The 1,153,433-nt window shown below is 34.4% G+C and overlaps 1 protein-coding gene, 4 long non-coding RNA genes, 2 other non-coding genes and 1 pseudogene across 10 annotated transcripts; 5 read left to right on the top strand and 3 right to left on the bottom strand.

Moving 5' to 3' along the window:
• Positions 1-23,934: 23,934 nt before the first annotated feature.
• Positions 23,935-37,173, top strand: LOC144281699 (uncharacterized). Its single transcript, XR_013350120.1, has 3 exons — positions 23,935-24,054; positions 34,914-34,966; positions 37,091-37,173. It is a non-coding gene; the product is annotated as an uncharacterized LOC144281699 (long non-coding RNA).
• An 18,623-nt stretch (positions 37,174-55,796) lies between these two features.
• Positions 55,797-117,402, bottom strand: LOC144281698 (uncharacterized). The gene is made up of 3 exons (XR_013350119.1): positions 117,108-117,402; positions 103,942-104,088; positions 55,797-55,964 (listed from the first exon to the last, which is right to left on the bottom strand). It is a non-coding gene; the product is annotated as an uncharacterized LOC144281698 (long non-coding RNA).
• Positions 117,403-251,479: 134,077 nt separating this feature from the next.
• Positions 251,480-933,883, top strand: FSTL5 (follistatin like 5). Of its 4 annotated transcripts, none has more exons than XM_077846540.1 (16): positions 251,482-251,886; positions 300,174-300,315; positions 374,894-374,924; positions 495,892-496,140; positions 618,215-618,411; positions 631,605-631,725; positions 716,856-717,022; positions 766,106-766,226; positions 802,694-802,855; positions 807,300-807,434; positions 834,508-834,534; positions 844,064-844,182; positions 862,928-863,077; positions 874,849-874,956; positions 880,956-881,080; positions 931,342-933,883. In XM_077846540.1, exons 2-16 carry the CDS (start codon positions 300,190-300,192, stop codon positions 932,042-932,044), a joined length of 2,541 nt encoding a protein of 846 aa, XP_077702666.1. In that variant the 5' UTR covers positions 251,482-251,886; positions 300,174-300,189; the 3' UTR covers positions 932,045-933,883. The 4 variants fall into 4 exon arrangements, with proteins under 4 accessions (XP_077702668.1, XP_077702667.1, XP_077702666.1 ...); XM_077846539.1 differs by having other exon boundaries at positions 374,891-374,924; XM_077846542.1 differs by lacking the exon at positions 834,508-834,534 and having other exon boundaries at positions 251,480-251,886.
• Positions 259,624-259,897, bottom strand: LOC144281697 (large ribosomal subunit protein eL43 pseudogene; annotated as a pseudogene).
• Positions 734,631-734,736, top strand: LOC144282785 (U6 spliceosomal RNA). The gene has a single exon (XR_013351227.1). It is a non-coding gene; the product is annotated as a U6 spliceosomal RNA (small nuclear RNA).
• On the top strand, positions 741,883-741,988 carry LOC144282723 (U6 spliceosomal RNA). The gene has a single exon (XR_013351186.1). It is a non-coding gene; the product is annotated as a U6 spliceosomal RNA (small nuclear RNA).
• Positions 933,884-1,116,238: 182,355 nt separating the features above from the next.
• On the bottom strand, positions 1,116,239-1,135,006 carry LOC144281696 (uncharacterized). Its single transcript, XR_013350118.1, has 3 exons — positions 1,134,916-1,135,006; positions 1,134,534-1,134,664; positions 1,116,239-1,116,755 (listed from the first exon to the last, which is right to left on the bottom strand). It is a non-coding gene; the product is annotated as an uncharacterized LOC144281696 (long non-coding RNA).
• Positions 1,134,172-1,139,441, top strand: LOC144281695 (uncharacterized). Its single transcript, XR_013350117.1, has 3 exons — positions 1,134,172-1,134,305; positions 1,138,481-1,138,675; positions 1,139,155-1,139,441. It is a non-coding gene; the product is annotated as an uncharacterized LOC144281695 (long non-coding RNA).
• Positions 1,139,442-1,153,433: the final 13,992 nt, after the last annotated feature.

Raw genomic sequence — 1,153,433 nt, 5'->3', positions numbered from 1 at the left:
AAATAGTATGAGGAAGAGCTCAAAATATAGTCTTATAGAAGTTGTAGTACTCATAAAATCATAAGTAGTACGTAAATTAAAATTGATGATATCTCACTCCCAGAACTACTTCCCATTGTATCCAGATGGCAGATGTTGATAGTTTGAAGGTGTAGTCTTTTCAGTATTTTTCTATAAATGCCCTGAGATATATGTGTATTATTAATATACACTACTTAGCTGTATATCTATATTTATCTGCCTAATTTCTTTTATTTTCAAAAGTAGTATCTTCTTTTCTTGGTTTCCTTTTTTTTTTCCCAGTATGTAGGATCTATTTCATTCTTAGAGTGGTTCTGTGGTATCTGTAATACAAATATATTATGCTGTGTTTATGTTATGTACTTTACTACTTCTGAAAATTCAAATAATTGCCAGATTTACTACTGCAAAAATGATATTATGAGCAGTTTGCATGATATTCATAAGCACTGGTGAAAGTAGGTTTGAACTAATGCCAGTTTCTGAAATCTGTTACTTTTTAGTTTATGTGTTCTTTGCTTTTCCAGAGTTTGCTTCTTTGTATTCCTTTATTACAATTTTCTAGTATTTCTTGTGAAAATAAGTATTTTGCCTTATTATGTTACTTATTACATATATGTATTATTTAATAATAAACAATTATAAAATACATTTAAAAACTAAAGTTATGTGGATAATTTTATACCCATTCTTCCTTTCAAGAATGTTAAGTTTTGGGGTGCCTGGGTGTCTCAGGTGATTAAGTATCAGCCTTCAGCTCAGGTCATGATCAAGGGGGTCCTGAGATTGAGCCCCACATGGGCCTCCCTGCTCCATAGAGAGAGTCTGCTTCTCCTTCTTCCTCTGCCAACCCCACCCCCATTTGGGTTCTCTCTCTCTTGCTCTCTCTCTGAAAAAGAAAGAGAGAAGGAAAGAAAGAAAGAAAGAAAGAAAGAAAGAAAGAAAGAAAGAAAGAAAGAAAGAGAGAGAGAGAAAGAAAGAAAAAAGAAAAGAAAGAAAAAAAGAAAGAAAGAAAGAAAGAAAGGAAGGAAGGAAGGAAGGAAGGAAGGAAGGAAGGAAGGAAGGAAGGAAGGAAGAAAGAAAGAAAGAAAGAAAGAAAGAAAGAAAGAAAGAAAGAGGAAGAAAGAAAGAGAGAAGAGTTCTTTGGGGCACCTGTGTAGTTCACTCTCGGTTTCTGTTCAGACCATGATATCAGCGTTGTGAGACTGAGTCCCAAGTGGGGCTGTGTGCTTAGCACAGAGTCCTGCTTGTCTCTCTCCCATCCCCTCTACCCTTCCCCTTGCTCACATGCATCCACTCTCTCTAAAAGATAAATACATAGGGACTCCAGGGTGGCTCAGCAGTTCAGTGTTTGCCTTTGGCTCAGGGTGTGATCCCGGGGTCCTGGGATCAAGTCCCACATCAGGCTTCCTGCAGGGAGCCTGCTTCTCCCTCTGCCTGTGTCTCTGCCTCTCTGTGTGTGTGTGTGTCCCTCATGAATAAATAAATAAATAAAATTAAAAAAATAATAATAAAAATAAAATGATTGAGTTAAAATATTACCAACAATGAGAACTAATGTTTTTAAAGTTCTGAATAATGCTAGATACTGGGCTAAGCATTTAAAATATATTAAGATACTTAATCCTCATATCCTGTTATCATTTTTTGAAAGTGATATTATCTCACTTTTTAAGAAAACACAAATAAAAGGCCAAATTATTATTAAAGTTTGAGCAGTTTTAGTTTGCATAAGAGGAAGGCTTTGAATTCTGCTCTCACTGACTCTGAAATAATAATGCAAATAATATGTTTAGATAACACTGATAATATGGAAATAACATATCAAGATATGTGTTTAAAGAAAAGAGAACATATATAAGAACAGTTGTGTATAGATGATAATAGAAACCAACTCAGTAGGAGAGAAATCAAAGGGAGGAGAAAAATAACAAAGAATAAAAATAGAACAAATTTATAGCTGAACTACTGGGTTTTATTTATTTATTTTTAAAGATTTATTTGAGAGAGAGAGAGAAAAAAAAATCATAACGCTAGCAGGTAGAGGGACAGAGGAAGAAGCAAGCTCCCTGCTGAACAGGGAGCCAAACTCAGTGCTCAATCCCAGGACCCCAGGATCATAACCTGATCTGGAGGCAAATGCTTAACCAACCGACTGAGCCACCCAGGTGCCTCAGAACTACTCGGTTTTAAAAAAGCAAAGGCAAGAAATCAGCTAGAAACTGTTTTAATTCTGTTCTAAAATTCAGAGAAAGGAGAAAGTGACTGAAAAGGGGAGGAATATAATAACAGTGAGAATTTAAGGGATGAGGGATGTGAAATGAGAAGTAAAAAGACATCAGACATAAATGAAAGAGAAAAGTAACTAGAGATGCATTTATTAAAGTCATAAACTTGCAGAGAACAACAAAAACTATCAGTCATAAGTGAAAATAAGAATTGAGTGAGCCATATAGCAAATATGTGTCAGAGGTGAGTTATTGCCTGTGTAGTCATACAAGTTCAAAATGGTAGGTGATATTTAACATACAGTATGAAACAGTGATTAAACTGTGTATATAAAAATATAGCAATCTGAACATGAGAGGCAATTATAAAGAAAAATAAGAACATAATTTCCATTGTGTGTATGTGTATGTGTGTATATGATAACTAATATTTGAGTAAATAATGAAGAATTTCTATTAAGGCATGGAAATAAACACCATAACTTTCATCAAGAAGTAGAATTCAGTGACAAGTAAAACAAAAAGCAAGTATATATATTATTAAAGCTAGAAAAATAACTTAAGATGCCTAGGATGATATCATATTTTGGAGTGTGAAAATTTATTATTTTGGAATTCATAAGGAGGAAAATGGTAATTGGTAGGCTTACAGGTTCTAGTAACTCAGGACGGAGTATTCAGATATTCCATAGAAACGAAGTGAAAACAGCCATATTACCAGCACAGCTTGATGCTAGTGTGTGTGTGGCAGGAGATATTCATGCTTATTTGGGAGTTTTAGTCTTCTTTTCTATGTACCAGAGTTTACTAAGTAAGCATGAGGAAATTAGGATTGCTAGAAATAAGATTCTGCATAATGGAGGATTAATTAGCAGATATATCAGGACCCAGCAAAAATAAAGTGAATTTTAAGAATGAGAGAAGTAGAGGAAGTAAATTAGAAATCTTTATTTCAGTATTAAGAATGATAGATTTAGGAAGCTATGGGATCTATGTATATGAAAGACAAAAAGAATTGTATAGTAATTTCAAAAAATATAATCCTGAAGGAGGGGAAAGTGGAAACAGAGGGAAATAAATTTGAGACTGAGAAAACTCTATGCATAGGAAGAGAAAAAAAATAAATGTATGAGATATACATGAATTTTTGAAAACAAACATAAAGGAGAGATAGAAAACAGCAAAAATCTAAAACCTCAAATAACCCCTTCCTTGCATGGATTATTATCTGTACAGCCTATATCGTCTTCTAAGAATTGTTTATATAGACACAATCCAGTCTTATTTCCACAAAGGAAGAAACACCCAATCATCAAAAATTCATATAAAATACTTTTCTGAGTTTCAAAACTTTTAAACAAAGCCCTGCAAAAGCACAGATTTGGGGTTAGGGAGGTATACAAGAGTAGAGCCACATGTGACTGGAAGCCAGGAATGCACTTCTCTGGGAGGATTGCACAGATATCCATATGCAATGGACAGAATTTAAAATTTTTTTAAAAACAGATATTTATATTACTCTAGACCACAAATAGTAACACAGATTATAAAAAAAAAACAAAACACAGATTATAACTGGAGATATCAATGGGTTATCACATAGTTAACCCATTTTTAAACCATACTTAACTGAAAACATAAAATATTATCAACACCAGAAACTTCTGTGTTTCCTGGATTCTTGCTACAGGTAACATTATTTTTACTTTGAAAACCAAAGGTTGGGCACCTGGGTGGTTTGGTCTATTAAGCGTCTGCCTTCAGCTCAGGTCATGATCTCAGGGTCCTGGGAGCCAGTCTCGCATCGGGCCCTCTTCTCCACGGGGAGTCTGCCTCTCCCTCTCCACTGCCTCTCCCTCCGTTCATGCTCACTCTTCTCACCCTCTCTCGAATGAATAAATAAAATATTAATTTAAAAAAAAAGGAAAACCAAAGGTCACTTTTCTGTTTTTGAACTTACACAATTTCACACTTTTAAGTATGTATCTCTTTATAACTGACCTCTTTCACTCAATGGCATATTTGGGAGACTAAATGGTGCTCTTGGATGGAACCATAATTCATTAATTTTTATTATTATGTAATATTCTACAAGTTAAATGTACATTCTATTGTTAATATCAGTTAAGCTGTTCTCCTTTGTAGGTATTATGTCTAATGAGACATAACATTTGGGGAACACTGTACATATATATTATAGGTATATTCCAAGGAACCTATCTTCTAGCTTATGGAGTGTGTATATTTTTCCCTTATTAAATGTTGTCTAGTTATTTTTCCCACAGGGACTTTCATAATTTCCTGACCCACCAATTGTATAAGAGGGGACATAATGATATATAGTATGTTCATATGGCAGAAAATTCAGTATTGCTATCAATCCTTTTAAAATTGATCTATGGGTTTAATGGCAACCCCAATGTTAGAGAATATTCACTGTCATATTTCAAAAATTATAAGTTACATGAATCAAAATTGTTGCATTGGCCTACAGCTGAAAAATACTTCAACATAACAGAACAGTGTCCAGAATTACGTGCATACATACTTATATGTATATACTCAATTTATTTTAACCAATATATCAACTTAATAAAATGAGAGAAAAAAATCTTTCAACATATGGCTTGCGACAACTAGATATTCCAATAGGCAATAAAAAACATATCAAAATGTATAAAGGCCACATTAAATTCAATAACAAAAAAAACAAATTTTAAAATATCAAAAAATTTCAACAGAGATTTCACAAAAGATGATATGTATTATTACTACATAACCGCAATAATGGTTAAAATTTACAAGAAAAAAACAATAGTAAGGATGCAAGGATTGTCAAAATATGGAGCAATTCGAACTCTCTCACATAATGTTCATGAGACTATGAAATTATAAAATTACTTTGGAAAATATTTTAGCAGGTTTTTTTTTTTTTTTTAAGATAATGTATGCTTTGACTCAGGAATGAAATGAGAAGTGAAAGCATGCCGCCTAAAGGAGACTTCTATGAGAATAAAATCAGAAGTGTTATTCCTAATAACCAAAAGATCTGAAGCTAAAGAATGTCTTTTCTCAGGTGGATAAATAACTATTATGTAGTATATTCACAAATATATATATACACACATATATGTGTATATATGCAGTATTGCACAATAGCTATTAGGTTCAGACAAGAAGTCAAATACATATTGTATGATTCCATTTGTATAAATTCAAGAGGAGGCAAAATCATTGAACTGTACATTTGAGATTGATTTATTGGGTAAGAATTATAAATCAACTTACATCAAAGAAGGAAATAGGATATTGTTACATAAGAAATTTACTGAAAATATTGTCATACTTTGATAAATATTTTGTATTTTTCTTTCTGTATGATTTATTTAACTTAGTATAATGCTTTTAAGGCTCATCCATGGGTCTTGCAAATGGTAGAATTTTGTTTTTCTTACAATTTATTCTCCATCGTGTGTGTGTGGATGTGTGAGTGTGCGTGTGCGTGTGTGTGTTTGACAACTTTATCCATCCATCCATCCATCAGTGGACATTTAGGTTGCTTTTATGTCTTGGCTATTATATATAGTAATACTACTTAGAACTTCGGGGGGCAGTTGTCTTTTCAAGTTAATGTTTTTGCCTCCTTTGGATATACTCTCAGAAGTCGCGTTGCTAGATTATATGGTAGTTCTATTTTTAATTTTTTCAGAGTCCTCCATACTATTTTCTGTAGTGGCTATACTAATTTACAATCCTAATAACAATGCACAAATGGAACAATTGTTCCATTTTCTCCACATCCACACCAGTATTTGTCATCTCTTGTGTTTTGATGATCGACATTCACACAGGCATAAGGTGATATTTTATTGTGGTTTTAATTTGCAGTATCCTAATGGCTAGTGATGTTGAGCGTCTTTTAATTTATATTTTGGCCTTTCGTACATCTTCTTTGGAGAAATGCCTATTCAGGTCCTTTGCCCATTTTTCAATTGGGTTATTTGTTTTTTTGGTATAGAGTTATATGAGTTCTTTATATGTTTTGGATATACCCCCTTATCAGATATATGGTTTGCAATTTTTTTTTCCCCATTCTACAGGTTTTCTTTTCACTTTGTTGATTGTTTCTTTGCTGTGCAGAAGCTTGTTACTTTGATATAGTCCCACTGGCTTGTTTTTTATTTGTTGTTTGTGCTTCAGGTGCCATATCCAAAAGAAAGCCATTACCAGGAAACATGTTAAGTAGTTTATTCTTAATTTTTCTTCTAGGGGTTTGTTTCATGGTTCAGGTCTTACATTTAAGTCTTTAATTCATTTTGAGTTAATTTTTGTGGGTGGTGTAAGAAACAGACCCAGTTTCATTCTTAGAGTTGTGAATATCCAATTATCCCTCACCATTTATTGAAAAGATTATCTTTTCTTCATTGAGAATTCTGGGCTCCCTTGTCAAATATTATTTGACCATATATGCTTGGGTTTATTTTGGGCTCTCTGGTCTGTTCTGCAGATGTTTGTCTGCTTTTATGCCATACAGTTAGATGACTAGCTTTAAAAATTGTTTTAATTAAAAAAAATTAATTCCTCTATAATTAACATACAGTGTTACATTAGTTTCAGGTGTACAATATAGTGATTCAACAACTTTATACATTACTCAGTGCTCATCACAATGAGTGTACTTTTAATCCACTTCATCTATTTCATCCATTCCGGCACTGACCCTCCCCTCTGGTAACCACCAGTTTGTTCTCTATAGTTAAAATTCTGTGGGTTTTTTTTTTAATCTATTTTTTCCCATTTTTTCATTTATCTTGATTCTGAAGTGACACATATGAGTGAAATCATATGGTATTTGTCTTTCTTTGACTGATTTCACTAAGCATTATACCCTCTAAATCCATCCATGTTGTTGAAAATGACAAGACTGAAATCTTTTTATGGCGGAGTATTACTCCATTGTATTTATATACCTTATCTTCTTTTTTTTTTTTTTTAGAGATTTTAAAAATTTATTTATTCATGAGAGACACATACAGAGAGAGAGGCAGAGACATAGGCAGAGTGAGAGGCAGGCTCCATGCAGGGAGCCTGAAGTGGGTCTTGATCCCGGCACTCCGTGATCATGCCCTGAGCAGAAGGGCAGATGCTCAACCGCTGAGCCACCCAGGCGTCCCAATACCTTATCTTCTTTATTCACTCATCTATCAATAGACACATGTGCTATTTCCATTATTTGGCTATTGTAGTTAATGGTGCAGTAAACAGAGGCACATATATCTTTTCAAATAGTGTTTTTGTTTTCCTTGAGGAAATACCCAGGAGTGGAGTTACTGTATCATATGATAAATACTATTTTTAGATATTTGAACAACAACAGGGACTGTACCAGTTTGCATTCTTACCAAAAGTGCACAAAGGTTCCTTTTTCTCCACGTCCTTGCCAACACTGGTTGTCTCTTGAGTTTTTTATTTTAGCCATTCTGACAGGTGTGAAGTGATACTTCACAGGTGATACTTGGTGTCGTTTGATTTGCATTTCCCTGATTATTAGTGATGTTGAGCATCTTTTCATATGTCTTTTGGCTATTGTATGTCTTCTTTGGAAAAATGTCTGTTTATGTCATCTGCCCATTTTTAAATTGGATTGTTTTTGTTGTTTTTTGTTTTTGTTTTTGTTTTTGTTTTTTTTGGTATTGACTTGTATATGTTCTTTATATATTTGGATACTAACTCTTTATTTGACACGTCAGTTGCAAATACCTTCTCCAATCAGTAGGTTGTCTGTTAGTTTTGTTGATGGTTTTGTTTGTTGTGCAGAAGCTTTTTACTTCAATATAATCCTAATAGATTATTTTTACTTTTGTTTCTTGCCTCAGGAAACACATCTAGAAAAATGTTGCTAGAGCCAATGTCAGAGGCATTACTTCCTGTGCTCTCTTCAAGGATTTTTTATGGTTTCAGGACTCACATTTAGGTCTTTAACCCATTTTGAGTTTATTTTTGTGTATGGTGTGAGAGAGTGTTCCGGTTTCATTCTTTTGCATGTAGCTGTCCAGTTTTCCCAACCCCATTTGTTGAAGAGACTCTTTTACTCTGCATATTCTTGACTCTTTTGTAGAAGATTAATTGACCATTTAATCATGGATTTTTTCCTGGGCTTTCTATGCTATTCTATTGATATCTGGGATTGTGATACCTACAGTTTTGTTCTTCGTTTTCAAGGTTGCTTTGGCTATCTGGAGTTATTTATGATCCTGTATGAATTCTGGGATCATTTTTCTAGTTCTGTGTTGGTATTTTGATAGGGATTATATTACATCTGTAGATTGCTGTGGTTAATATGGACTTTTTAAGAATATTTGTTCTTCTAATATATTAGCACAGAATGTCTTTCCATTTGTTTATATCATCTTTAATTTCTTTCACCAGTGTTTTATTATTTTTAGAGTACAGGTCTTTCACCTCCTTGGCTAATAAGTTTATTCCTAGGTATTTTATTTTTGGTGCAATTGTAAATGAGATTGCTTTCTTAATTTCTTTTTCTGGTACTTCATCATTAGTGAATACAATGGAAATAATATATAGAAATGCAATGGATTTCTATATATTAATATTGTATCCTGTGACCTTACTTTATCAGTTCTAATAGATTTTTGTTGAGTCTTTGGGTTTTTCTATATATAGTATCATATAATCTACAAACAGTAAGTTTTACTTCTTACCATTTTGGATACCTTTTGTTATCCTGTTTGGACACCTTCCAGTACTATGTTGAATAAGACGGTGAGTGTGGACATTCTGGTCTTGTTCCTGATCTTAAGGGAAAGTTTTCAGTTTTTCATCTTTGAGTATGTTAGCTGTGAGGTTTTCATATATGGCCTTTATTAGGTGGTAGTATGTTCCCTCTAAACCTATTTGTTGAGGGCTTTTATCGTTCTACTTTGCCAAATGCTTTTTCTGCATCTATTGAAATGATCATACGTTTTTTATCCTTTCTCTTGTTGATATGATGTTTCATGTTGATTGATTTTCAAATAATGAACCACCCTTGTATCCCAGGAATAAATCCCATTGATTGTGGTGAATGAATTTTAAAACGTATTGTTGGATACAGTTTGTTAATATTTTGTTGGGTATTTTCGCTTCTGTGTTCATTAGATTTATGAGCCATTAGTTTTGTTGTTTTTATATGTTTTTGGTATCAAGGTGATGCTGGCCTCATGGAATGAATTTTGAAGTGTTCCTCTTCTAGTTTTTGAAAGAGTTTAAAAATAGGTATTAACTATTCTTTAAGAATTTGGTAGACTTCACTTTTGAAGTCTTCGGGTCCTGGGCTTTGTTTGTTGGGAACTTTTTGATCACCAATTCAATTTTATTGCTGGTAATTTGTCTGCAAATTTTCTGTTTCTTCCTGATTAAGTTTTCATAGTTGATATATATATATGTTTCTAGGAATTCATCCATTTCTTCTGGGTTGTCCAGTTTGTTGGCATATTACTTTTTATAATATTCTCTTATAATCTTTTATATTTCTGTGGTGCCAGTTGTTACTTGTTTTCTTTCAATTATGATTTTTCTTGAGTCCTCTATCACTCTCTCTCCCTCACCCTCTCTTTTAATGATTGGCTAAAGGTTTATAAATTTTGTCAATCTTTTCAAAGAACCAGCTCCTGATTTCATTGATTTTTCTTTCTTTTCTTTTCCTTAGCTTCTGTTTTGTTTATTTCTGCTGTAATCTTTATTATTTCCTTTCTTTAGTTGGATTCCGGTTTTGTTTGTTCTTCTTTCTCTGGTTTCCTTAGGTATTAGATTAGGTTATTTACTTGATATTTTTCTTTCTTCTTGAGGTAAGCCTTTATTGCTATAGAGTACTCTCTTAGAATAGCTTTGGTTGCATTCCAAAGATTTGGGACCATTGTATTTTTATTTCATTTCTCTTCACGTAGTTTTTTATTTTTCCTTTCATTTCCTGTTTGTCCCATTCATTGTTTCATAGTGTGTTGTTTAACCTCCATGTAATTGTGTTCTTTCCAGGTTTTTTCTTGTATTTGATTGCTAGTTTCATTGAGTTGTGATCAGAAAAAATGCATGGTATGACTTTAGTCTTTCTGAATTTGTTGATATTTGTTTTGTGACCTAAAATATGATCTATTCTGGAGAATGCTCCATGTGTACTTGGAAAGATGTATATTCTGCTGTTTTAGGATGGAATGCTCTGAATATATCTATTAGATCCATCTAGTCCATGGCGTCACAGCCATTGTTTCCTTGTTGATTTTCTGTTTAGATGATATATCCATTGATATAAGTGGGGTGCTAAAATCCTTTACTATTTTTGTATTCCTATCAATTACTTCCTTTGATGACCAGCTTGAAATCAGGAAGTGTGATGTCTCCTGATTTGTTCTTCTTTCTCAGGAATTCAATGGCTTTTGGGGGTCTTTTGTGGTTCCATGTCAATTTTAGGAGTGTTTTTTCTACTTCTGTAAAAAGTGCCATCAGAATCTTGATAGGGATTCCAAGGAATCTATAGATGGCTGAAGGTAGTATCGACATTTTAACAATATTAGTTCTTCCAAGCATTGAACGTAGAATACATTTCCATTTATTTGTGTCTTTTTTTATTTCTTCATCAGTGTCTTATAGTTTTCAGGGTAGAGATTTTTACTTCCTTAGCTTAATTTATTGGTAAGTATGTTATTGCTTTTGATTCTACAATAAATGAGATCTATTTTGTTGTTTCCTTTTCAGAAAATTTGTTGTTAGTGTACGGAAATGACATTGATTTTTGTTAATTTTGTATCCTGCAACTGTACTGAGTTCATTGATTAGATGTAACTGTGTTTTAGTTAACTCTTTAGGATTTTCTATTATAAAATGTTGTCATTCCCAAGTGTAGACAATTTTACTTTTTGCTTTCTAATTCTGATACCTTTTATTTATTTGTCTTCTCAATTGCTCTAGCTAGGACTTTTACTACTATGTTGAATAGAAGTGATGAGATTGAGCACCTTTGTGTTATTTTCATGACCTTAAAGCAAAACTTTCAATCTTTCAGAATTGAGTATGATATTAGCTGTGGGCTTGTCATATATTGTCATTATTATTTTGATAACTTTTCTCTCTATATCTAATTTTTAAGAGTTTTTTTTTGTGAATGCATGTTGAATTTTGTCAAAATTCTTTTTTTTTGTATCTATTGAGATGATTATATGATTTTTTTCTTTCATTCAATTAATGTGATGTGTCACATTGGTTTGTGTATGTTGAAATATTCTAGCATCCTAGGGATAATCTCACTTGATTATCGTGAGTGATCCTTTTAATGTGCTGTGTAATTCAGTTTTCTGTTATTTAATTGAGAATTTTTGCATTTATATTCATCAGTGATATAGGTCTGTCATTTTCTTTTCTAGTAGTTTTCTTCTCTGACTTTGATATCAGAATCGTACTGTCCTACTAAAATGAGTTTGGGACTGTTCTTTCCTATTCAATTTTTTGCAAGTGTTTAAGAAGGATTGGTGTTGATTCTTCTTTAGATATTTGGAAGAATTCACCAGGAAAGCCATCTGGTCCTCAGCTTTTCTTTGTTGGGTGATTTTTGATTACTGATGCAATCTTCTTACTAGTAATTGGTTTATTCAGATTTTCTGTTTGTTTGTTTGTTTGTTTGTTTTTTCCAGATACAGTCTTACTAAGTTGTGTGTTTCTAAGAATTTTTTTTTTCATTTCTTTTACGTGGTCCAATTTGTTGGTATTTAATTACTTGTTATATTCTCTTAGGATTCTTCAGGTTTCCATGGTATCAGTTATATTAACTTTTTAACTTATAATTTTGCTCATTTAGGTCTTTTCTCTTTTTTATCTTTGATTAGTGTAACCAAGAGCTGTCAATTTTGTCTTCAAACAACTAACTCTTTGTTTGGTTATTCTTTTCTATTGTTTTTCTGTTGTATATTTAATTTATTTCTGCTCTAATTTTATTATTTTCTTTCTTCTGCCAACTTTGGTCTTTATTCTTTTTCTCGTTCTTGAATGAATAAATTTAGGTTGTTTATTTGAGATCTTTCGTATTCCTTAATGTAGGTGTTTATTGCTGTGAACTTCCCTCTTAGAATTGCTTTCACTGCACCCTCCAAGTTCAGGTATCTTTTGTTTCCATTTTTGTTTGCTTCAAGAAACTTTTAAATTTCCTCTTTACTTTCTTTTTTGATCCATTTGCTGTTCAGGAGACTATTGTCTAACTTCTATGTTTGTCAATTTTCCATATTTCCTCTTATTATTGATTTCTTGTTTTAGGGCATTGTGGTCACAGAAGATATTTGGTATAATTTCAGTCTCTTGAATTTGTACAGACTTTGTTTCATGGCCTAATGTATGGTTTGTTTTAGAAAATATTTCCTATATAGTTGAGAATCTTTATTTTGAGTACTCTTGAGAACCTATATACTTTATCCCTTTATTTTGCTGTTGTTTGATAGAATATTTTGCATATGTACATTTGGTCTACAGTGTTGTTCAATTCCATGGTTTCATTATCAATTCCCTGTCTGTATGATATATCCATTGTTGAGAGTGGGATTTTAAATTCTCCCAACTATTATTCAATTACTGTTTATTTCTCCTTTTTATTTTTTAGCTGTGTTTATTTCTTGCTTTATATATTTAGGTGGTTCAAGATTGCATAAATATTTACAATTATTATATCTTCTTGATATTTCAACCTCTTTATAATTATATAATGACCTTTTTTGTCTGATGACCTTTTTTGTCTCGTTTTACCATTTTTAAAAGTCTTTTTTGTCTGACATAAATATAGCTACCTCTGCTTTTTTGGTTACCATTTGCTTGAAATGTGTTTTTCTAGCCCTTCAATTTCAGTCTATGTTTGTCTTTATGGCTAAAGAGAATATCTTGTAGGAAGCATGTTGTTGGATCTTGTTTTTTAATCTATTAAGTTATTGTAAGTCTTTTAAGTGGAGAATTTCATCCATTTACATTTAAAGTAACTATTGTTAGGTAAGTAGTTATGCTTGCCATTTTGTTAATTGTTTTCTGTTTGTTTTGTAAATAAATTGTTCCTTGTTTCTTATCTTGCTGTCTTTTTTTGTGTGTTTTAATGTCTTCTGGTATCGTATACTTTGACTTCTTTATCATATTCTTTTGGGTAATTACTACAGAGTTTTCCCTTATGGTTACCATAAGGCGTATATAAAATATCTCAAACTTATAACACCCCATTTGAAACTGATGACAACTTCAGTAGGATTTATAAACTCACACTGTTTCTTCTCCTCCCCCTCACATTTTTTATTGTTGCTTTATAATTTACATATGTTTATATTGTGTAATAATATTAGTTTATTATAGTTATGGTTCTTTTTCTGCATTTTTAAAAGTTTTAAATTGGAGTTGTAAATGAAGTATGAACCACTATTACCATATTGAGGAATGTAACTAAGACTATATATTTCTTTTACTTAACTTTTTATTTTAACCGCCTGGTGCTCATTAGTCCTAGTGTACTCCTTTATCTGCATCACCTATTTCACCCATCCTCCCACCCACCTCCCCTCTGGTAACCATCAGTTTGTTGTCTATATTTAAGAATCTGTTTCTTGATTTCTATTTGTCTCTTTGCCTTTGCTCACTGGTTTTGTTTCTTAAGTTCCACATATGAGTGAAATCCTATGTTTCTGACTTATTTTGCTAGGCATTATACTCTCTAGTTCCATCTATGTCGTGCAAATGGCAAGATTTAATTAATTTTTATAGCTAAATAATATCCCATTGTGTGTGTGTGTGTATGTGTGTGTATACCACAACTTTATCCATTCATCAACTGATGGAGACTTGGGCATCTTCTGTATCTTGGCTATTGTAAATAATGCTGCAAAAACTATACAGATGCATGCATCCTTTTGAATTACTGTTTTTATACTCTTTGGGTAAATACTTAGTAGTGGTATTGCTAGATTGTGGAGTTCTATTTTTTAACTTTTTGAAAAGCTTCCATACTGTTTTCCAGAGTGCTTGCACCAGTTTGCATTCCCACCAACATATGCTACATTTTTATGTTTTTATGATGTTAATCAATATTCTTTTACTTCTACTCAAAGAGCTCCTTTTAACATTTTTTGTAAGGAAGTTCTGGTAATAATGAACTTCCTCAGCTGTTGCTGTTCAGGGAGGTCCTTATCCCTCTTTTGTTTTTGAAAGACAGCTTTACCAGTTGTAGAATTCTTGGTTATCAGCTATTTTCTTTTGATGTTTTTGAATATGTCATCCCACTCTCTGATGGGAACGGGCGTGAAAAATTTCTGCTCAGGAATTCACTCATAGGTCTTATGGGGTTCCATAGTATGTAACATCTGTTCTCTTGCTGCTCTTTAAATGCTGTCTTTGTCTTTGACTTTGGATAATTTAATTATAATATGTGTTAATATAGTCTCATGTTTGACCTATCTGGGAGCTTTTTAGGTTTCATGAATCTATGTGCTTGTTTCATTTCTTAGGTTTAGGAAGTTTTTAGCCATTATTGCTTTAAATATACTTTCTACACATTCTCTGTCTCTTCTCCTTCTGGAATTTCCATAATGAAGATTTTGGTTTTTTTTGTTTGTTTTTTTCATTCTGTTTCATAATTCCATAGGCTTTTTTCACTCTTTTTCATTATGTTTTCTTTTTGCTACTCTGGGTAATTTCCAATGTTCCTTTCTCCAGATTGCCAATTCTTTCTTTTGCGTGGCTGAGTTTACTTTTGAAACTCTGTTGAAATATTCAGTTCCGTTGTATTTTTCAACTCCAGGATTTCTGTTTCCTTCCTTCCTTCTTCCTTCCTTTCCTTTTGAACTTCTTATTTTGTTCTTACATTGCTTTCCTATTTTCATATAGTTGCTTTTCTTCTTCTTCTCCTTTTTTTACTTAGTTCACTGTACTTCAGAAAATTCTGAATTATTTGTCTCTAAGTTCATAGATCTGTTTCTTTAGGGGCAGTTATTGAGACTTTTTAGTTTTCTTTGGTAGTGTCATATTTACCTTTTCCATGATCCTTGATTTCTTACATTGGATTCTGCTCATTTGAGTAATTGGGCCCTTCTTCAGATATTGCAGGTTTGCTTTGGCGCAGAGATGGTTAATTCTTCACCAGTCACCTCAGTTTGGATTTCTAGGTGTGTCTGCTAACAGTGTCCTTGGGCAGGTGAGGCCTACCTACTACTACGATGTATTTTGGGGCAAGACAACTATTCAGGCTCCGAGGAAAGGAGTGGAGGACTGTCTGTCTGATGAGAACAGTTAGATAGGATTTCTGGCTGGGTTTCTTATCCAAGTGAGGCAGTAGGTTGTGCTCCACATTAGCCTGTTTTCTAGTCAGGTTTACTACTTGGTCACAAGTAGGCACTATATACAGTAGTAGTTGGGACTATGAATAAGCTTCCCTGCTCTGGTGCAGCAGCAGGAAGAGACCCAGGGCCTGTACAGCTCACTGTTTGTGGAGCCAAATTAGGCCATAGTGTGAACTGAATTCCCTGGTGTGATGAGGCCACCAGTTTCCCTTTGTAGAAGGGGAAGCCATGGCCTGTGCTCTCTGTTTAAGTGGCAGTGTACTTAGGGTTGTGAATAGTTTATGCAGCTTCCCTTGTACTCTGTTTAGGTTCCCTGGTCAGACAGACTGAATACTGTATTCAGTGATGAGCAGGACTACAAATTAGATTCCCTGATCTAAGGCAGAGAGAATTAACTCTAAAGCTGATAAAGTTCTTTGTTCTCTTAATTCAAGCTGACCCATACCCCAAGTTTCCTGACCAAACAAGGCCACCAGCTTTGATCTGCAAACTCTCAGCTCTGCCTGCCTGCCTCTCAGCTGAAGTGCTGTCAGGGCTTCATATCTTATAGGAGGTGTTGTCAGCCCTTCTGGAAACACGGTGCTGGAAGCCCCACCCACTCTCCATAGTGGGTGGGGCTGCCATTTGTCTTCTTGCTTTGGGCAAGAGTGGGAGGGGCCATTCCAATTTTGTAAACAGGCTTTCTAGTTTAAAAGGGCCTGAAATTGTCCTTAGCTTTGGCTATGAATTAATCCCCCTGCCTGTGAATAGCACAAGAATAGTTCATGCCCAGTACTAGCTTTGCTTTGGAGGTGATCAGCTCTGCCCACCTGCCTCTCAGCTCAAGTGCCACTGGATTGCACTGCTTCTAGGAGTTGTCGCCTGTTTGCTGTTCCCAGTCAGATGGAACTAGAAGACTTTCCCACGTGGATGGGGCTGTGATTTGACTCCTTGCCGGGGCATGGGTAAACCCAGTTCTAGAGCTGGCAAAACTTCTTGTTTGAGCTAGGTATCCCACCAAGCTCCTTGGTCAGAATGTGTCCCTTTACTCATCTGCAGAACTAAGTCTACAGATGAGTAAAATCTGTGGTAGGGATGACTACTTGAGGGCTCTTGATCTGCCAAGAGCCATGTGCTGGTTGTGGCAAGTTCCTCCCCACTTGAGAAGACTATATAATGAAAAAAGATCCCCAAGTAAGCCTAGAGAAATACAATATTTAGTACCAGAAGAGATAAAAGTACTAAAGAGAGAGCTTATTTTAATTAAACGAAGAGGAAAATGTTTCAAGAAAGGATTTAAAAGAAATTCAAAAGTATATCCTTGACTTGAGTAGTATAAGAAATCATTAATCAGTATATCAAGAACTTTTATGGTAGAATTTTAGGGACCCTCCTAACTCAGACCTCAGATGAATTCAAGAAAAGCAATGACTTTGTAGGTTCTTTGAATTTTTTTATTGTTAAGATGGGTATCCTACTTTTTTTTATCTTTCTGCATCATAAGCAGATGTGAGAAGGACATTAAATATGTATTTTATTTGGAAAAGTGACTCACTGTTAGCATTAGCACTGTCATGAAATATACTTATAACATGGCAACATCTGCAAACTAGTCTGAATAATTTGATCATAACCAAGTCATTCTCTTACCTGCTCTTTTTTTTTATTTTTATTTTTTATTTATGATAGGCACACAGTGAGAGAGAGAGGCAGAGTCATAGGCAGAGGGAGAAGCAGGCTCCATGCACCGGGAGCCCGACATGGGATTCGATCCCAGGTCCCCAGGATCGCGCCCTGGGCCAAAGGCAGGCGCCAAACCGTTGTGCCACCCAGGGATCCCCCTCTTACCTGCTCTTATCCTGATTCCTAGAAATGATGTTTTGACTCCAAGTGTCAATATTTCCTTCCCTATTTTGTTTTTGACTTAACATCAATAGATATCTTCAAAGAAAAATACCTGTAGGTTGATCATCAAGTTTTAATTCTTTCAAGAAAATCATAGTACATTTTCTCTTTTTTCTAATTTATTAACTGGAGGATTTGGTAAAATATCAATTCTCTGAGAAATGCCAGACATGAATTCTTGCATGAAAACACTAATCAAGTATAGTTTGTGGAAGAAGAGATCGCTAGAGATGAATACATCAAGGAAGTGACAAGCTCAATTATTGTATGTATCTACCAGTGTGATACTGATGTCACTCAAGAAGATAGCAGTATTAAAGGTAGAAGGGAAATCGAGACAGAGATCAGTGGTTCAATGAATGAAATAATGACTGCAACATCTATAGCTGAGAGCAAAGAGCAAGATATAGCACCCAAATTATATTAGCCTTAGGTCTTATTATTTTACTTTTAATTAATAATAACAGTGAGGTAGTAATGGTCTGGAATGATAGCATTTTTAAAAAAAGATTTTGTTTATTTATTTGAGAGAGAGAGAAAGACAGAGAGAGCACACAAGCCAGGGAAGAGGCTGATGAAGAGGGAGACGCAGACTTCCTGATGGGCATGGAGCCCGATGTGGCACTCGATCCCAGGATCCCGGGATCATGACCTGAGCTAAAGGCAGATGCTTAGCTGACTGAGCCACCCAGGAACCCTTGGAATGATAGTATTGGTTTGCATGCTAATATGATGTTTTAGGAACTGTGTTACTAACTGCACATAGATTACTTCATTTAGATTTTCAAAGTCAACAAATTGTGAAGTATGAGTATTTGGATTTATGCCCCAGTCAACTGAAGGAGAACCCATGTGCATAGTCATTATAGACACTGCTTGAATAAGCTTCAGAGGGAAGGCCTGAAATATATTTGAGAGGCCTGGAAAAAAAAAAAAAGGCATTTTTTTAAAACAGAGCCAGTCTTCAGTTAATGAATAGAAATAGAGGCGGAAATCCCTGACATAATGAGCTTGGCAGCTGGTAGTGAGAAATAGCTGTGCAGGGCAGAGTTGGGGGAAAACAAAGGGTGATAAACTGTGCTCAAGAACATGCAAAACCACTTGGGAATAATAGAAAGATTAAGAATGGAATTCAAAGGAGTCTAGATTTTGAGTGTTGTCTATTGAAAACAAGGATAAATGGTCTGTTGGATTTAGTTTAATATTGGCAGTTTCTTTAAGGGGACTGGGCATTGGATCTAATGGCCTGGGGTGTCCTACTCAGGTTGAATCCTGAGAAGATACAAATTCAAGGCTGAATCCTTCATTTACTTGGCCTGCCATAGGGACAGTCCCAGTGGTTCCATTGTCTGCACCCAGGGAGCTCAGTCACCTGTTTATTTCTTGGAATATAACAACACTAGAGTAGCAAATATAAATATCTTATTTACCTGAATATAAAACACATGACTTGAATATAAGAGAACATTTATAAACTGAAAACAAAAATCAAATTTATTATTTTATATTTTATATTATTTTTTTGTTAAAGCTTTCTCTCAGTCGTCAAAGAAATATCTACTAAATTATAAGACAGCTAGGTGGCTCAGTTGGTTAAGCATTGGGCTGTTGGTTTCAGCTCAGGTCATGATCTCAAGGTCGTGGGATGGATCCCTTCTTGTTGGGCTCCTCACTCAGTGTGGAGCCTGCTTAAGATTCTCCCCTCTCCCTCCCCTTCTACCACTCTTCCCACTCTCTCAAATAAATAAATAAATGAATAAATAAATAAATAATAAATAAATAAATAAATAAATAGTTTTGTTTTTTTTTTTTTAAAGGAAGAAATATCTACTGAATTCTGATGATGGTGTCCAGACTGCGATTAAAGATGAAGACAGAGTTTAGGACCTTAGGGGCCTTTTAGTTTAGTATGGGGACAGGAGACAGATATTAATCAAATACAAATGAACATATAGTTAAAAACTGAGATACCTACATATTCAGTGGAGAGGAATATGCATCTACAAGAGCATATAACAGCAGCAAGATGAAAAGGAATACCCTTGGGGGAGTAACAGAAGCATCCCCGAGAAAATTGTTCCTAGTAAGATCTGAAGAATTGAGAATTCTTAATTATACACAAGTGGCTGGAGGAGGTCTTGGAACAGTGTACCTAGTGAAGGGCACAGATTCCCCAAAAAACCTGGAATGGGAGGAAACTTGACATTTTAGACATTTGAACTGGGCTGGGGCTAGAAGTGCTTCTTTCTAGAGTGTTTTCTAGTTGATACTGGGGAGATAGAGATAGCCTGCAGAGCCTGATATGCCATGTTCAGCATTGTGGTCTCTTTCCCCAAGAGCAATTGGAAGCCAGTACAGGATTTTAGGAAGAACCGACATGGTTATGCTTGCATTTTGAAAAGATAACTTCGCACTACAGATTGATGGAGAGCAAAGCTGGATGCCAGGAGACTAATTAGAAGGCTGTTATAGCCCAGGCCAAAGATGATAGTAACTTGGACCTCTGCGTTGGCAGAAGTGATGGAGATAATTGGACAATTTGAGATATGTCAATAAGAACTGACATTCTGAATTCTATTAAAACTTTTCCAGATAGTTTCAATAGCACATTGGTATTTTGAAATATTAATACTTTGAGCTTTTCATGTAAGTTCATTTTTTCTCCCTTATTTAAATAACATCTCTGTCAAACACAATACTAAGATTTAATTGTAGTTGTCTTTTCATTGAATCAAATTAAAGTTATATTACTTAAGACAAAATATCAATTTTATTTGCTTCACAAATATTTCTTGATTATTGCTTCTCTCATCTTGTGTTTATGCACATTCAAATTTTCCCACTATTCATCCAAATGACATGTATTTGCGTATGATTGGCACAGTAGCTATTTCACATTAGAAACTACATATTTCATTTAAATGAAATATATTCAGTTTAGTTGATAAAATACTCTTATACCCCTGAAACTGTTCTTCTGAAAGTAATGTTTTGCTGAAAAATTTTGTCATTCCTTTTCTTGTCATCACTTTCTTTTTCGTTTTACTGCAACATTTACCACTTCATAGCCCATGCAGTTTTGCTCTTGTAGGATGGAGACAGAGTGTGCATTGCTCTGTCTGCACTGGAATGGCTACTGCCCCATTTAGTGAGCTGCAGACAGTTGGCTCATTTAGAAAGCATTTTACCATCAAGGCAGATGTGGGTAACAAAGGAACTAAGAGGCCTTGGGACAATCTTTTTTTAAAATTCCTGAGACATTTCCAGGAAATCTCATATAAAAGGATCCAGATAATTTCAAGTCAATTTTAAATAAAACATTTTTATAAAAGTGATTTTAAATGAAAGATAACTATTAAAAATACCTTCAGGAATGCCAGATAAACTGGTATTCATGAAAGAGCAAAGGATGCATGATCTTGATATTTGTGCACATGTCCTGGTTCTACCACTCTTGGTATATGAAGTTCGGCCAATACTTAACTTTTGCCTCCATTTCCTCACTGGTAGGATGAATGCAATACCATAGTCTGTCCTCACAGGGTTCTTGAAAAGAGTAAAAGAAACCGTGGACTTGTAAAGTAGTCTTTAAAACTGGTATTCCTCACTTATCATGCATTTGGAGGCTTTACATTTTTCATAGTATTTTATGCAAAATTATGAACTTTTGTGCATTTTCTTGTACAGAGCATTCATTAAATTGTCAAATTAATCCCTAATCACCCACCATCAAATATTAACTACTCACAGCAGTGCTAGATATTGTCATCACTCATCATTATGTCACTATTGAGAAAAACTGGTGCAACAAAAGGATCAGAAACTTAGGAGGCATACGTGCCTGGAGATGAACTCAGACAGGTCACATGTGTGTTCAGTAGGAATGGGTTCGCCTCTCTGTGGCCCAAATTTTTCATTCTTTTTTTTTTTTTTTAAGATTTTATTTATTTATTCATGAGAGACACAGAGAGAGAGAGAGAGAGAGAGAGACAGGCAGAGGGAGAAGCAGGCTCCACCCAGGGAGCTCCCTAAGGGAACCTGATGTGGAACTCAGTCCCAGGACCCTGGGATCATGTATTGAGCCAGAGGCAAACAGACAATCATTGAGCCACCCAGGCATCCCTTGACATAGCATTCTTGATAATGTTCTTTCCTAGAAAGTTCTACATCCTTTACTGTTACTTAACCCAGTGTAACGTTTCAAATTAACAACAGCATGGCAGGAGTATAAATAACAGCAATATATTCACAACTGATACACAGTGCTTAGCCATGGAACACAAAGTGCTTCATAGGTATACATACTCACACTCTCTAAATTGGTAAGTGGATGTAAATAATTGTTACCCATTTGTAAATGAAGGTGCCCAGAGGCACAGGATTAGTTAGTTGACTTGCCTGTGGCAGAAATTGTTCTCTATTCACCAGCAACCTTTTCATCCTTTTCTGTTTCCTTCACCACACAGCAGATTTCATTTCCCAAACTCTTCTCCCTTAAGTATGGCTCTCTGACCCAATTTTGGCCAGTGGAATGTCGGCAGAAGCGATGCGTACTTCCCACAGGTCATGGTTTTAACAAGCATGTTCGTCTTTGACTCCCTTTTTCCCCTCCGGTTGTCTGGGTGCAGGCAACTGTGAGGCTGTGGAGAATGGCAGAGACCCAAGATGGAAGGAGTTGGTATCTTGAATCACCACAAAGAGAAATGCTGCTGGCTGTCCAAGGCGTCCTTCTCAGACAGTTATGTGAAGAGTAGAGTCCATCGGGTTTGAGAAATTATGTACTTTGGGGTGTTTTTGTTACCTTCGCTGAGCCCATCCCAAATAATTATACTGCTCTAGATTATTTAGAAAGTCAGCAATAAAACTTCAGTCTTCTGGAATAGAATTAAAATTAAGCATATGATTTACCAGAACACTGCTTAATGCTTTTTTTTTTTTTTTTTTTTTTTAAGATTTCATTTATTTTAGAGAGAGAGCACGAGCAGGGGGAAGGGCAGAATGAGAGGGAGAAACAGACTCCACACTGAGCAGGGAGCCAGATGCGGGGCTTGATCCTAGGACCCTGGGATCCTGAAGGCAGACACTTAACCAAGTGAGCCCCCCTGCTTAGTACTTTGCAATAACTCAAGATTTTTTTTTTCTTTTGGGAATTACAGAGTAGGAACTCAATATTGGCTCCTTTGTTTCTCCCCTTGTATTTATTGATAAACATTCTGAGAGGTTTGTAATAGTAACAATTTAGAATAAGTGAAATTTTTCTATATTAGTTTTTTTTTTAATATAAGGGACGTATCTTGTATGATTCAGCAACTAACCAGAGAACTATGAAATATGGGACATCTGCTAGAATTATGTTTAAACCTAAGTTGTTATTTATTAAAGTTTATAAAGTTTTTCCTAATGTCTGAAGAATGTAGGTCATCTTCATATGCAGAATCCATTTCTGGGACAGAAGCTCTTTTGTATTTTTTCTCTTTGTGAACTTGTCATTATAAGTTAATTTATATATTCATTGTTTATAAATTTATGATTTGCATGAGTTTATACATTCATTTAGACTCTTTGATTGCAATGCAATGTTGTCTAGTAAATAATTTTATATCTTGAATAGTTAGATAACACCTTTAAGATAAATTTTTATAGTGACCAAAATAGAACCATGGACTTGTGGGACTTCATGTCTTTTTTTTTTTTTTTTAATTTTTATTTATTTATGATAGGCACACAGTGAGAGAGAGAGAGGCAGAGACACAGGCAGAGGGAGAAGCAGGCTCCATGCACCGGGAGCCTGACGTGGGATTTGATCCTGGGTCTCCAGGATCGCGCCCTGGGCCAAAGGCAGGCGCTAAACCGCTGCGCCACACAGGGATCCCCATGGGACTTCATGTCTCCACACAGGGATCCCCATGGGACTTCATGTCTAACAGGAGGATACGGCCATAGGAAAATTTAGCAGATATATTTATTTATCTTGTACTTGTTAACATTAGTAGGGCCTTGTATTTGCAGAGTTGGAACAAAGCTTAAACCCTGTGCTCCAAATTTTCTAATACGTATGGAGGGTCATAATGGATGTATTGTGAAGTACTCAGAGTTACAGCTTACCAGAAGCTGAGCCTTGTCTATCACATGGCTAGCACTGATGTACTGCTTAGTATATGCTAGGCTTTGGACTTAGTCCATCATTTCATCTTTTTTCATTTTTGCCGACACACCATGAGGTAATTTTATCCCCACGTTATAGCTAAAGAACACAAATTTCTGGAAGATAGTGATATAAGACCACAAAACTCCCAAAGGGTAGAATCTGGATTCAGAGTCAGGGTCTGTTTAAGTTTAGACTTGTGCTATTGACTACTGTGTAGTACACTAAACCTTGGTCCACTCCAGTTTCTGTCTACTGGGTTTGTATTATAAACAGACTACATTTTGTTATGTATTTTATTCTACTTTGTAGGCATGGATAGTAGCTGCAAGCTAAATAAGTGACCATCGACAACAGTGGCCACGGGTAATTGAAGGGCTCTTTAGTGTTCCATTTTGCTATTCCCTGGTTTTGAGAACATACGGCAAAGGTAATGGTTATGTTTTCTTTCAAGTAGATTGAAGGGCCAAATGGGAAATAGCTTGAGTTCAGGGGTGTTTCCATAATTTTTTTAACCTGATATACAAAATCCTTCCCTTTATTCAGAAGGATTCTCTCATATGAATAAAATAATTTCATTTTCCTTTTTTGGTTTAATATATAATACTCTGTTTAGCTATGTGTGAATCTTGTTGCATTTGTTTTTATTAATTAATCTTGTTATGTTTATTCTTTCATCTTGTTATGTTTTTATTCTTTATTCTCTCATCAAATGAGACCGTCACGTATACATTTAAATTTATCCCCTCAAAAATATTCATTTTTACTGAATAAATTAAATTGTGAAATCTATTTGTATTGAATATATTAAATTATGATTTGTAAGCTTTTTTATAAAGGAAGTCATCTTTTATTCTAATAGTTAATATGAATGACTGCATGTTCCCTAAATTAAAAGCATACTGATGAATAAATCCAACCAGCTCGCAGCAAAGTGCATTCTCATTCCTTCTCTCTACATTTCCTCTTGTCATTTAAGTGTATAAGGACATTGCTTCAGCAACTGTTTGCACTCTCCTTCCCTCCCTCCCTTCAGGCCCCTACACTGATACAATTATCAGTGTATAAGCACCCTGTTATATGTATAAGCACCCTGTTATATATATTGAAAACAAACACTATATTTGTTTCGCATCCACTTTCACTGATTTTTTAATGCAAAAATCCACGTAGGTATTATGGATGTTTGCTATTTCCAACTTCCCTCAGAATTCTCTCTTGAAACCTATCCCAATCAGGCTTATGCCACAACCACTCCACTGAAACACCCCTTATCCAGGTCTTCAATGATCTTTTCATGGCTATACCCATTGAGTAAGAGATTGACCATCAGTAGTATTAGAAATGGATGATCTTCCTCTATTGAAACATATCCCACCCCCACCCCCACCCCCCACCCCCGTTGTTTCAGTTCTACCCCTTTCTACTTCCCTTCTGCTTATTGCTTCCCATCTATCTGAGATGTACATGTTGGAGAGTCCCAAGGCACAGGACTTGAATTACTTTTTTTTTTTTTTTCTGCAGTCAGGCCCCTGGTACTATCATTTAATCTAAGAACTATATGCCAACCACATGTCTGTGTCTTCAGAATCTCAACCTATATGATTACCTGTGTGAACACAAATTTGGTTACCAACTGGCTATTTAACATCTCCATACAGTTGTCTCAGAGTCATCACAAACTTAACATATTCCAAATGGAATTTGATCTTTTAGTTGATCAGGCCACACATGGAGTTATCCTTGATTCTTCTTTTTCTGTCATATCCCATGTCCAAGCCTAGGAGCAAATTCTGTCGGTTTGATCATCAATGTACACAATCCAACATTTTCTTCATTGCTTTTGTGGTTACCACCCTTCTCCAAACTGTCTTCCTCTTTCACCTGGATTAGTTACCTAGTTTTCCTACCTGATTTCCTTGCTTCCTCCTTTGCCTTATATTTCCAACCCATCTATAAAAGTGATAATTTTTTTTATTTTTTAAAGATTTTTTATTTATTCATGAGAGACACAGGCAGTGAGAAGAGCAGGCTCCATGTAGGGAGCCTGACGCGGGACTCGATCCCGGATCTCCAAGACCACTCCCTGGGCCAAAGGCAGGTGTTAAAGCGCTGAGCCACCCAGGGATCCCCAAAAGTGATTCTTTAAAATATAAATTACATCACATTGCTTTTTTGTTTAGAACTTTTCGGATGTTCCTCATTTCACCCCCAAGAAAGCCTTTCCAATGGTACTAAGAGTTCTGGCCACCCTGCCTCTTTGACATTTTGTCCTGCTAGTGTCTTTCTTACCCAGTCTCCTCCCAACCATAGTGTGACTTTGTTGATTCTTGAACACGTTCAGCAAGCTCCTACTATTGTGCTTTTTGTACCTGATGTTCTTTCTGCCTTGGGTACTTTCTTCGTGTCTTTTTGCTCAAATATCTTTTTCTTAGTAAGGCAGTACTCAACCATATAAAATATGACAAAACATGCTTACTGACAGGCACTTCTTATCTCTCTGACTTAGTTTGTGCCTTATTTCCACTTGACTATATATGCCAAACACAGAGAGTTTTTTGTTAGTTTGTTTTCACTGTGCAATCACTAAGACTGGATACATTGTATATTCAAAAAAAATATTTGCTTCACGAATGAATGAAGAATGAAGCCAGTTGCTCCAAAGCATAATGATCTTGTGACCTTTTATGTCAAAGAGTGGGTCTTCAGTGAAATTGTGGGCTGTCTTAGATTTATGCCCTTTTGGCTGGTCCTCATGTTACTCCTTATTAAATTGATTCTGATGTAGTATCCTATTTTTGGCTACATCTTTTCACTGTGATCCTATTTCCATTTTTTGGAGTCATTCTTTATGTAGTTTCTCTGATCTCAGAATCTACACTATTCCACAAACACTGTGACTTGGACATATCCATTATGGTTGCTTACTAAGAAGATGCCGCCACTTTTCCATTGTTTAACAGCCAATGACTTTATACCTAGCTATAAGACTAGGCCTAAATTGGTCCAAAATAGCCATGGTAAGTTTATTTATACTGCCACAGTGCTTGCTTCAGTTAATGCAGGACTAAGTCAATCAGCTCATGGCATTTACATGGCAGTGATGATCATTTTAGAATGAAGTTCAGAATACTGACTGGAAACTCTGGCACACATACAGTCTCCTTCTGGGTAATATGGTTGGTGTTTATGAAGTCTAGAACTACTACTGCCTTTTAGTACAAGACCAGGAAATACAACCAAATGAAGAAATTAGCACATGGAAAAAAAAAAAAAAAAAAACCTGGAGAAATGAGCCAGTGCCCTGATTAAACTGAACTTGAACTTGTAGTTCCATGAAGAAATGATTTTCCCTGAATGCTTAGGCCAATATCAAGTTGTTGTTATTATTGTTGTTTTTATGTTGCTACCAAAAAAAGCCCTATTAAAATTTTTATTGTCTTGTTTCACCCTGTTTTAATGCCAAGAACAAAGTGACATCTATATTTACCTTTACAAGTAAAAGGAGTTATTTTTGTTGTTTTGTTTTCAGTGAAGGAAAGAAATTAGAATTTTAGTTCAAACCAATTTCATTTGCTTTTTCCAATAATTATAGACATTTTTTAGTAACATCCATAATTAATTATTTTCCCTCTTTGGAAGAAACAGTGATATAAAATTCTTAGCATATTGGAGATACGGAGATATTCATACATAACTCGGATTCATTTGAAGCCTGGTACAATCTCTTTTTAGGTAGAGCCAGGTACTATAGTAGGTGAAAGAAGCCAGAATATTGGATACTCCTGAATTGAAATGTCTAAATTCATTCTCTGCTTTGTCTGGTTTTAGTTGTGAAAAAATAGACATAACATAAAATGTACCATCTTTACCATTATTATTATTTTTTTTAGATTTTTATTTATTTATACATGTGAGACAGAGAGAGAGAGAGAGAGAGAGAGAGAGAGAGACAGGCAGAGGGAGAGGGAGAAGCCTGATGTGGGACTCGATCCCTGATCCCAGGATCATGCCCTGGGCCAAAGGCAGACGCTCAACTGCTGAGCCACCCAGGTGTCCCCCCATCTTAACCATTCTTAAATGTACAGTTCAGTGGCATTACATGTATTTATATTGTAAAACTATCACCAGTTCTGAATGACTCCAGAACTCTTTTCGTCTTGTAAAACTGATACTTTGTATAAATAATAACTTGCCATTCCCCAACTCATTTCCACCACCAGATGCCAGCTAGATAAATTATTTTTTAATCACATTGACTGGTGGCATAGAAAAGTGATAGATATCATATATATGTAATATTACATATATGTATGTATATATGTATGCATATATATGCATAAATACAAACATAAATTTGCTACACTGGACCACTTAAGTAACTACAACCAATTCATTCAAGACGCATTATTGTATAATTATTTCTTCCTGTTTATGAAAAATATAAACAGAGATACATAGGTCAAGAGAGAGCAATGGAGAGAACAGTTAGATTAGAAGGGTATTTAACATTGAATTATTAACATTGATTTTGGTGGTGTATTCAAGGTGATTTTTGCTTCTTTTTTGTAAACTTCTCTTTTGAGATTTTAGTTTCAAATTAAGCAGGTGTGATTTTTACAACTGGAATAAACTTATTTCTAAAAGCAAAATAATCTTGTCATGCATCCTCCATTGTTCTAGATATTGGGAGAATATTAAGTAATGAAAAAGATATTTGAAATGACTGCCTTTCTACAACAGAATGACGTGTTAAAAATTATCGGAAACTGAAACCTACATCCAAATAAAATTGAAAATAACTTGTGTTCGGTTGTATGATTAATGATTTTAAATTTAGTCAGAGTTTAGGGAAGAGAAAAATCAGCATGGAGCAGAGTATTGGAATAAAGGTTCATGCAGAAAGTGAAGTTTTTATCTTGGGACCCTGGATCTTGTGACCCAATGTGAACATCTACAAACAGGTTAAAAGGCTAAGAATTAGAATGATCTCAGAGATATGGTATTAAGATTCGTGAAAGATTTAATTTGGGATTAAGTTTTAAGTAAATAACTTTAAAATGATATAATGAATGGAAATACTTTTGCTTCTATAAATTACTGAGTGAATATGTAATAGGAACTTGAATAATTGCACATCTGAAGAGGTTATCAAAATTAGTAAGTATCATTTCATTCCTTTGCTTTTTATATGTTGATATTTGGGGGAAAATGCCAGACATTTAATTATTGTCATCATATTAAACACCATTTATTTTTCCAGATGTCAATCCTGTAACATGTATATGATCTCAATATTGGGATATTAAATTTCCTTGAGACACCCATCACTTATGTTTGCTCTCTGAGCAATTTGTTTTTCTTCTCGTCTTTCCTGTATTGTAAAGGAGATAAAACGAAAAAGATTTATGTCTGACTAAATTTTAGCATCTGCTCTATCCTCCCATTATGTTGCTATTCTATATATAGTGCTGTTGCTGAAATATTGCCCTTGTCAGCAAGAAGAATTGCTTAGCAATATGATCTAATATATTTCACTTGTTCTTAAGGCAGAGATCTTTGTAGTAACCACATTACATGGTCGTGTTTCTTGTAATCTCATGAATATCTTACAGAACTACCAATAATTAGAATATTTAACACCGTCCTCGTAATTGAGAACCTACTTTTCTTTCCTACAGGTTCTAAGGGATATTATCTCTTGGTCTCATCCAACTGACCATAAATGAGTGCTTAGGAAGGAAAGTTTTCTTTAAACTATCTTTTCTCCTTACATACATAAACTTTCATCTAACCTCCTAACTTGTAACTTGAGATAAGTGTTTTCACATTTGGCCATACATAATGTTAATCAATCTTTTCACCCCTTGGAAGTGAGTGGTTTCAAACAAAGGATTTCATAAAATGTTTTACCAGGACTGTTTATTAATGGAGTGTGTGTGTGCATATGTGTGTGTGCTGGGCACTTGGAGTCTAGTCTAAGAGGCAGATTTATAATCAAAAAAATAAAAATCAGTGTTTTAGGTATTAAAATGATGCTATAAAGGGGCATCAAGGCACACAACAAAATCAGCCAACAGAAAAGTTGTTTGTTATTTATTTTTAGATTCCAGGCTATTTTACGCTAGCCCTGGGAGGCTGTGTGTGAGCAGAAGGTGGGTGTCGGAATAACTAGTGAATTTTTCATTCTACAAACAATTGGCTTCTTCACAAATTCTAATCCTTTCCAACCTCACTTACTCCACGATATGCAATTTGCCAAAATCACCCTACGTGTTTTTCAATAGGATGGCCCCGGGCTGAACACCATTACCTTATACTTGAAATAAAGAAAGAAGGCGTCTCGGTCTTGAAAGATAGAAATTATTTGCTGTTTATGCTCTAAGGCATAAAGCTAATAGTATCCATTCATTTGTCCTTTCATTTAATATACTATGCGCTTGAAAGTCTATCCTGGCCTCATATTGTGCTTTTTTAGATTATACTTACCTAGAAGGAAAAAGCTAAATATTTGCCCACCTCTTGACTCAGGTAACTTGTTGGATTCACTTGACATTTCCCCAACATTTGCATACTCGCTATTCAAATTTTGTTTATTTACCCAGTATACTAGCAGGTTTAAGCAAAGATAAAGGAACACTTGAAGCCAAGGTTAAACTGATGGTTGTGAAGTACTCACTTGAGCCTTCTAAGGCTGTAGGTGGATCAGTGTTACAAAGACAAAGGGGCTCACTCACAAAAACAAAGGTAGAGCTGTCGCATAGGAATCTGCAGACTGATAGGCTCCAGCCCCTGGGCACAGCACACACTGGCAATGCAGAACCCTAAAAGACTTTCATCCCACAGCTATGCTAGTTCTCTAGAGGAGCCTGACAGCTCTCAGGGCCTGCTTCTCCCTCTGCCTGTGTCTCTGCCTCTCTCTCTCTCTCTCTGTATCTCTCATGAATAAATAAATAAAATCTTAAAAAAAATTATTTTGAGGAGCACATAAACTTGTTATTTTTTTCCAGCTTTAGTGAGGTACAATTGACAAATAAAAATTGTATATATTTAGATTGCACATGTGATTTTTTTAAAGGTATACAATATGATGATTCAATATGTGTATACATGGTGAAATTAATACATCCATTGCCACATAGTTACCTCTGTGTGTATGATGAGAACACCTAGGATCTACTCCTTTAGCAAATTTTAAGAACATAGTATAGTATTATTAAGTACAATTACCATGTTAGACATTAGACCTCTAGAACTTACTCCTCTTATAATTGAAAGTTTGTACCCTTTGATTAATATCTTCCCATTTCCCTCAGCCCCTGGTAACTACCATTCTGTTTTTTTTTTTTTTTTTTTAAGATTTTATTTATTTATTCATGAGAGACACACACACAGAGGCAGAGACATAGCAAGAGTGAGAAGCAGGATACAAGAATCAATCTCAGGATCCCAGGGTCATGCCCTGAGCCAAAAGCAGACACTCAACCACTGAGCCACCCAGGTGCCCCCCATTCTGTTGTCTAGTTCTAGTAGTTCAGCTTTTTTAGATTCACCATATAAGTGAGATCATAAAGTATTTATAAAACATTATTTTTACTCATTAATTGAAACATTATATAGAATATCATATGCTAATATTTTATAATTTGTGAGTTAAAAACAATTTTATACCTTTTCTAGACAAGTCACTTAATACACAGATGGAATTGACTTTAAAAATGCTTTCTTGCTTCTAATTCTAGAAATAGTTATATAGGGGCCCCTGCATGGCTCAGTCAGAAAAAAATCTGCCTTCAGCTCAGGTCATGATCCTGGGGTCCTGGGATTAAGGCCTGCATTGGGTTCCCTGCTCAGCAGGGAGTCTGCTTCTCCCTCTCCATCTGCCTCTCCTCCTGCTCATGCCTTCTCTATCGTAATGCTCTCTCTCAAATAAATAAATACAATCTTTAAAAAAGCATTTGAGGAATAGTTATATCAATTGTAGGATTTATCTCAAAAGCTATCCCAGAAAGACATACCCTATCACTTTTCCAGCTTCACCAGAATCAAACTAGACATGAACTCAGACAAATGATCCTCCCCTAACTGCAAAAGATTGGATGAAGCATCTTATATTTTAGCCAAATATTTACCCTTTGGGGTATTGAGGAAATATATTTATAGCCCCATCTATTATTACTTTGATTTGAGGCTCAAGTAAGAATATGTAAGAAAAACAATGTTGCTCATGTTACAGAAATAAAATAATTTTATGGCATACATTTATTAAATTTATGGTTATAAAACTACAATCTACCAAATTGCAATCTAGACCGAGTTAACTTATAATACCGCTCATAGTATTCGATCATTTATTTGAGGAGAAAAACTGAGTGTGAAGGAGTTTGATAGAATAGTTAAGTTTACAGATTATGTAGTATTATTCTGTATAGCTGATAAAATGAATCATATATTAAGTACATATATACACACAGATGTATAATAATCTAATTGCTATTTTCGCACACACAGAATTCTAAGGTTACCATATTCATAACAATCGCTTTCTTTTCTATACAAAAACAGTTTTTACCATCAGTATTTCAAAACCCCATTGAATGAAGAACGAAGGGCTATCTTATAGAACAGTTAATTACACACCAGCATTTTATAGATTTTGAAAGGTATACAGGGATTTTTAAGGAATTTGGCCAAATGAGCAAATAGATTATAATTTAATAGCCACTAATCATGTTTGTTGGAACTTGAACATATAATAGAAGTTGGAACATACGAAAAAAATCAGGAAGCTAATTATTATGTATCCGCTTATGGTTTCCCTTTTTTTTTTTTTTTTTTTTTGGCATTCTTGTTTGTTGGCAATTGTGTATAGTGTTTTGTACATTTGTCACAGCCTCTGCCTTCTCTAAGGCTTTTCTGGGGCTGTGTAATCATGTTTTCCTTTCTCTCACTTGTCCTTGAATATACAATGATGCCCTTTGCTGGCAGTGGCTATAACCTTTGATTTGAATGTCTTCAGGTTGAGCAAAGCACATTCCAGTCCCTCCTCCTAGAGATCATGTGCAGTGTTCCTCTGGATATTTGCTGCTGACTGTGGCACCTGTCAGTCACTGCCCTGCACCTTTCTCTCAGTGATTCCTCCAGTAATTGGCATATTTCACATATATGAGGGATGTATTCCTATTAGTTTCTGTATGTTTAGAAACTAAAGATAAAGACTTTGTAATGAGCAAGGATTAGCTAGTTATGAATTGTGAACACATGTGTTTACCTGATATCCAGTATTTGGTGAATGGCAATTTTTCTGATCAGTATTTTTTTACACTTAAAAAAATATGGTTCAGAGTATTTGTCATGTAGCATCTTTGTGAGGAACAGAGGAAATGGCCAGCACACAGTAGAGGCTCCGAGAGTAGCACACCTTTATCTCTATCCCCTTTTAGTCTCCTGTATCTGCTGCTCCCTCTTTTCTGTCTTATGCTTTTTGAATGCAGAGAATTGCATAGTAGTTGGCAAAATAATATCAGAGAGTAGCAGTATGAAGAGTGGTTTGACAGCATGGCAAGTCAATGCTGTGGCATGTAGTGATTCTTTTGTAGGTGTGATGTAATAAAGGCCTCGCTTAAAGCAAGGGTGATGGAAATTGCAAATTGAAAGGAAAACTATAAGAGAGAATAGAACTAACAAGACTTGCACAAGAACTGAAGTTTTAAAAAGAAACAGATTTTGTATGTTCATAGTATTGAAAGCAGACAAGTACAGCATCCTCTGTCCAGGGTACTATGTTGTCCTGTGTCCATCCTACTAGGGATGCAGTAATGAATAAGAAAGAGAAATCCTTGCCCTTTTGTACCTTGTAGTCTACATCAGGGGTTACCAAACATATGTAAAAGATCAGATACCAAATATATAGGCTTCCTTCCCTTTGGGCCTCCCCTGCCCCAGTTCCGGTGTACATGTGCTCTCTCTCTCCAAAATAAATAAATAAAATCTTTAAAAAATAAATACACCCAATATATGTATTTTCAAATAAGATTTTTATTTTTGAACATTAACATTTGGATTTTATATGATTTTCTTAAAAGTGCCACGACACACTTCTCTTTCACTTTTTTTCTCAACAATTTAAAAATGTAAGGAAACATGGTTAGCTCACAGCCATACAAAAATAGGTGGTAAAATGGATTTGGCAGGCAGCCCTAGTGTGCTAACTTAGGTTCTACTTTCTGCATGAGAAGTCTGATTTAGCTTACTATGATTTTGAGTGATGTGGGACATCCCTTGTGCAGATATCTTGAAAATATTTGGAAGGGTAGAAAATGAAAGGAACAGGATTAGATGTCAGCCATGTGGAATTAGAAGTCCAGTACAAAAGGATTCAAATTGAGGAAGAGGAGACAAATGAAGAAAAGGAAGAAATGCAGTGGAGCCCCAGTACTTAAATTTGCATTAAAACCAAACCACTGATTTGCATTCAAATTAAATTCAAAATAAGTTCCAGGAAAGGAGAAAATCAGGCTAATATTTTACTGAGAAGAAAAAAAAGATTTTTGGAAATAAGACTTATAATTTGATATAAAGCAATTCACTCAGAGATCAATAATGTTTAAAACAATTTTAAATTCATATTATCCTTTGCCTTCACCCTCTTATGGTACCACATGAAAAGACATCAAAAACATCAAAAGAGAGGAAAAAACAGCATCACCATGGGCTGCTAAACACTCTGATCTATATTTTAGACCTTAGAATAAAATTGAGAAAATCTAGTGTATCATAAAATATTCTTGAAAAAGAATCAATTAACTCTTTACTATGTTTTTGAGAGTATAATTTACATCCCAATCTTTTTCATTTCCTCATAGATTGCTGAGTGATTTTTAATGATTCTATTGCTTATTGAAAAAAGCCTTATTATATTCATCATCATACAATTTTTATTCAATTGTTCCCTCAAAGTAATATTATCCTTTCATCATGTTTATCCAGCTTTATAACCATCTTAGGCACCCCCCTCCTCCTCTTTCTTCAAATAAAAATGGTTCGTAAATCTAGAAACTGTATTCTTCAATGACTAACACATGCAGGGATTGTAGCTTTTGTTAGAAATTAAGTATACTGCATCTTTTTGTATCATCAGTGACCTCTTTTACCTTGAATTTAACTGAAGACAGAAAAAAAAAGTGATATAAAAGTCTTACTTTCTACCAATCTTTACTTGTCTGAGAACTGCCAGTGTCAGAAGAAAAGGAAAATAATCTATTTTCATTGTGTCACTTCTAATTGCAGTTGCCCTGTCTGAAGAGTGGTTTTGGGAAATAACGCGGAGAATGAACAGGATGGTGAGTAGGAGAGAAATTTGAATAAAACTACTGTAAACTCTTAAACCCAACAGGATTTTTATAGAGCCCATTAGTAACTGAGAGTTACTTTTAAAACAGACTTATATTGTAATAAAGAGAAAAGCATCTCCCCTTTAAAAGTTAGAGAAGCCAATTGTACTTTCCATTCAAGTATTGCACTTAAATTTACATGATAGATTCTGCAGTCCTCACGATAACTGAAGCCCTGGATATGATTTGAGGCTTAAAAAGCTTTGAGCCTATCATAGATGCACCTTTCTGTAAAGGGCACACCATCTGTAAAAACCCTGATGCCATATTTCTAATCTTCCCTGACTCTGGCACTATTGGGACATTATATGTTCTGGAAAATTTAGTAGTTCTCTTGAAGACCTCAATATAAATCTACATGACACCAACACCTTTGGCTGAGAATCATGACCAAGTCATGATTTTGGTTTGTAGTCTGTGGACTTGAGCCAATGAAGTCTGATTTATGCCTAATTAGAAGGGGGTTCTAACTTCAGTTGTCAAAGAAAGCACAAATAAAAATGAATATATATCTGAACACTATTTGGGGAAAGTAAAATTCCAAAAGATATTTTAAAAATTAGAGAACAAATAAATCCTTTATGATACAGTACATGCTTCCTTCTTTAAATTAAAATTTATCATCATGTTTCACTGCACTTTGACATAAATTGTTAGATTACTGCCTGAAGGCTCTTATTTTGAAGCATAATAGGAAGGGTGGCTTGGGTAATACCGTAAAGATTTACCAAAGGAAAGCCATTGTTAGTAAATTTTTATTAATCAGCAATATGGCTGAAGGATTTTTGAAATAAAAGATCTATGTTTGTTTAAAAGGAAATAATTTGTTAAAGATTTTATTAAAGAAGGATTTATTATGTATTTCCTTAAAGAGATAACTAATCTTTGTTACTGAAATTTATGTTTCTATTACATTTTAAATTACCTGAGAAATTAGGATCAGCAATAGCAAGCTTCATTATACTGAGTGCACATCATCAGTTGCTAAAATGCTGAAACAAAAAAGAAGTACAGGAAGATTTCATTTGGTCTATTACAGCACTAATCATTTAGGAAACAGGCGGAATTATAATAAGACATCCACACTACCCTTGAGAAAGAAATTTTTTTGTACCTTACAGGAGATGCTATAATTTTGCAATTAGGCCAGAGAATTTTATACTAGCAATTTTTAATTTTTTTTTATTTTTATTTTGTTTATTTATTTATGATAGTCACAGAGAGAGAGAGAGAGAGAGGCAGAGACACAGGCAGAGGGAGAAGCAGGCTCCATGCACCGGGAGCCCGATGTGGGATTCAATCCCGGGTCTCCAGGATCGCGCCCTGGGCCAAAGGCAGGCGCCAAACCGCTGCGCCACCCAGGGATCCTCTATACTAGCAATTTTTTTAATGCTACATTTATTTATTTATTTTTTATTTTTTAATTTTTATTTTTTTAATGCTACATTTAAATCTATTTAATCTCTTAGGTCTAAAAATACTAACAAATATTACTTTTTTAGAAAGGATATTGGCTTTTGTTTAGATTAAACTGCTTGTTATGATGTGTCACATGTGTTTTAGGTTGTATATTATGTATGCAAAAGAGAAATTTGAGTCATAGGATTTTTAGGGGAATAAGAACCTTCTTTTATGCTTAATTTCATGCATCAACTTGATTGGGCCAGAGTGCCCAGATATTTAGTTAAACATTACTCTGGAGGTGCCTATGAGGATGTTTTGGGTTGAAAAAAAAAATACATGAATCCATAGACTGAGTAAAGATTGCCTTCCCCAGTGTGGGTGGGCCTCCTCCAATCCATTCAAGATCTGAATAGAATAAAAATGTGAAATAAGGGAGAATTTACTTACTTTGTTCAAAGAGTCTTTGAACATGTCTTTGAACAAAGACATGGGTCTGTCTTGTTCTTGGACTCAGACTCAAACTGGAACTCACATTGGTTTGCTTCTCAGGCCTTCAGACTTGGACTGGAAGTATACCATGGATTCTCCTGGGTTTGTTTATATATATAGAAATACACACACACACACACACACACACAGATTCATATTCCTCTCTACTCCCTTCCACAGGATTTCACACTGATACTCAAGGCTGCTGACATTATTCTGATAGACCTAGTAAGCAAGAAGAAGCAACTAATCTAGACTTTTTGGTAAGACATATCTGTGTCAGAGGGTAAGAAGTAAATCTGGCAAAAAGTCAGAGTCCTATCTATCTCAGTGAAATTTCTAGGAGTCCGTATTTCTCCCTCTGCTATGTCTCTACCTCTCTCTGTGTCTCTCATGAATAAATAAATAAAATATTAAAAAAAAAAGAAATTTCTAAGAGTCCAGTCTTGTAGGGCAGGTTGAGATACCTTTTCTTTAAAAGAAAAAAAAAATCTTATTTATTTTTAATTTGAATTTAGGTAGTTTTATATATAGTACAGTATTAGTTTCTTTTTTTTTAAGATTTATTTATTTACTCATGAGAGAGGCAGAGGATATATATATATATATACATATATATATTCTTTATTCTTTATCCATTCATTAATTGATTGCCATTTGGGTTTTAGGTTGTCTTGACAGTTTGACTATTATTGATAATGCTGCTATAAACTTCAGGGTGCATGTGTCCCTTTGATCTGTATTTTTGTATCCTTTGGGTAAATACCCAGATACTTCTAAGGTGAGATGGATTGTTGCATCTGGTCACTCTTATGACCAAGAAAAATAGGCATAATCTCTAATGGCCTTTTTGAATTTTCGAGGTAACGTATTTCCTCATTTATGTGTGTTATGATAGCCTGTTTATCAAGTGGCCAGAAAAGCTGCTGATTTTAAGTGGGACCTAGAACAAGAGAAGGCTCTGCAATGGGTCCAGGCTGCTGTATAGACTTCCCTACTCTTTGGGCCATATGATCCAGAAGCTCTAATGGTGCTTGTAGGTAGATGGGGATACTATCTGTAGCCTTGGCAGGCCCTTATAAATGAATCATGGTTTTATCCCTTTGGATTTTGGAGCAACGTCCTGGCATCCTTTGCAGATAACTACTCCTTTTTTGAAAAACAACTCTTGTTCTACTACTGGATCTTAATAGAGACTGAATACTAAACATGGATCACCAAGTTACCTTGCAACCTGAGCTACCTGTCATGAGCTGGGTGTAATCTGACTCACTGAGCCATCAAGTTGGGCATGCATAGCATACTCTATCACCAAATGGAAGTGGTACATATATGTGGATATATGTATGTGTGTGTGTTTGTGTATTTATATATATGTAGCCTGGGCAGGCACTGACGGCTCTCCTAGCCTTCTATAACTTGATGAGGAGTCTCCTATAATCAATTGACAGAGGAAGGGAAAAGAAGACTTGGGCTTGGTTTACAGATGATTCTGCATGATATGTAGGCACCATCTGACAGTGAACAACTACAGGACTACTGCTCCTTTCTCGGTCATTCCTGGACAGTAGCGAAGGAAAACCCTCCTAGTTGGAAGAACTTTGAGCACTATACCTGATTATTCACTTTGCATGGAAGAAGTATCTAGATGTGTATTATATACTGATGCATGTGCTTTGGCCAATGGTTTGGCTGAATAGTCAAGGCTTTGGAAGGAACATGTCCCCAAGGGAAATTGGGGACAAGAAGTTTGGGGAAGAGGACTATGTAGCTAGCTCTCTCTGGAGAAAAAACGTGAAGATGTTTGTGTCCTACATGACTGCTCATCAAACAGTAACCTCAGCAAAGGAGGCTTTAATAATCAAGTGGAAAGATGATCCATTTATAGGTGCCAGTCAGCCTCTTTTCCCAGCCACCCCTGTCATCACCCAGAAGACTCATGAACAAAGCAGTCATGAGGTCATGATGGCAAGGATAGAGACTATGCATGGGGCCAGCACTATGGGTTTCCACTCATGGCTTATCACTGCTGAGATTCGACTTAACAGCTACAGAGCCCAGCACTAGTCCCTGAGTGGCACCATTCCCAGGCATGATGAATTAGCTACCAGGTGGCAAGTTGATTACATTGGATTGCTTTCCTCATGGAAGGGGCAACATTTTCTTCTCACGGGAACACATACTTACTCTGGATATGGAGTTGTCTTTCTGCATGCAATACTTCCGCCAAAACTACAATTTGTAGATTTATTGAGCGCCTCACCTGCCACCATGGTATTCCACATAGCATTGTTTCTGATCAAGGAATTCACTTCACAGTAAAAGAAGTGTGGCAGTGGGCTCATGCTTATGAAATTTCACTGGTCTTCTCATGTTCCTTACTACCCTAGGGCAGCTAGTTTGATAGATGGGTGGTATGGCTTTTTTGAAGACTCTGGTAGTGTTAGCTGCTGACAGTATTTTGTAGGGCTGGGCCAGGGTTCCCCAGATGGTATATATGACCTGAATCAGCATCCAAATTGCAGTGCTGTTCTACCACAACCGGGAGTCATGGGCCCAAGAGTCAAAGGGCAGGCATGGGAGTGGCACTCATCGTTACCCCTAGTGACCCACTAGAAAAAGTGTTGCTTCCTGTTTCCAAAATTTGTTTCCTACTTGCCTAGAGGTCTTCATTTCAAAGAGAGGAATGTTCCACCAGGAAGTACAACAATGATCCACTAAACTAGGAGTTGATTCTTACCCATTTCCTTTGGGCTCCCAGTCTCTGAACCGACAGGCAAAAAAGAGAGTTACTGTGCGGGCCGCAGTGATCAATACTATCAAGGGGAAATTGGACTGCTACTCCACAGTGAAAGTAAGAAAGAGTGTATATGGAATTTAGCAGATCCTATAGGGCATCCCTTATTACTATGCCCTGTGATAAATGTTAATGAAAAACTACATCCCAATCTAGGCAGGATTACTAATGCCCCAGTGCCTTCAGAAAGGAAGTTTTAGGTCACTCTACCATGTAAAGACTCACAGTCAACTGAGAGGTGTGTTGAAGGTAAAGGGGACACAGAAAATAAGCAGTGGATTAAGGTAGTTCAGTTATACTCAGACGACCAGTTGTAGAAAGGAGGAGTGTAATTGTCATGAATATTTCCTCCTTTTTTTGTTATGAATATTTTATGTGTGTGTATTAAGCAAATTTCTGTTTTTTTTCCTTCTCTTTTCCCCTTATTATGTAACATAATATGTATCCATTATATCCTCGTACATTAGTATTGTTAATTTAACATCATGAACTTAAGTTCTAGATATCAAGGAGAAAAGCAGACTTCACTTAAAGACTTTACCTCCTCTTCTGGGGAATGGGTTAATTGTGTTTTCAGTTATAAACTGGGTAATTGTATCATGTTAGGCAGAATTAGGACCTTGTTATTATCATCTTCATTTGGAAATTCAGTATGGTTTAAGGAGATGTGTAAAGTACCAAGTTGACAAGAGGTGGATTTGTGATGACTTATTTTATATGTCAACTTGACTCGGCCACGTGATGTGAGATATGTGGTTGAACATCACTCTGGATGTGTCTGTTAAGATGTTTTTGTTTTCTTTGAATTGATAGACTGAATAAAGCAGATTGCCATCCCCGATGTAGATGGGCCTCCTCTAATTCATTGAAGATCTGAATAGAAGAAAGGCAGGGTAAAGAATTCACTTTTTGCAGATGTTTTCAAGCTGGGACTTTGGGTTCTCCTGCTTTCAGACTCTGACTCATACTTGAAATGACACCATCAGCTTTCCTGATTCTCAGGCCTTTGGACTCTGATTGAAATTATACCATGGGCTTTTCTTGTTTTTTGCTTGCCAACTGCAGATCTTGGGACTTTTTTGCCTCTATAAGCAATTTCTTATAATAAATCAGTCTGTCTCTCTCTCTCGGATATATATATTCTTTTTTTTTCCTGGAGAACCCTAGGCTCATACCACCTATTTTGAGACTTCTTGAAGAACTTTCATTAGTTAATGAGGAATTTAATGCCCTTCACTGAGGACATCTCAGAAATATTTTGAGTATTTCTATAAGATACAGAACTAGTAAGCACATGATTTAGAGATAGGTTAGAGAACCATGAAGACAGAAGTGATCCTTGATGGAGAATAACTGTCATATTGGTACACAGGGATGTGTTTATCTTGCCCATGTTCTTCTAAATGGGGAAATAATATTCAAAAGAGGACTTATATCAGATTTTAAAAACTAACATGTCTATTCTAAATTATCCAGCTTTTTAGAATTATAAAAGAAACTTTTTAAATGCTAAGTGCATTTTAGAATTTTATTGTTAAAGCTAATGAATCAGAATCTAAAATTTAACTAGTAACTCCTGCCATAGAAATGTCAAAAATAAGTATAAATAATTTTAATTAACTTTTATTTTCATTTATTTTGAAGAACACAACTACAGCCACCTTTGCTTATTTGTCATAGGATGTAAAATACTGGAAATAATCCTTTAAATTGTTATTAGTTCCTCATTTCCTGAAGAATAAAATTTTAACTTCTCTAGTATCAGTTATAAGGCTAATCATAACCTTGTTATGTGCCCACTTCTCCAGTGTCATCCCTCCCCATGCTTTTATCCAATGACCCTGATACACGTGATTGCCCTGAATGAACCATGCTATTTTATGTCCTATCTGTTTCATCTGTTTGGATTTTCTTTACTCCCTTCTTAAATGAACATCCATCAGTTATCTGCTGCAGAATGTGGCCATGCAAAAATAGGAGTTCAATTCAGTTAGAAGTTTTGATTTATCAAGAAAAGTCTAGAATTTCTAATTTTTGTATGAAATCTTCTGAATTTTAAATGTCAACAGGTAATTCCTTCCTTCTTTCCTCCCTCCCCCTTCCCTCTTTTTCCTCACCCCCCATTCCCTCCCTTACCCTCCCCTCCTCTCCCCTCTCTTCCTCTCTCCTCTTCTCCCCTCATCTTCTCCTTCCCTTCCCTTTTTACATTGAGTGAGGTGAACATTCTTTTTGGCCAGTTTTAGGATTTCTAACTGGGCCAGTCAGTCTTATTCCATCTTCTTTGATAAGTGACATACACCTCAACTCTAAAAAGCATCATGTGACAATCAATTGTTTCTTTTACCCATTGGTCTTTTATTTCTTATCTCTTAGATAGTGACTAACATTCAATAAGTTTTTGTCAAATAATGTATGAGTTCATTTTGACTCCATTTTAATGGAAGAAAAATCTCAAGTACAGTGAAGCTGTAACTTGTGCACATTCATATGGCAAATTAGTGCAGAGATAGGTCTCGAATCTAGGTATTTTCCTAGTTCAAATTTTCCTGTTTTAACTCTGTTACTGTTTGTTATTATTGGTCAAAGTTTTTATATTTTCAAAATGTTAGCAATCCTTAAGTTTGTATTCAAATTAATCAAAAACTAATTAAAATATGTTTGCAAATCATATAGGCATATATATATATGCAATATATAATTATTTGATTTTCCTCTGTTATTTATGCATGATGATTGTCTTTCTAATTAATTAGGTAGGCATAAAATGTTGAAAGGATACATTCAGGCCACCATAAATCCTTCAGAATCAAAAGTCTCTCTCTTCCCTAAGACATGTATTGATAGAACAAGCAAGGGTATCCTATTCACATTAACCAAAACTCCTGCCAAATTGCCCTTTAGTGCTTCTTGTCCAGGCTTCTCCTATAGTTTAGGGGAATTCATTGAGTCTGTAAGCCCTGGATGATTCAGGGAGACGACTACCTTAAAAAGGGTATATAAACCTGATTTTTCTGATCTTGATTGGTGCCCCACTCTGAAATCTATTTGCATAGATTTTATGGAATTTTTAGAAGCTTATATAAATTAGGGTTTCCTTATATTTCATTTGCCAGGCATCATTTGAGATTATGATTTTTTTTTGAGAGAGTATGATTTTGATGAAACATTTTGTAAGGTATTCTCTGATTAAAGTCTAATGAGATTAAAATAACAAATATTTAGAATAAAATAAATTATGTAAATCATGAGTTAACCAATCTTTGTTCACATTGTAGGCTTTGTATTTAGTTTATGTTTAAACATTTTAATCAACTTTTAGTCATTTTTGGATACTTTTGGCTCATGACTGATGCAAATCCGTTTTTCTGACAAGAAGGTTACAGATACTTCCATTAATAGGTGTAACTATGTTTTCACTTCTGTTCGTTATTTGTAAATGTTTTGCCCATTTCTTTGCATGTAATCTCCCTTATGACTTAAAGAGATATATTCAAAACTACAGTAATATTATACTGTAGCTTTGGATAAAGAACTTTAACAAAAGCACAGTGTTTACACAGTGCTACTTAAGTCAAGCAATGCATACAAAAATTATCTCTATTTTCTGTTGTAATTTTCCCTTCCCAATTGAATAAATTACAACTTTGTATAGGCCCCATTTCAGCAAAATATCTGGACATATGCAAATTATATATAATTACTCAGGCAGGTTTAATTAAAACTGTTAGAAAAAAATGTTATGATAATTAAGATTACGTTTGGGAATGCACAATTATCTTTCAATTCCATAATAAAGTCTTAGTATTTTAATGAGTGAAGAGAAGGTGTCATTCTTAACAACAAACTTATTTATTGAGCATTTATTTTGAGCTAGGCACTATATGAATTCTCACATACCTTCACTCTTTCAATCTTAAACAACAACCTATAAATGTGTAATATTATTTAACTTTTTTACCGAGAAAGAAATTGAGTTTTAGAGTGGAAAGCTTGCCCAAGAAACTTACTAATGGATCCTGTAAGTGTTGCCATGTAATCAAAAAACTTTGAGAACTACAGAGAATCCAGTTAGAAGACGTTAAGACAGGAGCGCCTGGGTGGGGTGCAGGCAGTTGAGCTACCAGTTCTTGGTTTCACCTCAGGTCTTGATCTCAGGGTTGTGAGATCTAGCCCCACTTCAGGCTCTAGGTTCAGTGCCGAGTCTGCTTGAGATTCTCTCTCCTTCTACTCCCCATGCTCATGCTCTCTCTCAAATAAATTTTTAAAAAAATCTTAAAAAGGAATATATTTAGATATATACATTTTTAAAGATTTTATTTATTAGAGAGAGAGAAAACAGGAGAAGGGAGGAGAAGAGGGAGAGGGAGAAGCAGACTCCCCTCTGAGCAGGGAGCCCGATGTGAGGCTCACTCCCAGGACCCTGAGATCATGACCTGAGCTTAAGGCAGACACTTAACAGACTGAGCTACCCAGGCATCCTGATAGTTAGATATATTAAAAGGAAAAAAATATGCAAATATAGCTAATGCCACACAGAAATTCATTTATCATCTAACCTTTAGGATTTCATTACTTCTCATAAAAGCGTTTGGTAACTGGATATAGCTTAAAAGTTAGGCTTGTGAACTTTGAAAGCAAAATTAACCAAGGCTTTAAAGTGAAGGAGTTTCTGTTATCACATCTGTAAACAGGGTTTAGTGGGTCCAGTCGGTGTTGGAGTCAAGAATCTCTAATTCTGAATCTTAGGCAAATACTCTGGTCAATATGAAACCTAAGGTAGCTGAAAAGGTATTTTTATACTGAGTGTTTCCATTGATTTTTAAGTTCAAAACCAGAGAAGATAATCTATGGTGATAGATGTCAGATAATGGTTTCCTTTGTGGGATATTGACTAGAATGTGTATAAAGAACCTTCCACATTGCTGATGATAGTATTTCTTATTCTGCGTGCTGGTTATTTGGTCACATAGATTTTGTGAGAATTCATTAAACTGTGCATTCAGGCTTTTGTTAAATTGTCTTTATGTATGACATACATCAATAAAAGTGAAGGAAAATTGTTTTGATTAATAACAACAAACATATAACCTGGATATTCACTTAAAATTAGTCTAACAAGTTGTTCCTTTGCTATGTCAATATTTTAGAATGGAAAGATGAAACTTAAATATCAAAGTGAATAAGCAAATCAGTAGTAGTAATAATTTTGTTATAGAAAAAGTATTCATATTTAATGTATTTGCAAAACTTAAAATAATTTACTTAAAAATAGATTAATAATAACATCTACTTTAAAATGCTTAACTGAGGGGATCCCTGGGTGGCTCAGTGGTTTGGTGCCTGCCTTTGGCCCAGGGCCTGATCCTGGAGACCCGGGATTGAGTCCCACATCGGGCTCCCTACATGGAGCCTGCTTCTCCCTCTGCCTCTCTCTCTGTCTCTCTATTTCTCATGAATAAATAAATAAAACCTTTAAAAAAATGAAAATAAAATGCTTAACTGAGAAATTTGTTTATAATATGATTTTATTTTGTTTTATTTTTTAAAAGATTTGTTCCTCTCTCTGTCTCTCTATTTCTCATGAATAAATAAATAAAACCTTTAAAAAAATAAAAATAAAATGCTTACTTGAGAAATTTGTTTATAATTTGATTTTATTTTGTTTTATTTTTTAAAGATTTATTCATTTATTTAGAGAGAAGGAGGGAGAGCACAAGCAAGAAAGGTAGGAGAGAGAATCTGAAGCTTCTCTGTTGAGAAGACGCCCCATGTGGGGCTCTATCTCACGACCTTAAGATCACAATCTGAGCTGAAACCAAGAGTCAGATGCTTAAGCGATCCACCCAGGTGCTCCACAATGTGATTTTAAATAGTAATCTTAAAATTATATAACTGTATTTATACACATTTAAAAGGCTTGGCTAATCACAGTTATAAATTGAGTTTATTAGTTTTATAAAAATACTTAATTTTATAAAAAGCTTATTTATAAATAAATATGAAGTACTTATAAAGCAAGGGGAAGACGGTATATTAAGTACATTATTTAATCATTTATGTCAAAGAGTTAAAGACAACTAAAAACTAAACCAGTTGTGCAAAAAAGTGAGGTTTATTTGTTTTCTGCAACAAAGAAGGAAACTCCGAAGTAACTGTGGAATGCACTCCAAGATGGAATTGGAAGGCTTTTCTCTGAAAAAGGGAGCTGCATTGAATGACTCAGAGGAGGCCACAGGAAGTGGTGATTGACATTGGATTGGTTGGTCTTTCTGAGGTGGTGCTAGAGGCGACAAGCAGTCAGTTCTAGATTGATTGTTGCCACTAGCGAGGGCAGCTTAGTAAGAGGGTAACTGGTCTGTGTTCATCGTCCGGATGAGTGAATCAGAGCTGGGGATGTCATTGGTAAGGAAGCAGTAGGGCCTCAAAGAAGAGAGCTATTATGATAATGTTAGAACTGCTGCATGGCCTTGGGGGAAATATAGTTTGCCACTAACTCTGCCGCTTTCTCCAAGCCTGTTACCAGTCTCTTTAATGGCAGGACTGATTTTTCGTGTTAGCTGTCCCAAGCTGATTTTTTTTTTTTTTTTTAGTTTCAGATTAGCTTTTCCTTTCTCATAATACTTAACTATCCTTCTTAACTGTCTTCCTTTCCTCTCTTTCCCCTCCCTTCTTCCCTTCTTTTCTTTTTTTTGGAAAGGAAGGTAGAAATTACATCCACTAGCTCTGCTCCCCCCACCCCCTTCATATTTACCTTCTACAAAAGCAAAGCAGATGACATACCACTCTGATTTTTCTCCTCTTTCCAAAATATTCATGTGGTTCTGGAAATGTCTGGATGACTTATGCTCTATACTGACTATCTTTTCACCCACTCACAAGACAAACACTTTTAAGAGAAGGTCAAAATACTTTGTTCCATATCCATCCACTTACACACATCTAAATTCTAATAATAGTGATTCTGTAGTGAATTTCTATAGGACACCATGACTGACAATATTTGTCAAGTGCTCATTATGCAAACTATCATATTAGGCTCTAGGGAATTCAAATTTAAATAAGAAACAGACCTTCTTCTCAAGAAGGCAGAGTATTACTTGGATCCTTCAAGAAGCAGATGGATTCAGTAGAGGATTTGATCTGCTAAAGAAAAGAGAAAAGGGAGCCAGATAAGGAGGAAATGGTGGATCTGATATCTGTCAAGTTAAGAGGGAAGGATAAAGGACCAAGGAGGAAGAGTTAGACTTTGGCCAGCCCACAGTGGTTTGTTTAATGAGTCCTACATCTCAGAAGGGTGAACCTCAGTGTTTAGTCATCATTGGCTATGAGAAGCCTGAGTGGAGTTTGGCTTTGTTGACGAGAACTCACAGGTAGATCTAGAGGACACCTAATAGTAGCTGCTACTCAACCATGCTCTTGTAGCACAAGATTTCTTTTTTTTTTTTTTTTAAGATTTTATTTATTTATTCATGAGAGACACAGAGAGAGAGAGAAGAACAGACACAGGCAGAGGGAGAAGCAGGCTCCATGCAGGACTCGATCTCGGGTCTCCAGAATCACACCCCGGGTGAAGGCGGTGCTAACCTGCTGAGCCACCTGGGCTTCCCTGGCACAAGATTTCGATGAGCACACTTGCATAGCTGCACAGAAAACCAAATATGATAATGATCTAAAAGAGAAAAGTGAATTAATAAAGTTATATAATAAAGTTAATAAATAAATAATAAAATTATATAACCATTATGTGGAAATATAACACATGCAAAGAAAATTAAAAGAAAGATTAATTTAGTAAGAGTTTAAGGAAAGCTTTAAAGAAAAAAAATCAATGTTTTACCTAGGTTTGAAAGATGAGCAGGATTTCCATAGCACAAGAAACAGAAAAATGACTTTCTAAGCAAAAACCTCAAGACACTTAAATATAGGGTTGTGAGAGAACATTTAGCTTTTCGATGATCCCGATATAGAGTTATGTAAGAATTAGGTAAGAACAGATTGATAAGATTGTATCATGAAAATGTTAAAAGTTAATATATGTCAAGAAAGCAATGAATGAAAGGAGCTGTGTGAAGAAGCTAATTCCTGTCAACAGAAAGGGTAGGTTAGAAATGAAGAAATTCAAGAGGGAGTATAAAGCAGCTCCAAAGTATAACTAAGGGATGATCCAAAGGCAATGGGGATGGGGGCAAGTTGAAGATTGTCCATGTGGGGAGGAGCATGAAGCAAAGAGAGCAAGGAGTCTGAAATTTTCAGGAGCCTTGCCTTACAGGATTATGCAGATAAATAATACAGAAGAGACAGGTTTCAGAAAAAAAGATGTTCAGGTTTATGCTGATTGAGTTCTAGACTTAGTACTCAGTGTATTGGCTTGTCCCTTCCTCATCCCTATCACCGGGGATTGAATTATGGCTCCACCACATGGTGTCTGTGAGGCCATGGGCAAGTCTCTGAAAAACTGTGCCATAGTCTCCTCATCTGTAAAGTGAGAATAATGGTAGTGTCTAGCTTTTGAAGTTGTTTTCAGTATTTTATTTTTGAGAGAGAGAGAGAGAGAGAGAATGGAGGTAGAGGAAGCCGCAGAGGGAAAGGAAAAGAGAGAATCCCAAGCAGGCTCCATCTATGCCCAGCATGGAGCCCAACTTGGGGCTCAAACTCATGACTCTGAGACCATGACCTGAGCTGAAATAAAGAGTTGGACACTCAACTGATTGAGTCACCCAGGCACCCCATAGTTGTTTTCAGTATTAAATGATTTCATTGACTATAGTTATTATTATTGTTATTATTATTTTATGTGGATGCTCAGTAGTCCATTATGTAATCGGTTGCTTTTCACGGCATCTTGAACAAAAAAAAAAAAAAAAAAAAAAAAATATTAGGCATCTTTCTGAATTTGTACAACTTTTTGTATTTATACACTGATAAAATGCAATAACTCTATAGTATAAAATATACATATTTAATTTGAACATATTTACTTTTTACTGAGTAAATGATTCTGCTTTCTTAATTGCTAATCAGAGTTACTTGATGTGTTATATTTCTGCCTTGCTGTGTAGCTGACATCCTCGGGAAACTCAGTTGGAATGGTTACATAATAAAGACAAATTCCTCAAATTAGAATATATAGCAGTTTTTTTTTTTTTCAGAGAAAGAGACTATAAACACATTTTATGAAAGTTTTCTCTTCCCTCTCTCTTTCCATGCTAATCATGGCGTATTTATAGTTCATTCTCTCACATTTCTATTAAGGCAACAATTTTTCTTAGCAGTTTTTTTTTTTTTTGGTTTAGTTTTACTTCCTTGTAAAAAATATTATTTTCTTAATGCTGGTTTTTGATTTATAAATTTTGACTTGATCTATATGTACATGCTGCTGGATTACATGTATATGTAGTGTATTACATATTAATACATTATGTTACATGAGGATTCAGTTCCCTTAATTCACCTTGCCATTTCTCTTCCCCCAAGAATTAACCTCTAGGTAATTATAACAAATGTTAAATATAAATACTGTTAATTATAGATCAAATAATATACCCATTATCTTTCCTTTCTTTAAAACATGTTAAACTTTTTAATATTTCACTTGTTTTGTGGTCTATGTGCCTGAACTTAATTTTCCCTGATTTATTATTATTTCACAGCTCCTTATTCCCCAGAAGTATCCCTCCCAGAGAACTTCATCTTTCTATCCTGTTCCAATTTGGACTGTTTAGTCTTAAGCACTGTTACATAGCTGTTATCCTCAGACTCTCTTGTAATGTATTTATTGCATCGTGGATGTCATGTTTCTTTTCTCTCTCTCTTCTTTTTTTTTTTTTTTTTCTTCTTTCTTTCTTTTTTAAGGAGTAGTCTCCAAAGAATTACCAGGGCCTGAAAAGCTTACAAGTTTTCTGAGTACTTGCTTATTGAACATGTTTTTATTTAACTTTTACGTTGATGATTGACATGTCAGTTGAACATAACATTATAAGTTAAAATTCATTTCCTCCTAGAATTTTAAAGCCTTTATTCTCTTGTCCTCCATCATCTATTGCTGGTTTTAAGAATTCTAATATAATTCTGATTCTTTCTTTTGAATTTTCTTTGGTTTTGATATTTCTTTATTCCTTCTCTTTAGAAACTTCTTGCAGCTTCTTTTTATTCTCAAGATCTGATATCTCACGTCAGTATGGATTGTGGTGCTGGGGAAGTGTTTGGCCACTTGGATTTGGAGGAAGATGCTCTTTAATTCTGCATAATTCTGTATTGGGTTCTCTATGGCCAAAGCAATAGCATCACAACCACTTTCTACTCTCTCAAGTGCATGATAGAGGAAGAGAATGATCAAAATCCTTTCCCCAGACAGCTGTTAGAATCTGTCAATTCAATGAGAGGTAGTCCAGGGGGAGTTGCACGCACATGGGGCAAATGGTAAACACTTGATTCAGGATTGCAAACACTAAAAGCAATAGCAGTGATCCGCCTTCTATAAGATTCTTGATTTTTTTTTTTTTTTTTTTTAGATTCTTGATTTATAGTAACTACCAGGCAAGGCTTCTGAGGATCACCCACTTTGGCAGCTGAGACACGTGAGCAGTGAGTTGAGACTTTCAGATGCCAGATCTTGCAAATCTGCAGCCTCTGAACTTCCAGGGTAACAGTGGATAGCAAAAGTGGTCGGCGCTCATGAGAGTTCGGAGACTCGCAGTAGGTGCATGGAGAGCTTCTGGGTATCTCATCTCTTAGCCACATTTTTCTGTACCACTGCGCACATCTCTAATTTTCTGTATTGAAATATTTACTACTTGGAATGCCAAAGATAGCTTCTTTTCTTGAATAAAGTTGGCTGAGATACCTTCTTTTGCTCTTTCCTTGATAATCACTTTTTTCTTTTCTTTTCTTTTCTTTTCTTTTCTTTTCTTTTCTTTTCTTTCTTTTCTTTTCTTTTCTTTTCTTTTCTTTCTTTCTTTCTTTCTTTTTTTTTTTTTTTTTTTTAAGATTTGGTTTCTAGGGATGCCTGGGTGGCTCAGTGGTTAAGCATCTGCTTTTGGCTCAGGGTGTGATCCTGGTTCAGGGACCAGGTCCCACATCAGGCTCCATGTGAGGAGTCTGCTTCTCCCTCTGTCTATGTCTCTGCCTTTCTCTGTGTGTCTCTCACGAATAAAGAAATAAAATCTCAAAAGAAAAACACAATAACTTTAAAAAAAAAAGGTTTTAATCCTGGATCTCAGGACTCTTAAGATTATGACCTGAGCCAAAATCAGAGGTTGGATGCTTAACTGACTGAGCCATCCACGTACCCCTAGCTATCATATTTTCCATTTCTAATAGTTATTTTCTGATCTCAGATTGATTTCCATAACATGTTCGGTGATCCTTAGATTCCCATTTAAGAATAAAAAAGCTCAATGGAAGTTGCAGTGATGGGCCTGGTGAATAAATGGATTTTGACAGAAGTTGCTCAGTTACAGAGCTGACTGTCTTTTAAAGGATCCTTAATTACCAGTATTTGGAGAACTTTCTTGGCAATTCTTTGTTTTGTTGGAGAGTAATTGTCTCTCCTCTCCTAGGGGCTAATACCTGGCTAGAAATGTTCTGTGAGTTGGAAAGGGGAAGCCTGGGGTTCCCATTACTAAGTGTGCCAAATTTAAATAACCTCCTGTTTTCTACTCCATTACTCACTTTTTCCATCTGCCATAGTTGATATGCCTGAAAGAGAGGCATAGGCTGTTCAATTTCTGTAGAGAATAGATCACTAGTCTCATGTCTGGGGTGGCATACTGTAGGCCAAACTCCTGTAATTCCTGGTATTTGCAACTCTTGGGTCTCCTTTGGTATTTTCTTAAAACAAACAAATTATGGTTATTTCTTTTCTGCTCTGCCTCTCTTTTTTTTTAACTACCCTTTCTCCTTTCTATCTTCCAAAAATGTAGTTATCACCTCCTTTCCACTGAAGTACTTCTCCCATTTTATTTGAATATGTAGTTTTAAATCTTCTAAATCCTAGATTGTCTTTTTATGGAGGTCTTAGAAAGGAAGAGATACCTACATATGGTTAGTCTTACATGTTCAGTTGAAAATTCCAGAGCCCATTATTTATTCACTATGATACACTGCTTTACAGTGCTACTTACTCTGGGGAGCAGTAGAGGAAGGTAGAGCAAGGACCCAGCAGAACAGAGGTTAAACTTGACAAGGAACTCCTTTTCCACTCTACGATTAGTCCTATTTCAGAGCAACTTAGTGTAAATGCTCAATCTTACACAAGTTTTCTTTTTTATTCCTATTCCATAGGATAATTGGATGTAAGGCATCTGGTGGACAAGTCTTAAGTGATTAGTGTCCATTTTGTTGTGCTGTATTCTCTGGGCCTAGTTAACTATGAGGTGCCATCATTTGCCTGCCCTGGGCATCCAAACGCTGCTGAAGTCAAAGCAAATAAAATCATATGTGTTCTCTGTTCTCCTGCATCAGCACCATCAGAACCATGGAGGCCTTGCCTAACACATATCACTCTGCCATTTCTGTGTGGTTGCTGATGCCCCATGTTGGTATGTGGACCTTGGACAGCAGTTTCTAGCTGGAGTTGCAAATAGGAAATTAGAAGAGTTTTCCTTGCTCAGGTTTTCCCCAAGACTATTAAGATTTTGAACCTGCCGCTAGAATCAGGAACCTGGCATCTCACGTCCTAATAATACTATTCTTGACCTATATTATTCATTGATAGTAGAAGATGAAAGATTAGTTCTTTTTTTTTTTTTTTTTATTTATTTATGATAGGCACACAGTGAGAGAGAGAGGCAGAGACACAGGCAGAGGGAGAAGCAGGCTCCATGCACCAGGAGCCTGACATGGGATTCGATCCCGGATCTCCAGGATCATGCCCTGGGCCAAAGGCAGGCGCTAACCCGCTCGCCACCCAGGGATCCCGAAAGATTAGTTCTGTTTTCTTTTCTGTTCTTTTTTTTTATATAAGCATATCTCGTATACTCTGTATTCTATTTACGCATCACTGACAAACTGACAATAGTGTCCTTTGTTCTAAACTGCCCAGGACTAGTTTAAATATGCAAAAGAAGCTGAGAAAAGTGAAAGAAGACAATAAAATGAAATGATATAAAATGAGGTTTATTATTATATCCTCTCATCGTGTATCAGCTATTCTCTTGCATGCTCTGAGTTACACATGAGAATCAGGGCAATCTGTGAGCATATGTTACCTTTCTTAATAACACAGTATTGTACAGACACTTGCTTCTAGATTTTTCTTCACATTAGAGTGTTCCTCATATCTTTCAATTGATGAGGATTTGCCAGTGTCTTGGTTTTTTTATCTTGCTTAGCTATGTGGGGTAGTTTGGGAGGAGATGATAAAAAGATATTCGGCAATGTGTGTCACTTTTAAAATATACATAAAATATTATGTCATTTATTTTAACTTAGAAGTAAATATTTGGCATTTGACTTGTCTGAATAATTTTTGACAACTTCCTATAGACCCCACCTCTAATACTCTGAACAGAAGAGAATTGAGGGAGAACAGAATATGAGTGTTCTTAAATTACTTTTTCTACCATGTCTGTTAATTTTCTATAATCTATACTTTAGAGTGACTCCACTGAATTTCATTCCATCATATTCAATTTTGAAACCCAATTTTATTTCCTGTTGCTAATGTGCTACAGCTGAGTCACATGGAAAGAAATGTAAGGAGGTCAGAAGTTGCTGTACATTAACTTTCTCAATTGAATTGATGTAAAGAAATAAATAAGAATAGTTTCCCAACTTGAAAATTCTTTGTAAAACACTGCATTGTGCATCCAAAAATACATAATAGAATATACAATGATTGCAATTGTATGATTTTATACTGTTAGTATTTAAAGTGTACCAATACCATGGTACATTTTCATTCATTCTTTTTTTCTTTTTCATGTTCTATCTTTGTACAGTTTTGATCAAAGTAAATTACATTTCTTTCAGAACTTTCCTCTGACTTTCTAGTGGGCAGAATGCCAATATTACAATTTAATTAAGTAAAAAAACTTGCCTCAAAGTGGGAAAATCTGAAATACATGCTGTGTCTGGTAGCAGAATTAAAGTCTTTTAAGTGTAGAAGTTGAATTGCTTCTTTCCTAAACACAATATTAAAATGTGCACAATTATTAAGTCACAAAGAAATAGATATGAATATTTTACTTACATCAAACACTGCCTGCAGTGTGCTTGAATAGTTATTCCTGAAATATTATGCAAAAAAAGAACCTAAATTATTTATTGAACTGTTGAAGTGTTTAGTGTTTCTGACTATAACAAGGTAGTATCATTTATTCACAGTTGTCAACTTTGGTTTAATTCAAGGGTTAATTATCCATTTTATGATTTGTCCATGTGTCCCCCTCCTTCTGTCTGCCTGTTGACTTTCTTCTTATTTAATGGCACCTGAACCTTCATATAAAAGGAGCTAGAATTAGATAAAATGTAATATGCTTCTATTAAATGCAAAATGCGTCTATGAAAAGGTTGAATAGTACTAGAATTAATTTTTTTAACTTGGATCTGAAGTAGCCTGTAGTCATTTTTTTAAGTGTTGTATCGAAGTACATTTCTGTCAAAAATGCTCTATGAAAAAAAAAAAAAAATGCTCTATGAGAAGAATTTTTATCCTAATAATGACAATAAATAAATTTATTTGTATTCAAGAATGGAGATATATTTCGATATATTTAAGCACTGAAAACCAAGCTATTTAGTAATTTAAAATTATACATCACAATTCTAAACATGAGAAAATGATTACACTACACATATTCCAATATCCATGTGTTGAATTTTTTAGGGAATTTTAGAATTTATTTAATGTATAAGGGAAAATATAAATATTCTTGCTTTTTAGTACAAAGAAAGAATTAGTACTTTTTCTGTACCACCAAGAAAGAAATGAAAACAGAATTATATTCAATAATCATTAAAACCATTTGGTGACAGCTCACTGTTTGGATGACAATAGATTCAAACCTGGAGATAAAAAGTGAACTCCTGAAAATGTTTTGCATCTCTATTTACTTGCCTAACATTAAACAAACAAACAAACACAACAACTAGGTTTTCATAATGCTTTTTTATATTACATATTACACATTGTGGCTTCTGTGTTAGGTGATTAACTTGATTAAGTTCCCATTCCTTTAGGCATCTGAATTCAGTACCTTAGCATCAACCATTGTTAAATTGGAATGCCAGTCTTGTATTTGGAAAGAAGAAGGTGATTTGAAATCTCAGCAATTACATTTCTCATGATTTACGTCTTCCCAAATACTAAGAAATTGTTATCCTCTTAATGTTTACCTGGTCATTAAACTGTACACCCAGCCAAGAATGATTGTGTATCAGCTATGCATCAGCATCACTCTATGAAAAATTAGCTTATCTGAGTTCAACGTATGTCTTGAGATTTTATTTTAGTAGTTAATGTGAGAAAACTCATTTTCCAAAATAATTCCGATTAGAGAAAATTCGGTGACAGTGAGAAGATCTTGACTTTCTTTCTTCCCCACTCCTGAATCGATTGATATTTATTGTGGTAGGACAAGATTTTATACTTACCTTTTCTTTTTCATATTCTTCAACTGTAAAATGAATAAAGTCCTAATTACTACCTGCCTAACTTAAAGAGTGTTATAAAAGTTCATGAGATGAAAGCCTTAAAACATTTTGATGTCTTTAGATCAAAGGTACTTCATAAATATGAGGTAGTTTTATATTTTTAAATTAAGTTGAATAGTATATACATTATATCTAAAGCAGCTATACCTCATCACTTGCCACTCCTTATAAATACAATATAATCTAATTAGCACAGTGGTCCTTTTGCTTGAAATTGCTTTGTGAGATGGGAAAAGACAAGGGCATCCCTCAGCATATAGATGATTAAGCTCCTGGAATTTTAGAGGATAGATAGCCTTCTGCTCTTTGCTATGCCTAGTGTATTTGTCAGATTACAGTTAAATACTCTGATCCGATAGAATAGAAATGAAATGAGAGAAAATATTTTATTAATTAAAACAAAGGAGTATATATATTTCCTTTACTTACTTAAAAAATATGTCTTTCTCGGGCACCTGGGTGGCTCAGTTGATTAAGCTTTCAATTCTTGATTTTGGCTCAGACCAAGATCTCAGGGCCATGAGATCAAGCCACATGTGGGGCTCAGTGCTTAGCCAGGAGTCTGCTTGTCCCTCTCCTCTGCTCTTCTTGCTCTCTCTCTCTCTAAAATGAATTAATAAAATCTTTAAATGAAAAAAAAAAAAAGTCTTTCACAAATACCTGAAAAGAATAGGAACTAACTTGACAAATTATTTCATTATAGTTGACCACAATAACTGATTAAAGAAAAACTATACAAGCACTAGGAAGATGATTATTACCTAAAATGTAGAAAACAGGGTTGTGGCGGTTATTTGTCATGCTTTTGGTGATACAGCATCTAAGCCTTTCTTGACGTTTTGGGCATTCCCCATCGTGTGAGTTAAGCCAGAAGCCAAAGTATGCCAACTACTAGAGAAGTTGAAAATGACAGAAACTCACTTTCTCACCATGCTTTGCAGCAAATATGCACATGTGACCCAAGCTTTTCCAAGGAAATGCATTCACCCAAGAGAGTGGGAATCCAGTGTGTAAATACGTGTGACCTAGGAGACTCTCACCAGAAAGTAGTTTCCTAGGCATCAGTGGCAGCACTGGTGTTCAGAAATGTAGAATTGGCCATGTCAGTTTGAATATTTAGCATCTCATCAGCTCTGGCAATTATGTCCTCAGATTACTCATTACAGTGCAGATTTGGGTGTGTTCTTCCTGTCTGTGTATCCTCGAATTCACATTTCTAATTGCCCTAGCAAGTATGTGAACTAACCAAATCTGATTTTAGAAACATATATTCTGTAATCAGAAAGAGGGGTTCATAAAGCATATAATTTAGATTTCTAACTGAATCAAAATGGAATTAATAGCTATATGGTAATACTAACCACATTAAAATCCATTTAACATAGTATTGACAAAATATTGTTATTTTAATACTCAGAATGCAGTAATATCAAGAAGTTATATTAATAAAATTTCAGTACATAGATTGAATTATCTTAATTAGGTCTTAATAATTAAAGAATGTTGTATTTAAGTGGAAATATTTTATCATATTTTACAGTGGAAAAAAGAGACCAACCTCTGAGCTTGTCAAATGAATTGATATCTGGTTTTTCTACTGTTACCATTTGGCTTTGGGTAGATCATTTAGCCTTTCTTATTCTTGAATCCCTCGTATGGAGATTAAGGGAGGTACTATTTGTATTAAATGATTGTTGGATTAGAGGTAATATATTTCAAGTGCTTATCATAGTGTCTAGAGCATAAAAGGTATCCACATGATTCTATTATGTGATGTATTAGTGGATTTTAATGAATTATTTTCTCAAAATTTTCTTAGTTGATATGGGCCATAGCTCCATATGGTTCTTTTTTATTTTTTTTTTAAGATTTTATTTATTTATTTTGAAAGAGAGGGAGAATGTGAGCAGGGGGAGGGGCGGAGGGAGAGAGACTCCCAAGCAGGTTCCACATTGAGCATGGAGCCTGATTCTGGGCTCGATCTCATGACCCTGATATCATGACCTGAGCCAAAATCAAGAGTCAGACACTTAACCAACTGAGACACCCAGGCATCCCACTCAGTGTAGTTCTTAAACATGTATAAAATGGATTATGAGTCAATCTACCCTTTTATGCCACTACTTGATAATTATAGCTCCTGTTCTTGATGCTTTGGTGTCTCTGTTGTATTGATGATTATATTTTTTTATGTCAATCTGGGTCATACAAGAATAGGAGAATATTGATTAGAAATCTGTTATGTTGGGGCGCCTGGGAGGCTCAGTCAGTTAAGCATCTGACTCTTGATTTCTGCTCAGGTCATGATCTCAGAGTTGTAGGATCAAGCCCTGCATCAGGCTCCATGCTTAGCATGGAGTCTGCTTGAGATTTCTCTCTGTTCCCCTCCCTCTGGCCCTCTCCCCACTCACATACTCTCTCTCTCTCTCTCTCTCTGAATAAAAATAAAATCTTAAAAAAAAGAAACCTGTTGTTTAACTTGTATGTATTATAAAACATGAAAGACACTTCTGTAGCATGTGACCATTCATGTTTGTATTTTATGTCTTTCTTGAACAACTATGATGCATACTATAGGTTGGCTGCTCTACTGTAATTTTCCATTTTACTAGATTGCTTAAGTTCAAGCAGAAGAACTGAAATAAAGAGAGATGTTATCTGTTCCATACCTTCAACATTGCCTCTTCACAGTGACTTTAGATACCTTTTGATACAACACTAGTCTTTGATAGTTTCCTTGCTATGTCTAACAAGGTGTTTCACAAGATGTGCTGCACTTATCTTCTGTTTTCTGCCCCAGGTGCACCTATCTCTCTTAATTCACACTGAATAGTCTAGCTTTCAAGGACAGAAAGGATAAAAGAATATCACATAAGTATTCATTGGCTTAATTCTACATTTCATGTACACTATTGTCATTTAATAATACCAATACCACTACAACCATTATGATTCACAAAAGAAATTATGTATTTTTTCATAACTACTCCTCATTTCACTGCATTTTAAAGTAGTCATATATCTATATCCTCAGAGCATATATTCTCTATATAATAGTTCCTCTGTCTTAAAACCCTCACTTAGTTTTGGTACTAAATGCAAATTATTTATCTACTGTTTACAGTGAATCTTTATGTCCATGTCTGCCTCAGTCATTTTGCTTCAGTGAAATTTGAACTTTACTAGACTCCTCTTCCAAATTGCCTGCAGCTATATACTATACTTGAAAACCAGTTTGAATTAATGAAATCCTTGTTTTGTATTTTCATTTTTTGCAAACCAAACTATGTTTGTTTTGACATAACACATCACTTCTGAAAACCACCACTTTCGGTCTGGTTATTTTTGCTGTCGTTGTTTGCTTTTTCGTCTCATAAAATGATCTGATCTTTTCACTTGTTACTTAAATGATATCTCTCCTGTTCTCCCTCTTTCCACCCCCTTCTTCCTCTTTCTCTGACCCCTATCTCTGTCCTTTCTTTCTTCCTCCTCCTTTTCTTCCTCCTTTTCCTGCCATCTTACCATCTCACATTCTCTTTCCTAATAGTAACATGAGAATTTTTGTTGGTGTTGGTTATTCTGAGTAAATAGTACCTGATAGGGGTTTTTCAAAATGAATTTTCAAATTTTCAAAAATGTTATTTGAGAGGGGAGCTTCTGTCAAAGCTTGTACCATTTACACACACACACATACATACACACACACACATATATATATACACAATATGTATACACATATATATACACTGTGTGTGTTTATCTACATATATAGCTTCATTTTGCCATAATATTCATCTGTTTTGTGGTCCTGTCTTTCTGGAATGCTTTCCACATCTATGTTGTTATGTACCTCATTGTATTAGAATTCCTAGTCAATCTTTTTCTCTAAAACCATATAGTCAATAGTTTGAAACCACTGGGTCTAGTGCTCCCTAGTGTTTATTATTTTAATCCAATATATGGATAGGTTCTATAACTTAGTTCAAATTATCCTGAGCTATTCTCTGTACATACCCACCTTCTGCCTGCCCCCCACCCACCCTTCTCTCCAGAAAGGGAAAAGGAGATAATTAAATCCACACACAAATATTTCACTAAAAATTTTCTAAAAGGATGGAGACAGCATTAAATGTTAGATACATCTGATATCTCAAGTTTTTTTAAAGTTATCTAAGAATTGAAGGTAGAGGTAAGTGGTGAAGTAATAACTATTTTCTCAGTGAATTTTTTTAAACTCTCAATATCTTCTATTTCTTAAAGATGATATATTTGTCATCCCCTCCAAGGAAGAGTGAAAAAATATTGTGATCTAGATTAAGGAATTTCTAGCTATTATACCATATTCTTTTATTATTATTAAAGAAACTACAATTGAGTACTACCTTTCCATTGAAATTTATAGCTATAGCGTAACTTGTTATTAAAAGCAAAAGATGATTCGCAGGGGACTTTCTATGTTACATCTAGCTGGCATTTACATTGGTTACTTAACTGTCTTCTAAAGATGTGTATGTGTTGAGGAAGGAGGCAGGGGAAGGAATTGTCATGTGAAAAATTACTCTGTAATTTGATAACTATTAGTGTACGTATAGGCCACTTATACAACTTTTCTCTGAGGTCGGGAATAATGATCTGAGTTGCTATTCTAGATCTAGGATTGATAGCGTCAGTGAAGAAGATATTATTTTGAAAGAGCAGAGTAAGTGGTGACCCTAGACCCTCAGAAGCAAAATGGGTTTACTTACCTACAGAGATCTGAGATGATGACTAACAGACAATGGTGTTCCTAGGACATAGTAAATCAGAAGCTTATGAAAATATTACTTATCTTATAAAACCAAAGAAAAGATCAAGAGTTAATGAGAAAAATACTGATGCTAGATGCTATAATAGAAACTTGTACTCTCTCAGTTTCCAGATCTAACTAGACTGATTAAAAGGAGGCCAGGTTCCCTTGAGGAAGAGCCCTTCCATGACATGAGAAATGTTTAAAGTAAATATCTGTACTGCTCTTCCCCAAAAGGACCTAAAATTTGTATTATAGTTATTATACTCGAGAAAGAAGGAAACCAAGATCTTCAGAAAGCTGAGGGGGTTAGCTGACATAAAACACCATCATGGCCTGTCTCTACTTAATGTGGAGATATAAAAAGGTCAGATGATAAATGGCACAACCATTACAAGTCCATCTTCTGGAAGTCTTATGATCCTGTAGACTAGACTTGTTATTTCCCTAGTCCATATATGTACTATTTTGATGAATATAATTAGTAGCTTGAAGAACTGTCACAGTGGTTTCCTGGCCCAGGGAATGAGAGCCATTATTTGTAAGAAAAGCCAGATGAAGGTCTCTGAAATGTCTCCCTCTAACTAGAGAAGACACTAAATCAGATTCAGTGCCATTCCCATGTGGGATGGCAGAAAATGGTATCTTAAAGGATGCATTATTACTAGTCCTATCGCATTTTATTTAACTTACCAATACGACCACTGGAAACAAAACAGATGGATGTTGATGGAAGAGAGTGAACCATCTAAACAATGGAGTGTTAGTCCCAAAGTGGCTGCTGTGGTGGATATGATAGCTTTAATCACCTCTGGAAATTGGTATATAGCTAATGATTTGGTGGCCTGCTGTTCTTAATCCCCATAAGGAAAGGAGATCCAAACCAGTACACTCAGTGTCTTGCCCCTGAGCTATAACTTTCCTATACATTTAAAAATAGATCTAACAGAAATTTGGTCACTTTGATACCCTTTAGATCAGTTAACTCTGTTGATGAATCACATTAAGGGGACCTGATGGTAGGAATAAGCAAGTACTTTCACTTCCCTGGTAAGATTTCATGTTAACAAAGAATAGAAAATAAATTCCTGCAGTGTTTCAGGGACCTGTTACATCAGTAAATTTTTAAGGGCTCCAGTTGTCTGGAGACAATTGCCAGGGCATCCCTCCAATAAGAAGACAAATTATTACATTTTACCTCTCCTGTTTCTGATAATAAGAACAGTACTTTGTGGTCCTTTTTGGATTTTGGAATAGAATATGGACCTTTTTGGAATACTGCTTCAACCTATTTTCTGGATAATTCAGAGGCTGTCAGTTTTTAGTGGACCCCTAGCAAGATAGTCCTCTGCAACAGGTCCAACCTTCTTTTCAGCTCAGTCATTTTATCTGATACACCCAAAGGTGCTAGAAGTAAATGAGGATGATTTATGGAATTTCTGAAAATAATAATAGGGAGATAGCAGTGGAGACGTCTACATTTCTGGAGAGAGGTTCTGATTTATGTAGCAGGAAACTAGCATGCTACTAGGTCCCAGAGGAGATTGAATACTTGAACACAGCACAGTAAGTGGCTACAGGGTCAGAGCTGGCCCTCGTGCATGTGTTGTATCAGACATGACAAATCCCAAGTGTTGTAGGCAGTGCCGAAGCGATCTATTTTATTATGAGGACGGTGTATTTGCAATGGAATCTCACCAAATGTAGAGTATACATGTAAGTGATAGAAATAATTATGTGTGTCTATGTCATCGCTGTTGTGCTGACGTGGCTCCTTAAGCTCACTCCTGTGGTATAATAGGGAATAGAGGACTAATGATTCCTTATGAGTTGCCAATGTAGAAGAATAATCTTGGGCCTGGATCAAGAATGGGCCAGCTAGATATGTTTGGCCATAAAATGGACCTCTGCTCCATTACAGTCCAAACTAAAGGTGGCCCTAAGACAGCAGTGAGTCAAAAACCTTCCATCATCTAGTCTTGAGTCATACCCAGGCTCACCCCTCGACTTTGAGTAGAGAAAAAACTTACTAAAGCAAGGGCATCTATAAATTTCTGGACAGTGATCAATGTCATGGAGGATAATTGTAATCTTGGAAGGTGCAAGAGTAGAAAAATCACATACAGGAAATTTTGGAGAATAAGCTTATAGATGGATATGGTAGTGGGCTCAAGAGGAGAAGACCTTTGTGTCCCATATTAACTTGGCTACTGAATATCTCACTCATCATCAGCAGGGGCCAGTGCTAAGCCCATGGTATGGATCTATTTGTCGTATTTTATACCCTATCATCCTGAAGTTACAGGCTAGAGAGAATATTGGAGTGGCCTACCAAACATAAACATAAGGCATCAACTCTGCAAAGTCACCCAGTAGTGGGTTGGGGTGTATTTCTAGGTGTGGCATACACATTGAACGAATAACCATTATCAGGTGTTATGTCCCTAAACCCTAGAATATAAAACTAGAAACCAAAGAAGGAAAGTAGAATAGGTTCCTCTCACCAATATTTCTATGCAGTTTGGAGAAACTTATACTTCCAGTCACAGCTCTCGGTTGTGTTGAATTAGATGTTCTGATGCCAAGAATGAAATGATTCAGCCAGTTGACATGGCAGGATTTTCATAGATCCTAAAGTTGCCACTATCAGCTGGTCTTTTTGGCCTTCTCAAAAAATGGCAGACTGAATTTCATGTACAACAGGAGTAGATCTGAGTTCTGCAAGGCTTAGGCTGTAGTAGATGATACTGGTGCCTTGGCCTATATCATCTCATTTTATTCTGTATTCAGCTGAAGCGTCGGTGGGTTCTTGTACACTCTGTTTGCTTCCCACCTCAAACTTCTGTATCTTCCTGCTAGGGGACTTACTCTTATCACTGGAGCATTCTTAGAAGCTTCATAACCATAGTCTTAATTCTAATTATTTGATTAATATTATCATTACTTAACCACTTCTGTGTTTAATTACAAACATTTCCAAGGATAATTAAATTTGTTTTCTAAAACATCTCAGGCAAATTTAGGCTTCTCTTTTGAAAACTAAGAAGCACAGCAGAGTTGAGTAACTCTAAAGATTAAAGATTGTTCCCCAGGACACAATGTGAACGCTACATATCCTTAGGTTAATTATATCTGAGTCACAATTGGGGACACTACCCATGTTTGATAATGGGTTGCCTCAACAGTCTCTTTCTACATTTTTTTTCAGTTTTTCTTTCTTTTTTAAAAAAATTAAATTCAGTTCATTTATTTATTTATTTATTGGTGTATATTTTTTATTGTAGTTCGATTTGCCAACATATAGTATAACACCCAGTGCTCACCCTGTCAGGTACCCCCCTCAGTGCCCGTCACCGTCACCCCATCCCCCCACTCACCTCCCCTTCCACTGCCCCTTGTTCGTTTCCCAGAGTTAGGAGTCTCTCATGGTTTGTCACCCTCTCTGATATTTCCCACTCATCTTCTCTCCTTTCCTCTATAATTTCCCCTATAATTTCACTATTTTATTCTTTCTACATTTTTGATCCCATCTTGCTCTTTGGTACGTGGACTTTCCTGATACTTCAGCTATGTCCTTCCATTGTCTCAGACTTTGGCTGTGTATTCTGTACCCTATGGTGTGTAACCAAATGGCTGGCACTCTGATTCTCACAAAAAATTTCTGCTTTACTTTTGGGCAACTGGTATTGTTTGATAAGAACCAAGTCAATGTGAGCCTTATTTCAAAAAGGCTCTCTCTCTGCTCTTTTCCATGTGTATCAGTGTTTCTGTGCAAATTGTGAGTCAGCTCTGGAGGTTTTAAATCTAATAATGATTTTGTTTTACAACTTTCCTTCTCATTACTTGTATTTGATCCATCACAGGACTGAGTCATAAATCAAAAACTTCTAGAATTCAATCACTTTCATCTCACACACTATCATACTAATCCAAGCTACCATCATTTCTTTCCAATAGGCTTCTAAACAACCAGTCTTCCTGTCCCAACTCTTATTTGCATCCACCCATTGGAAGCCAGATGCTATTTTTGAAATATAAACGCAAGTATGTTAGTTCTTGTTCCCTGCTCCGGCACTTATTCGCATTCAAATCATTCCAAGGGCTTTGCACAGTGCTTAGTTCTTAATCCTTCTAGTCCTTGGTGCTCTCCACGGGACTTTGCTTTTGGCCTTCCCTCCATTTTTAACACTTTCCTCCACACTTTCACCTGTAATTAATTCCTGTTCATTCTCTAGGTCACAGTTTAGTTGTCACACATACAAGCCGCCTTCTCTGTGGGCTCCATGTAATCCCAGAGTATCATACATTTACTTTAAATAGCTCTTATGCTTTTATTTATTTTGGGATAATTGTTGATGCATTTGCCTCATTACACTGCAAGTTTCATGTGGCTAGGGGCTGAATTCACCACTGATTTTCCATCTCTGCCTGTACCCAATTGTTGAGGCATGGCCCTGACCTCTTTCTCTCCAAGAGGATCTGACTGGAGCCTGAGGACTTACACAAGTAGTCCCCCCACCTTTTTTTAGTGGTTTCCCTTTTTTGTGGGCATTGTTAAGTCTATAGATGGTGCTTGCAATGGATTTGCCCAGGCTCCAAATCACCCTATCCTGAAAAAAAGAGAAAAAAAAAATCCCCAGTATTTCCCACAAAGAAGCCCTTAATACACTTTTGTTGAATAAACAAATCACTTACCAAGTTCTGCCTCGGAATGGCAGAAATTCATACTCCCATCTCCATACTTTATGCTCCCTCTGAAAGCAAGTCTGAAGAATTTCTTTTTGTCCCTTTTCCCACACTTATAAGTAAGTAAGTGGGTAGGTTTCCAGAGTACCAAGCCACAGGTTCTTGGAAACTGAAACAAGGCTTAAGTGCGCCTGGGACCGAGAGGGTGTAAGAAGCTGGAATAATGATGTTAAAGCTGGGGAATAAAGGAATATGATGGAGCATAGGAGGTAACCAATATGGTGGTCCGTGAAATTAATGAAGGAAAGGAGTATGGTGGTCCTTTTAATGTTTTCTTCCACTAATCTTGTCACTATTTTATTACCACCAATTAGTTGTTGACTACCTTCAGGGGTTGTGAAAATTGGGCAGAAGAGTTATTTTGCACTGTGAGGACATGGTACTTTTACAACATTGCTTTGTGAGAGGATGCATTTGAATGAATTGGATAAACAAGAACTCTTGGTATATAACTCATTCACGAACCTGCGGAGTGCATATATCAAAGACAAGTCCTTCGCCAATATTTTTCATTATTGTGTCTCAAAAACATTTGTGTTTCATGACAAAGGAAATAAAATATATTCTCTTTGAAGGAGAAGATACTTTTATTTTTTTTATTTTTATTTTTTTATTTTTATTTATTTATGATAGTCACAGAGAGAGAGAGAGGGAAGCAGAGACACAGGCAGAGGGAGAAGCAGGCTCCATGCATCGGGAGCCCGACGTGGGATTCGATCCCGGGTCTCCAGGATCGCGCCCTGGGCCAAAGGCAGGCACCAAACCGCTGCGCCACCCAGGGATCCCGAGAAGATACTTTTATAAAACAATGCTATATATACATCATAGAAAATTGTTGGATTTGCTCCACATAAATTATTCATCATTTTCTTTCCTGGACAATGCTAAGATTTTAAAGTAATGGATATTTTTTGCCTCATTTCCATAATGTGATTTTTAAAATATTTCCTGTTACACTTTTTAAAATTTATTTGAGCATTTATGAGTCAGCAATAACAGCTACTCAGAAAATTATTGAACTACTTTAATATATTTTGTTTAGTAAACCATCCATTCCTTTGCAATTACAAGTTTATTATGAAGTAGCAAAAATACAACTCTTAAAATGTGTTACTTGCATAAAATCTTAATTTCTCCAGATCCCAACTGTCTGTTATTTACATTTGCAATATTAACATGAACTTCAGGAGCATTTACTTGTACCTTATCATGGGAGAGTCCTTAAGATCCTTTATATTTCCCCTCAGATATTCCCGTATTATTTGTGCTTAAGGGTTTTTGAAAGCCCCCAGGAGGTGTCCTCTTGGTCTTTTACAAGTGCATTTATCCTGCCAGTGCTATTCTGCAGGCTGCCTGGTGTTTTCACCGTTCTTCAGCCGACCCTGCCGGGTTCTACTGGCCGAACTGAGGCCATCCTGTGCGTTCTTGCTCCTGTAACCTCTCTGCTGTGTTATTAGGCACTGCTGTGCTACGGTAGGAAATGCAGACTTGGGCAGGTGCCTCTGGGCCTGGGCACCCCGCAGCCTGGAGGCTCCCGAGCCACCTTCCTTTGGCAAAGTGCAGGAGAACGCATCTTCCTTTTTCATGATATATTCACTTAGACAGTCACAAGGAGTACTTAGTACTGCATCTTATATGGTTTTAGGCAGACATTCTTTCCTCTGTTTTTTTTGTTTTCCTTTATCATCTTCCTCTTTTCTATGTAGGCAAGCGAGAATCCACTAGGAACTCCTCTGTGATACAGACCTTGGCGTGCTCCCTGCGATCATGCTCTTAATGCAAAAAGCTTTATTCACAACAGATAACACAGGTAACACATCTTTACATTATACTTTGGATCCATCGGGGCACGCCACCACCCCCTACCACAACTGCCACCAATTTGCAGAAATAATATTTTAGAATGTTCTTTTACTTCCAAATTCTTCTTCTTTTTTTTTTTTCTTCCAAATTCTTCTGATAAGGGTACTGACCTGAAAGGTTCTATTCCAAACCAGACAATATTGATTAAGAGAAGAAAAAACTGTACATGAGGTAATATAATATGAAATGTACCACACCAAAATATATAGATAAATAAATAAGTTAATTAATTAAATAAAACCCAACATTTGTATATCTTGTAGTGCAAGTTATTTCATATAAACAGATCCTGAAAACTAAGTGAAGACTGCTTTTTGCCTCTTGTTCATTTACCACCATTGAAAACCTTAGCTTAATTGAAAATAGTAAAATAGCATGTTATATGAATTATGAAATATAGTGTAATGATTGTAACAAATACAATTTATTCTTTGATTATTGCACTCATAATCAGCATTTTTATTTTTTTTGCACAAATAGTATTTTATTATAGACAATTCAGTTTACAAATCTCTATACACTTTAAGGAAAACATTTGAGCATCATAAACATAAAAATTTCAATATGCGGGATCCCTGGGTGGCGCAGTGGTTTAGCGCCTGCCTTTGGCCCAGGGCGCGATCCTGGAGACCCGGGATCGAATCCCATGTCGGGCTCCCGGTGCATGGAGCCTGCTTCTCCCTCTGCCTATGTCTCTGCCTCTGTCTCTCTCTCTCTCTCTCTGTGTGACTATCATAAAAAAAAAAAAATTCAATATGCAAAATTAAATTTACAGCAAGAAAACAAACACAAAGTTATTTTTGAACTATGTGGTCATTGCTATACTACCTTCATAATTCCTTTCCAGAGTCCGAAAATGTAGTCAAGCCCTAAAAATGTAGCAGAAGCATTTCCGCACACTGGTATCCATAATCGAGTTTGTGCAGCGATGTTTCCACTAGATTCATAGATTACTCTTTGGAAGAAAGAGGTAAGGGCTGGTCATTTAGTGGCTCTTCAGATCTTCTGCAACTCTTCAATGGGCTTCCATTCTTGGTTGATTGTTATAAGCTTGCTAGGTACACTAGGGTCCACCGTTTCTCAAGGTTCTGGATTTCTTTTCCCATCAAGGATCACATCAGATTTTTGAAGGGAATATACAGCAAAAGACAAAGCTCCACTCTCTGCTGTGGCCATGAACAGCAACAAAGGAATACGTTTCTTCTTTTTCATCAGGAATTGGAAAAAGTTCATGATGACTTCAGCATAGAAAGCCAAATCTGGGAGGCGGGGCCAGGCTACAGGCATAGATGGTGCAGACGCCCAGAACCCCATAATCAACATTCTTTAAAGCATGTAAAATCCCTTTAAAAATAAAAAGTACCATGATACAATGCAAAATAAACTAAAGATATTAATTATTAAAAGATCTTTTTTGATCTGCAGATAAGAATATGGAAAAAATCTAACCTCAGGATTTATCCTAATAGCATTGACAAAAGTAGCATTGATAACTAGCTCATAATAACTTAGGTCACTACGTGGAGTTAGGCCAAACTTACAAATGAAGGACACATTCCTCCACAAGACTGCTCTCACTTCAGGACAACAGCTGCAAGCTTGGGGATTCCCAGGCACCCACACTTCTAATCAGCTGGATACAAATTTGAGAATTCCTGTTATCACCTCAGGTTCAATAATTCATTAGAATGAGTTAAAGAAGACACTTATGAATTCATTTTCATAGTAGCAAAAAAGATGCAAATGAGAACCAACCATCAGATGCCTGGAGTGAGGTCTGGGGAGGGTCCCAAACATGAAGTGTCCATGTCCTCAAGAACCTGTCACCTTCCTTGCATATTAATGTGTAGCAATACACATAGGATCTTGTTTACCAGCAAAGGTCACTTGAGCTTTAGTGTCTAGAGATTTTATTGGGGTTTCATTAAGTAGACATGATTGTTTAAATCTTTGGCTGTGTGATTGAACTTAACCTATATCTCCTTTTATTCCCTAAAGGTTGAACTGATATTAAGTGGCTCAAAACCCCAAGCTTCTAATCATATGACTATTTTTACTGTTTTAACCCATCCTGAGTTATCTTATTAGCATAAACTGTCTAGGCCTCCACCATGAGTCACCACATTAATATAAAGTATGTGAGCACACATGAATAACAAAGAGACTTCTATCACTTGGAAAATAAAAAAATGTAGATGCTCCTTCCTAGGAACCAGTGACAAAGGCCAGCCAATGCTGTCTATTTATTTTGTTTAATCTTTCTTTTTCAATTTTTTTTTTTTTTGGTCAGTAATTTCAAAGTGCCTCTTGAGTAAATTGCTTTATTCGTGTGGAATTTATTAAATTTTTATATCAAACTGCCTCAGGCTTTCTCTTTGATATCTCCATTACCATTTTTATTATCTTATTCCTATCAAACTGATTGTACCATGTTATAAATTAGTAGTTCCCTAGCAGCTGACATCTTCACTATTTATACAACGAGATAAACCCGAAGAAAACCATACCAGAACATATCATAATTATGTTTTTGAAAACTAATGACACAATTAAAAATTTAAAAGCAATCAGGGAGAAATAATACATTATTTGTAGGGGAAAACCAATTCAAATGAAATCAGATTTCTCAAATAAAGCCATGGAGGCCAGAAGAAAGTGTCATATTTTTTTACATGCTGAACTAAAATAATCATCAACTATGGATTCTGTATTTGGTAAAATTATCTTGCAGGAGTGAAAAAAAAAAAACATTCAAGCGAAGTAAGTTAAAAGTAAGTTAAAGAACTTGTGAATAGCAGACCTATCTTTAGAAACTGGTTAAAGGAAGTTCTTCAAGCAGAAAGGAAATGAAACAAGGAATAAAAGAAGTTTTGGCACATTAGGAAGGAAGAATGAACAACAGAAAGACCAGAAATATGGGAAAAATGGGTCCATACAATAGTCTCTCCCTTTAGTTTCTATATGAGTATTTCTATAAAATATTCCTTACGAGCTTATGTATTAATATGTAAATATATGGGTTGTAAATCATATTTGATTATTGAAATAAAATTGAGATTCCATGTAACCCTTGAGACAATATTAAAAATTGGAGAAAGTAAAAGAACCTAAATGGAAATGGAGTTTTCTCACTTGACTTGAAGTGATGAAATGTTGACACCAGTAAACTATTATAAGCCACGTATGTAAATAATAATATACTAAGATGGAAAATAATTGGTGAGTTTTATCAGAGAAGTGATATATTGTGGCTTACACTAAACAAAACAACCAGTCAGGTTGTTGGATGGAGACTTAATTCCATGGGTTTAAAAGAGATGAATTAAGAGGTCACTACATTAACTAATGTGAGAGACAACTTGGTACAGAGTAGTTGTGTTAAAGATAATGAGAAACAGTAGAATCTAGATATATATCCCAAAGGTAGAAGTATCAGTATTTGGTTGTATAGTGAAAGGGTTGTAAATTACTGAAAAGTGGAAAAGATGGCCCAAAGATTCTTAATCTGATTTCAAATATGTCCTTGTCATTTATCCAGATGGAATGTTAGTGACAAAATGAAAATAGGTTTTGAACATTTTACTAATGACTATTAGATGACAAGGTAGAGTTGTATAAAACTTTAAAAAATTATATAAATCAAGAGTATAGAGTATAAAGTAGGACTGGAGATATATATATATATATGTGTGTGTGTGTATGTGTATTTACATATATATGTACATATATGTATACATTTACATATATTATATATATAAATCTCCACACACATATATACCATATACATACATTTAATATATGGTATGGATAATATTATAGCCATGAGACAGGATTAGATCACATTAAGAGTTAAGATACAGAGAGAAGAGAAATGTATGAAGATTAACCCTGGTGAATTCCAAAATTAAAAAGTCAAGAAGATGAAGGTGATCCAGAAAAATAGACTGAGAAGGAACAAGAAATGAGTATAAGAACTGAGAAAGAGGGATCCCTGGGTGGCATAGCGGTTTAGCGCCTGCCTTTGGACCAGGGCGCGATCCTGGAGACCCGGGATCGAATCCCACGTCGGGCTCCCGGTGCATGGAGCCTGCTTCTCCCTCTGCCTATGTGTCTGCCTCTCTCTCTCTCTCTCTCTCTGTCTGTGACTATCATAAATAAATAAAAATTAAAAAAAAAAAAAAAAAAAGAACTGAGAAAGAGGTATTCTAGGAACTTACTTAAAAAAAAAAAAAAAAAAAGACTGGTTTCAAAAATAAGTTGTCAATCCCCTGTGACAAATGCTGCTGAAAGGTTGAATGAGATAACTTGAGACTTGGCAATTAGATTTGTTATGCATTCTGTTATCAGGATCCAAGAGTAATTTCAGTGCTCATAAATCTCTATGAGATGATTTAATCATATGATTAAATGATAGATTCTAGTTCAATAAGATGTGTGAAACACTGTACACCTGAAAGAACATAAAGATATTTCCTGTCCTCTCCCCTATTCCACCCAATACACATCCTCTTTCTCTAGGCTCTCAAACCTTGTGTGTTTCTCCCAGAAAACATACAAAATGCCTTAATTCATGCGTGTTGCTTCTGAGACAAATAAAATAATGACTTCTGTCCTATATTAAAAATGTTGTGAAGATCAAACTCTATGAAGCAATCATGCAATGAAAAAGAATAAGGAGACTGTCAAGGGCACAATGCTTTGCATTTGATTCTCCACCTTCCCTCCACCTAAGTACAATGCTGTAAGCAATCTATAAACGGAAAATGCATCAGTAGCCATAAAATTCTAGGTTATTTTGTTCTACACTCACACAAAAAAAAATTTAGCTTTTCTCTCTAAAAGAAATCCAGATATTATGAAGATGCAAAAGTCCCATCTCAGTAAAATTAGATGGAGTTTGACAAATGATGACTAGTTAATGGGAATTATATATATATCAAACTATAGATTTGAGAAGTGAATTAAAGCATCACTCAAGCAGATAGGAAATGAGACTAAGGATGTGTGATTTTCTGCATATCCTTTCTGTTGAAACACTGATTCAGGTTTCAACTTTCCATTGAAACACTTGTATGTTTCCAAGCATGTGATTTATGGAAAAATACTGCAGAAGTAGGATCAGCATGTCATTCTGAAGACACAATGGTTTTGTGTTAGTTGAAAAACATCACTCTGGAAATGATGTACAATAGAAACCAAGAAAAAAATAAAAATATTTTTTAATTTAAAAAAAGCAGGAAGTCATGAGAAAAATGAATTCTCAAAATGATATGATGAGGTAAAAGGATAATAATTACAAAAGAAGAATTGCCTGAACAATAAAATTGTAAAAGGAGAATTTATATCGATAGTGCTAAAAACAGTGAGAAATACTATTTTAGAAAAAGAATGTTGCCACCTTATAGCAAAAAAAAAAAAAAAAAAAAAAAAAAAAGGAAAAGTAGACATACCTGGCACTGTCCTTTAAGAAGAGTTTTATAATTTTAATAATAACAAAACATTCTATAATTACCAAGTCCTCAAAAAAAACCCCACTAAACAAACAAATATACAATAACAAAATTATAGATCTTTGAGGAATACTGGGTGGTTCAATCAGTTCAGCATCTGACTCTTGGTTTTAGATTAGGTCCCGATCTCAGGGTCCTGGGATTGAGCTCTCCATCGGGCTCTGTGCTTGGTGTGTAGTGGGCTTGAGATTCTCTCTCTTCCTCTCCCTCTGCACCTCCTGCTTGTGGTGTTTCTTTCATCTCTCTCTCGTATAAATAAAATCTTTTAAAAAATAGAGGTCTTAATACAAGTGATCAAAATTATTAAAAACTTTAAGAGAAATGAAATCTGAAACAATTTTGTATGAAAGAAAATAGGAAAACAGTTTAACATATAAGTGCATTTTCAGATAATTAGTGACTCCAAAATTTCATCTTATATGTTTTAAATTTTTTTAAAACAGGATAACAAGTTATATATAAGCATGCAACACATACACAAGCTGGTTAAGAGATGGATCAAAATTTACACTGTAAGAACGGAGGACATTGCAAAAAATGACTGCTGCTGAGCAATATAGTTTAATTAATACTCAATTTGTTATTGCAACTTAACATGAGTATCAAAATAGTCTGAAGCAAAAATCTGAAATCTAAATTATGAGTGTTAAAAAACAGTTACAATAAAAAAATAAAATAAATAAATAAATAAATAATAAATTATGAGTGTTGTAATAATCTTAGCTTATATTTTCAGAGGTAGTTTTGGTACAGTGGTTAATAATAGAGGCTTTTGAGTGAGAAAAACCTATTTTATTATTTTTCTATTTACTGAAGTGTAATTGGCATATAGTATTGTATGTATACAATATATGCAGTAGTGAGTCAACATTTATGTACATAATGAAGTGATTCAACATTTATATATATACATACATATATATACGTATATATGTATGCATAATCCTGTGGAATAGAACTAAGATACGATTTCTTATGAGTAGATTATGCTATAGGCCTGGTCTGTTGACATAGCCCTGAAGCACAACAGTGAAGGGGTATTGCTGACCATACAAACTTAAAAGAAATGGTTTCTGGTGATATTCACAGAAATTGAGAAAAAATGTTTTTACATTTAGTAGCTGCATACATGTGCCAAAGGATATAATCACTTTTTCAAGCATTGGAGTTGTATCTGGAGGAGCAGGTGCAGTTGAAGTCATTACCTATTCAAGTTTATAATAATTCACTATCATTATATAAAATACATTTCTGTATAGTTCAAATAAGCACATTAAATATGAAATTGATAGGAATCACTACTTTTGCTTCTTTTGAGACAGTGGTGATGGCACTAATATCTATAATTTTTGCAGAAATGCAGGTCTGCTTTGATTTACTATTTTGGCAGATTGAGGAAGTGCTGTGGCTTCCACTGAGTTTTGCTACAAGATTATCCTCATGACGTGCATCAAGGAACTAATATAAGAATTTTGACAATTTGTCTATTCCTATTAAGCATTTCAGAATTGGGATAATCACAGGATAGGATCAGAGATGCATTAAACTTACTGTGAGGCAGATTTTAGACAAAACTTAGATTGATTACCTGCACATCATCTGCCTCTCCTCTACTGTGATTAATGGTTCATAGTAGTGTTTTGATGTCCAAAAATCTGAGTAAGTTAGAGACAGTGTACAACAGTCTCAAAAATGTCTAACTTTCCCATTAACCAGTATTCAGTGCTGTGGACTGAACTGCAAACTCCCAAAATTCGCATGTCTCAGCCTTAACCCCTATGTAATAGTATTTACAAATGGGGCCTTTGAGAGATAAAGAGCTTGATGAGGTCACAAGGGTGGATTCCCCATGGTGGGATTAGTGCCCTTGTAAGAAGAGACACCAGATAACTTGCCGTCTCTGCCATGTGAGTTCACAACTTGCCATTTATAACCCAATAAGAAAGTATTCATCTGAAACAGACCATACTAGCACCTTGATCTTGAATTTTCAGTCTCCAGAATTGTGAGAAAACAAATTTGTACTTTTTGAGCTACCCAGTCTATGGTATTTTGTTATGATAGTCCAAGCTAAGGCAGATATTGGTAGGGCAGTGGGGTGCTACTGTAACAAATACTCAAGAATGTGGAAATGGCTTTAAAGCTGGGTAATGGGTCAGGCTGGAAAGTTTTGAGGTACATGTTAGATATACGGGGCTTAAGGATAATTCTAATGACATCCCAAATGGAAATGAGGAACATGTTATTGGAAACTGAAGGAAAGCTGTTACTTGTAATGAAGTGGCAAAGAACTTGCTTGAACTGTGTTCCAGTGTTTTGCGGAAGTTAGGACTTGCAACATTGAAATTGAATTTTTAACTGAGGAGACTTCTAAAGAAAGTGTTAAAAGAGTGCTTTGGTTCTTCCTTTTACTTACAGTAAAATGTGAAAGGACAGAGATGAAGAAAGAATTACTAAAAAAACAAAAACAGAACTTGATGACTGGGAACATTTTAAAGCTATCTGTATTGCAAAAAATGAGAAATTGTATAATAAAGAAAACACCATGGGTGTGTCTACAATGTCACTCAATAAAAAGCTTACGGGATCATACAAGCAGAAGCACTGCCATTTGGAAATGAAAGAGACAAAGGTGGGACAAACTGAAGAAAGTTTGCTGGATTTCTTGGACTTCACAGTATCTGATGATAGAGCTAGTTCAGCTGTGAACCTGTGCTGTTCTTCAAGCAGAGGGGAAATTACCAAAGGAGATTCAAAGAGCATCAGGGCTACCACTTCAGCTGAAATAGAAGTAGATCTATGAAAAATGGCACCAGGTATGTCCTGAAGTAACAAGTAAGTTGTGTGACTAAGGGACACAAATAGGATTAGATAGTTAAGAGAGGTATGCCAGACAATCGACCTTGCCTACTAAGGCATTTGACCACATGACTGTATCTCCAAACTTTATATATATATATATAATGTGTGTGTATACACACTTTACATATATATGTATATAGTATGTAGTATATAATTATTTTTTTATGATTTTCAAGAATGTAGAAATTAATCTATGGCAATGGAAATAACAGTGGTTATTGTTGGGAGTTGAATGACTGGAAAAAGAAATCCAAAACTACTTATGAATCTATAATTTAGAGAGATCATTCTAATTGCTCCACACAGAGAAAAAAGAGAAAATTCTTGGAAAATTGCTTATTATTATTATGTAAGAAATATTTACAGAATTGGATCATTTCTCTACCTACACAATGAAAGCCATTCAAGTGTGTTTAATACTTGGATATAAAACACAAAACACAGTTTTCATACTTTAGAATAAAAGGAAGAAGTCAGTTTTTCACCTAGCTTGGCAAGTGGATAAACCAGTAAGGAATAGCTTAATGACATTGGCTAGATTAAAAGTAAAAGCTGTCCAAACTAATGCATCATCTCCAAGGAAAAAGTAAAAATCACAGACTAGGAAAATATACTTGTGACATATATAACTAACAGTGGATAAATGACCAGAATGTATTTTTTAAAATCCCCAGTAAATCAATAAAAAGAAAAATTAGAAAATAGGTAAAAGTTATTAACAATTCATAAAAGTGACTAAAGAACATAAGAAATGATGGTAAGCTTATGAATAGTCATTTAAGTGAAGCTTAAACAACAGTAAGATGTAATTTAGCATGCAGCAGATTGGGGGATATGTAAAATCTGCCAACATCAAGCGTTGGTGAGAAAGTAGCTCAAGAGATACGCACTCTTGGTGGTAGTATAAATTGGTGTAACCACCTTTGAGAACATTTAAAAAAAATCTGGTAAAAAGCACATTTTCTACCCCAGCAACTACACTTGTAAAACCCTTGCATACTTTCATATGGAAGATTATCCTAATGTTTATTGCGGAATTGTTTGTACCTGAAAAACTGGAAGCAACTATAATATGGGAATAACTAACTATATCTGGGCATATATATTTGCATGATTAAATATTTAGAAAAGTGACAGAAAATGGACTCATGCTACATGTGTAGGTGAAATGGATAAAACTGAAACAATGCTTTTAAAAACAGAGCCGATTGCAGCATAATATCACAGGTGTAATGCATGTCAACTTTAAAAACAAACTATAATTGGCATACTCTGTTGGCAAGCCCATACATACGTAATATAATTTTAAAATGCATGGATATGACGAAAACACACTAACTTCTTGGTTGAATTTGTTATTGGGGATGACAATTGGTGAGAATAAATGTGATGTAGAGCATTTCACAGGACTTCAGCTGTGTCTGTAATATTTTAGTTCTCAAAAAAGGAAGTTCTGACTATATATGACAAACGTTAACATTCAGCAAACCTGGACATAGGCACATGGGGCTCTGCTATACTGTCTTCTTCTATGAATGGATCAAATATTTCTTTAAAAAATTATGTAAGAAATAAATCACCACCACAACAAAATAAAACATGGTACAATTGAATCAGAATATAGACATTTTAACTCTCGGTCCTGAATCATAGAAAGTAAGAAATTCAGGAATCAAATATGCGCTCAGACCCGGGAAGCCATAGCATAGAATAGAGGAACAGATACTACAAATGGTAAAAAACGTGTAATCAATCTACATGGGCTCACATACATTCTTGGATAGTAAATTTTAGAGGCTGAGAAGAGAAATCTATTAAGTAAGATATAAAATGCTTTTTTTTTTAATAGAAAAAGATTTTGAGTCTTCTTTAAATTTACCTCTCTAGCATTAAGGAAATTAAAACATTCTAAGTTTTAGAATAAAGGTTTTTAAATCATGGTAGAAACTTTTATAGATTTATATAATAAAACTTTTTTCTAAATAATATCACATCACACCTCATTAAGTTCTTGAACTTAACTTTGTGCTTTAGATTAACTGCTTCCTTTCCTTTGACATTTTAAATGAATGGAAATTAATAAAACAGTAGCCAGTTGACACACACAGTATTTCTCTCCTGCTCCATAGAAATGTGGTTTAATATGAGTTTCAATATAAAAGTCAAAAGACATTACGCTAAGTTTAAATCATATGCTTTTTGTTTGAAGATAAAACTTTCAATCTACTTAAATACTTGGCTGAAAATGTCAATAATTCTGAAGAGAAGAATAATAGTTTAAATGGTGGTGAGGCAAGAAGTCTAACGGACTACAAGTTAGAAATGACAATTAGATGTCATCTTCCTTAGCAGTTTCACTTCTAATACTTCTATGAAATGAACGAAGTACTGTTCCATATTTAACATTACAGGTGGAAAAGGAAATGCATTGAAGGAAAACTATACCAGCACTGTCCACCGTTGCCAGTATTACTTCATAGATGAAATTTTTCTCATCAAAACTGAAACAAGTGTAACCAAATTTGTGTCCTGTAAGGAGTATGACATGACTAACAACAAAAAGAGATATTAATATTTATTACTTTTTCTCCCATATTTAATGTGTTGCCATATTAATAGAAAAAAATTAAGAAGAGGACCGTGTCTATAGCCATTAGAGTTCTGTCATCCATTTACGAGCAACTTTGGTGCATATTTTAAATCTGGAAGCTTCAAGTTAAAGCCTAGGTGTGAAGCGGGATTAGTGCAACAATATGGAGAATGTGGGGAGATGAAAAACGGAGGGATCACACGTCGACAACTCAATTCAGTTGCTACTGTGCCACTTAAGCTGTGTAATTTTCTGTATTGCCCATCTTCTCTAAACTTATTTGGTTGATAAATGCAGTAAAATGTTTTTTATCTTATCTGGCAGGGTTTTCCAGATGGTTGCTATAATTGTTCAATGATAATTTATATGGAAATATCAACATATTTTGAAAGCCACATGGTGTTTTGCACAAATGGAAATTAATATAATTTTTATCTCCTGTATTTCTGGAGACATGTCAAATACACAGAAGTAAATAAGATGCTTAGGAACAAAGCTATTGGGTTTAGTAGATTAATTGTACAGTATAGTTAGGTAAGGGAGGAATTTGTTTTAAATCACGTTAAGCAGATTTCATTAAGGGGCAAGGATCATCAGGGCGACTACGTATATATCATTACAGGATGCTGAAGATCTGAGAAACCAGAATGTTTCAGGATGCTAATCTTTTGGACTTGCACATTTGATAGTTGGCAGATATGGCTCAGTAAATTCTGCTAAATAGGACTAGAAACATTTGATTTCAAACTCTAACTCAGCCACTTACTGTTTCTATCACCTTGAGTGAAATTACTTGGCTCTTGAATTCGATATTTTTAAATCTCTACAATAGAGATGGTAACAAGAATGACAATAATACTAGTAATATGAGAAGCTAACAATGAGTGCTGATTATAGCAGGTCCTATATTCAGTGCTTTCTTTGCAGAATAATCATGTACAAAGTTGGGAAGAATGAAGAATATTTTAGTTACAAAAGATTGGCTATACTCCAATACATGTATGTGCTAAATAAAAATCCCAGTATTTCTTTTTTTTAATCAACTTGAGAAAAGGGAAGCACAGAATTGTAGCTGTGTTATGTGGCTTTGGAATAAATAGATAAGGGATTTATATTCTTACTCTGAAACAAACCAGGTTATTTTAAAATAATCAACTTCTTTAAGCCTCAGTTTTCTCAATTCCAAAATATGAGTATAACAGCAGTGGCGTAAAAATGTTACATGGTTTTTATAATATTGATTTTTCATAATATTTTCATGAAGATGAAAGTAAATATTTGTGCTTTATGAAAATGAGTGTCTCTTTCAGGTTCTAGGTTTTGAAACGCTTTGGAAAAAGTCAAGATAGAGCAGTATTGTACCAAATTCTGAGTTTGTATTACGTATTATTTTGGAAATTCTAAATAACCTTTTTTTATAATGTGATAAATTGCTTAAGATGGGCAGTTTCATTTGAAATCAATAGTACTTTGTTTTCAATTCATTTTTAGACATTTGCCATTAAACATAGATTTTCTATTGTCGATTCATTCTTTAGTGATTTATTAAACTCATGTAAATAGTCATTTAAAAAATCTTTGTGAGTGATCAGGGAAAATTAATTGAAGAAAGTAAGTAAGAGAATTTTCAATTTAATATTAATGGTTTCCTATTTCAACTAAGATACTATTTTCAACAAATGATATAAAATTATTAAAAATAGAACATATGATATGTATCGAGGTGTACTTGTGCGGTTCAGTCATTTGAATATCTCAGCAGCCCAGAATCAAGTGTAATTAAGAGATAAGCTCAACTAGACTTCTGGTTGCAGGTTTTACAATTGGAAAGCCATCTGGAGTGCTCTGAGTATTGAACAATGATTGTTGGTCCATGTACATAGGTGCACGGTGCAGAGAGGCAGATTAACTCATTTGGCTAATAAGGAAAAATCTAGTGGAGTAAGATCATGTTTATTTCATTTTCTAAATTAAAAAAAATAGATTTAGATCATTTGAATGTATACAAGGTATAGAATACTCTGCTACATTCAATTTAAAAAAAAAAAAGTATTGAGAGGTAAATCAAATATAGACCTGGTGCTTAGCCTTGAGAATTTTCCTTTAGAGATAGATAACATTTGTGCAGACACCAAAAATAAAATATTTAAAAGATGAGGACATGTAGGCAGTCAGGCAATCCTGGAAATAATTTTAAAGATGTTTCCTCTGGCCCAAAATGTGCACCAGAGTTTAGTGATATGTCACTATTGATGTAGTAGGCTATTAGTCAAAGTGAATTGACTGAAGCATGGATCATCAGAAAGACAATTTCCAGGGGGAAAATGCACATCCAAGCATTATCTTTCCTTACTTTTTTTTTTGCGTGTGTGCGTCAGATAGTTATAAAATGTTTCCAAAGCCGCCTTTCTATGTTTCTCTTCATCTCTATGCCTGAAATTTATTTCCTGCTTTGTATGCTGATTGACTCCCTAGATTTATGAAGTCAGGAGACTTCCTGCCAATGTGCCATTCATTCATAAAAGAAGTATTTGTTACTTCTTCCTATTTGTTTGTTTCTAAGCCAGAAATTTAAAGTTAAATAAGATACAGCCCTTGCCCTATCAAACTCAGTCTTGCTATTTGTACCAAAGAGTAGAGAAGAAAGGCAGTAGAATTGCAAAGAAGAGAGTCAGAGAGATTTTTACATAGAAGAGTTCTTTTTTTTTTTTTTTTTTTTTTTTTGATAGTTAAGTAGGGCTCCTCAGTGAGAGAATTCTTAGAGAAAACTATTTTTCTAAAAGTGTCTAAGTTTAAAATTCGTGATGTGTGAATCACCTGTGAAACTGCAAGTAATTTAACATGGTTGGAACATAGGATCTTTGGGGAGAGGCAGGAAATAAGGCTGAAATAAGTTCACAGCATATATTAGTTTGTTATTGCTGCTTTAAAATATTATCAATGAAACAACACAGATTTATTTATCTTAGAATGCTGTAGTTTAGAGGTCTGGTACTGAAGTGCCCTTCAAGGTTTCTGCAGGGCTGTTTTTCTCTATGGAGACTCTCGGGATGAATGCATTCCCCTACTCACTTGGGTGGTTGACATGTAGCAGTTTCCTGAGTGGTCCTTGCTTCCTGGGTGGCTGACAGCTCCAGGGCTTGCCCACATCCCTCGGCTCTAGACCTTTCTCCAGCTTCAAAGCTGCCAGTGTGGGCCAAGTCCTCATCATATTTAGAAACTCTTCTGTCGCGTCTTCACTGTTGGTGTCTCTGACAGTTGTTTCTGCCTTTTCTTTCACTTTTACAGGTCCATTCAATTTCACTGATTCCACTTGGATAATCCAGGATGGCTTTTTAGCAGAAGGTCAGTTGATTAGTAATACTCTTTTGAGATGTAAAGTAACATATTTATAGGATCCTTGGGATTATGTCTTGGACATGTTCAGGGGGCCATTACTCTGCCTTCCATGAGACACACGTGTCACTTTTGTTTAAAGGAAATAAAGGGAGGGGGATTTTCAGATTCTTCAGTGTACATCTGTTTATTCATCCTTCTTAATTCTTCTTTGCCCAATTCTAGCATGTTATATATATTTTTAAATACTCTTCCATTTTGTTTTTGTTATGGAACTAGTTAGCCTGTAGACATGCATATTATTCTGTAATTATTGCCTTAAACCTTTGTTACAGTAGTATATATTTACACTTTCATTTATATATTTCCCCCTATTTTTATTTCTTGGTCAGCATCACTGGTAGTTTGCCCATCTCATCTATCATTTCTAGAAACTTGCTGTTGGTTCTGTCAGGCTTACTTATATATTTTTCCCCTATGTTCTTGCTTTTTATACTTTTTAAAAATTTTATTTATTTTTTTCTCTTTATTTTTTCTACTTCTTGAAAGGTTGTAGCTCATTATTTTTCTCTAATTTGCCTTTTCATCATTGTGTCTACACTACACATTCCTCTCTATGTGCCTTTTTCAGTGTCCCACAAATTTTAGTTTCTAATGTTTTCATTGAAAACATTTAATTTTTTAGATAATTCCTTCTAGAAAGAGTTAGTAAGAGTATTTTATTTAGTATGCAAAAATTTTATACTTCTACCATATTTTAAAAATTATTAATTTCTATTTTACTACACTGTGAATAAAGAGCATATTTTGTATGCTTTTGATTCTTTAGAGAAAATAAGGCTTTTTTGTAGATTATTTTATGGTAAATATTTTAAAACTTTCCTTTGGCTTAATATAAGTGAGCATTTTCTGCTTAGGTGTATATAATTCTAAGTATAAATATTTGTTAAATTTTTGAAATTTAAATTGAAATTTTATTTATGTTGTTTTACCTATTGTCTCATTTACATATCAGCTTCTAAGGGAAATTAAAAGCACAATTTAATATTTTATTATTGTTTAATATTTGGAGGGCTATATCATTCATCATCCTTGACATTAGAGGTGAAATCTATCAGATTCGTAATGAACAGATAATCAATATCTTGTAAAAGGAGTTTAAGTAATTATAGGAAAAGAGAGAAAGTAGAAAAACTTTTCAGCTGATTTTATTAACCAGTTATGTATGATAAAAGAAAAAAAGGCCATTTAATTTATGAATATTAGGAATATATTGTATCTTATCTAATTATTGTTAAAGGTATATTGCTGACAGAAGTAGCAAATATGCTTAACAGAGTGACATTTTTGTTAATGTATTTAAGTTCGTACATTATCAGTGATATTCTCACTTCTAATGTTTAACATTACTAGGAGAGAAGGGTGAAACTATAAGGAAAATGCATAAGAAACATGAGGACACCTGGGTGGCTCAGTGGTTGGGCATCTGCCTTTGGCTCAAGGTGTGTTCCTGGGGTTCTGGGATCGAATCCCACGTGAGGCTCCCTATAGAGAGCTTGTTTCTCCTTCTGCCTATGTCTCTGCCTTTCTCTCTGTATCCCTCATGAGTGAGTGAATGAATGAATGAATAAATAAATAAATAATCTTTTTTTATATAAAAAATAAACATTAGGATTGGAAAAGAGAATTTTTAAAAAAATGTGATATAAAAAGTGAATCAACATATGAAAAAATTCATCAAGGTGGCTGGATAAAGGATTAATTTATGGCCATCAATAGCACTACTTTGTGGCAGCAGAATCAAATAATAAGCATTATTTAAACAAATATTACTCATAATAACAACCAAAGTATTAAATGCTTAGCAGCCAACATAAAGAACTAACACTTTTATAGAGTAAATTACAACTATAATGAAATAGTAAAATACATAAGGTTGTAACAATAGATTTAAATAAATAGAAAAATATACCATGTACAGGGATGAATAGCTACTTTTTTATATATCTAACATGTCAAATTCTTCCAGAATAACAGACATTATCATTACTATCATTAACAAACAAAATAAGATTTTAGGCTGAGCAGCTGAGTATTCTGAGACATTTGACCATCTTATTCTAAAATGGATATGAGAGTATTCAGTTGCAGGTGAACATTGATGATAAGGTACTCCTACTGACAAATACTGAAGTATACTGAGAAACCATAGTACTAAGTACAAAACCAAGGAATTTGACTAGGAGAACAAAATGGAAGACACAGAAACATATATGTGTGTATGAGAAACATATGTGTTTATGTGGGAAACGTTTTATTACGGATGGGGCAAGGATGAGTTATTTAGTAGGTAGCGTTGAGAAAACTCTATGGAGAGGAGGGCAGCTATATCATTGTTTTATTCCAAATTATGTTGCACTTAAAGTGTATTAATATTCTCAAGTACAAGGAAAAAAAGTATAAAGATAATAGAAAAAAAGACTGAGAAGAGCTTTTAATGTTACCAAGGGGTGAAAACTCTTAGATGTAAAAAGCACAGCAGACAAGAACAGATTTGATAATACACTCACAAATATTTAAATTATCTTCACTGACATTCTCTATGACCAAAGTTACAGATATTTAAACAACCAGTTAAAGATATTTCTGAATATCCTCTACATATATAAAACTAAAACAAAATATTAATGACATAAATAAGAAAGAGCTCTAGTTATAGGGTAATAAAAAGAAAAAAAATATTTCAACAGTAAAACTGACATAGAAATGAACAGTTAGTTTACAAGAGTTGTAGCCCAGTGGCTGTGCAAACTTAAGTAGTCAGGGGGGAAAAAGACAAATTAAAACAACGTGAAAATATTTAGATGTGGACACAATCTACAGGTGACAAGGCTATGAAGAAAGGGAGTCCTTGACAGTATCTAGGGAAATCAAGCTTGCATAAACATTAAGATTTAGTGATCCTAATCCTGAATGCTGTGTTCCCAAAGGAAAAAAAAGAAAATTCTCAGAGGTCTTGAGAAGACCTAAAAGGTGTTAATGGAAACTGTTTGCTGTCACAAGGTGTCTGTCTCTAGGTATATGAGTAATAAATAGTAAAGTAGAAGTAGTAAGAGGGGAGAGACTATAGTACATAGAGCACATGGATACATCTCAAAAATCTGGTGATGAATAGGAAAAATAGTAATATATATATATATATATATATATATATATATATATATATATATATTAGTAAATAGGTTTTAAAGCTTATTGCCACTTGAGTAAATGAAAATAACATAGTCATGAAACAAAGAAACATGTTTTATAATGACATTTGCCAATTAAGAACATGTATGGAGCACATTAGTTTGTTGCCTGTGGAAGAGAGGGATAGAAGTAGTTATTAGGAAGAAAAGGGAAAACAAGACAGGAATTGTTCATATCAGAAAATTCTATAATAGTGGTTTACACTCTTAAATATTCTTTTTTTTTCCCTAATGTACAGTGAGTTTAGAATTAGGTGGAAGTATGTTATTATAACAGCTCATGATATTATCAATCAAATTCTTTCTATCTGGAACATGTAGCTGTGTACAACATGGCTGCAATATGTCTGTTTCACCTCCAACTTTGACATATACATTCTAGTTGGGAAGAAAGGTAGGACCTGGAGACCAAACACAAAAAAGAGATACCGATTGAACCTCTTTCTATTAAACTGCTTTCCCAGAAGTCCTACTCAGAAACTTTTGACTACCTCTCACTGGCCAAAATTACATCCCAGAGAGACCTGTAGTTGCAAAGACACCTGGAAAATCAGACGTTTAAACTTTTAATTGTAAAGAACAGAAGAAAATTATAGTAAATGTCATTATAAATGCATGCTCAATAAGACTTTGTCCAAGTGTACTATGTAGATCTAATGGGTTGATAATGTCCAATAGAAAATAAAAGGGACGAGATCCTGGTGGCCAGCAGATAATAGAAAGTGAGTTTGGTGATATAATGATAAAATGTTATAGTATGAAAGGTAACAAGAGTCACCGGGAATTACTGAAAATAAGAATGAAATGACGAAAGCGCTGTTTTCGAAAGATCAATACGGCTGTGAGTTGTGGGATGTGTTATAGAAGTGGTAGACTAGAAACAAAAGTGGAGTAGAGAAGTGTTTTACAGTATAATAAAAGTTACAGGACTTCATGCCCCTATGTTTAATTCTGACCCTCATGAGTAGTTTCATGACCTTGATGCCCGTTGAATCTTTGAGTCTTATTTTCTTCATCTGGACCTTAGAAATGATGGTACTAACTGCTGCAACAAAGTGAAAAAAATGTTTGTAAAAATACCTAGCAGTGTAGCACTTTTAGTATATACAGAAACATCCTTCTCATGACAAACAATACCTACTAGAGACCTCTCAGAAGTATCATTCTTAGTGGCAAAATAGTGGAGTTTTTTCCTCCTTAAAGGCAAAAACAAGATAATGTCCACTGCATAGTATGTTTCACATATCAAAATGTTGCTCTTAGCCAATGAAATAGGCAAAGTAGGAAAGAGTAATGAGATTATGGTTCTAAGATAATTTTTATATCAAGGGATTAATAAAAGCTAATCTCATAAATCCTAGTGGGAATTTATAACAGACTGATGGAACTAGCCCAGTAACAATTCTGAGTGAGCCCGATTAGTTCTCATACCCATTCTCCAGTTATTTCTCCACTTGCTAAATACATCAGACTCTGACTCAAGCACACTTTGTCTCCTAGTACGACCTCTATGTGATCTCAACAGTAACACACAACCTACTTTGATCATTTTTCATAAAATTATAGAATGCTAACACTTCCAAAGCAAAGAGTTGACTTTCTGAGCTCTGCTAAACTATCACACAGATGATGGTTGAGAAGATAGGAATATCCTTAAGGTTATCCATTTTGGGATACTGTTTATCAATGATTATCGGTGAATCTGAGTTCTTTTTTCCCCCTTTTCTCCTACTGAAACTACACTGCCATTTCTCTACCCACATAAACAAGCAAACTTAGTATAGAAATCTTGATGAGACAAATATATAAAATTTGCCTCTCTATATATGTATAATCAAAGATCTACAAAACAATAAAGATCTCAGTAAGAAATATATTCAGACACTAAATGCAGGCCTATGTGAAATTATTGTCATCCACATAAATGACATTTTGGTAATTGTGGCACAATCTTGAGGACCATAAAATGTCTGTTAAACCTGTTATTTAATTTTTTTAAATTCTGGTTCATTTTCCCAGTCAGGCCCAAACTGTCATTTTGCAAAGTTTGATTAATAAATAACACCACTTTACTTATTACTGTAAAACTATGATGTATTCAGATTTTAACAAAGATTCCACATTCAAATTATCATGAATAATTCAGCATAATTTTAACTAAGCATGCTCTTAAACAGTAAAAGGACTTTGTTAGTTTTTGCAGAAAATCTCATCATTTACTTTATCTGCATCAGGATTCTGAGGTAGCATGCTGACAAATATACTAATTTTAAGAAGATAATGTGGTTTCTTCTCTTTATCCTATTCTATAAAATGTAATGGAAAACCAAACAGATTCTAATACTTATTCAACTCTGTCTCAAGTTGTTACTATATATTCTCTCATACAACCCTCACACTTCTTTGAGTTTGGAGCTATTATTTCTCCTACTTTACAGAGGAGGAAAAGGGACTTGCCTTAACTAATGAGGCTAGTTGGTAGTGGGGAGAGATGGGCACCAGGAATGGTGTCTCCAGAGCTTGCTCACTTAACAACTATTCTCTACTGGCTTTTCTAAGAGATTTCCTATATTCTTTGCTTCAGTTGAGGTTATGCCTTGACCTAACATAGGACCTGAGTATGAAACTATTGGTTTGCACACCAGTGATTAAAGCCTGCATTTAGTCTTGTAGCTTATTGTATATCTTGAGTGGAAGAGTAGAGTTATGTGAAAGGAATAAAACAGTTGTTCACTTTGGGCACAAATAGATTGCCTCCCTTCTGGGCCCTATATAAACCTAAGAAAGGATTTTCCTTCATGAGTTTAACAGTATCTGGACTCTTACATGTGATTTATCAAAATAGGCTGAATGAATTCTGAAAAACAAGTCATTTGAAAGCTTTTTATTTGCTTCTATGGGAACATAACAGAAAAGCCAGAAGCAAACAAAATAAGTTTATCCTGTTGCGTGTATGTCAGAGATGCCCCCGAGGTGCCTTTATAATAATGTACTATGAATAATTCTGTCTTAACAACCAGAGTTTAATAAGAATAAATAATTCTCTTTTTCACATTGAGAATTGAAAGGATGTCCTTTGGTATAAAATTCTAAAAATTGTTTTCAATATTGAACAAGAGTGAATGATATTGTACCTGGGCGATGAGTTAATGTATTTCTTTTCCTCTATTGGATCATCTTTTAAAAACAATTATTCTCAAGTAATCTTTTAAACCTACAGTATTCTTATTAGGTAAAACGATGCCTTTGTCAACTCTCATTTCTGGGCTTTATTTTGTTATACCTGTCTTTTATAATGTAAGTAACATCAAATATTTAAAAAGTTGAGAATATAAATAATGTTTGATATTTTTCTGTCCCTTTAATTACGTAGACAAAGGCAAGAATTTTAAATGGCATTTTATTCACACATATCCTAGATAAAATTGCTAAAATTAAACATAAGTGAGTTTTTCAGTAAATAGCAAGAGTCAAATAGCTGTTGGACTAGAAAATAAGTAAAGCCAAATCTTCATCATGCATTGTCTCCAATATGGCACTTTATAGTGTAAGCTCAATACATAAATTAAATATATTTAGGATTGTTTTTATCTACATGTTTTGAAGATGAGATGGCCACATCAATATATGTATCAAAATTCCCAATAGGAGTAGAGCTTAATATCTGAAGTTAGGTACTCAAATTTTCAAACAAAGTAGACCATGAAATGCATTTAATCCCTGAAATAATTTGTCTTCTCCACTTCCCTTCAAGTCATCACTGAAAGGGACTGAGATGCTCTAGCAGTCCTTTCTGGCTGCTGCCAACATATTGTGCAGAGCCACTTGGAACTATGGAACTATTATCATTTTTATTCGTCAGTCAACAGATCATAGGCAACTTCTTCATAAGACCCTAGAAGGGAAATGAGGGAAATATAGTTGTGAGGTAAGAATAGACACCCTGGTAATGTATGCAATTTATTTTTCCTTTAAGACCTATGTGAAGGGATCCCTGGGTGGCGCAGCGGTTTGGCGCCTGCCTTTGGCCCAGGGCGCGATCCTGGAGATCCGGGATCGAATCCCACATCGGGCTCCTGGTGCATGGAGCCTGCTTCTCCCTCTGCCTGTGTCTCTGCCTCTCTCTCTCTCTCTCTCTCTCTGTGACTATCATAAATAAATAAAAAATTAAAAAAAAAAAAAAAAGACCTATGTGAAGATAATCCTTGTCTCTCCCACTTCTAATGATCAAGTACTGTTACTCTTTATCTCCAGTTGTACTTTAGTGTATACTCTATGTAATGACACACTACGAAGTCTTGTTGATTGATGAGAATAAGTATCTGTTTAGACTGGCTTCTGTCACACATATCCCTGAAGATATTGATATTGACATAAGCCTGAGGCATGTTAGGAAAGTGCATCACTGTTCTTTCCAGGAGAAAGCAAAGGGTTTTTGTTGTTGTTGTTGTTGTTGTTGTTGCTGCTGCTGCTTAGTAATTTCCCATAGATAGCTGTTTAGCTGTTTATCAGGTGTTGGGAAGTATGCTCTCTGCTCTAATGAAGAGTCCACATCTGAAAAGAGTTGCAACTTGAAACCCCCCTTAAGTTTATAGTGATACACTTTTACTTTTAAGACCCATATGTCTTTTTCAGAGTATTTCAGACAGGTTATACATTGATATTAAAGGCATAATCACCTCTGAAAATTATAAATCTTTGATGTGGTTCTAACACTACGATGACCTCAGGATATGGCATTGCTTTTTCTTACTCTGTTTGATAGAGAAGGTAATTTCTGAGCACATCTTCTCGGCTCTTTAAAATAAAACAAAATAGAATTCTTTATGCCAAGGATCATGGACCAATAAAATGAACTCTACATTTGCTCCAAATATCTATCCCAACTACATGCTCACAAGTTGAAGGTTCACCATTGTGTGAGTTAATTTGGGGTTCCACTATACTAAGAGGCAGACTCAAGCCCCAAATCCTTTATTAACATACCATGATGTACACATGATACTTGGTCGCGGGGTCCTTCCTCAAGAGTATGTAGACTGCACTTCCCTCAGAGAGCAGACCGTATTGGGGGTACACACTGGGGGAAAGAGAAGGATTCTAGCTCTCTACTTTAATGACCTTAGTCAAGCTTGTAATCCCCCAGACTTACAGTTTTCTTGGTTTATAAATCCAGCAGTAACTGCCCTACAAATGCCATCAACACCCTCTTAAAAGTTTCCTATGAATAGATCACTTTCGTTGCTATTTTTCTGTTCTTCATTGTCTCTGATAAATAATGCTTCTGCCATATGAGAATCTTACTATCTTCGGTGATTTGGAAACCCTGTTTGGTGGCATAATCTTCCACCAACATTCTCAGACTGCACATACCAACTACCACAAGTGAGTTTTGTTATGTTGCTATTCACCTCACTAATGCAGTTTTCAAAGAGGTGGTCTTAGAGGATTCTTGGGAGACATGGCAAGCTGTGATTGAATGGGATTCACATGATGTAATTCTTCCAACATTTTTAGCTCCTTTGATTATTTCCATTATGTAATGCAAATTAAATTTTAATATCTAAACTCAATTTTATCATATTCAACATAAAGTCCAAGTGCTACTCAGCCAGATGAGTGAATACTAGACCATTTAAGAATTTAAAATAAAAAAAAATGTAAATTTTTTAATTCATTACATTATTTTTTTTAAAATTTTTTTTATTTTTTTTTATTGGAGTTCAATTTGCCAACATATAGCATAACACCCAGTGCTCATCCCCATCAAGTACCCCCCTCAGTGCCCCTCACCCAGTCACCCCCAACCTCCACCCACCTCCCTTTCCACCACCCCTTGTTCGTTTCCCAGAGTAAGGAGTCTCTCATGTTCTGTCTCCCTTTCTGATATTTCCCACTCATTTTTTCTACTGTCCCCTTTATTTCCTTTCACTATTTTTTTATATTCCCCAAATGAATGAGACCATATAATGTTAGTCCTTCTCCGATTGACTTATTTCATTCAGCATAATACCCTCCAGTTCCATCCACGTTGAAGCAAATGGTGGGTATTTGTCGTTTCTAATGGCTGAGGAATATTCCATTGTATATAGACCACATCTTCTCTATCCATTCATCTTTCGATGGACACCGAGGCTCCTTCCACAGGTTGGCTATAGTGGACATTGCTGCTAGAAGCATCGGGGTGTAGGTGTCCCGGCATTTCACTGCATCTGTATCTTTGGGGTAAATCCCCAACAGTGCAATTGCTGGGTCATAGGGCAGTTCTATTTTTAACTCTTTGAGGAACCTCCACACAGTTTTCCAGAGTGGCTGCACCAGTTCACATTCCCACCAACAGTGCAAGAGGGTTCCCCTTTCACCACATCCTCTCCAACATTTGCTGTTCCCTGTCTTGTTAATTTTCATCATTCTCACTGGTGTGAGGTGGTATCTTATTATGATTTTGATTTGTATTTCCCTGATGGCAAGTGATGCGGATTATTCTCTCATGTGCTTGTTGGCCATGTCTGTGTCTTCCTCTGTGAGATTTCTGTTCATGTCTTTTGCCCATTTCATGATTGGATTTTTTGTTTCTTTGCTGTTGAGTTTGATAAGTTCTTTATAGATCTTGGGTACTAGTCCTTTATCTGATACGTCATTTGCAAATATCTTCTCCCATTCTGTAGGTTGTCTTTGAGTTTTGTTGACTGTATCCTTTGCTGTGCAAAAGCTTCTTATCTTGATGAAGTCCCAATAGTTCATTTTTGCTTTTGTTTCTCTTGCCTTCATACATGTATCTTGCAAGAAGTTACTGTGGCCGAGTTCAAAAAGGGTGTTGCCTGTGTTCTTCTCTAGGATTTTGATGGAATCTTGTCTCACATTTAGATCTTTCATCCATTTTGAGTTTATCTTTGTGTCTGGTGTAAGAGAATGGTCTAGTTTCATTCTTCTGCATGTGGATGTCCAATTTTCCCAGCACCATTTATTGAAGAGACTGTCTTTTTTCCAGTAGATAGTGTTTCCTGCTTTGTCGAATATTAGTTGACCATATAGTTGAGGGTCCACTTCTCGATTCTCTATGCTGTTCCACTGATCTATGTGTCTGTTTTTGTGCCAGTACCACACTGCCTTGATGACCACAGCTTTGTAATACAACTTGAAATCCAGCATTGTGATGCCCCCAGCTATGTTTTTTTTTTTTTTTTTTTTTTTTAATATTCCCCTGACTATTCGGGGCCTTTTCTGATTCCACAAAAATCTTAAGATAATTTGTTCCAACTCTCTGAAGAAAGTCCATGGTATTTTGATAGGGATTGCATTGAATGTGTAAATTGCCCTGGATAGCATTGACATTTTCACAATATTAATTCTGTTTTTACATTAGCCATAATTATGGTCCAATATAATCTCCATATATTAGAAAGTACTAGTGATTCTTTTGGTGTTTGGGGCATTTTGAGAGGTGCCACATAAATAGTTTGCCAACCACTGGCTCCCATCATTAGCCAGACATCCAACCGATTTCTCCCATATTAAGAGCCTTGCCTTGAGAAGCCAAATGAACTCCTACTTTATGAAAGTAGTACCACTCCAAAAGGGACATTTTTGATAAGCTAATATGAGCATAACAATATTCAATTGTTCCCTAATTTAGTAATCAAGAAATTTACTTCATTACTCTTAGGACAGAGCTTTTAAATTTGGCAAACTGTAGGAGTAGGCTGCATGAAATTTGGGTGTATTGGCAATATTGGCTTAGTCCATTCAGGCTTCTGTTATGACAAAATACCATAGACTGGTTAGCTTAAACAGCAAATATTCATTTTTCACAGTTCGAAAGGTTAAGAAGTCCAAGATCAAGGTGCCTGGTAATGTGGTGTCTCATGGGGGCTCTGTCTCTAGTCTGCAGATGACCGTCTTCTCTTTACATTCTCCCTTTCCGTGGTGCTTGTAGTGGTAAGAGAGAGAAAGAACTCTTTTATCTGTCCCTCTTTGTATAAGGGCATTTAATTGCATCATGAGGGCCCTACTCTCATAACCTAATCTGACCCTAATTACCTCCCAAATGCTTCACCTCCAAATACCAACACACTGGCAATTAGGGCTGCAACATACGAAATTTTAGTGTGACACAAACTTTCAGTCCTTGAAACTGTAGAAAAATTTTTTTTTTTTTGGAAATAAGAGATGTTAAAAGCAGTCTTTTTCGGACAATGTGCATTTTGAGTCCGTCATTTTCTTTCTTTATGCTCTCAAATGCAATTTAGATCAGGCCATCCCATAGTTCCTGTATTAAGCCCAGGAAGAATTTATAATAGCTATTAGGTAACTTACAGAAGCAACTGGAGGGTTGGATAGTGTCCAAAAGCTCATGGAAAAACTGGTGTGATAGTAGAACTTAACTTGGATGAAAAACTAGAATCTTTTTCCTTACCTTTCAATCCAGAATAAGTCCTTTCTTTAAAGAAGTTTTTCTAAATACTTCTAGACAAGAAAATTGTTTAATGGAAACATTTGCTTTTTTCTTTCTTTCTTTTTCTTTGCTTACTTATTTTTTCATGAGACACAGAGAGAGAGGCAGAGACACAGGAGAGGGAGAAGCAGGCTCCCTGTGTGGAGCCTGATGTGGGACTTGATCCTGGGACCCCGGGGTCACGCCCTGGGCCAAAGGTAGACGCTCAACCACTGAGCCACCCAGGCGTCCCACAGTTGCTTATTTCTTAAGATTTTTAATATTAATAATAATAAGTGTTTCCCACACTGGCTGTACCATTTTACATTCCGATAGTAAACATATGAGTGATCTTTTTTTTCCACATCCTTCTGGCCTTTGGGGTTTTTCAGTTTTTTATTTTTTTTATTTTTTTTTTAACCATTCTGATTGGTACATCGTGATTATCTTATTGTGGTTTTAGTATGCATTTACCTGATTGCTACTGATGTTGAAAAATCTTTTCATGGGCTTCTTTGCCCTTTGTATATTCGTTTCAGTGAAATATCCCTACATGTTTTTTACCCACTTTCTTGTTGGGTTTTTTTCCTTAACTGTTGAGTTTTCAGAGTTTTTAATATAGTTTTTAGTACTTTGTTGAGTGTGTGGTTTGCCCACATTTTCTCAATCTGAAGCTGTCTTTTCATCCTTTTCACATAAACTTTAATGAAACATTTTAATTTTTATCAGATTCAATTAATCAACTTTTCCTTTTGTGGATCATGCATCTGGTATAAAGTATGAGAATGCTTTGCATAGGGCTGATCTCAGACATTTTCTTTTGTGTGTGTGTGTTTTTTTTTTAAGTTTTATATTTTTACATCCTCCATTTAAGTCCAAGATCTCTTTTGGGATCTCAGAACTTTTATACAAGTTGTGAGATTTAGATTGAAATATTCGTTCATTTTTCACTTTGCATATTCAGTTGCTCCAACATTTTTTGAAAAGGCTATTTTTTCTCTATTGAACAGCTTTTACAATTCTGCATTTTTGTCAAACATCAATTGAGTATATCTGTTATGGTGTAATTCTGGTAACTCTATTATATTCCATGAATCTATATTTCTATCCCTTTAACAATACCATATAGTCTTTATTACTGCAACTAGGTAGTAAGTCTTAATATCAGGTTTTGATCAAGCACAATGATTTCTTTTACTTTTTGTTGTTGTTGTTAAGATTAAGATTATGATTATATAGCTAATCTAGGATGTTCCTTTTCTTAAAGATTTTGTTTATTTTTTCATGAGAGATACAGAGAGAAGCGGAGAAGCAGGCTCCTCGCAGGGAGCCCAATGTGGGGCTTGATCCCCAGAGCCCTGGGATCATAATCTGAGCTGAAGGCAGATGCTCAACCACTGAGCCACCCAGGTGTCCCTAGGATAAGTTCATCTATCTTCATAACAATCCATGTTAGGATATTGGTAGGACTTGTTATTAACCCTACAGATCAGTTTGACATTTTTGAATACTGTATGCCTCTCCATTTATTTAGATCTTTGAATACCTTCATCAGCTTTTTAAAATTACTAGTATACAATTAGTATTGTAATCATAGTATGTAGATCCTGTATATCTGGGTTTTTTAAGAAGATTCTATTTATTTATTCATGAGAGACACAGACTGAGAGAGGCAGAGACACAGGCAGAGGGAGAAGCAGGCTCCATGCAGGGAGCCCGATGCAGGACTCGATTCCGGATCCCGGGATCATGACCTGAGCGCTAGGCAGGGGCCCAACCGCTGAGCCTCTCAGGCATCCCTCTTTTTAAGTACACAACTAAGCATTCCATTCCTTGGTGCATTTATTAATTGCATTTTGCATTTCAGGTTCTGCATAGTCATTCTTAATATAAAGAAATGTGACTGATTTTATATTGATCTTGTATCCTGAAACTTGTTGAAAACTGCTTACTTTTTTTCCAGTCTCTGTTTTCCTTTTACTCTGATAGATTTTTTTGTTTTGTTTTGCTCTACATAAGTATTCATATCATCTGCATACACAGTTTTATTTACTCCTTTCCAATCTGAATTTTTTTTTTTACATACTTTAATTGCCTCCTTTCAGTGGCTAACCCTTCCAGAACTATGTTGAATAAGAATGGAGAGAGCAGTGGTCTTTGCCTGTTCCTAAATTTAGGAGGGCACTAATCAGTCTTTCACCATTAAAAATGATACTGGCTTTAGGGTTTTTTGTAGATGTAATTTATCAGTTTGCTGTCATTCATTTCTATTCCTAACTTAATTATCTTTTTAAAATCATGAATGGGTATTGGATTTTGCCAAATGCTTTACTGTGTCAATTGACAGGGTCCTATGGTTTCTTTTTCAAATTGTTTATATGGTTTATTACATTGTTTGATTTTAGAATACTGGACCAGTTTTCCATGTTTGGGATAAATCTCACTTGGTCATTGTATATGTTGCTGGATTTGGTTTGCCAGAGTTTTGTTGATGATTTTTATATCTGTATTCAAAAGAGATATTGTTCTCCAGGTTTCTTTTCTTGTGATGCCTTTGTCTGGTTGTAGTATCTGATCCCTTATAATGAATTGTCAAGAATTTTTTTTCTTTCACACTGGAAAATTTTGTGTAATTTTTGCTAATTCTTTTACATGTATTTGGAATAATTTTCCAGTGAAATTATCTAGGCCTATCTATTTATTTTTTTGGAGTTTTTAAATTAAGAATTCAGTTTATATTTCATAGTAATAGATGTTGAAATTTTCCCTTTCAATTTGGTTGAGATTTGGTAGTGTGTGGCTTTCACAGAATTGTTTACTGAAATCAGACCTTTCTGAAATATTTGAACAAATAGAATGTCTAAAATGGCAAATTAAGCATACTACACTTATAAGACTGTTTTGGTGGTTATTAATATTTTTACAACAATAAAGAATTGATAAAACTTTTAGTTTAGAGTTCCTATTTCCATTGCTAGCTAACTAGGTAAGTCAAGCCACTTCTTCAACTGAGGAAAAATAGAAAGGCTAGTCAAATATTTTAAAATCTGCCCCTTACGTATGAAAATTAATAGTAATATGAAAATAGTGGGGGAAAAACCCAATCATATTCCACCCAAATTGTTCAGAAAAAAATGTGTTTAGGGAAAATGTTATTAATACTAATATTTCATATAAAAGCCTGAAAATAAAATAATTATAAAATGTAAGGAAAATCAAAATAAATTTTAAAAAATAAGGCATACTAAATCCAAATGTGTCCACACATTTTCTAAAAATCACACTAACAAAGGGAGAGGAGATTTAAACTTCAGTAACTCACACCTGAAATATAAGCAAGACAAAAAGAATGATGTAAATGTTACATGTAAGTAGGGATGTTAACCTTCAAGATAAGAAGAGCTTGTCTGGAGTTCACATTAGTGTGTAGAGTCAGGCAGTGACGATCAAAAAAAAAAAAAAATCAAGGGTGTCAGGGGTCTAGCTGAGACAGAACAAAATTAATTCACCAGCAAAGGCAGTTCCATTGTGAGGGCAGTAGTACCTAAAAGGGAAATGAGGGCTGGCACATCAGCATACTGTTTTCTAGGTGCTACATTGAAACAGGTTTGAAATTGCCCATGACCAGAAGTGATAGTCTCGGAAAAGCATTACTGTAAGAAACAATTTGCTAAGTAGAGAAAATTATGAATCCTGCAGAAACAGGAGGAGGTTAACAGAATCAGAAATATACCCTCTTTATTAAAAAATGATACTTTCAATGAAATCTTATTTCACTATACACCAACAAAAGAAGTTATTATTTATTTATTTATTTATTTTTATTTTTTAAAGATTTTATTTATTTATTCATGGGAGATGGAGAGAGAGGCAGGCTCCATGCAGGGAGCCCAACATGGAACTCGATCCTGGGACCCTGGGATCACACCCTCAGCCAAAGGCAGATGCTCAACCACTGAGCCACACAGGCATCCCGGTTTTTTATTTTTTTATTTTAAAAGAGGATCTTTTCAAATGAAGATCCTAGAAAGGAATGCAGAATCTTTAAGCCTCCTCCCAGTGGAGACATATCTGCTACGGTCATTTTAGAAAAATTCAAAGGTTTGTATAATGATTGCGACTAGTAGGAATCCCCCAAAACTATTATGAGAATCAAATGTATGTCTGATTAAAATGCTTATGATAAATCAAGGAAAAAGCAAAGAAAAATATACTATACACTGTAATTTAGTGTATTCAATATAAATTAAATAATGTTGAACAGCCTTTGTAGAAATCAAATAACTCCTAAGTCAAAAGTGCATATAAAATGGACAAAACCAGAAAACTTTGAATACAAATTATTGCCAAAACTCAGTAAAGAACGACAAGTGAAATACAATACCATTTTATAAATGGTGATTAAATTAGGATGCCCAAAGGAAAATAAAGGTTAATGTATGCAAGAGACATTAAGAAATGAAAGCATCAAGAAACAAAAATAAAATAGAGAGTAAAAGGATCAGAAGATATAGAAGATAAGCAAATCCTGACATACACAACTGGAATCCCAAACAAAAACAGAACATGAAAGAAATTAATGTTTTAAACTATGATTCAAGAAAATTTCTGAAAAGTCCTGAGACTACTAATTGAACAAACCTAATGTATATGCAGAGAAACTGACATTGAACAATCAGCTCTGTAAGATTCTAGTAAAGTTTTGGATGTTAAATAAATGAAGAAAAATATTTATGGGGCCTCCATGCAAAAAGAAGCAAGTTACTTACTAAGGGAAAATAAAACCAAACACGTGTTGGGATCAAATATCTAGGAGATAATGGAAAAAATTAAGATAACAGTGGAATATGGTTCATTAAATTCAAATAGGAAGTATGAGTCAATAATTTCATAGCTAGGCTATAAGGCTATAAAAAATAGAGATTAATACTTGTAAAAACTCTTTCAATGTAAGCATGCGACTTCCTTGAACAGTGTACTAAAGGATGGATTTCATCTAATTTAGAAGTGATTATGTAAATATTAGCTAAAGAACTGTCAGTGAAAATCAATGAGCATATTAATTAAAATCTAAGACAAAAATGAATTTGTGATAAAAACAAGGTATAAAGGTCACATATGCCAAAAAGTGGAAATAGAAGGAAAAGAAAAAATAGGAAAGTAGAAAAAATTATTGATTGTTGAATAGGTGAAAGTCAACTCAACTAGTAGAATCTTAGTTAAGAAGAACAAAAACGGAAATAATGGGTGAGAGTTAACTCGAATATTTTAAAGTGGAAACCAACTAGTAGTAGCTTAACTAAAGGGGAAAAAAGAATTAAGGATATATTAAAGAATTAAGGATATAATAACAGTAACTCCTAGAGCAATAATAAAAATTTTCATTGTTTAAAAAAAAATAATGAAAAAATATACCCCCCTAGAGAAAGAAGCAAATATATCCTCCATCCTCTCCCCCTGACTCTTTTTCCACTCCTCTAAAATTAATTATGAAGTCATAGACATAGCAAGTATAAAATAAGACAATATGGCAGTGTTGAGCATGGTCATATCAGACATATCAATAACTATAAATTGATTTAAAAGCCCACTAAAAGGCAAAGCTAGTGAAAGTAACAGATTAGTGAAAGATATGTTTCCAGAACAAGATGCAAATGTGCTATAAAACATGGGAGACACCTGTTTTAAAAATATGATTCAGAAATGACGGAGAGGAAGAAGAGAGAGATAGAGATAAAAAACGAGAAATAGATGAGGTTGAGAGAGAGATTGGGAGAGAGAGAGGCAAAAAGATAGAAGACAAGTGGAAATACTGAAGAGATTTTCAGTCTTCTCAAACAAGGTAGGATCCAGGCCTCAATATGTTATTTATTCATGAGAGAGACAGAGAGGCAGAGACACAAGCAGAGGGAGAAACAGGCTCTTGCGGGGAGCCCGATGTGGGACTAGAGCCCAGGACCCCGGGATCATGACCTAAGCCAAAGGCAGTTGCTCAACCACTGAGCCACTGCAGATGTCCCAGCCCTCAATACCTTAAAGTAGACAAAGAAGCTTCTTTATGATACAAAGTGATGCAATTTACAATAAAGAGGAAAACCAATAAAGGTGTAACCCATACATAATAATATGTATGTACAAAGTAACACAGTTACTACCTACCTTTTTCTAAAAGATATTCAGAGAGAAACAGAAGAAAAACATTAGGGAATTTCACAGTTTTTTCTAGTTTGTGTTAAAAAATCCTAAGTGGACAAATAAATACGCATATAGAAGATCTAATCAATATCGAGTATATAATATGGAGAAATATCAAATATTACACCCTGATAATAACATTTTATGTCAAGAGCAAATGGAACATTTATTACATGTATCCAATATTAAAAACAGAAGGAAAATAAGTTTAATATAATGAAATTATTATAAACGACACTTTTTCATCAGGATGTAATAAGACTAGAGATCAGTAACAGCATTGAAAAGATCCTTAACCTGGAATTTATATGGTTTTTGTTAGGTTAGGTTTATCATGGGTCTATGGTCTAAATATGTCCCGCCTCCTGTTAAAATTTATATATAGAAACCCTAACCCCCAAGGTGATAGGAGTAGAAGGTGGATCCACTGGAAGGTGATTAGGTCATGAGAGTAGACCCTCATAAATGGGATTAGTTCCTCTATAAAAGAAGCGCTAGAGAGCCCCCTTGATCCTCCTGCCATGTGAGGACACAACGAAAAGGTACCAGAACCAGGAAGTAGGTCCTTGCCAGTTACTGAATCTGCTCGAACCATGAACTTGGACTTTCTAGCCTCCAGGTTTGTGAGAAGTAAGTGTTTGTTGTTTATAAGCTACCTAGTTTATGATGTTTATGTCAGAGCAGCCCAAATAGACTAAGATATATGGAATAATTACATACAGTAAAATTCACTTTTTTAAGTGTGCATTTCCATGAATTTTAATTGTGATAAAATCTAATTAACCTTTTTTTTTTTTTTTTTTTTTTTTTGCAATTCGTATATTTTGCATCCTAGGATGCAATAACACAATGTTATTTCCTCCATATTTTATTCATTAGAAGCCAATCACTGAGTTACTGTCCACACTACGGGGATGGGAGTTAAGCTCCACCTATTGATAAAAAGAGTTAAAGTTAAGCTCTACCTATTGATAGAAAGTGAGTTAAATAATTTGTGGACATATTAAAAAAAAACTATAAGGCAGAAGGTAGATTTAAATATATATATATATATGTATATTCTGGACAAATTGAATATTATGGCAGGACTATCAAGTATCAAGGGTACATCTGGATATAATGATATGACATATGGACAAGAGTTCACTCAGATTGGGAGGTGTCATATTGATATTTGGGAACTTGGAAACTAGATAAGATAGTTTTCTGGTAGGCAATTAAAATGGGCATTAAATAAAATAAACATTATTTCTTTTAGTTCAAATCCTTAAAAGATTTGCAAATTCCTGAGATTGTTTTAGTTTGCTTTCTTTAGGGAATATTCAGCTCATGGTGGAGAGGAACACAAGTTGTCTCTTTTCTGTCTTAGATTTCTCTTGAGTTCAAATGCATGATTGAATAGAAAATAAACACACAGAAAAAAAGAAGAAGAAAGCTGAAACACATGGAAAATGATACTTCAGAACCGAAATCTGCTGAGATAAATAATGTGTATATTGATACAGTCTATCTTGCATGATTCATTCCTCAACCAAGTTTCATATGAAACAACAACCAAGATTATTGTGGCTTGAGCAAAAATAGTATAGTGACTACCCATGCACAGGGATAATAATACTGATGATAATTCTAGAGATAGCCTAATGTATTGAGCTGAATACTTATGTGCTAGGTACTTTGATAAGCAATTTATATGCATCACCTCATTTAATTATCCCCCAAATCACATGAGATTGATGCAACAAGGAAGCAATTATTTTCCTTAAGAGAATTACTTTCTGGACTATGTTAATATACGTTGATAAGAATCCAACTCCCCTGAAGTCTGTGTTAGCACTGGGTTTTCTGATTTATTTTCTATTTACTTATTAATATTTTAATTGGTTTAAGGTCTAGTGATTATGATGAGGATTATTAAGGATTACCCAGATTATTGCATTCACTGAATCTGCTTTAAAAAAACCTGAATTCCATCATTTACGGCAGTTAAAAATAAAACGATTATGCAAAATTTTTATACAATGAGAGGAGGATTTTTATTTTCCTAGTGTTTGAACTATGCACTGCTAAACCATCTCTCTTAATTCAGATCTCATTTCTCCTATTTAGACTAAATTTATTTTTTCATTGTTTTCAATTCATTGCCTAAGACTTAGCTGATTTACCTAGAGCAATGACAGTGCCATTTGTAAAAAGATTAATCTTTTTTCAATTCTGGAATATATGGCATATATGAAAACTTCTAACTTTAAAGTATTATTCAAATATAAAAGCACTGTCAGAGTATTATTCCAGCCCTGCTATAACACATCTGAGGAAATATTTTTCATTATTTTTCTTGATTAGAAGATACATGCAATTATGAAACCGAGAAAACAAAAAAACAAAAGGGACTCAACAAGGAAATACTTAGAAATTTCCAAGATTACCAATCTCCTGTATGTTTCTGCTTGTATACATAAATATGTGCATATATATATATACCCACACATGCTTTGAAGAATAAACCATACTATATAATATTATACCATTTAAGGTTTTTATCAAAAATATTTCCCTGTACCATTAAATATTTTTTCAAAACATAATCTTAGAAACTGCACAGCATTATTGAAAACATATATGCTACACTTAATTTACTTATTTTTCTGTTGTTGAAATTATAATTGATGGAAACTGATCAATTACTGTACTGGAAATGTACTTTAAGGGAATTCAAGGTATTGATATATGAGCACAGTGGGATGTCTTCTTAATATATTCCTCAAGAGAATTCATCAGCCTTCTTTATGATTGGCCTTCTAGTTCCCCAAGGTTCTATTTTTCACTGGAAAATGTTTTAATATCTAGCAAGCAATTATAATAGCACTATCATAGTACCCAAGGCATTTAATCACACATGATTCTACCCTCTTTCCCCACTATATCTGAATTATCTTGGTGAGGAAAAAAAAAAAAAAAAAAAACTTGCTCTCAGCATGACTGTAATAAAACCAGTGGGAAAAAAAAAAGTAATATAAAAAATCAAGTAGAAAGGACCTGGAAAGAGCAATAGAAATTGCACCTGGATTTAGGGAATTGGTTCCTGCTCCCTGTGGAGTACTTAAATAGTTTTGTGCCCTGGAGAAAGTCACTTAAATTCTCTAGACCTCTGACTCCTCATCTGATAATTTATCTTAAATGGTAATTTTTGCTCTGAAAATTTTAATTTATCTTTAGGGGGAATAAGTTCCTCAATTAATGTAATCTTGTTTCCAAGTGATCTATCTGAAGCCAGGTAAAAATTATACAAACTAATTCCATATTTTTGGATAACTTTAACTGACGGTTTTTTTTTTTTCCAAGATTTTATTTATTTGTTAGAGAGAATGAGAGAGAGAGAGAGAGAGAGAGAGCGAGCCAGGGGGAGGGGCAGAAAGAGAATATCAAGCAGACTCCTGGGCTGAGCAGAGCTGGACTCTGGGCCCTATCTCACAACCCTGAGATCATGACCTGAGCCTAAATCAAAAGTCAGAGGTTTAACCAACTGAGGCACACAGGTGCACTTTACTACTGAGGTTTTTATAATTAGAGGCTGAGTCTGAGTTCTTGAGATGATTTATTGTCATCCGTGGTTAGAGTCCACAGCATCTTTCTAAATGTTTTTCTACAATTAACTTTTTTTATCCCTGCACTAAACACGTTTTTTTGTAAAAGATACAGTATTTATATTAGCATGTTTTTATATGAATAATATTTTTTTAAATATTTTTATTTATTCATTCATGAGAGACACAGAGAGAGAGAGTGTAGCAGAGACATAGGCAGAGGGAAAAGTAGGCTCCATGCAGGGAGCCTGATGTGGGACTTGATCCTGATACTCCAGGATCAGGCCCTGGGCCAAAGGCAGGCGCTCAACCGCTGAGCTACCCAGGCTTCCCTATATGAATATTAGAATTCAATTTAATCTAAATAGTCCATTTATATTGATCAGACATGTGTTTAAATCAGAAATTAATTTAGGAAAAGTTTGTGTTATTATAAGATTGAGTCCCACATGATTGGAATTTTAGAATTGCTCTGATAAAAAGAATATCTTAAAATCTGATATTTCCATCTCTCAGAAGATATGCTAAGCAAGAAGAATCTCTCTCTGCCAAGATGACTTGTGCAGCCTATTGTGTATGAGTGGAGAAATGAGAAGGAACTTGCCCTAATAATATTAAGCCAGTGTGATGTTGGCCCCTGAATAAAAGCTGAGATCAAAGAAACAGAGATGAGAATCTACAAACCACAAGTCTGACATTAATAGTAAAATAATCACATATTCAAAAATGAAACTGTGGCAATTTTTAGATACTTGGATCTAAACCAAAGTTAGACCCTTTTTTCTCAACTTTATCGAAATGAGTTCAATGTGAATCAAAGTTAAAACAAGAGTATTTAGGGGCATCTGGGTGACTCAGTTGGTTAAGCATCCAACTCTTGATCCTCTCAGGTCTTGATCTCAGGATTGAGAGTTCAAGCCCCATGTTGAGCTCCACAGCATGGAGCCTGCCTACAATCAATCAATCAATAAATCCCCCAAATAGAGTATTTATAAAATGCAAAATAAAATAGCACAATTATTAGCAAAGTTCTTGTTGTATTTTTGTTATTATTACTATGCTATAGAATTACTTCCTGAGCAAACACCAAAATTAAAAATACATAAAGAATAAAAGTGGTAGATCGGACAGGAAAAGCTACTATCCACAAAATGCAAGAGAGGAAGTCAAAGACAAGAAAAACTAAAGAAAGCAAGTGCATCACTGCGAGTATCACAGGTGAATGTTGAGTTCAGTATATTTAACACGTGAGATTTTACAAATAAACATGAAAAGTTTATGTGTGATCAAGGAGAAATGATATGAAATAGATTAATTAGAAAAGAGAGCATTTAAAGGCAAGTAAACACATGTCATGTGTTTGACCACACTTCTAACAGACAAAAGCAAATCAAATAAAAATGTGAGATATGATTTTTACCTGCAAAATTCTATTATAAATGCTGCAGAACACTGTTGAAGATTGCAGCACCAAACCATAAACTTTCTTTTCTCTCATTTATCATCAAATGTCTTCAAAGTTCATGGCCTTTGTTCCAGTAATCCACTTCCAGCAGTTTATCTTCAGCTAATAATGGGCAAATGTGTAAAGGCGTGGTTATAAAGATGTATTGGGGAAGCTTATATCAGTGAAAAATTGGAACTTAAAGTATTTTTCAGTAGGATACTGGTTAAATTAATCATGGTATATTTAAAAGGAAAGCTATATCAGGCAAAAGTGATGAAAATAAATTTATATATTCATTAACAAGCAAAAATGTATACAGTATATACTTGCAGCATGTCTAGGTATTTTTTACTTAATTTATTGCCTGTACATTTAAAATGAACCAGATCCAGGGCCACTTGTTTCCTCCTAAACGATGTTGCTATAAATGCCGCTTTCTGAAAAACCCAATTAGTTCATGCACATGCCCGCAAACACACACATTTACAAAAATATAAATAGATTTTCTGCCATTTTTCTACAGTGTATGGTCATTGACAAAATTTTTCTATAAACGTTTAATGTGATTAGACGAGGGGTTATGGGAGGTCATTTTGAAAGGAAATGTTAAACATTATGAAATAAGCAAGTCATTTATCTAATTTAATAAACATTATTTATGATTTTGGCCCATTTTAAGGAAATTAGACAGAGATGAATAATTTTAAAATTTTGACTGATATCTCCTACATATGCCTTATGTATTTAGTAAATGAACACTTACAGAAGTGAAATTTTATGTACTTCAGCCTGTTAATAAGTTGTCTTTGGATTGCATAAACTCAAGCTCTTGATGCTTCTGGAACTAAATGTCTCTTAGATGGTGTTCAAAGTGATTTAGCCCTTATAGTAAATTTCACAGTGAATTGAACCTTGTAAATTAGTTAAGTGATTGTATATTCATTTGTGTGTCTTCTGACATTTCATTTAGTCCTGTATAGTGGTGTGAAGTTTATATCTTTAAAAGGGGTACTTCTGGGGTGGATTTGAAATTCACTGCTGCTAGGAAAAAAAAAAATTGAGTGGGAGTTACTACTTTTGCTAGTAATGATACTTGAAAATAAGTTCACTTATATTCTTGGGTTTGCATGCATGTCTCAGAATTGGGGATAATCCAAAGTAGGTTTACCTATCTAGTAAAGTATTTTAAATATTTTCATTTTAAGCACCCGGTGTTGAGTGGTAGGTCTGGTAGGTCGGATAACTGAACAAGCTGTTGAAGAGCACGTCTGGATTACAACAGGAATGAGCGTAAAATCAGAGCCATCTGAGGTCAGTTTCAAGATGGAAAAATAAACAAGGTGAGGAGAATGCCCAAAGAAAACTACCAGCACAGGAGGCTTTATTGGTGTATTATTACTTTTTAAAGATATTATCAAATATTTGTTATCTAAATCTGTTCCTGTATAGGGTTTTCAAATTTTTTGAAAGGACTACAACTACCATACCCTTTGTCTTTCGATATAGTTTTTGGCATCTCTACCTTTCTCTCTCTCTCTCTCAAATAAATAAATACGATCTTTAAAAGGTGGGGGGACACCTGAGTGGCTCAGTCAATTTCGCATCTGCCTTCAGCTCGGGTCCTGATCCCTGGGTCCTGGGACTGAGCCCCACATCAGGCTTCCTGCTCCATGGGGCGCCTACTTCTCTTTTCCTTTGCACCGCCCCCCACTCATGCTTTCTCTCCCCATCTCCCTCTCTCTCAGATAAATAAAATCTTTAGATAGATAGATAGATGATAGATAGATAGATAGATAGATAGATAGATAGATAGATAGATAGATGATAGATAGATGATAGATAGAAGTTCTTAGGGGTCCAGTGGACCCAACTGCAGTAGTTAGTGCTTCTGGCTGAGCTGCTTTGGTTAATATTTATAAAAACATCCTGTAAGTTTTAGAGCACAGTGGAGGTGGTCTGCACTTTATGTCTTTATCTCCTGGATAAATATTTGCTTTCAGTCTTATTTTAAAGATGCATTTATTTTAGAAAGAGAAAGAGTGAGGGGGGAGAGGGGAAGAGGGCAAAGGAGAGAGAGAATCTCAAGCAGACTCCCGACTAAGTGAGGAGCCTGACTCAGAGCTCAGTCCCAGCACCCTGACATCATGACCTGGGCTGAAACCAGAAGTCAGGTGCTCAACCGACAGAGCCACCCAGGTGCCCCTTGCTGTGTAGTTTTAGTTAGAAGCTCAAGAAGTTTCAGGCAAATCCATGTATTTTCATTACATCCAGGAATAAACTTACTTTTTGATTTACTGATTTAACAAAATTGACTTGAAAATCAGTGTCTCTAGTTCCCAGAGGCAGCTTCTTGGTCCTGTGACCTATATATAATATATAGGCTGTTGCACAGGGCTCCGCCTTTGGAAGGGCTCCACACCTGGTCCAGTGCTTTGCTGTTACCATCTTGAGATAATTAGCAGTTTTGAACAAGAGACCCTGCATTTTCATTTTTCACTCAGCTCTTCAATTTCTGTAGTCTTCCCTGCTTACTCCTTAAAGGTGCCAGCTCTGATGGTGTGGACAACTGGGGATGAGTTTGTGGGATTGGTCATAAAATGGCACTTTCAGGAAACTTTTCTAGAGCTTGAATGTTTCTAACTTTTTATTTTGCAAATTATCAAATCATAGCAGATTGCTGCAGTAGTATGGAGTAGTTCACATCGACCCTTCAGCTGTTCCCTACCCCCCATGGTAATATTTTACACCATCAGTTCAACCTATGGACCTTAATCAGGTTTCACTGGTTTATACCTGCACACGGTTGCGGGGTGTTTGTGTGTGTGTGTGTGTGTGTCTGTGTGTCTCTGTGTCTGTGTGTTTGTGTAGTTCTATGCAATTTTATTCCTCAAGATTCTTGGGATCGCCACCACAAACATAATACAGAATGTTCAAGCATCACAAGAGAGCTTTTATAGTATTTTTTTTTTTATAGAAAGAGACTATTTTAAAAACATGACAAACAGAACACCCTGCGCATTATTACATCTGGCATTAATTTAAATATTTACTATTTGCTAGAGACAATTTAGAGCTTTTTCAGCATTAAGTCTTTGTTGTTGTTGTTTAACCAGAAAGAGAGAGAGCATGCATGTGTGTGTACATGCAAAAGGGGTTGGGGAGGGGCAGAAGGAGAAGAAGAGAGAGAATCTTAAGCAGACTCCACGTCCAGTGTGGGGCCAGGGGCAGCCTCGATATCCGGACCTGGATCATGACTTGTGCAGAAATCGACAGCTGGCAACAACAGATTGAGCCACCCATGCACCTCAAGCATTAACTCTTAATCCACATAAGAACTCCATGAAGTAGGCATTACTATTCTCCACATTTTGCAGATGAGGACTTTGCTATATAAATTGTCAGAGTAGGGTCGCTGAGTGGCCCAGTCTGTTAAGCAGCTGACTCTTGATTTAGGTCAGGTCCTGATCTCAGGCTCCACAGGGAGTCGGTTTGAGATTCTGTCCCTTTCCCTCATCCCTTCCCTCTGCTCCTGTGTGTGCTCTCTCTCTCTCTCTCAAATGGATGGATAAATCTTTTTTAAAAAATTGTCGGAGTATGGGAGGTCCTGATTTCTTATCCTACAAAGGCTGTGCTGCTTCTTCAAAAAATGAATACTTTTTTTAAAAGCAAAAAAGTCACTTTTGCTATTTATTCAACTTTAAACATTTTTGGATGTTTTATTAATTTTAAATTTAAAATATTTTTTTATTAATGGCAAGATATTTCCTTACTTTGGACACGTACCCCCCAAACACAAATCACATACCAATCTTTAAAACTATTCTTTTTAAGGAAGCAGTTATTTGCAAAAATGTTAATATAAATGATCAACAGCTTTATCAAGTTTTAAAGTCTTTATGGTATTTTATACTTGAAAATCAACTTGTAAAACACAGATTTGAAGTTGTTCAGTAAAAGCCCCACTATCTTCTAAGAATCCCAAGTTCATGGAAATAATTATCCACTGGGCAATGACAATAAATCTTTAAATTCTCAAGCTAATTAATAGAAATAACTTCAACTTACAAAATACACTATTTTATAATTTAATATAGGGAGGTTAAAATATCTCATTTCAAATCTATCATTGCTATCTATTGGAGACAGTGTATCTAAGCCAGTTCTCATTCTAAAATATAAAATTGCGGGCTTTTCAAGGACTAGACTGTAAGTTTGAGCCTTAGGTATTTGTGGATATTGTATTTGAACATGTACAGCTGCTGTGCTACATATTTAGGTTTAGATATTCCACCATAATTTTAAAATTATATGTGTTATATGTGCCCAGGACTGATATTTTTGTTTTATTGTTTTTTAGGGAATGCTATATGCCAGAATAATGTAGGGAGTTGCATTATAATATATGCTATTCTCTGCAATAAAAGAGGTCTGTTTTATTTGAAATACCGTTTATTACATATCTGCCTCATTTCTAACAAATGTAAAGTCTTGTGATGAATCTGGTTTGCTCCAAAAAAATCCTTTCAGTGTTAGTTTGTGCTTCTCAGAGTAGTAGGGAGCTTTAATAGTATATCCCATGCTTTCCTGTTGCATGGTACATCAAAATCAGATATGGTACAAGTATAGTCTTAAAACATAACAAGGAGAGACATAAGACTAAAAACAAATAAATGATGGCCAAAGGAAGCATGAAATTGTGACTTTATTTATGCACTTTGGGGATATATGAAGCTTATATTTTTAGTGTACAGTCATACACTCAGGACAAAAAGAAATCCTAACTCTTCTGAAAACCCAGAACTTCTCATCCTTTGATAGTGAATAGAAAAATGGACTTAATGACTCTTCATTTCAGCTGTAAGACAGACACTGCTGCGACCATGATACTCACAATCTATGCACCCCAAAATATAGCTTCCTGTTTTCCCCCTGAGCTCACTCATTCACACATTGAGGATTCACACCATGAAATGCACATTTCAGATGAGTTCCCACACTCCTGACAATGTCTCCCATCACTAACTACCTTACACAAGTAAACCACTTTCCAATAGATAATCCTAGAAATTGTCCAGATCCAGAAGTCACTTCTGATACCAAATACCTTGTGCTGAACTGGGATGTTTAACACGAGGCCGTTCCAGCTCTGTCTCTCACTCCATAATCTTGTTTACGTCCTAAAAGCAGACACTGGGTACCTCCCTTACTGGATTTCTGATTTTTTATTGCCTCCTTGTTATTATTCCTCCCCAATCCTACATTTTCCAGTATGGAAACTGCTTGCTTTTGTATTGACTATTTGTCATCTTTTGGCAAATTCTATTTTAACTGTTTAATTCTAAAACAATTTTAGTCTGAAAATCATCAAGTACTTAATATGTTTTGTGTCTTATTACATGGTCGTTATTTGTTAATGTTACATGTAACTGTGCATTCTCAAATTTGAGAGTGCAGTTTTATATATTTGATTTTTGGGAGAACGTGTTTGCTTAATTTTTAAAGACTTTTTAATTATGTGCCTTTTGGTTTATTTATTGGATCACTTACAGGGAAAAGTGTATTAATATCTTCCATCATGAAAGGGATTTTTTTGTATTTTGTTTCTGTTTTTTTTTTTTGGTATCCATTCTATTGTCACTTTATCTATTTTGGAATACCAATAATAGTTAATAATACAATTATCATGTAAACTTTCTATCTCTAATAATGTTCACTTTACCCTCACGTCTGTTTTTGCCTAATGTAGCTATTTGTGTTCTTCTTTGGTTGTTTTTCTTTTTTGTCCTACTATATCTTCTTTCTTGTCTTGGGTGAGTAACTAGTAAAACACTTGTTGCTAATCCTTTCTATTTATCTACTTGTGATTATTTTTAAAACATGACTTTACACCATTTTATATAGTGTGATTCCTGCTATTTTGTTTACCTGGTTTATTTATTTATTGGAAGATATGCCTTTTATTTCTTTTTCTTTCTCTCTTTCTCTTTCCCTTCCTACCTCCTTTCATTCTTTTCTTCTACTTCTTTTTCTCTCCTCTCTCCCTTAGTTGCTACTATTAATATGTATATATACAATTTCTTAAAAAACATATAGTTGAAAGTTAATCACTGACTTTTTTCCTCCATCTGAGTAACGTATGAGTCTTAGAATCAGTTAAGTGAGATCACTGTGTGTTACTATTTAATGCTATTTTTTTTCCAGTATCTTAATTCCACATTTCAGGTTTTTTTCTGACTTAGTCATTCTTATTATTTTATTTTATCTATGTTCATTTTTTCTGTCCCAGGAGAGCATTCTTTAGAACTTACTTCGGTAAAAATATTGGTGACAAATTTTTTAAGTTTTATTTGTCCAAGAGTGTTACTCAACTGTAGATATAGTTTTTAAAAGTTTTCTCTCTATAATTGCAATTATCGATGTGCTTTCCTCCTTTAATTTTAATTTTTTTTTCTTTTGGTTGTTTACCAGTTTCATTTCAATGTGTTTAGCAGTGATTTGCTTCTTTATTATGCTTGGAACTTGTGAAGCTTCCCGAATCTGGTGATATGTGTTGTTTTTCTCTTGAATATTTCCTCCCCTACTCATTATTTTTGTTTTGGTTTGTTTTGTTTGTCTTTCTTCTGAATTTTTAAAAATTTCTTCCCTTTCCTATTACTTTTAAGTTGTCATATTTTTCCTACTCCTATTTTCTGCAATCTGTTGTAAAGAGATGCATAGATCTATTTCCTAATGTATTAAGTATTGCATCAGTTTCATCTAAACATGCTGAATCCCTTAATTTTTTTTGAATTTGATTATGTTTCATAGCGAGAAATTGTATTTCTCTATAAAATCTATCACATAATGGTATATTCCTTTTTCATGTTTTCAGTTTCCTCTAGTATTTTCAAATGTATAATTTGCATTTTTCATGTATAGCCAATATTTTTATTTTCTAGAGTTTGACAAAATTCTAATTCAGCTATTTGTTGTTTCCTGTCACTCTTTTTCATTGGGGTTTGTCTTACTATGCATTTTGTGACTTAGAATCATGACTGTATTTTGTTGCTTTCATCTGTGGAAATCCTATGAGAGATCCAGTTTGAAGAGTATATCCTGAGGGCACCTGGGTAGCTCAATCAGTTAAGCATCTACATTTTGGTTTGAGCTTGGGTCATGATCTCAGGGTCTTCAGATCAAGACCTGGGTTGAGCTCCACACTCAGCATGTTTGCTTACTACTAGCAGGTGATTCAGGAATTAACTCGTATGATAGTACAATTTGTTGCTAATATCTTAGATTCTTATTTGAGTTACACGTAGATGGTAATTTGGAACTCTGAGTTGCTTGAACATAGCCTTGTGATTTTGAGTTCTTTGAGAACTTTTAATTTCCCCCCTCATCAAGATGTCAGGTCAGGATAGACCTGCTTTAATTTCACTTCCCTTTTCCTATAAGCAGGTTTATTTTCTAATCCCCCTTTAATTTATCCTGTAGCTGCTGGGGATCACACTTTGCCTCAGGTGGCCCCAAAGCATTGTCTTCCATACCTACATGGCCGTTAAACTGTCTGCAAAATCCCCAAGAGTCAGCTAAAGTATCAACAGGGACTTAGATCTATAACTTTTAGCACACTCTTTATTTTTGGTTCCTGGGAATTTTACTTATTTATAAATTCTCCTACTATTCAAGAAAATATTTGCTAAATGTTTTCGATAGTTTTTAAAATGTATGACCCATAGTTGATACCCGAGTCTTTCTTAAGGAATCCACTTCCGTTTTAAGCTAACTCCAGTAGGAATTTTTATTCATTCTTTTGTATCCCAACATGGAGCCAGAAGGAGAATTTTCATTACTCTGTTCTTGGAGCGCCTGGGTGGCTCATTCAGTTAAGTGCCCCTATTCTTGATTTTAGCTCAGGTCATGATCTCAAGGTCATGAGATCCAGCCCTTTGTTGGACTCTGCTTGGCACAGGGTCTGCTTGAGATTCTCTCTCTCTCTCTCTGTACCCCTCTCTTAGTTCTCTAAATAAATAGTTAAAATCTTTTTTTTTTTTTTTAAGTATATCCATCTGTTCTTCTAACCAACTTCTCAGCTACTAATCTTACCTCCTGTCAAAGCTCCCTCCTTGGAACCCATATGTCCATGTCAACATAGTGATAGTATTAGTAGTGTTAGTATTAATAGTAATACTAATAGTAATAATAGCGTACCTAATAGTAATCTGGGTAAAAGTCTAAGTACTTTGCACATACTGATTCACTTAATATAGATAAAAATTATTATTACTGTTTTCATTTCATGAAGAATCTGAGGTTTAGAGTGAGTAAATAATGTCAAGAGAGTTAGTGGTGAAGTCAAGATATGAATCTAAGAAATCTGTTTTCAGAACCTCTGCTCATAGTAATTTTTCTATAGGTTTTACTCTTCCACATTCTCTGTGTTTTTCTTTTTCAAATTTTCCAAGATTAATTGATATTTAGGTATTTGGTTCACCAGCTCCCTCTTAAAACCAACTCCTCCATAATCACAAAATTCAGAATACTTGGGACAGCCCATCAAAAATACTAGGAAAGTGTCCATTGATTTTTTTTTTTTTCAGTATTAGTAATTTTTGCTTCCATTTTACTTCAACTACTAATGTCAAAGTTTCCACTGTGGACATTATTATTATGATTAATTATAATTTTTTTTTCCTTCCTCTAGAATCTTTAAACATGTTCTATGATTATGTCAGCTATTTTAACATCTTATTTACAACAAATCTGTCATTTTAAGAGGGATCTCTACATGGAGAGTTTTCATAATCTGTCTGTACCTCAGTTTCCTTATCTGTAAAGTAATGCTCTTTCCCCAAGTATTTTGTGTCATAAATAAGATAGTATGTGTAAAGTTCTATCATAAATCCTAGAGGATGATTCTGATTAAATGCCTAAAATCTACTCCTTATAAGTGGTAACTTTTCTCATAGCCTTTCAGCTGTGTCTTAATCTTTTCTTCATTCATTGGCTAATTCTGATTTCTTTTTTTTTTTTTTTTTATTTATGATAGTCACACAGAGAGAGAGAGGCAGAGACACAGGCAGAGGGAGAAGCAGGCTCCATGCACAGGGAGCCTGACGTGGGATTCGATCCTGGGTCTCCAGGATCGCGCCCTGGGCCAAAGGCAGGCGCCAAACCGCTGCGCCACCCAGGGATCCCCTAATTCTGATTTCTTATAGCACTTAGTATTTCTTGTAATTATCTAGCTTGTATAATTCGCTTGGTTTTTGTCTGACATTGTCAGAAGAAAACCATCAGTGTTACAGTATAAAAAGCAATTGTTAACAATCATACCAAATGGTTAATAAACAGAAAATGCTTATAATTTAAAGAATGTTTTACATCCTAGCATGATAGATGTTATATATAGGTACTTACTATGTTCCACTCAAGTTTTAGCAAATTGTGTGAAGGTTTGGGCTTGGCATATATTATAATCTTCTCCTCTTGATTATAATGGGCAAATAGCCATGGTTGGTGTTCTGTGCTGTGTGTCTGGTTGTCAGGAGCACATTATTGACATTACAGGTCTATGTGTGTTTGGAATAATACCAAAATTATAAAGCAGTTTTAGATTAATAAAGGAAATGACTTTGTATCTGGTTTTCTGTAAATTAGCATAGAGGATAATCATGTCTTTTTTTTAAGATTTTATTTATTTATTCATGAGAGACAGAGAGAGAGAGAGAGAGAGAGGCAGAGACACAGGCAGAGGGAGAAGCAGGCTCCACGCAGGGAGCCTGACTTGGGACTGGATCCCAGACCCCGGGTCACGCCCTGAGCCAAAGACAGACACTCAACTGCTGAGCCAACCAGGCATCCCGATCATGCCTTTTCCTAACAAACATTTAATAATTTGAGAAATGTGAAATATTTGATTGGCATGAAAGTTGTTCCTTTCTTGTAGTAAAGTAGGATATTTATAGCAAATATATCTTAATATTTAAACATAGTTTAAAAATCTATATATTTGTAGCCTACAAGTTCTTGTGTTCTTCTGCAGTTAATTAAATACAATTTAGAGAAATAATCAAATTGTACTTCTTACGTGATTTTATGTGGCATATCACAGATCTGTTTAAAAACTTTGACGTAGATAACATGCCAGTTTATATTGAATTTTAATAATATGGATTAGATTTGATGCTTTTTAATTTACATGCAGTGGGAATACTGAGGGCATTTTGGTAAGTACAGTAATACCAGGAGAATTGAATGCCCGATCATCAATTAATTCATTTATAATAAAATTTATTCTCATTTTATAATGGACATTACCAATTTCCAAGCAGAAAAAGAATATGAAGTAAAAGGATGATGGAAAATTTGAACAAAATTGGGAAACTATTTTTACCAATTATCAGCATAAGCATTTAATCTGTAAGTACTCGTACTTCAGTTTAACACCCTTGAATGTGTCAAGTCATAACAGAGATTCAGCTCCTCAATTCAAATATTCCTAAAATTACTCTGGAGGTGCTAGTAACATTGCATTTTATCTGTCTATCCATTTTTTTTTTGTTTATTTATTTATTTATTTATGCATGCATGCATGCATGCATGCCTGCAGGGAGATTTGGTCTCTTACTTTCTAGGTGGTTTTATTTTGTGATGTGAGATAAAAAAGACTCTCTGAGCTGCATATTTTACTCCTCTCGGTGAGGAAGAAGCTAACCCGATTAAAATCTTGTCTACTGTATTTTCAGGAATTCACTTTTTGTTTGCTCTTCATACAGTGTTATGCATATACCCTCCCAAAAAAAAAAAAAAAACTAAAAACCTGGCAGTTGTTTTTACTTTTATAAAGCGTAGCTTCTTTGTGTGGTTTATATTCTGCAGTTTAATTTCCAGTTTGTTCTTATAACTTAAAATTGGTCAGTTAATGACATCCCATTACTGTTGACGTTGGTAATAACAATGAAGGTAGGATCTCAATATTTTTTTGCTTCTCATTGTTAATTAATACATTAAATCCAAATTCCAGGGAAGTGTATGTATCTTGCGACAAAGCAGGAAACTGCATTCGAATAAGAGATATGTAAAGCTGTTAAGATTGAATCGTATATTTCTGTGCACATTCTTTCCATCAAAGTTCGAACAATTTTAGGCTCAAATTGATTTTCTGATGTTCTAGTAAAGTGATAATCGGTTTAATCAGGTCTGTGGTCTGTCAGAGGCCCATATCTATAATTAGATATTGCTATTTTTGCCTTACATTTTGTGACATATCTAGTTTGTTTGAATACAGTTGCATTCACGTAAGAGTGGCCTAGAAACATAGGTACTTCTGACAGCACATAAACAGATCTGTAAATTCTGTAAGTATGGTGATGATGGGTAAAATACCAAAGTCAGTGGTGATGCAACATGTTTAAATAGGTCTCCACTTCTCTGCTTGTGAACACTAGCCCTCACAGAAAGACACTGCTTCTTACACTCTGAGCTGTTTCTTGGGCTTCTTTGGACAATATCATAGCAATATTTCCTTTGGAAATTTGTGGTTGCATGCAAAATTTGGTTAAACAGCCCAATTTGTACCTAAATCTCCTAAGAGGTTATTCGTAAGCAATTTATTGAACTTCCATAGCTCTAAGAAGATTCAGCGTTTTTGCTATTGTATATACTTATCCTTTGAAAAAGATTTCAGAATAAGTATGTGTAAACTCAGAAGTTTTGAAATGTAGTCAACATTTTGGGAGAAAATAATTTTTTTTTAAAATAGAAGAAATTACCTGATGAAAAATTTACATTTACACTAGACTACTGTGTTTTGAGAGGAAGATTATTGAGTTTTATTACTAGTATCGGTTCCTCAGGGTCCTACATATAATTACATGAAAAAAAAAACCAGGTATTTATTTTATATTATGGGCCTCATTTTTCTTTGCTGGTTTCTTTCTTTAAATTCCTTTTCAAGTCTGCCTTATATTTTAATTTGAGACAGGATATTGAACCAGATGACATTCATGTTCATTACTTCATTTACCACCCAAATGTGAATGAAAAATTTATCTCTCCGTTCCAGGTTTCTCTTTTGAGTCCCATACCTATATAGCCAAGGGACTTTTCCAACTTATCTGTAGAAAATCTCAATGGTACCTCACATTCCCCATAGAAAAAACTTTCCCATGAATAGGAGACATTGAGAAAGTGTTTCTCATCTCAGTGAGAAGCCTTATAATTTGATGATGGTCTCCTTATAGAACAAGTAGTCTGTTACCGAGTCCACTCTATTTAATTTACCAAATATCTCTCAAGTAGTCAACTCCTTACCACTTGTGGGACCACCACACTAGCCCAGTGTTTCATCAAAGCAGATCTCTCTTCCTAAAGATAATAGTCTCCAAATTAGTTTTCTCATTTCTACTTGTCTCATCCGATATGGTAACTGCACTCATACAACATAGATTGCATCAGAAATGCAAATCTGTGCATCAGAGCTCTTCTTCTTACTCCAAAGCTTTCTCATAGCTCAGAGAATAAAAATTCAAACTTTAATGTGGTTTCAAAATTCTGTGCCATTTAGCCAAAATGAATTTATTTGCCATGTGATCTTTTTAACTCTACCTCTTAGCAATTTTTCAAAAATGCTGTGATCAATGGTGCTTCAAGTCCTTGTAAACCTGCTGTATTCTCCACCTACATGGCTACTTTTGCCCTTTTCTCTTGGTTAATTCCTACTTGGCCTTTAGTTTACAGCTCCGTTGCTTTCTCAAAAGAGCCTTCATTAAGCCTAGGACTAAACCTTATCCCCCGGTTATGTGGCCAGATAGTTCCCTGGGCTTCTCTTTCATAGCACTTACCATAGGTTATAATTTACACTTTGTCATTATGTAAATACTCTCTGTTTACTACAGGTGGCTCTAAGTTTTATATGACCTATAGTCATACCTGTTTTTTCCATCATTGAATTTCTGGCCAGTTGACTGCCTGGAATCAACAAATACATGTTGGCTGAGAAATATTTTGCCTAAACAATAATCTTGAACTTTTATTGATTTGATACCTGTTCACAGCCACTCACATACCATGATATCCAAAACATTAATGACTGGTTCTGAAATTGGGTGTGCGGATCCCCAGACAACCTATAGAATTATCCTCATTAGGTTACTCACCTGTGATTGTACCAGAGCAGAATATAATCAAGTGGTTTTCTCTTTCTGAAATCACTGCTTAATCCTTTTTATGTCAGCATAGAACCATAAGTCCTGTAAAAGCTATCATTCTGCACCTGATCTGTTTCTTCCATATAATCTTCCAAATGGAAATATTTTGTTTAAAAAAGAAGGAAAAAAAAAAAACCTAAGGAGTTCAGAAGGAATAAAAAAGCAAGTTACAAATTGTTCATGTTATTACTTGATTAATATTCTTGTGAGATATCCAACTAAATAATCAGATCCCAAACCAATTTTCTACATGAACTACACAGTGAAGGTCATAAGAAATGTCCTTAAAGTTCTATTCCTATCTCACAGTAGTAAAAAGAGGGCAGTGCATTGTGATGCAGATTTGCTGCAGTGTTCAGCCTTGTTCTCTAGCAGGCAGGTTCCCATGAATATCATTATCCTGCTCATAAAAAGAGGCATACCTAGTAATGGGTAAAACACTACCAACAGTAAGATGAAAGCCCTCATGGCCAGCAAACCCAATTGCCTGACGTTTGAATGTTTGGGAATTACCAACAGGTGCAAGGAAGCAAGATAGTATTAGGTGACAGTTTAAAGAATTAGGAAGAGAGTTTAGTAATAACCACTGAGAGATGCTGAACTGAGCTTGGTATTTGGCAAAGGTTATAATTTGAGAGCTACAATAAAATATGAAAGACTACGGAAATGAGTGTACTATTTAGAAGCAGTATCAGGAACAAATCTTAAAGGTCTTTCTTTAAAAAGAATGTAACATACAATAAATGAGGCAGTTTCCTATCATTATGTTCTTTCAGAATAAAGTCTTGAAGGGATAATATATTTTAATACATTTTCAAAGTATTAAATACCAATATTTTAATACCAAGTTGGAAATCTGCAAATAAAGGTAGATGCACATTTAATTTATAACCGAATACTTTCTGTAAAATTTATTTATATAATGTAATGTGAATTATGTACAGTTGACCCTTGAACAATGTGGGGATTAAGGGCACCAACCTGCTGTGCAGTTGAAATCCCTGTATAACTTTCAACTCCCTAAGTACTTAACTACTAATAACTTACTGTTGCCTGGCAGCCTCACTGATAACCTAAGTAGTCAGTTAGCACATATTCTGTATGTTATACATGTTATGTACTATATCCTTACAGTAAAAGAAGCTAGACAAAAGAAAATCTCATTCAGAAAATGATAAGGAAACTAAAATACATTTTACAATACTGTACAATATAGACAAAAAGCTACATAAAAGCAGACTCACATAATTCAAACCTGTGTTATTCAAGGGTCAACTGTGTTAAATCATAAAGACTATTAATAATTACTTTTGATAACACAAGAAAAATATAATTTAGACTTAAAAACCTGGAAATTTTGAATGAATATTAAACATTCAAAATTCCGACTTACATTAGTTTGCATATGATTTTAATAGAAATATACCAAGATGGACATTGTATATCTAATATTTTCTCATTGTGAACATTTCTCAGGTTACTAATATTAAACAAAGCTACTAATTTAGAAGTAAATATTCCTTTTTGGCATTTAAAAAAATCACTATTTTTTTAAACTTTAACTGTATTGCTGTCAAAAATGATCATGTATTTATTCTGATATTTAAAAATGTCACAATCATTTTGGACAATATAAGAACAATTATAAACTCTGCGCTAACTATAAAATAAAACCACCTGAGGATTCTACTGAGTAAATAAATACAGGGAGAATATCTAAAGGAGTTCAGTCTTAAAGGAATTGGCTACATGACTATATTTCCTGTTCTAGGGCTTGGGTAGCTAAAATACCAATAGAAAGTACAGCTGTATTTTTCCATGGAAGCACCACCCCCCCAACACAAAGGAGTTTGGGAGTCAGGGTTGGCAAAGAGTGACCAGGAAACCGTGGGAAGGAAAAAACTGTAAATTTTGTGTATGAGTTTGCTACGATTATATATGTTTGTGAAGAAAAATGAATGTAGTCTGATTTGAGATCTGAGCTCCTCTATACCAAAGGTGCAGCAGATTTTTGGTTCAACTTATATTTTGCTAGACAGAAACATTAAGTCTCTTCAGAACAAAATAAAATAATTACAGATACCCACAATACAATGTTCATGATGTTCAGAAAACAATCCCAAATTACTTGACCTATAAAAAGCCAGGTAAAAATATATTCATAAAAAAAAAGAAAAAAAAAGCCAGGTACATGGAATCATTTTCTCAAAGAAACTTGAAAAGCAGCATATACCGAAAATGACTCAGATGTTGATATTACTAGAAAAAAACTTTAAAATGGCTCAATATTTGTTCCTGAGGTAAGTAAACTAAATTTAGAACATTTCATCAAAGAAATAGAGAATGTTCTTTTAAATGGAAAATTTACAATGGAAAAAAATGTAGTCTCAAAATATTTAGATGCAAAGCTTAATAGCAGAAAGGAGATGTCAGAGGAAAGTTTCAGTAAATTTGAAGATAGATTAATAGTGATAATATCAAATCTGAAAAAGAGAGAGAACAATTAATGAATAAGATGGTCAGAGCCCCTGGCACATGTGAGGTATTTTTCCCTTAGGCTTTGATCGTTTTGTTCATTCATATACTTATATATGGGTAATTGAAGTTCCAAAAGAAAAAAATATATGAGAGAATAGAGCAGATAAAATGTTTGTATGAATAATTATGAATATCTCTAAATTCATAAAAATATAGATTTATAGATTCAAGAAACTTAGCAAAATCTAAAATCTAAAAAACTTAGCAAAAGATGAATGACACCTGCAGACACAGACACACATACACATCACAAGTTCATCAGAGTTAAACTACTAAAAACCAACATTAAGAAAATTTCTTGGAATCAATTAGCATTACACATTAAATGTGGAGGAACAATGGTTCCTTGTGTGTGAGTTTGTATGTGTAGGAACAATGATTCTAATGATCTCTGACCTCTATGCAGAAAAGATTAGGCCAAAAGAGTGAAAAAGCATTTGTAATGCTAACAGAAAAAAAACAAAGATGAAATAAATTTTAACAGAATAAGTCTAAGAGAAACTGTTGCTCCATACTACAAAAGAGAAATGTTAAATACACCTAAGGGTGAATTAATTATTCTAGAGGTAGATTCTAATCTTTAGGAATGAATAATGAAAATAATAAATGGGAAATATCTATTTAAATATAAATATAAACAAATATAAATATGAAACAGATGTACATATGAAACTATACCAATAAAAATAAAAGCACACTTTTAAAAAAGGTAACAGATCAATATTTCAAAAATATTTAATTCCAGTATAGTACAGTGTTGTGCTAGTTTCAGATGCACCATTAGTGATTCAACAATTCCATTCATTACTCAGTACTCATCATGATAAGTGTACTCTGAATCCCTTTCATCTATGTCACTCCTTCCCCTCCCTACCCACCTACCCTCTGGTAACCATCAGTCCTGTTCTCTATCGTTAAGAGTCTATTTGTGGTTTGTGGTTTGTCTCTCTCTTTTTTTTTTTTTTTTTGTTTTTGTTCATTTGCCTTGGTTATCAAATTCCACATATGAGTGAAATTATATGGAGTTTTTCTTTCTCTAACTGACTTGTTTCACTTAACATTATACCCTCTAGATCCATCCATGTTGTTACAAATGGCAAGATTTCTTTTGTGTGTGTGTGTGTGGTTAAGTAATACAAAAGCACTAATTTGAAAAGATATATGCATCCCTATGTTTATTACAGTATTATTTACAATAACTAAATTACAAGCAGTCCAAGTGTCCACCAATAGATGACTGGATAAAGAAGATGTGGAGTGTGTATGTGTGTGTGTGTGTGTGTGTGTATTTTATATATCAGTTTCAAGGTTGATATGGAAGTATAAACAACTTACAAAGTAAATTTAAAATAGAATAACAAAGTTGGAGGGAAAACACTACCTGACTTCAAGATACAAAGTTAGAATAATCAAGACTTTGGATTCATAGGTTTTCCTGAAAGAATATATAGGAAATACCTTAGCATTTACAAGCCATGTGTATTATCTCTTCACAATTACTGAACTCTTTCATTATATTCTGGAAGCTACACGGGCAATACATAAACAAATGAGCTTGTTATGTCCCAGTAGAACTTTATGTCCAAAAATTGGCAGCATGCCCAATTTACCTGGAGGTCATAATTTGCTGACTCTGATCACGGCTATGGAATTAGGAAAAGGATAGACCTATAGATCAATGGAACAAAATAGTGTCAGAACAGACTCGCTTATATTTGGTCAGTTTTCAAAAAGATGGTAAATAGATTCATTGGTGAATATTTTGGTAGTGGTTTCTTTATGTAGTTATAATTTAAACTTCCTAAGTAATGGTGTCAAATGTCATTTGCCTGTCAGAACTTTATTGAAGCTTTTGTTAATTTATAATTTTTTCTCTGGTGAGAATTTAAAAAGACTGGCAGTACAAAGATTTGATGAAGATGTGGAGCAGCAACTGGAACTCATATATTCTTGACAAAAATATAATACTACACCAGTTTGGAAAATGGTTTAGTAATTTCTTAAAATGCCAAGAAAATACCTACCAAACAAGCCAGCAATTTTACCTGTAGTTACTTACACAAGAAACAATAAGATATGTCCATACAAAGACTTGTAAATGAATGTCGATAGGACATTTATCCATAATAGCCAAATCTGAAAAAATCCTGTGTGCATCAACTGATGAATGGATAAAATGACTATGGTATATCCATACAATGGAATAATAGCAATCAAAAGTAGCCAGTCTCTGAAACAAGCAACAGCAGAGATGAATGTCAAAATCCCTATGCCGCCTACTGGTGTTATATGTGCCTGATAAAACACTAAATTCTTCTCCTGAGACCAATATGATACTCTATGTTAACTGATTGGAATCTAAATAAAAACTTAAATAAAGTCACTATGCTGCATAGTGGCCAATATTCTATCGAATTTACAGTGAACAAAAGACAATTAGTAGTTCCTTATGACTGAGGATGGAGGAAAGAGTAGACAGTGATGAGGCACAAGGGATCTTTTAAGGGTAATGGAAATGGTTTGTATCTTGAGTCTGGCGGTGGTTTTATAGTAGTGTACAAGTTTTAAAACTCCCCACATATTTAATTGTGATTGGATGCCCTATATAATTTATATCTTAATAAAGTTCATAAAATGACAATTGTATAGTAAATATTATATTGTTTATAAGTAAACCTAACTTAGGAAGATGTCCATAATGTAACTGGATCCAATGTAGAGAACTGTTTTTTGTAGTTCATTCTGTTCTAGTATTTGAACGAACTTCTGAGGAATAATAGATCAGCAACTTCTTGTGACATAAAATATGGCATGCTAAAATTTGAGAGTAGGTTTCTATATTTATTTAATTTTTAATAAAAAGTCCATTTTTTGTGACAAGCAGAATGCATTCAGGAAGCAAATCACTAAGTGATTTAAAAAATTAAAGATTCGTTAACTATTAACAAGGGATTGGATTATTATTAATTAGTAAATGATTGGCTCCTTGGATAAAGAGAAGACTAAGGAAGGTAAGAATAGCAGTTATAGGAATAAGTAGTAACAGGATCATGTAAAATAAGAATCTGATGGTAAGGATATCCTTATTTCATTACTTTGAACAGCAGGTAAAGACAGTAGAGTAGTATTGCCAATTTGAATAAACAAAACACAGTCTAATTTCATCTTACATGGGAACTTTATCTTAATTGATTAACAGCTGGTCTTAATTCTTTATTTATTGTATTGCCATAAACAGAACAGATGGACATCTGACAGCACAGCATCTGATTTTCAAATTTATGCACAAATGCTTTCTAGCTTTTCTTAGTTATAGCTGATTTCATTCTTATAGGCAGCCTTATATTTCTAGTTTTTTATATTACTTTCAGTGGAGAAAAAAGACACATTCTGTTACGCATTATTTTATATACTAAAGTAGAACAGTTGTTTGCTTTCCTCTAGTTACAGAATCCTAACTGTCCTAAAGAGATCATCTAATGTAATCTCATGCCTTTATATTATATACTCGATTCAGTTAAAATTTTCAAGTACAACACTAGTTCTTTATCAGGTTCCTAAATGAGCTTCCTATTTCCCTTACTCTCTTTTAAAAAAAAAAAAAGATTTTAATTTATTTATTAATGAGAGACACACAGAGAGAGGCAGAGACACGGGCAGAGGGAGAAGCAGGCTCCACGCAGGGAGCCCGATGTGGGACTGGATCCCAGGACTCCAGGATCACGCCCTGGGCTGAAGGCAGGCGCTAAACCACTGAGCCACCAAGGCTGCTCCCCCTCTTTTTTTTTTATCTTAAATCTAGTCTCTTGTATTACAATTTATGTATGCTATTAGACATTATCACTTAATGTTCATTGAGATCAATATTTGACTGGTTAAGGGAAAACATTGGCTCTACCAAGAGATGATTAACAAAGTTATAAACATTGTTTTTAAATTTAAAAACACACAAAGCACACCCATTCAATAATCTTTTATGAAGAGCCAATTTTCCCTTTGGTATGGTCTTAATATTGCCTAATATGCTTGCTTCACCATTTCCAAAGTACAACCAGAGGACGTCATTTACAATATTCACTTGGGTTCATTAGGCTGAGCATAATTCTAAAGACAAAGAGAAAGCAATCTGAACTAAGAATCATTCTAGATTTCTGTTATTTTTCTCTCGGATTTTAAAATTTTTGTCCTTCTTTTAATTTAGTTATAGTTTTAGTAACTTTCCTTTGTAAAGACAAAGCCAGTAACATTTACAGAACTTATAGGATTTCAAGTAAATTGTAATATTATTTTGTTTTTTTACTTCTTCCATAGGCTTTAGCACTATTTATTTAAACTATATGATACAATTATATGTGCAACTAGTTTATGTGATAGCAAACAAAATAGAATTATGATAAGCATATATTTCATTACAAAGAACATTTTTCCCCGAGCGTACTAAAGAACAACCTAGAGAATGTCAGCATTAGATATAGTCAGTATAATAAGGGGATTAATAGTGGTAAAAATGGCAAAGTTTTTGGAGCTGAAATTGTTTTTAAGAGTTTCTATTGACATACTCATCCTGTTCCACTATACTACTAACTAAATTGGCCACTAACACATGTAATGAATCTTTACAAAGATATGCAGTACAAACATATACAGCATGTTTTAGTGAGAATATTATCATTTCAGAAATATTTATTCAGCTCTACATCCCTTTAAACATTTGCCCAACAATGTATTTAATCTTGTTTACTGGGCTCTGGACTGAACACTGAAGATATGCAGAGAAATAAAAAAAAAAAAATTCAAAGACTAGGTGGTTTCAAGTCCAGTTTTACTCACAAAGTGAATGATCTGGAAAAAATCAGTTTCATACTCTAATCTTCAATGATTTTTTCCTAAGAGACCATACATGGTTCTGATGAAAACTAAATGTGTTAGTATGGAAATGGGCCAGTCTCAAATATTAATATAAATAATTGTTGACACATACCTGTTTTTCTTAGTACATTGAGTTTTTTATTTTTATTTTTTTAAAGATTTTATTTATTTGATATAGAGAGAGAGCAGGGGGGTGGGAGGAGCAGACAGAGAGGGAGAAGCAGACTCCCATCTGAGCAAGGAGCCCAATATGCCGGGCTCAATTCCAGGACCTCGAGATCATGAGCTAAGCTGAGGGCCAACATTTAACCAACTGAGGCACTCGTGCACCCCTATAAGGAGTTTTTTAAAAGATGACCAATATAGGTAAAGAGAGAAATAGTAAACGTGAGATAAGTAAAGGCAATTTCAAAACATGCAGAATCAGGAGACATTGAGCAAATACAAGGAAGTAGAACACAACTTGACCCCTGAGAATACATTCTTGAAGTTTTTAAGTTTGAAGAAATCAGTTTGAATTTCTCTGGTAAGCATTTTGTTAGTTTGTTATGTTTTGTGTATTTTCTCAGATATGATGTAATTATGTTAGAGGTAAAATCATAAGTATCAAGAGGAATTTTAAAAATTCTCTGGATACATAAAATGAAGGCTTTATTAAGTTCAGCTAAGCAGATGTTACTTAAGCTAAACCAGAGTTTCTCTATAAAAACTTTTACGTTATTTAGCATTCATTATCTTAAATATATAGAGTCAATTATCAGAGACTGTTTTTAGCTATTCTCCCCAGAAAGACACCTTCTCTTCTCTTAGGAAACACATGATCAGAGGTGATAAAGAAAGGATGGATAGTTAAAATCTACAGATAAGTCATAATTTTGTTTCTAGATAAAAAGACTTTACATTTATTTCATTTTTACATTATTAAATTGAACTATTTTTATTTTCAAATTACTGGCTCAATATAAGTGCTCTGATAAAATGCTAATTAATAGGGAGACACATACATACTATTGCCAGGAGTACATCCCTTAAGTTTTAGCCAATATTTGCTCTTGTGTAATTTATTTAATTTTCTGTATTTATAAGTTTTAGGGCCAGAGTGTTGGAATTTTAGTTTCTTTCATTCCTTTTAAGCTAATATTGAGCTTTAACTAATTAAACTAATTTAAACTAATAAACTACCCTTTAGAAAATATTTTTCTTCTACTATGTCTAGAACAGATGATGTCGGGCTAGTAGGTAGAATAAGACAAGTGTAACAGAGGCAAGAATTGAATATTATGGGGTACATCTTGGATAATCATGTTTGGCAGGTACGTATTTAAAGTGTAGACAGTAATTGAATCTGGAAAAAGAATACATTTATTAAACAAATATTTATAGACAGGTGTCCATGTGTCAAGCACTTCTCTATATGCTAGGGATAAAAAGCAGGGAATGAAATACACACACACACACACACACAGAGTTCTCTGCCCTTAAGGATATTTGATTTCTGTTGTTTTATGAATCCAGGTTTGCAAGTAATAGAAAATGAGGATATTGGGATAGAACCACTGAACAAGTTGCAGGTTATTTAAACCAACTTATGGAACAGAGTTTCATTCAGGCAGGCGCTATACAAACAAGGAGTAATGAACTGGTGGAAAATAACAAATGCTAGATGGCTTATGCCTCAGTCTTACTCCTGGTCAATGAATGAAAATTCAGAGTTAAGCAAAGCTGACCACTAAGCTTCCCTGATGATGGAGGTGGCTGTAGGGTAAGGGGACAGAATCAACTTCTGTGGCATAAAAAAATTACACAACTTTCTTCCTTCAAGCGAACTTCTAAAAGTTAATTTTTCTGGATTGTTTACTTCCTTATTTAAGAGAATAAACTTTTGATTTCAATTTTAATTATCATTACAGAAAATTATAAAAAATGCCAACTTTATTTTTTCTATTGAGTTACCGAAGGTATGGTATTAGCATTTATTTCTGCCTTATGTGAAAAAAGGTTAAAAGTACTGTGAAAGCTAATTCACCCATAAAAGACCCCAGTTAAATAATATGAAACTCGGCCTTGGAGGTTCTAGGGTAAGACAGGATTCACTTTGTCCTTCAGATTGTTGCTTTTGTACAAACATGACATTTTGGTTGGACTTTGTGTTTGACAGCTCTATAGTATAATTTTACAGAATGTGTTGAAGCAGAACCAAATGTCATTGGCTTCGTTCAGTAGATTTTCTGCCTAATGGAAAGCACCATTACTATTCTATTCATTTTTACAACCAATGAACAAAATTGATCATTTTGATTTGTGGAGTTCTTTTATACATGATTTTCTAGGAGATAAAGATCATGTATTAGCCCTTTTGTATGTCCATGATTGAGCATTAATTGACTTTGATCTGTAAGAAACTGCCTATGCTTCATTCCAGGAGTAATTTTGGCATTACTTGCGCTAGCAGTTAACAGGTAGCGTATTGGCTTAAGGAATATATGTGAGTGGGAGGAGAATTCTGTGGTGTAATTTAAAGGGTGTTCATGTACACAGAATAAAAAAGGGATTTATTTTATAATATGAAACCAATTCATAATTTGAGAGTAGAAATGAAGCTGAGTCAAATACAAGTGCCAAGTGAAAAACCACTGGGGTCTTGGGATACTGTCCAGTCGGAGAAAGGAGGCAGCAGTAAAGCTGAGGTTACTGGAGCTCAGAGGTCAGGATATAGGTCATGATGTAGGTCAGAGTGACACACCTGGGGGAAAAAAAAAAAAAAGATCTATATGTTGTTGGTATTGGAATAAAGAAGCCCCTCCAGATATAAATTCTTGTTTTGTTTGACACTAGTTAACTTGAAATTGGTATTTTAAAGTAAAACATTACTTAACTTTTTCTATCGGACTCATCAAGGTTACCTACCTTTATGGCTCTAGGGAAGCTGTGACAACTTAGAAAAGAAGCTGTTGGGGCACCTGAGTGGCTCAGGTAGTGAAGCATCGGACTCTTGGTTTCAGCTCAGATACAGGTCATGATCTCAGGGTCCAAGGATGGAGCCCCAAGTGGGGCGCCACACTTGGCATGCTCCTCCCCTAACTCATTATCTCTCTCAAATAAATAAAATCTTAAAACAAAAACAAGAAAAGAGGCTGTTACTGGGCACTACTGTAACTTTTGAACTTTTTAAAATATTTTGCTGCTTATCTCTTTTCCCTTCATAAAAGGGGAGGAATCATCTCTTACCATGCGAATTGTAACTTTAATCAAACTATTTAACATACTGACCTTGAGAATAAAATAAATAATTTATCAATATGAGAGAAACCTAAACCACGGTGAGTTTGTGATTTTTAATGTATAAGCTTAAGTTCTTTATTTGCATTTGTCTCCCAGCAATACTTTTCAGGATGACGATAATATATGTAGATAAGAAATCAGGGTGCTGAAATGAAAATCTTAGAACTTCAACACAAAAGTCCACCATCTGATATAATACTGATTATTTTGCATAGTAAGAGCATCGACATAAGGTGTTAAAACAAAGGGTATCCTGATACCTGCCCTGTCCTGTGGTCCCAGACTGGACGTACCCACAGTCAAGGTTTTATTATTATTATTAATTTTCCAGCCCATTAATAGGAAATAGACAAATAATATAAGAACCTCCTTGTACTTCTCCAGCCTATCTAAATTAGCAGCTAGCTTTTCATGGGAGATCATTTGAAAATGAACTGGGCTGTGGATCTTTTTAGAGTATGAAACATTCACTTTGCTTGAGTCAGAGCTGTCTCTGCTGCCTTCTTCTAATTCATTATAGATATAAATCTATGTCTCAAGTTTCCCAGACCTGAGAATGTTGCACATGTGACAAGGGAGGTAGAGACTGGATGGATGCTTTGCAAACTACTGAGTAAAAGTGATTGCTGGCAACCATCAGAAGCTGAAAGAGGCAAGGGAGGATCTTCTAGAAGCTTCAAGAGAGACCATGGCTCTGCCACTGTGATTTTAGGCTTCTGGGAAAAAATAAATGTCTCTTGTTTTAAGCCACCAAATCTGTGGACTTTGTTACTATAGCCCTAAAAAACTAGTAGAATGTGCTACAATGAAACACCTTCAGGCATAAAAAGGAATACACTACTGACATATAACAAAGCATGGATGAATTTGAAAATACTATATAGTAATAGAAAGAAATCAGACTCAAAAGATCACATATTGAATGATTTCAGTTATATGAAATGTCTGCCTTAAAAGCAGAAAGTAGATTAGCAGTTTTCGGGAGATGTGGATGAAAAGCAAGATTGTCTGCAAATGAGCAGAAAGGATATCTTTGAGGTGATCAAAATATTTTCAAATTGAATTGTTATAATGATTGCATGACTGCAAATTTACCAATTTCTATAATTTACTAATTAAAATTTCCATAATTTCTAAATTTACCAGTAATTTTTGAATGGTATACTTACATGAGTAAATGTTATGGTATGTAATATTGTAGCTCAATAAAGTTCTATTAAATAAAAAGGAAAAAAAGAGATGCTGTGAAGAACAATGAAGAAAGAAAATAAGTGAAAGTGTGATGGCCCTTGAGAATATAAACAAGAGTGATAACATTGGGGAAAAAAAAGAATCTTGAAATCCAGAATATTTCTTTTTTACCCTAGACATACTTTCCAGTTTTTCTTTTTAATTATTAAAAACATATGTTCCATTTTTATGTTCATACTGTAATTAGGGGAATAGATTGGGGAATTACCTGAGAGCAACAGGGAATTAATAACAGAATTTAAATTTAAATATTAAATAACAGAATTTAAATGTCTGTACAAGCAGATGACTCTGATCTCATTGGTCGCCAGCCTGGATCTCAGGTTCCTATAACTCACTTAAAGGAGTAATAGATAATCTCAAACAACTTTTGCTGCTTCTATAGGCATATTATAAATCTCAATTCTATTATAAAGACTTCACATTTTATATGTTTATGTACTTTTAGATGCAACTATATTAACTCCCTGTTGTGACAACATGTCTCTAGTGATTAGAGTTTCTAATGATATATGTTTTGATTAATAGAAAAGTGAGTAAATTACTGCTTGACACATGCTATTGTTTAATCAAAGATACTCTTAAAAACCTAATGTCTTATATGAGAAGAATTCAATGAGATTATGGTGGTAAATAATTTGGGAACAATTATTTTAATTTGCATCCAGCACTGCTTAATATGTCAAGTGTGTCAAACATATGCAGAAGGGGAAGGCAATTGGTAAGCAATAAATAGGGTGTTGGCAATATACTTGTACCAAAAATTTATGGAAACTGTTTATTAATCTTTTATAATTATTAAATTAAGTGTAATTGACAACATATAATCTAATGTGTATTTTCAAATATAATAATGTAAGCATAGACTGATTAATCTGCTTAAATAAAATGATTTATAAACAATCTAAGCAATGTTTATATTACCTTAATTTTTTGGATGAAGACTTGCAGAATGTAAACTAAAGTTCATGCATTTTCTGTGTTCAGTATTTTCTCTGTAAAATGAAAAGAAATCTTATCTTCAGGTACCACAAAATTGCTGCTATTTATAGTTTTATGTGGGATTTTCATAAAACATGTAAATAAAAGACAGTAATTTAAGCAATCTTAAATATGTTCATGAGACATTGTGAAATGAGTTCTATAGCACTCACTACAAAAAGGAATCAAGAGTATTTTACCCACTTACCATATATCTTTCATTATTTTGGACCTAGGCCTTTCCTTTATTATGTACCAATTTGCTGTAGTATCTGGAGCATAATAAGATCTCTTATATGTGATGAGACTGTTCTGGAATGGTGCATAAAAGCAACCACACATCAAGTCAGCTAGATAAACAGAGGGGAGTTTTCCCCAGCTTATCAATTTTAAATGTAAAGCATGATTTACATAAAATCCTTCATATTCTTTACTTTCCATGATTGTTTATATGATATACTCTTGTTCTTTAAAACAATAACTTTTGGTTATTTTTTATTAGCCTCTTCTTCTGATACAATCTGTAGGTTGGACACAAATATAAACTGTTTTCTATCTAATTATTTCCTTTTCAGCTATTTTGCATTTAATATATAATAAGTATACTTATATTAGGCCTGTTTAGCAAAACTCCATTCAGTTTTATAAAGATACATATTGGCCACATAGTTTTAAGTATATGTTGACATCATATATAACTACTTTTTTTTCAATTGAAGTATAGTTGACATATTATATTAGTTTTAGGTATATAATGTACTGATTCAACATTTATATACATTACAAAATGATCACCAGTGTCTAGTTATCATTTCACCATACATAATTATTACAATATTATTGACTATTTTTCCGTGTGCTATACTTTATATTCTTATAATTTATTTTTGTTATAACTGGAAATTATACTTCTGAATCCCATTTACCTCTTTCTCCTACCCCCTAAACCCCTATCTTCTGGCAACCACCAATTTTAAAATTATTCCCTGTATTTCTGAGTCTGCTTCTGTTTTGTTTTGTGTGCCCATTTTTTGTTTTTTGATTCAACATATAAATGAAATCATACAGTATTTATCTCTGACTTACTTCATTGCATAATATCCTCTAAGCCCATCTATGTTGTTGCAAATGGCAAGATTTCATTCATTTTTATAGCTGAGCAATATTCCTGTGTGTGTGCGTGTGTGTGTGTGTGTGTGTGTGTGTGTACACACCACATCTTCTTTATCTATTTACCTCTTCATGGGCACTTTAGGGTGGTTCTCTATCTTGGCTAAAGTAATACTGCTGCAATAAACATAAGGGTGCACATATTTTCTTTGGATAAATTAAGGGAGTTTTTATTTTCTTTGTATAAATACCTAGAATTAAAATTGATAGATCATATGGAGTTTTTACTCTAAATTTTTTGAAGAACCTCCTTGCCACTTTTCATAATGGCTGTGCCAATTTATACTCCCACCAAAAATGCATGAAGGTTCTTCTTTCTCCACATCCTTGCCAATATTTCTTATTTCTTCTCATTTTGACAGATGTGAGATGATATTTCATTATAGTTTTGATTTGCCTTTCCTGATGGCTAGACTAGGTATGAGCATCTTTTCATGTGTCTGTTGGCCATCTTTATGTCTTTGGAAAAATGCCCATTTTAAAATCAAGTTGTTTATTTACTTATTTACATTTGTTTTTGGTGTTGAGTTGTATGAGTTTCAATTATTAAAGCTTTCTAGCATAGTTTGAGATCTGGGATTGTGATACCTCCAGTTTTGTCCTTCTTTCTCAAGATCTCATTGGCTATTCTGAGTCTTCTCTGGTTCCATATAAATTTTAGGAGTTTTTTTGTCCTAATTCTGTGAAAAATACTATTGGTATTTTGATATTTTGCACCGAATCTGTAGATTGCCTTGGGTAGCATAGGCATTTTAATATTAATTCTTCCAAACCACAAACAGTATATCTTTCTATTTATTTTTGTTGTCTTCAATTTTTTTAAAATATTTATTTATTTATTTACTGGGGTGGGACATGCACATGAGTTGGGGAAGGAGCAGAGGGAGAGAATCTTCAAGCAGACTCCCCAGTGAGTGTGGAGCCCTACATGGAGCCAGGCATGGGGCTCAGTCCCACACCCCATGATGATATCATGACTTGAGCTGAGACCAAGAGTTGGATGCTCAACTGACTGAGACACCCAGGCACCCCTGTTGTCTTCAATTTCTTTTATCACAATGCCTTATAATTTTTCGAGTAGAGGTCTTTCACCTCCTTGGTTAAGTTTATTTCTAGGGTTTTTTTTAATGCAATTTTAAATGGGCTTTTGATAAATTTCTCTTTCCGGTAGTTCATTATTATTATACAAAAATGTAACAAATTTTTGTATATTAACTTTGTATCCTGCAACTGTGCTGTATTTATATTAGTTTTAATAGTTGTTTGGTGGCATCTTTAAGGTATTCTGTATATAGTATCATGTCAGCTACAAATGGTGACACTTTTACTTTTTCTTACCAGTTTGGATGCCTTTTATTTCTCTTTCTTGTCTGATTATTGTGGCTAGGATTAAAAGTGGTGAGAGTGGGAAATCTTGTCTTGTTTTCTGATCTTAAGAGAAATGCTTTTCACCACCGAGTGTGATATTAGCTGTTGGTTTGTCATATATGGCCTTTTTTTGTTGAGATATCCCTCCATACCCACTTTGTTGAGTTGTTTACTTTTTATCATGAATGGATACTTTACTTTGTCAAATGCTTTGTCTTCATCTATTGTGAGATGATTATATGATTTTTATTCTTTATTTTGTTTGTGTGGTCTATAATATCGATTCATGTATGTTAAGCAGTCCTTGTTCCTTGTCATAAATCCCACTTCATCATAATGTAGGATCCTTTCAATGTATTGTTGAATTTGGTTTCCTGATATTTTATTGAAGATTATTACATCTATATTCATCAAGGATATTAATCTGTAATTTTTTTTGTTTGCAGAGTCATTGTCTGATTTTGGTATCAGTAATGCCAGCCTCATAGAATGAATTTGGAATAATTCCTTTTTCCTCAATTTTTTGGAATAGTTTGAGAAGAATAGATAGTAACTCTTCTTTAAATGTTTGGTAGAGGGATCCCTGGGTGGCGCAGCGGCTTGGTGCCTGCCTTTGGCCCAGGGCGCGATCCTGGAGGCCCGGGATCGAGTCCCACATCGGGCTCCCGGTGCATGGAGCCTGCTTCTCCCTCGCCTATGTCTCTGCCTCTCTCTCTCTCTCTCTGTGACTATCATAAATAAATTAAAAATAAATAAATAAATAAATAAATGTTTGGTAGAATGTTGGCCTATGAAGTTATCTGGTACTGGACATTTGTTTGTTGGGAGTTTTTTGACTGCTGATTCAATTTTATGACTCTTAATAGGTCTGGTCAGGTTTTCCATTTCTTATTTCTCATTTCTTAAGGTAAGCCTGGATTGCTATAAACTTCCGTGTTAGAACTGTTTTTGCTGTATTTTATAAATTTTGAAATGTTGTGTTGCCATTTTCATTTGTCTCAAGGTATTTTTTTTTATTTCCTTTTCAATTTCTTCATTGACCCATTGGTTTTTGAGTACCATGTTGTTTGACCTTCATGTTTGTGTTTTTACCAGTTTTTTCTTGTAATTGACTTCTAGTTTCATACTAAAACACAATTTAACTCCAATCATTATGGTTACGGGGGCAATTCTGCACATGATAGAAACACAATTAGAAGAAATTAGATATAATAGTTGCTCTAAACATAGGGAGACCATTTCATAGAGTTATTGTGTAGGTAAAGCAGAAATTAGAGGTCATATTTTACATAATGTTGAAATATTTAAGGGTATTAATATCCGTAGAGAAAGTAAAGTTAATAAAACCACTTGGCAATGTGATTATAGTCTATAAATTGCTAATCTGATGTGCAGACAGCAGCTGTGTCACTTTGCTGGGGAGGTCAAGGAGCTGCAACTGCTTTTTTTCTGCCTGAAGGAGAAGGCAAATGGCCCGCTAGTCAACTGGCTTCAAAGATTTTATAAACAAACACTTTGTGTTTGAGAGAGAGAAAAAAAAGAAAGACATTCTAAGTTTGTGGTTTTTGGCTTATTGCATTAAAATACATAATTTTACAGCACAGTATGACTGAGAGCTCTAGAAAAGGATGTAATAATCATTTGGAAAATCATTATATGATCTCTGAGGTTTCATTCAAAAAGTTCTAAAAGTTCAACAAGTTCTAAAACTTCATGTCTTTTTGCTTTATTGTTCTATACATATATATATATATATTCTATACATAAGCAACTGCTTTTAAAATAAAAGCAACAATGCATCTATTATTGCTCCATCTTGAACATTATTCTCTTCCCAGTCCCTAGCAATTACAGTATAGCAAATTATTTACATTTCAGAACAACCCAGTAATAAGCATCGTATATTTTAGTTTTATTGTTAAGAACCTGAATACTAAATGGCAAAAGCAGGCACAGCATGTATTCTACCAGTGTGGTGTGCAACCTCTTTCTCATATGCTTTACTTTCCCTTTACACTTGCAAATTGGATAAATGCAGCCATAGGTGGTTTGACAGCTAATTAAATGTGAATTTGTGCATTTATATGTCAGCTTACTACCAGTATTTGTGGAAATAAGGTAGAAATTGTATAGAAAACTTTAAATTCAGTTACTTACAAATCTGATTTTACGATGCATACTAAAACATTCAAATTGGAATTTTTATTGTATATGTGCATGCATGTACATCTCTACGCACTTATTACCTGTTTGAAAGTATACTTTATGTATCTCACATAATAACAAATCTGTGGGGAGCAAATAATGTTAGTTTGGAAATAAATTTGAAGGTCCTAGCTTTTTTATTATTCTTAGACTTCGTGTTTTGTAAAATTCTCATGGAAGGAACATACTGTTGGGCTTTTAGAAAACTTAGATTCCTGAGAAAACATCATTTTGACGATAGTGGAGTTCCATTATATTGGGTTAGTCACAGACACAGTGAGTAATAATCCAGCCTTCTGAATTATGATGGAAGATTCATGGGACCTTTGGACAGTGTAAGTATTAAAATATACTGTAAAACTTATCCCTAATTCAACAAAATATTTTCAATTTCAAACAGCCTGTACTTTACTGTGTTCTATACATCCTGGATTTCCCTGTAAAGTTGATCATAAAGTATATGGAAAATATAGGTAACATAAGGTAATCATAAAAAGAGAAGTAGAAGTCTAAAATAAGGCATCAATTAGGACAACACAGGTGTATAATATAAATCCAATATAAACAAAAAAAAGGACTTTAAGTTTGGTTCTAAATTTTGGAAATTAAAATGCAAAGAGAAACAGCAGGTTAATAATGCACAATGACAACAAAATATAAAGAAACCAGTTATTCATCTTAAGGTGAAAATTAATTTTTTTTCTTGAAGTTACCTGTAAGAAGAACATCATTGTAATTAGCAATGCCTTTAACAGCAGGATTATAATAAACATCAAAGTTTGTCTTCTAACTTCCCTCAAAAAAATGTTAATGAGATTCCCATTTTGTTCAACAAAAACATTACCCTGAGGGGAAGCCATATAAGGCAAAATCAGGCTGTCTGCTGGTCGGGTTAAATTATTTGGTAGCTGTTTACTGAATATATAATTTCTTCATAAATACTATTATTTTGCAAATATTTTATGTTGTATACAAATATATTCACAATAATTTGTTAATTTCTGAACTGATTTTAGTTAAATGGTTCCCAAAATTGCCTTTCAGAAACCACTCGTGATTTGGATGATATTTCCTATCTTGCCTTATCCTGGAGGGCAGTATTCGGTCCTAACCAGGCAACTATCACATACTTTTAGCTAAAAAGAGATTCAGGAAGAGACATGCTTCCCAAGCAAAGCCTATGAGAAATTATGATGCTTGCTGAGACTTTTGTGACAGAGTTATACACTTTCCTCTTAAAAACAAATTCAGGGGCACTTGGGTGGCTCCGTTGGTTAAGCGTCTGCCTTCAGCTCAAGTCATGATCCCAGGATCCTGAAATATAGCCCCTCACCGGGGACTCCCGGCTCAGCAGGGAACCTGCTTCTCCCTGTCCCCTCTGCTGGTGCTCTCCCTCCCCCCTCTCTCTCACAGATAAATAAACAAAATCTTTAAAAAAATATTTAGATTTTAGATGTGTATCTTTTTGACGTATTACCGTTAATTTATTAGCACCATATTGCACCTGAAAATAACTCTCTCTCTATTTTAATTTAATTTAATTTAATTTTATTTTATTTTATTTTATTTTATTATTTATTTATTTTTTTAACTCTCTCTTAATGTAGGACAAAGGCACCGTGGGTTCTAATGTTACTTTTGGCAATCCACTAGAAACATTCAACAGATTACTGTTAATTTATGTAAATCAGTACATTCCCTTTTGTCTTCAGATTTTTTTTGTATTTTCTGTTAATTTATGTTCAAAAATTTAATACTTATAATGCAGTGTATACACAGGGATAAAAATTTAAAGGGTAAAATGCAGTCAGAATACAAAGTAAATACTTTTCTGTTTCTTCACCACTCAGTTGTCCACTGCAGGGGCAAAAATTGTTAAGACATTGTGTATGCATTCAAAAATTTTCTGTGCATCTACAAGCAAATATGTTTATATTTTCTTTATGACACATAGAATCATGTTGCACATTCTTTTTTTTACCAAGTTTTTTCACCAAAAAAATGTACCTTGGACATTTTTCCATACTATGAAAAAGGGTTGTTTCATTCGTTTAATGACTTTGTGATTTATGTAACTAATTCTCTATTAAAGTCTGGTTAACTGATCTAATCTTTTGCTACTGTATATAATTCTGCAATAAATAACCTCATATTTATGTTATGTTTTGTGCAATTGCGAGTACTCATAGGTATGTGTGTATGTATGTGTATTAGCTACTGTCATTTTTACACACACCTGCCATTTATATATATACACATACACATACCAATTTGTCTTCCCTAGTGATTATGCTAATTTGTTCTACCAGCAATGTATGATAATACTAATTTTCCTCTCCAACACAGTTTGTCATCAACCTTTTGAAACTTTGATAATCTGAGAGATTAAAACACTAATCAAATTTTTTTTATTTTGAATAACATTAAATTTTCCTATATGGAAGTCATTGAATTTCTTGGTTTGTAAACTAACTTTATATCCTTTGCCAAATTTTTTATTAGATTGTTAATCTCTACTAGTTTTTCTTATATTTTTAAAAATTAGTTGTGGAAATCAGCCCTTTTTGGTAAGTTGCACATTTTCACAAGTGTTTTGTTTGTTTCTTTACCTTGTGTAAGAAGTTTTTCTCCATAACAATTTTTATTTTTATTTTATTTTTATTTTTTTTCATAACGATTTTTACATTTTGATTCATTTGAGGTTAAGTTTAAATTTTCATTGGTTTTATCTTTGTGTGTGTTGCAGTTTACAGCATTTATTTGAAAGTCTTTTCCATTCCAAATTACTAAAAGAAACTTAAATGAGATTATCCTTTGTTTCCTTTTTCAACATTTATATCTTTGATATATCCGATAATAGTTTTGAATCAAGGTATGATGTATAGATAGATCAACTTATTTTCCCAGATGACTAGTGAGTTATTAGCATTATTTTAAAAATTGTTTACTTAGGGACTCTTGGGTGACTCAGCGGTTGAACATTTGAGCATGTGCCTTTGGCTCAGGGTGTGAACCTGGGTCCCGGGATCAAGTCCCACATCAGGGTCCCTATGAGGAACCTGCTTCTCTTTCTGCCTATGTCTCTGCCTCTCTCTCTTTCTTATGAATAAATAAATAAATCTTAAAAAAATAAAATTAAATTTTCTACTTGTATCCCATGGCTATGAAATCCCACTTTGATATAGGTCTACATTTTCTTATCCATTTCTTTCTTAGTTCCTTTTCATGTTATGATAGCACTATGATCCGTTGATTATTTGCATAATATTACATGATATCTATTATCTAGTAAGTGCAATTCCTACATCATCTACGATTACTAGTTGTTGTCATAATTTCTCTTATTTTCTAGTTTGTATTATTTATAAACTTTGAAATCAACTAATCTATTCTCTTCATAGAAAAAAATTATAGATGTTTTTATTGAGATATCAATGTATATACTAATTTGATTTATAATTAAAAATTTAATTTTATTTATTGTAGGTCTCTATTTTTTCCAACAATATGGTAGACTCTTCTCTTTTTATTTAAATATTCTTTCTGTTCCTCAAAGTTCCATTTTAAAGTTTCTTTATACCTCTATCACATATACCTCTATCCCATGTGTGATATGTGTACTCTTAGATATTATTCTGTTCTTAAAAAACAATATAGTAAGTAGAATTCTAAGGTGATCCACAATTACCCTCTACCTTGTGTAATCCCTCCTATATTTGCATTGAACCTGTGAATATGATGAGTTATCAATACCATGATTATATTACATTACATGGCAAGAGGGAGATTATCCTTGGGTGGACCTGATTTATCAGACGAGCCATTTAGAAACAACTTTCTCTAGCTGCTCATAGAAGATAAAGTCAGGTATTTGCAGCACCAGAAAGATTGGACACTATGTTACTGGCTTGAAGATGAACAGGGTCATCAAGTAATGACCTGTGGGTCAGCCTTAGGGACTGAGAGTGGTCTCTGGCCTACAGCCAGCAAGAAAACAGGGATTTCAATAAGATACGCAGAAGGAACAGAACTCTACTAATTACAAGTATGAGCTTGGACAAGTATTCTGAGCTTCAAATAAGAACGTACCAAGCTGACATCTTGATTTCAGTCTGATCAGAGCATCCAGTTGTGCTGTGCCAGACTGACAAGCAGAACTATGTGCTAATAAATAGGTGCTTGATAAGCCACTAAATTTGTGTTAATTTGTTATGCTTCAATAGAAAACAAATACAGGAGCGTATATCCATTTTATCTTCTAACAGGCTGTTATTTGTTACTCATTTTCTTTATTTTTCTGCCATAGCATTTCATTTAATCACCTCATAATTAGCCAAAGGGGGAACAATATCAGTTTTTGTTCTTTAGTTTTTCAGGCAAACAAGTATAGCATCTGCAAATAAGAATGGATTTCCCTTTTCTTTTCCATTTAATATTTTTTCTCTTCAACATTTCTGACTATAACTACAAAATAATTTCACCTTATAAAAGTAACTGCAGACATTCTTATACTAGACACTCCTGTCACTCCTATGTATGTTAGGTTTTTATAGGGAACGTCTGAAACTCTGCCTGAGAGCTCCCACTGGCTGTAGGAATGCTCTAGTCATTACACAGGCATGACATAAATGTTGAGAATTATTATTACGTCCTATTGCTGCTGTAACAAGTTACTTCAAACTTAGTGGCTTAACCAATACAAATGTATTATCTTACAGTTCTCTAGGTCAAAATCTGAAAGACTCACTGGGCTAAAAAGCAATGTATTAGCAATATTGTGTTCCTTTCTGGAGTCTCAGGGGTATAGGATTTCCTTGCCATTCTAGCTTATGGAGGCTGTCCGCATCCTTTGCTCTACTCTTTGCTCTAAGGGTAACAAAAGTTGGTCATGCCCTTCTGGCATCAGATCACTCTGACCTCATTTCTCCTGCCCTCTACTGATTTTAAGTCTCTGGTGATTATATTGGGTGTATAACGGAGGGTAATCTTATTTTAAGACCAGTTTATTAGCAACTTCAATTCCATCTGCATTCTTAATTGTCTTTGCCATGTAACCCGAGGTATTCATAGATTTGCGGATTAGGACATGGACATCTTGTGGTGGGGAACATTATTCTGCCTAGAATAAAGATGCATCCCAGCTTCCTTACCCCTGGATAGTACAGTTTGAAGATCTGATCTTCATTTCCCTCACAGATTACCAGTAGGAATGAACTTCAGTTGCACCCATTCATATATTCTGTGTTCTCAAATCTGTGCCTCAAATCCCTTTTTCCCCTTTATTGGAATGAAGGGCTTACCTAATATAATTAATAGCATATGTGACTTTAGGAAATACTCTTACAATGGAAATCTAGAACAAAATTACTTCCTGGTCCCATGATAACAAGAAATTGTTTATTGTAACTGGGGTGATGATTATGTGTAACATACGTAAACATCACCAATTATGAAGATTTTTACTTGAGCATGAGATACACAGGTGGAAGGGGATGCAGTTTCTGTAGTACACAAGGAACTTGAGAGTTAAGGGAGGAGTGGTAATTACAAGGATTGAAAGGTTGTTTGCCAGTTGTTAATGGCCATAGAAACTCTGAATGAAGAAAATAACAGCTCGGACATCAGCAGACTATCAATCCAGGGCACAGTGTGAAAGCTGAAAGGCTACTGTTGCTCAATTTAAAGAGACGCTCATCTACAGGCAGATGACACGCTATGATAGAAAACAGACTCAGGATTTGAAAGTAAAAGTAGTGGAATTATGAAGGAAGGTAAATTTAAATCTCTGGCTCCCAATCTAAAATCCTGTAGAAAAGAGAAGAACCAAGAGACCTGGGATTGGTATCAGAGGAAGTGCATGAGAACCTAGAATTCACAAATCTTCAGAATGTTCTGGATTGGCAGAAATGGCTCCTTTCCCCCTGCTAGAGGAATAGTGTTTCATTGCCTGGGAACTATGCAAATCTCTCATCTGAAAAAGATGCATGATTTTGCTTATTCTTTTCAAAATTTTCCACTGTCTCCCTTTGTCATTTCTACATTATGAGCAAGAGTGAAGGCTCAGTATCACCTGCCCATATCACAGTGTCCCTCTGTGAGAAGAAAAGCTATTCACCAAAGAACTAAAGAATGTGGTTAATATACTGGCAGGAACTGCAAAGTAAGGTCTAGGATGGTTCTTAACGAGGCTGGACTCATAAAGGAAAAAATATAAGAACGTAAGAGGGTGTTTATCAGTAAGGGAGGATTCTCTCATGACTCAAAACTGAACATATTGGCAAGGATTCCCGGAGTCCTAATATGCATCTGGAACGACTATTTGAAACTTGGAAATAATGTTTACAGTAAAGGAGTTGAAGCTGCTGTAACTCAGCGGAGTAGTGATTATCAGGTCAAATGGCTTTGAGACGTGGGCATGTTGGAATGAATTTGCGATCTAAGATCCGAAAACCTGGTGACCTGGAATGATTCCCAAGATCCACCAGAAAGCACACTCCTTCACAAGAAAGATGAGAAATGGACTAGTGAGGAAGGCATTAACATTCTCTGAGAAACTTAGTGGTGACTGTCCTCTGTGAGCAAGTACTGATTGCAGGATACAGGCTTTGAATTTGTCTGCGATGTTGGTGGGGACGTTAGGATTCAGGAGTAACAGAAGCCAGGTGTCTGCATATAACCATTAGAAGCAAGATGAATATAATAAAATAATAAACAGAAAAACCATAATGATAATCCATGTGGACTCCTGTCTCAGAGACAGGAGATCATGTAGTTGCTTATCAGAGGCAAAATAGCTGGGCAGTCAACTACATTGCTGTTTGATGTAAATAACCAGAAAAGACCAAGAGTAAATGACCGTGAAGGGGAGGTAGGCTGATGAATAATCACTGTCATTTAAAAGTTTTCCAGACTTTATTTCTCACCTTGAGCCCCTTGCTTTAACTGGAGGCCTGGTACCACTGAGGAAGTATCAAGAGGTCACAGCAAGTGCATACAATCACTGCTTTGACTCTTCTTTCAAGGGACCTGAGCCCATTTGTGAGAGTTTCCATCCATAAGAAAAAGAACAGATAGAACTTTCATATACTGTTGGATGCATATGAGTGGATATGAGTTGACATTAATATCAGGGGAACTAAAATAACACAATACTCTTTCCCAAAAAAACCCAGGCAACAGAATAAAGGCCTAAAACCCATCTTATCATAGGTCCAATGGGTCTACTGAAGAATCTTATCCTTTATTTCCCCAGATCTGATTTTATAATAGGAATAGTTATACTTAGCAACAGAACCTTCACATGAGTTCTCTGACTCATGAAGTAAAACCCATTATAATAATAATAATAATAATAATAATAATAATAAAAGATAACTGGAAATTCCTGAAACTGTCTCCTTTCCTTCACTTTAGACTGGGACAAAAATGGTAAATCAAAATTCTTTATTCCAGTTGGAATGGCAAGGATCAGTACCACGATCAGAGAAATAAAGGATATAAGGGTGGTAGGCATCATCATATCATTTAATTTATAGTTTTGATGTCTGTGGAAACCAAAAGAATCATATGCCGATAATATGGAACTAAATTTGACCAGTGATAGTCTGATGGTAGCTGCTGTCCAAAGTGAGCACCTTTTTATTTATTTATCTTTTTTTTAGAGAGAGAATGTGGGTGAGCGAGTGTGGGTGGGGTCAGGGATGGGCAGAGGTAGAGGTGGAGAGAGAGAATCTTAAGCAGGCTCCACCACGCCCAGCGCAGAGTCTGATGTGGGGCTCGATCTCATGACCCTGAAATCATGACCTGAGTTGAAATCAAGAGCCGGATGCTTAACTGATTGAGCCATCCAGGCACTCCACATAGTTTTATTTTTTAAACAAATAAAAAAAGAGATTAACTCAGACTCTGAAATTTGCTATGAATCTAGCAAATGTTCTCTTTATAATTCCCATGAGAAAAGAGAATCAAAAAGAGTTTTCTACCTGAGATATATAGAAAAACAAACAAAATCAACTTTTAAAATTTATTTAGTTTTTTATTTTTTTAAAGATTTATTTATTTATTTATGATAGACAGAGAGAGAGAGAGAGAGAGAGAGAGAGGGAGGTGGAGACACAGGAGGAGGGAGAAGCAGGCTCCATGCAGGGAGCCCGACGCAGGATTCGATCCGGGACTCCAGGATCGTGCCCTGGACCAAAGGCAGGTGCCAAACTGCTGAGCCACCCAGGGATCCCCTCAACTTTTAACTATAGAGAACTAACTGGTGGTTGCCAGATGGGAGGTGGATGGAGAGTGAGTGAAATAGAATAAGGAGATTAATAGGACACTTACCGTGATGAACACTGAGTAATGTATAGAATTGTCAATCATTATATTGTACACCTGATGCTAATAAACACTGTATGTTAATTATACCTCAATAAAAACAGTTTAAAAATAAGATGCATTTTATTTTTTTGTCCCAGATTATGGTAACTCTCCTTCTCTGCTATAAAGTTGCAGAGTTGCCACATGAACCTTATGGCCCAAAGTATACTATCTGGCCTTTTTCAGAGAAAGTTTGTTTCCTCTTTTCTAGTGTATGCTGGAACATCCTCTCTAAGGTAATAAGAAATTATTTCATCTTCCATGTCCATTAAAAGGAACACGAAGCTCTCAGAGCCTCTTGACATTTTGAAGGTAATATATATAACTCACTTAATCATACTACTTCAGCCCATTTATTAGGTGAATCATAAAGCTAAAAATTTTGAATGGGAACCGAGCGAGAGAGTGTTCTGCAGCACATTCACACTGATGTTCAGATGACTGCAATTTAGTCCAGATGACCCAGCAGATGCCAGAAGTATAAAAGGAATATAAGGGCAGAGCGTGCACTTTTGGCCAGCCTAAATAGGAGAGTTGCAGGGGCAGGATATACCCCGGGGTGTGATTCAAAGTCCTGCTGCTGCAGCAAAGACTCATTCATCATTTGAAAATCAGCTCCTGATAAGTTATTTGGCCCTAGCAGACGCTCTGTGTGACCTTCACATACGATTTGATTGTGTCCAGAGTTGGGCACCATGAGCTGCAGGTTGTAAGATCCATCATTTGAGTTGAGTATGAACAGCATCAATCTCTTATAAAATGGAATTGTTACACATATTCAGGATAAGGAGCAAGCAGGTTCCTTTTCAGAAATAAGACCAGACCATCATGACACCTATCCCTGTTATCTAGCCTCTGTTCGAGCTAATACCTGTAGACATCTGGGGAATTTCCTGTAACCAGAGGACGAGAAACCTGAGCCTGGTTCTCTGTACACTAAAGTGAACTGAAGGCAGACTGCCAATCCGATTTAACTGCACATAGTGGTGGCCTCAGAAGGCAATATGAGAGGAATTTGAAATGTTTTAACTGGTCACCAACTTGATAAGGAGAAAGAAGTGGCCAAAGTTATACACAATGACTCCCAAATACCAGGAAATTGCCCCATTGGATTGTTAGCTGCCAAAAAATGACGAGGTCTTGGAGGTGTGATGATAAGACCCTTAGAATTTAGGACACAGTGTGGAGATCTTAGTGTCTCTTGTCAGTGCTCATCAGACATGAACTTTTCAGCTGTGGAAGTAACTAATTGGAATTTCACGCTGCAGAGACATGGTAGGTCCACCATATATGTCAAGAGCAGAATCTACTGCTGAGCCTTTGATAAGGTTCTGTTCCTTAGGAGACCAACCAGCTCTTGGTTTCAAGTTGATTTTGTTAGCCGCCTTCTATCCTGCAGAAAGCAGTAATTCATCTTTACAGGGATTGATAGACATTTTGGACTTAGCTTTGCCTTCTTATCTGACATGACAGCAGTGCTGTGTGAAACCCTTAAAGTCTCTGACTTATTGCCGTGGAGTGTTACAAAAGACTATCTTGGATAAAGAGGCTACTTTATAACAAGGAAGATCCAGTGGTTGGCTTGTGTCTTTGGGATTCATTTTTTTCATTTAAACATTAGAACATTTTCTTTATGACTTTATATGGAAGGTGGCAGCCTGAAAGAACATTTTAGCTTATTCTCAGAGGTGCACGTAAGGAGTGACACTTTGCATAATTGAGCAAGTCTTATATATACTCTGAGCCAATGGTCTTTATATGTTGCTATGATTTCAACAATTAAACCATACTGCGCCATAATAAAATTTAAAAGATAGTATTACGTCTGCCTCCCCTAACCGTTGATCCCACGAATACGCATTTGGAAAATACACATGGGAGTCAGGTTTCCTGAATTAGAGGTTCTAGTTCTTGGAGAGCAGATGCTCCAACCAGGTGGTAGCAGCGGCATAGCAAGGGTAGGAGGTGGAGGGGGACATGTGAATGGTTCATTCCTGACAGGAATATCCTTTACCACTGACACTGTTTAGAATGCTGGTGATTGTGGATAATAAAAAGTAACAAAAATTTTAATAGTTTGTTTTTGAATTCTATGCAATGCACTCTCTTCCTAGTACACATTCTAGATTTCCCCTCACATCTGGCCAGTGCTTTGTGTAGTTTTTCTTCTCATGTATTAACCCGGACTTCTATTCCCAAGTTTAGCCTCTGGTTGCTGTGTCCTTGTCAGGACATGGTCACAAATCCTTAACCTTGCTCCTTGCGATGCCCCTGGTCAACAGTAAAGTTTCCATTAAACCTGAAGCTGAGACTGACGTCTGATCATTTTGCAATGCCTCTGGACCAGCAAGCAAAAAAGCAAGTTTCTGTCAAGGGATTAATAGTTAGCTGTGGGTTTCATAAGGACATAGAGTTTGCTACTTCACAGTTAGGGGGCGAGAAGAATTATGTCGAAAAGTCAAGGCGCTCACTGAGTAGATGCCTCCTATTGTTTCATGTCCAGAAACAATAGGAGGCATGATTATTGTTAATCATCAACAGACCAATGTAGGAACCTTGTCCTGACAAGGACACAGCAACCAGCGGCTAAACTCCTCGGGAATAGAAGTCCGGGTTACTACATGAGAAGAAAAACTAGACAAAGCACTGGCTGGATGTGAGGGGGAAATCTGGAATGTGTCATAGAGAAGGGAGGTGATGTTTATAAATTCCAAATTTGGAACCGATGAGAGCAACGATGTCTGTAGATGTAGCTTCCTTCTTTACTCCGTAAGGTTTTTCTTTTGTTTTTAGTTAAGAAATTCTGGGGGCACCTGTATGGCTCAGTCGGTTGAGCACCTGCCTTCTGCTCAGGTCATGATCCTGAGGTCCTGGGACCAAGCCCCGCATCAGGCTCCCTGCTCGTCGGGGAGTTGCCTTCTCCCTCTGCCTTTCCCCCACTCATGCTCGCTCTCTTTCTCTCTCTCTCTCTCAAATAAAAAATAATCTTAAAAAAATAAATTCTGACTGGCTACTGCCTTGATAAATCAATGATAGAGTATAATAAATGTGTTACTGGGGCATGAGTGATCTCAGACATGCAAAGAATAGATTGTAAAAGAAATATCAGAACTAAACAGTTACATACACACTTTTTAGTGTAATCATTGAGACTTTCTATATCCACCTTGCTATAGGAGCATGCTCAGCCACAGGTGGACCAATAGACAAATCACCAAAGAGTTGTTGTGGTTAAAAGAGGCCCCCAACTAATGGCAGATAAGAACTGATTTGTAAATAACCCAACTGCCTTACTATGGCAAGCAGATTAATCCCCACTCCCACCCCAAGATTTACATATCCTAGTCCCTGGAAACTATGAATATATTGATACATGGGGGAGAAATTAAGGTTGCCAATGAAATGAAGGTTACTAATCAGTTGACCTAAAAAAGATTATCCTAGGTTATCCAGATAGGCCCCTGTAATGACACAGATCCTTTAAACATGAACAAGAGAGGCTGAAGGGTGAGTGTCAAGGTGATATGATATGAGAAAGACCAACCATTGCTGCCTTTGAGGACAAGAGGACACAGCAAAGGAATAGAGACAACTTCACGGGACAGATTCTCCCCTCTGCCACCAGAATTGGGAATACAGCCCTGTAAATACCTTGAGTAGAGTCCAGTGAAATGCATTTTGGACAGTTGACCTCCAAGACTGTGAGATGATAATTTTGTGTTGTTTAAAAGCCGCTGCGTTTGTAGTAATAAATTATGACAGCAACAGAGACGAAGAATATACTCTCCCTTCTTGCAGGACAAGCCTGAGGCTTGCAGATTATCTCCCATTGGTGTCATCGGGTAAAATTGATGATACTACTGATACTTCCCAGAATTACCTGCCAAATAAACTATTTACTTTTAAGTCCCAGTCTCAGGGGCTACTTCTGGGGCAATGTGCCCCAAAACATGAGTTGTTGTTTTTCTACCTTTAATGGAAGTATTTCTGTTGTTTCACCTAAATCCTGATGCAGGCTTTGTGGTTTGATTTCTTTGAGTCTTGCAATCTTAAATGTTCTGGCTGAAACAAATTGCTTCCATGGTAAAGAGGATGTTGCAAGTGAGAGTATATCCCCCCACTTCCTGACTGTCCCCCCATCTGTGGCATTGTGTGAGACATGATGGAGAGCAATTCTGGGAGTTGGAAATCCTTATTCTAAGATACAAAGAGCTGGTTAAACTTTAATATAAGTTGGAAGTCAGTGTGCCTACCGAGGTCATGGCCGTAATAGACCTGAAGGATGAAATCTAGATGTATTCTATTGGCTACTTATTGTATGCTTCAGTAAGGTTACTCTGTGTGTGCGTTTGTGTGTAAATTTTTACTGAAAAAGACCTGTCAGTAATGCTCTATAAAATTGCAAATCCTAAGAAAAGTCCAAGCATCCCTAACTGTATGTATAGAAAGTAGACTACAAAATAAAGATTCTCCAAGAATCATCTGTTTTCAACGTATATCTGGTCATGAAGTAATGTGCATAAGAAAAAATTTCCCAGAGAGTAGATTTAGGAAAAATGAAATAAAATGCCCTGAAAAATATGGCAGTGATCTGTGCTGTTTCTTCTTTTTCTTTTTAGATCTGTCCATTTAGTCATCATGTTCACTTTCCAATACAATGAATGGGCTATGTCGCAGGGGGAAGGTTAATTACATCTGCCATTTATTCATTTGCTGCTGTACCAAGTGATCTATCAATAAATCTGTCTGTATATCATCATCATCTTCTTCACTCTGTCTTACCTTTGCTCTCTGGAAAACCTCTAAAATAGGTCATTTTTTTTATTTTTATTGCCTGAAAATGTAGGCTAATTTGGGTGTCATTCTGTTTGCATTTTAGTTGTTTCTGTAATACGTGATGATTATGTCAATAAGAAAAAAGAAAGGTCTGAGGAATTGGAGACAGGACGGGAGAAGAAAAATTAATTTCCCTTAAGCCTCATTTACTTCATAGTATTTGGCTACTCTAGGAATAATACAACATCAACTCCAGACTAAGATGCCAGGGAAGGACAAAAGATTTTTGCCGGTGTTTCCTTGATATATTGTTTTTTAGGGGATGTTTACTAAAGGGAGAATTCATTCAGCTTTATTTTTCTAGTCCAGTAGTATACTATAGGAGTTTTCACTTTATGCAATAATGATTGAAATTCAATTTTCCTTCATGTCTTGTGAGCATGTTTTGCTTTAAACTTCTCCTAGTAATGACTAAAACTTTTCTTTTAGAAAATTGAAAAACTGTAACATAACCTTTAAATGACAAATATAAAACCCTGGAAGATACATGCAGCATTCTATAACATATACCATTGTTTAGAATATTTTTCTACAAACTATATGTTAGTTATGTATAAAATATAATTAATATTACATATTTCACATTATCATCCATTGAATTGAATATTTTCATATCCATGATACTCATAGGTATCCATACCCAGTGCCATAGGTATCATGGATATGATATAGTTCCATCTACCTTATAGAACTTTTATGTTTTTCTTTAATTATATATTTCAAAAGCCAACGCAATGCCCAGGCATATAATGACACTTGTCAAAACTCTAGAGTGATTGTATCAGATAGAAAAAAACCTGCTAATTTCACAGTCTATCAGTAATTTTCCAGGCGGCTTCTTGGTCTAACATTTTCTGTAGCTTTGAATTCACTGGAGCCACCCACATAAAATTGCATGTTATATGAAATATGTACTTTTTTTATATAGTACATGGCATATAATATATAACATATTTATGTATATTATATTATACTATTAAATCCGATATAAATATGATTGTATTAAATCTGATTTGAGGAACTGAATGGGTTTAATTTAATAATTTATCCGATTTAATAGTGGGTCAATCCGCACATGAACTTAAGTTTCCCATCTGTTGGGGCACCTGGGTGGCTCAGTGGTTGAGCATCAGGTCATGATCCTGGGGTCTGGGATCAAGTCCCACATCGGGCTCCCCCCAGGGAGTCTGCTTCTCCCTTTTCCTGTGTCTCTGCCTCTCTCTATGTCTCTCATGAATGAATAAAAAAAAATCTTTTTTAAAAAGTTTCTCATTTATTTTTGTAGGTAATTATTCTAAGAACTATTTACCTAACTTCAAATTGCTAGCAAAAAAAAATAATAATAAAAATTTTAAAAAATCACTGTACTTTTTTTTTAAAGTAATCTCTGTACCCAGTGTGGGGTTCAAACTCAGGACCCTGAGATCAAGAGCTGCATGCTCTACTGACTAAGCCAGCCAAGTGCCCCATCACTGTACTTTTCAAAAGACTTTCCAAACTGAAAGGTAATATTGTTTAAGGTACAAAGTAGAATAATGAAAGGAAAACATTTCCTTTATATTTCAAAAAAAGTAGAAATTGGAAATCTTCCAATGTCTCTGAGTGGTAAAATGTGCAGGGTGCTTGTGTTTGTGTGTGTGTGTGAGAGAGAGGGAGAGAGCACATGTGTCTTTCTTTCAAGAGACTTCTTTGAAATGTAAGAGAAATTTGGTTCTATGAAAACAAGATTGGCAGATGTAAAAGCACTGGGTAAATATTGATGAAAATTTACATTGTTGGTTGAGAGGCTGCTGACTGTCTCAATTAGATTGATTTCTGAAATTTCTAAGTCTACGAAATTTTTGTTTAAATCAAATTGGTAGAAAAGCATAGACATAAAATTAGATAAACTTGGGACTGCTGTGGTTTCACGTAGAGGAGGCAGTGAGGATATAAAACTCTCTGTCATCTACTCATACTTTCTCTCTGCTCTTTCTCTGGCAATAAACATTTGTGAACACAAGACATGAAATTTGACTTTAAAGTGAGTGAAGAAAGCAGAACGATCCCTAATTCTCATGAAAGTCAGAGTAAAACTCGAGTACAACATGTCAGTTTGCCCTGAAGTTCTCTTTGAAATAGTTTTCCTTGTGGTTCTGAAGGGTTTCCCAGTTTGGTGCCCTATGTCTTGGCAAGTTATTTAAATCTTCCCAGTTTTTTAGGAACACACACATGCACATGCACAACCAGGAGTACGAATTTTCGGGTTTGAGCTCACTCACATTTTTGTTTGGATGTCTGAGGTGATGCTTGGGTTACCTGAGTTGAGAATGCTGGCTAATTGGGAAGCATTTCAGGCCATTTCTCTAACTTAAAAGATGAGACAGTAGGCTTCATATTGCGTTCCTTAAAAACAAACAAACAAACAAACAAACAAACAAGACAAAAACAAAACCTACCTCTTTCTCCATACACTATAAATCTGAGTGAGAATGCAATTTTTCTTATTTCATTTGGATCTCTCTGCAGTTACTTGTTTAGTTTTTAATTACTTGGCCAAATTCCCTCTGAATATTCTGGGTCAGGTTTACTCTGTTCATTTTTAAGGCCTCAACTTGTCTTAGAATGAATGATAAACTTCGACTTGATCTCTAAGGTCTATTCTAGTACTCACATTTTATGACTTTTACGTTTTGTTTTTTTTTTGTATATTTTTTTTATTGGAGTTCAATTTGCCAACATATGGTAAAATATCCAGTGCTCATCCCGTCAGGTGCCGCCCTCAGTGCCCGTCACCCAGTCACCCCATTCCCCCACCCACTTCCCCTTCCACTAACTACCCCCCTGTTTGTTTCCCAGAGTTTGGAGTCTCTCACGTGCTGTCACCCTCTTTGATATTTCCCACTCGTCTCTCCTTTCCCCTATAATCCCTTTCACTTTATTTTATATTCTTAAGTTTTTATATTACTTTATTTATTGGATAACAAAACAATACATATGACTGTAAAAGATACCATATTTCTCCAATGTCTAAACCAGTTTTTTCCTCTAAAATGTTGTTGTTTATTAATTTTTTGAGGGGATATTTTTAAATTTATATCAGTTGTTAAAGAACAGATATATTACTGCTTTACATGAAGGTTGTTGTTAACTATTCATGAATCCTTTCTATGCGATCTGATACTCCTAACATGGGATCGCCATCCAACACAGAGGCAAGGGAAGGAAATCCTGTTGCTCTCCTATATTTATATCTTTATTCCCCAGACACTTCTACATTATAATGAAGAAAATATTTTTAAAATCCACATTCTGTGGTCTTCTCTTCAGAGTTCAAAATACATTACCTTTTGTACAATCAGTAAAAACCAGACCCATTTCTTGTACCTTACAAATTGGTACTCCTATTATGTTCACTGTTTTAGAGGAATAAACTACCAGTGAATAATAAGGTAGGCATTCAGTTTTAGCCTTTAATAGTTAAGATTTAGCTCAACTATTGAATAGCTAGCTGTCTGTTAACAAGTTTCTTACTTTCTTTTTGCTTTGTTGTTTTATTCATAAATAGTGTTAAGGACGAGATGTATTTCAAGAGTTTTCTCCCTTATAAGGAGTAAATAAGTTAATTAATATAACGTACTTTGGCTGTTTCTGGGATATAGTAAGCATCCAGTAAATAACAGCATTGCTATTAACCTATTTGTCCTGTGGATTAAAGATGTACATTCTATTTTATAGATGTGCAAAGACATTACAGCTTTGTTTATTTTCTGCAACTAATGTTATTTTTTTTTACATGTCACCTTTCTAATCACCCATCCAAATAGAAAAACAAAAATAATATATAAATATTTGTTGCTTTTTAATTACTTTAAGTGTTAATTCTTTCTTTTTCATTTCTCACTTTAAATAGACTTACTTAAGGGCACCTGGGTGGCTTAGTTGGTTGAGTGTCTGCCGTCAGCTCAGGTCACGATCCTAAGGCCCTAGGATTGAGCCCTGCATTGGGCTCCCTGCTTAGCGGGGAGTCTGCTTATCCCTCTCTCTTTGCTCCCCACCACCTACACTTGTGCTATCTCTCAAATACATAAATAAAATCTTTTAACAAATTTTTAAAAATAAAAAAAAAAAGACTTAAGTAGCATAGCTAACACCTGTACTCCTCCAGAGGCTTTGTAATCCCTTCTAGCTATGTGGGAGAAAGCAGACATGTAGTCCCAGTCTATTTTTTCCCTCTAACTTTAAAATCACCATTTCCAAGTTTGGGCCCTAAAGGAGAAACCAAGAGGTAGGTCGTTGGTGGTAAAGAATCTGAGATCTTTCATTTTTGTGATACCTGAATTTCCTCTTTACATTTCCTGTTATATATTCCTTTTCTCAGGATTGTAAAGACTTAATGGCAGACTGTCTGATTTACATTTAAGGACATATTTATTTGTTGCATCAACCTAACCATAGTTATCCTTTCTACCCTAGATACCTGTGAAAGAGCTCTTCCTAAGCAATCTGTCTTTACTCATCAGATATAATATTCTTTTTATTCTGTATCACATATATCTCTGGGGTCCACTTGCTCCATCCATTCCATTTGTCATTGCCTTATCACAAGACTGAATTAGATCTTAACTAGGTTATTGCACTCATGATATTGTCACTAATCTACTTTAATGCATCTGTTTTCCAAGCAATCTATCTAACTTGCTTAACTACCTATCAGGTACAGAGAGGAAAACTGACACAAATACAGATAAATGCCCAGCTAGTAATATAAATGTAATAGAGAGCGAGGAATGCACACTTTACCTTAAAAGAGCAAGCATTATTCAGCTTCTGCTGCAAAATTGTGAAAAAAATAGTGTTGCCAGATCTTTCGATTTTTCAAGATGAGATTGGTGTTTTGATTTTTGTGAGAAATTCCTCAACGTTTATTTATAACTGAATCAGAAATTGTTAAATGTATTTTGTAAGGCTGCAGTTAAAATTCAACCCAAGAGTAACCAGTTGTCAAAAACCAATGTGCAGGAAAAAAAGTCATTATTCTCGCAGCTTTGATCTACATTTACAAAACCCCTTGTATCATTCTGTAACATAAATATTCAATATTATAATTAAACTGAATCCTTTCCTGTTCTCGTACTTACTCATGTGTGTATGTTTTCATATGTGTTGATCTTTTGTCTGTAATGTATTGATCCCGGCATAATTCCCTCTAATGTATTAAGATTGAAGTCAAGGAATGTCTCCTAAGTCCCCATGATAACCAGCTCTTTATCTGTGCTTCTGAGATAATTTTTCAATGAAGTTTTATTATGTAACAACATTTATCTGAAGAGTAATCTAATTAATACTTCAAGACAAGGGCCAGCTATATTCATCTTTATTTCCCAACTTTCAAAGAACATCCAGTAGAGAAAAGATACTCGTCATGAAGGGAAGAGGTTCCCTGTGATGCTTGAGTGTACACTAATGTCTTAGAAGTGCTACTGTCCTTGACCACCTTGGAGTAAGCCTTATTACCCTGTTGTGTTTGTTCATGCTGACCCAAGGTTCCCCATCCCCACCCTGACCATGCAACACCAGTCTATAAGTTCTAGTGATTTTCATAATACATTTGTATCTCACTTTCTATTCCCACTGCCAACACCCTAGTTTAGTCCCAAAATTATCTCCCTTATTCCAATCTGCCCTAGGCTCTAATCTCCCCTGCAATATTATTAAGCCACACCCCTATTCAATAATTTGTCTTGGCCCCAAACTCATGTCTAATGGTATCTTAACCCCTTTTCTTAGTCTAGCACTAAAGCATAAAATTGTGTAGATTATTTTCTGCAGAATAATATGTTTGAAGAGGTACTAGGGATGTAGGAATGGGGTAGGGGTTGATGGGGCTAGACATGAAAAGATAAAGGAAAGGCCCAGAGTCAGGCTCCCAGAAATCTAGGAGCCCCAAGGATAAACCCCAAGGCTACTGAAAAGCCCAGAGTCAGGCTCCTACCCATCCCAAGAAGACAGAGATAAGACAGTAAAAACAGAGAATAATAATAAACCTGGCTCCCTAGCTCCAAAATGTTAGGGAGTATCTCCCTTTAATGCCTACAAAGTCATCACAAAAACTCACCAGACCACAAAGAAATAAAGAAGAATTAAGAATTAAGCTGCTATAAACATTTTTCTATGAGTCTTTTGTGAACACAAATTTTCATTTCTGGAGTAAAAACCTAGGAGTAGAATTGCTAGATTATAGGCTAGGTTCAAGTTTTATTGTGTAAGAAGAATGTGCCCAACAGTTTTCCAAAGTAATTGGACCATTTGACATTTCCACATGCAGTATATCAGAGTTCATTTTCTCTATATGTTTACCAGCATTTGATGATGTCAATATTGACAAGTTTAGCCTCACTAGTTGGGCTGATTTTGTACTTCCAGTTTTAGTAATCATTTGCCCTTTGATCAGTGGTATTTATCACCTTCAGCGTACATTGGTCTTCATCAAGTCCTTCATAAATTATGTGTAAGTACTTTTTCCATTTTCAAATGTTGTCTACTATTTTTGTAATATAAAATAATATCTAAAGATTTTGTGTATTTTGTTTATAAATTATTTAGGTGAAACTCAGTCCTCCTCCTGTGTGTGTTTCCTTTATTGTGTTGCACTACTATCACACTCATAAAACTTCTGGCACCAGATGGGTGTCCTACAATTTATTTCAATTCCGATATCGTCTACCTGGAGATAGAGCATCAGATCCCACAGGCTAAGTGCTCAGTACTACAAGACTGACCCACATCCCAACTTCTGATGTCAATTGCAAGCCCAGGTTGTCACCTGTGCTTCTGACCAACTGGCTATAGATTAGAGGTTCCAGTGACCCCTCTTTTTGAATTCCATTAATTTGCTACAGTGGTTCACGGAATGCAGGGAAGCATTTTACTTACTACATTACTGGTTTATCACTAAAGGACATAACTCAGGAACAGCCAGGTGGAAGAGATGCATAGAATAAGGTATGAAGAAAGGGTCCAGAGTTTCCATGCTCTCTCAAGCCTGTGCCACTTACCCTGAATCTCCATGTGTTCACTAACCTGGAAGACGTCCAGACATCCTCCTCTTGGGTTTTTCTTGGAAGCTTCATTGCGCAGGTATGATTGATTAAGTCACTGGCCATCGGTGATTGAACTCAATTTTAGCCCTTTTCTCCTCTCAGGAGGCTGGACGTGGGACTAAAAGTTCCAATTTTTTTTTCTTTTAAAGATTTATTTATTTTAGAGAGAGAGATAGAGAAAAGGAGGAGAGAGGCAGAAAGAGAGGAGGAAGGAGAATCTTAAGCAGACTCCCCACTGAGTGGGGAGCTGGATGTTGGGGCTCAGTCCCAAGACCCTGAGATCATGGTCTGAAATCAAGAGTCAAGTGCTTAACAGACTGAACCACCCAGGTGACTCTAATAGTTCCAATATTCTTATTATTCTATTTTTTTTAAGATTTTGTTTTTTATTTGAGAGAGAAAGAGAGCGTGCATGAGCACAAGCAGGGGGAGGGGCAGAGGGAGAGGGAGAAGCAGACTCCTTACTGAGCAGGGACCCCACTCCGTGCTCAATCCCAGGAACCTGAGATCATGACCTGAGCAGAAAGCAGACACTTAACCGCTTAACCCACTGAGCCACCCAGGAGCCCCTTCTAATTATTCTAATTATTCAGGTGGTTCCCCTGTTACGTTTTTTATTGCTATAATAAATAGCATTATTTTAAACCAAATTTAATATTTTCTGTTTATAGATATACAATTCTTATTGTCATTATTGTTGTTGATATTTGTATATTTATCTTATGTACTGTTGCCTAGATAAATTAACTTTTAATTTAGGTAAATTTTCTTTACTATTTGGAATTTTCTTTTAATTTTTAATTTTTAAAAATTTTTATTTTCTTGTTTCAGGTTTTTATTTAAATTCTAGTTAGTTAACATACTGTAATATTGGTTTCAGGAGTAGAGTTTAGCGATGGATCACTTACATACAACACACAGAGCTCTAGCCCATCCCTACCCCACCTCCTCTCCAGCAACTCTCAGCTTATTCTCTATAGTTAATAGTCTCTGTGAAAAAAAAAATGCATTTTATTTTATTATTTTTTTAAGATTTTATTTATTTGAGACAGAGAGTTGAAGAGGCAGAGGAACAAGCAGACTCCATACCTAGCAGGGCTGAATCTCAGGACCCCAAGACAATGACCGGAGCCCAAGTCAGACACTTAACTGACTGAGCCACTTAGTTGCCCAAAAAGTGCATTTTAAATATTTCTTTTTGTTGTTTATTTTCTCACTTTTTATTGTCTGGATTCCAATACAATGTGGAAAGAAGTGATAATATATCTTTGCCTTTTAGGGAGAAAGCATCTATATTTTAACATTTTAATGTTAGCTTCAGTTTATTTCAGTTTATTTAATAGATTTTTTTTTATCAGATTGAGAATATTTATTCCTAGTTTATTTCTAGTTTCATATTGATAGGGTGGTAAGACACAGGATTTTTCAGTTTTGTTAATGTAGTAAATTACACTGTTTTTCAATGCTAAAAAAGCTTTTAATCCATGGATAACCCCTCCTTGGTTGGTCATGATATGTAACTCTATATTGCCAGATTTTGTTTACTGTTTATTTTTAGGAATTTTGGCCTTTTTCTTTATAAGGCATATTGACTTATAATTTGTTTCTTTGGTATCCTGGTCAAGTTCATGCTGTTTTCAAGGTTAGCCTTTTCAAATAAGCTGGCAAGTATTTCTTTCTCCTCTATTATTCAATGATTTTGTAGGAAATCAGTATTCGTTTTTCCATAAATACATAAAAGACAACCAGCTAAGCCATCTGGGCCTTGAATTTTCTTCAAGAAAGTCTTCCTTTCTCTTTGATTTGTTTTTTGTTTGTTTGCTTTTATTTATTTATTTTTTCATATGTGGATGAAACAAGATAAAGCAAAAAAAAAAAAAAAAAAGTGCCTCTTAGTTAAAGAGTGAAATATAACCTTCTGGAAAAGTTCTTTTTTAAATATTATTTATTTATTTTTGTATTTTTTTTATTGGATTTCGATTTGCCAACATATGGTAAATCACCCAATGCTCATCCCATCAAGTGCCCCCCTCAGTACCCGTCACCTGGTCACCCCACCCCACCTCCCGCCTCCCCTTCCACTACCCCTTGTTCATTTCCCAGAGTTAGGAGTCTCTCATGGTTTGTCACCCTCTCTGATTTGGCTCTGCTGTTCATTTGCTTTTAATTTACAAATTGAATATCTTTGCTAGAAATATAGCTAGTTCGATTTCTTACTTAGTTTTGAGAAGTTTGTCTTCCAAGAAAATTACCTATTTCATCTAAATGGCTTATATTGGCACAAAATTGTTCTTAGGTTTGGTTCTCTTCTTACTCTTGTCTTGCATATAGTGTCTCTCTCTAGTAAAATGCCTTCTTTCATTTCTCATATGGAAAATGGTTTTTCTTTATTTCTTGAATAGTCTTTTTAAAAGTTTATGGGTTGTATTCATCTTTTTAGAGAACTATTTTTTTTGCTTTATTAGTTTCCCCATCATTTTTCCTTTTATATTTCATTGATTTCACCTCTTATTTTTGTTTTCTTTCTTTTAACTTCTCTGGGTTTATTTTGCTCCTTTTACCTACTTCCTTAAGGTAGAGGATTATATCATTAATTTTAATCTTTTACATTATATAATAATTAATCTAAGAATAGAAAAATTGCATTTATAACTAAACATTTTCCTTTAAACATGCTTTACTACATTCTATAAATTTTGATTTTTGTGTTTAAATTTCTGTTCATTTTGAAATGATTTCTATTTTTCCTTGTTGTTTTCTTTTTTGACATTTGATTTACATAAAAGCCTGTGGTTAATTTCCAAATACTTGTGGATTTTCTGGATACCTTATGTAATTTTGTAATTTTTTAAAAAATTTTATTTATATTTATTTATTTAGCAAGGTGGGGAGGGGTGGTACAGAAGGAGACAGGGAGGGAGAACCTTAAACAGGCTCTGTGCCCAGTGTGGAGCCCAACATAGTGCTTGGTCTCACAGTTCTGAAATCATGATCTGAGCCAAAAATCATGAGGAGGATACTTAACTGACTGGGCCACCCAGATGCCCCCTTATTGTGATTTTTAATTTAATTCTGTTGTGCTCAGAAAATATGCTCTGTAAGATCTCAATCTTGTAAAATTTATTCATGTTTATTTAATGGGCTAGCAAATGGTTTCTATCTTAAAGATTAGTCAATGTGCACTTGAAAAATTGTGTATTCTGTGATTATTTCATGTCATATTCTATAAATATCAATTAGATAACATTAATTGCCCAAGTAATATGCCCAAGAACTCATAGCTATGAAAAGTCAGAGACAGGTTTTGAACTGAAATGGTTTTAATGTCTGAAGCAAACATACATGCATGGGATCCATCTTTGATTTGTCACAAATAGCAGGAATCTCTCTAACCTTCTGAATCTTCAGAACTGACATAGAGACTGATTTGAGAGCTCTGATTTGCCCTGTTAACCTGGCAGTGCCTTCACTATGTCATATAAAGTGATTAAAATGTTAGCCCTTGGTCACTACTACAGGCATACTATCCTTAAATAAGAGTAGATAAATAACCCATTTAAATGCCATTTTATTCATTAAAATTCTACACAGCAAAATATCTAGTCATTATCTCAATGAGTAATATACTCCAGTGTCTTCATGTGTATCATAAAACATAGTAAAATGGATAATGGATATATTCCCCTTAATAATATTGCTGCAATTTAAATTCCTATTTAATGACATGAATAGGAGCACATTTCTGTGCATAAAATAGTAAAATGTCAGATTATAGCTCAACAAAGAGCAGCATTATTATTTAAAGGAAAATTAATGAATCATCCAAAATAGCATATAATAAATTTTTTCACATTTGTTTTCTATTGGAATTATTTCTTTCTACTCAAAGAACAAAACCAGTATATCCTACATCTCTCAGCATAGCCTTCCACTAGAATGATTACAATATATTGTAACAAATTGCCAGTCAGAGGTAATTTTTCATGATTCTGACCATGATAAGATTCTTCCATTACTTTTTAAAAGGCTATTATTAATAAGCTAAGAATGGAATATAAAAGCAAAAGTTTCCTATTCTTTATTTTTTAACAAGAAAAATCTTTCAGGTATGTAATATTGAAATCTCCCACAAAACAACTGCCCTAAAATGACAACCTAGTATACACAAGTTAGAGTTACTACACTCCAAAAATAACTTCAAACCAAATGCTCACAAATCCCAAATACTCTATCCCAGGGCATACTTTATTCTGTTATTGTCTTAAATGGAACATTAAATGCATATCTGCAAAAGAAATCCATAGCACTCAATCTAAGTAAAGACATTTTCTGGGAAACATTATAAAATCGAGTGAAACCTATTGCTGTGAAGTCACCCAGAATGAAGTAGGAACTTTGAAAAATCTTTATGAAGTTTTTGATTGTAAAGCTTTACTAATACTATGTGGGAACATTTTACCAGTAGCTTGCTTTCTTTGTGTTCCTCCTTTTTCTAAGAAATGTTCAAAAAGCATTGTAGTTCTCTAAATCACTAATATATTTCATTTCTAAATTTTAAGGATAGCTAAATATTTATAAATGCACTGCTACCCATGAAAATACAGGTTGTATAAATGTATATTTGTTTTCATTGTAAGTACTGATGATGAATTTTCTTAGCAATGTATATTAAACTGGGGCAGCCCGGGTGACTCAGTGGTTGATCATCTGCCTTCCACCAAGGGTGTGATCCTGGAGTCCCGGGATGGAGTCCCACCTCGGGCTCCTGCATGGAGCCTGCTTCTCCCTCTGCCTGAATCTCTGCCTCTCTCGCTCTGTTTCTTTCATGAATAAATAAATAAAATCTTAAAAAAAAAAGAAACGTATATTAATGTTTGTGGATATCAGCAAAAGAATATATGCACTTTTAATTTATTACTTTAAGCATAATTACTTATGATTTGGAAAAAAAAAAGTGCATTAATGATTCCCAAGGTGGGGTGCCTGGGTAGCTCAGTGGTTGACCCTCTGTCTTTGGCTCAGGTCATGATCCTGGGATCCTGGGATCGAGGCCCACATCAGGCTCCGCACAGGGATCCTGCTTCTTTCTCTGCCTATGTCTCTGCTTTCTCTCTGAGTCTCTCATGAAGAAATAAATAAAATCTTAAAAAAATAATGGTAATAATTCCGAAGGTACATCCGAAGCCTGATGAATATGTGCATATTTAGAGTCATAAAAAGTGAAGATCTAAGAAACTGTCAACTGTGTGTTGTTTATTTTACTAGGAATATGTATCTGTCAGATTCGAACATTTGAAAGTTGTTTTTAGAGAATTTGGGGGAAGTAACCTTTAACTTTTATTTTAAATAGAGTCACAGTACATACATTTCAACAAATTTTTCTCTGTACTATTATGTTATGAATCTGGATTGCACTTGTTATGCCAAATGAATAGAGATCAAATAAATAGAGATAAAAATGGAGAAGAGGGTACTTGCTTCTGAAAATTAAGAAGGACCAAACTGTTAGAAGAATAGCAAACATAACCTAGAAACTTCAGGCCTAGTCACTATGTCTCCATAGCTAAGGAAGTGGGCTTTATGATGATCCTGAAAATGTTGTTAAAGAGAGACAACAGTGCATGCAGCATAAACTATCACGTCTAATTCAATAGACTCTGCTTCTTTTTTTTTCATTTCTCAACATTATTGTGTATAATTTATATAACGTCTTTTTTACCCGAGTGGTAAATGTATTTTGGAAGCTATTAGGAAAAAAAAATTGTTCTTCATTCTATTTTCTGTATCTTTATTTTCATTGCCTATATACAAATAAGTAGTTTTTTTATACCAAAAAATTCACCCCAGTTTTTCATGTATACGAAAAGCATAAAAAAAAAAAGAAAAGAAAAGCATAAACCCCAAATGTTTATGGGAAAAATCTGCTTCTATAGTATGATAAGGAGACCCCTAAAAAAAGATCCATTTGAATTATAGAGCTTTTCTAGTTTTATATTGAGATAATTATCTCTAGTGGCTGTGTAGTAAGTTTGATGATTTGTTGTAATCTATTCAGAATAGACAGTACGTTATGTAGCGTGGCTGCTATATCAATAATAATATTGCATGTGTGTTTTATCATGATTGAAAAAAATAAATTATAGAAATAATAGTATTAAACAAATTAACATTGAGATCCTCTAAAATCAGACCTTTCCTCTTAATTGTGTTTTAGTTATTCAGTTCTACCAACTAGGAACCAAAATTTCCCTGATTCAAATTCTTAGTGTGTTTTCTAGGTACTTTATACACTTGAATCTTTCTGTATCTTGAAAACTGGCAGATGGTACATCATCTTTTCTCCCTCCCTGCCACTCTGCCCCTCATCTTTATGTTAAAGGACCCATTGTTTTTTTGTGTTTGAATTATTTTATACCATTTCTGTTAATTATCATATCAATGATGATTCAATTTGTAGGGCACCATTTCTGCATTTCCCAGGCAAGACCCCACAGTGAAAAATATTAATCAGAACCACTTTGGGTAAAGGTGCTGTGGTCTAAGTTTGTGTGAGTCTTTAGCAGGAATGATATTATGCTGATTTCCCCAGTATGGCAAGACCAGGTGTTTTTTTTTTTTTTTTCTTTTTTAATTTCAATTGATCTGACACCTAAAATATCAAGGAGGATGGCAGCCTGATGTTTCCTCATAAGGACACCTAAAATGGGCAGTGAATTCTTTTTTAATGACTAATTTCTAAGTCCCAAAAGTTGGGATGACTTCTGTCACATAGAAAATGTTCAGTTTGATTTATTGAAAAAAATACATTTCATTAGTCAACAATCTTGAAAAAAATTTTATTCTCAAAGGATCCTATGTCAGTAAATAAATATTATAACCAGTTTTATAGTTGCGGTATTGGTACTGTTAACTAATTTTTTGGAAATGTCATAGAAAATTATAACTGTTGCTATTATATAATAATAATATAATGATATTCTTCTGAGATGAATAATAATATTTTATACTTGATACAATTATATCAACCACCAAAATATTAATTTTCATCCAAATGCATCCATGTATTATAATATTGGTATTCAAGTATTTTTTCTACTAACACTTTAAAGTAACTTTGCAAAACTATGAAGCACCTCATGTATTTTAAAATTGACATCTATTATTTTTTCTTGTAAATTTAGATAGTTGCAAAGGAGTTTCTTCTAGCATACTTTGTATTATATATGCGCATTAAATATATTTTCCTTGAAACTGTGAAGCTGCAGATTTATTTTATTGAATTTATAGATAATGTCACAGAGCTACTTAATTGGCAAAGCAAGCCTACATTGTCAAAGAAACCAGCCAAGTCAGACTAACAACTTTCTGTCGTGAGAAAAAAATTAGAACTCATTTTCAATCCTAATAAGCCCACTAATAGGCATGCCTTTAGGCAACCATCTGACTTTGGTAATCTCATTGTAACATAATCCCTGCCTTGAGTATGTAGCCTCAATGAAATAAGTCACACTCCTGAAACAAATCCATTTTTAAAATTAAAGTATTTGGGGCAGCCCGGGTGGCTCAGTGGTTTAGTGCCGCCTTCAGCCCAGAGCATGATCCTGGAGACCTGGGATCAAGTCCCATGTCTGGCTCCCTGCATGGAGCCTGCTTCTCCCTCTGCCTGTGTTTCTCCCTCTCTGTGTCTCTCATGAATAAATAGAATCTTTTAAAAAATATAAATTTTAAAAATAAATAAAGTTCAAGTATTCTGGGATGCCTGGGTGGCTCAGTGGTTGAACATTTGCCTTCAGCTCAGGTCATGATCCTGGAGTCCGGGGATCGAATCCCACATTGGGCTCCCCCTAGGGAGCTTGCTTCTCCCTCTGTCTCTGCCTCTTTCTATGTGTCTCTCATGAATAAATAAACAAAATCTTTAAAATAAAAAAAAAATAAAATAAAATTCAAGTATTCTTTCACAGGGGAGATTGCTATTGGTGTAATCTGAAAGTTTAGACCTGGCAAATGCATTTTAGCAAGTGCTTAGATGACAGAGGAGATAGCTTTCTTCTGAAAAGTGAGGGACTGCCTTCTGTGAAGGAAGAGGGAACAGATAGACACAAATCATGTCATGTTCTCAGACCGACCACTTGTTGGAAATCATACATTTGAGAGTTGAGAATATAGACACTGAAATTTTAAAATTTATTTGCAGCTGTACCACAATATATATGCACCTTAATGTTTTTTGCAAGCCCAGCTTTAAGGACTGTGCATTATAACATATCTAATACATGCTTTAAATTTTCACCATAAGGAGTAATTTTAATTATATCTGTTGATAAAAAAAACTTATATCTGTTGATCTATTATCTTTTAAAATTCTATTTTCTACTCTTACAGATTGTATGTTATATTCAGTGTATAAGAATGACAGTTTAGTTTTTGCTAATTAGATAACTAAGACAAATATTTACTTGCATATCATTTAATTATCATACCAACTCTACCAACTCTAAGATGGATAATATGCCACGTTTTAGGTAAATAAACTGAGATAGAACATTTATGTAACTTTCTTCGGTTCATATAATCAGTAAGGGTTAAAGTTAGAATTAGAACTCAGATTGTCAAAATCAGCAAATCTTTATGGTCTATCTTATTCTTGAATTGATTTTGTTCTGAAACAAATACAATTAAACAACAAATTAACTTCGGTAAAATTGAAAACCTTTATATATTTATACACTTTATTCTTAGAAAATAAATTTTAGTATCAATACATGTGATGGTAAATAAATTCATATATAAAAAATTAAATTTTCATGATTTAAATATGTCATATTAAAGAAACACTAAGTTTGAGTTGTATCTGGATTCGAAATGTTATAGTTTCTTAGGATAACTTTGAATATTTTATAGTTTTTAAGACATCACATATCGTTGTTGTAAATCTCCATGTGAACTTAATTGCGTTCAACCACAGTACAATTAAAACAAAATAAAACAAAAATATCCAAGTTCCCAGTTGCTGAATGGATATAAAGTGCGAACAAGGTATGTTAATGATAGAAGAGTTCAAGTGGTTCTAGGAGCTAATGGCAAATAATTAATGATAGTCGTTTACAAAGGCTGTGACTTTAAGTGACTATGTAGGTCGTGTGATTTATCAAAGGTATTTCAGAGAAGAGGTTACAAAAGGCTGTTCTGGATTTGCACGTACGCTATAGTTATCTAAGAAACCAGTACAGTGCCAAACATGGCCCCACGTTAATAGGCTTATACAGGTTGTGAAATTTGAGTTCACCTTAAAATTTGGAAAAAGGTGTAAATAAGATGTAGACAAACACAATGGGCATTAGTGTGCTAGTAAATTAAAAGTTACCCCACACAACAAAACACTATTCTTAGTGCTTCCCATGGTGTAAATGCTTGTACCATAATCAATTTCAAGCTACCAAATGAGAAGTTATGAAATAATGCACAGTGGCGCTATAGTATATTCACCTTACTGACATCATACACCTACGTGACCTCAAGCACTTAAACCTCATGTCCTTCAGTGATAGTAAACGGCTATTAATGATAAAAAAGGAAGTAATTAGTCGAGTATTTCTCTTTCTGACATCATTTACTTAATTATATGTTCATAAAAGTTCTCTATTTTTAATGTCAAGTGAGTTCTCAAAAGTTTTTAGGAGCAGGGATATAGCTTTTATTGGACTGTACCTTGTTTCAAGCCTAATATACATTCTTTTGCCCCATAAGCTTTGCTGTATTATCAATTCATACAAAATAGTATAATTTTAATGTTAAATGTTAAAAGCAAATTTTAATAATTTTTTTTTAATAACCAGCTTGAAAAATTCCTGTAAATTTATCTACTCTCCTGAGCTGGTGTGTAAATAGACAGTAATAGTCCGTTTGTATCCTCTCATCCTCTTGAGGAACATAAATATATTTCTCTACTAAGAATAGCCCACACATCCCAGATGGACAGTCTAAACTTTTGCGGGGGGGGGGGGGGGGGGCTTGGATGAAAGATGTAGCTTTATTTTTTAATTGAGGCTGACAAAATGGAATAATGATATTGAGCACCTTGCATTAGATAGAGATGACACCTCACTGTTGAACCCCTTTAATCATATACCCTTTAAATAAGTAGTGATCAATATAAAAGTGATTAGGGATCCCTGGGTGGCTCAGGGGTTTAGCATCTGCCTTCTACCCAGGGCGTGATCCTGGAGTCCCAGGATCGAGTCCCACATTGGGCTCCCTGCACGGAGCCTGCCTCTCCCTCTGCCTGTGTCTCTGCTTCTCTCTCTCTCCCTGTCTCTCTCATGAATAAATAAATAAATAAAACCTTTAAAATATATATATATATATATGTGTGTGTGTGATTAAATATCATATTATTGTGAATCCAGTAACCATGTGAATGAAACAATAAACAAAATCAAAATCAGTGGCAAACTTTGCTAATGCAATAAGGCAAAGAAAGGAAATGAGAAGTATATAGATGGTGAAGGAAGACCTAAAAATATATTTGTTTGCAGATGACATGATCATCTGTGTAGAAAAATCTAAAAAAAAAAAAAAAATGACAACTCTTGGAACTAATAAGTAGTTGCAGCAAGTTGCAGGATACAAGGTTAATATACAAAAGTCAATTACATTCCTATATACTAATAATGGAGGGGTGGAATTTGAAATTTAAACACAATACCATTTACATTAACACCCAGGAAGGCTAATACTTAGATATAAACCCAATAAAACATGTACAAGATCTATGCAAAGCCAACTATGCAAAGCCAAGATCTATGAAAGTCTGATGAACTAAATTAAATAACAAAGTAATTGGAGAGATATTCCATTTTCATTTATAGAAAAGGTCAATATTATCAAGATGTCAGTTCCTCTCAATTTGATCTATAGATAACTAACTAAATGAATAAATTAATTAAAATAATACTAGCTTTTATAATTGCCCATGCATATACATTTACTGAGATCTTTATTTCTTCATGAGATTTCAGGTTGCTATCTAATGACCTTTCAACTGTGGGACTCTCTTTAGCATTTCTTGCAGGGAAGGCCTGATGGTAACAGACTCCCTGACCTTATGCTTACCTGAGAATGTCTTTTCTTTTCTTCTTTTTCTTTTTTTTTTTTTTAATCTGAGAATGTATTAATTTCTCCCTCACTTCAGATGGACAGTTTTTCCAGATATAGGGTTCTTGGTTGACGGTTTAATTCGTTTAGCACTTGCATATATCAGGTAACTGCCTCTGGCTTCCAAAGTTTCTGCTGATTATCTTATTGAGAATCTCCTATATGTCATGGACATTCTTTCTTGCTGCTTTGGAGAGTCTTTTTTCCTGTGGCTTGCAAAATTTTTTATTATAATGTGTCTTGGTGTGAGTCTCTGAGTTCATTTTACCTGGAATTTGTTGAGCTTGTTGAATGTTTATATTCATTCCTTTAATCAAACTGGGGAAGATTTCAGCCATTATTTCTTCAAATATTTGCTCTGTCCCCTCAGCTTTTCTTCTTCTAGGACTCCTACAATGCATGCATATATTGGTTGCTTTAAAGGTGTTCCACATGTCCCCTAGGGTATGTTGACTTTACTTCAGTCTTTTTCTTGTTTTCAAACTCAATTTTTCACTATCCCATCTTCAAGTTTTCTGATTCTTTTTCTGCCTTTTAAAATGTGCTTTTGAATCCGTCTAATGAATTTTTAAATTTCAGTTATTGTACTTTACAGCTCCAGAATTTGAGGTGGGGGGTTCTTTTTAGGTTTCCTATCTCTTTCTGATATTTTAATTTTACTCATAGATTGTTTCCTTGAAGTTTTCCACATCTGCCTTTAGTTATTTGAGCATCTTTGAAGATTGTCTTCAGACACTTGTTTTTAAAAGCCTTTGTCTTATATATTAGATCTACTATCAAGTCTTTTTTACAGGTCATTTCTGTTGTTTTTGTTTCTTTGCTTATTTCTGAATGGGTTGAACTTTCCTATTTCTTTTATATCTTACGATTTTTGTTGAAAAAGTGTATATTTGACTATAATACTGTGGTAACTCAGGAAGTAAGATTCTTCTCCTTCCCCAGATTTCTGTATTTTGTTTTTGGTTTTGCATATTGTTTTGGAGTTTTTGGTTCTTGTAGGCTATTTCTGGGTGTTGAATCAGCCTGAGGTTTAAAAGTCTTCTCAGTTTTTTCTGAGCCTGCCCCCTTTCCTGGTCATTTGTGGTGACTTTCTAATTTCTCCTATATAAGTAATTGCTTTTGAATATCCTTGTCTTTAGCTCTCAAAAGAGGGGGACAAAAAGAGGAAAGTGAAGGAGTTGGCAAAAAGAATACTGACTTTTTAAATCCCCTGAAAGTCACTTTGCCCAGAGAGAGAGGAGATGGCAATATTGGGTGAGGTTCAAAACAATGGCTCTCTGCCTTTTTTTGCACGTCTGTGATCAGAAGCAGCAATCAAGGATCAAAGCATAAATCTCTGATATTTAAAGGTAGGATCCTTTTAGCCCACCTTATTTCCCTCATACTGATTGCAGGATGCCCTAGGAACACATACAGGTCTGCCTACTGTGGAGCTGAAAGGTAGGAGGAGATGGGTGGAATTTACTCTGCTAGAACTGAATTACCCACAATTTTCTATCCACACCTACCCTTGGAAGTTGCAAGTCTTGAATATATTCTAGGTCTCTAATATAGTTACTACAGGTAGATTTTGCCTGTGTAATTGCTGTCCAGGTGGAGATACATAATCGTTCCCAGAGCCTCTTACTCCATCATTTTCCCAGAATCCTCTCTTTTTAATGATCTAGCCTGACTTTTAACAAGAAATCTGGGCACCATAGACTAATTAAATTGACATATAAAATTAAACATCACAGACTCCAACTAAGAAAATCTTAAAACAGAGCCTGGTGACTATTCTTTCAGTAGTTTTGGATGAAATTAACATGTTGGACAGCCTACACTCATAGTTTATCCACAGAAAGAATGTTGAAGAAATGGATATTTTCTAGAAACAAGATGATCTCCTATGAAATTCCATCTGGAATTGTTTAAAATTATACCAAAGAGGATCACCTACAGTGATCTTGGGGTCTTAACATAGTTTCTCGGTGGAGTAGATCACCAAAGAAACAATAACTGATGTGGTGCAGGAGGCCAAACCAAAAGAGATTGCTGATTCGATTTAGGAACAAGCCTTTTGAAAGAAAGTGTCAGCTTTTTTTTTTTTTTTTTTTTCCTGTGAGATCCAAAGAATATACAGTAGGTTAATAAAATAACCAATTAACAACATCTTTTATCATTCCCCTTATCTTTTCATTCTCCTTTAGTTCATTGCAGAAAGGTCAGAGAGAGTGTGAGAAAACAATAGGAGGAGGGGTCGAAGTGGTTCAGTAAAGTAACTAGACAGACCAAAGAAGCCATCTAGAATTTTCTTGCTTTAACCAAGCTCCAGTTGCATGAGCAAGAGTAGTTATAGTCTCTTATTAGGTTGTAATCTTGAATACTGTGACTGGATCTAAATACTACATCAGATTCCATATGTATGCCTTCAAGATATTATAAATCACTTCGTGCTATTAATCATGAGTGATCAGAGAAAGGGCATGAGTTTTCACCCAAGGGAAGAGCAAGAACTTTATGTGTTCCACTTTATGCATTTGAAAATTAGGATAGGAGAAAAAGAGAGAAAGAAAAAAAAAAAACTTTCTGATTACAAAATATGAATCATTTGCTCAGCAAAAAATACAAATTTAAATGGGAATGTTTAAAAATAATCCATGTTACTATATAATATAATTTACAAATGTACGAAATAACAAAATAAGAGTAAGATAGACATTGGAAAGTAGAGCCATCAAAAAAAAAAAAAATGTTGCGTTTATAAAGCCTCCCCCACAAGTCTTGCTAGTTTATGATGAATTGTGTAAAACACTTCAAATCTTCGAGTCTTTTAAATTAGAAATTTAGTTCATTTCTGTTGACTTAACTGTATACCAATTCTAAATGTTTACCTATTTTATATTCATTTGCTCTTCACATCATAAAAACAAAATTTGATGTTTTAAATGGGACAACCATGTGCTTCTGTTTTGTTAAATAAATGGGACTAAATAATTTGATTTTAAGAATGTTGCAAAATAAACTTATATTGGAAATAACAGTAAATTTTATATAAAATTTTCTGATATTCTTATGTTTATTACAATGCATATTTTGTAACATAATTGCAATGCTCTCTAGACAGAGTAGCAAAAAAAAAACACAAAAAGAAATACAGTGTGGAATTTTGGCATAAAATACACCTATAAACAGGGGCATATGTACAGACCTCATATCCCACATTGATTACCTTGGGAGGATATTATCACATACAATCTTTAATATCTCATATTATTGTTAAGTTACCTCTGTGTAATACTCCATACTCTGACATTACTGGGCACAATGTGTTGTTTTTATATTTCCAAAGTAGAGACATCTACTATTTGGAGAAAATATGTACAAATTTGAGAAGGCCCTTGGGCTTGGTAATTCTCAGTTTTCCTGAATTTTGCCATAAAGTCATCTACTAGAATCTCATATGTCCTATCAGGATGTAATTATACTATCATGCTGTTAAGATAAATGATTCCTATCAGCTTCAGTGAGTTCGTGCCTACCATTCGTCTTCTTGATTTCCACCTTCAATGTGTGATGTACTCAACAAGCTTAAAATTGGTCAAGGTTACTAAATGAATGGTCTTTGGAGATGAATGCTGGAGTGGACAAACAGATCTTGACAGCGGAGAATAAAGTACCTCAGATTTCTGACAAGTGAGCACTGTTCAAATAAAATTCTTAGGATGTTAAGCTGCTGAAAGGATATCATCAACTGAAAACATAATTTTTATCTTAAGGTTGTTATTATCACCTTCAGTTGACACAACTCTTGAAGGATTAGTATGCATCTACTGTACAGGGAGCACAGCAGTATTAAACTGGAATGAAAAACCTGGCACTCTTTCCATATGATTTCTGTCACAGCACTCACAGTAATGTACCTTCCTGTATAATATGATGTCTGTCTTTCTCTCAATATATTTAGAAGACTTGGTATAGGTCTATCCCGTTAAGCTAACATGTAGGAATGCTGAATAATTATACCCAGACAAAAGAAATCTTTTATGTCTCTGGCCGATCATTTCTCCATCCACAAGGAAGAGAGGTTACTATGAATTGATCAGTTTGAAGGACATTACAGTGGACTAAGTGTTTGAATCTTAAAACTTTTAATAAGGTTAGACTGTCAGTGCTCATGAGATTAGTCCCCTTCACTGTCTTGCTTTTTTATGATCAAAATGGTAAAGACTAGCACTACTCATTTAGTAGACTAATGTGATTTCTTTGTGAAGAAATATTTTATTCTCTTAGCATCAAGCAAAGCATTTCTGCTGTGATCAGAGAACGTCTAGAGTTTGCAGTTTCAGCCCGCTCTGGTAGCCATCAAGGACACTTTTAGTTATTTTACTTGCTTGATTTTTTTTTTCCTGACTAGTACTGATAAACCTATTTATACCACTGAAGTGTTCATTGCTATTATTTGAATTTGTATATTGGTGGTTGTGGTGGGTGTGGGTGCAAGAAGGAGAACATCTTTACACTAAAGGATATAGAAAAAAATAGATTTGAGGAAAATGTAATGTATTCTAAGAGAACATATTGCTTTTCTTAATTTCTTGTACTTGGCAAACCATTTGTCATTTTCAGAGTCAGGACAAAAAACACCATTATAAAAAAATGAAATTCATTTGTTTGAAAGCTAAAGAGAATATTATGTCGGGTGTGAGACTGTGTGAAAAGGACTAGAAAGCAAATTGATTTACTTAAGAAAAAAAATGATGTACTAAGGGAAAAAATCATGACTTTTTTGAATGTATAATTTTTATATTTTCAGGTCTGTTACAGATTTGAATGAAATTTTTAATAACTTAGAAATATACTTGAGGAGTGTAGTTAAGTATTAAAAATTAGGAAAACTATGGGAATTCTTTTTTTAACAATAGTTTGGTCATCTATACCACTTGCAAGGGTATTGTACCAATCTTTATACATAAAGCTTATATAAACTCTTCAGTCATAAGTTCTTTTCTGAACTATACAATCCTTTAGAACAGGATATATGTCAAAATTGTCTCCATAGCCCTGCTAGCACATTCTTCAAAGCCTTGTATTTAACAATTCTTCACTGTAATATCTTCAATGAGTAAATGAATAGAATCCTGTCATATTTCCAAATGTCAAAAATCATGACATCCTCTGTCAAACATAAAAATGGCAAAATATAAATAATACAATACAACATATATGCAACTTCTGATAAATTATAGTTATCAAGCAGTATATAATTTAAAATAGATACAGAAAATTAGGTAGAAAACTATATTTCGGGTCATTTAAATCAAATACAATTTTTGAAAAGCATGAACATTTCTTAAAGCAAATAGTTAAATTGAAATTATGTGCCTAGGAAACTTATTCTCAGTTATTAGAAAGACATAGAATTATTTGCGGATCAACCAGGCATTTTATTTTAAATTTGAAGATGGGCCAGCATGCAATAGAAGAATAATTCAAAAACAAGGTATGTTTTTAAGCACTCCTATTCGGTGAATCATTTTTATGACAAAAATTATAATAAGCTAAGTATGGTACAAAATCCATCTCTTTTAACAAGGCGAGAAAATAGTATTAAATTATACCATCCTTATTACAATCCTAAGTCAGTCACATTATTTTTTGCTCAGGTTGATATGTGCATTCGTAGTCATTGCCAGACTTCCATTACTAACTTCCTCCGTCATTTATCATTAGTGTAGGATAGAAAGCCAAAAAGAAACCTAACGTGATAAGGAATATATAAAAGAAATATAACAAGTAAAATGAAGTGTTCCCAATAATATTCATTGAATATTCTGCTATAGGTTGAGGAAGAGTTTTTTTTTTTTTCATTTTCTTGCTTTCTAATATTATTATAACACAACCCATATGGGAAATATACAAATGAGATATTATTAAACAATGTATGATCATGCAGCAATTATTAATTAGTAAAGTAAATTAAAAGTTAGCCTCTTATCCCAGTGCTCTTCTCAGAATTCTTGGAAGTGGCAAAAACATAGAACTTTGACTACAGACTGAAGTGAGGTTCTATTCTATGGGGGATGGGCAATGGAAGCCTGATCCTGTGCCACTTTCCTTAAGTGAGACCCATTATCCAGAGAGCTTTAGTTCATTAACCTCTCTACCTATATCAAAGCTAACCCTTAGAAGGCTGGCATAGAGGCAAATTTTCTAAATATCTGGAAAAGTCATAGGGCTCAGTTAGCAGTACAGGCTCTTGGAAGTGGTCTATGCCATTATCAAACATGGTGGTCCAATTGTTCCCCAAATGAAGTATTGCCTTTCCATATCTTTAGCTGTCAAATCCATGGAGTTATTCTAATAATTGCTGGAAAAGCAGCAAAATGATTTTTTTTTCAAAAATGAATTTTAAGGAAGAGAGTAAAATAAGAACAATGAATCACATAGATCCTCTCTTTAGTGTTCATAAAAATACCCCTTGGATTTTCAGGGAAAAATCATTTATACCATGAAAAAGAGAAATATTTATATAAATGAGGAATAAGACTGAAGTTGTAACTGTATTTAAACTCAAATTCATTGGTTGTTTGCAAGGAGAGTACAACTGCCTATGTAGAAATCAAAACATAAAATGAATCCTAAATCTCTGACTTGATAGGGGCACATAGTCAGTGATATCGCAACCAGGATATAATAAGACTGTACATTGCAATTAGACCAAAGTCCAGTGTGTATTCAAGGCAAGATATTGGTCAATGTTCTTCCTAGCAATTAACAAGAGAAATCTTCACCCTTAAGTATGGGTATCCCTCAAAATAGGGAAAACAAACAAACAAACAAAACTAACAACAGTCTAGAAAATGAAAGCATTTCCCATTAAAACAAATATTTTGATTATTCTCAGTATCTCCTGTGTGTCTTACTCTACAGTAAAGTTCATGCTTAAAAACTAGAATTTTTCAGAATCTCTTGCTGGATGTTCTAGATGCAAAAACTAGTTTTTACTATTTTATGAACTTAGCAGGTTTAGGAGGCAGAAGGAAAGCTGATGTCATCACACTGGTGTTTTGCTCTTTCGCCTAGCAAGAGAAGCCTGTGAAGACATGGGCGTCTCCCTATTTCAGTCAACACCTCTACCATATGTGAGACAACTGCAGATTCTTCCAGCCTCTGCTCCTGTTATTCTATGATTTTTTAAAAAAGATTTTATTTATTTAATTGAGACAGAGAGGGGAGAGTGAGAGAGAGAGAAAGCAGGAGCAGGGAGAGGGAGGAGCAGAGTCCCCGCTGAGCAGGGAGCCCAATGTGGGGCTCCATTGGGGGACTCCAGGATCGTGACCTGAGCCGAAGGCAGACACTTAGGTGACTGTGCCACCCAGGCACCCTGATCTTGGTTTCCTTACCTCTAGATCATCGCTTCAGCAATGGCCACCTGATGCTCCCTAGCCTTTCCAATGATTTTGTTAAATTCCTGGATTAAATATCTTTCTGTTTAAAATACCTAGAATAGTTTTGTTTCTTGGAATAAAGCCAAACTGACATAAGCAAAAAATGGGAAATACAGGTTAGATTATTTCTTATTCCAAAACAATCATAATGATTCTGCAGACCAAACTAGGTTTACTCATGGAACTGACAGAGGTGTAAGTACGTCTTTTTCATTGTCTTGGTCTCATTATTTGGAAAGGTACAGCTCAAGCTCTTTGCAGCCACGATGTAACCATTAAATCTGAAAATTTTTCCCTGAGTCATTAAGTGAACAATTTGAACATGTCTTCAACATCACCTCCCATGAGATCCATTCTTTTAGGATCACCTAAAGAAAAGAAACAGGCCATTAAAAATTGTAGAGAATAGAATTAAGCATGTACCACTGAAAAATGCAACCTTTTTTTTAAGAAAGGGAATGTAGAAAAATGCAGAGAAAGACTATTAAGTTTGTATCACTGAAAGATTCTACATCTTGAAAACAGAGAAAACATTAAACCACTGATTTTAGTTGTTAAAGGAAACATAAAACCAGAAACCACTGATTAGATTCCTTACATGAATCTTCTGGATTAACTTAAGAACAAATCAGCAATTTTTAGAGAAGATGTGATAGTCAAAACTGTGAACATTATGAAAGCTCTGCTCAGCAAGATCATTCAGACACAAGCTGATTGACAAGATAGCATCTGTAGGTATGTACTTTTTTTTTTTTTTTTTTTTACTCTGGACAAACTCCTTTAATCCAGTATGATAAAAAAAGGCACAGCTCCAATAAATGTATCACTGAAATGTAAATGTTGTTACCTGGCTTTGTTCTTTGGAAGAAAGAACTTCTTTAAAGTGCTCCATGGGCTCTACAAAAATCTTTCAAACAATTAACACAAAGAAAAGAATTTTAGGGGATCCCTGGGTAGCTCAGTGGTTTAGCACCTGCCTTCGGCTCAGGGTGTGATCCTGGAGTCCCAGGATGGAGCCCCACATTGGGCTCTCTGCATGGAGCCTGCTTCTCCCTCTGCCTGTGTCTCTGCCTCTCTCTCTGTGTCTCTCATGAATAAATAAATAAAATATTAAAAAAAAAAAGATTTTTAAAGTGTTTTTTTACAATGAAAATATACATACATACCTTCGTATATACACAACCCGCCCCCTGAAAATAAAGTTACCCCCATAACATAAGTTTCATTAAATCCTGCCACACTGTGAGGGGCACTCACATCTAGGGCATACAGGGCTTTTACAGATGCTGCTTCAAAGATGACAAAGCACCTGAGATTGAAGGAAAAAAATTCAGTATTTACATGGAAAGACCAAGTCTCTATAAAAATGCTCAAAATAGTGGGTCTTTGTGTTTAAACAATTCACTGTTATTTTGCATTCCTATAGGTTGATATTTAAAAATCTATGTACGTCTGCACATACCTACAGACATACATAAACACACGCATGCTGTGAAGGTGTTATTACCTATCAAATAAGGATTCTCTCCAGCAAGTGACATACATATTTTCTGCTCACAATCCTTGGCCAGAAGTAGATCAGGGGCTTCCTGGGAGACAAGGAGGCTCTAGATACTACTCTTCCAAATGCCAGACAGAGGCACATTCATGAGGATTGGAAGCCCGCAATTTAGAGATGCATCAGGCATTCTATTCTACAAGGCACTGGGGGCTTTCTTCTACCTGTTGTACTTTCTCTAGAATTTGCTTTAGTGTTGCTCTGTTATTGATGGATGTTCTGGTTTTGTTTGCCTGAAGGATAGTTTCACTGGAACTAGAAATCTGAGATGATAGCTGATTTTCTTTTAGCATTTTTAAAATGGCATACTGTGTTTTCTTCTGTTAAGAAGTCAAATTCAATCATATTATTTCCTTTGAATTTTATTTCCCCAAGTTTATTTTCTCAACCAATTTCAAAGGACATAAAGCATTCAGAGTGAGTCTTTGAAGTAGAATTACGCCAGAAATGAGTAGCAAAAAGAAAACTAGAAAATAGAATACTTGGAAATTAAGCAATATACTTCTACATAACTTATGGATCAAAGAACAAATGAAGGATATTAAATATTACTTTGAAGTGAATGTTGATAAAAATATTTTATGTTAAAATTTGACTGATGTAGCAAGAGAAACCCTATGGAAAGGTAATCTCTTAAATCATATAATAGAAAATATGACAAAATCGAGCTAAGCATTCTTCTTAAGAGTTTAGAAAAATATTATTTTTCTTTTTGTGTTTTTTTATTTGTATTTTTACAAATCCACGTAAAGATGCTGCCAGACTAAATGAAGAAGGGCAGCATGCTAGAATGGGTTCAAATATCAGGTCACTATTATATTCACATGGATATTAGTGGGGAGGGGTAAACGAATGATATTACTGAATGCACATGTGGTGGTTCACTTAAGTTTCCAATAAATATTCCTTTCAAGGACCTAATAAACTGCATCTTTGGAACTGTGAGGAGAGGTGGGGTAGACGAAACTTGAAATTTAATAAAGATATAAGACAAGGAATTATCTTAATATCTCATTTTAAAATAAGCCACTTAGAAGTAAATATACAGAAGAATTTAAAGATTTTATTTTTATCAAATTTTTAGAAAAGGAAAATAAAAGGATTATAAACAACCAAGTTTATACTTATATTTTTATTCTCCTTCTCCTCCTCCTTCTTTAGTTTCCATTTCCTTTCCATGATTTTGGGTTGATGGCCTTATTTATTTAGTGCTTCTTCTATAAACAAAATAACGTAAATTACATTTAGAAATTTCTTACTTAATATTGAAATAGATGAGTTTTATAAGTTACTATGTAGTGTTTGTACTGACATTATGTTCTCTTATTTTTCTATTCATTTAATTTTGAAAATTCAAAAATACGTAAATTATGTTAAAGATTAAAATGTATATCCAATTATTCAACACACATTTAATGAGAGTTCATGTCTAGTATTGTGCTAAAAACAAGAAATTAATATAGTCCTTGGGACACTTGGGTGGCTCAGTCTTTTTAAGAGTCTGTCTTCAGCTCCTTGCCTGGGGAGGGTCCTGCGTGGGGCTCTGCTTCAGGTTTGGAGTCAGGCTCCCTGCTTGGCGAGGAGTCTGCTTCTCCCTCTTCCTCTGCCCCTCCCTGCCACTGGTGCTCCGTCTCTCTCAAATAAATAAATAAATGAAATCTTAGTTAAACAAAATTAACATAGTCCTCAACATCAAACGACTTGCAGAATATAAGGGGTACTGATAAAAATTATAAATAACAATAGCAGAAAAATATTTAAAAGCTATTTAAAATTCAAATTTTATGGAAATAGAATTTGTTATTCATTAACCATTTTTCATAGGTAAAATTGAGTGAATTAAAAATTGAAATTAGTAGGGTATATTCAATGTACTTAATAGATACTTAGAATTTAGCACATTCAAGATTTTTTTATTTATCTAGAAAGTATATATTATAAAATCTTCAAAAAAGTCAAGAAATAAAAAGCTATTCATTTCAAGGTATACTATTTAATCTCAATGCCAAAATAACAAATTACTAAAACAATAAAAAGTACTGCTTTATATAAAATCTGACTCAAAGGGAAAAACACCAAAAGAGAAAACATAGAAAATGACATAAGTGCAATGTAACATGGCAATGTATGAGACTCAAAAAGTGAGAATTCATGAGCAAATTCACTTACAAATGATCTTTTAAAAAGAAGCCCTAAATAAACATAGTGGACTATTATAATTTTCAAGTAGAATTGAAAATAACTCAAAGGAAATTATGAATATGTTAAAGATAAACTTAGAAATATGCATATGCAGTAAGATAAATTATAATGAAACATCTCAATTCTTATTTTTACAAAAATCATCAAAAAGTCTTTGTGAGTTTAATCTAGAGAATCATGACAAGAAGCACAAACAGCAATATTTTAATAAAATAGAATTAGGAAAATACAATGATGAAGCATGAGTAGTCTACAACTGATAAGATTGATAGTATCAATGTAATATATACTTTCCTATATAAAGTATAATTTGATTTTTTAAAATTTTTTAAAAGATTTATTTATTTATTAGAGACAGAGAGAAAGAGAGAGAGACACAGGCAGAGGGAGAAGCAGGCTCCATGCAGGGAGCCTGACGTGGGACTCAATCCCCGGTCTCCAGGATTATGCCCTGGGCTGAAGGCGGCACTAAACTGCTAAACCATGGGGGCTGCCCTATAATTTGATTTCGTAATTAAAATGGGTAGTAATCTAAATTTCCAGTAGTAGCATTCCAGAATAATTATTTAGAAAATAAAAAACAAGAATGTGCAATTTAGATACTAATTATTATAATTTTACAGTAAACTTTGTTTAATGTTATGTTCCTTTGGAAAATCAAGAAAATATTTTAAAATAATTAAGTTTTAGGTAAGCCACCTACCTGTTCAGAATCAATGCATATCTAAACATCATCTCCCATCCATACATAACTGCTTGAAATATATACAAAGACTTTTTTCTTACTCTTTCATTCAGAAAAATTGCTTCTCTTGTCATTAGTAAACATAATGTCTTGTCTATTAAAATCATTATTACTAGGATATTAATGGCAATATTATTTATAATCATGGAACACTTATGATATGTCAACTGTACTAATATAACTGTATGGAGTAGATATTATTATTATTATTGTCATTTTTAATATTTAAGCTTTTCCGTATTTAATTCTTAATCAACTCTGAGATTACTATTAATTTCCACATTTTACAAATAAGACAAGTGTCACAGGGAAGATCATTAACACACCCAAGTTTACAAAATTCTTAAGCACCGGAGATATTGCTCAAGACCAGATTTGTCTGCCTTCAAATCCTGTGATCTTAACCACCATAGCAGGCTGGCTTCCCCACCCACTTTTTGTTACTTTCCTTAGTTTTCATGGCAAGCATGTATGATGCTGTTTTAAATAACACCTTATTTCTAAATAGAAACAATTGGAGCAAACTCTTTATCCAAATCGATTGTACAGAACTTGAGAGAAAAGGATAAATTGCTAAGATGAACTACATATATGTGAAGCCATTCCAGATCAAAAGCCATGATTTTCCGGTATCCAAGCAATACCATACTTAAGTGAAACTTGCTTTTCCCCACCCAGTCACCTTACAACTAGCCTCAGTGATTCTGGTCTGGGCTCTTGGTATTGATATCCTTCTTTTCTTTCTCTCTTTCTCTTTCTGTACGTGTGCGTGTATACATAGACACACACACTCACACACATATATATGTATATACGTAAATTAAACACACGAACGTATTTATATTCTTTTTAATCTGCAGGATTATGTAATGATCTTTGAATATGACCAAATATACTGAATAAATTCTGAACATGAAAGGCTCTGTTGCCCACAGGATGGACCTGTATATCCTTATGAATTAGGGAGCCCTGTAAGGGGATCTAATATTTTTGAGTGCTGCCAACCGGCCAGGCAAGATACTGTCTTGCTAAGTAGGTAAGCAGTGGGGTTTTAATATCCTCTTATAAATGAAGACATTGAGTTTTACCAAATTAGGAGAATTGACTAGGGCCACAGCCAGTTAATAATAGAATTAATGTTTAAATTCTGAACTAATTCAAGTATTTTTTTCTACTAAAATCTACATAGAGGGAATGTGCATATGACAGTCAAAAATCTTTGTAGGTGAAAAAAAAGACACTTTCTCTCAACTTCTCTAATATTATGTAACATTGACAGAAACAAACCCCCCCAAGTGTGTGCAGGGAGCTGTCAGTGACACGCGTGAACTCAGGCTGCCTCACTACATCACCAGAGCTTTTCCAACAGTCCAGATCACTTTCCATTATAAGTTTTGCCCCTGGTCGATAGGACACTACCGTCTTAAATGCACCAAAAGAATCACCTCTGCATGCTCTCCCTACATTCTGTGCTTTACACAAGTGCAAGGAACAGCCATGCAGGGCAGTGACAATTATTTTTCTATTGGTCTTTTCCTTACATGCTACTTTTGGACTAGACGCAAAACAACTGGCTTTGTAAACATCAAACTCACATTAGAGTTCCATATTTTCTTCCAATTACTGTTTACTCTCCTAAAATTCTGGTGATTCATATCCCTGTTATGCACTGTTTAGCAGCGTCTCTCTCATCACTCTAATTTAATCTTTAACCTCCACACGCTGTTACCATTCCCTTTACCTTGTCAGGGTGCTGAGGATGTTTCCCCATTTTGCTATATTGGGCAGAGAATAAAATCACAAATTTAAAGACATTTTTCAATTCGCGGCTTTTTCTTTCATGCGAGAGAGGAACTTGTTCATGTCTGAACTATGGGAGGACCTTATTTGTATTCCTCTTGCGCTGAGCAGTTCCCTGCAGAGTCCTGAACAATCAATTGTATATCTCAGCAGTGAGACTAGCAATGCTCCTCCCATATCTGACATTTGGTTGATTATCTTACAGAATGTCCTTGTATCGCTTTCTATTCTTGTTGATGAAACATTTGACAAATTGTGTCCCTGTCCTATTTCTTTCATTTTTTTCTCATTATTATTTAGATGAGGCACATGACATAAGCCAAATTTTTATATGATTTTTTCCTCTTTATATCAGTAAACTATATTTCCTTTTGTGTGTGATTTTCCTAACATATTTGGATTCAGTCTAAACTTGTGATGATTATTTAATGTGATGTGGGATAAAGCATATATCTAGATAATTTAAAGTACGCTCTTAAACTATTAATACTTTGGGTAAGTCCCTCCTGGGATCATTTATTTCCTCCTTCAATTAGAGCAGGAAAGATTGTTAAATCGGTAACAAAGTGCAATTATCTTTCTGTGGCTTCTTTTAACATCTGCTTACAGTTATAGGTTAATGTATCTTATTTAGATTGGAAAGCTTTTTTACTTCCCTTGATAATTCCAAAAATTACAATATTATTCATGCAAACAAACATATGTCACTTCACATTTAAGCTGAGAAAAATATTTAAGAATTTACTATAAAAATCCATTAATTTTAATGAGTGTAGTTCATGTTCTAAATATTAAATTGAATCTTAAATAGTAAATAATACTTAACAAATATTAAATTATTAAAGGTTATATACTATTTCATAGAACTACGTTTACTCTTTTAGCACATATTCTTCAATCATACATAAGTATTTCAAATGCTAATAAGTATCTATATATGTGATCAGTTCAAATACTGCAAATGAAAACTCATGGAGAATGCCATTCATTGAATCACTTAATTCAATTTATTGGATAGTTATTTTGTGCCAGATATTAACTAAGTGCTAGGAATGAAATAATCTCTTCAGAAGGTGACAGTTTAATTAACAATGAAATATATAAACAAGTAAACATTTTAAAAATTATTCTAGCAAATGATTGTATTTAAAAATATTTTATTTATTTATTATTTATTAGAGGAAGAGAGAGCACAAGCAGGAAAAGGGGCAGAGCGAGAGGGAAAAGCAGACTCTTCACTCAGTGGGGAGCCAGATGCAGGCTCGATCCCAGGACCCTGAAATCATGACCTGAGTCGATATCAGGTGCTTAACTGACTGAGCCACCCAGGCGCCTCTGATTGTAAATATTTTCCAAGAAGCACAGATACAAGCAAATAATTCCATCTAAAAGAGTCGTGGAAACTTGTCCAGGGTTAATAGCTGAGTTATGCTGTGGGAAAGGTGAGTGACATTTATCAGGGGGCCAGAATCAATGACATTAAAACACACAGTATGCCTAGGGAATAGTGAGAAATTTTCATTAGCTTCCTATGGCTGCCTTAACAAAGTGACACTAACTGCATAGCTTAAAATACTCTATTTCTGTGTTCAAAATTCTTTTAAGGAATCAGTCTTTGAATTTAGTACCCTCCCCACCAATCGAGAATGACTTCAACTTAATCTGAATATATTTGCAAATACTAAATTTGCAAATTATGTCATTCATAGGCACTGGGGTTAGGACATGAACATATGTCCTGGGGGGACACAATTCAAACCATAAGAGAGTCCTACCAAGGATCTTTTGGAAAGAAATTGAAAGCGGTAATAGGACACGCTGAAGTGTTTGGATTTGAGGCATTGGGGAAATACCAAAAGTTTGAAATCAAGATGCCTACTAAGGTGCTAATTTTTGTTTCAGAAACCTGAATGTTGGGCCCGTGGAAGATAAATTGGAGGGTGAGAATGCCTAGACTTGAGCTAAGAAAGGACTAACAAAGACTGGCAAAAGGAAAAAAATAAAATAAAATTGAAAAAATGGGCTTTAGTTATGCTATGAATTTATCAAACTAACATTCATTAAGTGGAAAATGTGGTGCTACATATTTAACAACAGACCACAAGAGGAATTGAGACTGAAAAGTCTATAACTCACAGGTCCTGGAGGAAGTACCCTGCATGCCTCAAGAGGACACATGTGCGGTCAAGACAAAATGAAGAGAGAGAAGCGGGGTGGGCAAGACTTGTGGTACCTGCCTTTGTGAGGATCCATGTTTGGAGTGTTTTGGGGTTTCCAGGCTAAGTCATTCAAACCAAAAAAAGTATAGTTTTCATAGGCTTCATGGGGTCTTACCAAAAGGGAATATGAGCAGAAGGCCTGGGGAGGCAGGGAAGACTGTTGATCACAAGGGCTATTGAGGAAGTCATATCAGGGGCTTGTATTTCATTGTGATTCTGTGGAGTGTTATCCAGGGGATATGCTTGCATGAAGGGCTAGTGTCAGTTCAAAATCCTTGCAGGCCCCTTGGCAAACAAAATGGTTGCTGAGGCAGCAGTATCATGGAGTAGCTTAGCTAAACTCTCAGCAGTGATGAAATGAGCATGGGATATGTGGAGGGAGAAAGATGGAGAAAGGAAACTTGATGCAAAAGTTTGTAGCTCGGGTGATTATGACAGGCAATGCACACACACCTTAGAAGATTCTTCTTAGAATCTAAGAAAAGGAGCACCTGGGTGGCTCAGTTGGTTAAGCAGCTACCTTTGACTCAAGTCATGATCTCAGGGTTCTGGGATCAAGCCCTGCATTGGGCTCTCTGCTCAGTAGAGAGCCTGCTTCTCCCTCTCCCTCACTCTCTGCCTGACACTCTGCCTACTTGTGCATGTGCATTCTCTCTCTCCATCAACTAAGTAAATAAAATCTTGAAGAAGAAGAAGAAGAAGAAGAAGAAGAAGAAGAAATCTAAGAAGAGTAGGTTTGGGAATTGATTTTAGTGTTTTACCAGGAAACCTTGGGATTTGTGGTAATGAAAAAAAAATTCCATGAGCAGTTGGAAATACCAGCCTGGAGTTCAGGAAAGGGTGAGATGTTGAAATAATGTCATCAGGTGTAAATGATGATGGAGTCCTTGGGGATTCCGTGGTATTGCTCAGGCTTCCTGGCGTGGAAGAAGAGAGAAGAAATAAACACAAAAGTCTTAGGAAAAACTCAGTGCTAAATGAAGTAAGATATTATCATAAGTATTTACATAAAACTGTACTTAAAACTATTTTACAGGATTAAACAAAATAAACACAGTATTTAAATTTCAACTGTGGCTAGCACATAAAAAATATTTCATCACCATCATTAATATAATCTCGTCATCATTATTGTTTAAATAAAATATGCATATTTTCTATAAGACTGACAGTATTTTAGGTCACTAGACCATCATATTTTTTAAATAAATGTTTTGTTTTAGAGTTATTTTGTTGCATCATATCAAGGATACATACTTTCAACCTGATTTTTACTGTTGGTACTCACTTTGATCACATAGCTATAGAGTGTTTACAAAGTTTCTTCATTGTAAGTTACTCTCACTTTTTTCCCCCTAAGGAAACTTTAGAAGAAAGTTACTATGTAAAGTCCACCCTTAGGGAGTGAGGAGTTAAACTTTTCTTTCTTGAGAGCAGAGTATCTACATAAATCCTATGGAATTCTGCATGAAACATTTGTCTTTTCTCCCATATACTTATTTATCTCCCATATATACTTCCATAAATAAGTATACTTACATATTTATATATCAATATCTCTATCTATCTATCTCTCCCATATACACTTATTTATCCATATCAGTATGGACTGAACTATGGGGTTTATGACCATGTCTTAGATGTTTCCTGGTACTACAAGAGGCTTCTGGATCATCTTGTACATTTTTTCCTCAGTCCTAAAATCAGCCATTCCTCAAAGATCCTGGTTCCTTTTATTGGAGAATGGTATTTAGAAACCAATTCTGAGTGCTACATGTGCTTTTCACTCTAGAAGTGTCATTGCTTTTACACTTTCTCATATAACAGAATAAAAAGAAATATGTGTGTATATACTGATCTGGGTATATATTCCTATCTACAAATATTTCTCTGTGTAATCGTTTGTATCTATATTAAGCTAAACACGAACTCATATTGGTATCTCTAACTCAAATCTGTTGCCACCTACGTTATTCTCACCTCCTCTTCTTTTTTTGTCCTGAAACCTCCCATTCCAACCATGAGGAATCTGGCTCCCTATCCAGCATCCATTTAAATGGTTGTTCAATTCTGGTGTACATCTATAATAGTATCAGAATTGTGTACCTAAATCCCCACGGAAAACCACTCTATCAACTAGAGTACAGTGCATATTTTAGTCTTAAAAATTTTGGATCACACTAAAAATTACTTAGATTAGTACCTTTTCCGACATCCTTCTCAACGAAGTCATTTTATATACTTGTCCAGACTTTAATATTTTAGTAAAAATGATTTTAAAATATTCTTAAATCCGTGTACAAAGCCTTCATATTTTTGTGAAGAAAGAAAAGAATAAACATTATTAATGATAAGTTTGAGTAATGTAATTGTAAAATGATACTCTTTTCAAAGGCAAAAAGAAGGATACTTATTTCAAACTATCCTTAAAAGGAGTTCATTTAGTATTATTTTGAAATTGTCTTTGGCAGGGTAAAAATAATTTTGTAATTATTTTACTAAAATGTGTTTTATCCAAATTATTTTTCAAAAAATTAAAAAAGGAAAAATAATTTAAATAAGGTAATAAGGACTTAGTCTTTATGTTAAAATTTCCATACAGCTACATTTCTAAGATTTTCTGCAACTAAAAATAAAATACTATCTTGAGAAGAGCAAATCAATTTACAATGACTCCAGGCAAAGACGATGTATTTCATTTGTTTGCATTAGCAGTCAACAATTTGGACAAAACTAAATAAAATCTGAATCTTCTGAGATGGAACCACCAAAATTAACCAAATAACAACCCTTTGTTTATAAAGATCTGTCCTAGGGAACTGTTAAAGTCATCCTCTACATAGACAGGAGAAAAAATATATACTTATTTTATTATTTCATAATATCTTTCAAGTACTTTTTTTAATCTTTTTTTCAAGTACCTTTTTAAAATTAGCTTATTTTATCTAAATTCAATTAGTTAACATATAACCTGTCATTAGTTTCAGACGTAGAGTTCAGTAACTCGCCAGCTGCATATAACACTCAGTGCTCATCACATCACATGTCCTCTGTAATGCCCATCACCCAGTTACCCCATCCCCCAACCCTGCCCTTCCAGCCATCTTCAGTTTGTTTCCTATAGTTGTCTCTTATGGTTTGTGTCTCTCTTTCTCTCTGATTTCATCTTATTTTATTTTTCCCTCTTTTTAACAAGAATACTTTGAAACTGAATATAATAAAATTCTAAGCATTGAACTTTGTCACTTTCAGTAGCATAGGATTTTTCCTCGTCAGTACCCATCTTTGTCATACGACTCTGTTGAAATCTTACTTATTCCCTGAAAAACAATATCTGGAATAGGAAACCCTGGAGTTAAACTAAGGTATATTGGGGAAAAGTAAAACCATTACCAAAAAGTTGTGAAAATCTGTGTTTCAGACCTGGATTTTTGACTAAACTGCTTGTGACCTTGAGCCCTTCCCATAACTCATTATGGCTCCACTTCTTCATTTAAAAGTTGTTTGGTTTAGAGGTGATCTAACGAATGCCCTAGTATTAGTATGATGTGACTTTTCTGTTAAAAAAATCACATATGACATTCTCTTTTCTAATCATATCTAAAAACATATATAATATGTGAAATACCTCCCCAGAGAAAAATAATATGGAAAAATGGCTGGGAAAGAAAAAAAAAAAAAAAAAAAAAACCTAACAATTCCTTTCCTTTAAAAATCCTTGTCCTTAAAATCTTATAAAAATTCATGTAGGGATTAGGTGAAACTACAATAATAATTTTAATTCCAAATATGAATCTGGTTGTTAACCAGATCCTATCTACACACAAGGTAACCCAATAATCCAAATATATTTTATTAGAATAACTTTTCTGTTCTCAGTACAAGTACTGCTGCATAAAGGTGCTTGGAAATAAAAAGCAGAAGTTGCAGAACAGTTTTAGTGAGTGACATCTCAATAAATCATTGAAGACTCTGCTTTTGATGCAGGATTTGCTTTAGAGTCAGCTTTTCACAACCCTGTAGCTCTAAATATCCCATATTCTCATTCTTCAAAGCTCAATTACATAGAAAATATAAGTACATATTTATAGCCCTTGCTTAGTACTCTAGCTGTTAATCATCCAGCTCGTCTATATCTCAAGGCTCGTGGCCCACTCTTCCTCATAGTTATGCATGCAACAGCCTTTTCAAACTACTCACAGCTGCCCAAATGGGACCTTTCACCAAATGCTTCCATACATGTCTTTACACATGCTGTTCCTTCTGACTATGACTGTTTCCATTTCTTTATCTGGATGATTTTGTAAATATTTAATGAAATCACGTACTCTTTGAATCTCACCGCTGCTTTGGAGATTAACTTAATTATTTGTTTCTGATTCCAGAGTAGAATTTTATGCAAAACTCTATGTCCTGCATTGTGTACTCTAGAGTTATGAGGTCTCTCCCCTCTGGATTGTTCTTTTATTATTATTTTTTATTTCTTATTTCTTTTTTTTTTTATTGTTCTTTTTTTAAGACCAGGGATAATGTTTTATTTTGTTTGATGTTACGTATACCTAACCAAATTGGGTAGTGATTTGCCTCCTAACTGAAACAGTGAAAAGCTAGCTTCTTAAAAGATGTAGACCACGCCCCCTCACACACCCTGCCCCAAATCCTAGGTTTCTAAAAACAGACATTCACAATATACTTAAGTTTTACAAGTTGAAGCAGGCCCCTTCATGAAAAGTAAAGAGAATTAACTTTTGATTGGGCTGATTTTGATTTAAATCTTGGTTTTGGTTCTTATTAGTAGTTTGACCTTGAACAAATAGCTTACATTTTATGCAACTCAGATTCTTTATTTTTAAATAATTGAATGGAAATAATTATATCCATGTTGTTAGAAATTTGAGTGGAATAAAAAATTACAAGCCCCATTCTATGGGAGGCAGAGTGAATACTAATTCATTTCATCATATACTCAATTTAAAGCTTAGATTACATTCTAAAATATCTAAATAATGTATGAGATTTGAGCGTAAGTTGTATGACCATGCAAAACTATTGGCAATCAAGTTTTAGATATTAATTTGTTTTATTTTATCTTAAAAGTGGATGCTTCATCACAACTATATGGTCAATTAATCTTTGGTAGAGCAGTAAAGAATTATCCAATGGGAAAAAAAAAGACACTCTCTTCAGCAAATGGTGTTGGGAAAACTAGATAGCAACATGCAAAAGGATGAAACTGGACCACTTACGGATTAAGAACCTAAATCTGAGACAGGAAACCATTGACATACTAGAGGAGAACACAGGCAGCAACTTCTTTCACGTTGGCCATAGCAACCTCCTCCTAGATATGTCTCTGGAGGCAAGGGAAATCAAAACAAAATTAAACTATTGGAATTACATCAAAATAGTAAGTTTCTGCACTGAGAAGGAAACAATCAACAAAACTAAAAGGCAACCTACAGAATGGGAGAAGATATTAGCAAATGACATATCTGATAAAGGATTAGTATCCAAAATCTATAAAGAACTTATCAAACTCAACACCCAAAAAACAAAGAATCCAATTTAAAAATGGGCAGAAGTCATGAATAGACATTTTTCCAAAGAAGACAGATGGCCAATAGTCACATGAAAGGATGCTCAACACCACTGATCATCAGGGAAATACGGATCAAAACTACAATGAGATATCACCTGACATCTGTCAGAATGGCTAAAATTAACACAGAAAAGAACAGATGTTGGCAAGGGTGGAGAGAAAGGGGAACCCCCTTACACAGCTGGTGGGAATGCAAGCTGGTGAAGCCACTCTGGAAAACAAGTGTGGAGGTTCCTCAGAGCTGTAACTATCCTAGCATCCAGCAATTGCAGTGCTAAGTATTTAGTCAAAGAATATAAATATACTAATTTGACGGGACAGGTGTACACTGATGTTTAGAGTAGCATTACTTATAGTAGCCAAATTATGGAAAGAGCACAAATGTCTATCATCTGGTGAGTGGATAAAGATGTTGTGGGGGATATATATATATATATATATATATATATATATATATATATATATATATATAATGGAATATTACTCAGCCATAAAATTGAATGAAATCTTGCTATTTGCAATGATGTGAATGGAGTTAGTATTATGCTAAGTAAAATAGGTCAGAGAAAGACAAATATTATATGGTTCTACTCATATGTGAAATTTAAGAACAACACAAATGAATATAAGGTGAGAAAAAAAAAAAAAAAAGAGGCAAGCCAAGAAACAAACTTTCAGCCATAGAAAACAAACTGATAGTTACCAGATGGGAGGTGGGCAGTAGGGAGCAAAGAGTAGGGGTGGAGGATTGGTTAAATAGGTGATGGGAGTTAAGGAGGGCACTTGTGATGAGCACTGAGTGTTGTATGGAAATGATGAATCACTGAATTCTACACCGTAAACTAATAATATACTGCATGTTAACTAACTGGAATTTAAATAAAAACTTGGAAGAGAAAAAAGTGAATGTATCAATAATTTTGCAAGTTAGAGGAATGCCATTGTTTTTGTTGTTGCTTTGTATTTTTTTAGGAATGCCATTTTAAGGAAGTTGCATTTGGTCTTAAATTTGAATAAAACCACTAGAGTAAATGACTGGACAAAGCCAACAGATGCGATGGTTACACTGGACTATCTAGCAGACAATAAAGGTAAGCACTACTGTTATTCAGGGTATATTATTTGTGTTAACTTTCTACAGTTCTAATTCACTTTGGTCAAATGTATGTGCCAGATATTAGTGAAAATAGAACCTGATTCTATTTTTAAAAAAGTAGATGATTGTTACTAAAAATGATTATAGAATAAAAATCTTATTTCTATATGATCAATATCAGTATATTCTGAGAGATTATCTGCAATTTGGAGTGATTAAAATGCATATTATCATGTCCTAAGGTGACCAATTGAAGAAAGCAGTTGGCTATTTTATTAACTGAAAGAGTAGATCAAAATGTCAGTATTCGAAACTGAATTAATTTTTCTCCCATCCTGGACATTTTCAGTGATAACTTTCACAATAGTCAGTTGAACAGTTAGAATCAGAATAAAGTATACAGTTAAATATCAGAACAAAAGTAGATGACATGAATAGTCTGAAATTGGGTTTTGCATTTTGTCTTTTTGAAAATTCTGAACTAAAGCTCTGCATATTTAAAAGTAATTTCCTGCCATTAAATAAATATTAGATATTCTGAAAACCCAAGATCTCTCTTTTTTAAAGATTTTATTTAACCCAAGATGTCTTAGAGAGACGGCGATATCTGTAGCATACAAGGATAAATCTGACCAAAGTGAGAAAAATGTAGCACCGGGGTTTGGAAAATTGAATATAAGATAAATCCATTAACTCCCTTGTTGATCTTCTTCAGCCTCATAGCTCTTAATCCGTCTATACTGATACCAACTCTTGAATTTGCAGCTTCAGGCTAAATGCTCCCTTGAACTATAGACTCATGTGCAACATCCTCACCAGGATGCTACCTCTAATTTACCATGTCCAACGCAGAACTCCCTCCAAATCTGCTTGTCCTTCTCCCTTCTTAATTTGGATAAATAACAGTAGTTTCCTGCCAGCAGTTTATGTCCACTCTATGAAGTCATCTTCCAGTCTTTTCTCTGTATGTCATATGATCCATCAGGACACACTGTCAGCTCTTCTCTCAAATATATTCACTATCCAACAACATCCCAACACTTCTGTGCTGGTCACATTATGGTCAAAACCATTTTCCTCTCCTTTTCATTTTTTTTTTTTTATTAGCTCTGTAGTTGGTTTATCTCCATTTGCCTTGTACAACTGCAGTCTACTCCTTTAAACAAACAAACAAATAAAAAGATTTATTTATTTATTTTAAAGAAAGAGAAAGAGAGTGCACAGGGAGGGGCAGAAGGAAAGGGAGAGAATTTTAAGCAGGCTCCATGCCCAGCCCAGAGCCCCACACGTGGCACGATCTCACCACCCTGAGATCATGACCTGAACCAAAACCAAGACCCAGGCGCTTAAATGACAGCACTACTGAGGCCCAACTGCAGGCTACTCTTAACACAACAGTCAGATAATCTGTAAAACATAAAGTATAGTACTGTCATTTCTGTGCTCAAAACTATCTAATCCCACCAGTACTATACTTGTAGTCAGGGTTAGATTTATTTAGCTTGGTGTTATCGAGATAAAATGCACATCGGAGGAAGCCTGGAGACTCTCAGTAAGACAGGATTTACAAGGAGGACTTTGTGAGAGTCTAAGGAAGAATTGGGGAAGTGAGGATCTCTTTTGTATTAGATACTGCTAATAAGCAAGGTGATTCAACAACTAGGTACCTTGGTAAACTTTGTTCCAAAAACAGGCAAAATAATTTGAGGCCAATAAGAAAGCAATCACACATAAGACAAACTTAACTGTTCTGTAACTGTGATAAGATCTTGAGTCTCTTCTTATAGAAACTTGTTGATATGATAGGAGAGGAAAGACCAGTTCCTAGTAGGACTGATTTTTACCTTCTCAGAGCCCATGGGCATTATCCACTCATTTTTGGCAAAAAAACAAAGTCATCACAGTGAACCACAAGGATTCACTAAGTCCTCTCACACCTCTCTGATCTAATTTATTTCTGCTACTTTACACGCTCTTTCTATGCACGCTTGTTTCTTTGCTTTTTCTGCAACAACCAAGTGTACTCTATCTTGGCATCTTTTTATTTGATGTTCTTCTGCCAGAGTGCTTCACTTCAAGATATACGGGTAGTTTACTTATTCTCTTTCTTCAGATCTTCACTCAAATGTCACGTCTTTGGAGTTGCTTTCATGGTTACATTATTTTAAACATGACAAATCTCACTCTACGAATATTCTCTATCCCCCTTTGTTGTCACATTTTTGTTCTTAATAACATGTTGTTACAATCTGGCTTGCTATAGACTTCACATATTTCTTTGTTTATTGCTTCCTTGTTTGTACTAGAATCTAAATTCCATGAAGGCAAGTATTTTTGTCCGTGTGCTTCATTGATGAGCCTAGTGCAGAAAACAGTGCCAAGCGCCGTGTAGAAGTTCAATAGAAATGTGTTCTGAGAAAACAGTGCCATAACATACTGTTTTCTCTGAAATTAATCATAATTGTAAACTTAAACAGGTGAAGGTAACAAAGAGTTCTACTTTAATGCCATTGCCTATAATCTCTCAAACAACAGATTTTTTTCAGCATTGCATTAATGCTGAAATTAGAATAAAAAAAAAAAAAAAAGTCCCAAAATGGTAAAGACGAAATGGCGTAAGGAGTTTAATATGAACTTTGTGGAAGGGAATTTTAGGAGACAAAAAATATCTTGATTGCTTTTGGCTGCATCTGGTAGACATAATTATGGACAGCTTTTAGACGTCTTAAAAACAGTGATGACTTCTGATAATTATGTTAAAATATATGTTGGCTGTAATGGAACAATGATTGGAAAAGGATTAGATAAAAGGCATAAAATCAATTAGGAGATTATTATAAGAGTCAAAATGATAAAAACAAAATAAGAGATAATGTAGGCAAGATCTAAAAGCGAAATGGGGAAATACGAGAGATTTTAGAGGCAGGATTGATTTGGTTTATAAAACAATGGATATAGGAATAAGAAAAGGAGGGAATTATAGCTTAATGGACTCTGGCTTGTACTGTAGTCTATGGAAGGGAGAGCCATGTGGAGGCACTCTCGTATGCCTGTGTGTGTGTGTGTGTGTGTGTGTGTGTGTGTGTGAATGCATGAACACAGTGTTTCTGGAGAAATTTCCATAATATTTTTTTTATTTTTCAAATCTAATGATGACCCAGAAAAGACTAAAAACCTTTGTACCAAAGCATGAGATATGTTATTTTGTGAGGAGATGAATAAACATGATATCTTGTTTGTGATGAGAATGATGGGGAGAGGGCAGCCTGGGTGGCTCAGAGGCTTAGCGATGCCTTCAGCCCAGGGCATGATCCTGGGGTCCCGGGATCGAGTCCCACCTCGGGCTCCCTGCATGGAGCCTGCTTCTCCTTCTGCCTCTGTCTCTGCCTCTGTCTCTCTTTGTCTCTCATGAAAAAATAAATAAAATCTCTCTCTCTAAAAAAAAAAAAAAGGAATCATGGGGAGACAAGTAGGCAAAAATGATCACCACTTGTGGTTAAAAGTGTTTGATTTTTCTATAGCACAATATCTTGGGACACTTCTAGGAGCCAAAGGTAAATAATGATGTCACTGACGTGAAGTGCCTAATGAAAACCAAAATTTGACATTGATGCACTCAGAAATGTTTTACTCCCTGTAGGACACTCGTTTTTATGCATTTTCATTATATGTCAACCATCAAATAGGTTCCAAAAATTAAGTTTTCTGTTTTTTTTTTAAATATTTTATTTATTTATTATTTGAAAGAGAGCGAGAATGAGAGCACAAGCAAGAGGAGCAGTAGAGAGAGTGGCAGAGGGAGAGGCAGAAGCAGGCACCCCACTGAGCAGGGAGCCCAATATGGGGCTCTATTCCAGGACCCTGGGGGTCATGATCTGAGCCGAGGGCAGACACAACCAACAGAGCCACCTAAGCGCCCCTAAATAGTTTGTTTAGAATTGAAGAAAATATCCTCATTCAAGCATTGCATCAACACATAATAATAAATGTATCATATTTTAAAAATATCTAAAGGTAAAAAAACTTTAATCACAAAAACTTAAGTGATTATTCATATCCATTCATACCACCGACTTACTCTATTCCTTCTGAATGGTTAAATAAATGTCTGTGCTTTTAAACTGAACAACCTTTAAAAAATCTTTAACAAATTATAACTAATGCCAAAATTTGTAGCCTAACAAGAATACATGTATACATGCAATTCACTAATAAGCATAATTCACATTATATGAGACAAAGAAAAGGAAACAAGAAGAGATTCATAAAAGATACTTGGGCTCTCAAGCTTGTATTACAGCAACCCTGGGAGCTTGAAGACCTGAATGAGGCCTTTAACATGTCAAATAAAATACCATCTCAGAAAGATCAATATGAGCAAAATACTCATTAGCAGTAACAAAATCCTCATGTAAACAGCTTTAAATAAAACAGTAAAGGGCATTAGAAAACAAGAGGAGAACAGTTCGATCATTGTCTTACATAGATCACTATGATTCAAATTTTCTTCTGCTCAAAACGAGAAAATCGGTGTTAAATTTATTTTTCTACTTAGTGAAAAATTTATTCACATAAGCAGTTAAAACTTGCTTCATCTTCCAAATTAACCTCATTTTCTAGCATCAGTTCTTTGACGATGGTTCCTCTTTTTTGGTGACAGCTTTATTGTGACACAATTGCATATTATAAAATTCATCTTTTTACAATGCATAATTTAGTAGCTTTGAGCATATTCACTATCTAATATCAGAGCGTCTTATCCCTCCAAAAAGAAACCTGTAAATAAGAGCAAACTGTTCCCATTTCCCTCTCTCCTAGCTCCTTATAACCATTATTTTCTGGTCTATGGGTTTCTTTTCTAGATAGATTCTATAAATGTAATTGCACAATATTTGGTTTTTGATAACTGGTTCCTTTTACTCAGAACAATATTTTCAAGATTAGTTCTTGTTGTCGAATATGTCTATCCTTAATTCCTTTTTATTGTCAAGTAATATTTTTTTTTCATATGGCTATACCAATTTTTAAATTTACTCATCAGTTTTGAATATCTTGTTTGGTTTCATTTTTAGGTTAATAAAATAATGCTGATTTGAATTTTGTGTACAAATTTTTGCCTAAGCATATAATTTCACTTCTCTGGTTATATATTTAGGAATGGATTGCTGGGTCTTATAGGAATACTTGTATTTAACTTATTTTTCAGCAGTGTATGAGGGTTCTAGTTTCTCCACATCCTCAACAACACTTGTTTTTTTTTTTTTAATTATTTATCTCTATGGGTGGTAAGTGGTATCTCATTGACATTCTGCTTTATGTTTCCTTAGAGACTAATTATATTTAGCATCCTTTCATGTTTGTATAGGTTATTTGTCTTCTTTGCAGAAGTGTTCGTTTAAACCTTCTGCCCATGTTTGACTTATCTTTCTATTGTTGAGTTTTAAGTGTTCATTATGTATATTAAAGACGGGCACCTTATCAGATATATGGTTTATTAATACTTTCTCTCATTTAATTGATTATATTTCCACTTTCTTTTGTCCTGTGAAGTACAGTTTTAATTTTGAAGGAGTTGAATTCACCTATTCATTTGCTGCTTGCACTTTTGGTGTCATATCTAAGATACAATTATGCAATCCAAGGTCATGATGATTTATTTCTTTTTTCTTCTAAGATTTTGTAGTTTGGCTTCTACAATTAGGTACATTACGTATTTTGAGTTAATTTTTACATTTGGCCTAAAATGTGGGTATGGATCCAGCTTTTTGTTTTGTTTTGTTTTTTTTGACATGTATGTTGATATACAATTGTCCAGCACCATTCATTGAAAAGGCTATTTTTTCCATAATGAAATTGTCCTGATACCCTAGTCTAAAATCAACTGACAGTAATTTTAAGCATTTCCTTATTGACTCTCATACTGTTCCATTGATCTATATTTCTGTTCTTTTTTTTCCCCTTCAACTTTTAAAGAGTCTTATTTATTTATAATTTAAATCTATAATCTATATTTTATTTTAAATCCAAATATATATGTGTGTGTGCGTGTATATATATATATATATATATATATATATATAGTGTTATGTTGATTTCAGGAGTATAGTATTTTGATCCAATAATTGTGTACATTATGCAGTGCTTATTAAGATAAGTATAGTCTTTTTTTTTTGTTTTCAGATTTAATTTATTTATTCATGAGAAACACAGAGAGAGAGAGGCAGAGACACAGGCAGAGGGAGAAGCAGGCTCCCTGCAGGGAGCCCCATGTGGGACTCAATCCTGGGACTCCAGGATCACGCCCCAAACCAAAGGCAGATCCTCAACCACTGAGCCACCCAGGCGTCTCTAAAGTTCTTACTCTATTTTGAAATCCTTATATTTATCTCAATACCATTTCTCCTCATGTCTTTTTAAGTAATTGATAATATCTTTACCTCTCATAAGTTTTTCTACCTTTCACAATGTCTAGAAAATAGTGAACACAGATTTAGTCATGGATATCACTTGCACCTTCCTTTCAAGGATAGTTTGATGTAATTTTGTAAAACTAGACTTGAACCAATTTAGAAGAATTGCTTTCTCTTAAAACCTCCTTATAATTGTAGACTTTAATTTCTATTAATCTGTATTAATTCAGACAGGTGTATTAATGACACCTCAGAGTTTGTGTGTCATTCTTTTGGCTGAGAATATAGCTTTCTAATTGGAATTGAGGAGTAGAAGTACTAGATTGGATGAATAGTCAGAAATTAAAAATCTCTCTTTCCTTGCACTTTTCCTCCTAGTCAGCTTGATGAAAATATTTTCAATGAGAGAGATGCATAGATGAAAGCGAATAGCTTCACTGTTCTGCTAATAATGGAGTCAAGCTCATAAAAAATAACTTGCAAAACTTTTAGGTCATCCTTTTAGCATGTTCTAGTTTTATTTTTTTAAAGAATTTATTTATTTATTTGTGAGACACACAGAGAAAGAGGAAGAGACACAGGCAGAGGGAGAAGCAGGCTCCCCGCAGGAAGCCCAATGTGGAACTCCGGACTCAATCCCGGGACTCCAGGATCATGCCCTTATCTGAAGGCAGACTTGTTACCCTGAGCCACCCAGGCATCCCAGCATGTTCTAGTTTTAACATGGCATAAGCATAAGAGAATAACATTTAGATTTAAAACAAGTAAAAGCAAAAAAAAAAAATTAAGTAAATAAATAAAACAACTAAAAGCATTCATTGTCACATTTTTTTTTCTTGGAAAGCAGAAAATATATAGTATACAGTTTAAACAACAAACCCGTTTATGAATTCTGATGCATCTCTAAATATAGCCACATCACTGTTTAGTTGATGATGTTGTTATACTAGGTTTTATGTCTACAAATTAGAATCATTACTATTCTTAGGAAGCTTTTCCTGAAAATATTTAGCAAAATTTTTCAAATAGAAATAATATTGTTTTTAAAAGAATTCTAGTAGCCCTTTAACTTATCTCAATATGACACACTTGATATACAGAAAACCTTCTTTTATAGAAACTTTTAAAATTTGAAATTACATTTACCTAACTTTCAACTTAACATCACTTCTAGCAATATACCCTAAAGGTGCACTTTTTTTTTTTTTTAGGATTTTATTTATTTATTTGAGAGAGAGAGAGTGTGCCAGTAGGGGAGAGAGGTGTGATGAGCAGAGGGAGAAGGGCAAGCCAACTTTGAGCTTATTGCAGAGCCTAACACAAGGCTCAATCCCATGAACCTGAGATCATGACCTGAGCCAACATCAGGAGTCAGATGCTTAACCAACTGAGCCATCCAGGTGCCTCCTAAAGATTCACTTCTATGATTAAAAAAAATTCAGATACACAAAGTTATTCTTCACATTGTAATCACAAAATATAGAAAACAAGCTAACTGCTGTTTAAAGGAAATGGTTGAGTAGCCTATGCTACATTCATACAATGGAATGCTACGCATCTATGAAAAAGAATGAGGAAGATTTCTGTGAACTAATATCAAGTGATTTCCAGGACATGCTGCTAAGTTAAAAAAAGCAAGCCACAAATGTGTATTTATTTATTTATTTATTTATTTATTTATTTATTTATTTATTTTTTACAAATGTGTATTTATAATGTGTTATTCTCTCTGTAACAAAACTAAATTAAATGTAAAAAATACATGTGCCTGCTTATTTGTGATAGATGAAAACAAAACAAAACATGACAAATAGAAGCCAGAGACTAAAGAGAATTTTTGCTTACATGGAAACATGAGAATTGGTGGGGAAAGTGTGGAAAGAAGGTAGAATGGGAACATTGCAGCAGGGATGGGGAGGAGATGACACTCCTGAATATACCATTTTGTATAGTTCTATGTCTTAGAACCATAGGAATATTTTATATGCATTTCACATACTCTAAAAATTAAATCATTTAAACTAAATGGACTGTAAGAAAATTCAAAATTAAATATAATCCCAAACAAATGGAGCTAACTTTATAATAAGTTAACAAAATATCCACATTGCAGGAGTTAGAAAAAGAAAAAATACAACCTAAGTAATTTTGGAGAAGAATATCTTGGATGGATGTTGTAAGACTAAGATAAAAAGAATCGTAAATACTGCAATCTCATCAGTAAATGTATTTCTCACAGTTTGGAAACAATTATGTGTATATAATAGAATTGAAATAATAAGTAAGTACATTGTAAATAATAAGAATTGGGCTTGACAGTTTTGGGAAAGTTCCAAATAAGCAAAACGGAAGGCTAAGTAAACTGGAATTGGAATCTATGGTATAAATATAAACACATATTTTTAGGTAGATAATGGATAGGTAGGTAGATAGATATGGATATTGAAATAATAGATATGAGTATGGACTTAAATGTGAGTATGGAGTGGGTACTCATACAAGTACAGAAATAAAGAAGTCTGTATATGTGGTGTGCCGTAGTGTGTGTGTGTGTGTGTGTGTGTGTGTGTGTGTATTTCCTAGCTTGAACACTGAAAGGACCTGAAAGTAATGCCTGCTTATAATGAAATTCATGTTTAAGGCCCTTGCTTGATTTCTAAATACTATTATTAAAAAAAAAAAAAAAAGAAACCTTGACATCTTGCAGAAGTGTTTGATTACAAGGCTGGAACAGAAAAAAAAATACAAGAAAAAATTAAAAATTGATCATAGAACATCGTGTGAGACCACAGTGAAAAGAAGTATTAGAGGAGGAAGGAGGAAGGAAGGAAGGAAGGAAGGAAGGAAGGAAGGAAGGAAGGAAGGAAGGAAGGAAGGAAGGAAAAGGAAAGGGAGAAAGGGGGAAGGAAATAAAGAAAGAGGGATGAAGGGATTAAGGAGAAAATAAAGGAAAAAAATAGAAAAGAGAGTGAACCTGGTAAAAAACAAAAAACAAAAAAACAAAAAAACAAACATAGGAGCTAACCTGAAAGAGTTTCTTATAGCCAGAAGTGGAACTGGATAAGAGTTATCCAAAATAACTAAATAAATGTTGGTGTCTTTGAATTATAACCCATAGAGTCAAGTAAAAGTCTATCAGCCCATACTGATATAAATGAATAATTAATTAAATAAATACATGGAGAGAAAGACAGCTTCTGCTAACAGAATTCCAGTTTACATATGCAAAAGAAAAGAGAAAGTTAAAAAACAGCATTAGGCAAAAACCTTAGTAATCATATGCACACAAAATCCAATTATGAATACTAATACAGCATAAATTTGAAGAAATACAACAAGAAAATAATCTCCCATCTAAATATATATTAAATAATCAGGGAAAGCTAGTAACTTTAGAATAGAGAAATATACCAAAACCCACACTGAGTGGTGAAGGTTAACATCATCAATTAATAAGATATATTGACATCATATATCTCATAATATGATGCAGAGAAATGGTACAACCTCATTTTGTATAATTCTTTTAAAATATGTATAAACTTCATCCAGTTATGAAAAAAATTAGACAAACATAGATCAATGGTCATTCATGAAAATAACTGAACAAGGTGGCTCAGTTGATTGAGCATCCAACACTTGGTCATGATATAATAATAAGATTAAGCCCTGTTTTTCAGTGCTCAGTAGAGAGTCTACTTGAAGATTCTCTCCCTTTTCCCCTCCCCACCATTCATGTACCCTCTCTTTCTCTCTCTCAAATAAATAAATGAATCCTTTTAAAAATACAACAGAAAGTAGTCTTTAAAAATGTGAAAATATGGGACATCTGGGTGGCTCAGATTAAGCAATCAACTCTTGATTTTGGCTCTGGTTATGATCCCAGGGTGGCGGAGTTAAGCCCTGCACGGGGCTCCATGCTCACTGGGGAGTCTGCTTGAGATTCTCTTCTTTTCTCTCTGTGCCTCCCATTGCTTGTGTACTCTCTCTCTAAGTAAATAAATAAATCTTTGAAAAAACATGTGAAAGTGTCAAAAACAAGGAAGGACAGAGGAAAAGTTATAGACTACAAGAAAGAAAGGAACATGATATCCTGCTAAGATCCTAGAACATAATAAGGACATTATTGGAAAAACTGTTGAAGTCAGATGATGTTTTGGGATTAGATAGTAGCATTATACTGATGTAAATTTCCTGCTTTGAATAATTTACAGTTATTTAAGACATAAACAACTAGAGGCGGCATAGTGAAGGATTTATGAAAACTCTACTATTTTTGCCACTCTTTTGTAAGTTAAAAAGTTAATCCAAAATATAAAGTTAACAAATAATATCAAAAAGAGGAGAAAAGAAGTGTAAGTCTAGACAAAAAACTGACGTGTATTTGGTCTTATATGGTTTCTCTAGGGGGCGAAGAGCCATGTGGTTATTTGAGTTCTTACTTAAGAGATAAGAGATATTCTAGGTAAACAGTCAAAGCAGGGAAAGAATCAGACCTTATACAGGCACACCTCATTTTATTGTGCTTCATTTTCATATGCTTTGCAAATGCTGTGCTTTTTGTAAATTGAAGATTTCTCACAGCCCTGTGTAAAGCAAGTCTATTAGTAGCACCATCTTCCCAATAGCATTTGCTCATTTCATGTCCCTGTGTCACATTTGGTAATTCTCACAATATTTTAGACTTTTCACTAATCTGTGGTGATCTGAGAAGAGTGATTTTTGATGTTACTGCTATAATTGTTTTGGGGTGCCACAAACCATGCCCATAGGAGATGGCAAATCTAATCGATAAATATGTGTGTTCTGATGGTTCCACCAACTGGCTATTCTCCATCCCTCCTTTTCCTGGTGCCACACTATTCCTGGAGATAAAACAAAATTAAGCAATTTAATTACTCGACGATGACCTCTAAGTATTCAGGGGAAAAGAAGAGTCATACATCTCTCACTTTAAATCAAAAGCTAGACATGATTAAGCTTAAAAAGGAAGGAATGTCAAAAGTGAAGATAAGCTGAAAGCTAGGCCTCTTGCACCAAACTTCGTGGACTTCTTGTGCCGGCTAGTCAAGTTGCAAATTCAAAGGTAGAGCTCTTGAAGGAAATTAGAAGTGCTATTTTAGTAAACGTATGGATGATAAAAAAAATCAAAACGGCCATATTGCTGATATGGGGAACGTTCTGAGTGGTCTGGATAGAAGATGACATCAGCCACAACATTCCCTTTAGTCAAGTCTCATCCAGAGCAAGGCCCTAACTTTCTTCAATTCTATGAAGAGGTAAGGAAGCTGAAGAAGGGCAAACAAAAACAAAAACTGAAACTAGCAGAAGTTGGTTCATGAGATTTAAGGAAAGAAGCCATCTCCACAACAGAAGGGTGCAAGGTGAAGCAGCAGGCACTGATGTGGACGCTGTAGCAAGTTATTGAGAAGATCTAGCTAAGGCAATCAATGAAAGTGGATACACTGAGGAGCAGGTTTTCAAGGTACGCAAAACAGTCTTATATTGGAAGTAGATGAAATTTAGGACTTTCCATAGCTAAGCCTCAAATCTTCACTGGCTGGCTTCAAAGCTTCAAAGTGCAGGCTGACTCTCTTGTTAGGGGCTAATGCAGCTGGTTACTTTAAAGATTTTATTTATTTATTTATTTATTTATTTATTTATTTATTTATTTGCAAGAGAGAGACAGAGAACTCATCTACACTGTGAGAAGGGACAGAGGGAGAGGGACAAGGAGACTGCCGTCCCCACCTCCCCACACATACACACCATGCACTAAGCCCCTCATGGGGCTGGACCCAGGGCTCCATGTAGGGCTCGATCTAACGACCCATGAGATCATGGCCGAACCTAAATCAAGAGTCAGACACTCAACTAAGTCACTCATGTGCCCCGCAGCTGGTTATGTTTCATTGGAGCCAGTGCTCATCTACTATTATGAAAATCCTACGACTCTCCAGAAGTATGCTAAATCTACCCTGCCTGTGTTCTATCAGTGGAGCAACAAAGCCTGGGTGACAGCACATCTGTTTACATCATGGTTTACTGAATAGCTTAATCTCACCGTTGAGATTCACTACTCAAAAAAAAGGATTCCTTTCAAAATGTGACTGCTTATGGACCATGGTTACCCAAGAGCTCTGATGGAGATGGGAGATGAGTTTAATATTGTTTTCATACCTGCTACCATGACATGCATTCTGCAGCCTGTATATTTAAGAGTAATTTTGACTTTTAAATCTTATTTAATAAATACATTTAATAAAGCTATAGGTGCCACAGGTAGTGATTCCTCTGATGGACCTGGGCAAAGTAAATTGAAAACTTTCTGGAAGGGATTCACTATTCTAGATGTCATTAAGAACATTTGTGATTAATAGGAAGAGGTCAAAATATCAATTTAAGAAGAGTTTGGAAGAAGTTGATCTTAACCTCCATGGATGACTTTGAGGAGGGGTTCAAGCCTTCAGTGGAGGAAGTAAAACAGATGGGGTAGAAATGGCAAGAGAACTAGAATTAGAAGTGGAGCCTGAATGGGGCACCTGGGTGGCTCAGTGGTTGAGTGTCTGCCTTTGGCTCAGGTCGTGATCCTGGGGTCCTCGGATTGAGTCCCACGTCGGGCTCCCCGCATGGAGCCTGCTTTTTCCTCTGCCTGTCTTTCTGCCTCCCTCTGTGTGTCTCTCATGAATAAATAAATAAAATCTTAAAAAAAAGAAAAAGAATGGAGCCCAAACTTGTGACTGCATTTCTACAATCTCATGATCAAACTTGAACAGATGAAGAGCTGCTTCTTACGGTTGAGCAAAGAAAGTGTTTTTTGATATGGAATCTACCCCTGGTGAAGATGTGAGGATCGTTCAAACAACTTAGTTGGTAAAACAGCAGTAGCATTTGAGAGGACTGAATCTAATTTTGAAAGAAGGTCTACCATGGGTATGGTGCTATCAAACACCATTGCAGGATACAAAGAAATTGCTGGTGAAAGAGTCAATCGATGTGGCAAATTTCATTATTGTCATATTTTAAGAAATTACCCCAGCTCTCCTGACTTTCAGCAACCCCCTCGCTGATTAGTCAGCCTTCAGCAGCAATCTGCGTTGGGGCAAGATCCTCTACCAGCAAAAAGGTTATGATTCACTGAAAGCTTAATATAAATTTTATATGTATTGGGAAACCAAAAAATTAATTTGAATCACTATAATTAATTTGACTCACTATATTGCAATATTTGGTATATTGTGGTAGTTTGAGACCCTCAGTATCTCTGAGGTATGCCTATATCATAAAGATTTGTAACTTAAATGGGAGTACTAGGTAACTTTGCACAGCGCATAGGGAGATCTTGGTGATAGTTTCCTTCCCTGTTTGTTTGTGGGTAGGCAGAAAACAAATCCAAGCAAATAAACAAAATGAAGACCCAAACAACAAAACAACACAAAGAAAATTAAAAAAAAAAAAAAAAAAAAAGAAAAAAAAAAAGCATCTCACCTCATGGCAGTCCTCACACTGAGAAATATTAGGGCAAAAAAAAAAAAAATTAAATTGGCCTTAGGTTGAAAGTATCTAAGGCTCATGACATAGCTAGACACTTTTAAATCACAGGATTGAAAGGATTGTTAGAGATAGATATACAAGGACAACACCAAAAAAAGAAAAACAAAACAAAACCCAAAAAACAAAAACTACAAAAACTGTAAAATATCCTTGGAGAGAAAAACACTTGAATGACAATGATCAAACCCATAGAGTATATTTCAGATATAAAATATATTTTATATATTTATATTCTATAAAATATACACAATATATCCAGACAATGGAATATTACCCGTGCAAAAAAGAGATGAGCTATCAAGTCACAAAAGGCACAGAGAAATTAAACTTTAAATGCATATTAGTAAGTGAAAGAAGCTAATCTAAAAGGGCTACATACTGTATGATTCCAACTCTGTGACATTCTTGGAAAGTTAAACTGTGGAGACAGTTAAAAGATCAATAGTTGCCAGGGATTTGGGGTGAGGGATGGATAGATAGAGCACAGAGCATTCTCAAGGCAATGAAACTACTCTTTATGATAATACAAAGGTCAATATTGTCATTGTAAATTTGATAATACCCATAGAATAAACAACACCCATGTAGTGTAAAACATGGACTCTAGGTGAGGATGATGTATTATTATGTAGGTTCATCAGTTCTTACAAATTGTCACTCTAGCTGAGGGTTATGATTTTGGAAGAGGCTATGAAAATGTAGGGGCAAATCTCTTTAATTTCTTCTCAAATTTACTATGAACCTAAAATTACAAAAACAAAGTCCCTTTAAAAATGTTAGATGTGTTCAAAGATGTGAGAGATAGTCTTGAAAGTATGATGGAGGAAGAAACAGGTATCAAAAAGGATAAGATAATTTTGAAAAATAACCAAATAGAGCTATAATAAATTCTAACAGAACTGAATATAAATTCTTGAAATGAGTAACCCAGTGTGTTTGACAAAGAGAACTAGTGAAGTAAAAGAGCGTAAGAAATTACATGGAAAGAAAGGTGATATAATTCATGGACATCAGAAAAATGGAGATTTCAGGCACAGCCACCTAAAATTTTACATGATATGTGGAAAATTACTTTTAAGAGATTCTGGTGTAGCTATGCTGTATGGTTCAATCGGATAACAACAATACTCAAAGGAGTCCTACTTCTGTGGTCTACTGTAACGATGCCTGCGTGAGCTAATGAAGGCAATACACCAGGGTCGTAACAGTGGAGATGCTATGGATTAAAAGAATGTGGAAGGCCATTTTGAAAAAGACATTAGTGTCTGACAGTTTATTAATAAGGTTTGTCAGCACTTTCCTTTGATTACGTGGTTGTATTAATGAAACTAGAAAAACTCAAAAAACCAAACTATACTAAGTCATATTAGGGGATGTTTAACCTCCACACATTTAGGGATGTGGTTGGCCTAATTTTAATGATTGTTTTGCTAAAATGCAGATACTGTGCTATTTAACTCAGTCTCTGCAGCATTTGTAGGATGACATAATTTTGCAAGAAATAAGAAAATCACTCATTCCAACAATGGAGGTGTAAACAATTCTACCATTAAAATACATATATACCAATGAATGGCACTGACACACGTGTAACTCCCCAGAGTTCTGTGGTTAGCATTGTTTGGAACGTGGCTTGAAAATAGGTTTTCATTCTTCATCTGTGAGATGAACAAAGCCTTATTTATAAACCAAAGGCAAAAATTGGTGTTCCCAAATATCTCAGGTATTTCTTCAGTAAAGGTTATACATCAGTTACCAGCATGGGATATAATGCCATAAACAAAAAACACCATCAACAAAATCTGGTTTACAGACTTCACATAATTATCCTACTAGGACAATACAAGTAGGAAGTGTCAAACCTAGAATTTGAAAAAAAAAAATGAAACCTTAAGTCAGAATAAAACTATATTCCTTTCACTACATGATGCTGCCCCTCCAGCTATTTTACCACTTCACATATCAAATTACTATACATTTATACACGACTTGGAGAACAAGTCTGTATTGCATGCTTGTTCCCATTGTATACGAATAGGATTGAAACATCAAGCATAATTTAATTTACCTTTAATTTTATTTCAAATTTAAGACAGAAAAATGGAGAAAGTCTTATTGTCTTCTGAATAACAATCTTAGAATACTCCTTTATTAAGCAAGAATCCAAACGGTTGCTTTCTGTCAGTGAAGTAACATATAGCAACCTCATTGTCGTCACTCAGAATCAGTTCCCAGGCTTTTTGTCTTGTCCAGGGCCTGTCACACTTACACAATATGCATGAACCTTTATTCTTTCTACAGTTGGATGGCACTTTACCTAATACATTCCTTTTTATCTTTCGATTACTGATTCATTATCTAAGTCAACCAGCTCTGATTTATCCTTTTTCCATATTTTAAAAATATTTATTAAGAACTTATGTCATTACTCAATGTATTTTTTAAAGCTTTTATTTATTTATACATGAGACACACACACACACACACACACACACACAGAAAGAGAGAGAGAGAAAAGGCACAGGCAGAGGGAGAAGCAGGCTCATGCAGGGAGCCTTATGTGGGACTCGATCCCAGGACTCCAGGATCACACCCTGGGCCGAAGGCAGGTGCTAAACTACTGAGCCACCCAGGGATTCCCCAATGTATTTTTTTTTTTTTATTGGTGTTCAATTTACTAACATACAGAATAACACCCAGTGCCCGTCACCCATTCACTCCCACCCCCCGCCCTCCTCCCCTTCTACCACCCCTAGTTCGTTTCCCAGAGTTAGCAGTCTTTACGTTCTGTCTCCCTTTCTGATATTTCCCACACATTTCTTCTCCCTTCCCTTATTTTCCCTTTCACTATTATTTATATTCCCCAAATGAATGAGAACATATAATGTTTGTCCTTCTCCGACTGACTTACTTCACTCAGCATAATACCCTCCAGTTCCATCCACGTTGAAGCAAATGGTGGGTATTTGTCATTTCTAATAGCTGAGTAATATTCCATTGTATACATAAGCCACATCTTCTTTATCCATTCATCTTTCGTTGGACACTGAGGCTCCTTCCACAGTTTGGCTATCGTGGCCATTGCTGCTAGAAACATCGGGGTGCAGGTGTCCCGGCGTTTCATTGCATTTGTATCTTTGGGGTAAATCCCCAACAGTGCAATTGCTGGGTCGTAGGGCAGGTCTATTTTTAACTGTTTGAGGAACCTCCACACAGTTTTCCAGAGTGGCTGCACCAGTTCACATTCCCACCAACAGTGTAAGAGGGTTCCCTTTTCTCCGCATCCTCTCCAACATTTGTTGTTTCCTGCCTTGTTAATTTGCCCCATTCTCACTGGTGTGAGGTGGTATCTCATGGTGGTTTTGATTTGTATTTCCCTGATGGCAAGTGATGCAGAGCATTTTCTCATATGCATGTTGGCCATGTCTATGTCTTCCTCTGTGAGATTTCTGTTCATGTCTTTTGCCCATTTCATGATTGGATTGTTTGTTTCTTTGGTGTTGAGTTTAATAAGTTCTTTATAGATCTTGGAAACTAGCCCTTTGTCTGATATGTCATTTGCAAATATCTTCTCCCATTCTGTAGGTTGTCTTTGAGTTTTGTTGACTGTATCCTTTGCTGTGCAAAAGCTTCTTATCTTGATGAAGTCCCAATAGTTCATTTTTGCTTTTGTTTCTTTTGCCTTCGTGGATGTATCTTGCAAGAAGTTACTATGGCCGAGTTCAAAAAGGGTGTTGCCTGTGTTCTTCTCTAGGATTTTGATGGAATCTTGTCTCACATTTAGATCTTTCATCCATTTTGAGTTTATCTTTGTGTATGGTGAAAGAGAGTGGTCTAGTTTCATTCTTCTGCATGTGGATGTCCAATTTTCCCAGCACCATTTATTGAAGAGACTGTCTTTCTTCCAATGGATAGTCTTTCCTCCTTTATCGAATATTAGTTGCCCATAAAGTTCAGGGTCCACTTCTGGATTCTCTATTCTGTTCCACTGATCTATGTGTCTGTTTTTGTGCCAGTACCACACTGTCTTGATGACCACAGCTTTGTAGTACAACCTGAAATCTGGCATTGTGATGCCCCAGATATGGTTTTCTTTTTTAAAATTCCCCTGGCTATTCGGGGTCTTTTCTGATTCCACACAAATCTTAAAATAATTTGTTCTAACTCTCTGAAGAAAGTCCATGGTATTTTGATAGGGATTGCATTAAACGTGTATATTGCCCTGGGTAACATTGACATTTTCACAATATTAATTCTGCCAATCCATGAGCATGGAATATTTTTCCATCTCTTTGTGTCTTCCTCAATTTCTTTCAGAAGTGTTCTATAGTTTTGAGGGTATAGATCCTTGACCTCTTTGGTTAGGTTTATTCCTAGGTATCTTATGCTTTTGGGTGCAATTGTAAATGGGATTGACTCCTTAATTTCTCTTTCTTCAGTCTCATTGTTAGTGTATAGAAATGCCACTGACTTCTGGGCATTGATTTTGTATCCTGCCACGCTACCGAATTGCTGTATGAGTTCTAGCAATCTTGGGGTGGAGACTTTTGGGTTTTCTATGTAGAGTATCATGTCATCGGCGAAGAGGGAGAGTTTGACTTCTTCTTTGCCAATTTGAATGTCTTTAATGTCTTTTTGTTGTCTGATTGCTGAGGCTAGGACTTCCAGTACTATGTTGAACAGCAGTGGTGAGAGTGGACATCCCTGTCTTGTTCCTGATCTTAGGGGAAAGGCTCCCAGTGCTTCCCCATTGAGAATGATATTTGCTGTGGGCTTTTCATAGATGGCTTTTAAGATGTCGAGGAATGTTCCCTCTATCCCTACACTCTGAAGAGTTTTGATCAGGAATGGATGCTGTATTTTGTCAAATGCTTTCTCTGCATCCAATGAGAGGATCATATGGTTCTTGGTTTTTCTCTTGCTGATATGATGAATCACATTGATTGTTTTACGGGTGTTGAACCAGCCTTGTGTCCCGGGGATAAATCCTACTTGGTCATGGTGAATAATTTTCTTAATGTACTGTTGGATCCTATTGGCCAGTATCTTGTTGAGAATTTTTGCATCCATGTTCATCAGGGATATTGGTCTGTAATTCTCCTTTTTGGTGGGGTCTTTGTCTGGCTTTGGAATTAAGGTGATGCTGGCTTCATAGAACGAATTTGGAAGTACTCCATCTCTTTCTATCTTTCCAAACAGCTTTAGGAGAATAGGTATGATTTCTTCTTTAAACGTTTGATAAAATTCTCCTGGGAAGCCATCTGGCCCTGGACTCTTGTGTCTTGGGAGGTTTTTGATGACTGCTTCAATTTCCTCCCTGGTTATTGGCCTGTTCAGGTTTTCTATTTCTTCCTGTTCCAGTTTTGGTAGTTTGTGGCTTTCCAGGAATGCGTCCATTTCTTCTAGATTGCCTAATTTATTGGCGTATAGCTGTTCATAATATGTTTTTAAAATCGTTTGTATTTCCTTGGTGTTGGTAGTGATCTCTCCTTTCTCATTCATGATTTTATTAATTTGAGTCTTCTCTCTCTTCTTTTTAATAAGGCTGGCTAATGGTTTATCTATCTTATTAATTCTTTCAAAGAACCAACTCCTGGTTCTGTTGATCTGTTCCACAGTTCTTCTGGTCTCGATTTCGTTGAGTTCTGCTCGAATCTTTATTAACTCCCTTCTTCTCTTGGGTGTAGGATCTATTTGCTGTTTTTTCTCTAGCTCCTTTATGTGTAAGGTTAGCTTTTGTATTTGAGTTCTTTCCAGTTTTTGAATGGATGCTTGTATTGCGATGTATTTCCCCCTTAGGACTGCTTTTGCTGCATCCCAAAGATTTTGAACGGTTGTATCTTCATTCTCATTAGTTTCCATGAATCTTTTTAATTCTTCCTTAATTTCCTGGTTGACCCTTTCATCTTTTAGCAGGATGGTCCTTAACCTCCATGTGTTTGAGGTCCTTCCAAACTTCTTGTTGTGATTTAGTTCTAATTTCAAGGCATTATGGTCCGAGAATATGCAGGGGACAATCCCAATCTTTTGGTATCGGTTCAGACCCGATTTGTGACCCAATATGTGGTCTATTCTGGAGAAAGTTCTATGTGCGCTTGAGAAGAATGTGTATTCAGTTGAGTTTGGATGTAAAGTTCTGTAGATATCTGTGAAATCCATCTGGTCCAGTGTATCATTTAAAGCTCTCGTTTCTTTGGAGATGTTTTGCTTAGAAGACCTATCGAGTATAGAAAGAGCTAGATTGAAGTCACCAAGTATAAGTGTATTATTATCTAAGTATTTCTTCACTTTGGTTAATAATTGATTTATATATTTGGCAGCTCCCACATTTGGAGCATATATATTGAGGATTGTTAAGTCCTCTTGTTGAATAGATCCTTTAAGTATGATATAGTGTCCCTCTTCATCTCTCACTACAGTCTTTGGGGTAAATTTTAGTTTATCTGATATAAGGATGGCTACCCCTGCTTTCTTTTGAGGACCATTCGAATGGTAAATGGTTCTCCAACCTTTTATTTTCAGGCTGTAGGTGTCCTTCTGTCTAAAATGAGTCTCTTGTAGACAGCAAATAGATGGGTCCTGCTTTTTTATCCAGTCTGAAACCCTGCGCCTTTTGATGGGGTCATTAAGCCCGTTCACATTCAGAGTTACTATTGAGAGATATGAGTTTAGTGTCATCATGATATCTATTCAGTCTTTGTTTTTGTGGACTGTTCCACTGAACTTCTTCTTAAAGGGGAATTTTAAGAGGCCCCCTTAAAATTCCTTGCAGAGCTGGTTTGGAGGTCACATATTCTTTTAGTTGCTGCCTGTCTTGGAAGCTCTTTATCTCTCCTTCCATTTTGAATGAGAGCCTTGCTGGATAAAGTATTCTTGGTTGCATGTTCTTCTCATTTAGGACCCTGAATATATCCTGCCAGCCCTTTCTGGCCTGCCAGGTCTCTGTGGAGAGGTCTGCTGTTACCCTAATACCCCTCCCCATAAAAGTCAGGGATTTCTTGTCTCTTGCTGCTTTAAGGATCTTCTCTTTGTCTTTGGAATTTGCAAGCTTCACTATTAAATGTCGAGGTGTTGAACGGTTTATATTGATTTTAGGGGGGGATCTCTCTATTTCCTGGATCTGAATGCCTGTTTCCCTTCCCAGATTAGGAAAGTTTTCAGCTAGAATTTGTTCAAATACATATTCAAATACATATTCTGGCCCTCTGGCCCTTTCGGCACCCTCGGGAACACCAATTAAACGTAGGTTTTTCTTCCTCAGGCTGTCGTTTATTTCCCTTAATCTATCTTCATGGTCTTTTAATTGTTTGTCTCTTTTTTCCTCAGTTTCCCTCTTTGCTATCAACTTGTCTTCTAGGTCACTCACTCGTTCTTCCACCTCGTTAACCCTCGTCGTTAGGACTTCTAGTTTGGATTGCATCTCATTCAATTGATTTTTAATTTCTGCCTGATTAGCTCTAAATTCTGCAGTCATGAAGTCTCTTGAGTCCTTTATACTTTTTTCTAGAGCCACCAGTAGCTGTATAATAGTGCTTCTGAATTGGCTTTCTGACATTGAATTGTAATCCAGATTTTGTAACTCTGTGGGAGAGAGGACTGTTTCTGATTCTTTCTTTTGAGGTGAGGTTTTCCTTCTAGTCATTTTGCTCAGTGCAGAGTGGCCAAAAGCAAGTTGTATTGGGAAAAAGAGAAAAAGAGAGGAGAGAAAGAAGGAAAGAAAAGAGAAAGAGAAAAAAAAAGGGAAGAAAAAGAAAAAAAAAAAGAAAAAAAAAAGAAGAAAAAAAGAAAAAGAAAGGAGAAAAAAAGGGGGTGGGGGAAGGAAACAAATCAAAAAGCAAAGCAAAACAAAACAAAAACAAAAACAAAAACAAACAAACAAAAAAGAACCACAGGGGAGTATCTTCTGATTCTGTGTACTTTAAGTCCCTTGGCTTCTCCTGGAAGTTGTCCGTCTAGCTGGTCTTCTGGGGGAGGGGCCTGTTGTGCTGATTTTCAGGTGTTAGCAGTTGGGGGAGCTGCTGTGCCCCTGCCTGGTGCAGGGCTCGGTGGGGGTTGTTCACCCCGTGAGGCCGCAGGAGGAACAGCCCCAGTGGCGGGGCAGCTCTGGAGACCTGGAGTCAGCTCCGGCAGGAACTCCGTCTGCAGGGCCTGGAGGCTCCGGGCGGGGCCGCTGATGTGCTCAGCTGGGGCAGGAGCGTCCTCGCTGTCCTGGGCCCTCCCGGCCTCTGCCTGTCCCGGGGGAGGCGGGATCCTGGGCTGTGTCCCGGCGCCCTGTGCTCCGGAGCCTGCGCTGGTGGATTCGCGCTCCCGCCCTGCAGCCCCCTCCGCGGAGCCGCCGCCCGAGCCCCTCCGAGCTGCTCCTGGAACCGCGCAGCCCCCTCCGCACGGAGCCTCTTCCTCTGCCCGAGCCCCCCGAGCTGCTCCCGCCGCGCAGCCCCCTCCGCGGAGCCGCCCCCGAGTCCCCCGAGCTGCTCCGGGCCCCGCCGTGCGCGCTGCAGCCCTTAGGGAGCTCGGCGCACTCTCCCGGGGCGCAGTTGCTGTTAGTGTCCCCGGGAGCCCGAGGGCATCCCCGCCCTCCTGGGTCCTGCTCCACCTCCCTGCGAGCCCCTTTCCCCCGGGAAGGTTGGTGCAGCTCCTGCGTCTCCGGGCCGGGGCTCTCCTGTCCTGGGGACACTCGCCCCGGCCTCAGCCCGGCTCCTCGCGGGCCCCTCCCCCTTGGAGGCCTTTGTTCCTTTATTTCTTTTTCCCCGTCTTCCTACCTTGATAGATGCGCGAACTCTTCTCACTGTAGCATTCCAGCTGGTCTCTCTTTAAATCTCAGGCCGAATTCATAGATTTTCAGGATAATTTGAAGGTTTTCTAGGTAGTTTGGTGGAGACAGGTGATTTGGAGACCCTACTCTTCCGCCATCTTGCTCCTCCCTCCCCCAATGTATTTTTTTTTATAAAGATTTTATTTTTAGGTAATTGCTACACCCAACATGGGGCTCAACTACAAATCTGATATCAAGAGTGGCATGCTCCAAAGACTGAGCCAGCCAGGCGCCCATTACCCAATGTATTTTGTATAACCAGATAACTTAAGAGGTCAGGTGTTGGCCACCTAGGTACTAGGGCTAAAATAAGAATGAAAAAAACCCTAAATTATTATTTATTTTGTTCATTTTAATTTAAAACATTAGAAACATTGAGAACTAAAGTATTATATTTCTTTTTTAAAAACTTACCAAGGGTAGCATCTAGAGTCTTTGCCTTTTTTTTTTTTATTTTTTTAGATTTATTTATTTTAGAGAAAGATAGAGTGTGTAGTGGGGGAGAGGCAGAGGGAGAGAAGGAGGGAAAATCCCAAGTAGATTCCCTGCTGAGAGCAGAGCCCTCCAAGGGGCTAGATCTCATGACCCTGAGACAATAACCCGAGCCAGAATCAAGAGTTGGACACTCATTCGACTGAGCCACCCAGGTGCCTCATTTTTTTTATTCTACTTCTGCACATATAATTAGTTAAAACATACTATAAAATATAAAGAATAGTATATATTACATAATAATTATACTATATGCAACTATATAAAATTAACATAAGCCAATCTAAGATTAGTAAACTAAAAATTAGAGGGTAAGGGAAAATACTGGATGAAAGACAAACTTAACAGTACCCTAGAGATAATTTAAGATGGAGAGATGCAGTGATAACAAATGTATTAGGTATCTTTCAGTGCACAACAAATCAGAACAAAATTTAGAGGCTAAAAAAAAAAAAAAAAAAAAACAACAACAACAACAAATAACAAATATTTATTATCCCAAAATCCAATGGGAAAGGAATCTGGGGACATCCTAGGTGGGTGTCTCTGGACCAAGGTCTTCCATAGGGCTGCAATCAACACATTATGAAGGAATTATTTTTCACATGGCTTTCTATGGTTTTTTTGTGTTTTTTTTTGGCTATGTTTGTATCAGTTTCCAAACATTTTATCCTACATGCTTTCAGAGCCATGCAATACCTTCTAGAGTGTCTTTAATGCAAAGTTTTTGCCAGTTTTACTCCCTTTGGGACATCTTCATCTTTTTCAACACAATCATGTTCCTCATTTATGTCCATATATCTACTTGACTAAGTTTATTTAGTCAATCTGGCAACATATCTAGAGTCTCCTGAAGAGTGCCATTGTCAACATTCCCATTCTTTCTTCTATAATTCCATTTATGTTTGATGTAACTTTTATTTTTGGCATTTATCATTTTTATTTTTGCTGAATTTTCATATTTGTTGGCCAGTTTCATTTTTTATCATCTATGTTGGGAAATGTCATATATGTTTATCACTGCGAGAGAAGGAAGCATCACATCTACATGCCCTGCTGACAGTATGTGAACTGAATAACATGCACAGAGAGCAGTTCCTTCAAAAGAACAGTGACATAAGTGGTCACAGATCATTTTGTGTATCTATTATTTACTTGCTGACTTGTGGACTAAGGAGGTGGCAGTGAATTTTGTACTTCAGTTTCTCACATGTAATGGTCAATGGTAACTAAAAATCGAAACATGTTGTTATAAGATTCACATTATTTAACTACACCATAGTAACTAGAATTCATCCTTCTCAGAGTCATTTAAAGCAAGTGTTGACTATAATTTCTACAACAGAAAAGAATGGAAGATACAGTGAAAATGCCATTTTTCATAAAAATTTTCCAATAGGGATTAATAAACAGGATATTCATAGTCTCTCGATGAGATCACTATGTTACATGTGCTCTTGTGTGCCTTTAGAGAGCAGAATAGTGATTTCAAGAGCTGAATATAATTAAAATATGTTCTTTGATTATTTCACTTTTGATTTAATATAGTTAGAATCAGTCAAATATTACTAAAAATAGTATGTATCTAACTCATAAAAATTAAAGCAATATGTATTTTTTTTAAGATTTTATTTATTATTTGAGAGAGAAAGCACAAGCAGGGGGAGCAGCAGAAGGAGAGGGAGAATCAGGCTCCCCCTAAGCAGAGAGCCTGATGAGCTCAATCCCAGGACCCTGGGATCATGACCTAAGCTGAAGGTAAACACTTAGTCAACTGAACCACCCAGGTCCCCCAGAATGGTCTATTTTTAAATGAGCTAAGGCTAAGACTGTAACTGCCTATTATGGATTAATTAACTGGAAAATGTTGATAACATTGATGGCAGCTTTCTTACATTCTAGTTCCATAAGCGGGAGTGCATTGACTCTAAAATCTTAATTGATCTTTCAATTGGTTATACACTATTAAATAAATCACATTACTCATACTCAAAAATTCAATTTAAGGCATTGGCCATATAGGTTTTTCTAAATGTGTAACAGCTGGTGTATATTCATAATTACATTTTTTGTTTTCTCCTCTCAAAAATCAACTTAGTCATAAAAAGCACTCACATAATAATTGATAACTCTCTGCAAAATACACATCTTTAGTATTAAAAAGCCTTCTATGTGTGAGTTGTAAAACAATATACAGAAATTTTATTTAGTCAAAAACAGTTGTTTCATTTTAAATGTAGTAGGATCAGACGTGTGAAAGACATTTCTTGCCTTTGGTTTAAATTGGCTTGGTTTAAATTCAGCATGATACATGATCACAGATAATATTTGCTGGAAAAATAAACAAGTTGAAGGTCAGAAAGAGGACACAGAGTTCCTCCATGTTTCTGTTATCCCACCGAAGGGTCTATATAGATAGATATAGATAAACATACTCAGATTTGAAAAAAATATTTTATTTTATTTTATTTATTTATTTATTTTTTTTAAGATTTTATTTATTTATTCATGACAGTCACAGAGAGAGAGAGAGAGAGAGGCAGAGACACAGGCAGAGGGAGAAGCAGGCTCCATGCACCAGGAGCCCGATGTGGGACTCGATCCCGGGTCTCCAGGATCGCGCCCTGGGCCAAAGGCAGGCGCCAAACCGCTGCGCCACCCAGGGATCCCGAAAAAAATATTTTAAAAATACATTTTCCCACCCCACTAACTTTATAGATTAAAACATTATGTAGTTCATATTTTTTGTGGTTAAATTCATTTAACTTAAATTTACCTCCATTCACAATTGAGATTGTCTATGGACTTATATCCCATCAGTCATAACAATGTGTAGTATTAACCGATGTTTCTCTTTGCCACTTGTTAAAATGGTCTATATAGTGTTTGGAGTATGGACCCAAATCTCAGCTCTCCATTGTGTAAACTTGGACATATTAAATATATTCTCTGACCTCAGCTTCCTCATCTGTAAAAAGGGATAGATGAGAAACACACACACACAAGTAAGACAAATAAGTCTTACTTATTTTTAGGTTTAAGTGCACACTCCTATTATTTCATAAAAATATTGCATTATTATTGCTTTTTTCTTTTATCTGACTGAAAGAAAATGTTACCTTCTTAGGTTAGCATAATGCTTAGAAAAAGGAATGCATTTGTTCAACGTTTGTTTAATAAATGATTTATCTATTCTCCTGGGTGTATTTGCTCTCATTAGACAGAAAATGTCAAGAGTTGGCTTCTGAATATTAGATATTAAAACGATCACACCAGCCTTCAGAAAAGTCTGGATTAACATAAAGGTAATGTTTGAATACAATGTATGACCTTCATACTCAGTACAACTCCAAAGCATCAACCTCATGAGTGTGACTCCATGCACACACAAATGCGTATCTACACTGACACAGTTCCTCTCTAAATAAACATTATGTCAAAATAGGAATATTCTAACATCAGCAAAATGTAGACAGAAGTGATTTTTTTGTTTACAGTTCAAAAGTTTAATCACCTTGATGGATATATCACAAAATTTGTAAACATTTCAATAATTCATCAAAGAGATCTCCAAAATGAATAAAAGTACTCTATAGTAGACATAGGAATGAATTGAAGTATTTTTTTTTTAAACATTTCAGCAAAAAAGACAAGGTGCAATAATGAGCTTAGTAATAGACTGGACATTCAGACAGCAAAAAAAATCCCTAAATGCCCTCAACTTGTATTAGCCTACTTAAAAATCTTAATTTCTTTTCAGGTAATCAGCCTGTATCATAAAATCTTCAATATTCTGAACTGATTCAGTAATCTATCATCTATCTATCTATCTATCTACCTATCATCTATCATCTATCTGGATTCAGTAATATATTTTATATTTGTATTTATATATTTTACATAATATAAATATACTATATATAATGGATACTGTTTAATGTGTAAACACTGAGAATGAAAGAAACAAATGAAAAATTAAAAGTGACTTTTTTATTACTTAGTGAAATCTGTTCATGCTAATTTTAAATATAGCCTCAACAATAGATTTTATATTGCTTCTGTTCTTTTCAAAATGGAAGCTTTGAGCTACTACTTGTTATTGAATGGTTGTGAATCATATGCTGATTTAGGAACACTTCAGCATGAACAAAATATCCTTAATGAATACCTTTCTCTTTACCTACTAATAGCAAAAATGTCTTATTATTATAATTGGAAATGTTCGCATCAAAAGTAAAAATACATTTTCATAAAGTAGTAGTAATATTAAAGTAATCATATCAAATAAAATAGAAAGACCCACCTGTGTCTGCACAAATTATTGCCTATAGAACATTGGTTTTCTTTATTTCAGTCTTTATATAAGGTGCCACCACAGTTATTTTCTGAACATGAGGTAATGAAAACTAGTAACGTTGCCTTTATTTCTATATAAGGGATTTCAAGAAAATACTTTCCTAGAAAGTGTCACCATCATTTAGAAAGTTACTCACACATCAAATATTATTTTACAGAATTACAAGAGGCCCTTCACGATGCCCTTTCCTTGAGAAGGCCAGGTGAAGTGGTCCTGGAGCTGCCAGTTTTCTTCACAATGTTGAACAGTTCTTATTAAATTCTAGACTCTGTGAAGAAAGGAATAAAATACCACAATTATTTACAAAGACATTTCTGTTGTTGACCATCATGGTGTTTCCAAAGTGTCCTCAGAGCTGTAATGGAGGCAGCAAAGACAGGCCGCACGCCCAGAAATAGACTGAAGGCCTAAACCTAAGAGGGACAGTCTGAATGAGACTTGGTTTCTACACATTGAACTGATCAGTGAGGACATCATGCAACTGTTACTATAAATTCTATGAAATACTTGATTAGGGTAAGGATGGGGATTTGGTCTGTTTAAGTGACCAGAATTAGACAACAGAGGCCAGATATATACCACATATTCCCTCACTAGGGAAGTTTGGCCATAATTGAAATTCCAAGCAAATCATCCCAGGTGCCTTTAATCTCCAAGTAAGCTTAATTCTTATAGTTACTTCAATGATTGGATTTAAAATTTTTCCATATGCACACATACAGGGAATAAAACAAAACAAAACAAAAACAAAAAACAAAGGGAAAAAAAAAAGAGAAAGAGAATGGCAAGCCAAGAAACAGACTCTTAACTATAGAAAACAAACACGGTTACCAGAGGGGAAATGGGTGGGGAAAAAGGGGAAATAGGTGATGGGGATTAAGGAAGGCCCTTGTGACGAGCACTGAGTGTTGTATGGAAGTGTTGAATTACCATATTGTACACCTGCAACTAATGTTACACTGTATGTTAACTCAGTGGAATTTAAATAAGAACTTTTTAAAAAAAAAGTCATTAAAAAGAAGGCACCTGGGTGACTCAATTGGTTTGGATCTGACTCTGGTTTCAGCTCAGGTCATGATCTCAGGATCAAACCTCAAGTGGGAAATCCACACTCAGCAGGGAGTCTTCTTGAGGATTTCTCTTCCTCTCCCTCTTCCCTTGCCCTCGCTTGCACTGTGTGTGTGTGTGTGTGTGTCTCAAATAAATAAATAAGTAAATAAATAAATCTTTTTTTTTAAAGTCAGTAAAATGCCAGATTTTCTAATAAAAATAATAATTTGCCAAATGAAAACTATCCTATTGGATTTTACTCCTTAGCTATTTAAGTAAAAGGTAATGACCACACTTCAAAGCTATGGTAGGGAATGTGTTCATAATTTATATAGGATCCTTAAGGTTCATACCACAGCTAAAATTTAAAAAGTATTAGGATAAAATCTCTGGTTTATGTCTTGACCAGCAAGAATGTTATTCTGTATATACTTACTATAATAATTAATAAACTTTGATTCAGAAAACATAAACTTCAAGAATTCTTACCTTAAAAATATGCAAGCAAATTCTTTTTTTAATAAAATAATTTTTATTGGTGTTCAATTTCCCAACATACAGAATAACACCCAGTGCTCATCCCGTCAAGTGTCCCCCTCAGTGCCCGTCACCCACTCATCCCCACCCCCCGCCCTCCTCCCCTTCCACCACCCCCAGTTCGTTTCCCAGAGTTAGAAGTCTTTATGTTCTGTCTCCCTTTCTGATATTTCCCACACATTTCTTCTCCCTTCCCTTATATTCCCTTTCACTATTATTTATATTCCCCAAATGAATGAGAACATATAATGTTTGTCCTTCTCTGATTGACTTACTTCACTCAGCATAATACCCCCCAGTTCCATCCACGTTGAAGCAAATGGTGGGTATTTGTCATTTCTAATGGCTGAGGAATATTCCATTGTATACATAAACCACATCTTCTCTATCCATCATCTTTCAAATGGACACCGAGGCTCCTTCCACAGTTTGGCTATTGTGGACATTGCTGCTAGAAACACTGGGGTGCAGCTGTCCCGGCGTTTCATTGCATCTGTATCTTTGGGGTAAATCCCCAGCAGGGCAATTGCTGGGTCGTAGGGCAAGTCTATTTTAACTCTTTGAGGAACCTCCACACAGTTTTCCAGAGTGGCTGCACCAGGTCACATTCCCACCAACAGTGTAAGAGGGTTCCCCTCTCTCCGCATCCTCTCCAACATTTGTTGTTTCCTGCCTTGTTAATTTGCCCCATTCTCGCTGGTGTGAGGTGGTATCTCATGGTGGTTTTGATTTGTATTTCCCTGATGGCAAGTGATGCAGAGCATTTTCTCATGTGCGTGTTGGCCATGCCTATGTCTTCCTCTGTGAGATTTCTGTTCATGTCTTTTGCCCATTTCATGATTGGATTGTTTGTTTCTTTGGTGTTGGTTTTAATAAGTTCTTTATAGATCTTGGAAACTAGCCCTTTATCTGATATGTCATTTGCAAATATCTTCTCCCATTCTGTAGGTTGTCTTTGAGTTTTGTTGACTGTATCCTTTGCTGTGCAAAAGCTTCTTATCTTGATGAAGTCCCAGTAGTTCATTTTTGCTTTTGTTTCTTTTGCCTTCGTGGATGTATCTTGCAAGAAGTTACTGTGGCCGAGTTCAAAAAGGGTGTTGTCTGTGTTCTCCTCTAGGATTTTGATGGAATCTTGTCTCACATTTAGATCTTTCATCCATTTTGAGTTTATCTTTGTGTACGGTGAAAGAGAGTGGTCTAGTTTCATTCTTCTGCATGTGGATGTCCAATTTTCCCAGCACCATTTATTGAAGAGACTGTCTTTCTTCCAGTGGATAGTCTTTCCTCCTTTATTGAATATTAGTTGACCATAAAGTTCAGGGTCTACTTCTGGGTTCTCTATTCTGTTCCATTGATCTATGTGTCTGTTTTTGTGCCAGTACCACACTGTCTTGATGACCACAGCTTTGTAGTACAACCTGAAATCTGGCATTGTGATGCCCCCAGATATGGTTTTCTTTTTTAAAATTCCCCTGGCTATTCAGGGTCTTTTCTGATTCCACACAAATTTTAAAATAATTCGTTCTTACTCTCTGAAGAAAGTCCATGGTATTTTGATAGGGATTGCATTAAACGTGTAAATTGCCCTGGGTAACATTGACATTTTCACAATATTAATTCTGCCAATCCATGAACATGGAATATTTTTCCATCTCTTTGTGTCTTCCTCAATTTCTTTCAGAAGTGTTTTGTAGTTTTTAGGGTGTAGTTCCTTTACCTCTTTGGTGAGGTTTATTCCTAGGTATCTTATGCTTTTGGGTGCAATTGTAAATGGGATTGACTCCTTAATTTCTCTTTCTTCAGTCTCATTGTTAGTATATAGAAATGCTATTGATTTCTGGGCATTGATTTTGTATCCTGCCACGCTGCTGAATTGCTGTATGAGTTCTAGCAATCTTGGGGTGGAGGCTTTTGGGTTTTCTATGTAGAGTATCATGTCATCGGCGAAGAGGGAGAATTTGACTTCTTCTTTGCCAATTTGAATGCCTTTAATGTCTTTTTGTTGCCTGATTGCTGAGGCTAGGACTTCCAGTACTGTGTTGAATAGCAGTGGTGAGAGTGGACATCCCTGTCTTGTTCCTGATCTTAGGGGAAAGGCTCCCAGTGCTTCCCCATTGAGAATGATATTTGCTGTGTGCTTTTTGTAGATGGCTTTTATTTTTATTTATTTTTTATTATTTATTTTTTAAAGATTTTATTTATTTATTCATGAGAATGCACAGAGAGGAGAGAGAGTGAGGCAGAGACGCAGGCAGAGGGAGAAGCAGGCTCCATGCACCGGGAGCCCGACATGGGATTCGATCCCGTGTCTCCAGGATCACGCCCTGGGCCAAAGGCAGGCGCCAAACCGCTGTGCCACCCAGGGATCCCCTGTAGATGGCTTTTAAGATGTCGAGGAAAGTTCCCTCTATCCCTACGCTCTGAAGAGTTTTGATCAGGAATGGATGCTGTATTTTGTCAAATGTGCAACAAATTCTTTAGAGAATTTCAGCTAATTCTAGGTAATGGGCTTTTTATTGTACTCATTTCAGTTTTTGCGCCAAATCTGACTCTTATGTATAGTAGTTTCAAGAATACAGTTTTCCCCAAGGGATTTTATATATATATATATTTTTTTATTTTTTTTATTTTTTTTTTATTGGTGTTCAATTTACTAACATACAGAATAACACCCAGTGCCCGTCACCCATTCACTCCCACCCCCGCCTTCCTCCCCTTCTACCACCCCTAGTTCGTTTCCCAGAGTTAGCAGTCTTTACGTTCTGTCTCCCTTTCTGATATCTCCCACACATTTCTTCTCCCTTCCCTTATTTTCCCTTTCACTATTATTTATATTCCCCAAATGAATGAGAACATATAATGTTTGTCCTTCTCCGACTGACTTACTTCACTCAGCATAATACCCTCCAGTTCCATCCACGTTGAAGCAAATGGTGGGTATTTGTCATTTCTAATAGCTGAGTAATATTCCATTGTATACATAAACCACATCTTCTTTATCCATTCATCTTTCGTTGGACACCGAGGCTCCTTCCACAGTTTGGCTATCGTGGCCATTGCTGCTAGAAACATCGGGGTGCAGGTGTCCCGGCGTTTCATTGCATTTGTATCTTTGGGGTAAATCCCCAACAGTGCAATTGCTGGGTCGTAGGGCAGGTCTATTTTTAACTCTTTGAGGAACCTCCACACAGTTTTCCAGAGTGGCTGCACCAGTTCACATTCCCACCAACAGTGTAAGAGGGTTCCCTTTTCTCCGCATCCTCTCCAACATTTGTTGTTTCCTGCCTTGTTAATTTTCCCCATTCTCACTGGTGTGAGGTGGTATCTCATTGTAGTTTTCATATATTATATATATTTTTTAAAGTAGGCTCCACACATAGCATGGAGCCCAATGCAGAGCTTGAATTCATGGCCACTGAGATCAAGACCTAAGCTGAGATCAAGATTAGGAGGGTTAACTAACTGAGGCACCCAGGGGCCCTAGGGACTTTGGATTTTTTTTAACAAGATTATAAGGAACCCATCAATATTTCAGGTGTCGTTGATTAGGAACTTATGATAAGAGAGGAATGGGTTAAAGCTGTTTTGCTACTAAGAGAAGTTTCTCAACAAATAGCATTTAAAACCAACTCTATAAGGTATTCAAATGGCTCAACGTACATTGTTAAGGACATTACAATATTTTAAAATATTAATTACAGAAACTGTAACATAAAAAAATTCTCTACATATGAATAGGTTTGACAAGGAGTTAGAAAAGTTTATACTTTTCTTTAACGAAGCCAAACACAGTTGTTTGAATGGGTTCTAATGGTTGGCACAGATTAAATAATACATAGAAAATACACCTTATTCCTAATATGTTGTATATGAGGGATAATGTCCTTCATCAGATGACTAGTGATAAATTTTACTAAATTTAAACTATTATTTTACAGTTTATTAACCATAAATATAAATAATAATTGAAATAATTAAACAAAAATAAAATACAAAAAAATCTCTTTACTACAAAAACATAGAACTATATCATTGTGAATTAATGGCCTATTAATGTGTACATAGTGGTATAAAAATTAAAAAGAGAAAAATAAGACACTAGAAGTAATTTTTATTCTATTATATCAAATGAGTAAGGAAACAAGGAGAGATGAAAAACTGCAGTTTACTACTACACAAATTTAATTCAATAAGTTAAAATATAGGAAACAGACTCTTACTAATTTGATTTTTAACTGTAGAAAAAGATGTCTGAATATAGGCCAGATTCATAAGACACTGAAAATGCAATTCAAATTAGATCAAATTTATTTCATTGGAGACAATTTTCAATAAATCTACTTATGAAATAATGAATTGGTTATAGGATTAATAGCAGAATACCTTTTTGACATATGCCAGAGATATTCGTGTATGCAAGTGTTTATTTTTGACTTCCTAATCAAGATATAATTTAACGTGTCTGTAACTGTTTGATGAAGGGGGCATCAAGTATCATACCTAATTAAAAGATAGTCTCTTAGAAACACAAATTCTAAATTCTTAAGGAAAACATGATGATATAACTTAATTTAAATGAAAATTTACATTTTTACTTTATTCATACAACATTGTTAAAACAGGATTGTGTGTGTGCATATTCCAATGTTGTAACAACAAAAAAACCCAATGAGTTAGAATGGGATTATGTGAACATGCGTCCAAAAATTACAGTATTATTGATCCAATTATAGATTTACCATAAAGGGTAAAATTAAATGATAAAAATTTCTACAGAAATGTATTCAACTTAAACAACATACTAGTTAGTTATCATTTAATAGTGTCACCTGGAGTAAAATTTCCTACATGGCACTGATTGACAGCATTCTGTATTGAGAACATTCTGTATTTTTTAATGACATTTATTGAATAAGACAGACGGTAATATTGTGTGCCCTGATGTGTTTCATGTATTTATATAGTCTTTCATTTTATTCTCATGAAAACCTGGAGTTAACAATCCACAATTCAGTGATGTGAAAACCTACATGAGTAGTAGGGATGTAAAATAATTCACCTAGTCTGAAAAAGATGTGGAAATTTTGAATAGAAAAATAGGTTGTGAGGAATGATGGGTGGTCCCTGGCTGTGGGCAGGATGACTATACTTTTCCATCCAGCAGGAGAATTCTGGTTCCCACCTGTTGCCTTGAGGGTGATTATTAATCATGCCTCTCTCACTCTCACATGTCTTCCAGTTTGGATGACAAATTATATGGTCACTGGAGCAATGAGGAACCATGACAGGCTTTTTAGTGTGATAATGACATGATGAGGGCTACGCTCTAGAAATATTAATCTGAAAGAAATGTATACATAGGAATGAAGAGAAGAAAGACCTGAAACAGAGAAACTGATTAGATGTCTGCTTCCATCATCTCAGGAAATGTCCTGAAAATCTGAATTAGGATGAAGAAATTAAAGGGAAGTAATATATATTACAAACTTAGTGGAGAAATGTTGCAGATATAAAATAAATAGGACATAGATACTAAATGCTTATTACAAGGGAGAGTGAGGAATAACAATGATTGCAAGGTTTGAGTCCTGAGTAACTGGGAGTATGGTGCCACTAACATGTGGAAGGCATTGCAATTGTATTCTTAGCCTCACAGCATTTTATTTATTTGTTTGTTTATTTACTTATGAGAAGGCTGCTTCAATTATTATGGGTTCTCTGACTTAATGTTTCCCTGTAAATTATTCTACTTCAGATACTAGGACGCCAGTTTATATTTGTCTACAGAATTTCTAACTATATAGGTCACTCTGATGTGTACAGTTGATTTTAAAAACTGTATTAACATAGAAACTCATATTCTCTAATATTTTCACAATTGATTTTTCTTCCCTTTGTCTATATTATCTTTTATAGCAAGCCCTGCTCCCCGAGCACAAAAAGTATTTTTTATAAGTTGTTATGATGTCTCTCATATTTTCCCACACAATTTACATTATATATGATGAGGTTAGAAGTCCTGGGTTAGTGTGGTCAAGAACTCAAAGTAAATGATGTTGATATACTTTAGATTACATTAAAAAAAAATCAGGGAAAGCACACTAACAGGTAAATATTAGTGATGTGCCAGGCTTATCGATGAAGTTTTAAAGTTTCTGAGAATAAAATATGATCCTCCAAATAAAAAAAGATAAATATTTTATCTGGAAAGCTGATACCAGAAGAGAACTATTCCTATTAGAGAGTACTGATGAGGTCAATGAAAATGTAGAGGGTGTTATAAAAAGGATTGAAGAATTTTTAATGGAATCAGGTGATTGGCATTATTTATTTTTCTTTTTTGGAATTCTAAATGTCTGTTTCCTTTGGGTTTGTATAGCTCTATCACCAGCTCTGTTACATTACAAATGTAATGATATTACATTTATCAATTGCAGGAGGGCTTTTTTCGTGTTTTGAATGTGCTCTTTTCTTACTTTAAATACAGTGATTTTGCATTTTATATTTTACAATTGTAAATCCAGTATCTGCCCTCTTTCTGAGTCTGATTCTGCAGTTCTTATACCACTTTATTGAACATAAATCAGCATACCAAAAGCTTTACTATTAAGACATACAAGTCAATGAGTTTAGAGATTAGTATACACCAGTGAAATGGTCACCACAATCTATGTCATAAACATATTAATCACCTCCAAAAGTTTCCTCCTTCTCTATTGACTGATTTGTTTCATTTTTTTGTGATAAAAATGCTTAATATAAAATCTTCTACCCTCTTAGCAAATTGAAGATATACAATTCAGTATCATTAAGTATAAGCTCTGCACTGTACAGTAAATCCCTAGGGCTTATTTATCTTGAATAAATGAAACTTTGTACTCTAGGCTTTGAATTTTAACTTATAAATGGGATAAAAAGTGACAGAAAGCAAAAGGATGGTAGATACTTTCTTGAGTTATTTGAGCAGAAGGTAAAAGGATATGGAGGATTTTAAAGAAAATATCCATTAGAAAGCAAATATCTATGGCAGATTATGGTGAAATGTGAGCAAGAAAAATCCTATAAATAATTATGAAGGAATCCTATGTACAAGAAAAAAGACAAATTATGTCAAAAAACAGCTCATTCAAGATGTTAAGTAGTGCCATTATTTTAGAACAGTTTATCTATATACGGAATGACCTGCAGTTAGATGAAATGGGTGGATGTAGTATCCAAAGAAAAGGTATAAGTGCAGTGTTTATAGCTAGTGTTTATATGTCTAGTCCACGCAGTGGGTAGAAATATTCTGATTCCTGTTACTATCACATATCAGGTTGTGTGCTAGACAACTTACACATGCTGTGCAATGTTATTGTATCATAGTAACGTTGAGAGATAGCGTCGACTTGTCCCTTTGACAAGATGAGGAAACTGAGGCGTAGAAAGATTATTTACCTTGCTGAAGTCCCTCTGCTCATGGAAATGGAAACTATTCTGTGTCTGCATATAATTAAGATTATAGCCCTAATATGAATATACATGGAGCCCACATATTCTCAAAACCAATTTAATAGTTTAGACCTTGAATGCCAGAGATTTTCTAAAATATCAACAGCTAAGTATTTCATAAATAGGTATTTGATCACATATAGCTTGGTTATACTTTGAAAGGCCTGTGTTGATAAACCTATATGTAGTCTTTTATCTCCATATTATCTCTGGTTAATTAAAATTAATTATTTCCCAACCTTCTATCAGGGCTGTATAAATATAGGTATACATATGTATATTTTTATATTATAAATAAATTTCTTAATATTTTATAGAAATTACAGAATTTATATAAATGAAATATTTCTGTTTAATTTTATATTTGTTATATGTGAAGTATATTTTATAAAATTTATATTTAAAAATATAAAGAAAATGTCTTTTGAATATAACAAAATAATATGCTTTATTTCTTTTTAAAGATTTTATTTATTTATTCATGAGAGACACAGAGAAAGGAAGAAAGGCAGGCAGAGACATGGGCAGAGGGAGAAGCAGGCTCCCTGCCAGGAGCCTGATGTGGGACTCGATCTCAGGACCCCAGGACCATGACCTGAGCCAAGTGTAGATGCTCAACCACTGAGCCACCCAGGCACCCAATAATACTCTTTCAAATTTTAATTTTCAAATAAAGTAGATATTTTCTCACTGTTTTTGTGTAATAATTCTTAAATTATAGAAAGTTTCTCTTTTTAAAAAATTTATTAACAATTAATGCTACTAGCCATTTTTCTCCTACCGTCTATGTGCCTTCTGATTAGTATTTTCTGTGGGAATCCTTAATGATGAAGTGGTATTATCTATACCTAAAGTTTTTAAAATAGCATCTTTTGCTGAAAAGCATTTTAGAGATACCTTAGTGGCATGTGAGTTAAGTGGCTGACTCTTAGTTTTGGGTCAGGTCATGATCTCAGGGTCATGAGATCGAGCCTGAGTGGGGATCTGCACTCGGTGCAGAATCTGCTTAATACTCTCTCTCTCTCTCCCTCCCTCTGTCCCTCCCCCCTCAAATAAATAAATAAATAAATATTTTAAATAAAACTTTAGTAGACATTTACTGAAAAATGAATAAATTACTTTAAAGGCTACTGATTATGTGGTGAAAATTTCCCTTTGTCTCCAGATGCATCACTATGCATCTCCATCCTACTCTGTGCCTCTTGAATGTAGGACTTTGGTGGATTACATCAATGGCTTTCCAGTCGAGGTCAATGAATGGGTGGTATCAAAAGGATATTTTGAAATGGAAGAGTACAAAGCAAATTTAAGGTATTCATTCTGCTATTTCCAGCTTAAGGGGTTTCTCTGTCTAGCTGCATCCCTCTAAGGAAAGTCTCACCTTCTGCAAGACAGGCATCTTCCTACCATCTCTATTTTTTGTAGAATTCAATAACTTGTTTCCCATTTCACCTGCCTCTTCAAGCCCGTCAGGGTTTATGAGTGGATGGTGACATAGGTGGCACTATGCCGTAGATGTCTCCTGTACCATTTATATCAGCTTGTTAGGACTGCCATGACAAAGTACAACAGACAAGATGGTTTAAACAACAAACATGTATTGTCTTATAGTCCCAAGGCTAGAAGTTTGAGATCAAGGTGTTACCAGACAGAGAACTCAGTTCTGAACTCAGGTTTGGCTGCTTGCCACTAGAAAATCAATACTTGAGAGACAAGTGATGATGGGAAAGGAGAAGTTGCTTTATTCAGGAAGATGGTGGACCAACATCCCAAACCCATCTCTTCCAGTCTAGGCAAAGCAGGAAGCTTTTAAAAGGGAAGGTGAGGAAATGGTGAGGGGGCTATGCACATGGGGAGCTGGCGCTCAGCAGTTAATCATCTATCAGTATGACCTGAACTGATGTGCTGGCATCCATGGCGGCTATTTTCAGATGTGGTCTGGTGTGATTCTTTGTTCCTCAAGGCCAGTGGTTTGCAAAATCTCAAGGAAAACAGATTCTGCTAAAAACTTTGGAACTCAGGTAAGCAAGCAAGGAGTGCATAGCTTGAGATAAGTTAACCCTTAAGACCAGTGGACGTGTTGTTACAAAGGTATCCCCATGATCTGTTCCTTCTGATGGTGGGAAGGGTCATCTGTTCCATGCTTCCAGTGGTTTGGTAGCGACTGCTGGCACTACTTTGTTTGTAGACACTTTACCCCTATTGCTGCCTTCAGGTTTACATGGTGATTTCCTGTGTATGTCTTTCTCTATATCCAAATTTCCTCTTTTTAAAAGGACGTCAGTCATATTGAATTAAGTCATATTGAATTGAATTGAATTGAATAAAGCCATTAAGTCATAATGGCTTTAACTTGATCACCTCTATAAAGGGTTGCTGAAAGGGAGGTGAATGAGACGATGGGAGAACGGGGTGGTGAGCATTAAGGAGGGCATGTGATGTGATGAGTGGTTTTATACTATATGTTGGCAAATTGAATTTAAGTTAAATCATAATTTTCATTAAAAAAAGACCCAATATCCAAATAAGATCACATTCTGAGGTATGAGGAGTCAGGACTCCAACATATCTTTTTTTAGAGGATACATTTCAATCTAAAACACTATTGGCTCATCACTGTAAACAATTCCCAAGTTAGACACACTGCAAACTACCCAATTGGAGGGTTCCACCTGATTTTCTGACCGACGGAGTTCTTACCAGAAGAACATTAACAGCTGCTCTCAAATGTAGGATATCTCATGTACTGAAGGAAAAGGACTATCTATTTTCAGATCAGGAATGTCAAAGAGTATGTTATTTATTTCCTATGTGCAAATGCATATTTAGAGCACAGGCATTTCAGCTATAGATACCCAAGTTTTTGTTTTGTTTTGTTTGTTTGTTTGTTTTGGTTTGGTTTGGTTTGGTTTTTTTAGATACCCAAGTTATTGATTTATTTGCCTTGGCTTAAAATCGAACTGTTTTTTTTGTTTTGTTTTGTTTTGTTTTTAAATCGAACTGTTTTAGCAAATTTTACAAATTACTGTAACCGAATTCATGGGATTTTTGAAGCAGACAAAAAATATGTTTTTAAACCATGCTTCTATATATTTATATAAGTCAAAGATACAGTAAGTAACTTCCATTTCTCAGTTCTTCTTGCCTACTCATATACACTTTGACTAAGGTGAGGCATCTGTACGACATCGGTCTTAACAATTCTCACATCTGTTTCATTGAATATCACTGAGACATTTACTACAAAACACTAATACAGAGAACTGATCAACATTAAGCAACTGCTGCCCTTTGTGTAGTACCATCCTAGCTGTACTAGTACTACCAGCGCTAGTCAGACAAATGTGAGAGGGGTGATGATGCCAAGAGTTGGAATGGGACATGGTATTTCCTACATGATGAAAAATTGTACCAGGTGAAGGAAAACAGGATCACTTTTTCATAGAGTGGGAGTGGTGATGATACTGGCAGACATGTGTATAGAATGGAAATGGCAATGGTATCATTCTAATGTAAAAAAAATAAAATAAAAACAAGACGGCAAAACAAAATCAGCTTGCTAAATGCTTATATACTCTCCCTTTTTTTTAGTAATGACTTGAGAATTATATATATGAATAAAATACATTTATTCCTCCAAAACACTCCATATCTTTAAAATAAATGCTAAGTTGGGGAAATCTGGGTGGCTCAGTCATGATCTCAGGTCCTGGGATCAAGTGCAGCAACGGGCCCTGTGCTCAGTGGGGAGTCTGCTTCTCCCTCTCCCTCTGCCCCTCCCCACCCTCGTGTGTGCATGCGTGCTCCCTCTCAAATAAAATCTTCGAAAAAAATTAAAATAAATGCCAAATAGACTTTTAGTATATATTTGGGAAAATTTAAAAGAAAGAGGAGAGGAATAGTTAGCTTTAAGTTCTGTTTTGCCAAGGTCCTTAATGTTACTCATCTGTATCTGGAATCCTGACAGAAAGAGGGTCATAGGCATCCTCGATATTAACAGTAACAGTAGGAATGTCCTAATTCTTAGAAGATGCCAGTCATTACTCTACCATTCCCTCCGCACACTTGTTGAAATGTCCTGTTTCTGGGAAACAGAAAAATGAGCCTGTGTGAAAACAGAAGGGACATGCTCCAGGGGCAGACTGCATTAAGAGATAGAGGGAGGCAACAGTGAGGGTCAGGAGTTTGTGGAAGTCATGGTCGAAACAGGAGAAGCCGAGAAAACTGCACCCTAACAGAAAAAGGGAAATATAAAGTTATGAATAAAAGATGAAAACAGGAAACATGGAAGAGAATTTACATATTAACTTGAGAAAAATTCAATGGAAAGAGTGAATTTCAGTGAATGAATTAGGTGTAAGGTGAAGAAAAAGATGCTAAGGCTGGAAAGCCTGACTTTTTATCATCCAGTAATTCAAATCAGGAGTTGCCCTGATCTGATAATTGAGGTTGGCTGGATTCTATGCCATGGAAGGGAGGAGCATAATCAATGAGGGAAACATTTACTTTTTTAGGCAATGATCACTAATCAGAGAGATCACTATTAACGAGGCAGTAATTCTGTATCTTAGTGGACACCCTCTGTAACCAGCGATGTCCTTCCCTTCATTGCCTCTGTCGTCCTTAAGTCCTCATATACAGAACCATTGGTATTATATCTACTGGCCTCCGTTTAGGAATCAATTTTCACAAAGTTAAATGTCAGCATCCTCCGTTTATGAGGTTAAAAATTACTGTGATCCTCAAATCTATATGCTGGTGATTCATTATTAATAAATAAATGCACATGCACAATCTAGAAGTAGGCTCTGAGAAATCTCTAACACAGTATAAGTACCTATAAACCTGTGGAATCAAATCTGTCTTAAGGCCCTATTCTCACCCACGGAAACAAGACAGAACAAAACCACAAAAAATATTGCATTGATCCAGCCTGTAAACTTGGACTTGTGCCTCAGAGACACAACTTGTAACTATCAAAATGGAGGGTGGAAAAACCACACTTTTACGATCAAGACAGACTTACATGTGAATCCCAATTTTAGTCGTACAATACTTTATTGGTATTATTATTATTATTATTATTATTATTTAATGACATTAGTTTCAGGTATACAATATAGTGATTCAACAAGTTTATACATTGTGCTATGCTCACCACGGTGTAGCTCCCATCTGCCCCACTAATACGGATGTTAAAATGTCATTAACTATATTCCATGTGCTGTGTCTTTTATTCCTGTGACTTATTGATTCCATAACCGGAAGCCTGAATCTTTCACTTCTCTGCACCTATTTTGCACAACCTCTTACCCCTTCCCCTCGAGCAACCATCAATTTTTGCTCTCTGTATTTATAGTTCTGATTCTGCTTTTTGCTTGCTTATTCATTTGTTGGTTGTGGTGGTGGTTTTTACACTTATGAGTGAAATCATATGGTATTTGTCTTTCTCAGTCTGACTTACTTCATTTAGCATAATAGCTTCTAGATCCATCCATCTTGTCTCAAATGGTCCAATCTCATCCTTTTTTATGGTGGCATACGATTTCTGTGTGTGTGGAGTGTGTGTATGTGGGTAGGGGGTGGGTGTGGCTGTGGGGGGGGTGAATGCATGTACGTGCCACGCCTTCCTTATCCATTCATCTACTGATGGATGTTTTCATATCTTGCAAGGTTGCTTTCATATCTTGGTTTTTGTAAATAATGCTGTAATAAGCATAGTGGTGTCTGTGTCTTTTCAAGTTAGTGTTTTCATTTTCTTTGGGCAAACATCCAAGAGTGGGGTTGTTGGATCATATGATAATACTATTTTTTTAAATTTCCCAAGAAACCTCCAACTGTTCTCCATTGTGGCTGTATCAAATTTACATTCCCACCAACAGTATACAAGGGTTCCTTTTTCTTTAATATAATAGTTTATTATTATCTCCTAAGATAGGGATAAATTTGAAGATGAACTTTTAAAAATTATGGGTAAAAAATATAACAAAAAATTACCATTTTTAAGTGTACAGTTTAGCAGTGCTCTTTTCACGTCGTTATATGACAGATCTCTAAAACATTTTCATTGGAAAACTGAAACTCTAGCTCCCATTTCCCCACCATCCAGGCCACTGGCAACCACCATTTTACATTGTGTGTCTAAAGTTTGACTACTTGGGATACCTCACGTAAGTGGAATCATCTTGTGTTCGTTTCTGTGTGACTAGCTTAGTTCACTCAGCAGTGCCCTCAAGGTTCTTCCACATAGTAACACGTGACAAGATTTCTTTCTCTTTTAAAGCTAAAAAGCATTCCCATTGTGTGTATATACCACAATTTTTTTAATCCATCAATTCATTATTTGAGTTGCTTCTATCTCTTGATTTTTGTGAATAATACTGCAGTGAAACTTGATGTTAAATATCTTTTAGAAACCTTGCTTTCAATTATTTTGGGTATATACCTGAAAATGGAATTACTAAATGATATGGTGATTCCATATTTAGTTTGTTGAGGGACCTCAACTGTTTTCCAGAACAGCTGTTTCATTTTACACTCCTACCGACAGTGCACTTGGGCTCCAACAAAGGACCTAATTTTCTTATGTCCTTGAAAACATTTGTTTTGTTTTTGTTTTTGTTTTTTTTGATAGTGGCTGTCTTAACAGGTGAGATGTGATATCTCATTGTAGTATTTATTTGCATTTCTGTAATGGCTAATGATGTTGAGCATCTTTTTCATACGCTTATTGGCCACTTGTGTGTCTTCTTGGAGAAATATGTATTCAGATCCTTTGCCCATTTTTTAATAGAGTTGTTTTGTTTTGTTGTTGTTGAGCAGTAGGAGTTATTTATACATCTTGAATATTAAGTCCTTATCAGATAGATGATTTTCCGATATTGTCTCTCATTTTATAAACCTTTGCATTCAGTTGATTGTTTTCTTTCATATGTAGAGGTTTATAAGTTTGATGTGCTTTCACTTGTCAATTTTTGCTTTTGTTGTCTGTGTTTTTGTTTTTTTAAAGATTTTATTTATTTATTCATGAGACACAGAATCAGAGACACAAGCAGAGAGAGAAGCAGGCTCAATGCAGGAGCCCGATGTGGAACTCGATCCTGGACCCCGGGGTCATGCCCTGAACCAAAGGCAGACGCTCAACTGTTGAGCCACCCAGGTGTCCCTGTTGTCTGTGTTTTTAATATTATATCCAATAAATCATTGCCAACTCAAGTTCATGAAGCTTTTCCCTTATATTTTCTTCTACGAGATTTTGTAGTCCTACATTGAGGGTTTTTTTTAAACCATTTCCATTTAATTTTTATATATGGTATAAGATAAAGGTCCAGCTTAGCTCGTTCTTTCTTTCTTTCTTTTTTTTTTTTTTCTTTTGCTTTTGGATATCCAGTTTTCTTGTTTTCTCAATGCCATTTGTTGGAGAGACTGTCCTTTTCCAATGTGTGGTCTTAGAATCCTTGTTGATGATCATTTGACCATTTCTGTGAAGGTTTATTTCTGGGCTTTCTGTGATGCTCCATTGGTCTATATAGTCTGTCTTTAGGCCAGTAGCACATTGCTTTGATTATTACAGCTCTGTAATATGTTTTGAAATCAGGAAATATGAGGCTTCCGATTTTGTTCTTCTTTTTCAAGATTGTTCTGGTTATTCAGTGCCCTTTGAAATTCTGTATAAATTTTTAGAATATTTTTCTATTTCTGCAAAAAAAAACAATTCTTGGGATTTTGATAGGGATTGTATTGAATCTGTAGATCATCTTGGGTAGCATACACATCTTTACAAAATTAAGTCTCCAATTTACAAGCATAGCATATGTTTTATTTATTTTTATCTCTTTTAAATGATTTCGATACAGGAGAGCTTGGTTCTTATCTCACAGAGTGAAGAAATGAATCTCCTGAACACAGGAGAGTGAATACAGGGATTGAAGTTTATTAAGATACAGAGAAAGCTCTCAGAAGTGAGAGGGGTCCCACAGGGTTGCCCCTGAGGGCTTGTAGGGTTGGTCTTTTACTGAGAGTCTAATCAGGGAACCTAAATCCTTTTAACATATCTATTGATATCACCATTGAGTAAGGACTAGTGATAACATCTTTTATGGCTTACTTCCTTTTTAGGTCACAAGGAGGTGTTATAACAAGACACCTTCCCCACCCACACCTTAGGGCAGGGTGGTCTGGCTTGTTCCTTTATCTTTGGTTTCCTTATATCTCAGCATTTTGGGGATTTTTGTGAACCTGCTTTTATGGCCCCCTAGCTAGCCCTGCCTAGCCCTGTTTTTCCCTACCTCACTTTCATCAATTTTTTTGTAGTTTTCACTACACGAATCTTTTGCCTTCTTGGTTACATTTACTTCTAAGTATTTTATTGCTTTTTGTGCTATTGTAAATGGATTGTCTTCATAATTTCTTCTCAGATTATGTATTGTTAATATATAGAAACACAGCTTGATTTTTCATATTGATTTTGTATCCTGCAACTTTGCTGAATTTATCTATTAGTTCTAAGTGTTTGTGTGTGTTTATGTGGAACACAGGATTTTCCACATATAAGATTATAACATTTGCAAATGGAGATTTTTTTAGTTTTCCTTTCCAATTTGGATGCTTTTTATTTCTTTTCTTGACTAATTGTTTTGGCTAGAACTCCTAATAAATTAAAGTGACAAGAATGGACACCCTTACCTCATTCTTGATCTTTGATGAAAAATCTTCAGTCATTAACCATTAAATATGGTGTTACCTCTGAACTTTCCACGTATGGCCTTTATTATACTGCTATAGTTTTCTTCCATTCCTAATATCAGGAGAGTTTTTATTACAAAGAGGTATTGAATTTTGTCAGATTTTTTCTTTTACATTAATTAGGATATTTGGATGATTTTTGTCCTTTATTCTGTTAATATGGTATACAACCTTAGTTGATATTTATATGTTGACTCATCCTTGTATTTCAGGAATAAATCCTAGTTGGTCATGGTTTATAACCCTTTTCATGTACTATTGATGTATTCCTTCCTAAAGCCACTTCTTACCTGAAATATGACATCAGCCTTCTAACAGCTTTCCCTGTATGGCGTTATATTCTCTTAAAGATAAGTCTTCACTTAACTGTCAGAGAATTATTTTAAGACATTAACCAAATTTTCCTTCCTTAACCTTTCAATGACTTCCCGTCAAAATCAGTACCAAATCTAGCACATTATAATGGGTCACAAGGCTCTACATAGCTAGCCCACCAACCTCTCTGAGCTTAATCCAGTCCTCCCATACTAGCTTTCCTTGGCATCTTGCATCCTTGTTGTCCCTTCTATATGGAAAACTTCCTCCAGATATTTGTCAGACACTATTTTTTCCTTTTTACTAAGATTCAGATCTTTATTTTATTTGAAAGGCTACTTTGGACATTGTATATGAAATGTATCATCCTCTTCTTTTTATGCTTATGTCAACTATTTTTCCTAATTCTTATAACTGTAGCATAATATATTTAATGATATGGAGTTTTAGATTAAGTTTCTCTCCTATATAAAATAAGTTTCCTAAAATGAATACCATATTTTTTCTTTTGTCATTACCACATACCCAGTGCCTATTGTAGCACCTGACCCAAAAAGATACTAGAAATATGTTTCTGTAAAACGTAAAGTAATAAATCAAATAATACAATCTCACCTTTTACATTTCATATCAAACTATTCCTCTGAAATCTACAGTTTCCTTATTTTAGCTTCACTGTATGACAATGAGTCAATGTAATTCATGTGTATATTTCAGCTTGATATAATTGTAAATGTAACTTAGAAGCAAATTAAAATATTTTCTTTCATAATTGAAAATAGACTTGAAACATGGTTAAAGTTGAATTGCTATCCAGTCATCCATCTTTGTCAAAGCATTTTATAAAAATGTTAAGGTTGGAGCAAATGTAATGAACATTTGTAGGAAAAAATATGAACTTCTGTAATAGATGAGGTGGAGCATGTTGAGAATCCCCAGCTCTGGTTTAATTAGGATTGATTAAATGTTAAAATGATAATGAAACAAGGGAACTGGAACTATTAATTGAACACAAAGATAGGTAATAAGGCAGGTTGTCTGTGACCTGAAACTGAGGAAGCAGCTCTGTGAAGTCACCTAAGATTATTCTGGGTGCCTTGTACAGCTAAGTGAACCTTGTCACTTGCCTAGTAAGTATATAAAAACAGTGTGCCAGTAATAGGACCTGATTTGAAGTAAAAATAAATAAATAACCAAACAAAACATTGAATTACATGTGCACTGAATTGTTGCTTAAGTCTAAGGCATCTGATTACTTTAATGTTCTTTCATAAATTTTCTTTACTAATTTGTCTTGGTATTTTATGCTCAATAGTAAACTTAGCAAATAGAACATATTAATCTTCAAGATTCATTTTAAAATGTGTTATTTCTTTTTCTTCATAGCTTTTAATTTCTTTCTTACATTTCACTGGCTAATGGAACACTTTTATTTATTCACTATAAAATGTCCTCATAGAACTATTTTCAATAATTTAAGCAACATTCTGTAAAATAAATAATAATAAAGAACTCTTTTGGCTAAAGCTTTAGGAAACAATTTAGTAACGTTGAATTGCTATTCATAAATGATATGCACCATTAAGGATAATTTAAGTATAATTGTTTTCACGTATAACACCTATATTGTATTTGTTATAAATTTCTATTTTTATAAAAAATACATTAGTTTGATCTCTATTTTTAGATTAAAATAATTGTAATGTATATATAGTGTTTAAAACTTATAATACATTAATATTTATTCTCTTTGCCACAAGTTTTCTTCTATTACTAGATTATACATTCTTTAAACATAACAAAAACTGTTGATTGTTGCTTTCATTAAGTAAGATAAAGTTCTTACTTTTTTTCTTTTTAACTCACAAGAAAGAATACTACATTGGTAAAAATTAAAGTTTTCCAATTGCCCTACTGCTTTTGGAGCAAAACCACTCAACAGATACAATAAATTCAGGCAATAAATTGCTAGTGATTACATGGTTGGTATATCACTCAACCTAAGCATTACTATTTATTTGAAATGGGCATATAGGGATCCCTGGGTGGCTCAGTGGTTTAGCACCTGCCTTCGGCCCATGCCCCATATGATCCTGGAGTCCTGGGATCAAGTCCCACATTGGGCTCCCTCCATGGAGCCTGCTCCTCCCTCTGCCTGTGTCTCTGCCTCTCTCTCTCTCCCTGTGTCTCTCATGAATAAATAAATAAAATCTCTTAAAAAAACCAATGAAATGGGCATATAAACAGCTTGTATCCAATAGTCATATTTTTGTACATCAGTTTGAAAAAAATGGGCATACATTTTCTTAATTTTTTTGGAATCTTATAAGTTGTGTCACTAACAAAATAGTGGTAAAGGGGAACTGAATATTTATCCATGTAAGACTAACATATATAGTTTTGTCAATGTTTTCCATGTGAGTTTACTTTAAAAGTTCTGTATTTCAGTCTAAGTTTGAAGCATATATGCTTGAATTATCTTGGTTTATATCCTTCTCTCCTACATTTACCAAGGATAAGTATAGACTAAAAAGCGATAAAATACTTTACCGTGTAAGATAAGACATCTAGGTCAATGTCCAGAACTTGAAACTTATGAATCAAACTGTATATTGCTTACTTTCAGATTATAAATTTTTTTATCCACGCTGTTCCTAGAAACTGACATACCATTTCTTTAATTCCTAGACTACCCAAAGAATTTTAAATTAACCATTTGTTAGATCAATGACGAGGCATAATTAAAATTCCAGTAATATTAAGATACTGATTGATAAACATTTTAAATGATTATAACAAAATAAAACATTCTGGAAATAAATTACCAAATGATAATGCTAATACTCTATTGACAAGGTAAAATAATATTTTAGGAAATGTAGAATTCAGTGGAAAATGTTCAGACTTTTATTCTGTTAGCAGCTATATTTATTGGACTTCTCTCACCTGTCAATTTGTGTCTAGGAGGTGACGATATAGAAGTGAGCATTAAAAGAAGGCCAAAGTCTCATTTAGGGATAGACAACAAACACAGAAAAAGTAAATACACATATTTATAGATGGTGTGCTTACTGTGAGCCAGAAATTGACATCACATTATGGATATCAAATTTATAAATCCCAGTTGTTGTTTTTTTTTTTATGGATATCAAATCTATAAATCCTAGTTTTTCCCCCTAGGGTAATCATTATCCAATCATGATTGGAGAGAGGAATTAAAATACAAAAACAAACAAACAAAAGTTTTGAGTAAAATCAGAATGAGCATGATGATAGACATATACAGTGGTTGAAAATAAGGAAGTGTCACCAACAGTTTGCAAGTAATATACAATTTTGTGAAAGATATGTCATTCAATATACACTTGAAGAATAGGTAGATTTTGAAAAAGTTAAAAGATGTGTTAAATGAATATGTTGCCAAATATATTAATACATTTATTCAGTAAATATAGAGAGAGCACTTATATTACAGGCAACTCTCTGCACAAAAATACAGGCATGATCAGGTTGCATCTTAGACACAATGACCTAACATTCAAGCAGGAGAAAACATAATATTGAAGAATGAGTAAATAAATGAATGAATGACTGATCTCTTTCCAGACATTTATATATCCTATGAAGAGCAAGTGGCAGTATAATTGATGAAAGTTGGTAGTGTAGAGTATTGGTAGACAGAAAAAGGCCACTCCATGGAGCTATAAATGTTAAGGTCTCAGCCATAGGGAAATCTGGGAGAAGGAATTTGGGAAGATGGAGCATCAAGTATGGAAATATTAAGATGGATATAAGCTTCACATGTTCAAAGAACAAGATTGCTACAGTGACTAAAACGTGGTAAAGATAAGGGCAGGAGTAAAATCTGACATCAAAGATGTGAGTACCTAATGGTGGAAGGACCTATGAACAATGGGTAGTAATTTAGATTTGTTAAAATACCAAGTGGAATGTGAAATTCTAGGTAAAGAAGGGACATATTGTGACATATATTTTAAAAAATAACTGTAGAAAATATAGTTTATATATTTTATATGTGGAAAATATATTTGAAAGGAGGTAGAAAGAAGCTAGAGATCAGTTTGGTAATCAGATAATGGGAAATGATAGATAATATCTAATGTAGATGATTGTAGGTAGGACTAAGGTGTATATACCAGTGACAAAACAAACTTACAAAGTTCAGGGAATCTTGTACTGTCCAGTTATAATATAATTTTAATTGAGGAATTAAGGCAAAACTAGGAGTTTTTATTTAATTTAGTAGAAATAGTAACTCTCAGAAGGCTTTTTGTTGTTATTGGTGTGGTGGTTCTATTTTATTTCCTCTTCAATACAGTAACTCCTGATTTTTCAAAGAAAGTTATCGTGTGAAGCTTTATTAATTCTTGTTGAAATTAAATTCCATGAGGTCTGTAAAATTCTTTAGAAACTTCACTGCATGATTGCTATTGTCCCTAACTTGTTCTAAGTTTATACATGATTATCACCTTTTTTTGTTGTTGTTATTTCTTTTATTATCTTTATAATAACTATTATCTTCTTACTTGAGCTACATGCCTATTATTTTATCCTTCCCCCTTCTAGCCCACTCTCAATGTGCACATTGTCACTCTATTAAAGATCACCCTTTAGGAATTTGGAAACTCAGATTCCTGGACTTATAAAATTGAGTATATTAAGTATTGAGTCTATACTATGAGTCAGGTATGGGCTAAGATTAGAAATCCCATAATGAAATCTTTCATGGAGCTTCACATAAGAAACAGGGTACATGCTTAGATATGTAATTATATGTAATGTAATAAAAACAGTAATTTTGAGAAAATTAAAGATGCAGTTGACCATAATGTTGGGATACCTGATTAAAATTGCAAAGAGAGAAATAAAGGCTACGAAGAGTGGAATTAGGAATTCTTGGGGTACCTGGGTGGCTAAGTTGATTAAGCACCTGCCTTAGGCCCAGGTCCTGATTCCAGGGTCCTGGGATCAAGCCCTGCATTAGGCTTCTTCCACAGCAGAGAGTCTGCTTTTCACTCTCCTCTGCCCCTCCTCTTGTTTGTGCTCACTCTCACTCCTTTATCTCTCAAATAAATATATATATTTTTAAAGATTTTTGTTTATTTACTCATGAGAGACAACAGAAAGAGAGGCAGAGACACAGGCAGAGAGAGAAGCAGACTCCCTGCAGGAAGCCCCATGCAAGACTCAGTTCCAGGTCACCAGGATCACCATCTGAGCCAAAGGCATGTGCTCAACCATTGAGCCACCCAGAAACACCTCAAATAAATAAAATCTTAAAAAAAAAAAAAAAAAAAAAAAGAAATTCTTCCTGAAGAAAATGACATGTAGGTTGGGATACAAAGAACATAAAAGTTAAGCTACCAGGTTTTGAGCTTTAACTGTGATGAATGGAGGTACTTTTCAGTAAGAAAAGGATCATAAAAAAAGAGAAGATTTCAGTGAATTCAATTTGGGACATGTGTTTTAGATACTTGTGAATTATTTAATTGCAGTTGTTTGGTAAGGTATATGACTCTAAGCCCTTAATTAGGTCAACAAAATGTAGAGGGTTGTAGAGGTAGTGGAGGATTCCCGGGGGATAAGTAGAATAATTGTAGAGTAGGATTTGACCCCTGAGAAACAGCATTTCAGAATGGTAAGAGGAGGAGGAATTACACGGGGAGAAGGTGAGAGAGAGTGAGGGAGAGAAGGAAAAAGAAAAGATAGGACAGGACATGAGAAGGAAAGCCAAGAAAATGAGGCAAAACTGAAAATGGTCAGGCAATTTGTTTAAAACAGGAGGGTGTAGTGTCACAGAAACCAAATAAAGACTGTTTCAATGTAGGAGTGGTCAACAGTGTTAAATGACTGGGAGAACTCAAGACCAGAAAAATATCTTAAAAAAAAAAAAAAAAGGATTTATTTATTTATTTATTTATTTATTTATTTATTTATTTATTTATGAGAGACACAGAGAGAGAGAGAGAGAGAGAGGCAGAGACACAGGCAGAGGGAGAAGCAGGCTCTATGCTGGGAGCCCGACGTGGGACTCGATCCCGGGTCTCCAGGATCACACCTAAGCCAATGGCAGGTGTTAAACCACTGAGCTACCCAGGGTTCCCCAGGAAAAATATCTTTGAGATTGAAAAAGGGTTTATTTTGGTCCTGACCACAGCCATTTCCAAGGACTATATGGAGCAGGCATTTTAAAGATGGCAGTAGTTGGAGAATTAAGTGGAAGAGGAAAAGGAGAGAGAATAATTGGATCTAATTTTTAAAAAGCAACTCTTCTTGTCTCATTTGATTCTCTTCCATGACCCTTATGTACCCTATGCTTTTCTACACTATTTTACAAACCATAAAACAGGCAGCCCCATTTTCTCCATGCCCCCTCTCTTCTTTTGCACTTTCCGCCTCCTCCTGGAATACCTTTTTCTCACCTGTGAAGCAATCTCTTGTTTCTCTGAATAGAAATGGTTGTCCCCTAACTCTCTTTATCATACCTCAGCAAAACAATTTTGAAATACTAAGTAAGGGTTGTGGAAATATATTATGGTGGTGAATTGGAAAGATTTTCTGAATTAAGCAGATTAATTCTGGTGTGTTTCACTAACTTGATCTTCAATAATGGACAAATCAATGTACTTTTCTGCAGTCTGTTGTAAGTTAGTGATATAATAAACTTAGAGGGTCATAGGGAGTTATAAAAGAAATAATAAATTTAAAAGTCCTAGCAACTTTTGATACAAAGTATTTTCTCATTTAATGCTGGTTTTCTCCCTCATAAATTTTCTTACCACTCTAGATGAAATTCTTTAGTCTTTTATGAAGTAGTTAATTTTCATCATAACAATTTAAGACTAGCAGGAATCTGAGAGGGGGACTTGACAAAACCAGATCAGCTCATTAGTTTCAAAAATCAAGTATGCTTAAATGCTGTGATTGAGCCTTTTGGTCAAGTCACAGGAGTCAAAGGAGCAAGTCATTCACCATCAATTGTAGGTACATAGTTTAGGATAATGTACATTTAACTAGCATTAGCTCAGTCAAGGGGTGGAATAAGGAAATACAGAACACAGGCAGTCAAAACTTTGAAATCTATAGATCAGTCCTTTTTTTTTTTTTTTAAAGATATTCCTCTTTTTTTTTTTAATTTTTATTTATTTATGATAGGCACACAGTGAGAGAGAGAGAGGCAGAGACACAGGCAGAGGGAGAAGCAGGCTCCATGCACCGGGAGCCCGACGTGGGATTCGATTCCGGGTCTCCAGGATCGTGCCCTGGGCCAAAGGCAGGCGCTAAACCGCTGCGCCACCCAGGGATCCCAGATCAGTCCTTCTGAATGAGTTTTAAAGGCTGGACATTAGTCTCTTGTAGAAATACCCATAAGGCTCACACTGGTCTGGGAGGATTCTAGGCACATTATCCTAATACTTGTCACATTGTAGTGTAATGGCTTGGGTGGATCTTGTTTATGGTATTAATATTATTTTTGTATCTCTAACTCCCAGCATATCTGTTTCAGAGTAGAAAACTGATTTCTGTTTTGTTGAATGGATAATTGAAGGGATACTTGGAAATTACCACTAAAGAATAGGTTTTGTTTTTATTTTGGGGAAAAGTTGGTAGGTAGAAATGAAATCCTTAACTTAGAGTTAGCCAGTCCAAAGTCTGGAAGAGAAGCAAAACAATCAGCTCTAGAATAATGTATCTAGGACAGAATGATAGAAACTTGGTTCTGGTCAGTATAGTGTTACTTTATTTTGCCAACTTAACTGAAAGTTATTTTGGAATGGACAGTAAGAGCATGAGATTTATTCTATTTAATTCCAGATAAATATGAAATCCAGGGAATAAATAAGTCTATATCTGAGGAGATCAGTGCCATCATTCATGTAGGAAGCTAGAGACATCAGCTTAAAGTGTAATAACTGAGGTGTTGTGAGGGATTGATGCATATATAACTATTTCAAAATCAACTCAATTGCTGGTATTTCTCAATTAGTTTAAGGTATTTATGTGGGGTAACAGACTAACAAACCTCAAACCTCGGAGACCAAATCTTAGTGGCCTAAAATAACCAAGGTTATTTCTTGCTCATATTTCATCCCCATTTTGGATCAGTGTATATTTATCAGGGTTTTCCAGAGCAACAGCACCAATAGGGTTTAGATAGATAGATAGATAGATAGATAGATAGATAGATAGATGATAGATAATGATTTTTTTTCTTTTTTTTAAATTTTTATTTATTTATGATAGTCACACAGAGAGAGAGAGAGAGAGAGACAGAGACAGAGACAGAGACACAAGCAGAGGGAGAAGCAGGCTCCATGCACCGGGAGCCCGACGTGGGATTCAATCCCGGGTCTCCAGGATCACGCCCTGGGCCAAAGGCAGGCGCTAAACTGCTGCGCCACCCAGGGATCCCTAGATACATGATTTTTTATAGGAATTGGATCACATGATTATGGAGACCGAGAAGTTTCATGATATGCTATCTGCAAGTTAGAGAGCCAGGAAAGCGGCTGGTATAATTTAGTTTGAGTACAAAAGTCTGAGAATTGGGATGTTGTGGGGAGGGCAATGTAGAAGTCCTGATCTGAGTTCAGAAGCAGGATGGGCAGAAGACAGATATCCCAGCTCAAGCATAGAGTGAATTTGCCCTTCCTTCTTCTTGTTCCATGCATGCTGTCAGTAAATTGGACGATGCCCATGTGGGTTGGTAAGGGAGATCTTCTTTGCTGAGCCTACCAATTCAAATGCTAATCTCTTCTGGAAATCCTTTTGCACACACACCCAGAAATAATGTTTTACCAGCTACTGGGGTATCCTTTACCCCCATCAAGTTGACACATAGAATTAACCATCACGGTCAGCAAATGCTTCTCTCTTCACAGTTATCCCTTAGGAATCCAGGCTAACTGAGCAGCCACTTATCTCAGATGTTGCCAATTTCTTTGACAGAGAGAAAGGAGCGCTGCAGGATCTTGCTAAATTCTCTGCCCAGAAGTGATATGTGTCACTTCTACTCATAATCCTTTGTACAGAAGTGGGCACATGGCTCCATTCAACCCGGGAGACCACAAAGTGTGATTCAGACACATTCACAGGAGGGAAGTTGAGATTTTGCAGTGAGCAGCATTAATGAATACAAAAGTATATTGTAAAGTATGATCTGTTACATGGACTTGTTTTCAAGTTTCTTTTTTGACCATGTTTGCTTGCTTAAGTGTAAATAATTTCCATATAATATTAATAAACTACAGAAATAGACATTAATGGAATGAGACTTCAAGAAAAGTGACATATGTATACATCTCCATTTGGTCCCTAGTGTATTTCCTCCCAGGCAATGCTAGTACCATTCTTTGACTGCTATGCTCTGGAAGGATCTTATTGAGAGGAAGTCTAAAAAGAACAAGAAAAATCAGCAGTAATTTCTTATTTCACCAAACTCTTTATTTATCCTTCAGGAATCATCACTTTTTACATATGGCATTTTCCTGATTTTTACCTGTCATATTTTATATGTACTTCTAATATTTTTTATTTCAATCTTAATTATATCTTATAATTTTAGTTGTGACATTATTAGTTTCTATGCTATCTAATATATGCATATTAAGCTAACATAATATATTTATAACACACACACACACACACACACACAGATGCCAGATCTTAAGATTTAGATCTTTCTTCCATTCTTTCTCATTGTCGTGCCTAACGTCTAGGAAGTAGCTGTTTGGGCAAAATTACTTGTCCATATGGCCAAATACATATATTATCTCCACTCCTAACAGTATATTTCCTTACATATTGTAATCTTTCTGAACTGTTGACTTAGAGCCATATTCTCACTATCCTTTTACATTCTGCTCTCAAAGAACAATATAACATATGTTGCTGTGTGTACTTCTTTGAAATTCATAAAGAGAATTATTTGGACATTCCTAAAATATTCAGAAGTTTAAATACAATACTGAAAGAAGTAAATCCAGTGACATAAAAGATTGTAAGAGACCACATAAATTCTGAAAATGTTAAAATGCAGTTTATTACAAACATTTCCTAAGTCTAACTCCTATATCATATTAGTTTTCATGTATTTGCAAGACGCTTGAAATCCAACAATAAACATTAAAGATTTCCGTCATAAATTTTTGATCATAAATTTTTGATCAGCATACATTTAAGTCATTATTTTGAAACACAGAACTTTAGGGTTCACACTGCTGTACTCTCATTCTCATATGTAATACTAACATTGGCCAATAGATGCCCTAAGAGATCTCTTAAACACAGGAACTCAAAGAATTAAAATCATGCATTTGAGAATCGGTACTTCTTATGCTTTATTTTCGTAGTTCAATTTTCATTACATTTGTAAAATAGTACAATATTTTTAGATCCTAGGGTCTTAAGATTACCACATTCCAAATTACCTGCACCAAACACTGATTATTAAAACAATAGAGGAAAGAAAAATAAACTTTTCCAGAATTACTTTCAAAACTAACAGTGAAAGTACATCTGATCCACTTAGATTAATGATTTCTAATTTCAATAAATACAGTCGGCAGTATAGTGTGTAACTATAACTCTCAGGTTAATTTAATCATAGGAGATTAGGTTGAGTTGTAAAGCATTTGCTCAAATGAATTAGCTGATACATTTGGATTTTTCAGATTTTACTATGATATCTATTATTTTCTACAACATAGCTATTAGCAGATTGTGCATTGAGTGTATTAATGGAAGATATTTTGATTATAGTTCCCTACAACTACATCTAGATATTTTTAACACTGAAGTTTATTCATAAGGAAAAATTACTTAGATTTTTTATTATATAAATCTGGGAAAATAGAACTCTGTTGTTTTCTCTCTACCTTTAGTTAATGTAAAGAAATTATTCCCAGATTTTTTTCCTCTTAATCCAATTATTTTCATCTAGGCTTATGTCCATATCTGCCATCTTCCTAATGAGGCTATTGCAAAATGTATAGACAAGTGCCAATATAAAAACAATTTTTAGTTTATTCAATTACACTTACTTTAAAAGTATTTTCTTGGGATCCCTGGGTGGCGCAGCGGTTTGGCGCCTGCCTTTGGCCCAGGGCGCAATCCTGGAGACCCAGGATCGAATCCCACGTCGGGCTCCCGGTGCATGGAGCCTGCTTCTCCCTCTGCCTATGTCTCTGCCTCTCTCTCTCTCTCTCTCTCTGTGACTATCATAAATAATAAATTAAAAAAAAAATTTAAAAAAAAGTATTCTCTTAAAAAAATACATGTATTTTCTTATTCTTCCTCCCTTTTATAGAGCAACACATTTTAACCCCATCCTTATGAGCTTGAGAATTCAGTAAAGGACATATTGGTAGATGACAGTTCTCAAAGAAAAGTTATTCCCGTTGTTTTCAGAGTAGGACAGAAAAAGTAACTATTCTTTACCAAGCCAAAACTAGAAAAGGAAAATATAGCTCTGGGGGAAATTCATAGTAGTATCACTTGGAAGTCAGAGAGAGTATGTCTAAAAAGAGCTATTAGATGAGGAACATAAAAATACACGAAAACTCGAAAACTAGAGTAGAAAACACAAAAATGAGTCTGGTTAATCTATTATTTTTCATTTTCCTTGATATGCTTATATAAGGAGGCAACTTTATTTTTTCCCTTCAATTTAGAAGATAAAACTTATGCAAGTTGAGGATCCATGTTTATCATAAGAGAAATATTAGGTTTATAGGTCTTTCTACACTTGGCAGCCATAGTACAAACCACTCATTGTAGGCTACAGTGGTCCTTTGAATAGCCCAGTAGTACTTAGTTCTGAATTCGAACTCAGAATTTTTTATCACCCAAATTATTAATGATAATTATTGATAATCACCCCAGATTATTGATGATAATGAACAGATCTATTCCTTAAAATTCAACCTGATTGCTCTGTTAAATGCTGCAGATTTTAGCTTCGAGTTACACAGCACTTCTTGGAAAATGTTCTATTCTTTCTCTATTTAACATTACCTCCATACAGATTAACATCAACCAGTTTTCTGAACCTAAATTTTATTCATATTATACATTTGCCAAGGTTCTTGTGGAACTTGAAGGCCAATTTACATAGTGGAAATTAAAGAATTCAGATATGCATTGATGTGAGACTTTGAGGTATAGAAAAAAAGAATTATATCCAAGTTTTAGCATGGTGTCTCTGGAAAGGGACTTTAATCCTTTATGAAATGTATCATTTTAATGGTAGGTTCATGATTAAAAATTATGAATAGTCTTAGTGTGTCTTCCTGTGTGTTAAAGGAAATATTAATAAGAAAAGAACTAACTTTCATAGTACTCATCAATAAAAGTAACATTCTCTTATGTGAAAACAACACAATGCCTGCACTATAATAAACAATGAAGACAAAAAATAAACATCATCTGAATTTGCAACATATATTGAAATTCTTAAAAATTAAGCTAATATAATCTCATGAAAGCTACACAGTTGATTGCAAATACCACTTAGTTCAAAAATGTCTGTGTGTGTGTGTGAACTTAATAGAATCCTTCAGTCTGTAACTTTATATATTAGAATTGAGGTTTTGATTCTTCGATCTTAAAGCTACAAACAATATATTTGAAAATCTTCAGTGCATGTCTCCCTCCAGATGCACATAAAGTGCATTTAAGATTGAATTTCTGCATTAGCCAAGAAATTTAGATATAAACACATTGTATCAATACTACAGTAATACAATACTGTATTTGCTTATTTGTTTTTAAAGATTTTATTTATTCATGAGAGACACAGCTAGAGAGAGAGAGAGGCAGAGACACAGGCAGAGGGAGAAGCAGGCTTCCTGCCAGGAGCCCGACATGGGACTTGATCCTGGGTCTCCAGGATCATGCCCTGGGCTGAAGGCAGCGCTAAACCGCTAAGCCACCGGGGCTGCCCTACAATACTGTATTTAAATATCTTATAACACATCAGACATAACACTAATAAACCCTTAATTATTAGAATGCTAAAATAAAAGGTAGGGAGAGAAAGGTCATAAAAGAGTAAAGCTTAGAAAGAAGTAAAGGAAGGAAGTAATGGAAGTAGGAAGAAAAACAATAGTAGAAATAAGGGAAGAAAAATATATTTTCAAGTATCAAATATTCTAATAATGTTGCAAAACACTATATATCTGGCATTTGGAATTGCCATTAAAAAGCTAAAAACTAAGCATATATTAAATTTCAGGAATTATTTTTTAAAGAACCAATTGTTAAGTGCAGCTTTCACACTTTAAAAACACTCTGTACATATAATGTATCAGGAGAGAGTAGAGAGTACAATCATATGGAAGCTCACATTGCAAGAGAGCTGAAATGTCTAAGATAGATACATTTTGTGTTCATGTTGTAATTTTATGGCTCTTTTTAATTAAGGAAGGCTTGGTCATTTGTGGTTCAGATTTTTTTTTCCTGGCCTTGCTTTACTTTGATCCCTCAAAATTAAGAGTGAAAATTATTTAGCATAAAGTAGTGAATATTGGCTTTTCAAAATAAGGATTTTCTTAATTCACAGCAAACCTTCGTATAATTGATTCAAAAAGAGAAATTAGCAAAGCACACGCTATTATTATCTTGAGTATTTATATTACTAATGTACTACAAATACATTAGAATAATTATAATTTGAGAAGGAGCTTGTAAAATTTGATGACACGACAAGAGTCCAAAAATAGAGAACCCAAAAGCAATATGATTAAAAGGTAAATCTTTCACACAAGTATAAATACACACTCACAAGCAACAACACAATGAGCTCCTTAATTTCTATGTATTACATTTTAATATGTTCATGCAAATTACCTAAATTAAAATCCGGGAGTACATATTGGTCATTCAGCTTTAAAGATATTTTCCTTGTTCATGTTGACTTAATATTTTAGTCATCTTTCCCGTGACAATTTACAACTAAAAATCTATCTAATGACTTTTTGCATGCATTATATTTTATTGTTGCTTTACAATTACTTCAAATATCCTGAACAGTAATTATATGTATGGCTATATATAAGGATATTATAATATTGCTTATATAAAAATAAATGACTACTTTAACAGACCCATTCAGTCCTCTCTTAATTTCACCCTGGGCAGGTAAAATTTATTTTTTTGACTTCTCTTAACCTCATCCTTTGTCCTAGTCACTCATCTCCTTTGTGCACCTCCCAAACTAATTACCCTAAGGTACCATTTTCACAGTCTTTGTACCCAGATGCCAATTTATCCCACCTAAGGGGAAAGTTCTTAAGAACTTAAATTCTATCACAATATCATTATAATATAGAAATTTATGAAGTTTTAAAGTTGTACTGTAGAATCATAGAATGACTGATCTGTAAGGAACTTTAGAGATAATTTAGTATAATAAAATCCTCAAATTTTACAAATGATGGGTGTGATGTAGGAGTTTAAATAACTTGATCTTGGTCACACAGCTAATTTAGGACAGAATAAAACCTAGAATCTCTTAGGAGGGTGCAGTCCTCCTAGTTCTATTTCTATTTCTTTCTTCTTTCTTCTTTCCTCTTTATTTTCTTCTCTTTCTCTCTACACAGTGAGAAAATGGTTTCTTTCTTTTTTTTTTTTTAATTTTTGAAGCATATTTGTTTTCCAGTTTTATCCCCCTAGGCTTTTGAATAATATTATGCCTGCCTAAATTTAATTCATAGCCCCAAACAGATGATCACTGAAGTGAACTGAAAAACAGTGTCTATTAAACAGTCTGTGACACAGGCTTTGGTGGAATTTCATAAGAATTTTTATAATATATATATTTTCACAGCGAACTTTTAAGTCTTCTCTGCCATTTTGGCACGTTGGCATGAAGCAGACCAAATATGCCATGTGACATTTCTAAAAGAAGCATAGCATGTGTGCTTTGATCAGCCTGAGTACAGGATATTCAGTTGGCTTCATTGTAATTATAATTGTAGGATGCCCATCTGCCCCTAAATGTCATCTTTTATGCCCTACCATGGTTTCTGAAACCATTATTAGATTATTTTGGGAACTGAAGCACTTTTGGAATATGTATATGTATGTGTGTGTGAGTATATGTATGTAATGAGCAGTGCAAGAAGGCATTGCGCTAGTCACTTATATATTTATATAAAATCAATAGCTGTCAGAGGAAAATAAAATATTGCAGATTACCTGAAATGCAAGCATTACAGTCTAGATGTGTTGGGGGATCTTCCCAGGGAACTGAATATTTTGGAAAGGAACTGAACAAATACTTTAATAAAGCTGGAAAGGAAAGTTTATGTGGATGCAAAGGAAGAAAAAGTTCTCTCAGAAGCAAAATTACCATTTTTTTCTCAGTTATGCGAACTAACTTTCGAGAAAGGATTTGATTATATATGCCCACAAAATAGATGTGCATCCTCAAATGATTTATTAAATATTGCAGAAAATCTAATTTATTATGTTTCTTGATAGGAAAATACACAAGTGTGCTAATTTCATCAAAGTCCCTGAAAACACTCATGAGTGGATTCAGTACAGAATTATAGTAGTCTCTGGGAATATCAGGACATAGTATTTTGATGGACCACAATGTATGGGATGCTATGAAATTTCCTGAATAAATCACTTTATGAAAACATTTTTATACAACTTAAGAAAACCCGGGCTTAATTTTTAGCTGCTCATTTGTTCGTACAAGGAAGTCCCGATGGCTGTAGGTGGGACAGTGGGCAGGATGTGATCATGACCTTTCTAGATGATTGATCGCTTCAGTTCACTGAAGCATTTGTTTACAAGTTTGGGCAGTCAGGGGTGTGGCTTGCAGACCCCCCACCCTGCCTCTGGCTGTCCAGGCCCCTGGAGCCTCACCGAGCGGGGAGCCTCACAGACAGAGAGGGGATGGCTGCAGCCCACCAAAGGCTTCCAGCAGACCCCATCTTCCATAGAGCAATTGATATATTAGCCGTAATAAATATTGCAAAACCTTCAGGGTTTTGGCAGTGGAAGCTGAAGCTGAGAACTTTTACTTATTTTTTTTTCCTTATTAAATGCCTTTTTTTTTTTTTTTTTTTTTTTAACCCTGGAATCTCCAAGTTCACATAGCTTGACGCTGTGTATCTAAATCCTAAGAATGAAGGGGGAAGATGCTGCAGACTTGTGAGATCTCCTATAGAGCACTCACATGAAAGAAAAAAACAAAACAAAACAAAAAACAACAACAACAAAAAAAGAAAAAGCAAAAGCAAAAAGCAAAAGCAAATCTTCCGTTTACGAATGCGGATGAGCGCCGCCCGCTTTCGCGTTTGCTCCGGGCGCCCGGGCGGTCCCTGCCTCCAGGACAAGGTGGAGCTGCTGCAGCGACTCCCTCCCCGCAGCCGCCCCGGGAGCGGGAAAGTTTGTCCCGAAGCCCCGGGGCGGCGGGGGTGCCCTCGGGTGCTCCCCCGCCCCCTGCGGCCGCAGCCCGGGCGCCCGGAACCGCGGCCCCGGCGCAGGCAGCGGCTCGGGCCGCCCAGGAGCGCCGGCGCCCCAGGGTTGCGGGGCGAGCATCGCAGGCCCGCACGGGTCTCGCCTCCTCCCCGGCCGCCCAGCGCCCGAGCGGCAGCCCAGGCCCCGCCCCCTCGCCCGGCCCCGCCCCGAGCCGGTATGCAAAGCAGCTACGTCAGAGGGCGGGGGCGGGGCCTCCGCGTTGAGTGGCGGCCGCGGCGGCCGTGGGAGGAGGCGCGCGAACCAGCCGGGTCCAGCGACGGAGCCACGCGGGCGGCGAGAGGAGCTGTCCGCGCGCTGCGGGTGCTGAACCGGGGCCGCGGCCGCCCGGCTGCCCGCCCCTCCAGGCGACGCCCTCCCCGCCCCCTCCCTGCCCCGCGGACCCGCCGCCCCGCCGGGACCGCAGCAACTTGACAAAGGAGTGTGGACCCGGGCGCGGGGGCCAGTCCCCTGTGTGCCACCTGGGCGCCCGTTCAAGCGTGACTTTGGAGATTCCTGTAGTTTTAGACCAAACTCTTCTCCTCTTTACCCAGCTGAGACCATCTTTTAACGTTTTTTGGGGTTGTTGTTGTTGTTTTGCTTCTTGCTTTTTTTTTTTTTTTTTTTAAACTATTATTATTATTGTGATCTATAGATCCCCACCGTGTAGGAATCTTTCTGGGAGACTTTTTTTTTTTTTTTTTGACTCTTAAAATAAGGTAAGACAAATACCATTGCTGTAAATTATTACAAATGGGGGAGGAATTGCAGAGTGCCATACGAAATTTTGAAAGCAAGTTAGGCTTTTTGTAATCCGAAACAGGACTTTTGGCAATGATTGCAGGGATTATTTAAATGATATTACTATTATTATCATTACAGGAATATCAGTTGGTGATTAAGCACGGAATTCTAGAGGGGAAGTTGAGGGTTTTGTGTGTGTGTGTGTTGTTGTTGTTGTTGTTGTTTTTTTTTGTGAAGTTAATGTCATCAGGTTATATTCTGCTTTTTAAATGCAAATATTTGTGGAGCAGCACTTCTAGCATGGCTCAAGAAACAGGAACCGTTCAATGCAAGCCCCCAAATATGTTAGCAAATTACATTAAATGAGCCAACCAACAAGTTGTTTAAGACAAATGCAGTATTAAAAAAAAAATACTGGAGTGGACTAACGTCTGATTAATCAATATTACCTCTGATGTCTATAGCATAGACTGCAAAGTGCAGAGCTCTCTTAACGTTTTTGGAGGGGAGGTGGTCAGGATAAGAGCATTTATACCATGTTGGGTTCGTTTAGACGTGTTGTTTTGCAGTAGATCCAAATACAACTTGTGAAACTCAGTCTCTGAGAATTCTACACCCCAAGGTCATGTGTATTTCCAAGTTGGGGGCTGTTTGTTCAGCTGTTGACTAGTAAATGTCATCCCCCCACCCCCTCAGGTTAGAGGTGGATGTAAATGGGAAGCTCCGATTTAATAATACAGTATTAGCTTGTATTATAGTCGCTACTGCTGTTGGTAATTGAATGGAACTGGGAAGCGTGGGCTGAGAAAATGTCTCGCTATTTCAGCAATGTTTAACCTCTTGCATGTTTAACAGAGAGCTTTTCTCTACTTAGGAGATTTGCTTTTGAAGCTATGCTCCTTTTGTCAATTGGCAGTGTGTTTTGAGTGTGTATGAAGAAAGAATTCAGTGCAGAGAACCACTGAACAGTACTTCTCATAGTGAACAAGTATCAAATGCTAGAAGTTAACTGGTGCTCTGTGTATGACTTTATTTGACAGGCATGCATGATGTTTGATAAACAGAATTATGATTTTTCATCTATGTCGTTTTGTGGCACCAGGTTAAGGATAAATGAGAGTTGGGGAATATAGAGGGGAAGGTTTGCATTCCAGGGAAAGAGTTCAGGTTGCAACTAGACATCCTATCTTAATAGGAACATGTGAACTGTAAGCTGTTTCAGACTTACTAAGTATCATTCAACAGTCTAGGGCTATGCTTTTCAGCAACTAAAGAGCACACTAAGTTAAGTTTATATATTTGTATGTTTTTAGTTATAAAAATTTCTGCTCTAGTTGCATTACACTTGCAAGTGTGAACTTTAGCTTTAGAGTTTATGATTTAAAATAATTCCTCTGTGTAGAGCTTTTTCATTTTATCTACAGCATAGTCCTACGCTTGAGTGTGATTGTTCCAAGAAATGGATATTACTGCAAACACTAGAGGTAAAATGTAAATCCCCTTAGGTTGTTCCCATATTTTACCCTGAGCAGATTGTAGGATTTCTGTCAGTCATGTGGTCGTATGTTAAACATTGATACAAATTTTTAAAAGGGAACAGGTAGAGAAGTGAAGGAGGAAGTATGGAACACTGGGACATGAAACATTTACCAAACGGCCTCCTTTACATTAATATAGAATAATTATTTTTTTCCATACATTTTGAAATTTTCTTTTTAAAATTAATCATACGGGTATAAACACTCATACTATGGAATTTCAAACAGGACTATGGCTTCTTTTAGTTTCAGTTTTTTTTTCTTTACTGAAACATCAATATATATTTTAATTTTATAACTTACTGGAAAGCAATAATAGAAATAAACACTATACTCACCTAAATGTATTTCAGTATCTCATTGACTTCTTTCTGCATAAAGTTTTCTAAGATGTATGTCTTTGTTTGAGTATAAGCAGTTCCCCTGAACTACTAGTATCTGGAATTCTTTCAAATTAAGTTTAGTGTTGTCACAATGAGATGTTAAACGCTAAAATCAAAATATGCTATTGTCAGTCGTTAAACTTATAAGGTAGATTCAATGAAATTGCAAATTTAAAATATTAGATACATCTTTCATGATTTTTTTACATATTTCACTTTTATATCTTAGTTCTGAGGCAAGGTAAAATTAGATGACCATGATAAGCCTGAATTTAGCACATAGGGGATGCTATCTGGATGCAGAATGCAACTCTTACTGTAATCAAATAAAATCGCCAACTTTGAAGACACCTATTGAAGATATTCAAATGTGGTGACCCTTCATAAATTCTTTGCTGCACAAAAAAATGACCATATTTTGGAGTTACAACTTGTCCATGTGAAATTCAAAGGAATATTCAAAACCACAACAATAGATAGCCTGCTAAAGCATGAATTCACTTGATGGCATAGATACTAAAGTAAATGCAGCACTTTTTACTTCAAGATGATGAAGTTTTACCACTTGGATAAAAAAATTATTGAAACAATTTCATTGCACATCACATGACATACTCAAGTTGTCTTTCTTAATTGCATCTCAGTTTCTTAAAGCACATTGGTCTACTCAAAACTTCAAAAATGGTATTGCTGGGTAGATGTCTTTTTTTTCTTATAGATAAGATGAATAACTATGCATGCTTGGTGATATTTAAGACAAAGATGAAACAGTTGGGCTTTCTATTATCAAGGCCATACATTGCTTTTTTAAAAATTCATTTACTAATGTGTACAATAGAAAATTAAAGAAATTAATAATAAAGAAATATGCTAAAAAGTTTTAGTGAATGACTTTTTAAAGTTAACTTAAAATTCTACTTAAGAGATAATGTAAGTAAATTTTTTTTTTAATGTAAGTAAATTGAGAATTTTCTTTGGATAATGGCCATTTTTCTTTTTTTTAAAAAAAGATGTTATTTATTTATTCATTAGAGACAGAGAGAGAGAAAAAGAGAGAGAGAGAGAGAGAGAGGCAGAGACACAGCAGAGGGAGAAGCAGGCTCCATGCAGGAGCCTGTTGTGGGACTCGATTCCAGGACTCCAGGATCACACTCTGGGCCAAAGGCAAGCGTTAAACCGCTGAGACACCCAGAGATCCCCATTTTTCATGTTCAATCCTCATTTATTAAGGAGACCAACCAAAACAACTTCAATAATATCTTTCGATTAGTTCTGCCCCAAATTCCACAATAATTCTAATATTTTTATTTTTATTTTTATATTTTTAATAACTCTAATATTTTTATAACTTAATATATTATGAAGTTCTAAAGACTCTTATGAAGTAATAGGTCAGAAAAAGCATTTCCTGTTATTAACATTACCATAACAACCATGTGACCAATTATCTTACCAAACAGACTTAATCACCTTCTGCTTCAACACCTTCTATGTCCTTTGGGCATAGTTAAGTCTAGTTAAGGTGAACTGTAGGGTCCCTGTGGAAAATCCTAATTTTCCCATTAAATTGATCACCCTACCACACAACAAAACAATTGGTCCCTTTGTGCTTTAATCACTATGGTATTGAGGAAGTTAATATTATTATAATAGATAAGATAGTGTTTTCAATAAATTCAGAATTCCAATGAGTCTTGATATTTTCTTTTAAAGAGAAAGAATTAAGCAGTAGTTTCAGTATATGATCTAAGGAATGTGTATGTGTGTATATCGTGTGTGTGTGTGTGTATACACATATATATTTCTTGGTAAATTATACTCTACCATAAACATGCAATGAGAATGATCTTAAACATGCAAATTCAACATGCTACTTAATACAAAACTAATTTACATAACAAGCTGTAATACAATATGTAATTTTTAATGACAAATGTGTTTTTTGTTATTATTAGTTTAATTTAGGTTGTTATGCTTTAGCACACACCAATTTTTTGCCATGAAAATGTCATTCATAAGCTTTCATGCTGTGATTGGCAAGGGAAGGGACAATTGGAAATGAAAATTTGTCAAGAATGGATGTGTACATAATGAAGAGTTTATGGCACCACACTGATTCTGAAAAAATGAGTGCTGGTAAAGGATTTGAAAGTTTCTATCTCTAAAAGAGATATATCAGGTTTATTTCTTATACATCTTTGTGTAATAAGCCATGCACTTCTAAGGAATAGAGCCTGGATATCCCTATACCTAAGATGTTTTTATTCTTTGTATATTAGTGTTTTCATGCATAAATGTGGTAAAATGTGGGAAGAGGATCAACCTTAACTCTGAACTTTCTTGCTTTAAAACCAAGTAATTAATATTAATTTAACGTGGCTTTTGGTATCAAATTATGTAAATCTCTAAAGCAAAGTAGTTGCTTAGTGAGTTCATTTGCATGTCAATACAGAGAATATTATTCCAACTCATAACTGGTTCATGGCACTGCTAGCAATTTTAAAACACAATGCAAAAGATTTGAAAATACTTTTCTTGTTCAGTTTTATTTAAATATATCCATTGTAATTGACAGTCAAGGGAAACTTGCTTTAGTGATATATATATTTTTTTCTGTATAAGTAGCACTAAGGTAGCAATAAAAACATACACATACAATAGCAATTAAAACATACAAGCCTGAACTATGTTCCACAAAGATGATGATGAAATGGAAATAATTTGCCTTTCATGATTGGGCCACTTCCACAAAACACCTTAGATAGTGTTCTATGACCACCAAGACTTTATTTTTTCTAATTTCTAAAACCCTCAAATATTTTTACTAACATGAAGTGGCAAATGTCCCCATGTACTCTGTAGATATGTGCCCCCTTTTCTCAAAGCTACAGTAATTGCTGTGATCCTGACATCAACCAGACTCTGAACTGCCTCCTTTAGGATTAAGGAGGGGTTGTCCCATTCATCTTTCCAAAGGAAGAAAGAAGGTGATTTGCTACTAAACACATTTGCTGTCTCACAGTAAATTACCTATTGATATTTGAGCATAAGGTCTTTCATCCTGGGTTCACTTAAACAAGAAGAAGAAGATAGAAGGAGATACCATTCGAAGTGTTATATACATACATATTTTACTCCTATTAGGCCATTTTATTTACATTAAGTCTAACATTTGTATAACTGTGAAAAAAATCATTATTTTCATTTTAGATATGAGAAAGTTGACCCTCAGATCAAAGTTATACACCTCTCTAGAGTGTGGCCACACCACTAGGAATAGGTGGATTAGGCAATCAAACCCAACTCACCCCTCTTGTAGCTACACTGTGCACTTCCAGCAACTCTATTTAGATCAGGTTTTCAACTGGATGTGTCTTATTTAAAGCTACCCATTTTCTGTTAGACTTTTTTTACTCTATGTGAATGCCTCCTTTACCTTCTTTCCCCAAGTCTTTCCTTTAATTATTAAATTATATGGAAATAATTTCATGGCATTTATTCCTTAGTATACACACTTTAGAGTGCACAATACCAAAGGTTTTAAGAAGTTTTTCCTTTGTATTTAACATTAGAAATATGCTACATTATTCCATCTCGTAGACCATTAATAACAGTAGGAACAGACAATATTTCCCTTTCTATGTTAAATAGCATAAGAACAGTAGAAGAGTTATTGTGTCCTAAGAGTTCTAGGTTTCTCCTCACTCCCACAAAAACGTCCTACTGAATATCAAATACAAATACATCTTGAACTTCAGCCCACTTCAAGCAATTGCCACTTGTGTTATCAACCATTAGTCCCATTTAAATCTTCAGACTAGTTACCTATTAATATTTCAAATGATCTGTGAGATGAAATAAGGCCATCAAAATAAAGCGAGTAGTTTTGAAGCACAGTACAGAAAGAGGTAGTCTAAGTGGTCTCTTGAACACTTAGGAAACGGTAAATGCTTCATTTATTGTTTTTTATTCTGTTTGAGGCCTGAAGGGAAATACTGACCACTCCTGATGCTCTTTGTTTTCAATGCTCTTTGTTTTCGTATAGAATTAAGCTCACTGACTAGGAGAGGAGGTGAGTACTGTTGGCAGTAATTATAAAACAGTTCCCAGGTGAGCCCCAGAGTTGCATCAGATTCCCCAATGAATCCTCATTATCTAAGTTTTGAGTTGTCCTTATTAAATGGATCCCAAAGGAGATAGAAAAGTTTGATTTATAGAGGAAGTTAACTTAAAAGTGAAAGATTATAGGGCTCTTATTAAGTACTTTACATATTGGTTAGCAATATCAGTGTTTTACTTTTAAAATGATGCCTGGTATACATGTTTTTAATCTTGAAATTTCTGCACCATTTTTTATACCATTCATTTGACTCACTGTTCCTCATGCTCTGTGGAGCCCTACAGGAAGTCCATTCACTCCCACAGCTACAATTATTCTCTCTTCACAGATATCTTCCGAATATACAGCACTGGCCCAGATTTGAACTCTATTAATGTATTTACAAAGGTCTGATGGACATTTTAATTCTGATTTCATGGTGACAGCACAAACGCCATGAACTCATCACCTCATCCCTAATATGGTCCCATGATCCCCCATCCTCATTTTTCGCCTGCCAGTTAATGACACACTTTTCTATTGACCGCAGCCTGAAAATTTCAGAGGTGTTTTGAACTTACATCATTCTTACCATACTATAAGCAGTGAGTCCCCACGTTCTAACATTTTTCCCTTTGTAATATAGATTTATCTATTTCCATATTTTTTGTGCCCCCATCTTATCACTTTTACCTTGACCCACACTCTCCCATCTCAATCAGAATTATTTTGACACTTTCTACAGTGATCTCCTTGATTTTTGTTTCTTCCTGCAGTGATAATTAATGATACTTATAGCAAGTAAACATTTTGGTAATTCATAGTATGCCATGTAATACGTTAAGTATTTATAAGCGTTATCATATTCTATATGCATAGCACCCTATGAGCTAGATAGTGAAAGATCAAAGCTTAAGGAGTTATGTCGCCCACAGAGTTGGGACTCAGATCAAGCTCTGTCTGAAACCAGCTGCATGATCATCATCATTGTGTTCTGCTGATACAGACTTCATACCTCTTCTAGATTCCTCTCAGTTAAACTAAGCTCTTAAATGTCACTGTGTCCTTCAGAAATCATCAGTGGATCTCTAATTTTTACTATATTAAGTTGAAATTATCTACTAGTTCTTGTTTTTGGTTCTGTAGCCTACAAGTAATCAATCTGATTTTCAGTTTTCTCGTGTGTGCAATGCACTTATGTAAAAACAGAGATGGATCAAAATATGAAGTATGATTTCTTCCCTCAATACAAAATCAGTGCCCTGTCTGGATTGTTACGTTTTCAAGAATCTCCACTTGCATCTCACTCTGCAATTTCTAGACAAGTTTTTTCATAATAGAAGAGCACATTGTGCTCATATGTGCTTTTCACGGGCTCTTGTTTTTGTTGCAATTATTATTTTTTAAAGATTTTATTTATTCATTCTTGAGAGATGCAGAGAGAGACAGAGAGAGAGAGGCAGAGACACAGGCAGAGGGAGAAGCCCCTCCCATACAGGGAACCTGTCGTGGGGCTCGATTCTGGGTCTCCAGGATCACACCCTGGGCTGAAGGCGGAGTCAAACAGCTGAGCCACCCGGGCTGCCCAACAATTATTTTTTATTACATTAATTAACCCACTTACTATACGCTAGCAATGTTTCAAATGGTAGAACTTCTACTGAAAAAAAAAAAAAAAAAAAAAAAGAACTTCTACTGATATTTTAACTGCTTCAGTCTTCTGATGGCCGACTTTACTGTGATGGCCGTAGTGGTGTAGGTCCAGATCCCCTGGCTGTGGTTTTCATGCAGGAGCCTCAATGCCAGATGCCCACAGCTCATCTTTTCATCTGGTTTTGCCACAGAAGAAGCGAGTGTACTTAGTGTGCTGGCTTATTTCAGTCTGCTTCACCATTTTCCTGAGGGAGGCACCATCAGGAGTCTCGTATTTACCCGTGATTCTGATCGTCTTGGTGCGTTTAGCCATGTTGCCGCAAACTAGGTCCAAGTCCAGAGAGCTTGTTGCAATTAATGTCATGTCAGTGTCACCAAGGTGTGTATTTTTTTCACATGTATGTATGTGTTCTCTACTATTGTATAAAAATTACCATAACCTCAGTAATTTAAACATTTATTATCTCACAGTTTCCGTGAGTCACAAGTCTGGGTCCAGACTAGCTGGGTCCTCTGCTCAGAATCTCGTATCAAGATTTTAGCCAGGACTGGGCTCTTATTTGAGGCCCAGGCTCCTTCCCCAAGGTCACTGGCTTTGTTAATATTTTTTTCTCTTTTTCTTTTACTTTTCTTTGTTTGTGTGTGTCTTCAAGGCCAGATAAGAATTTGGCTGATTCCTTCAGTTTTTGACCTATAGACCTGCTTTACAGGGCTCACCTTATTAGGTCAGGTCCAGCTAGAGTAATCTCCATACTTACTTATGTCAACTGATTTGGAACCTTAATTAAGTTTTAAAAATCTCTCCTCTTTTCCATAATGTAAGAACACTCTATCACCTTTGTCCTATTCTGTTGGTCAAAAGTGAGTTAAAGGTTCTGGCTCCACATAAGGTGAGGTGATTATACAAGAGTGTGGGTCACTGGGATTCATGTAGGAGTTATGCTTCCCATACCTGTCTCAAGTTCTGCTTGAACCTTAGAACCTTTCTGCATTATTGCTGTGCCACCGGTCTCCAGCATTTATGACCTGAACTGTGCGGTGAATAGTCTGATGTGGCTTTTGGTTCTTTTAAAGTGTCTTAGATTGTCCTTCCTAATTGATATTAAGTTCTTTTTAAAGGAAGAACCCTAGGAATTCCTTCCAGGTGTGCAAAACATCACAGTTTGAAATTACTTCATGTACATATTATTACATAATCCTCATTGAAGTTTATTCTTTTTTGTGTTTGCCTCTACTATGTAGCGTTTTGTACATGTAGTTTATGACCATGGATTGGTTAGTGTTTTTAGGTTTTGTTCTTCTATTCTGATTTTATTATTTTATCTTTTGTCTTTGGTCTTCAATGAATTGAAAAACCACACAAAGGGCTTATTATTATTATCTTATTTCATGCAACATAGAATCTTTCCACGCAAATCAGAGATTTATATTTAGTGTTATGCTTTACAGATGTATAGAAATTATAATTAAAGTTCAAATGCTATTTGCATTTATTATTTAAGAAAAATGCCACAAATTTATTTATATTTACTTTGAAAGAACTTCATATTTTAAAAGAATGTCATCTTAAAAAGAATATCACACTTATGATACTAATAATTTTGTTCTTATTTATTTAGTCTAGCGATTGGTAAATATTTAAGTAACTACTTTTCCTTACATTTATTATACAATTTTATTGCACTTATATCTTTTATAAGTTTACATACAGTTTGCATACAGTTTACAGTAATTTTATTTAGATAAAATCTAAATAAAATCAACTAGTATATAAATCCAATTTTGGGGGCGCCTGGGTGACTCATTTGGTTAACCGCCTGACTTAGGCTCAGGGCATGATCCTGGGGTCCTGGATTCAAGCCCCATTTGGGGCTCCCTGCTCAACAGGGAGTCTGCTTGTCCCTCTCCCTCTGCCCCTCCCCTCGCTCATCTGCTCACTCACTCTCTCTCTCTCTCTCTGTCTCCCAAATAAAATCTTTTTAAAAATTCAATTTTTGATTTTAATAAACAGTAATTTTCTTTAAAACATTAGGATAATATTTAACATAAAATAATTATTTCCGTAAACATTAAGTGCCTACCGTATTTCAGGTGCCCTTTTGGGTGCTGGGGATTGAGTGAGAATGATAGAAAGTTCCCACTCTACTCTTTCTGTGGAAAGACAGACAATAAAGAAACTAATATAGACAGAGGATCATGTCTATTATTGATAAGTATCATGATCAAAAGTAAAACAGGTAAAAGATTACTAAGGAATGAGTGATGTCTGAGGTAGAGGTTATCTTGGGTACCAACTCTGGCATTCTGTGGCACCCATTAAGTAGTTTCTGATAAGTTGACATTACTCGTGGATGTTGTGAATAATGCTACAATGAATGTGGGAATGCCAGTATCTCTTGAGATCCTGCTTTCAATTTTTTTGGATAAATAGCCAGAAAGAGTTGGGTCAGTGGATCATATGATAATTCTATTTTTAATTTTTAAGGAATATCCAACCTGTTTTCCATAGTGTCTGTGCCATTTTACATTTCTGCCAACAATGCATAGGGTTTCTTTTTTGTTTTTTTTTTTAAAGATTTTATTTATTTATGAGAGAGACAGAGACAGAGAGAGAGACAGAGAGAGAGACAGAGAGTGAGAGCGAGTGAACAAGCTGGAGGGAGGGCAGAGGTGGAAAGCAAATTCCCCACTGAGCAGGGAGCCCATGATCTGGGATCATGACCTGAGCCAAAGGCAGACGCTTAACCAACCAAGAGAGCCACCCAAGCACCCTAGGTTTTTGTGGGGCTTTTTTGTGTTTTTGTTTTTGTTTTGTTTTGTTTTGATAATAGACATCCTAACAGGTGTGAGGTGATAATTCATAAAGGTTTCAATCTGCATTTCCCTGATGATTAGGGATGTTGAACAAGTTTTCATGGCCATGCTGGCCATTTACATGTGTTCTTTAGAATAATTCTTTCATTCTTGATGTCTAATTATTGACAAAGTCCAAAAGGCTCCCATCATGATGAAAATGATTCTTTTTATTTGTATTTTTCTTGTTAATGAAAATTAGCATCCTTCCTTATTTGGCACTACAATAACTGAAATGTTATTTAGATTAATTTTTCTTTCCATTTTTAAATACACAATGCAGAGCAGATATGGTAACTAAATTCTGGGACTTAAAGCTAATTTCTGAAAACTTTGTGCATTGTACCGTTTATTTGTTCAGAACTTCACATTCTTTCATAGAAAACTTGAGTGCTCTAAAAATCTATGTTCCTTTGAGGCAATGATCCAGTGAGCTGGTATTTATGTCAAGTGATTCATTATCCTAGACACTATGGCATTATTAGGGAAAGAGAAATGCTTAGTATGCCTTTTGGGTTTGTGCACATGCTTGAGAAACCAGTGTTTATTAAAAACTGTGACGTCATGGGACCATGTAAGGAAAAAGCAGAAGAAAATGAATGTGCTAGAAATACACCCACAGCTTTATGAAATAAGTGCAACAATTAAATGCACAACATCTCAGTACTTTGGCAGAATCTCAAAAGTTAGTGCATTTACAAAAAAAAGTAAGACTTGAAAGAACTTGCACAAATTGTGGCAATACTTTGCATAAATTACTTCCTTTGATGAGATTTCTCATGAAGTCATCATTAATTGAGCTAAAAAGATTTTAAAAATGAAGAGAAAAAATTCTAGAAATGCTTTGCATTTTAAGTCTACATATTTACAATTAATGACAACTAAGATTTCAAATAAATTCCCTCTATGACTGTTTATTTTCTTTTGGCAAGTGTCCTATTTGTTGTTTCCTGAGGCCTGAGGACGAGGAAAGTCTTTTGTTGAGTTTGTTTTCCTGTCTGTGAACAAGTAGTATGATTTAATTGATAATATCTGGAGTGGAATTTTTTGCCCCGCTGTGAAAACTGCTCTTGATACTAGCACTCAACTAGACATCGTGATAATTGTATATGTTTTGTTAAACATCTTGGTCAGGTTAACAACTATCTAAAAATCAGTAGAGGGAGCTCAAGAAAGCATTAAGGATATTTTGATACTAGCTTTCTAATATCACTATGCTTTCCCTCAAAAATTGTCTTCTTTAGAGAGCCTGGGTGGCTCAGTCTGTTAAGCATCTATGTTTGGCTCAAGTCATGATCTCAGGGTCCTGGAATCTACCCCCGAGTCAGGCTGCCTGCAGAGCAGGGAATCTGCTTCTCTGTCTCCCTCTGTGCTTTCTCTCTCTCCTGCTTTCTCTCATAAATAAATAAATAAATAAATAAATAAATAAATAAATAAAACCTTAAAAAAAAAAGTCTTCTTTATCTTTATGTGCCGCATAACTTTTTTGAAATTGCAAGATTCATGGTTATTTATTTGTTGAGATTTTATTTATTTATTCCTGAGAGACACACAGAGAGAGAATGGCAGAGACACAGGCAGAGGGAGAAGCAGGCTCCATGCAGGGACCCCGATGTGGGACTTGATTTCGGGACTCCAGGATCACGCCCTGGGCCAAAGGCAGGCTCTAAATCGCTGAGCCACCCAGGGGTCCTCAGATTCATGGTTATTTAACACTTCAAGAAGCCTCACCATTTCTCCCTATTTTTTTTTTGGTCCTATTTGTTAAGAAGGTAAATAGATTTGATTTATAAATTGTTGAGACACTATGAAGACCTCACTCTGTGAACCGAGGCTTTCCTGCCCCAGTTTTTAGATGTTAGCACAGGGTCTAATCAAGAAAAGAGAACATGACCATTAGGTGCCTAGCATTCGGGGACTTCTATATAGCATTAGTTGGCTTAAATTAAATCTCTGATAGTCTTGAGAATAAGTTGGGCCTTATCCTAAAATGTTACTAGTTAGCTTAAAAACACTGGACTTAAACATAGGTTTGTGTACTATCCAGGACCTGTGCAGCTTCCTTCTAAACTTTGAAAAACAGGAACAAAATAAAGGGCATCCATTCTCAGAAACTCCTAAGCAGATCTGATGTTTTCCTTTGGCAACTTCATATAGAGAGCCAGGTCTCGTATCTATATATTTCATAAATTTGAAAGTACCAACTCTCAGGTTGTTTTTGGTTGGGACTTTGCTCCACAATTTTCCAAAGTTTTGCTGAAAATAGAAAACTTGATAATTTAAAACACTTTTTCAAAATAAAATATATTTTTTCTGCATCTGAGAGTATAAATATATCCAAAAGATTCAATTGAAATCCTACCATGCTGTAATAATGAGCAATTACATAGCAGCATTCTTTAAAGAGGAAGGAAAATTTTATTACTAATAGCTTCTTAACATAGTCTCAGTGTGATAGTATTAGTCAGTCTTGACTTAATGATAAGTTAATAGATTCTTTTCTTGCATAATGACAGTTTTTGGAATTAGTTGCCATTTTTCCAGAGGACATTTAAATTTTATACCAACATATATGATTTCTTGAGATCATAATAAAGTTGCATTTTAGTAAAATATACATATTATTATTTATTGTTTGGCATGCAGTTTTTCTATGAATGTTGAGGATCTACAAACTTTTAAAAGGTATATTTGAAATCCATTCAAAACTTTTGTTGTTATTTTAAAATTTCACTAGAAGTTGAACTATTTTGGAAAATCACCTGATCATACTTAAGTTTAGAAATGGCTACTGTTGCATTATTTTCAATAATGATTAAAATTGATTTAGGCTAGTGATGTTTGAGTTATTTGGTCGTAGTGTTGCATTTTATGATTTTGTTAATATAACAGTGAAAATTATACTTACTGGATTTTTTAAAAGATTTTATTTATTTATTCATGAAAGACACAGAGAGAGAGAGAAAGAAAGAGAGAGAGAGAGATGCAGAGACACAGGCAGAGGGAGAAGGAGGCTTCATGCAGGGAGCCCGGCATGGGACTTGATCCCAGGTCTCTAGGACCAGGCCTGGGCTGAAGGCGGCGCTAAATCTCTGAGCCACCTGGGCTGCCCTACTTACTGGATTTTTATTTACATTTCCTTATTAGTGAATATGATGTTTTAATGTTTTTTAAAGTAAGTTTTCTGTAAATTTTCTCTGTATGTTCTTTGGCCATAAATCTAAAAGAATCTTAACTTGATTTTATAAAATCAATTAAAAATTGAATTATATGAAGAAATAAATGATGAAATAATAATATTTGTCATTATTATTATTATTTTATCATTTATTGAGCAATTATTGGGCCTCAAGCCTGATTTTGTTTTTGTTTTTGTTTTTTGTTTTTGTTTTTTCAAGCCTGATTTTGGACACCATTTAAATAATGTCACTAAAGCATTACAAGACCTTTTAAGGTAGAACCAAGGCTGAGCCAAAGGCTTTTGGGAGGTTAAAGGCCACACTGTCACAGACAGGGTCACACATGGACTTTCCAGGCTCAAAGGACTCAATGCTCTGTGACTATATATTAAGAATTCTATAATTTTAGTGTCATATTTCTCATGCAAGCTGATTGTTTTGATGTCTAAAGTCTCAAATAAAAATACATTAGGCCCAGCAAGATTTTCTAGAAAGCACTTGAGTTTCTCAAGTACATAAGATTTCTTCAGTGACTCATGTCTTGACTGCATAAGATTCTGAATGAAACTATAGTATTCTAATGCAATCTTGATTATTCATTATTTTTTAATTAAGAAATTCTACAATTTTGCAAAAGCAAAAGTCTCATGAATTAAAACTTTTTAATTTAGAGGAAAATAAAACTAAATTTATTAATGCAGTCTTATCTTTTTTCATTCAAGTCTTATCACTAAATGATGGAATATCAGAACTTGTGGTTTCTGGTATATCTTAGAAAAATGTCAGACTAGACATAATTTTGAGACTGAATTACAAACTAAATAAAATCATAAGGTGATGTTTTTACAGGAATTATAATATTTTAAAAATTGTCTTGTTTTTCTAATAAAAACTAAATATATGTGTATCTATACCAATGTATATAAAATATATAAAAAAATTAACTGAATCTACATTGACTTTTCAGTGGGAGGAATCTTTATTATCATTTAATTTAATAATGAGTAAACAAAGATTAAGCCATTTCATTTTAATTGGGATTAGACTCAATTGTGTATTGGTTTCATTCCAGTCATTGCACGCTTTCTGATTTTTGTGTATAATCCTGAACAAGATACTTTCAGACATTTTATTTTGGGAGGAGAATTGTTATTGTAATAACTTTTGAATGCTAAAACTCTATTTATGAGCCTCATACCTGTAATCATATGGTGAATGGTACAAACAAAAGGTTTTGGTTTTGAATTTGCAGTATTTTTCCTGATACAAATGTAGGTAGAGTAATGTCAAACATTTGTTTAATGTATATGCTTTTCAGGCTGGGTAATACATGTGGTTCTTCTTAAGTGTTTACCCCTTGTAGTCCTTGTAGCTCTTAGAATTTCATATTATATAAATTGTATTTATTGTACAGTGGTTTGGTAGTCATTCCTTTAGAAATGTAAGTTAATAATGCCTGACTCAGAAAGCCAAAGTGTTGTACTAAATCACACGGATTTTAAGAAATTTCATATAATTTTTTGGCTACCTTGTGGAATACTTTTACATGTTTAAGATAAAAGTGATTATCTCTTTGGGGCTTAGGGGTGAACTATATACATAATGATTTATTATGGACAGTGAACACTAACTTTAATCATGTTTACCTTGAAATAAATAGTATTCTATTTTTATATTGTATTTTTTATATATTTATATATATCTTCTAAAACCCTCAAATTATCTGGAATTCTTATACTTACTAATAAGTCCATAAGTACATTTTCAATGAAGCATTATGTTGATGTGTTAAAAGCTGAAGATCCACTAGAATCATGCATATACTAAATATAATGGTTGAAAACCCAATGGAGATCCAAATCTGAGACATAAAATAAAAGGCATTTAGTATGACACAATAATTATCACACTAAAATATACTAATAGGGCATTTTATCTCATTTATTTTGAATTGTGTATGAGGATTTTTAAATGATAGACTAATTATGTTCATCAGAGGGAAGGATTGTCTAAATAGTATGTAACAGTCTTTCAGAAACTCATCTAATATGGGAAAGTTTTGATAGCTTCAACTTTTAAGTATTTATTTATAAATTTTAGATATCAAATTTAGCTAAATATTGTCCAGTAATCTGCCATGTTCTAGATAATTCAGACTGGGGCTTAGGTAATGAGGATGGGTCTGTAACACAGGTACAAATGCCTGTCATTTACCTAAGTGGTCTACAGAGTTAGAACATTAATTTTTTAAATACAAATGAAAAAATAGACAAACTAAGGAAACAGTACAAACAATAAAAATTCTTCTAGAAAACCTCCTCGGAGAAAAGATAGTGAATTAAGTAAAATTTAATTTAAATGCTGCACAAAAATGTGAATCCAATTTCAATTTATCACTCTATTTTGTATTTTCTCACAACAATCGAGTAAATTCATAGTTCTGGACTACAAAGAAATCTTACAACTTTTATTATAGGACACACTTGGAAAAACCAAGATCAAAGAACTACCATAGTTTTTAAATCCAATTTTTACCTGTTGTCATGAAAACAGCTTCTTGTGAAATGCTCTTTGATGTTGGACTTTACTGGTATTATTTGAAAAGCAACATTTTAATGTTAACTGAAGGGGAGTGACCTAAAAAGCTAAGTTTAGAAACTAATTACCAGGTAAGAATATTTACAAAATTTTGAAAAAGTGAAAGTTAGAAAATTAGTTGAGATCCCAGTTAAGAAGGGCCTATAGAAACGTAGTAACGAAATGTAATGTGATGTCCTCAATGATTTTTTTGGGAAAAACAGGACATGAGGTGAAACTAAAGAAATCAGAATAAAGTATGAACTTTATTAACTTTAGTTAGTAGTAATGTATTTGTTTTGGTTTATTAATTGTGACAAATGTATCATACTAACATAAGACGTTTACAATAGGGGATCAAATGTCTGGGTACACAGTTACTATCTAGCATGGGAGATGTACTATCTTTGCAACTTTTCTGTGAACCTAAAACTTATAAAATGAGCTAGACATTAAGGTAATGTGAAAAGAAGGCTATTTTAGCTATAGATACAGTGATTTATTTTATGGTAGTTAGTAATTTATGGTATATAGAAAATCACAGATTTGAACATATTTTTTTACTCTTCATAAGGGGCATAGAAATTATGACAATGTCATTATTAAGGAATTTACTCTAGAAAAGAAATTCTACATTTAATTCTTCAATTAGAATAGATCCACCCCAAAACTTTACAGTTACTTCAACTAAAGAGGCACTATTCTTTAGGTATATTGATGATAGATAAATAGATAGTTTGACTGATAGAAAGACACAGAGACAGAGTTAGGGATGATAAAGATACACAGATAATCCCCATTCGAGTGTAAGAAAGAAAATAACATTGGGTGCTTAATGAGTTAAGGTCTGGGTTCCAGAAGACCATTATTATTTCCTTCACTATTGTGCTATATGAATAAGAAATTATTATACTTTGATGTATATTTCAGTAACAAAAAAATCAAAACTTTAATCAGTATAGTGCGATTGTGACATATTTTTAGTTTATCTCTAAGTTAAAATAGAGCATAAATTACTATTTCAGTGTATGTTCACAGAAATTTAGTGCAAAAATATAGCACGTAAGAGATGACTTTTGCAGGGGCGCCTGGGTGGCAGTTTGTTAAGCCGGACTCTTAGATTCCAAACAGATGGTGACTGTGTTCGCTTCGGCAGCACATATACCAAACAGATGGTGACTAAGGATCCTGAGATTGAACCTCACTTCTGGCTCCCCGCATAGTGCAGTCTGAGTTTCCCTCTCCCTTTGCTCCTAACCCCATGCTTACTCTCTATCTCTCTCCAAAATAAATAAATAAATCTTTTTAAAAAATTACTTTTTCAGAAAGTTCAGAAATGCAGTATAGTCTCACCAGCCTTTAAAAATCATAATACAGGGATCCCTGGGTGGCGCAGCGGTTTGGCGCCTGCCTTTGGCCCAGGGCGTGATCCTGGAGACCCGGGATCGAATCCCACATCGGGCTCCCGGTGCATGGAGCCTGCTTCTCCCTCTGCCTGTGTCTCTGCCTCTCTCTCTCTCTCTCTCCTGTGTGTGTGTGTGACTATCATGAATAAATAAATAAAATCTTTAAAAAAAAAAAAAATCATAATACAGGGCAGCCTGGGTGGCTCAGTGGTCTAGCGCCACCTTCGGCCCAGGGTGTGATCCTGGAGACCTGGGATCAAGTCCCACGTCGGGCTCCCTGCATGGAGCCTGCTTCTCCCTCTGCCTGTGTCTCTGCCTCTCTCTCTCTCTGTGTTTCTCTCATAAATAAATAAAATCTTAAAAAAAAGAATCATAATACACATTAGGTTATTATAAGGTTTATAATGTAAAAGGGCCTAAGGGGCACCTGGCTGGCTCAATTGGTGGAGCATGCATCTCTTGATCTTGGGGTCATGAGTTCAAGTTCCACATTACGGGTTCAGTTTGCCTAAAAAAGAAAAAAGATCTTGAAGTATTGTAGAAATGATCATTTCTCACCAGTTTTTAAGTTCTCTTTACTATCTGAGCATATAGAGAGATTACACTGTCTCATCCTCTTGAAATTAGGTGTTGTCCTGTGACTGGTTTGGGCAGTGAAAAGGGAGTAGATTTAACAGGAGAATTCCTAGCTGGCAATGCTTAAGAGCAGGTGCCAGATTCCCTATGTTTTCATCCCTTCCAATGGCATATCCTGATGCTCATGTTGAGATGACGGTGTCATAAGATGGGGCACTCTTCCTCATGTCAGTTTTTAAAAATAATTACACAAAAAGGCTTCTTCCCTGCCAACTATCAATGGATATATAGCATAGGCAAACATTCACTTTGAAAAACAAATAGGTTTTTGATATTTGGAGTTGTTTGTTGTGTGATTTTGACAATCTAGACTATAAATGTTATATAGAAACCTCTATAAACTTGAATTTTTAAAGACATTTTAAAAATAAACTTTTATTTCTGTAATAACGTACTGGTAATATTCTATAAGCATTTTGCTCTAAATGTTTCTAAATATGTATTTTGATTTTCACTTCTTAAAACTCATTAAGAATTTGAGATAATTACAATACTTGATTTCATTACTTGCTTAAAATATTTTCTATGTATAACTATATATGTAAATATTCATGTTTGTGTGGATTTGCACTTGTGTGTATGTATGAGAGAGTGTGTGTGTACTAGTACTAGATGTGTATTTATTCAAAATGTTATTGTATTATTTAGAAATTTATGTTTTTTAAATTTTTTTTGACGATTCTCACTTCTTAATTTGTGATAACAGTAATTCTGTGTGGATGTCTGCTCTCTGGAATTAACTTCACATTCTAAAACATATACTTTTATATAAGCATTTTTATAAGGAAATTCCAAAACAAAAATAGATTTAAAAAATTAAAAGTTAACAAGCAAGATTAATATGTGCATGGTGTATTGGATTTTACCTGGTTCTTTTTGCTTTTCTGTATTGCAATGTTGCTTGAAATACGTCTTCACTTTTTTCCTATTGATCATTATATTTGTCTAATCAGATTTTCAAAATAACCATGATGTTCTTGATGTTTACAACCTCATCATGATGAAGCACAGCTTTGAATTGGTGTCATTTTCCAGAGCTGACAAAGTTATTTAAAAAATTAAGTTGAGTTTGATTCCATACTAATCACACAGGCGGAGTGATTGTATGCAACATAGTATACTCTGACATGTTTGATTGTAATGAATGGAATACAGCTCAAATAGTAATGTGGAAATAAATTTCCATTTGGAATAGCCTTATGGGAGAAAAGTTCAAATTAAATCCTTTTAGTGCATTAAAATGCAAATATAAGAAGGCAATCCAATTGAGTTACATCGATAATAGAACATATAACACAAATGGAAATTCCTCCCAAATAATTAAGTTATAGCTATATAAATCACTGATGTGTGCATTTGAATTTTCTTCCTTTCGTGCATGCTTGAAAGTTCATTAACTTTGGATCACATTAGAATACGTTTTGTTTATCTCCTGCAGACCAGTCACTAGGCAAGCCCTTTACCCCACTGAGGCTAAGGAAGGCCCTTCACTGCATTTCATTGCATTAGAAATCCAGTAACTGAAGCTTTGAACTCTGTCAGCAGGTTCTGTTTTTGACATAAGTATGGAACTTCCCAAACTGGGTCAACACCTGGTAATTTCAAAGTCTTGAATTTTCTCAGTAAATTTTTGACTCTGAAATATGCAGATATTGTGAGAACAGGAATGGTCATACACCAATTGTGTGATCTTGAAAGAAAACAAAAAACTTTAGAATAGAAAATTTCTGCTTAGAAACTGAAAGGCAAGCTCCTCTGTATATTTATGTGTGTGCATTTGTTTATGTCTGTGTGTGTGTGTGTGTGCGTGTGTATTTTTGAAGTCAGGTTAACGTCAGCTGTTGGTATTTGAGATTCTAAGTCTTAGTCTTTTAAGGTGTATATGATGATTTAAAGTTCAGGCACTCAAAAACTATGCAATTTATAATAACCATAAAAGCCAAGAAACGGAATAAGAAGAGAAAAATGGAAAGAAAATAATATGCTTTGGGCATTTAAATTAGTAATGCCAATTATATGCAATTAAGAAGGAGCATTAATGGCTATTTGACCACTAAATATGTATAAGATTGTCTTTGGTACAAATTATGATCTTGAAAAAGAATCATCTGCTCTAATATTTATAAGGAGCACTGCCAGGTAATAATGTGAGCTCATAATTAAAATTTTAAAATAAAAAAAAATCAAATTTAATGTGATTTACATTTATAAAGCATGTACTAATGCCTTACTACAAATCAAGCTATGGTTAATAACTTTTAAAAGTGGATTTTTTTGGATCATTGTAACTTAATGTCTTATACTGGAAATAAAATGACCCAATTAAATATAAATTGCAGATGGTTACTTATGAAAAGTGTAGGTGTTGTTTGAGTAAATATTTCTAATGTTATCTATCATCGGGTATCAGTGTGCGTGGTCTTGTTGCTGTTGTTTTGTTGTTTTTAGCAGAATATAGCCTGTTTTAAGAAACTGCTAAGCAGCTATTGACATTGCATTTGAGACTTTAACTGATTGTAACAGAAATATTTCAAGGATGATGTAGTTGATTTTTCTCATTAAAAATCAGAATACTAATAGTTGTCATTATTTAAGAGCCTAATGTGTGTCAAGGCAAAGTATTAGGTGTTATGTATACATTGTCTTATTTAATTCGTACAACAGCCTCATAAGATGGTATGATCGCACAGGTGAAAGCTGAGGTAGAGAGAGGTTTAAATAATTTGGCTAAAGTTACGTTATTAATAATTGACAGGAGTCAAAATAAAGTTCACACAAGTATGAATGCATATGAATGATAATGCTTGATTTTTCATTTTCTACTTAAAAAAAACTTTGGAACATCTCAATTACTGTATCATGTCTTCCCTTAGCTACTCAAGGGCATTGCTCTAAGGATTCTCCTCACTCTTTCAGCCTCATCAATTATTTCTGCCTTACTGGATTATTTTTATCAGCATAAAAGAGCAAGGTAGTTTTCCCCATCTTTAAAATCATCAAACGAGCAAAAACATTTTTGATTATCTGTGATTATTCTTCATTCCTTTTCTCTCCCTTGTTTTGTGGCAAAATTCCTGTAAATCCCTACCACTCTATCAAATTTCTCTCTCTAAATGTGTCCTCTCTGAAATCTATTCCAGTCAAGGTCAGCAATATCCTGCCTATTACTAAACACATTGTTCAGTTTTTAGTCTTCAGTATGCCTAAACTATTATATGATTTGTTATTGTCCATAACTTCACCCTTCAAACTTTTTCATCATGTGCTACTATCCATGACATGTCTTGGTTCTTTTTATTTCCATATGCAATTTAAAATCGGCTTATCAAGTTCCATAAAGAACCCCATTTGGATTTTCATTGGAAATGCACTGATTCTATAGCTCAGTTTGAGGAATATTGGTATATTAATGGTAGAGAATTCTTTCCAAAATATAATCACTGCTACCATCTCCTTACTTTGTTTAAGTAGTTCAGTAAAATATTTGAATTCTGTAAAGGACTTTATTTTTTACTGCTACTCTAAATGTTAATTTAAAAGAAAAATACATTTCTAACTCAATGTTGTGGCCTAAAGATTTGCAATTGTATGTTGCATGTGGACTTTTTTTGGTTCAGCAATGCTTATTTATTCTAATAATAAAAATTCATTTGTCAGTTTCTATATAGACAGTCACATAATTAAAAATAGAGTTTTGACTTAACTTTCCAATTATATGTTTTATTTTATTTTTACTTTTTAATTGCATTGACTAGGATTCCAGTACAATTCTTAATATATTTGATAATAACAAGTAATTTTTGGTTGCTGATCTTACTAAGGATTATTTCAATGACTATTTTTTAAAATATTTTAAAAAATTAGATGTCCTTTTTTAGGTTAAGTAGTTTCCAGTATTAGTATCAATAGTCTTTAATCTGTAAATGTGCTGTTAAATACATACTAATCAAATTAATTAATTCAGTTAATTACTTAATTGAAGTTTCTACAACTATTCTTTCCAGTACACTATGATTTATCAAAAAACTGCTTCATATTTAGATTGGAGCTAGATTGTTGAACTGCATGGGTTACTTAATACATTTAAGAGAGAGAAGGCTTATGTTATATTTATTTATATTTATATCTACTATGTGTATATATGTAGAATCGACCCTTGAATAACATGAGTTTGAGATGAATGGGTCCACTTATATGGATTTATTTATTTATTTATTTATTTATTTATTTATTTATTTAATTGAGAGAGTTGGAGCATGTGAGTGGGGAGAAATGGGCCAAGGCAGAGAAGGGAGAGAATCTCACGCACAGTCTGTGCTGAGCATAGAGATGGACATGGAGCTCGATCTCCCCACCCTAAATAAGGTCATAACCTGAGATGAAATCAAGAATCAGTCTCTTAACCAACCCAGCGACCCAAGTGCCCCTATACGTGGATTTTTTTCATAATTCATGTTAAAATTTGGGGACATGTTTTATAATTATTCATTATGTAGAAATTTTCCACCAGTTTTTATTATTTTCTTATGGGAGAATGATGATGATAGCTATTGACTTATAGCCAACATAGAAAAATAGCTGAGAAAAAGTTAAATTATATTTTAAACATGTTTTCTTTATCATTTAGTATGCTGCATTTTTAAAGATCTAGTACCCACTATATGCATACATTTATAGCAATCTATTTCAAAGTTTAATCAAAGCATATTTATCCCTTAATATGTTCTTCTTTTAAAAAAGTAAGAATTGTTATGTATTCTTAAGAAACCCTGCATGCTCTGGCTTCCTCTTGGAACTTCCAGTACCCATTATCATATTGAACTCTCTGAGAAATCTTTCATAAAATTATTTTTTATGCCAGCTTCCCTACATTTTTCCTTCCTATATAAATCCAGTTAATATATCCCTAGTATTCTGCAGAATGCATTTTGGGGGCAGCCGAGGTGGCTCAGTGGTTGAGCATCTGCCTTTGGCCCAGGGCATGATCCTGGAGACCCGGGATCAAGTCCTGCGTCAGGCTCCCTGCATGAAACCTGCTTCTCCCTCTGCCTGTGTCTCTGTGTGTGTGTCTCTCATGAATAAATAAATAAAATAAAAAATCTTAAAAAGAAATGTGTTTGGAAAACACGGTTTTAGATAAGAAATATATAATTTTTCACTAATTTCAGGTTATATTACTTCCTTTTGGTATATAAATGGCTATATTCACAGGCTCGATTTCTTGGTGTTGAGTTACAGCTCTTTGTAGCATATTTAGCTTATTAATCCAGTCTACTACTGTAGAGTTCTGTTTAGTTTTTTGAGTTAATAGTCTAACCAAGTCCCTCTCTCAGTCCTAAACCATTTCACAGGAATTTTTATATCCACAACTTTCCCAACTCCAGAGATGTAAAAGCTAAATTTGACAGACTCTTGGTAAATAATTTGGTTTGCTCCTGCATTTACCTTGAAAGTAATCATCGTAGACATGTCTTCCAGACTGTCTTCAATTCCTTTTTTTTTTTTTTTTCACTTTTAACTGGGATCGTGTCATCCCTCAAAGCCAAGCCCATTTCAGTTCTATTTCTTAATAGAGCATAGTCTATTCTCTATTATCTCACCTCACAGAGAGATGTAGTTACTTTTTGGGAGATTAGATGGTAATTGTTTTGGCTTAGACCATGTTATTTCTGAGATGAGTATGTATCAAAGTTTAAAATGTATCAAAGTTTAAAACTACAATAGGCAGTCATGTTTATGAATCTGAGAAGGGACTGTCTGTGATGGATATTTATTTAGAAAAGAAAACCATCTAGATGACCACTGAAATCACAAGAGTGCATGGAGAGCTAAGCAGAGTGGAAAGATGAAGATGTAGAACAGAAAGTCTCTAGCTTTGAAAGTAGTGTGGAACAAGAGAAAATGAAAGATTTTGAATACCTCTAGATAAGTAATGGAAATTACCTTTCTAGATAAGTAATGGAAATTACCTTTCTAGATAAGTAATGGAATAGATAAGTAATGGAATACCTTCCTAGGTAAGTAATGGAAAATCCACAAGGGTTATTGCCCTAAGATAAAATGGAGATATTGTTTGAAGATGAGGGATATGATTGTTTATTCTACGAAATATCCAAGGAGCCATACTTATGTGCCAGGTACTCTGCTAGCACTGGACTACAAAGGTAATACCAGATGACCCCTGACCTCATAGAGCTTGAAATATACAATGACACCCAATTACTTAGGGAAAGCCAAGACAGATAAGAAAGTACATAGAGATTTTCATTAAAATTACCAATGAAGATGTAAGAGACTCAGTGAGACAAATTTTTGTGCAATAGTAGGGGAAAAAGTCACATTTAAATGGGTTAAACTGTAAGGAATTTATTTTAGATTCCATGCATAAGGAAAAGATTGAAATACACCAAAATATTAAGCATCATTGACTCTGGACTGTGACATCACAAGTAATTTTCATTCTGTTTTTCTCATATGTATTTTATAAATGCCTACACTCAAGATACACCTTTTTTATAAAAAGAAATATCATTTAAAAAATGAACGACTGTGTTCTAATGATTATCGCTAATTGAATTTTAAATGTAAATGAAATGGAGGTGTAACATTTAACTAAGCAATAATATGACAAATATAAAGAAATTAGATACAACGGTTCAAATACAGACAGTCACAAAACCTTTGTAAACCTACTTTGAGGGCTTCATTATTCTGATTGGCTCCATAATGATCTAATTAAGTCGATAATTGCCAAAACTCAAGTCGTTCTATGCTGACAGGCACATATCCACCAAAAAACTAGAGCTGCTTGAGCTGCTAGAAGTTTTTAAGAAGTGGAAAGCAAAGCAGTAATTTATGTAGCTACTAAGTTGGCACATGCTAATGGCTTCAAAATGTAGAATAACTTCAATTCCCACCAGTTTAGCAGCTGACATGATTATGTACATGAATCCTCTAGGAAATTGAAGGAACCGTAATAACAAGCCCCGTTAACAAGAGAAGAAAAGGACTGCCTGGCTGACTGTCTCAGTTTCCTGTGTTAACACTGATTATCAACATCAGTGCTGGTAAACACAGCCATTCCGTGAGATTGAGCTGTGAACATTTATGGGAAAATGAGATCAGGAGCCATGATTCCATCCTATTAAAACAACTCCTCCGAGGCCTGTGTAGGATAATACCTTTGTTACCCTCCCTTCCCTCCAGCCCGGGGAAGGGACTATGCAATCAGAATTTCCAGGAGCTAAATGAGAAGGGGTTAAGTTGTTCATTTCGCCCAACGTCATTGGACTGTCAGAAAGCAGTAGGCCTCAGAAACCAATGAGCTTTTCGTTTTCTTTCAGATGCTTTTCACAAACAAATCAAAGCACTTTTGAAATATTCTCAGGTGGTTTCCCATGTCATGTAATAGAAAAGAGTGTGTAATTGCTTGCCTGAAGCCCATCAACCAATTACAGATTAAAATATACATCGAGGAATGCGAAACTTCAGGGGCAGTATAATCACATATTTTAAAATTGATTACTCCGTGTTACCGAGTACACCTCTAAGTCCCCTGACTTTAATTTATTCACCCCAACACACTTCCACCAAGGCCTCCGTGGCCTGAGATACCACTGTGCTTAAAATTCCCAGGACTATTCTTATTTCTCAACACTACAGTGCAGTGGCCCAGAGGTAGACTTGAGAGAAAATCAACTGTACGTAGGAAGGAGGGAAGAGAGTGGAAGCTATAGATGAGAAATCAGAATTTTGAGCTTTAAGGAACCACAAGGATCATCCATTCCACATCCCATGACTGACCAAAAGACATCGAAACCATTTCAGCGATGTCTGTCCTTAATGTCATAGAGCTGGTTATGTAAAGTTTCTTAAAAGCAGAAACAGAAGAAATGAAGCATCTCTTTATGGCACCAATTATCACAAATATAGGAAGATTCATAATTTCGAGGCAACTACTTTGACAGAGTTTTTTTTTTTTTTTTTTCACTTTTCAAATATTTATCAAGTCTACCATATGCCTGGCACCAGCTGAAACGCTGACCTAGTCTGAGAAAGGGCTACATTTTAAAGTGGATGTTATCTGTATTTATATGAAAATAAGATGTTACATGCCTTCAAAAAGAAAAGAGTGAGAAGAAGGAAGGAGGAGAAGGAGCACAGGGAGTTGGCGGGGGTAAAAGCCATCCACAAACAAGGGTTGCGTGTCTTTCACTTCTTCATATGCTGTAGAAACTACGAGTAAGGAAGCAGAGAGCTGAGACTTCTGGTGACCTTCTCTACTCTCTGCGTAACCTTGAGATGGTCCTTAATCTGCTCGTCCTCAGTCACTCAGTTTACACTGTGCACACCAGATTTCCAGTACTCCCTTACTTGTAGTGTTTTTGAGAACCATGAACACTCTCAAAAACTCAGATGCATGTTCAGATACATTGAGTTCAGCCGTAAGCTTTCGAACTACTATTAGAACGACGTTACCACCCCTTCTCAGCTACATATTTAAATGATTTTGATCAATTTCTAATAACTAAGCAAGAGTCCGACTTCAACAAGATAGTCACATTCTCTTAATAGCACGTAAGAGTTCACAGATTGATAATCTTAGGGGACCAAACAACTTTGTCTAGAAGATAAGAGGGAATTAGCTCCTCCCGCAGAGCAGATGGCAAGAATCCCAAAGAGAAATATAAATACCTGCAATTTTCTTGATTGCAACTTCTCCTTCATGCTTCTGAAGATGATTTCTTATCTCACCTACAGCAAAGATTCCCTATCGCTAAGCTCAGGAACATTTTCAGGGCAGGTATTTTTAATGCCACTAATGATTTCATCTGAAGTTAAAAAGATTAGATTTTATTATTTTCAAAGTATAGTGGACACACAATGTTACATTATTAGTTCCAGATATATGACATCGTGAATTCCACGTGTAGGGTATGTTACGCTGTTTGCCGCATAGCTGCCGTCTGTTATCACACAAACTATTCAAGTACCGTTGACTATAATCCCTATGTAGCACCTTTTGTCCCTATGACTTATTCATTCCATAACTGAAGGCCTGTGTCTCCCGCTCCCCTCCACCCATCCCATTTTGCCCATCCCTCCAATCCCACCCCTCTGGCAACTGAAAGATTACATTAAAAAAAATTCTAACGTGTACAGTATTTTCCCTCCGTAGTCTCAACACCCCCCCCCCCCCGGCCCCTCTGCCTGTAATAAGAGTATGGAAATAAATACAATTCTGTCTACCTCTGCTTAGATCAAGAACAAAACCAACATTCAGGCACTGAATCAATGAAACAAACAAAAAATAAATGCTCTACTGAACCTTGGAATGCAAATATAATTTATGTGCTTTGAGATTAATCTGTTTCCTATTCAGGTATAGCAGGTAGTATAAAGCAGTGTTTACGAGAATGGGGCTCTCCCCCCCCCCCCAGTAATAGAATCCCCTGTGATGCCTGTTTAAAATGCACATTCTTGGATTTCCTCTAAGACCTCTGGAATCAGAATCTCTTGGTTGATCCTAAAATTCTCTCGCCCACCGAAATCTGATAGCTGTAGGCATAATGTAAGGTCTGCTGTTTTAGGAGCGCAGAGAAAGGGGAGCCAGCGGCTAGGAAAGTCAGTGAGGTGGAAACTGGCACAGAACAGCGGTTCTGTACTGACACCCCTGAGCCCTCTTATTATGCCTGCGGTTTTTGACTTTCTCATTCTGATGCTGCTTGCATCCTTCCGGCCCAAGGAATCTTCTCTCAGTGAGAAGCTCCTGCTGTAGTAGGTACTCTCCAATTTCATGGAATAATTTTATATCATTGTGACATTTGATTACTATAATCTCTGTAAATAGAGTTGAATGGCTTAGCCACATCCTCAGAGACTCACAGTACATCTTTTGGAACATGACTTCAATTTGAAATGATGCCACCAGATGGCCAGCTTTAGAGAAGATCAAATGAACTGTCCTTCAGTGGCCAAAGAGCCCCACAATCTAAAATTGGGTTGTTTTTGATATTAAACAATGTGACCTTGCTATAACCACAATCTATATTTTTTCACTCTCTGAGTGCAGACAAGTACTGTAGTGGATTCATTCATTTAATGTAAAATATTCATAGGGCTCTATTAGCCCACAAATAACAGAACATCCCATTCCATCTCTCCAATGAGAAATCCTGTCCCATGATTACTCAAATTAGCCAGATGATATCTGAGATTCTAATTCTGTTTGGGCAGTGACTGTGCAGTGATGTGTTCCTGCTGGGTTAGGTACATTCTTAAGTCTTCTAGTGGGATTATATTATGGTTAACACAGCAGACAATGGTACGTAAACCCATTGGATCATCACATTTGCAGTGATGATGACACAGTTGTATTCTAATTCAAATGATATATTTGCATAGGCAAATGTGGCTCTGTGAAAAAATACTGATATTTAAAAGTAGTTTCCTTTTCCACTTAATATTATTCATGTATGTAATGAAAAACATGGTTTAAAGTTACCACTATGGTAGGATTGACATGCGTGTATTAACACATAAAATTTAATGTTTTATACCATGTTTATATTATGGAAATGTTGATAAGGTGAATATTTAAAAAGCAGATAGCCAGTACCTGTTCCATAGTGAATTGATGAGAATTGCTTGGTTTTTGGTTATCATGAGCAACAAGGATCCAGATCTTTTATCAATGTAGTCATCTTGGACAAATCTCTACATATCAGTCTAAGTTGTTTTGTTTTGTTTTCCTATAAAACCAAGTCGAATTGTTCATATAACCTCTTAACATAAAGCCTGCAATAGGTAATAACTCAACAAATGTTTGCTCTTGTTACTAATACATTGTTTTAACTATGTTAGACCTTGACATATCTGGAAGGGCTTTTTCTATAGTTCTCTTTCGAGCTGACACAGCTTATTTAAACACAGAAAACTAGGAAGAAAACAAAAACGCATTCACTTAGAGTTTTTTTCTTATTTAATGTACACTATCAGTCATTTGAAAAAATCTGATTGTAAAGATAATTAGCTTTTGTTTACATAGGTCATAGATACTTCGTGCACTTTTCTAATCAGTTGCATAGGAAGTGCTTGCGTTCAGGCTTGATTGAGCTTGTTTTAAAAGACTATAATTTTCAAACCCACGAACCTATTTATTATGCATTTGATGAAGGGTGAATTTATAGTTAGGATGAAAAATTCTGTACAGGTAATACTACACTTACAGAGACGGTATATCCTTCCTTCTGAAGAATGAACTCATATGGATGCTGAAAACCGAATACGCGGTTAAAGTTTTTCAAAGACCAGACACAGATGATTTTTTCCTAAACTCTTTGTCAAGTGCTCAGGGATACCAGAATACAATCATTTTACAAGACCTTCAGTTTGTTGCTTCAAACGGCAGGGTGATTTTAGAAAACAAAAAATGTTCAATACCTGTGTGGACTTTATCCCTCTAGGTTCTTAGAATTCTATTGCTTCATGTTTCTAATCTCACTGTATTGTCTTCATAAAATATATTTATAGTGCTAGCATGTTTCTTAAAAAAAAAAAAAATCACATTTTAAATCTTGTGATGAGTAAATCTAGAAGGAATTGATGGTTTTGTTTGATTAAGCTCTTCCTCTCCTCTATAGCAGACATGTTATTGAGCATTATCTCTGAGGTTATACAATTTGGAAAATCATTATCTATTTAAATTTAGCATTTGCATAAGATATTTATTAAAATGTACTATTTAATTTACATTAAGTTATTCAATTCTAAAGGGGCTCCCCCCCATTTTGTATTCATTTTATTTTGGTTTTTACATGGAGCTCAGAGATGCCTTTTTGTATTAATATTGCCATGATACAATTGGAGGCCAAGTTTAAAAACTGTCACGGTCACACAGCATTGGTTTAAGATTCTTCTCGGTGACAGACTGTAAAGAATGTTCTTTTTATATTTTCAATTATTATGTGTTTGTGTTTGTTGATTACTATGCTTTAATTAAATATTTGCTATGCAACATCAAGGGTATCATCAAAGTTTTTTTATTATTTTTGCAAGGAATATGAAAACTTGCAGAGATTTACTTGGAAATATTAAATTCCAACAGAGTTCTCTATCAGACATTTTCTTAAAACTTCAAATATAAATGATAATAAGTTACCACTACAATATTCAAAGGATTATATTTCATGTAAGATGTGGATTTGAACAAAATAAATGAGTTAATTAAACATAACAATAGACAAAGTCTTGAGCAATGAGGTATTACACCTAATTTAACTTGGAGATAACATCTTGCCAACATGTGACTGATCTCTTGTATATAAAATCATTTTTACAATGAGAAGAATATTACGAACACCATTACAGAAATATGCATACTAAATAACCAAATATATTAGATGGGGACAAAGAAAATTCCGGTAGCATTATTCTGTTTTCTTAATCTAGATATCTTTCTTTTGCATATTCTAAAATATAATGCAATCATATGGAGTTATTTGATCAGAATCTTCAATAAATCCTGAAAAGAACTCCAGGTAGTAGGAAATGTTATATCTAGACATACTCCTATACATGTATTGAGAAATATTCTGGACATATTATCAAGTAATTAGCTAAGTACCATTGGAGTTCAGTTCATTATACTGACTCTTTTTCCTCATCTGTGAGAAATGACTTTGGACTACATAATTTTAATGTATCTTTCAAATATAAAATTCTAGTTTTTTTTTTTTCATGTTTCATGAGACTGGATTTATGTTGGAATTAGATTAAATTTAGCATAATTACTGCTCTGTATTTTTTGAAAAGTAATACAAATAGAGGGATATGCTGAAAAAAAGTTGTAAGAATCTCCTTAGTGCATCATTTGAATTATTTCCAGGCTTATAGATCAAATAAAGTCCTGATTTTCAAATGCTCTCATCAGCTTTTCCACCCAAGCATTTTTGTTAGTGTATGAATTGAATAATAATATATCAATTCTTGTCTAATATTTACAAAAGACCCCACTAAGATTGTCATTTCTTTTCTCTCTCAGATTTTCACAGATAAGGCCAGGTTATAGCCTTATAGTATGTCTACATTAGCATTTTGTATTTACATTTGTATTTTTAAAAGCTTAATAGTGCAAAAAAAAAATCCACTTTTATCATGAAAAAGTTAATGAAAATGCTACTAAATTTATTTAAGTAAATTAGAAAACCAAATAGTTTCAAGATATATGTATTCATTAAGTGACTTACAAATGGTATTTCTATGAGATCCATTTGTTTTTTGAATCCTTGACAACTCAGTTTTTTTTTTTTTAATTTACTGAATAATTAGTTGATATTGGGTCCATCCTTGCAAGTCCAATAGCCACAGATAGATTATATTGTGAGCATACCTCAGACACACTCATAAACAAACAAACAAACAAAAAGATTTCCTTATTTATCCTTTGAGGGCGTTCCTAAGCATAAAGCACCAAAACAAAAAGAGGGATGTCAAGGAGGCATAACTTTGGGGGTAAGCAGGAGGAGTTGGTGGCAAGAGCCAGGGATATAGAGGGAAACACATAAACTAACTGGTAAACTCCTCTGGAGAATTAGTTCTTTGGGTTAATGGAAAAGAACTTTCCATGCAAATTTTTGGGTGGTGCTAGAACCAAACTGTTTAAATTCAGGGATTGCGTTAGTATTGATTTGAGATAGAGGGGAAAAAAGCTGGTCTGTGCTCCAAATTAAATCAAATTTTGCATTGAGAGAAATGGCTTGCTTTAAAAACAAAACAAAACAAAAAACAACCCTCAGGATCGGGCAAGCTAATCACAAGCTTGATGCCTGACTGCGCTGCTCTCAGCATAGTGACATGAAAGAAGGGTCCAAAGCTGCCACTGTTAGACGGGGAGGTAGGATGAGACACAGACCAACATCCGCCTCCTCTCAGCCACACATGCACACACATCCAACAACATGACAAAGAAATAAATAAATATATAACTGAAGGTGATTATGTTCCAGAAGGAATGTGATTTAAGAAAAAGAATGAGGAATTTTTAAATAAATATATTTAGGAACACCAAGTAGATAAAAGGAGCCACAATGTCCAAAAATAAAAAGACATTATGCAATGAAATCAGAGTTAATTAAATAAAAATAACAATATTTTTAAAAGACAAAATAATTTGAAATTTTGGCAAGCATGCCTATTAGCATTTAAATAAGAGTTAAATGAAGAGGTTACACACTAGGTTCTACAGAAAAACAAAAATTGATGAATTATAGAATACTACTGAGAAATGTATCAAGCATAAAGTGCTAAAAATAAATAAATTTAACAAGGTGTCAAAAGCTACCAAGGAAAAGGAACACATTCCCTACAAAGGAATGACAATTAGATTAACAGAAGTCTTCTCATTAAATTAGTATAAGCCACAAAACATTTTAAAATGTTGGAGAGAATGTACTACCAATTTAGGATTACCTACCTATCTGAAGTATGATTTAGTATTAAGAGCAAGGTGTTATTTTAAGACACAAAGAACAAGACAGCTTACCTCTTATTGGCCCATGCTGAAATATTTTAGAAAGGTTTACCTCAACATAAAAGTCAACCATTAGGAATGTATAATGTGCAAAGAAAAAAATGGCAAATGCGGAAGTTAAATTAACTATTGACAATAAGCATAACATAACCGATTGTCTTTTAAAGGTGAAGCTATTATTATTACTAATTTCATGCAAGGCCTTTTATATACATATATTTTTAAAGATTTTATTTATTTAATCATGAGAGACAGAGAGAGAGAGAGAGAGAGAGAGAGAGAGAGAGAGAGAGAGGGGCAGAGACAGAGGCAGAGGGAGAAGCAGGTCCATGCAGGGAGCCCGACGCGGGACTTGATCCCTGGTCTCCAGGATCACACCCTGGGCCCAACGCAAGCGCTAAGCCACTGGGCCACCGGGGCTGCCCCAAGGCCTTATATTTTGGAAACATGTGGAAAGCTTAGGATTTTTTTTTGTTGTTGTTCAGATGAAAGTAATATTGAGTATTTTTGGCAGGAGAAATCCATCTTCAGCTTCTAAATAAAGTGAAAAAGAAGAGGATGTATTGAAAATACATTCAGTCTAACAGAAAGTATGAAAGGAAACAGAGTAATCAAAGATATATAATGGTTAAAAACGACACACCCAAACATGGACTAAAACCCTAATTGTAGAAATGTTAAAATATAGCAACAATCTTAATAAATGTAAAAATGGTTATATTCACCTAATAAGGACAGATTTTCATAATGGTTAACAAAAACATTTGCTGCTTAGAAAGTTAATGCCTAAAGTAAATCACACTGACTTACTAGAGATAAATGCAAATATAAATGTGAATCATGAGCTCTGATGAAGAACATTATGTGCTCTTTTTAAATGGACATGGAAGGGACACCTGGGTGGCTCAGGTCAGGATCCTGGGATCCTGGGATTGAGCCCAGCATCCCTCGTCCCTGAGAGGGAGCCTGCTTCTCACTCTCCTGCTTCCCCTACTTGTGCATGTGCCAGTGCACTTTCTCTCTGTCAAATAAATAAAAAAGATCTTAAAAAATAAAATAAAATGGATATGGATATGGAAGAGAATAGAACCAAGAGTTTTCCTTACTGTATATCAAAATTGTTATCAGACTCTAGTAATTAAAGTCAGTGCTATCTGCATAGGAATAGATACATGGAATCAAATAGACAATTTTAAAACACAGCCGCAATATGGGGAAACCCAACCTTTAACCAAGACAGATTTATAAACAAGATAAACTTCTTTAAAAACAAAACAAAACACTTCAGTTAGGTAGAGTACAAGTAAAGGTAAAAATAAAATACAGGGAAAAATTAGAAAATAAAATCCAAGAAAAATAAAATCTTGTCCCCGTACCATGCCCCCAAATTAATTCCAGATTCCAATGAAAAAGCTGAAGTGAAAAACTTGACATGAAAATACATGTCTGAGAACATTTTTATGAAAGGGAAGTTTTCTTCTTAAATCTTACAGTTTTATTACAAACCATTTAACAGCAAATGTATACATTTGTATGTATTTGTATACATTATAATTAGAATTAACATATAATTAAAATTAAAAGTAAAAATGAAAAATATAATTCAAAATTCATTTAAAAAAAAAAGAGTTGTTTAGAAGCCAAATTTGAGGGGAATCCATGTGCCCTGAGGTAGTTTTCCTTTATGCTTTATGGGCAATTACACCCCCTCGGGGTTGGCCTCAGCTATTTTTGTATTTACTGTAGGACAGTAAGTGGACTGAGTCAAGCTTGTAGCTTGCTCTTTCAAGAAAAGTAATGAAATAAAAGAAGCATTTAAGTGTGCTTGAGGGAAGTTTTGATAGATTTTCCAGCTACCATTCAGTATTTTCTTGGCTGCTCTCTGGGTGTTCGAGGAGCCATTTTGCAATAGATTCCCTTATTAAGGCAACCTGAGAGGCATTTCTCTCAGCCTCCAGCTGCAAGGAATCATTATGGTCATTTCTGGTTCTAATTCCATGAGAACAGGGGAAGGGAGATAAATATTACTGGCAATCTTGAGCCCAGCCAATTCTGTTGGGAATTTTATATTCATTACCTGGGAAAGAAAAATCGGAGAAACAAAGCTGCTTAAAAAAAAAAAAAAAAAAAAAAAAAAAAAAAAGTGTTGTCAGGGTTACAGGATTTGCAGAATCACAGGTGTCCTGAAGCAGGCCATTTTAGGGGTGGATGTTGCTACTGAATGTTATCTGCCTTGAAACTAGAGACAGCATCTAGTTTCTATATAGAGTTGCAAGTTAGCTCGCATCCTATGTAGGCAAATCCCATGAAGCATTTGCCCCTAAATTTAATTAGAAGGAGACATCCCCAAAGACCTCATCTGTGAAATTCTCAGAAATCAAACTGGACCCGAGCCTTGCCTTTATTTTCTTCTCGAAACATTTGCTTCAGAAGATATATAATATAACTCAGGAAGTTGTTAAGGATATATTGCCTGGATTCACATGTCTAGTGCACCTAAATTAGTGGACTTTGTATTGACAGATTGTTGCCAAGAATGTGAAAGCGCGTGGTGTACTTGGCCTGGAGCACCATAAATATCCAATAAGCACTTTTTACTCTTATATCGTAAAACGTTATGTTACTGCTCTTTGTTTTTCATCTTACCTCGGTTTTCTTTTTTTCGAAGCCTGTTCATTTTTTTCTTAAATCCAACCTTTCATCTGTAGTTTATTTTTCAAATTCGAGACACTATGGATATAAAATGAAATGCAAGTTCTTCTTATGTCACTTAGAACTAACTCAAATTTTTTCTGTGTTTTTGCTCACGACTTGGGTTTTAATCACCAGCCACCATTGGCCACGTAACTTGCTAGTACAGTTTCTATTAATTCCTGATATTTCTTGGAAAGTTTGAACTACCCTTGTCTGCTTTGGTTCAAGTCACTGGAAATGTGCTCATCTTCAGTTGACTTAGCTGAAATTGATCTTTATGCTTCGTTTACTCACTGCATTCTCTATCTTTCATGAAAGCATGGAGGTTTTGATTTTGAGCGACTTTGTGAAAATCCTCCCAGCAGAACTAGGTCACATTAACCTACTTTTCCCTCTTTCCCTTTACACACGGTGGTGGCCCAGAAGTCCTTCTGGGGAGGCGTCAGCTTGCTCTGGAAAATATTCTGGGTCCCAATGACTTCTACTACTAACTGTGGACTCCATCCTTGGACTCTCCCCATACTTTTCTGAATATGAAGTCGAATACCTCTGAGACTTGGCTGACCTGAATGAATGGGCACGTTTCCCCCCATGGCATTTCAGTTTTAAATACAGAAGAAATTAAATTGTTCCCTGTGCAGCACTTCATTGTTAAACTGTGACAGAATTTTTTTTTTCTTGTACAATAAACGTAGTCCCCGATTTAAAGAACATAGGCGGCTAGAAACCTTGGTATGGGATAGATTGAATTTAAAATCTGACATTGACAAAATTGCAATGATTTTTTTTTAATAGCAAATAAAATCTGTAACATGGTACCTTTGGGATTTTAGACAGAAGTCAATCCTAAGAGCTGCATTCTTCCTTAATTTACATTTTAAGTGCTCATCAAGGTAGAAAGCAATGAATTCAGAACACAGAGACTATAATGATTTTCTCTTCTCTTGAACTAGGGCAATATCCTCAAGGTCATATAATATATTATTATTTTTCGACTTTAAAGCATCGTTTTCCATATGATGTCAGGCAAACTTAGTGCAACTTAGATACAAACTAGGGTAATAGGACTTTCACAGCAAACATAACATGAAATTACTAATCGTTAGCTAACACTTTGCAACGTGCAATAAAGTTACATCCATAGTTATTTACGAGAAAACAAAATGAAACAAACTATGATCAATGTGATTGGTTAGTTTCAGTTTTCATGATTACTTCCAGTTGGTACTTACTTTGAAAAGAGTTTTTTTTTTTTAATTTTTATTTATTTATGATAGTCACAGAGAGAGAGAGAGGCAGAGACACAGGCAGAGGGAGAAGCAGGCTCCATGCACTGGGAGCCCGATGTGGGATTCGATCCTGGGTCTCCAGGATCACGCCCTGGGCCAAAGGCAGGTGCCAAACTGCTGCGCCACCCAGGGATCAGGAAATTATTTATAATTCTCAGTTTATATTGCCATGGCATGCAGATGTTATTCCTTAAATTGTTTCTTGAGAATATGAAGTAAAAAACAAAAAACCTGAACTTTATTATTGTGATTAATTTTTTTTTTTTTTTTAATTTAACATACAAAACCTGTGGGTTATCAGCTTTAAGAGAGCAGATGGATGAAGGGGAATGGGAGAAGAGACCGCAGGATGGCTAGGAAAGTGAAGGGAAATCATGAGAGTATTGTGTGATTGCAGCTCAAGGGAGAAGGAGGTCAGGTAAGTGGTCACTTTCGTGAAAGCAGGGTCGGTGGATTAGTTGGATTAGAACTAGTTAGAAGCTGGATTACAGTGGGATGAGATTTAGAGCGCAAGTGTGAAGAGAATCAGTTTATGAACAAAGCTACCGGTAGAGTCCCTATCTTTTGACTTTAGCTATTGTTCTTCTGCAGCATGCTGCTGCTCAGCATTAAAAAATACTTTGTTTTAAAAAGTTTTATTTATTCGTTCATGAGAGACACAGAGAGAGGCAGAGACACAGGCAGAGGGAGAAGCAGGCTCCATGCAGGGAGCCCGACATGGGACTGGATCCTGGGAGTCCAGGATCATGCCCTGGGCCGAAGTCAGATGCTAAACCACTGAGCCACCCAGGCATTCCTAAAAAAATACTTTTTTTTAAAAATACTTTTGATACAGTTTTTAGACATGATTGTTTTCAGGTTAGCAACCACGAAAAGTGCCCATTTGTTGTCAGATTTCTATGAAAATGAGCTAAAACTCAGAAATTTGACTACTAAATAAACTGCATACAAAGATATAGGAACAATATTGAAGTTGCTTCCTTTTTGATCTTGTCACACATAAGCCAGGTGGCCTTACGGTACAGAAAAGCTAAGTGTAGCTACTAAGATGTATCACACTATCTTGGACATATTAGTACATGCTTTTAACCAGTCGTCTTGCACCATGACACAGACTAGCTTTCAGCAAGGTGGGAAATTGATGCCTCTATATGTATATACCAACATACATAATACAGAGTATTAGTATCAGATTTATTTTAAAATAACTCCAGTTTATTCATTTTATAGAAGAAACTAACAGCCAGTGATATGATAAACTGTATACAACTGATTGTGTAAAGTTTATTTTTTAATATCACCTACCGAAGTTCATCATAAAAACACACATATGGAATTAACGTAATTTCAGCCTATACATGATATATTTTTATTTTATTTTAAAATTTTTATTTATTTATGATAGTCACACAGAGAGAGAGAGAGAGAGAGAGAGAGAGAGAGACATAGGCAGAGGGAGAAGCAGGCTCCATGCACCAGGAGCCCGATGTGGGATTCGATCCAGGGTCTCCAGGATCGCGCCCTGGGCTGAAGGCAGGCGCCAAACTGCTGCGCCACCCAGGGATCCCCACATGATATATTTTTACTATGGGATCATGAATGTATTATAAAGTCAAATCTGGGGACCTTTTTTGGGAGATCGCCTAGGAGTCATGAGTCACTGTATATATCTTGTTTTTCTGCCTAAGTTTAAGGCACCAGCACTTACAATTTTTTTTTAATTATTTATTTATTTATTTATGATAGTCACAGAGAGAGAGAGAGAGAGGCAGAGACACAGGCAGAGGGAGAAGCAGGCTCCATGCACCGGGAGCCCGATGTGGGACTCGATCCTGGGTCTCCAGGATCGCGCCCTGGGCCAAAGGCAGGCGCTAAACCGCTGCGCCACCCAGGGATCCCCAGCACTTACAATTTGAAGGTCCAGACTATTGTAAGGTCGTATAATTTAATAAAATTCCTTGGTTAGGTCAACTAGACCTAGAGTTTCATTCTGTTCCGCATTATCAAACACATTTAAAAAAAATATGCGTCCTGCACTATATATAACCATCCATATAGGGATCCCTGGGTGGCGCAGCGGTTTGGCGCCTGCCTTTGGCCCAGGGCGCGATCTGGAGACCCGGGATAGAGTCCCACATCGGGCTCCTGGTGCATTGGGCCTGCTTCTCCCTCTGCCTGTGTCTCTGCCTCTCTCTTTCTCTCTCTGTGACTATCATAAATAAATAAAAATTAAAATAAAAAAACCATCCATATATAACTATAAAAAATCTGGAAGGTTATATGACTATGCCTCTCACATTTTGTACGTACATATTCATAAAATTTATTTATTTATAATAAATATATAAAACTATCGTATAACTATAGTTACCTAAGCACTGCTGTAACCATATATATGACTTTAACCATAGCTCTATATATGACTGTCTTCCCAGTGAAGATCATTGTGATAACACAAATATACAAAATTTTTTTTCTGAAAATTGTACGTAAGCAATATGATTCTGAAGAGACGGTGATGCTGATGTCTTTTCTGTTGGCTTTTGGAAACGCTAGTGGGTAGTAAATACGGAGTTGCTGGACTTCACAGAGGTGTGGTTTCTAAATAGTGCCTTAGACACTTAAAGCATCTGTACATGTGTGTCCTTTCCATAGTGAATGGCTTCTAGTCAGATATGTTGTAGCATTTAAAAGAAATATAGTATATTCGGAATCAGGATAGTGACATGCCAGGCCTATGACTACCTTCATCGTAGGCGCACCTGTTATTCCTGTGCTTGTCATTGTCATCTTCTTCCCATATAAAAAGAAGGGGTTACACTAGGTCTCTAATATGATTTTCAGTTCTGCCATCTTGTGTTCTATATTGTAGTTAATTTTTTAAATTTTAAAAATGTTTTTAGTGCACCAGAGGAGTTAATATAACTGCAGCATAAATAGTTTTGTACAGCAAAGATGGTTTTAGAAAACAAATATTTACCACCCAACATGCTTTTCATAATGTGGGATTTTCATTTATTTAAAGTGGAGTACATGTATCTTTTTTTTTTTTTTTTAATTTAAATGGAATTCAGTGTGAATACTTTCTCCTAATGCAGGCTTAAATTATTATACATTTCACACTGCAGTCCTTCCAAAATGCCAATGAATATATTTTATCTATATTTAGCTTCTTTCTTTTTCAAATTAAGCTGGCTATTGAAAGGTATAATTGGTTAGAATCTGGACAGTTTTGTTCAACAAAATTAATGACTCAGATGTCATTGAAATAAAAGTTCCTCCTTCTTTGAAAGTTAAATTAATTTAATGGTCATAATTCTTATTATTTAGCAATTATAATTCTATCCCTATCTCAGATTTTAAGGAAAAGGGGTACTGCACATGTTCTAATCTTTCAACAAAAAGTATTACATTTAAAAGTTTTTCTCTCTCTTTCACAATATGAACCAATGAGACAGGATTAAGAACTAAAGAAGTTTCCATGTTTGTGTATGTGTCCACATAGAATTTAAAGACACTTACCCAGGCAGGAGACATAGAGGTCACATAGCCATTGCTCTCTCATGATTACTGCATTTGTTTATTGTATTTTCAATCACATTGATCCAAAGTGAACGTAAGCTAAAGATTCTCTCTTCCAGTAGTATTCAGCATGAATAAGTAGTTGTTTGCTGTTTATGACTACTTCTTGTTCAGGCTTTTCATCTATATCTGCATCATTATGTGTGTGTTAAAAGTAGAATTATATAATAGAACCATGGGTCAAATGTGAGTGGAGTCAGCCTTGGGTTCAGATACCAGTTTTGACAATAACCAGCTTTCTTAACTTGGAAACTTTATCCTGATAAGTTTCTCTTTCTTTATATTTAGTTCAATATAAGTAATAATACCTATCAGAAAATGTTTTCGGATAATTAATCCTGTAAGGTACCATCCTAATATGTCTAGTAGGATATGCGTGATCTATTTTCTCTTTGCTGCTCTCTAGTATGGTTGTATGACATGAAGGCTGTGACTCCTAGCTGTTTTCTTATTGCTGTTAATTATGCTTATTAGAATGAACATTTGAAGACAGGACAATGATTAGGAGAATCCATTGCTCTGATGAGGATAATCAGCTGCTAGATGGAAAGAATCTGCTTCTGTAATAGGGAGAATCCACTGCCCATAATGAAAGTAGATTTTTGGAATTTTTTTTTTCCCTAAGAGAACTATTAAATTAAAACTCAAACACAGTGTTCAATGTAGTGGGTATGAAGTTAAAGCAGGTCAAAAGATAAAAACAGTTACCTCAACAGATTTGCCTGATAGATGATGTAAAACAAGTCTTTCCAGTCCTTCCAATTTCAGCTGAGCTAAGGGAATGAAAAGACTGTCAGTCCTTGACAAGGGAGGCTTTTCCACAGGAACTTCCACTGAAAACCTGGTTTTGATCCAGGTATAAAAGAAAAGCTTTTTGTAATAACAGTAACTGGAATTCTAGATTGATTTCATAGTCAGTTGTAATGAATATTTTCAATTACGTGAAGAATATTAAGAACCCCTTAATGTATACCTACTATTTCAAATTAAGTACTTATCACCATTAATTTATTCATTCATTTATCTAAAAATATTTATTGAGCTCATGCTGTATGCCAGGTACTGCTCTAATTCACACAGGTAATTAACAAAGTCCTGTCTTTATGGAGCTAACATTCTGGTTGGAAACAGAATAAACAAACCAGTAAAAATATAGCATGCCAGATGATAAGAGCTTCCAGTCATTCCATTTCAATGGAAATTTCCATCCATCTTTTTCTCCAAAATTAAAACTTCACATTTTCACTTGCTCTACCTCCTAGTAGCATTTACTCTTCCATTTTGACTAAACCTGTCTGAGAGCTTAGTCCAACCTCTTCCCATCTCACACCTAGATTAGATGGCATATAAATGCTAAGAATTCCAAATAGGTGTATCTAGCCCATATGTATTTGCTGAACTTCAGGTTCCTATATCCCAGTGACTATGTAGCATCTCTAGTAGGACTACCAAAAGTCTTCTCAAAAAAGGAGTAATAGTTTTCTCCCTCAAACCTGTTCTTCCCCATATCCTTATCCAGACCAATAAATCTACACAGAAGGGAAAATCTGGTACAAATGCGAGACTGCATAGGGTCATAAATCCCTTCCTACAGATGAGGTGCAAGTAATGCGATTGGTTTTGCTTAGGTTATACTATATGACACAAGGTAGGTGAGAAGTCAATCTCTCTGTCTCGTAGAATTATAGAATAACAAAAAGGAAAAAGGCATCAGTAATCATTTAGGCCACTTCCCTATTACCAAAGAGAACAAAGAGAGGTCTGTGGAGGTTAAGAAACTCTGAGTTTGTGATAGAACCAGTTTAGTACCTCCTTCTATATGTATGTGTATAAGGATATTAGCCTTCTTAAGTCAATACTCACAGTGCAAGGTGAAAAGACACTGAAGGGAGCTATGTTAAAATTGCAGCAGAGAGCAGCCAAGTCCATGTGAAATTGATGGAAGATTTGACAAAGGAAGTGACTGGAGCTATCTTGGAAGACCTATAGTATTTGTCTCGGTTGGAGTGAGAAGTAGTGAGGGTTCTCCAGGTGAAACCCTCAGATACTTGACTTCCCTGCAACTTTAGATAATGGTGGGGATTTGCTTCATCTTGACAATCTTTTCATTCATAGGCATGATACCAGCTTCCTTCTACATCTCAAATGCTTTATTTTGTTCCTAAGGCAATACTTTAACACTCTTAGTTTGTTTTCCCAAGTGAGGTGAGATTCTAGAGAATGTGTAAACAAATCAAAATCCCTGAAATTTGAATCTACTAAATCATGTAACTACTCTAAATCCTACTGCCATAAGCAGCACAGCATGTTACACCATATGGCGAATAAAATAGTTTGATTCAGAGAAAAATATTATTTTTTTTTAACAAGAGAAACCTTTATCCATTCCCCTTACCTTTTTCAGGTCTAACTTTGTTACATCTGATGTTAAGCAGATACTTTTTAGATTTGTAAACATTTTGTTGTCTCTAAGTTAATAATGAGGTTGTTTTCTGATGCTTCTATATAAATGTTGAGGTTGCAAGGGAAAAGTCATAGGATCATTATTGCACCATCTGTTCCAGCTGGTTTGTTTTAGTCACATGCTTTTCAGTGTTCTTATTGAGCTATCAACAAACTGCCAATTAATTACGAAAATCTAACAGGTTGTCAGAGGTTACAGTACTGAGAAAGTGAGATCATGAGTCAGTATATCATGGGATTGATTACTACCGATTTACAATCTCTAGAACACCTTCTGTGGATGAGTGAACTTTTAAAGACATACTAATGACATCTTTGGATCCTGTAGCTGAAGATAAATAAAATGATAATTATTTTCTATTTTCTAAGCATCCATCAAGAAATATCTTTTTTTTTAGATTGCTAATTGATAGCTATATAATGGGATTCAGTTATTTTTCTTAGTAATATCTTAATGGAGAAAATCTTGCCAGGTAGACATTCACAGAAGATAAATGCAGAAACTGGTCTTTGTTTTTTGTCTAACACTCACTGGCAAGGCCAACACCTATCTACAATAGAAATCAGGTTTCTCAAAAGTAAAGTATCTGACCTTTTTAAAAAGATTATATTTATTTATTTATTTGTTTATTCATTTATTTATTTATGAGAGACTGGAGGGAGGGGAGAGCGGAGGGAGAGGGAGAGACAGAGAATCTCAAGCAGACTCAGAGCACACTCAGGGCTTGATCTCATGACCCTGAGACCATGACCTGAGCCAGAACCAACAGTTGGATGCTTGGCTGACCAAACCACCCAGGTGCCCCGGTATCTGACTTTTAATATGAATTGTTTCATTTTCTCTGTAATACCAAGTAAATCACTCCAGTTGTCTGATAGCATTTTCTGAGATTAAGCATTTATATTTTTCTTTTTCTATTTTCAAGTTTTGTATAACTTGGTATTAATAAATTTCAGACTTGAAAATTATAGGACTATCAATGAAAAAATTCATCATAGTTAATAATATGAGAATTAAAGTGGTATAAATAAGTTGTATATAGTGTGCTGAAGATTTACGTGTTGACTGTTGTAACCAACATTTGGTGAAATTTCTTAGAGCAGCCATTCCTAGTGTATTGCGTTTTAGCAAAGAAAATATTTCAGGAGATTATTGATCTAATTATCAATGTGTGGAAGTTTTCTCAAGATTTGTAAAATTTTTGGTCACCTATTAAAATTAATTAATTGTTCATTTAATGTGTATTTTATAGTATATGAAATATTTGTAGCTATGTGGAATACGTGTGTGTGATTGAGCATGTGGATGTGTGTGAGAGAGAGAGAGAGAGAGAGAAAGGACAGAAAAAGAGAAACCCTTAAATGAGCAGTTTGAGAAATTTATGATCCAACCTTTACCCTGTCATGATGACACAAGGCTGCTGCTGTGCCTCTTTCCTCTTGCTTCTGTTTGACAAACGAAGGAACACATAGTATTCAGAACCTTTAGAAAATATCCCTTTGGCTGAGTTGATCCTGTTTGCTTTATTCTTGGGCTCTATCTTGGATTTAAAATATTCCATCCAGTTGTCTTATAAACAAATATTTACCTCTGAGAGAAGTATTAGACTATACATCAAAATGACAGCAAAGGGATGGATTGCAAATGAAATTATTTAGTTTTCTGGTTTAGTTTTCAGATGTTTTGTAGCGGTAGTGAAATAGGAATTGTATTCAATATCATCAGAATGCAAGAAAACACAATCTTTTTTTTTTTTTTTTGCTCTTGAATGCAGGATAACATTCATTTATGCATTCATTTATTGAGTGTCTAGTAGGTACCAGACAATTTGCTAGGCTCAGATGATATAATGCTGGGAAAAAAACAAAACAAAACAAAACAAAACAACCCAGATCCCTGTATTCATGCAGTTTGAAGGAGAAGACTGATTTATGATGTAGTGAAGAAGGCCACAATTATTCAACTAATCATTTTAACGATATATAATTACAAATGGTTGCTCTGAGATGAAGGAAAACTCATCTATAAGCATGAGTAACTAAGAAATGTAACTCCAGCTTGGTGTTATAGGGAAAGGTTCTTAAGGGATATGTTTGATATGTGAAGGTCTTTGGTGGTAAATGGGGGTGGAAAAGGTGTATTTCTTTCCTTTTTTTTTTTTTTAAGATTTTATTTATTTACTCATGAGAGACACAGAGAGTGAAGTGAGGCAGAGACAAAAGCAGAGGGAGAAGCAGGCTACCTGCAGGGAACCGGATGTGGGACTTGATCTCTGGGATCACACCCTGAGCCAAAGGTCGACTTTCAACCACTGAGCCACCCAGGTGTCCCAGGGAAGGTGTATCTCAAGTGAAGAAAATAGTGTACAAAAGTCACCTAGTGAGAATGGACCAAGTTCAGAGAACTGAATGAAAGTCAGTGTGGCTGGACAGCAGTTCTTTAGAGGAAGAGAAAAGCATGCAGAGCCTAGACTCTGTGGGCACCCGTAGGGTATGTCAGGGATTTTGGTTTTTATCTTAAGGGTAAAGGAGTATATCCTAAATTTATTAACAAGGGCAATGACGTCATGATATTTGCATTTGACATGATCATGTAGGCTATTGCATAGGGAATGATTCAAGGTACACATATGCATGAATGTGGATGGCCAGTAAGGATGTGCTCGGGGAAGGGTAGGGGAGTGTGGTGCTGAGAGCTGAACTAGAGTTGTGACAGTAGACGGGAAAGAAACTGATGTTTGGGAAATATATTTTGAAGGCAGAACTAACAGAACTTAGGGATGGGTTTAATATGAAAGGGATGAGGGACGCCTGGGTGGCTCAGTGGTTGAGCATCTACCTTTGGCTCAGGTCGTGATCCCAGGGTCCCAAGATTGAGTCCCACATGGGGCTCCCTGTATGGAGCCTGCCTTTCCCTCTGCCTGTGTCCCTGACTCTCTCTCTCTGTGTCTCTCATAAATAAATAAAATCTTTAAAAAATAATTAATATGAAAGATGTGGGACACAAAGTTGTCTCCTTTGTTTCTGGCTTGACTAAATGGATGAAAGAAAATCTGGGAAAGCATTACATTATGTGGAGTTTGTATACCATGAGCTGCTTTTGAAATCTACATGTGGAGCTGTTAAGTAGGCTTTTTTTTTTTTTTTTTGTTAAGATTTTATTTTTATTTATTTGTGAGAGGCCCACAGAGAGAGAGGCAGAGACATAGGCAGAGGGAGAAGCAGGCTTCTTGTGGGGAGCCAGATGCAGGACTGGATCCCAGGAGCCCGGGATCACAACCTGAGGCGAAGGCAGATGCTCAATCACTGAGCCACCCAGGCGCCCCATAGGCTGTCTTAATCTGGAGAATGGATGAGAAGCAATGATATAAAGCTCCCTGCCCCCCGCCACTATCAGAAAGTACAATATTCCTATGAAATCTTCCATAAGCCCCAAACAGCATAAAACAAAGAAGAGTTACCATTAATTTACGTGGAAAATTTCTTAAGTGTTCTCATGACCCCCAAAATAAGCCCTCTCAGGCTTTTCTGTTACTTTAGCTGCACAAATAAATCAAGACAAAGCACAGATGCTCACAGGGACACTTCAAAAGCCCTGGGGGCTTTGTGCTGAAATGCTGGATGTAGTTCCCAGGGAAGGGGCTTGGCGGGACCACTCCCTACTCCATACCCCCAGGCGGGCTGCTTCCTTAAGTGCTAATGCAAAACAAATGCAGAACACTGTTTTCTCTTTTCACCTCTTTTTGTGAAAGCAAAATCCTTTTCATATTTCTCTTAGTGAAAACAGGTACTAATGCAGGTGTTCCATGAAAGCAAAGTGGTCTAATGTGAACTTTTGAAAAGCAGGAGTTAGCTGTAATTAAAACCATAGATGATGTGGAATGTCTGGACTGGATAAATAGAACAGGTATGTGGCTCAGAATGAGATTTGATAAACTATAATTTTTAATGGTGAAGCAAAGGAGTGAGATGAACCTGCAAAAGGGCTGAGAAATTTTCATAAATTCTACAAAAACTGAAGAGAGGGGTGTCTTAAACCCCAAGTGACCAGTTCCTGGAAAAAAAAAAAAAATGTTACTTTGATAGAGCAATAGGGGTAGAAGCATGCTTGAGTGAACTAGGTTCAAAAATTAGGAGAGATACACAACTCTTTCAGAAAATGCAGAAAGTAGAGGAGAGAAATTATCTTAAAACCTGGGTGATTTGAGCATCTTTAAAGATGGAAGTTAATAGCTAAGTGGGGAAGTTTAGATAGTAACTAGCAGGGTTAATTCATTGGGTAAGTTTCTCAAGAAGTCAGATGTACAGAATAGAGTAGAGAAGAGGAGAAAGAGCTCCTCTATTGTCACAATAGGGGCAAAGATGCGTTGGTGAAAATTATAAGGTGAGTTATAGTTTAATTCAAAGCATAGATTTGTGGGACACCTGGGTGGCTCAGCGGTTGAGCATCATCTGCCTTTGGCTCAGGGTGTGATCCTGGGGTCCCAGGATTGAGTCCCACATTGGCCTCCCCACAGGGAGCCTGCTTCTCTCTTTGCCTATGTCTCTGCCTCCCTCTCTCTGTGTCTCTCATGAATGAATGAATAAATAAATAAATAAATAAATAAATAAATAAATAAATGAAATAAAATATATATTTTTAAAGCATAGATTTGTTTGGAAGAGGGGTTAGAATTTATATGATCATAAATTTATGGCATTTTATAATTTCTCTGCTGTATTCAAAGACATAGAGCAGTGGATAGACTCGTGGCTTAAATTTAAGGCACTTACTAAGAAGTTTTCTAGAAAATATTCTTTTAGATAGTATTGGAAAAATGCATTCATAACTCAGTATAACTGTCTGCATAATTGTTGTACATCAGCTAATTAAGTGCCTCCCAGAGAAGACTACCTTATCAAACTCTCCGCAGTTTTTACTAGTGAATTATAATAACTATAGTTTTATTAAGTGGTATTCATCAAATGTATTTAAAGAGGAGTTCAAAATTTATAAGTATGTTGATAATCGTACTTAATATGAATGCTTAGAAAATTAGCCATGGTTTGAAGTTCACTTGTTTTTGTTTTTGTTTCTTTTTCATTTTCTTTCAACTTGGTTTTAATTAATTCTCCCCAATACATTTTGATTGGCGTTTATATCTACGTTTTTAATGCTGTGTAAGGCTAGATGAGTGGGAAAAAAAACAGTGTTTGTTATGATCAAGGGGATCATAATCTTTATTTGGAGATGCTAACCTATTACGGATTCACTTGGCAATTGCCCACTCATTTTGATTAGATATGTGGAGATTTCTATGCACTGTTGAGTATTTCCTGATGCATTTTTTTCCCAATATATAATGCATTTTCTGATTACTTGCAATGCTGATTTTCACAGGTGAAAAGCAATAAGAATGTTTAAGTGCTGGTCAGCTGTCTTGGTTCTTGGATTAATGTTTCTGGAGTCAGAAGGAAGGCCAACCAAAGAAGCAGGATATGGCCTTAAATCCTACCAACCTCTAATAAGATTGCGACACAAGGTACAGTCACCCTTCTGAATTTGCTCACAGTGCCTAGCAGTTATGAACTAAACTACTAGGTGTCTGCTGTATTATACACCTAGGAGCACTTAGTTCGGTAATGCCTTCAGAATATAATTTCCATATAAAAGTGCACATTTTAAAACATGAAATGGTAGTTTGAAAATTTATAATTTTTGAAATTAAATATTTCTTGACAAAGTACAGAAAGGGCTCATTGAAAAAAATCATTAAAGCTTGCATTGTCATAGTAATAGACTTATAAAAATAAGTAAATATATTAAGACTTAATCAACTAGTTTCTGTTATTCCCACATTAAGTTTAAAACTTTTAAAATTAAAGCATAAGTGTTATGTTTTTTAACTTGCAATAAAAGTAAACAAAAAAAGATGTTTATACCAGCTGGAGATGTATAGGTTGGCAAAGAATTAGTATTTATAGAAATCTAATTAGACATTTTAATTTCATACAAATCATAACTTTAAGTTCTTTAATATTGGGGAAATACTTCACTTCCCTATGTTAAATATTTTCAAGTATAAAATAAATTGACATTTATTCATACTATAAATCATATAGATTATGTACTTACACTAATTAAGCTAGTGCTTTTATTTTAATAATAGAGCAACTTTAATGCTAAAGTAAGTTTTTATTCAATCAAATTAAAAGTTTGTAATATATATTTTGATTTTCATAGAAAGTAGAAAACAAGACAAAAACTAACATGCTAATTATGGTAAAAAATATACATTTAAGATTGTCTTATGTTGTCTCAAAAATAAATAAACAAACCTTGAAATAAATATAAATCAGTTTACCCCCGAATAGCATATGTGTTAGGGGTGCTGACCTTTGTATAGTCAAAAATCCATGCATAGCTTTTGACTCCCTAAAATCTTAAATATTAATAACCTACTGTTGACTGAAGCCTTATTGATAATATAAACCATCAAAGAACACGTATTTTGTATATGTGTTATATACTATATTCTCATAATAAACTAATGTGAGAATTGTTTATATAATTACATTAAAATGTTATTAAAATTTAAAGGAAGAAAAAATACTTTTACAGTATAGTACTATATTAATTTTTAAAATTGTGTGTAAGTAGACCTGCCCTGTTCAGACCTGGGTAGTATACTTGTAGAAACACACACATATTTACACTGCATCTGTATACGTTGCATATAGTCTTGCTGAAATTCTTTCATAATATTATAAGATTTTGATAAAGCCACTAACGTTGACTGGGATTTTTATGTGCCAGACTCTACGGTAAACTCTTAAATGTAGTCTTTTATTTAATCTCCAAAACAATCTTCTAAAGATGTATCTTTTCATTTTAAATATGAAAAATCAAAATTTCTAGAATTGTTAAGGGATTTTATGAATGCATACAGTTGTTAACTATGTTAATTGACTAGGGTAACATGCAATATAGGTTTGATAGCCGGAAACAATAAAATAAGTAAAAAATGAAAATGTACTTCATTGTTAAAGATCATTGTTGATAATTGATCTTGTTCCACTATCTTTCAATTATCATTTGTGTCCTGTACGTCACAGACTAAAACTCAGTTTTATCCTAGTCTAAAGCATAGAGATAATAAGTCCTTTGTGAATACTCTCAAAACATATTATTAATACAATGTATTAGCTCATTTTGTTAATACCAGTGAATATTTATTCTGTGCTGTTTATCTACCCCAAGTTATATGTCTTGAGGTCAGAAACTCTGCCTTTCTAATTCCTTCATTCCTGGAGCCGTGAACATAATAGATACTATTTAATTGACTCCATGGCAGAAAAATGGCCAGTAGAATGCATGGCTATGCTGTTTTTATTATTTTTCTGCTAAATATAATACAACAGGTTTTTATGTGTCAGTGTACATTTATAAACAAACCATTTTGAATTAAGTTTGGATGTTGAAGATAAGTTATTTATCATGCTTTGCTGTGAGATTTAGTAAACCTTTAAAGAAAAGAAACAACACAATGAGTTAAGCCTATTTTAGAAACACTAATAATCACCAAAAATAATCAAAGTTACCTTCCAATCTTTTCCATTTCTCTGAGTCTCACACCTAAATAGTTACAGATAATATATGATTACTGATATTTAAAAGCAGAGATGCAGAATGTTAGTAATACCTAATTTTCAAATGACTTAGGACTGAGGTAAAATTAAACTATAAAAGTTATTTGTGAGTGTGTGTGTGTGTGTGTGTATTTGTGTTAGCGTGAACTTGACAGGAGAAAGGAGTACTCTGAGTTATACAAGTCCCTGTCAAACCTTACCAAGTAATTTGTGCTCACTAGCAACATCCCTACCCAACCACAGGGAAGTGCCTTTATTTCCCCAAGATCTTGATAATTAATCCCATTATAGCCTTATTTCTATTTGAATCAATCATTATTTGGATCCCAGAAATGACCTGTCATCCTTTTTCCACTGATTCCCATTAGTTGCATCTATTGGTAAGGCTTTCCCAAACCAAAATTAGTTGCATCTATTGGTAAGGCTTTCCCAAACCAAAATTAAAAATGGAACAGTCACAGGTGTTTCTTACCTCCCGTTTTAAAATATATTTTCACCATTTGTGATGTAATGTATATATGTGTGTATATACGTATGATTTTATGTATAAATATGTATAATTTAGATATTTCCTTCCATTATGATGTGAACTACTATTCATCATGCTATACTATAGCACCTAGAATTGTGTTAGGCACATAGTCAACACTTAATAAATATATATTGAAAGAATGATTCCATCTGCTGACTAGAATAAGGCTAAAATCATATATATATGATATGCATATATCATATATATGTGATACATAATTATATAGTTAATTATAATTAATAAATTAATTAGGTTTTTTCTGCTTAAGAGAGCAAAATAAACAGAATACTTAATAAAATGTCTTAAAAATTATTTTAATAGCATTACATACATTAATTTCCTATTATTTGTTATTTATTAACCTTCCATTTTATTTAAACTGCAAAGAATATAAATGCCTATATTTCTGTAAGGCTTAGAGATGGATAACATTTTCAGTTTTTGGGTTAGGCCTCACTGTGTTCAATATATTTACTGACTAGAAACAATAAAATAATATGTGTGATAAATTTTGAGATATATTAGATATTTTCCTTTGCAGAGAGGTGTCAGTACTTTGAGTATGAACAAATATTTGTTTAGAACTCATGTTTACCAAATGTTTGTGTGCCACTGTATAAAGAATCCTCTCTGGGGAACAAAAAATGAAATGTCATTTATTTGTCAGATTACATAGAAATATTACAGATTTAAATATAAATATATGTGTACATATTTATATCATTAACAAATATATGTATGCATAACTGATTGAAAACATATTTGTCTGAGTCTCAAGATAAATATGAGAACCATATAAATTCATCATGCCATTTATAGAAATTGTAATTATAGTCACAGTATGTCTGAAGGAGCTGATCATGTATTTCAACTGTGTGTTTATCCAACAGGAATTTATGGAACACATCAAATGTGGGGGTTTAGTAGTTCTATTCTATACATTAGGTCATTTAATTGTTGTATATTCCTATGTAATAAGTGGTTTATTGTTATTCCATAGTTGAGGAAACTGGAGTTCACAAATGTATAGTAATTTTTAATGCCACATACCTAGAAAGTTAGGAGAAAGGATTTAGGATTTAATACACAGACTAAATAGCTTGATGCAGAGTACATAATGAAAACTTTTTATAGTAATTTGACCTGGGTACCACGTATTTCCTATTCTCCCCACATTCCGATCACCTGGCAGGAAGGTTGGATTTCACGTCCCTCTGTGGTTAGATGGGACTGTATGTCTAGTTCTGGCCAATGAGTTAAGTGCTATAGAATGCATCTGGGCTGAACCATGTGATTCCAGTTTTAAAGTGTTCCCGAACTCTCTTTTTCCGCTAGCATTTACAAACAGCATCTGTTCAAGGTAGTGGGTGCTTAATCACCCCAAGTTTCTAGATAACTAGGATGAGTAAAACACCCAGGCAATTAGTGTTTGTCTTGAAATGTGAAATGAGAGAGAGAGAAAAAACAAAACAAAACACTTTTGTTTTAAACCACTGAGACTTGGGAGTTGTTTATTGCCTCCCCATGACTGTAGCCGATCCTCACCAATAAAGACAGAACTAGAACTTCTACTCCTATCACCGAGTCGGAAATCCTGGGCTTCTTTTTCTGTTCCATTTTGGCTTCTTGTTTCATTTCCACTCTTTGGATTTTTCTTACACTCTTTTCTCTGTTTCTTCCTTGTCTCTACTTCTTGCTGGCTCATAATTTCCCATCACACTGTAACTTCCTATTGTATTTATGCCCCTGTCATATGCATGTCCTAATGATATTCTAACATATTGCCGTAGGCTCTAATTGGTAGGCTCTAAAGCCTGTTAGGAACAGTACCATATCTTACTGCCTTTTCTTGCCTACAGCTCTGATGACATCGTTGCATTGTTTGCTGCTACTCAAAATCAAAGTCAGGCTTGAAGGAACATCTTAGGAGGACAATAGGAATGTTCTTTGAGGATAGCTAATGGGACCACTCAGAGATCTTAAAATTCTTACATCTTTATGTGACCAGAGAGTGCCATGTCCAGCTTTATGGTACAAAGCTACCCCTGCAAACCCAAAGTGGCTTATGACTCCCTTACCTCCTAAATCAAAATGTTTGTCTATGAGAGTAGTTACTGTGCAAATGGACAAAGAGTTGGCATAATTTAGTAAGTCTAGAGACTGTTGCTATGCACCGTAGTGCAATATAATTCAAAAACATCATTTGTGGGAGACGATTTCTGGCTTTTGGTATAAAAAAAAAATGATAGCTGTGGATTGGTGAAGAGTAGCAAAAGAGAACTCTAGGGAAGGAGACAAATGTTAAACAACACATCAAAACCACGACTGCTTAGAGGCTGGAAACCTTCAGGCAAACCCAGGAGCATTATTTCCTGATTGAGGAAAAATTTTGTCATTCCATCTGAAATATCTGACTGCTTGCAGCATGTTCAAGGGAACGCCCTTAAAATGTTAATATATTTTGTGGAGGTCAGGAAGCAATTTAGCACAGTATCTAAGAGCAAAAATGGTGGTGATGAAGGGAGTGGAAAACTGGTCAAATAATTCATTAAATATTAAAGATTATACTAATTGGGATTCCTGGGTGGCTCAGTGGTTGAGCATCTGCCTTTGGCTTGGGTCATGATCCCGGGTCCTGGATCAAGTCCCACATCAGGCTCCCCATGGGGCACCTGCTTCTTGCCCTGCTTATGTCTCTGCCCCTCTCTCTTGTGTCTCTCATGAGTAAATAAATAAAATCTTTAAAATAAATAAATGCTATGCTAACTAATATATTGATATATTTATTCCATAGTCATCAACATGGCTGAATATTATTAATAAATCTAAGATTTTTTTCTAATCAAGGAAATTATGTTTGAAAAATAAGAACATTTTGAAATTTTATTTCTCAGAAATGAAATTCCAGTGTTAACTGAGCTAAAATTCCAGTGTTAACTGAGCTAGTTCCCAGAGCCTGATTTCCACAGGGCACTATAAATAAGACCAGGTTAAACCAGCACATACCACAGGGACTGTTAATGGGAAGATCTGTGAGTTGAAGGACACCAGTTCTATAGTATGGGCTGTAAGCCTGCCTGCTCTTTGCACCAGAAGCACACATTATTTTTATTATACGGGACAGTAAGTATTCCTGCCCTTTGCTGTGACTGGAGATACAATCTCTCTCCTCTAAGGCTGTTAACACACTTGCTCTTTGCTCTCAAGAGAGACATTATCTCTAAGTTTCAAGGCAGTTTTTTTATCCAAATATCCTTGAACAGCTAGTCCAGAGCAAATGGCAGTCAGTGTCTCTGTTCAGGAGGCCTGAGAATCATGAGGCACCGTGGAGATTGTCTCCCGATGCACATGGAGAGGACCATCTTTAACAGGAGGTTAGAGTTACCATCAAATGTATCTATCTAAAACCAAAATTAATGCTGTGTGCACCAAGTACACGGTTATGGCTTCATCCTACCTTTTACCTGATTAACTTTGTCCTTTCTTGAACTTTAAGGGGAAATAAATATTTCACTCAGCTCTGGCTTTGTTGCTTGCATGTTTGTTCTTTCAAACCAGGGTATATTTGAGAAACTGGGGGAAAATTGGCACGCAGAGGACTGAATCCTTTTGCTTAGCAAAAATAAAACAACAAAGGAATGTACCCACCTTCTAAAATTCTCAAGATGTGGACCTGGTACAGAAAATTGTCATTTGATCCCTTCAAGAATGAATTCTCGAAGCAGTACTGTTATAGTTGTGTAGGGTGGTGCGCAAAAAGGATGCTCCCTTGCACTTCTCTGACTCTACGTTAAAATTGTTTTGTAAATCTTTAAAAGTAGCTATAACTTGAACAAATAGAGCTACTTTCCATTGAAGATTTAAAGTTTTGAAATGTTAAAAAATGTGATGTTTTAGTATTCTATTTACATCTATTCACAAAGTATAATAAAGTACATAAATAAAGTCAAATTTATATAGTACATTAAAGTCAAGCTTGTCAAGATTTCAGAAAACTCTCCTTATGTATCAGCTTTGGGCACATATCATGCTTTCTATCACCCTGGTATGGATTTTCAAGTGACTTGAATTACAATGCTTCCTTTTATCCAACACCATAATTTTTTTTTTAAGATTTTATTTATTTATTCATGAGAGATACACATAGAGAGGCAGAGACACAGGCAGAGAGAGAAGCAGACTCCATGCAGGGAGCTCGATATGGGTCTTGATCCTGGGTCTCCAGGATCAGGCCCTGGACCGAAGGCGGTGCTAAACTGCTGAGCCACCCGGGCTGCCTCCCAACTCCATAATTTAAAAAATATCCTGATAGTTAAAAAATGGCTCTACTCCTGTTTTTCTGAACATTGATCCATCTACTGATCAAGAAACATCAGAATATAAGAACCTATGTGTTCTGAAAGAAGTTTGTCATTACTGTTCATTTTCTTTAGATTTGACTTCCAAAGCCTTCTTATCTTTAAATTTTTCGATCTAGTTGTCTTTTGTAACTGTTTCTGTGGAGAGGATGTCAGCTACATCGTATTAGTTTGCTAGGAAAGCAAATATTAATATACCCTCATTATCTGCTAATTAAGCACATTAGGCTACCTGCTATTCAAAAAACAAAATATAGGTATGTTGTTTTTAAAGGGGTTCAATGGGGGATCCCTGGGTGGCTCAGCGGTTTAGCGCCTGCCTTTGGCCCAGGGCGCGATCCTGGAGTCCCGGGATCGAGTCCCGCTTTGGGCTCCCGGTGCGTGGAGCCTGCTTCTCCCTCTGTCTGTGTCTCTGCCTCTCTCTCTCTCTCTCTCTCTCTCTATCATAAATAAATAAATATTTAAAAAAAGGGGTTCAATGGGGGTATACTAAACTGTAGATGTAGGAAAAAGGGTTGTAAGTTAACAGGTGAATGAAGTAAAAATACATTTATCTAATCATTAATATTAATATATTGCAAGCTAGCATCTGCATTCAGTACTTCAATGTGTAAATTAATTATACATTGTTTTGTACATCTTTCATTATTAAAATTCTATTGTGAATTCAATTAGCAAAGCTCTCTACTATAAATGAAAGATCCTGATTTATGAGCTTGGCATTCAGCATGTTTAAAAGATAAACACCCCATGGTATATAAACCACAACTGAAAAGTGTGGTATTGTTTTTAACTAATATTGCTCATTGCTTATTTGGGGCATCAGTTCCTGTATATGAGCTGAGAGTTAGGGTTTTAGAGCCATTAGACAGTAGAAAATATTCAATTCATTATATATATATATATATTTATAAAAAACACACTCTTACAGATAGGAAAGCTGGGGGCCTGGGAGGCAAAATTCTTTGTTGAAGATCATACAGATGGGTGTTGCTCAACTAAGATTAGAATCTGGATTTCCGGGGCACCTGGGTACCTCAGTGATTGAGCGTCTGCCTTTGACTCAGGTCATATCCCAGGGTCCTGGGATTGAGTCCCACATCAGGCTCCCTGCAAGGAGCCTGCTTCTCCCTCTGCCTGTGTCTCTGCCTCTCTCTCTCCATCTCTCATGAATAAATAAATAGAATTTTTTTTAAAAAAAGAAAGAATCTGGATTTCCCATCTTCTAGGACGGTTTTGTTTTCCTTTAACACATTGCTCCCTTAAATTAACCTGTTTCTTCAAGTCCAGGTTTTAATCAACAAAAACATGCATTCACTCATTATTTCAAGTGTTCTGACAATACTAAAACAAATAATTAAATACAACAATGTAAAGTTTGAAAATATATTATTTGAAGTAATATAAACATTTCATTGTGTAAGGGTTTAGGAAATTTTTGAAAGGAATTATGTATCCCTTATATTTGGTTTTTCCTAAATTTTGGAATGAAATTTTAAGTATACAGAAAATTTGAACTTTACAGTGAATACCCTTGTAACCAAGACCTAGATAAATATTTTATTATGCTTGCTTCTCATATATATGTGTTTATTTGTGTGTATCACCTGTCTTTTCATTTATTAATCTATCTTATTTTTTATTCATTTCAAATTATATTATAGACTTTAAGATTTTCTTAAATACTTTAGTACACATCATTAATTAGGGCTTTTAGAGCTTTTTTAAATTAATTAATTAATTTAGAGCTTTTTTTTCTTTCGAGATACCATTTATGCACAATGGAAAGGCCCAACCTTTTATCTTTATTTTTTGAATTTTTATAGAAGTTTACACTTCTACAATAAACATCAAAATACAATTGTATCAAAATACTGAAAGGCATCACCCCCCTGAAAGTTCCCTCATATGTCTTCCCTGGCAATCTCTGACATCTTCATTCACTCTGAGGCCACTAATATTCTGATATTATTCACCATAGTATAGTTTTACCTGTTCTAAAATTTCATGTGAATGGGACCATAATATATATTCCTGTGAACATAAACGTGATTGGAACTCTTATGCATAAAGCGTCTATGAACATTCTTGTGCAAGTCTTTTTGGTTGTGTATTTTCATTTTCTTTGGGTTAATAGTTAATAGTTATTAGCAGTGGATTAGGTATTATTCCTTCAAAAAGAAACCACCATGGGGTGTCTGGGTGACTCAGTCAGTCTGGCTCTTGATTTTGGTTCAGGTCATGATCTCAGTGATTGTCCTGCGTTGGGCTCCAGGCTCAGCAGGGTGTCGGCTTGAGGATTCTCGCTCTCCCTCTACCCTACCCCCTCACATTCTCTCTCTCTCTCAAATAAATAAATCTTAAGAAACCACCAGCACTTGTAAAAAAAGATGTACAATTTTACATTCTCAACAGAAATGTATAAAATATCCAGCTACTTTACATCTATGGCAACTTTTCCTGTTCTTTGTTTTTAATTTTAGCCATTCTGAAGAGTGGTATTTATTATAGTTTTAATATGAATATTTTTGATGACAGGTAGTGACATTGACAATTTTTTTCATTTGTATACTGATTATTCATAAATTTTGTTTTATGAAGTGTCCAAAAATTTTTGCCTATTTAGTAATATTGTTTTTCTTTTTCTTTTTTTGGTTCAGTCATTGAAGTCCTTTATATTTCCTCAGTTCTTTATAAAATATGTAATTATTTTATGGAAATACTTATATCACTGTAAAATTTTAAACTACATATAGCTACTGTTAGAGTCTTTAGTGTGATTTCATAGAAAACAATGTGAAGACAATAAAAGGAGTCTATCTTTGGACAGAGTTATAATGTTTATAAACAAATAATAAAAATCAAAAGCTATAACCCTTAACACAAATTAGATGTAGCTAAAATAATGCCATATTTTATTACAATGCATCTGAAGATATATATAGATAGATCTTTATATATGTATATTTATATATGTATATTTAGGATTATATATATAATTATATACTAATATATAATAGTATATATAATTTAAAGTATCACATTTATTTCACTCATATTTCATTGTTAACAGATTAGGAATTCATCTATTGCAGTTGGTTTATGAGCCACTTAAGTTAATCAGTCACAGTCAAGTTAAAATCTAGAATACTATTTCCCTAGTATATTCTCTATGACTCACTTCTGTGAGATTAACAATATACAAACCAGAAATGGCAGAAATAACATTTACAGGAAGGAATTAAAACTCCACTTAGGAAAAGAAAGAACAAAAGGACATATAGCTATTATAATGAGAAAATGTCTCTTGTCTTATCATGTTATATTAGAGCTTTAACAAGTCTTAAAAATGATGTGTTTTAACAAGTCTTAAAAATGATATTCTTCATCTTTGAAGAATAAGAAAGAAAAAGATATTTAATCATACTGGGTTCTACATTCCTGTCAGTTCTATAGGTATGTAGCAAGTGTTAATATAACTTCAGTAATATATCACTAATTGTATCAATTCTGTTTCATCAGTTGAATAATGTTGACTTTTTTTATTTTTGTATTCATTCTTTTTTTTTTTTTTAAGATTTTATTTATTCATTAAAGAGAGCGAGGGAGGGAGAGATACAGGCAGAGGGAGAGGGAGAGAAACAGGCTCCATGCAGGGAGCCTGATGTGGGACTCAATCCCGGAGCCTCCAGGATCACACCCTGGGCTGAAGGTGGCGCTAAACCGCTGGGCCACCGGGGCTGCCCTTTGTATTCATTCTTAAAGTTTATTTTGGATTTATAGATATTTGGGAAATACATATGAGTAAATTTTATAATTCTAATTTTTTGAAGTTTTTATTTATTTAAATTCCAGTTAGTTAACATACAGTGTAATGTTAGTTTTAGGTGTACAATATAGTGAGTCAGCAATTCTATATAACACCTTGTGCCCTCCTTAGTCCCCATCACCTATTTAACCCATCTTTCCTGCAAACCTCCCATCCTGCAACCCTCAGTTTATTCTCTAAAATTAAGTCTGTTTCTTGGTTTTCCTCTCTTTCCCTCCCCTGTGTTCATTTGTTTTGTTTCTTAAATTCTTCATATAAGTGAAATCATATGGTATTTGTCTTTCTATGACTGACCTACTTTGCTTAGCATAATACTGTTTAGATCCATCTGCATCTTTGCAAATGGCAAGATTTCATTCTTTTATTTCTCGGTGAGTAATATTCCACTGTGTGTGTGTGTATGTGTGTGTGTGTGTGTGTGTACATAGGCTTTGACCAGTGTGAAAGAGGTTACTGCCTGTGTTCTCCTCTAGGATTTTTATGGCTTCAGGTCTCACATGGAGGTCTTTTATCCATTGTCAATTTATATTTGTGTATGGTGGAAGAAAGTGCTCCAGCTTCATTCATTTGCATGTTGCTGTCCAGGATTCCCAGAACTATTTGTTGAAGAGACTTTTTCTCATTGGGTGTTCTTTCCTGCTTTGTCAAAGATTAAGGGACCATATAATTGTAGTTTCATTTCTGGGTTTTCTATTCTGTTCCATTGATCTATAGGCCTGTTTTTGTTCCAGTACCATACTATTTGATTACTACAGCTTTGTAACATAACTTGGAATCTGGAATTGTGATGCCTCCAGTTTTGTTTTTCTTTTTCAAGTTTGCCTTGGCTATTCATCGTCTTTGTGGTTCCAGACAAATTTGAGGATTGCTTGTTCTAGCTCTATTAAAATGCTGTTGGTATTTTTATAGGGACTGCATTAAATGTATAGATTGCTTTCAGTTGTATAGACATTTTAACAATATTTATTCTTCCAATCCATGAGCATGGATTGTATTTCCATTTCTTTGTGTCCTCTTCAATCTCTTTCATCAGTGTTTGATAGTTTTCATAGTATAGATCTTTAATGTCTTTGGTTAGGTTTATCCCTAGAAATCTTACTGTTTTGGGTAAGCAATTATAAATGTGATCTATTCCTCAATTTCTCTTTCTGCTGCTTCGTTATTGATGTAAAGAAATTCAATAGATTTCTGTATGTTGATTTGTATCCTGCAACTTTATTTATCAGCCCTAGCAGTTTTTTGGTGGAATCTTTTGGGTTTTCTACATTGAGCATCATGTCATCTGCAGATAGTTTGACTTCCTTGCCGATTTGGATGGCTTTTATTTCTTTTTGTTTTCTGAATTTTTTAACTTATTAAGCTTATTTATGTTTAAGCAATATTATATGGAAAAAAAATTAAGACATTACTTATCCACAGAACCATTTCTTTCCTTTGAATGGAGAACATGTCTTAATCAGGTATTAGAGATACTAAGAGAAAGAGTATGTAGACTCTATGAGTGACTGTATCAGATCACTATTTTCCATTCCATTTTACATTTAGCTTATGTTTACATGAATGTGACCAAGAAATAATACATGAAAATGGAAGACAAGCAGACGGTTGAGCAGAAAGCCCTCCTTATTTTATTCCCTCTTGCCTAGGACATTTCTGATTTATTTTTATCTATTTTGAGTCATAAAAAGTTTTATTTGGATAAAATATGCTTGTTACATAATAAAAATTAAATATTGAAATGGATCATCTTAATTACCTAGTGGTTTTGTGAATTACGGTTTCAAGTGGTTTAGCCAGTACTAGAACTAAAATTTTTTTTAAGATTTATTTATTTGAGAGGGAGAGAGAGTGAACAGAGAGGAGGAGTAGGGGGAGGGAGAGAGAATATCAAGCAGACTCTCTACTGAGCACAGAGCCTGATGCAGGGCTCAATCCCATGACCCTGAGATCATGATCTGAGCCAAAATCAAGAGTCAGGTGCTTAGCTGACTGAGAATTCCGGGTGCCCCCCCAAAACTCAAATTTATCCCCAAAGGATGAAGATAAGCTAAAACCAAATATGTTTTAGTTAATTAATTACTTTTAGAGAGAGAGAGAGAGAGAGAGAACGTAAGTGGGAGACAGGGAGAGAGAGAGAGAGGGAATCTTTTTTTTTTTTAAGATTTTATTTATTTATATGAGAGAGAGCACAAGAGCCAGAAAGAGCATGAGCAGGGGGAAGGGGCAGATGGGGAGGGAGAAGCAGACTCCCACTTCGGGATCCTGACACTGTGTTCCACCAGAACCCTAAGATCATGACCTGAGCCGAAGGCAGACATTTAACCAACTGAGCCACCCAGGTCCCCTGAAAGAGAGACAAAGAGCCTTAGGCAGAGCCCAATCTCCTGACCCTGAGATCATGACCTGAACTGAAATCAAGAGTTGGACTGTTAACCGATTATACCATCCAAGTGCCCAAAAAACCAAATATATTTTTTAAAAAATTGAAGACAACTTTTAAAATAGTTTTCTTCAGGAAATAAAATTAAATAGTTTGAAAAACATATTTACATTTATTTGTTCGACCATTACAAAGGCATCATGAAACTGAAAGTTGAAATGTATCTTGTTTGTCTACACATCTAATATCATTCGACTAATGAAAAATTTAGGGTTTAATTGTTTTGTTCCCAAATTGCTAAAATCAAGTAGTGATAGCTTTGGAAATAGCATTCATCTCTTAACAAAGAATGGATTAGGGACACCACCTATTAGGGACATCTTTTTTGATGTATTTGTTTTAAACACTATCATCATAATGATGCACATGCAGTACCTATATGTATTATATATACAAATATATCCAGGACAGGACATGCATATTTTTACCAATTGTACTAGATCTTCACCTCCTTTCTTATTTTTTATTTTTTTAAAGATTTTATTTATTTATTCATGAGAGACACACACACACACAGAGGCAGAGACACAGGCAGAGGGAGAAGCAGGCTCCATGCAGGAAGCCCGATGCGGGACTGGATCCGGGGACTCCAGGATCACGCCCTGGCGCCAAACCACTGAGCCACCAGGGATGCCCAGCTCTTTTCTCTTCAAGGCTTGATATGCCAAGTAACCATGTATTATCAAACAAAACAAAAGAAAACAAACAACAACAAAACCCCATTACCTTTTAGTTCTCCCTTTGAAATCTCAGCCATTGCTTAAGCCCATCATTATAATACAAAACAGCTTCATTAAAACATAAATAGAATTGGTTTTGTGCTATAGTTCAAACCCTGTTGTTGTGTCTAGTGTTCCTCTTTTGAGAAAACTGTTCCTTAAGATCCTACGATTTTTACTTTTGATTGATATAATAAAGTCCCTTATTCACCTCCCAGAAGTCTGTATTCATTGCTCCTGAGAACATTATTTCTGTGAAATGTTCTGCTGAAAATGGATTCTAATGACCAAGTCATTTGGAGAAAACTGCATAGTATGCTTCTGTGGAAATCCACAATGCACAAGAGCATATTAAAGTCTGAGAAGTATTCTAAACTTTGCTTAACCTAGAATTTCCCAACTAAATGGACTATGGAAAATTTTGAACACCTTCTGGTATTCTAGGAAACACAATTTGGGGAACTGTGCTCCAGTGGCTTTAGACTTAATTGCTGCTATACATGGCAGCCAACTTCGGCTTCTCTTGAAACTAACAATATTCAAGATCTGACTTACTGGGGATCCCTGGGTGGCGCAGCGGTTTGGCGCCTGCCTTTGGCCCAGGGCGCGATCCTGGAGACCCGGGATCGAATCCCACATCAGGCTCCCGGTGCATGGAGCCTGCTTCTCCCTCTGCCTATGTCTCTGCCTCTCTCTCTTTCTCTCTCTGTGACTATCATAAATAAATAAAAATTTAAAAAAAAAAAAAAAAAAAAAAAAAAAAAAAAAAAAAAAAAAAAAAAAAAAGATCTGACTTACTCTCATTTTATAGTTATAACAATAAAGTAGTATAAATTTATTTTTGCTTGGGATGCCTGGGTGGCTCAGTGGTTGGGCATCTGCCTTTGGCTCAGTGCGTGATCCTGGAGTCCCAGGATCGAGTCCCATATCGGGCTTCCTGCATGGATTCTGCTGCTCCCCCTGCCTGTGTCTCTGCCTCTCTCTCTCTGGTCTCTCTTGAATAAATAAATAAATAAAAATCTTTAAAAAAATATTTTTGCTCTTTTTTACCAGTCTCTATTTTATATTTATATTTTATATTATATTTAAATTTCTCTAGAAAGGGAATGTTGATGTTATGGTTTAAGAATTATGATGCACATATCTTTTCAAATTAGTTTTTGTTTGCTTTAAATCACATGCTATGTGTTAATCACAATTCTTTAAAATCTTGCTATCAGGGATCCCTGGGTGGCGCAGTGGTTTGGCGCCTGCCTTTGGCCCAGGGCGCGATCCTGGAGACCCGGGATCGAATCCCACATCAGGCTCCCGGTGCATGGAGCCTGCTTCTCCCTCTGCCTGTGTCTCTGCCTCTCTCTCTCTCTCTCTCTCTGTGACTATCATAAATAAATAAAAATTAAAAAATAAAATAAAATAAAATCTTGCTATCAGTAATTAGACTGTATTAAATAAAAATATTGAAATACACTAATATTTACTAGTTTAATTGAGGTAACAGGTACAGTGAAGTACATAGATCATCACTGTGCATTTATTTATTTTAATATTTTATTTATTCATTCATGAGAGACGCCCTGAGCTGAAGGCAGACGCTCAACCACTGAGCCACCTGGTGTCCCATCACTGTACATTTAAATACATTTTTACATGTGTACACATTTGCAGTGCCACCACTGCAATTATGATACAAAATATATCCTGCAATCCAGAAGGTTCCTTTTGTCATCTCCTGAAGGTAACCAGTATTCCAGACCTTTTGCCATAAATTAGTTTTGCTTTTGAACTTCACATAAAAAATGAGATCCTGCTACAGATATTCTTTCATGTATGGCTCTTTGTTTCTTTTGCTAAACACTACGTGATGTTTATCTATGTTGATAAGTGTATTGTTGTTAGTTCCACTATAGTGCCCTGTTACACAAAATTCACAATTTGTTGTGTGTTCTATTATTGATGGATATTTGAGTTGTCCTAGTTTGAGACTATTATGACATTCTTACATAAGCCTTTTGTTGGACATATGCAGTTATTCCTCTTGAAGTATTCCTCTTGAAGTGTAATTGTAAGATCATGAGGTTGGCATATATTTAGCTTTAATAGATAATGCCAAAGAGTTTTCCAAATGTTTGTGCCAACATATTTGTTTTGTAAAGTATTTCAGAATGACTTAGTAATTATTTTAATTCTAGATCTTTCTTTTGTCTACCTAGATGGAAAAAATGAGATGTGAGCAGATGTTATATTATTGTTGCTGCTGACTAATGATTGAGCAAAACAATTACAGGATGATTAAATGACTGAATATTCAGCTTTCAAGAAAAAAATACTGAAATTGAACTCCAAAATTTCTTATTAACTCCATTTTTGAAAGTTTAATATGATGTGAATTAGTATGCAATGTCTGACTCAGAGAAAAGAGTCATTCTTTCATTGCAAATTTACCCTAATTATAAACAAATCATATACGTTTAAATTTTTCTTGAAGTTATTTCCCCTTTTTGACACATGAAGAAACTTAGTGATTGTCAATTTAAGCTTCTTACAGCTTTTGTACATAATATAAACACCAAAGTTCTTAATATCTATTTAATATAAAATAATCTCTTAGGTATGGCATTTTATATTTATACTCTTTAAAATAAGGTACTTCAAGCAGTTTCCATCTCGTCTCAATCCCTAGTGGGATTGACTTCAACATTTTTTTTTTTTTTTTGTAGTGTTTGCTGGTAATTAGTAAGACAGGATTTTATTATAGAAAACTTGATATCAGAAAGAATATTTACTACTGGAAAGTCTAATGCTTTATATATGAGAAGTCTGAAGTTTCTCAGCACACATTTGACCTGTTACCTCATAGTCCTTAGGCCAGTCCAAATTTACTTGAAGTTAAAATTAGCCTAAGAATCCAAGAATAATTAAGCATTACAAAATCAACAAATATAAAACAGGAAAAAAGAGGACTGGCATAGTTTGATGGTTTACATTTGTGTAAGTAGGGTACCAAAGTACCCTAGTATTATAATACCCAGTATTATTAATGTCGGGGTTTCCCACCTACACTTTTAGTTTGATTCAGCATTGAATGCCCCTTGATATTTATTTTGAACATCTTATTTTCTCATAATCTTATTGCTATTAATTATAGATACTTATTGAACCTAGTTTATTGAAATTACCTAAGCTTATAACATATAAGCCCCTATACCACTGGGAGACATAGGCTCAGCTATCTTTTGAGTTATGTGCTAATTGGTAGAACTGGGTTAGTTTCTAAATGAAGCTAATATTGCTTATTTCTTTTTTACTTATCAAAATCTAGAAAAATGATGGTCAGTTCTGGCTGATACAATGAAAATACCATAGACTGAGATGCTTCAGTGACATTTATTTATCACAATTCTGAAGGCTGGAAAGTCAAACATCAAAGTGCCAGTAGATCTGGTGTCCAATGTCTTACTGGTTTATAGGCAACAGTCTTCTTACTATATCATGTGGCCAACAGAGATGGAGGAAGCAAACATTCTCATATTTCTTCTAGTAAGAGAGTCAATCCCATTTATGAGGGCTCCATCTTCATGAACTAATCACCACCCATATACTGTAGCTTCAAATACCATTAAATTGGGGATTAGACATCAACATATGAATTTGGAGGTAGAGACACAGATATTCAGTCCATAGCAGTGATCTGAAAATTAGTGTCATTATTGTGTTCTTGCTGGTATCAGGAGTGTAAGCCATGTGAAATGAAATTCTGGCAACAAAATGATCATCTGTTGTGAATTTTACCTGTTACCAGTTTAAAATGATAACATATTCTACTGACCCTTAACAGAAAACTTGTATTTAGTATCCTTAGGATGAAACATTACACAAACCTGTAGAAGTAGATTGTGTATTTCTGTCAAATTTGCTTTTTTTTTTTTTTTTTTTTTTAACAATCTAAGATTTCAAGAAAGCAATTATAGGTATAGACTGATTCTAAGGGCCTCTAAAGCAGTGGTTATCAATCTTGACTGCATATTAGAATTACCTAGGAGCGTATAAATATGCAGATGTCTGATCCATTCCCTTCAGAAATTAAATCAGCACTTCTGGGATTAGGTCCCAGACATGGAAGTTTATAAAGTTTTCTGGATGGTTCTAAAGTGCAGTCGGTAGACAGCCACTGTGCTAATGACTAGAATTCTGTATCAAAGTGTTGAATGTCAAAAAGCCATAAGAATATTAATTTGTATTTAAAAAAGTCATATTAAGTATTTTTAATTCTTTAATTAATTAAATTAATTAAATTTAATTTAGAAATACTGAAAACTCTTTATTATAAGATTTTATATTCTCTCCCCATATATTATTATATATCATATAAAATATAGATTATATGAGGTATATAAGATAAGATATATGTCATAATAATATATGGAGAAAGAATATAGAATTCTTATACAATAACAATAGATGGGAAGAAAAGACATATGGAGAGAGGATATAGAATTGTATAGTACATATTTCTAAATTTAAAAAATATACATACTCTGTTCACATGGTGTATGCATATATGCTATAATATGCATATATTTACATTATTTGTGAATATGTGTATACATAATTTAAATATAACCACTAAAGAAAAATGCTTTTATATAAAAGGAAACCCACTTTGGTGAAAATTTTGTACTGCTTGTGAATATTCTTACTACTGCAGTTGTTGGAGGGCCAAAGAAAGTAATAATTCAACAACATTAAACAGATAGAATGTTAATATGTGATGGATGAAGTGGAAAGTTGACTATAATATGTCTATAATAATAGCGGAGGAAAATCAAATCTATAATCTTTCAAGCCACAAAGAAGGCCTGGAAAATGAGCCCCAAACAAAGAAGAAGAACAGAAATTCCAGAGGGAATGTTTGGATCATCCCTTTAATTAACATCCATTTAATTGCAAGGTTGGCTGGGGGGAAAGGTGCTTAGAGACTTTTAATGGCAATTTATGGTGAAAGGAATCCCCGAAGGAGCTAAGCCCTTTGTTAAGGATAGGTTGCTTCTGTTTGTAATTAGGAAAGTATATTTGATTTAAGCCATAACTGATGGCAGTTGAAGATTATGAAACATATACCTATCTAAGGCTTAGATATTTAAAACCTTCCAATGTTAATATACTCTAAAGTAAGGATGTATTAGTGCAGAGATTTGAAGGGCGTATAGTACTTACACTTTCAAGGAGATAATGTATCAAACAAAAATCTTGAGGTAACCTCAGGACGCAGTGGAAGTGCATAGGATGGTCATTCAACCTGGTTTTTGTATTAGTGAAGAAACAACTTAGCTCAAACTTGAAAGAAAAAAAAATGTTGGTGTTACTTGATAAAAAGAAGGGATAAAAGGATTCTAAGCAGGAGGAAAGATACATTTATTCAAAAACCCTGAGAATGGGTTCGGTGTTTTCAAGAATTAAAATACTTGACATAGGGAAAGGACTCAGTTTATTTTTATTTTTCAAAAGATCTTATTTATTTATTCATGAGCGATACAGAGAGAGAGGCAGAGACACAGGCAGAGGGAGAAGCAGGCTCCATGCAGGGAGCCTGATTCGGGACTCAACCCCGGGATACTGAGATTACACCCCTTAGCCAAAGGCTGATGCTCAACCACCGTAGCCACCCATGTGTCCCAATGACTCAGTTTAAAGAGGTGAGGAGCAGAGAGGCGATGGAGGACACTATATAAGCAGTAGTAAAACTTCTGAATTTTATTATAGGATTGAGATGGAGCCAATGAGCAGGATTTAAGAAATAACATAAAGTGAGTGATTTTATATACCTTAAAGGTTAAAAATATTTTTCTAGTTTTTAAGGTAACAATTTTGTTAAAGAAGCTAACTTTTATCATGCTTCAGTTCATCATACTTAGGAAAGGCCATCCCGCACAGTCATCTGAAATCAAACCGGGCTTGTGTAGATAGGGGCTTAACCTGCCTGAAAGTTGGCAGTGATATTACAAAGCCACTTCCTTAAGAAAGTTCAGAAAGTATGGTCTCAGAATCAACCCAATTGATATCCTTTGGGAACTTGTTAGAAATGTGAATTCTCAGATTCCACCCAGATCTGCTAAGTCAGCCTTCCTGGTAATTCTGGACTCATGATAAAATTTGAAAACTATTCCCTAAAGGGAAAAGCCTAAGTCAAAATGTTGCATTTTCTTCACATGAGGATTTTAACATAACAAGGTAAATCCCTTTCCCCAACATAATAAATGACAATTTCTAATAATAAGTATTTAAGAATTTAAATCATAATTATTCCTTCTCCTAACGTAAGATAGTTGACTTACATTATGTTATGTCTTTTGGGTATGTTAAAAGCCATCCAGTTCACCAGAGGATTATCCTCTTCTAGGATGAATACTCTCAAATATGCCTGATAAATAGTCATTCTGCTTATACGGTTACATTGAGTAACTTGCAACCACCTTAAGTGGGTAAAACTCCTCATTGCAACTTTGAAAATCTGCTATTTTGAACTCAACTCTATCTCATTGTAGCTTTCAGTTACTGGTGCTAATTTAGTTCGGCAGATTTTTCATAAAGTAATATCTTCTCCACAGAGAAGCCCTTGAAATATTCGAACATGGCTGTCATATCCCCTGAAATGCTCTATTCCTCAAGCTAAAAGTCTCTCATTCTATTACCATTTTTCATATGAATTTGGCTTCAAGTTTCTCTGTGTTCTTTACTCTGCTGACCAGGGTTCATTTTATCCTTTTTCTGCAAAATGTGGTGCCTGGAATAAAAAACTCAGTGTCTAAGTGTGATCTTCCTCCCACTAAATTCAAACTTCTTTCTGGATATGACATCAGTACATTAATAATGAGTTCGTTGTTTCTTTTCCTTTCTTACCCATCTTACTAAAGACCATCCACATTAGGTACTCTAGAATCTACAATCAAATATCTGATTTTGTGTTTTTGTATTTCTTTGGTTTTTATTTGTTTAAGGGGAAGGTGTTTTTCCTACCATGTTGTGAAGTCAGTCTATTATAATGTGAATTTGGTAGACTCTGTATGTTGAGAGTTAAACCAGTTAAATCTTTATTTTGGTTAAAGGTCAAAAATCCTGTTTTATACATTTTTTTCTATTTTGATTCATTTTATTCTCAAATCAGTTATCATTTTGCATATACCTGTCTAAGACAATTACTACAGTTTAGAAAATGTTGATGCAGTTGTTGATATTGAAAATGTGAATAATTATTCAAGTATATGCAAGGCACTGAGTTGTTCTAGAATCAGCCTATGTAATTCAGCATTCCGTAATGATGGTATAAAATGTGTTCATGACACATACATATGTGAAATGAGTATCTACTCTATATCTCCTTGCGAGAAGGGGAAATAAAGGGAAAATTTAAAAATTAGTACATGGTGACTTTTACTTAACCCATTCTGCTTTCTATAGAGTCTCTGCTTCTAGATGTCCAAAGTGTCATTCAATAATTGTTTTTAAAAAATTGTTTGAAACTAAATTTAAGCTTTTCTTTCAGTGATTTGATATATCTGTATTTTGCTTTGTTTTGTTTTTGGAGAGGAGGGAATGGAAAGAATGGAATTCATTTAGACCATGAAGTTTGAACTTGACTGAAATAGAAATATTTCGTTTTTATAATCCCTTTAGTATTATTCCTGGGCTTTTACCTTTTATGAATATTTTTTGAAGATTTCATTCTCTCGAATGAAGGCAAAACACAGTAAAAGCATATCAAAGATGTTTTCTGTCTGCAAGACGATCATGACAAAACAACAGACCTATTATTTGCCTGATTTTCCCAAAATACAAGCAAAATTCTAAACCAATAAATAGCCAAATGGATTTTTCTCAACCTAACTTTAATCAATTGGAGTAATCTTATGTAAAGCACTATAAGAAATGCCCAAAACAAATGTTTCATTTGGGCAGAATTTTAATTTCTTTAAAATTCTCATATTCAGTATTCCCCTGGCTATTCGGGGTCTTTTCTGATTCCACACAAATCTTAAGATTATTTGTTCCAACTCTCTGAAGAAAGTCAATGGTATTTTGATAGGGATTGCATTAAATGTGTAAATTGCTCTGGATAGCATTGACATTTTCACAATCTTAATTCTTCCAATCCATGAGCATGGAATATTTTTTCATCTCTTTGTGTCTTCCTCAATTTCTTTCAGAAGTGTTCTGTAGTTTTTAGGGTATAGATCCTTTACCTCTTTGGTTAGGTTTATTCAAAGAGAATTAAAATCTGGTTTATTTTCTCTGAGCGGAAGTAGGGTAGTCATGATAGTGAAGATGAGAATCTGGAGAAAGTTCTGAGCTCTCTGAATGCTTCATTTTATATACTCACACTAGTGCATTTCTTCACAGATTTACTCAGATTTGGTATATTAGTAAATTAAGTTTTTATAGAAACAAAAGAAAGAAAATTTCTATCAAAAACAAGTTATGTTAAAATATCCAAAGAATAATTATCTTGAAAATTTACAGGATAATGTGAGGTGCTAGGTATTATTTATGTAATAGCATTCAACCAAATATCACATATAATTTATTGCATTTTCTTTAATTATAAAACTGCTGAAATATTAACTTAATCTTTTAGAATCTTATGTTATTATTTTCTTAAATAGAAGTATTTGTTAAACACATGAGAATGAAGTTTTGAGGTCCTTGAAAAAAGATAAAAATCTAAAGCTCTCAGATCAATAAACATTTTGAAAGACATAGGGGAACCAAAAGGGAAAAAATAAATCCCCCAGGCCAAATACATTTGGGAGAAACCACAAAAATTGCCACAAATTCAGCATTAAAAAAGTAATAAAAAGGAATTACATTTTAGATAGAATCAATTTTCAAAAGCATCCCACAGAGATATAAGCCGTAATGCTTAAAAAAATAAATATATTAGAGCATACCACATAGTATACCAGAAATGAAAGCTTTACAAATATTCTATATATTGTTAATGTTGCCAGTGGAATACTAGGTCAGGACGTAATTGAGTAAACAGTATCCATTATCAAAATTGAAGCAGGAAAAAGAATAGCAAAAGTAAATTTGTGGATATTTAAGAAGGAGAGGGAAGGACACCTGGGGGGCTCAGCAGTTGAGTGGCTGCCTTTGGCTCAGGGCGTGACCCCGGGGTCCTAGGATCAAGTCCCACGTCGTCGGACTCCCTGCAGGGAACCTGCTTCTCCTTCTGCCTATGTTTCTGCCTCTCTCTCTCTCTGGGTCTTTCCTGAATAAATAAATAAAATCTTAAAAAAAAAAAAAAAAAAAAGGAGAAGAAGGAGAGGGGAGAAGGAGGAGTAGTAGAAGGAGAGTAAAGGCAACAATATGGGAGGTAGAATGATGTAAAGGAGAGAAAAATTTGGAGTATGTTTCCCCTAATCTATTTTATGGAAGTTTTAGGTTTAGCCTGGTGCCTTGTGAAATTGGACACATAAAGCACATAGTTTGATAATGATTGAACAAAGAACACATTAAATTTATTAAATATTAAGGGAGAGCGGAAAGAATATTAAATATTGCATGTTACATTGACAATGCCCTGAAGCTAATAACAGATTCAATTTCAAAGACCACCTGTTTAACATGCTGTATTTTTTTTTTTTCCCTGAACACTGCTTACATTTACACTCTGTTACTTTGCTTCAGGAGCCCCTGTTTAATGGAAATATGATAGTTTGTGATGTAAATTAAATTGTGAAATTTTGTAGAACAAGATCACATAGCATATGAGTTGGGTATTTTAAAGATATCCAATCCAAAGTCCTGTATTTTAGTATCTAGGAGAGTGAATGCTTACAGGTAAAATAAACCATCACTCAGGTGACAATTATTCAATGGCAGGGCCACCAGGAACAGGTGGGAAATCTGCTGCCCCACTTCATCTACACAGTGCTGTTCTTTCTTTCTTTTCCATACCTGATAACATTTCCAATTAATGAATCAGATGCTTTAGCATCTGTATCTATATATAGATACATTGAATATATATATATGTGTGTGTGTGTGTGTGTGTGTGTGTGTATAATTACTACTCTGGCTAATATAATTCTAAGAAAAAATATATATTGTGGTTGATTTTTGTTCAGAAATTAAAATCATTATATTTTTCCAAAATTTCCTTCTGTTGAACCTGAACATAATATACTTGTTATGAGCTTTTTAATTTATTTTAAGTGACAGTAATTTTTAAATATTTACTGGATATTTGAATTTTCTTCACTACTTTATACTATAGATATTTTAACTTTTATTACTATATAAGAATTACTAATATATGAAGACATTAATCCCTTGGTCCTTTTTCTTACATAAATTATTCCAATCTGTTAAATAGCTTCAAAGGCTTTACTGGATAGTATTTTCGGTGATGAAAATTCAAAATATTTATTGTTCACAATAAATTCCTTTATGTTTTAAAAATATTTTGTCCTATTTACATAGGAAATGATCCCCAATATTTTTGTCCTTATCACAACTGTTATTCATTAAGACGGTTTTCTTTTCTTTGTTGACACTTGTGCTAGAGTCAATGTTTCTAGAATATTTATCCTAGAATTAATATGATTTTATAATTTGCATTTACATTTGAAAGTGTATATATACATTCTGGAAAGCTTGGAAGACATTTTGTTGTTTTTATGTTGATTTTTGGGTCAGAAATCTTTTTATTTATCCAAATTATTAACCACCTTTTTTTTTTTTAATTTTTTAAAAATTATTTATTTATTTATTTATTTGTTTATTTATTTATGATAGTCACACACAGAGAGAGAGAGGCAGAGACATAGGCAGAGGGAGAAGCAGGCTCCATGCACCGGGAGCCTGACGTGGGATTCGATCCCGGGTGTCCAGGATCGCGCCCTGGGCCAAAAGCAGGCGCTAAACCGCTGCGCCACCCAGGGATCCCTTAACCACCTTTTTGAATTTTGTAAGTGATTCATATTCTCCAACGTCTGTCTGTCTTTCTTTTTTTTTTTTTTTGTTCTCTCCAACATCTTTCAATGGTATTTTAATGCTATATACATTATGTTGTCAGATAAACATGATCCCAGGAGACAATAATCTAAATGTTCAAAAGTAAGCCTGGTATGAGCATTTACCAATCAGAAGGACTGTTGTATGGATTTATCAGCTAATAGTCAACTTGGAAATCTGTCTAAAATTTATAATTTATACCATCGATATGTCTGTTTATTCTGGCATGGATGCAATAACTTTTTTTACTAAAGCTTTATGGCATACTTTAATACCCCAAATGATACATATCTCCCTTGCTATAATTCGTTTTCAGAATTTTTTCTACCTATTGACACTTTCTTCTATGAACACTTTGGAATAACTGACTTAAATTACAGAATTATTTATAGATATATTGCACTAAAACTAATAATTAACTTGTGCTTACATCAAATGTTTGTTAACAGCCATGTCAATCGATTTTACTTTGAGAAGAATTATCATCTTATAATAAATTTAACTTTTTCCAAGAAGAAATGAAGTATCTCTCATTAACCTCCTTTTATGTCTCTTAGCAGTGTTTTGTGATTCTCCTTATATGGGTGCTTCACATTTTTTTTTTTTTTAAGATTTTATTTACTTATTCATGAGAGATAGAGATAGAGAGAGAGAGAGAGGCGCAGAGGGAGAAGCAGACTCCATGAAGGAAACCTGATGTGGGACTCGATCCCAGGACTCCAGAATCATGCCCTGGACTGAAGGCCAGTGCTAAACCGCTGAGCCACCTGGGAATCAGCCATTTTTTTAAGTTGATTACTGAGAGTTTTAGATTTTCTTCTATTGGAAATTGGTCTGTTTTGATAATATTTTGGACATTAAATTTATATTTCCTTAAATTATTCCTACAAGTGTATAAAGATCTAGATTTTTGCAGTTAATTTTGTTCTTGGGTTCTATTGGTTCTGTACATTTTTTCATTGAAAGTCTTTCTAGGGAGAAAATCTCTTCCTATCAAATGGAATTTTTCTTTATCAACTCATTAATTCCTTTCAACAAAACTCTGTTATCTTGAGCCAGCTATTTGAATGAAAACACATGTTTTATCTGATACGACACTCTGCTCTTAAAGAAAGGCAATATTTTATATCCAAAAGCTTCTATCTCAGTTTCTTCATGCTTTGAATGAAGTGATGTGTATAACATTCATTCCTGAGAGAATTAGAGCATGTCACATGGTAATGATTGTTCATTGGTTTTTATGAATTCACCATTTTGAAGACTTTCATTACACTTGCCTAGTCATTAAATACAAGACAGTCATCAAATAAATGCTAGTAGGCGTATGTTTTCTGCATGTTTCCAATAGAACTACCTTAAATCAATATTGTAAAAGATAATGTCCACCCATTTTGTTCAAAATATAAAAAAAGGGATAAAATAGTATATTATCTCTGACATGAATATCTTTATTTTAAGCTCTTTTCCAAACAAATGTATCACAAAACACTTGTCATTGAGTAAACACTAAATACTGGCAGCAGCTTTTACTGATATCACCCATTTAGTAAGCTTATGCAAATCTCACTATGTGGTGCCTTCAGAGTTTTCTTTTAGCATTCTATTTGATACTGATTTACTTTGTAGTATGTACTAAAGCATTTTCTCTGTGGTTAGTTTCTAAGTGGTTTTGGATGCCACATGAGGCTGAAAGAATATTTTGCTTAGTCTCAAAGAAAAAGAAAAAGAAAAAAAATATGTATATTTTATGTGTCGTGGGCTTGGGTAGGTATAGATTAAATTTAATATGATAGTAACATCAAAAGATTTATATATTTAATATGCTGAGAGACATAAGTTCTCATAAATTGATGTGTCAATGTTTAGGACTTGTGAATTCAAAAGTTTCTAGAAAATAAATAAATGACACAAATGAACAAATTGAGCCTGGTGAGTATTCTAAGAAAATAGAATACTTAAATGAAAAAATAGAGTCTTAAATATTTTCTTTATGGCAGATTTTGAAAAAAAAAACTCTTAAAATTGGACAGTATATCAAATAAAATTAAGAATAAGGAATTTATAAAGTAAAAGTAGAAATTGATAAGCTAGACACTAGAAGTCAATGGAATAGGTAAATATACTCAAAAGCTCTTTCTTACCTTATTAATAAAATATGTATATATCCTTTTAAGCCTAAGCAGTGAATAAGAGAAGGATAGGAGAAAATAGCAAGAGATGGAAAGAATCATAAGCAATACTTACAGCAATCTGATTGCGGAAATTTGAAAATTAAGGTAAAATTGGTGATTTCTTAGAAAAAGGCAAATTTTCAAAATCAACTCAAATGAAGGTGAAAAACGTACTCTCCAACTACTATAAAAGAGATTGGAAAGGAAACTAGAAATCAGCATTGAAAAAGGGCCAGAACCAAATGGCTCCACAGCTAGCTAGCTATCATCTATCTATCTTTTTCTTAACTACCTAATTTTTAAAAACCAGATAATGCAAATGATATTAAAATAATACAGTTTTTCGTCTTGGTATAAAATACCTCAATTGTAGAATGTTTAAATTAATTCAAATTTTATAAAATACTCTGGGCTCAAAATAATTTTGTCAGATAATGCAAATGATATTAAAATAATACAGTTTTTCGTCTTGGTATAAAATACCTCAATTGTAGAATGTTTAAATTAATTCAAATTTTATAAAATACTCTGGTCTCAAAATAATTTTGTCAGATATATTGATTACTTACTTGAAATGTTATGTCATTGGGACTGAGGGCTGCTTATTGGTTACTGAAGTCTGAGTAGGAATCTTTGAACTATATATTCTTGTCAATTTGTCTGCCTAAGAAAAGTGTGTGTGTGTGTGTGTGTGTGTGTGTGTGTGTGTGTGGAGAGAGAGAGAGAGAGAGAGAGAGAGAGAAATGGAGAAAGGAGAGAGAAGCTTAAGTAATTATTTTTTCCTGGTTCTATTTTTCATATTATAGACCTTTTTTATTTTTTTAGTTTACAGTATCTATGGGCAACAAAATGGCATGGTATAAATGAGCCTTTGTTTACCAAATTATTATGCTGACTCCACAGTCTTATTATGGGCTCCTTAGAAATAAAGAATCTATTTTACCTTGGGAGAACAAAGAGAAAAGATTGACTGTCTTCACCTTCCATATATCATTTGATTTACCTGGGTTGTGTTCACTGATAAAGAGCATCACTTTACAAATCAGCCTTTTACTAACCAAATGCAGACTAAAAATAAATGAGAACTAAATCCTTTTGATTTAGATGCCTGCCTCTGATCTGCTTCATTAGCAGAGGGCCCTCCCCAGCAGCCCTTTGAACTCCTAGTCCCTGTGATCCATTATATTATGTTAGTTGTGATCTACCCTAATGGACATCTTACTTGTTAAGAGCATTTGGTGCCATTGGCCCAGGAGAACTCTGGTTTTGTACATATTCCAACATTGCGAGTCCTTGAGATGTTGGCATTAGATGAGAAGTGATTAAATATTCATCTTTAAGAAATTAGAATGCTTCCTACAGTGAAGATTATTTAGAGGGCAGGCATAAAGATATTCACTAAATGGGGCGCCTGGGTGGCTCAGCGGTTGAGTGTCTGCCTTTGGCTCAGGACGTGATCCCGGAGTCCCAGGATCAAGTCCCACATCCAGTTCCTTCATGGAGCCTGCTTCTCTTCCCTCTGCCTGTGTCTCTGCCTCTCTTTTTGTGTCTCTGTCTCTCTTTCTATGTCTCTCACAAATAAATAATAAAAAAAAATGATATTCACTAAAATTAACTTTCCAGCTTAATTAATATATTTCAATCTTGGAATTTCCGTTCTTATTTTGGAAAAGAAAAGTCCTGTGGACATAACTTGTACAGACTAATATTGTCTAAAAAAAGAATTATATATGCTTAGTTCATGGCAATGCTTTTAAATTTTGGCAATTTAAATGCACTAGGGTTCTTTCAGTCAATTTTTAAAGACTTGTCAGGTAAAAAACATTGTGCTCTAGAAGTCACTATATTGAATCTATTGCATAAAGTTTGTCAAATTCACATTAAGAACTTCAATGACAGAACACATTAGTGAATTTGAAAACATGGGGGATTTGTTCAGATTTAATTTCAAATTATTGATATTCAAACTAAAAAATAATAATATAGGGAAAAGATAATGAAATGAACCATATAACACAAGAAAATAGTAAAACTTTGAGAAATTGATATTTTATAATTAATTTAAAGAATAATACCGATCTCTAATAAATTTATTTAAAAAAGGCATATACTTTGTAACATTTTATAAAATGTCTAGAGTGAACCTCTCCTGTAGAATTTTCCATATTGGTGCTTTTACTTCAGTATGTACAGAGTAATGAATGTCAGATTCTCCCCCAAACACTCCTCTTTTAATTTATCACTACACAATTTTGTGCACAGAGGAAAAATATCTTTAAAACCCTCTAGCAATCCCCAGAAAAAATAAAAATAAAAAATAAAACCCTCTAGCAATCAGCTTATGCCCTGCAGCCCGAGATTTAATTATTCTTGTCATTTTTAAGACACATATTAAATATATTAAGTCAGAATAAATCCTTATACAATTTGCCATAGAAAAGTATAATTAAAAATATAAGGAATAATCTCCTTAAAAGCAACTGACATAAATTGTGTTTGAAGGGGCTTGGGGAAACTGAAACATGTACATAATCTCAATACTATGTTGTTTGAAGATATATTGCTCAGTTAGTGAGAAATAAGAATATGAAGGTCCATATGGAGCAGCCAAAAAAAAAAAAAAAAAAAAAGGAAAAAGAAAAGATTCTAGGGAGAAGGGTACATTTTTCCTGACTGCAAATGCAATTTGTATCATTTTTCTTTTAGAAAAAAATATGACCCCTTTAAGCCTTTTCATCGACTAATTCATCTTTTGTTTTCTATAACCCCTTAATTGTTATTTTCCTAAACTGTATCCTATACTCTTCTCTCTTCAGCTAGCATGATGTGTTCCTAACTGATAATTTCCTGTTCCTCCCACCACACATTAGCGTTACATCAAATCCAAAGTACACTTCATTATTGCAAATTTTCTTCCCAATTTTGTTGTACTGCATATTCTTATTAGGTATATTTTTTTCTATTCTTTCATTTTTCTTAAATGAATTGAACCTACCTAAATCCTGCTCCAATTCTCATTTATATAATTTTTCCCTTTGGAAATTTAAATGCTTTAAAATTGCCCTGCTCCTGTCCTGAAGATTCACTAATTAAAGGATAGAGCACCTGAGTGACTCAATCAGTTAAGCTTGGACTCTTCGTTTTGCTCAGGTCATGATCTCTGGGTCATGAGATTGAGTCCCAAGTCGGGCTCCACACTCAGTGTGGAATCTGCTTCAGATTCTTTCTTCCTCTCCCTCTGCGCCTCCCTGGTAGCACATACTCTTTGTCTCTCTCTCTAATAAATAAATAAAATCTTAAAAAAAAAAGGGTAATTTCACCATATCCAAATATTTATACATGCAAGTTTAGGGGGGCAAATAAACCTGAATACATCTTTATTGTATTTTCATGGAATAAAAAAAAAAACTTGAAAATATAGAATAGTACAGAGAAATATGTAATAGAAACTCACATGCTCATAACCATATAAAAAGACATTAACATTTTCCCAGGTTGCTTTCATATTTCTGCTTATAAAAAATAGAAAAAAAACATATATACCTAAAAACCCTCTCTCCATTCTCCTACCCCCGTTCTTCTTTTCCAAAAGTACTTTTCCCTGTAGTGTAATGCAACTAATTTTCTCACAACACAAATCCATATACCCAGAAGGAGACACACGGAGTTCCAGTAGCTATGGAAGACATCTTGAGATGATATTCATTACACTAATTCACTCATACTCTCAACTTGATATGCTTTAATCTTAAAGCTAAATTAGAAAGCTCACCACCTATATTCCTTATGTAAAATCATAGAAGAGAGTAGATTAATATGAAAGAAAGTTGGTTGACACACAGAATAAAGTAAGGCAGAAAATACAGGTAGTTTCTACAGTCTATAATTTTCAGCCAATCACGATTGATGTTTATGACAACCCTTCCTTCATTAATTATTTCATGTGTTCTGGATCCTTGATGATATTTCAGACATTAGAGACCTGTTGTTATTGTTTTCTCCAGTCAGCTGGGCTCTAACTTCTTTTCTGAAGGTCCTGGGTCTTAAGTGAATTTTTTTTTTTTTTTTTTTTTTGCTATATTGCTGTAGCCTTCTTTCAATATTTGGCAATGCATGTGCAAATATTATGAGTTAATCCAAAGGACCTTCTGAGTTTCAGACAGATGTTTTGTGCCTGCAGCCATGTTCCCTTGATAATCATAATCAGTCTCCCTATTTTCTTGTTTCAATTGCATGAAGATATACAGTTGTCAAGTAGCAATTTAAACATCCAATTCATGGAAGAATTTTTTGTGACTTACTGAGAACATTTCTCCCTTGAATACTAAAATAACACAATTCAAAGTTAGAAAAGGAGTAAACAAAAATATGAGAATATACTATTAAGTATAATAGTAAGAAATACTTTTCCTATTGTTATTCCTTTGTTCCCTGGTATTCGGTATATGAGAGAACAGGGTCATATATTGATTATAATTGATAATATGCATTTCATCTTAAGCCATTAATTCACAAGCAATTTCCTCCTGGCTGGAAACATAACTAAGTACTCAATAAAGATAAACCATTGAGCTAATCTGTAAACCCAGATGCTTCTGAATATTAGGATTTATGGTAAGGTCAGTGAATTTTTAGTTATCTTAATCACTTCTCTTGCATGAAAATTAAGTTATTTGGTCCAAAGGTAATATTTTGTAGGATATATAGCAGTAAATAAGGCATTTGATGAATCTAAAGAGGGTGACAACTTCATAACTTTTGCTGACAGAGAAGTTAAATCTATATCTAGTGTGGAAAATATCTACAAACTTCCTAATGAATGTGACCAATGTAACTGACCTACCCCAGGTAATTGGCTGGCTCATCTAGGAACACATCACATATTAGAGATTTAGTGTCAATTTCTGCTTTGGCATAACCACAGTACTTTTCATGGGTATTGGTGATCAGCCCACTGCTTTTATAAAGATTGCATACTCTGGTCTTGAGAGGACATCATTACAAAGCCTGAATATGTACTTTAAGATAAGTCTATTCTAACTTCACTACACTTTAAGTGTCTCATTTAGTCTTTTGAACTATATTAAAAAATTTACGACTCAACATTATTTAATATGAGTAATTGAAACTGATGAGTATTCTAGTTTTGGTCAATAAATCATGCAAAAAAAACAACTATCATATTCTAAAGTAGTCTGCTAAATCCAGAACATTCATAATTATCCCCACATCGATAAATATGGCCTAATCTAGTAATTTTCTTTCCTGTGTAGGTCATCATTATTAGAATTCATCTCCACATGTGCTATCCAGGCTTTTGCGGTTATAAATTATTAACATCTTACAATTATTTTTATGTGTTAGTTACTTCCTTCTTAGATTTTGTTATTGTTCTCTCTGGGGCATATGGATCTGACACTCAGGAATAGAAAGGGGGTAGAAAAGTATTGGTATGTCACTGTAAGAAAACTATTACAAATGACGCTACTATAATGTCTTTAAGTATCTCTCGAGTAGTTTGATTCAACTTATAGATAGAATTGATTTTGTTGACAATGGAAGTACAATAGTGTGTATCTGAAACTATGCATTTGGGTCCATTCTAAATTTAAGAGACCTACTTCCTCCCCACTGATACATTTAATTCTTATAGAAGTGGCATGCTTTAGATCCTCATGGAGATGACAGCTGGATACGAAATGCTAATTCTGGTCACCGTGACTGTATCTGTCACTCAATATTATGGCATTGCTTCCTGGCAACAGTAGCGTCAGGAAGATGGCCTCTGCCATAGCAGTTGTTCCTAATCTCGTGCAGGTGCATCCAATTGGAAGAACCCAATTCACATTCAAACCTTCATAGGAAAGAAAGTTTGGGAACTATAAATATTACATTTTCTATCTATCCAACCAACAGTATGGACAGGGGGTGGAAATAGGCTGTGATGCAACCTGTGGGAAACATCTCCCTGGAAATCCTTTGCTTTTTATTAACCTTAGCAATAACCAGCCAGGGCCAAATTGATATTAATATCTTACCCTGGGTTTTCCTATGACACAGACATTGCATATTTAAAACCTACACTGGGCTTAGAGTTGTTATTATGTATTTTCAGACGTTTCCTCAATCCCCTAGAAATGAATCAGAGACAGTTGCCTTGGTTTCTTCATGCTCCAGTGGATGCAAATATTTATTTATTTTTCCTCCTTCAGACTTTCACTAATGGTACATCCTTCTGAAGGTGCAGATTTTTTACAGTCGTCAGAGATATGAACTAGTTTTTAGAAGCCCAAAGCTTTATCTCCTGCTTTATATGGGCCATGTGTTTCAAGCCCCAGAATAGCTATACCAGCAGCTTATGGAACGTGCAGTATTCATCTTGACTCTTGTAAACTGATTTTCATTTTCCTGTTTCTAGTATGTTTTGTTTCTTTCTTTCTTGAAAGCTCAAGATATACATTTAAATAAAATTTGTTGTGTTTTTTCCAGAATGTCTAAGTCTTCTTGGAGGGAGTGTGTATGTGTGTGTGTATTTGTAACAGATTTCTGAAGCTAGGAGCCAAATTATCCTTGTTGTAATAATTCACACACTTACCACTTAGCATTACTGGGTAAATTTTTCATTTTATATATACATATACATATATATATGTATATATATAAAATTCCATTATATATATGTATAATGGAATATATATATATATGTATGTGTATATACTTATATATATATATTCCATTTTCCCTGATGGGAAATTGGTAATTTTCCCTGTAGCTCTCTCCTAAAAATGTTTTCTTAATATTATTACTAGATTACTTAATATCAATTTTCAGTAACAAACAACTTTCTTGATCAGCTGTGGACCATTTTCTCATAGATATGGGGCAAATCAAGGCAAGGTGATGATATAAGCTCTTAAAATATCCTACTGGGAACACGAATTCCTTGCCAATATTCTGCTGAAATAATTTCCCATCTACCTAAAGATGAAAATAATGGCTTCATTTTATTATTATTATTATTATTATTATTATTATTATTATTATTATTAGTTGTTATTTGGTGTTGGTTGTTTTGCCATAATTAAAAAGATAAAGGAATAAGATCCCTGGGTGGCTTGGCTGTTTGGCATTTGTCTTTGGCCCAGGATGTGATCCTGGAGTCCCAGAATCGAGTTCCATGTCGGGCTCCCTGCATGGAACCTGCTTCTCCCTCTGCCTGTGTCTCTGCCTCTCTCTCTCTCTCTCTCTCTCTCTCTGTATCTCTCATGAATAAATAAGTAAAATATCAAAACAGAAAAAGATAAGGGAAGAAAATATAGGGAAACTTGCTTACAGAAAATTTATAAATGGTAAGATAATGATTCCAACAAATACACAACAGGTGCACAGTAGGAAGAACAACTCAATCATATTTTATGAAACAATATATTAATAATTAAGGCAATATATATATTTATGTTAATTCAACAGATATTCATTAACCCTTAGTACATGGTACCACTGGCATTTCAATGAAATTTGTGGTCTTTACTGAAAAAATTCAGTTGTAAAATCAATATGGATAAATTTAGAAACCAACAAAAAATTCAAATTAAAAATAAATAAAATTTAGCAAGATTTACTAAGAATATTATCACTTAAACCATAAATACTCAAACTGTGCAACCATGATTATGAAAAATAATAAATATAACTGACAGAAAAGGGATTTTAAAATCTCCTTAGGAAGGGAAGAATGATAAATCTATAAATTACTAAGTGGTGAGCAAAATACTTAGTTTGGGGAATTACTTGAAGTCACTAAAGGCATAATTTAGAATCACCTAAAATTGGAAAATAGCTGTGTGTAATCTCCTGATTTTGTGAAGTGCTAATTGTGCTGAACTAATTTAATTTCCTTTTATAATAGAATAAGAGTTTTCATAAGCAAGGGACAACTGAGAGACTTAGAAATACAAGTGAAAAAGGTATATTTTAGCATATAAGACTTCTCACTGATGAGCTGAAATTTATAAAATGCATTGTGTTTACTTTTTAAATGTATTGGCTCAAGAATCTCAGAATTCTCTAGAGATAGCAGTATTACTTTGTCAAAACTTGAAAACACTACAAACATTGCTTAATTTATCCTATCTTATTTATGAAGGGGAGGAGTACAGCAAGCGTACTCAATTTTACATGCAGGGATACCAGGGGCACCTGTGTGGCTCAGTGGTTAAGCATCTGCCTTCAGCTCAGGGTGTGATCCCGGGGTCCTGGGTTCGGGTTCCCTGTGGGGAGCCTGCTTCTCCTGCCTACGTCTCTGCCTCTCTCTCTCTGTGGTTCTCATGAATAAATAAAATTTAAAAAATACAGGGATATCAGAATAAGTATTTTATTTAAAACCATTAATTTCCCTACAAATTTGACCCCTTACATATTATCATGACAAAAATTAAATCACCAGAGTAAACTATAATGCAGCAGATATTAATTTTTTGCACTTGCTATTATAGTCAAATATCTATATAATTTTTAATCATAAGCATATTTTCAAAGTTCAGCCACTTAGTTCCTATGCTTTGCTGCTTCTTGGGATATTTCTTGATGTAAAAGTTTTCTATATCTGCAAAGATTAAAGATATATCACAAATAAATATATCACAGTTTGCCTTTATATAAATAGCTTTATTATGATGTTTGCAGCTTAATCAATCAGATAGTTTACTAAAAGAAATAAAGAAATGAGAAAAATGAGTTTCCTAAACTGGTGAACGTTAAAGAAGTTATTCTTTCTTAAATCAATGTTACATTACTATATTGAATTTGCACCCATAAACACACACACACACCACATGATGATGTAATGATTAACAACAATTTATTAATAACATGCACTTCTACATTCGGTATTAGGGCTCTCCAGAGAAATAGAACCACTAAGATGCATATATATTTTGAAACAGATTTATTACAAGGGATTGGCTCACATGATTTGGAGGCTGGTAAGTCCTAAGATCTGCAGGGTGAGTCAGTAAGCTGGAGACTAAGGAGAGCTGGTGGTTCAGAGCCCGAAGGCCTGAGAGGCTGAAGAACTGATGGTATAGAATCAGTGCAGACATTAGCGGGTTCAAGAACCAGGGAGAGCCAATGTTTCGGTGCCAGGCTGAGAGCAAGGAAAAGCCAATATCCCAGATCGAAGGGGAGTGTAGGCCTTTTTGTTCTATTTAAGCCTTCAACTGTTTGGATAGGACCACCACCTTAAGGAGGACAGTCTGCTTTATTCATTCCATCTATCTAAATGTTTATCTCGTCCAAAACACTTTTGCAGAAACACCCAGGGTAATGTTTGATCAAGAATGTCAGCTAGATTTTAACGGAATATATCTTAGGTTTCAATACTGTTAGTATACACAGTGAGTATTTGCTGTTTGTACCTGAATGCAATTATATTATTAAAATTGATTTCATGGAAGGGTGCCTGTATTTGTCATATGACTATTAAAACTTGTCTCTGTTCAAAGAACTGATTCTATACTTAGAAACAAAATCATATTGAATATTTATTCCTTAAATTAGTAGTATATAAGTGAATAATTATTAGTGAATAAATGAATCATTTGTTAATTTATGAGTTTTTCCCTTATAGTATTCCTAGTAGATTTCAGAACAAGGTCATTTTTATTTATCTAAAATTCATTATGTATTACTTTTTATGTTTAGAGAGTAACTCATTTATTTGTTAATTAAATATTGGACCAAATTTTTAAGTACTTTAGCAGTAAAGGACCAATTATTTGGCCCATCTCATCTTAGAAACTTAATCACATCTATGCATATGTTGCATTCAGTTTCAGAAATTACACAGAAAAATTAGACTGGAAAATTTCATTTCAATATTTTATCTCTACATTTTAGAAGAATAACCATAGCTGAAATTCCCATGGTAAGGTTTCATCTTGATTTTGTTCTATGTGTGGAAAAAGAAAAATATACTCTAGTAAATAAGCACTTCTACTTCGGCTGTTTAGATGTGAAGTAATATTGTGAGCTCTGATTAGCTGTCCCTTATTAACTGTTATTTAGTCTGTTGAACCAATGTCAATTAAACTGACATTCATTACTGAAAAAAATATAATTACAAAGACAGGCTATTTAAGACTCCTGAATATATCTTCCAACTAGTAGGACTCCTTAGTATCACTCTCTGATCATTTGCTGTAAATATTTATGTTATGATATCCCAGTGGCATATATAGTATCTAAGCAACCATGCCATTTCATCATAACTAATCATGCCAATCCTCACCTAATTTTGCTCTTGAAATATAGTATCAAAAGATGATTATTTCATTGTTCTGGTTCAGTATAGGTATATTATATGCATATTATAAATAAAAGGAATGAGCAGGGAAGTCACATTTGAGCCATATGTCCTTACCCGCAGGTTTCTTAAAAAACTGTGATATGTATCAAGTCATGCATCATTCAGCCTTATTTTCATATGTGGAATATGCCTCTCCAGTTTCACCTTGCATTTCACCAGTTCACACTGAGAATTGTGTTCCTTCTCAGTGTCTAATCTTTTATTTACTGGTACTTCCTGTTCCAGGGTTTACACCAAAACAAATAGCTGGTATACTTAGAAATTATAGATTTTAGAAACAAAAATGTGAGAGGTTTCAGGGAACAAATCATTTTAATAAATTAAGAGTACACTTACTTGGGATGAGTTATGCTTGTTTTGAAAACTCTCAAACAGATGTTTCTTAAATATACCAAGGAAATTCTTAATAGGCCAATCTCAGAAAGAATGAGACCAAGAGGATTCTTATGGGATAAACAGAGGGGCAGATATACTTATGGGGGAGGAATAGGGAAAGAGTCAGCCTTTCTGTACATTCTATCCCTCTGTTTATTTCCCTTGCATTCCCATTATGCAGTGTAACTCTGGGGGGAGAAAAGAAGTTTTGTTTTATTTAAAACTGATAGATATGTACCCATGTTCATATCATTTCCGTTGCTTTTTGTTCTTTTGTATAAATCCATATTTCCAACTGGCATCATTTTTCTTCTGCCTAGAAGATTGACTTTAACATTTCTTATAGTGAATGCATAATTTCAGCATAAAGGGTAGAATGGGAAAAATAGATGTATATTATTGTAAGATTCTCTTATCATAGAAGACATGAGGTAATATGACTTGATGGTGGATGTGTTAAAGCTGTGCATAACCCCCTAAATAACCAATAAAAATTTTAAAAGGTGAATGAGTTGTAGCTAATAAGCTAAGAATGGAGTTAACTCAAAATGAAATATAGACCTAAATGAGAAACATAAAACTATAATACTCATAGGAAATAAAATAGGAAGACACTTAGAAGACCTTGGAAATGGTGATGACTTTTTAGTTACAACACCAAAGGCACATTCCATGAAATAAATAATTGATAAACTGGACTTCATTAAAATTAAAATCTGTCCTCTTCAAAAGACATTGTCAAGAGAATGAGAAAACAAGTGACAGACTGGGTGAGATATTTGCAAAAGACATATCTGACAAATGATTTGGACTTGCATCCAAATATTCAAAGAACTCTTGAAAGTCAACAATTAGAAAACAACCCAATTAAGAATGGACAGAATATCTGAAAAGACACCCTACCAAAGGAGATAAACAGATGGCAGATCAGCATATGAGAATATGTTCAATGAATTCAATAGGAGGAAGAAAAAGATAAAGTAATCAAACAACAGAAAGGACAAATGCAAAAAAAAAGTGAGCTAACAGATTCAAATCTAAATATATTAATCGTCACTTTAAATATAAATTGTCAAAATAGTACAGTTCAAAGATAGAGATTGTCATCATTAGAAAGACAAGGAATAATTATATACTGCCTATAAAGTGCAATTTCAATATAAATATCCACATAGATTAAAAGTTAAGTGATACACAAATATATCCCATGGTAACATTAATCAGAGGAAAAAGCTAGATTAGCAATATTGTAAAGAGAAAGAGTTAGAGGTATCCAGAAAAAGAAAGATAAAACTTTGACTTTAGGAAATCATTTTAGGCCCCCACCTATTCCACAGCCCCACCCCTTCTATGCCCTACGGTAAGGCTCTATTTGCCTAAGTACACTCCTTGCAGAACTTCCTAGGAAGTGTTAAAATTAAAAGAAATGCAAAACCCAGTAATCGAAGATTTTAAGGGAAGAGGGAATGCAAGAGTTAACAGTCTACCAGACCAGGAGATAACCTAACTGTATCAGAGACAATAATTCAGTGGTAAAATACCCAGTACTGTTGACAATAATAAGCCCAAGGCCACATCCACTTCATACCAGCTCTTAGAGAGTGGCCCGTAGCCCCTTCCCGTTGTCTGATACTGACCTCTGCTTTATTATAATGTTAAAATCTCTACTCAAGAAGGAGCACAAGCTTCTTTTTTTATAACATAGGATACCTGAATAGGCATGTTTTCTAAGTATGGCTGAGCAACTTTTGGCCTGACTTCATGTGCAATGACAAAACTTCCTTTCTGAATATTAATTCTAACCCTAAATAAAAGGAAACCACTCACCACCTCTTGGCTTTGGAAGTTATTTCCCATGAGCTCCTCATTTGCTGCAACTGCAAATGTCTGTCCCACAACTGTCCTTTGTGGGACAACTCCATCTGGTGTAGTGTCTTCCTGTACCTCACCAGGGAGTCAACTCACGTTAGTTCAGTTATAATATCACTGTGACATAAAACTAATTTCAAGGTAAAGGCTATTACTATGGATAAAGCAAGTCATTTCATAATGATAAAAGGGTCAATTCATCAAGAGGGAAGAACAATCCTAAACATTCATGTGTCTACAAATGAAGCTTCCAAATACATAAAGAAAAAAAGAGAGAGGAAGAAAAAGGAAGATACTTATTATTAGGAATTGGCTCATAACATTATGGAAGCTAAGTCCCAAGATCTGCAGTTGGCAAGCTGGAGAACCAGGAAAGACTTGAGACCCAAGAAGAGCCAGTGTTTCAGTTTCAATTTAAAGGCTGGTAAAGACCCATATCCCAGGTCAAGTGGTCAGGCAGGAAGATTTCCCTTTTTGTTCTATTTAGTTCCTCAACTGATTGTTTTTTAAAATTATTTTCAAGATTTTAATTTATTCATGAGAGACACAGAGAGAAAGGCAGAGACACAGGCAGAGGGAGAAGCAGGCTCAATGCAGGAAGCTCGATGTGGGACTCGATCCTGGGACTCCAGATCACGCCCTGAGCCAAAGGCAGATGCTCAACTGCTGAGCCACCCAGGTGTCCCCAGTTCCTCAACTGATTGTACGAGGCTAGCCACATTAGGGAGAACAATCTGCTTTATTCAGTTTACTGATTCAAATGTTAATCTCATCTATGTGAGATTCTCACCAAAGAACCCAGAATAATGTTTGAACAAATGTCTGGGCACCCTGTGGCCCAGTCAAGTTGACACATAACATTAACCATCACAGGTGCTATCTGCTAATAAATGTTCACCCCTTCTACTAATAAGCCCCCAAAGCAATCAGCAAAATATCATACAGGTACTCAAAGGTCACTTTTTTTTCAGGGGGAGATGGGCAGATGGAGAGGGGGAGAGAGAATCCTAAGCAGACTCCACATCCAGAATGGAGCCTGGCAACTTTCTCACAATCCTGAGATCATGACCTGAACCAAAATAAAGAGTCAGGCAGTTAACCAGCTGAGCCACCCAGATGCCCCACAAAGATGACCTCTGATGAAGAATTTTTCATCAGCAAGCAACATTCCTATTTTAAGAACAACTGGCCTGAGAATGAGCAGGAAGGCATATGAGCAGAGTAAAGGCTGTTAAAGAAACTTAGGGAGGCCAACAGAAGGAGAATGAAAATACCAATGGAAAAATAGCTGAATAATGAAGAAAGAAAGAAAAGATAGAAAATGTAATTAAGGTAAATACAGGGCAAGGGAAAGGAAGGGATGCATATTTTTCAGTTTCCTAGTCTATTTTTTATTAATCTGCATGATGAAATGCATTTAGAAAGCTTACACAAATCTCTGAGAGGAAGAACACAGGACAGAAAAAAAAAACTGTCAAGGAGAGTTTAATTTTAAGAATTCACTTCGTAAGTAATGAGAATAGCTTCCTAGAAAAAGTCTCATGAAAGGGAACCTTGTTTAATTCCAGAGATAAATTAAAGGAACGTAATTGTTCAAATATAAATCTCTCAAAGCATTTACTGTTCTAGAGGAGTACAAAAATTCAGTTTTTAAAGAGACCACAGTTAGTTTTGATCAAGTAATAACAAATGAATAAGATTTTAGAAAAAATGATTTAACTGTCCATGCCAAATTTAAGATAATTAATTCTGTTATAATGATATAAGTTGTTTGTCTTAGAAATTAGCACCTAAATTTAGAATTGTTACTATGCATCATAAGATTTGAAAGGATGGTTTTACTGTTTTTTCATTTCAGTACAAAAAATTTAGATGATATAGCACATTGATTAATATAGGCTATCAGTAAAACTCGAGAAGCCATTAAAATAGGCCTTTGGAAATTAAAATGCAATCGTTATTTTATACGTGGAAAACAGGAATGAAAAAGTTCTCTCATATAAAAGAAGTTTATAAAAACTTCATCAAAAGAGGCTTTGCTATTCAAAACTGTGTGCATCTAAGTTTGAAAATAGTGGGGAAATAAGTCCTCCAAAAACTCGTTCATAATTTTATAGATGAGATAAATGAAAGAAGAATGGAGAAAAAATGATGGACAATAAACAGAAATGGTAATAACCACCCAGTAGTTACAAGACTAATCCCAGAAAAATTAAGGACACAGGTGATTAAATGTTAAGATGTAACGATAGAATTGGAGGAGTCAGTAGGATAACGAGAGGACATTCAGAATATATTTAAAAGAACAAAGGGAAAAAGCCTCTTTTAAAATAGTAGCATATGGGGCAGGGGGGAGGGCGCCTGAGTGGCTTCAGGGGCTTAAGCATCTGGCTCTGGGTCTGGCTCAGGTCATGATTTCAGTGAAATTGAGCCCTGAGGTGGGCTCTACACTGTGCATGGAGCCTGCTTAGGATTCTCTCTCCCTCTCCCTCTCCCTCTGCCCCTACCTGCCTCCCACCCCCACCACTCTTGCTCCCTCTCTCTCTCACACACACACACACACACACACATAAAATAGTAGCATATAATACAGATAATAAAGAGATGAATTTTATGAACTTAAGTTTAGACGCTGTCATATCAATGTCATTAATTAGAACCTGGATAGAATTCAGATACAACAACATTTTATTTATAGAGAAACTTGCTTTGTGGACTGTTTACAACACCTATGAAAAGAGAATCACATGAGTTGTCATTATTCTTATTAGAAAACATAAAGGAATTTGAAAATGTTGCCTAGTACGGGCAAAAAAGCTGACTCGTCCAACTAATTTGTATGAGTAAAAATTCATTCTTAAAGATTCTTCAGGGATCCCTGGGTGGCGCAGCAGTTTGGCGCCTGCCTTTGGCCCAGGGCACGATCCTGGAGATCCGGGATCGAATCCCACGTCGGGCTCCCAGTGCATGGAGCCTGCTTCTCCCTCTGCCTGTGTTTCTGCCTCTCTCTCTCTCTCTCTCTCTCTGTGACTCTCATAAATAAATATAAATTAAAAAAAAAAAAAGATTCTTCAAGTAAGCTTTATTTTATCCTACCCTTCAATTGCAAATGGGGGAGGGTATGAAGAAGACAACAAAAATATCATTCAGTATTTAATTATAATAATAATTCTAAATTGATTTCTTATGTAGAATATATATGACAATGGATATGAAAGAAGGATGGGAAATGTCAGATATGTGAATGTAAATGGTTCAAAGAAATGTAAGAGGGGAAAAATGTTTTATTTCCGGCATTTATGAAAATAAGTAAAGCAAGCACGATTGGATAGAAAATATTTTGTTTCTTTTGGGAAATTCTATTAGAAGTTGAATGAAGCAAAAAACAATGTAAGTATCCTAAATCTCAAGGCAGTGTTAACTATTCCTATTTGTCTGTATGGCTTGTCTGCCTACTGTATCTCCACACTTGAAATAAGATGACTCAACTACTACTTAGAATTCATATCAGAGACAGCAGTGAATTCATGGTAAGATAAACAATTGGCTTCTATTTGTTTAATCTATTATGAAAATGCCAACTTTGTGTAAGTGTTGCTAATCAGAAATAATGTGTGCTATATATCAATTAAGAAGATGTTTTGACTTTCATGCATATAATTCAGGTAGAGTTTAGAAAGCACTCTTGATTGAGTAATCATTTTAATGAAAAACTAGAAAATAAAATGTCAAAATAGTGAGTCATTTATTTGTTTAATACTTTGAAACATATTATTGAGAGGGATACTCTAAGCAGATTCACCATTTTAATTTTTTAAGGCAGTTAAAGAACAAAATTAAAATTTTACGCTTTCAAATAGCTATCGTACTTACTAAATAGAGGAATTACAGGGACTCGATTGCACATTTAACGATAATTTAATTTTGCTACAATACTGTATCACATCAGTTCCTAGCCCTTATCTGTTTATGTATGAATCATGTCCAAGTAGGGCCAGCTTTACAGGCACGTAACCTACCCAATTGCTTGGAACCCTGTGCATGCTAAGCTAGGCCACGTGTTTGGGTTTATACTGTGTTGTCACTACCTTGAAATTCTTAATAATTTCTGAACAAGGGGCCTTGCATTTTAATGTTGCCCTGAGCCCTGCAGATTACATAGCTGATCCTGTCTCCAGGCCGCAAATACCTCCCTCCTGTATTTTAGGGAGTCCCAGGGTGACAGTGCCTCCTGGGTGCTGTCTCTGTGGCTTTTGCCTTTCCACGAAAGCACAAGTGGCAGTAGGAAGGGTGATGTTGCTTGTTGCTCCTGACATGGGTTTTCAACATTGTGGGTGCCGGAGGCTTCTTGTCTCTTGATCTGGAATGAAGAGAATGACTTCTCATGTATGCCAACTGTATTCCCAAGCAGAGTCTCCGAAAATCGCTCATCAAAGCAGGTGCCTTTGGATTTATCATTCCCTTTGTTACTCTTGGGGAGCTGGGCAGTGATGAAGCCTGGGTCAGAATTCCTCCGTTACCTTGGTGGCTGCTCTTTTGCCTTCCATTATTTCTCATACTCCTCTTCCTTATCTTTTCTTTGTCCTTTTCATGCCTTACTTTTATTTTCTAACTTCCTGCTTTTTTGGTTGTGGCATCTTCTTCCCTTTTATCTTGAACCAGAACCCTCCATTTTACTTCCAGCAAAGAAACAAAATGAAACAAACAAACAGAAAAAAAAAAACAGGCGAGAAAAATAACAACTCAAAACCGTCAAAGCATATAAACTCATGTGTAGTAGATGTTTAGAAGTGGAAAAATGTTGCTCCAATCTTCAAAAATTGGCCTAGTTCAGAAAAGTCAAGACCTAGTTCAGTCACAGAAAAATTATGTCGATCCAGAAGCATACGTGGAATTTTAAGTGTTTCCTAGATAAACATAAACCGATAGTTAATGAGGAATTAAAAGGGGAGTGTGGTCTCAATAATATTTATGTCAGAAGAAGTGTTAGCTTTTTACATAGCAATTTATTGGTCCCAATCAACAGAGGTCACTCAAATAGACTCATGATCCACTTAAGAAAAGTGATCATAAGCTAAGACAGCTATAAAAAATCTCATAAACTTTGTGGCTGAGAACAACAGAAATGTATTGTCCAGCAGTTCTGGAGTCTAGAGATCTGAGACCCTGAAGGATAATCTCTTCAGTCCTTTCTCTGGAGGTTTGCTGGCAACCTTTGGTATTCCTTGTAAATTGTCTTCTCTCTGTATCTTCATACCAAATTCCTTCTGTACATGTCTCTCCCTGCCCAAATTTTCCAGAACAGCGGTAATATTGGATTAGGCCTACCCTAATGACTCCGTTTTAACTTATTTATCTCTGTAAACTCTATCTCCAGTTAAGGTCACATTGTGTGGCACTAGGATTTAGAACTTCCCATATCCCTTTTTGAGGGACAAAATTCAAATTAGAGTACATGTCAACATAAATAGAAAAGCGATAAAGGAACGCAATTAAATTACGCAAGGAAATTGCATAATCCCTTAACGCAAGGAAATTATATTTGAGAAATCCAATCACTATTCCAAAACTCAAAGAAGATACTGTGAAATTATAGAGCCTCTCGTATCCTGTGATATGTATAGTTTTACCAATTTACCCACAGATTTGAGTATAAATCTAACATGAATCCACTATTATTTCTAACCAAAAATTTCAGCTGAATTTTTAAGAAAGTTATGGAATGAAAGATATTTAGGGAGGAGAAAAAAATAGCAGAGCTGAAAATAAGGAATTAATCTAATCCCAAATAAACAAGCCAACTGATTGTAACATTCAGTTGTGTTGTGTCTTTATTCTATATTTCCAATATAATCTTGAAAGAAACGATAAGAAATGGCCCCTATGAGGACTATATTTTAAAAGTATTTTAGATGAAGGATGCTGAATCAATTCACTTCTCTTAAAGTGGAATTCAAAACAGTCTGCAGTTTAACAAGTTCCCCAGTGATTCTTATACCCACTAAAATTTGAGAAATTTGAAACTTTTTCCAGACCTGTGACCTTCATCCAGAAGTCAGGCATCTGTGCATGGTTCTGATCTCTTAACCTTGATCTTTTTGCAGCCCATCTTTCTCTACAGTCCACTTAAATGTTGGTTTTCCTTATGTTTATGGACGTAATTGTTTATTTGTCTGAGGTATAGATTATGCTATTTATAAACTATTATTAGCATTCTCATTCCACTGTGACTCTTGACTCTTCTTGACCTTTGTGATTGCTTGTGCACTGACATGGTGGGCTAGTATGATATTACAGTAATTTGAAACAGAATGTGGTTCCACATTGTACTTGAAAATGCTGATGACACTTAATAGACCAGATAAATAATAATTAATATTATTTGATTTCAATTTCCCTTTCAATTTCCTAGATGAGGCCATAATTTAGAGCTTTGAGCCTAACACAATTTAATTTATTGCAACTTAATTGATAAATCTAATAAATCTAAAATCCGAATGTTTTAACACAACCACAGCACTGATATATAAGAATATATGACTTATATACCTAATGTTCTATAACAAATATTTCAATCTTGCAAACAGAAAATTTTTTACTATTAATACATATGAAATATTACATGACTCCTGGATTTTTCTCTTTTTTCCCTCCTGTTGTATCACAATATTAGCCACTCAAAACCTTTTGGGATTTAAATATCAAATAGTTTTAGATTGTCTCAAACTTCTGATACTTTCTCAGACTTTTAGAAATTTGACTATTACTTAAAAGATATACGTGTAGGCCTCTGACTAATAAGCTTAAATGTTATGAGATTTCTATGCTATTTGAAAGGGATTTCAAGTATTTTGAAATATTATCTTTTCTTAAATTTAAAATGGGTTGAACCACGCCTGCTAAAAGAACTAATAATTAGTGAACCTGCTTTCCAACACAATTATGCCATTGCTTTTGAATGCAGTAATAAATTATATCATTGAAAGCCTTTGAACTCACTGATTTGTTTTTTTCTTCTTAACGGAGTGCGTAGTGTGAATATACCACACAGTCTTTGACTTTACTTTTTGACACAAAGCAAGTAGTATATCCTCCTTGTATTAGTTTAGAAATCTAACTCTAAATTTGGGATGTCCACTCTAAATTGTATGTCAACATAAAAAAAAATTTCTAATTGAATAGATAACAATTTGAAAATCTAAAGTTGATCAGATTTATTCTCACATTTGGAAAATTGACATAAAGATCTGATCTATTTTCCTGTCATTTGATATCCTTGCTTTCTTTTAAAGCCAATAATTTATATGAAATTTCCACACATTTCTAATCTAGCTTTGTCTCCAATTCTTGGAAAATGAGTTTGGCTCCCCATCACTGATGTCAAACAAAGAGCAAATCATATGGGTTCTTCATCTATCAGTACCCTCACCCTCATATGTCTTACTACTTACACCCATACTCACAATCATTGTAAATATACATTTAATCTAATCTATAACCATGAATGAAATCAATTAGAAATGTGCACATGTGCAGTTGATAAAATACTAAAATTTTCTTATGCTATATTATACTATTTAAGAATGTATTCGTGGTATAATACCTTGTCATTGCCAATACCCCAGCATTATATCTTTTAAAAAATATATTAAATATAGTGAGAAATTAAAGTTAACTTTAAAAGACCAATTATAGGAATGTTTAATAAACTTGTGCATAAATTTTTATTGTCTCTTTAAGCAAAAGAGTCCCAAGTAGTCATAAATATATTTAACTTTGTGTGTTGGTCTACATTATGCACAATGCAAAAACATTAACAATAATAGAAAACCATAAATTTTTAAATCTTAAAATTAGTGTTTACCAGTATGAATAATTATCAAATTACTCTTACCCTTTTGCTTTCATTTTATCTCGGTTGTTTTTGTTTTTTCCCCAGTGACCTAGTGGCAGAGCAGATGAAGAGTTTATCAGGATAGTAACCATCTATGAGTAGAGCTCTTGAGAGAAATCTAGATTAAAAAGGAATAAGCAGAGGGAAAGCTTTTGCAATCCTACTAGAAAGCTATGATTTAGTGAAATGAGGTTCCTGGAATTTAAAGATTAGATAAAAATAGAAGCTGCTTGTCAGCTCCTTTCAGCCACAGTGCTAATCAGGCAGGTGGGCCACACACCCCAGCTGGGTTGTTTTGTCCCCTCAGGACCTATTTACAACCTGCTGTACACAGGTCTTTTTTAAGCATCAGTTTAAATCATAAGCCTGTGCAGTCACACAATATCATATGTCTGCATGTATCAATATATTTTTCTCTAGGATAATGAAATTAACAACAGATGTTTTAGGCAAATTAATTATTTTTTTATTTTTTTATTTTTATTTTTTTAGGCAAATTAATTTTTTTATTAGTTTATTGGAATCTGTCACTTAGGCAAATTTTCTTTCTCTTTAATTTATTAGAAAATATTTCTGATGTATGATGATGTATAAAATAATTTCATAAAACCCTCCGAATCCAACACCAAAGTAAGAAATAAGACACTGACAATATTGTTTAAGTTCCTCCGTACCTCTCCTCAATCATGTTCTTTACGTGACTACCTCTTTGAAAGAAAATGTTTTCTTGATTTTGTTAAGTACTCTTAGAGTATGCTTTATGAGTTTAATATATATGGATGTTTTGACAATATAGTGAGTTTGCATGTTATAAAACTTTATATTATTGTAATATTTTATTTATTCATAGTGATTTCTAGAGCTTCAATTTATTTCCTCTCTAATTAATGATTCACTTATAAATATGTCCCATTCACCATATGAAGGATAGTTTGTTTCACATTTTTATTATTACGAACAGTGATGCTAGGATCATTTTTAGACATTTTGATAAGTGCAAATATGCAGAAATTGTTCTGGGATACATTATCAAAAGTGGATTTGTCATCTCATTGGATATCTGCATATTCAAGTGTAGCTGATATTGACAAACGACTTTAGGAAAGTTGCCAATTTTCTCAAGCAATAATGTTTCTAATCATCTAGTGAAAATCATCTGCATTGATTCCAGTTTCTTTGACGGACCTCTTCAGATTTGTCTCCCAGTTCTCCAAGAAGAGACGTCAGCTTGGTGCTGGTCAACTTGTTAACTGGTTAGGTTACAATGAACTATCCTGTTTGTTTTAAAAAAGTATGTGAAAGGGTCCCTTACCTTTCTTATGTATTCACAGTTCTCTACAACTGCCTAAATATTTTTAATCTCCTCAATTTATCTTCTATATCCAGTAATCCCAGTGTTTGAAATTTGGGACAGCACAGTGACTCTATTGTTATTTCTACTGACATTCACATTCAATCTCTTTTTAAAGATTTTTTTTTTTTTTTATTTGAGGGGGAGAGGGTGCAAGTGTGAGTAGAGGGAGGGGCGGAAGGAGAGTGAGGAGGGAGAGAATCTTAAGCATATTCCCTGCTGAGCGTGGAGCTCCTACACGGGGCTTAATCTCATGACCCTGAGATCGTGACCTGAGCCAAAACCAAGAATCAGATGTTCAACTGACTGAGCCACCCAGGTGCCCCCACATGTATTTTACAAGTTTGGATTCTGTGATTTTGTTTTGCTCATTTCTGTCTCTGGGCACCTTGCGAAGCATCAGCCAAAGGCACAAATTTCCAGAGATGAAAACTTCTCTGCTGTAAAGAGTCTTAAGACACTATCAAAGTAGAAACATTTTGTTGCTTGAATTTTTATGGTCATAGCAGTGCATAAATTTGCACTCTAAATCCTTGTGAGGGCATTCCAGTGGTTACAAATACTAAGGAAAATATATTTCCCCCACTAGAGCTCAGGCTAGAAACCACACATTCTTGTTTTGCCTCCATGTGCCTCAAAAGTTAATTTGTTTGTTTATATCATTTTTTTCATCACCATAAGTGTACTCCCCATACCCTATTTCCCCCAATGCCCCATCAACCTCCCCTCTGCTAACCATTAGTTGGTTCTCCATAATTAAGAGTCTGTTTCTTGGCCTGTCTCTTTCTTTCTCTTTTCTATTCCTTTGATTCTTTGTTTTCTTTATTAAATTCCACATATGAGTAAGATGTGGTATTTGTCTTTCTCTGACTGACTGGCTTTACTGAATTCATTTATCAGTTCTAGTACTTTTTCAGTGGAGTCTTTAGGGTTTCCTATAATACAGTATCATATTATCTGCAAATAATGAGAGTTTTACTTCTCCCTTGCCAATTTAGATGCCTTTTTTTTTTCTTTTTGTTGTCTAACTGTGGTGGCTGGGACTTCCAGTACTATGTGGAATAAAAATGGTGAGAGTGGACATCCTTGTCTTGTTCCAGACTTTAGGGGAAATGCTCTCAGTTTTTCACCATTGAGTATGATGTCAGCTATGGGTTTTTCAGATAAAGTCTTTATTATCATGTTGAAGTATATTCCCTCCAGACCTACTTTGCAGAGGGCTTTAACATTAATGAATGTTGTACTTTTGTCAAATGCTTTTTCTGTATCTACTGAAATGATCATGTGGTTTTATCTTTTATTGGTGCCATGTATCACTTGATCGAAGTGCATGATGTTTTAAACATATTGTTGGATTTGGTTTGCTAATATTTTGTTGAGGATTTTTGTATCTATATTCATGAGAGATACTGGTCTGTGGTTCCCTTTTTGGTGGTATCTTTACCTGATTTTGGTAACAGGGTGATACTGGTCTCAAGAATGAATTTGGAAGCTGCCCTTCCTCTTGTATGCCAAAGAAATTATTTAGACAAAAATTTATATGTATGTAACATTCCTATTTGAATTCCATACAAGACAATTGAGGCACATTCTTTAAGTGCCTGTTATCATCATCTTGTGAAATGAATCATCTGTTTTATCTTTATCTACTTAGACATGTATGTGTGTATGTATCTATCATCATCCAACATTCTGTCCTTTTCTCTATTCCTTTTTATTCCCATTCTCTACTTAACTCTTTCTCTTATTGTCAGCCATTTTATTCATTTGATGACTGATTTTTTGGCATATATTCCTATAAAGATGTATTTTCTTGTGCTTTTGTGCTTTGAATTCACATAAATAGCATTAATTTTTTCTCACTGCGTTAATTTTTTCACTCAATACTTTGTTTTTTTTTAATTTCCCTTGTTATTTATTGCTTCTAATTGTTGAGTCTCTGTTATTTACAAAGCAATTTTTCTAGTGATTACCACATCAATTGCCACTAATATCTTACACAAACAATGTTGTGACAGTCATCCTCCCCACTCCTACTCCTTATGGAACTTATGAGAATTTCTAAGCTTTGATCATATATGGTTTGCAGGGGATTATTCCTATTTGATTGCTCTAGTCTTACAGAAACGGCAGTGTATCTTTTATAATTTTAGATTATTTTAAAGAAAAATTTCCTGATATACAAAACATTTATTTCCTGAATGTCTAGTAGAATTTATCTACAAAGATTTTGGAGTCTGGGTATTTGGAAAGAGATTTTTCATGGCCATTTCAGGCATTTTTGGTTTTGTTTTTAAATTTTACTTACCTATGTAAGTTTTCTTATTCTTCTTGTGCCATTTTTGATTTTTATTTTTTTCAGAATTGTATCATTTACATCTAAGATTATTAGAATACTGTGTTTGCCTTTTACATTAAATCACTGCTGTCTGTATTTCCAATTTTTTACATACCACATTTTGTTTAGTCTAACATTCTACTTTTTATTTTTAATTCAGTCTTGGGAAAAGTTTGTCAGGAAATCTTATTAATCTTAAAAAGAAAATATTAATTGAAACTATATTTCTAGGGACGTCTGGGTGGCTCAGTGGTTGAGCGTCTGCCTTCAGCTCAGGCCATGATTCCGGGATCTGGGATTGATCCCACATCGGGCTCGCTGCATGGAGCCTGCTTCTCCCTCCGCCTATGTCTCTGCCTCTCTCTTTGTGTCTCTCATGAATAAATAAATAAATCTTTAAAAAAAAGAAATTATATTTCTACTCTTCATTTATTTTTATCTCTGTTCCCTTGATGTCTATTTTTTTGTTTTTGTTTTTTTTTTTCTGTTTATGTTGTTACTATCTTTTAACCTCTGGAGTTGAATTCATAGTTTGTATTTTATAACCTTTCCTGTTTCCTGATAATTAAAGCTGTAAATTTCCCACAAATATTATTTTCCAGAGCTCCATGACTTCTGTCATGCAGTGCTTTCTCTTGCTTCCGTCTAAATATTTCAGAATTACTGTATGGTTTTCTTGTTAATCAGAGGATTACTTGGTAATCTAATATTTATATTCTAGCTATGGGTACTAATTTTGGCCACTTTGTTATATTATTTTACTATTGCCAAATATTATCTGATAAATTATATGTATAATTTTCCTGTTTTATACTATTTTTATCATCTTTGCTATTGAATCTATTATTAACATACAATATTAGTTTCAGGTGTACAACGTAGAGATTTAATATTTTTATATATTATGAAATGATCAACTTGATAGTTCTACTGTCACTATACAAAGTTACTACATTATTAAGTATATTATCTATGCTGTAATTAATTACACTTCTATGACATTTCTTCTATAACTGGAAGTTTCTACCTTTTAATCATTTTACCTATTTTGCCCATCCCTCTCTCCCTTCTGGCAACCACCAGTTTGTTCTCTGCATCTATGAATCTGTTTTTTTTTTTTTTTTTAATTATTGTTTTGTTTTTAGAACAACAGAACTTTTGTTTTTAGATTCCACATATAAGTGAAATCATACATTATTTATCTTTCTCTAACTTATTTCGTTTAGCATAAGATCCTCTAGGCCGTTGTTGCTGCAAATGGAAAGAGTTCATTCTTTTATGGCTGAGTACTATTCCACTGTGTGTATGTATATAACATCTTCTTTATCCACTCATCTATTGACAGATGCTTAGGTTGCTTCCATATCTTGGCTATTATAAATAATGCTGCAGTGAACATTTGGGCACACATATCTTTTTGAATTAATATCTTTGTTTTCTTTGGATAAATACTCAGAAGTATAATTACTGAATTATATGGTAGTTCTATTTTTATTTTTTTGAGGAATTTCCATACTGCTTTCTGTAGTGGCTGCAACAGTTTAATATTCCCATCAGCAGAACACCAGTCTTCCCTTTTCTCCACATCCTTACTAACATTTGTTATTTCTTATCTTTTTTAGAAAGCCATTCTGACAAGTGTGATGTGATATCTCATTATAGTTTGATTTTCATATCTCTGATGATTAGTGTGTTGAGCCTCTTTTCACATGTCTGTTGGACATATGTATGTCTTCTTTGGAAAAATGACTATTTAGATACATAACCCATTTTTTAATCATGTTATTTGTCTGTTGTTGTTATTGATTTGTGTGAGTTCTTTATATATTTTGGATATCAACTCCCTATTAAATATATCATTTTCAAGTATCTTCTCCCATTTAATAAGTTGCTTTCATTTGGTTGATGGTTTCATTTGCTGTACAAAAGCCTTTAGTTTAAAAAAAAAAAAAAAGCTTTTAGTTTGATATAGTCCCAGTAGTTTATTTTTACTGGACTGAGAAGGGATATCCAAAAAAATATTGTTAAAACTGGTCAAAAAGCTTATTGCCTATGTTTTCTTCTGAGAGTTTTAAGGCTCCAAGTATTACAACTCTTTAATCCATTTTGTATTTATTTTATTATATGTTTAAGAAAGTGATCCAGCTTCATTCTTTTGCTTTTAGCTATCTAGGTTTCTCAACACCATTTATTAAAGAGACTGTCTTTCTCCATTGTATTCTCTTGACTCCTTTGTCATAAATTAATTGACCATAAAAGCAGTTTATTTCTTGAGTCTCTATTCTGTTCTGTTGATCTATGTGTTGTTTTTGTGCTAATATCATTCCGTTTTGATTATTATAGTAGCTATGTAGTATAGTTTGAAATCAGGGAGCATGATACCTCCAGCTTTGTTCATCTTTCTCAAGACTGCTTTATTTCTCATGTAGTAGACACTTGTATTATATTAATACTTGCAATTCATGAGTACAGTATATCTTTCCATTTATTTTTGTTGTCATCAATTACTTTCATCAATGTCTCATAGTTTTCGGTGTACAAGTCTTTAACCTCCTTGCTTAAAATTATTCCTAGGCATTTTGTTATTTTTGATGCAATTGTAAGTAGAATTGTTTTCTTAATTCCCCTTTCTGATAGTTCATTAGTGTATAGACATGCAACAGATTGCTTTATATTGTTTCATATTCGGCAATTTATTTATTAATTGAATTTAACTGAATTTATTTACTAATTCTTGTAGTTTTTTGGTAGAGTCTTTGGGTTTTCTTTATATAGCATCATGTGATGTGCAAATAATGAAACTTTCACTTCTTTCTTAAAATTTGGATGACTTTTACTTCTTTCTCCTGCCTGATTGCCATGGCTGGAAATTCCAAAATATGTTGAATAAAAGTGACAAGAGTGGGATTCCTTGTCTTGTTCTTGATCTTTGAGCTAAAAACTTTTAGCTTTTCAATAACTATGATGTTAGCTGTGGGCTTTTTCTATTTGGCCTTTATTATGTTGAGATAGGTTTCCTCATTATCAACTTCACTGAGAGTTTATTCAAAAATGGAGGTTGAATTTTGTCAAATGCTTTCTCTGCATATATTGAGATGATCGTATGATTTTTATCCTTCCTTTTGCTAATGTGGTGTATCACGTTGTTGATATGTGGATGTTAAACAAACCTTGCATTCCTGGAATGAGTTCTACTTGGGTCTTGGACAAGGTGTATGATCCTTTTAGTATATAGTTGAATTATATTTTCTAATTTTTTTGAGGGTTTTTGCATATTTTTTCATCAGAGATGTTGGCCCATAATTTTATTTTATTGTAATATCATCTGTTTGTATATCATGGTATTTTGGCTTCATAAAATGAGTTGGAAGTACTCCTTCTTCAATTTTTTTGAATAGTTTAAGGAGGATAGAGGTATTAAGTGTTTGGTACACTCACCTGTGAAGTCATCTGGACCTGGATATTTGTTGAAAGCTTTTTTTTTTTTTTTTTTTTCTGATTCAGTTTCATTGTAAATAATTTATATTTTCAATTTCTTCATGATTCAGTCTTGGAAGATTACAGGTTTCTAAGAATTTATCCATTTATTCTAGATTATTTGTTGGCATATAATTGTTATACTATTCTTGTGTAATTCTTTGTATTTCTCTTTTATTGGTTGTAATTTCTTCTCTTTCACTTCTGATTTTATTCATTTGGAATTTCTCTTTTTTTCTTGATGAATCTGTTTAAACATCTGTTGATTTTGGTTCTCTTTTGAAAGAATCAGTTCTTAGTTTCACTGATCTTTTCTGTTGTTTTTTTGGTCTGTAGTTCATATTTATCGACTGGGATCTGTATTGTTTTCCTTTTTCTAATATCTTTGGGCTTCATTTTTTCTCCTTTAAGTAGTTCCTTTAAATGTAAAGTTAGAATGCTTGTTTGAGATTTTCTTGTATAGAACTCCCTCTTAGAACTGCTTTTGCTGTGTCCCAAAGATTTTAGACTATTGTATTTTCAATTTGATTTATTTAAAGTATTTTAAAATTTTCTCCTTGATTTATTTATTGATCCATTGTTTAATAGCATATTTTTTTGGTTTCCATGTATTAGTGTTTTTTTTCCAGTTTTATTTTTATAATTGATTTTTATTTTCATACTCTTGTGGTTGGAAAAGATACTTGACATGATTTCAGACTTTTTAAATTTATTGAGACTTGTTTTATAGCTTAGCATGTGATCTCTCCTGGAGAATGTTCCTTGTGCATTTGAAGAAGATATGTATTCTTCTATTTTGGTTGGAATGTTCTGTGTATATCAATTAAGTCTATCTGGTCTAATGGATCATTTAAAACTAATGTTTCTTTACTGATTTGCTGTCAAACAATCTATTGATGTAAATTGAAGGTTAAAGTACCTTATTATTATTATTATTATTATTATTATTATATTGCTGTCATTTACCCCTTCCTACTGGATTGACTTTATCACTTTATCATTAGGTACTTATTATTAGGTAATTCTTTTTATTTTATTACAGTTTTGTTTTATTTATTTATTTATTTTCATTTATTTATTTTTAAAGATTTATTTATTTATTTATTTATTTATTCAGAGAGAGAGAGAGAGGCAGAGATACAGGCAGAGGGAGAAGCAGGCTCCATGCAGGGAGCCTGACATGGGATTTCATCCTGGGCCTCCAGGATCACACCCTGAGCTGTAGGCGGCACTAAACCACTGCACCACCAAGGCTGCCCACAGTTTTGTTTTAAAGTCGATTTTTTCTTATATGAATATAAATGCACCGGCTTTCTTTTTGTTTCCATTTGTGTGGAATAAATTTTCTAGCCCATCACTTTCAGACTGTGTATGTCCTCACTTTTGAAGTTAATCTCCTGTAAGAAGTATAGAGATGTGCCTTGGGTTTTGTTTTTTGTTTGTTTGTTTGTTTTATTTTTCATTTGCCACCCTATATGTCTTTTGATTGGAGAATTTAGTCGATTTACATTTAAAGTAATTCTTGATAGGTATGTACTTTTGTCATTTTGTTTTTTGGCTGTTTTTGTAGTTCCTCTCTGTTCCTTTCTTTTCTTTCTCTCTTCCCTTGTAGTTTGATTGTTTCCTTCAGAGAAATGTTTAGAATCCTTTCTCTTTTTCTTTTGGGTATTTACTAGAAGTTTTTGTGTGTGTGGTTACCATGAGGTATACATATAATATCTTATGTATATAACAGTCTCTTTTAAGTTGGTAGTGAGTTAATTTTGAACCCATTCCAAAGCTTTATATTTTTACCTCCCATTTTATATTTTTGATGACATGTTACATCTTTTTATTTTATATATCCCTTAACTAATTACTGCATTTTTAAAATATTTTATTTATTTGAGAGAGGGAGAGAGTGAGAGAGTGCAAGCAGCGAGAAGGGACAGAGAGAGAGGGAGAAGCAGACTCCCCACTGAGCAGGGAGCCCAACTCAGGGTTGATTTCAGGATGCTCCTCTGAGATCATTACCTGAGCCAAAAGCAGAAACTTAACAAACTGAGCCACCCAAGCATCACTCTCTTAACTAATCACTGCATTTTTAATTAATTTTGCAACTTTTGTCTTTTACTCTTTATTCTTGCTCTGTAAGTGGTTTATCTACTGTCATTGTTATTTATTTACCTTTTCTCATGAGTTTTTTAATTTCATACATTTTCTTAATTAACTAGTACTTTTTCTTTTTTAGCTTAGAGTGGTCCCTTCAATATTTCTTGTAAAACCAGTTTAATGATAATGAACTCCTTTAGCTTTTGCTTATTTGGAAAATTCTTAACCACTTCTTCAATTCTGAGTGATAACCTTTCTGGGTATACTTTTTGATGGCATATATATATATATTTTTTTATTTCAGCACTTTGAAGACATCATATGACTCCCTTTCAACTTACAAAATTTATGCTCAAAAATCTGCTGATAGCCTTAGAGGGTTTCCTTTGTACACAATATATTGCTTTTCTCTTACAACTTATAAGATTCTTTTTATTGTTCTTAAATTTTACCATTTAAAATACAATGTCTCCTGATTTTTCTCTTTGGGTTCATCTTATTTATAACTCTCCTGTCTTCCTAGAACTGGCAATTTCCTTCCCTAAATTAGAGGAGTTTTCAGCCATTACTTCTTCAAATATTTTTTTCTGACTTTTTCTCCTTCTCTTCTTCTGGGACCCCATAATGTAAATGTTACTCTGCTTGATGTTGTCCCAGAGGTCCCTAAATATTTCCTTATTTCTTTTAATTCTTTTTAAATTTTGCTGCTCTGTCTGGGTGTTTTCCATTGCTCTGTCTTACTGCTTACTGAGTCATGCTTCTGTTTCATCCATTTTATTGTTAAATTCCTCTAGTGCATTTTTCAGTTCAGTTGAATTTGTTTGGTACTTCTTAATATTTTCTGTCTCTTTGTAGTATTCTCTGTGTTCATTCATTTTTCTCCTGAGATCATAAAGACCATCACTTTGAACTCCTTATCAGTTTGTGTCCAAGCTGCTGAGCAAGGAAGACAAGTCTCAGGACACTCATTCATGCTGATTGTATCTGTCTCTGTGTAAGTTGGGCAGTATTCAGGTACTTATCCTGCTCTGTTGTGGTTTATGTGGTGCACAGGATGGGTGTGAAATGGGGTGGGCAGATCCTAGTTTCTATGTACTAGCAGGCTAGAGGGAAGTCACCAAAAAATGATGGTTGTGACTCTATCACCAGCAAGTTAGCATGAGATTGCAAAAGTGGTATCTACCAATGCTTCCATCCCCAGAAAAGTTTCCTGCAGTTTCCTGCCTCTCCAGCAGCCACTTTAAAATTAATAAGTCGTTGGCAGCCTGGGTGGCTCTGCAGTTTAGTGCTACCTTCAGCCCAGGTCATGATCCTGGAGACCGGGGATCGAGTCCCACATTGGGCTCCCTGCATGGAGCCTGCTTCTCCCTCTGCCTGTGTCTCTGCCTCTCTCTCTCTTTCTCTCTTTCTCTCTCTCTCTGTCTCTCATGAATAAATAAATAAAAATCTTAAAAAAAGAATAAAATCTTTAAAAAAAGTGGGATCTTTATTCTCTATAGTTCTTTGATTCTCCTGGTCTTAATCTCTGTTGATTTTGAAAACAAGACATTTTGGGGGTTTGTATTTCTGTCCGTCTCCTTTAGGATCAAGATGCCTGATGTGAGGCACAATCCCTTTACTTCTCAAGGAAGAGGTCCATATTCTTTTGGATCCCTCCTGATTGTGGGGTCACCTCATCTAGGAGGGAGTCCCAGAATGAGGTCCTTGCTTCTCCTACTCTTCTCGATTTGTCTTTTGTCTTTTGTTGAGGAGGTGCTGTTAATCTAGTTCTCAGCTGTTTTCAGGGGGAAATTACTCCATATGTAAGAGTAAATTTTTGGGGTCAGTGCAAGGAAGTAAGTTCAGAGTCATCTTAGGTTGCCATCCTGAACCCTTCCCTCTGTCCCGTTGGTTTCTATGAAACTTCCTTTACAACTTAATATGTTTCAGTTTTTGTAAATATTACATATGTGCTTTAAAATAATGTTATTTTTGTTAATTGAGTGTACGGTTCTTTATCCATATATTTGCTCAAGCTGATTCTCCATAGAACTCATAATACAGATTATTCTTTGCTTCAATTTTCAGTTTCTGGGAGATTGTTAAAAAATGCAACACCACTTGATCTATCTATGTGTGTGTATGTATGTGTGTGTAACTATGCATATATATATACACACACACACATTTTATATAATTAATTTAGTGTTAAGTCTGTTATTAGGTAAATATACATTGATGATGGTTATATCCTCTCATTTTATGGTTCCTATTAAGACTATATATTTTCCCTTATGCTCTTATATTTGCTATATTTATTACATGCATTTCATCTTAGATTTTAGTATGGCATACTGCATCAAATATCTTCTCTTTCGTACTTATGTATATGTATATTTGTATATATATATATATATATTTGGAATTATATGTATATAAATATATTTGTACATATATGCTTTTGTACTTTTAAGTGCTTCTTGAGGATAACATATTGCTAGATCTAGTTTTTTGACCCATCAGAGTTTTAAAATGTGAATTCAAACCATTTATAATAATTATTATTGCTATTACATTTGGATTTGGAAAGGGAATTTAGAGTCATTTGGGGTTGGGTAGATGTAGAGGTGAGAGCAGTTCTCCACAATTTCTGTCTCTCCCTTTGTAAAGATTTTATTTATTTATTTGAGAGAGAGGGAGAACATGTGAGAGGAGAGAAGAGAGCATGAGCAGAGAGAGGGGCAGAAGGAGAAGCAGACTCCCCGCTGAGCAGGAAGCCTGATAGAGGGCTCAATCCCAGGACCCTGGATCATGACCTTAGCCAATAGCAGACATTTAACCAACTGACCAACCAGGCACCCTCAAAAGTTTCTCTTAATTTGATCTCCAGCCGCTTCTCATAAGCCATCTACACCAGTGATGACAATCTTTGATCTTCCCAATAGTTTATCACTTTTTTTGTACCCTATAACTCAGAGGCTTGCTTTTTTGGAATATTTTAGTTTATAATATTAGCATAACTCAATAGCCCCAGTACTTGCATTACTCATTATTATTGTCTTTTTCTTTACATTTTTGTCTTCATTTTCTTGATAACTTTAACTTCTTGGTGACTTGAAACCCATAAGAGCTGTGGGAAGAACATTATATGCTAATAAATAAATTAAAAAATGTTTTAGTTGTCAGATTGAATGTGTGTGTTTGTGTGTGTGTTTGTATGTGTGTATTGCAAAATGTACATATACATTGAAGTATACATTTTCCTAAAAGGGGGGAAAATAATACAACAGTGAGGGAATCGGATGAATTATGCACCACCCAAAATGTATCTTCTTTTGCAATATGCTATTAATTATCACCCATATAAACTATTCAGAGATTTTTTTTTCTGTATATTGTATATGTTTTAGTCCTTAAAGTAGATTGTAAGTTTTGATAGAAGAGGTTTTCACATCAACAGTTGTAAATAGAAGATGATGTCAGCAAGGTGGAAGGCTAGGAAGTCCCAGTGCTATTCTCGTGCACAAACACAATAAAAATAGTAAATAAACAACCACAAACTGATGACAATAGCTCTGGGAAAGCTCTGGACTATAATGAAGGAACAGCAGAAACCCTGTGGAGTTCAAAAACTGAGAATGACCACAAAGATAAGTATAGGAAGCATTTTGCATCCATCACAAAATTGCTAGTCCAGAGCAGCTCAACATTAAGAGAGATCCCCGGAAGGATTTTATCCCATGTGGAAAAGCAGAGCAGGAAAACCCCAGAGAGCCTCAATGCCATGGTTATTTGCAGCCTTTGCTACTGAAGACTCCCACAGTCTTCACCGACACTGAACCCAACTGATGGAGCTGCCCAGAGTCCCTGTCTGCATTTTCTCTCTGGTGCAGGAACTGTCTCTGCAGTGAGACCTGTTCCCGGGGCCCCACTCAGTGCTGTGCCCTGCTATCCAAGACTGGAACACCACAGTGCCTTCCCATCTATGGGACCAGAGCTGCTGCTGCTCTGCACCCCACCTCCAGGATTCTCAGTCAAGGCTTTGATTCACTATTACTGGGGAAGTACTTCTATTTCTCTTCGTTCTGCCTTCTAGATGCCAAGCTCAGGCTTTGACCGACCATCACCATGACTGTACTGCTGCAGCTCTGTGACTCACCACCATGGTTCTAAATTGTAACTCTGTCCCACCGTACCTGTGTTCTTTACCACCCCAGGCCCTATGTTGTGGCTTTGACTACTCACCATCACCAGGTTGTGCCCATGCAGCTCTGTGCCTTATCTCTGGGGTTCTAAATTGCAACTTTTACTTGTTATCACTGTGCCTGAGCTGCTGCTGCTGTTCTGCAACTGGCCCACCAGGGCTGGAGTCAGAATGTTGACCCCCCATCCCCAGAGCATGCTGCTGCTGTACACTGCCCCTCACTCCCCTGACCCAAGCTGCCACCCAGGGCCTGTGCCACTGCCACAGCTCCTCTCAGCACCCTGTGATCTGTGTCACCACAGTGAGTACCAGAGACCAAGACTCCTGCACACTCCTGTACCTCAGAAACCAACACCACCACTGCAACAAGTTCATCTGTGCCTTAGGATCCAGGCACTGAGGTAGTTCTGTATGTGCCTGGTCCCAGGACCCCGCTGGGACCACTCCTTTTCAGGGGGCGGGACCTGGTCTCAATGTCCTTGGTCAGAACATCCTCCAACAGGCAAGAAAGGAGAATTGGAAGACTCCTGCAGCTGTCACCTCTGAGAACTACCGTAACCCTACCTGCCACTGCCACCCACAGAACCTCCAAAGTCTTGGTCAAAGAAGACCCTTCATGATTGTCATTAACACTGGCCTAAGCTGATGGAGTTTCGTGGAGACTACACTAATTTGCCTTCCCAGGATCCAAAAATGCTACATACCACTCAGCCAACACCTTCATAACCACCTTCCGGTGAAAATCTTTCCTCATTGAAGCCAGTCTGAACAGTCAGGAAGAGTTGACTGTTCCCTCAAATATGCAGAAACAACACCAAGCCGAAAGATACATGAAAAAGCAAACAAACAAAGAAAAAGCAGATAAAAAAAAGACACCACCCAATGGAGATTTATGAGACACTCGAAAATGAATACAAAATGATTATTTTAAGGAAGCTCAGTGAGATTCAAGGGAAACAGATACACAATCCAGTGAAGTCAGGAAAATGATGCATGAACAAAATGACAAGTTCAATAAAAAAATAATAAAAACTATCTATACAGATTTATACAGATTTTGATCTTGATAATCATTCCATGGTGTGTGTGTGTGTGTGTGTGTGTGTGTGTGTTTGGCTCTGTTCTAATGTAATCACATTTGCTTGAAAATGCTGCTGTATGTACTATAGTTATCACACTATAGAGATCTCCATGAAACCTTAGGTTGAGGGATGCCTGGATGGCTCAGTAGTTAGTAGTAGTAGCCTTTGGCTCAGGGAGTCCCATTGGGCTCCCCACAGGGAACCTGCTTCTCCCTCTGCCTGTGTCTCTGCCTCTCTCTCTCTGTCTCTCATGAATAAATAAATAAAATCTTAAAAAAAAAAACAACAAAAACCTTAGGTTGAAAATACAAGGGGGAGCTTGACCATGACTTTTGGTCACCTCAGTGAGATAATATATGTAAAGAACTTAAACTATTTCTCGGCATATAGTAAGATACGTGTTTTAATCTCCACCCTTACTTGCTTCCCCTCAGAATGCACTCTCCTCTCTAGAGTCCTCTCCCTCCTTTCTCTATCTTTATTCCCCAAGCCTTCATCTACTCTTCATAGACACTTGCAACCAATCTTTCCATTCATTGGGATAGTAATGGTTGCATTTATGCTTAGAGGCCATCTATTGACCTCTGTTGTGCTTATCTTCCCTATTGAGTCCCTTGGTCACCTGTGACTAAAGAATCTTATACTTTGGGATATTTTGTTATAAATCTTCATATTTTCTACATAGCAAGATGTAATTTTTTGTACAAAATATATTTTCAGTAATAAATGTTAATTATTGGTAGTCTCAGGAAATTTTTATTACCAGAAAAAGCAAACTATACTCCAGATTGTTGAAAATTTAAAAATCAAATCATTATATTCTTATAACAATAATAACTTAGGATCCATTTAGAGACTTAATAAGTTATAAATTTGAATCTATTGAGGGATAAACAGAAAATGGAATGAATTCTAATGCAAATGTGTGCATTTTAAATAATACAACTTCACTAATTTCCATGTCAAAATCATTAATTAATTAGTGATTTATATTTCTATTTATTCCAAATTCTTTAATTAGTGATTTGTGTTAGGAAAATCATCATTATTTTTCACACTCCAAAAACACACTGTGAAAACTGTTATAATAATTGACATGTTTATTTAATTTATATGGTTCTTTACCAAATAGCTTTAGCTATAACACTTAAGTGGGCATAAATTTTCTTCTGGAAATGAGAGAAGTTTCTTGAATATATTTTTATATAATCCTCATGTTTAAAGAAGTATGTAGTTGAGCTATGCTTACCTATTCACTGTTTCTCCCAAAGGATTAAATATTTTACAATTCTGTGCCTTTGCACAGCTTAATGTTCTTTCCAACAACAAATTAGTTTAGTACTCTTTAATTCTTAGCTCAAGCAACAATTTTCACTGTGAATCCTCCTTTTGTCCCAGACTCAGCATAGACAGTTGCTCCTCCCATCCTTGTTTCTACATCATCCTATAAATTCTCTGTCATTGTTTTATAATTAATAGATAAAACGTGAACTTCTGAGATCAGAAATTGATGTTATCTATACTTCATTCCTATCTCGTAGCATGGTGCTGGCCATGTATATTCAAGACAAACCTGTATTCCAGGAGTGAGTTAGTATGTGAACACTTTATTAAAGTGGTAACATGGTCATGAGATCAATACATTATAATTATACTTTGAATTTCTTCACAAGTTAATAAGATAAGTGGATAAAGCCAGTGAGAATGTATATTATCAATTTGAAAAATATATTTAACAATATTTTCTTTTTAGAAAAAAATAATCAATATTTAAAATTAAATAAATCTATCTTTTAAACATTTCAATATTTATGCTGGATATCCTTCACAATGAAATATTGCCTACAATACATAATTAAAATTATCAAAAGCTATTTATTTTCTTAATTTATGTTCTTTCCATTTCAAATTTATGGCTTCAGAAAAGTAGCCCAGCAACATAAATTAATTTTAGATTTTCCCCATATTTCAATTCAAATTCTAATAGTGTAAAACAATGATGCTGTAGGAAGGGACTACAGAGTCATCATTTTTTTTTAAAGGTTTTATTTATTTATTTAAGAGAAAGAGAGAGACAGAGCACAAGCAGGTGTAATGGCAGAGGGAGAGGGAGAAGCCGACTACTTACTGAGCAGGGAGTCAGATGTGGGGCTTGATTCTAGGACCCCAAGATCATGACCTGAGCTGAAGGCAGATGCTTAACTGACTGAGCCACCCAGGTGCCCCAGAATTATCACTTTTATCTTAAGACTGTAGGTTAGGTGAAAGAACATTTTTTTTCTCCTAGCATTTTTTAAATCCTTAAATCTTATGCATTGTAAAATAAAAAGTAATTTTATTCTTTATACAGAGAGGAGTACTCATATTATTTATGCATCATGTATGCAGTTTTTAGTGAGCACTCTCTATTTTGATTATTTTAATTATCTATTATTCTTGTGAGTCTGCATTATTTTCTAACATATTTTACTACCTGATACCTCTTCTCTGCAGGCTATTTTTTTCCACCCTAAATGCCCGTACACAATTCCTTCACCTAGTTAAATTCTACTCATCTTTTAAGATCCAGTTCTTTTATGCCTTTCATGAATATATGAACCAAAGATGTCTTTTCTGACACATTGTGACAATTCTTACTGATTGTATTCTAGTGATAGTTTATGCATATGTCTTGTCCATTTAACTTAAATACACATACTATTGTTAAAAAAATCAGACAAAAAATATTCTGATGTTTACATTAAAGTCATGAATGTAATTATATATTTTCTATAATAATGATTGATTTTATTTTATTTTATTTTTTTATTTTTTTATTTTTTTTAATTTTTATTTATTTATGATAGTCACAGAAAGAGAGAGAGAGAGAGAGGCAGAGACACAGGCAGAGGGAGAAGCAGGCTCCATGCACCGGGAGCCCGATGTGGGATTAGATCCCAGGTCTCCGGGATCGCGCCCTGGGCCAAAGGCAGGTGCCAAACCACTGCGCCACCCAGAGATCCCTATTTTAAACGTTAATACAAATAAATTTCTATTTAACACTTAACATATTTAATATTTAAAATTATAATATATATGTAACAAAAGCATAATACAAATATTGTTAAACATGGATTTGATTTGTAAGTAAATTCCATTCTAGTTGGATTTTTTTTTTAAGTACGGTGCATGTCTCTTGTTACTTTGCATATGGACTTAAGAATTCAAAGTAATACTGAAGATATTTCATCAATCCAATAACAAGTTCTTTTTATCTTTTCTTCTTTAAAATCATATAAACATATCAAATATAATATGAATCTACAATGAGAAACAACTATAATTTGGACATTGGAATTAATGACCTCACACCAACATATTAAACCAAATGAGAAGCAGCTCTAGATTAACAATATATAGCTTTTACAGGTTATGTTTTGAATATCTATATATCTATCTGTATCAATCTACTCATTACATAACTTATAGCATATATTTTTAATAAAATTGTACATATGCCATATATTATGAATATATGTAATAGTTCTTAAAACATAAGAGAATTGCTTACTTCTTCATGAAAAGATGAAACCTACTGGTTGGCCGACTGAAATAACTTTATCATCCCATTGTGCATTTAGCATGACACACTATTTCCTGTCTTCCATACACTGTCATAGATGCCTGACTTCGTTCAAGCTATGTCTTCTGATAGGATCTTCTTCCTTTTGCTGTAGAAATCAACTACTTATTCTTACCACCTCATTTGCTCTCGATATATTTCACAGTTCTTGACATTTTCAAAGCTTCCTTTCACCTGTCTAAGAAATAATGTATTGTTCCCCTGACTGTGCTCTTTAGATTTTATACATAATTCCACTATTGAATATCACATTTTATTTCACATATTTTTATGAATATATGCCTGTCCCTCCACAAGGCTGTTAAATTCTAATGTTCAGAGACTCTATTAGGTATAGTGCACTCTCTTGCAGGTATTCTTCTAGACGCTGTGGATATACCAGTTAAGACCGCAAAGTCCCTTTTGCTAATTTCAGTAAAGGGAACATAAAATGAACAAATAAGTACATATTTTTCCAGGAAGTAACAACTTCTGTGTGAAAAGAATAAGAAGTAAGAAAAACAACTAATAACGGGGGTTATGTTTTAGAATGGTGAGAGTTGAGGCTTGTTGAGGTGATATTGGATCAAGAACATGGTTGAAATTCCAAGGGAAGTATTTTAAATAAAAGATCAGAAAATTTGTTAAAGTCAGTAAGACTGAAAATTCACCATGAGAGTTTACCGAAAAAGTGTCTGTATCTCCATGATTTAGGAGGCTTGATAGACTGCATTTTATTTGCAACTGTTTATTTTCCAGGCATTTTATAATTGAATTACCCTACCAGAAGATATATGTTTTTGAGAAAGTACGTGTGTGTATATGCACGCACACACACGCACTGAATGCCTCAGGGAGGCAGCTCATGTGTTCATGGGTATGCATGCTTCAGAATAGAGGAGATTTGGTACAAGATTGTGGTGGAGTGGCTCTGCTGAAAGTCTCCTATTATCAGCTTCCATTGATTTAATATTACTTAATATTAAGGAGTACTATTAATAGCTCTAATATAAAAAACTTTAATTTTCGCATTTTAACCACATAGCACATGGATGGAAATAAATAAATATAAATATTGAACATGAGTATTTTCCTGAAAATCAACATTTCACTTTTGTTTCATGGTATTTGTCTGGTAAACAATAATTACACCAAAGAGAAGGGAAGAACCCTGAAAAGAAATTTAAGCTAGGTAGCCTTTTAAGATTAATAGTCTTTACCTTTTTGCCACCAAAATTTTTATTTATACATCCTTTCTTTCCATCCATTGACTGTTTTCACTGTTACAATCTATTGATCTTTATTCTTGAGGTTAAAATTATGTGTGCTTACCTCAGCTTCTATAGCAGTACTATATAGATATGCATTGTATATAAATATATGTAAACACAATGCAAATAAATACAAATACAACAGAACTTGTAGCAAATATTTCTTTTTTTAAAAGAAATGTTCTACATGTTTTTTTAAAAGATTATTTATTTATTCACGAGAGACACAGAGAGAGAGAGAAAGAGGCAAAAGACACAGGCAGAGGGAGAAGCAGGCTCCATACAGGGAGCCCGACATGGGACTCGATCCTGGGCTGAAGGTGGCATGAAACCGCTGAGCCACCCGGGCTGCCCTGCAGCAAATATTTCTAATCAAATTTTATGTGTGTTGTATGATACACTATATATATATATATATATATATATATATATGATTCAGCTTTGGTGAATGACATCTTTTTACTTCAGTAACAAGTATGGATCATATGGATTCTGAGCAAGATTACTCAGGACACATCACTTTTGGATGCAACAGACTTATTTGTCTCTTCTGTTAATGTTTACATTTTAAGATTCATTATGGACTTGATTAAATATGCCAGTAAAATTATTCTGTACATTTGACTTTTCTTAAATTCCATGACAGAAGATTTGTTTTGTTTGTTTTCTCAATACATGATCAACCTAAACACGGTTTGAGTGTGCTTTATTTTACACTTTAGGCAATGAAAAACAAATAAATAAAAACATCTTTTTTTTCCTCCCATGACTTTAAAGAAAATCTATAGTCCCTCAGAATGTGTCACCCATTCAACCAAAGGAAATGATATGCTTAAGGGGGAACCCTTAAGTTGAAAATACCTTCCTAATATGTTAGTTATCAGGGAGCATGGCCTTACCAAATGCCTTTTTAAGGGTCGAATGCAAACCAAGTCACATGGGGCTGAGGGAAAACAATGGCAACCTAGAAATCTTTTCTTTATCACTCCCATACTGGAGGGGGAAAGATGATGCATTTTATAGATGTTCCCTACATCATTCATGTAGTGTAGACATTATTTTTATGTGTATTCAAAAGAAAGACTAAGTATATTCTCTCAAAGTAGAGAGAGAATTGTTTTACCTCTTAGGGACCAATTCATTGTACTTGCACTTGCTTCATTCTTATATCCTATGTGAAGGGAAGCCTATGGGATGACTGAAAAGGTATATAATTAGTCTCATTAATCTAGTGATATGCATATGCATTTTTAAAATAAAAGAGTATCCATGGGTATTACTTGTATGAGGTTCATGTCTTTTGTTTAAGTGATTTAACTTTTATAGTATAGAATGAGAGGACAGTTCACCGTCTAATGTTCATAACTTAATGCTGTTATAATGGAAATTATTCACTTAGTATTTAGATGGTTTCTTCTCTTTCCAGAGACCTTGGACTTCTTAGTAAAAAGGAAGGAACCAAGTAAACCATGTTTGAAGATACCATGGACAGACCTTTAGTTTTAGTGCTTGATGAAGAGACATCAATTTTTATGTTAGAATCATCATGAGATATGAAATGCTATGCTAAAATGCAAATGCAAGATAAGAAACATTCTTAATAATATCTTCTAGAGTGATAGCATTGTGCTGTTTAGTGGGACTAGCAACCTATGCATTAGTGTTATTTAGCTATTTTCTTGTCTGCCTAGGGGCTTTAGGACTACCTCATCTCATTTTAGAAATTACTGTCTACCCCAACGTGGCTTAATTTTACACTAGCTCAGCTAAATTCTATTTATTATGCTATTTTTTATATTTAAGACATATTATACAATCAATTGTTCCTTCTGAATCCACCCTACTGCCCAGATTGTCTTTGCCAATCTTTATCATAGTGTCTGCAAGGGTCTATTTACTCATTTCTACTATTGAGCTGGATTTCATGAAATCTACTTAGTTCATTAGTATAGCACTTTGGTATTCTTCCAAGAAATCGTATAGTACAAAATAAAACACAAATGGTTTGCTATTATTTAATTTTGATAGGTAGCCAAAATATATTTATTATTTTAAGACAAGATCAATTTATCAGAAAATCTTTTGAAAGAATGTTAAAATTGAGTTATACCGAGGAATTGACATTTTACCATCGTAGACAAGATCTAATTTTTCTTAATGTAAGAATGTTATTCAAATGTATCATGAAGACAGGATAACAAATCTTTCTGACCTCTTAGAAATTCTCATATAATTAAAAATCATAATTTTCTCCCTAACATTTCCCCATTAAAAATAATCAACAGTTAAAACATGAGGTAATAGTTTATAAAGTAAAATTGTGGAAAGTATATATCCAGGTGAATAATGCAACATTTTAGCCATATAGGCAAGTTGAAACAATTTTGACTTTGAAATTCCTAAATAATATTTAATAAATATCTACTGACATGGTTCTAATACAAGTTTTGCAGTGAATGAAGTAGTTTACCCTTACTTTTTTCTTATGTTACAGATTTGTTATTCTTAGTCCGTTAAATCAACTTCTATTTTTTCTTGAAATACATGCTTCTTGGATATTTTTAGTTTGTAGAATATTTAAGGCTATTTTCATTGGTAATTTGATTATATATAATTATATAAATAGATAATTAGGTTTTAAGAAAAAAAGTACAATGAAATATAATATCAGTGAGTGTTAAGCCTATTTGACAAAAATTAAAATAAGGCTAATATCGGTATCATACAAACTTATGATGGCAAATCCCAATTAAGATTTTTGACAATACCAAGCTGTCTTACTCATCAACTGTCACAAAAAGCAGTGCATTTAAAATCTCCTCAAATTTCTGACAAATCAACCTACTTCACCACTCAGCTGACTTTCCTTCTAATAGATAAAGAAAATAAATCCTCACAGACTAAACTTTCAAAATTAATTAAATCAAACCTATGAACCTCTTGCATCTATGACCCCACTTCTCTGTGCCCACCTGTTATATTGGAGAACAGGTTCTCCTTCAATCTAAATGTCTCCACTTATGTTCTGTGTCACATTCAATAACCTTATAAAATCCATCATATTATCTTTCCCTTTTATCATAATCTTCTCCATTTCTACTGTGTATCTCCTATCATTTACACATTTTCAATTCTGATTTAAATAATATAAAATAAAGATGAAACAAAGAGGAGAACAAAAACCAAACATGATACCTTTATGAATTTCACTTAGTCTCCAGCCGCACATCACCCCAGGCCTTTCTTTCCTATACATGTTTCTCTCATTCCGTTTTTACTACTTCATACACTATTCAATTTCCCTCTCCTTCCTTCAGTTTTACTTCTAAACACATAACACCACACAAAAAAATGTGTTTTCTTTGAAATCAATGATGCCATCTATGCCACTTTTTTTTTTAAGAGAGAGAGAACAAGTGAGTGAGTGGGGGTTGGAGAAGAAGTGCAGAGGGAGAGAGAAAATATATATATTTTTTAATATCTACTTATTTGTTCATGAGAGACAGAGAGAGAGGCAGAGACACAGGCAGAGAAGCAGGCTCCTCACAGGGAGCCTGATTCAGGACTCGTCCTGGAACCTGGGATCACGACCTGAGCCAAAGGCAGATGCTCAACTGCTGAGCCACCCAGGTGTCCCAAGAGAGAGAATCTTAAGCAGGCTCCACATCCAGTGTAGTGCCTAAGGTGGGGCTTGAGCTCACCACCTTCAGATCATGACCTGAGCTGAAATCAAGAGTCAGACACTTAACCAGCTGAGCCACCCAGGCACTTCTATGCCACTTTTTTCTGATGAGCATTGCCTTAGACATAATGGTACTTGATCTGTCAGAAGAATTCCACATTATTGAAAATTTTCCCCTACATAATATATTCCCTGGGATTCCATGATTCCATGCTCTTTTGTTTTTTCTCCTATAATTTGTCCATCCTTCTATTCTCTTTTTTTGCCTAATTCACTTAATATTTTTCTTATACTGTTTCAGATACTTAGTTCTAGATCATTCAACTCTACTATATGTTCTCCAGATACAGTACTGATGATTTATACACAGGGTGGTGATTTCTAAATTTATACGTCTTGTTGAAACATCTCCCATGAGTTCCAGACATTTTAACCATCTGCCTACTTTGCATCCTTAGAGTGATATTTAAAGTAAAATCAAAGTCAGCATGTTCAAACATCAAACCCATGAAAAATTCAGGCTCTTTATCTCTTAAAAGACATAGTAGACAAGGATTACTTTAAGTGTCTGAGCAACTAGAAGGATGAAGAGATGGGAAAGATGAAGAAGATGAGATAGCCGAAGAAGGAAGGAAAGATCAGAAGTTCAATTTTGGATGTGATATGTAGGCTGTTACTATATATCCAAGTAGAGATTCAAAAATACAGTTAAATACATGAGGCTGAAGTTCCATGGCGAGAGTTGTTGGCTAAGAGATATAAATTTGGGAGTCCTTAGAAAAGGTTAGTGGTCACAGCCAGAAGACTAGGTAAGATCACCAAAGGAGCGAGGATATGGAAGAAAGATAAGGGTTCAATGTCTAGGAAAATTGAGGAGATGAGGAGGAATCAGTAAAGCAGATGGGAAAGGGGTGGCCAGACATCAAGAGAAAAATTCACAGAGTGAGACAGTATTAGAAATCAAGTGGAGAAGGGATAAAAGTGCTTCTTTTCTGGCTTTCTCATCTTAGAGGCATCTTTACCCTTCTAGTGACTCAGATCCTCGAAACCATCCTCATCTATTCTGTTTCTCAGGATACAGAGTTTATTCTATCAGGAAATCTTGACAGTCCTGATATTCCAACAGCACTGCTACCACACTGTTCCATGCATGATCACTTCCCACCTGGATTACTGCAATACCCCTTCCACTGGTCCCTCTAATTTTTTCCTTGCCCCTTTTAACCTATTCTAAATAGCCAGACTGATTCTACCTAATGCAGTTCAGATAATGTTACTCCTCTGAGAAGAGACTTTCAGTGTTTCCTCAGCTGCTTTAGTATCAGAGCCAAAGATCTAACAAGTGCCCCAGATGCTAATCTAGCTCCCTTTTTGCATTCCCTACCAAACTCCCCTTACTCAGTCTAGTCTACTCACAGTGGTCTCCTTGGCAGTTTTGACAATGCCAAGAACTTTGGTACCTTAGGAAATGTGTGATTGTTTTTCTCTTCTAGAATCTGTTTTCCCCAGGTAAATGCCCCGAATATCCTCTCATCTCATTTAAAATTTTGTTCCAAAGTCATTTTATCAGTTGATGGACATTTGGGCTCTTTCCATAATTTGGCTATTTTGGTAATGCTACTATAAACATTGCGGTGCAAGTACCCCTTTGAATCAGTATTTTTGTATCCTTTGAGTAAATACCTAGTTGTGCAGCTGCTGGGTCATAGGGTAGTTCTATTTTTAACTTTTTGAGGAACCTTCATTTTGTTTTCCAGAGTGGCTGTTGCCATTTGCAATGACATGGCTGGAGCTAGAGTGTATTATGCTAAGCAAATAAGTCAGAGAAAGAGAAATACTATGTGATTTCACTCATATAGGAATTTAAGATATGGTAATAACAGATGAAATAGGGAAAAGAAAAAAAGGGACAAAGAGGCAAACCATAAGAGGGGCAGAAACCCTCTCTCAACTATAGGGAAAAAACTGAGGGTTGCTGGAGGGACAGTGGGTAGGGGAATAGGCTAAATTGATGATGGGTATTTCTTTTTAAATATTTTATTTATTTATTCATGAAAGACACACAGAGAGAAGCAGAGACATAGGCAAAGGAAGAAGCAGACACCCTACAGGGAGCCCAACATGGTACTCAGTCTCCAGACCCTGGGATCATGACCTGAGCTGAAGGCGGACGCTCAACCGAGCCCCTCAGGCACCCTGGGTGATGAGTATTAAGGAGTACTCTTGTGATAAACACTGGATGTTATATATACATGATGAATCACTAAATTCCACTCCTGAACCTAATACTATACTATATGTTAACTAGCTAAAATTTTGATTAAAAACCTGAAACATGAAAACTTCATTTTATCATTGTGGACCCATGTAAGATTGCAGTCACTTACTGTAAACTACCTTCTCTGGTATATCTTTTTTCTAAATAGAATTTACTGACATTTATGCATTATGTTACTTTGAGGATATATTTTATTATTTTGTTTTGTTTGTTTTATTTTGTTTCATTACTGTTTTGTTCATCCTTTGTAACCTTGTCACTTGGAGCAGTGTCTGGCACATAAAAACAATCTGTACATATTTATTTAAAGAATAATGACTAAATGAATGAATGAATGAATGAATGAGTGAATGATGAAAGAAGAGGAGAGAGGACAGAAACAGATTCTTTTCATTAACAAATATGTCTTTGGAAAACTTAAGCTTGTTTATCCTAATTATGAAAGAATAATATATTTTTAAATCAAATTCATTTTAAAATTTTAGTTTTAATGAACAACAGATACTCTAAATTAAAAATAAATCAGAACTGGAAAAGGTAAATTAATTAACAAAGGACAATACAGGATCTAAAAGGCTGGGTCAATTAGGACAAGAGAAATAACACACAAAGTATTAAAAGTCGAATAGAATCAAACATTGAAGAAGCATGTTACATAAATATATATTTGTCAAAATGCATTTGTATCCTCAAATATGACTCTGGAATTAACCCTTGCAGCAAAATAAGTTCTTATTTTAACTATTTTCATAAATTTTACCAAAATTTTTTGGGATTCATATAATTCTGAAATTTTATTTATATATACGTGTCATGTTTTAATTAGAAATGTGTTTCAAAATTATTTTTAGTGTGAGGCCCTGAAACTTTTACACAGTGTAAACTGTGCTTGAATATTAATTGAGAAGGTATAGAGGGCACAATTTCTACTTAAAAACTTGAAAGCAAGCTAATTCTTTTGGGGTTGCCTGGTAACTAATAAGGAGTATGTCAAATTGAAAGACAGATCTGACTGAAGCAGCATTTGAATAAATAATAGCATTGTTGTCAACTTTAGCCTTAGAGAAGTGAGGCAGGGACCAATTCTAAGTTAAATTGAAGGAAAGACAGTTGAAATGTCTTTTGTGTTTTTTTTAGTGAATTGTCCACTGTTTGTCCTTAAACTTTTTTTCCTCACCAACAATTTGTGATTAATGCAGAGACGTTGAAAATAAATTCTGAAGACATCACTCATTATCTGTTGAAATGAAATGAAGTGGCCTAAAGCATTTGAGTGGCATGATTATTTATTATTCATTACCATTTATTTATTTATGAAACCATATTATTATAATGTATTAGTTTCTTAAGAAATATATGTACAGTAAGAATGATAACTACTCCAATAAAAGATTGCATAAGTATTTTTTAAGGTGAGATTTGTTTACAATGACTCCAGGGTATACGTACAACAAAATATCTTGACAAGTCTTTAGTTACCATGATCTGTTATATCAGGCCGTTGATCACATACTCACAGTATTTGACCTATTTCTATTTTAATTCCAGCAGGAAAAGAGTCAAGACAGTTCAAGAATCAAAGGTAAGAAATGACTGTTTTAAGATCATAGCTTCATAAATTCCTATAAGTATAGGAGAAGAAAAAATTGATTTGGCTTTGAAAATATATCTAAAAATGAGAAAAACAGTAAGAATTTGAAATTTTCAATGTGGTTTTAAAGCCACTGTGAGCCCTTTGGGAATTCTACAAGATCACTGGGGATCCTCCATTGAGGTCTCCTTTCTTCATATAGTGTTGTTGGAAACTTAAGACATAATTTTCTGAATTGTTCTTGTGGCATTCCTCCACCAGGCATTTTCCAAAGAGTTGGTGTTCTGTTACATCTATGGTGAGAGTTGTTGGCCAGAGATATAAATTTGAGAGTCCTTAGGAAAAGGTTGGTGGTTAAGGCCAGAAGACTAGATGAACTTTAAAAAATATGTCTCATAGGAAACCAAGTATTGAGTCACTGCTGTCTCCTTTTATTTCTATGAAAAATCAAAACAATATTTATATGTTAAAATTTGGTGTAGCTTTTAGTATGGTATAGTCAACTCTAGTCAGACATAGGGAAACTCTTTTCCCCATAATGACATTCTTATGTTTGATGTTTATTGTTGAGATAATAAATTACACTAGGTAGATTATAATCCTGCAGCAAAAGATTTCCATTAACTTGTTTTCCTGTTGATCATAATAATGAATTTAACAGATTTTTCCTGGATTAATCCTTCTGGCCTCTCCCTTCACATCCTAGCACTTCTTATTCTGCAAACTAGACATCCTCATCCACCTATCCCTCTCCAACAGTACATAGTCACGAGCCTGACTATGGAATGAGGGATGATTTTCCTGTTCCCTTCCATCCTTTTTTGCATAGAAATATAGATTTATTTTTACTTTAATTTTTTTTAGAGTCCTACAAAACCAAAACTAAAACCAAAAACAAACAAAAAAATGTGGAGAAGTTACTAAGTTTACATGTACTTTTGAAATGATGAAAGGGCGGGTAGTCTTCTGAGGGTCTCTAAATTGACAATATCAGTCTTGCTTACTAATTAACAAACCCAAATATAATCTTCTCTTCACATTTCTCTGCAACAAATTCAATTACCCAATATGTTTTCCATGTTTGGTCATCTGTGTGTGTCTGTATTACTGAAGAATGTGAAAAGACATTTTCTTTTTTTTTTATTTTGGTAGGTATATGTTATTCAAATGAATTATTTAGGACTGCCCTTCCAGCGATTTCCCAAACTATTTGTGTTCTTTTTCAGCAAACTGAAGTATGTCTTGTTATTTTATATGTGAAATTATTACACTTATTTATCCTCAAAGCACTCATATTAACTCAAAGTTTCATACTTTTGTGTTGCAAAGGGGAATTTGTATTCCAAGATGTGCTGTATGATGTGCATTTAAATGATATATACATTTTAAGCATACTGAGTACACATCTTCTCATGAAGGGTCCCAGTGTTTCAGGTTAATCTTAAATCATATTTATAATTCTGTTATAGTTGAAATAAGTTTAGCATAGCTTTCTTCTTGATGCTTTATTGTCTTGGGATATATAAATCCTATCATCTGAAGTAGTAGAAATTATGTTTTTTCAACTACTGCCTCGGAACATGTTTTCTTTTATAATGTAATAAAATTTCAAGATGATGCTTGTCACTTCTTTCACTGTTATTGGCTGACACTTGTTTCAGAACTCTCACATTATGGCTTCTAGGCTACTGAGTTGTACGTAAATCAGGGACATACAGTTTTGTCAGGACCTGTTGCCTAACTCTACTTAGGACTCCGTATTTTTCTTGACTATTTATGGGATTCATCTTGAAATGTTGTTTTACTGAAAATTATAAATGGCCATTAAAAATGTCTTTAAATGTCAATATTAAGAAAAAAAGATTTGAATAAAAGCAATAGCTAACCCACTGGTAGATGAGAAAAATTTTGAAAAGTAAATATCGTACTTATTTTGGTAGCTAATTATTGAAATATGTCTTATGCCCTCACTTGACGTTAGTAATCAATTCTTAACTAATAATTCTCTGGACTTCCTAATTGGTGATCTTATTTGTCAGAACATGTTTATTACATAATCAGAAATGTATGCAGAGGAAGTCTTTAACCTTCTAATTTTCCGCATTCTGTACCTATTCCTGCTTATGACTACAATCCCATCCTTATTATACCAGTTACCTAAAATCACATTAATGCACAAAGCAGTCCAGTGAAAATCGATCAGTCTTTTCCTCTGTGTACATGGAAGTATATATTGAAATGTTTGGAAACTTGCTGTTTTATCTCTGATTATTTAATACTCACACAATTTTTTATTCTCATATTATTTTGAACTGCCATAGAATCCGATTTTTATATATTCTAAAATTACATATATATATGTGTAAAGTTTTATATGTATATATATATATATATTTATACACACATATATATATGAAATTCATCTGACAAAATGAATTTTGGTCCCATAGTATACCATCGTATTATCAATTGACTTTCACATTTAGATTGCCTTTTATTAAATAAATTAGAGCCTCATCTGTAGTTAGTACACAATCTTGAAGTTTACAGTTGTTTACGATATCCTTTATTAAAGTTACATTGACAATTATAGCAGAAAAATAAAGACAGTCCTAACAGGTTTGGAAGAATGATCAACTATTCAAAAAGCCATATTTCACACTGCTTTTCAGTATTATTACAAATATGTTAGAATAGAGTATATTATATGCTTAAAATCCATTAAGAATTTGATAAACATTATTAGGAAATAATTTCCTTTAAAGAATAGTTCTAATATAAGGAGCACAAGTCAGTTATCCTCTACCAGTATTTCTCAGGGCAGTGTTTTAATGTGTGATTTGTTTATTCATTTATATTTAAGAACATCTCTGCAGAGTTCTCAGTGATAAAACAGTAACAGTTTTTGACAAAAAACTTAAATGATACTTGTTTTACAGAGAGCTTAAAAATTCTGTCAGCTTAGTCAAGTTTTTAATTTTCCAAAAATAATTTACAATACTTATTACATTCAGAAGGATAATATCATTGTGGAAAGTTTGCATATGATTATGCTGTAGCATGCTCCTGACTATCTACTTTACTCTCACTCTGTCAATTCAAAGAATGTTTGTTCCTTCACCAAAAATATTCAGTTCTTTTTTAATGCAATTTTCCTTTTCTTCTCAAGTGGAAACTTTAGGCTCTTCTCATTCAGAAGGGATAAAAATAAAGTATATTTCCTTTTCATTGCTCATTATATGTTGGGAAACACAGAGGACTAAAAGTGGTTCCCAAATAGTCACATGGTATATTATTAACATCTATCTTTTGTTAAATATCTAATAGGTATCAGACACTGGGCTGAGCTTTTTAATTATATTACCTCATTTTAATCCTGAAACACACATTAGTAAGTAAGATTTAGTATTAAAACATGCCAGCATATTGAGAAATCACATCTAAAGTAAATAATTCAGACCGATATTTTAATTTTGTTCTATTTGTAAACGGGTAATATTTTATTTCACCAATTTACCAATTATACATTAAATATATTTAGCATTTTGTTATTAGCAATGCTTTTGACATTTTCATGGATTTGATATATATGAATTTTATTATTCATTATTTTTCTTTAATGGTATGGCGTTTCTATTATTTCCCCTACTGAAAATTTGTATAAATATTGCTCAGGGCTTTGTAACTTTAAGAAAAATCTGATAATGATAAATGTAGCATACTCATGTTCTAGGGAACAGATGTAAGAATTATGCCAGCTTGCTCAATAAATGCTTGTGATCTTTGACAAGTGACTTCACCCTCCAGAAGTAATTCCTCGTTTATGTTAATATTAAAGTAACATATCCCATGATATCAAAAGTCCTTTTACATATATGCAATTCTAAGGCTTATATTTCTTTTTTTTTCCTAAGGCTTATATTTCTATAGAGACATTAGACAATGCTATTACTACAATTACTTCTCCTTTAAAGCTCTATAATTCTCAATAGGTTCTACATGGCAAATATTAGGTCTCATACATTTGTGTATAAGGGAGAGGTAAGCTGCATAATTGTTCTCCCTGTGGTACATACATTCTTGTATATAGTGAACGATAAGTAGTATATTAAGACCATACTTAATCAAATTAAAGGTGTGTGTTTGGGACAATAAATGCCATAAAGGTACTATTGAGCTTGTAGTCTTTACATGTGAACACACACACACACGCGGAGAAATGCACATACATGCTATTTACTTTGATATAACCATGCATTCAGATTCTCTTTATTTCCTACATCACAAAATTGCCAATTGAGGGGACTGAAAATGATCTGCTACATATAGGGATGTGTATAGCTATAGATATATGTCATCTACATATATACATTCTATATATATTATCTCTATGTTTCCATATATAGTATGTCTCTACATATAACATCCCCATATATAAATACACATATATTTATTATACTTCACTATATATAATATTGAATTGGAATTAGAATGCTAACAAACTCCTAATTTGGATTGCTTGAGTGTTCAGAGATCTTTTTACCAGAATTATCTTATAGAGTTACTGATACTAGTTAACTTCCTCTGGGTTAAGTAACTTGTCAGGAACAGTTATTGGATAGGAACAGACCTTCAAATTTGTATTCCTGAAAACTGTGAGACCCATTACATTAACAAATGAAACTCACAATAAAACTGAAAGACGGTAATTCATATGTATGAGACCTTTATGAGACTCTTTGTATAATTGTTGTGTGTCTTTCTGTTTAGGAAATAAAATATAGCCAGTGCAATACTAATGCCTGAAATGGAGACTGTTACCATTATATGGAATACAGAGTTGCTATATTTTTAATGAATTATAATATCATACCTAATGAATGTTAGGATTTTTGGTATTCAGTTCAGAAAGCTATTGCTGAGACAAATGATTGTAGGATTCATAAAAACTGTGATTTTTGTCTATTGTATTCAATAGTTATAATCCTTAGGAATTCAGTAGTTAAAATCCTAAACTTTTATTTATGTATTTATTTATTTCTAAACTTCTTTTAGAAGTTTTCTTAAATAAAACTCATATCTAGAAAATGTCAACCAAAGGATTGTTTTGTTTATTTATTCATTTGTTTTTCACAAATGGTAATGCTGGATAAACCCCAGGCAAGTGGACTTATGGCAGACTTGTGATAATAATTATTGAAAAATAATTAAATGTTGTAAAAGCATGCGAAGGAGCAATAATTTGTTTTATATACAGACGTCTTTTATTATAATTCACTTTATGCTTCTTGGATAGTGTGGTTTTATTTTTATTTTTGTTTATTTTTTTTTTTAGAAATTAAATGTTTATAGCAACCTGTGTTGAGCAAATCTATTGGCACCATTTCTCCAACAGCACTTGCTCACTTTCTGTCACATTTTGGTGATTCCTGCAATATGTCAAAAGCTCAGGTGATTTAGTATTTTTAGTAACAAACTATTTTTTAATTAAAATATGTACTTTTTTGGGACACCTGGGTAGCTCAGAAGTTGAGCGCCTGCCTTTGGTCCAGGGCATGATCCTGGAGTCCTGGGATCGAGTCCCACATACGGTTCCCTGCGTGGAGCCTGCTTCTCTCTCTGCCTACATCTCTGCCTCTCTCTCTGTGTGTGTCTCATAAATAAATAAAACCTTTATTAAAAAATGTACTTTTTTTCAGACATGCTATGTCACAGTAAATAGACTACGTATAGTGTAAACATAACTTTTTTATGAACTGGAAAATTAAAAAAAAAATTTTTAAAGAGTGATTTATTTATTTATGATAGACAGAGAGAGAGAGAGAGAGAGAGAGAGAGAGGAGCAGAGACACAGGAGCAGGGTCCATGCCAGGAACCCGACACGGGACTCCAGGATCACGCCCTGGGCCAATGGCAGGCGCCAAACCTCTGAGCCACCCAGGGATCCCCGGAAAATTAAAAAATTAACGTGACTCACTTTATTGTAGTACTTATTTGCTTTATTGTGGTTGGTCTGGAACCTAACCCACAATATCTCTGAGGTATGACTGCCATGTTATGACATAGCAATTGCATTATATCAAAAATTATATTTTCATTCTATTTATTATACTAAAATACACTTTTAAAATTCATTGGGGACAAATGTATTCTCATGAATGATTATCAGTTACCTTGTTGCAAAATATCAATGTCATATGTGCACCATCCATAGTGTATGATTGAGTAGCAACACTTTAATTACTTATATGGGCTTCTCACATATTTCAGTCAGTTTTCACTCTACATCTAATTTAATGATATAAGTGTAAATCAATTGTTGAAAAACAGATAAATTAAAAATGTAATTTCCAAGTTACTATGAACACATGGCCATGGTTTTCTGATTGCATTAGGTGACATCTGTGACATTTATAATTTTTTATTATAAAAAAATGGTCACGATTCTTTATGTGACTGGTATTTTTGTGATAATGTGAGTTTTGAAATAAAAATAATAATACATAGATGCAAATTCTTGAAGCCATATATACATGAGATAGAATTCCTTACTTTGACAAACTTTCAAAAATACAACAATTTCAGTTCTAATGTAAAACTCCATAGAAAAAAATAAATTAATAAATATATATTCACTTTAGATAATCTAAATGATGGTCCTAAATACCTTACAAAGTAACTTTTAAGTAGTATAGATTTCAATATAAGTAATAACTTTTCTCAGGGAATTAAGATAATATTCGTTATCCATTCTTTTAAAAATTCATTTGACCAACTCGGTTCTATCTTAAATGATCTTGATGCCTGTCTTCATGCCACAGCAAACAGGAAGACAAACTTCTTTCACTACTAAATGATGCTATTATCAAAAACAAGAAGAGGTGTCAAAAAGTATGTGATCGTATTCTCATTTATGTCATGAGGGACTCAGTTTGTATTATGCGAAACACATCACCCTTCCCCCCATTTTGCATACATTTTGTAGTTTTCAAAAGGTTACCAATAAATCATCTTGTCCAATAGATCATTTATTTTGGTTTCAAGGTGATTAATTTTGCCACTCATTTTGCTCACCAGGAGGCAATACTAACTAAAAGAAACGGAGGCATAATCCCTTTGTCGATGCTGGTAAACAACCCGGAACACTTGGATCTAATCTTTTAAAATACATATTTTTAAAAAAAAATAATAATGCTGCATGTAATACCACATTAATATTGTTCAGGCTTTTCTTTACATAGCTTAATATTTTATATACCTGTATGCTAAATCTCAATATTGATCTTCCCTTCAGTCACCAATACAAAATATCTTCATTATCTAGATTTTCTCAGAGTCAAACATTTCCGAAGCTTTTTAAAAAATTCCACAGCCTGAAACAGTTGAATGTCATATTTCAAGGAAAATGAAGTAACATTAACCAAAATGTGTTGATGGCTTCATTCATTTAGCTTGATGAAATCACCTCACTTAGTTGCAGACATGGTTACCTTTGTGGAAGAGTAGTTCTTGAAATTGTTATGAACATTACATGGTTTTTTTGTGGCCTCAGTCCCTGTTTTATCTGCAAATGAAAAACTATATGTTTCCTTCTTTGTCTCCTCACTTTCTTTAAACAAGAAATTTGACTCTATTAAAAAGACTATATTTACTTAGGGTTTTAAAATATATTTCTGGGGACACCTGGGTGGCTCAGCGGTTGAGCACCTGCCTTTGGCTCGGGGTATGATCCTGCAGTCCTGGAATCGAGTCTCACATCAAGCTCCCTGTAGGGAGCCTGCTTCTTCCTCTGCTTGTGTGTCTGCCTCTCTCTCTCTCTGTCTTGCATGAATAAATAAATAGAATTGTAAAAATAAATAAATAAATAAATAAATAAAATATTTCTTCTTTCTTACCATTGTAATAATATATATTTGTAATTATTTGATTTTTTTAATGATAAAGTTAGAAATGTTATATAAAAATGAGTTATTTTGTGATGTTATACTCAGTGACTTTTATGAGGTGAAATAGACATACATTTCTTTGTCTAAAAATGATAGATTAGTTAATTTGGAATTTTGCCTATTAAGGGCCAAATAACATTCCTTTTAAATAATTATAAGATGCATTTTATAGTTTTAATTTGTTATATGGCTAACATTTTTTTTCAATTACTTAGATAATTGCATCTAAATGTTTTTCATTGGAAAATGCATGCCATCCTACTAAGAGTAATATTGTTGCTTAAATTCTTGGTGCGTGGAATCCTTATCCTTTAGACACTGGAAAACTGTGGTCACATATGCATTGCGGTACTGCAGAATTTGTACATAGTCCTTTAGTGATGCTTATCTTTGTGTCATTAAACATTTTCATTGTATTGGATCAAGGATTTCTTTTTCCTTGTTACTCATCTTTCAAGAAAGAGTTATCTTGATTCAGAGAAACTAAAATCACAAGAACCACATTCTGCAAACCACTGATTTGTATAATACTTTATAAGATGTAGCACAGTGTTTAGACTCAGCATAGTTAGGAGCAGTTAACTTATCACCCACTCTTAAACTTTTTTCACCTGTTAAATAAATATACCACAAAGTGCTGTTTTAAGGATTAAATAAGTTATAGTATGACTCTTGTGTGTGGAATGAAAATCTTTTGGTTTATGTGAGTTCTTATTTCAGTGCTTTCAAATGTCTGTAATTATTTTGTAATACATCTGTGCTAGAAACATATCTATGAAAAAAAGCTTTAATTTCATAAAATGTTAAGAGGTCAGGACATGTTGACTTTATTTTGCCTTGTTATTTTACATTATTCCAAATTATAACCCATGTATTTTCCACATTTGAAGAAATCTGACGTACTGATGTTAAATAGCCTTTACGTATTCTCTCATATTTATTCTTAGACTAGCATTATTCTTATCTTGTTTGTACCATGATGCATAAAACTCCATAGAAGAAAAAAAATAGTACAATGCAGTGGATACTACTAGAACATACAGAAGATCCATTCTTTATTTTTGGGGAAGTAATGTGTTATTATCTGAGAGTATTAACTTGATGTAATGGTTTATATTTAAATTTATGAAGAAATTTATGAGAAACTTAAAAAAAGAAAACCAAACCAAATTTAACTTATTGAATATAAGTTAACCACGGCTACAGTTAGAAAGTACTACTTTCTGTCAGAAATCTTCTAGTAATGTTAACCTGCCTGAAATTCAGAAAGGGAGAAGATAGGATAAATTCAGCTGCATCAGAAAATAAAGCTTAGTTCAACAAATGTTTATTAGTTCAAATATTAGAACAAATGTTTATTAGTTCAAATATTAGAAATGAGGTTAGTTAGGAATGAGGGAAATTAAGATTAAGAATAAAGTTTCCACCTCAAGGATGCAAGGAATACTGGCTTCGAGGTGGGGAGATGGGAAGTAGAGCAAATAAATGCAGTTGCAAAAAAAAAAAAAAAAGTGATATATACTGATGAAGTTTTGGAATATGGATGAGGTGTGGAGCCAACAACCAAGAAAGAATTCTTGAGACGTCTTTGGTGCAAAATGGTGGTTTTATTAAAACATAGGGATAGGACCCACCTGGCAGGAAGAGCTGCTGCTCAGGGACTGTGAGGGGTGGCTGATTATATATGTGGGAGTTGGGGGAGGTAAGGAAAAGGGAGATTTCAAAAGGGTTTTCATATGCTAAGGAGGACCTACAGGATACTGGAGGCCTTGCCATTGTCACGTTAAAGATGGTTTTTCCCACTAGCAAGGCATTAACATTAAGACAATTGGAAACTTTCTGGAGAATGTCACACATATCCTACTCTGGGTAGGAGCGGGGGATGTCCTTTGTGGGGTATCAGCCTGTGCTTTGTCCTCAGTAGCCCTCTGTTCCCCATCATACACTTTGGTAAAGAAAGGTATAGAATGCTACACATAGAGGTATAGTGAAGTATGGGGAGGAGTTCTAGAAATGGACATTTGGAAAAGACTGGCTATTCTTTCTACAGAGAAACAAGATCTTGTCTAGAAGAATGAGGATGAAAAGGAGAGATGAGGAATTAGGGAGCGTATTCTAGGTCATGAGTCATTAGTGAGTTATAAATGTTGAACTATCAATATTAGGTTGATGAGACTTACAGGGAGAAATCAGAGTGCAGTGGAGAATTGACGCAAAGAATCATTTATAACTAGGAAAATGCCACTGGCAAATTTTTTCAGCAGAAATAATGCTAATATGAAGACATGGCCCAAGCTAGATGGAAGACTCATGCCAATGAAAACGTACAGTATTGAGCCGTGTGCTTAGCTGGCTCCAGGGGAACCAGAATCAAGCCCCATGTCAGGTGCCCTGCTCAATGGGGAGTCTGCTTCTCCCTCTCCCTCTCCTGCTGCCCCAACATTGCCTCCATGCTCTCCCTTTCTCTCAAATAAACAAAATCTTTAAAAAAAAAAAAGGTACAACATTGAAAAAGATTGGGTACAAGCTAAGCAGCTTTCCAATTTGAGAAGCCACAGATTTTTCCTTCTGTCCTCTGAAATCGTTCCATTCTCCCCTTGCAACAAACAGAACAAAAACTAAGAACTGCACAGTGATCATGAATTCAGTTCTGTCTGCTGGTTTAGGATTCAGGCTCGAGAAAGAGAGTGAATGTCAGTCCTGGGCTGACCACTAAACAGCTGTGCGACTCGCGGCAAATGTTTGGCCTCCATCTACTAATAACGTCCTCATCGGCAACATGTGGGTAATAACAGCACTTTTTGGTAGGTTTGTCTTGAGGGTTAAACAAGTTGTTAAATGCAGAGCACTTAGTCAAGAGCTGTATAGGATCTGAAATTTTAGTGTCTTCACAAACTAATAAACAAGGCTCACAGTTTCCTGGGTGCAGCCAGAAGATATGAGGCTCCTGGGTCAGAGACAGAGACCAGCTTATTATTACTTAGAGTCATAGCAGGAGCCAGGGTGTAGCATCTGTGCTAATTCCTACAGGGCTATGGGAAGAGGGCGCCTGGGGGTGTCCGCAAGTGGAGCAGTTCGCAGTACAGGAGGGAACCACTGCCCTCTCCCCCACCCAGCTCAGAAAACCCTGATGTGTTATAACGGGCAAGAAGCACACCTGACAGTTGTCCCTTGAAAAAGACAGTTTATTACCTTTGGCAGTAAACATACTTGCCCCTTGCTTTAGAGGGAGACCCTCTATCTATCTTCTAAGAGTATTCACTGTACAAAATCCCTGAAAAGAAAATCTGGAATAAAAAGCAAAACAGAACAAACAAACAAACAAACAAACAAACAAAAACCCACTGTCTCTTCTTACAAGACAGGCAGAAATGGAAGAGACACAGGGAAAATTAGAATTGGTTAAGAAGTTAGAATAGTAGCAGCTAGAAAAACCCACTCAATAAACATTTATAATTACTACTGCCACTGCCACCACCATCATCCTTGTTCCGAGAGTGGCTTTTTTTCCCCTTGGTTCTCTTCTGGGGTGCAAGGGAATGTAGACTAGAGCAAGCACAGGATTTTCTCGTTTACAGCCTCTCTGCTGATGTTTCGTGGAAGGGTGCACGTTTCTGAACTTGCTTCTAGGGTAAAAGAACTAACTAAATCAGCATATAGCAGATAGATGCACAGAGAAAAACAGTGATATTTCTTCTCTTTTGTATGTTAATACATGGCCATTTAGAAAGTCAAACACAGTCCGAGAGATAAAAATAATTACAGTAACTCACAGTTGTGTAAATAATAAGAGCCAGCCAGGTCCAAATGGTAAGATTTGTTTTTTGTTTTTTTGTTTTTTTGTTTTTGATGGATAATACATTAAATGTTAACTAATTAAATTTAAAATAATTAATAATAATAATAATAATAATAATAATAATAATAAAAGTGCCAGGCTCTGTGTAAGGTGCTTCACTTGTTTTATCTTGACTACATATATGTGTTTAATATTTATGAGTACTTTTCAGGTCTTCTGCTAATTGCTTTCCACGTATTATTTTATGTAACCCTCAGAAGAATTTTGTATACTCACAGGAGAGTAAATTTTGCTGTCAATCCATCCATCTAAAAATGACTATCATTACTATTTTGGTGTATGTGAATTCAAACATTTTTTATATATGCAAATACCTCTGCCGAGGCGGAGGGAAAAATCAACTCACAAACAACTCAGTATTCTTTTGGAAGTATTAGTGGCAGCCTTGCTCCTCAAAAGTTTGCAAATCCTTTGTGATGGATACTATGAATTGGTTCGCTCCACAACCATTTCAGACACCAATTAGCATGCTTTCTTTTTATAGACTTTTTACAGAATCTAGTAAATTAAAAGCTACATTTCGCAGATTTCCTTGCATTTCGCCTTCTGGATGTGTTTTAGGTTTTTCCCATCAGATTCATACATGCATGGCCTTTTATGAAATTCTTTTTGTAAAACAAGCCCAGTTTGGGGGAAAGAACTTTTCCTTTCACAGGCAATGGCTAAGGCAGTGTAGTTCTGAAGCCAGCAACTAGGGTGATAGCTTACTTATGTATTAGTCCTGGTGATTGGAGAGGTTAGTGAGCCTTTTGCTGTTATAGGTCTGTGGTGGGGTTTTAGAAGTTGTTTCTAAGAGCTCAATACATAGCCCTTTCCTTCAGTTCTGTGAGCTATTTTCTATATCTTTCAATATATCTCTTTTGCTTAAATAGGGCCGAGGCTTTTGTCTGTAATAATGAGCCTTGATCACTACACAGATTAGGAACCTGGTGTGGACGAAATAAGTAACCAAGGAAGCAAACCGATCTGCAAGGCTGAGGCAGGCAGTGACGACCAGGAGGTATAGGTCATTAAACTCAAAATGTAGAGCAAACATGCATTGTTCAGGCACATGTGAAAACCAGGTGGTCCCATCTAGCTTCAAGAGTAACAGGAGGGACTTCTTAAGTCAGATGTAATGATCGTTCATACAGTCGCTTATTCAAACCATTCAAACTTTGGTGTTGAGCATCAACTGTGCCAAACACAGTTCTGGGCATTGGAGATACAGGAGTGGGCAAAACAGGAGAAAGGATTTGCCTTCCCGGATCTTACATTGTGGTTCTTAGGAAATCTGCCCATACCACAGAATGCTTGCTTGTTTTCAAAGAACAGCTAAAATCTCATGAAAGGCACCGATGACTTATCTTCTTTGCTCCTCTTCTTTCTCTGCCTCAGCACCTAAAATTTAGAATAAGGCACCAGTACTATAGGGGATGGAGGCAGGAAGGGAAATTGAAACTCTCAGATTAGAATCAACTTAATGAAGGACAAAGTCCCTCTCTGAGGAGTTTAGCTGCTGCTACCTCTAAGGTACCCCTGCAGACCCTCAGACCTTAGAAGGAAATGATTTCTGATTCAGCAAATATGTGTTTTTCAATCTTGCCCCCAAATCTCTTCCTACGTATTCAAAATCATGGGGACTAAGTGGTAATTTTCATGATGTAATTCCCATGAATCCTAAGAGAAAGAACTCCATGCCGGTTTTTGGCCCTATTTGGTCTCCATCAACATTTTGTTTTCTCAGGGAAATGAAGCAGGAATGCTTTCGTAGGCTGACTTAGAGCACACAGCTGTCGGGCTTATGGTTTACCTACAGAGATCCCGTTACTTGTCTTGGTTTCTATGTGATAATCTTTCTGCTTTATTATGTACATTTCTATCCTCTCACAGGCATAATAGAATCTTATTTACCCCAGTATAATTTTTAATAAATAGTGTTTTAAGTTTCCCCTTGAAAAATCTTGATATAGAGGATGCTATATACAAAATATGTATATATACACACATATATAATCATATAAATATATAATATATAAACAATATATAATGTTAATATAGAATGTTAATAACATCCAGCGTTATAAATAATATGATTTATACGGTATATCATATGATACATATTGTATTATTTGAAATAATTAATGCAATCATAATATTCAGGTGATCACATATGTGATTTATTTTATGGTATTTTGTTGCTGTTGTGTTTGTGTATAGGCCTGAAAGGAGAGCTGATATATAACACTCTTTTACTATGTGTCACACATCTAGGTGTTTTATTTCTTCAGCTCATTGTATCTATAAGAAAGCTCTGAGAAGTAGGCATCATTTTATGTGTCTGGAAAATGAATCTTGAAGGAAAAGTAACTCACTGAATATTATAGAGCCAATAAATGCTTAATTTAAAATAAACTGACTGCTTTTCCTTGGGATTGTCATTTTCACAGTTATCTCTAAGCATCCTGTTGCATGTGTAATATAATACAGTGAAATTTTCTATTTTTGGAAAAATCTGTATATGGGAATAAGGTCATTGTTTGCAAATGCATAGTAACCAATATAAACTACATTGTTGCAAGATGGAAAGTCCTGTCCCCTTAAAAACTGAATAAATAGATTAATTATTTAAGTGTTGGAGGCCAAATAAAACACTCATATTTCATAGCCAATAAAAGAAGTGCACAGGTTGAACAAATTAAATGGGAGACAAACTTAAACCTTTGCCCCAAATAAAGAATTTAATTGTCCTATGATTTAAACAAATGAAAGATTAATTTTATTTACTTCAATACAAATCATAAAATAAATGAAATTAAAACACTACATTACTTCCTAGGAGGGGCCTGATAAGGCAGTAATCACTTACTTGGTTCAGTCAACAAAGGGCACGTGATAAACATGTGATGAAAAAGCATGATTTTTTAATTGAAACTTTTTTTGTTCTTTGTGTGTTTGTTGTTGTTGTTGTTATTTTTACTGTTGTTGTTGAATGGGAAGTAACTTCATTCTCTTGTCTCCTGCCCTGTTAAAATGAGTCAAATCATAATGCCGAGTGATGAGGTCACACTAGCTAGCTGGAAACCCGACTTTGCCATTCCCTAGCCATATAACTGTAGGCATATTTGCTAATTAGTTTGAGCCTTATTTTTCTCTTCCTTAAGGGAGGACAATCGAGAGCACTCATCTAATTGGGTGGGCGTGAGGGTTAACTATGATTACACATAGAAGGTTTGGAACAGTTTCAGCACATAGTTAATGCCTTATAACTGTTAACTACTATTATACATTACTGAGTGATTTCATATACGAAGTAAGATTTGGGGAAATTGTTCATTACCTATATTATGAATTATATAGGATAGGAGTAGAAAATATCTGTAATAAGGAAAATGAGTCCTTTGAACATTCCTATCATTCACAGCAGTAAACTTAATCATCTATTTTTCTAAATATTGGATTTAATTTTGATGAAACAGATTTTTTCCAGCAACTTAAATCATTAGTTTTATCTATACTGTGAGTTTATCCATAGGATTTCTGTTCCATGATTCTTGTTAATCAGGAGATGCATGCTCAGTATTATTTATTTAAATGGAAAAAAAGTATAAATCATATATTTTTTCATTTTCTCTATAAATTTTCTGATTTGTAATTTGGGGATTTTTTAAAATAAGTTTCTCTTTGAGGGGCAAATAAAATAATGAATGTTAATAATACATGAAAAATAGCGCGTTACCTGGAATCTCATAGGTATTCAATTAATGTTAATTAAATCTAAATCAGATTGCAGTTTATGAATATAGATAGATATCTGTATATGTACAAATATAGATTTCATATTATATGTAATATATATATATATGTATAAAATTCACAATAATTTCAATAAGCTGGTATAAAATAAAATACATTTAAAGTAAATTTGTGAGGTAGTCCGGGTGGCTCAGCAGTTTAGCGCTGCCTTCGGCCCAGGGTGTGATCCTGGAGACCCAGGATTGAGTTCCGCATCGGGCTCCCTGCATGGAGCCTGCTTCTCCCTCTTCCTATGTCTCTGCCTCTCTCTCCCTGTGTCTCTCATGAATAAATAAATAAATCTTTTTTTAAAAATTAAAAAAATAAATTTGTGTATTCCTATACATATAACCTTTATATGTATAGGTATAAAATTAAATCACTGTCTACCTTTGGAGAAGCTACTAAGTATTATAACACACACATTCACACACAAACACAACCAGTTTCTTTATGGTTAAAATCAGGACTTGGATAGTTTTTGTATCTCTCTTGAAACACTGGAGGTGTTATTCAGAAAGTATTTGTGAATAAATGATGAATGTACTAGAAGTCCTATTCAGTTACAAAATGTCAGTATACTTTTATATGAGAACATTTCATGGAATCCATGATGAATTATTTAGAATATTTTCTATTAGAAATGTGATACATTATTTTTTCTAAAAATTAATTAGTTTCACCAGTGTTCTTTGTCAAACAGTAGCAGATACATTACCTTCTTGGTTATCTTTTCCAGTGTATAATCTAGACAAATGACATGGCATAGTTTATTATTAGCTTTTTATATTTATTGCCATACATAAAATTTTCATTTAATTTCAAGAGTTGAGGTTTGCAAATGTGTTAGCACACATTTTCATCTTGCTTCTAAAAAAAATGAATTGGTATCTGTGTCATATGTTTAGCTAAATTTTTAATGAGTAATGTATAAATTGTGATCAGTGGAAACTTTTTATTTTATAAGATTTTGGGATGATGTGTATTACCAAAATTTAATTGTCCCCTGTTGAAGGAAAATATGTGTCTGATCATTTAAAAATTCTAAATTTCAGATGCAGAGAGAAAAAGCTTGCTTTGTGGCTGACTCACAAAGTCAAATTTGCAGACCAAAAATAATTTGTGATGACAGTAAAGGGCTACAGAGCCAATAATAGGAAATTATCTAGTGTTTGATTATGATAGAGGTTTTTACATTTCAGTGGATTCATTACTGCAGCAAGGCAAAAAATAACACATGAACAAGTTAGGCTTTTAACATATTATTTACTTATTTTCATGTTTCATTATTAAAGAGATTATTCAGTATGGAATTGATAGAGATAGTGAAAAAGACAGCTCTATCTACACTGAAATAAAAAAAAAAAAAGGAAATATGTAACTCCCTCAATATGAAGTATTAACACTGGAGCCCCTGGAGAACAGGAACTGGGTCTGAGTTTATTTAGAATGTTTTCTCAAGTTTTCTAGAACTTAAGAAGGAACACTGAGTTAGCAGATGGCATTGATCTATGTATTTTTTTTTTAATTTTTTATTTAAAGAAATGTAAAACTATCAGACACAAAAGGGGAGTATTAGGCAGATGGGTAACAAAAAATATGGTAATCAATAGTGAAGTGAGGAATAATCTAGATTGCATTTATGTTTTCCATTATGTACTGAAATATATCAGCAAGGGCATCTTACAATTATTGAAGAATTAACTTTACCCTGTATGCCGCAAAATAAGAAAACAATTATCCAGAAATGAAATGATTATCAAATTACGGTCACCAGTTAGTACAGTGTTAAGTGTCAGTGGGATTCTTGGAAATTAATGGAAAACAATATTCTAACCATGAAAACCTGCAAAATTTGGCTCAACCTGTACCAATTTGCACTTGCTTACTACATGTTTCAAATGGGCCCCACTCTAAAATTTGTGTACCAAGGGTACAAATAAAACATTCCAGCCACCTAACCCCACATCTTGATTAGTGCTCTTCTTCCCTTTTACATATTTGCATGCCCTTTTTTTAATTCCTCCACCTCTTGGAAAAATTTTAAAAACAAAAATATGGCCTGAGAAGTGCCCTTGCAGATCCAGGAAGCAGGCTCAGGGTCACTGTCAGGGAATTCTGGGGTCCAGTCACCCTGAGAAAGGCCTGAAAGAGAGCAAAGTCCAGACTTGGACAGAGCCCCAAGAACTGCTTGCCTTGCAAGAAACAACCCAAGGAGGCCCAGAGGGTCTACAGCAAGTTGCTCAAGACAGGAAGCCTCTGCCTACGCCCAGTCAGTGTTGCTTCAAAGGTGCAATGAACCGGAAAATACCACTTAGAAAGGGTATAGTGAGTAGGAAAAGCTGCATTAGGGGAAGCTTGGGAAAGGGGACTACATTGAAAGGAACAGTGGTTTACATGGATAAAGCTACAGTTTGAAAAATTTGACAGTTTGATGAAGTAGTCATTAAACATTTCTGTGTTCAGGAAAAGTGCTAGCCCCTGTTCTCTCATTCTCTAAAATCCTTTACAGTTCTTGCTGACCCCCTTCTCTGTTGATTTTATTAGACCGACTCAATAAGTGATCTCCTGGAAGTATGAAAATAAATAAATTAATTAAAAAGTGCACAAATCATGTGTCTGATGGCATTGGGGTTCTAGGATGAGCCCGCCTTAAAATGCTCTTCAGAAGAGCAGCGGGAACTATACAGTTAGTTGGTCAACAGTGCCTTCATTGCATATCTGACACAAGTTCCTGTTTACACGGTCACCTCTCACTAACAGGTATCTTCTATAATTATTTTAGTGTGATGTAATAGAATTCAGAAAGGTTAGGAGCCACTTCATCCGAGAGAAATGCTTTCACTGTACTTTCAGGCTCTGAGTCTTCGGTGAATTTATCTGAAAACCAAACCAAACCAAACCAAGGTCAGGTAGAGATGTTGCAAAGAGTTTGCCTATTGTCTGGTCATTCTGGAAAGAACACGCTGGCAGATAATCTACAGGATAACAGCACACAGCCCATCTGGTGTGTGGTCTGCACACCACAGGCCCTATGATCTCAGTCACAGCAGGAGAATCCTACACGGGGTGACTACACAGGCACCCGCAAAGACTGAAACGAAGGGAAATTTACTAGAGAATAGGAGGGGAGAAAATCTCTACACTCTCTATCTAGGCTATTTTTAGCTTTACTTTTAAACCATTTAACTAAATTTTTAACCTATGTTCAATATGCAGTGTGAGCATCCTCCTTGAAATTTATCGGGACAGCTACGGGACTTCATGAAATCACAAACCCACTATCAACCAGGGCTACTGATATATTGATGGTTAGTGTAGATTTTGTCCCCAGAAGATGCTGAAATGAGTCAGAAAAAAAAAAAAAAAAGCTTTAAGTCTAAGACTATTCCTTCTGAACTGAAAATTCATTCCAGTTCTCTTACACTTCCCAAACTATGCCCAGCCATGTTGTGAGCTATGTTTCATCCAGAATTCTATATTAAGATTATGTAACATTATGAAGATACTCCAAAGAATGCCAAGACCATGGAGCTACTCAAATACAATTATAAATCTCATTCTTATTTGAAGCCTGGGGAAGCCATTAAAGAGATTTAATTGGAAAACTAAATTCCCATGTAAGTTAAAATCCAAAGACACTAAAGTCTAAAAGAATTAAAACTAAAAAAAAAATCAATTATCGAGCCCTTTAAAATCCAAAGAAAATAGAATGTTCCCTATTTTTCATCCTGCTCAGCGTGAGCCCTCGGGGATGTTAGAGCCTGGTTGTAATGAGGCTGCTTTCAGCACAGTCCGGGCATCTGTTTTCCACAGGGTTGATGTGGTTCTCCCACAAACTCAGAATCTCAATTAGATCAATGCCAGATCTGATGTGCCTCTCCTTTAGAGAGTCCGAAGATTATCATAGTGTACATAACTAGCCAATAAATTTTGTAAAGAAGCTTATTTTCCAGAATGCAGACAAAGTTATTCCACTCAGAATTATATTTGCAGAGCCTAGGATTTAGATTTGGCAAAGACCAAAACAGAAATGCAATGCTATCTGAAGAAATGGAGCTAGAACACAAAATAAGCCTTATTTCAGCTACTTTAGGATGCCAGTTCACCTGTGCCAGTTGCTCATACGTAGGAACTTCAAAAATAATTTCAACTAGAAGAAGCCTCTGATCAAGAGGTTAAGTATATGGCACCGTGTTTACCATATCTGGGAGAAAAGTAAACTCTTAACAAACACTCTCTCCATTCTCGGAAAAGGGCTGGTGAGACATGATCACCTTCTCTTGAAGTTTGGAAATAGACAGTAAATTGGTTTTATCAAGTATTGATTTACACAGTTTTCTTTCTCATCCAACATATGAAACATCTTTTAACTTTTCTGTCAGCTGAATTTCCCTTAAAATCAGAGCCTTTGGACAGGCTGATGTGCTAACATTTAGTGGTGAGGACATCCCTGGGAACTGAGGTGTGAAGACTGAGGTAGAGAGAAAGGGGATGAATATTGGAGAGCCACGGATTCAGCGCTCAACAAGCTGGGCATCACACTTGATAACAGGTTAGTTATTTGGCCTCGCAGGACATCTTTAGTGAAAGGGGCATGAGGGCCCTCCACCCGCAAGTCATCCATCCATGGGCTAGCAGGGAGAAGAATTTATTGGAACTTATCCATCGAGCTCCATTATTCAAAACTCATTGCTGAGACACTAACTGCCCGGCCCTTCCAGGCCATGTAGGTGTGTATGCGTGGGTGGTGTGTGGCGTGGCATGACATGTCGTGGATGCATATGCATGAACATCAGAGAAAAAGGGGCATCAAGCAGTGGCTCTACTGAGGCCAGTGGCAACATGCCCCATGAGCAGGAAACCACTAGGTTGTTGTTGGACTCGTTGAGTCAAAGGCCGAATCAAGTAGGCTTATCTGGACTGAGGAATAAAGGTACTCGAATCTGGTAGCTCCCATTTCCTTCGAGCTCTGTGTTTCCAGCCCACCAATGCTGTGATGAATGTGGGATCCTCTCAGTGACCCAGCCTCCAGCTTTTCTTGTGGACGGACTAACGTTTACGGAACCTGGCCACGGGAGGCCTATTACTGTAAGACTGTTCAGACCCATGAAACTACCCCCCGGGGGAAGGTTTTACTCTTATTTGTGTTCTTTTTTTTTTTTTTTTTTTCCTTATTTGTGTTCTAACATCACTCTCAGAAGATTCCCAACCGTAACCTACTGTTAATGCGTCAGTTTGCGCTAAGAACATAGTGAAGACAGTAGATCTGCCATGGGTTCTTCAAGTCTCTCTCATCCCTCTTATTTTGAGTGTTTCAGATCTTGCACATTGTTTCTAGCTGATAATTTGTATTCGATGATGGAAGATAACTTCTATTGTTTTATTTTCCTGCTCTTTCTCTTCTCCTCTTTTAGAAACGCCATTGCTAACCTGTTTATAAAATTGGTCTTTTTCTTTTAATACCATGTAAAAAAAGTAGCTGTTTGCTGGCTCTAAATACCTTGCACCTTTATCAACGTTATGCTTCTGTCCAGATTATTATTATTATTATTATTATTATTTTAAGATTTTAGATTCAGTATGTTTTGAGTCTGCCAAATGCATCCAGTGTTCGGGCAAGTCTTGTGCACGTTCACCTCTTGGCTTGGATAATCCTGCTCAGGAAATATTGTCACCTAACCGTAACATGGGTTGAATCTATCGTCATCCCACCTGCCTTCCTGTCACATGCTTCCTGTTTGCTGTGCCTTCATCTAGGATCTCAATTCTACAAACTGATCATACATGGTCTCCCAAGACACAGAAAGTTCCTGGGTAGCCAATTCAATGTAACTTCATTCCCTAAATTATTTTATTACTTTTCAAATCTCAGCCATGTGGATCAGCTTCATGAATTCAAGCTTGGTTCTTCCACCTTTTCCTCTTTAGCCTTGAATGCATCAAACCTAAGTCTGACAGTAATCACTTAAAATCACAACCTCTTCAGTATTAGGCAACACGCTTGGAATCCAGCTGCCTTGCCGTCTAAAAGTCATTCCCTGTAGACAAGGCTGAAAAAAGCACAATGCGGATGACAAATAACTCGTTCTGCTCTTCAAAGTCTAGATGGTAGGTATATGGCAAGATTCCCTTTCCATGGAACTAAACTTTGCCTTGAGTTCAATCTGATGACTCAGGCCTCTGCAGCCCCCTGGTGGCATCTGCTGAGACACCACTGTCTTCACACACAGCCAGGATTCACCAGGATTTTTCCTTTACTGAAGCCAAGGAGGTATTGGTGTTTGTTTTTGTTTTTGTTTTTCATTTTTAAAATTTTACTTAAATTCAGTTAATTAACATATAATGTTTTATTGGTTTCAGAGGTAGAGGTCAGTGATTCATCAGTCTTACATAACACCCAGTGCTCATTCCATCGCATGCCCTTCTTAATGCCCTCATTCCCCTCACCCCCCTCCAGCAACCCTCAGTTTGTTTCCTATGATTAAAGCTTTTGAGTGTGCCCTGGAATTTTCTGCCTCAATAGAGTGCATTTTGCTTTCAGAGATCCATGTGGCTTCTATTTTACTTCATTCCAAGATGCCCAGTACCTTGTCAAGGTCAGTGCACCTTTGCTTAAGACCTGGTGTTTGCAGGGATGTTTTTATATCTCTTTTATAAATAGCCCGTGGACAAATCCTTCATAAGCTGCCATGACTAGCCAAGGTATAAAAATAATCGCAAATGCTTGATTTAAAGCAGTTGACAACCTAAAATTCACTTACATAACGTAATCTAAACCTCTACCAAAGCAAACATGTGAAGTAACATGTGAAGTAAAACCATGTAGCTGTGATTCCAACTTGTAAAATCAAAACCATGAAGAGTAGAGAATAATAATAATAATAGTAATAATAATAAATGATAAACAGTAAACCAACATACAAAAACAGACACAAAAAAGAAGGAAATAGTAAAAGCTCAGTTTTTCCTTCCCAAATTCAATTCTCACATCAACCCTGCCTTCCTTAAGGATAAATGCAAGAGAAAGAAAGAAACCAGGCATAGTGGGTGTTACGCGAATGGGTTCCTCTGTGTGGAAGGGATTATCAAGAAGGTTCTTCCTCTTTATCTCTACTTCCTGGTCCTCAATACAGTCACGCTCCCCGTCTCAGGGGAACAAATTCACTACTGAAATGGTCACAGGAAATATTTGAAGTCCGATAGGCACTTGCGAAGCTATTCTGTGAGGTGATATTTTGGTGAATAAAATTCAGAATACTGTACTATTCAAATGTTCTAATAATAATATATAACACCATATAGAGAAGGTGGTGAAACACAAAGATTCTCCATCCATTCTGGGAAAAAAAGTCTATAAGCTTCCAATTTGATATCATTAAGCACTCAGATATTTCATCTTCACTTGAAATGGGTTTGAGGTATCTAAATTTCTTCCTGTATAATTTAACTAAAATATAAAATAAACCTTTCAGGGAGGTTTTCAAGTTTTATCAAATTGGGATTTTTCCTACCAAAACTCAGCAAAGTTGAATTAAAATTCATATGCGGGGCAGCCCCAGTGGCCCGGCAGTTTAGCACCACCTTCAGCCCAGGGTGTGATCCTGGAGACCCGGGATCGAGTCCCACGTCGGGCTCCCTGCAGGGAGCCTGCTTCTCCCTCTGCCTGTTGTTCTGCCTCTTTCTCTCTCTCTGTGCCTCTCATGAATAAACAAATAAAAATCTTTAAAAAAAAATCATATGTGTAGGACTGTTTCCTTTTAGTTAATATTATGCTACAGATTTTCTTAATTGAAGACATAATTGGAATGTTTTGAACTATGATTTAAATGGAATTTGGGTCACAGTATTTCATTTTAACTCTGATTTTCTGTTTTCACTAATAATCCAAGTTCACTTGAAGAATTTATATATCCTGAGAAGGACATCTGAGATCGAATTAAGGGAGGAGAATCAAGTGTTGATAATCTGGAGTGGAAATAATGCTAATAAGATTCAGTGCTTGTACTTCCAGAAAATCATCAGGATTTCTATGGGTAGCATGTTCCTCAGGATAAATCATATTTTTTGCTTTGCCCTCAACTGGTGATATTGAAGTTTATGTCTCACTTCAGTCTGCTGCCTTGCAGAGATACCCCCGTGGAGGGCTGAAGCATGTTGTCTATCAATATTTGATGTGTGCCAGATAGTGCTTTTCTGGCTATTACCCTTTGAACACAGTGCATGGCATAGGTATTTAGAGTCTATATACTTAGTGAACATCAACCTAAGTGCAAAGTACTCACCGCGGCATACTGAAGTCACAAACTCATGAAATATCTCACCCGTCCTCTAGAAGCGTGTGGGAAGCTTATTCCACAAATTCAAGTCAGATCTTTCAGTATATAACCTAATATAAGCCTGGGGACAAAAATTTTTAATGGTTTGATGATACAGAGGACAGCAGCTCAGCACATGAGTGGCACTGAATATCTGGCCTGAGAGTTCCCCTAACTCTGAACCTCCAAATCCTAGGCATCATTGTATCCTAGTTTTCACTGTCATGCACACTTCCTTTACCACTACAGCCAGGTAAAAAGGCAGTGAAACAGACATGTTCTTCCTTCCTGGGAACAACTATAATCCAGTGTCTTGGGCTTTTATTGTGCTACACAGCATTCCTCAAAATCTCATTAATTTACATGGAGTTACCATATGGCCCAGCAATACAACTCCTAGTTATATATCCAAGAGAAATAAAAACACATATATCCAGACAAAACTCATACACAAATGTTCATAGCAGCGTTATTCATAATAGCAAAATATTTGAAGCAATCCAGATACTCATCAACTGACAAACAGATAAGCAAATTTGGTGTAATGCAGTGGAATATTATTCTGTAATAAAAAGGGAATGAAGTACCGATAAATGCTGCAGGATGGATGGATAAACCTTGAAAACAGTGTATGACATGAAAAACAAAAAAAGCCAGACATAAAAAGGCCATATGTTGTCTGATTGCATTTATATAGAATGTCCAGAATTAGAAAATCTATGAAGACAGGAATTAGCAGTTGACTAGGGAAAAGTAAAGAAAAAATGGGGATTGACTGCTGATGGGTTTGAGGTTTCTTTTCAGGGTGATGAAAATGTTCTAGATTGTAGAACCCTGTGAATATATATTAAAAGATGTTGAATTGTGTACTTCAGGTGGGTTAGCTATAGTCTGTGTCCGTTGTTTCTCATATGTTCCTCCATCACTTTTTTCTTCTTAGCATGATAACCATTATTATGCAGGACTATTCTTCTTATTTAACTTCTCTGTGATCCTTAGCATTAATGCGTCACTCACCGCCTTAGGGTGCTTTGACAAATTTATAATCTTGTGGGCATCCAAATGCATTAGAAAATGGAGAAAAAAAGGTTTGAGATATACTGCAAGATACGATCTTATTATTTTGAAATAGTGTTGTCTGATAAACTCCTAGGTTTGGTGTGTTGAACTTATAAAAAGCAAATTAACCTACAAGTAGGAATGAAGCATCAAGAAACAGATCAGAAGTACCACTTATGTTTATATTCTGTACTAGTAAAGATATAGCAAAATTTTCAAAAGGTGTAACAGGTTCTATTTCTTAAAACAAAACAATACTAAGAAAATTTGCTTAAAATTGCACATCAAAAACTAAAATCGACAATAGCATGCTCCTTTTCATCTTTATAGCTTGCCACTACTGCACCGAATTTGCAGAAACTGGTCAGAAGTATATTAAGTTGAACGAATGATTATTTATATGGTGTCCATAGGAAGAAACAAAATACTAAATGATATTGAAATCTTCATGTAGCCACAGAATAATGTAGGAATAAAAGAAAATATTTCTTGTTTTCTGTTTATAGCTGTTTTATTATTCTTATTTTTATGCCACCTATTAGCTTCAAGTCTATGAGTTAATGCTTTTAAATATTATTAATTCTATATTAAGATGTATTATTTTCTCTTATATTATCTACTGGCAATTTAAAGGGCGATCAAAGCTCACATATAACTTTGAAATATGAATCTAAGGAGTGCTTTTTGGGGTGGTATATTTTATAATTGCAGCCTTCTGCATTATGCAGGTTCCTACTGAAACAATTATTGGAGTCATTTTGTGCTCTTGCCTTTTCATACAACTACTGCATTTCATTAACAATTAAGGTCATATTCTGGTTCATTCCAAGTACACTCTTTTGCTCCTACCCCAGATCCTAGCATGCTATTAATAGTGCCAACTCTGGTTAACGTTTACATCAGACTTGAGAGGAGATATTACAGTGAAGTGCAAATTAAAGCCTGCTAAAATGCTGCTGCCAACAATTATACTGGGGCACAAGCACATTTTTCATTTATTTCAATGGGTCACATTAACAAGGCTGCATGCCACATTATCATAAAAGGTGGACCAGGCTGTCGGTTTTGATTACTGTTAAAGGAATGGCATTCTAAGAAGGCTTTGCTAAAAGAGAACACATCTATTCCTAACTAGTAGTTTAAATGTATATAATTATTGGCCACTTCTTGTAGAATGTTAGAGGCTTCTGTCAATCAAAGGTCAATTTTTTTTTATTTCCCTCCTTTTATTTATTTTTTTCTTTTCAATTTAATTTCTCTACAGAATTAAACCCCTTTATGTAAACTAAATAGATGGAAGAGAAAAAGTCTGTATTTTAATAGCTTCCTGGATAACTGAGCCTGTTTAATTTAAAATACTACAATGCAAATTACTATCCTAGAGGAAGATTGTGTAAATCAAGCCCAAGTTTAGGCAATTTATCCTCCATATTAAATGTTAAAAAAAAAATGAATGTCCTAAAGTCATTCAAGCTGAAGGAAATTAGAACTCAGTGTTTTTTAAATCTAGTTCATTGTCTTTTGGGTAAAGATGTCTGTCTGCTGGAACATGGATGGAATTTATATTTAAAAGCTCATTATTTATTCCTATATTATATGTGCAAACATCATAGTGATTTTGTCATTGGTTCTACAGAACAGGAAATTCAGATAAGAGTTTTATGACCCTGTCAGAAGAAGAGTGCATGAGTTATGAGCCATCTCTATATTAAGACAAAATTAAAGATGACTTTCTTATTGAATCATCTTTAATCAGATAACCATCCTTTATCAAATAGCACTCTTTCTTACCAAAATGAGTTCAACCTAAATATTTGAAAAAATGAGAAGATACTCTTGGAAAATAAATAGTGAATCTGAAAGTTTGGTTTTTAACTTCTTCAGCTGTGTCTAAGCCTTGTCATGGCACCATGGTTCTTTGATCGCTTACCCATTACTATCAGTCATTATGTAGAGCATTTGTATTTGCTTTATATTATACTATTTTCTTTTTTCGTTTTAAAGAACTCAAGATGAAGACGGTTGGCAAGAGTTATTATTCATGGTCATTATATTAATACAGGCATTCTGAGTTTAAATTTCAGAATGTTCTACAATATATTTACAACAAATTTCTAATTACAAACAATATTCATAATATATTTTTAAATGAATACTATATTATCAGATATTTTATATAAGCAAATAAACGAATTTCAATTTTACAATTTGATCATCACTAGACTATCTCCAAAGCCCCTTAAGATGCTCTTGGGTCACCCTCTGTCCAGTCACTAGCAAGTTTAAAAGTTAACTATGATTGTAACTTCTAAAATTGAGTTGAATTTTACCTGTTTTAACCATGTATAAGTGAAATAATCTAATTATTTTGTGCTCAACATTCTAAGGTATTTTTAACACTTATTGCCCAAGGCTGTGTTTTGCTCATTTTTATTGCTATCTGGAATTACACTGAATGAATGTACCACGATGTGCTTAACCCTGTGTACTGTTGACCAGCATTTGGCTAATACAGAGCAGGGATTCAAATGCAATTCTCCTTGTCTTTGAGCCTGCACTATTTCTTCTACGCTTTTACTTTTTGAAAATAAGTTGAATAAGATAAAATATTGTGTTGTGGTCATTGCAGAGTTAATATAAGGAGATAATACATAGCCATATTACAAAACTTACCAAACCATATAAAATATTTTAGTGCTAATGTTTCCCCTCAAAATCTAAGTATTCCAAAAACTAGTATTCTTATACATTTTTATTATACGTTTCTCTATTATAATTTTTATTTGAAAAGTACACTTTCTTTATTTCAAAAAATCTTGGTATGGATGATGCTTATATATACTATGATTTTTTATAATCCCTGCATTAATAACTTCAGAATACTTAGTGGAAGAATTATCTCTTTCATTTTATTTTATAATAACTAATATGTTATCAGACACTGAAGAACTCTTATTGGTTAATTGTGGGCCTGGCAACAAGTCATAGATAAATGTGGTTACCTCTTTAATCTCTTGGTGCCTGGCCATCTGAAAATAAGATTCTGTTTAGCTATGAGAAAGTCAAAATATTCCAAGGATTGACATGGTAACTGACAGATAATATATGTATCTATTTTTTTTAATTGAAAAAAATACTGACCCAGTAATTTAAATATTTTGACAATCCTCTTCCAGAACCATGAGACCTTCATGGTTTTCTTTTTGCCACAATGCATTATCTGAAAAAAAAAATCTATCTCAAAAATAGAAAATTGCAATATTGCAAATAGTCTCCGTAGGAATTGAATTATTTTCAAAGCAGGAAATCCTACTTGAAAAACAACATGAGCATGGCAAAATAAAAGAAATTGTGTTGGTTTATTATTAAGCTACTTAGGGCAATAAATAACACTGGGATTTAGGAAATATCATTTCTTTTTTGTTACCAAAGAATACTACTTTTTTTTTTTTTTAAGAATACTACTTTTGGGATCCCTGGGTGGCGCAGCGGTTTGGCGCCTGCCTTTGGCCCAGGGCGCGATCCTGGAGACCCGGGATCGAATCCCACGTCGGGCTCCCGGTGCATGGAGCCTGCTTCTCCCTCTGCCTATGTCTCTGCCTCTCTCTCTCTCTCTCTCTCTGTGACTATCATGAATAAATAAAAAAATTAAAAAAAAAAAAAAGAATACTACTTTTAATTCTTGAATAGTCATTCTCCTGTAGAAACATAAGAAAATTGACTTTAATTATAGTTTTTTTTGCTTGTAACATGGCAACATATAAAATTTCTTTATAGGAAACCCAGAGGACATGTATGATCTAATTTTTGATATCATTTATTCATTTATCTGGTTCTCACTTTTTAAGCAACACAATGCCCAAGTGTTTACCAGTTTAACTTTCTAAATGAAAGTCAGAAAAATTATTTTTAAAATTACACTATTATTCCAATTCCTTCCATTTTTCCCTGAACTGACAAGAGTACTAAATTATAAATTATGTATAGAATAAGCATTAATTATGTTTAGAAGAAAAGTTTTTTTAGTATTTATTCAGGATACAAATGCTATCAAAAGCAAAATTAAATGTTGTGTCAAAATAGCTACAAGAATCTACCCCCCAAAAATAATATTTAATCTGAGCATCCCATAGCCAAATTGGCACATGAAATTAATCATGTCCAGTTTGCCCTTTGTCAACTTGGCACCCATATGGATTTTAAACCGTATGAAAACTCTAATAAAGATAGTAACAAAGTTGTAATTCCACCTGAGACAAACTATCCTGAGTTCAACTGAAAATACATCAATTCCTTACCCAGAAGAGAAATTAACAATCATTGAGTGATGTTTGCTCTTCTCTTTGATAACCTTTTACCTACTATGAAATAAAATCAATACATTTTATCTTATTTGATAAAGGGATAAGAGAATAAAGAAAGCAAAAATATGATGATAGGTAGGTAGTAGACAGATAAGTTGATAGATGATAGATAGATAGATAGATAGACACCTGAACATATAGCAAAATAGGAAATACTTGTGACGATTACTTGTTTTCTGTAACTGGTCAGATGACCAGTTAGTATTTATAACTACCTTCTTTCATTATTCATTCTGTGTTCTCTTTGCTTTCAGTAAGCACCTCAGTGGGCTGACCCAGACTTTATTCCTGAAGTAACTGGTCTGTTAATGGATTGGGTTGTGGTTTTTTCATTGACCTTAATCACAGGGCAGGGTAATACTAAGTGATGATTTAAGGCATCTCTTGTATGCCAGACACACTGCTCCTCACTTTAGTTGTGGAGTAGTAGTCCAATTTCTCCTTCATGGTCAAGATCAATCACCCCAGCCAATATTGTATCTTCCTTCTTACCCTGTTGATTCAGTGGCATGAGGAGCCTAAAGGCCCAGTTGGTGGTTTTAACTTCCAGTTCAATGGAATCATTATTGAGTCTCCTGGTGGAAACACTTCTTCCTCTGGACTCAGACCTCTGGGCCTGAAGAACACAAGATAATGAAAACTGGAAGCAAAAGTTTTGCTGGTGCATTATTAGGGGTAATCGCAAGTGGTTTCACACCCTTTTCCACCCCTTAATTGCTGACCCATAAATTATGGCTCTGGAAGAAATAGCACCATGTATCAGATGGTGATTCATAGTATATACAGACTTCTAGAGAACCTTGCCTCAGCCCTGCATGATTTTGTCTCCTAGATATTGTATCTCAGTTCTCAAAAGGCCATCCTACCATTCTGTCAAGCCAACTGCTTCAGGATGGTGGGAAACATGGTAAGACCAGTGAATTCCATGAACATGGGTGCACTGTCATGCTTCTTTTGATGTGAAGTGGGTTGAATCAGAGGCAATGATATGTAGAATGCATGACAGTGGATAAAGCATTCTATATGGCCACTGATGGTAGTTTTAGCAGAAGCATTACATGTAGAGAAGGCAAATCTGTATCTAGAGTAAATGGTTATTCTAGTAAAAACAAAATGTCACCCCTTCTATGCTGGAGGCTGTCCAGTTTAATCAGCCTGTGACTACATAGCTGACTGATCACCACAGAGAATAGTGCTTATTGAGAGTGGGACTCAGTGCTGGTTTCTACTGCTGGCAGATTGGACACTGGCCATAGCTAGGTCAACCTTGGTGAGTGGAAGTCGATGTTGCTGAGTCCATAAATACCTTCATCCCTACCACTATGGCCACTTTGTTCATGAGCCTATTGGGCAATGACAGAGGTGTCTGGGAAAGAGGCTAACTATAGTTTAATCCAAATCCAGAGTATTTACAATCATCTTACCTGATTATTAAAATCCTCTTCTACTGACGTCATCCTTTAATGAGTATTCATAGGAGATGCAAATATCTTCATGTTTTTTGCCTATTTGCAGAAGCCCATCTACATAACTGTGGCTTAATTTTTTTCTGTCACCAGTTTTTCAATAATGATTCTTCCAAAGATCAATCATCTAGTCAAATTGTTAGCCATAGTCCACGAATCAGTATATAATCACATCTGACCATTTATCTTTCCAAGCGCAATATACAGCCAAGTGCATTTCTCAAAGTTTTTGCTTTTGTTTTTTTCCTCGCCATGGGGACAATTTCATCTTAGTACTATCCCTCAGGGATGTCCCAGAAACGGGCTGTATTACTGTAGCTATCTTACTTTTGGGTGGTGCTTGCATATTCTACCGAACCATCTGTAAACCAGGCCCTAGTCTTCTCTTCCTATGTCAGCCTATGGTAGGAAACTCCCCATGAGGTCACAGGTGGAAGCTGGGAAAGAGAAGGTACTATAGCAGAACTGGGAACCATGGATACTTGCGCCACTTCCCCCATATAACTTGTACCATCAGGGCTTACTTGGGCCCATTCAAATATATACCACTTCCATTTAATAATGTAATGTTTCTGTGTATGTCCAACTTTATGACTTTGTGGGTCAGATAATGCATAGTTCATGGTGGGTGCCTCAGGTCACATGGTAACTTGGTGACCCATGGTTGAGTATTAGTCTTTACTGAAGCCCAGTACCAGTCAAGAGTTGTTTCTCAAAAGAGTAGTCCTTTGTGGATGATGGCAGGGTCTTGCTACAAAATCCTAAAGGCCTGCACTGTGAGTCACTTATAGGGGCCTCCCAAAGTCTCCAAACAGCATTGCTCTCTGCCACTGACACTTCAAGCATCACTGGATCTACTGGATTCTATAGTCCAAGCGGTAGATCAGCTTCATAGATTACCTGACCTCCATAAGCTTCTACTCTGGTGGTTCATAGTGATATTTTGAGTCTTATGAAATTATTGTCAGTGCAGACCCAGTGTCCAGTCATCCCTGAAAGGTTTGATTATTTCCTTTCCCCTGATATAAAGCTATCGGAGTTATCCGTCCCTTTGGGAAAGGGTAGGGGGAAGATTAATAGTAAACATTTTCAATAGTGTCCTTGCTCAAGGTGACCTGGCTTCCTCATCATTCAAGGAGTTACTGCACTGTAAAGTATCTCCAGTATAGGAATTGATAGAGAGCCCATGGCTCTCTCTTTTTATGATTCAGGTTGGACTTTTGTTCACTTGAACTAGGACTTTTTTTGTTATGTAGGTCAAGTAAGGATTTATTAAGCTTCCTATCTCACTTGTAGGAACACCATGGCCAACTCACCAGTGCCACAATCTGCATAAGTTGGATTATTCTGATTGATACTTTGACTCTGCTGTACATTGTGGTAACCATGTTCACCTTGCCTGTGACAGTTGGGTGTTGCCACTAGGCCTTTGCCACTCCAGGATTCAGTTACTCCCATTATATTTAGGTTTCCCAATTCAGAAACTATGGTTCCTAGTATGAGGTCTGTTTTAGAGAAGTGTTATCACAGAGCTCTCCAAGGATATCGGGGCTTCCCTCAGTAAAAGTGAATCAGTAAAAGATATGTCTTCTAGACCCTTTCCACTATGACATTTCAATCCCCCTAAGCCTTTGATTCCCTTCTTATACATTATAACAAGGCATGTCTGGCATTCCCAGTTCATTCATGGAGATCCACCTCTTGGCCCATGTTCCAAACAAACTTGTAGAGTCCTTCCTAACTCTGAGAGTTGGAATTGCAACATTAAATACTTAATCTCATCTTAGTGAGCCCAAGTTAATGAATTCAGCCTGATTTGACCTTATGTTCCTTTACTGTTATCTCAAATCCTTGATATCCATGCCCATGCATGTCCCCCAGGCATCTGTCTGTATACACTAGTAGAAAACTCAAGTTGTTCTTTGGAGTCTAGCACACCTCCTTATGGATAACACTTTGTGCCTCACTTTTTAGGGGCTTGCTGGGATATGAGTATAGTTAAGGTCCAAAAGCAAAAAAAAAAAAAAAAAAAAGGAAAAAAAAGATGGTGGGAGTGGATACTGGGAAGAAAAGAATTAGGATTGTCTTATAGGTATAGGAGGCTACTACAAATGTATGGTTAATCCTCTTAGAAAGAGGGCAAGCAGCTAATACATCTAGGAAGAGGTATGCTGCTGCCACTGCGGGGTGGAGAAACCTCCTCATTAACAAAGAAGATTAATCTAAATTTAGGGGCTCAATATCCCCAGCTACATAGCTTGGGTGACCATAGAAGTTCTTAGGTCATTTATGTAGTGCTTGAGTTGAGAATTCAAATCTCAGAACTCATCCTTTTCTTTCACCACTTTGTCCAGTGACATTAGGAGCAACTAACCAATGTCACTATATTCATTAGTTTTCCCCACCAAATTTGCAAGTATTATGTGCTGAATCTCCTAGTTTTTTTGTTTCTTATAGTATTTGATGAGGAGTATCCTGTAAAATGTGTAGATAGATACTTTGCATATCTCTGTGAACAGTTCATGCCATTGACTACAGTTCTCCCTTTACTGCTGGAACTACAGTCGTGAGTGTCTTTAAACCTAATCAGATTAGAGAGCCAATTGGAAAGCTCAAAAACCAATTCAGGAAACTCATCTTTACATAGTCATGGAGGCTGAGAGGTTGAATGATCCATCATCTACAAGCTGAAGACCCAGGAAAGCTAATGGGCAATTCATTCTGAGTCCAAAAGCTTGAGAACCAGGGGAGCTGATAGTATAAATCCCAATCCAAGGACAGGAGATGAGATAATGCCCTAGCTCAAACAATAAGGTAGAAAAGAGAGGTGAATTCCTCCTTTCTCCCTCTTTTTTTTTGTTCAAGCCTTTGGTGGATTGGATGGTGCCCGCTCCCATCGCGGAGGGTAATCTACTAAGTCCGCAAATTCAAATGCTAACCTCATCTGGAAATACCACCACAGACATTCTGAAAAATAGTATTTAATCTGGCACCCTCTGGCTAGTCATGTTGACACATAAAATTAACCATCACAAGAAGTTTATTTCAAATAGTGATATATCCCATAAAAATAATTAACATAATGCGATTTAATTAAAAAGTGGAAAGAAAAAAAAAAGTGGAAAGAAAAAGATGTGTGATATTTTAAGACAAGTGTTCTGGCAATGCTTACCTGCCATGATAATGCTTGGGTAGACCTAACTGATAATAAGTTAGAAGAAGTTCACGCTATACAGAAAGAGGAAAGTAAAAATTCTGATGTAGGAATAAATTTAGCATGTTCAAAAATGAAAGGACACATATAATCAGATCATGGTGAATGAAGTGGAGGTTCGTATGAAGTCCAAGAAGTAAGCAGGGATGATTATGCTTGAGTTACCGCAGTAGTTTTCACTGTTTTGGGAGAACAGTGGAAGCAGGGTCAGTAAGACTTAGCAATGAACTATTGCAATGGATGGGAGAGAAGAAATTATGAATATTTTTTTTATTTCTGGCTAGAGAATTTTAGTAATAATTTCTATGGTAGGCAACATGGAAAGAGAAGAAGGTTCATAGGGAAGAACATAGTCTCCATTTTTTTTTTTTTGTTTTGTTTTGTTTTTGTTTTTTTTTAAGTTGTGCTGTATGCTATCCAGGTGAATAAACATGGGAAGTAGGGAAATTTGATACTTGGGTCTAGAGCTTAGGGAAAAAAATAGATTCATCCTGTAAGTTGAAGAACAGAAAGTGTGGAGAAGTTGCTTAACTTGCCAAATGATGCATCAAATGGTAAAGAAAGGGTAAAAACGATTAGGTCTAACCCTACTCTTCTTGATTTGGCTACCTAGCTGTTTTCAGAAGACTTATTTCATCTATTCAAGAATATTCTCATTTGCCAAATGGCCACAATAATACGTGTGCACCTATAGCAATAGGATTTATGTGTGAGGTGCAATAAAAAAATGAAGCATTATGTAAAAAACACCGAATATAAATTGTTAAAAAATAAAATAATTTACATTTAATTGAATAACACTCTTTTTGTAAATATTTTACACGTATCGTATATATACAATGATATTAGTCATTCCTATGAATAATTATTATTTATTCTGTCTTCATAATTTAATTCATTGTAAGTTAAATACTATTCTATCTTCCCTACCTTCCTTTCTGCCTGACTTGCTATCTTCGTTCTTTCTTCCCTTCCTTTCTTGCTGTCCTTTTCCTCTTTTTTTCTTAGTCTTCTCTTCTATTTATTTAATAGTCATTTATTTAGTACCAAATTTGCTAAGATAACATGACATAGTAATTGAGACTCCAAATTTCTTTTTTTTTTTTTTTTTTTAATTTTTATTTATTTATGATAGGCACACAGTGAGAGAGAGAGAGGCAGAGACACAGGCAGAGGGAGAAGCAGGCTCCATGCACCGGGAGCCCGATGTGGGATTCGATCCCGGGTCTCCAGGATCGCGCCCTGGGCCAAAGGCAGGCGCTAAACCGCTGCACCACCCAGGGATCCCGAGACTCCAAATTTCAAAGCCAGTCATCTGAATGAAAATTCTGAATGGAAAAAAAAAAAAAAGAAAAAAAAAAAAAAAAAAAGAAAATTCTGAATGGCTTTGGTCACTATGCCTTATTTTCCCATCTTTTAAGTGGGTAGAGAATGAAATTAGTAAAACACATAGACCGACTAACATCTGGCACATGGGAATGTAAATGTTAAATGTAACATATAATTATCCCTTGCCAGATACTTTGATAGATAAGTCAAGGTGAATAAACTAATAAATGACCCCTGCTAATAACTTCTCATAGCCCAAGGTCTATGGAAGAAAAATCAGAGTCAAACATGAAGAAAAAGAACCCTAATAATAATAATGTGATTACCAACTTGATAAAAGACCAACTTGGTAAGATAGAAGATAAGCTTTTTGACATAATAGTGAAAACTTCACATAAAATAAATATGTTTGGGTCTACTATCTTATCTGATTCTCTTAAGTCTTTTCATACACGTAGAGCTAGAATCTGGTATTCTCCTATATGATTACCATGGAACATAGCCCAAAGCAAAATGGCGGTAGATTCAATTTTGATTTGTAGTCAAATTGTTAACAAAGCACATATAATCCCATAATTACCAAACTAAAAATAAACTAAAAGCAAACTATAAATAATAATGGTAATTAAACAGTTGATAGGATAAGACAACATGTTATGGACATGTGTAGCAGGAGTCACTGTCCTATGGAGTCTGGATGCCGAGTTGAATTCATGGAGGGTTTAGTAGAGGAAGTAACCATTAATCTGATACCTGAAATATGTGCACAGAGTAAGTATGGGCTAGCTGGTTGGATTTGGAGAAAGAATTTTACTGATTTTAGAGTAAGTCTCTTCCTCTGAAATTATTTAAAATAGAATTTTTGAGTTAGTTCACTAGTTATAACTATGTAATGGAGCAGGCATTCTCATTAGTTATAAAAATTGTTATACATAAAATCTTGAAATATCAATCTCTTTGAGTTTATAATACAGCTAATTCAAATGTAGAATTTGTGTATATCATCAATTAAAGTACAATATTCCTATTAAAATGTTGAATTTGTAACAATTGATCAAACCAATAATGATATACCTTTTAACAAATGAGTAGGTGTTTTCAACTCTATCTTACAACCTTATAAAATTAAGATAATATATATATATATATATATATATATATATATATATATATATATTTTTTTTTTTATTTGCCCTAATGGATAGACAGTGTCTCCTTATACTTCCTTAACTATGACAGTGTCTGAAATGATATATCCAATTAAATATAGAATTTTAAATAAACACAAAGGGAAAGGAGAATAAATCATTTTTCTTAAACTTCATCAAAGCAGGAAGACAATGAGAGTTTCTGGCTTTGGCACCAATGCAGTGAAAATACTGGCTTGGGTGTAAAAATAATACTGGGCTTGAATCCTGGTGCTAACATTTAGCAATAATGCTGTGATTTCTTGAGGTACTGAACATGTGTATCCACACTTACTGAATGTTATCCATGTATATACACTACACGCAGGCACACATACACAAACACACTAGGCTTATACTCTTATCAGAAGGAGACCCCAGTGTATTATGTAGTTGACAGCTCATAATTTATAAATATGCTCACTATCATACACTTTCATGTACAATGAAGAAAATGAAACTTCATAGAGACAATTCAATGTCTCTAAGACCTAATGGCTACCAAATGACTGAATTGTGATTCAAATTCATGACTAGGTGACTCTTCACTGCAATTCAGCAATGCCTCATTTTCACAGTCCTTCCTTACTAGTTACTGTCTCCTCAGTTCTACTCCAGATCTTTGATGTTCTTCATCTATACAAGAGGAAATAACACCAACTACCTTTCCAAGCATGTTGTTAAAAAAATAGGTGGTTAAGCAGACACACACACTTATAAAATACTGAGTTTCTTACTCCCTAATGAGAATACAACATCTTTATTATTTTAACTGGATTGCATTGCATTCAATACACCTAAAAACTTACTGAGGAGTTTCCTTCTTTAAAAAAAAAATGCATGTGATAAGGACATAAAATACAGGATTCAGTTCCTGGCCTGTAGATAATAACTAGTAGCTACTGATTCTTATTTGTTTGTTATGAAACTAAATCAAAATTACAAAATCTTGGGACTCTTGTCATTATCGTTTGACATTTTTGGGAATCAAAAAATTGTACTTTTTGACACACTTAGTTTAAGATACATAATTTCTAATAGATCTGATTCAACGGGATATCAAATTAAATCGTCTATGCACAATTGAATGCTACTTGTACTAACCTCTTTCCAACACTTACTGTTTTGAGACGTTGGGAAGCATTTCCAGGCATATTCTCCCCCCACCTCTCTTTTTCTCTCTATTTCAGTGTTCCCTTATTTTGTAAAAGGGGTGTGATTTCTATTATACATCTACTTCCATCTACTTTCTATTATACATCTTATAGGGTTATACTTATATAGGGTTATACTTATAACCCCTATAAGACAGTTTATAATTATGAACTTCTTATAGAAAATAATAGCATGCATTTGAATAATAATTTCTCAATCCCAGTTAGATTAGAAGGTAATTTTACAAAGGTGGTTTTGCACAATATACAAAAATAGTACCTTGGCTTTATTACTTTATTTCACAGAAGTTTACGTTTAAAAAATGTCATGAATTTGGCATCTTTAGTTCTTTCAAGGTTTTTAATGGTACACTAAAAAAAACGGAAAATACTTGCTCTTCAATTTTAAAGAAAGCATGAACTATTGAATCTATGGATACTAGTATCTTTGTGTCTGGCAGGCATCAGTGTAAGCACATAGATTTTGGCTGATGCTGCCAGAAGTCAAACCTCTTGACATCTGTTCTCCTGACAGCCCCTAAGCAAAAGAACTTCAAATCCAATGTATCAGATCAGCTTATCAGAATCAATTTCAATCTTCAATCATTTAGTACAAGCTGATCGTATGATGCCTGAAATATCCAGCAAAAGCTGTTACTTGCATTGAAAAATATACTTGTTTTATCTGGGAAATCAGAGCTGAATTTGACTTCTGAAACCTTTGCTAACTTTTGACTAGACTAGAGGTGACTGTAATGATTTTCACATGAATTGTCTAGGCAAGAATGGTGAGAAATGTACTTTTTACATCATTATTTCATGTAGGCAATTAAATTTATAAAATTTATGGATTATACTTGTGTTTTTCATTTCTAAAATTAACATATAATTGAGGCATAAATGAAATTTGTTGGCTATCATGGTGTTAATTCAGGCACATTAAAGTGTTTTATCCAAATGATCGTTTGTGCATACATAATGCATTGCAATTTTCCCAGAAGAGTATAATTCTCTTCTTATTAGACTTTTTTAGACAATCCATTTGCTGATGAGTACAAATATCTTAGTGGCACCATGAAGTGTTTTCTATACATAGTTAATTAGAAAGAGATTTACTATACACAAAAGGAGATAATTTCAAAGTGAATTTGTTTTCTCATCAATATCAATTTATATGACCAGATTAAAGTTAATATACTATTTTCAATGTTTAACTTTACTTTCAGGGGATTGTTGTCAATTTTTTTTATTGGCATTTTAAATATCCAGGTATTTTGTAACTTTTCATCTTTGTGGCATAGCATTTTAGCTACATAGATAATATATTTTTATTAAAGCATATAATCTTTATATTAAAGAGCTAACTTCATATTTCTTTCAGAGTGGAAATAAAATAAATTAATGTCTTTATAAATAACCTTTATTAAAAGTTGAACATGTCTAAAGACTTGAAAATAACAGTGATTTGTTATTGATATTTTGGGTATTGGGCATGCTTTTAATAGATCCCTTATAGTTTATTTTGATCACTATGTGTCACCTATTATTTCTGTAGACAATAGAAAACTCACATATGCTCTTTCCTACTACAGTATTTTATATGCCTATTTTTTTAGTTGCCTCAATCCCAGGACCCCTGGTTCATGCCCTGAACCAAAGGCAGACGTTCAACCACTGAGCCACCCAGCCATCCCTGGGTGATTTTTTTTAAATGCTATCTTGGATTATATAACATTTTGAAAGTTTCATCTAGTTATATGACATTGTGGTAATAAACTTATATGCCAGAGCAGAGGTCACAAAGTCCTGTCACTTATAGAACAATGCACTTAAAAAAACAGTGTAATTCACAGAAAAATTGGAGATAATTTACCTAAGAAAAAAACAATTTATAAGTAAAACCAGAATTAGAATTTAAAAAAGCCATAGATCATTCACCATTTTATCTTAATAATTGGGAATATTTTTTAAATTTTATTTATTTATTCATGAGAGACACACACACACACACACACACAGAGAGAGAGAGAGAGAGGCAGAGAGACAGGCAGAGGGAGAAGCAGGCTCCACGCAGGGAGCCCGATGTGGGACTTGATCCCGGGGCTCCAGAATCACATCCTGAGCCAAAGGCAGACACTTAACCACTGAGCCACCCAGGCGTCCTAATTGGGAGTATTTTTAGATATGTTTGCTAAACAGAAATATAACATTTAGTTTGAAATACAACTGTAAAGGAGAAGCAATATAAGCATAAATTTAGAATCTAATATTTTATTGTAGATATTTCATCTTAATAATTTGATTATTATAATTTATTTAATAACATACTAAAATTAAAATTATTTATTTCACTTTTAGTGGTAAAATTTGAATTAACAAACTTATTTTCGGGATCCCTGGATGGCTCAGCAGTTTAGTGCCTGCCTTTGGCCCAGGGTATGGTCCTGGAGTCCTGGGATCGAGTCCCACATCAGGCTCCCTGCATGGAGCCTGCTTCTCCTTCTGCTTCTCTCTCTCTCTCATGAATGAATAAATAAAAAATCTTAAAAAAAAAAAAAACAACTTATTTTCTAGCTTGCCACTTTTTTTGGAATAATATTGCTAAATGGCACTTTTGTTCAGCTTTAATTACTTGAAAAATTGACAAATCATTTTTTAAATCTTTATATTCCTTTGAGAACAAATTTTTTGTTTAATAAGTAAATACAACTACGAATTTCTTTGTGCAATTCATTTTGTATAGTAGGAGAATCTATGACCTAATTATTTAAGGCCCTGTTTGCATGAATGACTCAATTGTTACTCATCCAAAAGCAAGTCAGTGAAATTCTCTTTTAGCTACATATATTGAATAGTTACTATAAAGTAAATTATAGTACATATTTGTTAAAAATGGCAAAAAATTATTTAAAAGTATTAAAATAGTGGTTCAGACCCTTGCAATGGGGAGAGAGATTATCTCAACTCCCCTTAGAAAAGTTGGGAAGGCTATAAATGGCAGAGTAAGGCAATGGAAAAGTACCTAAGGAGCTCCTTTAATAGGGAAGTTGGTTGATGGGATTAGGCCATCTGTTTTTGCTAATGGTTGCTTATCAAAGTTATGCTCGTATCTTCCCACAAAGATCATGGCACTAAATTTCTTGATAATCACATTTCAAAGAAATAACTACAAAGTCCTTAATACAGATAGTCCTGTATCACTTTCTTACACCATACACAAAGATAAATTCAAAATGGATTAAAGACCCAAACGTGAGACAAGAAACTTAAAATCCTAGAGAACATAGTCAGTAACCTCTTTGACATTGGACATAGCAAATTCTTACTAGATATGTCTCCTGAGGTCAGGGAAACAAAAGCAAAAATGAACCACAATATAAACCTCTGCACAACAAAGAAACAATCAACAAGACTAAAAGGCAGCCTACAAAATGGTAGAAGATATTTGCAAATGACATATCTGGTAAAGGGTTAGATCCAAAATATATAAAGAACTTCTAAAACTCAATACTCAAAAACCAAATAATACAATGAAAAAGTGGACAGAAGACATAGATGGACATTTTTACAAAGAAGACATCCAGATGGCCAACAGACACATGAGAAGATGCTCAACATTACTCATCATCAGGGAAATACAAATCGAAACTTCAATGAAATGTCACTTCACACCTGTCAGAATGACTAAAACCAACAACACAAGAAGCCATAGGTGATGACAATGATGCAGGGAAAGGGAAATTTCTCTTAAACTTCCTCTTAAACTTCCTCTTAGGAATACAAACTGGTGCAGCCACTCTGAGAAACAGTATGGGGATTCCTCAAAAAGTTACAAAATAGAATTACCCTACCATCCAGCAATTACACTACTAGGTATTTGCCCAAAGAATACAAAATTTCTAATTGAAAGGGATATGTGCACCCTGATATTTATAGCAGTATTACTTACAATAGTCAAGTTATGGAAACAGTGTGTGTCCATTGACTGGTAAATGGATAAAGAAGAAGTGGTGAATATATACAATGGAATATTGCTCAGCCATAAAAAGAATGAAATCTTGCAATGATATGGGTGGAGCTAGAGAGTATTATGCTTAATGAAATAAGTCAGAGAAAAATGAATACCCTATGATTTTACTCATATGTGATACTCAAAAAAAAACAAAACAAATGACAAAGGGACAAAAAGAGACAGAAGCAAACCAAGTATCAGACTCTTAATATGAAGAACAAACTGATGGTTACCAGAGGAGAGCTGGGTGGAGGGATGGGTGAAATAGGTGACGGGGATTAAGGAATGCACTTGTTACAATGGGCACAGGGTGTTGAATGGAAGTGTTGAGTCACTAAATTGTACACCCAAGTAATATTACACCGTATGTTAACTAACTGGAATTTAAATAAAAACCTTAAAGTGAAAAAATAAAAGAATAGAGAGAGTCTCTTCCTTTGGGGAGCTTTAGATAAAAGGTTATTACAGACATCCAGTTCTGTTTCTTGCATTGTTCTAACCGGTGGTATCAAGGCCACTGTTACTTCAGTCTTGACCTTTGGGCACGTACAGACTTGTGATCTACAGTCACATTCACACATTTACGTGTACATGTACACACACACACAAATGCACACATGTGGTAAATGTAGAGACTTAAAAATCTTTGCCATTTGTAGTAGGGTATATTTGACTTGCTTTCATGAAATATTCATTGCAAGGAACATATATACATACAATAAGCCTAATATATGTGCATGGGTGTATATAACATATATTATGTATCATATATATATATTTCTGCTATACATTCAGAGGATATTTGAAATTTATATAGGCTGCCTACACTCTTTAGGGATTGATAATTGGATATGTGTTTATCCTGCATTCCCTCCTCAGTGCTTCCTGTAAGTTATTCTTTTGTCAATTGTATCCATTTATGCTACACATCTTCGGGTATATTCTGAAAATAATAAGGAAAAAAAATCTATTAAAGCATAAAACCTTTATATGAAAAAAGCAAATTGCTTAATTCATCAAGTAAGTTCTGTGATGGAAATCTTGTTTCTAAATATATTTATATTTCTAATCTTTGAGGACTTAATTAGCTCAAAATAATTCTAAAATTTAATTTAGGTGCATCATTTGCTCTTCACAAAAGTAATAATAAAAAGTTAATTAAAACACTGTAGAAGTATAAAATAATACAGTATCTAGATAATATACATCTATCTCACTCATCTCATGAAAGATCTAATCAACATGTGTTTTGATTGTACTCACATAAATTTTATTGGAATGGTGATTTCACATTTTAAATATAATTGCCTACTAAAATGTGATATGTATTTTTAACTATAAAAATAAGATTCCCCTGGCATAACATCTATCCTAAGAGAATGATTTTTGTGAGGTTAAAAATATTTTCTAATTAGCAAGAGACAGTCTTCTTGAAGTAGAGTTGGATTCCTTATTTATCATCAAATGTTCAAGACCTGCAAAAATACAGGCATTTAGTGCGGTAATTGTAGAAAGCAAATACAGTTGGCAGATTTATTAAACCATAATGTGAACCAGTGGTTCCATAGTGGGGGAGAGTGCACACCAGGTGGTACACAAAAGGATGAATCTCCAGGGGAGCCTGGGTGGCTCAGTCAGTTAAGCCTGTGTCTGTGGCTCAGGTCATGAACCTGGGAATGAGTCCTCAGCTCCGTGCTCAGCAGGACACCTGCTTCTCCTTCTGCTTCTCCTTCTCCATCGTCCTCCTGCTCCTCTCTTGCTCTTCTCTCTCTCAAATAAATAAATAAAACCTTAAAAAAAAAATATGAATTTCCAAGCCTAGAAAAAAAAGATCCTGTAAGGCAAAGGCTATTGAATGGTTTTAAATATAATCACGTTTATATATCCAGAGGAACGCAGCAGCAGCAGTGTGGAACGTGGATTAAGCAGCGGAAACAGGTAAGGCAGGTGAAGGGGAGGTCCGTGAGAAAAATAGGACTTCCTAAGTTATGACAACAGCAATGAAATTTGATCAAATTGAGGGAGTATGAGGTGAACATCTGGATGGGAGAGGATGGGAAGAGATGCTGCAGATGACACAAGTGCCTGGATATTTGCTGTGCATTATGAAGGTAATTCTTGGAAGAAAAGCACGTTCTGGAGAGAAAACTTATTTCACTGGGGAGCAACCTTAGTGTAAGGGATCTACAGGCTACTCCAGAAGTCAGGTAATTCAAGGTTAAAATGTGGCTTGGCCACCACCTTGGGCAACTTATGTAATATCTTTGAGTGTCAGTTCTCTTCCTGTGGAATGGAGATTGTAATTGCGAATTCACACATCACGAATTCAGGATTGAATTCATTAGCAAAAGTTACCTTTTCCTAGGCTCCAGCCTTTATCCCTCTGGCATTGGGCGGGGGGGGGGGGGGGGGGGGGGCTTGGTTAGCAAATAATTGTTACTGCATTAGTTCTATTGTACGTGTGTCTCTCTAATAAAGTGGTTTATATCCGTGTGAGGTGACCTGTCTTTAAGAGTACCAGGTGGTCTTTTTAGGAAAATAGCATACCTTAAGATTCGGATGGGTGATCCCAAGTGTAGTATGGGTCTCCAGAGAGGCTCTTTCAGCTTAAGAAGTAGCATGTTTTCATTAGATATCAGAGGGAATATAAATCCAAATACCAAAACCTCACTACATGTTAATACTTTGGGATCCGTCAACATATTTAGGGAAATATTTAGAGAATATAACTTAATAATTCATTAGCAGCTTAGTGGTCAGTATCCTAACTTCTATTTTTAGGTGATAAAAAATTTATATTTTTAGGTGTATCTTCTGTACAAAAGTACTGACGCTGATTGCTCATTATTGTATTCTTAAGTGCTAACAAATTAGTAACCCTGGTCCATCTATTTAAGGCTGATAAGGATGATCTTCCCTTTAGGTACCAAAGGAGCATTTGTTAAGAGAAGATTGGTCACCCAAAGGATATAGGTGAAACATAAAGATGTGACACATTAATAGCAAGCTACGCACGGGCTTTATAGTGTTAGGCTGTCTGGTTTAGAATCCTGATTCCATTGTTTCACTACCATGTGAAATTGGGCAAGTCACTTTTTTCTCACCTTTTTTTTTTTACTCGTAAAATAAAATAATTCCAAATTTATCTATAGAGTGGCTATCAATAACCAATGCTGGGGATCCTGGGGTGGCTCAGCAGTTTAGCACCTGCCTTTGGCCCAGGATGTGATCCTGGAGACCCGTTATTGGGTCCCACGTCGGGCTCCCGGCATGGAGCCTGCTTCTCCCTCTGCCTGTGTCTCTACCTTCCTCTCTCTCTGTCTTTCATAAATGAATAAATAAAAAAATAATAATCAATGCTGTGCACATGCACAGCAATATATGCAATTTTATGCAGTTTCCTTGGCCTATGATGTATAAAGTATCATTATTATTTACTCATCATTGTTTTTTAACTAGAGAACTTGATTTTCCTCCCTACACTTGCATCCCACCAGAGTAGCCCTCTCTTAATAACCTGTAATCTTAAAGCACAAAATGCTAACATTTTGAGTCAATTAGATACTCCAAATTAGCTATGTTACCAGCGCGTATCTGCACACCACACACACACAAACACACATTCACAAAACCTGAAAATCAGGTCAAAGTAAATATAGTGTTAATTTTATTCACCACCACTCCCACCTTACCCCAATCTACACAAAAAAAACATTCCACTAAAGATATTCTTAACTCAAAAGCTAAGTTCATTTAAAAAGTCTTTCCATGGTGAGTCTGTAAGAAAGTGTGACAAAGTCCTATAATCACACAACTTTCAAGGTTTTGATTTCCTTAGACACTGAAAGCAAACGGTTTGTTGTTTTTTTCCATTTACTTTTGAGTAGTTTACATTCAGCTTAAAACTCATGCAAAGGTAAAATTTATTGTGTAGTTTTGAGAAGGACAAGGATTTCCTTGTCCTTGTCAGTTATGAATCATATTCTATTTTTTAAAGATTTTATTTATTTATTAGAGAGAGAGAGAGGACAGGCAGGGGGAGGAGGGACAGAGGGAGAAGCAGACTCTGCTGAGCAGGGATTTCCGCACAGGTGGCTGGATCCCAGGACCTTAACTGACTAAGCCACCCAGACGCCCCAATCATATTCTTTTCTTTTCAAAGATCATGTACCGCTTATTTTATGTCTCATATATAACTTTCAAGTTTTTTTTTAAGTTGATTTGTTGCTATTCAGTAATAAAGTTAACTCATAAGTTTTTTTTTTTTTTTTTTGAAGCACAATCTCTAAGGGCCTTGAAAAATGAGTTCAGTTATATAATGGTATTTTTTTTTCAGTTTGTGCACCAACAATATCACTGAATTATTGAAAAAAACAATTCTTGACAATTTTGAAAAAACATTCTCGCTTACATCTGACATCCAAGCCATGGAATGACCACTTGATATCAAAGGTAGAGAACAAAACACACACACACACACACCATTTGTGAGACATACTGAAAAGTATCTGTGCGTGGATATCTAGAGACATCTCAACTTTATCTGATCCAAAGCAGGATACATCTTGTCTTGTTGTCTTTCGCTTTCCAATTAATGGCTACTCCTTCCTTTCATGTGAATCCATTTCGATTCTTCTCTTTCACTCACTTTCTTGGGAAATCTTAAGTCTTTATATTCAAAATGGATTCAAAGCTCCGAGTTGCCCAAGAAATCTGCCTCTGCCCCTTTTGTCCGAGCCACTCTTACCTCCGTGGAGATGATCCCAATTACTATCCTTGAGGTTGACCTTTCTTCCCTGAAGACTCTTCTCGATCCAGTAGCCAGAGTGAGTAAGATGAAAGCACTCTCCGGCTCAGAAGCCCTCAAGGCTCCCCTCTCCAGAGGCCCTAAGGCCATGTCCCTGCCTCTTTCCTCTGACCTCATCCCTACCACTTTCTTTTCTTCGTTCTTGTTGCTCCAGTCACACCAACCCCCTTGTGACTCTTGTATTAAAAACTGAAACTTCCTATTTTTGTCGGCATTTCCTCTCCACTACTCCTGCTTTTCTTTGCCTTCATGGCCTTATCACCTTTTAACAAACTGTGCATTTTGTTTGTTTATTCTGTTTTCTGTCTGCCTCCTCACTAAAATGTGAGCCACTTGAGGGCAGGAATTCCATCTGCTTGGATCACTATTGTGCACCTTGTCTTGATAGATCTTTGATGGATATTTTTTTAAACGGTTAATAGTATTGAGGCTTGACTTGTATTTATATTTTAAAATATTTGATAGGATACGTGAGGAAATCTTCTACATAGTTATCTGCCAGCTGAAGTTTTGAAGTGACCACGTGAGAGAGAAGACATGCAGAGTTGGGGATAGTTGATGCTGTAGCCAGTGACATGATTTTACGATGTTGGTTCTTAGTTCTCTAGGAACACACTTCTTTCTGCTTTCTCAAAGTTCATTTATCCTAGGTATAAAATTGGATGCCAATTATGAAATAACATTGATTATTCAGTAGGTATGAGACAAACCACTGCATTGTGTGAGCCATTTTATATTAAAATGAAAATTATATGAAATTAAAACATAGTATTTCCACTTTGATTATTTTGATAGCCCTTTTATATTTTTAAGTCTTGATAGTATTTTCAAATCAATAAAAGTATAATAAATCTTTTTAGGAAATTCGTGTTGGGAATTTGGTCCGTATCTAGAGGGTTTTCGTTGTTGTTTTTTTCTTTTTTTTTTAACAAAGGCTATTTCCATTCACTCACTTCCAGGACTCCATTGTTAACATCCTACTAGTAGCTGCTATGTTTTGATCATTAGGTTGGTGAAGATAGCAAGTCTAGACATGCACGTCTAACACCCAACTAGAAGAAGTAATCATTTGGTAGCTGTGATTTTCAACTTAAAATTTTGTGTCTTGTATCTCACATATTTCATTCATTGGAAAGAGTTCAGAAGTTGATTCAATCATTTCTAGCATGGTGCTTCACAGGGAGTTAAACAAATTTTTTTGAAAAGATTTTATTTATTTATTCATGAGAGACAGAAAGAGAGAGGCAGAGACACAAGCAGAGGGAAAAGTAGGCTCTCTATGGGGAACCTGATGTGGGACCCGATCCTGGACCCTGGGATCATGCCCTGAGCCAAAGGCAGACGCTTAACTGCTGAGCCACTCAGGTGTCCCACTCAAAATATTTATACAAGAAAATAACAAGATAATGGTTAAATAGTCTTTCAGCATAGGATTTATGTTCTTGTCCTATGAGTTTTCGGCCCTAATTATATTATCTATCTATCTATCTATCTATCTATCTATCTATCTATCTATCATCTATGTCAATGTTAAATATATAAAAGAATAATTGAGGGGTGCCTGATGGGTGGCTCACTTGGTTAAGCATCGAACTCTTGATTTTGGCTCAAGTCATGATCTTAGAGTTGTGAGATCAAGCCCAACACTGTCTCCACGCTCAGAGAAGGGTATGTTTGTCTCTCTCCCTCCTTTCCCTCCATCTTCCATTCCTCCCATCCTCTGCTTGCTTTCTCTCTTTTTTTCTTTCTCAAATAAATAGATAAATAAAATCTTTTAAAAAAAGAGAATAGCTGATGCACCTTATTCTATTTTCACTTACTATGTTACTTTTTTATTTATGTGTTTTTAAAAAGTATCATTCAATAATTCATGCACATTTAAGAGTGTTCAAAATTTAATTAACTTTATTGATCATGATCTTATAACATTATAACACCATTAGCTTAGGAAGATATTTTATATGTAGTCTAATATATCTCTCTTGTCAAAAACGTAACTTCTTTTATAGTTTTATTACAATATGAGGGTCACATGGAAACTGCCCTAAGATTGTTTAAATAGTCTAATTTCCTAAAACAGAGTTAACTAAATAAGCATCCAGCATCACTGGTTTGAATAGAAGCGTGTGTAACGTGTAAGCTTCATGTTTTATTCCGAGTATTTAAAATTTACTTTAAAATTATGGGGATAGATTCTCTGAAGTTATTTTCTGTATATCTAAATCTATTCAATATGATTTTAACAACTTTGAGGTATAATTAAATTGTGTGTGTTGTGAATATATATATGTGTGTACATAGTATATATTTTTGTGATATGTATATATATGCACTTGTGTATATATTTGTGTAAACATATATGTATATTTTTAACCACACATATACACCATTGTTGTCTCATACAGAGTGATCTCACTGCCTTAAATTTCTTTATGTTTTGCCTCTTCACCCTTCTCTTCCTTCTAACTCTTGAAAACTACCGATATTTTTATTGTCTCCATAGTTTTGCTTTTTCCAGAATGTCATTTAGTTAGAATCATACAGTACATAGCCTTTTTAGACTGGTTTCTAATATGTATATGATTTTCCTCCATGTCTTTTCATGACTTAATAGTGCATTTCTTTTTAGTGCTGAATAATATTCCATTGTCTGGATACACTACAACTTATAAGTCCATGCACCTAATGAAGGACATCTTGGTTTCTTCCAAGTTTTGGTAATTATGAATAAAGCTCCTGTAAACATTCAGGGATGTGTTCTCTGAGTTTGACAACATATTCTCACATTTAACTACCTACCAATGTAATTAGGGATACGTGAGTAGATATCTTTCTGTATCTATATTTCCATCTACCCACACACATATATATGAGTTTATTATTGTCACTTATTTTCATTCACAGAGCTGTTTAGCATCCCGTAATCACCACCAAAATCAAGATACTGAACAGATCCATTACCCGTGTTAATCTGTAATGCCTATCTTTTATAGTCAGATCATCCCCACAACTTCTGCAAACCACCAATTTGTTTCTCTGTCCCTATACTTTCACCTTTTCTGGAATAACATATGAATGGAATCATACAGTATGTAATATTTTGAGATTGGACTGGCATGTTTACTATCTAATGCATTTAATATTTAATAAAATAGCATTTGATTTTTATTCGTCAGAGGACATATATATATATAAGTCTATTTACAGTCAGCCATATTTCTTGAAGCTTTGATTCCATAGCTATCCCTTGGCTGCTATTTGAAGCATGATAAGTGTATGTTCATGAAGTATAATACATGCTGTAATATTTTTAACAATATCTTGATTGAAATATCCTAGATTTTTTTTTCCCTCTGAAACATTAAATACTTAAATCTAATTGAGGGTTTCATTTCTAGAGCATATTGATTATTTGGTATACAATTGACTGACCTTTTGTCTTCTCTCCTCTATTTATTCAGAGGGACGAAGCTTTTCATGTGCTAGTTTGTCTTTCTGAGAAGTCAATTGCCACCTTAGGTTTTCCTGCTTTGGATCTCCTGAGAAACATTATGAGATGTGAGGCCTGTTTATTTCTACTAAGCCTTTGTTGTACTGGCAGAGTCTGCTCTTTTCCAGATGTCTATTTTATTTCTCAAGTTGTGGAAATTGTTTAAAGGTTAGCAGAATCAGAGATTCGAGTGGAATACACCCTTGGCATAGAGGGTGTGAAGGTCATTGCTGCATTCCACAAATGATTATAGTTTCCCATCAGACACTTTTCAATCTGATCCACTTGCTATCAGAAAAGTCAATATTTGCATTCTGTTGAATATGCATAACCACTAGTGTTTGAAGAAAGGGCTACTTGATATATGCACTTCTATGATTATCTTGTTTGCATTCACAAGAAATTATCTGAAAATCCTCTAATCATTGAAAGACTTGCTGTAAGGGGTTATTTCATTATTAGAATTAGTTCTGCTGCAACTTTAAATTAAACCGACCTAGCATTTTGTATCACTTAATTTATAGTAAATCATGAAAAAAGGGGGAAACTTAAATAACTAAAAAAAAATAGCTTATTTATTTAGTAAGGTATTAAATAACTCAAATAACCATAAATCAAATAACTATAAATTAAGTAACTGCTGGATGTATATGTAGAAATAACTTTTCAAAATTTTCATATTTTTGATTTTGTAAATCTCAAGTGTATGCATTAAGAGTTCATTTTCTCTATGGGGGATGGGGTAATGTTTCATATTTTAATAAACACAGTTAACTTTTACTAAAATTATAATATGACAGTTCTTTATTGATAAACAATTTTCCATGCTTTATATTCTATAGAATTTTCTTCTTTTAGAGATTTTAGCATGTCTTGAGAATTATTAACTGTCACTATAATCCATTTACATATATTCTGGTTGTTGTTGTTGTTGTTGTCGTTGTTGTTGTTGTTTTACCCTGTCTCAGGGCAAATGATACATTTTCTGTTGTCAGTGATTCTGTTACTTAAGCAGTGGGAATACTATTGCTTGCTTGGCTGTCTTGGGCTTCCCAATTCTAAATCTCATATTTTGTGGTTTGTAACCTAGGAAAACAAAGAAATCTTGTAAGAACCTTATAACACCAAAATTGACTACTTCCTCTAGATCCTATTTGCCTTTCCAATTTTGTGAAATCAAAGAAAATGGTAACCCATATCTGATATGGGAAGCATATTTCAATTCTCATGAGCTACCTATGTTTTTCTTTTAGTAGTTTCTGAATTCAGTCACTTATTCTCTCACTATAAAATTTGTAGAGCTCGTTGTATCTTCAGTTTGAAATTTCAAACTTAAATAACTGAGAAACAGGTTCTTTAGTGCCCTGAGACTCACTTTCTGTCTGTAAAATGATGAAGTTGGACTAAGTAAATACTAATTTTTATTATGATATGGTAATCTGGGTTTTCTGGATCTCTCAAAATCAAGCTAAAGGTGGCAGATCTCTTGCTTAGGGGGCATTTTCCATGAAGGCATCTTCAGGTATGGAGTCTTTTTCTGAGAACTCAAAACCTTGCAAATTAGAATTTGTTGGAGCCACTGAGTAGGAATATTTCTCCAGATTTCTATTTCCTCTGTTAGGCTTCCCACGCTCCCTGGATTCTCTTTTTATGTGGTATTTATGTTGTTACTTAAGAATTATAAGCTTGTTCTTGTATTTAGAACGTTTCTTCTCTTCCCCTATCATTCCAAAATATCTTCCTCACAGCTTTGTTAACTTTCTGAAAACTCACCAGAGGAGCCATGTTTATTTGGGTTACAGAAATGCTTTTCAGAAGATGAACAAATAAGAACAACCATCACCACCAGCTTCATCATCTGTGAGCTATTACACATAAATACATAAGTAATACAAAAAAAAAAAAAAGAAAGAAACTGGCTTAAAAAAACAACAACAGGTTTTCACACATGAAAGTTAATGGATTAGCTTTGATACGTTAGCTTTGACACATCAAAACTAGGTGTAGGGCAGATAAATTAGGACAAGGGTAGGAGATTCAGGGAATGTGCGTTTCCTTGGAATTGCTGCTTCTTGGCTCCTTCTGTCAATGCCAATTTCACAACTTCTAAATTTCAAATATCATATTTTTAGGATTTAAATTCTAAGGCTTATGGTCAATCTGCGGAAAGTGTTAATTAAATTGGTCAAATAACAAGAATCCAATTGAGTAAATTTTAAAGATCTAATTGGCTTTAATGAACATTTCATGAATCAGACAGCATCCCATCTGGCAAGTCGTAAGGAGCATCAAAGGGTTACAGAAAGGGAAAGGTTTTTAAAGGCAGAATAAGGAAGTGATAAACAACAGCAAAAAGATTGTTTTGGCCAAAGTCTCTTCCTTTGTGGGGACAATGGATCTTATTACATGGGTTACCTCATCAGTGGTAGCCAGAAGATTCCAAACTGACCAGTTAGGGTTGCATTCTTGGGAAGGTTGAAATTTCTTTCTTTCTTTTTTTTTTTTTTTTAAGATTTTATTTATTTACTCATGAAAGACACAGAAAGAGAGAGAGACACACACACACACACAGCAGAGGGAGAAACAGGCTCCATGCAGGGAGCCCGACATGGGACTCAATCCCAGGACCTCAGGATCACACCCTGGGCTGAAGGCGGCGCTAAATCACTGAGCCACCTGGGCTGCCCTGGAGAAGGTTGAAATTTCAATTAGGATAAGTATTAAGCCCCAGTTTGGTGACTTGGCTCTAGAACAGGTGACTCTGTTTTGGGCCTGTGGTTTATTTTTTAATAAATCCCGTGTTTGTCTTCAGCAGTTATTTGAGCTAGAAGAGCTAAACGCAGACCAGCGCCATAAATGTCAAATGTGGTGCTTGTACTCTGTCTTTCAGAGTCTTGGTCACCATCAATCACATCATGCCTTCCACTTTTCAGAAGCTTTTGAGGTGAAAATTTTTACCTCCACTGTCTATTTAGTCATCTTAGGTCAAAGTAGGTTTGAACAAAAATTTCCCTATATTTGAAGAAATAGTGAAATCTCCTAATTATTAATTTTTGAGACTCATTTAATCTGTACATTTATTCTTCTATTTTTTTTATCATTCAGTCTATTTTTTTTAAAGATTTTATTTTATTTTTTTTATTTATTCATGAGAGACACAGGGAGAGAGACAGAGACACAGGCAGAGAGAGAAGAAGGCTCCCCGCAGGGAGTGCTATCATACAGTCTTTAAATAAATATTTATTTGATATTTACTACATACCATGATCTTTGGTAAACACTAAGATTACAATTGTCAAGAGTCTCATTCAGTTCCTTATATTTTAACAGCAAAGGTATATAAAAAATAGCACTGTGATGTAATTAGTTTGGTATAAAAGTCTGTAGGAACTTGGAGAAGCATAGTCACATTTGTCGGTTAAAAATGTAAAACGCTGGGATCCCTGGGTGGCTCAGAGGTTTGGTGCCTGCCTTCAGCCCAGGGCATGATCCTGGAGTCCTGGGATTGAGTCCCACATTGGGCTCCCTGTGTGGAACCTGCTTCTCCCTCTGACTGTGTCTCTGCCTCTCTCTCTCTCTCTTTCTCTCTGTGTCTCTCATGAATAAATAAATAAGTAAATCCTTAAAAAAATTAAAAATATATAAAAATGTAAAAAGCTTGGGGTGCCCATGCGGCTCAGTCGGTTAGGTGTCCTACTCTTAATTTTGGCTCAGGTGATGATCTCAGGGTCATGGGTTCAAGCCCCATGTTAGGCTCTGTGCTGAGTGTGGAGCCTGATTGGGATTTCCTCTCTCTCTCTCTCTCTGACCCTCCCTCTCCTCTAAAAACAAACAAACAACAAACAAACAAAAACTATGAAAACCTTTATAAAGAGTTGAGAAACTGGGGTAGATACATATGGTAAGACTAGGTGGTCGAGGAAAGTAGTTTCATGGAAGACTTATGTCTCCAATGAATGAATATCAAAATAATGTTTGTTTTATTTAAAAAAAATACATGTTCAAATTATTAAATATACATGGAATACAGATATGTGGATAATAATAAATATTTTATATGGAAATGTTCATAAAATTGCTCTCTCCTTAATAATTTTGATGCCATTCAACTTAGGAAACTATAATGTGAGGGATGCCTGGGTGGCTCAGCAGTTGAGAATCCAGGATCCAGTCCAAATCAGATTCCCTGTGAGGAGCCTGCTTCTCCCTCTGCCTGTGTCTTTGCTTCTCTCTTTGTGTCTCTCATGAATAAATAAATAAAATCTTAAGTAAAAAAGGAAACCATAATGTGCCATCAAAACCTATTACTAAGTGCTTATAGAATAGTATATGGATATTTAAAAGTATAATTATATTCAAAATTAAATTTACCTCTATAACCAAGATGTTTCACTAGTCTTCATTTCAGTGAGGCTTTGAATCAATTATATTTTTAAGAGTTATTTCATTCACAAACACACACTCAGATGTCAACCTTAGAAATTTGTGGAGAAGCCACATAGTATTAATAGATGGAATAATTGGGTAAACCACAAATGTGTCTTATAAAAACTACAAAGTTTTCAAAATAAATACACTCTGTTTCTTAAAATTATTCATAACTAATATTATTTCAATAGAGTTCTTCATAAAGTGGCCAAAATGTTAACATCCTTGATACTGAGATTAAAGAATTTTAAAATATTTTAAAACACTATTTTATAGTGAGCTATAAAAACAATGAATCTAATCAATCTTGACAGCACTTTTGGTTAATAAGAAAACGAATCTTGGATAAACATCAAAATCACTTGGAAAACATGTTGAGAGAGAGGGAGAGTAAGAGAGAAACTCTTTTGCTCTGTTACTAAAGATTTTGATGCCATAGTCCAGAACGAAGCCAAGGAATCTGGATCTTTAAAAGCTATTCTGATTATTCTGATATATAATGACATTTGCAGAACCACAACTGCAATAATAAAACAATACAGATATCTTTACCTTCTTCTTATATATGAAAAGAAGTACATGCTGACTATTGTTAGTATTATTTTAATCTTTTGGAAATGACTGAGAATCTGGAAATTAAAGTCAATTAAAAACAGTGAATAGCATTATAGAAACTTGATTCTACACTGAATGAGATTATTTCTAGTGTTCTTTTTTAAAAATTCCTCATCAATTTTAACCTGAAAATAGTTGGCAGAATAAATAACAAATATACAACATTCATATCGTAGGTACTGCCTATTGGTGTATAGTCTCTATAATACAAATAAAATTAACTATGTCAAAAAAAGTGAGGTGAAACCTGTAGTAGAAAAACTTAACAACAAAAGGAAAGAAAAAGAAAGATATATAGTCGGTGAGCTTGAAAGTATATAATACTGGCTAATTGCTAATTGATTTCACTTTACATATTATTTAATTAGAAAAAAATTGAATAATTATGACTCTAGAAATAAAAAAAAATATATGGAAAAACACAAATTTTAAAATAGCATGATATGCAAAATAGAAGTTAAAATTCCCTTGTAATATTACAGGATATAGTATTTACTAGAGTTCTTTTAAATTTCATTATGGAAACACTAAGGAAATGTGTTTATCAGTCAAGAAGTAAAAAGATTTATGCCTTGGATGCTGTGTTGAAGAGTAAAAGACAGTAAGAGAATGGTATTATATGAAGGTTGACTATGGATTCATTTTGTGAGAAGATTTTCCATAGATACTCATCAAATACAAGAGGTAAATGATGAGAAGAAACTTTAATCCAAACAATATATTTTTGTGTTCTGGGATTTTAAGAAGTTTCTTTTGCATTCCCCAGGGTTGTCTTGGTGAAAGGGATAATACTGGAAAACAAATAAATCAAGAAAATATATCTCACAATTTTTGTTATGTAAATGAGAGTTCTGGGTCCTAATTTGAATCATCCTCTGCCATTTTCATGAAATGTATAGATATTTAAACTCTCTAAGAGAAGATATGTAATTTACATTAGTGCTAAAATAACAAATAGGAATCTCAAACCACAGACACGAGTATTAAAAAATGCACATATAATTGATATGAATGATGCATGGTTTCCATAAGAGTACATTCTTCCCCATGCTGTAAAAACCTTCTTGAAATTGTTTTTCTCTTGTCTTATCCTAATTTGTCAGTGCAATTCATGCAAAAACTGTTTCTGAATCCTTTTGTTGACTTATTACTTTCTCTTATAATATCTCCCTTTAAAAAAAGATTAAAATACATCAGCATAGTATTTAAGTTAGGTTTGAATTGTATAACATTGTAGAAGCTTCCAAAACCTAGGGAATGCACTGTATATTTGATGGTAATTGAGTACAAATATAATACCTCTTTTTTTCATAATATAGTATCTTAAACAGTGCTATAATATAGTTAATGTGTTGTAAGCAATATCAAATTCCTAAGAAGTAAAAAAAACAAAAACAAAAACAAGTACTACAAAGGCCTAAAAAGTAACCCATGATTATTTTTTAGTGAATTAATGACTGAAGAAACTGGCAGTTTATTTTGTAACTTTCTTAATTTATTATTGAAGTGGACCATAATAGAATATAAAAGGCCATAATTATTATGCATATAAATGAATACTGTATTTTTCCATGTAACATGTGGAACACAACTCAAGTATTATTCAATATTATTAATATCAAAAGAGATAGTCTTTCACAGGTATATGATAGTTTTCCTAGCCATAAGAATATATAATAAAATATAGACAGGGATGTACAAAAGTCAGTAGAACTCAGCACAATGACAGGAGTAAGAAAGTATTCTTTTTTTTTCTTTTTAAAGATTTATTTATTAGAGAGAGAGAGAGAGAAAGAGAGAGAGAGAGAGGGAGTGTGCACACATAGCCTGGGTGAGGAGCAGAGGGAGAGGGAGAAAGAGAATCCTTGAACTGACTCCCCTCTCACCCCAGAGCCCAATGCTGGGCTGGATGCCAGGACCCCAAGATCATGACCTGAGCTGAAATCCAGAGTGGGCAGCTCAGCCCACCGAACCACCCAGGCGCTCAGAGCATTCATTTCCCTAAGTGCAACTTTCTCTCCCTTGTCAGTATCTGTGTTGCAGAAAAACAGCAATTACACATACAGAATCATTCTGTTTTCTAATTGTGAAGTACCTTTTTATCCTTTGATAGACATTTTTACAATTTTGGTCTCAACTTCCTGTGGATACTGTTGGTAGGGGGAGGGCTGGCAACTGTTCTCAAAAACAAGCCTTAGTCCCAAATAAACAATCAGTCGGGCAGATCCCTTTTTTGTGTTATTCATTCTCACAAGGTGACCTCCTCACACAGCTTCTATTCTTTACCAGAACCAGGTCTCAATGTGTTGTGGCTTTGTTGTTATTTAGGAAGTCATGTGTAATATTTGAAAATCACAGCCTAACCTTCAACAAAATTGCTGTAGCTTAAATTTGATTTTGAGTACCCACTAGAGGCATAAGCATCATAAAACAGCCTCTAAAATCCCAATAATCAAGGAGAAAGAAATCAGAATTAATGAACTTGTTTTGTTGAAGATTTCATAAAAGTTAAATATAACTTATTTCAAAATGTATCTATTTCTAACTGAAGAAAACCAGGACCAACTTAAAGGTACCTATAGGATTTTATATAAATCACTTGTGTTTGCAATTATTATATAAATGTGCAATTTAAATGTATAAAGATATGTTAATTTTAAGAGCTCATTTGAATGCCAATTTTACTATATCTGCATATATATACGTGCATATTATATACATATATATATAGGTATATATACCTATATATATGCAGTAATAAGAAGGAAAAAGGTAAAGATTATACATAAGTACCAAAATACCAAGTTGAAGACCAATTCCCAGGACCTCAGAGGCAAAAATCCAAACATTTGTTACAAAATATTATTAAGATGAACTAGGCATGTGCTGCGAGGTAAGACTATAATTATAATTATAATTACTATTTATTACATAAATAATTCTGAATTAAACAATGTCCTGAGAATATGAAAGTTTCACATTTTTGGTATAGTATATCAAAAGGCAGAGTTTTGCTAGATTTCCATGGATAGCCTATGGAAGTCTCTTCACTACTCTGATTCCTTATTGCAAAGTTACTATAAAATGCAAGATCATCATTATAACAGTAAAACATTTTCATTATCTTTTAATGGATCTAACTTCTGGTTTAGGATGTGCGCTGTGCATTATAGTGAATTTCAATTGAGGAAGCCAGAATTTTATATCTGTATTTTAGTGAGGAGGTAACATACGTGATTTAGTTAGTTGTCTCATCAAATCTTTTCCCATACTGATTTTTTAGAAAATTTGTATCTTAGAGCTATAAAGTGTTCTTTTGCTTTTGGCAGAAAAAAAAAAAAAAAGAACAAAGATCTATGCATGCTAAGTTTTGCAAAAATTACTTGAATAATGTACAATCCTATTACTCTTATTAGATGATTTGGTGTTAGTTTCTTTCCTCAAATAATTATTATTATTATGAATCATATAATAATAATTAATTATATTACAGAAGGTTTAGGTGTCCTGAATGGATGAATTTATGAACAAGCCAGGGCATAAAAATACCACTCACCTTCCCTAGAATTTCAATTTGATACCGTAAACAAATGGTAAAGAAGAAATTAAACAGAAAATTGTAAGTAAACAAGAAGAAGAAAGAGGATATGAAACTGTAGAGAAGGAATTACAGTGAGCAAAGAAAGAAACAAATGGGGCAGGGGAAGAAAATCTGCCATGTTTAGGAATAAAGGAAACAAAAGAACAGGTGCCATGGATATAACTTGTCATTTGTTTTTTTTGGTCTTAAGCAGCTGCTGCTTCTTTTCCCAACGTTTCTTTTTAAATATACCTGTCTCTAGGTGATTTACTCAGTTCCTTAAACTTACTTCTTTGTCCTTTTTTCTTTTTTGTTGGGGAATAATTCAAGTATAGTTCTCTAGAAAATGTTTTGGCCTTTAGATTTTAAAAAAATGCATAATGGTTTTGCACTGGAGGCATTTATATGAAATCATGCATTTAAAAAATATAAATTCCTTCACTTTATCTTCCAGTAGGACTAGAACAATCAACTGCAGTATGACTTGAAAATATAGAGAGCCCACATCTTGATTTTTTTTTTTTTCGCATCTTGATTTTTAAGTACCATTTCCCACTATTCTGGATCAGAGATCCTTGAGAAATATATGAGGCCAGGTCTGGGCAGCAGCAATATGCTACTAGTACAGAAAGCAAAGAATTGCTCAGAGACAATAGGGACATGTCCAAAAAGTGTAATAATTGGTATGTTAAGGGTATCCACCTGTTTAATTTGACACAATTTAAGTTTCAAAAAGAATAATGATAAAAATGGATGTAAATGGATATATATATTTTTTGAATAAAAAATATTTGACCTCATAGTGACTGATAAAAAAAATAAAACAACAAGGGGGTGGAGAGGGTTTTTTAAAGGCAAATTAATAGAGAAGGAAAGCAAATTTAGAGAATCATTATTTTTCAAGCCCTGAAGTAATTACTAAATCTAGTAAATATCATCAGCATTTGCTACATTCCAGTTTAATGAAGTCTGATGTTGTCACATATACGAAGGACATTTATTTATCTCTCATGTGTTTTTCATTGTCCTGGACTAGTGGCTATCTGACTCACAATTTTTATTTCATGGTGAAAAACAGGAGAGCAAAAGAAAAAGCACAGCTTGCCAAGGATATGTCAAACCTCTGTTTTCATCACATCCATTGACATCTCATTGCCAAAACAAGCCACATAACCAAGTCCACATTCAAGAGGAAGGAATAGACCATTCCTTTTTTTTTCTCTAAGATTTTTATTCATTTATTTGAGGGAGCATGCATGTGCACATGAGTGGGCGTAGGGGCAGAGGGAGAGGGAGAAACAGATTCCCCACTGAGCAAAAAGCCAGCTCCAGGGATCCATGGGGGGCTTAATCCTAGGACCTGAGCCAAACGCAGATGCTTAACCGACTGAACCACCCAGGTGCCCCCAGGAATAGACCATCCTTCAATGTTTATCTACCACAGATTGGATAGATCTAACTAATTAATAGTCTGAAAGCTTGTTGGACATCATAATATTTATATTCAGATATTACAAATGGATTACTTTTTTGGTTCAGAGAGAAAAATTATTCAGTGAAGAGATCTTGCCATCACCATTTAATTTAATTGATAAAATGAACCTATTATGTATCTTCTAGTATGATGTAATAAGTACACAAATCACCTACATAGTGAACTTGTCCAAAAAAGTACTTAATTTTAACTTAAATTAAATATGAGTCATTAGTAGGCAAATCTAGAATGTAAAATATTCTAGAAAACAAGTGGCATATAATCTTCAAAACACGCTAGAAGATGGGGCTATTATCGTGAAACAGAAGCAACTAAGAAGCCATAAAACCCGACGCAAGTTATGAAGCTTGATTAGATCTTAGGTTAAAAAAAAAAAAAGATACACTGGAAAACTTAAGTACAGACTGCTGTGGACTATACATTCCACATTATGATTAAATCAAGATTAATTTCATATGGTGTTATAAGAATGCTATATGTGTTATATAGAAGACCATTCTTAGGAGAAACATGCTGAAATAATTAGGGATGAAGTTCATGATATCTGTGACTTCCTTTCAAATGCATTATGTAGGTGGAATAGATAAATGGATGGGTAGGTAAAATAGGGCAAGTGTTTTCAGACTGTGAATAATTAAATAAAACATTGTGACTGATGTATTATTTTTTGCATGTAAATAAAACATATCAATCACCTTAATGTGATTATTTAAATAAAGAATAAGTAACTTTGAATATTCATAGGTGTCCACTATGAAAATTTTCTGGTTTCTGTCTTTTTTGTGTGTCGTTAGTGAGTGTTATTTTAATACTTTAGAAAACATTAATATATAATCAATAGCTTCATGAGCTGGTTATAGAATATATACATATAAACATACATTTGAATATTTTATAATTTAATTTACTTAAATGAGGCATAAATAATATAGTTTATGTCTAGAAAATTGTCAAGATTTGTGTATTGTTAATAAGAAATTCTATTAGCCATTATTTTTCATGATTATTATATATAAACTATGTTAAAAAACAATAGGTTGCCTCTGGAGGTTTATAATTTAAATAAAAGTGGAAAGGCCAGTAAAATTACTTTCATTTTGATGCTGTTGGGACAATAACGAGTAATAAATGGATTTTGCATTGTTATGACAGCATCAAAATAACTTACAATTTTTATATGGTGATTCCTTGTGGTAATATAAAAATGTATATGAGCTCTAAGATTTTCAGTCTCTATTTGGGATATGGATTAATAAAAATATCACATTGTTGGAAGCTCCTGATCTTCCTAATTCTGCTTTGGGTGAATTGTGGCCCATTATAAAGAGATGATGCATAATATGACAAAACACTTTCCACACAAACTCCTTTAATCTTCAGTTGAACCTTATGGGTTCTATAATGTCAAGTGTTATTTGTATTGGTGATGAAGAACTTCATTGCTAGTGAAGAAACTGGTTTTATTGATTTTATTTTTCCAATATTTTGAAATACTTTATTTTCCCATGATTTAACGATCCCTCTCAATTTTGTGCTATTTGTAAAATAAACATGTATTATTTGCAATTTCTTTTACATGTGATCAAAATATTTAAGAGAATAGGGCCTATTATCGAACCTAGTGATATCTTTACAGACATTGCAGCTTTATTTGATACTATTTATGCCTAAATCACCTTTCTTTTATATGTTTTTATCTTGGCATTTAAAACCGTCATGAAACATAACTTTCCCTAAGTAATACAAAAAACACGGGACACTTTAGCAAATGATTTTCTGACTTTGCTTGACAGTAGGTGGATCCGAAAAATCCTCCCGAGGAAGAATGATCAGACTGGAGATTTAGATAAAGGCCACAAATACAAAGTTTTAGGTCCTATTAAAGGAAATATCAATTCTTCATGATCAATGAGAAGACATTAAAGACACTATTTTAGGGGCACCTGGGTGGCTCAATCAGTTGAGCGTTGGACTCTTGGAGTTGGCTCAGGTCATGATGCCATGGCTCCATGCTCTAGGGAAGTCTGCCTGAAGATTCTCTCCCTCTGCTACTCTCCCTACCCACACACTTGTATGCTGTCTCTCAAATAAGTAAATCTTTAAAAAATAATTATAAAAAAGAAAGGATTTTAAGCAGTATGTGAGGCTGGAAAAAGAGAAGGTGTTGTGATTAGGTTGGCATTTTGTATGAACAGTTGTTTCTCAGTGGAGGAGAACGTTCTGGACAGTGCCAGAGGAGAAGCTATTAAGACATTCGTAGTCCATGTGAGAGTGATGGTGATTGTATTATTTATTTGTGGTAAGGAAGTACCAAAAAGGAGCTTATAATAAAACTCATTTTTATCTAACAGTTTCTGTGAGTCAAATGTTGAAGTGGGCTCTTGCTTCCGGATCTCTCACATGCAAGGGGTCAAACATGGCTGGAGTCGTAACTGAAACTTCAAGTGGGGAAAGTTCTACTTAGAAGCTCACTGAGTCGTTGACAGCATTTAGTTTCTTAAGGTATTAGAAGCCTGTTGGAGCGAGGGCCTTGGTTTCTTGCTATCCGTTGACCAGAACCTATCATCTTCAATTCCTTGTCACACGGTCCTCTCCATAGGGCAGCTCCCAACATGGGAGCTTGCTTCAGTAAAGTCAGCAGGAGAAAGAGACTGCTAGTGACACAGGTGTCAGAACCTTAGGACATCCCGATACATTTCTCATATTCCGTTGTGAAGAAACAAGTCATAGTTTCCCGTCAAGCAGTGGGTGGAGGGTAGAGAGGAGGAATTATATCAGTGAATGATAACCAGCAGGTAGTGATCATTGAGGACCGTCTTAGAATCTGTGTGCTGTAGTCACTTTGACTTGATATATTTACTATGATGGATGGAAAATACTATATAAGAATTTTTGAGATTATCAAATAGTATCCTCAGTTTGGTGATGAATTGGATGAGGTAAGGGTAGGAGGATGGTTTCAAGAATAGTCAACAATCAATTAGAGGAAAGATGTTGGCATTTACTGATACATAAATCAGTGTTTATTTCTACTATTTCTTATTTGAATTTTTGTTTAAGACATGCACAGTTTATAGAAGAGGTTTTTGCATGATGTCAGTTGATAGACTGTGATTGCTGCCTTTTGTATTCTGATATTTAAACTCAGGAAATGTATAGTTTTCAAAGAGGAAATCCGTAATATTTATTTCAATATTTTCCTCAGAAATGTTGAGGCAACCAAAATTCTTACTCCATTATCCTGATCACCCCATAAAACTTGTATTCATGTATGAAAATGGTTCTCTGGATTCCCTAGAGAGAAGATTTGTGAATAAAATTAATTAACTGTTATCTTAAATCATCCATCATATATGAAGTATTATATAGTATTATATTAGAATCCTTAAAAATAGCTTAGAAAATCTTAAATAAAGGATTTATAAAATTATTTCTGATGTAATAAACTAGAATTATATGGTATTTCTGTTATTTCCACTTGTGACCTATTGAAAAAGTATTTCTATATAGTTTGACATGACATTACACTGCAGGGATCATTGACAATCTGTTATCTGACTTGAGAACTTCACTCTACCTCATGAAATCTCCATTCTGAGTCATTTTATGTGAGCAAAATTTAAAAAAAAATAAGTATTTCATATTTACCATTGCTATTATTTTTATACTATGGCAGTGATTGTTATATGCATTAGTAGGAAACTATTATTGTTTCCTAGTAAAATAGTTCATAGGCCCAGGTGGAAAAGTCATTTCCTAATGATGAACCAGCTCCCTTTTTATGTAATTACATCACTTACAAAGAGTACACAAATGAAATAGAATCCATACTAGGTATTAACTCTAATTTCTACATGATTCGCTTGAATTTCATTGTTCAAATATAACTGATACACTCAGAGTTGCTTTGAATATAAATTAATTTTCAACCATCTATTGAAATCATATTATTCCTTTTGCATTTCGGAGGTTGTATTGTGAATATTTGCATGCATTACCATAGGGGTTTTGTTTCTAATATTCTGTCTTTAATGGTCTTTTCCTTAAACCAGGATTAAATTTGTGCATTTTAGAAAGCTTTCTGCTCGGTATTCCAGCCTGAGAGTTTTTGTACAGGATGGAAAATCTCTTGTTTCTTGCTGCACAGATGCCTTCTCCATAAGGCAACATTTTGCTTTTTTTCTCTTAGTTCAATCTGGACACCAGATTCCTAAAAATTCAAATAATATAATCTTATGCAAATTAAGCCTTTTAAAAAAATTGTGTCTTAAAGGAAATGTAATGTGCCCTAATGAAACTTTAGTTGTCACCACAATATTGCATTTCAAAACATTTAGTTCATAAGTCTGTATTCTTCTTACTGCTCTTTTCTTCCTAAATCCAAACTCAACTCACTGATATACAGAATCAATTAAAGGCTCTACACTGCAAGGCTCCATTACAATCTTGAAAAATATTATTATTAATATAATCAACGTAAACTTTCAAAATACAGAATAAGTTCAGGGATTATAAATTTTTAGAGTTCTTAAAATGTATTCTTACCTTTTTACTCCTACTACCACCATTTTGCTTCAGATCCTCATTATCTCCATCTGGTCTATTTTAATAACCCAGTCATATTTCACTCTTTCCCCCTCAAAAACATTCTCTACATTTTACAACTTTTCTTATTTCTTTTAACCAGATAATTTTCCTGAGTTTCCACCAAATCCAGTCCAAATTTCTCAGCCTCACACATAAAAGTCTGGTACTCACCAACCTCTTCAGCTCATAGGCTCTCATTCTCTGCATGGAGACTTACACCATAGGACTAATAAACAAATTACATTTCTTCAAACACACACCATATCCTTTATCTCCTCTAGTCCTCCCTCATTTCCTCTGGATATATTACTGGTCATCATCACCGCCTCCCTTTTTCATTTTTTTCTCTCCTCCTTTAATTGGGCTAATGAATCAGTTCCTCCAAAGAAAGTCCTCACTCATGCCAAGACCAAGTCCTTCCTCTTCTATTTCCCTACAGCATCCTATAAAACATCTATATTAGCAAGTGTTATCTTTCTTCATTTGGCTGAAAATAAAGATGTATCATATAACTGATTGTATTTTAGATTCGATGAAATAGGGGGAGACATAGTATGAGGTTTTAAGGACTATTTTGTGTCATTTTGTATTTTCCTTCTCTCAAGCCTAACTGCATACTTGGTCGACAATATAGCAACTTGATTTCTTCCAGAACAGAATAAATTTGTATTTTGTAAATTAGTATTTTGATCTTTATGTGCTCCCTAACAAAGTCTGCTATTTGTCCTCCTTCTTAGTTTTTTTTGAGATTTATTTATTTATTTATTTATTTATTTATTTATTTATTTGAGAGAATGGGGCATGGGGGAACAGAAAAAGAGGGAGAGAGAGAATCTAAGGAGACTCTTCACTGAGTACCGAGCCCAAAACAGGACTGAATCTCAAGACTCTGAGATTGTGACTTGAGCCAAAATCCAATGAGATCCTTAACTGACTGAGCTACCTAGAAGCTCTTATTTGTCCTTTTATAGACTAAATCTTTTACATGATCTCATACACATATTTTTGCCTTCATTTATATAGACTTAACTTTCAACTTTCATTTTTATTTCCCCCCAAATGCTGAAGATCACAACCAAATAGTGTTGGTGATTATTTTATTGTATGTTTGTTTCTTTCTGTAGGGACAGGAATCTATTTATTGTTTTGGTCCTATCCTCTGCCCTCTTGAACACACTTGCCCTACAGACTGTAAACATAATTATTATCATTTTACTCTTTATTCCAAATGGTTGACTCATCAATGCTTGAAGGTAAGCTTTTGTTATGAGAGAGGATGTTCATATGATGTACTGATCATTTTTCTCAAATTTTCACTGCTTGTTTCACTTTACCAACATCTGTATCAACAGAGCCCATATGCCAGGTTGTTCCTCTTTATGTCTTCACCCCTTCTGTTGATGCTGTACTGAAATATGTCCTCTGTGCATATGTTATTCTTTAATCTATTACAGGCTGTTTCTTGAAGAACTAACTGTGATGTTCAATTATATATATATCTTCCGTATCTGTGATTTTAGCTAATCCCGCTCAATGAAGAATAAGACCCAAATACATTAAAATGTCTCCTTATAAATGCATTTCTTTTAAAATCAAAGCAAAGTGAAGTATATTTGGACATTTGTGACTTGGTGTTATTTTATATTTTTAGATTACAAGGGAAATGCTTGTCAAATTTGTGTATATCTTGAAATTCTGATAGAAAATAAAGTAAGTAAATATTTTGTTGCCTTAAGCATGTCAAAATCTTGGCAAAGTAGTTTTGATATAACCAGATAAAATATGTTAGTTCCAGTACTTGGCAGACAAAAAACAACTTGAGAAATATAGAGAAAGGAAACAGTGAAATAGCAGAAGAAGATATGAATTACACTTATTTGTACATACTTAATAGGTCACATGACATAATAGGTGAACTACAAACTGCACTTTCTACCAACACTATAGCCTCCATTCCTCACCACCACCCTGGAACTTGTATAGGCAATGCCAGTGAAGGTGGTAAAAAGTTTCACAGCCAACTCATAAATTCCCTGGTACTTAAGCATTTATTTTGAAGACAAAGGAATGTATGTATGTGTGTATGTGCATGTGTGTGTGTGCGTGTGTGTGTAATGGGTGTTAAGGGCAACATAATTGTCTTTGCTTATATAAAGTTTGTTTTGGCCAGCAGAATTGTTCTTCTCTTTTAATACCCAACAGGATTATTTTTTAAGACTTTATTTACTTGTTTGAGAGAGAGAGAGTGAGAGAGAGAAAGAGAGAGAATGAGAATGGAATACCCAACAGATTAATAGAGACTAAAGTGAATATATTCAGCTCTATATAAACTAAATATTAGCTTTAAATAATTGAGATGCTAGAGACAAACTTACTAGTTGATATGTGTTATTGCTTGTTATAACAGGTGTTCAAATATATATGGAATAATTGTTGACTTAAAAGCTTTGGGGAAGATTGAGATATCAAATGGATGACTTGTTTTAGTATGTCTCTGAGGTCCTTTCTAAATCTCACATTACCTATTTTTAAAAAATATTATTTTCCCAAATGGCCAGTTTAAATATTAAGTAGGAAATTTCTGTCCTAAATGTCTGCTATGAGAAAAATAAAATATTTTATTATATACTTCTGTGGGTAACATGTAGTACTGCATGTGTGATATAATGTATTTATTTGATTTATTAATACACTATTTTTCACATACATGTGTTTTTACCTGATTCATAGACTTTTTCACTTATTGCAATGGTAAGTATAACATTTGTTCAAGAAAATCGCATTTGTATTTTACAGTTGCATTTAATATTACCCATGTACTTAACTTAATTATAAGGTTATATTCTCTCTTCACCAGGTTTTTCTAACATTTTTGCCAGACAGTGCGTTGTTCTTGGTATCACATCATATCATATCATGTCAATGTCATATCATATAGGTTTAAGAACAACACACTTTACAATTGAAGAAACATGTGCAGATTAATAAACTAATTACCCATAGAAATTGGGCTTATAGGAGAGCATATGTTTTTAAAAATCAGAAGTTCTTAACAACTACATCAAATTTTAAACAGATAGCAACAATAAAGAAGCATTTATTTTCTTTTTGAAATGTCCATAAGCACAAAAATTGTTAAAAGGAAACTCTAAGAAAAGTTCTCTAGTTTATTTTCAGCACAAACTATTCTCTTTACTAAGATTGTCTGGAGGAAGATATTTCTTTAAATATAAGGGCTTGGGGCAGCCCCAGTGACCCACTGCCTTCAGCTAGGGGCCTGATCCTGGAGTCCTGGGATCGAGTCCCATGTCAGGCTCCTTGCATGGAGCCTGCTTCTCCCTCTGCCTGTGTCTCTGCCTCTCTCTCTCTCTCTCTCTCTGTGTCTGTCATGAATGAATAAATGACAGTATATGCTTTTGTTGACAGATATGCCAAACTTCCCTCAAAACTGTGATATTTATTTTTTTAAAAAAAATAAATATAAAGGCTTGAGATTTCCTAATTATAATTTTCTATAATTTCTATTAGCCTTAAAAAATAGGAAAAAAAACCCTTTTTTAAATTTTTAGAATAAAATCTAAATTGCAAGCCTCTTTGAACCAACTGATTCCAGTGATTAATGATTTTAGAAAAGAAAAGTTAATTTATTATCCATAAACTCTGACTCCAAAGTAGTAGTGTAAGGATGCTTTTTGTCTGCTTTTAATTTAAGACACTACAATTTAATACAAAAACTTATATCATCTTATATCTAGTTCCTTTATATCTTTATATCATTTAACAAATCAACTAGTTACAAATTTATTTTATTTAATTGATTTTTTTTTTTCTCCATCCCTTAGACCTAGGACCATCCTGTTTTTAACTTTCTTCTTAAGGGTTCCCCCCCACCCCATTTCTGCCTTTATTTCCTTTTCTCTCTCTCTTTCTTTTTCTTTCTTTCTTTTCTTTCTTTCTTTCTTTCTTTCTTTCTTTCTTTCTTTCTTCTTTCTTTCTTCTTTCTTTTCTTTCTTTCTTTTCTTTCTTCTTTCTTTCTTCTTCTTTCTTTCTTTCTTTCTTTCATTCTTTTCTCTTTCTTTTCTTCTCTTCTTCTTCTTCTTCTTCTTTTCTTCTTCTTCTTCTTCTTTTCTTCTTCTTCTTCTTCTTCTTCTTCTTCTTCTTCTTCTTCTTCTTCGTCTTCTTCTTTTCTTCTTCTTCTTCTTCTTCTTCTTCTTCTTCTTCTTCTTCTTTTCTTCTTCTTCTTCTTCTTCTTCTTCTTCTTCTTCTTCTTCTTCTTTTCTTCTTCTTCTTCTTCTTCCTCTTTTCTCTCTCTCTCTCTCTCTCTCTCTCTCCCTCCCACCGCCCCCCACCCCTCCCCGTCCCTCTCTCTCTCTTCCGGTGGAATAGGTATTTTTTGTTGTTTTTTTGTTGAGGAAAGTATTGCTTTTGTTGACAGTATATGGAGGCAGTCTACTAATCTTGTTTTTGCCTCAATAAACCTTTACGATGATTGAAAAAGAAATTCCATTAGATGGAGTTTCTCAACAGTACATGACAGAGATATGCCAAACTTCCCTCAAAACTGTGATTCTAGCCTGGAAAAATTTAAGATGGATGTAATAGACGACTATCTCAGCTAAACTAAACTAAAGCCAAAAGTTTTCTTCAAATTCCTATTTTTAGGTAATGCTATAATGTGTTTTAATTATGAGACAATTTTTGTGTATTTTAGATATAAATCTCAAATTATTAAATTCAACATATAAAGTCAGCTGACTTTGTATGAATCTCTTATTTGTAAAAATTAAATATTGAGAGGATTACTTAAAGCAACAACTTTAATTTTAAAATAGTTTATCTGTGTCCCGTTTAGCACAGTCAGTAATCTGTTTAGAAACTTGAAACTTGAAATAAAATATGAGAATGTTTATATATAAAATAAATTATTCTTACTCATATAATGAGATAATTTACTCAAAAATTGTTATCAGATCATTCAAATAAAAATCAAAAGAGGGAATACTAGAATGTACTCTATCTTGTATTTAAGTGATGTCATTCCTGATTTAAGAAACCATTTTCTAGGTTTTATGAATGACATTTTTAACTCATGAGGCTTAGCTGGTACCTGGTTCTATATACAGAATAGATGGCTAGAGGGGAAATAGAAAACAAGTCAGTCAATCTTATATATTTTTATGTGGAGGGGGTAACAGATTTATTATGGTTAAGTTAGTTATGACATAGTCCATCTTGTGTAAAATATTTCCACTGAAAAAAATCTAGATTTTCTTGCATGTCAAGCAATGAGTAGGTCATCACTAAATTGAATTAAGTACTATTTTATAACTATGAAGTGGATGTACCCCAATAAAATCATGATGACAAGGAAGATGTTCTATATTAGTTTGCTTGGGACACCACACAGAACCACAGAAATTTGTTTTTTCACAGTTCTGGAGGCCAGAAGTTTGAGATCAAAATTTTGGCAGGATTGGTTCATTCTGAGTACCATGAGGGCAGGATCCATTCCAGGGATCTTTCTTTGACTTATAGCTAGCCATCTCCTTGTGTCTCCACATTGTTCCTGCTTTGTCTACCATTGTGTTTGTTTGTTTGTTTGTTTGTTTTTTCTTATAAGACCTTTGGTCATAATGGATTAGGGTCTGCCTAATGAAGTCATTTTGGGCTAATCACCTTTGTAAGGACCTTACCTTCAAATTAGGTCACATTCCAAGTATTAGGGGTTAAAACAAAATTAGGACATAGTAGTTTGGGGGAGGGACACAGATTATTTCATTAATGGCCCTTTAGATATTTCCTTAAGCACTTCTAAATTGTCCTTAAAGATTTCCTGAGTAACTTATTTAGCATTTTATATATAGCAGTGGAAAGTAAGGGATTTAGCGGAGCCTAGAGTGAAATGCTAGAGATCAACAAAATCAAGATGGATGATCACCAATTGTAGAGCTGTGTTTCAAATTTTAGTGTGAACTGAAACTTAAGCCTTAATAATCTCATTTATGTGTTTAGTATGAGTCAAATAAAATACACTGTTTTCTTGAGATAGCTTCAGTATTGCCTACTGCAAGCTTTTATTGCAGATCTGCTATCTTTGTGGCAATAAGAAAATCACACACACAGGCACACACAGAATGGACACATACAAAAAATAATAAATTTTCATAAACACATACATACACTAAAATGTACTAAGTCCCAGGTATTTTGCATAACATCTACGCAATCTGGCTACTCAGCAGTTCCTAAATTAATAAACTAAATGTGTGGGAAGTTTATAAACTGCGACAGAGTCTACTGATAAGTGGTGAAGTTAGAAATATTATTTCTAAGGCATCTCAATTGGATATCTACCTTTAGAGAATGACAATTCTCATAATTCCTCTTTCTCTCTCTCTTTTTTAAGTTTTTATTTATTATTTATTTGAGAGAGAGAATGCGTGAGAGAGCACAGGCAGCAGAGAGGGAGAAGCAAGCTGCTCATTCAGCAGGGACCCTGATGTGGGGCTTGATCCCAGGACCCTTGATCCCATGACCCCAGGAGTATGACCCCAGCCAAAGGCAGATGCTTAACCGACTGAGCCACCCAGATGCCACTCTCAAAATTTTTCATCCCTTAAATGCTTGTACCCAGGGTTGTAAAACAAGTTCCTGAGGATTGCTATGCTCAATATTAAGTAAAGTGTGAATTATTGCTCCCTGATTTGTTTAAATATCTTTTCTAAGGGAATCAGGAAGCAAAGTGTTAATATGAAATAAGGAGCCACAATGATAAGCAAATGAATATACATTTGGGATCAAGGAATAGCAATTTAGGGAGCCGAGATTCTAGCAGAAACCTAAAAAATGTCCCATTTGCAGGGTGAAGCAAAGGGTTTCTATGAGGAAGAGTAAGGGGTAATATAATTAAATAAGTTAAAGAAAGCAAAACAAAGTTTGCTATGGGTGTTAACTAGATGAACTACTCTGGGTTATAATTTGACTACTGATTTAAACTTCACAAAGTTCCCAATCATCAGTCTTATGATCAGGATGTCCATTCCCTGTTGACTTTCAAGAAATTGCTTATAAAAATTGCAGTTTTGCTCTGTCCAAAGGTTTTGGCCCAGTTCAAAAGAAAACAAAACAAAACAAAAGGCAGTTTCTTTGGAGTGGCCACTCCTGATGTATTTTAAAATTATGCCAGTCATATCAATTTTTCAAAAAAGGAATATAAAGTGATAGCCTCCTCAGTAGATATATAGGTCATATTTTTTTTCCAAATTTATTTATACTGGGAATAGCAAATGCGTATCTCAAAACAAATCCTGTCTGCTCTTATACAGATTCTGAGTTACCACTTCGTTTGCTCTCTCTCTCTCTCTTCTCCCCTCTCCCCAAATTAAATGCAATTAATTACATAAGAAGTGAAAGGTGAACAACACCAGCTAATACTGATTCTGTCTCTAGTTTGGACAAAAATTCTATTTACCATTCGAAAGTGAAATTACAAAACTCTTTGAGCCTCTCTGGACTCAAGTGAGATTGCTAGAAGATGTAACTCCTTAAAATATCTAAGGGTAGACCTATTCTCTAGTCCTGTAAATTTGGGATGCTTGAAAAAGTATCTATAGGGTAGCCATATGCTTAAGAATCTGAATATAATTTCAAAAGGGACCATGGATATTGGGTGGAAGTTAAGGTCAAGTAACAAAGGTAATGGATCCATTAGAGATATGAAGCATTAAGCTATAATAAAAAATTCAACATTTTCATGAATAAACATGTGTTTTAAAAAATATTCAAAACGATTAATGTTGGCTTACTAATAATCAGTTCTCTTTTAGATGTAACAATGCTTTAGGGGATATCTTAATAGTTTTACTTAGACTCTGAATGCTTTCTTATAATTAGATAAGCATTACCCTACTCTAGAATAAAATAAAGCAATGTAATGATGAACCAACGATTAAGGATGGTCTTATTTTTTACAGAGAAATTATTATGCTTTTCTAGGAGCTCAGGAAAAAAAAAATCTGAGAAATAGTGACCATATGTGTTACAAAATTAGGAAATGTTTTATTCTAAATGTAACTGTTATAACTAGAAGCCAAAATTCATGTTTCAAAAATTTCTATTACTATCATGCTGTGTCCTAGAAGGCAAACACAGGAAGCTATTAATATTTATAGACTAAGAATGAAGGAAACATTATAAATTAAATATTACCTGTTTTCATAGAAGAGCACAGTAAACTGACCAAAAATCTGGCAGATGATTTCCTATGGTAATAGAAAAACAAAAACCACAGGGGGTCTTTAAAACTGTTAACCTTCAATATTATTAAATCTCTCACTTTACTACATGCAAGAGCCCGAGATTTCTTGAGGTAAATAATAAATAGCTAATCCCTAGATTTTCAGCTAAAACTTTTATTCTTTAATTCAACATAATGTAGCTTCATTGTACTATGTGGTTTTCATCTCAAAATCTGCATGTTAAAAAAAAATCAAAACAAATCTGCATGTTACTTGTAAACCATGTTTAAGGAGTTTGCTACAAAGCTCTGTAGAGTCTAATAAAGAATTTGATAAGTTGGTTATTAATTAAATAATTAAAAACCAATATCAGTGAGCTGAAGTGTGAAGATGTCATTTTCTGCTAGAGGTGAAATCTGATTTGAAATTTTCCACCTCAGTCAAATGATTGCAAGTCCAGAACATATTCTCAGAGATATTCTTCAAATTATAATAAAAGTCACCTTCAATACAGTGTCTTTATTTGATATCCATCATATTTCAGGGTCACATTAGAATTCAATAGGGACTAACATCATTGCAAGTGTGAATAGTTAGTATTTAACATTCATCAAATTTAAATAAGACTAGAGAAAAAAAGGATACCTAAAAGTTATCATTCCTGAAATCTTTTGTCCCAATAAAAAAAAAAAAAAGAAAGAAACTGTATCTAATTCAGAATTCATGGGTATGTATTATTAAATGAAAGTGTTCTCCTAAGATCACTATTGCAACCAATTTCCGAAGTGTCTTAGCAAGTTCAGAAATTATTTAAATCACTTAACAGTATATTTTACAGTTAGCCATGTGTCAAGCGTGAGCAGGAAAAAAAATGCCTTGAATTTGTTCAACATAACATAGTATCGGGATAATACGTAAGCAAGGCCATTAATTAGCAATAATAATGTTTGCACTCTGTTGAAAACAACAATAGTTAGGCAAACTTTGGTGAAGAAGTACGTTTTATGGACTTTCTATTGAATTGCGTCAGTCTCTTGCAAAAGGTCATACATTAGAAGTGGAGAGTTCATAGCAGCACACAGTTTAAAGAATCTCATATATATAATAACATAAAATTGTTATAATTTTCTTTATATGAATGTTCAAGTGTGTATCCTAATTCAAGTTTCTGCAATATAATGTTTTACTCTTTTAGTTGGGAACATATTAAAGGGTAATTAACTGGGAAGAGCCAAGGTTACTGAAGTATTTTAGTTGCAGCGAGCATTATGCATAATAAATAACCCTGCAAATGAGGACACTAGCTGTGAATGCTCTGTTTTGATTTATATTTTTAAAAATGCAAAATCAACTTCTTAAAAATACGCTTCCTGTAAGTATATACAATATATGTGAGATTTCAGAAAAAAATATCATTTTATTGAAGAACATTTTTGATGTCTTGAAGGTGACTCTCTGAACTTACTAGAACAAAGGGAGACTTCCTATTTTACAGTGATTTTGAATTCATTTACAAGAAAGTATGAGGAAAAAAAAGCCAGTAACTATCATCTACTATATTAAGATGTTCTGCATAATATTTTACTTAGATTTCATTCAAATGTACAACAAATCGGGATCCCTGGGTGGCGCAGCGGTTTAGTGCCTGCCTTTGGCCCAGGGCGCGATCCTGGAGACCCGGGATCGAATCCCACATCGGGCTCCTGGTGCATGGAGCCTGCTTCTCCCTCTGCCTATGTCTCTGCCCCTCTCTCTCTGTGTGGCTATCATAAATAAATAAAAATTAAAAAATAAAAAAATAAAATAAAAAAAATAAAATTTTTTAAAAAAATTTACAACAAATCTGGGAGTTATTGTATTTCTTCTCTATTAGTGGTAAATTGGGGCAAACAATGCAGCTAGCAAGTAGCATAGCTGGAATTTAAACTCAGTTTAATACTAAAACCTATGCTTCATCTTTCATAATAAGACCTACCATTCAAAGTATAGTATACAACACACACATACACACCTTTATTTCCTCTCTTGAAATATCCTTGTAAATTAAAATATTCCTTAATTGGGTTCTAAACTTTTTTATAGCAAAATTTACATATATATGAACAGTATTTCAAATAATTATTTGTATATAATAACCAAGCAATGCTTGTTAATTACATACATACACTTATGAAAATACGTATTACTGTTGTTGGTAGGATTCAGCCTTTAGAGGTTTGGTCACTTTTATCCATAATTATAATAATAGAGGGGCTAGTTGTGAGAATGGAAAAATGGATTCTGATTTCCAAATCGCTTGTCTAGAATATAAAATTTTTACATCAATTTTCCTCAATTGGAAAATGAATGTATTTAAATGAAAGTCCTTCAAGTGCCTTGAGAAATAAAAGTTCTTTAGTTCTATGGACATGCCTGAAATTGCAGTTAGTGATTATCTAAATAGCAGTTTAAAGAGTATTAAGGGCTCAGTTAATAAGCTGTCTCAGTGACAAAATTAAATTTAATTCATAGGGCCTGCCCTAGAGGATCTTAAAAGACAGGGCATCAACTTAACGAAAATTAAAAGACAGAACAGTAAAGGTAATAATATAAGATGCTATCATACAATGCCTGTAATCTATTTCAAATGAGCAGTAAGGGCAATTATTCTTCTGAGTTCATAGGAAGGTAGGTACAAATGAGAGTGTTTGAGGGTTGCAACAGGGGGAAAGAGATTTATTAGATTTCAAAAAAAGGAACAGTTTTGGCTAGAGTAACAAGTAGGAAAGATTTTCTAATTCATATCAAAATAATTACAATTGAGAACAATGTTGGGTTCTTAGACAAAATATTTAAAAGAACAAGTGGGACTCTATTCTTAGGGAACCTACAATCTATTTCAGAATGTTTAAAGAAATAGTCATATTTTATTGTGTAGCTTTCTTAATACTATGGTAAAAAGTTTTTAAATTTGAGGGTACACAAATACTTAAATACTTTAGTTCATTACTCATATTTGACTTTTTCTATGAGTGTTTGGGGCTCAATTTTCATAAAAAGGGTTCTATTAAAATAAAGATCAATATTGTGTGCTATTAACATAATATGAACATATATTGCTATATTGAGCATAAGTAAAATAAATGTCAGACTAGTTAGTAGAGAATTACTTTATTTGAACTAATAAATTGATTTTAATATTATTATTAATATTAAATTATAATTTAAATATTAAACATTAAGTTTTTAATTAATATTAAATTACTCCCCCAATTGGGGCAATTAAGCAAATTTTATAATTACAGTGTATGTCTTTTGAATTTTAAAAGTTTTGGTGGAATTAGGCCATGTAATAAAAATAAGAACCATGATACAGTTGTTGGTAGTAAGATTTTTTTTTTTTTACCTTAGTATTCAGATACTATTTGAGCTTTACAGTGTATTAAAAAAGTTAATATCACCAAATTATCAACTTTGGAGACATTGATGTTGTTCTGTTCTATGGAGAAAACTTTGCCAACAATTTTGGGAATTGAAAGAGAGTTTAAAAGGTTAAGATAATATCAATTGAGTAAGAAATTATGGCTATTAAATGAAAAGAAGATGTATCTCAGAATTAATTATATATATATATATATATATATATATATATATATATATATATATATATCAAGTATCTTTATTTCCAGGGTAAAATGATGAATATAACATTATTTATTTGCTTATTGTCTCTTTGGGGCCAAATATACCAGTTAAGGTAGGAACTACACAATGCTATCATTTAAAATTTTAAGATCTATTATAGCCAAAGTTATCTCTTCAACTTTGCTTTCCTTTTAAAAATAAAGAGCAAAATAGTACAAATTAAAAACATATGCAGTATAATCAAAAGAGTATGTATAAGAAAACTGCACCAAGTAGTTATATTTGATGAGATATACATGTAGAGTAATAATTTAAATTTTAAAATTTTCATATTTGGGACACCTGGCTGCCTGAGTTGGTGGAGCATGCAAGTCTTGATCTCAGGGTTGTGAGTTCTAGTCCCATACTGGGTGTAAAGATTACTTAAAAATAAAATTCAAAAAACAGTTTTTACATTATTTACAAATGAATTCACTACATTCTCTTAATTTGTTTTCCACATAGTTGATGAATCTTTACAATTTTGAGTTGTTAACTTAGTTTTCCTATTCATATCTGAACCTACTAAAAGTATTTTTGCTTTAAACTGTCTTCTCAAAGGTTTTTACTACTGCATTTATTGAAAGGTAGATACTTCAGCAGCAGATTCATTTCTGTCCTGAAATATATATATAAATTTAAATTACATATAAATATTTGAATGAAATATTTAGTATACTTAAAGTGTAAATAATTATTTAAAAGTTAAAATTTAATTATTTAATAATATTTAATTATTATTTTAAAATAAATAATTATTCAATAATAACATTTTAAAATTATTTGTTTGATTTAAAATAATGATTTAATAATGCATAATAATAGGTTGGATAATTTAATATAAATAAATATATGTACTTTATATAGAGAGATTTCACTGGTTAAAGTACATTAAAATTCTAGATGCGCCTCGTGGCTCAGTCAGTTAAGTGTCTGCCTTTGGCTCAGGTCAGATTCCAGGGTCCTGGGATCTAGCACCATGTTGGGTTCTTCACTCAGCAGGAGTTTGCCTCCCTCTCTCTCTCTCACTCTGCCCCTCCCTCCAACTCATGTGTGCTCTCTCTCTCAAATAAATAAAGTCTTTAAAAAGTTAAAAAGGGTTTAAAAATGAAGTATATTAAAATTCTGTAGGAAGCCCAGTTGGGTAAGCATCTGCTTTTGGCTCAAGTCATAATCTCAGGGTCCTGGGATTGAGCCCTGCAACTGGCTCCCTGCTCAGCTGGGAGTCTGCTTTTTCCCTTCCCACCCTGCTCCTGCACATGATTTCTGTCTCTCCCAAATAAATAAATAAATAAATAAATAAAATCTTTAGAAAACATAAAATAAAATTCTGTGTACATCCATTTGTCTATTTCTGCTTTAGCGTAGGACTAAATATTGGAAAGGCAAATAAGCTAACTGGACATTCATCTGCCAAACATTTTTATTTAACTACAGTGTGGATAATAAATGTGTATCTGCTTTCTTTTGCTTGATTTGGTATTTCAATGTGATTTTAGTTTGACGTTTGGGAATACTTTGAAATGCTAGCTTTGTCATGCTGAGCATACAAGAAGCCAGAATTGGTCTTCTGTGTAAACTACTCCCTGGATGTAAATTTAAAACATGGTTCATTCTTCTAGGCAACCAGGGCACCACTTAGTGAATTACTGTTTGTGTTATAGGCCGATTCAATAGCACACCCCTGAATTAGCTTTCTCAGACAGCTAATTCTCACCCAATAAATTGTGAGGCACAGAAGGGTGAAACATTATTGAAAAACATCTCCAAAACCATTTACATACCAAGAAATATCTCTAATCTAAATAGATGAGATGAACACTGGGTGTCATATTATATGCTGGCAAATTGAATTTAAATAAAATTTAAAAATAAATAAATTAATTAATTAATAAAATTTCTCACACATATATGCTACTTTTTGTCAAAGTAGTTAGATATTGTGACATTATTAAAATGCATTCATTTAAAAGCTTAGCTGAACTCCTTGCCATTGTTAACATTTTTTTCAATCATTATTAGAACTTCTGTTATATAAGGGTCTATGGATTTTTTAAAAGATTTTATTTATATAAGAGACACAGAGAGAAAGAGAGAGAGGCAGAGACATAGGCAGAGGGAGAAGCAGACTCCATGCAGGAGCCCAACGTGGGACTTGATCCTGGGTCTCCAGGATAACACCTTAAGCCAAAGGCCGACGCTTAATTGCTGAGCCACCCAGGCATCCCGGGTTTATGTATTTTTAACATGAAAGTGTAGTCATCATTCATTAAATAGTTAAAACTATTTCCTAAGCATTTTATAACTATCTGAAGTAACATATCACACTGAATGTAGAATGCTATCAATTGTAATACTTTATTTGGTTACTACAATAATGAAAATAAAATCTGTAAATTAAATAATTATATCTGTATTAAAATGCAGAAATATGTTCACCTTAGAATCAGTAAAATGGCTATACTTCTTTGAGAGTTACAAAGTCTTTCTTGCCCATAACATAACAACAATTGTCACCTGAAACAATATAATGGTTATATAAATGTTTAAACTCTATGACAAAATTTGTGCTTCCAGCCAAGATAAAGGACCAGGAGGAGGTTTAGTCTCCTACCTGTTAACAACTAGAAAATCAGGACAAAATATATGATTTTTTTTCCTTAAAGAGCTTAATCATCAGGGAACAAAGGACAGTGATCCCTGAATAACCTGGAATCAACAATGTGAGAACTATACTTGCCCCAGGTCTTGAGCTGGCAAGTTTCCAGATCGTGGCCCAGGAAAGGGGTGTTAGAATGAGCCCACTAGTCTCTTTGAATTGAGGAGACAGAGCTGGAATGTGGGGAGGCTAACACTGAGGCTAACCGCTGAGTTCAAAAGACAAAGTACTGGAAAGGAGACAACTGCACAGAGAAAAAGTTCTTGGACATCTGACAGAATTCTTCCTTGAGATTTCATCTGAATTCTGAACAGTAGAAATGAAGAAAATGATCTCTGAAAGCATTAGAGGGAACAGTCGCTGGAGCTCACATACGACTGGGGATAGTTCTTTTGCCCGCCGTTCAAAGTAGAGTACTTTACAATTCCAGAAGCAAAGCATTAGATGGAGTATTCAAAAGTGTCTGGTTTGAGGAATGAGGCAGATCTAGCATTAGGTTAAACACTGTTCTAATCCTCATTAACAAAGCTTAAATGCATGTTGCAAAAAGGATCAAAGTTTTTCCATGTATCTTAATTCCATCCCAGAAAAAAAAGCTCAGTAATACTTCAAGGAATACAAAAATATCAAGCACCTTAGGTAAAATTCACAACGCCTTCTATTCAATCACAATTCACCAGACATAGGAAGAATCAGAAAAGTAAAACACACAATGAGTAGAGAAACCAATCAGTGGAAATCATCCACAATAGAGATGATAAAATTGGTAGGTAAGGACATAAAAAGAGATATTATAATTGTATTCCCCACATTCAAGAAACTAGAGAAGGAAGCCTGGGAGGCTCAGTGGTTAAGACTCTGCCTTCAGCCCAGGGCATGACCCTGGGATCCCGGGATCAAGTCCCAAGTCGAGCTCCCTGCAGGGAGCCTACTTCTCCCTCTGCCTGCGTCTCTGCCCCTCTCTCTCTCTGTGTCTCTCATGAATAAATAAATAAAAGCTTAAAAAAACAAGAGAAACTAGAGAAAAGATTTAATGTGTTAACTAGAAGTATGGAAGAATTAACTAGGACCCAAATGGAACTTCTAAAATTGAGAAGCACGATGCCTGATATGAAAAATGCAATTGAGGGATAGACAGCAAATCAGACTGTAGAGGAAAAGATTGCTAACACTGAATTTATGTTAATAAAATCATCTAAAATATAACTAAGATAAAAATAGGATTTAAAAAAGTCTTAACATCATTGAGCTATGAGGCAATTTGAGCAGCCTAATATATATGTAACTGGAGTCCTAGAAATGATGTGTATAATTGGAACTCAGAAAATTACTTTTCAAATTTGATAAAAATTGTAAACTAACATATCCATTAAGCTCAACAATCCCTAAAGCCTGCAAAAATTAAAAAAGAAGACAACTGTGTATGTATGTGAACAATCACAGTTTAATTTTTAAAGCTCATATTTTGTTATAATTTTTCAATCTATCAAATTTTACAGAAAAATCAAAATTGTGTACTTTAAATATATGCAGTTAAATGCATGTTAATTATACCTCATAGCTGTTAAAAAATATAAGACTTCCATATGATGATTATTTTAAATATGTTATTTAATGTAGTAGGGCTGAATCTATTTGGTGTGCTGTAGGATGGCCTTTGCTCTCTCCACATTTCTCTCACATTCCTTCAGTTGCTATTCTAGGCATGTTTTCATTCATTAAGGAGCAAGAAAAACAAGAGAACAAGAGTTTTTCAAGTCTCTGCTTGCATCTTGATTTCTAAAAATTCTATTAGCTAAAGAAGGTCACATGAATAGGAAGAGCAGAACATATCATCCTATTTTGAGTCCTGACATGAGAACTACAACTACAAATAAATGGAAGAACAATATGTTTATGCAAATGTCTGCTATTTAATTTACATCAATTCAAAAGTATAGCGCTATATATGTTTTCATACATAGTTTATAAATTATGTTCATTCACAGAAGTAAAAACGAAAAAAAAACAAAACCCAATTACCACTCCATCAATCCATTCAATCCAATTACATGTTTTCAGAGGTTTTTCTGTTTCTTTTTTGCTTTTTAATAAGTGTTATTTTATAGGGCAGGGATATCTTTATATCTTTGCAAATCAGTACATAAAAATCTAATTTTGTTTATTTTGTTAAATTATATACATTTTATAATCTGCCCTTTTCCCAAGGAAATTTTTCATTATTAAAAACAATATGGTGAGAAATTCCCTAATGTGTATGCTGATAAAGCTCAGGGCTTTGATTTTGTTTTTTTGTTTTGTTTTGTTTTTTTGTCAATAGATTAAAAGAAAAATATTGCTTATAGACTTTATATATTTAAAATGTTGCTAAGTAGTGCCACATCACTCTAATAAATAGTACCAACCTAAATGTCTCATTATTTGAACCATGCCAGTTTAAATGAATTTTCTTCAACATTCAGTGTTAACACCTTTTAAAGATTTACGCAATCTGATGGGTAAAACGTCAGCAATATTTTGCACACTTTTATTAGAAAGTGTCGGGTTTTTTCACATTGACTTGTGTTTCCTCTTCCATGCATTATTTGGCAGCATCATTTTCAACATTTTCACTAAATTTCACTAAATTATGTGTTACCATTTGTTTGAGTTACTTATGAGTACTAATCCTTTGTGTTTTGTGTGTTGAAATATTTTTTATTTTTTTAAATACAGAAATGTCCACATTTTATTTGATAAAATCTGTCAATGTCTCCCTTTTTAATTTTGGGGATTTGTATGGGGTTTTCATGCATTCTTAAATATTTTTTTTATATTATAGTAGACATAAAGTCATTTTCTGTGTCATTTATCAATTTTCACCTATTTTGCCTATATTTCAATTGTATCCTCATTTCTAAATAAGAAACTTACATATTTCCATTTTTAAAGAGCTAGAACTTTTGGTATTAGGTCTATTTACTTTTGAAATTCATTTATTTCTATTTTACTATTCATTCCTTCCCCAGTTCTACTTTATTCAGTTGGCCATTTGTAACTGAAATCTTTATACAGACTTAAATGAATGAAAAGTTTCATTTGTGTTTCTTGGAATAGAATAGATAGCTGGTCCAACAGCTTCACTATGACTTCAATCTCCATGCCCTTTTTCTCCCTGTGAGTGTCATTCTCATTCTTCCAGTTTCAGAGCTTCTGCACTTCCAGGCATCTCTCTGTGTTCCAGTAAAGAAGAAGAGTAAAGAACAAGTGTCTGTTTTATTGGTCAACATTTTTGGTCCTTTTATCTTTCTCTTACTATTAATCTAAACCATGTCACATGACCAACCCAGGTGCAAGGGTTCCAGATGCTGAACATCCTAACCCCAAATGCAGGTTCTGTTTGTAGAAGAACGGAACAGTCCTTCTTAGCTAGGCTGCTAGTCATGTGTCTTGCTAGTTGTATATTTTCCAGAGATTCCCTTTTAATGTATTTTTTTGCTCAATATTTATTTATACAAATAATATTTGTATGGGACATAGTATGTGTGTGTGTCTCTCTCTGTTTCTTTATCCCAGAAATAAGTATTGCCTAAACAAAATTATGCATTTTATAATTTTTAAAGATTATTTAAGTAATCTCTATGCCCAATCTCAAACTCACAACTCTGAGATTAAAAGTCACATGCTTTGCTGAATTAGCCAGCCAGACACTCCATATTTTATAATTTGACTCATAAATTGAAACTGTACTACTTAAAATACTTTTATATCAATGTGGCATAAAATTTCCAGAAGCAAATATTAAAATGTGGGGGTATGCCTTATTTTGAATGCTTGCATTTCTTAGTAAATTTTCCTTATGTATTTTATTTTTTTTTCAGTGCCTTAATATGTATTATGTCTTCATTGTATATTAAAATTTATATCATTGGAAGTATCACCTCTTTTCTCACTTACTATCTGGCCCTAAATTCCTAAATTACCTAACTTTACTCCTTTCATGCCTGATTTTGTTTATTATATACTTTAAAAATTTTTAATTTGCCTATTACATTTATTGAGATGTATTTTAACTGTGGAGTAAAATACATATATATATATATATATATATATATACACATATATATATATATAATATGTCTGTATACTATATATGTATTTTTTTAAGTAGATTCCACACCCAGTATGAGGCTTGAACTCACAGCCCTGAGAACAAGTCACATGCTCTGCCAATTGAGCCAGCCAGATGCCCCTAGACATATTTTAAGTGGTAGATGTATTTAAATGATAATTTATTGATTTCACTTCCAGAAGAAATATGTAATATGTTTTGCATAGGTGAATAAAAGCAGTGAAAAAAGAATTAAGAAAAGAAGGATGAAGTTGCCAGGTCTAGCATCATGAGAGAGAGAGAGAGAGAGATGTATGCACAGGTACATTTTACATACACAAAGACACACACGAATATGGATACTTTATGTGTAGATTCCAAAGTATATATGGCTTGAAGAGGTAAATAAGAATGATAGCCAAATTTATAAGCACTAATTTCACAGTAGTTTATAAAACTATCTGTGATGATTATACATGGCAAGAAACTGGAGTCATTTGGTCTATGAATATTTTGGGAATTTTGAAATAACCTCTTAAAATATTTTAATAATTTTATATGTATTCTAGTTCTTTATATGTAACTGACAATCTCATTTAAAAGATCTATTTGCAAAAATCGACTAAACTATGAATAATTCATTTCTGTGAAAAATATCATTGGAATTTTGATAAGGATAGCATTGAATTTATAGATTACTTTGGGTAATATAGAAATTATACAGTATTAATTATTCTAATCCATGAACATGGGATGTATTTTTATTTATTTGTGTCTTCATTTCAACCTATAAAGTTATAGCAATCAAAACAACATAGAATTAGAATAAAAAAGACACTGATACCAATAGAACAGAATCAATAACCCAGAAATAAGCTCACATGTATATGGTCAACTAGTATTTGACAAGGGAATGAAAAATACTCAGTGGGGAAAATAACTCCTATATACAATAATAAAAATAAATAATCCAAATACAAAATGTGCAAATGACCCAAGTAGACATTTTTCTAAAGAAATCATACGAATGGGAAAACCTACAAATGGACAACAGGTACTTGAAAAGGTGTTCTACATCACTACTTATCAGGGAAATGCAAATCAAACCCACAATGAGACATCACCTCTCACTGTTAGAATGACTATTATCTAAAAGATGAGATAAGTACTGGATGTGGAGAAAAGAGAACCCTTGTGCAGTCTTGGTGAGGGTGTTAATTGGTGCAGTAGCCATTATGGAAAACTGTATGAAGGCTCCTCAAAAATTAAAAATAGAACTACTGTGTGATCCAGCAATCCTGTTTCTGGTTATGTATATAAAGGACAGGAAATTATTATTTCAAAAATATATCTGCTTTCCACTCCCATGTTCACTGCAGCATTATTCACAATAGCCAAGATAAGGAAACAACTTGAGTGTCCATTGACAACCAAATGCGTAATGAAAATGTGATAGACTTACATAGTGTAATATATGTGTATATATACAAAGGAGTATTCTTAGGCCATAAAAAAGAAAGGAAGTCTTGCCATCTGTGAGATGAATGGAGCTTGAAGGGAATTTTGCAAAATGAAATAAACCAGACAAAGCCAAACAAAAGACTGTACAGTATGATTTCACTTATATGGGTAATCTAGAAAAGTCAAATTCATAGTAACAGGGGTAGTATGGTGGTTGCCAGAAACTGGAGCATGAGAAAAACGTGAAGATGTTTGTCAGAGGGTACAGATTTTATTTATAAGATGGATATATTCTGGGGAACATAATATACAGCATGGTGACTTCAATTAATAATATTGTGTTGTACTTGAAATTTACTGAGTTTATAAATCTCAAATGTTATCTCCCCCCAACACATACATACAAACAGTAACTCTATGAGATGATAAATGTGTTAACTAACTTCTTTGTAGTAATCAATCCACAATATATATTTATTTGATACATGCTTATTTTTATCTTTTAAATATTCTAATAATATTGTTATTCTAATGTTTTTCTGTAATACAGCTGAATCTTGTAATGTGCCTATTTTATGTTATTCTCTGATACATAGCACTTAATTGAATAATGAATATTAATATTCAATGGACCATCTAGCATATAATATCTCAGTAATTTATAGTACTTAGTCAAAATTATTTTAGTTGTTAGTGTTTTAAATAATGGATATAAATTAGTTACTCTTTGGCAAAACAAAACTCAAATTTAAATGCACATTTTAGGGGATCCCTGGGTGGCTCAGTGGTTTAGCCTTTGGTGCAGGGTGTGATCCTAGTGTATTGAGTCCTCCATTGGGCTCCCTGCGAGGAGCCTGCTTCTCCCTTTGCCTGGGTCTCTGCCTCTCTCTCTCTGTGTCTCTCATGAATAAATAAATAAAATCTTAAAAAAAATAAATGCACTCTTTAAATCTGTTCCCAGATCTACCAAATTTTATACCTTATATAGAAAACAGTTGAAAATCATTAGGAAAAAAAAATGTGGGATAATTGTAGGGTTTGGAATATACAAAATGAAGCAACTTTGTTTTTGTTTCCTCTGAATTCAAATTATTTCTACTCAGTTTTTGAAAAGATGTGTTTGGTAATTCTGTGGTGACCTAAAATTGTGCAATTTTATCAAAATAACATAAAATTATTGTTATTTGATTCTATCAAGTTACTTACTTAAAGAAGTATGTCAGTTCTGTTAAATATGTGACTAATTTGGGAATTGAATTCATATGGACCCATACAGCTTATAAGTTAACAGTGTCTATTATACACTGTCTACATACATAATATAAATGTCTTGTCCTAAAGGTTAATTTTGCTATATTTCATAATATTTCAAATAACATAAGCATAATTTATTACAAATTAATTGAATTATAGAGTTAAATTTTGAAGTTATAAATAAAAAGTTACAGAATATATTTTATAATTATCTAATCTTACTATGATTTAGATGAGTTCATTTTAAAGTTAACAGACTTAGGATCCCTGGGTGGCGCAGCGGTTTGGCACCTGCCTTTGGCCCAGGGCGCAATCCTGGAGACCGGGATCGAATCCCACATCGGGCTCCTGGTGCATGGAGCCTGCTTCTCCCTCTGCCTGTGTCTCTGCCTCAATCTCTCTCACTGTGTGCCTATCATAAAAAAAATAAAATAAAATAAAAAAAAATAAAGTTAACAGACTTGTAGCACTGCTCTTAAAGTTGTATACTCAAATACACAGACTCTCACATTATATTACAGATTAGAGCCCAAATCTTCTAAATATAGAGAACAAACAGCCATATTTTTAAGCTATGGTGTAAAGGACCTACTTAGATTGCCTGTGATAATACATTTTTAAGGGGATAAAAGGAAGTAAAATAATCCTGTGATAAACCATCTATCTTCAGGGCCTTTAGGCAGATAAATGTCTAAATCTTTCCTAAGAATTGTGTCTTATATTCATGAAGATAAGAAACCTTGCCTTGAGCCAACAGTAAATGGTCATATAATTTAATGTATGCTTAGCCCTCTACAAACCCGTCATATTTTTGTACATGACTATGTTTTTAATAAAACGATAATTCCTAAGGTTATGACTGTAATGTCTAAACTTGATTTACATAAAGATATTTTCAGAAACAGTTAATAGTGAGATTCCATTTGCCTGACCTGATCAAAATTAAAAGGTATCATTTACCATTGTCATCATTTTATTCCTGAGCTTACTACTGCGCCTAATCATTCCCTACATATTTGTTAAATGAATGAATGAATTCAATTAATGCATAGATTTTTAAAATTAATCCAAGACTTTTACCATATTTATTTCCAAAGCCATGTAGCATCTTTTACTGCATAGGAATGTTTACATTAAAAACACGAGATAATTTCTTAAACTTTCTAAGTTACCATCTAATACAAAATAAAACTTAACTAGAAGCTTCAGATATTTTTCAAGGCTTTGGCTAAAAGCACTATGCAGTATTTATGATGATGATGATGAGTTAAACTATTTTCCAATGACCTCAGATCAGTCTGTAATGATCACTTGAAAACTACAACATCACATCTTCCTTTCTTTCCCTTGTCCAAATTTTTATCTTCTCTTTCACTTTCCATCTCTACTTCTCCTGAGACATATTTTTCAATAAGGTCAAAAATAGAACTATTGATTGTGTCTGACAAGTGTCAAACCTATTTTCTGTTAAAAAGGAAGAGAAGAGAACGATACCTAAAAGTCTAATTAAAGCTAGTGAGACGAATGGTGTTACATTAGAAAGATCCATTATTTCCCCATGTATAACACTTAAACCCTTAGTTATTTGTTGTTCTTTTTCTGTAAAGCTTTATTTTTTCAGGGATGATTTTTAATTTAACATTCTATCATGGAGCTTATATTTTCATTACCTTCCATGAATACACATATAATACCTTGAAGACTGTGTATTTCAACCAAATAAGGAATCCATCAATTTGGCTATACATAGATCTAAATTTTTCTTATAAAATATGACACCCTTCTATCAATATAGATTAGTTGAGAATTATGTTAATAAAGATGTTTCTATGAAACATCTAAAAAAAGGAATTCTCTTAAAAAAAGCTATATTCTTATGTAAAGACATAAAGCTCTATGAAAACTCCCATGTACAAAATAGATAAATTTAAAATCTCAGAATGTATTTCAATTATTTTGCAGGAAAATGTGTTACAGAATTCTTTAGTCAAAAGTTATAGACCTCAAAACACCATATTACTTGATCTTTAAACTTGATATACACTACTGTTTTAAATTTATCTAATAGAGAAAATCATTTTGATATTCATAACTAAGTTAATTTTGACGACTTCTAAGATTTGCAGACTTCTGTTTCTAAGACGTAGAATGTTTCTCTTTTTTTTTTTTTTTTTTTTGGTTTAAAGATTTTATTTATTTATTCATGAGAGACAGAAAGAGAGAGGCAGAGACACAGGCAGAGGGAGAAGCAGGCTCCATGCAGGGAGCCCAACGTGGGACTCGATCCTGGGTCTCCAGGATCAGGCCCTGGGCGGAAGGTGGCGCTAAATCACTGAGCCACCCGGGCTGCCCATGTAGAATGTTTCAAGAGAGTATGACTTTTACTTTAATAATGAGAAAAAAATATAACTGTCAAAATCACAGTTTTAACAACCCATTAGAGAAATGAGGATGCAAAGAAACCTTAATGAACTAAAAACCTATGTAACAACAAGACCCTCCTAGGGGAAAAAGGGACCTAAATCTGCTTCCATCCCTGCTGGTGTGGATGGTGGAGGAGACAGTCACCAGAGACTGAGGTAAGGATGGTAAGGAGAAACGACTCAAAATTAAAATACACCACTACGACTAGTTGCAGCAGCAATAATGGTGGACAAGTGGTGTCTGGCATGATGGTTTAGAATCCTGAGGTGCGCCACCCTCCAAGCAAGTCTTCATCTACCTGCCAAGTCTCCAAATTCTTCAGCAAAAGCTGGAGTTGGAGACAAAAGGCCAAAGAGAGTAGAAGAGTGGATAGAGAGAACTTTCTTGAGGCTTTTGGAGTCCACCGAAGACTGTGGGCAGGTCAGGATAACTGAGGGAAGCCAAAATGAGGCTTTCTGGGCTTCCAGTAACCAGGAGGCTGTGACTGTTGAACACTGTGTAGGGAGGGAGAAACAATTAAGATAAACTCCACAGAGATAAATATTCTGACAATAAGAAATAACAGGCATTGCTGCTACAGGCTGTGTATATCTTATGAACTGAAACAATGCCTCTGAGGCACATTGTTTCTTCTCAGAGGCTTAAGCACTGCATCCTAACAATGTGGCAGGATAGGAAAGTTGAGAAACCAATTTTCCAAGGCTTTCGAGGCTTTCACTGAACGCTGGACCACAGCCCTACAGAGGGCAGGCTCGGGGCAGCAAGGCAGAGGAGAGCAAGCAAGAGAACCTGAATATCATAAAGACAGAGTAGGATTAGAGAGCAAATAGAATTTCTCATAACCCAAATAGCTGAGAACCAAATCTCCTGTGGCTTAGAGTGTTAGTTCTGTGTGTAAATCAGTGAAGAGATTTTTACAGTGTCCTTGGTAGTAAGATTTCATGCTCTACTGAAGTAAATGAACCTCATCGGTACTGAACTCAACCTAAACATTAGCCTAGCCTAGGATTTCTCAACAACACATTTATTGTCTCAAAGATTCACATTATTGTTCAGAAAGAGAAAGGATATGCCTTTTTCTGAAGGTAATATTATTTATTTCATTCTCTTCTTAATTGCTTTTTAAAACTTAGGAAAAGGAGCCATAAAATATAGCATCGTAGAGAGATGAAACCATGAATAGAAGCCAATGTAGAGATGGTCTAAACATTAGAATTATCAAACAGAGAATTTTAAAAATCTGTAGTAAAAATGTTTAGATATATGGCAAAGAAGAAAATAACTTGAGTGAACAGAGGAAGAATTGAAGCAGAGAATGTCAACTGTTTTTAAAAATCCAAATGGAGATATTAGGAAAAATACATTTCAGTTTGCATATAGGAAGAAAAAGACATAGAAAAGGAAAGACTCCGTGAATTTGAATAATGACTTTGAAGATGATCTAAACTCTAGCATACAGAAAATATAACTAAAGGCAGAACATTTGAGATCTTTTGTACAATAAGATATATTCCTATATATGTAAACTGGAGTTGAAGAGGTAAAAAGAATCAAAATAGGAAAAAAAAATGAAGATATAATTGCTAAGATTTTCAAAATTTAGAAAAGTACTTATAGACTCAAGAGTTCAGCAGACATTATTCAAGAGGAAAAAATGAAACCATACACAGCTATATCAAAGTGAAATTGAAGCAAATCAAATATAAAGAGAACATTTGTAAAAAACAAAAACCAAAACAAATAAACAAAACTGTGTAGACACAGTAGTAGCTCCCCGAAGAATTCCATATCCCAGTCTCCAAAACATGTGAATACCTTACTTTATATGGCTAAAGGGACTCTGAAGATGACATTAAGAGAAAGTTATGGATATGGTTAATTATCCTGGATTATCTAGGTGGATTCAATGTAATCACAAAGGTCCTCCTCACAAGGGAAAAAGTGAGACAAAAGACTGAGAGTCTGAGAAGACAATGAAAGCTGAGAACATAGAGGACAGATATTTGAACATGCTGTGTTGCTGACTTTAAAGACAAAGGGAGGGACCACAAACCAAGGAAATTCAGGCGGCCTTTGACCCTCCAGAAGAAACACAGTACTGCCATTGGCTATATCTCAGCTCAATAGTTTGGAACTTCTCACTTCCAGAATTTTATGAGAGTTAATTGGAGTTGTTTAAGCCATCCAATTTGTGGTGATTTGTCACAGCATCAATAAGATAGTAAATACAAGCTACCAAAGGAGAAACCCACAGATCATATTGAAAAACAGTAAGAAAAGAAAAATGGCAAAATTTTCATCATAAAGAATGTAATTAAGAATATGATGGAAGAACATCTTTAAAGGGCTAAATTAAGGGGCCACCTGGGTGGCTTAGTTAGTTAAATGTCTGCCTTCAGCTCAAGTCATGATCCCAGGGTCGTGGGATTGAACCACACATTGAGCCCCACATGGAGCCCCCACATCAGACTCCCTGCTCAACGGGAAGCCTGCTTCTCCCTCTTCCTCTGTTTGTTTGTTCTGTCTCTCAAATAAATAAGTAAAATCTTTAAAAAAGAAAGGGCTAAATTAAAAAAAAGTAATAAACTAGTGAAGATTCAATAACTAATTAAACTGCCTATCCAGATTTCAATTTCTAGTAAAAATATTACTCAAAAATTGAAGTGAAAAAAAAAAAACTTTCAGAAGGACAAAAAAATGAAAAGAGAAAAACAACTTTTCTCCCTACAGACTTATTAAAATAACAATTAATATTAAAATAGCAATAGCAACAAAAGCTGTACAGGTTGAGGGGTAATTACATTAGATCAAAACCTAGATTTTCAGAAACAAAATAATGAGTAGTATAAGAAAGTATGAATCAATCTCTCTTTTTCTTTCTTATTTAAAACATTAAATAAAACAGCATTTAAAATAGCTTTAACAACAGTAAATAAGCATAAGACTAAAAAAGCTTTCTATAGAAAGGATCTTTCTATAGAAAATCTAAATAATGGAGAAGCATACCACATTCATATATTGGGAAATAATATTATTATGATGTTGATTCTTCCAAATCCATATACAAATTTAAATAAAGCTCAAGATCCTCAGAGACAATGTGTTGGGTTGTTTTTGTCTTTAATTTCAATGATTCTAATATATATATATATATATATGGAAATATATGTGATTTCCATATATATATGGGAATCCAACAAACAGAAACTGTACAAAACTACTTTAAGAAAAAAGAAGGAAATAAGAAAAGAAATGCTATAGCCTTTACTCTACTTCACAATTTTCACATAGGTAGGGATATCTTATGTAGCACACAAAAAGTAAAAAAAAAAAAAGACAAAAAAACCCCCCCAGAATTCTATAAAAATAAGTTTAGATTCATCAGAAGACTCCACTAAAGAAATTAATAGACATAAACAAGTCACAGAATAAGATACACATGTACATATATATCTACCAAAGAGGTATATACAGAAGTTATAAAATCACTATAAAATTATATGTGACCCAATAAATATGGACAAACCGCTTGAATAGAAACTTTGAAAAATGAAAATGTGACTATCCAATAGCTATATTAAAAGATGTTCATCATCATCCTTCATCAGGAAAATTAAAATGAATGTAACTATGAGATACCATCATAGAAATACCTCTTATAAAGCTAAAATCCAGAAGGATGATAAGAACATGATTTAACAAAGGCGTAACAACATGTGGAACTCGCATGTGAGTGTAAAATAAGAAGCAACCTTGAATAATAGTTAAGTAGTGTTTTATAAAATTAAATATACATCCACCACTATACATTCACTTAATAACTGAAAACATATTTCCAAAAGTATTTGTCCATAAATGTTCATCACATCCTTTTTCATAATAGCCCCAACCAGGAAAACAACTCAAGTAATCATCCACAGGAGAATAGATAAGTGGATATTAATATATTTATATAATGGAATACCACTTATCATTACAAATGCAAGAACAGATATGGCAACATGGATAATTCTCAGCAAAAAAAAAAGGTTGAATGAAAGATGCCAAACAGAAAAGAGCACATACTATATTATTGATTTCATGAAGTCCAGAGCAGACAGAAGTTTTCTATGGTGAAAGAAATCAGGACCGCATTATAACTTTTTGGGCTCTAAGCATATTTACCTTGATGGGTATTTATCTGCAAAAAATAAAAATAAAAAATATGGATATACTTTATTAATGACAAAAATAGTAACATTATAAAGCATTTCCTTTGGCCTAAAGCCTACTTTTCCTTCTTGATTTAAAATAAAACATTTCTATTTAAAATATGTTTCTATTTAAAATAAAACATTTCCAAAGATTACTGAGAACACTAGAAAGTGTGTCTTGAACAGTGCTTCTCTTTCAGGTGGGGGAGTTGAGCTTGGAATTGACAGGAGAGAATCAGAAGTGAACTTGATGTAGTTGGAATATTATATCTTGATAAAGGTAGTGTTAATAGTGTGTAAGATTGTCAAAATTGGATCACTCGAGATCTGTGCATTTGCTAATCTCAAAATAAGCTAGATATATAAATCAAAATGTCCAAATTCAGAGTTATCATATGCTCAAACATATGTCTAAAGAAAATTAAAATAATCAGTGGTGAGATTAGAAATTAATTCTTGCGTTCCTAAAAGACCATTTTATACCTTTATTCTCATTGCTCTGTGCTTCCTATCCCAGATGTCCCAAGAAATATGAAAGCCTCACAAAGTCCATGCTTTTGGTCCAACTTAATATTGGCTTTATGGACATAACATAATCAATTCATAGTATGAAAACAAATGGCTCCATCTCTATAAATCAGCAGAGCTAAACAATAATAAGTATTTAAAAAGGAAATTTTATTTACTTCTGTTTCTCAGGAAAAAATGTGATACTCTTTTTTTTTTTTTTTCCTACCCTATAATATTTATTCTTAGAAATTGCCCCTTGTCAATCTGGTAAGGCTATTGAGCAACCTGCCCATGCTTTACTATAGAGAAAGGAAGTATATGCCACTCAACCTGGCCTATCAGGTTATCCTTTTTTTTCTAGAGAAATGGATTGATCAGGCATGGACATCTCCAATTAGGACCAGTTAGAAACCTTTGGAAGAGATTGATATCCCAAATGATGGTTATCTCTTCTACTTAGATGAATGGTGGATAGCCCTACGTAAGTCTGCAGTTACTTAGAATCATCATTGCTTCTGCGTGAAAGTACTACTGTGGAAAATGAGGCCAACAGTCAGGAAAATAGCTTGTGAGGGGGAAAAAAAGATTCATGATGACGTTGAAGAGTATCTGAAAAGAGCATGTCTAATATTAGAAACAACACTGGGTTTTCAGTTACAAGGGCCAGAGATTCTCTTTTGTGTACAATGAAAGGAAGGCCATGAACATTTCTACACTTAAAATTTTTCTATTTTTCAAGAATTGATAGAAATATAATCTTGTTTACAGCTATAATTATCATTAGCTATTTACAACAAATGCAGTGTTGAAACAAAACACACATTGCATATTAAATTTTAATTTTAAATAAGGGCAAAAGTACTATGAGCAATCATTTATGTGTATATATTTTTATATATTTATGCACATTCATATGGGTATAAATAAATGGCATCCATGGCTAAGATATTTTAACATCTTTGTCATCTATATACTGTTTAAAAATAAAGTTAACTTTTCTCCAATAAGTACATTTGCATTTTAATTTTTCAGTAGATCCTAAATTACTATGATATATTTTATAAACTTTTGCAGGTAAAGTTTTAAAACAATATAAAGCAGAGCTAAGCAACCGTATAGATACATTAACAGAAATTAACATCTGTGGCTTTGTGATGTATTTGGAGCAAAATTTCTTAGACAAGGAAGGCTAAAAGGTAATCTATTACTCCATGAACATTTTTGTGCGTGCTCTGTAATTCCACATCCATTATGTATATTAAGGAGTAGGACACAGGCCAGTTCTTTTATATCCCATATTCCTGTTGGTAAGCTGAACTCAAGAAACGCTATGCATATCTTAACTATAAAATCAAGGGTTGTTTTCTCCCATAGTTACATTAATATAATTTTTTAAGAAATTATAATTGTATTTGCTAGACTAGAAATGAACTCAGGTTGCTTTAAGTGATAGCAAGAATAAGAGAACGTTGAGTTAAGCTTGTCTTATGAAATCAGCAAAAGGCATGATGTAGAACTGTACTTGGTCCATAAGTAGGGACATGAACAAGGATACAGAGTGATTAGATATCCAGACAGATCTTTTTGTTTGTTTTTTGTTTTTGATCTTTGCCATTGTCAGTTCCCTCAGCAGAAAGCTGACCATGCTCTGTATAGGAGCACTGACGACCCTACATCCTCTAATTTCGCATAGAGTTCCTTAACCACATGCAGAAACCCTCTAGTAGTCTCTCAGTTCCAATTCCAAATTAGAGATGAAGCAAAATCTAATGAACAGATGCGGGGTTAGTCCTGTCCCTTTATTCAATTAGTTATAGTCCAGTGCGCAGGTTTTTATTTGAGATCTTTGTAAGACATCTCATGCCCACTGTTCTTAAATTGCATTCCACAAACCAGGTTATATTGTATTAAAAACAAGTCCACAACAGAATAAACCTATTTCCTCTTTCTGCGAGGTTCTGAATGTTGGTTCGAATCTAAGGGTTCTATCAAATGTAGAGTTCAAAATTTAAAGATTAGTTGCAACTTTATTTAGAATAGGATAGTCCAAACACCTCCCCTTTCTAGATGCACCTACTAAAATAAGCAAATGGAATGACTTATTACGTTCTACTTAGTTTAGAGATTCCAGAAGGTATGCTAACATGATTAATAATAATTAATAGTCAGCTGTGAGACATTTTTACTCTCTGTGGACTTGCAATTAATAGTATTTTAAGGGATCCCTGGGTGGCGCAGCGGTTTGGCGCCTGCCTTTGGCCCAGGGCGCGATCCTGGAGACCCGGGATCGAATCCCACATCGGGCTCCTGGTGCGTGGAGCCTGCTTCTCCCTCTGCCTGTGTCTCTGCCTCTCTCTCTTTCTCTCTGTGTGACTATCATAAATAAATAAAAATTAAAAAAAAAAAATTAAAAAAAAAATAGTATTTTAAGTATAGAATGAAAACAGAATTAGACCTTAAAGAATGGATCCTCAATCTTCTCAGGGGGTCTTCAAAGTTATGAAATTACTATAAGTTACAACTGCAATAAGACAATTTCAAAAAGACAAAAGAATTTAAACTCACAATCTGAGTTCATCAGAGTATTGAAATTCAATAAATATTTTGCATTAGGTAACTGGGTTGTAAACAACACAACTTTTAAGAGAGTAGCATAAAATCATAGTAGTGCTTTAAAGTGTAGGAAAGGAGAGCAAAATTTCCCCTTTCCTCTTATTTCAGTACCTGGGTGCCTGAGAATTAAGCTGATAAAAAGATTATCAGGAGAAAAATGTTTATATGTATGTATTCTATGCATGGAGCCAACAAAAAAGTAACTGTCTCCTTCAAGGATTCAAGTTATATAAGTTTATAGACCTAATTAGTTGGGAAAAGGGAAGTGGGATAAAAAGCTCTTATACGAAGATTAAAAAGGTTTCTTTAAGAAAGATAAATGAGTTTTTAGGAGAACAAAGGGAAGATGAGGAACTTTACATAATATTTGTCCATACAGATGTGAGAGGTCTCTCTCCTCCTCAGTGCTTTATGTCGACTTATTTTTATTCCTCCTCCTGGAGGCAAATTCCACCTTGAAGAGGGAATTTATAGCAGCCTCATTTCCAGGAAGTTGCTGGTTTTAGTCAAATAAGGGAAGCTCAGAGTAGGCTTCCTTCGGCATATGTTGAATTTCAAATGTCTTCAGTGTAAAAATAATCTTCATACCAACACTGGGACTCACAGCGGGGTTCTGCAAAAACAAATGGAAAACATTGCGAAAAGGTAAACTGAGGAATATCAAGACTTTCTATCTATTTGGGCAAAATTCAGTTTGAATTGGGCAGTACCAACCTGGAAGCGTTTGGCAACATTCTGCCGCTGGGAGCCAAGAAAGAATTATACAGGGGAAGCGTGGAAGCAGAGAAAGGGAATTATTTGATTGTCTGTAGTTCAAAGCCTAGTTGGCTGTTTGTGACTGTGATTGGTGGTCCTTAGTGTTTTGATTTCAGAACTTTGAGGCATTTATAGGCTTAGTCTTTTGGTTTGTTTATGTAAACTGTCACAGCACTAGAGCTACCTGTCTAATGGCCTTCTTGTTTTATTTGTTTAATAATAATCTGTGATGGAAATTTGCTCATTAGAGTTCTATATTGCCTAAGAATTCTCTAAGAGCTTTATGTTTTCTGAGCCCATATTGATAGAAGGAGGTGAAAGAAAGAGAGCAATTAGTGAATACAAAAATTATTCACTTATGACTCAAAGTTCAAAGGTTACCAGACAGAACTGGGGACCATACAATCCGGGTATGTTACTTGACAAGTAAGTTAATGAATGAACATATCAGACTGGTTTATAACCAGTTTGACAAAGTAATTTGAAATATGGGTTACAGTATACAGGAAGAAGTATGTGGTGAGTTTGTAGAGAAACCTTGACAAGCTTGGGTTAAATCCTTTTTGTGTAAATGTGTACCAGAAATCACTTTATCTGTACAAATACGTAATATTAGTAGCATTGATTAGAACAGGAAAAGATGAGCAAAATTTTAAAGTAAAATTATATAATATGACAATGTTCAGAAATATTCTAAAAACTTTCTTTAGCTCCCTTAAGGCCCTCTATCAGAATTCTGCTTTTTGTTGTTGTTGTTGTTCTTAGTTTTCTCTGACTCGACTCAAAGAATGTTGTAACACTCTGCAACAGGATTTCTTCATTCCTCATCCATAGTTTGTGGAATTGGGAAGGGGAAAGGAGATGTGGATGGGATGCTCCCTCCTAGAAAGGAAATAGAAAAAAATCAGCAATTTCGTTGTTTTACCATGGGTAGATTCTAGAAGGAAAAGATTCCAGATCTACATACAATGTAGCATTTGGCTTTGGAAAAGAATGTAATAGTTGTCATTCTTTGTCATACTAATCAGAAGCCTTCAGCTTTTAGCCTTCAATGGATTATTTTAACAACAGTTTTTTTTTTTTTTTTTTTTTTGTGATATAGAGAATAAATTTCTCCTAGATACAAATAAAAGTGTCACCTGAGATAAACACTACGGAAAGACAGAACTGTGCTAGTTTCCTCACACCTGCTAATTAAATGTTTGGGATTTTCTGAAAAAATATTCCCGACTTCTAGCATCTTATCTGCTAACCGAACTATAAAACCAGTAATATCCAATTTTATATCATTAATTTAATTTAACCAGCATTATTTTGCTAAAGTAAAACATTATTTTCAATGTATATATGATACATGATACCATGACGATAGCTCTGAATAAAAAAATATGTATATTCACTTTTTATAAAACAATTTTTCTACCCAGTTTCTCCATTTATAGGACTATATGATGCTTATTATGATAGCATGCTGTGACTCCATGTGGCGGTGTTTGGCTAAAATACACACTGCATTCTTTATGTCTGCTTCTATACTTTTCTAATTAGCCAAGAACAACCAATCAGTTACACTTCACCATTATATTATTTTATGATGTCAAATATGTCTCATTTTATGAAACAATATAAGACAAAGTTTTCATTTTTGAAATTGCTGTTCAATTTTTAATTATACGTGTAAAATATACATTCGCCTTTTAAACTGGCAAAAATATCTCAACATGAGTTCCCAGGCTAACACAGAAGATTACTGGCAGTTGACATTAGGGTGTATAAGCATAATGATAACCATAATTAAATTCTGGAATCTTTATGCAAAATGATAGACTATGTTGTTATCAGCAAGCAACTTTTAGCTATAAATACATTGAATTTCAGAATGAAAAACAAGCTGGTGTACTGAGTTTCATATCAGTTAAGAGTTTCATATCAAGATAGAACTTAGAAGCTGAAATTTGGTATTTCAGAGAAAGGAGCAATTAATTTATACCTCAGAAGATTGGAAACTTACACTATAACCCTGGAGAAAGACTGAAGCATTACATTGATTCTCTGCCTGTTAAGAGACCCAGAAAACCTCCAAAACTCCACTCCTCAACATAGGGCAGTGGAAAAAGAAAATCAGCTCTAAGTGTGAGAAGTTGATGGAGAGGAAATTTTTTAAAAAATCAGTTATAGATTAGTTAAAGCTATAGAGGTTATGGTGGGAAATACCCAACAGAAAACTTTAGGACTTCTGGGAATGTGATTGAAGTAATAGCTCCAAGAGATATTAGCCAGTAATATTCCAGATTTTTTTTAATGTTCCAATCATCTGAACGATCATAAAAGAAAACACCTGAGCAAAATAAATGGAAATAAATTCCTATTTCCATATCATGCTAAAACTATAAAAAACAGTCAGAACACTTTAAAAATAATGACAGCTATACTATATAAGCATGATTCTCATCAGTATTTTTTTTTAAAAAAAGGTTAAAATAGAGGCACATAGGTGGCTCAGTCAGTTTAGCATCCAGCTCCTGATTTTGGCTCAGGTTATGATCTCAGTGTTGTTAGACTGAGCCCTGGGTGGGCTCCATGCTCGGTACGGAGTCTGCTTGAGATTGTCTCTCTCCTGTCCTTCTGTCCCCCCCCCCTTTTTTGCACTAACTTCTATTATCGTCTGTTCCCCTCTTTTATTCTATTAACATGGTGAATTGTATTGTCTCTTCTTCTGTTTTTTGGAAATTGATGGAAAATAATGTTTGGGTAATTTTCCTCAAATGATTGTTAGATAAAACCAGTGAAGTCTCCTAGTCCTGGTCTTTTTGTTGTTGTTGTTGTTGTTGTTGGTAGGTTTTGATCACTGAATCGATCTCTTTGTTATTTCAGTTATCTTTTTTTATTTCAGTTAGGTGGTAGTCATGACCTCATTTTAATTTGAATTTAATACTTTGACTCTTCTCCCCACCCACCTTAGTTTTTATTAGCGAATCAAGATAAATGTTTTGTAAGCTGTGTTGATTTTTTCAAAGAATAAACTTTGGTCTAATTAATCTTCTCCATTGGTTTTCTATTCTCTAATTTATTTCTGCTCTCATCTTTATAATTTCCTTCTGTCTGCTGGCTTGGAGTTTATTTTTCTTTTCTTATTCTAGTTCTTTGAAGTGTACAGTTAGTTTACCAACTTCACATATTTCTGGAAGTAGACATTTGTAGTTATGACTTCCCTCTTAGCTATTCTCTCTTTGAGTCCTATAAATTTGGTTTGTTATGTTTTCATTTTCATTTTCACTTATCTCCAAGGAATTTTTCAAATTTCCATTTTGACTTCTTTGACTCTTTGGCTATTTAAAAATGTGTTGTTTAGTTTCTACATATCTGTAAATAATTTATTGTGTTATTGATTTCTAGTTTTATTCCCTTGCAGTTGGAGAAGATACTTTGGAGTACTTCATTTCTCTTTAATGTATTGAGGCTTCTCTCATAGTTTAATATATAGGTTTTCCTGGGGACACTTTTACATGCACTGGAAAGAAAAAAGTGTGTATTCTGCTGTTTGGAGGTGAAGTTTTCTGAATATGTCTATTAGGTGTAATTGGTTTACAGTGTTATATGTTTTCTTATTTCATTATCGATCGCTCTAATTTTTTTTCTTTTTCTTTTTTTTTTCTAATTTTTCTTTTTAAAAAAATTTTCCCATTATTGAAAGTGGGGTTTTAAAGTCTGCAATTATTATTGTAGAACTGCAAATTTTTCTCTTCAATTATATCAGTATTTGCTTCATATACTCTGGAGGTCCAATGGTTCTTGCATATATGTTTGTCAGTATTATATCATCTTAATAGAACATAAAACCACCGTTTCAGGCAGCTCCATTCCTCACTCATTTTATTGTTGTTTTCACAAGTTAGATCTTTATCCATTATAGGTATATTAATATAGATTAAAAATTATTGGTTTTTGCTTTTTCTTAAATCATATAGAGGAGTTACCCTCCTAAATGCCTTAATATTGACTTTTATTTCTCTATGTAGTTACCTTTATCAACATTTTAAGTTTCTATATATAGCAGTAAGTTATTACCTAGTATCCTTTATTTTCTGTCAAAAGAATCCCTTTGTTACTCCTTGGAGGTCAAGTATACAAGTACCAGATTCTCATAGGTTTTATTTGTCTGAGAGTATCATAATTTCTCCATTTTTAAAAGATAGTTTTACCTGATATGGAGTTCTTGTTTGTCAGTAGTTTTTATTTCAACCAATTAAAGTTATCCTACCACTACTTTCTGTTCCCCATGGTTTTTGCTTAGAAATCAACTGTTATTTTTATTGACAATTTATAGGAGAAATTTCTTATATCTTGATGCTTTTAAGATTCTTTGTTTTTCAAAAGTTTATTGTGTATGCAGTGTGCATTTTTGTGCATTTATTTTTCTTGTACTCAATTGGATGTGAAAATTTATGTTTTTAAAATTAAATCTGGGAAGAATTTGGTTATTATTTCTTCAGATATTCTTTGGCCCCTTTTTCTCTCTCATCTCCTTCTTAGACTACCATTATACTCATTTTGTATGTTTGATGGAGTCCTATGGGTCTCTTAGGCTTTATTCTTTTTTTAGTTATTTAGTATTGTTATTGTTATTCCTTTTTATTTTTGTTCTTTAGAATGATTAATTTCAATTGACTTAACTTTGAGTTTTCTGATACTTTCCACTGCTTACTAAAATCTGCTACTGAAAGCCTCTAGTGAATTTTTCATTTTAGTTATAATGATCAGAGCCAGAATGGTTGGGAACATGGACTGGTATCTTTAACATTACCACTGAGCTGGGAAAGAGAGATAGGAAGGGTGAGTGAAAATGTCACAAAGCCTTTCTACTATTTTTAAGTTGACATTTTCTGGATTCAGCCCTCTCTTGGTTTCTATAAATACTTGACTATTTTCTAGAGTTATGATTAAGCTTATTCTGAGAGTTTATGCTCAATTATTTTTATTTTTACTTTTTTAATTTTTGTGTGTGTGAAGAATTAAGCCCTTGGAGCTACCTAGTACTATTATCACTGATGTCATCTCACATATAACTTTAAAAGTAACTTTCCTAATTCACTCTTTTACTCGTTACCACTTGTTCAGTAATCCAGAATGATACCTTATTTCCTATTAAATCTAGCCAAGCTCTCCAAACTGGCAGTAAGAATTGCTGCACATAAGTAACAAAAATCAAGTCCTCTTGTACAGTCCTTTTTGTTACATGGTCATTTTTATGGCTGAGTTATGAAGTGTGTTAGCCAGCTTAATGAGCCTGAGTATGAAGTATCTAGAATCAGTCAAAGGTTATAAAGAAGAAAACTTACTAAAACCATTGACTGAATAAACCTAAAATAGAATTGAGTCTTACCTTGATTATTTAGGATTTAAGTAAAGAGAAAATATCATAAATATATATACAGGGAAAAGAAAGCTTCTCATATTACAAAAATTTTTCTTTATTTTTTTACAAATATTTTCAATATAATTTCAAGTTATAGGTGCTCTAACAAGAATATGAATTTTAGAAATTCATTATAATTTTTGTTCTGTTTTATTTAAATACATAAAAACACAATTTCCTTACACTTATTCTAAGAAAATAAGGTACGCTTATTTTCCAAATTCATTCTCCTTTATTATTAAATATTTCAACAATTTTCTGTGCCAATATTGAAAGTGAAAGCACTATAATAATTAACTTGTGTCAACTTTTTTCATCTTTAGATGATATAATTAATAATTAGGGAACTTATAATTAGGGAAGTGATGTATTATGCTCATTGTCACTTTCTTTTTTTATGACTACATCTTCTAAATATATTTTCATATTACCAACTACTCTCTTTGCTGAGGACTAAAGCAACTAATGTACTTTTTAAAATTATTGATTAGTAAGTTAATGAAATTAACCACTGGAAAACCTTTTCTGGACTTACATCACCAATAAGAGGAAACTTAAGTTTAAGAATAATTCATTCCCTATAGCAAAGAGCTTTAAATAAATATAATGCTTATTCATAAGAGTGCTATTAAATCATTAAAAGCATCTTATAACCAAAGTGCTCCGAGAAAATGGAGATCTGGGACAGTCATTTTTATACTGCAGTATTTCTTTAGTTATGCCACATTTTTGTAAACTATTTTATTTAATCAATTTATTATTTTTTAGCATGGTACATTTTACTGCTCTGACTTACTATTGATATTACATTTTTATCCACCATGATATACAGAAAATGAAACTGTGCACCAGTGTTTCATATCACAAATCCTCTCATGTAATGTTTCTCATAGACAAAGTTTGTGCCAAATTTATGGAGTTTTAAAATAATAATTTTAGCTGAATATATATGTATCTATCACTTTAAAAGATAACGTGTGTATACATAAAATAAAAGACTTATGTAAATATTTCACAATGTGATTCAATTTGTTGATGCCCTTTGATCTTTTTGGATATAACATCAACTAGTGTATCAAGCATTCACTTATTCACTTATTGAGATTCAACATGGACTCTGTGAGGGGATGAGAGTTGTTGAACAAACAGACAGCATCTTTGGTCTCTTTGAACCTGGATTTATTGAGACACGGATATTGGACAAATACTCAAACAAGTAGCCTTATAATCACAGTTTTGTTTTAGGTGTTGTGGAGAAAAGACACAGAGTACTAAAAAAAAATACATCCCCATTGATGGATCAGTGGTGAAGTTACTGTAGTGGTAAAGCAGTGTAAGGAAAGACATGAAGAAGGGTGTAAATGAAGGTTTCTTTGATGAGAGGCCATGTAATGTGAGACCTATGCGGTGAGTGGGAGTTAGACAAAGAATGTTGATGTGTTGGTAGGCAGGTGAGAGGATTTCAGAGGGATCACCCTAGTAGAATATCTTAAAGACCAGGAAGTTTGCAATAAGGCAGTTGGCAGAGCTGTAGTGTGAACCAAGTACTGAAGTACAGCAGACATATGGGCAGAGAGAGAGGTCTTTGAATTTTTTGCTTCTAAATTTACCATTCCCTAACTCTAGCTCTCAGAAATAAGTCAAAGCAGAAATACCTCTATGGAGAGAATGAGGTGTCCTCAGGAGCAGGACATGAAGAACAGAGTAGGTGCAAGGACAGCAATAGTACGAGGCCCTTTTTTCTTTTTTCGGAATTTTGTACTGCTTTACAGCCTTCTTGATTTACCTGTTACTGCTGAGAAATCCCTAATCCATTTTCGTGTGACTGAGCATTTATTTTTTTTATTTTTTCTCTTTGGAAGCTTGTAGAAAATTCTCTTTGTTTTTAATCTTTTAAGTTTCTCAATGTCATTGTATGAGTCTATTCTAATTCATTTTACTGGGCACTGGGTGAACACTGTCAATTTGGCAATTAATGTCCTTTAGTTCTGGGAAATATTTTACTAATTTTATTAATTATTTCCTACCATCTGTTTTTACTCCCTCTCCATCTGGACCTTCTATTATTTGGACTTTGGAATTCTGGAAGTGATATCCATGTTGCTTTAATGTCCTTTTTCCTATGTTGCCATTTTTTTCTATTTATTTATTTTCTGTAGGCTTTTCTGAAGTTTGTATTGAACTATCGGGTTTTTACAATTCCATTAGCTGTTTTGGTTTTTATAAAGTTTCTTCGTGTTCTTATTTCAGGGATTACCTACTATCTTTCATTTCTATCAGAATATAAATTACAAGTTTTGTTTTGTTTTTGTAGTATTTGTCTCCCTGTACATTCTCATTTCACACTGTCTTTGTCTGCATTTTTATTTTGGCCTTATTTTCTATGTTAGATGGTTTACTCAAATGTCCAGTTAATGTTGGCTTTCTGCTTTTGATTATGAGAGAGATAGCAAAAGGCTGACTTGGAATTTCTGAGTACCAGATAAGGTTTTTCAACTGTAAACTTCACTGTGGGTGACCTGGGTGGGTCAATTTTAGAGAACTCCCAATGCTAGGTTATAAATTCCTCAGAGAACGGTCTTTGAATCACCTGCTTGAGGGCTATGCCTATGACTGCCTATATTCTTGCATGGTGCTAGGAGTGAAGGCACTATGGCGAGAGAACATCTCTTCACTACATTCAAAAGTCAGTATTCTTCAGATTCCATATAGTTTGTGTCTTGAGTGAATTAACCTTGAGACTTCTACAAGGGTTGTTCAGTGGAGAGAACCTAGTAATTTAACAACTTATCCTATAACTAAGTAACTTTCTTTCTTTCTTTCTTTCTTTCTTTCTTTCTTTCTTTCTTTCTTTCTTTCTCTTTCTTTTTTTCTTCTTTCTCTTCCTTTTCTTTCTTTCTTTGATTTTATTTAAATTCAAGTTAGTCTATTCTCCAAAATTTTTCACCAGGCCTCTCTATATTTAAAAAATCACTGCCACTCTCAGGACTCCTGGGTGGCTCAGTGGTTGGGCATCACCTTCAACTCAGGATGTGATCCTAGAGTCCCGGGATTGAGTTCCACGTTGGGCTCCCTGCATGGAGCCCGCTTCTCTCTCTGCCTGTGTCTCTGCCTCTCTCTGTGTGTCTCTCATGAATAAATAAATAAAATATTTTTTAAAAATAAATAAAATAAAATCACTGCCACTCTAACTTCCTATGAGATACTTGGCCTTGCTAGTTTATACAGTTTTGTGAGGAATCCGTAAATTCGGATTTACAGATTGAATTTGAATCAATTTGAACTGTAGATTCAAATTTACAGATCTGTAAATCTGTAAATCTGTAAACTAGTAAATAAGGTTTTCAACTTTACCAGCATAAGATTCAGATTCAGTTTCCTTAGAGCCACTAAGTCAGCTTCCACTTATTTAAATGTTTTCAAATTTCTAATATTTTGTTGCTGTATTATTTCCAGTTCTCCTCATCCTTGTATTTATCTTTTAATATAATTGCCTTAGTGGTTTTGAAGCATGTAAGCTGGGAGCAAAATGATATTCATATGTTCAACATGCCATAGTAAACTAGGAGTTCACTAAAGAGGAAAATATATGTATGGTAGTGTGTATGGATATATACATACACATATTATGTACATAGTGTGGAATATATGTAAAAGAAGCTTCATTGCTTTCTTAATTTCTGCAATTCCTTAGGTAACAACTATTTAGAAACTTTACTCTGTATTTCATTAAGGGAAAGTCTGTACTGGGTGAATATAGTTCCTGTTTTTTGCTTGTTTGTTTAATAAAACGTTCAGAGGAAGATCTTTAAGTCTATGCATTTCTCATACGATTATTTGTGAAGGATATATTGGTTTATCCTATTGGTTGCATTAGGACCATTAAGAAACCTAAGAAAAGGGGATCCCTGGATGGCTCAGCTGTTTAGCACCTGCCTTCAGCCCAGGGCATGATCCTGGAGTCCTGGGATCGAGTCCCACATCAGGCTCCCTGCATGAGGCCTGCTTCTCCCTCTGCCTGTGTCTCTGCCTCTCTCTCTCTGTCTCTCTGTGTCTCTCATGAATCAATAAATAAAATCTTTAAAAAAAAAAGAAACCTAAGAAAAAAAGTCTGCTAATCAGGCTTGAATGGATAAAAATTGAATATAAGGAAACTGATACAGGACAAAAAAAAACTGAGAATCAGAAGTAACAGAGACATGTACAAAGGAGGAAGCAGACTGTGACACCCAATAGTTTGGAAGAAGTCCTATTCTCTAGAAGGGTTCATTGAAAATCCTGCCAAGATGCCCAACCTTTAATTACTTCTTAATGGTATTCAAAGAGATAGCTCTGACCATGTAACCCTAGATGTCAATCTAAAGTTTCATAACAGAGATTCATTCGATGATGACCAACTTTTTTATGTTGATGAGGACAGACTTTGGTATGCAGATGGATATGAAGCACTATAGGACTGCCTTTTTCAGAAAGACATCATGGGATGGGTGGACACCCTTTACTGAGGAAAGGCAGGGAGTTTTGCACCATTGATGCTGGGTACCCTAGAATAGAGAATAAATTGGAAACAAAAATTCTCTGGGAATCAAAATTGACAATAATGACTGGTCTCCAAAGTTTTCTTTCCCTACTATCTTGATGTTCTCACTTTTCTTTTTACCAACCCCTTACTGAATGCCCTGCAAAATTGGAGCTCTGGTGTCAATAAAATCTTTAAGTAGAAGCTGGAGGTATTCTCACTGACATTACTTGATAAGTAGACAGTGTGGATAGGAAATCTTCTGCAATAGAAGAAATATGGTCATAAGATCTGAAGTTAAACTGCTGGCCATATTTTTGTTGAAAAACATTTTCTGTAATATCACCAATATAGTACCATACTATTAAATCATCAAGGGTTAAGTAGAGTTTGAAGCTAATCTTGTCAAATATTGTCCCAATGAGTATTACCTAGCACATAAGCTTTGGAGTGTTACTTTTTTGAAAATCACCTCCTTTTTTGATTATCCATTAGAATGAAATAAAATAGCAATAACAACAGGAGCAATAATATTAAGATTAATAATAGCTAACTGTAATACAGCACTTATTAATAGGTAGTATTTTTTTCTTTTTTAAGATTTTATTTATTTATTCATGAGAGACACACAGAGAGAAAGAGAAAATGAGAGAGAGAGAGAGAGAGACACACACACAGAGAGAGAGAGAGGCAGAGGCAGAGACCCAGGCAGAGGGAGAAGCAGGCTCCATGCAGGGAGCCTGACATGGGACTCGATCCCGGGTCCCCAGGATCACACCCTGGGCTGCAGGCGTCACTAAACTGCTGAGCCACCAGGGCTGTCCCACAGGTAGTATTTTAAGGGCTTTAGATGCATTGATTTAAAATAAGTCTATGAAATCAGTTTTATTACCATCTCCATTTTGCAGATGAGAAAACTAAAGTAAAAAGAAACCAAGAATATTTTCAAGATTATAGATCCAGTTACTGATGGAGCCTCAAACCCAGGCAGCGGGACTCCTGGTCCAATGCTCCTAACCACTAATGAGCAAATGAGACTTTTTTTTTTTTAATTACAAGTTCTTTTATTACTAAAGTTAAAGATACTCTCAGTCTTGTGAAAAAACTTTACAAAATCCAATTTGCTATACTTCCAACTCTTCCTTCTATATATACTTTTTTTTCTTACAAAGCATTCATTCATTCATGTTATTGCCTATCATTTTCTATAGATGGCTGTAAAATTGAGATTCCTAGACTTTCTACTAAGTTCAAGTTTTACCTTTCCAATTGCCTATAATACATATCCCCTAAATATTCCACCAGAATTATAAAAAAAATCAATAGGAACAAAATCCAGAAAAAATAATGTAATGATTAATATTTCAAACAGACGTGAGTTTGAAGCCTGGTGTCATCACTTACTGTGTGACCTAGGACATGATAAGTAACCATGTTGAGCTAGTTGCTTTTTTATTTGTAAAACAGAAAATAAATAAAACTTAGTATATAGGTTACAAATATTAATAAAGGGAAAATACTTAGGAAAATACTTTAGTTAGTATACTATAACTAAAGAATACTAAAAACTAACTAAACTAAAGAATACTTTAGTTAATATTCATAAATGATAGTCAAGAAAGGAAGCTTGATTTGCAGATGTTTCCGTATTTCAGAGCTAGAACTCAGAACTACATAGCAACAACTCTATTTTATGTAATTTTTGAAAATATATGATAATTACCTAAAAATAAATAATTTAAGAAGAGATCATAAGCTCTGTTAGTTTTCCTTCATTGGGACAATGATAAGGATTGGCTTCCCAACTTAAGAATTATTTTCTGAAACTACTTGTAAGGGTCATATAAAAATGATACAAGAGGGCAGCCCAGGTGGCTCAGCAGTTTGGCACCACCTTCAGCCCAGGGCCTGATCCCAGAGACCTGGGATCGAGTCCCACGTCGGGCTCCCTGCATGGAACCTGCTTCTCCCTCTGCCTGTGTCTCCGCCTCTCTCTCTGTGTCTCTATGAATAAATAAAAATCTTTAAAAAAAATTTAAAAATGATACAAGAGCCAAGTTTTATGGGGCATAAAATATTGCTTTTCTGTCTTTCCGTGTTCTTCCTTTTCCAACCAATTTCTACCTATCAAAATCCTAGCCAATTTTTAAAATCTCTGAACAAATATGACTCCTATTAGGAGGCTTTTGTTATTACTTTTACTCAAAATAAATCTCCTACTCCAAAATTCTGTAACAATTTGTATCTCCACACCTTATGAAATATTTATGTTTTAATTATGTCGTATCCCTACTAAAACATAAGGTCCTTTGGAGCTTAATACAAATGGCACATATATTAGCATAGTTTTCAGTACTTGGGTGATTACCTTTTTGTAGAAAGTTCTATAACAACTTGTACATCCAAGAAAGAGAAGATGTGGAAAGGAACAAGAATAGTCATCAAGTTATAAACACCATATAATACCAGTCCCGTGAGTTCCTACCGCACTAGATCCTGAAAGGCAAAATGAGAGAAAAACCCCTGGAAAAGAGGATCAATGCCCGGTAATTGGCAGAGTAGGGAAAGTGAGGTGCCGAATCATGAAATAACTTTTAAATTCATACCAAATCTGCCATATCTGTCTGCCAGCAGTATAAAATAGAGAAACAAGAATATTATCTTAGCACATTATACATGATATAAAGGTGAGTGTAGAGACTATCATGTGCATATGGAAATTACAACCTTTATAAAATGATAAAATATTATTTTATGTATTATAGTGTGTGATACTGTGTTCTGTTAAATAACTCATAGAGAGTTTATCAGTGATTTGAAAGTAATCTACACCCAGTGATGAGAACAGCACAATCAAAATATTTGGAATGCTAAGAAAACAATTCAATTACCTAATAAAATTAATAAAATGATCTTTCAAAACAACTGAAAAACTTTTGCATTGGTTACACAATAAATTAAAATATTATCTTATTTTGTGGAAAAATGAGATTGCAAATATGTAGATGTGATAAACATGGAATAAGTTGAAAACTAAAGTTTTTTTAGGAAGTGTGAAATAATAAACAGTGATATGAAGCAAAACACCAACAATAACAAACAAAAAACAAAAAGGAATATATAGAGCTACAGAATAGAGGTAAAAATAGAGGTAAGACCAAAAACCTAGAAATCATAGTGGAACATAAGATAAATAAAAATTTAAATATAAATATATTCAGCTAATGTTAGCCTCATAGAATGAATTTGGAAGTTTTCCTTCCTTTTCTATTTTTTGGAGTAGTTTGAGGAGAATAGATATTAACTCTTTAAATGTTCACTAGAATTCCCCTGTGGAACCATCTGGCCTTGGGCTTTTATTTTTTGGGGAGTTTATTTTTTTATTACTAATTCAATTTCTTTGCTGACTATTGGTCTGTTCTAGTTTTCTATTTCTTCTTGTTTCAGGTTTTGGTATTTTATATGTTTCTAGGAACTTATCCATTTCTTCCAGGTGGTCCAATTCACTAGTTTTTCATAATATTCTCTAATAATTGTTTGTATTTCTGTGGTGTTGGTTGTTATTTCTCCTCTCTTATTTGTGATTTTATTTATTTGGGTCTTTTTTCTTTTTGATAAGTCTGGCTAAGGTTTACTAATTTTATTATTTTTTCAAAGAACTAGTTTGACTGATCTGCTCCATTGTTGTTTTTATTTTAAGTTTCTATATCATTTAATTCTGCTCTAATCTTTATTATTTCTTTCCTTCTGCTGGCTTTAGACTCTGTTTGGTGCACTTTTTTAGCTCCTTTAGGTACAAGATTAGGTTGTTTGAGATTTTTCTTACTTCTTAAAGTAGACCTGTATTGCTACATATAAAGGGATATCCCCTCAGACCTGTCAGAATGGCTAAAATCAACAACACAAGAAACAACAGTGTTGGGCGAGGATGTGGAGTTAGGGGAAGGAATCTTCTTGCACTCAGTGGGAATGCAGACTGGTGCAGCCAATCTGGAAAACACTCTGGAGGTTCCTCAAAAATTTAAAACTTGATTTACCCTACAACCCAGCAATTGCACTACTAGATATTTACCCAAAAGATACAAAAATACTAATTCAATGTGATATATACACACCATGATGTTTATAGCAGCATTATCTACAATAGCCAAATTATGGAAATATCCCAAGTGTCGATCCACTGATGAATGGATAAAGAAGCGACACACACACACACACATACACACACACACACACACACAGAGTAAAATATTACTCTGCCACGAAAAAGAATGAGATCTTGCTATTTGCAATGATATGGATAGAGACAGAGAGCATTATGCTAAGTGAAATAAGTCAGTCAAAGGAAGAAACAATATGTGGAATTTAAGAAACAAAACAAGCAACAGAAAAAAAACAACAGAGAGAAAGGCAAACCAAGAAACAGACTCTTAGAGATCAAATTGATGGTTACCAGTGAGGAGACGGTGGGGGAATGGATTAAAAAGTTGATGAGGATTAAGGTGTGTACTCTCTCTGATGAGCATGGGTGTTGTATGGAAGAGTTGAATCACTATATTGTACACCTGAAACTAATATTGTACTGTGTGTTCCTTAACTGGAACTTAAGTAGGAATTGAAAAATAAATAAATAAGATTTTAAAGACAAATACATTAAAAAGTCTAATATGATAATCATTTTATTGTTAAAATAATTAGTCTTAAGCTATGTAACTCGTATATATGCTACATACAGCTTAATTTTCAGACACATGAGAAAAGCACATATGTATTAGAACTTAATATAAAATTAATATAAAGGAGATAATAAACAGTAAATTTTTTTAAAAAGACAGAGGACTTGAGACCTTGGGGATTTTACGTATAAAAAAAGTCTCCTGTTTATTTCGGTGGATGGAAAGAGAATTTTTTTTAATGTTCCATATGTATTAGAGAAACATCATAATAGATTGTCATTTCAGCTGAAAAGAATATGTTGGACTTAATTCCGTGACTATAAGTGATATAAAACAATTTATTAGGCAAGAACTCAGAAAACTCCCTTATTTCCCCTATCTGTATCCTGTTCTTTGTACCTTGCTTGCAGCACTTTCTTTTGAGTTGCTGTCGCTTTTCACCCATTCAGATCCTTCCACCAAGTCCTCCTCATCAGTATTGTGGTGAATGTCCCGGCCTGTCAAATCCTTCCCCCACATTTGACAAGTAAAACCATTTCTCTAAAGAGTGCCATAGTCTTACTTCCCCACTCTTCTATGTGAGATGACTGTTTATGAAAAATAACACAGTGAGGTAAATTGATGCAATTAAAAGCACTTGGATTCCATCCTCAATTGTGTCATTTTAATCCACAGCCAATTATTTATTGTGCTTACTGTTATTATTGCCAAAAATATTGAGACTGTTAAGTCTTCAACCACTTACAATGCTATTCACAAGGTTACCTTTATTAAAACTACTCTTAAACTCTTCATGTTCAAAGCTACTCTTTTGGCCTCCTCTCTTTATGGCTGATACCCTATTGCTCCATATATCGATTTTCTTATAACTCTCCTTGTTCTGACTCCTTGTTGCCACATAGGCCAGGCTGGTAGCTTCCTGACTGGTGTTTCATTTCTATGCACCACAAATAATCCTTCTTAAAACTGCCAAATACCAGCTTCCATTGCCACACTAACACATCCTTAACCTAGCCTTCAGGGCTGTTCATTATAAATCCTTTCCCTAATTTGCTAATCATATCTTCTAACAATCTCAGCCATAACCTCTGCATTTTGGTAACATAAGAATCATCATGCGCATATATTCATACTTCTGCTAAAAATCTTTTTTTTTTTTTTTTGGATTCTCTACTTTACATGACTAATTCCCATACAATGCAAACTTTTCTTCTCTAGAATGCCTTCTAGAACCCTACTAGTCTGGATTATATGTCCTTTACATTATAAGGTGGTGACATAATACTTTTGAGGTAGTCTTCTTTTATTTTCTCCTTGACCTTTGTCCAATTCAAGCTGGGGATTGAACCTGTGTCTGTTACCTCTAATAAACTAAGTGCATGAAAAGCCAAAAACACCTGCTTTTGTTCCAAACACCTAAGCCAAGGGAATTGATAGAATTCAGAAGGTAAACTTTTTGGAGAAACTGGATCTGACTTAGATTTAAGCCATAGTTAGCTGAAGAGAGAAGTAGGTAGTTAGTTGAAAGAAATAAGTTGATGAGAATAGAGGCAGTGCTTTTTGTTTTGTTTTTGTTGTTGTTGTTTGTTTGTTTTTAGATTTTATTTATTTGAGAGAAAAAGAGAGAGAGAGCATAAGCAGGGGGAGTGGCAGAGGAAGAGGGAGAAGCAGACTCCTTGCTGGGCAGGGAGCCCGGTGCAGGCAGGGCTCCATCCCAGAACCCTGGGATCATGACCTGAGTGGAAGGAAGCCACTTAATGGACTGAGCCACCCAGGTGCCCCTTGTTTGCTTTTGTTTTGTTTTTAAGATATTTATTTATTTATTTATTTATTTATTTATTTATGCATTCATTCATTCATGAGAGACACACACAGAGAGAGAGAGAGAGAGAGAGAGAGGCAGAGACACAGGCAGAGGGAGAAGAGGGCTCCATGCAGGGAGCCAGCCCCATGTGGGACTCGATCCAGGACCCTAGGGTCACACACTGAACTGAAGGCAGACGCTCTACCGCTGAGCTTCCCAGGTGTCCCTATTTGTTTTTGTTTTTGTTTTTTTTTTAATGTGCAAAGCATTTGAGTGACCAGGGGAATAGGAGTTAGATTTGTAAAGTAACGAACTGTGTATTCTTTACCTGACACTAAATGTATTTGATATTTCATGCCTTGCTGTTTCATAAAACCCTCCCTTACATTGATTTACACCCTCAAAGAGGAAAAAAAGAACCCCCAAAATGACAGAGATTGAAGTTTTATAACTTAGTCATGGAAATATATAGTCCTGGGTGTGCTATTAAGTTGATTCTTAGGAAACAAAGGCTCTTTTTTGAAAATAGTGGATGATCAGGTTTCATTGATGGTAGAGAAGGTTGTGTGTTTTGGAAGGAGGAGCTATACAGGGACTCTTTCGACTTTAATGTTTTTTTTTTTTTTCCAAATTTCAATTGTGGTAAAATACGTCTAAAAGTACCTTTTTACTCCGTTTTTAAGTATACAAACCAGTGGTATTTAAGTACTGTAATATTGTGCAGCCATCACTCTCATTCTTCAGAGTTCTCCAGATCTCTTTTCATCTTGCAAAACTGAAACTCTATACCCATTAACAGTAACCCCCCATTCCCCCTCTCTTAGCCCCTGCCAAACTACCATCCTACTTTATGTCTGCATGATTTTGACTTCTCTAAGGAGCTCATAATTGGAATCATATCATATTTGCCTTTTTGTGATTGGGTTATGAAACTCTCTGTACTTCCCACATAATTTTGCTATGAACCTACGAATGCTCGAAAAAAGAAAGTCTGTTAACTAAAAACATAAAATCAAGCTATGAAAAACATTTTGTAAAGGAGAATATTTTTCTTTTTAAAAAAGATTTTATTAATTTATTTGAGAGTGAGACAGCACAAGTCGGAGGGGGTGGGGCAAAAGGAGAGGGAGAAGCAGACTCTCCACTAAGCAGGGAGCCCGGCTGGGGGCTTGATCCCAGGATGTGGGGACCATGACCTGAGCTGAAGGTAGACATCTAACCAACTGAGCCTTTCAGGCACCCCAAGAAATACAATTTTTTAAAGGAAATTAAACATCTTAAAAATAATGTATTAAAGTGGGTTTTAAAATGGAAACTTTTAAGTTCTAAAAGCAATATTCTTCTTCTGGCAATCATTCTTAACAGTTCTAATGGAAATTGCTGTCTTCTTTTCTCCCTCAATTCCCTATTATCCATGTGGTTGGTCTGACTCCAACAATCAGCATTATAATGAATCTGAAGATTACCTACCCAAATCTACCCTTCCATTACAGTGTTTGATCTTCACTTTAAATATTTTATTTTGTTATTTAATATTCTTTCTCAAGTGTGAAAATATCTACATTATTTGAGAAAATCCATCTACGGTTTTAAATTTTTAAATAAATAAGAAATAATATTTTTGTAAAGTTCTGGGTTTATTCCAAAGCCTGAAATAGTTTAAGTATCACAGATGATTTAGCATATGTCTTTACTCTCATTGCATACACTTGTATAAAATAAAACTTTTATTTTATGTATGCTAATTGATTTATTTTCTTATTTATTATATCCATCAACATCATTTATAGAGGACAGTAGCATCTAACTACTAAGCAAAAGACATACTTTTTCTTTTAATCACTCAAAATCATTACAGAACTAAAATATCTAAAAATAAATATTTTGTTTTTAATAATCACTGTCATCTAAAAAAAAGGTCTTAAATGCCATATTCTCATCTGTGATCTATCCGTCTGTTTCTCAGTTTATCTATCTACTAGCCTACCTATAATGCCATTGCATTTCCAGTTATTAATGGAAATTATTATCAAGTGAGATTTCTTTAGCTTCCAACCCATTTCCGTAATCTAAATAAATCACACAGATGATGAGAGTATTTTTATCTGGTAAAGTGTCTAACCACGAGTACTACTCTAAGTTCTCAATAAGATAGAAATATTAGGTTAATATGGAAATCGTGGCTCCTAGAAGGGACTTGGAAAGATAAAATTAATAATGAGGAAAAAATTTTGTGTGCTTTGTTATCAAGGTTCCTAGTTGAGATTGGAGTTTTAAGAGTGTATCTTAGGCTCTCTCAGTGTTCTTCTGTTGGAATTGTACTGCAGTTGAGAACATTAAACAAGAAGTTACTTAGCATGCTAGCTAGTGATCTCAAATCATCGAACTTCTTGAAACGACACATCAACAATCATCTGTGCTGGCAAAAATGTCTTTCGATTTAAACAGAAACTGTAACTTGGATGGTTGGAATTTAACTGAATTCCTGTGGGGTTTTTTTTTTTTTTTTTTTTACTTACGTTTTTCATATTTACTTCTTTTAAAATAAATCTGATTGCAGAATTACATGAAGGTGCTTGCAGAAGTCCAATGGACTGACTAAAATAATACGGGGAAGAAGGTTCCAAATTCACTGAAGTACAGACATGTGACCATTCAAACTCTCTTTCAATAGTGGCACACTGGGCCACCTATCATTCAGACAGCCTTGTTTTGACCAACTTCACAAAATAACAGCAGGACATACATATCCCAGTCATTAAAAGTCATGAAAAGATCATACTGTGCTCAATCTTCTGCAGGCATTGGAATATTTACTGGAACTGGTACTTGCCATGAAGTTTGTGAGGACTGAATGTATTTTGTTAGAGTTTACAAAAATACAGTGTGCAACAAGAAACTGTATTTTGTGTTTACTGAAGAGTTTTGCAACTTTTCCATATGTGGATAACAAAATGTCACTGAAGTATTATACTTATTTTTAAAGCAAAATATGTAATCATATAAATTTGAGGGTTTTTTTGTTTTGTTTTGTTTTGTTTTGCCTTGTTTTTGCAGATGAGGGAAATTTTTATGTAGTGGTACCCTTGAAAATTTTATATAGGTTATTTGGGAAAAACACATTTCCACACTCCCATAAATTTATTTCTAATGGACATAATAAAAGGTAGAGTTGTCAAAAGTTGTTCTTTATTCATTCCAGTGTTTTAAGTCCATATAGTCTACATGTCAAGTCTATAGTAAATGATAATTCTTAACAATTATAACTATATTTGTTAAACACATACTAAGACAAGCAGATCAAGTGCATTATCTCACAGAATCCTCTTGTGGGATCAATCATATTATCTTATCAATCATTTTATTAATTTAATAAATAATACATATTTTCTTCTATGATCTAGTTAGGGAAACTAAGGCTCACCAATTTTAACTGATTGCCTAAAAATTACACTTGTAGTGACAGTTGGAATACAAATTAAAGGACTCTGACTTTATGGTCCATTGTTGTAATTATTAACATGATACAAAAATAGAACACATAGTGATAAAATCTTAGAAAAGAGAAATTAGAAAATCTACGCTAAAAATAATTTTACATTTTGTATGGCTGAGGATGTTTCTAGTATATGAAAATATTTAAACTAGGGAATTAGAAGTATATGATTGTTTGGTGCAGGTGAGTTTAAATATGAAACATGCTAAAGAAAGCTTATTAATATATTCCTCAGATATTAGCTTTTATTAAAATTGTGTTTTGCCAATCATTCTTAAATGAAGGGATTGGATGAGAGTAAATCTAAAGATAACTTACCTCCCATCTTACCATTTGAATATCAAGATATTACACCCTGGATGAGGTCAGACAACTTGGTAGTAGAAAAGCAAAGACTATAACCCTGTTTTCTGACCAAAAACCTTTTGTTTTGTTCAACAAAGTTAACATAATACTTATATTTTGCACTTCAGCATTATACATTTTTATGAGACAATTAACACCTCAAGTAACTTGGCACTCTAACTTAATTATGTTTATATTCGATTGGAATCATTAGAGGTACTTAGCTCATCAAATCTGGGTTTTTCCTTCCTCTGCTCTTCCTGTTTTTTTTTTTTTTATTTCTTTTTATCATTTAAATTCAATTTGTCAACATACAGTATATCACTAGTTTTAGATGTAGTTTTCAATAATTCAACAGTTGCATATAACACCCATCAAGTGCCCTCCTTAATGCCCATCACCCTGTTACCCCATCCCCCTCCCAGCAACCCTCAGTTTCCCAGAGTTCTGAGTCTCACAGTTTGTCTCCCTCTCTGATTTTTTTCTCATTCAGTTTCCTATCCCTCCCCTGATGATCCCTTGCACTATTAGTTCCTGTTTCCAATTCAGTACCAGTCTGTTTCATACTCTCTCTATCCCTAGAGCAGCCTTCTGAACTCCACCCATTTGTAGGACATAAACTCAACTATGCATGATACATTGCTTGTGAGATCTTACCTGTTATTATCCATCTCACTCTCCTTTGTGTCCCTAAATGTGCCCCTAAATCTTTGCCTCACTACTTGGGCACCCTCAAATCCCACCTTATACCCTTTGTGAGCCACTAAAAAAAGTGACAATGATTATTCTTTTCTACCCTTTAGGAAGTAACCTTATCTATAGTTCCCTTATCTACCCTATACCAAGTAACAGAACCTTGCAAATAAAAATGAGTACATTTAATAAAGTTTATTTCAATCTACATCCATTCTATATTAAGTACTGTTTGATAAATTGTATATATACGTCTGTGTGTGTGTGTGTGTGTGTGTGTATGACTTGAAGACGATTTCATGATTGAGAATCTGAAATGACCATCTTTAGAATTCCATAGAATTATTTTGCTTTATGACTTGGTGTCTTTCATCTTTTAAGGTTTCATCTTTGTTTTAAATCTGTTTTTTATAATGCTCTGAAGGCATAGAAATTCTAAAATGATGTGCATATAAAGCACTTTTTTGGGAACAAATGCCTGTTTTATCAAGTTATGAGAGAGCAGGATATAAGTTCTTGATTAAAATTCATTTAATGTGTCATCTGACTGAATATACTTAAAAGAAATCTTTGACATGTTGATCAGATTAAATTGATTTAATCTCAGCTGAAACTTAAGTTCAGCGTTAGTCATGGATAATTACTGTCAGAAAGGATATGTTCTAGCTGTTCATTTACATAATATGAGCTTTCTTTTGGATTGCGTATGAATTAATTATATTTCCTTTAATTGTAGCAACTACATGCAACATGCAGCTTCTAGCTAGTTCATTAACTTCTAGAAAATGGCCAATATCCCAATACAAATCTCCGAACTGGAGTACAGGCTTTGAGAGGAACAAAATAAGAGGAGAGAATCTGGGAAAGCAATTCACCAACCCAGATACACCAGAAATGAGTTCATTTTTAGCAAAGCATTCCTCCCCCAAAAGAAAACTACTGATTCAGTTAGCCAACTCATTTGTGACTAAAATGTAAAATGTTCAGACTCTCAATAAACATTAAACTCATTCTTTGCTAGTAAAAAATAAATTATTCTCTTGTAAATCTTAAACTATTTGATAGCAAAAAAAAACAATTTAGAATTAGATAGTAAGAACACAAAGAAAATATGAGGTATAAAATTATACAAAATATAAGTATGTGAGTCAGATTCCTGATAGTCACATCTTGGACTCTATAAACATTAGATCAACAACTGGCATAAAAACTGGCATAAGAATGAGGAAAAAGATATTCCAAATTGAAATCAGTCATATTTTATAGTTACAACTGATACAATTTTGGATTTTTTAAAAAATGTATTGCATTAAACATTAAAAAACAATAATGCAAACATAGAAAAATTTGCCCAGTATTATATCCACCTAGTTAATAGTTTGTTTTTCTTTATCTTTTCTTAGTTACTCCTAAATACTTGCATTATTTTATGTTTTTAATCGCATTATAAACTTCTCATCTTTTCCACTTAAAGAGTATTGCCTAAATGTTTCTTTGTGTTTTATTTATTTTGGATATAAAATAGAATGCAATAAATCAAAGACCCTAACGTATGATCCCAGAAGCAAGAGTATCATCATCACATGGGAACTTAGAAATATAAATATTGGGCTAGCCATAGTCCAGATCTACTGAATCAAAAACTCTGAGGTGGCTTAGAGGCAGAATGAATGTTTTAACCACTTCTCTAGGCCATTTTAATGTGTGCCAAACTTCAGGAACTACCTTATTAAATATATTTTACAAAATTTATTAAAATATTTCAATGAGTTATCATATGAAATAACACTACATAAGGGAGATTTGTTCAGTAAATTATGCTATCTTTTTATTTCTTTTTCTTATTTTTAAAAATTTTATAGACTTTTCTCAATAATTGGTATATGGTATCAAAGGGTTCAAGAAGATAAATTTATTCCAATTTATACTGCTATCAAAAGACATGCTTTAGGAAAAAACAGTCAATAGTATTGGCCTTTTCTTTTTGTAATGTTAAATTTACTATTCTCCATTTGGAAATACATGTATGTATTAAAGTAAAAGTACTATATAGGTATCATTTAAAAACAAAATTACTTTTTAAAATACGTGTTCATTTGTACATATCTGTCCTTAAGAAAATTAGTCTCTAGAAAGGTAATAATAATAATAATAGTAATAATAATAGTAATAATAGTAATAATAATAGTAATAATAACTAGCAATTAAACAGAGTTTTATATGTGCCAAGCCCTTTCATTTTGATAACCCTAGGAGAATATGGCATTATGCCTATTATACAGATGCAGAAACTGAGCTACAGATGTCTTAGATACTTGCCCAAGATCCTGAAGCTTGCAACTGGTGGGGTTATGGTTTGAACTCTGGATGAGAATCTGTGTTCTTCATCATTATGATGTTACCATGTGGAGAGATGATTTTAAATCAATAAAATAAAAATATGCAAAATATCTAAGAAAATTACTGTAATTTTTTTACCTCACAGATTATTTCTTTTTTAAAAAAAAGTAGGTGTCTGATGGTTATACACACATATACACACATGCATATGTGAACATGTATGTATATATTATATCTGTGTGTATGTCTGTCTCGTGTGTGTGTGTATATTCAGTTTACTGATACATATATATATATATATATATATATATATATTTTTTTTTTTTTTTACTCTCCAGTCAGATAAATTCTCAAAGGAGAAAGGCCAGATCTGCCTATCAGAGTGATTCAAGTTGATTAGTTTGGTTTTAGTACAAGACTGCTGGATCCATCTATTCTTTTTTGGTGCTGATGGAGATTGTTAACCTGAATAAGTAACAAGAAAACTGAATTATTTGCTATTTATTCATTTAGTTGAGAAGTGTACTTGTGATTGTCCAGTGGCAAAGGTTAAAACAAAAAGAGATCAGCTATCAGAGCCCACCAAGAGGTTCTCAAGGCACAATTACTTTCTATTCTCTTATTTCATTTCTCCTATCCAGAATTTTATTACTGTGAAAGTTGACATTTATTTAGCATTTACTCTATGGCAGGGACATGATTCCTGTGGATCATAACATGTTATATTTTGTATAACTTTAGGAGGCAGTCTATAATTACCTCCGTATAACAGATGGGACACCTTGGCTCCAAGAAATAATTTATCCAAAGACATAAGCTAATAAATGGTAGAGGCAGGATTTGAACTCGAGCAGTTTAATTTGGGAGATCATGTTCTTGAGGACCACACTACTCATTGAAGAGGGAGAAGAGAGTGCTACAGCACAGCGTGGGGAGGGGGGCTGGAATTTCAGAGTGATTTCAAAAGGTCATCTACCTGTCTGATACAAGTCTCTTTTCCACTGAGAACAACTGAACCCTGATTATACTATATTTCTCTTAGCTTTTCTTTTTATTTCATACTTTGACATGCACTTATTATTTAGACATATGAATACAAGTTATTTTCCTCTTCTTTATCCTCAGGATTCCTGATTCAGGATGGTCCTTTGGGGTCTTGTGAAAATAAATACTGTGGTTTGGGAAGGCACTGTGTCATCAGCAGAGAGACAGGGCAAGCAGAATGTGCCTGCATGGACCTTTGCAAGCCACACTACAAACCTGTGTGTGGATCTGATGGAGAATTTTATGAAAACCACTGTGAAGTGCATAGAGCTGCTTGCCTGAAAAAACAAAAGATCACCATTGTTCACAATGAAGACTGCTTCTTTAAAGGTAAACACAAGGTGGACCTAAAATGTCACCTTCTATTACTTTCCTTTTTTCAACAACTGCCTTTAAGTTTAAACTCTAAGCATGATTTTATATCAGCAAGCATTTAAAAAGGGAAAGAAAAAAATGTGAGTGTAATTACATCAATAATCGGTAAGTATATAGAAATTTACATGGATAAAATTCTGAATCTCAATTATGAGCACAAAGTTGGCCAAAATATGACTCAAATTTAATATAGCTTACAGCATTGCACCATATGGCTTCCCAATCATGGCAGTTATCTTAGGACACAGGGAGGCCAATTCAGTCAACAGGCCAAATCCACCCAGCAAAAAGCACCTGGAGTGGAATTGAGTGAATAGTGAATGCCAAGCCATGCTGTGATAACATCTCATTTCTTCCTGATTAAAAATGATGGGTTTTAGTTTTCACCACATAATTCAGATTATATGGAACCTGTAAATGTCCATTGAAATAACTCTGAATAACTCTGCTAAATTTAATTAGTAAATTTGGGATTACAACAAATTAAAATCTAAAAATATTGGTATTTACTTTCAAGGTACTCAAAACCATTGGTTACCGTTTATGAAAAAGTACTGCTGAATTAGTAATTTGAGAAATTATTTTAACATTCTATATAAATAAATAAATCATTGAACGTTCTTATATAATTTATTCATAAACTTATTTTATCTTTATTTGTTTCTACTGGACAAAATATTTGCTTATTAATAGTCATAGCCCAGACTGAAATTCTGAGATGTTAAATATACAGAACTTCCATCATTTGAATAAGTTAGTGATCAACTTGATTTCTAATTTTCAATTGGTTCCCATCCTATTTTTTCATAATCTTCCTAACGTTTATTTACACTTTAAGACTTGCCTGATATTAAGGTAAAATGTCTCTCCCTTTTCAAACATGGTAGAGTAAATAAAGTTTTATTTCCAAGATGAGAATAAAATGATACATAGTGCTTTTCAAATGATGTATGGTGTAATACTCTGTAATCAGTGTGGCGACTAGAGGCCCATTGATATAATTGAAGTAAAATTATAGTAGTTTCCTTACCATAGGAACTACGTGCCCTTGAATACATGCACAGAAAATTTTATCATATCAGATTCTCTTCTTTTGCAGAAAGAATAGCGGTTGCTTTGGTTTCAATTCAATTTATTCCCTTCTATCAAATCTATTTTACAAATAACTAAAATTAATTCTATTAGCATTGTGCTTTAAACCTCATGAAAGAGTGGTGTGTGTGTGTGTGTGTGTGTGTGTGAGAGAGAGAGAGAGAGAGAGAAGGAGAGAGAGAAAGTATTTTTTCTATCATTTTGATCTGAGATGGTACAGTGGAAATATAGCTATGCCACTGGTGCATGACATCATAAAACATGAATAATATTCTCTAAGGTAATTTAGAGTCATACTCTTAAAATGAGGTTTTGTCCAACTGACACCCAGCAATCGATTATGTGGGAACGCATGATATTAAATATCATGTAAGAAAAAACATTTGGTATATCTAATGTTCACCTTTATTGCTGGATGCTTAGGCATAAGGCAACTCCATATGAATATCAGTATGGACATAGATGAACTGGATATAGCCAAGAATATGGTCTTCCTTGTGAAATCATAAAACAATGGTTTGAAAAACTCTTGTTTTTCAGATTATACTAAGTATATTAATCAAATCTATGGTTGTTTCAAAATACTTTCTCATCTCTTGTAAATCAAAATACTGTCTTATCTCAGTATTTGTAGTATTAAAAATTAATTTATATTATCTGGGTTAGCTACCAAGGGTTTACATACTTCTCAGGTCTCTTGTCTTCTATTTATTCATTTTGGGGTTTTGCCTAACATGTATATATCTCACGAAAGGACTTTATTTCAACAGAAATGAACTAAATAATATAGAACAAAACCATAAATTGTCTGTCTTATTGGTGTGCAGTTGGCCATTATAGCTAAAGGCCTGACATAGTTGTAATGACCAAAATTAATCCTTGTGATTGTGAACTTTATAATCCGTAGAATGTCTGTAATTATATAGTTTTCAATAATGGCCCAAAGGAAGAAGCATATCAAAATATTAAATTCAAGAACTGCTAAAAACCTAAGTTTAATTAGATTTTTTAATAGAAAAAAAATCACAACAAACTAAATAACAAGAATGAGTTTTCCTCCTTAAAAAAAAGCATTTCATATTTTAGATCTAATAAAAGGTAATTATGTAAACCTTAGAATAAGAGTCAACAAACAAGAACCTAGAGGCCAAACACAGGTCGCAGTCCTTTTTTTTTTTCTTTTTCTCATAAAGTAATGTGTTATTAGAACGGAGCCACATTTGTTGATTTAGAAAACTTCTTTGGGTGTTTTTGTAAAACAAATAAGAGTTGAGTATTTATAACAGAGATACTAAGGCCTGCAAAGCATAGAAATATTTTGTCTGGATCTTCCCATAACAAGTTTACTAACATCTGCTTTAAAAGTTTACCAGTGCCTTAAAATTACTTTTTAAAAATATTGAAATATCTTTTCCATATCTTCTTGTTTATGGTGGTGAATATAAGGACCTACTCATGTGCCATATTTGAATAAAAATAAACACACACACAAATGAATGCGAGCAAAACAAGAAATCTGAGTAAGATCAATAGGTAGTGTTAAAGATGACATCTTGGTCATGATATTGTACTATGTACTATTTTCAAAATGTGCTATTTGTAGAAACTGGGTAAGGGGCACATGGAATCTCTGTTAATTTCCTACAACCCCATATGACTCTACGGTTCTCTCAGAATAAAAAGAGTTTGATGATTTAAAAAAAAAAAAAAAGCTGGGAAATTACTATCAAATACTTAAGACAATGTTAAAGAAGGTATGGTTTGCATTATTCATTAATTATTTCACTTATTTCAAGTTAAGTCCTATTTCACATATCAAATTTATCAGGTTTGCCATTTATATTTAAACTTATTAAAATAGATTAATCTGTACAATCATGTTTATTGATTGTTTTAAAATTAAGGTTATAGTACAAGTTTAAAAAGATTTATATCTATATTTACATCTTTAAATATATGCATATATCTATACTTATAAGTATATATATATCTTCCTATTACATTAGGTACTTAAATACTTAAATGCCTGTAGTATGCTTAGCTTTTAGTATTACTGACTCTTAGAGACAATTAGATTTCATTAAGAATTTTCTTTAATGATTTATGATCATTATGGAACTATAAATAAATTATATAATAGATCTAGGAATATAACATCTTTAAATTTATTACTATTCATATTTATGTGATTACAAAGAATAACATTATTGATTAGAATATTGTAGTATTTGCTTATTGGCATCAAATGCTTTAAGATGATACTTGACATATGTTGGGGAGGAAAAAAATTTTCTGGACATTTCTAAATTCTTTTGGTTGGCCTAATAATCAAATTTACATGAGACAGATAAGAGGAGAAAAATAAATGTAATTATATACACATGGGGCCACATAAGAATCTGAGACCCATTGAGAGGGAACTGAGGTTTATATGCGTCCTGAAATAAGAAGAGGGTAAGGATCTGGGCCTTCAAACTGGAAAAGACAATTCACAGGGAGATGGTTAAGCAGAAGTTTGGTAAAGGAATGTTCACTATGTCATGCTGAGTAGTTTTTTCTTATGTTTAAAAAGTTATCTACAGTAATAACCCTTTTCCTGGTGCAGGCCCCCTACTTAAATTCTTTTAGGCAATTAAGGGTGGGGTGGGAGGGACCGAAAAGCCCTTTTTGAGTCTTTATTGTCTTCAAATAAGACTGGAAATAATCCACATGGAAAAGTGGCACATTCTGTGTGAACCCCATCACATAGCATAAAACTTTCTATTTTTTGTGTAATGCCTAGTTGTTCCTTGTGATGGCAGTTTTGGCTTAAAGTCATCTCCATCCCCACCTCCACCCCCAAGGGGCTTCTAACTTCTGCAATTCACATCACTAATAAGAAGTGTCATTTTCTCTCACTCTGACTCCAGATCAGACTGTCTTACACAGCAGAATTTACTTACTCAGAGAATAGATATAAGCTAGAGTAAGAAACTCAAGATATAACCTATGCCAAAATGAATAAGGAATTAAACCTTTTATGAGAAAGTCAATTGAACAGAAACCCTTTTGCCATTTACTGTGCTGAGAATAAAACTGCCATAAAAGCAAATGTTCTGTGCACTTAAATGTGCATCACAAACAATAACAACTTGGGAAATATGGTTTTTATGGCTATGTGTGTACTATTTGAATGAGATCTGACATTGTGTTCTTTTCCTTGGTATAATCTTGAGAGACATTCATATTCCATTTTTTAATTGGTTCTTTTACCTGATTTTTTTTTTTTTTGAAGATAGGACTTAGAGAACTTAGGCTAGAAAACTAAGCTGCCAATGATACAATCATATTTTAAAATATAACAGGAATTGCTGTGTTAATAGACGTGGGCTTTAGATTACCTTTTTTTTTGAAGAGAAGCTTTGTAAAACTTGTATTTTATGTCTAGTCTTTTATGCCATTTCATGAAAAACATTTGATAAATATTTAAACTTTGGAAGTAGCACTCAGATATTTGCTTGTTTTTGCTTGGCTTTTGGTCAGTATTAGCCAAATGGAAGGTCTAGTTCTCTTGAATGCCCTCAGCAGGCACAGCATCAAAACCAATTTGATTAATTCCTGATGTTTGAGTAGATTTACAGTAAAAACTTCTGAATTTAGTGATGTGAAATTGACTGAGTTGTTTCACTTTTAAAATTTATCTCACATTTAATCCAAATTAACAATATATTTTGTTGTAACTCTAATAAAAATACAAAATATAGAATTTTACATATGTAGAAATCATTGTAATGTGCACACTCAGAAATTTACCATTTGTTATTAAAATCATTTTTTTTTTATTTTTTTTTTTATTTTTATTTATTTACTTATGATAGTCACAGAGAGAGAGAGGCAAAGACACAGGCAGAGGGAGAAGCAGGCTCCATGCACCGGGAGCCTGATATGGGATTCGATCCCGGGTCTCCAGGATCGCGCCCTGGGCCAAAGGCAGGCGCCAAACCGCTGCGCCACCCAGGGATCCCTGTTATTAAAATCATTTGAAATGTTTATTTCTTCTCTGATTTTGAAAACTCTGTAAAGAATTCTGTAAACATTACATATTATATGGACTTACCTTCCATGGAGAGATGAATAGTAAATAAATGATAGTTACATAGAATATGAAAAATGATAAAAAAAGAAATTTAGATATTGACTACTTAACAAATGTATTAAAAACTATTACCAGAAGGGAAGAGAGAGACAACCAGTAGTAATAATACATTGAATATTATTTATTTTAAAACACTCTCACAAGTATTATATTATTGTCTCATCATAATAAGAAGCCCATGTATTATAGAGAAGTCAAATAAGGCTGAGATTTTTAAAATGACCTTCCAACACTCACATAGTGAATTAATACTACTGAGATAAGAAAAAAAGGGTTCTCTCTTCTCCTTAATGCACATATGCTCCAAATATTCTGGTATATACAATACCATGATATCTTACTTGCCTATGATTTTTAAAGCTTCATTTTAATAGTGAATATGTGACATTATTTAGAAACATTCTTGCTTACGGTGGTATTTTTAAAGATTAAATAACGCATTTGATACCATTCTTAGCCAACTGAAGAACATAGTAACAGATAATAATTATTTAAGACTGTAACTTTTATACAATACCTATGAACATTTGATTGCAGTACATTTTAAATTTGAATCTGTGAAACCACACATACTTTCTTAGAGGTTTACATTAGGTTATAATCTTGCATCAAAAGATTCTGGATAAATTATTACATAACTGAATTTGCCAGATTATAATTGGCTACTTTATGGTAGCAAATTTTCTGATTGTTGATAAAACTACTTAAAGAAAAACAACTATTTCGACTTTAGAAATGTATTTATTATTAGTTTCTCAGTTGACATTTGAGAAACTTTTATAGTCACCTTTCTCACAGATTTATTTTAGGCTGATTTTGCTTATGTTATGCTGTAAATATAATATCTATTAGATATATGACAATGTTATTTTACTCCCCTACTCCCCCCAAGAAAAACCCCAAAACTTTAGAAACTAAGTGCTTTTTTTTTTTACTAGGTGCATTTCTTGATGCATGTAATTTTTTTCAAGTTTTCCCATTTGTTCCCCTTGTTATAGGAACTAAATTTAACATTAAAATTCATGGATAGTCTTATCTTGTTTTCATATATTTTCATGCCATATCGTTTTTCTTCAGTTTCAAGTTATAGAATTAATATGTTAGTTTAATATTTTATTTCATGTTTTCTATGCATGTATGAATATTCCATTAATAGTTATAAGCACAATATTCAGTAGTGCTAGAAAAATGAGAGCACCTGAACATTTTATCAGTTCAAATAAATTTTCATCTGTCTTGAGACTGTTTAAATATTATATCAGTCATTACCTCTCACTGACACCTTCATTTATGTTTACTTTGTCAGTATCCTATTTTCAAATGCAGAAGGTGACATTTCTGTAACTTAGAAAGTGAAGAACATTTTTTTACAACCATTACTTTTTAATGAAGTTAAAATCTTCTCTTTAATATTTCTTTGCAAAATAAGATGATGAAAAACTTTCCATTGATTATACTCAGCATATATAGTTGGGGATAATATGTTCTAGAAGATGCAATTGAAAAATTTTCTCTATTAGCCTGATTTATATTTCACTTTTAAAATCCTTTTGGAGGGGGTGGCATCTGTATGGCTGAATCAGTTAAGCATTCAACTCCTGATTTCTGCTCAGGTCATGCTCTCAGGGTCATATGATAGAGCTCTTCATTGGGCTTTGTGCTGCATGTGGAGTCTGGTTAAGATTTCTCTCTCTCCCACTCTTTCTCCCTCTGCTCCTCCCCAACTCTCTCTCTCATCAATCAATCAATCAATCAATCAATCAATGAAATCCTTTCTGAGGGGTGTCTATCGATATTTTAGAAGACTTTTGAAAACCTATTAAAGATAAACATTTAAACCCAAGTGGGAAAATGAAGAGCTTTGCCTGTGGTTATCATCCAGATAATTAGTGAAAAAAATACTTGAAGGGAATCACATTGAAGAAAGGAAATTTGGCATTTTCCAGCACAATGTAAGGCATAGGTAATTAAGAGTGTAGCTCTTTTGATTAAGCAAAGTATAAGCAAAGTATAAGAAAGTTCAATTAATAAAAGTTCAAATTAATTTAATGCAATAATGTAATCAGTTTGTTTTTAGTTCAAGACACCACATCATCTAGCTACAAATTATTTATCAACCTCATGGTTACAACAAAGGGTGGTGTGTACTCAGATAAATGTGAAGCTTTTCATGTGTTCCCTCATGTGGTAATCACTTTAAAGACTTGTTTCTATATGTTTCTTTCATCAATATATGAATTTCCAGTGATCTGTATAGCATCTCTCTAAAGGTCTTCCCCCAAAATCTAGGCATGAGTTGTGATTACATTTTGCCAGTATTTTTTTCCTCTTGAGGACATCTAAGGAGACGTTGGATACAAATTCATTAGTACAGAAAAGTAAGGTGTTAAGTCAAGAGGTCAATTAGTATCTAATTGTAGTTATCCAAAAAGAGAGAGATGACAGTGGTTTGAACCAAGATGACAGAAGTGCCAGTGGCAGTACAGAGTTGTCCGACTCTCTGACACAATTTGCTGTTGAGTGGACATAGAGTGTATGGGAAATGAAAAAATAATAATAAGCTAACCTAAAAAAAATTGAGAAATCTTTTACAGAAATGTGAAACACCGAGGGACTCACACTTTTGAAAGTGGATGTGAAGAGAAAATATATACATGTACACATGCATTTAAGATAAGTTTAAATCTCTTTTAGACAAGCAAGGGAAAATGCCATTTATTCAGTAGGATATGAGTCAGGAAATCAAAGGAGAATTTGGAGGAAGATAGGTACATTTGGATTTTTAAGTATATTAATAAAGAGAGCAGGCAAGGGACTCTATAGTGGAGATCAACCAAAGAGGAAGCACACATTGGAAAGCCAAGAGTCCTGGGGATAGAAGTGTATTTCAACCTTCAGAGGTCAGGAGATGGAGAAGGACAAGTAAAGCAGACATATACACAATCTACAGTGACAGGGGAGGAAAGCCAGAGAGTATAGATGTATAGAAGCTAATTAAGAAAGTTTTTCATGGAGGATAGAATAATGACCTGAATCAAATGTCGCTAAAATCAAATATGAAGGAGATTAGGAAATGACCATTGATTTGGAAAGATTAAGAGCATGGTTAACTTTGGCAAGAGAGTCTATAAGAGAAAATAAGAGCTGAGGAAGTAAGATGGCAAGCACTTTCCAGAAGGCTTATTGGAAGAGTGTTTCTCTAAAGAGGAGCAGATATGTATAGTGATTAGGAGAGAGAGAGAAGTGTGGATGGGAATAAGGAAATAAAGAGAGGAAATTTTATAGGGCAAGAGAAAGTGGAGGTAGTTGTCAGTGCAGAACCATAGGACAGACCAGAGAGAATGGGATCCAGAGGACAAAGGGCAGATATGACTTTAAATGAGAGCATGGATTCTTCATCCATTAAATGGAAGGAATGGAAAAATAAGCACTTTCAGTGCAGATGGATGGACTTATTTTATGATATAAAAATGTGTTGTTCCTATGTGGTTGCATATGTATACACATACAAATAAGAACAACTCATTATTTCTTATATATTTCATTGATTTCATATATATTTAATATATTTCTTATATGAAATAAGAAATGAAACATCAGTGGAAAGTGACAGAGGTGGGATGCCTGCGTGGCTCAGCAGTTGAGTCTTCTGCCTTAGGCTCAGGGTGGGATCCTGGGCCTGGGATCGAGTCCCACATCGGGCTCCCTGCATGGAGCCTGCTTCTCCTTCTGCCTGTGTCTCTGCCTCTCTCTGTGTCTCTCATGAAGAAATAAATAAATATATATTAATATATATTAAAATAAATTATATATACATTATACAATATATGATATATAATATAGTAATAAATATAATAATATTCTATATTTTATAATATAATAAAATATATTATAATAAATATTTTATATTTATTATTTTATTTTTATATATAAAATATATAAATATTTTATAATAAATTATTATATATATCTTTTATATACTATATATAAAAGAGAAAATACTTTCTCTTTTCATATATATATATATATATATATATGAAAGTGACAGAGGAGAAGGTTTTCGAGATTTGAGGAAACAAAGGAATGAAAGAACTTGTAAAAAAATAAACAAAGACAAAAGGAGAAAAAAAAACAAGGCAATACCTACAATATGGTAGGATTTCCAGCAGTTTTGAAGAACTCTCTATCTCTGCTCATAAATTTAAAGTGAAAGTTCTTTTGTGATTATGTACTTTTCTACAAATATAGTCAGCTGCTTTGATTAAGGCATTGAAAAGATGAAAAATTAGTTTTAACCAGGATTATTTTTCCCCAGGAAAGAATTATAGATGAGAAAAGAGTCTGAAGCCGTATTGTCCATATCTTTCAGGGGAGGTATGATTATTTTATCTCTGCTTTTGTGCGTATACCTCCTCTGGCATTCAGAGATGTCCTGGTGGGTGTCTTTTGCCTTGGCTTGCATATAGGTGAGAACAAGTTCCCCAACTATCTCTACAATCTGGAAATTGCATCACATATTTTGGCTTAACTTCTTTATGCTTACATTCAGTTTACATCTGTGCCTCTTGGTTAACATTCCCAGTAATGAGATGTGTTTAAACTAGTTAGCCAGGTCGTACCTTTCCAAGATCTTTGGAAAGCATATAGGCTCATAATAGCTCTTTTATTTCAATGGCTCTCTACCTCTCTGATCAAGTAGTCATCACTATGACGGGCAAGGAGATAAGATAGATCTTTCTTTCTTTCTTTCATTTTAGAAAAAAGAACAATTGTCAGGTAATTCTCCAAAACAGAGTCTGGATGGGAATTTATCCTGAAAAAATACCTAATGTAATATTACTTTATTATTAATTCTATAACTCAGTGTTCTTGACAGTTGAAACTGCTTTGTTTAGCTAACCAAATCATTTGAAAATTTGAGGTAGCTCAAAATTTTCTACCTAATATTTCTATATTTAAACAGATTCAATTTTTAATATGCTTTAATCAGTCTGGCTGCCAATAATGTTAGACTAATTAAATGTGGTTATTTCTGGGGTTGTTGGCATTTAATTCAGTTTTGAAATATTTTTTTATCCTAAAAGAGGAAGAAAATGCTATTAAAAATTCAGAAAGATGCATGAGCATTTGATGAATTTAATTGACCATTAGTGTAATTAATTGAAAGGAACAATATTACATATGCTTGATTAATTTTATAAAAGCTCAAAATGTTACATGCTTGTCAAAAGACTTCAAATAATAATTAATATAAAATATTGTAAAAATAAAATATATGCATATGTACATCATGGATAGGTATGTATGAGCAAATACAATTTTTTTTAACCATTCACCAGTGATTATTTATTGACGCTTAATCCTGTGGCTGACCCATTCTCAATGCTATATCCAAGAATAGAGATGACACGGTTTTTATTTCTGCTGAGTGGAGATGAGTGGCTAGACAAATCAATTAATGACCAGTGATGTTTTCCACCATTTCTGGACTCATGATATGAGTTCAGATTAACATCTGTACAATTAATATTCAAGGACACAAAATTACTCTGTCATAACAAACCCACTTGCCTTCTTTTTAAGTGGAACATTTTTTTTTTCCCTCATAGGGTATATGTGCCACATTATGTTCAATTGCTGTGTATGGACATTTAGGTTTTCCTCTTGGCAGTTAATGGAGTATGAAGTCCAAATTAAAAGAGAGATCAGGGATCCCTGAGAAACATAACTGGCAAGAAATAAGGAATCAAATTTAGAAAACAACAACAGGGAAGTTAGAACTCAAAAGGAATGTGTGGAGAACTAGTCTTACCTTATCATCACGTATGTTAGCTCCTGTAGCTTTGGAAGGCACTAAATGTTGTTCTTATCAGTGGACAGTGTTTCTTTATAAGCTTCTCGTCTTCATTCTGACAAAGTTCACCCTAACAACCCAGGAGCTACTGGCCATTCACTCCACTTTCAGGTAGAGGATGACATTAAGTAAGGTGTAGTGATGTAGTAGATCCTGAGTTTAATGCATGTCTCTAAAAACCCAGAGAACCTAATGCCCCATATGTAGTGCATGGCATGTTTTGACTATGTTAATGTTCCGTTGAGGAGAAAGACATTTGGCACTACTTATTGACATTATAGATCTCTGGTCATTGGACCCTCATCTACTCCCAAACAAGCACAGAATATTAACACTAGAAATCTCTAGCTTTGAGGTGGAGTTTTTATGCTTTATCCAAATCCATCATTTCTTTTGTATATCCCACATTTACTCATTTATTTTCAAAACAGACACGTGTGTAAATTAATTCTATAAGACAAAGTGATTACTGTTTAATTTTCACTTGAAAAATACTAATATTTTCAGTGCAAAAAAGGTGCGAATCAGCTGCACTTTTAGTGAAATATAGAAGAATATGTAGGTTGGTATGGGATGTGTTTTCTAGAGTTTGGAATAATAACTATGGCATTTAGCTGTGATGACAGTCTACAAAACATAAGAGTAGGATTTGGGGGTTTAATTAAATTTATGTCAAAATCACTTTCAAATCCTGGGGAAAAATATGCTTGAATAATACAGCACATGTTTTGGCCTTTAAAAATTTTAACAAGTGGAAACATTTACATGACACATTGGCACAATCTCCATAGCTCAGAAACAGCTAGTATAGGACTCAGCAACAGCTTTGTTCATTAACTCCATAGTAAACATGCACACGGGCTCCTGTATGAATTTGTCAGTGCTGCGTCTACATCTACAGGAAGCAGGAGGCATGGAAGTGAGTTTCATTTCAATATATCAATAAATATATGAGAGAAAGATCATACCATGCCTTTTCTATGTCATTCTAATGATTTCAACACCAGAATACCACGATCAATCAATCAATCAATCAATCAATCAATCAATATCTTTTTTAGACATCCAGATGTTATAAGCAATAGGGAGGGGAGGATTACTATATTTGACCCTAGGTTATCCTAAATATTTAGGACATTTACATGCAGATTCAGAAAGTGGTTTGTACTCAAACCTCTTGTTACCCTACCTTGCCCCAGTCGTCCTTGCCTCCCTGCCCAATGCATCCCACTGTTCTCTGAGACTTGAAAGCAGTGGCCCTGACAAGGGGAAAAAAAAAAAAAAGCCATTACTCTGTGGCTTTTGGCAGAGGCCAAGGCATCAACCCCATTTATAACCCAATCTCCTGACCCTATTCTTAAGAAAAGCTCAGAAGGACCAAACTGTTAAATTCATAAAAAGCAGCCTCTATTCCAACCTTATTTCCAATCAAATTAAAGTGAATGGACCAATTTGAGCTAGAGCCTTTAGCTATTTCAAAAATTTATCTTCTTTTCACCGAAGCACTTACCCTGAATTCCTTTGTTTTTGTCATTCTACTGCTGTCATTTTTTTCTACTCCTAGATGTTGGCGCAGTCTCATTACTTCATCTTATCACTGACAACTAGGAATGAAGGAGGTTAAAGATGGTTATCATTAATAGTATCAGGAACATTCATAGGATATGACTTGGGTGGTTTTTTTGTCATTTTCTTGGGGACTTAAGTATGTCTTTTTCTCAGGACATTCAAGTCTTCTTTCCCACTCTTCTTTCACAAAACCTGTGCCTTCTCTACGGACACAGGAGTTCAGAACCTTAACTCTTTGAACTTAACTTCAGGTTTGCACAGGTTGGGCTCTAATTTCAGAGTTCATATGCCAACCTCACAGGTTAAAACATTGTCCAAACGTAGGTTCTTGGGAAGCTTTCAGCGTCAGCCACATTCTGGGTCAGGAGTTAAAATGTGTGTATTTCATAGGTTTTTTTGTAGTCTCTGGTTTTCTAAAAATAACTTATAGTAAATCTTTATTGGTCCGAGTTTCTACTTAATACCAAACATGCCCTTACCCTTTAAAAGAAAGAATTTATATACATTGAACACTATTAGTATTGCTTTGCATAAATTACTTAAAGTTTCAACAATAAATTTTCTTATTCTGAGAAAGAGAATAATGGGATATTTTAAGTAATTAGCCCTCAGCACTAATTAATAATGGGTTGAATTTTGAGAAAATAAACTTCTTATTTCTAATGATCAATTCTAAAGCACTTGAACAGATTAAATTGTGAGCCGTTTAAGAATGATCCTCCTGAATCCTTAACTGTGTTGAGGAAAAATCATCACATGTTGTGCACCTGTAATTTTACACTAAGATCGATCCTCAATTGCCCAGGCATGTAAGTTTAGAAGTGACATGACTGGGGAGCCTGAGGAGCCCAGTCAGTTGAACATCTCATTCTTGATTTCTCCTCAGGCCCTGATTTCAGGGTTGTGGGATGGAGCCCCGTGTCAGGCTTCTCGCTCTGGAAGACTGCTTGGGATTTTTTTCTTTCTCTCCTTCTGCCCCTCCCTCCACTCACACACTAAATCAATCAATCAATCAATCAATCTTTAAAAACTAAATAAAAGTGACAATTTATCAGAATTTTGTCTGCTAGTGAATCTAAGTTAATAGGTCTGGAAATTATAATGAAAACTGAGAAAACTTATTCCTTAAAGTTTTAGAATTTGAGAGTATAGACAAAGATAATCTTTTTTTTTTCATATAGGACTTTTCTAATTCACTTTAGGATATTGAAGGAAATTTTTCTTTTCTCGTCAAAACTTTGCCTCTTAAGTTTGTCAGGCAATACTATTTCCATCACCATAATAAAGTTGCCTTTCCCCTTCTGCTCTCTTTACATGATTGAAACAAGGACTGAAGACTTAGAAGATAAATGAGGGGCCCAGGGTAATACTTTAAGGCTTTGGGTGGTCAGGGACATGCAGTGTCTGAATTTCAGTTAATTAGTGATTGATCTATGCACCTTGTGCTTTTGAAGAAAAAAAGACTAAGTATACTTTAAGAAAATGTCTACTATTTCCCCAAGAGAGGAAGGCTAATACCTATAGTTCTACACACACACACACACACACACACACACACACACACCAATGCCCCATGCCCTCAGTAACACATTGATGTCTAATTTGGGGGAAATCCACTGTGACATCAATATCTTTTGATAAGAATTTTATAAAAATATTGAGGTATTATACCTAAGATACATGATGTATGACTGTAGCTGTTAAAAACACACACGCACACACACATTTTGCTAAAGGTCTAATATAGTTACAAGGGTGTTTTAATACATTATACCTAAAATGGAGTAGGACTAAAGAAAAAATAAATGAAAGGGTGGTTTCATGTAATAATGCTTGAGGAAATGAATGAATAAAAAGGGTTTCTCATGTTTCTTAGTTTTATGGTACAAAAGTGTAATGGCTTTTGAGGGGTATAGAAAAGGAAGGTTTTTAAAAAATTATCTCTTTATGCCAGAAGGAAATGAAAATTATGGTTGAATAGAACACTTGGGACCAGTCACATCAATAGTGTCTTTTAAAATGTGTTAAAAGTGCTGGCACATAAAATGAGGAGGGAAAGTTATAGAAGACTTAATAACCTGATCAAAAGAAAAAAAAATGAATGAACTACATGAAAAAAAATGTTAGAGCTTGGGATTTGATATCCTGTAGGAATAACACCTATTAAAACCATCACAATAAAAATCCTGAAAAGGTGTTTAATACAGTCTACTGTCAACTCTCACTAGGGTGAGTAGCCTGACTTTGCTGATTAATTAGACCTCACCATTCAAACATATCAAAGTAGTTATCAAAATCTTAATATTGGTGGGCATGCTAGCAAAATTTAACGTAGCAGATATGAGAGTAGCAAGGATTAAGTATATTCACAAAATGTATTCTTTTGGAAATTATGTACCAAAGAAAGGCTTTATATGCTAATCCTTTCATCCTCACTTTAATAAGACACAAATTCGTTGAAGATGAAGAAAAAGAATTGCTGTTACATTCAAATTTAGCCTTTATCTATTTTTTAAATATGCATATGTTCCCTTTCCTGACCATTTAAATATTATGTATTTAAAACCTCTCTCGGCTACTGTAACAAACAGAGAAAAATAATTTGGCTGACGCTTATTAACACATGAAATATGTCTGTGGGATTCTCCATCTTCTCACAGTGGACTTGAATAAATGCTTACTTATCAGATTAGATATTATATGATTTTATATAGTAAGTGGATTTTATGGAGTGTGTTTTAGGTAGGTACAATAGTCATTAAACATTAAAAACTAGGCAAAATAATGTTATGTATAATTTATAATTGGTAACACTATTAAGTTAGTGGATATTTTAAAGGACTGAGAACAATTAAATTTATCGTGTAATAGAGGATATATAGATAAAGAAACTAAAGATAAGATTAGAAACATTCCACAAATATTCATCTTTACTGGAGGTTAATTTATGTAAATCCAGTATTACCCTAGTTAATTTTTTTTCTAACTATATATCGATTTCAAGGATCAGAATGAAAGTTATAAAACCCAAGATTATGTTTCTGTCTTTCAAAACACCCCAGATGCATTTTGATACCCCAAACAAGATCCAGTGTCTTAGCCACAATCCAGAAGTTTTCATGTGACCTGATCAGTACGTAGCAATGTCTTTCTTCTTTTATAACTTTTCCTAACTGCTTACTCATTTCAGCCTTCAGGTCTGTTATCCTTGAACTAAAACACAGCAGCTCACTCCTACCTAAGGACCTTTACATTCCCCGTTTTTGCACCACTAGTAACGTTATTCCTCAGATCTGCACAGGGCTCGTTCCCTTACTTCATTCAGCTCTCATATGTCACCTCCTCACAGGATACCATTTATAAGACACCTTTTGATATTTTCTTCAAAATACATTAAGTATTCTGTACTCATGTTTTAAGATTAAAAATGTTTTAAGTATACATTTGAAATATTGCCAGAAATATTACTACTGATTTATGTCTTCTGGTTTTCGACAGGCTTTACTACTAAAGTGTAATCTCAATGAGGGCAGGGACAGCTTTCTTGTAGATCATCTACGCCAAGTCTAGAGTTGAGGTAGTCACTCAGTAAATGTGTGATGAATGAACGAAAGAATGAATGAACACACATTCAAAAATATCCTTTAGATGTCTTTAATAATGACAATAAAACTAGTGTAGGAAAACAGTGATGGCCTGAGTAGATGACTAACTGATTTCTAAAGAGGTAAATAGCATAGATAATACCAGGCATATTTGACTATTCTATAATCTCTTGACAATTGAGAATTGTGCTAACTAATCATATAGAACCAGACAAATACCACAGTTTACTGTTTTGAGTGTTTCAATCTTCTTATGTTTCAAGGTATACACAGACACGTTATGCAGGGCTCAGTGTCCACCCATTGCTATGCTTATTAAGGGTTTTCTGTTCTTTCTGAAAATTCATTATTAGTCGCTTTTTGGGTTGTTCCTGCCACTCCCTGTGCTTCCTTTATCGTGTGGTTTTGTTCTGTGACTCTCCAAATGTGTCTTCTGTGGACAACATGATATGCTTGTTCAACTACTGTTGAAAGCTGAGGTTTTCTAAGCTCACTCTACAGCCTCACTTTTGCATTCCTGGATTCAGAACTTTGGTGGTAATGCTATTAACATGTTTTTAAAAGACTTTATTTATTTGAGAAGGAGAGAGGAAGAAGAAGACTCCCTGCTGAGCAGGGGGTCTGACTCTGGGCTTGATCCTAGGACCCCAGGATCATGACCTGAGCCGGAGGCAGACACTGAAAGACACTTAACCGACTGAGCCACCCAGATGCCCCTGTTAGCATGTTTTTTCAAATGAGGAAGCTCTTATGGGCAAGTTGCTTTGGTGCTTTTGTTTGTTTTTGTTTTTCACAAAAGTCTCAAGGGGTTTACTTGTCTTTGGTTTCCTTACTTGTTGACATGTATTGTCTGATTTTCTGGGGTTTTCTTTTCCATTAAAACGACATTTCATGAAGTCAGAGACATTTTTATGATTTTTCTTCATTATACCCTTAAACCCTAGAACAGTATCTGACACATAGCTCATGTTCAATAAATAAGCATTAGCTGCAATAACTAGATAGATAGAAAGAGAGAAGAGGCTTCATGAAAGTTCTGCTGTGACTGGCAGAAGAATTTTAGGCCTTTTAATGAATGACATCTATGTGTGAATGTATCTGTTAATAACAGCTTTCAGACCTGACAGAAAAATCCAATGGATTGGATTGAGCAAATACTAAGAAATTTAGTGGTATATACAATTAAAATTGCAAGAGTAGAATACAGCTGGGTACAGAGGTTCTACTTATATGTGTGTCCTCTGTCCATGTCCTGCCTCTGTGCTCCTCTGCATCAGCTCTACCTGACAGGCAGGAGGCAGACATATCAGCAGACATTGTCTCATGGTTCTGTAGACATTTTCTCATGGGTCTCCAGCACCTGGTGACTTCATTTTTCCTAGTTTCCTGTCCAATGGAAATATAGCTTCTCTTTCACACAGATTCCAATGAGAATGTCATAATTGACACAGTTGGGTTGTGTGATATTCCTGATTCTTTGCCTACCACCTCACTCCCTATGCTAGGCCTGCTTCAAATATTAAAGATGGAATTACTCCATCTGAGAGGATATGGAATGGATGAAGGGTATTTTCCTAAAAGAAAACTATAATGTAGTTAGCTGAGGCAAGGAGATAGAGACTGAGCAGTGATGGACATCTCAATAAAGGAGATAAGAGGGTAGCAAATAGTGTAAGGAAAGATGCTCAACATCATTTCTCACTTGGAAATTGCAAATACATATAACAATTAGATACTAATACATGACTATTAGAATAGCTAAACTAACTAACTAACTAACTAAATAAATAAATATACTCCCAAACTGACAATAACAAATGGTGGTTTGTTTCTAAAGGACTTGACACACATGGATTCTACATAAAATGGAACCCTTCCATTTGCTGCCTCTTAGTGACTTTTGCATTTTGGTTGTTTAAAAAAATATAAGAATTACACTTTACAGTTGAGACCTCGTAGTAATTAAACTCTCAAGACTAAATTATACCTCCTTGCAATCTGAATATAAGGAGATTGAATTATATACTTTTTCTCTCTGTGCAGTGTACCATAGACCTGATTTATTACTGGGCTAATCATAGATTAGCCTCAGAATACTCAGAATTTGAACATATCTTAATAACTGTTGAAAGTTTCCTGAGAACTAATATCTGATTTTAAAAAGTTAGAAAGCATACTTTGGGTTGATAGATGCAAGTTTTAAAACATAAATGTAGAATAGTCAGAAATGTGCCCTACTGTTATAATATTCATGGCTTCAAAATTTCAAACTCTCTGACACCAAATAGTTGACAGTTTGGCAGTTTCTTACAAAACCAAACATGTTCTTACCATATGACCTAGGTATTTGTCCACTCAAGTTGAAAACTTACATCCACAAAAAACAACAAACCCTGCACAAATATTTATAGCAGCTTTATTCATAGTTGCCTCAAACTAGAAATAATCAAGATATCTGTTAATGGGTGAATGGATAAAGTTACCATATCCATGTGATAAATACATATGTATATATAATATAAATATGAATATAAGATATATTGAAATGTTAATATATTTATATCATATATTTTAATTTATAATATAAATGATAATATATTTATAATATAGGGAACATGTTTATATATTACATTTATTTTTAACATGAATATCATGATACTGATAAAATACAATAAATATGATATATGCAAATAAATAAATATGCATATTTATATGTACATAAAAATAAATAGAAAGAAATGACCTATCAAGCCACAAAAAGGCTTAAAGGAACTTTAAATGCATATTGTTAAATGAAAATGCTACACATTTCATGATTCCAACCATATGACATTCTGGAAAAGGCAAAACTATTGAGATAATAAAAAGATTAGTGTTGTCAAGTCCTTAGAGATGAAAGGAGTATTGAATGGGTGAAATCTGGGGGATTTTTAGAGCCCTGAAACTACTCTGTACAATAATGTAACGATGATTACATTATGCACTTGCCGAAACCCATAGATCTGTATGACAGAAAGACTGAACTTTAATGTAAACTATAGACTTTAGTTAATACTAAAGTATCACTATCAGTTCATTAATTGTAACAGATACACCAAAATAAGCCAAGATGTTAACAATAGAAGAAAATGTAAGAGTTGGTGGATAGAAGGACCTCTCTGTGCTATGCAATTTCACTGTAAACACAAACTTTTCTAAATATTGGCCTATTAATTAAAATAAAAACAACAACAGATTTTCACTATAAGTTACAGGAATATTGCCACAAAGAACTTAGGAACTTTACCCAGTAGATAAATCCAAAAAAAAAAAAAAAAAAAGAATGAATTACTTTAAAAAATATATATGTTATCAAAATATATATTACTTATATTCCCCCAGTTACCTATTACAAACAAATTGAATGAAATATGTAATTTATTCCTCCAAAATGATTAATTCACAGACAGGATGATCCAGTTGAATTCTAATGTTTGATATTTTCCTTATTTTAAAGATATATAATATTAACATTTTTACTACTTTGAAAAGGTTCATGTATCATATGTATTTATCAAATTTCATATATGTAAACTTCATATATATGTTTCATATATATATATATATATATATATATATATATATTTCATGTATTAGTTGGTGCTTTCAGACCAGAATTAAAAATGTGAAATGTAAATATACAAAATAAAATCCCTATAGTTCAAAAAGTCTTAAGGGAATAAGAACAGAATCTTGTAAAAAAATTTGATAAACATTCTTCTTATGCAATTATATAAGGCCCAATTACCTAATTAGGAAAAGAAAATATTTTTTTCAGGTGTAAGATATCAAAATTTTCATGTTTTATCAGCTTATGCAGCTGCAGCCTTACTAGATGCAAACCCCATTGCATATACTATAATTATTAATATTTATTGAGAAAGGAAAACAATTCTTAATATAGTGTAAAAAAAACCAAAGATATGAACTTTTCTCAGTTACATTAATCTGCTCTAATACTAATTTGGGTGCATGTGCAGTGGGGTAGGAAACATCTCTTCAGCATTTGAATTAAAATTTTCATATAGCATTAATACATTGGTGGCATCAATTAGGAAAATATTACCTTATAACAGGTCAAAACATAACAAATAATTTTAGGAAATAATATTATCAGTTCAAAAAATAAGAAATTATTAATATTTACCATTTTCACCCACAAAACAATTTTGTATCATTTTTACCATTGTTAAGGAATGAAATAGTTCAAATAGCAAAACAATGAGGATGTCAAAAGATACCTACATTATTACGGGCAGTATTTAGAGAGGTTAGCATTATTATGGAATTCAAGGGTCATGACAGCATATCAAAAATATTAAGATTAAACTGAAATTCATGATTAATTATCTAGACATATACTGATCCTATGTATCAACCGTATATTTCCATAACCATATATAGGTGGAGGAGGAAAATAATACTGTTTTGTGATTCAGGTGGCTGTTCTATATCAGTGATAAAGTGCAATATTGTCAGATATCTAAGGGAAAATAATATAAGAAAGAAAGCAGCAGATACACTCATCTGTATTTCTGTTTGTTGCTCACCAGAAAAATGCAAGGTCTGGATTCCAAAACACTCATTCTGAAACTCACCACTGCCACTTAGTCCTCTGGTCAATAATTAAGAAATGCAAAAATATTGTGACACATAAAAATAATTCTAATAGTCTGTAGTGAGGATTAAACAGCATAATGTGTAAACACCTTTATCTTAGTGGTTGGCACAAAGGTAAGTGCACTCTAACGTGAATGAAAGTAATTAACTTTATAATTTTCCTTTTTGCTTTTTGCTGTATTTCTTCTCTGATATATCATATATAGCATCACAATTACACCTGCTTTGGATGGAGTCTCAGGCAACTAAAAAAAATTCTGTATGAATTCAATTTCTCTACTTAAGATAGATCTGGAGGTAAAATCAGAAGATTGGGTTCAGTTTCCATCCCTGCTACTTACTAACAGTATGGAAAATCTTGCAACTTAACCGAGCTCTTCAAGTAAATGTGAATCAGAAATCTCACTTAAAAGTTGGTTCCAAATAAAAGAACGTGACACATAATTGTTTTTTTTTTAATTAATGCTTCTTTGAAAGGTAGAAAGAAGTGTGACAATGGATTTTTTTTCCTTATTCATGCAGAAAAAGGGACATTTCTCTTTTTTAACGGTTTATTTATTTATTTTAGAAAAAGTGGGGGGAGAGGGGCAGAGAGAGAATCTCAAGCTGACTTCATGCTGAGCATAAAGCCCCTCGTGGAGCTCGATCCCACAACCCTGAGATCGTGACCTGTGCCAAAAGCAAGAGTAGGACGGTCAACTGACTGCGCCACCCAGACAGCCTAGAAAGGATATTTCTAATACAATATTGAACTGTAATCATGGAATTCAGTGTAGCTAAGTGGTTAGAAGAAAGGACACTGGAGTCAAATTACCTGGTGGTTGTACTCCTGCTACTTCCTAGTGGTGAGATCTTGGGCAAGTTTGCCAACATTCAGGTCTGAATTTTCTTATCTGCAAAATGGGAATAATAACAATACCTGCTCCACACTGTTGTGCTGACTGAACCTTCTGTAAGAGCACAATTCACAAATCACAGCGCTTGTCACATAGTAAGTACCTTGTACATGCAAATTATCATTATGATTGATTTTTCTAAGCGTTGATTTACTTTTGGCAAGTACTGAGATAGCCAAGGGAGCTTTTCTAAATAAGGTGCACATTCTTGAAGAAAATAATCTCCTGTCTTAGAGGAGCTTCCTGTATAACATGGGGTATAGTACAAATATGCACTGCATAAATTAACACGGGTGTGCATGTGGGTCTCACGAATATATTTTGGAAAAGCATGTGGATCTTTATTCACAGACAGACACATAGAAATGACCAAAAAAGGTTGTTTTTGTTTTTGAGTTTCTCAAGTACCACACTAAAATGGACTCTGATTGAGGTCCAGTAATGATGTGCATGAATTAAGAAGAATTCTGACTTTTCTAAAGTCAGGACTCATACTTTTCTAGTGTAAAGGACAGGAACCGGAACTCTGGAGTCAGGGAGGCCTGACATTATTCTCTGCGCTGCCTCTTACTGTGTGATTTTTATCCAGACACTCATCTCAGACTTAAATGTCCACATTCATGGTTATAACGTTGAGTTAGATGAATGGTAGTGTCCTCTTTACGTAAAATTCTAAAACTGAGAACTGTATACCAGCCTCTGCCTTCATTACGTTTATAGTACTGCCTATATGGAAAAACATACCTGGTTTTCTGCAATGGATAGAATCTAAGCTCTGCAGGCATTCCCTAGAGAAGTCTGACGACTATTATGTTTGCAGAAGTGGTAAGTCGGTTTTACCCTCCAGTCCGGAACATCATTAAAATATTTAGGCACCAGGAGTATCAGATCTTTACAGAAAGAAAAAAAAAAAGCCAATAAATAAAAATTGCTGATGTCAATTTTGAGCACTGAAAATTCCTGAGTGTGATTTCAAAGGGATTACTGCTCATATTGTAAATCAGTCAGCAGTATGCTGTGCTCATTTGTTCTGTTTTAATGGACCTTATATAGCTTCCCAGGAATTATCCTGTTAACAGAGAACCTGATAAATATCCAATGTTCAGAAACAGTTTTGAATTACCTGATAAGCAAACAAAAGTGTATATCTGCTTATTTTTTTTTTTTACCAGGCAAAAGACATTTGGTGTTTTGTTTCTCTATTGTGCTATTTAATTGGATAGTATGAAAGCATTCTGATAATTTCAGTGGTTTGGCTGTTAATTATTATGTGATGCTTTAGCTTACATTGATGGCATTAAAAAAAAATGAAGCTAAACCATAATCACAGAATTATGGTAAGAAGACACGTTTAAAATATCAGATTGGAATATAGAACTTGAAAACAATCTTTCCAATGTTAAAAGCTAATTATGACTTAGAAGTTCCATTATCTGCCTTAAATTTAAAACAACTGCTAAATGGATCATTTCTTTGTTATTTAGCCATTTGAGCTTCTCTTTGATAAAGGTCCTTGGCATCCAAACGGAACATAAAGATTTTATTGGTCTCTAATGATGCTAACTACAGCTGTACAATCATCATTTTAGAGTCCAAGCTCTGTCTGTTCTTAGATCTGCTGTCACTTGATCACAATTGCAGAAGTATCTTTAAGTGTATTTGTTTAACCAGATGGTAAATGGCTGTAAGGGGATTACATCCGTCTTTTTTACTGTATGACTAAGTGGTAAAACAGAAATTTTAGCTATGGTGGGAAAACACAGACTGGTATCATACAATAAGTGGTTTCTCTTTGTTTATTGCAAGAAGCAGATACGGATATTTACAGCCTAAGAGTACAACATTGTAGCAAACACTTTCATTGTATGTACTGAAATATATGAATAATTACTTTTAGTTAAAATTTAAGCAAAGCATAAAATATTGGTATAAAATGTTATGCAATGCCTGGCATATATTTCAAAAAAAATATGAAGAATTTCCGCTTGTTATATTCTTCTTTAACTGCTAATTTAAATTATTAGAATAATAGGCCGAGAAATCATAATATTCAAAGCATTTTAATTTTCTACATATAAATAAAGGCATTTCACATTTGTAAAAGTTACCAAATAAACTTATAGTTTGATATGAAAATTCATAAGAGTTTATAGTAAATTCTTGCAGTTGATTTCGTGTTAATTCTTCAAATTTGAAAAACTGTGGAGAATATTTACATAGATATATTTAAATTTATAGACTTCTACAGGGTTTCTATATTTAGAGACTGCTAGGATTAAAATCTCTGTGGCAAAGAAGCTTTGGGGGTGTTCTGAGTAATAAGTATGAACTGGAAAGAATGATAAAATGTTAAACTTACAAACTTTTGTCCTTGTTTTGTTTTGTTTTATTTTTTTAGACTGCGCTACTAGAAGTATCATGTAATGGCAAAATGAATGCATCCTGATAGTTTAATGACTAAAATGACATAACTTGAGATTTTTATTCCCGCATAACAAAATGAACATCCAGCTTCAGTAGAGCTGTCATTGCAAATGAGAGCAGATTTAAGGTGAAAAGTTAGTAGAAGATGGGGTGGTTATTGGTGGTCATTTTAAAGTCTAAGCTGGTAGTTGTTCAAAGAATAGTATGATTGATAAGAAAGCACAGCAATCAGAGAGAGCTGATATGAAGATCTCAAAAAAATGGAAGTTACACTGTCATGTAAAGTTGATCATTCAAATGGGCTTCTCTGATGGCAGAAACTTGTGTTGAAGAGGATGATTAATATCATTAAGTCTCAAGAGTTGGGAAGGAAGGGAGTAGGCGGTTGGGAGGTAAATAGGAGAAACAGTACCCACCTTTTTTTCTTCCTGCTGGGCGTAAAAAGGTCTTTCATCATCAAGACACATTTAGATTTTTGTAGCGTTACCTAAAGGCATGCTTTGAAAGTTGGGTATAATGAAATCCCTCCTTGACTGGATAAGGTGTGCACTATTAGTGTTATGCCAATTCACTCATCATATGGGTAGCAAAAGATGGAATAATTTAATTTTTTCAAAATTTTCCCCGAAGCGATGATACATCTATAATTTATAGATTTCTAACTGTATGACCGCAAATGTGATTTTGCATGAAATCAAAAACATCATCATAGGCTGGGGGTATTACCCACGTATTACTTATGAGAGATTATTTTGTTTATGAGAGATCAAGTACTGACTACAAGACCAAGAGCTAGTTAATTTAAGTAGAGAAATGAGGATTTGAAATCATATGTGTAAACCGTCTCTTTTTCATTGCTAATATTATTATACCAGACTCCTTCTCTTAGTAAGCAAGTTGTCTTCTCTGACTTTACCCTGATATTTCTGCAAATAGAAAAAAATATATTTTGTCTTTAAAGAAGAGAACGGAACTTTCTAAATTTTCTTAATCCTATTCTGGGTGTGTAAAAGAACGATCACAAAACTAAAGAAATAAAATTTTAAAATAAGGAGTAAATTCCTCAGGAATGGCATAGATAATAATGAATGACTTGAACAGGGGGAATTTTGCCAAATAAAACAAATAGGATCAAAACAGTATAAATAAAGGGATAGAGGGCAGCCTGGGTGGCTCAGCGGTTTAGCCCCAGCTTCAGCCCAGGGCATGATCCTGGGGCCCCGGGATCAAGTCCCACATCAGGCTCCCTGCATGGAGCCTGCTTCTCCCTCTGCCTGTGTCTCTGCCTCTCTCTGTGTCTTTCATGAATAAATAAATAAAATCTTAAAAAAAAATAAAGGGATAGATAAATAGAAAAAGACACAGGTGACAACACTTCTTCAAACAGACTCTTTGTGTGGTTTTAAATAACTGATTTTTACAAATCATTTTACTGGTCCAAAGTATTTCCACCTATTTTTTCCCTCATTTTATGCAAAATAATCCTGGAAATAAAAGAATAGATATATTATTCTTAAGATTTGTTTCATATCATTGGTTAATAGGGACATAAGATTTACAAAAGGCTATTCAATCTTGAATTTATGATATTTGACATCATTTTGTATCTAATCTTCAATATGCCATCAACCCATAGCTTAATAAAGTACATCCATTAAATGCCAATCAGGCAAATTGTGGCATGTGAACTTCCTTAATTGTTTTTTTTTTTTTCTTATTTAGAGAGCAAGAGAGAGGGTGTGCATGCAGCAGGGAGGAGCAGAGGGAAAAGGAGAGAGAGAATCCTAAGCCAGCCCCATGCTCATTGCGGAGCCTGATGCAGGGCTTAGTCTCAAAACCCTCAGGTCATGACCTGAGCCAAAATCAAGTGTCAGATGCTTAACAAACTAGGCCACCCAGATGCCCCTGAATTTCTTTCGTTTTATATCTTAACAGAGTTCATCGGAGCTGATTATAAATATTTATATAGGTGGATTCATTTCCATTTCCTGACACAGAGAGCAAAGAGGGATAAAAATGGAGATGTATTACTTTGTAAATCTTATATAGTTCAGAATCATTTCAGCTGGAATCTCACCTTCAGTGTCTTTGTTATTGATACTAACTTTCATACCTGCTGATATATTTCAAAATTATAAGATCAGGTTATAAAACATAGATTTTTGCTATCATAGAAATAGAAAGTTTTTTTTTTAATTTTTCTCTTATTAAAAAAATCATGGTTATTTATAAGAAAGAGGCAAAATTATTCATGGAAAGTCTATTAGAGAAAACTTCTGTTAGAAGGTAAGCAAAGATAGCAGATATTTTCTTTTTCAAGTTTTTATTTAATTTCCAGTTAGTTTACATACAGTGTAATATTAGTTTCGGGTGTGGAATTTAATGATTCAAGATGGCATGTATTCCTAGGTCATTTAACTCCCAAATTTCTATCATATTTTTCAATCAGCTGGACTATACATGCACATTAGAAACAGGAGCAGAAACAACTTATATGCATGTAAGTGAATTTACTTACATTTCAAATAAGGCTATCATAATCCTTTTAAAATATTTATTTCATGCTTCTCCAGGATGTTCAAGGACAAACATGAATTACCATCACCCTGGATTTCTCAACCAAATGATATCCAAATGATTTCAATGTATTACTCTAAGAGCTTTTATCTTTTTAACTTTTTAAAAAATTTATCTATTTATTCAAGAGAGACACAGAGAGAGGCAGACACATAGACAGAGGGAGAAGCAGGCCCCATGCAGGGCCCACTGTGGGACTTGATCCCGGGACTTCAGGATCACGCCCTGGGCCGAAGGCAAGTGCTTAACCGCTAGGCCACCCAGGCATTCCAATAGCCTTTTTCTTTGAACAAAACCAAATATTATTTAAAGAAGAACATTCAGGGGATGCCTGGGTTGCTCAGTGGTTAGCGTCTACCTTCAACTCAAGTCGTGAACTCAGAGTCCCAGGATGGAGTCCCATATCGAGCTCCCTCCCTGCAGGGAGCCTGCTTCTCCCTCTGCCTTTGTCTCTGCCTCTCTCTGTGTGTCTCTCATGAATAAATATATAAAATCTTTTTTTTAAAAAAAGGAAACATTCAGACCTCTTCTATGTGATAAGTGATCATAAATTGCTTTCCAAAGCTTTGCTAAATCTAAGATAGTTTGCTAAGTGTTATAAACAACAACAAAAAAACATATTTTGTATTCGCATCTATATTTTTTTACATCTATAAATTAATTCTTGCTACTACAACCAATATCAGAAATTCAAATAACAATATCTATTGGAACACAGGAATAATTCTCTTCTTGAAATGTTTTGTGAAAAGATTAAAAAAAGAATATACTGTATACATAGATGACCCATAAAGAAATCCTGAGTTTATTATTTTGTAAAGGAAATTTGAATCATCAGTGAGTTAATTTAAAGTCATAAAAGTAATAATTTCCAGTGTTTATAGCTTACTACTGTGCTTTTTTTTTCCAATAAAGAATGCAATAGTTGAAATATATAGAAAACTAAACATCAGATCTATAAAAAACTACATATATACTTAGTGCCCTATTGGAATAATTTTTAATAGAGATAGCAAAGCTACTGAACATGTCAAGCCAAAAGAATTTAATGCACTAACTAGATATTTTGTGCATTATTGTTTCAATGTAGTCCTACAACAGAACAGTGACAGAATTTGTCACCAATTTGACTACCTAAAGTGTAAAAATTAATTACTAAAATTTAAGTATATATTAAATACAATTTCACATTTTTGCCAGCCCTTATCCATATTCACTATTTTTTTAAATAAGGACAGCATTTTCATTAATGTATACTTCAGTGAAAGTTCTGGCAAAACTCTCTCTTAAAAATTACCAAAGGCAAAAATCCAAAGTAATCAATGTGTATTATCGATACAGATTTATTACTCAAGTATGCTACTTCCTAGAACAAAAAAATTCCCAAATCAGTTGTGATGTAACACAATAAAATGTTATTGCTTGTACCTATTATAGTCCAATATGCATTTCCCAGGTTTAGTTGGACTCTGCTTCATGTTGTGATTCAGAGACCTGGGTCACTTCCATGTCAAACCTCTGATCTATATCAGATCCCGTAAGTTCTCTCCATTCAGTCAGTGAATGGAGAAGCAATGAGGAGCACTGCTGGGAGATTCTCAGGAACGGAACTGAACGTAGCACGCAGCACTCTACTACATCACACTGACCACACTCCGTCACTTGCTGCACCTCAATTCAAGCGAGGGTGGGAAATGAAGTGTGGTGTATGCATTGAAGGAAAAGAATTGGGTTTGAAGAACATGAATTAATCTCTAACAGCCACATGACCTTATCTATATTACTAGAGTAGAACTGGGACAACTTCCAGTTGGACTTTTGTGAAATCAGTGGGTTAATGGGAGAAAAAAAAAAAAAAAAAGCTTGAATGTTTTTTATACTCAGGGATTGGGTGAGACTTGGCGCTTTGACAAGGCATCATTCTTTCTGGACTTAGATGTCCTCACCTGTAAAATGAATGAACTATACTATACCTGGTCCCTACAGAACACTATCCTGTGGAAGTTTAACTGTAATCAGTCTGATGAAAACTAGTCTTAGGGAGAAAGTGAATTAAAATGGAAGGTTAACAATTGAATATGAGTGCATATTTGATCAATAAGTGAGATTGCTCATAAATTTTATGCATGTCTATGTATTAAAGTAGGTAAATATTGGAGTAAATTCTAGAAACTATTAAGAGAAATGTATCTAAAAAAAACCTTTTTTCAAATTTTTTTTTTAAAGATCCTACTTCTTTTTTTAAGATTATTTATTTATTTATTTATTTATTCATGAGAGACAGAAAGAGAGAGGCAGAGACACAGGCAGAGGGAGAAACAGGCTCCATGCAGGGAACCTGAAGTGGGACTTGATCCTGGGTCTCCAGGATCAGGCCCTGAATCGAAGGTGGGGCTAAACCGCTGAGCCACCTGGGCTGTCCTAAAAAAAAACTTTTAAAAGATGCTATAGGTACCATAAAGAATATTACAGCAAAAGATGAAAAAGTCTGAGAAGCATTTAAAATTGGGAAAGTAAGGAGACCCACTTATATAAGTAGGATGGATAGACAGATAGACATAACAGAGAAGTTCAGAAATGAAATACTGACTCATGAAACAAATCATAAATGATCAAAAAAATGTTCCTATATTTTGACAAGATTGGCAATAATGGGTAAAGTAGCATTGTTTTTGTTTTTGTTTTTGTGTTGTCCTTTCTGCTATTTTTTTTCTCTTTCTTGGTCAGAGGTCTAAATGTTTAATTTAATTTACGCTTAAATAACTGTGTGATACCCTTGAAAACAAGCAACATTAATTTAGGTTAAATGACTCGCAGCCTTACCTGCTAATGCTGTTATGGGATTTGGGATTTGAAAATTTGCTACAGACTTTCTTCAGAACCATTAAATATTGCATTACTTGTAAATTACCAACCAATAAAATGTTAGCAGTCATGAATTTACTTATTTTAAAGGTTAAGTTGACCGTGCTTGAAAAATATGTTTAAATGCTGAAGTTCCAATCAGGGCCACAATCATTTTGTGGGGGATAGCTTACGTTAGGATTGTTGTATTTACAGCTCAGGGATTCTTGAATTGCTGTACAAATATCTGTGATGTGTGTTCATATGAGATTCAGTTCGTGTATATCCTTAAATGGCATCCTACAAAGGCGGTGGGCTTTTCAGAATATACTGAGCTTTGTGATAAATTATTAGTGATGACCTTCAGATTCAGATAAAGGTAAAAGTGTATGGAGATGGTGGAGTAATTTGTCGTGGCCTATTTCACAGTATATTCATATGTTTTAAAGTACCGGCTTTGTTTTACCTAATTCTAAATTTGATTAAAGAATATGGAGGATATTTATCTTAGTGTCTCTTGTTTATGAAAATAAAAATTTCTTCTAATATAAAGTTAATTTGATCAGCTATCCAAAATGAATTATAAAACTTATTTTAATTGTTTCTTTCCCAAAACTAGATAAGCATTTCCTCACAGTGCAGACTTCTATAGTATCCTCAGTTGTTGAAATAGTGTCTACTCCAAGAGCTGGTATGTAATATGTGTCTTAGAAATAACAATTTATTAAAGGAAATAAAACAAGGACTGGTTAGGTCTTCCGGCTAACCAGTTATATTATTCTAAAGTCCTTCAATAACTCTCCATATCATTCCTCTGATAGCTTTCATGTTGTTATAACAGTAGACTCCTGTGGCGTTAGTTATGTTACCTAACTAATCTAAATTCTTGATGAATTCATGTGTTTTACGTGCACATACACATACACACACACACACACACATCAAAAAAGGAAACAAACAAAAATATTAGAAATGCAGTGATTATTTGTTATGTTCTTTTCTTGTTTTATCACTGTATGTACTCTTTTTTTGAGGCTTACTTTGTCTGCAATGTACAAAATGCAGTTAGCTTCCCAAAAGTGAAATCATACCATTTAAAAAATGTATTGAGGAAAGAAGCGGCTCAAGTGACTTCCCTTGTTTACTTTTATTCACTATCCAAATTATATAAATATAAATTAAATATGATTTTAGCCACATTTTTTTTCCAACTCATGACAATTTAAATGGCAAGTTTTATAAAAATCATTCTTGTGTGTCAAAATGCATTGATTTTAGACTATACTACACCCTTCAAGTTATTATATTCAATAATTTTGTTGATAATAACTGCCTTTTACTTTGAACATTTTGGGGAATAGCTGTCAATCAAAAATGTCCCCTTAATGGTTATTTATATCATTTGCACTGATCATTCTTCTTCAGTCATAGAAATTATTCAAATATTTAAAATTGAGATGAGCTGCAAAGACTATCACTGAATAATTCACCTAAAACTTTCTCCTGAATTTTCTCAGTTTTCAATTGCAGAAATTCAAATTGGGCTACATTGTTAGGATCTTAAAATATGACAAGGATCAATTGAAGATTTAAAAAAATGGACGGTAGGAGCACTCATTTAACACAGACAAAGCGATTTCTGTCTTATTACTATGTCTGAAAACTAGGACTACCCTCAATCTTAAACTCAACTATTTGTTGTAAATTAATATTCTATAGTTTCCATTTATCATAGCATCTCTTAAGGATAAAGGTAATTTAAAGTAAAAAAAGGAATATAATCCAAGTTTCAGTTTTAATGTGACAATGAGAAATGAAATGGATAGAGGACACAATTTATATATGCTTAATACAACCAAATGAATTCCTGATAAGTTAGGAACTTAAAGAATGTTTTGTTTCCAACTCTTGTTAAGTGATTGTGTCTCATTCAACCTAGTTCCCTTGATTCTATTCGGTTCAAAAATAAATCCTTACTGATACTATCAATGGAGAGTTGAAGAATTTATGGATTCGAGATTAAAGTACTATAGGTACATACACTTATGCAGTTATTTTCTTAAGATTATTTTTAGAGTCGCTTTAGGTTTGCAGCAAAATTGAACCGATAGCACAGAGAGTGTCTGTGTTCCTGCTCGCGCCACATCTGGGCAGCCTCCCCCATGTCAATACCCTACATTTTTCATAATCCCGGAACCTACACTGACATATCATTATCATCCAGAATCCATGATTTACCTTAGACTTCACCCTTGGTGTGCTCCACTCTAGAGTTTGACGAATGCATAATAACCGTATCCACCATTGTGGTGTCATATATAATAGTTTTATTGTCCTAAAAGTCGTCTGTGCTCTGCCCAGCCTTTCCCCTCCCAACCCCTGGCAACCCCTAACCATGTTTTCTGTCCTCATCGTTTTTCTAGAGCATCAGGTAGGTGGATTCGACGTTATGCCACCTTTTCAGCTTTGCTTCTTTTACTTAATATTATGTGTTTAAGATTTCTTCTTGTCTTTCTATGGCTTGATAGCTCATTTCTTTAGAGCACCAAGTAGTATTCTCTTGTCTTGATGTACCACAAGGACTTATCCATTCACCTAAGGAAGGTGACCTTTGTCACTTTCAAGTTTTGTCAGTTGTAAACAAAGGTGCTGTAAACATTTGTGTGTAAGCTTTTTGTAGACATAAGTTTTCAGCTCATTTGGGTAGATGCCAGTGAGCACAATTGCTGGACTATATGGTAGCAATATGTTTAAATCTGTAAGAAAATGGCAAACTGATTTCCAAAGTGGCTGCACCATTTAGCATTCCCTTCAATAGTGAATGAGAGTTCTTGTTGCTGCACATCCTGGCAAACATTTGCTGCTGTCAGGATTCTGGATTTTGGCCCTCCAAGTAGGAGTGTAGCGGTATCCTGTTGTTGTTTTATTTTGCATTTCTCTGATGACATCTAGTATTAATCATCTTTCCATATGCATATATGCCATATGTGTATCTTCTTTGGTAAGGTGGCTGTCAAAGTATTTGGCCCATTTTTTAATCAGGTTGTTTATTCTCTTCTTGTTAAGTTTTAAGGATTCTTTGTATATTTTAGAGAACAGTTCTTTTTGAGATGTGTTGCTTTGCAAATATTATTTCCCAGTCTACGACCTGTCTTCTCATTCCCTTGATATCATGTTTTTGTAGAACTGAAGTTTTTATTTTTAGTGAAATTCAGCTTCTTTATTTCTTTCATGGATCATGGCCTTGGGGTTGTAACAAAGGTTAAGCCATACCCACGATCACTGGCTTTTCTCCTTTGTTATCTTTTAAGAGTTTCATAGTTTTACATCTTATGTTTACATTTATAATCCATAATCCATTTTCAGTTAATTTTTGTAAAGAGTGGAAGGTCTGTGTCCAGATTCTTTTTTCTTTTTTTTGCATGTGGGTATTCAGTTGTTGCAGGACCATTTGTTAAAAAAACCTTTTTTTTTTTTTCCATTGTATTATCTTTGTTTCTTTATCAAAGATCAGCTAAGTATATTTATGTGGAGCTCTTCCTGAGCATTCTAGACTCTTCCATTGATCTACTTATCTTCCCTTTACCAATACCACACCATATTTTATTAATGTAGTTATGTATTTATGTATTTTCAATTAGCCGATATATAGCAGTACATCATTAGTTTCAGATGTAGAGTTCAATAATTCATCAGTTGTGTATAACACCCAGGTCTCATCACATCACCTGCACTCCTTAAAGACCATCACCCAATTACCACGTCCCCCCATCCACCTCTCCTCCAGCACCACTCAGTTTGTTTCCTATAGTTAAGAGTCTCTCATGGTTTGTTTCCCTCTCTGATGACTTTTCCTTCAGTTTTCCCTCCCTTCCCCTATGACTCATTGCTCTGTTTCTTACATTCCAATGAGTGAAACCATATGATAATTATCTTTCTCTGATTGACATATTTTGCTCAGCATAATACCCTCCAGTTCCATCCCTGTCAATATAATGTAAGTATTACTTAAGCTTTAAAATAAGTCTTGGCATCAGGTTGTCAGTCCTGCTCTTCCTCAATATTTTGTTGTCTACTCTGGGTCTTTTGCCTCTTCACATAAACTTTGAATCATTTTTATCAACATTTACAAAGTAACGTGCTGAAATTTTAATTGATATTACATTGAACCTGTGGATCACATTGGGAAGAACTGACATATTGATAATATTGAGTCTTCCTATCCATGAACAGAATATCTCTTCATTTATTTAGTTCTTCTTTGATATGTTTATCAGAGTTTTATAATTTCCCTAATTATTTCATTTTTGGGTGCTACTGTAAATTACATTGTTGTTCAATTTCAAATTCTCCTTGTTCATTGCTATCATGTGGTAAGGTGATTGGCTTTTATAATCCCCATATCCTGCAACCTTGCTAAAATGGTTTACTAGTTCCACATTTTTTATAGATTCTTTCAGATTTTCCATAAAGATGATCATGTCATCTTTGAACAAATACAGTTTATTTTTTTCAACCCAGTCTGCATGCCTTTTATTTCCTTTTCTTGTTACTGTATTATTTGGAATTCCAGTTGATATTTGAAAGTAGTGGTAAGAGGAGTCATCTTGTCTTGATCTTAGTGGGAAAGCTTCAGGTTTCTCACCATTAAGTATAACGTTAGTGTTAGATTTTTTGGTAGATATTCTAAGTTGAGGAAGTTTTCCGCCTTTACTAATTTGCTGAGGTTTTTTTAAAATCATGAATCATTGTTGGATTTTTTCAAGAACTTTTTCTTCATTTATTGATATGATCATGTGGCTGTTCTTCTTTAGTTCACTAGTATGATAGGTAACATTAATTGATTTTTAATTATTGTACCAGTCTTGCATACCTGGAATAAATCCCCCTTATTTATTATGTATAATTCTTTTTATACATTGTTGGGTTTGATTTGCAAAGATTTTGTTGAAGATCGTTACATCTGTTCATGAGAAATACTGATTTATAGCTTTCTTTTCTTGTAATATCTTTGTCTGATTTTGGTATTAGGGTAATGCCTGCCTCACAGGATGAGTTAAGAGCTCTGTTTGTAAGTTCTGAGAGACTGTTTAGAATTGGTATAGATTTTTCTTTAAAAGTTTGGTATAATTCAACAGTGAACCTATCTGGGCCTTGTGCTCTTTTGAAGCACTTTAGATTATTGATTCAATTTTTTAGATATATATCTATACATATTGCCTATTTGTTCTTGTGTGAATCTTGGCAGAATGTGACTTTCAATTTGGTGGGCCAATTCTTGTTCATAGCATTACTTTATTGTCATTTTAACATCCATGGGCTCTGTAGAAATCTCTTCTCTTTCATTTCTGATAGTATTAATTTGTGTTCTCTCTTCTCTCTCTCCTTTCTTCCTCTCACTCTCATTTTTTTTTTCTCTTTTTTTCTTTCTCTTTTCCCTAAGCCTAGATGGAGGCTTCTTGATTTTATTCATCTTTTCAAAGAATCAGCTTTTGGCTTTTGATTTTTCTTTATTGATTTCCTATTTTCAATTTCTTTGCTGTTTTTTAAATTTTTGTTTCTTTTCTTCTGCTTATTGTAGATTTAATTTGTTCTTTTTTTCAAAAGGTGCAAACTTCACAGTTACAAGATGAATAGGTTCTGAGGATCTAGTTTCCTGAGGTAGAAACTTAGGTTATTGATTTTAGATATTTCTTCTTCCCTGATATATGTATCCAGTGATATGAATATCCCTCTAGAATACTCTTCAACTCATTTTAAGAGGAATTATTACCCAGAAACCAAAGACAAATAAATGCATGGCAAGAAAACTATACACCAATATCTCTAATTATGTATGCACAAATTCTGAACAAAATACCAACCAACCCAAATCAGCATCACATTAGAAAGATCATACAACATGATCAAGTGGAATTTATTAACACTTGTATGTTGTTAATCTCCACATAGTTTGAGTTTTTCCAGTTATCTTTTTTATTGATTTGTTATTTAATCCCATTATGATCTGAGAACAGATACTGTATGATTTCTGCATTTTTAAATTGGTTAGGGGTGTTTTTTATGAACCAGAATGTTATCTATCTTATTGAAAGTTCAATGAGAGCTTAAGAAGTTTGTACATTCTGCTGCTTTGGATGAAGTAGTCTATAGAGGTCAATTATATCCAGTTGGTTGATGGTGTTGTTGAGGTCAGCCATGTCCTTAATTGAGTATTTGCCTGTTGGATCTGTCCATTTCTAATAGTGGAGTGTTGAGGTCTCCAGCTATGATAGTGGATTCATATTTCTCCTTGCATTCTCTCAGTTTTTGCCTCAAAGAGTGTAATGCTTTGTTGTTAGGTGCCTTCATGGTAAGGATTATTATGCTTTCTTGGAGAATTGACTCCTTCATCATTACATAATGGCCTTCTTTATTCCTAATAACTTCCTTGATTTGAAGTCTGTCTTTTTTTTTTTTTTTTAAGATTTTATTTATTCATGATATACAGAGAAAGAGAGGCAGAGGGATAAGCAGGCTCCTCTCAGGAAGCCTGATATGGGACTCAATCCTGGACCTGGGATCACGCCCTGCGCCAAAGGCAGATGCTCAACCGCTGAGCCACCCAGGCATCCCCAAGTCTGTCTTGTTTGAAATTACTATGGCTATCCCTCTGCTTCCTTTTGATTAGTGTTAATGTAGTATATTTTTCTCTATTTATTTTTTTAAATGAAACTTGTCTGAATTTAATAAATCAAGGAAGAGCAATAATCATATTACTTAGTATCATGGATATTGCCTCAGGCAGGTGAAGGGATGGGTTGACAAGAACTGCTATTTTACATAAGAAGCTCTTTGGTATATTTAATTTTTCTGCATCATGTGAAAATATTACACTGATAAAAACTTTTCTGGTGTTGACTTTTTAAAATTTTGATTCCAGTATAATTAACATATAGCATTGTATTAGTTTCAAGTATGCAATATAGTGATTCAACAGTTCTATACATTATTCAGCTTTCATTATAATAAATGTATTCTTAATTCCCTTTCCAATTTTACTCATCCCCCTCCTCCCCTTCCCTCTGGTAACCATCACTTTATTCTCCATAGTTAAGAATCTGGGTTTAAAAAAAAAAACAAATCTGGGGATTTTTCTTTATTTCTTTGTCATTTGTTTTGTTTCTTAAATTCCACATGTAAGTGAAATTATATAGCATTTGTCCTTTTAATGACTTATTTCACTTAGCATTATACCCTCTAGATCATTCTATGTTGTTGCAAATGGCAAGACTTCATTCTTTTTATGGTTGAATAATATCCCATTGTATGTATATATACCACTTCTTTATCCACTCATCTATTGATAGGCACTTGGGTTTCTTTCATAAATTTGGCTCTTGTAAATAGGCTGCAAATAAACATAAGAGTATGTATATTTTTCCTTTGTAGTTTCAAGTTTTTATTTAAATTCTTCAGTGAGTGCCTGGGTGGCTCAGTTGGGTAAGAAGCTGCCTTTGGTTCAGGTCATGATCCCAGGGATTGAGCTGGGATTGAGCCCGTGGCAGGCTCCTTGCGCAGTGGGAAGGGAAGCCTGCTTCCCCCTCTCCCTCTGCCTGCCGCTCCCTCTGCTTGTGCACTCTCTCTCCTCTCTCTCTCTCAGTCAAATAAATAAATAAAATCTTAAAAAAAAAATAAAAATTCCAGTTAGGTAACATACAGTGTAATATTAGTTTCAGGTGTAGAATTTAGTGACTCTTTCATCACTTCCATACAACACCCAGTGCTCATCACAACTAGTGCCCTCCTTAGTACCCATCACCCATTTGACTCATCACCCCAGCTACCTCCATCCAGCAACCTTCAGTTTGTTCTCTATAGTTAAAAGCCTATTTTATGGTTTGTCTCTCTCTTTCCATCCCCCTCAACCATGTTCATCTGTCCTGTTTCTTCAATTCCACATATGAGTGAAATCATATGGCATTTTTCTTTCTCTAACTTCACTTATCATAATACTCACTTCTCTATGGTGTTACAAATGGCAAGATTTCATCTTTTTTATGGCTGAGTAATATTATATAATATATATATGATAGATATTACTTTATAAGTTCATCAACATATATATGTTTCAAGTATGCAATATAGTGATTCAACAATTCTATACATTATTCAGCTTTCATTATAATAAATGTATTCTTAATTCCCTTCACCAATTTTACATATATATATATCGATTATATATATATATGTATATATATATATATTGATGAACATTTGGGCTCTTCCCATCATTTGGCAATTGTTGACAATGCTGCTATAATGCTAATGCTATTGGGGTATATGTATCCCTTTGAATTAGTATTTTTGTATCCTTTGGGTAAATACTTAGTAGTGCAATTGCAGGGTTGTAGGGTAGTTCTATTTTTAATTTTGGGGGGAATCTTCATACTGTTTCCAGAGTGGCTGGACCAGTTTGCATTCCCACCAAAAATGTAAGAGGGTTCCCCTTTCTCTACATCCTCGCCAACATCTGTTGTTTCCTATGTTGTTAATTTTAGCCATTCTGACAGGTGCGAGGTGATATCTCATTGCAGTTTTAAGATATCTTTTGGAATTGGTGTTTTCATATTCCTTGGGTAAATATCTAGTAGTGGAATTATTGGATTATATGGTAATTCTATTTTTAATTTTTTGAGGAACCTCCATACTATTTTCCAGGGTGGCTGCACCAGTTTGCATCCCCACCAACAGTGCACAAGGGTTCCTTTTTCTCTACATTCTTGCCAACACTTGTCCTTGTGTTTTTCATTTTAACCATTCTGACAGGTGTGAGGTGGTATCTCATTGTGGTTTTGATTTACATTTCCCTGGTGATTAATGATGTTGAGCATCTTTTCATGTGTCTGTTGGCCATCTGGATGTCTTCTTTGGAGAAATGTCCATTCATGCATTCTACCCATTTTTAAATTGGATTCTTTGTCTTTTGGGTGTTTAGTTGTATAAGGTCTTTATATATTTTAGATACTAATGGTTTATCATAATTGTCATTTGCGAATATCTTCTCCCATTCAGTAGATTGTCTTTTAGTTTTGCTGATTGTTTACTTTGCTATGCAGAAGATTTTAATTTTGATCCATTTACTTTTAATCTATGCATGTTTTTATGTTTTAAAATGATTTTCTTGTACACAACTTATAGTTGGGTCTTCTCTGACAATTACTATCTTTTAATTGGTAGATTTAAACTCTTGACATTGAAAAGTGATTTTAATATACTTGTATTTTACATTCACCACATTTGTTACTGTCATCTATCCATTGCTTTTGTTCTCTGTTTCTACTTTTTTTTCCATCCTTTTGCTGCCTTGGTTTTAGTTGAACATTTTATATAATTCTAGTTTTTCTCTTAGCATATAGGTTATACTTCTTTCCCCCTCTCTCTCTGTCTCTCTTTTTTTTTTTTTTAGCATTTTCCTATCCAAGTGCACTTTTGAATATCACTTCTCAGGTAGCATGAATAAGTTATAAGAACAAAATAATCCTGTTTCCTCCCTCCAATCCTTTGTATCATTACTGTCATTCTTTTCATTATGTACAAGTAAGTATATATTATGTGTATGTCATATACATACTTGTATATGACATATACATAATCGTACATAACCAAATACTTTTTTGGTATTATTTTGGACAAGTTACTATTTGTCAGGCAACTTAGGAATAAGAAAAATTGAAGGTTTTTTTTTTAAAGATTTATTTATTCATGATAGACAGAGAGAGAGAGAGAGAGAGAGAGAGGCAGAGACACAGGCAGAGGGAGAAGCAGGCTCCATGCGGGGAGCCCGACGTGGGACTCGATCCCGGGACTCCAGGATCATGCTGTGGGCCAAAGGCAGGTGCTAAACCACTGAGCCACCCAGGGATCCCCAAAGGTTTTATTTTAATTTATTCCTTTTGACTCCTTGCTTTTGTTATATAGATCCAAAGTTCTGACTTATATTATTTTCCTACTCTCTAAAGAACTTCTTTTAATGTTTCCTACAAAGGGGATCTGTCGGCAAGAAATTCCTTAAATTTTTGTTTGTCTGAGAGTCTTTATCTCCTTCAATTTTGAAAGATAATTTTGCAGGGTACATAATTCTAGGTTGCTGGATTTCTTTCTCTCTACATAAATAATTCACTTCACTCTCTTCTTGCTGTATGATTTCTGAGAAGCTGTCTAATATAATTTCTATTTTTGTTCCTCTATAGGTAAGTTGTCCCTACCCACACACCTTGTTTCAGGATATTTTTCTTTTTCTTTGATTTTCTGTAATTTGAAAATGATATGCCTAGGTGTAGGATTTCCCTCAATCCCCTCTCCTCTTCATCCTCCTCCTCCCTGTTCTCTTCCTCTCTCTCTTCCCCTTCCACCTTTTCCCCCTCCCTCTCCTTCTCTTTCTTCTTTTTTTTTTCTTTTTTTCTCCTTCTTTATTTCTTATGCTTAGTGTTCTCTGAGTTTCCTGGATCTATAATTTGGCATCTGTCATTAATTTGGAGGAAATCCTCAGTCATTTATTGCTTAAAATATTCTGTTCCTTTTTCTATTTCATCTCCATCTGGTATTCCCATTATGTGTACATTATGCCTTCTGTAGTTGTCCCACAATCCTTGGATATTGTATAGTCTGTTCCTTTTTTAAAAAAAATTCTTTGTTTACTTTCCCTTTTAGGTTTTAAGGATTCCACTCATATATCCCCTGGCTCAGAGAATTTTCTTTCCTCAGCTAGTGTATATAAATATAAATTATATATATATATATATATATATATATATATATATATATGGCATTCTTCATTTCTATTCCAGTGTTTTTAATCTTTAGAATTCCATTTTGATTCTTAGGATTTCTGTCTCTCTGCTCACATTGCCCATATGTTCTCGCATGCTATCTACTTTATCCAATAGAGCCCTTAGCATATTAATCATAGTTGTTTTAAATTTCTGGTCTGATAATCACAACATCCCTGCTATGTTTGATTATGCTACTTACTCTATGTCTTCAAATTGTATTTTCTGCCTCTCAGTATGTCATGTGAATTTTTCTTGATAGACACAATATACAGTGTACTGGGTGAAAATAACTGCTATAATTAAGCCTTTAGTAATTTGGTGGTATGATCCACAGGGAAGAAAAGTTTTACACTCCTATGATAAGGTCTCAGTCTTCTAGAAAGGCTTTGCCTCTGGATTGTCAACTTCACATATGCCTCTCAGTTTTTCCCATTTTCTTAGGTTGGGAAGGACGATTAGAATGGGCTGATGTTGGGTATTTCTCTTCTGGAGGTTATTTAGAGTCTGATAAAACTCCAGCTGATTGGGTTCTCCTTAAACAGTTAATTGTGAGATCAGGGCTTCTTAAGAGCAGAGTGCTTTCTCATATTTCAAAATTGTTACTTTTCCCCTCTCTCTGCGGAAGCACAAGGATAGTTTTCTTCAGTATTTACTGTGAGAATCTGGTTAAGCTCCTACAGGTAAAACTCATTAAAAAAGGTTGGGGTTCCCTATGTGTGGGGATCCCTGAAGTTTTTAACTCTCAGACTTGTTCACACTCAACCTCAGCAACTTATAAGTTATAGTTTAGGTTTTGTTCTATTTCTTTTTCTGGCACGGCTTCCCTTGGTAGCTTCTGCTGGTGAGTCTCTGCTCTGGAAAACTGTGACTCCCTATATTTCATGTCTGTCTTTCCAATTTGGAGGCAACAGTTTGTTTGGTATCCTCCCTTCTCTTTTTTTTAATTTATTTTTTATTGGTGTTCAATTTACTAACATACAGAATAACCCCCAGTGCCCGTCACCCATTCACTCCCACCCCCCACCCTCCTCCCCTTCTACCACCCCTAGTTCATTTCCCAGAGTTAGCAGTCTTTACGTTCTGTCTCCCTTTCTGATATTTCCCACACATTTCTTCTCCCTTCCCTTATATTCCCTTTCACTATTATTTATATTCCCCAAATGAATGAGAACATATAATGTTTGTCCTTCTCCGACTGACTTACTTCACTCAGCATAATACCCTCCAGTTCCATCCACGTTGAAGCAAATGGTGGGTATTTGTCATTTCTAATAGCTGAGTAATATTCCATTGTATACATAAACCACAGATTCAGGGAGAGTTGATTTTTTAGTATCTTCAGCTTTCGACTTGTTGTTAGGACATAGTGGTGACTTCCAAGGTCCTTACAAGAGGAACTAGAAATCAGATGTCCATATATTCTGGCTTAGTTTATTTTTCACCTCTTTTTTTCAACTGTATTCTAAGCAAGAAGGAAATAATCAATCTCCCCTTAAAATTATGTGCTTTACAGACATCCAACACATATTTTTAATGGACACAATTAGATCATTCAGCAGTGTCACTGAACATCAATAATTCACTATTGATCCAAATGGAATAATACCTGGGGCATGTTGGAGTGATATCTTTTGGAGTCAAAATGAAACCAAACTACTTATACATTTCAGTGAACCATCCAGCAATGAGCTTCATACATAGTTAATTAGAGAATTCTACTGATAATACTGCCTCCTCCATTGCCTAGAGTCTGTGGCTCTTTCCTCAGCTAGAAATATAAATTGAGTTCTGTAAAATAATAATTCCATTATAAGTGGAAATAGAAATGTGTAGAAGAAATAAAGATAAAACATGCCTAAAATCATTTTTATTTTTAATTAGTTTTTTTGATCTATCTAAATAGGAAATATCTGAGATATAGTATTCTTGTACATCATTGTTTAAAGTTTTATGCTTCCTTAATAAAGAACTTGCCATGATTACTTTGGATTTATGAATAATATCATTGGGTTGAAATATTCATTCTGGATTTTTAACATAATGTTATTGGGAGAAAAAAGTATAAAATAATAACCAGATAAGAAAATTCTTAGTTAAGAGATATGCCAAAATCTTTATGAATGTTTTCCAGTTTTCCAAGTATTGCAATTTCACTTTGGCAGAACAGAGGAAGTTTCCAAAAATCTAATGTCAGGAATTAGTTGAAGGTTTATGGTTTTCAAGTAGCAGGTCACTAAAAATTTGTGAAAATCCTGAATTAGAGAGGAAAGATTTAAGGTAAGACAAGTGATCAGCTTAAAGTCCATTACTGTTGGCTTAGGTCTTACAAGATGAAAAGAATATATATTACTGGTGCTCACAGAGTCTGGAAAAAAAAGTTGACCAGAGAATGAGGGTAAAGGGAAGCTGGAAAAGGTCTTTTATAGTGATTGAATACTATCTAATCAAATATAATAGATATTAAAACACTATTTTGTTTATAAAGCAGCTGTATATTTCTGTCTTAAAACTGTCTGATTAAATAGGAATTTTAAGATATCAAAAAGAAAAGGGCCTGACCTACTTAAGAACTAACATCAAATATTAGTTTACAGCCTTTTATAAAATCCTCTGGAGAGCTGCTGACATGGTTAATAGCCTTTGAGGGTTAATGCAAATTAACATTTAAGAAATTGCTGTATTCAGAATCAAGGAATCATTCAGGAGAAACCAAATAGAGAAAAAACTATTTTCTGACCCTGACTGTAACACAGAATATTATACTGCATATTTAACACCTATTGTGACTGTAATCAAGCCAGATGGCCTGAGATAAACCTGTGAAAGAGAAAGTAGTTTTCTTTCATAAAAGGAGAACAAAACAAAACAAACAAACAAAAATGGGCAGTGTCCTGAGTCTTTACCTGATATTAGCAGAATGTCAGGACTTGTGCACTTCTTCACTAGGAGTATGTAGAATGGACAGTGCTATCAGAAGAAAGAAAGAGATAGCAAGAAATGGGATTGATAGGTCAGGATTAGAAAAATCAGCATCGAACGGTAATTTATAAAACTTCATTGTGAATGAGAAAGATGGTTGTATACATTTTTTTGTGTGTGTTACTGTTTTACATTGTGTTCCAGGTAATTAGTATACTGTGTTCTTAAAAATATAAAAATATATTCTAAATACTCTTGAATCCCCAACTTCTGAAGTTTACTGATGCAACTTCAGTACGTGATTACTTTTACTCTAAGAAAAAGTGTGTGTGTGTATATGTGGTGCGTGTGCATAGTGAGTAAACAACAGAATGTTGCGTTGAAATAGAGTTATCATACCATTGGCTAGATACACTAAGTAGCTATATTAATTGCTTTTACCAATCAGATCTGTTAAAATTAAGTTCCATTCTTCAGCAATACCACAAATTACTGTATCATAGAACATCGTAAGGTTAATATTTTTAAATTTTACAGATACGAATTTGTCTTTTTTATTTCTTTGCTGTACAGTTTTATGTGTTTTAACACATTCATAGATTTGTGTAACCACCTTCACTATCAGGAAACAGTGGAGATCCCTTAACCACCCCAATTGCCTTTGCTCATCACTCTTTGTAGTCACACTCTCTGCCTAACCCTACTTTGAGGCAACTACTGATCCCATCTCTTTCCCTATCATTTTACCTTTTTCAGAATGTCATATGAATGGAATAATAAGGTATTGGAGCATTTGAAAGTGGCATCTATCATCAACATAATGCCTTTGGGATTCATTTATTCTGTTCTGTATATCAATGGTTTGTATCTTTTTACTGAATAGTATTCCCACATATGGCAGTCTGTGTATTCATTTACTCACCAAAGGACATTGAGGCTATTTTGAGTTTTTGGTGAATAAGAATAAAGCGACTATAAACATTTGTGTACTGGCTTTTGCGTGGACATAAGTTTTTATTCCTCCAAAGTAAAAACCTGGTAATGGCTTTGCTAGGTCAAATGGTAAGTGTCTGTTTAACTTACTAAGAAACTGCCTAATTGTTTTCTAGAGTATTTGTGCTTTTTGACAGTGTAGCAATATATATATATATGTGTTAGCTTAACATATATTTTTTTAATTTTATTTATTTATGATAGTCACAGAGAGAGAGAGAGAGGAGGCGCAGAGACAGGCAGAGGGAGAAGCAGGCTCCATGCACCGGGAGCCCGATGTGGGATTCGATCCCGGGTCTCCAGGATCGCGCCCTGGGCCAAAGGCAGGCGCCAAACCGCTGCGCCACCCAGGGATCCCTTAACATATTTTTTTAAAAAGACAAATATTAAATAGAAGAGTCAAGTTTCTATTATATTTAATAGTTATGCTTTGTGTTTAATCAATGTAGTAGACAGAGTAATGGCCCTCCAAAAGATATTTAGGACCTACTCTATGGAAAGTTTAAATATTACCATATATGAAAAAAGGTCTTTGCCAATTTAATTAAGGATCTTGAGAGAGATGCCTGCCGACATGATTAACAAATAATCATTAAGAGTTAGGGAGAACTAACATTTAGGATATTGCTATATTCAGAAACAGGCAAGAGAAATATTCTTTTTAAAATATTTTATTTATTCATGAGAGACAGAGAGAGAAAGAGAGAGAGAGGCAGAGACACAGGCAGAGGGAGAAGCAGGCTCCATGCAGGGAGCCTGACGTGGGACTCGATCCCGGGTCTCCAGATCATGCCATTGGCTGAAGGCGGCTCTAAACCACTGAGCCACCTGGGCTGCCCAGAAATATTCTATTCTTTCTGTGGAACTAACATTCTAGTGATAGAGACTAGTCTATAAGGAAATAAATATTAAATGTAACTGTAACTGTAAGCAAGGATAACTGATAGGGAAATGTCCTAGTATTAGAAGTTTTTTGGGTGGTCCCTCACGTAAGATGACATTTGAGTGGAGAATTGAATGAAGTGAGGTGTGCTAGTTATGTGACAATTCAAGAAAAGTAAGTCTTCAGCAAAGAGTAAAGGTATTGAAAAAGTTTGAGGCAAAAGCATACAGCATGTGTCAGGAAGTTACTACATGGTCTGTGTGATTGGAGAAGAGTGAAGAGGAAGCTGAACACAGATGATATTGGAGCACTGCCCGAGATGAGCTCTTGCAGAGACTTCTACATTTTGTTGAACAGTCTGGGTTTATTCCTTTCTGTGAGAGAAAGTCACCGAATGTTTTGCCTGGGAAAGTACAATGAACAGATTCACACAGTTGATCCTTGAACAACCCAGAAGTTAGGGTTGTTGACCCACTGCAAAATCGAAAATCCATATGTAACTTTTGACTCTGTCCAAACTTTACGAAATAGCCTACTATTGACCCAGAAGCCTTGCCAATAACATAAGCAATCAATGAACACTTATTTTGTTACATGTATTATATCCTGTATTCGTACAATAAAGTAAACTGAAGACAAAATGTTGAAGAAATTCATGAGGAAGAGAAAATATATTTACAGGGCTGTACTGTAAAAGATCCACATAGAAGTGGACTTGAGCATTTCGAACCTGTGTTATTATGATGACTAATTTGCAGGTTGAGGAAGCTGAAAGAAAGGGACCCAAGTAGGAGGCTATTAAAAGGCTATCCACGAGGTGAGAAATGATGCTAGCTAAAGCACTGTGATAGCAGTGGGGGTGAGAAGAATTTCTTGGATTCTGAATGTAATTTGCAAGTAAATCCAATGAGATTTGCTGCTGGTCTAATATGAGATGAGTGTGAGGTGAAACAAAGATAACATCAAAGTTTCCGACCTCGGAAATCAGCTAGCTATTTCTTGACCAAAGAAAGACTGTAAAAGAGCAAATAGGAAATTTCATTTTAGAGTGAATATTACTTATTTAAACAGAGATTTTGGGTGGGCAATTCAAAATACAAATCTAATATTTAGGGGAGAGGTTATCACTATAGAAAAAATATTGAGAATCAGAAAATATAAATTCCTGAGCCCAGTGGCATCATCTGTGATCTTAGGATAATAATATCCATGTTAAATAATCAATGAAAAAATTATTTGCGATTTTATAAAGAGGAGGTTTCTAGAATGTACTATCATTCTCATTAATTACATTTAAATTTATACCCAGAGGGATGGACATTTAAATTAAGGAAAATGTAGGGTTGCCTGGGTGGCTCAGTCAGTTAAATATCTGACCGGCTCAGATCATGATCTCAGGATCCTGGGATCGAGCTCCTCTGTGGTATTTATTTCTTTCTTTTTTTCTTTCTTTCTTTCTTTCTTTCTTTCTTTCTTTCTTTCTTTCTTCTTTCTTCCTTCCTTCCTTCCTTCCTTCCTTCCTTCCTTCCTTCCTTCCTTTCTTTCTTTTTCTTTCTTTCTTTCTTTCTTTCTTTCTTTCTTTCTTTCTTTCTTTCTTTCTTTCTTCTTTCTTTCTTTCTTTTTTTCCCTCTGTGGTATTTCTTGCATGAGGAATTCTTCAGAGGAAGAACTGAGGAAATTACATATTGTTAAAATAAAAATAAACACCAATAATATTTGCAAAATTGTGGTTGATTCTTGTATTTGAGCTTCTCAGTTCATCAAACTACAATATGTGGATATAAAGTATTCACATAATACAATCAAACTAGGAAAAGGGAAGGGAGAAAAAGCTCATGTTATTCTTCATTACAGAATTATAAATGTGTTCATAAATCTATATAAATATAGAGAGGTCTTTAAATATAAATAACAATGCACTTAACAAAACTGAGCATTGGAACTTACTGAGGAACTTACTCAAGACAAGAGTATCAAGCAATTTTTTTAAGTATGGAAAATTTAGATGTTTATTTAAGGTAGAATTATTTTCCCACTTTCTGGGTAAAAATAAAATTTTCTATTATATTAACAATGTAATTATATGTAAATAGAAATATAGACACATTATTATAGATGTTTCTTATTTATAATAGTGTTATGCATTTTATGCAATAATATAGAGGAGAAAGTGATGATGATTTTATATAAGAAACTTAAATAACAAACAATTTTCAAAAATACTGAAATTACTATAAAATGAGTTTTGATTACTAACCATTTTAAGCAACAACACATTTAAATGCTTCACTGTGGCATAGACATTTTTTGTTGTTGTTGTTTTTAGTTTATATTTATTTTAAGAAATGACTATTTTAGCTGCCCTAGAGTGCTATTCAAATAGAGATCATTATTAGCACAACCGACATAAAAGTGATACGGAGGCATACAGTGCTACCCTAATCATCTCTTGAAACTTGTTTTATGTAATGGTTTTTCACTGATCAAGTATACTTTAATACTATCTCTTGATGATAATTTAGAAAATAGGTTCAAAAATTATTTGAACATTCTACACACATACTATAAAACACTCAAAATATCTTTAAGATATTTTTGATGATTTATTTAATAATCCAAGGCCTGCTTTTCACATTTTATATTGAATAGGAATAGAATTTTTGCTTAGTTTATGTCTAAAATTCTGTGATTTTAATTAAAACATTTAATTCACAACAAGTTTAATATTTCGGTATCTTTACAGTTGTATAAGGAGTATTATACCAAAAATGAGAAGATATGAATGAATTGAACATTTCTAAAATAGAAAAAGAGTGACTTTCAATTGTGGCTGTATAATGCGATAAATAACATAAACAATCATCCAAATAGAACATAATGCTACAAATATCACATACAACCCAAAGCAGTAATTGTAAATCAATTAGTTAAAAAGCATAAAAACCCCAAAACAAACAAACAAAAAAAACACAACAATTTTCGTAGGTCAAAAGCAAATTAATAGTGGGAATTCAAAATTGTAAACAATCTCTGAGGTCACCAGTTGATCAGTAAGCATTGGCCAAATCTGGCGATATTGAACTTTCATATTTGCAATTATTTTAGGCAAGAAGTGCTTGTTAAAAAGGAGCATCTGATAGAATGCTCTTACCTAATGTTGACTATCAAAAGCCATGACCTCAATGCAATAAAAATATAATTTTATTCCGGAGGAAGCTGTAAGTACACTGTCTACCTTAATCTTCGCAATAGGTAGAGAAGAAGAAAATACTCTTAAAAATAATCATTACAAAAAAAATAATAATCATTACAAACTGTCTTTCCACTGAAATTCTGGTTTTAATTCACACAACAGCCACAATATGAAAAGCCTCAGTGATTCCATTTTAAATGGGATTGGGGATGGTACTGCCAGGTAAAGGCAAACAGTACAAATGTTTTCTTTACTTTTATTTATTAATTTTTTAATATATATATATATATTTATAAAGATTTTATTCATTTATTCATGAGATATACTGAGAGAGAGAGAGAGGAAGAGACACAGGCAGAGGGAGAAGCAGGCTCCATGCAGGGAGCCCAACATGGGACTCGATCCCGGGTCTCCAGGATCAGGCCCTGGGCTGAAGGCGGCGCTAAACCGCTGAGCCACCCAGGCTGCCCCAAAGGTTTTCTTTATAAACCTTTACTTTAGGCCTCTTTGCAGTTCCCTAGGAGAAAAAAATGATCAAATATAACTCCAAATTAAAAAAATATATATTGTTCACATAATGTAATAAGAGAACCTAAGTGAGAGCCAAGAGAATAAGAGATAGGGTTATCATCTCTGCAGATATACAAAAGTTAAAGAAAACAGTTATTAAGCACAGTAAAAGAAGGACAAAAGCCTATAAAATGAACAAGGAGTCTTTAAAATTAAGTAGAAATTATAGAATCTGTGCAGTGTGTATGTGTATATATATATATATATACTTTTTTTTCTTCTGGTTGAACGGCACATATACTATCCAACCAGGCAGTTGAATAGTATAGATAAAATCTTGCATAGTACTTTCTGAATCAAATCCTTTCAGAAAAGCGAGCAGAAACATGAAATTTTATAAAGGTCTTGAGTGATTTCTTAAGAGCTACCGCATTAGAGTACGAAAGACCCTTCTGGATTCAATAAACTTTGTTTTTCGACAAAGTGATATATTTTGGTGCAAATAAAATGTGTAGTTGTCAAGGGGTATCTGGGCGGCTCGGTTAATTAAGCATCTGACTCTGGGTTTCAGCTCAGGTCATGACCTCAAGGTCTAGAGATCAAGCCCGGTGCAGGGCTCAGCACTCAGTGTGAGTCTGCTTGTCTCTCTTCCTCTGCTCCTCTTTCCACTCACTTTCTATTTTCCTCTATTTCTCTCCCTAAAATAAATACAGAAAATCTTTTTAAAAATGTGTAGATGTGAAATGGACAAACAGTAACAGTTTTGTGTTAAAAAGATAATTTTATTACACTCTTGAAATAATAATAATTTTAATATTAGCTTTAGAACATGCATTTATGATTGCCAGACATTTTTATGTGTGCTTTCCAAGAATGAAATGACTTATTTCATGCAAAGACTTTATAAGACAGACACTATATTTATCCCTGTTTTACGGACCAGAGAAGTCAGGTATAGCGATATTTGTAGCTGCTCAGTCACATAGATAATAGAAGCAAGAAACATGATTTAAACTTGTTGCTTAGGGATGCCTGGGTGGCTCAGCAGTTGAGTGTCTGCCTTTGGCTCAGGTCATGATCCCAGAGTTCCAGGATCAAGTCCCACGTCGGGCTCCCTGCATGGAGCCTGCTTCTCCCTCGGCCTGTGTCTCTGCCTCTCTTTCTATGTCTCTCCTGAATAAATAAATAAAATGCTAAAAAATAAACCTCTTGCTTAGTCATAAATCCAACTTACATACTTGTTATATTAAAAACAATTCCGTTTAGAAAGTGTATACTGCTGACAAGTGGTCAAATAAACCTTTAACAAATATTTGAGGGATCCCTGGGTGGCTCAGCGGTTTAGCGTCTGCCTTCAGCCCAGGGCATGATCCTGGAGTCCCAGGATCAAGTCCCACGTCAGGCTCCCTATGTGGAGCCTGCTTCTCCCTCTACCTATGTCTCTGCCTCTCTGTTTCTCTCTGTCTCTCAAGAATAAGTAAATAAATAAATAAATAAATATATCTTAAAAAAATGACAAATATTTGATAACTGAGTCTTTTCCTTGAAAATGGAGAATATTAATTCCTGTGGGCCACATAATATATTGGGAAATGTCATGACTATTATATATGGAAATATATGTAGATTATGTTATATATAGCGTGATATTAGGTAACCATCCATTGTTATTACTGTGCTGCTTTTTGGAAATGTTTGGACAAATTTGCAATCTTGATTGCAGGGATTCTTCTAATTATTGTTTTTTAAAGATACAAAAATTTTCAATACTAGATTTTCCAGAAATTAAGATTTCATTTATCTATAAAACAAACTCAGAAATTGTTCCTGATTTTTAAAATTGAAAGTAGTTAAATAGGTCGATGGAAAATTTTCATTACTGAGAATGCAAAGATGTATAGACTATTTAGCTGGCATCTGTTATGTTCTACATTTATTATGTGAGATACAACTATATTAACATATACAGCATATGCTAATGAATCTCATCTTAAAATTCTTCATAATACCAAACAACTATAATTCATTCATAAGGGTATTTGCTTTTATGAATTGGAGAGTTGTACATAACTTGTTTGAAAGGTTGATTAGATATCCTACAAGAGTCGGTTGTTCTTGACTTGGAAAATGTAATGTGAAGATAATGTTTCTTTTCTAAATCTATGGTTCTCAAGTTGTGGCTACATATATATTTTTAAATATAAATTAAGTTATAATTTATATTTAAATAAAATTATTGCTTTAATACATATTTACATATTATTAAAACACATCTAAGCATCAGCAAATTTTACTCGTTCTTGTGTCTGTCATTCCTTTCGGGCTTTTTCTCATTATGGGAAAATTTGACCTACTTAGTACACTTGATTAGCATCCAGCTGTCTGAGATGTTTCTCAAGCAGAAAATTGTTTGCAAAAATAAAGACAGAAAAGGAATTAATATGTATTGAGTACCTGTAATGTGTCTAACGCTTAGCTTACCTTAATTAATAGAACGGATCCTAATAAAACTGTGTTATTAGCCTTATTTTACAGAAACAAACATGGCTCGGAAAGGTTAAGTGATATTTATTAATCCAGTAAAAATTTATGGAGGGCCAAGTATATGCCAGGCTTTTCTTCATCCAGGTACTTGGAATACATTGCTTAAAAGAAAAAAAAGAAAGAAAGAAACATGTCCTGCATGTGTGAACACTGTGATGTGATATAAAATAGACAAGCCCAAGATTAGAAGCCAGGTATTTTTTTTTTTTAAGATTTTGCTTATTTACTTGAGAAAGGGAGAGAGAAAGAGAGAGAGAGAGAGCTAACATGAGCAGGAGGAGAGGCCAAGGAAGAGGGAGAGGGACAAGCAGACTACCCACTGAGTGTGGAGCCCAACATAGAGCTGAATCCCAGGACTCTGAGAACGTGACCTGAACCAAAGTCAGACACTTCATGGACTGAGCCCCCAGACGCTCCTAGAAGCCAGGTATTCTGATATATATGTACACAACACATACATGATTTTTATGGGTTTTAAAATGAAATTTGTATTATGCTGATATACACACACACACACATATGTATATGATGATTGAACAATTGATATTTTATATTGTGATGGAAAAAGGAAAACTCCTAAATAACTTATTCTTTAGTGAAAAGAAAACATAAAGACAAAACAATAAAACAATTACCATTTACATATCACCTAATATGTGCCAGATGCTGTTCTGTGCATTGAATGGTGAACAAATAAATGACCTCACTTACAGCATTTAGTCTAGGAAGGGAGATAGCTCATGAAATCAGTGAGGTCGTCAGAAACCTCACACTCTCCTGATCACTTTTCTCTATCGCATCTGCTATAAGAGATTCCCTTTGCAGCCTTGAAGTGAGTGTTGGTATTTATCAGATCTACAAGCCATCTCATCGACCTTCAGTAAGAGGGTAGAAAATGCAGAAAGGGGGATGGGAGGAAGAGGGAGGGAGAACGAGATTGGAGGTGAATGGAGAGGATGTGAGGGAGACTCTATTCTCAAGTATAATTTCTGCATGTAAATCCAATTATATCAACTTAAGCTACACATATTCGGGACAAATACCCATCCAGGAGAATGCCATATGTGATACTTTAGAACTAGCACAGTGCCTGGGATATCTATGATTGATTATTAGACCGTGGTTTCTCAATCTCAGCACTATTTATATTTTGAGTTAAATAATTCTTTGTTATGGGGGGCTTTCCTGTGCGTTGTAGGATGTTTGTCTGCACCCCTGATTTCTACTTATTAGATGCCAGTAATACTCACAAGTTTGTGACTTCCAGGAAGGTCTTCAGACATTACTAAAAATTCTCTTGAGAGCAACTCACACTTGATGGTGACTCACTGCTGTTAGAGAAAAATCAGAGCTTAGAGCAGGACAGGTGGGATGGTGGTGAGAGTCAGCAGGTCAGCAACAGCGGTATTATTTCTTTTTTGCAAGTAAAGAAACTAGGACTTAGATAAAAAGCTTATTATGGTTGCACAACTAGTACTCTTTGGTCTACCTAAATATGAACCAATATTCTAATAACTTTATCTGAGTATCTTTTAAGTTCTTTTTTTTTTTTAATTTAAAAAGGTGGCCAAAGGAGATGATAGTTTGTGAGACTAGAGGAATAAATATGACCTGGGTCATATCCGAAGAGGGCCACACCAAGAAGAGGGTTAGGTCTAGCATTTACAAAGAGACACAATTGTGAAAGGGCGTGGCTTTAATGAATTACACTGATTTATTGCAGATAGACTGTACGTGTGGTGTTCGGAAAAGACAGAAGGTACAACCACCTACATCATGCTAATCGGTTTAGATACTATCCAGTTGATGATAAGGGGTCATTGAAAGAATAGGACCAAAAAATTAATAATAGTTCCAAGTTGTTAGAAAATCACTTTGACAATATTGTAGAAATTAGGTTTGTGAAGGAGGTGGGGTTTATGTGACAGAGAGAAGAATAAGGAGGTTTAGCCAGGACTTGGTGAGAGATGATAAGCAACTAAAGTGGGGCACCTGGGGAGCTCAGTGGTTTGGAGCATCCGCCTTTGGCTCAGGGCATGATCCCAGGGTCCTGGAATCGAGTCCCGCATTGGGCTCCCCGCAGAGAGCGTGTTTCTCCCTCTGCCTGTGTCTCTGCTTCTCTCTGTGTCTCTCATGATTAAATAAATAAAATCTTAAATATGTATATATATGTGTATATGTATATGCATGTAAACTAAAGTGACACCAGTGGATTTGAAAAAAAGTCAAGTTTGAGGCAGAGTAAAAAAAAGATCGATCACACATGTTAACTAATTTGAAATAGTAAAAAAAAGAAAAGGTAGCACACAGGTTTTTAGCTTGGCCATCTAATTGGTACAATACACTGATAATTGAATATCAGGGGAAAAAAAGGTGGTGTGGGGAAGGAGAGGGGTTTAGGAAGACCCGTGATTGTAGATGATGAATAGAAGGAGAGATGAAGAACTACCTCACAATGTATTCTTGTCTCATTTCAAACACAATGTTTATTTAACTGTCTCCCTAATTTTAGAAGTCTATTTCTGTTAAAATTATGCTATTTCTGCATATATACGTAGAAATGTGTGTGTATATATGTATACATACATATATATACATTTTATAATATAATATATATGCATTTAAATATATACATTTAATATATATGTATATATAAATGTATATTACATTTATACATGTACACATATGTATACATATATTTACATATGTGTATATTTTATAAACACATACATTTATATATACATGTATTATATATATTATAAACATGTAATGACATATGTATTTGATAGGAGTTTGGGGTGATTACCTTTATTCTTTTTTGTTGTAGCTTTTGTCTATGAATTGTGGTTGACAGCATACAATAGGCAGAAATCGATATTTGCTTCTCTCACTTTGCATTATATTATAGGCGAATCCCTATAGTCCATATTTAATTTTCTCTAAGTTCTGCACTAAAAAATCCTGAAGTAATTATCTTTGAGTATGATTTATTTTCTATATATTGAACTCTTTCTTAAGGATAAGATCTCAATTGGTTTTATGGAACCAGAGTTTATGCATGTCTATTGTTCCTAGTCTGTATCACTTCCTTTCTTTCATAAAGGGATTTATTAAATCATTTTCTCACAAGGAATATCTAAGTATGCTCTGTACTTTTCTCCATGTCAAACATTAATACAATTATTTTTCATTGTTTATATGATAGCCAAGAACTTTCTTGCAAAAAATGTATATATATATATATTTATATGTTTGATTATGTCCACATATTTTTAAAATACCTACATTTATCTTTAAATTCCCTACCTATGCTTTTCCTCAAATATCCATGTGTCTGTCACATAGAAAATGCAATTAATTAGTAATTAATGCTTTAAAACATTGGTAAATTAAATATATTAATACCATGTATTCCTTAGGGCATTAATTTTAAAAGAGCTTATTACCTATTTAAGGAAATAAGTTATAAATAAAAGATAATTTCAAGATTACAATTAAATATAAAAATATAATATTGTAAAATTTGCAAGAATATGTATATAAATTTAAACGTAGATGTATGAAATGGAGATTACTTAGTAAGTGCCCTCAAATGATAAAAGATTGGGATATTAACTAATGTCTGGATACTTCATACTATTTCTGACTCTTTTCCTGAATTAACAATAAACTTCAGTATTTCCAGAAGCAAATAAAAGAGGGAAAAAAGACATTTTATTAGCTGAGTATAAATCATATTGATGCTTGCTCTCATGGTCTTCTCCTTTTGTCTGTCTTTAGAACCTAAGACAGAGTGAAAAAAATTGCCATTTAATTGCACAACACAAATTAATAAATGTGAAAAGCACCATTTTTCCAGCTTTTTTAATCTTACTTTTTTTGTCCAACTGCAATATCCAGCAAAATGGGTTGATTTGGTATTAGTCCCATAGAAAGTAACAATTTGATATTAGAAAGCTACTGAAAGAGCTTGAGTATGTAAGAAGGAAAATGTATATGTAACTAAATATGTTTTACCCTTTAATTTGATCACTACATTTTGTCGGCATCAAATATAATTACTTTGCAACTGATGTTAAAGGCTACACTGAAAAATGCATTCGTTGTTTAGGTAATATGTGCTAAGCGCCCAAATCTTGTGGAGACACGTTTTTTTGGCTTCTCTTTCTCACTTTCCATTTCTTTCTAGGGAAACATTTTGATTCTCTTCTCATGTTATGTTCATTTCCTCGGTCCTCTTACATCAATCCGTAGGTTTTAAGCTTATTACTATGTATCTCTATGGGTCTATGTTTCCTGTAACATTCTTCTATCCTTTATCATCTATTATGAAATATTTCACCAATATTACAATCATGGTACAACCAAAATTGAACTCATTATTCACCCTTGCTAATATATTTAAAACAATTTTACTCTGATTTATGACACTAGCTTCCTACCTGTCCTCCTACATTCAGCTTGACTTACTCTATTCACTATTACTGTCTTTAATTTAATCTGTATATGCAGCTCTGCACTAAGTGCTACACTTATGTCATTTAATCCTTACGATTTATGAGATGTCACAATACCCCCATCATATTGCTGGATAAACTGAGCATCATGTGTCTTAGATGCTTTTCTATAGCCCCGTAGCCAATAAGAGTTAGAGATGGGCTTTGGGATTTGGTCCACATGACTCCAGAGCTAGTGACTAGCTCTGATCCTTGGCTGCCAACTACATATTACTGGCAGAAAGAAGCTGAAATAAATATGTTATTCCCCTTCATAACATCCTTCTGTGATTCCCATAGCGCCTTCACAATTCCATGTAATTCATTAAATTAAAAGGCATTTCAAGATCTAACTTGAAATGGTTTGTTTCTAAAAGGTAAGGATGAAATTGGTCGATGGCAAGCTGACCTACAGGAGAGTAAATGTTGACACTGCTCCTGGTGTCTTTGGGGGGCAGGTGGGGCCCATCTAAATGGGATTCCTCTTCCCAGCTGGAATTCTAACAAATTTTAACAACAACAACAACAACAAAGGCTTTTCTTTCTTCCACTGATAAAATTCAGGTTGAAAGACATGGCTTGCAATGTGTGAGCCTAATGGTCCTGAAAATCCTGACCACAGAATTGGCCAGACCCATCCCAGGAGTGCTGACATCTCTCTTCCGCAGACTGAACGCTCCCGCCGGAGCAGCTGAGCAGGCCCCTGCTGGCAGATGCACAGATCTCAGGGGAAAAGTGAGTGGAGCTGTGACAAGTTTGCCAAATTATACTTTGTAAATTTACAAACAAGATAAAGAACTCTACTTCTCAAGAGCGGAGCAGGTTAGAATGAGAGGGGGAGGTAAATCACTTCTCATGGAAATCAAGAACTAGAAGAAGCAAACACTCTTATCCCTCTTACCCAGGCTGAATTTCTCTGACACCCTTCTTTTTGTTTGCTCGCATCATATCCAATCTGTCAGTTCCACTGCCAGCACGCCTCGCGCATCTCATTCAGCCTCTCAGTGTACTCTATTGCTGTTGTTGTAACTATTGCAACAACCTCTGATTCTCCTGCTTTTCCCCTTTCTTATTCTGTGTTGACTTTCTCCAGGAGCTGAATACAAATATTCATCCTCCGACACAGTTTTGATGCTGAAACCCCTGGATAAAACAAACAAACCTGATCTGTCGTCACGTGTGATAAAAATCCGTCTCCAATCCAAGGTTTTCTATCCTCTGACATAACCCGACCTATTCTGTTATTATTATTCACTGTTTACCTCAAACATGATCATTTATTTATCCCTAAGCACAGCCATTCATTTCCTAAGAATGTGCCCTTTTATTGTTTTTCCTACATAACTGTAACAATATGACAGCATACAAAATTTATATTTATATTGAAATATGAATGCTTAAATGTCATAACCGATAGAAAAATGGCAGGCTGCTTTGTTGCATATAGATGAGGAGTAGGGATTTCTGTAAAATGAGCTTTATATATATACTTAGGGATATTGCATATGAGACCCAATTCAATCAAATCAAATTGTGACATTATCACATGTGGTACAGAGAGTATTTTGTAATGTATGGAGAATTTATGACACATGCTTTTTTTAACTCATTTGTAGCTATATCACTTTTATTTTTTGATAGTTTAAATTACAGTAAAAGTGCATTTGTAATTCTCTACCTAGTTTCAGAAAAGAGGAGAGACTACAACATAGGCTTTCCAAGTTCTTTGCAATTCCAGATCCTCTTATACTGACTTCTTGTAGATCGTTCCTACACACATTGAATATGGTATCTACACCCTTTAAATATTGATATTAAACATGCTTGATTTGGGTAGTGAAGTTCTTACTTCTTTAAAATTGAAATTCTAACAAAACACTGAACTTCTTTTACTGCACCCAAGCTATTAATTGCCCACTAATTATAGATTCAAGTCTATCTTTCATTCATTGATAAGCAAGATAATTATTTTTCCCTTTGTTGTATTTTAAGTATTGAAAGAAAACTGAAATACCACTGCTTTTAAAAAAGGAATATATTTCATAAGATTTTCAAAAGTATATTTTATCCATACATAATTAAATGAATTATTTAAAATGTTTTTTTTCTACAGTATTTATCAAATGGGAAGTATTTGCATAAAGAATTCATTCCCATTGACAGTTGATTTGATCTCTGTATAACAGTTCCTTCTAAAGAAGGAAATTGAATTCTCTCACATATGCTATGTCAGTTTTACCAGGTAAAGAAAGACTAATGATGTCAGATTATTTTTCACTGGGATAGAATGAACTAAATTTGCATCAAGGGAGAAATGATTTCTTAGCCACAGACACATGCATTGATCAGATTGTCTGTGAGTAGTTTATTCTATGTATTTATATTTTTCTTTCCATCTTGCTGTCAACTGTTATTATACCACATTTATCATCAGAGAATTAAAGGGGGAAAGCAACTTCCAAAGTCTGCTTGAAATGAGTTGAAGTTTGCCCACTAAATCCTCCAGCTGCTTCTCTAACAAGAATCCAGAAGGAAGAGTCAACCTCTATGCATGACAAATATGATACTGCCACTGAATTTTTGGTACCATATTCAAATGAGGATTAATATCAGAATAATTCTTTTTTTAAAAAAAATTTTGAATGATGCCACCAAACTATCATTTAGCATTTCTGACAAAAAAAAGAAATTACCCTCCAGGGGAGCTAGTTAGGGAAATTATATCAATCCAAGTATTTACAAATATAACACACAAGTCACTGAACACTGAACAAAGAAATGATATTTAAGAATACTTGGTTGTAGTATTGCCTTCAATGTTGTATTTTTGAGAAATATAATATGCTGTGTTTGTGGAGGGGAGAGTAGTAATAAATGCCTAATATCCTTCCAAGTTCTCTTGGGCTTATAAAGCAAGTACTTGCATTATTGCACATATATACCTGAGTATTTATTCATTGCTGAACAATACTCTGTCAGCGTTTCTTGGAGTGTGGGCATGTAAATATAGTAGCATTATGAGATGTTTTGTGGAAAACAAAGAGGGCAAATACGTGTAAGATATGCTACATACTTTATACCCTTCTTAGAGATTCACCAGACAGGATATAAATTCCTAAACAAGAGGGATGGTAAAATTAAGTTTCATATAACCTCAAGGTAGAGTATTTTAAAGCCCCATTGTCTCTACCCTGATTTATGCTACTAATACCTTTAATATGAATTCCTCTTAATTCAGCTTCTTGCCCCCATTTCTAAGCCCCTGGAAGCTTTCTCTACCATAAAGCAAAATTGACTGATATAAATAGACAAATCTGACTCTATTATTTCTTAATTCTTCAGAGCATCCCTATGCTTTCGTTTTAATATCCGAACTCCGTAACATACAATGCAATAACATTATTATTTGTTCAACTTCATCCTTTACCTTTAGCTCTGCATTTCAGCCAAAGTTGGTTTTAAATCAACCCTATTCTCTTAAACATCTTGGAAAGCACTGGTGTTGCCTCACTGCCATCTCTCTTTCATTTAATACATTCTTCTTATATTGTAGCCCTTAATTTAATTGGGATTTAAACCTCTCAGCCTTCTTTGACATCCCACCTTATCCTCTCATCTGAGTTCCATTCCCTTCCAACGTGTTCCATAGCCCTCTGTACCTGCATATCATAGTATTCAATTGTTGGAATGTAACCATCTGCTTCTGTAAGCCTAACAATGGTAAGGAACAGACCTGCCTCATTCATTATTTTATCCTCAGAAGTTAATGCTATGCCTTTCACATAACTGACTCTTCCCTCCAAATTTTTATTTAAATTTCATTTAGTTAACATACATTGTAATATCAGTTTCAGATATAGAATTCAGTGATTCATCACTTACATACAACACCCTGTGCTCATCACAAGTGCCCTCCTTAATCCTCAGGTCCTATTTAACTCCCTTCTGCTAACCAACAGATCATTCTCCATAGTTACCAATCTATTTCTTGGTTTTCCTCTCTTCCCCACCCCCCACCCCCGCTTGTGTTCATTTGTTTTGTTTCTTAAAATACCACATATAAGTGAAATCATACAGTATTTGTCTTTCTCTGACCTATTTCTCTTGACATAATACACTCTAGTTCTATCCACATGGTTGCAAATGCCAAGATTTCATCTTTTTTGATGGCTGAGTAATGTTACAGTGGGATGTGTGTGTGTGTGTGTGTGTGTGTGTGTGTATTCACCAGTCAATGGATACTTGAGTTCTTTCCATATGGACATCTTGATTTGAATTCATTTCCTAATGTTTTGAAATGGAACAAGTGTAGCTGTTTAACAAAAAATTACAAAATATTAGGGGAAAAAAAAAACAAAGGATCTATGAATTGGAAGTTCATATGTTAGAGTAAGAGTGTAGAGAACAACTTTGATAGCTATCATTAAGTAAAGTTACAGAGAGGTTTAGGTAACCAGATAAGGAAATTGGAAAACGTACTAAAGACTTAAAGAAAATGTCAGAAGTTTTGGTACATAGATGTAACCCAATGGAATACATTTTACTGCAGTTAGTCTAGTGGCAAAAGATATGGTCATTCAAAAAATAAAAGTTCAAGAACCGAGGAAGAATGTAAGAGATTTGTAAATTAACATTTGGCAAACCTTAAGAATGGTGATGCTGTGATGTGATGTGAGAGAGGGGAAAAATACCCATCCACTCCTCTAGAATAGAAATGAAAGCAGTGGGGAATTTTGTGACTACAGGATTATACCAGAGTAATAAGTTAAGCATTTCACTCTGATAGGCCAAATATTCCAAACAGTAGAGGCAATATCATCTTTAAGAGTCTAGAAAACAATATTAAGAAAGCTTCTTAAAGGGGGTAGAAATGAGAGGGGAGTGGTAAGTAATATACAGAGGCTACTGAACAATATTTATCCCAATGGAGATGGGAAACCACAAATTTGCAAAGCCACTAATTAAAAATTTTATAAGATATTATCCCTCAGTGTTCAACTGTTCCCATAGTCATGGAGAATGAAAGATACGTAAGTGTATTCTAGATTGGTGTTTACCAAGAATTTGTGGCTCAAAGCAGAACTGAAGGAAATAAAACTCTAAGCAAGAGAGAAGCTCCAAGGGATATCAAGAAAAGAGACAACAGGGGAGAAAAACCAGGAGCAAAGTGCTCCTCTAAGAGTGGGAGACACAACCATGTGCTAGATACTAGATATCTCAGTATATTCACAGAGCAGACCAATAGAATAGAAATGATGGAGGGCTCAATTTTATGGTCTGGGAATGAGAATTAGAACTGCAGTTATGGAGGTGAAGCGTTTCAAAGCAGTGTCTATGGAAGACGGTAGTTGAAGTGGACTGAAGGTCAGGCTATTTTATGGGCTTTTTTGTTTAGTACCTGTTTCCTCTGATGGAACCTGATTTGCATGATAACAAGGATCATGTCTGCTTCTGCTACTATGCTATCCTAGTGTCTGTCAGACAAAATAGCAAAGGCATCCTAAATAAACCTTTTGTGAATGTGAATAATGCAAATAAGTCAAGGATTTTTAGGTCAGTGTATGAATAGTTGCTCAGAAGACTTTAAATTTGGTAGTTCTCAAAAAGTTATTGACTTTCCACTCTCTGCAAGGTACCTGGTATTGAGAATAATTTGTAAATATAAGAGACACAGTCCCTGCCCTTCTGGAGCATTCATATTGGGGATGCAAACCTTAAATTGTTAAATTATTAAATTAAAATTTAAGTAATTAAGACAGAGGTAAATGTGTTAAAAGATACTTATGTAGGCTTGCAGAGAAATAATCTGTAGGAAGATATATTTATACTAAGCAATGATGATCAAGTAGCATTTAGATTTATGGGAGGGATAGAGGTGGTCTGGAAGGAGGCAGATAAGTATAATGCAGCAGTTAAGAATGTTATGAATAATTGCTCCCCCACTCCCTAAATTGTCTTTTGGGAAAAAAATCTTAATGGCTAGAAATATATTTTCGCTGAGGTGCTCAGATCAAAATACAGAAAATATTGTTTCTTCATTCTTTCCCTCCTATCTCACATTCAATCCATCCTTGGCTCCTAATGGAGACATCTTCCAAATACAATCCAATTTGAGATTCTTATCAATTCTTATCATGTCTCCCCCTGCCACCTAATCGAAGCCACTTTCACCCGTCTTGCAACAGTAGGTTTTTAAAAACTGATCCTCTGCTTCCAGCTTTACAATCAGAATGATCTTCTACAAAGTCAAGTGAGACCATACCACTGCCACTTCTGAACATCCCAATCAATGAATTCCCAACTGCTCTTACAGGAAATTCTAAATTCCAGGCAATGATCTACGAAGATGAGGTATCTGGATTCTACCTCAATTGTAGTCTTCATCTCATCATTCCCTCCTCGAGTTTCCTGGGCTCCAGTCTCCCTGGACTGTGTTTCCATTCCTTAACATGCAAAACTCATTCTGGCCTAGGAGCCTTGTGTGCTCTGTCTCCATCCTCTTTCCTCAGGTCTTTGCAAACCTCCTTTCTCGTATCAGTCAGGTTTCTGGACTCATTTATGCCTTCTGTCTCTACTTCCCAAACAAAATTTCAATCTTCCTTCTGGGTTTTGTTCTTTCTGATACTTATTAATATTGGAATATGCATTACCTATTTACCTGTGGATACGCATGCACACACATTCATAGATACATGAGCATGCAAATGAATCATAGATGCGCAGCTAGAGAAACAGTCTTTCTCCCCCATTAGAATATATAGTTTATTAAGAGACACAAGTATTTGGCTGCCTTATTCACTCTTGTATCTCCAGGTCAAGAAATGCATATAATTAAACCAAAGGTATTTCAAAATGGCTTTTTCAAAATGACTAATGTAGACCTTCCTGAAATAATTATTTTCTTAATTTTATAATTAAATCTATTATTAAATTTCCAAATATCAGTATATTTAAAATATATTTTTGAAAACTACGTTTTTTTGGTTGTGATATTCTCCATTCTCTTAAGCACACACATTTGCCCACTACCGTACCTCTCTCTGTGCCGTTCCTCCTATTTTCCATATCAAGAAATTAGGCCTGAATTCTCTCTTAAGGAAAATTCATCTTCCATGTGATTCATGAGAATTTTCCCATCCTCCAAATGAAAGTAACTCACAATTCCTTCAGCATTAAAATGTTTTTCCTATGCTTTCCCTTATAATTAGTGTTATAAATAATTAGTGTTATAAATAGATTACTCACTGTGGCTTATATTGTGTTCCTGTAAAACTATAAGGCATGATGCAGATAAACACTTAAAAACAAAACAAGCAAACAAAAAACAAACAAGATTTTAAATATCTTACTTTTTATCTTTCTGTTGAATCTTAATGTCTTATTCAAACCTAGATGCTGGGTCTTTAGTGCCTTTGCCTGCTCTCTGTTAAATCAACCCTTCCCAATACAGCCAAAATTATACATGATTTTATATGTACAAAAAATATCCATTGACCTGAGATTTTATTCAGTCTTGAAGTGTTTATTTTATAATAAAAGTGAAAAAATTAAGTAAGTTATTAAGTTAATTTCAGTGTAATATGATTAATGTCATCCAGTTGCTCTATGACCAGTAAACAAAGAATTGAATATTCAGAGTAAGTAGATTTTTTTTTTACCTTTTCCATGAATTCAAATATATGCCTGAAACAAAGTACCGTGCCTCTTTGTTTTTTTCCTGCACTTCCTATATTTTTTGGCATTGATACAATGAATAATTAGGAGCAGATTTCTATGTGTTTCTGTGATTTTCCAAACTATAAATTCCATAACAAATGTGAATCAGCCCTCTGATTGCAAACAGCACATTGACATTATATTGAAATAAATGAGTCTTTTTATACTCAAAGGAGAGGTTTGTTTTGTTTCCATGTATTCCTTATGGACCTGAATATATAATTTTCTTCTATTGGGAAATTTCAAGGGAATATAGACTAACTCTGAATAAACCAGTTAGAAAGCCTCCAAAGATACCTTATGGCAATGTTACCCTATGTTTACATAGCCCAGGGCATAAAGCTTTGCTAATCTTAATCTTTATATTTATTGCAATATAATTAATTTTCCCCAAATAGCACAATTAGGGCTTAATCAGAGTCTCTTCCTTTAATATTATCGCCTTGAGTCAGATTTCTGAGAACATTCTCAATCTTTTCTTCCAAGCGGTAGAATTTAGTGGTAACAAGACTAGAAGGAAAAAGACAAAACAAAACCCACAACTGTGTTCCTTGGGGAAAAAAAAAAAGGTAAAGGTCGGCTTAGCTGCTATTTCCATATTAATTATTATTAGGTTTAGATTTAGAAAAATGACGTGGCTTCTTTGTTAGTTTGATCTGAATATTTTTAAAATCACCTTCTGAGTTAGCAATATGTTTGAAATTATATCTATATGGTAACTATATGCCCATTTCTTTAAGTAGACATATATAACAAATATTGCACCTTATAAATTGTAGTTTATATGGTTCATTATGTCTTACAGGTTTGCAAAGTGTTTCTCATGAGCCCTATATTCTCGTGAACGCCAGCTACCATTTTACATACACTAGCTTTCCCTCATTCCTTGCTAGAATTTCTCATTTGAGTCACACTCCCTCACTCAAGAAGTCCGTGCTTGTCTATAAAATTGGTGTTTTTGTTAGAGTAACATTTGTAATCCCCGTGGAGAATTAAAACCTCCCATCACCCCTATTTGATTTGATATGAAATCAAATATCTTTTGTTCTCTTAGGCCACTGAAGAGACATGTAATCATTCCCAGTGATTGTGAATGCTTAGAATCAAAACCCCTGTCAAGAGGAATTACTGTGTAGGGACTCCCCAGCAGTCCATGGCACTCATCCAGAGAACTAATACCGCTCTTTCCTGTGCAAGCAGCCTCTGTGCTGAGTGCTGAGATTGTCTACTGGATGACTCATTCCACACCAGAAGTTCCTTCCTAGGACTGAATGTATACACTTTTGAGCAATGGCTCTTCTCAATTCAGAAGTGAATGTTAGTCCTCTTTTTCCTCTCCTTAATGAAAATATAACTGTCCAACTCATCCTGAGTTATTCCCAGAAACAGTAGCCCTTCCTGGGATGTCAGTAAGAGGTTTCTCCTCTCCTCCCAGACAGCCCACCTTCATCCAATTCTGAGTTCCAGAATAAGTTTGCATTTACCTCTTAAGTTGTCATTACAAAGAAATGTATACAGGTTCTCATCTACATTTATAAATGTATCTTCTGATGTTAGTTATTGTATTTACTGTCTTATAACATGGATTATTTTTTAAAAATACTCTGAGAGAGAGCACAAGTGGGGGGTGGGTGGCAGAGGGGGAGGAGAAAGCAGACTCCCCACTGACCACGCAGCCCCATGCCAGGTTAATGCCAGGACTCTGAGACTATGACCTGAACCAAAGATAGTTTAACAGACTGAGCCACCCTGGTGCCCCTAATGTGGATTATTTTATTCAAACATCATCCTAAACCCATAAAACAAAGATTATCACTTTCATTGTATTGGTGAGGAAAGTGAGTCTTAACTCTGTAAGTTAAGGGTACGAGACAGTGAGTTGTAGAATCTAGATATTCTCATCTAACCCCAGAATCCTAATGCCCCCCTGTCCTGTGTTGTCAGGATCTAAATCAACCATACACAAATACATAAGAACATTGGAATTTGGTTTAACTGTACTTCTTTTTCTGACCAGGATGAAGAGGAGTAAATACTTACCCAAGAACTAGCTTTGCTCCCTTGACCATGTCAATAATATCAAACTACTCAAGTTGTAAGAAAGCTAACAAATGTTGACATATACCCAAGTAAAGGCAAAATAAATTAATAAATAAATAAATGATTGACTTTAGGAAAGACTTCTAAAAGTGAAATGTGAATTTTTTTTAAAAACCATTAGTCTCTTAACATTCATTCATCTATGTAGTTAAATTATATGGTTTTTGTTAAAACCTCCCTAAAGGTGAATTTTATTATACTGATATTACATTTAGAAAATTGATGGGCTAGACAAAATAATAAACAAGTAATTTGATAGACTTTTTCAGAAGAATTGTTAGGGAACAATTTTTTTCTCATTTCTATAATATAAATAATACATAAGTGGTGTAAAATATGAGAAAAGAAAAAGATTAGATATTCTTAATTTCACCTCTGTTTATTCTAAAGGGTCAGATGCCTGATGTAGGTGTTTTTCTTTTGTTGTTGTTGTTTTCTTTGTTTGTTTGGCTTGGTTTTTAAGTAATTCCATCATCTTCAAATAAGTTATTTTAGATCCTTTAATACTTGGCAGGTCTTTCCTTTAGAATTTATCTGTATAATTTCTAATGTGTGTATATATTTACATCTGCTTTAGTTCAAAGAGTGTATTTAGTGAGCACTTTGAAAGGCTGAGGGTCATATTACTAACCTCAATTAAAATGAGAAACTGTGGTCATTCTTAAGGAAATATTCCTTAGATAAGCCTCAAAAATGGCATAAATTAAGTAATGTACAATGCATTTTCTGATGATGTTGTAGCATAACAAAGTGACCAAATTGTCAAGAAGAGAAAATACTCACGTGAATGAAACAAAATTATAGGAAGTTAAATGCTTTGAAAAATCATGCGTGTGTGCATATTATAAACTGGATTTTCCTGCATACTATTTTCTTTTAGCACTTAAGATGGTTGCAGAAGAAAGTAAAAATGTTCTTAACAGGTAATTTTGAGACAAGCTAAAAATACTAAAAATATAGCATTCAAAGGAAAATACACTCAAGTAATACAGGGAATATATATGACTAACATTTGTTTTCTGAGTTTTACCTAGCATTTAAACATTCTTATAATGCCTATACAAACATTCAGAATTAAGTTATTTCAGATATAGGAATAATCATTGAAAAAAATGCTATTTATTATATATACACATATTATATAAATGTATATATATGTGTGTATGTGTGCATACCTTTGTTTTGGCAGTTTGTCATTAGGAATGATATATTGAGATAATATTTCTTGTATTGCTTGTGATTGTATGCACCTGTGTTTTGTGTGCTCAGGTAACCTGAGCAATATTCATTCAGTGGTGCTAATTGTAAAACATATTATTATTAACCAAGTACTATTGGAAGATTCTTTCAACAGATCAGTTTATTGGTGGCACTTCAATAACAACACAGACAATGTGAAAAACTCACATCTGGATTTATGTTGTAAACATTTCATAAGAAAGTAATTTCTGCTTTTCTATATATTCTGTATGAAAAGAACTATGGAGTCAGTATGATCAACTTAACTTCCAAATTCCATTTTTTCCTAGTTTTTAGCTAAATTGTTTGTGAGAAAGGAATTTATATTTTTTAAGCTTCAACTCGGTCATGTGTAATTAATGAGAATAATAATTTCTACAGGAGACCAGATTTTTACTTGAATCATTCTTGCCCTTGAACATATGGGGAAATTTAACTCAAAACTTCCAAAATCATATCCTTATTCTTCTTAAAATTTCTAGATTTCTCACATTATTTTCTTATAGTCATCTTTATCCCCTTTCATATTAATACACAGTTCATGGCTTCTTTTTCTGATTAACCCTTGAAGATACTGGGTTATTGGAAGAAGTCACTTTATTTGATGCATAGTCGGCCCCCTCTCAGGCTTGGAGAGAGAGAGGGGTCTGATTATGTCATCTGGTGGTCTCTGCCACATGCTCTGCAACCTTCTAAATGTCTTTGGGCCAAACTCATGATTCTCTTCTACTAGGAAGAGTAGCACAGACATCCATGCTGCCCTCACTCGGCATGCATGCTGTGTACATGCACACATGCACATCTATACTTTGCATGAAATAATTCAATTGTGTTAGAAAAATAATTACTTCCATCTTGTTTTATTACACTGAATGGTCACACTGATAATTAAATGGACTAACGCTTTAAAAATTCATAACAGTACACAGTAGCACAATCAATGCATTTTAGTGTCTCTTCCCTTCAGACACTGCAGTCTTCATTCAGTGGTACCTATTCTAAAACACATTATTAATCTATATAGCTTTTCATTTTTTGATTTTGACAATATCAAACAATTCAATTTTAATGAACATATATATGTTCATATATATGGATATGTATATAGACACGGAAACATATACATACAGAGAGAGACACACACACAGAGAGAATATATATATATACATATATATGTATATAGATAGACACAGATATTGATTTTCTAGACTTTGTCATAGTAAGATCTAGGAGAGCTGCTTTTGCCTAGGGATAATCTATGATGGCAGTAGTAGTAGTAAAGAAAACAGAGATAACAGTTTCATGACTATAAAAGAAAAAGTCCTAGACATTTACAGATTATATAGGTTAAATAGGCTGACAGTGTGTTAAAGATATTAATATTTCATATTGTTGAAAGTTGTTTTTGCTTTCTTGCATTCAATTATCTAATTTATTTCTATACTTCATGTAAAGAGCTTACTTAATTTTTAATAATATTTTATATCATTAAATAACACTGTTCTTGTTTAACAAGGAAGGAAACAAAGAGAAAAGATAAACAAGGGGGGGATATTCAGTCAACTTTCAAGATCCTGTGCATGTGTGTGAGTCAAAGAGATGAGATCATGTGAAAGTTGATACCCTATTACTGCTAGATGTTCTAAAGGGCAGAGATCTAAGAAACACAATCATGTTTTTGATGATTATTGTGGTTTCTTTTCTGAGGACATATCTAGTTTTTCTAGTTTTCTCAGGTTCAAAGGTCAATGGATACTTTTTCTAAAGAAAATCTTTTTAATTTAGAGACAATTTTACCAGGCAGCCCGGGTGGCTCAGCGGTTTAGCACTGCGTTTGCCCAGGTTGTGATCCTGGAGACCCGGGATCAAGTCCCAGGTTGGTCTCCCCACAGGGAGTCTGCTTCTCCCTCTGTCTGTGTCTCTGCCTCTCCCTCTCCCTCTCTCTTTCATGAATAAATAAATAAAATCTTTTTTATTTTTAAAAGAAACAATTTTACCTAAATGCTGACTCATAAATATTTATTTAACAAGCACTGTGTTCAGTTAGGTTTGTCATTAATCCCTTTATAAGGGCAATGGTAGATTGTAGTACTTTTAATATGTTTCTTATCCCTTAACCACCGATGGTATTTCTCACCATATGATTTGCAACATCTCTCAAGTGCAAACGATTATACTTCCACACTCTAATGAACTTAGAAAGTCTATAAATTGCTTTCATCACTTTAAGGGAAGCAAAAGTGATAAAAGTGACACTTTTTAGTAGATTAAAGACTGATTCATGGTTTGCCAACACTATCTTTACCCTCTGTCATGAGAACTAGAAAATTTCCAGGTAGAGGGAGTATCACAAAATTGGGCCCCAAATGATGATGATATGGAACAAAGTTTTATCTAACACACATGTAGCAAGAGCTTTTCTGAATTTTTTGCACTGCAGAAAAATGTATCCTTTCCGGACTACTTAATAAGGAAATAAAGTTATATATATATATATATATATATATATATATATATATATATATATATAAATTATGCAAATACACAACCCATGATATTAATTTCTTGAAATCTCATAGCACATGCTAGTATATTAAATACTAACAATTCCTTAAGCATTTTTTTATCTAGTATACTTAAAAGAATGATGGGACTTATTTTTTTTAAGTTCCTATTGTAGAAAATAAATTTGGGATAATATTAGTTTAGAAGAATGATGAAGACTTAAATAGTAAAAATATTATTTTGAAAATAGTGAATATACTAACTGTCCATCTCCTAAATCAAAGCTAAAACAACCAAGAAATCAAGATCCTGAAAATTAAAGGGCAGATGACCTTTTCATTGTGGCTGTTACATTTATGAAAAACCTAATTATATCTGAGATCATTTTTATAGATTATTCTTAGAAAACAGTACATTTCTGATAATAGTAAGTCATTTTAGTGTCTTTACATTACTGTAACTTTACAGTACTACAAACTATCTTCTTTTCTTAAAATAAAATTCTATGCACCATTAGATATTTCTTGAGATTACTGAGGCAGAATGATTTTAAAGGATGCCTGGGTGGCTCAGTTGGTCAAGCATCTGACTTTGGCTCAGGTCATGATCACAGGGTCCTGGAATGGAGCCCCTTGTTAGGCTCCCTGCTCAGCAGGGAATCTGCTTCTCCCTCTGCTCCTCCCCCTGGTTGTGCTGGCTCTTTCCTTCTCTCTCTCTCAGATAAATAATAAAATTTTAAGAAAAAAGAAATGCTTAATATTATGCTGAAGTTAAAATGTTAAGGTTATAGCTATAAATACTAAGCTGTACCTGGAAGCCATTTTGTTCTTTACTGCAATTCCACTTAAATAGAGAAAGAGAGAAAATAAAATTAAAAACAAAACAACTGTGATATCTGGAAAAACAAATGGGAGTGAACCTTTGGGTGTCTTGATTCTAAGGTCAATAAGCTCTGGTGCTTGAGAGAGCCAGCTCTGGAGCAAGGTCAACGGCCATTAATTTTCAGCTCTGCCACTTTAGTTAACCAATCACAATTCATTCTGCAAAGACTTTCATTTTCAGTGTTTCATTTTGTTCTTAAAAATACTATATCAAGTGCCTTTTATATTTTTGACATTGTAAGACAATGAAACTGAGGCAATGATAGTTTGAGTATTTATCTAGGCCAGTAGGCTAGTCAAAGTTGAAGGGAGGATTAGAACCTTAGCATTCTTTAACTAGCCCATCCTCTGCCTTTCTCCATCAAGCCTAATTTTTTTCTCTATCATTAAGAGTCACTTATCTCTCTTTTCTCTCTCCTTTTTTTCTTTTCCCTTTCCCCATATATTCATATGTTTTCTTTCTTAAATTTCACTGAGTGTGATCATATGGTATTTGAATTTCTCTGATGGACTTACTTCACTGAGCATACTATGCTGTAGCTCTATCCATGTTGTTGCAAATGGCAACGTTTCATTCTTTTTGATGGCTGAATAATATTCTAATATATAATATGATATTAATTATTATAATATAGTTAATATAATAATATATAATATATATCATCTCTTCTTTATCTATTAGTTAGTTGATAGAAATTTGGACTCTCTCCATAATTTGTCCATTCTGTTTTTTGTTTGTTTGTTTGCTTTCATATCATTTATTTCGGTTCTAATCTTTATCATTTCCCTTATTCTGCTGGCTTTAGGCTTTATTTACTGTTCCTTTTCTATTTCCTTTAGATATAAGGTTAGGTTGTATATTTGAGACTACTTTTGCTTTTTGAGATAGGCCTGTATTGCTATATACTTTCCTCTTATGACCGCCTTTGCTGCATTTCAAAGTTTTTGGACTGTTCTGTTTTCATTTTCATTTGCTTCCATGTATTTTCTTATTTCTTCTTTAATTTTCTGGTTAACCCATTCATTCTTTGATAAGATGTTCTTTAACCTCCACGTTTGTGGTCTTTCCAAAAGTCTTCTTGTGGTTGACTTCAAGTTTCATAGAGTTGTGGTCTGAAAATATGCGTGGTATGATGTCAGTCTTATTGTACTTGTTGAGGGTTGATTGACCCAGTATGTGATGTATTCTGTAGACAGTTCCATGTGCACTTGAAAAGAATATAAAATGTCATAATTTTGAACAAAGAAGGCACGTGAAATACCGACTGATTTAAAAACATTTATTTTTAATTTTTAGATGTAATTACAAGAAATAAAGATTATTCTAATAATAGTAACATTGTAGACTAGAAATTACATGTCATTTGTTTCATATGCACACCCACATACACACACATTTACTGTCCTTAACATCAGTTAAAATAAAGGTGCCTGTAAAAAATAACATTAAGATCTGTGAAGTAATCAAACAGCAGACCATATTATAAACTAATATACCTCAACTACAAATGAAAATCTAAGATGTGAACATTTCTGAAAACATGTCTGAGTTTCTCTTTTACAATTGCATTTGAATCTTAAGGTAAGTTTTCAATATATTTGATGGTGGTAAATATGTTTTCTTTAAAGAGGAACTCTTTCATGCCTTATTTCATGTGAATAAGATGAGTGATCAACCTTGATAATGTCATTTACAGCCACAAATGCAATAGTCTATTAAAGAATGAGATTGATTTTCCACTCTGATTTATAATCTGGTCCAGAAGACAGCTTCTACGTACTCTGAAGTCTGAAAAGACACACAATATTCATGCTTGTTTTAAGAACCCATTACCTTCTCACAGCAGGAAAAGACAGCATGAATAAAAAGAAGCAACAGTCTTAGTTAAAATAAAACTCAAAAGGAAAAAAAAAGTGCTTTTACTTGGCTTTAAAGATATTTAAGAATCAATTATTATAATTAAAAAGATTACATTAATCTCATAGCTTGTGGTACTAAAGTACATTAATTTCTCAAGCATGCAAATTGAAGATCTGGGCATTAAACTCAGGAAAGAAGTAAGTTTAGTAGATGGTTGAATTCATAAGAACAGCATTTCTTGTTTTATGTTCTGATTCTTTGTGTGTTTTTTAAAATTATACTTTTAATACGAACTCAAGGAACAACTTACCAGGTACATTATTATCACCTAATTCTTAGTAACCTAAGACAAGGAGAATAAGTAGCATGACAAGAGTTTACCTAAATAATAAGATAGTTATTCAACCCTTTAAATGGATATCCACAAAGTGTGTAAAGGAGGTTTCTGTAAAAAAAAAAAAATAATAATAATAATAATTGGGCTGATAAATCCTGAGAAAGAAGAATAAAGCAGGATGCATTATACTTCAAACTTTATTACAAAGCTATACTAATCAAAACCGTATGGTAATATGGTAAAAGCAGACACATAGATCAATGAAACAGAATTGAGAGCCCAGAAATAAACTCCACCATAAACAGTCCATTTGACAAGAAAGCAAAGAATACTCATCTGTGAAAGGGTAGGAGTGAAATCTGACCTCAGTCTTATACCACTCACAAAAATTAACTCAAAACAGATTAAAAGCTTTAAATGTAAAACTAGAAAATGTAAAGCTACTAGAAGAAAACAGAGGGCACTGTGATATTGATCTTGGCATGATTTTGTGGATAGTAAACCAAAAGCACAAGCAACAAAAGCAAAAATAAATACACTACAAAAAAAAAAAACAAGCAAAAAACACACAAAAAAACCTTTTTCTGTAAAATAAAGGAGATAATCAGCAAAATGAAAATGCAATCTATGGAATGGGGGAAATATTTGCAAACCATCTATTTAATATGGAAGTAGTATCCAAAATTTATATGGAATTCATACAACTTAACAGCAGCAAACAATCTGATTTTTCTTTTAATGGGCAAAGGACTGGAATAGACATAGCTCCAAAGAAACCATATTAGTGAATATGAAAATATACTCAATGTCACTAATCATCAGGAAAATGCAAATCCAAACCACCATGAATCCATATTCATATTCATATCCTTATCCCTGTTATCATGGTTATTATAAAAAGACAGGAGGCAATAAATTCTGGCAAGGGTGTGAGAAATGGGAACCCATGTACACTGTTGGTGGGAATGCTAAGTGGTACAGTCACGATGGAAACCAGTATAGAGGTTTCTCAAAAAATGGGAACTAGAACTACCATATGATCTAGCAAACCTGTATCTGATGGAAATGAAATTACCTTTTTGAAGGTATATCTGCTACTCCCATGTTCATTGCATCATTATTCACAATGGCTGAGACTTGGGAACAGCCTAATCATCCATTAATGGAAGAACTGGTAAAGAAAATGTGCTATACACGATAATTCAGTGGAATATTATTCAGCCAAGCAAAGAAGGAAATGTGCTTCTTGGACAGCATGGCTGGAGCTCAAAGATATTTTGCTAAGAAATCATAGAGAGAAAGACAAATCTTTATGTACTCGCTTACATATATAATAAAAAAACCCCACCACTTATAGAAATAGAGAGCAGAATGATGGTTGCTAGAGTCTGGGAGATGGAGGAAATTGAGAGATGTTGGTCAAAAGGTACAAACTTCCAGCTCTAAGGTGAGTAAGTTCTGAGAACCTAATATGCATCATGGTGACTATAATCAACAATTTTGTATTATATACTTTACATTTGTTAAGAGAGTGGAACTCAAATGTTATCACCACAAAAATGGTAATTAAGTGAGGAGATGGAGGTGTTACCTAACTTTATTGTGGTAATCATTTCTTAATCTATACATATGTCAAATAATCATGTTATGCACTTTAAAGTTACATATCTGGCAATAATATCTCAAAGCTAGAAAAAAAGAAATGAGCTTTATTGCATTACATTAATGATTGAAGAAAGATGTATTAAATCATATGAAATAATGAAAAATGTTTAAAAATATAACAAACACAATTAAGTTGGCAAATAGGTACTCAAGTCATTCTGATCTCCTTAGGACACTAGGTAAAGAATTATTGAGAGCACTATTTTTTTTTCTTTTAAGATATTATTTATTTATTCATGGGAGACAGAGAGAGAGAGGCAGAGGCAGAGAGAGAGACAGAGGCATAGACAGAGGGAGAAGTAGGCTCCTCTCAGGGAGTCCAATGCAGGACTTGATTTCAGGACCACAGGGTCACACCCTGAGCCAAAGGCAGATGCTCAACCACTGAGCCACCCAGGCATCCTGAGCACCAGTAGTTCTGTTGAAGAACCCATGGCAGATTAAAGTGATGATCTTAAAAGATTGTATGGTTTATGACATGTATCTATATCTTATGATATTTGAACTGCAGAAGAGGAGGAATTATTAGAATAATAACAAAATGATTACTTGTAGTTGCTAGGTAAAAAAAAAAAATAATATCTGCAGAGGCCAACAGTAGTAAGAATGAGACCTCTCTGGGTAAACTGTTCAATTTAATTTCAGTCATCTACCTCTTCTCAGATATTTCTGTTTATTATGGCTCCAACCTAATCTGTGTTATATGACAAACCAAATCTTGTGAATTACCACAATAAAAATTGCATAAGTGATTCTGCAGAATAAAGTGGGCAACAGATGCCTTAGTCTCTAATTTGGATCATCCTTCCTGTGCTTGCTGTCCTCTCTTTCCCTCTTCAGATCTTCTTGAGTTGAATAGATAACTTCAAGGTGTCTTGACCTTTGGTGTCTGGTAGGGTTCAGAAAATGAGGAGCACAGGGAAGAAGGAGGGAGGGTGAGACTGGGGAGATAAATTAGACAGTTGGCTAGGTGATAATGATAGATAATAGATAATGCTGCACGTAGGTGGATAGATAATAGATGATAGATGGGTAGATAGAGATTATTAGATAGATATAAATAGGTTTACATATCTAGATACCCTGCCTCCTCACCTCTTGTGGGGCCAGTAGGTCAGCTACATCCTTTGACCTAACATCATCACATCTCTTGTCAGGGGGCACTCTTCACACAGCTTCTTTCTGATAACAGAAGTTTTTTTTTTTTTTTTCCTTTCTTGCTTAGGCCTAAAATTGGGAATGACACCTTGCTGTTACTGGGTTCTTCTGCACTCCTATAAATAGTTTCTCAAATAAACTATCCTCAAATCGCCTTAAGTGCAAGCACCGTTTGATCCCTACTAGGATTCTAATTGTTTCACCTCTTTTATTGATAAAAATATAAATGAAAGGGAAAAAGATAAATGTCAGCATTATAGGTACAGTTTCTTAGCCATTTCTTTATCTTAAAAAAAGCATTGTACAAAATGTATTGATATTTTTTGTATTGATATATTGATATATCTGGGGGTGGCCCATGTATTTGAAGTGGGCATGAATAGATTCAATATTGGCCATAAACAAATTGTGAAGGCAGGAAAAGTTACCTAAGTTATGTCTTCTAGTCTTTTGCGAATGAAAAGCTTCTAAGTTTCATTTAGCAGAGAGTCACCTAATTACTCTAAAATGAAACAGAAAGTAGAATGTATATATGTTCATCTGCTGTTAAAATTATTCTTTAAAATCAGTTCCATTTTGTATATAAAAAAATATCTTCTAAAGCATTGATGTACAATATTTGAGATCAAAATCCCATAAATGAGCATGAGGGATGATTTTCTTCTTTTACTCAACAGTTATTTTATAGGGGCATCTGGGTGTCTCAGTCGGTTAAGTGTTTGCCTTCGGCTCAGGTCATGACCTAAGGGTCCTGGGACCGAGCCCCACATGAGGCTCCCTGGTCGGCTAGGAGTCTGTTTCTTCCTCTACCCGTCCTCACCCCTGCTTGTTCTCTTGCACTCTCTTTTTCTCTCTCTCTCCCTCTCAAATTAATTAATTAAATCTTTAAAAATATGGATCTTTATAAAGAACAGCTTAGGAGATGGAGATATTGTTAAACAGAAGAGGTGAGACCACCATTCTCACAGATTTTGTGTTTAGATGAAATAATATAGGTGGCAATCAGTCATTCATAGGTTATATGAACTGTCATTCCTAATTATTTAAAGGAGTATTTTTAAGAATAAAAAAGTGACCAGTGCAGTAGAAGTAAGAGCATATTATGTTAGTGTTTATTCCTCCACTTGGCTCTTCAGTAACTGTTTTTGATGTTGATAAGGCTTTGGCATCCACTCAATGGGCCTGAAGATCTGCTCCCAGCTGGGCTGCATGTCTATTCAGATTCGAGTGTATGTTGGCACAGGAGGATGTGAGGCTGTCTTCACAGTGAGCTTCAGGGAAAACAAGAAGGGGCCTTTGTATGGTGTCAACTATAGGACTCCAACAGCATGAGGACACCTTGTGACATCAATATAAATAGCTGCAAATTGACAGCTGGTACCAAGTAATCAAAAACAGGTGGCTAAATGTGAACTAAAATGTGATGGTGATTATTGTATTTTGAAGGTACAGTCTGTGAATCTTCCTGTGTGTAATCAGGATGGCTATTTGCATTATAAACTATAGACTCATTCCAAACCATATCTGTGACCTCACCAAGTCAGCATCCATACTTGCTTATATAATTTAAAACATCTGTTCTTTTAGACACTTCATTTATACAGTTATGGAGAACCAACTATAAGTCCAAAAGTGGCTTTCTACAAGTGAACACTGGTATAATTGTCCTATTTCTCAAATTACAGATGACAAATATAAGACACATATAAGATAAAATAAAACACAAACATCCTCATCTAAAAATAAAATGAGTATCTCTCCTTGTATTTGATAAATGGGCTGCATAAGAATATGCAGCTTGAGAGTTACCATCTATGTATTTCAAGTCTACCATCTGCTTTAAGTCTAACTTCAACCTTACACCTAGTTAATGTCACTAAATTAAACAGTTGTATATTCCCTTAATAATGCACCATATCCAAGACAGTCTTATAAAAATATCTTTCTCTTCTCTAACAAAATGTTTGAGATGATTAAAGAGGCTTTTCTTGAGAATGGAGATCTTGCTGTTTATGGTGTTCTACTTTTTATTCAAATAAAATAAAACTTTATTAGACATGGAGCAATTGACAATATCACACAAATTCTGAACAGAGTACAGCACTTACATTGGGTATGTAGATATGGATCCAACACTATTCTTTCTGAATTTTTTTAAAGCCTGAGTTTTGTTGTTTTTGTTTTCACTTTTCTCTCCTTTCCAAGTTAATCAAGCATATTGAAAATATGAATATTTGCTTATTATCCTTATTCTTCATTTCCCAGTCACATCTCAATGCTCTGTTTGGCTTGTGCTCCCAAGAACACATAGGGTTTACAATCCTGTAATTCAGTCAATAACTGTTAAGTACAATGGATGCTGTTAAGTCATTACCAAAAGAGAATCCTGTCAATAACATGATTGAATAAAAAATGTCAACATCAGCAGCAATATTAAGACTCTATTATACCTTCGGTTTTGTAATACTGTTGTTTTGTTGGAATTACATTCCAAATTCAAAATTTCCCAAGTATTCTATTATTGAAAATTCCAGCCTTTATTTAATGCTTCTCTCTCTACATGTTCTCCTGAAGCAAGCCCCATTTTTTTTTTCTTTTTAAAATTGTGTTATTGATGTAAAATTTACTGCAATGACATACATGAACCTAAGTGGTCAGTTCCTTGACAAATGTGTATACTATATAATCATTGGTCCAATCAAAATAGAGAATATGCTAATCACTTCAGAAAAAGTCTTTTATTTTTCTTTCTAGTTAAGCTTCCTTTCTCAGCCAGCTGTCTTGTTCATCCTTAAATACTGGTTATTAGATCTCTCTCTCTCTCTCTCCCCCTCTCTCCCTTACCTCCTACTTCCATCCCTTCCTTTTTCTTAATCTCTGGTCATTTTTTGTCAGAGATTTACATTCCATTAATGTTTTAAAAGAAATAAATTTGGCTTTTAAAATCTATTATATAACGTATTTTGTTTATGTTTACTTTTATTATTATTTATTTTTCTACGTACTTTAGGTTACTTTTTCTTTTTTCTAGCTGCTTAAGATGGAATATAATTGACTTTAAACTTCTTTTTCCTTATACAAACATTTAAATATTCAGGGTTTTTTTCCTATAACTAGGAATACTAATATTCCTAAACAACAGAACTTATACTAGCTAAAACAACCTCTATGAAATGAATAAGTTTGGAAAATGATCTTACCATATATTAAGACTAGGTGGTAATGGCAGAGTGACAGACACATACATTAATAGAACAGGATAGAGAACCCACCAATAGAGCTACAAAAAGGCAACAGCAATCCAGTGGAGGAAAGATAGCCTTTTCAACAATGGTGCTGAGGTTATTGGACAGCCACAGGCCAAAAAAAGAAAGAAAGCACAAGCATGCGTGTGCATGTGCACACACCTATACACACAGAATTCAACTTAAACCTCACAACTAAATGTAAAACTACAAAACTTTTAGAAAAAAATAGGTAAAAATCTTCAGGACTTAGAATTTGATAAAATTTTCTTTTTTTTAAATTTCTTATACTCAAACCAAAATCATTATTCATGAAAGAAAAAAGTGATAGCTGTAACTTTATCAAAATTTTGAAAAATGTCTACTCTAAGGAAACTCATGGGACCAGGATAAAAAAAATTCAAGCTACCGAGTGGCAAAATATATTTGCAAATTACATATCCGACAAAAGACTAGCATTCAGAAATACAAGAATGCTCAAAATTCAGCAATAAAAATAAACAATCCAATGAAATTTTAAGATGGGCAAAAGATATGAATTGACATTGCACAAAAAATATATATACAAGTACCAAATAGACACATGAAAAGATGTTCAGCATCATCAGTCATCAGGCAAATGCAAATTAAAACTGCAAGGAGCTATCACTGCAGACATATCAGAATGGTTAAAATAAGAGTGACAACACCAATTCTGATTAGGATGCAAGAAACTTGGATCACTTACACATTGTTGGATGGAATATAAAATGGTACAGCCCCTCCAGAAAATAGTGTAGTGGTTCCTTATAAAACAAAATGCCTAGTAGCCATATATTATGGACTGAACAGCTTTTATCCTTCCCAAATTCACATGTAGAAACCCTAACCTCCAGTATGACTGTATTTGGAGATGAGTTCTCTGAAGAATTGATCAGTGTTAAATGAGGTCATAAGCATGGAGCCCTGATCCAATAAGATTAGTGTTTCTATAGGAAGAGACATCAGAGAGCATGGGTTTCTCTCTCTCTGCACATACACAAATGAGCACACAGTGAGAGACAGCCATCTCCTGCACAAGCAGAGACCTCTCCTCAGACAACAATCCTGCTGGCACCTTGCTCTTGGCCTTTCTGTCTCCAGAAATGTGAGAAAATAAATTTCTATTGTTTAAAGCCCCTTGGTCTGTGGTATTTGTTCCCACAGCCCTAGCCAACTAATATACCAAATAACCCCACAATTGCACTGTTGGTTATTTACTGTAGAGAACTAAAGATCATGCTCATACAAAATCCGTACACAAATATTTCAGCTTTATTTGTAATAACCAACAACTGGGATCTACCCAGATATCCTTCAGCAGGTGAATGGTGGAACCGACTGCGGTCCATACATACATACTGTGATCCATGGAATACTATTTAGCGATAAAAACAAAGACAGAAACTTTGATAAATCTCCAGGATATAAATCAACACCAAAACAACAAAAAGAACCTAAACATTACATACTGCGGTATTTTTGTTTATATAACAGTTTTAAATGATGACATTTTAGAAATGGAAGATGGGTTAGTGGTTGCCAAGGGAGGTTTGTGCAGGGGGAAGGTGAAGAGTGTTGGGTGTGGTGATAAAACTGCATCACAAGGGATCCTTGTAATACTGGGTCTGTTCCTTGTCTCGATTGTGGTAGTGCATCCATAACCTGCATGAGTGATAATGTTGCACACACACACACACACACACACACACCCCTACATAAATATATGTCAGTATAAGTAAAACTGGTAAAAATACAAGTAAAATCTGATAAGATAGATGGATTGTAACAATATTAATAAACTAGTTGTGGCATTATGCCATAATTTTGCAAAAATGTTATCAGTAGGGGAAATTGGACAAAGTATACCAGGGATCTCCTTATTATTTATTACATGTACATGTGAATTACAATCATATCAAAATTCAATTTCAATTAAAAAGTAAAGACTGCATGGCTCTATGATCACTAATTGTCCCATAAAGTTGCACTTCGTCAACAATTTGTAAATGTAGAGAACTAGGATCCCTGGGTGGCTCAGCGGTTTAGCGCCTGCCTTCGGCCCAAGTCATGATCCTGGAGACTCAGGATCGAATCTCACCTCATGATCCCTGCATGGAGCCTGCTTCTCCCTCTGCCTGTCTCTCTCTCTCTCTGTCTCTCTCTCTCTCTCATGAATAAATAAAATCTTAAAAAAATAAATGTAGAGAAGTGGTTACACATTAATCATGAGGACAAGGGTGGTAGAGGTAGAAGGTGTTGGCTATGAAAAAATTTTCGAAGAAGAGAGTTTTGAGAAATTATTTCAGAATGATTTGAGTTAGAGGATTTCTCTTTCCCTTTCTGCTATTCAGGGAAAATTTCATGTTGGTTGCTTGAATAATGGCAGTGGTGGTCCAAGCCATGGAATACATGGTGGTCCAAAGTGGAATACAATTTGGAAGGAACTTAAATTTCAGAGTGCTATGACTGGCAAAGTGCAAATAATGCTGTGGGAGTAAATGCTGAACATTCTTTGCTTGACAGAAAGCAAAAGAGAAAAAAAAAAAAAAAAGCAGTCCTGATGCGTAACCTTTGTGGAGAAAACCTTGATTTGGTATCCTTGCTGATTTTAGCTGTGTAAATTCTCCCACCGTGGTCAAATTTAGGCTACAATGGGTTGTTGTTACGAACTTGTGGGAAGAAATGTGAACAGTTGACTCTTCTGATCTGATATGAGCTGGCTCAAGCAAGAAAGAATGAGTAGTGGAAGTAGAAATAAGGTACTTTCCGCAGTTGGGTGAAGAGGTTGCACAAACCTGAGGATCTGGTTTAATGATGTCCCCATACATTTGCAAAGCAAGAGAGGATTGTCTGCAAAGAAGCCTTTGGTTACATTTTTCCTTTTTATTGAACCTGAGTCTGAAAGATGAATCTTTCTCATATAACCCCTTTTTTACTATAGTACACATTTTAAATGTGTGTAGGAAGACTCTTTACCATTACTCAGAAAAGCTTTCAAGTTCACTTTGATAAAGGAATACCGCCCTCTACTAGAGCCAGTTGAGAATGATGGATTTTTCCCCATATCTATTTTTTATATATAACTTGGTGTAAAAAAACAAACAAAAGAAGTTACAGATCAAAAACAAGATTTTTGTGTAGTAGAAGCTGAAGAGCCAAGAAGCATTCTCCTTTTCAACATAAGAATAGTACATATTATATATATATTTTTAGGAAATACAGATCTCTTCCTATTAGTTGATATTTTTATTCTTATGACTTCATTTTATCTTCTGAAAATGATGAAGCACTATAATTAATTCTTATTTTCTCTTTCCTCTTTTTTAATATTAACTTCCTTTCACTGCTATTCTCTGGGAGAAGTTTTACTCCATTGTACAATTTTTTCTCTCTCTTTTCTTCTCCCTTTATTTTTATTTTCTTTCTTCGCTTTCACAGTTACTTAAATAAGTATTTGTTGCCAAAGTACAAGTGAAAAAAAAAACTAAGTAAAAAAATATAAGAATGAATTTGTCTTATATCTGCCAACATAAATGATAACCTATTATTCTAAACATATTTGTATTTATTCAACTCAAGTCCACTGTTATTTATAATTGAAAATAGAGTTATTCAACACAGAATAGGAAAGCTCTGGGCTCCCCTTCCCCCATTAAAACTCTGACTCAACAACAATTCATAAATACATTTTCTTTGTGAGAAATCTGGAATTGAAATTGAGTGGCTCCTGCACACTGGGTAAATGTGAAACTAGACTAACCAAAAAAGGTAGGGAGATTCAGGACATCCTCTTTCCTGGGTCCCTGTCCTTGTGCAGCAACATATAATCAGGAAGAGAACCCCCAGCTCCCACGTTCTCCAAAAGGAAGAAAGAGATCGGTTCACTTGTTTAGCACAACAAACTTTCCTTGATGGGCTCCTCAGAGGACTAGCTTCTCTTACCATTCTTGTAGTTCTGATGGGACCCCCATGGGGTACCTTGGAAGAGAATGAAGACGGTACCTTGGGGTAGCAGAAGCCTTGCACACTCCCTCTGCTCAGCACAGAGCAAGCAGATGAAGAATCCTCATTCTCAGCTTCTCCCTCGGGAGGGAAAGAGTTGACCATGTCCCTTGTCTTGCCAAACTTGGAGCTCTGATAGTCCCAGCACAGTCGAGCCCTAACAGTAGCATGGGCTGCAAGAGACTATGGATTCATCCTCACCTCCAACAAGAGCCTAGCCACTAACCCCCAACCCTGCCTTGAGCACAGAGTGAGCAGACAAGAAAACATCCCAACTGTCACCTGCCCCCTGGGGAGAAAATAATTGATCAGTGTATCTAATATCCCACCTTCTCCCAGACTCCCCAAAGAACTAGCACCGGTCCTACTATCTTTACTGTTTTTGCGGTAACAAGAATGAAAATAACCACATACATTTATGACATAATTTTGTCAGCTTCTGAATATTTTAAGTGCCAAACAGCTTACTATATTATGAGAAAATGTTTTATTATAAAACATTATCTAAAAATATGAAGTAATCCAAAATTGAAACCTCAAGATATTTGCAGTAGTGATAAAGTATATGTTTAATATAAGTAAACTGTAATTTGAAGTTAATATAAAAATAATAAATATTAATTTTATAATATTTAATAACAAATACATATAACATACTTGTAAACATTATTAATACCAACTTAATAATAAATATTTTGGTAAATACCTAATTGTTTACTGATAAAATACATAATAAATATAATAGTTAATAAAATAATAGCGGTTAAAAAACATTAAAATGACTATATTTTAAATTATAAGCAACATATAAAGTGAAATCATAAAATATGTAACATGTGCTTTATTCATGTAATCAGCAACAATGTTACTATGCTTCCAGGTGCAATTTTTATACAGAGTAGTACATTTCTTAACATCCACATTTATTTTATTTGATTTCTTTAATTTTTCTTTTGGTGTCTCAAAATGTGAACAATTCCAAAAGGATGAGCAAATAAAACCAGTAGAAGGTTGCATTGTGACTCTATGATGTATACATACAGAGACAGGGAAAGAGGTGGAAATTCGCACGTATCCCTCTGCTTCTTCAAGAGTGCCAAGACTGTCTCTTGGTACCTAGGTTTTACTCTGGACCCTGACCACACAGGATAGCCGCTGGAAAACATATGGGTTACGATCACATGTAGTACAGGACCACATGACAACATCCCTGAAGAAATAGCATCATTTTCTAAGTGACCAGTAATGATTAGTTGTATTGTATCCTGAGACAATGCTGTCTTTATTACATTGTTCACATCCATTCCAATCCAGACCTAAATTACCACTCTCATTAAGTCCATAATACTTCCCAGTTTTTATAGTAGCTTTTATGTGACATCTCTGCATTACTCAAAATCTAGTCTACTTTTCTGACATTTTAAATTTGTTATCTGTATTCCTAGTTAAAATTTCATGGACAGATGTTTAATTACTCTAAGTAGCCTGCAATGTATTTTAGAAAGAATGTTATACTTTATATTTCACATTTACATTCATTTCTAGACAGTTAGTGATACTATTGTTTGATATAAATAACCAGTTCTGAGGAAAAATTATAACATTCACCAATGTCATTTCTTAATAATATTCTCTTAGATCGATGAAATTTAGAAATAAAAGATATTCCATAAAAATTAGAATTTTTTATGTATGTGGAGTTATGGAGAGACAGGCACATAAACGTATGCAATTTTCCATCTATCATTACCTCGTAATACCATGAAGGCAGCATTATTTTAGCATTTTTGTTTCTTTATTTGCTTATTTTACTTTATTTTTTGTTTAAACTCTTCCTGAATTATCATCAATTATTGTTACATGTGTGTGTTTGTGTGTGTGTGTGTGTGTGTGTGTGTGTGTGTGTATCCTGGGTATATCTTATTAAATCCACCTCTGCTTTCTATAACAAAAAATAACACATACAATATTAAACTCAGGTAATAAAGGGAACGCTTTTAAGCAGACAAAATCAACAGGTAAAATAGCTAACATTCTGTGACTTCCACAATGATATATTAGTATTTATCTTTTTGACCTTGAAGTCAATAATATATGTATTTTATAAATAAAAAGGTATTCATAATTTCAGTTGGATCAGCATTGCTTCTATGTGTAGATAAAAGGGTATTAAAAGCATCCATTATTTTGACCATATAATGCCTTTTTAACCATACTCAAAGCTTGCAGGAAAAGTTAACTTTTATGACGTAGTTTTGTTTTTCTTTATGGGATATGAAATATTAGGGTTTGTTGTGTTATTGGACTCTTCATGAATCATAGATATACAAATAATATAGTGTGATCTTTTTAATTGAGTAATGATATGAAAAGGCTTTGTCTAGTTTAAAATATCTTGTCTAATTTCATTATTTCAATTCCTGGCTGTCTCTTCACTTAAAACTAATGCAATGCCATCTGCTCCCCAAATCCACTGAAATATCTTCCCCTAATTACAAAGGCATCCAGCTTAGTTACCATATAAACTAATCATTTTCAGAATTGGTTTGATATAACTTTTCATAGTATTTGGAATTCTTTTTTTTTAAGATTTTATTTGACAGACAGGGAGAGAGAGAGAGAGAACCAGCAGGGGCAGTGGCCAGCTGAGGGAAAGGGAGAATCAGGCTCCCCACAGAGCAGGGAGCCTGACAGGGGACTCGATCCCAGGACCCCGGGATCATGACTTGACCTGAAGGCAGCTGCTTAACCAACTGAGCCACTCAAGTGCCCAGTATTTGAAATTCTTAAGCAGTCTATATATCTAGAAATTCTCAACGGTATTATTTTCCACATTTTCTTCAATGTTTCTTTCACAACATCTTATTCTCTTTTATGGGCTCCTATTTCTTTTCCTTTCGTCTTAAGAAAAGGTTATTCTCAGATACCTCACCTAGTGCTCTTCTTTTCCACAATTCACCCTCTATTTTGATTACCTCAACATCACTTGTGTTGAGTTTGAACGAATTTTCTACTAATTTTATAGCCTATTTTCAAATAAATAATAATTTTCTCTGACACTCAACTAACATTTACATTTTAATTAACTCTTACTGAAAATTTGTCCTAAGCTTCCAGGTTCATAAGTCTAGCTATGTATTTAGCACCTGCAGTTGGAGGTCATGCAGATGTGTCTCAGATTTAGTACATCCAGAACTGGCTCAATACCATTTCTCAAAAACTGTCCTCCTTGTTTCTTTTTTTATATCTCAAACAATGAAATCAATATCTGCTCAATTATTCAAATCAGGAAATAAGGGAATATTCCAAATTTGTTAGATAAATTCTTTCTGACCTTTAAACATATCATCTTTCATCATATCTTCTTTTTTACATGTGTAATATCACCCTTTATTTTAATATCTGAAAAATAGGTCTAAAAACAAAATTTTTACAATATCACAAACGTTCCTCCTGGACAGCCTATTTGCAACACTCCTTCTGGAGTACTTTTCTAATGTCCAAATTTCCTTATGTCATAGACTTACAATGCCATCTGCAATGCAATGCCATTTTAAAATCCTCTCCAAAGTTCTTAGAAGAGCATATTAAGACTCCCCGTGAACCCTCATCATCCACCAGACTCCATCAGCAGCCTCTACCTGAGGGATAATGCACTATATGCTGGTGTAGGAATACATCTTACTCATTATCCATTCCATGCATTTCTACTCATATTCTGGCTCTCTGGTATAACAATCATGTCTCTCACAAAATACACGAGCACACTGTCCTATGTTACAGTTCATTCTTTTAGTTCAGTTTTCATATTATCTATAAATTCCTCTCTTATCTTTGCCCTGAGATGGTTAGTCATCCCCTCACCTGAAGAGTTATCAAACCTTACAAATGTATGCCATAAAAAAAGAAAATGTATACCGTACTTAAAATTGTCTTAATATTATGTGGGTGTTTGTAGTGGTTTGTTTATATGTGGGAATTTCCACTAGCCTTACTATCAGGCATCTTTCCTCTCTATATTACCTGTTCTTGGCATATACTAAGATGAAGGCATTAAAAATATGTTGAGTGTAATAGTCTTAATAGGGCAATGTCTCATACTGCTATACAAATCACTTCATAGGTCAGTAAAGTCACAAGTAATTACAAGATTTTTTAAAATACATTTTTCAGCAAATTGTCTGTAAACCCTGGGAATATTTTTACATTTTATTAGAATGGCATTATGTATCTATTAATATGCTATTCATAAATATATATTACAAACATAATTTAAATTACTTAATAAATGACATTAATTAAAGAGATATTCCTAAACAATTCATTTTTCAAAATGAAAATCAACTGGAAATGCATGTTAGAATAAGATACAATATTGAATTTGAATATATAAGAAATTTAACTTTATCTTTTGAATTCTAATATAACATAACTTTTGGAATCATTAATAAAATCATAGCATATTTTAATGTCTTTTTATATGATTCATATGTACTTCCTAGTGGTACAAAGAGTAATCTTAGAAATCTAACACTTTCCATTTTATTTTCAAATTTTCTATTATCTCCTCCTGAAAATGATACAAGAGAACACATTCAGGTGATGAAACGTCAATTTAAAAACCAAGCAGATGGTGCTTGCTTGTCTTATCAGATGCATAATGTGAGGTATGTTTCAAAGGGGGAAAATTGCATTTAAATGTCCAAATAAGAATGTACAGTATGTCCACTGATTAGATATTTCGAAATGAGCAAAGAGCCAAAATGTTTCTTAATGCTAAGTCATGCAAGTCGCATTTCAACTTTTGGAGAACATGTAAGAATTGTGATTTTCAAATATGCTTAACATCAGAGCAATTTATTACTAAAAGGGACCAACATATCATCCGATACCACTCTTCCCCTCGAAATAACAATGCCACCTCCTAGCTTGGGAATATGTTAATATGTTATCTAACCTTATAATGCCAGTTCCAATTTTTGGAAGTAGTCTGGTCAAACAGTTTGAGGAAATGAAGATTGATTTATTTATTGATTCATTCATTTATTCATTTAGGTTTTTCTTCAAGACTTTTTGAAGTCTCAAATTCTGACATTCATGGTGTCTCTGTTGAGAGACTACACAGTGACTATTTCCTAAACATTGTCAAAGGGACACTTTTCATTTAATTTAATGTTTTTGAAACATACAGGAGCATCTTGAGTTTAACACTACTGATATTAATACTTTAATTTTATAGACAAAGAATCTCAAGACCTAAGACTTTAAGACCTTCTCTAGACTACAAAACAAAGAAAAAGAGAGGCTAGGATTCTCTTCACTCATAATCAAATGTTTTACCCACTGCAAAACTATGGCTGCAAACACAATTTAATATTTATCAAAAATTTTAGTTTACGCAGGGTAAAGCAAACATGGTCAAATTGAATGTTTTCAACAAAAACAACAGACATTCAAATTTCTTAAAGTTCAACTATAACTATCTTTACTTTTAATTCTTACTATATCCTAGTTATGTATATCATAACAGACAGCAAAATCTCGGGAATTGGCAGCATGTTCATTTATTTTCAAAGCACACATCTTTGAGTTTGCTAGGTGCTCCAAAAGGGCAAAAAAAGGTGTCTGAAAATAATTGGCCAATTGTTCTCTATCCTATAATTGAAGACCTTGAGTAACCATACAAGGAATTGTGCTTGCACAATATCAAATGTTTTTACCAAAGTTAAATCTCAATGAATGTTATTTAAAAAAAATTTTTTTTTTAAGATTTTGTTTCTTTATTCATGAGAGACACAGAAGGAGAGGCAGAGACACAGGGGGAGGGAGAAGCAGGTTCCCTGCAAGGAGCTTGATGCAGGACTAGATCCCAGGACCCTGGAATCATGACCTGAGCCAAAGACAAATGCTCAACCACTGAGCCACATGGTGCCTCTCAATGAATGTTATTACATCAGTCAAAAAGTTCAGAGATCTTTGTTCTTTACCTAATCAGTTGTATTATAGCATACCTATATTTAAAAGATTCGTAACAATAAGATAATTCTGGAATCCTACTGAATCTTTGCTTTCTAGTCTTTATTCATCTCAAAAAATGCTTCTGATTCTAGGCTTTCACTGTGGTAAACTTAATTATTGCTCTTTCCTTGTGAACAAAATTGCAAAATGTGTTTGTTCCCTGTCATTGTTGCATACAATCATTTAAGGAAAATTGGCAGGATGTATCTGAGATTTTGGCTCTGTGGTTTGAAGACAATCTGCATACGCTTGTGTAAAGGCAGGTGGCAAAATGTGAATCCAAAACTATATCCATTATGTTCATTTACTTTACCATTTAGAAAGCACAGATGTTAACTATATAACAACAAGGTGGTTTTTATTGTAATCACCTGCTGTTAGGGTCCCTCCTGGCACAGTAGCCGAATGGATTCTTGTTTCCTTCTCATTTACAAGGTGTTTCTTATTTGATGGCTCAAAACAAAACTGGAAATCATTTTTCATTCATAAGAAAGGCTTGAAACAAGATAATTTTGAAGAAAAAATCGGTGCAAATTTGAATTGCATGTTATCATAGTTAATTGTATACATTCATCATAATGTGATTTGTGTTGATTTTCAGCTTAAAAATCTTATTTTCTCTTTTTTTGTCTTTTGATTTGCTATTGTTTGGGCAGAATTCTTTCTATTCACTGACAATCCTGAAAATGATTACTTGATTCTTTTTTCCTTCAGCTCTCACTCGCTAAATAGAAAAGTTTAATATTTCCTTATTTTTACTATCTAATTAAAATTAATATTTTGAGGAGCTTTTGCTCTCAAATATCTGAACATATAAATATACAGTCCTAAGCAAATATGAATATAATATGTTAAAAATATAGTATATGTAACGCATACATTTATTGCAGATTTTTTTGATTAATGTACTACCAGAAGTTTTATCATCAGAGAAATAATTAATCTAAAATACAGAAAGACTGTTTCTAGAGGTAGTGTCCACTTGCCTTCCCTCTCATCATGTCTAATGTAACTAAAGCTCTTTTAGCTCTATGTTCAATTTTTCCTCTTTGGGTTAAGCTTCTCAAGTGTTCTAAATTCACCACTATTGACACCTACAAAGTGCATTGTTCTCAAAGCTCATTTTTCTCATAACTTCACTCTTCACCTGAGGCCTGTTGAAGGACAGTGCTTCATATTTTGCTGTTACTAACATAGTCTTTGACATAACTCTGTACTGGAATTGAAATCCGGTCTGTAATCAGGCCAAATCAAAATATTTTTCTCTGCTTCCTATTGATTTCCCCTCCTGTTTGCATGTATATTATCACATTTATAAAAGGTTGTAAAAACTAATAAATATGTGTTGGAATAATGGTATATGATAAATATAATGGCTGAAATAAAATTAGATACAAAAATGCATAGATTTATCCAATCATTCAATAAAAATGTATTAAACATCTATCATTTGCTAAAAATAACTCAACTCTGGCCTAGAAAAATTAGTGATATATAACTTCACACTCAGATTATTTAGTCTAATGGAAGAAAGATTCTAAAATTCACAGATTCTAAAATTATCAGATAACTTTTCTAAATGCCTTTTTTGTAGTTAAAAAAACTCCTCATGAATAAAACATTTAAAAAAAAAATAAGAATCTTAATATGGCCCCAAAGAACCTATCAAATTTTCATTACCCTTTACTTAAACCTGTTTTTAATCAAGTAATATTATCCAAAAAAGTTTACAAATATATGTATTATATATTTGTAAAGTTTTTTGTTGTTGCTGTTTTCTTGTTTTTAGTTTTGTCTTTTGGGGTTTTTTTGGTAAGTCAGCCTTTGAATTTTATCAAGTAAGAATCTTTAAAATATCATTGTATTAATCACTGAACCCTGGAGCGCTGTAACAAATAAAAATATTGTGATGGCTCAAATATGATAAATATTTTTTCTTGCTCATATAAAAAACAAAGTTTGTCTCTAAAAAACAAAGTATGTCTCTAAAAGATAAGTAGTTCTCTAAGTGGCAATTCAAGGACTCAGGTTTCTTCCATTTTATGGCTTCATCTTCAACATATGTCTTCAGAGGAAATGAGCAACAGGGTTCCTCTACAGGTCCAGGACCCTAAAATTACCACATATTTCTTGTGCTCATTTTCCATTGCCTGAATATCTGTCACTCAACTACCTACTTACTATAGGAAACATTGAAAACTGCACACCCCCATGAATCCAGGAAGAATAAAAAATGGGTTTGGTAACAAGCACAGGCATTAACCTCTTTGATATTGACCATAGCAACATCCTTCTAGATATGTCTCCAGAGGCAAAGGAAACAAAAGCAAAAATAAACTATTGATGACGGGCATTAAGGAGGGCACTTGATGGGATGAGCACTGGGTGTTATACTATATGTTGGCAAATTGCATTTAAATTAAAAAAAATAAAAATAAACTATTGGGACTTTATCAAAATAAAAAGTTTCAATCAACAAAATCAACATCAACAAAATCAAAACGTAACCAATGGAATGGGAGAAGATATTTGCAAATGATATATCTAATGAAAGGTTATCCAAAATATTCAAGGGACTTATAAGACTCAACATCCAATCACCAAATAATCCAATTTAAAAAATGGGCAGAAGACATGAAGAGGCATTTCTCCAAAGAAGACATCTAAATAACCAACACATGCATGAAAAGATGCTCAATATCATTGCTCATCATTGAAATATATATCAAAACCGCAATGAGATATCACCTCACACCTACTGGAATACTACAATTCAATAACACAAGAAACAACAGGAGTTGGCAAAAATGTGGAGAAAGGGGAATCCTCTTATACTGTTGGTGGGAATGCAAACTGGCACAGCTCTTGTGGAAAATAGTGTGGAGGTTCCTCAAAGAGTTAAGAATAGATCCACCAATTGAACTACTAGATATTTGCCCAGAGGATACACAAATACTAATTCAAAGGCATACATGTACCACAATGTTTACAGCAACATTACCTATAATAGCCAAATTATGGGAACGGCCCAAGTGTCCATCAACTGATGAATGGATAAAGCAGTCAGTCATACACACACACACACACACACACACACACACACACACACAGAGGAATATTACTCAGCGTTAAAATAGAGTGAAATCTTACCATTTGCAATGACATGGATAGAGCTAGAGAATATAATGCTAAGTGAAATCTGTCAAAGAAAGACAAATACCATACGATTTCCACTTATATGTGGCATTTAAAAAATTTAAAAAATGAACAAAGGGACAAACAAGGAGAGAAAGAGGCAAACCAAGAAGAACTCTTGACTATAGAGAATAAACTGATGGTTACTGGAGGAGTGGTGGGTGGGAGGATGGGAGGACTAGGTGATGGGGATAAAGGAGGGCACTTGTGATGAGTACTGGTGCTGTATGGGAGTGGTGAATCACTGTATCATACACCAGAAACTAATATTACACTGTATGTTAACTTGAATTTAAACAAAAACTTAAAATATTTTAAATTTAAAAATAAAATAAACAGCTATTTGTTTTGTGTCTCAAAAACCTATTCAATAAAATGTCTGCATGGGTGTATGTGTGTACATAGTATTAAACTCCATACATACTGGAATTAATCCTTAAAATATACCTATTTGAATCCTGAGAATCACAAGAAGTTATTTATGGTGATTCTGAATTTCCTTTTTCCCCCTTCTTTCATTGTTTTTATTATTGTTCTTCCTTAAATATGGGGGGGTGAAATATATAATAGAACACTTCCTGTAATCTTTATCTTCCAATAATACTTTATAATCTTATTTCTGTTATAAAATATATCAGTTGATACTACTCAAAACAGTAGGCAATGTAAAAGGAAAATTTGGTAATTTTTTTTTGTAAATAGTTTGCTCCTCTGTGTTATTGAGAACAACTTTTGACAAGTATCAGGAGATAAATATTTTCCACTTTAAAAACACATCCCATAATAGAGTAAAGATAAAAGGTTCTAGCACCGTAATGGAACAAAAAACATCACTGCCCTTTGGAGAAAAATGCTGTAGAAGTTTTAAAAAAGTACTCAAATGACTCTTTGTTGCATTATGACAAAAAAAAAAAACCTCCAAAGTATCATCAGTTTTTGATATAGACGTAACATTTTGAAGAAATAATTGACTCAGAGGATGTGAACTAAATTTTCCTTTAAGTTACTATTATTGAAAAGCATGATTAAATCACAGATTTCTCATGCCAACTTTATTAGAATATGATATTTATATTTAAATTTGAAAGTAGATTACCACAGTTAAAATGTTTTTTAAAATGATCAAAACTGATTTTGAATTTCTTTTTCTAGTCCAAAATTCCCTTCTATCTGATGCAATGACTTGAAAATAAATTATAGTGTATCTGATTGATGTACTTTTGCTAAAAAGGTAACATTCCACCTATATAATATTCAAAATGCAAATACTGCATGTTGGAATGCTTGAAATTCACAGAGAGAGAAAGATAAATGATAGTGGAAACTGAAGATTAATTTCGAGAAACTGTAAGCCCTCTTTATACTACTTCTACAAAATAAAATTTCAGGGAACTATCTTGACTATTTTTGCATAAAATAAATCAACTCAGAGAACAAATTACCTTCTGTGTGCCAAATAGTATTTAAAATCTTCAAAATATTAATTTTTAGTCTTCATTAGAGCCACAGGAGTTCATTTCGTTTTATTTTTAGGTATTTTTTTCTTACTTTTGGTTGTAAAACTTGAGACACAAAGCAGTTAAGCAATTCATACAACGTCGCACACCTGAAAAATGGCAGACCTGGGTGTGTGGCCTGGTGTGGCCCCAGAGCTCAGCTCTTAGCCACTCCTTCGTAGTACTTGTACAAGTAATTGTACGCAGCTCTACGACCAGAGAAATAAAATGGAGAAAGCTATGACTATGTGATCCTCTCTTGAAAATTCACAGTACCCTTTTAAAAGGCCTAAAAAAAAGTCTCTTTACAGATACTGGCTACAGTATTCCCCAATATATTTGTCCCACAAATTTTTATTTAATGAAGCATATATTAATATTTTGTAGAACTAATGTTTCCTAAAATACAATTTGGGAACAAATCTCTGTGGCATCTATTGAATTTTCAGCTACATTGTCATTTCATGTACTTTGATATTAAAACAGGTTCTGGGATTCCGAAAGATATATATTTCTTATTAATATTTATATTATATCCAAACATTTCCCAGGGATTATTGTCAAGTTTCACTTTAACATTTAACCCATTGTTTAGAAATATCTATAGGGTAGTAGTAGAAGAGGTTTTAGTAATGGTAATCCTCAGAGCATTTAATTTAATATATTCAGTGAGGCAGACCCAAGAGCCAATTGGTGATATTTATTTATTTTAGATAAATCCTATGTTTATATTTAATTCTTAAGATAAATATGTGATTATAAGCCACACTGTATATAAGATCGAATTTTACATGAACTGTTGTGTATGAAATTTCTGATTTACAATAGAATAACGACATCTCAGTCTAATACTGTGTTGGCAGTGGTTTCATAGATTAATAACTATGATCAATGACATATTTTTGTTTTTCAAACTCTGTCTTGATTTAAACATCAAGTAGGATTTTAGGTCAATGTTTCATTTCTGATTTCATCTCCATGTTTTCAGACTTATTGTACACTATGCAAAATTCACTCTCTTCTCAGTAGAGTCATTTTGAGATTAACTCTGTAGCTTGTTTCAGCAAAAGCTGAGTGAAGGAAATTTAGATTCAATTGTAGTGTATGTAGAAAGTCCATTAAAATGCTGTCACAATGTACAAGTCGCTCAATAATTCAAGTGCTTGGCATCTACGTGAAAGGAAAACATTTAAAAAATCTCATTATAAAATAATGTTATAATTTGATTATCCTGTAAGAAAATTCATATGGTTTATAATTTTTAACTCTCTCTTGCTTTGACTTCAATGAAAGTGTACTTGTTCAGTCATTGTTGGCACTGTACCATTCTTCGAGTCTTCCGCTTCTTTCAGTGTTCCTTTAGGGATCTCCAAGATACTGCCAACACGTCTCATCCCCTCTCTATATAGTCACTTTGTATCCCTGATTTATAAAAATGGTAGAAGGGAGTAAAAATAGGTTCCAAAGGTTTTTGAAGATTAGAGGAGAAAATTCAAGTGAGATGTCTAGGATAGGGTTGACATCATCATGTAGTGAGCTTTCCATGCCTTCACATGGTGGTTACTCCGTGTGGTGCATTGTTTGTTGCTGTTGCTTTGTTATTATTATTGGATGCTTATCAAGTGCTTAAATCACTTAATCTCAAAAGTTATAATTGTTTTTGTCATGAGTACATATGGCTTTTCTCACTGAGACATAAGCAATATACCAAAGTTTACATTGGTAGTAGAATTCAAAATCATAATCTATTTACGTCTTGCTATACATTTTAGCTTTGTAGGAAATTAAAACATTTTGCCATAACACAACCACCGATTTAATGTCTCTGGTCAGGGTCATTCTCTCCATACTCTGGTACCAAATTTTCAATTTCCTGTTGACCTTTCTATAGCTTGTTTTCTTGGCTACTCAAGCACATGCACACAACACTGGGGCTATTTCTTATATAACATTTATTTTTCTCCTCTTGCATTCTCTATTTTATTAGTTCCATTATCATTGTACATGTTAGTTTTAGAAGCTTGAGGTAATGATAATAATAATTAAATAATTTATTTGTGTTGATTCTGTTCTATGTGCCACGTGTTCTGTTTGGTAATTCATAAGTATTATCTCATTCTATCCCATAACACCATCATGGTTTAAGTTTTCATACTCTTCTCATTTACAAATGTTTAATGGAGTCTTAGATAGGCTAATTGACTTGTCCAGATTCACCAGTTTGTAACAATGAGATTTTGACTCAAACCTACACATCCTACCTTGAGAGCCAATAAATTAGTGATCAAACTATTTAACTCTATAGAATTCATTTTCAACAGAATAACATAACTACATCTACATTACCATGTGACCATCATCACCATCCATGCCCAAAACTTTTTCATATTTCCCAACTGAAACTCTACGCCCATTAGATATCGGTCCTCTGTTTCTCTCTTCCCTCTGCCCTGGCAACCACCGTTCTACCTTTTATTCTTATTAATGTGACCGCTGTAAGTACTACATATAAATAGAATCATGAAATATTTGTCCTTTTGTGACTGGCTTATTTCACTTACCACAATAGGGTCTTTAAAGTCCTTCCATGCTGTAGTGTATATCAGATTTTTTTTTTTTTTTGCTTTTTAAAAGCTGAAGAATATTCATATATTGTATATATATATACAATTCATATATTGTATATATATGCCATGTTTTGATTATTCACTGATGGATCAGGGCAATTGACCTCCTTCCACCTCTTGACTATTGTGAATGATGCTGTAGATATCTTTTTGATCTGAGATCCTGTTTTCAGTTCTTTCAGATATGAATTGGTGTATCATATAGTAGTTCTATTGGTGATTTTTTGAAGAACTGCCATATTGTTTTCCATAGAGGGCTGCACCTTTTTGCATTCCCACAAATAGTACACAAGAGTTCCAAGTTCACCACATCCTAGCTACAACTTCTGCTGTTTTATGTGTATGGGTGATTTTATTGTAGCCATCCTAATGGGTATAAGATAATATCATGGTTTTGATTTTCAGTTCCCTAAAGATTAGTTTGTCGAGCATCTTTTCCTATGTTTGTTAGCCATTTCTATTTTCCAGGGGAAATATCAGTCGAAGTCCTTTACTTATTTTTTAAATCAGTTTATTGTTGTTAAGTTATTGGAGTTCTTTGTAAATTCTGGATATTAATGCCTATGAGATATATTATTTGCAGTTTTTCTCTCATTCTGCAGGTTTTCTGTTCACTCTGTTGATTGTGTCTTTCGATGCACATGCTTAATTTTGATACAGTCCATTTAATCTATTTTTACTATTTTGTGCTTTTTTTGTCATATACAAGAAATCATTGCCAAATCCAGTATCATGAGGCTTTTTCCCATGTTTCTTTTGTGTTTTATAGTTTTAGGTCTTACATTTATGTCCTTGATCCATTTGGAATTAATTTTTATATGGTATATAAGTCCACATTTTTGTTTATCCATTTATCTGTTAATGGGCACTTCAGTTGTTTCCAGTTTTTGGCTATTGTAAACAATGCTGTTATGAACATGAACAAGTCCATGCTTTCATTTCTTTTGAGAATATGCCCAGAAGTGGAAATGCTGGATCATATAGTAATTCTGCATTTAATTTTTGGAGGAATTTCTGTGCAATTCTTTCACTTTGCTATCATATGCTTCTATTTTTCTATTATCTATCTATCTATCATCTATCTATCTATCATCTATCATCTATCACTATTTTTAATTTAGTCCCACATTATTTTAATTTTGTATCAATCTTTTCTCTGAAGGTTATAGCACTTAGGTTATTTTCTTCATTACACTGCCCCCCCCCAAAAAAAATCGTTCATTCCATTATTTACACACATAGAAAATTGCTATAGCCTGGTTTTACTATATTTTATTTTATCTAGTTCTTTTGTTTCCCTTTCTTCAATCCAGTAACCCCAACATACATAGTATCTGTTCTCTCTTTCTTTGATTCTTTTAATTACTCACTGTATATTTGCCTCCTGATTTAACTAGTTCTCATTTCCAGGCCAGTCCATCCCACATGGTCAGCACTTTAAGCACTCTTTTGCCTACATTCTTTTCACACATGCCTTATTGCCCAACCTGTTCACTGCTTGGCAAACTTTATCCAAGGCTAATACGAATTTCTGCTTCCTTGTCTACAACCAAATGGATCTACATTCCTACAGAACAAAGGTCTTTAATCCATGGGCTAACTCTAGCCTACCACTTATTTTTGCAAATAGGGTTTTATTGGAACAACAGCCATACCCATTTATTTATGTATTTTCTACGACTGCTTTCATGTTAAAACAAAAATTACATAGTTGCTACAAAAACCTATGACCCACAAATCCTGAAATATTTACTATCTAACTTTTATACCATATGTTTACCAATCACTGCCTATAACAAATCTCTCAAAATAACCACTGCAAATTCAACCACGACTTGGATATCAGTTCTGCCCAGCAATGTTTCTACATTTTTTGAGTTATCTCTATTTCCATAGTCCACTATTTCAAATGATCTCCATTGTGCTTCAGCCTTGATTCATCATTCAAAGTGAAAATTATTTCCATTAATTTTATGTTAACCCAACTGATTAACTAATATCTAGATTTATTGCTTCTAATTACTTCCTTTCTTAATAGGAAATAATCCTCTAACTCAAGCATGATTTCTCAACTATGTGCAAGCTCATACTCCCTTTTTCATATACTTTACTCATCAATCTGTTCTTTCTTAGCCTTAATTTTTTCTACTCTTCTTCCTATTAATAATCAAATATAGATACGATTATCTATCTATCTATCTATCTATCATCTATCATCTATCATCATTCTGTCACAGTACATAAAATATATATGAGACCTCCCTTGAACCCACCTCTCCCTTGAACCCACAACTCTCTTTATCCCTTTCACAATCACTCTTGAATGTTTCTACTACCTCTAATTAAGTTAGGTGCTAACTATAATTTGGACTTACCCCCACTCTTCCAAGATATTTTTATATCATCTGTGATTTGCTTCTTGCTATTTTCCATCTTTTTCCTCCTGAGACTCAATGTCCACCCTTCACCGTTGAACATTTTTTAAAGCACTTCTCACTTGAATTGACCTATTCCATTTTCCTCCAACTACTTTTGATACTTCTTTGAGTCCTTGATGGACTATATGACCTATGGTGGTATGGTAGTGGGAGAAATGGGCACATACAAGAACATACCCCACAGAAACATTTTATATAACTTAATGTTAAGGATATTCATCCAAGTGCTTCCACTACTTATTGTATAACTTGAGAAAATCTCTTACTTCTGTTGGCTACATCTATAAAATGTAGTATAATAATTATACCTATCTCTTTTTTAGGATTAAATGAGTTAATATATGTAAGTACTGCAATAGTGCTGTGCACATAGTAATAATGTCTATATACTATAAGGTTTTAGGAATGGCCTCCAAAACTTTCTGTTAAACACCTCAAGGTCAATGGATCTTAAGATTTTCATAATTGGATAATGTCAAAAAAACTGTTAAATGTCTTAAAAGCCCTTTCATAGTTTTCATAGTTGACCCTACTTTCCTATCCAGTCTCATCTTGTACTTAACCAATTGAACAATCAACCTTTTTCATTTCTATTAAGAAACTGAATTTAAGTTTTAAAATTTACATTAGGCACACCTCTTTGAAACCCTCTAGCCATCTGTTCCAATCAACAAATCTTATTAAATATCTATTTATTTAAAAGGTGATAAAATCAACCCATATTTAAACATTATTGCATAAATAAGAAAATTATGATCATTGTTTTTCACTTTGAAGAAAAATTACAATTGTACAGAAAGTATTTGGTCATATTAGGAACTGCTCAATATGTTTTGGTACATGATTTTTTAATGAACAACAATGAGTAATTAGAGTTTGAAAATAAAGTGTAATTGAAACAATTTAATAGTGAAAGAAATATGATATTAAAATAACTAATAAAATATTTATGGTAGGCAGAAGCTCTCCTCCACTTTTAAAGATATCCACATCCTAGGGGCTCCTGGGTGGCTTAGTCGGTTGAGTGTCTGACTCTTGATTTTGGCTCAGGTCCTGATCATAGGTTCATGGGATTGAGCCCTGTGTTGGGCTCCGTGCTCAGCAGGGTGTCTGCTTGGGATCCTCATTCTCCGTGACCCCATCCATTCCATAAATAAATCAATATTTAAGAAAAGAATATACATATCCCAATTCTTGGAATGTGTTAATATGTTATATGGGAAAATTAACATTACTGGTATAGTTAGGCTTGGGGACCTAAAGATAGAGTCCCCTGTATTATCTTGATGGGGTTAGCTAATCATAAGGGCCCTTAAAAGCAGAGAGCTTACTTTGCTGAAGCCAAGAGGAAGCCACAGAAGGGAACTTCAGAGAGATTGGAAGGATAAGAAGGATTAGACATGCTATTGACGGTCATAAGATATAGGGGACCCGAAGCACATACCATAGAAGGGGCCTTCGGAGCTAAGGGTGACAGCAAGGAAACTTCAGTTCTACAATTTTAAGGACTAAATTGGGCCAACACCTGCATGAGCGTGGAAGTGGATCTATCATAGAGCCTCTAAAAAAGAATGCAACCCAGCTGACTCCCTGATTTTAAGCTTTGAGAAACTCAAAGCAGAGGACCCAGCTGAACTACAGTATACCCAGATGTTTGACCTTAGAAATTGTGAAATAATAAAATTTGAGTTGTTTTAGATTGCTAAGTTAGTAATAATAATTTGTTAGGACAGCAATTGGAAATTAATGAACATTTTATTACTATAATTATTATATAACTTATTAATCAGTATCTTTGCACAGAGGAAAGTATCCATTCATGCAGAGTTACTTGTATAATAAAAATTATCTTCACCATCATAAGTATTTTTGAATATTTTGAAATTTGAAACTTTGATATTTGGCTATTATGAAGTCAGTAACAGAATATTTGATCATCAGTGTTTTACAGACTCATAGATATTAAAAGACTGTGCAGATTGTATATTATCTCTCTTCAAGAAGTTACAACCTATTAAATCCCAATGTTTTATTTATATGGGTCCTTTTAAATGGATTTGAAGCATGACTCTGAAGCTTATTATGCTAGAAGATTAATTTTACCCAGTTAATCAATCACGAAGTCAGTGATAAACACTGAGCACTACCATGCACAGAAATAGAATAAAGGCTTAAGGAATTTTCGGAATGCCTTGTGCAGAAATCATGTAGTATTCTTTTCAACACAGCAGCAAATTAATTCACTTCTGAATTTGTAAACCAACGAGTATAAAATATACCAGGTACTAGGATACTAGGAAAGCTCAGAGGTCAATAGATGCATCTTCTGCCTTAATTCTCTGTGTAGATTCTTACCATAATAATAGAAGAAAAAAAAAACTTGCTCAGGTAGTGAATTATTGTTTCAAAAATTATTTTCAGCTATTGCCACAAAATATATTCAATCCTGCTATCTTCAAGTGTGAATCTCAGGAAGCATCTTTCTACTCAATAATGCCATGGATATCATTAGTGATGGAACAGAATGATTTTTTTTAATCTTCCCATCCACATGTGAATGAGTTCCTCTTCAATAACAGCATTTGTATTCTTTGTCTCCTATGTTCTAGCAGCAGCAATACATGAATTAAAGACACTATTTGAAACATAGCACTTGTGAGGCTTTAATTTTTACTTAAAATACAGCAGAGCATCTTAGGAATGACCTGATAATAAAGATAATTAATACCATGAGATTTGGAAAGATGGAACATACAGGCTTAGCAAAACTGCTCGTCTAGTAAAGTTTATTATCTCCTTTTAACTAACTCAACGAATGGTCATCAGAGTAGAGCAAAGTGAGAGTTCCACATCATTTCCCCTGACTGCATTGCCTATCTTATCATTTGTCAGAGTCCTCTGGTTTGGAAAATTGTAAATGGACTCACTGTGTTAGATTCAGAAAATATTATCAATACACACACACACACACACACACACAACCTTTAAACTGACTGGCTTTAGAAATGCTTAGACTACAGTGGCTATAATCGGTGTCCTCGAGCTAACTGTTGTGGAGGGCAGTTAGCTTTCTTCATTTCATGATCACAGACAACTTGTTTAACCACATGTGGCTGCATTTTTAAGCTCATGTGAAGAGAGAATCCAAATAATCCATTACTTTCCTAATAAAGAAAATACTAAAGGTTAACCATGATGGTCTTCTTTCAATGTAAAGAATAGCCCGCTACCTAAATAATTTATTTCAAAAGTATGCACAGACATGAAACTTTTTGATGACTGTGTGATTGTATCCTGCTGTCATAGATTGCGTACCATCCTAAAGTAACATCCAGTCCTTGAATACTGTGCAAACAAGGTGAAAGACATCTTTAAAGAATTCCATATCTTGCAGTTTATTTGCTGGGCAGAGAGAAGAGCATTAGTACCAGAGCACAACAGAAATCTCTTTTTAGTCAGTCTTTCCTACGTTTCAATCACAGCTCATCAGGTGTTCAACAAACTTGATGGAATACTTGCCATGTAGAGACGTTTTTCTCCAAAGGCTTTTTTATTATTATTATCCATACCATATTAGCTAGGTAAGATACTTATTTATATATAACATAGTAATAAATGATATATTCAACTACAGTTTCACCAGAATGTATCAGTCACTGAAAATTCTGATTACAGTATGTTTAAAACTGAATGCTGTTCTGGATAAGAGATCTTAAATCTGAGACCGAGAATGTCTGCAAGGAGGAGAGGATTTTGCTTTTCTATTAGGAGCACAGAGTGATAAAACAGAAGGATCTCCTGATATTGCAGAAATGATTCTTTCTCTTATTTCTCTGAGGAAGTTTTCCTTTAAAGAAAATCCCAGACCCCAGGAAAGCATAAATCTAAGAAAGACTGTCAGGCTCCATTCATTTCTCCACAAAATAAATGTGCTTTGAGTGATACTTAAACCCAAATGGTATCCCTACCGTTTGCCAATTATGCTACATACCAGCTGTGGAAAGATTAAAGGGAATAATATAGTTCATATAGAAAATGTATAGTTTACTCATCACTCTTGTCCTCCAAGAAACACTCCTCCCTCTGCAAGAAATGCACAAGCAACAAAAATCTAAATACTAAGATCTTTACAAAAGTTTTTCTTTTTTTTAACTGGGACTGCAAAAATGCTGCTTTATTTATTTTTCATCTCCATAATGTGACAAGTGTAGCACTTTTCATCACCTAATACCAATCCCTGAAGCTGCTTAATGAAACATAACCACTGCCATTTATCATTATTTTCTAACAGTTCTCAATATTTCCAAATTCCTATCCAATGGAACTAAAATTAATATATTCACAGAGGCTCTGATAACCTATCCACTACTAAAAAATATGACCAAAATAGAATTTGCAACAGTCACCGATTCTTTTATCAGGGATTGTTTGGGTTCTTCTAAGAATAAATAAAATATTTGTTTATATTGAAGATGTTGTATAAACATTGTCCCTAAAGACAACCTATGATAATAGTCGTGCTTATGCAGTTTACGCTTAGTTTTTTAAAATTATTTTCTGTGTCATTTTCCGAATTAAAATATGACTGAAGCTTAAGAGAAATAAACTTCTTAAATTTCTAATTACTATTTGAGTCATTTAGAAGTGCTAATTTATCGAAGTTTTATCTCAGTAAAATCTAAATTGAAAGTTAGCATTACTTAAGAGGTAAAGAAATCAGGGCAATTTTGTCTCAATTGAGGAAAACCGATGGTCTTTGTATATTCATCTCCATCTGCCAGCTTGAAGACTTTCTTTTTTTAAAGATTCTTTTAAAATTTAAATGTAGTCTCCATGAAGGCTTTGTAGTGTCCTTTGACATAAAACATTGAAAGGTGGACATTGGCCAGGCCATGTGAGGATAGCTGCTGACAGTGGCGGTTCTAGATCCTCTATCTTAAAGGAAGAAACAAGTGTCGCCTGGAAATGTCCTTCCTAGTCTCACTTTAAGAGGTGCTTCTCTCTGACTTAGGCTGGTTTTGTGTATTATTTACTATATTTATCCCATTAAGTGAGATTAATAATTAGAGGCAAGATTTAGGACAATAAGCTTTTTCTCCCATCAATTTGCTTAAAAATAACAGGTAAACTTTTCCCCAGATCCTCAGAGATTTATATCTAGAAGTTAAGCCTAGAAACAAACAAGATGAAGATAGGAAAGGGATTTTTATCGCAAGGCTAAAAATAAAATGTATAATTAGTGCTTTAAGATGATGCATCACTATTTCAATAATCAGTTAGCCAAGTCTAATCTTAGCCTGTCTAAGGCATTCTGCCCTACATCTGTATGATATGGTAATCTAAATTTGAACAGATGTCCTGAATGTTATGTCAATATTTGAATTGCTATTATGGCTATGAATCAATATTACTTTGTAAACATCCTTATTTTAAGAGGCTTGAATCATGGCACAGTGGTTAAATACACAGACTCTGGAGTTTAATTGCCTGATTTTATAACCCAGCTCCAGTATTCACTGACTATATCTCTTTTGGAGCCTTGCTCAACACCCTATTGCCATAGTTTGCCCATCCATGGAAAAGAAGTAATATTCATCTCATAATATAGTTGCAGGGATTAAATGTGTTAGTATTCAGTTTGAGATCCCATAACATGATGAACATTCAATTATAATTGTTTATATTTATTTATGTGTGCAGTAGGTCTTGCTTCCACATTTCCTTTTTGGAGTCCGACAAAATACATTGCACTAAAATATCGACTTTGTGAATGAGATGAAGGTATAGGGGTAGGTAGCAAAGTCATCTGAGTCAAACATCTCTTTGATCCTACTATCAAAATGGCTCAGGTAAAAAAAAAAATTCTATGTAAGTGAGGAAGGGACTAGGATTGGGGACAAGCAAAGGGAATATCAGGTTCATCTATATTGTTTGAGCTTTTACAATAAAAAAGTATTCTAAAAAATATCTTCAAGTTGAATTACTAGTCTATATCCAAAATATCTGTAAATAGAATATCCATATTTTTTTTTTATCTCTCCTAGCTCGTTCATCACTATGGTGATGTATTCTGTTTATATTAAAAAGAGAATCTAAATCTAACCTTGTGGGGGGGTCAGTTATATGTCATAAACTATGGTGAGTTCTTTACATATAATTTAGTCATTTCAAAAATTCATGAGTTAGGTTTTGATATCACTACATAAACTAAGAATGCTAATATAGCAAGAGCCAAACATTCACAGCTAGTATATATAGGAGCAGGTTCTTAACCTAGGCACCTTGTCATTTAGTAATTGAGAATAGCCATTTAATAATATGTGGTCTCAATACCCAACTGAATCCAGGGTTCATCTCTTGAGCTTTCATTTGAGTTTTATTATAATGACTTCACAGCCCATCATGATTGCCCTCAGGTGTCTGGTCTGTCTAAATCCCCCCAACCCCCCATCCCCGGCTGTGCGATTTGCACTTTTCTTTCCCTTTCACACAGTTTAGAAGTTCAATTTTTTCAACATGTTTTCTTTATTAATTTGGATTATTAAAACACAACACTTTTGCGTTTGGCACACAGGCTATGCTAAAAATTAGGCTCATGTTTTCTATACTTCCAAATGGGTCTCTTAACTGTATTACATGGTTGTGACTAAAATCAGGTTTTGTCAAAACTGAGTGTTCATCTGAATCACCCTAAAAACTTGTTAAAACACAGACTGTTGGGCCATACACCTAGAATTTCTGAATTGGTATATATTACGTGGTGCCAGGAATTTGCATTTGGGCTGTAATGGGAGTGACCACTGGTAGAGACTAATATATTACATTTTAAAAATGCTTTCAATCGCTTTGTTTCCATGAATTCTAAGTATTTTTAAAAAAATTATTATGAACATTATTTTTAATCCTTGACAAAATTCTAACTACTTTTATTAATTAGGAATTGATAAAATTTTGATTCTAAGACTATTTTTTTCCTTCTCCATTTTTTTAGGTGTTTTTAGATTTTATGGACTAAGGAAAGCATTAGTGGTACAGGAAGCTATACTCGAGTTTGTTCATTACAAATGTCTAATGTCAATCACTATCATTTGGCAGCTTGTAAAGTAGCACAGACTCTTAGCCAAACTACCCGAAGGTCAAATTCCAGTTCTACCATTTCTTACATCTGTCACCCTGATTAAATTAACCTCTATGAGCCACAGTTTCCTAATCTAAAAAAGGGAAATAATAGTAGCATCTCTCCTATTTGGTAGTTTTAGTGTCATATAGATTAATATATGAAAGGAACTTAGACATATTTACAGTGAGGGATATAGGAGTTTTAACATTTCTTTGATGGTGGTATTATGCTTTACATAATGTTAAATATTATGCTTGTAGAGTTTATTAACTGATAAGGTATGATAGACACAACTATCAAGGATCAAATGGAATTCAAATCTCAGCTTGACATGTTTTACATTACTTTTATATTTTTAATTCAACCATAATATTTCTGGAAATGTTATGATTGGAATATTTCCAATACAAATGCCTTCAAAAAGACCATATTAATAAAGCAACAAATAGGCTTTGCTACTTATGAGAAAATGAATTTCTTATTCTTGAGAGTATTGCATTCATTAAAAAAACCTATTTCAAATTCTTTAATAAACACAGTACTTATAAAACAGCATACAGAATCCACCTTTTGTTTTAAAACTCATTTTTTCCTAATCCTGTTCTATGTACTTTATAATTAAAATATAATCACCAGAATGGATCAATTGTTTGGCCAAATATTTATTTCTAATTTTGTGGAAGACTTGTCATTTTAATGCAAGAATAGCTAATAGTGCTAGTGTGGTAAAGAGCAGCATTTTACCTGATTAAAACCAAATTAACATAATCAAACTATTCTAGGAAAGTTAAATGCTGTACTGCATATCATTAGGCAGTTCCCAGAATGTTATAGTGCCCCATTTATAATAATTTTATTATGTGTATGGACATTTAAACAATTTGAGTGAAACATAATGCTTACTATGCATCTTCAGTGTGCTTTTTGTACCATGACCCTGCTGAATAGGCAATATGAAATCTTTGCTAAAAGAAATAGAGTAGCCAATAAGCAGATAGCTCTCAAAAATTTAAAAGTATGTGAACTATGCTAAAAGTGATGTTAGTGATTTGATGAAAGGCAGAGCTGCATCACATTTTTCTGTTTGGACTTAACATAGAAAGGGTTGGTAGGCATTTAAAAGTTTTAAGCAGAAAAGACACCTGAAAATGTTAATTGATGGATTAACAGTAATTAGATTGAAGTTGGCGAGATTGAAAGTATAGAGGGTTACAAGTTACGCAGTTAATCAATTAGTGCTAGGATCAGATGAATGATAGAGTCCTGACTTCACTTACCTACTAGTATGGACGGAGAAATATAATAGAAATTAAGAAGGAAAGGTAGAAGAAAGCTAATGAAATTAAACATTTATCTCCTTACCTCCTTCAAGACTCCCATAAGATGAGTGTAAAATAATAATCCCATAAAAGAGTTGGGCCATTAATGAAAGGAACCTTAAATTAATTTCTCAAAGACACAGAAAAGAAAAAAAGGTATTTCTACAATAAATGTATATAATAAAATACTGAGGACAAGCACTTAAATTAAAAAATATGAGCATATAAATTCCAAATCAGTAACAGGAAAATGAGAAAATAAAAACAAAACAAATCAACAAAATTTGTTCAAAAAGAAAACATACAAAAGCCAAAAAATAGTGAGCACAATAAAAGTTACAGAAACAAATTTAAAGACACCGATTATCATAATTGTCTTAGTCCGTTCAGACTGCTGTAACAGAATACCACAGACTGAGTGGTTTATAAACAACAAAAAATTTTTTTTTACGGTTCTGGAGGCTGGAAAGTTCAAGATTATGGCACCGACAGTTTCAGTGTTTGGGGATGGCTTCCTAGCTCACAAACAGCTGATTTTTCACTATGTCCTCACAGGGCAGAAGGGGTTACGGCGTCAGGGTGCTCTCTTTTATAGCCACGCTGATTGTATTCGTGAGGGTTCCACTCTCATGACCTACGCATCTCCCAAAGGCTCGATTTCCTAATAACCATTACATTGGGCAATAGAATTTCAACATAGGAATTTTGAGGAGACACAAACATTCAGACCAGAACAATAATAAATATAAGTGGACTAATTTATCAATGAAAAGAAAGAGAATGCCAGATTTTAAAAATTCATTTATATGAGATTAGGATGAATAAAATACTGTCTTAAAGGTAGTTGGATAAGTTAGGGCAGAGTTAGTCTCCAAGGCTGCCAGATAAAATACAGTGAATACAGTGCAGGATTTGGGAATATGTATGTGAAAAATTTGTTCATTATTTACGTGAAATTCTAAATTAACTGGCTGTGCTAAATTTTTATGTCCTAAATCTGGCAATGCTAGGAATACTGAAATGCCCATTTACAGCATTCTTTTATCTATCTATCTATCTATCATCATCATCTATCTATCTATCATCTATTATTATGCATTCATTCATTCAGAGAGCACATGAGCAGGGGGAGGGGCAAGGGAGGAGGGAGAGAGAGAACTCCAGGCAGACTCTGCTAAATGCAGAGCCCAGTGTGGCACTCAACCTCACCACCCTGAGACTGTGACCTGAGCCAAAACCAGGAGTCAGTTGGATGCTCAGCCAACTGTGCCACCCAGGGCCCCTCATTTACTGCAATCTTTAAGTCATTTCTATTCTTTCTCTTTTCAAAGTAGATGTTAAGATATTCAACAAATATTTAGCAAGCAAATAGGTGTCAGCACTGAGGAAGGCAGTGAAAATAAAAATATATATTTGTATACAAAATACGAATTCTGTCTTTGTGTGTGTGTAGGTAGATAGATGTCATTTTTTTTTTTTTTTTAGATGTCGTTTTAGATATAGTTTCTTGAATAAGCTATTTTAGGTTTACCTGAGTATAGTAATAAAATAAAGGCAATGTATATAATGGGAGAATAGGGGGAAAGAAGTGTAACAACATGTTGGTATTTAATTTACAACAATGTATTGTCCCCAAAATGTCCTGTTTTAAAAAATAAAAGGTAGGGGCACCTGGGTGGCTAGGTGGGTTAAGCTTCTGCCTTCGGCTCAGGTCGTAATCTCAGGGTCCTGGGATGGAGCCCTGTGGGCTCCCTGCTCATCAAGAAGTCTGCTTGTCCCTTTGCCCCTTCCACTACTCATTCTCTGTCTCTGTCTCTGTCTCTGTCTCTGTCTGTCTCTCAAAAAAATAAAATCTTAAAAAAAAAAAGGTATAGTGACAGAGAAAGTGAGCAAGAGAGAGACAATTACAGTGAATATGATTAATACAAAGTATTATAGAAGTTTAAAGGGAGAGACAAACTTAGGCCCCAGCTAAGGCCTGTATGTTTCTGAACCCTAGGGACTGGGGACATTGCCTAGGTTGCTCCTAAGCTGGATGAGACTCAGAATGCAATTCATTGATAAAAGCATATTTTTCTTCAGCTTTACAAATTTATCCCAGATTTACAATTATTGCAATAGACGGAAATCATAAAGCCCTGAATGCTCCAGGCATTTGTGTGTTGCATGAGCTCCTAGGCCCATTTATGTGTGAAGAAGCAGCTAGGAAATCAGGCCTAGATTTAGCACCTGAGCTAATGTCAAGTTTGCTTTTCCGCTTAGAGGGATATGGTTATAATCTACTTTATTTAAACTCTGAAGCAGTGTGTTCACTACCTTAGATGCATGTATGAATCATCTGAAGCGCTTTTTAAAAATATTGATGCCCCGGCCCTACCACAGATCAATTAAATCAGACTCTGAGAAAGAGGCCCAGGCATCACTTGTTTTAATGCTCCTCAGGTGGCTATAATACGAAACACACACTAAAAACTACTGCTTCTGAGAGTCCTATTTTCTCATTTAGTACACCTTAAAAGCAACTTCAAGCTGTGCCAACAATACTCTTTGGGTTCTGAATTACCTGTTTGTCTAGCTTTCCTGACCATCCCCACTAGGCAAATGGCAAATCGTTCTTATGTTCACAAGTTAATAAAATGCCAAATTTACCCTGACTACATTTAACAAAATGCTTTTGCCCAAAACAACCCCTTTTGACCAAGAGGTTACTTCAATAAAAGTAAAAAGTCTAGTCTACTCTTTTATGACAAAGGAGAAAAGTCAATGACGTTCCCGGGGTATATGTGATATACTAACCTTCCTTCATTCTGACACTATCCCTTAAATTTATGTAAAATATTAATTTCTCCAGCGAATTACATTTATATGACAAATTAAAGGAGCTTTTAAAATTAAAACTTAAAAAAATGCTGCTTTTGAATTCAACATTGAGTATATCTGTATCTATGTGTTTTTTTTTTCTTTTTCCCCAAAATCTCTACACTTAAATTTCAAGAAAAGAGCCAATGAACAAAATCCCAGGAATAATGTTAATGAATTTTATGTTGATATCTATCTATGCTATACTGTTATTCTATGTACCAGGGGTCGCAAAGTGTGGCACACTGCCTGTTTTTGTACATAAAGTTTTATTAGGACACACTGATGACCATGTGTTCACAGGCTGCCTAGGTCTGCTTTTACCCTACAATAACAAAGTTGAGTAGTGGTGACAAAAATGCTGTGGACCAAAAAGCCTAAAATATTTACTCTCTGGCCCTTTACGGAAGTTTGTCCAAACCTGCTGTAGATTTTTTTTTTTTTAATCTATTACGTAAGAGAACTTGAGGTAACTACTTCCCACAGATGAGTCTTTGACAATTCCTTGTGATAAAGGGAAACTGTGTTATTTGTGAAACAGGTCTATTCCTCAATCTGAAATAATCTTCCAGTTCCTCTCTTTTTTCTCTCTGTCACCCGTCCTCTTTTCCCTTGTCTTGTTTGTTTTGTTGTTGTGTCGTGTTTGTGCTCCCTCCGACCCTGCCCTTCTGTGGTAGTTTCCTATCTTTCCTGGACTATTTAAAAAGCGTACTTCCTTGACTTTTAAAATGATTCCCATATCTCCAGAAATCAAGTGCTGAATTTTCTTTGCTTTCCCTTGAGATCGTTTACCGAGTCTGGGAAAGATCATTTAAGGATGATTTAAAGAGTCATTAAAATAAAATAAAAATTCGGATCATGCTTCACGTAGCTTTCTATTTCGTCTCTAAATCTGGCAGGATTCCAAAAAGATGGGTCTGTGCTAGGAACCTGGTCCTGAATCAAGTATTGCAAGTATTGGATACCAGCCAACCTGCTGGCATGGTTTAGCACATGTTGAATATTCGACTAACTTGTTATTTATGAGGGGCCTTGGGCAGATGTTATAATCAGGTGAAAGAAGCCCAAGAGCCAGGTACCTATATGGAGTAAACAATTGTGGAAATGCACTCACAGGTAGACATGTATTTGGCTTTTTCCACAAAAGAAGGGAGAGAAATCAATTGAATCTCTTCCAGTCAGAATTCATTTGCAAGTCCATAGACAAGAATTACTTTTCATTGGTATCGGTTATCTACAATTTACAGAGCACTAAAATATTTCAAAGGCAGCAAAAGCCTGAGGGCAGATAACCCTGCAAGTCATGTTATAAATATTGAATAATTTTCCATTGGAGACACCTAATAATTCCTTTGCTCATCCCCAACTTATTTACCAAACTGTAGTACTAGAAATCAGTATGTGGCCCGAGCAACATTGAAATAGTACAAAAGGAAAATCTTTAGACAGAAACTACAAAAGCCTCTGTCATTATTTTAATTATGGAGTCAAGAAGAAACCAATTTAATTGAAGAACAGATAATATTACTAAACCATTATATATTTTTGCATTGGTATCTATATGGACATGCATAAATATAGGTGTATGAATATTAGTGTATGTTCGCGTCAAAGAAAGGGTGTTTTTGTTTTCATTGTTTATAGCAAGTAACCAAATCAAGAAATTAAAAGAGTAAGCATTTTAAAGTTAATGTAAAGGCAGACATTGTGGTTTTTCTTTTTCCTTATAAACTAGAAAGTCAGGCATTGTTTTCAAAATGTATTTATTACATAATTCTGCAGCTCATTTGTAAAATGAATGTCTTTAAAAATAAGGAGTTTGTAAATTCATTTGCATCTGAAAACATACATGAGAAGGACAAGTACTTAAGTAATTCTCTTTTACTATTTATTCATAATGTGGAAATTAGAAATTTTACATTTCTGTCAACTTTAGAAATTGAACAGATTTTAATACATTTTTTCTTATGTAAACATATTCATAGCTCATATGCATTTAATTTGTCTTAAAATTAACTTGAGAAGAGTCAGTTTAATGAGAAAACAACTTTTCACCACACAAAGTTAGCTTGAACTTACCTTTGATAAGGTATTTCTTAGGCTTTTTCGAAACATTGGTCATACTCTATCAAAGGAATATATCTCTACAAGCTTTGCTATTACTCATATTAATATAGTCACAGATTTTGTTTTGTGTATACACACACACACACACACACGCACATACATTCTTGCATGTAGTGAAAATAAAAATGTCAGCTGAATGTCATAGTAAGCTTTGCATTTCAGAGAAAGGCAACATCTCTTTTCCTCATATTTTTCCATTACCTTGCCGCAGTTAGGCAATTTTTCCCCCTTTCAAGAAGTAGATTTTAGCGCATAAAGTTGTGTGATGAAATTGCCTTCATTTCTTCTCCACCAAACTACTGAGTGCTTTAGCAGTTTCTTTTTTAAGAAGTCTGCGTCCTAATACTCCTTGAGAATGTATGGTCATGGTTTGACATTGTCATATCCACTTCACACCTCATAAGTGCCATCCTTTATTTTTTGTCTTTTCAAGGTTTTTTTAAATGCTAGTTAGTTAACATACAGTCCAATACTGGTTTCAAAAGTAGAATTTAGTGATTCTTCACTTGCATATCACACCTGTAGTATCACAAGTGCCCTCCTTGATCAGCCGTATTTCAACTGCCATGCATTTGCCAAAGACTCATTAGTCCAATTTATTAAGCCCTTTTTCCTTCTGAACTATAGAGCTTCTGAATTATATTTCCTTTTCCCTCATTGAGACCTCTACCAGAATATCCCCAAATTACCTCATACTCCTATGATTTAAAAATTTATTACTTCCTCTGTATGTGTTTGCTGTCTTATAGGCCTAATTTCTACTGATGGCAAACACAATCTACACCTAATGTCCAAGCTTTCCAGGCTTTCTATTTACAATGCTTATATAGTTTGCCTTCTATTTTTTCTATTTCCTAAGTAATCTTTTGTCAACTTGATGATAAACTATTGTTAAAACATGATGTACATCCATGGGGCACCTGGGCAGTGCAGTCAGTTAAGTGTCCAACTCTTGGTTTCGGCTCAGGTCATGATCTCAGGGTCATGAGATCGAGCCCTGCATCAGGCTCCACGCTCAAGTGTGGAGTCTGCTCAAGACACTTTTGTACTTACTGTGATAAATAAGACGCAGAGTAGCTGAGATATTAAGAAGCAAGATGTCTGTGAAGTCTTGACTAAGTTATTCAGTGACCAGAAAAAAAAGATGTATGCTTATGTTCATAAGTAGGAACTTTTAACACCAAGCTGTCCAAAGGACCCAGGGCTCATAGATAAACTTCAGGAAGAAATTAACTCAAGCCCAAACTTCCACTACAGAAAATTTTAACATTAAACTTGAGGCTTGGGATCCCTGGGTGGTGCAGCGGTTTGGCGCCTGCCTTTGGCCCAGGGCGCGATCCTGGAGACCCGGAATCGAATCCCACGTCAGGCTCCCGGTGCATGGAGCCTGCTTCTCCCTCTGCCTGTGTCTCTGCCTCTCTCTCTCTCTTTGTGACTATCACAAATAAATAAAAATTAGAAAAAATTTTTTTAAACTTGAGGCTAAGGAAGAGTACTATAGTCCATAAGAGTACATTTCTGGATTTGTTCCAGACCAAACTACTATGCTCAATGGCTATTGAACTACATTTCCCATATGGAAGTACTACAGTTTTTCTCTGTGGCTTATCAAGCTTGCCTGATAATTGTATCACACTTGATTTACATTTTTTGAAGCTATGAGCATACAAAGTCATGATGTGTAGATAGGCTTGGTATGTCATTCATGTCATTACTAGATAGTGCCCCTAATGATTGATTATTGTGGAAATTAAAAATCCTACCAACCAAAGACCTCTCTGTCCCAATATAGAAGACAAAAAAAAAATGATTTATCATTGACTATGCATATCAGATTTCATGCATGAAGGCAGTCTTCAGAAGACTTAAGTTCTTGACAGAATTTCACACGATTCTGTATAATAACAGAGGAAAAAACAATTAAAGCTGAGTTAATTTCTGAGTGATGGGCGTACAATCCTAGGGTTAGAAGTTTCTCAACCTTTCATGTAATGTCAAATGTCAAGCCTATTATTGGGCTTATTATGCTTTCATTAATATGGTAATTGTTCTTACTTCATAAGGTCATATAAAGATTAAATGAGTTATCTGTAAAATACTTAGAACAATGCCAACACACAATTGCTGTGTAAATATTGGATTAGAAATCATTATATGGCTATGGCTTCACAGATGAATAGTATATCTTTTGTAATTTAAATGCAAAAAACAAAACTTTCATTGACAACCACATATTTGACTGATGTGATAAAATTGTAGGGAAAGATTATTTAGGGCTCAAAAGTACTAAGAGACCTATTCTCAAAGGAGTTACATGAGTCTTAATTTTGAATTTTGACTATAATCAGTATAAGGATAGATTTACTTTCTTGTAATCTGGTTAATTTTTTTTGTTTGTTTGTTTTTGTTTTTTTTTTTTTGTAATCTGGTTAATTTTAAATGATTTGGTCAAAGTCTTTAAAAATTAAGCAATTTTTACTTAGGCAATCTTAACTCTGAGAAGTGTGATATACATACAAGTAACATAAACGAAAATTAATAATCTTCATAAAATACAAGCTACCACAAGAGCTTTAAGACATAATATGTAAGGCAATATGTGCTCACATTTTAACAGTAATTGTAAGATTGTAAGAAGATGGAAGAACTTTGTACATATTCATGTGCAAAATATTTGTAGCTAGCTTTCCAGAAAAAAAAAAAAAAATTAAGTAGGACAAACTCAATTCACAAAGTGTTTTAACACCATTAGCTTCCATGTATTGTATTGGAGGCATGCCTTTTCATATGAAGCCTATTATGTTTTCTTGGTTTTTACTATAAAGATAATGCTTTAAAAGACTATTAAATTCCCTAAACAATAAAGTAACACATTTGGCCAATTTTATGATAATTAATATTGTAAGTTGTATTTACTTTGGGTAAGATAAATGTCCATTTTTCATTTAGGTTTCCAAGCATTCTAGGTGATCAATTTCACCATTGTACTGTGCTGTTTTTATTTTGTTGTGTTTTCCGTCAGCATTCTCTGCATGACTGTGTTTATGAGGATGATGAAAGAGAGTGGTGATAGTAAGTAACAACTGAGTTGAGCACTTGTTCCAAAGTGTGTCACCTTTGAAGGGTATAGTTGGAAAGAGCATAGTGTGCCTAATATGACCACTCACAGGCATTTTAATCAATGTTCTTTTAGGATTAAGAGAGCAAAGTGACCTGGTTCCTAGAGCAGTTTTATTGAAATTCTAATATACAATCACATTTGCCAAACTAGAAATCCAAATCTTTTTTTTTAATGCTGCTTATAGAAATTTGTTGTCAATGACAGTGTAGCATGTAATTGACAGAAGTAATCATAAGTAAGAAAGTGTTTGGAAAATGGATATTTAACTTACAATACTTTCCTTTTATTTCCAGTAAGGGAAGTAATTGAGATTAAATAATTTGGGATTAATTCCCAAAACTAATTAGTAAGCATACTAATTGAATTAATTGTATTTTTAATCATTTCCCTTTAAGTATTCAACAACGCTTAAGGAAATATTAAATTAAGCTAAATCACATTGTGCGTGTGTAGAGAGCATGGGAAGGAAGGGTAAAAGAACCAAGGTCTCTAGTAAAATATAGTCACTTATTAACTTAAAAAAAAAAACCGCCTGTAAAACAAGATGTCACCACACATGTATTAGATGGTGAAAATTCAGAACAATCCAAAAAATGTCAGCAGGATGTGTAACCATAGGAACTCTTATATATCGTTGATGGGAATACTAAATGGTACAGCCACTTTGGAGGACAGTTTAGTGGTTTCTTACAAAACAACATCATTTTACCATATGATCTAGCAATTATGCTTTTTGATATTTATCCAAAAGAGCTGAAAACTAAGGCCACATAAGTATCTGACCATGGTTGCTTTTAGCAGTTTTAGTCATAATTTCCAAAACTTAGAAGCATCCTTTGGTAGGTGAATGGATATATACACTGTGGTGCATCCAGGCAATGGCAATGGAATATTATTAAATGCTACTAGAAGTGAATTCTCAAGCCATGAAAAAACATGGAAAAATATTAAATGCTTATTATTAAGTGAAAGACCTTAGAAGGCTACATTCTGTTTGATTTCTAATGGACTTTTAGCATGTCCACTGATTGTTGGGGGATATTGATAGTGGGGGAGTCTGTGCATGAGGAGGGCAGAGAATATATGGAAAATCTTTACTTTCTCTCAACTTAGATGTTAACCTAACAATGCTCTAAAACATAAGTGTGTTCTTTAAAAAAAATACCCTGCCTCACACCAAGAAACAGACTCTTAACTATAAAAAACAGACTGATGGTTACCAGAGGGAAGGTGGGTGGGGGGTTGGGTAAAATAGGCCATGAGCTTTCAGGAGGACACTTGTGATGACCATTGGGTATTGTAAGAAAGTGTTGAATGACTAGATTGTACACCTGAACTAATATTATACTGTATGTTAACTAACTGGAATTTAAATAAAAACTTAAAAATAAAATTCCCTGTCTCTAGGAGAAAATCATGATTCTTAAAATATCCTAAGTTGTGGGGGCACCTGGGTATTTCAGTAGGTTGGGTGACTGACTCTAGATTTAGGCTCAAAGGTATTGATCTCAGGATTGTGAGTTTGAGTCCGGCATCGGGCTCCATCCTGGGTATGGAACATATATATTTTTTTAAATGTATTAAGTTGTAAATGGTATGCGATGTGTGTTTGTATTAGTGAATTCTCAAAGTTAGATTTGTATCTGAGGCATAATAAATTTACATTAGTTTTGTATATAACTATTACATACTTTTTGGTATGAACATTTAAGTAGAGTAACACAAAAATATTTATACTCCTATTTTTTTCACATTTAAATAGATCTTCCAGTTAAAGATTAAAGTTTGTTTTAATTCTGTTCAGACAACTTTCAATAAAGGTAATTTTACCTCCTTCATACACAGTTTAACAACTTACAAATTAATATGTTTTCCATGTTGAATTTGATTCATATATACATACTAAATACATTCATATTCAACATACTAAAGTTTTGACATATTCCTTATGCTCTAAATGCAAAATATTTTTCTAAAAATATGTGAAAGAGGGCAGGCTGGGTGGCTCAGTGGTTTATGCCGCCTTCCTCCCAGGGCGTGATCCTGGGATCCGGGATCGAGTCCCCTGTCAGGCTCCTTGCAAGGAGCCTGCTTCTCCCTCTGCCTCTCTCTCTCTCTCTCTCTCTCTGTCTCTCATAAATAAATCAATAAAATCTTTTTAAAAAATATGTGAAAGAATTTTATTAACAATTATTGAACAGTTTGAGGAAAAAAACACTTCCAATATATATTCTAATAAATGGATAGAATTAACACTAAATCAAAACATTTTATTTTTATTCTTTGAATATCTAAGATTTCAGCTTATATTAGAACAAAATCAATCAAATTCTAAATGTAAGTGTTAAAAAGATAAATAATATACTTAGATTTGAATATTTTTGTGTTGAAGGGAATAGGTCATTTTTATTGATGGATGGAAGAGATGGAGAAAATTATAATTTCAAAAAGATAAAAACAGCCTTTGAAAAAAACATAATACAAAGCATAATTGGTATAATCTATAAATTTTAGCAATTACCATGTACTGAAATGGATACTTGTACTATAGGATATATAAAATGTAATTATCTTTGGTTCCATAGAGACTTGGAGAGGCACTGCCAACTACACAGGTGCAGCCACTTGAATGTCAGAGATTCTGCATCTTTCCCAGCCCCCAAGGCCAGATGGATTTTAACTGCCCTTAGAACGACACTGAATCAAGAATCACACGGCCCCAGTGTCACTGCATTCATGGGAATGATGATGGTATAGACACCACCATATAGGCATCTCATTTGTCTTATTCTCAGTGTCTAGAGTAGGAACAGCAGAGGAGATCTCTTACTTGTCTCCTAGAATAGGAGGTAAATCCAGGAAAATATTTCTTTCCCTTAGCTACACCAATCTAACACTCTCTGTTGGTTAAGTTTTGAGAAAGGAATCTTATCAAAGCAGATAAATAAACAAACAAAAATGTCTTACCCTCCTGCCTGTGCTATTCATGGAAGAGTCTGGGATTTCCAAATATCTATTAATTGATGTTTATTTCTAAATATCTATTCTTCTTCATTAATAATGGTAGTTCTTTTTATTTCACTGAAAAGTCAGTAAATATTTAATATTTCCAAATGCTGTTTTTGCTCCTTAACCCACTGTAAAAAAGAAGTCTACTCCATTTAGAAGATATTTGCAAATGACATGTTTGATTAAGGTTAGTATTCAAAATGTATAAAGAATTTATACAAGTCGACACCTAAGAAACAATCCAATTAAAAGTGGACAGAAGCGTGGATAGATATTTCTCCAAAGAAGACATATAAATGGCCAATAAACACATGAAAAGATGTTTAGCGTCATTCCTCATCAGAGAAACACAAATCAAAGCAACACCGAGATATCACCTCATACCTGTCAGAATGCCTGGTGGGAATGCAAACTGAGGCAGCCACTCATGAAAAATAGTTTGGAGGTTCCTCAAAAAGTTAAAATAGAGCTACTCTCTGATCCAGTTATCATACTACTGGGTACTTACCCAAAAAAAGTACAAAACCAAAAATTCAAAAAGAAACATGCACCTCTATGTTTATATGTTTATAGTACTGTCATTTATAGTAGCCAAATTACAGAAGGAGCCCAAGTGTCCATCAATAGATGAATGGATAAAGAAGGCGTGGTATATATATATATATATATATATATATATATATATATATATACACACAATTGACTATTATTCAGCCATAAAAAAGAATGAAATCTTGCCATTTTCAAAGACATGGATATAGCTAGGGAATATGAGGCTAAGAGAAATAAGTCAGAGAAAGGCAAACACCATATGATTTCATTCAAATGTGTGACTTAAGAAACAAAACAAGTGAACATTAGAAAGAGTGAAAAAGGGAAACTAAGAAACAAACTCTTACCTATAGAGACCAAACCTATGGTTTCCAGAGGGGAGGTGGGTGGGAAGATGGGGGAATAGGTGATGGAGATTAAGGAGTGCACTTGTCCTGATGAGCACTAGGTCATTTGTGGAAGTGTTGAATCACTATATTGTACACTTGAAAGTAATATAATAATGTATGCTAACTATATTGTAATTAAAATAACATAAAACAAAATAGAGAAAATATCGATTCCAATGGGAAGGAGGTATATAATAAAAAAGGAGACCCTAGGGGCACCTGGGTGGCTCTGTCAGTTAAGTATCCGACTCTTGATTTTGGCTCAAGTCATGATCTCAGGGTCGTGGGATCCAGCCGCACACTTGGTTCTACGCTCAGTGGGGAGTGTGCTTGGGATTCTCTCTCTCTCTCTATCTCAAATAAATCTTAAATAAAAGGAGATTCTAGATTTAAAGAATGTTACTCCATTTATTTACTAAAATTTTTCTTTAAGGTGTCCAATTACCTACAGTTCAAGGACTTCAACGGGCATGTTTCATTGTTTATCTTACTTTTATTCTTCAACATTTCACATTTCCTCATACTCTCTTCTTTGAAAGTTTTTTTCCCCCTTAGTAGTATTTTATTATTTTCTGCAACTTCTCGGGCAGTCCTTTTCTTTTTCCATTATGAGTTTTTTTTTTCCCTCTATTTGCCTAGAGTTTATTATTATGTTTATTTTGCCCTTTTCAAATAATCCATGGACAAATTTACTGAATTCCATATATGCGTTGATTTTAAAACTCAGTTCTGAAGATGAGAGAAGTAGTGAAGAAAGGACAAAAGGGATATTGCTTGTACGTAAAAATCATTGTGCTCCCTTTTCGCCCTGTAGCTTTGAACAAGTTGCTTAATTTCCCTATGCCTCAATTTCTCATCTATAAAATGATGACATTATATTGTCTTTCTTTTGGGACTGTTGTGAGGGTGAACTGATTTAATATGTATAAAGTTCCTGACACATAGGAAACCTGCATTACATGTGATTTATTGTTAATAGCAGATGTTCCTATTTATTACTAAAAAAAAAACCTATGACAGAAATTTTATTAAATCTATAAATTCCACAAAATTTTGCATACGTGTATAACTACTTCTTGTCCATTTTCATAGACTATAAATGCCTTAACTGGAATGCTTTTATTTTTATTTTCTTTGGATTGCAGGCAACCACTTGAACTTTCACGGAAATTTACAAGTTGAAAAATGAAAGTATTAATAGAGATCATTGTGTTGATGACAATACTCAACTAGATCAAAATTAGAGTGTAACAACTCAAACTGTATCCTCTTCACTCAAGTGTCAAATATTAGTTAACAGGTTCTCAGCGTTTAAACCCTAGTTACTATGGCCTCTCACCAGCATTCTGATCTTCACATTCTGTAGCCCCAGGTCAGCATCTCCAAACCGCACCCTACTCGTTACAGTCAGATGAAAGGAAACACAGACCCAAAGTCAAATACAGAAATCCCAAGTAGGGCTATTGGAATAGTCTGTGATCCTTTTTCACATGCTTCTCTCGAACATTCTCTCACTTCCTGATGCATACACATGTTCACACACACAATCACGGGCACATCATGTCGGAAGGCTCCTTTTGTGCCACTTCCATGGACACTAAAATCACTACCTATCCCTCTAGATTTGATTACTTCTCTTTTTTTTGGTCAGCGATTTCTTTGCTATCCTAAGAACATTTTTAGTATTATTTTTAACCGAGAACAGAATAACGCAAAATTCACTTAATCTGCAGCACAAAGTTTACGTTTTGTTGTAAAAAAGAAGCCCTTTGACAGGATTGCTAAACACTAAAATTGCTGAACAACAGTAGTTATTTTGCTGTCTTTGAGAAATAAGACAGTCTCTCATCTCTCTAGAAGAGATTGTTTTCCGTCTTGTCTTGAAAGAGAATGAATACTGTTTTCCAACTCCATGCTTCTCAAACATATATTTAAAAATCTTCAGAGATCTTTTAAATCTTTTAAAATTATAGATTCTGTTAAAGTCTAATTGTCAAAATTGACAACAATTATAAAGTTGGTATTTTCCCTAAAAATATGTTCTAAAAATTTTTGACTGATGCAATACCTACTACTTTTTCATTTACAAATTACATTAGGCGCTGTATTTTCTATAATATATTTTGTATCACATTTGTTATCAGTGGTAAATGCTACTTTTCAATTTACTATTTAAAGACACTATCATGGGGACAGTATAAGAAAAATCCTTTGTAAGATAATTATGTGAACATATTAGAGCATTTGCAGTTATTTTTTAAGACATTAAGCCAAGCAATTATTTTCACTAACTCTGATGTTGCCAGTGTTGCCCTGGTTATTCTGTGGGAAATATTGATAAAGCTGTAATGCATTGTTAGCTCAACGAGCTTATACTTCATTTGTGGAGATAAAATTTGCAAAGTTGAAACTTCAGGATACAAAATGCAAACATATATCATGGTATACACCGAGTGCTCTGAAAGGAGAGATAAACGAATATCAGAAAAATAAAGACTTTTATAGGAACACAAATACGAATTTAGCATCATTAAGAATAGAATTTTTAAAAATGCGAACACACATATATACAAATTTCTTCAAAACAAATTCAAAAAGAAAAAGCATACTGCCAGTTAAAAATATCTTATTCTATTTTGAAACCAGACATATATGAGTTCAAGTGCAAAATTCAACACAATCTAACCCTTTGCCTTCGGCAGGTCATTTCATCTCCCTGTGCTTCAAACCTGTGAACTATCTATATAGGAATGTATACTGAGGAACAAATTACTTTGGCATAGAGAAAATACACAGTAAATATGTTGTTACTAGATTTGATACAAATGAAAATTTTCTATCCTACCATAAATATAACCCATTATTTTTATCTTATATATGTGTAAAGTATGCAAAGTAGGAACATAAAAATTATGTACCAAATATATTATCTATAAAAGATATCAGCTTCTTAATATTGATACAATAAATGATTCCTTTTCAATAATATTGTTTTAAAAATAACTCAATTCTTTTGTTACAGGAGATAACTGCAAGGCCACTGAATACAGCAAGATGAAAAGCATGCTTTTAGATTTACAAAATCAAAAATATATTACGCAAGAAAATGACAACCCTAACGGTGATGACATATCTTGGAAGAAGTTGTTGGTGGATCAAATGTTTAAATATTTTGATGCTGACAGTAACGGACTTGTAGATATTAATGAACTAACTCAGGTATGATTGATGATTAAATTAACAAGTTTATTTAAATATAGAATGCACAATATATTTACATCTGTGTGAATTTATTCGGTATTAATAAAATATATACTTAATCTATATTATCTGAGAGTGAGGACTAAACATATTTTTAAGTGTAAAATTTGACTAGTGTTAAATAAATAAGATTCAACTGAGTAGATTTTAAAGATATAATTGGCTTTATTGAACAATACATGAACTGGGCAGCATCCCATTAAGCAGATAGAGGGGGGGCTGGAGCAATTGTACGAAATGGAAAGTTTTTGTAGAGGAGAGTGTGGGAAAACAATTATTAGCAAAAAGAGAAAGATTGTTCCAGACAAGGCTGCTTTTCCTTTGAGGGTAAGAAAAGGGCCATTATCATGTAGATTACTTCATCTTCTTTTGGGGGTTGGAAAGGGCCCGTGTGGCAGACTTATTGGTGCTGACTGAAAAATTCTTGACTGACCTACTAAGACTATATTTCTGGGGGAGGTTGAACTACAAGTAGATTATATATTAAACCCCAGTTTGGGCATGTGGCCTAAGTGATGTCACTTTAGGTTTGTTTTTTTTTGTTTGGTTTTACGTTTTGGTATTGTTTCTCTTCTAACACTACTCTACCAGCAGTATTAATTTCAAGTAACATTTATATGATGTTGTGTAGTTTAAAAAGAGGTAACTATTTTTGATAGTTTTTTCTACCTTAAATACCTAAAGGAATCAGTTCTTTATCTTAGAAAATGTGTATCTTCAGATGTATTCTGGAGCTTTTGTAATGTTTAATTTTCTATCAGTCAATAAAAATTTATGTATCCAATATTCAAGGGAACTATTCACCAGCAATTGAGCACATCTATAATCATAATATAAATAAATCATTTAAGAAGGTATCAAATTACTGAAATTTTTTACTGTTTAAATAATGAAAGATCAATTAGGATATAGTCAATCTAGGTTTAATATGAAGTCCACATTATTAAATTTCATTTATTTGAAAATTGTCACCAAAATGAAACATGTAATGAGAAAATTGTTATTAAAGAAGAGAATATTTGAATAAACAGAATGTCTATTTAAGCCATTTTGGAAAAATAGAAATACTTTTATGTGTGTGTCATGAAAACAGACAGACTAGTTTGAAGGAAAATGTAATACCCAGATTCAAGAAGCCTAAACTAGTTGTAGTTAGAAGTAGAAATGTTAAATGAGACATAAGACTTCTCCAAAAAGGCATACAGGTTTTAGGGAGTAATGGAGAAAGGAAGCCAATCTAGACCAATCTAGGAAAATGATGATAGCACGGAGGAATTTTGCTTACTTCTTGATAATCTCTGTAGTGGGTATATTCAGGTGGATTTTTCTCCAATGATTAGCAGTTAATATAGTTTAAAAAAATCCATTAGTGTATCTCTGTAACATCATGCCATTCATCTCTTATGGTTAATTTTATGATTTCTCTTTAAAATCTGACACTGTGGGATATTGATTTTATTATACAAGAATTTCTTAGCTTTGGAATAGTGTAACTTAGCTTAGAGACTTTATGTCAAAGTGACTTTGTAACTAAGTTGATTATAGTTCTTCCCATTCCAGTTAATTAAAATATATATCATTTTCATTATCTTCTTTAATTCAGCCTGCATTCATCGACTAGTTACTAAATCCAGGCATTGGATTTTAAAGAATCAAATTCTGGAATTTTAGGTAAAATTATAAAACCTTTAATTAAAATATCTGTTATCACTTACCTCATCATTTATTTTTCAAGAAAGAAACTCTAGAATTTTATATTTATAGTGACAATGAGAAATGACTAGTTAATTAAAATGAATTTAAAATTAAGACTTGTCACCTTGATCTACGTGGGCCTGACATATTGGAATACGATGTGTTTTCACTTTTATTTTTATTTTATATAATATATATCACATATATCACATCTCCATACTGGTGTAACCACTGGTTGGGTACAAAACATCAATCTTACCCAATCCAGTTGTTATCATAGTAGCTACATCTAAATCCAAATAGAAAATTGTTCCTCACTAGAAAATGGCAGTGACACAGAAGTCTACCTGTTTCAGGTTTCTGCCACTTGAAGTTTGTGTTCGTTTCCCAGGCAGCCATAACAAAGTAATGCAAAGTGGTTCCTAAATCAACCCCTCTCTGTGTTCTGGAGTCTCAATGTCTAAAATCAAGAAGCTGGCTAAGCCATTCTCTCTCTGAAGTACCTGGAGGAGGACCTTTGCTTGTCTCTTTAAGTTTACGGCAGTGCTGGGCATTGCTTGGCATTCCCTGGCTTGCAGATAGCGTCATCTGCCTCTATAGTCCCAGAGTATCCTCTCTGTGTATCTATCTTCACAACGCCTTGTGTTTTCTTAAAAGGATATCGGTCCTATTGAATTAAGGAGCCGCCCTACTCCAGGATGGCCTCATTTTAAGTTACCTAATTATATCTTCAACAGCCCTAGTTCCAAAAAATGTTACATGCTGAGGCACTTGGGATTAGAACTTCAAATATCTTTTTAGAAGATACAACTCAACCCACAATGAGGTTCATCGGCTGCAAAATACAGTTTTGTTTTCTCTGTTTTCCTTGATTTGGACTTGCTTTATGTCTGAAAAGTGCCCTTCCAATTTATCTGAAAGTTATCTTCAGAAACTTTATTTTCAGAAACACATTTACATCTTGGCTATCCATGAAGTACATGCAAGGAAAGTTCTGGGAGGTTTACTGACTTCTTTCTGAGTACATCCCATACCAGATAAGTCATTCACACCTTCAGTGGTGTGTCGTGAAAATGTATCTCATCTGTCAGTAATCAACTATGAAAAAAAAAAAAAGGAGGAAAACAACAACAACAGAGGGTTATAAGAAGCCCTCTTGAAAAGATATAATAAATATCTAGATATGTCTAGAACAAATATTGTTTTGACTTGTGTATTTTTTAGGTTACAGGTACTCTTTTTAAGATCTTTTTGCCAGATATTATAACCAATAATACATATGGTTTTATTAATAAATTTTGAAACATATAATATCATAATTTAATATGGAATTTTAAAATAATTTAACTGAAAAGGGTAAAAAAGGAAAGGATCTTAATGGTGTGTCTTAATAATTTACAAGCCATTATTAGCAAAAATGTAATATGTAACTCTAAGATACTGCCAGTGACAAGTAAAAATTAAAGAATGTAATTTGGCTTTGAGGTTTTTATAATTGCAGCATGAAAGCTGGCTGCACACATTCTATTTTTATTCTACATAATGAATATATATTCTAGAGTTTTTCTTGCAGATTTTCAAGTAAATTAGAACCTAGAGGTCTTTCTAGTTGAGGGTAAAAATGCATAAAAAATGTAATAGATAAAAGGAATAAGATCTTTAGTATCACAGCTAACAACGTGTCACAGCAAGAAAATATTTGCTAAAATGAACTCACCAGTTATAGAAATAAGTCTTAATCAATCCATCTCTTCACCACTCTAGCTTAACATAAGCATCTGTAACTGCACATTTACTCTTTCAGTCTGATGCTCATTTTTGTATATTAGAATACTCAATTATAAAATATAAATTTATAGCAAAGTGAGATTTTAGACTTTCAAGAGAATTGTATTTTATGAAATTGATAAAATTGATGGTAGCACACTGGTAGATTTGCCATTGGCAATGGAGGGTCTGAAAGAGTTAAAACAGGTAATAACAGAAGAAAAGACATCAACAGAGGATGACATCTGCATTTCAAAAGAAAAAGGACAATGTCTCAAAGGGAAAAGGAGTCAGTGGTTCTAAATTGATGAAGTCCTGGATATTTTTTTTCAAAATAATCTTCTTTTATGATCAAAGTGTAGTGGATAAGAACTTTGATTATAGAGCCTGAATTCAAATCACATCTTTACTACTTACAACCTGTGAACCTTTGGTGAGTTACTTAAACTCTGTGACTTTATTTTCCTTTCCATATATTGGCAATAACAGGTATAATATTTATAATATTCATGTCATTTACAATATGTACGCTTCTAAGAAACATGACTAGCATATAGAAAATACAGTGAAAATACAGAAAATACATGAAGATAACTTTCATGTGATTGCCATGGATGATCATGGAAATAAAGAGGGCACACATACTGATGTTAGTCAATGAGTGTATGAACAATATTTCCATTATGCTCATCCTTTGCATTTTTTTAATGCTTGCACTTGGATATTAGGTGATAACAACTTAAATACCATTAGTTCACGGTTAGGTCATAGCCATTATGACCCAGAAATCTATATGCCCATTATTAAACATGAAAAATATTTTAATGCCAACTTTTACAATGAAAAAAATGGCTTAGGGCACCTGGGTAGCTCAGTCAGTAGAGCATCCAACTGTTGATTTTGACTCAGGTTATGATCTCAGGGTCAGAGGATAGAGCCCCCTGTTTGGTTCCCGGCTCAGCAAGGATTCTGCTTGAGATTCTCTCTCTTCCTTTCCCTCTGTCCCTCCCCCCATGTGCATATACACTCCTCTATCCCTCTATAAAATAAATAAATAAAGTCTTAAAAAAATTTAAAAGGGTGACTGGATGGCTCAGTTGGTTAAGCCTCCAACAGTTAGTTTTGGTTCAGGTCATGATCTCAGGGTCAGGAGATTAAACCCCAGTAGGGTTCCCTGCCCAGCAGTGAATTTGTTTGAAGATTAGCTCCCTCTGCTCCTCTCCCCCACTTCCCCACAGACTCTGTCTCTCAAATAAATAAATATTTTTAAAAATTTAAAAAAGAAAAAAAAGTGGTTCTTGCAAAAGAAAATCAGTAGTTTTGGTTATCCCAAGAAATCAGAAAAAAAGAAATGATGGTATGTTTTTATACTGCTCATCTCATTTGAAGTACTTATATATTTATCTCATATAGCCAACATGAATTGTTAAATCCTGAGTACTATGTTATAGTAACTGATCAATAGTAATATTAGTGATAATAGTAGTGATACTATTATTTTATTGCTGTAATTCAGAAATCTGTGCCCTCTTTGCACTCCTTTTTGAGCTCCACACAAAAAAATTGCATAGATAGATAGATAGATGATAGATAGATAGATAGTAGAGATAGAAGATAGATAGATAGATACATACATACATACATACATAGATGATAGATAGATTCTTCAAAAAACATTGTAGCCTTGCAGGGAAGATATAAGGTGTTTACATCACAAATTACTTAAATCCCAAATTGAAATCCAGTTTAGATAAAGCATTTTGTACCCTTTTCCTTTCCTTGTGCTGTGTCCATGGTGTGCTTGGCATTCCCTGCACCACAGATGCAGTGTCCAAATCTATCCCTCAACCTGGGGCTCTAAATTCTTTATCATGCAAAAAATATGTCCTATTTCAGATTCTACTACTAAACTTATGTGACCAAATACATCACATTCCATGGTTGCCAAAATCTAATTTAGTTAAAAAACTAATAACAAGTTATAAGATACAACACCAACGTCAAAAACCAATATCCAGGGATCCCTGGGTGGCGCAGCAGTTTGGCGCCTGCCTTTGGCCCAGGGCGCGATCCTGGAGACCCAAGATCGAATCCCACATCGGGCTCCCGGTGCATGGAGCCTGCTTCTCCCTCTGCCTATGTCTCTGCCTCTCTCTCTCTCTCTCTCTGTGACTATCTATCATAAATGAAAAAAAAAACAAAACAAAACAAAACAATATCCATCATACTCTTCCCTTAGGGAAAAATATATCAGTCTTTGAAACTAGAAGAAATTCCTAGCATCTGTCTTGTGCCCTATTTTTTTTTTTTTTTTTTTACCCTCAGAACCTAATTATGTCCCACAACTCTTTCCTCAAGTATATGGCCCACTTTCACCCTTTGGATGAGGATTTCTATTGCCCAAATGATATGGAGATGGATGGTAGGTAAAGTGGAGTGTCCATCAAATTTGTTTTTTTATAGGAACAGATTACCCTTGTCTCCTTTCCCATATAAGTGTCTTAATTACTATATGACAAAGGTAATATTTCAATCACATTTAATTAATTTTATGCATTTTGTCTTTAAATGTCTCTCTTCTCTTTATTGAAAACAGGTAAATTGGCATTTATTTTGTTCTAGTTAGTGCTCTATATCTTTTCTTGAATCTCTGCTTTAGTGCCTGGATCCCATTCCTAAGGAGGGTATAGAACTGAGTAGTGTCTGCTGGTAACTAATTCCATGTACTAAAGGCAAACCAAACATTCTGCCTTTTCTTGAGGACCATTCTGATAAGGTGTGAAAACTCACTTGTTTGGTGTTCGAAGCTATTTTAGTGAGAAAAGACTAAATACAAATAAATAAGCACTTGTCTAGATAGAGAAGGGAGATAAGTGAGAACTTCCAGAGAATGCCATGGTAATTAATCCTATTTAACATTTTAAAACCCCATAAGCCTTCTAGTAGGCAAAGTAAGTCCAGCAGAAACCAGGTGTTTGACTTAGAACAGCCCAGGATCTGAAACACAAAGAAATTTGTCCAGATTGTCCCTTAGAGGGAAATGGACAACTGTGTCTTGCACTGCGGTCTGATAGGTTAGATCTTTAGGGTAAGATGAGGCTACACCCTTCACCCGGTGGAATGGCATCCTTGGATTTGTTAGCCGTGTTAAAAGATAAGCTGCATCGTATTAAAATTTTAAGAATTTACTTGAGCAAAAATTGAGTTGGCGTGCCAAAGCAGATGTGGTCAAGAAGCACTCCGCTGAGGGGGAGCTAGGGGAGAACTCATCGAGGAAAGGAGAAGGCAAAGTAAGGAACTCAACTGATTGGCTGTAGCTTAAAACCTACTTGGCTATTTGTGATGGGTTGTCAGTTTTGAAACGTTGAAGCATTTACAGCTTAGATCTGGGCTTGTTTACATAGGTGCCAGGGCATTAGAGCCAACTCAGCCTAATGGCTTCCTTGGTAAACTTAACAGCAGTAAACACAGGGTTCTTAAAGTGAAATAGTGCTAACAGCTTGGAAAATCTACTCCTTCGGCCTCTCCCTATTTCATAAAATAACCACCCGTAGAATTTAAGTAAGCAAAATCATTCCCTTGTGATTCTGAGTTTAAATAAGCAGCTGTATTGAGTATATTGATTTAGCTCTTTCTTCATTTAGAGTCTGTCATCTTAATAAGCTGATTCACATTAGGCATGCATATTAGAATGAAATATTTCCCTAATGTGCACACATGCCAACTCTTTATTAAAATAATAAAAAGAGCTACTTGTTCACAGGATTTAGATTATTATGTTATACATATTTGACTTAAAAAGCTATTTGCTCAATGACTACCATATGTGAATACATTTACGAAATTAAATAAAAAGCAAGAATAAATAAGACTGGATATTTTTAAGCTATCAGGATGGGCATGGCAATGATGTTTTCGCAACCTTTGTACATACAATTTTCTTTAAAAATGTTTAGAACTGTTACATAGGGAATGGACAGTTCATCTTATTTTGAGTTGATAAAACCTATTACAAATTTAAAGATTTCTTAAAAGGTTCTGGTGCCTAGTCAACATATTTATTTACTATAAGATTGGTAAGAATTGTTTTGTCTAATAGATAAAAAGCTATTTCAGTGAAGACAAACTAAAAACAAATAAATAAGCACTTGTCTGGATAGAGAAGGGAGATAAGTGAGAACTTCCAGGGAATGCCATGGTAATTAATCCTATTTAACATTTAAAAACCCCATAAACCTCCGCTAGACAAAATAAGACAGCAGAAACCAGGTGTTCGACTTAGAATGGTGGTGGCAATGCCAGTAGGCAGATCTTCATAGTACTGGCAATTTCCTTTACAGCGTTAAAGGTTTCCAGCAACGATTAGCACTTAACAGAGAAAGGTAAGGCCTGTGATTGTTGGTTTAGGAGCCCCTTGGGGCTACAATTAAGAAACAGTACTTTCAATTCTACCTATAAACATTAGTAACTAGTTTCAAATATTCTTTTTTTTAATGTTGTTCATAATAATATGCACAGGACAATTGGAAAATTGAAGTTTTGTTTTTTTAAAAAATAAACGTATCATTTATAGCATCTTTCCCTTGGAATGTTAAAGTGCAGTTAATAATTAGGCATTCACATTTACACAATCCCTGTGAACCATATATAATGCCTTAAAAATAAAATATTTTTCTTCCCACCGGTAGTTGAATAATGTAATCTCTTCAGCAGGTCTTTCAAAAGAATTAATGTTGGCCCTATTGATTTTTTAAATGTTACAAAACCTAAAAGAGAACTTAAAGACGTAATTAATTTTTATGTGATTCTCTCCTTCTAATACACCTTTTGCAGGATAGCATCAGTTATATATGAGTAAACTACTATAATTTGTAATGTTAATTATTTATCCTCTGCCCTTTCACCTTGTTTACTTTTTAGAGCACTGTCAACATTCTGTAATTATCTTGTTTATTTAATTATTTGATTACCTGTTCCCACTCATCTTCTCTAGAAAATTAACTCCCTGAGGACAAAGACTATGTGATTCTTATTTACTATATCTCCAACATCTAGCACAATTCTTGTCACATGTTGGTTGTTAAAAAGGGAAAGACAAAAAGAAGGAAGAAGGGAGAGAAGGAGAGAAGCAGAAAGGAAGTGTACAAGGAAATGTTCAGAGAACTAAGTAGTAGAGAAGCCAACCCATCCACATAGAGCATGTGGGAGAGATTTAAAGATAATGCTTAAAGATACGTATTTCTTATAAAGTATATTTATTTCCTGACCCCTTAGGCTTTGATGCAATCTGCACAATTTGCCAAGTAAAGAGTGAAAATATTTTCTCTTCAACTTCACAAATGTGATGAATTTTCTCTAAAATAGAGGAGCACTGAGCTCCGATAACTGAGATCACTGTGATTATGAAATGCTCATGATTAGTTTGAGGCGAAAAGCTTGCAAAGGATGAAGTAAAGCTCATCTTCAGTTGAGCTTTTGAACATATGAGTAGTGTGTCCTTCCATGAGTTTACAGTTGCTATTTGTCCGTCTCTACCAAGGAGAGTAAAGAAAAAGACACGGAACTGGAAGATTCTACTCCACTGTCCTCCTATACCCTCACACCAGTGGCTTCATCACCATGACTTGACTTGAGATTATTAAGTCCATATATAAAAATTAATTCTATGTATTTAACCTCTTTTATGAGAGTGATTATAATAATCTTTGATTTCCAAGTCATAATATATATGCCCAGAAAACTAATACCCATCCATATGTCTCCACAGCAGAAAGATAATTCTCTACACCCACCTCCAGCATTTTCCTTTTTATTCTTTCCATTTTTATTTATCCTCATATAACTTATTGTCTGACATACTATGTAGTTTACTTATATATTTATTTGTTCCCTCTTTACTAGCATATAAGTCCCACATGGGAGGGACTTTTGTCTATCTTGTTGGCTGTTTTCAGAGTCTAGGAAAGAGTCTGACACATTAGTAGATACTCAAAAATTACTTGTTAAATAGATACCTGATTAAACAAATGAAGGAGAATAATAACGAGAATAGTTTACTTTGGGAGGGACAGTTTTGTTTTTGTTTTTGTTCTTAAGTTTTGGAAGAAAAAGGAATGTAGTATCAAAACATTGAATCATCCCTGAGTTATTATAATTCCTCATGCAACCTTGACAGTTCTACTACTTTGAAATTAAATATATATCCCCTCTGGGATGCTGTGTATGTGGGTTCCTTAGATGACATATATTCGACTAATACTTCTGTTATGTCACATTGACTCTAATCTCTGTGGAGCCCAAGATTCATGTAACTTGATTTTTGATTACTAAAGAAAGTAAAAGTCTCTAATTTTTTGTGTCCTTAGAAAGCTCACCAAAACACTGGTAAATTTGGGAAACATATTCAATATTTTACAGTAGATAACAAATGAAATTATGAGTGAGCTCCTTGACTAAATCTTCATCATCAGATACTTAGATAACAATATATTCAGTGAGTCTGGCTCTACATGATCACTAGTTCAGAAATAGCACATGTATTTTGAAGGGCCTAGACTGGGAAGTTCTTGGAACCAGTGCCAGACATACATAAAAGAAATGTTGACAACGATGAAAGCCCTACAAGTTTGGATCCCCTGTGTCAAAGAGTGTTTGATATGTTACTGTGCCCTTGGGGAGGAAATCTGCTTATTTCCTGTCATGCTTTCTTGCAAGCAGTCAAACACTCATTACTTTAAGGTTATCAAAACTCTAGATATCTAAAGCAATTTCTCCATGCTGGTTGAAAGGTCATAGAAAAGTATCTCCCTCGTTTGAAATACCTCAGACTGTACACAGATCCCATCAGGAAACCTAAAGGAGAGAAGAAGTTACTAGGAAATATATTTTATCTTATTTTTTTAAGGATTTTTATTTATTCATGAAAGACAGAGAGGCAGAGACACAGGCAGAGGGAGAAGCAGGCTCATGTGGGACTTGATCCCGGGTCTCCAGGATCACACCCTGGGCCCAAGGCAGGTGCTAAACCACTGAGCTACCCAGGGATCCCAGGAAATATATTTTAAATAAGCTGTTACATTGACCAAAAAAAAATGGAATAAAATGAAGAAAATGTGTATTTGAAATATTGATGGTAAGGGAAGAATCATCTCTCTCCTGTACATGAACATGGTCCAATATAGATGACATAGTTGGGGTTTTTGTTGTTGTTGTTTCTGAAAACTTCTAGCCAGGACCATTTGCTTCTCCAGGGTACACTGATTAAAACAGCACATCCAGCTTAAGTTGTATAATCATGATCAAATCAAGATCAGGATCAAATCAAGATCAAGCTAGTGTTATGCCAGCATTCAAGAGAAAGGTAGAAGTTCATCTCTTTGTCTAGCACATGACTTAATCTGAGCAAACTATTAAAATAGAAAATGTGAGACAGAAAATGATGCACAATTTCTCCAGGTTTTTCCATCTCCTTCTCTTTATGAACATGTATGAGAATAAAAACCACTAAAAAATATTATTAAAGTACCTGACCAAACCCTGCTGTCACTGCATCCTTAAAATTACTACACCGCTTGCATTGCAGATCTTTAGGAAGAGCGTAGTGAGGTAAGATGAAATATGCTGCCCCCTTACCACCCGGGAAAAAGTCATTTTCCATGATCTAACAAATAACAGATGGAGAATGGCTGAGAGCTCTGTTGCTTTCTAAATAGAAAAGCAGTATTAGTTTTCTCATTAGGCTTATAGGAGAGATGGCTTCAGCCGTTAGATAGTTTTGTTAATCCCTCCAGCTGGACTGTGCAGAAGTGTAAGGCTTAATACTCGCTCTCAACAATATCTATGTATATGGATCAATTAAAGCAGATAAATGTTTTGCCTTTTCTCCCCCTCTAAGGCAGCGAATATCAGCTTAACCAACGGAATGTGAATACATTACACAAGAGCAGATAACCCAGTGTATTGTGCAAGTTGTATTTAGCAATGCTCAGGTGGCTGCAGAAGGGGGCTGGAGGCTCTAGTGACCCTCAAGCTAAGCTCCATCCTCAGAGCTACCTCTCTAGCTCGGCCATACTCTGGTGTAACTAAACTTTTAACATGGAAATGTTCCCAAAAAGGTTATTAAAAAAAATAGTTCGGGAGCATCTGAGAATCTTTAGAAGTTAGTGTCACTAATCTGCCACTGATCTAACAAAGCATACTGCTTTATCAAAGACAGTAATCTATGGTGAACACACAGTAGTGCATATGCAAGCTGGTGTGGAAATCAGCAGTGAATTATTTGCATACGAAGCACATTACAGGCTTAAAACATCATTATTTTTGACTTTAAAATTGTGTATTTTTGAGTACACCTTATATGTTGTCTCTAACTTTATGTGAGTGTATGTGTGTGTGTTTAGGTACATGTGTGTGTATGTGCGTGTGTATATTCTTCACGATAGCCATGAGACATAAATGTTACTACCTCCAATTTCTAGTTGAGGAAAGGTTAAGTGATTTGCCAGAAATTATAGAACTGTTAAGTGGCATTAGCAGGAGCAGAACCCAAAGCTGGCTGACCTCAGAGCCTGCGTTTTCTGATTACATGCCATCGCTTTTTTAAAACCACGCTGTAATGCACAGCTCGAAGCAAGTGAAATACTGCCTCTGCATGTAGGAGAATATGAAAAGCCATGGGCACAGCTATGCAGCCACCCAGACGGGTAGGAATGTTTGAAAAATCTTGGGGAGCTCTTTTATTTGAGAGGCAATAGTCAAAGCAGTAGCGTATAAAAAAGCTACAGCCTTAGTCCATAGGACAGAGCACAGAGGAGAAAAAGTCTGATGATTTTTCTCACCCACACTTGGATAGATTTTCATCATCAATTGGTGCATTAATTCTCTTTGGCTCCTGGAAACAGTCATTTGCTTAATAGCTCTTTTGTGACCGAGGGAGTTAATGCACAATCCCAAAAGGCTTAACTTCCAGCTGAGGAGGAGTTTAGGCAGAGAAGAAAAAAAAAAAAAAATCTAACTTCATTTTTCACAAATAATTTGGAGATGAAAGTTGGAACAAATGCTCTCACTATTTTTGTTGAGAAAGAGCCCTGTTTTATTTTGACAGAGGTCACTGAGACATAGGAGGCAATTTTCATGTGGAGATATTTCCTTGAGTCAGTATAAATGGAGCAGAGAAAAGGAGTGAAACACAAAATGTTCTTGTAAAGTTCAGATTTTTCTGGGTCCTACTGTGAAATTTTTGTACTAGAAAATTTGGGCTAAATTCTAAATACCTATCTTAACTTTTTAACTTTGTATCTTTGGAATTGTTAAAAATACTTTTCCAGGGTGTCTAGATGGCTCAGTGGGTGAAGCATCTGCCTTCGGCTCAGGTCATAATCCTGGGATCAAGTCTGCCTTGGGCTCCCTACTCAGGGAGAGTCTGCTTCTCCCTCTGCTCCCCCATCACGTGCATGTCGTACTCATTTGCATGATCTCTCTCACAAAAATAAATAAAAATCGTTCTAAAAATAATTGAAAAAATTAAAGAAAATAATTGTCCAGTAACTGAAAATCTGGGTCTCTCATGGGTTCAGTTCTTTGCCCTACTGCAGACTTAAAATGATCTATTAAGTAATGATTATGTATAATTAATTATGCTATAGAAATGCTAAGATGGTTATAATTGTATGGTTTAATTTTCTTGTCAGGTAATTAAACAGGAAGATCTTGGCCAGGATCTTTCTGATTGTACTTTGTATGATCTACTGAAATACGATGATTTTAACTCTGACAAGCACCTGGCTCTTGAAGAATTTTATAGAACATTCCGTGAGTATAATATTCATTCTCTAACTTCTTCATTCTTTTTCTTGTTTCTTTAAACAAGACAGTATATTTGCTTGATCTCAGAGTACAAACTATTTTTTTTAAAGAAGTGATAAAAGTAAGATCATTTAAGTGCTTAACTGTACTGAAACATATGTAAGAGCTAAGGAGTTTGGTAATTTTAAAATGAAAATCTGGAAGTATTTGATAACCCTAGATATCAGTTCTTATTGATTCTAGTTGAAAACATTAATTCCACAATATTGCTTCTAAAGTTTGGAGTAGGAGCAGCACTTGACTTACTTTCACCATATGGCAAAAACAATTTAATCATTTACAAAGTGACCTTTTTGTCTTGTTTTTTTTACACTATTGGGAAACCAAAGTAGGTTACTAGATAGACTTTGCGTTATGTTAGCAATAATTAGCATAAGAATGGAAAATTGTATTTATGTTAAGGTACTTTGGAACAATTTATATGTGTTTAAATTGCTTAACGACTACTTAAAATTGACTTTATGTGCTTTATAGAGGGGAGTTATAAAGATGATCTGGTTTAGAAAAGTCACCTGCCAGGTTGTTATTTAAAAATATTTCAAAGAAAAAAGTCTTGGGGACAGAAACCAGAAGGGAAAGATTTAGAGGATGTGTGCAAAAATTAAATTAACTGGCTGGTGTTTGAAAATCTCCAAAGAATCAAAGTTCAACAGGGTCTAATCCAGCACAGAAACCAGTATTTTTTACATCTACCTATCTATCATACATCTACTATCTTTAATATGTTATGTGTATACGCATTTATATATTGCTTTCCAGAAGGCAGGAAAAAGTGTATGTACTTGATGTGAAAAGATTTCTTTTGAATTATACCTCTGCCATCTATCAGTGGTCTGATATTTGGGGAATTACTTAAATTTCTGAAAATTCATATAAGCAAAGATAGTAATTTCATATTAAAACATTAAATTATATGTTATGTAATATTTGGTATAAGCAAAATAACACATGTGGAACGGTTGCAGGTTTTAAAGCCTTCTATCAGTATATTCTTCAAATTTAATTAAATTGCATTTCCATATTAAATTAAAAGGTAGGATGACTCTGTAAGCAATCACTTATAAGTATGTTACAAGGTGAGACTATTTTTAAAAAATAACAAGAGAGCAATATTATTATTCTACTTTTGTATGAAGAAACTGAAACACAGGGAAGTTAAGAACTAAGTAGCTGAGTTTATAATCAAACCTTTGTCAGACTGTGAAATCTATGTGTTTCCCACTAAACTTCACTCTGTAATAGGCATTATTTTGTGCGCTCACAGTGGCAAAAAGATACTATGGTTTTTCAGGAAAGAAATTATATATACATTGTTTTATATTTATATTAACATCATCCTTTTAAATTATTATATAAACACTGTATGCAAGATAAAAGGACTAAACATCATAAAAAGACCTAAATAAAATATTAAGTGAATTGAGACTATAATATCCAGTTTGGGAAGTCAAGGAGACTTGAAGGTGATATCAATTGCATTTGTCTCCAGGATGGGTGGATATGGTTCAGGCAATAGGACATGGGAAATTGGACAAAAAGAATAGCATAAATAAGAACTCAAGTGCATGACATATCAAGGTATTTACAGAAACTAGTTCAACTGCAAAAATATTTTCCAGGTGTGAAATTCTATGAAAATATACCAATTATTATTACTGTTTTACTAACTTGTCTTATTAAATAAGCAGTATAACCTACCAACTCCCATCCCTCACCCTTATACAATGCAGATACATGGATTTAACTACCTAAAAGTAATTGGAACTTGTAGGAAAAGCAGGTAAAATTTTTAATGGTATGCAACTTATCAAGCATCAGTAAGATAATTAAATAGATGTTTGTGTAGAATTCTTATTCAAAATATAATTATTGTTGATGATGAAGTGCTGGAGCAAGAAACTGAAACAATAAAAATAATGTATAAATAGTGTGTTATTTTTATGGCAGCACAGCAAAGTCTGAATAATGATCCCTGGCAATATCAGTAAATAAGAATCTTGTCCAGAATAGTGTTGCTTGCACCTCTCACAGGGAACAAATGATACAGGGTTTTGATATATGATTTGATGTTGTGAAGGAAGGCAAGGTAGATCAGTATATTGTTCTGATAAAGAAAATTTTATATTTCAGAAATCTTGTATCATCAATAAAAGCATTCAATAGAGAAATAGTAAAGTATTGTCTATGAAGGAGCTAAATTATACTAGGAACTCCTGAGGTTGAATGGGAAAAATCTATATGATTTGGGTTAACTATTAGAAGGTAATATGGTAACAATTTTATGGAAATTATTTATAGTAAATGCAATGAGTTTAATGAATATTGTAATGTTTCTGCCATTTGGTCAAAATTACGTATAACACGAAAGGTCTGCATTTTTAATATTCTGAGTCATAAAGAGATATTAGGTAATGAAAGCACTTGGCACTCAGAAATCATATTATGAGCTTTTTTCTTTTTGTATAATCAGAAAACTATCCCTTAACAATGATAAAATAGTATTCATATAATCATTTAGAGAAGATAATGTTTTTCTAAGTAATGCTGGAATTATATGGAATATTTTAATATTCTTTGTGGTCTTAACAAGCAATTTTCTGGAAAGTATTACATTTTCACTGTTGCACTTATTGAAACAGGTCATCAAACTATACAATGATCCCTCAGAGACAGCAGAATTAATTTGTATGGATTGTGTCAGCATTAGCAAGAGGTATTTATACTTTTTGAATAGGAAATATATATACATATATTTCTTTCTTTCCATCTTTACAATACTTTATAACTAAACCCACTTTGGCTTTGTGAAGGTTAGTGACAGGCTTTTAATGATGGCATGATTTGAAAAAGTCACTATGCTATGAAATACTAAATACTAGGAAATATATAAATATATATATAAATATATATATTTATATATTTCTTTCTTTTCATCTTTACAATACTTTATAACTAAATGCACTTTGGCTTTGTGAAGTTTAATGACAGGCTTTTTATGATGGCATAATTTGAAAAAGTCACTATATTATGAAATACTAAGGTAGTATCATTAATAAAAATGTGTAACAATAGTGAGAAAAGCAATCTATTAAAAAAATCATGTATTAAGTACCTATGTGTATAGAATGCTGTGATAGTTAAAAACCTAAAAAATTGTTTTTCTTTCCTTTAGGAATATATAATCTCAGACAGACAATGATAAAAATGACAGATCTAGTATGTGTAAAAATAATCTTTTTTTAACATACAGAATGATTCCCCCGGATAGTTCCAAAAAAAAAAAATTCCAGAAAACTAAAAAGTCCCTAAATGAATGTACAGAGGAATAAATTAAGTCCAGGGAAGTTAAAACACACATACACACACACACACACACACACACACACACACACACAAACTTCTCTTGATCCATTAATTATCTGCTGGTAGATACACATTTTTGGAGTCCCAGTTTAATATTCTTTCTGCCATGGTATAAAATAGATGAAAGTAAAGCAAAAGGAAATGGGCAAACAAGAAAAGTTTAATGGTAAAAAAAAAAAAAAAAAAAATCATCAACACTATTACAATGCGATTACAGTAGTTATAAGGTTTTCTATAAAATACCTTTTCTTTTCCTTTTTGGATAAGATGGATTATTTCAATATTACAACGACATTGAATGGTATGTTTTTCTTCATAATTTTTGGCCTTAATAAAAAGATATTTAAAATACATCCTCAGTGTAAGTATCAAATATTCTAAATCATGCCTCGTTTGGTTAACAAACTTGGAGGTCTATTTAATGGGATCAAATAAATTTTAAATGAGGTCAGTGACATAGTTTTTGAATACTTAGAGGAAATACGAAATCCTCTGGTCAGATGGTTAACACCTTTCACCAGGCATTTTGTTGTCTTGAGTATTTTCAATAAACTGTGTAGATTTTTCAATGCAAAAGTTTCTTATAGAATTAAATATGAGTCCACAGTGCTATTATTAATAACAAGGACTTGAATTGATGTACAATGAAACATTGCTTTATTTTCTTCCCATTCAAAATTAAATTAAAGGGTTTGTTTGATTTGCATGGGGCACTACATTTTTGCCTTAAATCTATAGGTAAATGCAAGTGATTTGCCATCAAACAACATGACTGTACACTGAATTGAGGCATTTAATTTCAAAAGTGATACTCAGATAAATTTTTACATTTACTTATTTTTGCCATCAAACTCAATTGAGGTGATAAAGTGCCATGGTATTATTATTAATTGTTTTTATGTCTAGCTAACAAAAAATGATGCTATTGGTTATCCAGGGAAAGAATAATTGTTTGGAGAATGCTTTCTATGTACTTTATTTTCTGAGTTAAATTATAAGTCGTTTGAGTCTAGTGCTAAGACTTAAAATTGTATGAAATGAGGAGTTTGCAATTCCGATAGATTCTTGAAATTCTATTAAATTCTTATGAGTTGCAGTTCCCAAAGTCATATAGATGTATTTCAAGATATGTATGTATTCTATTAGTTCAAGTTCTAATGTCACACTTAAATAAATCTCTATCAATTCAAAATGGTCTTTATATGTGGAAAGTTCCAAAAAGATGTGTTTCTACTAGGCATGAAATAATTAGTTTTTTGCAAGCATAATGCATCGACTGTGAGCATTTACATTGAAACTAATTGTATAATAGTTCTCTCTCCTTTCTTAAAAAAGAGTAAGTAATTAGAATTCTAAAATTTTAAAATATTTTAAAAAACATGGAATGATTATTTTAAATTGCCTAACTATTCATGATTATACTCAAAATATCATCTCTCTTTATATGAAACCGTTCTTAATGAGATATAGTTTTGATAATGACATTAGAAGGAAAAAAGCATTTTCTAGGAAATCACAATTGCTATAATAAAAATATTACTTATTGGAACCATCTAATAATCAGAGTGATGAAATATGAATATTCTGTTAATATTCATAGATATTAGATCATTAGTATATGAAAGACATTTATTTGAGAAAAATAGCAGGGCTTAGTGAGAAGAATTAAGATTCTTACAGTAATATGGGTTAAAGGTGATAGGGCCAGAACTAAAGGAGCAATTGTAATAATTCAGGGAAGTGGTCATATTTGGATAATAGCTTACAAGCAGCATCCTCTAAACCTGATGAATGATCCCATATGCATGGGATGGAGAGGATAGGGCCAAGGATAATGTCCAGTTTTCTAGCTTGCATACTGAGGTGACCAATGATGCTAGTCATTAAGGTAGGGCACACAGGAAGAGAAGTGAGCTTGAGGACATATACTGAGTTAAATTTTCAACATACTGACATATTCACATACAAATTTTTGGTTGGAGAATATCATGGCCTAGAGCCCAAGTGGGAGTTCAGGACTACAAATAGAGATATAGGGCAGGTAGTTAAAATTTGATACTCAGGCAGGGAATGAGGTACCCAAAGTGAGTATGTAAAGAGAGAAGAGATGAGCAGAAGAGCAATAAGGAGTTAAATGCAAAATTAATTAAGTAATTTAACAACAAAACAAAAAACCCACACGATTGGTAGGAAGTAAACCAAAGGGCTACATCATCATAAAATTTTAGTAAGAAATTGTTGACCAGGGGATCCCTGGGTGGCGCAGCAGTTTAGCGCCTGCCTTTGGCCCAGGGCGCGATCCTGGAGACCCGGGATCGAATCCCACGTCGGGCTCCCTGCATGGAGCCTGCTTCTCCCTCTGCCTGTGTCTCTGCCTCTCTCTCTCTCTCTCTCTCTGTGTGTGTGTGACTATCATGAATAAATAAATAAAATCTTAAAAAAAAAAAAAAAAAGGAAATTGTTGACCAGCAATTTCCATGACTGAGTTCAAAACAAGAGAGTATATGACAGATAAATAAGTGGCTACTGCATTTCGCAATAAGGAGGTTGTTGGTGACTTTGGTCACAGCATTTTCAGCAGAGAAGTAGAGGTAGAAGCAAAAGTGCTGGCGATTAAGAGGTTAAATGTAAAAAAGGAAAGAAAGAAACAGAAAAAATGCTGAGCGAAGAAGCAGAGCTCACAAGCATACATCAAGTATATATTTAGATAAAATCCAAAATAGGTAAAACTCATCCATGGTTTCAATAGTTAACATGACGGTTGCCTTTGTAGGAATTAGAGGGTGATGGGTTGGGAACACAGATGAGAAAAGGGCTTCTATGGTGCTCATAGCATTCTACTTTTTAGACGTACAAAAAAAAAAAAATCCCATACTGGTTTTGGAAATGCCATATTAGACGCTGATGTAGCTACTATCGAACAGCCTCACACATAGATCACTGTAATACGAAACCTTGCAACAACTTTAATTGCTTGTCACTTTGGGAAAATAACTCTTTTACTACATACTTTGATTAAAAAATTAATTCACTTGTTTATATAATTATAATGTTCTATGTTAGAGTTTATAGATATGCCCTGACAGTTTTGGTAAATAGAGCTTAGCACTATTTACTTACAGGTAATTTCCACTTTATATTATTGTTGTTTTGTCTAAGTTCTTTGGACTTTATAGGGAAAGGACTGTCCAACATGATTGTTGGACCCACCCTATAGACATGTATTCCAAAAAGACAAATTTTGGTTCTAAACAAAATGAATTATTTTTACATATCAATTGTGAGTAGAAAGACAACAGGTAAGCCAATACCAATTTAAACTGTAATTTAAAATAAAATAAATAAAATAAAACAAAATAAAATAAAATAAACTGTAATTTTAAAAAGAATGAAAGCCTTATTTTTTTTTTCCATTTTAAGATGACCCTGTCTTCCTGATTGCTAAGATTACCTTAATCTTTTGTAGCTAGTGCACCTTTATGTTTCTTCTTTACCTTTAGCCTCTATCATGATTTCTCACTGGTAATTTTGCTTGCTGACCTAACTATTTGGTGCTCCTAAAAGCAGACACAATGAGATATTTTAGCTTCTCTTTTATTTCAGGTGAAACCCTTCTATTTATTTCTTAAAGTATTGACTCTTTTCATCATTCAGATATTGAGAGTCAGGCCTTTCCTGACACAAAATAAAATTGAAATAAGAAACAATAAAATGAAATTGATTATTCATTCTTACTTCGCCACCATGTACCATATCTTGTCAATCATAACTTAGCTAATCTGACTTAAAATTACTTTTCCCTGACTTCAGCACGGTATTCAGCAATAGTGTGTGCCTGGGGCTGTTTTGGACTTGCAAAATCATTTCTGTAATTCATTGGTACTTTGGCTTTGTTAACTCCATGTTCTTCATACTGATTGCTCAGAAACTCCTTGAACTGAGCCTTACATTGCACTCGTGTGGTTCTGGAACCCTATCTGCATAGCATCTTCTTCATAATGGCTTTCCTGTGCAGATGACCTGCTGCAACGCTGCCCCAGATCTCATCCATTCAGGCATGAGAGAGTTACTGCACCTTGGCACCAAAGCCTTGACTTCAACTTAAAGTATCTCAGGGGCACCAGGCCTGCTCAGGCAGGAGGGCATGTGACTCCTAATCTCTGGGTCATGAATTCAAGCCCCATGTTGGTATGGAACCTGTTTTAAAAATTAATTAATTAATTAATTAATCTATCTCAGATTTCCAAACTGTGTCCCTACTAAAAGGATTTATTTTTTGCTGGTTAATTGTTGTTCAACAGTTTAACAATTTGAATGCAATGTATCATGCTTTAATTATTAGCTGTTGTCTGAATTCCCTACCCAAGATTAGTCTGAGAGAATGCATTTCATTTACATTTTCCAGTTGAAAGTTTCTTTATAGGATTCTGCTCTGTCAAATGACCCATTATGGAGGCATTTACCTGCAAAGTGAATGTTATGATCTATAAAATCAAGTACTTTTTAAAAATATATAAGAAATCATACATGTTTAGGCAATTAATCTTTAAAAACATTGGTTTTTAATTCAAGGATTTGGAAGCGACTACTCAAAATCAGTTTTTGTTAAATATAATTTAATATGTGGTTTTTATTTCCGTCACATTTTTTTTTTAAACCAGCTAGAGGCCTGCCCTCTTGTTTAAGAATTCTATCACTTTCATAGAGTGATTACATGGGTGTAACCAGATAAAACAAGAAATTTAAGTAGGCCTTATCAATAACATATAAAAATCATAAGATTTAAGTTGAGTGTCTAATATTAGTTTGAATCTATCCTGTCTTGTTCAAAAAAAAAAAAAAAAAGAAGAAGAAAATGAATCAAAACAAGAGAAATGGCTTTTAAATTTTAATACATTTTAAGCCAAATCACATATTAATAAAAGTTTGCCCAACAGACTTTGCTTTCATTAACTACCATAATTCCATATCCTTTTTAACAATGACAATTTTTGTTGTTGTAGTTAAAGAAAGCAGAAAGGCACAAAAGAGAAAATAGGAATCAATTTTAATTCCATCATTCAGTTATAATCACTTTGATATACACATATGCACATATTTTATGAAATGTGACATTGATATTATATCCTCAAGATTTACCTTAATTATACCTTAAGTAGGGGAACATATCTCAGTATTAACAAATGTAGCTTAACATATTTTAATGGCTTGCATTGTATGAAGTTACCATAATTATAGAAATTATAATCATAACTCTCAATTTATTGCTATTCACAAGCCATTATTTCTCTCTTTAAAGATCAACACTGTCCATTTAACATATAATACAAACAAAAAATGTTAGTCATCCTAATAACTTTTAATTTTCTAGGAGCCACATTTAAAAAAAAAAAGAAATGAGTGGAATTGATTTTATTAACATTTTTTCATCCCAATATGTCCAAAAATATTATTATCACAACCCATCGTCAATATGAAAATAAAGGAAATACTTTACATTTTCTATCAAGTTTCAAAATCTAGCATTTACAGCATATCTTATATCTCATTTGGACTAGTCATTGACTACCGTCTTAGAGAGTATATAATATTAGAGTGTGAAAAAAATCTGTTTTAAATTTTATTACAGTTTTTTTAATAAGTACAACTGTATTTATTTAGGGACAACCCCGTCATCTATGCAGGAAACCTACAGATTCTATTCATTTATTTTTTATTGTTGATGTATAGTCGACCTACAGTGTTATATTAATTTCAGGTGTACAACATATTGATTTGACAATTTAGTTAAATATGAGGTTAAGCACATGTTCCAGTTGTAAATAAACAACATAGTGTGAACTTAGTGTTCATATCTATTTTTCAGGAAACCAGAAAAATACATACCTTATAAAATAAATGTAGTCATCTAATCAACAATTACATATGCAACATAAATAAGAGGTTTAGTTTAAAAGTAGAATTCAAGGGGCGCTTGGGCAGCTCAGTCGGTTAAACAACTAACACTTGATTTCAGCTCATGTCATGATCTCAGGGTTGTGGACTATCATGGAGCCTGCTTGGGATGCTGTACATCCCTCACTCTCTGCCCCTCTCCGTGGTCTAGCTCTATAAATAAATAAATAAATAAATAAATAAATAAATAAATAAATAAATATCCATCTTTAAAACATAATAAAATAAAAACAGAATTCAACAAAACATATTTAATGTCACTCACTTTAAGCCAGTGTCTTCCAACTGTTGTGTTATCAATGAATCATTTAAATCCTATGTTCCCTGCCCACATTTAGCACCCTTGTATTTCCCCAATTCTTAGGACAATTTCTTCCTCTCAGATTTAAAACAAATGCACCAATAATGGATATCTTTCAGTGAGAAGTTGTTCAGTTTGAGAATTAAAGGTCTTACTAGTCTAAGTTATTTCAGTTCACCTCAGAGCAATGAAACACGTCCAGGGACTCAGTAAAACCTTTATACCACAAGGATTAATGTTAACATTCAGTTTTTTTAAAGTATAAAAACAGCTAGAGTATTTTTACCTCTGAGAACCTTAGGAGACTTAATGTAGGACACTGAATATAACCTAATATTCTTTAATGCGGAGTTACTAAAATATTCTGTAGTGCACAGAACCTTCACAATAAAAAAAATGCACGTACATATGTAAGTATTTATGTTAACAAGACATGTGCAAAATATCTTATTAACACACCATATAGTAATTCAGTGTGATATTTTGTATGGCAATTCCTTTTATAGATATTCCAAAAGAGTAACAAACTAATTTTTAGCAAATATTTTAAGAATTGACAGAAGAAATTAATATACATCCATTTTTACACTTGTATACAACTAATTAATTTGATGAATATTTATTTTTAAAGATTTTATTTATTTATTTGAGAGAGAGTGTGTATACAGGAGAGCAAGCCAGCACAAAGGGGTGGGAGAAAGGGCAAAGGGGGATGGGGAAGGAGAAACACACTCCCTGATGAGCAGAGAGCCAGATGAAGGGGTGGATCCCAGGGCCCCAGATCATGACTTGAGCCGAAGGCAGATGCTTAATTGAGCCACCCAGGCGCCCCTAATTTGATGAATATTACCTATATAAATTGTATATCTGAGACCCTGCTTAGTAATGTTCAACCTTTTGATTGTTGTACTCTATTCAATAACGGACTTTGATTTTTTAGAGATATTCTATTACAACTCTCTTAGTTTATAACAGACGTCTAACTTTGCAGTGCTATTTGATGAGTGAATATTTAGCATAATCTACTACTATCATCATTAGTAAATTTTGGAATGATAACTTCTTATGAAAAGGGTATTTATCCTGAAATTTTAATGAATATTCATTATATTTTTACGTGACAGTTTAAAAATAGATTGAAATTAGATAAATTTTTTAACAAGAAGGGAAAGGAGACATTATACCAAATGCTATTTAACTGCCTGATTGAGGATTTTGTGAGGCATGGAATACGGCATATCATCTGCAATGTACTCACTGGGAAATGTGCTCATCCTAATGAAAGTTGTTCCAAAAAGGAAAGAAATTTCAGTAAACTTGTTACCCATCATTTAAGTAATGTAAATAGACCTTTGGTGGCAGTAAACCAGATAGGATAAGAAAAAAAATCTATGATGTTTCAAGCATTACACAAGCTACAGATTGCAGGTCATCTCGAGAGGTAATGTACATTTATTGCACAGGCAGGTGGACATTGATGGACTATTCTTTCTTCTGACTATTGTTATAACTGGTCTTTAACAATAGAAATATAGTATTAAATAAATAAGGGAATTAAACATTTTAGTGGATGATATATTGTACTTGGTCTAAACATTTCTCACTAAAATGACTAAAAAATAAAAATTAAAAAGATAAAGTAGGACGGAAGGAGGGGAAAAGGAGACGGAGAGACAAGCAGAGACATCAGAAAGAAGGCAGAGAAGAAAGAGTGACAAGAGAAAGAAGAAAGCCAGGCCAAGAAGATTAAGTGTGGTTTATTTTATGGAAGTATTTTGTAGTTTAAAGCTTAGCTGTGCAATGATCCACTGATACATTTTTACGTATCTAGATTAATATTTCAAGTTAAAATTATTAACTTTTTATGCAACAGCCAACATTTGTTATACTCTTATGTGACATTATCAAGGCAAGTCACTACAAATATGAAGATAGATAAGAAAGTTTCTCTTCTCAACTTTAGGAAATTAAGCAGAAAAAAAATTACAAAATAATATGGCATGGAGTAAGTGACTCGTATAAAACACAACCAAAAAGAGACCACTCTCAGGAATGGATTCTAAGAAGAGGTAAAATCTGAATTAAGCGTATCCTCCCTATAGGAATTCTGGAGGAGAAAGCCAAAGACATCAGGGGCTTTTCTGCTAAGCAGAACATATCAGCAAAGGCTGAGCTGTGGGACTATTGCAAAAAACAATGTGGGAGTTGAGGGAGCTGGAAGTGCAAAGAGGAAATTAGTGAAAAAAGAAGTTTAAGAGGGAGGTAGGGGCGAGAGCTTGAAAGTCCACAAATACAATATTAAGAAATTGAGATAATCTGTATAGTGACAGGCAAAGAAAGCACTAGCAGCAACATGGAATTGTCAGACGTAACTTTGGAAGGATCACTTAGAAAGCTGAGAGCAAATGTGGCTAAGAAACAAGATTGGTAGAGTCATGCAATCAATGGTGTGTTGAGGTCAGTGATGAAATCTTCAGAAATTTTGCTATCAATTTGATACGACATTGGAAACTGGAAATTGGCCCATGGTGGGAACCTTTACACCATCGACATTGATCACAATGTCTACAAAATCACAGTCCTGCCCCCTGATCCCACCCAACCCCAGCTCAGAGATGTACTTTTCTTAAATACTTGCCAGAACACTCCTGACTCAAGGCTGCAATCTGCTACTGATAAATCTTAGAGATTGAACAAGGGTAATTGAGTAATTAAGAGGGTGTAGATTTAAAAAATATACATATATATTTAAGAGAAGAGACGTAAAACACTTGGTAAAGGATAAGGCTGACAATTTCTAGAAAAAAATCTTAGAATATATACATTTTGCAATCCCAAATTAGTATTGGTATTAATCGTATCAACAAGGTTGCTGTGATTTACAAAAGACATCTAAATAAATTAATTGGTGACAATTCTTGTTTTGTTCAACTTCACATTCAAAAATATTCTCATTATCTCCTAGAAATCTTATTGTGGCATTCTATTATAGTAGGAATAATTCATATACATGATGTAATAGATTTTTGATAATGGAAAAAAGTCGTGAACAACTTGTTTCAAAATTTTTGAGCAACTCAAGTAAAAAAAATGTATTAACTTTTTTCTTACTGGTGAAAAATGGACATTGAAATGATATCAAACTAAATTAGTTTAACAAACTAAAGATCTGAACCAGTGATTGTGTTTAATGGTATATGTACAATTCATTTCCATTGACACAATTTATTTTATTAGAATCATCTTTTATAAGAATCTCCTATATTAGCAATCTGAAAACTATGTGACAGCTTAACATTTCTTTTAAAGATTGCATCTTTGCTATAATATATGAAGTAGTAACATTTTCTTTTGATATCAAGAGTTTATCTTACTGCTATATTGAGTGAGATTTTTTTACTCATGAGTTGACACATCTCTTATATAAAGGATATTATTCTTGTGAAGTCTCATTAAAAGTGCATATTATTTTTGTGCCCTTTGTAGATATTTTGGCACTCAACTAAAAATCTAAAATTAAATATTTAACACCTTTTAACTATGTTTAAACAACAAATGAAAGTGCTATACACACCATTCCTCTATATATCTACTTGTTATTATCACCCCATATTGTAACTGAAGTTTCATATTAATACCATGTTTGAAAAAGATTTTATATTAGCACTGAACTCCTAGACTTTATAACTTAAAAGTAGCACATTTTCATATAGCTATGTATGTACAAAATAAACAGTGCCAGTAAAATATTTTCATGTGAGGTTATACTGTTTCTTTAGTCTGTGATTTTTCCATCTTTTGAGAGTTATGAACTTTTTCATATTTTAGTTTCAAACTTGAGTCATCAAGTTATCACTTGCTGAAATATCAGGATATTTGAGACATTATTGTAGTTCATGGAAATAGTAGGATTTATCAATTCTGTTTGAAATTATTCTTCAAAATCCAGCCTATCTGGCCACTTTTTATGCCATTATAGCAGAGAATTTCATTCTTTTCTCCAGAAACTACTAGTCTTGCTATTAGATCCAATAAGTCAGAACACTTGCATCTGATATTTCCTATCCCTAATTTTATAACTCATTTTATAATTTGTGTTACTTGGCCTTTTACTATTTTTTCTGATACATGGGCAGCTATTCAAAAAATACTGATATCCAAAATTATTAAACTTTGTTTCTAATAGTATGTAACTATCACCACAGAAACAGGGTCAATCAAAGGAGTATACTTACATTTAGAAGGGATGCAGTTCTAAAAGTGTTAGTATATTTAAATTGAAAAAGCTTTATGAAAAAATTTATCATAATAATTTTTTTCTTTTAATTTTAGCTGAGACATGATATCAGAGTGTTGAGAACTGGACTTGTGCCAATTTGATCATTAAGAACTATTAGGTTTCTTGTAGATACTAGGTTACTTGTAGATCAGAGACCTCAAATAGTATTTTGTAGATACTATCAGCGATGGATGAATGTCTAATGTCATCTCCCTGTTAGAAAGTGCTTGCTTTACTGCCAGGCGGTATTATATGAATGTTGGTATATATGGTGGAATTTGGTGTGAGATTTCCTTTCATCTTTCATCACACTTTCATAAGTAGAAAAAGATATAATTAGAAATGAAGTTAGATCATTATTGTTACTACTCCATGTTATAATGTTAGAGAAAACATCATCCAACATTATAATAACTGAAGAAAGGTACACAGTGTGTCAGCTTTGACCATATCAATTCATCGGGCCAAGAAATATATCTATAGCAGTTGAATGCATAATTAAACCACAGTTATGAATTTGTGGTGCTAATTGATTTCTTAAATTAGTTAAATAGGATTCTCAGAGAGTGTTACTGTCCAAAAGAGTCTACACAATGATGTGCTCACTCCTTATGCAGCCCTGACCATGTGCTTTTACATCTCTTGATTGTAATGTGAACAAAGCATCTATTAGTGAAGGAACAGAATAAATTTTTAAAAACCTTGTACTTGTCATATTCTTGTAATAGTGAAAGAATTTGCACCTGGTTGAGCATAACAGATTAAATGGTTTCAAATTTGTCAGCAAGCTACCAAGTAAATTTAGATATTGCATTCTACTAGAACATAGAAAAGAAGAAATTTTGACTCCAGAAAGTCTGCTACTTTTTTGAAAACTAAGCTCCAGTTAAAACATTATCTCAGATGCAACAGCATAATTCTTCATCTTGAAAAACTTGTGAATCTTGTTATACTCATCTATCCATTTAAAAAGCAACCTGTGAATTTACAATTTTAAAAGCAAACTATATTTGTATTATTCTTTATTTGTAAACATTTCTGGGATTATGGAGAAAGAAGTTACAAATGTGGTAGATTTAAAATATATCTGCAAGATATTCCATATTCATGGATTAAAAGACTAATATAATTATGATGTCTGTACTATCCAAAGTGATTTATAGAAGCAATGAAACTCTTATTAATATCCTGATAGTTTTTGTTTAGTAGTGTTGTGTTTCTTGCAAAAATAGAAAAATCCATGCAAAACTTCAAGGGACCCTAAATAGCCAAAATACTCTTGATAAAGGAGAAAATTGGTGTTCTCATGCTTTCTGATTTTAAATCTTAACATACAGTCACATAGTCAAAACAGGTGGCCCTGACATAAGGACAGATATAGAATGGAATAGAATGGAGATCCCAGAAACAAACTCTCACATATCTGATCAAATGATTTTCAACATAACACCAAACCCATTCAATGGGTAAAGGATAGTCTTTTAAACAAATAGTATTCAGAAAACTGAGTATCCATATACAAAAAACAAACAAACAGAACCTGGATCCTTACCTTACACTACATTAAAAAAAATTAACTGAAAATTGATTAATGACTGAAAAGTAAGAAATAAAACTATAAAAAATATTTGAAGAAAAGAGGGGGGAGGCATATGACATTGGATTGGGCAATGATTTTTTGGATGTGATAGAACAAAGGAAAAAACAGTAAATTGGACTTCATCAAAGAACACCGTAAGAAAAGTGAAAAGGCAACCCAGGGAATGGTAAAAAATATTTGTTAATAATTTCTTTGATAAGAAGTAATATCCAGAATACATAAAGGCATCCAACTATTCAACAACAACAGCAACAACAAAACAATGACCTAATTAACTAAAAAAAATGGGTAAAATGCCCAAATAGATACTTCTCTAAAGAAGATATATATATGTATGTATATATATGTATATATATCTTTTAGGAAATTCCAATCAAACCCACAATGAAGTACACTTTCATACTCATTAGGATTGTTAGTATATAAAACAAAACAAAACTAGACAGCAAATAAATGTCAACAAGTATGTGGAAAAATGAGAAATTTGCCAGTGGGAATCTAAATGGCACAACTGCTATAGAAAATGGTAGGTACTCCTCAGAAAATAAACATAAAATTACCATATAATCCAGAAATCACACTTTTGGGCATATATTCAAAAAAGTTGAAAGTTGAGACTACAGAGAATTTGTATACCCGTGTTCGTAATAGCATTATTCAAAATAGGAGAGGTGGAAGCAATGAAGTGTCCATTGATGAATGAATGCATAAACAAAATGTGGTATTTATGTACAATGGGGTATTGTTCAACCTCAAAAAGCAAGGAAACACTGACACATCCTGCAAATGGGTGGACCATGAAAACGTTCTAATATTAGTAAATGAAATAAGCCAGTCACCAAAAAACAAATATTGGATGATTACACTTACATGGAATAGATTCATAGAGAATCTACGGCTGTAAGATCCATTTGGTCAGGGATATTATCTGTATTTGCTCTCTATTGCTTCCATAATAAGGAACCAAAAAAAAAAAAAAAAGTATATGCTTGAAAGAACCCAACCTGATTATCTTAGAATATGATAGGTCAAAAATCTCACACAGTGTCACGGGTCTAAAATCAAGGTGTATTGCCAAGGCTGTATCCCTTCTGGGCATCCTGGAATAGAATCGGTTTTCTTGCCTTCTTCTCAAGGCAGCCACATTGCATGAGGTATAGCTCCATTTGCTTGTCATCAAGGCCCACAACTTTGGGTCAAGCCTTTCTCAAGTTGAAATCTTTCTGGTTCTCTCCCTTTTACCTACCTCTTCCACTTATAAAGACCCTTGTGGTTACATTGCTCCTCCCCAAATATTCCAGGATAACTTTCCCATCTCAAGGTCCGTTGATTAGTAATCTTAATTCCAACTGTAACCTAAATTCCCCTTTGCCATGTAGTCTAACATATTCGCATTCTGTGGATTAGAATGTAGACACTTTTGGGGTCAGAGGCACCACGCTATCTAAGTAGATAATGTGTTCTGAATACATATTTCATGAATGAAACAATGACTGAATTTCAAAATATATCAAATTCAGTATAATAATTTAGGTGTAAAATTAATGTTGATGCCGATATCTATGAAAATAATTGCACAGACATGGCTCTACTGTGTGGGCCAGTAATTATGATCTAGTGTAAATAGTATGGAAATTAAAACAAAAGACTAGAATCATCTGTTAGCCCTGCTTTTATTATTCTTGGTTTGAGAAAAAATAATTTATCTTCCTGTGAATGGTGTTTTTGTGTGTGTACGGTGTTGTTTTGGTTTGTTTTCTACTTGAAACATGGAAGTTGAAGTAGGACTTGATGTGTTTATTCAATGAAAATATAATCATCAAATTAGATAGTACAATTTAAAACTCTTCTTAAATCTTTATATGCATTGAGAATATTATCAATCAAAGCCTAAAAGGGATGTTATCTTATTTTAGAATCCTAATTACTATCTAGGATTATTTGTCCTTGATTTGTCTTTGGAACTTAAATTTTGAGATTCTTTAAGTTTTAGAGTAGTCTACAAAAAATACCAGACAACAATCTTCTTGTTTCTATGGAGTCCAATTATATCCAGTTGGGTTTTTTGTTTGTTTTTTTGTTTGTTTTTTGTTTTGTAAGTATACTAGTTTGGCTACTTAGGTTTTAAATACACGTTTAAATATTAAACAGAGGCCAGATATGTTTTTTACTTGTTTAAAACCACTCCCATGGCGGGGCACCTAGGTGGCTCAGTTGGTTAAGCATCTGCCTTCAGCTCTGGTCATGATCTCAGAGTCCTGGGATTGAATCCTGCATTGTGCTCCCTGCTTAGAGGGGAGTCTGCTTCTCCCTCTCCCCTTACCCCTCTCCTCCTCTCCACTCTCAAATAAATAAATAAAATCTTTAAAAAATAAAAATAATCCTATGCCTATCCTCCCTTTCCTTTACATTTGGACACCTTATTTTTGCCCAGATCTAGGGTATGAATCTCTGACTCTGGGTCACAGTCTTAGTAGCACTGGGCTCTGAGGTGATTCCTGCCCTTGCCCTTCTCTATTTATAATTGTTCCCCATTTAATTCAACTTCGTAAAATTGGTTGGACAAGGTGTATAGAAAATTTGGCAGTTAAATCAGTAATGAACATTTTAAGCATAAAGTGAGATAAACAAATTGTATTGGTTTGCTAGAGTTACCAAAACAATTTCACAAACTTGACTTCAACAACAAAAATGTATTGTCTCACAGTTCTGGATCCTGGAAGTCCAAAACTACAAGTTTTAGTAAGTTTAGTTCCCTCTGAGAGCTGAATGAAGGATCTTTTCCAGATCTCTCTCCTTGGCTTATGATGGCCATCTTCGTGTTCAAATGGCATTTTCCCTATATGCATGTGTCTGTGTCCAAATGCTTTATTTTTCTAAGGACATCAGTAATAATGGATTAGAGCCCACCCTAATGACCTCTTGGCAACTAATTGCATCTACAATAATCCTGTTTTCAAATAAGGCCACATTTTCAGATACTGGGGGTTTATCTCAGCATATAAATTTGAGAGGGATACAATTCAACACATAGTCATGTCAACACGTTTTCAGTAACTGAAGCTTAAAAATTATGCATACATAAATAAGATGAATAGAGTTATTGGAATTTCCCTATACAAATAGTGCCTTGAATGAAATTTGAAGAAGAATGCTACTCTCTGTAAATTTTAAAAATAATACAGCACTTATAAAACAGCTTGATTGCAACTTCTACCATTAAGGAAATTATGCAAGTGATTTAAACAAAATATGCAAATAAACAAGAATAATCAGAAAAAAAGTGAAATGTTTTAAGTATTATCAAGAACTTGCAAATAATCAAAGGCTTATTTTGTAGTTTAATGTTGTATTAGGCCAAACAGTTTTGATTTTGTATATAATTTTCCAAGTAGGTAAAGCATATTTACTTTAATTTGATCAACACCAATTAATTCGGTTATCTTTCAGTTAAGTGTTCCCACTATATTTTTATTCATTTTGATATGTTTTGGCATAATACAAGCTATACTTTGATCACTGTTTATTATATTAATTATCTTTGTCTCTGGATCAGTTCCAGTGTCAGCTTTTTGATTTTTATTTTACCATTATTCATATAATACTCTTTTTTCCAGTGTGCTTTCTGGAAGAGTGAATGAACATCCTCTCCCCAAGTTCATGCTTGACCCTTCTTATTTTGTCACTGACAGAAGTTAATATTAAGTATATTTTGAGCTATTATTTCACAATTATTGAGCAAAATTACATGCATTATAAAAGCTTTTAGGTTTTCAAAAGCCAGCAACATAAGTTGATGCGTTGTTGGAATTATTTAGAGGTTAATGGCTACTTCTGAACACAAGAACTTTGTTTAATGGACCATCTCTCTCTTATTTTCTCAGATAAAATTGACACTCAGAAGAAAACTAAGTGTTGTCCAGAAAATATAGTTTGTAAGTCATGTATTTGGTATAACAAGAAAAAGTCTGTAATACATTTTTAGCAGATAAATAATGACCTTCCTCTTTGAAAATTATATGCATGATTATTGAGAAAACTGGCAAAACCTAGTTTTCTCATTTTTTATTCACAGTCTGAATCTATATGTTCATCTGCTCATATGTTCCAAAAAAGGAATATCACTGAAAGTCAAAAAGGGGTTGGTCCTTTTTGATCTCTAAGATTGCTCGTAATGGTTGTATTTAAGTGCATTATATTTAGCCATTTTTAAACTTAAAGTTATAAAGCATATAATGAAGTAGTTAATTCAGAAAAATCTGGAAATTGCCCTCATTTTTTCTGTCTTTAAAAAAAAACCTATCAGTGTATAGAAGTCCACAGTGGTGTTATCAGACATAAAAAAAAATAAGTAACAATATTTTCCAGTTTAAAAAACAAATATATAAATTTTGCTTAATTGGAAGTTTGGCTGTCTTTGACTCTTGATCTCTCTTTGAACCTTTTAATTTATCATGAAATATGCCAAAAATAATGTTTGAGAACTACTTCATGCTTGTGCATCACTGGTAATATAAAGATCCTGAAAGATAGGAAGGATATGAATTTTTGTATTATTTTTGCAGAGTGAATTTAAAGGTAGAGCAGTTGTTTTTATAAGAACAGTTGTCCCACATTCTGTGATCTTTCCTGCTATTCCTGCCCTACTGTAGGATCAAATTCTTTTTTCAAGTCATTATGATTGCATGTATCTCCCTCAGTATGAAACCACAAAGGTTGATTGATGGCCGTACTTTGTTTCCCTTCACGTAGCCTTTCCTTGATTTTCCACAAAGCTGACACACAGTGCTTTTTGGACATGTCAGGTATTCATAAAGGGTTAGGTTCACTAAAAAGAATTATAAATTGAAATAGAAAAAAGTTAAAACCTGAATTTTAAATCTGACATTTCCCATAAACCCAGCTGAAGCCTACACAGAGTTAACGGTGATTCCTTTATGGGCTTGACTGGGCACTAACCTTCTTTGCTCTCCCTATTCTCTAATAAGTGTTTCTCTAGGAAATGTTTTTCTGTTTTCTGATGTCTATTTTGTTATCCGTGACTCACCTTTTGGCAATCTAAATTCCACAGGATCATCCAGAGCAGTAATGGACACTGTAAATCTAGGTTTCTTAGACTACTGTTCACCATTAACTTGAGGTGCATATGTGACTGTTTATAATTTAGATTTTCCAAACCAGCAACTTAATCTAACACAACACACACACACACACACACACACACACACACACACACACGATACTAGGAGGCTCCTATAGCCACAGACATCCCTGCCAAGCCAACTATAAACCCATACAGAGGAATATGTTCTAACAACCTCTAATTTGCAGGACAAATTCTTTCATAACCACTTTCAGATTACGCACCCGTCCCCTGGCTCTGTAGAAATTGGAAAAGAACTCTTGTAATGACTGTTCCTTGGCTATGCATTAGGGGAAAAAATGAAAATTAATTTACATAATCAATATTATTTTCTTTACATGACTCCTGAGAGGGCTATTTGGGGTCTACTGTTTCAGTGACATTTGATTGTCCAATACCAAATTGTTATTATAGGATCTAGGGAGGGAATAAAATGGATGTATTTTATGTACTACAAAATATATTAGACAGTATTAATAAAGCCAAAGCTGTTGTTAAGTGGTAGACTCATTCAGTTAACCAGATAGCTTTTAGGGGAGCTTCATGTCATCTGCATAGTAAAGTTATGTAATATTACTGCTTTATCTTAAGAACATTTGTAATAATGTGAGTTTTACTAATACAAAATGGTAGTAAAGAATGTGCTAAATGACACAAACTATTTTGTAAAGATTCCCGCAGCATCAAACCATTTATTTTGCTAATTGTAAGAAAATAGCATGCAGTAATAAAAGTACTGTTAGGAACTCGTGATATGAGTTTTTCAGTTTTGCTTTTTTTGTTTGTTTGTTTACTTCTTTGTTTACTGGGGAATTTGTACATCTAGTTACATGCAAACAAAAATGTTCAGGGAATCAGTAATTTTAAATTGTCTCCCTGATCATTGTTGCTGATCTATTCATAATTAACAAGTAAAAGTAGGGGACGCCCGGTGGCTCAGTGGTTTGGCGCCTGCCTTCAACCCAGGGCTGATCTTGGAGTCCCGCATCAGGCTCCCTGCATGGAGCCTGCTTCTCCCTCTGCCTGTGTCTCTGCCTCTCTCTGTGTCTCTATGAATAAATTAAAAAAAAATCTTTTAAAAAAAAGTATATGGCATTAACTGATTCAATTAGACTTCAGCTAATTGACCTTCCTAAAAGATAATAATAGCCAACAGGAAAATCATCTGATTTTTAAAATTATGTATTTAACTTAATTCATCTAGATTTAATTCAAAAGACTGACTACTTGGTAAGAAAAAAAAGTATTTCATTTTCTCATACAATCGAAGGGAATTTAGCTAATGGATGTTGACACAACCACATTGGTTAGAGATACACAGAGTTAACTATTTTTTTAAAAATTTTTAAAAAATATTTTATTTATTTATTCATGAGAGACAGAGAGAGGGAGAGGCAGAGACACAGGCAGAGGAAGAAGCAGGCTCTATGCAGGGAGCCCAATGTAGGACTTGATCCTAGGATCTCGGGATCACGACCTGAGCCAAAGGCAGGTGCCCAAATGCTGAGCCACCCAGGTGTCCTGGTTAACTATTGAAGTACATTTCAAAAAAAAATTAATGTATATTCTTAAACGGTCAGCCTAATCAGAGGTCACAAAAATTTGAACCAAAAATCATTTAACACTTATATTTAAGGAATAAAGGAAATGAAGCCCAGACATAAGAGTAAGTTGTCCAGTTTTTCAGAGGTCATTAACCACTGAAAACTTGGTTGCAGCTCTCTGAATACTAAGTTCATGCTTCACTGGGATACTGAAATGTTTTTTCAAGGTAGCATATTTTCTACCTATCTCTTGTAAATTATACAAAATGGAACTGCTTTAAAAATGTTGTATTGCCATTGCAAAAGGAACTTTATAGAACTTTACTTATATTACTGGCACCTAAGTTTTACCTCTTCTGTTGACAGAAAATCTCATTAATAAAAAAAATCTCATTAATACTTGTAAAATACATATTTATGAAAGTGCTTATATGCAGTATAATGCTTAAAAGAAAAATTACTTTTCACTCATTAAGATGAATTTATATTAGCATTCTTTAATTCATAAAGATTTGTTCATATTTTCCCATTAAATGTATACTGTATATTAGTAGATTGAAATGTAGATTGAAAATGAAATTCAAAAATATTATTAATGTACTTTAAAGAAAAGAAAAAATGAAAAGAGAAGGAAATCTGTGTATTTACTTTGCATTACTGAGTGACCGTGAGACAGTCATTTAAACAAAGTGGAAATCATGAATACTAATCTTTAAATGTACGGTTTAGACTAGATAATTCCTACAGTTCTCTACACTTTGAAAGAAGTACCAACTCTCCATATATATAAGAAAATATAATCTAATATTTAATAAATTTTAATTATAAAATAAACAAGTTAGCAAAATATGATAATTTTACTAAAATAGATATAATTATATTTAAATAATTATAAATTATATATAAATAATAAAATAATATATATAAATAATATATAAATAAATACATTATATATAAATATAAATAATATTTCTCATATACAGGGGTGATAAAATCTCAGCAACCAGGATATAAGAGAGGCATTGCCATCTGCTAAAAGTCATCTATATAATAAGCCTTTATCAATATATCGAATATATTAGGCAAGAAAGAGATTTGAAAGACATACGGACTAGAAATGAAGCAAAATAGTCTTTATTTGCAAACAACACTATCATCCTAAAAAAAATCTACCCAAGAAAAGAAAACAAAAAGCTACTAAAACTAATAAACTTTGTAAGGACACAGGATATTATGCCAACTATACAAAACTCGGTTGATTTCAATAAACTAGCTACAAATAATTGGAAGTTAAAACTTAAAAAAAATTCACAATAGCCTCAACAATATCTATAATAACAACAAAAAATATGAAATATGTCAGAGGTAAATCTAATAAGAGATGCATGAAATCTACACTGAAAATGATAGTTTTCATGAGAGACATGTCATGAAGACAAATAAATAGAGAAGTTGGTCATGTTAAAGAAATAAAAGATGTTAATGTTATCAAAATTGGTCTATGGATAGATACAAATCAAAGTGAAATCCTCGGAGACTTCTTAACAAAATTCAAGAGCCGATTTATAAGTTTATATGGAAATAAAGAGTATTTAGAGTAGCCAAAACTATTTTTTTTTAAAGAACAAAGCTGGGGAATTTACATCTAATTTTAAAAAGTTTTTTTAAAGCTATAGCAATAAAGACAGTGTGGTATGTGTATATAGATATACAGAATAATGGAATAGAAAAAAACAGTCAAGGAATAGCACATTAGAAGGTCAATTGATTTTTGACAAAGATGTTAAGGGTATGAAATGAAGAAAGAATGATCTTTTCAACAAATGGTATTGGAACAAATGGATATACATAGGCAAAATAAATAATTATATTTCTATTCTTATAACACATCATGGGGTAAAATTAACTCAAAATTGATCCTTGACCTAAATTTAAGAGCTGAAATTATCCAAATTTTAAGAGAAAATATAGAATAATTTTTTTAACTTACCTGTACTGGCAAAGTTTTCTTTAATATACATAAAAACACCAATTACAAAATAAAAAATGAAATTGGTGTTCATTAAAATCAAAACTTTCATTTATCAAAAAATAACAATAAAAAATGAAAAGGCAACTACAAAATAAAACACATTTTTCAAACCATATATCTAACAAGATCATTATCTAGAAACTATAAAGAATTCTTCCAATGTAATAATAGGACGACAAAAACCTCAATTTTAAAAATTTTTTTAAAAAAATAAATAACAGATATTCACTAAAGAAGATAACATGTGACAAATTAATGTGAAAAAAATTTAAAGAAAAAAATTTTAAAGATATTATTTATTTGAGAGAGAGGGCACAGAGAGAGGGGCAGAAGGACAAGCAAGCTCCCCACTGAGCAGGGAGCCTGTTGTGGGGCACTGTCCCAGGACCCAAGTTCATGACCTGAGCCAAAGTCAGACGCTTAACCTACTGAACCCCTCATGCACCCTCATGTGAAAATTATTCAACAGCCTTTATTATCAGGGGAGTGAAAATTAAAAGCACAGTCAGATATTGCCATATTCCCACTAGAATGGCTAAAATTACACATTGACTATAGCAAGTGTGGACAAGGATACGGAGCAGCTGATATCTCATATAGAGCTGATTGGAATATATAATAGAATAACACTTTAGAAAATAGGAAGCTTCTAAAAAGTTTAACATACAACTGCTTTATAGCCCTACCTAGGAGGTAACAAAAATGAAAGAATATGCCACACAAAAAGTTGTACATAGGTGTTTATATTAGCTTTATTCTTTCAAGTCAACACTTGGAAACAACTCAAATGTCTATCAGTCGGTAAATGGATAACCAAATTATGTAATGTCCACACAATAGAATGGCCCTCATAATAAAAAGGAATCAAGAATATATACACAAGACGGATAAATCAAAATGATTGTGCATTTATATACAAGAGGTCAGGCCAAAAAATAGTATAGACTAGATTCCAGTTACAAAAATTCTGGAAAATGCAAACTAATCTATAGTAACAGAAAGAGAGGCAGGGTTGACTTGAGAATAGTGTAGAGTTGAGTGGAGACTGTGCAAAGAATGGGTTAAAAGGGAACACTAAAAACTTTTGGGGTGATGATTGTGTTTATCATCTTGAATGGGGTGATGTTTCTAGGGTATGTATACACATTGAAAATCATTTAATTATACATTTAAGCATATGCAGTTTCATCTACTTCACTTTATCTCAATACAAGTGTAAATTCGATGCACTGATTAAAAATAATAGCAAAAACAAGAACTATCACTGATAGTGACTGATAATTGTATGTAAAAAGTAATTATGATAAATTATCTCAAATTTGTAGGTTGTAAAACACCAGGAGTGAACCCCAATGCAAACTATGGACTTTAGGTAATAATGAGGCTGCGCATGTGCAGAGCAGGAGATATACTGGAAATCTCTGTAGTTTCCTCTTAATTTTTATGTGAACCTAAAACACTCTTTAAAAAGCCTTTATAGGAGTGTCTGGGTGGCTCAGTTGTTTAAGCACCAGACTCTTGATTTTGGTTCAGATCATGATCTCAGGGTTGGGAAATTGAGCCTGCAACAGGCTCTACACTGGGTGTGGAGTCTACTTAAGATTCTCTCTCTGTCCCACATGCAGTCCTTTTCTTAAAAAGAAAAAAAAAAGAAGAAGAAAAGAAAAAGAAAAAGAAAGAAAGAAAGAAAGAAGAAAGAAAGAGAGAAAGAGAGAGAGAGAGAAAGAAGAAAGAAAGAAAGAAAGAAAGAAAGAAAGAAAGAAAGAAAGAAAGAAAGAGAAAGAAGAAAGAAAAAAGAAGGAAGGAAGGAAGGAAGGAAGAAAGGAAAAAGAAAAGGGGAAAAAGCCTTTCTAATAAAACCAATAGATGACCTAAAAGTTTACACACACACATGTATTTCCTTTGCATGGGCACTGGTAATCTGATGGTTTATTTGTTTTGGAAGAGACACTTACTACCCCCCAAAAAAAATCTGTTTCTTCTATTTTGATGTGAATATGTTAGAGTTTCCATTAACAAGTTTGATTTATCTAGCATAAGAGTCCCAGCTCAGTGTTCAGCTGCAAATCTGAAATCCTTTCAAATTCACATGCAAGCAAGAAAGTGTAAATTGGTGTCAAGTCAAAATTTGTGAATAGTAGACCCATATTCTGGCTAATGAGGCAATGCATCATTGCAGAGAAAGGGTTAGTCTGTGAGAATCCGGCTGAAAGAAGTCAAAGGTCAACAAGTGAAGATGGATTCCGACAACCGCTTTGGCTACTCACTTTTCCTTGGAAGGTAGAGGCCACTTATTAAGGATCTCACATTAGGAAAACTGATTTGTGCAGTCTGTTCTTTGTGGGAAGTTATTTTGATCATACCTTAAATAAAATTTGGGGCTCCTGGGTGGCTCAGTCGGTTAAGCATCTGCTTCAACTCAGATCATGATCCCAGGGGCCTGGGGTCGAGTCCCTCATCAGGCTACCCGCACAGCAGGGACTGTGATTCTTCTCCTTCTCCCTCTGCTTGCAGTTCCCCCTGCTTGTGCTCGCTCTCATTCTCTCTGTCAAATAAATAAGTAAAATCTTTTTTAAAAAATTAAAATTAATTTTAAATAAAATAGACAAAAATACAATGGAAAACATTTTCTTCTAGAAGGAATTATTTTAGATTGATACTTAATGCCTTCTGTTTCACATTTGTTGTAAATGGTTTCAGAAGAGTCCTACATGCCTAAGTATTATTTCAAAAGCAGTTCATATTTACATTTCGTTTGACAGTGTATTCTGTGACCAATTTTTCCAATGTAATATGGACCCTTTATAATCCTTGGAGGAATATGAGTTTCATACAAAGCTATTCCGTCACTGGACTCAGTATGTGCAACACACGAGAAAGAAACGAAGCCGGAAAACTCAGAAACTGAATAAGATTGCCCCAAATCAAAAAAAAAAAAAAAAAAAAAAAAAGATTGCCCCAAATCTCATTCACAGACATGAGTAAGACGGACATAAAATAATAAAAACATTCATCTTGGACACACAAACGTACACCAGACACATAGAATCCCAACAAATTCTGATTTAGAATATTCTAGGCTGAAATTACTCCTGGATTTTCATGGAAAATAAACACATACAGAAAAAAAATGCCATGGCTTTACATCAACACATGGAGGTGATGGTGCCGTTGCCTCGCTCATCACACGCTCTAGAAGTCCACCACCCATGTATCTCTGAATCTTCCGTGTAGAGTCGGAGAACGTGTGGTGCCCTTCCATCACTGCCCTCTTTCTGTACCTGAAATGACTGGGAATTCAGTTTTAATCATGGACCACCTGCTCCCACCCAACCTCAAAAACGCCTGTGGAAATAAATGAAGAGTCGCACACAGAAGAGCAAAGTGTGTGTTTGCTTTCATGTCAAGTGTGAGGGAATTCGTGTCTTCCCTATGTTTGGCAACTGATTTTCATCATTCACAATTGCCTTTGCTTAAAATATCTATTTTTGTTCTCCCTTCCGGATCTTTAAATCACTGAAAATAATAAAAGGAGACAAATCATATATCCCTGAACATGATGAAGTGGTAATTGCCATCCTTTTTAAGACTGCTGGGCTAGAAAGATCAGGTCCGAGGGCAGAGTTATTCAGCAGTGTGCGTTTAAAACCCATGAAGCTTCAAATCTGACATGCTCGGCATCATAAAGTATCCTCAACTGCCTCTCCACCTTTTGGCCCTGCACACTTCCTAACTTTTACTTGCAGGAAACTGGTGGGCAGAGGACAGTAAAGCAGTCGTTTCACGGGAGTTATTTGGGGGGTTGTAAAAGTGGAGAAGGTGCTAGAGTAGGCACTAAAACTCTCTTGGACTCAAATTTTAGGAATGCATTTTGGTATTCTGGCCACGCTCCCGGAGAGGATGTCTCAGTTGGGAGGGACGCAGAGGGGGCTCCATTTGACCTGAGGAGCCAACACGGGGGCCCCGCTGCAGTATAGACGGTGCTCTAGTTGTTGAGGAGCGAGATGTAGCGCCAGATGCCTAATAAATTGTCTTGCATGGTGATCGTTGGTTCGCGAGGCTCTTGTGGCAAACTTCTGGGACCTGGGAGGCCCTTCTCAGATTGGGGATCGGACAGGTGCCCAAGGCAGCTGTGCGTGTGTAGACGCAGCAGCGATGCTCCCCAAAGGTCACAGGGTGATCTCACAATGTTCAGGAAGACTTCTAAAATAACCTCTATTGGTTTAAAGCGTTCTTAGAAGATCTCGAAGGCCATCATCTACTGTTACCAGCGGTGCCATACACTACCCACTTTTTTTTTTTTTTTTCATATACTACCCACTTACATCATACTCCTCCAGGTCTTTATCCTTTTTTCTCATTTTAATTACACTTAAAATTTGATTTTATTGTCTAGTTTTCACAGGAAATGGCTTACCTGGTGTCTATTACCAAATCATGCCTGTAAGGAGCTTTCAAGTTGTCTTTGTCACCCGGAATTGTGTTCAGTACTCATTGTTTTGCTCAAGTCAGTGGAGTACTCAAGGTGAAATAAAATAGATCTCAGATTATCTTTTGTGAGCGCCTAAAAATTTTCTATTATCTTGACATCAGAAGTTTATTGATGCTATCTAAATTCTTAGCGAAATATTGCAAGTTAGCACGAACATACTAGTTTTCTACTGCTATCATAATACGTCAAATTTAGCAGCTTAAATTAACCCATATATTATCCCACAGGTCTGCAGGTCAGAAGCCTTGGTACGGGGTCGTGCAGTGGGGTCCTCTGCGTCAGTCACAAGGCTGGAATCAAGGTGTAGGGAAGGCAGCTGTGGTCCCTTCTGGAGGCCCTCACGGTGATCTGCTTCCCAGGTCTTTCAACTGGTCGGCCTCATTCAGTTTATTGCAGTTGTAGGATTGAGGTCTCCATGTCCTTCCTGACTGTCCACCTTGGGTCAGTTTTGGCTCCTAGATCCACCCACATTCATGTTCTCTGTGAAGCGTCGCCTCCAGCAATGGGCAGTTGAGTCAGATCTCTCTGACTTCCCTTCTGCTGCATGTCTCTGGCTCCAGATGAAGGATGTTCTCTGTTTTAAGGAATTGTGTGAATGGGTTGGGCCTTTCTGGATCCAGGATAAGTTCCTTGTTTTAAGGGCAGCACATTAATTACTTCTGCAAAGTCCCCTTGGCCGAATAATATATTCACAGGTTCTGGGGATGACGGGATAGCATCTTTGGAGGGTAATTATTTTGCCAACTCCAGCATGGCATAGCGTTCTTTTTTTTTTTTTTTTTTTTTTTTTTTTATTTTATGACATAGCATTCTCATCCAAATCCTGAGAAGTATTTTGTGCATCTACTAGGTAAGCAGTAGGTCCCACTTCACCAGCTTGAGCAGTATATAGAGACAGGTATCTTCTTTGTAGCTAATCATGCCTGTCCCATCTGCTACAGTGATATTTTGTGCTTAAGACTCCCAAATTAAGGCTTGATAAGGCTTTTTTTTTTTTTTTTAAGATTTTATTTATTCACTTAGAAGAGACAGAGAGACAGAGAGCGAGGCAGAGACACAGGCAGAGGGAGAAGCAGGCTCCATGCAGGGAGCCCGATGTGGGACTCGATCATGGGACCCCAGGGTCACGCCCTGAGCCAAAGGCAGACGTTCAACTGCTGAGCCACCCAGAAGCCCCTGATAAGGCTTATTAGTTCAGGGACGCCTGGGTGGCTCAGCATTTGAGCGTCTGCCTTTGGCTCAGGGCGTGATCCCAGTCTGGGGATCGAGTCCCACATCGGGCGCCTTGAGGGGGCCTGCTTCTCCGTCTGTCTATGTCTCTGCTTCTCTCTGTGTCTCTCATGAATAAATAAATAAAATCTTTAAAAAAGAAAGAAGGCTTAGTTCATCTAGATTTTCTCCTGGTGGGTAGTATGCCTATATCCAGAGGAGCTTCCAAAGTAAGATAACCATGGTAGCAGAAGCAATTTTTTTTTTACCCTAAAACTCCAGGCTTTGTTGAATATACATCATCAGCGCAGAACACACATCGATTCATGGAGACTTTCCCTCTTGGAGCCTTTTGTGACAGCACACCGTAGTGGCCTTGAAGTCCTTCAGAAGTTATGATAACCTTGACTCTCAAATGCAAGTGTCCAACATGCCGGTTGCCTTCTCCTTAGCTCCCGTCCTACTTCTTATGCCAATTGACCCGTTCCCCTTGGCCATCAGCTGTCCCCATGTTCCTGTAGGCAGAGCAGTGTCTGATAACTCTGAGGACGGGTCTACTGGCTTCTGTTGTTTGTTTTTGATACCTCCCGAGGCGTTGTTACAGCTGTGTGCCCTTTCTCATTCCTGTGTGGCACACTGCATTGATATGGGCTGGGTAGTGGTGGAAATCTAAGCCTTCTCTAGTGGGGGAAAGTTTACAGTACCTGGGAGTTCTGACCAAATCTTCTTTGTCCATAACTGTTAACTTGGGAGGGGGAGGAAGAGAGGGAGAGAGACAGAGAATATCATGTGTGTGTGTATAATCGGACCGTTGGATAGTCACAACTGCCATTTGGACGATATTGGGCAATTACAACATTCCCATTCAATTCTTTGAAACAGAAGGGAATCAAGAACACAGACTTCCATGAGCTCTTCCCTGGCTCCACCATGTACTTTCCTTTATTTCGTTTTTCTTTTTTCCAAAGCCTATTACTTTTTGTATTACTGATCCATTTGTTCTTTGTGATATAGGACTTCAATTAGATATGCCCCCATCTTTACCCCTCACTCCCTTCTAAACTGAAATCCATATGTGCCCCCACACACACACACAGAGTTTGATAAATTGTTATACATGTTCCCTTGAATGGCATCTTAAATCCAAAAAAACCCAACATTCTCATCACCTTTTCCAAGTCGCTCTTCCTCCCTTATTTCTTCCGGTTGGTAAGCGCCAGTTTCCCAAGTCCAGATCTCCACCGCCCATAATGTGTTGTTTTCCTGGCTTCCACAATCAGTTGCCAAGAGTAGAATTTTATTTCACTAAAATATCTCTCAATAATATCCCCTCTCTAGTTACATTTCTACTAATTGGTTAATCCTTTTGCATTTATTGTCTGAATTATTGCAAAGTGTCCTAATTATTTTCAACCTCTGATCTTTAAGCTGCCAATCAGGTGATATTTCTACATTTCAAAGCTCTTACTATCTTGTTATAAATCCCTCAGTGGCTCTCAATGACTTTGGGAATCAAGCTGAGACTTACTTGTGCTCTCTTCTCTGCTAAACTTTTGAGCATCATTTTATTTGCTTTGCTCTTTTTTTCTACTTGTAGCACTTTTCAACCTCACAGATTTCGACTCGACACATTTGGAACTTGCCATGCTTTGTTTTCAACCATGGTTTTTAAAAAGCTGCCCTCTTCCTTGAACACATTGTCCTCTCCCGTATCTCATTCAAGTTTTGCAAAAACTAAGAAGTTACCTTTTTCAGAAAGCCTGCTCTTATATTTACAGTTTTCATTTGTGCTACTTCTGTGCTGCTATTTTAACAAGTAGAGGCTAATGCCGAGGTGGGCAGTGGAAGGGACATATGTAATAAAGGTATGTGCTTTCAACACACAGTAGACACTATATTAGGTTAGAAAATCTTCTACCCATTTTCATGTAAGGACCCAGGGCCAGGGGCAGAGACAACAGCTATCAGGGAACAAATGAAAACTGGGAAGACTCTTCAGCAATTTGGCAGGTCAGTCATTCAGCAAAATGACTGAGGTGGATAGATATTTGGCAAATTGGCCAGGCAGGCTTGCTGTATTCAATAATTTACCTCCCTTCTGAAACTACAGAAGCAGAATCTCATGTGGCTACCTGCGGCTGGAATTGTATCTGATTCTGGATGAATCTAAATTAGGAGTGGGTATGTTGACACATAATCTCTTTCTCTCTCTCTCTAATTTTGGTGACTTACTTGGGCAGGGCTAACAGCAATTCAAAGCATTTCAAAATATACTGAGACAAAGAAAAACTAGAGGCAACTACTATTTCAAAATATAGAGTCTTTTGATGTAAATAAAGAAGTCTGTTGTCAAAAGCTCTTTATAAGGTCAGGCAGCAGCAGGATCCTTCACCTGGGATAAATCCTCAGCCACTGCAACCTTCACCTTTGATTAAGTACAAAACTATTATATTTACCTCCTACAGCAACATCATAAACGGCTGCCAGTACTGCTGACAGTCAGATTATCTCCTCAAAATATCTCAATTTTCCTGAATTTTTAAGCTAAAACTTGTGTATACAATCCAAAAGAAAAAAAAAAATCATGCTTTCATTGCACTTAAATGCTTTTCTTTGTCTAGACACAGACACAACAATTACATGAAAATGGTTTTCTTTTTCAGTGTATTGATTTCTTACCAGAGCATTTATTAACTGTTAGTAGTTTAGAATTTCTTATATTATTCTTTAGAATAATAATTTCCTTAATATGTAAAATTTTGAGAATATCTACTGCCAGATAAACTGTTTATCTATAGCAAATTAATTACCTATTTATGTTCAAATAGCGTACTTTTAACATTTACAATAATGAGAGGAATGACTATACATTTTAGTCTTTATAAAATACGGCATTTAAAATAATAATCGTAAGTAATGCCTGTAGAGTTAAAACTTCTATTAATATTTTCTTCCAGTTTATTTTCATGTACATGGTATTTATTTAGTTTTTTCTTTTTTTTTTTTTTTTCCAGGATTAGGTTAGGATTGTTTAGCTGAGTTGCATTCAGTTTTTTTCAGCTGAGTCGCATTCAGTTTTTTTTCAATTATTATCACATCAACATTTTCCATGTCATTAAATAGTCTTTTTAGTTGGAATCCATTCTAAAAGCAGAATGGCTTAGTGCACTATGGAGCCAGCAGCCTATGTTTACATCTTGACTCTGCTGCTCACTAGCTTTTTTCCTCGGGCAAATTACTTAAACAATTTGTGCCCCTCTTTCCTAGCTATGAAACAAGGATTATAATACTACTTATCTCATAGGCATGTAATGGGAATTAAATGAGTTTATATATATGTTTATATATACGTATACATTAGAACATTCCCCAGTATGCTCAGTAACTCGTACCCATTGTTCTTCTTTCTCCTTAAATATCCAGATGATTCTAAGGATTGAAGTATTGACTTTTTAATATTTTTTATTCAAATTATTAAATTTGTCTTTTCACAAATGCACTGATACATTACCAAAAACACTTGCTGTCACTAAATCTTATGAAAGTGGTATATTTTTAAAAATATGTTTGGATATTATGAATTATGTGATATTTTCATTTATTTTGTTTATTTCATATAGTTTGTTTATATAGCCCATTTAACCTTTCAAGTAACTTTTTATATAGTGACTTTTTTAAATTCTGGATTTAGATTTAGTTATTTGTTTAATTTTTATAGTGTTCAAATATAGTCAAACAATTATGACACCTGCAAACTTGAATTTTCTTTCTTTTTAATTATTTAAAAAGATAGTAACTATATGAATAACTATTTGTGCATGGTACAAAAATAATGTTGAAGAATTTATAGGCTCAATGCACGAAAGAGTTTTGCTTTTTCTCTTTTTCCCCAAATAACTCACCTCCCTGAAGGCATCCATTTTACAAGTCACTTAGGTGAATTTCCAATGCCATTCTAAACATGCAAAAAGATTGTGAATTGTTAGCATATAATGTTCTTGGGTCTTGATCTTTATTTTTCGATTAATTGTATTGTGGAGAAGTTTCACATTAATGTTTCTGCCTCATTTTTTTAGTGCTTAATATCCCTTTCCCAAATGCCAGAGTATTTAATTTTGATTCATTTCATTTACCTGGGTATAACTTCAAGAAAGTTTTACAGATAGGACATCAGTTAGTGTATCCTACTTTTCTGAGTAACTGTATGTTTATTTGATTGCTTTTTATTGCTTTGATATTAAAAGTAAAACAAGCAAATAGGTATAAAATCTTGCATCACAGGCATTGTCTCTATGTTGTATGATTTATTTTTTTTTTTTTGAGATAGGGAAGAGCAGAGGGAGAGGGAGAGAATCTTATGCAAGGGCCACACCCAATGCAGAGTCTGACGAGGAGCTCAATCTCACAATCCTGAGATCAGGGTCTGAGACGAAACCAAGACTTGAACTCTTAACTGACTGAGCCACTGAGGTGCTATGTGCATCCTAAATATTGAAACTTATCTTCCCTTTGCTCTCTATTCATCTTTCCATATCCACTCAAGAAGTGATCATTTAAAAGACAATTGGGAATTTCAGAAAGTGAATATGAAATGTGCATCCAATCCTCAAAGTTGGAATACTTTAAAAAAAGCTAGAATAACTCCTTGCAAACTGAGCTTTAGGCTTAGATGTGTGAACATGAAAATATACAACTGTTTCTCTGAAAGTAGAAATTAAGTACAGCGCAGTGCCCACTGCACAGGACTAATATCTGACAGAGACCTGGGTGGTAAGGAGTGTATTGAATAGAAAATCAACAACAAAACAGACCAACTCTGGATTTTGAAAATGGTACTTAATCAGAGGGAAAAGATACCCAAGTAGATAATGATCTAAAAATAATCTGAAAGAAGAAAATACCTTGAAAATAATTTTACAGAAAAAAATAAGTTACTCTTTGGATGCTTAGTGAAATTCAAAATAATATTAAATCCATGAAGGAGAATTAAAAGCCGTCAGAGGAATGAAGTCTCTTTGAAAAGATATAAGATGAAATAAGAGTAAAACTGAATGAGATCCAATGATAAGCTCTTAGAAATTAAAAAAAATAAAAACACAATGAAAGCAATATCAGCAGACTTAAAAACTAAGTAAGAGCAGACTTGATAATGAAAAAAAAAATAACTGATGATGTTGAGAAAGAACTTGGGAAAATTTTACTAAATATTTAAAAAATGTAAAGAAAATGCAAATGAAGAAAGGTAATAGATAAGGAGGACAGAGAGCTGGCCACACCTAAATATTATTCATGTTCCCAGGTAGATGCTAGAATAATGAAATAAACATTGTCAATAGGAAAACAAATCTTTCTTTTTGGAACTGAAAAAAATACCTATGTGTATAGATCAAGAAAATTCATCATATTGCAGACATATAGTTGAGAAGAGTTAATGAAAAGACATCCATAGTAGACAAAACATTCACCCATGTACATGTGACTACAACATATAAGTATGTGAAGGGATAAAAAGATGAATTATTTTATTTTATTTTTTTATGAATTATTTTAAAGACTTTCTCTGGAATATATAATGTTAAAACACATTTTAAGATGTATGGGGGGTACCTGAGTGGCTCCGTTGAGTAAGCCTCTGACTCTTAGTTGAGCCTTGGGTCGTAATCTCAGGGTCCTGAGATTAGCCCCACCTCAGGCTCTGCGCTCAGTGCAGAGTCTGCTTAAAGATTATCTCTCCCTTCTCTAAAATAAATAAATAACTTTAAAAAATATATTTAAGATGTCCTTGTCAAAAGTTCAGAAATACCATAAGCCAGTAAATCATCTAAGTAGTAATTAGTTATACTTCATTGGGAGCACACCAGAAAGACAGTTTGCAAACTGGAAGCACTCAGAGCAAAACATGGAATGAGCCTTAGGATTATAGAGAAGCTTATTATAGTGAGAGAGCAATGACTGTTTATTCATCACAGTAATTGGGGAGAATATTAGAATTTTCTTAAATTATAGGGAATTAGTCAGTGGTTACTTCATATCAACCTTGGGAAACAGTCTAAGTTTTGCTCTAAGTTTTGACTTCCAGAAGTATAAGCAAGAAATGACCCAGGTCAAGTTAATCTTGCAAAATAAACCACATTGAGCTCTGTTTATGTGGCTAAACTGGTTTTGTCTGCATCAGGGAATTTTCAAGGTTGGTCCTCAGTTGTTTGTGTTTTTTTTTTTTTTATTTTTAGATTTATTTATTCATAAGAGACAGAGAGAGAGAGACAGAGAGAGACAGAGAGACACAGGCAGAGGGAGAAGCAGGCTCCATGCAGGGAGCCTGATGTGGGACTTGATCCCAGGTCTCCAGGATCACACCCTGGGCTGAAGGTGGCGCTAAACCGCTGCCCCCCCCGCCCCCCCGGGGCTGCCCTGTTTTGGATTTTAACACCCTTAGAGATATTGTGCCCTGCCTAATATTTTGTTTGATACAGACCTTTCGTCTCCTACTTAAAGGACAGAAAGAGGGGTAAGAATCATTTGCCTATTTTATAAAAAGCATAAGTTGTCCACTGGTAGTTTTACCCATCCAGCTCAGTCTTGTAGTTAGCGGATAATCCCTCAATACTCGGCCAATAAAATCTCTTACCAATCTAAGTTTTGGGTTAGATATTCTTATCATCACATATTGTAGCGTATGGGGGAGCCGCTAATCCTATGTGTTTATAAAACTGACTTTCAGCTAAGAAGCTTTATACATATATATTTCCTCATTTCTTTACAAATAACATTTCATCAAGACAAATACATCTTATATGTGCACATAAATTATAAAGATGCCTTCTTATTTCAGAAATGTACTTTCTGGCTGGCCCCTTGGATGACTTGGCCTTGAGATTCCTATTCTTGTAAAATTATGTATTCTGTAGAAAGCAATGTAGCTGGCTTTCTATAAATGTAAGGCTGACACTTATAAAAAAAGTCACCTATAGCTCCTACCAAGTATTTTTAATGAAGATGGTTAACAATAGCAACTCAAGGCCCGGAAGCCTTAGTGGAATTCTGGTGACCCAAAAGGATTAAGATCCCTCCATGATTTTCTCTGAGTGACATTTAGTATATTTGCTTGAAACGCTAATCAATCATGCCTTATGAGATATGCCATTTAAAAAATAGTTTGGCCAAGAATATAATTCAATATATTTAAGTGAATAAAAACTGTGAAAATGATTAAAATGGAAATTGTCTGGATGGAGGAAGTAGCTAGTTCAGCGCCACAGGGTTAGTTCTACATATAGATGGATCAGCAGTACCATTTAAGGAAATACAGCATCTCAATTTACATACATCAGAATATTTAAGGGTACTGGGAACACTAGTAGGGAGGATCACCTAAAGTAAGTGAACTAAAAGGAGATATATGAAATATGACCTGAACATCAAATGAGATTTATTTGTAGAATAAATAAGAGAGAAATTACGTGAAATTAGTAATTTTATAGGCAAGAATCATCTGGAAAGCATTATTCTAAAAAAGACTTAGATGACCCAACTAATCATTTGGAATCAATTTCATGTTGTGAATTAGTTAAAACCTAATGACAAATATGAATAGGATTAAATCATTAAAACAAATAGATACAAGAAATTTTTACAAGAGTAGAAAGAAATCTGCTAAGGAAAATGTTTGCATTTGCATTTAATTTCCCAGCTGTGTTTTCACATCAGTGAGAGGATGAAAATAAAGCAATATTAATATTTCTGGGAACTAATCCCAGACACCCACATAATCCTTAAGGCAAGGAAGTAGAAGCTAGACATGTTATTCCAGAGAGAAAAAGAAAAAGACATCTTAAACTCCTTTTTTCATTTATATTTGCATCCATGTCATGTATAAGATGTTATCACTCTCTAATTATAATTTAATTCACTAGATATCCTTTGTGTCTTTTTACAAATTCAATTAGTTTGACCCCCGGCTCACCAATATAACGATACCTGATTACATTCTTTTAGATTATCCCTTTGCAAACTATTTTAAAATTCACTCACTATTTTTTTTTTTCTTTTCTATAATCTGCCAAACGAAGAGTGAAAAGTTTCTGCCAAGTGAAGTAGCTTTATTCCAAAGAAAACCTGGTCTATGTGGCATGGTGTTCTTTTTTGTTTTTCACTTTCTTTTTCTGATACAGTGTGTTTTCCATCCTCATCCATGAGGCCATGGTCTTTAAAATATAATTCCAGGAGACCTTGTGTTGCAAGGAAAAGCTCAGAGGTTGTCCATTGGAAGTGAGAAAACACCTGGCAGGTGGGGCTTGGACTCCCACTGCCTGACCAATACAAGCAGCTCAGCATTTAACCATTTAAAAGTTCAGAGTTGTGTTTGTTTGTTTTTGATGCCACTATTGATGAAAGCTTGTATAAGGATTGTTGGTTTATCAGTATTTTCAAAATATAACCGTTGGATTTCTAGTGGCTTCCATAGGAATTTCAGAGTCCTAACTAAATTATTCTTTCCTTTTAAAGCAAATATTTAGTACTTAATTTAAATATTAAGTAAACATGTGAGTTAGCGGAAATAAAATAAGCATATAGTGATACAGACCTCACCTCAAATATTTACTTGATACAGTATAGCTGCTGTGGTATTAATGCTTTATCATGTTTTTATTTGTGGATACATATTGTTTAATTTATACCTCAGTGTACCATAATTTAAGATAGGAATACAGGAAATACTAATTTTTAGATAAAACAATTTAAGGGGGAACATAAAAATGATAATAATTCTGTCAAATTGCCCCGAGATGCTATTCATAGATTAGTAAGAGACATTAATCTGAATGAACTCCTTACATAGTGCATAAAATTATCTCTAAGACTTCAAAAATCATTGATAATAAACTAAAAATATGGTGAAGATCATTTCCAGTTTCTCTTTTCAGTTACAGAATTAAAGATCAGTCAAATCCACTATATTTAAAGATAAGTCTTTTAAAACAGCAGCCAGAATTTTCCAAAATTTATATCATTAATTATACATAAGATACAATGATTGCTATAAAAGTTTACCAGTTGATTTTTAAAGGCAAAAATGGAGTCACTTCAATATCAGTAAATGCAGGGTTTTTTTTTTTTTTTCTTCTGTTAGATGATGCAACACATAATAAAAGTCTATAATACTTTGGATATTTTCCAGGTCAAATTGATAAATACAAAATAACATATTACATTATTACATTAAATAACATATTACATTAGTTAAATATGTTCATTTTTAAATGATTTAAGTAAAATAAAATGATTTTAAATAAGTTTATAATCTACTAAATGGGAAAAAGAGGTTTGTCTGTATATATGTAATTATATAATTAGTAAAAAATATTCAGTTCCCTATATAGAGATATAATAAACTTATTTTCTTATATTATCAAAAATTAAATACTTTAATAAAAGGTTAAATAGAATAAATATCTGTTGTTATATAATAAAAGCATATTTTTAACTTCATGTTAAAAAGAGATCACAAAAGGACATATTTTAACATAAAAATTATGTTTAACAAATCACTTATAGGGCAGCCCCGTTGGCGCAGCGGTTTAGCGCCGCCTGCAGCCCAGGGTCTGATCCTGGAGACCTGGGATCGAGTCCCACATTGGGCTCCCTGCATGGAGCCTGCTTCTCCCTCTGCCTGTGTCTCTGCCTCTCTCTCTCTAGCTGTGTCTCTAGGAATAAATAAATAAAATTAAAAAAAATCACATGTAGCTGATCACAAAAATTGCATTCTTTCCCTTAAGTAGATCCCCTTTGCACAAGTCTAAGACTCTAAAGACCTAATTTTCTGAAGAGGTTAATCCTGTTTACTTGACCCTACTGCAGTTTTGAGATAGAGATAATGGATAATGTATTCATTCAGACATTTACACAGAAGGTACAATTTTTGATACTATGTCTGTGTGCTTAGAGGTCCTATCCCCAGGGCATATGCCAGAGGGGGTAAGAACTGCTAACACTTTGGGTCTTTATTAACATGGGCATGAAACCAGCAATAATTTCTAAGAAGAAGAGGAACAAGTTGCCTTTCCTATTGATACACCCAGCTGTAGGAGTCTAAGTACTCAACACAGTCAAAATATTTGTTTAGGAAATGAAATCTCTAAAGAAAATATAACCTCACACACATAAATCTGCCAATTTCCATTAACAAAAAGACCGTTTAATTTCTTGGTTTGAATTATGGACCTCTAGATCATGTCATTACATTAATGTGTAAACCAAGAATCAAAAGGTCAAAAAGGCAATTGTTCAAAACAAAGGGAGTGTTAGTGTCAAAAAAGTGAATTGCAATCTCAGAGAAAAATAAAAATAACATTTGTGGTTTTAACCTAGTATTTTTCTCCATTCTAGGCATAAAAAATGTTCAAATCTTTTTGAAGTCTATATTGAATTACTACCTGGATATTTTAATTTAACCACTTCTCTCTATCCTCAGTGCCCTGAGTTGAATAAAATCAGAATAATCTCTTTTCTAGACTTCAGTAATAAATCTTATTTATTTATTATTTCATTTAACAAGTACCATACACCAATCACTCCCCAGGTTTGTGCTTGGTGCTGAGGTAAGGGAGTGAATGAAATACCTAAAGACTTAAAGGGCTTCCATTCTATTGGGTTAGATGTGTATGTGTATCCTTCAATGCAGGGGATCGAGTCCCACATCAGGCTCCCTGCGTGGAGCCTGCTTCTCCCTCTGCCTGTGTCTCTGCTGCTCTCTCTCTAGCTGTGTCTCTAGGAATAAATAAATAAAATTTAAAAAAATCACATGTAGCTGATCACAAAAATTGCATTCTTTCCCTTAAGTAGATCCCCTTTGCACAAGTCTAAGACTCTAAAGACCTAATTTTCTGAAGAGGTTAATCCTGTTTACTTGACCCTACTGCAGTTTTGAGATTGAAGAATATGCATGATAAGTTTTTGACTTTTTTTAAGATTTTATTTATTTATTCATGAGAGACACAGAGACAGAGACAGAGGCAGAGACAGAGGCAGAGGGAGAAGCAGGCTCCCGGTGGGAAGCCTTGTGGGACTGGATCTTGGGACCCCGGGATCACAACCTGAGCCAAAGGTAGACGCTCAACCACTGAGCCATCCAGGTGCCCCACTTTTTGACTTTTAATGCTAAATCGCTCCCCAGAAATATGTCCTTTTCCACTCCTAGGGATTGAATACCTTTTATCCATACAGCACAGTGAAAACTGTGCTGTCACTTCTCTTAGCCTATCATATTTGTAACTATTTAAAACAATCTCATCATTTTTTGTTTTATTTACTGCTGAGCTAAAGGGCATTTCCTATTTGTTGGTCACTTGCATTCCTACTTTAAAAACACCTCCTCCTTTCCCAGAACATTCTTCGGGAGAAACTTTTCCAGGAGCTTCCCATCCAAAGGAGAACTCAGAGGGCATGCAGAAATGCATTAGAGTGTGAGAAACTGACTGAGGTCACCTGACACACATTCTCAAACAAAGAGAATGTAAATCAAAACCCCCAATTCACCTTCAATTTACTCAGAACCTGAATGCACAGGAGAACATTGCATTCTGAGTCCCCTGTTGTGATGGTTGTGGGTGTTGGCAGTTAAGTGTCTCCATCTTCCTTAATTCTACATTCATGTTCTACTTCATGTCCTACTTAATGTTCAGACAGAAAATATTTCATAATCAATTTACACAACGGGGGCTATTGTGAGGAATAAAAAAGGAAAAGACAGGAAAAGTGTATAAAATACTATATGGATATTATATGAAGGAAAGGAAAGTAAGAAACTGGTAGAGTGCCATTATTTATAGGATAGTTGCGGAAGACCTGTTGGATATGGTGACAAAGAAGAGAGATCTGAATGCAGTAAAGAACGAGTCATATACACGTCTGTGGTGTGGTGGGGAGGAGACAGTGTTATCAGGTAAAGAGGATATAGCAAGTAGAATATGCTCTCTGTGGTCAAGGATCAGCGTAGAGACCAGTGCACCAAGAAGTTGGGTACAGAAAGAAACATCAGGGAGCTCTTCAAGGATTAGCAGTCATTCTGTTGTGTAGAACCTTGTGAAGAGTTGTGGATTTGATTTTGAGTGTGATAAGAAACTATTTATTTCTTAATAAAGTTTCTCTGTAAGCTCTCTAGAGAGAATAGTCTATGGCATAAGGGGAGAGCCGGAAGTGATAGATAGAAAAGATAGTTTTGGCATCAGCCCAGGCTAGAGCTTAGTTGGATACATACATCAAAGTTAGAATGCGTCTTTTGATTGGATGTAGAATAGATGAAAAAGGAAAATCAAAGGATAACTTTTAGAAACTTGCTCTGAATACTTGGACAAATGGAACTGTTGTTCCCCTCAATGAGTAAAGATTAGAGAAGGAGAAGATTTGGTGTATGTTATGTTTAGGTCCCTGTAAACATCCACGTGGAGACATGAGTTGGCATTTATTTTTTTTTTTATTTTTTATTTTTTTAATTTTTATTTATTTATGATAGTCACACAGAGAGAGAGAGAGAGAGAGAGGCAGAGACATAGGCAGAAGGAGAAGCAGGCTCCATGCACCGGGAGCCCGACGTGGGATTCGATCCCGGGTCTCCAGGATCGCGCCCTGGGCCAAAGGCAGGCGCCAAACCGCTGCGCCACCCAGGGATCCCCATGAGTTGGCATTTAGAAGAGAAATTGACATTGGAAGGATGCGTTGGAAACAATGAATTTTTGGATTGGATTTTTAAACCATGGAGCAGGAGTTAGCAGAGAGTGAGGAGCTCACATGAATATTCTGAGTTGTGAGTGCTTCTGCATTCCACTGTGTAAAAGTAAGAGGTTGAAAACATCCAGTAAAAATATGAGAACAAGTAGCCAGGGAAATTGGAAACAAATAAGCAAAACTGCAGAATTATGTCTGTAGAAAGCCAAGTGAAGAGAGTATTTCACTAAGGAGAGAAGGTTCAACTGTTATCAAATACTTGGACATTAGACAAAATTGTTTTGCTTTCTGAACTTTTTGAAACTGCCCTTTTTCTGTAAGTGAAATAATGGTTGTTACATAATCAGTTTTTCATGGGTCATCCCAATGCCCTTGCTGCACTTTGGGTTCCATTTTCAAATGGAAGGAGAAACCTACATTAGAATTAGAAGCTTGACAAGTGAGTTCTCAGTGCACTTTTCTCCCTTTTCTCTTTCACCTTCCTCCTTAAAACATCTGCTTCTAATGGTAGTAGTCCTTTTTTTTAAAGATATTTATATATTTATTTATTCATGATAGACACAGAGAGAGGCAGAGACACAGGCAGAAGGAGAAGCAGGTGCCCCGCAGGGAGCCTGATGCAGGACTCGATCCCAGGACCTTGATCCTGGGATCATGACCTGAGTGAAGGCAGATGCTCAACCACTGAGCCACCCAGGTACCCCTCGTGGTAGTAATCCTAATTACATTTATAGTATAACTACATTATTTATTTTAAATATCCAAAAGTCATTGGTTGCTTGTCCTAATGTTCTATCTAGGTTTTTTTTTTTACTACAAAATAGCGTTGCTTTAAAATTAGTAAAGTCTTTAAATTTACTCTTTATTAAATAGGCTTCAAACTTGGAAAGAAAAGGGTATATTTAGATTGACATTAAAATTACTAATCTTAAAAAAAATTACTAATCTTTATACCTAGTACAAGTTGGATAGAGAAAATAACCCTCAGGCTTTCTTTGAAAAAAAAAAATCACAATTTATCTACTGAAATCAAGCTGCACCTGTTTGCCTCTATAATCAACAAAGCACAAAGCAAACTTTATTTCTCCCAGTGCAGAAATTATGGCTTGTGTCTAAAAACAAACATTTTTAATTAGAGTTGGGTATATCTTTTTTTTTCCCCTAGTTTTCTCCTTTCCAGAAGACACTGGTTAGTATGTAAAGGTGACATTGGGGTAACCACAAAACTCAGCAGATGACAGTGTCAGGCTGAAGGCAAGGAGCGAGGATGCAGTCGGCAGCGCAGCAAATCCTGCTCACTGGGAGCATTCCTTGCAGGAGACCTGCTGGTGGATTAGAAGATCTGTTAAAGGATTAGGAGACTCAAATGCAATTTTTTTTTTGTCTTTACCTTTTTTATTCCTCACAATAGCCCCCGTTGTGTAAATTGATTATGAAATATTTTCTGTCTGAACATTAAGTAGGACATGAAGTAGAACATGAATGTAGAATTAAGGAAGATGGAGACACTTAACTGCCAACACCCACAACCATCACAACAGGGGACTCAGAATGCAATGTTCTCCTGTGCATTCAGGTTCTGAGTAAATTGAAGGTGAATTGGGGGTTTTGATTTGCATTCTCTTTGTTTGAGAATGTGTGTCAGGTGACCTCAGTCAGTTTCTCACACTCTAATGCATTTCTGCATGCCCTCTGAGTTTTCCTTTGAATGGGAAGCTCCTGAAAAAGTTTCTTCCGAAGAATGTTCTGGGAAAGGAGGAGGTGTTTTTAAAGTAGGAATGCAAGTGACCAACAAATAGGAAATGCCCTTTAGCTCAGCGGTGAATAAAACAAAAAATGATGAGATTGTTTTAAATAGTTATAAATATGATAGGCTAAGAGAAGTGACAGCACAGTTTTCACTGTGCTGTATGGATAAAAGGTATTCAATCCCTAGGAGTGGAAAAGGACATACTTCTGGGGAGCGATTTAGCATTAAAAGTCAAAAAGTGGGGCACCTGGATGGCTCAGTGGTTGAGCGTCTACCTTTGGCTCAGGTTGTGATCCCGGGGTCCCAAGATCCAGTCCCACAAGGCTTCCCACCGGGAGCCTGCTTCTCCCTCTGCCTCTGTCTCTGCCTCTGTCTCTGTGTCTCTCATGAATAAATAAATAAAATCTTTAAAAAAAAGTCAAAAACTTATCATGCATATTCTTCAATGCACAATTCCAAGGAGAGAAAATATAAAACATCCCAAGCAGTGTTGATAGTGCACTAATTAAATACAATATATTACAGAAAAAAACCCAAAGGCTACAAAAATGAAAAAAAAAATTACATGAAAATGTGGCTACTTTGCAATGTTAGCAGAAATGGTAAATTGTAAAACACCATATAGAGAACAATTAATGGAAAATTGTAAACATCCGTGGAAATATATATATATATGTATATATATATATATATATATATGAAGGGATGGGTGTGTGTGTGTGTGTGTGTGTGTGTGATTTTGAATGGATGATCAATATTTTTCATTGTTTTTGTGGGATTTCACGTTCTATTCACTCTTTCCTCCTTTCTTAAAGCACGTGATATTTCTACACTCAAGTAATGTCAGGGTATTCTGTGAAAAAACATTTTTTTGAGCATCTTACTGAATATTACCTTTTCAAAGTAATATCACAAGACAAAGAAACCCATTTGACCTTGAATTACTCGACATTTCTCTAAATACTTAACCAGGAAACACCCTTTGATATAACCGCGTCTGCTGAAGATGGTCTGAGAAACACCATTTGCAACTTCTGCACCTCAGCTGTTTATGCACTGTCACCTCGCACATCCCCAGGCAGACCTGTAATAGCTGCAGATGAGTAAAATATGGTTTGGTATTTGAGTTTTCCCTCACATTATTGACTATTATTATCCACAATTTGTACATTACACATTATTAACTATTATTATCCACAATTTACTGGACAACTATTTCTTATTTATAGAACGTTAACAATCACAAGGTTGTTTAGGGGGTGTTCAGACTTACTCCTTAGATAAGTAACTCTGCCTCATACTACTAAACACGTACTTCATTTGGACGTGGCAACCGGGTAGGATATGAAAACAAATGCATGTTCTGAGTGTTTTTATGTTAGACAACCACGGGCATCGATTCCTCTGATTTTGTTTTTCAAACACCATCAGTCTTAAATTAATTTTGTGATAGGACCTTCATTGTCTTTGTGCAATCAATAGTGGGTCCCGTGCAGTCACTACTAGGAAGTTAACCTAACTGTCAAATGATTTAACTCGCTGAATTTAAGAATGTTTACCAGCATGTATTTTTTTTCCCATTATAAAAGATCTTGGCTCTATATGTATTACTTTTTAATAACATCTTTATTGAGACAAGATTCATATACTGTAATATAATTCAATTCACCCATTTCAAGTGTACAATTCAGTGTTTTTTTAAAGCATGTTCACAAAGGTGTGCAACACTAAGGAGGGCACTTGATGGGATGAGCACTGGGTATTATACTATATGTTGGCAAATTGAATTTAAATTAAAAAAAATCTAAAAAAATAAAAAAGGAAATTCACTTACTCATTACTTATCTATAACCCTTTTTAGTTTAACAAAGTCATTTTATGAGCTACTATTTGTAATAAAAAAGACTCTTAAGCATAAAAACAAACAAGAAGCATGCAACATTCACCCCAATCAATTTTAGAACGTTTCTGCAATTCCCAAAAGAAATCCCTTACCTATTGTTAGTCAGTCCACAACCACCCCAACCTTCTGTATAATATTGAAAAGAAGTATTAAAAAACTTTGTTTCTTGTTCCATTGTTAGGAGAAAACCATTCAGTCTTTCAAATTAAGCATGATATTAGCTGTGAGTTTTTCATGGATACCCTTTATCAATGAGACTTAGGAAGTGCCCCCTTCTAGTTGTTGAATATTTCTATCACAAAAGTTTTTGGGTTATATCAAGTACTTTTTCTGCATCTATTTGAATTAGCATGTATTTTAGTTTTTTGTCTTTTGGGATGTGTATTACATTAATTGTTTTTCAGATATTGAACCGATCTAAGATTCATAGGATAAATCCCATTTGGTCGTAATGTATAGTCCACTTTATGCATTACTGGATTAGGTGTGCTTGTGTTTTGTTGAGAATTTTTTGCATCATAAGAGGTACTGTTATGTAATTTTCTTGTGTTGCCTAATTTTGGTATTAGGATAATATTGACTCTGTATAATGAGTTGGAAAGAAAGCTGGGCATTTTGGACAATATACAGTAGCCACTCTGAATACTGATCCCCATGTACACACCCCCCACCCCGGAACCCCTATCCTGAGCATGTCAGTGTTGAAGGTGGGCTCTCTTTGCCTCTCTCTCTGATTTCTGTTCAGCTCAGTCTGCTTTTTTGACATCACTTCCATTTGTTATTCTCCACAAATTGTTAGCTAATTGTTCTATTGTTTGATAACATCCTAAAGCAATCAATGTTCCACAGTCAGGTACAATTAAATTTGGGTCATTTTGCAAGAGTAATTTTGATGCATTCTTTGAGGCTTGCTTCAATCCTAGGAGGGTTCCTTAGCTATTTCTTTCCCTATTTTCTGTTAAGTGTCTCTCTTGCCTATAGTTTCATGTGTTGTTATCATGGAGGTATCAGCCCATCTAAATCATTTACCACTAAAGTTTTCACTGTTTTCAGCAGCCCCCTTAGGCTTGAACTTCCCCATACTCTGATCCAAATAATGTTAGTCACCTTAGACACTGCTGTAGGGATCTTTTATCCTTGTGGTTTGCCTCCCCCCTTGAGCAGAATCTCTGCACTGACCCTGGTAGTAAGAACAGCAGCCTATTTCTCTCTGAAAGGCCCTCCTATCTATAGGAGGTTTATTGGGTTGGGATTATTGCCTTGATCATCTTGTCTTGTGTCTTCTAGGGTGGGGTTTTCTCCCAATTAGTGAGTGGGGATGAATCCAGTTGAGCCCAGCATTCTTGGACCCTAGAAGTGAGGACTGGGAAAAGAAGGTAATTCAGATTTCCCACTCATGCTGGCCTGGAAAAGAGCCCCTCTACTGTAAGCTGAAGGAAGGGAGAAATGATGGCATGCTTCCTCTCCCAGGAAGAAACTATAACTCTAGATTTAAAGTTGCAGAGAGAGGCAATGCCATTTCTTTGCTGCCTAAATCCAATGTAGAGCTTCCACCTTGATGAGTTCAGGAAAGAGGGAAGAGGTCTTGGCTCAAATGCCACAGACTGTCTCTGTTTTTACTGATATTTAATAGATCTCCTGATCTCCTAAAATAAGTGGCTCTCCATTTGCTGTATGCCTTTAGTACAATTAAAAAAATATTCATTTTATAAAAAATGATTTTTTTTACCAGTTATGATTTTACCAGGTATTTTCCTTGCAGCATTTAAAAAATAATAATGATGAGAAAAACACAGAAAGGATGGAAGTGTGTCTCATAATATTTATATATCTGTAATATGTATGAATTTAATTTATATTAAAGAAAAATCAAAGTTATAATAATATAGAAAGAGAGCTTAATATTCTGTGCAGAAGACTGATTCAAATGAACACAGGAATCACTTATATCTGTCAGATAACTCGACATACTAATAATAAAACCACACTTATACACTTACATGCATATTTACACCACAAATAGTTTATTGAGAAAATTATTATGGATATCTATTATTTTTGCCATCCATAATCTCTGTATTCTTCTAGTTCTAAACCCCATATTTTATATTAGCACATTGGTTCTCAAGCTGGAGCAGCTACAAGAATTCCTGATTGAATAGGTGTGAGGTATGGCTGGGATTTTGCCTTTCTAAGACAAACTCTGAGAGTGATTGTTCCAAGGGAACTGTCTTTTCTCCCACTCTTAGTTTCTGAGACAGATAGTGACCCAGGTCTGGCCCATCTGAAGATCACATTTTTACTCCACAGTGATGGGAGCATGACTCAGTAAAGACCATTGACACAATGAGATATATTTTCTTGCCCCATTTGGAGAAAGGCAAATATTTTTTTGAGTGTCTATGGTTTTATTTATTTATTTATGTATTCTTATTTAAGGATGGTTGATATACAGTGTTTTATTCATTTTAATTTTAGGTGCACAACATAGTTATTTGACAATTCTATGCATCACACAGTGCTTACCACCATAATTGTCGTCACCATCTGTCACCATACATTATTACAATATTATTGACTATATTCCATACTTTTCAATCCCTTAATTTATCTATTTTATAATGTTTTTATCTCTTAATCCCTTTCATCTATTTTGCCCTTCCTCCACACACTTTCCCCTCTGGCAACCACTAGTTTGTTCTCCATTTTTATGAGTGTTTCTGCTTTGTGTTTGTTCATTTGTTTTATTTTTTAAGATTCCACATGTAAGTGAAATCATATGGTATTTGTCTTTTTCTGTCTGACTTACTTCACTTAGCATAATACCTTCTAGATCCATCCATGTTGTCACAAAAGGCAAGATCTCGTTTTTATGGATGAATAATATTCCACTGTACAAATACATATACCAAAACTTCTTTATCCATTCATCTGTTGATGGACACAGGTTGCTTCCATATCTTGGCTATTGTAAATAATACTCCTATGAACATAAGGGAGCATATATCTTTTTGAATTAAGGCTTCCAGATTGTTGTTGTTGTTGTTGTTTTGAGTAAACAAATGTTCTTTTTCTGTTGGATCCTCTAACACTAATATTAGCCTGGACCTGCTGACACTGCCTCATACTGCAGAAAATAGAGCAAAAGAGAAAGCCATAAGGTGAAATAAACCTAGCATGATAATAGAGTTTGGGTCTTTTGAACAAGTAACATCTAGGGCTAGACCAGATCTAGCTCTGAACTGCTTTGTACAAAGCATTTATTCCTACTGAAAAAAGACATATTTATATACATAAACAATGAACAGATTACAAATATAATCTCATAAAATAAATTTATAGAGGTACTTATGAAAAAAATCACAGAAATAAGATCTATGATGCAAGGAATCAGCAAACATTGGGGCATAGCCAAACAAACACTGTCCGAAAAAAAAATAGCATTTAATTTGAGGTTAAAATAGAAAACCATTCAAGATGCAACTTAAATATTGGAGGAGAATAACACATGTGTTGGGAGGAGTGAAAAGAATAAAGTCCTTCTACTGTTCAGCATGGGAACAAAAATATCTGTTAACTGACAAAAAATAAAATAAAGTAAAGCACTTATTACATTTTTTGTTCAAGCCATTTTGAGCTAAATTTGCTATTTAACCGTAACTGATATGCTGCTAAGCAAATAATTATCAAGTATTCATTTTGTCTTAAAAATATGACTTATAATATTGTAAATTTTTGAAACAGATAATATTGAAGTGATCTTTACTGCTAGTGCCATTACTATTCTCATTAAAATATTAATATTGCTTCCTCGTTCCTGTTCCACTCTAGAGGTTCAAAAATAAATCGATAAAATATAATCAACTTTTTAACTTACCTAATCCAATATCATCATTTATGTCATATGTATTTGGCAATTTACTGTATCTCTTGTAGATTTCCTATCTTTTCCTCACATGTATTCAATGAAAAGCCTTTTAAACAAATGGAAGCTATACATTTAAATAATTCATTTGATAAATTAAATAATTAACTGGACACACTTAGATCATATAAAAAATAGAATTCATTTCTCCAATTTGTATTTCATTTATCTAGGTCTCTGAAATTGTGTATCATACTGGATTTTTAAGAATTCCTCTAAAATATGTTAAAAATTAAATTAGTATATGTAAATAATAAAAGTAGAATAAATTTGTATTTATAAAAAAGTTGCCTCAGGCCAAGTGAAATTGTTGAAGCTACGTAATGAAAAATAGCAACAGATGTGTTAGAGGTAAAACAGTGGCAAATTTTTGTCACTATAGATTATAAATAATCGATGCATACTGGATTTTTCATATATATAAATGATATTATAGCAGTTGTGATAAATGCACTAAGAAAAAGCACATTAGCAAATTATTAGCATTATTTTACATTTGACATTTCATAAATATTCTGTGTAATATTGTACTTAGTTTTATGTAAATTTCACATATAAAAATCTATTTAGAAGAAATACTCCTAATGTATATTTCCATAGATATACAATTGGCATCATGTTTGTGCCTGGTAGGCAAGTAATAACATAAAATATTTTTTTCATTCTATTATACAATTCATCTCCCTTCCCCAATTACAAAAAATACATAATCATTGGAAATGGGGGAAATTGTTAGAAACAAAGTCATAGCCACACAAAGAGAGAAAATATAAAATAATTTTGGAAAAACTTTAAAAATAATTTATATAAATGGCCTTATACTGCATGAGTAAGGAATGCAGCCTCTACATGATGCATATGGCATGAAACAGCTTTAAAGGGGACATCCAACAAGAGAATCATTTCCCTCTGACTTAGGGCTTACACTTGTTGAAGCTTTTCTGTGGATTCTTACTTTGTTTTTTTTGTTGTTGTTGTTAATATCTTTAATGTATTGGAATACAACCAACTATTCATTAAGTATGGAAATATTCTCTTAAAGAGGAGTGTTATTTTAGGAGATATTGAGTGCAAATACAAACTATAAAACAAATACCTCTTATTTTAGGTGAATTCTAAGTAAAAAAAATGATTACAATTCAAAGGATTAATTATTTTACATAAGCTTAAACTTTGAGAGTTCTTATAGATTTCTCAAGTAGACAAGGGTGAAAAAATGTAATAGAGAAGCAATCTAGACATATTATAAGGGAAACGAGAGTTAAAATCTTTTCTTTGACTCTGAATTTGGGACAAAATTCTGAGTCCCTTCTGTGCTGAAGTGTTAAAGGAGGAATGGGAAATGTCTAACTTCTCTCCCAGCTATAAAATTCCAAACTCTAATAATATGTCCTCACTTCGGCTCTCCACAATCTGGAATTTTGAAGGCAGGTATTAAAGTTCTTAACTTGGCAGCCCCGGTGGCTCAGTGGTTTAACGCCACCTTCAGCCCAGGGCCTGATCCTAGAGACCTGGGATCAAATCCTGCTTCTCCCTCTGCCTGTCTCTGCCTCTCTCTTTCTCTCTCTCTCATTCTCTCTCTCCCCTTCTCTGTGTCTCTCATGAACAAATAAATAAAATCTTAAAAAAATAAAATAAAAAAGTTCTAATTACGTTCTAATGTTTTCTTGCTCTTTGTCTTTTTTTTATCTATTTCAGTGCTATCAGGTTTAAACCCCAAGTATCAATGAAACAAAGGCACTACCTAAAGGCCAAATATGGTCAGAAATGTTTTTTATCTTTTCCATTTGTACAATGGAATATATTCTCTTATTTAAATCATCATATAAAATTAGTAATGCTTGTTCTCCATTGTGCGATAAGGTTAAGTTTACAAAATCAAAAGAATAAAATTTACAAAATCAAAAGAACAAAATTAAGTATTTTATGAAAATAATCATAATCATAAATATATATAAATATAATATTAATCATAAATCATTATATTTGGTATAATGACATCAAAATAACAAGGTTTTATGAGGAAATATTGAAGTAAGATCTGGAATAAACATATTAAATTGTTTCATTTCTATTAATAAGCTAGATTAATTTATATAGAAGTATTATATGTAGTGCATACTTCAGCCTTCGTGCTTTAAAAAATTTTTTATGCCATTGAGGCATTTGTAATGAGTGAAATATATTTTCTTTTCTTAAAAAATTATTTATTTATTTTGAGGCTGAGGGAGCACATGAAAGAGCCTGGGGACAGGGTAGAGGGAGAGAGAAAATCCCAAGTAAATTCCATGATGAATGCAGAGCCCAATGGAGGGCTTGATCTCATCACCCTGAGATCATGACTTGAGCTGAAACCAAGAGCCAGATGCTTGACTGAGACACCCAGACACTGAGTGAAATATATTTTCAAAGTTTTATAGGATTTTCTCCTTTTCAAGTCATATATCTTCTAATAAATATATTGTCATAATTTACAAATTTGTTGGTAACAAAATAACCGAGTCATTAACTGCATAAACAGATTTTTTTCAATAATGCATGTCTTGCTTCTATAATAGGAATTTGGCCAAGAAATTAGTTTTAAAATTCATTTCAATACAATGTTCTTCTGATGTGTGAAAATTAAATTTCTTGCTTGAGAAGTGAAAAGTATCATGTAACTATTGGTAATTATACTCAATTTGTATTTCTAGAAAGGTATTTCTCTCTGAACAAATTAATTTATAGAAAGAAACAAATTAATTTTTTGTGGAGTTGATTTTTTGGTTAAATAAATACAGCAGAATAAGCATATAATAAAGGAAGTAATATTGTAGGATGAATTACAATCTATAAAAGTAGTATAAATTTAAGAATTGAAGACCATTAATTATGTGTGTGGATGTTTTATTATTTCATGTGTCCTTTTAGTGAAATATGCCTCTACTAGCTGTTTGATATTGCTAATATGATGATCTTTGCTCAGAATCCAGGATTTGGATTACCCTGGATGATATTAATTTATTAATTTAAATAAGTTAATTCATTCAGATTTTTCTTTTTTAGGTAGTGATAACTATGATTTCCAAAATCTAATTAAATACACATTTTCTGGTCTTAACTTTAAAAGTGATTTTTGTTAAAAATGCAAAATATTTATAAACGTTTTTAATCTACAGAAATATTATTTTAGATAATACATATACTTGGAAGAAGAATGAAAGCAAAAGAAACACCTCAGTTTTATCAAATATCCAGTAATATCTCCTTATAATTTTCTCCTCTTATTCATAACAAGAGTTATTCTAATGAAAAAGCATTAGATTGGCAATAAGAAATTTAGTTTCCAATTTTTTCAAGCACTAATTATTTCTGCAAGCTCAGATAAGTCAGTAACATTTTTAGATAACTCTTTTTCAATATATTTTATAAATACTGATAAATCATTTCTGCTTTCAAAGTTAAATAATTTTATTAAATATTAATTATTAAAGATCAGATCTTTTCTACCTATAAAATGAAGTGATTATTGCCTTCCAGATAGCTGCTTGAATTCCTTATCCATTTTCTTTTTTTTTAAATTAATTTATTTTAGAGAAACAGACAGAGAAAAGGCAAAGGGAGAGGGAGACTCACTTAAGCAGGCCCCACAAGAAGCAGGGAGCCCAATGTGGGGCTCCATCTCAGGACCTTGAGATCATGACCTGAGCAAAACCATGAGTCAGACGCTTAACCCACTGTACAACCCAGGTGCCCAAAGTTCCTTATACTTCTAGAAGCAAATGCATTAAACTCATAGTAGTTCATTATTAAACTACTATTTTTACCTATTTGCTTCTATAGATGTTGTTGGTTAAACTTCAATAGGTGCCAGTGAAATAAAAAAAATTTTTTTTTTGGTCCATCCTTGTTTTATTCTAAATTAAACCCAACTCACTGACTGTAATAAAGTCCATGATTCATGAGAAATAGCTCCATGATCTTATTATCCAGACAAAGTAAAAAGTGGAATCCTTTCACTCTATTAAAATATAATTACTATTATAATCATCATTAAACTAAAATTTTAAGAAGTATTTTAGAATGATGAAGTCTTTTGCGCACACATTTTAACTTCTGGTATTCCCAGCAACTCTGTAAAGAAGGTTGGCAAGGCAGGTGATCTTTTATCATTTTGTAAGTGAGCAAACTGAAATTCAAAAGCTGGGATTGGGGCACCTGTGTGGCTCAGTTAATTAAGCATCTGCCTTCAGTTCAGGTAATGATCCCGGGATCCTGGGACCAAGTCTCACATTGAACTCTCTGCTCAATGGGGAGTCCGCCTCTCCCTCTGACCCTTTACCCTGCTCATGTTCTTACTCTTGCAGTCTTTCTCTCTCTCTCAAATAAATAAATAAAATATTAAGAAAAAAACAAAAAAGAAAGATGGGATTTGACCAAATCATAGAGCACAAAGGAGTCCAGACACAGTTGGAATTCAGACCAAGTCCTTCTGACTGTAGGTCGAAAAATGAATTTCCTTCATGATTTCCTAATATTGTGCTTATTGTCCTCTCCAACTGAAGTGTAGGTCAATTTAAAACACAGATATTTCTTCTAAAATTCTACATTTTTTTCCCCTACGGTTTCCTAACGAGGCTGATACAGGCAGGCTGGGCGCGAGAACCCTGAGGAGGGTCCCACAGAACCTGCTAGGAGGGTCCTTGGCTTCATGCAGGATGGAAATCAAATGCAAGCCAGAAAAAGTGAAACAGTTTATTGAATAGGGTGAGTGACAGATGGAGGAGAGCAGATGGAGTATGTGGGAGACTTGGAAAGGAAAAGAGAATGAATCTTGTTGCTTGGGGCTAGGTGTTTATATTGGAAAAGGATCTAGGTTTTCTTCAGGAATCCACAATAGGGTCCAATCAAAGGTGAATGTCAGATGAACAAGAGGTATTTTCTCATAAATTATGGAAGGTAGGGATATTGATGCCAGCATCAGCCCAGGTTTGTCTGATGCTAATGTCCCGGAATATGTCTGGGATCTGGCTGTTGTTAGGTATTATTAGGTGTTTGGGGTCTAAAACAAATCTCAGAGATTGATTAAGTTTCTTGCTTTCCCCTTGAAGTGGGAACATAGCTTCTTTGGCTTATTCAGAGGCAAACTATGGAACATGAGTACATGGGGCCTAGCAGAACAACAGAGATAAAGCCTTTCTAAAATGGGCTCCCTTCACCTTCCCTACTTCAAGACCACTCTTTTCTCTCAAAATTAATGTCTTCTGTTAGTTTTTGTTTTGCTTTGCTAATAATACATATGAATATATTTTTGTAGGAAAAAATATTTCCCACATTTTTCATAAAAATAAATATTTTCATTTTCTCTAATTGGTTGTCATAAACAGGTTTAGTTCATTTCAACATTCATTTAATAGGTCTACTTTGTGCTTGATGTAGATGTAAATATAAATTTATATGTAAGTTAATCAATATGAATATAGAATTGCAAATATATGGAAGATGTGATACTTGTATCTGAGGAATGTACCATTTATTGGGAAAGATTATTGCAAATAACATAATTTTGAAATGTAATACAATATTTAAATCATATATCTGAAGTTCAAGGAAGGATTGCACAATGGATAGATTACTGTTTGAAGAATGAGTAGTATCTGAATTTTTAAGAAAAAAATCAGTCAGATAAGAAAGTAACAGACAAAACAGCATGAACAAGAGCACAGAGAAACAAACCTCTAGTGGATCACGCTGAGAAAGAAGACAGTCTCAGACCTGAGAAAGATAATGTATGTGTGTCTGTGGAGACTTCGTTGTCTCATATGGTTGGCAAGAAGGTAGCATTACTGAAAACAGAGTTAAACAATTGATTCTAACAGAATTTGGCTTTCAACTGCATAAGAAAACATCAGTCTGTAGGGAACAAAGATATTTTTTTTCTGAGTACCTAGTTTACTAGCGTTTTTAATCATCTTTTCTTCCTATAAAAATTGTTTATCAGGAAAGAAATCTTGAACTGTCTTTTTTTGGACATTAGTCCCTTGTTTTAAGTTTGTAATAAAACTTTAACAAGAGCTATCAATCAGTTCTTCCAAGATTTATTTTAAAATTCCCAATGTAAAAAAAAAATAAATAAAAAAAATAAAATAAAATTCCCAATGTGCATTGTCATAGGGTTTTAATACTATGTTCAAATTTTTTTATGGTTGAATATACTTTAAAAATTATGGGTTGGATAAAAATACAGGGATTTATTTGGTGTGAAAACCTTTCTGTGCATTTATTTATTTATGCTTTTAATATATAAAGGAAATAATACATTTTCAAGTTCAAAGAAGAAGACCTATAACTGAAACAAAGGTAGAGCTGGATCATTATATACATTATAAATCCTAATATTATAGCAGGTAATTGAGAAATTAACTTACATTTTATGAAGGTCTGTCCTATGGATTTATCATTCATGTAATACATTTAATATTTTATGTTAAAATATGTATATAACCTCTATAAGTTGTTCAACAACATGGAGTCTGAGATTTTCAGAACCTATTTCCTGCCTGGAAAGTAGAGTAATGCCAATGAGAGTCAGTGTCCCACAAGGCGACTCATCAAAAGGTTATTGTTATAAAGATCCACAAATGTGGAGGGAATAAAACTATCCATTGAAAGGGGGAGAGAGAGAGATGAGGTTTTTGTTTCAAGCAGCATTACCTGGCCTTAAGGATGGTTTCGAACCTCAGGAGTAGGATGAAAAGCCCATCAGGTGAAGTTCTCGAGGAACAAACCTGTAGTCAAAAAAATTCAAGTTTAATAACTTGCTGCAACCACTTATAAACTCTCCTTTACTGAAAAGGCAATGCAACAAGAACATGGCCAGCTAGGGCTACCATAACAAAAGAGCAAAGCTTGAGTGGTTTAAACAACAGAAATGTATTTCTTACATTTCCAGAGGCTTGAATTCCAAAATCAAGGTGTCAGCAGGTTTGGTTCCTCTTGAGATCTTTCTCCCTGTTTACAGATGATTCCCTCTCCCTGTGACCTCCACAGTTGTCACTCTGTGTATGCATATCCCTGGCATCTCTTTCCCTATTTGTAAGGACACAGGTCATAATGGATTAGGGCCTCCCTCTAATGGCCTCATTTCAGTGTTTTTACTGTTTTCATATGCCTATCTCCAAACATACTTACATTCAGAAGTACTGGAGGTTAGGGCTTCAACATGTAAATTGAGGACACGACTAGTCCATAACGATGATGTATCAGTTGTTTTCCTGAGGAAGGACTAGAGGAAGTGGAGTTCAGCTTTGTATCTCTTTAATGGAAGCCAGAACAGCAGAGTGGATCTGAAGACATCGGTGGTATGAGAGGAGAAATCACTCAACACAAGGTGGCCGTTTTAGCATTCTACAGCAGGGGTGGCCTGGGGAAAAATGTTTATTACCTTTGGAGCCAGTCATTTCTGTGCTTGTTATCATAGTCTCCTAATCAGCAGGATTGATCTCATTCTCTCATTCTAGGATGTCACAAAAAATAAAATGCAGAGTGTAGAAAATCCTGCGTTTACCCTAAAATGACACTCTGGGGTGGCATTCCTTTTGGGGGCCGACTGTGTGGCTGCCCATAGGTAAATGGCCACTATTAAATTGCTATGTCCGTGGGAGCCTCCTAAAAGACTCCATGACTAAGCATGGGGCAGAGGAATTTTTAAATGTTAGGAGAGGCAAGCAACCTGAAATAGATTTCAAATGAACTAGATTGACCTAATAAAACGTAAATGATTATCATTATGTAATTAGTGTTCATATTGTCCTCATCAACTGCAGGCATACTTAAACTTGCATCTGGCTCAAAGAGATTTTTAAATTTTAGAGTGGTTTTATTTGCATCCTGAGTGTCATGCAACAACTAATTCCAATGATATAAAGTAGCTTATATTTTATTTTGTAAATCAAGGGAAACGGTTGACAGTTTTAAGTAGGAGAATGCCATGGGCAACTTTTCAAGAATCCACTGGTACCACGAATATATCTCTGCCTACTTTGAACCATATTTAAATGTGTACTAAGGAAGTGTATAATATACTATGATATGGGTAACCCACACAGTATCTTATGAAATATGTCACTGTGAGTAAGCATATTAACACAGTTACATGTAGGTAATGCATGTATAGTATCAATCCAATCACCTTACAAATGACTATTTCTTATATCAAGCACCAAAACATAAAACCATTTTTGGACTATGGGATAACAGTTGGCTATTCCATACACAGAGTATTCAAACATAGTCTGAATATCATATCCAAATGAACTATCACTTCACAACTCTTTAAGTCAAATCGTAGTCTAACCACCTGCTCATATGATAAAATCTTTAACTTATACTTTGAATAAAAAAGACAATATGGAGAATTTACTTAGAGCGTTACCATTTGTAAGAATAAATGATCACTGTATCACTGTGTGATACAGGTATCCCACTTTCCGAAAGCTCACATTAGGCCACTTCATTTTTACAAAAGACTGGCTTTAGTACTTGCTTTTGCTAACTGAAAGAAAATCAAAAAAGATTTTTCACTTTATGGGAAAAAAGCCATTACAATACTAATGTAGGTCTTTTATGAAAGTGAAGTGATCTAACATGAACTTTCAGAAATGGGGGATATTTTAGCTTTTTGTTCCTTCAGTTTACAAAGGGTTTTATAGGTGCACTGTACTTTTGGATAATAGGGAAACCTGTATTGTTTGTAAAGTCACACTTTGTTTTACTTAAAACTTGTTCTGATTTTATACTAGATGATAAAACTAGAATTTATAAGTTTCTTCTCAATTCTTATAATCAGATATTGAAGTAATTTTATTTTCTTTTTAGAATAAAAACACAAGCTTTACTTTTGAAAGTTATGTCAAGATGTTTTGATATATATTTAGATTTTTTCTGAGTGAAAAAAACATTTAAGACTTTTAAGAAAATGCAAAATATTAATTCTGGTGAATTGCAAGTATCTTTGTTACCCAATAATTAGAAATTAAAATTATTGATATCAAATATCTCACTGAAGTACATATTTTTTCCTCTGCTAATGTTTTAATGCATTAAAATGCATCAAATCATGCAGATATGTATGACCAAATATTCATTGAATTGAAATATAGCCTGTAAGATAAAGGTATTTTTTTCATAGTTTTCAAAGGTGATTGCTTTTAAATTATATTCTAAAGAGGCAAGCCAAATGAATGCAAACTTAATTCACCCTTAATTCCAGATATAAAGAATATGCTTCATTACAGTTAGTTTAGAATTTTAGCATTATTTTTGAGGAAATAAGCAACTAAAACTTGAAAAAGAAATAAGAAGCTGCAAATCACATAGTTGTTAATAGGACATATAATTGAATATGTAATTGAAGCATACATTTTAAGTAGAAATCTTTTATTCTGTAATTAGAAACATGTTGTGTGCAGTATAAAAATACAGGCATATAAATGTACAGATTAACATAAATTTTTATAATTGTATTCTATAGAAACTCATTATTTTATGCACTTCAAAAAATTGGCCAAAATTGCATTCACTTTGCATATCTTAAATGTGAATTTATTAATGTGTTTCTTGTGGATCATCTTTGTTAAATAATGAAAATCTATGCTTTAGAATAAACTGCAAATTATAGAGCAGATTCCAAATTATCACAACACAGGCTGTTGCTTAGGAAAAACAGTCCTCTCTTTCCATAAAACACAGGGTGTGTGTAAAAATTGAGGGAAAGAAAAATGCAGACCTCTTTGTCTAGTCTTTGAGCTGAAAAGACTAATCATTTCATGTGACTACCACTAAGTAGTACATATTAAATGTTCAACAAATGTTGAATAGTATATGATTAATGGTAAAAATATTTCTATAATGTATTTATATGGAATATCTTTTTTAAATGTATGCATTATAGGTTGCACTAGGCATGATTTAAAATGCAAACTTTAAAAATATAATACTTTTTTTAAATTTTATGTATTTAAATTTAAAAATTTTGAGATGAAAAGAATTACAGAAATCGTAATGCCTTTATCCTAAAAAGAAAAAACAAAAACAAAAACAAAGTTTTCTGATATTGAATGGCATGTCAAAATTAATCAGCTACTTAAGGTCAGACCATGAACTTCAAGCTGTTTCCTAATCATTTGCTTTCTTCATGTTTTTCACAGTTCTTTTTTGCTCTTTGGAGCTTTGGACTGCTTCATCAAATTACTTCTTCTCTTTAATTTATTCTCTTTTAGTACCCAGCTTCCTCTAAACTTCCATTACGGTTATGAATTTCAGTTTTTTCAGACTTTCTTATTGATTGTTTTTCATTATTCATTTCAAAATTACCCTCTTGAATTTCACAGAAAATGGTGGAATAGGAAGCTTCCAGAAATGGTCATGCCACTAAAAAATATTAAACTGACAAGAATTCAAAATCCACTATTTCAGGTTTCTGGAATCCATTCAAACAATTATAGTGTCTAGGAGGGTGCTTGATAACTAAAACAGCTGGTAAAGTGTGAAGAATTTTGGCATTTTATACAGCAGCTACCATTCCTATTACCGAGCATCAGGGTGGGGAGCCGTGTGAATGGCAGCACACATTCCAAGTGTGACTTGCTGGTGAGTGTGGACAATATGAACATTATCCTATAGAGATCAGAAGGAGTACGTTAATTTGCCTGTTGATTCACTGGGGGTTGGTGCGTAGGTTGGTTCAAGTGGCTTCCTAGGTAGCATTTGTAAAAATAATTTATTTTTTTATTTATTTTTTTAAATTTTATTTATTTTATTTATGATAGTCACACAGAGAGAGAGACAGAGGCAGAGACATAGGCAGAGGCAGAAGCAGGCTCCATGCACTGGGAGTCCGACGTGGGATTTTATCCTGGGTCTCCAGGATCGCGCCCTGGGCCAAAGGCAGGCGCTAAACCGCTGCACCACCCAGGGATCCCTGTAAAAATAATTTAAAGAAATAGAAAACATCTTGTTATTTTCTGACTATATAGATAATAGAACAAAGACTTCAGTGATCACACACAATAAGAAAAACAGTCTTTGCAAAAAACAAAACCAAAAAAAGTTTCAAAAAGTTGCTAAAAAGGTGGCCTACTGCAGCCCTCAACAAGAAACATCAGTAGTGTCTAAGAATGAGGAGAATGTGATTTATAGACTTACCATATTACAGTATTAAAAATATCAAGTTTTCAACAAAAAAAATTATAAAATACTGGGGCCCCTAAGTAGTTCAGTCAGTTAAGTGTCTGCTTTCTGCTAGGTCATGATCGATCCTAGGATTGAAACATGTGTTGGACTCCCTGCTCAGTGGAGAATCTGCTTCTCCCTGTCCTTCTCCCCCAGTTTGTGCTCTCTCTTTCTCTGTCATAAAAGTAAATAAAATCTTCTTTTAAAAAATGATAAAATACCAAAATAAACATGGAAATATATCCCATTCATAAAAAGCAAAAATGTCAGAAATTTTGAAGAAGCCCAGATATTAAATTTATTAGATCAAGACTTTAAATTAACTACCTGAAAGATGCTTAAAGACCTGAAGGAAACCATGAAGAAAGAAATAGAAGGATATCAGGAGACTGATGTATGAAAAAGTAGGGAATATCAGTAAGAGATAGAGATTGTAAAAAGAAAACAAATAGAACTTCTGTAGTTGAAAAGTAAAATAGCTGAAGGTAAAGATTTTCACAACCTAGTCTTGAATCACCAGAGGTTCAATAGGAGATTTTAGCAGGAAGAAAAAAGAAACAGCAAATTCGAAGACAGAGCAATTGAAATTTCCCAGACATAGAAGGAAAAATAAATGAAGAAGAAAAAAAAGAAAAAGAAAGAAAGAAAAAGAAAGAAGAAAGAAAGAAAGAAAGAAGAAAGAAAGAAAGAAAGAAAGAAAGAAAGAAAGAAAGAAAGAAAGAAAAATGATCATGGTTTAAGGCACCCCCAGACACACCAAAATAGTCATGGGAATTGCAAAAAGAGAAGAGAGGGAGAAAAAGGTGCAGAAAATAGGTCTAAATAAATAATGGTCAAAAACTTACAATATTTGATTAAATCATGAATGTACATATCCAAGATCTAAATGAACTACAAGAAAGTTACTCTAAAAGAGATCTACATCAAGATGCATTGTAATCCAACTGTCAAAAGATGCAGAGAGAAGATCTTGGAAGAAACAAAAAAAGAATGATTTCATTATGTACAGGGACTTACATCAGCTGATTTCTCATCAGAGAATGCGGATAGTGGGATGGCATATTTAAAGTACTCAGGAGATATACATTAAAATGCCTGTAAAATAAGAATTCAACAGATAGGGCACCTGGCTCAGTTGGTTAAGCATTTGACTTTTGGTTTCAATCAGGTCAGGCATGTGGGATTGAGCCCAAAATCAACAATTTCAGGCCTTTGGAATACAGTCAAACAATTGTATTGTCCGGGAGAATGCTTGATAACTAAAAAGGCTGCACTCTACAGGGAGTCTACTTGAAGAGTCTCTCATTCTTCCCCTCCCTCATACTTACATGCTCTCTTTCCAAAAAAAAAAACTAAAGAATCTTTAAAAGTAAGATAAGAGGGACACCTGGATGGCTTAGCAGTTGAGCATCTGCCTTCGGTTCGGGGCATGATCCTGGAGTTTGGGATTGAGTTCCACATCGGGCTCCCTGCATGGAGTCTGCTGCTCCCTCTGCCCCTGTCTCTGTCTCTCTTTCTGTGTCTTTCATGAATAAATGAATTTAAAAATCTTAAGAAAATAAAAATAAAGAAAAGAAGAATTCTATATGAGGCAAAACTATTGTTTAAAAATGAAAGAGAAACGGATATTCACAGATAAATAAGAGCTTTGGTACATTGGTAGTGTACACCTGTCCTCTAACAAATGGTGAAAAGATTCCTTTAGGCTGAACAAAGGGACACTAGATAGTAACTTGTAGCCTTGCAAATAAACAAAGATCACTCACAAAGATAAATATGTAGATAAATATAAAAGGTAGAATTATTTTATTTTTGGTTTGTAACTCTTTTGTTTCTTAAATTCTTTTAAAGACAAATTTATGAAACAATAAGTATAAAACTACGTTATAAATCTACAGAATGCATAAATATGTATTTGTGACAATAACAACTTGATTGCAATGCAATAAACATTCAGAAAATACAATGAAAGAAAGATTACCATTCACTATTATCAACAATATAATAATGAAACATTTCCTATTAACTTATCTACAAAAGTATAGTAACTATAAGAGGAAAAATCCTAAAAAAAAAAAAAAAAAAAAAAAAGAGGAAAAATCCTGTAGAGTTGCAAGTATTATTGGAGTATTTTTGTAAGAGAGAAACCATAACATTTTTGAAAGGTGTGGGGAAATTAAAATGCCAAGCAAAGTAATGTGTAAGAAGTGCAAATGCAAATATTCAGAGATCCCTATGCTGTGAGAAGTCAAAGGCCAGTGTGGACAGAGAATGACCTGTAGAAAAGCACTGACATGATGCACACGTCTCCACTGACATGTAAATGAGCATTTCTCGCACCACGCAGTCCAGTGGATTGACTGGCAAAATGCTACCAAGTGAATGTCATGCAAAAGAGTAATTTCATAGTTGAGTTGAGCCTGCAATACTGACCTACAGAATCATGATATAATATGATGTTTATCTCTTTAAGCCACTAAGTTTCAAGGTAGTTCCTTACCCAAAAACCATTAGTTGAAACAACTATTGTGAGGAAGGGTTTAATTAATTAATTTAATGCCTTCCAATACCCATCCAAATGTGATCTATAACACATGTCTATTTAAACCTGAGTATGGAGTTTCCAGAAAGGTTCATTTTTCTCTTTTCATTTTCTTCCTTTCTGTGTGGAATGTTAAGATTGGCTAATAGTTATTTTGGATTAAAAGGTGACATTGAAGGTGGAAAACACAGGAAATGAAGGATCCTGGGCTTCTGGTAGCATTGCAAAGCCACCAATTCTAGACTACTTCTCCTCAGTGCCTGGGAATTAACAAAATCTTTTGTGTTTACACTCTACAGCTGAATGTAATTCAAAGTGATATTGAAGTTTCCATGGTTAACGATTTGAAAATGATATTCATTCTTATACTCTTATCTAGTCTCTGATAGGAAATTTAATGTGAAATAGTTCCAAAAGATAAAAGGAAGAACATGAAGAAATAGAAAAGAATACATTATAATCATAGATTGGACAGTTTTGTGGGATGCCTGGGTGGCTCAGTCCTTTAAGCATCTGCCTTCAGCTCAGGTCATGATCTCAGGGTCCTAGGATGGAGTCCTGAATTGGACACCCTGCTCAATGGGGGTGTGCTTCTCCCTCTCCCTCTGCCCCTCCTCCCACCTCAAACTGATTGTGTGGGCAATCGCACTTTTCTTGCTCTCTCTTTCAAGTGAATAAATAAAATCTTAGAAAAAAAAGAAAGCTTTGTGTAAGAAGTGAACACTGAAGCATATTTGTTAAATTAAACTGCACATTATTAAATATCACTCCAGAGTATAAACCACTATAAAATTATTTGTGACACAGAGGACAGGTAAATGAATGTTAAAACATTGTATTAAAACATTGTGTATGTATATAATATGAATTATGTGACCATTATTAACTCATTATACATCTTATTTGCTTCAAATATTTATTATAAATAATAAAGAAAATGCACATAATCATTTTATCATTATACTGTAATGCAAATAATGATGAAATGCAAATTAAAGCATGAGGGACACTTTTTCACTTCTCTAATTGTCTAAGTGTGTATGTGTCATTGTTTAATGATAATACATATTGTCAGCAGAGTCAGAGCAACACACAATTTTTTGTGCAATTTATTAAATTGAAAATTGATGTTCATTTTGACAGGTCAAATTTCAAATATGATTAAAAACTTTTAATTTTCACATATTCTACTTCTAGCAATTTATTCTAAAATTAATTTGTTAAATATCAATCTGTCTCTTGTGCACAACTTATGATTTATTTAGAATAAATTTAGAATAAATGGGGATGGAATTGACAAAGATACCAAAGCTATGAGGTTGACTTTGTAAATTATAAGTATTTTATATCTATGAAATGAAACAGTACAATTATTAAAAAGAGGATAAAAAGTATGGGTAATGATATAAAAATATGCCTAATACCTTATTGGTGAGAAGTTTAGAAGCCTGCAGATTTTAACAGTAACCTTGTATATTTTATGCTACTAAATATGCATATACTTATAATATGTTTCTATATACATACACACATAAAGATTCATGCATACATATTTAGCATAATTTAGATCTCATTATACAATTATTTGATATGTGTATAAAAATATTTCAGTATGGGATTATGGGTACACTTTATTTGTTTTAATTTTAATTGAAGTGTATATGACATACAATTTTATATTAGTTTCAGGTGCACCACGCAGTAATTGCACAATTATATACATTATAAAATGCTCACCAAGATAAATGTAGTTCCTATGTCACTATACAAACTTATTATGATATTATCGACTATATTTCCTATATTGTACTTTTTGTCCCTGTGACAGATTTATTTTATAACTTGAAGTTTGTACTTCTTAATCCCCTTCACCTATTTTGCCTATCATCCTACCCTCTGGCAACCATCAGTTGGTTCTCTATATTTGTGAGTCTCTATTTTTTAGTTGTTTGTTGTTTGTTTTGTTTGTTTGTTTGGATTCCACATCTAAGGGAAATCAGATGACATTTGTCTTTCTCTATTTGACTGATTTCATTTAGCATAATACCCTCTAGGTCCATCCACGTTTTTGCAAATGACAAGATCTTATTCTTTTTTTCTTTTATGGCTAATACTCTATTGTATGTATATATAGCACATCTTCTTTATCCATTTATCTATTGAAGGACACTTAGGTTGCTTCCATGTCTATTGTTAACAATGCTACAATAAACATAGAGATGTTAATATCTTTTCAAATTAGTGTTTTTGTTTTCTTCAGTTAAATAATGGGTAATTTTCTTAGAAACAGTTTTTTTCTTTATTTTCTCCAAATATTATTAAAATTATACACTGAATATGTTTCATATATAAAGTTATAAAAGTATTAAACTATGAAAATAGTAACAGATTATATATATATGTAGATATATATACATAATCTTTGTATAATTTAGTTTTCTTTTATAAAAATAATTTGACAGTATGTCTCAGAAGTGTTAAATATTATTATTAATTTTGACCTTTTCATTTCTTTTTTGAGGGATAAGGAAATACATAATAAGGGAAAATCAGTAGTGATGAATTTGCACATTACTGCATGATATTTATTACACTAAAAATAATAATAAAATAAATTATGTGTACACAGTATAATCTAGTCATTTTAAAAAGCTGAATATGGGGGCATCTGGCCAACTCCATTGGTTGAGCATCCAACATTTGGTTTTGGCTCAGGTCATGATGTCAGGATCCTGAGATCAAGCCCTACATCTGACTCCAGGCTCAGCAGGGAGTATACTTGATTTTCCCTCTCTCCCTCTACCCATCCCCCTGCTCATACTCTCTCTCAAATAGATAAATAAATCTTCAAAACTTAAGATAAAATGCAGATTATGAATACAACTTCAACATTTGTGCAAATTCTGATTGTTATCAGAACTAACATTCAACTGGCACGATCTGATTGATCAATATAATACTGTTTGTCAAATTTGTTTGCTATACTCCTGATTACAAGGATGAAAGATAAACATAAAGATTTTTGAACTCCACAAACATCTATCTATTCACTGCAAAATAGCTCAAAAGAAATGTACCAAAAGTCTTCTGATGTGTAGTAGATATTCCCTAATTGTATTTTATATTTCTCAAATTCTGTGATATAGTTTTTTGTTCTTGTGATTTTTCTTTTTTATAAAACAGAAAGCAAGAAACAAAAAAAAACAGTGTCCTAAGGTATTTGTTTGCAATCCCAGTATTTAAACAGATTTTAATGGAGTCATTTCTGTTGTATGAGGATCATTTTTAATTTATGCACACAAGCGCACCCACACATGCATGTGTGCATGCACATACCCCCACAGCCACACACCCGGAGGCTATTCTATTTGATTCACATGACCCAGGGCTGGATTGCACTGCTCTGTTAATTGATTTCCATAGTTACCCTTTCATGTAGTGAAACTTTTGCTTTGACTATAATTCAGTTTGATTTTTGGACTGCATCTACACATTATTACCATTCGCAGGGTTACACTTCACGGAACTGAATGATTTAAGTGCCAGAGAGGGACTTTCAAACTGGGAAGGGTAGAAAACATCGAATTCCTTTGAAGCTTGCTATTTTCAGTTTTTCAGGGCCTCATATTTTCCAAGACTTCATCATGTCACTGTTAGTGTGTGCTCTAATTTTTTTAAGTAATCATTTGTATATTCCTTTCCTGACAAAATATTTGCATTTCCAGAGAACTTCTCCCAGGGAGATTTAGAAATTTAGAATATGTGAATTTATACACTTTGTAATAATTCTTCCTTGAGTTTTTTCTCACTTAATAGAAAAAGAAAATGTTTAAAATAAAAACAAACTCTAATTTCTAAGAGAAGTGTTGTAATTCATATCTCTTGGGAAATACATGTCTATACCGAATCCTTGTCCTCACAAATGAAGATGGCAGAGAGACAAAGATGAAAACAAAGAAACAAAAGAGGGGCACCTGGGCGGCTCAGTTGGTTAAGCATCTGCCATTGGCTCAGGTCATGACCCCAGGGTCCTGGGATTAAGCCTCACATTGGGCTCCCGGCTCAGTGGAGGTCTGCTTCTTCCTCTGTCCCTCCCCACCCTCATGAGCATGTGCATGAGTGCTCACTTCTCTCTGTCTGAAATAAATAAATAAAACCTTAAAAAAAGAGAGAAATAAAAGCAGACAAGCTAAATCTGTTGCTTCACCTCAACTGATTTGGGGTAGCTTTTCATTAAGCAGATTCAATAATAAGTCTTAGTATAAACCTCAGTCAACCTAAAGCTGGATAGGGCATGGAAAGGTTGACAAAATAAGTGAATATGTTCTGGAAGGAACAAAGAATAGCTTGGAATTGGGACAATATGCATGCAGATGGCTGTGCAGCCCAAACATTGATCTAATTAAGTAGACCCAGAACATGATGTGACAAGCAAAATGTATGGCATTGTATCTAACATCATGTTCAAATCTGTTTAATTTGAATCTCAAAGATCTGGGTACCTAAAATGAAGTCTGGATTATGTTCATTTTTAGGATTTATGATTTTCTTTCATACACCAATATTTATATAAAGAAAAGATTTTGAGTTAAAATTGCATCTTTTAATTATTCTTGGCATAGGGTGGATATAACCTTATATTGTGTAATTATATTTTGATTCAAAACTAACTAGAGGAATATAATCAGGAATAAAAATGTAAATATCTGAGCCTTAGTGAAATATTATTTTGTACTCTCTGGGCTTTAAGGTCTGTGAGGACAGGACCATTTCTTTCTGTTTCAAAAATGTATTCCTCACATCAGAAGAGTATCCGGCTTACACTATGTGCTCAGTAACTCTTGTCAATGAAAGAAGAAAGATAGCATATTGGTTTATTATTTTTTTATTTTCTCAATGAGTGAATGTTGATTCCAACTTTACCTAACTCATTTATGTTATTTCCCATGTATTTAATAAATATTTATTAATTATTACACCATATATCAGGCGCAGTCCTTTTTCAGTAACTCCCATTTTCTTGCATGCAATCAATCTCTACACTTGTATTCTACTCTATATTTGCCCCTTTTTCGCATTTCCCATACTAAAATCAACATAACACAATGGTAACTAGCACATGTTCCTGGAGCTGGGAGTGGGATTGCTAGGTCCAAATCTAAGCTCTACCACTTACGAGCTGTATTGAATATCCAAGACTAATTACATAGTTGTTCCCTGCTTCAGTGTCCCTACCTTCCAAATGAAATAATAATTCTAACGCCTATGGTTTTTGAGGATTATGTAAATAAAAACTAGTAAAGTCTGAAAAATAGTATGTAGCACATAGCTAATGCTCAATGTATGTTAGCAAATATCATTTGTGAAACCGTTTTTCACTAAAACCCTCTATTCCTACATATTAATATCCAATGCTTTTGTATGCTTCCTTTTATTTTCTTATTTAAATTTTATATTGTATGTTTTCAAATTTTATATCATCTTTGCTCCACTACTTATACAATCGTGCAACCCTGAAAAATTACTTAACATCCCTAAATCTAATACCCCATCAGTAAAATAAAGATAGCAACAGTACCTCAAATTTACTTGAGTGTTCAATACTAAAGAATTTAATACAATGTCTAGTGTGTATTCAATAACTTCTGGCTACTAAAATTATCATTATTTTAAATTTATTATTGTTTGCTAAAAATGATGGATATATGGATGAAGAGGTAATAATCCTCTTGATCTACTACAAGATATATTTCATTTAGTTTTTACTTCTCTGTCATGTAGCAAAAATTTTCTTCCATAATCATCCATAGTTAATCTCCAATGGTGTTCTCTAACCAATACTCTTCAATTTGTTTCTTTCTCTAGGCATCCTTTGTGTGTATTACCTTACATTTATCTAAATTAAATCTCATCTTGTATTGCTGTTTTCCCATTTCTCACTTTTCCTCACTCTGAAACTTTTCTTCACCTTCCACTGGGTTTACAGTTTATTTTGAAAATATATCTGTAGCTTTGATAAATGCATACTCTTCTTTTGTTGATCAAACACAATGATAGAGTCCTCTCTTATTTCAACTTGACTCATTTAATTATTACATTCTCTTTCTATATTCTCAGTGATTTATTTGTGTAATTTATATGATCATTAATGGTAGCAAAAATGATGATAATAGGACCTGAAAGAAAGTGGACCTTCGAAACTACAAAGATTGGTTTACTGTCCTTTTGTTACATTTTTCTAAGCTCAAATGTCTAAGAATTGGGACCAGAGATTATTGTGCGTATCCTATCTTTCTTCATGAGGGAAAACCAAGACAGGATATTTATAATTATTCCCTTCACCTCCTGCCAATATTCCTGTCTTTAATTAATTTTATTGATTTCTATGAGAGCAGTTTGTGATTTCTACCCTAGGTCCTATAACAAGAAAGTGCTGGAGTCAGAATTCAAATTCGGAATCACACCAGGAGCCGGTTTGCACTCTTCCAATATGATTTGTTCCCTAGAATCATATCATACAAATTAGTTTATATTGGGTATATGCCTCATAGCAAGGTAATATTGCATATGTAATAATAATAATATATTACATGCTGTTAAGTTTAATATTTTTGTAATTCTTCGTTTTCTTAGAAAATATGAATTTTATCATTCCTATGAAATATATATTAACAATTTCTAAAGATTTTCTATCAGACAGCATGTAGTAATAAAAATTACATCATTATTCTAGGTTTTCTTTTGTTTTTAAATTTTTCCTTAAAAGCACACTTATAGAAGTATTTATAGCAATGTATTAAAATCTGATTATATGACATGCCTTCAGGGAAAAGAAAATATTTTTTCTTATCTCACTCTTAAGAAAACTGCTACATCCAACTTTATGCTTTCATGATAACCAGTAAATCCTTGCTTCTTAAAACCACCAAATTAGAATTTGATAAATAAAAAATGGATTATATTAAGATACTCCCTATTTAATTGTGCTGATTACAGAGCTTTGCCTCTATGAGCATAAGACAAATCAGTTAAGAATCTCTGTGTGTTCCTAGATGTTGCTATTTTAACAAAATGGTTAGCTAAATGTCTGTATTATCTAATATTAAATTGATAATTATGCAGTGCTGGGGAAATACTGTGGTCTGTTGTTTATTTGTATTCCAGTTTTCGAAATAAATGAAATTCTAGTAAATATATATTTAGAGACTATGATGTGACACTCTTTATAGACCAAGAGCCGCCGGGTGGCTCAGTGGTTGAGGGTCTGCCTTAGCTCAGGTTGTGATCCCAAGGTCAGTTCCCACATCAGGCTCCCTGCTTCTCCCTCTGCCTATGCCTCTGCTTCTCTCTCTGTGTCTGTCATGAATAAATAAATAAAATCTTTAAAATAAAATAAGTAATACATATATCAAATTTTTTCATGGATGGAATAACACTAATGAAATGTTTCCACATAATTTTAAACTACATATGCTATTATTTTATTAATATTTAGCAACTAAGTAATTATCAATTGCTATATTTTTAACTTTTATCGAAGTGATTAGAAGCATATCTAGAGTTATATCTACACAGTGAAGCAAAATGTTTATGAAGTAGTCTGCTGTATCTACAGTCTTGTGTTTATGCTTTTCTTTCTATTTGTAAAATATTAGTTTCATAATCGGTATCTCAGCTAAGTAAGGCAGAGATTGAGATCAGATTGAGCCGATCTCAGATACTACAGCATATTGTATGGGCGAGAGGGACTCTGTCTCCTATGGAGTCCCAGAAGTGCTGCAATAGTACTGGGTGCTCAAGTCCAGAAGAATTCTCCCAAGGACAAGATTTGCATGCATCCCTCTGTTAAACATAATGGTACATGTCTTGACTAAAATGTTTCTTTATCAAAGTTAATAGTCCTCTTTGTGCCATCTGTATATTGATTGCCCTTGTAACCTAATACAAGTCTGTCTGCCTGATGAGGAGCAAAGCCAATCACTGAGACATCAGGGATGCAGCAAGGAAAGAGATTATCTGAGAGACAGCCAGGAGAGGGAAGACAAAGCTCAAAATCCGCTTCCCTGAATGGGGAGAGAATGTGTTTTTTATAATCATAAGGGTTGAGACATACGTATTGATGAAATTTAGGACTCTTCATGAAGAAAGATGGAACAAGCCACACTGAACAACACATATGTAGCATACATCCCATGTTAACTTTGGGGTGATGACAACACCAAAAACAGGCAAGATCCAGCCCCTGACGTCAGAAGGTTATCTTAGGATAACTGAAAGCTGGTATGAACTGGCTGCAGTCTTGGACTCATGGTCTTGAGCAAAGAATGCAGAGACTTGGTTATTCGGAGGTTGGAAGCATATTAGTTGACCTTAAGTCCAGGTTTCTGTAGAGACAGCTAGTGAGTTTGTTAGTGGGGTCTGAAAAGACACAATAGCTACTTAGGGGAAAATAATTCTCTGAAAAACAAGCTTTAAACTATCTACTAGTTTCAACCTCAAATCTATGGAGCATGGCTTCACCTTTGTTACATTTTTCCTTGTAAACTATTAAGTTTCCCACTTGTGCTTCTAACTTGGTCACTAGCTATCTCTTTAATATATGATACCTCGTTCAAACAAGCCTATCAGGGAACCCCTTGATATGGTGACATGCTATATGAAACCAGTGGCAGGCCCATAAGTGTGGCTAGAGAAAATCCAAATAAAATAAAAACACTTTTTTGCACCAAAGACATCTCAAGAATTCTTGGCTGTTGGCTTCAGACTCTAATGTCTTTCCCACATCAATATGGATCATTTCTAATTATTTACATCAAAGACTAGGGTAGTAATGAGGAAGAGAAGCCAGTAAGTAATACGATGAATCAACTCTACCAAATCTTTTCATTTTTTTCTTTCCTCATTGTTATTCTTTCTACTCATGCTTTTTTTTTTCCAAAGAAATTCCTTCAGTTACAGTGCTAATGCTGTAAAATGTTAAAGTTTAGCATCCTGCCAAATATATTTTTCATTAAAAAAATTCTATTAATAGTGAAAACCAATAGTTTTTTTTTGCATTAGTTTCTTTTACTAAATATTATCCAGCCAAAACAAAATCACACTTGTTGACAATGCTATGTGAAATATAATGTTTGATTATAGGTTAAAATAGCTTCAATTCTAAATCAATTAGATTATAAAGGTTAAAATGCTATGGCTTTTTTTCTTTGACATTTCATAAGTGTATATTGAAATATTGTACTAATTTTTATGTAATTTTTAATACTAGTTGTCTTTTTTCTTGAATTTAAAATAGAAAAAATATATTCTCAAAAATAATACTTAAAAATATAAACAGATGTCATCTGATAAGATAAATGATGTATTTTCTATCACAAATTTATAATAGAAAAGTCATGCTTAAGTATAAAAATGGTGACGTTTAACAACATTTGTTTGTTATAAAGAAATAAATACAGTAGCAGAGGCTGGAATCCATCAGTCCTGTTCTTTTATCAACTTAAGCAAAAAAACCCATGTTTTACTTATTTGTCATATGATGCTGTAATAAGTAGTTTTATTATTTAAGTATCCAGATCTTTTTGGATTTATTTGAGCAGCTTCTTTTAAAAAGAAATATATTTTATTCTTTTAGTCAATATTGTTTGCAAAATTTGCTCAAATAGCAGTATAAATATATAGTACCTTAGTAAAATGTCCAGAAAAATTGAGAAACTTACTGCAGATATCAAATTGATTTAAAAGACTGAAATTTTTGCATAAAAGAAGCCACAAAATGTAGATTTTGGCATTTATTATACTGGATCCCTTTCTCAAATAATCAAATGTACTTTAGCAATTATGAAATCTATACATATAGAATTTCAATTAAAGCCATGCAAGTTTTAATTTACATAAACACATTCAGTTTGTATAATTTAAATCTAGTACATTCATTTTAGAGTCAATGTATAGAGTATCTATTCAAACTTACTGGGTAAAGTGCATAATTGTTCACACCTCTTCTTTGTTTTGATGATGAAGATAAATGACCCTAAACCTGAGAGTTCTTAGGCATTAAGACAGCCCTGCTTTGCTGGAGGGCTTCCAGTTGTATTGTATTTACATAGGATTTTTTAAGGACCTGTAGTTTTGAGGTAGTGATATTTTTTAAAATTATGCCTAGAAGTTCCTAGGGAAATATATATTTAAAGTAATTTAAACTATATTCATATGCAGAGAAGATGTATTCCTAGCTTTATAAGTGATATAAAATGATCACTGTATGGCAACAACCATAAGCTTGTGAAAGCCCTTAAACTTATGGCCTTTGGGGGAATAGGTGAAATTTAATGAGGGCAATCCATTTTTCTTCAATTCTAGACTTCTACAGAATAATAGACCATAAATAAATGTCACTCTTCCTCTCACTGATTCTTTGTAAACTCCCTCTCTGTTAAGCATGATTGAGAAGTAGGAAGTAAAGGCAAGCAAATACCGTGACTTTTCAGAAAAGGAAAACTGAATTCTGATTTTCTTTTTTTTTTTTATTTATTTTTTTTTTTTATTTATTTATGATAGTCACACAGAGAGAAAGAGAGAGAGGCAGAGACACAGGCAGAGGGAGAAGCAGGCTCCATGCACCAGGAGCCCGATGTGGGATTCGATCCTAGGTCTCCAGGATCGCGCCCTGGGCCAAAGGCAGGCGCCAAACCGCTGCGCCACCCAGGGATCCCTGAATTCTGATTTTCAATGAAAACCTGCACCCCACAAGTTAAACGGAAAAAAAAAAAAAAGACTATTGCAATAAAGGGAAAGACTGAGCTCAACCTCCCTGAAACAAAAGGCAGGGGAGTCATGAAGCACCAGGGTGAGCAAATTGAAAGGTACGGAAGAGCAGTGGGGTGGAGAGGATGGTGATCAATTTAGGGAGGCCAAGTGGCCTCCTCCGTGGCACTAGTCTCACCCTCTCAAAGAGACTGTGATAAAAACACCATCTTCCTGGATGATTACATTTCAAAGGGATGGCTCTGAGGTCCTTGACAATGGCATTCCAGGGGGGTGTAACTGGCTAAGAGGCTGGGAGAAGATTTACATCTCAAAGGGGCAGAGAAGGAATTTACAATAGCAAACTTTCAAAGCAAATGCTCTGAGCAAAGAAAGGTCAGAGGCCTATAATCTCGACAGGTTTTGTCTCAAATTTAGTTCATCTGAGGCTGTCTTTGTCCGAGGTAGATCCCTCTGATTTCTCAGCGAGAAAGTGGTAGCAGAGTTGACAAGGGGTCCTTAGAAGGTTTTCCTTCTCCTAAGCATTTCTGCTAAGCATTTTGGTGGTTAAAGACACATTTGAATTAAAATGTTCCCTATTAAAATGTAAATTCTCTCTTGGAAATCAGGCTTGTTCACAGATTAGTACTGTGAACGACTTACATGGGATAATCAGATTGCTTTCCTTCTGGCTGAGAAATGTGTCCTGAGAATTAGTATTTTGATTGGATGTGAAAAAGAGAGAAGAAATGATCATTGTTCTATGTGATAAACTTGGAGAAGATAGACCCAGTAGGATGCTACTACCAGGAACTAGGATTTTACATTTGGGTAGGACAAACTTGACTCACTTTTACATTTTGTTTTGTACTTTAATAGTAGCAATTGTCATAGCTATTATAGAGACTCATCCTTTGGTTATTTAGGGAAGCTCGACGAAGATAAAAAATACAATGGGGGTTTACAAATTCACCCATATATAAATGGGAACAATTTTTATGTATTCTGTATGTGATTATTTTATGCTTAGTGTTCTGAATCTAGAAAATGAGCAGAGTCACATAGATCACATTTAAATAACTAAAGCATGCTGAAGGTATGTAAAACCAGCAAAGTAGTGTCCCAGTGACTAGGCAACTTCGTATAAAGGGCCAGAGAATAAATATTAGGCTTATGCTTATCATAAGGTTTCTGTAACAACTACTTAGCTCTGCCTATATAACTGAAATCAGCCATAGACAATACAGTAAAAAATGAATATAGCTGCGTTGCAATACAACTTTACTTACAAAAACAACCCGTGAGCCTGATTTGGTGCATGGGCGTCATTTACCAAGCCCGGGACTATGGGAACATTTGCTAATGTGAAGAAAACTCTTACATAGTCAACACTTCTATAGCCTACCTGAGTTCATGCTCTAGTTGCAAACATATGGTGATTTGCATGGTGAAAACACACACACACACACACAACAAAAAAACGAAAAATAAAAACAAAAAAACCAGAAGGCTGAGAGCTAAGAATTTGTCAGTAAATTTGAAAGTGACAAGAAAAAGAAAGGCTCTCTAGACAGAAATGTCTTTAGAGTTGAAAAGGGCAATTCATTAGCTGATTAGAGCTTGACTGGCTTGAGAATAGCAGACTCCCTTTTTTGTAATTTTCTGTTCATCAATCTTGAGAAGCTTTTGACCTGTGCATTAGAAGGGAGATTCCCAGGCTCACGGCTGACACTACAACTAAACCTGATGCTTTCCCAATTGTAAATGAGTAAATTGGTATTCCAGAATAAACAAAGGTATCCTGTGATTTTGATTAGCTCAGTCAATCCCCAACAGCTTAATTAATTCTGGATGAATTGTTAAATTTGCTTCTGAATTTGCATAGCTGAGACCCAGTCTTCTGAAGCTATGAAGAGCTGCCAAAATGAACAGCCAGTGTTCAATTCCCCATCTTTCACATCTACTTGCTGCAACATAATAGGGAGACTCTAACTCTATAAAACTGCACAGTGTAGGCTGGTGTTCTGGATCCCAGTGTCAATTTTATCATTTAATAGCAGTGTGCTATGGCAAATAGCAATCTCCTTTACCCAAATTGTTTTAACTAGGCAAACAATACTAAAATCTTTTTCAGTCTGAAATGCTGTAAATCCATGTTACATAGGGACTAGATCATCCGTTTAGGTCTGTCTGACCGACTGTAATCTAAAAAATAGTGAACAAATTTCAATGTATTAAAGACGGAGCAAATAAAGTGCCATTTGATTGGCTCTAACATTAGCATCCTGGGGTTTCCTTGAGATAAGTTGGAGGAATGGACACAGGTTAACATTCTTTCCTTATATCCGTAATAGCTTTTTAACACACCACTGAACACACTGTTAACACACAGGAAATGGGGAGTGATTAGCTGATTGCTCTGCCCTGACTGACAAATGAGGATTCACAGCAAACTCTTCATGTTAGGTTCTTTCCTTTGTGTGTCTGTGCACTTTCTCCTCCCAAGTTACTACGTTGAATTTGTAAGTGATCACACTGAAACTTTTAAAAGATGATTAGAGATAGTAAACGTATTCAGTATTTCACGTATTCAGTAATTTAGGCATTTAGAGAATAATATCAAATTTTCTCAAATCACGCATTGCATTTATACCACAAATCATACAGGAAAAGGATATTTGATTACTTCAACGTTTCATTATATTTTTCATGGTTTTTGAAGGTAAATGAGTGATTATCGTTATGTTCAATAGGCTTTTTAAAAAAACATGCATATTAAGTACAACATTAAGGGCACTTTAATTTGAATGTACTAGTAGAATTAAAGTAGAGCCTAAATAAGTTGCCTTGTGGGTCATGAGCTTGGGTTTTTCTTCTCATGCTTAAGTGATATCTGTGAAAATTGAACCCATACAATTTATGTAAGCAGTGCCTTTTTCAAAGTGATCGTAATTCCTAAACGTGGTAAAATGGGGCCTATCTTAACCTACAGATACTTCAGTAGCTCTCTACTAGCAGTGACAGATGTGGCATATTCAGAATTTGCTAAAGACCAAGCACAGTAATAAGTATTTTAAAATATCATATCTTATCTTCACAGTATTCTTAAGGGTTAGGTACCATCTTTATCGTAAAGATGAAAAACTTGAGACCTAGAGTTTAAAAAACTTGTCAAAAGCCTTCTCAAGGAAAAAAAAAAAAAAAAGACCTTTTCAAGAGTGTGCATTAGAAATCAAACGGAGAAAGCATTCCAGTGGTATCTCAGGTGTGAGTCCTGTGGATAATATTGCCTCTACTCTTGAAGTTTTCCAAATTATAATGTTAAAATTAACTTGATTACTTTGGGTGACCATCCAGTCCTCTCTGTTGGATACAATTTTTGTTAGGTGAATTTCAAAAGGAAACTATTATTCATAAGGAAGAATTATTTTCGAAATTGCTAGTGTTCTACAAACCACTGAATGATTGTTTATTCTTCACATATTTCAGTTTAAAATTCAACTGCATATAATTTATCTGAAAGAGATACATTAAATAAAATTGAAGAGAACAGTTGAATGGTAATTGCACTTCATTTATAAGATCACAGAAGGAATATCAAAATCATAAATAAAAAAAGAAAATGTGACTTACCATGTTAACATGTACAATGTCTTGAAGTATTATCACAGTACAGCCCTATCTATAATGCTGTATTGTCCTTATTATAGAGCTATAAAGAGATCGAAAAATGAAATCCCAATTTCACGCAAGAGCTTTTGCTTCATTGTTGTACAGAAAATCTCTTATTGAAAAGTTTTTTTAAAAAAAAAATCTTCCCATAACTTTTAAATTCCTCCAATGACATTAGAAGAAAGGATATTTTTGTTTTAACTAACCGCTAAATACTTTATTTATGCTTTTGATTTTAAGTCCTTTTGGTTTCTTTCAGAACTTGTGGCAGAAATAATTCCATTATCGCTTGCGTTCTTCAAATTTTCCTCTCTAGTGGCTCTTTTTCTTCAGGAGAAACTCAGGAATTTTTTATTCTATTTCTCATCAGATTTTTCTCTCCCAGTTTAGACCTCTCCTTTTTATTCCGCCCCTCTGTCCAGTGTACTTAAGGTATCTTGAAAATATATGCATTGCTACCTCTAGTATTTTTTGTTTCTAAGAACACCTAAACACTCCGCCCTCTCTGTGTTACACTCTAGGCTTCTGCAAGGCACATGGCTACCTCGGTGCTTGGAAACAGGAATTGGCAGGGCAAGTCTGTGTAGACGGGGCTCTATTTACCAGTGGAGAAAGAAACCATATACGTGAATGTACACTTTTCTTCGAGGAATCAGATTTATGTTGCTTCATATTCTTCTTGACACTTGTTATCACTAAACTGTATAATATATGCCAGTCTGAAAGTTTTGGTTTAAATTTGCATCTCCCTGATTACACATATTGTTAAGTACTTTTTCAGATTTTTCCTAGCCATATGGATTCACTAGCACAGAGCATATTTGTTCAAGTCTTTGATTGGTGGTTTTTGGAGTTGTCTTTTACTTGTAGATTTTTAGGAGATCTTTATTAATTCCATATATGAGATCTTCATTAGTTTTATGGATGTAAAGTATCTTTTCCACTTGGTGGCTTGCACTTTTGGTCTCTTAAAAGTACGTTTTGAGGAATAGGTGATGTAAATAGCAATGTAGCTAAACTCATAAGTTATTTACCTTGTGGTGAGCTTGTTGTTGTCGTTATTGTTTTTATTCAAATTCATAACATGTATGCCATGTTATCCTTGACTATTTGCTGGACATTTTAAGAATTGTTTATAATAATGATTAGATGACCAGGATGATATTATCTTACTATAGGAGGGAAGATTTTTATGTTTTACAAGACAACTAGATAAAAGTAACCTGTAGTCCTTACAATTCACTTGCAGCATGAGGCATCTTGAAGTCCTAGCACAGAGAGTAGTTCCATTATTGCACCCATCCCATATGCCTGGAGGAGCACAAAGCCACCAAAGGGCATTTAAGCCTCAGCCATCTTCTCCAGGTGGAAAAATTCCCGAGGCACTGTGAGACTCATATGCAATCCTTATGTCTCTAAGTTATGGTTTTCTTCAAGACATAGACTGGGCAGTTCTTCACCGTCTTGTTATGTTATGTGAGATAAGAACGAGAAAGAATATATCTTTCTTATATTCTTTATGAATATTTAAGTATTTATTCCAGGTATGTTTGTTTGTTGTTCATTATGTTACTTCTGCAATAGAAGAGTTAGTCCAAATTGTCCAACCATTGCTACCAAAGGGAAGTTTCTAGATCTCTTTTAAATTTATTTTGTTAAAAATAAAAAAAATAAAATAAAATAAAATAAAATAAAATAAAATAAAATAAAATAAATTTATTTTGTTTTAGGGGATCCCTGGGTGGCTCGGCAGTTTAGCACCTGCCTTTGGCCTAGGGCGCAATCCTGGAGTCCCGGGATCGAGTCCCGCATCGGGCTCCCGGCATGGAGCCTGCTTCTCCCTCCTCCTGCGTCTCTGCATCTCCCTCTCTCTGTTTATCATAAATAAATAAATAAATAAATAAATAAATAAATAAATAAATAAATAAATTTAAAAAAATAAATAAAATTTATCTTGTTTTAAAAATAAATAAATACATTTTTTTGTTTTATTTTTGTAATGCACCTTCTGATATAAGCATACAATAGTTTACAGATAAGCAATTAGTATAAACATCTTATCATAGTAAATTAGTGTGTATCTTGACATGTCTAAATTAGGTAACAATATTTATTTTGAAATCACCTATTTCTTGACAAAAGATACCATCAGAATTTTCTAGTTAGGTAAGGAATGTGTCATGGAATAAGTATGATTTTATTATGAGAATAATTAATTATTCCACCTATGATTTCTAGTGTCCTTTTTTGGTGTGTGTGTGTGAGAGAGAGAGATACATTTTTGACTTAAGTATTTTATTTTATCTGTTTTTAATTAGTAATTAATTTTAATGGAGTAGAGAAGGGAAGAATACATGTAATTTGAAAATGTCACTGATAAAATTTCTTCTGTTTCATTCCTGTAATAATGATTATAAGCATAATTAGCGTAATAAGATTATGAACTAGTATTAAATTACTCAGCTTAAGTATGGATTTAGAAACATGAAAAGAACAGAATCCTGTTTATGATAAATTAATTAATTAATTTTAAACAAAGTTACTAAAATCATCTTTTTTAAAGTCATTTCACAAATATTCATACTATTTTATTCCTTTTTTTGTACTATTTTTAGAACACAGTTTTTACCCATGTTCCTATTACTGTTTCTATTATCTAGTTGCTATTGGAATAAATGCTTCATAAGTACTTACCTGCTGTAGTTGAAATTGTACTCAACTATACTTATCTCTCTGGCTTCAGACTCTGCTAGAAGACACTTAGAATTCTCCATTACTTTGAAAGCAAGCTCTTAATATTCCTCTAAGTCAAGTTGTGAAAAGGAGAAAGTGCAGAAAGGGTTCCACAGGGACACATTATTTTACTTGCCTCTTCCCTTTCCCAAGTAATCAAAGGAAAAAACTGATCTAGAAGCGGCATTAGTAGTCTTCATAACATGAGATTAGAGGAAACACCACAGCTAGAGCTCTGATTTCTTTCCTTGGATACTTGAGAGGTCCTGCAATAGGAGGCAAAGCTTATAGGTCAAAAGAAGTGCTGAGGTGCTTCAAGAAGCTTAGTACCATATGTTATTCCTAGCCTATGTGTTTTTATCTTTGTTCAAGATATCAACTGACTTTTGATATCATGTGATACATGATTTTACTTAAAGAAGCCTTTTCATATGTGCATCATCATTGGAGCTGAAAGGATGGAGGAGGGTACTAAAATGATAGATCTTATTTTCTCCAAAGCAGTTGTCCGTACATAATTAGCATAAGATGTTTGTGGATAGAATGCTCTTATAGAATGAAATATGCTATCACTAATGTATATTTATGAATGTGTAGATTAATCCTAATTAATGAGGAATTAAATTTTCAATATTTTTCCTGGGAATTATTTCCTAAAGTGACAAATGACACACTCAGAGACAACCAACCTGCACTAAAAGCTCTTAAAATAAATTTTAAATTGGCTTATAGATTCATTTGTAGTTATACTTTTAGGTTGTTAATGCATTTCTAGACATAATTACCGTTTCTTTTTTTTTTTAAGATTTTATTTATTTATTCACGAGAGACACACACACAGACAGAGAGAGAGAGAGAGAGGCAGAGACACAGGCAAAGGGAGAAGCAGGCTTCATGCAGGGAGCCTGATGTGGGACTCGATCCTAGGTCTCCAGGATCACACCCTGGGCTGAAGGCGGCGCTAAACTGCTGAGTCACCAGGGCTGCTCTAATTACCATTTCTTTATAAAACTTAAATTCAGTACGTTTTATGTATACTTTCTTCACCATTAAAGTATGTTTGATGAAATTTATAATATAAGAATAGATGTGTTTTATGTTAATGAGTGTGTGAGATTAAATCATTACTTGTTAATAGCTATCTGAAAAACAAGTAAAGATAAGCATGACAATTTTGTAGATAAAAGAAATCTTACTGCTATATTTATTTAAAGAAAGAATCATTTGATTTTGAGAAGTAACAAGTGAACAAATAGGCTTTGTGTATATAGTTCTATATGACATATTAGGGAAGAAGAGAAATGTATATATAGCATGACATATGCAAGAAAAAATTCTAAATACTTCAAGATACATATTATTTAATAATACATATTACTGAGATAGTTTTTAAAATAATTTAAAAATGTAATCTCCAAATTAAAGAAAAGCTTTTTTACTGTGCATTTTAATATGCCTTGAGTGAAGAGTAATTCTTATTTCTCATTATGCACCCTCTCAAAAAAATTGCATTTTAGAAAGATGTCCCACAGTGTTATGCCAAATCTCAGCATTTACTCTAACATGTCCGTATTATCTAATTAGCATTGTTAACGCATAACTACCAAAAGCACAACTAATTTGAATGGCCTGGGACCTAATACCAGATGCAATAAGTTAGTGAAGAGATTCCAAGGTGACTTAGTAGCAATTATATTTCTAAATGTCAGAATAACCAATGTTAACATGCTGATTTTAGAACCAGATGTCCCATTATTTCTTACATGATTTTCCTGAGAAACCAGAAGCTAGAATTGAGAAATATTAACGGAAAATTACTAATAATCCTTATAGTACTCTACATGATGTTATTACTTTTATAATTCTTCCTTTTTCTGGGACCTAGGTGGATCAGCTGGTTAAACGTCCAACTCTTGATTTCAGCTCGGGTCGTGATCTCAGGAACATGAGATTAAGCCCCACATTGGGCTTCCAGCTCAATGCAGAGTCTGCTTGAGATTCTCTCTTTCCCTATGCCCCTACCTACCCCCCCAAATAAATAAATAAATAAATATAAATATATTTATATTTATATTTATATTTATATTTATATTTATATTTATTTATAAGGACCTAAAGAAACACTGTCTGGAAATTTCAGATGTTTTCTATGCCTCATTGGTCAAATATATTTTAGTGATTTTATATAAATAAATAAATAAGTATTAAAGAAACAAAGACTAAATATATTGCCTATGTTCTTATTACACAGGAAACATTGAAATAAAATGTGAATATGGGTAAATGTCATTAGGGAACATTAGGCTGCTGATAAAAATGACTGAGCAAGATCCTTGTTACCCATTTGCATCATTTCTATAAGTGATGCAATGACAAAAGAATAAATTTGGACTGAGTCTCTCTCATAAGGTTTTTCAGTTTTAAGGTCATGCCCACCCCCTTCTTTAACAACATAAAACACATAGGTGCCTTAAATAATTAAGGCCTTTAGATTTAGACACTAGATCTTCTACAGCAAGTGAGTTTATTTCATTTATATTCATCAGATGCTGTTGTGGCAGACAGAGTTCATGACAACAGAGATCATTTAACATTAATGCTTAACATTGTGCATATGGGGGATTGTATGTTCAATCCTGGTCTTTCAGTACAAAAATGCATGCCAATTTTGGCATGACAATTTGTGACGGTACCAAAAAGTAGAGTAACTGTTTATTGAATAGTTTCATTCTATGAAATGCATTTGATTGACGTTTTTCTTCCTTCTCAAGAGGCATAAGAATCAGAAAGAGAAAAAGAAAAATAGAACGGTGAAGGAAGGGAGAAGGGATTGCGGAGGAGACAGCAAAGATTGCACCCAATAGTTAGTTGTTGCAAATCAAGAGCCACCACTTTCTATACCCTCAAAGGGGCTCATGTTTAAAAATATCATCAATCACAATAAAGGAACAAAAGACAGTCATTGCCCTCCCCCACTCTGCCCCCATGGAAATTTCAGTTTAAATTACTGATTTGTTAGAATATTCTAACCCAGCTAGGACTGAGTCAAAAAAGTCAAAATGCCAACCCCAGTCAGGGTAGAAAAGTTAATGTCTGTGAACGTCCGCTGACGAGAACTGATGGGCAGCTGTCACATGCCCCAGAACTGGTCGGATTATCTAGTCATCTCTCAGGATAATCCACAATGCCAGATTTGTTAATCCCTGTAATTGGTAAAGATTATCTGAAAACAGGAAAAGGAGAGCCAGATCCAGGTTACGAATTATATTTTCTGGCTCAGCGTACTTATTAGGAGAAATGTGTTGAGTAGTTAACAATATTGTACTTAATTTTAAAATTTAAGGATAAGGACGCAACTGTCCTGTGCCAACATCGTCTAGTTTATAAAGGCCGCTGACAGAGTTTCGCTTAAATTGCTGTTTGCTTGGTGAACCTCAGCTTCTCCTCCTTCAACTTCCCAAATAAATCTTATCCCTTTAGAGTCAATTTATGTTTCCCAGCATAATGATGCATTTTACCCATTCAGCTCTGCTAGCGCTCTCCGAAGCCAGCCAGCAATGATCTCACCTCACCTACAATATAAATCTATCAGTGAATAAACAACATCATTTTTATTTCAATGCCGATGACACACTACATGTCGATTTGGCAGTTAAATAATTTATCCCTCTTTTGGGTGCAATCTGCCAGGCTTATTATAACTCTACTTCTGATATTCATTTCATGTTTAATAGTTCTTTGCCTCATGAGGATGCTTGTCAATCAATTAAATTGAAATGTCATTCTGACCTTTTATTGGAAACAATTTATTCTTTTTTTTTTCATTTCATCACAAGCTTTTTTTCCATTTTATTCAAACTAAAAGCCTTAATGACTAGTATTCAGAAACTTTATACTAATTAACCTTATAAAACGACATGCTCATCAACATTACTGACACTTTATCTTTGCAGAGGTTATCCAGTTGAGTCTGCCTGAAGATCAGAAACTGAGCATCACAGCGGCAACTGTGGGACAAAGTGCTGTCCTGAGCTGTGCCATTCAGGGGGCACTGAGACCCCCCATCATCTGGAAAAGGAACAATATTATTCTAAATAATTTAGATCTGGAAGACATCAATGTGAGTACATCAACAGATGTTGCTTTCTGATTTGCCTATTTCACATGATGGGCTCCTGACTTGGTGAAACCTGAGGAGCTTAATGAATGTTGGATGAAGAGTAGGAGAGAATATTGGAGCACTGTGTGCTCGATAGGTCGTTTGAAATGATCCAAATCACTGGTGTAGGTATGGCGATGGAGCACTGTGCTAGTGGGATCCGAGTAGCTTAAACCAATGCTGTCTGACTGTCAGAATTTCTACAGTTACCAACAATCAAGCCTTACGTATTTGCAGGTGTGGTTGAGCAACAGCCTATAGCTTGTGAGGTGTTAGATGGGGGTAAAGGCAGTCTTTGCTTCAAACACTTTATAAGGTATTAAAAATAATGAATATTAATCAAGCAATAAATGATTTATTTTCCTAGAATGAAATGGGAATAAATTTCTCTACTCAGGTTCACTCTTAGAGATTCAGACTCTCATTTGAAACCAGTGTCAAAGAGTACGGCTTTGAAAAGGAAACAAACAGGTTATTATCTGTTCCTTCTGTGCTGTGTGATTCGAGTTGAGGGTTAAAAAGTATATATCATCCTAGATGATGAAAAGAGCTAAAGCTCGTTTGTTATGGGATGCCCATGGAAATGACATAGGACAATCCGTTGTCTTAGTGATTTGGGAATTTATGTTCTCTATACATATAAATTTTCATTTTTTTATTATTGTTGTTCAGAAAAGCCAGCACCTATTTGCTCATTCTTTGTTGCTTCCTAAAGAACCCCTAAAACACAGATCCAAGAGAGTCATTCCTATGTATTACATCTTACTAATATTCTTGTTTCATGTCCTCAAATGATTCAAAACATAAGCTTTCCAATTTTAATTTTTTAATTTAACATTTTTGCCTAAATTTGCTTACATCGAAATTTCTTCAGAGAGTAAATGGAGTATGATATTTAATTCTTATGATATCAAGAACACTGTGCATTAGAATAGCTATCATCTCAGCAGCATATAAGAATCTTTGAGAGATACAGCCTTAGATAAAGCCACCTTGGGCTTGCTTATATGTTGTTACGTCTACATTTTATCTTTTTCTATCTTCGTTCCTACTATCAAGTTTTCCACTGTGATATCCAGAGGCCCATGTATTCTATGGTGCTGTGGTTTGAATACCTCAAAAATCTCATTTGAGTTGTTTCAATAAGGAAGTATATGTTATGAGTAATATTCTGTGGAAAAATTGTAAAAAATGAGCTCATTCTTGTGCATGTATCTTGCAAATTATTTTGTTTACTTCCTAACTTCTGATTCTGTTCTAGAAACTTGAAATTTCTAAGAAAATTATTATAGGTAAGTTAGGTGTCCAAAAAATTTGTAAGTATTAGATAAATTCTGGCATCAGTAAATTGATTTTTATTGGATAAAGTTACTTTGACTACATGCACAGAACAGATACATTTTGAGAATTTTAAAAACATCTTTAAGATTTAGAAAGTTTCCATTTCATTACAAGTCATAGTTAAATAAGTTGGATAAACATTCATAACCCATAATGTACATATTACAAGCTACCAGCCTTCCAAACAAAACTGCAGAGATATTTTTGAAAGGGATATTTATTAAATTTCCCAATATATACGGTGTTTACATTTAAATGCCTTTACCAATGTAACTAAAGTGTGAAATAAACAGTTTAGTTTAGTAAAATATTACTTACCGTGTTTTGTTTTATACTTATTCCTGCTTGAAGTCTGCTATAATATTCATCATGTAAATAAACTATTTATCGGTATCTATCCATCTATATATAGAGTTTATTAGTTAATAAACTAACCATATAATTTTTATATATAACTGCATTAAATATATTAAATGATTATAACCATATGTTATAGTATATATATTATTACATTTGTTATATAATAACCTAGTATTAACTACATAATATATATATATATATATATTCAGAGAAGGAGAGAGTCAGTACTGTCTCTAGTGAACATCTTATGTGTCATCTAATTATTCAACATCTTTTGAACAACCCTACAAATATTTTGGCAGTGCTTTGGTTCTTTGCTTTTCCAAGCCAGAAACTTAGTTACCTTAATTAGCCTTCTTCACAGTTAGGGAGCAGATATGTGAATAAGGCTGCAACAAAGACACTGCTGAACAAGGTGTCATTTTGTAGCAAGAACAGGGAATTGCAGGTGCTTTAGAGAATTCCCTCTCCCCTCCCTCCTACCTGGTAAGTGCTGTGGCAGCAGATCCTACTTGCAAGGACGTCAGTGATAAAAATTCTAGAGTTGGTCCGTGTTCAGCTTCAGTTGGATCTTCATGGGTCAGTCTCAACATGAGGCCTGTGCTTTTTTTCCCTGGCTTTTCATTCCCTAAGGATGACACTCAGTTCTGGATATCTTATGACTTTCTTAATAGCTTCCTTAAATGGCATCCCTGCTTAAAACTAGTTGGAATGGGTTCTATTATTTGTCCCAAGAATGTTGTCTAAATAATTTTATATTAAATTATTATTAAATTAAATTATTAAATTATTCTAACATATTAATAAATTAAGAGACATCTACAATTGTATCTTCTTAAAATGTACGTTTCATCATTAGATATAGATTTTGGATGTCTTGAAAGATCGAGATGACCTTACTCTTATAAAATACATCCTTTGTTTATAAGCAAAGAGAACTTTCAAAACTTCCAGATATGAGTCAATGTTATACCCAATCAGTATATATTTATTCCCACAAAAGTGAGCTTAATTCCCATTAAATTATGTAAGGTTAAAATCGTAAGTGCTTTTTCTGTCAAAAGAAATTGATGACAATTTTCAATATTATTTCTGATTCTTTAATATTTATTATGTAGGATTTAATACATATTTACTTGGGCAATATATAAATTCTTTCTGACTACAAAAGATTACAATAATATAGATATATTTTTAAAAGCTTAATAATGGCTCCTTTTTTATATCCACTAATTCCCATTCTTAAGCAGAAGAAATCCTGTGAGTACATTTTTAATTTCCCTTCCATGCATTGCATCTATAATTTTATTTATTTAGTAGGATAGATTCATATTAATTCTCATTATGTCACTATTTTATTATCTTATTAGCCCTAAAGACAACTCCATGAAGCAGGGAATTTTTTGGGGGTGGTGGTGCAGGAAATCTTACCCTCATTTACATTTGTGGGGATTTATGCCAAGACAGTTATTCACCCAAGGTTGTTGAGCTAATAAGTGGTACAGTTGGTATGTTTATTTTTTTTTTAAGATTTTATTTATTTATTCATGAAAGATGCAGAGAGAGAGACAGAGACAGAGACATAGGCAGAGAGAGAAGCAGGCTCCCTGCAGGGAGCCTGATGTGGGACTGGATCCCACGACCCTGGAAACACTCTCTGAGCCAAAGGCAGATGCTCAACCACTGAGCCACCCAGTCATCCCCCAGTCAGAATGTTTATATACATTATTGAATCTCATTCTTGAACTTAACCACTGTATGGAAGTGGGATGGCCTGTCATTTTCTGCTACCCTTTGCAAAATGTATCCCAAATAATTTGGCCCCAAATAATTACTAATAGGTTTTATATTCTCTGTTATTATGGGTGGGACTAATTGATATCCACTTGATGTTAGAAGCCTTTCATTTGGCTTGTCTTCTGTCTTGCACCAAGTGAATAAAAGAGCCCTACTCAATTACTGGAGGCAGTGACAAGGATGATTTGCAAAATGGGCTGGTTTCTAATTAACAAATAGTCTCTTGGGACTGATGTGTCCTCAAGGTATTTAACCTGCTTATGCCCAGCTTCTTTATATGCAAATTGAAGATAATAGTAGAATGAACTCATTTTTGCATGAGAAGTAATGAGATAAAGCATTTTAAAATGGGTAACACTCTATGAGTCATATTGTAAATGTTCAGTTAAACTAGGCTCTTTGCTTTTTCTTCTCTCCTGTCCTCCTCCTCCTGACGCTTCCTCCTGCTTCTTTCTCTTTCTCCTAATATATGTTTCAAAAGCACAGAAACACTCAACCTGACTAGAACAACAGGAATTCAATGTTAGAACACATGTGGTAATAAAAGAGTTTAGAGACAACAGAAAAGGCCCTCACCAGATTTGTAAGTTATGGTCACCTAAGCTGGAAGATTTTTCTTTTTTTCTATTCAATGCAGCTTTAGGAACAATGCTGACTTAATTTTCTATTAGCAATCTTGTATTAATCCCTGCTCTAAAGATATGCTATTAAATTCACTCAGCTACTATATATTCATATATTTTCCTTTCTATATGTGTCCTCAATCCTCTTTCTGCCTAAATTCCTGCAATAGAGAATTGGTTTACTTTCATCGTTCTATTTATAGTGGAAGTTGGCACACATACTACAATTCTGGTATTATTGTCATGTTGGTCTAATGAGCTATGACCAGGGGATGCAGATGAGCAGCAATGAGGTTTAGAGCATGACTCTCCTGTTGACGTTACTTCTCCTTCTCTCAAGCTGGTTCCTAGATTCCAGTCCTAGTTTTGCCACTTATTTGCTATGCAATCTCAGTGGATTGATTGAACCACTTTAAGTTGCAGTCTCTTCATCTATGAAAGGAGGGATTGTCATAAAATTCAATGACACATACCAAGTTGAAGATAAAATATAATTTATTTATTTTATCACTATTATTGATATGGCATTGTTGGTCATGCTTAATAACAAGCATAAAGCCCTATGAAAACACTATTTTGAAACAACTTGCTTTAATTTATATTATGACTTTCAACAACTTTAAAGGTAGACTTGCTAATTAAAATGCAAAACTCATAGAAACATTTGAATTTCAAATATACAATAAATATTTTTTTTCACAATAAGTATGTACCAAATGTTGCATGGTATATACTTACACAAGAATCATTCTTATCTGTCTGAAATTCGACTGTAATTAGGTGCTGCATTTTATTTGCTATGTCTGGCATTCTCTTTACATGAAACTCAAATTGTCTTAAATACTGCATAAAGCTTTTCTTATAAATGATACTATGGCTTACATCACTGATACTAAGAGTTTGAACTGTTGAAAGTGAATTTAATACATTTGCCTGGTAGATATTATTTTTCCACCTTTGCATTTATTCTGTGATTTTTGTTTCTTTTACATCTATCTAACCTGTTAGTAATTGTGTCTCACACTGAGAAGAGACTAGGAAAAATAGTGGATTAAATGCATGGGAGTTTATTCTTTCATAAAATCTCCCTTCCATAGCTGGCATGATTGCTCCATGAAGCATCAGGACCTCCATCTTCTATCTTCTTTCTGACATTCCAAAAGTATGACTTTTATCTTAAAGGTCATCTCAGGGATCAAGAGGGCTGTTGGAGCTCCAGCCACTGATCTATATTCCAGCATTCTATAGTCCAGGCTCACAGCAGTACAAAGCAAGTAAAAGATAAAAGATCTTTTTCCTGGAAGTCCCGCATCTGTTTATGGGTCAGTGATGAGCAATAACAGCAATAACTGTACCAAGGAGACTGGTAAATACCATCGTTTAGCCAGGCATACAGCTCTTCTGTTACCGAAGAGGAACAGGAGAGCAATCTCTACTCCTCTATCTATGGCCGTCTAAGAGGATGGAAGATGTTCTAACTTTTTTCTTTATACTTTTGTTTTGTTTTGTTTTTCGGCATTCATCAAATGTGATTATCCATCTGAATTCAAATCTGAGCAGCTCTGCTCACCAACTTTGTTCCTTTGGTAGTTTCATCAGGCTTCAATTTACCTCTTTGATTGTTTTATTTGGCTTTTACAGGCTTCTCCTTAAATATTCTACTAAGTTTTATTTATTTATTTTGTATTCAGTCTGATGATTTTTTCCCTGATCATTCTGAAGATGGTTCTATCCCTACAGCTTATTTGAAACAATTCTCACCATGTAGAGTTAACATCCATTTAAAGCAAAGCGTTCCATTGAAAAATGATACATCACTCACGGAAAGTAAACCAATTGAAATAATCACTTTAATTCAAATCAGAATCCAATTGCATGTATGGCAGCTTGCGTATTAGTTTTTGTTTATTTAATGCTCAATTTCCTAGTACATAGCTGGCAAAACTAACAGTGGGAGATAACATAGCACAGCATAGTAATAAGATTTTATCAAAATTAAAAATTGTAATACAATTTTATTTTATTTTTAAAGATTTTATTTATTCATGACAGACAGAGAGAGAGAGAGAGAGAGAGAGAGGCAGAGGGAGCCCGATGTGGGACTTGATCCCAGGACGCTGGGATCACACCCTGAACCAAAGGCAGACTCTCAACCCCTGAGCCACCCAGGCACCCCATAAAATTTTATTTTATTGTTAATTTTATTTTAGTATGTCCAGATTTTTAAAGGCATTAAATGCTTAATATAGGATACTATACCATATTCTGATGAAAAATAAAATGTTTCAGAATATGTTACTAAACTTCAAATTTAGAAGTAAAATCCCCAAGTCATACTTAGCTCCCAGAGACTAAAAGAAATTATTTTTAGTAGAAGAGAATTCTGACTCTGTTATTCAGTTTTAATACTTACAGCAGTGTGAAGATATAACTTTTTCCCTTAAGCCTATGAATTTTAGAGATCTCATACAAACAAAAGGGGTATTTTTACCCTTTAGGCTATTCATTGATAACAGAACCCAAAGTATGTATCACCAATAAAAACAATTTAATTAGCAAGTTTTCATTTTAACTTTTTAGAAACCTATATTTTTGTATTTTAATATGGAACATATTAGAGTATAACATCAACACTAGTTATTAAAAAGGAAGTTATTGACTTTTTTCTTCTCTAGACTATAAACAATCCATTTCTTATTTCTCCTTAAGTAAAAATGTAGACATTTAATGTTTGTAGTATAATACATCATTCACCATGGAATTTTTGTCTGTAATTTATTTTGAATAAAAGCCTGAGGCCATTGTGACTTAAAATCCAAGGGGAATTAGAAAATATTTATCATTTGAAATCTTCCAAGCCAAAGAAAGCTAGGAATATTGGCCAGGCTAAAGATGTTGGATTTCTTCCACAAATGGCAAACACGCAACATACATTCATTTTCCACCTATATAGGTGTTTAATTGGTGAAATTGCACATGATCATAAACATTGCCTAAGAAAATACTTCATTAAAGTGAATTTTATTCTAAATTACATTGTTCTGCTAATATTCTGGAACACTGCATAGTACTATTCATTTCTTCAGAAAGTATTAAAATCAAAAATTTAAAAATATTTTTAAATGCCTTTGGCCTTATTCCTTAGGAACTTATTCTTGCAAATAACAATTTGAAAATATTCATGTGTGGATAGGTGAATGAAATACTCACATGCTAATTTGTTGAGTACCTGGTAATGTATGTTATTTTTTTTAGTTTTAAAATTTCAGGTACAGTTTCAAAGTTATGATGGATCTTGTTATTTTAATAAGTTTATGAAGAATATTACTATGGAAACATGACTTTACTATGACATTCTTTTTTTATAAAAACTGTTGCTAAATATCAATATAGATTATTAAATTGATGAAACATTTTTATCTTTTTTTCATTATGTCTCTGAACTCATGGCTTCAACTACTGTATTTAAGCTAATACATTCTAAGTTATAATTCTATTTAAATTTTCTCTTCTTTTCTTTCTTTTTTTTTTTTTCATTTTAATGTGTGAAATCTGATGTAGGAAAGATGAGTTTCAGAGCCAAGGACCCAGAAACAATTCTTCAGACGTCTTTAGTGCAAAAAGATGATTTTATTAAAGCCTGGGGACTGGACCTCTGGGCAAAGAGTTGCACAGGGGTCATGAGGTGTGGCCCATTATCTCCTTTAACTTGGGAGGAGGTTAGGCATAGTGTAAGTCTCTAAAGAATTTTGGAAGCAGGATTTCCAGGACCTTGATGTGGCTAGCTATTGTTGGGGAAAGGTCATTTATCACTGTCTAATAAAACTTGAGTCATGCGACCTTTCAGATGTATATCTATGGGCCATGTGCTTGGGGGATGATTGCCAGTATATATCTTGGGGGCTAGAGACAAAGGATATTTCCAAAGGAATTTTTTATATATTAAATAGAATTAACGGGGTCCTGGGGATTGGGCTAAGATTGCTCTCTTGCCCTCAGTGAAGTAGTAACATGGAGGCAGCCGAGTTCCTAGAGGAACATCACTCTGTGAGTTTCAAGTACTTGTCAATGGGCTGTAGATAGTAAGGAAATTTTTCTTTTGCCTTTGTTCCACATCAAAATCCAAACCAATTATATTTATCCCCAAATCTGCAACATTTGTAGTGTTTCCTATTCCATGTAAACGTAGCCAGAAAACTGAATCCTGCTAATGTTCTCTCTCAATTTGTCCCTCAAATCTAATGTTACAAAACTTGTGAATTTAACTTTTTTTTTTAAATTTTTCTTAAATCTCTTCCATCATCTCATAGTTTCAGCTCTTATCATTTCTCACCTTCAAACTTGATCCTTTCCTACCAAGACTGCCCCTCCAGCTTAAACCTACACTTCATATTACAGGCAGACAGATCGACATAAAATTTATATTTAGTCATTTTGCATTCCTCTTCAAAACCCTTTAATGGCTGCTTGTAGCTTGCATGAAGAAAAGAAAAAGATTCAAATTATTTAGCTTATTCTGGAAGGCTATTTTTCTTATTAATTTCTCATACTATTCATACATATTCATTCTTTCCTACAAATCTCCAAAACACTAACGCTTTCTGACTATTAAGCTGTGCTATTATTTCCATTCTCAAACACATCTCTCTACTGGAAAATCTTCCCTTGTCTTTTTAATTTACCTAAATCCAGTGCACTTTTTACAAACAAATAAATATTTCTTAACCCTAAATTTGACTTGTTTTAAAGTTCGTTGTCTAGTAATCATCATACGTGTTGCATCATAATAAAACTATTAACATTCTTGATTTTTTTCTCTAGATTAGAACTGGGAGCTGAAGGACCTTTACATATTCAACCTTGGGATATGAGTTTAGTACTGTACTGACGCATAGGAGATGATAAAATTAAATGCGCAAATGACCAATGACATGGTGATATTTCTAATATTCACAATTATGCATTATTGAGTTTATTTGTATAGTGTAACATCTTGCTAGAGACTTTACTTACTGTAGTCACATGCAGGGTTATCAATCAACCTATGTTTATTAGCAGTCAATCATTGAAGCCTAACAGAGTTCAATAATTTCTGGATTCCATTTCTTTAATAACATTTCTCATTAAGCATATTGATTTTTTTACTGCAGTTTCAATTTAATCTCCTATCATATGCAATAAGGGGGGGAGAAAAAGATGAGGGGCAACACATATTTGATCATTGTTTAGTCTTTATATATTCAACGAATATTGATTAAACTGGTACACTTTTCAGGCATTCAGTTAAATGCTGAGGATATACCTGTAAGAGACATCAATTCCAGTCTTCAAAATCTCACAGATTGAAGGAATCAAAAAAGAACATAATTGCATTACATTTAACAATACAGTATGAAAGCTTCATAAATACAGATCTTCCTCCACTAATGATGGGGTTACATCCCAGTAAACCCATTGTAAGTTGAAAATACCTTAAGTGGAAGATGGATTTAATACATATAACCTACTGAGCAGCTTAACTTAGCCCAGCCTACTGTAATGTGCTCCGAACACTTACAGTAGACTACAGATAGGCAAATTCATCTAACATAAAGCTTATTTGAAAATAAAGTGGTGAACTTCCACTGTAACTTAATGAATATGGCACTGAAAGTGAAAAACAAAATGACTATATGGGTACAGAATGAGTTTTAAGTATATGGATTTGTCCTCATGATCCCATGCTTGATTGGGAGCTCTGGCCCACTGCTGCTGCTCAGCATTGCCAGGGAGTATTAGTACCACACAGTGCTAGCCCAGGAACATATATCAAAATTAAAATTCGAAGTACACGGTCTACAAATTTGTATAGTTTTCACACCATGGTAAAGTTGAAAAATCGTAAGTTTGTGGCTATCTATATAGATTTGTTTCTTTTATATGCAAATATATAAAGAATAGAAAAAGTCAAATTTAAGTTGCAGAGTCACAGAAGATGTCTAAGAATATGTTAGTTTTGCAGTGGAGTCGAGAGCTAAATGCAGGAGTGGTAGGCTTTTCTTAGGAAAAAGTACAGGAGGCTTGAGATAGCATGGTGTATTTTTTTTTAATTTTTATTTATTTATGATAGTCACAGAGAGACAGAGAGAGAGGCAGAGACACAGGCAGAGGGAGAAGCAGGCTCCATGCACCGGGAACCCGATGTGGGATTCGATCCCGGGTCTCCGGGATCGCGCCCTGGGCCAAAGGCAGGCGCCAAACCGCTGCGCCACCCAGGGATCCCTAGCATGGTGTATTTAATAGAGTGCAAGTCCCTTGTTATGTACAAGAGTAAGCAAAGACAATAGATTAATAAACGGCTTCAAATTATTAATATATTGATAAAAGGTTTGAATAATTAAATAAACCCAAGTTTTTGCATTTGATTATAAAGGTGTACATTTATGTTTATAACATATAACAAAATGATAAAAATGGTTGGATACTTAGTATTTGCTAAGCATTGACATTTTCAATTTTTTAAAAAATAGATTAACTTATTTCTCAGCATAAGGGAAACCTGCATACTTATACCCATACACAAGATGATGTTTAACTTGATTTTTAGCTGCATAATTTCAATAATAATTTGGTTTTCTTTACAGTTTATCTTTCTCCATGCAACTTGGTCGATATTTGCAGATAGAACTGTAAACAAATAATACATCTACAAAGTTTTAAGCAACTTTTCAGTTTTGTATCAAAGGAGAATAGTGAGCACCACTTAAAATATATATAACTTATGCCAATTGATCTTACAGACCTCCTAAAGTACATACTATTCATTTCACAGTAGACTTTTCATTGCCCTCTAATTATAGCTAACTTCTTCCTAACCTTTATATAACGCCCAGTTTGTAGGAGCTATCTATTTCTACACATTTTTAAAAAACTGAGGGAAAATTCTAGGTATAATTGCTTCACAGCCACCAACAATCATAGGGTTCAAAATCAAAATCTTCATGTATAATTTAAGGCATAATAGGTGGAGATTGTTTAATATAGAAAGACAACATGGCTTTAACAGTAACTGTTGATTCTTATTTTCTTTATCTTTCTCCTTTTGTGCAAGAACACATAAGATTACATAATATAAAATAAAAAATAGTATCATAGATATCTGTGTCTTCTAACAGTATTCATGTATGCTATCAACATTATCCTTCTGAGTACTCAATGTTTTAGAGAGGGAAAGTTAAGGAGACTATTGGAAGTGATTAATCAAAAAGAAAAGAAATTGTAAAATCTAATTTTGTTGTTCCTTCAAAGATGAATTATTTTATTTCTGTTCAATTAGCAGGATTTTGGCAGAGGTTAGAAATGTATCATATATTTTCTTCCTAACAGTAAAATAAGTAAATAGTAAAAACACTATTAAATTAAGACAAAGATGTAAAAACACTTCTAAAAAAGAACACTGAAATGAATTTTTTCTTGATCACTCAAGTAATTAGATGCAGAGGTATGTGAAATCAGTTATGTTAGTGAAGTACGTTAATTGGCAATTGCTTAAAAATTTTGTTTTTCCTACTTAAAATGAATTATATTTATGATAGATAACTCTAGTAAATGCTCTTAAATTTATATAACCAATGTTCAAATATATCTATATTAACATTATTATGATTTGTAAGACCTTCTTCCAATGGCAAAAATCCATTGTGATTTTACTTTTGTCTAAAAATTAACTAGCTGTTGTCCCAAAGGCAGATATTAATTCCTCCCTTATTAATTTCTATTCTACTGTGGCATATGTAAGTCTATTGATTTAGCTTGAATGTGCTCTTTTGGCAATTTATCAAAAATGTTTACAGAGTCAACAAATATGTATGAGTTAACATCATCTTTTATGATGTCTTTTATGATTCTAGAGTTTATAGATGTAAGATTTACTTTAATTTATGGCAAGAAATATTGGCATAAAAATAAAGACAATCTTCAGTGTATGAGGTGAACAAGGACAATTTAATTTTTAGAGAGAACCTGGGCTAAACATGGTTGCAATATGTTATGATGTTATTTCATGTTTTGGGTAGGAGAAACCAACTAGAGGGTCATCTTCTGCCTAATGCTTTAGAGTCAATTGCTTGGGACACTGTATGTTACAAAGATAAGTGATAATGAGATATTTTTCAAGATGTTATTGAACTATGGAGTAATATTCCCACCCAAGGATTATTCAATTCACTAGGGATGTACATTTGTCCATTAACTACTTATTAGGGCACAGACTCTGTGAATATGCATGTTAAGTTTTATTATATGTTGCCCAAAAGAGATGCAAATGATTTCTATTCTATGGAAAAGATAACTCCAAAATAATCATTAACCAATTTTGTGTTAAACATCTCAAATTTATATGTGTATGCCTTTCACAAATTATATAAACATCTGCTCTTCAAATGGACTGCAAGCTATCTTTACCATCTTGCTGGTTCCCTCATTAATGAGATAAATAAACCTTTGGCTCCTCTTCACTTTATATTTTTATTAGAATTGTGCTTTAACTCTTTTAAAGTTATATTCAACCATGTTGTAAGCTCCATGCATCTACAGTTCCTATACACTCCAGCAGGATTATGTTGGTAAAATGTACTTTTCATTTCTAGCAATTTAACCGAATAAAAGAGGGAGCTATTATTTTTACAATTTAGTGATAAAATTCTGTCTTAGAAACAGTTTTTTTTTTTTGGTTTTTTTTTTTTTTTTTTTTGGTGAAGTGGGTGGAAGGAACTTAATTGCCTCTGCTGTATTAAGACATTTAGAGACTACAACATAATCCCTGGCCCAAGAGAGAGATGCACCCATGAAACACTGAAGTTATTGCTCTGTCAGTTCCTTGGTAATTAAATGTCGGCAAGGCATGAAATCTCTCTAAATCACAGTCTTTGTATTTCTAAAGAAAATAAAAGCTATTCCAGCAACTTACCGTACAGATTTGTGAAAAATTATATTAAATGAAATATACGTCTTTAAACTAACACAAGAAATAGTAAAAATTTAATAAGGTCTAGTTCTCTTCCCCTTACAGAAACATTTACCCATTCCTTTTGTCCTCACTTTAATTCTTGTTCATTTGTTAATAAGATCTTATCCTATTAATGTGAATATTTTATTAATCAAAGAACTGAAAAATCAACTTTGAAATAAATTAGAAGTATATATAACACTAATGAATGTTTCATAAGAAAATGTAATATTCACCTTCTAACTGAAAAACACAAAATTAATTGTCAAGAAAATGTTCTTTCTATTTCAGACTCTTAATATTCCATGAAATATGTTTTCCTTAACACAAATCCATAGAGTAGAATATACAAATTACAGTCTGGTGAAGAATACCCAAAAGAGTACAATTACATTAACAGAAAGATATAGTCTGTCTCGTAATTTACTTAGAAAAAAAATCTCATTAGCTTTTAAATAATAGCAGTTTTCAAGACTTTGAAACAACACCCATGGATCTCTAAATATACTACTGCATCTGTGTTTCATTGAATTTGCTTTCCTCTAAAAAACAACAACAAAAAAAGAAGTTACTCTTGTACAGTGGGATGGTAATCAGAGTGTTGTTCTGACCTGGTCACACACTAAAATAAATCTTATATGAACCAACTAAAACTTCTAAATTGGAGGTAACTTTATTATTTTTATTTATTTATTTAATTTTCTTTGGAGGTAACTTTAAATGAGAAATCAGGATACAGTAATTCAAGAATAAACCAAGACTTAAAGGAAATACCTAAATTCCCATGTAAATTATATGCTGAAATTTCTTATACAATTTGCTTTAGGGAAACATGGGTGGCTCAGTGGTTGAGCATCTGCCTTTGGCTCAGGTCGTGATTCTGGGGCCCTGGGATCGGGACTCGATCCTGCATCGAGCTTCCTGTGGGAAGCCTGCTTCTCCTTCTACCTATGTCTCTGCCTCTCTCTGTCTCTCTGTGTCTCTCATGAATAAATAAGCAAAATTATAGAAAAAAAAGTTCTTGCTTTAATTACCAAGTTTATTCAGGCATCGGTTCAAATTTGAAACTATGCTTCTTAAATGAATAATTAATATATACTTATTTTTTTATTATTGAAGTTGTCTAGTGAAAACACTGTGGTGATTGTGTATGCCTGAGAGGGCTGTGTGGCACTTTGAATAATACTTATATTGTTAAATAAGTGAAATAACATAACGTCAAGTATAGAGAAGTTCAGACTTCTGCCTTGAAGAATTAGGAGGAACAGAATAATTCTAAACAATAACCAGAAACTCCAATTATAAGGACATTTTTATGAAGGTAGAAATGGACACATAATATCTGGGAAGCATAGAACCAACCAACTCCATTGCCATAGTAACTCTTAGTATAAAGATAACAGTGGGGAATGAAATTTTCTTGACTTTAGATCAATACTGAAAGTTGCCTGGGTGCATCAGGTAATATTAATTTGGCCCATAAGGAATTCATTTGCTTAAGTTTTGCTTCTTTGTTTGTTACTGAGCAAATATGGTACAGAAAGGTTGGGGAAAGACAAGATGACATTTTGTGTCAGATTCCTATTAATATAACAGGTATAGATAGCAAGTGAGGGGCCTCTTTCACAAGAGCATATGAAGCAATGTTCTGTCAACAAATGAGGGAAAAAGCAGGAACAAATTAAAATTTTCGGTCCTAGTGACTCTTGTGTAGTACTATTAATACTATATAGTACCTAGTATTATGTAAAATTGAAAGAATCTTCTGAGTTGGTTTCTTGTTGGAATTAGAATACATTTTATATATAAATATAATGACTTTGAAGTCCTCTGTGGACATCCAGTACAAAACATATGTAGTTTGAGGATGCAAGATTTATTGTTCATATTTATAAAAATTTAACCAAGTGTAAATGATTCATGTGTTCAGTCACTGTTACTTACTGCTTTGGAGATCCTTCCAGTTTCCAGTTACAATTATGGTTTTGAGATTGTTGTAATTGAGTTAAGTCTTATCTTAAGACATCCTCTTATATCATCTCTTATACTTATGATGAGAAAGGTATCAATATCCCAGTTTTATAGACAAGAAAGGGTCAATTCAAAGAAGGTAGACAACTTCAAGGCCTGACTTGAGCTGGAGATTGCTGACTGCCTGGTGTTAACAGTAACTGATTGATGGAACAAGCCAAAATGAAAGTAACATCCAAGCCTTTAGTCACTTAGTGTAAAAATATAAGCAAGAGGCTAAATTAGAGAAAGTGCCAAATCTCCCACTGTTTCATTTTTCTCCGTGAAATGGCACCAGTCAAGGGTCAGATGGATCAGCACAGACATGGTGGATTGCTAGCCAAAATGAAAGTAATTGCCTCACGCCCCCAAAAAAAGCTGAACAAAAGAACCCTGCAGTTTCATGGACTCCAGTGGAGGAGGGGAAGGATGGGTAAGGGCTAGGCGTAGCAAAGTACTAAATACTGGGTCCAGAGTAGAAAAATGTGTCTTCGAGTCTCTTCTCCACTCTTCTCCCCATAAAGCATTCTCAGCAGAGGTGCCTGTCACAAGTGCTTCTGATGTAGGTTCTTGATGGAAGGTAACCAAAGGAGGTGCTGGGGCTAGTAATACAAGGGATCCTGGCCAAGGGATCCTGGATTCTTAACTATAACTTTCTATAGTGATGGCAGTGCATTGGCTGCGCTCCGAGTCTGGTGTCAAAAGGCAACTTTCTCTCACAAAGTCTGCCAGACCAAAACCTTTGTAACTGCCTGTGGTCAGACCTGAAAGATCACACATAGATTTTTTGACCAGGAGCCAGACTCCTCAATAATTTTTGCAAAACTTATACGTTAGTTAGCTTGAAAAAAAATCCCGTTTTCTTGTATTCAAGATTGCTCTCCTCATTAAGAGCATTTTTGTAAGTTACCTATAACTTTATTGACTTTTATATAACCTCATAATTTTACAATTCCTTGCTAATAAGAAATGTGTTTGGAAATGTTTGCTGCAACTTGGGATAGGAAACAGAGCGGGAGTAGAGATGTAGATGGCAGTCCCATAGGCCACTTGAAAAATGGTGAAAAGAGGAAGAAAATCCTTGTATGAGACGTATATTAGACAACCATAGCATTCTGCTGCCTGGATGTACCCTAAATGTCACTGTTCTCCAGAAATAAAACAAAGCTATATTTTACTAATGATTCATTGATATCATGTCTTTCTACTTTGTCTAATACGTATCTATATATATGTTGCCTTAGCTCCCTCACTGTATCTTAAGGTCTTTGCTCACTTAGCAGTGCTTCTTAATTCATATTTTATAACCAAAGAAAAACCAAAGTGATATCTTCATAAGAAGTTCCCAATACATACTATTGAGTTGAATATGCTAAGCAGTCAGTAAGACATAGAGCTTTCTTCGTCATTGAGATCAGTGACTTTTTTTTTTTTTTTTTTGGTACACCCAGGTAGCAGAATAACATGGTTGTCCCTTAGTAGTATGAATTTTGACATCCAAAATGAGTAAGTGACAAATTGTAATAAAGGGCTTAAGATTGGCAACGCCAACCTGATAGGAAGTTCAAAGGAATAAATTGCTAATTAGAAATGAAGGTTTCAGATTGAGATGCATTATAAAATTAAAACTTAAATTTCATTGGGATTTAATGTTACCCTTAATGGACTAAAGTGATTTTCAATGTCCTTTTTGGCATCTCTTTGCACATTAAAAGTAATATGGCTGTCATTCATCTTTGGTTAATCTGAGGAAGTAAAATGATTATACTTTGAAATTATGTTTTATATAGTAATTTTTCTTCAGGAATAACTTAAAAAAATGGAGCTGCCATTTGTGTGTTTCCTTTAAGCAGTTTTCATCATTGTGGTCATATTTCTGATTATACTGTAACATTTCTACCTTAAGAAAGCCTTTAGATTCATCAGGTCTCAGTGATATTTTAAGTACAACTTGTTTTTTTTTTTTTTAAAAAATTTTTATTTATTTATGATAGTCACACAGAGAGAGAGAGAGGCAGAGACATAGGCAGAGGGAGAAGCAGGCTCCATGCACCGGGAGCCTGACATGGGATTCGATCCCGGGTCTCCAGGATCACGCCCTGGGCCAAAGGCAGGCGCCAAACCGCTGCGCCACCCAGGGATCCCCTTGTTTTTTTTTTTTTTAAACAATTTCCATAGTCTCCATAACTCAAAACATAGAGATTATAGATTTTCAAATCCAGTCAGTAAAATAATAATATGTTAGAAGAATTAACATTTTTGAGTGGCTATCCCCAGTGCTAACATGTTATATTAAATTGGTTCATTGAATCATGATATTCAAACTCAATAAGGAAAAGTGCTTCTCTCCCCCCATCCCATTTACGTATGAGAAGCTGAGACTAAGAGACTGATTTTACCAAAGTCATACAAAGAGAGCTAGAAGTAAAGCCAGAATTAAAAGCCAGGTTTGGTACTTGCTTGGCAGTACATAAAACTAAATTGGAATGATACAGAGAAGATTAGCATGGCCTTGGTGCAAGTATGACACACAATTACACAAAGCTTTTCATAAAAAGAAGAAAAAAAGCTAGATTTATTGTCTCCAAAGTTATATTATTTTTGTCTGTATAAGACATATCTAATCTTCCTTGTATATTATATTTGAATTAAAAATGAGTTATTTTGTTATATGTGGCCATTATAAAACTATTCCAAAGTCTCTATCTATATAATACCAGTATAAATTCAAAAATTTTATGATAATTTATATTTCAGATGTGAAATTATATGTTTTAGTATCTATAGAATAGGTGTGCTATTATTTTAGTCAATTCCATTTAATGCTCCAAAAAATTTGATAAGTTATCATGTGGAAAATTGTCTGATTATACACTATTTATGCCTTTAGTGCTGTAGTAATAGATACAAAAATATGGTGAATTATGAAAAATTAATTCAATATAATTAACCATTGAGATTTCTGAGGGTCAATATTTTGCACAAAGGTGCCTGATAAAAACACACTTCCTAAAATTGTGAAATACTGCTATTAAAAACTAGTAAATATGGGAAAAAAAGGTTAATTTATTAAGACTAAAATTTGCATGTGATTAAAGAGAACTTTTGAAGGCTATCATTTCCATATGATGGATATTTCATTCTGCTTTCTCATTAATGAAAAATACTGCATGCTACTGACAGTCATAGCAGAGTTAGGATTGGTGTTTCCCCACTGGGCTCCAACTGCAACAACTTTCATGTTGTTCACCACAACACCTGCTTCTCTGCTTTTTCCAATCTAGACTGCAACAGGTGTCTGCATAGGATTGCAACTTAATTTTGTAGACAGTAAATATGCCAGGGAGGGTGGGGGGATGGGAGAACAGGTGCCTAGGTTAAGGAGTGTACTTGTGATGAGCAATGGGTGTTGTACGAAAGTGTCGAATCACTGTATTGTACATTTGAAACTAATAATACACTGCGTTAACTAACTGGAATGTAAATAACAACGTGGAAAAAATAAAAAATATTAAAAAAAAAAGGAAAGAAAAAAGGAAAAAAAAACAAAACAAAAAACCCTAATAGATACCCACTGCTATAAATCTGTAGTTCTGTTCATAATATAAAGCAATTTTTAATAAACATCTATATATAAGAATGATAAAACTACATTATAAAACCATCAAATTGGAAGTGCACATAATGTTATATGCTCTCTATTCTCTAAATTATTATATAGAAGATATCCTGAATTTTGGGGTGCCTGGCTGGCTCAGTGGTTGAGCATCTGCCTTTGGCTCAGGTCCCGGGATTGAGTCCCTCATCGGGCTCCTTGCCTGAGCCTGCTTCTTCCCGTGCCTATACCTCTGCCTGTCTCTGTCTCTCATGAATAAATAAATAAAATCCTTTTTTTTTTTTTAAAATGATATCCTGAATTTCAATCTTGCAAACAAATTGCATTGCTATAGCTATGTAAATACATACATGACGAGAAAAATTAAAATATCAAAATAAAAGCGCTTATCTCTGGAATTCAGAATTGTAAGTCATTTAGGCTTTAAAAACTTAGCATGAAGTCCTATTAATATAAAAAAGTGGAGAGGATCAAATTTAGTGCAGTCAATTATGGAGTGGAGGTCGGCACTTCAATTTGGCAGAAAGGGAAAATTCAAATATGGATAGAGTTAATGCTGTTGTTCTTTAGTAATTGCTTCAAATGCATTTTCTTAATTAGTAATAACTATCGCATCTCTTATGAAGAAGCATTTATCTTCCCCACTGTCTGTCTCATGTACAATAGTATGTAACCAGTATTGGAAAATTTCACTTTTATACATCCCTCCCTGTAATCTTTCTCATCACTTAAAAATTTCTCTTGCAAGTTTAATTGCCTAAGAGCTTATGTGAATTTAATTAAAGAGAAATAATAAATTTACCATGTATAAGCAAGTCCTTGAGAGTTTTACCATGTCAAATATCTCAAATACGTTAAATTAAAGCTCCCCAAGCAAAGGGTGCAAGATATTCTGCATAAATCTGCTTTTAGAGGTCCCACTTAATGAAGGAAAAACAATAGCCTTGTCTAACAGAAATAAAGAGATATTTATAATTGACCTGAAATATCATATCATGCCAGAAATCAATCGTTTGGGATATGAGATACAATACCCTGATTTTGTCATTTTTCTTTTTTAAAAAAATTATTTTTTCTGTTGTAAACCATGTCACACATACACAAAGAAATGTCCTACTAATAACTGAACCTAAAACTAACTTAAACTATAATCAAAAATTACATGGCTCAGTTGGTTAAGTGTTCAACTCTTGGTTTCAGCTCGGTCATTCCTTGGACTTCTAGCTCAGCAAGGAGTTGGCATGAAAGATTCTCTCTCTGCCCCATCCCCAGCTCATGTTCTTTCTCTCTCTAAAAATAAATACATAAATCTTAAAATAAATTACCCCGGAAGTGGTTTTATTGATAACATAACACTTCACTGTAATATTCTGATAAACAGCAACTCCATTTAAACAATATAAAAACTGTAATCATCTTGAACAATCATCATAATATATTTTATAAAGAGTCCAGATACAGTATTTCAGATTTATATTTTTTTTAAATACATGATCATTTGGTGGTCATTTATTCAATTCCACCAGAATGTTGAAATAAAAATGGAGGGATTGGTATGAGTGTATGTTGGTAAATAGTGATAATTTAAAAAATTAAAAAACAAAATAAAAATTCACCTTCTAGTCATGCTTTTGTCATTTTTGTTAGTGAACCTGAGAATGAGAGAACAATGATCTTCATTAATATAATTTCTAATTGTACCCAATATCTTTTAAAATAAAACATGGGCCAAGAAGTTGAGCCTACTCCTATAGTCTAAGTTACATTCCAGATGTAACATAAAGTACAGCTGTGTGTGTATTTGTGTGTATTTACGTATAATTTTAATCCCCACCACCCCCTTGGGATGCTTGTATTTCTGTTAGCATATCAGGAAACTCTAGAAACAAAGCTAGAAATGGAACTGAGGCTTTCTGCCTCAAAAATCTATTCATAAGTTTAAGAAAGCTATCTGTGAGTGTTGATTTAAGCAATATTTCACATAACTGTCTGAGTTACATGTATTTTCACCTGACACTATTGAAACTTCATAATTTGATCTTAACGCCAGTGAATACTGGCATGGCTCTTTCTTTCCAATTCTGCTTATATTTCTTTTCCTTGACTTATTGCACCTTTTAGAAACTCCAGTACAATGTTGAATGAAAACTATGATAATAGGAATGTTTCTCTTCTTAACAAATCTCAAAAGGTAGCTTTAAGGGTCGACTCTTAAATATGATATTTACTGTAGGTATTCTGAATACCTGTTAGCACATAAATTTTATTTTAAATGTTCTGAAAATGTTATCATTGATGATTCTTCTATATCAAATGTGTTATTTTTTCAGCAGTTATTGAGATTGTCTTATGAATTTTCTCTTTTAATCTTTCACTGTAAGTTGATTTGTATAATATGCACCAACCTTTGTTTCCTGGATAAAGCAAATTGGCATGACTTATTGTTGTGACGAAGGTATCCCTTAACAGATTGAGGAAGTTATCTTCCAGTATTCAGAGAATTTTATCATTAATGAGAGCTAAAAATTGTCCAGTTTTTTCTTCATCCATTAAGATGATAATGCTATTCTGATAATGTAGTAGAATATGCTGTTTAGTAAGGTTTACACTAGCTTTTCATTCTTGGAATAACTTTACTTGGTCATACTGTAGTATCTTTTATATATTATCATTTATTGCTTTCAAGTACTAAAATTTTAATAAATGCTTTTAAGCCTATATTTATTTTTTTAAGATTTTATTTATTTATTCATGAGAGACACAGGCAGAGGGAGAAGCAGGCTCCATGCAGGAAGCCCTATGTGGGACTCGATCTGGATCTGGGATCACGCCCTGAGCAAAGGCAGACGCTCAACTGCTGAGCCACCGAGGAGTCCCACATTTTAAAATCTTATATTTTAATTATCATTTAGCTTGAAATATTTTCTAACTTGTGTTTTCTGCGATCTAAAATATATAGTATATACTTGTATGTTATATACAATTTAAGTTATATAAATTTATATTTGTATATATAATATGTATGAAATATTATATATATCATATTTTGTGTACTATATAAATTACTTATGTGTTTATTTTCATCCTAAGGAAACCCTTTTAGCATATTTTTATATAGTAAATAAGCTGGCAATTAATTTCCTATTTTGTGTTTCTGAATGTCTCTACTTCATCATCCATAAATATTATTTTTACTGGATATATAGTTCTGTGCTCACAATTTTATTTTCATTTCCTTTCATAATATGAAGAGGCCATTCTATTATTTCTTGGCCTCTTTTTCTTTTTTTCATGTTCTTTCTAATGAGAATGAAGTGGTCAATCCCATTATTGTTTAATATATGTAGTGTGTCACTCCTCCTGCCCCTCTTGCCTGCTTTGAACATTTTCTCTTTATCTTTTAATTTCACAACTTGACTATAATGTGCCTAGGTACCATTATAATTTACTTTGCATTTATCAAGTTTCAGTTTGTTTAGTTTCATGGAATCATAAGTTGATATTGTCTTCCATATTTGGGGCCAATAAATATTTTTTCTATTCCTATTTCCTCTCTTCTATCCCTTGGTATTAAAAGTACACATATTTTAACATTGATATTTTTTTCATGGGTCTCTAGCACCCTGTTAATTTTTCTTTGATGCCTTTTCTCTTTATTTTTCAAAGAGCATAATTTCTATTTATATTCAAGTTTACTGACACTTCCTTAGGCATTATTGATCTGATGTTGAGTCCATTCAGTGATGGTTAATTATGTAATTTTATTTGTTGACTTTTCAGCTCTAGTTTTTTTATTTGGAGTTTTTATTTTACATATATATGTTTATGATTATATATATTTACATATATATGATTTATTTGAAATTATTTCTCTTGTCATTCCTTATTTTCCTTTGGATGTTTGTTCTTATTTATAATATCCTATGTAAAGTCCTTATTTACTTACTGCTTGAGTTTGGTTATCTTCTTCTATTTGCCTGTCTGATTAATCTTTAGTTGGAGAGTGGACAATAAGAACAATATGTTATAGACTCTCTGGGTTCTTTTTTCGTCTTCTGAAGAGGGCTTTTTTTTTCCCCCCTAATAGGCAAATTACTGAATGGACTCAAATTCCAAACTCTGACTTAGGCAGTAGTAAAAAGTTCTACTAAGTTTTCCCTATGCAAGCATAGTTCAAAATGCAAGATATTAAAGGGATTTAGATACGGGAAGAAATAGTTGGTTTGAGAATGCAACTGAAGTATTGGAAACAGAGGATTTAAGAAAAAATACATATTGTAGCACTCCAAGAAAATATATAAAGTTAAAACCAAGGCAGTAATAGAGTAGAAAGTGTTGCATTTTGTTTTGTTTTTAATTTTGCCTACCCAGCATTCCTTTATCTTCTTAGATAACCACCTCACCATGTCTCCATGTCCATGCATTTGGAAGAAATTGACCTAATCCTTAGTTCCAGATGGGGCACACATAACTCAGTCTAATCATCAAAATATGCAGTCAACATCATTTCCAGATTTTGGATGAACTGACTGATTTGTTGAGCTCTTTCCACTCCACTTAGATTTATAAACCTGGGATCACATCCTGAGAAATTATGTTATGGGAGCTATCATGTTGATAGAGTCAGCCTAAAAATGAAAATACCATATTAAAAACCAGAACAGAGGTATAGAAACAACAAAATGCCAGATCTTGATGACTTCCATTGATATCCAGAATCCATTTGTACCCAAAGCTAGAATTTCCAGGTGTTAACCTTGATATCAACAGAATATCTGAGAAAATAGAGGAACAATAATGCAATGAAAATGCCTGAACAACATTGTGATCAAAACAATTAAAAAATAAAGTAGAAATTGTCCCTGGTTAGATCTACACATTTTCTTAACTGGCAGTTGACTATGACTACAAGTAGTAGAAAACTCAAAAGCCAGTGCCTTAAATAAATAAGGATGTGTTTGCTTTTCATAATAGATGTCAAGATTAAGCAGGCTGGAGTTGGAATGATTGATCATCTATGGCTTCAGGAACCAGGCCTCTTCGTCTCTCATTCTGTGCGTTCCTTTTTTTTTTTTTTTTTTTTCTGTGCCTTCCTTTGTGATGGCTGTTGTACATTAGACATCATGTAGGCATTTTAGGCCAATAAACAAAGATAGTGGAGGAGGAAGTGCTAACAAACTTCCTAATCTCTCACTTTGATAACTGAATCTTTGGGCTAATTTTAAACTTTTGCTTCTAGATCAGATAATGTCATTATAGAAAAGGCTCGAACATTGCATAAGCCAATAAATTAGGCCTTTTTAGCATTCTGGAGATGAAGGAGGACATTTTAGAAAAAGAATGACTAAAGGAAATCTGAGATAATATGGTTAAGAAAACTATTTCCTTTGTGGAAATGAAGGAGAGGTTTTTTGTTTGTTTTGTTTTTCCCTAAGAGAAGTAAAAAGGCAAAAATATATGGAGTGGGTCTTAAAATTTGTTATATATTAAAAGCCATCTCTGGGAGATTTTAACTGTGAAGTACTTTCTCCCTGGGCTGGGGATAAAGTAATCTATATTTTTAAACAAGGACTCATTGAGATTCTGATATAAGTGATATGCAGATTGCATTTAAAAAGCAGAAATGTATTTTAAATAAGAAAGAAGAGAAGATACAAGAGCACATACATTTTCTCTATAAATTGGTTAAAAAGTTTCTGTGCCTATCATGATAGTTTCATGAGTGAAGCTTGAGACTTTAGAAAAATCTTTAAAAAATTGTGAACACTGTTAGGGAATTCACAAGATGAATATAGCTTTGGTTAGATTGGTAGTGGCTCGAACCATTCTGGCCCCAGTTTATTTAGCCACATACTGCAGTCTAGTGTCAAATTCCCTAACAACAAAAATCAAAATAATTTAGTCTAAGAGTATTGTCCAACTATAATCATGCAAACTTGATTTCTTAAATATCAGATGACCTATCTTAAAGAAATATAAAACAAATAAGATGGTTATAGCTTTTAAACTTAGACTTGTTTATGCATACTCCTAATGTATACTTTGCCCTGCAAACTACATAAATTTTAAACAGTAATGAATATGTAGAGTGTTCCCTTCTGCAGTACATATACTAAAAGTGGAGTGATAGAGAAGATTAGCATGGCCCCTGTGTAAAGATGATGTAATGAATATGTAGAGAGCTCAATGTGGACTTCACAAATACAACCTTGGGAATTATGCCTTGAAGAATAGATTTAAAAATTGAAAGAAGCAAATTGTAGAAATATTCAGAAATACCAATCTGCATTTATAATATTTATAAAATAATAAGTGAAAAGGAAAATATTGCTTTGGTAGAGTAGCATTTTGTTCTTTTTTTAAAATTTTAAGATTTTATTAGAGAGAGAGAAAGAGAGAGCAGGAGAAGGGGCAGAGAAGGGGAAAATCTCAAGCAGATTCTACATTGACACAGGGCTCAGTCTCATGACCATAAGATCAGGACTTGAGATGAAATCAGAGATCAATTGCCCAACTGACTGAGCCTCCCAGGTACCCTTAGCATTTCTTCTTAATCATAGTTTGAGTACTGAGCTAAGGCAGGGTAGGTCATGTGAAGTCCTTTTCTGCCCTTAACTAAATATATGAAACAAGGCTGAGATTTGGAGCCTCTTTCTTCATTGTCAAAGGAGGATGATAAACTTTCACACAAGAGGTTAGGTTGGTAAAATGTTTGGAATAGTTCTCTCCACATTTTCTAACAATAAAGTAATAAAATCTGAAGATACAATTAGTAAAAAAAAAAAAAGAAAAGAAAAGAAAAAAGAAAAACAGAAAAGAAAGAGGGAATTTGTTGCTCTTTTAAAATCAGATTACCAGAAGGAGGAGAATATGATTGCTGAGTAGCAGATAGAAACCAAACAATTTTAAAAAATGGCTTAATAAAAATAGTTTTTACCAAAGGAAAGCTAAGTGTACTACATTTTAAAAAATATATTGCCTGATAGCTCAGTAAAAAGTTTATATACAAACAATTATGAAAAAAATGATGATTCTGAAAATAAACTGATAGTTTAAATATAGCAGCACTGAAGAATGGAGAATATTTATACCATTTAGTTATAATGGTTATTTGATCTAATGAGGGTAAATAAATCCCATTGTCACTTATTTTACTATTCCTTACTGTGCTACATGAATTGATCTGCTTACAATGAAAAAATTAATAATGTATTTGTGAGATAACAAAAGTATTGCATGACTCTTTAAATATTTTTCATCTTTAAAGATTTTTATATTTAAAGTGCTAAAAAAAATCAGAATCTTTTTACCATAGATATAATTACATTTTTTTTTTTTGTATATAGCTTATGTGCATATGGACTCTTAATTATTCAGGATGCTTTTCTTTTATTTACTTGATCAATTCATCTTTGTTGACTGATTACGGTTTCTATTATCTCAATGAATCTCTCTAATTGAGGTTCAGTAAGAGATAATAATGGACATCTGATTGCAATCCTACATTTCAGTAGAGGTTCTCTTTTATTGCCATAGTTTTGAGATTGTCAACCATGAGATGCTGATAAATTTGTAGTGATTATGAATATTTAGTTCCTGAGAATAAACTCATTTTAAATATAATGTATTGTATAAAGGATGGAATATAGGAATGATTTGCTACCAGAGTATAGGTAAAAGGTTTATTAATGAAAATAGATTGTTGGAATATAATTATAAAGACAATGTGACAATTTTTGCATTTACCAGAAACTTCATGTGCATGCATCATGCAACATGATATTTTTATTTTTATTAATCAGTGAAGCCAGTTAACTTGTGGAATGAAACTCAAGGGTAGAGAATGGAATCCAAGTCCTTTCCAAGGTTCTGATTTCAAAATTCTTGTTCTTGTCACTCTGCCAAATTACTTCTTTGCTTCAGCTTTAATGAATGCCTATTTTGTGGTGGATAGTATACTAGAAGATTTACTGACCAAACTTTATTTGATCCAATAAATTCAGTTTTACTAACCTAAGTCTATAGATAAGGAAACAGAGATTCAAGGAGCCCAACTTTCTCAGGATCACATAATTGTTAAACATCAGATCATTTCATTCATTCTAGAATGAGACTGGGAAGTTTTTCAGAATCCATACAGAATAATTAAGATTTAATATTGATACTAATTTTATTTATTTGATTTTTATAATTCTAAGGTAAGATATTGTCAAATAAGAATGTCAAATATCACAGAAGAGATTAGGTTTATCTGTTATAAAAAACACGTTGTGAAGTTCCCAGTTTATGGAGTTCAAATAAATTAGAAGCAAGAGTATTTTAAATAACAATTATTGAGTATACGCCCATACCATTTATTTTTTATTTAAGCACTAAGGTATTTTCTTTCTTTAAATATGAAAAGAATTTGAGAATATATTATAATAAACAAGGGTTAAATAATAAAATAAACATAAAAGTGATTTGATTAATTAGTCAATGATATAAGAAATATAAATGAGCTACATTGAGTTCCTGTTTTGCATATTTTATGTTTGTTACAATTCAAAGCCTTCACAGAAAATTAATATTTTAAACATGACCTTCAGACTTAATTGTATTTTCTGCATTCTCTATACTTATATTGTTAGTTCACTGACTAGATATGCTCCAGAAAAGCTACATGTGAAACAAAATTTGCAATTTATAATTTAAAAGATGCTGAGGGGATGTGTTCTTTAAAGGAAGCCTCAGATGAATAGTTTTGAAATGTAAATAAAACGTTTTGCATATGGATCTACCTATATGTTTTCTTAAACTGGATACTATTTGAAGAAGTTTTCAGGGATTTTGTCTTCTAGTCTCCTTGTTTTCCCCCTCTGCTCTCTAGTCCTCCTACACCTGGATCTTCTTTTTCTATCATCAGCATCTAGTGAGCACTTATATGTTAAGCTGCCATGTTAAGTGTTGGGTCCATTACACCAGATGCTGCATTAGTGAATCATCACCTATCACTTTGGTTTCCAAGAAATTCTGTGATTATATTTTGAGTTGATATAGTTTCCCTCAGGCTTGATTAAACAATTTGTTAGTACCTTAATTAGCTCCAAGCTTGTTTGAAATTCAGTACTCAGTCTTCAGGTATAATTGTTAAACTATTTAAAATTATAATAACAAAAAAAAATAGAAATAAAATAAAATTATAATAACAAAACACCAGTAATAACTATGTTACAGCTGCGGTATTGCAGACATACTTGTAAGTATATTTTATAAATGGAATCTTTCAATCTTACAACATGGTGGTTATAGTAATATTCCCATTTTGTAGATGACGATTCTGAGACAAGAAGAGGTATGCGACTAGCCTTCATCACATAATTCTTTCTTTTATTATAGATTTTGCATCACCACCTTTCCCTACAGCCCCCTGTCCCCAAACACTGTTAACCAGCTTCTCAGTTCACAAGCAGGAGTTTGCTCTGAAGTTTTATAGCATAATATGCCCTCATTGAAGTAATGCCCTAAAAAGATACTTTGTCTTCCCTACTTCCAATCTCCAAGTGAACTAGATGACCTTTTATCTTTGTTAAAGGAATCTAGAAGATCATATCACAGGTTTGTGTTAATATGCCACTGGGCGCTAATGAACATCACAACGGTAGAGCACCATAGTGTGGAGTTCAAGCGTCAAATTCATTCATCCTCATCATACACTAGTTCTGGTGAAGAGCAAGATAGAGAAATCTGACTTCTCTAGCCCGATAAAATGCCACCGATTTTAATTTACTTTATATTAAACTCTTGTTCTTTTATCACTTTGCTTTTGAACTATGTACTATTTATGGTCCTGAAAGCAGTAGGTATAAAATATTTTCTTTTAAACATATGGATACAGGTTTTCAACTTATTAACTTGAAGTCACTTGTATTTATAAATTGTTTTATTGCTTTTCCTTTATTCTACAGTAACAATAAATCTGTACTTTGTTTTTTGATTATTGTATTTATTTTCTTCTCATGTTCGGCAATTAAGTGAAGTTCTGCATTAGAAATTGTTGATTATTGAAGGCACATGATGTGAGGAATCTCTCCTCTCTCGGCTTCCCACACATTGCTGGTTTTATTTTTCACTTTTGACTGATCCTCAGTCTTCTTGTTTGCCAACCCGTCCTCCACTAACAACCTCTAGACTGTGGCAATGCCAGCTTTAATCCCCTTCTATTGTCTCCAGATGAGCTCAGGCAGCCTGAAGTAACTGCTGTGACAGTGACAAAATCAACTCTAGTGACTCTGGCCTTTGAGGCTTTGAGTTTCAGCATCTCTCTCTGGTCTGTTCTTTCTGGCCCTTCCCATGGCTGGTTCCTTTTCCAGTTTATAGTTTTGTTAGTAAGATATGCTTTCGTAGAGAGGCCTTGCAGGACCATTCCATCCAAAGTAACCTTTCCAGCCTAATTTTTCCCTATAATTTTGCTCTAAGATATTAGCACTTTCGTGTGTTTACTGTTTGATTCTCCTCACTGCAATTATGCTTCTTGATAGTAGGTTGTTTTTTGGTTAATTGGTTCACTTTTTTATACACAGGACCTTGAATACTGTATATTCCCTAGTAGGTGTTTCACAATTATTTACAATGGATAGAAAAATTCATTTATAAACAAAAATGTATATAACATAATGCTAATCCAAAGCTAATTAGTGGTACAGGCTGTAGTTACTATAACAGTGTATGTAAGTTATAAATAACTTATAACTATTTGTTATAAATAACTATTTGTTAAATAAACACATAAAAGGTTAAAGAAGTTATTTAAAGGAATAGAAATTATAAATAACTGTTAAATAAACACATAAAAGGTTAAAGAAGTTATTTAAAGGAATAGAAATTGACCCCTGCTCCTGGTGGAGAGCCTGTATCTACCTACCCTCCAAGCTCCACGGTGTCTCTGTTCCAATCACATCACCATTCATCCTTTCCATCTCCCCACTACTATTTCCTTCACACTGTCACAGGTACTGCTCCTGAGAACATTCCCAAAAAAGCCTCAGAGTATATTCCTGGGGAAATCTGATCTAAGACCATTGCTTTTTAAAAAGATAGGATCCCTGGAGCACCTGGATGGCTCATTTGGTTGAGCATCTGCTCATTAGTTTTGGCTCAGGTCATGATCTCATGGGTTGTGAGATGGAGCCCAGCATCAGACTCAACAGGAAGCTTGTGAGGAGTCTCTCCCTCTGTCCCTCCTCTTACTTGCACACACATGTGCTCTTTCTCTCTAAAATAAATATTAGAAAAAAAATGTGATCCCAGGGTGGTGGGAGATCACCACCTTGGCTGCTAGGCGTGGTGCTGAGCTGTGGCTGCCTGCTTCTGGGCATTGAAGAAAAAGTACCTTCTCCTCACTCCTCACTTCTTCCTCTTCTCATCTACTAAACCAGTGACTGCTTCACTGGTTCTGAGAAGAAATGGAAGATCACTTCCCTTCCTTCTTCCTTGATGACTAGGAGATCCAGCCATCCATACTCAGGCTGAGGTGGAACATCTCATCACATCTTATATCTGTGCCCATTTTTCTAGCTGCATCAGGAAACCACTCCCTCATTCTCTATCAGCCCAGGCCTGTGGCAAACTCCCTCACAATTTCACTTCTGTTTCTAGCTTCTTTCTATCCACTGGCCTTCCTAAAATCAGGTACCTGGCTGTAGCTAAGCACCTTCTGGAAAAGAAACAAGCCCACCAGGCAAGGTTGGCTCAAGCTCTGGCCCCTGCTGCTTCCTAGCAGTGGGAAGTCACCTCTCTGAGACTCAGTTTTCTCATCTGTAAAATGAAGATCATCTTGCCCACCACCCAGGAATCTTATGAGGCTGCAAAAGGTGACCCACATTAGGCACCCAGCACTGCCTGATCCAAAGTCCTTTCCATTTATACTCAAGCCTGCCTTGCTTGCATCAGGATTATGTACCTGTGTCCAATTTTCTTCAGGCATCCCATCTCATGAGTTTTATTGACATCTGGGAAAAGACATTTACTTTCTACACATAAATGCCACTTGCCCTGCCCTGGATTCCTAGGCATCTTTGAGTGGTCATGGTATTCCCAAGAGTTTTGGACATTCTTCCTCCATTCTCTCTGTCCTCCCTATAGCCTCAGCTTTCACAATTTAATCTAGAGGCATTTTTGCTGTTTCTTCATCTTTGGCCAAAAGCCTACCATACCAGGCCATCAAGGCATCTCTGTTCCAAAGAATTTTTCTCAGTCAACACTTTGAGCGGCCCCCTGCTCTTACTTGGGACCCATTATCCTTTTGATGCCATGCATGATGCTATTTGTCTATATTTTGCTCTGGTCCAAACACATAGTCCTCACTTAGGAGATTGATCATAATAGCTATCATATATTCTGTGCAAGGTAAGGGCCTAAAGAGAAAAAAAAGAAAAAGAAAAGAAAGATATCTCAGTTTTCTTGATAGAGTATTAATGATTAAATTACAAAGAAAAGCTTAGATAATGAATGAAATAATTGACCCGTATAGGAAGACTATATATATATATATATATATATATATATATATATATATATATATATTATATATAATCTCTTGATCTCACTTATTTCATCACCTTGGGGAAATTATTCAAATCTTCTGTGTCCATCTGTTCCTTGATGGAATAAATATGCTGAATTGAATTATCTTACAAGTAATTTTATATATTTCTTTCATAACCTTAAAATTTAATTATGGTGGCTATTTGGTCTTATGAATAAGAAAAGGGGCTATAGCAAATAGAAGACTGGCATAGTCAATTTTTTATTATATCTGCACCTGAAATTACCATGTAGAAACTATGTACATAAAAATCTCCACAGAGAGGGATCCCTGGGTGGCGCAGCGGTTTGGCGCCTGCCTTTGGCCCAGGGCGCGATCCTGGAGACCCGGGATCGAATCCCACGTCGGGCTCCCAGTGCATGGAGCCTGCTTCTCCCTCTGCCTGTGTCTCTGCCTCTCTCTCTCTCTGTGACTATCATAAATAAATAAAAATTTTAAAAAAATTAAAAAAAAAATCTCCACAGAGAAAGTTCATCCACAACCAAAATATAAATGGAAGAAATTGATTTAAGTTAGTAATTCCATATGAATATGAAAGCAAGCTGCCTTTTCATTTCATGAATGAAATTTGTGGCAGAGTCTTCATCTTCAATTTCAACCCCTTATCTTTTGATTTCTTATTTAGATTTCCATGGCATGAGCACTGTGCTGTCCCCACTGACATGATCCTCCCCACTCTTGTTTAAAGCAGTTCTGTACTAGATTTGGGAAACCTGGATTGCATTTACTGACCTCAGTCATACATACAATCACCTCAAGTTTCTGAAATTTAGAGCAAAATTGGGCTGAAACAGGAATAGCATCAGCTTTCTTCTGAGGCCGATAGCACACGGTAGGAAAGGAAAAGAGATATAAACGATTTTTGATGTTATACATGATGTACACCTCTAAATCATCTTGATCACTGCTGCCAGCTTAAGCATCTATAATACTGTAATTCTATGATTAGAGCATATGTAACTCTTACACATCCAACAGAACACTTGACAAATGTGCCATATGATTGACTCTAGAAATGCAATCCGAAAGGACAGCTAACATACAACATTTTTAAGATTGCATATTGTTATGTTGTTTTTTTTTTTTTTTATTAGCGACAAGAGTTTGGACAAGCCAGTACACTTTTTAATTGGTGTAATACTCAACCCAATGATTATTTCAAAGTATAAATTGCAAGATATGCATTATTATGAGAAGCTCCTTTAATATTTCTGAGTGTCTTATGAACAGAGGCACTGACAGCTTTTGCTCTGGGATGTATTTGTAAGGATATTTCTGTAGTATACAGACTTTGAAAACAGAAATAGTGTCTCCCTCCAAACAGAGTTCGGGTTTGCTTACTGTCTCCAGCATTGACCCAGGCTGCTCTGCATTGCTCCCACAAGGCTAAGAGGGCAAGGGAAACTGATGCTAGTGTGAAGCTCACAATGTTTGCTGCACCACCAGTAAGAAGCACCTTTGTCTCTGACCCAGGAATCTCATGTCTTCTGCCAGCATTCACAAAACTAGAACAGGCTATGTCTTAGCTTGTAAATAGGAAAAAATGTTAGACCGTTCACAGTTCTCGACAGCTTGAACTGATTTAATCCAGTGGACTGACCACATGTTATATCAGGATTGAATGTAATTTTGATAACCATCTTTAAAAAAATATATGCTATGGAATCCAATGAAGTAAATAATTTAAGGCTTAAGAATATTTGTTGGCTTTAAAACTGGAATGCTATAGCATAACCTGATCTGATAAATCTAAATGACAACACTTAATGATCTATCACTGAATAGAAAGTCTAGCCAAAGGTAAAATCAACTTGTTTGCAGCATGATATGTTTTTTAAATGTTGGAAAAAAATATGTGATTTTCCAAATAAATGCCTGGGAACTTTTAAAAGAGAGATTATTGTTTTTATCAACACTTTCAAATGCCCATTGCACACTTCCTATATGTCAGGCACTGTGCTACATGCTGAGACATGTAGTGAACTACACGCTATCTGCCTTCATGGATAAGGCTATGGAGACCGATCATTAAAAGTAGTCACATAAAATCTAAAAGCTGATACAATTATACTAAAAACTAAGAAGAAAAAGTGTAAAGTGATATGATAGATTAAAGAAAGGGGCCCTAATTTATGTCATCCAACAAAAGATTTAATGTAGTATCTCAAGGATATGGAGGAGTTATTCTGGAAAGTGTATGCCAAGCAATAGGTATAAGGACTGCAGGGTGGAAAGAATCCTGTACTGCTGGAAAGAGACTAAAAAAGACCTTTATAGATAATGCGTGATGGCAGGAAATAAGACTGGGGAAGCAATTATATATTCTTTTTTATAAAATTTAAAACTGTTCTAAGACATTTTCTTAGACAAGTGTACCACATGTCTTTTCTCCTACAAATGTTAACATAAGGTCTAAAATGTTTTTATTTTTAAATTTTATTTTAGTTTTTTTAGGAGATTTTATTTATTTATTTGAGTGAAGGAGAGTGTGCATGTGTGCACAAATGGAGGGAGGGAGAGGAAGAGAGAGTCTGAAGCAGATTCCTGTTTGAGCGTAGAGCCTGAGGAGAGACTCAATCCCACCACCAGGAGACCAAGACCGGAGCTGAAACCAAGACTTTGATGCACAACCGACTGAGCCCCCAGGCATCCCTGGGTCTAAAATGTTTTTAAAAGAAATGTACTAATTATTTGAGATTCATAGTCATGACTTTCTACTTTTCTCGTTTTTGATGTTTTTAGAAAATTGTAGAAAATTTCCAAGTACGGAAGTATAGTTTTATTTCCAGTTACTCGTTTCTTACCTATTTTTCTCTAAATATGAAACTATCATCTGAACAATGAAGCTGAGACTCTGTAGCCCAAATAAACTGTTAGAGAAGCAGTCCCTCTGTTGAACAGAAGCAAAAACATACAGCTTCACTTAAAAAGGAACTTTAGAACATCTTAATTTTACCAACTGAAAATTAGACTGATGGTTGATGTTGGAATGAACTGTTCGAAGTAATGATGAAGTTTTATTTCTTGTTATTTTAAAATGTTTACCTTCCATCTGGAAGCCTGCAGTGCATGCCAAGTTAGATGTGTCAGTATGTGAACTATTAATTCCTTATCATTGTGATCTCACATGGTATTGTAATTTACAAAGTGCTTTCCAAAACATCATTTCATTTTCATTTTCTCCTTATATCTTCTTGTGAGATAAAGAGAGGAAATGCTTTCATTCCCAATTTGTACACTTGGAAAACGAAGATAGAAGAAACAACTATCTCCAGTGTCTTAGAATCAGTCTGTGACAAAGCTGGGTTTCAAATCTGAGTTTTGATTTTTCAAAAATATTTAATAAATTCTTAAATAAATAATTAGAACTGAAGTGTTGTTAGCAAAAGCAACAGCAAGGCTTCTCTAAGAAGCACAGTTTTGATGGGAAAAGTGTGCATGCGTGGATATGTAATATCAACTAGCAAAGCTGAAGAAAAAGGAAAAAGTAGAAAGAAAAATAAACATTTCAGGAGGATAAATAATCAAATCCTATAAATGCTATAAACATCTTTGTCCTGCATAAGTATACATTGAATTAGAGAGTTGAAACTTTTTTTTAAGATTAGGAGAGAATAATCAGCCTTATTCAGGTCTTTGATGCCGATTATATCTTTTTCTTTGTGATTAGTTCCAAGGAAATTATCCCTTCCCATAGGACATCTGAAAAGACAGCTAAGCAGTCTTTGCTTGAGGTTCAGAGTGGTTGGTGAAGAGGAAATACCCAATAAACATTTCTGGAAAAAAATAAATTGTCTTAGAGAAGGCATTTAATGCTCTTCATTTTTTAAAGTCTTATTTATTCTTATCTCGGAAATGGGTAGCATTAATATAAAAAAGATTCATTGTTTTCAAATAGGATCTATATTTTAGCTGTGGTGTGTGCAATTAGCAGAACAATACTGTCCGTTCTCTCTTAACTTATAAAAGACAGCTGAGCCAGTAACAGTGGTATCATCTTAGTGCACACAGAAGAAAGATTCAGTAATGAAGGTCTCATATACACAATATTTCTTAACTTATCATGAAATCACAAGGTCCTTTCCCCAAGTTTTCAGAACGATTCAGAGCATCAGACTGCTCAATTTTATGCAGCTATTCATCATTATTGTCTCATTGGCCATCATCAAACTTACTACGCTACTTAATAACAACCTGGGGGTTAGGTCCCATCTAGTGAAATAGTTAAGTCTACATTTATTGAATTAGCACCTTTGTATTGTAAAAGATTTCCAAATGAGTTTACTTTATTTTTTTAAGATTTTATTTATTTATTCATGAGAGACACAGAGAGAGAGACAGTGACACAGGCAGAGGGAGAAGCAGGCTCCTCGCAGGGAACCTGATGTGGGACTCAATCCTTGGACCCCGGGGTCATGCCCTGAGCCAAAGGCAGACACTCAACTGCTGAGCGGCCAAGGCCTCCCTCCAAATGATTTTAAAAACATTTTTTGTTTAAATCTTGTGAACCTTCTTGAAAAAATCAGAACATTACTATTGTATATTTAATTTTTAATTTATTTTTTCCATCAAGTATATTATTTAGTAGATTCAACATTTGTAGATTTTAAACTTACGCTCTTAACTCATCCTAAGTAATTTTAAAGTTCATTGTACGTAATATTCTGCATTTTGGTTGTGATGCAGTTCAGATTTACAATCTCTTCATCGCTGATAGGAAGAAAAATGCTCTCTAGCTATTGAGAAATCCGAGTGACTGTTTCATATAACAATCTCAGTGTGACTTCTTGGTTAGTATTCAGTTTGCCTATGCAGTAACTCCAGTGAAGTGCTAAGGATGTTATTTCTTAAGAAAATAAAACAACAAAACAAAATTCTAATCATTAAAAATTAATCAAGAGAAAAACTTCAGCCAGAGATAAAAAGTTACACTAAATAGACATTGCTACATGACACATTATTCCAAAATTTCATGACTTAAAATCACAACCATTCATTATTTCTTGCAAGATTTTGGGTCAGCTTGGAGGTCCTGCTGACCTAGATTGAACTACACTGGCCTTGATTAATTTTCTCACTCCTAATGCAATAACTTGTGTGTAAGCTATGAACCGCCTTGTCTTCAATAGCCTCGGTTGGGATAATTTAGCTCTGCTCCATGTGGTCTCTCACTTTCTAGCAGGCTAATCTCAGTTTATCCTCTTGTTGATGCCAAGGATCCAAAAGAGAGCAGGACACAGCAGGAAATAAGGCAAGCAGAGATGCACTTTCCTTCCTTCCAGTCTCTGCTTGCATCACATTTGCCAACATTCCTTTAGCCAGAGTAACTAATGCAACAAAACTCAAGATCAAAGAGGAGAGGACTAGAAAGTTATAAAGCAAATGGCATTGTTTCAAAATAGCAGTTAATTGAGACCATCTATGAAATTAGTCTACCACAAAGGGGATTCTTAGGTTAACAAACACTGTTGAAAAGACCTACCTTCTAAGATGTGGAATGATTTTCCATTGAAGGGCAAAGACAAGGTTGCCAACTAGTAAATTTCATTGAAGGGCAAGTACTTAGTGAATGAAATGGGGGTCAGTTGGTTTTTACCATGAAATAATGTGTTGACAGCAGCTTCTTGATATATAAAGAATTATCTTGACTTACAGGAAAAATGGGAAACATCCAAGAAGTCATGTAAAAATACCTGTTTTGAATGACTGACAAGTCTTTACTTCCAAAATAAACTCATTCTTCAATTCTTTTTCAACAAACCTTTATTGAGGGGCTGAAAATAAAATTATTTTCAATTCTGAGCATTGCAATTGAATAGGAAATTACAACAGAGAGAAAGAAGTGTCAATAGGGCTAAGTACATGGTTTCTGTGGAGTGCTATGTTCAGGCAGTAATAATCAGAAATTAAACTTTGCAACATGGATGTTTAATTTAAGAGTCTTTATCAAAATATTTTTAAAAATGATACAGACAAATGCATAAGCCACAAATCTACATCTTGAGTAGTTTTCATAAATCGCAAATAACGATGTCACCAGCTCTGGGATACTTTTGAATTTATTCTCCGTATGTTACCTGTTTTTTCCCCCTTATTGGTGAACGATTAGGACAGAAAGTGTATGTAGTGCAAAACATGTGGCTTGCAGTAGACCAGACAGCTAACCATTTGCTTTCTTAGTTTGGCGTTTTTCTTGAGAGATACTGAAAATTGATGTACTAGTTATTGATGCATTGTCTCTCCTCTCTAATAACCCTTAAATGACAGTTCTGCAATAATATATGTGTAAACAGTTCCGCTATGGCAGATGGCATGGTTTGTTAGTAGGGAGTACTAGAACACTCGAGTAGGAAGGTTTCTCTTCCAAGTTCTGGTGTGTATTTCTTGGCAGACTCCTGCACTGTGTGCAACTTTCTTAGTGCCGAGGCTTCACGTAACCCCTGGCTTAGTCCCTTGGCTCTAAAAGTCGTGATTTATAACAGCTTATGGTAGTCCCTGTGGGCAGATTTCTCCAGCAACACCATAGTGGCTGTTCAGTGGGATGTTCCAACAGGGTGCCACCTATGAACATTTTCTCCTGTAGAAGCTTTGTAGCCTTAGTGAATTTTTCTACCCTCTAATGAGCCATAGACATTGTCCTCTACAAAGAGTTATGGGCATCAACAATGCAGGAGAGGAGGAGTCTCTTCCCCAGGCTTAACTATCTCACCTCTTGGGGTAATGATTGCTCCTATATCTGTTATTCCTACATTGTTTAGAGTACCCTTTATTCTTAGTAGACAATTACCCATTGCTCTAATTCACTGTTAACAGTAATTTCTAATTGAAATTTCCATGCTCATATTCCTGTGTGGTTTCTGCCTGTTGATTAGGTTTTGGATCAAGTGCTTGCTTTCTTCTGGTTCCCTGAGCTCTTCTGATTCAAGACTGATGATTCATGGAAATAATGCTAAGTGGATTTTTTGCATAATATTATTTGCTGATTTAATCCAAGAAATTTAAAATATTTATCAATTAATATTAAACATAATTTAACTGAATATTATAATCAACCCAAGCAGATATGGAGAAGATAATTATCAAAATTACATTGAAAATAAGAAGTGGGTGCTATTAAAAAGAAATGATTAGAAATGAATATTATTTAGGTACAAATACCAAGAGATGATTAGTTTTATAATTTAAATAGCCTCAGAATTGATCACTTTATTTTAAGATTGTATGTATTTTTGATTTATAGATGGCCATATAATTGATTGCTTGATTGATATTTACAATGTTATAGATGACTGAATGGTCCAACTTTCCTTGGTCAGGCAAAGAGAACTTCTCTCATTTTATGTTGGAAAATTGATATGATTCCCTCACTCCTCTGATTTTCTTAACCTCTTTATTAGATCATTCACCCCTCTACATTATGCATAATGCTTTTCCAAACATGTTGATACCTTTACTCTGGTTATACCTGGTCTCAAAAATCCGAGAGACTTTTCTTAAAGATGATTATATATGTTTTTTTTTTCCTGACAGCCTTTAACATTTCTCCTTATCTTTGGTCTTCAGCAGTATGAATATATTTGTTATTTGGTTGTTTTTTTTTTTTTTTAATTTGTTATTTCTAGAAAATTCCTGACTATTCATTTGCAAGCATTTTTCTCTCCATTGTCCCTCTTTTTTTTTCCTTCTAGGATTCCAATTACACATATTTTAGACTGATATTGGCCTACAGCTCTTGGATGCTCAGTTCTCTCTCTCTCTCTCTCTGTTTCACTATTTTCCTATGTGTGTTTCCATTTGAGTAATGTCTACTGACCTATATTCAAGTTCACTGAGTCTTTCTTTCGATGTGTCAGGCATACTGATGAGCCTGCCAAAAGCACTCTTCATCTCTGTTACTATGTGTGTTTTTAAATTTATTCCCAGCATGTCCTTTGACACATTCTTATTGCTTCTATTTCTCTGCTGAAATTACCCATCTATTCATGTCTTCAGATTTTTCCAGTAGAGCCTGTGACATGTTCATCATAGTTATTTTATCCCCTATCTGATTTTCCTAACAATAGATTTATATTTGAGGTTAGTTCTATTGATTGTTTTGTCTCTCAACAGCAGATTATTTTTCTTCTCAATTTTGTGTGTCTCATAATTTGTAGCTGAAATCCACATATTCTATGTGGGGTGGTAGAAACCAAGGTAAATAGTATTTATGCCTGGAAATAGGTATGACTCTTTTTGTGCTAGGCCTTTATTGAGGAGTTGAGCCATGTTTCCATTTTGTTGGTTGCTATGATTACCCTCAATGCACCATCACCTTCAAGTTCCTCTGGTGGCCACTTTTGGTTAGGGTGGGAGCTAGATTGGTTATCTGAGAAAATTCTTGATTGCTTTTAGTCCATCCTCAGCTTTAGATTTTCCCTGTAAGCTTGTGCTTCAGAGAAGCTGTCTCTGCATTCTCCATGTCCCTCCATTAGTGGTATTCTGTTCTTGTTTGTTTCCTGGTTCTTGGAACTGAGGTGCTGAGGAGCAAGAAAGGATTCTGTATTTTTATTATTATTATTATTATTATTATTCAGCCTTAGCCTTAGGCTGTTCATGTGCCTCTGAGTTTTTTGAGCAGAAGTTTCTCAGTGATCCTGCCTGCCACCAGTGGCAAGGGATCTTTAATTTTCTAAAAGTAGAAGGATTTCTTGCCTTTCTCCTTTTCCCAAACTCAGGATGTTTTCACCCACTGAAAGTAACAGGATTTGCTGCCTTTCTTCAGAAGGTTAAAACTTCATTCCACTGGGAAAAGACTCCAGGCAAGAATCGTTGATTTTTTTTCCTCAGCAGTAGAACTACAATATGTTACACAACATCAGAACTTCACTTTGAGGGATGCTTTCCCTGATCTCCACTGCTCCCAGTCTTTTTCATGAGCAAACAGCGAGGTCCATGGAGAAGAAGGCACAGGTGTGTGTGCTCCCAGGGGTCTATACTTACAACTGTGTATGTTCAGGTTTTAGCAATCCATTAAAAAAATCACTTCATTTTTTCTTAAAACACCTATTTGTATGGCAGCCTTGATTTCTTCTAGTGTTGTGGTATAGGTGGGTGATTGCCTGTGCATTGTTTCTTTTTTGAGGGTCACTCAAATGTAATCAAATTTTACCCTAGTCAGTTGCCTTCGAAGTCAGTACTCTGATGGGTTCAAGAACACAGTGTGATTTTGTAGATTGCCTAACTTCTTATTGTTTGTATAGATGTGACACCCTTTCCATTTTTCTATTCTAAGATGGAGCCAGAACTCTCTAATCTACTGTATTAATTCACTAATTTTAACAGGGGGACCAGGATTCCAGGTACCTTTGGGTATTATGTTATTAATATTTTTGACGAAACCAAAAGAAAGATTAGTTCTCTTTCAGAACATGCCAGAATATAGTATAGCATCTAAATGTCTATTTTTTCCCCATTAAAATTTTAATAAGTAAAATTCTAGTCTATTTAGAATAAATAAGAAAGACACTTGGAACATTTTATGTGTACTAGGGGAAGCAATATATATTCAAGTACATGATTTAAGGTCTAGTAGAATTTTTTGTTGAATTGGTTATTTTATATTTCAATATTACACATACCCAAGGGTGTATACAATTTAAGGTAAAATAATGGACTTGTAATTTATAGGCTCAATAACTACTTAAAAAGGATAACATTAACAACAAATTTGAAGGCCCTTATAGGCTCATCCCTATTACAGTCTTCTTCTTTTTCTTGTTAATACAATTCTTTCCATGAGTTATATGCTAAGTAGTTCTTTGCTGGTTTTGTAAATTTTTTTTTACCATAAATGTATATAATATATACATATCTAAAATATAATTGGTTTTGCATGTTTGAATTTTATATACATTAAGTCATATTGTATTTTATATACATTAAGTATCTAATAGGCTAGTGAAAATCTTCTGTAGTTCCACATACATCATAAAAAATAACATCATAAAATAATATCATAAAATAATAGTACTTAGTCAATTTCAATATGTAGATGTTTGCCTAAATTACTTTTATTGCTATTTTATGAAAATATATTTCGTACACATATAAAGCTAGGAAAATAGCTTGCACAAGATTACAAAGTAAAAGCACACTAGCATAATCAACATTACAAATTACTGTAATGTGAGTATATGTTAAAGCAATGGATATTACATAGAAAATATCATTTGAAGTATGGTAACATTGGTACTATGCAATTTAGAACTATGGAGAACATAATTGAAAAAGGAAAGTTAAGTTTTAAATTTCAAATTTATCATTTTTTAATGGATGTGATTTTCTTTCAGATCGGAGCAAATGTTCATGGTTAAATACAGGCCTGAATTTTAGTTGTTATGCTCTGCCATAATCATATCTGATGTGTGCTTCCCTGAATATTCAGGATGATCGATGCTTGTCATTTATGGGTTGTTAAATGCTTTAAATTTTACTTTTACAAAAAAAAAAATTAAAAAAAAAATTTTACTTTTACACAATTGATTATAGACAATTGTAGCCATAAAAGTTTTTGAAATTTTAGGAATGTCCTTCAAATTTTCTTTTTACCACAGTTCTGTTTTTTTACTGCTTTGAAAAGAATATAAACAATCAACTCAACAAAATAAACGTTTTCAAGTTTCTTCCTATTGACTTTCTAGACATCAGTGCCTTGAGGCAACTTTTTAATTGTGTAGAATCTCATAAAGATTTAATCACTGAAGAAATATTCATGGGGTGTCTATTGGCAGCAAGATTATAAAGGTGCAATGGAGGTCCAGAATAAGTGCAAGATTTTTTTCCCTGAATTCAAAGATTGTTATTTTAAGGCCATAATTCTCAACCATGGCTGAGTATCAAAATTGCACATTTGATTTAATCTATTGAAGGTGAGAAAAATGCTGAGAAAAAGAAAGATTCAAAGATTAGAAGGGTTGAGTCAGGATGGAGGTAGAGTAGGATTGATATATCTGTATACATATATATGGTGCATATACTTATATATATTCTCAGAATACATATTAAAAAAAACCTCAAAGGTAATTTTGAGGTTTGGCTAAAATAATGGAGAATCTGGAAAGAGGAAGATGTGTTAAGAATTGCATAGTAATGAGAGTAGTTCAATCCTGCAGTCTGATGGTTTGGATGGTCATCTTAGACCTCTCACTTTGGTGGTGTCTTAGTCCATTGGGGTGCCATACAAAATGGAGAGCATAAATAACAGAAATTTATTTCTGGAACTTATAAATCAAAGATCAAGGCACTACCATATTAATTCTGGTGAGAGGCCTCTTCCTGGTTCATAGCCAGTGGCTTCTCCCTGTATCTTGACATGGTGGAAAGCATGAGGGATCTATGTTGGGTCTATTTTAAAAGACCACTAATCCCATTCATGCAGGTTCCACTCTCATGATGTAATCACCTCTCAAAGGCCTAATCTCATTGTACCATATTGGGCATTAGGATTTCAATACCTGAATTGGGAAGGGAACGCAAACATTCAGACCATAGGAGTCAGTGACCCCAGCCTGAACATCAGCATATTTCAGGTTTCTTATATATAAAATGGGACAAACAGTAGTGCATTTGAAAAAGATTGTCTAAAGGATGAAATTTGATAATTTATATGAATTATTTAGCATAGTACTTGACATGTTGAGGTGCTCAATAAATATTTATTTGGTTTAATTTTAGTGTAGTGAAAAGATCCATGCCTTACTCAAAGTGAAGAGAGAATATTAAAGTCTTGTTTATACAGAAAAGCTGTCTGAAGATTATAAAGTTATATATTGGAAGAAATTGAGACTGGAAGATTTTGCTTCCATTTAAAAGAAAGAGGAAAAACACATAAACACACATAGACTAGAAAGGGTCACACATATGCTAATTTAGAAAATATTCCAAGTTAAAGCAAGTTCATGTTGCAGAATAACACAGAATAACACAATAGTGATAAGAGCCTTTAAATAAACATTTTCAAGGTTATATTCTCAGATAATTTTCATATCATTAGGTGAAGGAATCCTGATTATAGTAGACAGGGAAGAGTCATACTTTCCTAGGTAGCTATGTAGAACAACACATGGAAAAGTTGCTTATTTCAGATTTCATGGAGATTTAAAAGAGGAGTTTTTGAAAATATACTTTACAAGACCTATTTATAGGTTGGTATGCATGAATAGAAAAATAATTACAAACAGCATATATGCTTTGGGTTTTTACAATTACGTCCAATTATTCTTGTCCAGTAAAGGAATTCATTTCTGTTCTATTTTGGTCTCCAAGATTTGTTCTGCTTTCCATGAATCTTTCCTGTGTGTGCTAGCCCCCATGCCTTTGTCTACCTTATGCACACTGGGTTCTTAGGTTATTGGTCATTATGTTTGGATCATAATCTTCTGCAAAATATTTTGTAACTCTAATAATTATTGATTTTTTTCCTTTATTGATTTTTACAGAAGTTTGGCTGTTCCACATTTTATCTTGTTGCATGTCAACTGTCTGCTGTAGTGCTAACCAGAATCACAGCTTCAGTCTTTATATGTGGCATTTCCATTTTCTAGCCCGAGTGCTCTAAGCATGAGCAGTGTTTTAAGTGGTGGCCTGGAGTGATGCAGGGAGTTTTACCACACATGTGTATCACACAGCGACTCTCCTATTGGGGCTCAAGGTCTAAATCCTCTCCTGTTGTGCAGATCATGAGACTTTCCCTCTAGTGTTATGAAAGCTCACCCTGGCAGCTGTAGAAATGTGGTACGATTAATCTTATATGATGTTGAAGAATTTTATTTGACAGTTATTAAAGAAATATCATTCTTCAGCTAAATGATTTGATGGCCAGAGCATACAGTATGTTTCTTTCCTGCCATTCCTTCTCTTTATCCTCCCCCTTTCTTCTCTGTCCTGCCCCCCCTCCTCCTTATTTTCATTCTTACTCTTCTCTCCTCCTCTCACTCCCTCTTTCTGTCTCATTTCTTCTGTCTCCTGCTCCCTTGACTGAGAGTGCACTTTCCTTATTTTCAGGCCCAGGTTCAATAGCTTCAGAGTAATTTTCTTGATTGCAATCAATCTGTATGAGTATCAGAAGGAAGCTATTTTTAAAAGAAATGCACATGGTATGAATATAGGTAAAGTCTGAAATATACTAGTTATGTTTTTTGAGCACTGCTACATGAATATTGGTAAGTCACTAGGTACTATATTTTAAAGATTCAAAGATAAAAAAAATGGCGATGGGGTTTTCTGACCAAATGCGGTTGACACAATTAGTTATAGTTTAGAAAAAAAAAAAGTAAAGATGAATGCTCACTTCTTTAAAAAATAAAACGTAAATGTTAAATGATTAATATATAATTTTGTAAGTGTAAGGAAATGAGAAAGAAATGTTGGGAAATATTTATATGAAATCAGAATGATAAAGCCTTTTGATCATAAAGTTGATGAGAGGAATGAAAAAATCTTCAGACCAAATCGTCTACACAAAATTAAAAGATAAAGAATTCATTAAAAATTGGGGGAATGAGCATGAAAAATAGTAAACTCCAAAGTTAAAAGTTAGACAATAAATAGTTAATTTTTTTAAGATCATTTATTTATTTTAGAGAGAAAGAGCACACAAGCAGGAGGAGGGGTAGAGGGAGAGGGACAGGGAGAGAGAGAATCTTAAGCAGACTCCCCACTCAACACAGAGCCCCATGCTGGACATGATCTCAAGACCCTGAGATTATGACCTCAGCTGACATCAAGAGTCGACCTTCTAACTGACTGAACCACTCAGGCTCCCCACCAAACAATTCTTCAATGGTTACCGCGTACATATAAAACCTTTTAATAGTATTTGTAGTAAAAGATGTTGAAAATTTGCCAATTACATCTTGAAAAGAGTGGGTGCAACAGCATCCGTATAGTCATCCTCATTTACTGCTGCTGAGAAAGGAAAGAGACACGGATGTTCACTTATTTTAAGTGCTGCTGTCTTTTCTTGACGTAAGCCTCCGGCCTATCAGCTTTCCTTCTTCCTTTTCCTCATGTGCTCTCACTATATTTCTAGCTTCTTTTCTCCAGACTAACCAGTGTGATTGACTTTCTTTGTTTCAGGCATTTTATTTTGACTTCTTTCTTCTCTTTTCCTGTCCTTATTCTTACTGAATCCGTGATTGACAAGAAAGGTAGCATAAGTAGAGGGGTTTAAAGCACAGCCTCGAGTAAGCCTACCTGGTTTCAAATCCTCCTTCTACTAATTAGGGGCCAAGAAAAACTAAGAAGATTACTCACCATCTTAGTATCCCCTGCTTTAACGTGAGAGGAATTTATTAGATTCTCTTTAGTAGATTTATAGCTTTGTTATACAGATCAAATCCATCAATATTTATGAATTACTTAGAGCAGTATCTGACATATAATAACTACTATTTAAATAAGGATTAAAATGCTTTGTTTTTTTTAATATTTTGCATATATAACCTCTGGTTCATTTTATTTCTCTAATGCTTACAATGTTTTGTAATGCAGAGTGTCTATTCTTTATTTAAGCGTATTTTGGTCATTCTTTCTTGATTTCTAAATTTTTATACTAAATAAAGATTCGGTTGGCCAAAGTGATATGTGGTTTTATTTTAATATGTATATATATTTGATATCTAAATATTCCATATATAACTTATTTTCAGTAACAGCTTTATTGAAGTACAGTCTTCATAAAATTAACCACTTTAAAAAATGTCTAGTTGAGAGGTTCTTAGTTTATTCTGAAAATTGTGCAGCCACAATGGCTATCAGAGTTTAGAATATTTTCATCACTTCAAAAGGACTCCAAACCTGTTAGCACTCATTTCCTATCATCTCATCCCCTCAGCTCCTAGTAACCATTAATCTATTTTTTATTTCTATGGAATTGCCATTGATATTTCCTATAAATAAACTCATGCAACTAGTGCCTTTTTGAGCTTGGTTTATTTGATTTAACATAATGTTTGCAAGATTCATTCATTCTACAGTATATATTAGTACCTTATTCTTTTGTATTGACAAATAATATTTAATTATATATGACTTTGTTTTATCCATTCATTAATTGATAGGTATATGAGTTGTTTTCACTTTTTTGGTTTATATGAGTAAAGCTACTATGAACATTCATGTACAGTTTATGTATAGATTTTTTTTTTGGGGGGTGGTATATGCCTAGGAATCAAATTGTTAGACATACAAGACTCTGTTTAACTTTTGAGGAACTGCCAAAACTGTTATTCCAAATAGGTACTCCATTCAATATTCTCATCAGCAATGTTTGAAGGTTCCAATTTTCCCACATCTTCTTCAATAATTGTTACTGTCTTTTTTTATTTTTTAGCCATTCTAGTAGGTGTGAAGTGGTATTTCATAGTGGCTTTTATTTGCCTTTCCCTAATGACTAATGATGCTGATTATCCCTGTTTGTGCCTATTACCCATTAAAAATTCTTTTTTTTTAATAAATATCTATTCAAATTATTTGCTCGTTTTCATTGGATATATTCTAGATACAAGCCCACATAAGATAAATGATTTGCAATATTTTCTCCCATTCTGTTGGAGATCTTTTAATTGTTTTGATTGTATTCTTTGGGAAGTACAAGTTTTTAATTCTGATGAAGTGTAATTTATCTATTTTTCTTTAGTTTACTATATTTAGTCACTGAAATCTTTGCTCAGCTTAGTGATGAGCTAATGATTGAACAGGTATTTAATTAAATGTGTTGAATCAATAAGTCTTCCAGACTTGCCAAAGTGCTCTATTTCTGTTTTGTGTTATGTCCTCAATGCTCCCACAGGCAGTAGCAAATTTGCCTTAGCCTTCAGTTTCTGAATGTGTGGGGCCTCAAAGCCAATTAGAGATTAGGGATTCTCATCCTAAAACTAAAATGTAAAAAAAAAAAAAAAAAAAAAAGTACACCTCTTTTGGGTATGCGCACAATCTTGCACATTTTTATGACCTCCAGATTCCCAGAAATATGCAGATTTTTTTCATATCCCCTTATTGACATCCCATTCTCACTTTTCCTTTTATGTTTTTGTTTGTTGGTTGGTTTGGTTTGGTTTGGTGTACCTACTGTTATCTCCCTTCAGTAGCGCCATCATAAGAAGCTGTAACATTAAGCAATTGGCTGTTGTTTCTTTTCAATAAAGGCCTTCGGGATTGATAGCTGTTTACACAAACTGAGCTCAAAGTCTTGCTCAAATGTAAGGACATCACAAAAATGGAAGTTTTCAGGGGGCTGCTAGATGGGTCAAATGCTGACATTTCTTCGAGGATGGGACCTTGGAGTTGCTCGAAGCCTACTCTTCTCCCTCCAGTGTGTGCTGGGATGATGGTTTTCACAGCTGGCCGCATTACAAAGCTGGTGGTTCAAGGCGTCCATGCAGCTGTGAAAAGAGGGATGCCACAAATCTCTTTGTTCTTACAGAGATTCAACTATTTTTTGGAGTAAATGCTCTGTAGATTGGTGCAAGTCCTTTTTATCTATTTCCAGATTTCTGAAAAGTTGATTCTGACAATTGCTGCAGTGTATTCATTGCCTTTATGGAAGAGAAGATTTTCTAGTCTTTACTCGGCTCTTCCAGAGGTCCTTCTTAGATTTGATTTTGACAAACAGTGTGAGATTTGTTTTCTTTCTTTTTTCCAAAATAGTCATACATTTGTCTTCATATATTTGAAATAGTATCGTTGTTTTGTTCTAATATATTGATTGTTTCTGGGCTTTAAAAAATTGTATTCTATCAATATAGATATAAATTTTACCTCTGACTTCATACTGCTTTCATCATTTTTCTCTGGGTGAATATATAATTAAATGATATAAAATTATTGGACAATTATCAGTTTCAAGGGTATAACTAAGAGCTATTTGTTTTAGCTAAAAATAAGAAAAAAGTCATTTTACAGCTTTATTAACTAAAAAGGTACAGCCATCCCTTCTTATATTTGGAGTTATGTTCCAAGAGCTGCAGGTGATGTCGGAAACTGTATATGGTATAAAACCTTATATGTATTCTGTGTTTTTCCCTATATATACATTCCTATGATAAAGTTTCATTTATAAATTAGGCATAGTAAAAGGTTAACAATAAAAATAGAAAAATTATAACAATATACTATGATAAAGGCTCTGTGAATGTGGTTTTTCTCAAAATACCTTATTTACTATAATCATGATACTTCTTGTAATGATGTGAGATTATAATGCCTATATGATGAGATGAAGCAAAGTGAATAAGGTAGACATTATGACTCAGGGTAAGACTACTACTGAGCTAGTGATGACACATCAGGAGAACGTTTATTAATTTCCAGACTGCGGTTGACTCTAGTTAACTGAAACTGGGAAAAACAAAACTGTGGATGAGGGGAGACTGCTGTAAACTAAATTAGAAAAAAATACATGGAAATTGAATTAGTTTATATAAACTCATATAATTCAAATAAATACTAAAAAAGCTGTATATATGAGTGAAATTACACTTTTTAATCAAAACATGTCTTGAGAAAATGGTAATTATAGTCCATCCAACTCTATAAGACTAACAATTATCATTTTGATAATTTAAAAACACTATTTTAGTCTATTTACTTTGCTTCTGAATATGTTTTTTAAAAAGTGGATTATTAAAATACATTTTAAATACAAAGATCTCATTTTGTTTTATTTTATTTGAATTTATTTCTATAGGACTTTGGAGATGATGGGTCCTTGTATATTACTAAGGTTACCACAACTCACATGGGCAATTACACCTGCTATGCAGATGGCTATGAACAAGTCTTTCAGACTCACATCTTCCAAGTAAATGGTAAGAAATATGATGTTATCATTGCTTTATGCTTCACTATATATTCAAAGAATATCACAGTTGATTAGGAAGGAAAGGTTTCAACTTCTTTAGTTTGGCAAGGCCTCAGATTTTCTCTTTTCTTTTTTATTTTTTCTTTTTTTTTTTGAGACTTATTGTTAATGTAAAACCTTTTTCAATGTAAAAAAACAGGTGGTTGAGTGAATAAATGCTATAAATTTATACCGCTTTTCTCATCATGAAGTATAGCAGCGTAATTCATTCTAATTGGAAAATTCAAGCATCAGAAATGTAAATTACTTTTTGAAATTTAAATATCAACAATTAGACAACCATATAAATTTTAGAAGCTGAAAAAACTAAGCATCTTGAAATTTTAATCAGATTATCTGATCTTATTAATGGTTTAAAAAACTGCTATTTATGTGTAGCAAATGTTATACTCTTAATCATTAATTCATGCCTGTGAATATTGGCCCTGTAGGCTGATACTCTTTTTTTTTTTTTAAGATTTTTATTTATTTGAGAAAGAGAGAGAGCATGTGGTAGGGGGGAAGGGCAGAAATAGAGGGAGAATTAGATGCTCCACAGTGCAGGAAACTAGACTCTGGCTGGATCCCAGGACCTGGAGATCATGACCTGAGCCGAAAATAGGTGCTTAACCAACTGAGCCTGCCAGGTGTCCCTGATATTATTTTTATAATCAGAGGGTTTTTATTTTCTGATTTAATTCAAATTTAGCTATTTAGTCCAATGGATGATGTAGGATTGTATGTATGATGCATCAATTCCCACTGATTCACTTCCATAGTAACTAGTGTGGTTTGTATGAATTAAGAGGAGAGTGACAGATAGGAACTTGGTGAGGTAGCCAAGGGTCAGATCACAGGGAGCCCCGAAGGCCTAATTAAATATTTGGATTCCCATTCTAAGTGTAATAGGAAGCCATCACAGTATTTAGTGTATGAAGTGGCATATTCTGATTTGTTTTAAAATGACTAGAAGCACGGAGACCTGTTTAAGAAAAAAAAAGTATTTTAGTAGTCTAGGGAAGAGATAATTGTGGCTTAAAATAGAGTGTTAATGATGAAGAGGTAAAGAGTGGTTAAATTTGGAATATTTATTGAAAGCACATCTGATGATATCACTGAGGACTAGAATGTGAATATGAGAGGTAGTTTTTAAATAATAAACCCAAGAAATTTCAAGCATTTAGATATATCCTTGTGTTCTATTGTAACTGACTATAGAAGAAGCACATTTGGAGACTGATATATATATATATATTTTTTTATTTTATTTTATTTTATTTTATTTTATTTTATTTTATTTTATTTTATTTTATTGATTTTATTTATTTATTCATGAGAATACACAGAGAGGAGAGAGAGAGAGGCAGAGACACAGGCAGAGGGAGAAGCAGGCTCCACGCAGGGAGCCAGACATGGGACTCGATCCCGGTTCTCCAGGATCACCCCCTGGGCTGAAGGGGGCGCTAAACCTCTGAGCCAGCCGGGCTGCCTATATATATACACACACATAATATTTTTTTTTCAACAAGTTAACTTCAATACAATTTCTAGGTGGAAATCAAGTATGTAAGTCTGGAGATCAGAGGAGAGTGAGCCTAAAGTTGTGTATTTAGATAACATCAATGTGTGTAAGCTGTATTTAAAGCCATAAATTTGAGCTTGATGAGGTCCCCTTTGGAATGCGTAAAAATAAAAATTCACACTGAGGATTGAGCCTTGCATCTGAGGTTAACAAGTGGAGGAAAGAAGACTTATAATGAGCACCTTGTGATGGAAAGTGTGTCCTGAGAAATCAATTTAAAAATGTTGGGGAAAAGATTGAGAAAAATGGAGAGTTTATGGTTTGACTATATGGACACTCAACAGAAGCAGATCTAGGCCTTGGTTTCTAATGCAAACCCAGTTGTAACTAGACATGGATCAAAGCTTGGAAACAAACTTTCAGGGAACCAGTGAAGAAAGCAGAGAAGGTACAGAGGACATGGTGCATGCTAGTCCCAGTGGTCTCCGATGTTTGGAGTTGGACTTTGGAGACAGCAGTTGTACCTGAGGATATGCAATCTTGAGAGGACAGAACTAGTCTGTGAGGGGGGTGTTCTCTCTCTAGATGCTGCATCCTGGGGAAATGATTGTTGTTGCGAATCTGGCTCTTTGTTGTGATTGTTTGCAGACTAATGGTCTATTTGACAAAACTAATGCTCTGAGCTGTTTGTTTTGTTTTGTTCTGTGAGAGATTCTGCAGTTCTGTTTTGGTCGTCAATTAGTTCTGTCTTTTATACTCACTCCCAGTTCTAGTTCTTTCAGTCTAAGGACCAACTAGCTGGTCCAGTTCTTAGTAGTTTGTGGAGCAATGCATGGTTCATGTTCTAGCAGCATCAGGATGACTTGAAAAAATTGCCAAAATGTAGATCACTGGACTCCACCAGCACTCTCTGCAAATTGATTTTAAATTTGCATTTTGGCAAGCTTCCGAGGTGATTGTGATGCAGGGTGACACATGAGAACCATTCCAAATGACTGTTCTTTAAGAGTTTCTGCTCATCATTCATATCTGAAGCAGACTTCTTAGATAACTCACTCTTTTGCCATGCGCCAGCTAGGAAGCCCAGGAACAAGGCTCTGAGCCAAACTGCAGGCTTTCATGTTGCAAGAGGTGCCCTGAGCAGCATGGGAGAAATGCAACTTCCCTACTTTATCCCCTCCTTGTGAATGAACTGCTTCCTCTCTGATCTCAAGTTTTTTCTGAAGATGGAACGTGGGAATAAAGGAACAATGAGGTCTCAGCAACAGAGCCATGACCATGGGTCTCAACACTATGAATTAATTTAGAGGACTTCCATGTTAGCATTGACTGCCACTGAGATCTAACACTTTCTGTCTTCTAGAAACAAAGATCCTTGAACCTGGGAGTAAAACCCTTCTCTATTACTTCCTACTATGTTTAATCTGCTTCAAACTCCTTTTTTTTTATGTTTTTATGAAGGAATGGGTTTAGAAAGAGGCTAAAATGATAATATTATTCCTGAACATTGGTTCAGGGTGAACAGAGAGAGAACTGTGTTAGCCAGAGAGTGATGGGGAGTTGAAGGGAGGGGATTTTATAAAATTTGCACCTAGGATACTCTTTAATGCTGATGTGAATAATCTGGTCAAGAGGAAATGCAGATTGTTTAAGAGAAAAAAGGGAAAATTGCAGTAGTCAAGTTTTTTAAAAAGTTGATGTAATTAAAACACATGGAAAGATTGGTCTTTGGAAGATGAATAGTTAATCTGTTGAAACAGGGAGGAAGACAGGCTGTTTGGGAACAGATGCTCAGGGTAGGAGCGTGAGGAAATAATCCTCTTTGCATTGCTCGGATTTTTTTCAGTGCAGTCAGGAATACCAACTATTGAAAGTGAGGAATTTGTAGGAGCTTGTCTGAGCAGAGGAAGAGATATAAAATAATTATCTTGCAGAACAGGAGGGTGATAGAAATAGCAGTCAGTAGTTGGTATATTAGACAGATCTTTGGGTTTTCTTGACGTGATATATACTAGTATGTTTTCCTACAGTTGTGGTTGGCTGTGCATTTGCAATCATAGAAAGAAGAGATTTGGGTTTAACCAGCATTTTATTTGCTAGAATAAGTAGGAGAGAGACAGGCATGTGGAAAATAAACAATTTTACAAGAGAATGATTATAATGATGGACCACAGAATAGGGGGTAAGGTGAGGAAGCGGGTAAGTAAGGAAAGCAGTGAGACCGTGAGAAATAGGAAATGAAGTGAAATACTGACTGGTGTTTCCAAGTACTTCCAGAACGGGATACTAGGGAGAGTGAGATGCAGTACCTTCACCCAAAGCACTTTCTTAAGGCATCTGGCAATTTCTCTTTATCAGAAACACTTTTAATTGGGTCAGGTTTATATAGAGGAATGTATGAAGCACTAAGGTTTGATAGGCGTTCAGGGAGCCAGCTGTTCTAAGTCTAACTCGCCAGTTCTAGTCTTAGCTGAAAAGGAGAAATGAAGCGAAGAATAACATTAATTTATCAAAATCAACTGGAGTAGATAAAAACCTTGTTCCACTGTATTTTCATCAATGAGGGAAGATAATAAGTGCATTTCAAGGATCATCTTTAATATTTAAGCCTATTTGAAGAAGCCAGGAAGCTAAGTAGAAAATGTATTTTATGTATATCAGTGAGAGATTACCTTTGGGCATGATGACAGAGCTCCAACTAACAGGGGCTTAAAGAAGACACTGCTGTGTTTTTCTTACATAAAAAAGAAGCCCAGATGAGGTGCTTCAGAATGGCAACCCTGTCATGTCACCATTATCCAGTGCTTCTCCTACTGGGGTTAGAACATGGTTTCCATTCCCAGTGTCATCCCGTGCTTTGCAAATGGCAGTGGAAATTCCAATCATCATGTTCCTATTTCAGCAAGAAAAAAGGAAGGAAAAATAGCACCGGTCAACTGAGAGAGCACTTTTGAAATACCTTCAGTGGAAGCACCAACAAGGACTTCCATTGACCCTTTCTAAATACACAGCTTGAAGTATATTTCTGTGGCCTTCTTGTTTTACCTTCCGCAACAATTAAGGGTTCAATTATTTACAAGCAGGAATAAATACCACAGAGGTAGGTAGCCATCTTTGTCACAAAAAAATGTCTGGTGCATCAAAACATTTAGCAAAAACATCATATAGAATGATGACATTTTATCAAGGTATCTAGAAATGGTTGAATTAGCTGTAGAACAGCAGCCAAACAAGTGATTTGCTAAACAAGTCATTTATCTTTTTTTTTTTTTTTGGTGCTTTCCTTTGATTTTATGGTATTTTATATTTGGTGTAATAACTTTAAATGTATATTTCGTGTATAAATAATTGGAGTAAACTTGAGATAACTCAGAATATTGTGATAAGCCAATAGCAAAAGAATAGTAGGGAGTGAGCTGTGACACTGCAAAAATACCATGAAAATGCAAGAAGGTGCAAATCAGATTAGCCAAATGGCACATTTATAGATCCAATAAATCTCTAAACTGGTTGGACTCATTTTCTATTTTTCATCCACTTTTCAGAAAAGGTTAAAAAAGGCCTTTAGAAAATTAAGTTTTCATAGAGAATTTAACATATTTATCTGAACAATTAGTAATAAAAATAAAATATATCACCAATTACCATAAAAAGCTCTGAAAATACCACAAGTTATTGGAGTTTGTGAAAGCGTTTTTGAAGTGCAGAGTCTATTTAAATATCCCAGGGTGCAAGCCAAATAAGTCTATCAATAGCCCTGTTTCTTTTCAAACAATGCAAAATTAGATTATTGAAATATGAGAGTGCTTCTGTGTCCTTGTCAGGGGAAACATTATGTATAAATCAAAGGAGCTTGACTCCGCCAGTGGAATTCATTTCACGCTTTTCTTTTTCTTTTTACATAAAGCAAATCGTCTTTAGATCTTCAGCTTATGATACAGGATGTTTGAAATCTTAAAAGTCATCCCGTGTTTACACTACCCTCTGGGCAGGGAGCTTGTCCACAGTCACAGCAGCCCCACATGTACGCTGTAATGTCTCTCTCGTTCATATTGTTTAAGACCTCACACGTAATGCCAAGTGGATTTCTTTCTCCTGTCCATGTCAGAAAGGCCTGCACACAATTGCTGGTTTTATAGGATGCCTAGACACAACACCCCCATTTTCCTCCTTCAAAGTTTGAAAACACCTAAAAGAAAGACTCTGGAGCCAGATGTGCAGATATGGAAACATCACCCTCTTTACTTGGCAAAGCTGTTTAGAAGAAGAGGCTGGAGTCTGGGCGGCAATGGCCTGCTTCGTCTTGCTTCATAGACTTGAACTTCCTTCTCCAGTCACAGGCAGCCTTCCCTGCGAAGCTTCCTGTAGGGCCAGTGTGCAGATGGGAAAGAAAAACCCAAAACCAAAAAACCCTCCTGCAAGCAGTGAGATCCAGAAGACCTGCCTCCCCCTCTCACTCCTCTTCCCTCCAGGACCAGGGAAAGGAGGAGAGAAGGAGAAGACTCCAAGGTCACTCAGGCTCAGAGCTTCTCTGTGGTTCTCAGGCAAGGAGCAGCAGCGATGTGTTTCCCGTGCAAATTCTCAGGGTGCACCTGAGGTCACGGAACCAGAAGCTCTGGGCGTGAGGTAGAGTGATCCGCATCATAGCAAACTCTCCTCATGATCAAGTTTAAGAACCAGGGCTCTAGAGATGTGAGTCCCTCCAGACAGGAGAAGTGGAAGGGTCCTCAGAGATTCCAGCTTTCGTCTCTTAACCTTGACTTGAAACCAAGTTCATTGTGATCTTGGGGAGTGGCCGTCTCTTCGGGGGTGGGCCAGCCATGCATCAGAGCAGCCATTCCTCTCAGGAGGCTTGGCCGCAGATGGTGTTGGTGTTGGTGTTGACGTCCTGCCCCAAAGGGCCCCCAACCCCAACGGGGCCACTTCAACTCTGGTGGACGTCCGTCCCCTGACAGTCTGATGCTATAGGAACTCATCCCAAACCTCTCCGCCTAAACTTTTTATTTGCCACATGAGCTTTATCAGCTGGACTCAAGGCAGCTGAGAGGTGCCAGAGATCTAATGTCTCACAGGGGCAGCCCTTCACCAGCGAGGGACACAGGTCAGTGCCCCACTCAGGGAAGATTCTGAGGTGCATTCTAGTTTCTTTCTTCTCTTCTCTTCTCTTCTCTTCTCTTCTCTTCTCTTCTCTTCTCTTCTCTTCTCTTCTCTTCTCTCCTCTCCTCTTCTCCTCTTCCTCTCCTCTCCTCTCCTCTCCTCTCCTCTCCTCTCCTCTCCTCTCCTCTCCTCTCCTCTCTCTCCTCTCTCTCCTCTCTCTTCTCCTCTCCTCTCCTCTCCTCTCCTCTCCTCTCCTCTCCTCTCCTCTCCTCTCCTCTCCTCTCCTCTCCTCTCCTCTCCTCTTCTCTCCTCTCTCTTCTCTCTCTTCTCCTCTCCTCTCCTCTCCTCTCCTCTCCTCTCCTCTCCTCTCCTCTCCTCTCCTCTCCTCTCCTCTCCTCTCCTCTCCTCTCCTCTCCTCTCCTCTCCTCTCCTCTCCCCTTTCTCTTCTCTCTTTTTTCCTTTTCTTTCTTCTTCTTTTCCTTTCTTTCCTATTTTTCTTTCCTCCATCTTACTTTGCTGGTCTCTAACATGTGCTTCCTAGGATCACATCCCAAATCAGCAACATGAACCTAAGTTTTTTTCTCACAATTGCTTTTGGGGAGACTTGCATTTAGGAATGTTCTTACCTTAATAATAATGGCTGCCTTTTGGTAGCTCCCCCTGCAAGCTACTGGTAGGCACCATATGTTTGCTTCCAGAAGGCTTTGAAATATGATTGAACATGATATTAATCCATTAACTCCAGAGTCTGAAATATCTGTCTTTATTATTCCCCATGCCAAATTATGTTCAGTAACACTGTTCAATAGAGTTCTTCAGAGCTTCTGAAATTAGATTAAATCATGACATCAACATACTATGATTATGTAATAACAAGAGCGTATAGATGCTCAAGCTTTAATATATAATCTAATTATAAAATCCCCCCGGAGAAATAAAACCTTAAAGATTAAAGTTTCAAAGAAATTAGTCCAAAGTAGTCAATATCCAAAATTGAAGTATTTGCCCTTGCACTATAAAATCTAAAGAAAGTCCAAATGTTTAATTACACGTAAAGTCCAAGAATCAAATTCTTCCTTAATTTCTTATTTTGTTTCCTTTTGGCGAGAGAGGTCCTTGAAAAATTTATGGATTTGGTATGACTTCAACATCTTTATCTTGGGCAAATTGTCATTAGACTTAAGTATATCATCTTGCTATTTGTTTTCAAATGGTTACATCTATTCTTTATTATTTCCTTGTATTTTGCCTTCTGTTGGGTTGCATAACTTTTAGAATTCTATTTTATTTTATTTTCAGGATTGACTCATTTAATTTTTTAAGTGTAGCTGTAAGCTATATTTACAATATGCAACTTTAACTTATTACCATGTATCTTCAAACGGTATTTTATTACTTCACATTTAAAATAAGAACCTTAAATTACTGAAATCTCTGATCTCTCCCTTTCCATATTTGTAATAATATTGTCAAATATTTTTGTATGTTACAAACTCTACAACACGTTGTTTTATTTCTGCTTTTAAGTAAATATCTTGGGGTGCCTAGGTGGCTCAGTTGGCTAAGCATCTGACTGACCCTTGATTACAGCTCGGTTCATGATCTCAGGGTTGTGGGATTGAGCCCTAAGTGGGGCTGCACACTCACCTGGAGATTGCTTGAGGTCCTCTTTCCCTTTTTCTCTACCCTGTACCCCACTCACGTGCATGGAATTCTCTCTCTTCCTCTCTCTCAAATGATAAGTAAATCTTTAGAAAAGTAAGTAAATATCCTTCAAAGATGTGATTTTTTAAAAAACAAGAGACAAAACTTTTACCATTTCTGATCTTCCTCATTCATTTATGTAAATCCAAATTTCTCAATCTTCCTTCACCCTAATAAATATCTTGTAACGATTTTCTCAGCCTTTGTTTATAAAAAGGTTTTTTTTTTCCTTCATTTAAGGATATTTCTGCAGGATATTGAAATTTAGGTAGGTAGTTTTTGTTTTCTGTTTTTCTTTCAACATTTAACAGATGTTGTTCTATTATCTCCTGGCTTATATAATTTATAAAAGAGAAGTCAGTTATATTTCTAGTCTTCTTTTTTCCTCTTGCTGTTTTTTAAGGTTTTCATTTTTCACTGGGTTTCAGCAATTTAATTATTAATATACTTTGGTTTTGTTTCCTTCACTTGTATTTATCCTGTAGGGATAATTCAACTTCTTGGACTTTGGGATATACATTTTTCAAAAAATGTAAAAAAAAAAAAAGTGGCTGTTGTTTTTAAGTAGATTTCTGTTTTCTCTCTCCATTAGAAATTCAATTATAGATATGCATGACTGCTTGACATTTTTCCATAGGACACTAAAATCTGTTTTATTTGTTTTCCTCTTCATGCTTTGCTTTCACTATACTTCAATTTAGATAGTTTCTATTGCTCTGATTCAAAGTCACAAATCTGTTTTTCTGTATGTATAATCTGCCATTAAGCCTAACCCAAGTATTTTGTAAAATATATTTCAGATATTGTATTTTTCAATTTTAGAAGTTTCACTTGTTTTTTATAATCTCCATTTTCTCCTCAGTTGTGTTCCCCTTACATATTTGAACCTCTCTATATCAGATATTTTGAAGATCATTCCATGCTCTCTGAAATTTTAGATCTTTCCCTATTGATCAATATTTTTCTTACATATGAGTCACATTTTCCTTCTTCTCACATCTATCTTTTTGCTGTTGTTTGTTTTTGGTTTTGATGATGGAAATTAGTGAGAGAGATTTGCAGGATTCCTTTGAAAAGTGTTGCTTTGGCATTAACTTACCCACATATCTGTTAGACCTTTTTTGAGGTTTTCTTTTTAACCCTATTTGAGTATTTCTAGAGTAACCTTTACACTAGGGTTTGTTTCACTACCTTCCTAAGTTGTAATGTTTCTGGAGTCTCTATGTGGTGTTTAATGAAGTTCCTTCAATCTTTTTTTTTTTTTCTATTAAATCTCTCCAGTTGGGAGTCATTACTGTAACTTGCCACCTATCCTTGAGTAAGCTCTTGGAGCTTTTAAATTTATAGCTTCCTAGTTGTGGTTCTTTCTATAGTCATTGAACTTTGCCTGACTTTGTGGAGTTTCATCCTATAGTTTGAGTCGAAGCCCCAACAGATTCCCCTAGCTCTCTATCTCAACGTGTGTCTCTTCTTTCTGGTACTATGCCCTCACCAACCTTCCCCTCTGTTAACGCTCTGTTCTCTATTTTTAAGAATCTGTTTTATGGTTTGCCTCTCTCTCTTTTTTTCCCCTCCTATGTTCATTTGTTTCTTAAACTCCACATGTGAGTGAAAGCATGTGGTATTTATCTTTCTCTGACTGACTTATTTCACTTAGCATAATACTTTCTAGCTCCATCCACATCTTTGCAAATAGCAATGGTTCTTTCTTCTTGATGGCTGAGTCGTATTCCTCTATCATCTATCTGTCTATCTATCTATCATCTATCTATCTATCTATCTATCTATCTATCTATCTATCTATCTATCTTTCTATCCATCCATGTATATATATATTACTTCTTCAGCCACTCATCAGTGGGTAGATATTTAGGCTCTTTCCATAATATGGCTATTGTTGATAATGCTGCTATAAACATGGGTGCATATGTGCCCTTTTGAATCTGTATTTTTTTTTTCCTTTAGGTAAATACTGGTAGCACAATTGCTGGATCATAGGGTAGCTCTATTTTTAACTTTTTGAAGAATCTCCATACTGTTTTCCACAGTGGCTGCACCAGTTTGCTTTCCTACCAACAGTGTAACAGGGTTCACAGGAACCATTTTTTAAAAGACTGAGAGGTTTTCATTAGTTAAAGGCAAGTTGTGTTATGACCCTCGTTCGTAAAACTTCTGAAAGTTACTAGATATGTCTGATATTGCCAGCATCAACCCTATATGAAATAAACTTAGAAATTGTGAGTAATACTTGTTTTGTTCTCAGTGTCCAGTACGTAATCTGCCAGAAGCACAGCAGGTACTCAGTAGAATATGAAGGGATGAGAATGAACAACAAATAGCAACGGAAGGTCTCTTCTGGCTGTGGTGAAATATGAGTCTTTCTATGTCAGTTTCTTAAGGATAAAGAATTTATACTTAACTGATCATAACCAACCCACAGTAGGTTAATTTTTTGATTATGTGTGAAGAAAAGAGTATATGCTCTCTACCAAATAATTCTCTACAGTTTTCTTTGGTGATAGAAGCCCATTTTGGCTGCTTTCATGGCTACTCATCTTAAACTACCTTTCCCAGATCTCTTTGAAGCTAAGTATCATCCTGTGACAAGGTTTTTGCCAATGAAGTATAATAATAACTAATTTGTTTAATGTCTAGATATTAGCATAAAAGAGAAGATATGGGGACACCTGGGTGGCTCAGTGGTTGAGCATCTGCCTTTGGCTCAGGTCGTGATCCCTTGGTCCTGGGATCGAGTCCCACATCGGACTCCCTACAAGGAACCTGCTTCTCTCTCTGCCTGTGTCTCTGCCTCCCTCTCTGTGTCTCTCATGAATAAATAAATAAATCTTTAAAAAAAAGGAAGATACATGCTTTTCCTTCTCTTTTTCTCTGTTTCTGCTTATTGGAATATGAATCTGATAGTAGTAGCTGAGGAGCTATGTTTAATTTAGAGAAAGGAAGTCAAGTTTTAAAGTTAGCAGAAGAGGGATCCCTGGGTGGCGCAGCGGTTTGGCGCCTGCCTTTGGCCCAGGGCGTGATCCTGGAGACCCGGGATCGAATCCCACGTTGGGCTCCCGGTGCATGGAGCCTGCTTCTCCCTCTGCCTGTGTCTCTGCCTCTCTCTCTCTCTCTCTGTGACTATCATAAATAAATAAAAATTAAAAAATAAAAAAATAAAAAAAAAAATAAAAAAAAAAATAAAGTTAGCAGAAGAAAAAGATAGAAGGTTCCTTAATAATGTCTTCACAAAAGATATTCATACCCTAATCCCTGGAACTTGTGAATGTTACCTTATATGGCTTATAAGGAGACTTACATATATGATTAAGGATGTTGAATTGGAGATATTATTCAGGTACTTTCTAAATATAACAGTCCTCACACAAATGAGGCAAGAAAACCAAACAAGGAAATGGGACATATGATACCAGAGGAAGAGGTTGGAGTGATTTGATAAAGGGGTCATAGACCAAGGAATGCAGGTGGTCTCAAGAAGCCAGAAATTGCAAGAAGATAGATTTCTCCCTAAGACTCCAAAATGAACCAACCCTGCCAGCACCTTAACTTTAGTTTGCTAAAATTGTTTATGGACTTTTGGCTTCTAAAAATGTAAGAGAATAAATTTTTGTTGCTTTAAGTCACTAAATCTGTGGGAATTATTTCAGCGACAAGGGGTTGACACTGGGTTCTATAACAAGATCAGGTTACCCAACTATCCTTTGGACATCTATAAGGACTATTTGGTTTAAATCACTGAATTTGGATCTCTTTGTTATAACAACTTAACCACATCCATACTCTCAAACCATCATACCATTTTATGGCTATGTCTCAGAAGATATATCTTATTTAAGCCACGACTGTATCGTTGGTCTGTTGGGTCAGTTCAGCCAGCATTTTATCTTTATTTATCGGGCTTACTTTTCATTTCTACTACAATCCAACTTCAGATTGGTAGAGAGGCTCTATTTTATGCATTCGGTGAACCAGGATCCTTCTGTCTATAGGCCATTGTATTATGTAAGACCAAGCTGCTGCATGTCCTTATTATAGTCTGTGAACTGTTTCTCTGACCTGTGAACTGTTACAAATCCATGAATTGAAGTAGAGAAATTATTAGTAAGGAGCACCTGGGTGGCTCAGTGATTGAGCGTCTGCCTTTGGCTCAGGTCGTGATCCCAGGGTCCTGGGATTGAGTCCTGCATCAGCCTCCTCACAGGGAGCCTGCTTCTCCCTCTGCCTGGGTCTCTGCCTCACTCTGTGTCTGTCATGAATAAATAAATAAGATCTTTAAAAAAAAAAAGTTGTTACTAGTAAGCTCAAAAAATTTTTTTATACCAATTTTATATTTCTACACCATCTATGTAAAGGATTCTATTATCTGGTAACTATAGAAGTCGAAGTAAAAAAAAAGATCTCCCAATTGCTGATAGTTTGAGAATCACTTCCCTGAAAACTTGGAGTCCTCCACTAGATCCTAGATCTCCTAGATCCTCCGTGGTTTTTTTTTTTTTTTTTTTTTAGCAGATAACAGAAGGGCCAATGCTTGAAGGATGTGTAGGAAGCTTATAGGACAGGCCTTGTAACAGCACTTTTGCCTCCCTACTAGGATTCACAATCAGTACATTCTACTTTTTTTTTTTTTTTTAAGATTTTATTTGTTTATTCATGACAGACACAGAGAGAGACAGACAGAGAGGTAGAGACTCAGGCAGAGGGAGAAGCAGGCCCCATGCAGGGAGCCGGATGTGGGACTCAATCCCGGGTCTCCAAGATCAGACCCTGAGCCAAAGGCAGACCCTCAACCACTGAGCCACCCGGGAGCCCCAGTATATTCTGTTGTAAGGGAGTGTGAGAAAGAGAAGCTGGCTCTGGGCTCAGAAAAGAAAGGGAATACTCTTAGTGTGCATCTAGTCTGATTTTGCCACGAGAGCACAGGGCTTGTAGGCTTTCTGGGAGAAAAATCAAGTGGTGTGGGGCACCACGTCTTTCAGAAAACATTTGAGACAATCACATGGTCTCTGGGGAACAGACATCTTTGGACACACTGCCACATGGAATTACTTGCGTTTGTGAAACCAGGTCCTCAAGGATTTCCCCAAGGCCCCACACTGCTCCAGCTGACATACAGCCTTTAGCTGATTCCGAAACTAAAATTGAGATTAATGTTTCTGAAAACTATGCCTTCAGGGGACTGCTGCCAACCTTAACTTCACCATGAGCTCTCCACTGTGCCATTTCCTCAAATTGAAGGATTGCGGATCTTGTGTTGTATTTATTTCTATTACATTTTCCCCAGCTTCTACTGCTCTCTTTCTCTTAGTTGCTCCATTATTTATTTCAGGAGGTTTCACCAACTTCATTATCATCTTAATTTGGACCCTTTCCTTTTTCCTTTGGCAGAGCGGTATGCTGGAAATCAGGGTCTTCCTTCTTGTTTATTGCTCTCTGCTTTCGGGCCCAAACATTTTTGTTCTCGTGTGTTCCTCTGTATGTCGTCCTGTGGGATCTGTCACAGGGAGAGATCTGAAAATACGGCATCTGGATCTGCCAGAACCATTCACAGTCCAAACAAATATTTTTCACCTTCTCCTTCTTGATGTGAGTCATCCACCCAGACGTTCTTCTTCCATCAGACTAATATCTAACCCATGTGCAGACATGATCCATCGTTACCTCGCCTGGATTCCTCTTAGCGTGTCTCCTCTTCTTCAGTCTGTAGGTCTCCTGGTCATGTGCCCTAAGCTGCAGAGGAGGGCTCCTCGGCCACCTGCAATTACTGTCATTTTGAAATACATCTGGGGATGCCATAAAACTTTTATGCTGCTCTTCTTTCTAATATTTTTTTCCACACTTGGTGTACACACTTTGATAGAGCGTCTGTGAAATATTATTCTCATTTTTGTGTATTTCCAAATTAATATGATCATTCCTAATTTTTGCGTATCCCTGACTTCACGTTTGTGAGGTCAGGTCATGGTCCCTACTGTGCCTAAAATCCTATCGTGGCCCCCAATGCCACTCAGATTAAAAGCCAGTCGTTGGAATGCCCTTCAAAACATGAAATGTTCTGATTTTGTGGCATCTTCTTATCCTGCTACCCTTCCCCTCGCAAACTCCACTCCAGCTGCATTTTATGCTCTTTTTGTCTTTAAATATAACAAGTGTTTGCAGTTGGCTATTCCCTCTGCCTGAGGAGACTTTCCAGATCTCCACCAGGCTCGGTTCCAACCTCCTTCGACTCTTTGGTTAAATGTTCCTTTTTTAATGAAGCCTATGCGGACTACACAATTTAAAATTATAACTAGTCCTCACCTTCCCACTTCCAGTCACTCTTGACTTTATTTACCCATAGTGCTATTACCTGCTAATAACTTCATACATCCTAACCTACTATTTACAGTGTTTTTTTCCCCTAGTATTTACCATCCTTGATATAGGGATACATTCCACAATCCAGGGTTGTAATAAGCAATATGTTTATTAAGCCAAAAGCATTTTTTTCTTTGTTACTGATATATAAATAATAGCATCTTAGGCTTCGTTAAATAAGTTGAATTACTTATTTCATATGTTTATAGTTTATTTTTGGTCTTCCTTCCCTGGAGAAAATTCTCTTTCTCTCTCTCTCTCTCCCTCTCTCTCTCCCTTTCTGTCTGTCTCTCTGCATTTTCCCTGAACAGTGCCATTTACTGGATAAATACATATTAATAGATAAATAAATGTTCCCCATTGGTTCCAATTTAGGATCCTCTTGAGGAATCATTCTAGTCTGCTTTCTGAGATTTTTCCATTCTCCTCAGCTGTCAGATTGCAGGGAATTACTTATGATTTTATTAAATAGACAACTAAAACATTTCCTTGGTTTTTAATGATACCCTATTTAGAGCTGCCTCTCATGGCGCGCGTGCCTGCGTGCTGTGCATGTGTGTGTGGGGGGGTGTATATGTGGGGGTGTGTGTGCTGGACATCAAGATCTAATTTTCCTTCTTCATATCAGGCTGCTCTGTCCTCTAAGATGTCGTCCTAAGTAAGTCTCTCTTTTCCAGTTTAATCAGTCTTTCTTCCTTTCTTTTGTTTTCATTTTCTACTACTCATGTCCTTATAGAAAATTAAAGTATATTTTTAAATTACTTCAGTGCCTCCTTGACTTCCTGAGCAAACCTAATTCTTGGCGACAGTGGGGGTATGGAGGTTTAATTGCCATTTTAGGTTTTTAGTTGGCGGTGCTTTCACTGGCAGTTGCTTCTCTATCCAACCCTTGAGATTTATTTCTCTAGAACAAAGATAAGATGCTTTTTTATTTTGCCTTTGTCTATTAATAAAATGCATGCTCTTTCTTTGGCTCAGGACTCATTGTAGATCTCTGCAATCTAAAGCCACGATCAGAGTTTATATAAAAACAGAAACCAGAATACTTGTTACCACTAGCAGTGGGCTGATGTTTAAGTCTTTGAAAAAGCTCTCCTTTACAGAAGTCATCCCTGCAAGATTCCTCATTTGTAACAAAAAGGTAGTTAATGGAATTTGGGTAGTCAGCTTAGCATTGCCTAGCTAGGTGGGCCACTAATAATATAGAGGAGTAACCTGTACTTAGTGCTTTGTAGCACTAATGGAAATTAGCTGCCTGTGCATTAGGGGGAAAAACACAGAAACACTTCCTACAGACACGGTTGAGAAACACAGAGAAAGCCACTTACTGATACATATAAAAAGGACTTACCTTTACTTCGGCCTTGATTTAAATACCAGACCAAAGTGCACCTGGGTAATTCAGAATTGAATTATGACAGCCTCTACACAGGGTGACCTGCTTCTTAAGGTCTGTATTTGTTAGACACAGTTCCGCCTGCATAAACACAGCTATTCATTTATGGGGAAAAAAGTCACCCAATGGGACCAAATCTAATTAGCCTGTGTTTATTAAAGCTTAAGGCCTAAAGCCACTCGCTAAGGCTGCAGCATATAGAAACCTGCTTTCCTACTCTCCCTCTCTATATAAAATCACCCTCAAAGCATGTACTATCCGAGCTAAGTCACCTCCCGGAGCCGTTTCAAAAGCTACGATTCCTCCTACTGTTATGATGTCAACCGAACTTTACTCTGTACATTTGTCAGGGTTTCCCAAAGCATCAGATGTTGGGCGTTTGGGGTCTGGGTAAATAACACCAGTTTCTTCTCCTCGCGATCTGGTCTTCTGAAGCAATTCAGGGAAAGATAGTGAGTTATGTAAAGGAGAGGAGATCATCTGCATTGTGGAAAAGCTGCTCGGTGGATGTGGTTGAGATCTAAGACAGTTGTTTAGTGTCCATACTTTAACGTGTCCGGTAACTCATGAGCATTGCTATGGACCTCGGCACAGGGAAACAAAGTCCATCCCTGACCTTCCCCAGAGCAGAACAACACACATCCTCTTTACAGACAGATCCAAAGTAGGAGAAGAAAGAACTGAGTAAGCTCAGTCCTTCTCAAAGCTTGCCATCCCTTCTCCCACTTGTGCACTCACTGATGTCTAGGGAGAGGTACAATCCTCTGCATGAATCAAAGAGTTCCTTGGGGTCTTTTGTTACCAGGAGCAAATCTCTCCAGTAGATGACCCATTCTCGGATACCATGGTTTTGTATTCACCCATGATTGACTTAGACCTAAATTTATTTGGCCAGAATTCTTTTATGGTACAAGTGAATGTATTTATGGACTTTTATGGGTAAATGAATGTACTAAATCTTATTATCTTACTTTAAATATTAAAAAAAAATTTCTTTATAAAATTATAATCTGAATATATCTCCACACACAGTTAGATTAGCGTGACCTAGTTCACTGGGCTGGTTTACACCTGTCCGTAAAAGTGATAGTTCACAGATTATTTCTGTGTATACAAGTCCTAGGTAATGTTACAAAACACTCATGAGGTGGCCGGCACTTAAAGAACAGTATAATGACTAATTAATGTAATGACACTTGTATAACAAGAGAGTCGAAAGAAGGTTAATGTGATAATGAGGCTTATTTGATCTTAAAGATTTAGCATGAAGGAACTCTCAAGATAGCTTAATTAGATTTTAAGCACCTTTTACAATTTGCATGTGTACTTGTTAATCCATATGTTCTAAAAATAAATTTTACTTCATTTAAATTAATGAATTTGTCTAATCTTTTCCCTTGTGCTGTTTTACTGTTATTGGTGATGGTGTTTCTCTCAATTTTTCATTTGATATCTATTATTTACGATTTTTTCTTTCATATTATGCTTAAATCGTAGTTCAATTCAAAATAGTAAGACGTTTTAAATTATGAAACAATAGCTTAGTATAATGCAGGCAGTTACGACAAGTCATGATTGGAACCATTTAACTCCTTTTTATGTCACTTAGTACACTGTATTACACCATCCAGTATATCAGTAAATGTGATTTCATTATTTGATACCTGTGTCATTTTTAAACTTGTCCAAATGGAAAGAACATTTTAGAAATTAATTTAACAATGAAACAGGACATCGTTTGTAGCAGTAATTCAGTAAATTGTATACTGCTCTCTGGTGCCTTGGGAAAGTATAGAATTACATTTTCACATTTCATATTTAGGCTTTCATGAGTTCTCCAAATTAATACCTCTTTATGCTTTTCTTATGAGTGATTGCTGTAATTCGTTTACACAATTTTTACTACGCAGTTCATGTTTCTTTCTCAATGCAGTTTGCTCTTGTACCACATTACTTCTTGAAGTCATTAGGGCATGAGTATAAGTATGGATGGGCCTCCTATTTTCTTTTTCTTTTTTTTAAGACTTTATTTATTTATTCATGAGAGACATAGAGAGAGAGAGAGGCAGAGACACAGACAAAGGGAGAAGCAGGCTCCTCACAGGGAGCCCCATGTGGACCTAGATCCCGGGACCCGGATCACACCCTGAGCCAAAGGCAGATGCTCAACCACTGAGCCACCCAGGCATCCCAGTCCTCCCATTTTCTCTGACCAAGGTCAAATCCATTTTCTAAGGCTCGATTCATGTTCCATGTTTTACACACAGGTATCCATGAGCATTGCAGTTCATAGTAATCTCTTCCACCTTAGACACCCTGCGTTGCGGTATTCTTTTCATTGGAAGTAATTAAGTTGATTTTCAGAGCATCTTTCTTTAGGGTTTTAATGTACATGGAGCTTTGCAATTAGATAGCCAAAGAATGAGGGTCATGTTTCATAAATACTTTGCTTTCTCTATTTCTCTAGGAGGATTGCTATACACTGGCATCTAGAATAGGCTTCATTTTTTACTTTGCAGATAGCACATAGTAAATAGATTTATGTTGATCTATTTTGCTTGTTGAACTGGAAACTTTTTTTTTTTTTTTAATATCCTAAAAAATAACCAACTAAATTGCTGTGGGCTGATGAGAATTGGCCATTCTGCATGTAACAATGGTATTTGTGTCTTGGTACACAGTTGACCTTTGAACAATGTGCAGGTTAGTGGTGTCAACCCCCTCACAGTTGAAAATATACGTATGACTTTTGACTCTCCAAAAACTTAACTACCAATAGACTACTATTGATTGGAAGCCTTATTGATAACATAAACCATTAATTAATATGCCTTTTGTATATTATATGTACTATGTAGTACATTCTCAGAATAAATTAAGCCACAGAAAAGAAAATTTAATGAAGAAAACCATAAGGAAGAGAAAATACTTTTATAGTCCTCTATTTAGCAGAAAACAAATTTGCATATAAGTGGACCCTTGCAATTCAAACCTGTGATGTTCAAAGGTCAGCTGCAGAGTACTCTTCTAATGATGAAACCAGTGATCCAATTAAACTCACAGTAGATAAGGTCATTAATTAAACTTGGTGACATAAGCAAGGACATAGCTCCTCCCCATATAGCCTTTTTGAAATTTGAGGTGTCAGATGAATTCAAAAATTTGTATAAAATGCAAAGAAGAACTTTTCCAAAATGGGCCATAGATACAACCTGGACTGAGTACATTTTCTCCTTAGTAGGAGGATTACCACTCATGTAGATTCATAATTTTAGGTGAGAGTCAAAGAGAAAGGTGTGGACACGCAATAGCATTTTTCCTCAGAAATCTACATCTGTTTTGATTGCAGTGTATTTACTGAGATTATATTAAGCACAAGGTAGTTTCAATTTAGTTGAGATGATGAGGCAAGCATGCTTCTAGAAGTTTAATGCCATATATAGAGACTCCATATTGAGCAAGTGCTAAAAGATGTTGTTGTTACTGCTAGTTATGATGAATATGATGATAATGACAGACAAGATAAGCCAAAAGGAAATGAAAAGGGAGTATGTGTTGGAAGGTTCTGATTAATTTATTGTTCATAAGGCAGCCTGAGAAGTTCTCCTTTGGTTCTGGCTCCACATTCCCAGCTAACACAAATTAGTTTAAGTAAGCTTTGTCAGAGGTTAAGTAGGAGGATTGCTATACACTGGCATCTAGAATAGTGACTTGCGAGTAGGCTTCATGATAAAAAATACGAATAATTTTGTGTATCATATAGTTGCATAAGGGATTAACAGTAGAAAATAGATCATTTGTGACTATCAGTAATGCTGTCACTATCAATAGATAATATATGCCATCAAATCTTAATATATGCCATCATATCACATTTCCTCTAAATCACTTTTTAAGAGCACTGATTATTTTAAAATAAAGCAAGTAATGAGCAAGCAAAACACCCAATGATAGTACTACTCCTAACAAGTACGACAGTCCTTTTTCTCACAAATGCTAATTTAAGTCAGGATGTCTTAAAAGTAAAGATTAAAAAATATTTCTTAGAAAGTATCTGGGAAATTTTATGGACGCTAACGAGCATTTTGTAAGTGATTATCATGGCTTTAAAAACTGTGAGTATTTTAAAATAACACATCAACTCTGTCAAGGAAATAAGAATTGTTTACTGAAAGTAAGCTTTTAGAAGGAGAAAATGTATTATTTAATCAACTGATATATTTTAGCAAATATTTTATGTTATAGTGTAGAAAAAAAATACGGTAAATAGTAGTGCCATCTATTGATAAAACTGAAAACTACAGTTTCTTTTTAAGGAAAACTGAGAATTTATAGGACTGTATTTCCAAAAAAATGATTCTTTATTGTTGTGATTATTTTATTATTGTATCACATCAAGTACCAGACATGTTAAAAAATTTGCATGAGTATATGTGTATATGTATATGTGTCTATATGTATGTATCTATGTATCTATGTATATGTATATATGATTAATAATGTTATACTTCCCATAATAAATATTGGTTATTGATTTAAGTTTACTTAAGCTGTTGTCTGAGTGAATAATAGCAAATTTAATCACCGAAGAAAATTAACTTTAATATTATATACTATTTTCTGCAAAAAATTAAGCAATAAGTACTCATATAGTGAGTGATGAACCAGTGTTTTATTTATTCTATTTTAATATGCAGAAAAGACTTTAACACATAAAAATGAATATTTACCTTTTAGCATGCTATTATGATTATTTTAATATTTCTTTTTAATTTTTGTTTGATTATATATAAAACAGACTTTAAAAAATTCTTAGATTAGTTATTCTCAATAATTCTAAATTATACTCTCAATTTTTCCAATTTGCTACAGTACACCTGGTTAGAATATTCTATATCCTCTCTGGCCAAATTATCAAAGGTGATACTGAATAGTTTAGGAGAGTTAGGTTTTTAAAAAATATATGCTAATTAAGGGACAATACTACTAGAGGAAAAGTACAGAAAGCAGAAATAGTTCATTCATTTAGAGTAGGTGCAACGTCCTACTCTCAATTTAAACACAATTTTGGCTATGATGTGGAGAATGGATTAGTACAGGAATGTAGGAAATAAGATCACTTAATAGATTTTACATTTACAAAGGCTAGAAATAGTGGAGTTGCAGAGTAAATTTAGGGTAGGAAAGGGGAAGAAATTGAGAGAAAATTAGGAGTAAATATGTTGTGGTATATAATTATGTAGTGGATTGGTTGGGAATGTTAATAATTTAGAGGGACAAATCACAGATGACTCCCATTTTTTTAATTTGGCTCTGTGGTGGCAACATTATTTGCAAATAAACATATAGGAAACATGCCATTTCTGAGTTGAACATCACATTAGCTTGAGAGGTAGCCACCTCTAGTCGTTGATGGCAGCAGCCGGCACTAGGAGTATGGGAACACATACATGCACGCTCTCTCTCCTGCCGGGCACACATCAGCAGAGAGATGTGTCAAGTGCACTATTAGGGAACCAAACCTGTGAGAACGCAGAGTATGGAGAAGCTGGGAATGAAGGATTGCCCAGGAAAATTAGAATGGCATTATAATGGTTGCAATGGGATGAATCATTTTCTTTGAGCTACATAGGGTGGGCTTTTCTTCATTACTGAAATAAATCATGTTTTATTGAAAGTAGATCAGTAACATTTTCATTAAACTTTTTAATTTTTAGATAACTGCAGATTCTTATGCAGTTTTAAGGGAATGATTTGAAAACATCCTTTAATCCCTTTCACCATTTTATTCCATTGGTAACATCTTGCAAAACTTGTAATAGTACAACATTAGAACCAGGATACTGGGACGCCTAGGTGGCTCAGCGGTTGAGCATCTGCCTTCGGCTCAGGTCATGATCCTGGAGTCCTGGGATCGAGTCCCACGTCGGGCTCCCTGCAGGGAGCCTGCTTCTTCCTCTGCCTGTGTCTCTGCCTCTGTCTGTGTCTCTCATGAATAAATAAATAAAATCTTAAAAATAAAAAAAAGAACCAGGATATTGAAGTTGATAACATCAAAGACAAGAGCTCAATTCTATCACCCCAAGGATCCCTAAAGTTGCCCTTTTATAGCCATACCCACTTCTTTCTGTCCACACCCCCTCATTAACCACTGACATTCACGAATCTGTTCACCCTTTCTATAATTAATTATTTTGAGAATGTTGTGTAAATGGAATAATACAGTAGATAGGCTTTGGGGATTGGACTTTTTTTCCTCCATTGAGCACATTATCTGGAGATTCACCTATGTTGTTGTATCAATAGTTTATTCCTTTTTTTTTTCAATAGTATTCCATGGTATGGATATAGTAGAGATTGTTTGTTCATGTACCTATTGAAGGACATTTAGGCTGATTCGTTATTTTCTATTACAAACAACACTGCAAAAAGTATTCATGTAGAGGTTTTTATATGAAAACAAATTTTCATGTCTCTGGGATTTTAATTGCTAAGTCAAATGGTAGTTTCATGTTTAGATTTGTGTGTGTGTGTGTGTGTGTGTGACTGATAGAGTCCTTGTACCATTGTACATTATCACCAGCAGTGTACGAGTGATTCAGTTTCTTTGCAACATGGCCAACACTTGGCATTATCACTGGTGTTATTTCAGTCATTCTGATATGTGTGGTGAAATCTTATTGTCATGTTAATTTGCATTTATGTGATAGTTAATGAAGCCAAACATCTTATCATGTGGTTACTTGCCATCTGTATATGATCTTCAATAATATGTCTTCTTATATCACTTAGCAATTTTCTAATTGAATTACTTTTTTACTGTTGAGTTTTAATAGTTCTTTACATATTCTTTTGTTTTGATAGTTCTTTAGATATTCTTTTTTTGTTCTTTTATCTGGTTTAGAAATATTTTGTCCCACTCTGTAGCTTGTATTTAATCCATTTCATAGGCCTTTTTTCTACAACATCAAAATTTAAATTTTGATGAAGTCCATTTACCTTTTTTTTTTCTTTTTAATGAATACTGTTTTTAAAGTCAAATCTAAGAATTCTTTGCTCATTCCTAGATAGTGAAGAATTTTTCCTATGTATTTTCCTAAAACTTTTATAGTTCTGTATCCTGCAGTTTAAAATATATTTTTAGTTAATTTTTTGTATAAAGTGTGAGATTGAGTCAATGATAATGCCATGACAGAAAGATAATACATGAACACTAATAAAAGAGAAAATAAAAGCCTCCAACTATGGATATGACCTTATAACTAGCAGGCAATGGGAGGGATGACCCAAGTCTGAGTAATTACAAATTGGACCATGTCTGCTATAGTCAGGTATCTGCTTCTTCCTCAGACAACTTATAGATCTCTAAATTCTAATCCCTAAATAAGCCCCCAAAATAAAAGGATTCCTCTTTCCATCATGTGTTTCAGTTAGCATTTTTGCTGGTCCTGTTTTTGTTTTTCCAGGTTTGAGAGTGAACGTGAGGAGTAAAAAGAAGCAAAGGAACAAAAAAATTCTAAAACTCTATTTTAGATAGAGGTGATCTTACATCCTGAGTTAGGAGTAGCTATTATTTAATTCTTAGATATAACTTGACAAAAAAGATTTTCGTATGACAGCTAAAGATGGAGATTTCACAAGAGATTGAAGAAGAAGGAATACAAAGGGAGTTTATCGGTGCAATATAGGTAGGATGAAGTCCGAAAAAAGAGGAAATAACAATAATGTATGATACAAGTATAAAATTAAATGAAAAATTAAAACAAATATTATGTGCATGACAATTGATATATGTGGTTTGAACTTCTGCTTCAAAATGAATGTTTGGGAATAAAAATTCAGCTATGTGATACTTGTACCTAAAAAGTTAGTTTCTATGTGATAGAAACACCTAAAAAGAAATGAAAATATATTGATGATAAAGTGATTGATCAGTTGTGTAGAAAATAAATTAAATGAAATCAATAGTAAATTAAATCTATAGTAAACGAAAACAAATTATTTTAAAACTTTATTTCTGCAAAGCCAATCAAGTGTTGGAGGGAAAAAGTGTAAAAGTTATCCTTGCATATTTGGGAAGAGCAAGCACTTAGTTTGAGAAAACAAGGACTTAAAATAGTTGAATCAAAGGCAGTACCCTGCTACTTGTATTTTAAAACAATGGTGATGTTCATTCTTAAACAACATTCCTTTCTTTCCTAAAAGCCACGATATGATACGGTACGCAATAGCTCACTTGAAAGTGCTAGAATCAGAAGGTAAAGAACACCATGTGCCATCACACAATTCCTACTAGACTAGGCCTTTTCGGCGCTTGATAAACCAAGCATCCGTGTAGCCTTACATTCAATAGAAACATCCCTTATACTCTGGGTTTTAAGATCCTTGCCCCTCCAGTTCCAATGTCATCACATCTGACCCCATCGTTGTAAATATTTTCAGCCTTTTGCCAGAATTGCATGATGTTATCCTCAGACACCGAGCAAATGACCCACGGCTCATTGGGGTTCCAACTAAAATCTGATATCGTGGTGGTGTGTCCTCCATGAATAAACAGGAGTTCTGGAGGCCCAGAACTTTTACGGAAGTGTTAGTTAAGCTTAAACACATTGGCTCGAATAAAGAAAAATATTTCCCCATAGTAAAAACATTTGAACGTACAAGAATCAAAAACTTTTATGTACCTAATATATATATTAAAATTGCGTCAAGGAGAATATAAGAATCAAAGGATTTTTTTGATAAAGGTATAATAATAGTGAGGATTTTAATGTACAGTTAAAAAATTAACAGATTAATGAACAAAACCTAAGCAAAAGTAAAGAAGATTGTAATAACTCAATGACTGTGTTTGATATATATGTTGTGTTTAGATTATAGGTAGACGGATGGCTGTAACATTAGTGCTGTCATATATATGTTTTTTTTATCATGTATATCCATATCACATATATATAAAATGCTGAAAAATAGCTGAAATGTAACTGATAAAATTAGTATACCCTAGGGGTACTTGGGTGGCTCAGTCGGTTAAGTATCCACCTTCAGCTCAGGTCATAATGTCCGGGTTCTGGGATCCAGCCCTGTGTGGAGCTTCCAGCCTCTGTGGGGAATGTCTGTTTCTCCATCTGCCTTTGCTCCCTACTCCCTATTTGTGTGCGCTTGTGTGCTCACAGGGACTCTGTGCTTCAAATAAATAAAATCTTAAAAAAAAATTAGTATACCATAATATAGTAAATTAGATATGAAAAGAATAAACCTATACCTTACAATGCTTATTTTTAAAATGCTAACTAATATAATGGGTGTTTCCTGTAACATAGAAATAAGCCAGGGTTATCCTTTTTTTTCAGGGGTGCCATCTATTACCCATCTCCACTATCACTCAATTGTTTTGGAGTTTAAGCATATAAATATTAGAAGATATACAACTTTTTAATATATATTTGCAGATGATAGGACAGCTTAACTCTGAAACCCAAGAGATCAAAATCTAAAAGCTTTTTTTTCCTAAAAGAAAATTAGGGCTCATAGACACTTAGCAACTTATAATCTATATAAACACATTTTCCATTAACAGCAAAAAAAAGAAAATGTTAAAAAAAAGTTAGTAGAAAAAATTCAGATTCTAACTAAAGGACTTCAAAAATAATGTAAATAAATGGAACAATATACCATATTCTTATATTGGGAGATATCATATATTAAAATAACTGCATGGGAAAAAAGTAATAATAAAATAATTCCACAGCTTTTTAAATTATAGATTTAATACAATTTCAACCAGAATTCCAAAAATCTGTTTTTTTCTTCTCTGTTTTTTCCTTTCTTCTTCCCTTCCTCCCTACATTTCTTTTTTTTTTTCTTCTCCCCTCACTTCTTTTCCCCCTCTCTGCTGCTGCTACTTCTAATAAAAGAGTAAATGTAGGAAAAAAAACTGATGAAATTAACAGTAGTGTGAATGAATTTGTAGTAAGGGATATCAAAACCTAATTTAAATTGACAAAAAAATTAAAAAAAAATAAATCGACATTAACTAAAAAATATAGTACAGATTCATGAGGTGGTTAAAATACAGAAAAGAGCGGTAATATGTAAAATCATTTTATTTATTCATTCATGAAAGACAGAGAGAGAGGCAGGGACACAGGCAGAGGGTGAAGCAGGCTCCACGCAGGGAGCCCGATGTGGGACTTGATCCCAGGTCTCCAGGATCAGGCCCTGGGCCGAAGGCAGGCGCTAAACCACTGAGCCACCCAGGCGTCCCTGTAAAATCATTTTAAACATGAAAATATATGTGCATATATGTGATATGTAAAATAAAAATAAAATATACAATGAAAAAATATATATAGTGATTGAAAAATTATTATACACAGTGTGATGAAGAAAGGATATACAATTATTGAAAATATATTGCTTCATTCTTGAATGACGTATTAAAATAATCAATGCCACTGAAAGAAAATTAGGGTTTCTCATACATTATGTAAACATTTTTAACATTTACCCAGAAGTTGGATCATAAACTACATTATAATCTAATTAGAAATATAATTGTGTTAAAAAGAAAAATAAATTTAGGCTGTTAATTGTTAAGGAAAATATTTATTTAACTGAAGGTGTCAGTGTTTGGGTGTTTTTCTTTAGCAAGACAAGAAATCCAATAGTAATGAAAGAGTTGTTTCATGGGTCACCATAAATAAAAATATCCTGTATTTAGTTATTCAAAATACACTGGATGAAACATTTACAGCACAAATAAGAGCTAAAGGATTGTTGTACATTTCTCTAGTAGAATAAATATTCCTATATATTCACAAGAAAAAAATGGGTAAAAGCTATGAACAGGCCATTCATAAAAGGAATCAAAATGACTAATGAGTATAGGAAAACATATTCAAGTAGCAAACAATGAAATCTGATTTATTTAAAATGAGGAACCATTTGCCAAATTTAAACAATTAAGAACATCCATTTCAGATGAATTTCTGGAAAATGCACCCTCCCCTACTGTGGTTAGTTTTGAGAGAAGGGATTTCTATAAAATATTAGCATAGTAATTTAACATTCGATTTTAAATACATGTACTTTTCAATTTAGCAATTCTTTGATTCAGCTTATCTGGAAAATCAAAAGCAATAGTAGTATGTTGGTACAAGAATGATTTTTATGCACACTTATGTATAATAGTGTGAAACTGTGACCCATATCACCATTAAAATTGAATAAATTATCATGTACTCTTAACTGCAAAAATTATTAATTTATTAAAAACAATAAACCCATTTACATATATTGTCCTCAAATATGTTTAAAATATCTAAAATTAAAAAAATAAATACAAAGTAATATATAGAGAATAAATTCATATTTGAGAAACAAATGTGTGCATATATGCTGTATAAGGATAGAGGTGAAACTTAAAGCACATTGCAAGATTAAAACTGGATATTTCAAAACTCTGTGGTGAGAGAGGTGATTAATATTTTATCTGCCTCCTCTGTATAATGTATTGTTAATAATCAATATGCAGTATATTCAGAAATAAAAAAACAAGAAATTAAAGAGAAATAAATTAGAGCCAACTTGAATGAGTAATATCTATTTTGCAACATTTTAAATGGCTTTTCTATATGCATGATCTTTTTTCCCCAAAATCCTTGAGGCAATTATTATTAATATGCTAATTTTATAATTGAAAAAAACAAGACTCAGTTAAAGAAGTTTCCAGCTACAGGTGGCTGTACATGCTGAACATGGGCCTCAAGCTCTGATTGGTCTGGTTTCATGTGGTTCATGGATTTATATGAAGCAGGGGTAGATTCTGATAATGTCTGTATATGATAAAATTACTAGGTTTCAGCTAGAGAGAAAAAAAAAAACAACAACCCATGTCATTGTCCATTAAGTGAGGGGATATTCTAAAAATTATCAAATGCATTAAGTCTAAAATAGCACATTTTTCCTCTGTTAAGATTTGAGAGTTAGCTGCAGTTTTGTTTGTAGTTTTGTAACACAGGTTTCTTTTGACAGTTGTTGATTAAAATACAGATAAAGTAATGCTTGCTTAAATAAAAACTTACTGCCATTTGCAATGACGTGGATGGAACTAGAGGGTATAATGCTAAGCAAAATAAGTCAGTCAGAGAAAGACAGCCATCATATGCTTCCAGTCCTGTGTGGAATTTAAGAAACAACTGATGAACATAGGGGAAAGGAAGAAAAAACAAAATAGGATAAAAACAGAGAGGGAGACAAACCATAAGAAAGTCTTAACTATAGGGAACAAACTGAGGGTTGCTGGAGGAGAGGCAGGTGGGGGGACTGGGTAACTGGGTGATGGGCATTAAGGGGGGCACGTGATGTAATGAGCACTGGGTGTTATGTGCAACTGGTGAATCGCTGAATTCTTTCCCAAAATTAATGATACACTGTTAACTAACTTGAATTTAAATAAATAAAAACAAACACAACAACAAAAAACGAAGCTGACTGCTGCTTAATTCAAGAGTCCCTTTTTCAAATGAGCTGGTCTGTATGTTTTTAGTAAATTAATATTATGGTTTAGAATTATATGGCTAACTCTAATGACAGGTCAATTGCATTTATAATTCCTATCAGAAAGCTCATTTTGAAATCGGGACATTATAATCCTCAGTGTGTTAGCACTGGTATAACTGTAGATGCAGTTAACCTTCTAAACCTACAGATTTTTTTTTTTTTGCTTTTGCATAAAGTAGTTTGCAATAAAAAAAATCCCTGAGGAAAATTATTTAATATTTGTAATTATCATCACTCAATTGAAAAGATTTTCACCAGGATTTGCATCAACAATATTATCATAAATTCATTTCTTGCTATCTGCAAGGCATTTTATATTTTAGAATGCCATCACGCTGTTTCATCGTAACCTTTATTTTTCAAATGAAGAAAAAAGCACTGAAAGAGTGACAGTAAGTCTCCCCAAATCACTCAATTCCAAGTTGCGATGTGAGCTCTGCCTCTTGAGTAATCCTGTCTGATACAAAGTGTTTTATATTTTATGGTCTTACACGTCTTTTAAGTTTTTCCATTTCTTATACAAGCGGTGGAAAAAGATAAGTCTAGCTAGAATAATAGCTTTAAGGAAAGTTATAATTTTTTTTTGCCACACATTTTAATATTACGTTGAAAGACATATGTTTTCTGTATCTTTTTAAGCTCTAACTAATGCAACTGTTTTTCTTACTCTCCAGTCACAAAAGCTGCCTTTTTACAGGGTAGGCATGTACTTACTCGTTATCTGGCCAATGAGGTACAACAAATATGATTGAGGAAGAGCTTAAAAGTTTCACGTGACGCGTTTAGTTTTTTTACAGGCAGTTTTGAATGAATCTGGTTATATATTGTATTTGGATAGGGTCTATATTTACATCTTAAACACTAAGCAAGTTTGCAAAATGTTTATTGCTTCCATTTCCCCTTCTCTAGTCCTGGCAGATATAGCTGATCAAGTATGGCTTTTCTTTTTTTTTTTTTTTTTTTAAGTATGGCTTTTCTATCCTATTGAACCCATACGTGGGTTTAGGCCACTTCCAATTTGAATCTCTAAAAAGTCCTTTTCTATTAGTCAGCTGGTATTGAGTAGTGAAATTACATACATTTGTCATTTGTCCTATAAGTCTCAGTCACTCTGCATGTAATAGCAAAAATATGATTTCTGAAAAGCAAAGTGTGTGAGTTAAGACAACTAATATTTCGACTTGCTCTATATTGTTTCTTTTAATCTGTTTAATTCTAGGAAGGGTTTCAAACTTTATAAACGGGAAAACTTAGAGAAATGAGATATTTTATCCCTTAGAACATAGAGTATGTGTTAGAGATTCCTTCGGATATTCGGGGGTGTATGTGAAGGGGTTACTAGAGTGTATCTACTGCACATTCCCTGCCTTAAATAATTAATGTGGGATCTCCTGAAAATTTGTTTAAATTAAATATATATTAAATGAAAGTAAATAAAGTCTAAAAAAACCAGTATCCATCATGTGCCAGACATTAAATTATTTTTTTCATTAATTCTTTTTTCATGGATTGAGAAAAACAATGTTCTCTCTTATTGCCTTGAATGCTTTGGCTATGTTTTGTGTCAGAGAGCATTCATGTAAATGATGGCTTTTGACATTTTTTAAAATTGGGGATTAAAAGGACCACTAACTTTAAGGATTAGTAGAATGGTTCTAAGTTCATTAAACTAGGATAGACTGCTATCCCTTTCAAAATAGCTTAAAAAGGTGTGATTTGTTAGACTACTGTAGGATAAATGGGAAGACCTAACAGAAAAATCACAAAAGTTTATGACCATAAGTATGTTGTTGTTAATTTATATTTTGCCTCCAACATTTGTTGGATCCTCTACATTTTTATGAAGGCTGCAATAATGTGATCAGAGAGTTTTGTAATATTGACAAGAGGCAGTGTGAAAGTCATGAATATAAAAAGACTGCTTTGGGACAAAGTTAAAGAGAAATTGATGGCTTTAATAATGTCAGAGACAAAAGGCATTGGACAAGCTCAGTAGCATTTAAAATATTTATTAAACTCTGTCTGTAATTTTTCATAGGAAAGTTGCTTTAATGACAAAGGAAGTCGTAATACAAACAGAACAATCCAGATGCCACTGTGAGTCAGCACTACTTCAGAGACATTTATATTCTTAGCCTCAAGCTTTCTAAGAACCTTTTCTAACATTGCAGCTGTGTGAATAATTTGTGGAAGAGCAGTGATAGAGTCCTTCAAAGAATACAAGATAATGGCATCGAGAAAAAGGGAAAAAAAATTATATCCAATGTTTAGTTGTTTACATACCAGTGACCTGACAATTCACCTTAAATTCATTATTGTTTTCAGTTAGATTGCAGTCATTGTATTGGGTCAGTGATCTCTGCTTCTGGACTCTAAAGTCAGACTTCCAAAGCACCCAGGTTATGCTGTTTTCATACTTTCTGAAACAATGCAGAGATTTCTAAAGAAAGATCACAGAATGCAAGTGAAAGGATGAAAAGAGCAGGGCTTAGTATTATAGACATCCATTTTTTCATTAGATCCTTTCTCAACTAGATTAGAAAGATGATTAGATTCTATTAGATACTTTGTGATATTGAGAAAAACATTGATTTATTTTAATACGGTGAAATTATTACAGAGCTTTAAGAAATATATCCACCAACTTTTACTAAGTTTTATATCTATTAATATTATTCAGCACTGTATGGTTTTGAGCTGATAAATCTTCACAACTGATTCCATGGCAGGAAGAGAGATCGAGCAAAATATAATCATACTATTTTTACTGTACTTTCTTTAGCCTATCTACTTTTTTATTCTAAAGTTAATTTTTAGTATCAAAACCTCGTTTTCATTTTAATTTCTACAGCTAGTTAAAAAGTATTAAAAAAAAAAATAAATAAAATAAATAAAAAGTATTCACCCTAGGTATGTATTCTTAGAGCAACTAGTCCTCCATATACGGTATCTGATTATGCTTTATGCTCTAAGAACCATTAGATAAATTAAATACAATTTTATTATATTAGTTCAATATAGTCATATGATAATTTTATCTTAACTGGCTCATGGAAAGAAGTAGTTCAGTTTCCTTGAGAAGTTACTCGATTTGAGCTGAGTTATTAATTAATGGCTCTCCAAACTACTATAAATGCATTGATAATATTTTGACCTTTACATTTTAAAATACAATTTTTCAAGGAATTCAAATATACCTTATATATAACTGCTAAACATCTAATTTTCAGACTTTACATTTAGCTTACAAATAATCATATTCCAGTAGTTATATCTATGGGAACATTTATTTTATGATTGGTACCAGAAAAAACAATTTAAGTCAAGAATGCATTCTTTTTAATGTTCATTCAGTTAATGTCAAACCCTGTACTCAATACTTATTCAACATGTCAATGTATAAAACAGAGCGTTTGAAAGATGAAGATAGTCATCTAGCACAATTTACTACCCTTAGAAGTTGCTCAATAAATATTTATTAATTATTTTCTTAAAATTCAGAAAGAACGGTGTATTTTATACATTTCTTAAATTTTATTTATGAATACAATGCATATATTTACATTCTTATATATGTCTCCCATTTTAAGAGACAGAAATTATATTTTCTAGAATGAAATTGATCAGTATGTAATAATCTCAACTACTTAACATGTTTATATACATGAGCACATAATATACTATTTAATATAGGTATCATTTGATTTTCTTAGATAATATTATATTAAATAAATTGCTTCCTGAGTAATTTTGGTGAGAATTTGAATATCATTAGGAAATTTTCACTGTATAGACATTTACTTTAAATATTACCTTTTGCTTAAAATATTGAGAGCCTTATTTAAAGATTTTCATGATAACACACAGATTGGATTCTAAATCCAACATGAAAACTCTTTGGTGGTCTTCATCAGTTTCTTTATTCATGCAATACCAACAGCAAGGAAAGACGAGTTCATAGAGTGCACTTCCTAACTAAAAATGACTGTAACAAATGGCTTGAAATGTTCTCTGGAGGATTATTGACTTTTTAATTCAGGCTACCATCAATCCTCATTTATATTTCATAATATGTATCCCGGGAAAAATTACCTACTTTTAAATGTGTAGCTTGTCACTGAGGTTAAATAGATGTTATGCCAATCACTTATCCTTCAATTCTGCGTAAATTAAAAGATATTTTTCAGACCATCACTTGATACCAGCATACTAAAGGAAAAGCATAATATATGTTTATTTTTCTTCAAAATATAATAGTGTTTATTCGGGTATAAAAGTTCAATATGGCAAAAATTATTTTTCATTGTTTTTCTTTCAGTTCACTTGCAGATGTATCAATAAAGTAGAAACAACTAGGAATGCAGGGAGATTGAATATCTTATTTGAAAAGTTGTCCTTTGAGGAATATCAATGACAGTATAAGTGACCCATATAATATCTACATTTTTAAATATGAATGATGTAGAATTTGTTATCACTGAGTTGACTGATGTCCTTCTTTCAAATTAATTTTTGATATATTCAGGTTGTCTCATTTTTTTTCTTTTTTCTTTTTTTTTTGCCATTCCAAGAATGATGTAAGAAACATTGGTCCTTTGGCTATAAGTTTTGTGGCAAGATGCACTTTCTTCTATTAAATGTTTATTGAAAGAGTAGTTTTCCATTTTGGCACTCTATGTAAGTCTTTTTAAAAAGCTCATCTCCCAACTCCTGAATTGTTAAGAGATTAGAGATTAGGCCTGAATATTTGAAAGAAGTCTCTTTACTCTAGATCTTATGGTAATGTGGTTTTGCTGGAAGTATATTATCATATCTCTAAAAAGTTATTTACTTGAACCTCCTCCAATATAATAAAATGGCACAAAAAATACCCTGTGCTTTTAGATATATGCCAAAAGCCTAAAAATGTGCTCTATGTTCCCAGGAAAGTATGTGCAAAATTTTATGAGAACTATTTTTGAAAGTATATTTGATATTTCAAAATAAACCATTTGAGTGCTCATCAGGGTTAAAAAAATCAGAGTGTGGTTTTACTCCCATGTTGCTGCCGGTGTTTGTGTGTATTGTGTTTGTTTTAAATTAAATTTAGGGGAGGGTGAAAGGATGCAGCAGAAATCTGGTGCTCAGAACTTTGGAAGTTTATTACTTTTTCTGTTCCAGTAACCATTAAAGGCAATTCACAAAGTAAAGACATAGCTACAAATTGAAAGAATTACTGGGCATTTCTGAGGATTCCTTCCTTCCCATAGAGCTGGTATAAGTCTAGTGTATAGCCAAAATGATGGGGCCAATAGGATGATATCTGTAGTCCTGATTGTGGCTTCAACTAATCTCTTGATTTGAATTGCTTTTATAACTTCAGTAAATCTAGAAGGCTGATATTTATTCATCAGTTAGTCTAATTTGTATATACAATGGCTCCTCCAGTCACTAGGAAAAACAATGGTGAAACTAACTTTGTGCTAGACTTGAGACCCTAAAGAGAGTCTCAGTGTGGACCTTGCATCTTGGACAGGCATTCCATTGGGTGAAAATAGAAGAAATCAGGCAGTTGAAAGTATATTAGCTAACCAATGAGCAAGATGGTCCAGGTGAATATTTCTATATATTGTCTTTTGCTAAGATAGCTCGAGCAGAGACTTCTTCCACTGAGAACCAGGGTATTTCTCCTTATTTACCAAGACATATTCTTACTAAGGCAAATGCAGGGTACATATGTTCTCAAGTCATTCTAAATAACAAATGATAAAGTGTGAGCATGAATAAAAGATATGTGTGGTAATTAGGTCTGTAACATGCCTTTTGTGGAACATTTCTTCTGTTCCACAGTACTTTTTGTCACTCAATTAGGTAAGGGGATATAATGATGAAATAATGCGAAACCACTTCTATCAAGAAACTTACTATATATATTAGCAAACAATATACTAAAACAGTGGCTGAAAACAACAAACGTTATCTTAGGAGATAATAACAGAAAAATAGAGATATGAGATAATAAGTAGAGAAATGAGACAGCTAAAGAATTTGAGAACAGCTTAGTCAGCTGGTCTTGGTATTAGATCTTTTCTGAGGTTGCAGTTTCCTTAGAAAATGTGGATTTAAGTACTTTGCCCGTTTTTTAATTGCTTTTTTCTATTAAATTGCATGAGTTCATTGTATATTATTTTAGGTACTAGCTACTTATCAAATATCTGGTTTATAAATAGTTTCTCCTGTTCTGTAGGTTTCCTTTTCATTATGTTGACAGTTTCCTTTGCTATGCAGAAGGGGTGGTTTGTCTTTTGTTGCTGAGTTTTAACAGCTCATTATATATTCTTGATACTAGTATGTTATCAGATATAATTTGTAAATATTGTCTTACTCTGTGAGTTGTATTTACACTTCTGTGATGATATCCTTTGATGCACCCCAAATTTTAATTTTAATGAAGTTCAATTTCTTGATTTTTTTTCTTTTGTGCTTGTTTTGGAGTTATATCTAGGAATCAATGGAAAAATACAAGGTCAGGAAGATTTACCCTTATGTTTTCTTCTAAGTGTTTCATTATTTTATTATGTTAGCTCCTACATTTAGGTCTTTAATATATTTGAGTTAATTTTTATATATGTTGTAAGGTAGGAGTTCAAATTTGCTTTTTTCCATATGGATATCCAGTTGTTTCAGCATCAGTTCTTGAAAAGACTATTCCTTGGCATCTTTGTTGAAAATCAATTAGCCATAAATTAATAGGTTTACTTCTGCTTTCTAACTCTATTCCATAGATTTAAATTTTTTCCTTATGCCAGTATCGCATTGTTTTGATTACTGTACATATATACATATGCATATATATTTTGATTACTATATGTGTGTATAAAACTATATATATATATATACTATACACATACATTGTAGTATATTTGGAAATTGAGAGTTATGAGACTTTTAGTTTTATTCTTTTTGAAGATTGTTTTGGCTATTTTGGCTGTTTGGGGGTCCCCTGTAATTCCATATAAATCTGAGGATTAGCTCTTCCATTTCTGCAAAAAGAAAAAAAGAAAAAAAAATGCAGGTGGAACTGTGATAGGGATTACATTGTGTCTCAAGACCAATTTTTTGTAGTACTGTCATCTTACTGACATTTCTTACTAATTATTTCAACTCATAAACTCATAAACATATGCCTTTTCATTTATTTAGTTTTTCTTTAAATTCTTTCAACTCATTTTGCAGTGTTCAGCATAAAAGTCTTTCATCGCCTTGATGAAATTTATTTCTAAATATTTTATTTTTTTGGATGCTTCTGTAAATGTAATTGCTATCCTGATTTTTTAAACATGCTAGGGTAAGGAAAAGATTTTCTCATTTATATTTTCATTTACTTATTTATATAACTGAATTTTTAAAGTCTTATTTAATTCCTTATATTTCTTTGTAATTGCTAACTATTTTAATGTTCAAATTTTCTCACATTTGGTGAATAAGGAGGTGAATAAAGGTGAATAACCCCTTTAAGCTGACTTCTGTATTTCTTTGATGTTTCTATCATCCTTGAAAACTTCTTTTATTACCAAAACAGGATATCCCAGGTCAGCTTGTATTTTTCCTGGCATAGTCTCAGAATAACTTTTATGTAAGGATGACTGGCATATTTTTGTAGATGATGAATTTGGAAACTAAGAGCTATAGAAATATTTATCATTAAATTATATAATCATTAATTTTCTCACATTGCAATTTTTGGGAAATCAAAGAATATGGCTTACTAATTCAAATTTTTCTCCATTTCTTTTTGTAGTGCCTCCAGTAATCCGAGTGTATCCAGAGAGCCAGGCTCGAGAACCTGGGGTAACTGCAAGTCTCAGGTGCCATGCAGAAGGGATACCGAACCCTCAGCTTGGCTGGCTGAAGAATGGAATCGATATTACACCAAAGCTGTCCAAACAACTCACACTGCAAGGTGCTTTTTATTTGCATTTTTTCCCTTTAAATGACCATGTTGAAATTTCACACTAAAATTTATAACAGAGTTTACATGATTTGAAAAAAAAAAAAAAAAAAAGAAAGAAAACTAGTTGATGGAAACAAAATGTCATGAATATGAAAAAAATATATATAATTGTTCGTAAGGCATTATATTTGAAATAGAGTCCTTTAGTACTTTTAGTGCTTTACATAATAATCTTGTCATAATAATTCATTATGTCATTATTTTGATGATAAGTAAAATACTATATTATGTATCTTTTAAATACTTGTCCTATGAATTATAGCAGATGTGCTTGTGGCTCTCTTCATAGAATAGATTCTGAAGGGGCCATTTAAATGTTTAAATCATACTTTAAAAATATATCATAGAGAGTGTCAATAGTACAGAAATTCCTTAGTGAATATTTTGTAGCATACCTTGTAAATGAAGAGACAAAAAAAAGTTACTAGATACGTATCAGAGATTGAAAGTTATGAATGTTCTTACTGAATTTTAATATATAAAATATTCCATTTTAATAGTCTAAGTATAAATATAATTAATCAATTATTTTGCAGATTATAATAACAATGAGCATGTGATAAGTAGGAAACAAATTTTTTTTTGTAAGGTCAAGTAATCTAAATAATGCAAAAAACAGTTGTATCTATGATGATTATACTAGTAAGTTTAAAAATGTATAAATCTTATTTCCACCATCCAGATAGAATGTGACAAGTCATTTTACAGGAGTATCTGATGCATGACATTATATTCTTTATTGTATGCTTTAAATTCCTTCAGTTTATGCTAGAAGTGAATGCATTTTCACTTTTGCTTTATTTGTATAAACATAGACTTCACTTCTTATTCCACCTTAACAGTGAATGTTTCAATATACGTTTTTAAATAAATCTTTTTGAAATATTTACTAATTTATTTTTGCAAGTGTAAAATGACATATGAAAGGAATTGTGACCTTTAAAACCTGAATCCTACAAATTTCTATATTAATAGAAGTAAACCCAACAAATTTACATGTTTACATCTACTGATTACATCTTTAGGGTCTATAATCTTAGAAAAGGATTGATCTGATTGATAGAAATTAAAATGAAGAAAGTTCTATTTAGTTTCTGGTTTTGTTTTCTCTTGCCCATTTAATAGCAGTAAACCATATTATATGAACATATTATATCTTTACTTCTAGGAACATACAGGAAGACACATTTAGGGGGTTGGATATGCTCCAGATTCAATAGTGAAACAGTGGGGGCCCTTGTAAGGTAGTTATTATCATTTTTAAAAACAAGAGAAAATAGCTGAAGTTTTGAGAGAATGTGACAGATGAGAGGTGAGTAGGGAGAGAAATCTAGGTGCATAGGTATGTGAAATTCCATATGGCTTTCTATATGGTTACATATCATGAAATACTACAGTTATTTAATTATCCATTCATTCAGCAAATACTTAGTTAGCATTTATATGTGAGGTCCCCATCTAGGCATGGATTGAATAACTACGCCTTGGATGGGACAATATGTTAATGACAGGAAGTAAACACTTAGAAAAGCAGAGATGTTTAATTGGAAGGCAAACCAAGATAAATAACACAGGAGACTAAAGATCAGCAGCATGCAAGAGAACAAGGTGATCCTACAGAAGAAAAGGAAGCTAAGTATGGGAAGATTCAACAATATCAAAGGCATAGAAAGGTATAGGAAAGTCACTGAAATGTATTCATAGGTGTAGTGATTAGTTTGGCCTTTTGGCATTTAGAAAAATGGTTTGTAGCCATCAGGCCTCCATGGGTTTAGAAATGAGAAGGAGGCAAGAAAATATAAAAATCTCTCCAGATTTTGAAAGGAGGACCGAGGAAAAGGTAGTTGCTGCTGATGGAAACGATCAGGACTTAATGGAGATGTTTTTTCTTCTTAGACAATGCATCAATCTGAAGAAATGTCAGTAAAGAAGATGTGCAGATAATGGAGGTGGGGGAAGGATGATCAAGTAATTGTAAAAATCAGAAAGAAAAAAAAAGAGAGATTTTTCCCTGGAAAGAACCAGAGAGTTTCCTTTGAGAAGTAAATAAATGTGAATATGTAGATGGAAATAGGAAGTTGGCTTTACTTGTTTTCCCAGCTTTTATTGAAATATAATTGACATAGCATTGTGTAAGTTTAAGGTATAAAGTGTGATGATTAAATAAGCATATATACTGAAAAACGATTTGGGTTTACTTGCTAATTACATGTATGACTTTCATGATTCAAAAACAAGGTCACTTTAGGGCGAGAAGTTAGATTAGGATGGGAAACATCACACAGAGTAAAGATTTGAAATAAAAATGGAGCAGGAAATGAAAGGCACGTATCTGTAAAGGTCAAATGAAATGAATACCAAGTAGCACCGAACATCCTGCACGCTGAAAACTGTGAAGTTGAAAATCTGTAAATTTGCTTATACAATAGTCTCTTAATGTACTCAAAAACCTAGATGCACGAACACCAAGTGCAGAGATATGTCAGCGTGCTCTAGTCTTGGCAGTTACTAAGGCATATGTGTCAGAATGATAAACGGACTAGGGAATTGCTAGTTCTGGCAATAGACTAGAGAACATCTAGAAACGGTAGAGAAGGAGGAAGACAGTGGAGCATACAAGGTGGGAGAACATATAAGAATATTGAGAAGGCAATATGTGAAGAAGGAATAAAATGACTTGATATTTCAAAAAAATTCTAGAGAATTCAGGTTAAGTGTGTGGGTCTTGAGAGCAAGTATGTTCTAGGAGAGAGCCATATTTCATGTAAAACACGAGGCCGATGCAGCTGAAATATAGTGTTCACTCTTTATCTTTTAGAACAGGGGTCTGCAAACTGTAAGGCCCACAGACCCTTTGGGGAGCTGCCTATTTTGTAAATAAAGCCACCTGGGGGGCTTTGTTTTTGTTTTTAGAACACAGCCACACTTGTGTTTTAAAAATTGTTGATGGCTGCTTTCGTGCTGCTGACAGGGGTGAGTAGCTGTCACAGATACTATATGGCCCACAATGCGTAAAATACGTATGTGGCCTTTAACAGCAAAAAACAAGACAAAACAAAAAACACAACTCCAACCTCTGTTTTGGAGTAGTGATTCTCAGCAGTGGATGGGGGGCATGGAAGTGCCCAATAACCTCTATAAAGTGAGAACAAGGTTCATGTTATCTGAATGGCTGTTCCTCCCCAAACGCTTACTGCCTCTCCACATCCCCTTCACATCTCTTGAGAGCCATTGGCGTTTCCAAGCTCTTTTTTCCCCATTGGTTTTCTATCTTTCCCCAAAGAGCCACATGGATTATTTTGTCCCTTATCTGCCTTAGGAGAGTCATACTGCTTTCTGTCGCACATGGTACATGGGATTCTTGTGATTGGATAACGTGAAACAAACACACGCAGAAAAAAGAAAGAAAAGAAAGAAAAGAAAGTAATAGAGGAAAAAAAAAAGAAACCTAAACAAATGAATACAACAAACACTGAATATTAGAGTCTGACAGGTGTCCAGCCCTAATCTTTTGAATTGAGTAATTTCCATAAGATCATTCTAGGAGTCTCAGATTCTGCTTCTGATAATTATGTGTTATTTAGGATAATTAAGAAATGATATACGTAAAAACACCTCATATATTTCCAACATATAGTTGACGGTTAATTATACTCTGGTTTCCACATTGGGGAGTGCAACTTGTTATTCAGAGTTTAGCTTAAGAGGTTATTTTACCAAGATTTAAAAGTTAAGCTAATTATTCCCTTAATCCTTTGGTTATATGATGACTGTATCAATTTCCATATTATAATATTGTTTATGTATATTTCTGGAAAAAGACTGAAATCTTGCAGACAAATCATGTGTTACTATCTTTCCGTTTTCCTTACCTAATAATTTCCTTACCTTATAATTCCAGACATATAATACATGCTCAATAATGTACTTGATAAGTGACAATCATACTATACTTCCATGATGTAGCTCACTGAATTTCTTTATGAAGTCCTTTTATACATATGCGCCCGTATTTCAGCCATATTGCTATTATTTTAAAATTTTATAAAGGTTGGGGAAAAGTGGATTCTAAGTACTAAAAATAAATACATAAAATACATACATTATAGTTATCAATGTGAAATATGAAATGTGGAAAACAGGAAATAAATATAAAATATGAAGCATGTACATTTGACATAGAGTTTTGGGCTCTCTGCAATAGAATGACAACACAGTTTACGAAACACTTGAGTGCTTTTGGAATAATTTGGCATGACTCCAAAGCATGGAAGTAGGAAGGGAAACACTTTAATTAGGACGAGCTAAGAGAACTGCTTGACTGTGTAATCGGAAAGCGCTGTACCAAAACTGAAATCATAGTTTACAAGTTGCATTTGCCTTCTGTTTTCAGCAAATGGCAGTGAGGTTCATATAAGCAACGTGCGCTATGAAGATACGGGAGCATACACTTGTATCGCAAAGAATGAGGCAGGAGTGGATGAAGACATCTCTTCTCTTTTTGTGGAAGATTCTGCTAGAAAGACCCGTATGTATTGAGCACTTATACCCACAACTTTACAATTAGGCCTTTTTCAAAAAGCAAAAGCACCAGAAAACTCTTCAAAATGAACAATGCATTAAAAAAAAAAAAAAAAAAAAAAAAAAAAAGAAAACAGTTTCAGAGCTAGGAAAGAGAAGATTCTTAAAATTTTAAAATCAGGTTTGAGAATTAAACCAGAGGCTTGTGAAATTTTTAATACAACACCAGAATGATTTTGTTTCCTTTGCAAGTGCGCTTGCCATGTTTCAGGTCTTGTCTTCCCATTCGCCCACACAGGAATTTAAATTCCTCTCAAAAATCCCTCTTCCAAAGGACTTGGGGATTTCAAGGTCCCAAAAATACAGCAATGAGGCTTCTATAGGTTTAATAAATTAATATCTTTCTTTTTCTGTCAGTTGCCTTGCAGTAGGTGGCCCACGGGCCGTACATCAGGGCTTCTCTGCCACAGGCACTGGTTACTGCCATCATAAGACACTCACTGCCCCGGCACCAACATCAATCCCTGGGCTGTTCTCTCCATTTAGTGGTAGAAACCCTTTGCCTTTGCTCTACATGTTTCCTGGTTATAAAAGTAATAAGAAAAATGTACCACTCTTTAAAAAAAATATATATATATATATATTACTTAGCGAAAGAGATATGGATAGGGTGGGGATGTTAAAGATGGATTTTTAGTAATAGCTCAATTGCTTGGACTTCAAAGTACTATGATACAGTGTTTATCAAGTGAGCTGTCTATGGGAAAACCCACAGACACTTCCTTCCCCCAGTTACATGTGCCACAGTATGGTAGCTTTAGGTTTGGGTCTGGATGTACACGGAATGACTATGGTCCTTGATTCTCAGTCTGATTTGTCATATCTATTTACAAGTCTTACTGATCTAATTTGTTGCAGGGGCCCTGATATTTGGAGGGCTGTCTAGTTTGGCACGCCCATTTCTCTGAACGAAGTTTTTGAACAAGATGAAGTATTGTCTCAGGAATCTTCTTATTTCTCTTTAAATCAATGAGTACATGTAGATATTAGTGGGTCCAATGGGAAAGGAGGCACTTACTCTAAGTCCTGAATACCAACATATCTTGGTCTGTATTTGGTCTGGCTAGGACAAAAAACAAAGCAAGTATTTAAAGAGAAAATTCTTAAGGTACAAAGACAGAAAAAAAAGCTGGGTTTAATGATCTGGATATGATCCACCATAATTTTTCTACTCCTTTCATATGTTTCTGCTAAATACCAATTTGCAATTCACTTCCTGTTAAAAACATAATTTTAGGTGACAATTAATTGAATTCTTTGGTTTTCTCTGTTCTTTATGGTGACGATAGTAACATATTTTAATTTCAACTCTCCATTTTGATATTCTTTTAATGTTGGTCAAGTACTTTCCAATATATTTTCCTAGTTACAGCTTTAAAATACCTAGCAAGAATTCCTATAATCAGTGAATCACCAATTGATTATCAGCATGTAAATTTGAGGAAAATTCGAGAAGTGGATTCAATATAATTTTATTCATAAATTTAGTCATATAAATGTTTTTGTTTAATTACAGTTTCTGAAATCATGTTTTTATTTTATTTTATTTGTTATTTTAAGCTCTTCGAGGTCAAAATAATACAGTTTGAAAATATTTTGAGATTATATGTTAGTAGCATGCTAATAGCATTTTTAGAAGTTATAGCAATGCAGACCTTACTACATTTATATTTATAGACCTTTCAAAGTCATCTTCTAAGAAACAATACAAGTGAAAGACTTGGAGTGTTTTGTTCCTAAGTCTGGATATAAATTATTTATAGATGTTCCTTATGTATCTAAATTATGTAACATTTTCAAGAATAAAGAGAGAAAACTAGGTGGTGCCTGGGTGGCTTAGTCAGTTAAAGCGGCTGCCTTAACTCAGGTCATAATCCCAGGACCCTGGGATCAAGCCCATCATCGGATTCCCTGCTCAGCAGGGAGTCTGCTTCTCCCTCTCCCTCTGCCTCTCCCTTCTGTTCATGTTTTTTTCTCTCTCTCTCTCTCTCAAATAAATAAAATCTCAAAAAGAAAAAAAAAAAGAAAGAGGGGGAAAACTAACAGATTTTATTTTTTAACTTAATTAATTCATTTATTTTGGTAAGAACACAGCATAAATTCTACCCTTAAGTTTTTAGGCACATGATATTTTATTGTTAACTGTAGGCACTGGGTTGTATAAAAGATACCTGGAATGTGTTCTTTTTGTGTAACTGTGACTTTATGCCCATTGAACAACTCATTTTTCTCTCCTTCACTTCACCTGACAATCACCATTCTATTTTGTTTCTATGAGTTTGACTCTTTCAGATAACTCATGTAAGTGCAATTTTATAATTGTGACTGGCTTGTTTCAATTAGCATAATGTCTTTCAGGCCCATTCATGTTGTCACAAATGGTAGGATTTCCTTCTTTTTCAGGCCAGACATTCCACTGTATGCATACACAATGATTTCTTTATCCATTCGTCAGTAGATATTTGAGCTATTTCCATATGTTGGCCATTGTGAATGATACTACCATGAATGTATGAGTGCAGATATCACTTTGATCCTGATTTCAGTTTGTTTGGATACACACCGAGAAATTGGATTACTGTATCATATAATAGTTCTATTTTTAATTTCTGAGGAACCTCTGTTTCTCATAGTGGCTGCACCATTTTTCATTCCCACCAACAGGGCACAAAGGTTCCAATTTCTCCACATCCTTGACAATATTTTTATCCTTTGTTATAATAATAACTATCCCAACAGGTGTGAGAAAATATTTCATTGTAGTTCCTATTTGCATTTCTGATGATTTGTAAAATAGAACACCTTTCATATACCTACTGGCAATTTCTATGTCTTCTTTTGTAGAAATGTCTGTTCTCATTGCCCATTCTTTTAAAAAATTAGGTTGTTTCCTCTTTTTTTTAATTAAGTTATTAAAGTTCCTTATATATATATATGGAAATTAAACACTTATCAGACAATGAGTTGAAGATATGTTTTCCCACTGCATAGGTTGCCTTTTCATTCTCTTGGTTGTTTCCTTTGCCATGAAGAAACTTTTTAGCTGGATAAGGTCCAACTTGTCTATTTTTGTTGGTATTCCTGTGCTTTTGATAAAATCATAGGCCGATATCCCTGCTGAACATAGATGCAGAATTCATCAATAAAATATTAGCAAACTGAGTCTAATAGCACACTAACAAGATCATAACACCATGATCATGTGGGATTCATCCCTGGAATATAAGTATGGTTCAAAGTATGCAGATCAATAAGTGTGATTTTCACATTAAAAGAAAAAAAGAAAAGAATGAAAAGTAAAAACCACTTGATCATCCATTAGATACAGAAAAAGTATTTGACACAGTCTTTCATAATAAAAATGCTCAATACTACACACGGAATATACCTTAAGGTAGTAAGGGTCATATATAACAAGCTCACAGCTAACGTCATATATTCAATGGTTAAAAAATGGAAATCATTCCTTTCCAGATGAGGAATAAGACAAAGATTTCAATTCGCCATTTCAATTCAACATTCACTGGAAGTCCTAGCCACAACAATTAGGCAAGAAAAAGTAAAATCAAAGGCATTAAAATCAGAAAGGAAAAAGTAAAATTGTCCTTGTTTGCAGATGACATGAACCTATAAGTAAAAAGAACTACAAAGCCTCCACAAACAATTAGAACTAATAAACATATTCAGTAAAGTTTCAGTGTACAAAATCAACATAAAATTTGTTGTGTTTCTATAATATAAAATGAGATATCTGAAAGGCATTTAAGGAAGCAATCCCACTAACAATAGTATCAAAAAGAATAAAGTACTTGGGAATAAACTTAACCAAGTAGGTGAGAGATTGTACTCTGAAAACTATAATACATTAATAAAAGTAATTAACGATACAAATAAATGGAAAGACATTTCATGCTCATGGTTTGGAAGAACAAATATTTTTAAAAATGCTCATATTACCCAAAACAATCTATGATTCAGTGCTATTTCCATAAAAAAAAAATGGAAATAGGAATAGAAAAAAATTCTACAGAAATAGAAAAAAAGTCATAAAATTCATATACAACAACAAAAGATCCAGAATAATTAAAGTGATCTTGAGAAAGAACAAATCTGGGGGCATTATACTTCTCAATTTCAAATAATAAATAAATAAATAAATAAATAAATAAATAAATAAATAAATAAAACATATATAGAAAACTATAGTAAGTAAAACAATATGGTACTTGTATAAAGACATATGTAGACAAATGGAATAGAACAGGTCCAGAAATAAATCCATGAATGTGCAGTTAACTTATCTTCAACAAAAGCACCTGTTATACATTGGAGAAAAGAAAGTCTTTTCAAAAAATTGTCCTGGGAAACTGTCCACATGTAAAAGGATGAAACTGGACCCTGATCTTACACCACACACAAAAATCAATTTAAAATGGATTAAAGACTTTAAACATAGGACCTGAAAGTGTAAAACTCTATATGAAAACAAATGGAAATGTTTCATGACACTGGTCTTGGCAGTGAATTTAATGGATTTTAGCTGTAACCTCAAGCATTTACTAATTCATCTTTATATTCTACTCTTTTATAGGCATGCTAATCCAGTTCCTTTGGAATAACAAATTTTACCTCTCACTTAAATAAATGCCTTTAATTTTTGTTAAGTCCATAAACTTGCTATACTGGTTATTGAGAACATTTCATGTTATATATCATATATATATATATATATATATATATATATATATATATATATATGCAGTCGATGTGAATACACTCATTTTTAGAAATGTATGCACATAACTAAAATCAGGATAATACTAAAGGAGTAAACTGAGTAGAATATTAGGAGCTATAGTAAAGAAGAAATGGAAAATGCAAGAATGTCTATACAGTAGAAGACAGCTTTCCTAGGGGTGTTTCCTAGTACCTAGTAAACTGTCAGAAAATCCTGTATAACAAAACTAAAACCAAAATCAAGCCGAGATCATGTTAGAGAAAGCTGTGGCCTTTTTAACCCTACCTCTTTTTTTTTTTTAATTTTATTTATTTATGATAGTCACATAGAGAGAGAGAGAGAGAGGCAGAGACACAGGCAGAGGGAGAAGCAGGCTCCATGCACCGGGAGCCCGACGTGGGATTCGATCCGGGGTCTCCAGGATCGCACCCTGGGCCAAAGGCAGGCGCCAAACCGCTGCGCCACCCAGGGATCCCTTAACCCTACCTCTTAAGGACTGCTCTGAGTTCTCTTCTAGGAATATCCATGGACAAAGACCAATATTGATTATACAAAGTGCATTTGGATAGAAAGATATTTTCAAGAAAGCCAACGGAAACAGTCACGGAGCCATCAGTGATGACTTTACTCATCTTAACTGTACATATTAAAAAATATATTGATTTGTCCACATTCACCAAAAGTAAATTCAGAGGTCTTTCTTCCTTTCAGTGGTGATGGGATACAATGTGTACATGAAAAAGCAGATTGATGTAATAGAAGCACATGAACTCTGGCATTAGACATGAGTTAGAGTTGTACTACGTGATAGCTGTGTGATTTGGAGCTATACGTCACCTCTCTGAGCTTTAGTTTTTCTCTCTGTAATAATCCAGGATAAATACTAACTCACTAAGGGGTTTCTTTGTAGATATTATAAAGCACTGTCCATAGGGCTAGACATAAAGTAACTCTACCTCCAATTAATGCTTATTTTCTGAAAATAGTCATTTGTTCTTTGCTAGAAACATTGACAAAAGTTATTTTTTAAAAACTGGAAAATCTAGTAATTGTTAGAAATTTGAGTTTCTAAGATGAATGATACATAAAGAAATAGAGATCCATACAGATATTGAGATAGATGTAGAGATAAGAAGAGAGAGAGAGAAAGAGAGAGAGAGAGAGACGGAGAGAGATGAGTATATATGGACATCTACATAATGACATATCCAAATATAAAAATCATTATTTCATTTTCCACTTAAAAAACCTCACTCAACCAATTAAAGAATACATTTCTTCCTTTAATGTAGCTGTTAAGATATTTTAAATAATATCTTGTCACCAGAATTTACTTTTGTCATAGAATGAAAGCAAAAGCTACACTTTATTTCTCTTACATCAGTCAATTTATATTTCTATTGCATTTTCTAAATTCTTCTGTAATGTGATCTTATTCTGTTTTCTCTTTGAAAGATGCAGGGAAGAGAAGTATTGAATTCCATACAGACTGCAATAAACATGGGGAAAAATTTACAACTTTTGGACTAAATGACACAACACAGTCTTACTTTGTTTAGCTACAGCTTCAGAGCAATCATCCGTTATTTTCTACATAATAGAGCAGTCATACTAGTATCAATCACATTTTTTTTCCTTATACTACATTTCCCAGCAGGATGATACCGCTGAGTGAACGATTCATGCAAAGCATCATATGGCTAAGGAGTTTATGTTTTGCTTGTAACCTAATCTTTGAATTGGAAAACCTTGAGTTACGGTGCCCAACTTTGTCAACAACCCTCACTGGAAGTTTTCTCATGTGACAAATTAAACTACAAGAAGTACTTCAAAGTAACCTCATCTGCAGTTACGTTAGGGATAGGGTTTGATAACTAAGATTTAATGGGGTGATATATAGGGAGGATTTAAATGTAAAGAACAGTAGAAATGGGCCATAGGGGATTGTAACAGGGAGTAGGAGATGATATGAAATATATGAGAGGGTTTTAGGCAGAGGTAAATGTTATTCATGTGAAAATGGCTTGCAAGTCACATAAGCACTCGATACATTTCCATTCCCAAGGGGAGTTCAATTCCCAGATGATAATAATTCATCTTCAGGATTAAGGTAAATGAAAAGCAGTGTGAATATAGGCTGCTATTGAAAGCTTTTAAGCTACTGGCTGCATTAAGCACTGAGCACAGATTATATCACCTCGCTAGGATTTTAGTAAGGAATATGATTAATCTAGGTACTTGTAAATATTAGAACACAGTGTCTGAATATATTATAATGGTATGTACAACTTTAATCTCTATCATTGTCACAGTCAGCATTATATTTGGAAATATTGGGCCATTACAACAATTCCTTAGTGTAGAATTAATTTCAATAAATTAATATTGGTTGGCAATTTTGAAATTTATTAATTATAAGATTCTCTACACCAGTACTTTAGATGTGTTAAACTCTACAACAAGAATACTTGAATGAACAAGTTATATAAATATATAATGTGAATGTAAATTAATGATATTAGAAAAATACAATGACTGTAATTCACAATACACAGGCTTTAGAAATATTGTAAAATGTAGCCACTTGTACCTAAATATTTGAAATGATATGTAAATGCTTGAGAAGTTGTTTGCCTATTTTGGAAGTAGAGGAGTGCAGTCATTCCTGTCCTGTGACTGAAGACAGGTCCTCTCCCAATAAGCTCATCCTTTTCCGATGAGCATGCAGCGTAGGAGGCATGGGCTTATATCAGTGAGGGAGGAAAGGGACACCTGCGTAGCCAGTCACATCAGCCAAATCAACCCTGGCAATCAGTGGGGTGACAGATGTGACAGCCAGATTGCCTACACCAGAAACTAATATCACACCTTATGTTAACTAAGTGGAATCTAAATAAAACGTTTTTAAAAAATAAAAAGATAAAAAATGGAAAAAAATAGAGGAAAGGACCTTAAAATGGTAAAAATATGTTCTTACATATAAGCAATTGAGTATGGTATTGTAAACTTTGAAAATAGAACATATTCTGACAATATAGGAAAATTAATTAACTAGTCTTCATTCACTGGCTGTTTTTATTATTTTATATATATATATATATTTTATTTTTAAGTAGGCTCCACAACCAACATAGGGCTTGGTTAGACCCAAGACCCCTGAGATTATGAGTACATGGTCTAACTGACTGTGCTTCTTTGCTTCCTATTTTTTAAAGAATGGAGAATGCCTATTTCAACAGGGCAGATATGGATTTTGTATTGATTTTTTGTTTTAAATATTTATTTGAGAGTGCACACATGAATGGAGGGAGGAGCTGAGGGAAAGAGAAAATCCAAGCGGACTCCCAGCTGAGCATGGAGCCCGTGGGGACTGGATCCCAAGAATGTGAGATCATGACCTGAGCTGAAATCAAGAGCTGGATGCTTAACTGACTGAGCCACCCAGGAGCCCCAGGGCAGTTGTATAAATTTAATGAGCTCATATAAGTGAACCTCATTAATGTCTATAGAGGCTAGGAACATAATATAAATAGATGAGCAAAGTCTGTAAACAAGTACAGGTGAAGCCAAATGCAACAGTCATCAATTAATTATAATTTCTACACTCAACCAATATGATATAGGTAAAATAATTAGGAATAAGAACAGTCCGTAGTTAAAGATAAGGTGTGTTTATGATAGCCAGGGTGAAAATTTAATCCTGATAGTTATAAGCTATGTGCTTGAATCAAAAAGAATCAAATAAAAACAAATATTTCAGAAAAAAATGAAATAAATCAGTAAATTAAAAAAATTCAATTTTTTAATTTAACCTTCACTGAAAATCATTCAATAGAGAAGCTGTACTAAAAACATTTAATGCAGAGTGAACAATTCCTATGTCTTTTGAAAAATCTCCAAACCTATTTATTTAATATCTGTCACAGACTTTTACGTATCAGTAAGCTTAGTGTGAAATAAAATGCACTTAGGATAATCAGACTCATGTCAAGGTTAACCGTGCTTGATAAGCATTTATTATTTTATGAGCTTTTATTATTTATCATAGATTCTAATATTCATAGTCTCAATTTGGTCAATGACATTGTCACACCCCGTGAAGTAACTTGTTCCATAAATCTTTACATTTGTTGACCCAGAATATACTGAAATTATGCGCCTCATGATTTCCGTATCTGAAGGCTGTATTTTTAAAATAACACCCTTTTCAATGTCATTAAATAGATCTGTGTCTCACACATTGCCATTTTTGTACAATAGTAAGACTTGTTATCTAACAAGATGCCACGTGACCTGAATGTCATCAAACTGACAGGTTTACAAAAATCCTAAGCAACTGGGCATCTCTTTTGCCTACAAAACAAAACAACACTCAAAGCTTTCTTTGTTTGATTTATTGCGCATATTTTGTCTGCAAGGCATTATGTACCTTCACTGGAATATTCTCATCTCATCTCATATTACACAATGCCAATTTGCCTAATTTATTTGAAGATAAATTAGGCAAGTGATGATGACATCTTATTTATATTACTTCAGGCATGCAGGCTAAATAAGCTTATAGACAGTGACAGTGCTGAGTATAAAATCTCAATGACACTCTTAGAAAATCTGCACTGATATTTTGTTGGTGGTGTTCAGGAGAGTTCTAAAGTTAGAACTCACTTTAAAATTCTGTAATTCCAGAGGCCTTAAACTTGGTGAATCCTTTGCAAAATAATTGTGCACTTAGTTTCACAAAGAAGTTAGAATTATCATCGCTTGGTGATTTTCTTGCAATTCTTTGATACGGGAATTCAGTTGGAAAATAGGGTAAATGTGTGAAGCATTACTAAAATAAATGTGCTTTTCAAATGCACAGGTTCTGGGGTGAGGGGCTACAATGAGTTACCTTCTGAAAGTTTTATAAAATCTAATTTATGCCACACATTTTTATCAACTGTCTGCAGAGCCTAGATTGCACATTTGTGTGTCCTGTTGTCCTGTTTGTCCAGATATCTGATTTCTGATGATGAGATGAATATGCCAGAAAGAATGGGTCAGTTCCATTATTGTTCTGCCTCTTCATTTGCTTTACTTTTCAACTTAGTGCACATTTCCATACTTGTGTCACATATGAAATGTAACATTACATAGGAAGTGTTATTAAATATGATATTTCTTACCAAGTGCTCTTCTATTTCATGCAGTAAACTTGTGTGCCAATATGAGTATCTTTGCCCTAAATTGATCTATCTATCTATCATCTATCTATCTATCTATCTATCTATCTATCTATCTATCTATCTAATATATACCTTTAAACTAAACTCTGGTATAAACAATAATACAATTTTGGAAACATTCTTGCAATAGGAAATTTTAATAGAAAATAAATCATTAGTGAATAAAATATTTCCGTTTTTATCTCAAACATGTTTTTTAGTATTTTTTCAAATGTTTTGGAACAGGAAGTCAAAATATGTTTCTAGAGACAAGTTTTTTTTTTTTTTTAAGATTTAATTTATTTATTCATGAGAGACATAGAGAGAGAGAGAGAGGCAGAGACACAGGCAGAGGGAGAAGCAGGCTCCACGCAGGGAGCCAAACGTGGGACTTGATCCCGGGTCTCTGGGATCACCCTGGGCCGAAGGCAGGCACTAAACCGCTGAGCTACTGGGGCTGCCCCCAGAGACAGTTTGGATTCAGATGACTGAGAGTATTATAGAATAAACAATTATATAATTTTTATTACAATTTATAATAAAAATAAAAGCTCATGAAATAATTATGTAATTTAATTATATAATTCTTTATAACATTTCACTAAACTGAATATATTTATATATAGTACAGTTATATATACACACATACTAAAGACTATATATACATATATGTATACACACATACTATCGATATATATTACAACCAATATTGTGCAAATTACCATCATACTAATAGTAATATCAAAGTGTAGTTTTAGGAGTGTGTTTCAAAAGTGCAGAAAAACTGGGGGAAACAGTATGATTATGTTAAATTTAAGAAGTTCTAATCTTAAAAATTTACCCCCAAGATATTTTCAATACAATTAACTGATAAGGAGTATCGGAGACAGACAGACAGATGTTAATGAAACAAACCAAAAATAAACTAGAGCATAGTTTTACTTTTTTTTTTTTTTAAGATTGTATTTATTTATTCATGAGAGACACATAGAGAGAGAGGCAGAGACCCAGGCAGAGGGAGAAGCAGGCTCCTGGCAGGGAGCCTGACGTGGGACTCGATCCCAGGACCCCGGGGTCACGCCCTGAGACAAAGGCAGACGCTCAACCACTGAGCCACCCAGGCATCCCTAAGAGCATAGTTTTAAAAAGAACTTTCAGAGACAAGAAAAAGCAAAGTGGTGAGGTATGTTATGAAAAGCTGCTAATCCTCATTAGGTGTCCAGGAAACTTATCTTTTAACCAGAGAGAAATGTCATTTTGCATATACTACAATCGCAGAAGTTCAAAAGCTGCGTAATAACAAGATTTGGTAAGATTTGGAAGAGGAAGCTGTATACATTGTTAGTGCTCGTGTCAGCTTTACCACCCTTTGGAAAGCACTTTGGCCTCATTACCTATTAGAGTTGATTCCGCATGTACCTTGGGAGTCAGCAATCGCATGTATCAAAGCAACATTACATTGCCATTCGTTCAGAAGTTATTTAGGAAGAACCTGCCTTATACTTAATATTTTGCTACGATTTGTCATTTCTTTTTTATCTACCTTTTAATTCCTTCCATATTTCCGTGGCAACTGAACTAAATCTAATTTAAATACTTTTTGCAATGGCTATAATTTAAATGTGTGTGCGGCTGGTTACCTTCCCACGTGCGTGAACGTCAGTATTACTTCAAACTTATCTATTCAAATGGACGTTTACAAAATTCACAGTGAATAAGGGGTGTCATTGTAAGGAGAACAAAAAAAAATGTCTATAGGAAACAATAGGTATGTTCATTCATGGTTTCACTTATTAAATACTCACTGAAGAAAAAAACAAAGACAAAAACAAACGTGTTGCTAGCCTGCAGTTAACAATTCTCTACTTTCAGAAAGGCTGTAGCTTGGTGTGGGTAGAAGTAAAGAGGCTATACTGCGTGGCGGAGTAAAATAATTGCTGCACCAGGCATATACTCCAGGTAGGATAGGATCGCAGGCCCAGAACAACAAAGTGCAACTGGATCTCATAGCATAGCCTTTTTTTATTGACGTGATGACATTTGAGTTGATATTTGGTGGCTGTAGTGAAACTTCCATAGCTAGACACTCAGAAGTATGTCAAACTTAGGAATTGTCATAAAGCACATGGTGGGTTTCGTGAGCTTTACGTAATATATGGTCCTAAAAATGTTTGCTGGGAATCTACAACACACAGAGAGAACACATCGTTGGCTAGAACCATATTAAGGAGGGCCTTGAACTGCATGAAGGGAAAAAGTCCTATTAAGAGTGATTTGCAAGCTTTGTTTCTGCAAAGGTAAAAATCCTCTCCGTATTCATTATTTAAAGAGTTCACAAGAAACATTTTTTGCTAGGTTTTATTATTAACACACAGTGGGCATTTGGCCGTGGTTTTTATTACCTGAGCAGAATTAACCAAAATTCTAATTCCCTACACAGCTCATAAGACAAACAGGCTTGTATTGAATCTCAAGACAGAACGTGTATCCTGGAAACTCATTACATCCTCTGGTGGAACACAATTACTGAGACCGTTCGATGTGAGGTTGAACCATCTTCCTCTATCCATCTCTTGAAGAGTATTTGGCATAATAGCATTTCCCCAAAGTAGTGTTACTTGGTTCATCAGCCTACTTGAATTTCGAAGAAGAAAACCAGTGCATTCATAAAGTATTATTTTTCATAATAAATAATCATATTAAAATAGTCAAGGACTAAAATTACGCCTTAGGCTGCTTATGCCTATTAATTTGTAACCATTAAATTACAGCAAAACTGACACTGGAAAGATTGTATTATGATAATAGATAGAAGATAATCGACCGTCAACTTAATGCTTTTGGGGCCCTCCGAGCAATCTGTACTTCATACTGATATAAATATGGTTGGTAGGACGTTGGCCGGATAAACAACTCTGGCTACATAGCCTAATATGAAAACATTTTATATTTTCATAGTTTAATAGTTTATAGTTTCATAGTTATTTTCATAGTGATAGTTTAAAAAGTGCTGTTCTGCTCCTTAATTTATTTTTAGACTATTGTTATTTTATCCCAGACTATTTGATTGACCTTTTATGTTTTTAACACATGCTTGCTTTACTTTGCCTTTAAAAAAAAAAAAAAAGATTTTATTTATTCATGAGAGACACAGAGAGAGAGAGGCAGAGACATAGGCAGAGGGAGAAGTGGGCTCCAATGCAGGACTCGATCCCAGGACCCCAGGATCACGCCCTGGGCCAAAGGCAGACGCTCAACCTCTGAGACCCCCGGGCATCCCATATTTTGCTTTTTTAGATTAAGCTATTATAGAAATTAACTCAACTGGAGACATTCATAGAAATAACATTTTAAAGGATCCAGTGCTGTAAAATACTTAGCATAGTGTTAACACATAAGTGGGGCTCAGTACGTATTTGTTCTGGTTCCCATCAGCGTTTTTATTTTGAGTCAATGATTATTAGCTTTAAATTTTTCTTAAAATTGAGCCTTCCTGTCGAAGAGGCTCTCTTGAGATACATTGAACAATGGATAAAAATTATGAAAATGCTTAAAAAATGGGTAAAAGTGTTAGTACCGTAAGCTAGAGTTGGGCCCATTCAAGAAAGAGTTACAAACTAGATATCTTAGGTTTATATTTAGTAGCAAAATATTTTGAAGCTCAGATATATTCAGAAATTGCTTACATTCTTATTAACAGGTTGGCAACTCTCTTTGTTGACTCTTGTGTCATATATTCTATCACTTCTCTGTAAAGCTAAATTCTGGTTTTGAATCCCACCAGAACAATTTCATCCTCAAGTTTGGGGGAAAAAGAACGCACCCAGAACATAATCTTTCAGAGTTTCATTCGAATCTGCTCACTAGCCTTGCTGCTGCTTCGTGGAGAGTATGGGAAGCAAGAGAAGTTTCCTAAGGGAATGTTAGTAGAAAAAAAAATTTTTAAAACTACGTATATGAGAGTGTTCTTGTATCGTATTCCCAAAGTCATGCTTCACCACATTTTATTTTCAAGAGTGAGCAATAATTACAGGTTCCAGGAACTGTGACACCAGGAGGCTTCAGCTGACTCTCGTGTTTTGGGGCCTACGTTCATTCTTGCCACAGCCACGGGTGGCTACACTGCTGCTAGTTGGCCTGTTTTTTTTGTTTTTGTTTTTGTTTTTGTTTTTTTCCTCTCCCTGTCACTTCTCTGCTGAGCATCTTTGACCCTGTTCCCTTTTCTCTGTGCGGGTAATTACAGCTGCTCGAGTATCACCGCTGTCTGTAGCTTCTCCTGCCTTCTTCGGTGTTGACAATGGGAGGAAGGGGAGAAGCTGGCGCTGCTCTTTCTTAGTGATACGGAATCTTTATGGCATGGGGGGGGGGGCGGTGGGCAGAGGAGAGAGGAGAGACAAGACCAGGTGGGAACAGAGGCCCTCCTCCTTTTCTGATTCTCCAGCAGTTGTCCCTCCAGTGGGACAGGTGTTAAGCAGGGATCCTGCTCCCCAAGGTAGCAGCGCTGCCTCAAATAGAAGACGGCATGTGTTGAATGGGTATGGGCAGCAATGACAAGTCCCCAATCTCTATTGGTAGTCGTGGGGCACATTTTCGCTTCCTTCACCCAGGATGAGGCAGTGATGTCCCTTCTTCATGCTTTCATTTCCCCTTCTCACGTGATGAGAAAGAGTTGTGGTCCTCACGCTCATGTACAGGCATTTAAACAGTGATGGCAATATCTCAGTAAGGAAGATGCTAGGCTTCTGGAAGATTAGAGATTTAAAATCAGGTGAGGTTGTGATCGGGAGTTTTAATGGAACAATGTAAGAGGCATGTGAGTTGATTTAGGAAAAGAAAAACTGTGAGGATGGGTGGAGACATTTGTCTGGTTTCATCATGTTTTCCTCTTAAATAATTGATTGAACTGATTCTCAGTTGGTCATATGAAAAAGACCATGTTTCACTTAGTTCGTCTGAGTGATATTTTAAAAACAGGCAAGTAAATTCCAGTAATTAGAAAAGTCACTGTTGGGGCGCCTGGGTGGTTTGGTGGGTGAAGGGTCTGCCCTCGGCTCAGGTCATGATCCTTGGGTCTTGGGATGGAACCCCATGTTGGGCTCCTTGCTCACCGGGAGCCTGCTTCTCCTCTCCAGCTGCCCCTCTCCCCGCTCATGCTCACTCTTTCTCTCTCAATTTTTTTTTTTTAAGATTTTATTTATTTATGAGAGACACACAGAGAGAGGCAGAGACACAGGCAGAGGGAGAAGCAGACTCCTCATGGGGAGCCTGATGTGGGACTCGATCCCTGGTCGGGGATCAGGCCCTGAGCCGGAGGCAGATGCTCAACTGCTGAGCCACCCAGGTGTCCCTCTTTCTCTCTCAAATTAAAAACAAAAAAAAAGAAAGAAAAAAAAAAAAGAGAAGTGTATCTATTGAGAATTTTAAGAAAACATAGGCTAGTAAGTGACAATATCATGAAGAGCTGAGAACAAAATCTAGGGTTTATGATGTAAACTGCCATTCCTTTTTCACCAATGCAAGCAAAATAAAAGGGCTAATGTTTTTGAGCAGATACTGGATTCACAATTAAGTCAAAGAGAAGGAAAAATATCCCAGGAGAAAAAACACTTAGGGAAACTCCAGGCCAGAGTTGAATTGGCCAGGGCAAACCTAGCCTCTTCGACAGGAAGGCTCAATCAACTAAGTGGACATACAGTTTACAGTGAACTCGTCTTCTTGGGACCATCAGGGTACTTTCTAACTTAAGATCACAAGCACTGTCATGATTAAATTGAAATATTTTTATGAAAATTATTATTAGTTTCTAATTTTCCCATTATTACTTTTACATCAAAACTCTTACTGCATAACACAGACACCTGGGTTCTCTTTCATGAAATTGTAGAAGAGCTAAGATACGTTTAAAATATTTTTGGGAAAATGATCCCACTACTTGTGAACCTATTTATTTTTAAAGATTTTGTTTATTTATTTTTGAGAGGGAGAGAAGGAGAGAGAGAGAAAGAGAGCATGAGCAGGGGGTGGGAGCAGAAGGAATAAGGAGCCTGACGATGATGACGATGATGATGATGCAGGGCTCCATCCCAGGACCCTGGGATCATGACCCGCACCAAAGTCAGATGCTTAACCAACTGAACCACCCAGGTGTCCCTACGTGTGACCTTATTATAGAAAGAGAATATAGTGATTGAGAGTATCGCATTTTACATTTTCGTAGCAGAATGCCAAGTCTGCTGCTTAGTGTGACTGAAAGCAAATCAAAAGCAATAGGAAATTCACTTTAATCAACACCATGTTAATAGTTTAAGCAATTATGAGACAAATTTGAATTTATCTCAGAATCTGTCATTGGCCTGCAAAGGCTTTTAATACTTGCTATTTTTTTAACTTTTTTTTTTTTTTTTTTTTTTTATTCATGAGAGACACAGAGAGAAGGAGAGGCAGAGACACAGGCAGAGGGAGAAGCAGGCTCCCTGCAGGGAGCCCCACATGGGACTCGATCCCACGACTCCAGGATCACCTCCTGGGCTGAAGGCAGGCGCTAAACTGCTGAGCCACGCAGGGATCCCCTAATATTTGCTGTTTGACAAAGAATGACTCAAGGGGTATATTAAATACGTGTTCCTCAATGCTGTACGCACAAACATTATTTCTCTTAATTAAAAACCAAGATATATTGGCTAATTGCTGCAGTTGCTTCATATTTGACTTAAAAGATTAGTTCTTACCTTTGAAGATATGTTTAGGAAAAATGTGTTCTTGTTTTTCAAAATATATGTGTCTATATGTGTATAAACACGTGTTGTGTGTGTGCATACACAGGTGTGTGTCTGAATATGTGCCAGTCACTGTTCTAAGCAATTAAAAATTTTTAGCTCATGGAATGCTCTTAAAATCCTTATACTATCTAATTTGTCTGTATATTTCATGCAATTTCTTTAGAAATCTGTTCTAACAAGAAGTTAACCTCTGTTAACTTATAATCAGCTTGTTTTACGAGACATTATGTCATTTCCTACATGAACACTTCCTCAGACAGTGTAAAGTCTAATTTTTTTTCCTTCTTATCTTTTGACTGCTAAAAATTTCAGATGCTAAGTTTATGGCCTACTGCAGTGGTTATTCGTTTGGGTGTCTGATGCCTTTTATTGTACTGCTACTAATCTCTTTTATAATATCGTTAAAGATGAGCAATTTTAACTGAATTATAAACTATATATTTACCCAGAATTCTTGAGTATCAAGATATTTAATGTATTTGATATTTGTAACTCTAATTTGTAATTTTCCTCATGAAATATTCACCTAAAATCTTTATCTTAATAATAAATAATATTTTAAAGTAGTCAATGTCCTTCAAAGACTGCATATCTCTTATTTTACTCTATATTTAAATGTAATTATATTTCTATGTTAACATTACATGTAACATAAACATATTCAGTAGATATTTAAATATTAAATGGTGAGCAATTCGGAATATGAGAGAAGTAATAAACATTTTTAGAGGGGTGCCTGGGTGGCTCAGTCGGTTAAGTGTCTGAATCTTGGTTTCGACTCAGGTCACAATCTCATGGGTCTTGAGATTTAGCTCTGAACTCAGTGGGGAGTCTGCTTGAAGATTCTCTCCCTCTCCCCCTCCTCCCACTCATACTCTCTCTCTTTCCCTCTTCCTCTCTCTCTGTAAAACTAACTAACTAAATATTTAAAAAATAATAGAAATAACACCCTTTTATACAAATTAAGTGGCATTGCAACAGCTTTATGGTCTGCGGTCTTTCATTGTTTCCTTACACATAATATGATAATGAGAATGTGCTGAGAGCCCTAATTATAGGTTAAGATATATTCTTTTATGCAATATTTCATTTTGGCAATATTCCTATTAATTTAATGTCTATGGGCGTGATTACCTAAGTTTACCTAGGATATATGCATATATAATTAGCCAAAATCTACTGAGCAATTAATTATGTGCCACGTGCTACTTAAAATATTGTATAATCTTTTTATCTTGTAATTCTCTGTTCAACCATTTGGTATATTCTATAGGTGAGAAAGGTAAGGCAAAGAAAAGGCAACTTTGTTTGCCATCTACTTAAAATGATAGAGTATTATGAGCAAGTTAGTAGGCATAGATTTTCCCGTGTATCTGCAGCTAATCACTACAATTGTTTAATGATGTCATTGTTTGTTTATCATGTAAAAATGACAGTCAATACAGTTGTGTGAAGAATTATCAAAATCAAGTCACTTCCTAAAAATAATCAATCAATCAATCAATCAATCAATCAAGTCACTTCCTGATGGTGGTAGGCTTAGAATTTCTATTAGGAGATGCTCAGGTCTCGGTAGTCTGGCTGGGAGGATGTTAGCTAGTAAATTTTCCTCGACGTTATGTTTGCTTAGTAAGTAGTCTGCTACACTAACATTCTCTGGTGTCCAAGATGGTCCTAATGATCCTCCTCTTCTGTTAAACACCCCCTTGTATTATTTTCTCACTTTGAAATACATCAGTTCCCTGTCGCACATAGAGTGGGATGGAGGTAAAGCCATATGACTTCTGAAGCCATGTCACAAAGGGCATTGTGGCCTCTGCCTTGCTGTCCCGATCACTGATTCTGGGGAAACCAACTGTCAGTATGTGAGAACATGTAAGCAGCACTGAGGAGAGTCCCATAAGTAGAGAACTGGGGCTTTCTGCCAACAGCCAGCACCAGACTGCCCGCCAGTACAGTGAGCCGCCTCGGAAGTGGATCTTCCAGCCCAAGTTAAGCCTTCAGATAACCGGAGTCTCATGAGACCCCAAATCAGAACCCTCTCAGCCAAGCCACCACCACAAATACCATAAATGATTTTTGTTGCTTTAAGCTGCTAAGTCTGAGATATTTTTTTATGCATCATGCAATAACTACTGCAAATACGGGCTTACTTGATTTGGCACTGGAAAGGAAGGTGGATATTATTTTTTTTTAAGTTCGTTTATTTATTTTTTTATTTATTTAAGTAATCTCTACACACAGTATGGAGCCCAAACTCATGACCTCATGATCAAGAGTCGCTTGCTCTTCCAACTGAGCCAGCCAGGTACCCTGGAAAGGTGGATATAGTTTTTATTTGTTTTGTGTTGTGGCTGTAATCTTTTGATATGGCAAAGTTCTTATGTTGTCTTGGTTTTACTCAGACTATTTCATTGCCAGGAGTAGGTTCTCTCTATTTGGTTAAGTATCGATTATTTTTAAGTTGGTGTGACTGTTACACTGGCCATGTGAAGCAGCCAGGGATGTACCCACATTCAGTACCCAGAAACTGGCCTTCCATAGACAACTTCTGATTCTTTTCCTCTTCCACGGAAAAGTCACTTTCACACTTTTGAGTTCTCCTCATTGTCACAAATCGTCAGGGGTCCTGCCTCTACATCATGGTGCCATTTGCTATATACATTCTTAGAATTCTGGTTCTCGGTGCTCTCCATTTTTTAAGACAATTTATTGATTCAAATTACCCCTGACAAGAATCTGATTATCCCATTTCATCAGTTTATAGAAATTAAGACCATAGATTCCTGGCCAGTTTCTGAGTCATATTCATCTTTAATCAGTGCCCAACAAATGACAGTTTTACTTGAGAGTGGCTTTGAATTTGGCACATGGCAGGCAATGTACTTGACATATCTTACATAGCTTTCCATCCCCAAAATAGTATATTTTAAATGTCTCATTTCATTCTCCATATGCACATTCAAAGAAATTTCAGCTACCATAATACTAACCATACATTTTTTAGATACATTAAATTTTTATCTATGTTTTTCTTTTAACGTTGCCCTTTTCCATTTGCCTTCTGAAGTTAAGTCAATTTCTTAAATCCAAAAGGAGAAGCAGTCAATAAGACATCTAACTAAAATGTTATCCTTACATAAATGCAGCTTATAAAAAAAAATGTTTTCCACTAGTGAAAACCTTACACTTTCAAAGACAAGGACAAGCAAAAACTTATTTAATTGAAAAGCCAAGCAGTTTCCATGTGAGTAGCCAAGTAAAATAGCTGTTCAGTACTATAGCATGCTGCTGTGTAGTTAATCATCTTATTGCTGTTATTTATATAACATACAACTCTCCACATGTATTTCCAAATACAGATAGCATATTTAACATGAGATCCAATTCTTTGAATGTAATTGCAAATCCCCAATATATAAAATAGAACAATTTATAGATTATGGCATTAATAGAAGATTCTGTTACTGCTGTCCAGGCATTTGTTTCATTGAACCACATTTTCATTATAAAGCATATGTTCTCTTCAGAAAGAATTTTGCATTTCAATTAAGTCATGAATAAGTATTGAATTACTGGGTGTCTATAATTCTGAGGGTTTTGTTGTCCAATTATAAATAAAAGATTTCAGAACAAAAATTTTATTTATGCTATATTGAGGGCTGTGTTGTGTTACATAGGATTCTCTAGGCACAGAAAAAACTTATTTTGCTCAGCTTATGTGGACTTCTGGTTCTACAGGATAATAGCAGATAAAAAATAATTAACCTGATTTACAGGAGAACTGGGGGAAAATTAAGTGAAGAATTTTGGTTAGGGTATTAAATGTATCAGATTTAACATATGGGTAAAGACGAAATTAAAAATGTCTTGATGTTTTGAATGTGAGTTGAATAGGACACAGGCATGTAATAGAAGACCTTACGTGCTAAGGACTTTGAGTGTATACAGACACACACACACATACACACACGAATATGTAGTATCTTTTTAAGTAAATAAGCGGCATGATTAAGCCTGCATTTACTATAGGTAGCTGTTTTTATTATGTGAGAGATAAATAAATATGGTAAAACAAAGCCATTTCAGTATGTAAGTTAGCTGTTAAAATATAAAAAATAGACCTGGGCACCTGGGTGACTCAGATGGTTAAACGTCTGCTTCATCCCAGGGTCCCAGGATAGAGCCCCATATCAGGCTGAGTGGGGAGTCTGCTTCTCCCTCTCCTTCTGCCCTCCCCCATGCTTGTGCCCTCTCTCTTTCATGCTATCTTTCAAATAAATAAAAGAAATAAATGAAATGAAATAAAAGTAACATTCCAACAGAAGTAGTGGGTTAAAGGCATAAAAAAAGGAAATATTTTTTAGATATTTGCAAACATAACTTATAATCAAACTATCCTATATTATATGTAACAGATATATGATATTTACATATATACATGTATCATATATCTTATAATATCTATATTTTAATATTTGGTAGGCTGTGCACATGTGCATGCATACACGCATGTACAGTTTTAGAGTGTGGAGGGGTGAACACTTGTGCAGACTGCTTGTGGTGCTGATAACAACCTTCTGGCAGTCAACCTGGCAACACGTGTCAATGGCTTTAAACATCCCCATACCTCCTATAGGAATGTATAGTCATGGAAATAACTACACAGAAGGATGGCCATCACAGTTAAACACATCCATGCACACATACACACACGTGCACATCAACGCATATTTATGCATACATCTATATAACTGAGAAGTCAATGATACTTACTGAATCTTACAACTTACACTAGCCTCTGGTATGGGTACTGAGCCTGCGTCATTGAATAATGAACAATAATATTTTTAAAAGGAAGAAAGCAATATGAAGGAATAGTATATAATGATTTAAACTGTATATTTGAAGACCAAAATACACGTATGATAAATGAATATACAGGATTTTAAAATATTTTATATGTTGCATATTTATAATATCAGAAATACCCCCATATACATGTGCATTTATATAAAAATCACAAAAATAATAAAAAGATGTCTAAGGAAAAGAGACTTGGCTATTATAACTGTGTAATTGAATTCAAGGTATTTTTTTACATTTAATGTGCATTCCAACTTTATACAATAAAATGCTTATGTTCTAAATACACAATAATAATACATGCAATTTTAAAAGTTAAGTAATTACAGAATAGATTCTCTTTAGAGCATTCATTCTCTTGAGTTAAGATTACTATAGCTTTCCATCTATCATATTTTTAGTGAGTGTTACACTTGATTTGCTGTACTTTTCATATTTTAATAAGTTGAGCTTTATTTAAATTCCAGTTAGTTAATATACAGTGTAATATTAGTTTCAGGCATAGAATTTAGTGATTCATTGACATACTATGATTTGGGGTATTGTAAATAAAATCTATTGCATTTTCTAATTCTTAAGTAAGAATAGATTTGGGGATATTTTTCTTGTGTCTTGTCACCAAATTGAACAATTTAACTAACTTTATGTGTACTTTTAACGTAATCTTTTGACTAATTTTATCTTCAAATTTTAATCATTTAATTTTATAGCTTACACTTACACAATTTATATTTGTTTCTTAATGAATCATCTAATTCATAAAAAATAATTTCTAATGACAGTTATAATCTCTTAGTTTGACTCCCAATTTTTTATTCTAGTATTTTTGTTAAATTCATATTAATATAAAATACTCCTCTACTCTTGATTTTTATTATATATTATATATCATATATATATATATCTAGTATAGATAATATCAATTTAGCTCCTTCTATTGTATTTACATTCTCCTTTTTATTTTATTTTATTGAGGTATAATCGATGTACAATGTTATATTAATTTCAGGTGTATAACAACTTGATTGGACAATTTATACACTAATCAGTGCTCCTTCACCATGATAAGTGTGGTCACCATCTGTCACCATAAAACATTACTGCAGTATTATTGACTATATTCCCTATGCTGTACTTTTCATATCCATGACTTGTTTATTTTATAAGTTTGTACCTCTTAATCGTCTTTATCTACTTCACTCGTGCCCCTCCCATTCCCTCTGGGCAACCACCAGTTTGTTCTCTTTATTCATGAGTCTGTTTTTGTATGTTTGTGTGTCTTTTTAGGTTCTACCTGTAAGTGAACTCATGAGGTATTTGTCTTTCTCTGAGTTTTTTCACTTAGCATAAAACCCCTAATTACAGTTTACTCAGTTTGCTCACGAAGAGTATTTAGACGATACTTAGTAATAGGTGACATACTCTATCAGATTACATTTTGTTTAAATTTCATTGATTATTCTCACTTGATATAGTAATATATTGCATTGAATTAATTAAATTTTTAACTAAATTCCTACCAATATATTATTGCATTCCAAAGGGATTCCTGTCTATGATCAAACTTTTAATATCTTGATGAATTTTGCAAAGCATTTTATTTTTAATTTCTGTTATTAGTGAAGTTTTCCTATAATTCCCTTTGCTTTACTACTGTTATCAGTTATTGGCATCACCTTTGCTGACTTTATGAGATAAATAGAAATGTTTCCAGAGTCTAAATATATTTAATGCAACTGGAATTATATGATTCTTAAAAGTTTGTAAATGTTCATTATAAAACCTCAGACCCTGAGAGTATATTGTGAAGAAACTGTGTGTGTGTGTGTGTGTGTGTGTGTGTGTGTGAAGAAACTTTTTAAAAATGTTTCGGTCAAAAAAAAAAAAAATGTTTCGGTCAGTATTAGGTTTTATTCAATTTTTTTTTCATGTTCAATTTGGATATTTATATTTCCTTGGATTTTTGGAAGATTATCAAATTATCCAGATTATCAAATTTATTAGCAAAAATTCTATATTAAAGTGATGAATCACTAAAATCTACTCCTGAAACTAATATTGCACTCTATGTTAACTAATAGGAATTTAAATAAAAGCTTTTTTGAAACAATAAGAAAAAATACATTAACTCAAAATCATAGCTAGTCATTCCTTCTTTCTTCCTGTCTCCTTATTTCTCCCTCTTTTTTCTTCCCCATGCTTCTGCTTCTTCTGCTTTTTCTCTCTGTGTCTTGTTCCCTCTTTCTATTTTGCTCAATAAATCATCAGTTAACTGTATGTATTATCTTTTGGCCAAAACTCTTTGGGTCCACATATTAAAAACTCATTTTTGTTGTCTTATATGAATTACAATCACATTTTATTCTTATTTATTTTAAAATATTTTATTTATTTAATTTAAAGAAAGAGAGAGCAGTGGTGAGGGGCAGAGGGAGAGGGAGAGAATCTCAAATGAATTCTACTCTGAGTGCAGAGCCTGATGTGGGGCTCAGCTTCACAACTCTGAGATCAGACCTGAGCCAAAGCCAAGAGTTGGACATTTAACCGACTCCAGGTGCCCTCATACATGATTTTTTAAAAATATATTTAATTTATGGAAGAATTTTATGTTTAAACACATCTCACAAATGTTTATATTTGTTTTATTGTTGTCTTAAAATTTCTAAACTACTTATGCAGATTGAAATATACCTACAAAATAGAGACTTTTCATTTTCTAGTTTATTTCGTGAGTACTCTTGAAAAATTTTCCAGAAAATTCTAAAAAAAAAAAAAAAAAACCTCACTTTTGTATAGTTCAACATTCTGTTTGTGTAGTACATTTATTAGGAAAATACTAATTCAATCTTAATAATCATGTTTTTGAAACTTTGTCTTTTTCTCTTAATTTTTCAAATACTGAGAGCAATGAGTTAGAGAAATAGAATACAATTGTAGATTTATAAATTTTGTATCCAGTCCTAATAGCATTTGCTTCATATTTTAATATGTTTATAGTTTACACAATATTAAGTTCAATATGAAGTGCCTTGAATTTTATCTTCTTTGGTGTTAATATCACAAGCCATGTATATTTTCGGATACTTTCTCATGAATGATTGCCTACCTTGAAAATATCTCTGTCCTTAACTCCTTTAGACTAGCAGTCCTTTGATAGACCACTAAGATTTGTGCAGTCTTATTCTTCTATCTAGAAACCTTACCCTTAAAATTCTCACTCAGTTCAGTCTTACTCATCTTGCACACCCTTACCTTCAATATTTCCCAGTATTTAATCCATCCGCAATCATGGTACTGTTCCTCTCTTTCATAACCCATTAAATGTGTGATTTAAAATTTTGTCTATGTTGTGGTTTGAATAATTTTTTTTTCTCAACTAGAATATAAGCTCTTTTAACTGGGAGATTGGGCCTGTGCTAATCTGTGTATTGCATCACTGAATGCAGTGTCTGACATAGGCTGGGCACTCAGTCAGTACTCACTGAGCAAATGAATGGAAATATGAGGAAACATAGATCTAGTTACCCTCTTTTTTATAAACCAGAAAATAAAAAAAGGTAAGTCTAATCATGGCTTAGCCTTCCCTGAGCCTACAGAAGAAAATTTAATCTCTTCTGTATTATGTACAGAAGACTTTCTTGATCTACTCATAGAAAAATTCTCTGGTATCATCTTCTATCAGTTTTGCCCTTCAAATATACTCAGTTACTGAAATTTCTCTGAATACAGTAATTCCTCCTTATGCAGGAGATATGTTCCAAGACCCCCAGTGGATGCCTGAAACAAGTTATACTACTAGACTCCATATATACGGTTTTTATTTTTCTTACACATACATATGAAAAAATTTAATTTATAAGTTAGGTATACTAAAAGGTTGACAATGATAGCTAAGAATAAAACAATTATAATAATATACTGTAATAGAAGTTATGTGAATGTGATCTCTCTCTCTCTCTCTCTCATACTCACCTTTATTCTTGTGATGATGTAAGGTGATAAAATGCCTAAGTGATAAAGTGAAAGACATATGCACTGAGACTACTATTGACATTCTAATAATACTTTAGGTGCAGGATCATCTACTTCCAGACTGAGGTTAACTGCTGGTCATTGACATCTCTGTCCTCTCCTTGCTAATGGGATCTATCATTTTCATATTCATTTCAAGAACACTGTAGACAGGGGTAGCCTGGGTGGCTCAGCAGTTAAGCATCTGCCTTCAGCTCAGGGCGTGGTCATGGAGACCCAGGATCGAGTCCCACGTTGGGCTCCCTGCATGGAGCCTGCTTCTCCCTCTGCCTGTGTCTCTGCCTCTCTCTCTCTCTCTCTCTCTCTGTGTGTTTCTCATGAATAAATAAATAAAGTCTTAAAAAAAAAAAGAACATTGTAGACAACAAGAACAGCATCAGAAAATGTCCTGAAGGGATGCATATTACTTTACAAAAATTTATTTTTGAAAAGTTCAGCAGGTTTTGAAACTGGATGACTTGGACCTTCAACCTCCAGCTAGGAGAGCTGGACTCTAGTCTTGGCTCTGCTAATTCATGGTAGAGGTTCAGTTAAAAAAAAAAAAAAAAAACAGTTTCAAAAAAGTGATTATGGTTTATTATGGTTAAAATAGGGAATATTTAGATATGCATGAGCTTTTACATCAGTTAAACTTTCTTTTGACAGAGTATTTTGCTTTGAAAACAGAATTTGGGCAACTTTCAATTAGTAATGGAGGCAGACATTTCTCTGAGAATATTTCTAATTGTTAATTTCTATCTTAATTCTATTTTAACTCTATTGATTCAGTTTCTATATAGTATTTAATAAACCTATTGTCAGAAACAATTTAATAGGAATCATTGTGCATTGAACTAAGCAAGATATATTTAGATATATTTCATTCTGTCTGGTTTAAAAAGAGAAAACATACTACTTAAAAATAAGCTACATCTGTATTCAAAATCCTTTATTTAAGGAACTCTTCTTGCTGAGGAATATTGCATATTAGGTAGGAATATTGAATATTGTGACTACTGAGAATTTTTAAAATATATTTTTTTCAGTTAGCAACTTTTAACTATACTGTCTTAAATAAATAGTTTTAACTACCAATGTTTGTTCTAAAGATATATTTTAATAACATTAACCTAAATATCCCATTCTTTCCAGTGATGCATAAAATGTTCTCTGTTTATTAACAAAATCTTTATTCCAAAGAAGAATTGGCAATTTCAGAAATGCAAAGACCATTATTAGCTAGTACCAGCATTTTACTGTTTTGTTAATTCAAAGTCGTTTGTTGAATTCACCATCACCACTTTTATGTACATGTTCTAACCTAGAGATTGTGACCTCTTTAATAGTTATTTATATGATTCTGCAATTGAAGCTCTATTTACTCATTTTTCTTTCTCTCCTTTTTCCTTTAACATGCTGCAGTAGCTAACATATTATGGAGAGAAGAAGGTACTAAATTCCATTATTTTTATATTGTAATTATTTTGCTTAATTTTTAGTAGATTTGTTGACTATCAGTTTTAATAATTATCTTATTCATGTTTGTGTTGACGATATTTTATTGGTTATAAATCAATATTGTCTTTTGTAAACCTGAAACCGTTAAATATATTTCTTACTTCTTATCAGTTTGATTTATTATTGATATATAACCAGGGAGGTAGGTTATAATACATTGAAATGCTTTTAAACAATTAAAATTAAGTCAAAGAAATAAAAGCAAACTTAAACACCATTTAAGTAATAAAAGCAAACTTTTATTGATAAAAGTTTTTAATAAAAGCAAACTTAAACACCATTTAACATCATCTAAATCTACCAGATTTAGATTAGAAAAAGGAAAATTATAAAAAACCATTGCTTTATCGAGGGCATGTATCAAATTATTTAAGAAAATAGGTTATAAACTTGAAGGGTAGATTCAAATCCAGTCTCCACCACTATATAACCAAGGGCCTCTTTTTTTGTCCCAATTTTCTTAGCTTAAAAATAAGGATAGTTGTTAATACTCAGTAGGGCTGCTATCAGTTCCTTAAATATAGTCTACACTCAATAAACTGTATTCGCTTCCACTTGTTATTTTTCTTATTGGTAATGACTGGAGAGGATGTATTTGACCAGTTACTCACGTGCTTTAGTTAAATTCTTAGGAACAAAATGTAATAAGTTATCATTACAGTTCTGGAAAGCAGTGGCCAAACATTGCCTCACAATCCATCCTAGACAAACTTTGGCTTCCCTGGTCATAGCTTCCCACATAAGCTGGAGTCACTGCCACCTGTGAGGGCCGCGTCTCATTAGTGTCAAGTAATTCGAGAACTGAAGCCCCTGTTTGGTCCTCAATAAAGAGGCACACCACCATCCACCCCCCCCCCCCTTGGTATGTGTTGCTTCTGAAATCTTTTGTATAGGTTTCTTCAAAGTCTGGTTTGCAAAGGGGTTTTGGTGTGATTATGCCTTCTCATTTTATTCCACTTAGATATTTCACATGGAACAGACAAATGTAATCATTACCAAAACTAGCATTAACATATCTGTTAAGCAGCATTTCTTTCTGCTCTCTTCCCTCTCGAGACCAAGCAAATATATCTCTGGGCATTTTAAAAATTGATTTCATGTTTTCATTGTAATGGAAGGAACAAAACCTAAGTAGTCAGAGCTCAGGGAACCCAGATCTGGCTTTGCTGGTTAACTGTTGGTAAAAATTGGATGTATTATTTTACCTCTGTGAGCCAGATTTTTTGACACATTGCTTGAAATACAGTTGACACCCTTCTAGCAAAATCGTGATATGTAAATGCCCTTAGACTATGTAAAACAATGCTTTCTTATAATTTGACTTTGATAATGACCATGAACATTTTTATTTTATAATTTTAATATGTAATAATAATAATAATATGATATTCTTCAGGCTACCTTTAAAAATATGAGATCTCAAGCTTAATTAAAATCACCCTGAGGGATCCCTGGGTGGCGCAGCGGTTTGGCGCCTGCCTTTGGCCCAGGGCGCGATTCTGGAAACCCGGGATCGAATCCCACATCGGGCTCCCGGTGCATGGATCCTGCTTCTCCCTCTGCCTGTGTCTCTGCCTCTCTCTCTCTCTCTGTAACTATCATAAATACATTAAAAAAAAATAAAAAATAAAAAATAATAAAATCACCCTGAGATTCATTATACAAAAATATTTTTGACTATCTAAAATCTTCTGTTAATTTTTTAACATGTGTACCTTCAGTAATTATTCACCATCAATCAAAAATTTGCTTATTCTTCATTATTTTGACAGAGAATTTGTCCTTGAGAAATAATAGCTATTTAGTATATTTTGCAGATAATTTTAAGACATATAAGATAAATGTCTTTGGGTAAAGTTTTTAAATCTTTTATTTCATGGGCAATTATCATCAGAGTCCTTTGTTGTTTCTTAGAATAAACAAGATTTAACATAATATACTTGGGAAGACAATATGCCTGATTTGGATTCATAGGCATCTTTAAATTATTTTTTTACAAAGCCACAGTTACTGGCAAGGCATCACAATTAGAAATGATTGCATGTAATAATAGTAATGGTGGCCAGAGATAATAGGCCAGCTTGCGGAATCACTGAATCTTAATAGTGTATACAATTATTTCATAAAAAGTAATTAAAATAATAGCTAACTAAAGCTTCCAAAAATGTTCTACCTTTATTTTTAAATGATAGAATAATAACAAATATGAACTGTATAATTCTGAGATCCATTTTTATTTCCACTGAGGTAATGTTTTCTGTTTGTACGCTTGCCACTCTACCATGGCCAAGAGAAAATTCATCCCAGAGAGAACCAACTGGGGAATTCCAATTTCAGGCATTCTAAGATAAATATTGGAAAGAGAGTTAAAAATGATAAACCTCTCATAATGTCATTGTACTTATATGCAAGTATTAAAACCATAAAAATTTGTTTAACTGTAAAATTATTTTTAAACATGAGCATCAGCATAGCTTAGCCAGGACTTTGTAATCTAAATTGATTTTACTGAATTTAATATGTATTATCCTATTAATCACATGGATATTTAAGCCTGAAACACAGCATCCTCTACTTTTCTGGGTTCTTTTTCTAGTCATCATTGTGGTTTGCAGGAGTATAGAAAGACATTGTTGAGAGAGGAAATATGCCATTTATTCACAAATATTTTAAAGGGACTATTAAATGCAAACCACTTTGAAAAATACTGGAAATGTAAAAATGTTATTTATATTTATATTTATAAAGAAATTTTCTCTAAAAATTTCAGTCAAGTAAGTTAAAGTTCTTATTCTAAATCATTCTTATTGATAACTTATCTTACTATATGATTTGAAAATAATACATTAAAAGATCCACTGTTTGGTTTTCTTCTACAATGTTTTTTTATGATCTAATAAAATAAAATCTAGTAAAGTATATATTAATATTTAGTGGGCAGTTTAGCAATATCATATATGTCCTAACTTAATAACTGTTTTGGTTTTTATAAGCTCTAAAGTAAAGAACTTCAAGCCATTTTACTCACTGATGAATTAATCTTAACTTTTGAATATGTTACATTCAAGCTTCAAGGAGAGATACAAGGTGGTTCATTATATAGCATAGTATTTGCTACATTTGTTACAACATGGCAGTATTTTGATGAATATCTATAGGGTCAATATGAAATAAAGTCTACTTTAGGAAATGCTGGACATTTAATGATTTGAAAGCCAAAAAAATACAAAATACAAATAGAAATTGCAGGGAAATCTTACAATGAAGCTTATACATTACACCATAATCTGATTAGCTTTGTGATCTATAATGTCACCAAAGTGAAGGAAAAGGGATATGGCAAGCAGGTCAGCTTTTAACTTCTTCAGCCTGAAATTATTCACATTTCATTGGCCAGACTATTATACATTGCATGAGGGGTTGGGAAAAATTGACTAATATATACCAGCTTTGTGAGTTCCATAAACTTCTCATGAATTTATTTTTAGAGAAAAAATGCTGACATTCTCAGGACCAGATCACTGCCTCATAATAATATTGATCAGTTTTTTAAAATGAAAAAGAACTTTCAGAGCATAAGGCTTCTGATTGCATCAAACTTAGAAAGTCATAGCATTGTGGAGAAGTAGAGACCATGCCTTCTACTGGTCATTACACAATGCCAATTAAACCATGATCAAATTCTTGGTATTTTCACTAACCAGTCTTCTACTGTTGCTTTAAATACTAACATCAACCTAACCTTTTAGTGTTTTACATTATTTCATTAAAAAATTTTTCAAATCAAAATTGTGATTTGATAAGAAATATCCATTTGCAGTTATATGTGCATATACATACACACATATATATGTACATATATATAATATGCTAGATGTATACATGCATATATACATATATAATTATATATATGATTCCCATTAACATTATATAGCACAAATATTCTGTTATAAACTTTGCTATGTTAGTCCTTAAATGTAAATTAATCATGCAGATCTGCATTCAGTTTCTTCAGCATATCTTCAGAAGTTCAGGACATGGTATACAGACTCAAAAGGAACTGGTTTTAGATAATGTCACTCTGACCGGTCAAATAGTACCCAGCTAATAAGAGCTTGACACAATCACTCACTTTCTAGCAAGAATGAAAGAATAAGTTTTATTCTAGTTGAACATAATATAGAGATCTTGTAGACGTGCAGTGGAATGATGCTACTTTTGTGTAAAAAAGTTTTAGCTCCAAAGACAAAGTGCAAAACATGGGAACATTCATGAACCAGAAATCTTCCCCTGCTAAGTTTTCCAAAATGAGAAATGCAATATGGACTGTCTAACTACTCTTGTCTATATTTTTCTTTACCTAAAAGAAAGAGATTTTTTTTCTAGTTTTCAAAAAGAAAGATAAGCTTAGGATCTCTTAAAAGTAAAAAGAAAAATAGGGGATCCCTGGTTTGGCGCCTGCTTTTGGCCCAGGGCGCGATCCTGGAGACCCGGGATCGAATCCCACATCGGGCTCCCTGCATGGAGCCTGCTTCTCCCTCGGCCTATATCTCTGCCTCTCTCTCTCTCTCTGTGACTATCATAAATAAATAAAAATTGAAAAAAAAATATTAAAAAAAAGTAAAAAGAAAAATATCAACTACTGAAGGACTTTATAAAAACACTTAGTGAATTATTTGGTTGGTTACAAATCACTCCATCATATAATTACAATTTGCTCCTAACCATAACTTAAATCCTAAAGCAATGGCAATTTAAATCAGAGGAAGACAAACATCACCACAAAATATCTTTTAGCATTGACTATTTTTGTTATTATTGTCTATCCAGGAATTAGAAATTAACCAAATTTTATGATTGATGTAAATTATGTAATATATGTGCTATATATGAGAAATAACATCGTTGTATTATCACGATACACTATTACTCATGAGCAGCTGTCCTAATGGACAGAGACAGGCATGTGCATTAAATCCATTTTTTCTCAGTCCATTTCACGTACTTAAAGGTGCCGTATTGATTGGAAAATCCTCTGGGAAATACTTCCCTCTTACAAGACTGCAAGTAATTCTTGCTTGCGTCCTTTCTCTGTAGAGAAAGAAAAACAAAGCAAAAGGAAAACTCACAAGGAACAAACAAATTATGGATCACTTTCTGGAGCCACTATACTCCATTAGATTAACAATTGACCCAGAAAAGACAAAGTACATGCGTCTGTCTTCACCGGGGGATGAAAAAAGAAACTAGATGCTGCATGTATTGCCAGTCCTGACTGTGACAGGCGTGGTGAGGCTTTTACTGAAGCCAGGAACTTTTGTATTATCTTGCAATACAATGCATGAATGAGGAGAGACCTGCTAATAGACCTGTTAATAGAAACTGACATGGTTATTAAACTTTTTGGGACTCAGAACCCCTTTGCATTCTTCAAAACTATTGAGAACTCAAAAGCTTTTGTTTATATGGGTTATTCCTAGCCACCTAGATTTCTATATCCACCTATTTCACACTACAAATTAAGTCTGAGAAAAATTAAAGATGTTTCTTTATCAATTTGTTGAAAATAACCACAATAAAACCATTTATAAGCAGCCATAAATAAGGTTCTTAAAGCCATATTTTAAAAAATGAAGAGATTCACATTGTTTTGCATTTTGCAAGTCTTTTTAATGTCTAACTGAAAAGATGATGTTGGATGTCTATATCTGCTTCTGCACTGAATTGTTGTGATATCACTCATTACATCATATGTCATGTACCTGTCGAAAACTACAACTCTACGTTGGAAGAATCTGAGAATAGGAGGGAAAAATGCAAATGACACCTTCATATTATTATGAAAATAGTTTTGGCTTTGCAAAAGCCCTGAAAAGATCGACTTTGAGAATTGCCTACTGGATAATGAAGTTGATCTTTTAGCACACTTATAGTTTCATAGAATTTGATGTCCCAGAAAACTGAAATGTAATAGTGTATTTCATAGCGTAGATTAAGAAAAACATGGGAACAGAAATCAAAATCCATCTCACCATTTTTTCCTCCTTATGCTTAAAAGAAGAGATAATCCCAGTCATAAAAGTAGTGACAGTACTATTTTTTGAAATTTTCCTATGTGTCACTCTGCTGTTTACTTCCTCCACCCATTGAATATGATTCTTACAATAGCTCTATAACATAAGTATGATTTTTATATACAAACTTGAGATAGGGAAATTATGACATAGACTGAATAACTTTCCCATGGTACAACACTGAGTTCTAAAGCCATGACTGGCCTCTGAGCTGTTCAAACCCAGAGAATGGAGTTTATCTCTCTGTTAGAGTCTCCCATCCAAAAAAAAAAAAAAAAAGTTCGGACATGGAAACTTAATAGTTATAGTGAACATGCACAAATACATTATTTTTTTTTAAATAAATAAACCTAACAAATGCCCCAAATGAAAATCTGCATGTGTCTCTAATTAACAACATCTCCCTGATGGGGCAATTTATATTATTCAGTGGCCAGTGTAATCCTAATAAATGTAGATATGTATAATATTATAGCAGTAAATTTAAAAAGAAACACATCTGTATCATATTCAGATCACAAATTCTGTTGCCAAAACCTACAGAAAACTTGATTTAAAAAAATCTCCCTAGCAAAAAAAAGAAAAAAAAAAAAAAAGGGAAAACATATCTCTTGTGGGTAGAGAGAGGAGGAACTCATAGATGGCTTTAAACATATACATAAAATTTCAATTTATGGCAGAATGATTAAAAATACTCATTTTATAATTATTATTTTAGTTAATATACTTATATGTGGTATTTTGTTGTCATTACTATTCATCAATACTGAAAAGCTTTATTTCCACTGGAAAAGATGAAGTTCAAAAACAAAGTAAACCTTACATAATGAAATCTGTATTTCTCCAATAACCCGTAACCTGGAAACTAGTTCATGCTTTATAAAACCGCTGAGTGTGTAACTCATGTAAGAAGTAAGAAAATAGACTTGAGATTTGAACAAGTGATTTGGATGGATTAACTGGGTTTTAAAGGAAAACACAGCTCAGAAATTTCATCAGTGCAACAAAGCAGTGGAATCCCATTGACTGTATTTTGTACAGAATATGGTAAATAACATAATGAAAGTATCCATTTGTGTAAGGGCAGGAATTTCTCACGGAACTTTGCAAACAGTCTGAACCTAGAATATTTGTCAGGTTTAAACACATTTGAATTCCCAGTTGTGGAGCAGAATTTTGCAGCAGCTGAAGGAAGGGACAGTCATGTTCATTAAAAAATTTTGAAGCTTTGTAATAATCTTCAAACACAGTATAAACCTGACACAGCTGAAAATTAGGTACCACGTGGCAACTTGGTCATGTTCTCAAGTTTCAAGAACCCATAATGTTAAATTGATAGTCACTGACATGTAGCACATGTCAATCCTATGTTAATGTTTACATGGAAACTTGCTAATAAGAATCAATTGTATTTGAGTAAAAACTGACTTTTTAAAAGTTTTATCCTTTGTTTTATTATTATTTTTTAAGATTGTATTTATTTATTCATGAGAGACAGAGAGAGAGAGGCAGAGGCACAGGCAGAGGGAGGGGCAGGCTCCATGCAGGGAGCCCGACGCGGTACTCGATCTCGGGTCTCCAGAATCAGGCCCTGGGCCCAAGGCCACGCTAAATCGCTGAGCCACCTGGGCTGCCCTCCTTTTTTTTTTTTTTTTTTTTAAGTTTTAATCCTTTGGACCTAGAATTTATATTCCTTTAAGTTTTAATCCTTTGGACCTAGAATTTATATTCCTTTATGCATAACTATAATAGTAAAGAAGAGCTGACAACTACTAAACGTATTTTATGAAAAATATGACTTGAATTTAGTTTTTGTCACTTGCTATTGTTCAGGAATATTCCATCATAATGCAGTGCTTTCTGGAATTATAACACATAATTAACTGATAAAGATTGCATGTTTAAAAATATGAATGCTATCAAATATTTATAAAACAATAAGATGTGTCAAAACAATCTGGAGTCACTTAAAATGCCTAAATGTGTTAGAAATAATTTCATGTGCTAAAAGAAAATTATAAGTAAAATGTGTAAACACCAATAAAGTCATAATTATGCTTGAATACATTTTCCTAAATCATAAGAATAGATGGATATATGCTTAGATGGATAAAATTGGAGATTTTTTTTTATTAACTAGGAACATATTTAATAAGAGTAAATATGGATTAATTTGAATAAACAAATATTTTTATGACTCAATACACTTTTATCATTGTCCTCAGGCTTGACTTAATAAACCTTGCAGGGGTTACCCATAAAATGAAAAGATGATGCTTGGGGAATTTTTTGTATTTAAATAAATTCTTTCTTTCTATCAATGATTTTTAGAATTTAAACTCTTAAGCAACAATGTTTTGGCTTTTCAAACTACCAGGATTCGAATATCATCAGTTCTCTTTTAAAGAATACATGCCATCACTGAATTGTGTATGCTATAGTTAGACAATAAATATGATTGTGCGAATCAGTACAGCTTGGCAAGGGATCAGGTGAGGATCAGGAAAAGAAAGGACAGTATGCACTTGGGTCTGGCCAAGTTGGGACAAAGCAGAAGCAGAGGAAACAAAGAGAACAGTTGGAATATGGGGAAGCTCCCAGGTGCAGGCCTGAGTTACCCCTCCCCCCGCCCCACAGCATTGCAGGTGTCAAATTCGTAGCACCCTGCACCCATTAGGTATGGATTAATAAAGTGAGTGAGATGAATTTCTGAGATATCATACACCCAGATCTGTAGTGTGAACAAAATTAAAAGTATGATTAAATCATTCACTGGGATCTTTCTAAGACCATAAACTAATTCAAATGTTAAAGCATAGAAATAGATCCCAAACTTCGCCAGTATGAAACTGAAATCTAAAACCTTCATGTAGGATCACATTTACAAAAGTCATCTTAGGAAAATATGTATTCTCTAAAATCTGGAGGACTTGGTCTTTTTGTTTCTAATAGTCTTTATGTAAACTGAATTTCTACAAAGAATGAAATTTATTTTCCCTAGAGAACGCTAATAAAAAATATACAATAAATAGAATTCTTCAAACCCTATTTTTATTCCTTAATCAGCACCTACATTAAATGGGGGACAGTCTCAGAAATAATCTATGTATCAAACAGTTTATAGTTTTCATCTTTATATGGAGCACTTATGGGATTATATTAGAGAAATCACTGAATTGCAGCTTAAGCAGAATAAAGTGGAATGCTTGCATAATATAAGAAAGTTGCTTTGGTGTGCAGCAAAGCCTTCACAGGGTTTGCTTTACTAACGTTGACACAACTTTACAAATTGATCTCCTGCTGGTCTTATGAGGAGCACTGAGTTTGGGTTGTAAAGATTTCTGATAATTTTATTTTGAACTTTTGAATGTGTTTTTATTCCGAAGGTCTGGGAATTGGGAACATGTTCTATGTTTTTTATGAAGATGGAATCAAAGTGATACAACCCATAGAATGTGAATTTCAGAGGCACATTAAGCCTAGTGAAAAGCTCCTTGGATTTCAGGCAAGTATTTAAAAACTTCCTTGGCAGTTTTATGCAGCGGTTTTCTTAAGTAGAATTATATTTTGGAAACACAATGAAATCCCATGCATATATGAGATGTTTGGGGAGGAAAATATTAAACCTGTGATACTGGCTGTCATTCTATGCAGGTTTTATATTTGAGGAGGAAAGAGGATATGTTGTGTGTTCCTAATTGTTCTAAATAAAATAAAGGCAATAGAAGTGAAATACGTAGGATGAACAGAGTGTAATAACTTTATCTGCTCCTTAATTTAGAACATCTCACATTTTGGTAGGCAATGGTTACCCTAACAAAATGAAAGAAAATAGCATGTAAATAATCTGATGGGAAATTTGGATCTATTAGCTGCTTTATATATATTGATTCCCTTTTATTTTTCATCTCATCTTATGAGGTCTCAATGGAATGAATATTGAGATTTATAGAGAAAAATATCAATTCTTTAATTTATTTATGTGTACTTTATCCATCCCAGAAAGATTTTTTTTCTGCAAAATATTGGTACAGCATTCATAAAATAAAATAATACCTAACAAAACTGGTATTGAATATATATATATAATATATATATTAGGGACTATATTTTATAAGATAATAAATTGTAATTATATTACAAGAGCTATCTAGCTATCTATCTATTTAAATATATATCCACATAAACAGGTATACACCAAAATATGTAATATTAAAGGTAGCTGTGTTATTTATGTATTCCCACACAAGTTTGGACATGCACCAAACACCCAAAGTAAGATAAGATATTGGTAGACCTCATTATGGACCCTCACTTGATATTCATTTTTAAGTTTGGCATGGCCATGAGAGATGAGTAAAATAAATATTTAATGCCATTGTTTATAATTTTTACTTTCAACTCCTATTTTCAGCCTACCAGTAGCCAGTATTGTTGCTGTATAGTGATACATGGAGACAATTTATCATTTTGCAGTACCTGGGTGGCTCAATCAGTTAAGCATCCAACTCTTGGATTCTGCTCAGGTCATGATCTCATGGGTAATGAGATGGAGCCCCATGTCTGGCTCCTGCTTAGCAAGTGGTCTGCTTGAAACAGTCTCGCCCTCTGCCCCTCCCCACACTGGTGTGTGCATGCACTCTTTCTCTCTCTCAAGTGAATAAATAAAACTTTAAAAGAAAAGAAAACAAATGGGACATTTTCAATTTAAAAATATTTCAGTTGTAAGCTAAATTACTAAATGGAATTATCATTTCTGCTAAGCTATAATTTAACAAGTGAGACATTATAAGTTGCACATACAATTTTTGTTTTGCTTTATAATCACATAAGCTATTATTTGCATCACTTTGACCACTTTGAATAAGGTATATGTGTGGTGTGTAAATAAATAAATGCATATATAAAATTTAATTATTTGCTTGTGATAAAGCAAATCATGCATTTTGTACCACATTCATATTTTCATAAAAAACATTATGGATGAAAAATCTGGGCTAACACACAGATATGGGAAATGTAGCATTAAAATGTTTTAAATCAAAATAAAATAAAATAAAATGCTTTAAATCGAAGCAAAATAATTTTGCGGGAGAGTATATCTCTGAGTACTACAGGACCAACAGTTTTGTAGCTGACACAGATGTGTTGGTTTTATCACAGAATTTGAAACTTCAGTTACTTAATAAGAATCTGTGAAACGCATACTTCTCATCACAGAACTGTCACCTCATGAATTTGATTTGCAAATTTAGAGACAAAGAGTTTTCTTCCTACATTGCAAGTGTGCTATTCCAGAGTATTTAAATGGTTTAATACAATTTGGTACAGTGCAAATCTTAAAGAATATGCTTTTTCAGAACATTTTTTGGTGGCTCCAGATGAGTTAATTTAACTATTTGGAATCTGAAGCTGAAAAAATAAACAAAAACTTGAGGCGACTATTGTGACGTGTCTGGACAATAGAGATGTGAGTTTACTTACCTGAATTTGTCTCTCTTTAAAGCTTTTGAATACATGGACCTTCTCCTAAAACAACTTAAGTAGAAACTACATAGGGTTATGTAGATTTATCTCTCTCTCTCTATATATATATATGGGTATATATAGTGAGAAATTACATACATAAATAAATTGTATATAATTTTCTACAAAAATTAAAAGTTGAAGAAGTGATGACCAAACCCCATAATGATAGCTTTTGCTCATTTCCTTCAACCTGCCCACCCTTATCTGCAAGCGTACGTCAACAGTGAGTGTCAGAGCAAAAGTGGTTATGAGGAACTAATTTGCTGCATCAGATTTTCCAAATCACAACTTTTGGAAATCATTTTCATCCTACATATGAGTTTGTGCTAGGAATGCGCAATGCAAAATGAAAGAAAGCATAAGGATAAAAGTTAGCATTCCTATATTATATAAAACAAAAATTTACCAAAAAAAAATTTAATGCTGAAATGGAAGAGTAAGCAAAAGGAGTAAGAAATATCAGATTTGTACTTTTAAGAAGAAAACAACTATCAAATCTGTGATTTTTTTTTAAGATTTATTTATTTATTTGAGAGAGAGGGCAAGAGTGGTAGGAGGGACAGAGGGAGAGGGAGAGAGAGACTCCCCACTGAGCACAGAGCCAGATGCAGAGCTGATCCCATGACCCTGAGATCATGACTTGAGTTGAAATCAAGAGTTGGCCGCTTAACCGACTGAGCCACCCAAATATCCCAAATGTGTGTGTATCTTTTAAATTTATGGTCTTTCTGTTGCTTTGAATGTTGGAATTAAAACACAAATACATTTCAGCTGACCTACATATTTTTAAAGCACTAGGAAGAATATCAAAAATTGTGACTTAGCTAAAACTAGGTCTTGCTTATAACTGCTAAAGAATATGGTGGCATTCAATGAATATCAAAAAAGAGAGACGTGTCCTATGTAATTATTATAGTCCACATATATGAAATAAAAACTGCAGTAAATAGACTTTTATTTTATTCTGTTATTTTTTAATGCTTAGTGTTAAAAAACTTAATTGGAATATGTATACACAGGCACCTTCATGGGACACAAGTATACAGCAGTAGAAGTAAGAAGAAATCGATCCTCTTATGCTTTGAGAATAAATGTCCAACTAAATAATTATTTCTTATACAAAGCTCTTTTTTGCTTTCTGTTTAAATGCAAGAGAGATGCGGGCAGCCTGGGTGGCTCAGCGGTTTAGCACCGCCTTCGGCCCAGGGTGTGATCCTGGAGACCCGGGATTGAGTCCCACATCAGGCTCCCTGCATGGAGCCTGCTTCTCCCTCTGCCTGTGTCTCTGTTTCTCTCTCTCTCTCCTGTGTTTCTCATGAATAAATAAAAAAATAAAAATTAAAAAAAAAGAAAAGAATGCCAATTTCAGCGTGTATAAGCTATTTGGTGCTACATTTCTAGATTTACATTTCTAATTATAAATTAATTTCCTGAGGAAGCTGTTGAGTATTGTGTGAGGAGAAAACTTTTCTCCAGAGAAACAGAACCAAAAGAACTAATATCTGTATCTATATCTCTCTATCTCTGATTTTATCTCTATCTTTATCCCTATCTCCATCTCTCTCTACCTCTGTCTCTATCTCTATCTTTTTATTTCAAGAAATTGTCTCAGGTGATGGTGGGTGGAGTGGCTGGTCCAAAACCCCTGGGGCAGGACAGTCAGCAGAAAATTCAGGGCAGAGTGGGTATTACAGTCTGGAGTCTGGAAGCCACAGGTCAGGCCAGTAGCCTGGAAACTCAGACACAAGCTGATATCGTGAGTCTTGAGTCAGAAACCTGGAAGACTGGAGATTCAAGCAGATTTCTGTGTGGAACACTTGAAGCAGAATTCCTACTTCTTTGGGAAAACCCATTATTAAATCCTAAGGCCTTCAGTTGAGTGGATGAGGTCCACGCACATCCTGGAAGGTGATGTTTCACTTAAGGAACAATTGTGTTAATCACCTCTAAACACTTTACAGCAGCATCTAGACTGGTGCTTGCCCAAGCAACTGGGCACCACAGCCTAGTCAAATCCCAGGTAACATACGAAATTAACCATCACGTCTTACTGTCTCTTCTAGTCAAGGGCCTATTAAATTCATGTTTGTATTCCCGACATGTTTAGGTACAGTGGCCTGACACATGGCAGGCAGTCAAACAGCATTTGTTAAATGAATTTAACGAAAATCCCATTGCTCCGAGCCTTGGGCCACCCAGTCTTCTATGCATTCTCGAAGTTTAAACGTATATACATCTCATTTCTTCCTTACTTTACAATTCCCACAAGGTAGTGCTCTTTTAATGTGTTTGTGAAAAATATCTTATAGAATAATTTGTCAATGAATTGTTTGAAGGTAGATATAACCTCATGGGTCTATTAATTCGGGATCACATAGTCAAAAGATACTGTGCAGATAAGCTGTAGAAGATAGTTTGGAGTTCTGTTGCAGGGGGAAAAAAAAAAAAAACTACTCCTTGGGGATTTTAGAAGATAAATGTCTTGAGTGAGAGTAGTGGAAATGAGTCTCTTGGAATTATTTTTTTTCCCATGAAAGGATTAACATAAATATCGTATTTTTCAAAGTCATTGTTGATACTGAGAATGGCAATGCGATTTCCGATATAACTCATTAGTTAGTAACATTTAGATAAAAGCTGAAATACTTAGAATATAGAATTTTTCATCGAACCTCTCAGAAGATGCCATTTGCTTGCTTTAAATAAAAATTCAATTTTGGTGCAATGTCAGATTACACCGGGTTCCAGCTTTTGATAGTGAGTTGGTGAGGATTCATGCAACACGGTTTAGTTATACTTTCATCTCCTTCCTTTTTTTCTTTTTATTATATAGCCTCGCTAGATACGACTCTTGCTATATTTATCCTAGGTGTACACATGATTTCATCTTGTCCCCTATAGTATGAACTTCAAGCAAATAGAATTCTCTCCCACACTTATGAATTCAGAATGCAAACTGAAATGGGTTGGAAAAAGTTTAAATTACAAACTCAAGGATGACAGGCTTTTCCAAGATGGCCAGCTTTTCCACTCTTCTGGTTTTCACCTATTTTGTCATCTTTATCTCTCATTCTTTACTTTTTAATACTTTTACATTCCATTACTTCTGTGTTCGTTTATTAGAGATCTAGCTGCAGTTCTTCACAGATACCATGATGCTACTTATTCTTTCATGGGTACTGGAAAAGCTTAAATGAAAATCACACGTGTCTTATCATGCGTGGGTCTTATATTTTGAGACGTGAAGGTTTTATTACTGTTTTTAATGGTAAATTAAATGGTGCTGAACTGCAGAGGGACAGACTTTCTACAGGGAGTCTCATGTGAATCACCTCGGGAACTTCTGTTTTCTGGGTTTGGGAATCCCACACATGAAAATTACTTTACTTTTATAAATAAATATTACTAGTACTCTGTTAGAATGAAATTAGTACACACGAACAGATTGTCTACAGTATTTCAGAATACTTAGACATCAAGAAATTGAATCTGAAATTAGAAATAGGGAAACACACACACACAGTTCACATTTCTTTCTTTCTCAGTCTTTCTGTCTTCTCCCTTACTGAAGCTTTCAGGGCACTCAGCCGTTCCTTTACTCATACCTCCACATTGTCCTTTACAGCATTTCATTCTGTTTCTAATCCAATTACCTTTTATCCAAACTCTGTTCACAAAAATATTTGTTAAAATACCAACCCTTTTATGTGAAGCAGACCATTCATTTCCCCATGAAGCCGTTGAACAAGTTTTTGAATTCAACGCCACTATATGTTTCAGAGAGTAGTGTTTCCCCCACTTACTTTTTTCTCAACGGGCCTCTATTCAAACATGGCTTTTCTTTAAAAAGAGTTATAGAATGGTAAAGATTTGAGTTTTTATCCCTTTGTGGTTGCAGTGATGTCCTGCAAAGAACTTCCTAAAGAGAGTAATGTAAACTACCTCTGTTTCTTAGTAGATTACTCTGTAGATATTAAAAGAAATAAATTTATGAATTTGGGTCTTTGAAGCACTAGACTTAAAGAGGCTTTCCAATTATTGATTAAAAAACATACCGTTTTAAAATTCTCACATTGTACTTCCATTAGGCTGTAAGCATGTAAGCCTAACAACAGTGGGAAACATGTAAATTGTGCAACAGCATCTTAGTGGAGTTGAATAGCAGGTGATTTTATCTATGAAAGCAGATTAATCCTTCCACAAGAATTATTCAGAACCAGCCAAGTTATTTGGATGACTGTGACCAGAATAACGTATGCGTCTTAGATAATCTTTTGTCATCATTTGGAAACGTTTTTTCACATGAGAAACTAAGACTTACTATACACATGCAAGTATATTTTATGCGCTTCAGAAGGAAATGTGTTTATAGTAATTTAGATTTTTCAGTGGAGATTTCTTAAGGATAAAATTGAAGAGTTTAACTTATAACAATTATTCATACAAATATCTTTAAGTATGAAAACTTTTTACTTGAGACTTATAAAATCACAGAAATCTTCCTTATATAGATCTTAAACTATAGTTACTGGTTTAAGAATTAATTTTACTCACAACAAAAGTACCTATTCTTTTTTCAAAATAATAGACTTGCATGATAAAAAAAAAATAATGCAAAAGAGCTTAGATAAAAAGTAGTAGCTTCTTTCTTCATGTCTCACTACTCCCAGTTCCACTGCATGAAAGCAATTACATTTACTCATTTTATAGAATATACTCAGTAGTGATAGCTCTTGAATTATCAATTAGATATTTTCTATTGGTGTTTATGAACAATAACAATTTTGCTTATATAGCTCCTAAATTTTCCTCTTTCTAAATATGTTGAAAATTATGTAATTATTTTAATGCTTTGGGGGATTATATTTATAATTTTAATGATATAGTTAAATCTTAGTCCTTATTTTTCTTGCAAATCTCTAAAATTTCTATGTGACTTTAATTTTCCAAGCTGTTGCTTGATTTCTTATTGTTTACATTTTATACTTTAAACATAGTTGTCATAATTACAATTAAACACCAAAGGCTGGTCATTTCTTTAAGGCCATTCTCCTATTTCAGATAGGTCATAAATCCCAGTTTGAACAGTTTGAGAGGTGGTTTTGAAAGAAAAACAACACAGCAGATTAATGCCTTCAATTTATGTTATTAAATGTTTGAATTGCTAAAAATTAAAATTTATTGCTGAAAGCATTTAAAATGACACATTTGCATTTCTCTTTGTACTTCTCCTATAATGGTTTCATATGTTTCTTAGAAAAAATCAGAGATTCAACTATATAAGAAGAATTAAAAAGAAAACGAAACTTAAACCTCAAAACAAAACCTCAAACCTGATTATTTATCTCTTAACTATCTAAACCACTAATTTATTACCCATTAAAACTCCCTTTTTTGTGGGGATCTTAGTAATTCGTCTTCAAAATTTTATTAAAACATTTTTAGGGGACACACTACAGATTGTTCAGTAAATTAAAGGCAAAACCTAAAGTTCATCTAGGACTTGCCAAACAGCACAGCAATCATCCATTCCCTTTTTAAATCTCATCTGTGCAGTGCTAAAGAAAATGGACACGAGCCACTATCGAGTGGCACAGCTACTAGCAGTCCAAGTTGCCTGAAATCGCCACCAAAATGTTTCTTGTTTCAGGAACTGGATCCATTTCCTGACTCTATCTTAAGTGTACTTTCTTCTGTCCTGAAAAAGACCCCGAGAGGCACTCCTACCTCGCCTCTATTTTGAGATGAAAAATGTACTCCCTCTGATAAGGGCAGAAAGAAATGAGCTTAGCATATTTAAAAATCTATACACTAGTATCATCTTTATTGAAAAATAGTAACTTTTAATGAGTAAGTCACCCGGATCAAAGGTGCCGCACAAGGACTATAGCTAATGGTACTGGAAGAGCATTGAAGGTGACAGATGGGAGCTACATGGACATTACAAGTCACTGTATCTACTACACTGATGCTAGTGTAACACTGTGTTATCAACTGTACCTCAGTTAAAAATAAGGAACTCTTTAATGTGTCATTTTCAACATATAGCTATCCACTAATATAATTTCCTAAAAAGTTATTTTACTACTTTATTTTACTTCCAAATAAGTTCAAAAGTTCACTTTTGGAAAACTTAAAGGTGGAATAAAGTAGTAACATATCTGATTAGATATTCTGTAAACATTTTAAAGGATTTGTTTGCATTGACCTACATTGCAGAGGTGGTGGTGGTGAATTCTCACTCAATATGGTTTTCATGTTAGTACTCAAGAATTTTTCTGAACTGGATAGTGTGGCGAATCCCTAACTAATTCATCAGTAAAGAAGAGACAATGCAAAATACAATTCTGTGGGCTATATGAGAAGTAAAGACTTTGTTTTAAAGACAAAGGATAATTAAGTAAATAAGTAAATAAGTAAAATAAAAAAATAAAGACAAAGGACAAAGAAAATGTACCTTTGGTTTGTATCTTCCTACCTGTAAGTAAAGTAGGTGCAGAACTAAATTGTTATTTTAATATAACATTTATTTCTAAACGTTTGCAAAATATGCTTTAAAAATGGGTCTATTTGCATGGTTTTTATTTAACTGACACAAACATAGCAAAATACATAGGTGTATAAATTATTTGGGCAGTATCTTTTCACTATATATCTGTAAGAAATCAACTATAAGGTCGTTTGTGAAATAATTAAACAGTCAATAATATAAATCATGATAAATAGTTTTTAAAAGAGTAATGTCTTGAAAGGTACAGTGTAAGGTTTTTCAGGCATTCTAATGTGTAACAAATTTATGTGTGCCTTACAATAGGGTTTAAAAACAGGAATGCATAGTTATCCTATAAACAGCTTTATAATTTTTGAAGATAAATCTAGCACCCTTCAAAATAATTTGTTTTGGTAAATAATAGTCTTGCAAAAACTATTAAGCCTGCTTTCCACATAAGGCACTTCTGTGCTGGACAATATGGGAAGATGGAAAAACTCGATCAAAATGACATGTCGCCATCTGCATTGTGAGATTATGTGCTACAGAAAAAAGTTCAACTCCTAAATGACATTACATTGCATTTAACCAAATGCAGATACTCCAACAACTGTAAAATTAACTCAATTTATGTTTTTATGTCAACATTTTTAAAATAGTTACAAGCAAATTAAGCTAATCAAAGGAAGAGATTACATATGCTATTTAAAAAGATGATCAATAAAACCTGTGTTGCTCCGCTACTAATGTCTCCAAAAAAGAAAAAATTGTAAAATACACTTTATCAAATCTTCTGTATCACTACTAAAAAAAAAAGAAGAGATAAACTTGTAAAGAAGGAAAGGAGATCTTATATTGTTTTTGATATTCTAATTGAAACCGCTCAACACTTTTCCTTAAAAGTTTAACTTTTTTTCCTCTTCATCCTGTGGACTTGTAACTATAAGAAATAATTTAATTTACTCCATTTTAATATAAGAATTTCAAAGCATGAAGGTAAATTAACCCAAAGAGATTCATTTACAATGTCTTCTAAAAACAAGCAATTGTATTTTGACAGATTTCATTTCTCTGTGCTCCGATCATATTACTTAAAGCAATTATAGATTTTGAAATAAATAAATAATACCTATGAAGTGGATAATCAGGAAGGCAAAGAAAATGAATTGCACAAGTTGGTCTGAGGTTAAAAAACTTAAGTTCAGTTGTGGGAACCATGTTTTGCAGCCACATTAACAAACTATCTTTAACATTTAAGGACTTTTATGCAAAATTTATGATAGAATGTATTGCTTCAAACAGAAGAACCCAATCAAATGATGGGAAGCTATTAACAGAGCTATTATGCTCTTTAGCCAAAATTTAAAAGTCTATCTTACAAGTGACAAAGTCTCTCTCTTCTCCAAGTTAAAGAAAGACTAGATATCCAGCTGTCAGAAAAATTGTACAGCGGAATGTGTACATTTGGCATTTAAACAAATGCTTTATTAATGTCTACTAATCAATAGTTGGAAGGACCATTTGAACAAGTATTTTGTGCTGCTACTTAAAGAAACTAGAATGTAGGACATATTTGAAAGAAGTAAGCCCCATCGTCCCATGATATTCATTAGTGTTCATAATGATATCATGGTTATAATGAGTTTTTCATTATTTTAAAGAAAAGTTTGCGTATTTAGCTCAGCTTGGTTGCTCTCATTTATTCTTTCTTTTCTTTTTCTCTTTTGTTTCCTTTTTAGTCCCTTACCTTCATGTGTTATCTGATAAGAAAAAATTTGTTAATCTTATTTTTTTTTTCTCTCTAGCTAACCAACATACTAGTTGTGCTTTGTAAAACAAAGTCAGGAAGGACCATTATTACTTCTATACAAATCACATCTTCATTATATTAGGGAACAAAATTAAACACAACTTTTCTTCAGTTTCAACTGTCCCCACTGTTCTTTAATTAAGTTATACACCATGAACCAAATGGGTCCCTATAATTTACACTCTCTGATACCCACCATATTTGTCCAATATTTTTAGTGCCTGATATTAGCGTTTAATACCAACACCTTTAAGCCAAACTATTTACTGATCCTTCAAACTAACTCAACACTGGTTTTGATGTTTAATTTGGCCTCTCCATTATCCAAATTGATGCCTTTCCCAGCAGACATTAAGTTCCTGCCCCAGGGACTCTCAGTGCCTTCTGGCACCTGGACCAAACCCTGGCCAGGACAAGAGAACCAGGACACATTTGCAAAAGACCTGCAATTTTCTTCTCTTATATTCTGTAGACATTTGAAATTTAGTACTCTAAAAATTTATTTTTTAATTGTTATTCTTATCTAATGTACCTTTTTTTTTCTTTTTTGAAAACAATCTACGAAATCTCCTCAACTCCCAGATGAAATGAGAAAAGTCAAGTGATTTGCTCAATGTCACAGAACTACCAAATGATAAAGGGAAAAAAAATTCTCTTGCATAATTCTCTCAATGTAACAATTATTCCATACTTAAAGTAACTCTATGAAACTCTTAAATATTCAGTGAACTTCTCTCCATAATATTGTTAAAATTAAAACAATGTATGAAAAATACGTAGACTATTATAGTTTCATGAAATATAGACCCCAGAAATTCTCTATATGAAGATACCAGGTATGGGACGCTCGGGATGGCTTAGTCAGTTGAGTGTATGCCTTTGGCTCAGGTCATAGTCCTGGGGTCCTGGGATCAAACCCCACCTCAGGCTTCCTGCTCAGGGAGGAGTCTATATCTCCCTCTTTCTCTTCCCCTCACCCCTGCTCATGTGCATGTGTTTACTTTCTCTCAAATAAATAAACAAATAAAATCTTTAAAATAAAATTACAACTAACATTATATCATTTGACCTTTCCAGATATGGTTTTATTTAATGTGCATAATAATCCTATGTGATAGATAATATTGTTATTCCACTAAGGTAAATGAGGGTCAAAAAGAGTATTTACACAGCTAATGTGAGTGCAAAGCTGGATATGACTTCTAGGTCTGGTTGACCTCAAAGCCTGTTTTCATAACTTCTCCAATATATTGTCCCTAAAGAAACTGGTTCTCAATTTATGACAGTGTAATGTTATCAGCTCCATTTTTATTGTAACACTAAAAGACATAAATACATTCTTCTTCTGCTAAAAGAGAGGATGAAATATCTGTAATGTGGCCTTTGTAATTTTTATATCTTAGGTTCAAAATCATGCTGTAGGTGGTTTTCTAAGATAGGACAAATGAAAGCAAATCACCTCCTACATTTCCATGACTACCTATGCTTTGAGTAGACTGTTTATGCACTTTAATAAATGAAATAGCAAATAGAATTAGATAAATTAATTTTATGTAATTATAGAAAAACATCAGTTGTACCGCTCAGGTTATAAGCAGTAATCTCAATTGAAAAATGATGAAAGTACTTAAACTTCATAGTCTTTCTTTTTTAAAAAATGGTCCAACAGGGACATAACCACTGATGTTAAATTAATTGTACCTTATTGTAAGATCTCGTATTTTTTTAATATTGCAGAGCAAGATCAACAGAGGACACTGTCTTCAGTGTATTAAAAAAAAAAACTTATCCTTGATTATATATATTTCCACATGGCTATGAAAAATATCCTAGAAATTCTAACCTAAGCATTCCAATCAGTACAAAAGAGCCTTTGTTTCATTTGTCTTGATTTATGATAAAATGAAAAAAAAAAACTCACTGAGAATAATTATTTGCATTGTATTGATAAAGTGAACACTTTTTAAAAGTGATCCATTATTCACTTTTCTACAGATTTCAATAGACTCAGATTATGATAGTCTGGATTTTAAAAAGAGAAGCAGAGAGGCAGAAAAGAAGACTCAAAATCAAAAAACTTAAACTGTTTTGGGGAAAAAAATCACTTTGGTTCTGGTTCTCAATCCATTTTCTTTTTTAAGTAGTAGATATTTTTTATCCCAAGAAACCTTCCAGGCAAGTTTGACACCACCCAAACTGGTCTAAATCCTGGTCAAGGAGATGTAAGTCTACTGATCATATGAGGACGTGGCTATTATGGCGATGTCAAATTGCCATGAAAGGTTCTAAATGTTTATTTTCGATTTCTAGACTATTCTCAGCTTGGTAACAAATGATATGCCAACTGGCAGCTGTTCAGAGACAACATTTAGAATAGTCCTGCTCTAGAATTCAATTTCTCAATCATTCTGGATGATATGGCATGACTGAGGAATATATACTTTTGAATTTTCTTTTCCTATGATAAGTGACATTTAAACAAGTATTTACTGAGGAAATACTGCACCTTCACTACCGTGTTTGGAAAATGTAAAAATCCGGGAATAGCAAATTGAGGATGATAGTACACGGTTATATTTCAAGTTATGTGGCACAAAATAAAATGCTATGGAAGTTCAGACAAGAAGAAAATCAGTGAGACCCATAGTTGTTAGGCATGAGTCACACAGGTATTAGAAGTACGACTGCCAAATGTACTGAGAAGAATGTGATTAAGAAAATGTGTGGTGTGCTCTTTAGCAGATGTGGAAAATCGTTGGCTTTTATGAAATTTTGGTGAGAATATTCTAGCTAGAAAACAGACTATTTGTTGGAGAACAATGAAGATTGGAGTTATACATTTACAATAAGATTTTTTTAATGTTTTTCTTCTTCATTTTTTTTTCTTTTTGCCAAGACCCTCTACTCCTACCAATTCTCAATTACTGCCAAAGGAGGGAACTATCTCACCATTCTTAGGAAGCATGACTGCTAGAGAAGCAGAAAAAAATTAAATGATATACAACTACTAAAATCAATTTATTTTGAATAACTAGTGAGCATATCAGTAAGAGAACCGGGTCTACAATATATCCACAAATTTTTAAACTTAAATGCTACATATTGATCAAAACATCAAACTGACTTTCTCTCATTCTTTGACTCAATATGCATTTCCAGTAATTACTAGGAGTGTCTACATACCACCCTTGAGTGAATCCACAATGCTGCTAAATTCAATGCCCAAGTTAGGAATACACATCTTAGATCACTTTATAAGTTATATACTTATTTCCACTTTTTTATAACGATAATGGCAGCTCATTTTTATTCACAGATCTGTATGTTACTTAATGCATTTGTATTCTAAATTATGCAAAAGATCACAGATTTACTTTTCTGTGTATCTTAGAGACCCTACCCTATCTGTATTTCATTACCTTGCCTTTTTAGTGCTTTTGTTTCCTATGCTCCTAGGCCTGGCATTCCTTATATTATTGTTTATACTTATGTTCTATAGATAGGCTTATGCATGATTATTATTTTAAATTTTACTTTGTTATTTTATTCTGCAATAATCTTTCTTTTAGTTTATAGAATTGCTTCGTTTTTTTTTAATTTCCTAATATAAACCAAACCTTATTATCTATCTCTAGATAGATAATCTCTATATCATCTGTGTGTCTCTCCCTAATATCTATCTACTATCCTCTGTCTGTAATTTACTTATATGGGTTCATGTATGTGTGTATGTATTTCACCCTTTTTAATTTTCTATTTAGTTTTGAATCACCTGTAATATAGTATACTTTTTGCTATCATGTCTCTATTTCAAATTATGCATTTAACAGATTTTTTTTCTGTAAAGAGGCTGATAGAAGACCATTGATTGATGAGGCCACAGATTAATATCTTTGTATCATCTGACCATGATTACAATAAGATAGTGAGCATTAATACACTCTCACGATGCCTGGGTGGCTCAATGGGTTAAATATCTCACTCTTGATTTTGGCTCAGGTCATCATCTCAGGGTTCTGAAATCCGGCCCTGTGTCGGGCTCTGTGCTGGGCATGGAGCCTGCTTACGATTCCTTCTCTCCATCTCCCTCTGCTCCTCTTCACCCCCTTTCTAAAATGAATGAATGAATGAATGAATGAATGAATGAATGAATAAATAAATAAATAAATAAATAATAAAATGCACTCTCAAAGGAATTTAAGGTAAAGGAAATAGAGTAAAAAAAACAAAACCTAGGACTTACCTTTCCTGAATCATAATTAAGGAACATAAGATAAAAAAGCCACTATAGACAGAATTACAGGATTTCAGTGGTAAGTAGGATAGGGATATATCCAAAAATGGGATCAACAGCATTGTTTTTTTTTATTTATTTTTTTTCTGCAAAGGTCCAGATAGTAAATATCTTAGGCTTTGCAGTCCACATGATTTTTGTCTGTCATTATAGTGTGAAAGCAGTCATAGACAATGTTTAAATGAATGGATTTGGCTGTGTTCCAATAAACCTTTGTGTAAATTTGAATCCCCTATAATGTTTACATGTCACGGAACAGTATTCTTCTTTTGATTTTTTTCAATCATTAAAAAATGCAAAAAAACGTTCTCAGTTGTTGGGCCATGTATCAGAATAGGCAATGGTATGAATTTGGCCTGGGGCCATTGTTTGCTGATCTTTGCCTTACAAAAATGAAAGAACATTTTTGGAAGAATCAAAGTCTGAATTGCCAAATGCATCAGAAATTATAAGCAACACAGGCATTCTTGTGTATTCGTGGCTTTATTTCCACATATAGTTTTGCACGATATCTCTCACATAGTAAGTACTCGATGAGTGCTTCGCCAACAAGAAGTAAAGACTAATGATTGGAAATTCTGAGGCCACTGGTGATCTTTCCTCTTTTGAAAGAGGGAGGATGATGAAAGTCAGTTTGAAGTATGAACAATTTAGACTGAAGGGTCAGGAAATGGAAGTACATTTCTAGACACCTTAGTGTCTGAAGAGAATTAGTTGAATGACTGGAAGGGAAAGAAGACAAAATCCAATTAATGTCTCCTTATTCTTTGCTTCTTAAATTACAAGGGAGTGTTCGTGTTTGAATAGTTGGAGACATGACTACAATTACAAATTAAATATAGGCCAGATCTTTCTGAAGGCAAAGGACAGTGGACAAATTTGTGATTCAAGAGAAGGATGAGAGGAGGGGATAATGACAGAAATTTACTGAGTTGGATGCAAGGGAAATGGAGGTGTGACGAATAACATTTGTCCTCACTATGAATGATGGAAGATGTGCTGAAAGGAGGATTATGAGGAAGGACGATGAGGAAAAGGAAAGAAAGATTAGAATTTAGAGGTTTGATGGGAAAGTGATTTTTTAAAAGATTTTATTTATTACTTTATTAGAGAGAGAGAGAAAGAGACATCTATTGATCAAGCAGGAGGAAGGGCAGAGGAAGAGAATCTTCTCAAGCAGACTCCATGCTAAGCATGAGCCTGACCTGGAGATCATGACCTGAGCTGAAACCAAGAGTTGGAAGCTCAACCAACTGAGCCACCCAAACGCCCAGGGAAAAGTGTTTTTAATAGACAACACAATAAATAAAGATGGCAAAGTCCTATAGAAGATGAATGCAAATATCCACCTATTTGACCTACTTATGTTTAACAATCAGGTATCATCAACACTATTTTAATTGTTAAATCCATACTTCTATCATCACTAGAAACATACCCTGTTTGCCTTTAAAATTTTGGAAGAATATATGTAATTGAATATGGAAATGATGTAAAGGGAAACAGATGAATTCTAACTATGAACTAGAATTATCTTTTTCTTATTGACCCTCATCCTTATTAGGTCTAATATCTTATTATTTCCTTTTAGTCTAAATGGTGGGTGTACATTTCTATAAAAAATGATTTAATTAAACTTCTTGATCTAATTCCTGACAATTTTCCTCATCAGTATGTATTATCTTAATTTTATTTTGCATCTTTGTTTTTTTTTTTTTTGAGCTCTTCCTTTGTCTCATTAAATCCCTAATGCATGTGAAAAACATTCCTCTAAAATTCCTATCCACAGAAATAAATATTAATCTATGTGATTTGAAAAAATAAGAGTGCTGTTGTAAAATGGGACCTAATAGACTATAATCTGAAATAATAACATAAAGTGAAGCAAAGAAAACTCAGGGTGGCTGTCAGGAAACTTTTAATGGCTTTGTAAAAATGATTGTGAGGCTGGTCAGGGACATCTAATGGAGACAGCATACAAATAGGAAATAATTCCCAGCAGAGCAGTTTATTTTACTGTTGAATAGTTTTGTAGCAAACAAAGGGGTGGAAATTGCTCCTGGTTCGGCAGTTGTTTCACTGACAGTTATGTGTCAGGTCACTCACACTTCCTATTATTTTGGCAGATTTTGTTGGTAGCTTTTACACAACAGCAAAGAATTCATAAACAATTTTTCTATGTTCAGAGCCTTTCATCGACCTCAACTCCCACTCCCCCCCCCCTCATCTTCATGCCTCTCAAGTACATATTAAGAGTCCTGGATTCTCACAAAATAGGTTCTTGTCAAAGATATTTAATATACTTCTGGAGAAATATGTTCATCATAGAAAATAATGTTTCAGTGAACTGATGAATGAGACTATTCTGTGCATGTGCTGGGGACAGATTTCAGGTTTGTCCTGCCTGTTGAAGGGGGCCGTGGACATTGCTCGGGATGACCCCACTGGTAATCATGTTACAGTGATTAGGGTACATTCTGTGTAATGGAATTAATGTCATGCTTCCAGAACTGCCAGAAGCACACATTGGATGTTTAGTTTTCGATTTGTTTGGTTCTGTTCTGGAAGCCTGGAAACAGCCTGTACTGTTTAGAGGAAAACACTATCATTATATGTTCCCCGTGTCTTGACTGTACCTGGCAACTTCTGGACTGAATCTTAAAAATTAGAGGACATTCCAAGTTCTCCCTGAATCAGATCTGAAGTTTTAGAGGAGAGAAACAGCAGACCACACACTGAGCTCTCCTTCCAAAGTGCTCTGGTTTTTACATCATTATCTAAATTTTATGCAAACAGATAAGGCACCTACTATGCTTGTGCTCCCCCAAAAGGTGTTACTGCGGCATATCCATTTTAATTACTATATAACAAATGTGGTTTATTTGCTGTCAGTATTATCTTTAGAGTAAAAGAATGCTAGTGGTGTTGATAATGAAAACCTTGTTCATTGTGTTACATGGTTATTAAATACAAATGGTGAATGGAATGTCAGCCAGAAAAAAATGTTTTTATTTGAATTAAAGAAGGAGAGTATTCTAACTTAAGCGTTACTGACTGAATTATACAAATCAATAAATTAGACATCTGTAATCAGTGATCATACCTAAACCATAAAGCAAATGAAACGCTAGAATCAGTGTTTATCATTACATCGTTATCATTATATAAATATCATTACACACATATTTTATGCACAGTTCAACAGATCTCTCTTCTCCAGTAGTTTTCTAACTACAGGTAAGTTGAGAAAATTACAAAACCAAAAGCCCGGCATATAAAAGAAAAAACCTGAAATAAAAAATGAGCTAATGATGTTTCTCCCGTTTGTGATGTGTCTACCAGCATGGATCACAAAGGCTTAAATATCCCTTTCACATTCATGTATTGACAAAATTCAGGAAAGGAGGAAAAGAAGGTATTTTTTTTTTTTTTGGCCTCATTTATGGCCTTCTTTTACAAACTCTAAATATTCAACCAGAAAACAATTGAGGGTGAAGGAGCAAAATAAAAATCTACTTGGGCAGATTAAAAGATAAAATGTGACCTTGCTACCGAATTGAAAAATAAAATAAGCATTCTGAATAGCTACCTAATTATAATTTTTCTAAGCTTCTGACACTCCACAAGTTAGAAAACTTCGAATCATTCCTGGTGGATATGGTAGTTTTTGAAAAGATCAAGGATATGCCATGGGGGCAGCCACCGATGAGATAACCTCTAAATATATTTTAGTGTGACATTTAATGCCTGGTAAAGAAGCTTGAGATTAGAGGATTTGAGAGAAAACATTGGATTTATTATCTATTTCTGAAGTTACTGAATTATGAACAGGTAATAACGAATGAAAGGATTATATCCTGTTAGAAATAAGTGATTAAGGTCATGATGAAATTTATATCAAAGGGTTATTCATATTGATTTATATATACATTTAATGAGCTTGCATATGCACTATATATTGTTTTATTTGATTTAACACACACACACTCTCTCTCTGTGTATGTATATATTTTACTTTTGATACTTAAAGTAGTAGTAAAGCATCAAACGTTAATTTTGCTCCAAATATGCCGTACCCATGATATAATTTAAGATATTCATTTTATCCCCTATTTTCTAAATTATAGGATGAAGTCTGTCCCAAAGCTGAAGGAGATGAAGTTCAGAGGTGTGTGTGGGCCTCCGCTGTTAATGTCAAAGACAAGTTCATTTACGTTGCACAGCCAACTTTGGACAGAGTCCTTGTTGTTGATGTCCAGTCCCAAAAAGTTGTTCAGGTATGAATGATCCCTGCTTTTGAAGATGATTTGAAAAAAGAAATTTACTTGTATGTAATTCTTTACCAAGTAACTTGCCCATTGACATTTGATTGCCATTGATAACTTGTTTCATTGCTTGGATAACTGGAAAATGTATGCATTTTCTGCACACTGTCCTCTTGATTTGAGAGTTCTGTTCCTTCAGCTTAATGAATTAAAAAAATAATTTAATTTTTCTTATTTTCAAAACTTAGATTCCATAAACACATCATAATACTAACACGGCTAGTTCCACAAAAATCAGTCTCAGTTTTGCTTATTCTGTTCAGAGCTACATAAGTTCCAGTCAGAGGCTAATTAAGGTATTTCTATTACCATTCCAGAAACAGTATTATCTCTTTCTTACTTGATTCTTAACAAAAGCCAAGATAATAGTAGACTTCATTAGATAAATGTAATTTAGTAGGCTTTACTATAGTAGTTAAACAAGTAATATGTACTTAAGTCAAAGACAGAGAAAAAAATCCTAATACACATTGTCATGGTCATGGTTATAAAAAAACCATTCTGGTTTAAGTTCCCAAATGTTTCATTCCCTGCTCTTTCTGAAGTTGTTTAACTTGGGCAATCTATTTGTACTCCATTACACATCAACTGAGGGGTGGTATAGGATTTGCTTCTAGGCAGTCTGGCTCCAGTTACTGGGCCCTTGACTCTTATGACCTCCTGATTCTCAGAGAAAACAAACTTAAAACAGCTTTATTAGATATGCATAATCTGCAAAATGGGACTAATAACTGTACATATCACATCAAGTTGTACTTAGAATTACCTCAATTAATGCATATAAAACATTTATAGAAGATCTTGGCATATAGAAGTGCTTTATATCTATTTACTATCAAAATAGTTCTGAGACACTGGAAGCTAACCATTCCTTATGTTTACAAAGACCTTTTCTGGCATCAATAATGTTTTCAAATCGAATATTGAAGTAGCCCCTCTCATGATTCCTGACTAGAACCACAAAAAGTGGTAATGAGTTCATGTTAGGGCTTTTCATTCTAAGAGTCCTTAACAGCTTCATATGAAATCCCATCATCCATCTCTCCATCCACTCATTCACTCTGTGTACATTTGTTGATTGCCTACTATGGCTATGTTTGGTATTACAAATAAAAGAATGAAAAGTGTTTTTATTGAAAATAAAAAAAAGGATAAACAAACAAAAAGCAGAATCAAACTATAAATACAGAGAATAAACTGATATTAGCCAGAGGAGAGGTAGGTAGGTGGGGTTTGGGCAAAATATTGAAGAGGAGAGAGAGATATAGGCCTCCATTTATAAATGAGTAAGTCATAGGGACTAAAAGTAGAGCATAAAGAATAGAGTCATGATAGAGTAATAGCCATGCAATGGGACAGATGGTAGCTATACTTACAGTGAACATAGCGTAATGCACAAACTTGTCAAATCACTAAGTTGTACAACTGAAACTAATGTAACATTGTGTGTCAGCTATACTCAAAGATTAAAAAATAAATAGAAATTTTTAAAAAAATATGCTCACAATTAAAATAACTAAGGATGGACTCATGTAATTAATTGAAAGACAAAAAGAAAATTGCTGGACAGAATAACAAAAATCTAGCCATATGCACACTATGAGGTATACTCTCTAAAAAAGGTAAACGAAAAAGTGACATTTAAGGACAGTATAGATAATGCAGGAATTCTACTAACAACAAAACAATAAAGCTGGGGCAGCTATATTGATGTGAGACTTTAAAAGGAACTTTAAGGCACAAAGCATCAGGTTAAAGCAAGTTACTTGATAATGATGAAAAGAAAATATAAGACTAAAAACGTATGTGATTGCTTACAATTTTATCAAGTGATTATTGCCATACTACTAGTAGAGATTGGCATATGATCAAAAAGAGATTTTGATACTTCAACACTTGATAAATCAACAAAATCCACGCTATATGTGAACTGAACACTGTTGCTATGCTTGAACTAACATACGTGTGTGTTAGCCTTTGCATCCGGCAATGATCAAATATATTAATAAATAATAACACATATTAAATATAGTGGCCCTGCAACCAATATGACAGACTAAGTAGCTTATAAGCAACAGAATTTTTTTTTTTCTCACAGTTCTGAGTCTGGAAAGTCCAAGATCAAAATGTCAGCATGGTTGTGATCCTGTGAGGATCCTCTTGCTGGTTCATAACTGGTGCCCTTTCACTGTGTCCTCATGTAGCAGAAGGAGTGAGGAATCTCTGATGGGTCTACTTTATGAAAGCACTAATTCATTCAGGAGGGCTCCATTCTCATGACCTAATCACTTCCCAAAGACCACAATTCCCAAAACCATCACCTTTGGGGGTTAGGATTTCAGGATATGAATTCTAGGGGGGACATAGACACTCAGACCATAGCATTCACTAAGTGAAGCATTTAGTAAAAATGACCACATGGTGGGCTATAAATTAAGTCACAAGAAATAGTAATGAAAATCGTTTCATACCCATTCTCTGACACAACATTACGCTATTAATAACACCAATGTAAATGTAAAATACTAATACCAATATCAAGTAATATCGGTAATCATGATTAAATATGTTGAATCCAAATAAGACTGAGCTGTCAGGGAATTTAGCTCCTTAATTAAAAATAAAACTGTAATAGATAAATTTAACTGGATAGTTTTAGAATTTAGCTGAAGAAAATTAGAATAATCTGAATGAAAGAAGGAAAGTATAAAGAAATGTCTATAAAGACACAAAGGAATTAACATGTAAAAGGTAAACATTGAATTATTCAAAAAAAGACTAATCAAAAGGAAACTGGGAATTTTCGCAAAGAACGAGGACAAAAGTCACAATTAACACTATTAGAATTGAATAAAAGAATATATAACCACGATCCTAGCAGAGAGTAAAAGAAACTAAGAAAGTACTAAGGTGAAAGTCATAGTAGTGAATTTTGAAAAACGAATGGGAAAAAACAAATTAAAGGGAAAACATAAGTTAATATGATGTAACCCAATAGGAATACAAAAGGAATCTTGATTTGAGAGTTCTAAAACAAAACAACAAAAAATATTCTGTCCCAGATGGGTTTAGAGGTGAAAGCTGACCTGTGGCAGACTTTCTTTTTTTTTTTTTTTTTTTTTTTTTTTTGTGGCAGACTTTCTTTATCGAAGAAGCATCTTAAGCTTCTCTGGATGCGTCTTGCCTTATTGCCTCACTTGCTACAGCTACCTTCCATTTGGAGAACCGAAGGGACCAAGAATAACCTACCAGATAAATTCCTGTTGTAGGAGAAATGTGAAAACTTAATCCTTGGAGCAAAAAGGCAGAGGCTGTAGAGTGTCCTGGGTTTGCTCACGCAGCTCTGGCTGGGTGTATGGTGTTGTTGATGGTACCCTTCTGTCATTGAAAGGGAAAGGTTTTGAATTATAGGGGCTGCTGAATACCTCACCAGAAAGAAGGGGTGAAAGAGCAGCTGCAATGACTTGGGCCACTCTGCAGCAATCGGTTCTACAGAAATTTAGGGATGACCATTGTTTATAAAATGAAAATTAAAAATAAATGAATGAATGAATGAATGAATTCATAAATAAATAAATAAATAAATAAATAAATAAATAAATAAAATGAAATGAAATGAAATGAAATGAAAATTTTCATACCGGTACATTCAGTCTAGTATTCTTTCCGATAGGAATACTACTTCTTGAAACTTATTGTGGATTGTAAATACCAACCTAAAGTTTAGATATATACCACAGAAGATTTTTTTTTTTAACTAAAATTTTCTAGGTTTTAATTTGTCTAAGTTTTCTCTTTCAAAACCACATATAATTTCAGTCTGTGAGCCCTTTGGATAATTAATTCCACATCTACTCCCTGCTGAGTAAAAGAATACATCCTTATATTTGTCTTAATATTACCTTAGGGTATGTAAATCTTAGCCCTCAAAAGTGCATGTTTAAAGGTGAATTATAAATATCCTAATTGTTCTATTTTTATACTTGAAAATATTTCGTTTCTTAGAATTATAAAAATTCCCTCAAGGTTTTCCCAGTTTAAAAACAACATGACAGGTTTTACAGACCTAGATATTGAACCCTTTGCTTATAAATTAAGAATCCAAGTAGTTCAAGTTCTAAAACTATTTAAGGAAAGATCATCTCTAACTACTTAAAACACTAAATTAAAAACAATGATAACTACAACTTTGTGATTTGAGCTGTATTTAGATCCAAGGACAGACCGCACTCAAAGTCAACTGCAAAGTACAAAGTTAATTTTGTAAAATGTTAAGCATCCTTTCTCAATTTGACCACTTTTCTCAACTGCGGCTAGAGTTGAAGTCAGTCTTTTTTGCATCCAAGTGAAGTTATACTTCCTGATTATGTGCTGTAGCTGTTGATTTATTTCTTCCAAAGCTGTGTATATTATACAGAGACAGCTAAGAATATTAATTATAACAGAAATTTACTTAGTCTTCTCCCAAACATGATAGAAGATGCCACAGAATTTTCTATAGTGTGGATAAAGAAATGGAACAGTGAAGTTCAAAATCAATCTTGAAAAAAAGAAAAGAGAAAAAAAACAGACTACTCTTATTTAACTTTAATCTTTCAAGCTTTCTTTTTCAATCTAATTAAAGTAGATCCCCAGTGTTTTATCCAGACCTTATCTAAGAAATCATATTTCTTCTTCTTTTTCATGCAAATGCATGCAAAAGACTGTGCAGATTGGTATTAAATGTGTATTTAGGATTAAATATTTAAAAATTTGGAACAGCTTTGTTACATTTCATTATCAAAATGACACATATTTTCTGACAACATAAGATTTTCATGAAATTCAAGATAAAATATGCCATTAGAGTATATTTGCTTTCAGCGGATGCAACAGTATTACTTTTATCTGCAGCTTAAAAAGTAAAAGGTCACAGTCTTTTAATGGAATCGGTGATGTTGGTGTTGCTTTAAACATCAAATGTATATACATTTTTCTTACTGTGGAATTTTTGTAAGAGTGGCAGACAGGTGATATTTGGCTGTTTTAAAGACTGACTAGTAAACAACTGACCTCATTTTGTCTTCTGTGGAGCAAAATCAGGTTCTGCTTGGATGCAGAAGCGGCTTGTGACACCTCGGGAGTATTCTTAAGTGTCATCAGCAGTCTCCTCTAGCCATTAGCACATTATCTTGAGAATCGACATCATTAGTTTAAATTAGGTTCACTTAATTAGCCAGCTGGTACTCTTCTTGTCAGGCTGATAAACAAGCTGTGCTTCACTGTTCCTTCATGTCAGGACGACACCCCAAGTTTTGTGTATCTTTATTGCTATGATCCGTGTTGCCTCCTCACAAAATAAGCCATCTTTATAGAGGTTGATGCAACTGGTCCATGACCCGTATAGCATATACTTTAAATCTTTTATATTTGTCTCATCTCAAGAAGTACTGATAAATCTGCATAACACTGGGTATGTTGGTATTATGAAGGAGTTAAGGTTTGTAGATCGATAAAGAGGAAAAGAAATCTTATTGTATAAGCAATTATATTCTTAAGCAATGTTTTAAAATATTAAAGAAAAATATTTTAGTGATATCTTTATAAAGCTACAAAAAGACCTTTATTATTATTATTATTATTATTATTATTTAGTGTATTTTAAACATTTTAATGAAAGAATGGAAGAAGTTAATTCAACATGACAATAGAATACTCTGAAAATGGTACTTACATGGAAAATTAAGAAATGGATTTTCAGACCTGCATTTGTAGAGTAGATCATGACTGTTAATTAATTATAATAATGACATATTATAATTTGAAAGATATTTCTTTTTTTATATAAATTTATTTTTTATTGGTGTTCAATTTGCTAACATATAGAATACAACCCAGTGCTCATCCCATCAAGTGCCCCCCTCAGTGCCCGTCACCCAGTCACCCCCACCCCCTGACCACCTCCCCTTCACTCCCCCTAGTTCATTTCCCAGAGTTAGGAGTCTCTCATGTTTTGTCTCCCTTTCTGATATTTCCCATTCATTTTTTTCTCCTTTCCCCTGAAAGATATTTCTGAAAATGTTTAAAAGATCAGTTCATTTTTGAAAGTAGGATTGTGGCCTAATTGTTTGCATACCACCAGGCCAAGCAAATGCCCTGTGTGCAGAAAACGATCGTGTTTATGGTATGGGAGAAAAATTTCCAACCTATAGTAGCAGAACCTTTCATTTAGACAAAATCTTACAGAATCATTCATTAGATCTAACCTGATTCCCTTTGTTCTAGTATGGCCTGGATTTGAATCACCTGCTACAAATCAATCTTACTTCCATAGGCTTCTCCAGGCAAAGCCTGAAAACCATTTCCCAGCAGAATAAGATCAGTAGTTAAATGCAAATTTATACAAAGTAGTGAATAAGCAATCTATATAGGTTAATTCTGAGGAGAAGGATGAATATATATGGAATGTTTTCTTCCAATCACATATTCTTGAACATTGTAATTCAATTTATATCATTTTTTCTTGATAAATGGTTGGTAGTTGCAGGAAAAAAAAAAAAAATATATATATATATATACACCAGTAGTCTCCAGAGTGGAATGTGTGTAGCATAAGGGAATGAAAGGTGATGAGTTGTGAGAAGGGAATACTAGGATGTCATTTATACATCTTTTTATCTTTTAAAAAAAATCTTAAGACATTTTATAAATATTTAATACATGGACCAACATGGAAGCCTAATAAATTCATCTGTATGCTGAATAGTGATGTAATGCACAGTGGACAGGAAAGCACCTGGAGAGGGAAGTGGGAGTTTTACAATAGGAAGGGATCGATATTGGTACTTGAATTCACTGTTGTCTGTACAAAGGGATTATCAATACGGCATATCTGAACACAAAGATTGTTATGAAGATTAAATTAAAATAATTTGTATTTGAAAAACATTTTAAAAAACTTTTGTTCATAATAAGTATGGTATAGAGCATAATTGTCTTTCTTAAAATAATAATGATAATCTTAATAAGGTTTGGAACGCTGTTTAATTTTCGCAGTTTGCTTTTCCTAATTAAGTAGATTTAGAGGTCCACTAATTGTCGAGTACTGCTATTTTCAGGGTATTATTCTAAGTGCATAGGTTGTATTATTGGCTTAAAAGCAAAAAAATCTTTCTTGGAACCTAGAATCTATGGGATATAGATGGACATGAAAAATAGAAATACTAAAAATGTATATTATATAATATGTGCTCTTGTAGTAAGTGCTTTGGAAAAGATAAAATGGTAGCTCAAGACCAGGTGGGGCTGGGAAAGCTAAGGGTGAGGGGATGTGCCCAAAATGAAGGCTGGCCAAGGGTTAAGCAGGGGGAGTAGACCGGCATCACTGAGAAGGTGAGTTCTGAGCAGCGAATGTGTTGAGGAAGCAGACATTGGGCTATCTAGGGGAAGACCATTCAGGGGCAAAGCCCTCCAAAAGGCAGAAGTATGGCTAGCACGCTGGATGAACAGCAGGAGGCCCAGAGCACCTGGACTGGAGGAGTAGGTGAAGGCGCCAGAGAAAGGAGACAGAAGGGGCAGGTCAGCCAGGGCTTGGTAGTCATTCGAAGGACTTCTGGCTTTACTCGGAGGGAAATGAGAAGACCCCATAGTGTTATTGCTCTTATGATCTGTCTAATAATGCTAACCAAAAAAAAAAAAAAAAAAAAAAAAACTTCCTAACAAATCTGTTGAGAAAGGTGGTGAGTATAAAGTTTGAAGTTAGAAACCATGGGGTGAGGTCTAGAGGATAGAGCTCTGTTCTTGGGGTTGCAGGGGAGGTGCTGCAGAGGTCAGTATTTAGAAGGCATATAGAATCCTGTTTCCTGAGAATGTGAGGCACGGGAGGGAGGGCAGTCAAGGATAATAGAATCTTTACCATCCCTTTCATAAAATGTGGAGAAACATTTCAACTATTTCACAACACAGAGTCTTATAGGTTTAATTGTTGCAAGAGAGATAATACTTTAAGTATCAAATATAGTGTCTTTCTCTTTTACAAAAGCTTATGATCTAAACTTACTCATCATTTAAAGTAATTTCCAGAGTATACTAGGAGCTATTTTGTGAAATCCAATACATGCAATTTATTCCTTTCAAAAGTTGACAATATAAGTAGGAAAATATCTGTCTTTTGGCTGAAAATTGGGTATGGCAAGATTATCCTAAAGATGGTTGTTTGGAAATATTTCTGTCATTGTTACATGATTTTGTTGCTGAAAACCATGTAAATGTTCCTTCTGTAGAATGTGTTATACCTGTACACTTGAAAAGTTACAAACAGATTTTTTTTTCCCCTAAGAGTTAAACATTTTCCAAATAAAGCATGTCAGAGGTATTTTTCTCCATTTTGGATCTGCATATCTTTTTCATTTCTGAGGAGCTATTATAACCAAACACCAAAATATGTTGAATTTCATAACAAACCTTTAAAATGCTGAAATATAAAACTATCCAAACATTTTGGAGACTGTTGAGTAGATATATTTTTTAATCTGAAGCAGTTTTGAAAATTGATATTTTTTTCTCTTTCAAATACATGTATCTTAATAATTTGAAGGCAATTCTCTATGGACTGTCTTTTGACATCTCCTGGAACATATTCTCATAAGTTGACTTCAAAAAAAATAGTCTCTGCCTTCCCATTTATTAAAATATTCATACTTAAAAGCTCAAAGCATCACCTCCTCCCCTTATCCTTCATTCTGCTTTGTACTTCTTCCTCTGACCTTTCATGGCATTTGGTCCGTATTTTTATTTTGTCACCTGCATCTAGTCATTCTTTCACCCTCTAGCCTATAGAATCCTTAAGGACAAAGACGGTGTTTATTTACTTTCTCTTCTAGGTCTGAGATCCTTCATTTGCTAAATAAGGACACTATATCTCCAACTTCAAAACATTACAATACTAATTGTCATGAAAATACCTCTAGTTCAGGTGCCTGGGCAGCTCAGTTGGTTATGTGTCTGCCTTTGGCTCAGATCAAGATCCCAGGGTCCCAGGTGCGAGCTTCCCTCTGCCCTTTGCCCGATTTGTTCTGTCTCTTCAGTCTCTCTCAAATTAGTAAATCATAAAAAAAAATCTTTAAAAAAGGAAAAAAAAAAAAGAAAATGCTTCTAGTTCAATTAACTTTTCTGATAGTAATAGTAACATTTCCATGGCACAACCTAAGCACTTCATATTTACTACCTTACCAAATATGCAGAACAAGCCTTTCAAATGGGGTCTGATTATTGTCTCCATTTTATTAGAGAGGAAACTTAAGCACAGAAAAGCTTAGTAACTTCCTAAGGTTTTTCTTTTTTTTCACTTAAGTGAGGATGCTACATTTGTAGTCAGCTTCCGCTGTAGTCAGCTATAAGCATGGAGTATACCGTCTCTCCCTGATTCTCAGCTAGGCTGTAACACTTATCCAGACGATACTGCATGTGTTTGGGCCTGTGGATTTCTTTCCATTTTCCAAAAGAGAAAAAGTAAAGAATGTATCTTATACGTGAGGCATAAATAGGAGGGCAACGTATCCACGTATTGTCAGGAATTAAACTATCAACTAGGAAGGATGGTGTCTCATCTTCAGAGAGGTTGCCACATGGGGGATAAAGACAGACTATCAAATATCAGCTCTGCTGATCGCCTGCTGGATGATTTCTGGGAAGGCTGAGTCTCCATTTCTTATGCTGTTTTATGTGGATGTTAACCTAACCCATGGACTGTGGTATGCCCATAGAGGGTCATACTTAGGAAAGAGATCAGTGAAAGAAAAGAATCTTATGAGAGCTGGCAAACTGGAAATGTTTATTTAAATTGTTCCTTAATATTTAAAGTTATCTAAAGATCTTTGCTCTTTGTGTAATTGTCTCTTAATAATTGAATAATAATGAGGTCTTTGTTAACGTTGCTTTTGTTGTTGAGCTATTTTATCTTTAACATTTTTAAAGACCTTAGGACTATTTCTTTTTAAGCCGCGTGCAAAAGAGGGCAACTGTTATAATCACACATGGATCAAGTTTTACATATAAAGGGGAAAAGATGAAAAATCAAAGGAATCTTATTGCTTTGTTACTCGTGTAATGATTAATGATGGCACTTCTGCTATATATGTGTTGAAATAATCAATGAGTACATGAAGAATTTAAATGAAACATCTGGCATTCACTGGATTACAATTAACAAAATACCAGACTATCTCTTAAGCAATAAAGCCATTTAATTATCTCGAATAACATCAAGTCTAGAGACAGTTACTCTAGGTTTGTGCCGCAACTCAAGGTTGTTATGGAGAATTCAGTCTCTTTTCATTTTTCTCCTGCCAAATCCTCAAAGTGTTGTGTGGCTTTTTCCTTCTTAATCTAATTGTCTTGGCCTCAAAATGACTTTGGAAATTAAAGCTTAATGTTCTCGTATGATAGCATTCAAAGCAGGAACAAAGAGAAAGTATGGTGCAATATCATTCTCAGAAATCATTCATCATATGAATTCTTACCATGTATAAAGGAGAATATGTCACATGACCAGGGTAGCCTCTGGAGAGGCTGGGAAACTTGGCATCTGTGAAGGGGAAATAGGCTTACATTTCTGATGCTCACCAAGTGGGCCACCTTCCCTGGAATCATTGTTGGCCACCTGGTCCCAAAACAATATAATGGCTCTGTTAGGAAGAAAGTCATGAGGACACTAATACAGAAATGTTCAAGTAGGTCTCTTGAGAAGTCCAATAATTAATTCAGTAATCCAAGAGTATTGAGAATTTTAAATAGAAAAAAATTCAGGTCAAGGTTTCAGAAGATAAATACTTCCATAAGACTAAGTTGCCAACATGTGAGCTAAAAAATGAGCCTTCACGTATTCAACCACAACTGTAGTTTACCTTTAACTAACCCACTGAGAAGAGTATTACATTATGAACTGCGACTTGGGAAATTCTCTAAGAATATTCAACAGAGCCTCGGAAAGAAATGCTTTCAAAATTGAATAAAGGTTGTTTTATTGAATACAATTGTTTTATATTATAAAATTAGAAAAATACATATAAGGAACTACTACAGGAAATTACTTGAGAAGGCATTAGCCTGAAATATAAATAGCTTGAAATTAAGGTGAGTGAAATAACTTCCTGGCAGCAATTTCTTTTCTGGAAGTTTTGTTCTAAGTAAATGCTGAATATTATAAATATTGGCAGAAAAACACATTTACCATATCAAGTGTGGTTCAAAAATTGCTTTTACTTCTTTCTGTGATTTTAGATTTCTCGTTAAGGAAACTAAATTAGGTAATCTGTCATTAGGGTTACCGCCATACATCAGATTGCAGGCATTTTAGCATTATAGATGGCCAAATCCCATGACCAGCATTAGAATGAAGAAAACCTAATAGTATAAGCATAGCTCTTACCTGTGTTCAATAATTGAATAAAATACACAGATTAATCATTTATATATTTTAAGTTTCTAAATAGCTTATCCATGACACACAATCTGCATGGGTAATGAAGGAACATAAGACTATATAAAACTGTGTGAAAACATCCTTGTGTAAAGTATTATATTTCCAAATTAAACATATAAAGGTTTAGAAAATCAGAAAATTGGCAACATAAATTTTTAATCTGACAGTTAAACTCTTGTTTCTTTCAAAATTTCTGGCATAGTTTAAAACTAATATTTCAGTCTGAAAACATTTTCTTTTTTTCAATTCCCATTTCCTACAGGCAGTAAGCACAGACCCTGTACCAGTTAAATTACACTACGACAAATCACATGATCAGGTCTGGGTGTTGAGCTGGGGTACCACGGAAAAAACTTCTCCAACACTGCAGGTAAGCACATTCCAGTATATTTGAGAAAAATAATGATTTTTAACCCTTCATAGCTCACTGGATATTTATGGTGATCTTCCGTTGGAGGACTGTACTTTAATCATATCTAGATTTGCACAGAAAAGGAGGGGGATAAAGTTAATACTAAAGTACTTGTTTGGATGGGATAATATTGCAGTACATACTTATCAATGGTTAGATTTATATGTAAAAAGAAAAGCCAATGATGATAAAACTGATGCCATTAAGGAAAAACGAGTCATAATTTACCTTTCAACAATCCCCTCCCTCCGTCCAATTTTCAGGAGAATTCTCTTGTTTCCATCTCTCTTCAAAATAGGGCATGTGAGCTAGAGATTAAGAGACTTGGACAGGCTCAAGGCAGATCTCTATCCTTCCCCAAACAGATAGTATCTTATTATCTGAGCACAGGCTCATTTCTAATTGGGGAATAACTGGTATAGTCTTTGTGGAATTTGCTTAGGTTTTTTTTTATTTTTTATTATTTTTTTTATTTATGATAGTCACACAGAGAGAGAGAGAGAGAGAGAGAGAGAGGCAGAGACACAGGCAGAGGGAGAAGCAGGCTCCATGCACCAGAAGCCCAATGTGGAATTCGATCCCGGGTCTCCAGGATCACGCCCTGGGCCAAAGGCAGGCGCCAAACCTCTACACCACCCAGGGATCCCCTTTGCTTAGGTTTTAAGGTTGTTTATATACAACTTGACAGAGAGAGGAAAAGTATATATATATATTTTGATGATGTCTCTTTGGCACAGTTTCAATTTCAGGAGTTATAAGTTTAATGGAAAACTGAGAGGGAATGAGAAGGAACATTTAACCCTGAAAATGTGTTTTATCTTTGTCTCAAACTACCTGGTGATTGTAGCACTGCCCTGAACATTTTCTCTTCTTACAAAGTCCCAAATCATTAACCTTTGGCCAGTTTTCATTGTCTATTGAGTACAATGTTTTTAGTTTTAATCAGTTATCACTAAGAATACATATTTCTGAAGTATTTTTAATTTTGCAATATTTAACTTACAAAGGGTAGGCCTCCCGAAATGGAATCTTTTAAAGGAACTATCAGAATGACAGGGCATTTTATTTTTCATTAGAAATATGTGTCATTTGAAACATCTAACATATATAATAATATTTCGGTTATCTATTGTGGCAAATCAAATCAACCCCCAAATTTAATGTGTTAAACAGAATTAAAGAATGGCTTATTACCCATAGTTCAGTGGTTCTATAATCTGTGGATTTTGTAGGCACGGGTAGGGAACCCTCAGATGGCTGCACGCCTGTGATTACACAGCTGGGTGGCTCAAAAGGGCCTTATCCCCCACATCTGTCATGTGAGAGTGGTGAGTAGCTGGGTGGCTTGGGCCTCCTGCGTGTGCCTACTCATCCTTTAGACTGGCATCCGCAGCATGGTGGTTCCAGGTTATAAGACAGTGGAAGTTGCAAAGCTGATTAATATCTAGGCCCTAGAATTCTCACAGAGTCGCTTCCACCAAAGTGAGTCGCACTGCCTTCTTAGATTTAGGAGGACGAAGTAGCAGAGCCTGTCTTCTGATGGAAAGACTACAGTCTTCATTGCGGACAATTGTTTGATCTATCACAAAATGACAATATTGTCTGGTTATTTGATATTTTGCACTTAAATCTTGACCAGATAAAACAGGTCAATATATATGATTTTAAAAATTCACTCTTATGAATTATTTTTAACTCTATTACCCTTAAAGTAAAATAAAGACAGCTTATAAAAGTAAAAAATATGTATGTATTTTCTTTTAAAGTTGTATGAATTTTCAGTTTATCATGTTCTTTGGAACTGAATCCTTCCCGTCCACTTTGGTACTTGCTCCTTTGATAAATTAATAGCTTTCTCAGTAGGGGTTTCTCAATAGCAATCCCTCCATAAAGCATTTTAGGCAAACTCCTTTAATATCATACAGAAAGGGCAGAAAAAGGCTTTGAAAAGGAGTTAAGTAACTTCTCACATATTATTCAGCCATTTATAAATGGCTTCTTTTACTCTGAATGTCCAAAAAATATATATACTTGTAAGATTTAATGAATCTTAAATATTTGTTGGGTGGAGGGAAAGGTAGGTCTCATCTATTTTACCTGAAAATGTAAAATAAATGTAAGAATTGAGAAGTACTCTTGAAATAGTACATAAAGATTTATTTGCATAAAGTAACATTTATACACATGTTCATACATAGATATATGTGACAGATTAAGTAAGATCGATAGATACATGGATAGTTAGATAGACAGGCTGACAGGAAATACAGGGTCTCTGGATCAGAGAACAGACATTTCTTCTTCCAGGAGCATGCTAGCATTCGCACTGCATCCCCCATCCTTCCTCATGGGGTGACGTGGTGGGAGACTAATGTTACCCTGTATATACAGCATAGTGGTACTAACAGGAGAAGGACCCTGGAATTATGTGTCTCAAAGGCTTAAAAAAAAAAGGCTGTTGACACATTGGTCCATTCTCTGCCATGACAGATAGGGATTATGATTATTCTGGAACACAAATTTTATCAGGCTGGCACCTGGAATGTCAGTAAGGCTCAAAGGAGTTAAGTCTCTACCTCTCTCAGGAGCAATATGCCACCCTTAGCTTCCAAGGCATTTTGGGGACACCATCATCCTTTCACCAACTTTACTGGTGCCTTTTGCTCAGAAAGACCTGACTTAGCTTAAATGTCGAAATATTCATGGATAATTGTCTTCCAACAAGGTTATCAAGAAACATTGGCAAAAGAAATGGGATTTAATATTTGTTTTACTTACTTATTTATTAAAAGATTTTGTTTACTTATTCATGAGAGACACACATTGAGAGACACAGAGACATTAAGCGGAGGGAGAAGGCTCCATGCAGGGAGCCTGATGCAGAACTTGATCCTGGGACCCCGGGATCGTGCCCTGAATCAAAGGCAGACACTCAACCGTTGAGCCACCCAGGTGTCCCTTAGATTTGTTTTAAAAGAGGAGTAGACTTTCATTTGGAGAAATCAAGTTCACCAAACCAAAAACCTAAGCAAGGTCCCAGTTTTGCTATAGTGTCCCTGTGCCATGTTGAAAGATTAGACTAGAACTAGAGACATTGTGCTAGGTTGTGATGGTTAGTTAGGCAGTCACTTTTTGCCCTAATGCCGTGTATCTTATAATAGTGGCCACTAAAACCTTGAAGGTGCAAAATCATTTTTTCAAGGATCTGAAAGTCCTATGTGTACTTCTACTTTGTGTTTTCTTTTTTTTTTTTCTACTTTGTGTTTTCATTGTGACTATAAGTCTATACATCTTTGCCTGTTATGGAAGCAAAATATATTATTTTCTGTGATATTTATAATTAATTGATAAAACCCATAAACCATCATAATGTTAGGTATACAAGACAGTGATTCTCCAATTAGTGTTCTCAGACGAATTCTCAAAGATTTATCCTAGTTATTTTTCTTTCTTTTTAAAAGGCATCTATGCTTTATGAAAATAAGAAATGCTGTTCTAAAAGCTGTGAGTCTGTCATCTGCACAGCTTTATAATCCATGTGTAATGTCTTCTCAAATGCACAAAAATTAGAGAAGAAATGTCTTCAGGAAACAGCTTGGAATAAAGTCTTTACATCTTGGTATTGGCCAGGAAGTAGGCCCCAGCCAGATGGGGTGACAGTGGAAATGGCAGCTGTGGGCTTGTGGAAGGAAGGCATCACACATGGAGACACCAGCAGCAGGATGCCATTAGGAATGAACCAAGGATTGTCATAAGATTGAGCCTACTGATTAAGGTGCATCATAGATCAATCTGTGTGTCTTTGCAGCTGGTAGGCTCAGTCCTGAATCTGGCAACCCACCACTTCCTGTTCAATTGCAGCAGTGAGAAGGATCTAGAACCGTCAGTGAACAAAGTCCAGACTGAGAGGAGCTAGAGAAGTGGGCATTGCATTTTTTATATCCTAAGACTATGTCAAACACGAATGAGATGCTCACCTAATATACCTTCATTGGCATAAAATAGTTTTGCATCAGTAAGATTGAGATACATTATGGTGTTGCTTGAATATATTAAATTATGTGATGCCTGTAAACTACTGAGAACATACGCTGGCATTAACAAGCTTTCAGTAAATATTATTATTGCTGCCATCAGTCTAAGTATTATTATTAATTTCAAATACTATGTACGTGCATTTCAGAGTTATGCACCTCTATCCAAACTAAAGGGAAGAAAATTTGAAGAGTTTCTTTCCCATTACGTGTGTTAATCTTTATTTAAATTTTGTAGACATTATTATGAATGGCTAAAATCCATTAAAAACTTCCTCACTGACATTCATTAATAAAATAGGTGTAGTATCTTTAAAGCTTTTATCAAAGACTTTGATTCTTTCTTCCTCTGGACACATGATAGGCTCCTTTTGGTTAGGTGGAATCATATGATTAGTTCTGGCAAATAGAGTCTGTTGTAAATGAAAACATTCAAGTAGTTCGTTGGTTGCCCGTTCAGAATGGGATACTAAGTGAAACAGTACATACCCCATGAAAAACCGCTGGAAAAGTAATAGGTAGGAAATGAAATCTTTATTTCCCAAGCCTCTAAGATATTTATATTTTTTTTCTATTTTGTCTTATTTTTTAACCACAACATAACTAAGCCTTTCTAGTTATAATAATCGATTTTCACCGGGAAAGCAATTTCCAGTGGAACTCAATGAAAGTATACCCATATGAATGAAGAAAAATAGCCCCTCAGAAACAAAACAAAACAAGGATCAAAGTGCTACTTACTTCTGTCATAAAAACCAAAGGAAAAGGCTCCATTTTGAGGGAGGAAAGTCTATTTAACTTAACAGAGTCAGTCAATAGTTTCGGAAGTTTAATTTGGTGGCCATATGTAGAAAGGATTTAAAAGGGGAGAAATAAAGGCAGAAAGTTTTTAAAAAGGCTAGCAGAACAATGGTCGTCCAGCGGGAACAATAGGGAAAAAAAATGAGGAGGTGTGAAAAATCTGAAGAACTGTGAGAATTTGGTGCATAATGGGATACAAAGAATAAAAGAGTTTAAAGGTAGTGATCTTTCCTTTAATGGACCATAAAAGTTTTAAAAACCAATTAATGATGAATAAGAAGAGGAAATGTCTTTGACTGAAGTTACTTAAAACTGGGGCACCTGAGTGGCTCACTTAGTTAAGCATCCAACTCTTGATTTTGGCTCAGGTCATGATCTCAGAGTCCTGAGACTGAGACCTGCCTGAGGCTCCTTCCTCAGCAGGGAGCTTGCTAAGACTCTCTCTCCTGCTCCCTCTGCCCCTCTACTCTTCTCATTCTCTCTCTCTCCTCTCCATTTTTTTTTTTCTATTTTCAAATATTGAAAATATTATTTTCAATTTAGGGGAGGTAAAATTCTAAAGTTACTAAGAGCTAATATATTTCATATCATTTGTTTTGGAGTCTTTGGTTTGTTTCCAGCCCTGTTCTGTATTAGGAGAAGTTTTTTGTTTATCAGTTACACCTCAACAAAGCAAAAGAAAGGAAGAAGAAAGAAAGAGAAATAGAAAGAAAAAAAAGAAAGAAAGAAAGAAAGAAAGAAAGAAAGAAAGAAAGAAAGAAAGAAAGAAAAGAAAGAAAGAGAAAAAGAAAGATGGGCAAGCTAAAAATCTCATTTACACCCTATGTATTCTTGCTTGTATTTTTCTCATTATAGCAAAGTCAATACTTTTATAATACAAAAGTTGTTTCTATTTATTTTATAATTTAAGCAGAGATTATTCAAGACAAATCTTTTTCTATTTTCTATTTCTTTATAAAAACAAATTTCTATGTTGGAAATAAGCTAACAATTACAAAATTCCAATTTGCTTAATGATACACTAATTTTGAGGATGGTAATAAAGAGTCTAGGAAACAGCTTCTGATTTGTTTCATCTCTAAATCATACTGCCGAGGTCTAACCACGGTCTGCTCCATTTAGGTAATAACCCTGGCCAGCGGGAATGTGCCACACCACACCATTCACACCCAGCCAGTGGGAAAGCAGTTTGACCGAGTGGATGATTTTTTTATTCCTGCTACCACACTCATCATCACCCACATAAGGTAAGTGCTAAATAAGTGATCAACTTTTAGATTAATCTTTAATTTTGATAGGAAGGATAAAAAAATCATAAAAATAAGATACATCTTTATTCCACAATAAATACACACATAATTGCACATGATTTACCTTGTCTCATTTGCTTGATGAACTTTTATCAACATTAGTGATGAATTTCTTGTCATGTATTTCTTTTTAGGCCTCGTAAAAAAGTGAATTTTAAAAGATCGGTTGCATTTTTAAATCAATTTTATAGTTAATATTTTTGCAAATTGTTATTAGAGTCTTCCTATTAGGCTTTTGCAAAATGCTGACATTTGAACTCGGTGTGATAAAAGAAGCACTCTCAGAAATCCTTTCAAAAAAAAAAAAAAAAAGAAATCCATTCAATATATTATAATGACATTCTTCTACTATTTTTGCCCATATAGAAATTAATATAAAACTGTATTAGGAGGCACATAGCAACTTGACGTGAAATGTTTGAGGCCTACACTTTGAGGAAACACATTGATGTGTTCTATCCTTGTATGTATTTAGAAGAGGTAAAGAGGTAATTTCTTCTAATGACATCACTCCAAAGTTCCATAGAAGTGCTTTAAATGCCTGAAAGAGGGAAACTGGATATATGACAATTTCAAGTATTATATATTTTGATAATTTGCTGAAAAACTTTTAAAGTACTGCTAACAACATTAGTGAATTTGAACCAAACTAATATTTTTGTTCTGTTTCTCAAGTGAATTACAAAGGGGAGTTGCTCCAGATATGTTATATGAGTCATTGTTTGATCCACGTGTATATTGTTTCTCTTGTATAAAATTGGAAATTATCTAAGAGATGGAGTTGTAAGAATTCCGAGATACTGTGCAATTTAACCCCCAGAAGTAAAAAAGGGGGATTGATAAATTGGAAATGTGGCTCATAGTCAGACACTACACGTAGACTGTTATTTGCATAGCCAAGTATGTTTTCAGAGAGGTTAGTATATTTTTCAAGCAATTGGCCATTACTTTCAGAATGTCTATTATGTGCTCAGCAATAAAGTGATTAAAAACATAATGTCCTGTTACAATTATTCCATACTTTATGGAAAATAAGGAGAATTACTGAAAATGCAGCATATTATTAAAGTATTTATATCAAAGTAATAATTTTTACATCTGACTATAAGTGCTGTAATAGTTCAGACCCAGAAGAAATCACCATATGAATGAAAAATGGCTCCTAAAGAGATGGTACCTAAAAAATAGATGTTTTTATACTTACTCGGTAAGGATCCAACTTCATTTAATTGGCAATGAGTGTTATAATTAATTCCTTTGTCATTTTCAAGTTATTGATAAATTATTACTAATCAATAATTTACTATGTGATACTTGATTAACCCCATTCGCCTATTACATGTTACTCTATTTAATATACTATTATCAACTTTGCTTTTTTTTCAAATGCTCTAGTAATGAAATTATTTATAGCAGATTTCCTGTGTCCCTAATACTAATAGGGTTAATAGTATATAGTTTGGGCTATTCTTTACCCTTGCAACCAGTCAATTATATCCTTGTGGTGAAATGGCTACCACGTCAAGAGTTTAACTTTGTTAAAATGCAGTGAGTGCTTTGTGTAATTGTGAGTTTGTATTTATAATTGATATAGAAGACTACATTGCACAATTACAGGATTGCTATACATACAGTCAGAACTTAACATCTCTCTAGGGTCTAAATGGTTACTGTAGGGGCCCCTGGATGGCTCAGTTGGTTGAGTGTCTGCCTTTGATTCAGGTCATGATCCCGGGGTCCTGGGGTTGAGTCCCACATCAGGCTCCCTGCTTGGTGGGAACCTGTTTCTCCCTCTATATGCTTTCTCTCTCTCTATCTCTCTGTGTCAAATAAATAATAAATAAATAAATGATTACGACATAGCTGGAGTTGGAGCTAATAATTAGAAGAACATCTGAATTATGTGATCACATATAAGGCAAAATCTTAGTTATGTGTATACATTGTGAAAAACACTGAAAAGTATGCTTAAGGATATTTTAAAACATCTTTTTTCCTTTTAGGGATGGATAATGAAATGCAAGGTTGTTTTGCCATACTTATAAAACATACCAAATTAAATTACAGCACTCCTACTTGCATAGCTTGCATGTAGAGTCCCATTTTCATGAATGTGAATGGTGGTCAAATTTTCTACTACACTTCAAAGTAATTATTCCTATTACTAAGTGAAGAGTGAGAGTAAAAATTAGTATGCGTTTCCAAAATCAGAACATTAAATATAAACTATTTTTAACATAATGGGGATTTTTTTCTACATCAGGAAAATCGGAGGGAGGAATACGATCTTTTCTCCTACCGATTTCATGTAACACATTTTTCGAACCCAATTTGACACGTGTTTAAGTATGTGTTGCAGAGATTGATCTTTTTGTAACTTGTGTTTTTCAGACTTTGAGACTATTTCCTGACTGCTGTGCTTGGTATATCTTTCCAGGCCAAGCAGAAGGTCTGACACATAATATGTGTTTAATTAATATGAGTTTCCTTCCTCTGACCCCTCATCACATTAATCTACTTTTCGCTCAGATTGCTACACCCTCATTTCAAATAATTTATATCTCCAGTGTCTGAAAAGCTCCTGGACAAGTGTCAGGATTTTATATCCTAAGTGCCTAAAAACTGGTAGGCTCTTAATTCATGTTTCTCACAGGAATGGAAATAAAGAAGAAAGTGCTACACTATTTCCTAAACCAGACTATGTATAGGATTGAGGGAATTACACAGCATTAAGGGAACTCTATTTCTTATGTACTGAATTTCCCAGCATCTAACACAGTATCAGAGATGCAACAAGTACTGCATTAAGAGCATATAAATTATGTAGAAGCAGTAAATAGAAGTAATAAGTCCTTACATCTCCTGTCACAGATCTGAGCCTGAATGTCCCAGCAACATCATTTGTCATAATCAACAATCATGTTTAAATATTAAGTTGCAGAGTTCCTGGGAGGCTCAGTCGGTGCAGCATCTGCCTTCGGCTCGGGTCATGATCCCAGGGTCCTGGGATGGAGCCCGCATCTCATTGAGCTCCATGCTCAGCGGGGAGTTGGCTTCTCCCTCTCCCCCTGCCTGTGCTCTCCCTCTTTCAGTGTCAAGTACATAGATAAAATCTTTAAAAAAGATAAAAACAGGGGGATCCCTGGGTGGCGCAGCGGTGTGGCGCCTGCCTTTGGCCCAGGGCGTGATCCTGGAGACCTGGGATTGAGTCCCACATCGGGCTCCCGGTGCATGGAGCCTGCTTCTCCCTCTGCCTGTGTCTCTACCTCTCTCTCTCTGTGACTATCATAAATTAAAAAAATAATAATAATAAAAATAAAAAAAAAATAAAAAAATAAAAAAAAATAAAAAAAAAAGATAAAAACAAATATTAAGTTGCCCAAGTTGCCTATAATCGTTGTTCATACTCCTCATAACCTACACTGGTGCAGGGGCTCTCCTATGAACAGTTAAAATTTTGCTACAAGTCTCTATTTTTCCCTGCTTGGCTTCTTCTCATTGTTTTTCTACATTTTTTTTTTTCCTTCTTTAGTGTCTGTAATTCTCAGGCTTGTTTATTCTAGTCTATGAAGTAAATCAAGGCTGAGGAATTTAAGGGAACCAAAAACTATTTTACCAATCTCTATTAAAAATGAACTTGTTTAAAAAAAATGATCTTCACAGAATGTAGGAACTTGTTCACTTTTTAAGACGACTTAAAATTCTCAGCACTTTAAAAGTCCCTGCGTCCCAATTTATGTTCCCTTTTTTTAATTGAAATATAGTTGACATATTAATATTAATTATTATGCTATATTAATTTCAAATGTACAACATAGTGATTTGAGAATCCTCTACGTTACACAGTGCTCACTACGGTAAGTCCTGTTACCATCTGTCACCATACATAAATATCACCATATTATTGACAATATTCCCTGTCGGTACTTCTTAATCCCCTTCACCTATTTCACCCATCCCCTCCCTGTTCCCTCCTTAGCAACCACCTGTTTGTTCCTTGTATTTATGATTCTGTTTGTTTATTTATTTGTTTTGCCACGTATAAGTGAAATTATTTGATATTTGTCCTTGTCTGACTTATGTCACTAAGCATAATGTCTTCTAGGTCCTTTGTGTTGTCATAAAAGACTTCATTTGTTATTATGGCTGAGTAATATTCCCCTGGGTGTGTGCGTGTACATATGTATCACATCTTCTTTATCCATTTTGAATGGCCTGAGGACTTTTAATTTCAGAAAACTCATTTCCATTTAAAAAATATCAGAGGAGGAAGGCCTGATTCCATCCACTCATTCAGTTCCTTAGCTGAATTCCTTCCCATTCCTTGAGAGACACAGCCTAGACCATACACAATTATTCCTATTTTTTAGAAAATGTGTTGTCAAAGGGAGCACAACATCCAGTTATTCCTATTTTATCCTATGACTTTATTAGTGAAAAAGCCCCTTTGATTTTATGCATTCCTGCCTTCTCCATAGAAATCAAAAGAGTACCTGGGCCATAAGCTGGGGATAAAACAGGTACATCGATGCCGTACTGCCTCTGATCTAAATCAAAATGGTTTTTAAACTATTGAGTTCTGGTTAGTGGACCCAGCTTGTGTTCCTGGATTACACTCTCTTGAATATGAGTGCTTATCCAGGAGATAATAGAGAACTCTAGACCAGCATGCAGCCAGCCATTCTTTAAGATCTACGTATGTGAGGGCACCTGGGTGGCTCAGTGGTTGAGCATCTTCTTCAGCTCAGGGCGTGATCCCTGGGTCCTGGGATTGGGTCCCATATCAGGCTCCTCACAGGGAGCCTGCTTCTCCCCTGCCTGTGTCTCTGCCTCTCTCTGTGTCTCTCATGAATAAATAAATAAAATCCTAAAAAAAAAAAGAAGGCCAACAATATTAAAAAGAAAAAAAAAGATAGGCAGATGTGAGCCCCATATGTGAATTCAGTTTAGTTTAATGAAATTAAACTTTCTGGAAGATAGAGGAGATGTATTATAATCCTGTCTCCCCAAGTGCCAACTATCTACTCAGCTTCTGAAAGGTATTGACTAAATACTTACTGACTAAAAGTTTGTTTCTAAAATATTATTAAAATTCTAGCATACATATTTTTAATATTTGAATCTGATTTGGTTAATATCCACTCCCCTAATTGTTTAGGGAAAACTTAAACTACTTGATATTTAATTAGTAACACAGATGATATTCTGATGCTTATTGAAATATATTGATTCACATCAGTCTATCGTTATACATTTTTTTGTTTTTAAGTATGAATAAAAAATTGTATCTTCCGTTAATTTTCATAAAAATAGTTCCATTGAATATTTAATAAATGATGTGCTTTTCATATTAGTAATTCATTGCACATTTCAGTTAACTGACAATGTACATTAACTAGACACTCATTTTTCAAGCTTGAGGTTAAAATAGAGAGTTTTCTTTAAAAATCTTAAACTCTAGCAAGGAATTAATTAATCATAAATCATAGTTCTAAAGTTGAAGAGATTATGCTGTGCAAAAAGAATACGTTTTAGAATGACATGGGAAATATAAGTTTCTTATATGAGGAACTTCAGTTTGGATTTATATCTTCTTATATATACAAATATACCCAGAGAGGAAAAATTGAAAGACTGAAAATGAAAGTGCATGTATAATTCTCAGAAGAATCAATTCTGTCTAATTAATGCTATAAAAATTGAAATAATAATTCATTTTCTTTTTTAAGCAAAAGTGCTCTACAAATATAAAGCAAAATGTTTCATCATTGTCCTCATAACGTGTATCCAAAGAGCTAAGTTTTTATAATATCATCACATGCAAATAGATATATATGAATGATATTATAGTTCTACTATTCTTAAGTTTTTTATGATATGGCTAATTCATGGGGGATTTAGTGATTTTTGTATCAGTTTTTTTTAATAAGTTAGAGATTAAAAAGTAATTTCAATGCAATTTTTTTCAGAAAAATTATATTACAATGGTTGTATTATCTTCAAAGCAACTAAATGTCATAAAGAATGGGCATTTACATAATTGATTGTTTCATTTTTGGTACCATTCTGAAAAGAAAAGAATTTAAATGTCAATTTCTTGTTGCACTATGTGTAAATATTACAACTTACTTACTGTGCAAGTGTTACTATAATTAGCATAGGAAACAAAAACCACAGGTTTGACAGTGGTTTACCACATTGGCATATGTTTGCCTCTTAAGTTTTCTTTGTAAAGACTACAGGGGTGGGGAGAATTGAAAAAATAAGAGGAGAAACTAATGAGGTGGCAGGTATTCAAGCAATGAATGATAAAACATTTCCATGGGACCCCCCCCCCCTTTGAAAATTCTTCAATAATTCTTCCAAAGAAGGATTTATTTTTGGTAGTAGGGTGATGAAATTGAGAACTCCATAAGGGACAATGTGGCTCAGAGCAAGAGAACTTGATAAAACTTAGTGCAAAATACCAAGAAGCCCCGAAAGTACAAGCTATGACAAATGCAAGAATTGGCAGAAGGCTTTCTCAGAACTTTTGACTTGTCATGAATAAAAATAGTTGGAAGATAAGAAAGAGGATAACAGGTAAATGTTTTCATCTACATTAAAAGGGCACAGCTAATATTTGGGTTCTTTAGGGCTTTAAGATATTCTTTAAATTTTCACTGACTAAAATACTACCTTTGATAGAATTTAAAATAGGTGCCACATGAAGAAAAAGAAAGTATTTACAGTCTGACCCTTGTAATATCTACAAATCATGTCTTCCATCTCCTGTCCTCTCTGTAGTTGACTATAACTACAGACAAGTTTAATCCCATCCAGTTCACCTGGCACAGAGGACACTTTTAGTAAATACAAGAAGGAAACTATTTCTGATTTATATGCTACTTTGGGAGTAGTTCTATAGTAGAAAGGGGAGATAGTAACTTCGACGATGCTTTTCGAGATGCTTCAGAGGCTTGTCTACCCTTCGCATACCCCCCAACACCACCATTTGATACTATTGCCTAGAATTCCAAACTACTGTTTCTTTGGGTTATATTTCTCTAGAAACCTACCTTTAAAGTGTTCCTATTTCTTGAAAAGAAAATGGAGTAGTAGTTGGAGAATTTGATATCTTTCTTATTGGCATTTTTCTTTATGGATTGATTGGTTGATTATGTAGTGTCTTAAATATTTGAACTTGGGAGGTGTGTGTGTGTGTGTGTGTGTGTGTGTGTGTGTGTATTTATTTCAATCTATGATTACATGGTACCTAATAAGATGAATAGAGTATATGTAATAGAAGCCTTGAAAGCAACAAACACATATATAAAAACTGGGAATTCCAGTTCCAACATTTTTCTCCTCCCCAGACTTGACCTACTAAACAAACCCAAGGAACAAAGAAACAAAGAATGTTCCAAAAGTTTCCTTGCAACACTCCTCCCTTCCCTACCACATACCCCAAGATGATGTGAGCGTCAAATAATTATCTCAAATTGGGTAATTCAGGAATTCCATGAAAAGTAAACCTCAAATGTTACTCTTCAGTCTTGGTGGGCTGGAAAGGCAGTTTTAGGACCCTCAAAAGTCACATGAGTGTGAAGAGTGTAATGTAAGAGGGTTGCAATCAAATGTGGAATAAGGGGCTATGGGCTTATCCTGTTGCAGATGGGTCATAATTCCTGCACAGCCCATGGCTATGGCTCCATTGTAAGAGATGAAGAAAACTGAAATAACAAGTAGCGGGCACCATTCTGGGAGTCTGGAGAGAGGTCTATAGCACTCCTTTTCTGTTATAAATTACAGCAAGGAAATGATTAAGAAGGGATTGGGTTTGATTTATGTTTCCTTGAAGCTTCTCCAAGGGAAAAATAAACATTCTCTGAAAGTGAAAGTTAAAGTAAAGTATATCATTCTTCCTCATATTTTATCAAATCTGTTAAAGCAAAATTATATATATGGCTGGTCATTTATCAAGACAACTCTGCACTTGTGACTTGATTCATGGACAGGCCAGGTGTATGGAGATACAATTTTAGCAGTAAAATTGCCTGGGTACACTGAAACGCTAGCACATCAGAAATTGAAAATATCAATTGTACAATTCCTTTTTAGGAAAAATATAATCTCAGGAATGGTAAGCAACAAGTACAATTGCTTCCAAAAATGGTTCTTAGATAAAGATCTCAGAAAAGTCACAGTTCAATGAGGTTCTTTTGTCTTTTTTTTTAACTCCATTCATCCTTATATGCTAATTTCTCCCACAAAAAAAATAAACAAACTAGAAGGACTTTAAGTAATTCAGGAGTGGGAGCTCTTTCGGGCTGTATTTCACACATAGTGAATATCTGAAACATTCAGGAATTCTGAAAGGATGATCTTCTCTTTCCCCAGTATCTCTGAGGTTCTTCATTGCCCTCTCCACTCCATGCAAACAGAAAGTCTAATTGTCAGGACCTGCAATATCTTGGGATCCTTTCATTCTCAGAGCCTCGTACACTATTCGAAAAACAGAAGACATTCATAAGTTGCTTATTAAGCAAAGTACATATGTATATGTTCCCGAGTGTTTCCGAGTGTGTATGCATGTACACATACAAATCACTGTTGGCAAACCTTCTAGCAGTCCTATATGGGTGCAGGGTGCATGGCTTCTTCTACATAAACACTTGATAAGTTTTTTCATCTTATTTTTAAAGAAGTAAACACACTATACCCTTCAATTTGGATCTGTAATGCTATTTTCTTTTTCATTATGGTTACTGGATTTGCTTTTTGACTTTCAGCCTTCTTGAGCATATTAGCATACCCCACATATTGAGTGTAAAACGCTTACACAGAAAACCATTGAGTTCTTACAGTCAAGTGGGGTGTGTGTGCGTATGGGCGTGTGCGCATGTGTGCCTGTATGTGTGTGTATTCAGTTTGTTATCTTCATTATTTCTTGAGTTAGAGAATGATGTTTGCTTCCCTGCTTAGTTTCTGCCCTATATTAACAGTTCTCTGCACTGAGTCCTGTAAAAAAAAATGCCTAGTGTCCAAAGCGGACGGACCAAGAAGACCAGTACCTCTTTTGGTAGAATGTACACTTAGATGAGTAGCCCATATAGGTATGTAATCCTTTTTTATTATATAGGAAAACGAGGGTAGATTTAAGGAGAAAACTGTATTTAAAATATGAGGATCTCATTATTTTTTTTTAAAAAAGGAAAAGTCTTATTCAGGTGTTATTAGTAGACTCCAAGCTCTAGGATTTAATAAAGCCCCTAAATAGATTCATTCTACACCATTTTTTACTGAAGAAATCAATGGAGCACTAATAATGTGTAATTTAGAAACACTCTACATTGCAAATCTGCCTCTTGAGTTTTATTATGCAAAGAAAAATAGCTCTTGCTTCTCTCAGGGGTCCTTATGCTAACTCATCAAAGTGTTCAGTAAAACGTAGGGCTGTCCATTTGAAAGGACCCAGGATTCTTCTTAGGAGACAGCTGTGGGTATATCTAGCAAACCTGTATGTTTCTTTTTTCCTTTGGTCACGTATGATTTTGGGTTTTGCTGGAAATGGTAAATCAAATTTATTTTACCATAAATGAGTAAGTGATATGATTGCATAGATTACTTTAGTTTCCTTGCTTGGTAGTAAAAACAAACTCAGTTAACAATTAAGGTTAATAAAGAAAAATTTCAAAAGTTAAGATACGATGCAATACATCTAGATAGGGGCAGAGCTCATCCTGAGAACCTAAGTGATTTCTTATGTGAACTTACTGTGTGCCCTGCATTACCTATTTCATATGTATATTTAATGGATTATAGTACTTGAATCAAACATATAAGACATTAACTAGTTCTCCTAAAATGTGTATACAAAAGAAAAATGTATATTGCAGTCTCTAATTCTTTCTGTCTGAAGTGGTTATATTATTAGTCTATTGAAGGAAGGTGATATATTTCACCATAGTATCTTATTTTGTGAACTTATTAATTATTCTTGATGGAAATTTTATTAAAATGCTAAAACTTTCCATACAAGTATCATAACAGAACAAAAACTCTCTTTTCAATGAAAGATTCCTACTGTGGCTCAATAGAGCAATACGGTTGAAAACAATTTTATCTTTGAGAATCATGAATAAATTAATGATGACTACAGTCAATAGAACCTTTTTTGAAATTTTCTGTGACTGTGACTAAATTATATATATATAATATATATACACATACATCACTTCTCAATTTTGTTTAATTATAAAAACAGTTAATTTTGGAGCACCTGGGTGGCTCAGTTGATTGAGCATCTCCCTCTGGCTCAGGTCATAATCCCGAGGTCTTGGGATTGAGTCCCATGTGGGGCTCCCTGCTTAACAAGGAGTCTGCTTCTCCCTCTCCTCCCCACTCATGCTGTCTCTCTCTCACTCTCTCACTATCTCTGTCTCTCTCTCTCTCAAGTAAATAAATAAACATCTTAAAAAAAACAGTTAATTTCAATGGAAAATTAGTGGTGACAGTGAGGGGTGTCTTTAGATGGGTAACCTGGTGGCGCAGATATTCTCTGTTGACAGTGATTTGAGACTGCAAAAAATATTCACTGTGAACCCACACAAGTTAATATTTTGTACCATTTTTTTAAAAAATATTTATTTATTTATTTGAGAGAGTGAGTGAGTGGGAGGAGGGGCAAAGGGAGAGAGAGAATCCCAAGCAGTCTCCACTTTGAGTGTGGAGCCTGAGGCAAGTCTTAATCTCAGGACTCTGAGATCATGACCTGAGCTGATATCAAGAGTCGGGTGCTTTACTACTGAGCCACTCAGCCGCCCCTGTGTCATGTTAGTTTATTTTTGAATCTGTAGATATGGCCTTTCTATGGCTAATCCATTTAGGAAAAGGAAATTGGTTATTGTAAGCCAATAAAATAATATTTACACAAACGCATCCCTTTTTGTTCATTTGTGCTTTCACTTGCTCTGTAGCAGTGTTCTATCTCTTACTTCTCCTTGTGAAAAAGAAATCCTGCAGCAAAATTTCAGGTTTTAAAGATTTGGTTCAAGCAAAAATGAAGTACATGAAAGGAAGTCACAAAGCCTTTAAAATGTACTGTAACAGAAAAACCGACCAAATTAGCAGATATATGGAGAAACTGCCTATTAGGTCTCATCTGTCATCAGTCATGAGTGGAAATATTCAACATAACCACATGAGTAGATTAAGAACGTTAGGCAACAAATTTCAAACTGCCAGGGTCTTCTCTTTTGGAGTATACACTAGCTCCTTGTAGGATACATAAACCTCACAAAATGAACTGGAGTAGACAGCTTCAAGGAAATAAAAATGACAATTGCCCTAGTGACTTTTAAAACAGCTAGCTGGCTTGCTTATGGTTAAAATCTCTGTATTGATTTAGACTGAGATTAGCTGTATTTTTCTACACTGTGGGAACTTTTGCTTTCTTACCTTCCCATTATCCTCTTATTTGGGGGGGGGGGGTTTAATGAATAATTATAGATTTTTGTTCTACATTGACAACTGGTTTTCAAGGGAAACAGTATAAAATTACAGTGATTCATTTTTTTGGTCATAATGTAGAAGCTTATTTTTATGCTTTATGAAATTTAAATGCATAAATATAGTTTTTAGTTCTTTGAAACAAAAGGAAATCAGGGTTTGCATGTGCTATAAAAGTAGTGACTGATTTATGTAAGTAAGCCATGAGAATCCTAAAATAACCTAGATTTTTTCCCTCATAATTTAAATCAAGATTATTCATCAATTTTGAATGATAGAAAACATTTTTTATGGTTTTAATTAAAAGTATACATTGTTTAAAATCTGTTTAAAAACCTGCTGTACAATTGTTTTTTTTTTTTTCTGCTGTACAATTGTAAAAGAATAGAATATTTGGGACATCTGAAGAATTTTTTATTAAAAAAAACTTGAGGGATCCCTGGGTGGCACAGCGGTTTAGCGCCTGCCTTTGGCCCAGAGCGCGATCCTGGAGACCCAGGATCGAATCCCACGTCGGGCTCCCGGTGCATGGAGCCTGCTTCTCCCTCTGCCTATGTCTCTCCCTCTCTCTCTCTCTCTGTGACTATCATAAATAAATAAAAATTAAAAAAAAAACTTGACAACACTTATTTAATTAATACATGAAAATAATTTGAAATGGGTATTGGTTTATATAGGAGGATGATATTAAATATTTTTAGTAGATCATAGGTACACATATCTTTATGTTGACTAAACATGCTTTCTTGATTCCTTAATTTGTTTGGTAATTTTGACATCAAAAAAGCCTACCTACTAAAAAAACCAAAAACCAAAAAACAAAAAACCCTACCTACTTCCATCTAAATTATTATTTGCATGGGGATATAATCAAATCTAATTTAAAAAGATTGTTGGATGCAAATGACTTTTTTAAAAATACAGAATTAAAGTGGATTAGAAATTATTTAGCAACAGTCATTTGAGATATATATTTTTGATAACTTAATAGTTTATGTTTTGTGAATTAAGAGATGTACTTCATGGCTATCTTCATTATCAGAAGCCTTATGAAAAGAGAGTCACATGAACCTATCTATTATGTTTTTCATTTACTGAATCCAGTCTGTGTCCTGCCAACATCAAAGATATATGGATCATCTTTTTGATACTTTTACCATTTACCTAATTTCAGCTTGGTCCATTTACCATCCATAAAAGTTTCTAAATACATGAAAATACTTTTGGACAACCATAATATGTGGGTTTACCAAAGGCAGATACATTATATTTAAGCTTCCAATTCATGAAGTCATTATGAAAATTTCAAATTTCATCAGGGAAACGTTTGTCTTTATTGTACTTATGCAAGTGAAATATACACAATAACATTACATTTAAACACAAAGTTGTTAATGTGAATAATCTAAAGAGAGTCACTTTTTTCATTGCGATAAACTCATAATGATTTCCTAAGAGTTATGTAGAGAAGTAAATCAAGAATTTGAATTTTAGCGGAAACAAAGGAATGAAAATGTTAAGGAAAAAAGGACCAGGTGTGTGAGAAACTTATTAGAAATACAGGAAATACACTACCACTTATTCATATTGTCTAATCGTTTCATGAATAATTTCCAACTTTCCTCTGGTCCTCTGTATAATAGTCATTTAAAGTGATTCCCTATAATTTTATTTTAACATAGAAGCAGGGCCTGATTTTCTAAAGTCAAGTCTGAGTTTACAGTATCATTTACAGACCCTTTGGTTGTATTGCTTGGTTATAGTTTTTGTTCTTATTACTATGGTTATTATATAATATGTTAAGAGAAATGAGGAAACATCGAGCACTTACTCTATGCCAGAGAATGAACTCAGAGTTTTAATGCACTGCCTCGTTTAAAACCCACAGCTACATAAATTTTTAATCCTATTCTACATATGGTGAATCACTTAACTAGTAAGTGTTGGAACCAGCTATAAACTCAGTCCTGCCTAAATTCAGTTTCTCAGCACTACGTTTTAGTGTCCACGTCCTTTTTTCACTTGTAGGATAAAACCTAATGACTGATGTCCTCTCCAAATTATCTCACACATATGTTTAACACATTTCCTCTCTCACTTTTCTGTGACCTCTGCTACAACAAAACTCATCTCCTTACAACAAACCTACACCAAATTTTCTCAACTACCTGCATTTATTTGCAGAATGCCCTGTTTCTTTGTTGTCTGCCTAACAAACCCTTTAGGGCTATCTCAAAGCCACCTTTTATAAAATTTGTTATAATTTCCCTAATTGAAGTCCCCTTGGCATTCTGGATTTTTGTTATTTCTCATTTCTGTTGAGACTCACACAGACCTAGGTTGGAAAGTAGCTCTTCGGATCCTTTGGGGCCTTTAACACAGTATTTAATTTTGTTTAGATCAGTTTGATTTTTCTCTTCCACAACTAAATGATTTCAGGAGGGATAGAGAAAAAATATGATGTGGTGTCTACAGTCCCTACAGACTCTACAGTAATTTTTTTGTTGTCTGCTCATGTCTAACTTCATAATGTCTATTTATTAATCTGTTCCTCTCCATTCTCATGACACAGCCCTAAACTGAGCTCTCTTACCTCCCACCTTGCTAATGTAATGAACTCTTCACTGTTTCTATTTCTCCATACTTCTTTTCTCCATATTTCAGTTCACTAAACAGAGCACCTCTTTTGAATTCCTAGCTGTAGTGATTCAGTTCTGTATCAGGAAAGAAAAAAAAAGCTAAAATATTTCCTACTGGATATAGATTAAGGCCAAACTATATTGAACCCACTTCCTAAGTGTGTGATCTGCACCTACCCTAGGGTCCAGCCAATATGAACCTGAGTAGCTCCAAACTTTCCTGTTTCCATTTAACCATTTATTTTTGTCTAAAGTACTCTTTCTGACTCTGATTTAGATCCTCTTAATTTATGTCAATCTCCTGGCCAAACTCAAATGCTCTCTAATTCATGCAACTTTTCTTATTCCTCTGTCATTTATGACAGGACTCTACTCAGAATTTACTTCTTTTTAAGGGTATCAACCAATTATTAGTTTATTTCACTTATTCATTCAATACAGCTGAACTGTTCACATGCCAGACACTATTCTAGATTCCAATAGGAAACTGAATACAGATTTTGTCTTACTTTCCTGTGATGCAGTATGAGTATCATGGCAGTTAATAAAAATTAAAAGCTATATTTTTATTTATTTTTTAGAGAGAGAGAGAGACAGAGAGACTGCACAATTGTGGGGAGGGGCAGAGGGAGAGGGAGAGAGAGAGTCTCAAACAGAGTCCTGGCTGAGCATGAACCCCAACACAAGGCAACTCCGAGATCATGACCTGCGCCCGAATCAGGAGTCAGATGCTTAACTGACTGAGCCACACAGGGGGTCTAAATATATATTTTTAGAAAGAACTCACTTTGGAATGGTGAGAATATAGATTCAAATTCACATGTTACCACTTACTATACAGTGTGATTTCAAGCAAATTAAACTTTGTAAAGGACATTAAAAAAATTGTGTCTGTTAGGGACATGTGCCCCATCCAGAAATGTTGCTTGTTTCAAGTATTAGTTTATCTTTAATTCACTGGAATAACTTTGTTAGCTTAGCCCCCCCTCCAATTTCCCACTGTCTCTCACCTACAGCTATATGTGAGAGAAATAAATGCAAACTACCCAGGTTAATTAAAAGGAGGTGGATGGGGATGTTGGGAGGGGAAAGCCCTACCTATTCACCTTCACTGTCATTTCTTCCCTGCATCTCTCTACGGACCACAATGAGGTGTAATTCTTTAAAATCTTTTAACTAAACTTTGCCAAGACACATTTTTTTTTTTTTTTTTTAGGAAAACTTTGTCTGCTAGGGATTCACCCTGCCATCTTCTTAGGTCCATGTCTTTTGCATATGTCACTTTGCTTACTAACCAAAGAAAAAGAGCACCTGACAGAGGCATAGACAAGCCCCAAAATTCTCTCTGGCCACAATTATAAGTTCAGACACGATGTGCAATCCATTCAGAACCTATATGCTACAATGAACATTTTTTTCTGGGACTTTCTGGAAAGAGAGTTCTGGGTTTTTTTTGTGTAGACTGGTCTAGGAGCACTTACTTTCATACCATGTGAAGCCTAGACCTGAAATCAAGATAGAAGGCAGAGCCAACACACTAAGAAAAAAATATGATCTATGTTCCATTATGGTAGACCATAACCTTCAGCTATGCTTGAGCTGGTTCTAGAATTTTCATCTATATAAATCTCCATATTCCTTTTGGTTTAAAAATGTTTGGATTGCAAATCCTGTTATCTACGAATTAAAGAGGCTAAGATTAGGTGTCCTTATGTCTAAAATGCATGTATTATCCACTTCAGAGTATTTTTGGGCTGATTGCGGTTCTTGTGCAGTTCCCGGCACACAGTAAGTGATTCACAAATGCTGTTTTCCTCTTCCCTTGGGTTGATGAATTTCTTGTCATATATTTACTATATCTATAGCAGTTATACTAATTAGCACTCAGTAAATATTTATTAAAAAGCAGTGCACTGAGGAGCGCCTGGGTGGCTCAGTTGGTTGATCATCTGACTCTTGGTTTCAGCTCAAGTTGTGATCCTAGGGTCATGAGATGGAACCTGTGTGGGGCTCCATGCTCAGCTCAAAGTCTGCGTGAGACTCTCCCTCTCTCTCTGCCCCTCCTCCTCATTTCTAAAATAAATAAATATATATATATTTTTAACTAGTGCATTTAGTAATGTTTCTTTGAATGTCTGTCTGGCATTATGATTCTGCATCAAAGAAAAAAGGGCAGTGAGTCAAGTCCCAGTTTGTAGTTTACTGAAAAACTCTCCGTGGTTTTGGTATCATGGAGACAAGGAGTTGCCATTTATCAACGACTTGATAACACCTTAAGCAAATGGCTCAGTTTGAAGGTTTTTGGATCACTTGAGGAGGCCCAAGAGTAATGCTGAAACCTGTAGAGGTTTTCTCAGAGTTCTTTAGATAGAAAGCAGGTAATATTCTGTTTTTTTGTGTGTGTGTGTAGACTGTCATTTACCTTACCTCCCACCTTGCTAAAGTAATGAACTCTTCACTGTTTCTATTTCTCCATACACCTTCTTTTCTCCATATTTCAGTTGAGAAATGTGCGGCCTAAGCGAGCGCTAGATGCAGGTTATGGATGGTGCCATTTGTTTATTCAGTCTGGGCATCTGTCTCTATGGCTTGCACAAATCCACATTTTTCTCTAAGTGCTAAGGAGAGAAAATTCACTAGAACTTTTCTCAAAGGGAAGCTTGTTATTTCATTTAGGATCTGACTGAAACTTGATATCGAACAAAACCTTGAACCCTGGGAATATTACAATTCTTCTAAGGTTTAGATAATCTATTTTCCCCCTCTCTCAGGTGGATTTCATTATAAATCTCCTAGAATGTTTGTTTGAAATTTATGACTTTCATGAAATTCTGAAAATGTTCTAGAGATGTTTACTCAGTGATTTTTCTTTTTTTCTGGTTCAAAGCAATGTGCATCGGAATGGATATTTCAGTAGGTGTCTCAGTTTTAATTTACTATCAACCTAGTTTACAACATTGTTGAAGGTAAGGTTTTTAAGTAACTTAGAACCCTTCCTACCTATGGCTAGTACTTCTCCAAAGAGTGTAATTCTTTTAAAAAAGTGAATTTATCAAATGGTAACACAACAGAGAAGAATATTACCAGCAGTTGAAATTCAGATTAAAAAAAATCCTTATAAAGCTCAAGAAGCTTTGGTTTCTGGTTTGTTTTAATCTGGAGCTTTAATATCAGTGGTATAGAGAAAGCAAATTATATTCTCTGCAAACAAGATATAGGAAGAAGTTCAAATCCAAGGATAGTAGTTGTTTTGTTTTGTTTTTGCCATCATGAGCACTGATGATTCCCAGAACTCCCGTGGGTACCTGTAATGAGTTCCTTATCTCTGGTGAGAAATATTTCAAGTAAAAATGTCCAGTAACAAAGATGACAAGGAAGAATTCTGAATAAATATCTGTCAAATGGAATAGTGGAGAATTTTTTTTCTTAAGTGTCAGTAGGAGAGTGATCAAATGAAAAGCCCGCGTGCTTGGGTTTACCTGACGAGTATCAGACGGGTGAATATTTGAGCGCTCTCAAAATGTATTACTCAGTTTCCTAGGACTATCAGTACATCCTCAAATGAATTAATAAAGAATCACTCATGGTTATTTCTATTACGTCCAATATATGCAACTGTAAACATCGGTTCTGTAGTATAATTCATTTTTAGACCCTTTGAAGTAAAACACCATTAGTGGTTGAAATCAGAGCCATGATAGATACCTTCATTTTCATGAGGGAACAAAGAAAATGTGGTAAAAACCAGAATCTTTAAAATAAAAAAAATCATGGAGATGTGCCATTTGGTAGGTCCAGAAGCACATCAGTATTTTGAACAGAATGAACCAATCACCAACATAGTAGATGGTCATTAAGAAACTCAGAACAGCATGAGGAAAACAATCAAAACCCAATTCTGTTGGAAAATGGGGTTGTCAGAGACTTTTTTGTAGGAACAGCAGGAAAAAAAAATAAAACACTTCATCAACAAGTCCAGGTATGTGATTACCCTCGCTTGTTACCTGCAATAAAGAGATAGACAGGTGTTAGATAGGTAGCTGATAGATGCAACAAGGGTCTGTGTATCAATGAATTCCTTACATGTTCAGTGATGACGTTTATTTTCGGCACCCTCTAGGAACATAATGTCTACTCTTTTTTTCTGCTTAAAAAAATAAAATCAAAAGTAGACTTGTCATCGTGAAATGAACAGCAAAGTCATCTTATTCTCTCCATGACTCTAATAATATTAGTAGATATTGTATTGTTCGGCATTATCTGTTTCCGTCAGGACCTATAGCTTTTGAAAATGGCAATAATCTGTCTTCAATCACTTACAGAAAATTTGCGAGACCATAGCATCAATAATTGCCTCTCTCAGAGCCAACTCATTTTGACCAACACTTGGAGAACTTTTCTGATAGTCTTTAGGTGCACTAAAGGATATCTTGACAACTTGTTACATGTATAACTTTATTTTTGAGTAATACCAACTTAAAAGTGTCAGCTGGTTTCAAATCACTCTGCATGCCCATATATTTTACACATGCACATATGTGTGTGTATTAGATAATCAGGGTGTGTATGTAGGAGCTGTGTACCAGGTTGTCATGCATTTTCCAGTTGGCTGGTGCCCATGACCTATCGGTTGTCAGATATTTTTGATATAGCTTCAGAAATAGCAGGTTTATCAAATGCTTCATCTGTGAAGGGAGCGTTTTACCTTGTGCGTATTATAGCCTATTATCAACCATCACAGCCATATGAATCCCATTTCATGCATTATGAAACGGATTCACAGAGAAATCAAATGGCTTACTCAACATCACGCAGGTTATTATGTCATGGCGCTGGGACACAAACCTGGTTTGTGTTTGCATAGTCTGGTTAGAGCGCTGCTTTTGAGTGTTCTTAAACACTTTCTTCCTGATGAGGGCACCCAACTGACCCACTCTCTCAACACACATATATACTCCCTTACTTCCGTTTAAAATGTCCCCTTTTGTTTTGTGGAGAGATTTTGCGCAATCTACTGTTGTCAGATATATTTCTGAAATTCATTTTAAGGGACTTTTTTTGAGAGATGTTCATTGTTAATGTCCAGGCAATGGCATACCACATTATATGACATTGAATCAATCAAATTAGATTGATTAGAATGTGTGCTTTATAGTAACTGGGTAGTGCTATATGTTCTGGTGTTTTCAATGCTTAAAAAGCGCTTCCAGTAGAAAGCAAGCAGGCACATTCCTTATTTTAATCATCATCTAAGAGCTTCCTTCATAGCTGCCAGTGTGTTAAATCACTCTAAAAATAGTCTTTATACTCACTATCCAAATATTGCTGGGATAGGCTTTAGAGAGGATACAATACATAGTTCAATTTCAAGTATGAGAGACAGGAATTACTCTAAAATTGATTTTCATTTCTAATCTATTATGTAAGAGTAGATTGCTTGTCTCTTCCAAAACATTGCTTCATATATGATTATTAAATACTCTGTAAAAATATTGAAGCATCTGGGTTATCATAGTTCATTACATTAGATTCATCAATTTAATTTTACTTTCGAACTCTTGTCCAGTAACTATATACCTTAATTCAGTTCAGTTATATTTTGTTCATTTAGATTTATGAATTGTAGAACTGAAAAAATAATTCCTGGTGTTCTTTAGATTTTAAAATATATTTTTTCATGGGACATTGGAAAACTACCATTCTGTAGTCATATAAGATGATAATTGGGCAGCCTATCTTTTTTAATCATCAGCAAGAGATAAAAGGGTAAGCAAAAGGCAACATGTGAAAGATTTTAGATAAAATGCGTTTGTTGAGTGGTATATTCATTTTCACCATCAATGCATCCGGTACAATAAGCTGCTCACTTATTTCTAAGTAGCAGTTGTTATTTTCTCACTGGTACGTTGTGAACATAAAAGAAAACAAAAATAAGTATAGTTCGGCCCACTTAAAGATGAATGTGAAAAACCTCAAACGGACAGATGGGGCTCATAGGCAGAGAATCACTTCAGATGCCTCAACATTATCTTATTTTTATAGACAGCTATTTGAGTTAAATTTCCTTACATCCACAGACTGTTAAAAGCATTTTTTTTCACCCTCCTTGCCTTTAATGAAACTCTGTTCTCCTTCTTGTAGGCTGTTTTTGCACACATGCCTGATTATTCTTATCTAAACAGCCTTGATGTATGTGTGTGGGGCTGAAGGCAGCCTCTGCCATACTTGCTCGCAGGGTCATCTACAGACCATTGGTCCTTCATCACCATGAGAAAAAGACAAATGATCCCCTTTAGAAATGTCTAATCCTTCCTCTCAGTTGTACCACTTTGACCTCATCTTATTTATTGCAATCTAACAGCATCTAAGCCACCCCTTTGCAACAATTACTCATTAGAAACCTCAGTGGGTACCTTCCTTCCCTTGCCATGTCCTGTTAGGCGACTTCCTCTTCTTTGTGTGCTGCTCAACCACCACCTATCCCACTTCACGCTTTCACAAGATCAACTGGTGCTATTGATTCGACCTCCAAAATATATCCTAATTTGTCTAATTGTCCCTATTGCTCATATTGCAAGTCATTGCTTCATATATGACAATCATACCTATTATCTTTACAAGAAATACCACAATATTTTTCATGGAATTCAAGACGTTTGTGACCTACGTGTTTCCATTTTTCTTCATCCTCACCACCTGCTGCTTCCTAATATTTATATTGGACTTCAAACAAACAGCTCATAGTGTCTCTACTGTGCCAGGCTCTCTTATGCTGCAGTGTCTCTACACCTGATGTCATCTGTTGAAACTATCCCAGCCCTGAATCATTGTATTTACATGGAATTCTCTGCAAGTTTCTATGACAGCAGAATTCCTTTAACTTCTTCTCCTTTAAAAAAAATATATATTTATTTGACAGAGAGAGAGAGAGAGAGAGACAGCACAAGCAGAGGGAGCAGCGGAGGGAGAGGAAGAAGCAGGCTATTCCCTGAGAGGGAGCCCAATGCGGGGTTCAATCCCAGAGCCCCTGGAACATGACCTGAGCCAAACGTAGACACTTAACTGACTGAGCCACGCAGGCACCCCAGAATTCCTTTTTTTTTTTTAATTTTTATTTATTTATGATAGTCACAGAGAGAGAGAGAGAGAGAGGCAGAGACATAGGCAGAGGGAGAAGCAGGTTCCATGCATCGGGAGCCTGACGTGGGATTCGATCCCGGGTCTCCAGGATCGCGCCCTGGGCCAAAGGCAGGCGCTAAACCGCTGCGCCACCCAGGGATCCCTAGAATTCCTTTTTTAAAAATTATTTGTTTACATATTTGTCTTTCCTATGAGAATAAGGTCCCTAGCAACAGAATCATGGTCATTGTATTGTTATCCCTCCCTCACAGCTCATTGCCTGGCACATGAATGCTCAGTAAGGGAATGATTGACTATAATTAGTGGAAGCTACTTGTGCATACTTCAGAAACTTTCCTCTGCAATCTCAAAAACTAATTAGGGAAAAGCTTTACTTTTCTCTATCTCAGTAAGAGTTAGTAATTCTTATTATTGTCAGTGAATGAAATGTCCCAACTTTTTGACAGGTGTAACCTGACCACCTGCAGACAAACATAGGCATAGGTGGAGGAGTTTGATACAGAAATCAATGACACACGTGTTTTCATCAAGTTCTTCATAACCTAGGAAAACAGTTTAATAGATAAACACAGTTGAATGCATTATGGTAAGTGCTATCATGGAGGTAGGGTCAAGACACTGCTGACAGAAGTGAAGGACACAACCTTTCAGACAAGTCAGAGAAGTGGCAATAGCAGCGATGTATGCAGTTGGTTTTAAAGAAGCAAAGAAAGCTTGGAACATAAAAATGGTAGCACATAGTTCTACAGAAAATTGGACATCAGCTCACCCCTTTCATAAACACTTAGGAATGTTTGTTTTCTTACATCAGGCAAGTGGGTGGCAATAGCCAAAATCCCCCAAAGAGTTGGAAAAATCTAAGAGGGTTTATAGATCCCTTGAGAATCAAAGGGATAAGCCAAAGGGACTTGTCTAGAACTTTATTCTATCTTCAGGGTAATCATCAGCAATAACATCCTCTTATGGGGACTGAGGGGCTGGTAAAATTATTCCTCCAACCGAAAGCATGCTGTTTGTATCTTCCGCATGAAGTGCTGACCAATACAGACATGTTCTTAAATCTTTGGCTTCGGCAAAAATAAGTGTCTTTGTGTTTGTGTTTGATGGAGAATTTCTGTTATGTTACTCTGAGACAGCTACAAAAAGTTGCATGGCTGGTCATACTAAACAAGGGGAGAAACATGAAGAAATTTTATTACAGACAGAGGAAATACCAAGTTAATTTTTAAAAAGTTAAACATGGCATGTTAACCTGTATAATCAAAAAATAATATACACTTAAAAAGCTGTTGTGATTCCTTTGGGGAAGTCCCATGATTTCTGTCTGGTAGAAACATAAAGTGTCGTATTCACCGACCAATTTGAATGGGTTTTTTGAGAGCTGCCAAGGAAGAGTCTAGTTTGAGCTGTTTACTAGGAGGACTGAACTTCCGGTTTAATAATAATGCATCACTTCTGTTGAAATTTTGTCACATTCAGGATATGGCTAGTTGTAACTAGACAGTATTTTTACCTATCATCTATGTGCATGTGTCTTATTCTGGTTTTTTTTTTGTGAAGCAGTCACCAAGCAGAAATTTATTCGAGGGAGCACCCTGAAAACAAATGGGGAGGACAGGAGAGGCTGGGAGAGCTGCTTGACCCTGAGTGAGAAAGAATGAAGAGAAAGGAAGTGAGTCTGGGTGAAACATCCTAGACTGCCAGAGCCAGGAAGGCTGAGCAGTGCTGTTGGAAGTCCTAGAGCCAAAGCCCACGTTCAGAGAGGCCTCACATCCCGTAGCAATGGGGCCGCATTCCTGCCATACTCAAGCACTGGCTCGAGCAGCCTGTGGGAAACATGGTCAGGCCACAAGCACAGCTATAGATTTCAAAGCACAGCAGCTGAGACCCTCAGTCAATTAGGGTCCCCGCAGGAGAAGAACTGACGACCTTATTTTCATGGCTGGCACAGCATGTAACATGGATCCTACAGAAATCAATAGTCAGCAAGGGCTTAATAAAATTAGTTGAATTAAGTTAAATTAAAAGTAACAAAAAGAATGGAGGGGCTGTCTTTCTAAGGAAGTGTATTGAGATCTGGGCTCAATTTTAAAGTTAACTTCTACTATTGAACATGTAGTATTCAATTGAGGAGTTTGTTAATTTGTAGCTAATCTCTATTGTGTATATTTACAATGCCTGTGTATGAGCGCTGCTTGGTTTTCTATAGGAAATAATACATTATTTGTATTTTAAGACCTTTAAGACCGTTATTGTATTTGTAGACCCTTAAACCTATAATCAGAATCTTTGAAATAATTCATACTTAGCGTGATCTTTGGTAGAGAATATAAGTCCTGTCAAAAACCATTTTATGCTGAATCCTCTGAGACAGTTGGCAAACATTTTAAGTGTGGTTAGAGACCATTAGGGAGCTAGGTAAATTTTATGTAAAATTATTTCCAAGTCACTCATAGGTAGAGATCAGGAAAAAAATATGGTTGTTTTACTCCTCTCAAAAATTAAAATAAAAATTTATCTTCTTCTTTTGGGAGATTTGTACCTTCAAGCTTGGAAAGGGAAAGGGGCATGTGGTATAAGTAAGCTTGCAATAATTCTTGTACGAAAAATATCTACCTTCATATACCTGCCTACAAAGTTCTCTCTTTTGCTTAAAACTCACATCAAATTGTGTCTGTTAGTTTTAAGGATTCTTTTCCAGATGTTCTCAGTACCATCCTATAGCCACGCCTATATTACTCTGCCCATTTCCTGTGTTCTCAAACCTGATTACGATTATAGCTACTGTATCATTTATCATATTGTATTTTATATCAGAGAATTTTATTTCTGCACTCCAGAGATTAAACTTCTGGAGTTTAGTGGAAATTGTTAAACTATTCACTTATTGCAATACCTAACAGACAATTGTTATTAAATATTATTTGGGTAGAATTACATATAGATATTTTAATTGATTTTAGTAAATTTAATATCCACATAAAGAATATGTAGCTACAAAAATGTTTATAAGTCATACAACACAAACAATATTATGCAGTAGTATACATTGAGATACTACCTAGAAGATGGTAGATTTTTTTCTTAAGTATTTTTTTCTGGCACTTTCTGTTGGTTTAGAATCTCCAATCACTCCTAAATAGTTCATCTTTCTTTTTCTCTATGAATTAATTTAAAATGTTCTCTCTCTCTCTCTATTTATATGTATATTCCCCACAGTGGTTTTAAGCTCTACTCATGACCATCTCACTCCTGAGAGAGGAATAGAATAGAACTTAAGAACATAGAATCTAATCCAAGCTCCTCAGTAACTGAGCTGTGTGACTTCAGGTGTATCCTTTAATCTCACTGGGTTTCAAGATTTTCATCTATAAAATGAAAGGATTGAACTAGATCATCTCTAAAGTCCCTCCAGTTCCAAAGCAAACTCCAAGGTCTTAAGATTGCCTCAGACCAGAGCATCTGGCTCTCCGCCATTCTTCTCTCTAATGCCTTGTGATATTATATAAGAATTACAAAGTATTAGTCATTCTCTCAAAGGAGGCAGACATTCTTTGGAATAGGAACTTCCTGGGCAATTAATACCTATTAAAATAGAATACATAATTATCCAAAGATCTATGATATCTAGAGCACAGCCAAGCTCACCGTATTGCCAAGTACAGCCTTAGCTACAAATGAATCCTCGCTAGGCTCAACGTATTCCCGTGACAGTCCACTGTGTGACATTCAGCACGCACCGCACCCCCTCCCCCAGCAGAATCTTTGGATTGGTGTTCGATATACCTTGATGTAGCTAATATCTGAATATGGAAAACTTGGGCAAGATAATAACATTTTGTGATAAAAAAATGGTTTTCTTTCCTAGCTATAGTTTCTCTTGAACTTTAGGGTCTGCCTCTAAATAAATCTTCCAGCATTATGTGGCCTTTTTGTCTTTTTAAATTTCTTAAAATCAAAGCTCATTTGCAGTGTGTATCCGCAAAGATTCAAAGTCATGTTTTGCCACTTTCTGACTTAATTTCCAATCTCTACACCTAGAGGCTGGATATTTACAAAATCTTATCACCATACGAGTCCTAGAGAAAAACAGGAAAGAAGGAAGATTTTATATATGTATAGAACTACTTTAAGAATTACTCTTATTACATGGGTAATCTGGGCAATCTTTCAACATAACCATAAGCATTATTTCCTCTCCACCCTCCATCTGATGATAAACCATATGAAATACTAGAAAAGATCAAGCCCCCTGCACTGCCTCAGGTCAAGTTGACTTTAGTTCAACTACTGAGGTGTCCATGCTCAGGACTAAGGCATCATATTTGGAGATAAGAGTATTTTCATCTTGACCTATACCTGTTCATCTATCCCAATGATAGGATGCTCATTGCACTAATGTCTTAGTCTTGGTAAATTCAAGCTAATAGTGGGGCACCTGGGTGGCTCGGACAGATGAGCATCTGACTGTTGATTTCACCTCAGGTCAGGATCTCAGGCTCCTAAGATCGAGCCCTGCTTTGGGCTCTATGGTCAGTGGGGAGTCTACTTGAGGATTTTTTTTTTCTCTCTCTGCCTCTCCCTCTGCTTTTCCCCTTGCTTGATCTCTCTCTCTCTCTCTCTAAAATAAGTAAATCTTCAAAAGAAATTCAAGCTGATGGTGAATGGAAAATATAGTTGAGAGAATATTACTACTGCAAAACAGTAGATATAAAAACCCAAACATATAAGGTCAGTGAAAGCAGTTAAGAGGATTATTCACATTATGGAAAGACTCAGTTAATTGATTCTTAAGGTGAACAGCATTTCTGAGATAGATCACAACATATTTTACTAGAAATTATTCTTTACATCATTTTTTCAGGAGAATCTTTTCAGGAAGTACTCAAAGGAAGAACCTAATATTTTATTCCATACTGAATTCAAAGCTAAACTCTATTTGTTTGTTTATTTTTTACTACCCAAGGTACGATCTTGGAAAGAACTTTCCATATGAGGGAAGTGGTGATTGCCCCATATGCCTTTGAAATCTGTTTCATGTAAAGAAATGGAGTTTTGAGCCTCATCAATTTTTAAACCTAAAGAAGTACTTGACATACTGTAGTGAAAAAAAGTTATAGTCCCTCATTATTAATTCACAGATCAGCTGTTCAAGCAAAATTGTTTCTGAATTTATAGCAAACTAAAAGGAGCATAAAAATTATTTCTTCTTTGTGGTCTCCATAAACAGCTTTAACAGGGACTAGGTAATAAGTGCAATATAAATGCCTTTCCAAATAGACAAGAGAGGCTGTGATCGGATTGTAATCTGCTGTAAATGCGTTTTGGGGCCATAGGTTCTTTCCAAGGCAACACTATGGCTTCTATCAGACTCTCCTTTTTTAAGAAGGAAGTGTGTTGCATTATGGTTTGATTTACTTTTGAAAAATAAAATGCACTCCCTAGGGCTCTTTGAAGAGTAGCATTTAGACATCCTATAAGAAATGCTCAAATCACTCCCCCCCCCCTTTTTTTTCTTTTTTTTTTTGGGGGGGGGGGTTACATAACCAGCCAGGGGAAATTAAGGGAAAGCAGTATAGGCAATGCTAAGACACAGGCTGGATGCTCCATTCCCTCAGAGGCGCCACTATTGCGCCTTTGGATTCTTGGCTTCACCTTCTGTGGGATAATTCCAAACCTAACTAATTTCTGGACTAGTCCAGGCAATCTAAATACAAACATTGGTTCTGGACTCCTAATAAAATTCTCATTAGCTCAGGAGATAAAATTAGTTTTCCTGTTCAAAAACTCGTGCCCCTCATTAGAACAGCAATCATAGTAATAGTAGATCCTCTTCATTATTTTGTGCCAGGCAGCCTATTAGGTATTTTACGTATAACATCAATAGTGTTCTCAATAACACTTCAAACGAGGAATTTGTAGACATTAATAGAGAATGACATGTGGAAATCATATAATGCCAACCAAAAAGCAGCCTGCTGAGCAGAACCTTACTAAGTAGCTCTTGGATTTAATCACAGAAATCAAAATTTAGACTCTAATTTCAAGGACTAGAGACTCTTAGAAGTACACAGCGATGATCAGAATCTCAGCAACTGACTCTAGCCCACTAAAATACATAACCAGTCAAGGAAGAGATTAGAATGTGAATTTATTGACAATAAGCATTATAGCAGAGCATGTTTGTGGAAAGATAATATGCATTGAAAAAAAACAACCTGAAGGGACAATCAAGCCAAGTATTTTAGGTAGAGGCCACTGAGTGCAAAGTCATAGAACAGAAATACTTCAGCATGTTTGAGGATAGTAGCGTGGAGACCTCTACAGTTCCGGAGGTAGAAGACGAGTTTGGAGAAGTATAGCCAATTGCATATTATTCTGAGTGTGTAGAAGCCATTATACGTTTTGATAGAAGTTGAGATGGAATCTGATTTTCACGGGGGAAGTGTGTAGTTGTGGATATCATATTCTAAGAGGGCAAGTGTATAGCTAATGTAGAAATCCAAATGCAAGGGTAGGACCTTCAGGCCAGTGAATCCTCAAGGATACGCTACTAAGAATTGATCAGTGTTCAGGAAATCTCTCTCCTTTTAAGAGAATTTTCTTTTTTGTTTTCAGCTGTTTTCTCTGTTTTTCCCACTGCATTTTTATAAGCTTCTAGCTTTGGAGTACGTCCTACAAAATTCTATTTGCATCATGTTTGTAGGTAAGTATATATGATTGAGACAGAAGAACAGAGGAGGCTGAATAAAGAGCAAAGAGGCCATATGGTGTGAAAAATACGTCTAGTGCTAGAACAGGAACGTGTCTTTAATGCCACTGGTAACAAGAGGCAACTAATGTTCTTCAGTCTGTTCTTCTTTTGAGGGACTATGTGTATATTTTGGTTATCCTGGAGGCTCTACGAGTAGATTGAAATGCGATCGAGAACAGTGTTTGAGAGAAGTTTAGAAGGCTATCACAGGAATAATGCATGAGATGATGAGTGTCTCTTTTGTGTAAAGCTCTGGGTTAGAGACTAAGAGTAAGCACGTGTGCTAGCCCAAGACTTCCCTCTCAGGGAGCTTAGAAACAGAATGAATTAGCTGCCTTACACATTTCTGCTGTGTGATACAAGGCAGCTTATACTTGCTATTTCAGACTATGCTGCTTATCTTGTTCTGTATATTTGAAATGTGTTTTCCTCCTCTTTCATCTGACCACCATTTCCTGACACTTAATTTCCTCCAGTAAGACATCCATAGTCTGTATATTTGAAATGTGTTTTCCTCCTCTTTCATCTGACCACCATTTCCTGACACTTAATTTCCTCCAGTAAGACATCCATAGTCTCTATTAGTCTGTGTAAATTGCACATTTTCTGATGGAATTTCATGTCTGATTATAACACTTAACGCATTGTATTAATTTGTGTATTCATTAGTGTCTTTTAAAAAATATTTATTGAACAAATATATATGGGAATGTGTGCAAGCACCATATTGCTTGTGTTATATGGATTAATTCAGTTCTCACAAAACCCTTATAAATAAGAGGCACTTGGGTGGCTCAGTGTTAACCAGCTGCTTAAGGCTCAAGTCATGATCCCGGGGTCCTGGGATGAATCCCTGGGTCAGGCTCCATGCTCAGCTCAGCGAAGAGTCTGCTCTTCCCTCTCCCTCTCCCCCTCCTCCAGCTCACGCACTCTCTGCACTCTTTCTTAAATAAATAAATAAAATCTCAAAAAAATCTCTTATAAATAGATGTTATTGCTAGTTCCATTTTACAGTTGAAAAAAACTAGATCACTGAGGGTGACACAGTCATGTGGTGGGATGTAAAGCTAGAATGCCTAGTGTCCGAGCCCGCATAATGAATCCTAGACTATAGGATAGCCTCAAGAATAGTGACTGTTTCACATTCTGTGATGTACTTCTAGCACCCAGACCGCTTTCTGAATAGGAACCACGAGAAGAGGGGATCAAAAAGTTGGAAGGGCATCTCAGTGGCTCAGTTGGTTAAGCATCCAACTTGTGATCTCAGCTCAGGTCTAGATCTCAGGGCATGAGTTCAAGCCCCATGTTGGGCTCCATGCTGGGCATGGAGCTTACTTTTAAAAAAAGCTGGAAAATGATGAAATGTATTAAACACATTGGTAGCTATAAATTAGCTGGGACATAGGGTGGCATTATTGAAAATTAGTAGGAAATACAGCACATGTTATTTTATGAATGGCTTTGATTATAAGAGAGAGAGAGAAGAGTTTACTCAGTTTGCGTGACCATTAAGAGTTGTGGACTTCTGAGCAAAATTTGCTAGAATTAAGGATGCCTGGGTGGCTCAGTCTGTTAAGCGTCTGCCCTCAGCTTGGGTCATAATTCCAGGGTCCTGGCATCAAGCTGGCATCAGACTCCCTGCTCAGGGGATGGCTTGCTTTTCCCTCTCTCTCTCCGTACTGCTCCCCCTGCTTGTGTGCTTTCTCTCTGTCAAATAAATAATAAAATATTTTTTTTAAAAAAAACTGGCTAGAGTTAAAACAAGCAAACCAGTTAAATGTCTGCTAGATATGCTGCTTCAAAATTAGGCTACTATTGAAATTTAAAATAGCATTATTTATGCTTGTTAAAATAGGTCACAAATAAAAAGATGGTGTTCAATGCACCTATGTTAGTATAATTTGAATATTGAAAGTAAGTAAGTATGGAGTTCCTTTGGGAAATGGGCAATTTACACAAACTAGAAAGGACACCAATTTTGCCTATGATTTTATATAGAATATTTTTTAAAACTTGCAGGAATTAGTTTAGAGGTGCCAGTGAACCCACACTGTGTGTGTAACTAAAGCTATGACATGGTGAGAAAACAAGAAATGATTTCAATCGTATGTATAATAAAATGGCCAAATAATGGGGGAATAAAATCTTCCGTAGAGACTAACAGAAAAAAACTTTTGTGAAATATAACAATTTAAACCTTGTTAGTTGCACCAATAAATTAAGAGTTAAATGCAAGGTCACTGTCTCTGCCGATTCTCTAAACTAATGGTTTATTCTAATTAGCCATGACAACTGGACAATATCCTTAATCTTCCATAGTCATCAGAAGAAAAGAACAGGATTCAATGACCCTATTCTCAGACGAATCTTTTATATTTTCTCTTGAACGAAGAATAATAAAATTATGTATTAGGCTAGATCATTGCACTTTTGGGAAAATCGTTTGTTATTCCATATTTTAAAGTTGATGGATTGACATTGAAAAGCTCATCAATAAATAAAGATATATAATCAGGCTAATGTAAGCATAAGCTCATCTGCTTGAATGTGCTAAACAGAAATATTTCTCCATATGGCGTTTCTAAGTATCCAAGCACAAGTTCTCTGAATAAAGAAATGATCTGTGCAAACCATCCATCCCTCACCCACCCATTGTAGACGTAAATTAAAGAATAACATCAAAGCAAATTAGCAGCTGTTGCTCTGAAATGCTAGACAGTCAACCCTCATAATGCAACATGGATCTTTTTGAGTAGGTAAAAGGTGAGAAATTATTTTAAAGCCAATAGCTAAGTGAAACTCAAAAAAATAAAAAAAGTGAGCAGACAAGAAAACCTGCTGAGGGAAAAAAATTCAGAGCTCTTAAACATATTTATCTTCCCTATTCAGGGCAAGGATCTAAATTCTTGAAAAGAAACTGGTGACTTATTTTTGCCTTATTTGTGATTTTAATATATGTTCTTGATATTTTGTGATTATCGTTAATGATAATAGCTGTAATTACTGAGTGCCTGCAATATATCAGACTTGGTGCATGTATTTCTCTAATATTCACTGGTTTGCGTTGTTGGAATATATAACAAAGTGAAGAACCAAAGCTCAACCAAAGTAACTTATTCAAAATTACACAAGAACAGTATTCAAATTCATGTAATTCCAAAACACACCTTTTCACTGTACAGTCATCGGGAACTTGAACTGGAATATTGTTCCACAGTAAAACTCACATCAATATTCAAAGGAAGGAAATGATAGGTTTGTTATTTTTTTACACCTGCAGGAAAAAAAAAAAAAAAAAAAACAATGGCCAGTTACTATTCCGGGATTGCTGGGGTGGTGTTACTATTGTCCTCTTTTCTTTGTTTTCTGAATCCTTTCTTGCTTTTGTTGCTTCCCTCCCTGTAACATTGCTTTTCCCCTTTCTTGAGGAGTTTAACTAATAAATTTTAGAAAACCATCTAGGTTTTCTTCCTATATAAAATATAAGGGATGAAAAGATTTAAGTTACCTGACTGATACTCCCATAATAAGTCAATGAGCCCTTTGAACTAAATACTAAAATTATACCAAAGGTTCTAGAAGCATGGTGGACTTGGAGACTCTCTAAATGCAAATGTTAAAAATGTATTGCTTTTTACTTCTTTCAGGTGAATAAGCTCAACCGTATCGATATTTTTGTTTTCTTCTGTTTCTATACCTAATGACTTTGAGGGTCTTCTATAGGGTATTTGTGTCTTTATTGTTTGCTTCTTTCCCTCCCAACCTTTTAACTAAAATTAAGGATGGGGCCAAGGAGATGATAAAACCGCTATCTGATTCAAATGTGCCCCAAAGCAGGGAAGCATTGCTTGATATCATCAATGTTGTCCTGAGTTAGACTTAGTCCGCAAGTCCTACTCTGCTTTTGCTGTTAGTATGAGTTTAGCCAACAATTAACATTAGATTTAGATTTTTTTTTACCATTTTAAGTGAAATTCACATAACACAAAATTAAACATTTCAAAATGTACAATTCATAGTATCAATATATTCAGAATGTTGAGCCATCATCACCTCTAGTTTAAAAATATTCCAAAATGGTTTCATTGCCTCTAAAGGAGAACCTATACCCACTAAGCAGTCACTTCCCATTCCCCTTGCCTCAACCCTAAAAACCACTAATATGCTTTCTGTCCATATGGATTTACTTGGTTTTTGTAACAAATCCCAGGGTAATGATGGCCTTTTAATATGCATTAGGAAATGCTACTTCCTTCACTACTTTTGTGGAAGATCTTTAGAAACATTGGTGTTATTGTTTCCTTCACTATTGAATAGAATTTACTGATGAAGCCATTTGGCCCTGGACTTTTCTTTCTTGGGACGTTTTTCATTACTGATTCAGTCTCTTTACTTGTTCCATGTCTGTTTTGATTTTCTTTTTTTTTTTTCTTGAGTGGATTTTAGAAGTTTGTGTTTTTTTAGGAATTTACCCATTTAATCTATTTTATCTAATTTGTTGACCTATAATTGTTCATAATGTTCTCTTTAATCGCTTTTAGTTCTTTAAGTTCAGTAGTAACATCTCACTTTCATTACTGGTTTAGAATCTGATTCTTTTCTTTTGTTAGTTTACCAAAATATCTGTCACTTTGTTACACTTTTCAAAGAATCAGCTTTTATTTTTGTTGAATATTGTTTTGTTGAACAGTAGAATTTTTTCATATTGTCTATTTCATTTATCTCCAACTCCAATTATTATTTCCTTCTTGGTTTTAGACTTAGTTTACCTTCCTTTTTTAGTTTGTTACATGTAAAGTGTGGTTATCACTTTGAGATCCTTCTTTTGAAATCAAAAATTTCTAATAAGATACTAGGAAAGAAATGCAAGAAACTAGCCCATTTCTGATACACTTCAGTGTTGATAAACTAGATCGTATCTTCTGCAATAATTAGTAGATCTTTAAATTCTTAAAAACTTCCTCAAATTTAACTTTTCAATATTTCTTCTTGTTTTTATACAAAAAAAAAAGTGTTAGTCTTGTGAAAACAGTAATAAAATCTGCTTCCCAAAAAGCCCCCAAACCAGGATATTCTATAGAAAGAATTAACAGTAGTATTTTTTATGATATTGAAGTATTTTTTTTAAGATTTTATTTATTTTTTCATGAGAGACAAGGAGAGAGAGAGAGAGGCAGAGACATGGGCAGAGGGAGAAGCAGGCTCCATGCAGGGAGCCTGATGTGGGACTAGATCCCGGGTCTCCAGGGTCATGCCCTGGGCTGAAGGCGGCACTAAACTGCTGAGCCACCCTGGCTGCCCAATGTTGAAGTATTTAGAGCTGTTGTCACATCGATTCAGTATTTTGACTGTCATTTATATCTGTTAATTATTAGTAGTCCGACACATTACGATTTTGATTTTGATTTTGTACCTAAGATTGTGTATCAGATGGCATAGGTGGGATTTGATTCTACCTCATCAATAGTCAATAAAGGAGGCGTTGACTATTAAGAACCAAATATCAGATTAGGCTCAATCCAAGAATCTAACATATGAGGGCGAATGTGCAATGTACACAAAGCCAATACAAGGACATAAAGGAGGCTGAGAATAGAGCCAAAGAGAGATCCAAATCTTTTTGTCACAGAAACAAACCTTACTAAAACTAGCACTCAAAACAAAAGAAGTTAAATAATCCATAGATGCTAGGTACACATCCAGAAAACAACAAACACAATGTGGCATTGTTTCCAAAGCAGTGTGTTGCTCAGTTCCTAATATTTTAAGTGCTGTAGGTGAAGCCCAGCTATGTAGATTCTTCAAGGGAGGAGCAAGTCTAAGAGCCAAATAATTGTATTATTAATAATAAAGATTATTAGTGATGATTCAGCTTCTTATTTAAAACAATAATTTTCACTTGAAATGTTTCTAAAACACATTGATCATTTTGCCCAAAATGTCCTAAATTTTTTGTTTTTGTTGAAATATTGTGTTGTTTTTGCATTGAGTGTGTGTGTGTGTGTGTTTCACTTCCCTTCTGTCATCAGAAATGTTGGCTATACCCAGCCCCTTTCAGTAACAGCTCCTTTGGGCTTTTTATCTACTCTTAATGATTGATGGATGTATAGATATATGAAAAATCACTTTTAAAAATCTTATGACTGAAAAGTAAGAGAAAATCAAACTTATAATAAATTTAAATACAATGTTGTACAATTAGGAAAATATATGTCGTTTTTGAGCTCTAAATTAATTGGCATTAGTTAAGTATTCTAAAAAGGCAGCAACTGTCTAATTTCCATTCCAGTGAAATACTACCATTTTCCAGTTCATTATTGTAGACATTCTAGTTATATGTACGTTGCCTCTGCCCTGTGTCGAAATTTCATGACTTCCAACACTGATATTCTTACAACTAATTTATTCTTATGGTATTCTGGGAAGTAAGTAGCATAATCACCACTGTACAAATGGAAATAAAACCAATGAAATTACAATTTTGGGGCAGACTTACAACATAAGTATCAGGCATACTTTGGTTGTTCTATTTCTACTTTCTTCCTCATAAAACTTCACTACATGTTTCTCTATAGCATAGTCATGCCAATTAAAAGAAGTTACCAGGGAAAGGCTGCTAAAGTTAATAAGATTAAATTTTCAAGCAGAATTGATGAAGTAGTTATACAAATTCAACTACTTCGGACTTGTTTGTCCTCACTTCTCTACTATGTATGCTTGATTCAATCTCTGAAATAAATACGTCTTTTCAGAGATTTGCAATAAAATCACATTCCATTTTAAATTATGATGTTCGGTCACCAAATTACATATAATAGACTTAAAAATGGAAAACCTCCCGGTATTATTGAAATGAGAGTTAAGACAATTATCAAAGGTACTATTCTGAATATAGATATTGTAAAATTATATATATAATATGCATATATATATATATGCCAGGTTGAATTTCAAAGCAGATTTTCAAAGACAGACTGGTTTAAGGAAATATAAAAAATAACCCCTGATTAACATTGTGGAATGATGCCTTGAGAGGAGAAAGCTTTCCTGTTTCCCATTTTTTCGTTCAATTGTTGTCTGCTGTATCTTCTGCTGAAATTACAGCTGCAAGCATTTTCTTCAGGCAAACTTTTAGTCTTACCATGCAAATTCATTGTTAATATTATAGATCATGACATTTCCCGTTGGTCTTTGGTCTAATATTCGCTACTACATCATTATTTAAACTATGAATTTATTGTTCCATCATCGTGTGTAATTCAGTACAAGTAGTTTTTTGCATTTTCACATGTTTTTCATTTAATTTAACATCAAAACATACTCTGGTATCTTCAGGATTCATTTCAGTATGTCTGTTTCTTTGCAGATAAAACTTTACATAAATAAATTTTTAAAGCATGAAGCACAGTCTTGTTTATTTATCTATTATTTAATTGCAGTGTAGTTGACATACAGTTTATTTATTTTTTTATTTTATTCTTTTTTTAATTATTTATTTATGATAGTCACAGAGAGAGAGAGAGAGAGAGAGAGAGAGAGAGAGGCAGAGACATAGGCAGAGGGAGAAGCAGGCTCCATGCACCGGGAGCCCGACGTGGGACTCGATCCTGGGTCTCCAAGATCGCGCCCTGGGCCAAAGGCAGGCGCTAACCCGCTGTGCCACCAAGAGATCCCCCGACATACAGTTTAGTTTCAAGTGTGCAATATAGTGATTCAACAGTTCCAAGTATTACTCAGTGATAATCAAGATTGGGGTACTCTTACTCCCTATCCCCTAATTCCTCCATCACCCCCCCACACATCCCCTCTGGAAATCATATTTGTTCTCTATAGTTAAGAGTGGTTTGTCTCTTTTTTCTTTGTTCATTTGTTTTGTTTCTTAAATTCCACATATGAGTGAAATCATATTGTATTTATCTCTCTCTGACTGACTTTGCTTAGCATTATACTCTCCAGCACTTATTTACAAATGGCAAGATTTCATCCTTTTTTTAGGTCTGAATAATATTCCATTATATGTATGTATCACATCTTCTTTATCCATTTATCTAATGATGGACGCTTGGGTTGCTTCCATAGTTTGGTTATTATAAATAATGATGCAATAAACACGGGAATACATATATCCCTTCAAAGTAGTGTTTTTGTATTCTTGGGTAAATACACAGTAGTGCAATTACCCAACTGTAGAGTAGTGGTATTTTTAACTTTGTGAGGAGCCTCCACACTATCTTCCACAGTGCCTGGCCCAGTTTTCATTCCCACCAACTGGGTAAGAGAGTTCCTTTTTCAATCCACATTCTCACCAACACTTGTTACTTGAGATTTTAGCCATTCTGACAGGTGTGAGGTGATATCTTATTGTAGTTTTGCTTTGCATTTTCCTGATGGTGACTGATGTGGAACATCTTTTCATATGTCTGTTGGCCATCTGAATGTCTTCTTTAGGGAGACATCTGTTCATGTCTTCTGCCCATTTTTAATTGGATTATTTGGTTTTTGACATTGAGTTGTAAAAGTTCTTTATATGTTTTGGATACTAACCTTTTATTAGATATGTCATTTGCAAAAATCTTCTCCCATTTAGTTTAGTTTTTAGTGTTTTTTTTTTTTTTATGTACAGAAGCTTTTTATTTTGATGTAGTCCCAAAAGTTTATTTTTGCTTTTGTTTCTCCTGCCTCAAGAGACTTATCTAGAAAGATGTTGCTGTGGCCAATGTAAGAGAAATTACTGCCTATGCTCTCTCTTCTAGGATATCTATGGTTTCACTTCTCACAGGTCCTTGGTGCATTTTGAATTTATTTTTGTGTATGGTGTAAAAAAGTGGCCAGTTTCATTCTTTTGCATGTAGCTGTCCAGCTGTCCCACACCATTTGTTGAAGAGACTGTTTTTTACCCATTGGATATTCTTGCCTCTTTTGTTGAAGATTAACTGACTATGAAATGGTGGGTTTGTAGTCTGTGCTTTGTTTAGACGCTTAGTAAATGCATATTCAAGAATGAAATAATAAGCAATTATCATGAGGAGTACCTGAGCTTTTTATATAGACATCATACATATTGTTTTGTTTCTATTAGCATATAGAAATATATATTTCTTATTACAAAATGGACTATGCTCATTGAATAAAGATTGAGAACTTTTAAAATATGAGCTTAGTTCAGTCTCTAACCTTGACCAAAGTCAAACTTTGGACATGTTATCTTCAGTGCATGCGTGGGCTATGCTTATTTTATTTTTTAATGGTTTAATTATAGTGTACACACAACACTATGCTCTTTTCATATATCTGTACTGAATAAACATTAATCCTAACTTAGTTTTTTTTTATATTTTCAACATCTATATTCTATTGCAGCAAGTGTCTATATCACCATTTACATATTCACTTATGTACAGACTTTTGGGTTGTTGACACATCTTTACTACTGTACGTGATAATATTATGAATATATTTATACAAAAATTTATTCATACTTATTATTATTCTCCCAGCACAGTCAACTAGAAAGTGAATTATAGCTAAAAAGAGTAAAAATATGTGAAAGACCCTTGAATCTAATTACTAATTATTTTCTACATGCAAGTTACACTGTTATTAGCAATAGAAGTGCCAATTTCATTGAGCACTTTAACATTATATATTCCTAATTGGTGAAATGAACATATCTCATTGCTCTAATTTTATTTAGTTGAAAAATAGTGTGGCTGGATGTTTTCTGTGTATATTTGGATACATATGTGCTGTATTGAAACCATAAAGAAGTTTATGTAGTAATAAGTACAATCTCCTTTTATAAGCATCCAGCACTTTTCTTTTTAGAAGATTAGACATATGGTTGAGTAACCTTCCAGTCCATTTCTTCTAGCAATTACATATAAATGCATTAAAATAGATAGTATTCTTTAAAATCTGGTATGTACTTCTTTAAAAAGTAACTGTTTTGGAGATACCACTATGTCATTACTAATAACCTATAATTTTTATAGCTGCAGTGTGAGATTTCATTTGGTGGATGGTTCATAGTGTATTTAAGCATTCCTTTAGTGTTTGACATTTAAAGTATTTCTAAATTTCCTTATTGCAACCAGTGCTGCGGTGAATATCTTTGTGCATGCTACTTTGTGGTCATTTATGAGAATTTATTAAGAGGAGATACGGAGAGGCCTCATTGCTTCATTAAAGCAGAGTCGTATTTTAATTTTAAGAGGTAATATCAAATTATTCTCCAAAAAGCTTAAAATAATTATACTTCCACCAATAGTATGTGAGAGAAGATATTCGATCACATCTTTACCAGTGTTGGATTTAAACACACTTTATTGTTGATACCACCAGATTGGTAAAAATAAATACCACATATTATTTGTTTTAACTTACATTCACTTAATTGTTTATGAAATTTTGAATATTTTGATGTTAATAGGCCATTCTTCCCTCATATGAGGAATTTCTTTGCTATTTTTTCTATTTAATATTTTGCTTTTTTGATTTTAGTAATTTATCATACAGTCAGAATATTGACTTTTTCAATTATATTTTGCTCATTTTATAGATTGCATTAACTATTTTTCATTGCAGAATGTAGTATTCTTTATCAAGTTTCACTTCTAGACTTTTAGGATGTGGGATCTTGCTTAAAAAGGTATCATCTTCTTCAATATTTGATGCTTTTAATACAGTTATAATACTGTTATTTAATATGGGCCTTTTTAATATTATCATAATATCATCATAGTTTCAACTCTTTCATCTTTTTAGGTATTATTTGGTATAAAAACTGAGTTATATATACATTTTTCTTACTAGATAGCTGAAACCTCAAAATATGTAGCCTTTATCTTCTCTACAAATTTGAAAAACTATCTTTATTATATTTTTAACTTTCACAGTTCACATTAGTCTGTTTCTAAAATTTTTATTCTGTTCCATCAATATCTATATGTATTGCTGAAACACCACTAGATCAAGGCCAATTTTGAAATACATATTTTAAAGCAAGAGGAAAGTACTAGCCACTGCAATGATAAATATGAAGAATTAAGTGAGTTAGAAATTGCAAAGGGGAGGTAAAAGTATCCATCTTTAAAAATGATATGATTGAATATAAATAATACTAGAATATAAGCTAAAAACCTATTATAAAAATAAAATAATTAAAAATATTAAGGGGCACAAAAACCATGTTCAGAAATTAGTAACTTTATACATTCTGACAAAAAAACAAGACATAATGGAAAAAAGAATCCATTAACATTAACAAATAAAAGGTAAAATATCTATGAATATACCCAAGGAAAAATTAATTTTTCTTGATACAGCAATTAAAAATGAATCAAATACATAGAAATATATATATCATATTATTTAAAAAATATTAAAGCTTAATATATAAATATATTATGTAAATAAACCCCTCAAATATATTAATATTTTAAAATTAGATAAGCTGATTCTAAAATGTGAGGTAAGAGTACTAATCGTGTTCTAACTTAATAAACTGACTGTTCTAACTTGTAAAAAGTTTACAGAACACCGCACATGCACACACACAAATAGCCAATAAATTTTGAGAAAAAAAGTAGTTAGATTCATTTTCCTGGATATTTGTACATATTATATAGGCTAAATGAATAGAATAGTGCAAAATGTATCTATGAGGAAAGAAAAAGACTGATGAAAGAAGTAGAACATTCAGACATAGACTAAATGCATGTGGGCCAAGTCAATGGGAAGTGATGTACAATTTCATAAAGTAGCTGCTAATAGATACCTTCTTAAGAATAATTTTTAAAAAACCAGTTGGACCATTACCTTATATGATAGATGGTTGTAATAATGATGTCCAGTGAATCCTATCTCCCAATACCAATGCCTTTGGGTAGTTAATCCCCTTGCACATTGACTGTGGCATGTGATTTCTTTTTGCCCATGGAACATAAGCAAACAGGAGCCAAGCAGGGATTTGACAAGAGCTTTCCCTATTAGAATGTTGCAGTCACCTTTGAAGGAAGTCTTGTGAGCATCCTTGAGGAGAAAAAAACAGATGGAGAGAGGAAGGCTCACTCATGCCAGGCTTCCTGGCTGAGCTCAGCCATTGACCAACCCACCAGCTTAAGGAAGCCACGAGTACACATATTAAGGGAGTGATTAAGTAAAATATGGTGGATCATATTATAAATTTCTGATGAAAGACTATAAAGCAGTATAGGAAATAGGCACAGAATGTGAATATATCCTTAAAATGCAGTGTAGAAAGGAAAAAAATATGTGATATATATACCATATTGTCATTTGTATGAATGAAAAATACAAACAAAATAAGCAAAATCCTCCTCTTTCCCTTACTCCTGCATGCCTGAGAACACATACACAGATTAATAAAAAAAAATTACCAAATCCAGATAAATTTTTGGATATATTACAAACCTTTAGTCTGTTAGGAAATAATTACTCATACAGTTTTGCTCTTACCTGAAGAAAATATAAAACTAATGGGAAAATAATAATACCATCACTGGTGTTAATCATGTGGATAACTTTTATCACATGATTTCTAACTTAGTTTTGCTAATTTGACAAAATATCATGGACTGGGTGGTTTCAACAACAGAAGTTTATTTCTCACAGTTCTAGAAGTTGGAAAGTCAGAGATCAGGGTGCCAACAACACGTCTGGGTTCTGGTGAACCTGTCGTCCTGGTTTGCTGATAACTGCCTTAGGTTGTGTCCTGAGAGAGAGAGAGGGAGAGAGAGAGAGAGAGATAGAGAGAGAGAAATCATATCTTTGTGTTTCTTCTTTCAAGGGCACCATTCCCATTCAGGAGGGCTCTATCCTCATGACCTAATTTCCTCCCCAAATTTCCACCTCCAGATAACATCACATTGGGGATTATGCCTTCAACATAAGAATTTGAGGTGTGGAGGAGACACAATTCAGTCATAACATTTCACCCCTGGTTTCTCAAAATTCATGTCTTTCTCACTTGAAAAATGCACTTGTTCTAATCCCAATAGTCCCAAAGGCTTTAACATGCTCCAGTATCAATTCTAAAGTCCAAAGTCTTACCCAAATGTCATCTAAATTACATATGGAAAAGACTCATGTCTGATTCACACTGAGGCAAAATTACTCTCTCTGTGAACCTGTGAAATCAAATATACTATGTGCTTCCAAAATTAAATGGGGGGGGGGGGGGCACAGAAGATAGATACTCTATTCCAAAAGGGAGAAATAAGAGAGAATAAAGTGGTGATGAGTCCCAAACAAGTCTAAAATAGAGCAAAGCAAACTCCATGAGATTTTAAGACTTGAGAATAATCCTCTTTGACTTCCTGTTCTGACTTCCAGCCCCACTGCAGCTCTGCAGGGTGAGGGTTGCAGCACCAAGGCTCTGGGTGATGTTCCAGCCCTTTTCAAACTGAGACGGTTGCCCTGATGATCACTGAATCACCTTTGGAGTCATTTGTCCTTAATCTTGAAGAACAATGGATGTTCACAGATACAGAGATGTTTGGTCTTTTGCTATAAAATTCAAGAAGTCCAGCAACCTTCCTTCATTCCATCCTGTCTCCACCTCCATCTCTTTTGGTGCAAACTGGCATCCTCCCTGCTGGGTGACTGATGCGTTCTGTGGTTCACATCATGCTATATCCTTATCAAATGGCTGGTCTTCTGCACCCTCAATGTTCTTTTCTGAACATGCTTCACATTTTTTTTTTAATTATAGACAGGCTAAGATTTTTCCAAGTCTTTATGTTCTGGGTCCTTTTACTTAACAATTCTTCTTTTAATCTGTCTCCGTCTGCTCCCATTTTACCATAAGCAATCAGGAGGAACCAAATCACATCTTCAACACTTGGTTTATAAATCTTCTCAGCTGAATATCCAAGTTCATCATTCTCAAGTTCTACATTCCCTCAAATACTGGAACATGAACACGGTTTAACTAGATTCTCTCTTTCTTTATATTGTAAAGAAATGTCTTTCCTCCAATTTCCAAATGTCTTTCCCCCATTACCACGTGAGATCTCATCAGAATGGCCTTTACCAGCCATATTTCTACATCCCGTTCATGATTATTTATGTGTTCTCTAAGAAGATAAAGACTTCCTTTCCAGCTCTCCTCTTTTATTTCTGAACTCTCACCAACATTGCATGGCCCTTACCCAGCAAAATTGGCTTTTTCTAGCATGCATCTCAAAACCCCTCAATTCTCTATTGCTTACTCAGTTCCAAAGCCTCATCCACACTTGCAGAAATTTGTTGTAGCAGCACCTTATCTCTAGTACCAATGATGTTTTAGTCATTTCAGGCTACTTTAACAAAATATCACAGAGTGGGTGGCTTAAACAACAGAAATTTATCATGGTTCTGGAGGCTAGGAAGTCTGAGATCAGGATTCAACATGTTTAGGTTCTGGAGAGATTTCTCTTCCTAGTTTGCAGACTGCCATCTTGCTCTGTCCTCACCTGGTGGTGAGGGAGAAGGAGGGAGAGAGAGAGAGAGAGAGAGAGAGGAGAGAGCATCTCTTTTAAATCTCTTCTTCTAAGGGCACTAATCTAATCCATGAAGGCTCGTCCTCATAACCTAATTTCTTCCCAAAGGCCCCACCTCCAAACAGCATTACCATGGAGATTAGGGCTTCAACGCATGAATCTGGTGGGGCAGCCGGGGGTGGGGGTGGGGGTGGGGGTGTCACAAACATTGAGTACATAGCAATTATTAAAAATATCTTACTAGTAACTAAAGGTAAGAGACATTTGCTCAAACTTTACCAAAAGTAAGAAAATGCAATCTAAAGAAGCATTCATTTCAGGGGGGAAATCAAGAATATCCTTCTTCCAGTTTGGAAAGTTATGCAATATTTTCTTTATCAATTGTCAAATGATCCCAATTGGAAACTAAACGTATATGTCACGATCCCTCACTCCATGTAACTCTGTATATTCACTAGAATTGAGTTTTTCAAAACTCTGGCTAAGGAAATCTGTGGCTTCTGTTTTGCATTTCTATCTCCAGGTACACACTCCACCTTTCTCTACTTTGCTTTCTAGCCCAGAAGGCTGCCTAATATAGCTTCTGGTTTGTTAGGTCAATGAAACACCTGATCGGAGGTTGCACAAAGAAGGAGCATGAGACTAGAGTGTATAATCCCCCCTACCTTCCCACCCCTGTTCCCTCATTCCTCCCCCATGTCTTTAGGTGACCAGCTATTTCTTTAGATCAAAGGTGACAGGTCCTCACATGACATACCTCTCCACATAACTCCTTCCTACCCAGATAGAGCAGTGACAACAGCCTCATTGTTACTCTCCCCATATTACTGCACTGTCCCTTGTGACCAATTTCTATTTCACTGTAAACAATCTCTTCATTGCACCCTCCTTGATTTATTCTAATTGAAATTTATTCCTTTCCTTCTGGGATCCAGACTAATATAAACTCTCTCTTCACGTAAGAGCCTAGCAGAACCGAAATGTAAATTAGCAGCTGACACAGGGATAGCTATACCCATCCCTTTTCTCATCTTTGAAGAGGCTCCCTAAACACTTTTTGAAAGTCAGGGCATCCAATTATAAGTACCCCGCTGCTTGACTATAATTACCTTAAGGATAGGCGTGCATTTCCTCTCCATTTCCTTCATGAGGTTGTACAACGTGTACTGAACATAACAGCTTGTGAATAATACTGAATCTGGTCACACAGTGTCTAGAACCCAACTCATGGCAGACCTAGCTCGTTATTAAATCTTTCTTCCACCCATCATTTCTGTCTTGGAGGTATACAACAGACACATTGGTAGTATTTATTGACTCATCAATTTTGCTCTTGCCTTTATTTTACCTTCCTTTTGTATTTCCACCTCTATGCTCACAAATCATTTCCCATTCATCTAATTACTGTCTCCATTTCCATGATGTCATCCCTGCTCTATTTGTCAACTCCTGTGTAAAACACACCAGAATCGGAAAAATGGGTAAGATCCAAAAAGGTCTTATTTTCAGATTTTCATGTGTTTTTCCAAAACCAAGTTATGAAGAGCAACCAATCTTTTAAAATGCCATCTGAAAGCGTAGTTGTCAGGTTTGTTTTTTGTTTCTTTGTTTTTGTTTTTGTTTTTGTTTTGTTTTTTTTCCTAAGCTCTTAAGCTCTTCAAAAAGAGGTGGAGGAGTTTGGTCTTTGAAACATAGTTTGTAGTATAGTGGTGTGCGCAGAATTCTTAATAAATCTAGGTCTTTTTCTTTGTATGTCCCAGACACTAGAAGTGATAGACCTTTAGACACTGTATTAATTCTGTCAAATAAGTAGGCCTCCTGAACATACCATAATTAAATTATACATTTATGTTTCAGTTTGGTCCAGAAGAATCAAACTCCCTACAGATCCAAACAATAGGATACCAGAGAAGAAAAAAAAAAAAAAATAGGGAATTTGGCATTCAGAAGCACATTCTACTTTTTAAAGAAAAAATTTCTAAAACTGAAAGTGAAGAAGTAATGTTAAAATCTTTAATATAGAATCTCTATAATATACTTATAAAAGACAGGTAGGAGGCATCATGTGGTTCATTTTAGCTTTTCTAACCTATGTTTTGAAAACAGAAAACTTCAAAGTAGTATCATTTCTCAAAAACATCTAAGCTTTAGGTCTATTCAGAGACTGTCCTTGCTCTAGTTATAAATCTTTACTAAATGTGTCAATTCTATTTCTCTGTACCTCCCATCTCCCGAATATGAATGTGACCACTGTTTATGAACAGGTGTGTTTTACTGAGCTGTTTATGTGAAGTTCAGATAAAAACTAAATCCTCTGGTACTTGTGTAGGAACAGCATTCAATCTTTTCTTACAAGGGTCATTCTGGAATAATAGAAAACAACTAAATATAAAGGAATTCATAAACTAGTGAATGATGGCTCATGTCAGATTTATGCTCTGTGTCCATGAAAACCCTCTGTCAGCCGTAACACAATGGAAGATGTCACTTCAATAGCACATTGTATGTGTGAGTTTATATATTAATTACGTGGAAAGGAGGTTATAATTTGATTTCTTATCTGTTAAGCATCTCTTACCTTCCAATTAGAAAAATGATATACTTATAATCCAATTAGAAAAAACAAGGTATTAATAATCCTGCCTACTATTATTATGAAGCACTAATTACTTGATCATATGTTTGGGATGTAGATTTTCACAAGCAAAATTCCAATATAATTAATTCCTAGGGCTGTTAAAGAGATTCTGTTCTGGAATTTTATTTCAAGAAACGCAGTTTCTATTAATGAGACATCAGAAAAGTTTGGGAAACACTTTTGTTTTAGATGTGGATTGCACAGTGCTGTTTTTATAATAGGTTAGAGGGTCTGACTAATCCCACGTCCAAACACACAACTGCGGGGGTATAGCTCAGTGGGAGAGCGTTTGACAACAAACACACTCAGTCTGCACTTACTACTTCCCACTTGCAGCCGTTGATACACAGAGAAATACTCGTTTTAAAATCTAGGGAGGTGTAGGTGAGGAGATATGAGGAAAGAGCTCATGTGGGAATGGAGAGGGAGCATCAGGGACACTTGGCAGCTGGTAGTATGGGGACATGATGTCAGTGGTCAAAGACTGAAGGTCAACAGTAAGGAGAGCTGTTCAGGTGAGAATCTATGAGGACTCTGGGGCAAAGCACTACTGTATTAAGACTCAGGAGATAAAATAATTGTCATTCTGCAAATATTACAAGGTTCTTTCACTCCATACTTTGAAGTGTTAACACTCTTGGCACTGGTCATAACAACCTAGTGCAGGCTATTAATTGCAATTATGGAATTCCTTCAGTAGCATCTCAGCCAGCAGAGTTGGGGGGGGGGACATGGCAGACGCTGTGGGGGGACAATAACTGGGAAATCACTCTGTGAGAACCTCTGACCAGACCCATTTGGGAACTCAGTGAGAGATACGGGGAAATCAGTCATTACTCAGGATGCAAGAAATGCAGCCTGGTCTTGCCGGGACGTGGAAGCCTTTGAGCAGCTCTTTATTGGGTGTCATCGTATTTCAACCATGCTTCTCTCTAAATCTGTTCTTTCCCCTCATTGCTAAACAACTTCTTTTACAAGGCTCTCGAATTGCCATGTCATAAGCTCTGAATGCAATTCTCCATCTCTTTAGATGGCCTAAAGTCTGCCTCAGAATTTTCTGTTACATCTAGTAAAAATCCTTGAGTAAGACAGGTGTCTATTTCAAATCCCATCCTTGTGCAGAGGTCAGAAATCACCCAGCACGCCATGGCTCACTGCTCCATGACCTCAGTAAGAACCAAAGCAGCCCCTCTAAAGAAGACGGAGTGAGCTAGACTGCCTTCATTTCTAACAATGTGAGAAATTTCGATGATCGGAGAATGGGTGTACCAGCCCTAGATCCTGTTGGCAAGACGTGAGAGCAAGAATAAAAATGTGAAATTCTATTGCAAGTGTGATCTCTGCTGCATATATAAGGGGTAAAATCTTGCCACGTTTGAGTAACACGATGTGCTTATTTTAAACACTGGGGATACTGGCTCTACAAATTGACCGTTTTTGTTCTTCCCGTTTAAGAATTATAATAATATGCCGTCCCGTAGGAAATATCATGTTGGACTCATAATGGGAGAATGAGGTTCCTTAAGGTACAAAGCAGGGGCAGGTTCTGTTTATTGAGAGTGTACTGTTTGCCTGGTAATAAACACACACTTAACTTTTATCCTCCAAGCAAGGTAGTACCTTTGTCCTCTTTTGGCTAACGAAGGCATTGAAACTCGTGGAAGTCAAGGACTTTACATGAGGTCACCTATCTATTATATCGAAAAACTGCATCATGAAACTAGATCTGCCTGGATTGAAAACCTCTATACTTCATCCTAACCAAGAAGTTCCCTTGTATGAATCACTTCCAGACCTCACCTTAAAGTACAAAAGCAGTAATTAAAGCTGAACTTCTTAAAAGCTTCTAAAATGAACTAGATCGATTACACTTCAGAAAAATAAAAATAATTTGTGAAAGAAAAACATGGCTCTAATTCTCTTCCGAGTCCAATAAGAAGTCCACCCAGTGCCGTACCAAGAGGTCCCCCTTTCCTAGCCTTATTAATTTCCTAGTGAAAGAAGTGATTCTGTAAGTTTTACTTCTCATTTCTTACAGTCTGCAACTTCCTACACATATTCTGACAAATATTAGACAAACTATGTTAGGCCTAGTCCTGGGCAGGATTTTATTATACTAAGCAGGCATGAAAGTTGAGAGCCTCGTAAATATTAATCACAGACTAATGAACAGTGGGAGATTTTTGAATATCAATCTGTACTAGGGGGAAATTTTGAATTAGAGACACCACGTCCTACCCAATAAATCAGTAGTGAAAAATTGAAGGCATTCTCATGCATCTGCTTATGTAGCTAGATCTCTAGTCCTAAAGGAGAGTGCAGCATGGATGCCAAAATAGATGTAATTTTATAACCCCACATGGAGCTTTTGCATTTTTAACCGAACCTTTTTTAAAATTTTAATTACCTGCAAAAAAGATTGAACCGTATTACAGAAAACTTGAGTGCATTCTTTAGTATTAGAGTTAAAATAGTTCACCAGCAGTTAGAGCTTGTCTCATTCTTCTTCATTAGCATTCACAAACCATTGCCCAAAGGGAATGGAAGACTCAAGGTTGAGAGAGGAGCCGAAATGCCAAAATTTGATTGGCTTATTGCTTTTATTAAATGTGCATATTACTGCTTTTCTCTCTGGGCACATGTACAATGCATAACATTAAAAAAAAAGACAATCTCTTCCATCATTTTCAAAATTTCATAGTATCAGATACACACTGACATATCTTTAATGATTGTCCATTAATGGAGAAATATCCCTTTACAGTAATCAGAGCTAATTATTTATTAAGACAAATATGAGTCTGAGTATTGATATCTAGGATTTTATGATCTTTTTGATGTGGACAAAAAATAATGGGGCTCAGCTTTCAGTTTGAGGGTTTTTTTATTCTTTAATATTCAGATAGCTTTTAAAACCTGTGCTAGGCAATTAATATTTTAATAGAAACAGTTAGAAATGATTTTTAATCACATGTATGCTGCTTCATACCATTATAATCAAAACTAAATTTTATCCTAAATAGGTATGATGTGAGCTGTGTTTACTGAAATGACACAAACACAGTTATTAAGGACACAGGAAAGGAGAAGAAAGATCGAGGAAATAAGCCAGAAATGGTGACTGTCACCAGAAATATTATTTTCAAAATGATTACTTTATTCCACCTCGTGTAAATAAAATAAGCAATAACTACTAAATTAAGTAATAGTATAGCAGGATGCTATAATTAAGCATTAATCACTACATTTTCCATTTTTGTTACTAAAATTCCTAGACTCATTGAAAGCAGGGAGAGTTATGTTGACCTACAGTGTATTCCCAGTGCCTCATATTCTATTGAATATTTCAATATTTCAATAAATATTTACAACTTTTTAGAAAAAGAGTAGATACACATTATAGTTATCCTTTTGTGTAGATGAAGTTGTCATCTCTCTAAAGTGTCACAACAAATAGTGTCTTCACATATGTTTAAAGAGCTAAAATTAATATGGCTTCCCAACTACATGCAATATAATAACATAAAAGCAGTTACAACTTTGCAACTATTTTATTAAAGAATTTGTGCTTATGCACTTGCTGTCTTCCACAATTACAACACAAAGATTGATTCTTTGAAAACACTAATCTAATCTTTCCTATGATATTAAAGGCGAGTTTATTTTTTGAGATTGCCATATGCTTATATTTGAAATTTTAGGGAGTTTATCCTGGATGCACCATATTTATTTATGTATAATGTGTGGAAATGGTCTTTTTTTTACATAAATAACATTTTGTGTATCAAAATCTGCATATCAAAAATGAACTTGCACAGGTGACAACATAATAGGTTATCTTCAGAGTTTTTGTTTGTTTTACTGTGCCACAAGTCATCTTATTTTTAAGATGCACATTCAATGTAACAATAGACCCCTGGCTTTTTTAAGATATATATTTATGGAGCCTCTGAAAATACTAGGATGTGTTTTAACTGATATTATTAACAAAAACTAAGTAAGAGTCCTTCAAAATTTGATTGACCCAGTATCCATTTTGAATATAATTTTATATAGTAGTCCCATCTCATTTTATCTTATTCAACTTACTTATTTTTGCTATGGGCCCACTGGCTTTATAAGCCATGGTTTCAAAATATATTTACACTTCTCACAGGGACTTATAATGTTTTATAGCTAGTATTCAAGACAAATGCCTTGAAAGGCACTGAAGTAATTAAATAGGCCACCAAAGTAAATAAGAAATATTTACTTTTAAATTAACAGGAAAAATCATAAATCCTTAAGGTTCATCATGTTTTGATATAAGATAACCAATATGATGCAATTATATCACCAAAAACGATAACAATATAAGCATGGCAAGGTTGAAAAATGCAACCTGTATTTAAAACTTATAATAAAATAAGTGTTAAAATCATAAAAGTAGTTAATAGAGGTAATCTTAAAATCTAATAAATAGAAGTTTAATAGTTCTATACCAAAAAAAAAAATCTGCATTTATTAAGGTGGTCCTGTAAGGCAGCTTAAGAAGAGAAAAATGTGGATAATTGTCGAAGTATCGATGAATGTCAGCTTCCTGGTGATCTTAAGACAAAATAAGAAGTAAACAAAGCAAGCGAAATAGATATATATTCAAGTATTTTGTTCTTGTTGACTTTAATAGCAGTAAACTAAGCTTATTTGATATTAGAAGGATTAGAAACACACAAAATAACAAAATAATGTTTACTTTTTTACCCTGTATGGTAAAGGTAGAATCTGTTCTTCTAAGTTGTTAGATATACTGCTTTTAATTATTTTGTTTTCTACACCATGAGTTACAATTGTTTGGCTGTAACGAAAGAATGACCTAGAGAAAGGAGAAGAGTGGCACAATTTAAAGTTTAATTCTAACCTGACTGTGACACAAACTGCTGCAGAGCCTGACATTTAATGCCTAGACTAGGGATGGCCCTTTCCACCTGCCCACATTACATTTTCAGGTGGGAATCAGTCTATAGTTTCCTGTCTAACTTTGGTTTTCATCTTTTCAGGTTTGGATTTATTCTTCACAAAGATGAAGCTGCACTACAAAAAATTGATCTTGAAACCATGTCATACATCAAGACAATTAACTTGATGGACTATAAGTGCATTCCTCAGTCACTGGCGTATACACACTTGGGAGGATACTACTTCATTGGCTGCAAGCCTGACAGCACGGGGGCAGTCCCACCACAGCTTATGGTGGACGGTGTAACCGACTCAGTCATCGGATTCAATAGTGATGTTACAGGCACTCCATATGTCTCTCCAGACGGGCATTATCTTGTCAGCATTAATGATGTGAAGGGTCTTGTAAGGGTCCAGTACATTACAATCAGAGGAGAAATACAGGACGCTTTTGATATTCACACAAATCTGCATATATCTGATCTGGCATTTCAGCCATCCTTTACCGAAGCCCATCAGTACAACATCTACGGCAGTTCAAGCACACAGACTGATGTGCTCTTCGTGGAGCTCTCCTCTGGGAAGGTTAAGATGATAAAGAGTCTAAAGGAACCACTCAAGGCAGAAGAATGGCCTTGGAACCGGAAGAACAGGCAAATCCAGGACAGTGGCTTGTTTGGTCAATACCTGATGACGCCTTCCAAGGACTCCCTCTTCATACTAGATGGACGACTCAATAAGTTAAACTGTGAGATCACTGAAGTGGAGAAAGGAAATACAGTCGTTTGGGTTGGAGATGCCTAGGAAATGCCTAGGAACCCTTATCAGATAATAATGGAATGAAGAGTTTTCCAGTACATTGCACTTAATCCATTGTTTAAATTTCAGCTTAACTTTCCAAGATTATACCCTAGTCAAGCATAAGTTACTTGGTTGGCCCAAATAAAATAGACTTTTTTTTTTTTTTGCAAAGATGCACACAATTAGTAATATTGGTTGATTAGAAATATTTAACACCGCATTTAATAAGAAACTACATCAATCACAAGAATCAAACCTATAATTACACATTTTAAGCCAATAAAATAGAAATTTAAATACTTACAAAAAATAACTGCAGGGAATTTCAGATGACTTTAAGCACCATTTCATTTTGGGGGTGGTTTATCTCTTATTTTTTCTTTCCACTTTTCGGTATGCTTAAACTAGAAATAAAAAGGTGTTGTGGAACCTTAAAATTCTTACTTCAAAATATTCCGTCCCATCCACTGTTTATAATCTTTTGTGCCTTGTAGGGAATGTCACAAGAGGAAAAGGTAGGCTAAAAGCTGCATACTGAACACCCTCATAACTACAAATCTTTTGTCATTAGAAGAGAAAAGTTCGGCGTCTCTTGCGCCAAATCCTATCGTCAGCATTGGGTTCAACCTCAACGAAATGTCATTTGAAGGCATAAGTTGGCCTTAGGTTGTATACAGGTGACAAACTCTATTTGAAACTTAACCATATGGTCTGCAGCATGCGACAGAACGTGGGGAGGAAGGGAGGAAAAGGAATTATGGAAAGCTGTTTGCAATGTATTCTCTTCATTTTGCTTGTCGTCATTGGAGTGAATTGTATTTTTGATGCAAGTTTGTCTCAGATGTTAACTACTTACAAATGTTTCTTATTAGCAGAATAGATTTTTTTTTTTCATGTAGTCCAGTGTTGAATCAGCAGGAACTTTCAGCTTTAAAAATGAAGTCTCATTTGTGTCTGCTTAGAGTAAAGCACATGTAGGGAAATTACCACCTGGGAGAAAATACTGGCTAGAGACCTGAGAAGTATTAGTGGCTTAGGAGAATTAGTAGCGGAAATTGGGACTAGGGGCTAGCTCCACAGTGGTGAGGAAAGTCGAACTTCACTATCGCCTTGGTAATTTAAATATAACTCATCAAAGAACTTCATTCCTTGAGAACTTTCCTCAATGACTTCTGCTCAACTCTTAAATAACCCTTAAATGACCTTCTCATTAACTATGTGCTATGGTTTGAAACCTAACTAATTCTCTTATTTGAGACACTAGAGAAGTAAAAATGATTGCTTCTTTAAAAAAATGAGGAAATAAAAGGCTAATAGAAGTGGATTAAAGCTAGAATTGGTTTATTGAAATAAGCAGATAATTATCTAGGCTTAAGGTCATATACATGTTTGGAGACTCTATTTTTTTCTTTAGTTGTTGCTAAAAATGCTAATGGGCTGTTGAAACGACCTCCGTTTACTGAAGGTAATCCAATAAGGTCTTTTTTAAATACAAATTTGACTCAAGTTTAAATTGTATAAAACTGCTTAGAAACCTGAAATTTTATAGTGTGTAATACCTTATGTATATATAGCATCCTGAGCTGTGTAATATGGTAGATTTCTTCTTAGCTTAAGGAAACATTATGGGAGGTAGATTTAATAAACAACACAAATCAACTTATGTTTCTACTTACCTGCTTTCCTTTTTAGCAAGTTTCTCCCTTGTGAACATGAACCATATAAAGTGTCTAATGATTTAATGTAAGTCTGTCCCATACATCCTTCTTTGGTAGCTTACACCATGTGGATGCTCTGTCTGTAGACATTGCTTGATAAAAGAATAAACCTCTTAAATTTTAACCCTTAAGAGTCCAGTCCATGTTTTAACGTGCATACCTGTGCTTTATTTTGTCCTACCTCCTAGTGCTTTCCAACACAGCCTGATGCTCTGCATTATTTTGAAAGTCGATCAGCTGGGGTAGAGGGCCAGTAAAGTGAGGTCAATCAAGGAAAGGCAATTTAGTTTGTCTTTTTATATGAAATATAAATTGTATTGCAAATAACAATCTCGTCAATAATGTGGGTATGTCTAAAAGATGAAAGCTTAGAAAAACCAGGATGGGGCATCTGGGTGGCTTAGTTGGTTAAGGGTCTGATCAGCTCGGGTCATGATCTCAGGGTCCTGGGATCAAGCCCTGCCTAGGGCTCTGTGTTCACTGCGGAGTCTGCTTCTCTCTCTCCTTCTGTCTCTGTCCCTGCCCTCCTTGTGCGCTCTCTCTTAAATAAAGAAATAAAACCTTAAAAAAAAAAAAGAAAGAAAGAAAAAGAAAAGAAAAAAATAAAAACCAAAATAAAATAATGAGGTAATTGCACTAAAAAAATAATAAAAAATTTCTAACATGAAATAGTAGATTTGTAATAAGTAGGGGCAAAAGTGAGGCAATAGCGATACAGGATGCTAGAATGAGAGAAGGTGTGAAACCAGGAATGGGAATAGGATGTGGGAGGTCCTTGATGGAGGACCTTGACCTCCATCAAGAAGTAAAGGTTTCATGTAAAGAATGTAATAGAGATAAAGCAAGTAGGGTAGGTTACAATAAGATTGTGGAGGGAGGGAGGTGAAGAATGAAAGAAACCAATTTAAAGAGTTTAGATATTCTCCAGACAACAAGGACCCAATAATTTTTAAAAAGAGAAATGACAGTGAAAATGACACTTTAAATTTGTATCATTTGTATTTGTATTATTTGTAATGGAATGAAGATTTGACTGAAGAAAAGGGAGATTAAAAGAGGTATCAGTCGGGAGGCTACTGCAACAGGTGAGTTTATGATCTTTAATACAAGACAATTAAATTGAAAGTATATAGTATGAAATAGGACATATTAAGGAACCAGACATGAAATGGCAACTGAATAAATATGAGGCATAATAAAAAGAGAATCTCAAATATGATATCACTGATAAGACATAGGAAAGCCATGAAGGAGAAACAGATTTTGGATCAGAGAATAATGATTTAGATAAAAGGCAAATTAAGTGAAAATATTAGGCAATGGAATATATTCCCAGAGAAATGTCATCATGTGTGGCAAACCAACCACCTTCCGTTTAATTGCATCCATGTAAAGTTGAAACACATCGTTTTAAAAATGCAACTTAGAACGCTATTGCCTTTCGAACTCCCACTCAAAAATTTTTTATAGGGTTTTCTCTTGAGAAATAAGCTAGTTTGATGGATTTTACATTCACTAGTGAATATTTTACAGGATGAAACAACATGTTTAATCATATCTGACAATTACACAAATTTTAAAGTGAGAACAAATTTAAGAATACTGCTATGGTGGAAATCAATACAAGTTGAACATGGACCACCCAAAGTTACAACCTTAAAAAGTCATCAGGGGCTACTTCTAATGCCCCTTGTTCATATTTCTACCATTTATGTGTTCCCGTATGAATGGAAAAAGAGAACAAAAGCGCACTTTATCAAAAACGCTGTAATATCATTTGCCTCTCCTGGGAAACTTCATATACAGAAATGTATTCTGAAAATCATGCTAAAGTTCTTGTTTGCAGTCTTAAGTTGTGGTAACTTTTCTCATCCTCTCAGAAGACTAAGTCTTAACCAGAGCACATGAGCGTATTTTTGTTTGTTTGCATTTAAAATTATCTAGTCCTATTAGTAATTGGTAATTAGTAATTTCAATAATATTCATCAGTGAAATGTACCTGTCTCTATGGTATTTAATGGGTACAGCACAGCTATTTTCCAGTGATTTATAGCTACACCTGGTGACTTAGAAAAGTTTTAATTGTTCTTTCATACTAGAGTTCAGTGATGATAAAATTCCCAATGTTTGGAGATTTTTATTTAAATACACAATTAAATTTGGAGGAAGTATAATTTGCCTGAAATTGAGAAGGGATGTATTAAAATAGCAAACATATTCTGTTTTAATATTTGATAAACATTTAAAAATGATCTGCAAATATACATTTCACCACTTTTAAAATAATCAAAATTACCTTAGTGTCAAAGGAATGTACTGTTACTTCAATTAAAAAAATACCTGTATTCATGTGTATAAATTATTTTTGCACTTCCATGAAAAATTACAATGTTCTTTTATACCTGGATTTGCATACTTGTTCAGCGTGACAACGTCCAAGTGAAAAGTCTCATGATAATCAAGATAAGGACTCAACATACATGAAAATATATAGCCATTAGAAATAAATAATCACTAAATTACTTTTACTGTGCCTTAATTTACCCACCTATTTTCAAGCCAGTTTTGCTCCTAATTCAAGTTCTATACTATGGACAGAACTATTAGCACAGAATAGCAAAGCATTCAACATTAGAGTTTAGGAATAAAATACAATTCATGAATATCTCTAGATCAGTAAACATCCTTTTGATACATTAATTGCTCTTTAGGGAAACAAATAAATTGAGCAAAAATAAATATGTAGATTAAAGATATCATATAAATAGCTTATGAATTTTACATAATTTAAAAAACTTGATTTTTGACAGAAAATATGATTTCATTTTGTCTATTTTGGTGCAAATGTGCCACATACCATGTAGTTTTTCATATTGCATCAATTAGACATCTCACTGTGTGTATGTCTGTGTGTGTGTTAATTTGAGCACATGCAAAAATGGAGATGTATCTAAAATATTGGAGAACTTAATTTAATTTTTTATTTAAATTCAATTTGCCAACATATAGTATAACACCCAGGGCTTGTCCGAAAAGTGCCCTCCTTACTGCCCTTCACCCAGTTACCCCATACCCCCCTCCTCTTCTCCCCTTCTGCAACCCTTTGTTTCCCAAAGTTAGGAGTCTCTAATGGTTTATCTCCCTCTCTAATTTTTCCCACTCAGTTCCCCTCCCTCCCCTCACGGTCCCTGTCACTATTTCTTATATTCTACTTATGAGTAAAACCATATGATGATTGTCCTTCTCCAATCGACTTACTTCACTCAGCATAATACCCTCCAGTTCCATCCACGTCGAAGCAAATGGTGGGTATTCATCGTTTCTAAAGGCTGAGGAATATTCCATTGTATACATAGACCACATCTTCTCTATCCATTCATCTTTCGATGGACGCCGAGGCTCCTTCCACAGTTTGGCTATTGTGGACATTGCTGCTATGAACCTTGGGGTGCAGGTGTCCTGGCATTCACTGCATCTGTATCTTTGGGGTAAATCCCCAACAGTGCAATTGCTGGGTCGTAGGGCAGATCTATTTTTAACTCTTTGAGGAACCTCCACACAGTTTCCCAGAGTGGCTGCACCAGTTCACTTTCCCACCAACAGTGCAAGAGGGTAACCCCTTTCTCCACATCCTCTCCAACATGTGTGGTTTCCTGCCTTGTTAATTTTCCCCATTCTCACTGGTGTGAAGTGGGATCTCATTGTGGTTTTGATTTGTATTTCCCTGATGGCAGGTGATGCGGAGCATTTTTTCACCTGTCTGTTGACCATTTTTAGGTCTTCTTTGGGGAAATGTCTGTTCATGTCTTTTGCCCATTTCTTGACTGTTTTGTTGTTTGGGTGTTGAGCTTGATAAGTTCTTTATAGATCTTGGATACTACCCCTTTATCTGATAGGTCATTTGAAATATCTTCTCCCATTCTGTAGGTTGTCTTTTAGTTTTGTTGATTGTTTCCTTTGCTGTGCAGAAAATTTTTATCTTGATGAAGTCCCAATAGTGCATTTTTGCTTTTGTTTCCCTTGCCTTCATAGATGTGTATTGTGAGAAGTTGCTGTGGCCACGTTCAAGAAGTTGTTGCCTGTGTTCTCCTCTAGGATTCTGATGGATTCTTATCTCACATTTAGATCTTTCAACTATTTCGAGTTTATCTTCGTGTGTGGTGGAAGAGAATAGTCTAGTTTCATTTTTCTGCACGTGGTTGTCCAATTCTCCCAACACTATTTATTTTTTATTTTTTATTTTTTATTATTATTTTTTTTAAGTAAAAGCTTTCTTTTTTTATTTTTATTTATTTATGATAGTCACAGAGAGAGAGAGAGAGAGTCAGAGACACAGGCAAAGGGAAAAGCAGTCTCCATGCACCGGGAGCCTGACGTGGGATTTGATCCTGGGTCTCCAGGATTGCGCCCCGGGCCAAAGGCAGGTGCCAAACCGCTGCGCCACCCAGGGATCCCTCCCAACACTATTTATTGAAGAGACTGTCTTTTTTCCATTGGATAGTCTTGCCTCCTTTGTCGAATATTAGTTGCCCATAGAGTTGAGGGCCTATTTCTGGGCTCTCTATTCTGTCCCATTGATCTATGTGTCTGTTTTTGTGCCAGTACCAAAATGTCTTGATGATCATATCTTTGTAATACAGCTTGAAGTCAGGCTTTGTGATGCCCCCAGCTTTGGTTTTCTTTTTCAACATTCCTCTGGCTATTTGGGTTATTTTCTGGTTCCAAACAAATATTAAGATTATTTATTCCAACTCTGTGAAGAAAGTCCATGGTTATTTTGATAGGGATTGAGTTGAATGTGTAAATTGCTCTGGGTAGCATAGATACTATCACAATATTTATTCTTCCAATCCATGAGAGTGGAATATCTTTATTTCCATCTCTTTCCATCTTCCTGGATTTCTCTCATAAGTATTCCATAGTTTTTAGGGTATAGATTACCTTACCTTTACCTCTTTTACCTCTTTGGTTAGGTTTATTCCTAAGTATCTTATGCTTTTGGGTGCAATTGTAAATGGTATTGACTCCTCAATTTCTCTTTCCTCAGTCTCATTGTTAGTGTCTAGAAATGCCACTGATTTCTGGGCATTGATTTTGTATCCTGCCACATTGCTGAATTGCTGTATGAATTCTAGCAATCTTGGGGTGGAGTCTTTTGGGTTTTCTATGTACAGTATCATATCATCTGCGAAGAGGGAGAGTTTGACTTCTTCTTTGCCAATTTGAATGCACTTTATTTCTTTTTGTTACCTGATTACTGAGCCTAGGACTTCTAGTACTATGTTGAATAGCAGTGGGGAGAGTGGACATCCCTGTCATGTTCCTGATCTTAGGGGAAAGGCTCCCAGTGTTTCCCCATTGAGATTGATAGTCACTGTGGGATTTTCATAAATGGCTTTTATGATATTGAGGAATGTTCCCTCTATCCCTACACCCTGAAGAGTTTTGATAAGGAATGGATGCTGTATTTAATCAAATGCTTTCTCTGCATCTATTGGGAGGATCATATGGTTCTTGTCTTTTCCCTTGTTGATATGATCTATCACATTGATTGTTCTATGAATGTTGAACCAGCCTTGCATCCCAGGGATAAATCCCACTTGGTCATGGTGAATAATCTTCTTAATGTATTGTTGAATCCTATTGGCTAGTGTCTTGGTGGGAATTTTTGCATCCATGTTCATCAGGGATATTTGTCTATAATTCTCCTTTTTGGTGGGGTCTTTGTCTGGTTTAGGGATCAAGGTGATGCTGGCCTCATAGAACGAGTTTGGAAGTATTCTGTCCATTTCCATCCTTCAAAACATCTTGAATAGAATAGGTATTATGATTATTTAAATGTTTGGTAGAATTTCCCTGGGAAGCCATCTGGCCCCAGCCTTTTGTGTCTTGCGAGGTTTTTGATGAGTGCTTCGATATCCTTCCTGGTTATTTGCCTGTTCAGATTTTCTATTTATTCCTGTTCCAGTTTTGGTAATTTGTAGGTTTCCAGAAATGCATCCATTTCTTCCAGGTTGTTCAACTTGTTGGCATATAGTTGCTCATGAGACATTTTTAAAATCTTTGTATTTCCTTGATATTGGTTGTGATCTCTCCTCTTTAATTTGTGATTTTATTAATTTGAGTCTTTTCTCTTTTCTTTTTAATAAGACTAGGTAGGGGTTTATCTATCTTATTAATCCTTTCAAAGAACCAGCTCCTGGTTTTGTTGATCTGTTCTGCATTTCTTCTGGTCTGTCTCTATTTCATTGAGTTCTGCTTGAATCTTTATTATCTCTCTTCTGACTGGTTTAGGCTTTATTTGCTCTTCTTTCTCCAATACCTTTCGGTGCAATACCTTTCAGTGCAAGTGAAATTTGTGTATTTGATTTTTTTTTCTAATTTTTTTTAAGGAAGGCTTGTATTGTGGTGTATTTCCCTCTTAGCCTCACTTTTGCTATATCCCCAAAATTTTAAACAGTTTTACTTTCATTTTCATCATTTTTCATGAATCTTTTTAATTCTTCTCTAATCTCCTGCTTGACCCATTCATCTTTCAGTAGGATGCTTTGTAGCCTCCATGTGTTTGAGTTTCTTCCAAATTTCTTCTTGTGATCGAGTTCTAGTACCAAAGGCATTGTGGTCTGAAAATATGCAGGGGACAATCCCAATCTTTCCGTAGCAGTTGAGACCTATTTGTGACATAGTATGTGGTCTGTTCTGAAGAAAGTTCCATGTGCACTTGAGAAGAATGTGTATTCAGTTGAATTAGGATGGAAAGTTCTGTATATATCTGTGAAATCCATTTGGTCCAGTGTATCATTCAAGGCGCCTGTTTCTTTGGCGATGTTCTCCTTAGAATATTTGTCTTTTGCTGAGAGTGCTGTGTTGAAGTCTCCTACTATTAATGTATTATTATCTATGCATCTCTATACTTTGGTTATTAATTGATTGATATACTTAGCAGCTCCCACATTAGGGGCATAAATATTCATGATTGTTAGGCCTTCTTGTTGGATAGACCCTTTAAGCATGATATAGTGTTTCTCTTCATCTCTTATTACAGTCTCTGAAATAAATTTAATCTGATATACTTTATCTGATATGAGGATTGCTACCCCAGCTTTCTTTTGAGGACCATTGGAATGGTAAATGATTCTCCACCCCCTCATTTTCTTGCTGGGCCAGTTTGGTGGTCCCATATTCTTTCAGTTTCTGCCTATTCTGGAAGCCCTTTATCTTTCTTTGCATTCTGAATGACAGCCTTGCTGGATAAAGTATTCTTGGCTGCATGTTTTTCCTGAATATGTCATGCCATTCCTTTCTGGCATTCCAGGTCTCTGGGACTACGTCTGCTCTTAATCTGATATTTCTTTCCATATAAGTTAAGAATCTCTTGTCTCAAGCTGCTTTTATTCTTTTCTGTTTATCTTTGAAATTCACAAGTTTGACTATTATATGTTGAGGTGTTGATCGGTTTTGTTGATTTGGGGAGGAACCTCTCTATCTCTTGGATATGAATGCTTGTTTCCTTCCCCAGATTAGGGGAATTCTCAGTTATAATTTGTTCAAATATACTTTGTGGTCCCCTCTCTCCACCTCTTCTGAAATCTTAATGAGATGGATAGTACTCCTTCTCTAGCTTTCATTTATTTCCCGAAACCTTTCCTCATGGGTTCTTAATTGTTTTTCTCTCTTTTCCTCAGCTTCCTTCCTTTTCATCAACTTGTCCCTTATGTCACTTACTCTCTCTTCCATCTCATTAACCCTAGCAGCTAGTGCATCCAGTTTAGGGTGCATCTCGGATAAAGTATTTTTAATTTTGGCTTGATTCGATTTCAATTCTGCAATAAATCTCTGGAGTCCTTTATGCTTTTTTCCAGAGCCACCAGGGATTTTATAATTGTATTTCTGAATTGTATTTCTGACATGGTACTTAAATCCATATCTAGCAGGTCTGTGGCAGAGAGTATTACTTCCAGTTCTTTCTTTTGTGGTGAATTCTTTCCTCTAGTCATTTTGTCCAGTGCAGAATGGCTGTATGAGTGAGTAGAGTAAAAAATATCAACCACTACCTACTAAAATACATCCTAAACAATTTCAAAGAGGTCAGAGACCAGAAAATAAAAGAAAAAGAAAAACAGAACAAATTTCTTTTTTTTAAAAAAAAAGGACCACAAAAGTGAAAAACAGATTTTAAAAAATAGTAAGAATTAAAAACAGTAAGAATTAAAAAAAAAAAAAAAAAAAAAAGAAGGTGGGGAGAAAATGGTGGTAGAGAGACAATATAGTCTCACCAAGTGGACCTAGAGGGTGATCCTCTTGGTTCTGGGTGCATTTTGTTTTGTATGTTAGAAGATGCTAAATTCCAAATTTATATAAATTAGCAAAACTTATACAGAGACCCAACATTGACCACAAAAACAGAAACAAGATAAAAGAAGGGGAAGAATAGGAAGGAATAGAGACTATAGTCTCCCAGAATGAACCAACATGGTTTTTCACTTGGCCCATGTGTTAGAACATACTAACTTCCACCATTGTAAAACAAAACAAGAGAGAAAAAACTAAAAACAAAAACCCATAAGTCATACATCTACCAAAATTAAACTAAATATGTTGAAAGGAATCCAAAAATGAATTTATCTAAGACATGTAATTATAGAAATATGAAAGTCAAAAATAAAAAGCTTAAAAACAGAGTAGGTAAAATATTGTAGTTAAAGGCAAGAAAAGAGACAAAATATTGGAAAAATTTAATCTGAAGGATAAAGGAATTAATTGTAAGGGAAAAAACTTTGAGTTCTGTATACTATTTTCCCTCAGTCCTGGAGTTTTCCAATGCTGCTCGGTCAGTACATTTACTCTTCCCTTGTTCTTCCAGCAGGTCTTCTGGGAGAGAGGACTGCAGTGCTGATTATCAGGTGTCTGTCCCTGGGCGGAGATGAGCCACCCCTTGCCAGGTGACCCAGCTCAGTGTGAGCTGTTTATCCTGTGATAAACAGGGGCCTTTTTCCCCTAGAGGCCGTGCCTCTCCCAGGTGAAAGGTGAAGAGAAAAAAATTAAAACTTGGGCAGCCAGATCTCCAGCTCTGGAGCCAAGAGCTCCCTGTGATTACTGAACCACAGTCTCCCAATGCACACTGGCCTAGACACTCCTGGGGGTAGGGCTGGGGGCACTGATTTGCATAAATTGAAGGGAGAGTTCTCACTGTCCTGTGCCTTTCCTGATTTCACCTGTCCTGGGGGGAATGAAAAATAGCTGGGTTTGTCCACTGGGACACCCTTGGATCGAGCACCCTGCACCACTGGACCTGTGCTGCCAGGATCTGCCTCTCTCAAAGGGAGTGGAGGACAGCCTGTCTCTGTCTCTTGCCAGGCTCTAGGATAAAAAGCTCCGGTGCCAGCCTGTGCACCTGCCAGCTTCTCCCAGATGCCCTGGGAGGGTTGTGGGGCTCTAGTCTTTTATTGAGATCCGACCACAGTTTGGGGTGAGCTTTCTCCCAGGTGCCCCTAATCTTATTGTGTCTCGGGGAATATTCACTGCCCCTCCTGCGATTCTACCCTATTTCCCCACTGAGCACTTTTCGTTCAGGGAAGACTCTTTCAGGTGCAGATTTCTAAAGTTCCCGATTGTCCACTGCTCCGATTTCCTGCCGCAGCTCTCTGTGGCTCCCCTCCCCCACCTTTCCTCTTCTCCACCTTCCTACCTTGTCAGGAGTGATCACTTTTCTCTCTATGGCATTTCAGCTGTCCTCTCTTTACATCTCAGGTTGTATTCATAGATGTTCAGGATGTTTTGAAAGTTATCTAGGTAAGTTTGGGGGACCAGGTAAATCAAGGACCCCTCCTCTTCTGCCATCTTGCCTCCTCTCCTGAGAATTAAATTCTAATATTCAAAATATCCCATGAGTATTTTTGAATATCTATTAGATCTAGAATGAGAAGATTGATTGTCAAAGTGATACGGGAGAGCTTGGTTCTTGTCTCACGAGTTGAAGGATGAATCTTGCAGACAAAGGAGAGTGAGTAAAGTGATAGTAGTGAGGATACAGAGAAAACTCTCAGAAGTGAGAGGGGTCGGGTTGCCAGTGGGGGCTGGTCGGGTTGGTCTTTTATTGGAAGCCAATCAGGGAGCCTAAATCCTTTATCATTACCTACTGATATCACCACTGAGTAAGGGCTGGTGATGACATCTTTATTGCCTTACTTCTTTGGGATCTGGTTTTTGTTGGTTACAAGTAACTGTTATAACAAGACACCCTTCCTGCCTACACCTTAGGGCACAGTGGTCTGGCTTGTTCCCTTATCTCTGGTTTCCTTACACCTCAGCATTTTGGGGATGTTTGTGAGCCTGCTTCCATGGCCCCCTACCTAGCCTTGCCTAGCCCCATTTGTCCCGAACTCAAAAGTTTTTAAAGGTATAAGCTACATAGAAGTAAGGGGAATCAAAGAAAATAGTAATAGATTTTGAGTATGGAGACCCTATTAGATCAAGTAAGTTAAGAATATATATGTATAGTATCTGAATAATGTAATATTAATAATTAACAAATGAATATCACACATACATATACATTTATATACACATATAAACATCACTTTCTTGATAACTTTTCCAAAATTATTAGTACTTTTCAAAATCAATTACAGGGGCACCTGGATGGCCCAGTGGTTGACCATCTTTCTTCAGCTCAGGTCATGATCCTGGGGTCCTGGAATCAAGTTCCACATCAGGCTCCCCAGATGGAGCCTGCTCCTCCCTCTGCCTATGCCTCTGCCTCTCTCTCTGTGTGTCTCCCATGAATAAATAAAATAATTTTAAATCTTAAAAATCAATTACAAACCCAAATTTAATAAAGAAAATAATATATTTCATTCTTTTTTATGGCTGAGTAATATTCTATTGTGTGTGTATGTGTGTGCATATCTGTGTGTGTACACACATATACATATATGTATATGGTCCTGGAACTCCAGGATCATGCCCTGAGCCAAAGGCAGATGCTCAACTGCTGAGCCACCCAGGCGTGCCTAAGGAGTGCACTTGTAATGAGCACTGTGTATTGTAAGGAAGTGTTGAATCACTATATTGTACACCTGAAACTAATATAACACTATGTTAACTAATATGTGGCTTAGCAGTTTACTGCCTGCCTTTGGCTCAGGGTGTGATCTCGGATTCCTGGGTTTGAGTCCCACATCGGGCTCCTTGTATGGAGACAGCTTCTTCCTCTACCTGTGTCTCTGTCTCTCTCTGTGTCCCTCATGAATAAATAAACAAAAATCTTAAAAAAAAAAAAAGAGAGAGAGAGAGAGACTATGTGTGGTTTAGCTTATCAGTTTGGAACATCTGTGAGGGTCAGGGGTGCTTCAGGCACATGAAGAATTCATACTCACTCTGAAGATTGTTTTCATAGGCCCTTACCATATGCTGGCAAAATGATCAGAGACCAGGCAGGAGATCAGAGATAGGTGACCAGGCAGCACTATGTATAATTGATGATTTATAAGCTGCTTTGGGGAGACAAGCCTTGTCCCCTTGCCCTGGCTCTTCTGCCCTGGAAGCCAAAATGCTAAGTAGCTAAGATGGGGCGGTCATCTGTCTCACCCCACAGGACAGACAAGGATCCATGTTTCTAGGAATTGAAAATACTGTATTTTAGACAATGTATTACAGAAGTTTAGATACTCTCTTTCCCTCCCTGGGCTTCTCATTGTTGTTTATTTATTTATTAATTTAGCTGGATTACTGAAATAAAATATAGATCTCCCACAATGTGAAGACTCTGATGTTGCTCGTCAAGAATACCCCATTATGGGCATATGGATAATAACTCTGGGAAGCTATGGTTTTGGCGGGTTTGCTTTGACTAATTCTTTGTTTGATCTGTTTCCCTGTCTATCTCTGTGGGCATTACACCCAGCAGTTAAACTCCACTAATTGCTGGCCTAATTTGTCACTGTTTTCAACAATGTCCTTGGGAAACAAATTTCCCTAGTCTGCCCCAATTAAATCCAGACTCCTCTGCAGGGATAGTTTTGAGGCTTGCCTTAGAGATTTGTTTCTGCATAGCTCTCTATTACTGTCTCTTATCCTGGTTGTCTCTGGCAAATCAGCTGTCCTGTGATTTACCATATTACTCGTAGAGAAATCATCTTCTTCTTAATTAATTACCAACAAAATCTCCATTATTTTGGAGTGTCCTTAGGTTTGAATTCCTTTACACTCTGTTTCAAGTCAAGTCAGATTTTTATGACAGTAGATCTGCTGCTATTTTTGTGGTCTGCCTCTCCCCCTTTCCTACAACTTGCAAAATATCTGAACCACAGCTCTGGAACTAGTGTTAGAAATAGTTGCTCCCTACTTTTGCAATGACACTCCAGCTTTATGAGCGAAGCAATGTGTGGGAGGTGGTAACCTCTGTTCCTCTAAACTTACTTCTCTGATCCCGGAACTTTCTTAAAATTGTCTACATGGAGCATCATGATGTAAAGCCCCATTAGTTCTCTGATCACCTGATCACATGCCCCCTTAGCATTTTTCTCCCACAATCATTCATCTATATTCATAGAGCTTCTTTTATTTTCTTTTGAAAGGCTGCCCCTGACTGGGCTCTTTACACATGTTGTTTCTTCCATCTGTAATACACATTCTCCAGATATTCCATAGATTGTTTACTTTCTTCAGGTGGTTGTTTACTAGTGAGATTTCCTGACTACCCTATTTAAAATTTGAAATCATCTTCCCAGATATGCTCATCTGCCTTTGCTGATATGCACTTCCATGATTATATCAGCATCTAACAGGTTATAGAATTTATTGTGTGTATGTTTATTATCTGTATAACCCTCTCCGACACATAAACATAATGCGACCAAATAAGAGCAGGGATTTTTGTTCTATCTTGTTTATATCATATCCAAATAAAGGCTTGGAATGTGGTAGGTACATATTAGGCAGTCAATAAACACATGAGAGACAATTGAATTATTATTTTAATTGGACTCAAATTATTTTTGGTCTCTATAGAATATATGTTTAACTTTTTGAGAATTGCAAATCATTATGGTAAAAATGTATGCCTTGAATGTTATTAAATTGTGATAATTAACTGTAGCAACATTCAGGCAGGTGTTTTCTATTTAATATTCTTTAATTCTCTAAAGTATTAGAGATAATAGACATTTAATGAACATTTGGATAGATGATGTCTTTTAAACATTTGCCATCTCAATGTAATTGCTAATGTAAACATGATGTTTGTTATGTTAAAGATTAATCTCTTTCATGTATGATTAAACTCTAAAGTAATATATATCACCTTTTTGTTATTTATAGAGGCAGATTGTCCTTTAATATATTAGCCTTGCCACAAGAAGCATGCTTGCATAAAATAAAGGATCCTATACTTGTGGTATCCTAAAGAAATATCAATATATTTGGGGATTATTATTATATTTCTGTTTCAAGATCTCCTTATGAAATCAAAAGTATACCACTCCTTGTTGGAAGCAACTACAATTTTATTTAAATTTACAATTTTATTTAAACCTTATTGTGTGAGGAATTAATACTTTCTGGAACATACAACCTGATATAACTTGCCTTTGATTGCTTTTACTCATGTGTTGTGCATAAAACTAATATCTTCCATTGTTAGTTCAGTATTCATTTTTGCTAATATTATTAGTTATTTAAACTGAGTATAACCAATCATAAAGATAATACTAATTATTTTTTTTTAATTTTTTTAAATTTAAAATCTATCCCTGTATAGACAAATTGAAAACACTGGCTTTGCTTGATATTGGCTGAGCTTACTTGAAAGTTGGAGTTTCAGGAAAAGAGGGAATTCAAAAAGACCAAAGACTGCAATACCAGCCTAGGGTCACCCAGAGAAAATTGAATCCACTGTTCACACTCCTAGTTCCAAAGCAGAAACAGATATTTTGCACGGCAGGAGAAGCAGACCATAAGAATAGATGGCTTCAAAATTGCCCTAAAAAAAACTGACATTGGGACACCTGGGTGGCTCAGTGGTTGAGCCTCTGCCTTGGGCTCAGGTCATGATCCCAGGGTCCTGGGATGGAGTCCCACATCAGGCTTTCCACAAGGAGCTTGCTTCTCCCTTTGCCTATGTCCCTGCCTCTCTCTGTGTGTCTTTCATGAATAAATAAATAACATCTTAAAAAAAAATAACTGACATTATTTGAAACAGAATGTGAAAAAATTGAGGTTAAAGACCACTCTTACAAACAATAAAGATTTGGATTATAAGCAACTAAGGGGAGGCTGGTAGCTGCACTTTCAATTTATAAGGTAAATTGTATGTCAGCTAGTTTTTGAGAAAGAATCAGAGATTCTTAAAAAATTAAAAAAAAAAAAACTACTATATGATCTAGCAATTCCACTTCTGGGTATTTATTAAAGAAGAATAAATCACCATCTTGAAGAGATAGTGCATCCCCATGTTCACTGCAGCATTATTTACAACAGGCAAGGTATGGAAAAAACTTAAGGGTCCATTAGTGGATTAATGGATGAGCAAAATCTGACATACCCCCATACGCATACACACAAGAATAATAGGAATATTATTGGATCATAAAAAGGAGGGAATACTGTCATTTGTGACAACATGGATGGATTGGGGCATTATGCTGAGGGAAATAAGAGAAAAACAAACACTATATAATTTCCCATATATCTAGAATCTCAGAAAAGCTGAATTCATAGAAGCAGAGAGTATATAGTTATCACCAGGGACTTGAGGTGGGGAAATGGGAGATAATGAGGTACTGATCAAAGAGTACAAACTTCCAGTTACAAAATTAGTGAATTCCAGAGGTCTAATGTACAGCATGGTGACTATAGTTAACAATCCTGGACTGTATACCTGAACATTCCTACGAGTAGATCTTAAATGTTCTCACCATAACACCAATTTTTGGTAATTGTATGAGGTATAGGATGGGTTAACTTACCTTATTGTGATAAATATTTTATAAATATAGGTATATGAACTCATTACATTGTACTCCTTAAACTTACACAGTATAATATGTCAATTATATCTCAATAAAGTTGCAAAAACATACAAAAAAGGTATAAATATGGCCTGTAGGACCATGAAAAGTACTGACCATCATTAGCTACTAGAGAAATGACTTTGGGAACCACAATGAGATTCCAGTTCATACCAACTAGAATAATAAAAAAGAGAAAAGAACAACTGTCAGGGGGGATGTGAAGAAATTAGAACTCTATTATACTGCTGGTAGGAATATAAAATCATGACAGACAAGTCTGAAAACAAGCTGAAAATAAAGTATTTTATTGAAGTATTAATCACAGAATTACCAAATGGCTCAAGGATTCCACTTCTAGATTTGTATCCAAAAAGCTTAAAACATAGGTCCACACAGAATCATATACATGGTTGTCCTTTGCAGTATTATTCATACTAAGCAAAAAGTGTAAACACTCAAATGTCTAGCACCTGGTGAGTGGATAATTTTAATATGGTGTACCTCCACATAATTAAATATCATTCATAGAAGAATGAATATTGCTTTCTGCTTGAACATGGATGAATCATGAAAATATTATGCAAATTAAGTGCAGTTGGTCATAAAAGACCATATCTTGAATAATTTCTTTCATATGAAAATTTCAAAATGCAAATCTATGGGATAGAAAAGCATATTAGTGGTTGACAAGAGTATGGCAGGACTTAGGAGTAACTACTAATGGGCATCAACCTTCTTTTAGGGTGATAAAAACCATTCTGCAGTTGATTATAATGGTAATTGCACAATTCTATGATATACTAAAACTTTTGAGTTATACACTTAAATGACGAAATTTATGGCATTTGAATTATATCTCACTAAAGCTGCTATATAAAAAATCAAAATATAATGGAGGTAAAAGGAGAAATATGCAGCTGACATGGTTTCTTGGTGGAAAATTCCAAAAAATCTACAAAAAGTTTCTAGAACTGATAAATGAAATCAGCATGGTCATGGAATATAAGATCAATACACACAAATCAATTGCATTTTTACGTATTTACCATGAACCACTGGAGACTGAAATTAGAGATGCAATACCAGTTATAGCTGCTCCAGAGAAAATGAAATATTAGGTATAAATCTAACAACACACATATAGGATCTATACAATGAAAATAAAATATTGAAGAAAAAAGTCAAAGAAGTTATAAATACCAGAACAGGCATATTATTTTTATTGATTGGAAGATTCAACATAGTAAAGATGTCAATTCTCCTTAGCTGATGTGTAGATTTAATGCAGATATCAAAATTTCAGTAATTTTTATAGATATAGACAAACTTATCCTAAAATTTTCATAAAAATTTAAAAAAAGAGAGTGAAAAGAACCATTCTTTCTGGTAAGAAGGCTTATTCTATACCTATAATAATCAAGACAGTGTGGTACTGTTGGAGCAAATGACATAGATAAATGCAACAGAATCCAGAAACTAGAATTAATTTTGACAAAGGGGCAAACCAATTTAATTTAGGAGGATAATCTTTTCAACAAGTGGTGTTGGAGCACCTGTACAACTATAGGCCAAATTTTAAACAAAACTAAGTCGGTGCCTGGGTCTCTCAATGGGTTCAGCATCTGCCTTCAGCTCAGGTCATGATCCCAGAGTCCTGGGGTCCAGTCCCACATCAGGCTACATGCACAACAGGGAGTCTGCTTCTCCCTCTAACTCTACCCCTCTACCCCCTAGCTCATTCTCTCTCTTATTCTCTCTCAAATAAATAAAATCTTTAAAAAGTGTCAAAATGGATGAAATATGAAACATAATACTATAAAACTTCTAAAACAACATAATAGAAAGTGTTTGGGGCCTAGAACTAGGCAAAACATCTTATACTCAGCACCAAAATCATGACCCATAAAAGGAAAAATAGATAGATTGAAACTATTGAAATCTAAAACTTTGCTCTGTTAAAAACTCTAAGATAAGGGGCTTCTGGGTGGCTCAGTGGTTGAGCATCTGCCTTTGGCTCAGGTGTGATCCTGGGGTCTGAGATCAAGTCCCATATCAAGCTCCCTGCAGGGGATCTGGTTCTCCCTCTCTCTCTGCCTATAATAAATAGACAATGATTAATTAATTAAAAATAATAAATTAATTAATTAATAAATTAATAAATAAAATAAAATAATAACCTTTAAAAAACTCTAAGATGAAAAATCAAATCACTGACTGGGAAAAAAATGTTCACAAATCCTAAATCTGAAAAAGGACTCATATGTATAATGTGTAAAGAATTCTTAAAACTCAATGTTAATGAAACAAACAGAGAAGATGAGCAAAAGATGTGAAAGACATTTCACGGAAGAGGATAAACAGATGATAAATAAGCATATGGAAAGATCTTCTGCATCTTTACAAAAATACAAATGAAAATCACCATAAGGGCAGCCCGGGTGGCTCAGAGGTTTAGCGCTGCCTTCAGCCCAGGGCATGATCCTGGAGACCTGGGATCAAGTCCCAGGTCAGGCTCCCTGCATGGAGCCTGCTTCTCCCTCTGCCTGTGTCTCTGTCTCTGTCTCTGTCTCTCTCTCTCTGCCTCTCATTAATAAACAAATAAAATCTTAAAAAAAAAAAAGAAAGAAAACAAAACTTTGGTTTATAATCCAGTCCTACAAATTCTTCTATGGTGATATATCCCTAAAAGTCTCACTATGTCCCTGAAGAAACAGAACCAAAAGCAGGAAGTTGCTGTGATATTTATATTATTTTTAAACCACATTATTAATTGAAATTCTGTGTAGGAAGTCAAATATGTTAGGTAGAATGAGCTTGAGGAAATATTTAATTTGATATGAGTTGCAGCCATCAGCAAACATAATCTTTAGAACTATGATGTCCTAGAGAACATTCTGCAGCAATGGAAAAATTCTGTATCTTTGCTGTCCAATATGTAGCCACTAGCCATATATGGTGGCTGGTATAATTGAGCAACAGAATTCTTAATTGAATTTGAACGTAATGATTTCACATTTCAATGTCAACTACATATGGTTAGTGCCTACCATGTTTGACAGACCCAAGTCCTTCAGAGTTTGAAAAATGTAATGAAAACAATCCTTTTAATGCAGCACATAGCATATATTGCTTCTAATTCACAGTATTTTTCTTACCACTTACCTGTGGAACTCTTAGTAGGCCATAATCTCTTTGGAATTGTTCACTCGTCTTTGAAATGAAAGAATTAGACCCCTTGAAGATCCCATGTTTCCATATCCTTCTCACGGCCCTCTGTCACCGTTTCATTTGAAATATTGACGTGTGCCTCTACTGCTTGGTATATCGTCTTCCCCGGTCTCAGTTGGCTCATATAAATAACACTTTTCAATACCAATCAGGTTGTAGCCCGAGGGACTAGAGAACAGGGCTTTCTCATCATGTGGAAGCTGAGCTCGGTTCCAAGGAGTGCTTCTCTGAACCGATTGATTGAATCGTAGAGGTGTAAATGTGCTTTCTCTCACTGAGCCACCCTCTTCTGAGAGGCTGACAGGCAGTGGGTGGCAACAAGCTGTCTGACAAGACAGATTTGCTGTGCGTACCTCAAGTGATACGATTATAGAAAAGAAAACATAACAAAAATCAAATTAGTGTCAATGCTCTGGTTCTTTCAAGCTCGAGGGGGAATTGCCTAAAGTCATCTGTTTTATAAGAGATTTAACAGAGTAGCAACACTGGCAACCTTGGTTTGCCAGAGATGGGGACAGGTGTTATTTGACCTGGCAGGATGTCTGCTTACTGAGAAAGTTTCTTGGGATTTAGTTCAATTAAATTAATACATGCACGCTGACTCTGAACCAGATACTGTGTACTAGCAGGGAACATGGATGAGCGAGATACTATCACCATCCATAGACGTTTTCAATCCCGTAAGGGATAAACAACCAGATAAAACAAATATTTTGAGACTGTTATGTCGCAGCTTTTTAACTTTATCAATGGGATCGTTTGCATTTGTGTTTTGTTGCACTGCTCTTTTGGGCCCTTGCTAACAAGGTGCTATATGAGCATGAGGTCATTAGGTCTTATTTAGTAACACAGCTTCCCCCAAATTGGTAAATATTTACTCTAGAAACAAATGGACATTGTCTATTATTAGCAGCCTGATTTTCTTTTAGCAGAAGAGTTCACCATGTCCTTAGCTACACCAATCTTCTAATCTTCAAATGCTGCTTTTTTTCCTGTGCTACGTTAGTTCTTTTGTTCATCCATTTATGAAATATTTATCAAGTACCCACTATTGCCAGGCTCTGCTCTAAGTTCTGCTTATACTAGAACAAAAAGGGAAAGAATTTTCTTTCTTCTTCTTCTTTTTTTGGAGAGAGAAAGAGAGAGAGAGAGAGAGAGAGAAAGCACACCACACGTTGGGGGGAGGAGGGGTAGAGGGACAGAGAAAATCTTAAGTTGGCTCCATGCCCAGCATGAAGCCTGATGCACGCAGGTCTCCATCCCACAACCCTGAGATCACAACCAGAGCCAAAATCAAGAGTTAGATGCTTAACTGACTGAGACATCCAGGTGTCTCCCCAAAAAGGCAAATACTTTTCTTGAAGGGGACTTGTCTAGCGGGGGTGAAGCAGGGAACTAGGAGGACATAATTCTTCAACTCAAGCTCTTGCCCTGTGTCTTCCGCTAATCATGGTGGCTCCAAAAGCTTTGCTTCAGTCAATTCCTGCTTCTATTTTCTATGTGTTGTTAGATGATTCTATCATTTCTCAATTTTAGTCACTGTAGCTCTCAATCAGTGTACAGGAGTCCCTGGGGAAAGAATACAAGTCAGAAACACATCTGTGCATAAACATGGTGACTCCGTTAAAGCAGAGATGAAGCATGAAGTTTCGTAAAACTAAGCTGGGAACTTCAATCCATAGCTACCAATGCCCTTTTTAGCAAGTTTGGCACGTCGTCCTCAATGCAACTTAGAGTCAGTGGGTATCTTCTAAGTGCAAATGTCTTACCCTAGTTCAAGAAAATCATTAAATAATGGCATGACTTTCCACCCTACACTCGATGTTAACAAATCACAGCACAAATGAGTCACTAAGAATAATGTGTCAGGTACGATGGATTCCAAAATTTTATGTCTTACAAATGTATTTAAACATGATGAGTGCTAGACATAGGCTGTGTGATTGCCTAAGGGATTGTTGGCCAGACACTCAGAGACATCTGAGGGTGATGGGACTCTTGTTCTAACTCTACGGCTCTGAGTTCAAGAACACACTTGGATAGGTAGGGTTTCATCAGCCTCCGAAGCTACAGATGACAAATGTGGAGCGTGTTCAAGGCTGTGTTCTGTGCCTTCCCTCACCCTGTGGAATGTGGGTGGGTTGTGCACCTCCCTGACACTCACGAGGTGAGCAGTGTGCTTCAGATCTTGCTCTGCACTGTAGGGCCGAGTTTTCATGCCTCATGTGAGCATCCTGGAGATCTGATGTGCCTCTCCCTCATATTATCATCTCCCGGAACAGATGAGGATGTTTTAAGTTTTAAGAACTTTGTACCACTATCACTTATGAAAAATGGTGCTTCTCTCTGTCACATATTCTGATTGCACTGACTTCCTTAAGTATAGTTTAGATGATTTGCTATGGAAATAGGCCATTAGGGTAAATCTCAGTGGAAAGATACCATGGAGAGGATTCGGGAAGAACATATAATGCTTGATTGATTGAATGTATCTCCTGTGACTCCGACATTAAGATATAGGATGGCAAGTAGAATTCTCAGTGGAGTCTGAAGACTTATCTCTTAGAGGTCTGCCTCATTGGATTACATAGAATTTTTAAAAGGAAAAAGAAATATTGCATTTCTTTAGTTATCGTTAACTTCTCTGTGGAAGATTGAAATGACGAGGATTGCAGGGTACCATGGAGGAGATGCCTGGGCTCTGTAGGTTGTGCCATTAGTTCCAAACAGGGACACCAGAGGCTGGTTGTAACCTTAGACAGGTATCAGGCTATTGTGGTGAATAAGTCAAAAATGAAAGGGGAGGTTAAAAATGTTTAGCATGATCCTTGTTCTGAGTGACACCGTGTAGCACGGTGGTGTGGGAATTATAACCAAGTGATTGGTTGCTGATTGATAGTGCTGCTTTTCTCTCAGGTTTCAAGAGGACATGCTTAGTAGAAACCTCTGGTCTTGTTAAAGCTGAAAGTAGTGGGAAATTAAAACAATATTGGCTCTAAGAAGGACCTTAGGGAATACGATTTCTAATTAAAGAAATAATAGACGTAAAATAATGGGGTTTAAGAATAAGAGCAAACTCTTACGTAGCTCTTTATAGGCACTCTATTTCTTTCTCTTTTATTTTTTAAGATTTTATTTATTTATTTATGTAAGAGATACAGAGAGAGAGAGAGAGAGAGGCAGAGACACAGGCAGAGGGAGAAGTGGGCTTCCCATGGATCCAGGACACCTGGATCTCGCTCTGAGCCGACCCGAAGGCAGACACTCAACCACTAAGCTAACCAACCGTCCCTCTAGGCCCTCTATTTCATGCTTTAAGTATTTTAACTGTTTTAATGCTCATGACAAGTGTATGAAGTAGGTACTATTCAAACTCACTTTACGAAGGAAAACAAAGCACAGAACGATTAAGTAACTTCGGCAAAGTCATGCAGCTAATAAGAGGTGGAGCTAGACTATGAATCCAGGATGTTTGGCTCCAGAGTCCAGGCTTTTAATCACTGGAGGAGTGGAAGCTTGCCTAGATGCAGGACAAAGGCATGCTCCTATTTATCTTGTTCATGCTAGCTTTTCCCAACCTATTATGAAACACAGGCAGGAAGAGTTTGCATTTAACTTGGAAAAAAATTCAATACACCCTTAATGTGTTATCCTAGCAATAGGTGAATTCTACTTTAATGATATTAATGTTGCATGAAGAAATATAATCTGTCATGACAGAGCTTGATAATCACCTCCTGTACCCTAATAAATTGTATTGATGATTTAATGTACAAGTCAGTAAAGAAATGATTTCTCAATCTGAGAAGACACATGATATATTAAGATGGGCTGCTTAAGAAGAAAGAAAAAAATGTATTAAAAACGATTATTTCTAAGTCTGTCCTAAGGTGCAAAGGAATAAAACTATTTGGATTTTGGACCCTATAAAGGATGTTTCAGAAGAGGTTAATAAAACTTCCTAATCCCTCTGCCATATTCAAAGTGTCGGCTAAGAAGACTCATATGGAAACTGGAGTTTTTGGAAAAACATACCTTGGAAGTTACTCTGCAGCATCCGATAGAAGTTATTTTTTATTCCCTTCTTTGAAAGAAAGATATTAGTTTATGCTTGACTCTGGTTGAGCCTAGTCCCATCACTAAAGAATATCAAATAACTCTGTGGAAATTGGTCCCAATACTGCACTGGGGGATATAAGTTATATTTAAGCAAGAAGACTCTTGCTCAACAAAGGTGATTTTTTACATAGAAAAAATGCATGCAATAATATATAAAAAGTTTCCAAGGGAGCTTGAGGGATACCTTCTCTCAGCACCCATCATCCTTTATCCTCCCTCATGCCTGTGTCCTGGGAGGATGACCCAGGTGGACTCAGTCACTGGACTTCTTAGTCCTCTGGTATTCACGTGGTAACCAGAATACCATACAGAAGACAGGAAACATAAAACTGAAACTAATAATACAGTATAGGTTAACTAAATTGAATTTAAAATAAAAAAAAGAAGAAGAAGAAGAAGAAGAAAAGGAATCCAAAGCCAAAACGAACAAACAACAAACAAAAAGATCCCTCAGGGCCCTTATTCGCGGGCTTCTTGTCTACTGGGTCACCATGGTACGGATGCATTCCTGTCAAAGGACGTGGCTGGAGTCTGAAAGACTCCTCCACTCAGCTCTCTCAGCCCAGGTCCATGCTCCCCCATGCCCGGTGGGGGCTCCCTGATGGTGCTATATTTGGAGTATGGCCCCATCTCTTCTTGCTATTTCTAGTCCCTCCCCCCACCTTTTTATGTGCAAACTGTCCTCTAATTACACCAAGACTGTCTGTTCCTGTCAGGGCCCTCACTTATATGGGGAGGGAATTAGAAATGGCTTGGTGAGAGCAGAAACTCAAGATGAGATTTGTTTGGTTTACATCATTTCAATGGGACTGATCAGATTCTTGAACAGTACTGGACAACTGCATAAACCAGTAGTTGATTTTATTATCAGCAAGTGTTTTTACTCACGTTAACAAATACAGTAGAAGTTTCAAGAAAAGAAATCATATTTATCTCACTGTGGTTCACAATTGAGCTATATTACTAAATGATTGATATGTTGATTAGAAAAGCACGATTCCCATAAATCTATTTAGTGTTTTGTTTGTCGGAACAGACTTTTTTTATAGTTTTACTTTTTTTTTTCTTTTTTCTTTTTTTCTTTTTTTTTTTTTTTCAAATATGGCTCTTCCTTTCTTCCTTTGTCATCAAGAATTGCTGGTAGCCCTGAGCCTATCCTGTGAGCCTGTCCTGCTTTGTTCAAGATCTTTCCCTCTCTTTGGGTCTAGTGATTAATGACCTACTATTTTAAGAAATGACTCTGCCAAACTTAGTCATAAAACTAGGGCACCCAAAGACCTCAAATTAGAACAATAGTAACAATGTAAAGCCCTTGTGTAGTAAGTTGAATTTGGTCACCTAAACATCTCAAATCCTGATCCCGGAATTTGTAAATGTTAATTAACCTGGAAAAGTGTCCTTGCAGATGCAATTAAGTTAAGAATATCAAGATGAGGAAATTGTTCTGGATTGTCTGAGTGTGTCCTAAATGTCATCACAATAGTCATAAAATAGAAGCAGAAGAAAGTTTCTTTTTTTTTTAAGATTTTATTTATTTATTCATGAAACACACACACACACACACAGAGGCAGAGACACAGGCAGAGGGAGAAGCAGGCTCCATGGAGGGAGCCTGATGTGGGACTTGATCCCAGGACTCCAGGATCATGCCCCGCACCGAAGGTAGGTGCTAAACCACTGAGCCACCCAGGGATTCCCCAGAAGAAAGTTTCACACAGAGAATACAAAGGACGTGGATATGAGGATAAAGGCAGAGATTGAAGGGGAGATGGCCACAAGCCCGGAATGCTGGGGCAGCACCAGAAGATGGAAGAGACAAGGAATAAATTGTTCCTTAGAGTTTCCAGAGAGAATGTGGACCTACCAGGTTAAAGACTTCAAGTTTTCCAAACTGAGAGAATAAATTGCTGTTTTAAACTACCAAATTTGTGGTTATTTACTAAGGCATCCACAGGAAACAGATACACCCTTATTACACGTTAAGTCCTGTTCTCTGCATTGTTCATGAATTAAATAGTACTCACAAAAATCTCTTAGAGGTATGTCCTATCCTTAGGACCCTTTTACAGATAAAGAAACAAAGATACAGAGAAGTTAAGTTGCCCAAAGTCACATTGTTGGTAAATAACAGAAACGGGATTTGACCTCAAGGACTCTAGCTCCACAGGTCACACTCAACCATTGCATCATGTTGCATCATTTTGTGACTCACAAAAGATTCAGTTTTTTAACCAAGGTCAACCAGTGGAACAAACCCTATCTCAGATATCGTGAAATGTAGGTTTTCAGATATTTGTCACCTTGGTGTAGTCACTTAACTATAAATTGTAAAGTGAGAGGAGACTGCCCTTTTTAACTAGAATATTCTTCAATTTCTTGATCTTCGTTTATTTCCCTCTTTATATATAAGATTCTGCCTGTTACTACTTCTCACACACATTTTTAGATATCAGTTATTGGAATATTTCATTTGGTACTTGCATTTATCTCGTTCCTTACTTGGCTGGCTAAAGTTTTCCCAATAAGTGGTGTTTGATCTCCCCATCTCCAAAAACGGAAGAATCAGAATTTCATGATAGCAAAAGCCACCACTCATGTACGTACAAAATTCTTCTGATGTTTTTCAACAAAAACAATATTAATAAATCTTTGCAAATATTTTCTAACCGAAGTAAATATGTTGGTTAAAAATGCCATAAGGTTAGCCAATTAAAAGATCTGAAGGAAAGAGAAAATTGTACAAACTTTGGTTGATTTTATAACAACTGGTATAACATCAGATTGAATAAAAGATGTGAACAGTCAAACTGTAAACTCTTAGCCTCTACACAAATAAGCAATATTTTCTTTATGTTTTTCTTTTCTTTAACACTAACACTCCTCTGGCCCATTGGGATTCTCAGCCTCTAAAATTTCAGGACAATTAGACAAGTATGTGATTGGGAGTTGAAAGACTACTCAGCATTTTTTTTCTCCTCCTTTTGGTAAGATATTCTTTTTTTTTTTTTTTTTTTTCCAGAGGGGAGATAGTCTTAGTATCTTTTTCTGATGTGTTCTTAACAATAATATCACTGATTATAGTATCCTCTTTTAGAATTTTGATGTAGATTAAATGAGAAGCAAATGGTTCTGAATTAATATTTTAAAATCCCATTTACTAATGTCAGCAAACATCTAAGCATTTTAAATCAAGTGAAGTCTCACTTCTTTATAAGTAGACTATGTTTTATCTTTCTTCACAGTTTTCCCTCCTCTGATATATAACATAATTTTGTCAGTATTTGAATATTCCCATACCACAAAGTTTTCTCTTTTATTAATATTCAAGTAATTTTGATAAATACTTCTTTCAGGAAGGGTGAGAATATCAGAGTTTATTCAAATATTTTAAATAATACTTGGTGTTCTTATATTTGTTTTAGCTACACCAGACTGTATACAATTGCTTTTGCTGAATTTTCTGCTCCTAATTTTCTAAATTACTGCCTTGATTAATGTTTACAGCAGACTTGAGTAAAACTTTGAAATAATGGATTGAGATGGTCCTAAAGCAGGGCAACACTTCATAATACCTTAAAACTAAGTAATAGACATCCCTGTCCTGGATGAATCATAAAATTCCCGGCTTGCCAAGACCACCTACCTAGAATATGACTGACCTAGTATTTGACCTCTGGTGTCCATCATTCTTTTGCGTAAAGCACACTGGACTTTTGTGTGATGAGTGGACACAATCACAAATGGTAATACGGACTTTTTTTTTTTTTTTTTGGAATGAGTTATCCCTTTCCAATAATTTTAAAGCATGGATGTTCTCTTCTAAATTTGTGTTGCCAATATTTCTTGTATGGATTTACGTCATCAGCTTTTCACCACTGAAATCTAGCAATCTATAGCTTAAACTATTTTCATTAGGCCTTTGTTTCCTGTTTCCAACTTAGTACAGTAGTGTATTAATTTTGCAAATAATCAGTAATGAGATTTACACATTTTATTTACTCATTTATTCCACATTTTTTTATTGGCTATTACATCCATAGCACCACACTTGTTTACATTCAGGGAGCAGGCAATAAATTAGAGCCTCTGCTTTCTAGTAGTTGACATCCTTGGTGTTGGGAAACAGAAGAGACACATTTAATAATAAGAAACAATATCCTGAGCACTATAATAGCTACGTAAACAAATTCTGCCATAGACATAGAAGGGATAGTGATTAAAGGCCTTATAATTTAATAGTACTCTGTAGATTTCTTGGCACTGTCACATGCACTAGTTTATTTAATCCTTACAACAATTCAATGAGGTAGTTAATGTAGATATTATTTTTAACACTTAACAAGGGAAGTAAACGCTAAGTCTCTAAAGTACCAAGACTCTGATGGCAGAACCAGCTGGAATCTCTTCTGATTCATAATAAAGGATTTGTTTCTACTTTACATCACCTATTTAAGCTTATCCTTGATACCTAAATTTAAACCCACAGAATACTAGTCTTATTTCAATTTAAAATAGTGAGTAGAAAAAAAAATAAAAATAAATAAAAATAAATAAAATAAAATATAAAATAAAATAAAATAAAATAAAATAAAATAAAATAATAAAATAGTGAGTAGTAAAATATATTAAGCCTTGCTAGGTGGATACCTCCAAATATCAACAACAAAAATGATGCAAGGCAACCATCAGATCCAGCAAGTGTCAAACAGCACCAAGTGCATGACATTGTGATACCTGCTTTGTGTACTTTTGAGAAGAAAAAGAATTAACATGAGGTATCCAGAATGAAAATTAGAAAAGATCTCCCCTGAATAGTGCCTCAACATGTGCCTGCCTGAAGGCAAGGAGTTAGATCAGATAATCTCCCAGGATCCTGTTATTCCTTTCTCCCTAGTACCTAAGTCAAGCTCTGTAAGAATCTTTGGCATCAAGTACATAAATTCTTTGAGCCACTTGGGTGCTGTTTGAGCGTTATACATGCACTGCAGGTGCTAATGGTCCTCTCTAAGTGCCTAATTCACTCTCAGGCAGGGACTTGAGTGCACATAAGAACAAACTTACTTAGGTGCCTAAAACCTTTTAGATTCACTCTCACTAATGGTGTGACAATATATAAAAGCAAAAAAAAAAATCCCAAAACTAAAAGAAATACATACAAAATAATGATGGAAATGGAAGGAGTATATTATATTAACAAAACGTTAAAAAAAAAGTTTACACTTTGTATTGTAGTCTAGAGTTTTTAAAAGTGGTGATGAAACAGTAAAGATAAATAAATGATGTTTGAAGTGAAAAAGGGAATTAATGTTATAAAAACTTTCATTTATTTTTAAAGATTTTTTATATATAGTAACTCATTTGAGAGAAAGGAATTCATAATCAAAAGAAGAAAAAAACTTTAAATAAATCATATGGAACTTTTAAAGAAACATCTTAAATGATTAATATTAAAGATTAAAATTCACAAATTTGAGGAAACATTGTAGGGAGCCTGGGAATGGTTTAAACAGAGACTTTGAGGTTTGCCTGGGTGGCTCAGCAGTTGAGCGTCTGCCTTTGGCTCAGGACATGATCTCGGGGTCCTGGGATTGAGTCCCACATGGGGCTCCCTGCGAGGAGCCTGCTTCTCACTCTGCCTGTGTCTCTGCCTCTGTGTTTCTCATGAATAAATAAATATTTTTTTTTAAAGAGACTTTGAGAAAAAGTTTTAATACAAGTCTTGTGAAATGGTATGTTTAAAGTGAAAGAGGGTCAAAAGAATATAATAGTGTTAGAAACTCAAACAGCTGGATCTGAACCCATAAGATCTGAAATATGGTCTTGAGAATATAAGATCTAGAATATGAAGTGTGGCCTTCATCCTAGAATAGGATTAGGATGTTTTTATCTTGATCATAGACATATGCCAAGTGCTTCAGGTATATTACAATGGGGTTTGTGATAAGAACTCTAGATCTTTACAGGAAATATTTTGTTGTAATCAAGACACATTAGGAGAGATCAAACTCAGTGTTGCAAATGGAACAACCTAATGCAATTATGTTTTATTCATTCACAAAAGAAGTGTTAAGAAAAAAGAAGCTAATAACACATAGCATCTCTGAAGCCCACTAGTGCACACAATCAAGACGTTTTCTTGCTATCTTTCTGAAGCTGGGGTGTGTTACCTACCACACTTCCCAGCTGCCTTATTAAGGCCAGTAGGCATACACAAACAACAGGGGACACCCCTTGAAGCTCAGGAATGCCAACAAGGCTGGCTTTCCTGAGCTTCAAAATACTATAAAATCGGAAGGACAGTTCTTGGCATATCAAACCCTTAGGGCACTGCACAGAGATTGAAACACAGCTCTAATCTTCCTGTGAGAAAGGCTTATTTACTTATCCCGGAGCTTCAGCTTAAGAAACAGGCTCTATGTTTCTCACACATTTATAAGCTATGGAAGCATTCCCAGGGAATGTAAGAAAGGAGACACCATTCTTGTGCACTGCCTTAGTCTTGCTACAACTTGATGAGAACTCCCAGGAGTGGGCTCATCGGAGTCCTGTTTTTTTCAACTATTACCCAGGAGATGTCTCCAAATTGAGAGATCCAGAGGCTAGCAGGGTTTACAGTTGTGGCTTCTGAGGACTATGTATATTTGAATGCTTTAAAAGTTGGTGCCCAAGGGGATGACTTCCAGTCAGCCTGAAACTTGATACAAAATAAGATTCTTCCCTTTGGAACACTGGCAGATCTTGCCACACCCTCAACAATGAAGACATATCAAGAATAAATCAGGCTGTTTAGACAAACACAAAGGTTTGAGAGATCACAGGAAACTAGGACAAGGGTGAATGAGAAGTTTCATCACCAAAACAAGGCCACTCCTTCAAGACTGAAGGAGGTAGCTGCTTTGCATAACATATAAACAAACGCAGAGTCAAGCAAAATGAAGAAAGATAAAAATCGGTTCCAAATAAGACAAACTCTCAGAAAAAGACCTTGGTGTCCAAGTTCAGAATGCATGCATGGAGAGTCATAAATAAAATGAACTCAGAGAATCACACCAACATACATTATAGTTAAAAAGTGAAAAGTTAAAATTAAAGAAAGAATCTTAAAGGCAGCAAGAGAAAAGTAAGTTGTCATATTCAAGAAAAATTCCAAAGGCTTTCAGCAGATTTTTCAATAATAACTTTGCAGACCAAAAAGGAGTGGCATGACATAGTTAAAATGCTGATAGGAAAAAAATCTGCCCACCAAGAATACTCTACCTAACAATTGAAGGAAAGATAAAGTTTTCCAGATAAGTAAAAGCCCAATCATCACTACTAAACTGGCCTTACAAGAAATGTTTAAGAGGTGGCTCAGCGGTTTAGCACTGCTTTCAGCCCAGGGCTTGATCCTGGGGTCCCAGGATCGAGTCCCATGTCAGGCTCCCTGCATGGAGCCTGCTTCTCCCTCTGCCTGTGTCTCTGCCTCTCTCTCTCTCTCTCTCTCTCTCTCTGTGCCTCTCATGAATAAATAAATAAAATTAAAAAAAAAAAAAGAAATGCCATTATTTAAAAAGAAGAAAACATATGAATGTGAAAATCTCAGTTGGAAGAGTAAACATATAAAGGTGGTAAATATAAGCTAATATGAAGGTTAAAAGATAAAAGTAGTAAAATAGGGAATAAAGGCAATAGTAATGTAATAATGTTGCATGGTGACAGATGGTGACTATACTTACAGTGGTGAGAACTGAGTAATGTATAGAATTGTTGAATCAATATGTTGTACACTTGAAACTCATATAAGATTGTATGTTAATTATACTTTAATAAAAAAGTAGTAAAACTAAATAAAACCACAATAATTAAAGAACACATAAAATAAAAAGAAGTAAAATGAGGGATGCCTAAGGTGACTCAGTTGGTTGAGCATCCAACACTTGATTTTGGCTCAGGTCATGATCTCAGGGTCGTGAGATTGAGCCCTGTGTTTGGCTCTGTGATGGATGTGAAGCCTGCTCCAGATACTCTCTCCCTCTCTCTCTGCTTCCCCGTCATGTTCTCTCTCTCTCAAAAAAAAAAAGTAAATTTTACATTAAAAATAACATGAAAAATAAATAAATAAAAATAAAATGAGAGGGTGAATAAAAATGTGAAGTTTTACAATGTATTTAAATTTAAGTTGTTATCAACCTAAAATAGACTGTTATGTATATTTGTGCAACAAACAAAAGTCCTACACCAACAGCTTCACTGATGAATTCTACCAAACATTGAAATATTTAATAGCTACCCTTCTCAAACTTTTTCAAAAAATTGGAGAGAAAGAAACACTTCCAAACTCATTTACAAGACCAGCATTACTCTTAATACCAGAACAAGATAAGGACACTATAAAAACAAAACCAAAAAAAAAAAAAAAAATCACAGATCTGTATCCTTAATAAACACAGATGCAAAAATACTCAACAAAATATTAACAAATCAAGTTCAGCAATAGACTAAAGGGTCATGCACTATGATCAAGTGGGATTTATTCCATAGGATAGCTCAATATCTGCAAATCAATCAATGTGATACACTATGTTAACAAAATAAAAGATTAAAAACATATGATCACTTCCAAAGATACAGAAAAAGCATTTGACAAAAATCCACATTTATTTATGATAAAAACTCTCAACAAAATGGGTGTGGAGGGAAGGTACTGAAACATAATAAAAGTCATATATGACAAACCTATAACTAACATGCTCAATGGTAAAAAGCTGAAAGCTTTTTCTCTAAGATCAGTAACAAGACAAGGATGTCTTGTTATTTATTTCCACTTTTATTTAACATAGTATTGAACATCTTGACCACAGCAATCAGATAAGAAAATAAATTAAAGTCATCCAAATTATAAAGAAAAAGGCAAAACTGTCACCATTTGCAGGTGACATAACACAGAAAACCCCAAGAATCCACCAAAAATTGCTAGAACTAGTAAGTGAATCCACTAAAGTAGCAGGATACAAAATTAAGATACAAAAATCTGTTGTTTTTTATACACTAATAATGAACTATCAGAAAGAGAAACTGAGAAATCAGTCCCACTTACAGTTGCATGAAAAAGAATAAAATACCTAGGAATAAATTTAACCAATGAGGAAAAAGACCTATATACTGAAAACCATAAGACATTGAAGAAAGAAATTGAAGAAGACCCTAATAAATGGAAAGATATTCTGTGCTCATGGATTGAAATAATTAATATTGTTAAAATGTCTATACTACCCAAAGCAATCTACAGATTCAAAGCAATCTTGAAAATCAAGAACAAAGTCCCTGATACTTCCCGATTTCAAGCTATATTACAAAACTATAGTAATCAAAAGAGTATGGTATTGGCATAAAAATAGACACACAGATCAATGGAACAGAACAGAATGCAGAGCCCAGAAATAAATCTGCACATATAGTGTCAATTAATTTATGACAAAAGAGGCAAGAATATACAATGAGGAAAGTTCAGTCTCTTCAGTAAATGATGTTGGGAAAGCTGGACAACCATCTATAAAAGGCTGAAACTGAACTACTGTCTTATACTGCACACAAAAAATTAACTCAGAATGAATTAAAGCCACAACATAAAATCCTAACAGTTTTAGAAGAAAACATAAACTGTAAACTCCTTCCTGTTAGTCTTAGTGAATTTTTTTTGGATCTGGCTTCAAAGGCAAGGCAATAAAAGCAAAGTAAGTGAATGAGACTACTTCACATTAAAAGATTCTACACAGAAAAAAAAGATTATCAGCAAAACAAAAAGGCAACCTACTGAATGGGAGAAGATATTTGCAAATGGTATATCCAATAATGGGTTAATATTCAAAATATATAAATAATTCATACCACTCAAATCACAACAAAAATAAAAATAAAAACTCTGATTAAAAAAATAAGCAGAGGGTCTGAATAGTCATTTTCCCAAAGAAGTCATAATGATGGTCAAAAAGCACATGAAAAAAGGTGCAACATCACTAATTATCAGGGAAATGCAAATCAAAAGCACAATGAGGTATCGCCTTACACCTGTCAGAATGACTATTAGGCAAAAGACAAAAAAATTACAACTTTTGACAATAATGTTGAGAATAAGGATACTCTGGTACACTGTTGTTGGGAATGTAAATAGGTGTAGCCATTGTGGTAAACAGTATTAAAATTCCTCAAAAAATGAAAAAAATAGAACCACCATAAGACCCAGCAATTCTACTTTTGAATATCTTTCCAAAGAAAATGAAAACACGTATTCGAAAATATATGTGCACTTCTATACTCACTGCAGCATCATTTACAATAGCCAAGATATGGAAACAATCTAAATGTTCATGATGGATAAACAGATAAAGAAAATGTGGTATATAGACACACACTCAGCCATAAAAAGGAATGTAATGTTGCCATTTGCAACAATATGGATGGACCTTTAGGATATTATATGTTATATGAGATAAGTCAAAAAAGAAGGCAAATATTATATGATTCAGCTTATGTGGAATCTAAATAAAACAAAACAAAAGCCAGGCTACAGAGAATAGATTGGTACTTACTAGTAGGATGGCAGTTGGGGTGCAGAATGGGTGAGGGGGATCAGAAAGTACAAATTTCTAGTTATAAAATAAATAAGTCCTGAGGATGTTAATGCACAGTAGGGGAAATATAATTAATAACAGTGTATGAACTTAGTATGGTGACGTATGGTATCTAGATTTATGGAGATGATTATGTCCCAATGTATACAAAGGTAAAACCACTTTGTTGTTCACCTGAAATTAATATATTGTATATCAATTATACCTCAATAAAAAGAAGCTAGTTATATACAAAGTTTTTAATGTTAATGTGAAAACTAATTGATTAATCAAAGAAAGGATAAGAACTATATGATCTTTTAAATAGATGCAGAAAACGCAACACCCCAAAAATGAATAATAAAATTAAAAAAATGAGCAGAAGATATAAATAGACATTTCTCCAAATATGGCATCCAGATGGCCACCAGGCACATGAGAAAATGCTCAACATCACTGTATCATCAGGGAAATGCAAATCAAAACTACAGTGAGATATCGCCTCACACCTGTCAGAATGACGCAGATCAACGACAGAAGAAACAACAAGTGTTGGCAAAGGTGTGGAGAAAGGAGAACCCTCTTGCACTTTTGTAGGAATGCAATCTGGTGCAGCTGCTCTTGAAAACTATGGAGGTTCCTCAGAAAGTTAAAAATACAGCTACCCTATGATCCAGCAATTGCACTCCTAGGTATTTATCCAAAGTATACAAAAATAGTGGTTTGAAGGGATACATGCACCCAAACATGGTGTTTATAGCAGTATTATCTATTATCTACAATAGCCAATGGGTTAAATAGGTGATGGGGATGAAGGAGTGCACTTGTGATGAGCATCGGTGTTGTATGGAAGTGCTGAATCACTATATTGTACACTTGAAATTAACATTACACTGTGTGTTAACTAACTGGAATTTACTTGAAAATTTAAAAAAAATAGAGCAGAGTAAAACTAACTGGAATTTAATTGAAAATTAAAAAAAAAATAGAGCAGAGTAATGACAGTGGTGAATCCTGGGGTCAGGTGTAAAACTGGTGGCATATTGGGCAGCCAGTATTGACTTTGCTGAGAAAGTGGGATTTTGAGCCACAGACTTGAAAGAGGTGAAATCTTTTCACAGATGAATGACTTCCAAAAGATTATGTCAAGAAAAGGGTATAAGTAGAACTAGTTTCTAATGCAATATTATACTTAGTGGTCTTATAAAGAATAAGGAGGCTCTGACTGGGCTAAAGGAGATAATAGAATAAAAATTCAGAAAGCTAACAGAGGTCTGTCTGCATTAGTGTGGGCAGCCGTAACAAAATACCATTGACTGAATGGCTTAAAAAACAAACATTTATTTTCTCACCATTTCATAGGGTGAAAGTCCAAGATCAGGGTGCTAGCACTGTTGAGTTCCCACGAGGGCTTTCCTCCTGGCTTTCAAATGACCACCTCCTGCCTGTGTCCTCACATGGCAGAGAGAAGAACACATTCTTTGGCATCTCTTCTTAGAAGGGCGCGAATTCCATAAGAGCCCCACTCTCATGCTGTCTCCTGAATCTAACGATCTCTCAAAGGCCCCATTTCCAAATACCATCATGCTATAGGATACAGATTCAACATATAAATTGTGGGAAGATACAATTCATTCCACAGCAGGGCCAACAAGGTCATGGGAAGGTCTTTCTTTGGCTTTACTCTGACTGAAATGGAGAATCATTGCTTGGTTTGGGCCAGAGAAGACGTGAGAATTACACCACATTTTACAGGATCACTGCAGCATCTGTCTTAAGAACAGATTGTAGAGAGCCCCAGAGGAACTTGAGACCTAGTGGTTATTGCAGCAATTGAAACTTGACATGATAACAGCTTAGATTAGAGGGAAGACATGAAGAGGTGAAGAGACAGAGGGAAGTGGATAAAATCCAAATGATGACAAGGGTTTCTGATGGATGTGGTAGGTGAGAGAAAAAGTAACTTCAGGGGTTTTGTAACTGAGCAACTGAAAGAATAAAGCTATCATGAAAATAAATTTGTAAGGTGCTAGCTTCTCCCCTATTTAAAATCATGAGACCAATGAGATCATCAGGAGATTATTTATAAGAGAGGAAAAAAAAGAGGACTAACAATCAGCACTAAGCAATGTTGAGAAATAGAAAGAACCAGAAAAGTAAATTAGTTGAAACATAATGTAATATAGTATTCTGAACACCGTGTGAAGAATGCCTATCACTGGTACTAAATACATCACACCTGGCTCATATGCTCTGTAAGATACGTTACTGATAACTGAGAGTGTAGACAGTCGATGTGGATAGCCTTGGTGATCTCAAGGAGGGCAGTTTTTGTGCAGAGGTGACACAGAGTACTCAAGGACTTCAGGACAAGAGAAGGAGATGGAAACTAGACTGAGCAAAGGAGTGCGTCGTGGCATCATCAAGGAGAAGGTGACTCTTGACAAGAGCTTTGAATTTGGCAATTAAGAGAAAAATGGAAAGAATGTCAGGTAGAGTGAACAGTACAGGTGACGGACTGGTGAGAAAGATCAGGTCATATTTTCAAAATCATGAGAAATTTGAGTTGGGTCCAGTGCAGTGTGAGGACAGCAGTAGAAAAGTTAGATGAAAGACAGCTAATGAGTTTGACTTTTATTGTAAATGAAGTGTGAGAATGGCTGTGGACGTATATTTCAGGTAGGAATACACACACACACATACACACACGCGCGCATGCGCGGATGTGGGGGAGAGAGATTCATTCTTTGCATCGCTTCACCACTTTGAGTACATAAAAATTGAAAAGTACATTGCAAAGCGGTCAAACTTTGGGAACCAGAGGCAGAGAGATCAGGATCTGACTCTTCTCCCATTTTACAACAAAAATGAGCAGGTGTCTTTCTGCTCTAGACATTCCTTCGACATTCCTTTGACATTGCAAAACAGCACTGATATCTGACATCATGCCGGGAGTTGTAGTATACCTACTGGAGGCAGTTTTTCATTAATCTCGATTGTATTATTTACCAAGTAATATCACTGAGTTTAAACCCAAAAGGAAGTTAAATATTACTTGAAATACTGGAAGTTCACAGAAAGTAAATATACCTCTTTGCCTGCATAGGAGAGTCATGTATGAAGAAAAACGTTTTGATGAGCCTGAGGAAGTGATGTTGTGATTACAAAGCAACAAGAGCTTATAAATAATTAAAATAGTTTAGCCAAATTCAGCATGTGTATGTGTGTGGACGTCTGTGTGTATTCAGGAGAATGTACACTATCCTCACTTGTATTATTGCAGTTGAAACTTAGGAGACTAACCCCATGGCCCCTTTCACGTTAATTAGGATGGAACTGAGATGGAGGAAAATTATCCAAAGACATTGCAATTAAAATTTGTCTTAGAGCCTCATGTTGGATTCAGAAACAGTTTTAAGAATAGAAATTGAAACTTGAAAGTAGATCAAACCACACTTTTATTAACACAGCACTTATACTTAATATAATGAGCATCAATAGTATAATTATTAATGACGAATTTGTCTAAGAAACAAAATGTTCATTTGTCATCTAATCACCTAGATGTGGTTTTGAGAATAGAGCAAAGACATATTCTGTTCGTGGCTTTGTGAGCTATGTGGGCACATAATATATCACAGATTTCCTCGAGCAGCACATTTTCTAATTGAGGGAACCGCAGAAACAGGAGCTGATGGTCTACAAGATCTACGATCTTCGTCGAACACATAATTGGTATCTGTGAAAAAGCATAGAGTCAGGAGCGTGCAAGAGGTGTGTTCATCTGGACTTGGATGACAAGGCTTCAGTAGGTAGAGCACAGAAGACTGAGCAGTCCAGATCAGGAAAGTGGGTCACGGGTGGACCCTTTAGGAATGGCAGGACCACAGAATAGAGAGCTTTAAAAAACTGGGCACCGGGTGCAGATTAAATGTGACAGAGAAAAAGGGAGTCTGCTTACAGGGTGTGAAGGAATGTCTTCCAACACTTGCTGAGTGTTTTCCTGGCAATTGTCTGCAGTGTGGTTTGGAGCACGAACCAGAGAGTCCAAATAAGAGGCTGCCTCCATGAGCCCCTAAGGAAAAAAAAAAAAAAAAAATCTAAGCTCACTCTAACTCTAACAGGGGTCATCATGCAGCATGAAGTTGCAGAGATTGACAATTTTTAAATAAACACAATTTTTTGTCTCTACTTGTGAGTTCACAGTATATTGGTTTCTTACTGCCTTACCTCTAACAATGTTTATTTCACCTTGGTACAGCTTTCCCATTTTGACTCTGCCTGTCTCAAGTTTTTATTCTCAGACTGTAAGCTTCAGGGCAAAGACTATCAACTTTTCAATTTCCACAATGTTTGGTGTCCTGTATCCCAGTGACAAATGGAAAATAGAAACTGAAGAAGTAAGTTAAATGGGAGCTGAGTTTCACCTTACTGAGCATCATGAATCATTACTTTTTACACGTGGCAAAAAAAAAAAAAATAATAATAATAATTAAATAAATAATAAATAAAAGTTGTTTATTTTAATTAATTAGTCTAAAAAAAAGTTCTGTGTTATTTGCTGCTATCAATAAACTAGAAAGTTATTGTTACTGGAAGATCTAATGCATACCCTGTAAGGAAAAGTAGAAATGTAATGTGAGAAAGCTCTTGAGAGACAGATTTCTAGCTGAATTTGGAGAGAGTGTATAACTAAAACAGATGGACCAAAAGAAAAAAAAATAAATAAGGAAAATAAAGACTTTCTTGCGAAATGATGAGATCTGTGTAGGTTTATAATTTGTCATCCTTCCTCTTCTTAATGTATTGTGTATAACCATTAGCAGCACGTTTCAGGAGGACAGATTTAAACACAGTATGTTTTGCCACACAGAATGTGTTGCTACTTTTATGATTCCAAAATGTACTGTGCCCCCGGAACTGCAAATGTTGTCATATTAAAGCACTTGTCATTTGGATTTGCTGAAACAATAACTTTTGCCAGAATTCGCTCTTTCTGAAAATGATTGCCTTTTAGGAGTTCTCACAAATAGATTTATTAGCTTTCACACTGAATAAACAACCAAGAGCTTGCTATGCAGATCGGCCCCAGAAGCTGTTATAGAGGATATATTTCCAACTTTTATGGCAACATCCTTTACTTTTATGTTCCACCCTCTCTCGAATTGATAAATTGAGTTTTGTTTAAAAAATACAAGAAAATGCAACAGAATGAAGCAGGACAATTTCTTCTGTTTCTTATAAACCTAACTCTTAAGAGTTTCCTTGGTATTTTAATGCAAACAAGCTTTTAGAGGAGCAGAAGTTTTCATGGTAAAGCTGCTAGAAATGAGGATTCGACAGGGATGGATCGAGGCAAGTTTGGGAATTAGCAACAAACAAGAACATAAGTATCACTTGGGAAATGTGGTTTCCCTGTAACTTCCTCTTCCCACTGGGTTTTTTGTTTATTCGTGTTTGTTTTGAGGGTGTTGGTTGTTGCTCTTAAGGAATAAGTAAGCATTTTAAAATTTTATGATTTGAGAGAGCGTGCTGTTTGGTCAATTAAAATATTAAATTTTGTGAAACAAAATGCTTTAACGTACAGAAGAAGCTTTAGATGTGTAAAGAGAGAAAGGAAAGGAGGAATAAGTGAAAGAGAGGAAATGAAAGAGAGAGAGGGGGAAAGAAAAAGAGATTTCTAGGACCACACTACCTGATTTTCAGTATGAAGGAGGGAAGGCATATTAACTCCAGAGATGATTACACTTCACACTAGATAAAAAGCGCAGAGATTGCAGTTACGAACGTATCACATTGTGAGACTTGATGTAAGTAGATTCCATACCTCTTTACACTTACGTGTTTTGTAGAATGGATGAAGACTCAGAGAACTCAGTGTGGGAGGTTTTCTCTTTATATCCTGTCTGCCATGTGTCTTGGTTACCTGCTCCAGGAAGTTCTCTTCTGAAATAAAAATAGATTCCAAGAATCTCCAGGACTTGGTACATATGGACCGAGTGCTACGTGTTTTTATTTCTCTGCAACAGGTTATATTCCAAAGAATATATAACATATTTAGATAACTATTTCCCATATTTTTTAGTAGAAAATGTTTTAATTGAAACAACAGAAAAAAACATTGCAGGGTCTTATGATCAGAATCCAACTGGTAAAGTTGAAGTTTTATGATATATTTTCTCCAACCCCTGTCTCTCCAGTATATTGAAAAATTATAAAAACACTTATTCTGAACTTGTCTTTTTTATCACGAGAGGAGTCTCAGCTAGGTAGGATCAGCACAGAAGATAAAGAGAAATGAAAACTCTCTTCCATCTAAATTACCTGGATCCCTCCCACCCACAGGTAAATAAGGTTAGTACAATAGACCTAGAATGTGTTCATCACGTTTATGAGTAATGAACCCAGTGCTTTTCACTATCCCAAACTCAGCTTCTCGTAATAGTTAAAATTCTGGTCATTACCAATTTTGCATCATATGTTCATATGTGAATCCATTACAAGCTATGTCCCCTTACCCTAGAAAAGGAAAAACATGTACTTCTAACCCAGACAGACATTAATGAAAGATGCCAGACAAGGAGCAGGAGATCTAGTTTAGGATTGACTCAATCACTATATTCAAGTATTTGCCTTCTAGGATTCAACTCTGGTACTAATAAGGGAGAATGATAACTGAGATCAATGTGAATAAAGTATAAAAGAATACATTCAAAAGTAAATAGCAGTTTCTATGTATGAAACTTGGAAGTCAGAGAAATCCAAGACAAGAAAGAAAAGATCTGACTAATAATGAGATAAGTAGATGATGAGATGATAGATAGATAGATGATAGATGATAGATAGATGATAGATGATAGATAACACACACACACACATAAAGTTGGAGCTGGCAGTGGGGAGAAGTGCTCAGTTTCCTGTCAACTTCGAAAAATGTTCTTTACAAGATTGAGGAAATTTGTCTAAATGAAGCAAACAGTACAGCAACCTTACTTAATCCCTGGTTGCTTTCTACAAGCAGTATCAAAATTTTACATGCTGTTGGCATCTGCCTTCACATTTCTTCTAAGAACATATGGTGAGGGAGAAATGAGGGGTAGAGAGGTGAAGGAAGTGTTTTCGCACATCCTTTTACCAGAGGGGATCTCTTCTCCAGAAGTGTGAAAGAGTTCCACGCAATTAATAAACCAAGTATAAGGGAGTGTCGAGCAAGAAAGAATTGAGGCTACAAAGTAAACCAAAAGTTTATCTGGAGTCTTCAGGAATTCAAATCCAGGAGACACAGATTCAAGAGGAACCGGAAATGTCCTCTGAGAAGAGGGGGGGTGGGGGTGGGGAGAGAGTGTATAAAGGAAAAGGCCACAGGCTTCTCTAAGTTGTTTTGAAAGAATCATGATTGGGGTAGGCAAAAATGATGCACATTGGTCTATGCCTCTACGGTACGTTATTATGTTAGTTGCTAGGCTGGAGTTTAGTGAAATAAACCTCATTCTGAGAACTGCAACAGGATGTGACAGTTTGTGGTTGGCGCAGTCTAAAGGTTCATGCTCCATCCAGGTATGGACATGCATAAGACTAACCTCCCCAAGGGCCTGCTGGCTCCATTGACATTCCTGACTTCATTTCATATATTTCTGTTCACAGGAGAAATTGTCTGATTCAGTTTGTTCTTTCCATATTTTTGAGCAAACTATGTCTAGTTTATGGAAATTTCCTTTACATGGTTCAGAATACATTAATTTTTTTCCTAGTATGTGTTTCTCCACGTTATGCCATTCTGGGATGTTAAGGCATAATAACAATAACACTTGTTGACATTCACTTAACAATTGCCATGGGACGATGCCATTCTAAGCATTTTATGTTTATTAACTCGGTTAACTTCATATAATCCTTGATTCAGATGCTTTTAAAATCCCCAACGTCGAGGTGAGAAAATGGGTGTGTGGACTTTGAGTAATTTATTGAAAGCCCAGAATCAGTAAATGGCAAAGTCAATTCCATGCAGCATGGTTAATTCAGATGTTTCAGCGGGACTGGTTAAAACAGAAGGATCACTAGGCATGTGGAATTGCCATTCCGTCTGCAACACACACACACACACACACACGCATGCATATACACACTACTTGTATGAGTTAATATATTCAAGTAATGCCTTATTTTCTTTTGAATTTTGGATATAAGTTCAGATTTTTAAAAATGGAGATAGTGAGAAGGAAGGTTTTTGATGAGGGAAATGTAGATATTGGCATACTTTTGATTTGGTTGGTGGAGAGCTGAAAAATATTGGCAGGTTCTGAGCACGCAGAGTGTTGATTCAGAACCTAGGAGAGCAAGAACCACACAGATATGAGCATAAAGGCATGCTAACCCCCGATTCTAGGTGGCATGGCTTAGCACTGTCCGCTCACAGAGCAGGCATGAGCATATGATAGCCTTCTCTAGCTGAGCATTATTCTCCTCCACGATGTAAGAAGTAGTTGTATTTGTTTATTTATACCAATAATTATTTGAAAATGTTATAAAATGAACTATTTTATTTACATCCCATTAGGGGCATACATTAAGAGATCTAACAAGGTAAAGAAATGAGCCAAGGGACTTTATCAATCAGGGGACTTGGCGGGAAAAAAAGAAACTGAACCAGGTATGTGAAATGAAGGAGTTTAACAGAGACTTGGTTACACCGATGAGTAAAACACAAAAACAAAAGCACCGAGGTAATCCAGGAATAACTCCAAGAAGAATCTATCACCCTTACACCTGGGGGAAGGGAGGGGGAAGGTTGGGATTATCATAAAATAGACTAGCAAGAAGGGTCCCACAGAAAAGAAACTCAGAACTCTAAGGAGCATGTGTGAGCACGCTGCTGGGGGTAGCAGGAGGGATCCCAATAATACTGGTGTTAGGAGAACAAGAAGAGCTGGTGGCTGGAACCCGCGGCTGCTCCTGAGGCGAAGTCCTGTGACTGAGGTGGTGGTGACCTATAGGGCAAGCACAGGGAAGAAGGAAAACATTCTTGTAATTTCTTTGTTGTGCTGCTCCCTATTGTCCGAATGTAACAAGACAGCAGTTGTCATGATAAATGCAGTTTGCAGATGTTCAAACTCAGCGTCATAATGTAGAGGTTAGCAAGGTAGACCTGAGGCAATGAGGTCTCTACCTTATTAACCAGGAAAGTGTGCTAATAGAGATTTAGCCTCTTGGTGATCCAGTTTTCTCATTTATGAACTTCTGAATATAGTAGTATCTACCTCAAAGTGATGCTATAAATACTAAGCTACTAAGCATATTATATGTGTGTGTGTGTGTGTATTGAATGCTCAATAAATGTTAGCTATTAAAATCACTTTTATTCATAGAGTTCTCTAAAATACATGAAAGCATGTGTGAGTAAACAAGAGAGAGGAAAATCTTTTTTAAAAAACTTATACTGTAGAGAATGAATAGATGAGTAATAAGCTTCTAAGCAAACTCACAAATAACTTTGAACTGACAATGCCTATAGTGTGGTAATCAGCCATCTTCCTTGTGTGTAAGTAGTAAGCAAAGCTGGAAGACAAATCAAACGTATGAAATCTGTCGAGCAGACATTTCTAAGATATCTGAAATATTACTCATTTCTGAGGATTCTGTTAAACTCAAGGAAGAATGCTTCCATAACATTCTTATTCAAGTGACAACTCGCTGAACTGTGCCTCTGAAAATCCTGTTCATTGAAGTTTGAACGTGGGAACTACTGATATTATATGAAAAAACACCAGCGTGGATAAATTTCTTATACTTAACCTCAACATTGATCTCATAATGTCTCTAAGGTTCCTATTAAAAAAATAGTAACTTCTTAACATTTATCATTGATCTAGATCGTGGAGAACAACAAAACAAAGACAGGACAATCTGAGGACTATCACATATATTTGGAGTGAACATGTGGGCTATAAGCCACAATTTATGAGCAGATTAGTCAAATGGTTTTATTAAACACATTAAACCATATTTATTTCCAAGCAGTTATTTAGTCCCTGGAACAAGCAGGGAGCAAACTGACATTTATTAAGCCTTACACTTTATATAAATTATTACATTTAATTAGTTTTATTCCATTCTATAGATGAGAAAAGAATTTAAGAAACTTTCCCAAGATAATTATTTTTAAGTGATTAAAAAAAATTATAACCAGTCAGGAATTCTACTAGTTTACCATATTGTTTGTTTGTTCATATTTTATAAAATTTTATGCATCCTTAATAAATATTAACTGAATACTTATTAATTTTCTATGAATTAACACACTAAAAGAATAAAAAGAATAAGCTTTATTCCTTCTCTGGAAGACGCATCTCTTTTTGGAAAGATATAACAAGTCATAATTAGAGATAATAATACTTTTAATAAAAAAGCTTAATTATTAGTGTAAATAAAAATGTATACTATAATGTCAGAAAATCCTTAGATATTAGTTGTTACTAAAATATTTCAGTAAGTACTCGGAGTATAAAGAAAAATTTGACCTAAAGTCTGAATAGCATTTGGCATACACGAAGGAATAAAGCTCTCACTGAATTCTTGCTAATTTGTCTACAGTGAAATCTGTTGAGGTGTAATCGGGGATCTTTGCATTTCGTCTGACATAATTTCAGTGTTTGTCATACATACTGTTGAGACAGTATGAGTTCTGAACCCAGTGAGAGATAGAGGTCAAGACATGTGCACATGAAAACAGCAATCAGTTTAATTACCAATAGAAATATTTTAAAAATTGACTTCATAGTACTGAACTCCAGACTAGACATATTTATTCACTTAGTTACATACTTGCTGACCACCAGGATGGGTAGAGACTGCCCTTGTTAAAGTTAAGGCTATAACATAAAATAGGCAAAAATAGCAAAGTAACAACATTCAAAAATTTTCTTCTCCAGGATGCCTGGGTGGCTCAGTGTTTGAGTGTCTGCCTTTGGCTCAGGTCATGATCCTGGGGTCCTAGGATCAAGTCCCACATTGGGCTCCCTGCAGGGAGCCTGCTTCTTCTTCCTGTGTCTCTGCCTCTTTCTGAGTGTCTCTCATTAATTTAAAAAATTAAAAAAAAAATCCCTGCAAAAATTTTCTTCTCCATAAATCAATAAGAGTACTGGCAAGAAAAGAAGAGAAAAGAAAGATTCCCATCTAGGCATATCAAAATCAAATTGTAGAAAACCAAAGACAAATAGAGAATAGGAAAAGAGAAATGATTTGTTATGTACAAGAAGAAATGGGAAATCCGAAAAGACATAGAAATCAGGACATTAATTTAGTAAACAAAAATGGTCCACAAAGAAAAATCCAGGACAGATTATTTCATTGAAAAATTCAAACAAATATTTGAAGAAGAATTAACACTAATTTTTCATAATTTTTTTTTTAAACAGAAGTGAGAAAACTTCTTAATCATTCTATGAGGTCATTATTACACTGAAGCCAAACCTGACAAAAATATCCAAGCAACTACAGACCAGTAGTCACTCAACATAGGCATAAAAATATGGAAGAAACTAGTAACAAATACTGGAATTTAGCAACATCTAAAACAATTATACATGAGGATCAAGTGGGATTAATTCAGATAATGCAAGGTTGGTTCAACATCTATCTTAGCTCTGGCCACTATAACAAAATACCATAAGCTAGGTGGCTTAAACAACAGACATTTATGTCTCACACCTTTGGAGCTGCTAGTCCAAGATTAGGATGCCATTATGAAAGGTTTCTGATAAGAGTCTTCTTGGATTGAAGACATCCGTCTTCTTGCTGTGCCCACACATAATAGAAAAATGCTAGCTAGCTTCTGGTCTCTTATGATAAGGGTACTAGTCTCATTCCTGAGGGGTTCAGTCTCAATCTCAATGACCCGAATGCTTCCCAGAGGTCCTACTTCGAAATAGCATTGCATTGGGATTAGGATTTCAGTGTATGAATTTTGGGGGTAGCACAAACATTCAATATAAATTCAAAATCCATTGCAATATGAAAATCAATGTAAAACACCATGTTAATAGAATGAAGGACAAAGGAAAGATCACCTCAAAATATACTGGAAATTCTTAGCCAAATACAATACCCTTAGGTGAGAAAATACTTGACAAACAACCTGATAAAGGCCATCTATGAAAACACCACAGCTAATGCCCTATTGTATGTTAAAAGACTGAAAGTTTTCCTCAAAAGATCTGGGGCAAGACAAGGATGTCCACTTGTATTCAACTTTGTACTAGAGGATTTAGCCAGGGCAAGGAAGTGAGGAGAATTAAATAAATTCTTTCAAATTAGTAATTAATTACTAATTAATAAAACAATCATTTCTCAAAGATGTGTTTTTGTACATAGAAAATCCTGAGGAACACACATGTACAACTCTTAGAGTAATAACTTCTACTTAATGGATTAGCAAAGTTGTATCTGAGATCAACATACAAAAATCCATTGTATTTCTAAACTGTCAATGGTGAGCAATACAAAAACAAAATTCAGATAATTTAATTTCCAAAAGCATCAATTAAATGCTCACAAATAAATTTATCTAAAGACATGCAAAATTTGTACCCTGAAAGTACAATATGTTACTGAAGGCAATAAAAGATTTAAATAAATGGACAAATATTTCATGTTCATGGTATAGAAAACATAATATTGTTAAGCTATCAACAGCACATAAACTGGTCTATGGATTTATGATAATCACCATAAAATTTCAGCTGTCTTTTTACAGAGTTTGATAAGTTAAGTCTAGAATTTATACAGAAATACAGGTAATCCAGAAAATTCAAAACAATCTTGAAAAAGAAGAACAAGCTTGGAAGATTCATACTTTCTGGTTTCAAAACAAACTGCAAAGCCAATGTAACCAAGATATTCAGAGAGACATACAGATCAGTGAAATATACTTTGGAATCCAGGAATTAACCCACTCCACATATTTGCAGTCTATTAATGTTTTATAAGGGTGTCAAAACAATACAATATGGAAAGAAAAGTCAAGAAATGGTGCTGGGGGAACTGGATATCCACATGCAAAAAAAATGAAGTTGGATCTCTAAGTTACACCATCTACAAAAAATTAACTCCAAATAGATCAGACATCTAAATTTAATAACAAAACTGTTAAACTCTTAGAAGAAATAATAAGAATAAACCTTCATTTAGACAAAATCTTTTTAGATACATCAGCAAAAGCACAACAAACAACAGCAAAAACAACATAGATAAATTAGACTTCATCAAAAATAAAGACTTCAAAGGATTAAGAAATTGAAAGTTCATCCATAGACTAGAAGAAAAGATTTGCAATTCATGTATCTGATAAGGGACTAGAATTTACTAGGGAAGAGTTAAACGGGGCCGAGTTATAGAAGTATGACAATTTCTCAGGCTCCAAAGGGAGTTTGGTCTATTATACATTATGAATAATTTTGTAGGGTAGGTGAAAACAGAGAGAGAAAAAATATCTGGAGACTTTAAATTCAAGCTTTCTTATGGTCTGCAAAACATATAGGAATTATAAGACATACTTTTACATCTATAAAGAAAGTATAAAAAGATAAAAACTTTTTTAAAATTAAAAATAACTATTATAACTCAACAATAACAAAAATTATGCAGTTTAAAAATGGGCAAAAAATTGAATAGACATTCCTCTAAGCTATCTATAGAGCCAATAAGTACATTAAAAAGATGTCCAACTTTATTAATCATTAGGGAAATAAAAGTCAAATCACACTAAAATACCACTTCACTCTCAATAGAATGGCTATAATGGAAAAGACAGTCAATACTAAGTATTGATGAAAATGTGGAGAAATTGGAACCCTCATATATTGATGGTGAGAATTTAAAATATTACAACTACTTTGAAAAATAGTTTGGCTGTTCCTTAAAGTGTAAACATAGAATTAAAATACAGTCCCAGCAATTCCACTACAAGGTATATACCCAAGAGAATTGAAAACATATGTCCACATTTGTGTGGACTTCTACATGAAGGTCATAGCAGCCCTATTCATAATAGTCAAAAAGTGAGAATAACTTAAATGTCCATTTGCTAATTGATGGAGAAACAAAATGTACTATATGCCTACGATAGAATATTCTTCAGCATAAAAACGAATGCGGTACTGGCTAATATTACAACATAAATGAACCTTGAAATCATTGTGAGAAGAAGAAAACAGACACAAAACACCACAAATTGAATGATTCCATTTATGTAAAATGTCCAGAACAGACAAATTCTGGGGGGGGGGGGGAGACAAAGTATTTTAGTGGTTGCCAGGTGTTGGCATAAGGATGGTGGGGAATAGAGATTGACTGCTAACAAACATGCAGGTTTTTTTTGAAGTAATGGAAATGTTCCATAATTTCATAGTGGTACTAGTTTTAGAGCTTTGTAAATATAATAATACCGCTAAATTGTACACTTTAAATTTGTAAATATCATATGTGAATTCTATCTCAATAGAAAAAGGAATTAAGACATGGTTATTCAGAGTAGAATATGAGTTTCCTCCAAACATCTTCAAATAGCTATTTCCTAAAACAAATGGGGGAGGGTATGGCTGAGACACACATGTTCTTGCTTCCAAATTTATGAAACAGATAATTCATTGTTTATCATGTGAGGCAGAGTGAGACGGGGACAAGAGATGAACAAGATGTTATTCTGATGTAACCTTTCCTTCTTTGAAAGCATAAAGCTAGGGCAAGAAGTACCCCCTTCTCATACAAGCATGTATTTTTAATACATACTTTTAAGGAGAAAAATGGTTTATTTTGTACCTAATCTATTCCCAGTATTCTGTTAAGTTTAAAAGTATGAAGATGAAAAAGAAATAAAGAGAAAAACACTGACAATATTGTTTAGTAGCAGAGAACAGATTACCACCCACTGAAAAACTCAAAACAGATCAAATATATAAAACACTTTTCAAGACATGGACATCAGGCACCAAATCCATGAAAGATAATAAACAATTGAGAGAAAACTTAACCACCTTAGTTTATGGGCAGAGTTCCAGTCCATATCACAGGGTTCAGGACCCCACAGGGAGCCTGAGGATCTCTCTCAATTGAGAAAATGAAGCTGAAAGGTCTGAGAAGCAAAAGTAGATATTTTCACAGGACAGATTATCAGAGTTGGGAGAACTGAAAAAAGAGATCCGGGCAGGGCTCTGCAGATCTTCCTCAAGTCTTCAGCTCAGTACTGATCACTGCATGTGTATAAATTGATAACTCAAGACTGGAGAAGGAATTATCCAAATGGATCAGAGGGTGGTATCCCCTGTCCTCAAACAGGACTAGAAGGAGATATTAGTCTCATCAGCCATAATAGAAAACCAGAAAATCTGTAGGGCACAAAACATTTAAATTAACAATAGAAATATTTTAAATTTGATAAAATAAAACCATAGTTCCAAGAAGATCAAAGAATCCCAAACACAAGAAACATGAACAAAACTACACCAAGGCACATCCCCATTAATTGCTTAAGACAAATCATAAAAAGAAAATCTCATAGGCAGCACAAGAGGAAAAAGACATAAGTTGCAGAGAAACATCTGCAGCATCCCCTCCGTTTTTTTTTTTTTTTTTTTTTTTTGCTAATCTTGTTTTCTATATCCAGCAAAAATATCTTTGAATATAGATAATATTTTTCAGACATACTAAATTGAAATTCACCAACAGCAGACTGCACTACAGGAAATGTTAAAGGAAACCTGAAGGCAAAAGAAAAATCACATCAGACAGAAACTTGATTTCAAATACAAATGAATGAAATGGTATACATATGTGTGTGTGTGTGTTTCCGTTAAAACTTAAATCTTACTAAGTGAATACTGACTACTTAAGGCAAAAAGAGAGATATTTGTGGAGATTATAACATGTGGAGGATAACATATTGATGATAATAACAAGAGGACAGGGCTATGTGGTTATGAGATCTTTATACCGTGCATACAAAACTTGAAGGTAGCAGGGGGGCAAATTAAAATGAATTCCATGAATTCTAATGTGAGCAATAGATGAACACACAACGAGTTAAGCTAATAAGGCAACAAAGGAGATAAAATCACTGATCAACAAAAATAATTCAGAGCAAGGCAGAAAAAAAGGAGGAAAAAAAATGAACCAAAAACAAAGGGGACAGGCACCCGGGTGGCCCAGTGGTTGAGCATCTGCCTTTGGCTCAGGGCGTGATCCTGGGGTTCTGAGATTTAGTTCAGAATCAGGGTCCCTGCGGGAACCCTGCTTCTCCCTCTGCCTGTGTCCCTGCCTCCTTCTCTCTGTGTCTCCCATGAATAAATAAATAAAATATTTAAAAAACACAAAGACAAAGGGGACCAAAAAAAAAAAAAAAAAAGGAAGATGGTAAATTTATACGTAGTTATATTAATAATCATAAGACAGTAAGTGATTTTAAAACGCAAATTAGGGGATCCCTGGGTGGCTCAGTGGTTTGGTGCCTGCCTTCAGCACAGGGCCTGATCCTGGAGTCCCTGGATAGAGTCCTGCATCAGGCTCCCTGCATGGAGCCTGCTTCTCCCTCTGTCCCTCTCTCTCTCTTTCTCTCTCTCTCTCTCTCATGAATAAATAAATAAAATCTTTAAAAAAAATAAAGTGCAAATTAAATGAGTATTGTCTGATAATAAAGCAAGATACAACTATGTGTTTCCTATAAGAAGTCAACAAATATAAAGAAAAATAGGTTAAATGTAAAAAGACTAGAAGTTATATTATGAAAACATTAATCAAAAGAAAGATTAATCATTAATTAATCAAAAGAAAGCTATTAAAATAGTGCCTGAAAAGTTCAAGTTTAGAACAAACAATATTATGAGATATGAAGAAGTTCATTTCATAATAAAAGTGAAAATTCCCCATTAGGACATAACAATCCTAAAGGTCTATGTGCATAATAAGAGAGCTTTAATATGTGTTAAGCAAAAATTGATAAAACTGAAAGTAGAAATAGTAAAATTTTCAGTTTTAGTCAGAGATTACAGCATCCTCCTCTCTATAATTGATAGTAATGATTGGGATATAATAAAGGTACAGAAAATGTGAACAATATTATCAATCAAGACCTATTTGACATCTCTAGAATATTCCACTAAACAACATATACATTCTTTTCAATTGCATAAGAAAAATTTTTAAAATAGATTACACTATAAGCCATAAAAAACTCCATTTATTTACAAAAGTTAGTTATGTAGAACTCCTTGACTATAATATATTTAAATTAGCAATCTATAACAGAAAATCTCTAGAAGATCCTCAAGTTGGTGGGAACTAAATGTCATGCTTCCAAATAGTCCATGGGTCAAAAAAAAGTATCAATGGTAGAATTAGAATGTATTTTAAACTGAATGAAAATAAAAACACAGCATATTAAAATGTATAACATTCAGCTAAAGTGGGACCTAGAGGGATGATTATATAGTAAATTTATGAGAATAATGCATTAGAAATAAGTACATTAGAAAAATAGTCTCATGTTAATGGTCTCAGATTCCAAACCAAGCAGCTAGAAAGCAAAGAGCAAGCAATAAAGCAAAAGAAATTAATATATATAAGAGATAAATGGAATAATTAGACAACAAAACTAATTGAAGAAATGTAATGAAAAAAAAAAACTAGCCCATTGGGGAAACAATTTAAATTGATTAACCTCAAGTCTGACTAATTAGGGAAAGAAGAGGTAAGACACAAATGACTAATATTTACAATTAGAAAGGAGACATCAATCCAAATCATGTAAGGATTGAAAGGACAATAAGAAACTACTATGAACAAATTTATGCCAACATATTAAAAACGTAATGAAACATATTCTTTGAAAAACATAAAGTACCAAAGCTCACAGAAGAAATAGTAGTTTGCATCTGTTAGAAAAGTAAAACTGCAATTCAAAACTATCCACAAAGAAAACCCCACACCCTGATGGCTTCTAGCAAACGTAGGAAGAAAAAATAAAATAAAATTCTACATAAACTCTTGCAGAAAACTGGAAAGGAATTAATGATTCTAAAATCATTCTTTGAGTTTATTGCACTGATTTTGAAATTAGGTAAACACATGTCAGAAACGGAAATACAGATCAATGTATAAATGGAGCTTATCTAGAGAGTACAAAGTTGGTTTAACATTTGAAAATCAATCAGTGCAATTCACCATTAAAAAAAACCTTGAAAAGATAAAGTCTGTGGTCATGTCAAAAGCAGAAGAGAAATAAATTTACAACATAAGGGAACACTTTCCACCTGATAAAGGGCATCATTAAAAACCTACAGCTATTTTGCTACTAAATAATGAAAGGCACGAATATTTTGTCTTGAGACCATTTCTATTTACCAGCATATTGAAGATTCTTGTCAGCGCAGTCAGGAATGGCAAAGAAAGTAATGTCATCCAACTGGAAAGGAGAAGGTAAATTCTTCTTCATTTGTAATCAACATGATCAACTTTGCAGAAAATTTACAGAATCACCAAAATCCCGGCTAATGTAATATGTGAATTTAGCAAGGTTGCAGGATACGAGGTTCATTAAGACAGTCAATTTTCCTTCTATGATTAACAATAATCAGAAATTAAAGAACCAATACCATTTACAATATCTTCCCAAAATATGAAATTCTTAATGAATTTGAGAAAAGTTGTTGTACGGAGAAAAGATCAGTATGGATCTTCCTTGACTTACAATGGGGTTATGTCCCGATAAACCCATCGTAAGTTGAAAATGTCATAAGTTGAAAATGCGCTCAATATAGCCAACCTACCAAACATCATAGCTCACCCTAGTCTGCCTTAAAGGTGCTCAGAACACTGACCCTAGCCTATAGTTGGGCAAAATCATCTAACACAAAGCCTGTTTGATATTAAAGTGTTGAATATCTCATGTACGTGATTGAATACTGAAAGTAAAACAAACAAACACATAAAAAACCTCAGAATGATAGTGTGGGTTGAGAATGGTTGTAAGTGTTGACTTGTTTGCTCTCATGATTTCATGGCTGACTAGGAGCTGGGGCTGCCACTGCCCAGCATCAGGAGAGAGGTTCATACTGAGTATTGCCAACCTGGGAGAAGATAAAAATCCTGGAGGTATGGTGTCTACTGAATGAGTATCACTTTTGTATCATTGCAAAGCTGAAAAATCCTAAGTCAACCCATCATAATTTGGGAACCGTCTATACTGAAAAGTACTCAATATTGCTGACAGAAAAAAGAAAGAAAAAACCCTTAATAAATTGAGAAATATACCATTTGTGATCATGAGATTTAAAATAAGAAGTGTATATTTGGTCTTTGCTCTTGTTACTGGCACACAGCTCCTACAACCTTTGGAGGTTTGTTAACAATGCATTTTGTTATTCATAACAACACCTGGCTTTCTATTAATAAAGTAACTTTTGTAAAGCCCTGCAGGTGAGCTGCCAGGGGAATCGATAATGTGTTTAGAGGACTGAAACTTCAGTCCAACTCCTGACCTCCAACCCTTGGGGTGGGCAGAGGGGCTGGAGATTGAGTACAACAACCAGTGGCCAATAATTTCATCTGTCTTGCCTGTATAATGAAGCCACTCGAAAACCCAAAAGGATGGATTTAGGGAATGCCCGGATTGGTGAACAAACCTGTGGAGATGCTGGAATGGTGGCACACCTAGGGAGGGCATGGAGGCTTCATGCCCTTTCCCACATACTTTGTTCTATGCATCTCTTCCATCCCGCTCTTCCCAAATTATATCCTTATATAATAAACTGATAAGATAGTAAGTAAACTGCTTTCCTGGGTTCTGTCAACTTGTATAGTAAATTAATGAACAGAATAGGGAATCATGGGAAACTCCCATTTAGAGCTGGCCAGTCATAAGCACAGATGACAGCCTGGACTTGCAATTAGTATCTGAAGTGGGAGTAGTTAGGGAACTGAACACTTAACCCATAGGATCTGATGATCACTCCAGGTAGATAGTGTTGGAATGGAGTTGAATTACAGGACACCCCCCCCCCGCCCCCCGCCGGTGTCAGAGAATTCTTTTGATGTATGGGAAAATTCACACACCTGGCTCCAGAAGAGATGTACTGATGGTAGAGGAGAAACAGAAGAGTTTTCTCTCACACTCTGGTCATGGATCAGAAGACTAATGGAATGCTAGCAGCTTCCTTTACAAGCTTCACTCTTCCTAACTGGTGACCGAATAAAGAGATCCACTCAAAAGGAAGGCCTAATAAGGACTGCCCTTGGTAAAAGACAAGCTGCAGTAAGGAAAATGGATCTAAGGATGCGGTTAAGGGTTCAAACCTAGAAAATGCTTGAATATTATTAAGAGAATAGTCACTGAAAGAAACTAGAATGTTACACAAGGAGAGAATGGGCTTGGGTTAAGGGTATGGGAGCCTGTTAGGTGCAACGATGGCTGCTGAGCAAAAAGAATGCCTCCTGGGGTGGAGTGATACCTTAATGGTACTGAACACAACAGTCCAACGCCATGGCAGCCCAGTGCAACGATTAATTTACAAAAGATTTAAATCTGTATGCTATCCTCAAATTAAAGCAAAGAAGAGTAGTATGAATGATAGCAGATAGATAATATAATAATTTTTCATTTCAAAAGCATTCTAGTAAATTATTATTGTAATTAAGTAATTTAAATCGCATTAAATTGTGTATGACTAGGTTCTTTTTTTTTATGACTAGGTTCTTACCCAAATTTAATAATTCATATCTGATTATTACTGTATATCAATTAAAACTCCTAACATCTCAATGATATGCTTGTAGTTTGAACTCTAAGAATAAATTATTTCTCTTCTTGGGATGAAGTAGTAGACATTTGAGCTTGGGTGAACTTAACCAGTAAAGATAGTGCTTGTACCAGAAGACAACAGACGTCACTTGGCACAGCAACAGCCTAAAAATCTGAGAGAGAGAGAGAGAAAAAAAGATGTTTTTATTAAGGCATGGGGCATAACAACCAATTATTATAATTTCATTAATAAATGTTTTTCTTGAACTAGCAAAAATAAGTACTTTTTAAAATTATGTGGGGAGCTTTCTGACTTGTTCTAAAAGTGAAATATATTTAACACATATAAACCAAATAACAGCAAACTCTAGATGAAACTCAGCCCTTGCTAGTTAAAGAGATAAAACACATTCTCACAGACACACTTTACTCACATCCATATCTACACTCTAACATACTCATACAAACACACGACTGAGGTCAAATATGCAAGGATAAACACAAATGCTTGTGCCTTTTTATTATCTTGTCTTACCACAATGAATAGTAGTGGGGATAGTAGACATTTGTAGTTTACGCATGCGTATTAGTTCTGTGTTTGCTGAAAAGCAAAACGGAAAGGTTACTTTCAGAAAATTGGATCACTACTGAAAATCTGTGTATTTATAGAATGTTGACATTCTTCTTTGTATGAAAAAGATAGAGCATGAATGGAGTTTCATAGATGGAATCAAGTTCAAAGATTTATTACAGATTTGTTTTCAATATGTGTGTAGCGGTTTAAATTTTTGATTAAGCAGCCTATTTAAAACAGCGGGAGGTTAAACTTTCAAAGCATGGTGCCTTTAAAAATGAAACAGAAGAAAAAGCATCTTGAGAGAGAATTATAATACTTTTAAGTACACATATTAATTTTTTTCAGAGGCTTTCAGCATAAGGTGCATCTGAGCAGGGGCATAGTGATGTACTTGATGATATAATTTTTTTATTTAAAGCAAATTGTCCTGGTCAAATGTTAACGTTAAAACTCCAAAATCAATAAATATTGTATTAATCTCTCCAGACATCTTATTCAATCCCTTTCACAGAAAAATATGTGTTTCTAAGAGAATTTCTTTTTCTTAGCATACTTTTAAAAACTAAATAGACAGTGCATAAGACCCAAAAATTAGAAAAAAAAAATATGACCTGCTTGGATAATAAACAAATCATTATAAAATAGCTTCATATTATAGCTACATTAGGAAATATTGGATGAAAAACCATTCAGTCTGATTTAAAACAAGAACAGCTGTGACAGACATGATGCTATTGGAACAACTGTTACTAAATACAAAACTCCTTGCTCTTGCGATTTTTAATGTATGGGGGGAAAGTACTGCACATAAAGAAATATGACACTGCAATATTCAAAACTAGAAAAAAAAGTGGAAATAAGGCAAATATCAAAGTCGGAGAAAATTTCAGACTTTTAAAGACTCTTCTGAAGTCTGGTTTGGTTTGTATTAATACAACTCAGTACTTATTGAATGTTGCGTAAGCCAGACAATGTGCGCAGGGTGAAAGAAAGGAGTTATTTCTTACCTTTCTGCCTTCCAGTAGCAAACTACTGGGAAAGAAGTTCAGTATGACTATACTAGTGATAGTAACAAAAAAAGAGATTAGGGAATTTAAGAAAAAGAAATTCCTGGAGGGTTTAAAGGTTACATCTAAAGGGATCTGCAAGGCCTCTTGAAGGTAGGTATTAAGTCGGAAATTATGAAGGGGCTGAGATTTTGCCTTACTTGCAAGTGAACAAGTGAGCCTGCCTCCGTGTAATATACACTCAAGCCCAGAAAACATGAGAATCTATGGTCAGAGACAAAGACCAGTTATAACTCATGATAAAAGCAGCAGCCAGAGCGGTATCTTGTATTAGCTTCCTAAACTCAGATCCCCATACGGTGACGCAGTGAGGGAGAGATGATGAATGCATTTGTAATGAAGTACATTACAGGAGAGGAACTCAGGAATTAAGAAATGTTGGTCTTAGGGCTAGGGCTAAGCACCTAGGGCTGCTGGTGACCTACCCATTTTTCCCTTAAATGAGGGGCCCGAGGAGGACTTATCTTTACTCTGGAAGGTAAACAAATCTTCTCTGGGGGAGGAAAAGGATACTTTCCTGGAATGATACCTGGGAAAAAAAGTATATAATAAAGTTCCCTATCTTTATTACATTGGTCAGTAAATAAATGCTCTTTGACCTAGAGAAAGACACTCTTTCTAGCTTCTAGGGAAGATTTTCAATATCTTTTGCGCAGAGAACCAGACCATGTAGACGTATGAAATACTCATGGAGTGTTATTTCCCCAAATAGCAGCTAACTTGGCTATAAGAAATGGGAAAACATCTTTAGATAGAAGAGACCCTTTGAATCTAAATATCCTATAATACAAGACTGACATGTGTCTATTCAATTCATGTTCTTTTGGTTTATTCAGTTGAGGCTACAGGTGGAGGAAAAGGAGAGGTAGTTGGAACATTGAGATATAAGAAGAGGAGGAGAGTCCATGGTTGTGCTGATGATCCTCTTTTGGGCTGATGGCTCTATGATGTCTTGGGCTTTCAGATTTGGGAATACTGAATGTAGGCTGTGGCTGGTAGGACATTCAGGTATAATTATTTAAATGTCTACTAGGTACCGTAAATGTCACCTTGAAGTTTTAGGAAACAGTAGGACCTATGATATACAAGCGAATCCTTCACCTGGGCTTATAATTTGATATCTAGTGGTTACGAAGCTCTTGAAGCATTACATTCATGAATTATATACAATCATCAAGGCCTATTAGAGAACATGACATTCAATTGGAGACTTGATTGAAAAGAACAAGGCTGCTGCTTCTGGGTGGTGCAACATGTATTATAATCAATGAAATTCATGACTTCAGTATAATTGCCATATTCTTTTGCTGCACAACATGCTTCCTGAACCCAAAGAATACTGTGTCAGACAATAAAAAAAGAAAGGAAGAAAAGAAAGAAGAAAGAAAGAAGAAAGAAGAAAGAAAGAAAGAAAGAAAGAAAGAAAGAAAGAAAAGAAGAAAGAAAGAAGAAAGAAAGAAAGAAAGAAAGAAAGAAGAAAGAAAGAAAGAAAGAAAGAAAGAAAGAAAGAAAGAAAAAGAAAGAAAGAACGAGTTAAGGGATCATAGTATGGACAGACACTCTGTGGAGAGTCATATTCTTATCTGGAATATTTGTCTATCTCTCTGACAGCACAGTAATGCTCCTTGGTGATAAGAGGGTTTCACTATAATGAACTAGATGCCAGGTAACCCCCTGGCACCATATTAAGAGCTCAGTGTTGCAAACTTTGCTCTTGGAAAGTTATGCATTCAAACAAGAGCTCTGGCAGACAAAACACCCTCAGTGAGGGGGAGAGTTTGTCATTAATCCCAGGGAAAGCCTCATCCCTGCACCAAAGCTATATGATAAGTCATCTCGTCTATGATTATTGAGACTTTCCTCCGCGGCGGGTCTACTTTGGTGGTCATTTATATGTGGCACAATTATCTACACACCCTACCTGTTCCAAGAGGTCCATCAATCAGTATACGGTTTCCCCACACGTATTTGTCACCAACTTTTCAGTTTTGTTGCTTTCACATTCTGCCTAATGAATTATTGAATCTACAGAAACTCATAGGAAATATCTATTTGATAATAGACATTGGAATTAATATTTAAGGAGTTCCTTCTTCTAACTCAGTCACTGTGCTAGAACTTTTTTATATCGCTCTAGTTTATCCTCATACATCACCCAGGGGATACTGTCATTTCCATTTTACAAGAGAGAAAATTGTGACTCAAGATAATTAAGTACCTTACTAAAGCCACAGTAGAGCCATCATCAAGATGTATACATTAAAAATGTTCATTCATTTGTATGTCTACCTCAATAAAGTCGAAAAAATGGTATAGCCAGAATTATAATCTGACTCCAAGACCCAGATTTCTTCTAAAACCAACTGCCTTTGAATCAGTTGAAATTTGATTCATTAAACTTCTTTAATGTGTGTGCACGTGTGAGTGTCTTCTGACATGCACAGGAGTAGGCTTATACATATTATATGCATTAGTGACATGTAGTTTTGCTGTAACATCTTCCCTGCTATTATTATTATTATTATTATTATTATTATTATTATTATTATTATTTTGGTTTGGATTTTGTGTTGGGAAACAAAACAAAACAAAACAAAAACTCTAATTCCTCTAATACTTTCAGATTCTCATTGGCTAGGATATATGAATATAGACAATCACCACACGTTAAGCCTCAACAATTTAATATCTTGTCCCTTGGGTCCCTCAAAATACTTTTCCCGTTGAGTCATGGTTTTCCAAGTCAAATAATTTGTTTAGCTTAAGAGTACTTTAAAAATGCTTTTGTTTTCTCTACCTTTTTCTATCAGTTAATTATCATTTAAGCTATTATTGCTTTGCTATAATTTATTTATTTACCTCAAAACTAAGTGTCAGGTTTATTCATTAGAAAATACAACTGTGAACAATGGTTAATGGCTTCCTTGAGTGGCTTCAAGTCTAAAACAGAAATGAACAAACCAATAATCCCATTAAGGAATTAGAAGTGCAGAGGCAAGGTTAAATACAAGTGACTAGATCTAAGAATATAAATGACAAAAAAAAAATCTGTTTTGCAGTAACGTCAATCTGTACACTATTGACCTATGTCATAGTCTCTTTAATTCACCATTAAATAACCTTATTTTTATTCACTTAGATAAATACTAATATATGTAGATATAGCATATACTATATATTATGCCAGGCAAGGGGGAACAGCTGTAGACTGAGTTTTTACCCTCAATGAACTTACACTCAAAGAGAAAGCCTTAGTAGCAACAAAATGCTCCGCAAGTTTTTTTGCTTGTTTGTTCGTTTGTTTGTTTTTAGCTTTTAGTGTATCTGCACTAGTTAGCAATTGAGAAAAATATCTGAGCTTACATTTTGGAGACTATTGTCTCTCTGCAAAATATACCTATTATTCTAAGAATAAAATGAACAGCAGTGCTCTTTCAACTGAACTTATATTAGAATCCCAGGAGATTTAATGGAAGACTATTTCATATTATCTTGTACTTAACTTCTTAGGAGACTTTACCATTTGGCTATACAGTACTCCATGTAATTCCTGGAAAAAAAATCTGGATTTCTCTTACATCTAGTCCCCTTCCTGGTAGCTTCTCTATACCACTTGCCTTTATCTTCTTGCTTGAAAAATTCCTACTTGATACTAAGGTATCAAGCTGAACGACAGCTCCTTGGCATAGCACACTTCTCTGTAGCACATCAACCAAACCTTTGACGCTTCAGGCTTATGTTCTCACTCATCTCACCTTGAACTTTTGTCTTTTCTCTTCAGTAAATGTAACTGGTTTGAGGTCACCATGCAGTTTTCTGAAAAAACTTTTTGCTAAATAATAAATAGTTTGATGTTCTAATTTGACTCCTCATAAAAAAGCTTTCTGTCCTTAAGAAAGGAATTCTTACAATATTTTTGGAATACAATTCTAATACAACAGAAGGAAACAAATCAAAAGAGTCATTTGACATTTTACATAATACTTCAAGAAAATGGTGCTATCAGTCTCTCTCACACATGCAAAATGGCAACTATGAGAGATGATGGATATGTTAATTAGCTTGACTGTGGTGATCTTTCCACAAGATATACATATATCAAAACATCAAATTGTGTACCTTAAATATAAATTACTTTTACGTGCCAAAGATATTTCAGTAAAGTTGTTGAAGATTGAAAAAAAGGACATTACAATTTTTAAGGGAAAATTATGCTAAACACTTTGAGGATACAAAGATTCTGCTTTCTTTGGTTAAATTTATTCAAATTACGTTAGGATACTAGTCATCCTGTGATTACGCAATTAGGTTTTTGACAGATCATATCTCCTCAGCTTCAAATTGCTACTACTCCTTATGGCCACTCTTCTTTCATATACAATTTTCTCCAGCACTGAATGACCTTCTCCTATAGTTTTCTCCTTTCCTTTCGAGGTCTATATTCTTCATGTTTAAGATTCAGATTAAATCACTTTATCATGAAATTTTATTTTATCCCTGGTTGATTGGATCATGCAACTTATATTTATGGGTCATCTCCTATGTGATAAGTAAATGCTACATCTTGAAGTTATAAATACAAATAACAAAGATTGTGTTCTAAAGGAGCAAGGAAATAGTAATCAGAATGGCATATGCTAATTTCAGTGCAGACTTAAAATGGGATAGGCACAGGAGAAAGAAAAAGGAGTTTTTACTGTTCTTTCTCTATTGAACAATATTGTGTAACTTGTTTCTAATCTCCTACTTTGCATATGGCAAAAGCAATATCTTACTCATATTTTTATGCCCAACCTTACAAAACTATAGGCCAATAAATATGTTTTTTAAAAAAAGGAAATGAAAATTATGTCAATGGAAGTAGTGAAAGAGTATCAGGATGACTTATAAGAAATACTGTAGAAAATAATTTTCTAAAAATAGAGTTTTAAACAAGGTGATTTCTCTGTTCCTTGTGATTCTAACATTTCATGTTTCCATTCTCAGAATTATCTTTCCCTGGGAATCCCTGGGTGGCTCAGGGGTTTAGTGCCTGCCTTTGGCCCAGGGCATGATCCTGGAGTCCTGGGATGAAGTCCCACATCGGACTCCCTGTATGGAGCCTGCTTCTCCCCTGCCTGTGTCTCTGCCTCTCTCTCTCTCTCTCTCTCTCTTTCTCTCTCTCTCTCTCTCTCATTGTGTCTTTCATGAATAAATAAAGTCTTAAAAAAAAAAAGAATTCTCTTTCCCCAGTAAATTTATTTTGTTTGCCTACTGAAAATTGTCTGACAGCTTTGTTCACTTAGGGATAGCTTGTCAGATCTTGATAAACATTCTCACAGCTTATTAATGTTTGAGGATTCTCACAAACACATAAACGCCATTAGAGCCTTTGCTTTTGAGATCTTCCACTCTATTTTTGGCACTGGATGACCAAATAAAGGTTGAACTCAGTCATTTTCTTTCATTAAAATGCTCCCCCAAAGATCACTGTGGGTCAGAAGTTTATTGACAAGTTGCATGTCAAATGTTATCTCTTCTGCAAAACATGCTTAGGTTTCAGTCATATTTGATCTCATTTTTCTGTGTTATCAGTACAAATTATGGAGGATGCTGTAGACTGTCAATGTGCTCAGCATAAATGTATTTTATTCGGTGTGTTGTTTCCACTTCTGTCTTCTGCTACCATAGAAGCTCCTGGTACAGGTGTAAAGCTTACCCAGTGCTCACATAGGTAAACTTATAGGGAAGTAAAACAATTACATAACTTATTCAGTACAGAATAATATGAATCCTCATTTACAGTAGTATTGATAGGCAGCACCTCATGAAAGATGAAACTAAGTATGAAAAGAAAAAGTAACCATAATTTTGAAAATAGTGAGTGTTATCCATAAATTGGAAGATTACAAAACAAATGTATGGAGAGTTACATTTGAAATAAAGAAACTTTAGAATTGCAAGGAATCCCTTTTGTGATGATATTATCTTTCACTCAGTTTCAGAATCTCTCACTGTTTCTTGACAAAGGAGACTCAGCAAAGACGAAAGTTCACAACCGAAATTACCCAAAATAGCTAGCACTTGGACCTGTGTCTTTTGATTTCAAATTGAGTTTTCTTTCTATTAGAATCAAATGAGAAAAGACAACATATAAGAACACTCATTCTATAATTTAAATAACAAATTACTATTTAAAAGAATAATGCATGTTAACAACATTAGAGAAATGCTATTAGATGAATATTCAATAGTAGCTAATTAATTTATAATAAAAATATTTAGACAGTGTTATAACTTCTGGGTTCAGCCTCGTTATAGGATACTATGCCATCTCAAAAGTACAAAATTTATAGTTACAACACAAAAATCAATGAACTATTGTTCTCATTTTGAAATTCATAATATTGTTCAGGTTGTATAATTTAAAGACAGAGAACTGGAAAAAGATTTGGTGGTAAAAAATTTAAAAAAAACCCACAACCATATTGAGATAGTTTTCAAAGCAAGAAGTTTCAATTAATATGTTTCGAAGTAAATTCAGATATGAGCTAGGTACAGAGTTTGATAAGTAGCTCTCTTTTATTCTCAATTTTAAAATCTTTAATCGTTTATAAATTTCATATTTCCTGTTGGTTTTCAAAAGCATAATGCTTATTTCAGGAATCTTCTAGAATCCTACAAGCGCAAAAATAGTATGAGTGTACATTCTATTATTTTGAAAAATTGGACTTGTCAGCAAAATGTTGCAACTTATAGGCAACTCTACTGATGAGGTATAAATAAAACAGTCCTCTACCTTTCATATAGAGATTTCTTGCCATTCATAAGGGATAGGCTATAGACATTTCTACAAATGATAGAACTGAGAAATGTCATTAGTTAGTATGTGTTATATATGGAGTCCCCCCAAACATAAAAATACAGCACTTAGCAAAGCATGTTTTGATGATAATAATGTATAATGGTGCACACCAAAGCAGTAAATAAGTGATGAAATACTTTTAAACCACATAAAATAAATAAATCTTGACAGTAAAACCTTTCCCCTGTGTTTGGAAAGAGTAATCAAACAATAGGAGAGTCAGCACAGTTCTGCTGGAACTATCTGAGAGTATTAATACAGCCACAAATACATAATCTAGGGCTTGTTCTACTTAAACTATCAAATGGTTTCACAACGATACTAAATAGGCCTGTGCATATGACCGAACTGATTAACGCATTTTGCTTTTTCAGTTGACGCTTGTGCCGCGCATGCATGGAAAGTTTCTTTCATGATATATAGCTAAAATAAGTAATTTAACAATTACTTCATATTTTTTTTATTACTGCATTTCAGATCAAAGTAGACATGTTAGCATTGGCTGCAATGGAAACTTGATTTTCTCCTTTCCTTTAGCATCGTTTCATATGAGCATTTTGTAAACATACACATTATGCCCCTACTAAATTTACCAAGCGTACCTAATCAGGGTCTTTATTAATTTTATGAAGTCTCTCATGAGATAGAAAAACTGCACCTCCACTGTTGTGCCCTGAGATGCTATTATAAGTCAAAATAGATAAATCTGCACCGTATTTTAAGTACATCATCTAGAACTGGAATTCAAAACCAGAGAACACGAAATGGAATTCAAAATAAGAGAGAACAGTGTGAACTCCAGGGCCAGCAAGTTTCAGGCCTGACAGTAGTAAACAGCGCTCGCTGACAGTGTTTCATGTGTCAAGGAGCACAAAATGGCAAAAAGAAAAAAATAACTTTGTATTGTTCATTTAAAAAATTCTTCTGTCGGACTTTGGCATTTTCATGGAATTAGGGTCAGAGGAATAAGGAATAAAGTATTAAATTTAAAAGCAAATCATCTTAGTTATACCCATTTACAATGTTGATTTTGACGATTTCACAAACACTGCATTGCAGGATAACACATTGTACAAGTTTGTGTGTTAACTTCTCAGTGTCTTTGGTGTGCTCATTTCGGGTGCAAAGTTATTTCGATCAAGATCAATTTCTGAGTTTCAAAGAAACCATAAGATGATTCCATTTAGCACTTCCACAGGGCTAATACCTAATTCCACATGGTACATTGAAAACTTAATTTGTCACTCTTTACCTCAAAACCTATTCCAGGGCACCTGGGTGGCTCAGTCAGTTAAGCGGCTGCCTTTGGCTCAGGTCATGATCCAGGGGTTCTGGGATGGAGCCCTACGTCAGGCTCCCTGCTCAGCGGGGAGCCTGCTTCTCCCTCTCCTCCCTATTTCTGCTGCTATCTCTGTCTCTCTCTTTCTCAAATAAATAAATAAAATCTTTAAACAAACAAATATCTATTCCACCTCCTATTTTCTCTAACTCAGTGACTAAGAAGTTCATGATTAACTACTTTTCACCCTAAGCATATTTATTCATCAATCCTGCGTTTAATAACTTTGCGTTATTGATAATTCTTCCTTACAATTCTCGCATATTGCTGCTTCTCTTTTGACTCACTGCCCTTACATTAGTTAAGATGCACATTCTTCCATGTGGAATTTTTAACATTCTCTTTTATCTTGAATATAGGCTTAACCTCTTTTAATTAAAAATTAAAGTGATCTTTCCAAAGTATTAATCCACTATTGTTACTCTTCTGATTTTCACCTATAAATAGTACCTTTCTGTCTTTAGAATACATCACAACTCTTTAATATGGAAAAAATGTCATTATTATTATTATTATTATTATTATTATTTTTATGTTTACAGGCTTCTACATCATTGTCTCCTCTTTCCTATTCCGCACTAGCCTTGCCTAGATAATTTCTGCATCTTTATGCCTCGTATTGGTCATTTCTTTCTTTTTTTTTTTAGTTTGTTTTTATTTACCTTTGATTTGCCAACATATAGTATAACACCCAGTGCTCATCCCATCAAGTACCCTCCTCTGGTCATTTCTTTCTGAAGTCGTTCTACCATCTAGCACTTATTTGAATGTCCGTCCTTTGTGCTTCTCCCAAACTTGCACTCCCTTCACAGTAGCATTTACCACATTCTATTATTATTTTTTATTTATATGAATTCCACTTGGTCCTAAGCTTCTTCAAGACAAGGTTTCCGTCATATGCACTGTCTTATCTCTGGTACTAGCCCAGTATCACACAAAAACAACTCAGAACTATTTGCTTAATTGAGTGGATTAATTGGAGATGATCTATGCAATAACATATAAAAATTTGTTATTGACATAATATATAATACATAATAACTATATAATTATAATTAATACAAATCCCAGCTGATTTTCAAGGTTATTATGCATATCTCAATTCAACTGACAGAAAAGATAAATTATGAATAATGTGCATGCGAAGATTTTAGAGGCCAGTCACAGGAGTAGTTCACATAAATTCTGCTTATTATATTGGCTTTAATTCAAATACTCTAGCTGGGTCTCCAAGAAGAGGAAATGAGTTTAGTGAACATGATTCTGTCTCTGCCACAGTCAACCCATCTGATTGTAAAATACCAGATTCACTTATGGCCCCATAGATAGGACAAAATCAATCCCTTTTCAAAGAAAATAAACAAAGACATTCAATTACTGCACCCAACTTAAAGTTCAAGGTCTTGAGAAAATTCATTTGGTCTTGGTGAGTCCTTAATTGTCTGATAACATATAAGCCAAAAGACATCTTAGTTTATGTAACTAAGAAGAAGGGGCTGAATAACCATATTAAAAATTATCATTTGGAAAAGTGTGCAATGGAAGGCACATTGTAATCACTTTTCCAGAGAAATAAAATCTGACAGTCCAGGTATTGTTAAGATGACTTTAACTGTTGGAAAATCACCTTATCATTAAGGTGATTCTTCCTAATTTTCCTCTTATATATTATTCCTCATAATTGTAGGCTTTTAAAAAATTTTTCTTTTTCTTTCTTCTTTCTTTCTTTCTTTCTTTCTTTCTTTCTTTCTTTCTTTCCTTCTTTCTTTCTTTCTTTCTTTCTTTCTTTCTTTCTTTCTTTCTTCTTTTCTTTCTTCTTTCTTCTTTCTTTCTTCTTTCTTTCTTTCTTCTTTCTTTCTTTTTTCTTTCTTTCTTCTTCTTCTTCTTCTTCTTCTTCTTCTTTTTTTTTTTTTATTTCATTGCAGATGGGAAGAAGGGCAGAAGAAGAGGGAGAGAGAGAATCCTAACCAGGCTCCACACCTAATGTGAAGCCTGACATGGGGCTCAATCTTATGACCCTGAGATCATGACCTGAGCTGAAATCAAGTCAGGAAGCTTAACCTAATGTGCCAACAAATCACCCCTCTTCTTTCTGACAGATTTCTCCTTGTTCATTTCTCTCCAAAGCTGCAAGCTGCATCTGATGTGGGTGTAATCTAGAGAAAATTATCTATTTGGTTATGCAAAGTTTTCACAATATTCTTTCTTCTTGTGCAACTCTGAACATCAAGGATTGATTTGACGTGAAAGAAAAGGTGGGAGGCACCTGGGTGGCTCAGTGATTGAGCATCTGCCTTTGGCTCAGGGCATGATCCCAGAGTCCTGTAGGGAGCCTGCCTCCCCCTCTGCCTACATCTCTGCCTCTCTGTGTCTCTCATGAATAAATAAATAAAATCTTTGAAAAAGTCAAATGGTTTTTTAATTCCAGATTTGTTGTTTCTTTGACAAAACAATTTCCTCAAAATGTAGTAGGTTTCAGATCTGTTTGCTTACAGGTATTTCAAATATGCCAATCAATTCACACAAAGTCCTCTTGGTGCATAATTCTTGGATATGCTTTATTTATTTGGTCTGTTAATCTTATGCCCCTTTTCCCACTTAATTTTGGTTAATTTGAAGTAAACTGAAGGAAAAGATTCAGTTGTATCTGTATTACCTTCAGTGATACTTGTCTCTGGACTGGACACTTGTTTAATTAGGGAGTATTACTGAATCTTTATTGCTGAGCTTTTTCCATGTCATGTCTTTTTACTTGGATCCAGAAGGGGTTGGTGGCTTTTCCAACCTCATAACTCTATTTCTATATTTTCTCTATTTTTATCTATATTTGAAACCAGTCAACTCTTGTTTGATCTCATATCTTGTAATATCTTGCTAAAAGCTGCCAGTCATAGTTAATATATAGTATATTTGTTTTAACTCCATTTCCTTGAAATCAGGCTCAGTGGACACATAGTTTATTTTAAAAACTTTCAACGGTTTTATAGGAAATAATTTACTGAATATTTTTCAATTATCTACACAGAGCTTCAATTGACACAACTTTACAATTAGCAATATATATATATACATATATATATATGTATATATATATATACCACTTGTCTACCAACCACTAAAGCAATGTCAAATATTTTAGGTGCCTATAAAGGCAGCAATCCATTTCTAGTTACCAGTTTTGGTATAAACTGATGAAGTACTAACTGCTGTAATAAATTTATGGATTCAAACATGAGCAAGATTTATTTATTATTTGGGTAAATTCCAATACTAGTGTTCTTAACTGGTCCGTGTCTTTCCCCCGGTAGTAATTTACAAATCAAGATTTCTTTTATCATGTGTCTATGTGTCTTTCAACTCTTGGGCATTCATGCACATTGGATAGTGCAAAGAAGGAAAAAAAAAAAGCTTGGAGGATGCTGTACAGAAAGTTACATGGGTCAAGCCTAGAAGTAGTGTCTGACACTTGTACTTACATTCTGCTGCTCAATCACACTGCAGGACCATGTCTAACAACAGAGTAATCTAGCTATTTATGTAGAAATAAGAATTAACAGTTTTGTATCCATTTTCATATCAGTATATAATCGAATAAATGAATATGCTTTCAATTTCCTTCAGAGAGGAATTTCTGCTTTTCTAACACACCATTTGTATAATATTTAGAAAGAAATCTTGCAAGTTAGGAAAGATGTTTTTAGGCTATCACAGACAGCTGTATTCTGAGGAGGAAACTGGCAACTAGGAAAATTTAAGGAAGTGATGAGATGGATATATAAATTACATTCTTAGCCAAGAAAGTGTGCCAGAAGAATCAAGATACAGTTCTTTGAAAAATGAAAGTGAATGTTTAGGAAAAGCATGAAGAATAATCCTTCCAGATACAGTTTTATATTAAAACATATCAATTGTTGTACACTTTTTTTTTTTTTTAGAAAAAATTTAAAGCATTAACTAGGGAAAAAAAAACACCTGTTTTTGGAGATAGTAAACTCAATTTTGTATAGATTCACCACTACATTATGCATGTACTTGTTTTGTTGAATCAAAGATGGAATGAGTGAACATTTGAACTTGAACTAAAATAAATGAGTGATGAGTGTGGATATTGTGGCATAAATCATGCAAAACTTTAAACTTTTATTCATTATATATTTTCCCAAAATGCCAAGATGACATGGCATGGGAGGTATTATTTTGAAGCAGATTTTAAGGCAAAGGCATTTAATTAAATTTATCTTTTTTCAAAATAACATTCCTCCAGCAGTACATCTGGGGAATGTCATGACTATACACATTTAAAATGTACAAAAATATTTTTATGCTCTGAGGCTTTTCATTTGCTATTATTATTACTCATTACTATTTTCAAATTATATCATCTAACAAAGCTTTTTTAAATTAAAAAATGCAATGGCAAGCAATTGTACTTTCTGAATCTCAAAATAATGTATAAAGGGGAATAATTTGGGCCATAATTAACTTCAGGTTGCCCAAGGGAGTAAGAGAAAATTAGTTTGTGTTGTGAATATTCTTTTTCATATACACTGTATTTTAAACTCTTTTTCATCTAGGCACTTCTCATTAGAATAAATACAATTAGTGTGTAGTCATTGTTTTTAAAGTTTAAATTTCCTTTAGATGCATTTGGAATTAAAGTATATTTTGGATTTAATTAGGAGGTAGGATAAACACCTTGCCATTTTAATTGTTTCTGTTTCTTATATTTGGGGTCAAAAAAAATGAACAGTTGTTTGTAACTTATTTCTACTTCGGATAGGCCAATTAAAGCAACATAGCCAACCATTTCCTGCTTTTGTGTTTTTAGACTTAGCTTTTATTGGCATTTGGAAAGAACATGACACTGAAAATTAAAGCCATAAATGAAAGCCCTATAGAGTTGAGAACACTTGAAAATAGCATGATAGATCAGAACTAGCTGAGAACAGAGGAAGGAAACTCTCCCTTGGAGGGTCTTAAAATCAAAGGAAAACAAATGCATAAACAAGATAAAGATAATGTGTTCAAAGTCACCTAGAGGATTACAGCATTTTTTTTTTTTTTTTGGCACAATCTGAGGAACTACGATAGTTTTTAAATGGGTATGGCATTTTGAAACTTGAAGACAAACAACTTTAGAGTTGAATTTTGTCTGGTAGCCATCTTCCCTAAAATTTATTCTGTTTAAAAAAAAAAAATAGTGGAATGGCCTTAAGGTTAGATATCTATAATAACGATTCCAATTTTGCCCAGCTAGTTACTAAAACCCTATTGACCTCAGAAGTGTTCTACTCTACCCCTTAGCGATTTTAGCTTTCTTTTTAAATCATGTAGTTTTGCTACTTTCAGGCCTACAGGCTTTTAGAATCTCAGTATAACTGGTGTTTTGTGGCATTCTTCAGAGTCCACAGCAATATGTCTTTGTCTCTCACATTGGAAGGTTACATAGCTGATGTTAATTTTCTTCAGCAAAGTCTTTCTGTCACCAGGATTTATCCTGGAATTGTTTAGAATGGTCACGTCAATAAAAATCTTTTTTTTCTACTCTGCTCTCAACATTCAAGGATTAAATGACAATATAGATGCCGTATTACATCTAATAGTTGTATGACTTCTTGCAAAATGTCTAAATGAGGGAGGAGGAGGAGTATTTTGAAGTATAAAATCTGACTGTCAATGATGTCCAGAACTCAACAGTCTCACAGTGATTATTAGTATTAGATCGCTCTAATCTTCAATAACTTCTTCATCCCCATAATATATTTCCAGAAAGAGGATGAAGGGATTGAAAGAAATAAGATTTATGTCCTGAATTTAGGTATTTTTTCTTGATTCATTCATTAGTTTCATAAAAAAGTATCTTTTCTAATAGTACTGCAGCATGACTAGTATTAAAGTAAAAGGGTAAAAAAGTAATGGATTGAAAATAAAACTTGTTTACCAGAAAGGCCATGATAAAAAAAAGATGTGTCCTTTTTATCCTAAGCCAGTCAATTTAAAAACACATCTCTTGAAAGGAAGATTTGGAAGAGGAAAAAATACATATAAGCGTATAAAAAATATATATGTGTATAATGTATAATGCTATTTCCTGAAAGACTTGTTGGTGTAAATAATACAGGCAGATTTGCATACTGAAACAATCTCTTTCAGACCAATATGCACATGCATGCAAATGTAAAATAAGACATAGGAAACTATTCAAATTTACCCAGTGAAGTTTTAAATACAGAACAACACACAGAAATATTATCATGTGACAAGATGAACACTTCATTGGGGCAATATTTTCCCATTTTTCACTATAATAGGTAAATTGGATATATTCTTATTTTATCTATATAAATTGAGTATTCGTGTTAGGTAGAGTAGCGCCTCCCTCCAAAGAGATCCACATCCAGTCTCCAGAACCTGTGAATATTAGATTTTTATGGCAGAGAAGAATCAAGGTGTAGATGGAATTAAGTTTGCTAATCAACTGACCTTAAAATAATAGAGAACTTATTCTGCATTATATGGATGAGCTCAACATAATCGCAAGGATCCTTAAAGCGGAAAGGGAATTGGAAGAAAAAACAAGAGAGATGGTAACTGTGCTGGCTTTTAAAATTGGAAAAATGGGCCATGAGCCAAGAAACACAGGCCACCTCCTCAAAGATAAAAGAGTAAATGTTCGAGTTCTGCCCTGGTGCTTCAAGAAGCAGTCCAACCCTGAAGATACCCTGACCATAGAGCCAGTTGGGGTTTCTAATCTCCTGATTATGAGAGAATAAATTTGTATTATTTAAGCCACCAATTTGTGGTAGTTTATTACATTTGGAAACTAATTCAGATTTGGATAGCTTTCTATCAAGAATTTTCAGAATCCTTCCTTATCCAAAAATTTATGGTCACCCAATTTAATTTTCTCTACAATATTATCATGTCAGAAAAAATTAAAGTATTGAACTATTGCAGGTAAATCATTGCTTAGCAGTTACATCTGAGATTCAGAAGCACAGAGATGCACTCAAGTTTATAATCTATAAACTTTTAGTAAGCCTTTCTATTTATGTTTAGACACTGAGGTTTAATATATATTTTCTTTTTTACATTAAGATCACCATTCTGGGTGAAAGATGAAATTTTAGGCTTTACTAAGAAGTGTGACTTATTTACACGTAACAAGTATTTATTACATTCCAGCTACTGTTCTAAACATATATGCCTCAACTCATGTAATTCTCACAACAATCCTCTGAGTTTATTTACTCTTCTCTTCCTCAAAAGAGGACTCTACACTCCAGTGTCAGCAACCTAACCAATGTTGTTCACTTAAAAAAAAAATAGTGTGGTTAGAATCAAAACACAGGCAGTCTGGCTCAAGCTTGACTGACTCACCAAAGCCTTACACACTGTATTACTCAGCTATTGCTGGGTGAATGTATAACAAATAATCCCCAAAGCTCAATGACTTGCAGCAACAAATATTTATTTTCCTGGTTTATGGATCTTTAGGTTGGACACAGTTTGGCTGATCCTAACTAGACATATTTGGTTTTAACAGGCCTCAGTTGAGGCTGTAGGCTACTAGTTCATTTATCTTCTTCAACTAGGGACCAAGAGTCACCCAGGTTATGTTCTTTTCGTGGCGGTGGTAGAAGCTGAAATGACTACCCAAACGAAGCCCAATTTTAAAACACCTTTTTACCTCACATCTATTAACATCTTATTGTCCAAGCAAGTTTTACATAGTCGGTGGGGTGGTAATATGTACACTGGTAACAACTACAAAGGCAAATGGCAAACTGAGTGGATGTGTAATTAATTACAGAGAGGTAGTGGAGGCACGGGAAGAATTAGCAAATCTAACATAAACTCTCTTACATCAAATTTCTATTTCCACTTCTGGATTTTACCTTGCTGTTTTTTCTATAGTTCAGTGTTCTTTATAATAGTTCATTATACTCATAAAGGAAAGTTTTTAAGCTAAATACTTTAGCAATACCTCAGTCAACTCTCAAAGGACTTAAAATGTATTTTACCAAGTTAGACTCACAGAAATCCGGTAGGAGTGATTAATCTTTTCATTTTATAGTTCCAGTGCGAAAGAAGGAAAGTATCCTTCATGTTCATATCTCTCTTTGGTCTTTTCAGTGAAAGTTGAGTGGTGGTAAAGTAGATTTGTTTGCATTCAGTTTTCTTATTTACTGAGATTTGCGTATGCTCACCATTTTATACTGCTTTTAAATAATTTACTCTTATTGTAAGTGCTATTTTGAAAAACAAATACACACCTATTTTTGGAGAGAACCTTAGTGAATACAAGCAATCTGGTTGTAGTCTGACCATTTAAAACTTATGTTCTTCTTGTATACCATCTCTATTCATAGAAAAGTAAAAGAATAAAAGTATGTACATGGAAATATTTAGAGAGTTTTTCTAGTTGTGTGTTAAAGAAATTTAAACAAAGTTTCGTTTCTGATTTTATTTTAAAGTTCCAAACATTTACATTAATTTTAATATATGCATATACAATTTTATCATAAAATATTTTAAAATATGTGCAATTCAATTAGGCGGGTAGCATTACTCATATCATAAAAATATATTAAATGAATTTGCTATTTAATTTCCTGAGCTTATTTAATATGCATTTATTCAATAGGATTTAACTCTTTTTTCTCAAACTGGTAATAATCCTCAATAAAGAATTATTTTCCAAAAAAAAAAAAAAAGAATTATTTTCCAAATCTGTTGAATTATTTTCCAAATCTGAATGAATGTATCATAGAGTGCTCAAATATGACCCAAACTAGAAGTAGGAAAATGTCTTTCAAGCTATAGATAACTAAGAAGTAGAAATAAAAAGGTCTGTCACTCTCAATGAGATATACAAATTCAAGTGAATCTGGAATGTCTTATAGTATATACTTTTTAAAGTGATTACTAATATATAATTAGAAGACCATGTTTCCATGAGAAAACTTTATAATAATTAATTGTATTGAATTATAGAGAATACTTCCCATTCCATGTGTTTTTCAGAGACAAATATAATGGCAACTAAATTAAAATTTCATGGTCTATGATTTGATTTAAATATTCATGTATATTTATATATGATGTCCTGTGAAGCATGCAGACTTACAAGACCCAGGAAAACATTTGGATGTTCTTCTTGTCTTATATTGCAAATTAAGCACAAATGCTTTCTATGGTTTATTTAATTCACTCTCTAGGTTTTCTCAAAGAGAGAGTGGTATTAAATTTGACTTATTGAATGTGCAGAAAAGAAGTGTTTCAGACAGTTAGGCCCTGAGTAAAAATAAAGACCCCTTAGGAAAACACTCAGCATGACAGTTTGAGAGCTCCACTTCTTGTTTATTCTAAAAACTACCAGAGATTTTCTCTTTCTATTTATACTTACCTCTTATTGGTGTTATGATAGACATTCTTAAATACTCAATGGAGCAAGGTGTTTGACTTTAGTTCATCCTGGTAATCCTGTTTTTAGACAGTAGAATTATGATAGACAGAGCACTTTTTGTTTTATATGAAAGCCCCTAGAAAAATCTTGCATTGGCTGCCTTTATGTTTTATGGAAACAAAACATTACCACTTACGAACTGTAGTACAAAATACATGTAGTGCTAGAGTACAGTCAAATTGCCTTTTTTTTTTTACATATTACTCTCTTATAATTGGATTTTTTGTTTGTTTCATGGTATAGTTTATTAATTCTTGTTCGAAAAAAGTTTTAGATTATTTTAAATTGAGATATAGTGGACGTTTAACATTATATTGGTTTCAGGTGTACAACAAAATGATTTGATATTTGTATATATTGTGAAATGGTCACAATAGGTCTAGTTGACATCTGTTACCACACATAGTAATATAATTTTCTTCTTTGTGATAAGAACTTTTAACTTCCATATTCTTAGCAACTTTCAAACTTATAACTACTGTATCATTAACTATAGTCACTTCCTAATTGAATTTTTATTTTTGCTACTTCATGGCATTAGTGTTTGTTCTAACCAAAGCTTATACACCTCACAGGTATGAATGTAATAGTGACAATAGTAGAAGCAATGGAAAATAATATTTTAAATGGAGAAAATTTTGGAAAACCTTATAAATGTGTTCCTAGTGATGATATGTAGATATTTTTATATCAAGTTTCTTTTTTTAAGATTTATTTATTTATTCATGAGAGACACAGAGGGAGGCAGAGACACAGGCAGAGGGAGAAGCAGGCTCCATGCAGGGAGTCCAACGTGGGACTCCATCCGGGTTCTCCAGGATCAAACCCCCAGCTGAAGGCGGCACTAAACTGCTGAGCCACCGGGGCTGCCCTATATTAAATTTCTAAGTGGAATAAAATTCTCCTAAATAAGATCAAAATTTCAAAATAATCTAGAGATATATGTATATATGCTTGCATACACATATATGTATATTCTTGGTTCTAAGTGCATTGTGTAATATTAAATAAATAACACCTTATAGTAGAGCCTAGAAGTTCTTATTTTATTTTATTTTATTTTATTTTATTTTTAACAAGGGAAAATAAAGGCACAGGGAGAGGTTCAATAAGATTTTCTGATCAAAAGGTCAAGGTTTATCAGTATTGCAGCTGCTCTTGAACTAAAGTTGTTTGCACTTTGTATTATCTGCCATACTATATTGCTTCTGATTACAAGAGAACCTCAAACTAGCATTTCCAATAGTTTATATTTATGCCCAATGCTTTATAAATATCTTATTCAATCTTTAAAGTAAAGCAGACACCAAGTTGTGGTAAAATGTCAATAATTCTCCATAATAAATTTTTATAACTGTTCTCCACTTTAGAACCTCTGTTAGGGAAAGAAGTTGAACCGTTTCTATTTATTTCCCTTGTAGCAGGCTCTATAAGTAAGATTGATGCATTAGCCAAATGTTGTTTTGTTCCTGATTTCATTAATAGTATTAGTTATTAAGTTCACAAGCTTTATTTGTATTATAAATACAATATTTTGTAGGTCATCTATATTCATTTTTTAAATTTCTCTTAAAATTCTCAAAAATCAGTGGATTTTTATAGAAACATTTCATGAATTTTAATATTCGCTATTTAGCATCACAGTGGAACCCTTAAATGAATTTGCTATGACATGCCTACCCCCAACTGAAAGTGTGAAACTCATATACTGTTCTTATAAATAACATAATATGAATCAAAAGATAAGCACCCTACATCACTGTCACCCATAAGCAAAGGCTGTGTGTTCAAAGTAATGGAGAAAGAAGAGACAGGCAAATCATAAGAGACTCTTAATAGAGAACAAAGTGAGTGTTGCTGGAAGGGAGGTCAAAGGGGGATGGACTAAGTGGGTGATGGGGATTAAGGGGGGGCACTTGTGATGAACACTGGGTGTTGTATGTAAGTGATGAATCACTAAATTCTGCTCCTGAAACTATTACATTGTATGTTGGCTAACTGGAATTTAAATAAAATCTTGAAAATAAAAAAGTAATGTCTGTGAAAAGTCAGAGAATATTAGAAATCCAATCACTTCAAGTAATTTTTTAGATAGTTCAGGATACTTGCAACTGATATGTAAACCTTAAAGAGTATAGTGTCTCAAATTTGTTATATCAAATTTAGATCAGTTTAACTCTATGATGCCTTTTACTACCTATCGCTGGATGAGCTAGAATAATTTGCCAACGATTGATGTAGCTCCCTACGGAGGGTCCTGCTGTCAGATTCTTGTGAAGAAGACCATTTGAAACAACTGACTAAACCACAGAGTCATTGTGTGTGGAAGAGTTCTTACATTGATTGTCGAAACTCTAAGGAATTTGATTTGTTACAACATTTTTGTTCTTTCAACACCTAAGTTTTCTATAGATGATTTTTACTTAGAATCCATGAAGTGTGTCTTTAAAAAATAATAAAACAGGTGACAGACTGAACTGATCAATGAAAAGCTTTATTTTTATTCGATTCTTTAATTTCAAAGTGGTTGCCTTGTTCGCTTGTTTACTTATTTAATTTTGGTGTGGCATTTTAATTTAGTTTTCATTTATATACCTAACCTATTTACACTCAATCTCTTTATTAAATTATGTTTCCATTTGGAATAAGGTATTTGTAAATACTTGAAGATGCTTCATACTCTTGCAACCCAAATTATTTCTGGACAATGCTGACCAGGGAAATGCAGTTATAACTTCCCCAAGGATGAGGGGAAACACAGAAAGCAAAATTTGTAAGTAATATAGAGTTTGCATCAATTTGTGAGTATTTCTCACTTTCTGCCCTTATTTCATATCATTAAGGCAAATCTGACTTTGGTAGCTCTAAAACTCTAATTTTATGATAATAACAAATATTCACAACTTCCTATGAAGTGTATTAACTCTCTTTCAAAATCACAGACCATGTTAAAGTTAGATTATCATACAAAAGTAATTTAGAAGTGTACATTTTGTGTTTAACAATTATTTCTCAAAGGGTTTATTCCTGCTAGTTTTCATTTAATAGATATATTTAATATGACTTTGAAAAAGTTTTAGTATTGTCTTTATCAAGCAACCTGTCCATCTAAATAATTTTATAACTGGGGTCGGGTACCTCTCTTCAAGCTATACTGTGGTAATTATTTTTACTTGTTTGAATAAACAAAAGAGAAAAACTTACATCTTTCAGCAGACCAATGTGGACTTTTGGATTTATTCTATTGAAACTTTCTGCTAACACAATCACTATGTTATTTGTCTTTTTTTTTTTTTGTCAAATAACAATCCTTTGCTCACTCAAAAAAAAAGAAAAAAAAAAAAAGAAAAAAAAGAAAAAGGCCATTACATTTTGGTTAGAGATGCTATACAGGCCTACCTCATGAAGGGAAACATTGTCCAGAAGACAATGTTCTATGAATTTGTAAATTCATAATTTGTAAAGAGTTAAGTGAAAAGACTGCTATATAGATGAAACAGTACATAACATGTAAATAAAAAGGCAGATAATATGTTTTTGAAGAACCAACAGAAGGTCATGTCCTATTTTGAAGAGCTTGAAGAGGTTGACAGAAGCCAGAACATGGTGTGTGTTTGTGTGTGTGTGTGTGTAGAGCAAAATTTTGTTTTATTATAAACAATGTTATTAAAAACCAACAAATGTTTATTGGTTTTGGTGTCTCTAGTATGTTCAAGTTACTATTTATCAACATAAATGACACAACATACATAGGTGAGACTTTACCCTTCCAGAATTAAACAAAAACTGGCATTTATTTAGTATATATTTACTGCTAGGCATTGTTTCTAAATGTTTTATTTATTCTTCATGACAGTTCTGAGAGATAGCTGTTGTTATTATTTACTTTACGCACAAGAAAAAAAAATTAACAAGGGGAGCTCAATAAATTGCCCAGACTACCACTGCAAGTGGCAAAGGAAGATTTTGAACCCAACCCACTTGACTTCAATGTTTCTGCTTATTCTCTTGATCTTCCTTCTATTTCCTCTTCTCCGTCATCCTTTTTTGAAAATATAGAAGAAAATGCAAAAGTCTTTAATATTTCGAGGTTTAATAATAAAATGAATACTAGCGGTTTAGTCAACAACTAAACTTAATAAGTAGGATATTACCATTGGAATAAAATTCCTCAATGGTTCTGTTGTGAAAGGATCCTATTTTTCCTTCCTGCCCAAAAAATCATCCAGAATGTTGTTATTAATCTTTTTATATTGTTTCATAGTGTTATGGCATAAGTATATATTTTTAATTACTCTTAAGTTATTTTGCACAGTTGATCCTAATTTCAATGTAATATTCATATGTACTCTTCTATGACTTGATAGTTTTCATCAATTATCTTTTTAAGGTTTATATATGTTGATGGATATGAAAGCAGTTAATTATTTTACACTGCTGAATAATATTTTCATGTATCAATCTATAAAAATTGTATTTATCCATTCAAATACTAATAGACATTGGTTCTTTGTAGTGTTTTGTTGTTAGAAATAATACTGTATGTGCATTCTTGTACAAGTCTATTGCTCATCTGTGCAAGAATATTTCTAAGAGGGACGCCTGGGTGGCTCAGTAGTTGAGCATCCTCCTTCGGCTCAGGGCGTGATCCTGGAGTCCAGGATCTAGTCCCTCCTCGGGTTCCCTGCAGGGAGTCTGCTTCTCCCTCTGCCTATGTCTCTGCCTCTTTCTCTGTGTCTCTCAGGAGCAAATAAATGAAATCTTTTTTTTTAAAAGAATATTCTAAAAATAAAATTGTATGTCTGCAACTTTACGTGGTAACCCCAAATGGTTTTCAAAAGTACTCTGCCTAAACTGCCTATTTGTTCTATTCTCTACTAACAACTGTTATTTATCCAATTTTTTTTGTGTTTTTGTTTTTCTGTTTGTTAAAAATAAAATGGTGTGCAGGTCAATAGTAATTAGTTTGTATTTTCCAGATTAATAACAAAGGTGAAATTGTTTTTTATCTTTATCATTGAATTATATTTTTCCTATTATGAAATAGTCGAACATGACTTTAGCCCAATATTCTACTGTGGTGTTTGTGGGGGTTTTTTTTATCAATAGATAGGAAATAATGTATTCTGAATACTAAAACTTTTGAGATTATATATATGGCTAATATTTTCTCCCAGTTTATGCTCTGTCTTTTCATCTATTATGCATTTTTTTTCAAAATAAAAAGGCTACATGTAGTCAAATGTATCAGACTTTATTTCTACGGTATGTACGGTAACCCTAAGGAATTCATTCCCAGGCCCAAAGTCATTTAAAGATATTCTCATTTGAAGAAAATTTTAAAATTTTGTTTTTCTTGTTTAAGTTCTAAATCCATATGAATTTTTAGATTGTTTTTTAAAATTATGTGAGGGAAAGAATTAAATTAGGAGGAAAGAATTTAGGGAATTAAAAAAATGGGAAAAGAAAGAACAATTCTATTCAGAAACAATGGGTGGATTATTTGGACTAAGTTAATGGTTATTTTAAGAGACTTCAAAATGCACCAGAAAGATAAGCAGTAACGTATAGTAGTGATCTTTAATATGGATCGAAGAGTTACAACTTTTCACGGTATAACATATGGTGTTTTTTGAAAGTTTTGAAGAGGCCATTTTATAATTAAATGTCCAGGAAGGATAAATGAATAAAGTTCTGCAAGTTAAACTTGAATAAAACTAAATTAAAATAGAGATAAATCAAAGGGCTGTTCTAAAAATTCACAAAAAAAGGTAGCGGCAGTGAAATTATAAAGAAAAGAAAGAAAATTAAACAAGAAAGCATAAAGTGATTAATAATTATCTATTTATGATAAGAAGAAATAACATATGTTTACTAGGTGTATAGGCCATGTGAACAGACAGAAGTTCAACTATAAGAGCCAAGGATATTTGCCTGAAGTGATTTGTGGCTAACAGAGAAAAAAAGGAAAGTAAAGAAAGTGTGCTAGGAAGTTAGCTAAAAGATAAATACTGTAAGTGTTGAATAGGTTTTAAAAGTCAGTGTAACTGAGGGAGCACTTGATGGGATGAGCACTGGGTGTTATGCTCTATGTTGGCAAAATGAACTCCAATTAAAAAAAAAAAAAAAGTCAGTGTAAGACCTTGCTGAAATTTTTAAATATCTGTGTGGTTATTATCTTTCTTTTTTCCTTGGAAAATTTGGAGGCAGAAATTCTCAACTATTTGAAAATAGTATAAAGTTATAATAATAGCTAAGGTGAAAATATTCCTACGGCTAATGTAGCAAAGTTCAAAGCAGAAGTGCCCACTGTAGTGTAGCGTCTCACAGACATATCTACAGCAAGATTATAAGCAGCATTCCTCAAATCTATGTGAACCATTTGTTATACAGCATTGATAAAGAATTTGAAAATATGAAATTTTAGGAACATAAATTTGATTGCCTTAATGTCTAAGATCAAGAATAAAAAAGCAACTCATAGAAACTTCTGGTTTATACGTCTGCATGTAAGGAGCTTGAAGATTGCCACTCTGTTGTAACAAGTAAATAGCTGAACAGACTGAATAACCAAGAATATTTCTTAAATCTCTAATAGAGATAAGGGAACAGAGCAAATGCCAGCCCCCAAGACTGATGAGGCAAACAGGAGAATACAGTTTACCAGAGCAGAGATTCACGAGAAGAAAACTCTGATGACATTGGAAAATCTGAATTATAATTGACAAATTATTGGAGTCTGAGAGGCAGGTATGAGCATTATAAATCCCAGTGGGATCAGTAATGGGGACACCCTTCCTTTTGTAAAGTTTACTTCCAAAACTTTGACCAAGGTCACACAGTAAATGTTGGAGAAAAATCCCTTCATCTTGCCAGAAAAGGGAGGGAAAAGGCACCCTCCCTTTTGAAATATGCCAGAGCAATGTTATTCTTAAAATAATCTGGGGATCCCTGGGTGGTGCAGCTGTTTGGCGCCTGCCTTTGGCCCAGGGCGCGATCCTGGAGACCCGGGATCGAATCCCACATCGGGGTCCCGGTGCATGGAGCCTGCTTCTCCCTCTGCCTGTGTCTCTGCCTCTCTCTCTCTCTCTCTCTCTCTCTCTGTGACTGTCATAAATAAATAAAAATTAAAAAAAAATAATAATCTGCCCTCAGGAAAAATTAGCTAACCAGAGCCTAACTTGAACAGAACAGACTTTATGTTTTCAGAGCAGTGCTAGGTTCAAATCAACACTGGGAGGAAGGAACAGAGATGTCCCAAGGACCACCTGCCCCCACACATATAGAAATTAATCCCCCATTATTAATATCCTGCACTCTGTGGTGCATTGTTAGTGAGGAGCTGATATTACCATTGAAATTACTCAGAGTCCACAGTTTACATGATGCTTCGCTCTTGGAGCTGTATATTCTATTTATTTGAACAAATGTCTGATGACCTACATCTGCCATTAGTGTATCATACAGAGCGTTTGCACTGCCCTAAAAATTCTGTATGCTTTTAATTAAAAATCTAATCATAGGTCTGACCACAGGTAGGGTATAGAGTTTTCCACAAAAGATATAATTGACTGGTGATTAGCTACCCTGGTGAGAGAAAAGATGAATGTATTGGAAATAAAAATAAATCTAGACTTAGGTGGAAACTTTATTTCTAAAAGACTATTGTGTTGCAGGGGAGACTCTGATCTTGGTAATTTGTAAGCATCTCAAACTCAAACAAACAAAAATGGTTTTCTTTGCTATGAATGCATAAGCAGAGCTAGCAGGGACTCCGTGGGAGAGGAGGTCAAGTGGTGTGAATGTGCAGGTGGTAAATCAGTATGCATCAGCAAGAAATGCTTCTCAGTGCGGTTGACTGAATCTCAGAATGAGCTGGTCAGGAGGGATGTTCTGCACCCACTGCGTTTGCACTCCCTGGAACTTGAAAGCCAGTCAAGGTTTAGGGGCCTGAGGAGAGAGGAGAGGCCTAACTAAAGTTTGGCCAAGCCAAATTTCAGTGGACAAATTTAGGGCCATCGTGAGCACTTGGTCAGCAGGTGATAGAGAAACGTGACAAAGGTTTAGTATTTAGAGACAACGTGTTCAGTTTGAGATATTTACTGTGAAATAAAACAATGAGGTCCATGAGGGGTACGTTTTTGCAGTGAAGGAATCAAAAAGCCTTTGTTTCCTAGCATAGCGTTCTAGAAAATAAGATGCTCATTAAAAAAAATCGTGGCAATATCTGCCCACACATTTTATTTATTTGTTTACTACTTGATTCTTGAGATGTTAGTCACACTGCATTGATCCGAGAAAGTTTCATGGATCCAGAGGTTTTTTTCATCCATAATTTAAATAAATTAATATAAAATAAGTATAATACAAGTTATTGCATATATACACATATGGTATTGTTATAGTATATATGTATATATGGGCAGAATCAAGATCTAGATTAACTCAAGGAAATGCAAAGTATGTGGTTTCTATAGAACTTCAAAAGAGGCAACATGACTTATAAACGTGAGATTATCTCTAAATTTCTAGTTCAAGGATGATGTTTTAAATAACGTTTGAGTTAAAGACGTGTTGCTTGAAACCTTTAGAATTAAAAGCTTTTGCAAATACATGAATCACATGCCTTCCTCACAGAATTAGAATCTAGCTTTGATAGTCATTTGAGTTTTCTTTGAATAGAGATTTTTTTCTTATAATCTCTGTATGGTTATGGATATAAATATTTTAGCTTTTGAAATTACGAAACTGTGATACTACAAATATCATAGTTGATGCACAGAACTAAAATGCAATATATAGCCTCACTATGGTATTTGCACCTCAGATTTCCTTGTCTGTTCATCCCTTCAACTTCATTTACATTCAAAATGTAGTGAAGATGCATGTACTATTATAGTAACCTTCAACTCAGTCAAAATTCAATTCAAACTGGAGCCTCAATGTTTGTTCTGTGAATGTGCACTGACCTTATCTCTGTGTTAATGTGGTATTTGAATATCACCAATGTCCTGTAATACACAATTTATGATTTACACATCAGTGAGGGGTTCACACAGTCATATATTTAGTTGATCCAAGAAATCTCAATTCAAATGAATACAGACAGTCAAACAAGGTAAAGAAATCAGCTGTAAAGGGTCAAATTCTAAGGAAAAAAAATCAAAGATGATCTAACTTAACTGACAGAAAGAAAATGGTGATGTTTACTTCAAGAGAAATTATTCATTCTAATGGGAATACTTTATCCAAACTGAATAGAAAGAATTTACCAGCGTGTAATTTTATTCATGATATAATGAATAGGAATTATAATGTACGGATCTAAATGTAAAAAACCTTGTTCTGAAATGAGATTAAGTGGTCAGATAGAAACAGAACGGGCAGTTCAGTTGAAGAAAACCAGCATCGAAGAAGAGACTCTAATATAATTAATAATATAAGACCTCACTGGAAATACATATATTATTTTTAAATTTGGATATTGGTTGAGACTGCAAAGAGTTTGGAAAGAGGCTGTATTATGAAATGCATGACTGTTTTATTCTTAACTCAATAGGTAGTAGAGTTTTGGTTGCGAATGGATAGATATTGACTTAAAAGAATAGAATAGGCCTGTACACTGAGTTGGATTTTTGTGATGATGTATCTGATCAAAAGACAGAGGTATGGTTATACAGGCCTAGAGATGTAAAATCAGTCTAGAAATACAGTAAGGGACTGACCTGGGCAAAATGTATTTGACATATAAATGAAAGAATAACTAAAGTAATAATGCAGAGAAAAAGATAACAGGAAATGGGGTAAATGATATTTATTGAGCAGCTACTATATGCTTGTTTGGGCTTTTTTTTTTTAAATTTTATTTATTTATTCATGAGAGACACACAGAGAGAAGCAGACATAGGCAGAGGGAGAAGAAGACTTCCCGCAGGAGCCGGATGTGGGACTCAATCCCAGAACTCCGGAATCATGCCCTGAGCCAAAGGCAGACACAGTCAACCACTAAGCCACCCAGGCATCCCTATGTGCTTGTTTTGTTAATAGCATGACATACCTTATCATATCTAATCTTCACAACAAGTCATTTTGGAAGGTATTATTAGGCCAATTTCAAAGATTAGGAAATTAAGGTCTATCTATAGAGATGAAATGTTTAGCTAGAAAGTGCTAACACAAGTATTTACACCTGGATCTTGTTCCTAAGTTCAGGAACTTTCTCCTCCCTAATACAGTATGATTATAGAATGAAGACAAATAAGGCAGTTCTAATAATTAATAATGAAGACTAAAGATTATAAAAGTAGTATGGGTTCAGTTTTCAAATAAATTTAGTGTTAAGAATAAATGAACTGTATCATAGAATTTCTGTGGAAATATATGGTCTAGTTGAGAAATGTTAAGATGGAAAAAATATGTTTAAGTTTTAACCAAATAAATTGGTGCTAGATGGCAAGGAAACAAATAAGGTGTCTAGAGCTGTGTTGTCCAATACAATAGCAGATAATCAAATGTGGTTATTGAGCCCTTGAAATGTGGCTAGTGGGTCTGAAAAACTGAATTTTAAATTTTGTAAATTTTAATTAATCTAAACTTAAATTTAAAAACTGATATTCTATTCAGGTCTTTACATATATGCTAAATCTGGTATTAAGTTTATTTTTTAAAAATTTTTTAATTAATTAATTTATTTATGATAGTCACAGAGAGAGAGAGAGAGAGGGGCAGAGACAGGCAGAGGGAGAAGCAGGCTCCATGCAGGGAGCCCAACGTGGGATTCGATCCCAGGTCTCCAGGATTGCGCCCTGGGCCAAAGGCAGGCGCCAAACTGCTGCACCACCCAGGGATCTCATTTTCTTCTGTTGTAAATCTGATGCTTTCTGTGATGGTTAAGTTTTATGTGTCAACTTGTTTAGACCATATTACCCAGTCTATAAAAATGTTTCTAGGTATTTAAGATTATTTAAAGTTATTTAATCAAACAATAATCTAGTGATGGCTGTGAAAGTATTTTGTAGATGTAGTAAATATCTACAATCTGTTTGCTTTTAGGTAAGGGAAATTACTTTCTATAATGTGGATGAGCTTTATCCAATAAATCTAAAGGCTTTAAGAGCCAGAACCTAGGTGTTCCAGAGAAGAAGAAATTGTGCCTCAAGCCTGCAGCATCAACTCTTGTTTGAGTTTCCAGCCTTCCAGTCTTTCCCAAAGGTTTCAGACACTGACTATTACAATCACATGACCCAGTTCCTTAAAATACACATTTTAAAAAAAAATACACATTTTTTTAAAAGTAAAAAAAAAAAATTTGGGACACCTGGGTGGCTCAGCATTTGAGCCTCTGCCTTTGACTCTGGACATGGGGTCTGAGATCGAGTCCTGCATCGGGCTCCTTGTGGGGAGCCTGCTTCTCCCTCTGCCTATGTCTCTGCCTCTCTCTCTCTCTGTCTCTCATGAATAAATAAAATCTTTAACAAAAAAAGTTAAAAAGTTTTTAAAGATTTTATTTATTTCAGAGAGAGGGAGATAGAACATGGGAGGGAGGAGCAGAGGAGAAACAGACTCTCTGCTTAGCAGGGAGGCTGAAGCAGGGCTCCATCCCAAGACCCAAGATTATGGCCTGAGCCAAAGGCAGCCAATTAACTGACTGAGCCATCGAGGTGCCCCTAAAATACACACTTTAGTATATACTTTAAAAAAATAAAATGTATTATTAAAATAAATATCTTTCTGATGAAAGGCTTATATGCAAAGTATACAAAAAATTCTTAATACTCAATGATAAGAAAATGAACACAAATAAAAATGGTCAAAAGCTGAATAGATTCCTCACCAAGACAATATACAGATGAGTATATAAAAAGACACTAAAATATTTTGTCATTAGCGAACAGCAGATTAAGTAATAGATAATCTAAAAAACTGACAATACCAAATGCTGGTGAGGATATGAAACAGCAGGACCTCTCATGCATTGTGGATGGGAATGCTAACTAATATACCACTATTTAAGGTCATTGGGCAGTTTTTTCAAAGCTAAACATGGTATTACCATGCAATCCAGCATTTGCACTTCTAGGTATTTAGCTAATTTGTAAGCACTTTCTACACAAAACCTTGAAAATATAATTATGACCAGCTTTATTCATAACTGACAAAGCTTGAATGCAACCAAGATATCCTTCAATAGGTAAGTAGATAAACAAACTTTGGTACATCCATTTAAATACATGATTATACCTTAAAGGCATATTGCTAAGTGAGGGAAACCAGTCTATATAGATAGGCTAGATATCATGCAATTCCAATTAAATGAAAGTCTTCAAAAGGCAAAATTATAGTCAGTAAAATGATCATATTGGTTTCCAGGAGTTTGGAAGGGCAGTAGGGAAAGTTTAAATGGGTAAAACTTGGTGATTTTGGGGTGGGGAAGCTATTCTGACAGTGTAATGGTGGATCCATGATATTTTGTGTTTGTTAAAATCCATAGATATTTACATCAGAAAGAGCGGAACTTTATGTATCCAAAATGTATCCAAAATCTAAAAAAATCATTTAGGAAATTGAGAGAATCATAGAAAGGAATTCAGAATCTGACAAGAGAATCTAACTGAAATATCAAATTTGGAATACCAGGTACATGGAACATCCTCAGTGAAGGAAGATGGAATTGCTGACCTAAGTGATTTTAGTGGCATCTATAAGATTAAAAGTCAAAAGAACTGCATATAAGCACTGCATTTTATTTGCTAAAGTTGGTTCATCCAGGGATACAGTTAAGTATTCTATTATATAACATACTGTTATACTGTTAGATATGTATATCGAAAATGTACAATAAGTAAATAAAGAGTTGATCATGGAAATCATGGAAATCAGATTTCTCATCTTTGAAGCATGAATTTATGGGTAAGTAAGCACTGAGGCTACAATGATCCATCTGGCAATGGAATAAAATTGAAGATGGTATGAATTCATATTTAGCTTAATATACTTAGAGTGGTTACATATAGACATTTTTAGAAATACATCTATACACAGAGGTTAGTATAGACACACATACTAATTGATTACAATAAATCAATTAATGTAATACATTATAATTATAATAATTATAATATATATAATTATAATGTAATTATAATATATTATATTATATAGAAAAAAACCCAAGATACAATTGTCTCAACAGACATAGAAAAACATTTGGCAAAATCCAAATCCTTACATGAGGAAATAATCAACAAACTAGTAATAGAAGGAAAGTTCATTAACCTGATAAATAGCGTTTACAAAAATCCTACAGCTAAGAAAAAAATTAATGGTGAAAGACTAGATGGTTTCCTCCTGAGATCAATAAGAAATAAGAATGTCTGCTACTTACCTACTGAGTATATCAACTCTGTCTGTCGTCATAATTTAGTTCACAGAGCCCTTGATCACCTTTCCATTCCACAAGACATCCCACTGGCCCACTACATTGATGGCATTATGTTTTTTTGAACCCAGTGATTGAGCAGTAGCCACTGCATTAGATTTATTCATAGAAAGACATTCACATGCCAGAGGTTGAGAAATATGTCTAACAAAAATTCAGTGCCTTATACCTCAGTAAAATTTCTAGGGGGCCAGTGATGTGGAACATGTTGAGGTATCTCTCTCTTTCTCTCTCTCTCTCTTTCTTTCTCTCATTTTCTTAAGAGACACATTGAGTGTGAGCAGGGGGTGGAGGAGGGAGTAGGTAGAAGGAGGGGGAGAGAATCTTAAGCAGGTTCTATGTCCAATGCAGGGTCCATATCATGACCCCGAGATCATGACCTGAGCTGAAATCAAGAGTTGGATGCTTAACCCACTGAGTCACCCAGGCGGCCCTTGAGATACACCTGCTGAGGGGAAAGGATAAATTATTGCATTTGACATTTCCCAAAAAGAAACACAATGCCTACTGGGCCTCTCTAGATTTTGAAGGCAACATATTCCTCATCTGGATATGCTACTCTGGCTCATTTACCAAGTGACTCAAAAAGCTCCTACTTCTGAGTGTGCCACAGAACAAAAGATGGCTTTGTAACAAAGGATGGCTATTGTAACACAATATTTTTATATCTACACAAGCTCCTCTTCCATTTGAGCCTTATGATCCAGTCAATCCAATGGTGGAATGAATGGTCTTTTGAATATGTAGATTATGTCAGCTGGGCCACAATATCTTGCAAGGCTGTAGCAAGTTTCTCTAGAAGGTTGTGTATGCTTTGAAACTGTGTCTGATACATGGTGCTGTTTCTCTCATAGCCAAGACCTCTGGGTCCAGGAATCAAGTGGAAGAAATGATTATGACACAACTTGCTAATACACCTGGTGTAACAAAAATTGAGTGTAACAAAATTTTCACCTCCTATCTCTATGACCTTATGCTTTGTGGGTTTAGAGACGTTAGTTCCGAAGGAAGAGGGCTTGCATCAGGAAATACAGTGATTCTTTGAATCGTAAATTATAACTGCTACCCAGCTACTTTGGACTCTACCTTTCTCTGCATCAATAGGGAGAGCAAGGATTTCCTATACTGCTGATTCTGATGATCAAGGGGAAACTGGGCTGCTGCTACTCAGGGAAGAGTATGTCTGGAATACAGGAGATTCCTTGGGGTCTCTCTTAGTACTCTCACTGTCTGTGATTAAAATCAATGGAAAATTAGAACTCAAAACCAGGCAGGGCCATTAGGGCCCAGCTAATTCAGTATGAAAGTTGGGGTCACTTCACCAAGAAAAGAATCACATTATCTTAATAGTTGATGAAAGAAAATGGAATATCAAATGGGTAGTAGAAAAAGATAGTTATAAAGACCAGCTAAGATTACATGACAAGATGCATAAACTATGACTATAATTGTTATAAGTATTTCTTCCTTATTTTGTTATGAATATGTTTGTGTGTTTGTGATATACATCAGATATATATGTTTTTTCTATTTATAATGGTCAACATCACAATATTTTTATATCTATGAGAAGACTGAACACCATCCAAGAACTCTGCATCCTCTTTTGGGAAAAGAGCTAATACGTTTTTCATTATATGTAGGATAATTTTACCGTGTTAGGTGGAAATGTGACTTTGCTGTTCTTTATGAATTAATTATGGTTTAAGGAGCTATATATGGATACTAAGTTGACGAGCATTGGAAGGCAATGATTATTTTCATATTCCAAGTTGGCTAGGCCATAGCACCCAGTTATTTGATCACACATTAATATATGCTTTGCTGTGAAGACATTTTGTAGATGTGATTAACATTTAAAATCAGAGGATTTTCAGTAAAGGTAATTACAAAAATCAATTGTATATCTATATATTTGGAGTGAACATTCCAAATAGAAAATTAAGACATTTCCCCTTTTAATAGCATTGAAAGAATAAACTATATAGGAACAAATTTTAAAAAGTAAATGCAAAATTTATTCACTGCACTAAAAAACAGTATTGAAAGAAATTAAAGAGATTCAAAATAAATGGAAGAATATGAAATATTCATGTATTGGTAAACTAATATTGTTAAAATGGCAATACTTCCAAATTAATCTATGGATTCAATGCAATCCCTAAGAGAATCTCACCTGACATTTTTATCTCTGCGCTAGTACATCGGTTTTTCTGTAAATCTAAATCTGTTCTAAAAATCTATATTTATTTGGGAAAATAGATGTTATTTTTAATTTTATTTTGTAATGTGGCTAGTAGAATAGAAAATTACACATGTGGCTCACTTATATTTTTGGTTTCTACTGACCCAAAGAAGCACAGAGCAAGGCGGAAAACCTAAGTATCTGTGGCCTTCTGTATAGGCTGTGAACTTTAGAGACTTGCAGTTCAGATCATTCCAGAGGATGAGAGAATGTCTATACTGAGGGTAACTGATTAACAAGAAAGAATTTGGAAAATTAAAAACAAAAAACAAACAAAAAAACAGAACAGTTTTCCTCTCATTACCTAAGTTTCCCAAAGGTGGGGGAAAAAAATCAAACGAAAACAAGAAAATTATAATGGATTGTAAAATATGCAAGCATCTACAATTTTGACTTTACTTCAGGAATTTTAATCTATCATTTCATAGAGTAGAGTCATTTCTTTTAATAACTGTATGATAAAATACCTTGCACAATAATCAACTTTGCCCAAGTATTAGACATACTAGAACTTAGAATGCTATTTATTTTAGAACTCACTTTGGTTCCCTTTCTTGGAAGGGAAATCCCTTGAGGTCAGGAACTTGGAGAATCACAATTAAGAATTTCTTTTCATTCAATAAAGTATTAATCAGTTGTGACTTATAAAGTGCAGGAATATGACAAATATATTTTCTTTTTTTAAGGATTTTATTTATACATTTATGAGAAACAGAGAGAGAGAGAGAGAGAGAGAGAGAGGCAGAGACACAGGCAGAGGGAGAAGCAGGCTCCCATGCAGGGAGCCTGACGTGGGATTCGATCCTGGGTCTCCATGACCATGTCCTGGGCTGAAGGTGGTGCTAAACCACTGAGCCACCCCGGCTGTCCGACAAATATATTTTCTATGTCACAGAGGTTTTGGTCCATCACTGAACAACTTTGGGGACTTTGTCATCTATAGTATCTTCCCTTTAGAGCATTTTATTTCCTTATATTTGTGATTCAAATGCTTTAGAGGCCAAAGTATTAATCATAACCTTTACATATATATCTCCATTCCATAAACATTCATTGAGTAAAAATTCATGATGTTTAGCAAGTGATTTCACTGGTTAATTTTGAAAACACATGGGACTTGTCTGTGTGACTTGGTTGTGTGACTCTTAAATTCTGTAATAAAATCTTTCTGATTATTACCTGTTCCATTTCTCTTTTATACTCTTACCATCTCCTTCTCTACTCACTCTTAACTCTTATAAAAAATCTTTAACTTTCACTTCTTCCCTTCAATGCACATCTATGTTTTCAAAGTATCTTATCTCTTATTTTCTCTGACAAGCTTCCTTAAATATTAGAATAAATTTGACTCTGAAGAATCTAAAAAAAAAAAAAAAAAAAAAAAACTACGTTTACTTAGCACAGACAATTTTAAACAACTTCTTACTTCTATCAGTATCCCTGACATGCCCTTAAGTTTCAGATATACCTAACAATTATTTGCGATCTAGGAATACCTTGGAGACATTGTCGGTTTAGTTTTAGAACACCACAATAGGGATCCCTGGGTGGCGCAGCGGTTTGGCGCCTGCCTTTGGCCCAGGGCACGATCCTGGAGACCCGGGATCGAATCCCACATCGGGCTCCCGATGCATGGAGCCTGCTTCTCCCTCTGCCTGTGTCTCTGCCTCTCTCTCTGTGTCTATCATGAATAAATAAATAAAATCTTAAAAAAAAAAAAAAAAAAGAACACCACAATAAAGCAAATATTGTAGTAGAGGGACTCAAATGATATATATATATATATATTTTTTGGATTCCCACTGCATGTAAAAGTTTATAAATGTTTAACCTATACCATAGTCTATTAAGTGTGCAATAGCATTGTGTCTAAAAAAGAAGTGTAAATAACTTAATTAAAAATACTTTATTACTAAAAAATGCTATCATCTGAGCTTTTAGCACCTTTAATCACTGATCACAAGTCACCATAACAAAAATAATAATAAAGAAAAAGTTTGAGATATCTCAAAAAGAATTTTTGAGATCTCAAAAGAATCTCAAAAAGAATGACCAAAATGTGACACAGAGATATAAAGTGAGCAAATGCTGTTGAAAATGGCACCAGTAGATTTACTGGATGCAGGGTTGCCACAAACCTTCAAACTGTAAAAAACACAATATCTGCAATAACATGCCTGTACACGTCTACCTCAGGCAGCTTGACTACTGCACGCCCAAGTTCACATGGTTAGAAAATGGTGGGAATTAAAAAATGGTCCCTTCATTCAACTTTCAGTGCTATTTCATTAGTGAACGCATCAAAGCAAGAAACTACGTAGCATCTACTGTAATGCTGTATGTTGGAAAAGATGATAAACTCTAAAAATGGGAAGAGTTACATAAGACCAACAGGTCCTTTGGGATAATCAATAAATGTTGCAGTATGCTACATTTCAACCATTTGTATTATCATTTATCCTCACTTGAAGGTTACATCATGTCTCGGCCTACTACAACGGCGGTAATTATCTGAGGGAAGAAGGGGCAAGGGCTCACAATATGTCATACATACTCACCAGACAGGTTAAGAGAGGTACTTGCAATTTGAAAAACCTCCACAAGTTATTGTGATATGCACCTACATAGAAAGTGATTTTGTTGAGAACCTCTTCTCAGGGTTAAACACAATAAGTTTCATGAGTTTGTATTTTGCTCAGATGACTTATGTTTTTTAAAGATGTCTTTCCTGTGAGCCAGATCAAATCAATATTACTTAGGATGCCTGTCCGTGAAGTAATCCTCCAATGCCCTCAGTGCAAGGTTGTACTTAACAGCAAATATATCTGTAAATTTTAAAAAAGTAAATAATAGAGATATAAAACAGAATAGACCAGGACACTCAGATGTCAGCTGAAAAGATGGAGGACAAACTTCATGTGCAATGTAGAGACGAGTGTGTATATTTTCCTCTTACAATGTTTTTTTTTTTTTTTTCCCTTCCAGAATCACTCTGGCATATCCTCTACTCATCAAAATTTGCTGTTAGAAAATCATTGTAGCTATAGTGTGTATAGAGAGTAAAAATAAGAGAAGCTAATATTTACTCTATGCTTGTTATGCTCCAGGCACTGTAATAAAACTTTTTTCACATCATCATTTTGGCATCTTGACTACATTGCCTAAACTGCCCTCTCACAAATAGGTATTACAGAATTTCATCATGAGATTATATACACCCAGATTGTTTGGTTTAGAAAATACCAATAGATCTATAGAATTAATACTCATAGGCATTCAGGATCTTACAGTTGAAGGGGGGCAAATAAATTTTTCAGTCTAGTTCATCAATTTTATGAAAGATGTCTTAAAAGAATAGTCAAGGTAATTCAGATAATTAGGAATGGTACCAAAAACAGATTTTTGGCTACTGATCCCAATTTTCATATCCCCTCAAACACACCTGGCCCCCTATTTTTTAAATAGCATATTATGTTCTGCATTTTTTTCTAAAACTGTTTATTACATTGCATTTGATATGTATCAGATTCTTACTGTAGGATGTATGAACAATATAGTATATTGCATTTACTATTTATTTTTTTGAGGTATGGTTGATGTAATATTAGTTTCAGATGTACAATGTAATGACTTGAATGTGTATACATTGCAAAATCATCACTACAATAAGTAGTGACCATACATAGTTACGGAATCTTCTTTTCTTATGATTAAAATGTTTAAGATCCTGTCTACTACATACTTTCAAAATACAATAAAGTATTATTAGTTATTGTCACCCAGCTGTACATTATATCTCCTTTACTTATTCATTTTATAACTGGAAATTTGTACCTTTTGACCCCTTTCACCCATTTTACCCAACTCCACTCCTTGCCTCAGGCAACTACCAATCTCTTCTCTATATCCAAAAGCTTGGTTTTTGTTTGTTTGTTTGTTTTTTAGATTCCACATGTAAGTGAGATCATATAATATTTATCTTTTTCTGTCTCACTTACTGCACTTAGTATAGTGCCCTTGAGTTCCCTCCATGTAGTTGAAAATGGCAAGATTTCACTCTTTTTTGTGGCTGAGTAATATTCCACTGTGTATAGGTATTTCACAGTTTCTTCATCCATTCACCCATCGATGGACATGTAGGCTGTTTCCATGTCTTGGTTATTATACATAATGCTACAATGAACATGGGGGTGCATACATTTTCAAGTTAGTGTTTTCATTTTCTTCCAATGAATACCCAGAAGTGGAATTTCTAGGTCATATTGTAATTTTAATCTTAAGTTTTTCAGGAGCCTCTGTACTGATTGATCCCCATAGTGGCTGCACCAATTTACATTTCCACCAATAGTGCACACGGTTTCCCTTTTTCCACGTACTTGCTAACACTTGTTATTTCTTGTCCTTTATTAAAAAATAATAGCCATTCTTACAACAAGGGGATGATATCTCATATTGGCTTTTATCTTCATTTCTCTGATGATTAACAATGTTGACCATCTTTTCATATACCTATCAGCCATCTGTATGTCTTCTTTGGAAAAGTGTCTATTCATATTCCCCACCCATTTTCTGGTCAGTTTTTTTTTTTTTTTTTTTTTTTGTCATAAGTAATATGAGTTCTTTTTATTTTTTAAATACTAACCCCTTCTCAGACATTTAATTTGCAAATATTGTTTTCCTTTTCAGTAGATTGACTTTTCATTTTGTTGATGATTTCCTTTGCTATGCAGTTTTTTTTTTAAGGTTTTATTTATTTATTCATGAGAGACACTCACACACAGAGGCAGAGACACAGGCAGAGGGAGAGGCTGGCTCCATGCAGGGAGCCCAATGTGGGACTCGATCCCTGGTCTCCATCATCACGCCCTGGGCTGAAGGCAGCTGCTCAACTGCTGAACTACCCAGGCGTCCCTGTGCAGGTTTTTAGTTTTGTGTAGCCCGACTTATTTTTTCTTTTTCTTTTTCTTTTTCTTTTTCTTTTTCTTTTTCTTTTTCTTTTTCTTTTTTTCTTTTTCTTTTTCTTTCTTTTTCTTTTTCTTTTTCTTTCTTTTTCTTTTTCTTTCTTTTTCTTTTTCTTTTTCTTTTTCTTTTTCTTTTCTTTCTTTCTTTTTTTTTTTTTTGCTTTTGTTGCATAAAGTTATTTTTAGATTGTCATTGTCAAAGAATCCAGGTTACAAGTAATTACATTATATTAACAGTGCATTTCTTTATTTGACATTTAGGTATGGATTGAAGAGGGATAAAATATCTGGGTTGCCTAGCCCTAATGCAAATAAATAATAGGCCAAAGAATAAAGATGCTCTCTGAATTCTAACTTCAGTTTAAACTAAGTGGAATTTAAATTTTAAAGAGCCACAATTCAGAAGATCTATATTTTTTATTACATATCACTATACAGATCAATTATTTTTGGAAATTTTTCATGTAAAATATATTAGAAGTATGCTCAGACTTTTGGAAGGATACTTAACTTTCAAATAGTTTTATTTTCTTTAAAGATAGTTTGATGTTTTGTTTTTTTTTAAAGAATTTTATGAATTTTAATTTTATGTTAAGTCAATTTCAAGCTAAGACAGTTTTACAATTAAATGAGATGACAAGAGCAATTTCTCACTTCATGAGGCATTATCTTTTGAGACATATTTACTAAATTAAATGTATGAGATCAGGGCTTCTCAGAGATTCCTAGAACTGTAGAATTTCAGGGCTTGTATGCAACCATATACATTATTTCCTTAATTTATTGAATTATTGAAAATATGAAAGGAAGGTCAAGAAAGCACAATTTACACAGGATTGTTTTTAAGTTATGTGAATATTTCTGTGGTAATGGACATTCATGTATGACTATTAAGCATTTATTCATTTTGCAAATGCTTTCCAAAATATGTTTTCCTATTCTAAATGTATTTACTTATGATTGATGTGTTAGCAAAATTGACTCCCACTATGCAAAATATATCTTAAACACAAATAGCACTCTTTATAATTGATAGCAGTTAATACATCATAAGGGAATTTTCTTTCCATAAGAAAAATACGTGGGATCCCTGGGTGGCGCAGCGGTTTGGCGCCTGCCTTTGGCCCAGGGCGCGATCCTGGAGACCCCGGATCGAATCCCACGTCAGGCTCCCGGTGCATGGAGCCTGCTTCTCCCTCTGCCTGTGTCTCTGCCTCTCTCTCTCTCTCTCTCTCTATGTGACTATCATAAATAAATAAAAAAAAAAAAAAAAAAAAAAAAAAAAGAAAAATACGTGAAGCAAGTAGGTATTCTAGACAAGAAGACACCTAACATTTTTTTTTTTTTTTTTTTTTATCCCATGTTTCTGATCTATGTAAACTTCTGGGGAAGCTCTTTTTATTGAAATAGCAGGTCAGGAAGATTTGTTGAGAAATCGAAAACTATAAAGAGTTTGTGTGCTATAGAACAGCTTGAAAGTCCTTTTAATCAATATTTCTTTTACTCCTAGCATATGAAATAGTCTGATACTATCTGTTGATAATTATTTAGCTTCCTGTAAACTTCCAATTGTTCAGGATAAAAAGCTACATATCCAGCAAAACATGCCTAAATAAGTTTTTATATGCTTGAAAGCCATTTATCTTGCACTCAAGGAGTGTAAGATTTGTGAGATCTATAGAGTATGACAGAACAGGAAACTGAAATGCTTTCATCATGCCCCAGAGAGAAAAAGTTGGCTTTCAGGCTGTAATGTTAACAGAAGGGAAAAACGGGGCATCGAAGCAGATGGGATCCACTAGCAAATAGATAGATGAAGGTCACTTGAATAAGGAGGCCATGTTTGGCAGAACATGATGGCACTTCAGCGCTGGACTATTTCCAAGAGCTTGTGCTTAACTCTGGCTTGGTTTGGGCAGCCCTGGAAAACTGGACAGACCCATTAAAAAGGTTGAGTTATGATACAGTGAAAAGATAGGTGATAAAAATAAATAAATAAAAATTTAAAAAAATAAAAAAATAAAAAATAAAATAAAATAAAATAAAATAAAATAAAATAAAATAAAATAAAAGGTGATGAGCAATGCTCTGAATCAGACAGGAGATAGTGGACCAGCTTGCTTAGAACAGTGCCACAGCCAATGGAGCCCAATTTGGGGGAGGTTGACAAAAGGAAGATGGTGTGTCAAGGCTCCAAAGGGCTTGCATTTGATCGGTGTAGTACCAGATATGAACATGCCAGTACTGACTGAGGATATCAAGTCCAGTTATATTGATGTAGCAACGTGGCAGTGGGAGGGTGAGAGGGATAGTGTTGAAAGAGAGAAAGAAAAGACAGTGGACTATGTGTAACCAGGGCCTTCCTGCTAAATACCAGGTCTTCAGTGAGATTAAGTGTAGAGCCTATCAGCTGCTGAAAATGAAATTGCCAATGTACTGACTACCTTGCTCAGGATATGGGCAGCCCGAGCCTTGAGTTAATCAACATTATTGATTTAAACTGTGAAAAACCAGGGAGTAAAGCAAGTTTGGATACCATATTCTGAATTACATAAGCCAATCAATAAGTCGAATGAGTGTCATTAATATTAAACATGAATGAAACATTATCGTGGTAGGAAAAAAAAAACAGATAATAGATCAGTTTTTTAAAAATAACTGATTTATTTTAAATATTTTTCCTATCTGTTCCCCCCCCCCCCCTTTTTTTTAAACTGTAGAGTCAAAAATATCTGCTTTGGTAAGAAGTACTATCATATTACCTTTAAATAGCTTCAAATGTAATTGTTCAACTCATAATTGCTGCTTAGGAGTATTCCAATGCTTGCACATGACTCATCTTATTTCTAAGTGCAGATGATTTGGGGCAATGGAACAAGATCACACAAAAGTTAGTCAAGTCCTACCATCCATGTTCTCTGGTTACTTTGATATTTGAAACTACAGAGTCGCAATCTCACAATCCAGTTGGGCAGGTTTTCTTTTCCAAATCAAGTGGATATTATATTACAATGTTGTAATTCAGTTTCTACTGTGGTATTTTATTAGGATTCCAGTGTATGCATGGTCAAATAAAGATTCTAAGAGGCACTTGTGTATCTGTCAGCATGTAATGTAAGAAACAGTGAAAAAATCCACTTAAGGTATTTCAACTAGCAAGAAATTTAATACAAGGAATTTTGTGGTTACAATATTATTAAAGGGTTAGAAACACAGGATGTAAGGAATCTTCGGGTACACATCCACTACATTTGTCTCATATCTGAAAATTATAGCTAAACACAAAAGTATGGAATCTGCTACAAATATTCATACATGTTAGATCTTGCTTTTCAGACATCAAAAGTGCAAGAAAATGGTGTAAGTTAAAATTTCTTTCAAATCCCATGAGAGTGTTCTGCATTTCTATAATTTAAATAGATACAGAACTCTAGCTTCAAGGGAAAATAACAAAAGCAGCTTCTGCTTCCCAACCACTGTGATAAAAGAGGAGGGTGGGGGCTGAAGAGTCGAAAATGTCTGATAAACTCCAATTGGGTTATGCAACACCCCATATAAGACTGTTTTCTGGGAGAGACACGAGTTATGGCCAGTCCACATTTGAAAGGCAGTTTAATAAGCAGTAAATGTGCCAGTTGTTTAGCCATCACCAATAAGTATGTCAAGATTATTTCCAAATGGTTAGTTAATTTCACTCGGATGAAAGGACTTCTATTTTAACAACAAATGGATTACTTTAAATTGTGCTTAGGAATTAAATGCCAATTCTAAAATAATCTGTGATACCACTACAAGGGAATGATCAAAAATTAAGTAAAATGTTAATATGTATATTAATATGTATATTTATTTTATGATCTATTTATAGTCTTCTTGTTTAATGGCTCATTTCTCTTTATCAAGAATTGTCCAGGTATTTTAGCAAAAAGTAGCCAAAGGCAACATCCTATTCTGTCCCAGTTTTCTGTTTTGTGACTCTGTCCTTGGAATCTCTATCGTCCTCCCAACCTAGTAATTTTCTCCTGGGACAGTGGTATTTAAATTATTGGTCCCAGGGCCTCTCAGATTCCCTACGCGTTAATTTCTTTAAGCTGTAATGGCTGTTACTTTTCTTTAGTTCCTGCTGCTATTACAACTGGTTGCATCTTTCATCTGTCTCAGTGTCCTTACATTTACTTATTCATTTTTTACGTTTCACTGCTAAGCGCAAGACACTTTCTCCGTCTAGTTAGGAACACCACTCTCCAATTATTTGTAATTTGCTTTTGTCATGTTATACTGTTCTATATTGGAGGCAGTTTATATAGGCCATCCTTTCATAGTCCCAGTCAAAAGCAATTCCTATATAAACACCAAGGTTTTGGTCAAAATTGGTTGTATTTAATCAAGTTAGAATGTTGCCTAGTTCCTCTACTGAATGTGTGCCATTCTGTGTGCATTTCTCAAGTTTGTACATTCTCCTTGTGAAACTCCCTCCTCTAAAGCCTGATTGTAGATAGCTAGCTAGGTATTCTAAGGGGCCAGAACATTGGTCATGGTCTGTGTTCTCATGATTTGGTTAAGCTGGAGCAGTGTTTTCCAGAATTCTCTTCTTTATATGGTTCTAGCCTAGAGTTGGTTGAAAGATTTGGAAAGCAGAAAAGAAGCAGGGAGCCATTACTGAAGATTATCACATACCCAAGGGTTTCAACTTCTCTTTGATCTCTTTAGCACTTCTTTCAGATTATTGAACTAATTGACCAGCAGAGGCCCCAACATCACCACCATATGCTTAGCTGTGGACAGAGATAAAACTACTCTGAGCCTGCAACTACCTTCCCATAGATCTCACCATAAGTTTGTTCTTCCCAAGCCCACATTTGGGGATGGAAAAGCTTGTTTTTTCAGACTGACTGGTTAGTGACTGACTTCTTTTTCTCCTATTTTCCCTTTTCAGGCTTTGACTGTTCAAGCTTCATCCACAAGTACAGAAGGTCAAATAAGTATAGCAAATCCCTTACCCCATCACATCCATAAGGATGCTACTTGCCTCACTGAATCCTGACTGAAAAGCCAGACTGTATGAACATACTGTTAATGTCTTAATATATTTTATTTTCTCTCCAAACCGTATACATGAGCCACTTTTACTAGCTTAGACTCTTGGCTACACAGGATTCATTCTAATGACTTCACATCTCCATTGATATAAGCTTTCTTGTATACACAAATGCTTATACCCCAGTGACTTATTTCATCTTTACTTTCAATATTTTTAGAAAGCCAACTCACTCCTGTGCCACAAAAAGTACGGTAAGGTAATTTCTAGCAAGACTGGTCACTCTAGAAAAATCAGATCACTTCCTCTGTGATTTCTTTCTTTGTTTTTTTTTTTTTTTAATTTCTTTTTTCACCTCCTTTTTCAATCTACTCTGTTTTCTAAAAATTGTAGAATGAGAACAAAATATATCAAAAAGCATCTAGAACACAAAATGGTATCTTTAAAAAAATTTTAAATATATGTAGCTTGACTCCCCATTGCTATTGCCACACTCTAAATATGTCTAGTCAATGAAAGCAGTTAACTCTTTTGCTTTACTGATTAAAGTTTTTCCACTCTAATAATCTGGAGGGACAGCAAGAGATTATTACCCATATGTTTAACTTTTTTTCCTAACAGTATCAAGGTGCTATGTACTGCATTTGCTAGCTGAGATTAATAACAAATATTTTAAGACTACATTTGATTCAGATACTATGGTTTTCTTTCAAGCTATTAGAAGCAATATAAATAGGATATGTCCTGCTCAAGTGTAACATAGAGATCTCTGAGCTTCGTAATAATATATACAGCTAAGCTCATCCTGGTTCTAAGTGACTATTAAGTACTCAATCAAGGGCCTATGTTATAGTTTTATAACAAACTACTCCAACCACCATAAAGATGAAATGTCTAATGGTCGTTTACACTCATTTACTGATACACTGTAAATCTGCCATATTTCATGTGCCTTGGCAAAGCCACTGACAGGAGGTTAAAGAAGATATGTGTTTACTATCTATCTTTATCACCACCTGAAAAGAATGCTTTGGAAAGTTCTTGATCAGAGGAATCAGATAAATATATAACTTGTCTTTTATATGCTGCTTTTCAAAAGTGTACATTTACAAAACAGGCCAAGATGTGCAAGGACCGTGATTATGGGATTATTTCTTGGCGCCAAATTTCTTGCTTTTCTCCCTAACTCATGTTCTTACCAAAATACATGAGTTACAATGGCATTCTCCATTTAGAAATATAGATGGTACCTAACAGAGGTGATAATGGAGTAACCAATTTTCTAGAAGGTAACCACCATTTAAAAATCTTTATCTGTCACAGAGATGACTTAACGAAGACAGCTTAGGGTGAGGGGCACCCATTTTTTAAAAATCAAAACAAATCAAGAAAGCTAACTTTTCTTACTTCTCAAATGATGTTCCTGGAATTCTACTTTATTCCTCTCACATTAGATAATAATTTTCATTTATAACAGACAGAACCTCAAATCAATCTTGTTTGCACAAATAGAGTATACTGACTTAGGTAAACTGAGAAATCCTGGAGTTTTCTGGCTTCAAGTTCAACTAAATTTTGATCAAAATATTGACATTAGGTCTCTTTCTGTTCATACTGTATTTCTCTTTCTGTTCATATCTTTGGTCATAAAGAGAGGACCTCTTTTCAAAAATAGTCAAGGAATGAAGAACTATTTTGTTCCTTTACCCACCCTCATTCTTACCCCTGAAACAATGACTGTGACCATGTGTATAGAAAGGTCCAATCTGAGACAGAGTGCTTACCTCTGGTGCAAGGGAGAAAATCAACTCAACTGAATAATACCTCTTGTAAAGAATCTAGACTTAGACTACAAGTAATTAGATAAATGAGAACATAATTTCATTTGAAACAATTTCTTTTTACCATGAACAATGCATTATTTAAAATATCTAAGGTACAAAAAATTAAAAATACATAAAGTTACAAATGTTGCAAGGAAGAACTAGACAATAAGGAATGGATATTAAAGAAAGTAAATAAGATTATAATATAATACAGGTTTAATGTAAACCACAATATCAAGTGGTTCCTGAGGAAATACACAGAATAGATAATGAGTATGACTTTTTTCATCTATGAACCATTTCAAGACAATAGATTTCTCTATTCCTTTGGAAAGTTTCTATGGAGACAGTATTTTAAGTTTTTTTTTTTTTTCAAATTTCCTTAAAATTATTTAAATGTCATTTGATCTTATTTTTTTTTCTGTTTCCTAAGAAATCTAGGTCAGCAGTTCTCTCAAAGCAGTATATAAAGGAGATATTCTTAGTTGTTGTTGTTGTTGTTGTTTTTCTCTCAGAATGGGAAAAAAAAAACAACATTTATTGAATTGAAAAGAACATGAAACTCAGTTGTTTTTTATTCCCTCTAAACTGGGAAAAGTACAGTTCTTCTCCACTATGGGTCTTTATCCCTATGAGTGTCTCTTTTACTACCTACACAAAACACTTCTGGTCAACAAATGAGTGGGGGATTTCCTCCACAAGAACAAGCAATTCTTCAACACCAAGTAGGTTGTCACCTCAATTCTGACACAGTGCCTGAGGATGGCGTCAGATCCCATGGGTCCCACAAGACTCTGCCAACTTTTCCCTTATTTCTTTTTTTTTTTTTTTTTTTTTATTTATTTATTTTTTTATTGGTGTTCAATTTACTAACATACAGAATAACACCCAGTGCCCGTCACCCATTCACTCCCACCCCCCGCCCTCCTCCCCTTCTACCACCCCTAGTTCGTTTCCCAGAGTTAGCAGTCTTTACGTTCTGTCTCCCTTTCTGATATTTCCCACACATTTCTTCTCCCTTCCCTTATTTTCCCTTTCACTATTATTTATATTCCCCAAATGAATGAGAACATATAATGTTTGTCCTTCTCCGACTGACTTACTTCACTCAGCATAATACCCTCCAGTTCCATCCACATTGAAGCAAATGGTGGGTATTTGTCATTTCTAATAGCTGAGTAATATTCCATTGTATACATAAACCACATCTTCTTTATCCATTCATCTTTCGTTGGACACCGAGGCTCCTTCCACAGTTTGGCTATCGTGGCCATTGCTGCTAGAAACATCGGGGTGCAGGTGTCCCAGCGTTTCATTGCATTTGTATCTTTGGGGTAAATCCCCAACAGTGCAATTGCTGGGTCGTAGGGCAGGTCTATTTTTAACTGTTTGAGGAACCTCCACACAGTTTTCCAGAGTGGCTGCACCAGTTCACAGTCCCACCAACAGTGTAAGAGGGTTCCCTTTTCTCCGCATCCTCTCCAACATTTGTTGTTTCCTGCCTTGTTAATTTTCCCCATTCTCACTGGTGTGAGGTGGTATCTCATTGTAGTTTTCATTTGTATTTCCCTGATGGCAAGTGATGCAGAGCATTTTCTCATATGCATGTTGGCCATGTCTATGTCTTCCTCTGTGAGATTTCTCTTCATGTCTTTTGCCCATTTCATGATTGGATTGTTTGTTTCTTTGGTGTTGAGTTTAATAAGTTCTTTATAGATCTTGGAAACTAGCCCTTTATCTGATATGTCATTTGCAAATATCTTCTCCCATTCTGTAGGTTGTCTTTGAGTTTTGTTGACTGTATCCTTTGCTGTGCAAAAGCTTCTTATCTTGATGAAGTCCCAATAGTTCATTTTTGCTTTTGTTTCTTTTGCCTTCGTGGATGTATCTTGCAAGAAGTTACTATGGCCGAGTTCAAAAAGGGTGTTGCCTGTGTTCTTCTCTAGGATTTTGATGGAATCTTGTCTCACATTTAGATCTTTCATCCATTTTGAGTTTATCTTTGTGTATGGTGAAAGAGAGTGATCTAGTTTCATTCTTCTGCATGTGGATGTCCAATTTTCCCAGCACCATTTATTGAAGAGACTGTCTTTCTTCCAATGGATAGTCTTTCCTCCTTTATCGAATATTAGTTGCCCATAAAGTTCAGGGTCCACTTCTGGATTCTCTATTCTGTTCCACTGATCTATGTGTCTGTTTTTGTGCCAGTACCACACTGTCTTGATGACCACAGCTTTGTAGTACAACCTGAAATCTGGCATTGTGATGCCCCCAGATATGGTTTTCTTTTTTAAAATTCCCCTGGCTATTCGGGGTCTTTTCTGATTCCACACAAATCTTAAAATAATTTGTTCTAACTCTCTGAAGAAAGTCCATGGTATTTTGATAGGGATTGCATTAAACGTGTATATTGCCCTGGGTAACATTGACATTTTCACAATATTAATTCTGCCAATCCATGAGCATGGAATATTTTTCCATCTCTTTGTGTCTTCCTCAATTTCTTTCAGAAGTGTTCTATAGTTTTGAGGGTATAGATCCTTTACATCTTTGGTGAGGTTTATTCCTAGGTATCTTATGCTTTTGGGTGCAATTGTAAATGGGATTGACTCCTTAATTTCTCTTTCTTCAGTCTCATTGTTAGTGTATAGAAATGCCACTGACTTCTGGGCATTGATTTTGTATCCTGCCACGCTACCGAATTGCTGTATGAGTTCTAGCAATCTTGGGGTGGAGGCTTTTGGGTTTTCTATGTAGAGTATCATGTCATCGGCGAAGAGGGAGAGTTTGACTTCTTCTTTGCCAATTTGAATGCCTTTAATGTCTTTTTGTTGTCTGATTGCTGAGGCTAGGACTTCCAGTACTGTGTTGAATAGCAGTGGTGAGAGTGGACATCCCTGTCTTGTTCCTGATCTTAGGGGAAAGGCTCCTAGTGCTTCCCCATTGAGAATGATATTTGCTGTGGGCTTTTCATAGATGGCTTTTAAGATGTCGAGGAATGTTCCCTCTATCCCTACACTCTGAAGAGTTTTGATCAGGAATGGATGCTGTATTTTGTCAAATGCTTTCTCTGCATCCAATGAGAGGATCATATGGTTCTTGGTTTTTCTCTTGCTGATATGATGAATCACATTGATTGTTTTACGGGTGTTGAACCAGCCTTGTGTCCCAGGGATAAATCCTACTTGGTCATGGTGAATAATTTTCTTAATGTACTGTTGGATCCTATTGGCCAGTATCTTGTTGAGAATTTTTGCATCCATGTTCATCAGGGATATTGGTCTGTAATTCTCCTTTTTGGCGGGGTCTTTGTCTGGCTTTGGAATTAAGGTGATGCTGGCTTCATAGAACGAATTTGGAAGTACTCCATCTCTTTCTATCTTTCCAAACAGCTTTAGGAGAATAGGTATGGTTTCTTCTTTAAACGTTTGATAAAATTCCCCTGGGAAGCCATCTGGCCCTGGACTCTTGTGTCTTGGGAGGTTTTTGATGACTGCTTCAATTTCCTCCCTGGTTATTGGTCTGTTCAGGTTTTCTATTTCTTCCTGTTCCAGTTTTGGTAGTTTGTGGCTTTCCAGGAATGCGTCCATTTCTTCCAGATTGCCTAATTTATTGGCGTATAGCTGTTCATAATATGTTTTTAAAATCGTTTGTATTTCCTTGGTGTTGGTAGTGATCTCTCCTTTCTCATTCATGATTTTATTAATTTGAGTCTTCTCTCTCTTCTTTTTAATAAGGCTGGCTAATGGTTTATCTATCTTGTTAATTCTTTCAAAGAACCAACTCCTGGTTTTGTTGATCTGTTCCACAGTTCTTCTGGTCTCGATTTCGTTGAGTTCTGCTCGAATCTTTATTAACTCCCTTCTTCTCTTGGGTGTAGGATCTATTTGCTGTTTTTTCTCTAGCTCCTTTATGTGTAAGGTGAGCTTTTGTATTTGAGTTCTTTCCTGTTTTTGAATGGATGCTTGTATTGCGATGTATTTCCCCCTTAGGACTGCTTTTGCTGCATCCCAAAGATTTTGAACGGTTGTATCTTCATTCTCATTAGTTTCCATGAATCTTTTTAATTCTTCCTTAATTTCCTGGTTGACCCTTTTATCTTTTAGCAGGATGGTCCTTAACCTCCACGTGTTTGAGGTCCTTCCAAACTTCTTGTTGTGATTTAGTTCTAATTTCAAGGCATTATGGTCTGAGAATATGCAGGGGACAATCCCAATCTTTTGGTATCGGTTCAGACCCGATTTGTGACCCAATATGTGGTCTATTCTGGAGAAAGTTCCATGTGCGCTTGAGAAGAATGTGTATTCAGTTGAGTTTGGATGTAAAGTTCTGTAGATATCTGTGAAATCCATCTGGTCCAGGGTATCATTTAAAGCTCTCGTTTCTTTGGAGATGTTTTGCTTAGAAGACCTATCGAGTATAGAAAGAGCTAGATTGAAGTCACCAAGTATAAGTGTATTATTATCTAAGTATTTCTTCACTTTGGTTAATAATTGATTGATATATTTGGCAGCTCCCACATTCGGAGCATATATATTGAGGATTGTTAAGTCCTCTTGTTGAATAGATCCTTTAAGTATGATATAGTGTCCCTCTTCATCTCTCACTACAGTCTTTGGGGTAAATTTTAGTTTATCTGATATAAGGATGGCTACCCCTGCTTTCTTTTGAGGACCATTCGAATGGTAAATGGTTCTCCAACCTTTTATTTTCAGGCTGTAGGTGTCCTTCTGTCTAAAATGAGTCTCTTGTAGACAGCAAATAGATGGGTCCTGCTTTTTTATCCAGTCTGAAACCCTGCGCCTTTTGATGGGGTCATTAAGCCCGTTCACATTCAGAGTTACTATTGAGAGATATGAGTTTAGTGTCATCATGATATCTATTCAGTCTTTGTTTTTGTGGACTGTTCCACTGAACTTCTTCTTAAAGGGGAATTTTAAGAGGCCCCCTTAAAATTTCTTGCAGAGCTGGTTTGGAGGTCACATATTCTTTTAGTTGCTGCCTGTCTTGGAAGCTCTTTATCTCTCCTTCCATTTTGAATGAGAGCCTTGCTGGATAAAGTATTCTTGGTTGCATGTTCTTTTCATTTAGGACCCTGAATATATCCTGCCAGCCCTTTCTGGCCTGCCAGGTCTCTGTGGAGAGGTCTGCTGTTACCCTAATACTCCTCCCCATAAAAGTCAGGGATTTCTTGTCTCTTGCTGCTTTAAGGATCTTCTCCTTATCTTTGGAATTTGCAAGCTTCACAATTAAATGTCGAGGTGTTGAACGGTTTTTATTGATTTTAGGGGGGGATCTCTCTATTTCCTGGATCTGAATGCCTGTTTCCCTTCCCAGATTAGGAAAGTTTTCAGCTAGAATTTGTTCAAATACATATTCTGGCCCTCTGTCCCTTTCGGCGCCCTCGGGAACCCCAATTAAACGTAGGTTTTTCTTCCTCAGGCTGTCGTTTATTTCCCTTAATCTATCTTCATGGTCTTTTAATTGTTTGTCTCTTTTTTCCTCAGTTTCCCTCTTTGCTGTCAACTTGTCTTCTAGGTCACTCACTCGTTCTTCCACCTCGTTAACCCTCGTCGTTAGGACTTCTAGTTTGGATTGCATCTCATTCAATTGATTTTTAATTTCTGCCTGATTAGCTCTAAATTCTGCAGTCATGAAGTCTCTTGAGTCCTTTATACTTTTTTCTAGAGCCACCAGTAGCTGTATAATAGTGCTTCTGAATTGGCTTTCTGACATTGAATTGTAATCCAGATTTTGTAACTCTGTGGGAGAGAGGACTGTTTCTGATTCTTTCTTTTGAGGTGAGGTTTTCCTTCTAGTCATTTTGCTCAGTGCAGAGTGGCCAAAAGCAAATTGTATTGGGAAAAAGAGAAAAAGAGAGGAGAGAAAGAAGGAAAGAAAAGAGAAAGAGAAGAAAAAAAAAGGGAAGAAAAAGAAAAAAAAACGGAAAAAAAAAGAAGAAAAAGAGAAAGAAAAAGAAAGGAGAAAAAAAAGGGGGTGGGGGAAGGAAACAAATCAAAAAGCAAAACAAAACAAAAAAAGAACCACCGGGGAGTATCTTCTGATTCTGTGTTCTTTAAGTCCCTTGGCTTCCCCTGGAACTTGTCAGTCAGTCCAGCTGGTCTTCTGGGGGAGGGGCCTGTTGTGCTGATTTTCAGGTGTTAGCACTTGGGGGAGCTGCTGTGCCCCTGCCTGGTGCAGGGCTCAGTGGGGGTTGTTTACCCCGTGAGGCCGCAGGAGGAACAGCCCCAGTGGCGGGGCAGCTCTGGAAACCTGGAGTCAGCTCCGGCAGGAACTCCGTCTGCAGGGCCTGGAGGCTCCGGGCGGGGCCGCTGATGTGCTCAGCTGGGGCAGGAGCGTCCTCGCTGTCCTGGGCCCTCCCGGCCTCTGCCTGTCCCGGGGGAGGCGGGATCCTGGGCTGTGTCCCGGCGCCCTGTGCTCCGGAGCCTGCGCTGTTGAATTCGCGCTCCCGGCCGTGCAGCGCCCTCCGCGGAGCCGCCGCCCGAGCCCCCCGAGCTGCTCCGGGTCCCGCCGGGTCCCGCCGCCCGCGCTGCAGCCCTTAGGGAGCTCGGCGCACTCTCCCGGGGCGCAGGTGTCTGTTAGTGTCCCCGGGAGCCCGAGCGCATCCCCGCCCTCCCGGGTCCTGCTCCACCTCCCCGCGAGCCCCTTTCCGCCCGGGAAGGTCGGTGCAGCTCCTGCTCCTCCGGGACGGGGCTCTCCTGTCCTGGGGACACTCGCCCCGGCCTCAGCCCGGCTCCTCGCGGGCCCCTCCCCCTTGGAGGCCTTTGTTCCTTTATTTCTTTTTCCCCGTCTTCCTACCTTGATAGATGCGCGAACTCTCCTCACTGTAGCGTTCCAGCTGGTCTCTCTTTAAATCTCAGGCCGAATTCATAGATTTTCAGGATAATTTGAAGGTTTTCTAGGTAGTTTGGTGGAGACAAGTGATTTGGGGACCCTACTCCTCCGCCATCTTGCTCCTTTTCCCTTATTTCTGATGCCAGTCACAGTGACCAAACAACTATAGATTGCAGGTTGCAATGACCCCCTGCTCAAGTTTGAGTAATTTGCTAAAGTGGCTCACAGAACTCGGGGAACCACATACTTATATTTCCTAGTTTAGTAAAAGATATGATAAAGAATAGATAAACAGCCAGATGAAGAGATGCATAAGGTGAGGTCCAAGAGGTTCCTGAGTATAGAAGCTTCTGTTCCCGTGGAGTTGGGGGGTGTGATCTTCCTGGTGTGTATGTTTTCATCAACCTGGAAGCTCTCTGAATCCAATCCCCTGCTTTTGGAATTTTATAGAGGCTTTCTTACATATACATGATCAACTAACTCCACCTCTAATTTCTTTCTCTTCTGGGGGATGAGGGGCAGGTGCTGAAAGTTGCAGGCTTCTTATTATCATGCTTGGGTCTTTCTGGTGACCAGCCCCCATCCAGAGGCCATTCAGGAACCCACTCAGTCACTTTAATAAATAAAAGATGTTCCTACTGCTCTTACCATGTAGGAGATTATTCGAGTTTGTGGAGGTCTGTGCCAGAAAGAAAATAACTTCCTGATTTGGATTGGGGAAATAAAAAAAGGCTTATTATCTGAATGTTTGTTAATTTTTTCAGCAATGGGTAAGAAAAAAATCCTGCCCTTATCTCTAGTCTGTGTGTTTTGTAAAAGTAATTCCTGTATGTTAATCTTTTATAGGGCTTCTGTGAGTCTGAAGTTAGCTAGGAAGTGATTTACTGTCTACCGACTTCAGATTCTGAATCTTTATTTTGTTAATGGAATTGATAAGAAAAATGGGTCTCTCCTGGCTTTTTCTTCCTTTCCTATTCCCTTCCTACTTCACCTTGGCAGAGATTTATCTGCAGGCACCAAAAGGAGTATGTATATGAACTGCAGTGGTACTTATCTGCCTCTGAGGTCACTGTAGTGTATGTCTTTCCTTCTGTAACAAGTAAAGAATAGATTGATCATAGATGCATGATAATGAATGGATGTGGGGAAGCTACTATTTTTCACAAGCTACAAGAAGTATTTGGAGGCTGGTCATGATTACTCTAGTTAGATACTACAGACCAAAGTAACTTACTCTTTAATTACAAAGACATGGGAACTTAAAAAGTAAAATTAGAAATGTGCTATTTATTGAAATACCCCAAACTATCTTTGAGTTAACTAAGCAAAAGAAAATAAACTTTAAAAGAAAATGTAATCTTTAAATATACTGATATATCACATTTTGCCTTAAAAATACCTACTTTAATTCAGACCAAGGAAATTTTCTAAATGGCCGAGTAGAAAATGAGAAAAATAGAAAGCTTCCAGAAGTTCCCTCAGAATGTTTTTCACTTTACCCTGCTATTTAACGTTCTCAATATAATTATCCCTTACCAACCTCCCAGACCTAGAATTTGTAGCTTTCCAAATATTCAAAGCATTTTGATTCCTTCTTGCATTGTTAGAAAATAAGTTACGAAAAAGAAAAGAAAAGAAGTCATACTTTTCTATAGAAATAAAGGGATTAGGCCTGGTTCACAATGTCACATTTAATAGTTTATTCTCTCTCCTTTGGAATTAAAGAAAGAATAAAACAGCTCTGACAATAGCAGTGTGTAAGGGATCTCCAGATATCTTTGCTCTTACTTCATCTAGTGCTCTGTATTTAAAATACCTTGAGATATATATTTTAAATTGGAAACACTTCAATATTCTTCATTTTTGGAGTTTTGAGTATATTATGGTACAGCCATAGGCCGGTATCACATGCATTCATGATTATTACAGTAAATAATTTTAAATAATTTTGAACACAGGTACTTTTAAATATTATGTCAAAATATCCAATACGATAGATAGACTATATGATATAAATACGACTCTAAAAATACATATGCATAGAATAAAGCATAGGAAGAAACAAAAATAATAATAGAGTTTGTATCTAGATATAAGATTGTTACTTTTATTTTTCCTTTTTATAAGGGGCACCTGGGTGGCTCAGTTGGTTAAGTGGCCAACTCTTGATTTTGGGTCAGGTCATGATCTCAGGGCCCTGGAATCAAGTCCTACCTTGGGCCTTATGCATAGAGTGGAGTCTGACTGAAATTTTTTCCTTCTCCCTCTGTCCCTATCCCCACTCATGCTCTCTATCTCTCAAATAAATAAATGAATCTTTGGAATTATGCACACCGTATTAAATACACCTGAAACAAAAAAGAAGACATTTGATACTAAGATGTAGAAAAAGTTATGAAAAAGTTATTTAACTTACAACATGGTATGATTTATATTTGACATATAAGATGAAAATGTTGATGAAGACTTTAATTTATCTAAATAGATTTTATCTATTTAATCCAAATCTTATTTGATAAGAGTTAACTTTAATAAATTTTATTAAATTGCCTAAAGTTATATTGCTATTTGATGCTATAAATGGGACAAAAAACTTGTTTTCTGGACTACTTGAGTAATTCTCTATGTACTATATAAATTTAATTTGAATAAGAAGAATATAAAGAAGTAAATTACAGCCTAGAGAATAATTCTTTATATTAATGAGTTGCTAAAGTTATATTAATAAGGGCAGATCTCCTGAAGCTGAATTAAGTGTTTAATCATTTGGTTCAGAAAATTGTTATTTTTATAGTGGGGATGTTGCACAATGTAGTAGAAAGTTAATGGGTTTGAAATGAGTTTAAACTGTAATGGGAAGCCTGGTTATACTATAGAATATCAATGTGACCTTGAGTGAGTTACTAAGAATCTCTGAACCTGATTTTACTTTGAAAATGAGCATGGTAATTCCTATCACCTGTGATACCATGAGTATTAAATGACATACAAAGTTGCTTAATACATCTGGAAGACATTCCATAAATGTCAGTTTCCTTCCCAGTTCATTACTTCCCGTACAATTCAGTGATTCGTTCATACACTTGTTTATTCATATATGCCAAACATTTCAATAGATTTTTAAAATACAACCACAAAAAGAAGAGAGGGGACGTATCTGGGTGGCTCAGTCAGTTGAGCAACCGACTCTTGATTTTAGCTCAGGTCATGACCTCAGAGCTATGAGCTCAAGCCTTACATTAGTCAACACACTCAGCAGGGAGTCTGCTTGGGATTCTTTCCCTTTCCTTCTGCCCCTCCCTCTGCTCACACACCTTACTTTATGTTATTTTATGTAGTCTTCAATGAATCAGATGACATAAGAACTCTCCAGATTTTCTCTTCTTTCCATTGCTGATATTAGAATTGTAAACATTGCCTTTGGTATGATTTAGGATGATTGGTAGGCAGGATAAAGAAATGAATAGAACTAATTAAAAATTAAGCAATTAAATGCTATTTGACCACCTTAAAATATGAATTTTTATATTTCCTTGAAACAAAGATATTTAATATATCAAATATTGTTTTATATAGTTGTGAATTTTAGAGGTGAATGAATTCAGATTGAATTTTGGAATTATGGAAAGCTGCAATAATACTCACAATAATTGAAAATACTTTAGAAATAATCTGCATTAAAGAAAGTTCATAATCAGTGATATTTGATTTCTTAAAACTCAATGACTTAAGTGCAAATCTTTATAAACATAATTCAAATCGATATCTATAGTCTCTCATGGCTTCCTCATTTTCCTCTGAATATGTTTCTCCAGAATTCTGTTCTCCTTGTTTTTAATCTGCTTTAATTTATCTGAACCTAAATACCTGCATATCTCTATTTTACTCCCAGTCTATGCCTATTTATCTTTCTTTTTTATATATTTATCACAACTTCCTGTTCCCTTTGTATCTTATTCACTAGACAACTACATTTTTGTCTCTAACTACATTTCTTATGATTGTTGCATTTTCCTTGACCTCTCCTGTTTCTTGTTTCTACATTATCTAGTAAGTAATGGTAACAGTGATAGGTAATAGCTGCCATATATCAAACATTTACTAGATTTAAAATAGCTAAGAATATACATGAGAAAATTATAATTGTGTATTATTATTTTCCCCACTTCAGAGTTCTGAAACTAAAACTTAGGGAAGAAAGTGAATCAATTAATTTTACAGAGTAAAAGTAAGCAAGGAAGGAATAATGGCTGTCTGTTGAGAATATCCAACATCCCTTTTTAGTTGTATGTTGGGTGAATGGACAAAAGTGCCATGCCATTTGCTTTTTTTTTCTGTCCCCTATACATGTAAAGCCAGCATATGAGGTTTATTATACTCTCACTCTTAGAAAGAATGACAAACTAATGTTTTAAAATAGATGCTGGTAATGGTCATTTGCAATGCAAAATAATGCATCCTGCTAAAAACACAATTTTCATTGTATTCCTGAGCTAACATGAAATTAAGAGACTAAGGAGAAAGAGAGACAGAGACAGAGAAACTGACTTGAAGTGAAAAATGAAATTTGCAAAGAAGTCATAGCAACTGAAAAGGCAAGAGTAAGCAAATACTAAAACAAGTCATCATGAAGAAAAGAATGCTGAAAGCAACAGTAAGTCTAAGCATTTAGCCAGTGGATAAAGCAAAGGAGCAAAACCTGAAACCCTCAGATTAATCCAGGGGAGCTGGAAGGGGGATATTGCAGTCCTGGTGAAGAGTAACTTTTGGCTTCTAGCAGAAGCGAATGTAAATTTCCATTAAAAGACAGCATTTGAAAATTAGACTCCAAAAGTCGACCTAGCCAAACTCAGAGCGTCAGAGTCAAGAACAAAACACTGTACATCAAACGGTGTCTCCAACCTGAATTGGTATTCTTGCAACTATTATTCAATACGTACTAATATTTTTAATGTGCTTACTCTGATTTGTGTATTGATAAAATAAAGTAGTTGATGCTGTGGTTATTAAAATAAAATTTACTTAACCATATTTCTTGAGCAATCATTCTCAGATATAAGACTTGCATGTTCTTTGATGTGAAAAAGTGTTGTTTTTAATCTGGATCTGGTTTTATATGCAGGTTTAATTATACTAGCTCTTCCTAACTTAGCTTGAGTTATTTGAATGCAAGACCTTTAGGCATAATTTGTGTTTGACACTGATGTAAATTGCTTCTAGGCTTCCCTCCTAGCAACTCTGTTTACACACCTTACTTCTATTAGAAGCTATTAGGGCTAATTAAAGAAACAGATTTAATTTTCCTTTCAAACTGAATCAGTAGAAGCTCCAGGTGTTTTTACTACTAATATTTCCTCCTAATACTGAAAAGAGAGAGAAAAAAATTAGTCTCATAAGCAACATCATTAGATTTCAGTACATGATATACTCATGACTAAATTGTACCAATTGGAAGAAGGTGACGTGAACCTCTTTGTTGAAGAGGAATCAAACACCCTATCATTTTTTATTTCTTTTTTGTTAAGATTTTTAAAATGAGGGATATGGTTTATGAATTTGCTGTAGCTATGGAAATCTGTCCTTAGCACAAACTGATTTGAAAGAATTTGTAGCCTTTTTATCATGGATCTTTACATTTTGAGTAACATTTGAAGAAAGAAAAGAAAAGAAGAAAGAAAAGAAAAAAGAAAAGAAAAGAAAAGAAAAGGAGAAAAGAAAGAAAGAAAAGAAAAGAAAAGAAAAGAAAAGAAAAAAGAAAAGAAAAGAAAAGAAAAAAAGAAAAGAAAAGAAAAGAAAAGAGAAAAGAAAAGAAAAAAGAAAAGAAAAAAAGAAAAGAAAAGAAAAGAAAAGAAAAGAAAAGAAAAGAAAAGAAAAGAAAAGAAAAGAAACCATTTCAAGCAGTGATTTTAAATCATTTTCACCAGAGAGGCCACTAAATTTGCTCTATATAGGTGAATGATTTTATGATGATTCTGAATCTTACCTTTTTTGCTGTAGAATCAAGACTACACTAGTAAAATCAGAGTGAGGAAGTAGGAAAGTCACCTCTTTTGCTCCTGGAGTCCAAATTTGAGCATTGAAAGGCTCGTACAATTTCATCTGTTAAGAGACAGCAATATTTTGCCATTTACAGACAGGAGATCCTGAAATTCATCTCAGGGAAAAAGGTAGAACCAAAATCTTCCAGAAGAAGACTTCATCTTGAACTTTTGTCATTAGTTGTTGTTATTATTATTTAATAAAAATGAGATTGAAACCATAGAACAATTTAGGGAATTTTGCCCCCACAATAATAATAGTCTTCTGATTCATCAATATGTGATACTGCTCCATTAGTTTGATAATTTAAAAATCTTTATTTTTAAAATATATATATATATATATATGCACAGTGAGAGAGAGAGAGAGGCAGAGGGAGAAGCAGGCTCCATGCACCGGGAGCCCGACGTGGGATTCGATCCCGGGTCTCCAGGATCGCGCCCTGGGCCAAAGGCAGGCACCAAACCGCTGCGCCACCCAGGGATCCCTAAAAATCTTTTTTTTTTTTAAGTTAGAAATTTAAAAATTTCAATAAAAATGTTTGGTAGTTTTCAATGGACAAAATTTTCACTATTTGCTAAACTTTTTTCCTACTATTGTATTTTTGAAATTATTATACGTGGAATGGTTTTCATTTGGATTTTTCATTGCCAGTGGGTAAAAAAACAAATAATATTTGAATATTGAACTAATTTTCTGTAAATCTACTGACTTGATTACTGTTTCTGAGGTTTTCTTGGGATTTTCTGTTCATAAGATTAATGCATCACATTATAGGTGAATAGAAATATAGTTTTACTTCCTCCTTCCTAACCTGGAGGTCTTTTAATATTTTTCCTGCCTAACTTCCCTGTGTAGAATTTCCAGTACAATGTTAAACAGAAGAGGTGAGAGTGAAAGTCTTTGGCTTGCTCTCTACTTACAGGGAAAACTTTCAGTCTTTAAATATTGTTTGTTAGCTGTGGGTAATCTGTAGATGGCTTTTATTGGGTTAAGGAAGTCTCTATTACTAGTATGTTAAGTGTTTATCAGTAAAGTTTTGTGCCCAAGATTGCGAATCCGAGAAACCACCAAGGAGCTGACACCAATGCAAACACACGAGGGTTTATTTACAAGCTGGAGCTTGGGTCCAAGTATACCCGATTCAGCAGAGCAGGGACTTGGACCCCGAAGTGAGTTACAGCTGGGTTTTTTATGGGCTGGTTTAGGGGATTTTCTGAAGGGGTGGAAGAATTTTTCCATTCCAATATGGGGGAAGGGGTGGGGGAGTTTCTTAAGATCTGATATGGGATCCCCTGCCGAGGGCATTCTGCAGTTTGTCCTATAAAATTCAGCTCTTATTCCCAGGGGCCTAAAATGGCTGTGCTTGTGCTAATGCTAAACTTGAGGTGGAATGGCCTTGATTTTTCTCGGCCTTCACAAAAGGGTGCTGTATTTTGTCAAAGGCTTTTTTTCTGCATCGCTTGAAATAATCATGAAGATCTTGTCCTTTATTCTATAATATGGTGTATTATAGTGATTGATTTTAGGGTAGATCAAACTTGCATTTTTATGGTAAATCCCACTTGGTCAAGAAATGTAATCCCTCTTATACATTGCTGGATTTGGCTGCTAGTTTTTGTTAGTATGCTATCTATATTTGTAAAGAATGTTGCTCTGTAATTTCTTCTTCTTCTTCTTCTTCTTCTTCTTCTTCTTCTTCTTCTTCTTCTTTCTTCTTCTTCTTCTTCTTCTTCTTTCTTCTTTCTTCTTTCTTCTTCTTTTTATAACTTTGCCTCGTTTTGGGATCAAGGTAATACTGGCTCCATGAAATTAATGGGACACTGTTTACTGCTCTTCTATTTTGGGGAGAGTTTGTATAGGAGTGGTACTAAATATTCTTTGAATGTTTGGTGGAGTTTACCATCGAAAGCATCTAGGCCTGCAGGAATGTGGGATTTTCAAAATTATTAATTCAATTTCTTTATGTTTTGTAGAAATATTCATATGCTCTATTTCATCTTGATTTAGTTATGATAGTTTGTATCTTTCCAGTGATTTTTTCCATTTTATCTTGGTTTTATATATATGTATAATATATATTATATATATATATATATGTATAAATTTGGCAGATAGTTGTTCATGTTATTTCCCCATATCTTTTTTTTCCAAGTCAGTAACAATGTTCCTCTTTTATTCCTGATGTGAGTAATTTAAATCTTTCTTTTTCCTTGGCCAGTCAGGCTAAATTTTTGTCAGTGTTGTTAATTATTTCAAAGCTCTATTGCTTTTATTGCTTTTCACTATTTTTTCTATTTTCCATTTCATTTATTTCTGCCCTAACCAATTTTATTTCCTTTATTCTGCTTGCTTTGAGTTTATTTTACTCTGAATTTTATATTATGCTCAAGTGAAATGGGTAGATTTTTTTCATCTTTATTCCTTCTTAATATTGATGGTTATAGCTGTTTCACATTAAGGAACACTTAGGATGCATTCCATAATTTTGATATTTGTATTTTGATATTTCATTTTCTTTCATGTAAAAGTGCTGCTGAATTTTCCTAGAATTTACTCACTGACCCACTAGTTTTATGATTTTTTAAAAAAAATTTCCACACATTTATGAATTTCTCAAATTTCCTTTTGTTATTGATTTCTAATTTAATTCTATTATGACCAAGGCACATATTTTAGATGATATCAATCCTTTTAGAATTATTGAGATTTATTATGTGGTTTAACATATGGTATACCTCAAAGAATGCCCCATATTCATTTGGGAAGATTACATATCCTGCTGTTGTTGGGTGAAATGTTTTCTAGACGTCTCCTGGTTATATTTGATTTATTGTTTTGGTGAAATCTTTTATGATCTTTGTGTTCTTCTACCTATTTGTTCTACCCTTTGTTAAAAGTAGGATATTTAAAACTCCAACTGTTGTTAAATTTTCCACATATTTTCTTTTAATTCTCTCAGTTTTTTGCTCTATGAATTTTAGAAACTTATTAGCTGTAAACGTACTTACAATTGCTTTATCTCTCTGATATTTCTATCCTTTTATTGTTTAAAATGTCATTCTTTAATTCTAACAATTTTTTTCTTCAATTCTATTTAGTCCGATTTTGAGTCATTCAAGCTCTCTTTTGGTTTTTATAAGTATGGCATATATTTTTCTGCCCTTTAATTCAATCTATTTATACTTTTTAATTTAAGTTGCATCTCTGTCATAATATATAGTTGGATAATTTTTTTTTCATTTTGTCAGTATCTGACTGTTCATTGGAATGTTTAATCAGTTTAGGTTTAATGAAATTACTGATAAAGGAAGACTGTATATGATATTTTGTTATTTTTTATATATCTTATTTTTTTATATTCCTCTATTTCAACATACGTTACAGTCTGCTTTCATGTTAAATAGACATTTTCTAGTTCTCCATTTCACTCCCTTGTTATTTATTTTACTATATATTTTGAGACATTTTCTTAGTGGTTGCCTTGGGAGTTACAATTACATCTTCACATAAACCTATGTAATTCACCTTAATACTAATTTAATTTAAATAATATATAAAATGTTTTCTCCAAATAGATCCATTCTCTACCCTCCTTTGTGTCATCTCTGCCATACAATTACATCATCATATGCTATAACCCACAATGCACTTTTATAATTATTTTCTTTATGCAGTTGTTTTTTAGTAAGATAGTTGAAGAAAAATGTAAAATCTAAAAACACCCATATTATCTTTCCCATTTACTTACGTAGTTATCTCTATCAGTGATCTTTATATTTTTTTGGATAGTTGACGTTATTTTCATGTATTACTCCAGCCTGAAGGACTCCTAGGGTTTCTTATAGTGCACATCTTCTGGCAATAAATTTATTTAGTTTTTTAAAAAATCCATCTTTATTTTTGAATTATTGCTTGTTGGATATAGAATTCTTTGGTGATGGTCCTTTTCTCTCAGCAATTTGAATATGTCACCGCATTGCTTTCTGACTTCCATGGCTCTTATGAGAAATCTGCTGTCATTCTTACTGAGAATCCTTTGTAGGTGATGAGTCTTTTATCTCATGCTGCCTTTAAGAGTCTCTCTTTGTCAGAGAGAGGCAAACCAAGAAACAGACTCTTAACTGTAGAGAACAAATTGATGATTACCAGAAGGGGAGTGAGGGTGGGGGATGGGTGAAAGAGGTGAAGGGGATTAAGGAGTGCATTTGTGATTAGCACAAGGTGATATATGGAAGTGGTCAATCACTATATTGTACACCTGAACTAATATTACATGTATCTTAGTATATTAACTAATTGGAATTTACATAAAAACTTAAAAAAAAGAGGGTCTCTTTGTTTTTGATTCTTGAAACTTGACTATAATGTGACATGTTGTGAATATCTTTGAATTCATAGTCTTAGGAGTATGAATTTCTTGGTTGTATAAATCATGCTTTTTATTTAACATAAGAAGTTTTTGACCATTGTTTTCAAATACACATTCTGCCTTTTTCTCTTGGCTTTCCTTTTGTCACTTTTATTATTTGCCTGTTGGTACACATTGTGAAGTCCCCTAGATGTATGAAGCTCTGTCCACTTTTTTCCTCATTCTTTTTTTTCTATCTGCTTTTACAGCTGGATAATTTCAATTAACCCATTTTCCATATGCTTATTCTTTCTTAAGCCAACTCAAATCTGCTGTTGAATTCTTGTGATTATTTTAAATTTCAGTAAATGTATGTCTTAGTCCACTTGAGCTACTATACCAAGTTTGCCATAACACTGTATAACTTACAAACAACAAACATTTATTTCTCATAGTTCTAGAAGATGGGAAATCCAAGGTAAAGGTACTGGAATATTTGATGTCTGATGAGAGCCTGCTATCTGGTTCATAGATGGACAGCCATCTTCTTGCTATGTCTTCATTTGGTAAGACAGAATTTTTCCCAAGACAGTTAATGCCTTAATTTTAAGAGTAATTCACTAGGTGCACACTCAAATTGCTCTTCATCAACATGCACTTTTTATGCAGGCAAAATAACACATTTATATGCAATATGAAATAATCTGCTACATCTCTGTGTATATATTCATCTATATATTTACATAAGCAAATATTTGTTGAGCAACAAAAATATTCAAGAAATTGACCAAACCAGCTGTCTTTACCCCAGTGGATTTTTTATTCTATACTGTCAAGTAGATCATCAATGATGTTGGAAAATTCTTCTTATGTTTAATTCCTATTATTCATTTCATATAAAAGTCAAGGTATGTCTTCATTTTCACTTTTGATAATAAAGCAATTTAAAATGTAAGAATTTTGTATTCTCAGAAATGAAATTTTCACTATATAGCAAGTAAATAACATATAATCCTTGTTGAGGCTGTATCCTATGAAAATGTCTCTTAAAGTTGAATAAGGTATGACCTATTTTAAAGAATAATCAAATTTTTGTGAACAGCCAGTCTCACTATTAGTTTTATTGAAATATTAAATATAATACTTTATATATAAACTCTTATGCTATGGTTTCTATGCAGCTGTAAAATCAAAACACATTTGCAAATTGAATATTAACATAACTATAGAAACAATTAAATTTAACTAATTCATTAATTTAATGTTACAAATGATGTGCTGAAACCGCATTCTTGATAGAAGCTCAACTGTGATATTGATATCTACAGCACAGGTTTTTTTTTTCATGTTTATCATATCTGGAATTATGAATGAAATGTGATACATCAATCCATATGCCTTTTTATAAAGTTTGAAATATTGCAGTAACTTTTTTGTACACATAATAAAATATTAAAAGCTTCATTTGACGTGAAAACATAATTTTATATCATATTTTACTGATCATTTCTCATTCACCTTTGTAATTTAAAGTAGACCACTTGTCTCCAAGGTAGTTAATAGCACACCAAATATAGACACTAAAATGATGTGGCAATGCTCAGTTATAATAACCAGTTGATTCAGATAACTATAGCAATTCTCAGTAGTTATCTTCTTCATGCTATGTCATACTACAAAACTTCTTAAAAAGAATGAGCTAGATTTTCATCCATGGACATGGATTAAGGCCCAAGAGATATTACTAAGTGCAAATGTAATTTTGAGTAATATTAAGTTCTTTTTAATTTTATATAATGTACTAAAGTATGATATATTAAACATTATGTACATTATATATGAATAAGTATCTACACACACAGAAAATATCTGGAAAGATAAACTTTAAGCTATAGGCTATTTTTATTATTTTACTGTTGCAGAATGCAAATGGGTAGAGCAGCTGAAAAATTACTTTTTTTTGTTTTTTTACACTCATGTAATGTTTATACTACAAATGTCTATGTATAGAGAAAGTATATATTTTAATTCTACAGCATTAGAAAGTTTAGGACAGGAATTAGATATAGTTTTTCTAAATACGTATTGATAAAATTAGTACTTAAATGAGTGGTTAGATAGTAGACAGTAGTAATGAGAATTTTTGTTAAGCAGACCTGAAGTGGAAAACTATCAAATATCTGAACCTTAATACATGATGAAAAGCAACATTTTCCTTTTCTTTCAAAGTTAAACTATAAATTAAAATACTTGAAATTTATTTTAGATTTCAAGGCTGGTACTATATAAACACTGTATTTGATTCAGAAATCTAAACATTTAATTAATTTCAGGCAAGATAAAATCATCTCTGCATATAGATTTATTAAGAAATGTCAATTTCTAATACAAGAATAAACCATTTCATGTCTTATGTGATAGAAAGAGCCAACTGCTTTACAGCTAGCAGGTGAATTTATCTCTCTATTTCATATTGTCTTCATAAACTACTAGATCATTCTATTACCAGCCAGATCTCTTCATCACAGAGAGTTCAAAACCTAAGCCACAACCTTTTGTTTTCGAATGTTCATGCAAACATGGGATATCCTAATATAATACAACATACGTAAGGATAACAATAACTGTTATTATTTTCTCAGCAAGATTAATTCCTGAATGTTTTTGTCTTGAAAAATTACTGTTTTATCCTTACATAATTATTTATAATATTTATATAATAATATAAATTTTAACTACATACATATTTGCCCACAGAAGAGTTATGTTACTTGTATTTTGTTTCTATCTAAAATGGATCTTTAAACCTAATCTTCCCCACAACAACAACACTTGAAAAGGAGCCTGTTGTTTCTTTCAGTACTCTACACAGAAAATTCGTAACTTATTTTGATGGAATAAATTCCTAATATCAAAGTGAAAAATGTAGAACCCTGGAAACAAGAGATAACACATTAGAATTCTCTATTCCTAGTAGGATTTTGATAGCTACTTCCTTAAACAGGGAATACTTTGAATATCTGGAGTCTACATTTGCACCAAGTGTTCATGTCTTCTCTTAATCTAATTTATGCTTCAATGTGCACAACACATGGTGTACAGAGTCACATTTAAAAACCGAAGAGTAAATATTTATGTGATATAAAGTATTTCCAATGATAAGTTAAATAAAATATTCAACTTATAGTTTGGTATTATACCCAACTATTTGCTTCATTTTTTACAACCCAAATTTGTATAAATACAGAGAAGTTGAAAAATAGTAGAATAAATACTACTACCCATCTACCTAGTTTCACTTATATTTGATTACAATACATAGTTTGATATATTAGACTTCATTTCACTGTAAATTCAATAGATATTTTTTGTTGTTGCTGGATCACTTGAGAGTAAGTAGGAATATCATGATATTTTATCACAATTCCCTCAAAATGTGTTTCTTTATTTTTTTTAAGGATAGGTTTTATTTATTTATTTATGGACAGAGGGGAAGAGGGAGAGGCAAAGACTCTTGAGCTGACTCTGTGCTGACTGTGGAGCCAAAGCAGGGCTCTATCTCACGACCTTGAAATCATGATCTGAGCCAAAACCAAGAGTCAGACGCTTACCTGACTGAGACACTCAGGCATCTTACAATGTATTTCTTCAGTTATATTCTCCTCTCTAATCATTCTACATTCATACAGGTTTTCCAGTCTTTGGCAGTATCAACATCATAAATTGAATTCTTTCAGACAGTAGAAAGAGATAATGTTCCCAAGATTTTTTAGACAGGAAATTAATGGATATCATGAAAGTAGACTGCAGGGGTGCCTGGGTGGCTCAGTTGGTTAAGCATCTGATTCTTGATTTTTTTTTTTTAGATTTTATTTATTTATTCATGAGAGACACACATACACACAGAGAGAGAGAGAGAGAGAGAGAAAGAGAGGCAGAGACACAGGCACAGGGGGAAGCAGGCTCCATCCAGGGAGCCCAATGTGGGACTCGATCCCAGGACTCCAGGATCACGCCCTGGGCTGAAGGCAGACGCTCAACTGCTAAGTCACCCAGGGATCCCTTGACTCTTGATTTTGACTTAGGTGATGATCCCATAAGCCTGGGATTGAGCCTCACATCGGGCTCCCTACTAAGAGGGGAGTCTGCTTCTGCTTCTCCTTTTCTCTTTGCCCTTCCCCCTGTACTTGGAGTCTCTCTCTCTCTCTTTCTCTGTCAAAAAAATAAATAAAATCTTAAAAAAAATAAAGTAGCCTGCACAATTCAAGATTGACAAATCAAGATTTAATAATGTAGGACTAAATGAACTAAATGAACTAAAAAACAAACTTGTAAAATTTATAATAGTAATGTGAAAAACCCATTTATATTTTCTTTATCTGCAACCCACAATTTATTGGATTATTATGATATGAACAGGCATTAAATATTTATTTACATAATATCTCTTTCCAATTAATATTTAGAATTAAAATTATTTTGCTAAAATGATTATTGATATTGATAAGCTAACAAATTTTAGGAAAAACAATACCTCAGTTAAGAATAATGAGTTTACAAAATAGCTCAAAACAATAGCAACAGTATTTAAATATTTCTCAAAATGTCTTTACTATGTTCCATTACTTTGTTTTGTTTGTTTGTTTGTTTATTCATTTGTTTTATGGATGCCACATGAGTGAAATCATATGGTATTTGCCTTTCACACTCGGACTTATTTCACTTAAGATAATACCTTCAAAGTCCATTCATGTTGTTGTGAATTGCAAACAAATAAACAAAAAACTCATCTTTTTATGGCGGAGTAATGCTCCATTGCAGACATATACCACATCTTCTTTATCCTCTATCAATGGACATTAGATTGCTTCCATATCTTGGCTATGGTAAATAGTGCTACAATAAACATAATGATGTAGATATCTTTTCGAATTATTGTTTTCATTTTCGTTGCTAATACCCAGTGGTGGAATTATTGAATCGTATGGTATTTCAATTTTTAATTTTTTGAGAAACCTCTAGAGTGTTTCTCACACAGTGGCTGTACCATTTTACATTCCCACCAACAGGCAGGAGATTTCTTTTTTTCTCCACGTTCTCACCACTTGTTATTTTTTCTCCTTTTGATTTTAGCAATTCTGACAGATGTAAGGTGATATTTCATTGTGGTTTTGATTTGCATTTGCCTGATGATTAGTGATGTTTAGCATCTTTTCATGTGTCTGCTGGCCACATGTGTGTTTGGCTTAAAAAAATTTCTGTTCATTGTATTGTTTTTTTTTTTTGTTTTTTTTTTTTTTTGGTGTTGAGTGGTGTAAGTTGCTTATATATTTTAGATATTAATCCAATATTGGATATGTCATTTGCAATTATCTTGTCCCATTCAGTAGATTGCCTTCTTGACAAAGGAAGCAAGAATATACAATGAGGAAAAGACAATCTCTTCCATAAATGGTGCTGGGAAAACTGAACAGCCAAATGCACAAGAATAAGACTGGAATACTTTCTTATACCATACACAAAAATAAACTCAAAATGGATTAAAGACCTAGACTTGAGATGACTTGAAACCATAAAAATCCTAGAAGAGAACATAGGCGGTGATTTCTTTGACATCAGCCACAGCTATATTTTTCTAGATATGTCTCCTGAGGCCAGAGAAACAAAGCAAAAATAAAGTATCAGGACTACATCAAGATAAAAAGCCTTTGTACAACAAATGGAACCATCAATAAAACAAAATGGCAACCTACCAAATGGGAGTAGATATGTTCTTTTACTTTCGATGGCCATGTATTTTTTTTAATTTAATAAAATATCCCTTTCCTAAAAGGACAAAATTGGATATATCAAATGTATAACTAAACTGTGTTAGAAATCTTATAAATTAGGTGTGATACATATCACTATAAGAGCTTATTACTCATTTAAAAATAATACTTATAAAAATAATACTTATAAAGTCTTCCTAGGAAATGGGTCTATTGTCCTCTTTATAATTAGTGGAATGACAGGGTTAGGGTATTAAAGAATATAATCTTCTGGCAGGACAAGAACATCGATAATATAGATATCTTAGAAAGCAAAAGAAAATGCTTTTATAGGTACTGGAGGTGAAACATAGAAGAGTTGGTTTCAGTGGTTCCCGGTATCTTGTCTCCTTAATATAACATGATGGCAAAAATACATAAACACAGTAGTCATGCTTGAGCATTGTCATTTTCATGATGGAAATTCCTGTAGTACATTTGCTATTGAACAGATATATTTTTTATTCAAATAGAATTCTCCTACATTAGTAAAGAGTTCCGGTATTACATTTAAGTCACTATTCATTTTGCCCTATATAAAAATACTGTTTTGATTAACCATTATTTTTCTTATTTATCAATAGGAGTAAGGAAAGTTTTGAGAATATGCATGTGAGTATGACTTTAAGGGAAATTCCTTGAAGACAGACAAGGGATAATCAATGTAATTGTGATTAAAATAGCCTGTTAGGCAAGCTGCTGAGTAGTAAGTCAGTTCTCCTAGGATTTCTAAAAGTAATCTCAAATCAAATTTGCAGCTTTCTTTCAATGTTACATACATAAAAATCTTGCTGAGTGATGAATACCATGGCTCTTTAGGTTTTTGCACCTGCTTTGAAAGGATAGTAAAGGCTCAAATAAAATTATTGTAGGCACTTGAAATTTCTCACCTGTGAAAGACAAAATGCTGCAGTAAGTAAGAGTCCTTGGAGGCCACTATAAAATATTCATTTGCAGATAAGCTCAAGTGCCTAAGAGAGAACTTTTAAAGTATAGGAAAATATTTGATATTTGAATTTTTTGTATTACCATAGTAGTTGTGAGAACAAACGATTATGCTTTCTTGAGTATTATTTCTTTAGTAAATTACAATTCTTTAAAGATAAATAGCACCTTTAAGTAAACATATCTCAATAAAAGCTATAGATTAGTAAAAATTAAGATTAAAGAAGAAATTAGGAAGCTTTAAGAAAAAGAAGTTCACTGTATGAAGTCATTATTTTCAGTGCTTAATAGAATTCCGAGCTTCCTGACAACTTACTCTCCGTATCTTCTAATGTCAAACATCTTAACTTTATTGCATATAATGTTTTCCATTTTTATTTCCATCGTTGCATATTACTATTTTTTTATCTTTCCAATCTTAACTTTATGTTCTCTTCCAAACTTGTTTTCTCTTACTTCTATACTATCTCAATTCTCATTTATACTCTTTTTAGCACCCTTTATTTTTTTTGTAGGACTTGTTAGGGTTAGATTAAATAGTTAAATGCACAATTATCTAGGTAAGTCTGTTTCTACCTCAGAAATGTAAGTTCCATGATGCTATGGACCTTCTCTTGCTACTACTTTCTTCTGAATGCCAATCACATTCCCTTATGGATAGAGAATTCTCAGGAAATCCCACACTAAGGATAAATGGTTATATCATTACACTTGAATGTCCTATCACAAAAGACAACCAACAAAATGATTAGAAATGAAGAAAATGATACCCTTGAGACCATGACTTCTTTTATATGATAAAAGTTGGGTTGGTGGTTAGGCTTTTTTCACTTTGAATAAAAATGTCTTATTTGTCTGCATTCTTTCTACACAATTCAAAACTATGTATCCATTGAACATAAAAAAAAAGTATTTTATAAGTGTTAAACAAACTAATGACTAGACTTATGTAGGGCATCTTCCATATATAGTCCCCAGAGAAGCCCATAATTGAGGGCAGGGTCAACCACATTTTACTCCTAGATGCTGATTTATGATATTGAGGAAAAATAATAGAGATAATGAAATGAGCCCTAACTCCCTTCATATCGGTATTCCTTTAACTTTATAATGTACACATTTAAATTGGTATTTACTGAAATTTATATTTGTTATGGAACAGAAATTATACTTATTGGAAATACATCATTCCTTTATTTTAAATCAGCATAATTACAGGAGCTGACTTGCTTGCATAAACCGGCAGGTGCCTTTGCTATTGATAATTAGGCTGCTGTATTTAAAGATAACAAGTTGGATATAAGAAATGTTTCAAAAATTATGTTAGTTTAAGAGAGATTGCACCAAGAAACTTTGTCCAGTTGGTCTTTCTCAGTTATAGTTTAAAGTTTGATTAATGAGTCTAGTAATTCTCTCTAGACTGGGGGCTGAAAAGTGACCAGACTGACACAAGAATATCAAGTTACAGTAAGCAAATTCTCAGAAAATAATATATAGTATGTGATTGTAAGGAGCCTAGAAACTGTTAGCTATTGCTTCATGAATTATCGCTCTGTAATAAAAAACATACATTGGAATTCATACTAACTTGAAGTGTACTTGATAAGCATTGACACAAGGAAAATATTAAGTCACATTAACCCGTGCCAGCAATGATAGCTTGAGAAGGCTATTCCTTCGAGAGCATGTGACTGCATCATCTGGAGCAATTGACCATGGCACTTCGTCTCTCACAGAGTACCAGACATATATCAACAGGTTATTTTTTATAGAAATTCAATTTTGGGGGCCTTGTGAATACTTTCTTATTCTTACGAATAAAAACTTTCCCTTGTATTTATCAGGAAATAAATGACACTAACTTTGCAATTGAGAATAGCTTAATAAAGAAACCTTTTTAAATGGGGCAGGTGGGAATAAGAAAAACCAATAACAAATAGTAAGGGAGCCTTGGATTGCAATAAGGAAATCCACCCCACACCCCAAGTTATCGGAACCGGGACAGATTAGTAGCTTTCATTAAAACAACTTAACCCATATGCAGCAATCTTACAGGGATGGATTCAAGAGAAATCTTCCAAGAGTGGCCCAACTCCCACCTGCTGATTTCTTCCTAGTACTTCTCGTTAATTCAACTGAATGCCAAGAGCAAGGAGTGCCTTTGACGTATTCCACAAACATCTGTCTCTTCTGGCTCATGGCATAGGAGAGAGGAGTTCAGGGTGGGTTTGGTGAAGCAGAGAGGTACACAGCCCATACAAATAAAATATTTGATGAAGCTGTACTTACTAAAATGATCATATAAAACAGATCATATCTCAGATACCTTGATTAGACTAAGGCTATTCAAAATCCATTTTAGTGAACAATTTATAGATTATTATTTAGTTGCAGTCATTTTATTAGAGGGCTGATCTCATTCACTCTGTGAATTTTTCCAAATTGCATTATTATAAAGCAACCTTGATTTTAAGTTATGGGTTTCCTTATGTCTTCCCCTGTATACTGATTAAAATTTTCAGAGCTTCCCATTAGAAAGCCTTAATAACACACACATACACACACAAGCAAACACTACACAAACCTGGAGTCTGCAGATGTTTCATCCCAGTGTTTTGATTAGAGAAATGTTCCTTTCCTGTACTTTTTTTCCTTTATATGTAAGAACCTATTAATCTGTCAGTCATCAACTGCATACCTACTAATATATGTTCTCATTGTACTGATTGCATTTCAAACATTTCAAGCATAGCTGAATTTTGTTTTTCTTCATAATGTTCTTCACTTCACATTTACTACTGGCTCTGCCGTGGTATTATTTCTCTGACAAACAAGAGGCTATTGTGATTATAAAGACAATATTTTCACTTCCACTATTCCAAACAAAGGATCAAAATCAAGTTTGCTTTCAGTGGGATGTGAAGGAAGAATTGCTTTGTGCTTTGTGTCCTGAAAATGCTACCAACCGCCTCACAAATGCTGTCATTACTGACATAGTAGGTAATACATATATCCGATGCTATCATTAACATTCAGTGATTTTTTTCAAATGAAAATGTATCTGTAAAGTGTTTGAACATGATTAGAATGAAATGATTGAGCCAGTGAAAACTGATCATTGAAGCTTCCGTTTCTTAATCTAGTCAGCTCTATGTTATCTCTATTAGTGGGAATATGAAAATCCAAAGAATTAACCTATAAATTACTACATCTTATTTGAAAATGGGACAAGTGGTGAACAAAAGTCATCTAGCATCTAAAACAATTTAAAACCAAGCATAAGGAGTTAAACATTTTAATCTTGGTCATGTGAATAAAATTGGCTACTCAGACAATTTTTCAATTCACCTGATGATTGTTTTCTCATAAATCAGTCATTGTTTAACAGATATTTTTCCTAGTCGCTGCCACACACAGATGTGTGTGCATGTGACTTTCTAATATAAGGACTCATATTTATTGACTAAACCTGATTAGTGCCTAAGACATACTGCATAATAATAATAGCAATAATAAATATTTAGCTAGAAAGAAAGAGTACTAAGTGTTTCTGATAATTCTTTTCATTTAATTTTCACCAAAATATAAGAGTGTGCCAGTGGTGTTAAAAGGTCAGAAGGATACCTTAATAGTATGCTGAACTAAGAGCAGCCTTGCAACTAACTGTTGAAAAACAAACACACAGCACTGAAGATAAAAACTGCCTGTATAGAACGTCACAATAGGCCACTTATTTTTTTAATTAACGAATTTCCTGATAGAAATGCTTATTAAGTGTAGTTTCTAAGACTATGAGTAATTTTCTTTCATTCTCAGTAACGTTGTTTATGACACGAGCTGTATTTGTGAATTTGTGTTAGCTTGCTTACTCCCTGCCTTCAGGAATCCGCAGATGTAGGACTGCTCGTAATTTATTCTTTCATCAGACACAGTCATCGACAGAGATCTTCCGACACATATGGCCTATCTAAGGGATTTCTCATTCATTTCAACTTTTCCAGCTCTTCCTTCTTGGTAAACCTATCTAGGCAAGCCCACATCAGCCACTGAACTGTGGTCCCATTTCTCTGAACAAGGGATACTTACTTTTTAAAAAAATATATATTTTATTTAAATTCAATTTGCCAACATCTAGTATAACACCTGCTGCTCATCCCATCAAGTGCCCTCCTTAGTGCCCGTCACTCATTTTTCCCATTCCCCCACCCATCTCCCCTTCTACAACCCTTTGCTTGTTTTCCAGAGTTGGGAGTCTCTCATAGTTTGTCTTCCTCTCTAATGGGATGGTTACATTCCCTTCTCAGGTGTGCTGCCTCCTTTCTGTAATTTTCTGTCATTTATCTCTGAAATGTGAAGCTATAGAAGTTCTTTTGAGACTTCCTGCAACCCCCCTCCATCTAGTTCTATTAAAGATGGATTTTGTATATCATTGTCTCATATTCTTCGTGGTTTCTGACAATTTATGAGACAAGGAAGGGGCATTCAATTTATACTCTACAATGTAACTATTGTAAATAAGGGTTTTGGGGGGGCAGGGTGGTGGTGGTTGTTATTTTATACTGAGTCTCAAAAAACTAGGTCAGTACTTTGAGACTAAACCTAACAATAAAGGAAAAGTAAATGTCTGTGCACAGTGCAGAAAATATTGTTGATTATAGTCTCTTTCTTGGAGCAAAATAATCTTCAAATACATAAGTCAGGGATAATGAGAGAAAATCTGAGAAATAGAAGAGGAAGGAGACTCTCTGGGTTGCAGAACAGAGAGGACTCTGCAGAGAGACATGCAGAGTGGGTGTAAATCAGGTTTAACTATGTTATTTTTAGTAATATACACAGTGTAGTTTTGGTAGTTTGTGGAACAAATAATTACTATCTAGATATTTTTTGTGTGACGCTGGCAAGGTAAATAGGGGACATAAAAGAGAAAATACTTGGTCTTTTATCTTTATGAGTTTTCAGTTAGTAGGGGAGATGAGCTAACTTTTGTGAAAGGCAAAAATTCCTTGTCATTAAAAAAACAAAAGGATACATTGTGTTACATGAATCTTGAGGATGCAGAGAATGCCTTATTAAAGAGTTGGTTCTTGAGGGTAGGAATTATTCAAAACAAGGAAGGGAGAAAATACTCCCGATAGAAGAAAGAGCATAGGTGATGAGAAAATACATGCTGCACATATAAACAGAAAGTAAATAACATCGGCTGAAGCGCAGAAAATATAAAAGGCACTCTTTGAATAGAAGTTTGAATAGCTTCGTAGAAACTCTTGAATTCCTTGCAGTTATTCCATCCCTTTCCTTTGCCGATGTTAAAAAAGGATATGAAATACAAAGATAGTTTTAACTGATGAGGTGAATGAATACGTTTTTCTTTGAACAAGTCTAAGTTTCTAAATTATTTGTTTCTTTTAAAAAAAAATTTTTTTGTAGTAAAATAGACCTGAAAGTACCTGACCTGTACAGTTTTATTACTCACAGGATGATAATTTCCACCTAGGTGCAATGTTAGGAATTCTCATTTGGCTGGTTTTCCGTGGATTAATAAGAGAAATAAATGCACTGGGCTTTTTGCTGTGTTGCTGCCCACCTCTTGAGGTTTGTATGAAAATTCGTAAGTTTTCACTCTTTGGTACCTTCATTAGGGATTTCCACCAGCAATTAGCAAAATTCTGGCCATGTTGTACAAAGAGTATATGATGGCAAATTTGCAGTGGAGCTAATAAAACTCTAGCTTTGGGCCTTTCACTTGTGTGGGCTTCTTCCAAAGGCGTAGTGTGAGCTCTGGATATTTGTTCAAAAAATATGATATAGGGACGCCTTAGTGGTTAAGCAGTTGGGCATCTGCCTTCAGGTCCGGGTATGATTCCTGGAAAATGGAATGTGGGAGAATGGAGTCCCACATCGGGCTCCCTGCATGGAGCCTGCTTTTCCCTCTGCCTGTGTCTCTACCTCTCTCTATGTCTCTCATGAATAAATAAATAAAATCTTAAAAAAATATATATATATATTTAATAAATATAAATATATATAATATATATATATTTATTTTTTAAATAAAATCTTAAAAAAAAATATATATATATATATATATATATATATATATATATATTTGTAAAATTTGCCAAGGTAGGATTTCAAATGCAATTGTTAAAGTCAACTATCTCATAATGGTTCATTTTACCATCTGTTATCTTTTCTCTCATATTGGCTAATACTGGACTAAGCATGGGTGCTTTTGAGGATATCACTGAAGGAACATTGAGTTGGGGAATCTTTTGCTTTTGGTTTTGTAGGATATATTTCTGGGATTTGCAACGTGTGGTTGGCCACCTCAAGTGTAGCAATTGCCCTTCACTCTGCTAACTCAACTAGCATTGTGACACAGGGCCAAAGAAATTCGCCGTGCAAATATGATCTATGGTAACTGGCTCTGGAATTATGTGAGAGGTGTAGGGGGAAAAAATTAAAGGTATGTATCCAGAAATAGTTTTGTAGAAAATTGTTGTAATCGTGAGCTGTATAAGTTGCATTACTCACTTCATTGGTCCTTAGAATGGATAGTCTCTCCTGTGTGCTTATATGTATAATTAGTTCATTTTCACTAATATATAAGGTATAAGTAGGTAGGAAAAAAGATGATAGGTATATAGATAAGTGATAGATAGATTATTTGAGAGTTGGCCAAGAATTGTGTCAAATAGAAATCATCAAAATTCATGGGTTTTTGCGGCACAAATTAATATTCAGTATTTCAAATAATAAATGAATGTGAAGTAACATATGCATTTCAATTATATAATACACTGATTGCATTTAGTATGCTTCATATGTTTTCCTGACAAAACGTGGTAATCCTAAAAGAAATGGCACACAAAATTGCCTCTGGTGTGACAAAATGCCCTGAAGAAACAAATACCATCCTGACAAAAGTCCTACACGTATAAACAAATAGGCAATATTAAAATGATTTTAATATACATTTTTGAATTTTTTATAGCTTAATACACAGTTGCAAATTATAAAGTGCTTTGAACTATTTTTGTGCATGCTTTGATTTCAGAATAATTTTAAATATTTTCCACAATAATTGAGCCTACAAAACCTAAAATCTGACTGAAAGAAATCATCCTAGTGGAAGCCAAAAATGTTAAAGGCTGCCAGAAGCATCAAAATATCAAACATTTATTGATTTTTGTATCTTTTAGCAGGCAGTTAACTTGATTTGACTCCAGCAGAAAACTGTCTTGTGAAGAAGCTCAAATCTAAGTTCAATTTTTTAATCCTTGTCTGCTTTGTGTCTGCTCCATGTAAGTGTAGCTCAAGGGTGACCCAGATATTTAGACTGTGCTGATACACAGATTTCGGGGCTCTCCTTTGGCTCTCTTCTTCCTGGGATTTCTCTCACCACTCAGCCTTGTCGTTGTCTCAAACTCTATATTTTTGTTCATGCTAGAAAGACTTCACATTTCCTTTTGAAGATGTAGCCACAGCCTGCCTCAGGCTAAAAGTCATAAAAATTGGAAACTCACCCAGAGACATACCCTTCATTCAAGTGCCGTACAGAGCTTGCCTTCTCTTTGCTCACTCCTCAGTGTCTTCAGATAGCCGTCTTTAGTGTTTAGTTTAGAGTTTATTAGTTATCTGCTAAAGGTTGTTCCTGTAGGAGCTTCTATGGCGAAGTCTAAGTGTAGGTTCTTCTCACTCTTTTGATTAAGAACATAGCAGGTTTCTGATTCTTCAGAGCTAACGGGTTATAGAAAATTTCACTCTATCCCTCAGGGGCCTTGAGTTTAACTCTTTATCCTCATCCTACACATCTTCACCTATGTCTTGAGGCAGAGACTCATTGTGTTTGTGTGGCCAGAATTTCCTGATTTCCCCCGCCCCCTGAATCAGTGGGACTTTTTATCTTAAGGACTGGGAAATCTGTGAAAGCATGGGTCATCTTGCTTTGTCTTTCTGGCCCTGACATCCAGCCTCACGTGCCATCCTAAAACTCATAAATTGTGCAGGGGTAATGCTGGCTTGTATCATGGGTTAGCTAATTTCCAAACTGTCAAGGCAGTCCCAGGTAAGATATGAACAGATACCTCAGATACAAAGAGCATATACGGATGGCAAATAATCACAGGAAATTATGCTTAAAATAATATATTAGGGGATTACACATTAAATAATGAGATACCACTACATGCCTGTTAGAATGGCTAAAATACAAAGCATTAATAGCATCAAATACTAGTGAGGATGTGGCATAACAAGAACTCCTATTCACTGTGCTGGGGGGAATGCAAACTGGCTGTCCACTTTGGAAAGCAATTGGCAATCTCCTATAAAGGTAAACATATTTTTACCCTATGATCCAGCAATTACACTTCTTGGTATTGAACCCATATGAATTGAAAACTTATGACCATACAAGAATCTGCAGATGATGTTTATAGTAACTTTATCCATAATTGCCCAAACTTGGAAGCCATCAGGATGTCCTTCCATAGGTGAACGGGTGAACAAGCTATGTACGTCCACATAATGGAACATTATTCAGCAATAAAAAGAAATGAGCTATTGAGCCATGAGAAAGCATGGAGGAGAAATACCTAAAATCATACTGTTAAGTGAAAGAAGCCAATCTGAAAGGCTCCATCCTATATGATAACTATATGGTATACTGGAAATGGCCAAACTAGAGCAATAGTGAAAAGATCAGTGGATTCCAGTGGCTGTGGAAGAGAGGGAAAGAATGAATAGGTGAAAAATGGGAATTTTAGGGCAGTGACACTATCCTGTATAATAGTACTTGAATGGTGGATTCATGACATTATGCATTAGGCAAAACTCAAACTGTAACCAAAGGTGAATCCTAAGACAAACTATAGATTTTAATTCATAATGATGTAGAAGTAATTGTTTATTGGTTTTAGCAAATGCACCACACCAATTCAAGATGTTAAGAACGGGGGAAACCGTGGACAGGTGGAAGAGTATATAGGACTTACTCTATTCTTTTTTCCAATTCCTCCGTAAACCTAAAACTACTGAAAGAAATAAAATCTATAAATTAAAAAAAAAAACACATAGTAAATGCAAAAAAAATTGATTTCTGCTATTTATCAAGGTTTTTTTTTTTTAATTTATCAGGAATGCTTACCTATCACAGCTTACACATAAGTGGAAGTCCCAAATAAGGAGAATTTTAAAGTAATATATTTTTTTAAATATCTTATTTATTCATGAGAGACACAGAGAGAGAGAGAGAGGCAGAGACACAGGGAGAAGCAGGCTTCCTGCAGGGAGCCCGATGTGGGACTCAATCCCGGGACTCCAGGATCACACTCTGAGCCAAAGGCAGATGCTCTATCGCTGAGCCACCCAGGGATCCCTAAAGAAATATTGGACTAAGTTCCAATATTGTATTTGGACTAAGTTCCAAATAAGCCTATGGAAGACTTTCTGGACTTATTCTCTGCAAATTAAAAGGCTTGTACACAAGCACTGTGTAAGTACACTTCACAAAATGAGAACAGACATTTGGGGCACCTGATTGTTTCACTGTTAAAAATCCTATTGCATAATAGGACCTAAAAACAGCTACTAATCTCACTCAGTGCATGGGGCATTAGGCCACCAGTCCAGTTGTGCCTTGAATACTTGAATCTGAGGTTGTGATTACAGAATAGAGAGCATAGAAGTCATATTTAACAATAGTAATATACAGTATTTTTAATATACTTCAGTATATTAAAACTGTTTTTGTCACAGTTTTGATCTCACAGAAAATCTGAGGTGTGAGGATAAGAGTTCTCATAATACCCTGTACAGAGTTTCCTGTTTTTCAATGTCATACATTCATATATTACATTTGTTATAATCTTTTAACCAATATTGATATGTTATCATTAACTAAGGTCTGTAGTTTACTCAGATACCCTTGGTTCTTATCTACTGTCCTTTTACTCTTCCAGGATTTTATCCAAAACACATCATATTTAGTTGTCACATCTTCTTGGGATCGTCTTTTATGTAACTGTTGCTCAGATTTGCCTTGTATTTTCTGACCTTGACAGTTTGAGTGCTGATCAGATGTAGAAGTCATTTCTGTTGGAGTTTTTCTTCTTCTAACTATACTGAAGTTGTGGTGTTTTGTGAGGACGATCACTGAGGTAAAATGCCATTTTCATCACATTATATTGAGGAAACATTATTAACACAATTTACAATTGTTGCTGTTGATTTTGATCACCTAATGGATGTAGTATTTGTTAGGTTTTGCAACTGCAAAATTACTCTCGCCTCCACCCCTGACATTTTCTATGCTATTTTCTTTGGAAGAAAGTCATGATGTACAGTTTGCACTTAAGGAATAAAGAGTTATGCTTCACTTCCTTGAGGGTGAGGTATTCGTATGAATTATTTTGAATTCTTCTGAGAGATTTTGTCTTTCTTCATTCGTTTATGTATTTTTTCAATTAGTTATATCAGCATAGACTCATGGATATATATTTTATTTTTTAAAAAAGATTTTATTTATTTGAGGGAGGTGGAGAGAGAGAGACAGAGAGAGACAGAGAGAGAGCATGATCGGGGGGAGAGGCAGAGAGAGAGAGAAAGGGAGAAGCAGACTCTCCGCTGAGCAGAAAGGCCGATACAGGGCTCAGTCCCAGGCCCCTGGGATCAAGACCTGAGAGGAAGGCAGACGCTTAATCAGCTGAGCCACTCGGGTGCCCCAGATATTTATTTTATACTTTAGGCTAAAATCCAATGCTACTTTATTTATTTTTTTTAAAAAAAACATATGTATGTATGTATGTATTTGTAGAGAACACAACAGGGAGAGGGGCAGACAGAGAATTTCTAGCAGACGCCACACTGAGTATGGATCCCAGTGCAGAGCTTACTCCCACAACTCAGATCATGACATGAGCAGAAATCAAGAGTTGGATGCTTACCTGACTGAGCCACCAAGGCTCCCCAACTTTCCTTAATTTTTGATCAAATTTTTACAGCTTGACTAATTGAGAGCTCTTTTACTTGTCCCTTGTGCCCCTTTGACTCGCTCTCCTGTGTTTTGTTGTTGTTTGGTTGGTTTTTTGAGCAATTTCTTACTTTCTGGCACTATAAGATGCTCCAGGCTCATTTTGTATATTTCCCATCCCAAATTCTACACTCAATCATACCTCTAATGAGCTCTGATCCCTGTTATTGGAGAATGGTATTATAATCTAAGATCTGCCTGGTGGATGTGCTCATTACTACCAAGGTGTCATTTTTAAGGTCATCTATAGCATTTTTATATGAATAACAAAAAAGGTATTACTGTAAAAAATGAGTTATGTTATTATGAAAATGATATAATATTAGAAGTAAAAGCCAAGACTTAAACTCAAGAATAAAACAAAGTAAGGAAGTAAGTAATAGCTAGTTGAAGCACAGATTTTGTAGAAAACCCTTGCGCTAATCAATGGGCAACTGGGGAGTTGTTTGGTTCCTTGATTAGTTGGTTTTGGTTCATTTTAAAAGCAGAAAACGGCATCAAATCTTGGATACAGTACTTAAAGATAAAACTCACCTAAAATTGGGTAATTGTTTTCTGCATTACAATGTCTCTAAGATGATCCATTTTGCCAATAATTCTGTCTCTAGGTGCCTAAGAACAGAATCGCATGTAACTTGGAATTCAAAGAATCTATCAAATCATGTTATCTACCCTGATCATGGTATTTTCAATGCTAATCTGTGACCCAACATATTTGCTTTGAAACAAGAATAACTGAGATTGTTATGAGCCCTTTAATCACTTTTAAAGCATACATACTTATCACACAATACATAAGTTGCTCAGGAATGTATTTAAGAAATGTGTCACTAACAGATTAGTTTAGAAAATAAAGCAGTGCTGGATAACTTTTTTGGATTATTTTTTACATAACAGTTATCTTCAATTAATGACAACTAATGCTAGAAAGAAATTTTAAAAAGAGAACATTTTCTAAAGCTTCTTTCAGTAAAATTGTTATTAATGAGAAAATGATTGCTATCTCACTGTCCCTAAATGTGCAAGCCACCCAAATTGGCTGATAAAAATAAAACGCACAATTGGAGAAAAAAATAAATAGAAAATAAAACTGAAACTGTATAAAAGTACATGCTCTAAATTTAGAATTTGTTTAAAATTTAGAAGAATGAGAGGCTTTGATGGAATATATTATTTGCGAAATATGACCCAGAAATAAAAACTTCTTTGGACTAATGGGCCAAAAACAATATTCACAATGGTACCAATTGTCATTCATCAAAATTGGCATGAATCAAAATTTATTGAATATTCATTTGAAAGTTAAAATGCAACTAAGTGATCACAAATAATTTGTGAGTAAAATTATGAAAAATGTATTTAGTTATATTTTTAAGAAAAATACAATTAAATTTACCTAGTGGAATTTAACTACAAAAAGTAAATTTCCCTCTAGTGTTCAAACTGTTTACATTACTTTGAAAAACATTACTTCTCATGTTTCAATTAAACATTTTGTGCAAAAAGCATTAAAGTCAATATGTCCACTAAAGATGAAAAAAAGCAGATCTTGAAACATCTTGGATTCGAGCTGCCTGTGGGTCAACACAAAAAAAATCCATTAAAGCTTACATTGTCTGAAGTGATTTTCCTCACTGGAATAATTTCCCTACTCACTTAGAATTTCTTAGTACTATTGATTTCATTTGAATTTTTGTTTCTAGAATCCCAACATCTAGTTTAAACATGTTGACATTCTCTTTAAAAAATTGCATTTCTATTAAGGAATTTAATATAAGAACTCTAGGGATTAACTTTAGAATAGAGGGAAGTAAGTAAGTACAAGGATAAGTAGATAAGTAAATCTATCTATTTTGCATGTTACAAAGAATGAAATGAAACTGGAAGTGTGCTGAAACAAATAGGTAAGAAAAATTAGAATTGTTTAAGATTTGGCTGAATTAAAACCAGCTTTATCAGTTGAACTTATAGGCAGAACCTCATTTCATCCAACAATATTACAGGTATTTTATTTATTTTCTAGGAAATTGGAAATTGCTACATATATTAGTTATGCAGATGCTTAGAAACAAAGATGGAAACTCTAATGTATTGAAAAAGAAATGAAAATAATATCTTACATACATTTTTGTGATGTGTTCATTCCTAAAGTTGAGAGTGAGGAAAAAAATAATTTCCCAAGAAGTTTACTTTATAACATAAGCTTCTTTAGGGGGTATTCAAACTATAAGCTTCTTTAGGGGGTATTCAAACTATTATTTGCAAATGCCACCAATTCATGCTTTCATTCAAAACAATGTCCTCTATTAATTTCTATGTATATTATGTGTTCTGGTTTAATTACTAATTTAAAAGAATATTTCATTTCTCACATACAAAAATATATGTAGGTAATAATACGTTAAATGATCATTTCCACTTTTCAAAAAAATGTAGGCTATCAAGCAAATAAATATTCATTCATTCTTGTCATCAGTTAAATATATTTATGGTTCCTCTTCCATTGCTAGCACATATAACACACAAGGCCTTGGGTATAGGCTTACTAGTAAGCCAGATAAAGAGCTTTATTTTCTTAAACTATTTTCACACAAAGGAGAATTATTTCAGAATGCTTAGAAAAGTAATGAATCCCTATATTAAAGACAATTACATTTTCTGGGATTTTTTTTTTTTTTTTTGGCAGTGGTTTCATAGAGCCATATGGATGGCTTTATTTGTTTATTTTTTTATATTTTTGGATTCATCTACTGTTGTTTCCTTTTTCTCCTTAAGGATACCTTAGATGTCTTGTTTATAATATTTCAAACAGCTTTGGGTCCAATGAGCTCTTGCAACTCTATAGCACTGACAATAACTAAAACTTTCTCACCTTGGAATGTCAGGTAAGTGTGAATATATATTCATGATCTAATGAATCTCCAATCATGTTTATGTACCAGCTGTTTGCTTTTACTCTGCTGCTGTGATATATCTGGCTCTGAATTTTCTCTTGCTTTTTATTAACTCTCTTGGAACAAGAAAAGAAATAAAAAGTCAACAGGATGTGAAAAGATTCTTCTGATAAATGTAAAGTTCTGACATTATAACTTTGCAAAAATATATGTGCCATGATGAAACTCAATATTCTATGTACACCAAATACATCAACTACATTTATTTTTATGCTTATTTTAGATGGACATTTTTATAAATATGCAACATATGACTACAAATACATAAAACCGATTATCATAAAAATATTTTGGCTATTTCATCAATTCACAATCAAAGCCTACCTAAGTTAAACAGTTTCAGTGTTTTTCTTGTTCCATTTTCCACTGAGTCTACTTCTCTGATTTTCTGATCTCAATACACAGTTTCACAAAGTTGCCAATATCTTAATTGAAGGTGCAGAAAACCCAATAACATTTGCTGTGTCTATTACAGTTGAAATGGTAAAAAATAAAATGGAAGTATTAATTTATTAGATCATTAATATTGAAGTTAGGAAAATTTATTTTTTTAAAATTGTATTTATTTATTCATGAGAGACACAGAGAGGGAGGCAGAGACACAGGCAGAGGGAGAAGCAGGCTCCATGCAGGGAGCCAGATGTGGGATCACGCCTTGAGCCAAAGACAGACACTCAACCACTGAGCCACCCAGGTGTCCCAAGATTAGGAAAATTTCTGTCACCTTTAAACTGAAACCAGTTTGAGATCTACATGTGGTTATTTGAAAATTATAGATAAAAGTGTAATTCGCTCAGATTCCCACCTAGCCCATGGATTGTGAAAGTGTCACCTACCTACATCAGGGTTCAGTAAATTCTTGGAGGTTAACATTTTCATGGCTGCCTTAGTTTCTAATATATCTTGAGTAAAGAAAGCCAGTCTCATGGAAATACGGTAGGTGCAGTAGATATCCCTCCTTTGGGATTTGGCAGCTGGTGTTATAGTGTACATTGAACAACTGTCTTCTTGTTGCTCTGACTGATAAAACACTCCTCCTCATGCAAAAGGGAAAAATATGGTTCTAAGTTGTTCATTAATTAATCCATTGATTTAACAAGTATCTAATGAATGCCTGCTAAGGAAGCTACTTTACAAGACTGAGAATTCAGTAGAGAGAACAGAATAACTAATTCTCTTTCCTCGTGGTCCTATGTGTGCCACACACTTAAAGAGTTTCTTAATAACTATTTCCTATGGCTTGAATGGATCCTGGAAATATATCATCTACCAAAATGACTTTCTTTACAATGAGAAATATTAGTTAAGAATCATACAATTATATGTATTTTGAAACAGATATTATGCAGGAGGAAGAGTTAACGATACAGATATTTGATAAAGTATTTGTTAATTTGGTGTTCTGCTGATTTAAAACCAATTTATTATTATATTTCATTTTCCAAATGTGTAATCTGAATTCCTTGACTGCATTATTCATCTATGTATTCTTAATTTTGAAATCAAGACACCTATTTCAAAATTGCAGGTGCTATAGATAATGAAGATTCAATTGTTAATATTTGTTCTCTAATTTAATCTAAACTTATCAAATTTTCTGAATATTTTGTTGGAATGGATTTTTAAAAGAAGTACTTTGATATTTGACACTTAATGATTATTTTCTGTAACAGTAAGTCTATGGGTTATATTTTCACTAGCATCATATGGAGATGCTCATCTTATCCCTTCCAGGCTCTTATTTATATCATAATCTAATCCCAGTATAATTAAAAAAAAATGATCATTATTTGATTGCTGGATGATGATTTTTGCCATGTAGGGTAAATGTTTTGTTCTGTAGTATGTCATGTACTTTATTATTATTTGATATATAATATATTCAAGATTTTTAAAAGAAAAATGGAATCGTTTCAACAAAATGCAACAATTTCCTGCTATTGTTATCTTCTGACTCCTATCAGTGCAACTTCCCTTGATACTTTTAGATTATTCTTCTGTTAATTACCACTAGATATATCAAATTAATATGCTTTCTCAAAAGTGCTTGATTTATCAATTTTAGATATTAGCTATTAATTTTTGTTATAATAAATGAAAACAGCTCATTTGTTTCATCTTGTACCTTTCCTCCTCCCAACCATTTTCCTACCATATTTTCATCTCTATTTTAATTTATTTACACTTGCTTTAAAATTTTAAATAACTTGTTACATTTATATTTTTACTTCTTTCAGCTATCATTTGAATCCTGTTCTGTTCCACAGAGTTGGGTGTGTTTTTGCATGATTCGGAATAATCAAATATTTATCTACATTCATACATTAACACTTAATGTGCTTTTCTACTCTATTTTATCTGTGATATTTGTAACTTCATTTTAAATTCAACAACAACAAAATATGCACCTTCAAATAAAAATCACAATGAGAAAATTCAAAGCTGTAGGACATTCAACAAACTCCAAAGTGAGAGAAATTAAACCTTTGGTTATCAGTAAATAAAGCAATATAAACAGAAGTGAAATGCCCAAATAAACCACAAATTTTCATTTTATCTTAAAGATAGCAGAAAGCCAGAAGAGATTTTATGCTGGTATTTAAATGATCAAATTTTTAATTTAGAAAACTAACCCTGAAAGCATAATAAATATTGAATGTGTATGGAAAAAAAGAGTTGTGAAGAAATATTTATAGGTAATTGAAAGAGGACGGGACATCTAACTAAAGTAGTATAAATGAGAATAGAGACAGAGAAAGGGGGAGAGAAAACTAAATAAAACAAAACAAGTTTGAGATTTATGACACAGGAAGACACAACAGCAATCTGATAACAGATTTAGCAAGAGCAGGAGAGAGGTCAGGGATAGTGAATGACATAAACTCGTAGCCTGATTCGCTAAATAAATAGTTGTCCCGACGTGTAGAGTACATCACAAGGAAGGAGAAGAAAGTTTGAATGGAAAAGAAACAGGTTTGTTTTTGACATGTTGATTCTGAAGTATATCCTGGAATAGCTATTCAACCTCATTCCCCCACATTTTCCTACGTTCTCCATCGTCCCACTTGACTCTTTGATAAAGGCCCAGAGGACTTGTTTTGGCAGGATATACCAACTTACATTCCATCAACAGAGCTATTCAAACATATGCTTTCTAGCCAAAAATCTAGGGTTTTTAAAGATTCTTAGGAAAATAAAAAAAAACATTCTTAAATATGGTTTAATACCCTTCTCCGTTTCTATACATCACAGCACTCAGAATTTGCTGCTTAGCTGTAGAGAATGCAAAGTCTATGCTTTTCACCTCTTCTTATTTGTATGTGTAAGTATAATATAGATCAGTGTATATTGATACACACATCAATGTGTGTGGGTGTATATATATATGTAAATATATATCAGTGTGTGTGTGTGTGTTATACACACTATATATATAACTGGAGAGTACACATTGCTTAAAAACTATAAAAATTTGGCATCCTTTCCATAGCTAAATAATAAAACTAAAAACTACATGAGAAGCTGCATCCCCTAAATGTGTGAAACAACAAACACACTCAAAAATATAAATTTACATCTGATTTCTCTGGTCTTGCCATATCACATTAAGACCCATTTACCAATAGCATTAAAAAAAAAAAAAAAACACTATACCGTACAATATTTCCAGAGCAAATTTGATTTGTGAGAATAAAACAAGATTCTTTGGATATATTTAGCTTTCTCATTTCTGCATCTTTAATACTCTGAAGTCAAAACTTTTCTTTCTAAAGATTTAGAATCTATATTATATACAGGAGATAAAAGGCAGGATAACTTGTTGTTGTTGAGGTGGTACTGTTAATATCTATAATATTTCTCCTTTTTTGGTTTTTATTAGCATGTTATGTCTCTTTTCTCTGTTGGTGTTTTCAAGATGTTCTGTTAGTCTTCGGCATTCTACACATTTTTGCAATATATGTGGGTGTACTTTAGTTTTTATCCTGTTTGGGATATATTCTGCTTCCTTTAGGTTCATATCTTTTATGTATTTTCTTTCTCTTTCTTCTTTCTTTTTTCTTTTTTTCTTTCTTTCTTTCTTCCCTTCCTCCCTCCCTCCCTCTCTCTCTCTTTCCTCTCTCCCTCCCTTTCTTTCTTTCTTATCTTTTTCTTTCTTTCTTTCTTTCTTTCTTTCTTTCTTTCTTTCTTTCTTTCTTTCTTTCTTCTTTCTTTCTTTCTTCTTTCTTTCTTTCTTTCCTTTCTTTCTTTCTTTCCTTTCTTTCTCTTTCTCTTTCTCTTTTTTTTTTTTTTTTTTTTTTTGTGGGGGGAAGGGCAGAGAGAGAGAGAGAGAGAATCCCAAGCAGGCTTTACACCCAGTGCAGAGCCCCAGGTGTGGCTCTATCTCATGGTCCTAAGATCATGAACTGAGCTGAAATAAAGAGTCAGACACAACCAACTGGGCCACCCACCCAGGTGCCACTCTTCTATGCATTTTCAATCAATCATTGCCTCTTCAAAGACTGAAGAGCCCACAGCTTTTTTTTTTTTTTCCAATTTCTTTTCCTGAAAGTCTTTCAACATTCCTCATATAATAACCTTAATCAGTGAACTTGAAAAAGTTTGATAAGGTTTGAAAAATAAGTGGCATTGGAAAAATGCTAATTGACATTACTCAAATTGAAACAGAGAAAAATAGAAAAGAAAATGGAAAAGAAGAATATTTTAAAAAGTAGAAAAGAAAATAATATAATGTATCGCTACTACTCAATATCAAATGGTTTAACATGCATGTAACTGAAATTTCAGAAGGAATAGAAGATTAATGGACAGAAGACTATCTGAAGAAATAATAATAGAAATTCTTACAAAAATTGTGAAAGGTAGCTAACCATATTTTCAAGAAGCTCAGAAAGCATCAAGCAATATCTTAAGATTTTTTTAAAAAGCAAGGGAGAAATTAAAATTTCCAAGACACATCATATTCAATTAAAGAAAGAGAGAGAGAGAGGAAGAGAGAGATATTAAAAATATTCTGAACTTTGCCAGGGAAAAAAGTTATATATGGAGGGACAGAGATAAGAATTACACAGTCTTCTTGTTAAAAACTGTATATGAGAAGAGAGACAACTAAAACATTTGGTGTTGAAAAAAATAAAAGAAAATCTACTAAGCTGGATTCTTTATTCAAATGTTCATCCTCCATTTTCTTCCTATCTTTCAAAATTGAAGGAGAAAAACAAGCCTTAACAGTTGAAGTAAAACAGTAAGAATTCATTATCGGCAAACCTACACTATAAGAAAATTTAACATAAGTTCTTTAAGCAGAAGGAATATGGTAAACTTATTACATATTAATGATAATATGATAGAGAGAGAGTTCTTCTACACAAGCTATGGTGAGCGCTGGAAATGGCAAAAAACAAAGTAGGGATAAATTTATCTTTTTAAAGTTTAATCTTTCTAAAAGTTAACTGACTGCTAGACCAAAAATAGTAGAAATATATCGGTATTTACAGCATATGCAAAAATGTAATATATATCACTAATACCATAAGGGATGGGAGGCTCTTATACTATGTATAAAGAGCCCTATAATATTATTTTAGAGTAAACTATGATTAATTAAAGGTATATTTTACATATCCTAAGATAGTATCTTAATTTTTAAAGTTGTATAAATAATAATTTCTTCTTCACTAGTGGACAAGAAATGGTATCATAAAAATACGTAATCAAAATATACCACTTTCTTACATGAGATGAATTGTGATGCTCACAGTATCTATAATGTCCCTTCATACTTTTGCTAAATCAAAGGAATTAAGGAATATTTTTTTAAGGTAAATGTATCATGATCACATCACGTCCTTAAAAAAGTATCGTCAGAATGTTTTCATTTTTCTTTTTTTTAATGAAAAAGAAACTAATTATAAGCAGACCATAGCATCCCCAGAGTTTGCCATCTTAGTTTTGATTTAGGCATCCAGCACACATATCGGTGTTATCTTTAATCTCCCTGGCCACTTTCTTCAGTGTACTTCCTTGGCAGGGACTGATGATAAATTGCTATCATTGTTCCTTTTGTTATTTATAAATGGGATTAGATTGAGCTATTTCTCCCACTGGAAGCTCTAATTGCAATGCAGTTTTCTATTCTCCCAGAAATGACCTGAAGGATCTGTTTTTTTCCTTAATTGAAGACTTCAGGCAGCCTGCCTTTGTCATGCAGTTACTGAAGCTGTGTGCTCAATGTCTACCGCTATTAGATCATAACACAGACACAAAATAATCATCTGTTTATCATGCGGTAAATCTTCATTTAGCACTCATAAAAGGTACTTACGTAATAATAGCATTTTCTCTGAGTCTATTCATTCTGCAAATGAAATGAAAATTCATCATCGTATGTTACCAAGTCTGGGAAACACTTTTGATTATTTTGATTAAAAAAAAAACAAGTAAAATACAAACTAAGAATTTAATATTAAGTTCTATCAATGCCAAATTTTTATCTTCTGTGAAATGAGATCAGATTTTTGAACAATATTTGTTCAGATCGATTGGGTTTTTATGCCAATACATTTTTCAAAGATGCCTGAAGTAGGTGAAATGGAATGGAAAAAGCGAGGATTCCGCTTAAAGGGGGGATGTGTCAAAAAACTTGGAAACTGGATAGTAAAGATAGAACCAAACTATAGGTAACCATAGAAATGAAATGTCAAGTAAAATAATTCATCCAAACACATTTTAGACTTGTTTTTAAATGAATATTTCCTACATTTCATTATGAAGTGAATGTTTAGGAAATTTACTATGTTTTTTAAAAATTAAATGACCATTCAAGACATTTTCTTTTAGAATTACCTTATACTCTGGACCTGCAGCAATCTAGTGATTGCACACATATATAACATACTTTTTTAATATATGTGTGTGTGTGTATATATATATATATATATGTCATGCACACACATACACACATGTATATGTACTCATACTATATAATTTATATACTATAAACTAATGCATAATTTGTCAATAATATATATTATATGTAATTATACATAAAATATCCATATACCTGATTATGGACATTTTTTAGCATTTACCGTGATATAAACCAAGTTTTATTTTTAATTGTTCATTACCAAAAACCTGAGTAGTATTTCTGCTTGTGTCATATCCTTCATTGCTTCCCAGAGCTCTGTTTTATATAATCTGAATAATCTCACCTGGAAAAGTTTTTGATTAGCACTTATAAACCAAAATTCCCCATAACTCCAAATGTCTGATTCTGTGCTTTGAGCCAGAGCTCATCTGGCCTCTCCACTGAGATGTCACATTAAAAGCTAAAATAAATATGTTTAAATCTGAAGACGATTTTTCTCCTCAATGTCCACTCACCCTATAGTTGTCATGCTTGTGAATTGCCCTGTTTCTGCAGTCAGCAGGTTAGAAACTCAGAAGCTTTGATTCCTTCATTTCTCATGTGTCCGATCATCTACCAGAATCTGTGAATTCTCTTCTTTATTTAATTTTGCGTTCCTCATCTTCCCTCCTTTTCCATTGTCCCAAGTTCTGTGATTCTCCTGTTACTAAGTATACAGATTTGATTTTCAATTGTATTTCTTACTTGTATTTTCGCAAACGTCAACCACCTATACACTACCAAGATAATTTCTCTAGAATACAAGCATACTTTAATATTTCAATAGCAGTACATTGTCATAATTTTTAAGTGCCTGACTTAAAACCTAAAGCCTTTTATAATTTGGCTGGTGCTGTCTTCCAGTGACTCATTTCCTATCATCTGTCCTTCTTCTCACTATCCATTTAAAAAATGTCCCATGTCATTTTATGCCTCACTGACATTACATATCCTCTTTTCTCTACCTGGAACACACTTCTTCCTTCCTTCATCCAACTGCACCCAATCTATCTTTCAAAGCACCTTCTACAGTGATTCACCTTGACCCAGTTTGATGGCAGACCTTCTTTCTCCCTTCCTGAATACAGAGCATACAATGCGACCTTTTATTACCCTGCACACATCACACTATCTCGCAGTCATTGACATGTTTGTTTCCTTTTCTTTCTGAGATATAATTCCCTTAAGCCAGGATCTGTCTTCTTCAATTATATCTCCTTAGCATCTAGTTTAGTGTCTGACAGATAATAAAAATTTGAAAATAAATGCTGTAGGTTACAGATTGTTTTCCTTACATTTTACATTAAACAAAATTTAGTCTCATAGAAGCAATAATTTAGCCAAGGTCATAATGCAAATGGATCGAAAAGTCTGATTTAAATTTTATTTTCTCTGTGACAATTCCACAAAATCCTTACTTGGTATACTGTTGGAAACAAAGTGTTAAAGTAATATGCCCAATTAAAAGTTGTATTTTTGGGATGCCTGGGTAGCTCAGCGGTTAAGCGTCTGCCTTCAGCTCAGGGCCTGATCCTGGAGGCCCGGGATCAAGTCCCACATCAGGCTCCCTGCATGGAGCCTGCTTCTCCCTCTGCCTGTGTGTCTGCCTCTGTCTCTGTTTCTCATGAATAGAAAAATAAAATCTTAAAAAATAAATAAATAAAATGTGTAATTTTTAAAAAATGATTTTATGTATTTATTTGAGAGAAAGAGTGAGCACAAGCAAGGGGAGTGGTAGGCAGAGGGAGAGGGAGAAGTAGACTCCCCAGCGAGCAGAGAGCTGTATGTGGGGCTCAGTCCCAGGACGCTGGGATCATGACTTCAGCCACCCTGGAACCCCTGAAGTGGGTAATCTTTCTATACTTACTCTGACACACGATGATGTAGTTGACACTGATATTACAGGTATTTCCTGCTTATGTGGAATTATTACAATTAGGGATGTGAGTTATTTTTCTATAATGGTATGATTAGAGTGTTCACACTTTGTAGTTATTAATCAGTAATGATTATTAACTACTTTATTCTAATGGTTTACTTTAGTTATGAGCACAAATATTTGAGGGATAAAATAATTTTCCCTTTTTATTTATTAAGCTGTGCAATTAAAATATGTAAACTAAAATCTGCACTCGTGTAGAAGTTTCAGTTAATTTTTCTGTCAACTAAAAAGCTGGCCTTCTAGATGAGATGACATGGATGGACAGAGAAGATATTTTGCTAAGTGAAATAAGTCAGACTGAGAAAGACAAATACCATGATTCCATTCATTGGGAGAAAAAAATGAGTAAACACAAAAAAGCTGAATCAGACTTATAAACACAGAGAACATGGGGGGATAGGCAAAGTAGGAGAAGGGAAGTGGGAGGTACAGTCTCCCAGTTATAAAATGAGTAAGTCATGGGAATAAATAGCGCAGCATAGGGAATATAGTCAATGCTATTGTAATAGGATTATGTGATAACAGATGGTAGCTATACGCATAGCGTACTGTAGAGAGAAGCTGAATCACTATGTTTTACACCTGAAACTAATGTAACATTGTGTGTCAACTACACTTGATTAAAAAAATTAAAATAAAAAGAACTACTGGCACTTGCAGTGAGCACAGGGTACGGTACGGGAGTGTTGAATCCCTATATTGTACACATCAAACAAATATTACACTGTATGCTAACTGAAATTTATTTTTTTCTTTTTTTTCTAACTGAAATTTAAATGAAAACTTTAAAAAAATGAAAAAGATCTGGCCTTACCAACTCTCTTTCTGTAGGTTCTTCTAAGAGACTATATAGGTTGAGACCTTATAGGCTATTTTAAAACGCTATTCTTATTTCTTATTTATTCATCTGAATATTACATCTCCACCCATTTAGAAATGTCCTAAAATCATACTCTAGCTGATTTATTTGGTAGTGTGGTGGCTTAAATATATCCATTTCTGCACAATTTTTCTTTGAGTAAAGATTTAGTATGATTATGTGTTCATATAAATATTCTCTAATTTCATTAATTTTTAAAATATACCAACACCATTGTTTTGATCAACAGATTAAAAAACTGGATAAATCAATTTATGAGATATTTTAGAAGATTTTATGGGATTCAGTAAATATATTTTTATAATCTGACTGCATAAATAGGAAAAAATTTTATATAAAATATTAGTCGTACACAAGGAAGCAGCTGCAAAATATAGTTTAAAGGAATATAGCAAGCAAAGTGTCTCTGTGCACCAACTTCAAAGCTAAGTCTAAACCTGTTTAAATACATATAAAAATTATGGGAACTGCTTTCTATCAGCTTTGCTTGACTAAAATTTTAATGCATGGTCAGAATATAACACAGCCTTGGTAGATTAAATCTGGGAAGGAAAAAGAGGAATAGGTTAACAACATAAAGAGGAAACTTAGTTTTCACTTTATATGAAAGTAACTGGTTGGTGGGTGGTAGGTGGAGGTCACCTCTAAAATAGGCAAATAGCATCAGAATATACTTTGCTACCTATATAGCCCGATCTTTTTTTTTTCCCCAGCTTTATTGAGCTGTAATGGACATACGGTGTAGTGTAGGTTTAGAGTATACATGTAATGATTACAACAATAAAATTAACACATCCATCACCTATCACAGTTATAATTTTAATGCGTTCGAGGGATGAGTACTTTTAAAATCTATTCTCTTAGCAACTTTCAAACATACCACATGGGGTATGTTCACTATGGTCACCATGTAGATTATACCCCAGGACTCATTCTTCTTATAACTAGAAGTCTGTACCCTTTGGTTACCTTCACCCATAATCCTCACCCTGCATCCCCACCCACCCACTCTTGCCATTGGCAGCCACCAATCTGTTCTTCAGTATTTATTTCAGTTATATGTGTCCATATTAATTAACTTGAAGCAATGTAATTTCAGTAGAAATCTGTGCTTACTTTCCAGTTTAACTAAATATGATAGAAATTACATTATGTTTCACCTTTTTTTCCAAATATTGGTGAACAACAATATCTAGGTTGAGTTTTACTCCTAAGATCCCATTAGGTGAATTTGCTCTGACATCCTAAATATGTTGTTTGGCTTCAAGCTTTAGGTCTCAGGCTGTGGAAATAGGAAAGAAGAAGCACAGGATATGTACACATCTACCCCCTCGATTTTGTTGGTCCCGTACTAAGCGCAATGCCACATCTAATGGCCAGGAAATGTAGTTTCTCTTTTAGTGTCTACATTACCAACTACAATTCAGGGATTTTTTAAAAATAGAAGAAAGAATATAAGAACAGATGCTAAGATATAGAAAGAAATGCACCATAGCCTTCCTGAATGTCATTTTTTCCCATAAGCAGAGTTATTTCATCACGCATTCTGAGGGTAAATGCCTCATGTCCCAATCTGTACTATATCCAGCTTATTTTTTAGGATATCTTGGTGATGTACAGTAAGGACTCTCTATCAGGTTATGCTATGGCTACTCTTTCTCTGCTAACCTTAAAAAAATAAACATACCTGTAAGACCACAACTAATGTGCAATGATGGAGCAAGAATATAATACACGTATTAAAATGTTCATTTGGAAAAAGGAAGAAAGCTGCAATAGTTATGAGGAGTTCATTCGCTGTAATAAAATTTCCCCAAATGTGCAAGGGCTAGTTTACATTTTGCCTTCAGCACTAGCATGCTCCTTGTGCTGTATGTCAGAGGATCTATGCTTTCACAAACTCAGATGCAATGTCATTTTTAATATGTGGCCTGCAACTTCAACCTGTTATTGGGCATGTCAGAAAGCCAAAAGGTGGAAAGACCTTGGAGTAACCTGTGAAAATTTTCTTGCGCCAGACTTAGACATCACACTACTCACTTCTGCTCATGTTTTATCAGAGAAAACTTAATCACAGGGGAAGGCCTGACTGAAAAAGAAGCTGGGCATCCATATACTTAGCGCCCAAAACTGAAGGGGAACATGAATCTTGTTAGTCAGCCAGGACTTTCTACCTGAATGGAATACACACATCAATCAGGTGCCCACAGCAGTCTAAAAATCCTGCGAGTCAGAAAATGCAGACAATCCCAACCCTGAGAGAGAAGTAAATTCCTTGGTAAGCCCATCTGCCGGGTACTGTTTATGCTCTGGGTGAGGACTTGCTCTGGCCATCCTTCATTGGGAGGTCATCCTGCTGCATAGCTTATTTTCTGCCAGTGCAGGATTTGGAGTTCCCAAAAGTAGACTTCAAGGTGAGGCCTTGGGTCCCAAATGAGCAGGACAAACTAATCTCAAGGCGTCCAAATGAGGAAAGTGAGACATTGAAATGAGAAAAGTTTTAAAAATGTACAAAAATCAGCCCCATGGGAACTGTGGGCAACTGGGGCTCAATTCCACCCTGAGTTCCTGAGGAACTACAGAGGAATTATTGCTAAATTGCCTCAACAGGAACGTTTCACCAGGGACATTTATCCTTTCAGACCCTTAGGTGTTGAGCATTGCACTCAGGATCTTCAGACTTCTAATCCCACCTCCAATTCCCTTCCATTCTTCAGTGTGGCTATTCACTGCAGAGTCAGCTCCCAGTTTGCGGAGAGACCGTGCAGGGTCAAGGAGTCTAATGGGAATTGGCTTCTGTAGCTGCAAGTGAACTCAGAGACAGGGTAGGTATATGATCTGTCACACTGGCTTTCAGAATTTAAGCTATGGTTTCTTCTGCAGTATATTCCCTAAAATACTCATTATTGTTCTTACTGATTTGCTTCTAAATCTCTCCAAGTTTAAGAAATCACACCAAAAAATTGCAAAATCCCTTACCAGAAGGGTCTATACTCAGCCTTGCTGTGATTGCCTTTTCATGACGGAGGGCGACTCTTACGTTCTCCTGTTGATCAGGATAAGAGACTCCATTCAAATTTTAGCTGCCAATCAATTTCATTGTGTTGTGGGGAGATTCTATTTGCTAATAACTAGTATTACTTCTCTAATGAATTCTTATTTTCTTAGGCTCCGGCAAAGATTGAGACATACCTGAGAGGCTTACTTTCCTTAGCATCATGACTAAGATCTCTACTACTGACCTCTACCTGGAGCATGACAAAAGGATGGAGTGCCTTTCTTAAGTAGCTTGCCCTAAAGACTTCCGAGGCCTCTGTACAGATGGCAGCACCATGAAGTTATCTATAGTACCCAAAGAAATCATGGAACCTAGCAAAAGCTTCTCTAAACACCGTGATTACATTGTCCTGTTCATCAGAGTCTAAGTAGCGTGGCTATATAGTCTGGCCCTAGTAAAAGATACTATCCAATAGTTTTAAATTCTCATTGTTCTTGGGAAAGAAACTGAGTGTTGGGTTTCAGAGGGATCACCAATCAATTATATCCCTTCTTCTTATGTATGATGCTAATATTATACAGGTCAAGTGACTTCATGTCATAGTGAGGTATACTCCTTATTAAGTGTTTGTTAGTCCTAACTCCATTACCTAACAAGGAGACAATAACACTAAACAAAGAAACATATATTAAGACAGGAACTGAAAATTAAGAGGTGATGAATAACTAAATTTTCTACCCCAAATGGTATAATCTCTGTCTTTTCTTAATTGCTACCGAATTGATTGAGTTCACATAATCTGAACAACTAAGGAAGAATGATTGACATCAGCTACCATTCAGTTCTGTTGTGGTCTTTGATAGATTTAAGCAATGAATTCTTGGAACATAATTGGACTCATTTAAACTTTTAGGGTTTGAGAATACTTTTGGGAAGTGTATGTATAGTTTTCTGTCTGTAATATTGGTGGTGTGACAATATGTGTCATATTAACTCTATAGGCTTAAAAATTGTATGAAGTCAGAGGGTTGGATTCTGTATTTTGAGACTCTAAATGAATCATAGCCTCTTGATGAGGAAGAGCAAGCCTCAACAACCCTCAACACACCCCAACACTACCTAGGCATCAGAAATCTCATTTTCCAAATGTAGACCTTGAAGGAATTAAGCTAAAGCTTTTTATTCCTATTTTTCAATGTAACTTTTTTGTTTTTTTTCCAGTTTAATTTTTCAGTTTGGGATCTTATAAGAGAAATAAGACCATTATAAAACAAAAAATAATAAGAATTGGTAATAAAATATAAGAGAAATTAGATAATGATCCCTAGGAAAGGTCATCAAACACATCCTTTTACTCGATCTGTGAGTTCTATCAATTTATCAATAGAGAAGTGATTGCAAATATAAGTGCATAGAATAAAATCCCTTATATAATAAAAGTCATTGCTGTGTGGTCTACCTATAACTAGTAATTATGTGAATATTTTCTCTGTAATTTAAATGTCAGATTAAATAGGAAAATGCATGTATAATTATCTAAAGAGTACATCTGAATATATTTAAGATTTTAATTATAATCTGCATAACATAATTCAATGCAATAAAGAAAACAAAACCAAAATAAATGATTAAAAAACAGGCAAAGGACCCAAATAGATATATTTTCAAAGATTACAAATGATCAACAGATATATGGAAGGTGCTCAACATCACTAATCATCAAGGAAGTGCAAATCAAGATCACAAGGAAATACCAGCTCACACCTGTCGAGATAGCGGAAATTGAAAAAATAATAACGACCAAGTGTTGACAAAGATGAAGAGAAAAAGGAACCCTCTGAACTGTTGATGGGGATATAATTTGATACAGCGATATGGAAAACATTATGTAAGTTCCTCAGAAAACTAAAAATAAACTACCATATGACCCAACATTCCCCCTCTTCTGGAGTTATATACAAAGGAAATGAAATGAGTACTTCAAAGAGATAACTGCACTCACAAGTTTATTTCAGTATTATTCACAATAGCCAAGATATGGAAACGTATGTGTCTGTTGACAGATGAGTAGATAAAGAACTGAACTTGAGGTGCATGCATGCACATTACTCAGTATCAAAAGGCAAGAGACGCTGCCCTTTGCAACAACATGGATAAAACTGGAGGACACTACGCTAAGTGAAATAAGCCAGACACCCCAAAAAATAATTGTATGACTTCACTTATGTGTAGAATCTGAACAGTACATAGGAACAGAAAATAGAATTGTAGTTATCAGAGGAGAAGAGATAGAAGAAATGGGGAGATGTTTATCAATGAAAACAAAATTGCAGTTACATTGGATCAATAAGCCTAGAATACTATTTCCTTCTGCTTAAAATAAATCTCTTGTAATTCTATCATTCAAAGATAACAACTTACAATATTTTGATGTATAGCTTTTCAGACTTTTTCTATGCACACATATATACATATTATAAAAATTGAATCATATTATAATAATGCTATTTTCACTTGATCATCTGTCTATATAAAAAATGTCATCTTCATACATAGCCCCATTATATTCTATTTTATAGATATGGCCCAATTTCATTAGCTTAAACCCAATTTTTTTCTTCAGATTCTCTTCACTCATTTCTCCCACCTGCCGTCCTCTTCCTCTGGCAACCTCTGGAACTATAAGCTTATCTTTTTAAAAAAAAATTTAAGAGTCCACTATAAATAAAACAATATGGTATTTTTTTGAGATCATATGCTATTTATCTTACTCTGATTTATTTCACTTCGCATAATGACCTCAAGATTAATCCATGTTGTCACAAATGTCAAAATTTTATTCTCTTTTAGTGGCTGAATAATATTCCATTGTATATATAAATTTTTAAATGGATTTTATTTATTTATTCATGAGACATACACAGAGAGAGGCAGAGACATAGGCAGAGGTAGAAGCAGGCTCTCTCTGGGGAGCCTGATGTGTGGGACTTGATCCCAGGACCCTGAAATCATTACCTGAGCTGAAGGCAGATGCTCAATCACTGACCCACCCAGGTGCCCCTCCCTTGTACATATACAGTTATATATCCCAATTTCTTTATTGTTACATGCATTGAATAGACTCCTCTTTTTTGAACTGAGTCCTCTCAAATAAATCTTAACACTGAATTGAGTCCTCTCTCTCTCTCTCTTTTTTTTTTTTCTTGGTGAGTCTAGCAAAAGGATTGTAATTTTGTTTATTTAAAGATTCAGCTCTTAGTTTCACTGATCTTCTCTCTTGACTTCTACATCTTTATTTCATTTAGTTTTTCTCTATTCTTTGTTATTTTCTTCCTTCTACTATCTTTAGGTTTCATTTGTTCTTCTTTTTTATTTCTTGAGGTGTAAAAATGGGTTATTTGTGACTTCTTGGTTCTCGAGGTAGGTACTAATCACTATGAACTTTCCTCTTAAGAACTGCTTTTGCCACATCCCATAAATCATGGCATGTTACATTTTCATTTTTGTTTGTCTCAGTGTATATTCTGATTTCTCTTTTAACTTCTTTGACCCACTGGTTGTTCAGTAGCATGTTGTTTAATGTCCACATTATTTGTGAATATTCCAATTCTCTTCATGTAATTAATTTCAAGTTCCATAATATTGTGGTTGGAAAAGATGCTTGATATGATTTCAAGCCTCTTAAATCTTTTGACTTGTTTCGTAGCTTAACATATGATGTATGTTGGAAAACATTCCAGATGCACTTGAGAACAGCATATATTCTGTTGCTTTTGGATGGAATGTCCTATAAATATCTGTTTATACACATTTGGTCTAATGTGTTGTGTAAGGCTGATGTTTCTTTATTGATTTTCTGTCTGGGTAATCTATCCATTGATGCAAGTGGGATATTAAAATCCTCTACTATTATTGTATTATTGTACAATAAGTCTGTTAATATTGCTTTATAAATTTAAGTGCTCCTATGTTGGATGTATAAATATTTAGAAATACATATTCATTTGTTGGATTGCCTCTTGTTTAATTGGGCCCTTTATCATTATGTGCTACTTATCTTTGTCTTTTACTATAGTCTTTCTTTTAAAGTCTACTTTGTCCGATATATCTACACCAGCTATACTAATGTATAGCATGATGGCTATATATCAAAACATCATGTTGTACACCTTAAGTATACATAATATTTATTAAAAATAAAATGATAAAAATAAAACCATGACATCTTTGAATCAATCATTGCCTATATATATTTTTCTTGTACACAATATCTAGGACTATAAAAGTAAGGAAATGAAAGGAGAGTGCACAGAAATAAATAAGTTGATCTGATCTTTATTTTAAACCCAGAGTAGAAAAAAAAAAAATATGACCCATTTGAGGGAAAATTGGGCAGCAATTTGGAGCAAATTATATTGGATGTGTATTGAATATTCAGATCAGTATGATTAGCATACAAAATTCAGTGCATGATCTCTTTAGACTTCTTCCTATCTATAGTCATTGCCCCAAATTCCATTTTCCTTCCCATTTCCTCCTCTGTCATGCTATTCTCTTCCTATCAATCTCAAGTGAAGCACAGGTTTTCACTTTCATTTAGTACTTTGCTCTTAATTTAGAGCATGTGAGGTTTCTCTTGCTCTTTCAGCAGTGAATCAATGACATTTGTTTATAAGCTATCAAAATATTGAGTTCTATTTATATTATTCATAGTTGCAATATCCATAGTTCTCCTAAAGCCATGTAATTTATGTTAGAAAAATGATATATTCACAAAATGTATTAAACAATGTTAAATAAATACTATTAAAAATAAATTTCACCCCTTGTTTATAAACCTCCACTTGGTTTCTTTCTTTACCTAGCATGCTTTAAAATGTGGCTGCAATCTAAAGTAACTCATTCAGAAAATATATAGTTATACTTTAACTTTTAACTACTGACTCAAATACAGATAAGAAATATTTCAAAAACAATGAAAATATCTAATCTGTTGTAGTGAATACTTGCATGGCAGTTACACCTTACATAGATTCCGTGCAACTCAAACCAAAAACTATATATTAATCTACTGGAAATTCACAAATGGTCACTAGTATGGCATTTGAAAATCACTATTGATGTTATTCACAATTCCTATAGAATGAATATAGCCAGTAAAATACATTGCTTTTATAAGGAAAAAAACAAAATAATGTGAAAAGAACATTTTGTGAGGTACTAAATAGAAAATGCTGGCACTTATTTCTTTAAATAAAAGTGATATTAAATGTGAAGAAAAAGGTGATTAAAACTACACTTATAAGATTTGAAACATGTTTTGATGCTATAATAGATGTGCATGAAGCCTCTGAATATAAATTAATATAATTATGTGACAATACTTATTTTTAAGTTTGCAAAACATAGCCTTTACTAAGAATACCTAAGGAAAAATGCTATAACAAAGCCACATTTAGTAAAATGCAAGACACGTTAAAACTAACAAAAAACAGTAATAAAAACCATTATATATCAGAGTAAGTCTGGCCAATTTCCTAGTAGATATTAAGGCTTTCAATTATTTTATCTTGCTCAATTCAAGTATCCTTATATCTTCATTGTTTTCTATTTCATTTTTTTCCATATAATTAAAACTGATTTGCAGAACAGTTTTCTTTTATTCTCTTATCTTTTCTCTCTCTTCCTTTTATCAGTTTTTATTTAAAATTGCTGCTTCCCAGAATCACAAATTATAAATATGGAATACATATATTTTGGCAAATGTGATATCCTATAGCTTAAGTAGGTATACTGGAGGAGTAAGAAAATTATATATAGGTACATGTATGTATAACAAATTTCTTTATTGTTAAGTGAATTGTGTGTGTGTGTATATATATATATGTATATTATACAAAAACACTGCATATACATATGTGTCCATACTTTATAATCTTCTCTCTGACTTTACTCATAAAGACCCTCAGAAGTTGTCTCATGTAGTCAGGGGCTAATCTTTTTTACTGTGGTTTGTTTGTTATTTTAACAAACTGCATTTTCATGTCCCAGAAAATATTGCTGAGGCCCCTGCCAAACAAATGTTTATACTGCTTCTATATCTGCTTCTTTTCAGTGCCTCACTTACCTTTCTTTTTCTTTCTTTTTACATTTTTTTTAAAGATTTCATTATTTGAGAGAGAGCGCGAGCAGCTGGGGGAGCAGCAGAGGGACAAGCAGACTCCCTGCTGAGCCCCCTGTGGGGCTGGATCCCAGGGCCCTGAGATCAGGACCTGAGTGGGAATGGAGTCTGCTGCATAAGGGACTGAGCACCCGGTGCCCCCCTCACTTAGCCTTTTCATTCAAGGTCTTTGCTCCTTATGCTGTTGTGTAGTCAAAAAAGACTATTAGTGTATTTGGGTAAAAATGTCAGCCTTGTCTCTCTTGTTTTCATACTAAAAGGAGTTCTTAGTAAAACCCCTCCTTGGGATTTGAAAAGTTCTGTTTTTTGGTGATGACTTTGGAAGTTTGGGAGAAAGTACAGACCTATACAGCTGCTCCCCAAATAGGGGCTAAAAGCAGCAATTTTAGTGTTAAATGGATATGTCAGTTTCTTTGCCATCCATAGTTTTGTTACTGTTTTTTTATTTATTTATTTTTTATTGGTGTTCATGTTACTGTTTTTTTAATCCCGATTTCTGATCTTGGAAACCATGATCTGTGGTTTACGGATCGTGAGAGTTGTTGCTCATTGCAAATTATGCAACTATATGTGGAGTTCTAGGTTGCTGTACTTGTGAGCTTTAATATTTCCTCTTTGACATCATCTGTGGATTAACTGTAATACTTTGTAAGATGGTAATGTCAGCTTAATTTTTAATATTGTGTACATTGTGACTATTTTTTCTAAGATTTAAGGTAATGAAAGTAAATGATTACCATACTCAGGCCAGGATGACTCAGACATTACAGAAAAAAAAAGAAAAAAAGAGAAAGAAGAAAAAGAAAGAAAGAGAAAGAAAGAAAGAAAGAAAGAAAGAAAGAAAGAAAGAAAGAAAGAAAAGAAAGAAAAAAGAAAGAGAGAAATAAAGAGCTGTGCTATTAATGGCCAATGGAAGAACACATACAACTGGATTAGGGAGATAAAAAACCACAGCAGAGCACATTAGACAATCTGCAGAACAGAATTTGTTATTGGACCTGGTGGAACAGAGAGTAAGAAAGCACATAAAAGATACAAATTATCTGTCAAAAATAGTGACTGCAGAATTAGCTTGGGCCTAAGACAGGAACCAACATATAATTATCATATTGTTCCTTTGATCAAAGACCCTGATCAAGTTACATTTCCTGATTCAGAGGTCACAACAAAATGCCCCATAAACAAACACAAGGGGACATTTTAATAACAAATGTTTTGTCCTTTTACAGTGTAGTGCTATTTCGGGAGATCTTACCTGTAGGCATGCTCTCTTAGGTTTATCAAATGTGTTGAATCATGGCACAAGGAAGGAAAGAAAGAAGGAAAAAGAAAAAGGATGAAAAGAGGAAGGAAGGAAGGAAGGAAGGAAGGAAGGAAGGAAGGAAGGAAGGGAGGGAGGGAGGAAGAAGCAATCCCAATTGTCTCCACTTTGTAAGACAGGCTATTATTGACATATAAACCCTCACATTCTACATTCTCAGTTTCATACCCCTCCTTTAATCAGCTACACTTTTATACCCCACTGTAGTATTCCTCTAGCATTTTCTTCATAATCTGATCTATATTTTAAAAGAAATAACAGAGAAAAAATTACACTATTGTGGTCATAATTGTCTCATATTCCATTCAGACATTGTTTTGAAGATAGTAGTAATAATAATAGCAGCAGTAATGGGGTAATAATGCTGTTATTGTATTTTGCTGGCATTATATAATCCTTTCTTTGGCTTATTTACTTTTATCATGTCTTCATTTTATTTTCTGCTCTCTTAACCAAACTTTCTCATTTACTGAGTTCATTTATCATCCTTTTGAGAGATTCATGTTTCAGTCTCCATCTCATGGTGAAACTTCACTCTCTCAACCTATGATTGGGGTGTCACCCTGAGAATTTCTGATAGTTTAAGAGCCACTGTTACCTGGTTTCAAACTAAGACTTTTTCTTCCTTGATTTATAGCCTTAGTATGCCAAAATACATTTTCAACTATCTTCCTTTTTTTTTTTTTTTTTAAGATTTATTTATTTGAGAAAGAGAGAGAGCCTAGGGAGGGGGAGAGTAAAGGGAATCGGAGAGAGAGAATCTCAAGCAGACTCCCTGCTGACCATGGAGCCCAACGCAAGGCTCAGTCTCATGACCCTGAGGTCATGACCTAGCCAGAATCAAGAGTTGGAGGCTTAACCAGTTGAGCAACCCAGGCACCCTCAACTATCTTCTCAACAAAGGTTGTTACAAGATGAACTTTTTAAATCATCATATATTTGCCATTCATTTTAAAACTTCTTTCACATGAATGGTAGTTTGGTTGAGTATAGATCTCTGATAGAAAATCATTTTCCCCATAAAGTTAAAAGAACTACTTCTCTTTCTTTCTAGCGTCCATATTACTGTTAAGAAACCCATTGCCAATCTAGTTTGTATATTTTCCCTGAACATTCTTTTTCTTTGTGTGTGTGTGTGCTTTTTTATCTAATTTTATTATTAGAATTTTATTATTTTGAATTATTCCTAAGTACTCAGTGAGCCATTTCAATCTGATTACTTGGGCATTCCTCAGTTAAGTAATAACAGTAAATTTAATCAAAATTTGCATACAGAAAAGTTATAAAGGGTTAATTGGAATTTTGAATATTACTTTTAACACAAGGTTGCAAGCTTTAAGGACACCAAGATCTAGAGAGTAGTGAAAAGAAAGCAAGAAGCAATGATACAGAAGAGAAGTTGGTAACTGTAACAGGACTACCAAGAGCCCAAATATTATTGAAAGGAAAAGAGAAATTTATAAGTAATGAGTAATCAGTGGCACCAAATGCTTCAGAGGAGTTAGGCAGGAGAAGTATCAGGTAAATGATTGGAGACATTTTTTATTTGTGAATTTCAAGCCACCCTTATATAGAGTAGTACAAGAGTGGAAACCAAATAGAAGAGAATTAAGGAGCACATGGAGGTTCCAATTAAACTTCTTTTCGAGGCACCTGGGTGACTCAGTGGTTGAGCATCTGCTATTGGCTCAGGTCATGATCCTGGGGTCCTGGGATCGAGTCCCACCTCAGGGTGGGACTTCTTCTCTGCCTATGTCTCTACTTCTCCCTCTGCCTATGTCTCTGCTTCTCTCTCTCTCTCTCATGAATATATAAATAAAATCTTAAAAACAACCCCACCTCATTTCAAGGAATTTGAAAGAGAGATTAACTAGTCTAGAAAGGATATTTTAAATTAATCATTTTAAAAAATATCAGCAGCTTGAGAATACTTTTAAGATATAGGGAAAGGAGCCTTTTTTAAGAGCTTGAACATCTTAGAAACAATGTGCATTTTCATACAACTAAAGCTTCAGATATGTTCAAGGTAGACAATCTAAGACCATTTATGATTTTAAGTTAATTTTACAAATGTGACATATATAGTTATTACTATATTAAGATGAGATCAGGATATGTGAAAAACTCAGCTTTTTCTATTAGGTATGAAGCAATTTATACTATTATTATTAATCTATATTATTAACAACATATTATTGAGTTGGGAGGGTCAGGTGGGAATGAGCTGAAATTGGAAACTTAAATAAAATGAAACTTTGTGAGATAACATCTGTGGGTCAGACAGGATGGACTCAATTAGAAATAAGTAAAGGCTAGCTAAGCCTCAATAAGGATAAGTTTGAATAATTATTTGACTTCAGGAAATAGTATTAAGAAAATGCATATATATTCAATCAGGTTTTCATTCAAGCTAGCTTAAATAATTAAAAGTTTTATTTTATATATTTTTTTCTATAAGCTCCAATATGTAGACTCTAGTATTTAATTAATTGTAACTGTAAATTTTTTTCTTCATCCCTTCTTTGACTAGTATCATTTCCATTCCAGGGAAATTGGAGCAATCTATACTAAAGGATTGAGCTGCAAAATTTTAAAGCATATTAACCTTTGAGAAAGAGTGCCATGGTTTCTGTAATTAAAATAATGAGAATTCTGGGCAGCCTGGGTGGCTCAGGGGTTTAGCGCTGCCTTCAACCCAGGATGTGATTCTGGAGTCCCGGGATCGAGTCCCACGTCAGGCTCCCTGCATGGAGCCTGCTTCTCCCTCTGCCTGTGTCTGTCCTCTCTCTGTGTGTCTCTCATGAATAAATAAATAAAATCTAAAAAACAAAAAATAAATTAATGAGTTTTCTAAGAATAGTAGTATTCAGATCTTTTCTCTTCTCTATCAGGAAACCCTATTTGCACCCAAAGAGATAATCAAAAGGCAAACTGTAATTGTATATTAGAAATTCCATCCTGGTACCTCTATGCTTAAATACTTTTCTTTAAAATAACGACTAGCTTCGGACATAGGTAAATTTGACATTTGCCAAAAATCATGGCCTCTGTAGAATGTCAATGTTAAACTTTCTTGACTTTGATTTACATATAAATGCAAGAAAGTTTTCCTTTTTATAATTATAATTTATAATCTCAGAATTTATTTTTTATATTTTACCAATAATCCTGATTCTCTTATGTTCAAAGTTTAAATAATTTTGAGATGTTTAAACTGGTCTTTTTGGACATAAGGCATAAAAAACTTTGGTGACTGATATAATGTTGGTGGTGACCCTGCATTTAGATAATATGATCAAAGGGCTTAGACAGTAAAACTATGTATATGACAGGATCAGAAGAGTGTGTCATGGATGAATACAGCATGCCATGAGGAAAAACATTTTTCAATACTAGTTTCAGTGACTGTTGACAAGGGTAATGCAGGGAAAAAGTTAAGAAAAAAATATAATAAAATCCTTACTTTTACCTGTCACAAATTGTTTTTCTTATGTAAGGCAAAGGCAATATATACATGATATGAATGGTAGAAGTAAGCATGGAGCAAATTGAAAATTATACTAACTGATGTTTGATAAGTTAAGAGAATATTTTGAGATTTCATAAAATACTGAAATTTTTGCATCAATAAACACATTAGAACATTAACATTTTAAGCAGACATAAAATACATGTGAGTGATCAAGTCTTTTTTCTGAGGAGTGGAGTAAAAGATGACAAATATCATAAATTCTAAATTTCTTGGGGAACTTCCAAAAAAGATGACTTTAAGGTCATGCAAAAGGTAAATGCAAATAGACCCAATATTGTATTAAGAATGAATCCCTAAATTTCCTGTGCATTCTAGTGGTTCCAACCAATGCACTTAGCATTAATCTAAATAAAGTAGTATTTTATTTACTTTTTTAAAATTTTTTTGAGAGAGAGAGTTTTAAAGCAGGCTCCATGCCCAGTGCAGTGCCCCACGTGGGGCTCGTTCTCATGACCCTGAGATCATGACCTGAGATAAAATCAAGAGTCAGACGTTTAACCTACTGAGCCACCCTGGCACCCCTAAATACACATTTTAAATCCCAGCATCATTCATGGATATCAATGGAAACCACATTTGTGAATATGAACTTTCTTGACTCCACATATACCATTAAACCCAAGAAAAGGGCAGATAACAGACACACTTCCAGACAGCTATGCCTCAAATCTCAACAAATCAGCGTGGAAATGTTTTCTCTTGAAACATATTAAACCCACTTTGTTTATTTTAATTAACAAAAAAAAATGTCTAAAGAATGTGAACTGTTAGCTATGGCATCTTGCATTTTTCACTTTATGGAATACATGTGAAAATATGGTTATTAGCTTTCAAGGTAACACTTTATGAGGAATTGCATTGTGGATAATAAAAATCATAGTCCTTTCTCAGTCTCCTTTATAGAAGGAAAATAAATATCTCTCCTCTCAGAAGAGTCATGGACATTCATGTGACACATCAGGAAACAGGAAAACGCTGATATGCAGAGGTTATCGCTGTGCTGGTTTTCCACATGATCCCTAACTTCTTAGGCTTTTGTTTTCTGAACTCTCTCATTCGTATCAGACAGTTAGCAGGTGGCAAATATATTTGTGAATTGAAAAAATTGCATGCTAATACTGTGAGTTGTACTTCTTATTTCTGACCTCTGAACTCACTTCTAGCAGTCTTCAGTGATTTTTTTTTTCATCACTACTTAGTATTCTGAATAAGAAATATTTGTAATCAACGGAAAAGAGGCTAGGTTACCCAACTTAACAAAAGGTTCAAGGAAAGAAGGAGGCAGAGAGAGGAAAAACACTCTTGTGAAATGAGATGGCTATTGTTGAGTTGAGATTAAGATATAGGAGATGCTTCAGAAGCTGTGTGTCAGAAAGTTCGGTAAAAAAAAGGCAAATTTTCAAAAACGTTGACATGGATTTTTGAATTACAAAGACCTTTCACTAATCTTTCATGGATACAGGCAAATATAATTCCATTTTAATTATTTTCTGTACATTTCTTTAGAGGTAATTCAGAGTAGACATTTAGACGTTTGTCCCCTCAAATTTCTTATGTATTTTTCTGGGCATTTTATCTTAGATTTTTGAACTTAAGTGTGATAGCCACCTAATAATTAAACTTTTGCTTTTCAATGATTGGAAATCTAAAGTATCCCTCTGATAAAATAGCAAACTGGTTATTTTCCCCCACAACTTCAAGAATATAAATTCATTTAAGAATTTGGACTTCTCTTTGGATGATGAAATAAGGTCAATATTTAAGATCATTTTAGTCTCCTGCCTTGCTTTTTCAGTCAATACCATAGATTCTAGGAGGGAAGCTGCTATGGAAATCTGATGAATTTGCCAGGATAGGCAAATTGTTATTAGAAATTTGGGTGGGAAAACCTGGCTGGTTCAGGTAGTGGAACATGCAACCTTTGAGCTCAGGGTCCTGAGTTCAAGCCCCATGTTAGGTGTGGAGCCTAATTAGAAAACAAAAATAAAAACTAACATTTGGGTAAGTTTTATTACATGATGTCCCATGAATTGCATGAATTGGTATTACATATACCACTATGGTTAGAAAATAGTTTTGCAGTTGTTTACATATGATCTAGTTTAGAACATAGAAATTCACTGGCTATGTGAGAATTTATAAGGTCCACAGTAGTGGATATTTATAGATTTGAGGCCACAAAATGTATTTTATACGTAACACATTTTACCCACTGGTCCGGGACATATATATCACTTTGCTTAGGTCAAAGTGCATGCCAAAAACTGTCGTAATTCTCTTCCACATTCCTACTCCTAACTGTCTAGAAGTGTGTTAAAAAGCTGAAAAAAAATGATTGTGATTTTGGTAGAGATTATATGAAGAATTTATTATCACTTGCTGAAGGAAAGGCTCAGACAAACACTATCAGGAATCATATTTAGCAACTAGAATTAAAAGAAGAAAGTTGCTGGCAAATTGAAGGAAAAAAGGTCTCTTGCTCTCTTGGCATCTTTTGGAGAGGAGTGTTTGGGCCAGGCTGCTAGAAATAACATTGTGCCATTGTGCTCTAGGAAAGAGATTTTCTTAAAATATGTTTTATATAGTTTTTATACAGAAAGTATTTGAATATTCTTAAAAAATGGTAAAATGATAGGCTGAACGTGGGTACCAACTGCTTAGTTGCACTGATATCACTGGAAAATCTAGAAGGATGCTGAGATTCTCTACAGATTCTCCTAGGGCCTGGTAACAGAGCAAGTGGACATTACTATCTAATACAAAGACAATTGTGATGGTCATTAATCTTGCAAAAAACTTTGTCTTTGCCAGGTAACCCCTAATCTTAAGGAATAATCAAATACAAACCCTTTGTAGCAGGAAATGTAATTGATGGAATCAAGAAGAGGGAAAGAGAGTGAGAAAGATATCATGTCCTGCATCCACTTCCCGGGATTGGCGGTGCTGGACTAACCCGTTAGGCCTTTATTCCTCATTGACGATTAACCTTCTTTCATACCCAGAAGACAGTGTTGTGTAAACATATGTGATCTCTGAAAACACAAGAGAGTAGTTTGGGAGTCATCTAAAATGAAACCAGCGTCCAAGCTGTATCCATAGGAGGCAGAAAGACACTACCCCTCAAGATTCTCCACCCTTCCAAACTCCTAGGTTTTCAGTTTTGTCAGGGTGGAGGATTTGGATATTGACTGTCCTTCTTTGGTGGACTTTTCTACTAGCATTTTTGTTTGCAATGATCACTCTCTTGAAGCCATCAACAAAGATCATAACAAGCAATTCCAAGTACTGTTGTGGGCACCTTCATGCTGAGCCAATAGAATAGCCGTTACTCTCCACCCCAAGGAACTTTGGAGGGTAGATATTTGGAATGAGAATGAACAATTTTGATCTTTAAGAGGCAGTGCTCTCCGGTGACTACTCTTTCCAACCTTCTAGCTAGTTGTTTCCAAAAACTGTCTATTCTGCTACTGTAACCAACAACATGCTCATCCTTCTAAAACTTCTACCTCTACTTTCAGTTTTAGCCTCAGTTCTCCGTTTTTTTCTGCAATGTCTGTCCCAGAGAATTAGCTATTGGGAAGCTCCTAAGGGGAATATACCACATTAAAGATCATTCCAGAAACTTTCCTCAACCCCTCCAACTTCTTTACATGTTCTTTCAGGCCCTTTGGCTTCCATGTGTGTCTCCCATAGAGAAAGCTACTGATCAACTCCTGGAGGGCATACCTGTGAGGGATAGAGCAGGCAGGCAGAAGCACATGGCGCAGATACAACGCTCAATACTCCCAGCTTTGTGGAGCTCGGTGTTCAAAAACCTAAAGTATTTAGCGAGATGTGGATAACTAACATAAATTTGATATCTCATCCACTGGATTCCTAAAGGCAAAGACTCATGCGTAGAAGGAAACTTTTCCCATATTCTTGACCTGATTCCTTGTATCCAGGGACGAGTTGAGGTTAATTTTCTATGAGCAGGATATGATGCCACCGAGGAACTGCTTGGGCTATTGGGCCATCAACACTGAGTTATTTTGATACCAGTATCATGCAATCATAATTCTTTGGAGGCTAGAGATGGTTTTGCTCTCACTTCAGTTGAAATAAAGAAACTTATCTAATGGCCATGGACTATCTACCTCCTTATGGCTGAATTGGCTACTTCAAGAAGAAAAGTATTTTATATATATATATAAATAATAAAGTATTTTATATATATATATATATATAATAAAAAAGTATAATAAAGTATAAAAATAAAAAATAAAGTTATATATATATATTTCGTGTTCATTCCTCAGCAAGTCTATTCCCATTCACTGGTCTCCAAATTTTATCTAAGTGATTCTAATGGATCAGTCAAATTCTTCCTGGTAGTGTTATTAAAGGTGCCCCAGAGAAATCATGCAAAATCCCAGTAGGAAAAAAAAATGTGAAGGAGCTAGACTGTAAATAGAATAGTCTTAAGGTGATGCATTTAATTATGAAACATCTCTGTGTTTGCAGACTGGCTAATAGAAAAGAGTGTTGATAGAGAAATTAATATGATATTCAAATATTTAACAACAAATATTTAACACTGTGAACATCACAGAGACGAAGTTAGTTCTAGAGGTTTCATTTTGTGCTAACCATTAGCTCCTTAAAAATAATAATATTAAGCATGTAAAAACCTTTATTTAAAATCAGATTATTGTAGGATAACGTATGATCTAGGTAGGATAGTGCACGATATATCTTATCATGCACTAAAATAAAAGTAATCAATGGAAAATAAACAGTAATATGCATAGCCTATACCTATGTTGAGTCTTAAAAGTGATTTCTTGTACATGAACTAAATCATGAATGTGATCTTTCGATAATTTTAAGCAAGAATGCAATCAAGCAGAGGTTATACTATATCATAGATTATTCTTGAAATTTGATATGATGCAAATGACCTAAGAAGCTTCTGGCTGTCATTTTATAATAACATTATAAAAAAATGGTAGTCAAACAATTGGATTGTACTAGAGTCATGACTTACAATTTTTGTTTAATGAACACATAATGAATCACTCATGAAAATAACAAGTTCAGTTTATTTTCTGCATATTCTAATTATCAAAGAGATTATGCTTGCTTTAAAACCAAAAAACAAAAATGTGGATAGCTGGATGCTTTATTAGCAATTATGTATGACTATGTGCATGTGTTTTTTATCTTTTGTAATTTAATTTTAAGATTAGAGAAATATAGAAGTTACAATTTTTTTTTTACATTTTCATATTATTGGTCAATATATTTTTAGAATATTTGTTAAGTCACTCCTTACAACTTGGATTTAACTTTTATTTTGGGTTACTTCTGCAAGCAATGCCAAATTGATTTTAATGGGTGTAAATAAAAATAATACCACCACCACTGATAATTGTAGAACACTTACTTCTTTTTGTTCTTTCTCATTGTACATGCCAATATATTATTCAACATGACATTTTCGTGGTTATTTAGAAAGCAAGAATCAATTTTATGTTTTTGCCATTGAAGAAGAGTATCTTATAACCCAGTGGAAACTACACATTTGAAAACGAAGACAACATCTTCTTCCTGTCTATGAATGTCAGGAGAGAATCCCACCATTCCTCACACAATTAAAAACTATCTAGACTTTGTTGGCACCAAAGGTTTTTTTTTTTTTTTTTTTTTTTAATAATTTGCTTACTCTATCCAGGGAGTTTCAACTGAGTAAGAAAAGATGTAGGTGTTGGATCAATTCAATTAGAGAAGCAGAACTAATGGGATAAATGTTTAGGATATTTATGACATAGATATGTGATTTTATATGGATTTATTGCAAGGGATTGGCATACATAGTTGTAAGCTCTGGCTAAGCAAACCCCGAATCCACAGGATTGTTTGTGGACTAAAATCCTCGCTTTCTTCATTTGTAAACATATCTCAAAGTGTAAGCCTAGATTTTGCTTCATATGAATAATATTCCTCTGAAGGTGCACAGGTTCTAGTATTTCATGCTACTTCCTTCAATCTTCAGGACTTAGTTTATCTCAAAGCTATCAAAAATCTGCAACAGTTTAAGAACTCTGTTCCTAAGGACATTAAGGAGGAGATAGTTCGTCTTTTAAACATTCCACCTACTTAGTATTTCTACTTGAAATATAAAAGCTGGAATTCATAATTCTGTTATATCACCCAGGAAAACTGTTCTCAGAGTAGAGGCAAATGTGGCAATTCATGTGGGAGGGAGAAATTCTTGAATATATAAATCTGACCTTATTTGTTGGATCCATATGGGGGACAGTGTTGCTCTTTGATTATATTATAAACTTTAGGATAAGATAGACATAGTTTCAACAATGGATCTTTTTCATGTTGGTTGACTGATCATAGACAAACAAAAAGGAATGCCTGCTATTCAACACGATCTGAAAATTAAATGGGATCATTCTTTTTACTGTGCCCAGAAGAGAGAGGAAGTAACTCTTAAATGATCACTTTCGTGTGATATGCACTAAAATTGTAAGCTGAACATTCTCTATGTGAACAGCCTGTCCGTTTTCTACACAGTGGACTGTACACGGGCATGGACAGAACATTCATTGCCTAACAGACACCAAAAAATTAGAAGCGGGCAAAAGTGTAGTCTAATAAAAAAACAATAGGCCTTAAAGTTTTGGGTTCAAATGACTTTAACTAGCTGCATAACTTTGCCAAGTCATTTTAATTTTCTGGACTTCACTTCTCTTAATTAGTATAATAAAGATAACTATATATGTCTCAGGTGTGCTGGGAAGAGTGGACAAAATAACAATGAAGTAATGATAGCAAACACTTTATGGAGCACGTCGTAGTGATATCAGTTACGAAGGTGATAGTATTTCTTTAACTTTACACTTTCGGGAATGGTGCTTGAAGAGAAGTAAGAAACCTGCCTAAGGCCACCGTACAACTTAGCCCAAATTTGAATTATGTCTGACTCCAAAGCCTGTGGATTTAAACTCTCCACTAACATTTTTGGCACACTCTATTTGATATCTGATAAGCACTTGGCATTTGGTAAGTACTCAGATTATTTTTATTAGCTTTCCCTTTTCCCTAATTAACTTCATGTCCAGAAAAAAGGAAGAGTCTTCTGTGTTTGTTGGGAAAAAAAAAATTGATCTCTCATTATGTCGAGAAAAGAACATAACACTGTTTTTTCCGTGGCTAGATAAATAACCTTTTAACTGCTAGCTTTGTATACATACACCAAGATGTATAAATTAAATGAATAAATTCAAACATCAACTATATCTTCTTCATGGAGACAAATCCTTGGTTTAAGTTTATTTTCCATCTTTAATTTGTTCAACTGCAGTGGCGATGATGATTTTTCTATCATAAATAATGCCATATATTTTATTACCTCAGATTAACACTCCTTATTTTTAATACTTTACATTTATTTTTTTTTAATACTTTACATTTTACAAACCAAAATAAAGCAGAACATGAGTAGGAATAGATGCATTTAAAATTCATTTATAAATGAATGTGTTTTCATTTCTTTAATATATTTCTGGAAGCCAACATAAACAAGTTTCCATAATCTTTACTAACACATGGCATCTTCTTGAGTAATATTGTATAACTAACTTGTTTTTACATATTTAGTGGCATTTTACCAAACACAGCAAATGAACAGACGGTATTGAAAAACAGGCAATTAGGATATATTTGACTCTAACCCTTCATTTATATTTTACAGCTGTTCTGTGTTTGACCAGAGCAAGTCTTTTGATGGATGTAACTTTGAAAAATGAGGGGTTGACTTTTTTGGTTGGTATTTTATTTTTGTTTTCTTTTAACACCAGAAGTGGCTCCCTCAAGTGAAAAGTGTAAAATTGCTGGACTCTCTGAGGATCCAAAGGAAATTACGTGTGGCAAGAAGTGTGGTGATAAAGCACTTTTACTTTTTATCAAGATGTAATCCAAGAAGTCAGTGGGGATACGTATGCTTTTGCCATTGCTATTAAAACATAAAACAAAATATTGCAGTGACCAACTATTTATATGCAACTCTATAAAGAGACTAAAGAGAGTGGACTTTCTTGAGGTCTCTAGGTCTCCATATTGCTCTAGAAATATAACCATACTCCACAGAGGAATGAAAAAGACTCCTTTGGTATCTCAGTATTTTAAAGCTCTGGAAATAACTCACATTTAGCAAATTTTAGCTAAAATATAACTTGACATTTATGAGATGCTACATTTGAACACTGTAGTTTTTTTTTTATTGAAATCAACTTTCTCCTGTAACAACCCAAGGAATTATATATTTTACATCTGTAGTTTCATAGCTGTTATAACACACCTCAGTTCTGTCTGTATCTAGCATGACGACGTTTCCCAAATTGGCATGTTTAGGAGGATATTGCATCATATTCTTTATGTTATTAAAAAAAACTAACCTCTAATGAAATCAGAGACTGAATGAAGGCCCATTTAGAATGATTGTTCTTCTGAAACATGATTTCAATTTCATGGCTTGCTGAGGCATTTGTGGATTTCAAAATATTTCTATAGTTTCTCGCTACTGATGTGAAGATGAAGACAAAAATAAAACCAATTCTAATTAACCATAATATCTCGGAGTTTAGATTTTATGTTACTCGAGGGATATAGAGTAACAGATTCCATTGTAAGTGCCCTTTATATTGCCTTATAAGGCAACAGTATAAGGTGAATAGTCTCAGAGTCTATGTTTTTATAATGATGAAACAGAAGCAGAAAGATCTTAATAAATTTATAAAACACACAGTAAATAAATTGCAAGACTTGCTTTTTGTACCCTTTCAGGCTTTGTAGTTTCTACTTTCCACATTACGCTGCCTCAGTGTGGAATCGTGTGTGTGATAGTTGTTTTGGTGTAATTAGTGTTCCCATCATCTATTTCCCTGGTGTTGAAAATCTATCCCACATGATTTATGTGAAGATAATCCTACCCACCGTCCACACCAGCTGGGCATCAAGATCTGTTTAGTCTTTTGACAGATGTTTTGACATAGGTACCTTGGGAAATAAAAGGTCTTTCTCTCTTGAAGATGAATACTTTTGTCAGTAAGTGGATTTCCACAAATTACCCTGGTCTGATGAAGGAGTCAGAAAGAAAGAACGTGCAAAGAAAAGCAGAGTCGAGAGATGGACAGAGGAAAATAAGAGCCAAAAATACCATATTTTTGGTCTCTAGATCCAGGTATACCTAAAGTCAGAACAGCACTATGTTTTTGTTTCATGAATAATGTATTCTTCTACTTAGTTTAAGGTTAAGGGGGTGCTTACCAGCATCACACTCTCCTTTTACAGATGAGGAGGTGAATTAAAAAATGCCAATGTTTAAAAGAAAAAAAAAAAAGAAAGAAAAGAAAGGAAGGAAATGCCAACATTAGCTCTACTATCAACCCTTTAAGGGCAGGGATTATGTCCTGTTCAATTCGGATGTATCAGCACATGTAGTCACTCAAAAATATCTGGAGTGAAAAAAAATATATATCTGGAGTGAAGGAAGGATAAGCTCAAAGCTACTATTTGCCACTCTATGTGCCTCACTACTATGTGCCACAAACTGAGGTCAACAGCCAAGCCCTGACTTCCAAGATTTCCAGCGATTGATCACTAAGATAGATAGAGTCATTCTATACTTGCTGGAAATTATGTTGAATATTTTTATCATCATCATCTTTCTTAAACAGCATTGAGGTACCATTTGTATATAATGAAATCAAGAGAATTAGGGACAAACTCTGATAACATCTGACAAACGTATCCTTCCATACAACTCATATCATGATATAGAACATTCCCTCACCAGAAACGTCTCACTGTTTTTTAACAGTCCATCCCTATCATTAAACTTATATAGTTTGATTTCCTCCAAAGGTTCATTTGGCCTGCCACAACATAAACTCTCTCGGGTCTGTTATTTTTTTTTCCCCTGTCTATATGCTATTAATATCCCTCTTTCACAGAGAAGGAAAGTGAAATAAGAATAAATAATGAGTGTCTAATTATTATTAGCCAAAGGTCATCCAGACAGTACGTGTTAGAACTCAGGTTCAAACGTCACAATTTGATTTCAGAGTCTGTGTCTTTAGTTGTAAATTGAAACTTAAGTTTCCATGTATTTACATTTAATAACTAAATACATATCAAAGGTCAAAGTTTTGAATTATTATGCCATATGTATTCTATATTTACATATATTTAATATGTATAATTGACAGAATATATTTTAAAGTCCCTAAATAATATTAAATCATGTTTTTTTTCCCTCTTATGTTACTTTAGCATATTTTACACTTACCAAAGAATATGAAACCAAAGCAACCATCTAAAATTTAAACAAGGGCAGCCCAGATAGCTCAGCGGTTTAGCGCTGCCCTTCAGCCCAGGGTGTGATCCTGGAGACCTGGGATCGAGTCCCACGTTGGGCTCCCTGCATGGAGCGTGCTTCTCCCTCTGCCTGTGTCTCTGCCTCTCTCTCTGTGTGTCTCTCATGAATAAATAAATAACATCTTTAAAATAAAAGAAAGAAAAATAATTTTTTTTAAAAAAAGTTGCCTTCAATTGAATTATCTTATTCTTTCAGGAATTGTTTTTGTGAAAGTGTTGAAAATTAGTCCCTAAATATTCTATTATACACTGCATATGTAGGCCAGATTTTGTGGGAAAGCGCTACAAATAAAAAAAAATAGTTAAATTATATGTTAAAAAGATAAATGTATATCACAATATAATTTACAATGACATTAATAAGCTCATTAGTTTAATTCATTCTGCGTGAAACATTGATATAATGAAATTATTGAAAACAATTGGATTCAACAACATATTATTGTGGCAAGATTTTTAAAAAGACTGCTGTTAATTAATTGATGCTATAAAAATCAAGAAAACAGTTTACAGAGGTATTTTCTTTTTGAATTATTTGAGTGAAATTACTTGGTGAAAATTTTGGTATAATGATGCCATAAAATATTGTCTAGGAATGAATTGCTGCAAACTCTTCATGAGTTCCCAAATGGAAGAACATTTTTTATTGAAATTTAAAGCCTCTCATTAAGAACTCAGAAGAAAATTATTGACATGCTGTGGGACTTTCCAGGGTGAATAGAAAATTATCTGTTTTTCTTCAACATCGTATAAAAAGACATATATAATGAAACAGATGTGAATGAGGATAATAACAAATGCACAAAGCTGCTTTTGAGGGAATTAATTATTCCTCTCAATATTTCTTCAGTCCCTTTAACTACTTTTGTTATGGTCATTGTCAATTATATATAGATTCATTGGGTAATATTTCCTAGGTATAAACATACAAAATTATGTCCCACCCAAGGGTGATCTGAAATTCTGTGACCTCCCTCACAAACTATCCTCTCACTTTCTTCTGTCCGACCCTAGTAAACTAAGATGGCATTTTAAAATTGGTGAAAGTAATGATGTCTATATAATACATGTGTCAATTAATTGGCAGAGATAGATTTGGTTTTTATATTAGCCATATTATATAGTGTGACATATACTTTTTTTTTAAAGATTTTATTTATTTATCTATTCATGAGAGACAGAGAGAGAGAGGCAGAGACACAGGCAGAGAGAGAAGCAGGCTCCCTGCAAGAAGCCTGATGTGGGACTTGATCCCGCATCTCGGGATCACGCCCTGGGCCAAAGGCAGACACTCAACAGCTGAGCCACCCAGGCATCCCAGTGTGACTTGTACTTTATCAAAGGAATTATTTAAACCATGCATTCTTAAAGGGAATCCTATGACCCATAAGGGAATAAGAATTAGTTCTTTGGAACCATCATATCTTAGATAGTACAACGGTTTGTGGCCTTCCAAAGGACCACCATTCATAAACAGATATACAGTATCTCTATGGTATTAAAATTTCATGATGGAAGCTAGACAATTAGGAAAAAAGAAGTCTAAAAAGGCTCTGCATGGTAGGGGAGTGGTAATGAACTTTTGTTGCCAAACACTAAACAATGATAGTATTTCAAATATAACAATGTTGGCTCAATAATTGTAGCCATTTTTAATTTTGTGTGTGAATATAGCTGTATAGAATATATATTTGTGTGTATAGAATATACAGATATGATACAGTTAGATTGCCTGGTGCTGTTGACTGAATGTTTGTGTTCCCTGCTATTCATATGTTGAAATCTAATCCCCAATGTGATGGTATTTGGAGGTATATCCTTTGATAGATAATTGAGTCTTGGGATCCCTGGGTGGCTCAGCGGTTTGGAGCCTGCCTTCGGCCCAGGGCGCGATCCTGGAGACCTGGGATCGAATCCCACGTTGGGCTCCCGGTGCATGGAGCCTGCTTCTCCCTCTGCCTACGTCTCTGCCTCTCTCTCTCTCTCTGTGTGTGACTATCATAAATAAATAAAAATTACAAAAAAAAAAAAAGATAATTGAGTCTTGCAGGTGGTGTCCTCATGAATCAGATTAGTGCCTTTTTGTTTTTAATTTTTTTACAAGATTTTTAAATTTATTTTAGAAAGAGAGTATGCATGGAGGGGATGGGCACGGGAGAGGGAGAGAGAGTCTCAAGCTGATTCTGTGCTGAGTGTGGAATCCCAACTCACAACCCTGCGATCACAACCTAAACCAAAACCAAGACTCAGACACTTAACCAACTGCACCATCTAGGCACTTCACAATTAGTGCCTTTTAAAAAGAGATCCCAGAGATTTCCCTCATCTTTCCCTTTGAAGATATTCTTGACATATATAGACAAATATTCTAAGTAATAAAGAACCCTCAATTTTTTTCTTTTGCAAGAAAACAACACATGAAGCTTTGGAAAGCAAAATAAAACTTTAAATTATAAACCCATTTACAAACAAACTACATAGTTTTCTGCGATCTAGATTTTCAACAATGTTAATCAAGTGGTTTGGGTCTCAGTATAGAATTAACAATTACAAAAAAGTCATGTTTATACAGGATAACTGGGTGGGAAAAGTAGCTAGAGATTACTTGATTATTGATTAAATGAAATGTAAAGCACTCCTGGGTTTATTCTTACATATATCTCTGATTTTCCAATAATCACATTTAGTTTGAAGTTATCCTGACCATAATCTTCTTTTGATTAATAGTGACATTGGGGCATTTCAATGCTTTATTATAAGCCCACTGAGTATTTTCTTCATTTCTAGCATTGTGATTGTTTCTACAAAAGTCAAAGCTCAAATAAGACTAAAAATAAGGGGGTATCAACAACAGCTGACTCATGGAAAGAGCCCAAGTGTCCATCCACTACGGATGGACAAAGATGGATAAAGAAGATAGATAAAGAATATGTGGTGTACACACACACACACCCAAACAAAGTGTAATACTACTCAGCCATCAAAAGAATGAAATTTTGCCATTTGCAATAACATGTATGGAACTAGAGAGTATTTTGCTAAATGTAATAAGTCAGTCAGAGAAAGACAAATGCCATATGATTTCACTCATACATGTAATTTACAAAACAAAATATAAACATAGGGGAAGAAAGAAAAAAAAAGAGATAGAGGCAAACCATAAGCAACTCCTAATGATAGAGAATAAGCAGAAGGATGCTAGAGGGCAAATAGGCAGGGATGTGCTAAATGGATGATGGTGCATTAAGGAGGGCCCTTGTGATGAGCACTGGATGTTCTATGTAAGTGATGAATGACTACATTCTGCTCCTGAAACCAAAATTCACTATATGGTAAACTAAAATTTAAATAAAAACTTGAAACAACAACAACAACAAAATAAGGGGGATACCTCCACAATATATTTCCCTGTTTATGAGGTGGAGAATTTAAGAGAAAGGAAAGGAAAGTTATATCCCAGAGAGGTCAAATTTAACTAGCATAACAAATACAGATGTTGTGAAGAGGGTGATCATGACACGCAATCCTCCTCCAACCCCACAGCTGTGTTATAAGGATTCATATTGTGGCAAAAGTGATGTCCAATTCTTTCAGTTTATCAGTAGCTCAGTTCTCCTCTCCAACATTATATGGTTTGAGAGTTAAGTTTTTGAATTAAATTATCTACTAACACGTTCCAACGTGCATTTCACCAGTTAAAAATTATGAATCAAAGGGTTGCCTGGGTGGCTCAGTCAGTTAAAAGTGGCCTACCCATGATTCTGGCTCAGGTCAGGGTCTCAGAGTGGTGAGATCTGGCCCCTTGTCAGGCTCCTCACCGGGCACAGAGTCTGCCTAAGATTCTCTTTCCCTCTCCCATTGTCTGTCCCCACCCTCACTCCTCATCCCCACTCAAATGCATGTGCTCTCTCTCTCTCTAAAACAAAACAAAACAAAACAAAAATAGTGAAGGGAAAACCTTGAGTTGCATGAAATTATTTTTTTCTTATTTAACTGGAAGGGCTTCTGAGACACTGTATACTGTGTTCATCAAAAATCTTCAACATGGTGTAACATAGTGTGTTTCTCTAACATACTTGACCTTTTTTTCACCTAACAATGTAAGTAGCACAATATTATTGAAATCATGTGCTGCATAGTGCCATTTAATTTGAATTTAAATTAATTATATTTTCACTTCTAAGTTCTAAGTGGTTAGAGATAGTGCTTTCATATTTTAAGAGTATTTTATATGTTAAATTAAAATATATAAGTTATAAATTCTTGGAATACTTTAAGGACTCTCACAAAAGTCCTGTCTGCCTATTGTTTGTCACAAACCTACTTTTCAAATAGCCTGTTGCCATTCAATTGACTTGACTATTGGAAAAATGTAATTTGAATCTGTTAATAGAAGATAATATTTTTTCTTTTAAAAATTTACTTCTTTCTTGATTTAGTTATAAATAGTAAATAACTTATAGTGAAATAATCCAACCTATCCTTCATAGCTCTCAAAGGAATTTTAGTGAAAATAATGGGTTTTTATTTAGTGAGGTTTGCCCTTAGCACAGATTTTTAATATATTTACATGTAAGAATATTTGCAAATTAATTGACTCTTTATGTAGTTCTTGATTGTGGCAGCTGTGAAAATAATGATGGCAGAAAATAGAATCATACAAAAAAAAGGGGGGGATGCCTAGGGGGCTCAGCGATTGAGCGTCTGCCTTTGGCTCAGGGTGTGATTTGGGCTCCTGGGATCGAGTCCCACATCAGGCTCCCTGCATGGAGCCTGCTTCTCCCTCTGCCTGTGTCTCTGCCTCTCTCTCTCTCTGTCTCTCATGAATAGGTAAGTAAAATCTTAAAAAAAAAAAAGAGAGAGAGAGAAAAAAAGATAAAAGAGAATCAACCCAATTCTAGAATACCTCTTAGAAATCTCATGATTTATTTTCAAATTTCAGTCTAACTTTTGTGAGATAATCAATACCATTAAGTGAATTACAGTGTGCTTTTACTCAGTTGATAAATTTCAAATAAATCCCAGAAAGATTGCAGATCAAAACAAACAAATGCAGACATCTGCCATTAATTACCCTCCCCAAACCGATTTTTTTATTGATCTCATCATTATTCATCTTTTTAATGAAATTACAGAAGGTTAATTGTTCACGTCATGAATAAGAATCACAATACGTCAGATACTCTGAATCACATAAGTTTGTAAATTATTTTGAAGAAACTTATACTTAACCTAGTCCTTCTTCAAAAATGACAAAACTTTTAAGGGATATTCAAGAGATTTCTATTAAAAATTGATATTAGTTGAATGAAGACCTTTACTGTAGACATCCCCGGATGTTCTAGAACTTTTTCCTTTCCTAATCCACAGAATTTATCCATTTTTTTTTTTCTGACTTTGCAACTGTTCTTTGGAAATGTGACGATCTGTTGAGTGCTAGAAAGATAACACATTTATTTGTGAATAAATAATGCCTATGATGAGGTTTAGAAGTAAGAAAAGTCACCCTCAATAGCTGTAAGGAAATCTTATTACCAGGTGATGACATATACCTAACAGAGTCAGAGTAAGATGCAAAGTTTTTCTTTAAAAATTCCTTTAAGTCAGCTCTCAACCCATAAAATATCTACCTCAACTAAGCATCAAGAAACCTTCCTTATTTTTCACATCCTTAAAAAAAATAAAAACCTAGGTCTTCTGTATTTTTGTGCCACTACTACTTTCCCTTACCTTCCTGGTCCTGGTTTTCTCACAGGGGATCAGATGTAAGAATAATGGAAATATTTCAGGTTTTTTTCAGGTCTATGAAATCTTAAAATATCTTCAAATTTAAAAGCTACTAGAATTTCAGGTCCATCTGATCCATAAGCGCTTCTTATGATAAGTCTTCATTTCTCTTGTTATATTTGAACATGTCTTTCACCTGAACTCTTGCATCATGAGTGAAACAGCGTCTCTTTTTGCTTCCTGACTAAAGACTTACTGAGACTTGCATTTCCTATATTGGCATGGGTTAGGGCACTGAAGTTGGGAGGAAGTAAGGAAAGTGGACTAAGTTCCCAGGAAGGAAGTGGGGGAAATTCTGGTCTTTAAAAGACTCTCCCTAGAGAAATGCTTTGAATATATCCAAAGTAAGGATACTCTTCCCTCCCAGCTTAGTGAGTGGAGAGGGCTAGAGAGTGCTTCTCTAGGGAGCTTCCAGCCACATGTGGGGTGGTGTTGGGGGAGGATCTCTTCCTAGGATTATTGCCTCATTCAAGTCAGGAAAGTGAGTGAGTGGATTTTCTGAAGGGTTTATACATGGAGCTCTTACTTGTTCCTTATCTCTGGATGCCAGGAATCGCATATTCCATCTCATTTCCTTCCTTTGTATATTTGCACATTTCAAAATTCGCATTTCAAACTTCTAGTGAGGTACTGTCCCACGCTATGCATACTAACATTACTCTCTTCAGTTCTATTTTTTCCCACTGATGAAACCTTAATCTCCATCTAAGGAAACTTTTATTCCCATCAGCAGTGCTTTAGGGCTATATAATTTATATCTATTATGGCTGCAGCCTCTAAGTAAAGCCATAGTTTGTCAGACTGGGTTCTTTGAATATTTGTATTGGCTCCTCTCTTGCTCAGCCCACATCCCACTCATGAAGTAGGAAACAATACTTTCCCTGTGGTGTCATATTCAGTTATTTGAAAACTAGACATGATTGTGTTGTAAGTATTGAAACTTTCTCCTTTTGTATTGAGGATAAACAGAAGATAAGAAACATGACTGATTATCTCTCCCTTACCTATATACAACTGGAGCTAATCAAATTATAGTTTTCTGATAGATAAGCTTAATGAGCTTATCCCATGAGCTGCAATTTAATGGGAATGGATTAGAGTCAGAAGGGAATTTAACTTTAATGCTGTGTTGGGCTCAATGAATCTATCTGACATACGGAGATATTTACTCTCAATTCTAAATCCTTCCCAAGAGTAAGTAGGGGTTGCTTAAGTGAGTGTGGTCCAGTGGAAGTCAAGATTGAAGTGGTGAGAGATAATTCTCTTGAGTCCAAACAACAAAGGTATCACATATTTTATAGAGAATTTATGAACACAAATAAAACCAACTGAGCATTGTTTGGCCTTATATTATCAACATACACTGGCAATTTCAAATAAAGTCAATGATAAAATAAATGTGCTATTTTAAAACAAACACATATATACCTATATGTGTGCATATACTTGTGTGGGTTTTTTAAATAACATATTTATTTTATTACATATGCCTTAATAATTTGGAAAACTTCGTTATACAGTTATCCCTTGAATCACACCTATTCTGCTTTTAAAGAGTATACACATTTTTTAAAGAGTAAATTCATCAAGGAGTGACTGGGTGGTTCAGCTGGTTAAGCATTACCTTTGGCTCAGGTCATGATCCTGGAATCCTGGGACTGAGCCCCGCATCCACCTCCCCACTCAGCATGCAGTCTTCTTCTTCCTCTCTGCCCCCACTCCTGCTTGTGCTCTCTCCCTCTAGTGCTCTTTCTCAGATAGATATATGCAATCTTGAAAAAAGAAGGAGTACATTTATCAAGATTTGAATTTGTTTTGACTCACTTAAGGCTTGCCTTAGTCTCCAACCCCTATGGTGCTACATTTTCCTGCATTTAAATAGTGGTTTTAAAGTAAACAAAGATAAGCAGTAATTATAAAGACAACAAAACAGAAATTGAGTTATTTCAATTCTACGGACCAGTTGGAAATTATGTTTAAAATGTAAAACCCCAAATAAGATTGTGGATTATGAAATATAATATTTTGTTTGGAAAGTGCAAATTTTAGGTCATGTGATTAATCTATTTATGTTCTCTATGAATGGGGAACGTGTCTGTCTCCCTCACTGCTTTATCCCCAGAACTACACACAGTGCTTACCATGTAGTAGATTCTCTATAAATACTTATTGAATAAACAAATAAATAATGGAATGAATGAGTGTCTCTTAGCTCTTCTAAGTGTCTACCTCGCTGAAGTAGGATTTAAAAATGACCAAAATATAGTGTTAAAGCTGTGTGACAATTTAAGTCTTTAGTTTTTAGTGTCTATCTCATTGTTCTTCAATAAACTAAGATGTTTTACTTTGGAAACCTGTGTGATTATTGTAGGGGTAGTCTTCTATATTAGTAAATACATGAGGAAGAGAATTAACATTTATTTAGAGCTTGTTATTTTTAAGCGATTGTAGAGAATTTTAAAATTCATGTTTTATTTTAATTTTCACCATAACCTTGGGAAATAGCCACTGTTATCCCCTTCTTACAGATGATGGCAGTGGAATTGAGCATTGACTAGTAAGGGTCCATGCTTTTCCTTTTAGTGATTTTGAAACATCTTGAGGGCCCTACTGGGTACAGCCTATAATCAGAGAACATTGATGAAGTGCAGGAGGCACAGTGAGGATGATAAAGCAAAGTTCATCCACGTTTTAGCCGAAGGAGCAGGTATACATTTTGAACTTACAAGTGAAAATTCACTTGAATAAAGGTATAATAGTTTTAAAGTATTCAAATGAGCATACCATAGCATCTTTATCTCCCCACTACAATGTGCGATGATTCAGACAATTTCAACACAACTCAGTTTCCCTGGATGAGTTCTCTCCTCTCCAAGTAATCCCACCCATGCACAGAGATATTGAAAGACAAAAAAGGAGAAGCAAGAAGTTGGGAGTATGTAACATATGCCAGATATTCCAGGTAATTTTCCATAGACTTAAAAAAATACACTGGGACATATTAATTCCCTTGAATACTGGTTTGGTTATTCACTTCTTTTCTATATTAATAACAAAACCAACAAAAGAACAAGGGAAAGAGAAGGTTCCGATTGAGGAATATTTCTGAACTTCTAAGAACTTGAATAAAAATCTTCTTAAGTGATGAATTTTATTGCTGTGTATTTCTAAAATAAAGCAGCACCAGCACATTTGTGCCATTCATTTCCAATACAATTTGTAAAGTTATTACCTATTTGGAATATTACCCACTTTTCTTCATGTACAACATAAAAATTTATGATGGATACCCTTTAAATGTGTATCTAAAAGTATGCATTACAATAAAGTATGATTTGTGATGGGAATGAGCATTGCATCTTCATTTTTAATTACCTTTCTCTTATAAATGAACTCAGGAAAATATCAAAGTAAAATGTATCCTATCACAGAAGAATACATCAGGATGACTTGCTTATGATATTAAACATTCTCCATATTAATGACCAGAATTACTCCTCTACTAAATAACCACACAAATCTGAGTTCAGTTTATTTTTTTATGGAGATGATTATTGAATTATGCAATCTATATTCCTTTGCTCATTATTCTGTGATATAGTATTCCACAAAACAGAAATATTTGTAAGATTTAAAATATGCCCATTGAGTTCTGAGAGATTCTTTTATGTATTTTCTATTATCTTAGATAACAATTATGTTCATATATTCTAGGACACTAAATGATTCATAACTGCACTATCCTAAGATATTTTATTTTGTGTCATAAAATGTGGAGTGGTATGAAATAAAACTAAGCAAGATAGGCATCTTATGAAAATGAAACTTTCCACTTAAGTTTGGGAGCTACAACTTTATAAATAACATGCAATATCAGCAAGTTTGCAAAGAAATAAAGTTCAGAAATACATGGAAAACACAATATTCAGAAAAGAGCAGAATGTTAAGTATATATATTCATTTATTTTGTGATATGTTTACAACCTCTAGTAGTAGCCAGCAATAGATTATGTAAGGAAGACCATGCTCTAGCAGACAGGTAAAGTCAAGTCATTGCCAATCCACAATGCTTGGGAGCATGACTCAGCATGCCATATTCCAGGTGGTTTTAGAAAGTATCATCTCAGAGAATGCTGTTTTCACTTTCGTTTTTTTAGATGCAGAATATCTCCCCAAAGTAGTTAGGGTTTACGGTATTCTCAGGAGAACACTGAACTACCACACTTTATTTCCTTTATGTGTCAAATCCAATTCATGGGACTGAAAAAGATGGAAATCAAACCCATGCCAATCTCTTATTCTTCAGATGCAGCAGCCAGCCACAGGGGTCTCACATATAGGATGACCTCGGAGTCAAGGGAAGAAGCATAAAGTAGGTTTAGGGGCTTAAATGAGCTAACTCTGGACGGATGACATTCTGAGGAAGATATTTTCACTTCAGGGCAGCAAATGGAATTTTGATCCTTGGTGAAAGCAAGCAATTTTTATAAATTACCTAGAGAGAACAAGAGGGGCGGTGGGATTAGTCTGATGCCTTTGGGTATGTTTGATACAGGGACTTACCAGAGTCCCTGGGTTATTGAGGAACACAGGGCAGACTAACATCCTGCAGATACTCTCTAACATCAGATGGGGAATAAAAATAGGATCTTTTCATCATATAATCCAAAATCAAACAATTATTATGTGATAAATGAATGCTAAAAAATGGATATGCTTATTTAATATATAGTATTTTCTATGTTTTTAATACATAAAATTTCAATTCTTTAGAAAAGAAGAAGAGTTTCCTCTATTTTTTCCATCTTACCTCAATAATATATATATATGTATATATATATATTTTTTATTGTATTTGTTTATTCATGAGACACAGAGAGAGAGAGGCAGAGACAAAGGCAGAGGGAGAAGCAGGCTTCCTGTGGGGAGCCTGATGCAGAACTTGATCCCAGGACCCTGGGATCACACCCTGAGCCAAAGGCAGAGACTCAACCACTGAGCCACCTAGGCACCTAGGCATCCCAGCCTTCGATGATATTCTATTCTAGCAATTAATATGATTAACTATTAATTATTTCTTATGATTATTCAATAGCTCTCGATTTATCAATATTAGATACTGATAACCTACTGACTTACTTCCAAAAAAGATAGCAATTTATCATATTAAAATCACTCTGTCCACCTCTGTTTTTATTCCATCTAATATAGAATACTTATGTTATTTTTAAAACTTTGGTTGGTTTTTAATTAAAATGCCAATTTTAGACAACTTTTAAGATTATCTATTGACTCATCTTCTTATAAGGTACTTATACTCTTGTAAGATCCTATGCTCTTTCTGCCATGAACTTATATAAGCTAAAACTTTACTTTTATTTTGACAAGGATGAAAACAATTTTATTTTCTTTTGCAGCTGCAAGTCTTAGTGCTTCATTTGGTAACTTCAAATATTACATACTAACACAGATATTTCATTTCCAAGGTATGACAGAGTAAGTGATATTGGATTAGCCTTTCTACTGTAAAATGAAAAAAAAAAAAAACAGACAAAAACCAGGAGACAGCATGCAAACACAAATTTTAGAAGTATGGAAATCATGAAATGAGCTCAACAATCATTCCTCTACTAGTAGACAATTTTCTAATGATGGCTCAGCAAGCTGGTCTTCAAGAGGAATGACAATGGTTGAACTGGAATAAGAAGGCAGAGATCAGAATTGGCGGATATTCAAGGTGCTGAATTCTGTAGAAAGACTACTGAAGAAGCGGGAGTAGGCAAAGTGAACACCTACAAATGTGCATGAAGTTTCCTAACTAGTCATATGTGGAGGACCTGGTCTCACGCACACAATGGGAAATTCAATATGAATTACCATACTGCATTGACTATGGGGTTGAAAGTAAAATAGGCATTAGGGGTCACACAGTTATAAGAGACATTCATGGTGCCATCCGGCCAAAGTGGAGAAATCTCATTACCACCTACTTCGCATCTTATACAACTGAGACGTCAGAAAGACCATAGCTTATGAAGAATATGATGATCTAAGTAAGGCCTACACTATACTTTTCCCCGACACAGCTAAAATCCAGCCCTGACAAGGTCCACAGGAGAAACAGAGTTTGGAGATTGAATTCTACCAAGTTGGAAGAGCTTGGGAAACACTGTAGACTTTTCATAGATTCTTCCCAGGAAAGTGCTAACAAAGCCTACATAAGGGCAAGGTTATCAGCCAGTAAATAAACTCCCTACTGGAAAGAAATAAACATATTTAAGAAGAAGTTGATAGTCTCCATAATGTAACATCAAAAATGTCCAGTATAAAACAATAATTTAAATTAATTTAAGTAATAATTTAAACAGTATAGATAATTATAATAATAGTATGAAATAATAATTTAAAATAACTTTTAAAATCAGATATGCAAAGAAATCAAATTATATGACTAGCAGTGAATAAAACAGTCAACAGAAATCAAATCACTTATGTCTTGATGTTAGATTTAGCAGACAAGTTTAAAACAAATATTATTTAGTTCAAAGAAATAAAGCAGATTTTATAATGATTTTCAAAGAAATAAATAAAAGTGAACAAAATAAGCTGATAATGAATGTAGCTCAGAAAAATGGAATCTATTTTAAAAATTGAAAATTCTAAAACTGAAAATTATACTAACTGAGGTGAAATTTTTTTCTGTGCTTCATAGTAGGCTGAGGATGAGAAAAGAGTCAGTGAACTTGATCACTGAGGGAAAAAAAATAGGGGTACCCGGGTGGCTCAGTGGTTAAGCATATGCCTTTGGCTCAGGTTCTGATCCCAGAGTTCTGGGATCGAGTTCCATATCGGGCTCCCTGCAAGGAGCCTGCTTCTCCCTCTGTCTGTGTCTCTGCCTCTCTCTCTGTCTCTCATGAATAAATTAATAAAAGCTTAAAAAAATTATTCTACCTGAGTAACAGAGAGGAATATGATTGAGAGAAACAAGTACAGAATAGTCAGCAATTGCCAGACAAAATAAAACATCCTAATGTACACATACTAAGAATTCCGGGAAGAGAAGCATTTGAGAACGGGGTATAATATTTTTGAAGAAATAATGTAGAATAATTTCCCAAATGTAATAGAAATTAATCAACTTGCAGATGCAAACAGATTCAGTAGAAAATCAAAGATAATATGCAAGCACTTTGAGAAAAAAGAAAGATCACACACAGGAAAACAATAATACAAATTACCTACTCCTTATTAAAAATAATGGAGGCCTGAAGAAAATTGAGTGGTATTTCAAAAGGCTGAAAGAATGGAAAGCAAAACCTAATTCTGTCCACCTACTGTTCCATACAGTGAAAATATCCTTGAAAACAAGGGTAAATAGAGCCATTTCAGACAAATGAGAACTGAGAAATTCAGCTGCCCAAAGACCTGCACTACAAGAAATGGTAAAGGATATTTCTTATTTGAAGGATAATAACACTGAACAAAACCAACAAAAACATAGATGTATTGGAAGGTAAAACGAGTGCCAGAAAAGTTAACCCTTAGATAAGTATAAAAGAGTGCATATTTTTTCTTTTCATAATATTCCTCAGAGAGAACTGACAAAAATAGAATTAGTAAAATGCAAACTGTGGTTTATAATGCACATTGAAATACAAGATATGACAACAGCTCTTGGAATTATGCTTCCACTAGAAGAAAGAGTAGACATAGAGAATCATACTCCTGGGACATCATTTCATCGTAGAAGTCAGAAATGGGAGGTTGGAACTATAAATTGACAAGTGTGAGGTGTAAAGTGGGAGGTATAAAGGGCTAAGAAGTGTGAAGTGTAAAGTTTAAATAATACAACATGGATTCAAAATACCCTTTCATAAATCAACGATGCATATTTTCTTTTTTTGATGCATATTTTCAACTCCAAAACAAGTAGTATAATTTTTTTTAAAAAAGAGGTATACTGGGGATCCCTGGGTGGCGCAGCAGTTTGGCACCTGTCTTTGGCCCAGGGCGCGATCCTGGAGACTCGGGATCGAATCCCACGTCGGGCTCCCGGTGCATGGAGCCTGCTTCTCCCTCTGCCTGTGTCTCTGCCTCTCTCTCTCTCTCTCTGTGACTATCATAAATAAAAAATTAAAAAAAAAGATATTAAAAAAAGAGGTATACTTTAATATATTAAGAAAAGATACAGTACCCTACAAAAAAAAAAATAGAATGCGTACTGCCATCTGTGTTGAAGTAACTGGTACTCGTCTTAAAAATCTAAGAAACTGGACAAAATTAAAAACAAAATTTTAACCTGAGTCTTTTTCTCTTTGGATGTTACTTTCTTATATATAAAATGCGAGATTTGTTCTTGAACAATGATTTTTCAAATGCGTTAATGTAGACTGGCTCTGTCGGAATTATCTGAAGAACTGGTTTAAATATCATTTTTTCTTTTTTTTTTCCTTTTGAAGATTAGTTGACACATTACGTTAGTTTCAGGTATACCGCATAGTGATTTGACGAATCTCTACGTTAGCTATGCTCACAAATGTAGCTTCCACTTGTCATCCTTAAGCTATTGCAGTATCACTGACTGCATTCCCCATGCTGTGCCTTTTAGTCCCATGACTTATTCATTCTATAGCTGGAAGCCTGTACCTGTCACCCTCCCTCACTATTGCGCCCATCCCCACATCTCTCTCTCCTCGGGCAGTCAACAGTGTGTTCTCTGAATTCATGAGTGATTTTTTGTTTGCTTGTTTTGCTGTTTAGCTTCCACATATTAGTGAAATTATATGATATTTGTTGTCCTTTGTCTGACTTATTTCACTTTGCATATTCTTGCTTAAAAAGAGTCTTGCAGAATAAGAACTTCTAGGAACCAACCTATTCTAAAGAGCAATCAGGTATGAAAACTACAAAACTAAATGATCTTCAGTCTCACTTGCAGCTCATACATTCTAATCCCCTGAAAAAAATTAAATTTATTTGCTGTTTTACTTCCAGTAATAATACATCTTTAAGGATTTTTCTTATGAACATGCCATTAAAGCATCAATTAAATAGGCTTGCTTATGAATTTGGATGTTTAATGACCTTTTCAATGAAATGTTTCATCTTAATACCCCTTCACTATAAATGTCTCGTTAAAAGGAGAATACTCCCAGGAGCATATAGAAGTTCTGAATTTATAGGGTCAGAACTACAAATGATAAATAGTAGCACCTGGATGGATGTTACAAAATAAATCTTCAGAAACCAAATAATTAGTAGCGCAGGTTTCTAAACCAAATTCTATGTTTGCCAACATAAACACAAATAATTAGAGGCCTAGGAATAATTGTGAAATTGTGGACTCTTACATAATGAATGATGGTCAGGAATGGTGTGTATTTATCATTTCTTTCCTTTTATTTATCAAAGCATTTAAGCTCACTTGCCAATGGGATGCTGCCTTAAGAGCCCATTATCTGTTCCAAAAATTGATTTTCAATTAATCTGCATCTCCACTTCTTACCTTAGCCAATATACCTCCAGGAAACACTGCTCACTGAGAACATTAATTCATGAAATTTGATTAGTTGACACTTAATGGGCTCAAACTGACACTTCCTCCACCTCCTTGGGACATGTTAATTACACATTTGGTTTCTATAAGTATATATAACTAAATATAACTCTTAAGACTGTCTCACACATTATTGGAGACCAGGTCAAGCCAATTGATGACACTGTGCAGAGAGATGAAATGCCTACCTGAGTATCTGATACAGACATGACCTGGATAAGACCAGTTATTTCTTCCCCCACACATAAAAATATTTCCTAATATAATTTATTCTCAAATACAAATGTGTTCATCTGTAAATGAATATAGCCAAGAAGGTTTATTCAAGTGAAACAAACACAGAAAGAAAGGGGAAAAAATTAGATATGCCAAAATGATCAGTGTTCACTCCCACTCCCCTTTGCTATGCCCCTCCTCGCATATGTAACATGAGTGAGTCAGTGTTGTGAGCACACCGACATAGATACTCACAACTGGTGCACAAAACGAATCCAGTGACATGTAAAGAAAAGTTATATAAGCTTCATATTTTCATTGTCACACAAGGTAATGACAGGGTATGCCTTTATGACTAACTCATCGTAATCTCTTTTCTCATCTATTTCTTGCAAAAGGGAGCTGGGTTCCACAGTTCTGGAACTTTTTTTAGCCATGATCTTTTCTCAACCATCTTTTATGCCAATTTTGGAGAAAAAGATTTTTAATCAAGACTTAGACTAAGATCTTCCTCCTTTAAATTCCCCTTATGGATCATATTACTACATAATGAATATGTTTTTTCCTTTTAACTTAATAATTTTGTTTTGAATGTGAACAGTTTAAGTATAAAAGTATCTATTTCAGAAAATGTAGACTGAATAATCAAATAATTTCATCTTTAAGAGCTAATATTGATTAATGAGATCATTATGATTTGAGGGCAATTGATTAAGAGACTACAGATTCTAAACCTACTGAGTAGATGGGGTCCTTTTTGAAACTTGTGGCCTTTTAATTATACATTTATTTGACATTAGTTTTAAACCCCCAAATAAATTATATTTGTAATCCATTTTATAATAAAAAATTCTTTTATATTTGGCCTATTTTTTTAGTTTTTCCTTGTATGAATCTGAATGTCTATCTGCTATCATTTTCTTTCTACCTTAAGATTTTATTTTTTTTATTATTTATTAATTCATTTATTTAAAGATTGTATTATTTACTCATGAGGAACACAGAGAAAAAGGCAGAGACGCAGGCAGAGGGAGAAGCAGGCTCTCTGTGGGAAGCCTGATGTAGAACTCCATCCCAAGAGCCCGGGATCACAACCAGAGCCAAAGGCAGATGCTCAGCCACTGAGCCACCCAGGTGTCTCTGAAGATTCTATTTTAATATTCATTTTAGTACAGGCTTCTTGGCCATCAGTTCATTCAGATTTTGTCTGAAAGTCTTTAAATCCATTTCCCTTTGGAATGATACTTTCAACGGGTAGAGATTTTCAACACTATGAAGATGTCTTTCAATTACATGTGTCCTTTTTTTCTTATTAACCATCTGCAGTTATTTTTTATTCTACATGTATTGGATTTTCTTTTTTTCTCATTTATTTTCTGTATCAGTGGTTTGTGGTAATTTCATTATCATATGCCTTGATGTGTTTTTCTTGATACTGTTTGAGGCTTATAGAGGTTCTTAAATCTGTGATTTTATAATTTTCACCAAGTTTTGAAAATTTTTGACCATTACAAAATAGGCTATGTTTATATCAATAATTAAATTGAGATTATTAAACTCTCAACTATAGGTTTCCTTCCCTGTGAATGTCACTCTATGTCAGTTACTCATGAGCTAAAAAGCTATTTTTTTCCTACCAACCTTTTCTTCAAGTCTTAACAACAACTCCTCTGCTCTGATCATCTAATTCCAGAAAACTGATCTTGGGACTATCATAGATTTTGGGGACAGCAATGAGAGAGGGGGATGTGGTTCTCTCCTATGTATACATTGTATATGCAGAACTCTCCATTTCCCACACCACTGCTGTTACAACAGGTAAAACCTTTCAAACACCCTTCAAGATATACTGATAGGGATGCCTGGGTGGCTCAGCAGTTCGGCATCTGCCTTCGGCTCAGTGTGTGATCCTGGAGACCCAGGATTGAGTCCCACATCGGGCTCCCTGCATGGAGCCTGCTTCTCCCTCTGCCTGTGCCTCGGCCTCTCTCTCTGTGTCTCTCATGAATAAATAAACAAAATCTTTTTTTTTAAAGATATACAGATAATAGATGTAAGGAAGTTCTATAAAATTTCTCCTGTTCTTACAGATGCAAATTCAACTCCAACATTTTCCTTAAAGTTTCTCTAAAGATATGACTTTCAATTTTTGGCTAATATTTTCTCTCAATAAGATTTTGAAAATATGCATCTTGGGAACCAATGTTGCTTACTTGAAGTGAATACAGTTCTGCACATTTCCAGCCCAGTTTGAAATTAGAGGGGGACACATAACATGCTGTGGAAAATGGACATGAAGTAGAGATGGTATGTGTTCCATGTATGTATACCTACTCTTCCCCTAATGACCAAAGAAGCCTATTTGATTCTGTGTCTGAGTGACTGTGTGGAGCAGGCCTAATGAGCCTCAATGAATATATAACATGATCAAGAAGGAATTTTTGTTACCTTAAGCAGCTGAGAATTCAGTACCCAAGGATGCCTGTTACTGCAGCATAGCCTGTCTTCTTTTGACAAGTAGACCATCACGTATTCCTAAGTTTAGCAGTTTGTTTTTACTAATGAGAGATAGAGTATATCAAATAGTTGAAAATTTTAAAACAGTGTGGATGGACAGCATTTAGAATAAATATTTTATAACATGATGTGCTACATTGATTTTGCATAGTACTTAATGGCACATTTTGAATCTAAAAGAATCCATGCAAATTTTTATTTATTTGTGTATTTATTTATTTACTTACTTATTTACCAACTTTATTCAGTAAATCCTGAAAAAAGATTATTGGCCCCAGAAAACAATTCAGTTGCATTTAAAAGAACCATTATTGTTGACGGGGTCCGAGATTGGCCAACTATTCTTCAAAGTCAGCATTTCCTTTAGAGATCACAGTTGACTACATTTCATGGTTTTCTTGCATCTAAATTTTCAATTAATAGGATGTGGAAAATGTGATGGAACCCACTTTCAGGCCAAGTCCCTCATTATTATTATTTTTTTAACCTAAGGTGATCTGCACAGTCAAATGTGGGAGAAGGTAGCACCACCTTGAATAATTCTATCATTTTAGTTCCTGAATAACTCAACTGAGCAAGAGTCCCCTACAATAAACTTTATGTGTGACAGTGTTAAGCCACACTTCTCAGTGTTAATGAACTAACTCACTTAAGAAGCTGAGATGTCAGGATTTATCTGTATCAGCATTTAACTTACTTTAACAAATTATTTAACCCACGTAGCTTCAGCTTTTCTTAGTTAAATTCAGGCAAACAAAGGGCAAGTTTCATTCCTAACAGAAATAATCATTGCACAGAAAAGATCAAAAGCCCAAAGTGCAAAAGTGCTCTAATTAATCTTTTTAAATGGTTTCAACAACTGATATTTTAAAGCCTCTGCTTATCAAGGGATTTGTTTTTACATCTCAGAACAAGGCATCTTCATATGATTTCTGTGTTTCTCAACAAGGCATTCATGACTTTTTTTAATGCTGTGTCTTTGTCCCTAGGGCTCTTCTTTAAATACCTAGTCCTGAAAATTCTTTGAAGACTTTGCTTCAATGTTATCTGATCTCTAATCACCGGATCGGAAGTTATGCCCTTTCATTTGATTATTCAATTTATTTGGTTGTTTTCTATGATAAATTGTCACATTTTCAGTTACTATATTTGGTCTTTTAAGTTTATTTCTGAATCCTAAGTAGAGAATAAACTACCCCAGGGAAAGCATCACATCTTGATTTATTAATGGCGTCTAAGTGCCTAGCTTTGGAAGATAATCTTCAATGATCATTTTGAAGTAGTATAGAGAATAAATCGGTCAGAAGTGCAGTAAGAAGCAAAATGTAGGAGGTGGGTGGCAGGGGAGGCTAAGGAGGGATAGGAGGAGGCTTTTGCAGATAAGAACAAATAAATGTTTAGCAGTGCCACAGCAAGTATAAATGAATAAAATAACTACATTGACTGAAACTGAATAGTAATCAAAACAATGACTGGGGATCATCCATGGATTAATCCCTGAGTAATCAGAGAGAAAAAAGGTGGTGTCTAATAATTGCAGAAATAGATATATGTTACTTTTTCCCCCCTCTATTACGTTGGTCCTTCTCCAACAGAAAGGTTTTCAATGATGTTTGTTAAGAATAAAATTCTGAAGCCAGAATTGAATAGAATAGAATTCAGTAAGCCAGGATGTAGTTTTTTTGGTGTTGCTCCCAGGAGTAGTACAGTGAAAATGTAGGAAAATTGTGTGCCTAGATTAAGAAAATTATTTATAGTGGCAGCACTAAGGGCAACTAAGTTAGCATGTAGTGTCTGAGTGCAAAAGATACTTGTCCGTTTAAAGGAGATCACTTCATAGCAATAGAAACAGCAGGATGGCACAAGCAAGAAATCACAAAACAGAAGGAGACATATGCAGGAAAATGTAGTGAAGTGCATAAAACCGATAAGCTCAGTAAAGAAGGCCATCACCAGTGGTTAAAACAATAGCAACAACAACGACAACAACAAATTTATAATAAATTTGTAAAGCTCACATAGATGTAATGATATTTGGGTTCTGAATGAGTACAAAATGTGTTTCTACACCTCTTACAACACACACAAAAAAAACGAATAGCACTATGATCCACTGCCATAATTCCAGGTATGCATAGAATCAGTGTATTTTTTTTTTATTTTTACAAATTAATGGCTCAACTCCTTCCTTGATTAAATTAACCTGACAACATATCTTTTTTTTTTTTTTTTTTTTTTTGAGTTTTGTTTCTCTTGTTACTCTTGGACTATAAAAACTTTTTAATGGGATTTATTCAGTCCAAAAGAATTACATATATATTTAACCACCAGACCAGAGAAAGCCTTGTAAGAACTCAACATCTTTACTGGTAGAACCATGTATTACCTGCTGCCATTTCCATAATGTCCTTAATGTGTCATTTTTGGGTGCTGGTTTCCCATGACTGGGGCATTCATTCCACTACATAAATCTCCTCCTATTCTAATCAAATAGAAAACTGTGTGTGTGTGTGGCAGGGGTGCAGAAGAATATGACATTAACTATTTTGAGATATTAGACAGCAGGCTGAACAGGATTTTCTCCTTGAGAGAGAGGGATAGAGTTCGAATGGAGTGAACTCTAGGATCTGTCTGATTTTCTACTTGGATATATTTAACTGATTTGGAGAAAAAGGCAAACTCAAGCTAGTTAAGGTGAACCCATCAAGTTCAGCAGATGAGGATCAGAATTTAGGATGCCTGAGTTAATTAGATGATGCTTGCCAGATTAAGGTACCAACGTGGAAGGAGCTATGCAGAAAAGAGATCCTGAAAGCTGTATAGAGATCCCATTGAGTCTTGGGTTGACTTTGTACCTCCAAATGTGAGGGGTACGTAGGGGCCAAGGGCAGGCTCCCCCAAGATGGAGCACTTTGGCATGAACATTACTTTGAGCTAAAAGCAATCCACGGCCAGCAGATTCAGAAAAACCTCTTTAGCTTCCCCTCAACTGCCTGCTTTAGTAGGAAGAGAGATATTAACAGAGACTCCCTTTTATCTAGGGCACTGACCTGCATAATAGGGCAAGCGTTGTTTTTAAAAACATCTCCTTTCATCTCCCGACTAATAACTTTTCTTCCCAACCTCGCACTTGTATCCTCAGACCCTACCCCTCTCCTTAGCTCATATAAGCTTCATGTTGCCTGTATTTTGTAATTTCATGTCTGTGTGTAGATTCCTCCGCATGCCTATTAACTTTGATTTTTCTTGTTTATCTACGTCATGTTGATTTGATTCTATGTCCAGCTAGAAGGACTAAAGGGCAGAGAAAGCTCTTCCTCCCTGATAAATAAAACTTCTAGAGACTGGGAAAAATCAACCAACCACCCAACCAACCAGAGAAACAAAAACAATCAAGATGTTATATGGTAAATATTCTTCAGAGTACAAAGTTGGGAGACATTCAAATTCTTACCAGAGTGAAAAGACCTTGCTAAAGCAGGACATTTGGTGGAGGTACCAAATGGGAACACCTTAGTAATAGAGCTAAATTACCATGAGAATAAAGGATATTCTAATTCAGAACTGAACAAAAATTGAAAATAAAGCTGAATAGATTCAAACTAAATTGTAAGTAATTTAAATGACTATCAAACACACTTCAACATTTTGTTTGGTATCTAATTATCTTTTAATTTTAAAATTAAAACATGGTCAATCCAGGAATATCCTTGGACATTCTTTAAGTCAAGGTGACAAATTCCAAATCCAAACAATTAGTTACTAGATAGTCAAAAAAGCAGTAAAATGTGACTTATAACCGAGGCAATGTATGTGTGGTGGGGAGTGAATACAAATATCTAAAATTTAAAAAAAATCATTGAAGGCATTTGCCAGAAAATAGATGCTGATGAACAAAATATCACCAGACCTGATGACACAGTTATAGAATTGATGTAAACTGAAGCACACTGAATAAAAAGATAGAAAAAATTAAAAATTCGTGTTTCAATGATAGTACTATAGTTTGACATATGCGTAATTGGAATCTGAGAAAAATACAGGAAAGGGCAGGTAAAACAGTTGAAGAGATAATGGTTGAAATTTTATGAAAATTATAAACTCACATATCATAGAAATTTAAACAGAAGGAAAATTACACCATATCATATTAAACTGCTAACCAAAATGAAAGCAAGAAAACATTCAAGGCAACCAGAAGCAAAGATAGTGTAACAATGATAAAAATAATGTCAGACTTTAGAAAACTAAAAAAGTCAGAATATAAATAATAATTCCATTAAAGAACTGACAGAAAAAAATACCTTATTGTAAAATTCTAAATTCAGGGGAAAAATATCTTTCAGATAAATATGCAGATTAAAACTTAAAAAATAAAACAGGAGAGAATTCATTTCCAGGAATTGGACATACAAGATAATATCAAAGTTATTCAGGTTAAAAGAAAGTACTACCAGTTAGAAAATTATATAGATACAAAGGAATGAATAGTGTGAGAAAATATCATTCTCTCTCTCTCTCTTTTTTTTTTTTTTTTAGCTTTTAGGTGCTTTGTTAATTTTATAATGCATGTAGAACTAAAATTATGCTAAAAATAGCATAAATGATTGGAAAGAGAAAATAGAAGCAATGGTTTGTAAAATTCTTACATTACATATGAAGTGGTGTAATATTAGTTGGAACTAGACTGTGATCATTTAAATTTTATGTTGTAAACCCTAGAACAACCAATAAAAATAAAACCAGAAGGTATAAATACCAATCCGATAATGCAGATTATGTATGAAAATAAAATATTCAATTAATTCAAACGAAGGTAAAGATAAAAAATATCCAAGAAAAAGATGTGACAGAGAGAAAACATATACAAGATAATATGCTTAAAGTCAATAATTTTGGTGGATATATCAAAGAAAAACGATCTATATATTATAAATATAAGGTAAAGATTGCCCAAATAGATAAAAATGCGAGACCCAACTACATGATGACAAGAACTATAGTGTTGATGTGGACAAAGCTAATTTAACAATAAAATAACATAGATAATATAAAATTAATCATGAAAAAATGGAGTGACTATATTAATTTCAGATAAAATAGATTCCAGAACAAGGAGGATTACCAAGAATAAAGCATTAATTTAATAATTATAAGAGTATTAATTTATAGAGAAGACACAAACCTTCAATGCTTATGCAACTAATAATGGAGCTTCAAAATACATGAAGAAAAACTTACACAGCAGGAAGGAAAACTAATGCACACAAAACATTCACCAAGATAGACTTCACTATGGCCATGGTAGCCATCGACTAATTTAAGAGTATTAAAATCACACACATTTTTTCTTTTCTGACTGCAAAAAATAACAGATATTTGGAAAATCCCAAAATATTGGAAATTAAAACAGCATATAGCACAATTTCAATAAAATTATATGAATATATAAATTATGAAGATAATAAAATAAAAACTAATATATCAAAAGTAAATGCTTATATTAGAGAGGAATGAAAATTTCAAGATACTACTCTAAATTTACAGTTTAAGCAGCTAAAAAAATGAAGTGTAAGTGAAAACTACACAAATGCATAAAGTAAAATAGTAAAATGTAAAGAAAATTAATGAAATAATAAATGAACAAAAATAGGAAAATGTAATATCAAAAGTTGATTTTTTGAAAAGATTAATAAAATAGATAAACCTGTTAATCACACAAAACAAAGTAAAAACTATTGATCCATTTGTATGGAATTCTAGAAATAGAGAATAAATCTATAATGACAGAAAGTGGAACAATATCTGTTCTCTTTGGTTTAATAAATAATATCAAAGGAGCAAAGGGGAATTTTCTGGAGTGATGAATGGGTTCCATAACCTATGGTGGTTACGTGACAGTGTACTTCTGTTCAAGTCTCACATAGTACACGTAGAGTGAGCTTTTTGGTGTGTAATTTATGTCTAAATAATGTTGATTTATTTAAATAAAAGAAAAATATGGACATATTCGATATTCATTTATGTATGAGATTGATTGATATTAGAAAGAAAAGATTAACTGGCACTTGGAAATACTTTGTTTATGTTCAAACAGGAGAAATAAAATATCAGAATGAATTATGTCTATGATTATACCCAAAATTAAATTCTATAAATCCATTACTCCTTTACTGTTTGACTTTTATGTTATTATTTTATTGTTACTATTAGTTACATTCATGATAAATATGATTATTATTTCAAAATTCACATAGAAAAACACATCTCCCTTACGTCTACTGGAAATGTTCATTCTACGTAAAGAAAAGATGATGAATTTGTGCTTTTCTGTTTATCTGCTTATCTGCATCTTCAATTTTTATTCCCAAACTTATATTTCCACCTGAAGATTTTTCTCATACATTACCACAAAATTGGTGAGATCGTGTACTTCAAGGGCCAAAAACTGTTCAATTTTTTTTTTTATATCTTTAACACTTTTTAAACTAATTCTTCCTCTACAGTGATTTGGTGAGTATTTTTGTTTTAGCCATAGCATAACTGTCATGCAAATGGCATTTTTTGCCTACTACCAAAGAGCCAAAATCTGAACACTTGTGTCCACCGCATCCTGTTGTCAGTCATCATGCGAAACACCACACAATCAAGCTTTACTCTCAGGGAGAAGAGACATAGTTTCAGTAGTGGCTACCAGTCCCCAGGGCTGCAGATCCCTTCCAGTGACAGCTGATATAGGGAACACCCCTATTATTCTGCAAAATAAAGATCCCGTCCTATCCCTGTAGAGGCCAGATATAACAATCGAGTTTGCCAGGTGCCATATGGCAGCTAAACAGAACAAAAGAATACATACCGAGTCTGAAACAAGGAAGGTGGTCCCAAATAAGGTGATAAGCCCAGCAGACTGAGAATTCTATCTCTGGATAAGGAAATTTCCAGGCCCAAACCCCATTCTTATACACCCCAGTAGGCATTAAAAGACTATATTGCACATTAGCTAAAGATCTGGTGGTAGCAGCACCTGGGGGGCTCAGTGGTTGAGCATCTGCCTTTGGCTCAGGTCATGATCCTGGGGTCCAGGGATCGAGTCCTCATCAGGCTCCCTGCAGGGAGTCTGCTTCTCCCTCTGCCTGTGTCTCTGCCTCTCTCTCTCTCTGTGTCTCTCATGAATAAATAAATAATTTTTTAAAAAAAGGATCAGGTGGAAAAAATGAAAAAATAAAAAGGATCAGGTGGTAATCATATAGTAATTTATAAATGTATCAAATTAATATATTGTACATCTTAAGTTTACACATTATATGTCAATTATATCTCAATAAAATAATTTTTAAAAACAGTTTTTTAAAATTGCCTACACCACTTATATCAGACACAAAAATTAACACAAATTGGATCAAAAATTTGAATATAAGACCTGAAACCAGGCAGCCTGGGTGGCTCAGCAGTTTAGCACCACCTTCAGCCCAGGGCCTGATCTTAGAGACCTGGGATCGAGTCCCACGTCGGGCTCCCTGCATGGAACCTGTTTTTCCCTCTGCCTGTGTCTCTGCCTCTCTCTTTCTCTCTCTCTGTGTCTCTCGTGAATAAATAAATAAAATCTTTAAAAAAAAGAAAAAGACCTGAAACCGTACAACAGAAACACTAGGTGATAAGCTCCTTGACATCTTGGAGATGGTTTTTGGGCCTCACACCAAAAGTAAGGGCAAAAAACACAAAAATAAACAAGTGGGACTATAGCAAACTGAAAACCTTCAAAGCAGCAGAGGAAATCACCTAATAGAATGAAAAGGCAACCCACTGAATGGAAGAAAATATTTGCAAATCGTATACCTGATAAGGAGTTAGTATTCAAATATATACAGAACTCATACATTTCAGTAGCAAAACAAACAAAAACCAAAAAAAAAAAAAAAAAAGAAAAAGAAAAGAAAAAATCCAATTAAAAAATGGGCAAAAGATCTGATAGACATTTTTCCAAAGGAAACATAGAGATGGCCAACAACTACATGAAAGGATGATTAATGTCACTAATCATTAGGGAAATCCAAATCAAACCACAATGAAGTATCATGTCACACTTATTAAAATGGCTATTATAAAAAAGACAAGAAATAAGTTCTGGCAAGGATGTGGGTAAAAGGGAACACTTGTGTACTGTTGATGGAAGTATACATTGGAGCAGCCACTGTAAGAACAGTATGGAAGTTCTTCAAACATTTAAAAATAGAACTACACTATGATCGAACAATTTTATTTCTGATTATTTATCCAAAGAAAACAAAAACAGTAATTTAAAAAAGATATATGCACTCCATATGCATTTCAGTATTATTTACAACAGCCAAGATATAGAAACAATCCAAGTGTCCAGCCACGAATGAATGGGTAATGAAGATGTGTGTGTATGTATATGCATATATTATTCAGCCATAAAAAAGAATGAGATCTTGCCATTTGCAATAATACGGATGCAACTTGAAGCCATTATGCCAAGTGAAACAAATCAGAGAAAGACAAGTACCGTATTTTTCCTCTTACGTGTGGAATCTAAAAGAAACAAACGAACAGAACCAAGCTCGGAAATACAGAAAACAGATTGGTGGTTGTTTTCATAGGGTTCAAATCTGTATTTTTGTATGTAGAGGGAATTAATTTCTGCACTAATCGCTAATAAATATTGTATTAACTTGTCAGGAAAAAAAAGAGAAAGGGTGAGAACAGATTGGTAATTACTAGAAGTAGAGTGTAGAGTGGGATGAAATGAGTGAAGGGAGTCGAAAGGTACAGACTTCGGGTTATGAGATAAGTAAGTCATGGGGATGTAAGTTACAGCGTGGCGACTGTAGCTAATATTGTGTTGTGTGTTTGCAAGTTATTAAGAGGGTTGATCTTAGAAGTTCTGCCCATAAGAAAAATAAAAAATTTGTGACTATGTGTGGTGATGGATGTCAACTAGACTAATTGTGGGGATCATTTCACAATTATGTGCCAATATAGAATCATTTTTTATGTTACACACTTGAAACTAATACGTCATATGTCAGTTGCACCTCAGTAAGAGACAAACCAACAAAAAGTTAAGAGGGTTTCATTCACAAGAAACTGCCTTTCCGAACTGTATGGTCACTAGATGTTTGATTCAGCGCGACTTCAGATACTAAAGCATATTTACTAAATCAAGCAAAACAAGATGTAAAATTTCTTTCAATTTAAAAAAGAAATTCATATTTTAGTATGCATTTATGTTTTTTTCATTATGTAGTATGGACAGAAGTCCTTTGTCAGAACTGCCTTTTTATTTTCTTAACAGACTCTTGCTATTGTTTTTTTTTGTTTGTTTTTGTTTTATTTTGTTTTGTTTTGTCTCTTACTATTGATCTTGACTAGACAACGTTGTACAATGTCCTTTTTTTTTTTTTTTTTTTCATACAGTTAAGTTTCTCTTCGGTTCCTAAATGACCTTTCCTCCTAGAAATATTTGTCCTTCTAAAATTCCTCCAAGTCACCACAATAAATTTATTTAATAAAAACAATTCAGACCTTTCTTTCTTTATTTTAGAGAGAGAGTGAGTGTGGGAGCACTCATGAGCTGGGGGGAGGCGCAGAGGACGAGGAGGAGAAAGAATCTTATGCAGGCTCCACACTCAGTGCTCAGTGCGGAGCCCCATTTGGGGCTCAAACTCAGGACCCAGAGATTATGATCTGAACCGAAATCAAGTGTCAGACACTTTAACCAGCTGAGCCACCCAGGTAAAACAAAGATTTAGACCGTTACAGCCCAAGTACAGTTGCTTCTCCTGGATAGAATTTTACTTAACTGTTATTTAACTGTTCTCCTTTCTGCTCAAATATTTCCACATTAATGTTTTCAGAAATATAAGCAGTCATTTTGTTTCCATTTCTCCTTAGTATTTAGCCCTGTACACTAATCATTTATATGCTTAATAATACATTCAATTAATCTCTAAATTTCTATACCTTGTGTTCGTAGATTTATTCAGAGCCTCAAATTTTCAATTTCAACAACATAATTTTGACTCCATGGTTTCATTCCCTCTAATAAGATCATTTCGAGCCATATAGGATTCAGATTCTTCAAATGATCCAACCTGAAGAAAAAAGGCACAATTATCCTACCAATAATAAAGAGTAATCTTCTTGCACTAAGCCTCATCCCTGAAATCAGTGAAAGTTTAACTCATACTAGAAAGTGCTTTACCAGCCGTTTCTGAATTCAGAGTTTGGGGGTATGAGTTTTAGATAGGATTCGATTTATTATTTAAAATCTTGTGCTCTGCTCCAAACTCCCTTTCTCTTCGATTCCAGAGGTACCAAGTAAGATGAAATTTTGTGAATCTACCTTCATTATTAAATATGATTTATCCAGGGATGTCTGGTGGCTCAGTGGTTGAGTGTCTGCCTTCAGCTCAGGTCATAACCCTGGGGTCCCAGGATCAAGTCCCGCATCGGGCTCCCTGGAGGGAACTTTCTTCTCCCTCTGCCAGTGTCTCTGCCTCTCTCTCTCTGTGTCTCTCATGAATGAATATAATCTTTAAAATAACTAACTAAATAAATAGGGTTTTTCTTGTGTTCAAGTAAAAAACTTAAGGCCATGAACGTTATTTCTTATGCCTTCCTAAGTCCTTTGTGCCCTCTCCTCATGCTTGCTGTCACCTTCTGCGGCTGAAGCTCCTGACTACCAGTTAAGGTCTCTCTTCCTTTATGACACAGTTTTATTCCAATGCAGTGTTACTCTGTGTTTCATCTTTATTTTTATATTGTTTGTTTATGACAGTATTTTAAAACTTTATACACTGACTCCTGGCTATAGTAGTCACATTATGGACAATAAATGTTTGTGGCTTAATTCTGGAGACCTCTTGGTGCAGGGAAGCAGTCATCATTCATCTGTTTTAAAATTAGAAATTTTTCCTGGCATATTATATTTTCCCTTTTACTCCAGCTTTTAGCTTTATTCTTCCTCTGTTCCATTATTTTATATGCCTCATCATTTAGTTATTTCATGACATTTTATATCATACATAGATATGCTTTTCTGATGTACAAAAATAAATTTATCTACTTGGCATTTACATCTATCTCTGGTTACTTAAAAGTTATTTGAAAGCAAAGTGTGATCTAGAGTTCTGTTTTTAAAAATAAGTCCTTCCCAATGATTCATGGCATATTTTCAATACATATTTTAAGTGGAAACAAGTTTAAGTTTATTATAGGAGGGCACATTCAGTTTATTAATTTTAACTGGTGAAACACTGCTTTCTTTCAGTGCCAATATCTCATTTTGGCATTTTACCTAAAAATCTCCCATGATTCTAGGCACTAAAATGATTCTTTGGTAAAAGTCAGGCGCTCTCCATATCAATGCCACATTCAGTATCACATTGGCTGTAAAACTAGGGGCTTAAGCAATCATTAAACATACATAAACCCTGGTTTCCTCATTTGTGAAATGGTAACATCAGGATCCATTCAGAAAGTTCCTGTAAAATGAAATGAAATTCTGTTTGTGAATGACTTGGAATAGGTTGACACATATCATGAGCTTAATAAGTGATAGCTATCATTACTGTCACAGAGATCTCCAAAGAATAATATATAACTATTAAAGAAAAGCCTACAGATTCCAATTGAAGTAAACAAGTCCTATTTTTCATTGTAAAGTGGCAAAGTGCAGGAGAGTAGTTTCCTCTTGGGGGAGCAAATGGGCTATTATCAGGGAGGGATACACAGGAGACCTCCACAATGATAATAATGCTCTGTCTTTTCTACTGGGGTTTTATAAGTGGTTAATTTGTAATTATTTGTTAAAGTGCACACCTAAATGGGATGATCCTTTCTGCAGGAATATTCCACAGTAAAATGATTACATAAAACATGCATGTTTATTATGTATGTGTACATATTGTTATATGTACATTATTCTATCACATTACATATCATTTACATATTATACATGCTGTGTTACATTACATTATATATATATATATAAATATATTTTTCTTAGTGGTTGAAGGTAGCACAATACTATATAAGCTATTTATAGCAATTGTATTGATACCATTAGTTTAAAATACAGTTCACTGAAAATGTTTGAAGTAGGTTTGGAAATCAAGGAATAAAAACTATGTACAAATAAAATCTATTAACTGATTTGCAGAAGTTTCAGGCATTTATACTAAGCACTCTCAATCATTCTCACATTAGGCAGATGACAAATGCATCAGGTAAAGGTTAAGTTTCAGTGGTATAATAAAACATATTGTTGCTAATACAAGATCAAAGAGTAAGTAGGCCATTAAAATAAAGTCAATATGGAATTTTAAAAATGAAAATATCCAGGATACAGAAACCAGATGATGGAGGAGAAAGAAAAAGAGCTATATATTTTTTTCTAATTGTATAGAACATCATCCCAGTGATATTTGCTAGCTGGCAAAACTATTGCTTACCCTTTTAAGCTTTCAGATCTAAAATTCGTAATGTGCAGTTCAAGTGGCTACCTAATTGTTTAGCCTAGTTAGCAAATCATTTATGATTTAGGACTCTATTTGTCAAAATAACTTGTATAATTTTTAACACATATGCTGTATTCTTTCATTTTGTTCTCTTTAGGTAATTATACTCAATTTTAGATGGCATTAGAGTTAAATTATGTTAGTAATTATGGTACAGTGATAAAACCCCAGGCTATTGATCCAAGGATATTTGTACGTTCTTTTATTCAGTGCACTGTTTGAAACATGATTTATTACTGCCTTAGGCCAGTGTTGATAAAATGAAAGATCTGAACTTATGATATCCATTAAGACCCTTTGGGGACCTGAAAAAATGTCTTCAATCTTTGTCCTAAGATCATAGTTAAACACCCTAATGAAGGAAATTGACTTTCTTTGTGTTAATTTAAATATGAGTGTTTTTCAAATAGAAGTGAAGAAGGGAGAATAAAAGAAAATAAGAGAAAAAGGATAATTAAGAGGAAGAGGAAGAAAGAAAAAGGGGAGAGGAGGAAATCAAAAAAAGAGAAAGAGGGGTATAAACCGATGATTCAGAAGTAGAAACAGCAAAAGAAAGAGCAAGAACATGAGAAGGAGGTAGAGAGAGGAAGGAGAAGAGGGAGGGAGGAAATGGACAAGCAAGGAAAGGAGAAATCTACACTACTTGTTTTCTTATAAGAACAACAAGCTCAATTTAAAAGTATATTGGAGGGATTCCTAGGTGGCTCAGTCAGTTGAACAGTCCACTCTTGATTTTGGCTCAGGTCATGATCTTAAGGGCCGTCAGCAGGGGAGTCTGCTTGTCACCCTCTCCCTTTACCTCTCCCTCTGCTTGCTCTCTCACTCTCTAAAATAAATTTTTAAATCTTTAAAAAATAAAATAAAAGTATTTTGGAATTTCTTTAAGGTCAAAGTACTAATTTATTGAACAATGACTTTTCTAGTTAATTAATGCATATAAATAGCCATTTAAAAACAGTTCAAACAATCGATTTTCCAATGTCATGCACATTTCCAAATAAAGTATTTCAAAACATCTATTTCTGATAAATGACTAATGTATTCACATAATAGCCAAATCCACCTCTTGAGTTTATGCTCGTTTTTATTCTTCTGTTGTTATTGGCTGATTACACTCTACAGCTTTCCTTCTCCCTCTGCTCCTCCTCCCTGCTCCTGAGTGCTCTCTTTCTCTCTCTCAAAAAAAAAAAAAATTAAAAATAAGGATTTGTGAATATTTTTACAGAAGTACAAGTTTTGATACATTTTGAGCTGTAAAATATAATCAGGGCTGCATCTCATGACCCTGAAATCATGACCTGAGCCCAAAACAAGAGCCAAACACTTAACTGACTGAGCCACCAAGGTGCCTCCCTAAATTATAATTTTTGTTTCATAAAATCCAACTAGATGCCAATCACTAAAGTTTATTGTACAATGTGTGCTCATGAGGACAGGACCCTAAACATGCAGATGCTTGAACAATGCCTAGGAGGTACTAGTCATTCAATTCATATGTGTTGAATGAATGAACGCAAGGAAAGAAGAAAATGAGGAAGGAGTATGAGCTCGATGTCCTTTCACCAATAGAATATAGTATACTTGGTATGTATTGCTTTGGCAGATATATCATCAATTGTATGATGTTGCTATTATTTTTATCCATATTGATTTTAACAGCTTTAAAGATATGCTTCAAATTCTCAAAAATGAAGGTAGAGAAAATTAGAATTATATGAATGTCATCTAATCCAAACATTTTTCTAATGTGACATGACTTAGAATCTATGATTTCAAAGTCCTTATCATTGTTGATTAATTCAAGCTAATGAATAAGTAGAGATATGTAGATACTGACATGTTCCGTTGGCAAGTCAAAATGTTGGACTTCTGTACAAACTCACAAAATCAGTGAGCTATTAAAACAATCTGAATCATTATATAAACGATCACCACTGACATAACAGTTTTTGCTGCAGGCTGTCTTTGCCCTACTTGTAACCATAAAATTAGTTTTTAGATCATCAGAATTTTTTTTTTTAAGAAAGAAGAGCATGTTTATATATTGCTTTTTTTTCCCACAGGAGACTACTTAAATGAAGATGCCAGTGGGTAATATTTTATTCAGCCTACTGTCCTTGCAAAGCATGAAGCTTAACCCCGGTAGCCTTTTCTACTCATTAGAAAGCTATGAGTTCATTAACCGTCATATTTAATCAATGGAATTCCTAATCCGAGATGTTTATAAATATAGCATCAACACAGAAAACACACACTACCATTACAATGATCAATTTTGAATTTTTTTCATTAACATAGCTTAATACTTCAAGTTCAAAACCTTAAAAATTGTCTAAAATAAATATGAAAATAGTTGTCATCAACTTTTTCTTTCACTCTTTGGCTCATGATATAAAGTCATACAAATTATCCTCGCTTTCCATTCTGCTAGGTGATGGCCAATGATATAAACCATTCAAATGCGGCAGCCCCAGTGGCTCAGCGGTTTAGCACCACCTGCAGCCCAGGGTGTGATCCTGGAGACCCGAGATCGAGTCCCACGTCAGGCTCCATGCATGGAGCCTGCTTCTCCCTCTGCCTGTGTCTCTGCCTCTCTCTCTCTCTCTCTGTGTCTCTCATGAATAAATAAATTAAATCTTTAAAAAGATAAGAAAAAATAAACCACTCAAATGAGTAGCTGAGGATATTTCTTCTTACTTTGCCTTTTGATTTTAGTAGGGGATTGATGGCCTGGATCTTTTCTCTTTTTTAATGCTCACATAGTCTTAGCACTATTTTTTTGTCCACTTAACTGTAAAAAAAAAAAAAAAAAAAAAAAAAAAAAAAACATGCTTTAGTGATATGATGGAACCACAGGCTCTGGAGAGGCTTGATTTGATGGATCACTTTGCCTCTGTCCCGTGCTTCCTGTCACATGTCTAAACTGCTTGCAATATTGAGTTTTTAGGCTTTCTACTCTTTTTACCTTTTTTATTTTTTTATATTTTTTTTTGTTTCTCATCCAGAGCTGTCAAGGAGAGGGGCTACATTTCTTCAATTTTTTTTTTTTTAATCCCAATGTAGTGAACAGAAGCTAAATTTAAAATTTACACCAAACATCTCATCTGAATTTTAATGTGAAATGTAGGAAAACATTCAGAATAATAGTAGTTTATTTGGCTTCTTCATCGTTTTCCCGGGATAAGGAGAACAGACAAATAAAACAAAAAACTAAACTTGTTTTCAAAAGTTCTACCTTCCTAAGATTTTTTTTTCCTCCTTTGTACCTAGTTTTACTATGTTTACTTAACTACTTAGTAACATAACTTTTGGATGTCTTATCCTAAATTGCAGATTTCTTAAAGAGGTATCATTATGGAAAAAATATGGAGAAGGGAATAAAAACACCCTTTACCATTGTTGCCTTGTTCAGTAAGTTATCACAAGCTGTATGATATACGGGGAGTGTACGTGTGCACATCCACTTTTATTTAACGAAGGCGATTATAACATGAGGAAATGCAGCAACATAGTCCCATACACAGCACAGGAGTCTCATGAGGTTCCAATTCCCAGTCCATTAACTCGTTCCCTCTGCTTCAGATTTGTGTCTCTCTTTCTCCATGACTTTTTCTTCTAAACACCTTCATGTGAACCATCAATCACCTTTTGCTATTGCTAAAGTGCATCAAATTAACAAAGGTGTAATTTGTTTGAAAACCATAGACTCACCACCAAAGGTCTGAGTCCTTCAATCTGGAATAAAACCTCATGGGAGTAGAAGTTAGGAAGGAAAATCATTCTGTCAGAAGTCCAGATGAGGGACTCTTAAGGCAATACATAGTCCTGATTTTTTTTTTTTAATTTAGGGGCTCTTAAAAAAATTAGGGGCTCTTTACTGCCTTTATTGAGCTAGGCCTACTGAGGGAGTACCCTTGGGATGAGTGTTGAGAACATTCTTTATTTATTTTTTTCCATGTCTGATTAAGTATGTTCTTTTGTCAGGGGAAATATTAAGTTGTCTAAATATAACTGCAGGTCAAAGCCACAGTGTAGACCATTTCTATCTGCAACCAAATTGTTATTTTGGTGAAATGACGCCTGCCATTATTTCTCAGTTGTTTCAAACTGGAGGAAGAAGGTGTAGGTCTAGGCTTCCCAGAGGAAACTTCTTCCCTTATACTTGTGACTCTGAAGAGGAAAATTAAAGAAAGCAGCTGTGTGACAGGACTGACCAAAGGTGGCATGATTTATGTGGGAAAAGGCAAATCCGGATAGGAAACAAATAGTAGCACAGTACGAAATAAAACACCAAAGGGGCAAGAATTTACCACCACAAACCAGGGAAAATGAGATGAGTTACAGAGATTTTTGATCCCCTTTAAAAGAGCATTATGATCCAATAGAAATATGACAAGGATATGTCATGAACTAGAAATATGATGATATGTGGGGGAGGAGGGTTAGGTGCAGAAAGGGGTACAAGTTCAATTTCTCAACATACAATTCCTATTCAACTTTGTTTTGAACCACGTGCGTGTATTATATGGAACATTTAACATCAAGTTAAATGAAAAAAAAAAGAACTAAAACATATCAATCCATCAAAGTGGTTCCATATTAACACGACATAGTTGGCAATGGATGGTCCCCATTTGTAGGCAAGCTGATTTAATTTTCTTGCACTTACGTATTTCTGTCTCTGTGTCTTTGCTTATGTTTATGCTTATTATTCTTTCCATCTTTCCACCATTTCCTGGAAGACGTGGATCGTTATTCAAAAGTAACCCATAATTAATTCCATAATGGTGATGCTTTTTAAAATCATCACAATACTTATGACTGGTGTTATTTTGCTTTTTTATAATAAAGATTTTCCATTAATAACCTTGCTTTCTTAGAGTGAATTGCAATTAATATTTCGAACTGCTTTTGTATATAACATAACTTTAAATGCAGGGATTGTCTAATATATGCAGATGAGTGAACCAGAGAAATAAAAAGGGCAATCAGTTGGCATTTATTTTGAAACTATAGAGAATCTGAGATTCAAGGAAAGTCAGACGCAACATCTTTTAGTTTTGTTTGTTTTCTGCATTTTTCAAAAGTTTCTCCAGAGTAATGTCTGCATAATTATTTTTCAAAGTTGTATGTTTCCCTCATTCTCATGTTTTCTTACAAAAATATTCCTATCAGAGAGACCATTGCAAATTACCTCGTGCTAATGGGAATCTTAACCACAATTCAAATACCATTTAGAAAGCTCCTCAGGCATTGAAGTATCTTCCCTCCACTTTTTAATATACTTTGATAACATTTCCTTCTTTCTACTTTTTAGGTGTATTCGTTTTTCTCTTTTATATAATCCAAGATCAGTTTCAAACTATCAGTCACTAGTAGAACAGTTAAGAACTGCTGATCTTAACAGGCCCACACAGTAAACAGATGTCATCAGAGCAGTACATTTAGTATTGCTTCAGTGACATTTAGGAATAGTTTTTGGTCAAGTGTAAAGAAACATATTTATTAAGCTCATTGACAACTAGGTATGTCTCACTTAAAGATATATTTTTTTTTTCCTTAACTATTTTCTCTAATTACATCTACCTGCTGAAAATAAAGGGGGAAAATAAAAACCTTTATTATAAGAGCAGCTATGCATTTAACAGATATCAATTAGGAGCACTTTGTGTAGTGGTAGGCTCGGGGTTGTTTTTATTTTATTATTTTTTAAAGATTTTATTTATTCGAGAGAGAGAGGCAGAGACACAGGCAGAGGGAGAAGCAGGCTCCATGCAGGGAGCCCTATGTGGGACTCGATCCCGGGGCTCCAGGATCATGCCCTAAGCTCAAGGCAGATGCTCAACCACTGAGCCACCCAGGTGCCCCATCAGTGTTGTTTTTATTTTGGACTTCATTCGATGATTAACATTTTAGTGAAAAGTCAGATGATATATTTTAATAGTTCTTTGTGAGTCTTATACTGGCTATGAGTAGAATTAAACATATCCAGGATTTGTAATGAAGTCTGATGGGAACAGTGTAGTATTATGTTTCCAATTCACTGTTCCTAAGGCAAGCCCTGGGCTTACATATTTCCACTGGTAGGAAGTGATAGTATCTTGCTGTTTGCTGCAGTTGTGATGTTGTAGCTCACTACAGGGACCCTGTAAACACACACACACACACACACACACACACACAGAAAAACATTCCAATGCTATTTACATTAAAAGAAGGTATTTTCGGATTTTAGAAATTATTCTCTTGACTTTGTCGAAAGGATATATAGTTAGTTTATATCATTCTGGTTCTTTATTTAACCAGTGATTTTATCTATTTTATGAAAACACAGATTCCTTTAAAACTCACTACCATCCAAATGTGTTTTTCCTAAAAACAAATAGCATGCCATAGTTAGAATCTGGTAATTATGTAAGAGTGGATTACGTATGTAACTAATGAGGGTTAGTAAACAAGAAAAAGATCAAAGTAGCGTAAGATTATCTGCATTGTGAGGGATATCCCACTCTGCGCAGACTACCTAAATTTGTACAATACATTTATTGTTTATTACCAATTATATATACCCTTATAACACACAGTAGTCAAAATCTATTTATCCCTTAAAACATAACTAAGTTTCACAACACTTGGTTGTTTCTCATCCAGCTATTTTTTATAATTGAATAACTATTAAGAAATTAGAAATAAGGTGGTAGGAAAGAAATGAAATAAATGAATCAGAAAAGATACAAATAACAAAGAGATGTAGCTCATATAACACATTACCTGGAATACAAATGTAAAAGCCAGTGTGCTGTCATGATGGATATAAGTGCTGTGAGGTCCGAGATACAGGTGACATTGTGTTATTATAGGCCATGGGAGAGGCATTAACCTGTTGTATCCATCATGCTTGTATTCATATTACAAAACATTACACATAAATACCTTACATAAATATCTAGTATACAATGTACTATGGAAGGTCACATGGGAATTTTCTACTATGGGATAAGAAAGACAGGTAAAAATGATTCCAATGTAGCATATGTGTTCTGCTTCAGTTCCTGAATTATGTAGACTTATCTCCCAACAAGAAGGTAGAATTATAAATCATAGTGTCTGCTCTTCCAGAAAGAGAAAGAAAATGCAAATGCTCTCAGGTAGTATGGTAAAAGAGCTAAATATATTTAGATCATATATCTTAATCAAATAGATTGGCATTATCAATCTTGAATTAATTTATGAGAATTTGATCACTTTAACTTCTCAAAGCTTTGCTTTGATTATTTCTAAAATGAAGATGGTGGGACACCTGGGTGGCTCAGCGGTTGAGCGTCTGCCTTCAGCTCAGGTCACGATCCCAGGGTCCTAGGATTGAGTCTTTCATTGGGCTCCCCACGGGACCCTGCTTCTTTCTCTGCCTGTCTCTCTGTCTCTCTTTCTGTGTCTCTCATGTATAAATAATTTTTTTTAAATCTTAAAAATAATGAAGATAGTAATTCTTCACAGCATTGAGGTTGACATAATATATAAGATAAAAGACGGAGGTAATAATCATATTATAAACACTTTAAATATATATAATTATATATAATATATTTAGATTAGAAAAAATATATAAACTAGAAATCTGCACCAAGCACTATTATTAAGAAATTTAAATAAATGGAAATCTGAGAGAAATATTAATATCACTAATTAAATGAATTGGCAAGACATACACATAAATTTAAATTATTTAGTGATGTGAAATTAATATACCAGTTAATTGATTAAGTCCATATTATCTATTTTCAATAATCTGCTCAGCATTTTCTAGAACAATAGTTCTTTAAGTATGTAGGCCTGTTATGGTCTTCACTTGGACTATTTGTTAAAGTGTAGATTCTTGTGCCTTGAGCCATACTTACAGAATCAGCTTCTCTAAGGGTGGAACCCTGAAATTTGCATTTATAGCAAACATGCCAGTTCTTTCTTACATACATTAATCATTGAAAAGCATTTAAATGCTATACTTGGGAACTCTAGCAGAACCACTTAGATATTTTTAAAAAATAAAATGCAAGTATTCTTGGTTACATCTCTATGAATATTAAACAAATTAGGTTCAATGAATGTTGCTTTATTTTTAACTACTCCATATCCATTCTACTTTGTTTTAAAGAGCACAGATATCCTTAAAGGAATGGTTTGTTCTCTTCTGAATTCAGTCTACTGCATATGGAAAAATGTGACTGCAGTTAGAAAAATCATATGTGTCCTTCTTAATTTGAATCTTGAGCCAGAAAGAACAGCGAAGAAACTGAAGATGTGTGGCCCACTTTCCCGTTCTGGTGGTGGCGTTCTGAAACGATGGTTCCTGCTGTGACACTCACTACTGTCGCCTTCCCATTCCCACTTCTCAGCCTCTGGAGTTACACAGGGTGTTTATGATTTCCAAATCTATTTTCCAACTGTTTATCATGTTTGTGGGAACTTAATCCATTTTTTCTTAGACAACACTGATTTCTGTTGCTTACAGCCCCAAACAAGCAAATAATAATAAGAAAATAAACTAATATATACACATATATAATATATAAACTAATATATATATATATTATATATATATACATATATAAAATGCTATAATATATAATGCAATAGCAGATGCCCCTATATGCAGTAGCTTCAGTCAGGAAAATATGAAGTATTTTTAAAGAATAGGGGTGAAGACAGTGAAGCTTTATTCAAATTCAGAAGAAACTCCTGGCCACTGTGGTACCCTATGACAAAACAACTAAGGTCATTGCTGGTGGTCTCCTGGGAGCCAGGAAGGTCAGGTTCTGGGAGAATCACCAAGTATCATATTATTAATAGTATGCAACAGTCAAGAATGGCATGTTGTGACTTTTTATTATGACACTTGAATAAAAGAGTGATAAATGCCAATCTGAAGTCTCACTTCAAGGAATGATCTGAAACTCATGGATATTCTATGCCTATGTTGAAAGAATCTCTTATATGTCTTTACTCACAAGGCTATGGTAGCCAAAAAATTAGCTTGGGGTTGTTGAGTTTTATTATCAATTCAATTCATATCTCTACTATTGTCTAATGTAAAACTTGGGGCATTAATGGAAGAGGAAGACCTCTGTCAAGAGGTTGAAGCTACATGAAAGGGTTTGAAGAATTCAGAGTATCTCTAATCTCGAATATCCCTGGAGGGTCCAGATGATCCTCCCTTATCCAATAAAGCAGCTCTTCCAACTTCCCTGATAACAGTTTCTTTCTTGCTTGAATATAATTTACTCCCTTGCCATCAAACTGGAAAATTTCTCTTGCAGTTGAAAATCAGTTATATTTTGTGACCTCCTACCATCGACACTGGACCAGTATAGAAACTCCTTATTCATGGAGAATTAGTTTCATATAATGGTATTTTATCAAGTTCCTAATGAGATTGATGGTGTAAGAGAGATTTTACAAATAGCCAAAATCCAATTAGTTCTCTTTTTTTCCTGAAATATTTATCTTCTCAGCATTATTTTTTAAAAAAAGATTTTATATATTTATTTGACAGAGGGAGAGAGAGAGAGCAGTAGGCAGAGGGAGAGGGAGAAGCAGGCTCCCCGCTGAGCAAGGAGCCTCATGTGGGGTTTGATCCCAGGACCAAACCCAGGACCTTGGGATCATGTGCTGAGCAGAAAGCAGACACTTAACTGACTGAGCCGCTCAGGTGTCCCTCTTCTCAGCATTCTAAAATTTATTATAAACATGCATGTGGCTCTGCCCAAGGCACCATCCCATAACCTTCCAAAACTCTTGCTTTTGGTGGCTCTGTACTATTTTAACTTGGCTAGGTTGCACTACGAGGCAGGATCACCCTTCCTTAGCCATGTCTGGAAACAGTGGAATACAAAAAAGGCATTTTGTGTAGCCTTTGTCATGTAGAAATAAAGCAGTCATATTGGACAGAGGAACCAGATGCTACTGTAGCTCACACATATGTCTCTTACCTGCTGTATCACTTTGTTGATGTACAAAAGGCCGTTATGGTTCCAATACAGGTTGGTATAGAGTCTTTCTTTTAGATATTCTCTAAATGACCTTTAACCATTGGCATGAATCATTGTGCACTAAATAAAATACAACAATAAAATTGTCCAGGGTACATGAAGACACTGGCTTGGAGCAAAATAATCCCATGATACCGGGAATACCATTATGGCTCACTAGTAAGAGTGGGAGCTTGATTGAGGAGCTCAGGTAATGAATTTTTGTATGTTTGTTTTGTTTATCTTTTTCCTCTTCTTGCACCTTGATGCAGTTATTGATCTTGTACATGATTGCTTTTTTCCCTCCATTTTGTTAAAGAAAAAATAATTGAAGTAGTTTTCCTTTATTCATCCGGGGACATATTTTAACCTTAATATTTTATCTCATGGATAAATCAATACCCCTTCATAGTGTTAGAGTACAACACACGTTGACTTTTAACCTATTAATGCCATTCCTGGAAAATTGGAAATACTAGGTATACTATATGGCTTGGTAAGGTACCTGTGTTGCACATTGTGTTACTTACAAATACACATAACTAGACGCATATCCCATGTAATATAAGGGCCTGCCTGAGGCACCTGGGTGGCTCAGTGGGTTAAGCATCTGCCTTCAGCTCAGATCATGATCTCAGGGCCCTGGGATAGAGCCCCACATCGGGCTCCCTGTTCAGCAGGAGTCTGCTTCTCTCTCTCTGTTCATGCTCTCTCTCTCTCTCTCTCAAATAAATAAATTAAATCTTAAAAAAAGAAAGAGCCCGCTGTATTGTAAAGTTTTGAGGACTTTGTGGCTTAATCGAACTACTCCTCTAAAGCAAAGAGCACATTACTGAGCTTATACTCCCTAATACAAAAAGATGCAATGTGGTCTTTGAATTATGAAGTCAAAAATTGGCTATCCAATTTTCACTCATTTCCCATATCTTCCTAAACCTGTCATTTTTGCATAAGATTTAGATCAATAAAGTGTTTTTCATGGGACACCTGGGGTGGCTCAGCTGTTGAGCATCTGCCTTTGGCTCAGGGTGTGACCCTGGGCCCTGGGATTGAGTCCCACAACAGGCTCCCTGCAGGGAGCTTGCTTCTCCCTCTGCCTGTGTCTCTGCCTCTTTGTGTGTGTCTCTCATGAATAAATAAATAAAATCTTAAAAAAAAAAAAAAAAAGAAAGGGTGTTCCAGGTGGACCAAAGAGAAGAGTTCTATTGCTAAGTATGCATGATTATCCAATGGGCATTATAAGATCTGTAGGATTCTTTGTAGACAATAGCAAGTTAACAACAGGATAGTCATAGCAGAGATCTCAGAGTTTTAAAAGCAAAGATATTTACCCTCAATATTGAAAAAGGCTCCTTTTAAAGAAGAACCTTTGCTATTAGTCTCTGATTGAAATTGAAAAAAAAAATGGCCATGGTTTTTAGGAAATCAGGAGATTTTACCTATCTACAATGAATCTAACATTATCTTATATGACTGACCATCTAAATATGTCCACTAGCATTCTGTTCTCAAGCATAAGAGTCATACATAAGATAAGACCTAAACAGATTTTGAAAATCCAAATAAATTTCAAAAATAGTTTGCTCACCTTCCAACACGTCTCTTTTTTTCCTGTCATTTTTGCTGTCTCTTCTTCAACCAACATCTAAGGCCTCATAGGAGGTTTTTGTGAACATTAATGGAAAGAATCCCCAGTATTTCATAGTATTAGATCCTGGTTTAATGGGGAACCAGAATGACTATGGAGAAGGGAATCTTTACATTAGCAGAACTTCAACTATTCAATTACCTTTCCTATTGTGTCTGAAAGGAGAAATAACTAGAATAGATCTATGTCAACTTATAGCAGGAAGGAAAGCATTGTCCTGAAAGATTGCAAGTCTATTTGTCCATTATAAGGTTCATTAATAACATCCTGTCTGGACAACACCCTTTATACCTGAGGAGGAAAAAAACAAGAATAAAAACAACAATATCCTCATGGATCTCGGTTAGCCACAAGGACTTCATCGATGAATTGAATACGGTGGTAGTGTTGCTGGTTATGTATGAGTTCAAAAACACGTTCTACGTACCAAAGCTGAATTGGTTACAGACTCTGTTAAGAACCTCGTTTTCCAGCAAAAAACACCAACTTTCAGCCACCAGCAGTATGAAACCATAAATAAATAAAACTAGACAAACAACCTGCTGTTTGCCACCAATTTTAAAACAAAACAAAACAAAACGAAACAATGATTGATACTCTGAATTTAGATTTTTTTTTCCCTCACATAGGACACTTCCCTTTTGTAAGGAACCCCATTTCTTGGAAGTCTGAGATAAAATGTGGAAGAGAGCACTATCACTCTACACTCTACATTTTATGTAACATTATGCTCTTTGGACCCAAATCATTTTTGCTTGGGCTACAAAATTTTATAGATTTTTTTGTGTGCTTGTTTATTACAGAGAAACAGCTGTTGTAGCTGCTGATTACAGCCCTCTCTCCTCTTAGGTACCAATAATGTGCCCATGAGGGCTGGATAAAGAAAGATCGGAGTTATAGTCACCAGGCTATATTCATAACTGCTATCCTATTTTGAAAACTGTGGATCATTTCTTGATTAATTTAATTGTTTTGACTATTCCATCCTTTAGTAAAATTTCCTACTCTTGTACTCCCCAATTTTTTATGCAGAGTTTTAAATAATATTAAATCTTGTCCCTCTACTGTAATCTTTAACAAACTTCTTAAATGCGTAAGAATTCCAGGTTAAGGCTCCAGCTAGTAATGCTGCATATAGAAAAGAAATTGATGTGCTCCTTTCACACAAAAGTAACCAGAAAATCCAATGTTTTCCTACTGTATTCTTATAAAAATGTATTTTCAAATCTCAAAAAGTACCTCACATCAATCTATTGAATAAATGTTTATTAAGTGCTTGTTTACAGTAGAAATGTTCTAGACTTTGGGACTATGCTGAAAAATGGACTAATTATATAATTTCCTATAGAACAAAAAAAAGTTTGAAATTTTCAAAGATGAACATGGAGAAGCAAAGGAAGATCTAAGTCTAATGCAGTTACGGATGTTTGGCTCACAGTATCCATCTATTGCAATCTTCTAGTGTGCCCATTTCTTGTGGAAAGCAGAAAGCTAAAACAAAAATTTCTTCAATTCATTTTTAGTTGGTGATCCAAGCATAATTCAGGTTCTACATCAGATACAATCACATGAGACTCAAAATTTGAACTGAGATAAAACCCATGTCCAATATCCCATTTATCCATGTGGAATATAGCAAACATGGCATAAGTCTGGAGCTAAAATCAGTCTTATAGGCTTGCTGATTTAGCAGAAATGGCTTTTTTAAAAAATAAAATACTTTTTTTTTTCAAATCTATGTAGTTACCTTGACTGGTTTTTTTTTATGGTCTTTTAAAAAATATCACTGATGTACAGTTGACATGTTACATTGATTTCTGGTATACAACATGGTGATTCAACAATTTTTACACTTTTCAGTGCTCACCACAGTAAGTGTAGTCACCACCTGTCTCCAAACAATGTTATTACAATATTATTGACTATATTCCCTATGCTCTACTTTTCATCTCTGTAGCTTACTTATTTTATAACTGAAAGTTTGTACCTCAGTGCCCTTCACTCTCTCACCCATCTCCCCATCCCCCTCCCCTCTGAGGTGGCACGATGTGGGACTCTGAAGCCAGAGTGTTAGCTTCCTGATTTTGCACTTCAGGTGATGCTGTCCTGGGACTGGCAAGTATAGCTAATTTAGTATATCGGACTAAAGCAGTCCTATTATTTACAGATAAAATAATAAAAGATGCCTCCTGACTTGACAAGCAACTTCCTGATCATAAGTAGGAGAACCAGTTTCTCTAGCAGCATGATTCTGAAGTAGCTTTGGGATTCTAGAATCTCATCCTGCAGTCTTCTATTCAGCGTCTTACTAGCTTTGTGAGCAATCTGGTATGCTGAAATAAATCCTTTGTATTCAAATTGTCTAGAATATAACTCATCCTCTGCCTCAGAATATTGACCAATTCAAACTCCAAAGAGAATATACAGAACACATCAAATGACTAGTTTCTGAAGGCTATTTTTTTTCCAGTCAATCAAGTAATTGAGGTGAATAATAATTAACCCTGATAATACATCTCCCATTATAATTTTTCTCTTTTTTCACTCCCATTCATTTTCTACTTACTTCTTTCCGTTCCTCATCTGTTGACTTGCCATTTAGAGGAAAGGTAATAATAGATGATACATTCAGCTACATCTATGAAGAGATGCTCTTTCGAAACACAATGACATATTTCTAATTTGCATTGTTCTATTCCTGCCCAGTATGATGCAATGATCTTAATTCAAATCAAACTCATTTTCTATCTTATTTTCAAGTGTACATTTTTTTTCTTTAATTTAAAAAAATCCTTACTGTTACAGTTCCTTCCTATTTGTCTTCATCCCCTTTTCCTTTCGCTTTGAAAATAAATTGCTTTTTAATACGTTACCATTCTTTGTTCTTGCAAAGTTTTTGGTAACTTGTATTTTTATAAGATAAAATATATGGGTTTAAGACTTTTTCCAGAGTTCTTTTCTTAGAAAACACCTTGTCTGCTTATTGCTTTTCAGCACATGATACAAATCAAACTCCAGATGAATGAAATCTACTTTTTTAAGAAACTGAATTCATAAAACTGAATTAGTTTTAATATATTGACTTAGGTGTTTTTATAGATAATAACAAAACTGGGGCATCTGAGTGGCTCAGTGGTTGAGCGTCTGCCTTTGGCTCAGGTCTTGATCCCAGATCCTGGGATCAAGTCCCATATCAGACTCTCCCTCTGCCTATGTCTCTGTCTCTCTGTGTCTCTCATGAATAAATAAAGAAAAGAAAACTTACATGATATAACTTTAGCAGTCACTTATATTTAAATTATGGTTACAATTTGAAAACTGTGTAAAATTTTGTTAAGTGCCAAAAATCTGGCCAGACTCAGAGATCATTACTTAACTTCTGTTTATATCAGTTTTCTCCTTTGTAAAGTGGGCTAATGATACCATATATTCCATATGGTTGCTGAGAATTTAAGTGAATGCACCCACACACATATACACATACACACGTGGCTTGTCACACAGCAGACGTTATACAACTATTAATTATTATGCTGTTTTTGCTGCTTTTTAGGTTACTTTTTTTGAAGTGAAGGGATAATACTGACTAGAATAAGTACAGGGTTGAGTGCCAACACAGTCAATATAGGTAGTCAATGTGATTTTATAATCCCTGGAACTCCCATTCTTGCCACATTCTTCTCTCTTCTTAAATTCACAAGAGCATCATAAGCTAGAGCACGTGGCTTGGATCTCACCACAAGCATTCATTACCAGAGAGGGAGATTTATAGCTCCAGAGGAAGATAAATCCACTCTTGACAAGAATTTCCATAAAACAGACATAAGAGTTGAAAGAGATAACCAAATAAAGTAATTATTGGAAAGATTGTATTTAAATTACCTTTAGGTGGGGATCTCTGGATGGCTCAGTGGTTTAGCCCCTGCCTTCGGCCCAGGGCATGATCCTGGAGTCCCAGAATCAAATCCTACATCAAGCTTCTTTCAGGGAGCTTGCTTCTCCCTCGCCTGTGTCTCTATTTTTTTTCTCTCTCTGTGTCTCTCATGAGTAAATAAATAAAATCTTAAAAAAAATAAAAAATAAATTACCTTTAGGAAGAATTAAAAAGTAACTGAAAAGGAGTAAGGGAGCATACTGGTGATATGACATAGGTATGAATTTTCATAAAATAGAAACAAGTGAAAATAAGCACTACATGGGAGAATTAAGTAGACAAATCATAAGCCAGAGAGCAAAAGATATACATGACAGGCCATATAGTGAGCTGAAGAATTAGATTGATGAACTCATAAAAATACATTAGAAAGTTTAAGAAATAAATGATTTAAATAAAATTATGCTGAGGCATTATGATTATAAGTATCAACATCCCAAATAATAGAGTCCCAAAAGGAAAGAGAAAAAAATGAAACAAAGATAATATTATTGATGACATATTTCACATAATCAAAGAACAATAAAAAGAATATGTATTGAAAGGATTCAGTGTGCCAAACAGTGTGCCAAACAAAAGAAAAATCTGTACCTATAATTTGAAAAATTTGAGATAACTATGGACCAAAAATCATATTGAGGGGGGAAAAATCTTCATAGCAAAAACACTAGCTGTAAAAGTAGAACGAATTATCAAATTATTAAACCTTTGGTCTCCATTTAAATGGTCACTTAG

Source organism: Canis aureus, chromosome 13, assembly GCF_053574225.1.
Source record: "Canis aureus isolate CA01 chromosome 13, VMU_Caureus_v.1.0, whole genome shotgun sequence".
Taxonomy (NCBI): domain Eukaryota; kingdom Metazoa; phylum Chordata; class Mammalia; order Carnivora; family Canidae; genus Canis; species Canis aureus.
Note: the sequence above shows the minus strand (reverse complement) of the source record. Positions and strands in the feature narration are given on the sequence as shown.

Coding starts and splice junctions, on each gene's coding strand:
- FSTL5 (XM_077846539.1), top strand. CDS start 300,190: ATGTTTAAGTGCTGGTCAGCTGTCTTGGTTCTTGGATTAATGTTTCTG. Junction 300,316..374,890: donor TAATAAGATTGCGACACAAG/GTACAGTCACCC, acceptor TTTTAATTCCAG/CAGGAAAAGAGTCAAGACAG. Junction 834,535..844,063: donor CATATTATGGAGAGAAGAAG/GTACTAAATTCC, acceptor TTTATTCCGAAG/GTCTGGGAATTGGGAACATG.